This window comes from Ambystoma mexicanum, chromosome 14, assembly GCF_040938575.1.
Source record: "Ambystoma mexicanum isolate Mex_15411 chromosome 14, UKY_AmexF1_1, whole genome shotgun sequence".
Classification (NCBI taxonomy): Eukaryota; Metazoa; Chordata; class Amphibia; order Caudata; family Ambystomatidae; genus Ambystoma; species Ambystoma mexicanum.
This window is the reverse complement of record NC_090940.1, coordinates 155,859,889-157,013,321: the sequence shown is the minus strand read 5'-3', so window position 1 is coordinate 157,013,321 and position 1,153,433 is coordinate 155,859,889. Positions and strand designations below refer to the sequence as shown.

The following is a 1,153,433-nucleotide window of genomic DNA, read 5'->3' as shown; positions in this document are numbered from 1 at the left end:
TATTTTGCCTCCGTGGGTATGTTGCACAAAATGGTGGATGGATTAGGGACTAGAGGGAACTCGGCCTCGACTATGTTGTTCAATGCTCGTAAATCCTGGATTAAACGCCAAGATCCTCCCTTCGATTTCTTGACAGGATAGATCACTGTGTTACAAGGTGATTCTGACATTATCAGAATGCCCTGTTCCATCATGGCAGAGATTGTCTTTGCAATCCCCTCATCAGCTTCTCTGGACATGGGGTATTGCCGTGCTCTTGGTAGGATCGCTCCAGGCTTGAGTTTAATCTTCACCTCTCCTGCCCCCTTCAGGAGTCCTACATCATAAGGCCCTTTTGTCCATACTGTGACCGGCACCTGGGCCATGTCCTCCTCAAAGTATTCTGGTCGTGCCATCACTAACATCATTTGCTGTGGCACTTCCCGTTTGACCATTTTGACCCAGAATATCAGACTTACTTCCACCCGTGTCTCCTCTAAGTCAGGGTGCTCTGCAAACAGATCATCATCTGTGATGTCAGTCACTCGATACCCTTCTTCAATGACGATAACTACGCACCATTGCTTTCCTATTTCATCATATCCTTCCACTAAAACCACCTTCCCCTTTACTGCGGCAAACTGTATTACCAAAGGAAATATTTGTCCTTCTTCTTCATGCATGGGTATCCTTGGTCTAAAAAGAAACTCATGAGGGGTGCTCATAGTTTTGCCTGCGAGGCCCGGCAATACCGCCATAAGAACTCGCACGCCATATTCGAAGACCTCTGGCTCCAGCGGTAAAGCTCTCATAGTTGCACGTCCCGAGTATGCTCTGATCATTTCACATACGTTGGAATAATGCATTCCTGGCGTGGAGCACACTATGCCATCCTCAGTAAATGAGATTGACATATTCAGCTTTGTCATTAGATCTCGACCCATGATGTTTACTGGGGACTGACGGGAGTACAGTAAAGGTACATTCATTTCATGCTCTCCCACTGAGACCGGGAGAGTGTCTGTAAAGGGAACTCTACTATGAGCTCCAGTGAAACTTAGCGTGTCTATTGCCTCGCCGGACAAGGAAAACTTGCCTTCTCTTATGCATGAACGCATCGCGCCTGTGTCAACTGAGAAGGAATACTCTTTTCCCCCTATGGTGACATTTACCCTCGGTTCCCTATTAGGGTCTGGTGTCACCGATAGGATAGAGCACATCAGAGATCCCTGTGAGCCGTCCTATTTCATGTATAGGTTCGGTCCACTGTATACCTGTGGGTTTCCCCCACCGGAATTAGTGCTCTGAGCCACTTGCGTCAGTGTCTGCTGCGGTTGTCCCTGTTGTACATTCCCCATGTTCAGTGGTTGGACCACTTGCTGTGCACCTTGCTGCAAGCCAGCTGCCTGCTGCTGCATGGTATAGTTTTGTGCATTGCCCTGTTGTGGGGTAGCCGGTTGGTTCACCGTGCCTGCCCCCATCCCTTGATTGTTCTGCCACATGCCTTGGCTTCTGCACATGCGTGCCACATGTCCTGTCTCTCCACACAGCCAACACACTGGTGGTGGTCGGGCCATCTGTCCATCTGGCATAGCTGGACTGCCCATTGGTGTGCTCTGGATACCTTGAACATTTTGAAAACCTCCTTGGTTACCTCTAAAGCCTCCCTGATTACCCTGTCATCCTCTTCCTCCAAATCCCCTTCCTCTTGGATAATATCCCGCGTTACCCTGATTGTTCTGCGGTGGGTTAGTGGCATATTGCGCACTCGGATCGGCTGGGCTTGTTAGCATGGCTCCCTCGAGCGCATACTTCGAGAGCTTCCTTTGCACTAGCTTCGCCTCTTCTCCCTTACGCGTTGCCTCTTTCTTCCGATTCTTTTCTTGCAACAGCCTACAATAATGGGCAATTGTCAACTGGATTTCGGCCCACGGTTTAGCTTCTATTCCTACCAATTTGTTTAGTTGCTTTTGCACCGGTTCTGGTAACCCTTGGCACAGTATATGATAGAATACAGGAATATATTTCGTCCAAGACTCATGAGTTTCGAGCACCCACGCGTCTTGAAAATTCTGGATATAAAGCAACGGATCCTCTGACTCTTTAATTTTTCGAGTCATTATAGCTCCCATATCGGATGTGTCTGGATATAGCATACGCAGCGCTTTCCATACTGCTGCTTTACAGTTATTAAACGGTGCTCTGTCATGAGAGGTGTTAGTTATGGTTACCCTAGGGTAGCCTGCCCTTTTCCACACATCGTCTGCTCTCTCCGAGTATAGCAATTAGGAGACCCTTGATGTCCCCTATGGCTAGGGTGACACCCCCTGTCATTTTTTCAAGCACATGTATCCACTTCCCGGCTCCCGATGTCAACATTGGAAGCTTATTTTTGAGATTCTCTCGGTCCATGTGTGACCATGGAATATATTGCGGCCTTACTCCCCCTTTCTCTAGCAGTGGGAATTGGAATGCGCAATCCTCCTTTTCCTTTTCTTTTCCTCCTCGGTCTCTTGCTGGGGTGGCGTTCCCACCTTGCTTTCTACCTGGCAGTGTCCTTAACCTATCTGTATAGGCAGGTGCCGATGCCCCCCTCTGACCGTGGGGTGTTTCTTCATGTCGGCTGGACTGTCCAGCGGACTTCAGTGTCTTTTTTATGGACCCCCTAGCATCAGCCCATTGCCCCTCTCGGTTCCCTGGGAGCTGCTTTTCGCACCGTCTCCCTTCGTCATACACAGTTTCTTCCGTTTCCCCTTCGGAGTCAGACCCTGAATACTCCCAGTTCACACAGCTTCTTGTATCATCTTCGTTCTGCTCGACTTTGAGTCTATCTAGGGAACGTCCCCTACTCCCATTACTTTGGGTGACATCCTCAGTGTCATATAACTGAGTGCTCTTTAAGCGCTCATCTTCCCTTCCCTCTTGGGAGATTCGTTCCAGTCCCATTTCATCATATATTTTATCAATCGCTTCCCCGATGCTTCTGGTGTCGAAGTCATCATCAATAATTGTGCCGCTTGTACCTGGTACTGCATCACTTGCTGGAAAGAACTCTTCTATGTCTTCCCAGTCTACAACAGGATTGTTTTTTTTTCACTTCCCACTGCAAATATTCGAAATTTCGCGCCCTTTGCCTGTGCTTACGCTCTGCTTCCTCATCCATTTCTCTTCGCTTCTTTGCCTCCTCTCTAGCCTTATCTACTTCCCTCATCCGTTTGTTTCTATGTTCTTTTGCCCTTCTACTTTCCTCATCTTCTCTCTTCTTCACTTTCCTTTCGTGTACCCTCCTTTCTTCCTCCAACTTTAGCATGTTCTGCCTGCACTTTTCATAGGCTGCATATTGCGTGCGACTGAGCGTTATACTCTACTCTTCGCAATATAGTTGGTCTCGCCTCAACCTATCCTTTTTTCTTGCCCTCTCATCTCTCATAGCCATTTCTTCTTTTCCTTACTTTGCGCCTCAATAGACCGTTCACTCGGCCTTGCGTCATCATTTCCTTTCCATCTAAATTCAATAGTATCTGCCCTCCCATCCATTCGTCCATTGCAAATGTTACCTGATCGGTTCCTTTCCGCTTCTTTCCCTCTCTCTCTCTTTCGAGAGGTGCTCTCGTTTGTGCCTGGTCCTTCCTTTCCTCTTCTCGGCTCTCTTTGTCCCACGGGATCGTGGAGGCCGAGTCAATTTCCTGTTCCTTCTCTTTCGTCTCGTCACTGCTACACACAGGTGACTCATATGCAGGGTTGCTATAACCCGTGGCTGCTTTAAGTTCTTGTAGTGGGTAAAGGCCTTCCGACTTACTTCCCTCAACAACTGGTTCCAGCGGGGCAGGTGGCGCGGTAGGCGTCTCACCCCCCTCCGTACATACATTTAATATCCAGTCTGCGGGAGGTGCTTCTTCCTTTACTTGTTCAAACATTTTCCAAAGTTCGAGAACGGCAAGGCGTTTCTCGAGCTCCTTCCCGCTATATGTGGCATGTAGGAACGTGGTCATGTGCTGTAAGACAGCCGTAGACAATGACCCATTCTGGGGCCACGGCATAAACATTTTATTTGCGGTGCCCTTATCCCACTCCTGGCTGTATTTCTTCAGATTTGCTGCATGTTTTGGCAATTGCTTGCACAAGTGTGCAAGTGGGGTAACTTCTTCCATTCTTAATTTTTTTCACCAACAATGATCACACAATGTTTCAATTTTTGACACTATTATGACCGAGCACCATATACGCAAGCTCCAATCCAACTTTTCCGCAAACTTTTTACACCATCAGCTTTACTCAAAACACATCAATTCAGTGGCGATTCCCTCTCAATTACAGAATCGCGTAAAACAAAATGCATTACCATCATTTAATATCACAATAATTCCACATTCAGCATACACAGAACATATAGGACAGACGCTTGACAGACTAGACAGACACCAGCTGGTCAACGTATACCTGCCTTCTAATTATTACCCCGTCATGGGATTTGAACTACCCCTTTATGACGTCTTTAAACGTCACCGTAGCCTAGCGTCCCCCTCTTTGTGGGCTCTGGGTTAAGTTCCTTCTGACCACTCTTTAAAGCGCAGGAACAAGGCGAATTTACAGTTTTCTCTCGGGTGCCCCCCCGGTACTCCTTACAGTTTTTAATCTCGGGTGCCCCCCCTATACTACTTACAGTTTTTAATCTCGGGTGCCCCCCGGTACTCCTTACAGTTTTTAATCTCGGGTGCCCCCCCGGTACTCCGCTATATCTGTCTTCCTTTTATACTCGAGTCATTAACCCACTATATATATACCGTCTTCTCTACCTCTATTTTATCTTTCTCTGCCACCCTCCGTTACCTTTCCCCCACTTGCTCTAATGCCTATAAGTCATTTGCCAAGGTAACGAGTTTTGTTGTTTCACTCACCGATCGTCTCTTTTCCTCTCTGGATCTCCGGGATCACTGCCCCTTCCTCTTCCCGCTTTATGGTTTTAGTCCAAACCGCTTCCCGTGGGAATGAAAAGGGTTATGCTTGGAAAAGCGGGTTCCTTCAGACCCACTGCAGATTTTTGGGAGTAAATACACTATCACTGTCCACCGGAAGCTTCTCGGCCTACTCAGCCGGAATAGCGAAAGGACTTGCGATGTAACCGGAGGTCCAGAGTTACTTTGCGCTGTCGGTCTAAGGGTGTTTTATGACTATATTAATCGATTATCAATAATCGATGGCCGAAACCATCCTCATGCTACCAAGTTTCGACGAGGAGAGGTAATTACTGACGGGTCCATTGATCAGCACTCACCCTTGAAAACTTGTAATACAAGATAGCTGCACCGTGTGAGGACAGGGTGCAGGACCTACATACTCCAGCACAAATCAATACTAGGGACTCAGTAAGTTGGCAAAGGGAAGTCCGTTTAATGATACATACATCAGCTTATGGAAATCAGCAGCATCATGAACACCTGTCTCGCCCCGACTTCCTCGCACTTCAGTACAACAGCCTCTTTTATGGGCAAACTTCGTCATCAATGACGTACACTTCTATAAAAAATCATCATGCAATATAATTGGTTGGGAAAGGTAACTTAAGTATAGGTGTCATATCTGTATATGAAAAATAAGGCGTACGAATTGGATAACTCTTATCGGGTGGGCGTCTATGCCCATCCCTCTACACCACACATGATTGATGTCACTACAAGTACGACGTCTCATTGGTTACAATGTCTATAGGACCCTAGATTACATGGTCCCTTGTGATTGGGCGAGTTACACCCCTAAACATAAATCTCCACTTTCAATTAGCAGCATGCAGAATAGACACCCTGGTGCCTGGTGTCCCAAGATTCACCCTGCCTCCCTTCCATCAATCAGTGGTTTAGGGTTAAGTGTCAATTAGTTTGCTGGGTATGGCCTCAGATATGTAGTCTCTTATCAGGAAAAGTTATGGCACCCTCTGGTTCTGGATGACATCAGGCGGTGGTACATCTTTGCGCCTGCCTGCTCATGTGTTGTTCCACTGTGAATCTGCTTCAGTTTCCAACCTTTTGTGCATTTCATTCTGTGTGCGCTTGGCCACCTGCATGGGCCTCTCTTATCTTGACCTTCACGGGCGGGCTGGCGTGCTCTGAAGTTGGAGCCTCGTGAGCTCATGCTCACCTCCCCTTTTCTGGTTGACCTCGATTTCCCCGGCATGAGCCATCCTTTGTTAAGTTTTGATCCTGCTCTTTTCCTCTTCTTGGGCCTGTATATGAAATTTGGCCAGTCAGGCCTTGGCCGCCTGGGAGTACTTCAGTTTATACAAAATGGAGTCGCACGTGTACGTTGTGCTGTATTGAGGTAGATGTAGAATCAAAAAATAGGGCTCCTGGTGTGGAACCTATTCTACCCAGGAGGGTTAACTAGGAACATTTCACAGGCGCTAAATTTGAGATCTGCTAGCCGCATGGGCTGGTCTCTGTATGATCCTCTCGCTGGAGGTCGAAAAATGCAGATCCAGGGTGGTATCAGTGGGAAACAGACACGGCTTGCACAGCTGTGAGGGTTGCAGCATGGGCAGCCTGTCTGCAAAAAAGTACGAGCTGGAGCTCCTCAGGCTGCTGAGTCACAGATGAGACTGCAGGGGCCTGACTTTTGCAGTCAGATGAGACTGCAGGGGCCTGACTTTTGCAGTCAGGCCCCTGCAGTCTCATCTGTGACTCAGCAGCCTGAGGAGCTCCAGCTCGTACTTTTTTGCAGACAGGCTGCCCATGCTGCAACCCTCACAGCTGTGCAAGCTGTGTCTGTTTCCCACTGATATCACCCTGGATCAGCATTTTTCGACCTCCAGCGAGAGGATCATACAGAGACCAGCCCATGCGGCTAGCAGATCTCAAATTTAGCGCCTGTGAAATCTATTAACCCATAGCACAGACGTCAATCTACACAGAACTCCGTCCTGACGAAGGCCGTGTTAAAGATGAGGCACACCTAGCCCACCTAGAAACGGCTGAAACACCTGGTGTAGACGCACTACTCCCCCCAAAACTACAGCACATTAATGCTGTTTACGCAAGAAAAATAATTTTGTGTACCCACCATTGTTCTATGTGTTTTCCACAAATGTTGACTTGAATATGTACACTGTAATATGTGAATTTCTTGGCAAATCCTAATAGGAGTCGGGTTTGTTGCACACACACAATTTGGAGATTGTCCCAAAAAATGTTTTTTTGGCACTGTGTGTTGTAAATATCTTTCTGTTTTTTTGTCTGATTGTTCTGTTTTAGCAAACCATTTTGATGTCTTAATTTCTCTAAATGTTGGATTTATGTCTTTTTGCACACAACTCTAATATAAAAAAATGAGATTTATCTCTACAACATACTATTGAAGAGTGATTCCTTCCTTAGCAATGCAGAGTTTGATAATACATGTGGAAGTGTTGTTCTGAGCCTAGCATCCTTGGACCTATTCATTTGTATCTTTTGTTTTCTTTGAGGTAGATGTATACAGTCGGCGCTTGCTGCTCTAACTTCTACTAAGCATTGCAAGCAGACTCGATTACTTAGCATCTTGCGTTTAAAGGCGGTTGCTTCCATCTTGTCTCATGGCACCATTCTCATACGTTTTTCACAGTGTCTTTCCCCTTTGTCCATTACAATTATCCTCGCAGTTGTCGGTACTGGCATGCATAGCTTTCAGTAGCCACTTCTGGTTGTTCTCGGGGCTGGCCAGGCCCTTAGTCTATTTCCATTGGCCTTCCATTAAGGCCTTCGGGGTTTCCTCACGGACAGTCTTTAAATACTCGTCGTTTGGTCCCAATGGCAGGTACGGTTGTCTGATTGGGTAGCGTGCTGCCCATGGTTGCCTGGTTATGGGCATTTCAACAGGTATTGATCCTCTAATGTACACAGGGCAGAGGCCCATTGCAGCCCTTTGTTGGTTCAGCTGCTCCTCGTACGTCACATACCTTGGCGAGTACCTTACTGGCAACTCGCAATGGGGGGCAGGGGTGCAGGTCATATCTGGGACCTCCTCTACAACTAAGTTTGTTTTCTTTTGTGGTAAATTCACTTGACGTGCTGGATTTTTTCTTTTTGGATCTTCTGGTTTTCTTTTGTCTAAAAAAGGCAAGCTAGAACTCGGACCAGGCAGACTTCTAGAATTTTCACCAACCTCTCAGTTTCAGGACCTGAAGCTTTAGATGATGATGTTTGTGAAAAAGAGGTTCTTCTGGGTCTTGTAGGACATTTTTGGGGGATTTCTCTTATTGTAGTAATCCTTCCACAAATACACAATGTCAAGTTTATAATCTATTGTGTCTCTTCGGAACTTTCTAATTCTTTTTGTTTCAATTTCGGATTTAAACTGATCCAATTTGGTATTAATATCTTCCAATGTTCTAGACAGTTGTTCTTTAGACATCAAAGAAGACAGACCCAATTTTAAAATGTCAATGTCCTCATTCAAATGTGTTAAAGATTTTGATAATTCTTCTATAGTGAGAAGTATGAGATCTAACGAACACCTATTCATGATTTGTCTCCACTTCTTGATAAATCCTGGACTCTCTCTGCATAAGGTGGGTTCTAAGTCTACCCGTAAACCTCTAGGTATTCTTTGAGCCTTAAAATATTGTGCCAATGTACTAGCATGCAATTTCTGATTTATTTCTCGTTTAAAAACTCTAACTGTTTTATTAATTCCTCTGGACTTTTAGTGGATTGTGTACTCTCTTTTTCAGTAGTAGCAATCAAATTGATGATACGTGTGGCTTCTTCCTCAGAGAAGCCTAAAGTTTCTGCTCTATTATTGGTCAATGATTCAATGTTTGAAAATGACATTATATACTGAGTTTATTTGGCAGAAAGAATTTAACTCAATCAACTGTTCTAAAGATATTGTTAGGTGTGTGCAACCGTAAAAGTGAAGTAGCACTAATGGGTAAACCAAAGAAACAAATGTCGGTTCACAACAATGTAATTAAAGAAGCAGGTATTATGCAAAGTTATAAATGCAAAATCAGTGACTGGTATCACGGTGCTCCAGGTTAGACTCTCGCTACTCCGAGAGTGTGTAACCTGGAGAGTCTAACGAGAGTTTAACCTGGAGCACCGTGATACGATTCACTGCTTTTGCATTTATAACTTTTCATAATACCTGCTTCTTTAATTACATTTGTGTGCACCGACATTTGTTTCTTTCAATTATACAGTTTACCATAAAAAATGCAATGAGTTCTGCCAAGTTCGGTATGAACCAGTCTTTGGCAATTGTTGCTGCTAGATTCTCCTTTGTCATGTGCGCTGTATAGTGCAACTGTTCCAGTGCTATTTTCAATAAGGCAATAGGCATCACCGGTTAACCAGTGCTGTCTTGTTGCCACAAGCTCTCAGAGGGGTTTTAAGAACAGCCTTGTCACTTCCATAGGTTCTTCACTTCCTGTGGTGCTTCTCCTTGGAGCTCCATTAACTGAGTTTTTGCCATATTGCTATAGCTTTCCAGCTCACTTTGTGCAACATTAATTCTCTCATGCACATCATATATTTCCACATTCATTATTATTTCATCTTTGGTTGCCACACGCTTGGCTTCAGTGTCTGCTGCTTGATTTCCACGTGAGATAAAATATGTCCCTTTTGTGTGAGAGGCACATTTCACGTCCGCTATGCCCACTGAAAGTAATAGTGCCTTAATGAGCCTGTCAAATAAGGATGCGTGCTGCACTGGCATGCAGTCCGCTCGGAGGTAGCCCCTCCTTTTCCAGCGCGCTAGGCCTGCGTGCACTGTCGACTGTACACCGTCACTTCCTGGTTTGCGTGATTCTCGAGCGCGAGTATCAACGCCAATAATTCTGCAGCTTGTTCTGAATAATGTGAGGGTAATTGTGCGCTAATAAGTACTCGAAATTCACCATTTGCCATGTGCTTCACCACAGCAGCACCTGTATATCTCTGTCCATCATTTTGATTGATCCTCAAAGAACCATCAACACAGACAATTTCTCCTTCAGCCAATGCATTTTCTTTCACTCTGGAAATCTCATCATAAAATTCTTCATAGTTCGCGCAATCATGTATTGGCTCTCCTTCAGTTACTGGCTCTGCTATAAACATAGCTGGCTTCACTATTTTTCATCAAACTATTTTAATTGTTGGATTTTATATGACCACTTCATAAGAAGAAGCTCTCTGAGATGTCAATGTGCCTTTTGGTTTCTTTAAAATGGCAAATAATGCATGCTCGACGAATAACGTCATTGGGCACCCCATCACAATGTTTGTAGCCTTCTCTATGGCGAACGATGCGGCAGCTAAACTTTGTTCGCACAGGAAGTGACCCCTCATCACTGGGTCTAAATTCCCACTGTAGTATGCAAGGGGCTTGTACTCCAATGTGGTTTTCTGTGTGAGTACTGCTGTTATAACACTGCCATTCGTGTGTGAAAACAGGAACAATTCCTCTGCATAATTGGGGATGCCTAAAACTGGTGCCATGCAAATGGCCCTTTTTAGTTCATCAAACCCTTCTTCCATGGCCTAGGTCCACACAATTATTTTTCTGTTGCCTGTGCTTTCTTTACGGCTTGTAACAAGGGCCTGGTATAAGAGCTGTAGTCAAAGACCCATGCCCTGACGTAATTACATAATCCTAGAAAACTCTGTATTTGTTTTATCATGCGTGGCTAGGCTGTTTTTAAAATGGCTTCAGCTCTTTCAGGGGTAACCTTTTTCCCTTCATGTGAGATCTCCTGGCCTATGTACAGCACTTCTTTTTGACGATATTGTAACTTCTCTTTGTCAACTTTATATCCTTTCTCAGCCACTATAGTTAATAGCTGAATGGAATTATGTCTACACTTTTACTCTGTTGTGCTGCAAATTAGAATGTCAACCACGTATTGAAAGACAACACTCTCTAATGCAATATTGCTTAGGTCCATTTGCAGGACTCTATTGAAAATCAAAGGAGACTCACAATATCCTTGAGGTAACCTTGTGCTTTTCAGGTGAACTTGTCTGAATATGAATGATGTCAAATCTTGTGAGTCTTTGTGCAATGGGATTGAGAAAAATGCATTTTTCAAGTCAATCACCTGGAAATACCTTGCTTTAACTGGTATGTTACATAGGATCGTGGACGGGTTCGGGACTAGAGGGAACTCGGCCTCTACTATCTGGTTTATCGGCCTTAAATCTTGTATTCAATGGCATGACCCTCCCTTTGATTTTTAAATCAGATAAACAGAAGTATTGCTTGACAACTCTGATTCGGGTCTGAGTCATATTTATTCATATATTGCTTCATTCTTAGAATTAATCCAAGGTAATTGATTATTGAATCGTGCCTTTAAAGTTCCACAAATTTTATTTTATGTAGTTTACTGTGTTGTTTTCCAAATAAACATTCATTTTTTTATTTTCGTTTTTTGGATTTGGCAACTAGTTAAAACAAATTATTTTCTTAAAAATAAATGGTTAAAAATAGAATAGAATCTCGGACCTATACCAACAAGATGGTGGTTGTTGATGCTGACTCCTGTTGTTGAGTGGCTTCGGAGATTTGTTTCCTTAATATATGAGCTCCGTTGGTCAGTAGGTTTGAAGAAAGAAAAGAGAACAATAGGGTGATCCCTTCTTAGTGGTAGGGTCTATCAGCAAACTGATGTAGGGATCTTATCTGATCCAGATTTGACTACTCAGGTCGCAAAAAAAGCCGACCGGTTTCAGTGGTATTGAGACTGGATGTCACCACTTTCTTCAGGGCTATAGACGCACACTGGTTTTTATTGTGTGGTCTGTAGAATTCTTCATAGGAGAACTGGGTCTCTAAGATCCAGGAGTGGAGAGTCACCCCAATAATGCTTTAATCAAATCCCATCTATCAGGGTCCTGGATTCGGGTAACATGCGTTTTTTAATTTGCGAATCCACTGGGTTCGTTTGCCCACCTTCCACTCGCTTGTCGGAATGCCGCAGTCGTGCTGTAGCTCATAGTCCTATTTGCGAATCCACTGGGTTCGTTTGCCCACCTTCCACTCGCTTGTCGGAATGAGGCAGTCGTGCCGTAGCGCAAATTAAAAAACGCATGTTACCCGAATCCAGGACCCTGATAGATGGGATTTGATTAAAGCATTATTGGGGTGACTCTCCACTCCTGGATCTAAGAGACCCAGTTCTCCTATGAAGAATTCTAAAGACCACACAATAAAAACCAGTGTGCGTCTATAGCCCTGAAGAAAGTGGTGACATCCAGTCTCAATACCACTGAAACCGGTCGGCTTTTTTTGCGACCTGAGTAGTCAAATCTGGATCAGATAAGATCCCTACATCAGTTTGCTGGTAGACCCTACCACTAAGAAGGGATCACCCTATTGTTCTCTTTTCTTTCTTCAAACCTACTGACTAACGGAGCTCATATATTAAGGAAACAAATCTCCGAACCCACTCAACAACAGGAGTCAGCATCAACAACCACCATCTTGTTGGTATAGGTCCGAGATTCTATTCTATTTTTAACCATTTCTTTTTAAGAAAATAATTTGTTTTAACTAGTTTCAAAATCCAAAAAACGAAAATAAAAAAATGAATGTTTATTTGGAAAACAACACAGTAAACTACATAAAATAAAATTTGTGGAACTTTAAAGGCACGATTCAATAATCAATTACCTTGGATTAATTCTAAGAATTAAGCAATATATGAATAAATATGACTCGGATCCGAGTGTGATATAAAATTAGGGAAGTCCCGAGGTCTTGTTTCCCAACCCGGGTTCCAGTTTTGTGGATACCCTTGACAACTCTGATGTCACAAAGATGCTCTGCTCCATCATGGCAGAAATTGTCTTAAAAATCCCTTCATCTGCCTCCCTAGACATGGGATACTGTTGTGCTTTTGGCAATATTGCTCATGGTTTCAATTTAACCTTCACTTCTCTGAGTCCTTTCAGTAAGCCTATGTCATAAGGGTCTGTAGTCCATACTGAGACAGGCACCTTTGCCATGTTGTCATCAAAATATTCAAGATGTTTTTGTGCCAGCATCATTCTCTGAGGCACCTCCCTTTTGATCTTTTTCACCCAATAAATGAGATTAACCTAAACTGTCATCTCATCTTCAACTATTTGCTCTTCAAATAGATTGTCATCAGTGACGTCAGTCAATCTCTAACCTTCCCCAATGGCGATTACTGCGCACCATTGTCTGCCTTCATCATCACAACCATCAAGCAAAGCCATCTCTCCTCGTGCTATGGCTGCTTCTATTGTTAAGCGAAACACTTGTCTCTTTTCCTCATGCATAGGTATTCTTGGTCTGAACAGAAACTCATCTGGGGTTCTCATTGTTTTGTCTGCAAGGCCTGGTAGCCATGATATTAATATATGCACTCCATATGCAAATATCTCGTGTTCTAATGGAACAGCTCTCATAGCCATTTGTCCAGCGTATGCTCTAATAATCTTGCATACATTCAAATAATGTATTCCTGGAGTTGAACATACGATACCCTTCTCCGTGAACGAGATTGTCATGTTGAACATGGTCATTAGGTCTCGTCCCAATATATTCACTGGGGTCTGCCTTGAATATAGCAGTGGTACTTTCATGTCACATTCTCCTATGGAAACTGGAAGTTCTTTTGTGAAAGGAACACAACTTGTTGCTCCTGTGAAGCCGTGAGTATTTATGGCCTCGCCGGACAAAGAAAACCTGCCTTCAAGTATGCATACACGAGTGTGTCGCGCCCGTGTCAACTAAGAAAGAATATTCCTTATCCCCTATAAAGACATCTATCCTTGGTTCCTGGTGAGGGTTCGGTGTCACTGATAGGATAGAACACATCAGGTCTCCCAGTGTGCTGTCCTAGTTCATATATAATCTTGTCCCACTCTGAGTGAAAGGATTTCCCCGTCACATGTGGCATCTCCTATTCCAGAATTCAGTACCTGTCCTGTGCCTGTTGTTTGTACAGTTGCATCGGCGACTGTTGAGACTGTCCCTGTGGAAAATGTGTCACCTTCTGCTGTGGTTGCAAGCTTTGCTGTACTTTTGGCGCTTGCTGCTGCACCGTGTGATTCTGTACAAATCCATGTCCACCCTGCTGCGAGAACACAGATGGATTCACCATCCCTCTTTTTGTGAATTGGTCATTTTGCACCATTCCTTGACGTTTGCACGTGCGTGCTAGATGCCCTGTCATCCCACATGTCCAACATGTTGGCGGTGGTCTGATTATTTGCCCATTTTGCATATCCTGGTTTCCGCTTTGAATATTTTGAAAACTTCCCTGATTACTCTGAAAACCTCCCTGATTACTCTGCCATTCTCTTCCTCTAAAGCATTTTCCTCTTGGGTGAAACCCGTTATTGCTTTGATCAAACTGCCTTTGATGATTGATCTGCTGTGTATTTGATCCATCTGTGTTAGTGATCATTGCCCCCTCAATGGCATACTTTGATAATTTTTTCCGCACTAATTTAGCCTCTTCACCTTTTCGTGCAGCATCCTTTTTGCGATTCTTTTCTTGCAGCAATCTGCAATAGTGTGCAATGGTCAGCTGTATTTCAGACCATGGCTTAGCCTCAATCCCTACCAATTTCTTGAGCTGCTTCTGTACCTGTTCTGGCAGCCCTTGGCATAATATATGGTAAAACACGGGTATAGATTTCCCCCAAGATTCCCAAGTTTCCAGTACCCACGTATCTTGAAAATTCTGGATGGAAAGCAACGGATCATCTCCCTCCTTCATCTTACATGTCATTATAGCTCCCATATCAGAACTGTCTGGGTATAGCACTCAAAGCGGTTTCTATACCGCGGTTCTGCAATTGTTAAACGGCACTCCGTCATGCACAGTATTAACTGTAGTCACCCCAGGGTAACCTGCACATGTCCACACATCGTCAGCTCTATCACCAAGTATAGCAATTAAAAGACCCTTAATATCCCCAATAGCTAAAGTGTTCCCTCGTGTCATTTTCCAGCTCCAGATGTCAACATTGGGAGCTTATTTTTCAGGTTTTCTCTATCCATCTGTGGCCAAGGTATATATGGTGGCCTCGCTCCTCCTTTTTCTAGTAAAGGGATCTGAGACACATGACACTCCTTTTCCTCTCTCATCATTTGTCTGTCTACTACAGGGGTAATATTCCAGCATCGCTGTCTACCTGGCAATGTCCTTAATTTGCTCACATAGGGTGGTGGAGACACCCCCCTCTGACTGTATAATACTCCTTCATGCTGATCTGATTGCATGGCTAACTCTGATGCCTTAGGTGCAGTCCCACTAGAATCCGACCATCTTATTCCCTTTCCCCTAGAGAAGCATCTTTCACAAATTCTCTTGCCTTCCCCTTCTTCACATTCTTCTCTTTCTGCATCTGATATTGTCTGTCCCCAACTCGTGCAACTTTTCTCATCCTCCCCATTTCTTTTTAGAGTCAGCCTATCTAATGACAGCTCTCTATTTGTGCTACTTCGGGAGGCGTATTCAGTATCATACAGGTGAGTGCTCTCAAGACGCTCATCCTCTCCTTTCCCTTGGGGTACCTTTTCTAGCCCCATCTCATTGTATATTCTATCAAACGTCTCTCTGATGCTTCTGGTGTCAAAGTCATCTTCTATATTTGCCCTAGATGTGCCTGGTACTGAATCGTACTCAGGAAAGAATTCTTCTATATCTTCCCAGTCTACTACTGGATCGGGTTTTTTAACCTCTCTTTCCAGATATTCGAGATCTTGTGCTCTCTGTCTTCGCTTGCGTTCTATGTGGTCATCAAACTCTCTACGCTTCCTCGCTTCCTCTCTGACCCTATCTTCTTCTTGCTTCCTTGCATCTCTTTGTTCATTTGCCCTTTGCATTTCCTCATCTCTTTGTCTTTTTATTCTCTTCTCCTGTATTTTTTGTTCTTCTTCTTCGATTCTTCTATTCTTCTTTGTTCTATTCTTTTTTTTATTGATTTAGTTGAAATTAATCAACCTTTCAATGATTTAACATTCTTAAAAACACTAATTTTAAAATACAATAAAATACATTGTAATGGACATATATTAATACCATATGTATACAACATTAAATAACATATTACATGATAGTTCAAATCCCATGTCACTACTTTTGGTACTAATTCATAGTCCATGAATTGCAGGTTGCATTCAAACACACATAAAACACAAAAAATAGAAAATAGAAACCCATATTAGAAATCCAACACAATATAATACAGTACAAATTGACCACTCTTGTATCACGCCTGAGAATTATTGATTTCTTCTCTTGTTTGTAGACCCCTGTCCTCTAAATAAAGGCCAGTGAGTAAGATACCATTTACACCATATTAGCTTCTAATTGCAGACTTTCCAGAAAGTTGACAGTGGCTATTTGTAGTGGCAAGAAAGAATTACCCAAGATTATAGCCCAGCACATTTATTCTGCCAAATTACCTAGATATTTACAGTATTTAGTGAAATGTGTTTGCCGACGAATTCGTAGACACAGGGCACTCAGTTATCAGGTGTTCTAAAGTCTCTATGGACTCTGAATTATTACAATAATGACAGATGTTATCTTGTGCATGTAGAAGGTGCCTCTTTATCAAAACCTCCTTTGTGTGCCATAGATTGAATCGAAGGCGTAAGATTGCCAGTCTATATTTTGGAGTGGGAGCTCTCTCTAGGTAATTAGGTAAGGTACGTACTTTCCTTGGTGGAAATCTAAGACTATCACCCCCTCGATAACTGCAGCAGAGCTCCTGAGTAAACTATCCAGTCTACTTGGTATAATCTCTCTTTGGCCTTGTTCGGATTATGTAACAGAAATTCAATGGAAATATCACTAGAATGAAGTATTTGAGAGATTCTGTTGATCCAATTAACCATAAACTAGTGTTTAGTGGAAAATCTATGTGCAGGCAATGATTTTAAAAGGATATCATTACCTGTTGAAATTACACATTTCTTGAGGAGGGAACAAAGTCTCCACTTATGCAGTGTGGACAGAGAAACTAGGCCCAACTCATATCTTAACCAGGAAATTGGAACACATATGGGCAAATGTAAGACTTGCCGCCAAAATCTAGCTTCCCATTATTATTATGATTATTCAATAAAATCCACATTTGAGCTGAATTTTTATCTGCCATCAGTTGGCCCATGTGCTCACTATCTTGTTGAAATGTAATCTGTTTCTTAGATTTGATCCAATTTTTATATTGGCATTTTGCATGTTTCAACGGTTCAAACCATGTTGGCCCATGATTTGCTATTATGGTTCTTCTTACACGTCTATAAGCTGCACGTTGTCGGTCGTTGGACCTCAATGTCAAAGCTGTGTTTGTGTTTTATCTGGCCTTTAGAGGGGATAGTCATTGTACTGGTAAATGGTAATAGTAACTCAGTATACTGGAGTGCATTGATAGCCCTTGCATTTTTTTCTATGCTATGACGATAGGCTGACACTAATGAATCATTCCATTTGAGACGGGTTTTGGGTGAGTTAATAGCCACCTTTTGGGTATAGGTTGATCTATAGGGCAAGTCAACATTTCCTGCGATCTTAAGAACTAAAAGTTTATGATCACTATGTTGAGACTCAAACATCTCTAACCTTTGAACTTGTTGAAACGACAACCTATCTACATAAATGTAGTCAATGGTACTGGAGCTCCTCTGACAAGACCATGCAGTATTAGCGGGAATATCCCAGCATACTGCCCCATTTACCATCTGAAAATGTCTATCTGACATAAAAGTCATCCATTGCCGGGCCTCCTTAGAATCTTTTTTTGAGGACCAGAAGTCTAGGTTCAAATTGCCTAGAATGATGGTATATGTTATGTTGTCAGAGATATTAATTTGATGTAAAGTCTATCCCAAACTAGTGTAGAAAGCCTGATCTGTCATTGCTGCCAGATTGTGGTATATAGTCACCAGGGCTATGATTTGAGATCCATATGTAATTTTTACTAACAGAATGCAGGCGCATTCTGCAGCCCACTTTGTAAATGTAAGGCCCCTATGTACATTAAACGCCACCAACAATCCTGAGGATGGTCTACCTCCAGTAGGCAACGCAGGTAACAAAATCACTTCAAAACCATCCCATACTGGTGATTCTAACATCCATGTCTCTTGTAGAGCAACTATATGGATGGATTCTTGAAGAAGGGCCAGCGAAGTTTGTAAATGAGAATGACCCCTAGAGTTCCAACTCACAATGTTCAACGCTGGAGTAGTGGGAGGAAATGATGGTTGCGAACATTTGTTTAGGGAGGTAGCGCCCATTCTTCTTTCAGGAGCGTGTATACTTTGATATATATTTGGTTTTGGGGGCAGATCTTTGTGTTTGTTGAGTATTACACTCCGGGTCTTCCGCCAATAGAAAACCCATATCAAATAAATTCATTCTTTCTTGCCATAATAGATTGGCTACCACACCAGATGGAATCCATAACCTGATAATCGAATTGGAAGAGTCCGATATAAATCCAATTTGAGCTATATCGTGTGAAGCAACATCTTGAAGGGCACTCACGTCACTAAGGATGTTGAGCATGCTTCTACGATTTAATACATAGCTCGGGAAATTACCCTCTCTACATTTCAAGATGAGAGAGTGCAAATCTCCAGGTCTATGTTGAATGTGTTGGGTAGAACTGGGTATGCTTATTCCTGAATCATGGATTGGTTGTCGCACTGGCATAGAAGATGGTAAGTTGTTAGACATGTGATCACAAACAATATTGTGTACTGTAGAACAAGAAGGAACAGCCTCAGCTTGAATGTTAGATGGGTGCCCATGTTGCTGTATCAATGTTGCAGTAATCGTACCTGGAACATGGCCCACAGGATTACCTAACAAATAAGCATCATTCATCTGCTTAATTGTTGCAGGGATAACCTTTGAGGGTCCTATGTCTTGGGTGGTAGAGGACTCTCACGGCTGGTTCGATGCGTTCCTCATTTGACTAGTGTTTCTAGTCAGACTTGTGCTATTTAACACTTGTATTGTGTCAGGAGAAGCAGCTAGATCATTTAATGGTGAGTGGGGAGGCGGGGGAATGGAACAAACCACTGATTCACTGGTACTATTCGAAGTTGTTACTCTGGGCTCGTTCCAATTTGACGTTGCATGACAGGGTGGTTCAATAGTGGAATTTTTACATATATTGGACGGAGAGACAGTACCACTAATTGCACGAAATAATGCATTCAAACGTATGTTTCAGACCTCTGGAACCTACTATGTTCTTAGATTTCTTTGTCATGATCCTAGGTCCCTGTGTGAGTGATTGTGCAATTTTTTTCATTTTTGGTGGCAGACGAACCTTAGCAGTAGTGGGTGAATTTATTACAACTCCATTCCCCTCACCCATCTGTTCACCATCTGACGATAAATCAATGTAAGAGGCATCTCGAATCTCAGATGGAGACTCATGTGGAAGTTCCACAACAACTGGACGAATAATGTCCACAATTGTGGGTAAGGATGGTGTATAAGTCTCGCCCCCTATGTTGCTTTGGGAATATTGGTTAGCACCTCTTGATTCATTGCTAATTGTCTAGTGTTACTATCAATTAAGAGTTGATGATTACAGTCAAGCCTCTATAATATGTTGGCTAGCATTACCGTTTGATTCTCCATTTTAACTTCTCGAGTTTCAGACAGCTTGAATAGACTCAATACAGAAGTATTGATGGCGGTGAAAGCCAATTCAAATAAGGCTATATTGGCTGGTCCATGTGTATGTTTTGTCAGTGTCTCTTTCACCGACCTGGCCGCCCTGGGTGTAGGCTGGGCAAAAGAAGGCAAGGTAGAACGTGAAAGTGAAAGAGTAGATGCAACTACGCTTACAACATCTCTAGTCATTTCTAAATCTTCCATAATAGAGATGGGCGATTCGCATTGACTCGCATAAATTGAGATCTCCAAGCTGTCTTCAGTGGGCTTCGGCTAAGGAATGGGCGACAGTATTGAAGGAATACCAAAACCACTATTCACCTTTTTAGGCTTCATTGATTCAAGTAGGGTGTGATCAGATATGGTACGCCCTGCCTGCCGTTGCTTAGACATGGGTTCTTGCCATACTGTGTTAGACTAATCTACCAATTCTACACCCGACTTGAATTCACGACAAGGGATTAGACCGGAAGCAGGCTTGCTTAAGATTTTACTGCTTTGGACCATATTTCGCCCTTGAGTATCAGGCCGTGTGTTCACTGGTGTTAACATAATTGTAGTGTGAGAAGAGTGGACAGGTGTTAGGTACGGCACTGTATGAACAGCGGGTGTATTCACATAGTCTAAGATTGACGGCATATTCGATTTTAAAGTATACATTTATGACAACAGACCCCAAAGCTATATAGATTTAAACAAATAGCTGTTATTACAAAACCTGCTTTGGTTAAAACAAACACCACCGCCAATTCTCAAGGCGGCCAGCCGCGCCTGCACGGCAAAGCTGCGGCAATGCAGTACTTGTTTGAGTACTTGCCCGAGTGCGCACGCGCTGTCCGCGTGCAGCAAGTTTATATAGGAAGTGATGCATTAAAAAAATAGCCAATCCTGGTGTTTCTAAGGCGGGACCGGCAATCGAGCACAAAAGTCTGTCAATCACTAGAAAAAGGCAGAAACACAGCATCAAATGGCATCAAATGGCGTCAGCTATTGGACCACTGGAGTCTGCAATGTTCCAAAGTAATGTTCCTTCAATGACGAGCTAACACATACAGTCACCTTTGTTATCTTCATAACGTGGCTCAGTCCAACCAGGGAGAAGCGGCAAAGCGGTACTTGTTTGAGTACTTGCCTGAGTGCCTATGCGCTGTGCGCGTGCAGGCAAGTTTATATAGGAAGTGATGCTTTCAAACAATAGCCAATCCTGTGTTTCTAAGGCGGGACCGGCAATCGAGCACAAAAGTCTGTCAATCACTTTGTTATCTTCGTAACGTGGCTCAGTCCAACCAGGCAGAAGCGGCAAAGGGGTACTTGTTCGGGTACTTGCCTGAGTGTTCTATTTTATCCTGATTGTCAGCTGTTCTCTGCTTATGATCACGTTTTCTTTGTTCCTCCGCCTTTTCCTGTTTTCTGACCTGCTCATCACGATATAACTGCTCTCGTTTCTGCCTATCTTTTTTCTTAGCCCCTTCGGCCCTAATCGTTTTTCCTTTTCCTTCTCTTTCCTTTCTAATTCATCTTGTTCTCCCCTTTGTCTCATATCCTCAATGCCTTCACCATCGAGTTTCAATAAAATCTGACCTCCCATCCATTTGTTCTGTGTGAATGCCATCTCATCAGTCAGATCCTCATCTCCTTTTCATCTGTTTACCTCTCTTCCCGTATATAGAGATGTACTTGCTTGTGCTTGGTCTCCTTTTTCCTTTTTGCGTCTCCCCTTGTTCTTCGGGACTTTGGAGGCAATGGGCCTCATTCCGAGCAGGGCGGTTAGGGTTAACGGTCACCGGTAACGAGACCGGTGCCATTAAACCCTTACCGCCCTACTACGAGTCCCCTTGCGGGTCCTTCCTTAACGCCTACTTTTAGCAGGCGTTAAGGACGGGACCCGCAAAGGGACTCCGGGGTCAATAGCGGTGCCGTAATTTACGGTACCGTTATTGCCGCCTTCCCATTGAGCCCTATGGGGGCTCAAATGGGAATGGGGAATGGCGCTGGTGAATGGGGAATTACCGGTCCCTCCGACCTCGGAATGGACCGGTAATTACTCCCTTCACCAGGCCGGAGTTTGGACGAGTTCGGAGGCAACCATGCCACAAATAGCAGCGTGGTTACCTCCGAACTCGGAATGAGGCCCAATATTTCTTTCTCTATCCTTTTCTGGGCTTTCGTCACTACTTTGCCTAGGCGACTCATATGACGGGTTGCTAAATTTCGTGGCTGCTTTAAGTTCCCTCAGTAGGTATAATCCTTTGTCTTTACGAGCTTTGCTTTTTGTTTCAGCCGGGGTGGGTGGCACAGAAGGTTCTTCACCCCCCTCTGTGCATATATTCAGTATCCAATCTAACGGTGGCTCCTCCTCGTTTTCCTCTTGGTACATTTTCCAAAGTTCTAAACTAGCTAGGCGTTTGTCTAACTTTTTGCCAGCATACGTGGCATGCAAATAGGTCCTCAGGTGCTGCAGGTCAGTTTTAGATAGCGATCCTCCTTGTGGCCATGGCATAAACATTATGTTTGCGGTCGTTTTAACCCATTCTGCACTGTACTGTTGAAGTTTGGGTGCATGCTTCAGCAGCTGTTTACACAAGTGTATCAATGGGTTAATGTCTTCCATGCTTAACCTGTTTATCCTCTCCTTATATAACACTTGTTATTCTTTATGTTTCACAAACAAGATCAACAATATGAGCGAGCACCAATCGTCGCAAGCTCCAATCCCGTTTTTTCAACAATAATTTCACTGTTATTTTTGTTAACTACAACCATCAATCCATGCCAAGCAACATTTTATTTTTACTGTCATGCAATTTTCATGCTATTTCCAAAAAGTATTTTTACCTTATGATGTCATAGATCTACCAAAACACATAAAACAGACAGACAGACTCTGGCCGGTCACACAAATGTCATGCCATCTGCTTCCTCAGATGCATCCTCCCCCTAATTTGTAGTCCGACATGGAATTTAAGCCCATTTCTTTCAGATCGTCTTTAATCGATCTGGTCTTCTATGTCATCCTATCAATTCAGGACCTTAAATGAAGGCTTCGTCTAGCACTCTTTAAAACCTAGGTACTGGACGTATACTCTTATCTCGGCCACTCCCAGTATCACTTTATATTGCTCAGCCACCCTCGAGTCAATGTTTTCCCCTTATATATACATTATACTCTTACTGTGACGTTATATTTATCCCAGCTCCCTCTGTTACCTTCCCTTTACTTGTTTTTAAGGCATGCAACTTTTTGCCAAAGCATTCAGTCTTTTTCACTCACTGTTCACATGTTTTTCCTCTCCAGATGCTTGGGATCACCGCCTTCGTTACTGCCTTTCCGTGCGGCTCGTTCGATCAGCTTCTCATAGAAGTGGGAAGGGGCTCTTGGGCGAAAGCAAAGGTCCCTTCACACCTAACCTGCAGGGTTTTTAATTAAACTAACCACTATCTACGGGGAGCTTCTCGTTCTTTCAGCCGAATGGCAAAGGAGTCATGATATTGCTGAGGACCCGAAGTTACTTATGTCGACGGCCAATGGGTATCTTATAAAATCAAACCATCCTCTGCTACCAAGTCAAATGGACGGCCCCAGCCGGCCCATTTGACTGGGGATCTCCAAAGAGCCCTTTAAGATGAGTAGCAGCACCCTCGAGATAGATGGGATGCAGATTCGTACTCATGCATCAAATAACTATGACAACTCAATAGTTTGGCAAAGGGAGTCAGTTTAATGACAAGTACAAAAAACAGTGAGTACAATGAACATCAGCAACCACTCGATCTTCCTTCTCACTTCAACTCCATTTAATTTCAGAAAAAACACAGTATTTATATCAAAAACTCGTCATCACTGATGCGCAATCTTAAAAACCTAACATGCAACCTGATTGGTTAAAGGAAGGTAACTTTAACATAGGTACTATAACTGTATGTGGTAAAGGGGAGAGGGGATTGGATAATCAATTTCATGTGGGGAAACTAAGCCCTTCCTTCAAAATGGCCACTCTAAACATCACTAAAAGTATGACGTCCCATTGGTTCTACTCACTATAGGACCCTAAATTACACGGTCCACTATGATTGGGTTGGCATCAACCCCACTCATACTTTTCCACTTACGTCTAGCAGCATGCAGAACAACCAGCCAGGTGCAGGGTGTTTGTCTGCACCCCAGCTTCCCTCCAATTATGTTACAATCAGTCATCACCTCAGTGGGCATGTGTCAATTACTTCTTTGTAGTTTGGCCCGAGTCTGCTTCCTGGTCTGAGAAAGTTTAAGGAGTATGGGTATGGCAGGGATCCATGCATAGGTGTGAAAGTCTCATCCCTTCCTGCCTGCTCTGTGAAATCGACCTCTTCTTTGTGTAATTTCGTGTATTTGATTTAATTCTGCCAGTCTTCTACCATCTTTGGCTTATCTTGACCTTTCTGAACAGGATACTCTGTCCTTTTTTTCTTTAATTGTATCCACTGTTGGCCTTTTCCAGCCCGATACGACCTTAGCTTCTTGGCATGGTTACCTTCAGCTGGGTTTCTTTCCGTCTTAATTCTCGATTTGTTTGCTGCAACACTCTCCTCTTGAGACCTTTAGTTACCTTTGTTCAATTCTGCTTATGTGCGTAGTGGATTTACACTCCTCTATAAAGTGCTTTTGAGGTATATATATATGTGTATATGTTGGCGCTTGCCGCAATCTATTTGCTACTAAGCATAAGCAAGCTTAACGTGATTTATTTGCTTCTTGCGGTTTCTTGCATCTGTACACGTTTAAACTAACTGAATATCTTCATCGTGCATATGGGATAGGTTTCTGCGTCTTTACATCATCTGCTTCACCTTAGGCTCAAGATGTCACTTATCCATGGTATTTCGTCTCTTTCTCAGTATTCTTAGGTCATTATATCTTCTATATGTGCATCAGTACGATTTCTTATAATTTCACCATTCGTCTTCCTTTATTATCTTCTTGGCTTCTTCTGGTATTCCATTCTGACAAACGTCATTTTGTCTTGCCTGTAGATATGGTTTTCTCAATGGTTACCTTACTGTCCAGGTTTTCTTAGGTGTTGGTACTTCAATAGGTTCTGTTACTCTGATAAGCACTGGGCAGAGCCCGACTACGGCTCTCTGCTGGTTTATCTGTTCTTCAAATGTCACATATTTTGGCGTGAACGTACCGGGTACTACAAAGGGGATGGCTGGAGTGTGGATGGTACTTGGCACTTCCTCTTCACTGCTATTGCATTTGCATAACTTCTATCATAGATCTAAGCTGCACGAACGGACAATGAAATTGCATCCATATTTAAACTTGTTGACCTAAGCAATCTGTGCAGCATAAGGATGGAAAAACCTGGCAGTGATCTTCCAGGAAGCATACATTCCACAAAACTGAAAAACAGGATACTTTCTTACTTTGCTGACATGAAAGCACACATGCAAGGCCGTCATGTGATGCTTATATTTAATAATGATATTGGACCTGCACTGAGAAAAGCATGGGAATACGATGCAGACAGCGACGTTGTTCATCTTGCTAAGGCAGCAAATATAGTGAGAAGAGACATCTTTACAATGGAAAATCACTTCAATGGATCATTTGGAAACAAGTGTCAGCAAGACTGTGTGCCAGCATCTCTGTTAGCACTGGTTGCTATAGTTACGAATGGCCCAGGCATTAAAGCAGAGTCAAGTTCTTCAACAATGCCACAACCAATCCTCCCTGTAGCATGGTTACTATTATACAACCGGTTTGTGCAACATCGGCAGTATGATTCTGAAAGAGCCTTCAGGCACAATCGAGAAAGGGAAACTCCTCTACCTGCCCTCTTAGGTATTATAATCCATCCAAAAACTCGCAGGCGTGAACTTGTTGAAACCTTGCCTATAAGCTCGGGTTAAGCATATCATACGACCATGTGCTGCACATCTCATCAGAAATTGGCAATCAAGTATGTCATCACTATTACATGGAAAATGCTGTCATTCACCTTCACTTAAAATGAGGGCTCTTCACGATTAGTGCGGTTGACAATTTAGACCACAATCCAAGCTCTACCACAGTTTATGACTCTTTCCATTGTGCAGGAATATAAAAATGTCAACATCCAGATGATAATTTTACGGGGACTGATCAGACTATGACTACAAATCCTTGTGCCAGAGAAAGTGACTAAACATCTTTGTGAGTGCTACACCAGTCTGCCCCCTGTCCCTCCTATGGCAACTGATCTTACTCTGCCAACAGTAGAAGAGAACCTAGTTGACTACCAAGTTAGGCCACAAGCTATGGTAAAAGAATACACCTGGATGAATGTAACACAGGTTCGGGCTAGTGACAACCAACAAGGGGATGAAATGATCACCTGGGCAGCATATCACGCAAGTCAACAAGAAGAAATGCCAAAAGATTGTGAAATAACACTTTCCTCCCTGCTTCCTCTATTTCCAAACCATGCTATGTCAGTGGCCATGATTCGACATTTAATGGCTATTGTCAAGACATCAGTTAAAGGCCTTAATCCTGGCAGATTTCAATCGTTACGTTTGACCTGGATTTGTTTTACATAGTCTCTATATACTTCTGCAGCAGGCCTACAATGCATAGAGGACAGCAGTCAAGTTATGTCACTTGAAGACTGGTGTAAAGAAAGAAGTGATGTATGTACTCAATTTAGATTCTGGTACATCATTCTAAAACTAGAACTCCTTTTGATGATTTTTGTACCAGAAGGAGAGTTCCAGCTATAGAGGCGCTAAGATTGTTCCTGGGTTCTTTTCCTTGGACCACACTCACTATGCACGATGGATTCTTGTCCACTTCCGTGATATGTTTCCACTTAAAAAGCACCACCCTAAGATCTATGCAGAACTAATGAAAGGAAAATGTGTCACAAAAAAGTAAAAGCATGTGTTCTCTGCTATTTCCATTGATCAGGCCCATGAACAACATAACTCATCAGTCAAATGTGATGGAGGGGCTGTAGACCTGGCAGAAAGCCAACAGCTCTGCATCTTTGGATGGTGTCTGGTCCTGAGATGGCCCCCTTAGTTGAATAATTGAATTCTACAAAGACGAACAGATGGGAAAAAGATGAGCGTCACTATGAGGCGAACAAGCATTCACAGATGGCTATTGCAAAATATATCAAGTCTCTTACTGATGGAAGCTTGAGCCACAGCAATTGCATTTCACTGAGCTCCTGACATCACAGAACACAGTGATGTAACTATGTACATAAGCAGCGAATAGCTATTTAGAATGGGTTTAGGAACAAATGCAGAACTCCTAAACAGTGAGAATAAAAAAAATAAGGATACAATCAAAACATTAAAGATAATATCATAACACACCTCTACCCCTTATAAATAACATCATAACACCACCCATGTCCCCCCAGTTCCCCTGTCCCCACAACGCCATCCCCAACACGCCCAGGCCCCACATCCCTCTCCGCAGAACACCATCCCCAACACACCCATACCCCCACCTTCCTCCTCTTCACAACACCATCACCAACACACCCATGCCCCCATCTCCGTCCTCCCCACAATGCCACCCCCAACACACCCATGCCCCTACCCCCCTGTCCGCACAATGCCATCCCCAAAAGACACACCCATACCACCATCCTCTGCACAACACAATCCCCAAAACACCCATGTCCCCACCTCCCTCCTCTTCACAACACCACCCCAACACACATCACTCCTTTTCACAACACCATCCCCAACACACCCATGCTCCCACATCACTCCTTTTCACAACACCATCCCCACCACACTCATGCCTCCACCTCCCTCCTCCACACAGCACAATCCCCAACACACCCATATCCCCACCTTCCTCCTCCCCACAACGCCATCCTCAACACATCCATGCTCCCCCACCTCCCTCTCTTCACAACACCGTCCCCAGAACACCCATGCCCCCACCTCCCTTCTCCCAACAACGCCATCCCCAGCACATCCATGCCCCACCTCCCTCTCCCCACAACACCATCCCCAACACACCCATGCCCCCCACCTCCCTCCTCTTCACAACACCATACTCAACACCCAAAACACCCATGCTCCCCACCTCCCTCCTCTTCACAACACCATCCTCAACACACCCATGTCCCCACCTCCCTCCTCCCCACAACACCATCCCCAACACACCCATGCTCCCACATCACTCCTTTTCACAACACCATCCCCACCACACTCATGCCTCCACCTTCCTCCTCCACACAGCACAATCCCCAACACACCCATATCCCCACCTTCCTCCTCCCCACAACGCCATCCCCAACACATCCATGCTCCCCCACCTCCCTCTCTTCACAACACCGTCCCCAGAACACCCATGCCCCCACCTCCCTTCTCCCCACAAAGCCATCCCCAGCACACCCATGCCCCACCTCCCTCTCCCCACAACACCATCCCCAACACACCCATGCCCCCCACCTCCCTCCTCTTCACAACACCATCCTCAACACCCAACACACCCATGCTCCCCACCTCCCTCCTCTTCACAACACCATTCTCAACACACCCATGCCCCACCTCCCTCTCCCCACAACACCATCCCCAACACACCCATGCCCCCCACCTCCCTCCTCTTCACAACACCATCCTCAACACCCAACACACCCATGCTCCCCACCTCCCTCCTCTTCACAATGCCATCCCCAGCACACCCATGCCCCACCTCCCTCTCCCCACAACACCATCCCCAACACACCCATGCCCCCCACCTCCCTCCTCTTCACAACAGCATCCTCAACACCCAACACACCCATGCTCCCCACCTCCCTCCTCTTCACAACACCATCCTCAACACACCCATGCCCCCACCTCCCTCCTCCCCACAACGCCATCCCCAGCACACCCATGCCCCACCTCCCTCTCCCCACAACACCATCCCCAACACACCCAGGCCCCCCACCTCCCTCCTCCCCACAACGCCATCCCCATCACACCCATGCCCCACCTCTCTCCCCCATAACACCGTCCCCAACACACTCATGACCCCCCACCAACCCCTTCCCCGCCCTGCCGTCCCCAACACACCCATGCCCCCCACCTCCCTCCTCCCCACAACGCCATCCCCATCACACCCATGCCCCCCACCTCCCTCTCCCCACAACACCATCCTCAACACACCCATGCCCCCACCTCCCTCCTCCCCACAACGCCATCCCCAGCACACCCATGCCCCACCTCCCTCTCCCCACAACACCATCCCCAACACACCCAGGCCCCCCACCTCCCTCCTCCCCACAACACCATCCCCAACACACCCAGGCCCCACCTCCCTCTCCCCACAACACCATCCCCAACACACCCAGGCCCCCCACCTCCCTCCTCCCCACAACACCATCCCCAACACACCCAGGCCCCCCACCTCCCTCCTCCCCACAACACCATCCCCAACACACCCAGGCCCCACCTCTCTCCTCCCCACAACGCCATCCCCAGCACACCCATGCCCCACCTCCCTCTCCCCACAACACCATCCCCAACACACCCAGGCCCCACCTCTCTCCTCCCCACAACGCCATCCCCAGCACACCCATGCCCCACCTCCCTCTCCCCACAACGCCATCCCCAACACACCCAGGCCCCCCACCTCCCTCCTCCCCACAACACCATCCCCAACACACCCAGGCCCCACCTCTCTCCTCCCCACAACGCCATCCCCAGCACACCCATGCCCCACCTCCCTCTCCCCCAACACCATCCCCAACACACCCAGGCCCCCCACCTCCCTCCTCCCCACAACGCCATCCCCAACACACCCATGCCCCACCTCCCTCTCCCCACAACACCATCCCCAACACACCCAGGCCCCCCACCTCCCTCCTCCCCACAACACCATCCCCAACACACCCATGCCCCACCTCCCTCTCCCCATAACACCGTCCCCAACACACTCATGACCCCCCACCAACCCCTTCCCCGCCCTGCCATCCCCAACACACCCATGCCCCCCACCTCCCTCCTCCCCACAACGCCATCCCCATCACACCCATGCCCCCCACCTCCCTCCTCCCCACAACGCCATCCCCAACACACCCATGCTCCCCACCTCCCTCCTCTTCACAACACCATTCTCAACACACCCATGCCCCACCTCCCTCTCCCCACAACACCATCCCCAACACACCCATGCCCCCCACCTCCCTCCTCTTCACAACACCATCCTCAACACCCAACACACCCATGCTCCCCACCTCCCTCCTCTTCACAATGCCATCCCCAGCACACCCATGCCCCACCTCCCTCTCCCCACAACACCATCCCCAACACACCCATGCCCCCCACCTCCCTCCTCTTCACAACAGCATCCTCAACACCCAACACACCCATGCTCCCCACCTCCCTCCTCTTCACAACACCGTCCCCAACACACCCATGCCCCCCACCTCCCTCCTCTTCACAACACCATCCCCAGCACACCCATGCCCCACCTCCCTCTCCCCACAACACCATCCCCAACACACCCAGGCCCCCCACCTCCCTCCTCCCCACAACGCCATCCCCATCACACCCATGCCCCCCACCTCCCTCCTCTTCACAACACCATACTCAACACCCAACACACCCATGCCCCCCACCTCCTTTGTGCCTATATATAGAGTGCTATCTACAGCCACTTGCCTGACCTGTTGCCCCTAGAAGCCTCCTCCAGCAACGCTGTAGCCAGATGGCACACAGAGCAGCGCCTTGGGGTGCTTGGTAAAGATCCCTCTGTGGGGGTGATGAAGGTGGGCTGGTCGGACTCAGACCCCAGGATGCATTGGAGTGTCAAGAGCATGTTGGCCTGCATTGCCTCAGCAAAATTCGAGATGCTCTCTGTCATCTCCCTCACCCTCTGTCCCACAACAGTCAGGGCAGCAGATGTAACAGCTGACTGTCGTCGGTTTCAGTCCATGGCCCTTGCTATCCTCCGTGAGGCGCCATGGGCACAGTCTCGGATAGCCTGCAGGTGTTGGACTTGTGTGTCTGCCAGGGTTTGCAAGTGCACCTGGCGCTGCTTGATTGTGTCTAGCCTCCTCCACATGGTATCCTGTGATGCATGGACTATGGCTTGTGGGCTATGGTGAGGGCTGGTGCTGAAGCAGGTTGAGCCGCACGACCTGCCACCCACACTGCGATCCATGTCACCCTCTGACTCCAGGCCATGCTGACCATGTGGCTGGGTGTCCTGCTCAGGTGACGAGGGAGTGTCACGGGCCAATTGGGTGTGTGTGGATGCAGCTCCTTCTGTGCTTCTGCTTGCATCTAGCTCCTCCGTGATGGCCACCGTGGCTGGCTGTTGGGTGGTGGTTGCAGGTGCCGGAGGTGCAATACCTAAAGCTGTGTCGGCATCGCTGCCATCGGGTGCGATGATGGTGCTTGCATGTGTGGCGCTGCTGGGCCCTGGTGTCATGCTTCTGCCCTTTCTCCTTCCCTTCCTTTGCTGGATTTTGCCGGGGTGGTGACTGTTGGCATAGCGCTGGAGGCCCGGCCATCAGATGTAGATGGGCCTGCAATCTCCTGCTCCTGAGTCACCTGTGAACCTGTCTGGTGGACAAAGACATGCTGTTAGTCATCATGCATACTTGTACGTGGGTTTGCTAGTCACACATGCTACATGGTGGAGGGACATCCAACACTTGTGGTCAGAAGGGTATGGTCGATTGCAGGCCAATGCATATGGCCAAAGCAAGGTGGGGGTAGTGTCTGCTGAGGCAGTACACCTCATTGGCATGTGCACTTTGCCTCTTGTGCTGCCAATGTGGCCTGTACATGCGGGTGTGCTGGGGGTCCACTTTGGCACTTGACCTTTCTCAGTGTACATGGGTGCTGCACATAGTTGCATGTGCTCACATGCACATTCATATTGCTGTGCATTCGTACGTGCACAGGGCCAACCTTATCCCGGTCAGAGCCTAGGTAAAAAGGATATGTGTGCCCCCCAGCAAGCGGCGGGGCACGTGATTTGGGGTTGCCGTCGTACACCAGCATGGGGCAGTCTTGCAGACTCATGCTGGTGTGCTGCAGTCCCGTATTGCAGTGGAAAGTGCCATGCTCCTGTGCGCTGCTGCTATACCAGCATGGGGTAGCCATCCAAAGGTTGCCCCAGGCTACTATGGCAGTGGTGCTCGGTTGAAATGATTGACTCCCCGCTCCTGTGCGGGTGCAGGGCACTTTCCATTGCAATAGGAAGACTTCTCCGCGCTAGCAAGGGGGAGCCCTTGTAAGACTCCTCCGAGCTGGCATGTCAGGGGGGACTGATATGGATGCTACTACCCGGATCACCCATGCCTAGACCTGGCTCTGCTTGAATACGCATTAGGTGGCATTGCGCTTGGGAGCATTGCCATGTGGTGGTATCTTCCCCTATCCATTGGGCCCATCTATGCTGAGGGACACATGCATGGGAATGGTCATGTATGGCAATGCATGGGATGGTCATGTGGCCAGTGCATTGCCATAGGAAGGGGCGGGGGGCATTCTAACTCACCAGATTCACCTTGGATGCTGGCTCCAGCTTCAGTGATTCCGCCAGACACCACGGCAGTAACGGTACTTCCGCCAGGGCAGAATTACCACCGTTTTACCGCCTGTCTCATAATGAGTCCCAATATCTTGTAGGCTGCTTATGTTTCATTAAAAATACGCACAACCTTTGCATCTGGCAGCCAGGTGAAGGCCACTTTCAGAGTGGGTGTCCTGGGCACGTGTCCTTTTTTGCCCTCTGTGAAAGACATCTCTGAAAGCCACAAGGAGGATAAGGCACAGAGGGTAGCTAAGTGATGGCTTCTCATCCCGTGCCAGCATGGCGTACAAAGGTGCAAATACGAACCAAGGACACACAAGGGGTGCGCGCAAGTCGGGAAGAAGGAATGGAGCACACGAAGAAGATGCCAAAAGGCGGAGTGGAGCATGTCGGCTACGGGTGACACAAGATGCGGTATTCAGCAACCATACCAACATGAGGGAGAGAGCTCTGTTCCCGTCTCATAGAACAAAATGGAACACAGGCAGCGAAATGCAGGTGGAAATGCACATAAGAGGGGAATAAAGATGGCATTGCATTGTATCAGTGCGATTCAGACAGAGGAGCAAATAACACCAGAGGCATGAGTTAAAATAAGAAAACAATCAAGGCCAATACACACCAGCAAAGAAAGAAGTGTCTAGGACAGGGTGCTGTGACACTATGATTCAAAAATAGCATGATAATGGATAGGTTTTGAAGTTTTATTTGAACAAAAATGTGTACCCCGAGAATCAGTTGAGGCTCCCAGACTAGGGTGGTCCCTACCACGCACCTCAGCCTCCCTTTGGGCTGCCACCACACGAGCCCGGGCTTCCTTTCCCCCACGATGGTTCTCAAAAGCCAGTGAAAGTATCGCTGGATAACCCTCACAGTCTTGATCTATCCCTTTTCTCCAAAGGGGGCCTAAAGACCAGGGCCTTTACTTATTATCTCCTTCAGGGACTTTCCAAGTGAATTCAAGGTTTGCATGGGTTTTCCTGGCTCTTGTCTTTTGATGTTTGAGCGCACTGATTCTATTCATCTACCGGTCTTGTCTATCACAACCCTCCCCCTCCGGACCACTCTTTCCCTTCCTCTCTCTTCACACTTCTACCTGTTCTCGCTGGTCTCTGCCACTGCTCCTATCTTCACCCTCAAACTTGCCCTACCCTTTGTCCATATCGTCTGCTCCCTGTCCCCCCCTCTCTCTCTCTCTCTCTCTCTCTCTCTCTCTCTCTCTCTTTCTCTCTCTCTCTCTCTCCATCCTCTGTGTCTAGTTCTTACCACACTCTCTCGCTCTACTCATGTCTCTGCCAGCCAACTACCCAATGCCCCCTAATACTTTGCTCTCTCACAACCACACATACACACACTCTCCCAACTGTCTCAAAAACCTCTCTTAACTTCTTCCCGCCCCTTTTCTCTATAATTTTCCTGCAAGATCACTTACTCAATCCCTCACTCACAAAGAACCCAATTTGTATCACTCTCACGCCCACCACCTTACCTTCAGTCTCTCAAAGCAAGCCCACATTGTCCTTAGAGCTCTTCTCCTCCTTCCACTCCCTCCTCCTTGCTCTCTAGGTCCACCTACACCCCTCCTGACCTCACCTGACCACCTTTCATCTACTTCTGAACATGGCCCAGACTTCCTCGGTCTGGAATTCCTGCTCCCATTGGTCCTCGATATCACATGCTCCCTTTTTCCAATCTCTGGCTACGCTATCCCCTGGGGATTGGGACTTCCCTTTGAAACCTTTCACACTGATACTCGACCCACCCTTTTCCAGTCTCTCTTCATGGGATGTCAGCCATTTGCCCGGGCTGCTCGTTTACCTTGTGGGGCTCTTCCAGTTTTTATGAGTTGTTCTTCCTACTGGATTTGGGAAAAGGTTTCCAGGTTCCCCGGATTCTCCATCAGTCTCTTTCAAGGAAGGGCACAACCCTTGTGTTGGTTTTCCTCCAGTTCCCCAGGGGTCCATCTTTGATTGGTGGGTTGGGTATTGGATGTCTCCTTCTGTTTGGGGAGGGAAAATTCCCATCCATTCTCACTCCAGTCACGATTGCGGTTCTATGTCATTTCATTGACACTCGTTTTTACGATGGGTGTTTTGCCCCCAAAACGTTTTTTTACATAATGTTTGGTGGTTTTCTCCCAAACCCCAGTCATTTACCCAGGGGAGTTGCTAGATCTAGAAAAGACCCGGGGCTAAGCTGATGTCGGAAATGTTGGGACTGGGGGCTAGCTAGTCTTTTGGCTGTAGCTCCTGAGATTCTATCCGGGGCTACAACCAAAAGACCAGGGGCTATAGCCCCCTAGCCCCCCCTAGCAACGCCCCTGCATTTACCTATTCTTGTATTGCCCTACCCCCGCCACCCTTTATATGGCCATGCCCAGTCCCGCCCAAAAAAATTATCGAAAACGTTTTCTTCGGCAAAAACGCAGCGGCAGAACACCCGTTGTAAAAATGGGTATCGATGAAAGGATTACACACCAGTGCCAAAGCTGGCGGTAAAAGGCAAGGCTGCCGTCGCAGGCGCTTTAAAAAAAGAATGTTTTACGTATTCCAGCATTGCTGGATGTCCACTACGAGCCCCGCCCCCTCTAGACCACGACCCCACCCCCAAACTCCTCCCCCACCCCGGCCCTTGTGTTGTGGGATCCCTACCACATTTTTTCCATTTCCACCACTGTGTGTGCATAAAGCCCATTAACCCCCTGAGCTATCTCATCAGGATATTTATCTCGGGACCTGCGTGCTATACATAGCTCCCTGAAGCAAGTACATTACCTAACATAAAGATTCCAGCAGGTGGGTTCCTTTAGATAGTACAGCAAGTAGAGCGCTCGCTTTGACATCTGTGCAGAGCCTGCTTGAAGCAGGTTCGAATCCTGGCAGGGCCAAACTAAGCCTTTCATCCTTCTGAGGTCGATAAATGAGCACCACACACCGTGAGTAATAATAAGCAGCGCTCACATACCTGAGGGTTCATAGCGCTGTATAAATGCTAAATTATTATTATAAGCCTGTGGCAGTATCCGACGCATACAAGGCACAGCACACTATCTCTGCCCAGCCCAAACAGAAATCTGGAGATTTGTAGACAGGCTTATGTATCTGCCACGTTTACGATATCAGATTTATAAATGTCCCACTGTCGCTGGCAGGGCTGGGCTGGGGTTAGAGTCAGTCCCTTGTCAGGCATGGGAATGGGAGATGGGGCGGTCGCAAAAGGAGCTGGATGGACGGAATTGCCCTCCAGCAATGCCAGGTCCCCACGTTGCCAGACAGTGTGCATCATAACTGCTCAGAAGGCTGTGGAGGGTGCCCAGGCCCTATGCCCATTCATTCCTTTGCACACTGCTGTGTCCGGCAGCTGGAGCTTGTGCTGTGCCACTGATAAGGTAGTAGCTCTTCTGAAAAGTGCAGGTACTACCCAATGTAGAGCATGGTGCTTCTGCTGAGAAGTACTGGTACTGTTCCATAAAAGTATAGCAATCCATCCATGAAGTGGCCATAATCTACCACTACAAGTATAGTAAATCCCCAGAAATGTGATGCTGCTGCAGGCGAAGAACGATGGTCTGGAGGGTTGCCCAGAGCAATGCCAGAGGTTAAGATTCATTCTAAACCTTCCAGCCATCACCTCTTTTGTTTTGCTGCTGCATTGCCGGGCAGTAGTGCAGGCTAATGCATGCAGGTGCTCTGCCATTAGAAAAACAACAGGCTTGAGACACACCGATAGTATTCCGTTAAAGAAAGAGGGGTTCGGGGGGGCGGGGGGAACGCAAAGTGTTTTCCCCCGGGGTTGTTTTGGGCGCTGCACAGGCCAGCTGGCCTGCGCATAGTGTGCTGCCTGGGGTAGTTAATGGGGCAGGGAAGGTTTGGGAGCAGATGACGGTTGAGGGTGAGCATTTGTTCCCACCCACCCCCTTTATTAGGGCCTTTAGGGGTGCAAATTGTCTGGGAGCGGTGGATTTTATTGGGAATGTTTGTTTTTCCCCTTCAGCAGGTTTTCCGGGCTTTTGGCATGAGGTTAACAGGGCCTGGGGTGGGGGCTGCTGGTTTTTTTGCGACAGGTCGGGGCATTAGTTGGGGGAGTCATGATGTAAGGATTTGTTGCTGATGAGACAGGTCAGCCTGTCCGCAGGTCATAAGAAGGAGGAGTTTGGTGTAGAGGGGAGTTGATGGGGTTGCTTAATGCCCAGGGCCTGGCCCCTTTGGATAAGGGGGGAGGGAAGCACAGTGGGGGAATAGCACGGGAAAGGATGGGGGTGGTGCTGTTTGCAGGAACGGGCTACCCCGGGGGTGCAAAAAGGCAGAACAGGTATTGAAGATGGAGGGGCTTGGCCCCGGGGAGAAGGTGGGAGAAAGCGGGAAGGAAGGCTGGAGAAGATGGTAAGGAGGCGCCAGGGAGCAAGGCATAGGTAGGGAGGAATTTGAACTGATTTATTTATTTAATTGTCGGGGGAATTGAAAATGTTTAATTATTAAATTGTTTGGCAAGTTGTTAAAAACAGATATGTTAATCTGTAAGGCCAGGGGGCCAGGTTAGCGCTTATTTGTGAGCTTTGGCCTGTCACATTAAAGCAACCTTTTCCACTGCAAGCGAGTCTGGGTGTTGTTGTGCAGTAAGCCCAAAGGGTAACAGTCCTGCAAAGAAATGCAGGTGGACCATTAATTCTGTATCAGCCTTTCTGGGATGTTCTAGGGCTCGCTCATTGAAAGTGTAGTGGCCATGCTGAAAAGCAGCATTAAAAAAGGATGGCAGCCCCTCCGAGAGATGCTGGTATTGTACCATTAAAATGATCGCCCTTTTCCCAAGTGCAATTGCTCTCATATTTGGCATCTCACACTCTGATGGCTGCTTCTTCTGTCCAGTAAAAACACAGCCACCTTGTTGGGAAGAGCCTATCGCCTTCTCACACGGCCCACTATTGAGCTTACATCTAGTTCGCGGGGAGCAAAGACGTTCTGACGGGATGCTCGGTCTATCCTTACCCTGTCTAAAGTGCGCATGCTCATACTTACTTGAAATCAGCTCAAAAGGCATTGGGCCTCATTACATGTTTGCCGGTATCCTGGCGTTAATCCCGGCTTGATACCGTCAACCGGTATTACCGTTCCGGCCGGCTGATATGCCAGAATTATTGCATATTACAGGTGGCGGGAATATCGGTAAATCCCCCTTCCATGGAATCCAATAGGACTCCATGGGGGGATTGCCAGTAATACTGGCTGGTTTTTTACCAGTGGGGGGCCTGATTTATCTTAAGGTCTAGGCTGGAGGTAAATCAGGCCACCACACAAGGTTTGCTGATCCGGAAATGTACTGGTAACCGGAATTACTGGCACATTCATTCTGGACCGTCACACTTCTAATGAGGCCCATTGTCTTTGCTGAGAATTGGCGTGCGGTTGATGGGGTTTGCAGCAAATCCTCTTACTTCCCTAAGAATGTGGCTGAATATTAAAAAACCTTTTAGAATCGGAAAGCTATTTAAATATTATAGGTTCTCCCCAGGCTGGGATTTGCACTAACTCATATGTATTTATATGTTCTTGGAACTGGTGCTAAACCTTGATATCCAACTAGCTCGATAAACTCCATGATTGCGAAATTGGCGGAAGTGACGACTTGGCGCATTTTTTGTTGTCCAGTACGAAACATATGATTTTTAGGAAAGTCTTACATCGCACTGACGCAGACTTGGAGAAAGGACGCATTAATGATGATTCTGTGTGCACATGAAGTGCGGCTAAGTCACGACTTGCCATGTTAAATACATTAGGCAATAGTATAGTGAACTAGTAGGAGTTTTTAACTTTTTATACTAAAGTTGTGATATTCTAATATACGATTTTGTATTTTTATGGAAGGATTTATTGCAACCTTTATATGTTTGTAATGTTTTTAATGGTGGAACCGAATACACATCTTTTAATTTCATTGATTATAAAAGGTCATTGTTTAAGGACAGCTCCCTTTACCCTTTCCAAGTCCTCACTTTAAAGCCAGAAAGAAAAACACGGATATGAAAGATAAACAATAATTTCAGAGGACCCTATTCCATGAAAACTGGCCATCTTGGCACACACTTTTACTGCAGAAGAAAAAACAAGTCAAAGCCTTCATCTGTCCATTCTAGTGGTGAACACAATGCAGGAGGCCAGGGGTGCTGCGGCATCCCAGCACCCCTCCTCCCAGTGCTACTGGCCGAGCTACTTTGCCACTGCTGGCCAAGTGCAAAAGGGCACAGGCCTCCCTGCAGAAGTGAAGGGCTGGGCCTATGAGGGGTGGCAGCGATGTATGTCGAAAACCTGGCCCATCAAATGCAGCTGTTGATAGAGCTGTGAGCTTGTATTCAGGTGGCTACAGGTAAGCAAGCGGCAGCCTACCCCGTGCCGCTGCTGAAGTGTAACCCCAATGCTGTCCAGGACATATCCCTCATCCACATCCAGAGTGCTGCCTTGGCTTTCCTGAGCTGTGAGCTGGATCCCCGCATGTGTTTTAGTGGGGGGGGGGAGTCAGTGGTGCACAGCATGTGGGAATGCAGCCCTTCCGGACATTATTTGTGGCCCTCCAAGTCACATGAGTTCAAGGATGAAGGTTTGCCTGCTCTGGAGTCAGTCAGCCACTAAGTTTGTCATGCCAGGTGTCTGATGTCTCTTGTTCCAGTGTTTGTCTTTGCATCATGATCTGTGCAGTTTCACTTCTGTTTGAAAAATGGATTTCAGTCCTATAATGTTAACAAATAAAATTCGTAATACCGATAAATGGCAACGTATCATGTGTTAAAGGGAAGTAATGCATAAAAAGTGCACCTTAAAAACTTGTGTTCATGCACCGATAGCCCTGCCACCTGCTCATTCCCATGCATAGTTCAGCCACTGCATGGGACTTGTGTGGTGCATTTGGACCTCCAGCGCACTCCCGCACTTGGTGCCCCACAATGCCCTGCACAGCCCTTCTCTGGCTCCCGCTCAGAGTTCACTGCTCCCCTCATCTCCCTCCCCAGCTGATTACCCTGATTTGGTGCGTGGTCACCCGTGGTACCCTCATAACTGAGGGTTGGTCCGCTGTGCGTGCTGCCACGTGAGCAGAGACATCAAAAGGTGGACTGGGAACCAAAAAAGGCCCTGTAAATAATGTTCAAAGTGGCCCCATAGAACACGTTCTCAGCAAGCCAGACTCTTTTCCTATGAGAACATTTGGAAATAAAATAGGCAACCAAACAAAACAGGCCCAGGGAGCAGAGGCCCCCCGGGAAATCTCCGGAGTTTCCTATGTAGGCCGGTCCACCCGTGGCCTCCACCGGGAAGGCGGGGCCAAATGTCTGCCAGCTCCAAAAAAGTCTGTGCCCATTTTTTACTAAACCGGTCAGCATGTTTTTGGGTGCTCCTCTGCTAGAGCGCTAAACCTGCTGCCGGAATGCTCACAACTGTGTTCTGTTCTGTACAATTGACCCTGTAAAGCTTTCTGCGTTCACATTATACACAGTAGGCCTGACTCTCAAACCTGGGCCCCGCCACCTCTTGCCCCCAAACTAGTGTGTGCCCCCGTAAAAGGGAGGCACCAGATAGGAGACCTGTGCGTGGCCCCATTCTCCTCCTCTACTCCTCTCCCCTATAGGCCTACTTACCACCATGGCAAAAGCAGCGCCTCGGACACTCAGTGGCAGCAAGGTTCACGGTTTTATGTTGTTTAGTCAACAGCAATTCCTTACAAGTATTTTACTTTTAAGGAATTCTGCTGACAAAACTCATCGATTTTTTTTGGGGGGGGTCTGGGGTCCATGTATTCGAAAAACACTGCATAAATAAATAAATAAATAAATAAACTGGGTCGTGGCTGAGGACTGTAACTTCCCCTTGTGACCTCTTGCATGGGGTCACCAGTGGAAATTACAGTTTCCTCGCATGCCCTTTTTTTTCTTCTCCCCAGCGCAGAGCAGGGGTTTGGGGTGGCTGACTCTGGCCGTATCCCGAGATCCGGCTCCACATCTGGTGCCGGATCTCGGATTCGGCTAGAGCCGGCCCAATGACCAGCCTTCCCCCCTCCCCATATATATTTTGGTGAGATTTCGACGAGTTTTCTGTTGATGAAAGGACGTTGTACCAGGCAGTGCAGTCTAGTGCTATATCCAGTCAAAACCTCAGCCCAAGCCAAAAACATAAGAAAACAAGGTGGCTCGCTGGCAGCACAGAGTCACCTCAAGGACGAAGCAAAGGACCAGATACATGCCAGAACAGAAAACAGGAAACAGAGCTGGGTGCACTGTTTTGAACCCTAATGCGCCAGAAGTAAGTAGAGGGGTTGAGGATGGAGAGAGAGACAGAATCAAGGCTGGGGAAAGCTCTTTAGCCTAGAAGTGTGCCACTAGTATCTAATCGAGGCACACGTGCCAACATTACCCATTCCACTCAGGAGAAGTAGTGCAGCTCTTGTCTTAAATTTGCATTTTGGGGCTGGCTTGTAGTTCTGGGTTTATCACGGGGAAATCTAGCACTACACGTCCCAGAACAACAAAGTTAAAACCAGGACTGGACTACTGCCTCCCAAATGGAATGGTTAATTTCGGTATGTATGTCAAGGCCAAGGTATCACAGGCGGCGTTTATCACCCCATCAGTCCTCCTCATCAGAGACCCATCTAACAGACCAGCTGAGTGGGACATGTTCCCCCGCCCTTCGGGGCTTGATTTACCCTCCACTTCTCTGTCTGTATTTTTCAAGGCCTTTTGGGAATGTTTCGCTATTTATGGAGCCTATAAATGTAACCTCGGATAATAGTCTGGATGTTGATTTATTTGCGCTAGCCATGATCATTTGCACTCTGTTTATCTATCTTACTCTCCTCTATATGATGGCAGCTTCACACCCTTATCTCCTAGTTCCCCACACAGTGCACTCTGCCCCGACCATGAACTCCTTCCTCCTCTCGGATCTGACTTCCCTTTAATCTCTTTGGTTTCTGGCTGCAGTTGGATTGTGCTGGCCTCCTGCGGTCACTTTTTATCGCTTTTTTTCGGATTCAGAGTGGTTTGTCTCTTTTCCTCTTCTCCCTCTTCTCCTGCCTTTTTTGGTCTTAGAGGGCAGTATGTAGAAGAAGGTAGAGCCGCGCCATGTCAGATAGATCATTGGTAGAGCCGCGCCATGTCAGATAGTTCATTGGCACACATAAAATACAAATACATGCAATTATACGAAGTGCAATCCGTTATCCGTCTTCCTGAAATCTTAGTATTTCTTCTGTGTTCATGCAGGCATATCGTGTTGTGTTATTTTACACTTGCCTTTATATCAAGCACCCAGCTACCTAGCCAATAGAATAACAAAGAACTCTTCTATTCGTACCCTTAGGTCCAGTGAACAATTTAAACTTTTTTGCTCCCCATCCTAAGCTTAGACATTTTGGGGGCCGGTGTTTCCCGGTTCAGGCCCCTATCCTATGGAATTCCATACGCGTCTTCATCCATTTGGCATCTTGTCTTGCAGGCTTTAAAAAAGCTGGTAAGACATTTTTCTTTAATTCCAATGATTAGATTAGATTTGCATCTGGTATTGCTTCCCTGACTCTGACTCCTGGCATTGGCCCTCTTTCTTGCAGCGCACTGAGGCCTTAGGCGTGTTGCGCCCTATAAGAATGTAATAACATAACATATAGTAGGTTTATTGTATTGTTGTCTTGATGTCTGCTATTCGTCCAGTCATTTGTAGTTTTGCTTTTTTGCAAAGATCTGCAAGCCATGACAACTCCAGCCCCTACTACTTGACTGCAGGAGTGGGCGGAGCCGACAATGATTTCCTATGGGAATTCAGGATGCACATACACGCCCTTAGCACTTAAGGGATTGTTGTCTTTAATGGAACAGTCCAGCGTGTCCAACCCTATCCACACAACGTGCACGTTAGACCTGATTGCTGCAAAAAAATCAGACCATCCATATATTGCCAACCTTTTCTGGACTTCGTCACAGAAGCATTTGGATAGACCCATTGCTAGGGGGGGTAAAGGGGCTATTGCCCTACGTGTTTTAGTTTTAGCCCTGGATAAAAGCTCAGGGGTTACAACCAAAAAGGCTACCTAGCCCCCAGTCCCGACAGTCCCGACATTAGTGTAGCCCCGGATCTTTTCCAGTCCTAGCAACACCCCTGGATAGACCTTTATTCAGAGAAACACAAATAGGGGATCTTTCCCATCTGCCATAGGCAGAGAAGAAAGACTTGCCATTTCTTCATCTGTGCGTGCGCATGCGCGCAGACTTGTGCACACACATTCACAAGATGATGGAATTCATTAAAATTGAATCGGCCTCACCACCATGAGCTTGGTTTCTATGGGTTAGAGGTTTATTCATTTTGCAGACCAGTTAAATATCCAGCGAAGCATTCCAAAACATTTTTGTCGCATCGCTGACCTGCATTATTTTTTACCAACCTGGATATTTTGTGTGAATGAACAAATTTAAGCCCATAACACACAATTGTATTCCGTTGGTAATGATACATGAGAACACATTTAGAGCAAATCTTCACGCCAGAAATCACTCTGTGGGAGCGACAGAGTACAGTTAACACCCAATGTATTCTTTTCCTTCCAATTGGAGAGCCGAAAGACTCGCTCATCCCTTCGTTTACACAACTTGTGATCTTGCTCTACCAGCAGTGAAGGTATTTTGTGAGGAGCTACACAATATACAAGGAATGCTACATGTTCTGTGTGAGCCTTACATTCAGAGATTGGTACAGAATACATTGAGGTGTTACCCAGGGGCATCTGAGGTGTGCACTTTCTACCTCCTCCCTGATTCCGAAAGCCTAAAGCTGCAGCAAATCGGGAGATGCCTGGAGCACCTGTGAGATGCTTACATGCAAAGATGATTTACAAATATTTGCTCAAATACATCTTGCAGATGCTTCAGGCATCAAGCTTTAGGAATGTGACAACTTTGTCAATAAGTCATGTGACGATATCAATGCGGTTTTTCTTTTTGGTACAGAGCTACATTCAAAAGAAGTCAATCGGGGCTCTGAGTCTAGGGGGCGCGGGGGTCCCGTACCCAGTGGTCGAAGTGGGCGTGAGCGGTCAGGAGCGGTGCTCCTCTACTTCTTTTAATTACGTTTTACTGTTCCTATACTTTTATTCTAAAATGAATCCGTTCCGGAATGGTTTCGTTTTAAAATAAAAGTGTGGGAAGCAGTTGAAACTTGCACTTTCATTGCAATGCACTGAACGTTCCTTAAACAGCAGGCACATGTGTTTTGGGGTTTGTATTGTGCATGGGTGGGGCGATGGGGTTTGTGGTGAGCGGTGCAGGCCAGCAGGGAACATAGTTCCACTACTTCTTTTCGTACACTTCGACCACTGCCCGTACCTTGAAGAGGGGCTCCCATCTCGCTAACTTAGGCTTCCTACTCCAAAAAGCCTTCTTATAGGATGTGTTCACCATAGCAAGGGTACCCTCACTGTCTAGGCAGACACTAATCCTGGGAGTGTTAGGTCTTATAACCTTATCTCTCTGTCTCCCTCAGGGACTTCCTAGGTGATGTAGACATGGGGATCCTAGTTGTCTTGCCGTACCAGTACTCTTGTGACAGTTGTTCACTCATAATCACCACCAGTGCTTTAAGTGGCCTGCCAAATCGAGCTGGGGCCCTTAGTGCGGTGTGGCCGAAAAAGGGGCATGGGCTGCCACTGGGTCAGCGCCACAATTAAGAGGCAACACTTGCCTCAGCTCAATGTCGCCTGTTAGGCCAAGCCTCTGTGAGAGCCCCTAGCCTAACAGGAGGTATTCAAATCAGGTAAGTGTTGCCGCCTAACTGCGGCACCGACACCCTGCCAAGCACCACTTTGCAACGATCATCACCTGGAGCACGAGGGTGATGATCCCTGCATTTGTAATGAAAGGGGTACCTTGCAGGGGGTTGGTTCCACAATAGAAAGGCAGGCTAGACATTTTGCTAAAGCCTGAAGCTCTTGCGTATATACGTGAGACCTTCAGGCTTTAGAAAAAAAGCCTTAGCTTCTAGTGGAATGAGGTTATCAGGGGACATTAGGGAGCCCCGGCACGGCACTGTCTCAGACACAATTGTCGGAGCCCCCGGCCCTGATCCTCTCTCTCTATGATCTCCTTGACATTGCTCGCTACTCTACCCATGCCTGTCACTCTGCCTCTCTAGCCTCCCCTCCCCCCTGGTCATATCACTTCTCTCACCTTTTCTGTCTCCACTTTCCACCTCCCTCTCGATGTTACTCCTACACTCACCCCTCCTGTGTCCATGCTCTCCTGACTCTCCGGATCTTGCTTCTTTCTCTGACTCTCTCTTTCTCTCACATCTACACACACAACACAACTGGTACCACTCTTTCTTAATCCCATCACCTTACTTCCACTCTCTGCAAACTTGCCAATAGTGTCCTGCAAGTCCTCTCCCACCTGCTGCACACTCCTCTCGGGTCTCTTGGCCATCTTTGACCTCCTTCAACTCTGTTGAACCTTTATAGCCCTACCTTTCCCGTCTAGAATGTGCACTAAACTCCCATTGGGTAGTCGGGTCTTCTGTCCTCTTGGACTAATCTCTGCACAGTCCACCTCAAACACCCCCTATGTCCTCCCCTTGGGGCTGGCATCTTGACTGGTAGTCTTCATAAGGACCCTTAGCTATGCCCCCTTTTCGTCATCCATTTTCTACCAGCCAGCCATGCAGCTGCCGGGGATGTCTGCTCTCTGTGCCCCTCATGCAGCGAGTAAGTCACTGTTAAGAGGAATTTTCAGGTTGTGGGGTGAGATTACAACACGCTACTTCAGTGGTGGACAAGCTGTGGCCCTCCAAATGTTTTGGCCTACAAACCCCATGATCCCTTACCAATCACTATGCAGGTGATGGGAGTTGATTGCCAAAACAGTCTGCCCACCACCGCTCTACTCCTCGCATCATGCTCCGTTGAGAGATTTATTTAATTATTTATGGGTGGGATGACTGATTCGGCATTGAATTACAATAATACAAATATGTTATGTTATGTTAAAGGTATTTATATAGCGCACCGTCACCAATGGCGGATCTGTAAATAGGAAGGAGGGCGGGTAGGGTTAGTCGGGAGGAGGGTAGCAGGAGAGTGGGAGAGGTGGAGTGCTGTTGGCAGCTTCAGCTCGGTATACACCAAGTGCTGGGCTTTGGTGCAAGTATCGGATCGGGCGAGATCTTGTGTGCTGTGGGTGCTGTTTATGTGTTTTTGCTGTGGTGTGGTAAAGTGCGTGCGGATTGCTGGGAGAGAAATGGTTGTGTGACTTTGTGTCTGTTAAGTATGCAGAAAGTCAAGGGTTGGGTTAGTGGGGTCTGTAGCCAGGTTTTTTGTCAGGTACTTCTGGTTCCTTTCGGGCTGTATCCCTGTGGGTGGGGTTGTTGCAAGTTCGTTATGGGCCGTCTCGCTGTGGTGGTGCTGCGCTGATTCAGCTTTATCGTAGTGATTATTGTATGGAGTGCCTACCATCTCTTACCATGGAGCGATAGGTGTGTCTGAACCTTTTCTTCGGGTGTGGAACTGGGTTGGTAGTATCTATTCTCTTGTCGTCTAATGTGACCCTGGTTGGTTGAGGCTTTGAATGGTTCAGGGTCGGAGTGCTGTTGATGGGGCGTCCTAGTGTATCTTTCTAGGTTAGCCTGTGTATTCAGTCGTTAGTTTCCTCCTGCCATGACTATCTTTAACTTGGTTTTTTGGTTTCCGTGGGGTGACTTCCTTGGGCTATCGTTTAGTTGTAGTTACTGTGTGATGCCACATTGTGCTTCTCGCTGTCTTGGTGGACATTGTGTAGTGTGGGTGCTTATTCTGTTTCTCACCCTCTGGGTTGGTGCTAATGGTACAGGGTTTCCTGTTCCCTTGCTATCTGCCGTGATTAGGTCTGTTGTGGGTGGTTATAGTTTAGGGTCATGGTTTTATTGATTAGTCGTCCGGGTGTTTCTGTCCTTTGTCTTGCTATGTAGTCGGTTTTTGGTCCTATTATGACTGTCTCCCGGTATGTCGTTTGGTATGGCCTGGGATATTTTCCTTAAGGTTTTCCATTGGTTATTTGGTGTGGATCAAGGCCTGTCTCTTCGTTCATCGATGTTTTAGTTGTGCTTGTGCCCCTGTGGGCGGGCTTTATAGTTATGACATGAAGAGCCAAATTTTGAGTAGTTTCCTGAATAGTAGGTGGTTTCTTGTGTTACAGATGTGCTTTGGGAGGTCATTCCAGGTTTTCGGCGCTTGGTGAGAGAAGGAGGATCCTCCAAGTTTGCTTTTGCTGTAGGGTTTCGGTTCCAGGCGGATGTCAATGCTTGATGTGAGCATTCTTGTTGGTTGATGTAGACGCAGTTTGTCTCTCAGGAACTCAGCGCCTTGGTTGTGTATTGCTCTATGCGTGATGCACATTGTTTTGAATTTTATTTGTTGTTTTATTGGTAGCCAAATTAGTGTTTTCAGTGCTGGTGTTGTGTGGTCTCTTCAGGGTAGTTTCAGAAGCAGTCTAGCTGCCGCATTTTTTTATGCATTGTAGTTATTTAAAAAGTCGATCAGACATGGGCGGCGTGGCCAGCTGAGGACGCCGTAGGATGCCTCCTCGTTGAGCTCCCGGTTCCCAATCCCTTCTCAAACCCCTAATACCCTCTAAAACTAAACATGCGGGCCAACAAATCCCACTGACGGACGTTATCCAAACTTTTCGGCGCGGATCCCTCCCGCATCCAAGATGGTGGACGTAATGGAGCTCCAGCACCAAGGGACCCGTAATCAAGCGGCGATCCAGAAATAATCAACGGATCACGCTGAGGGATCCGATTGCTGCACTGAGACGCCGACGGCAGTAACGCGCTCCATGACAACAAAACTTGAATTGAAATTGGGTCCGGCGGAGCCACGTGTTGGCAACCTGCCCCCTCCCCACACCCATTGCCTTGAGTCCTGCCGTAGAGTAATGGTGGCGTGGCAGAGGAGGCACACAGAGGCTTGCAGAGGGACCTGGAAGCCGGGAGCGGACGCCCTGCATTGAAGGTGAGGAGGAGTGGGGCGATAAGCCAGACTGGCATATCCCTAAACGCGCACCAGGCAGAGTTAGCAGAGGCTGCACGGCAATAATATGCGACCAGACCGCTGAGGGTTCCTTGACCACGCTCCACGAAGGGGGAGGAGGAGCCGCGGCGGACGATTCCGCGATAACCCCCGGGGCTGCTGAGGCCCATAGAAAGGAAGGCCGGGCCCCAGCGGAACGAGGTCCCCACTAAGCCTCCGACACCCTGCAGGACCGCGGCTGAAACTGCGGCGCCCTCCGTATAGGCTAACAGCAGGATCTATGGTAGCGAGGGCAAGGAGACCATATAGGGCGGCTGTTCCGGGTCCCCCTCGCCATACACACCTGCTTGGGCACTGGAATGACCATGGCAGGCCTGGTGAGCCACACCTGACTAGGGGAGAAGTGGTCTGGCTGGAGAGAGTCCCGGATGTCCAGGAATATCGGATGCCCAGGAACATAAGGCCAGGCCGAAGGCAATGACCATAGTTATAATCAGCTATGATCCCACTGAAGTTTTGGCAGTAAACAAATGAATCAAGAAGGGGTGGGTAACCCCTAGAATCTGAAAGGCGCAGGCAGAGAGCCTCAGGATTAACCAGCCATGCATTAATGTAGGCAGTCAGCTCAGTACGTCTCAAGAATCTCGACCGCTCTTCCACAAAACAGCGCCTCACGACACCCTAACTAGGAAGCGACGGAGGTAAAGAGGGGGGGCTATAGAGACTGTTCTAAATCAACTACCTGAGTCCATTGGCTCCACTCTGAGGTGACTCACCTCCGGGGAAAGGACCACGATGGCCAAACAAACTACGAAAGCCAAAGGTCAGGGGTCCGCCGATATCAAGACTATGCTACAAACAGCGGACACACAAAAACGCAACCAGATACAAGCACTAGCCCAGGTACATCACCCTCCCATGGAGGGAACTGAAGCTCTGGAAGACCCCCCACCATCAGGAAGTCGGATCTCTTAGAAATGCTACAGGAACTCAAGAAAGATATCAAAGAGAGTGCGAGTAACCTGGCTAAATCCATTTCAGACCTCAACAAGGGAATCCTGGCAGCAGAAAAGAGGATTGATGAGGTCGAAACGGTAATAACGGAGCAGAGCCACGAACACGACATCCTGACGCATAGGGTGCAGGAACTAGAACAGCAAATGGAGCAAGTGCAAAACAGACAGGAGGATGCTGAAAATAGATCCAGACGTAATAATATTTGTATTCGTGGAATCCCGAAGGCAGTGGTGGACTCGGACTTAAATTAATATGTGGTCGACCTGTTTCGCGACATCCTGAATGTGGAGGAGAGCAAAGAAATCATGCTGGACCGAACGCACAGAACCTATTCCACATATCAAAACAATAAGAACCTGACCCCAGACGTCCTGAACCGGGTCCACTTATACCAATTGAAAGCTGACATAATGCACGCCGCTCGCAAAAAGAAACCTATCATCTTCCGCTCCACGCCACTCCAACTGTTCCAAGATCTAGCCCAAGCTACGCTTGCCCGAAGGAAAAAACTAAGGGTGGTCACTGACTGGCTAAGAACTAGAAAGGTGCGTTACCGGTGGGGCCACCCAACGTGCCTCCGTTTCGAGTGGAAGGGCCAGAGATTCTCGGTCGTCAAGGAAGAAGACATGGCGGACCTCATGCAAGAAGTTTATGGGGACAACCCTACAGATGGGGAAGGCTCCCCATCCCGAGATGACGAGTCGGGGGGAGACATCCGGGAGGCCAATGGAGACTATGGCGACCTCGCCCACGGAGGCGCAACAAAGATGTGCAATCCACGGAACACACCTGAGAGGTCACGCAGCTTCTAATTACAGGAGACATTTTAATGACACCACTAGAAGGGAAGGAAAACAAGAAAACGGAGACTTCTGCCTGTAATTAAATCCCAAGTCAGCATGGAAAACGAACTGCTGTCACATGAGCCATTATGTGGCGAAATGGGGTAAGAGAGGGGGAGGGGGGACAGAAGGAGAAATGGGACAACGGGACCCCATACCTCCCGGGGGGATAGAACACCCGGTGGTTTACCACATTGGTAGTATGTTAGTAAAGCTAGTTGGAAGTTATAATCCAATAGTTAAGGGGGGGAGGGGAGTTTCATTTTGATTGTTTCAGGTAGAAGGGCACAATATGTAAACACATTTTTTTACAACAGACATGAATTGGACCACAATGAAGGGGACAAATGGTTGAAAGCGAGGAGATGGCGAACTTAACTCTCATCTCGCTGAATGTACAAGGGCTGAACTCTCCAGTTAAGCGGAAATCCATACTAAACAGATTGAGGGACATGCAGACCTCAGTGGTATGGTTACAAGAGACACATTTGCTCCCCGAAGATGAATGGAGACTGAAGCACAGAGCCTTCCCGATACAATACCTGGCCTCCAGTAGGACTAAAAAAAGGGGAGTGGGGATCTTAATGGCAAAAGGTATCAACTTCGAAAAGCGTTTTGTTAAAAAAGATCCGGAAGGCCGATATCTGATACTGGGGGGAAAACTGTGGGGACAGTTGGTCACACTGATCTCAGTCTATGCTCCTTATGTTAAACAAGATGATTTCTTGCTCAGTTTACTTCCTAGAATAGCACAATGGGGTATAGGGAAGATCCTCATTGGTGGCGACTTTAATGGAGTGATGGATGCAGCCATGGATAAAACCCTCCCAGCTACCCCCCATGACCATTCATTTAGGCAAGCATTAGCTAAATTCTTAAGGGATTTACACTTGTTGGAAACATGTTGTTTTTTAAAAGCACAAGACAGAACCTATACTCACTACTCCGCTGTACATAAATGTTATTCCCGTATTGATATGATACTCATCTCAGAAACATTGGTCCCACAAGTCACAGGCCTAGACATTGGAATGCGTTGCCTCTCAGACCATGCCCCAGTTATCCTAAAAATAGAATTAAATTACCCACAACAACAACCCTGCAAACCGTGGTGCTTGAAAGAAATAATACTGAAAGACCTCGCTGTCCGGGTAGGCATAGAACAAACCATAAGAAATTATTTCCAGGAAAACATAACTCCCGGGAATAATTGGGCAACCATCTGGGATGCAAGCAAGGCAGTGATACAGGGAGAGTTTAGAGCGCAATCCTCAAACTACACCAAAACCCGGGCAAGGGCACAACGTAACATGGAGGCCAACATACGCGTTGCTGAGGTAGAATATCAAAAGAGGGGCTCACAGAGGGCATGGCGGGAACTTAAAAAGGCCAGAGCAATCTTGGAAACCCACCTAACAGATGACGCGCCACGTCTGCTGATACAAACAAAACAGTTTTTTTTACTAAATTCATGTGGGTAAGGCCAATAGATTCCTTGCCGCCAAACTGAGGCACCAGACACTCCGGAACCGGATTACCCAACTTCGTAAAGGGAACGGAGACACAATCAGGGGAGAGAAAGAAATAGAAGAGGAACTGTACTTATTCCACTCCACTAACATGAGGAAAGATAACCTTGAAGAGGCAGCACAAGTAGCCTTTTTAAATCAGCTAGATTTACCACAAATCAATGATGCAGACAGACAACAGCTGGAAGCTCCCATAACAGAGGAAGAGGTAGGGGAAGCAATAAGGGCATTAAAAGGTCAAAAATCCCCATGTCCGTACGGGTTAAGCGACGCGTATTACAAAACATTCAGGCACATATTGGTAGGCCCCCTGACACAATTATTTAATTCTATTAGGGATAAGGGGCAAATTTCCCGGGACATGAGCCCAGCAACTACGATATTACTGCTGAAACCAGGCAGGGACCCAGCCAAATGTGCAAGCTACCGCCCCATCTCTCTATTAAATGGAGATGCAAATATTTACTCCATGATACTAGCGAGAAGATTGGCATTGATACTCCCAGAGATAATACATTCAGACCAGGCCGGATTTGTGGAGGGGCGCCATACATACGACAATATCCGGAGGGCTATAGACACGACTGACTGGGGGCGGAGGACGGGTCGAAAATTCTCAATGCTCTGGATGCATCTAGGGCCTTCGATAGTCCTCATTCAGAAAGCCACAAGACAGGGATGCCCATTGTCACCCCTGATCTTTGCCATGGTCATGGAGCCATTTGCGCGTAGGGTCCGGGATCACCCAGGGATTCCAGGGGTGGAGGTGGGCAATGTGGGACAGCAGAAGGTGGCACTCTACGTGGATGATATACTTCTGTTCCTAAAAGACACAGAAAACTCCCTTCCGGCAGCCATACAACTGCTGGAGGAGTTTGCATGTGTCTCAGGCTTTCACATTAATTATCCAAAATCTAAAGCGCTTGACATTACTGAAGAGACGAACCGAATCCCGGAAGGGGAAAACTCATACCCGCTGAAATGGGAACGTAAGTCAGTAAAATACCTAGGGATACAACTAACCTCCTGTTATGACAGACTATACAGAGCTAACATCCCGGGCCTCCTCAAGGCCGTAACTAGTAACCTAAAACAGTGGGAACTGCAGGAATTGTCTTGGCTGGCACGTATTACAGCAGTCAAGATGACCCTGCTTCCAAAATTACTATATGTGGTAGGAGCCCTCCCAATAAAAATCCCTGACACTGCAGAGAGATGTGATGTCCTTTATTTGGGGGCGGGGGGGGGTGGGAGGCCCAGAATACCGAGGCAGGTTCTCTTTAGACCGCAAATATCCAGGGGGCTGGGAGTTCCGCAGGTACCTATGGGCGGCACAAATATCCCCGATGTTACAATGGGCAGCTGGAAAAGACCGCAACCAATCGGTTACAAAAGAAAGAACAGCAACCAAGACACCCCTGTGGAACCTTGGCTTTATTGCCACACGTCACAAGGAGAAAAAGGGTCCACTACTGGAATCAACAAAGACTACTTTATGGTATTGGGATAGAGTGTTGAGGAATAAGAAAATGAAAATAGGAGAGGGCCCGCTGGCCCCTATCGCTTATAATCCAGACTTTACCCCAGGAATGCACGCCAGCTTCTGACACAATGGGGAGGTAGAGAGGGCAACATAACTCTAAAAGACCTTTACGCAGAGGGGTCACCCCTAACGTTTGAAGATTACAAGACTAAATTCCACATACCGGAACAGGAACGATATCACTATTATCAGCTTAGACACTGGGTCTCCAACGCCAAAGTAAAAGAAAGGGCAACTAGAAACCCGACAGGCAGAGAACAAACAATACAGGAAGGCCAACCAGAAAGGGACATAACCAGATTATATTGCCTAACGGGAGAGGCTAACCTGGAAAAAAACTTAAATATATGCAAAAATGGGAGACAGACCTGGGGAAACCAATTTCGGAGGAGACCTGGAGTCGCATTTGGCATAGAACAGCTAAAGGTTCCAAATGCACCTCCATAAAGGAGGCAGCATATAAACTCGTGCCTTCGGTGGTACATGACACCTGCACGCATGCATGCAATCAATCCAGAATATGCTGCAACCTGTTGGAGGAACTGCGGACATTCCGGGGACCTCATCCATATGTGGTGGTCCTGCCCATTGGCAGCGACCTATTGGAAGAAGATTCTAAGCCACTAAGCATATCAAAGATGTTACCAGAGTGGGCCTACCTTACGATCCATTAGTGGTACTGCTGGGGGAGGAGGTGGAGGGGAGCTAGCAAATTCAGGGCCTACAGCCACTCTTATAACCCACATGTTGAGTGCGGCCAGAATAACACTTGCACAAGCATGGAAGACAAAGGAAGGCCCAATAACAGCTATGTGGTGGGTCAGACTATGGGGGGTGATGGCCATGGAGAAAGTGTCGCACAGGCCCAAGGTTCTTATTCCAAGTACTTAAATACCTGGCTGCCACTTCACGAATTTATGGACGACAAGGAACAGATGTTCTTTAAACCAAGGCTGCTTCGAGCAATATCTATCATCTGAAAACCCTGATCTTCAATCTGCGGAAGTTGATTTTTACACCATAAGTGATCCAATCTGTTGAATTTATGAATCGGAAATGTTGAACCTTCTAACCCTCAAGTTGGCATATGTTGGGGGGGCGGGGGGGAGTTAACTGCTTGTTATTTTATTTCACCCTTTTTACATGAGCAACACAGTCATATGCATTTATGTTGATTCCCCGGATAGGGGCTGCTATGAGTTTCCCATCAATAGATTCATGTCTGTGATGCCTTGAAAACTAAATAAAGTTGTTTAAAAAAAAAGTCGATCAGGCATGCCTAAATGTAGGCTGTTGGCGTAGTCTACTCTGGACATGACGAGGGCGAATGATGGTGGTTGTTTTCTTGGCGAACGATAGGAACGGTAAGATCCTCTTTGCCACTCACAGGAGGAAGAAGTATTTCTTGAGGAGAGCGTTTACTTGTGGCTCTAGCGTGAGATTATTGTCCATCAGAACCCCCAGATTTTTTACAATCGGCGAGGGTGCTGGGGTTGTCCTGAGTACCCTTGGCCAAGGGATTAAGTGGTTTTCTCCTCCATTTTTTGTGATGATCATTATTTCTGTTTTGCCTGGGTTGATTTTGAGACAGTTGGAGTTCATACAGTTGAATACATCGCAGAGGCAGTTTTCTAGTTTTAAGTTTGTTTCCAGGTTTTCTTGTATTTTGAAGATTATTTGTGTATCATTGGCGTAGTTGTAGCAGGTGAGGCTGTGGCTTTTGATGATTCTGAAAGTAGATATAGGTAGATGTTGAATAGTAGGGGGGAGAAGGATGATCCTTGTGGTACTCCGCAGGTGGAATCTATCGGGGTGGATTTGAAGGGTTTCATCCATACAGTTTCCATTCTGTTTGTTAGGAAAGATTTGATCCATAGTAGGGCGGTGTCTGTTATTCCAAGTCCTTCCAATCTTGTTATGAGGGTGTCGTGGTTAACTGTGTTGAATTCTTGGGTCTTTTTGTATATGTACGTTTCGAGCAGCTTGGCTGTGTACGGGATGTTGGAGATGGGTTAGTAGTTGGAAAGGTCATCTATGGTTCCCGCTGTATCCTTAAGTAGTGGCCTGATGTATGCAGTTTTGAAGGCTTGTGGCACTTTCCCAGTTGAGATTGAAACGTTGAGGACATTCCTGTGATATTCCATGGGCGCTCCTTGTTTAAGAATGGATTTGTATATATCTGGCGGGCAGGGGTCTTCGGGAGACCCTGAGTTATTGCTTTCCTTCACCAGTTTGACGAATGTCTCCACTGTTATTTCGGGAAAGCTTTGTAGTTTGTTTGGGTGTTCTTCTTGAATGTAGGTGGGGATCGTGGTCAGATCGGGAGGTCTGCTTTGTATGGTTTGTTGGATGCTGGTGATTTTGTTGTTGAAGTGGTTTGCAAGGTCTTTGCATAGTTTCGTGGATGGAGTTGGTGTGTTGTTACTTCCCGGGGGATTTTTAATTTCATTTATGATTTTGAAGAGCTCTTTTTTGGGTGTCTGGTGCTTCAAAGATTCGGTTGTCGTAGTGTTTCCTCTTCGCTTTTTGTATTTCTTTTTTATTTGCGCGGTTGTGTTGTAGGAATTTCAGCTTGTTTGCAGCGTTGTTTTGTTTTCTCCAATCAAGTTCTAATCTTCAGTTTTTCCTTTTCATGTTGCTAAGTAGTGGGGTGAACCATTTTGCCATTGCTCGTTTATGAGAAGGAGTGAAAGGCTTTTCTTTGGCGATGTTGTCTATAGTGGTTATAATCCAGGAATGCAGCAGGGCTACTTTTTTGTCCAGGTCATCTTCTTCCATAAAAGTTGGGTGTGGTTTGCTGAGCTCCAGGAGTTCAATTAGGTTGGAATTTTTGATGGTTCTCCAGTTTCTTTTCATGGTTTTCAGTGTTTTGTCTGGTTGACTGTTTATTGGAGTGTTCATTTTGATTACGAAGGGGATGATGAGGTGGTCGCTCCAGAGTGTTTGAATTGGGAGTGCCATGGTAAGGAGTTGTTTGCTTGCGAATATTGTGCCACGTGTATGCCCTGCCCAGTGGGTGGCTCCTTTGACTAGTTGTTGCAGATTCATTGCTGCTAATTGGCTGGTTAGCGATTTTTGTATGGTCGTGGTTTCTTGTTCGAACCAGATGTTGAAGTCTCCAAGGACGATCAGGTGATTGTGTTTGATAGCTAGGACGGTGATTGCTTCTGTGAAGGCATCTACGAAGGTTGCATCGTAGGTTGGTGGTCTGTATATCAGTATGAATTTCCGGTTTGTTTTGGGGCTTACTGCTAGACATATGATTAGGGATTCACATTTATCGATGTTTGGTGGGTCTTCCATTTTGATATCCAGGTGTTCCTTGTGGATGATTGCCAGCCCCCCCCCCCCTCTTTTGGTTTTTCTGTTGCCTTGGACGTGTTTGAAGTGTTCAGGCAGGCAGTTGTTGAGAGTGATCTTGTAGTTGTCGTCTAGCCATGTTTCTGTTACAAATAGGATGTTGATCCCTACGTCGCAGAGCAGATCGTATATTTCAGTGGCATTTTTGGCCATTGACCTTGCATTGATTAGGTTGCAGTGGATCCTTTTGGTGTGGCTTTGTTTGTTAGTCATTCCTTGTTTTGGTTTGCGGTTGTTTGTTTGCGGTGCATCTTTACTGGCATTGATTGGGGAAGGATGAAGATCAGCGAATGCTGCATCTTCATTGAAGCAGCCTGCTAGATTGAAAGCTAGGCTGTTCAATAGCGGTGCTTCTCTATTCATGCCGTTTAGGTGAAGGTCAGCGAAGGCTTCTTCTTCATTGCATTGGTTATTTAGGTTGATGTTTGGGTTGTTGGTTGCTAGGGCTTCATTGTCGTTTTGTCCGTTGTGCTGTGAGTGTTGATGGTGTACGTCTGTTCTTGTGATGTATGGGGTGATGGGTTTGGAGTCTACCCGTTCTCTTCTTTGGTGCTCCCATCTTTTTTCTGGTTGTCTCGGACTGTTCTTTGTGTGTCGTGCTGTCTCTGTGTCGTTGGGGTATCCAGGTTCAGGGGTTGTTGCAAGGTAAGGTGTGAGATATAAGGATTTTTCCCTGTGGAAGTTTGCTCTGGTCGTTTTGGTTTTTGACGTTGTGTTTACTTCATTTGTGGTTGCTGCTTTGGAGGTGTGTTGGATTTGTGCATCTGTGTCCAATGTGGCCTTGTCTTGCACTCTTTTTTGGTGTCCCTTCCTGGTCTGGGGCATTTTAGTGCTTGGTGAGGAGGTGCTGTTGCCATTTGAGTGGTTGACTGCGGTTTCTTGGGATGGCAGTGCTGGTGTTTATTCTTGATTTGGTAAGCTTGGGTGCTTTTTGTGCTGTCTGTTCTTCAGGTGGGTTGGCTATGTATCCCTGGAGCGCTGTCTGGTGGAGTTGGGATGCTAGGCGTACAGTTGTCGGGAGGTGTAGGACTAACCTGGGTGGCTGTCCATGTAGGTTTAAGGTAGTAGTGGGGGGCTGGTATATGCCTGTGCCACATGCCCATGCCTGTGTTTGGTATATCAAACACAGGCATAGCTGCCATGCTGGGCAAACACAGAAAATAGATCTGTCACCTAACTGGTACAAGACAGGAGCCTGTAGTGTCAGCACTGAGCCTTTATATTAGTAGAGCGACGACGTCAGTGGAAAGGGGAGGAGCCACGAACATAATGAGTGCAATGATGTAAATAGAGCATGCAGGCAAATATCTGATGTGAGGTGTTGACTCAAGTGGCAGGACACACCATACATTACAAAAGGGAACCAGGAAAGCCATCACCCAGCACAGTCTACAAACACCTCCAAATATGAAGAGAATTCCAGGGAACACTATTATATTGGCTATATATTAAAAGTATGTTTATCAGTGGAAGGCCCTCCCCTAGGGACACTGATAATAAAGGCTTTCCCTTATCCAAGAAAGCCTGCTTAAACGAAGTGGAGAGAATGCTCCTCTCCCAAAGCCTACCCTACTCAGCTGACCAGAAGAAATTGCACTGGAATACAGTGCTTGATGTGATGGAGCCCCAGGGGGCGGATTCCGCAACAGTAGTGCAAATGACAGGAGCGCATACAATGCACCAGTTTCATTTGCGCTGCTTTCAGAAATGCTTGGGTCACCTTCTTCTCAAAGGTGACCTGAGCATTTCAGGAGGTGCTGGACAATAGCGCAAAGATGTGCACACATTCCCGGCACTAATGTGTGACAGGCACTGGCGTAACAGGGGCCCCCGCAACCCCTGGTGCAGGGGGGCCCCGCCAGCACATGTCCTGGGAGGGGCCCCACTTGTAGACATTTTTTTTTTCTTTTTAGTTCCCTCTGCATTTATAAAGAAATTATTTCTGTAACATAAATAATTTCTTTATGAAGTCAGAGTGACATCAAAAAGAAACGATAGGCCTCATTACGGGTTTGGCAGCAACCGTGCCATTGCTACCAGCAAGTTGCCGTCAGACCCGTAATGATTTACCGGCGCCCGACTTCCCGGTAACACCGGGGCATTACAACCCCGGCGGTCTGGGAAGTCAGGCGCTGGCAAATGGTAAATCCCCATTTCCATAAAGTCCTATCGGACTCTATGGGAATGGGGACCATAGAAGCACCGGCACCGTTAATAACGGTGCCAGTGCTTCCGTGAAAACTATGCGGGTGGGTGCCGTTCTGCCCGGCAGGTCTGACCTGCCGGGCAGGACGGCAACCGCCCGTAGAGCTGTAAAATGCCGGCCCGGAAACAACAGTGCCGGTGAGCTTACCAGCACCGTTGTTTACAGTCCGGCATAGTTGTAATGAGGCCCAATTTCTTTTTTAAGTGTTAGGGCTCCCCTCAACCCCATGATGTGTGCGTGTGTGAGTGTATGTTGAAAGGGTTCACACTTAAATGTATAGGTGGCTGCCTGTGCGAGTGTATGGTGAAAGGGTGTACACTTTAATATACGGGTGATTGCCTGGGTGTGCCTGTATGGTGAAAGGGTGCACACTTTAATATACGGGTGGCTGCCTGGGTGTTCCTGTATGGTGAAAGGGTGCACACTTAAATGTATAGGTGGCTGCCTGTGTAAGTGTATGGTGAAAGGGTGCACACTTAAATGTATGGGTGGGTGCCTGGGTGTATGTGCCTGTATGGTGAAAGGGTGCACACGTAATTTTATGGGTGGCTGCCTGGATGTGCCTGTATGGTTAAAGGGTGCACACTTAAATGTATGGATGACTGCCTGGGTGTGCCAGTATGGTTAAAGAATGCACACTTAAATGTATGGATGTCTGGGTGTGCGTATGTGTATATGGTGAATGGTGTGTGTGCTTGGGTTCAGGGGCGCAACAAAACCTATATTTCGGGGGCTAACCCTTCAAATGTTGGGAGGGGTGCCAACTTCATGGGCGGTGGGGGAGGGGCAAACTTATTTGTTTGGGTCATCTAATTTCTTTATGCATTTTTATGAGACTATTCTAGTGCAGCTTCAATGTTACAAGCAGTTAACTCTCTCCTTTAAGGTTTAAAGCACCCACTTATGGACTGCTGTGAGAATGAGTGGTCTCCTGTTCCCTCTCTACCCTTCCAATCACTTCCCTGGCATGCAAGTATTAAACCCACATCACGATTTCAATTGCCTAAAAAATGTGGCATTTGAATGCAGGTACTAACAGTGAATTGCTTTATGTTAGTAATTTGTGGGTTCTTGTTAACAGAGAAACCCAGGTGCTGTTTAACATCTGTGTCCTTTTCTGTCTGGCAACTGCTCTGAAGGTCAGCCAGGTCTGGTCAACGTAGCCCAACATTTCGGGGGGGGGGGGGTGCTGAATCCCAGTCAACTCAATGGTATTGCACCAATACTTGTGTTTATTGCCTGGATTACTTATTGGTAATCTTCATTACTCCTAGCCCTATTCTTCCTCGTCCCAGTGTGTATGAGACAGTACTTGTGTATAAGGCACTCTGCCTCATACACAAGTACTGGGATGAGGTAGAGGTACATGGAAGTAATGCTTGATTTAGCTACCTGTAATCTTCATTACTCCTAGTCCCACTCTTCCTCATCCCAGTACTTACCAATGAGGCAAGGAGCCTCAACCGTAAGCTCTGGGGTAAGGAAGAGGGACGTGGAGGTAATTCTGGGCCAAGGAGCTGATTTTTGAGATTGGGGTGGGAGGGAGAGGGGATGTGTGGGGGGGCAGGATTATACAACACATTATAATGGCTGTCCATGCCCAGGCTAAGCAGGCATGATATGTGGTACTAGTGGCTAGAGAGGCATTTTGGTGCAGCCAGTCTAGTCATTCCTCAGTTTGGTATGCCTTTTTTTAAAGGGGCATTTATAATAAAGCAGTCCTGCTAACTGAATTACCCGGCTAGACTGCCATTTGGGTGCTGCCGTCAGCCGTTTCTTACTGCAGCATTGTATATTTTTCTAGGCATCTGAAGTCAAATTCATTCATTTATAACGCACCTGCACACAAGTGTTTCTAGGTGCAACAAGACAAGGGATGGAAGATAGAGGGAGGACAAGACAAATGGTCTTACTAGGCCTTGTGTCATTCAGATCGTGCAAGTGCGATAACGAGAAGCGCAAGGGGAAAGCGATGGGGGAAGTGCAAGGGAGAGGGGAGGGGAAAAACAGGGCAGCAATCCTCTGAGTAAGTGCTGTCAGGGCAGCACAGCTCTGGGTAGTGCAAGGAGAACAAGGGACTTAGGGTTACAGTTATAGCCCCTAAGTGCATGGTAGGACCTGAGGCAGTGCAAGGGTGACTGATCAAGAAAGAGTCTCGACTCAGTGAGACTTTGAGGGTAGCCAAGCAACCAGTCGGAACAGCAGACAGGTAGGTCAGGTAGGCCAGCAGGGGAGGGAGAGAGAGAAAGCAGAGGAGAAGAGGAACGTTTTGAGCTGCTTCCAGAACTTCAGGTGGCCTGCTAAAGCTTGAGAGGGGCAGGGAGTCTATTACAGAGGGAGGCACCTGTAGAGGAGAGAGATCTACCCCCCCACTCTCTTCCTGGAGAAGCGTCTAACCATTAGAGAGTTGTAGGTAGCTGAGCAAAGGGCTTGAGAAGGAAGATATTTTGGAAGAGAGCGTTGGATGTAGTGCGGGCCCCGGACCCAGAAAGCCTTGCGGACAATGCAAAGGGTCTTGAACTTGATACTTGCAGCAACTGGGAGCCCTGAACTGATTTCAGGGCTAGAGAGATACGATCCCTGTGTTTGAGGCCAAGGATAAGTCTTGCAGTCCTTTTCTGGATTAGTTGCAAGGGCTGGATAGTAGAGGAAGGCAGATTGAGAAAGAGGCTGTTGCAGTAGTCCAGCCTAGAGAGAACCAGGGCTCTGCAGACAGTGAGCTTCTGGGGGAAAGTGAGAAAGGGAAGAGTGCCTTTGAGGAGGAGCAGCTGGTAGTGGGACTTCTTGGCAACGTCTGAGATGTGAGGAGAGAAAGAGAGTGGAGTCAAAGATGACACCAGTGTTGTTTGCCTCACAGGAAGGCGAAGGAAGAGGGTCCAAGGTGGGCGGCCAGAGTGAGAGAGAGAAAGTAGGGGCAGGAGTCCAAATGAGAAGAATCTCCATCTTACTGACATTAAGGCAGAGATAGTTGGAGGCACCCCAATCCTGAATCGCGGATCGACAGTCGGGAATGAGCGAGAGATGAAAGGAGTCTAAGGGGAGCCTGAAGGAAAGTGGAGTGTCATCCGCATCACACTGAAAGTTAGAGGAGGATGTAGAGATCAGGTGGGTCAAAGGGGCCACATAGAGGTTGAAAAACCAGAGTGAGAGGATGGAGCGGGGAGAAAGGGACCAAGTTGGACCTGGGAGGGGCAGTCCAAGAGGAAGGAGGTCAGCCATTCAAGGGCCTGATCCGTGCTGCCCAGGTTCTCATGGAGTCGATTGATCAGAATTGATCAGGATGGCATGGTTGACTGTGTCGAAAGCACAGGAAAGATCAAGGAGGATGAGGACAGAGGGAATGCTGGAATCAAGGTTAGAGAGCAGAACTTCACAGGTGTTCAGGACAGCAGTTTCCGTGTTTCTGGCACTGAAGCCAGACTGATGGTCATGGAAACAACCAACAGATTCCGTGTGGAGAGTAAGCTAGGAGATGGCCAGCTTTTTCAACAGTTTGCCCAGGAAAGGGGTGATGGAGATTGGGCGATAGTTTGCCGGGCAGGCAGGATCGGCAGAAAGCTTCTTGAGGAGTGGGTGCATAAGGGAGTGCTTAACGGGAGAGGGGAAAGAGTGATTACAGAAATTGGTCAAGGCTGGAGCGAGGGTGTCAATATGGTTCTTGATGGTTCTGGTGGACCAGGAGAGCACCTGTTTGGATGACACTTTCATAGATGGGACTTGTCTACAAACCTCGTCAGGTGTTGTCAGAGAGAAAGAGGAGAAAGGAGGAGGAGAGGTAGAGATGGCCAAAGGGGGGCCGAGAGAGGAAGAGGGAGAGGAAAAGGAGATGGAGGACAGGATGTCCTGAGTTTTAGCGTAGAAGTGAGATGACAGAGCCATACATAGGGCCTGGGAGGGAACAGGAGATGTAAAGACATCAACAGGATTGACCAGTTCTTTTCAGATTTTAAAGAGTTTGGCTGTGTTGTTAGAGGCCACAGAGACACAGGCTTGAATGTGTGTTCTATTCTTGATGAGTGTTATTGCTTCGACTGCCATTTTGGTGCAACCAGTCTAGATATGTCTAAATGTGGCCTGGCAAGCTTTACTATATTGTTATTGCATGTCGATACTGGCCTGCCTTGTGCAGCCAGTTGGACATGTTTTCATTGTGGCATGGCATTTTTAATAGCAGAGCTTTAATGTTCCTGTGTTCTGTTGGTGACTATCATCTATTGGATTGGTGTTACCCTACAAAACAATTGCAAACACTCTGGCTTTTAGCCAATTTTTCTCAGACAGTGTGCTGTATGTTATATTAAAACACATATGTATATCTTTCTCCTAGTGCAGTGTGCGGCATAACTGTTCAGCAGCACGTTTGTGCGTATTGCGCAAGTGTGATAATCTAGGCTGGCCCATAGTGTGGCGCGACCCTTGATTTGTTGCTGAGTTGGGGGGCTCCCATACGTATAAATGGAAAACAAAATCTCAAAGAACACAAATATGCATAAGTCATTTAAGATATCAATCACTAATGGGATCTAAAGATTGGAATAGGTGATGGAAGCGATAGTTTACTGCTGTGGTTCACACATTACACTGGCAACAGCAATGGCAATGAAATAATGAAACCTTTAAATCTCTGATTCATTGTTTTGTCATCTAATGCTATCCAACACTATCTAACCTGGACCAACTACCAAGAGCAGGCATGCATTATCAAAAGAGCGGGCTTTGATGGCATCCACCCGCGAGCGGTTACAGCCATCTCCTCAGATTTGGCAACAGATATAAACTGTTTATGATGTGCTGCGTAATCTGAAGATCTCCTGCATGTTACGTTTTATTTTGTGTGGCCCTTTCTCCCAAGGAGAGGTGGCCCACTGTGGAACTCTGACTCTGGAGAAGAGTATGACCAACAAAAAGCATTTCCTATTCCCATGATGCTCTGCTAATCACACCGGGGTTAGGTTGCCACCCGCTCTAATGCCCGAGTGTGGCCATTAGCACAGGAGGAATTGCTCAAAACATAACAGAGTCATGAAAAAGTATCAGGTTTTCAGTCAATGCCAAACCTATGATTCCACGCTTTTATAAACCCATTACGTTTTATTTATTTATTTATTTATTTAGTTGGGGTTTTACACTACGCCACACGTGGGACCACTTGGAAGTACAGGGAGAGTGGTGTAGCGAGAGGAGGGAGCGAGAGGTCCGCAATCATAGTTAGCCCACAGTCGACTTCTTTGCGACCTAACTGCATAGCATTTGGGGCAGCTATTTAGGACAGTCCTTATCAGTAGTATGGAAGGTAGGTTTAGGAACCCCGGTTACCGTGGCGCTGGATAATGTGGTTTCCAGATGGTATGTTAAAACCCTGTATTATGTCTCCAATAATTCAGGAAACCGTTGTAAGCTTGAGGTTTGTCGATTTTTAATGGTTTGATGGTTTCGTTGCGATATATGCCATGTATTGGCAGACATGATTATCTAACCAGACATTCGCCTTGAGTACGGTTCACGGTTGTGAAGAGGTTTAAAGACCATACAAAGAAAATTAAATTTAAGACGAGAGAGAAAGGAAAGACAGCCAAGAGGGGATAATGACAAAGAGAAAGATTCACAAGGTGAAAGAGAACATAAAAGACGAATGGAAGAATTGAAGAGCGATTTAAGAGGAGCCAAACGCGAGGCAGGAAGGCCAAAGACAATCCAAAAACAGCAAAACAAGCAAGAAAAAAATGAGAGAGGAAATTAGAAGCTTCGTAGCACTAATTGTGAGAAACAACCTTGCCTTCCGAATATTATAGAGAGGGGCCTAGTAGAAGCGTTAAAGTAAGGGAATACAACCAGAAAAAGAAAGTTCTGGATCTAAATAAGGACCCACATTACAGAGAGAAATAGAAAGCAAAGAAGGAGGAGAAGAAATAGAAACAAGATGAAGAGAAGAAGGAATCGTAGTAGCAGGAAAGAAAAGCACTAACGTTTTGGAGGAATAAGAACACGATAATGATCCGACATCCAAGATTTAATGGCCAATAGACAGGATGTGAAGGTATCATGAATAACAGAGGCAAAGGAAGAAAAGGATCGAAATGGTTGGGGCATAGAAATGGTGAGACACCCCAAATGAAGAAATAATAGACGCAAGAGGAGAAGTATAAACAGGCAAAAGAAAAGGTTCCAGGACTGAACCTTGGGGACAGGAGTGGAACGAGAACCAAATGAGGCCCTGGAAATCATTTTCAAAGTGGCCCCATATTACACATTTTCAGCAAGGCCAGCCCTTTTCTTATGGGAACATTTGAACATACCAGACAAAAGTGGCCCAGGGTGCAGAGGCCTACAGGGAAATCTCCAGAGTTCCCTACAGGCCAGCTCATCGCTGCCTGGGGAAAACCATGTTAAAGAGGGACAGCATCAGAAGATTTCCCAGCCCAAGAAACCGAAAATGTGTGATTAGATATATAAGAATGAAACCAAGAAAGAACAGAGCCAAAAAGCCCAAAGGAGGATGGAGACGAAAGAAGTAAAGCGTGATCACCAGTATCAAAAGCATCAGATACATTAATAAAGAAGAGTGCTTAGAAAGTAACGAATCACAAACTGAACGAAGAGCAGCATCAGTAAAGTGAAATGGAGGGAAGCCAGATTGAAAACGAATAAGAATAGAACTGGCAGGACTTGAGAGTAGACCAGATGTTCCAAGACTTGGATAAGTATGGCAGAAGGGATAGAGGCCTAAAATTAGAGGGGAGGGAGGGATCAAGCGAAGACTTTTTCAAAATAGGAAGAAGAGTAGCCTGCTTGAATGAAGATGGAACAATCAAAGAGAAGAGAGAAATATTAAAGAGAGAAGTAAGGTAAGACACCAGAGAAGGATAGACCTTAAGAATAAGTGAAGAAGAAATAGCATCAGCGGGAGCAGCAGTGGAATGCGCTCGGGCCAACAAAGGCATCACACCAGAAGTACAGATAGGAGAAAAAGATAAGACAGAAGAATGAGGAAGGAAGGAAAGGAAAAAATAGGAAAGAAAGAGATGAAGGGGAGAAGCGGGCAGAGAAAAAGAGAGCGAGAAAGAAAGAACAAAAGACAAAATAAGAACCAAATGAGAAAAGAAAGAGGTGGTGAAAGAGAGGAAGAAATAAGAAAAGAAAGAAAGAGGAAGTCGAAGAGAGAAAGAAAGCTGCAGCAGACGATTGGCTTTTGAAGTCGTACTTGGGAATTTTCGCTTTGGGCAGAAAAACCTTCAGGCCAGATAGTCCTATAGTAAACATTAGAACTAATTGGCTTTGCCAGTACTTACATTTTTGTAATGTATTTGAGGCCACGAAGTACCACTGTCGGGAATTGGACAAACATCAGTGATTTGAGGAGATAGGGAAGGAAAAGTAAGTAATTGATCATGCAAAACTTCAAGCTGGTCTCTCAAAACCTGGAGTTCACATAGTCCAATATGGCCAGTAAAGGGAGAGTGGCATCTTTGAGCTATGGAAATGGTACCATGCCATTTAATTGCTCTCATCTCTCTGGCACAGTGTGGTCTCGGGCTAGGCGGTGCAAAAAACCCAGAGTCGCTTAAAGTGGAAAAGGAGGCTTTAATGTGACAGGCACACGTTTCCAAATATCTGCTAACACGACTCCTTAGCCTCACAGGATAAACTAGAGACGTTAAACATAGATACCAAAGCAAAACCCCTCTCTCCTAGTCCCTCCCTCTTGCAAACACTGTCCTTTCCCTCCGTAACAGCTCCATGACTTTGCTAGTATCACTCTCACCTTGCAGCCGCACTCTCCTCCTTGGGCCAGTTCCTACTCCCCCCCCTTCTAACCTGCACTTATATCAATAGAATACCCCCACACCTTGATCCACAAACTAACTGAAATGGGAGAGCACCCTGCCCTCAGAAAATCCTTTCTCAAAGGTAATGTTTCTGCCTCCCCCACTCGCAGAAACATTCAACCACATCCTCTAGCGCCATCCTCACATCCAATATGCAAAACTTGCTACCCATCATCGACAGGTGAACACCCTCCTGCCCAAATAAGTTGACAGCTTCGTATCTAATGTATGTGGGCACCAACACCTTGACACCCCAAACCCACAGATGTGTGTTCCTCTCCCAATGTATCTTCTACCTCGTCCTATCTAGAGCCGCCTCCCTCACGGGCCTCCTCCAAACCCTCCCAAGTGAAAAGTCGATCCAATGCAAAACAGCCTCAGGCCAATCTTCCCTTGATATCATGAATTCGCTCTTCACCTCCTTAAGCAAAGTGACCCCAGCTCTTTGGGCCAGATCATTTCCCCATGCATGTAATATAGTCACTGCTGGTATCCAATGTCGTTTCTTCACTTTCCTCAACATCGGCATCAGTTGATCCCATTTTAGACGCCCTCCAACCCTGACTGCCATACCACCAGAACCCGGCTGTGTCCAAAAACTCTTCTCCCCCGCCTGTTGCACTGCCCATTTAGCCAGCCAGTGTCCGCAAATCCATATCTCCGGCACGCCAACTCTTACTTGCATCACATCTGAAAAATAAAGGTCATTACGCCCCCACCACAGGGCAAAGGCGTTACCCCACCTTTAAAGCTTCTAATGGAGCCCTTGTACCCACTCGACCTCCATCCCCTCAATTTCTCCATCTCGTGCTCCCCCATCCCCAACCTACTTCCTTCTAAGGCAGTCCCTTTTCTACAAGAATGCGCCTCAAAAATCGAAGAATCTTCACTCAACAACCTCAACCCCTTAGGTAACATACCCAAAATCTGCCAAGCTGTCACTCCCCTCCCTTTTCAAGCTTAAAAACGAAACTTGAGCCACCCCGCACACTCTTCTCGACATCACCCCTCTTTAATCAAACATGGGCCACATACCCTTTTCCCCACAAGCCCCTCCCACAGCCCGCTGGTCACCTTTTGTCTTCCTTACATATATGTCCAATCCCCTATCCATCAACCTCACCCCCTAGCAAGGAAAACCTACTCTTCCTTTCCTCCTACCAACTCTGACACTCTGAAAGCCACAGCATCCACTTACAGCGTTCCCAGGAAAAGGATACCTCCACCCAGGCCAGTTTACATCCCCCAGCACTCCCAGCAGCCTTAGAGACCAGCCAGCTGGCATTGCACCCCTCAGCCTTGTAGCCTGCCCCCTCTACCTAACACAGCCTTCCAAATACCTCCTCACCATTTCGCTCCCACTCAGCACAAAAATCCCAAACTCCAAAACCATCTGCAATAGAAAGAAATCCATGCCACCTTGCTAGCCACCATAGCCCTAGACAGACCTTTATCCATCAACTTCAAAAAGTACAAGGCCACTTCATCCATCCTCCTTTCCTTTGCGTCCACCCAACCTTTCCAACTCTTGGCCTCCTCACTTGCAAATCCCTCCCAGGCTTTACTATATCCAGCACATGAGCCTTCAGAGAAGGTTGTCTCCACCAGTTCCAGGGCCCTTGGTCTCCCAGCCGCCACAGTCCTTCTGGGATTCACGCTCCTTTATGATCTGCCTCCAGAGCCAACCCATAGAACCTCTGCCACTGACAACGAGATAAGGCATCCGCTATACCATTATCTTTGCCGGCCACATGCCCCGCTTTAAACACAATGTTGCTATGCAGGCACCCAAATATAAACACTGGAACAGCTTTGCCACCCTCACATCCTTCAGTGAATGTGTATTCACCTCCCCCACCCCCTTATCATCCAAATTAAAGTTCACCTTACTGTTTGCCAGTTCTGTACTCCATTATCTCAATGCTGAAACCTCTGGCTCTCCACCGCTCAAGCCACATCTCTGACCACTGCTTCCCCCTCCAGTACAAGCCGAAACCTCCAGCACCTGATGCATCCGAAAATAAATTGCACGTCACAAGTCTCCGGGCCTGCAGGGAGCTACATGAACACCCCTTTGTATTTTATCAGAAATTAAAGCCATACTTTGAGGTCCTCTCTCACCGCCCCCAAACAATCTCACCCTATGATGTGGCAACTTGGCCCCCGACTTTGACCGGCTTATGCTCCTGCAAAATGTACGACCATGTGCTACTACTTTGCCAGGCATCTTTCTGGTGCTCTAACCACCTCTGGAACTCCCTCCACTCCATTCTCCACACTTCCGCTGCCACCAACAATAATTCAACCAGCATAGCAACCTTCTCACACGGCAGCCTCAAACACATTGCTACAGAGTCTATTTCAATGCTCAGAAATGACGACAATGTGGTCAGCCCCTGGCATGCAATGTCACACCCAGCTCACCCATCAATATAAGAAACTCCCGCAACAATTCCTCACACTCGCCTGGATCCAAAGCCCTTCCCACTATCAGGAAGTCATCAAGATAATGCAGCACCTGTTCCAAACCAGTTTTAAATGAAAAGCACCACTGCAGGTGTACAGTCCATCGGCAGCACTTTGTCCACAAATATCTCATCCCAAAACTGCATACATAGCAGCCAAAAAGCAACACGCCTGCACGTCCTTATCTACTCCACCGACTGACCCAGGCAATACGTCACTGCACACGCCTCTTTTACATGAAATTATAGGCCAAAGCCCCTTCCAGACATGGTAAATGAAGCATTAACCAAAGCTCACTGTCTGCCTTTTTCGGCACCAGTCCCAGCAGACAAACAGCACCAAGTCCCTCCCTGGCTAATCCTTGAAGGGACCCACCCCTCTCGCCTCAGCAACCTCCTTTCCTAGCTTCACCCCCACTACCTGCGGTCTCTTTTTAGCTGACCTCGAACTCTCTGCCCAATTTCTCATCCTCTGATCCTGATACCCCAACCTCAGCCCAAACTGAAAGCCATCTCCCAGCAACTTCGCCCCCTCTCTATTTGGTTAAAACTCAAACCACCACAACGGTGGTGCTATCTTAACTGCCATAGGGGTCCTTGCGCACAATCCCCCCTGCATTGCTTCATCCTCGGTTATCAGTCCTCCTGTCTATGACTGCGAAGCACTGAGTAAATGGCTGCTATCCCGCGCTCCTGCTGCACTCGCACCGCTTTAAGACATGTCCCCTTGTTATAGGCACAGCATGCAATAGCTTGTTGCCCTCTGCTTGCTGCGCCCTGCCCCCAGCCCTTCTTTGTTAGAGCTGAAGAGGGAGATACAAGTGTGGCCCTTGTGGCCCCCACCCAACACGCAGCCAGAAGGCATAGACGTGAGAGATGCACATCACTCCCGGGCCCTTCCTCGCCATCGTTGATGTATCGCAGATGTGAGAAACGCTATTCCCTCAGACTGCCATTAAAACAGTATCCAACTGACAATATGGAGGAGATACAGTTGTCATTGATGGAACAAATCGACTGACTATAACCTTGAAAAGCTGATGACATCACCACTGACATCATGACATAGATGCGTTAGACATGAAGCATATAGGCATCCATTGAAAAGCTACAAAGACATTTTAGTTTATTGCAGATAGACACGAAAGAAATGCGTATGACTCACCTAGAATAGAGGACGGACACGCACACACCTATATCTTTTGCTAAGCGGAAACAGCAAGACCCCAAGAATATATACAACTAGCTTGCTCATACTTAATTGCGACTAACATGGATGTCCATAAGTACCAAGAAGGAAGCCATTGTTGCATTGAAGTGAAGGGGGAACGGCTGTCAGATTGATCCAGTTAAAGCAGACAGGGCAAGCAGAGAATGAAAGTTTCCATTTAGTCAGGGCGATAAAGCACATGCGAGGGATACAGTATAACACCCCCTTAATTACAAGCAGGAGAGCTCCATTTTGTGGTCCATACACACGTGACCTTAAAGCATGGGACAGAGCCTATTCACTCCAGTGGATGAGGAAAGCTGTTCCCATCGAAACAGAGATGGAAAAGATACTATTGCTGTACAGGTTCAAAGCTGAACGCTCTTTCTCAGGGCCTCGGCAATCAGCGATGGCAAATTGCTGGGAACACGCAGCACCTTCAGGATCGGTCCTAAACTTGTAGAGTTTCACTTGGCTGTTAGCTGTCCAAGGTCCCAAAGCTGAGAAGACATGTTCTGTCCAATCCCTGACTGCCTTTCACATTATCGCACAAAACAAAGGACATGTACTGTATCAATTTACACACATGATTTTGTTACATCTGTTATTGTGTTCCCTGCGTCTAACCCTGGCCAGAAGAACACCATGTCCCTCCAGGGTATTCTCGCCCTAGATTGTGCTGATGAGCTGCCTATGTAACAGTGATAGGAAGGAGAGGAAACTTTCCCTAACACTACAATGCAAGTATTAGTTTAGGACTACAAAGTACCTACTTGGTATGATTAATCCCATATTTTTGTCACGGTCTGGTTAAGCAGTTCACGTGGGACTTTTTTTTTTTTACTTATGGTCAAAAACTGTGTTATTTTATTTACCCTCCATGAAGTATGATTGGCTATGCCATAAGTTTAATTTCATAAAAGCTCAATATTTAAAAATAATGTTAGTGAGAGACAACAAGAAAGAATCTCTCCTAAGGTATAAAACCTAGAGGTTAGATGTATTGGTTTCTTTACACCTGCCCCGTAAAAAGAGCACACCGTAGCCATTTCTTGGCACTTCTCGTGCAATGGTTCTAGTGAGCAAAAGTTACTAAGATTATGACCTCTCGTTGTGTCATGTAGACAGTAACTTTTGCCCACTAGAACCAGGCACAGCCACCTCAACTTGCACAGCAAGTACAGATGCAGCAGAACATTGTAGCTATGCCACACACAGACTCCACGAGGCAGACTTGCACACAGAAGTTGGGCGGAGTGACTGTAGTGGGGAGCAATCATTTTACCAGGACGGGGAGGCCATTATGCCCACAATCGGACAGCCCACAGACAAACCTGAAGTGGTCACTCCTATCCGTTACACCTGACCCGAATGCGAAACCACATATAGAGGTGACTATAGGTGACATGACTTTCTCTTTTCTCATAGATACACGGTAGACTCAGTCTTTTTTTGGAGAAGAGAGATATCCAATGTCAGGTATTGCCATGAATGTGCAGGGATTCTCTGGGGCTACAGATTTGGTTCCCTTCACTAAAGAACTTCTGATTTTGAGAGGAGAACACAACCTGACTATGCCATTGTTATATTTCCGACAGACACCAGTAAGCATAATGGGTAGGGACATGATGAGCCAAATTAACATGACCATCTCATTCACTGATGAGTGGATAGTATGTTCAACTCCAGGGATTCACTACATGAATGTGAGGGACATCATTCACGCATATTGTGGACGAACTGTAGAGAGGGAGGTGCCAGCAAACCTCCAACTTTTCCAGTATGGAGTGGTAGTGCTGATAGCATGGCTTCCAGGGATACAAGGCAGACTGCTACTTATTTTATTCATTTATAAATTAACTAAGTACACCCAACATGTTTTTGTTCAGACCAGAGGTTCCCCTAGATGCGAAGGAAAGACAGGTGTTGCCAACAGAACTAGAGACAGTTATAGTAAGGGACGAAAGAGCAGTACTGCATGGGACTCATGACACAGGGCCGGCATGGAGGATAGTAATCACGGTAGGAGAAGAGCACATACTGACTGACTTTACAGATGAGGAACTGTTTTGAGATGATCCTTCAGATAGTGAGACGATGTTCTTTATAAGCATCACCTATTGGATGAGAATACACTACAGAGAGGTACCATAAAGAATGGTATTGTTGAAAAAGGCGCCACCACCATTTCTTGAAGACGATTTTGTGCAAGTTCCAGTGTTCTGTGGACTAGCAGTCCATATGACATAGTCCTATTAAAGGGAGTAGGAGCTATCAAAACAAAGCTCAACCCAGGGGCTATTTTACCGTGGGCAAGACAATATCCCCTATCCAGGGAGGCAGACAAAGGCATTTATGAGACTTCATTAGTGAAGCAAGGCATTCTAGAACCTTCGGAGTCACAGTGTAATACAGCTGTGTACCCTGTGATGAAGGTGACTGGAGGATTGTGGCGTATTATTCAAGATTGATGTCCTTTGAACCAAATTGTTGAGTCAGAATTCCCATTAGTTCCCAAATCCAGTGACATTTCTATGTTGCGTTCCACCGGAAGCTACCCATTGCACGGTAATAGATTTTAACAATGCTTTCTTTTCTATACCACTCTATGAGGAGTCACAATAATTGACCTCCTTCCCATATGGAAACCGGAAGTGGAAACACATGACATTACCACAGGGTTACTGTGTATCAGCCTCTATTTTCAATAGGGTCCTACAAATGGACCTAGGGAACATACAGTTGGAGAGTATGTAGATGACATTTTGATCTGCAGCAGGTCAGAAGGGCATTGCCGAAATGACTCTTGTTGACAGTACTAGCAGAAAATGGTTACAAGGTAGATAAGGCAAAACTACAATATTGCCAGAGGGAAGTGCTGTATATTGGACAGTTGATATCGCAGGAGGGTCGAAATGTAACTCAAGAAAGAGCGGAGGTGATCTTCAGAACGCCCCTGACACAGACAGTGAGAAAGATGCAGCAATTATTGGGCCTCTGTAATTATTGGAGAGCCTGGGTATTCAACTACAGCACATACATGAGACCCCTATTAAGCAGGCTTCATAAGGGCTTCGTAAGGTACTGAAGTGGGACAGTTAACTTAGTTAACTTGCCATGGACACAAAATGACTGAAGCATTTGAGGAGCCGAATAAGGCAATATCCACAGCTCCAGTCTTAGGGATTCTCAATTACAATGACGTATTCTATTTGTTCTCACACTCCAACTGAGTAGTGATGACCGCAGTACTCACACAGAAGACATCCTTAGGACACAAACCAATGGTCTACTATAGCAGACATTTAGGCCAAGTGATGAGAGGACACTCCCCTTGCGAACAAGTGTTGGCTGCTGGCTGAATTTGCAGTGGAAAGGTCAGCAAGTATCAAAATGGGATGCAGCACCACACTTTACGTGGAGCATGGCCTCTTCGCGATCCTCAAAAAGCCCAAAAGCACATTGACTACCCAGAGAGCATCCGGATGTGAGGGGATCATCTTGAACCCGGCGATAAATGTAGTGCGATGCAGAAATGTAAAACCAGCGGCATTCATTGCTGAACCAGTAAAGGAAATAGACTATGTGCATGGAACACTATGACCACATCCCTATGGTGAATGAGAATGCCCTCTAAGGGGGTGGGAGTACTTTTTATTGGTGGGTCATCAACTATAGACCAGACAACGGGAGAAAGGCATACTGGGACGGCAGTGGTGAAAATGAAATTAGACGGGATAGCCAAAGTAATAGCAAGCGCAAGATTGCCGTCACATTTTTCAGCACAGGCAGCAGAATTAGTGGCTCTTATACTGGCATTAGAAGCCTGCAAAGACAAGGAGGTTACAGTGTATTTTGATTCAGCCTACATGACATCTACAGTACATGCTGGACTCTGACAATGGCAGAGGAGGGTCTTTCGATGTGCTGATGGCACGCCAGTGCAGCACGCTCTCCATTAGGCAGAATCATAGACACGCTACAACTCCCATCAGCCATAGCAGTCATGAAGTGCCAAGCACACGCGAAGGGGGAGGACTTGGTTTCCAGTGGCAATGAAGCTGCAGATGCGATAGGAGAGTGTGCATCATATTTTACATAAATAAATGAGTTTGACATGCCATCTAAAACACGCATACACGTGCGCAATATGATATTGAAGGAAGGGTATAGTTTATTGCCCCCTACACAGATAATGAAATTTCAGAGGGTTTTCAGGGGAGGGCAACATTAGAGGAAAATTAACTATGGGTAAGAAGGGGATGTTCAATATCCCTGACAGACGTATTGTGGTGACAGGAGAGTACAGGCAATCTAGTGATTCCAGTAGCATTGTTGTAAGTTGCACTCACGCAACTACATCATCCCACCCACAGGAGGGACAGTGAGAAACCCAAAGGTGTCTCCCTAGCTAGTCCCCAGGGATCTGTCATCCAGGTGGCCACGACATGTCCATCGCTATTGGATCCATTTCCTGGGGGTGGACCAGTGAGGGAGAGGAAGGATCACCTGGATGGGGGTCCCTGGGGAGTGGGACACCGATGGGTGAGATGCAGTATCCCCCTTCTTTCAACACCTTCTCCCCATCCTACCACGTAGGATATTCCTAAACACTGCTCCCCACCCCTTTTCTGACACAAACACTTTCGCACAACACATTCGCACAACACGAAAGACAACAGACTAACACCAGAGCCGTTTACTCAACATGTCCCAATACAAGGGTCAGGCAAAGTCAGGCAATTGACCAGAATCACACACACCTGATGGCCCTTTTCCTTCCCCACAGGGATAAATGGTGGAGCACAAGAGCACAGGATGAGCAAGGCAGACCGCACAATGTGAGAGTTAACTCAACGCGGCAGTTCAAGAGGAGAAAGATGGCAGATACTGAGAGGATGACAAGGAGAGAAGCGACCTCGCCCAGTGCGTTGCAAAAGTTGGCAAGAGTGAACCCGGTGGAGAGATGCTAACTAGAAAGGACAAAGTCTGAAGTCCCATGAACAGTGTGTTGACAGGAATGAACCCGATGGAGGAATTTCCACAGTGAATTGTTTGAAAAGACATTAAGATTTGTGAGTGCAAGAAGGATTGCAAGACCAGGGGAAGTGGATTATCTCCCTTGGCATTAGTACTCCGAGCCCGGCAGAGGGAGATCCAGGGGGTGGAAAGTCATCACCCCAACATTCATTTGAAAGGAACCTTTTGTTTGTTTTTTTGGTTGAAGATATCAGGCCCTCGAAGGCAAGAGACTTTTATTGAAAAGAGACTTAACCATTGAAGAACCTGATAGCTGGTACGCAACTGTCGACTCGGGCTGGGAAGGCTTGAGTGTCTTGTAGAGAAGGAGCCAAGTACCCCCACCTCAACCGTCCTGCCCATATTACCTGTATGTTGGAAACCAGAGAATGTGACATACACAGAACAGGTGGAACGACAAAGGCCAAAGGGAATCCTTGGGCAAGCTTCCCATTGAGGAAACCATACCTGCACACAAGGAAATATGATAGTTATTTAGATGAGATTCCTGAAGAAGCAGAGCAAATAAACGGCAAATAAGAGTGGTAACGTCACCAATCATCACCAGTATACGTCACACAGAGCTGAGCTGACGTACATAGAAGAGATGCAGAGACAAGAGAATGAAGATATTGTATAATAAGGCAGTACCAAGGATAAGTGACATCTCGGGATCGAGGTGAAGAAGCTTATGCCACAGAAACACATGAAGACATTAAGCTATTTTACAGATGCAAAAGAAACGCAAGCAGACAAAGTCATCTTGAGGCTAGCTTTATAGTGAATAGATTGCGGCAAGCAGCAATATATATATATATAGTCAGTGAAAAAACTTTGTTAAAGGGACGTTATGGTTAAGTTGCGCTGCTAAAAACCTTTCAAATTCAGTGAAAAAACTTTGTTAAAGGGACGTTATGGTTCCAAGTAAAACCAAAAAACCCTTGAAATTCGCCAGTTATGGTAAGCTAAGCAACCATAACTCGCGCCACCACCGTGCACTGCTAAGCCTAACACCCAGGACATCAAAGATGACATCACAAATGTCATTTATGACATCACTGATGACATCACATGTTTGACTCCCCCTTTTTTCCTTTACTAACATATCTAGGCCACATGATTTTCTTCAGTAACAGTCAGGAACTAAAAATTGTAAATGTACTATATTCGTAGACTTGTCCTTCAAGTATGTTCTTACAATAATTCCCTTATGGTCCAGTCATATCATATGAAACATATACATAGGGGAAGACACAACTTTGAAAGACAGCAATCCTTTTTGTGCATTAAAATTATCAGTAGATTTATCAGCACTTTCTGATAGTTTTGATGTTTTTTTTATTACTGTACTTTCCCTGCATATACTCATATTTTTATATGTTGTACTCACACTATTTTCCTTAGGGTCCAGACACATCATGTGATATAAATAGATAGGGTAAGTAACAGCTTTGAAACAGAGCAATCATTTCTCTGCATAAAGGTAATCAGATAGGTTATGAACACTTTCTGCTACTATTGCTGTTTTTTTTTCTTACTTCAATTCCCTTGTATATATTCATATTTGTATGTCGTGTTGTCTCTTTGTGATTTGTCTATAATAATGCAATTATGTAGTAAGTGGGTTTTATTACCTACTTATCACAAGTTTCACTGTACGCAAAACTGTAATATGAAAACAGTTATCATTTCACTATTCAACATGGCAAGCTTATGAATATTGCACCTTCATCGTGTATGCTGCACACAATGCCTATGTTTCTACATGAGTACCTTAGTATACTGGATGGAACTTCATAATAGAATGCTATTTATATCAATGCATTGCTTAATGCACTGATTAGCACTTGATATTTATTCCAATCATCTTTGACACTTTTTTTATTAACATTACACTAAGAATCCCTTGTACAGACTTTTCATGAAAGGTAAATGCACATGTGATGTCATCAGTGATGTCATCAATGACATTTGTGATGTCATGTTTGATGTCCTGGGTGTTAGGCTTAGCAGTGCACGGTGGTGGCGCGAGTTATGGTTGCTTAGCTTACCATAACTGGCGAATTTCAAGGGTTTTTCGGTTTTACTTGGAACCATAACGTCCCTTTAACAAAGTTTTTTCACTGAATTTGAAAGGTTTTTAGCAGCGCAACTTAACCATAACATCCCTTTAACAAAGTTTTTTCACTGAATTTCATTGGTTTTTAGCAGCGCAACTTAACCATAATGTCCCTTTAACAAAGTTTTTTCACTGAATTTCTTAGGTTTTTAGTAGTGCAACTTAACCATAACGTCCATTTAACAAAGTTTTTTCACTGAATTTCATAGGTATTTAGTAGTGCAACTTAACAATAATGACTTTGACTTTATATACATGTCATATGGAACTGACTGAATCTCTTCTACTGTACTTGATGTCAGCGAACTCATTTAATGTTCGCGGACATGTTCGAAGAACAGTACCACTACCTAAAAACTCTGGGGGGGTATGTTTGATTGTTATATCATAACATAGGAACATTTAACAAATTCAAAAAGGAGCACACAAACACATTATATGTACTAATACATAAGAAATGTAACCCATATATACAACACACTAACCATTCATTTAAATGCACTATGTTCTAAAATGGAATATACCACAAGAAGATAAATTGGCTTCCAACATAATTACCTCACAAACACGACAGAACTGAGAACAAGAGCAGACCCACTGAGTACATAGGACATATCTTACCAGAAATAGTAAGTGTACTTAATTTTATTCCTATATTTATAAACTTTCTGTATTAGATAAAAAAAATATATTATCTTTTTTTTTTTCTCACAGAAATGTCTAGTACTCTGGAATGGCTAGAGGAGCATTTCCCACATGAAGAAATGTCACAAGATAGTGAAACTAATGGTAAACACTTTATAATATAAACCATGTAATTATTATTCTTTTGTATACATTTAACATATATATATTTTTTTTGTACAGAGCATACCAAAATAGAAAATACTTCAGAAAAACCTGTTATGGATAACACTTTTCACAGTATAGAAGAAAAAATTGATTTATTGTTGACTAATTTTAATAATTTGAAAACTTTTATGGAAGATAATTTTAAACCAAAAACCTCGTACCTTTGCCTCACATGTACTTGTCCCTCCTCACCATATCCCAGTCAATTATCCCCAAACCCTCTCCATAACCCAAAACGTTTTGATAAGACTTCCATCCCTTCTTCACCTAATAACAATCATGTTGAAACCCCTAATTCTCCTGTTTTTGTTTCTGTTTCTGCCTCACCTTCTCTGTCATAAATTATTAATATATGTTAAATAAAGTTTAATTTTTATATTGTTTTGTAAATAGTTTCATTTTTTTTATTTTTTAAAAACAATGTAGGTGTCCGCGGACAGTGCAGGTGTTCTGAAATGTTCGTAAATAAAAAAAAATGGAGGTGTCCTGAAGAACACTATACCTGTTCGTACTGTTCGCTAGCAAGTTCAAACTGTTCTAAGAACACACGCGGTGTCCTGAAATGTTCGTAAAAAAAAATAATTAAAGTGTCCTAAAGAACACTATATCTGTCCGTAGTGTTCGCTATCAAGTTTAAACTGTTCTAAGAACACAATTGGTGTCCTGAAATGTTCGTACGTAAACGAAAATGGAGGTATCCTGAAGAACACTATACCTGTTCGTAGTGTTCGCTAGCAAGATGAAACTATTCTAAGAACACACGCGGTGTCCTGAAATGTTCGTAAAAAAAATAAATTAAAGTGTCCTAAAGAACACTATGGGCCTCATTAGGATCCTGGCATTAAGGGTTTAACGGCGCCGTAAAAGGTGTCGGCGCCGTTAAACCCTTAATGCCTGATTACGAGTTCCCTTTGCAGGACCCGACCTTAACGCCTGCTTTTAGCAGGCGTTAAAGTAGGGTACCGCAAAGGGACCTTGGTGCTAAGTACGGTGCCGCAATTTGCGGCACCGTACTTAGCGCCTTCCCCATTCCCATTGAGCCCTATGGGGCAAAAATGGGAATGGGAAGGGCCCATGGTGAATGGGGAATTACCGCCCCGCCAACCTTGGAATGGGGCGGTAATTCCGCCATTAACCATGGCGGACCCCGGCATGGACCATGGTGCTAATAGCACCATGGTTTAGCGCCAGGGTCGTAATGAGGCCCAATATCTGTCCGTAGTGTTCGCTATCAAGTTTAAACTGTTCTAAGAACACAATTGGTGTCCTGAAATGTTCATACGTAAACGAAAATGGAGGTGTCCTGAAGAACACTATACCTGTTCGTAGTGTTCGCTAGCAAGATGAAACTATTCTAAGAACACACGCAGTGTCCTGAATTGTTCGTAATTAAACAAAAATGGAGGTGTCTTAAAGAACACTATACCTGTCCTTACTGTTCGCTAGCAAGTTGAAACTGTTCCAAGAACACAATTGGTGTCCTGAAATGTTGGTACATAAACGAAATTGGACGTGTCCTGAAGAACACTATATCTGTCCTTACTGTTCGCTAGCAAGTTTTAACTGTTCTAAGAACACACGCAGTGTCCTGAAATGTTCGTTTCACATGTGACACATTTTTAATTACTTCAGGACCGGAACAGTGTCCGTAGAACATCAACGCGCATGCGCTAACCAATCTCTGTGCATTTGGTGTCCTGCGGACATGCGCTTTCTTCGCGGACTTGTTCGCGAACGGATCATATGACCGCGCCCACGCTGATCGCGTGTTCTGAATGCAGACACTGTTCGTGTCCCCGAACAATTTAAAAGTAAATTTTCAATTAATCCATAATATTTTTCAATAAAATCGCACCATGGCACAAGTCCCACATAGTAATCCTGAGTTTCTACATACCTTTTGAAACTTTTCAACATTTTTTTTGTGTTCGATCTGTCCGCGGACAGCGCGCATGTCCGCGGACCGCGCACAAGCACCCCTATAAAAGACCACACCCTAGAGCTTATTCTCATTGTGTTTCTGGCTATTCTTAGGAACACAGCGATTTTTGCTGCCACCTGCAGATTACACCATCATCGAGATGGCATCCCTGGCTGCTGAACTGCTACCTGGTGCTGCACCTGCTTCAGCACCATCCCCACCCCCTCCACCACCACCACCTCCCCAAGGGCCTGAAATGGGGAACAGGAGTGAGGATGCCAAGGACGAAGAAGAGGATGATGAGAATGAGGAAGAGGAAATCCCTACTACCCGCACTAGGCGTGAGTCTTGGGTGTGGCGGTTATTTACCATTCATGGGAATGGTCCTAAGGCTCGTGCGAACCGTGTTACCTGCAATGAGTGCAAAATGATACTCAGTCACGGGAAGCACGGTAAGTACAGCTTTGGGACCACTACTATGAAGCGACACCTGAGGTCATTTCACTCTGGGGCTATTCGCAGGGCTGTACCTTGCGAAGAAGGTACCAGGTTAATTTCCTCTACTTCATCCTCTGTTTCTGATCCTGTCACCACAAGGACCACATCTGTGGGACAGCGTCTTCCTCAAGCTGCCTCACAGGCCATACAGAATGCTGATGACCCTTACCTTTCGAGGGTCACAGTTGTATGTATGTACTGTGACACAGTACTCTGCAGGGGGGAGCGACTTCGTAGTGCTATTGAGACTATCGTCTCAGAGCACAAGAAGATCTGCTCACTACCCAAATAAAACCCACTCTACATCTTCCTCTCTCAGCTCGCCCTTTCTTATCCCTGTGGTTGGTGACCCCCCTTTACCTTCCTTTCCCCTCCTCTCCTAGTGTGTCGTGTATAAAAAACCAAAAAAAAATACAAAATATCAAAAAAAAAAAAAAAATAAGGCTCTTTTCAGAGCCTCCTTTCACGGTTAAAAAATAGAAGTGAAAATAAATGAAGCAGGGCCCTTTGTATTTTTTAGAAGTCTGCGGTCAGTTCGCGAACATTTAAAAAATTGGGTTGCTACCCTATCACAAACATTGCAATTTTCTCTGGGAGGAAGTGGTGGCTCTGAAAAGAGCCTTTGGGAGGTGTTTGTAAGTCAAACATTATAAATGCTTAACACCTACTTCAAAATGGATGTTGTAATTCCAAAAAAGGTTGCAATGAATTTTGTACATTTCTCAGAAAAATCTGATTGCCACCATAAGTAAGATGGACTCCATCTCTGCGAAAAATGTTTGTACTACGAAACACAATATTTTCATTGTGAAAAGAAGACATGCCAAAATCTTTTAGAAAGGCACAAACAGCTTTATTAACATTGCGCCTTGCTTTTTCCATTTGTGGACCAAATGAAGAAGAACGAAGCCACATTTATCTCTGCGCAATCCATGAAAATATCACTTGAGAATTAGGAGACATGTCCATAACCTTCCCAAGTCCTTCTTTCATAGCAAATTGCAAAACAATTCCAGTCGCATGTCCTAAACTGTTCCCTCCACAATGAATTACAATTATGCCTGGATGTTGCTCTGTCTCCAAAGTAGCACAGAAAGGTAGCAAGTCCAACCACTTCATTCCACGTACTCCATGCCAGTGTACTTCCACATGTGGGAATCCAAGATCTACAGCTACTCCACAGCTTTCTGCATGCACCTTCAACCAATATATCCATGAATCTCCCAAAATCCATACAATCTTTTTCCTAAAACACACAGACATAGCTATCTGTTGTTCTCTCAGCAAAAACAGTATATGAGAAACTCTCTTCTGGCACAACACACCCACTAAACTTTCCTGACCAATCCCTTTCAGTACTCATTCTCATTTGCATGACCTCTGAACCCAAAAATCCCCGGATGTAACTCCCGATGTCTGCGAACTACCGCCATGTCCGCGGACATATCGTAACATGAACAGCCCTTCTACCATTTCCACTTCACTCTCTCTGCCATTCCCTCATTGGATGTAGCTAAGAAGTCACATGGCCATGCACCAATCACATTCAAGACCTCTATATCTAACTGCATCATCATAGATCAGCACTGCAAATGTACTGTGAATCTCTCTGAGTACAAGTGTCATATCATTGGCAAGCAACATCTACCAGAAATACTGTACAAGTCTCCAAGATTTCTACTTGCAGCTCCATGCATATCCATATGCATGAACACAAACTTCAGGTATGCATATTTTCTGAACAGTAGATGAACACATTTTCAAACAGACTTTTAGCTTGTGTAATCTGTAAAATGAATTTACTGTATTTTTTTCAATTTCCTAAAATCAACTATCACTTATAAACCTTTATACTATTTACTTTCTTTATACACACACACTCAAATCATGTTAAACTAACATTTTTTAAATGAAATATATAGACTACATATATTCAAACAAAATTGCATGCAAGCACAATCTATTTTTAAATCTTTAAAAAAAATACTTATACAATTTCATATTTTTTTGTTTTTATTTATTTATTTACTTAATTACTTTAATTTAGACATGACATTGAGGCGCTATTACCTAGAACAGCTTAGTTACAGAAATAGTGGTATTTACTGGTATATTATAAATTTCACAAGACATAGTAAAGATATTTTTTTTGCTACAGTTAGTAATTCAATACAATTTGTTCATTAAGAACATATCATATGTATTGAACTGATGCAATGTATCTTATGTAAATACATTAGTTTAATGGTTTTAAAGAAGGCGCTGAGGATTTCAATCTAAAAAATCAATATCTAAATTAAAAACAGTGCTATATACAAACAAAGTTACTAATTTGAAGCTTTTACAATTGCAGTGAAGACCGGTCTCCTGAAAAGAAGCAGCCGAATTCGAAGAACAAAGAAGAACTAAGAAGTTACCTGTTAATTTAAGAAAAAAAGTAAGTAGAATATCACCATAATATTTGTATTATTACTCAAACATACTGTAAAGTTAATACAAGCTATTTCTGTGCCTAAAAATAGAGATTGTGTACCATTTTGTCCAAAAATCTCCATGTCTTAAACAGCGATTTACAGCCAGGATGGCCCACAAATTGCTATTTTTGGACACACAAATTACCCAACTGAACCGCTACAATTTTCATATTATAGAACAAACAACTGTTTTAATTGTATACATTAGATTTACTATTTGTACTTTTTCACACCACTAGCTTACTTTTTTGTCATCTGAACCCCAGTTTAGTAACACATAAATTCAAGAATACCTATCCCTACTAGTTGTAGTTCCCAATGCACAATCACACACCATTACATACATCTTTATCATCTTACTCAAACACTCATGCACTCAGCACACATACATTGCAGAACACCCCAACCCATACCTTCTTTATTTTTTTCAACAGACCCTAAAGAATGCCTACCAAAAGTAAAGTCTGTAGAAAGCAACGCAGAAGTAGAGCAAATGAAAATAAAAGTGTCCAACATAAGCATCCATCTCTAGCAGAATTTGTAAAAAAAGTTGAAACAAAACAGCTAATACAGTCATTTAGTGAAACACAAGAAGTTTCAAGTACAAAAACCGTGCCTCCTCTATCAAAATGTAAAACAAATCAAAAAACAATTAACAGAAAATCAGCTATCACTACAGATAAAACTACTTCTTTAAATTTTAATATAGTCCAAAGTAAGCATACCAAGAAAAGTATTTTAGCCAAAATGTACCGTCACAAAGTCCTTCAAAATCTTATAAAAACAGGAGAGAAATCAGGTTCAATGCTTAAAACCTATCGTAGGAAATTAATCTTAGAAGTGTTGATGGACAGTGCAATTCCTCTCAAAAGAAAGTTATTTATTTTACTGTTAAAGAAAATGAAACCACTAACAAAACTAATAACTAAATTACAAAAAAGACTTCTCAATAAGCGAAATGTCAACAGAAAGAACTTCTTACGTATCTGCGGAGGTGAATGGAATCAAACTACGAGCACAGAACCATATTTTAATAAAGAAGCGTACAAACAAAAGCAAACAAATAAAATTGCCATACATAGCAGTGGTCGAGGTTATGAAAAAGTGAATAATACCATAATGGAACAAGAAGTACCCCTTACAAAAATATGCCCTGAAAACTTAGAATTACCCCTCCATTCAACTGAATCAGAACGTCTTGTGTACAAATGGCCATGCACGTCAATGTGTAACATTCCCAAACAATGTTTCAAATCTTTACACCAATTCCTCAATAAACATGTAAAAAGCAAAGACAAAATCAAAATTAAATAACTGCAAAATATGGATACCTGTCCAGTGCGCAAGTACACAGGACTACAAGGACATTCATTGGCCTGCATTACAGGACCTACTTGTAAAACCACTTTCCATGATATCAAAAGCATATCAACACATCATTCAACTATAAGAAATCTAGTCTATAAACTGTACTATGCTAAAAGTCCTGCTTTAGCACTAGCAAATTTAAATAACATCCTTCTACATGTAACAGCAAAAGACCTACTTGAAGAAATTGACTATATCCAGAAAAAATATTGTGGAAGTGAAAGCCATTTACAGAATGAAATAGCTTTAAACCAATTAAGCAACAATTCTACACATGGCAACCTTTTGCTAAACACATACAAAAAAGAAATACTAAAATTTAAAAGTACATCAGCTGAAGTACCAAACCATGTATGTCTATGTTGCCGTAGAACTTTTTATAAAAGTAACACACAAACTGTAGACCTATCATACAAAATAGAAGACAATGAAGATTCTAAATGGTTTGAATTAGCTCTCTACCTTGTAGCAGAAAACAAATACAAAATAACTGAGCCCTTAATACTTTGCAGTTACTGCACTACAAAACTTGACAGCAACCAAACTCCTTCACGTGCTATCACAAATAATTTGGAATTATACCCAGTACCAAAACCCCTACAATAACTTAATTTATATGAGAGCATCATAATTCAAACAGTACACCAATTTCAAGCAATAATACGCCTTCAACCAAAAACAGCAAAATTACCTCCCTCTGAATTGGTAAAAGGCATTAGTGGAAAAGTAGTTTATTTACCATTAGATCTAAAAGAAAATGTGCATACTCTAGGAGTGCAACGTCCAATGCAGCAATTTTTAATTATCTTAGTAAATGGAGTACCTACAAAAGACAAAAAAATATGTCAACAGCTGGTAGATTTAGATAAAGTTAGACAAGCCTTCCAATATCTTAAAGAGAATAATGAATATTACAAAGAAATTAATATTGAAGAAAACTTGAAAGATACAACTGAAATAATTCAAGAAACACAAGAAGCTGGTCAATTTGAGCTACTATATCCTGCTACAATATCAAATACTTTAGACCATTATACAATTCATCCTTTGCACTCGAATGACACCATAGAAGATGTACTGGAAACGTACCAAATGCGTCAAACAAAAGGATCGCCAATCAGCATATGGGAAAAAAGTATAGAAGCACGTGCTTTTCCTCTACTCTTTCCTACTGGCAAAGGAGGAAGGTATGATGATAGACCTATCCAAATATCAGCTTCAGAATACCGCTCATTACGGATGTATTCTGAAGATCCCAGATTTAGACAAAATGTGGAATACATATTCCACATACTCTTTGAAAGTGAACTAGCAACTTTATGTTACGGAGTTGCACACATATTAAAATCAGGATCACACTTTCAAAATATGACAGCTACACAATTATTAGAAAAAGTGCAACAAAAGGATGAGGTTTTACAATCAAATATTACAAATCTGTTAGCAAATATGCGTGGTACTAAAGAGTACTGGTTTCGACGTCATGGAGATGTACGTTGTATGATCAGAAACCTTGGCCCACCCACTTGGTTTGTTACATTAAGTTGTGCAGAATATGCATGGGAAGATTTACATGATTTCTTACGCATATCAAATAAAAACAAAACAAACATAGATATACTAACACCTAGAGAACTTTGTTCTTTGGATCCTGTTAATGTTTCAAGATATTTTCACCATCGCTTCATTGCTATGCTACATTTTATTTGTAATACAACTGTTCCTCCCTTTGGAGAAGTGTAACTCTTCTTTTGGAGAAAAGAATACCAAGCCAGATGAGCACCACATATCGACATGCTTTTGTGGATTAAAGATGCTCCTAAATTTGGTCAAGACAGTGATGCCACTGTTTTACAGTTTATTGAAAAATATGTCACTTGTGAAATTCCATCAGAAGCCACAAATAGTGATCTTCATGGACAAATTTTACAATTTCAAAGACACAAATGTGGAAAACATTGTCGTCGCAAATACAAAAAAAAAAGGGAAATACTACACCAAATGCCGATTTGGTTTCCTAGACCAGTTACAAATACAGGTCAAGTGAACAACCTCATGTCTTCAGTTAGACATAGTGTTAAAGGTAAGTCACCTAAAAATACATATTACATAAAAAGAAAAGAAGAAGTAAAATATATCAATGATTATAATGCAATCATTGCCCACTTATGGAATGCAAACATAGATGTGCAGTACATTGAAGACAATTCTACTGCAGTTGCAAAATATGTCACAGCATACTTAACTAAAGCAGAAAAGACAGAGCTCTAAGACCTCCGGAATGACCTGTCATCAGATAAAACAGTGTCTCAGAAATTATACAGCTTGGGCATAAAAATGCTCACCCATAGAGAATGTGGATCATATGAAGCAGCTGATCATTTAACTGGTACTGCATTGTATGGTAAATCTGGAAATATAGTATGGCTAAGTCTTGGTCCAGCTAAATCTAGAAAAAGAGTTCTAAAATCATATGAAGATATATAAACAATAGCCAAACGTGATCCCAACAGCCAAGACATTTAGAAAAACAATTTATTGGAACATACTACCCAAACAGAAGTAATACTTTGGAAAACATGTGTCTATACCACATAGCCCAAAACTACACATACAAAAATAATATGAAACCTGATGAAAAAAAAGGTAAATATAGAGTGACAAACTGTGAAGGCAGCTTAGTTAAACTCACTAAACCAAATTTAATTAATCATATCAAATTGTCATTAAAGACTCCTCCACATAAAGAAGTATATTATATGTCCCTGCTACAACTCTTCAAACCATGTAGAAAAGAAGAACAAATACTAGATAACTATGACTCATATGAGGATGCTTTCAAAGCAAATGAAAGCACTATAACTGATGTAAACTTTACACAGTACAAAACAATGTTGCACAATGAACAGCAACACAAAGAAGAACTCCAAGCCCAACTAGATAAGGACACTCCTGACAGTAGTCAACCTTCTGTAACAGGAAGCCAAGAACCACTGGGAGAACCACTAATAATAAATGAGGCAGAATTAGCTATGATAGAAGTAGAAAACACCATGTGTCAGTATGAAGATAAAGAAGACTTAACTATACTACAATCAAAACTAAACAATGAGCAACGTAGCATTTTTCAAGAAGTAACAAAACAAATTGCACATGGTGTAAAACATGAAAATAAAGAATGTTCCTGCCATAATTATAAACCTATACTACTGTACGTCAGTGGTGAAGCTGGTTCTGGCAAAACATTTGTAATCAAAATCATTAGTAAGTTCCTTCAACAATTGACAAACAACAAACTGTCAGCTGTTGTCACTGCCCCCACAGGTTTAGCTGCCTACAACATAGGTGGTGTTACATTACACCGATTACTACTATTACCAGTAGAACACCAGAACAAATTAGACTATTACAAACTTTCTGCAGAAGCTGCAATGGAACTACGCAGAGTATTGAAACAAATGAAAATGCTACTAATAGATGAATTGAGCATGGTCTCCAACCTGATGTTCGCTTTGATTCACCTCAGATTACAAGAAGTACTCAAAACAGACTATGAAGAGCTCTTTGCAGGAAAACACATTATTGTTTTTGGAGATCTGCTTCAATTAACACCAGTAAAATGTGAGCCTATTTTTAAAACATTAGGACACAAACTCTGCCGTACAACTGTTGGCAGCATTGGACATGTCAACCTTTGGCAACATTTCCAATACAGAGAATTAACAGAAAACATGCAGCAATCTGCAGATCTCACTTATGCCATCATTTTAAAAAGTATCAGAGTTGGTATACTTCCTAAAGAAGCAGAAGCAATATTGAAAACCCGGGACATTAATGCACTTACTGGCGATAATGCATGTGCTACAGATGTTATGGAACAATTAGCCCACAAACATGTCAATTGTATGGCCTTAATGCCAACTCTTGCAAGCTGTTTCAAATTCAATGAAATCATGCTAAGTAAAGAAATCAACCAATCATGGAAATTAGCGCCACAGACAAACTAGATGTACATGGTATGACACTACCCATGTGTGACCAAGCCACAACAAGACTAAATAGTTTAGAAAAATCAATCTCAAACACAGCAGGCTTAGAAAAGATATTAAAAATATCCTTAAATTGCAGAGTAATGCTTAAACGTAATCTTGACGTGGACCAAGGACTAGTTAATGGAGCACTGGGTACAGTTGTTGGCTTTCAAACATACCCACGCGACAACAAAATTCAGTTTGTCAATATACTCTTTGACAAACTTTCAAAAGTAAAAAGGATAGGACGCTCAACAGCTAGATTCCTTCTCTTCAAAGATATGTATGTACGCAGAGAACAATTTTCTCTAACTCTTGCATACGCAGTCATGATTCATAAATCACAAGATCTTACCCTAGACAAAGCAATGATAGATATTGGTAACACAGTCTTTAAAGAAGGCATGAGCTACGTAGCATTATCATGCTTACGTACACTTGACGGCCTATTTCTAATCAACTTTGATGCAAGTAAAATAAACGCTGATATTCTTTGCATTTCAGAATACAATAGACTTCGCTCACTATACACCCCCCACCTAAACACATATTCTGTTCCACAAAAAGTAAAACGTTATAAAAGAAAAATAAATCAAACAGAAATGCAACAGGATGTTACTGCAAATCCTCCAAAGAGAGTAAAAGAAACGAATACTTCATCAAGTACCACAAGCAAAAAAGAATCAATTAGGGAAAGCAAACCAGGCACTTCTTTAAAGAAGGAAGACAAACTCCAAAAAAAAGCAGTTAGATACAGAACTACCTGGACCATTTAAATTCTCAAATATAGTTGGTGTAAGTTGCTATGCAAATGTAGCAATGAATATTCTATTTCAATTACCACCACCAGTTGTTGACAACATTTACTTACACAGTACAGACCCATTGTGTTTGCAAATGTTAGTACTTCACAGAAATGCAGCAAACAATCCTGACAACACGTATAGTGTTTATGGACTAAGACAACAATTGGACTACTGTGCTGGAATGGTGAAATTCACTATAAACTCACGGGAAGATCCACAAGAATTTCTAATGTACTTACTATAAGTACTGGAAAACAAAAACATACCTATAAATGAAATCTTTCAGATTTCATACATGTGGAAACATACATGCACTCTCTGCAACAATGTGACACAAGAAGAAATCCCCAATGAACGCTTCATATATATATATCAATACTAAATTGTGAATCCATTCCATTTCAGCAACTTGTACAAAATGCAAACCATGGTAGATTATGCTCTACCTGCAATTCAGATAATCGCTCCATGTTAGTAATACAAACACATAGTAAATACATAATACTAATGCTTCTACGTTACAATGCAGATGGTACCAAAAACAACTGCAAGCTGACTGGATTCACACATGCTCAAATATCACTTGGTAAGAAAACCTTCACAACAATAGGTATAATCTACCACGCAGGAGCCACAACCAATTCAGGGCACTAAATTGCATATATAAAAAAGAAATGTGGATGGTTTGAATGTAATGATAGTACCATTACTCTAAAGCAGAGATTACCAGCAAATCTTACAAACGCTTATTTGATGTTCTTAAAACCAAAATTTGATAACTAAATTGTATTTAAACCCTAAGTAAACTTGTGTTAAAAAAATATAAACTGTTAGAATACTCCAAAAGCTATCTAACTGCTCAAAGATTCTACAACAACTAATCAGATAAATGAATACCACTAAATTAGACCAAAAAATACACAGTTAGAATACGCCAATTGGTATCTAACTGTCCCAAAATGTAACAATATACAAATAGATAAATCAATACCACTAAAATATATTAAAAAAAATAGACAGTTAGAATACGCCAATTGGTATCTAACTGCTCCAAAATTTTATAATATCCAAACAAATAAATAATATGTTACTGCTCAAAGATTCTACAACAAGCCAAAGTATAAAGCATTGGCCAGAAACAACACGTGAACACTGAAAACAAACAAACAAATAAACTGTAGCATAACAGAAAAAGGGTTTTTTTTTAATCCATCATGGATTTTTGTTTCTCCCACAGACCCAATGATTTTAGCAACAAATACAGAAACTGAGCAAATTGCACAGTACTCTGATTTGTAATATACTAAATATGAGGGTCCAAAAAAAAAAGTATGTTGATTATACAATGTAATAAGTTATTACAAAATACTAATACTAACATGCTATTTTCTTTTATCACAGAACTTAACAAGAAATACATGTACTAGACCAAACAGTAAGTATACAATAATAAGGAGAACCATAGCAGCATATCACATCCATAGTATCCAATACCTTTGTTCCTTATACATTTGTTTTTCACCCAAAGTTATAAGCAAATATGAATGTGATATGCTGCTGTGGTTGTGGCCAGGGCATAGAGTCTTGGGTGCATGGCCACAAATACGGAGAGCGTCCTCAGGACCCCCCATTTTGTTTATTTGCGAACATTTCAGGACACCGCGAGTGTTCTTAGAACAGTTTCAGCTTGCTTGCGAACAAACCGGACACATATTGAGTCCTCAGAACACCCCCCATTCAGTTTATTTAGAACATTTCAGAACACCTGTGATGTCCGCAGACAAATCGAACACAATAAGAACGTCTGACACATAAAAAAACACAACTTTCATCCTATCTCATACACTCCCACCCTCCCCAAACACTCCTACATACCCACACACTCTACTAAATCCAAATTTTGAACAAAGTTTCACCGCGCTGTCCACGGACATCCGTGAATCTAAGATGGCGGGCGCTACTGAAAATCTGACGCGCTTCATGCTCCATGCCGTCCAATCAGCGAACACGTTGCATGTCCGCGGACATCACGCAAGCCGATTGGCCAATCAGGACACTGTCGCGGAGCGAACAGGGAAGTGTGTCCGCGGACCGAACACAGATATCACTAATTTTTTTTTATCTACTTTTTGCTCATTTTAAAAAAAACTACTGGATGGATTTTCACCAAATTTGCAAAAGCACGCTTTCGGGACCAAGCCGCTGCTCCTGGTCCAAATTTGGTGAAAATCTGTCCAGCGGTTGGGATGTAGACGCAAGCATAAAAATCTGCATCCCCATCCATCTGCAAGGTAATACTACTCATCTTGAAGGGTTGGGTTATCCAGTTCACATGGAAGCAGAGGATTGTTCAGGGCCATTGACATAAGTAAACTTTAGAGTTCCGGCAATATCGAACAACCTTTGCATTCGGCTGAAAGAACATGAAGCTCCCCGTAGATAGTGGTTAGTGTAAAATTCAAAAGCTTGCAAGCGCAGTGTGACGGGTGCCCTGGTTTCTAAAGAATCCCCTCCCACGTCTACGAGAAGCTGATCGGAAAGAAGGTTGAAGAGGCGGTAAAAGAGGAGTACGATCCAGAGAGTCGGAAGACGAAAATGCGAGTGGTGAGTAAAAACAGAGAGAGTTGGCAAAACTTATGGATGATGAGTGAAGAAGTAAGAGAAGGGAAAAGTGAGTAACGGAGGGAGGTGGGATAAATATAACGTGAGAACAAGAGTGTTATATATATATATAGTGAATAGACATTGACTTGAGTGTGGCCAAGCAATAGACGTATCGTGAGAGAGGCCACAATACATAGTGTACGCCCCGGCCTGCGTTTTAAAGAACGTATCATAAGAAATCTTAACCTAAAATCCCATAGCAGAAGCATAGACGATGAGTCTGGTTAAAGACGGAATTAAAGAGGTTGATTTAAACTCTGTATGGGGTATTTTAGAGGGCAAGACAGGTCTTAGAGAAGACTGTACAGAAGAATATATGTGACCGGTCAAGTTTGTCTGTTTCTTTTATGTGATTATGAAAATGATGTCATAAGTGGAAAAAAATGCATTAATTGCTTTACAAATTGAAGTTGATGGTGTTTTTTAGCAAGATTAAACTACAACATGTTATTTTAAAGGGTTTGGAACCTGCAACGAGTGGTGCACGCTGATATTGTGTTATTTTCCGGAAACATATTTTTAAGTCTGTGGTTAAAACCAGCGAGTGGTCAACAGGGTAAGAGTGAAGGGTTAAGAATGGAGGATATTACTCCACTTGTACACCTCTGCAAGCAATTGCCGAAACATGCACCCAAGCTTAGACAGTATAGCGTGGAATGGGTTAAAGGGACCACAGATAAAATGTACATGCCATGGCCACAAGGAGGGTCACTATCGAAGGCAGGTCTGCAGCATATGATGACATATTTGCATGCAGCCTATACGGGGAAAAATCTAGATAAGCGACTAGCTAGCATAGAGCTTTGAAAAATGTACCAAGGGGAGCGAGATGAGCCGCCTCCTGTAGATTGGATACTCAATATATGCAAAGAGAGGGTTGAGGAGCCCTCTGCTCCCCCCACCCTGGCTGAAATAGAAGACGAGAATAAGAAAGATGATGGACTATACCCATTAAGGGAACTTAAAGCAGCAGCAGGGTATATCAGCCCGGCATATGAGTCGCCTGCGCAAAACAGTGACAAGGGTCCAGAGAAAAATACTGAGAGAGATGTAATCTCTAAGGTTCCAAGGGACAAGGGGAGATGCGGCAAAGAGAGAAGTGATCGAGCAAGCACATCTCTAGATATAGGAAGAGAAATAAAGAGATGGAAGGGAGAAAGAGATAAAACTGATGAGTTAGCGCTCTTACAGAATGAATGGATGGGTAGTCAGATTTTGCTTAAACTCGATGGTAAAGGCATTGAGGATGTAAGGCAAAGGGAAGATCAAGACAAACAAGACAAAAAGGATTGAGAAAGAGAGGAAAGATTGAAAGATGAAGTAGCGAAAAGGAAGGATAGACAAAGACGAGAGCAGTTATATCAAGACGAGCAATTGAGAAAACAAGAAAGGGCAGAGGAGCAAAGAAAACGTGATAACAGACAAAGAGAAATCGATGAGCAGGAAAGGCTAAAAATAATAAAAATGGAAGAAGAGGAACAAAAGTTGAGAAAAAAAAGAAATAGAGATGAAAGGATGAGGAGATAAGAAGGGCAAATGAGAGAAGAGATATGAAGAAAAAAGAAGACAGGGTCAGGGAGGAAGCAAGGAAAAAATGAGAATTTGACGATGCTATAGAATGTAAAAGAAGGTAGAGGCACGCGATCTTGATCGCTTGGAAAAGGAAGTAAAGAATCCTAATCCAGAAGTAGCATGGGAGGACATAGAGGAATGCTTCTCAGAATACGAGTCATTACCAGGCCCATCTAGAGTAAATCTATAGGACGAGGTTGACTCTAGGAACATTGAGGAATCAATAGATAAAGTATATCATGAAATGAAAGCCCAGAAAGAATCAAAGGGGAAGGGAAAAAATGATCGAATTGAGAGCACTCAGTTGTACGACACAGAGGGAGCCTCATGTAGTACGAAGCATAAAGAGCTGACTTTAGATAGACTGACGCTGAATAGAGATGAAGAGGAGAGAAGTTGCATGAGTTGGGGACAGGAAATGTCAGACGAACACAGAGACACCTTCCATGGGGTAGAGAGAGGAGATGTATGTGGACCTGAGGGATGTTTTTCAATGGATAAAGAAGTAAGATGTTCAGATTTAAATGCACTTATACCTAGGGCGTCAGAAACATTGACACAGTCAGACCGACCTAAAGGGCAACTCCATGGTGAGAGGGGGGAGTCGCAACCATACGTGAGCATATTAAGATCGCTGCCAGGAAGAAGGCGGTGCAGGAATATTGTCCCTGTGGTGGCCAGACACATGATGAGAAATGAGAATGAGTTTGGCGCTTTACAGTTTCCCTTGCTAGAAAAAGGGGTGGCCAGACCACAGTATATACCATCTCCCCAGATGAACCAGGATAATTTAAGGTGTAAACTCCCAAGTTTAACTTCTGGTGCTGGGAAATGGATACATGAGTTAGAAAAGATGACGGGAGGAAATACATTGGCTATAGGGGACATTACGGGTGAGAGAGCTGATGATGTTTGGTCAAGGGCAGGATATGCTGGTGTTACTAAAGTTAACACTGCTCATGACGGAGCACCGTTCAATAACTGCAGAGCAGCAGTCTGGAAAGCGCTTAGAGTACTGTATCCGGACACGTCCAACATGGGAGCTATAATGACTAAAAATATGCAAGAAGGGGATGATCCGCTTGTGTACATTCAACATTTCCAAGAGCAGTGGGCCTTGGAGACACGCGAGGCTTGGGGAAAATCTATACCTGTTTTCTATCATATATTGTGCCAAGGGCTGCCAGACCCTGTACACAAGCAGCTCAAGAAGTTAGTGGGTACGGCAGAAAAAACTGTGGTCGGAAATTCATCTGACCATTCAGCTGACCATTGCGCATAATTGCAGAATCTTGCAGGAAAAGAATCGCAAGAAAGATGATGTAAGAAAAGGTGAAGAGGCAGAATTAGTGCAGAAAAACTGTCCAAATATGCCATTGAAGGGGCAATGTTGACTAGTGTAGACGGATCGAATTCACAGAAGACAGCGAGCATGCCACAGATGAATAATAAAAGGCAGTTTGATCAAGGCAATAATGGATTTGCTCTACGAGGGAGAGAGGATTCTGAGGAAGAGGCTTTCAGAATAATCAAGGGAATTGGCAAAATAATCAGGGAAACTTCCAGAATAATCAGGGTGGGTTTCAGAGTATGCGGAATGATAATCAAAACATGCAGGATGGGCAGAGTAGGAGACCTTCTACTTGTTGGACATGTGAAATGACAGGGCACTTTGCTCACATGTGTAGAACTCAAGGGTATGTGCAAAATGGGCAATTTGTAAGAGGGGGGACTTCAAGCCTGGCTGCATATTCGCAGCAGAATGGAGATGGGTTTGTTCAGAATCAAACGATGCAGCAGCAACAAGCACTGAGAGTGCATCAAGGCTTGCAAACACAGCAGGTAGCAGTCAATCCACCACAAGGGCAGTTGCAGCAGTCACCTATGCAGATTCAGCAGAGCACAAGCACAGGACAGCTAATGACTCCTAGAATAGGGGGTGTTACTGTTGATGGAGGAAAAGCTTTTACAGGTAACAGAATGAGGCTGTACCCACAATAGGACAGCTCACTGGGAGACCTGATGTGTTCAATGCTATCCATGATGCCAAATCCTCACAAGGAACCAAGGGTAGAGGTCAGTATAGGAGGCAAAAGTGTTTCGTTTTTAGTAGAAACTGGTGCAACGTGCTCATGTATACGAGAGGGAAAGTTTTCGATGTCTGGCAATGCCATGAATACTCAAGGTTTCACAGGATAATTCCTTTCACTGAAGAATTACCAGCCTCTATAGGAGAGTGTGACATGTCGGTAACATTGCTATATTCGAGGCAGACACCAGTCAAAATATTGGGTTGAGATTTAATGACAAAGTTGAACAATATAATCTCGTTTACTGATGAAGGCATAGTGTGTTCAACATCAGGAATGCATTATTTAAACGTGATTGAAATTATTATGACATTTTCAGGACAGATAGCCATGAGAGCAACACCTTTAGAACCAGAGGTTTTTCATTATGGAGTACGCATTCTGTTGACATGGCTACCAGGTCTAGTAGGCAGAACTATGAGAATACCTGAAGAATTTTTATTTAGACCAAAAATACCTATGCGTGAAGAAGAGGGACACATTTTTCCCTTAGAGCTACAAGCAGCCATATTGCGAGGTGGAATAGCTTTGTTTGATGGAACAGACGATGGTGTGCAGTAATTGCCATCAGGGAAGGTTACAGATTGACTGACGTCACTGATGATGATCTATTTGGAGGTCATCCATGTGATGACGAAGTGATGTTTGACATGAGTATTACTTATTGGGTGAGAGCAATCAAACAAGAGGTTCCTCAGAAAATGATGCTAGCACAAAAATGTCCCAAGTATTTTGACGAAGACATGGCGAAAGTGCCAGTTTCATTATGGACTACAGGCGCCTATGACATAGGCCTGTTGAAGGGGGTTGTAGAAGTGAAGATTAAACTGAAGCCAGGAGCAATTTTACCTTGAGCACGACAGTATCCCATGTCTCGAGAGGCAGAGGAAGCTATTTTTAAAACGATTTCCGCCATGATGGATCAGGGTATCTTAGTGACGTCAGGGTCACCCTGTAATACGGCAATTTATCCAGTGAAAAAGGGGAAGGGGGTCATGGAGGCTAATTCAAGATTTGAGGGCAATAAACCAAATTGTAGAGGCCGAGTTCCCTCTAGTTCCTAATCCTGCTACAATCTTATGTAATATACCTATTGAAGCACAACATTTTACTGTGATTGATTTGAAAAATGCGTTTTCACTCAATCCCATTGCACAAGGACTCGCAGGATCTTACTTCACTTACGTTCAGACAAACTCGCCTGAAAAGTACTTGTTTACCTCAAGGGTATTGTGAGTCTCCATCGATTTTCAATAGAGTCCTCCAGATGGACTTAAGCAATATTGATTTAGAAAGTGTTGTGTTGCAATACGTAGATGACATTTTAGTTTGCAGCACTTCAGAGGAAGAGTGCAGACGTGATTCTGTTCAGCTGATGGTTACACTTGCTGACGAAGCATATAAGGTTGACAAAGAAGAGTTACAGTATTGTCAACAGGAAGTGTTATACATAGGCCAATTGATTTCACATGAAGGAAAGAAGGTTACTCATGAGAGAGCTGAGGCTATTTTGAAAACCACAAAGCCACACACGAGAAAACACATGCAGAGATTTCTGGGATTATGTAACTATGTGAGAGCATGGGTCTTTGACTAAAGCTCATATATAAGGCCTTTATTACATGCATTAAAGAAAGCACAGGTAACGCAGGAAAAAATCGTGTGGACTGAGGAAATGGAAGAAGGATTTGACAAATTGAAAAAGGCAATTTGCGCAGCTCCAGTTTTAGGGATTCCTAATTATACTGAGGAATTCGTTTTATTCTCGCATACAGATGGCACTGTTATGACAGCAATCCTCACACAGAGAACCACTTTGGGGTTCAAGCCCCTTGCATATTACAGTGGGATCTTAGACCCAGTAATGAGGGATCACTTTCCTTGCAAATAATCTTTGACAGCCGCTGCATTCGCCATAGAGAAGGCTGCAAGCATAGTGATGGGGTGCTCTATGACGTTATTTGTTGAACATGCATTGTTTGCCTTTTAGAGAAACCAAAATGTAAGTTGACTTCTCAAAGGGCTTCTGCCTACAAGGTAGTTATATCAAATCTAGCGATCAAAATAGTTTGATGCAGAATAGTGAATCCTGCCATGTTTATAGCTGAACCATTAGCAGAAGACAAGCAGGCGCATGACTGTTCGAACTATGACGAGTTCTATGATGAAATCCCTAGGATGAAAGAAAATGCATTGACAGGTGCAGAAATTGTTTTTATTGATGGTTCTTCAAGGATCGATCAAAATAATGGGCAGAGATACACAGGTGCAGCTGTGGTAAAGCACACAGCCAATGGGGAGTTCATAAAATGTTAAGTGCTCGACTACCGTCCCACTATGTAGCACAGGCTGCAGAGTTAGTGGCTCTGATTGTCAGTGTACAGCAACTCCAACTATGTAACATCAACGGCGCACGCATGGTTAGCACGTTGGAAAAGGAGGGGCTACCTCTGAGCGGATGGCAAACCAGTGCAGCACAACGCCTTATTGGACAGACTTATTAAAGCACTACAACTCCCAGTAGCCATCGCAGTCGTTAAATGCGCAGCACATACTAAAAGGGCAGACTTTATCTCACGTGGAAACCAAGCAGCAGACGATGAAGCCAAACTTGCTGCATATACAGAAAATGTTATGTTATTTGATACGCCTGATGTAAATAAAAAAATGGTTCTAACGATGAACGTGTCTGAAACATATAGTGATTTTTCAAGGACACAATTAATAGAGGTGCACAGGGAAACACCTCAAGATGATAAGGATTTGTGGACGCATAGAGGGTGTTCTTTAAACCCCTCTGAGACATTGTGGTGACAAGACAGCACTGGTAAACCGGTGATGCCTGTAGCCTTATTAAGGGTGGCGCTAGAACAGCTACACTACCCTGCACACACAACTAGAGAGAACCTCACTGCAACTATTGCAGAGGATTGGTTTGTACCAGATGTGTTAGAACATGTTGCATTCTATGTAATGAACTGCATTGTGTGTCAAAGATTCACGGCTGGGCATACACAGCAGCACAGTTAGGGGAGTTATTCCGAGACCCAATGGCCCCTTTCAGCATTTGCATATCGACTATGTCGACATGCTGCAAGTATATAATGGATATAGATACATGATTGTAGTAGTTTGTCCCTTTTAACAATGGATTGAGGGTGGTCCATGTACACACTCAGACCCTACCTGTACAGCCAAATTCTTAGTGCGGGAAGTGTTTCCTAGATGGGGAATATGTGAAGTAATGAGGTTAGACAATGGCCCACATTTTGTGAATCAGACATTTGAGCAGATCAGCTTGTTGCTTGGTATAAAGCATACGTTTTCTTCGGCTTATAATCCAAAAGGAAATGGGATCTGTGAATGGCTCAACGGCTTGCTTAAAGAAAGGATAACCAACTTGAAGCTTACCTTGAAGAAAGGGTGGTTGCATTGCCTACCACTGGCATTATATCGATTAAGGAACCAACCAGGTTTGGACCACCATCTCACTCCAATGAGATAGTGACAGGGAGACGAATGAGGACACCCCTCACACCTCCATCCAGAGTTAGAAGTGATGCTCACCCTGCATCTGAAAAGTTAAGAATGGAGCTATGTGACTATTTTATGTGTATGACTTCAAGTATCTCTGTCATTTCAGGTCAGCTACGGCGAAAAGAGTGTGGGGCAGCACAGAACACAGAAGGAGATGCTTCAACAAGTAGAGTTCAAGAACTTTGTGTTTCCAAAGTATTCCACGGAGATGCAGTCATAATCCGCAATTTTACAAGGAAGTGACACAAGCTCAGATTTAACAGCCCCTTGATTGTGGAAGACGTCACACCATCTGCAGTCAGAGTGCAAGGCAGAAGTGTTTGGACCTTTCTACGTGATGTAAATGTTTATACTGGAGAGACCCTCTAACCCCCGCACGCTTTGGAAGCAAGCATCGGGAAGAACCTCAGCAAATGCAGACAAGGTCTATGACGAGGAAGAAGGACACAGAGGCTGTCGAGTAAAAGATAGCCACTTATAAAAGAGTTAAGGGAAGATATTCAAACACTCTGTGTAGTTATTTCAGGTTTAAGGGAAGATCTTTTGTTCTTAAAGCCACAGGAGCTTGTTAACTTTGGACTGAGGCATGCTTAAGCCTTGATATGAAGAGAAATATGCAAAATTCTGAGTTAATTTTCAACAATTGGAAGAAGGTGCAGTACCGTGATTCATTTCTTGCTGAGCTCCTGTTTGGAGGCATCTATGGTGGTACCCAATGACAACATTTCACGGATCATATTCAAAGTTTTTCTCTTTATTTTGCGCACATATCCTGCAATTGTGTGGAGAACTACTAGCATTCATGTTTTCCTGCAAGATCCTAAAAATGGTCTAATAGTAAGGAGCTTGCTCGCAGCAATTATTGAGCAAATTATGCAGCTTCCTGAATACAGTGGGGAAAGGACAAATGCCTCTATCTGCTGATGATGCACACAGATTGATCAGTTTGGTCTTCTACTACCTGGCTGAAGAGTGCCCACAGCTTGTTGGAAGACGCATTGATGTGTGTACATTTCTAAGGGATCCGAGAAATAATGCGGCATTAAACAAAATCTTGAGAGATCACATTCCAAGTGAATGCTTATTCCGAGCAAACTCTGAGGTCAGAATGAAACTTTGCTTCGAGGGACAGATCAAGAGGTTGCTGGTCAGACAGAACTTTTGTTTCATGCTGAAAGAAATTCATCATGTCATCTGGTCTAAGTCAGCAGCTTTCAGAAGCAGTACATGATGCTAATGTATTAAAGTTACTTTTTCCTTCCTTAAGCAATAAAGATGGGAAGCATTAGTAATAATACTGTCATGCCAGATTCTGGGAGACGTCCAAGAAGTTGTTGCTGTAAATGGTCATACCTATGCATCATTTATGCTTGTATTTTGTTCATAATAATACTGCTCTCACTCACAGTGCATACGTCATATCGCATAAATGTGCATGGAGCTAAGACTCCTGTTAATCCTCCTGAGCAGAAAGAAGGTATGATTGTGGTAACTACTAGGCAGTCTGAGATAAATGTTACTAACAATCGTTCACATGCAAGAAGTGTCTTAGAGACTCTTTTTGGACGCAAGAGACAGGCTTGGCAAGAGAGGCAGGGGAAATTGTTGATAGAAGGTGAGCCCACACACGTAATGTGTGCAAATACACCTGATCCTGTGATAAATGACCCCAGGGTAGTTTCTAAAATAAAGTCACATGGGGATCCTGCGAGACATTTTTATGCCTACAAGGTATGCTGAGAAGATGAAACTTTCTGGCAGCACATGTAGGTGATCCCAGTACACTGCTAGATGTACCTATCATTCATCCAGTTAGAAGGAGTTATGCTGACACACTTCATGAAATGATTACAGAAGGTCATATGAGAAGAAGGAGGCCTAAAAGAAGCACCAAAGAGGAGGATTCCGAGCTGAATGATTACCTGGACAGTACAGTTCACTTGGGAAATAACATATGGTATCAGCATATGAAGGAAGCGGGAAGAAGAACCTCAAAAAAGGAATGCTTTGTATGTGCACTCCTGCCTTATAGTATGGGGAAGTCTACAATCTTCATAGCTATTGAAAACGATGTCCAGACAGTTCATTGTCTTTTGCACATAGCATTCTGCAGAACCAGAGGCCAGTTCATGAGTCAAGAAGCCTATCTCAAATGGGCAACTGAATGGACAGATCCAGATGAAGATGACTATATCCAGGATACAAAGACAAGAAAAAGAGCCCATACTAAGAATCATGTGATCAGAGACAAGAAGCCTGGAGTGAAAGGAGCTGTTATCAGATGGGAAGTAAATAAAAAACTGGAGAGTCATGGAAAATCTGCAGAAGACAGAAGATGGAAGAACAGAGGACAGATGCAGACGGGGATCAGTGTAATCACCAGACAGCTGGGAAGAAAGAATGATTATCTGCAGAGCATGGATGGTGGATGATCGTCCTGAATCGACTGTTTGGAATGCACAGGTGCTATGCAAGCCCCTGTGGAAGAGTATTGCCAAGTTACTGACCTGGGTCGAAGACAGAGGAGGACCCTTGCAGATAGTACCTCTAGAAAAGGCAAAGCTGTGCTTCAGAAGCAATGGCCCTAGAAACATTGGAAAAAACCAGAACTGTGACAGAATCTTTGATGCACCAAGAATGAACAATGGGACTGCAGTGATCATGGATCACTATTGGGCGTGTGGAGCCAGAGCTTATATAAGATTGCCTGCAGATTGGGGAGGACGATGCTCATTAGTGAATGTCGAAGTTCCAGCATTAGTGATTCCAAAAAGTGACTTGAGTCTTGACAGTCTTCCAAAAGCAAATGCTCACCTAAGAAGAAGAGATCTGTGGAGCTGATGAAGAGGATGAAAAGAGAGAACTATTTTTCAGGAAAATCTATAGAAGCTTTTGATGCTATTCCATATGAGCACAGGCTGTTCAGCCAGACCCCGTCAGTATTCACAATGTTCTTCATGCCAAGAATCCAGGTTGGAGCAAATACCAAGTGGCTACAGATCACCAGATGGGAATTACTACAGATGATCAACACGACTATAAAGGGATTCAATGCAATCAGAGAAGAGATGAGAGCCATACGACTGATGACTCTCCAGAACAGATATGTCTTGGATATGATTACAGCAATGGATGGAGGTGTTTGTGCAAAAATTGGAGAATCATGTTGCACATTTATACCTTCTCATGATGACGAGAATGGAACCTTGACAGAGGCCATAGACTTGCTGACAAAGCTCCATGGTCAAATGATAGACGAAGTAGTAGATATTGCTGATGATAGCTGGTTTGGATCGCTCTTTTCTTGGGTTCCACAATGGATGGCAGACATATTCAAATTCCTTGGAGCCCTGATTGTGTTGGTGTTACTTGGATTTTGTGTAATCGAGATAATAATCTTGCAATGCAAGAAGACAGCAAAGAAAGCAATAGGGATGAAGATCATGATCGATGTCGAACCAGGATGTAAAGCCAAAGACCTGACAGATGAAGAAATCAGAAACTTTGTGAAGGCCAGAATCCATGCACCTGAGGGAATGAAGTTCCTGTATCCAAAGAATCATAAGAAGTATGTAGGAAGATGGATCTATTGCAATCCAAGTGGACAACGCATGCTCATGACTTGGAACAAAGATGAGCACGTCAAATCAGCAGGATGCCTGAAGGGCGTCATAAAAATATGGATCGCTAAGAAGCTCTTTTTCAGAAGATGATGCCTGGACGTAAAGGATGATGAGAGAGTGGTTGATGAATCACCCAGAGGGGGGAGTGTAGAGAAGGAGCCAAGTACCCCCACCTCAAACATCCCTCCCCTATTACCTGTATGTCTGAAACCAGAGTATGTGACATACACAGAACAGTTGGAACGGCAAAGGCCAAAGTGAATCTTCGGGGCAAGGTTCCCATTGCAGAAACCATACCTGCACACAAGGAAATATGATAGTTGTTTAAATTAGATTTCTATAGAAGCAGATCAAATAAATGGCAAGGAAGAGTGGTATCGTCACCAATCATCACCAGTATACGTCACACAGAGCAGAGCTGAACATAGAAGAGATGCAGAGACAAGAGAATGAAGATATTCTATAAGGCATTAAGAAAGTAACAAGGATAAGTGACATCTCGGGATCGAGGTGAAGAAGCTTATGCCACAGAAACAGATGAAGACATTAAGCTATTTTACACATGTACAGATGCAAAAGAAATGCAAGCAGACGAAGTAATCTTGAGGCTAGCTTTATAGTGAATAGATTGCAGCAAGCGCCAATATATACATATATGCATATGAACAAGTAAAGGATGGATGTCTCCATTGCGCATTATTGCAGTGCTGGACAATAGTAAGAAGACCTTATTTCTAGTATGTCGCAGTTAAAAAACAATTGAATGATAAAGTGAATCACAGCAGACAGGGTTGGATGAGCCAAAGTCTTATCAAACTGGAGTAAACTGACATTGGATACAAATCATGTGAAAGAACAGAATTCTTGTTCAGAAGGCATGAAAAAAACAAGAAAGATGTCAGAGGTTCATTAAAAAATAGTATTTTAAATTAACTAGAAGCTCGATTTCATGGTCTCCAGTCACATGGAAGAATGAAGTTAGACGAGCGAGATGTTCACACCTAGGCATGAGAGCAGAGCGTGCCTTCACTCCCTGAATTTCTCAGAGCTAAGAACACTCTCAAGGCCGAGCTTCAAAGCCTAATTGACTGTAGACTGCTGAGGTGATGATGGATTGATATGTTAATTGATGGGAAGCAATGGTTAAGGCAAACTCACCAGCACCTGAATGGCCAGCCTGCATGCTGCTAGACATAGCTGGAAAAGTACTGACAGAGGTTAAAGTGCCAACCAATTGTAGAGGACTACATAATTAAGGGTCCTATAGTTGAGTAACCAATGGGACGTTGTGTATTTAGTGACGTTCATAGAGGTCATTTTTAGGGTAGGGCTTAGTTGCCCTACCTGATGTTAAGAAGCCTATCACTTTCTTTCACTTTCTTAGACTAGTATGGATCGTATGCAAACAAAGGGGGGTCTGGGAATCTCTCTACCAGCACGAACACAGCCCAATGACCTGTTCTTGGGTGAATAACCCCTGGGAGAGAATCTACCAAGTCTTTAGCTCACTGTCCTTTCCACAGAGAAGAACTTTCCCCGCATATCAGCCTTTGTCCTGCCCAGGGGCAGTCCAGCGCCGAAATGCTAGGCAATTCTCCTCTCAACAAGAGTACCATCAGTAACCCCATACACGTGTTTCAGCCTTGTTGGGCATCATCAGTGAGGTGAAACTGTTGCCTCTCTAAGAACAGTGAGCAAGGGGTCCACGTCTGGATTGCCCTGTTAACTTAGGGTGAAACCCAAAGTTAATGTATGCAAACAAAGGGGGGTCTGGGAATCTCTCTACCAGCACGAACACAGCCCAATGACCTGTTCTTGGGTGAATAACCCCTGGGAGAGACTCTACCAAGTCTTTAGCTCACTGTCCCTTTCACAGAGAAGAAATTTCCCCGCATATCAGCCTTTGTCCTGCCCAGGGGCAGTCCAGCGCCGAAATGCTAGGCAATTCTCCTCTGAACAAGAGTACCATCAGTAACCCCATACACGTGTTTCAGCCTTGTTGGGCATCATCAGTAAGGTGAAACTGTTGCCTCTCTAAGAACAGTGAGCAAGGGGTCCACGTCTGGATTGCCCTGTTAACTTAGGGTGAAACCCAAAGTTAATGTATGCAAACAAAGGGGGGTCTGGGAATCTCTCTACCAGCACGAACACAGCCCAATGACCTGTTCTTGGGTGAAAAGGGACAGTCAGCTAAAGACTTGGTAGAGTCTCTCCCAGGGGTTATTCACCCAAGAACAGGTCATTGGGCTGTGTTCGTGCTGGTAGAGAGATTCACAGACCCCCCTTTGTTTTGCATGAATTAACTTTGGGTTTCACCCTAAGTTAACAGGGCGATCCAGACGTGGACCCCTTGCTCACTGTTCTTAGAGAGGCAACAGTTTCACCTCACTGATGATGCCCAACAAGGCTGAAACACGTGTATGGGGTTACTGATGGTACTCTTGTTCAAAGGAGAATTGCTTAGCATTTCGGCGCTGGACTGCCCCTGGGCAGGACAAAGGCTGATATGCGGGGAAATTTCTTCTCTGTGAAAGGGACAGTGAGCTAAAGACTTGGTAGAGTCTCTCCCAGGGGTTATTCACCCAAGAACAGGTCATTGGGCTGTGTTCGTGCTGGTAGAGAGATTCCCAGACCCCCCTTTGTTTAGTATGGATCGTATACTTAGATGTTCACCAGAGCCTATCACCCATACTCATAGGTTTTTGTAGTTTGCCACGTTGGATGACGTTAGTTAAACATAGGTTAACATCACTGATGACGAGTTTTGTGTATAAGATCTCAGTTTTTACTAGAATGCATTGAGTAAGAGGATCGAGCGAGTTTGTTGATGTTCGCTGTACTCCCTGTTTTTGATAATTGATATTAAAACAGTTTTCCTTTTGCCAACTACCTGAGTAGTTTCAATTATTGATGTATGAATAAAATTCTACATCCCCATCCATCTCCCGGGTAATTGCTACTCATCTTTAAGGGCTGGTTTATCCAGTTCAGTGTGCTGTGCTCAAAACGCGGGGAAGGGAGACCCCTGGCAATCACATCCTGACTTATTATTTGTGAACACTTCTTTCTTTACTGAAAACCCTGTCCCACACTCTTTCTGTAATTAGTTGTAAGGATTTGGCAACAGTTTTTTTTAGTATAGACCTTTTTACTTTGACAAGATGCCACAAGGACTGCCTTATTTTTCATTTGATGGTATAAACTTGCTCCGATCTTAGATTTAGGTTTAGGTTAGGTGTTTTTCCACCCTGCATTTACAGTTTAATAAACACCCTTGAACTGTGATCACTTGTGTCTGTTGCCACCATGAGTTCCTTACAGGGCGTACTTGCCGGACACATTGGGGAATAGTGGTTCTGTCCAAATATGGCAGAGCACATTGCCGTATTCATGGAAAATTTTACTGTGTGAAAGAAAGTCAAAGTGGGCCATACTTTGCGAGCAGTGCTGGGAGAAATACCCCAACCAATTGGGAATTTCCAAGACCTCCTTGCAGATTATGTAGACTTTATACAAGTCTGCCAAGGCTACAGCTATATGATAGTAGTGGTATGGCCTTTTTCCCAGTGGATAGAAGCTGGTCCATGTTCACACCCTGATGCCCACATGGCGGCCACATTTCTCCTTAGAGAGGTGTTCCAACGATGGTGGGTGTGCAAGAGTTTGCGGTCAAACAAAGGGCCTCATTTTGTAAATGAGACATTTGAACACATAACAGCTCTACTGAGGATTAAGCATACATTTTCCTGTGCTTATCACCCACAAACAAATGAAATATGCCAGCGCCTCAATGGCCTGCTGAAAGAGAAAATAGCCAAAATCAAAGCCACATTGAAAAAGGCATAGCTCTATTGCCTGCCCCTAGCTTTGTTCGCATTGTGCAATCAACCTGGATCCGACCACCATTTAACCCCCATGAAGTGGTAACAGGGTGATGCATGCGACTCCACTTGCTCCTCCCACTAGAGCACTGACGGACGCCCATAGTTCTGCCATTGTCATAGGTAATGAAATGATTGATTACCTTGCTTCGATGATGGCAAATGCCTCTTTTATCTCTCGACAGCTGCAATCCCAGCAGGAGAGGTCAAAGAAGGTGAGGAAGACAACACACCAGAAACGAATTCCGAGCTACTGAAGTAGCATCTGCTTTATCCAGGAGACCGTGCATTTGCGAACATTTGTTAGGCCTTGGTTCCAACCTATGTTTGAGGGACCCTTTGCTGTAGAGCAGGCTACTGAATGTGCAGAGGAAACTAAGTGGCAAGAAAGCCTGGAACTATGTTGAAGTCGCCAAGCCCTGCCGAGGTGAGATCTCCTCGATTTGCACGAAGACGATTTGATGCAAGAAGAACAAAGAGAAGGAGAGGCACTGCAAAGAAGATTGACTAGATCTATGACTAGAGTTAGGGAAGAACAAAATGCAGAGCTAGATTAGTCACACTATGTTTTCTTCAAACTATGTATTCATTGTGAAAGTGAAACAACTGTTTAAAATACATGGTTTTGTTCCTGAACACACCGTTTGAGAAGCACTTTCTTTGATTTGTGATTAAGACCTAAACGATGATATCACCTAGATTATTCTTTTATGTCTTTATTCTTTACATGGCACAAACTTACCCACTTCAGACCCACATAGGTCCATCTATTTTCATGATATTGAACAGTGCAAAGGCCTGTTTGGTGTGGGAATGATTGGTTTTCACAGCTCTTGCCCAGTACTAGGGAAGGAGAGCCTAACAAACACACTAAAACAATACTATCATGTTTTTGAGGCTTTTCAGGTGATTATATGGACTTTCAGAACAACACAGAGGACATCTGGTAAAAAATAGGAACTGTAATTCGAACAGCTGTATTGATGTTTTGTGCCTTCTGCTGTTTCTACCTCTTTACCATCTTTGCATTACAAAGGATTTTATTTTTGCATGTACATGCTTTGGTTCCTACTAACGCCACCCCTATCCATGCTCTCATGGAAGCCATATCTGGGCTGATGACTTAATCTGCCAAAGGGGTACAAAGATTTAGATGCGATGCTGATGTAGACTTTGACAAGGTAAATTCATATATAACAGATTCGGCCCATATATCCAATAACATGTGCTATAAGCACATGTCCAAGGTGGGATAAGAAACTATGAAGGAGAGCTGCTATGTGTGCTCTCTCATCCTCTAGTCTATGCCATGAGTACATCCAGAAAATGTGTAGCTACTGAAATTCCAACCGCCACAGCACAATGCCTCATGCACTTGTCACTCTGCACAACCAGTGGCAGATTTCAGGGAAGATGGGCCACATTAAGATGGATGTCGCGGAAGATGTTTCCATATGAAGACAGTTCTATCAAGACTCAAGAGATGATAGATGACTTCTGGAGCACTGACAAGACAATAGAGTACGCCTCCAATGGTCCACACAAAGGAGAAGCCAAAATAGTGACACAAAAGGAATTACAATGCACCAAGACAGGACAAAAGGAAATAGGCGGAATGCCAGGATGCTGGGAGAGACCACAACAACTGGTATATGGACAAATATATACAGCTGAAGGATGGAAAGACAGAATTGGGAACAAAGCACATGTGCTCCTAACAGTTCCAGAAGAAATGGTACAAAAGGAAACAACAATTGCCTCAAGGAATGGGCAGCAAGTGCAAAACTACTCACCTGGGTCGATAATGAAGCAGATCTTATGCCGATCATACCACTCGAGTGTGCTTCATTGTGTTTCAAGAATGACGGTCCAATGAAAGTTGGAGAGAATAAAGGATGCAAGAAAATATCAAAGATACCAGGCATGAAGGTCAGTATTGCAGTGCTAATTGAGCACTACTGAGGCCTGTGGGTTCAAGGCATACAGGCAACAGCTGCCGAATCGGGGAGGAAAATTCTCTCTAGTACAGTTGAACACACCAGCATTAGTGGTAGCTCAGAAGGACAAACAACATGTTTCCTAAGATGGATGCTCATCAAAGGAAGAAGAAGTCTGTAGCGCTGACAATAGTGAGGAGAGGAAACTATGCATCATCAAAAATAGAAGATGCACTTGATGCAATACCACCAGAACATAGGCTGGTCAGCGGAACTGAGATGTTCTTTGCATCCATTGTTCCAGCAATTCAAGCTAATGTGAATGCCAAGTGGCTCCAGATCACACAATGGGAGCTGATGCAGAAGATAAACTCAACTGTTAACAGGTTCAACACATTCAAAGAAGAACTGAGAGCTGTCGGATTAATGGCCCTACAGAACCAATATGTTCTAGATCTTCTTACTGCTATGGAAGGAAACATTTGCGCCAAGATCGGGCCTTCCTTCTGTAAATACATTCCTGCCTATGGTGAAGAAAATGGAATCCTAACAGAAGCTATCACTCAACGATCAGACGTGCCTGCTAAAATGGATGCAGAGACAAATGCTATAGGGAAGTATGATGTCTGGTTGTCATACATCTTTTTCAGGATACCATCATTAATAGCCAACGGGCTGATAGCAGCATTGATACTGGTATTATTTGCCTTTGGTTATAGGTTATAGTATCGAATCAAAAGGGTTGTGTCATCAGAGTAGCAATATCACAATGCAGGAAGACTACTGAAAAGACTATAGGGAGGAAAGTGTTACTGGATGTAGAGACAGAAGAGGACGAAGGAACAAAGACATGTAATGCGCTGAAGTCACAGCTGACGCAGTGTTCTCTCTTCCCACCAGGCACAGTGTTTGCATTTCCTTCCAACTCATGCGACTATTGAGTAAAATGCGTATGGTGCACCCCTGATGGAGATTGCAGTTACATGACCTGGAGTTTGGACGACCATGCAAAGTATCATGGACATCTAGGAGGAGTAACAAAAGTCTGGGTTCTGAAACTGTACGTGAATAGGGAGGGTCATTTGGCGAGTGTGGTCGATTTGTCGACCAGAGGGGGGATTGAAGAGGGGGATTCAAGTGTGGCCCTTGTGACCCCCATCTGACTCGCAACCTGAAGGCAGAGAAATAAGAGATGCACATCACTCCTGGACCCTTCATCGCCATTGTTGATGTATCGGACATGTGAGAAACGCTATTTGCTCAGACAGCCATTCAAATCGTATCCAACTGACAATATGGAGGAGATACAGTTGTCATCGATCGAACAAGCCGACTGACTATAACCTCGAAAAGCTGATGACATCACCACTGACATCATGACATAGATGCGCTAGACATGAAGTATATAGGCATCCATGCATTAAACAAATGCTTATGATTCACATAGAATAGAGGACAGACACGCACACACATGTATCCTTTGCTAAGGGGAAACAGCAAGATGCCAAGAATACATACAACTTGCTGTTCATGCTTAATTGAGACTACATGGACGGCCATAAGAACCAAGATGGAAGCGATAGGTGAATTGAAGTGAATGGGGAAATGCCTACAGAATTATTCAGCTAATGCAGACAGACAGGGCTTCAAGCACAGAAACAGTGCACATCCTCGCCAAGGAGGAGCAGAGATGGAAGGTTAGCAGTTAGCCAAGGCGATAAAGCACCTTTCGAGGGATACAGCATAAAGCCCTCCTAAATACAAGCAGGAGAATTCCATTTCATGGTCCATACACACGAGACCTAAAAGCATGAGACAGAGCCTATTCATTTGAGGTGGATGGGGAAAGCTGTTCCCATCGAACCAGAGGTGGAAAAGATACAACTGTTATACAGGTTCAAAGTTGGGTGTTCTGTCTCAGGGCTTAGGCGATCAGAGATGGCAACTAGCTGGGGACACCCAGCACCTTGGGACCATTCCCAAACTTGTAGAGTTTCACTTGGCCTGCTAGCTGTCCAGGGTCCCAAGGCTGAGAAGACCTGTTCTTCCCATCCCCTGACTGTCTTTCACGTTAAGCACACTATGCTGCATGAACCAATTACCTTCAGGGTATCGTGCAACTTTGTATTCCTAACACTTAGAGGTGGTCCTAGGAGGAGCCATCAGATATGGCGATCCAATAACCAGACTAACCCCTACGGATTTCATATAGTTTTGCTCAACTAACCGATTCTCTTCTCTGACAAGTTTTATGGGACGTAACTTGTTTTGTGACGTCACTAGTAGTTATAATGGTGTGACACACGTTTGGAGGATGAGAGCTCTCAGAAAGATATGCTGTTCTAGTGTGTTCCCTGTCATTTTGGTTGATAATGAAGACAGTAAACATTGCCCTATGGTTGAGGCGTTAGTTCTTGTGGCTGGGATTTTGTTGGGGCCCAAGCACCCTCTGGTTGATAATCGGGGTAGCTGCTAAGATTGTCCCTGCCTCTCCTTTACAGAGTGACCGAGAAAAGGCAGATTGGATCGTACTCTCCCATCCTAGCTCTAAATTCCCCATAGCACTGTACCCATGCGAGACCCCTGAAATGAAAAAAATTCCTACATTATCACACCTATAAGCTTAAAGAGTGCCACACAAAACTCTGGATACTTCTCACAATACACAAATAATGAAGTCGATGTCCAATTCTCTATGATCAATGGCACTCTCAGCCTCCTTGCCCAGCTCCCTCTGGTCCTCCTTGGATCCCCCTTAGCTCTCACTTCCCTTTGCAATAGCTTAAAAATAGCCACACTTTCCCTTTTTCATATTTTCTCCTTTGTCGACTGCATCAAATGTGACTCAAAAGGTTTGTTTTACCCATATATGGCAGTTTCCTTGTGTTAATCATCCCTTTGGTCCCTTTCTTTACCCTACTCCTTATCTGCTTTTTCTTCTCCTTTCTCCTGCTCTTTGCGTGCCCCTCGCTCATGTGCACTATTTAATTTATTCTGTTCCCCTTTCATCTCCCTCTCCCCAAACCCCCCTTTCCACCATGTTGAACCTTGCAGATATCCAGACCCCCCAACCATATGAACATCCATGTACACCTTCAATATTTTGCTTAGTCTGCTCCCTAGATTGTCCCGCCTTCATCACCCCTCACCCTCTCCTGTCCCATCATCTCCACACTCCACTGGTACCACACAATCATGCCACCCCCAGTGCCCAACGTGTTCTCCCAAGCCGCTGCACATCCCTCCCCCTGCTCACCTCTCGGCAACCCCGAAGTCCTCTTCACTAAAGCCATCCTCCGTTCTCCTGCTCCCCTATCGCTCAGCACTGTAACCAACAGACTCATGCCACAGGACAAACCAGCAGCTGCTGAACATCCTTTCCAACCAAGAAAACCCCCTTCCTACCTCTGAGTATCCTGCTCCCTACTACCACTCCTCATAGCCTCCCACCAAGACTATGGGGGTCATTACAACTCTGGCGGTAGCCGTGCCGGTAAAAACGGCAGGCTGCAGCCGGAGTTGTAAATTTTTTACGGTGCCAGGCAATGGGGAATCACTGGGACATTACAATCTCGGCGGTCCCGGAAAAAGTTACTCTCCATTCCCATTGAGTCCCATAAGACTCAATGGGAATGGGGAGGACGGATGCACCGGTGCATCCGCCAAAGTCTGCGGGCAGGTGCCGTTCCTTATACTTGTACTTTGCCCTACCGGCACCGTTGTTACCGGACCGGCAATGTTATAATGAGGCCCTATACCTCTTACTCCTCTCCTTGACAACCCTCCTCTCTTACCTCTGTGCCAGCCACAAGTTCCCCTTCTTTGATGCTCTGACCCTCCCCAATCCAATCTGTCACGTTATTTCCATTCTGTTCTCAGCACCATTCCCAAGTCTTCACACCACTGGTCCCTGGTTGCTCAAGGTTACCCCAGTGGATGTCATCTACAGGGGCCATCCTGGCCACGTCCCTGTCACTGCCTCTGCCGACGGGAAGTGGACCACCCTCACCCCTAGTCATCACAGTGCTCCGTGGAGCTGTCCTGGGATCTCTGCCCCTCTCCACGCCGGCAAGCTGGGTTGTCCAGACCCTTACACCCAGACCCACATCTTCATCACCTTCTCTTCTCCTCTTCTCCGGTACTGCAGGGTGGTCCCTCCGTTCTCCCTTCTTCCCGCCCCTAACCCCTTTTGATGTCCCTTTTGCTAGGCTCTCAACCCCTCATTTACCCCAACGACCCCTGGTAACCCTGAATCTTTGTGCTTACTGTGCCGATTTTACTGCTACAGCCGAAAATGTCTGTTTTTTTAATTTTTGACCCCCTTTTCACTGCATATATATGTGGTAGGAGACCCCGCGCCCCTCTACTCCCTCCAACATGAATAATTTACTGCAATCATCCCTCACATACGTTCAGTGAAAAGGGGGTCGAAATTAAGAAGAAAATCGACATTTTGGGCAGTCGCAGTAAAATCGATGCAGTCATTGTATGATCTCGGCGACCCCACCCCTTTTTCCCACTCTTGCTGCCCCATGGGCTCCCGCCGACCCTTCCCTTCACGGTCCCATCCACCCTTTTGCCCTGATGCCCTGACTGACGCCCTAGCCTTGTCACTCCTGATGGCCGGCCTCCGTACCGCAATGCCCGAGTCCCCACATGCAAGCTACATGCCACTACTGCTGCAAGGGCCCCATCTGAGGCCATCCTCCTCTGTGGGCCAGAGTCAGCCACATTCAACCACTCCCCTTCTTCTGCTGCCACCCCTGCCACCACCTCAGCTAACAAGCCTTGCCCCGCTTGGCTTATTAACCTCAGTGCTTGATTGAGTGCCTCATTGTCCACACCCCCAAATAAAAGCAAGCACACAAAAATATAACAACCCGTCAGTGAAAAGAGCCATCAAATAATTCTCTTCATTATTAAGCCTGTTCGTATTTTCTTCCCTGCGTCTGTCTGCTTCATTCTTTTAACTCATGACCATATACTTCTGCCCTCCTGCCGACTTCCTCTCTTGGTATGTGCCTGAGAGCCTGGCTACACTTCTCTTTTTCTGCTGGAATGTGCTTGTGATAAATCTGCCCACTCACTATTAGGGTGACCAGATGTCCCAGATTTGCCGGGGGCTGTCCTGGAACTGAGTGCTCTGTCGCCTTGTCCTGTGAGTGATTTTAATTGCGAAACTCCTTGCAGGTGTTGGGGACGGTGTCTGGTGGCCACTTGCAGTATCTCAGCTGCGACAACGGGCAGCAAGAGAACATGCATCCTCACAATTCAGTCAGTGGATGCTTACCAACAAATACACAAGTGCCTAATACCATACCTGAGTTCGGTTTCTAAGCACAGATCCGGGATTCAAACCTCTCTGCTCTGTGTGGTCTTGCTTCCACTACCAGCCCGTTGCCTCTGAGCTATCCTCTGTTCATTACATTTATGTTGTTTTACAGAATCGTTTAAAGCAGATCACTCATCGCTGGGTGGGTTTGAATCCACAAACCTTTCCATTAACAGCCATAGACATTAATTGATTGTGACACTGGGACTGCTTGGGAAAGGGATACTCACCCACAGCTAGAATATCTTAAAAACACTCGGAGGAAAAACTACAACCAACTGGACAAAATGAAGTACCAAAGACAAAGTCGGCTATACAAAGCAGCACTGGTGAAAGCTAAAAAAGCACACTACGCCCGAAGAATCCAATCAGCAACAGAGCCACAAAAAAGAAATGTACAGAATTGTCAAGGAAATAAAAAGAAAAAACCTTATGCAGCAACAACACTGAACACTTGCTTATGTTATGTGACAACTTTGCAGACCACCTCAGAACAAAAGTACACTCAATCCAACAGGCCCTAGACGCATGCACTCAGACCACAAATAACACTCTAGCAGAAACAAGAACTCCAATAACCAGCTCATCTCTCAACCAATTCCAGCCAATAAGCATGGACACCTTCAGCAAACCACTAAAAGAAAATAACAAGGTAGGATCTCCCACTAGCCCATGCCCACCGGATAGCTACAAACCGCTACTCGACCATGAAACACCAGCCCTAGTGACCCGAATGAACCTACCACTGAACACTGGAATTGTGCACAAATCATGCAAATCAGCCTGTACTAAACCACTCTTAAAAAACGTGGCAGGAAACACAGATGACCCCCACCAAATATAGACCTATATCAATCATATCTTACACTGTGAAAATCTTGGAGAACCACGTGTACAAAGAACTGCTCAACCACATGGATTTCAACGGACCGCTTGTTCAATCCCAATTTGGTTTCAAACCCATGAGAGGAACCAAATCAGTACTCCTTTCAAATAGGACATATGAATGCTGACAATACCAACCAATCTGCCCTCATACTACTGGACGCGTCAGCGGCCTTTGATAGACAAAACATGCAACCGTAATGAAATGACAGGAAGAATCCGGCTTTCAAAACTCTGCAATACAGTGGCTGAACAATGCCTCTCTGACAGAACCGAAAGGGCCCAACTACCACTTTTCACATCAAACACAAAAAACATCACCTGCGGCGTACCACAAGGATCAAGCATGTCCCACTACTCTACAACCTTTACATGGCCCCCCTCATGAAGCTCATAGAGCATCATGAACTCACATCCTACAACTATACGGATGGCAACCAGCTCATTTGCAAGATGACGGCTAACAATGACACTGGCAACGCTCTCAATAAATGTCTCATGGATATCAAGATCTGGATGACAAACAACAATCTTAAACTAATGCAACCAAAATTAAAATAAAGATAGCCCCACGAGATAACAACATAACACACACATCTCTTACCTGGCCCCTGAGTATGGGAACCTAACCGGAATCCTAAACACTGAAAAAAGAAATATGGACAGTGGTCTCACCCTGGAACCATAGGTCAATGCCATAGTAAAAATATGTTTCTACCATCTATGACTAATAAGCGGGGTCTCAACTTCTGAAACAAACCCTTGTTGTCATCTCCCTGGTATTATCAAGAATAGACTACGCAAACCGTCTCTCCCTAGAATGACCAAGCACCTCGCCAGGTAAAATTACAGCGCATCCAAAACACAGCAGCCAGACTACTTCTGAGACTAAAAGAAGAGACCACATCACCCCAGCCCTGAAAAGTCTACATAAAAAAAGCCCTCTGCATTGCACATAGAGCACTACACAGACAAGTAGCTGAATTCCTGCAAACTAAAACCACCCGATACAAACCCAGAAGAACTTTAAACTCTAGCACCAACCAACAAACAAAAACAAGACACTATGAAATAATGTAATTTGGAGGAACTGCCATCTCTATTTCCATAGAACAATGGAACTCAATCCAAAATGAAATCAGGGTGGCGAAAGACCACCTAACCTTTCAGAATCTGCTAAAAACATGGATGTTCAGCTTGCAGGGATAAAAATTGATGAACAATCAACTTAGCAATGATCATTCTTACACAGATGTCTCTTGAACTTCATACAAGGCCCAAACCGCATCTACATAGACATTGATATGTGAGCCCCGAAATAATTAATTGAGAAAGCCCTGCTATCTGAACGCTCATTGCCTCTCCGTCCGATGTTTCAAGAAATGCGCAAACAAGTTTGATGAATGGATAAAGAGGACACACGCAACGGAATAGCTCTCAGCCCAGGCCCCAGCACCTGAACAAAGTAGACTTCACTTTTTACTTCCTGGCTTTATGTATTTACGTTCTCTCTTGTAGCACCTTAGACTTGAATGACTACATTTGGAAATCTGAACACGGCCATCTGCATAATCTTTAGCATTTACATTCGGAAAGCTGAAATCTGCCATTTGAATCATCATTAGGTATTTACATTTGCAAAGCTCAGCTCTGCCATCTGAATTATGTTCAGTTATTTACATTTGGAAAGCTCACATCTGCCACCTGAATTGCCTTCAGATATTTACATCAGGAAAGCTCAACACTGCCGTCAGAATTATCTTCCGGTATTTCCATTTGGAAAGCTCAACTCTGCCATTTGAAGCACCTTTGGGTATTTAAATTTGAAAAGCTCAACTTCTGAATCACCTTTGGGTATTTACATTTGAAAAGCTCAACTCTGTCATCTGAATTATCTTCAGGTCTTAAGCTCAACTCTGTCAACTTAATTATCTTCAGGTCTTTCCATTTGGAAAGCACAACTCTGCCATCTGAATTGCCTTTAGGTATTTACATTTGGAAAGCACAACTCTGCCATCTGAATTGCCTTTAGGTATTTACATTTGGAAAGCTCAACTCTACCATCAGAATTACCTTCTGTTATTTACATTTGGAAAGCTCAGCTCTGCCATCTGAATTGTCTTCTGTTATTTCCATTTGGAAAGCTCAGCCCTGCAATCTGAATTATTTTCAGGTATTTCCATTTGGAAAGCTCAACTGTGTAATCTCAATCACTTTTGGGTATTTACATTTGAAAAGCTCAACTCTGCCATCTGAATTGCCTTTACGTATTTAAACTTGAAAAGCACAACTCTGCCATCCGAATCACCTTTGGGTATTTACATTTGAAAAACTCAACTCTGTCATCTGAATTATCTTCAGGTCTTTCCATTTGGAAAGCTCAACTCTGCAATCTGAATTACCTTATGTTATTTACATTTGGAAAGCTCAGCTCTGCCATCTGAATTATCTTCAGGTATTTATAATTGGAAAGCTCAACTGTGCCATATGAATCGCATTTGGGTATTTACATTTGAAATGCTCAACTTCTAAATCACCTTTGGGTACTTACATTAGAAAAGCTCAATTCTGCCATCTGAATCACTTTTTGGTATTTACATTTGGAAAGCTCAGCTATGCCATCTGAATTATCTTCAGTTATTTACATTTGGAAAGCTCGGCTCTGCCATCTGAATTATCTTCAGTTATTTACATTTGGAAAGCTCAGCTCTGCCATCTGAATTGCCTTTGGGTATTTAAACTTGAAAAGCACAACTCTGCCATCTGAATTGCCTTTGGGTATTTAAACTTGAAAAGCACAACTCTGTCATCTGAATTATCTTCAGGTCTTTCCAATTGGAAAGCTCAACTGTGCCATCTGAATCACATTTGGGTATTTACATTTGAAATGCTCAACTTCTAAATCACCTTTGGGTATTTACATTTGGAAAGCTCAGCTCTGCCATCTGAATTGCCTTTAGGTATTTAAACTTGAAAAGCACAACTCTGCCATCCGAATCACCTCTGGGTATTTACATTTGAAAAACTCAACTCTGTCATCTGAATTATCTTCAGGTCTTTCCAATTGGACAGCTCAACTCTGCCAGCCTCCTGTTGCACTCCAAAATGCAAATTGTGTAGACGCGATGAGCCATGTACGCATGCAGGCAGCTTACACAATGGATTCCTATGGAATCCGCCTGCTGTTTGCTGGTGTAAAAAGCAGGCGGATTCCATTGGAGTCCACAGCAGTCCCTGCAGCATGAAAATGTCAGGAAGGCGTCAAATCCTGTTGCATTTGTATGGCTGAGAGGGAGGGGGCTGGAATCGTAAATTACCATTCGTGCCCCCTATTCGCAATACAAATGCATTACACTGGTGACATAAAATAAATGCGTAAAATGTTTGCTCATTTATTTTATGTATTCATTTTATTGTTGTCGTCATGGAGAAATGTGGCAAAATGGAAACAAACATGCATTGCTTGAGTCCAAATTTTGCAGAGGACCTGGGTCCCAATCCCCGGACATATTTAGAAATTCCCCTTTCTTTCTGCGACTCACAATACAGTTTATTGCCATTAAACCGTTTTCCTAAACTTCAATAGCAAAATGCGGAAAAACGGTTCATTTGTAAATCTGTGTTGAGGGTGTTTGTGCTCCGCCTTAAATCGACTGCCACAAATCTTTGCACAGGACGTTGTAATGCGGCAGGCTGCCATCCGAAGAATGTCATGGCTTTCAGTGACCTGCATTTCACATGAATCACACGAAGCACGTGTTAAATGGCGCGTGATGATGCTCAAAGCGCGTGAAGGTGGCAAGCCGTAAATCAATTCCTGCGAGATTTTGCACACCGTATACTTCGAGCATACACATGCCAGGACGCTTGGTGGCCGAGAAATGGGTCATTCACACTAAGCACATTTCATTCAGGGCAGGGTCTGCCCTCAATGCTGCTTAATGTAATTAAAAGGCAGTGGTCGAAGTGAGCGGGAAAGGGCGTCAGCGGCGTTCCGCTACTTTGATGTTTTTACTGTTAACATTCCCACGACTTTTTTCACACTTCTCCACTTTAACACGCGATATCAGTTACAGCTAAAATTAGATTTGTTTCAACTCAATTGGCTGTCAATAAGAAGGGCTGCAACCCTTGAAAAATGTGTTGCACGTTGCTCCCTTCCGGGGTCACAGCTCCACTACTTATTTTGGTACTCTTCTAGCCCTGTTATAAGGGCCAAAACATAAATCATGCCATTATAATATTTGCATGCAAATCTATCCTGAAAATGCCATGGTTCTATGGCCTAAGATCCAGCAAATCATTTTCGTAAAGCACCTTTTAGGGGGGCTTACGGTGACGAAACGTGCTGAAATGTCCCCACAGAACAATCAAACACCGGCTAAGGCTGTTGCCAGTATGTTTCCAAGACCCCACGCCGATCTATAAACTGTCAGGACTTTCAGGGCCGCACCCTGCAAATACATGGTTTGAAACACTTTTTGTATTTCTCAGTTGTGGCCAAACATAAATAAGGAACCTGGTTTTATGGTATTTATTTGTGCATCATTTCCATCTGTATTTATCCATATTTGTTTTGTAGTCATCTTTGATGTGTTCATCCATATTTATTTCTGGCTATGTAAATAAATCAGGGTAACTACCACATTTAGGGGCTGATTCATGGAACCTTTAGTGCGGTGCAAAGTCACTCTGCACTGCCAACAGACACCCCGATTCCCAGAGCAGTGCAGTGTATTTTTGTAGTGCCAAGTGACTTTGTACCAGTGCAAATCCGTGCAAAGCCACTTTGCACTACAAAAATACACTTTGCACCGCTCTGTGAATCAAGGTATTTGTTGGCAGCGCAAAGTCACTTTGCACCGCACTAAAAGTTCCATGAATCAGGTTCATAAGGCGGCATAAGAAACACATTAGCACTTGCATGCCTGTGATGAGAAGGGGCTGGGGCTGCGTTTCTGCACAGCATGACGTCAGCCATTTATTCCACTAAAAAAAGAATAAAGTTCCTTGTGGCCTTTCTGCTTTATTACTTGTCACAGCCTCTGACCTGCAATGCATGTTTGACGACGTGAAGACCCAAAAGAGATTTGCGTTTCGTTTTTTTATGAATTACTTTGCAAATAAATACGTTTTGGGAAAAAAGTGATTTCTAGGCTTCTGTGTACTAATCAGTAAACACAGAAACAGGGCGCCTTAAACATAATTCATGTGCTTAGAAAATGTCCAGGTTAATCCAACAAAAGCAGAGAAATGAGGGTAGGTATCACACATATAATTGATCAAACATTCTCACTTAAGGATTATAATTAATGTAATTAATTCATGTATTTATCTCAGACTATGTATGTATGTAGTTGCAATACTAAGTATGCACCTATCTGTAACTGTAACGTAACCCTCGTTTACTGCACCTAATTGTAACTGTAACCAGATCTAACTTACGCGCCCGTATGCCCCCGGGCCTGGCTGCGCTTTATAAATAAAATAAATAAATAAATAAATAAATACAAGTTGCCGCAGTTCGCTGGCTTCTACACAAACATGTTAAAAAAAACAATTGGTCTACACGGATTTCATACAACACAAAGTACAGAGCAAGGAAAATAACGAAAGGATACACAGGGTCCTAAAATAATACAAAAGGAATGGACATTTAAATCACATAAATGCCATGAACAATTCAATCGGATTCTGAACAAGACACTGCTCTTGGTTCACAATCTCAGCAGTGAATGCCCAAATAGTGGCAACCCACAAGGTTCTAATGTTATTTCCATCAATTGGGTCCAAGGAGTACAACATAGGCAGAAAGACAATCCTATGCAGTCCATACCGCAGAAAATGTGCAGGTGACAAATGTAAAACTCCCTAGAACTTTCCGTAACACTAGATGGTCTTTCATAGTGAAACTTGCAAATGATTTGCATCAAGCAGTTTGGGGGATTCTCAATGATGCTGGAAGAGCCTATAGGTGTGCAAACATACACCATGCGTCCGGAAACAGCAGTGGTCCAAACTATCCTGAGTATGCAGTGGCTTTTCATGGCCCAATCTCTACATTATTTTGACTGAGCACTGCACCTGCCGGACATGGAACTAGTCGTGAGCTATCAGAATGCGGCGGTGAAAAACCCGAGGAGGGCAACTTTTGGAGTTGAGTCCCTTATGATTTCAAATGTTCATGTGGTAAGGTGCCCAAAGCCATGTAAATCTCCCTGAATATATCGTACCTAAAGCCTGTTAGCACATGCAAGTAATTATTGACCTTCTCTTTTCCAATTAGAATGCTTGAAATACAGGCAATGACTAGTGGTATTGACTGTCTGACTGACATTCTTGGCCAGATTCTCATAAAGGAGCACACATGAAAGGAACACCTAGAATGCACTCGTTTCATTTGCACTATTTTTAGAAATGCGCAGGTCACCTTATTCTCAAAGGTGACCTGAGCATTTCTGGAGGGGCTGGACAGTCGCGCAAAGATGCGCTGTCCAGCCCCTTGCACACATTGGTGTCAGGAGAACGCTCCCGACACTAATTATGACAGGCACTCAGCAACCCCATAGTTGCTGGGAGGGCCTTTCACTGAGACAGGCGATTAAAGGGCCCATCTCAGTGAAATGCTCAGCTCAATGAAAAAAAAGCATTTCTATCCCTGTCTGTGGGATAGAAATGCATGTGTTTCAGCCACTGTTTAACCCATGGCTGAACCACCCTTCAAAAACAAATCATGACATGCTCATAAATGACCCTGCCATGATTTATGCCTCCCCCTTCACTTGTTGTGATGCATCCTGCAGAATCATCACTGAACCCCAGCCTAAAGTCTCCTCTCATGGGGCCAGGGGAAGGCAGCTGCTACGTGATCCTGACCCTGGGGGTGGTATCATGAGGGAGGATCACATTGGAGGAGATGGATGTCAAGGGGAAGTGGTGACTCCGCTAGGCATTCATCCTCTTTTGAGGATGGGATTCCCATAATACCCAAATATCTAATAGCATGCTGTCAGTGTACAGTTCCCTCTCATATAACCTCCCAAAGTACTGGCTATGACAACTCTGCTAAACAACATAACATCGGTACATTAGGGATTCAGGAAGTAAATATCACAACCTCTAATTGTATTGATTCTGCCTTATATAGAGGACCAAAACCTAAGGGTAAATCACCAATTCTTTTAACATCCTCCCATATACTTCATAACTCTCAGTTCACAAATAAATGTAAGGCAACTAGCTATAAAAAACACCCAAACCATCATGGATTTCGAATCCCATAATGCCTGTCGTACTGGGACGAGGAAGAGGGACTCAGAGTTGATTAAGCATAATGAGCGGTCTAGTTATTATGGTAGGAAGTATCTGAGCGGGACATTTAAATGCAGAAATGAGCCTCGGGTGTGGGAAGTAGTAGAAGCTGACAGGGTAGTAGAGGCGGAAGCCGGGCTGCATTCAGGAGTAGCTGTGGAGGCCAAGGAAGTACCAGCTGAGGCTAATGCGGAAGCGATGCATGGCCATGCAGAGTATGTGGAGCTGGAAGCAGCTCTGAGGAAAGCTAGACTATGTGGGAGTTGAGCCCCCGACACCCAGTGAAATCCTCCGTTAGAGAAGCAGAATTGGAATGCACACAGAGCTGTCAGATCTCCCTTGAAGGACTGTGCTTACCACGACAGTCATACCGGAGCTGGCAGAAGCATAGAGTGACCCGAAGAGATCCGCTGGAGTACCTGTGACTCAACGGAAGACCGGTGAAGTGACCCCGGGGCACTGAATGCCGAACAAATGAAATAAGGCAGCCAGGGCGCAACTCTCATTATAAGAGATACCAAATAGGAGATCATTCTATGTCAAGACAAGAGGCAAGCATTATGCTTCGACTTCTATTTATTCCTCTCTTCAGCAGTTTCAACAAAATCCAACTTTTTCTAAACATGTTTTCTTTTTTTCTTTTCAAACTACATTTCCCTCTTAAATCTAATCTTTATGAAATTCATCTCATGTCCTGTCACGTGCACCTAATCCTTCCTGCCTCCTTGCTCCACCTCTTCCTTTCCTGCTCTTCAGACAGATAAGTACCTTTTCTCTAAACTGAGAGTGTGTTATGTTAGAAACAGTGCGCTAATAATGACATAAGAATGCTATAGGAGCGATAGAACAGAGCATAGCCACTCAGGGAGTAGCCATTGCTAGAAAAATTACCCGGCAGCTCTAGGAGCGAGAACGGAGGAGCTGCAGTCCCGTGTCGAAATACCGACTATATCGGGGACTCGGGCAGGCCTCCGCATGACCAGCATACCGGCCACCTCCTTGGAGGGGCAGGGCCTTAGCAACCGTGCAAACAGGAGAGCACAGCAGCCCCCTCCCTTGGGAGGGCTGATCCACATCTGTGCTCGTCATCAGAGCGACTGCTAGGGGCGTGGCCGGCACACATGGCATAAGGACGAGACTGGCCAGTGCTCCTGCTCGGGATCCTGATACGGACCGAATGGTTCGACAAATACTCGACGAACGGTCATGAAATTAATAGCACCACAGAAAGGAACCGATTTCGAACACTCGGTGCTGTTTTCATGAAAAATCAGACTACCAGAACAGGTGGTTGGAGAAAGCAAAGTGGAGCCCCCCCGACCCGAAAGATGGCGGTGCCCGAGGCTCCACTGTAGATCGCAGCGACGCGGAGCAGGCAGCCCGCGGGGGGAAGGGAGCGCGGGCGGCTACCCTCAAACTCACCCAACAAGGGCTCCCTGAGAAGCACCAACGACCACCGTAGGACACATCGTGTGACCCAGCACCCTGCCACACGGGCCGAACCATAGACGGTTTTGGCGGGCGCGAAGCCCAGAGGCGGAAGAAGGCGCCAGTGGCGAGCGGCCGCGAGGAACGGACACCGCCCAGCGGGACCCCTGCTGACGAGGCGTGGAGGGAGGGCCGGTGCTGCAAACGCCCGGAGCGGGCTGGAAGAAGAAACCCGCCGGAACGACAGGCCCGACGGACCTGCAGAAGAGGTGGATCGACCTCCAGGGACTGCAGGAGGTACGGACGGAGACCGAAGAGGGCTGCAGCCCAACGCAGAACGGTGAGCCTGGGTACCACTGCATCCTGCTAGGAAACGAAGAGGCCAGTAGAGCGACGGAACGGAGGGGCCCGGGCGTAATCCGGAGAGCCCGGGGGGGGGGGCTGCAACAACGCAGCAGCGTACGGGCAGAAGGTAGGCCCCACGTGAGGATTAACCCGTATGTTGCATGAACTCCGGCAGCCCGCGCCCTAAACTCCAAGAATATGGCCACCAGTCAACGGACAGCCCAGCAAGACTAGCGCTGCGATGGCCTGGAAGTAGGAAGGCACGATACCTACCACCTGGGAACGGAAGGAAAGCAGCACCGCAGGGGGCAAGACACTGAGAAAATCAAACCTCTTCAGAGGGCTCTGGGCCCAGAAGGTTAGCGCACCCCAGGCCCACAGTAGCAAAGGCTGAGACAGCAAAGGGCTGAAGCCACGACTGTCCAGCTACAGAAAGCAATCGCGGCTGCCACCAATCCGGAACAACACTGCGCTGGGCATGCACAATAGTGTGGAGAAGCCACACACTTTAGCGGCCAATAGCACAATGACCACCTGATCCTGAAGCGATAGCTTTTGAAATTGCAGCCAGTGGACGGGCGAGCACCACCGACACGAGGTAGCAAACTGAATGCCCAGAGACAGGAGATGTCACCCCCCAAGGGCAAAGCGAAAACTGCAACAATGGACTCCTACACGACGCTTAGACCCAAACAACAGCAGGAAGCAAGGACTGCAGAGGAGCTACTGACCCAGGAAGAAGAACCTACGAACGCGCAAGTACTGCAGGCCATATGCACCTCTATTGAAACTAGAATAGATGAAGTAAAATCGGACATGCAGTTGATAAGGCAGGATGCCCGCAATCTTACAGAGAGAGTGACCACAGCGGAGGCTGCCCTACACGACAATGTAGAAAGCACGACAAATCTCAAATCTAAGGTCCAGGACCTGGAACTGAAGGTAGCACGGCTGGAGGCGAGGTCGGAGGATGCAGAAGCGCGAGCCCGCCGCAACAACATTCGAATCCTGGGGATCCCGGAGGGAATGGAGGGCCCGGACCCAACAGAATTTATTGAGACAATGCTACAACAGGAAATTGGGGCCGGCAACCTGACCCAGCGATTCTCGATAGAACGAGCCCACAGATCTCTGCAAAAAAGACCTCCCCGGGCTCGCACCCGCGCCCAATGATCACAAAAGTCCTAAATTTCCACGACAGAGAGACAATACTGCGATTCTCGAGAGAAGGAGGGGAAATCAAGACACAGGATGCTAAGATAGTCATGTATCCGGACTACACTCCCATAGTGCAAAGGGCAAGGAACTCATTCATCCCGGTGAAAGCAAGACTACGAGAACTCAACCTCAAGTACATGCTAATGTTCCCGTCGCGCCTCAGGGTAATATACAAAGGACAAGCCATCTTCCTAGAAACTCCCGCGGTGGCAAATATGTGGCTCGAGCACAACAACCTCGCAGATGACAAAGAAGGGGCAACAAAGGAGATCACAGGCCACTGAACAATCAAAAGCAACAGGAAACGACTGATGCTCACACAATGCAGGAAAAACCGCTGCACTACACCAAGAACCACAGTAATATGAAAGCAACATCGGCCAGGAGCGCACCGGCACACACGAGCGCCGATGACGTCGACACACCCCTTCAGGAAACGTGGAGGCCGACCGCCAACACACATCCCGCACCGGGAGGCCTGGAAAGGCCCAAAAGGCTCGGGAGCCCCTGAGCGCTGCAAGTTCGAAGCAACTGCTGGGGGCAGTTCAAAGTTGCACAGTTTGTTGTTCTCATTCACTAGAATGAATGTTACTATTGTTGGTAAGTCTCCAGATGGATCGGGAGGGAGAGGGGGAATTGAATGGAAGATGGGGGGGGGCTGGTTTCTAACCCACGTACAGGAAGGGGCTTCAACACCAGAGCCGCGATCACAAATGAGGCGGAGGGGGATGCAGGACAAAAGTAATATCCCTTTTGAACCACCATGACCTCAACAGCAATTAAAATAATGATGTGGAATGTGAGGGGTCTGAGAACATACCTTCGCTGAAACAGAATTAAGACCTACCTATACAGAAAATGGGTGATGATAGCACTGCTACAGGAGACCCACTGCACGGCAGACTCTGTGACTAAACTCCAAACTCACTGGGGGGGGGACAGGGATTTGGCACCACTTATTCCAAATATGCAAGAGGAGTTTACACCTGGATACACCCACAGCTCCCATTCCGCCTGGTCAAATCAGAGATAGACCCGGAAGGCAGATTCGTAATGTTATGGGGGCACATTGAACAGACGGAATTATGCATCATGAACTCCTACTTCCCCAACAACAACATACCGGCCCACTTGAACTCACTGTACCCCAGAATTACGCAACATAGAAGCGGCCTGTTCATCTGGGGGGGAGACCTCAATTGTGTACACGATCCAACACTGGACAGGTCCATACCCCATTCGAAAGGCCCACCGGCAGCAACAACAGCACTGACCGCAATGATAGACAGGCTGGATCTGGCAGATGTATGGCGAGAAACACATCCAGCAACGAGAGGCTACTCATACTGCTCGTCCCCGCATAATCTACACACAAGATTAGACTACATCCTTATAGGTAGGGAACACTTACCCCAAGTGGAAGAGGCACAGTACCTAGCGAGAACCATCTCTGACCACTCCCCACTTTTAGTGACATGGAACCACAATGGCCCAAGACCCCCGATCCCCATGTGGAAAATGCCTGTAGATGCCTTGACGGACCCAGCCTTTAGAGAGGGATTACAAGAATCTATAGACAACTACATAGAAGTTAACACGGGCAGCGTGGAACTCCGAAGTACAGAATGGGACGCTCTAAAAACAGTGATAAGGGGGGAAACCATTGCAAAGGCCGGGGGAATCAGGAAAATACTCAGGAAAGAATTAGACCAGGTGGAGAAGGAGATTGAAAGGCTGGAGGCCACCGCCACAGGCACTCAGCAGGGAGAAATTGAACTCCAGAAACTCAGGGAGAAGAATGCAACCGCTTGGAGCAGGCTAGAAAAGTTTGACTACACTGCCAAAACAAACAGAGAACATGTAGAGGCGGACAGACCGGGCAGGCTACTGGCCTGGCTCTGCTAAAAGGAACATCCCAGACACTCCAACACTACACTGCGGGACGAAGAGGGGAACAAGCATCACATACAGCAGGACATAAATAACACCTTTAAATTCTTTTACGAGCACCAATACTCCCACAAAGAACAGGTTTCCCAAGAACAGATAATGGACACACTGGACGAGATAGGGCTCCCCAAGATGTCCCCGGAACAGGCCAACACACTAGAAACAGACATCACACCTGAAGACATAACGGAGGCCATTAGGTCCCTGGCCACGCGCAAGGCACCTGGCACAGACGCATTGCCCTCAGAATTTTATAAAGCTTATGAGCCCTCCCTGACGCCCCTGTTACATGAGGTATACCAGGAAGCATACGAGAGGGGGATACTACCTGAGAGCATGAGAGAAACACTGGTGGTCCCGATCCTCAAGCCCAATAAACCGGCGGACCGGTGTGACTCCTACCGCCCACTAGCGATGCTTAATTATGATGTGAAAATCTTAACCAAAATACTAGCTAAGCGGCTGTCCAGAATTATAGGAGACATAATACACACTGACCAGTGCGGCTTTGTTCCGGGCCGCAATACATCCATGAAGTTGCGTCGGCTGCAACACATTATAGCGCACACCGACAACGATAAGGACTTGTGTGCACTACTATCCCTGGATGCCATAAAGGCGTTCAATTCCATATATTGGGAGTGGCTAGTGGCTGTACTCAAGGAATTTGGCTTTGGACCGGGGTTTATTAGATGGATCACAATACTATACGCTAAGCCGAGAGCAAGGGTGAAATCTGGGAAACACGTGTCAGAGGCCTGGGGCATACAAAGAGGGACCAGGCAGGGCTGCCCACTGTCCCCAATGTTGTACATACTGGCACTGGAGCCCATAGCCATTTACTTCAGAAAGCAATTTTTTGATGCCCGTTTAAGGCTGGGAGGAATAGACCACGTCATCTCACATTACGCAGATTATGTACTCATATACGTTAGGAACCCACAACACAATGTGCCCACCATGCCAGATGTTTGGGATAATTACTCCAGGGTCTCAGGAATCCAATTCAGCAAGCCAAAATCCTGCCTGTTCCCCCTAGCGGCCCTGTGACATGAGGATATGGAGGCACTCCCGGCAGTGGGGATAAGATGGCAGACCACCTTGTTCCGATATCTCGGAATCCAAATAATGCACACCCCTGCACTGATGCATGAGCACAACACAAAAGCAGCACTCCCAGCTCTGCGTAAATCAATTAACTTCTGGGCGAAACTCCCCCTGTCAATGATGGGATGGGCCTCGATAGTCAAGATGATTGTACTACCAAGGTTCTTGTACGGGTTCCAGAATGTGCAGTACTATATTAACAAACCCTTCTTCCGACTGCTTGAGACGTTAATAAAAGAGTTCCTATGGGGGAAAAACAGACACAAACTAGCGCTGTCGACGTTAGCCCTACCACACAGCCAGGGAGGAATCCAACTTCAGAATCTGGAAAAATATTACCTCGCAGCCCAGCTAAGCTTTGTGACAAAATGGCTAGCCGATGAGCCCACATCTGAAACTCCCCTGCTGCAAGCAATGATCCTTCTGTACCAACTGAAAGAACTGGTCTGGACACCCTCACAACTATTGGGAAATGTACCCCCCCTAGCCGCCCTGGGGAAAAAGATATGGCACAGAACGAAAATGCTCACCCACTCACGTAACACCTATGCACCAGAAGTACCACTGCTCGCAGACCTTTGCAAAACGGCCACAGACCTGAAACAAATCAGATTATGGGAAAGAGAAGGGGTCTACACCTGGGGAGACCTCTACGAAGAGGGCACCTTCAAAGAGTTTGTCTCACTACAAGAAATGAACGGCATCCACACAGGCCAGTTCCTATGGTATCAAAGGGGTCGCACTACAGCACGACGCAAATGGGATACGTGGCCTGAAGAACCGGACTCGGACCCATTCTTAACGATGCTATATAACCTGGGGGAGGGCAGCAGACCAATATCCCAAATATATGGCCATTTGAGTGACAAACCCAACTCCCGGAGCATGGAAATGAAAAACAAATGGGAAAGGGACATAGGCAGAGAAATGACAGAGGGGGAGTGGAGCAGAGCGCTCACATTTCCGAAAGAAGTCTCAAGAAACCACAGATTCAGACAGATACAGCTGAACGTACTGCACCGAACGTACCTGACCCCACACCGAATAGCCACATTTAACAAGCAAGCTCAGCCGAACTGCACCTGGTGCCTGGGGGAAGAGGCCGACCTGATACATATGCTGTGGGAATGCCCAAAAACAAGGTCGCTGTGGGGCAAAGTAAAACAGACGTCCGTGAAGGCAGGCATGACCAAATACAAATGGACACCAGAGGAGTGCCTATTAGGAACTTACCCCAGATTGGCCAAGCTTAAGCACACGGTACGACTCATGGACTTGGCATGCATACTGGCCAACAGAACCATTGCCATGTCCTGGAAAAAACCAGCGGGACCACAATACAAAATATGGCACAGCGAAACGGATCGGTAGGTGTTAGCTGAGACCAAAGCTTGGGAGGATTGCGTCGCCAGATCCACTGATGAATCCAGCAGGGCGCTCGAGGCATGGAGAGAACTCACCAGACATATGTTCTACCCCTCTGACGATAAGCCCCCATGAACTAAAGGCACCAGGCTAAGCATACCCGCAGGATAAAAAAGGGCAACCCAGGTGAGGCCACTGGAGATAAAGCTGGCCCTCTGAGGACACCCCCCCGCCCCCTTTAAACTGTCTGACTACCCCCCCACCCCCTCCCGAGACAAGAGACACGGAACTGTAAGAACAGAACATGGAGACAGTTGTTGTTGTTTATAATAATGTTTAATGTTAAGTTAAAATGCATTGCGATCATATATGTGCACGGCACTTTTGAATGTCATGTAACTGATATCACTGAAAAATGGCAATAAACAAATTTAAAAATAAATCAGAGTGACTGCTAATCCAAGTGATCAGCATTATGCAGCAACAGACCGGAACATTTAACAGCCGCATTATGAGCTGAATTACAGAATAGCTTGCGCTACACTCTTCCGACATGGGGAGAGGTTGCATACTTCATTAATATATCAAAAGAGCTCAGATAAACACACAGCGCGGAACGCACTTCAAAATCCCAATGCAAGGGAAGGAGTGAGCACAAGCTCATCACAACGAGAGGGCAAACTCAAGCACAAGTAAAGCTAGGCAGGTGCTGGCCACATAGGTTAACACCACATCATAGCAGTGGACGTGCCACACAACCTGCTCACAGGTAGAGGCACACTCACCCAGACATTAAAAATATGTCAGAATATGAATGGAGCGAGGAGGAGTAGGCAGAGGACCTAGCTCAAAGCTGCAGAGAAGTACTGGGAAGCTGGCTTGTGGAGGCAGTGGCCCAAGGGGGGAGGCCCCTAAAAGACAGACCGGCTACAATAGAGACATTCTTGAACCAGAGACAAAAAAACACAGAGAAGATAGAGAGCACATTCACTAGGGCCCCGCAAGGAGACCCAAAGGGGTATACTGAGACCCGGAAGAGGAAGGCCTCTTCTGAACCCCCTGGGTCACAGCTGCGGGGCAGCTAAAGAGGCCCCAGAGGCTACCGACACTTTCAACAAACTAAGAGATGCTTTTCTGCATACGTTGGTGGTGCCAAGTCTCCTACCCCCGATCCAGGGGAAGACAAAATGGGAAAAGAAGAAATGGACTCTGAGGAAGAGTCACCAGAAACCCCAGGCTCTTCACAAGCAGAGGAAGAGAGAACAGAGGGGGTAAGAGACTAAGAAAAGAGAAACACCTGGATGAAACTAAAGAGATCTCAGATATGTTCAAACCCGATAACATTAGAAATCCGAAGTCCTCGGACTGGCAGCCATCCCCACAAGTAGCCAAATACATGAAACAGAGGCTGCGAAAGACGCTAGAGAAAGAAGCGAGACATCGCTTGAGGGCGGAATGCCTGAGGCCAGAGCTGCCAGGCAGGCAAGGTAGCGGAACCTGACGAACTGGATCCAAAGATGCTAGCATTCGTGCCGAAGACATCTAGAGATCCGCGAAAGGGAATAGACAGGTCCTGGACAAGCTTCCAGGAGAAAGTGTTGGACCTTGCAGGGCCACTAGCCAAGATCATGGATCTAGCAGAACGGGCGGCCAGAGACACAGGGGAAGAGTTAGACCCAGAAGCTCTAGCGAACTGGACACAGCGATCAGTTTGTCTGCTGCCGAACGCAAATTGCGCAATCTCCTCAGAAAGAAGATGAGGACTCTTGTTGAAAATAGACTCCAAATTGGGAGACCTGGCCTCTTATGAAGCAGGAGAAGCAGCCCAAGGCCTTCTCTTCGGGGAAACATTCGGAAAGGAGATGGCGAGGTTCATGGAGACATACACCTCCCACGGCATGCAAAAGCCTCAGAACAGCAGAGCGTAGTATTGGGAAAACAAACAGCAGGATTCCGTCTTTCCCACCACAGGCCTATTCCAGAGAGGGCAGTGAGGAAGAGGAACGGGATGAGGACAGAACTTCTCCGCAGGTGAGGCAAATTACATATCCACCAGTGGGGGGGAGAACACAGCAATTTTGGCGAAACTGGAAAGCGCTTTCCAGAGACACCTGGGTATTACAGACAGCCAACGGACTGCAACTAGAATTCACCCAAAGTCCACACCAGAGCCACCCCCCACCCAATACACATGGCTCTAACAGAGCTTACACAAGGAGCTACAGCAGTTAGCAAAATAAAAGCCATTGTGCCATGCGCAGCAACCCCAAGGTTTATAGCAACATGTTCCTAGTACACAGGAAAGAAAAAGTAAGACCAGTGATACATTTAGAAAACTAAACAGTTGGGTTACATACCACCACTTCAAGATGGAAGGGATTCACCAACTGCGAGACATCATAAGAGAAGGAGACTGGTTCTCAAGGATCGACCTAAAAGATGCGTACCTCACTGTACCTGTCCAAGAGCAATACCATCCCTTCCTGACGTTCACCTGGGAAGAGCAATACTGGCAATTCATGACGATGCCTTTCGGCTTAGCATCGGTGCCATGGGCCTTCACAAAACTCATGAGGCCAGTAGCTGCAGCGATCAGGGAGAAGGGGATCTGTCTAATCATTTACATGGACAACATTCTGCTGATAGCAGATGACAGTGAGACACTACGATACCAGACGGAGTAGGTCAAAGAGCTGCTAACTTCACTGGGATTTTTAGTAAATCAGGAGAAATCCGACACCACCCCGACAAAGGGAATAGATTTCCTCAGGTTCATAGTAGACACCAAATCAGCGACACTAGACTTACCAGCCAGAAAAATAAGGGGCATCAAGAGAGAAATCAGAGGATTCCTCACCAAGGAAGTAATATCCTTGAGAATGTTAACGAGGATAGTAGGACTATTAGCATCGTCTATTCAAGCCAAATTTCCCAGGCCCTTCAGAGACTGAAGATAAGACACCTGCAACAGGGTCTGAAATACCATCAAGCAGTACCACTAGATCAGGAATCCAGAATATAGCTGGAATGGTGGCTACAGAATATGGATGCATCGAATGGGAAAGCCATCTATAGAGACCAACCCAACCTAGTGATAGAATCAGACGCCAGCAGAGTAGGCTGGGGAGCCCAGTGCGGGACACTAGAGACAGGAGGAAAATGGAGCTCAGAAGAACTCCAAATGCATGTAAACTGCCTGGAGCTACTAGCAGGATCCTTCGTGATCAAGGCTTTTACAAAGAACAAAGTGAACTCATGTATCCTGCTGAAGATGGACATTAGCTCAGCGGTCAGGTATATCAATCACCTACGAGGGACTAAGTCCAAGCTCCTAGTTGAACTAGCGAAAGACTTCTGCCACTACTGCCTGCAGTCAGGAACATCAGTCACAGCAGAGTACCTACCACAGACGCTCAATGGAGTAGCATATTGGAACTCCCGATACTTGTCGGATGCCAGCAACTGGAAGCTGAATGTAGGAGTGTTCCAACAGCTAGAACAGCTGTGGGGTCCAGTGCACACGGACCTATTTGCTTCCAGACTAAACACACAGAAGAGCAGCTTATTCAGCTGGAGGTTAAATCCGGCAGCGAGAGGAGTGGACGTTTTTCAACAAGATTGGAGTGGAGAGCTACACTACGACCTCCCCCCATTCACGCCGCTCAACAGAGTCCTAGTGAAGATGCGCAGGGAGGAAGCAGACCTGATTGTAGTAGCTCCGATATGGAAGTCGCAAGTAAGGTTTCCAGAGCTCCTAGAACTATTAACAGACTGGCAGAGTGTCCTCCCCTCGGGAGAACATCTTCTCACGCACCCACTCGGGTAATTTCACCCTCTGAGAGTGAAAGGGACTCCCGCACTTAAGGCGTGCAGGATAGCCGGAAATGCTGGGCGTTTCGGAACAAGCTGCTCGACTTATCATAGAATCATTGGCAGCTTCCACACGGCAGAGCTACGTCGCAGTTTGGAGTAAATGGTTGCAATTATGCAAAAGGAGAAATGTTCATCCCGTTTCGGCCCCTATGATGGCATTCTTAAACTTCCTAGCAGATCTACTACATAACGGGAAAGCTTTTAGAACAATAGCAGTTGACTTGCCCAAACCTCCAAGAAAATGGCTGCCATTGAGCCAGAGTCATGCTCACTGCTCGGCCCAAGAACGGGAGAGGAAAGACTTGCAAGGGTGGAGGCACTTTCGAGGAGGACAGTAATCCTTTAGGGGAAGTACGCAACAGCGCGATCCTAGCCTAAGTTTTGAAACCATGAATCAGTGTATTCCTTGATCCGCAATCGCAAGAACCTATGCTCTACACTGTGGTAGGAACACGACAGGGCTTCCAAAACCCACGGTGCACACTCCGCTCCCCACTCTGAAGCCTGCAACAGCACAGTTCTATGGGGTGGGAGGGATACATTGTTCACACTTATTGAAACCGCCATAGTGGCACTCCAGTGAGTAGCGCGCCGACACCGGGAAGCGCCCCACATCAGCACTGCACCAGGTGTCTCTGGAAATGAAGAGCGTGTGAGGTAGTGAGGGTGATGCAGGGTCTAAGGCAGTGCGGGCAGTTTCTGGAAAATTTGAATAGCTGCACTAGGGATAGTCCATCTCCTAGGGACGGGTGCCTCATTTAGCAGGTCTGTAATGACTAGAGGGGAAGGGCAGTAATGCTGCCATGAATGTTTTCACCGCCAGCATTTGAACCCTGAATGCACTCAGCCTGACCACTCATTGCCATCGATGAAATTGACAATCATGCTCTTGGCGTTCACTCATCGGACTGATCAGGTCAACTCGTTTAATCTGTTCTCTCCCATCACTTACTGATGTTACAGTTTAATGCATACGTCTGCACAGCGCTTTCATTGAATTATAATTAGGCCCAGGGTCATGTGGATAGCCGGCAGCCATTCACGGGGAAACAAGTCTTCGTACCAACAGAGAGAAACACGCAGACTTGCTCTGACGTCAAGGAGGGCAGAAGCACAACAGCCAAGCTTGCAATGGAAAATACTAACAATGCAGCAAGCTCCAGCAAACATATTTCTGGCTCAGAAAAACATGGCATGAGTAATGTAATGTGTAATGTAAAAAGACTTATAGAGTGCAACAAAGATCTGGTGGCATCAAGGCGCTAAAAAGAATAAACCAGAGAGAGGAAGGAAGCAGCTGAAAATTCAAACAGCAAAGTTTTGAGCTGTTTACGAAAGATGGCTAGCACATGAATAGCCCGTAAGATGTAAGGGAGGGCATTCCACAAGGAAGGAGCCAGCACAGAGAAAGATCTGCCCCCTGCACGAGCACGTTGAAAGCGGGGGACAGACAATAGAAACTGATTTGATGAGCGCAGACATCTCCCGGGTTGATAGAGAGAATGTTTCGCCCAAAGAAATTCAGCCCAAGCAGAATGAATAGCACAGTGAACGATACACAAAATCTTAAAATTCACTCCGCTTTTTACAGGCAACCAGTGAAGGCGCTGAAGAAGATCGGAGGAATGAGACAGTTTGGGAGCATTAAGAGCAAGCCCGACCGCTGCATTCTGCAGAATTTGAAGACGTTTGATTAGCGTCACTGGCTGACCAAGATAGACTATGTTGCAATAGTCTATTGACCCCATAATAGAGGCAGTTACAATTTTGACTCTGGCCTCGTTGGGGAGAAAGGGAAGAACCTTCTTCAAAACTTTCAATTTGGTGAAACCAGCTTGGCATACTGAGGAGATCTGCGCCTCTCTGGAGACAGAGGCCATGATTTTTATGCCTAGGCTCTTGACTACAGCAGAAGGTTTTGGGCAGGGACCAAGGCAAGCTGGCCAATACTGTGAGGTCCAACCAAGGCCAGCGGAAGGTTGGCCAACCACCAGTACCTCAGTCTTCTCTCCATTTAAGCCAGTTGTTAGCCATCCACGTCCCCACTGCTGAGAGACAATCCTTCAGCAGTTGGGGAGGGTATTCCTTAGGGGCATTTAAACTGAAGAGAATCTGGGTATCATCGGCATATGTGCAAAAAAGCACACCGAAGCTTGAACTGAGCTTGGCCAATGTGACCATATAAAGATTAAAAAGCAGTGGAGAAAGAGCCAAGCCCTGTGGAACCCCACAGTCAATCACCATAGAAGAAGAAGTGAACAGAGGAAGGGACATTGCCTGTGTGCAATCAGAAAGGAAAGAGGCAAACCATTTCAAAGGGATCCCTGAAACTCCAGCATCAGAAAGACATTTCAAGAGTCTCTGATGGTCGACAGTGTCGAAGGCCGCAGAGAGATCGAGCAAAATAAGAATACTCGTCTCTCTGCAGTCCTGTAACATCGCAATATCATCATGCAGAGCATCCATAACAGACTCAGCACCCATCCTTGGGTGAAAGCCAGCCTCGTGAGGATGGAAAATATTATTAGACTCAAGGTGGGTCGACAGCTGGGGGGTAACAATAGTTCCCAACAGCTTCGCCATTGCAGGAAGAAGGGAGATGGGATGATAATTTTCAGCCACTGCCGGATCAAAGTGGGGTTTCTTCAACAGCAGGGAGATCACGGCATGCTTGAGAGGCCTAGGAATAAATACAGTGGTGCAGGAGTATTCAAGTGCCTCAGTAAGAAGGGGAGCCAGGCTCCCAGAGAGGTCACGAAGAATATAAAGTGGAATGGGAGTCAGACTGGCATCCCAATGCAAAGGCGTGCATAGAAAGCAAAAATCAAGTCAGCGCCATGTTCACTTCAGGAATTCAATATTACAAAAGAACCAATTTAAAAGTTAATGGAAATATGTATAGATGTTATTTATTTTAAAATATCCTGTTCTCATGAAACTTAAGTATGAGTAAACAACATACCATGAATACAAAATACGCTAAGAATAGCACTACAAACATTCAAAAAATACTATGACGTAATACCAAGTTCAAGTAAAAAACACATGACCACAAAAGGATTGTACTATTCCTTCGACGTTCAATTTCCATAACTGCAACCCAGCAAGAATTACTCTGAATATTTCTCCTCTTATGATGTCTTCCTAAAGTTCCTCTTTGAAAAAATTGTACATATCTTCCCTTATGTCCCTTATCTCCTATGACCTTAAGATGGAAACTATTGGACAGATGTCTTAGGATTTCTTAGGGGTGAGTTTTTTTTAGTGGATTGACGAAGTGAGCCCCCCTATTTAGTACTGCAGTCCACCATACACCATCATAATACATTTCTAGAATTTCAGTACTATGAATGTAATTAAGAATAAGTTTATTTTTAATATTTTGTTCATCCCTTGTCTCCTCCTTTGATACATCCTCTACTGTTACAGCCTCCATTTCTGAACTCCCTATTTTTCTACTATCCTTTGATTTTCATACTCCACACATTCCCACAAATAGTGTTGAATAGTTTGCAGTCCTCTGTAGTAAGTACATTCTCCAGTTTCAAGGTTGGCAATTTTATGCAAATGTTGACTCAGCCTTGTGGGACTTAATCCAAGGATTTAAGCTCTGTGTCTTGTCGTCTGCGTAGGATTGTCTGTATTTCTCTTCTATCTTGAAACCTTCTCTGCATTGCATAAAATTGCCACCCTTTGCAGCTGTTTCCCCATTGTCTCTTATCATTTAATTCTTTATGTCCCCTTCATGCAAAAGGTACAGTAATAACCGCCATTCCCTATTTTGCGACTGTGTCTAAAATCTCATTATCCAATATACCCAAATGACTTGTTAGCTGGTCAAATTCTATTTCCATCCCCTTCCATGTTCCATTGTTGTAGCATTGGACAATGTCAAGTCTTATAACCTCTCTTTCACCTTTTCCTTTTTTAATTGAAGTCAGCGCACTGAAGAAGTCTGGAAATAATCACTTGCTGGTTCCTTGACGTCTGTAATTATTATTTCATGGCCACTACTATAGCCAGCAACTCAGCAGTTCATATAACTTCATCGTGGGTGATTCTTGCCAAAAGCATCAAGGCTTCGTGTACTGTCTGCTAAGCCCATGTGCTCCGATTCTGTATTGCATATTTTGTACCTTTATCTTACATTTCCCCTCTATCATCTTTCAGTTTTGCTATACTGTCTGACAACAGCTAACAAAGAACAGACTTTGGCAAAACTCCATCTCCAGATTGGACGCTTTATTAAATCTCTCTTGTCCATTCTCTGGATCTAGGCCAACTGTAATCATTGCACTTCTCTTTCTATTAGATAATCAAATGTTTCAAGGTTTTTTCTGCTTTGCTGTTGACACAAAGTATGCAAGTACATAGAGACAAGGGGACTTTCTCCCATCTCCCCCATTCGAAAGTGAACCATGATACTAGAGTAAATCCATCGAAAAAGTATTGCTAATCAAATTATCAATTCTTAACATCGTCTCCCCATCACTTTGCTGTCAATATTTTCTACCAAAAGCATATTGCAATGTCCGTATTTTAAAAATTGTGGAAGAAAAAAAGTTAACGGATGCAAATAAGTAGAGCGTCCGGAGGTCTGGATCTGGGTCTAGGTCAACTGTACCTGAAACATCCACAACATTACCAAAATGTGCTCTAGCACCTTGAAGCGTCTCTTGTGCTAGATGTTACCAACAAAGATCTCAGACCTAATAACCGGACAGACTCAAAAAATATGGCAAAATGCTACTTTATTCTTAGTTTAATAAATCAGGGCAGACTGGCAGACATCAGACTGATGCTTGCACACTCACACACAAATTTGATTATACAGGGGTATTATATCCCAATATGCGTGATCTATGACATCATTCTACGTGGCAAATTATAAAACCTATTGAGCGGAGGGATTGGTTAGGGGAACATTCTGCCTATAGTATATGTAAGGTTTAGTGCATCATTGGCTGCCTCTTATCTGTAAGGCAAGCCTCAAACTACCTCTAAATACATGTGCTACTGATTATAGCAGAGAAAATGGCAGAGGATTGGTCTATGCAACATTGTCCCATAGACCCTCTGATTGGTTGGCATTCTCATCCAACCTTGGACTTTTTGGCTCGTTAGCAGCATGTAAGAGAAACAAAACCCAGGTGCATGAGTCACGTCAAATTACTCCCTGCTTTCCCAATTAATCCATCATCTCTCATCAGTCAGGCCATGAGCCAAAGTCTTCTAGTCTGTAGTTGACCTTGTAGCCTGCTCACTGTTCTGGAACATTTAAGGGAGTGCAGCTCACCACTATCTTCATTCAAAGCTTAATGAATAGTCCTTGTTTTCGACTTCTGAATCACATGTGAGGAGACCACAAATGCGTCCATGTTGACCTTCTATTTACTGCTATTTGATTTAATTGGGTTTTCTTGCTCCTCTTGAACTCGAGAGACTTGCTCACTCCATCTCGTATAGACTTCATACACTTTTAATTGTCCAATACTTGGCTTTTGCAGATGTTTTCTTCTTTAATCTAAGAGAAATATGTCCTCCATTCATAGCTTATCCATCTGCCTCCCCTTGTGCTTTGCAATTATTCCTCAAAATAGCCTCATTTACCCCAGGACAACATAGACTCCTCTTTGTTTGTCACACAAACCTATTCTCCAGCGTTTCCTCATTCAGCAGCCCTGGTCTGACTCCAAGGTAGCTGGGTTGAAGTTGACACTAGCCAGCGTCCATTTTCCTTTCATGGCCGCCCTTGCCACTCTATATTTTCCTCTATAGCCAGCTTCTATATGTCTCTTGTACCTTGCCTTACTGTGTATCTTCATTTATTGTTCAGCAAGTTACTGTATCTTCCTTATATATGCAATTAATTTATCCTTTAGTACATGTTTCTCTTGTTGCTTCGGTTACATCATCACTCTTAAGGATTTTCATATACTTTTCGGTATGTCTTCATATCTTTTCTTTATGACATCACTCTGCCCTCTTCCGATTTCACTTAACGCTCCATAATATCCAATGATGCATGTTAACATCCTTCTATACGACATCCTTCCACTCTTTCAGTGTGAGGGTATTTATTTTATTTATTTAAATGTATAAAGCGCACTTGCAGCCCACGAGCATCAAGGCGCTGTTACAAGGGATTGACTTAGTTACAGGTTGCAAGTCCTGGCATTGCTGCTGGTTACATGAGGCGTAGCAATATTGTGTAAAGGGAACAACGGTTTGCACAGTTACAAATGACATGTTTCTTAGTAGGGAACATACAAGAAGAACAGTTCAGTGCATAGAGTGCAGTTTAGGATTTTACAGTTGGGGTTCAGTTAAATAGGCGTGTTCTGATTACTTTGCGGAAAGCTAGGTTGGAGGAGGTACATTCTATATGGTTGTCTGAGTGCATATTGCCTCTCGTACATTCAATGCAGTATAGGGACAATGCATTGGGTGCCATTTATAGCTCTTCTATTATTCCAATATGACGGTGGTGAGGCGGCAGGAGCTAGCTAAAACACATCCATCTGCTCCTCTGCAAAATTATTTTTGAAACACCTGTTTTTTTTTTCTTTCATTCTGTTTGGGGTGATGGGATTTAAAGGAGTTCTTGGCTCTGTCACCAGCTTTGATGGCTACCTTGCCTCTACCCGCCCTCCCTGCCCCTTCTCGTGCTCCTTCTTCACCTCCTTCTTCTACACCTCCGCAGGGCGTACCTCTGATCTGTACCCCTCCCCGGAAGTCCTTCAAGGCTGGCAACCTTCTCCACATTGCCACTCTTAACTCTCGCTCTGCCATCAAGCATTCCTCTGATATCTGTCGCCTTCTTGAGGAACTGGACCTTGACGTCCTCGGTCTCACTGAGACATGTTTCACAGCCAGCTCTGTCACCAGCTTTGACACACTCCTACCTGACGGTTACAAGATCTTCTCCGTGCCCAGGCCCAACCGCGCAGGTGGGGGTGTTGCCCTTACCTTCCCTGAGTGGATTCCTGCCACTGTCACTCCTACGCAGACCTACTCCTCTTTTGAATGTCTTGTCTGCCGACTCTCTCTCTCTCTCCTAGCCATTCCCTTACTGTGGCTACTATCTATCGGCCACCTGGTCAAATGTCCTCCTTCCTCTCTGAGTGGGCTGACCTCTCTTCCTCACTCCTGTCCTCAACCACTCAACTCCTCTTTCTTGGAGACTTCAATATCCACCTTGATGCCTCCTGTCCTCCCTCTGGACTCTTTCGCGACCTCTGCGACTCTCTGTCACTCTCTATTCTCCCGTCTGGGCCTACTCACTCTGCTGGGCACACTCTTGATGCTCTGATCTCTTCTGACCTTCCCCTCTCTGTCCCTCTCTCCATTCCTCTCTCCCGGAGTGATCACTTTCTCCTAACCTCCCACCTCACCCTCCCTACCCCACAGGCAAAGCCACCCTCATCATTGCCACCCACCTTCTCGGTCATCCGACCCATGAAGCGCGTGTCAGTTGAGGCTTTCACTGCCACCTTCTCGCCCCCCCCCTCCCCCTTCGGCTGACTCCCATCCTGACACAGCCCTCTCCATGCTCCACTCTGCTATATCTGATACTCTTGCTATCCTTGCCCCTGTCATGAGAATCCGCCTGAAGCCCAAAGCCAAATGTAACTCCTGGTATGACTCGGATCTCGTCACCCTAAAACGCAAGTGCAGGGTAGCTGAGAGGAAATGGCGTGCTTCATGTTCTTCCTCTGATAAACTGGCCTGCCGCCTGCTCCAAAGGCAATACCGTCTCTCCGTTCTCACCAAAAAGAGAGCCCTTATCCAAGCCCGCATCTCTGCGGCATCCAACAACTCGGCTGAAATCTGCAAGGAGCTTGCCAACCCTGCTGCAGTCTCTACCTCTCCTGTCCCCTCCCAGGCCCTCTGCACTGCACTGGCTTCTCACTTCATCTCAAAAACTCAGGACATCCTGTCCTCACTCTCCTCCTATCACCTCCCTCCCTCTCTTCCCAGCTCTTCCTCTGGCCCTTCTGCAGCCACCCCTCCTCCCTCATTCTCTGCCTTTCCACTTTTTTCTGCTGACGAGGTTTCCAGACAAGTCCGATCTATGAAAGTCTCGTCTAAACAGGTTCACCCCTGTTCCTCCAAAACTATCAAGGACCACATCGACTCCCTGGCTCCTGCCCTGGCTGACTTCTGCAACCACTCCTTTGCCTCTGGAGTCTTCCCATCCCCCCTCAAGCACTCCCTTGTGCACCCTCTTCTCAAGAAACCCTCTTCCGACCCCTCCTGCCCGGCTAACTATCGCCCAATCTCCATCACTCCCTTCCTGGGCAAGCTCCTGGAGAAACTGGCCATCTCCCAGCTTAACCTCCATGCTGAAACTGTTGATAGTCTCCATGACCATCAATCTGGCTTCAGAGCGGCCAGAAGCAAGGAAACTGCTCTTCTGAACATCCGTGAGGACCTGCTCTTGAACCTTGACTCCAACACTCTGTGTGTTCTCATTCTGCTCGATCTCTCTTCTGCCTTTGACACTGTCAACCATGCCATCCTGCTCAACCGTCTGTGATAACCTGGGTATCACTGGTCAGGCTCTGGCGTGGCTGACCTCTTTCCTTTCCAATCGACCCTCCCAGGTCCAACTTGGGTCCTTCCTCTCTGACATCTTTTTCTCCACCTGTGGTGTTCCCCAGGGATCTAATCTCTCTCCCTGGCTTTTCAACCAGTATCTGGCACTCCTTGCCCACCGCATCGCCGCTCTCTGCCCCTACTTTCAGTGCTATGCGGATGACACCCAACTCATTTTCAGGCTACCCTCGGCCTCCTCCTCTCCTTCCCTCATCTCTGACTGTCTGTCTGCCATCCAGGAATGGTGTGCCCCCAATGGCCTCTGCCTAATGCTAGTAAGACTGAGATTCTACTCATCGGCACACCCACTCCCTCCTTCCCTGTAGCTCTCTGGCCAGCCTCGCTTGGCCCTCCTCCTGCTCCTACCTGCAAGGCAAAAAACCTCGGGGTCATCTTCGACTCCACACTCTCCTTCTCTCCTCATATATCTGACGTCTCTAAGAAGTCACACTACCAGCTGCACCTCCTCAGAGGTATTCTTCCCTTCCTCTCCTTCCCCCAGAAGCTCACTGTCTCCCCAGCCCTGGTTCTCTCGAAGCTGGACTACTGTAACAGCCTCTATCTTAATCTGCCTGCCTCCACTCTCCGCCCCCTGCAACTCATCCAGAACAGAACTGCGAGACTTGTCCTTGGCCTCAAGCCCAGGGACCGTATCTCTCCAGGACTGAAATCTCTACACTGGCTCCCAGTGGCTGCGAGGATTAAGTTCAAAACCCTCTGCATTGTCCACAAGGCCTTCTGGGGCCTGGGGCCTAAATACCTTCAACTCTCTCTTCCTAAATATCTTCCCTCCCAAGCCCTTCGCTCATCCATCTCCAACTCCCTCAGGGTCAGCCGCTTCTCGAAGCAACGAGCTGGGGGTAGATCTCTCGCCGTGGCAGGGGCCTCCCTCTGGAACAGCCTTCCTGCCTCCCTGAAACTTGAGGAGAACCATCTCCGGTTCAGGAAGCACCTCAAAACCTTCCTCTTTGCTTCTGCTTTCTCTCTCCCTCTCCCCTGCTAAATTCTCGACCGAATCTGCACCTAATCTGCAACTGGGCCACTCTCACCAACCTCGGTCCTGTGCCCAGCCACTCTCCTCTCGCACTGCCTCCCTGGCAACCCCTGCACTGAGGGACTGTTTCTGTATCCCTACAGCACCCCCCCTTTCCCAGCACTTGTCTGCACTTACCTTGCACTTGCCACCAGCTGGCCCTATTTATTTACTTTATTCTACTTACTTGTACTGCACTTCCCCCTCCCCTTCCCCTTGCACTTTTCCCTTCCCCCTCCCCCTGCACTTGCGTGGTCTGAATGACACCTGGCCTAGTAGGATCGTTGTCTGTCTTCCCCTTGTTCCCCCCTCCCTGCCTCGTCGCGCCTTGAAACACTTGTGTATAGGCACGTTACAAATGCCATATCATATCATATCATATCTGAGTTTTTATTTTGGCAAAACAGCCTGCTACGTTGTATTCAGAGCGAGGGACCAGAGTCTTTTCATAGTGTCTACAAGAAGGAGGTGTTATACTTTAAATACACTTCCTGCAGTGCTTGGCTGAGTGTTATTGTGGCAACACAGCCCACTACGCTGTATCCAGAGTGAGGGACCAGAGTCTTTTCACAGTGTCTACAATGAAGGAGGTGCTATACTTTAAATACACTTCCCGGGAGCGGTGAGTGGTGGAGTGCTGGGCTAAGTGTTATTGTGGAGCTGCAGAGGTGTGCCGGAACATAACTTAAAGCCTCTTGGTGGTCTGCCTGTTTAGCATGACCAAACACCTCACGGGTCGGCTGCAGCTAATTCTGGGCCGTTTGGGCCGACGGTTCCATCTACGAAGCCATCTAAGGAGAAACTATAAACAAAACAAAGACTACCACAACAGTAAGTGTTTGATGTGATTGTTAGACTCTAATAGGTAACTAATCTTGATCAGTTTGTTTATTGCCAGCAATGGTGGCAGCACTGCACAGAAAACATACAAGTCAGCGCAAGGAGGGCTCTACACAAAATCCTTTGATTTTGGCAGTACTTGAAACCAATGCACCAAATTTAAAGAATGTGCCATGGCAGAAACTGGTTTTCTATACAAAAACCCCCAAAAGAAGTCAAAATCGCCTCCTTTTGTCAACCGCTAGAGGAGGAGGCAATTGACACCAATTTAAACAAATGCCATAACATGCTGTCCGAACCAATCTCTATTCCCCCATTTGTGGATGAACTGGAGACGCCAAATGGGGGGGGGGAAAGCACGCTTTCTGGGCCATTGCAAACTATAAGCGCTACCAATCACTGTGAGCTAAACAGTGAGGATTTTGGCACACAACGGCATGAGTCCATTGTTCTGGACACATTTTTCTTAAGACTTTGTGGGCACTTGTGCGATATAACAAGCAATGCAGACTCTTCCGCTATCACAGTCCAATCAAGTCAGAGGAATGAGGCCCTCAGCCATTTACAGGAGGGGGCTTTGTTACAGCAAACATATCCTGATCCCTGTGCAGTTATGGATTACTTTACCCCAAAGAACATACAATCCAGAAGATCATCATATATCTTGCCCAAAGTGGACTCTCTGGGGCCGGCTTCTATATCGGCTCTCCAGTTCGTGTTAGAGTCTCTGTTACGCCTGTATGACAACATCAAGGACCTTGTGCAAGACAATTTGACGATAACGCTTCTAACTGAAGTGACCGAAGTGAAGTCAACAAGAATCTGGCTACTAACATCTTTCCCATTATAAATGTTGCTTCTATGGTTCAGAGGTGTAGGACAACGACAAATGAGGAGTCGAACATTAACTATGAATCATCCACAGCAACGGGTGTCTTCTCTTCCCAGAGAGGGGCTGCAACCAGACCTAACGGGCAGGTTTTCGGTCATTATTGGCTGGGAAAATCTGGTACAGGATAATGAGTCTCAGAAGATGAATCAGCAATAACTGTTGGACATTTTTCACCAAAACCCATTGTTGAGACTTATACATGGCATGATATGCCACTGAATATTAAGTCATCCAAATCCTTCCAGTCGTTTAGGAAACTTGCCATCGGGTGGCTTCTGACAAAAAGTCAACCTTCAAGTTAGACTTAGCTATAAAATGTACTTATTGCACATGTCTCACTTATGTCATTATTGGTTGCTATCATCTCTACTGTCTGTATATTCTGTATATAACTGTTGTTCAAGTTGTTTCAAGTATAACTGCTTATTACCATGTACTGTGCCTTGTAACTTGTACTAAGCGCCCTTTTACTCCCGGATCCGGAGCGCTATAGAAATAAAATAAACAAACAAACAAAACAAACATTCAAGAGATATTGACTATGTAGCTTTATCCGAACATGGATCAGATCGACTGGTCAGCTGCTATTTTTTTCACCCTTAGTTGCTTGATTGGTCCTGGATGTTCTTCATCCACTGCCTACCTAAGATGAGATTAAAACATTTTTTCAGTATCAACTACACAGTTGATGGAAGTCACCTTGGCCAAATTGTCCATCCCTGTCCAGTCTTGTACAGCTTGGGTTATGCCACATGACTGGGCCTCCTGGCTGGAGGGGGCCATCAAAATGTTCACTAGCATGAGGAAGGTTAATTCCTTGCCCTAACCCCTATTCTTTTTAAATGTCCTCTTGGAATGCTTTTAGTCAGGTAAACTTGTCCAAAATTGTATCTATGTCAGATTTCTTTAAGACAAGAACCTCATCAGGATTCAAGAAACCATGGCACTTCAGCATTTTGATCTAGAGGGATACAATGTTTTCACCAAGCCGACCATTAGAGGAGTCATCTGATGGCCCGGTGGGGGTCTTGCCATTGCCTTAGATCTAAATTTGAGAGTCAGGGCTCATCCTATTAATTCAATCACAACGGTCTACCGGTGATTGGCTTGGTTATTGAACCAGACAATACGGAAATCCATTTAGTTAACACATACCGAAATCCATCTAGCTCCTCTATGGCTTCGCTAATGGCTGACTGATCAGAACAAGGTCTCCCTCACTCCACCATAGTAGATGGGGATTTCAATCTGAACTGTTAATAAGGTTCTAAGTTAAACAGGCACTCCAATAACTCCTCTCAATGCATTGCAGGGAGTATATTGGGACTCATTCATGCTGGGGTGTGGATTGTCCCTTGTTCGACTGGACGAGACTCTAGGAAACAAAAGCCCCTATACTTGACGTAGGGGAACTAGGCAGTCATGGATTGACCATAAATACGTGCCAGGCGAGTTCATGAATTAGTGCGGCCCTCTACAGATACATAAAGTGCCCTGGTTCTATGGCTTAAGACATATGTCATTCCACCCACATGGAGGGAGTCTATACTCATTCCGAAATATAAAAAAGCAACCGCAGCAGACCAGAAAATTGTAGGCCTATAGCCTTACTAGATGCTGCTCGCAAAATCTTTTCTTCACTCTTGCTAAGAGATCTTAACACCATTTTCTGTCAATCTAGCACCATTTCTCCATTCCAAGTGGGCTTTAGATGACATATGGGGACGGCATTCAATGCAACCATTATGGCCCACTTGCAAGACAGACTGAAGAGGGCTTCTTCGAAACCATATATATGGCATCCATCGATCTAAGTAGCGCTTTTGATCAGGTCGAGAGATCTACCCTGTGGAATAAGTTATTGGACCTCCAGGTTCCCCTCCAATTTGTGCAGCTGGCCATGAAGGTTAAACTCTCCTGGGAATGTTTTTTGTCTAAATTCATCACTACATAGATGGAACCTAAACAGGGGGTGTTTTGCCCCCTCTCTTTTTGAACGCTTATATCAGTGACATTAACCTTCTCTGGGAGAACAGTAACATCTTTCCAGCAAAACTGGATCATTTAAAGTTAAACTGGCTGGCGTTCGCTGACAACCTGGTCTTCTTTGACAAGACGGCCATCGGCCTTCACCAAAGGCTCACCTTGTTTTCGACTATATTTGTATTCATAATCTATTGATCAATAGAGAGAGAACTACAATTGTCATATTTACTACCAGGAAAAAGCCCAAGAGCATGGACTGGGAAATTGGTGGCGCGAAGATTGATAGAGTGTCTTCCATGAGACTCTTGGGCTATAATCTCACAAATCCCAATTCGATGGCAGTCTGGCACCAATCCTTGAGAGACAAGGCTCGGCCCCTTGTCGCCTACCTCAAGAGGCTTCATGGTCAGCTATATAAATTTACCATCTTAGAATTACTAACATTTTACCCGGCAAAGATTGAAACGATCCTGCTGTATGGGTTGGATATGTCTACAATGGACTTGGGCCTTTTTCTCAACATGATACAGGGTCAGTTATGGAAGCAATCTTTGGGATTATCCTCAGCTGTTCCCAACATTATCTTCAGACATGAATTGGGGTTAACTTCTTTGAAAGCAGATTGTAGAGGAGGTGCCAAGCTCGATTCACACTCCTGCCGCCCATTTTGAAGTACCAGGAACATTCACGCCGAAATATGGGACGTATGATGGGCAAATAAACCAGCAGAGAGCCGCAGTTGGGCTCTGTCCAGTACCTATCAGAATAACAGCACCTATTGAAGTACCGACACCTAAGAAAACCTGGACAGTAAGGTACCCACTGAGAAAATCATATCAACAAGTTGGACAGAATGACGATTGTCAGTATGTAATACCTGAAGAAACTAAGAAGATACTGAAGGAAGACAAATGATGATGTCACAAGAACCCAGACTGACTCACATATTGAAGATATAACGACTGGAGAATGATGACAAACGAGACGAAACACCACGGATAAGTGACATCCTAAGCCTAAAGTGAAACCATTGATATCAATATGTCAGAAACGTATGCCATATGCACAATGAAGATATTCAGTTAGTTTAAACGTGTACATATGCAAAGTAACCACAAGAAGCACAGAAATCGCGAGGCTTGCTTATGCTTAGTAGTAAGATAGATTGCGGCAAGCGCCACCTGTACATATCAACCTCAAGAAAGCACTTTATATAAGTATACTTCCACTACGCACAAGAGCAGAATCAACCAAAGGTTACCAAAGGTCTCAAGAGGAGAGTTCCACAGCAAACAAATCGAGAATTAAAGACGCAGAGAAACTCAGACGAAGGTAACCATACCAAGAAGCCAAGGTCGCATCAGCTGAAATAGACCAACCGTGGATACAATTAAAGAGCAGAAGAACAGAGTATCCTGTTCAGGGAAGGTCAAGATAAGCCACAGATGGCAGACGACTGGCAGAATTAAATCAAATATATGAAATTGCACGAATAAAGGCCGATTTCACGGTGTCAGAATCACGTGACCAGACCAGCAGGAAGGGATGAAACTTTCACACCTACGCATGGACCTTTGCCATGCCCAGACGCCTTAACTTTCCCCTACCAAGAAGCAGACTCAAGGCCAACCAGAAAGAAATAATTGACACATGACCACTGTGGTGATGATTGATTGTAACAATAATTGGGGGAAGCTGGAGGGAAGCTGGGGTGCAGACGAACTCCCTTCACCTGGCCGGCTATTCTGCACGCTGCTACCCCAATTATAGTGAACCGTGTAGTCTAGGGTCCTATAGTCAGTAGAACCAATGAGACGTCGTACTTTTAGTGATGTTTACAGTAGTCATTTTGAAGGAAGGGCTTAGTTGCCCCACCTGACATTGTTTATCCAATCCCCTTTCCCCGTTAACATATACAGATATAGTACTTATATTAAAGTTACCTTCCTAGAACCAATCAAGTTGCATGCTAAGTTTTAAGAGTTACACGTCAGTGATAACGAGTTTTTGGTATAAATGTTATGTTTTTTCTGAAATTAATTGGAGTTGAAGTGAGAAGGAAGATCCGGCGATTGCTGATATTCATTGAACTCCCCGTTTCTTGTACTTGTCATTAAACGGACTCCCTTTGCCAAACTATTGTGTTGTCAATATTGAATTGGTGCAAGAGTACAAATCTGCATCCCTATCCATCTCAAGGGTGCTGCTGCTGCTCATCTTAAAGTGCTGTTTGCAAACCCCCAGTCCTATGGGCCGGCTGGGGTCCATCTAGTACAACATTTTTGTGGAAACAGCTGTCTTGCAATGCGAAGATAATTTCCCCTTCACCAAATTCGTTCTATGTTGAACTGAGAAAAAGTACGGGAGATGGATCTGTTGTGACCATCATTGTCTTCAAGAGTAAAATGACAAAACTCTTAGGTGATATTAGCTCAAGCGATGAAGAACTGGTAACACGTCCTGCCAGTACGGAACATAAATTATTTAGGCAGGACTGGTCAGAAACCATTGAGCAATTGAGTATTTACAGGTCATGCAAAGAATATGCCAAATTTCTGTTAAAAAGGGCGAATTGCCCAGGTACTTACAACTTTTTCCCTGTAATACAATGCTGAAAACGTACCTTTGCTTTTGCCTTAACAAGATGCCTACGCTGGAACATATAGGCTCATGGAAAGTTCATAACCATCTGTGGCGGCATTGTCGTCTTTGTGTCAGTGTGGATATGCCAGAGACACTAAAACATGTGGTTACTGTTTGTCAACTTTGAATGATAACAGGGTGTGCCATTTTAGACTCCAGCGGGACCTGACTTTGCAGGGGACATGTTCTGGTCTCGCCTTATGTGGGGCAAAACGTCTCATTGATACTAGCATTGTGTGGATTTCTTCTAGAGATCCTTGAAGTAATAGAGAACAGAAAAGACACTGTTTCTTGATTTGTAAGGTCACAAACCCCCTGGATGATAGCTCAGGGGCAACGTGCTTGCCTTAGCACCACAGGTTCGATCCCCGGGTCCGCGCTTAGAAACCTCTGGGTATTAAGCACGTTATAAATAACCTATCATATCATACATGATGTATGTCACTCGTTATTTTAAGTGTTTATGTATGTTTTTTTGTGTAACTTTTTTCTTCTTCTTTTACGCTTTTGTGTTGTATTTAAAGGTTGTGAAAGGTTTCTTTTAAACCAAAACACAATAAAAAATAAATAATAATGAAGTGAGCTTTGCTTGGATTTCAGGTTCACATCTAGATAGAATAGCGATTGTTAGCCAGTGCCACATCTAGACTGCATCGGGAAAACTATCAAGGCCAGATTTAAATAGAACTGTGAATACTAGCCTGCTTCACATATAGACAGTATTTTCGAAGGTGAGCCAGTGCCATATTTGGGTACAGTTGTTGAATATTGGTGGACATCATGTATAGAAAGGATTGTGAATATTAGCCAATACTGAATCTAGATAGATATGCAGAGATATTCACGCGCCACATCTAGAAAGAACGTGGAATTTAGCACATCACTTCTAGACAGCAATGCCAATAACCAGCCCACTAACAATTTTACCCCTCTGCATACACCTCTCAAACTCTAACCAAACACAACCACAACCCTATAGCACAACAAACCGCGCAAACTTCACTACACCGCAATAACAAAACAAACCACACATACGCTCGCACAACAGCACAAGACGGCTACTGACCGGAAAGCACCCCAAGCCCAGCGAACGGTGTTAACCGGTTTGAGGCTGCTACTGGCACATCACTGCTCTCTCGCACTTTTTTCGCTCGTGCTGACTAACTCACCCCCCTTTCCCTTTCAGAGCCGCCAGAGCGCCAGGGGGCCTCTCCGGTGGTGATAGTGCACAGTACAAATGTCCTTTAACATTAACGACTATATTACAAACATTTAGTGGCCAGTGTTTCCCGCGCTTGGCGTGAAGAGACAGCTTTTTGGTTGTAAGGCTGCTGGTCACATTTAAAGGAAAGGGGGCGTACATGCATTTTCTCAAAATAGCGACGAGCAGGCCGGGTTCTCAGACAGGGAGTGGGAGAGAGAATCATAAAGGGGGGTTTGCACAGAGGTTCTCCTCCGAGTCATTTTTAAAAATAAAAATAATATTTGGAAATGCCGCATTTGATGTGTTATATGTTTGTGACAGGCAAGGAGGGAGAGCCGTGAAGAATGCCCTCTCTCTCTGCAGGGCACCCTGAGCAGTGAATCGGGCTGCCACTCTTGTTTCACACCCAGTGCTTTTCTTCGTAGGGGCCAGATGCCAGGATGCCACAGCACCGTGCATGGCATCAGCTAGCTACCCGTCTTTTTATTTTCAGTGGCGATTCCTTGATAATGCAAACACCGCGGCACACCTTGCATTGAGGAGTGTCGGAAAGACACGTGTTTTTTTTGCATTGTGCTGAGACCTAAATGGGTCCAGAGAGAAGTGAATTGCATATTTCGAGTTCCATAATGTCGATGCTAATCACTCTATATTGTCGCAGAGACGATATCCTGCTTGGCCCCTGAAAGCTCCCAAGCATTCAGAGCCCACCTCCTCACAGGCCTTAATAAGACATATGACCTCCCCCAACCCTCAGAAAACGACACTGATTGCCCTTCCAAGCCTGCATGAGCCAGTGTAATTTACAATAGTGTTAGGTTACGTTAACGTTTATTTATAAAGCGATTAGGGCCAAAAACTTTAAGGTTCAGAATAACAAAAAACGAGGGGATACTTGGTAATTTAAGACGCACTTTAGAGCTAGGAGAGGAAATGTGGATGAAACAAATAGGCTTGCAATTGCTTCTTAAGCTGTTCAAAATTAGTTTGACGTCTAAGAGATAGTGGAAGACTTTTCCAGAAAAGGGCACTTGGAATCACACATAATCTGACACCTGCGCTTTTAAGATTGCAGTGGGGCGAAGGGTGAGATGGGAGGTACCAACATAATACAATCGGTAGAGCTCGGATGTCTGCTGGGGCGATGCATGGGAACTGAGTTGTTTACAAGTAAAGTGAAATGCTGAGCAGTCATTTGTGTGTAAAAGGGCTTATCTATTTATTTATTTATTTATTTATATGCTTGTAGCGCGCCGGTAGCCAGCAGGCACTGGAAGTCAAGGATACGGATATAGAATACATATAGCATGAGTACATGATGGGCCAATGGCAACTCTCCTGGCCACTTGATTCTGCAGAATTGGAAGCCGAGAAAAGTGGTATTTAGTACTACCGGATGGAAGAGAGCTACAGTAATCCATTTGAGACTCAGTAATGGCTCTAGCGGTATGGCCTAGGTGGGGTCAGATAAGAATGGCCAGATTTCTCTAAGCATCAAAGATAGTAGGAAGAAGCGTTCATAATAGAACTAACATGGACATAGCGGGGTCGTGGGAGAGGGGGGGGGAGTGTGAGGTTAGGTGGGATCACCTTCTAGGCGGGTTTGGCGGGTGGGGGGGCAGTAGAATGTGATAATTCGGCATTTTGAAGACTACACAAATCGGCCGAAATAAATCGGTCTTTTTTGTATTTGTTCTTCAAAATGCAGAATTATCACATAGAACCCAGTATGGACCTTGCCATACTGTTATCCTTGTTCAGTGTAATACCATTCAATGGGACAGTACTTGCAGGGCTGCTGTAGCTCTAACGGTGCAGAGCTATTGGGCTTCTATAGAGACAGTAACAGCACTTGTCAGCAGGGATGTGTAATCTATATGAGTCAGCACTTTCTAGTAGAGCTAGCCATATTTGAAATGGGGCAACGCTGGTACTCCTCAGTTAGCTCGCTATACTCTCCATGGGGTAGTATTGCTGTATCCCAACAGGGCTTCTATAATTGTTGAATCTAATGCTATGCTTTTGTTGAGGCAATGCTAGTTCATCTTAGTGGGGCTGCTATACTTTTGATGGGACAACATCAGCTCTTCTCAGTTGAGCTGCTACACTCTTACAAGGCTTAGCACTTCTCAGCCGATTTATTTATTTTTATTGGTTAATTAAAATGCACGTAATACCCAGAGGTTTCTAAGCACAGACCGAGGGATTGAACCTGTGTTGCGCGAACCGAGGGATCGAATCTGTGTTGCACGGACCGAGCGATCGAACCTGTGTTGCTCCGTGTCGTCTTGCTTCCAAGGCGAGCACGTTGCCCCTGAGCTATCCCCCTGAAGATCTGAAGTACATTTAATGATACAGAACCAGAACTAGTGAGCAAGCCTAATATCATCGTCATCATAATCAGAGTAACTCAATGCTGTCTTGGTTATACAAGAGCTAATATATTTAAAGGGATGGAATTACTCAGAATGTAGCAGCACTATTCAATAACCCAAAGTGCTTAAACATAGTTTATGTGAAAATACTACACTTCTCACCGTTGGCACAGTACTGCCACTTCTCACAGAGGCTGCTACACCTTTTATGGGGCAGCACTGATCCAGCCTACTGGACAGCTTCACTTTTAATGGCACTTCCCAATAGGGCTGCTATACTTCAATAGGAAATAACCAACACTACCCCGCAGGGAATTGCATACTCTTGATGCCACCGAAGCAGCACTTCCACCCACCACAGCTGCTTTATTTTTAATGGCACAGTGTGTGTACTTCTCAGCCACTCTGCTTTACATTTAAACAGACCGAATTGTCATTTCTCAACAGGACTGCACCACTATACCATTGTGTTCTGTCTGTTGAGTGCTTCTTCACCACCAATGTGGGTTCATGGCACTCTCCCAGTGTCTAAATAGTAAATCTGGCAATATTCAATTGGCAACAGGCATGTCCCGAGCTGCATGCTGTCCATAAGCCGCAGCTCAGGATGTTGGAAGCCGTCATGGGGCAATTGCTAGAAGGGTTGTGCCTGTAAGATATCAGAATATATAATTGTCTTCCCAGATGGGAGACTGACTGCATTAATATACATGGGGTCACTGAGATGAGCAAGAGTGAGACTGCACATTCAGTTGTGAGATTACCAGCAACAGGTGATGCCATGCTCCACATGCTCCAAGGAGTGAGGTGCCCACTGAATATATCACACTGTTTAAAGGTGTGAGACCCATCCTGAATGCTTGCCCAAAGAGTCTTGGTCAGAATTTCACACTGAAGAAGTGAGCATGTGATCCAGGGTCTGCAGCCCACACACACGCAGGGGATTCCCATGCTCCCACTTGCGAGATTTGCAACAAATTAGTGAGATTGTGCTCCAAGGTAGGAGGCACACGCACAGTCTTTGCTCTGCGGTTTGACACACTCACAGGATGGGCTGGCATTTCGTTCTCCCATCCTACTTGTGTTGCTCTGCCTTTTGAGGGCTACTACAACCTGAATGATTATAGAGGGGTCGAGTAGGGGCAGTGATGGCCTAAAGGAATGCAACTCGAAGGCTTAAACCTCCTTCTTACTTGACTTTAGTATATGCAGTACAAGCCAGCCAATGTTTCCACTGTTCTGCGCCCCACCCCCTTGCACCAAGTTGGCGACTGTGTGCAAATGCGGTCATATAACTGCCGGTGATGTCACTTCCTACATTTGGGCACCCCCCGGGAAATTCATAAGTCGGCTCCCATGGTGCTTGCTCTTCTTCCACAGTTTATTGTGCTCGCATATATAGCTCTTATACCACAAGTAAGGCCCTTCATCCCGGATAGGCTTTATATAGCTCACTCAAGTCCTTCCGAATTGTCTCAGCGACGCCTACATTGGAGCACCTCCGAAAGCTATAACAACCTTTTGAGTTCCGTACATCTCAGGGTTCTCAATATCTTTTTGCTTCAAGTGCCTTGGTTAATTGTAGGCATGAGTTTCAGAAGAGCAAACCTGGCAGCAAAGAAACAGAGCGCTGTGCCTTGCGACATGCCAGAGGGTGCAGAGGAGCTGTGATAGACTGGGGAGTAGGGAAGCACGACACGGGGAGAATTAAGGTTGATTTGAGCGATTAGGAAGATTTCCCTTGAAGGGTAGGGTGTTTAGGTCCTTCCTAAAGGGTAGAATGGAGGGGGTGGTCTTATCTGCACTGATAGCCTGTTCCAGGGAGAGTTTGAGTATCAGGGAAAGACCCTCTTGCAGTTCTTGGTTTGCACTCTGGCGTTGTTATGGCTTCTGGTGACGTGATGACCTCTGGAGATGGGGAGTTTTTCGGCTAGGTAGAGGGGTGTTTTAGGGGTGAATGCTTTGTAAGTGATGGATAAAGCCTTGAACAAGATCTTTGCTAAAGGGGGTTAGACAGTGCAGCACATTGAGAATGGGGGTGATGAGGTCAATTCTTCTTAGTCCTTGATGAGACATGCTGTAGCGTGCTGGGCAGTTTTCAAAGGGATCACCGTGGGATCATGGACTGTTGTTGGTAGGTCATTGCCACCTTCCATTTGTTCAATGGCCAGTGGTTGGACAACTGTTTTGAAACTCTGGACAGGGATGAAATTCTTGATTTTGGAAAAGAGATCATGCTAGTAGCATGATGCTTGGATCTTCATGGTGACGTGTGTATTAAATGAGGTCACATTTAAGGGTAAAGCTAAGAGATTTTGCACTGCGTGAGAGCCGAGGTGTTAACCCACTGAGCTTCATGCCAGTCAGCCAATTCTGAAGGTAGGCATGCATGGCGGGATTGCCTAGGAGATTGAATGCCTTCGTCATCAGATTAAGCTTCAGGAAGGTGCTGGATATTCAGTTCTGGGGTGTGCAACAGGCAGTGTTTGAGTTGATGGATGTTGCTGATACAATTATCATCTGCAATTGGTGTGTCCTGTCATCAGTATTGGCAAGGCGTTACCTCAGAGGTTCCGTTCATAGGTGAAGGATGACAGGGGACACGTTGGAGCCTAGCTCAACTCCACAAGACATTGGGCTGCATCGAGATCTGCAGGGGACCATCTGGATGAGCTGATCTCTATTCGAAAGGCAGGCGGTGAACCCCTGCAGGACTGCTGCATTGAAGCCCATGTGCGAGGTGAGGGTGTTAAGGGGGGCTTTGTGGTCAACAAGTATCAGCAGCAGCAGAGAGGTCAATTATGAAGAGTAAGGAGGGTCCTCATTTGTTCTGGATGTGTAGAGAATCATCGCAAAAACGTGGAGGCTGGCTGTCTCTATGTTGCATCGTTGTCGGAAACCAGAATGGTAGTCCTGTAAGAGATTGCGCAGAGCGATTCTTACTCTTCCATTTTGTTTCCCTCTACTTCTTGCACTGTTTGCAGATCCACAAACGAGCCACCCATCTTGCAAACTCTCTCAGTGCCCTATGAGTAAGAGGGTGTGTTTGGATGCTTGCTTCTCAACTGCTATGATTTATGTGTGCATTGTCCATATTTACCTTCTGGGATCTACCTTAAATCTTTCATGCACTCAGCGGATTTCTCATCAAAGGTCCATGGCTTCTGCCGAACACATGTTTATCTCCCTGGCTTATGGTTGATTTGCCACATGACTATGGTTTTGACAAGGAAACAAGCCTCCTAACTGCTTGGAAGAATCACCATCTCTGGAGGCCTCAGCAGCTCCAGAAGCCACAACATCCCCAGAATACAGTCCAAGCGATGCAGGAGAGAGAAAACAAGAACATCGGCCTTCTCCTGCAGCTCCCCACCCCCACGCTAGAATAGCAGATTCCCAACACACAGTAGATTGGCCCGTTCACTCCTGCACGTCACCTTTCTCTTCAAGGAGCACCTTGCCACTGTGGCGGGTCAGAAGAAGCACAAGGACTCTGATGTTCCATTTTAGAATATTCTTTATTAAAGGAAAAGTGTAAAACTCCAGACATTCCCTAAACTAAAGGTTTCCCCTACCTAACCCAAAATAACTAGGGTGCTCGTTAGTTGCCAGTGATCCCAAATGGAAGGTCTGTCCTCTGTCCAAACTAGTCTCACCGGCCCAGCCACTATCATGACAACTAAGGCACAGGAGAATGACTCCCTTCTCCCATGGGCTGCTTTTAAAGTATGCATAGGTAGTTCTTTGTGATTACTTTGATCAAGTCGTATAGTTCAGATATTGGGCTCTTTACATTCTCAACAGGGTCCTTTACACTTGGTTTCTCCCTCATGGTTTCATATTTCTCTCTTGTTATCTTTGTAGTTTCAATCCCCCTTTTCCCTTGGGGCAACTCTATTCTTTTCTTGTTCATTAACCTTTAGACTTTTACTCAATGTCCACTCTTTTACCTGGCCGGGCAAACTAGGACAGTTCCAATAAAGATTCTTATTTTTCTCCACCACTTGGTAGTTATTGGGACGAGTAAGAGTGTTCCAGTAACGATTGTCACTATTCTCCACCAGTTCGTTCTTACTGGGACGAGTGGGAGCATCCCAATAATGATTGTCAATCTTCTCTCCTACTCTGTTCTTAGTGGGACGGGTAGTACTGTCCAGTAATGATTCTCACTCAGTTACACCACTTGACTTTTACTGGGATGAGTATAACGGTTCCAGTAATGATTGTCACTCTCGTTAGGTTCTTTCCATACTTGATCCTTACTGGGATGAGTATGAATGTTCCACTTGTTACTCTTGATCCCCCACACGGGTCTCCCCCTCTCCCCGTTACCTTTCTGTTCCAGGGATGGCATCACCGGGCTTGCGTTCTGCACGGGGCCTTCTTTGGCGATTGTCAGCTTGGCTTGTCTGCTCTTCGTTTCCTCTTCATTCAGCACGTTACATAATACAAGGTAAGTGGTCTCAGCGTTGTTTAGGGACTCCCAAGTCTGCTGGACTTCGGTCACAACACCACTTCTCACTCAGTCACTTCTTGGACCTTCTGTCACTCCTTCGACTTCTCGTTTCTCAGGTTTTCCAGAGCATGACATGTCCGCTCTCTCATGCCTGCTTGCTCACAGCCATGCGATGCTGCCTCCTTCAGCTCTGGTCTCCCTGCTGATTTGGATCCTCTTGGCTTCTCTCATTCCCAGGTGTCCTCCCCTCTGATTTATGATTCTGCGTGGGACTTCCCCGATGGAGTTCCAAAGTCCTTCTTCTGTGTTCTGTTTGTACTCCTTATTACTCGCAGAGTTTTCTTCGACTCAGTACCAAATAAGCATTTCTTTTCAGGTTTACTCAAAGTTTCTTCATAGCAATAACACATACCAGCTTGTTCCTCGGGTTTACTTCTGGTAGGTGTTATTAGTGATGTGCTATAGGTGGGTTAGTCCTCATCGGAACGGGAGTCCTTGTCCGAATGGGGTGAGTCTCTTCCGGTGAGGTCCCACTTGCGTCTACCCTTAGGGTGGGTATGCATAGAGGGCTCACCTCTCTAGCCTCAAGGGGCAAGGCTCCCCCTGGGGAGAAGTGACTGACTCAAAACGATTCATCACGTCAACCATTGACCACCTGGGGGACTACGCTGCCTGGTTTAGCGCAGGGGCGCATTGCCCCTCCCCCGCGACATTTTTTTTCTTTCTTCTTTAATGCAGAGCCTTTGAAAAAGGAAGAAAAACACAAAAGACGTAGCGCCCAAACACACAAATATGTGCACAACTAATAAAAACACTACTGCACCACCCCTGGAAGGGAAAACAGACTTTAAACTAAAAGGGGGCACCGTCCCTAAGAGCGGAAACCCCTCACACAGCCTTCCGTAAAGCTGTCAAGACACTACTCTTCAAATAATCCTAACTATAGGCCATCTGTATTCAAAACTAACACTATGCCTGCCTGTATATATGTAAGTATGTTTATTGAGATGTAATTATGTTAAAATGCCATTCACATGCCTCCTGTAACTAAGTTATCACATGTAACAGCGCCTCGATGCCTAAATGCTGTTTGCACGCTATATACATTTAAATGAATACATTTTTAAAATTGGCATAGAATACAGGGATGCACAGGCATCGATTTCAGCTGCTGTCAAATTTCATGAAGATGTCTTTAGAAAAGATAAATAAGGGGGCTTAAAGGTCACTAAAGTATTTTTAGGGGGCCCAGGATTGCATGACTGCTTCAGATACCTTTAGCTGGTTTTCTTTGGGGAGCAACACAATTGAAACAGTCTTCTAGGCTCCTTACTGCAGTCTATGTTAAATTACAAACACCCCTAGACCAGGGCGGAATGTCTAGGATATCTGATTACCAGAAAGTGGCATTTCATGTGATAATGGGCATGAATAGTACACTACTGAACACAAGGGAGGTTTCAATGCCTAAAGAATGGGGCTATAGGGCTAGGTGATATACATCCTAATTATGATTCTCCTTATTATGATGGCTCGAGAGGATAGCTCAGGGGCAACGTGCTCACCTTGGAAGCAAGACAACACAGAGCACCACAGGTTCGATCCCCGGTCCGCGCTTAGAAACCTCTGGGTATTAAGCGCATTATAAATTAAGATAGAGCTTAGATCGTGTTCTGCATAAGACTCTAAATTCGAACACATGTTTTATATCATTTCGAACTTATCCCTGCCTTTTCATATGGTGTAGATCAGACGTTTCAGAATGAAGAATCAAATTGTTTAAAACAGGGGGAAAGTGGAATACGTTATTCCACACATTGCATGAGTTTCACATTTTGCAAATGGTTCCTATCGTGATAAATCAACATATTTAACGAAAAGGCAATATATCAAGAATCCTAATGCTCAAAGAAGAGTTGAAAGCTTGCACGCGACTTGTTGGTGGGATACGGCGGGTATGTGTTGGAATATGGCCGGCCCAATGGAAAATGCGGCGTGGTTCCAGCCAATTAGAAAGCGAGTGGGTGTGACACTTTGAGTTTCCCTGAAAAAGAAACCTATTGTTTTCAATATACATCTGACCAATTGGGTGATTCCAGGTCAGAACTTGGAAGTAGGGGAGCGACTGTGACACTGCATGTGGCCTAAACAATGGCTAGGTAGGCTTTCAAATATACATAGAAGGCCTGGATCCACAGACTGACTGCAGAGGTGACACTATTGGCCAGAGGGGAGAGCAGTGACCTGAGCTTTACATCTGGTAAGGAGGGGGAGGGGGCGGCCAACGGTGGCAACGTTTCCACCCCAGCCCAACTGGCCTGTTTTTTGTGCTGGATCCTTCGAGGGCCGAGCCGGTACAGGTCAATGCATCCATCAGTTGCAGTAAATCACTTATAGATTGCAAATTGAAAAACATTCCACACCCAATAATTAGCTTAATTAAGCAACTGTTAATTAGCTTAATTAATTTCCAATGCCATCTCTGGAGTAAGAGCTTAACGTAATGTGCTCTCTCGGGACAGGCCAACCAAGGACCCATCAAGATGGGCTGTAAGTGCCGGCCACCAGTTCTGGGGAATTAGTCCTGTAATAGAACATGAACTCACACAAACGGAGATCCAGCTTACAGTGTGGGAAAAGACACAAATCGAACCAAACCTTTCGGTGGTAGTATTTGGTTTCACGCATGCACACATCCTGGGTTTTTTAACCTCACATTATTTCCAAATTGCCTTGAGCAATTCCATTGGGGCTTCAACATCACGTTATGTCTTCACTAAGGGCAAATTTAACAGCCCTAATCCAGGTGGAAGTATGAGAGCGGTAAAAAGTTCCATGTCTCTACACTGAAACCTAACTGCTTAAGTTTTTGTATACATTGCATTTTTTGTAACTCATTTTTTTTTTTTACCACTGAGAGCAGGGTGAGTCCCCCACATACACCCCATCACCTGCCAACCTCTCTGTGTCTTATAGTGCATCATCCAAGCCTACCATCAACTTTCAGGTGGAAATAACTGATAAACAGATTACGGTAAAAAGTAATTGGACAAGTCCGTTTTCTGGTAAATAGATGTAAAGCCCAATAAATAAAGGGCAGAACTAAAAAGTGCATCTTCTGCAGATTTCAAAGTACAGGATAAAAGGAATGATATTGGATTGGTGTAAGTGTGTGTGTGCATGAATGTTTGCAGATGGGTGTGTGTGTATGTGTGTGCATACGTGTGTGTGTGTGTTTGTGTGTGGGTGTGCGTGTACAAACGTGTTTGCCTGTGGGTGTGTGCGTGTGTGCACATGCATTTGAATGTGTGTACTTGTGTGGGTGCTGCATGATTACAGAACATTCTTATTAATAATTTCTTTCCGTTACAAAGATTAGGGATATGTTGTATCAGGACAGGAACCCGCACACATTGTGAAAGGTATTTTAGTCATTCCTTTTCTCAATTGATTTCCGCTGCACTTATCCTGCTTTTCAGATGCACTGGAGTTAATACTTATTTAGATGACATTTATATCTTTTATTTCTTACCAATATTTAAAATGCATAGGTGTGTCTCATCTATAAGAGACCCAACTTCAAAAGTGTGGGTTTTAATTGCATCCCTTAATGAGAATTATACTCGCTATTTTCAGTAATTCTTTTTATTAAGAGAAACCTTCTACATCATGAGAATCCTTAAAGCGTTGTTTTGGGATCATACATTTTAGGGTTAGAGGCTGTAAGTGCGGCGCCAGGTCACTTCCCTGTGGATATGCTTCTGCGGTAAAGTATATCCAGCCTAAAAAAAGAGCTTATGGTGAGTCCCTCAAGCAGACAGGGGGGCGAGTGGCTCGTGCATGTATGTAAAAGTGACTTTTTTAAATCACTTAAGTGTAAAATGTATAATTACAAAAAACGTGCCTTCTTTCCCAGAGTGTTGAGTGAGATTCTGGTGCTGTAAGGCCGGTGTAGACCTGGCTAGTTAGCAGAATTTGTTGTACATCATATCATACTATACAATAAAAGGCCAGATGTATGTTTGTCGGATGCCGCCATGCGCAGTAGAGGCTGCCCGAACACACAATGTTCCGCTAGAGGGAGCTGTTGCCTTAGGATATACAGTGGTCCTATTTGCATAGCTTCACCTGTTGTTATCAATAGAGGGAGCTGTAGGCTTTGGATCTATTGTGATCCTACTGTGTCAATGAAAACCTGCACTTTGGCCCGTGTACACGGGCCTGTATGCTAGTTATTAATAATTTGAGTGCCCAATTCTCTCTGAGGGTAGGGTGTACTTCGTTAAATGCCCTGATTCAGTGTTGAACAGTTCCAAATATTGTTCAGAAGGTGGCAGCACAATAATCGTGCCAGTGTTCTCCCTTGAATAGTACTAAATGTAACAAAAACCGATACCTGCTTCAGATCAATTCTCAATAAGTAAGCGGTGTCACGCACCTCTGGAATGTCACACCCGGAAATTTCAGAGGCTACCGGCATGCACCTCTGGAATGTCACACAGGAATATTCCAGAGGCAACTGAAATATAACAAATGGCATATTGATCTTTGCATCCCATGGCTCTGAAATGATCCAGAATGTAATTTCTCTGTGGTCCAGAATGTGGTTAGTTCAAATAAAGAAAGGTTCTTTCTGTACAGCTGTACAAATTATAAAGAAAACACAGCAAAGAGATAAAAAGTGAATGCATATTTATGCACACATTTCAAACACCTCCTAAAGAATGTTTTCTAGACTTCATAATAATTATAATTCTCTCACCCACAAGCATGGCTGACTGCCCATATTCCCTCGCTCCTCCCGCACAGTCTGGACAAAGATGGCCTACACCAGTCACATACTTTGAACAATCAAACGCTGAGGAATGCCGTGGTTCAACACCCAACCTGTTCGTTCCATTACCTCTCTCAAAATGTCATCTCATCTTTGAAACTACTAGAAAAAGTAGCATTGACCTACGGCCTTACCACATGCACTTTCCCTTCCCTCCCACTCTTCCCTTTCTTTCTCTTCTTACTTCCTGCCTCTCCGCTACTTCTTGGTCCTGCCGCTTTCAACTCTTTAATATCCGCAAGGCTCGCCCTTTTCTTACTTTTGATGCATCTTAGCTTCTTAGTTCCTCTTTAATCTTCTCTCCTTTATTTGTTTGTTCTCGTCTTCTCATCGGTCGCCCTGTCTATCAGCTTGCCCCTCTTTGGCCAATCTACCACTCCTCAGTTTGTGTTTTGTGTGGACTTTCCCCTCACACCGCCATCTCTTCGGCATAACATTCTCTACAGTGGTTATCTTTTGAATCACACCTTCTTTTTAGTTTTCTTTGCATTGTCTTTAAATGCCTTCACGGTCTCGCACCTCCTTATCTTTATTCCCTTATTGCGTTCTACTCCCCCCCCCCAGCACTCTTTGGTCTCAGTCTCTTTTTCTCTTATCTGTTCCTCGCCCCTTGTGCTTCCTCCCATTTTCTCTCTTTCTATCTACTTACACCTGAGCACCGGAATGCTCTTCCCCCTATCTCTCAGGTCTTTACATTCACTGCACGTTTTCAAATCTCATCTCAATGACTATCACCTATCTGCCTCATATTTTTTACTGCATTGTTTTCTTTGAAAAGCACTTAGGCATTAGGCACTATAGAAATGCAACTTACAAAATAAAACACGAAAATACTTTGATGGCTGCATACACGTCACTTGGCCAAACTACCAAATCACTCCAATTTGCTATGGAGGTCTCTCTCTCTCCTTCCAACAACATATCAACAAAAAGCCCCAAACAGCCTTTCACCATCTAAACCTCCAATGCATTATGAAAGGCCATCCTTCCTCTCAATGGCTTCAGAGCGACAAACCAGGCACTGGCCACCTACCATACTGATGAGGGAAAAACCCTTCACGCTCATGTTCCGGAAGCGCGGCTGAACCCGCTTAGGCCGCCCAACACACAGCAGCATTACTCATAATGAGAAAAAAACAATAGACCAATTTTCTCCCATCTTGAAGGAGCTGTGATTGCTTCCCATTTGAGCTAGAATACTCTATAATAATGCCTGCATTACCTATAAGGCAACCGTTATGGAGAATTCTCAGAAATGTGCTAAATCCCTCTACCTTAGAGACCCCCTGCACTTTGCTGGATTTTGAGGGCTTGATTGTTTAACCTGGAGAGAGTGAGACCCCTTTTTAACCACTCTCTCATGTATTTTAATGTGATATGGTACTCTGTGTTTCTTTTTGTTGTGGAGTCTGACAAACTCCATAGGCATAATCTTTTACATTGTGTCACACAGCACCTTCAGTGCAGTGACACAGGGAAGTCTTTCAGATTTCCCAAAGGTTAAATACCTTCTCTGGGATAAACTACTGTTTCCCAGAGCAGTAAAGTGAAATTGACTTTGCTTACATTTGTAACTTTCTAGACCAAGCTCACACTATCTTACAATAGGCTGCTGGAGGGGTTACTTAGTAACATTTTTATGTTACCCTTTCTTCAATGAATGGCTGGTGGCAGTAGTTTACTTTTTACTACCATTATGGGATATTACAGCAGGCTGTGTTCGCAGCCACGGTAAAGCACCCATGGGTGCCATTTTTGTCAAAATGGCCCCAGTCTTCTTTTTGTGCCATTTCTTTGTGGAAAGGTCCTGAGATTTACTCTGCGCGCCAAACCAGGTTTGGTCCCCTTGTTCATTTTGTCTTTGACGGGATTCACGAGTGAAGCCCATCTCTGGCTCCAGGGTGTTTGGCAGGGGCAGGAAGAAAGGGAGGTGTCTGAAACCCCCTGCGCTTAGTCTCCTAGGAGACAGGAATACACTCTTAGGTGATTGGCCGGCTGTCTGTCCGGCAAGGATAGCCACCCTGCTGGGTGATTGACAGCTAAGCTGGAATGAATGGGAACAAGCTGCATTAAAGGTGAGGCTTTTTGGCTTGGAAGGCAGAGTCGACCACTGGACGAAGGAATCCGAAGAAGAACTTGAAGAAGACGTCTGATGCAACTCCTGGACCGTTGGTTTACCCAGTGAAGCCCTGCTGCTGTGCTGAAACTCCAAATTCGTATCGACAGAGAAGCCCCTGCAAGGACGACTTCTCCCTTTGAGTTGGTGGGACCAATCGACTCCAAAGTAAGCCACCTGGACATCCTCTCGAAGCTGGTTGAGTTTCCACTGTAGTCGCTGCTTGAACCAGGTAGCCAGGGAGAGGAACACCAGTTTGTGTGCATTGCTTTTAAGCTGGCCAAGAGCTCCAGAAAGATCCTCTGGACTCCCAGGAAGCAGGATTGACCGAGCCTGAGCCCCCTCCACAGAGTGCGGGACCCCAGATGCAAGGAAAGCCCACCTTGACAGTGATGAACCGCGGTGTTGCAATTTGCAGTAGACGCGAGGATCTGAAACACTGAAGTGCCACTTGTTTGAAGATTGCCTGTTGCGAGCGGTGACCATCCCATTGCAGTGCAGGAGTCCCCAGAAGTCCTCCCTCTTGCCCCCATGACTGAGGCCCAGGAACAGCAGGATCTGCAGAGCTGCACAGGAACAGAAGTCATCTGCTGCACTTTGTCTTCAACCTAAAGGCAGTGTACAGTCTAAGAGAACTATCTTCTTGTTGTGTAGCCACTTGTACTCGTTGGAGACTTGCTTGGTTTTATTTGTAGAGTTGCTATTAGCTTGTTTACCTCACAAGCCTAATCAGCTTGTGGCCCTACTTTGATTTCTTCTATTCTACCAAGACTTTTAAAATGTTGTGAAAGACTTTCTATTTACCTGCAAGAAGTGCTTCAGTTCACCTTGACTTTGGCTAACTTAAACATTGGCTGGCATGGCTCCCTGAAAGACTCTTCTCTCCTCTTGTCTAAAGTGTTTTTGCCTTCCTTCCAGGAGAGGGTTAACTGACTTTACATTGGGGGGTTATTGAGAGTATTTGCCTGCTTAAGAATCATTGTATGAATACTTGTTTTATTCTGATACCTCTTTTCTTTGACACTCTCCTAAGAAAGTCTAAATGCAAACAGTGATATATTAATGTCCACAGCACCCTAGCAATCGAAGTCACCTGAGGGTGTAGGTAGTGTCTGTGGGTCATCCCAAATAGGTATCTGCTGATTTATAGAACTAAGAGTGTGTATTTTGCTGAAGTATATTTGTGTTTTGCTTAACATTACTCCCTTCTAAAGAAGGCTTAATATAACTGACTGTTAAATAAATGAATAATTGCTTAATCAAGAAACCTTGAGTGTAAGAGTTTATTTGGACACTTGTCACTGTGAATCTCTGTGCAACTCCCCTACAGCTCACAATGACCCCTCTTGAGATCAGCCTGTTGTGATGATGCAGCATCGCCAATGGTCACTTTGGCATCGGTGGCGCTGTGTTCTGGGCATTCACAAGCCTTCACCCAAGATGGCGTCTGAAGTGCAGTGCTGTGTTACAGTCCTTCCTCAGGAAACGGCAGGGTTGACTCCACCCCTGTTGTCAGAGTCGATATTTCAGATGCTGCAAAAAGAGCACCAGTGCTTTGCTACTCTCTCCGTGGTCACGCTATGTGAGCTTCAAACCTAGCCTTTTTACTACATTTTTACGGTCACGTCTTATCCTACGGTTTCATTTGTACCTTCTCTCCCTTGTTATTATCAGAGCGTTCTCATACATCGGCATCCACATGTATCTATCTCAAATCTTTTCATCCTCGCTTCAGTCCGCATCCTGCAAGGTACGCATTTGAACCTAAATCTCTCATACCTGCTTTCAGTGAAATATCAGCGGTTCCTGTTAATCGCTTCTTTTTGTTACCGACAGTATTTGCCGATCTCAAGCTTCCGGACTACATTGCCCTACCTACCTAGCGGTAACATGCTTTCCACACAACCCATCTCCTTCGTTCAAAACAGAAACACTTTCCGCTTCTGGTAGGCATCATATACTTAGTCCACAAAATCAACCTCACTCCTCTACTGTTCTTCTTACCTCAAACTTTTCTTTTCAGATATACAGTAGAAATAAAGAACAATAGTCTGCGCCCTCTTCCGTCCCCTTTTGTGTCTAACCCTTCGGAATTCTATCACAGGGTAAACCCACTTGCCTTTTTCTTTAATACTTACATTCCATCCAGGATACCTTCTGATCAGATTCTTCTCATTATAGTAGAAGGAATGATAAGGGAAGGAGGAGACTACAGAAGCTGATCCGTTACCCAGACTTCTACCATCAATGCACTGTAGCAGCACAGGGTTTTCGGTTCCCAGACTACTACCATCAACACACGCTAGCAGCACATGGTTTTTTCCCCCACGAGGGTTTCACTGGCGGCCTCTCTTCGTGCAAGAAGATCGAGTCAGGTTGGTGATTAACTTTAATCTTGACTGTTGTAATGTGATTATATGTGGATTGTTATGGTGGAAACATTACACCCGGCTACTCGACCACACTACCAACCTGCGTAGTACAGACCTATACCAAAGGTTGGGTTCCAATTGCCAGGAGGTCACGCTTGCGGTAGTGCACCCAAAGGGTACTGCACACAATCTTGCCGAACAGCAACTACCGCTCACACACCTGCCTACCTAGCTGAAAAATTGTGTAGCTCAGATGGGTCATGCTCCTTCAGAGGTCAGACCATTGCCAGGTTCAAGATGAATCTGGCATACAAGGGGAAAAAAAGGAAACAGGCCTTGTCTTGCTGCGTCCCCGCCTACTGGAGCCCCATCCCAGTGGCAATCTGGGACAAGCCAACGCTCTTCTAGTTCATGAAGGAACTCAAAACCGTACTCTTCGGCTGCCTAGGCTCCTTACATTCCTGCATCACATCCCACCCACATGGCCAGAACATCCTGTGCTAGATAGTGTAACCCCCGTTACCTCATATGTTACCCTCAACTATATGCATATGGCTCTGGTGCTTCCTAACTTGGTTCACACTATGTAAAACCTTGGACTACAAGTATCATTTTTCTTTACCACCATCCCAACATGTACAAGAAGTCTGAAGACATCTTCCAGAGGTCTCAGGTGTTTTGATGTGTTTTTAATTCTCTTAATTGTATATTCTGATTGGTGCTATCTTTGCATTGATGTTGTGCTATTTGATCTCATTAATCAAATGTTCTCAATAGTATCAATATTCGCATCATTGGTTAATGTTTTATTTTTATTTTAAATGCTGGAGAAAATTCCAACATTCAACACTATGGTAAACACATGCAATACATACATTAAAACACATACATTATTAAAACACAGATAAAAAATAATTTTCTTTCAAATACAATATTAAATAAATAACGTCTTATCCTAATAAAATGCAATATGTTTAAAATCCTAATAACCACATTTTACTCTTGTATTGATACATTAATTATAAAATTATTTTCATCTAAATATTAATTTTACAGTAAAACACTTAAATCATACCCTGCCTGCATGTACCTTACTTGTCTTCTTCATTTCTGGGCCACTATCATTTTTATAAACTCCTTCCAAATATGAAAAGCTGCCATCGTAATAACCAATGATTCCGATCCTTCAAGTGCGCTCCAAAACTGGTCCGAGTCAAATTCCATAGTGATTTGCATACATCTGCCATAACTCAACCTAAAATACTCTAGTACATTGTTGCATTGGGTAAGGACGTGTCTGATTGTTTCTATAGCATCACCACACAAATGACGGTCTTTCTTCATTCTTCATACTCTTCCGACCTCCAGTGTAGTAGTAAGGAGTATATTAAAACGCAAGTAGCTAATGAAACACCTTTCCTGACTGGTACAGGACTAACAACAAGGAGCACCCGGATGAAACCCCTGAGTGCAATATTCTTTATAGCTTTTCTTAGCTTCTAATTTACTCAGGTTTTGCACCCAATCCCATATCAGGGTTTTCTGTTTCATTTCCTTAGAAAATAAGGAATAGTTGCTATGATCCGACAGAGCCAAATCAATGGCATCTAAAAAGGCAATAACCGTTCGCTCTAGATTCTGAAAAAGTGAGTTAGATTCTTGCGGTTTATAATTTTTAGTGAAAATGTGCTAATGGGAGATACCATTAGTTCCCTCCTCACATATATTGACATACAATGTAGCGCTACACATCTGTCAGGATTAGTCAGGCGAGTACTAAGGCAGCGAATATGGCAAGGGAAATGTGCACCCAGGAACAACGACTCAGGTATGCTAGAACCCAGGAGTGCAAAATAGAGTGTGACATCAAAACCAATATATGAAAAGGGATGTGGGGTAAGCACCTGACCGCGAGGAAAGTCGGCAAGCACCTTACCCCCAATTGCTGTTACAGGTACTGACAGCGCTAAACCCACGTGGAGGGCCAGCAATGACAGGATCTGTGTACTAACACTCTTGATGGTATTACATAAGGGAACTTAGGAACTGTACTCACGAGGACGAGATACACCTCTTGAATGTCAGCTAGCCCACGAATCCTGTTGATGAATCTGGGACCCAGAAAGGCTATAACAGCAATGGGAGAAGTAGGGAGGTCCAGAGGACAAGGGCTGAAGGCAGCCGGAATGAGGCAGGCTGCCGGGCAGGGAGCCCAGAGGACAAGGGCTGAGGCTGGGAATCAGCAGAGCGAGATCCGCTGCTATGTGGAGAGCCCGCAGGGCAAGGGCGGAGGCTGGAAGGCAGCAGAGCGAGATCCGCTGCAATGTGGAGAGCCCGGCAGGACAAGGGCGGAGACTGGAAGGAAAACTAAATACCTAAGTGGGAATAGTGTTTACAAAATAGTGAGGAAAACATAAGCATTCACACAGGAGCTAGCTACTACCGCACACCACACCTAATAATCAAAGGGAAAATAAATGCAGAAGTGCAGTGGAAAACATGGAATGGATCCTCTAGAAAGTAAGGATCAGGAGCAGGGAAAAAACGAAATAACCTATGCAAACTTCTCCCTACCCCTCCAAGGAAAAGACAGGAAACTAAACTAAGAGGAAGGCTAAGGCAAATGGGTAACAGCAGCAAAGGACAGAGTCAAAGAAATATAGAACACAGACAAACTGGGCTGCATCTAAAAGGGGAAAGCACTGAGAATAGCTGCCTGCAAACAGAGGAAGACAAAAAGGGAAATCAAGGGAGCAGAAATCAATTAGCGCATGAATCCGAAATTCAGGGCGGAGGAAACAAGAAAACAGGAACAAGGAAGTAGGTACAAAGGCAAAGAACCAGGAACCAGGGACTAGTCAAAAACAGGAACACTGCAAACGATGACCAGCGCTGGACTGAAGTGAGACTGAGGCTTTTAAAGCTGTTTAACGAGCACACGCCTCAGGTGTGCTGACTGCTGCACCTGCAGCCACAGGTGTTGCCTATCCTCCACCCAACCTTGTCCTGCAAGGGTGGAGGTGGAGCAGTGGGCCAGGCATTCTGGGAAGCACAGTCATTTGGTTAAAGAAGCATGCTGGCTGCCAAAAACCTGGAATGGATCCGGAAGGGAAGTAGTTTGGAAAATAGGGATTTAGCGCTCCCAATTCATTACAGCACTGTGGCATTAGGTTCGGAGGAAATGTCCAGCAAGGAATAAGCCCCAAAACATGCCCCCAAGTGGCGGGAACGGGAGCGAAGGGAGCGAGTCGTGACATTATACCCCCTCCTACGGCCCTCTTCGGGTGCCCGCCACCCGTACGAGACTTCTTCTTTCCATGATGGGAGTGCTTTTTCTTTGGAGGTGGCACTGATGGAAATGGTGGCTTGTGGGCAAAGGCAGATGGGCTTCCATGATAGGAGTGTGTTGTCTTTGGAGGTGATACTGATGGAAACGGTGACTTCTGGTGAGGAAGAGACTCATGGTTCGAAGAAAGGCATGAAGAACTTGCAGGACCTGGAGCAGAGTTGGAAGGTCCAGGAAGCTCAGTCACTGGGAGTGGACCCTTGTAAGTCTTTGAGGAGGGAGGCAGGCTGGTGCAACTTGCCTTAGACGATGGTAGAAGTTCTGTTAGCCTTTCCGCCGAGAGCGGACATGCGGGAGGTGAGGAAGTTGCTGGCTTCAGGAAATGTTCATGTTCAGCCATTAGAGAAGGTGGCGGCTGGGGTAGAGGTTCAGATCTTTTTCTGTCATCCATCTGGGAAAAGGCTTGTGGTTGAAAATGATTAAGGTTTGACTGCACATATTCTACGCCTTGGATGCCTGGAAGTCCCATGGGTTGTACGAGGCTGGTACTCCTGGTGACAGTCGTGTAGCCACTTTGTTGCACGTTGGATACAACAGCAGGGACGTTTGGCATACTGATAGGAGTGATAGACACAGTACTTGGTATTTCAGGCACACTCGCAGAAGGAGCAATAACAGACACATCTTGAACTGCAGCAGTCATTCCCTTCCTTTGGCTACTAGCCCCCAACTGGTGCTTCTTGGCGGAATTCTGTTGCACAGGTTCTGTAGGTAATACGCCGGTCTGCACCACCCCCTGTGCACACCCAGGTGAGTGGTTCTGACTCACCACTTGGTCCAGCTTGATGACTCTGAAGCGGGAGCTGGCAAAAGTCTCAGACTCTGATGCTGCATTTTTAGGAGGCTCTGATGCTAAAGTGAAGCAGTTGGGAGAATCGTCTTGTGGAAAAGGCAGGCATTCTGGTGCTCCTCCTGAAGCAAAAGAAAGGCAATCTAAACGTTCATCGACAGTAAATGTTTGGGATTCAGGAGGACTGTCTGGAGCAGTAGAAAATATAGCAGGATCTGATGGTGTAGACAGGTATACCTCTGATGTTGGAAGCGAAGCTAAGCAGGATACCGGTGTATCATGAACTGAAGGCAAACAAGCAATAAACTCTGGAACTGAAGACATGCACATATGATGGACTACCGGAGGCTCTCTGGCTGAAGGATGATCTTCTGGATGAGTCACTGTAGCTGAAGACAGGCAGGCCAGAGGAAACTTTGAAGCTGAAGGCATGCGAGTTGGAGCCATCTCGGTAGCTGAATCCAAACATGTCAGGGTCTTTGGGACTAACCCCGTGCATGGTGGAGGCTCTTGATTAAATGGCAGACATGGCAGCGGTTCATTGATTGAAGACACGTGTACCAAAGATGACTGCAGGGCTGTGGATTGGATCATAGAAGAGTCAATGGTTGTAGGAGGACACACAGAAGTCTCAGAAGTTGATAGACACATTAGTGGCTCAGGAATGGAGGGCACCTTTAGGGCATTAGACTCCTTGGCTCCAGTAACCAAGGACTGAACTGTACCCTTGCAGTCCTTTTCTTTAGTGGGTGACACAGAGTCTCTTTCTTTGTGGAAGTCAAAATCAACCAGTGGAATCACCATAGTAAAGTCTCTGTTAATCAGGATTTCGTCAATTGTCCATTCCTCTGTCTTAGCTTCTGAAAGAGGCAGATTAACAATCAACAGTTCAGGAATCGCCTGCTGGTCTTTTGGTTCTGTATACTGTGGAATGAGTTCATCAGAACATGAAATCTGTACTGTCTCTGACTGTTCGTATTGATCAGAATTGGCAGAAGGAAGAGTGAACCCAGAGGTAAGATCGTCTTCCACATCAGCTTTAACATCTACTTCAGTCTCAGCAGCTGTATCAAGAGCAGGACCTAAGCCTACTGTAGTGACTGAATCTGTGTATGCCACCTTTGTGTATTGTGTTTGGAGATCAGAAGCTTGTATGTGTGCTAGCTCAGAATTATGACAGACTGCTACACAGGAAACTTTAGGTAAAGGAGTGGCTTGTAAATCTTCAGCTAACTGCAATCCCTGACAATCAGCAGAACAATTGTTAGAAACTGTGCCCAGATTGAGCGCTGTGCTAGAAGAAAGACTTTCACTTCCAATAGATCTAACATATTGGCAATTATCATGGTTTACCAAAGTCTCTGCACTCAGGGGCTGAACTGTGTTCACTTCATCAACATCAATGGATAAAGTCTGAGGTGTATTCAGGAATGCGTGCAAGATCTTATTCTCCTCTTGTAAAGAAATGAATTCTTGTGTTAACTCCTCAAGCTTAGCTCTTAGCATGCCCTGCATTAACTGTACATCACTATCAGTAGGCACAGGGGGAGGCATAGTGGCATCAGGGCTGGATCCTGCACTAGCAATCTGGATGTGCACCGATTGTGCATTATCCTCAACTGCTTTCAGGTTCTGAGATTTATACTTTCTCATACTAACTTGGTCTGTGTTACCCTTAAGCAATCTATTGACCTTAGACCTCTTGACATTAGGGACTACCGTATGTACTTGTGCAAAGAAGTATTTGGACTGAGGGTAGAAAACTGAAGTTATGCAAGGAACCCCTCCATTTGTTATGTTTGTACCATGAAACTGTTCTATCTGAGGTGAAGCACAACTGGAATCATGGGGTTCAACAACAGAGGTACTCTTGTATAATAAGTCTAACAGTGTGTTGTTTTCTGCGGCTAAGGCTTGCGCTGACATAGAATCGGGATCAGAACAAAAGATCGAACTAGGATCAGGCAATGTAGGATGTGCCATCCTATGGGAAAAATACTTTGCTCGTAAATGCCCATTCGTGACAAGGAGTTCATTTAAGCCAAGACTAGTGATTTGATTGTCACAGGTAAATGTAGGGGAAGCTTTCTGTACAAGCTTGTTAGAGGCCTTGCTGCCTTTCTTTCTTAAACTTGCCATATTCAATGGGAGTTTTGGGCTGGTCATACTGTCAGGATTAGTCAGGCGAGTACTAAGGCAGCGAATATGGCAAGGGAAATGTGCACCCAGGAACAACGACTCAGGTATGCTAGAACCCAGGAGTGCAAAATAGAGTGTGACATCAAAACCAATATATGAAAAGGGATGTGGGGTAAGCACCTGACCGCGAGGAAAGTCGGCAAGCACCTTACCCCCAATTGCTGTTACAGGTACTGACAGCGCTAAACCCACGTGGAGGGCCAGCAATGACAGGATCTGTGTACTAACACTCTTGATGGTATTACATAAGGGAACTTAGGAACTGTACTCACGAGGACGAGATACACCTCTTGAATGTCAGCTAGCCCACGAATCCTGTTGATGAATCTGGGACCCAGAAAGGCTATAACAGCAATGGGAGAAGTAGGGAGGTCCAGAGGACAAGGGCTGAAGGCAGCCGGAATGAGGCAGGCTGCCGGGCAGGGAGCCCAGAGGACAAGGGCTGAGGCTGGGAATCAGCAGAGCGAGATCCGCTGCTATGTGGAGAGCCCGCAGGGCAAGGGCGGAGGCTGGAAGGCAGCAGAGCGAGATCCGCTGCAATGTGGAGAGCCCGGCAGGACAAGGGCGGAGACTGGAAGGAAAACTAAATACCTAAGTGGGAATAGTGTTTACAAAATAGTGAGGAAAACATAAGCATTCACACAGGAAAAAACGAAATAACCTATGCAAACTTCTCCCTACCCCTCCAAGGAAAAGACAGGAAACTAAACTAAGAGGAAGGCTAAGGCAAATGGGTAACAGCAGCAAAGGACAGAGTCAAAGAAATATAGAACACAGACAAACTGGGCTGCATCTAAAAGGGGAAAGCACTGAGAATAGCTGCCTGCAAACAGAGGAAGACAAAAAGGGAAATCAAGGGAGCAGAAATCAATTAGCGCATGAATCCGAAATTCAGGGCGGAGGAAACAAGAAAACAGGAACAAGGAAGTAGGTACAAAGGCAAAGAACCAGGAACCAGGGACTAGTCAAAAACAGGAACACTGCAAACGATGACCAGCGCTGGACTGAAGTGAGACTGAGGCTTTTAAAGCTGTTTAACGAGCACACGCCTCAGGTGTGCTGACTGCTGCACCTGCAGCCACAGGTGTTGCCTATCCTCCACCCAACCTTGTCCTGCAAGGGTGGAGGTGGAGCAGTGGGCCAGGCATTCTGGGAAGCACAGTCATTTGGTTAAAGAAGCATGCTGGCTGCCAAAAACCTGGAATGGATCCGGAAGGGAAGTAGTTTGGAAAATAGGGATTTAGCGCTCCCAATTCATTACAGCACTGTGGCATTAGGTTCGGAGGAAATGTCCAGCAAGGAATAAGCCCCAAAACATGCCCCCAAGTGGCGGGAACGGGAGCGAAGGGAGCGAGTCGTGACAACATCAGCCAACTGGCTCGAAGAGATATGAAACCCAATTCACATCAGAGTGCTTTCACCGGTACTGCCTGAGGGACTCCAAGAATGGATTGCAACAGTCTACCTTCGAGCCCATCAAACCACGCCACCATGACCAAGGGCAGGGTCTCCAAACCATAGCGGATACAAGGCACAGTTCCAGTCTTATACAGTTCAATACATCCCTCTATGTTCTGGCATCCCTTTCTGGTGATGAAGTCTTTAATGACACCCCATCTCTTCATCACTTTCTAGCAGACGTAGTTTCCTACACAAGAGAAATTAAAAGTGGATGTCATCGCAATACTGAGATCGATGTACGTTTTGATCACTTCATGGCTCTCTTTCTCTGACATCCATCTGTTTTTAGTGCTATGATTTCTCTTACTAAATACCATGACCTTAGTTTTAGAGGTATTGATAATCATGTTTTTATTGCCAGCATAGATGGCAAGTGCTTTGATCGAATATTGAAGGCCTATCAGAGTTTGGTCCAATAGGATAGCATCGTCTGCATAGGCCATCCATGATACTAGAACATTACCCACTCAAGATGGAAATTACGAGGTGCTCTTAAGAACTTGTCTAAGTCTGCTGTATAGAGGTTGAATAACAAGGGCGATAAAACACACCCTTTTTTCAACCCCAAATTAACTTTGAGAGAGGAAGAGAGGGAGACTTCTGAGTCCAATCTGACCAAGACAGTATTATCGGTGTACAGCAGCATAATGGCAATAAAGTAGATCTAAGTCTATTCCCCAAGACCTAAGTTTATCCCACAAAATGGGTCGAGAGACTCTATCAATTGTATAATAATAATCTATAAAGCATAGACAGAGTCTCCTACTAGGGTGGCACATGGTTTCGGCCATTATATAATTTAAAGCCCAGATATTGTGGGAAGTATTACAGCCTTGTATAAAGCCAGTTTGGAAAGTGGACAAAAGATCCAATTTCTTAACCCAAACATTACATTTTTCCACAATCGGCCAGCGAAGAATTTACAACATGAGTCAATCATTGCTAATGGTCTATAGGTAGCAGGGTCGTTCCTGCTACCCTTCTTGAATAGAGGAATAATGATTGACTCTTTCCAATTGCTAGGTATGTTCCCTGTGTCCAAAACCCTGGCAAAAACCACTGCCAACGCCTGTGCCCAATGTTCCGGACTACTTTTAATTACTACATTTGCTAACCGGTCAGTACCAGGGGCCCGGGATCCCTTCAGTTTGTTAATACTGATACCAATGACTACTTTTTCAAATCCCTCTTTATTCAATCCTCCCTGGTATTGATAATTATCCATACAGTAGCTCCCTAGGCATGGAAGCTGGTGACTGGAGATCTACTTTACCCAAATCTCTTCAGGTATCAGATTCAATCAAAGGGGCTTCACCAGACAGATACATCCTATACTTAAGCCACAATTTCCGGCTGTCGTTTGTCCCTAATAGCTTTAAAAGGTATATCGAGTTGGCATTACTCATACTACTTTTATGGTGATGAATCCAATTTTTATATTGGGTTCTTAAATGAATAGAATGTCTAGAATGTTGTATGGTGTTAAAAGATAGTACTAAGAATGGTTTTTGTTTTCCAATGAAATTCTGTCTTTCTTATGGCAATTTGTCTGTTATAAAGACCTAGCCCCTAATCTCTCCACCATATCCCACTTTTACTAATGCGAGCACGAGCAATAATATCCCCAACCAAATTGCCAAAATTCCATTCATGCATTTCCATCAACTCTATAATAGAATGAGTTTTCCTCATCAGTTCAGCATTACATTTGACTATGTCCAAGGAGTTCCAAATTGATCTATTCCCTTTGGCATTGACCGCAATATTGTGGGCCGATTGTTGTGTAGCTTTTGCCTGGTCACAATTAAGAGTTCAAGTGAGCATAGCATGGTCACTCAACCCATTATGGGTCACCCCTATAATGGAAGGTATGTTTCTAATTAATGGTTTGGCAAAAATATAAACCAAATCTGAACTAACATTTCCATTTGACCAAGTGTACAGCTCACTACCTCTCTTCCCATTTGCAATCTCCCTAAAGGCCAGATCAAACTCAGCCAAATATTCCACCCGTTTTCTAATCATCTCTCCCTTTCCGCCTTCCAATGCAACTCCATGGCTACTCTTAGAGGCCATTTGAGAGGCTCTTTGACTTATCTCTGAATCGCGAGTTTGTTTGATTATATTGCGGCCATTGAAATCTCCTATAATACTTATATTCTTCTTATTCAGGGAGCAGCGCCATTTTTTGATAACACTGAATCATCAGAGGGTGCGATCTCCTGGGGGGGGGGGGCATACACATTGATGATTAATGTCTCCTTCAAGGGTGGAGACAATCATCCTGCTACCACACTCATTACAAAAGTACGGGGGAGGCCCACCTCAAAATGCATCCAGCTTGGATATGTCTTAGCTCCAATGCAAAGTCCAACTACTCGCATCCCTCCACCGTGTGAAATTGCTGACTGTTGTAGTTTATTTTAGCCATCTATCATGAAGTCTCCTGTAGGGAATGTTTCCTGAAAAGCTAAAATATTGTTATGTAAAAGTTCCTTTAGTCCTAATTTAGTACACAGAAAAGAGCGGAAGCCCCTGGTATTCCATGATAGCAATCTGCATGTACAAGTAGATGCATGTCCTGGGAATTCCTCCGCAGCTCTTCGGGTAAGCATCGCTCAATCTGTCTCAGCCTTTGCTTACGAGATGTTAACATCACAGTGCATCACAGAAGGCTAGATCTTTCCGTTACGTGTCCATGTTGAGTCTCAGTGTCATCACTAGTTTGGGTTGTTTTATTTACCGCTGGTGGGGGAACCAGTAAATGTTTGCAACTCATAATTAGATTGAACCCCAAACTTCGTATTAGTTCAGAATTTGCACATAATACTTCCACGATGAGGGTGGACACAAACTCCACCGAAGCCCAGTTTTCCAGACTGCCCGCCTCAGGGAGCTCCACGGGTTCGATATCTGCCAAAGCAATTTATTTGAAAGAGGGAATTTGTTTTAACACATTTAGTAGGGAACGTCTGTTTACAAAAGGACTAACCCTCATGGGCTTAATTTCAAGAAAATGTTACCCATTTCCTCATAGGTGGTAGTGAAGGGTCTTGTACCAAATTGCTGTCTCTTCTACCTCTACCTCGGGGCAATGCCCTAGTTTTAAGGATATTGGGGTTAAAAAACTGCCTATGGTCAATAGGCTGCACTGTAGGTTCATCCCCAAGTGAAATCATAGATTCCTCTTGGCCTAGTGCTTCGTTTTTGTTACTTAAAATGTACCCACTTGTCCAGTGCTCCCCCTGTTAGCAATGCATTGGGCAATCTAGAAGTCACTTCTTCAGTACAGGTTAGATTTCTTTTCCTTGGGTAAAATCATTAAAGAGGTTGATCGAGCTGTCTCAGCAGGTGGTTTCTAGAAGACTTGTTTATTTTTGACACTACTCACTTTCGTTGTGAACCGTACTGCACAGCTTTCTGCCTTAGTATTCCTATTCTCTCTCCCTCCTTTTACCTTTATTTGGTTTAGGGGCATGTTCTCTCCCCCCAACAGCATTATTCTCCTGGTCTAAGGATATCATCGATGAGGGTTCCCCAATCAGGTACAGGCCAGGTGCAGTCCCCTAATTCTCCGGCATCCGCATATTATCTGCAATTGTGTCCCTCGCTTCTCTTATTGTGGTTGTTCGTTGTTCCTCAATGGTTCTCCATCTCAAACTTTGTTGAGAGCACAGTGTGGACAAGGGGATGGAATCGCAATCCCAAAATGTGCTACTTGTATTCTTTCGATCAAGGGTTCACTATGCACCAAAATGACATCACCCACTCTTGCGAGTAAAAACTTAAGGTCCCTCTTTTCCTTAGCAACGGCTGAACATAAGGCAAACACTGCATCGACAGTGGCTGTCACCACGCTCAAATGCGCAGCGCTTACCCCTTCAATGCTGTTTATCGAAGTAGATTGTGTAGTGGTCTCCAAATCACTGCCAATGGTAGCCGTGGAATCAGTTATTTCTCTTAGCCTAGATAAGTCGGGAGATACAGATAAGTTAGTGGCAATTATGTTGTCAAATACCTGCAAGGGAGCATGAATCGCAGGAGCAAGAACCTTGTCTCCAACGGAGTCCCTTTAAAGATTAAGGCACAAGTTCAATACCAAATTGTTACTGTTGATATCGGGTGAGCTATTTAAGCAATATGACCCGAGCGGCGGGGGCCTTACCGACTCAGGTAATGCCCCGGGGCCCATATGTATAGGCCCAGAGCGAAGCGAGGGCCTTACCAAAGGCCCCGGGGCATTGCCTGAGTCGGTAAGGCCACCGCCGCAAGGGTGATATAGCTATTAGTACCGCAGGCCACAAAAACTGAGTGACCTGGGCACTAAAAGCTTTATGTTTTTTCCCGAAACGCTGCAGTATTTCGGGAAGAAAAAAAAGACGTCAAAGAAAATGCCCGCCATGGAAAGGGAAAACGGAGTCCGTTTTCCCTTTCCATGGCGGCCATCGGGAGCGGATGCGCTGGAAACAGAAGTGTTTCCAGCGCTTCCGCTCCCAAAAAACAAGAAGGTAAGTGGGGTTGGGAGGGCGAAAGGGAGGGAAAGGGAAAAAAATAAAAAATAAAAAACGTACCTGGTTCCCGGCGGGGGACGATGGAACTCTCCAGCCGTGTGGAGGCTCGGAGCGGGGATGGCCCCGCTCCGAGTCTTCATACGCCTGGAGGCTTTCATCACCCCCCACCGGGGACCAAGGCATAGAAGGTAAGTGGGGTGGGGAGGGCAGGGAGGTGGGAGGAGGGAGGGAAGGAAAAAAAAAAGCCTTACCTCTGTCCCAGGCGGGGGGCGAAGGTAGCCTCTCAGCCTTGAGGAGGCTCAGAGCGGGGATGGCCCTGCTTCGAGCCTCCTCATTGGCTGAGGGGCTGCCACGCCCCCCACAGGGACAAAGGCCATGGAATCCCGACGGAGGGATTCCCGGCCTGGCAACGACTCGGCGAGGGCCAATCAGAATGGCTCTTTCATTCTGATTGCACCCTCGCCGGGTACTAATTAAGTTTACAGGCTAATTGTTGGGTTACGACGAAATTACCTAAGTAGAAAAGTCCTACCACCAAAAGTCTGACCCCCATTTATTTGCATATGTATATGTGGGGGGGGGATAAAGTTAATAAAAATGTATATGTGCAAGATGGGGTGTCTGTGGGGGTCTCCCCCCCATACATATATATATATATATATATATATATATATATATACTCGAAAAAAAGAAGAAAAAATAATAATAAAACAGACTTTTGGTGGTCGGACTTCTGAACTGGGTAATTTCACACAGATCCTAATTGTTGATTATCAACGCTGTCTGAAAACCTGCCGCATTGCCCTGGGTTCATATGGCCACAGGAATTACCAGAAAAAACAATGATTTTGGGTTGTATATCCGTTGCATTTTCTCCTATCGTACTTTTTGATTAGTTATTAGGAGATTTCATTAATTTGATAGGTCCTGTGCATAGAGTTACATTCTTAGAAAGTTTATTGGTTTGTTTACTTCTCCTGAGAGCAAGATTGGACTTGCTCAGTGGTTTCATGTTGTAAAAAAGACGAGAAAGCCTTGCCGCAACAATATACATTTACCTCACAATACGATAGTACACTTGTAAGATTTCACTCACTCAGTTATCGCAGGACGAAGTATAGCAATGACTAAATCCTTCTTTACATAGACTTCTTCCAGGTCTGGCGGAGTAGGGCAAGGGGCAACAAGGCAACAACCGCCTCAACTGCCACAAATGTCCTTCACAGCCCTTTGCAGCGCTTACTCAGGGGAATTAGGATGCCGCCTCCCCACCAGCTCAGCATTATCACAGACAAGGAAAAAGGACTTCCAGTAGTTTTTGATGCAAGTAGAGACGGTAAGAATCACAGGTTATTCGAGAAAACACATGTAGCAGATTAGAAAATAAGATTCACACTGGTGTCTCCCCTGCCACAATTGCCCTTCAAAGTGCTTCATGATAAGAAACAGTTTTTAAGGGGAATTAGTACCCGGCCGATGGGCGGGGGAGCAGCCTCTCAGCCAACGAGAAGGCTCACAACAGGGGGATTACCAGACGGCAATCCTGCCCGGCTGGGGGGGCACCATCCTTTCCTGCCAGAGAAGGAGGAAATTGGTCCCCTGTCCCCTCCCTCCCCCATTGACAGATGTCACACCTTGCCCCCCACCAATCCCCACTTACCTTCTTTTCTATCCATTTTGGGAGCAGACGCGCTGGGAACACTTCTGTCGACAGCGCACCCGCTCCTGATCTGCGACAGGCTACCATGAAAAAGGAAGAAGGGACTACACATAGTCCCTTCTTCCTTTCAACGGGAGCCATATTTTTTGTTTACTTTTTTCCTATTTTTGGGTGGCAGCCATGGAAAGGGAGAAGGAACTACATGAAGTCCCTTCTCCCTTTCCATGGCAGCCTTTTTGTTTGTTTACTTATCAACATTATTTTCAATGGCCGCCATGGAAAGGGAAAAGGACTCCGCAGCCATTTAAAAAAAAATGAAATTAACGCACTGGTGTTTCGCAAATTAAGAAAGAAGCTTTTAGTACCTGAGTCCAAACAGTGGCATATTCATAGCTATAATCGCCTCGCAGAGAGGCATTACTGAGCCAGGTAATACCCCAGGGCCTTTATTAAGGCCCGAACACCGGGGCATTACCTGATTTGCCACAACTGCCCTTCGCAGCCCTTCGCCAATGTTTTCATGAACATGGGAGGATCTGTTATATTTACAACTTTCTTCTATGTTTTGTAGGAAGAGGCGGCAGCCATTCTATCGCCCACATAATCTGCAAGATAATACCAGCATGCTCAGGGAACACCATGAGGGACAGTCCACAGCATGCTCAGGGAACACCACGAGGGACAGTCCACAGCAGGCTCAGGGTACACCATGAGGGACAGTCCACAGCAGGCTCAGGGAACACCACGAGGAACAGTCCACAGCATGCTCAGGGAACACCACGAGGGACAGTCCACAGCAGGCTCAGGGAACACCACGATGGACAGTGGACAGCAGGCTCAGGGAACACCATGAGAGACCGTCCACAGCATGCTCAGGGAACACCATGAGGGACAGTCCACAGCAGGCTCAGGAAAGACCATGAGGGACAGTCCACAGCATGCTCAGGGAACACCACGAGGGACAGTCCACAGCAGGCTCAGGGTACACCATGAGGGACAGTCCACAGCAGGCCTAGGGAACACCACGATGGACAGTGGACAGCAGGCTCAGGGAACACCATGAGAGACAGTCCACAGCATGCTCAGGGAACACCATGAGGGACAGTCCACAGCAGGCTCAGGAAAGACCATGAGGGACAGTCCACAGCATGCTCAGGGAACACCATGAGGGACAGTCCACAGCAGGCTCAGGGAACACCATGAGGGACAGTCCACAGCATGCTCAGGGAACACCACGAGGGACAGTCCACAGCAGGCTCAGGGAACACCACGAGGGACAGTCCACAGCAGGCTCAGGGAACACCACGAGGGACAGTCCACAGCATGCTCAGGGAACACCACGAGGGACAGTCCACAGCAGGCTCAGGGAACACCACGAGGGACAGTCCACAGCATGGTCAGGGAACACCCTGATGGACAGTCCACAGCAGGCTCAGGGAACCCCACGAGGGACAGTCCACAGCAGGCTCAGGGAAGACCATGAGGGACAGTCCACAGCATTCTCAGGGAACACCCTGAGGGACAGTCCACAGCATGCTCAGGGAACACCACGAGGGACAGTCCACAGCATGCTCAGGGAACCCCACGAGGGACAGTCCACAGCAGGCTCAGGGAACACCCTGAGGGACAGTCCACAGCATGCTCAGGGAACACCCTGAGGGACAGTCCACAGCATGCTCAGGGAACACCACGAGGGACAGTCCACAGCATGCTCAGGGAACCCCACGAGGGACAGTCCACAAATGTGAGATTATTACTTTCAGAGACTGGCATCTATCTTTCTCCATCTTGGCTAATTAGGGCCTGGGTGTGTTGACAGACTGAATACGGGAAACCAGTCAGTTGCTAATAATGGCAGGTAATGTATGATAATAAAGTCCATTGTGTAGTCATATTGTTGGATTGAGGATATCTGGAAAACCACGCCGGATTTTACTATTCAGCGTCTCTAAAATCCCTGTGATGGGGGGGGGGGGGTCAATGTAAATGAAATAGTAATGCATCCAGAGGACCGCCAACGATTGCACCTTACCTGCTGTTGGGTCCCATGCTTGCAATTTGTATATCTCTCAAAGCGGAGTGTAACCGCTAAGAGTAAAGCAAGGTGAAATCGCATTTACCCTTCACTTTTACACTCCGCTTTCAGAGAAATAATACGCTGCCTTGTTTCCTAATGGATTCCAATGGAATCCGCCTGCTGTTTACCAGGTGTAAATTCCAACCGTGCGCCAGTGGAATGATCTTTTGGATTTAGGCCTGCTTGAGAATCTCACGCAGGCGTAAAAGACCAGGTGCTCCCTGGAAGAAGGAGGACATCAAAGGGGAGAGCGTTAAATGGAGGCTTAAAAGCACTACTTCTCACTTGCACACCTCCATCTGATGTTGTAAAGGACCCCACCAGTCATATTGTAAAGGTACGCGGGGAATTTCAGGGAATCAGAGCTAGGGGAAATATAACACCTCGAACTCATGATGTCCATTGCATTCTCTTATGCCAGCTTGTGAAGCGTGAGCTGTGCCAAGGCGTTGCTGCGCTATGGCGATGCTGATTGTGACCAGTGGGCGTTGGCGCTCAATTTCATTCACTGTGATGTTTTGAGAAGTTGTTGTGTTCTATAGAATGTGCATGGAGAGGGTATTTAAATGAAATGTTTAATCTCACAGGAGCCAAGGCTTTTTGTGTTTTTTTTCTTTACATTTCATACATTATTTATTTATTTTGACATTTGTATAGCACACCTTACCCGTAGGCATCTAGGCGCTTCATAACACGATTCATACCGGAGACACGCCTCTAAGCGGGGGATCGCCATTCGCACCTTTGTTGCTCTGCGTTTTCTTGCTTCCAAGCCACACGCGTTGCCCCTGAGCTATCCTTTCCGCACATACACGCATTGCTGTGGAGTGTTGCACTTTGGCAAGAGTTTGAGGAGTGGTGCTCGCTGAATGCTTTCTGATGTTGGCAAAGGATGGAACTCCTGAATCCCCCATACACAGCCTATTTCCACAACTTTGCGTTCTTTCCTCTTAAAGTGGGGTCTGCAGACCTTGGCTCTCCAGATGTTTTGGACTCCAACCCCATCAGACCTAACCACTATAGTCAATGTTGAAGGGTCATGGAAGTCTCAATACAAAACATCTGGGAAGCCCAGTTTGCAGACACCTGTTTAAAATCATAAGGATGTGACTAAGAAGTCTCAGGGGCAGGTTTATTACATGCATATCATGCAAGCATTCACACAGGACAGTCAGTGTATTTTTCTGTATTCACAACATTTTTGAAATATTTTTAACCAACCTTGAGCGAGATCTGCAAGTTTGGCAACACATTTTCTCTACGCCAGTTCCCGTTAATGCCGATGGAATAACTGGCATCTCCCAGTTGCATGTTTCACTGGCAGAATATAGTACCTGCTATGCTTTTTATTTATTGAATTGAATTGTTTTTTTTATAACCTGAGTTTGGTTTCTAAGCGTGGATCCGGGATTCTCCTCCCAAGTCTCTCCTTCTGTCCAATGCCCAGCATCTGCTTCCAGCCAGCCTCACTTACGAAACATACCCGCTACAAGTGTTACCAGCCCACAGACAAGAGGGTACCTGGTACTTCCCCTCCCTAAAAACAGCAAATACTCTCACATTATTGCTGCCTGGATCAGTAGTACCAGCAGAGCAGTGCCACAGGAAGGGTCAGTGGTTCAGGCAGAGCCCTGCCACAGGAAGGAAGTCTCACATTATTGCTGCCTGGATCAGTGGTACCAGCAGGGCACTGCCACAGGAAGGAACTCTCACATTATTGCTGCCTGGATCAGTGGTTCCAGCAGAGCACCGCCACATGAAGGAACTCTCACATTATTGCTGCCTGGATCAGTAGTACCAGCAGAGCAGTGCCACAGGAAGGGTCAGTGGTTTCAGCAGAGCACTGCCACAGGAAGGAACTCTCTCATTATTGGTACCTGGATCAGTGGTACCAGCAGAGCACTGCCACAGGAAGGAACTCTCACATTATTGCTGCCTGGATCAGTGGTACCAGCAGAGCACTGCTACGAGAAGGAGCTCTCACATTATTGCTGCCTGGATCAGTGGTACCAGCAGAGCAGTGCTACGAGAAAGAGCTCCCACATTATAGCTGCCTGGAGCAGCTACGAGAAGGAGCTCCCACATTATAGCTGCCTGGAGCAGTGATACCAGCAGAGCACTGCCACAGGAAATAACTCTCACATTATTACTGCCTGGATCAGTGGTACCAGCAGAGCACTGCTACAGGAAGGAGCTCTCAAATTATTGCTGCCTGGATCAGTGGTACCAGCAGGGCACTGTAACAGGAACGAACTCTCACATTATTGCTGCCTGGATCCGTGGTACTAGCAGAGCACTGCCACAGGAAGGAACTCTCACATTATTGATTTCTGGATCAATGGTACCAGCAGAGCACTGCCATGGGAAGCAACTCTCACATTATTGCTGCCTGGATCAGTGGTACAAGCAGAACACTGCCACAGGAAGGAAGTCTCTCATTATTGCTGCCTGGATCAGTGGCACCAGCAGAGCACTGCTACGAGAAGGAGCTCTCACATTATTGCTGCCTGGATCAGTGGTACCAGCAGAGCAGTGCTACGAGAAAGAGCTCTCACATTATTTCTGCCTGGATCAGTGGTTCCAGCAGAGCACTGCCACAGGAAGGAACGCTCTCATTATTGCTGCCTGGATCAGTGGCACCAGCAGAGCACTGCCACAGGAAGGGACTCTCACATTATTGCTGCCTGGGTCGGTGGCACCTGCAGAACACTGCCACAGGAAGGAACTCTCACATTATTGCTGCCTGGATCAGTGGTACCAGAAGAGCACTGCCACAGGAATGAGCTCTCACATTATTGCTGCCTGGATCAGTGGTTCCAGCAGAGCACTGCCACAGGAAGGAACTCTCTCATTATTGCTACCTGGATCAGTGGTACCAGCAGAGCAGAGCACTGCCACAGGAAGGAACACTCACAATATTGCTGCCTGGATCAGTGGTACCAGCAGAGCACTGCTACGAGAAGGAGCTCTCACATTATTGCTGCCTGGATCAGTGGTACCAGCAAAGCAGTGCAACGAGAAAGAGCTCCCACATTATAGCTGCCTGGAGCAGCTACGAGAAGGAACTCCCACATTATAGCTGCCTGGAGCAGTGATACCAGCAGAGCACTGCCACAGGAAATAACTCTCACAGTATTGCTGCCTGGATCAATGGTACCAGCAGGGCAATGCCACAGGAAGGAGCTCTCATATTATTGCTGCCTGGATCAGTGGTACCAGCAGGGCACTGCCACAGGAAGGAGCTCTCACATTATTGCTGCCTGGATCAGTGATACCAGCAGAGCACTGCCACAGGAAGGAACTCCCACATTATAGCTGGTGGGGGAACCAGTAAATGTGTGCGACTCATAATTAGATTGAACCCCAAACTTCGTATTAGTTCAGAATTTGCACATAATACTTCCACGATGAGGGTGGACACAAACTCCACTGAAGCCCAGTTTTCCAGACTGTCCGCCTCAGGGAGCTCCACGGGTTCGATATCTGCCAAAGCAATTTATTTGAAAGAGGGAATTTGTTTTAACACATTTAGTAGGGAACGTCCGTTTACAAAAGGACTAACCCTCATGGGCTTAATTTCAAGAAAATGTTACCCATTTCCTAATAGGTGGTAGTGAAGGGTCTTGAACCAAATTGCTGTCTCTTCTACCTCTACATCGGGGCAATGCCTGAGTTTTAAGGATATTGGGGTCAAAAAACTGCCTATGGTCAATAGGCTGCACTGTAGGTTCATCCCCAAGTGAAATCATAGATTCCTCTTGGCCTAGTGCTTCGTTTTTGTTACTTAAAATGTACCCACTTGTCCAGTGCTCCCCCTGTTAGCAGTGCATTGGGCAATCTAGAAGTCACTTCCTCAGTACAGGTGAGATTTCTTTTCCTGGGTAACATCATTAAAGATGTCGATCTAGCTGTCTCAGCAGGTGGTTTGTATAAGACTTGTTTCTTTTTGACACTACTCACTTTCGTTGTGAATCGTACTGCACAGCTTTCTGCATTAGTTTGCTTATTCCCTCTCCCTCCTTTTACCTTTATTTGGTTTAGGGGCATGTTCTCCCCCCCCCTCAACAGCATTATTCTCCTGGTCTAATGATATCATCGATGAGGGATCCCCAATCAGGTAGAGGCCAGGTGCAGTCCCCTAATTCTCCGGCATCCGCATATTATCTGCCATTGTGTTCCTCGCTTCTCTTATTGTGGTTGTTCGTTGTTCCTCAATGGTTCTCCATCTCAAACTTTGTTGAGAGCACAGTGTGGACAAGTGGATGGATCGCAATCCCAAAATGTGCTACTTGTATTCTTTCGATCAAGGGTTCACTATGCACCAAAATGACATCACCCACTATTGCGAGTACAAACTTAAGGTCCCTCTTTTCCTTAGCAACGGCTGAACATAAGGCAAACACTGCATCGACAGTGGCTGTCACCACGCTCAAATGCGCAGCGCTTACCCCTTCAATTCTGTTTATCAAAGTAGATTGTGTAGTGGTCTCCATATCACTGCCAATGGTAGCCGTGGAATCAGTTATTTCTCTTAGCCTAGATAAGTCGGGAGATACAGATAAGTTAGTGGCAATTATGTTGTCAAATACCTGCAAGGGAGCACGAATCGCAGGAGCAAGAACCTTGTCTCCAACAGAGTCCCTTTAAAGATTAAGGCACAAGTTCAATACCAAATTGTTACTGTTGATATCGGGTGAGCTATTTAAGCAATATGACCCGAGCGGCGGGGGCATTACTGACTCAGGTAATGCCCCGGGGCCCATAGGTATAGGCCCCGAGCAAACCGAGGGCCTTACCAAAGGCCCCGGGGCATTACCTGAGTCGGTAATGCCACCGCCACGAAGGGTGATATAGCTATCAGTACCGCGGGCCACAAAAACTGCGTGACCGGGGCACTAAAAGCTTTATGTTTTTTCCCGAAACGCTGCAGTATTTCGGGAAGAAAATAAAGACGTCAAAGAAAATGCCCGCCATGGAAAGGGAAAACGGAGTCCGTTTTCCCTTTCCATGGCGGCCATCGGGAGCGGATGCGCTGGAAACAGAAGTGTTTCCAGCGCTTCCGCTCCCAAAAAACAAGAAGGTAAGTGGGGTTGGGAGGGCGAAAGGGAGGGAAAGGGAAAAAAATAAAAAATAAAAAACGTACCTGGTTCCCGGCGGGGGACGATGGAACTCTCCAGCCGTGTGGAGGCTCGGAGCGGGGATGGCCCCGCTCCGAGTCTTCATACGCCTGGAGGCTTTCATCACCCCCCACCGGGGACCAAGGCATAGAAGGTAAGTGGGGTGGGGAGGGCAGGGAGGTGGGAGGAGGGAGGGAAGGAAAAAAAAAAGCCTTACCTCTGTCCCAGGCGGGGGGCGAAGGTAGCCTCTCAGCCTTGAGGAGGCTCAGAGCGGGGATGGCCCTGCTTCGAGCCTCCTCATTGGCTGAGGGGCTGCCACGCCCCCCACAGGGACAAAGGCCATGGAATCCCGACGGAGGGATTCCCGGCCTGGCAACGACTCGGCGAGGGCCAATTAGAATGGCTCTTTCATTGTGATTGCACCCTCGCCGGGTACTAATTAAGTGTACAGGCTAATTGTTGGGTTACGACGAAATTACCTAAGTAGAAAAGTCCTACCACCAAAAGTCTGACCCCCATTTATTTGCATATGTACATGTGGGGTGGGGATAAAGTTAATAAAAATGTATATGTGGAAGGTGGGGGGTCTGTGGGGGTCTCCCCCCCACATATATATATATATATGTATTCGAAAAAAAGAAGAAAAAATAATAAAACAGACTTTTGGTGGTCGGACTTCTGAACTGGGTAATTTCACACAGATCCTAATTGTTGACTATCAACGCTGTCTGAAAACCTGCCGCATTGCCCTGGGTTCATATGGCCACAGGAATTACCAGAAAAAACAATGATTTTGGGTTGTATATCCGTTGCATTTTCTCCTATCGTACTTTTTGATTAGTTATTAGGAGATTTCATTAATTTGATAGGTCCTGTGCATAGAGTTACATTCTTAGAAAGTTTATTGGTTTGTTTACTTCTCCTGAGAGCAAGATTGGACTTGCTCAGTGGTTTCATGTTGTAAAAAAGACGAGAAAGCCTTGCCGCAACAATATACATTTACCTCACAATACGATAGTACACTTGTAAGATTTCACCCACTCAGTTATCGCAGGACGAAGTATACCAATGACTAAATCCTTCTTTACATAGACTTCTTCCAGGTCTGGCGGAGTAGGGCAAGGGGCAACAAGGCAACAACCGCCTCAACTGCCACAAATGTCCTTCACAGCCCTTTGCAGCGCTTACTCAGGGGAATTAGGATGCCGCCTCCCCACCAGGTCAGCAATATCACAGACAAGGAAAAAGGACTTCCAGTAGTTTTTGATGCAAGTAGAGACAGTAAATCACAGGTCATTCGAGAAAACACGTGTAGCAGATTAGAAAATAAGATTCACACTGGTGCCTCCCCTGCCACAATTGCCCTTCAAAGTGCTTCATGATAAGAACCAGTGTTTAAGGGGAATTAGTACCCGGCCGAGGGGCGGAGGGGCAGCCTCTCAGCCAACGAGAATGCTCAGAGCAGGGGGATTACCAGACGGCAATCCTGCCCGGCGGGGGGGGCACCATCCTTTCCAGCCGGGGTATGAGGAAATTGGTCCCCTGTCCCCTCCCTCCCCCATTGACAGATGTCACACCCTGCCCCCCACCAATCCCCACTTACCTTCTTTTCTATCCATTTTGGGAGCGGACGCGCTTGGAACACTTCTGTCCACAGCGCACCCGCTCCTGATCTGCGACAGGCCACCATGAAAAAGGAAGAAGGGAATACACATAGTCCCTTCTTCCTTTCAATGGCAGCCATATTTTTTGTTTACTTTTTTCCTATTTTTGGGTGGCCGCCATGGAAAGGGAGAAGGAACTACATGAAGTCCCTTCTCCCTTTCCATGGCAGCCTTTTTGTTTGTTTACTTATCAAAATTATTTTCAATGGCCGCCATGGAAAGGGAAAAGGACTCCGCAGCCATTTAAAAAAAAATGTAATTAACGCACTGACGTTTCGCAAATTAAGAAAGAAGCTTTTAGTACCTGAGTCCAAACAGTGGCATATTCATAGCTATAATCTCCTTGCAGAGAGGCATTACTGAGCCAGGTAATACCCCAGGGCCTTTATTAAGGCCCGAAAACCGGGGCATTACCTGATTTGCCACAACTGCCCTTCGCAGCCCTTCGCCAATGTTTTCATGAACATGGGAGGATCTGTTATATTTACAACTTTCTTCTATGTTTTGTAGGAAGAGGCGGCAGCCATTCTATCGCCCACATAAACTGCAAGATAATACCAGCATGCTCAGGGAACACCATGAGGGACAGTCCACAGCATGCTCAGGGAACACCACGAGGGACAGTCCACAGCATGCTCAGGGAACACCACGAGGGACAGTCCACAGCAGGCTCAGGGTACACCATGAGGGACAGTCCACAGCAGGCTCAGGGAACACCACGAGGGACAGTCCACAGCATGCTCAGGGAACACCACGAGGGACACTCCACAGCAGGCTCAGGGTACACCATGAGGGACAGTCCACAGCAGGCTCAGGGAACACCACGAGGGACAGTCCACAGCATGCTCAGGGAACACCACGAGGGACAGTCCACAGCAGGCTCAGGGAACACCACGAGGGACAGTCCACAGCATGCTCAGGGAAGACCACGAGGGACAGTCCAGAGCAGGCTCAGGGAACACCACGAGGGACAGTCCACAGCAGGCTCAGGGAACACCACGAGGGACAGTCCCCAGCATGCTCAGGGAAGACCATGAGGGACAGTCCAGAGCAGGCTCAGGGAACACCACGAGGGACAGTCCACAGCATGCTCAGGGAAGACCACGAGGGACAGTCCAGAGCAGGCTCAGGGAACACCACGAGGGACAGTCCACAGCATGCTCAGGAAACACCACGAGGGACAGTCCACAGCAGGCTCAGGGAACACCATGAGGGACAGTCCACAGCAGGCTCAGGGAACACCACGAGGGACAGTCCACAGCATGCTCAGGGAAGACCATGAGGGACAGTCCAGAGCAGGCTCAGGGAACACCACGAGGGACAGTCCACAGCATGCTCAGGAAACACCATGAGGGACAGTCAACAGCAGGCTCAGGGAACACCATGAGGGACAGTCCACAGCAGGCTCAGGGAAGACCACGAGGGACAGTCCACAGCAGGCTCAGGGAACACCACGAGGGACAGTCCACAGCAGGCTCAGGGAACACCACGAGGGACAGTCCACAGCAGGCTCAGGGAACACCACGAGGGACAGTCCACAGCAGGCTCAGGGAAGACCATGAGGGACAGTCCACAGTCCACAGCAGGCTCAGGGAACCCCACGAGGGACAGTCCACAAATGTGAGATTATTACTTTCAGAGACTGGCATCTATCTTTCTCCATCTTGGCTAATTAGGGCCTGGGTGTGTTGACAGACTGAATACGGGAAACCAGTCAGTTGCTAATAATGGCAGGTAATGTATGATAATAAAGTCCATTGTGTAGTCATATTGTTGCATTGAGGATATCTGGAAAACCACGCCGGATTTTACTATTCAGCGTCTCTAAAATCCCTGGGATGGGGGGGGGGGTCCATGTAAATGAAATAGTAATGCATCCAGAGGACCGCCAACGATTGCACCTTACCTGCTGTTGGGTCCCATGCATGCAATGTGTTTCTCTCTCAAAGCGGAGTGTAACCGCTAAGAGTAAAGCAAGGTGAAATCGCATTTACCCTTCACTTTTACACTCCGCTTTCAGAGAAATAATACGCTGCCTTGTTTCATAATGGATTCCAATGGAATCCGCCTGCTGTTTACCAGGTGTAAATTCCAGGCGTGCGCCAGTGGAATGATCCTTTGGATTTGGGGCTGCTTGAAAATCTCACGCAGGCGTAAAACAGCAGGTGCTATCTGGAAGAAGGAGGAAATCAAAGGGGAGAGCGTTAAATGGAGGCTTAAAAGCACTACTTCTCACTTGCACACCTCCATCTGATGTTGTAAAGGACCCCTCCAGTCATATTGTAAAGGTACGCGGGGAATTTCAGGGAATCAGAGCTAGGGGGAAATATAACACCTCGAATTAGTGATGTCCATTGCATTCTCTTATGCCAGCTTGTGAAGCGTGAGCTGTGCCAGGGCGTTGCTGCGCTATGGCGATGCTGATTGTGACCAGTGGGCGTGGGCACTCAAGTTCATTCACTGTGATGGTTTGAGAAGTTGTTGTGTTCTATAGAATGTGCATGGAGAGGGTATTTAAATGAAATGTTTAATCTCACACGAGCCAAGGCTTTTTGTGTTTTTTTCTTTACATTTCATACATTATTTATTTATTTTGACATTTGTATAGCACACCTTACCCGTAGGCATCTAGGCGCTTCATAACACGATTCATACCGGAGACACGCCTCTAAGCGGGGGATCGCCATTCGCACCTTTGTTGCTCTGCGTTTTCTTGCTTCCAAGCCACACGCGTTGCCCCTGAGCTATCCTTTCCGCACATACACGCATTGCTGTGGAGTGTTGCACTTTGGCAAGAGTTTGAGGAGTGGTGCTCGCTGAATGCTTTCTGATGTTGGCAAAGGATGGAACTCCTGAATCCCCCATACACAGCCTATTTCCACAACTTTGCGTTCTTTCCTCTTAAAGTGGGGTCTGCAGACCTTGGCTCTCCAGATGTTTTGGACTCCAACCCCATCAGCCCTAGCCACTATAGTCAATGTTGAAGGGTCATGGAAGTCTCAATACAAAACATCTGGGAAGCCCAGTTTGCAGACACCTGTTTAAAATCATAAGGATGTTACTAAGAAGTCTCAGGGGCAGGTTAATTACATGCATATCATGCAAGCATTCACACAGGACAGTCAGTGTATTTTTCTGTATTCACAACATTTTTGAAATATTTTTAACCAACCTTGAGCGAGATCTGCAAGTTTGGCAACACATTTTCTCTACGCCAGTTCCCGTTAATGCCGATGGAATAACTGGCATCTCCCAGTTGCATGTTTCACTGGCAGAATATAGTACCTGCTATGCTTTTTATTTATTGAATTGAATTGTTTTTTTATAACCTGAGTTTGGTTTCTAAGCGTGGATCCGGGATTCTCCTCCCAAGTCTCTCCTTCTGTCCAATGCCCAGCATCTGCTTCCAGCCAGCCTCACTTACGAAACATACCCGCTACAAGTGTTACCAGCCCACAGACAAGAGGGTACCTGGTACTTTCCCTCCCTAAAAACAGCAAATACTCCCAATACAAAAGTAAACAACTGACACACAAGAGACTGGCACTCTGCTTCCACCAATGCAGCTCTGCTGTGTATTTGTTTCAGTGGTACCAGCAGGGCACTGCCACAGGAAGGAACTCTCACATTATTGATGCCTGGATCAGTGTTTCCAGCAGAGCACCGCCACATGAAGGAACTCTCACATTATTGCTGCCTGGATCAGTAGTACCAGCAGAGCAGTGCCACAGGAAGGGTCAGTGGTTCCAGCAGAGCCCTGCCACAGGAAGGAACTCTCACATTATTGCTGCCTGGATCAGTGGCACCAGCAGAGCACTGCCACAGGAAGGAGCTCTCACATTATTGCTGCCTGGATCAGTGGTTCCAGCAGAGCACTGCCACAGGAAGGAGCTCTCACATTATTGCTGCCTGGATCAGTGGTACCAGCAGGGCACTTCCACAGGAAGGAACTCTCACATTATTGCTGCCTGGATCAGTGGTACAAACGGAACACTGCCACAGGAAGGAACTCTCTCATTATTGCTGCCTGGATCAGTGGTACCAGCAGAGCAGTGCTACGAGAAGGAGCTCCCACATTATAGCTGCTTGGAGCAATGATACCAGCAGAGCACTGACAGAGGAAGGAGCTCTCACATTATTTCTGCCTGGATCAGTGGTTTCAGCAAAGCACTGCCACAGGAAGGAACTTTCTCATTATTGCTGTCTGGATCAGTGGCACCAGCAGAGCACTGCCACAGGAAGGGACTCTCACATTATTGCTACCTGGATCAATGGCACCTGCAGAACACTGCCACAGGAAGGAACTCTCACATTATTGCTGCCTGGATCAGTGGCACCAGCAGAGCCCTGCCACAGGAAGGAACTCTCACATTATTGCTGCCTGGATCAGTGGCTCCAGCAGAGCACTGCCAAAGGAAGGAACTCTCTCATTATTGCTGCCTGGATCAGTGGTACCAGCAGAGCACTGCCACAGGAAGGAACTCTCACATTATTGCTGCCTGGATCAGTGGTTCCAGCAGAGCACTGCCACAGGAAGTAACTCTCACATTATTGCTGCCTGGATCAGTGGTACAAGCGGAACACTGCCACAGGAAGGAACTCTCTCATTATTGCTGCCTGGATCAGTAGTACCAGCAGAGCAGTGCTACGAGAAGGAGCTCCCACATTATAGCTGCTTGGAGCAATGATACCAGCAGAGCACTGACACAGGAAGGAGCTCTCACATTATTTCTGCCTGGATCAATGGTTTCAGCAAAGCACTGCCACAGGAAGGAACTCTCTCATTATTGCTGCCTGGATCAGTGGCACCAGCAGAGCACTGCCACAGGAAGGGACTCTCACATTATTGCTGCCTGGATCAGTGGCTCCAGCAGAGCACTGCCAAAGGAAGGAACTCTCTCATTATTGCTGCCTGGATCAGTGGTACCAGCAGAGCACTGCCACAGGAAGGAACTCTCACATTATTGCTGCCTGGATCAGCGGTTCCAGCAGAGCACTGCCACAGGAAGGAACTCTCACATTATTGCTGCCTGGATCAGCGGTACCAGCAGAGCACTGCCACAGGAAGGAACTCTCACATTATTGCTGCCTGGATCAGTGGTACAAGCGGAACACTGCCACAGAAAGGAACGCTCTCATTATTGCTGCCTGGATCAGTAGTACCAGCAGAGCAGTGCTACGAGAAGGAGCTCCCACATTATAGCTGCTTGGAGCAATGAAACCAGCAGAGCACTGCCACACGAATGATCTCTCACATTATTGCTGCCTGGATCAGTGGTACCAGCAGAGCAGTGCTACGAGAAAGAGCTCCCACATTATAGCTGCCTGGAGCAGCTACGAGAAGGAGCTCCCACATTATAGCTGCCTGGAGCAGTGATACCAGCAGAGCACTGCCACAGGAAATAACTCTCACATTATTACTGCCTGGATCAGTGGTACCAGCAGAGCACTGCCACAGGTAGGAGCTCTCACATTATTGCTGTCTGGATCAGTGGTACCAGCAGGGCACTGTAACAGGAAGGAACTCTCACATTATTGCTGCCTGGATCCGTGGTACCAGCAGAGCACTGCCACAGGAAGGAACTCTCACATTATTGATTTCTGGATCAATGGTACCAGCAAAGCACTGCCATGGGAAGCAACTCTCACATTATTGCTGCCTGGATCAGTGGTACAAGCAGAACACTGCCACAGGAAGGAACTCTCTCATTATTGATGCCTGGATCAGTGGCACCAGCAGAGCACTGCTACGAGAAGGAGCTCTCACATTATTGCTGCCTGGATCAGTGGTACCAGCAGAGCACTGCTACGAGAAGGAGCTCTCACATTATTGCTCCCTGGATCAATGGTACCAGCAGAGCACTGCCACAGGAAGGAACTCTCACATTCTTGCTGCCTGGATCAGCGGTTCCAGCAGAGCACTGCCACAGGAAGGAACTCTCACATTATTGCTTTCTGGATCAGTGGTACCAGCAGAGCACTGCCACAGGAAGGGACTCTCACATTATTGCTGCCTGGATCAGTGGTTCCAGCAGAGCACTGCCACAGGAAGGAACTCTCACATTATTGCTTTCTGGATCAATGGTACCAGCAGAGCACTGCTACGAGAAGGAGCTCTCACATTATTGCTTTCTGGATCGGTGGCACCAGCAGAGCACTGCTACGAGAAGGAGCTCTCACATTATTGCTGCCTGGATCAGTGGTACCAGGAGAGCAGTGCTACGAGAAAGATCTCTCACATTATTTCTGCCTGGATCAGTGGTTCCAGCAGAGCACTGCCACAGGAAGGAACGCTCTCATTATTGCTGCCTGGATCAGTGGCACCAGCAGAGCACTGACACAGGAAGGGAAGCTCACATTATTGCTGCCTGGATCAGTGGCACCTGCAGAACATTGCCACAGGAAGGAACTCTCACATTATTGCTGCCTGGATCAGTGGTACCAGCAGAGCACTGCCACAGCAAGGAGCTCTCACATTATTGCTGCCTGGTTCAGTGGTACCACCAGAGCACTGCCACACAAATGAGCTCTCACATTATTGCTGCCTGGATCAGTGGTTCCAGCAGAGCACTGCCACAGGAAGGAACTCTCTCATTATTGGTACCTGGATCAGTGGTACCAGCAGAGCACTGCCACAGGAAGGAACTCTCACATTATTGCTGCCTGGATCAGTGGTACCAGCAGAGCACTGCTACGAGAAGGAGCTCTCACATTATTGCTGCCTGAATCTGGTACCAGCAGAGCAGTGCTACGAGAAAGAGCTCCCACATTATAGCTGCCTGGAGCAGCTACGAGAAGGAGCTCCCACATTATAGCTGCCTGGAGCAGTGATACCAGCAGAGCACTGCCACAGGAAATAACTCTCACATTATTACTGCCTGGATCAGTGGTACCAGCAGAGCACTGCCACAGGAAGGAGCTCTCACATTATTGCTGCCTGGATCAGTGGTACCAGCAGGGCACTGTAACAGGAACGAACTCTCACATTATTGCTGCCTGGATCCGTGGTACCAGCAGAGCACTGCCACAGGAAGGAACTCTCACATTATTGATTTCTGGATCAATGGTACCAGCAGAGCACTGCCATGGGAAGCAACTCTCACATTATTGCTGCCTGGATCAGTGGTACAAGCAGAACACTGCCACAGGAAGGAACTCTCTCATTATTGCTGCCTGGATCAGTGGCACCAGCATAGCACTGCTACGAGAAGGAGCTCTCACATTATTGCTGCCTGGATCAGTGGTACCAGCAGAGCAGTGCTACGAGAAAGAGCTCTCACATTATTTCTGCCTGGATCAGTGGTTCCAGCAGAGCACTGCCACAGGAAGGAACGCTCTCATTATTGCTGCCTGGATCAGTGGCACCAGCAGAGCACCGCCACAGGAAGGGACTCTCACATTATTGCTGCCTGGATCAGTGGCACCTGCAGAACACTGCCACAGGAAGGAACTCTCACATTATTGCTGCCTGGATCAGTGGTACCAGAAGAGCACTGCCACAGGAATGAGCTCTCACATTATTGCTGCCTGGATCAGTGGTTCCAGCAGAGCACTGCCACAGGAAGGAACTCTCTCATTATTGCTACCTGGATCAGTGGAACCAGCAGAGCAGAGCACTGCCACAGGAAGGAACTCTCACATTATTGCTGCCTGGATCAGTGGTACCAGCAGAGCACTGCTACGAGAAGGAGCTCTCACATTATTGCTGCCTGGATCAGTGGTACCAGCAGAGCAGTGCTACGAGAAAGAGCTCCCACATTATAGCTGCCTGGAGCAGCTACGAGAAGGAGCTCCCACATTATAGCTGCCTGGAGCAGTGATACCAGCAGAGCACTGCCACAGGAAATAACTCTCACAGTATTGCTCTCTGGATCAGTGGTACCAGCAGAGCACTGCCACAGGAAGGAGCTCTCACATTATTGCTGCCTGGATCAGTGGCACCAGCAGAGCACTGCCACAGGAAGGAGCTCTCACATTATTGCTGCCTGGACCAATGGTACCAGCAGGGCAATGCCACAGGAAGGAGCTCTCATATAATTGCTGCCTGGATCAGTGGTACCAGCAGGGCACTGCCACAGGAAGGCGCTCTCACATTATTGCTGCCTGGATCAGTGATACCAGCAGAACACTGCCACAGGAAGGAACTCCCACATTATAGCTGGTGGGGGAACCAGTAAATGTTTGCGACTCATAATTAGATTGAACCCCAAACTTCGTATTAATTCAGAATTTGCACATAATACTTCCACGATGAGGGTGGACACAAACTCCACCGAAGCCCAGTTTTCCAGACTGGCCGCCTCAGGGAGCTCCACGGGTTTGATATCTGCCAAAGCAATTTATTTGAAAGAGGGAATTTGTTTTAACACATTTAGTAGGGAACGTCCGTTTACAAAAGGACTAACCCTCATGGGCTTAATTTCAAGAAAATGTTACCCATTTCCTCATAGGTGGTAGTGAAGGGTCTTGTACCAAATTGCTGTCTCTTCTACCGCTACCTCGGGGCAATGCCCTAGTTTTAAGGATATTGGGGTTAAAAAACTGCCTATGGTCAATAGGCTGCACTGTAGGTTCATCCCCAAGTGAAATCATAGATTCCTCTTGGCCTAGTGCTTCGTTTTTGTTACTTAAAATGTACCCACTTGTCCAGTGCTGCCCCTGTTAGCGGTGCATTGGGCAATCTAGAAGTCACTTCCTCAGTACAGGTGAGATTTCTTTTCCTGGGTAACATCATTAAAGATGTCGATCGAGCTGTCTCAGCAGGTGGTTTCTAGAAGACTTGTTTCTTTTTGACACTACTCACTTTCACTGTGAACCGTACTGCACAGCTTTCTGCATTAGTTTGCTTATTCCCTCTCCCTCCTTTTACCTTTATTTGGTTTAGGGGCATGTTCTCTCCCCCCAACAGCATTATTCTCCTGGTCTAATGATATCATGGATGAGGGTTCCCCAATCAGGTAGAGGCCAGGTGCAGTCCCCTAATTCTCCGGCATCCGCATATTATCTGCCATTGTGTTCCTCGCTTCTCTTATTGTGGTTGTTCGTTGTTCCTCAATGGTTCTCCATCTCAAACTTTGTTGAGAGCACAGTGTGGACAAGTGGATGGAATCGCAATCCCAAAATGTGCTACTTGTATTCTTTCGATCAAGGGTTCACTATGCACCAAAATGACATCACCCACTCTTGCGAGTACAAACTTAAGGTCCCTCTGTTCCTTAGCAACGGCTGAACATAAGGCAAACACTGCATCGACAGTGGCTGTCACCACGCTCAAATGCGCAGCGCTTACCCCTTCAATGCTGTTTATCGAAGTAGATTGTGTAGTGGTCTCCAATTCACGGCCAATGGTAGCCGTGGAATCAGTTATTTCTCTTAGCCTAGATAAGTCTGGAGATACAGATAAGTTAGTGGCAATTATGTTGTCAAATATCTGCAAGGGAGCATGAATCGCAGGAGCAAGAACCTTGTCTCCAACAGAGTCCCTTTAAAGATTAAGGCACAAGTTCAATACCAAATTGTTACTGTCGATATCGGGTGAGCTATTTAAGCAATATGACCCGAGCGGCGGGGGCATTACTGACTCAGGTAATGCCCCGGGGCCCATAGGTATAGGCCCCGAGCAAACCGAGGGCCATACCAAAGGCCCCGGGGCATTACCTGAGTCAGTAATGCCACCGCCGCGAAGGGTGATATAGCTATCAGTACCGTGGGCCACAAAAACTGCGTGACCGGGGCACTAAAAGCTTTATGTTTTTTCCCAAAAAGCTGCAGTATTTCGGGAAGAAAATAAAGACGTCAAAGAAAATGCCCGCCATGGAAAGGGAAAACGGAGTCCGTTTTCCCTTTCCATGGCGGCCATCGGGAGCGGATGCGCTGGAAACAGAAGCGTTTCCAGCGCGTCCGCTCCCAAAAACCAAGAAGGTAAGTGGGGTTGGGAGGGCGAAAGGGAGGGAAAGGGAAAAAAATAAAAAATAAAAAACGTACCTGAGTCCCTGCGGGGGACGATGGAAGTCTCCAGCCGTGTGGAGGCTTGGAGACGGGATGGCCCCGCTCGGAGTCTTCATACGCCTGGATGCTTTCATCATCCCCCACCGGGGACCAAGGCATAGAAGGTAAGTGGGGTGGGGAGGGCAGGGAGATGGGAGGTGGGAGGAGGGAGGGAAGGAAAAAAAAGCTTTACCTCTGTCCCCGGCGGGGGGCGAAGTTAGCCTCTCAGCCTTGAGGAGGCTCGGAGCGGGGATGGCCCTGCTTCGTGCCTCCTCATTGGCTGAGGGGCTGCCACGCCCCCCACCAGGGACAAAGACCGTGGAATCCCGACGGAGCGATTCCCGGCCTGGTAACGACTCGGCGAGGGCCAATCAGAATGGCTCTTTCATTCTGATTGCACCCTCGCCGGGTACTAATTAAGTGTACAGGCTAATTGTTGGGTTAGGACGAAATTACCTAAGTAGAAAAGTCCTACCACCAAAAGTCTGACCCCCATTTATTTGCATATGTACATGTGGGGGGGGGGATAAAGTTAATAAAAATGTATATGTGCAAGAGGGGGTGTCTGTGGGGGTGTCTGTGGGGGTCTCCCCCCATATATATATATATACTCGAAAAAAAGAAGAAAAAATAATAATAAAACAGACTTTTGGTGGTCGGACTTCTGAACTGGGTAATTTCACACAGATCCTAATTGTTGATTATCAACGCTGTCTGAAAACCTGCCGCATTGCCCTGGGTTCATATGGCCACAGGAATTACCAGAAAAAACAATGATTTTGGGTTGTATATCCGTTGCATTTTCTCCTATCGTACTTTTTGATTAGTTATTAGGAGATTTCATTAATTTGATAGGTCCTGTGCATGGAGTTACATTCTTAGAAAGTTTATTGGTTTGTTTACTTCTCCTGAGAGCAAGATTGGACTTGCTCAGTGGTTTCATGTTGTAAAAAAGACGAGAAAGCCTTGCCGCAACAATATACATTTACCTCACAATACGATAGTACACTTGTAAGATTTCACTCACTCAGTTATCGCAGGACGAAGTATACCAATGACTAAATCCTTCTTTACATAGACTTCTTCCAGGTCTGGCGGAGTAGGGCAAGGGGCAACAAGGCAACAACCGCCTCAACTGCCACAAATGTCCTTCACAGCCCTTTGCAGGCTTACTCAGGGGAATTAGGATGCCGCCTCCCCACCAGGTCAGCATTATCACAGACAAGGAAAAAGGACTTCCAGTAGTTTTTGATGCAAGTAGAGACGGTAAGAATCACAGGTTATTCGAGAAAACACATGTAGCACATTAGAAAATAAGATTCACACTGGTGTCTCCCCTGCCACAATTGCCCTTCAAAGTGCTTCATGATAAGAACCAGTGTTTAAGGGGAATTAGTACCCGGCCGAGGGGCGGAGGGGCAGCCTCTCAGCCAACGAGAATGCTCAGAGCAGGGGGATTACCAGACGGCAATCCTGCCCGGCGGGGGGGGCACCATCCTTTCGTGCCAGGGAAGGAGGAAATTGGTCCCCTGTCCCCTCCCTCCCCCATTGACAGATGTCACACCCTGCCCCCCACCAATCCCCACTTACCTTCTTTTCTATCCATTTTGGGAGCGGACGCGCTTGGAACACTTCTGTCGACAGCGCACCCGCTCCTGATCTGCGACAGGCCACCATGAAAAAGGAAGAAGGGACTACACATAGTCCCTTCTTCCTTTCAATGGCAGCCATATTTTTTGTTTACTTTTTTCCTATTTTTGGGTGGCCGCCATGGAAAGGGAGAAGGAACTACATGAAGTCACTTCTCCCTTTCCATGGCAGCCTTTTTGTTTGTTTACTTATCAAAATTATTTTCAATGGCCGCCATGGAAAGGGAAAAGGACTCCGCAGCCATTTAAAAAAAAATGTAATTAACGCACTGACGTTTCGCAAATTAAGAAAGAAGCTTTTAGTACCTGAGTCCAAACAGTGGCATATTCATAGCTATAATCTCCTTGCAGAGAGGCATTACTGAGCCAGGTAATACCCCAGGGCCTTTATTAAGGCCCGAACACCGGGGCATTACCTGATTTGCCACAACTGCCCTTCGCAGCCCTTCGCCAATGTTTTCATGAACATGGGAGGATCTGTTATATTTACAACTTTCTTCTATGTTTTGTAGGAAGAGGCGGCAGCCATTCTATCGCCCACATAATCTGAAAGATAATACCAGCATGCTCAGGGAACACCATGAGGGACAGTCCACAGCAGGCTCAGGGAACACCATGAGGGACAGTCCACAGCATGCTCAGGGAACACCACGAGGGACAGTCCACAGCAGGCTCAGGGTACACCATGAGGGACAGTCCACAGCAGGCTCAGGGAACACCATGAGGGACAGTCCACAGCAGGCTCAGGGAACACCACGAGGGACAGTCCACAGCATGCTCAGGGAAGACCACGAAGGACAGTCCAGAGCAGGCTCAGGGAACACCACGAGGGACAGTCCACAGCAGGCTCAGGGAACACCACGAGGGACAGTCCCGAGCATGCTCAGGGAAGACCATGAGGGACAGTCCAGAGCAGGCTCAGGGAACACCACGAGGGACAGTCCACAGCAGGCTCAGGGTACACCATGAGGGACAGTCCACAGCAGGCTCAGGGAACACCACGAGGGACAGTCCACAGCAGGCTCAGGGTACACCATGAGGGACAGTCCACAGCAGGCTCAGGGAACACCACGAGGGACAGTCCACAGCAGGCTCAGGGAACACCATGAGGGACAGGACAGTCCACAGCATGGTCAGGGAACACCACGATCACAGCATGGTCAGGGAACACCACGAGGGACAGGACAGTCCACAGCATGGTCAGGGAACACCACGAGGGACAGGACAGTCCACAGCATGGTCAGGGAACACCACGAGGGACAGGACAGTCCACAGCATGCTCAGGGAACACCACGAGGGACAGGACAGTCCACAGCATGCTCAGGGAACACCACGAGGGACAGTCCACAGCAGGCTCAGGGTACACCATGAGGGACAGTCCACAGCAGGCCTAGGGAACACCACGAGGAACAGTCCACAGCATGCTCAGGGAAGACCATGAGGAACAGTCCACAGCAGGCTCAGGGAACACCATGAGGGACAGTCCACAGCAGGCTCAGGGAACACCATGAGGGACAGTCCACAGCATGCTCAGGGAAGACCATGAGGGACAGTCCAGAGCAGGCTCAGGGAACACCACGAGGGACAGTCCACAGCAGGCTCAGGGAAGACCATGAGGGACAGTCCACAGTCCACAGCAGGCTCAGGGAACCCCACGAGGGACAGTCCACAAATGTGAGATTATTACTTTCAGAGACTGGCATCTATATTTCTCCATCTTGGCTAATTAGGGCCTGGGTGTGTTGACAGACTGAATACGGGAAACCAGTCAGTTGCTAATAATGGCAGGTAATGTATGATAATAAAGTCCATTGTGTAGTCATATTGTTGCATTGAGGATATCTGGAAAACCACGCCGGATTTTACTATTCAGCGTCTCTAAAATCCCTGGGATGGGGGTGGGGGGGTCCATGTAAATGAAATAGTAATGCATCCAGAGGACCGCCAACGATTGCACCTTACCTGCTGTTGGGTCCCATGCATGCAATGTGTTTCTCTCTCAAAGCGGAGTGTAACCGCTAAGAATAAAGCAAGGTGAAATCGCATTTACCCTTCACTTTTACACTCCGCTTTCAGAGAAATAATACGCTGCCTTGTTTCATAATGGATTCCAATGGAATCCGCCTGCTGTTTACCAGGTGTAAATTCCAGGCGTGCGCCAGTGGAATGATCTTTTGGATTTGGGGCTGCTTGAAAATCTCACGCAGGCGTAAAACAGCAGGTGCTATCTGGAAGAAGGAGGAAATCAAAGGGGAGAGCGTTAAATGGAGGATTAAAAGCACTACTTCTCACTTGCACACCTCCATCTGATGTTGTAAAGGACCCCACCAGTCATATTGTAAAGGTACGCGGGGAATTTCAGGGAATCAGAGCTAGGGGAAATATAACACCTCGAACTCATGATGTCCATTGCATTCTCTTATGCCAGCTTGTGAAGCGTGAGCTGTGCCAGGGCGTTGCTGCGCTATGGCGATGCTGATTGTGACCAGTGGGCGTGGGCGCTCAATTTCATTCACTGTGATGTTTTGAGAAGTTGTTGTGTTCTATAGAATGTGCATGGAGAGGGTATTTAAATGAAATGTTTAATCTCACAGGAGCCAAGGCTTTTTGTGTTTTTTTTCTTTACATTTCATACATTATTTATTTATTTTGACATTTGTATCGCACACCTTACCCTTAGGCATCTAGGCGCTTCATAACACGATTCATACCGGAGACACGCCTCTAAGCGGGGGATCGCCATTCGCACCTTTGTTGCTCTGCGTTTTCTTGCTTCCAAGCCACACGCGTTGCCCCTGAGCTATCCTTTCCGCACATACACGTATTGCTGTGGAGCGTTGCACTTTGGCAAGAGTTTGACGAGCGGTGCTCGCTGAATGCTTTATGATGTTGGCAAAGGATGGAACTCCTGAATCCCCCATACACAGCCTATTTCCACAACTTTGCGTTCTTTCCTCTTAAAGTGGGGTCTGCAGACCTTGGCTCTCCAGATGTTTTGGACTCCAACCCCATCAGCCCTAGCCACTATAGTCAATGTTGAAGGGTCATGGAAGTCTCAATACAAAACATCTGGGAAGCCCAGTTTGCAGACACCTGTTTAAAATCATAAGGATGTGACTAAGAAGTCTCAGGGGCAGGTTTATTACATGCATATCATGCAAGCATTCACACAGGACAGTCAGTGTACTTTTCTGTATTCACAACATGTGTGAAATATTGTTAACCAAATTTGAGGGAGATCTGCAAGTTTGGCAACACATTTTCTCTACGCCAGTTCCCGTTAATGCCGATGGAATAACTGGCATCTCCCAGTTGCATGTTTCACTGGCAGAATATAGTACCTGCTATGCTTTTTATTTATTGAATTGAATTGTTTTTTTATAACCTGAGTTTGGTTTCTAAGCGTGGATCCGGGATTCTCCTCCCAAGTCGCTCCTTCTGTCCAGTGCCCAGCATCTGCTTCCAGCCAGCCTCACTTACGAAACATACCCGCTACAAGTGTTACCAGCCCACAGACAAGAGGGTACCTGGTACTTCCCCTCCCTAAAAACAGCAAATACTCCTGATACAAAAGTAAACTGACACACAGGAGACTGGCACTCTGCTTCCACCAATGCAGCTCTGCTGTGTATTTGTTTCAGTGGTAACAGCAGGGCACTGCCACAGGAAGGAACTCTCACATTATTGATGCCTGGATCAGTGTTTCCAGCAGAGCACTGCCACAGGAATGAACTCTCACATTATTTCTGCCTGGATCAGTGGTTTCAGCAGAGCACTGCCACAGGAAGGAACTCTCACATTATTGCTGCCTGGATCAGTGGCACCTGCAGAACACTGCCACAGGAAGGAACTCACACATTATTGCTGCCTGGATCAGTGGTTCCAGCAGAGCACTGCCATAGGAAGGAACTCACACATTATTGCTGCCTGGATCAGTGGTTCCAGCAGAGCACTGCCACAGGAAGGAACTCACACATTATTGCTGCCTGGATCAGTGGTTCCAGCAGAGCACTGCCACAGGAAGGATCAGTAGTTCCAGCAGAGCACTGCCACAGGAAGGAACTCTCACATTAATGCTGCCTGGATCAGTGGTACCAGCCGAGCACTGCCACAGGAAGGAACTCTCACATTATTGCTGCCTGGATCAGTGGTACCAACAGAGCACTGTCACAGGAAGGAACTCTGACATTATTGATGCCTGGATCAGTGGTACCAACAGAGCACTGTCACAGGAAGGAACTCTCACTTTATTGCTGCCTGGATCAGTGGTACCAGCACAGCGCTGACACAGGAAGGAACGCTCACATTATTGCTGCCTGGATCAGTGGTACCAGCGGAGCTGTGCTACCAGAAGGAGTTCTTACATTAGTGCTGCCCGGATCAGTGATAGCAGTGGTAGCAGCAGAGCAGTCTTGCTGGAAGAAGCTCTCCCATTATTACTGCCTGGATCAGTGGTACCAGCGGAGCACTGTCACAGGAAGGAACTCTCACATTATTGCTGCCTGGATCAGTGGTACCAGCACAGCGCTGACACAGGAAGGAACGCTCACATTATTGCTGCCTGGATCAGTGGTACCAGCGGACCACTGCCACAGAAAGGAACTCTCACATTATTGCTGCCTGGATCAGTGGTACCAGCACAGCGCTGACACAGAAAGGAACTCTCACATTATTGCTGCCTGGATCAATGGTACCAGCACAGCGCTGACACAGGAAGGAACGCTCACATTATTGCTACCTGGATCATTGTTACCAACGGAGCAGTCTTGCTGGAAGGAACTCTCAAATTATTGCTGCCTGGAACATTGTACCAGCAGAGTATTGCCACCTGGATCAGTGGTACCAGCAAAGCAATCCTGCATGAAGGAACTCTCACATTATTGCTGCCTGCATAAGTGGTACGAGCAGAAGAGGTCTGTCAGAAGGAACTCTCACACTATTGCTGCCTGGATTAGTAGCAGCAGTGGAGCAGGGCTGCAGATAGGAACTCTCACGTTACTGCTGCCTGTATCGGTTGTTACAGCAGAGCACTGCCACAGGAAGAAACTCTCACGCTATTGGTGCCTGGATCAGTGGTGCCAGCAGAGAAGTGCCAGGGGAAGGAGCTCTCACACTATTGGTGCCTGGATCAGTGGTGCCAGCTGAGAAGTGCCAGGGGAAGGAGCTCTCACACTATTGGTGCCTGGATCAGTGGTGCCAGCAGAGAAGTGCCAGTGGAAGGAGCTCTCACACTATTGGTGTCTGGATCAGTGGTGCCAGCAGAGAAGTGCCAAGGGAAGGCACTCTCACGTTATTGCTGCCTGGGGAGACATTAGTGACTAACCCAGAGAGAGTGAAAAAATTGTTTTATGAAAGGGATTGGATCAATACAACAAATATGCCACTCCTATCCCTCTCCCTCTGATTTAAGAGATGTGACATCAATAGGAGCAAGTCCATAAAGGCACCAGGGGCCAGATTACAGACATGTTGCACCGGTGCAAGTTCAAAGTTTGCACGGTGCAAAAAAGATGCATGTTCACTACATTTTTGCACCAGGGCAAATTTTGCCCTAGTACTAATACGGAATGGTATTAACACTAGCGCAAACTTTGCCCTGGTGCAAAAATGCATCAAAATGTATCTTTTAAGTACTAGAACAATTTTAACACTGGTGCTTTTAATATGCCAAACTGCACATGTCGACGGCAATGGTTTTTAAATGTGTCCCAGTGTTTTTAAAAATAGGGCAAACTTTGCTCTAGTGCTAATAGCGTGAAAACTTTGCACTTGCACCGGTGCAAAGGTTCTGTAATCCGGCCGCAGGTGTTTATCAGGAATACCTAGCGCGGGTTCCTGGCATTCGATGGCAATGCTTCACATGTGATGCAAGTACCTGGGCCATCCATGGAAATACCTCACGTCACGAAACATACAACTGTTGACTTCATCAGTGCCTGGTGGCTACACATGCACGCCACATGGTGGTCAACAGAAATGCAAACTTGCTGTACTATGTTCCAGGACTTGTACCCTTGCTATAAAAAAATACATGTTTTGGGATTTGCTGTAAATGCATATTAATGTCATGATACATACAGCTTTAATAAACATTGAAAATGCCTAACTGCAACCTAAAATTATATTTCGTTTTGCATTAAAAGGTGTTTTAAGATTATTCTAGAGGTCGATCAGTATGCCAAAAAGGTTTTGCACAAATGGAAACGGTTAATCCCGGGTGTTCGGCAAATATTCTGGCAGGCCTATTTGCGACACTGGCTCCGCGTGTGTGGCAGGCTTGTTAGTTTGACTTCTGTATAAATACAAGGCTCGGCTGTACCTGGGCTGCGATCGCTGCCCGCGCTTGGAGTTGATCGACCCGGCTCGCCAATTACCCACAGTGCTCTTTTCCAGCCGTTTCCGTTTTTTTTTTTTGTGGCGATAAACACAGCTCTCCCCAAGCAGTTGCTGCAGGAGGGAGCAAAGGGCGCCTGGTGTAATCGATGTGTCCACAGCACTAATTCACACGGTACCGGTGCTGTGTGGGGCTCCCGCCCCTTGATCTGCCTACCTTCAGAACGGATTATTAGTGGACGAGTAGGCTGCCAGGCACGAGGCCCATCGAGTTCATAGGACTTCCGGCTGCCAGTGTTGGTGGCGCCCCTGGGAAGCGTGAACTCGTTCGTTCGTTGTAACGTTTGCCATCTGTGTATGTTCCAAACCAGGAACCGCAGCAGTATTGCAGCAGGCCTAGCGAAATGGCAAGTATGGTAGCTCGGTGGCTCATATCGGTGCGATTACTTGCTGGAATGCCGCCAACTCACCCTCCATCCTTCAAGAGGCCAACAAATTGAATTACTATTCTTAACCTGGGTATCAGCACTTTTGGGAGAGACAGTAGCTTATCAGAAGCAGGCCTGGACTTGTGGGGTTGGGGGGACCAGCCGGGTGACCACCAGGGCTGCCACACCCCCCAGGGCGCCATTAGCCCCTGCCAAGTCAGCTTGGGGGAGTCTTTCAAGAGCTTCCCAAGCTGACGTAGTGGGAGAAAGCGCGGCAGGCGGGCTGATGCTATTAAATGCGCCCACGGTGGCGGGCACATTCAATGACAATAGGGTGCTCAGCACCCCATTGTCACCAAATGCACCCTTGCACGCACCTTCAACAACAAAAGGCTCCATTGACCCCCCAACACGCCAGCTCGGTGCAGTCTTTCAAGGGCTCCCCCGAGTTGGCATAGCGGCAGAAGGCGAGGCAGGCGCCTCACTGTTACCAAATGCGCCCGCAGCGGCAAAGCGCATTCAACAACAACCGGGCACTGATGCACCCTATTCATATCATTACCTCCTCGCTTAAAAAAAAAAGGTGCCACTTCCTGGACCCGGCTCCTTTTGACCAGGGGCGCGCAGGGGAAGGGGGCGCCAGTTTGGTCAGGGCGCTGCTGCCCCTAAGGCTGGCCCTGATCAGGAGGCCTGGGACATTGACGGTATCTGCCAATATAAGCGTGCTTTCCATCCTAGCCACCTAAACATCTCCCTTGGGTCTGCCGTTTATTTTCCTTTTGGCCACTACCTCAATCACTGTGTTGGCCCCTCTGGCCTCCACCCTTCACCCCCGAGTCCTTCACACCCTAGGCACTCCCTAAGCATCTCCCCCAACACATGCTTGTAAATGCAGTCCTCATCTGCCGCTTCCCACTTCCCCTATCAATCCGATGACGTCCTGGCAATGGAAACATTAAAGGGACTTATGGAAACAATAGAGGGCCTTATTCCCTTTACTGGAAACAATAGAGGGCCTTATTCCCTTAACTGTTACCTCCACCGATCATCTTTATGTCTATTATTTGTAGTTTTAAACGGGTTTTTACAGTTTTAACAGGAAATAGAGCACACATGAAATGCGTGTTCCAATTTCTGTTTTAAAAAATACGTTAGCACGCAGGACGAATGCCATAGGGTGGTCATAGTTTTAATGTCCGGGGTGGGATGGGCCAGTTTCGCTCGGACCTACCTGGATTGCACTGTTGGGCCGTTCTTAGTCCAGTGCGCCCTGGCCCAGGGTCATTAACACTATGATAATAATAATACTGGCTTCCTAAATGACGTGCTAAGGGACGATTCAATTGAGATGTGGATCTCAAATGGGATGTACTGATATCCTTAATACATTGCGTGTCCACAGGTTTCAAAATCGAAGCAATTCTATACCTGGCCGTGGTTACCGCCGATATTTATGAGGCCTTATGTAACGTGGGCCAAGATCATGATGTGAGCTGCACTTGCCGTTGTTAAAGGGAGCCTCCTCCATAGCAGGGGTGTTGCTAGGTCTGGAAAAGATCCAGGGGGCTACACTAATGTCAGGACTGGCGGGACTCCAGCTAGCTAGCCTTCTGGTTGTAGACCCTGATCTTCCATCCAGGGCTACAACCAAAAGATCAGGGGCTATAGCACTCCCCCGGCCCACCCTAGCAAATCCATTTTTATTTCACAACATCATAAATTGCTCCCTGATTTCTGGTCGTCGGTCATTGTGCATAACTTTTTTCCAGCCTGGGGTTTACAGATCTGCCTTACGGGGTGTCCTGAAGGTGTTTGAAATCCAAATCGCATCACTGGAAGAGGGGTGGGGGGGTCCACAAATCGCAAAAGTGGTCCCGCAGTTGTGACTACTGTGGATGGGATTCAGCCCTCTGATCTGTGGAACGATGTTGTTTAATCTATGGTCATTTAAAGAGCTGCTGAGAAAACAAAATAAAAAAACAAATCATATTCTTACTAGTGTGAAAACCTGTGTACATGGGTCAAAGTGCGTGAGGAGAGACATTTTCAGAGTGTTAATACATTATGGTATATTTGGATGTATTTACAGCGGGCCTAATATATTTCCGAAGGCAACAGCTCTCTCTAGCAGTGACTACAGGCAGAGCGGGCAGTCTCTACTGTGCATGAGTGCATTGGACAAACATACATTTGACCCTTTATTACATACTCATTGAGGGGGGGGCGTGATAGTGAGATAGATTATACCTCTTGTCATAACCTGTTTGCAGTTAAGAACATTCCCTTTACTCGAAACCTATACTCTATTAAGCATGTGTTCGATCCGGAAGTCCAACATAAGAAAAGCAAGCTGAGATCGGATATCAGGGGACTGCTGGCAGGTAATAGTGGTTCAATCTCAGCTAAACTCAGACTATTAAAGCAGAACTATAAGAACTAGTGTAGAGGGCATCGAGCTACCATGTTACTCATGGATGCACAACAAATGTTGCAGGTCATAACATCTAAGAAAAGTTTGAAATTTGGACCATGCTGAACGAAAAACAAGATTGGGCAGCAATGACTTTACAAATGAACCAGATGGATGAAGAAGGTTGAGTCTCTCATTTAAAAAATGTTTTTGCTAAGGGGGGTATTTGTAGAAGGTGTTAGTCAATGGCTGGTTTTGTCTGGGTGGAAGCTACCTTTTGATAGGGACTATCTGAGGATGTTTATTAAGAAGTCTAGTAATTCGAGAGCACCTAGCCCCGACAGGCTCTCAGATATAATGTTTAGGCCCCACCCAGAGGCCTGGGTGGACATCTTGTTAATAGGTTTTCTAGTATACTTGCAGTGAGTGCAGTGCCTGTTTCCTGGAAGAAGTCCATAATTGTCCCATTTTTTAAAAAGGGGCAGAGAGAGGATCCTTTGAGTTATCGACCGATAGTCCTCCTTGACACCCCGGGTAAGATCTTCGCTAGATACATTTTGAGAGATCGGCTCAGGAGGGTCAAGGAGGTTTTGGGAAGGGGACGATCGTCCCAGACCCCAAAGAGCTTTCGGATTTGGCAGAGGCCTGGGAGTGTGCAGTAGGAGTTTGGGGAGGTTCCAGGGGGAGGAGGGTGTCGGCAGGGACTACAGTGCTTTAGCTTTACAGTATATAGGGAATGAAACACCATTTTAGATAGTAGCAGCCATATTGAAATTGAGGCCTAGATCTGCGCTGCAGCCAGGGTTGCAGCTCAAGCCACACGCACATGGAAATAAGTGCATGCATGCGAGAATAGGGAATAGATTCTAGAATAGGCACCAGTGAGAAAGGCCAGAGCTACAGAGATTCATAGACCCATCATTGTCTCATGTTGCCAGAATTCATATCCCAGAAGGAATGTGCTCTGCAAGGCCAGCAGGGGGTTGAGATGTCTCTGCAAGAATTGATCCCACGAGAAGGAGGGCTCCAGCCTCCGACCTTCCACGTCCCATCTCTAAGTAATAGCACCCAGATGCCCCCATCCCAAGACCCCCAGCGTTCCATGGTTCCAGTCAGACTCAGACCACCGAACATAACCACCACTCGATCAGAAAAGATCTGAAAAAAGGGATCAGTTGCCTCCACCATAGGTCACGTGATTTGTGTTGCGAGGTTGTGGAAGGGGTAAAACAACATAGACAAAACAAGGGTGGGGAGCTTTGGATGGGCGCCGACGTGTCTGCAATAAAGTTAGTTTGTGGGATGCAATGCCCTCAAAGTATCCTCTTAGCCTTTGTCTGCAGTACCAGGTGCACATCAGGGTAGAGATAGAGCATGCATCATTTTCTTCACATAATCACCAATCCATTGTAGCTTCATGCCTGATGGCGCGCAAGGAGGAGTCCACTTGGAAGTAGATGGACAGAAGGGGCTGGGACCAATGGCCTGGCATCCCATATGGAGCAATTAGCCTATGTATAGGGTCTCACCGACCAGCCATTTGGATATGTCCATTATGTAATTTACATCACTGATGACGCTGTGTGCCTTCATAAAGTGTTGCTCATACTGATTTTGTCAGAACGTTTCGTGGCAGCAGAGTACTTTGCTGGCGCATTTCTATTCTTGTGGAAATAAAACGTTGTTCTCCTTGCAAGAGGTGTGTTAGGCTTTTTCCCTAGTAGGTTGCATTTTTTCTGGTGGGAGCGTTGAGGAGTTTCTCTTCAGAAGCTAAATGCTTTGGCCCTCATCAATCAGGATGTGTTGCTGGCCTAGGGACCTCTATTAACCTGATGGCTCTCGTGGATAAAAAATAGTGCTTTGATATCAGCCCAATCGGTTTACCTACCATTCATAGACTTGGTAGATCAAGCATTGTTGTTTACAAAGCTGTACAATTAGGGTGCCCCGCCAAGCCTTCTAGCGATAATACAAGCATTTGTTGACGAGGCGAGGAAATTACTGACGGGCCCATTGGTCAGCACTCACCCTCGAGAACTAGTAATACAAGATAGCTGCACCATGCGAGGACCGAGTGCAGGATTCACATACTCCAGCAAGGTTCAATAATCAGGACTCAGTAAATTGGCAAAGGGAAGTCCGTTTAATGATACATACATCAGCTTATGGAAATCAGCACGAACCCCTGCCTCACCCCGACTTCTCCGAACATTAGTCCAACAGCCTCTTTTATGGGCAAAATCCATCATCATTGACGTCTAATTCTACAAAAAATCATCATGCAATACAATTGGTTGGGAAAGGTAACTTAAGTATAGGTGCTATATCTGTATATGGAAATAACGCAAGTGGATTGGATACCTCTTAACGGGTGGGCATCTCCGCCCTTCCCTCTACACCACATGTGATTGACGTCACTACAAGTACAACGTCTCATTGGTTACAGTGTCTATAGGACCCTAAATTACATGGTCCCTTGTGATTGGGCAAGTTACAACCCTAAACATAAATCTCCATTTTAATTAGCAGCATGCAGAGTAGACACCCAGGTGTCTAGTGTCCCAAGATTCACCCTTCCTCCCTTCCATCAATCAGTGTTTTAGGGCTGTGTGTCAATTAGTTGTCTGGGTATGGCCTCGGATCTGTAGTCTCTTATCAGGAAAAGTAATTCTGTGTGTGCTTGGCCACCTGCATGGGCCTCTCTTATCTTGACCTTCACGGGCGGGCTGGTATTCTCTGTAGTTGGAGTCTCGTGAGCTCATGCTCGCCTCCCCTTCTCTGGTTGACCTCGATCTCCCCGGCATAAGCCTCTCTTTGTTGAGTTTCGATTCCGCTCCTTCTCTGGTCTTTGCTGGGTTTCTAAACTCGGCCTGTCAGGCCTTTGGCCGCCTGGGTACATTTCTGCTTTCACAAAATGGAGTAGCATGTGTACATTGTTCAGTATTGAGGTACATATATGGTTGGTGCTTGCCACTCTACTCTTCTACTAAGCATTGCAAGCAGTATCAATTTCTTAGCATCTTGCATTTCAAGCTTATTTACACACATTCAACAGGGCGGTTACTTCCATCTTGCCTTGTGGCACCATTCTCTTATGTTTTAACAGTGTCTCTCCCCTGCATCCATTATAATTATCCTTGCGGTTACTAGTACTGGCATTCGTGCTTTCAGTAGCCAGGTCTGCTTGTTCTCGGGGCTGCTCAGGCCCTTGGTTTATTTTCATTGGCCTACCATTAAGGCTTTAGGTGTCTCCTCATGGACCTTGTGCAGGTATTCCTCATTCCGTATCAGTGGCTGGTATGGCTATCTGATAGGGTATCGTGCTGCCCAGGGTTGTCGCCTTATGGCTGCTTCAACCGGTATTGATCTCCTTACGTACAAGGGGCAGAGTCCCAGTGCAGCTCTCTGTTGGTTCATTTGCTCCTCATACGTCACGTACCACGACGAGTACCTTACTGGCAACTCACAATGGGGGGCAGGGGTGCGAGTCATATCTGGGACCTCCTCTACACTCCCCCCTCTGGTCTGTTCATCGACCACTCCTACCTGCTCCTTTATATTCAGTTTCTTTGATTCCTCAGCTTCTAGTTCATCGTCTCCTGGGTTTACACAAGAAGGCGTGAAAGTATGCAATTTTGGTGTCCATATCTTTATCACCCCTTTCAAGCTTCCTGCTGTTCTCACGTGCTCATCTTTGTTCCAGGTCATCAACTGGAATTGTCCATTTGGACTGCAGTAAATCCATTTGCCTTCGTACCTTCTTCGTTTCTTGGGATAAGTGAATTTCGTTCCTTCTGGTGCAAATTCACTGGCCTTCACAAAGTCTTTTATCTCCTCATCTGTCAGGTCTCTGGGCTTCCAGCCTGGCTCGACATCGACCATCATTTTCCTCCCAATGGCCTTCTTTGCTGTTTTCTGGCACTGTGTGATGATTATCTTGATAACACAGACTACTAGCAGCACCATTGCTAGCAAAGCTCCCAGGAACTTGAATTTATCTGCCATCAATTGCGGGACCCATGAGAATAGGTTCCCAAACCAGCTGTCGTCGTCCACTTCATCTGTCTCATCAGTCATCTGGTTTTTCAGGGTTGTTAACATGTCCATGGCCTCTGTGAGGATTCCATTTTCTTCATCGTGTGATGGTATAAATGTACAACATGATTCTCCAATTTTTGAGCAAACACCTCCATCCATTGCGGTGATCATGTCAAGCACATATCTGTTCTGGAGGGTCATCAGTTTGACTGTTCTCAGCTCTTCTTTGATCGTATTGAATCCTTTTATTGTGGTGTTGATGGTCTGCAGTAACTCCCATCTCGTTATCTGCAACCACTTGGTGTTTGCACCAACTTGGATATGCGGCAAGAGTATTGTTGTAAACACTGATGAAGTTAGGCTGAACAGCCTGCGTTCGTAGGGAATGGCGTAAAATGCGTCCTCTGATTTGGCGGAGAAGTAATTCTCTCGCTTCATCCTTGACATTAGTTCCACAGACCTCCTTTTCCTCAGGTGAGCGTCTGCTTTCGGGAAATTGTGCACATTCTGTTGATTTCTTGAATCACTAGTGCTGGAACGTGTACGTGCACCAGTGTGCATATGCCGCCCCAGTTCCTCGATAGCCTTATGTATGCCTTGGATCCACATGCCCAGTAATGGTCCATTAAGACTGCGGTTCCTTGCATCATCCCTGGGGCTTCATATATTCGTTCACAGTTCTGATTCATCCCCCTTTTCCATGTGCCATTGCTTCTAAAGCATAGTTTTGGGTTTTCAAGTGGTACTATCTTCAAGGGCCCTCCTCTGTCTTCGACCCATGTCAACAGCTTTACCAATTTTGGCCACAATGGTCTGCATAGTCTCTGTGAGTTCTCTATTGCTTCTTTGCAGGCTCCAATGACCATCCAAGCTCGGCAGATTACTACTCCTTCTTCCCATCTGTCTGGGGAGACTACTGATCCCCAGATCTGCATTTGTCTTTGGTTATTCCATATTTGAGCTTCTTCTGCCGTTTTCCCTTGGACGTTCAGTCTTGAGTTTATTTCCCTCCTTATTCCCGATCCCTTGACGTTAGGGTATTCATATCTAATCACATGATTCTTGGTGTGCGCCCTGTTTCTTGTTTTGATATCCTGGACATATCCGTCTTCATGAGGGTAGTCCTTTTCGTTGGCCCATATCAACGAGGTGTCTCTGCCCATGAATTGTCCTCTGTTGTTACACATTGCCACATGTGACAGCCAGTGTGCTATGGGGACATCTATTTCTACAGCCACAAAGATTTTGGACTTGCCCATGCTGTACGGCAGGAGTGCACAAACGAAACATTCTTCTTCTAATTGCCTTCGTCCAACTTCTTTCACGTGCTGGTACCATATGTTGTTTCCAAGATGGGCTGTGCTGTCCAAGTAATCGTTTAACTCGTTATCGCTTTCATATGGACCTTTTCTTGATCCTTAGCGTTTTTCTGTGGTTGGCTATCACTATGTCTCTGAATTCGTCTGTACTGCTCTTTCGTTCAGGCAGACTCTCGGGCGTTATCCTTGGAGGGGCAGGTTTCATTTCCTGCCCTGCAGTAATATGGGGAGGTTTTGCACTTCTTTTCCTTCCCTCCTGCATTCTTTTGTAGACCTCCTCCCACCGCATGTTATTTATCATCCTTCCAACACGTGGCTGTGTGGTAGGCTCGGTAGTTACTTCTGCCGTTGGAGCTGGCGTGCTCGCTATCACAGTTGTGGTGGTTGTCTTGCTCAGCTCCTCATGTAGCTTCTTTGCTCTAAGCATGAGTGGAAACACATACTTAACTAGAGCATGTGTTTTCTCAGTGAGTTCTTTCGTTGCTTCCTCTGTTCTATTGAGTGATTTTGCTATTTCACTTCGGTTCGGTTTCTCATGTTGCTCCCTGCTTTCTGGAGCTGCTTGTTCCACAGGTGATTTCTCTCTTTCAGTTGGTTTGGCCTGCGGCTTCATAGCCATTGACACTTGCCCTTGTTCGTGTGCACTCAGTGTATGGGTGCATGCCGTGGACAGTGCTATGCTATCATTCATTCCGTGCTGACCCTATCTCCAACCTTTCTCACCATTCATTATTTCAAGTGTATGCATGTTACTGCTAATTACATTCAACTGTAAATCGTTTGCTTTATCATCTGTTTTTCTTGGAACAGGGATGACAATATAAGGTCTGGGTTCTTTTGTGGGCCCCAGATGTTCATAACCTAGTGGATGCACAGAGATTGGGACGCTTCATGCACCAATATAAAATGCAGTTCTGATAGTTAGAGACAAAAATACTACAATAATCATTATGCATATACATGTAATGGCCTTGAAGGACAGTTTACAGCATCTCCTTCTGGGAAACCGGGGGCGCCCTTCCGCTGGTGGCACGACTAAGTTACTGTTTTGGGCCCCCATTTCAATCGAGTCCATAGTCCATTATTTATTTATTTCTTCGTTCTGATCTTTTTGTTCAAAGTTCAGCAAATCAAAGTTCAGCAAATACTAAAGTGACATGTGCCCCTTCTTACGAGTGATGATGATGATAGTCTCTGAGTATGGAGTACAGTTCCTTTACTAGACTATGGAAAAAGGTTAGACTATCGTTTTCAACACAATTATCCTGTATTTGTATGGCCAGCGTATTCCCAGGGCACTCTTCCACCTCGCCTTGGCCCTGGGGACATACAGGACCTTGTTTGCTGTGACACCATGAAAGGATGGATTCGCTACAAATCACGCAAAATAACATTTTGAAAAAATAGAAATAAAAATAAAAATAAAAGTGAACATATGAGAAGGTAGGAAAAAATAAGAAAAATGTTGAAAAAGGTAAACACAGCAGTGACGTTCATGTCTCTGTTCCTTTCACTTGGTCCTTTGGGGTCAAGTTGGTGAACAGTCTCTCTCTCACCCATTTATTCTCCTGCGCGATAATGATGAACAAATAGAAAACACAAAACAAGAAAAATAAGAACAGATATAGTTCTCCTTGTTTCTGCTCTTTTCGATCTGTCCTATGTTGGAAGCATGAAGAACTGTGTCTTTTGTTTTCTTGCCTTGTCCCCGGTTGGGGATGATGAAAAAGATTATTTTGGAACGCCCCCTTCTAAGGCTCTTCTTAGATGTGGATGTCCATAGTTGCTTCTGAGTTGTGATGCAATAGCTCTTAGGAGCCTGTTCAGTTGGGCATTCTTTGCTGGATCATTAAGAAAGGCAGGCACATCAATGTTGCGGGGTCTGCCCACTAGTTCTGGAAAGTTTTCAATGAGGTGAAAGAAAACACAAAAAGCATAACGACTGTCTTCAGGTGTTAATGACATTTGTTCTGGTTCTTTGGCTCTAAAGTCACAGGCCTTTTCTTGCAGTGTGATGAATTGTTTTTTTTTTCAATCTGTCCCTCGTCGGCTAGTCTCACGGAAATCTCCTCATGAATTCTCGCTGGAAATTGGACAGCTCAACCTGGAGCATGATGCCTTGGAAGAGTGTGCCCATGTGTGGGGCGTTGGCCGGATTCCTAAGAAAGGTGATGACGTCAACATCTGCAGGTCTCCTCACCATTTCCGGATAGTCTGTGACTAATCGAAATAAAACGTTGTGTGCCAGCCGTGTATCCTCAGGTGATAAGGACATTTGCCTCGCTTACTGGGTCCTAATTACAGTCCCTTCTTTTGATGAGAACAAGTTTTGCACTTTCCTGCTGCGTGAATTGAAACCACGTGGTTCAGCTTGTACCACACTTGGTTGAGAAAGTAATAGTTTTTGGATCTCTAATAAATGTCAATGTATCTGTAGTTCTCCCGATAAGTCCTCGACATTCTTCGATGATGCGGAAGAACAAAGTATATGTGATCTTATCAATGATTACTTGTGGTGGAAGCATCTGTGTCTTTTCCGCTGTGTTCGGGTAGTGTAATGAAAGTTTCTGTTATGACAGTCAGTAGTTGTCGGATTATTTTCTTGTTTGCAGGGTCTTGAATGAATTCAGTAACGCTGGCTTCTCTGCCTATAAGTGAAGGGTAGGACAGTACTACCAGCTGAAAATATGTGAGCACATCCCACTTGAGACTTCTGCTGGGATGAACCATATGTCCATGAACAAAGTCTTGATCTTACTTTTACTTCTTATCAGAGTCTTAGGCTTTAAATGCTTTGTGTGTCTTTCAATATTCATGAGATTAGCGCTTCTGTTGATATGAGTACGCAATTTTCTTCTTTTACCCTGCACCTTTGGCTGCACAGGGTGTTTGCATGCTTCTTATTGTCTTTTTTATGCCTAAAGTAAAGGTTCAGCGTGGACAAGATTTTCACAAAAGTTCTTTTGTTGGCTACATTGAATGTTCATTTAATTGTCCTTTTGTCACCTTTCACTTGGTTTGAAGAACTGTCTTGTTTTGAAAGTCTCACTTTTGTATTTTTTTTTCTTCATTCTTGTAACTTGTCTGCTCATGCGTCCTTCTTCCTTGCCATAGATCTTGTCTGCACGTGCTGCGGTCCTTCCCCGTTGTCTGTGGATTCCTCTGCAGTAGATTTAGTAGGAGTGCTCTCTCCTATAAAGAGTTTTATATCATTCGTGAATATCCAGGATCTTCTGCCTTAGAGCTTGACAGCTGAGGGTGTGCAGTCCTCTAGGATGAACGGGCCATTAAACCTCGGCTCATCCCATCATTTTCCTGTGAAATTCTTCACGAGGACGCGATCTCCAGGGAAGACAAGAGGCACGCATAGGCTATGAGCTGCGTCGGCATCAGCACTGTCTGTTGTGGTTTGTGCTGTGTCGTCTCTTTTCTGCCGTCACTGCAGCTTGCCTGAAATGATAGTGGAACTGGATGTGAGACAATCCAGATAGGCCTTCATCTCCTCTCCCAGAACCTCCATAGTTGACCAGGCATCACATCTAGCTCTGTCTCGGGGGATAAAAGGGGTCCTCATCCTTCTCCCCATGACTATTTTGTGCGGCGTTAGATGAAGGTCAGAGCCTGGCTGGTTCCGAAGAGCATACAATGCCAGTGGTAGGCAGTGCATCCATCCCTTTCTTAATGCGAGCTTCAACTTGGCTATCCTTTCCTTAAGCAAGCCGTTGATCCGTTCACATATCCCGTTTCCCTCTGGGTCATACGCCGACGAGAATTTGTGCTTTATACCAAGCAACAAGCTAATCTGCTCAAATACTGCATTTACAAAATGTGCCCCATTATCAGATCTCATTACCTCGCACACCCCCCATCTAGGGAAAACCACCCTCACCAGGAATTTAGCAGCACAGGCAGCGCCAGGGTGTGTACAGGGGCCTGCTTCTACCCATCTGGAGAAGGGACACACCACCACAAGTAGATACCTGTACCCATTACACACCTGAATCATATCGACATAATCAACATGTAGGGGCTGGAAAGGCCCATTTGGTCTGGGGATGACTCCTCTCACTACTTTTAATGTGTGCCCAGAAGTGAATTGCTGGCAGATAATGCAGTTTACCATAAAGAATGCAACATGCTCGGCTAAATTCGGTATAAACCAGTCTTCCGCGAGCATTGCAGCAAGATTTTCTTTTGACATATGAATGGGGTAGTGAAGCTGTTCTAGCGCTACTTTTAGAAGGGTGACAGGCATTACTGGTTTACCAGTGCTGTCTTGCCTCCGCAATCCCTTAGAGGGGTTTAAAGAACACCCTCGACGCTTCCATACATTTTTCTCCTCCTGAGGTGCCTCCCCCTGGAGCTCCATCAATTGAGACTGCCCCATATTGCTATAAGCTTCTGGAGTCTCTCGTGCTACCATCATTCGTTCATGGATACGTGCCACCTCCACGTCCATGATTGTTTCAGTTTTGAACAGTTTTGGATGCCATCCATTTGGCTTCCGTGTCCGCTTCATAATTTCGACGTGACACAAAATCTATCCCTTGGGTATGAGCGGTGCATTTTAGGACCGCTATGCCCACTGAGAGCTGTAGTGCTTTTATCAGCCTGTCCAACAAGGCTGCGTGTTGCACTGGTGTGCCGTCTGCTCGGAGGTAGCCCCTCCTCTTCCAGCGCGCTAATCCTGCGTGCACTGTTGACATCACATAGGCAGAGTCGCTGTACACTGTTACTTCCTGATCTGCATGGTTCTCGATGGCGAGTATGATTGCCACTAGTTCTGCAGCCTGTGCCAAATAGTGAGATGGTATTCGCACACTGACAAGTACTCAGAACTCTCCATTCGCCATGTGTTTGATTACGGCCACGCCTGTATACCTCTGCCCGTCATCTTGGTCAATTCTTGATGACCCGTCAATAAAGACGATCTCTCCACTTGGCAGGGCATTTTCCTTGACCCTGGGGATCTCATCATAGTATTCTTCATAGTTTGCACAGTCATGCACAGGTTCTCCCTCTGTGACTGGCTCAGCTATAAACATAGCAGGGTTCACCGTTTTGCATCACACTATTTTGATCGATGGATTAGAGATAATCACCTTGTAGGCTGATGCTCTTTGCGAAGTCAGCGTGCCCTTTGGCTTCTCTAGTATGGCGAATAGTGAGTGCTCAACATATAATGTCATGGAGCACCCCATCACAATGGATGACGTCTTCTCAATGGCGAACGTGGCAGCAGCTACATTTTGTTCGCACGGGAAGTGGCCCTTCATGACCGGGTCCAGACTCACGCTGTAATATGCTAGGGGTTTATATCCCAATGAGGTTCGCTGCGCGAGCACTGCTGTCATAAAACTGCCATCGGTATGAGAGAACAGATAGAATTCCTCTGCATAATTAGGAATCCCGAGAACTGGGGCCTTACAAATTGCCACCTTGAGTTCTGTAAACCCCTTCTCCATTTCTTCATTACATTCAATTTCTTCTCTTGTTGCCTGGGCCTTTTTAAGGGCCTGTAACAAGGGCTTGGTATATGAGCTGTAGTCAAAGACCCATGCTCTGACATATTTGCACAAGACTAAGAAGCTTTGCATTTGCTTTATTGTGCGCGGCATGGCCGTGTGCATGATAGCCTCGGCCCTTTCTGGGATTACCTTTTTCCCCTCATGTGAGATTAGTTGCCCTATGTACAACACCTTCTGTTGGCAGTACTGCAGCTTGTCCTTGTCTACTTTGTATCCTTTCTCAGCCAATATAGCCAATAGCTGGACTGAGTCGTGTCGGCATTGCTCTTCAGTGATGCTGTAGATTAGAATGTCATCTACATACTGCAAAACAACACTGTCCACCGCAATATTGCTTAGGTCCATTTGCAGGACTCTGTTGAAAATGGATGGAGACTCGCAATACCCCTGTGGCAGCCTCGTACTTTTCAGGCGCATTTGTCTGAAAGTAAATGACGTCAGGTCTTGTGAGTCACGGTGCAATGGAATTGAGAAAAATGCATTTTTCAAATCAATCACTGTGAAGTATTTTGACACCAGTGGGTATGTTGCACAAAATTGTGGATGGATTAGGGACTAGAGGGATTTCGGCTTCAACTATGTCGTTCAATGCTCGTAAATCCTGGATTAAACGCCAAGACCCTCCCTTTGATTTCTTGAGAGGATAAATCACCGTGTTGCACGGCGATTCTGATGTCACAAGGATGCCTTGCTCCATCATGGCAGAGATTGTCTTTGCAATCCCTTCATCCGCTTCTCTGGACATGGGATACTGTTGTGCCCGTGGCAGAATTGCTCAGGTTTCAATTTAATTTTTACTTCGCCGGCACCCTTCAGGAGTCCTACATCATAGGGCCCTGTAGTCCATACTTTGGCTGGCACCAGCGCCATGTCGTTATCAAAGTATTCTGGACGTACTAAAGCTAACATCATCCTCTGCGGTACCTCCCGCTGGATCATTTTGACCCAAAATATGAGACTCACTTCTACCCGCGTCTCTTCTAGGTCATGGTGTTCTTTGAATAGATCGTCATCGGTGACGTCAGTCACTCGATACCCTTCTTTGATGGCGACAATCGCACACCATGGTCTGCCCTCATCGTCACATCCCTCAACCAATACCACTTTTCCTCGCACTGCAGCAGAATGTATCATTAAGGGAAATACTTGTCCCTCCTCTTCGTGCATGGGTATTCTTGGTCGGAATAGAAACTCATCCGGAGTTCTCATAGTTTTGTCTGCGAGGCCTGGCAACCCCGCCATAAGCACTTGTACGCCATATGCAAATACTTCTGGCTCCTGCGGTACAGCTCTCATAGCTGCACGTCCAGAGTATGCTCTGATCATTTCGCACACGTTTGAATAATGCCTTCCTGGGGTGGAGCACACTATGCCATCCTCAGTGAATGAGATGGTCATATTCAACTTTGTCATCAAGTCCCGACCCATGATATTTACTGGAGACTGACGAGAATACAATAAAGGTACATTCATGTCGCACTCTCCCATGGAAACTGGGAGTTCATCAGTAAAGGGAACTCTGCTATGAGCTCCAGTAAAACTCTGGGTATCTATTGCCTCACCGGACAAGGAGAACTTGCCTTCTCATATGCACGAGCGCGTTGCACCCATGTCAACTAAGAAGGAATATTCTTTCCCCCCTATGGTGACATTTACCCTTGGTTCCCTGTTTGGGTCTGGTGTCACTGATAGGATAGAACACATCAGAGTTCCCTGTGAGCCGTCCTATTTCATATATAGGTTCGGTCCATTGTACACCTGTGGGTTTCCTCCACCTGAATTAGTGTCCTGAACCACTTGTGGCAGTGTCTGCTGGGGTTGTCCCTGCGGTACATTCCCCATGATCAGTGGTTGGACCATTTGCTATGCACCTTGCTGCAAGCCAGCTGCCTGCTGCTGCACGGTATAGTTTTGTGCATTGCCCTGTTGTGGGGTAGCAGGTTGATTCACCATGCCTGTCCCCATCCCTTGGTTGTTCTGCCACATGCCTTGGCTTCTGCACATGCGCGCCACATGTCCTGTCACTCCACATAGCCAACACACTGGCGGTGGTCGGGCCATCTGTCCATCTGGCATAGCTGGACTGCCCATCGGTGCGCTCTGGATACCACCTTGAACATTTTGAAAACCTCCTTGGTTACTTCTAAGGCCTCCCTGATTGCTCTGCCATCCTCTTCCTCCAAATCCCCTTCCTCTCGGGTAATATCCCGCGTTACCCTGATTACTTTGGGGCGGGTTAGCTGCACGCTGTGCACTCGATTCCGCTGGGCTTGTTAGCATGGCTCCCTTGAGAGCATATTTTGAGAGCTTCCTTTGCACTAGCTTAGCCTCTTCTCCCTTACGCGTTGCCTCTTTCTTTCGATTTTTTTCTTGCAACAGCCTACAGTAATGTGCAATTGTCAACTGGATCTCAGCCCACGGTTTAGCTTCTATTCCTAGCAATTTTTTTAGCTGTTTTTGCACCGGTTCTGGTAACACTTGGCACAATATATGGTAGAATAGAGGGATCGATTTCGTCCAAGACTCATGCGTTTCGAGCACCCACGCGTCTTGAAAATTCTGGATATAAAGTAACGGATCCTCTGACTCCTTCATTTTGCGATTCATTATAGCTCCCATATCAGACGTGTCTGGATATAGCATACGCAACGCTTTCCATACTGCTGCTCTACAGTTATTAAATGGCACTCCGTCATGAGAAGTGTTAATTATGGTTACCCTAGGGTAGCCTGCCATTTTCCACACATCATCTGCTCTTTAGCAATTAGGAGACCCTTGATGTCCCCTATGGCTAGGGTGATGCCCCCCGTCATTTTTTCCAGCTCATGTATCCACTTCCCGGCTCCCGATGTCAACACTGGAAGCTTATTTTTGAGATTCTCTCAGTCCATGTGTGGTCATGGAATATATTGTGGTCTTGCTCTCCCCTTTTCTAACAGTGGGAATTGGAATGCACCATCTTCCTTTCCCTTTTCTACACCCCCTTGGTCTCTCGCCGGGGTGGCATTCCCGCCTTGCTGTCTACCTGGCAAAGCCCTTAATCTGTATGTAATACAATAAAGAGCAAGATGATACGTGTTGTTTACTTGCCTCCAACCCCCTCACACAGGAACTCTATAAGGTTTTCCAGCATCACTAGTCCTGAAAAAATGGACCGTCTGCTATAACTAATTTACACAAATGTATGGCAAGTTTATTATTCAAATAATTCAAACTGAATTTAAACAAAAAACAAAAAACAATACCCTCACCTAACACAGTGTACTAAACATTAAAAAACAAATATAAAACAAATATAAAACATCAGATAACTTATTTATACGACACAGAAGATATCACATAACACACAAAAAAATCTCAATGTGTCACTAAAACAACAAGCATCCCAACATGTTTCTGTTCTTAACTGCCCAGTTCAGGCGAACATTCTTCAGGGGATAAATTTAAAAGCATCCACTAATCTCTTCCACACCATGTTGAAAGGGTAGATTCAGGCACCCAAGAGGGTAAAAGGAAAACAACCTCCAAGCCTTTAAATGGTGAAACTTCAAAGCACGTCACAGGATGACAAATTTGCTGGTTTCCCTCCAAATGAGAAATCAATACTTCAACAAAGCGTCACAGTCTGCTAGAGTATCGCCACACCTCCACAAATGTAGGGATCAAGACTGCAGTTCACGATTCAGTAATGAACAAGTTGAAATGGAAACATCCATACCATCAAGCAATAAAGTACAGAGTCAATCTATACACACGGAGGGGTTTATTCACTCCACTTGCAGCATTCACACATACTCGGCCAGCACTCGATTCAGAGGAGTCATGGCTGCTGCACAATCTCAAAGCGTCTATGGTTGCCAGGAGGCAAGTAAACAACACGTATCATCTTGCTCTTTATTGTATTACATATATCTATATCCCCGTTGGTGGAGTAGGATGTCTTCATGTTAATAGGGATTCTTTATACCTATTTAAACATATTAAAGCCCTTAATCTATCAGTATAGGCAGGTGCCAATGCCCCCATATGACTGGGGCGCGTGTCTTCCTCTCAGCTGGACTGTCCAGCGGACTTCGGTGTCCTACTTATGGACTCACCTGCGTCTGACCACCGTAGACTCGCCCGCGTCTGACCACCGTACCTCTCGACTCCCTGGGAGCCACGTTTCGCACCGCCTCCCTTCGTCATACATCACTTTCTCCGCTTCTCCATCAGAGTCTGACTCTGAATACTCCCAGTTTGCACAACTTCTTGCATCATCTTCGTTCTGCCCATCTTCTAGTCTCTCTAGGGAACGTCCCCTACTCTCACTACTTCGGGTGACATCCTCAGTGTCATATAACTGAGTGCTCTCTAAGCGCTCATCTTCCCTTCCTTCTTGGGAGATTCGTTCCAGTCCCATCTCATCATATATTTTATCAATCGCTTCCCCAATGCTTCGGGTGTCGAATTCATCATCAATAATTGTCCCGCTTGTACTTGGTACCGCATCGTTTGCAGGAAATAATTCTTCTATGTCTTCCCAGTCTACAACAGGATTGGGTTTTTTAACTTCCCGTTGCAAATATTCTAAATCTCGCACCCTTTGCCTGCGTTTACGCTCTGCTTCCTCATCCATTTCTCTCTGCTTCTTCGCTTCCTCTCTAGCCTTATCTACTTCCCTCATCCGTTCATTTCTATGCTCTTTTGCCCTTCTACTTTCCTCGTCTTCTCACTTTTTTACCTTTCTTTTGTGCACTCGTTTCTCTTCCTCTAACCTAAGCATGTTCTGCCTGTACTTTCATAGGCTGCATATTGCGTGCGACTGAGCGGTATACCTTGCTCTTCACGATATAGTTGTTCTCGCCTCAACCTATCCTTCTTTCTTGCCCTCTCGTTTCTTATGTCCACTTCTTTTTCCCTTTCCTTTCTTTGCACCTCATCAGACCATTCACTCGGCCTTGCACCATCATTTCCTTTTCCATCTTACTTCAACAGTATCTACCCTCCTATCCATTCGTCCTTTGTACATGTTAACTCATCAGTTCCTTTCTGCTTCTTTCCCTCTCTCTCCCTATCTAGAGGTGCACTCGTTTGTGCCTGGTCCTTCCTTTCCTCACCTCGCCTCTCTTTTCCCCATGGGACTGTGGAGGCTGAGTAAATTTCCTGTTCCTTCTCTTTCGTCTCGTCACTGCTACACGCAGGTGACTCATATGCAGGGTTGCTATAACCTGTGGCTGCCTTAAGCTCTCTTAGTGGGTAAAGACCCTCCGATTTACTTCCCTCAACAACTGGTTCCGGCGGGGCAGGTGGTGCTTTAGGCGTCTCACCCCCCTGCGTACATACATTTAATATCCGGTCTGCGGGGGGTTCTTCTTCTTTTGTTTGTTCAAACATTTTCCAAAGCTCGAGAACAGCAAGGCGTTTTTCGAGCTTCTTCCCGCTATATGTGGCATGTAGGAAGGTGGTCATGTGCTGTAAAACAGCCTTTGACAATGACACATTTTGGGGCCACGGCATAAACATTTTATTTGCGGTGCTCTTAACCCCCTCCTGGCTATATTTCTTCAATTTTGTTGCGTGCTTTGGCAACTGCTTGCATAAGTGTGCAAGTGGGGTAACTTCTTCCATCCTTAATGTTGTCATCAACAATGTTCATTCCGTTTTTCAACTTTACGCTATTATGAGCAAGCACCACATACGCGAGCTCCAATCCAATTTTCCGCCAAATTTTATACCAACATTTTTACGCAAAACACATCAATTCAGTGGCGATTCCCTCTCCTTTACAGAATCGCGTAAAGCAAAAATACATTGCCATCAATTAATAACACAATAATTCCACATTCAGCATACACAGAACATATAGGACATACGCTTGACAGAATAGACGGACACCAGCTGGTCATACGTATACCTGCCTTCTAATTGTTACCCCGTCATGGGATTTCAACTAACCCCTTTATGACGTCTTTAAACCTCATCGTAGCCTAAAGTCCCCCCTCTGTGGGCTCTGGGTTCAAGTTCCTTCTGACCACTCTTTAAAGCGCAGGAACAAGTCAAATTTTACAGTTTTCTCTCAGGTGCCCCCCTGGTATTCCTTACAGTTTTTTTCTCGGGTGCCCCCCCCTGGTATTCCTTACAGTTTTTTCTCAGGTGCCCCCCCGGAATTCCTTAGGTTTTTTCCCGGGTGCCCCCCGGTATTCCTTACCGTTTTTTCTCGGGTGCCCTGCGGTATTCCTTAGGTTTTTTCTCAGGTGCCCTCCCGTTATTCCTTACAGTTTTTTTCTCAGGTGCCCCCCCCGGTATTCCTCCCAATTACTTCAGGTGCCCGGGTTTTTACCCTTTATATCTCTACAGTCTTTCCTACTTTTAACTGTATTAATCTTCTCCACCAGCCTCCGTTACCTTTCCCCTTCTTACTCTAAGGCCTATAAGACATTTGGCAAGGTAACGAGTTTCGTTGTTTTCACTCACCGATCGCCTCTTTTCCTCTCTGGAACTTCAGGATCACTGCCCCTTCCTCTTCCTGCTTTTATGGTTTTCGTCCGATCCGCTGCCCGTGGGAATGAGAAGGGTTATGCTTGGAAAGGCAGGTTTCTTCAGACCCACTGCAGATATTTTGGGTATGATTACACTATCATTGTCCACGGGGAGCTTCTCTGCCTACTCAGCCGGAATAGCGAAAGGACTTGTGATGTAACCGAAGGCCCAGAGTTACTTTGTGCCGTCGGTCTAAAGGTGTCTTATACTATATCAATCGATAATCTATAATCGATGGCCGAAACCATCCTCACGCTACCAAGTGTTGACGAGGAGAGGAAATTACTGAAGGGCCCATTGGTCAGCACTCACCCTCGAAAACTAGTAATACAAGATAGCTGCACCAAGCGAGGACAGAGTGCAGGATTCACATACTCCAGCAAGGTTCAATAATCAGGACTCAGTAAATTGGCAAAGGGAAGTCTGTTTAATGATACATACATCAGTTTATGGAAATCAGCAGCATCACGAACACCTGCCTCACCCCGACTTCCCCGAACATTAGTCCAACAGCCTCTTTTATGGGCAAAATAAGTCATCATTGACGTCTAATTCTAAAAAAAGAAGTCATCATGCAATACAATTGGTTGGCAAAGGTAACTTAAGTATAGGTGCTATATCTGTATATGGAAATAACGCAAGTGGATTGGATAACTCTTATCGGGTGGGCGTCTACGCCCTTCCCTCTACACCATACGTGATTGACATCACTACAAGTACGACGTCTCATTGGTTACAGTGTCTATAGGACCCTAGATTACATGGTCCCTTGTGATTGGGCAAGTTACACCCCTAAACATAAATCTTCAATTTAATTAGCAGCATGCAGAGTAGACACCCAGGTGCCTAGTGTCCCAAGATTCACCCTTCCTCCCTTCCATCAATCAGTGTTTTAGGGCTGTGTGTCAATTAGTTGGCTGGGTATGGCCTCGGATCTGTAGTCTCTTATCAGGAAAAGTTATGGCACCCTCTGGTTCTGGATGACATCAGGCGGTGGTACATCTTCGTGCCTGTCTGGTCACGTGTTGGTTCACCGTGAATCTGCTTCAGTTTCCAACCTTTTGTGCATTTAATTCTGTGTGCGCTTGGCCACCTGGATGGGCCTCTCTTATCTTGACCTTCACTGGCGGGCTGGTATTCTCTGTAGTTGGAGTCTCGTGAGCTCATGCTCGCCTCCCCTTCTCTGGTTGACCTTGATCTCCCCGGCATAAGCCTCTCTTTGTTGAGTTTTGATTCCGCTCCTTCTCTGGTCTTTGCTGGGTTTCTAAACTCAGCCTGTCAGGCCTTTGGCCGCCTGGGTACATTTCTGCTTTCACAAAATGGAGTCGCACGTGTACATTGTTCAGTATTGAGGTAGATATATGGTTGGTGCTTGCCGCTCTACTCTTCTACTAAACATTGCAAGCAGTATCGATTTCTTAGAATCTTGCATTTCAAGCTTATTTACACACATTCAACACGGCAGTTGCTTCCATCTTGCCTTGTGGCACCATTCTCTTATGTTTTAACAGTGTATCTCCCCTGCATCCATTGTCATTATCCTTGTGGTTACTAGTACTGGCATTCGTGCTTTCAGCAGCCAAGTCTGCTTGTTCTCGGGGCTGCTCGGACCCTTGGTTTATTTTCATTGGCCTTCCATTAAGGCTTAGGGGTCTCCCCGTGGACCGTGTGCAGGTATTCCTCATTCCGTATCAGGCTGGTATGGTTGTCTGATAGGGTATCGTGCTGCCCAGGGTTGTTGCGTTATGGCTGCTTCAACCGGTATTGATCTCCTTACGTACAAGGGGCAGAGTCCCAGTGCGGCTCTCTGTTGGTTCATTTGCTCCTCATACGTCATGTACCACGGCGAGTACCTTACTGGCAACTCGCAATGGGGGGCAGGGGTGCGGGTCATATCTGGGACCTCCTCTACACATTACACACAGAAACCTCAATACAGGTGAGGCTGACCAAAAAGGGGCCTCATTACGAGTTCAGCGGTAACACGCCGGTGTTACCGGCGGCATTCTGCCAAACTTGTAACACTGTTGCTGCCGCCTGATATCCCGGTAACACCGGGACATTACAAGTCCCAGCGGCCCGGGATATCAGGCGGGGGAAAGTGTACATTCCTATTCCCATGGAGTCCCATTAGACTCCATGGGAATGTGGACACAAAAACACTGGCATTGTTGCTAACAGTGCTGATGCTTCTGTGACAAGTCTGCCTACTGGGACGGTTGCGCTCAGCAGGTCAGACCTGCCGGGCACAACAGCCCCTGCAGGCAGACTTGTAGTGTGGCGGTTTGGAAAAGGTGCCGGTACATTGCTACTGGCTCCCTTATTTCCAGTCCGACACACTTTTAATGAGGCCCAAGATCTTCTATTGAGGTCTATTCCTACCCATAGAGGTTTAAAGCAGGGGTGCATTCTGGCGCCTGCTTTATTCAACCTCTTCATTGCCGACCTAGGTGGTCACTTAAATTTAGCTTGATCTTTTCCTCCTAGGTGGGGGGCGGGGGGATCGACCCTTGGAATGGTTTTTATATGCCAATGATTTGATATTATTGGATAAGACCCTGGTGGGTTTACAGCATCAACTTCCAAGGCTAGAACTTTATACAGCTGAAAATGGCCTTACTCTAAACATTAACAAATCAAATATCATGATTTTTTCACCAAAAAGGGGGGAGGACAAAATTACCATTTACTTGGTATTTGAATAAGACCTCCTTGCAATTGGTTCATGAATACAGATTTCTGGGGGTCTGTACCAATGATAATTTAAGGTAAGTGCCTTACCTTGAGGAACTGAAATTGAAGGCTCGGACGGCAGCTGCCCAAGGTCGGAATGTACATGGTGGATATGGAAAATGTTCATGTCTGGCGGTTATTACTTATTACAAACAAAAAGTAATTCCGACTTTGTTATGTGGTGCAGAATCCAAATGAATGCTCACGAAGGTCAATTGAAACTGATTAGAAGGTATATGTTGGAAGAAGGTGCTGGCCCTACCACAAGGTGTCGCTGCTCAGATTACTCAATATGAACTGGGTCTCCTCTCATTAGTTACGATGGTAAGATGGCGTGCCCTGGTGCTTTTGGGGATATTTTTGCTGGGTCATTCTAACGGGACTTTGTTAGATCTGGGGTCCTCTTTAGGGAGGATTCCGACCGGCTTGTGCATAAACAGAAGGATAACTGTCACATTGTGATGGAGGCGGCGGGTATTTCCATGATACCCTTATGTTAACATCAGACAGAGAAAAACACACAAACTATGACAATATGACTGGATTCAGACTTCATCTGAATGTACGAATTATGATATTAAAAAAATTATTTACTTTACTAGGTGCCCAATTATTTAATGAAATTCCCTTGTAACACATATCGGAACTGTTTTTTGAGGCTTCTTGTTAATTTATGGCTGACACGAGAAGTTTTGGTTCAGGAGCTAAGCGGCCTATGTCTTCAAGAAATTGTTGTTTTTGTAATGGCTAGAGCGAGATCGAAACTTTGAGACATATTTTGGTATCATGCGTTTGTTTGGCCGGGAAAAGGAATATTTATTCGGCCAAGCATTTTAAAGCATATAGGACATTAACAGGGGAGAAAGAGTGGGGGACTATTTTTAGTGGCCAACAGTTGACTCTAATCTTAGATGTTATTAGATATTTACTTGAGATTGGTATTTTACTGTAATACGTGCTCTTGAAGCATGTGAGGTATTCTGTATCGTGCTCTGAATACAGATATGAAAGAGAATGCTTTTTAAATATTTTTTTGAAGAATAAGGTTTTACTGTTGGATTACATTTTTCAAATTTTTATGAATGTATTTTAGATGATTGTAAGGTTGAATATTTCAGCCAATGAGCGATTAATAAATACAAAATATATATATATATACATATATATATTGTATGATATTGAGCTTCTTACCAGATTCCTTCTCACCCAAACACTTGCATAATAGGTATTATTATTAGACAGTTTAGTTGTACCCAATAGTGGAGTGGGTGTGGACATCCTTAAAACCAAGGTCGGCAACACTTCCTCTCCTCACCTAACCTGAGGCTGGACAATCTGTTCCTCCCTGTTTCCTCTCCTGGTTGCCTGTAGATCCCTTGTTGGCAAATTATTCACCCTCCCTCTCCCCCGTTGTTATCTCCCCCGCTCACTTGTGTTAATTCCTTGTGACCTGCTTCCCTTGCCGTGAACTACCCCTATGACTTGGAAAGAGCTCTGCTGCTTAGCGAAGCTTGTTACGCGCGCAATAAGGACCGTATTAATAATAATAGCAATAGTGATGCGCGACGCGTGAATCTAAAGACCGGTGGCAGCATCCAATCCGCACAGACATTTTCTCTACCTATCGGTACGCAGAACCATCCTACGGGAGGAGGACTTTACGGGGAGAATTGATTGAACATCGCAATTTCAGAGAAAGGTGACCTTGAAGGGAGTGTTTCGGGGGATGGCTTCAAGGTTTGTCAGTGCTGGGGTTAGATCACAAATGGATTTGGTCCTGGGTAGAGAAGCTACTCCAAGCATACTCCTGCCCTCTTGATGCTGCTCAGTGAGGGGCACTGGAGTACCTAAGCCAGGAGTTTGCAAGCTTTGGCTCTGCAGATGCTTTGAACTACAACTCCCATGACCCCATGCCATTGTAGTCAATGAGGAGGGATCAAAGGGTTGTAGTACACAACACTTGGAGAGCAGCAGACTGCCTATCTTGGCCTCGACACGGCAATCTCTGCATTCACGTGTGGGCTAACCCCCTATCCCCCGCCCCGCCACTTAAGGGGGCTCAATTCAGCCTGTGCAGTTGCCTTCAAGAAGTATTGGTTTTAGAGAAGAGTGCCCCTCTCAGGACTGCAAAACTGGCACCGATGAGTGCCTTTTCACACACACCCAATTCCATCAGAGCAAGTGGTAAGGATTTTTGTTTTACTGTGTGTGAACCTTTCTTCACAACCTCTTGAGTGGTTTGTTTACTGACATAAAGAAAAATGTCTGCGTGGCTTATATTTTCTTATAGATTCATAATGTTAAATGATGGTGAAAACAATCAAAACAAACATTGCACACAAAAAAGTTATTTAATTAGCCAAAAAATGCCCGAAACCCCATCATCCTTCTATGAGAGAATCAAGATGCAGTTGCGCCCCCACATGCTGCGTACAAAACCACTTTAATTGCAGCTTTCGGCTTCCTACTTCCACCCTCGTACATTTTAGACTCTGCCTCCTCCTGCCATGCTGCCGGTTCCACCCTCGTACATTTTAGACTCTGCCTCCTTCTGCCATGCTGCCGGTTCCACCCTCGTACAATTTTAGACTCTGCCTCCTTCTGCCATGCTGCCGGTTCCACCCTCGTATATTTTAGACTCTGCCTCCTCCTGCCATGCTGCCGGTTCCACCCTCGTACATTTTAGACTCTGCCTCCTCCTGCCATGCTGCCGGTTCCACCCTCGTATATTTTAGACTCTGCCTCCTCCTGCCATGCTGCCGGTTCCACCCTCGTATATTTTAGACTCTGCCTGCCATGCTGCCGGTTCCACCCTCGTATATTTTAGACTCTGCCTCCTCCTGCCATGCTGCCGGTTCCACCCTCGTACATTTTAGACTCTGCCTCCTTCTGCCATGCTGCCGGTTCCACCCTCGTACATTTTACCGGGTATATCATCCAGTCCACAGAAGCTTGTTTGTTTGTTTGTTTATTTATTTGACTTGTTGAGTAAGCTGGTAGTTCTGTCAGTTTAGCTGGTGGAAGCTCCACATCTGAGCTGCCTCACCTTGCCTATCAGAACTAGTCCAAGTCAATTGCAATTATGATGTATATTTTGCAATTAACATTGAGCAGCCATGAGGACGACCCCAGGTCGAAGCACGTGTCGGCTGTGACAGATACCATTATTAAAACTGGATTGCACACATACAGTGGTTGAAGACATATCATTTGGAAAGATATTTAAGGACTTTAATGACCTTTGTCATAGCGCAACTTTACTTTTACTCCAAGTCAAGCAATGGAAACCATGGCTCTATATTGAGTTTGGTAGAGGGAGCTGGTGGGTGGTGGCTGCTATATCACAAGCATCGTGATTGGAGGGGACAGTTGGGATCCCTCTAGGATTCTCCCTACGCGTCTGTGCAGGCAGGGCAGCGTGCGGGGAGCCTTGAGCAATTTCCATACCCACGGTGGGCAGGTGGTGCAGCAGCAGGGTTTCGGCACAACAGGTGGCGCGTGTAAGGATATCTGGTGGAAGCACTTCTTCAGGGTTGATGCTCACCGCTGGACCACCCTTGATGACCTGTTTCCTAAAAGGGGCGGCTTCTGCAACCTCTTTGACTTGCGCTGGGTGGGAGGGGCAGTGTCGGCGAGTGGCAGAAGCGATGCTTCAATCAGACCCCTCAGTTGTGGCCTCAAAAACCTTCCATACGCTATGATAAAGTCTATTAGACTAATTTCAAAACAAAATCACAGTGAAGTGTCAGACTGTTAGAATCGCCAAGTTTCCATATCAATTTATAAACAAAGAACTGGTGGGGCTCTGTGATTGGTTGGATATTTCATAGATTCAAATTAAATGGATTACCTCACATGCAAGTTACCGCAAGATCCTTTTTTTGTTTTCAACTATTAAGTAGCACTGTAAGCGCTGCATATACGCCAACATTATTATCATGTAAAGGGAAGGTAGGATAGAGATGGCATGTAAGGAGGGACGCACAGTGTGGGCTTGGTTTGGTTATGGACCACACATGACCATGCTAACTCCTATGACCATTACCACCCACTAGCCGCCCCTCCCTGCCGAAAGAAATGCATCCTGGGATCTCTTTGATGTCCGTTCTGTACTTTTCTGAGCAGCACCCTGAAATGTGATGGCTCAGCAGCGGGTGTAACGCAAATAGCTAAATGAAGTGTGCCTTCAGTCACTTTATGTACACGCCCTTTTAGAAGCAAGCATTGGCAAACCCAACAGTTTTGGCTATTGTGTACGCGAAGATATGCATTTGTCAGACATAATTTACCCACTCACTCCCTACTACCACAATCATATTGCACCACCTTCTTCCCCATTGTTTTTCACCCTCTAGGTTGGTTTGTTTTACTGTCTAATCTTTGAGTATAGATGCTGTATCAAGGGTTTGTCTCCCCAGTCATTGCTGATGATGGCTCCTAGATACTTTGTACTTTTACTTATGGAAATTGGTTGGTTGTCGAGACACAATTTGAACAGTTTGGTTACTTTTCTTTGAGTTTTTTGGATTATCAGAATTTCTGATTTTGCTGCATTTATTTTTTGCTTATTTTCATTCACCAGGTTTTGGAGTGCATCTAGCTCGCGTTGTAAGCCAATAGGTCTAGCATCCAGTAAAATGAGGTTGTCTGCATCAAGTGGATGGCCTATTGCAATTCCTCCTAAGCGCTGCGAGCATGATCTCTGGGGTTCCATTCTGTCCTTGATCTCTAAAATGAAGAAGTTTTACAAGATCGAGGCCAGGGGACACCCTTGTTTTAGGCCCCTTGTGGTGTGAATGGCCCTGCTTAATGACCCAGCTTGATCTAGGCGCACCTGCAGTGTCGTGTCAGTGTGTAGACTAATAATTGCTGCCCAAAGATCTCGTGGGCAGCCCTTTTATTTTTAGTTTTTCCCATAGCATTTGTCTATCAACTCTGTCAAATGCCATTGCCATATTAATACACGCTAGGAAAAGTATTTTGTTTTCCTCTATGGTCTGTATTTTCAACAGGTTTAGTATGAGCAGATTTAGTCCACAAGCTACCTTTTCGACAAAACCGCTTGTCTGGGATCATAGTTTTTGCTGGATGTTATCCATTCCTTCAATATTTTAAGTAGAATGCCTGCGTATAGTTTACCCAGAACATCCAGCAGTGATATTGGACGATAATTTTCTGGTAAAGTTCGATCTCCTCTCTTGAATATTGGTATCACCACTGCTCGCTTCCATGAGGTTGGAATTTCCTTATTGAGATTTATTCTTTTGAAAAGTGTGTTGCACAACTCGGCCCATACTTCCGGCGCTTGTTTTAATAAGCTGTTTGTTAATCCTTCAGGTCCCGGGGCCCGGGATGCGCTACTTTTTTTAATCAGTTCCAGAATTTCAGCTTTGTTGAAGTTTATGATCCAGGATTTTCTTGATCTTTTTGCGTCCACCGAGATTTAGTATCAGTATTTGGGTTATAGATGTTTTCAAAGTGAGCAGACAATTTGGATTCATTAATTGGATACAATTGACTCAAACTTTGTGCATTTTGTTCTTTGTTTATCTAAGCCCAGAAACAATTTGCATTTTTGTTTTCCAGTGTCATTAGCATTAGTTCAGAATCCTTTTGGTACAAGGTCGCTCTGTGTGTTTTTACCCAGTGTCAATATGGTTGACTTGAGCTTTTTTTCCAGTTCTCTTTTGATGGTTATTGTTGTGTTTTCTTTTCTTAATATTCTTATGTCTTTTGCTAGCTGTTTTTTCCGTGTATGCAAATTTGGGTCAAAATTATGTAATCTTGTGACCTTAGATTTGTTTGTTTGTTGAGTCTTTGCTTCTCGAAACAGTGTTAGACAAGTTTCGTATTCCACGTTGGTGTTCTTGTCTTCTTGCCATTTTTTTAATTTCCATAGTTAGATGTGGCATGTTCTTTGCTGTTAGTCACAGTCGGTTAAGGACTTTGTTTTCATTGACTTTGTGTGGCCACACAGTTCATTTTTGCAAAATGTTTGGCTAGAATATTCGGTACAGGCTAGAATTAAGGGTTTGTGATCACTTTTAGTTGTTTCTAGGATCTTTAGCGATATGATTAATGCATGTGTTGTTTCGTCCACAAAAAAGTAATCTGGCGTTGCTTTGGCATTGAAGGATGTCCAAGTGATGGCTCCTTGGAGATCGCCTTCTACGTTACCATTTGCCATGTGTAGATTTCTTGTTTCCATTTCTTGTAACCATATCTTTGTCCTGGTGTTTTTTTGGCTGTTTTGTTGTGTCGTGCCTTTGATACTCAGCATTTTGTGACAGTCTATGTTTAAGTCACCACAAATGAAGAGAGTTGGGTTGTCATATTCTGCTCTTAAGTCATCTATCTGTTTGGTGATGGTGGTTACAAAATTTACTCCGGCTTTTGCTTTGCTATTCCAATATAGGTTCATTATTATCTGTGTGGTATTTGTCTCTGGCAAATCATGCTGTAAAACTGTTATTTGTATGAGGGATGACGGCTGCACGGTTTTCTGCACAAAGAAAAGAGGATCCGTAAATGGAACCCTCCTGTCCCATGCACACCTTACAATCCCATAAAAAACAGTTAAATTGTCAGTTACTGAAACTTAGTTAATACAGTATAGCTTAGTCGGTACATTCAAAAAGAAATAGCTATTCACATAACTGTGATACAGAGAAGTGTTTAATGATTGAATGAGAAAAACAAAGAGGCCAAAGAAAATACAGTTCAACTTAAAACATGGCTGATGCGTTTCGAGAAAAACATTCTCTTCTTCCAGAGCCAGATGAATTTTCTGAACTGTGAATTAGAAATAAAGGAGAGAGGCAATAAGGCTAAATCCAATACCTGTCCAAATAGATGACAACTGTCACATGAGTTCAAAAACATGACATACTTCACATGTTCATATGTTACTAAAATTGGTGTTTAACAGTCTAGATCATCATCCGAAGTCACTAACCCCCATGTGTTAGAATCATCCCTAAGTTCGGTACTGTGTGATTAAAGAGAGGACTAGCCCAAATCACAACTACCGAATCAGGGGTATTTAAAAGATTTTAATCTATCACACTTAGAAAGTCTGGCATTATAGAATCTGTGGATGGGTCGAGGATGAATAAGGTATAGAGCAGGGCACTCACCAATACTTAGTACAAAAGTGGACCCAAGCGTCCATTTACTCAAAGGTTCCTTGGAGTGGGGACCATGGTTCAAAGGGTGTGCGGCAAAAAGCTGATCCTGTAATGGATTGATGAGCAAAAATGAAGAAATCACGGGATATCCGTGGAGTAGCAAAAGTAAAGAATTATGATAGGTGAATCACCAAAGTGCAGAATATTAAAGGCACATGCAGGTGGATATGCGGTATCACTGTAGCAATTTTCACCAGTTTTTTGTGTTGAGTGTTTTTGATGATAGTAAGAAGCCCTGCTGATGGTCTCCCTGTTGCTCCTTTGACTGCTTTGTTCAAGCAGCAGGTATAACCATCAAGCATAGGGGTTTCTTGCAGCCAACATTCTTGAATACAAATAACATCGGCTGTCACAAGGTCCCGGTCAATGTTTACAAACAAATGTTTAAAGCCTCTGGAGTTCCATGTAGCTATCCAGAACACTTTTTGAATTTTCTAGTATTCGGTCTAATCTTGATTTGCCAATGATAAGGTATTTGTGAGTCAGTTCCAGAATGTTTGCTTCTCAGGTCTTCTTTCCAAGCAAGATGAGCCTTCTTCAACCGATTTTTTGTCTGGAGCACATACGGGCCCTACAGTACAGTTGGAGAGAATCTAATTGGTCTATTGTCGGATTCATCTTCTGTGTTGTATTGTTTTGCGTGCCCTTCGTGCATCTGGCTGTTTTCCTCTGTCTGTGCCTTGTGCTTGTTTTCACCATCTGAAGAAGGAATAGGTTTTAGATCAAAACCCAAGACATGCAGCTCATTTATAGCTGTTAGGAGCAGGTTTGCGGTGGATTTAGTTCTCAAGTGTAAATGGATGTGGTCCATTTCTGCTTCGTTCGGGAAGGACACAATTTTAAAGTCTTTCGGTTCCACAACACGAAATTGCGGGATATTGTGCAGCAGTCTCACTAGATTGGACCGATTCACGATAAGTCCATCTTTGGCCTTTAAAACCCATTCTAGTGATAATTTGTAGATGTTGGGTACTTCCTTTTGTGTGGCTTGTGCTGTATGATTAGGTTTTCTATTTGTGCACGGGGGCGGAGTGGTTGTTGGTCCCGATATCAAACTCTGCGTCACTACCTTTTTTGGCTGAAATGAGCATTGTTGCTTGGAGTGAACGATCAGAGATCCGAGCACCTTGTGTTGCTTAGTTGTGGTTTTGTTTTTCGCATCTAACAATTCATGTTTTTCCTGTAGGGTGATGAAGCCGCAAGTCTCTTTTTCTGGGCTTGCCGCTACATCAACTTGGTCTTCACTCTTATCAGCTTCTATATCTGTGAAGCTTTCGTCATTGTATACTGATATTGTGGACAGTCTTTCTTGCTCATTTTCTGAAAGATCCTCGTCCCTCTGCTCTAGATCTAGGACTTTTCGTATGAATTGCCTCTGGTTTTTAGTTGCTTTGAAGATGAGTTTTCGTTTATATTGTTTGGCGCTTGTTTCAGTTGTTGTTGATGTGGTACGGGCACCTGCATTGGTTTTAGTTTTTTTTTTTCCAATAAGTTAACCATTTTTTAATTCATACAACAAAGAGCATTAGCAGAAAGAAAAAAGAAAAAAAAAAACAACACCCCCTAAACCCCTTTTCCCCTCCCCTCCCCCTAACCCCCCCTCACCGACCCAGACTCTACAGGTTCTCTGAACGGCCAAGTTCAACAAGTAGGAGAAAGAAAATAGGTAGCACACTTCAACTTTGAAGGTCCGATTCATCTTGAGGGCAAACTATGCCCAACAGCTCCATCGCCCTGGGGCACCAGGCCCAACGGGCTCCTGCCTTTAACAAGGACAACAGGGCAGCCCATTCCGAGTAAAACCTCAAGTGCATGCCTTGAATCGCATAGGTGAGCCACTCCATCACCACCATTGCCCACAGTTTAGCCACCCACTCATGTTCCTGAGGCGGGTCCTTTGATTTCCACTTCTTGGCCAGGACCATTGCCGCTGACATCATCATTATCACATATAGTTTGCGGTCGGCTTTGGTGGACAAGGTGGCAAGCATTCCATTAAGGCCCACTAAGTTGCGCCCCCCACAACCCTCTTGCAAGGGACCCAACACCTGAGTTATCGCCTGCCGAACTAGAGACCAAAAGGCAGCCAGTTTCGGGCATTCCCACCAAATGTGAGCCCAAGATCCCACTACGCCACATTCCCTCCAGCAAAGAGCCGAGTGCGTGGAGTACATCTTGTTTAACTTAAGCGGGGTATGGTGCCATCTAAGTAGCAACTTCAGCCACATCTCCCTGATTTGAATGGATCTCGTAAGCCTCGGGATTTGGGACGACAGCCTAAGCCATTCCTGCTCCCCTACGCCTGCCCTTAGATCAGTCTCCCATTTACCCATGCAGGACCTGGAATGTAGAACCTCTTCCCGTTTTATGAGCTTATAAATAGACGAAACCACCGCCCTGTCCACGGAGTTGGTATCTAAGTACTTTTCAAATTGGGTAAGAGGGCGCGAACCCGGGCGTCTTACAGACGGGTGGGAGATCCAGTGCCTGAACCGAAGGTATGAGAATCACTGTTGCTCTCCCACACCAAAATCTTTCTTGCAATCCTCGAAGCTTTTCACCTGGCCTTCGGCGATCAAGTCTCGCAGCATCCTACATCCCCCTGAAAACCATTGATCAAAACTCGGTGCAGTGGTGGCAGCTGGAGTAAATTGCGGGTTTCCATGCAGGGGAGAAAATGGGGAAGGGAAGGTAGTGATCTGAGCACTACGGACTGCCTGATCCCATGCCTCCCCAGTCGTCGATGTTATAGCGCTACAATACATTCTATGTGGCCTATCATGCCTCGGTAACCACAGGACACCCTCTAGGTCAGAACCCACCACTGCTCTATCCATTGGTCTCCAGACTTTGCCCCTGTCATTCCTTTGCCAATCCCGAATTACCCTAAGCTGCCCAGCCAGGTATTACACACGAAAATCCGGCTGCCCCACTCCCCCCCTCTCTGGCAAGGCTTTCATGATGGGTGTCGCCACCCTCGGGCGCTTTCTGCTCCAAACAAACCGACTAGTTATTTTTTGCAGAGCCCTAAAGAAGGATGTAGGGACTCGTACCGGTAGGGTGACAAAGTGATACAAGATCAGGGGCAGGATTGACATCTTTAAAGCATTGACTCTACCCAACCACGAGATCTCAAGGGGGCCCCAGTCCACTAGCTTAGATTTCACCTTCTGGAGGAGCGACGGGTAGTTCACTGCGTACAATTGGTCCACATTCTTGGTCAGATACACCCCCAGGTACTTCAGCGAGGATTCTACCCATCTGTATTTATGGTCCTTGGCGAGATCCCGAGTTTCAGAGGCCGGCAGGGTTAGGGGGAGAACCTCAGATTTGTGGGCGTTGACCTTCAGACCTGCCACCTTACCAAACTTGTCCAGCTCTCTTGCCACCACCTGCAAGGATATGATCGGAGAGGTTAAAGAGAAGATCATATCGTCAGCAAAGGCCACGATCTTGTGGGCGCTGCCTCCAAACGGGATGCCCTTGATGTCCTCAGCTGCCCGGACCACTGCCAGAAATGGTTCCAGGTGGAGAGCATATAGGAGCAGCGACATCAGGCATCCCTGCCTAGTGCCCCTTCCCACACATATCGGTGCAGTAACCTGGCCATTTATCGCTAAGCGTATGAAAGGATTTTGGTAGCCTGCCCTCACCCGCGTTACAAAGCCCGCTCCGAAACCCATTCGCTCCAAGACCGCAAACAGAAACCCCCTACTCTACCCAATCAAAAGCCTTCTCGGCATCGATGGCCAGCAGAAGGGCAGGGATGTTCTTTTTCTGGGACTTTTCAATCAGGTGCGTGAGCCGTCTGACGTTATCCGGGGTTTGTCTACCTGGTACAAAGCCCGACTGGTCTTCCTGAATTAGTTTGGGGAGGATGGGTTCCAGACGATTGGCCAGGACCTTGGCATGAATTTTGGCATCGACGTTCATTAATGCTATAGGACGATAGGACGCGCAGTGGGTCGGATCCTTTCCTTGCTTGTGAAGCAAGACCACTTTGGCTTCGTTCATGGATCCAGGGAGATGCCCCAACGAGCCTATGAAGTTAAATAGCTTGGTAAGGATGGGAATCAAGACCTCCTTGTGGGTCTTATAAAATTCTGAAAGGAACCCATCAGGGCCCGGGGCCTTACCTGATGGAAGATTATTAATGACCCTCCGCACTTCATCTGTCGTGATCTCAACTTCCAGCGCGTCCCTATTGACCTGCGACAACCTTCGAACCCCAACTTCCCGAAGGTATGTCTCCTGCTCTACAATCTGAGGGAAACTCGAACTATAAAGGGAGGTATAGAATTTAGTAAAAGCCCCCGCAATGTCCGAATGCGACGTGAGCAAGCCCCCCTCCTCACTTTTTATTTTTAGTATGGTTCTGTCCCCGGCCTCCTTTCGGAGCTTTCTAGCTAACAAGCGGTCAGCCTTATTGCCCTTTACATAAAACCTCTGTCAGTAGCGGCAAAGATTCCGTTCAACTGCTCTGGTTTGTATGAGGTTCAACTGACCGTGAAGCGATCTGTACTCTTTTTTTTGTGGCGACCGACATTTTAAGGCTCATGCGAGACATAACTTCCTTAAGCCGCTCCTCCAGCTGTAACTCCTCCAGCCTTAATTCCCTATCCTTTCTAGCCTTGATAGCGATGATCCTGCCCCTGATCGTGGCCTTCAATGCGTCCCACCAGATCTGAAGAGTCAAGTCCTCCCATTCATTGTGGGAGGCGTACTCCCCCACTGCATCCTCTATCTCACTAACCAGAAGAGGGTCTCGAAATAGGGAAACCGGGTATCTCCACTTCCAAATGGCCGGAGGGTCTCTAGGCACCGCCAACGATAGGGTAAGCGGGGCATGGTCCCCCACAACAATCGCACCCACCTCCAATGCCAGGGCCCTTCCCAACAGTGGTTTCGAGCTCCAACATAATCTATCCGCAAGTGTGACCTATGCGCATGCGAATAAAAAGTATACCCCTCCGCGGAGCCATATAGTTCGCGCCACTTGTCCACAAGGGCCAAATCATGCATCTTCTTCAACAAGTCCCCAGAGGGGCCCCCTGTTTATCCCATGTCGAGGAGCTCCTATCTTTAGCAGGGTCCCAGACTAGATTAAAATCACCCATTAGGAGGATATTCCCCACTGCACATTTCCCCAGGCGGGTAAGGGACTTCTGTAAGAAGGGGTCCTGAGCCTGGTTGGGCGCATAAAGGGTGGCCACTGTAAGGAACTGGCCCTTACCCTCCAACACCACTGCAAGATGCCGACCCTGATTGACCCTGATTGTCCTTCTGAATGTCTTTAATAGTCATTCCTAACCCGTCCCGTAAAGCTAGTAACACCCCCCCCTTCTTGCTTGGCTGTGTAGCCTGAACCAGATGGGAATATCCCCAGATATCTAATCCTATGTGAATCTTTCGTCTGTACATGAGTTTCCTGAAATGCCACTACATGAGGCTGTTCCCGCCTATGAAAACGCTCAACTTTTCCCCTCTTTATATGGGAATTAAGCCCATTCACGTTTAGTGACATGAATTTTAGGGCGTTAACCCTAGCCATCTGCCCGATTCATGTTGATCAGGTGGGTCCCAGGGAACCTTCTCAGCCTTACTCCAATCGTTGGGTGCCCCCAAATCTCCCCCCACGCAACTCTTTTAGTGCCAGTCAAGTCAGAACCTTGAATCTTGAACCCCTCCCACCTCCCCCCCATCCATCCCTTCTGGGTGGGGTCAGCTGGCACTCAGCCCCCCTCGTACAATAGACACGAGAGCCAACCCCAATACCAAACCCAGAAAACCCCCTCGCAGGAAATCCCATTCCCTTTCCAAGATTACCAATCCCGCCCCTCCCCAACCTACATACGAAGCAACATAAAACCACAGCCCAGCACGAGCTCTTAAACAGCTGCCTTTAGAGCCCTCCCCGGCCTCTACGCAAAGAACTTTTTAAACCCATCAGACTGCTATGACACCACCTGGGAACCACTCTGCTCAGCCATGTCCTCAAGAGGACCTTTGTTGGCCTGTCGCTCGGGACCCTGGCCCGAGGGCCTTTTCCGGCCCCTCCTGCGCTTAGCTGTCGACCACTCCCATGGTCTGCGCGGAGGCTGCTGCTCTCCCTCCCACCGCGCGGGGGGTAGGGACTGGTCCTCCAAGCCCAGCAGGGCCATGCCCTGATCGCAGGTTGTTATCTGTTGTTGAGAGCCCTGCCAGGTGAAGGACAAACCAAATGGATGGGCCCATCTGTAGCTAATCCTTTGAGATCTGAGGAATGACACAACAGGGCCCATTCTTCGCCTCTTTATAAGGGTGATTTCCTGGCCGTTGTAAGTGATTCGAGCCGCCTTTCTCGCTCTCTCCATAACTCTCTCCTTTGTCGCATAACTGTGGAAGGCTACCAACACATCCCGGGGTCTAGAGCCCGGCTCCAAGCGTTTCGGGCCCACCCTGTGGACCCTGTCAAACTGCATGTCGAAATCCAGGGAGACATCCAACAGGTCGACAAATACCCCTTTCAGCACAGACGGGAGCTTGTGATCCTGGATATCTCGGGCAACGATTTCACACGGATGTTCGCCCTTCTAGACCTATTCTCCAGGTCCTCCGCTTGCAGCTCGAGGTTTTGTGTAGCCACCGCCAAAGACTCGAGTAGGGTATCAACTTTTCTTGCATCCTCCGTCAGTTCCTGGATAGCCCTCTCGTTGGTGTCAACTCTCCCCTCAACCTTGTTGATGTCTCTTCTGAGATCCCCTTGGCTTTCAGCCAGATCTTCTCGTAGTTTGTCCATCTGTTGCTGACCGACCACCGTAATCTTCTCTAACAATTCGCCCATAAGGCATGAGAGTGATTCCTGGGTTAACGGTGTATCTTGGCCCTCTGGAGAGGACCCCGCCGAGGACCCGGCCAGCCCCCGAACTGAGTCTCGAGTTTCCGTGGTCTCTGTGTCCTTGGGCCAAAGTTTCGTAAGGGGCCCTCTATAGTTTTCTTGGACATCTTTCCCTGTGATGTGCCCTCCTTCCCCTTGCTCCTGGACATGGCTGGCCCGAGTGGCAGAAGACAGAGGGAGGCAGCAGCGTCCACAACTGCACCCCCTAGGCAGGGGTGGCACGGGAACCGGGATAAGTGCCATACCGGACCCGCACGCTCCTCCGGGGCGGCCAAGTCAGGAACCCACTGCTTCACCCAGCGCCCCACTCAGCTAGGTTTAGTCCCCGGCAGCAAATGCCCCCAGTGGCAGTGGAGCAACCGCAGGGACCACTCCCCTCCCGCGGCACCTGGGGTCTTCTATGTCGCTGAAGGGGCTCAGACTGACCGCCCCCTTCAATATTTTATGTCCACGATGCAAGTAGCTAAATTCAGCCAGGCGATCCACCAAACTAGCCCCCGAGCAGGGCCCAGCAGACAGTCCACTCACCCAAGTCCAAAAGTTCCGGCCGGGGGACGGACTACTTCGCTACCTCTGAGCCCCCAGCTATGACCTTCCTCGCCTGACCACTCCACACAGGCGGCCCCTCCACACGGGGCTGAATGGGAGCCGCAGCACAGGCAAACTGTTCTTATGGAGCCCGGGGGTTGGCCGCAACCTCCCGGATAATTACGCTCACCCGGTCCCTCCGAAGCCCTCCGCCACTCTCTGGTCCTCCCCCGACTATCCTCCAACGAGCCCGGCAGGTGCCGCTTTATATCCGGGTAGTACTCCACCCCCGAGCCGCTGCACCTTCGCTCCTCTTCCGGAGCCCAGGAAGGCCGCCACAGCCCCCTGGCAGACTGCCCGCCCGGAGCTCCCCACACTGCTCCACAAGGAACGGGCACCACCACCTCCGATCCCAACGGCCTCGGGGCCATGGGACGCTGCAGATCCGGCCCCTTCAGCCGCAACCAAACTAGGGACACTGCTCCAGGCCCCCTCCACGCTCCCCCCCGTGATTCGGGGGGCTGAACTCCCAGGGAGCGGGGGGCCGTCCAAAAAGCACCGGCAGAGCACCAGCCGGGCACCCAGAACCTTCCCGCGGGGCCCCGGTTCTCTCCCTGCTCCCATCAGCAGCCACTCACCACACAATGCCGCAGGCCCGGTCCCTCGGGCGCCAACAGCACCAGCCGCCGGATCCACACCAGGGGCTCGGGTTCCAAACCTGGCCCCAGCAGCCGCTGCAAGGGGCCGTCAGCCACCCGTTCCAACGCCAGGGAGGGCTGGTAGAATAACGGGCGGGCACCTTAGGCAGTGCAGGTCAGGAGCGCGAGGCGGTGCGTCCTCCCGACTAGCCGGCCATCTTGGATCTGGTGTTTTGAATGAAGTGTCTTGTACCCGTGTTCGCTGTTTTTATCTTTGATAGATTTTTTGGTTTTTTAATTGCACTTCTGAGGTTTTATTCCTGGCTCCTAATTCTTTTCCGTGCATTCCATTTTGTGCTTCCTGAACAAAAATGGAGAATACATCTTTGTTTTGTTTTGGAGGCTGTGCTTGGTCTTCTGTATTTATAGACATTGCTCCAAATTCTGCATGTTGCATTGTCTTCGGCATTTTTTGTCCTATTTTCGATGGTTGATTTTGTTGCATTGAAATCACGAGTGGCAATGAGATGCTTGTATCAACCTCTTGTGGAGCTTTGGTCTCGGGGACGTAATCTCCAGCTAAACTTTCTCTGTCAGGATTATTGACCATGGGGTTTGAGTCTTTGGTTGGGCATGTGTCCAAAGTAGAGGTAGTACATCTAGGTGTTTGAATTTTCAGCAAGTTTACTGTATCACTGAAGCAACTTAAGAATGATCGCTTGTCATCACGTGCCTCCTCAATCAGGGCAATGAGAGTCTTGACGATGACGTTTTCCGATTCTTTTTCTCTGGCTCTTCGTTCTTTTGTTGTTTCTCTGTAAGACTCAATAAATGTTAGTTTTGTTTGCATTAGGGCCAGTAGTGTAGTTTGATCTTTGTAGTTCTCATGCATAGTTTCATATAACTTGAGGTAGGGAGCCAGTGTTATAGTCATCATTGAGCTGATTGCGGCTTGTAGATTAGCATTTTGTTCCTTCTGCATCTGGATGATATCCCCCATTGGAGTTGTTTGTATTCGTTTGCCATCTTTGAGTAATTTGTGTTGTCTAGGAGCGGATGTGCCTTCTTGCTGTTTTGTTCTGTTGAAGACTTTTTCAGAGGAAGTTTCCAGGTCACTAATTGTAGATGCATTATTACATGATGAATCATGATGCCTGTCAATCTTTGAGCGATCTAACACTGGGTTTGTTTGACTTGGTTTAGAAGGTTATTTTTTTTTGAGGAAGCTCCAATTCTGCTTATCAGCCGGTCTTATTTATTGAGATTTTTTCCCGGGAGACATGTTCAGTGTAGATTTACTTAAATCCACTTCTGTTATCACTCGTTTAGTTCTTCTTTGATGTGGATTTGAGGTATTGATTGGCTTGTTTGTTTTGGTTAGGGAAGCCTCTGGTTCAATGTTTAAGTTTGGTAGCTGTGCATCCCTGCCTTCCAATCTTTGGATGTCCTTGGCGTGTGGTCTTGTTTCACTAAATAGTTGAGGACTTGTGAGATCATGTGTTTTCCTGTTTGCAGAAGATTTATCCTGTCCATAACTTCTGCCTTTGACCCAGTTTGGCGGGCTGCCGTGTCTGGATGTGTGGTTTCGTCATCTCGACCAGATGCCATTAATAAATCATTATGCAGAATTTCTTGCCAGGCACTAGCACTTTCTGGTGTGTTTTTAGTTGTATCTTGTTTTTTGATTATTGTACTTGGTTGATTGGTTGTGACCTCTTTTACTTTGAAATGCCATCTTATTGATTTTGACTCTGGATTGGAAAGTGATTTGGCTCGGCTTTTTGGATTTAAGACATGTTTTTTTTTCTTTGGAGCTCCATCAATTTGTTTGTCTCTGGGTCCTGAGCTGCAACTGGAGTGCTTAAAGTCATTTTTCCCCAGTTTGAATTCGAAGTCACTTGTTTTTTTATTGTTTTATTGGTCCTGCTTCTCTGTGGTTTTTGTATTTAAGGTTGTCGCCTTCTTTTTTGGTTGGACTTCTGCAAACTTTGTGGGGATTTTGGGCGATGTGGTGGTTTCACTGGGCTGTACTGGTTCAGTTAATTCACTTTGTGCGTCAACGTACATGGGTGAGTTACAGCTATTTTCGTTCATATCCTTATGTTGTTGTTTGCTTTGCATGTTAGTCCTAGGAGCTGTAAAGACTCCTTCCATGAAAGAGGCACAGTGAAACTCATGTACCCTGGCGTCTGTGTCCTCCAATCAAATCTCTCCTCGCTCTCCCTCACTCTCCCCCTGTCACGGCAAACTCGCGCGAATCCCAACACACACCGGAACTCCGCACACGAGCGCGAGTTCCTCGGCGAGCGAGCGTTCTGCTGCAAGATGGGTGCCCGAGGCTCGCGGTTGCTCTGAAGGAACCCCAGAACCTTCTCAGCCATCAGGTAAGTCAATGTGTGCAGGGGTGTACTGGCCTTTAGGGAACTCTGGAGATTTCCCGGTGGGCCTCTGCACCCTGGGCCTCTTTCCTGTGGTATTTCCAAATTTTCTCATAGGAAAAGCATTGGGCTTGCTGAAAATGTGTCATATAGGGCCACTTTGAACTTTATTTCCAGGGCCTCTTTTGGTCCCCTGTAATTATTTCCAGGGCCTCTTTTAGTTCCCAGTCCAGCCCTGAATGTGTGTGTCGGAAGGGAGAGAGGGTAACAGGGGAAGGAGGGGGCTTGATGGCAAGTTCACATTATGTAGTGGAAAGCTAAGGTTTGATGTACCTTGCGTCTTGTCCTGGTCTGGTGAGATTTTGTCTCGTGAATCCGGCGCTTTTTCAATTGTATCTGTTGGTGCCAAACAAGTATCAGCGTTGTCTGGATTTAAGGTCGACACCACTGGCTGCCCATTTGGCACGATATTTGAAGACAATTTGGCCGTGTCAGAAGTAGTGTCAATGACAGGCTGATTTTTTTCCCTGCTGGTTATGCCGTCAAGTTCGGCAGATTCAGATTCTTCTGGATCCATACTTGAGTGTTTCGTCCGGCTTCGCGTTCTCGGAGGTAGGTTGTTGACACCCTTCGACATCCTCTCGGGAAACACTCTGCCAACACTCCGCACATGCTCCGCGTGGGAGTGTAGGCTTTATGGGAAAAGGTAGCAATTGAAAAGGTACTCAGCAGCTTAGTGGGAACAGCCTCTTCACACTCCTCACTCCTTGCAGGTCTGCCACACTCCGTGCACGCTCCAAACCAAGGTTATGGTTCTTGGCCTCTCTCAAGCTTCCTAAGCACTCTGTCTGGACCAATGATTTTTGTCCCTCATCAATGGGCCTCTTTACCGACTCCGGTCTCTCTGGTGAAAAACATAAGAGTAAAGATAGGCCTCATCTCTTTCAGCATCACCACAGGTGAAGTCAGTATGCAATCCGGGCCATGCTAATCTTAGGATGTTGAGAAAAAGCTGCCCATATATCCCAGCAAAACTGTGGAGCTTGGTAGTCTCTGCCTCCATCTTAGAGACTGTCGACTATTGCAACACTACGGTGCTTGCCCAACCCAAGTTCTTAATACAACGTTTCCAAGTGTTGCAAAACTCTCTCACCCGTTTGACCTCCGAGCTTCCCAAATGTGCCCACACCTCATCAGTACTATGGGCCCTTCATTGGCCTCCCGTCATGGATAGAATTAAACTCAAAACCTTGTGCCTGGTTCACTGGGACTATCAAGGCTCTGGAGCACTCTATTTGCGTGAAAAGCCCCTTCACAGAATCTTCGTTCTGTAAACCAGCTACTTTTGTGTGTTCCCCGAGCCTCTAGAACCAGAATGGGGAGGTGGGTGGTGGGGCAAGCTTTCTCAGTAGCGGCACCAGTTCTGCGGATTTCACATCCCTTGGACTTGCGTGTCATTGTCAACCACCTTGTTTCTCGGACCGCATGCAAAACGTATCGTGTTAGTCGAAACACTTCTCACTGTTTCTTCTAGCAGTCTCCCTTTAGGTTAAGGAACCCACGGCACCAAGAGACCCTCGGGTCTTAGCTGCCCTTAAGAATTCCTCTTAACATATAATAAAAAATGAAAAGTCCATTTGCTTTGTCAATGCTTGTTTTTTCTTCTTCCTCATGCATATCGCCCCCATCAGCTCGGCCACATGTTCCCTTAGACTTGTGAAATGTTTCTGAACACTGTTTGTATGTGTTATTTTCACCCTCGGGGTAGGCACATGTTTCCTCATTGTCCCCTTCGCTTCCACACTAAGTGAACTAGTCTTGCCTTGGGGGCAATGCTCATCGTGAGGGGCAAGGATGCAGTCTTTATGTCGAATATTTTATAAAGAATGAACATATATCGAATATTTTATAATGAAACATTTTATAGAGAATGCAGTGGGGGAAAAGGGTTAAATATTTTTGGGAAACGGTTGGGGTTGGTTTTCAGGGGTGTGAAATGGGGGTTTGGAGGAGACCTCCAACCCCAAAAAAAAAGAACAGAACAAAGTGCATTCTCTGAAAATATTTGTTATAAAATATTCGATATTTGTTAATTCTTTATAAAATATTTCGGTATAAAGACATGTAACTGAGGGGCAAAACACTATAATTACCTGGCCGGCTGTTGCTCGGTGAACCGTCACTTGACATAAAAGGCTGTGTCATGGTCTGTGCACACAGAGCACACTGCGACCTACCTGGTGGTGTCTGTGGTCTTTAACTTTAAACAAAGGGGGGGTCTGGGAATCTCTCTACCAGCACGAACACAGCCCAATGACCTGTTCTTGGGTGAATAACCCCTGGGAGAGACTCTACCAAGTCTTTAGCTCACTGTCCTTTTCACAGAGAAGAAATTTCCCCGCATATCAGCCTTTGTCCTGCCCAGGGGCAGTCCAGCGCCGAAATGCTAGGCAATTCTCCTCTGAACAAGAGTACCATCAGTAACCCCATACACATGTTTCAGCCTTGTTGGGCATCATCAGTGAGGTGAAACTGTTGCCTCTCTAAGAACAGTGAGCAAGGGGTCCACGTCTGGATTGCCCTGTTAACTTAGGGTGAAACCCAAAGTTAATGTATGCAAACAAAGGGGGGGTCTGGGAATCTCTCTACCAGCACGAACACAGCCCAATGACCTGTTCTTGGGTGAATAACCCCTGGGAGAGACTCTACCAAGTCTTTAGCTCACTGTCCTTTTCACAGAGAAGAAATTTCCCCGCATATCAGCCTTTGTCCTGCCCAGGGGCAGTCCAGCGCCGAAATGCTAGGCAATTCTCCTCTGAACAAGAGTACCATCAGTAACCCCATACACATGTTTCAGCCTTGTTGGGCATCATCAGTGAGGTGAAACTGTTGCCTCTCTAAGAACAGTGAGCAAGGGGTCCACGTCTGGATTGCCCTGTTAACTTAGGGTGAAACCCAAAGTTAATGTATGCAAACAAAGGGGGGGTCTGGGAATCTCTCTACCAGCACGAACACAGCCCAATGACCTGTTCTTGGGTGAATAACCCCTGGGAGAGACTCTACCAAGTCTTTAGCTCACTGTCCTTTTCACAGAGAAGAAATTTCCCCGCATATCAGCCTTTGTCCTGCCCAGGGGCAGTCCAGCGCCGAAATGCTAGGCAATTCTCCTCTGAACAAGAGTACCATCAGTAACCCCATACACATGTTTCAGCCTTGTTGGGCATCATCAGTGAGGTGAAACTGTTGCCTCTCTAAGAACAGTGAGCAAGGGGTCCACGTCTGGATTGCCCTGTTAACTTAGGGTGAAACCCAAAGTTAATGTATGCAAACAAAGGGGGGGTCTGGGAATCTCTCTACCAGCACGAACACAGCCCAATGACCTGTTCTTGGGTGAATAACCCCTGGGAGAGACTCTACCAAGTCTTTAGCTCACTGTCCTTTTCACAGAGAAGAAATTTCCCCGCATATCAGCCTTTGTCCTGCCCAGGGGCAGTCCAGCGCCGAAATGCTAGGCAATTCTCCTCTGAACAAGAGTACCATCAGTAACCCCATACACATGTTTCAGCCTTGTTGGGCATCATCAGTGAGGTGAAACTGTTGCCTCTCTAAGAACAGTGAGCAAGGGGTCCACGTCTGGATTGCCCTGTTAACTTAGGGTGAAACCCAAAGTTAATGTATGCAAACAAAGGGGGGGTCTGGGAATCTCTCTACCAGCACGAACACAGCCCAATGACCTGTTCTTGGGTGAATAACCCCTGGGAGAGACTCTACCAAGTCTTTAGCTCACTGTCCTTTTCACAGAGAAGAAATTTCCCCGCATATCAGCCTTTGTCCTGCCCAGGGGCAGTCCAGCGCCGAAATGCTAGGCAATTCTCCTCTGAACAAGAGTACCATCAGTAACCCCATACACATGTTTCAGCCTTGTTGGGCATCATCAGTGAGGTGAAACTGTTGCCTCTCTAAGAACAGTGAGCAAGGGGTCCACGTCTGGATTGCCCTGTTAACTTAGGGTGAAACCCAAAGTTAATGTATGCAAACAAAGGGGGGGTCTGGGAATCTCTCTACCAGCACGAACACAGCCCAATGACCTGTTCTTGGGTGAATAACCCCTGGGAGAGACTCTACCAAGTCTTTAGCTCACTGTCTTTTTCACAGAGAAGAAATTTCCCCGCATATCAGCCTTTGTCCTGCCCTGTGAAAAGAACAGTGAGCTAAAGACTTGGTTGAGACTCTCCCAGGGGCCATCCACCCAAGAACAAGTCAATGGGCTGTGTTTGTGCTGGTAGAGAGTTTCCCAGACACCCCCTTTTTTTGCATAAATTAACTTAGGTCTAAACCTAAGTTACCAGGGCGATCCAGACGTGGACCCCTTGCTCACTGTTCTTAGAGAGGCGCAGCTTCACCTCACTGATGATGCCCAACAAGGCTGAAACACGTGTATGGGGTTGCTGTGGTACTCTTGTTCAGAGGAGAATTGCCTAGCATTTCGGTGCTGGACTGCCCCTGGGCAGGACAAAGACTGATATGCAGGGAAATTTCTTCTCTGTGAAAAGAACAGTGAGCTAAAGACTTGGTTGAGACTCTCCCAGGGGCCATCCACCCAAGAACAAGTCAATGGGCTGTGTTTGTGCTGGTAGAGAGTTTCCCAGACACCCCCTTTTTTTGTCTTTAACTTTAACACTGACGGCACAAGCCTCCAGTCAACAGCTTGAAGGGAGAGAGTTTGACTGCCATATTCTGAAGTTGGAAGGAAACGTGTTTTGTTTTTTAGGGGACAAAAAAAAGGAATCCCCATTTACAATTTAGATGAGTACAAATATATGTGAACCCTAAAACAGATATGAATGTTAATGCATGCTTCCTTGCACCTAGTCATTCACACACAGTTAAAAAGGCAAGTTTACCGTAAAGTTCCTCTTCAGCTCTGCTGATAACTCCGATGGCGGTGTCTAGGAGGATGAGGGCCAGGTGCGCGGGCTAGACGCCTATGCGTCTGTTGTTTCTTTTTTTTGTTGGGAGTAACTCCCTATTTGTGGGCGTGGGGATAATGATTTCTCTATTCTTTGGAGTAAAAGTGGCACTTAACGCTGCTCATCTTTAGAGCTGTTGCAACAGCTCACAGCTGAACCTCAGCAACGCGTCTCGCTGATCACTGGACCTGTTGATGCAATGCCGTCTTTGGTGATAGAGAAGGTTTTAGCATCAGAGCTGGAATTCGTGGGAAAAGGAGGGGGGGGCGCGGTCTACTCTGGATGCACTTCAGCCTCCTGGAAGAGCCCATTTGACGGTCTTTCGATGATAAATTCAAGCTTCACTCAAGTGAACAGCTTTGATTCTGCTCAATTCATTACACTCCAGCGTTGACAGCTATCAACCTGAAGGTCCCATTAATTATGCATGAGTGCTGTGTTAAGTGACTGTAAAATTGACATCAATGAGCTGCGGCATGCGTGAGTGCAAGTTACTTAAGTACTTCCACGGGGAGAGCAGGACATGCAAGGGTAGTATATTGGAGGGAGGGCGCAGTTCGCCTCATCAGTCTCAAATTCCACGTGCTTCTGTCTCACTTCCTTTTTTTGTGTGAAAAATCTCTAATCAAGCCAAGTTTGCTCATAGGCAAATTCTTTGAATAAGTTGGATCTGCAACTTTAGCTCTCAAGATGCTTAGACTTCAACTCCCATCAGTCCAAACCAACATTGTTAATGGTGAGGGATCATGGGAGCCAAAGTCCAAAACACCTGAGGAGCCGCAGGTTGCAGACAGTGGGCCTCATTACGAGTATGGAGGTAGCCATGGTGCTATTAGCGCCATGGCTGCCTCCATACCGGGGTCCAAAACCGTGTTCCTTCAATGATGAATATGCGGGTCATTCCAACATTGGAGGACCCAGTAATTCCTCCTTGAAGGAACCATTCCCCATTCCCATTTGAGCCCCCATAGGGCTCAATGGGAATGGGGAGGGAGGTAATAACGGGCACATTACAAATGGCCCGTTATTAGCTCCCTCTTACCCTCGCGGGACCCGGAAAGGACGTCTGGTTTTACCAGACGTCTGTTCCGGGTCCCGCAAAGGGAACCTCGTAATAATTAAGGGTGCCGGTCCCGTACCGGCTCACTTCATTACGGGAGCGCCAGAGTCGTAATGAGGCCCACAGTGTGGCTCCAATGAGCAATACATAACCCCAATGAGCCATAGGGCCTCATTACAAGGTCCCCTGCCTGTACAAAATGCAGTTAATACCAGCACAGGCATATTTTTCCAGATCAGTGAAACACAAGTTTGCCAGTAGGGGCAGTGAACTACAGGCAGGCCTGACCTGCTGGGAGTTCAGGCCCCTACCGGCAAATAATTGCTGTAATCACTGGCACTGGTCCTACCGGTGCAGTAATTCTGGCATTTCCATCCAATGGAGTCCATGGAATGGAACCTTACCTGCATCTCCACCACCCATATCGGGCGGCAGAGACGGTCAGGGAGTTTCGCCAGTATCCCGCCAGTAATTCCTGTGGGATACCGGCAAAGATCGAAGATGTAATGAAGGCCATAGTCTGTATCGTTGACACCATAGGCAAAGGGATTTCCCCATGTGTTGTGGGACATGAACATTACATGAGCCAAGGACATTGCTCACACATATGTCCTTAACATGCCCCAATGAAGCTCCCTGTCATGTCAAACCAGAGGTTATATCATGTTATGTTAATCTGCTTTTATACTGTGCCAAATCACCAGCACCTAGGCTTGTGCGTGAAGTGGGGTACTGCGCCGGAGCTAGGGGTATCCAGACAATGGTCTACTGACAGAGAGACAATGATCGAGGAGCGATAAGAGGATGGGAAAGCAGTAAAGGGATGCAACTGTGGGAGGGAATGATGCGGTGGAGCAAGAGTGGTGGTGTGGCTGCATCTCATCCGGTTTGGTGGACCACAGTCAGCGGTAGAAGGGTGCCAAAAGAAGAAGTGGAACTGTGACTCCGGTTGGGGATGATGAATGCAGGAGGGAGCGAGTCGCAACAGATGTTACATGAGGTTGCTAATGAGCAAGATTGGCAGCCAAGTCGGTGGAAGAGACACAAAGAGGTCCTATGTGTTGCTTTGCATTCATTTCCCTCAGCGAGTCTTTTAGTTGGAACATTTATATATGACCTTTGTGAAATCAGTCGCCTCTACTCGCTGAGCTGAATGCTGCTGGAACCTTCACTTAACACCTGCCTGAGGAGCAGCTGCTTCAACAGAGGCCTGCCACTAGACACATGTGGGCTGTCCTGAATAGAATTTGGTCATTACAAAGCTGGATCCCAAAACTGAAAGTCTTGTGCCTGCTCTGGTGAGACAGAGCCTGAGGAATGAATAGTCTGTGGTCCTGAAGTCTGCGTCAGGAGTGCATGACAGTAGTCCAAGTGACTAGTCACTAATGCTTTCACTATAACTGCACACTAGTGCAGTGTCACGAAGGGGCAAATCGCATGTGGCACCTGATGTCAAAACAAATTCCCATGGAAATAGCCTCAACCTCTATTAACTATATCATATAAGCATTTAACCTGAGAAAACTACTGGAAATGTTTTCCAAAAATCAGAGGGGGCGTGGGGTGTCAGGACAGATCATTTCTTAGCAGGACCCCCTCCATCTTCTGATAGTTAAGATGAAGCCAGACAGAGTGCACCCAGGCTGCGATGTCATCCATTGTTGTGAATGTACAGTGACACAGATTTCTGTTTGGCTGTAACTTCCATAGTGGGGTCGAATGAAGAGGTAGGATTTACATCAAATGGAACACCATTCGGGAATGTTTTATTATTTATTTACATTTTTAAAGCGCTCACACAACCCGCAGGCATGGTGGAAGTGGCTGCAAAAAGTAGTGGCACTGTTAACGGTACAAAATAAAAGTAGTGGTACTCCGTTCCCAATAGTTCCCGCTCACTTCGAACTCTAACCACAGTTCTGAAAAAGGGGGGTGGGGTGGATATGACATAAAGTGTTGTGACAGTCGCACAGTGGTTCCAGGGGCAGATTCAGAAAACTGTAACCTAGTATGCAATGTACTGTCCAGGGCCGTAGGAGCTTGAGAGGGAGCTCGAGCAATCCTGGAAGCTTGGTGGCCTAGTTCCTTGTGCGTTTCTATATATTGTTTGCCAGGGCAGACACAGAATATTAATTCTGTGACTGCTAAGCCTGGGCCAAGAGTAAACAGACCGCGCATAAAGGTGAATGATGTTGGTAACAGCAGATAAGGGACTGGAGTGGTCAAACTAGTAGGCTAACAGTAAAAAAGCCTGTCACCTCGATGTGAAAAGGGGTTATTATGAAAAGTGTGTTTTCTGTTGTGTCATGCTAGACTTTATTTTACTTCATGGTGAGACATGATGGTGTCACTCTTGGGAGTGAGCTATTTGCCAGCCATAGTCGGAACAATAGCCTGCGCTACCTATTGAGGCCGAGTTCATTAGACTGTGTAAAAGGCGGGGGTGGATGCGGCGCTAACTGCCTGTAAATGAGTACTCAAATTGCCCCAGTAGGACGTGCCGTTGGCCAATGAAAGCCATGGCTTTGCACCAATTGAGCTGCCTGAGAGAAATAAGTAAACGCCGCTTTTAGCAACAATTAATTGGTCCATGTACCATGAATAACCAAGTACTGGGCCCGTTGGAAAATCTGCTGGAATACCGTCCAATGGAAGTACTGTTACTGCCACTAGGTCCGGCGGATTTACAGCTGGATTACAAGTGGTGGTGGCGGTGTTAATCCCCATTCATTTTGATTCCATAGGGGAATTCGGTGGAATTTACCGCCAGCGGAATCACCCCTGCAGTAATTCTGCCAATTTTTTCAACGGAAAGTGGGCGGATTTACCTCCAGCACACTCCGGGGCCAAACATAAAGTATGGCGGATCGGGAAAAGTGGCAGGAATTATGTTGCTGACACTTTTTCCCCACACCGCCATACTCGTAATAAGCCCCATGTCCCCACGTGGCCTTTGCCACCTCACATGTGGACTGTGACATTTCTCCAAGTAACCCAACAAACATGTTCTCCATATGAGCCATGAAACTGAATCCATGCGAGCCATGAAATTGCCCCAAACCTACCTACCTCCTCCAAACAGTCCCTCATCACATTGAAAATTCAATAGGTCCAATAGAGACTAACACCTGAATCTTCCATGCAATTGCTTGATGAGCCAATACATTGCTTCCACAAGCTCCCAACACCTATTAAGTGATGAAAAGTGCTCTTCTTATGGGTCCTAGAATTTCCCCAGTGTGTACTATAAAAAGTTTTGCCCTATGTGAGCCATTAAAATTATTCGTATGAGTCATAAACTTGACCAATTTCAGTCATATTATTATCCACAAGGGACAATGCAAACCCCTCCGACAACCATTAACCTGCACCTATTCGCACTTAAATGTCTCCAGTGAGTGATAAAATTGCACTGAAAAACAAAACCACTTTACTGTGGCACAGCCTGGGTGCAAATAGTTGCGTTTCTGGTCGGGCTATGGTCTGGATAGCGCTGGGTATCTTGGTGAAGAATGGTGGTGCTAGCAGACAGTACCTGTAAAAGTTTACATGTCTGGGTATCTTGGTGAATAATTGCAATGCAAGTAGACAGAACCTATAAAAGGGGACATGTCTGGGTATCTTGGTGACGAATGGTGTTGCAAGTAGGCAGTGCATACCTGTAAACAGGGGACATCTCTGGGTATCTTGGTGAAGAATGGTGGTGCTAGCAGACAGTACCTGTAAAAGTTCACATGTCTGGGTATCTTGGTGAATAATTGCAATGCAAGTAGACAGAACCTATAAAAGGAGACATGTCTGGGTATCTTGGTGACGAATGGTGTTGCAAGTAGGCAGTGCATACCTGTAAACAGGGGACATCTCTGGGTATCTTGGCGAGGAATGGTCATGTTAGTAGACAGTTAATACCTGTAAAATTGGATGTCTCTGGGTATATTGGTGAAGAATGGTGATGCTAGCAGACAGTACCTGTAAAAGTTCACATGTCTGGGTATCTTGGTGAATAATTGCAATGCAAGTAGACAGAACCTATAAAAGGTGACATGTCTGGGTATCTTGGGTTAGAGTGGCAATGGTAGTAGACAGCTCATACCTGTAAAGGAGACATCTCTGGGTATCTTGGTAAAGTATGGTGATGCTACTAGACAGTGCCTGTAAAATTTGACATGTCTGGGTATCTTGGTGAAGAATGGCGATGCTTGTAGACAGTTCATACCTTTAAAATGAAACATCTGTGTATATCTTGGTGAAAAATGGTGATTCTAGTAGATATTTCATACCTGTAGCAGGAGGCATCTCTGGGTACCTTGGTAAAGAATGGTGTTGCTAGCAGATATTTCATACCCGTAAAAAGAGACACCTCTGGTTATCTTGCTTAGTAATGGTGATGCTAGTAGACAGGTCACACATGGAAAAGAGGACATCTCTGGGTATCTTGGTAAAGAACAGTGATGCTGGTACATGGTTTTTACTTGCAAAAGGTTGTTCAACCATGCAGCAAAGTCTTGGGTTGCCTGACTGTTGCACATTGAAGGTGGTGTCTAAACCATTCGTACAACCCAAGCCGAAGACTGGGCAGGGTACTCTGGGCTAAGCTGCGCAACATGGCACAGGGTTGAAGTTCAAGTTCTGCATGTGCAGACGGGGAGCATATGGGTGGGTAGTGCGGCTGTCTGCACGGGATAAGTGGTGCTTCCGTACTTACATGCAATACCATCCCCTTTCCAGACATGAGGCATTACTTCTTAGCACGTGATCAGTCTGGTTCACCCAGGCCGCCTGCACGGCCCACAGAGTCTACCACTTTGGTCTTTGCTTTGCAACCTTTTAAGACGCTCTTTGTGGGTGCACTTCCTTGCGCACATTCTACTCTTACCACACTACTTGCAATTCGATGCTGCCTTGTCTTTGCACACTAGGAAATGAACTCCCTTGTCATCACATTGGTAAATATGACCCATCTACCAGGATAAGAACCTCCCCAGGTTCTCGCCCTACTGAAGATTTTAAATTCTCACACTTTGAATTTACTAAATTAGAGATCTATCACGCGTTCAAAAATGGATCAACATAATATCTTTTCTTGTAGTTAATCAAGATATAACACTTTGATTCACAGGTTAAAATAATTCTGATCTTTCAGAATCTGGCTCAGCATTTCTCACACTACCTATGGTAATGACTTATTCAAGCCCCGATCAGTGACCCCGCCCCCACCCGGCAGCTCGATCGCCACATGAATCAAATCTTTAAGTGACTACTTTGCCCACCCCTAAATAAAAAATCAACAAACCCACCTCACATCACCTTAGTGAAGGTTCACCCCCAGCATTTCTAAAAGCAGAAGAACTTGCGGGAAGCTGGAAAGGCCCGGATGAAAACTGGCTCACCTCTAACAACCATTCTCAGTGTATCCAGCGAAGAAGACTCATCGACACCATGTCTCCTGCCAGACAAGCTGATTGCACCCAACCCATCGAACAAACCCGCCAACACCACGAGCCAGTTCTTAAAAGAATGATAATATGATATGTCATTTATAATGCACTTGTACACAAGTGTTTCTAGGCGTGACAAGACAAGGAAGGGGTGACAACGGGAAGACAAAACAAACGGTTTTACTAGGCCTTGTGTCATTCAGATCGTGCAAGGGGAGGAAAGGGCAGGGTAGAGGTGCAGGGGGGAGAGTGCAGTAAGCTGAGCTATAATAAGTGCCGCTGGGGTTCCGGCTCAATAAGTGCACAGAGGCAGGGTACTGTAGGTTACAGAAACAGCACCTAAGTGCCTGGTAGGCCCTGAGGCAGTGCATGGGGGTACTGGTCGTCAAGGAGCCTGAGCCCATTTACGTTCAGAGGGTAGTGCAGCAGTCAAGTACATCAACAGGAGAGAGAGCGAGAGAGAGAGAGATAGAGAGAGAGAGAGAGAGAGAGAGAGAGAGAGAGAGAGAGAGAGAGAGAGAAGAAGCGGAATGGAAGGCCTTGGGTTGCTTCCGGAACCTTTGATGGTCCTGCTCAAAATTGAAGGAGTCAGGGAGGATGTTCCAGAGGGAGGCCCCAGCCGAGGACAGAGATCTAGCCCCCACTCTCTGCCTAGAGAAGCGTCTGCCCCTCAAATATTTGAAGGTGGATGAGCGGAGAGCACGAAAAGCAACGTGCTTAGAAAAAGAGAGTTGGAGGGTGCACGGTCCCAGGCCCCAGAAAGCCTTGTGGACAATGCAGAGGGTCTTGAACTTGATCCTTGTGGCCACCGGGAGCAAGTGGAGAGATTTCAGGGGTGGAGAGATACAATCCTTAGGCTTGAGGCCAAGGACATGACTCGCAGTCCTATTCTGGAGTAGTTGCAAAGGGCAAAGAGTAGAGGCAGGCAGATTTAGAAAGAGGATGTTGCAGTAGTCCAGCCTAGAGAGAACCAGGGCTCAGACAGTGAGCTTCTGGGGGAAAGTGAGAAAAGGAAGAATACCTCTGAGGCTGTGCAGCTTGTAGTGGGACTTCTTAGTGACGTCCATGATTTGAGGAGAGAAGGAGAGGGTGGAGTCCTTGGGCCCTCTACCTGCTTTGCTTTGCAGGTAGAGGGCCCAAGGTGGGGAGCCAAAGAGAAAGAGGGAAAGCGGGAGCAGGAGTCCCAATGAGAGGGATCTCAGTCTTACTGGCATTAAGGCAAAGATCACTGGAGGCACACCATTCCTGAATCATGGATAGACAGTCAGCAATGAGTGAGAGAGGAGGCTATGGGAACCCTGAAGGAGAGCTGAGTGTCATCCGAATAACTCTGAAAGTTAGGAGAGAAGGTAGAGTGAGATGGGGCAGAGGCGCCAAGTAAAGGTTGAAGAGCCAGGGTGAGAGGTTAGAGCCCTGGGGAACACCACATGTGGAGAGAGTGGTGGTGGAGATAAAGGACCCCAGTTGGACCTGGGAGAGTCAGTCGGTCAGAGAAGAAAGAGGTCAACCAGGCTATGGCCTGATCTGTGCTGCCCAGGTTGTCACAGAGACAATTGATCAGGATGGCATAGTTGACCGTGTCAAAAGCAGAGGAAAGATCAAGGAGGATGAGGACAGAAGGAGGGCTAGAGTCGAGACTCAAGAGCAGGTCTTCACAGGTGTTCAGGAGAGCAGTTTCTGTGCTTCTGACTGGTCTAAAGCCAGACTGGTGGTCATGGAGACAACCAACAGATTCAGTATGGAGAGGAAGCTGGGTGATGGCCAGTTTTTCCATGAGTTTGCCCAGGAAAGGAGTGATAGAGATCGGGTGATAGTTGGCCGGAGAGGAAGGATCGGCCGAAGGCTTCTTCAAGAGGGTGTGCACAAGAGAGTGCTTTAGGGGGAGAGGGGAAAGTTTCAGTGGCAAAAGAATGATTGCAGAAATCGGACAAGGCTGGAGCGAGAGTGTCAGGAGCAGGGAAGCACCTGCTTGGATGACACTTTCATGAATCGGACTTGTCTAGAAACATTGTCAGGAATGAACACGGGGAAAGAGGAGAAAGGAGGAGGAGAGGGATAGGTGGCCAGATTGGGGCCGAGAGAGGTATAGGGTGAGGAAGATGAAAGAGAGAACCGGATGTCCTGCATTTTGGTGGTGAAATGAGAGCCAGTGCCATGCAAAGGGCCAGGGAGGGAACAGGAGAGGTGGAGACTGCAGCAGGATTGTCCATCTCCTTGCAGATTTTGAATAGTTCGGCCATGTTGTTAGAGGCCACAGAGACACGGGCTTGGAAAAATGTTTTCTTCTTGGACAAGGCAGAGAGTCTGTATTGCCTTTGGAGCAGGCAGCAGGCCAGTTTGTCAGAGGATCCACCTGACGACCTCCACTTCCTCTCAGCCACCCTGCACTTGCGTTTAAGGGTGGCGAGGTCGGAGGCGTACCAGGAGTTGCACTTGGAGGTGGGCTTCACACTGATCCTCATGACAGGGGCAAGGACATCAAGAGTGTTTCTTTGAGTGGAAAAATCATGGAGAAGTGTGCTGTCCGAGAACTTCAGAACTGCCTGGAAAATGATCACTTAATCTAGATACATCAATCACGATTCAAATTTTTGCACTGAACTTCACAGTGGCCATCCTCGATACACGGAAAAGTCGTTAGAAAAAATTTGACACTAACAATAATGCCACCCTAATTCTTCTCAGCATATTGGTTGCTTTCTACATCATTGACAAGGGAATCCTCCTTCAAAAATTTGAACACTTTTTGGCTTCGGAAGACAAGCCTCCAAAAGCTACGTTAACACTCAATAAATACCTTAAAAATAATAGTAATAATAATAATAATAATAATGAAAGCCCTTGCTTGGCTCATATCTCTCACTTCGAACCACTATCTGCAAATTAACTCTGCCTTGTTATGCTTTCTCCAGCACACCCTTGACTCTAGGGTTCAGCAAAGCCCTTTCCATTCCTGATTGCCTTTTAACACATATTTCCGACACTAGCCGATGCTATTCAAAACTTCAATCTAGAACACCAAATGTACATGAATTGGACCCAACTAGTAGTAATAGTCTTCCAAGACAAGATATTCAGATTAAATTAAGCTCAATCAGTCCTCTCCACTTTCCCTGATTACTTTTAAGCCGTCCCAGACTGGATGAATTTTGAGGCCAGAAATGTGTCCTTTGATGAGAGAATTGAAAGGGCGCTATACAGCACCAGTGAACTCTTTAAAATGCTAAGAGAGTTGGAGGACCCCTGCCCCGCCGTCAAAGCCTGTCATCAAAGACTCTAAATGTTGTACCTCCATCCAGGATGCTATGCTGTCTAAAATCGAGAAAAGAAAGGCAGACATTGCTACTAAACTTAGCACTTTGGACAGAACCAGCACTAACAGGGAAATCCTTAGACCCTCCACCACGTGTCCCCTGTTTAAGAGCTGTTTCAGAATCTGAAATTCAGGAGAAAATCATACCCACTAACTGTAGGAGAAACATTTTCCCCTCATCCATCGTCAGATCTTGTGCCCCTCAGCTTGCTCCACTTATGTTAACAAATTTCGTAATCTCTTTTCAGGAACATTTCGTCCCCCTCTCCATTAAGCATGTGAGGATTCCCCCTGCCCCCACTTAAAAAGCCTTCTCTTGATCCTAGTTTGGCGGGTAACTATCACCCGATCAACAACACACCCTTTCTGTTGAAGATTCTGGATAGGGTAGCCCATCTTCAGATTCAAGAACATATAGGCATACATGACAGTCTAGGTCAGACACAGTCAGGTTTCAGAAGTGCCCACAGCACAGAGTCCACATTATTGGACCTCAAGGAATATATTCTACAGTTCTGTAAAAGGGCAGGACAGCTCTCCTGATGCTTTTTGATTTGCAGGCAGCATTCCGCTTAGTGGACCATTCCATACTGCTATCCAGCCTACGAGAACTGGCATATTTTTCTCCTGATTCAGTTAACTGAATAAAGTCCTTTCTGTCAGACCGTGGGGCAAAGGTCTTTCACGAGGATGCCACAGCGGATGAGTGTTTGGTGACACGTGGAGTCCCGCAGGGGTCCTGCGTATCTCCAACTTTATTTAACATCTTTACATTATCACTCTTTAAAATGCTGGATGCAGAAGGCGTAGTACACGCAAATTATGCTGATAACACACAGTATCTGATTCCACTTACAGGCAACCACAGCAAGGATACCATCACTATCAACTGCATATATAACCTCATTGAAATATGGATGTTAGAGAATGGGCTGGCATTAAATAATTCTAAGATTTAGCTCACAATTACTGGTACTGCACCTCAGTTGCGTAAGCTGGATGTTGCCTACAAATCCTTTAAACTACACCAGGAGTAATATTAGACCAAGAGATGAACATGAAGGCACATATCAACAGTCTCATGTCTGGCACCTCATATTACCTCAAACTACTTGCACAGATGAGACCCTTTCTTAATTCCACCCATTGTGCCACTCTCGCTCGTGCCATCATTGGAGCACGTCTTGACTATTTTGCCAGCATGCTACAGGGTATTGGTAGGGGCAAAATTAATCGACTACAGGTTATTCAAAATAATGCAGTACACGTTGTAAAGGGTTTATTGTTAAACGAGTCTTCACGAGCTCGTTGGTTACCTTTTCTTCCTGGAGACCGTGGAGTTGAGGTTGCCAGTCTGTCGGAGTATTTCTTGCCGATGAATGAGTAGCGCGAGAAATTAGCCCAATACCCTCCTGACGATATATGACAGGATGGTACTGAACCAACTCCCAACGCCACGGGTGGCACTTCTCCGTATTTACGTGGCGTCGGAACAGTGTTTCCACTGGCAGAGAAGGCTTGATAAAGACACCGATAATGGTGGAAGCTGAACTCCGGAACATCCAAGAGGGTAGCAAGGCACAGGTACCGGCAGGGCACAAGACAGGTAAAGGAGGAAGGTCTGCAAGGTCAAACAGAACAGACAAGGGAATCCTACTATCCTAGCAGAAGGGAAGCAAACCAGGAACCCAGAAAGGGACTCCCCTATCCTAACCCAGGAGGCAGGCAAGGACAAGGTAGAACAGGGAAGCAAGGGGTAGGAGGACTAAGGAGCAGGAAGAGGACAAGGAGGAAGGGCTGGACTAGGCAGGATAAGGCAGAGTAAGGAACTGGAGAGGTTGAACAAGGCAGGATCAGGCAGAGCAAGGAACTGGAGAGGCTGAGGCACGGACACCAGGACTCCAGCAGCGCATACACAGTAACAACCGTGTTGAGACGCGTTGTCCCTGTGTATGCGGCGCTCTTTTAAAGCCCGGCATCAAAGCGAGGCTTGGAACGCATGTTCCGACACTGCGCATGCGCGGGAAGTCGGATACTGACGATCCGCGCATGCGCAGAACCTCGCAAGATGGCGGCGCCCACGGAGCCTATCCGGACCGCGGGCCGGCGTGGGGAAAGACGCCACCGCGGGTACAGCCTCCATGAAGGAGGCGACCGCTGCGGCCGTGGACCCGGGACCCCAAGACAGGTAAGTGGCGCCCGCGAGCGAGCGCGCGGTGTGACACCATACCCCCTCCCGGATAACCCCGGAGCACCGGGTTTCCAAGGGTAGCGGAGATAGAAGTCCCGAACTAGGCGCGGTGCATGCACGAAGGAGCGTGGTTCCCAAGTGCGGTCACAAGCAGGATAACCTTTCCAGCTGACCAGGACTTGCAGAGCACCCCGCCAAATCCGTGAATCACATATCTCCTGCACCTCAAACTCAGGGACCCCCCGAACCAAGACCGGGGCAGTACGGGAACAGGAGCGACCCATAACATCGGGCACATAGGGCTTCAAAAGAGAGACATGAAAGACAGGATGGACCCTCCAAGAACGTGGCAGAGACAAACGAAAGGCAACAGAAGAAACACGCCCAATGATGCGAAAGGGACCAAAAAAGCAGGGAACCAGTTTCACTGGTAAATTACGTACCGGTAGATTCTTGGAGGACAGCCATACCCTGTCCCCAACATGAAGGACAGGCTTAGGGCTCCGTCTCTTGTCAGCCTGTTCCTTCATACGTGCTTGTGCCACTGCCAAGGTACCGGCCGCCAGGCGATGTTGATCGCGGATCAGGGATACCAGGGCATCTGCAGATGGTACGTGACTGGAAGATGTAGGACGAACTGGCAGCAATCTGGGGTGAAGACCAGAAGAGCAGAAAAAGGGGCTGAGTCCGGTAGCTGAATGAACAGCATTGTTGTAAGCTGCTTCCGCGGTGTCCAACCATTCCGACCAGTTGTCTTGAGTGGCATTGGCATAACAACGTAGGTATTGCTCAAGGGTTTGATTGGTGCGCTCCGTCTGCCCATTGGTTTGTGGATGATAGCCGGAACTCAGGGCTCGCTGAATGTCTAAATGCCGACACAGTTGGTCCCAAAAGGATGCGATGTATTGAGATCCCCAGTCCGATAGAATTTTCTCCGGAAGACCATGAAGACGATACACCTCGTGTAGAAAACGTCGTGCCATCTGGGAGGCAGTGGGCAGTTTGGGAAAGGGCAAGAAATGAGCAGTCTTGGTGAAGCAGTCCACCACTACCATTATACACGTGAAACCACCAGACAGGGGCAGGTCAACGATGAAATCCGTGGCGATGGTATGCCAAGGGTACGAAGGCGTAGGCGTGGGTTTCAGGAGACCAATGGGCCTTTTGCGAGGAATCTTGATCTGGGCACATACAGGGCAGGAATCCACGTAGTGCTTTACCAGCGTGGCCCATCCAGGCCACCAGTACTGCCGTGCAACCAGTTCTTGTGTTGTGCGGACTCCACGGTGACCACAAACGACGGAATCATGGCAATTCTGTAGAACGATCTTCTGGAGCTCCAAGGTGGGAACGTACAGACGATCCTTAAAGAACAACAAGCCGTCACGTTCTCTGATGTCAGAACGTTGTAGTATCTGTAATCTTGAGGGATCCGTTCGTGTGGCTTCTATCAACTGTTGGAGCTGGGGAGTAACCATCGATAGAAAATGCTTTGACGCTATCAGAGGCTCCTCTTAGATCCAGCTTGGTGAAGATTTGTGCGGATTTCAGGGATTCGATGATGTCCCGGATGAGTGGTAATGGGTACCTGTCCTCCCTCGTGATCTCATTTAGTTGACGATAATCGATACAAGGGCGCAAAGTACCCTCTTTCTTCTTGACGAAGAATAACGGGAATCCTGCAGAGGACTTGGACGGCACTGTGTAGCCCCTGTTCAGGCAATCCTTAATGTACTCCTGTAGGACGCCTTTCTCGAGTTGAGTCAACGAATAGATCTTGCTGTGGGGAATGACCGCATCGGGCAGGATGTCAATGGAACAGTCAAAGTGCCGGTGGGGCGGTAATGGTATGTCCTCAGGCCTGGAGAACGCCTTGTGGTATCCGGCAAATTCCTGAGGTACCAACTGGGTGGCACATAAACGGGCAGATACGTCAACAGGATTGAGGGACTCCAAAATTGCAGGAAAGGTTTCGTGAAGTCCACAGTCCTGAGGACAACGCGTCGAAGAGAACACCAGGGAACGAGCGGTCCAGTCGACCTGAGGATTGTGATATAGCAGCCAAGGTAGACCCAGCACCACCGGAAAAGAGGGAGACTTGATGACATCCAACGAAATCCGTTCGAGATGCCCTTCCACAGAGAGCCACAAGGGATCGGACTGTTGGCAGACTGGACCAGAAGACAAAGCAGAACCATCAATCACCTCGACCACAGTAGGTCGTTCTTTGTAATGTAAACGGATCCCATTGGCAATCGCGAACGAGGCATCGATGTAGTTGCCGGATGCTCCAGAATCCAGAAGGGCCCAGGTTTTCATACACTTCCCTAGCCAGGCAATACCGACTTTCAGGATCAACAAGGGCACCGGGTTCATAGGAGGAAGGTCGGATTCAGAGAGGCGGCCCGCTGCTGCCTTCGCCTCAAACAACGGGCCTGTTAGTTTTCCTGCTTCTTCAGAGGGCGTAGCGGACAGGTGCCTAGAAAATGACCCGAACCACCGCAATACAAGCACAAGTTTTGCTGTCGTCTTCTTTTCTTTTCGGCCTCGGACAACGGGCCTCGGATGGCACCCAACTGCATGGGTTCTGGACCCACATCGGTAGAGACAGCTGGTCCGGGGTTCAGTACCGGAAGAACCGGGTGATACCTGTCAGATCTGCGACGTTCACTCCGTCGTTCAGCTAACCTGTGGTCAATGCGTAAGACTTGTTCCACCAATGCAGGCAACGTTTCTGGCTCCGGGATATGCAGCAATTCGTCTTTGTACTCTTCTCGTAGTCCCCGACGAAACAGGGTTTTCTGAATGATTTCGGGCCATTGTGAATCGGTTGCTAATTGTCGAAACCGACTTATGTAGTGGATTATGTCACCTGGTCCTTGTTTGATCTCCATTAATTGATTCTGGGCCATGGCTGCCAAATTGGGCGGTTTAAAGACATCCAAAAAGGCTTTCTCGAAAGCAGCGAAATCATCCAACAGGGGACTGTTGGTAGAGACCAAAGGTGCGGCCCAAGCAAGTGCATTTCCGGTTAGGTTTCCAAGGATATACCCGATCTTTGCCTTGTCTTGACCAAAATGACTTGACCTGAACTGGAAATGGATCCGACAGTGTGTACAGAACTCTGCCACTCGACGCGGGTCACCATCATACTTTATCGGAATAGTGTAAGCCATGGAGTTCTCAGGTGGTGTAGCTGGTTGTGAGGGGTTAGCCATACTCCGACCCATCGCTTGTCGAAGGGTGTCGTTCTCCTGGCGGAGGGTGGTCATTTCAAGAGGCATGGCACGCATTTCTTCGCGTAATTCCTGCATGTCGTCCATGTCGGGACTGAAGGAAAGGCGTCTCAATCTGTTAAACGAGTCTTCACGAGCTCGTTGGTTACCTTTTCTTCCTGGAGACCGTGGAGTTGAGGTTGCCAGTCTGTCGGAGTATCTCTTGCCGATGAATGAGTAGCGCGAGAAATTAGCCCAATACCCTCCTGACGATATATGACAGGATGGTACTGAACCAACTCCCAACGCCACGGGTGGCACTTCTCCGTATTTACGTGGCGTCGGAACAGTGTTTCCACTGGCAGAGAAGGCTTGATGAAGACACCGATAATGGTGGAAGCTGAACTCCGGAACATCCAAGAGGGTAGCAAGGCACAGGTACCGGCAGGGCACAAGACAGGTAAAGGAGGAAGGTCTGCAAGGTCAAACAGAACAGACAAGGGAATCCTACTATCCTAGTAGAAGGGAAGCAAACCAGGAACCCAGAAAGGGACTCCCCTATCCTAACCCAGGAGGCAGGCAAGGACAAGGTAGAACAGGGAAGCAAGGGGTAGGAGGACTAAGGAGCAGGAAGAGGACAAGGAGGAAGGGCTGGACTAGGCAGGATAAGGCAGAGTAAGGAACTGGAGAGGTTGAACAAGGCAGGATCAGGCAGAGCAAGGAACTGGAGAGGCTGAGGCACGGACACCAGGACTCCAGCAGCGCATACACAGTAACAACCGTGTTGAGACGCGTTGTCCCTGTGTATGCGGCGCTCTTTTAAAGCCCGGCATCAAAGCAAGGCTTGGAACGCATGTTCCGACACTGCGCATGCGCGGGAAGTCGGATACTGACGATCCGCGCATGCGCAGAACCTCGCAAGATGGCGGCGCCCACGGAGCCTATCCGGACCGCGGGCCGGCGTGGGGAAAGACGCCACCGCGGGTACAGCCTCCATGAAGGAGGCGACCGCTGCGGCCGTGGACCCGGGACCCCAGGACAGGTAAGTGGCGCCCGCGAGCGAGCGCGCGGTGTGACATTTATGAAGAACTGACCATGTATCTGCTGCTAGGAGAACCTTACACGGGCTGCCTATTGGTGTTATCTTTCAGACACTGTGTATCACACACAACTGGAAAAAGTCCTCCAAGTTACCTATTAAGCAGGCTCTCATGTCTTTCATATCGGAGAACGCTCAGATCAACTAACTTAATCCTTCTGCAGATTCCCAAATCCAAACTCTCACTTGTGACTGAGGGATCTTTTCCATATGCCGCCCCAAGATGCTGTAACGCCCTTCCACCAGATCTGAGAGCATGTTCCTCTCGAGTTAGATTTAAGCAGGCCCTGAATACAGTCTTATTCGGCTAAGCCCCTCTTTCTTTCAGTTACTAAATCCGATCCTGTCTCAGCAATGATTTTTTTGCATTTTTTGTTGTTAGTCTTGTGCTACCAGGCCTATGGGCTTTTTTGTATTTAGCGCATTATGAATAAAATAAATAAATAACAAACTTATTTTAAACATGAGTAAGACTGAATTATATCTCCAGGGCTTTCGCCACTCCTCTACCTTTTAGTTGGCCTACTGACATTGATTCTGCCTCATCCTCCACTAGTTCTGTAACCTTGGGTTCTTCTTTGATAATAAACCCCTGCTCCGAGGCTAGATGACCAACATGGCAATCATGCAACTACCATCTTAGATTGTTCCGTAACTTTCTGCTGACCACCCATTTGGCCTCTCTGATCAGATCCACCATCCTCTCATGACCGAACTGTAGGAATGTCTTCTAAATTAGGCTACCCCAAGGGGCAACTACCAAGCTTCAGGGCATTAAAACAAAACCACCAAAACAATCATTAGCCTCACACCTGCTGCTCACAAGTGGCCAGATATGTGGCAAATCCACCAACTCCCAATTGCATCCCGCATTTACTTCATACTCGTCTGCCTTACTCACAGAGCTCTAACCAAACATCCTTACCGGTGATCCCTTACAGCAACCTGCATGCGGGAGGAATGAGACTTGCCACCAGTTGGGGAAGACACGAAAGATGGCAAAAGTGAGATGCAACAATCTAAGCATCCACAGCTGGGCTGCAATGAACTGCCTCTGGGTTGGAATAAAAGGATAGTTGCGTGGCAGTTCTGGCATCTCAAGGGACGTGGATTCTTGCTTACAGTGAGGGCAAAATGACTACAGGCAACTTCGAAGTTCATGGAAGGTTGTAAGGTCGAAAGTCCAAAACAGCACCCCTGATTTGTGGACACCTATGTTTTTGCTTTTTCCTAACTTGTTTACCATCCATTTTCCCTGATTAATCCTCATCAAAGGCCTCATCAGGGATGTGAATTAAGCAATAAGCCCTGAGCGGGAGTGGCGGGGGGAGCATTACGACTTTAGGTAATGCCCCATAGACCATATTACAGCTCTGGGGTACTAAAAGCATTTTTGTTCTGTTTCAGAACAGAATAGAAGATTTCAAAATGTCAAAAAAATGGCCGCCTGGGAAGAGAAAATGAAATCTGTTTTTGTTTTCCATGGCAGCCATTGAAAATAATTGAAAAAAATAAACAAACAAAATGGCCACCATGGAAAGGGTCCCTTCTTTTCTTGATGGCATGTCGCAGATCGGGAGCGGACCCGCTGGGGTCAGAGGTTTTCCCAGCGCTTCTGCTCCCGTAATTGACAGAAAAGCAGGTAAGTGGGGCTGGGAGGGAATTCTGTGGATGGGGGTAGGGGAGAGGGAAAGACTTTGCTCTCTATCCCCAGCGAGGGGAGATGGAGGCCGCCAGCCCTGAGGAGGCTCCGGGCGGCAGGATTACTGTCTGGTAACAGCCACGTTCTGAGCCTCCCCCTCGGCTGAGAGGCCGCCACCCCCCCCTCAACAGGTACTCATTCCAATTGTACTCCTGGGAAACCCCAAGTCTCAGCATGAGGGTTCTCCAATGACAGTCTTTTCTCTGTGCAAGTTTCCTCACACACCTACTTGTGTGAGCTCCAGTGGTCCACTGTAAATGGCTATGGTGGGGGAGAGAATGCGGTGCCCAGGAGTTATCACTACAGCACTACCCGGTGCAGATGGCTACAAGAGAGTGGGTGTGTATACGGGCTGTGCCATATATGGTTGTAGATTCTGGCTCTCACAGTGAGTAAGGGCTCCCGTTTACAGAATCAGACATGAATTGCCTGTGGAGGGAATCCCAATTGCAAGGCCTGAATACACACCTGAGAGAAAGCCTAAGCAGAGGGAACAGAGGAACAAGTGATATCAAACCCCCTCCCCCTCACACAGGAAAGCCTTGCCGCCCTGTTGACCTGGCACAAAGTGACAGAAGCACAGACAGGCTCCCTGTTGCCTCCCCACATTAACACATAAATAGCAGCACCCAGGGCAGGGCCTCGGTTGGCTGGAAGCAGCGGGCAGAGAATGTGTGTTCTTGCCCGCTGTTCCAGCCACCTGATTGGCTAAGCATCCTTCCCATGGTGCAAATGGTATTTTTTACCACAGGCAGTGATTACCACTTGCTGAATTTGCACCACTAGCAGTCTGGCAGTTTTTGCAGACCACTGGATGTGTACTGTAGCTGAAATATAAGAGGCCTCGCATGCGTCAGAGTGGTATTGGCAGCAGAGCAGTATCTTGCCCCTGCAGGTGGCATTCACCCACTCAGGCCCCAATGCTCCACACAGGAGGCCTTCGTGGAAGAATGCAAGTCTTTATAAAAACCGAGATCAGGGAAACATGTGAGAGGCCATGTTTGGCGGCATTGACATAACGATGATGACTCGACAGAATAGCCATAAATCCCTGATTTACGCAGCTCTGACGATACTCTCGCCTTAGTCCAATCACATGCATGCAAGACCACTCACACCAGCCAAATCTTGTGACTCTCAGCAAGCCACAGTCTGGACAAAGCACCCCAGGAGTTGGTGTGAATGTGAGCACTTACAGTTCACAGTTCTCCGGAATGTTTGATTTATTTTCAATTGCGTCATTTTGTGGAGAGCAAGAAAAACTTCCAGGGGTTTCCAGAAGCTGCAGTCGCTTCACGCAGCAGTGTCATGCACTCGCGTATGAAATAACTTGTGCTGGCCGCTCAGATGCACTAATAAACTCTAGGTCAAACAGTACTAGCACTTTCCTCTGTGGATTACCTCGAGATGGCAAAAAGGTACATATGTTCATAGGCATTAGCACCCGCCAGCCAAACGGGTTCTCAGTAAAGTAGGCTGAATTTAACTGTTTAAGCCAACATTCAATCCTGCGGCCTTCACCTTTCCAAGGATGCACCATTTTCTGCCACCCCAGCGCACTTCCCTGGCCTGCTACTTCCCTCAACCTGCTCCGATCCCATCAGAAGTACCACAATTATCTGTTTCTCGTCTCCGCTTTTACTTCCTCGTCAATCACGCCTCTCGCATCATGGAAATAGAAGACAGACTGTGCCCGGAGCAGGCTTCCATTTCAGTGATAGTTTCTCCAGCGACCCGCACGCACAGTTAGGCTATATTTTCTTTTTTAATAGCACCAGGCTGTTAATAGTTATAATACCAATGCTGGCGCGATGAATCGGCCGCCAAGGGCTCCAGGGCCCAGGTTTATGGACCATGCGGATTAGTAGCTAAGGCCCCAGGCCATTACCGGCCTGTTGGGGAATCCATAGGGTGCTGGGACGCCCTGGTTAGAGGTGCTCTGGGAGGCAGAGCGGCAGTTCCATGATCATCACACGCTGGGCAAACAGGGCCGCAATGATGCTAATGGAGCTGGAGTTGGGAGGCAACTAGCAGACGCAGAGCCGTCTGCCAGTATTTATTAAGTGTCACGATGTGATCCACACCATGTGACTCACCACATGTAACTAGGCACCAGCCCTGGGGCACGGGCTCTTAGTCACAACATCCCATGCCAAGGGTATAAAATAAAGCTATGACAAACACAACATTACACATAGTCCATTAGATATGTACATAGATGTGGACAACAGCACTCATTTTGGCTGAGTCCGCTTTAGGCCCACTATACGGGCAGGACCCCAGCACCAAAAGCACATCACTTTCCATTGTGACATTGGGGAATGCACATATAAAAGGGTGATGCTTTGGTTGGTCCTTGTGCACAGGGTCTGCGGGCCACATGCAGGCAAAGCCGCACACGTATTACCAGTGACCACATCTGCTGTGCGGGATCAGTCCTTGGACAATGACAGTCTCTGTTAGCAAGCAGTTCCAGTGTGATGTTGGGCTGGCTGCTGGCGGCAAACATAAAGCAGGATGACATCAGGACATTGGGCAGTGCCCTGGGGAAAACTTTATTAGCCCAAGGGGGTTGGTGCAACAACGTATTTTTGAGCACCATGACCTATCTCCAATTCGATTCCTTCCTTCGTCCATTGTCACAGGGCGGAGGGTGCCCCCTCCATGTGCAGGCAAAGCCGCACCCAAGTACAAAGGGGCCACATCTGATGCGTGGCGGTTAGTTGGTCCAGGCAGGGAGTTCTGTCCCCTACTTCAGAGCGCCGCCTTCATGGCTGCGGCAGATGCCGTTCCACTGATTGTCTCCCCCAGGCAACATTCGATTCTGCATGGGGACGGCTGGGTGCCTTCCTTGACTGTGGCATCCGTTCTGCTCAGCTGAACAAGCACTCTCTGACCTGATGGGCGCAGCCAGATTAATGTTGCAGGCAGTGATCTATCGCTGCAGCAGCCGTTTGCATTCACTCCCACAGGCAGGAGGTGACATCACCCCATGCACCAGCAGGTTCACCTCTTCTCTCCCACGGGCGTGAGCTGACCCAACTGATGTGGTGGGGTGGCAGAGGCTGCACCGTCTCTACCCCAGGTGGGAGATGATCACTCTGATGTGGCGGGGCTTGCCGCCGGTACTTCAAGGGCCCTGATTGCCCTTGCTCCGCCAGGCGGGAGGTTCTCTTCAATCCTTGTGACAGTGGCAGAGGCAGCTCCACTTCCGCTCTCCCTCAGGCAAGATTCCTCCAATTTATGTGGCACGAGGTCCTCATTGGGGACATAGTCGGATTGGCCCATCGGCCACTCGGCCCGTGGCTGGGCCGAAATCATTTCTGTTTGGGTGAGTCCCTGAGGGCCGGTTTAAGTGAGCGAGAAAAAAAAATCACAAAAAAGCATGCGTAATAGCACAAAGTAGGGGGGTGGAGCAGCTCATTGCCGCCATGAGCGCTCTTCTGGCTCCGCCCCCCTACATCAACACGCTGCAGCCATTGTCAGGCGTGGGGGGTTGGAGCTTGACTGTGTGCGGAGTGGGTTTCCATTGCCGTAAGCACACTACAGCCACAAAGATATAAGAGGGAGAACCAGTTTGGATGCTTTCCTGTACGTTGGGGAGGGGTTAGGACAAACGGGACATATTATCCACCTGGGCAGATTATGGGGCCCATCATTCCCATCACCGACATGGAGCCGGCTGATGGCGAGCTCAATTGTGAAACTGCCATTAATTGTTAATTGAGTTGTTCCGTGGGAAAGGCGCCGGGCCCAGGGCGGTCGTCATGGCGGGTAGTGTGGTAGTGGGGGCCGAGTGTCTGGTGTCCAAGGGCGGTCACTGCGCTGCCAGTGTTGCACACATATGCCAGGTTTTGTTTAGAGTGGAGAGGGATAGCATTAGGGAGCCCACTTTGGGGGAACAGTGTGTTTCAGGGCCAGTCCCTCAATGTTGGACGCAGGCTCCTGGGTGCGGGGGTCCAGGGATCACAGTGGCCATTAGCATGGACCACGTGGAATGACTGTCAGTGGCCCCGAGGGGTGTGAGGGCCGAGCAATTTGGAGCCAGGCAGATCTGGAGTCAGGAAGGAACTCGGGCCCTGCAATGTGGGGCGGCATAGGAGGGAAGATGGTTGGCCGATTTGTTAGCTGGATGGCGACCGTCGATCATAATGTGCGTGTTGTAGGTGGGCCGGGGGACAGTAGGCGAGTGTCGGGCAAGAGACTCCTCTCACATTCTTTCTGACACTGCCTTTTACATGGTATGGTATCGGTATGGTATTCTTTATTTATATAGCGCCTACACACACGCAGGTGTTTAAAAATGCTCAAGGGGTGCAAACGGAGATGAAACAGACCCCGACATGTCAACTGCCCCCACCCTCTTCATGATGGGGCAAGGGCCATCAACAATAACGGGAAAAGAACTACAAGTCTCACCATGCAAAATATTGATTGTTTCAATAAAAAAAAAACACAGAAACAGACGTGACAGGGCCGGTGAAATGTGAACTGTTAAATAAATCCCAATGCTTTTAGAAAAGAGTAACACTTAAACAGTTTCTTTTTAGTATTGTCGCGGGATACCTTTAAATACACCTAACACAACTAAACTCGGAAACGTATAGCGCCTACGGATGTTTCATGCGCCAAGTGCACGCCACATCCGAGTGATGCTCTTGGGCAAAGGGGCAGCTCTGCGGTTGATGCCCCCCTTGCTGATGCCGGCGATAGCAAGGGATCAGTGAAATCCTCAGACTCATCTCATTGCATTTAGGCACCAGAAGGATTCAAAAGGAGGTCACAAATAAGCCAGTCATGAAGGTCCATTTGTTTCTTGTAGGGTCATATCTGAATAGCTGCGTTGGGACACCATCATTGGTACATAAGCCAGACACCTTTCCCCCATACCTCCAGCAATGTTTCCGCCACTCAGATTCTGGCTATCCCTTATCCCCCTTTGTGGTGCACCCAGGACACCAGGACAGCAGGCCTTCTTAAGAGTGGCAGGCCTGCATTTAGCCCACGCCATCTTGAGGAGCCAGAGCCACCACGTCATCGTCCAGAGCCTGCTGCTGGATCTGTCATCGTCTGGAGCCTGCTGCTGCCTGCTGGAGCTGCCAATCGTCTGGATTCTGGAGCCGCCGACCTCGCCGACCCCGTCACCGTCACTATTGGTAAGTGGTAAGCACTTTTTTTTAATTCAGTTTTACTGTTCTGTCCCTATGCTTTTATTTTAAAAAGAAACCGCCCCAGAATGGTTTCGTTTTCAAATAAAAGTGTAGGAAGAAGTTGAAACTTGCACTTTCAGTGCACTGCACAGAACGTTTCCTGAAACAGCAGGCTCATGTGCTTTGGGGTTTGTATTTTATGTGTGGGAGGTGGTGCAGTGATGGGGTTTGTGGGGAGCGGTGCAGGCCAGTAGGCAACATAGTTCCACTACTTCTTTTCATACACTTCGACCACTGATTGCTGGATGTTTTAAGTTCTGACAATACAAAATAATGTTAGCCAAGCAGTCCAACTGGATGCAATAAAAGGAGCACCATTAAGTAGTTTGGTTTATTAACTTCTGCCTAACCTTGAGTAAACAATTTTGATAAAACATCTTATGCATAGAGACATTTTTTCTGTCTTCCAAGGTATTGTCATTAAATGCCCAGGTGCTCACAGCACATGAGATATGGACAGTGTATGCTATGCTAAGTACTCAATCATAACACCCACCACCCCCCCAGTGCCACAAACACACAACCACACTCTCTCTCTCGGGTGGATCAGGGTGCTGGGGCAATACCATTTTGCCTCCGGTTCCCTCGGGAGTTGTGGTGTGGTCCAAGGCCAGAGGGCACAGGCCTTAATGCCCCCTTCCATGTATTACACACCCATGGAAACATTATGGGAAAACGAGACCAAAAACAGACCTAAAACGGCGAGGCCTAAAATACATGTGACATACAAGAATGGCTAAGCCTATTAAATAATGTGCACTAGGTGTGCAGTCATCAGCCAATGGTCGACTGCTCAGCACCCAGAGAGGACAGGACATTTAAACATAACAACAATCATATGTAAACAAAAGTATCCATATGTTGGTGTGAACAAATGCAGCTGTATAAAATCTTGCGCGCTACAAACCATTTTTGAGCCTCTCCACAAAAAGTGTCCTGCAAAACCATTTTGAAAAGTTGGCCACCCTATTACAAAGGGCAATTTATCCAGGTGTGAGTTTTTGGGATAGCATTTTCTGTAAAGTCGTGAATTGACGCGATTCATGGGTGATGGTTTGAGGGCCACTTTTTTTAGGCGAGAAGTGGCCCACATTTTTTGGGGTGTCCAGGCCTATTTATTGTCCCAGTCCGACCCTACTACAATCCCAAGAATTCTGTTATGGCCTGTGAAGCATTTGAGAGATTCTGAAAGGGGAAGTTAGAAGAAGGGTGAACAAGCTGCTCACAGAACAACATCTGCGCTTCTCCGCGTGTTGCTGTTTACCCAGAAAGAGTATTTTTTCTCAGACGGTCGCATGCTTGTGAGTATACAGGCACTAGCCCGGCTCACCTCAGACTGCGTGGACTCAGTTGTCAGGAAGAAGCCGGGCTTCAGACTGGAAAATTCAGTCAGACACCCCATCAGCCTCCTCGAGAACAAAACTACTGGTTTGATATGGACAGACTAATTCCAAGAAAGTGGACAGCGGCTTTCTAACTTCAGGACTCGGAACGGTGCCCTGCACAACTCAGACCACCTGGGTAAATTATAGTTTGCCTGGTCTTTACCTAATCCCCAAATCCTCTCAACGTGCACACAGCGGTCCCCAGTTTCAAATTTGAGGAGGTGGAGAGGAGAAGCAGAGAGAGACGAGGAGGACAGGTGAAGGAGGAAGAATGGAGAGGCGGCAGAGGATTAACATGGAAGACAGTGTGGAAAGGAGGAAGTTGAGACGAGGCGAGGGAATGAGGAAGATGAGGTTGAAAGGAGAAGGCAGGAGAAAAGAGAGGATGGTGTGGAAAAGATAGATCATCAGAGGGGCGAGGAAGGAAAAGAGTAAGTAACGTAGGAAGAGAGAGAAAAGGGGGAGGAACAACATTTGATAAAAGGGGATGGAGGGTGACCAAGGGAAATTAGAGAATGGAGAGGGAAAGGAACAAATACAGAAAGGTAGATAAGGAGAGAAGGAGATTGACGTTGATCTGGAGGAGGGATGTGCAGGCATTAGAAAATAGAGAAAAGAAGTAAACTCAGGGAGAAAGTAATACTATGAAGTCCTTTGCAACCTCTGCTAAACGGGTCTCCTGGAAGTGGTGGAGGAAGGGCAGGATAAACTAACAGTAGCCCGCGTCCAACATAGCTATATATTACCTGACATCCGAACCCTGCCAGAAGACCTAACGGGTACCAGTTAGAGGTACCTGGTAAGAGAATCCAGAGGACCAATGTGTGACCTTCAGATATGCAACCACAACCTAGAGAGACACATATCGAAGAAAGAGGTATTTGGGACACAAAAAATCCTGCCGATTGGACATGACTGTTTTGTCCATGAGGTGCAAGTCTAGAATTCAGGGCGAGTGGGAAGAACTGAGAATCATGGTCCTAAGGAAATTCTGGGGTGGACCAAGAGTGTTGGTTATCCTGTCCCTATCCCTGTTTATTTATTTATTTATTTATTGGTCACTTGTTAGGCGCTTATACAGGAAGCAAATACTGTTTAAAAACGCCCACAGGGCAACAGGGAGGGTACAGGAGATAATAGACAATGCAATTACAACCAAGTTAATTAATTAAATACAACACAAAGATGCAATCGGGAGGGGAGGACAAATCTACTATGTATTGTGAGTATTCAGAATGTGCAAGTGCACAGGATAGAGGGGTGTGGGATAGCTCATGTGATGCTCACGGAGAGCAGCATGTAAAGTGCTAGGAAGTGCTATGATGTGTAAGTGCAACTTCTAGTGGCGGAGGGTGAGCCAGGGCAAGTGCAGAGGACGGACAGAAGCTGTGAAGATAAGATGTGGGAGGTCAGGGCCCCGAGGATACATAAGGGCCCTGAACACCAGTCAAGCTACTGTGAGATTAGCAGGGGAGAGAGTGAGTGGAGAAAGAGGTAAAGAGGAAGGTCTTGAGGCTTTTCTGGAACTTAACGAGGTCCTGCTCAAGATGAAGAGGGTGGGAGGCTGTTCCACAGAAGTAAGCCCGCCGAGGAGAGCGATCAACCCCCTGCTCTCTGTTTCACAAAAAGTTTCACACGCAAGGAGTTGGTGCCAGAGGAGTACAGGAGTCTAGAGGGGGAGTATTTGGTCAGAAAGAGTTACTGATAGAGTGGTATCCAGCCCCAGAGAGCCTTGTGGATGATGCATATGGATTTGCATTTAATCCATGCTGTGATCAGGAGCCAGTGGAAATGTTGTAGGGCAGGAGAGATGCGGTCCCTGGGCTTGTGGCGAGGGATATATCTCACTGCCCTATTCTGGATTAGCTGGAGGGGTCGCAGAGTGGAAGAAGTTAGACTCAGGAGGAGGCTATTGCAATAGTAAAGCCTAGAGAGAACCAAAGCCCGGGTAACATTGAGTCTCTGAGGGAAGATGAGACAAGGTAGAATTCCTTTCAGAAGGAACCCTGAAAGTGGGACTTCTTGACAATGCCCTGAGTATGAAGGCGGAACGAGAGAGAGGGGTCGAAGATGACTCAGAGGTTTCTCGCTTCCGTAGAGGGAGCAGGGGAAGAGACTATGGAAGAAGGCCAGAGTGAAGGGAAGAAGTCGGGTGCGGGGGTCCCAATAGGGAGGATCTCTGTTTTGCTGGCATTGAGGCAAAGATTATTAGAAGTACACTAGGCCTGGATGGCTGAGAGGCAGTCAGGGATGAAGGAGGGTGCGAGAGCGTCTGTGGGAAGCTTGAAGAAGAAGTGTTGTGTGTAATCACAGCATTGCACTGGAAGTTGGGAGAGAAGGAGGAAATGAGGCATGATAGCAGAGTAAGGTTGATGTTAAGGATCCAAGACGAAAGAATGCTGCCCTGGGGATGCCACAGGTGGAGGTGGAAGTATGGGAGGAGCAGGTGCCCAGTATGACTTTAGAAGTGAGGTAAGTTAGGAAGGAGGTAAGCCAGTCCAGTGTCCGCTCTGAGATGCCAAGGGTGTCATGGAACCTTCCTATGAGGATGGATTGGTTCACTGAGTCAAATGCAGAGGGGAGATCAAGAAGGATGAGGACAGCAGGGGAGTTAGAATCAAGGGATGTGAACAGTTCTTCACCGGTGTTCAGAAGAGCAGTTTCCATGCCTCTGGATGCTCAGAATCCAGACAGATGGTCATGAAGACTGCCAACAAGGTAAGCGTGGGAGTTATGTTGGGGGAGGACCAACTTCTAAAGCAGTTTCCACAGGAAAGTGTCCTCTTCAATGCTTTCTTCCAACCCTCTTTCCTCCCCACTCTCCTCACCTGATTCTAAGTCCTCCAGATGTAGCAGTCGATGAGACAGGTAATCCTTTTCCTTCTTGAGGGTGTAATGCCTGTCTCGGGAGGAAGCCACAGTGAATGCTCGCAAACAGCAGTCCTGAGGGCCCCTTCCTGCGATCAGGCTGTGCAGAAGGGAAAAAGCTGTTACTGGCGGAAAAAACCCTTCTGGCGAGTGGAGATGCTGTATTGCATGAGAAGTCCAGGATCTGAAGACTGACCAAGTCCTTGCAAGTAGGGGAGTTGACAGAAGCAGGCAGCAGCAGGAACGAGACTGGACTGAGAACTGCAGGCGTAGAAGCGCCGCTGGAATCCGCTCAAAGAACACACATTCCACAACCAGCACTGGGCAGAGAAAGGAGGAATAAAGCGGCAAGAGAGAGAGAGGCTTCAGGAGGAAACAAGTGGACTCCCGTGGCCGGCCTGCGGAGAAACGAAGCAGGGACCGAGGGGAGAGGCCGGTGAGTAGCAGCAGGAGAGAGGAGAAAAAACGAAAGAGGAAAGAGAGCGAGAAGGCGACCCGCAAGAAGGGCGAGCCAGAAAAAACAGAAGACACGGACAAGGGTGGCCGTGGGAAATAGTAAAACTAGCGCATAGACCCAAAAGTTGCGAAAGAACGCACAGCAAGGGGGTTGCAATGACTGCTGGGGGAAGCGGAGCTAAGTACCTCCCAGCGGTTGCCATGTTGAAAAACCTCTAGACCGCCAGTCCACGCAGGGGACGGAACGTGGTGGAATGCCAGCCCCGCCCCCTGTCGAGGATCCGCCAGCGCGGAAACAGGCGCCAAGAGCGGCGGCGGATGACAGAAAGGGGTGATGGAGATTGAGCGATAGTTGGACGGGCAGAAATGGTCTGCTGATGGTTTTTTAAGGAGGGGGCACACAAAGGAGTGCTTGAAAGAGGATGGAAAAGAGCCAGTAGCAAAGGAGTGGTTACAGGGATCAGCAAAAGCTGGGGCAAGATAGGAAATGTTGTCCTTGATGGTTCTGGATGATCAAAGGGCAACCTATTTGGAAGAGACCTTCATGGAGTTCACAACTCTGGTGACTTCTTCCGAGGAGACAGAGGCAAAGAAAGAAAAGGAGGAGGGAGAGTGGCCAGAGGAGGCGAGGGGGGCTGGGTTGGAAGAATGAGAGACAAGGCTGTTCAATATGTCCTGGGTTTGGAGGGGAAGTAAGTGATGAGTGCATTGCAAAGGGCCTGGGAAGAAGTAGGGGCAGAGGATACTTTGGTCGGGTTGCCAAGTTCCCTGCATATTTTGAAGAGTTCAGCTGTGTTGTTGGACGCACCAGATACTTGAATGTAGGCCCTTTCTTTTGCACAGATAGAGAGTCGGTAGTGCTTTTACAGCAGGCAGCAGGCAAGTTTGTCAGAGGGTGAACCTGAAGTTTGCCACTTCTATTCTGCAGCCCTGCACTTGCGTTTTTGGTCTGCAAATTCTGAGTAATACCAGGTGTTACGCTTGGGGGCAGGTTTCAGGCAGCTCCTCATGACTGTGGTCGAAGATGTCAAGGGTGTTCGAAATGGAAAGATAGAGGTTGCAAAGAGCAGATTCAGAGGTAGATGCTGAGTTGGGTGGGCAAGGGGGAATGAAGGTGGCAGTGAAGGCAGCAGCTGACACTCATTTCATCAGATGGATGTTCGTGAAGGAGGTTGGCATAGCTTTGGGAGGAGTTGTCACAGGGCCATAGGGATCCAGGTGGGAGGTGAGAAGCGAGTGGTCAGTCCAAAAGAGAGAGGGCTAAACAGGGGAGATGAGAGAGGGAGGTCAGAATGGCTGAAGGCGTCCAGCATGTGTCCAGCAGAATGGGTATGACCAGAAGGAAGAATGGAGAGGGGTAGGGAGGTGCAGAGGTCAACGAAAAGGGAGAATTCTGTGCACAGGGAGTCTAAGTAGATGTTGAAGTCGCCCAGGAGAAGCAGAATGGAGGTGGTAGAGAGTAAGGAAGAACAGACATCAGCCCACTCACAGAGAAACAGAGGAAATGCCTGGAGGCTGGTAAATGGTAGCAATGGTCAGAGTGGAGGAGGGAGAGATGACCAATTTGCATACTAGGCTCTTAAAGGACAAATAGAGCTGAGCGGGTAAGATGGAAGAAGGAACCCACTCAGGGAAGATAAAGGCAACCCCAGCCCGGTGAGGTCGAGGCTTGGATGTGGTCTTGAAGCAGTCAGGCAATAGCGAGTCAAAAGCAGTGACAGAGCTGGCACTAAACCAATTCTCAGTGAGTGCAGTATTTCCAGGTCAGTGTCTTCAAGGAGAAGGCCGATGTCAGCAGAGTGTTTGATGGCTGAGCATGCGTTGACGGTCACCAAGTGGAGACGATCGCTACCATTGAATGTTTTTTGAGGTGGAGTACAGGAGCATGGTACTTCAGTCAGAGGTTGCAGAGCAGGGGAGTAGTAGGGGGAGAGGCAGGAGAAGGAAGGAAGTTGATGAGAGACGGCAGGATCCGGTCAAAGAGAAGGAGGTTAGCCTGAGGGCCCTGAACCAGGATGGTGCCCGTGAGGTAGACATTAATGCGGCAGCAAAATGAGAAGAAGCCAGCCAAGAGGACTTCCCACTTAGTGTCGCCATTAAAGGTAATGGAAGAGTAAGGGTAGAGAGTAGAGATGACATGAGAGGTCCGTAGGTCTGGAGATGAGACAGAGAAAAGGATGTCAGTGAAGATTTCCCTGGAGGATGCACTGACATCGGTGTCCGCAATTGGGAGGTCAGGGTTTGCAGCAAGGATTTATTTTTATGCTTTTTCTGTCCAGATTTTGTGACAGAGGGAGGGTAGGTGATAGTGTAGCAGTTGGGGTAGATTGGGGAGATGGAGAGTGCCATCTCAGAACGAGAGGAGGGAGCAAAAGGCAAAGAGATAAAGAAGGAGTGTGGGGGCTGCAGTGCACAGTTCTGACCTTAACTCACAGGCGGCAATGGATGTTAAGAGTAAAAGTACAAAAACAAAGCAGGATGAGAGCACACCTAAATTCAGCCTTTAAGCTAAGGACGCAAACAATGCATGATGAGAGCACACCTAAATTTGATTATTTATGCACATGTATTGCATTACAGCAGCACAGAAGTGGAGGCAGTGAGGGTTCAGGAAGGGTAGAACAATGTAAGAATATTGAACATGAAGTACAGAGGAGAGGAGCCTGCTGAGATGAAACAATGAGAATGTTAGGATAGGCAAGAGTAAATGAGGGATGAGGCAGGCAATGGAGTAAACAGTCAGAACTCACGTAAGCGACAAAGGGGGGATGCCATAGTCTAAGAGCACATGGATGAAGTAACCAGCATCAAGGCACATTTCTTAGCCGGTAGTAAGGAATGGGGGCCGCAAGCCCAGCCAGGCCTGGACAAGCACAGACAGGAGCCTTAGGAGTGGGGCCTTTGGCAGTGGGCAGGCCAAGGCTGCCGGTTTTGCAATAGGTCCAGATGAGATGGGCTCAGCCAATCCTAGGCTCTCTGCTTCAGTACACAAGGCACTCCGGTGCTGTTGGGTTGGGCTGCCATCTTGGAGTGGCAACACAAAGAAACAGTGCTGGAATACAATTAAATTGCAGATCAAAAGGCTTCTTCCTGGCACCGAAACTGACTTTTTCCCAGTTTTACACGACGATCGCGCTCTCTGTTGTAATTAGCCCAGGCGGCTTACCTTTTTTTTTTTGATGATGCAGTATAAGTGCAGGATATACACTGGAGGACTCGTGGTGGTTATGGGGAGGCACGGTTTATAGTGAAAATGTCTACAGCAAAAATGTCGAAAAAAAGAATGTAGAAAAAAAGAATTTTCGAATGTGTTTTTTTTTTAATTTATGGGGGGGTTCCCCCCCAACTCCACGTTTATTTTTACTACCTAAACCCCAAAAAACATAAAAATTAAAAAAAACACATTCAAATTTTTTTCCGACATGATTTTTTTTCGATATTATAACTGGATACCGGGAGGCACTGGTATGTCCCGCTTCACAGCAGAGACTCAGTCAAGATCTACTCTGTGTGATGAAAATGAAGCAAATAGTGGACTTTTGAGAAGACACAAGTTGTCTGTTGAACTTTTGGTATTCGGTGATTCGATCGAATACAATGCATCGAATGCAAAAGCATTGAATGCAAAAGCCATCGAAAACATGCATTTTTTTGTAGGTAAAGGTTTGTTTTAAATTAAAATGGGTTTTAAGGGGTAAAAAAACAGGGGTTGGGGGACCCCCCCCATTGGTTGGGGGGACCCCCCCCATTAAAAAAATGAAGAAAAAAAATGCATTTCGAGGCTTTTGCATTCGATGCTTTTGCATTCGATGCTATCACTATAAACCGAACTTTCGACTATCAGCGTTCTCTGCTTCAGCCCTTTGCTGAAGGAACAGAAGGAAGCATCATGGTCTGTTTTCTGTGTCAGTCAACATATGCAAAACCGCTGCACCTTCAAAACTACTGTAAAATGCTTCATTATGGAGAATGTATCCAGTTAGGGAAAGAATCACGTTGCACAGGAGAAGGGTGGGCTTCCCAAGAAGTTCCTGCAGCATAGGTTCCTCCACCCACGGAACGCTAAAAGATGCGGAGAGGAGCGGCTAGATATAAGACGCTGGAGCAGAGACCAGGACATGCTGGCAAGGCTGTAGGGCTAGTCAGTAATAGTGTCCAAAAACATTGGAAGACGATACGCACGTGGGAGATATGCTGACATGGCAACTACATGTGGTCAGGGACCAGCCGAGCAGTTCAAACACTGAGAGATTGTCTGTGGATGAATGAGGGGAAGACTGTGAGCAAAGCCATGAGAGAGGTGTAGAGACATGGGAAGTAGGTAACAAGGGGGCGAGAGTAGAACCATGGCCAGAAGGGAGCAGCAGTTCAGTAGTGACGCAGGTGAGCGAAACCAAAGAGCTTGCCAGACTGGAATGGAGGCCACAGGGGCTGGTCAATGCAGCAAGGCATCCGGCAGTCCAGACCGAAACAGGCTGTGAGTATGAGCATGGCTGGAAACGTGCATTCTGGGAGACGTAGTTCTGCCAGAAAGGGACTTTGATGGTATAACAAACTGGAAAAGGGAGTAATACTTGCTCAGGTCACATCTGAAATAATATGAGTTGTAAACTGGAGGAATGATGGGAATTGTGGCTCCTCAAGAGATGAAATGAGAGAGAATGAAGAAAGGAAGATAGGAAGTGAGCAATACATTTTCAGACTAGGGCCAAAAACAGAATTTCAAGTAGGCGATGACGCGTGATGAGAAACGCAGTTCGCTCAACAAAGGGAGAGTTATCCAGGTAGACATGATCACACATTTTGATCTAGCAAATGAGAAGCCATTTCTTAGATAATCTGGGGGGGGGGGGTCTGTCTGGAAAGCAGGGCGCTACACAGAAGGCTCGGGGACAAACTGTTATACAAGACTGCATCCCCCCTCCATATGAGCCTAGTTTGAATCATTCTGCAGGGCAAGCTGTCAACAAATATGGAAGAACCATTCACCCTAGAGGTCTTGTTCTGCCCCATAACATAGAGATGAAAAACTAGACCTATTCTGATGTTGGGCTTCTTGATGGATGAAACATTCTCAATACTCACAAGGCAAAGTAGGTCCGTCCCTTCTACCCCCTAACGCCCCCGATCCCCTGCTCTTAAATATTGTGTTTTTAATGTTTTTCTCCCACCCTTGCTTCCTCCCTGCCCTGTGGGCACTTTGAAACAGTATTTTCTTATTGCATAAGCGCCTAACAAGCAAACAATAAATGAATAAATAAACTTGCCCCATTCCTACTACCTTTAGCCATCCTGGGAGGCACTAATGCAAAGAGATCTACCTGAGTGAAGGGAGAGCAGAATAAACAAGGAACATAGGACTGCATTATTCATCTGAAATATTTGGTTCCATCTTGTGCCCTGAATACATTGTTTGTTCGCGCTGTGGAAGGTCCAATATGAAGGGAATGAAACATGTTGGGGATTGTGACTACACCCCAAAAATATTTTAACACACTGCTGAAAAAAGGTTGTTTTTAAATGTTGTATATTGATGTTAGGTGTATGTGTGCAGTTTCTATTTCAAATGTAAATACACATCAGAGGTAGGGCAAGATAGTGAAAAGTCAAATAGCAAATGGGTGTGCTGACGTTATCGTCATACACAATCAATTTGTCCAGAACAAGCTTATTTGTGAATAATACTTTTGAAAAGGATAATGCTAACAGACAAAAGGAGTATTTTGTGTTTTGAAACAATCTTTTAGGACAAGTGTACGGGTTCAGGGTTCTAAAGCATGCACCCGGTGTACACCGTACAGAGTATGGCCTTACCGTTATGGAATCTACGGAATCAGCGGCCGAGCCGTGCATGTCAGACATGCTTGAATCAGGACTTCACTTCCCAGCAATCCGCTCGGCACATCTTGCGTGATGTGCTGCATATCCGGACGGGTTATGCCAATGGCTTTGCTTCTGGATGAGTAGCATCTCCTGTCAGAGCTATTGCCTATCTAGTGTTTCTTCTAATAGGTCCAGTTGTGGGAACCCGCTGTCTGCCTGCCCTACACAAAATAAAAGGCATTCCTTAAGCATTTACTCAGCAGGCAAACTGCTCATAAAATGCCCTATTTAAGTATTTTCTAAACCCTGCAAAACCATGCATAGGGAACGAAAACAATGGAAATTAGCCAAATAAATAGTGACCTTTTTCTAGGCAGTTTACTCAATGCTTAGAGAATAGAAGAGGCTGGTAGATGAGAAATGCTTCTCACTGCTTGAGAACTGTCATTTAAGCATGTCAACTGCATTTCTCTTTGCTCAGGGTATTCCCTCTCTTTCCCCTTACCTGCCATCTTCCCCCTTTCCTGCCAGCGCCCTCTCCCTGTTTCCTGACCTCACCTGGTTGGATCTCCTGCCACCAACTGTTCCCGTCTTTGGACCTCTCAGACTTCTCCCTTTAGGACTTTTTCAATAGTTTGTATTGAATTCTCCCCTTTTCTGGACTTGACCTCCTTACCTGGATCCCCCCCTCTGTGATATCTACCGGCGGGGTCCTGACTTTTCGGGAATTTGACGCAGGCCTGCTTTAGTCGTTTCTTTGAACTGCCTGCTAACTGTAACTGTCATATCCTGTTAACCATGATTGTTCGTTTCTCACAAAAGCAGGAATTCGTCCCTCGCCTCCTACCCCTGTGAGGTTAGGGAGGTGAGCCCGCTCAGCAATACCCTCCCGAGGGATGAGGCAAAGGCGAGCTCACTGGGAGAGACACCCACTGTAAGGAAAACGACTCCCATTCCTGTGAGGCACTCCCTAAAGACTCCTAAATTAACCTCTTCCGCCATGCCCCACAAGGACTCCCACAAAGAAGGAACCAATGTGTGGTATTGTGAAACTGAAAATGTAAATATTCCTTTATGGCAGTGGTCTTCAAACATTTTTGACCTGGGCCCCCCTGAGCAAAATGTGGGCAGGCTGGGCCCCCCAAAAATTCCAAATGGACAGTAAATCCAAATGGCTATGAACTATCGTGTGCCTGTCACTGCACCCTATTCCCAGTATAGTCCCTGCCCCCGCACCCTGCTCCTATCACAGTCGCTGGGCTCCCTCATCCCACTCCTGGGACCATGCCTGGGCCCTGCCCACCCCACCACAGAACCTGGGCTCTCCCCATCCTTGATCACACCAAAGTCGCTGGGCTCTGCCCACCTTGCTCCCACCACTATCCCATGGCTCCCCACCCATCCTTCTTCCACAACAGTCCCTGGGCTCCCCCCACCCGCCCCTGGCACAGTCCTAGGGCCAGCAGTAGCTGTTGACTTTTTTAAGTTTAAGTGGAGCGGCATAAATATTTCCCCCAGATATGCCGTAGTGAGGGAGCCCGAACCAATCAAGGGGTGTTCCGGGGGGGTTTCCCTCCCCCGGAACATTTTTAAAATAATGGATTAAAATGTTGTATTTTAGAGAATACTTTTTTCAAACATTGGGTAAAAAGCCAAACAGGAGTACAGTCGATATTCCATGTGCTGTGGTGTAATATTTATTTATCTTTTCTTTTGTTGTTTTTTTACTTAATACCTGAGTTTGGTTTCTAAGCGCGGACCCGGGATTTGAACCTCTGTTGCTCTGTGAGATCTTGCTTCCAAGATTAGCACATTGCCCCTGTGCTATCCTCTATTAATATAAAGCCCCAACGTTGGTGGGTGGTTTGGGCAGTAACGGTAAGCCTTGGTTCACCTGGGAAAAGTGAGGACTTTGGCGATGGCTCAGAGCTGTTACTGCCCAAGCCCATCTCTGAGCTGAACGTGGAGCCTAATACCATTATGACATATGGTGGGAAGTAACACTTCATTGACCAGAGTGATGCCTTCGAAACAAGAGAAGACGTTGAGGACCCAAATAGGGCATCTTGGGGAGAGTAGTCTTTTCCAGCATAACGTACTATATATAGTCCTTTGAATCAGAAAATTATCAAGAACAAAGTGCAACAACCCAACTGGTGCATGTTGACAAAATAGGTCTTACTTCGCCAAAGCACAGTATGGGCTTCATGACAAGTTTGCCGGTCTGGAATTAAGGGTGCTGGTAAGCTCACAGCACCCTTGTTTCCGGACCGGCAAACTACGGGTTTTCCTGCCGGAGCTGCTGTGCCCAACAGATCTGACCCTGCCGGGCGCAGCAATCATGGTAAGCAAAGCCATCATGGACGCACTGGCCCGTTAACAACAGTGATGGTGCTTCCATGTCCCCGCCCCCATAGAGTCCTATGGGAATGGGGTTAATACCAGTGCCTGCCTTCCCGGCTGCCGGACTCGTGATGACCCGGTGGCACTGGGAAGTCAGGCGCGGTACATTTTTACTGGTCCGGCGGCCACCCGCGGTAGCACCAGCAAGTTTACCGCCAGACCAGTAATGAGGCTCTATATATAGATGAATCTACGGTAAAATGTTCTGGCGAATGATGGGCGAGAAGTCCCTGTCACTCCCAAGGGACACTGTTCTAGAACCTATACCTGTTTCCAGACAAAGTGGCTCAAACATTAAAGACTGCAAATGGGATATGCAAAGCCTCAAACAACACAGAGTAAGATCCAGGAAAGGTCAAAGGGTACCGTGGGAGGCTGGACCTTTCTGGGTGCAAAGATAGTGGAAAGACAACCGAATAATAAGAAACTCTGTTTTCTATAAACCATGCTACTTTTTATGCAAATATTGTGGGCCTGATCATGACTTTGGCGGTAACCCTTAAATCCGGCGGTAGTGCTATTACCGCCGGATTTAAGGGTCCGCCAAATCAGGACTTCAGTGGATTTCACCCCAGTTCTGAGCTGAAGGTGAATAAAATAGTGTGCCACAAATGTTGGGGGGACAAACACGCTTGCACCCCCCTCCCCCTAAAATTACGCCCATAGGTGACGCTGTTTTCGCACCACCATTAGTTTCGGCGCATTTGTCAATGCTCGTTTCTGACAGAGTCACGTGTCTCTGACCGGAAGTGTTTTACTGGCTGCCTCTTAGCTCACTTCCTCGATGTACCTCTGTATACAAAGACCCCCCTCAAGGCATGACCTTTCCTGACCCGCAGAGAGAGAGAATATAAAGGCAGGGAGTCCATAGTGGTACTACCCGGAAACAGTACCCCCGTTTCATTGCAGCTGATGCAGAACCGGTTGCTTTGCATCAAGCGCTGCACGTCCCTCATTCGCCTCATCACACACACTGCAAAGACCCAACAGGATCAGAGTGATAAGAGTGCCTCCGTGCACATAGACCATGGTCTGCAAAGAGCGGGGCCATTGGGAACATATGGATTTTGGGAGGAAGCAGAGGAAGCGCTAACCCCTGGGGTAGCCCCACAGGAAATGGGACAAGAAATAGTGGTAAAGGGGTCAGGGCTGTGCACATCTCGTGATCCACACTGGCCATGGTGTCAAACACCACAAAACTGATTCATGGTGCCGGTTAGATAGCTCCACGGGTTCAGCGCTCGCCGCCGCGATCTATGTGTGATCTGCAGGTCGCAGGTTCAAATCCCGGCAAGAGCAACTCAGCCTTTTATCCTTCCGAGGTCGATAAATGAGTGCCAACTTCCGTTGGGATGGGGATGATGATGGATGTACAGCGCTTAGGCGTAAGTGCAATATAAGTAACCAATCAATCATTCCCATGAGACCCAAGGAAGCAAGGCAGCCTCGGGCTGGTACTATCAGTGCTACAGTGGCGCAGTCAGCAATGGCCTGGAATCCAGGGTGCACAGAGCACCGCGTGACACATACATCTTTATGAATGAGAACAGTGGTTTATTAACTTTACTGGGTTCCTTGGGATTCACCATTTCCTCTGTGACTGGTAATTTCCAAGCACGTTACTACTGTGCGACCAAAGAGAAGGCAGGTTCTACTGCCAGTCATTCAAATGCACGCCAAGCGGTCAGGTGCACCTGCATTTAATGGCATCGTCCAGTGCGGGTATGTCACTCCATGTCCTCTTACGTCACTTCCTGTTCTATTACTGTGTATCCCGTGTGTTCATTAGTGCTCGCGCTCATTTCTTTGCAATATTGAATATATGAATTCAAGGTGGCACTCGGTGGAATTTTTCCTCGTTAATTTATTGTTAAAAGTATGGAGTAGCGTTTAAAAGTTCAGTTGTCTGCCTTGTCTCCTGGAGTATACGCAAGACCCCATCCCAATAAAATAAGCATATCACGTTTAATGCCTGGGGGCCACTGATCTAGGCCCTCCTTCTCAGGAAATCCCCCCCTACCCTACTGTTGCCCTCCTAATAGCCATGAAGCAGGCATTTGCCCACGTATAGGACCCTCAGGGCTAGAAAACACCTGTCATGATCCTGCCACTCGTGCACTAGGTGCACCCGACACCCAAGGTGCTCCGTGTGGCACTACACAACGCCCTTGACTGAAGGATGCAGCGCGGGAAAGAGAAGGATGCTGGGAACAGTGGCTGCGGTGGCCACATGTTTCCAGGGGCCAAGTCCTAGAAAAGAAAGTGTGGTGGTGGGGGGGCTCATTAACCTACCAATTGAATGTGGCGTCACCAGAAATTAGCAGATCAAGGTGTCCTCTGAAAAAGTGGGGGACTCCGTCAACCAGCGTGTACCCTCGACTTGAGCCCTGCATGTTTCAGAGAACGCCTGGAGAGGTGTCCTTGTGCTGAGTGGACGGGAGAGTTGGCCCTCCGGCAGGGCTTGCTGAGGGACGGATCTCTCCATTACCCTTGTCCTTAGTGGGAAGTGAGGGAAAGGTGATCCTCTGAGCGGGTGCGGATGGGCCTGGGCGCCCCTGAGGTAGCTCGCCTCGGGGGGCGTTAGTAGCTATCTTACACCTCAAGTAATGGCGCCATGCTGCTTCCAGGCAGTGCATTCGATGGGGCAGGCAGCGCTCCGCCATTATATCAGCACCTCTCTGAGGGTCAGTGCTTTGCTCCTTTACCCTGCGTTCCAATATGGGGAGGCGTGTCCAAAGTCGGTGGACCTCTTACTCTTCACGACCACAAATATTAATGAAGTGAATCCATATCATACCTTTATATACGTTGCCAGAACATATGTTCTGGACATGCACATACCATTTTTAGTTTAAACTACAAAAAAGAACAGCATTCACAGCTTTACTTTTCCCCTATTTGTGTTGCACCGGATGGATGGCTGTGGTGTAAAGCAATATGTAGTCCAGGACCTATTGCCCATAATTCAATAGGTGGAGGCATTTGTTCGTACACACGAGCACTCCGCAGTGGGAATTCACATACGGTGCGCGGTACAAATACCTTTAACATTAACATGAACATATACCATCTGGCCAGGCAGAGAACTCAAAATAACTCAGTCCCACGCCCAATCCCCTGTTTGATAGGTGGCATAGCCACTCGGGGCTTTGGTGGCCCAATGCCACTCTGCCTTGCGGTAATACATGTGAACAGGGTGCATTCTCACCTCTAAATATGACTTAAAAGGCCGTAACCATGTAGATTTTCCTTCCTCGGTGCAAGTGTATGCATTGAGCATTCTTTAGTCTAGAACAAAATGGTGTTAGGAAAGATTTCATGATTGTAGGTAATTTTCCTTCCATGTGGCAACCCCCAAACTTTTTGCTGTTGTTTTACACCCTGATCTAGACTTTGCCGGAGAAGCGCAGCCTTCCGCCACACTCCTCTGGGCTTTCGCTCCATTCTTACGGGGAAACTGACATGCCCTTAAGACAGTCAGTACCGGGAGACTTCCTTTCCCTTAGTCCTTTCCTCATGTTGCAGCTTTTGAGCAACATGAAACAAGAGAGCACCGTTACTTACATTACTGCGCTCTTGGGTCTCTAGTCATTCCAATGGCCCTAGAAACTCTTGCTGGACTTATCATGAAATGTGCAAGTGTGTCACGGACGGGACTGGTGGCAGCTATCGTTTCTTTGTGTTTTGAATCCCTTTTTGCCATGATAACTGCGCTTCCCACGTTTGACCCGGGGCAGTCCTTATTTGGTCATGCACTTTCCCGCGAAACACAACGCTTTCGCAGGCTTCTGCATGACTTGTGTGTGCCTCCAGGATGTGGGCTGGGATATCTGTTCCCAATACACATCCTGGGTGCCAGAGAGTCTAGAGTCTCTTGAATGCCTGGGACCACAGTGGCCCGTGATAGGTCCACGTATGGTGTGAGTGTTTTGTGAGCAGATCTCCCATTGGGTCCTCTCCATTTTGGCGCGAAGGGAACTCTGGATAAGAGGTTGCTGGAAACAAGGTCGATCTCCTGAGTTCTCACGAACAAAGGATAAGGAGCCAAGTATCCTGCAACTAAGAAGCTGAGTCGAGGAATCGCTGGTGACCCGCTGAAGGTTTGGCACCCTGCACTGCTGTCGTCCTGTGAGACCCCTCTGCCTCTGATCGAACGAGAAGGCCTGTACTGGCGCTTTGACCCTTTAGAATAGTGGGAACAACTATTCTCGGCATCTTCACCAAATCCTGTACGTAAGCCTTCGGAAGCGTCCCTGGGCCATCCAGTGGACTGACCAGCCTACACAGGAACCTTGCTCTGTCACCGCCATCTGGCTTACTGCTAATCCCGTGTCCTCGGCACTCTCACACGATTGGTACACTTGGCATTCCCAGGTCTGAAGTGAGACGTGTGCTTTGGGACCGGAATACATGCGGTTGCCGAGTTGCCCTACTGTGGTAACAAACCTGTGCGTGTTCGCTGCATTTGGGTCACCCTCGACCCTGACTCCTGCTGTCGCAAAATCTACACGGCGTCGAGACATCCTGCTGATCGCATCTGAACCTGCCAGTACCTAAACGGAACCGGAGAAGCCTGGGTCTGCCTGCATCGGGGACCAGTGACTAGTCAATACCCTAACCGGTCGCCCTCCCGCAGGAGCCTGTGGCTCTCCACCGCTTTCGTAAACAGCAACCCTTTTACGCACTCGCGCCCTGCTTCTGCCCACAAGTGGAGGTCGCGCTTGAGTAGCGGGGAACTGTTCATCATCGTTTTGTTCACCTCTCTGAACTACCTGATCTCCCTGAAGAGACTCTCCTTTGCTCGTTGGCACCCGTGTGTGCAGGTACTTTTGAGCACAAGGCTCCACTCTTCGTAGGGCTCAGACTTCCTTCTAGTTAGGTGGCCTCTGATGTCGAACTGGGTCTAACGATTACTTGCACTGCCTGTTTTCCTCCCCATCTAGGTGGTATGCATATTTCGTGCTTCTAACTCTTTAGACCCCTTGGTCTTGTATATATATTGTATTGCTTGTGATGTGTTGGTTTATTGGAGGTTTTCCGTGATTCTTTACTATGGTCGATGTTACAAAGGCTTTGTAATAAATGTGTCTATATTTTTAATATAACACCTGTCTGGAGTAATTTGTAAGCTTCCTTGCTTTGTGTGCTCATTGCGGGCTTTCAGTCACCCTCACCCCTCTTGAGACCTAGTCTTGACCGCCGCCATCGCTACCCTGATTAGTCTGGCTTGTCCAGAGGTTACCCTGTTCCAAGAAACTAGGCTGGCCTTCTGAACTTCTGCCCCTCCAGGACAGAGTTCAGAAATCCATCTTAACAAATTGGTGGCAGCGGTGGGACACGACTGAAGGTATCCAGTGTTCCGCACGAGCGAAGGCATTTCAAGTTATTCCTAACAGGACACGTAGTGAATTGTCATAGTATAACTCTTTAAAGGCCATAGTCCTATCAAACAGTATGGAAACGGGTACCTTGTTAACTTTAAATGCTTAGAAATCTGAAACATTGAAAAAGATGTGTGCTGAAAGAGGTGTCTCCTCGCAAGGCGCAAAAATGGAAATGATCCAAAGAATCATGGCGTGGCAAGAAGCATAGCTTGACGCTATAGCTTCCGAGGACAGTGCTGAAGGAGGTGGGGCTGCTCTCACTGGTAGAACTGACAGTTCTGCCGCTGCACTAGTCCACCGCTACCATGAGGACAGGGAGGATGAAATGTCCAATGTTTCCTCTGCCAGTGCTGATGGGGAGGCCATACTTGAATTCAAGAAGCAAGAACTGCTGTTTAGGCAGAAGGAGCTTGATTTCAATATGGCCAAACTAAAAATCGAACAGGCAGAAAAACAGAAAGACAGGGATCACCAGTTGGAACTGGCCAAGCTTCAAGTTGCCAATGGATCCAAGTGTCCTGGACATGGGTCTGTGGCCTCCTCTCATCCACGGTTTCCAAAAGATCTGCTCAGTGTGTAGGAGGAAAATAATGACATTATGGACTGGCTGAATACATTTGAGTATGCATGTGAAGTTGAACAAGTTGACAATGCTGATAAAATTGCCTGGTTACTCAGCAGACTTCCCCATTCTGGCTGCAGTGCCATTATGGAAATGTCGAAGGCTGAGCGAGCAGATTTTGCAATGTTGAAGCAAACTCTCATTTTAAAGTTTGGAAATACTCCTGTCCAATATTTAAAATGATTCCGAGAGTATAAGAAAAAAGAAGGTGGTACTTGGGTATCTTATGTAACTGAATCCTTAAAAAACTTGACTGGCTGGGTCGAAGGTTATGAGGTTTCTACCTTTGAAGGTATGATAAGTCTTGTCATGCTGGAACATATTTTTGCATCTTCTTCCCCTGAGCTTAAACAGCATTTGGCAGATTCTAAGGAGATAGATCCAAAGAAGATTGCCATTGCAGCAGATTTGTGGGTGTCACATCGAGTGTCCCATAAGGACAAGACTCAGCCTGGTAAGCAGGAGGAAGGGAAAAAGTCCAAAGATAAGGAGGGTGGAGAAACCGATAAATCTTCTTCTCAAAAGGGCCACAAAAACAAAAATAAGGGTAAGACACAAGAGAACTCACAGGGTAGTGGAGGTCAGCCTCCGCAACATAACTCTGGTTATAATAGGCCTCCCTATGTAAACAGACCCAATGGATCGTGTTCTGCTTGTGGAGCAACTGACCACGTGAAGGGGGATCCCCGGTGTAAGGTTAAACCTTTGTGGGTCCACTCTGCTAATCTGGCCTTCTCCTCCTACGAGGAAGAAGAGATTACAGGAGCATCCTTCTCCTCAGACTCCTTCCCAAGTGGGATAGAAGCTGGGGTAGTTTTAGTTTCTCTGGGTTCCTGGGAGCCTAAAGTCGCAGAGGCCTATGCTAGGATTCCAGATAATACCAAGCACTACTTTAAAAACAGTGTGCTGATCAATGGAGTAGATACTCCAGCTCTTAGGGATAGTGGGTGCAGTCGAACTGTAGCGGATTCTACCTTGGTAGACTCAGAGGAAGTTGCCAGAGCTACTCTGATGCCCACTAAGTTGGCTGACGGCCCACCTCGCATGTTTCCAGTAATACCTGTAAATCTTACTCTCAATGGTACAGCAGTCAGGATTCCAGTGAGCATTCAGAGGAACGTCCCAGGAAAGGTCTTGTTGGGCAACGATCTCAGAGCTTTAGGGCTCGTGGGAGACACTGCTGACAGACCCTGCACAAGTTCTCAAACACAGACAGTATTGGCCAAGACCAATGCGCTGCCCCAGCCAAAGGGGAAACCCAAGGCTAAAGGAGTAATAAAACCAAAACGAGGGAAAGAAAATATTCCCCCGAACTCACCTACCACTGCAGTGGAGGAAGTTGGTCAATCACCCGGACCTGACGAGGAGGCAGCGATACCTGAAGTATTTGACCCCAATGACCATCCTGAACTAAACGACTTGTTAGTAGAAGGTGGTCCTGACAGGGAAGAGTTCAGTAAAGGCCAACGTGAGTGCCCATCTCTGGAAGGCCTAAGGAGACAGGCCTGCTCCCAGCTTGAGGGTGAACCTCCTGGGAAGCATCGGATTTATTGGGAAGGTGGACTCCTGTATAGTGAGCCCACAGAGTCTACAGAAGGAGACCATAGGAGGTTGGTGGTTCCCCTTGCTGTAAGACTCTTCCTCCTGCAGCTGGCGCATGAAGTGCCCCTTGCTGGTCACCTTGGTATTAAGAGGACCAAGCAAAGGTTATCCATGCACTTCTACTGGCCCAAGATGGGGCTGCAAGTAGAAAGTCACTGCAGGAGTTGTGCCTCCTTCCAGTTATCTGGTAAGAGTGCCTCAACAATCCAAGCTCCATTGGTACCACTCCCAGTTGTGGGGATACCATTCGAAAGGGTAGGGATCGACATTGTTGGTCCCCTTGACCTGCAAACATCCTCAGGCAATAGATTTATCATGGTGCTGGTTGACTATGCTACCAGATATCCTGTGGCCATCCCATTGAAAACTGTAACTGCCAAGTCAGTTGCAAAAGCGTTACTTGGCATCTTTACTAGGGTTGGCTTCCCTAAAGAAGTTGTGTCTGACAGAGGCAGCAACTTTATGTCGAAGTATATGCAGGCTATGTGGAAAGAATGTGGAGTCACCTCCAAGTTCTCTTCAGCATACCACCCCCAGATCAATGGTCTGGTGGAACAGTTCAACAGAATGTTAAAGAGTATGATTGGGGCTCTGGAAGAATCCCAAAGAAGAAAATGGGATCTTCTTTTACCATGCTTACTGTTTGCCTACCGAGAGGTACCATAGGAGGGTGTTGGCTTCAGCCCCTTCGAACTTCTGTTTGGTCACCCTGTGAGGGGGCCCTTAGACATAGTCAAGGAGGGATGGGAGATGCCCACTCCCCCTGTTACTACCAACGTAGTAGACTATGTGTTAGGGCTCAGAAAACGGATGGTACTCCTGATGGGTCTGGCTAGTGACAAGTTGAAGGCAGGACAAGCCCTGGTGAAACATTGGTATGACCAGAAAGCTTCCCTCATCAACTACATACCTGGTCAGCAAGTCCTGATCATGAATCCCATAAGGCCTAGAGATTTACAGGATAAATGGTCATGCCCTTACACAGTGGTAGAGCCCCTGGGTGAGGTCAACTATTTAGTGGACCTTGGAAGGCCTGGACAGGCTCCAAAAGTGTTCCATGTACATAGGCTGAAGGCTTTCGTCCCAAGAGTCGAAATCGCAGCACTGCTACTGGCTTCAGATGTTGAGGAAGAGGAGTCTGAACCTCTCCCCGACCTGTTCCAAAGCGGTCCTTTGAGGGTGTCCAAGTGGCCCCTCACCTGAATTCTGATCAGCAGGCTGAGATGAAAAGTTTGCTTAGGCAATTTTCCCCCCTGTTTTCACAGTCCCCTGGTTTGACACCTTGGTGCAAACATAACATAGACACAGGAGACAGCATACCTACCAAAAGTAGAGGATACAGAATGTCAGACAAAGTACGGTCTTACATTAAGACAGAGGTCAACAAAATGTTAGATCTTAGGGTGATTGAACCCTCTAGTAGTCCTTGGTCGAGCCCATTGGTTTTGGTTCCTAAGGCAGGTACTTCTGAATTGAGGTTCTGCGTGGAATACAGGGCTCTGAATGCTGTCACCAAGACAGATGCACACCCCTTGCCTCGAACAGATGAGCTGGTGGATACCTTGGGTGCCTCCAAGTATCTCAGTACGTTTGACCTCACTGCGGGCTATTGGCAAATAGCCTTAGCAGAACATGCCAATGAGAAGACAGTGTTTTCCACTCCACATGGTCTTTACCAATTCAGGGTAATGCCGTTCGGGTTGAAGAATGCACCTGCCACCTTCCAGAGGCTTGTGAATCATGTGTTGAATGGGTTGGATGAATTCTGTCTTGCATATCTGGATGATATAGCAGTTTTCAGCGCCACCTGGGAAGACCATGTGAAACACCTCGGGATTGTGCTACAGGCTCTTCAGAAAGCACACTTGACCATAAAGGCTATTAAATGCCAGATTGGAGAAGGCTCAGTGGTTTACCTTGGACATGAAGTAGGTGGAGGGAGGATACAGCCTCTTCCCAGTAAAGTACAGGCAGTACAAGACTGGCCTACCCCCACTACACAGACCCAAGTGAGAGCCTTCTTAGGACTCACCGGGTATTACCGCAACTTCATGACAGACTATGGCACCATAGCTGCGCCTCTGACTGCCCTCACTACTCCAAAGAAACCCAAGAAGGTAACTTGGACCAACGAGTGTGAGAAGGCCTTCAACGGCTTAAAAGACTCCTTGTGCCAGGCCCAGGCCCCTGTTCTCAGGGCCACTGATTATCAAAGACCTTTTATTGTGCAGACGGACACCTCTGACACTGGGATAGGAGCTGTACTATCGCAAGTAGATGAGAAGGGTAAGGAACACCCTATTGGTTTCATTAGTCGCCAGCTTAAGGACAGAGAGCTCAGATGGTCCACAGTAGAGAAAGAATGTTTCTCTGTTTTGTGGGCCCTACGGAAGTTGAGGCCCTACCTCTATGGGACCCACTTCACTGTGCAAACTGACCATAAGCCCTTAAAGTGGCTAATGAACATGAAGGGAGAGAATCCAAAGTTGCTTAGGTGGTCCATAAGTCTACAATGCTTCGACTTCACTATTGAGCATAGGCCAGGTGTCCAACATAGCAATGCTGATGGGTTGTCTAGAATGTTAAACCGACCTGAACAAGAAACTCATCCAGGGGTGGATTAGTTCCCCCTGTCCTTAGTCTGGGAGGGGCGAGTGTTAGGAAAGATTTCATGATTGTAGGTAATTTTCCTTCCATGTGGCAACCCCCAAACTTTTTGCTGTTGTTTTACACCCTGATCTAGACTTTGCCGGAGAAGCGCAGCTTTCTGCCGCACTCCTCTGGGCTTTCGCTCCATTCTTACGGGGAAACTGACATGCCCTTAAGACAGTCAGTACAGGGGGACTTCCTTTCCCTTAGTCCTTTCCTCATGTTGCAGCTTTTGAGCAACATGAAACAAGAGTGCACCGTAACTTACATTACCGCGCTCTTGGGTCTCTAGTCATTCCAATGGCCCTAGAAACTCTCGCTGGACTTATCATGAAATGTGCAAGTGTGTCACGGACGGGACTTGTGGCAGCGATCGTTTCTTTGTGTTTTGAACCCCTTTTGCCATGTTTGCCGCGCTTCCAGCGTCTGGTCCAAATGGATGGCCTGGCATTGAAAATGGCCATGCCACGAGGTTCTTTGTCCTGTCCGCTGACCAGATCGAGCCGACCCGGGGCAGTCCTTATATGGTCATGCACATTCCCGTGAAACACAATGCTTTCGCGGGCTTCTGCATGCCTTGTGTGTGCCTCCAGGATGTGGGCTGGGATGTCTCTTCCCAATACACATCCTGGGTGCCAGAGAGTCTAGAGTGTCTTGAATGCCTGGGACCACCATGGTCCATGAAAGGTCCACGTCTGGTGTGAGTGTTTTGTGAGCAGATCTCCCATTGGGTCCTCTCCGTTTTGGCGCGAAGGGAACTCTGGATAAGAGGAGGCTGGAAACACCACTACCAGGTCGATCTCCTGAGTTCTCACGAACAAAGGATAAGGAGCCAAGTGTCCTGCAACTAAGAAGCTGAGTCGAGGAATCGCTGGTGACCCGCTGAAGGTTTGGCACCCTGCACTGCTGTCGTCCTGTGAGACCCCTTTGCCTCTGATCGAACGAGAAGGCCTGTACTGGCGCTTTGACCCTTTAGAATAGTGGGAACAACTGTTCTCGGCATCTTCACCAAATCCTGTACGTAAGCCTTTGGAAGCGTCCCTGGGCCATCCAGTGGACTGACCAGCCTACACAGGAACCTTGCTCTGTCACCGCCGTCTGGCTTACTGGTAATCCTGTTTCCTCGGCACTCTCACACGATTGGTACACTTGGCATTCCCAGGTCTGAAGTGAGACGCGTGCTTTGGGACCGGAATACATGCGGTTGCCGAGTTGCCCTGCTGTGGTAACAAACCTGTGCGTGTTCGCTGCGTTTGGGACACCCTCGACCCTGACTCCTGCTGTCACGGAATCTACACAGCGTCGAGACATCCTGCTGATCGCATCTGCACCTGCCAGTACCGAAACAAAACCAGAGAAGCCTGGGTCTGCCTGCATCGGGGACCGGTGAGTAGTCAATACCCTAACCGGTCGCCCTCCCGCAGGAGCCTGTGGCTCTCCACCACTGTCGTGAACAGCAACCCTTTTCCGCACTCACGCCCTGCTTCTGCCCACAAGTGGAGGCCGCGCTTGAGTAGCGGGGAACTGTTCATCATCGTTTTGTTCACCTCTCTGAACTGCCTGATCTCCCTGAAGAGACTCTCCTTTGCCTGTTGGCACCCGCGTGTGCAGGTACTTTTGAGCACAAGGCTCCACTCTTCGTAGGGCTCGGACTTCCTTCTAGTTAGGTGGTCTCTGATGTCGAACTGGGTCTAACAATTACTTGCACTGCCTGTTTTCCTCCCCATCTAGGTGGTCTGCATATTTCGTGCTTCTAACTTTTTAGACCCCTTGGTCTTGTATATATATTGTATTGCTTGTGATGTGTTGGTTTATTGGAGTTTTTTCCATGATTCTTTACTATGGTCGATGTTACAAAGGCCTTGTAATAAATGTGTTTATATTTTTAATATAACACCTGTCTGGAGTAATTTGTAAGCGTCCTTGCTTTGTGTGCTCATTGCGGGCTTTCAGTCACCCTCACCCCTCTTGAGACCTAGTCTTGACCGCCGCCATCGCTACCCTGATTGGTCTGGCTTGTCCCGAGGTTACCCTGTTCCAAGAAACTAGGCTGGCCTTCTGAACCTCTGCCCCTCCAGGACAGAGTTCAGAAATCCATCTTAACAAATGGTATCGAACATCTGCTTTGCCCATTGGAAGTATGGGTATAGTGTATGGTCTTGCCTGTTGGATTATGACTCTTTCGTCCAATAATTGGTCTACTTTTGCTTTTATGTGCTGTAATGGGATACACTTTCTCTCGAAAATAGCCGACAAGTTGTGATGTTTTTTTGGATAATTTTAATGCATCTTTTTGCGTGTATTTATTGATTATTTGCGATTGTACATATGAATACTTTTTTTAAAATGTGTTCTTTGGTTGCATTCAATATGTGAAAAATATGTGATATGTTTATGGCATTTTGTAATATAACGTATATTTCTTTCAAATATGTTGTAATTTTTGGCAAAATAAAGAATGCAATATTTATTTTAACGTATTCTCTGTTTTCATGTGTATGTTCAGTGGATAGGAGTAGATGACATGTGCCAGAATCGGGTCCATTGATTCCTCTGTAAAATAATTTATGAAATTATTTGTTATTCATCTCATACAGATATTATTTTAATGAAGCGCTCTACCAGCTCCATTTATTTACAAAAAAATGGCATTCGGCATTGAAACATCATTGTGTCCTGGATCCACAATTCTAGAATCTCCATAATCTTATTAGGTCTCTGGGTATCTTTGTATTCTTACCCTTTTAGCCCCCTCTGGTGAGGAAAAAGGGATGTTATTTTCCAAAAATGTGAAGAAAACCTTTCCAGAAATGTGAAGAAAATCTTTCCAAACTTTTTTGGGGGAGGTTCTAAGCCCTAATGATTATATCCAATAGTAGTAGTGCAGTCAAACATTAAGCAATTCCCAATGTAAGCAATAGTATTGAATATTGGCCTAGCTTCTTACTCTGCTACTAACTTCTAGCAACCTAACGTTTACAACCAATCAATTATATATATACCCATTGAAAATACAACACAGTTAAAATAAAAGTATGTACTCGCTTTAGTGCGGTCTAGTACCGCGCGCCAGTCATCATACAATGTTACTTTAGGCGCTGCAGACCTATAGCTATAAACATCAAGTGGCAACTAACAGCAAATATTATAAAACATTCTAGAGTCATTGTTAAGATTCACTAGCCTGGTCATAGATAGCACATTGGAGAGCACCTGTTTTGAGGTTCACTATGCCCAAACGTGTATCACAACTTCACCCAGTGTAACCCAATCCCCAGTGCCCAGCTAAGATGATAACCTGACAAGAAATAGCCTGGCCAGTCTACTATGCAGTTCAAGACCACGAAAAATTAAAACATAAGGTGTAAGAAGATTTACAATTCCAATTCAATGTCCCCAAAATGGAGGCTTGGTAACAAAAAACTGGAAAAATGCCAATCATGTTGAACCAATGTGTATATTTACATTCCCCTTGAAATCTGCCAGCAGAGATGCTGGTCCCATTTCTCCCTATCCATTGTTGGCCCTCAATGACGTGAACCTGCCTCACAAGCGGTCAGTATCATCTGTGTGTGACCCAGCCCTTTCAGAGTGCGTTTGATGGCTTCGATGCAGGTCTTATCTCTAGCAGTTCCCTTTAGGCGTCTTACAAAGGCTCCCCCCCACCCCAACTGGAAGACATTCGCCTACATTCATTTCTAGGCCTTCGCTGGTTTCTAAGAGGACGATGAGCCGCATTCCAGGTACGGCCTGTTAACTATAATGGCTCAGTGTTTACCAAACAGCAGACTGTTGGGCTTGCATATTAGATATTATGTAGCAATGTTATAAATGCACTGCACAAAAAAAATCAAGGTTCCATGTGATAATGTCCCCGCAAAAATGTCACCTGGCAAAAAAGTCAACAAAAAATTGCCATTATTTGCAGGAACATTGGCCCTCATTCCAACCCAGGCGTTAAGGGTTTAACGGCGCCATCGGCGCCGTTAAACCCTTAACACCTGATTTCCACCTTAACGCCTGCTTTTAGCAGGCGTTAAGTACCAAGGCGCTAAGCGTCCTTGGCGCTAATTACGGCACCGTAATTTACGGTGCCGTAATTAGCGCCTTCCCCACTCCCATTATGCCCTATGGGGCAAAAATGGGAATGGGGAAGGGTAAATGGGGATTGGGGATTTACCGCCCCACTCACCTTGGAATGGGGCGGTACATCCGCCATCCACCATGGTGTAAACAGAGTTTACACCATGGTGGTAAAGTAGGGAACTTACCACCTGGGTTGGAATGAGGGCCATTATCACATTGAGCATGCGGTGGACACCCGACAACCCCCATTCCCCATCACCCCATATATATGGTCACAATAAATAATGTCACCACAACCTTTTCCCGGCAACATTATGTATGGCGACCATATATATGGGGATAACATTACCAGATACCAAAATCAATGGATCCGTTCAAGTCAATGATGCCCTTTGCAAGTATAAACATTGAAAAGCTTCATAATTTACTTTATAGTGAAATGATCTAATTTCGAAGGCATATTTAGGCCACAGCCATTAAGATTATTCATTGATGTTAATTGAACTCTTTGTTTGTTAGGAGAATATTGCTGTTAAAAGTGTGCACTTTAAAAAATGAATTAAAATATAAATACTGAATCCTTTCGCTCATTTAAAAATAAGGCTGCAGATCACAGATGTCATTAGCACAGTCCATGGCCTTTGATTAAGTGAATGTCAGGTTGTAAAACCGAAAAGACAGACCAGGCCTCAAAACAATGTAAATAAACAGTGGCGTAAACAAGCGGTAAGCAGGCATTTACTTAGTTTTGGAGCTGTTCAGCCACATGTGCTTTTATAAAATCTGTAGAAAATCAAGGTTAATGTGGTATTACTAGGCACAAAGCTGCTGTATTTGGGGCTGTCTGGGTGCTATTGAGAGGTTATGTTATGTTATGTTAACGGTACTTATATAGCGCACCGTCACCAACGGAATTAGTTCCCAGGCGCTCCGGTGGATCTGCGAAAGGGAAGGTGGGAAGAGTTAGTAAGGTGAAGAGGGAGTAGGATAGTGAGAGGAGTGGTGTACTGCTGGCATCCTCAACTCGGTGGACACCGGGTGCTGAGCTTTGGTGCGAATATTGGATCGGTGTCAGTCCGCGTGTACTGTTGGTGCGGCTTATGTGTTGTTGCAGTGTGGTGAAGTACGTGTGGTTGGTTGTGCGAGAGATGGTTGTGTGAGTTTTTTGTGCGATAGGTATGCAGGGAGTTTGAGCTTATATCGGTTAGTGGGTTATATTACATTTAGCATGCTAACATTCACAGTTCTGTTCCAAGTGTAGTACTCGCCAATCCACACAATTCCGTGTGAGTGTGGCACTCGCCAGTCCCCACAATAATTATCTAGATACGGTGCAGGCCAATATTCTCAATTCTAAGTGTGGCACATGCCAACATTCACAATCCTATCTAGATACAGTGCAGGCCAATGTTCTCAACTCTAAGTGTGGCAAAGCTAACATCCAAGTTCCATCTAGGTGTGGTATAAGCCAACATTCACAATCCTATCTAGATACGGCACAGGCTAATGTTCTCAATTCTAAGTGTGGCATATGCTAACATTCACAATCCTATCTAGATACGGCGCAGAGGTAAGTCATTTGCGTCAGAGAAGGGATCCAGGATTAGTGAGGACTAGTGTCAAGACGTTTAGTACAGGACCCATTCATTTGAGTTTCAGTCTGTTGACGGCCACCCACGTGCGGCGTCATTGACGTCTTGTTCTGCGTCAGGATGCTGAGTTTGTGCAGTTCCATGTTCTGTTTTAGTGCAAGAGCTGGAGGCACAGACCAGACGGGGTCTGATCTTCCATTTCTTGATTGAGGAATTGTACTCAGGGGTATGGCATATGTTAGTGAGCCTAACCAGAAAGCGTCCTGCTCCATGATTCGTATTTAGGTTGTACAATGTCCGAAGAGCTCCTCCTTTTGGTTTGTCTGTCCCTTTGCCAGATTATTTCTGGTTGTATCTGAGTCTGGGATGGATATCCGCTGAGACTGGAGTACATGATTCTATTTAATCCTGTCTGCGAGGGTCTTGTGCTAGTGTGTCATTTGCAGTCGTGTGAACAGCCCGGTTACCAGAGATTTTCTGAAGGTTAAGTGGTCTTCCTCTGCACGTAGACACATTGGAATTGAGTTCCAGACCTTGGTACACAGGAATGATGGCGAAAATCCACATTCATGTTTCCAGTTAAAACTTGGCACTTCTACTAAGGCTGCAATGATGGATCCAAGCTTGGAGTGGGTCAAGTTTCTCTTGGTGGATTGTGGGCCCTGCTGTGGAAGGCATGATGGGTAATATAGAAGGTTTTAATTGTATCCCACATTTGACCAGGAGTTCGTAGATTGTTTGGAGGTTGAGAGAGATATGTTCCTGTCTTTGATGTCCCAAAAGAAGTCTAACCGCAGAATTGTGGGCTTTTTGTATTTAGTTTACTAAGTATAAAATCAGGTTCAGGTAGAGGCAGTTGGGCTAGTCTAACCTAGGTAGTACTATTACAATAATGTCCATGTTCTGTGCAGGAAAAGTAGATGTCACAAGATGCAAAAAAGAGTTCAAAGAGGTTACAATGGCTATTACCTGGAGTAAGAATGTGAGGGTGCTATCTATGAAAGTAGGAAGGTTTTGATATGTATGGTCCGCTGCCGGCAGGATCTCATTTCATCTGACCCGAGGATTCATGCCGGGTGGGTTGTTATGGTGTTGCACATCATCATTTCTCTTTTGGTTGGGTTGAGTTTGAGTTAATGTGTTGTCATTCATTAGCCAACTTGCATGAGGCAGGTGCCCGGATCCAGTTTATTTGAGGTTAAGTTGTGTGATGAATCCAATGGAGTCATCACGGATTCCCCGGCATTGAACTCTTCCCATGTGGCCAGGGAAAGGCAGCCGCTACCAGATCCGGACCCTGGGGGCGGCCATATGAGGTAGGATCACATAGAAGGAGACAACTACTAGGGGGATGACATGGCTCCATTGGGTGAGATGCAGTATCCCCAATTTACCCATGGAAAAGATCCCCTTATACCAGTACCCCAATGGCCTATTGCCATCTGTCTGTTCTGAGCTTAGGGCCCTTTAGGAACAGGCATGCAATGGATGGGTTCACACAGAATAACTCTGAGTCCAAATAACCGAATCAACTCAGGAAGATGGCAAAGTACTGTTTTATTAATAATTACCTAAAACAGGGAGTTAAAACGAACATCAACAGACGTATGCTCGATTTCTCTCAACGATCCTTTCATAAAAGCATGGTAATATATTAAAAATACATCACAGGTGATGTCATACTACGTGGCAAATAATGGAAAAAATACCAGGGATCGGGATTGAATTAAGGGGAACATCTAAGTATATTATCTATAGGAACTAGGATTGTAATTGGCTGCCCACTTTCAGGTAGACAACATATGCCTACATCTAAAACATGTCATCTTCAGAAACATTAGATACACAGGTTCTCATTGATTTTCAAACTATAAGGTCCTTCGTTATATGGATCACCACAATTGGTTGGCATGCTTGTGCCATGTCTGGAACATTCGGTTCACTTGCAGCAAGTAAGCCCAGACCCAGGTGTAAGGAGATAGGGCCTGACTCTACCTCCCCACCCAATTAGCTCAGCTTCTCTCATCACACAAGCCTTCTGCCATGAAGATTGTCTTTGAACTTGGCCTTGCAGATTATCCTTGTCTCTGAGAATACATGGGTGTGAGGGCACTCGCTATTGTGTTCTAGAACTCCAAATTCAAACTCTATTTTCATCCTTGGCTCACGTGACAGGAGACAATGATTTGGTCCGTTTTGCAGGTTTTAAATGTCTTAAATACATTGGTACGACGTTCTTTCATCCTCAGGCATTTCAAAGCCTGCAGTTTAAATGTGTTTGCCAGTTCATAGAATTTGTGTGGGGGCGCAGGCAGATAAGTGGTTGGGGGGGGTTGGGTATAGGTAAAAAAAGGTGTAGGAGGGGGGGTGGGGACACCCCCAAAAAAGAAAAAAAAAGTGATGAACTGTCAAACACGTTTCAATTTCAGGCTTTGAAATGCCTGATGATGAAATTACATAAAACCAATAAATTAAACTTGGCACTCCTAGTGTTCTTTCTTTGCACCTTTACAAGAGATGATCCATCCTTGCATGTTCACTCCTTTCCAGAATAGATAGCCAACCTTGGCTGCTTCAGACTTGACTCCAGGCCAAACAACCTTGAAAAGCGGCTCCACGATTCAGCTTATTCTTGCTGCAACACAATTTTCCCTTTCCTCTTCATGGGTCCGGGTTTACTAAAATGCATGATACTGATGTCCAGCTCCTATACAATCGCAGCTTTGCCTGCATTCTATTCACTACATATAGCCAGCTTCCATGATAACTTAGTCTACCTTGCGTTTCAGCATCTGTACCATTATTGAACAGTTGATTCTCTGCAACACTTTGTGCACGTGTAATCTTCTCTTTCATATTTAAAAAGTTCTCTTGATTCTTTACTTAATCATTAGTTTCTGTAGAATCCACACATCCTCTTCAGCTAGTATCCTGAGATGTCGTTCATACTCTCTTATGATGTTACAGGCTTCTTTCTTTACTCTTTTTTATATTCCTTCAGTGATCTCTTCCCTCAAATTGTCGTCCCTTCGGGGATACATTCGATAGGGCTGTCTCAATGGGTATCTTCTTTCGAACGTACGTTGCGGTATTGGCACAACTGCTGATGTCAAATATGGCCTGATCTCAGGCTTCCAACATATGGGAAGTAGGGTGGCGGGTTTCATGCGAGGCATGCAGCTGCTCCTCTACAGTTCCCCCCCTTCAGGGAAGGTGGAGAAACCTTTTTCCAACACTCTTTTTTCTAAGCTCCCATCCATGACACAAGGGATAAAAGCTCCAACAGAACACTTTTTTGTTATGATTTCCCTTCAAGGAGAATGAAATTATCGTATGAAATAATTAAAAGAAACTCTCCAAAGATTATGCATCAAATAACATCTATGGATTTCGATTCCCATTAGCACCTAAATACTGGGATGAGGAGGATGAAAGAATCGATGCAAAGCAGGGAGAGCCAGAAGCTCATTGAGCATACTAGTTGTTTGGGAAAGCACAGATACGCGGGACCTTTAAAAATGGCAACCGAATTGTAAGCAGCGACACAGGGGAAGATGTCAGATCTCCCAGGGATGAACGCGAATGATGAGGGCACGAGCCGGTGTGGCGTGGCAGAGTAGCTTGACCACAGAGAAGGGAAGCCTGACCACAGAGAACAGAAGCCACACTGTGTGAGCAGAAGTGCAGTGGAGATGTCAGGAGTCAACAAGGGACTCCTGGGTGCTCAGCAGCTCAAAGTGACAGTGTTGTCCCTACCGGAACCTGACCAGAAGCAAGCGTGCAGAAGCGGATCCTCGACGAAACCCAGGAAGACGTCCGAGTATCCCGGAGTGTGAAATGGAAGGTGGACGAACGCTGTGCAAGCGCAAAGGGAACCGACGACACTGTGAAGAACTGGTAAGTCGGCCCAGACCAGGTGGGCACCCCTGGCATTTCAGTGACTGCTCCAGTGACCAACTGAATGTTGTAAAGCTACAAAGGCAGAAGAAGCAGAACTGTGTTTACAAGTGAAAAGGGCAGAGACCTAATTCAAACCCCCAATAACATATGAGTATATGGATTGAAGATGTCGGGGAGCCTCAAGCAGATATACCAAGTCAAAGAGGGTATATGTAATTGTGAATTAAAGTAAAGAGAAACTGTGAAGCATGAGAGCGAAGTCCTGGAAGAGAAGCACACCAGGAAATTAAAGGCACAAGAGAAGTCCTGGCAAGAATACAAAAGGCAATTGAAAAGGCACAAGAGGAGCCCTGAACAGTATATATTAGGCACATGAAAATACACAAGAGAAGTCCTGGCAGTAGAGTATATCAGGGATCTGGAAGTATAAGAAAAGTCCTGGCAGGAGAGTATACCAGCCATTTGGAAGTATAAGAGAAGTCCTGGCAGGAAAGTACACAAGGCAGTTGAAAGTGACAGTATTTTAAATCAAGAAGAAACTTGTGTGAAAGAAAGACTGGTAAGGATAAAGAACATTTTGCCTACAGGATTATTGTGGGCCAAGAAAAGACACAAGCAACTGTTAGACGAAAATACATTGTTCAAGTATTGCAGAATTCAAGGGAAGGGAGTCACCCTCTGGAACCAAGGTCTTCCCACCTTGAAGAACATTTTATGTAGGAGCGATTCTGTTTTATTTTTTAACACTTTTTTGTCAGTATCAGTTTGAAGACATTTCCCTTATCACATTGTTGTTTTGTTTGTAGTGTGAGGGTCAGGATAGAATGTTTGAACACAAGGATAGTTTTTTAATTTCTGAAATCCTGTCACAGACAGTTCCTTAGTTTTTGGTTTTAAGTAGGGAATTCCTCTCGGAGCAGGGCCAGAGAGGCATTTTCCCAACCCATTTAAGTTAATAAAAGTATTTAGTCAAAAACATGACAACTTTATTTCTGACTTTAATTTCTGACCCCTCACAGTTGTCAGTATGTTTGTATATAATGTGGGTATCGTCTGCGTAACTGAAGAATCCTGAGTTGCCATAAGTCCCAAGAAGGGGTCAGGCGAATGTTGGAGAGACGTGGAGAATTATTAGATCCTTGATGTACTCCAAATGTGAGCAAGAATGGGGCGTGATCTGAAGGAGATAAGATTATGTGGTGTTTGTCCTGTCCGTGAGGAATGAAGTAATTCAATATAAGGAAAGTCCCTCTAATGCGAGGTCCCAGAATCTTTTTTGCAAGATCTTGTGGCGTATAGTGCCTAATTCTGCAGAGATATCCAGCAGGATGAGTACACTTGTTTGTTTGCATATGCATGTTGTAGAGTCTCCCAAATGGAGGAGAGTGTAGATACAGCTCCACTCATTGGCCTGGACCCCTGTTGGGGTTCGAATAGGAGGTTGTGGGTTTCCATGTGATTCAGGAGTTATTAAATGAAGAATTTCTCCAGGATTTTAGAGGTGAAGGGTGTGTTGGAGATTGTTTGGAAGCTTGCCGGGTGGATAGGCTCATCTGTCGGTTTCCTAGGTAGAGGCCTAAAGAAAGTGTTTTTGAAGGCTTGACCAATTGATTGAGGAGGGATTGAAATATAGTGGGCATGTCTGGGCTTTTGTATTATGGCTTTGTAGATGTTGTGGGGGGCATTGGTCTTTGGGAAATCCTGCCTGGTTGCCGCTGTTGACAGTGATTATGCATTCTTGCATTGAGAAGGGTCAGGGGGCTTCTAGTGCTGTTATTTGTGTTTTGCAGGTGGTACTCCATGGTTTAGTGTTGTTGGTCTTGTCTGGGAGGTCCTGGATCTGTCTAAATTGTTACTCAAGTATGCTGAGATGGAGTCACAGAGTTGTTGGGAAAGGGGTCGGTGATGTGTTGCAGGCTGAATGATTTTGCAATGTTTGATAATCACATATTTTCTCCACCTGGCCTTTATACTATGATATGTCTTGCCAGATAATATGGGTCATGGGCACAGTTGGCAACACATACTATGTATTCTTTTTACACGGTAGGCAGGTAGTTGCGTTCAACATTGCACTCACTTCCAGCTTGTGAGGGTCCTGTTCAAAACCCTTCCAAGACCATCAAGGTCAAGGACAGAGGCGTGCTATGTTATGCTATGTTATGTTATGTTATATGCATTTATAAGGTGCCGGAGCCCGCAGGCATCAGGGCACCAGAAAAAGACAGACAGAAAGTGGAACAGAAGAAGGGGACACCAACCCAGCAATGTATTCAAAGATACTGGTTTTAACCCTTTCCTGAATTTCAGTAGGTCTATTTCTAAGCGTAGTTTTTTGGGAAGTTGGTTCCATAAGATGGCGGCGCGGACAGCAAAAGATCTGCCCATACCCCTAGCTTGTTTACTTCTGGGAACGGATAGGCAGACTGTGTCAATTGATCTGGCAGTGCTACCCTAATGGTGAACTTTAATACAGTCTTTCAGATAACTGGGGGCTTGACCATATAGACATTTGCGGACAATAGTCATGGCCTTGAAACGAATTGCGTGCTTCCACCGGAAGCCAATGTAAGTTCCTTCTGTGAGAGGAAATAGGGTCATGTCAAGGAACCCCTTTCACAATACACACATCATCATTTTGCAGGACTTGAAGACACTTAATGCTGTTCTTATTGACCCCAATCATCAAGGCATTGCAGCAGTCAATCATTGGCATTATCAAAGCGCGCACAAGAGTAGTGCAGTTAACCTCAGTAACATAAGGTTTAACTTACCTGAGGAGCCTAAGGAGATATTGGGCTTTGTTAAAGATATTTCCGATGTGTCCATTAGAGTTCAGAGAAGATTCAAAAGTCTCACGCAATGTCTTAACTATATCGATGGTTTTAATAAAGTGGTTTTCAATACAAAAGCCCACATATTGGCTATCCAATTTAGATCTGGCCTGGGGAGAGCCGAATAGCATATGCTCTGTTTTGGTGGAATTCAAACACATCCTGTTATTGGCCATCCAATATTGGATTTCTGCATAGACTTTATTGACACGTCCCACATCCTCTCTCTATATGCCGCTCAACTCATAGACAAGTTGGGTGTCATCAGTATAATTTGTAAATTGTACACCCGACAGTTCCAAGAGATCACAGAGAGAGCGGCAAAATATGTTGAATAGAGAGGGGGATAGAAAAGCACCCGGAGGAACCCCACAGTCCAACAGCTCGTCTAACGAATGAGCATTGCCCCAAACTATCCGAGACATATGACCGGTCAGAAAGGATTTAATCCAGGCCGTAGCCTGGGTAGAATAGGAGCCCTCTGAGGGTAACCCGCATAACAGTTTCTCATGGTTGCTAAGGTCGAAGGCTGCTGACAAATCTAATAACATCAGCGGCCCTCCTTGCCATTGTCCATAGTTTGAAGCATTTCGTTTTTCATACTCAATAATGCACTCTCTGTACCATAACAGGCTCTAAAGCCTGATTGTCTTGGATGTAAAGTTCCGGAGATTTCCAAATGCTCTTGCAACTGAGAAGTTGCCACTTTATCCAGTATCTTTAACAAGAAGGGGGCATTAGAAATAGGTCTAACATTGGAAAGCACCTTCTGGTCCAGACCTGGCTTCTTTAGTAATGGAGTCACAGGGACCTTCTTCAGTGCCATAGGCACACAAGATTCTCTGAACCTGGCGTTAATAAGACGGACCAGAAAAGGGAGGAATAATTCTCTGTTTTTCAGAATCATTCTAGATGGAAGGAGTATACCCCCCAACCCCCCACACGTAGAGGGCCGCGTTCTCTTCGTGATATTCACCAATGCTTCTTCCGAGGTATCCCTAAAGCAGGAAACTGAGTTCACATCTTGACCAAGCCTGACACTAGTTGCGTGAGGATTGATAGGCTCCATGTTAGCTAAGTTGATGGAAATTTGAGATAGTGCAGCTGATATTTTTGAGGAGAAGGCCTTCTGAATAGCTTCTCAATCTGCATCTGAGGGATCAATCTGGTGAAGCATAACTTTAGGTTTTTCAAGGTCTCTAAGAATCTGGAAAGGTTTTCCCACATTATTTTCCGCCTGTACAATTTGATCGTCCAGGAACGTTCCCATTGCATGGAGGATCTCTTTTTTTATATAGAGCATATCCAAGGACTTCCTTTTATTTCAATTAGCCTCCGATTGATCTTTCATTCAGGCTCTTTCAGCCCTTCTCTTTTCCTTTTTCTGATCAGATAGTTCAGAAGTGTGCCATTTTTGATCATTATATTTCTCTCTGACTGATTTAGACGTAAATGGCGCTATCCGATTAAAAGGATCGGTAAAGTGACTATCAAATTCTTAGAACAAGTGGTCAGGAGGATCGATGTCCAAGGTGATGCCATAAGGGAGGTAAGGCAGAGTTCCAGGTCTGTCTGTTGGATTTTATTGAAGTTCCAGCTAAAAATAAAGTGGTAAGGATTTTTTTTCTGAGTTTGCAGATGCGGCAATGCAAAGCAAAAGAAAACAAAGAAATGGTCCGACCACACACAAGGTTGAACATCCACATGGCCTAATAAGAGGTTTTTACTGGCTACCCAGTACAAAACATTCCCCAACGTGTGTGTTGGATCGCTTCCACTCCTGATGATAAAGTGATTAAATGTGAACAACTGAGCCAGCTTTGTCGCTTCTAGGTCCAGTGGGTCCCCCAGCCACCTATTAAAATCACCTAGTACTATAGTGGATATATTGGGTTTATGTGCTGAGGGTAGAATATCCACTAGGTCATCGTAGAAACTGTCTATATTGGGGGCTGGGGGGGTTGTATAACAAAATAATATAGGCACAGTTGTCAGGTTTCAGGGTGGTTTTGATAGAAATAATTTCACACTCCTTAGAGGTAATAGGAGTCTGAAACAAGTTAAGATGAGCGCGACCAATAACTGCAACCCCTCCCCTCCTACTACACTCTCTATTTTGCACAAAAAATGTATATCCAGGAGGAGTGGCCAGATCAATATTAGGGCCACTTGACTCTGATAACCAAATCTCCGTAATGGCCATGGTGTCAATAGCTTGATCCAAGATATAATCCCTAACCTCAAAGGCGTACTTATCCAACGATGTGGTGTTAAGAAGACACATTTTACGAGGTGGAGTATCCTTTGCGCGGGTGAAACTATCACCAACACAGTCACTTACCACATCCTTTTCCTCCCGCCGGTGCGTAGGACAGTTCCACTTCCCGACCCTTCCTTTCCGGCCTACACCCCGAACTTGCCCCTGAGCTGCCCAAATGTGTTTTTTAAATCCAGGGGGTACCTTTGTGACCTCTTCCGACAGTGGGTACTTGCTTGCTAAATTTAAAACTAAGCAACTTCTCATCCACACATCCACTGGAGGTAATTACTGCATGACCGAATCACTGGGCCTCATTACAACCCTGGCGTTGGACCATGGTGCTATTAGCACCATGGTCCATGCCGGATTCCGCCATGGTGGATGGCGGATTTACCGCCCCATTCCAAGGTTGGCGGGGCAGTAAATCCCCATTCACCATGGCCCCTTCCCCATTCCCATTTTTGGCCCATAGGAGTCAATGGGAATGGGGAAGGCGCTAATTACGGCACCGTAAATTACGGTGCCGTAATTAGCACCAAGGTCCCTTAGCGGGATGGACTTTAACGCCTGCAAAAAGCAGGCGTTAAAGTGCGAATCTGGCATTAAGGGTTTAACGGCGCCGCAGCCTTTTACGGCGCCGTTAACCCCTTAACGCCAGGGTTGTAATGAGGCCCAAATACCCATACCGTAAAAATCAGAATTAAGGCTCCACTTGTATGGTATATATTTTTCATTATTTCCATCTGTGTTAATTTAATCCATATTTTCTTTTGTTCTGTAAAAAAAGAGTTGCAACTAGTGATTTATTTTTACATTTATTCAAATAAAAAATGCAGCTCTTTGATGCCTGTAATGGGAAGCACACAGCACATCAGCACAAGATCCATGTTCACCTTCAGAACATACAGCTGCACCTTCCCCTCTCTGCAGCCCTTTTAACCACTTCAAGGGGAAATAACCCCCTTTTTCATTAGCCTCTCCATTGTGTTACTTTGCACAGCCATTGGCCTACAGGGCACAGTTTTCATCCTGCAGAGCTAATCAAGACAGAAGAATTTCTGGTTTTTATTTCTATTTTCGTCAAATAAATACTGAAAGCAAACAGAGAGATTTCCATCTGTGTTTATGAGTATCAGGAAGAATGGAAAAAGGGGAGGGCCACTTCCAATGACCCCGGGATCCCCCCCATTCATCGCGGGCCTATTTGCTTGAGGCCCACTTGTTTGCAATTCTGTAACACATTTGCTCGCAAATATATATGGAGGGGTGGGTTTAGTTATTTAATTATGGTGGGGGAGATGTGAGGGACCCCCCGCATTATATTTGCAAGGAAATGTGTTTAAAAAAAAGAAATTGCAAACAATTTGGCGTTAAGCAATTTCACCCGAACAAACAACGTACAAGCATGACCCCTATTGAACTTGAGTAGATCCCTCGAATCTGCACAGGGGCTTTAGTCCACATCGACAGCAATAGGGTGCAATTTGTCTCGGGAGGATAGCTCAGGGGCAAAGTGCTCACCTTGGAAGAAAGACGACACAGCACAAGACAGGTCCGATCCCCGGGTCCGTGTTTAGAAACCTCGGGATATTAAGCGTGTTGTATAAATAACCTATCATATCATAACCTATCAATTCAAAGGTCTGAGCCACACGCGCAGCAAGCGTAAACTAACAAATTCAAATCAACGATGCTGCTGTGGTTTTATTTGATTTTTTGTGCACCATTTATTTTATTTATTTATTGTATTTGTTGGTAGCGCCCAAACCCGGAGGTATCACAACCATATGGTGATCGTTCACTACTAACAAGGTGGTTCATTTAACAGTTACTTTTTATGACTCCCAGGATCTGTTGACGCACAGCTGCAATCTTCTTTAATCAATCGTCCCTTTTAACATTTTGAATGCCTGACATAGCTTTTGCACCTTTTCCTTGCCGTGCCTTCCTGAGCCTCTTTTCTATGCCGTGCCGTCCTCCCAACTATCACGACTTTGCTCCTCCGTAACGCTGCTGAATGCTCCAATACACTCCTCCTTTGCCTCTCTGACAGGCAACAAGAGCTTTGACACCATAACCTATGGCAGGAGGCGCTATACAAATGCAAGATAACAGAATGTAACATGACTATGACTGGCTCATGGTTTTTCCACTTCTTTATGGCCCACGTGATATTTATTTCGGGCATCAGTTCAAATGTATTTTTATTTATTTATTGTATTTGTTGGTGGCGCCCAGACCCAGAGGTATCACGACGCTAAAGTACATGGTTAGGAGAACATTAAAGTTGCAAGTATCATAGCAATAAGGTGGTTACAGTGTGTCAGAGGTCAAGAATCAGGTACATAGTAGGTAGGGCAGTACATTTCATACCCATTGATACAATAGTTATTGTCATAGATACCCATTGGTTTTTTTAGAGTCCACATTGCATGGTTTTTGGTCATGAACAAGGGATCTGACTTAAGAACATGCCAAACCCCTGCATGCAAAATGCTGTTTTGTTGCACATAGGGCCCACCAGCAATTATATAATTAGCAATATTTAAGCGCTCGGGCTAATACATGAAGATTTGTGACTTAAAGCACAGTGTGTCACAATAACAAGACATATGAACTAATTGACACCTAGGGCCTCATTACACGGTATGCGGTAAGGGTTTACCGGTACCGGTAAGGGCACCGGTACCGGTAAACCCTTACCGCCTTACTACGAGGTCCCTTTGCCGGACCCGACATCAACGGCTGGTTTTACCAGCCGTTAAGGAACGGGCCCGCAATGGGACCTTGGTGCTAATTACGGTACCGCAATTTGTGGTACCGTAATTACCTCCTTCCCCATTCCCATTGAGCCCTATGGGGCAAAAATGGGAATGGGGATGTGCCTTGGTGAATGGGGAATTACCGGCCGCGCTCACCTTGGAGTAGGCCGGTAATTCCGCCATACACCAATGCGGACACAGTAAAATACCGGCGGCAACCATGTCGCTAATAGCGCCATGGTTACTGCATACCTTGTAATGAGGCCCCTAGGCACGAATGATTTATATAACATTGGGTCTCATTACACGTTATGCGGTAAACCATGGTGCTATTAGCACCATGTTTGCCGCTGGTACCATACCGGTACCACCATGGAGAAAAGGGGAATTACCACCGCATTCCAAGGTTGGCGAGGCAGTAATTCCCCCTTTCTCCATGGCCCTTCCCCATTCCCATTTTTGCCCCATAGGGTTCAATGGGAATGGGGAAAGAGCTAATTACGGTACCGCAAATTGCGGTACCGTAATTAGCACTAAGGTCCCTTTGCGGGTCCCAACTTTAACGGCTGGTCTACACCAGCCGTTAAGGTCGGGTCCCGCAAAGGGACCTCGTAGTAAGGTGGTAAGGGTTTACCGGTACCAGTGCCCTTACCAGTACTGGTAAACCCTTACTGCCTACCGTGTAATGAGGCCCATTATCTCTTTGTACCAAAACAATCTTAAGTTTAACATAAATGACAATTAAAAAGAGTAATTTAAAATGTATAAAAACATCTTATATATATATGTTTCTGTCTTTGTTGTTTGCCTTGTATGTACTAGGTAAACTTTTGCATTCTGATTTTTTGTATAGATAATTTTATACGCACACATGTTGTTTTATTTCTAATCACTGTTTTGTGGATGTTTCTCAATTTAATTATCCATCAAAATGAATGTATGCATTTTCTACTAGTATCACCTAACATTGTCACATTTTTTAATAATTTGGTTTTTCTGACATAACAGGTTGTCCCTAGATGAAATGATGCAATACCGATAAAATCATTCAAATAGCATTTTAGATTAATTCATAATGACACATTCCAGTAGGAGTTTTGGTTTCTTAACATTAGCCTTCTTCCCCAAGGACAGATGGAAAGCAGCATAGGCCTTTGCAGATGAGTGAGTGCAGTGTCCCAGCAGCCCTTCCTGTTGCTGTCTGCTGTGACCTCTACCCTCATTAGGTTGGCTGTTCATTTCCCTGGATTGCTGAATGTGATGATTACTGTTCCTGCATGCAGAAATCTGAGGTTCTCTGACAAATTCCAATTCACTGCTCCTTCAGAACATGCAGATGTTCACAGGTAGTGGGCATTTCTGAAGATCTGCGAAAATCACTTCCCATTTCTGTTTGGGGGATGGAAATGGGATATGCAGTGTTAATAACGAAAAATAAATAACATTTTCAGTGACAGCTGAATAATGACAAAAAAGGCGAATTGTTGTGGGTGGGCTAAGGGATTAAAAGGGATGGGGTAGTTAATGGAAAGGCGATGAGGAGGTGTCTATCTGAGATGCCCCCTTTTTCATGCCACCCGGGGGTCCTCCTTGCTCATGTGATTTTCTACTGTGCATGCAGGGGTTTTCACATACGTGAAGAAACGTGTTTTAAGAAATGGGGTGTCTTTTCCAGTACCTAACTCCACCATATGGGTAGTGTGACGAATCCGGGGAATTTGTCCCTTCTTCCCAAGTGAGAACCTCCCCCGTTGGGACTAGGGAGGTGAGCTTGCTACGCGATATACTCCCTAGGGGACAGGGTAAGCTGGAGCTCACTGGGGTTGACCCACCTTAGGGGACAAGGCATCCCCAAGCAGAGATGCAACGATATCTCTCTATTGTACTGACTCGCGACTGTTTGTAGGGTATGTGGCATTTGAACCGTGTCATCACCTACAGGACCCTTTAAAGGGGATTGGCTTGGTTTCGGACCCTGTGTTCATTAAGCCTCTACCTGAAGCGCAGGACCAATAGGGTCTTCTCCCTCATTCCAGGAAGGCTCTGAAAAGACTCGGTGCACAAGCATCAGAAGATAGGGCCAATCCGTCGCTGGAGTTGAGCAGTCTGCGTCGGAGCACACAAGAGGAACTCTTTCACTCGCAACCACCTGGAGGCAGGGCCACTTCGGATGTGCGGTGGGCAGAGAGCCCACGGAATGCCGCTGAGCCCAGGGAGGAGGCAGAAAACAGGAAGCCACCCAACCAAAGGAGGAAGCAACAACCGCCAGATCGGTTTTCCTGCCTCCACCGAATCCAATGCCAAAGTCCTGTTCCTGAGAGACAGGAGGACCTGAATGCGAAGACTAGGAGGAAGTCATGGTTTTGCAGAAACTGAGGCCACCAACTTCCATGACATACACTGCTTCAGGAATAAGGTACGCGGCTGGAGAGAGGGAGAGGGAGCGGAAAAAAAAGACAGTAGAAGCGCTTGAGGGGCAGATATTGGGAATATCAAACAAGGAACTGAATGCGAGCATCACCCACAAGGGGTGGACATTAAACATATCCTGGAAGGCAGGGAGAACTGAACCAAAAGCCTATGGGGGTCGAGAGTGAAAATAGCCCAGGGTGCACTGCAACACAACTAAAGAGTCTGTGAGGAACTATTAAGGAGTGCATCCAGGAGGGGGAGGATACCAGCCAAGTATAATAAGGCCAGGGAGGCAACAAGCCTATCAAGGACAGAGAGTCAGAAACCTTGCATGGGGTGGAAGAAAACAGAGAAAGCAGTGACTTAAAGGGCACGTTAGCCAGGCTTTGAGTGGCTTATAGGGCAATGCCCTGACCAAAAACAGAAAATCGAAAAATGCTAGTGTGGGCCAGGTTTTTGCATCAAGGTGGGCCACTCCTTTGGCCAATGTGGGCCAGTTTGATGAGTCACGCCACCATGCGGCTAGTAGCTTTGACCAGTGTTACTGAATATATATTCTTTAAAATGCACAATTTGCATCACATTTGATCAACCTGCCCCCTGGGGTACTACTCAAACAGTCTGTCACAAAAGGAATGAATTGCCATTTGCAACTGTGAGCCACTTTTTCATTGGTGCCCAAGACAATCTTATGCCCCACTCCGACCCTAAGAGCTAAGAGAGAGAACCAATAACTGCTTTTCTATCAGAGAGAAAGCAAGGCATACTGTGAGTGCCAAAGTGACGAGTGCCAGCCAGCTATAAGAAGAGGAAATCTTTTTGAACTATTGGGACAATTTATCTGGGGTCCCAAGTAACATTCTTGAGGAGGGGGAAAAGACTCCAAGGACCAAACTTTGATGTTGAACATTATTACCAGGCCAGAACCTGGGAGAAAGAGAATAACAAGAGATAAAACTGGGTGGGGGGCAGAAACCAGGTATCCCAGCCAAGGTATAGTGAAAGCAACTTGCTTGGACCGTTTACATGGTTTAGTTTTAGTAGTAGGGTGAGCGTAGGATAGAATAGGTTTTGGACAGAGGGCAGACTTTATCTAAGTCACCCTGATGAGCGCCCTTTTGTTTGTTCAATTGTAGACTAGGAAACCTTCTTTTCTTTAATAAACCCCTTTGAATCATGTCCTGGGGTCTGTTAACTATGTCTGACTTACCACATTGGTCGTAAAAATGTTCAGTTTATTAAAAGTATTTCACGTCAGAAAATTAGGATATTCGCAAGGAATACCAGTGTGGTATACACTTCCAGCTCCATAATAAGGTAGGCTGCAAAAAAATATGGCCTGTTTTCACCATTATCATAAGTCTGGCTCAAGACTGCCTTTGAGGTAGAGGTGCAAATGTTGTGCGGGTCATTTTAGAATCCCCTTCAGTAAAAAAAAGGTCTTAAAACTAGGAGTAAGTAAGACCTTTACCCCAAGTTAAACTTCCATGTTGTGCGGCCTCCCTTCTAGCTCCGCCGGCAAAAACCAAATGGCTTTCCACTAGTATGTCATTTCCATGTCGGTGGATTCTAGGATCAGGTGGATTCCATTGGAATCCATTTTAAAAAGCATGTGCAGATTGAGGAAGCATTTGTAGTTCTTTGCCCTACGAAGTGCGAACAATGCATATAAATATAGACCTACTTTCATTGGGTTTAACATGCATTGGCTTGCAGGGGATCAGAAACACACCTTGGTGGGCCTTCTGTGCTATGTAGACATTGTAGAAAATTGCCACCTTTTGTGTTTTGAAGCCCCCCCCATATTTAGTTTAATTCCTAAATTGTTTTGTTTGCATATCATGTGTATGCGCTTGTGTGAGCCTATCTCAAGGCCTTTATGCTGTACTTCTAGAAAATACTGTGCAGGGCCGAATTACGAGTTTGGCGGTGCAGTAAAAAAATGTCAGTACTTGCGTTACTGCCACATTTTTTGCCGTTAATGGAATTACCACCACTTTTAAAACGCTGCCAAATCCTCAACTTTATTTATTTATTTACATTTGTGAAACTCCCAAGCCCGGGGACATCAGGGCGCTGTTGCGAACCGGTTACAAGATACATATACTTAGATCATCAAACAATGGATAACCTTCAAACATATGACATTTCCAGAGGGGTAGGACAAGAAGGCCGGGGGTATGATATGGTCAACTGTTAGGGATAGATCCTTCAAAGGTCCGTGTGGGCATAATTAGTCAAAGAGTCAAGTTTTGAGAGTTTTCTGATCGTAGCGAGGGCGGGAGGGTACGCCATTGGGATGCTGCTATGGATGGGAAGCTCGACCCTCCTCTGGCATGCATATATTTAGAAGGGATGATTCAGTGGGTGTAGGGAGCTCTGTCTGATCTGGCAGGGCTGGTTTTGACATTTTTTTTTAGCTAGATGCTCCGGTGCTGTGTTTAACACACATTTGTGCGTGATGGTGAGAGTTTTAAAGTTAATCTTTTCTTGGATAGGGAGCCAGTGTGCCCTTTTTCTGGCTGCGGAGATGTGGTCTGTTTGGAGATGTTTATTGCAGCACGTAAAGCGTTGTTCTAGATTACCTGCAATTTGCAGATTCTTTTTTAGAGGTACCTGTGAAGAGGGCATTGCAATAGTTAAGTCTTGCTTCCATTATTAATCTTGCAATAGTCAGCAAGCTGGCCGGTGTGAAATATTGCCTAGCTGCATTGAGAAGTTTGGCTGTATATGGGATAGCATTAACTTGTTTGGTCATCGAGAAGGTGGCGTGGAGGTGTGTTAAAACATAATCACATAATACCACCTTGTTATGAAGATTGACCTAAGGCCATTCGCATTACACAGAGAACCACGTTCATAATGTTCCGACTTTCGATTGATGTCGCCGCCATTTTAAGAATCGTCTGCCATCTTGATTTCAAACTCTTGTTTCTTGTTCTAAAATGATGGACTGTGTTTTCAACGTGCAGTCGAGCCGAATGACCTTATGAGTTCTGTAAATGATTAGGCTGATCGAGAGCAGACTGTTTGACCAATGTAAAGAAACCTTGTAACTCAAATGAACTACCATCCAAGTGTTGTCTGCGCTCACAAGCCTCATCCTCGTATGAACATTGAGACAATGTAAAACAAACTGAGATTGTGTATTCTGGCTGAACTCCATTGTAGCAATTCTTGGACTAAGGCTTACCGTCAGAGAACCACAGCATCATTGTGACTTCATGGACATGCAAACCTGTTTAATCCCTTGTATAATATTGTAATGTTTATCATATGAACTGGGCACGAACTCTAGCAAGTGACTTATTAGCTTGGAGAGAGGCTGGACATTGTGTCAAAAATGGTATAAATCTGTCTGTGTTTAAATGTCCAGCTCTCTTACGCCTCACTGTGTCTGCTGGTACACACTGCGAGGTGTTGGGAGCCAGATAGCTATCTGTTTTGCTTTGAAACTGTACAGTAATAAAAGATATGTGTATCTTTTCAACCCGTGATTGGCGTATTTCATTTGTGGTACTAAGCCTCGATATTTCTTTGGTCTTTCAGATGGCGCCTGAATAGGGACCCTCAAGATTTATGTCACCTCGCTGAAGAGAAGACACGGCTATCAGACTGGGATCGGAGAGTGAGAAAAAGGGGGGCCCCTTTGTATGAGAAGCAACACCTCGACAGTACTGCACAATCCGATCCCTGAAAGGTGAGCACACGGTCCGAGAGGGCATCTTGACGAGGGTCCCCATATCAAGGCGGACTGTTTTGCCAAAATCGCAAACCACGAGGGTCGTCCTTTGTAATCCAATCAGACCTCCTTAGTCCATTCCAATCAGGTGAGTCATGCCCTGATTCCTAAGTATCCTGATATTTGGTTGCAGTTTTGTTCTCATGAGTACAAACGACACCTGGGAAATTGTTTGCCTGTTTCAGGGGTTTGTTCCGCAGAGGCAGACAATCTTTGGAATTTGGCCGACCGGCGCCAATGGAGGGGTCGCCAGCATGTCTATGTACTGTAAGTATGGCATTGGTAGTATAGTATTCAAGGATATTTGGTACAGACAAACTAGACATACTTCTGAATTTCAGTGGCAGGTTCATGGTAGTTTTGCAATTGCTCGTATAGAGTATTTAGAGTCTATATTGTTAAAGAAAAAGGCTAGGCCTGCAGCATTTGATGTAATTCAGAATTGGAAAAAGGAAGCTATGCAGCAACTTAAGAGTAAAGAGAAACATGCACGTTGTCACATGTCCAATTCAGAGAAAGCATTATTGTATGATCAACAAAAACAGTCGGAGTCTGTTGGAAATATGGATACGGCCTTCCAACTTGGTGTACAGAAAATATATCCATCTAAGGACTTTCATGCCTCAGACGAACTAATTGATACACTTTTAAATTAATGTAGGACTGTTGCCACTGCACCTCCCCCCTATGTGCCTCTGCCAGCTGTTTTACCTCCTCCCGCTGTTATTGCTGTTCCTCCTGTTGTAGCTCCTCCTGCAGTTGTTGCTCCTCTCCCTGTTGTTGCTCCTCCTTCTGCATCTCTGCTCTTACCGTCAGTTGCTGTTCCTTTAACTCTGTCTTTATCGCCAGTGGTAGCGTCTGCACTACCGGTTGTCTGAAATTTGTCTGAACTTTCTTTTCCAAGTGGTTCTGCTCCACTTGAAACAATTGAAGGGGCGAGTACTGAATCAAAGATAGTGGGCCTCATTACGACCCTGGCGCTCCTGGATTGAAGGGGGCTGGTACAGCACCAGCCCCCTTCATTCCAGGAGTGCCAATTACAAGCTTCCCATCGCGGGACCTGGATTGCACGCCTGGTAAAACCAGGCGTGCTTTCCGGGTCCCGCGAGGGGAAGAGGGAGGCAATAACGGGCCAGATGTAATCTGCCCATTATTACCTCCCTCCCCATTCCCATTGAGCCCTATGGGAGCTCAAATGGGAATGGGGAAGGGTTCCTGCATTTAGGACTTACCGGGTCCTCCTATCTCGGAGTAACCCGGTAAGTCCCCGTTGCAGGAACCCGGTAATGGAGCCCAGAACGGTGGCAGCCATGGAGCTAATAACTCCATGGCTACCGCCGTTCTAGTATTGAGGCCCAGTGACTCATAGTACAGTCTCTAAAGCTAGAAAGAGAGAATTGTACGCATGGGCTAAGAAATGTATAGAGGAAGGTGAAAAATCAGCTGTTTTAGCTACAATCTTTGATCTAGAAAGTATTCCCGAACAGAATGTCTTGATTGCGGGGATGGGAATGCACTTGGCCGAAATGTGGAATGATTTAATAGACATGGATGTCCCACAAGGGTTGAGGGATTTGAATGTCTTAGCTTACTCAAGGGACACTGCAGAGAAAGTACATAAGCATGTTGAGAGGGCTTTTGAGTTTAAAAGGGAGTTAGATCGGTTACAGAATGATGAAACAGATGGTGGTAGATTGGACGCTCTGTATGTGCAGAAACGGTTTCTTCCTTCTTGTAAATCAACGAGTGAAGAGACGCGAATTTGCACAAGGGATGCGCTTAGATGGATTTTAGATGTTTCGATATCTCCCATGAAAGTATATGATACGTTTAGTCAGTATACTCCAGAAATGCAAAAGAAAGTGTTACAGGTAATGGTAGAGTATCTGCAGGATGAGTGCATGAAGAAAAAGAGGTGCTGCCCCGCAGATTTGATGATTATTTATAAGAGAGCATTTTCACCTGACACTGCTTTCACTACTTTGTTGCTCGATTTATGTCTATTGCTTACCAACGGAATTGCCTACTTCTCAATTGCCAATGAGAGAGGTTCCTCCGACATTTGTTCCTAAACTGGAAGTTCCAGCTGATGCCGTAGCAGGCACACCAGCTACCACTATCGAAGCTCACTATGTTTCGCAATTTGTTCATGTCCCGTTCTCTAGACAGGAAGTGAATACTATTAGACAGTCGATTCCAGACATTACGAAAAATTCAACAGGGTATTATAAAGAAATAGAATATGTCTTGCATTTGTCAGTTTTCACTCTGGATGATATAGACTTGTTGTTCCCTGTGATCCTACCTGCGGTTTTTATCGAAACAGATTAGAACTGTAGATGATCAGGCAGGGCTGGGTGACACATGGGTTAATTTGGTACGGATAGACAGAGAAAGAAAAGCTGGTGAGAGACCACCACAGGTGATACTGACACTGCCAGACAGAATAGTAACTAAATTAAAGACTCTAGTTCCAGAGAGAAGAATAGTTTGAGACAAGCTCGCTGCCTGTACCCAGGGGAAATCTGAAGGTGCTACCAAATTTTTTAATCAGTTCGAACAAGTATTTTCAGATTTTAGTGGTCAAGATTTAAGCAGTGAGTCAGGGAAAAGGTTGTTTGTGGACAAATGTGTGCGTGGATTGTTGTCTGATATCCAATCACAAATTATGACTTCCAAAAGAGCCTGGCACGCTAAATCACAGTCCGAAGTATTGCATATGCCTCAGTATTACGGAAATAGAGTCAATAGTGAAAAAGAGAGGATAGAAAAGAAGAAGGGAGACTTGAAAAACAAATAATTGTTGCAACAGATAGTTAGAGGAACGAGAGGTGGAAGTACACAGTTTAGAGTTCAGTTTGCTCCACAGAGTAATGCGCAGATGGGTCCTGTACACATGAACCAATGTGCTTATTACAGACAAGAAGGTCATTGGTGAGCACAATGCCCGATCCTTTAGCAGAGATTGAATAACACATATGGTACCAAGGGTAGACGATCCAGAGGCCACCCGGGAGTAGGGGTTCCTGCTAGGAGTCAGTTCGTTCAGAATCCACAGTCATTCTCACAAGATAGCCAGCAACATAGTGTTGATAATAGGAATATTTTTGATAATCCTTCGACTGCCTATCTTTCTGAGGATCTCGTATTTGATGATATATTGTTCCGTTAGGACAGCCCGAAGCAAAGTGTGGAACCGGTGCCTATTCCCATCAATCAGAAAGGGTCCTACGTAGAAATGAAGGTGGGGAATATGAAGCATCTATTTTTGATAGATACAGGAGCGCAGAAGTGTTCCATTGATCATTCGAGGGTTCCAGATATTCCACTGTCAGGGCAGAATAACATTTCTGTAGGGTTTTCTGGCACGCCAGTGGTTAGTCCGGTTTCTCAGCTGGTACCGATTTCACTAGAGCCATTCATGGATCAATGCCCATTTCTTCTAACGACAAATTGTGGCAAGAATTTGTTGGGGTTGAATATGTTGAAGGAATTAAATGCGGTAATTCATTGTTCTTCTGATGGAATACATTTGACGATTTCACATTAGCAATTTTCTGCTTCACAATTCCTGACTAGGCCTTTACCGACTGAATTGGATAAAGTTCTGGCATTTTTATGGGCAGTTGAGGATAATGATGTTGGCATTTTGCAAATTGAACCTGTTAAAATTGTTTTGAAACCAGGTGTTAAGTTGCCATGTATTGCACAATATAAGATTTCAGTTGATGGTGAGCAGGCTTTAAAAAGTATAGTTTCTGATTTTGTTCATCGTGGAGTGATTGAGGAAATTGCAGGAAGTTTGTGCAACAGCCCGATTTTGCCGGTGTACAAGAAAGGGGATAATGCGATTCCTTTCCGTTTTATTATTGGTTTACATGCTATCAATAAGATTGTTGCTCCACAAATTTCCAATTGTGCCTGATGTGACTACAATATTAACAATGATTTCAGCTTCTGCTACTCATTTCAGTGTTGTGGATCTTAAGAAGGCCTCCTTTAGCATTCCTGTACATGTTAACAGTAGATACTTGTTTGCGTTCACCCTATGGAAACGCTCGTTTACATTCACTTGTGTGCCACAAGGGTACTCAGAGATTCCAAGCTTTGAAGGAGCAGCTGGATACATTTGAGTTGCCTCCCACTTGTACATTATTGCAATATGTTGACGATCTTCTTTTAGCTGCAGACTCAGAAGTTGTTTGCAAGGAGGGCACCGTGTTGCTGCTTATCCATCTAGCAGAGCATGGGCATAAGGCTGCATTGAAAAAGTTTCAATATTGTCGACAGGAGGTCACCTATTTAGGCTATCTCCTGTCAAAGGAGGAAGAAGACTGACACCTGAACGGATAAAAAGCATCTCTAGCATGTCTGTCCCAAATACACAGAAAGAGATCAGAGCCTTGATAGGCATGGCTTCGTACTGTAGACAGTGCATACTGAACTTCTCATTAATGATAAAAACCAATGTTGGCATTGACAAAGAAGGGCATTCCTTTGCCATTACCGTGGAATTTGGTCCACCAGAAATCTTTTGATCTGCTCAAGGCTGCGCTGTGTTCAGCGCCAGTTTTGGGCACACCAAATTATGACAAGGCCTTTACTCTGTATGTACATGAATGTGATGGATGTGCTTTGGCTGTGTTAACGCAGGAACATGGGGGGAAGAATAGACCGTGCAGTTATTTTTCCTCCATGCTTGATCCTGTTGCATGCGCTTTGCCTAGATGCTTGAGAGCTGTCACTGCTGCTGCGTCCGTAAAGCAAAGTGAGGGTATGGTTTTAGGTCACTCTTTAACCATGATGGTACCCCACTCAGTAGATGTTCATTTGAACAGAACGCAAATGCCACCTCTTACTTCAGCACGATTAACAAGATACAAGTTGATTTTATTTGCACCGCATATCCAAATTAAGAGATGTTGCGTATTAAATCCAGCCAAACTATTGCCTCTTCTGCAAGACATTGCTTGCAGTGACAAGATCTCACATGACTGCCTCTATACCACAAAGCAAGAAACCAAAGGCAGAATTGATTTAAATGACACACCTTTGAAAAATCCACAAGGGGAGCTGTTTTGAAATGCCTCCTGCTTCAAACTTCCGGATGGTACATCCACTACTGCTTATACCATCACTACATTAAGCACGATTGTGGAAACCAAGAGAATTTAGCATAGGTCCGCACAGGCCGCAGAGATTATTGCACTGACTCGAGCCTGTGAACTTTCTGAAGGGCTTAGAGTAAATATATTTTCAGACAGCTAGTATGCCTTTGGGGTGGTTCACAACTTCGGTAGATTATGGGCAGAGATGGGTTTCTTGACCTCACACGGAACTATGATTCAACATGGCACTTTGATAGTTTGGCTACTATCAGCACTTGCGCTTCCTACTCATCTAGCAATAATGAAGTGCACCACACACCAGAAAGTAACAGATGATGGGGGGAGAGGAAACACTTTTGCTGACAGGATAGCCAAACAGACTGCCACCGATTTGTATTCAGAAATGTATGTAACAAAAGAAGCCACTAATAGTTTTATAAGAGATGAAGGAATTGATTCGATAAAAAATATTCAAGCTGATGCCACTCCAGAAGAGCTTAAGCAATGGGCTGAGTGTTTAGCAAGTTTAGATGATGAAGGTTGTTGGATAGACAATGTCAAGAAGTGATGGATGCTACCCGATGCTTATGTCACTGCTATGGTTACAATGGCTCATGGTCCCACTTATATATGTGCTAGAAAAATGTGTAAGCTGCTAGAACTTGTCTGGGTAAATGTAAACATATCAAAGACTGCTGAGCGTTTGGTCCAAAATTGCATGGTATGCTTACAGCATAATGTGGGGAAAGGTACATCAACATCAAGGGGTAGTTTTGGTCCCCCCTCTGTGCCCTTTGAGGTAATACATTTCGACTTCATCAAAATGGAGCGCTGTCAAAACTACAAATACATTCTGGTAGTAATTTGTGCCTTTAGCAAATGGGTCGAAGTATTCCCTGTAAAAGATGCCACAGCAATAACAACGGCGAAAAACCATGCTTAAGGAATATTTTCCTAGGTTTGGGTTGCCGAGGGTCATTTGGTCGGATAATGGTCCACATTTTATCGCTGCTGTTATCTTGCAAATAGGCGCGGGATTACAGATCAATAAACATTTCCATTCGGCCAGACTCGCTCAGAGTGCTGGACTTGTAGAACGCCATAATGGTATATTGAACAATAAGATCGCTAAAGTTTGTGCTAGTAGCAATTTGAAATGGCCAGATGCCTTACCAATAGCTCTATTGTCTATGCGGACGACCCCACAAACAAAAACTGGGCTCTCCCCCTATGAAATAGTGATGGGGAGGCCAGCCAATATTTGGAACATGCCCACGGCCAAGCGAATGAAAGACATGGAGCATTTGCTCCTTTCTGAATACTGTGACCAGTTAACTCAAAACTTGTATTTGATTTATCAACAGGTGCGAAAAGCCCTCCCAGTAAAATACGAGGGGCCAGGTCACCGACTTCAACCCGGTGACTGGGTGCTTATGAAGGTTTTTGAAAGAGCATCCTGTCTCGCCTCGCGCTGGAGAGGACCATTTCAAGTTTTGTTGGCCACACAGACTACTGTACGAGTAGAAGGCAAAAAACACTGGATACACACAACGCACCTCAAAAGGATACCTTTTCCTCTGCCGCACGACAAAGGAGAAGAGAAAGAGACTCTTTGCTCTGTTCCGCATGACAAGTCTGTTCTGATTGACACCAAGGGTGTCCCAGAGAGTCTTCCTGAGCCTGTGGGGCCTGGGGAGGCAGTTGCTTTCCCTTTGAGTTCTTCTTCAGATCTTTCTGCATCCTTGAGCAATCTTGCTTCCATTTCACCACTTCCATCAGGAAGCAACTACACTTTGTTCGCAGATCACGCTGTACCTGGAGTCTTGAGGTACGATCTGTGTCCGCGGCACTAGACTGACAGCATAGCATCGGCTCTGCCCACAAGAAACCACTGTTGAGCTAGTCCCTTGCCACTCTCTCACTGAAACGTAAATAAGAGGTAGGGGCCGGCAAAGTAACCTTCAAGCAAGATAAGCTACGTGGTCAGGAGACCACCGACGAATGAACTGAAAGAGCCTGACAGAGAGACTTTCTAAACGGACTATGAGGAACAATGTCCTTCCCTAGCTCTACTCGTACGGAGCAAGCTATTGGTCGTGTGGCTGACAAAGAATCAGTTCATCAAAGATCATGGTCCTTAAAGACTCATTGGGCCTCATTACGAGTCGGGCGGTAGGGGATACTGGGCACCAGTAAGGTGACCGGTGCCAGTAATCCCCTACCGCCCGATTCCGAGGTCCCCTAACGGGAACCGCTAGGGATGTGTGGTCGGACCACACGTCCCTTACGGGTCCCGTTAGGGGACCAGGCCGCTAATTACGGGCCTGCCATTAGCAGGCCCGTGAATAGCGCCTTCCCCATTCCCATTGAGCCCTATGGGGGCTCAAATGGGAATGGGGAATGGTTGGTGCAATGGGGACTTACCAGTCCCGCCAGGGTCGGACTAGACCGGTAAGTCCCCATTGCACCACACCGGACTCAGTCCCATTATTGATGGCAGTCATGGCGCAAATAGCGCCATGTCTACCACCAATCTCGGAATGAGGCCCATTGTTTTGTTGTTATAATGTTAATCGGTCTAACAGTTGGATTTTCACTTGGGTTGTGGTATTTAGAGGGGGTGTGTTCACTTGAGACTTTGTTACCAACTGAAACTGAACCCACTATGTCTTCACCTTTCGTGCATCTGCACACTCTACCTCCTAGGAATTCCCAACACAGAGTTATCACAATAACACTCCCCTATTAATCATGAATGCCACACATGCGATTCTAAACAAAACACATTTCTGGGTGTGTTCACATTTGCCACAGCATGGGGAAAAAGGGTTGGGCTGGTATATTCATCCTCTTCCTTTGACTACTGCATGCTACACCTCACTGAGGGCACCATTCTTTGGTGGCTGGAATGACAGTATTTCTGGGAACTTTGATGGGACTGATTTGAATGAGTTTGAAAGATGAGTCCTGACACCTTTGGGATGTTCCCTTTTTGCAAATAGGAGCAAACTCAATTTTGCTTCTATTACGCATTCTGATAGACTTTCCAGACCTTTCCAAATGCTAATTTCTTTTAAGATGGCTCCCGTAGGCAACCGGGATGCCGTGCCTTCTTCCTACACTATCAATCATAGTCCCAACTCTGTTTCCTCCAGTATACAAAGGGATGGTTCGCACCTCTGAGGTCTCTAGAGCTCGTCCACGGTGGGACGAGAATGGTGATACTCCTTCGAAGGTTATGGGTGATGTAGCAAAATCCTTTGTGCCATTTTGGGGACTGATAATGAACTCTAAGGATATTAGGAGACTGGCAAGAGTATTGAAGAAAACCATCAACAGAACCACCGATACACTATACAACATGACGTTGAAACAAAAAGCAATCAGATTAGTGGCCCTTCAGAATAGGGTGGTGTTAAACATCATCCTAGCCGAGCATGGTGGGGTATATAAATTGGTGGGATCTGCTTGCTGTGTTTTCGTACCTGACTCCTCCCCTACTATATTCAAATCTGCATACCTTCAGTATGGAAGTACATGTCCCCGAGGGAAACTGGGATCTTAGTGCTTGGTTTTGGGACTTTCTATTTCATGGAGCTGGAAGCTCTTTTCAGTCTTAGTGATAGTTCTTGGTGTTCTATTATTCTGTTGTTATGTACAATGTCTTCCTGCCATAAGTTTGATGTTAGGAGGATGTTGTGCGCAAACGATAGGTACATTCAAGGACCAAAAGACCAAAGGTACATGCGCCCAAGGAAACTGCTAATGTTTTGTAATGAAGTATATCACCGTCAAGGAACTCATGGCGATTGATATTTCTGAAGAATGTGATTCAGGATGTACGGACATTGAGTCGTGAGGTTTTAAGTAAAGCAAAGGTTTGAGTAATGCTCTTGGCTTAGTCCAAAAGGGGAGTTTGTTAAAACATAATCACATATTACCGCCTTGTTATGAAGATTGACCTAAGCCCATTCGCATTACACAGACAACCGCCTTCATAATGTTCCAACTTTCGATCGATGTCGCCACCATTTTAAGAATCGTCCGCCATCTTGATTTCAAATTCTTGTTTCATGTTCTAAAATGGTGGACTGTGTTTTCAACTTGCAGTTGAGCCAAATGACCTTTTGAGTTCTGTTAATGATTAGGCTCATCGAGATCAGACTGTTTGACCAATGTAAAGAAACATTGTAACTCGAATGAACTGCCATCTAAGTGTTGTCTGCGCTCACAAGCCTCATACTCGTATAAACATTGAGACAATGGAAAACAAACTGAGATTGTGCATTCTCACTGAACTGCATTGTAGCGATTCTTGGAATAAGGCTTACCGTAGATCAGAGAACTAACAGCATCATTGTGACTTCAAGGACATGCAAACCTGTTTAATCCCTTGTATAATATTGTAATGTTTATCATATGAACTGGGCACGAACTCTAGCCAGTGACTTATTGGCTTGGAGAGAGGCTGGACAATGTGTCAAAAATGATATAAATATGTCTGTGTTTAAATGTCCAGCTCTCTCACGCTTCACTGTGTCTGCTGGATACTTGTATCTTTTCAACCCGTGATTGGTGCATTTCATTTGTGGTACTAAGCGTCGATATTTCTTTGGTCTTTCAGGTGTACTGCCAGTGTTTTCACAGAGGCCGAGACCGGGATTTTGATGCCTTTGATCTGGATTAATGCGTAAGGTGGTGGACTTTTTTTTAGCATAGTAGGCAAATCTACTACCAGAATTCAGGCCCGGCTCCAGCAGGGGTTCCAGGGGGGGCAGCCCCCCCCCCGAGCCAGCCTCTGGCCCCCCTAGAAAGGAGGCCATGTCAGTGGTGTTATACACCACTGGTAACCGAGGGAGTGGGGGGTGGATGTCACTCTAAACATTCAGCAGTAACCTCAGAGACATCATTCTGAGAGGCTGAATTTCAGGAGGCCCAGCCAGGATTTGTTTTCTTGCCCTAGACAATGATTTATGACCCACAGTCATAAAGTACAACTGACCAGAGAGATGGAGGGCCAGTCACACCTCTAAGTGAGGTAGCACAATTATTCAAGCAGGCTGCCTACAACTGTTTTCTCAAACCTAAAATCACAATGTTGGTTTCTGTAATTTAAAGTGTGTTTATTTTTTTGTGGGAATATAGTGTTTTTTCACATCATGCTTAATAACATGATTAACTATATCAAACAATAAATGACAGGTAAAGTTGCTTGAAGACAGATTTCTGCAGAAGGTGCATCAACTGACTGGGGGCCCTGACAAATTCCATTTAAAATATATATTCTGCTACATTAACTAATTGAGTATAAGTGAAAAGATAAGGTTTGTAGTAACAAAAATGTAATTCTGTAGGGGAGACTGTAGTAAAATCAAAAGGTGATAGATGCAAGACTTTGAATTAAAAATGTCCACTACCGTTGCTCTTCGCAACATTCCATGCCATAATTCTGTACTATGTCTGTGCGATTAGAGAAGGGGACAAGCCATTAGCAAATGGCTTTTGGTGCTGCCACCAAAAGGTGCAGTTTAATCTGAATTGCCAGACCATGTTCCCTTTCCACTGAAACAAAAGCAACCACGCATTTTTACGCCCCTTGGTCTAGCAGTTTGGGAATGGCTTTTGACATTAGTGGCAGGGCTAAGGCTGATATGCAAACAATGGTATGGAAGGCTGGCCAGGGCAATGACAGGGGTTCTAATTTATTCAGAGACTTTTTACCTATTAGATACAACCAGAACGCAGTATGTGGAACACAGATAGGATGGAAATAAAATGTGAGGAGAAACACATCCTATGGGTGTGTCTGGTCATTTACCCACCTAACGACTAGCCATGGCTATGTCAATGCCTCACCACCAAAATCTAACCTTTCTAGAACTTTTTGAGCAAGCTCTATCATAATGTAACACCAAATGTGTTGCTGTATAGGGCCTGCCAGTGTTCTATCTAAGCATTCTTTTGAGTGTTTAATTACTTAAGACCTCTATAAATGAGCTCCTGGTGTAGTACAATTCTCTTTATGTTTTCAGCCAGTTGATTTTATAAGCAATACATTTGCTAATGCCTCTGTGACTTGCACTGAAGTCCTGTCTTAAACAAGCAATCACAAACCCAGCGGTTTTGGCTTGCGTATAGGTATTAGCAGACATTTGCCAGGCAATGCCATCATATGCCCAGTTACTGGCATCATTTTCCAGCTGTTCCATCTTATGGCCAGGTGGTACCCTTACGGCAGTGCTTGGCAAATGCCTCTCCATGCCTAATCAAAAGCTCAAGCTGTGGGCTTTGCCAATGCATGTTGGCTTCCGTTTGTCTCCCTAAGTAAATGTGTATATGCCCAGATGTGAGTGTCTTGCTTGCTATGCCTAGGGAATCAAGCTGCACCTCACTGAGCTGGTGCAACATGGTCTTACCTGAAAATAAGGCTAGGTTGGCAAGTATTGACCAGTTTCAGATCTTCTCATGCATACTTACCAGTGGGGCTCTGACCTAAATAGAATGTAGCTTTGTTTGGAAGCCTAGTCTACTCTGACAGAGCGTTTCATGATTCAAACTGATAAGTACTGACTTGATAACCTCATTCTGTTTGAGTAACTTTACAGTGTTTGCATGCAAACAGAATGTGTCTTGTGGGGTTTGTTTGGAAAGTATGATGTAAATCCTGGGTGCTGAATGTTTAAGCAGTGCCGGAAGTGAAACATGAACACCCATAAAATAACAAAAAAGAAGAGCGTTTTCTATAATCTTGTGTGCAAAGTATAAAAGGTGTACATCTTTCATAACTAAAAGCAGTATTTAACTATTTTCTAAACAGTGCCATCAGAGGTGGATTTAACATTTGGACAAGGGACACATGCCAATGCCCCCCCTGACCCCACTGCTCTACTCTCACCCCTCAAATACAAACAGCCAGGGCTGATCAGGCCCACCCAGTGAGATCTTATCTTTTTAACATGTCTCAGAGACCGATTATTTACAACAGGAAGTGATTAGAGATGGGAAAAGGTAAAAAGGCAGTGACCATTGCTGTGGCACTTTACATGCATTTCATTTCACTTTGTGTATGTATAAGATTTTTTGTAAGTTCTCATTAATTTTTATGCTGGAGCTTGTAGGCTTCTATTCAGGATGGGGAAAATTAAGTTACAGTCATAGGGGATCTTTTTCCAGGTCAAGCGAAGTGGAAGAAGTGGCGCTAAATGCATGTAACTCCACTTTTTTTTGAGCTGCAAGATTTTGTATGATTTGACAGGTGAAGTTGGAGAGCAGATCTGACTTAACAAGGTCCCCCTACCAAATCGGATTGGTATTCCACCAGCATGTATTTTTACGTTGACAGAAAACCAATTGATTCCTATGGGACCTGCCTGACTTTTACACCTGGTATAAAAGCGGGCAGAGTCCAAACGAATCCATTGTGGATGGCTCCCACAATCGTTAATTGTAGGAGTGATTTGAACTTTTCCAGACACGTAGTGGTAAAGTAAAGAGCAAAGGCGATTTTCGGCTTTGTGTTTTACTCTTTACTCGTCCAGCACTTGGTGGAAACAATTCAAATTAATGAATGGCACCTTTTGCAAAAAAGTGCAAACATGAGAATTCTGATCTGTGCAATTTAGGATTCAAAACAAAATGCCCCCCCTAATCTTTTCATCAACATGTTTCTACAATGATTAATACATTGTCAGGCTGGTGTATCATGTGACTTGTGCATTTTTAAAGTAATCTGTATAAAATGTAGTATTATTTTAGGTATTCAAAGCCAAACTTCAACACATCTTTGTACCAACTTGAGTTCGGAAGATGTGTGGTCAAGTAGCTACATTTCCAGCTAGGTTCAAATTATGGCTTTAACACTTGACCAAAGTGTGTGATCCTGGGAATATTTTTTTTATTTCACTATTCCTTATCTGTTAAAATTAGGTGCCCCTAGAAGTGATTCAGTTCCCATTATAAGCTATTCCAAAAAGCCTAACTCATGGTTTACTAGATGGGCAGCGCAGGGATTAGGACACACACACATCTAACTTTGAAAATAGCCGGGCCACATTTATTGAACACAATTGTATCATTCCATAGGAAATCAAAGTAAACACATCAAACAAAGAGTCATCATGGACAATTGCATATTATATAACCAGTATGTAAACAGTATGTACCAAACAATGATGTACAGGGGCACATACCACAAGGAGCGATGCGAGGAGGCCACAAACCCCTCAAACAGCACTGTCTGCCTCCCGATGAAGCCCTTACAGCCCTAGCACTCCCTTGCACTCTCAACTCAATTAAAATGTGCTGTAAAAATGCAACAAAAGAGAACATTTTGTGTTTAAAATGTAATTTTGGACATGAACCATTGATGGAAGACATTCAGAGTGGGACTACTGTAGGGGTTCAGCTGGAAAGGAGGGGGGTTGTGGAATGGGTGGGTGAAGGGAGGATTGTATACATGTGTATGTTATTGAAGGATATGTTGTGCTCGAAATATTGTTAAGATCAACAAGACTACCTGTATTGATTGGCCATGGTATGTTCTGTTCTTGAAATTTAAAGAAGTTGGAAAAAAATGTAATTTTGTAGGAAACAAAATCTCCCATTCCTTGCTTCAGTATTCTCGGTGGGGGGTCTATCTTTCACAAGAAAGAGGGACCTCAAGCACCTCATCAGGGGCCTGCCGGGAGTAGCCCCAGTGCTCAGGGAGATATTGTAGGGCGGACACCATCTGAGATGGTACAAAGACTGGGGACCTCACTGCTCGGCCCTCTCAGAGGAGGAGGAAGAGGAGGAGGAGGCGCCATCACCCTCAATTCTCCCAAGCCAGTCCACGAATGGCATGCTGGGTGCTGGTGTGAATGGTTGGGAGGGGAGGTAAATGGGAACATGGGTAGGGCAGCTGAAGGAAGGTGACTGGATGGTGAAAGGTGAAGGAGGATCCGATATAACAGAAAGGGGAGAGCAGATGGGAAGGGAAGATCGGTAGATTGATGTTGCAACACTATTTTCCTTGCTTCTCTTTTGCTCTGTACTGTTTATCTGGGAAGACATTTTTTGCTGGATCATGGATCTGGGAAATTTGAATCAACGGCAGCACTTTGTTGAGGGTACTCCTAGACCCACACCCAATGGAATGTGGGCCTCCCTGATCACAACCCTGGCCCACCAAGATGAATGTTCCTAGAGCCGGGCCTGCCAGAATTTCCGTCTTGTTGTCATTTAGGCAGAGGTTGTTCATAGTCATCCAAGTCTGGATGAAGAGGTAAATCTCATTGATCATTGTGGAGTCTTTCTCGACAGATTTACCATGCGGTATTATTACCGCTCACTGTAAATTCACCAAAAATCCCACTTACGTGAAAAAATTGGGATTTACGCCACCATACCAAATCTAGTAAACCCTATGTTTGCAGTTAAACTACATTAATATATAATAGCTCGTAAAGATCACCTGGTGTAGAGATGTCTAAAACAAAGTTTAATTTCTTACCTAGACATAGATTTAAGAATACATATGTGCCTTGGTGGCACGTGGAGTATGCGTAATACAAAAAACAATAAACAATATGCATATACGTGGGTTAGTAGGCAAGTAAAAAGTGACTGTCATTTCATGTACTGCTGCATTAACTAGCAATACGCAATATTTGGGATTTACGCCACCATACCAAAACTAATAATCCTGTGGTGATGGCATGGCACTGAGTGACGGCAGCAGTAAACGAGTTTGGCAGAAAATCAGCAGCACAATTGTCTATTTGACACCAAACTCGTAATTGCTGACTAAAGTTCAGCTGAAGATGTGTATATCCTCACAGCCTCAGTGCCTTTTATGGCTGCTATGTGAAACAGCAATTATATTTCCAAACCAGCCAAGAACTTCAATAGTCGCGAAAGACCTGTAAAGTCCAGGAATGTTGCCATCCCTTCCTTGCCGCCGATTCGGGGTTCATATTATTGAACAGGTGAATGTGAATTTGTGTTAGCTCACCAAACATTTTCTTAAGTCCCTCATCGAAGCTTTTTCATGACCATAATGTTGTAGACATACATTCCTGGCTCAAATGGACAGGGTCTGAAGTCAGAGGGCCCAGCAGTCATCTTTTTTTTTTTTTTTAAACTTTTATTTTTGCAGACAGAGGTTCACAAGGCACACACATCAAGGCAACACATGTGTATAACATTATTCTTGAGCAACAAAGTAATCACAGTACAGCAGTCATAGTAACAACATCAGGGCGGACCTTAAGCAGAGGATATAAGGCCTCATGATGCGGGGAGTGTCCCCTGTGGGGCAGGGGACAGGTCAGTCGTGGGTGTATTTTCACTATGGGTATTAAGATAGGTGTTAAATTCAACCCAGGTGTTCTTGGGGCGAGAGTGGGCGGGGAGCATGGCCAGGTATTCCTCCTCACAGTTTCGCGACCAGGTGAGCAAATTCAGCCATTTCTTAAAGGCCGGAGGGGAGGAACTTTTCCAGCTCTGGAGTATGCATTTCTTGGCTATCATACAGCTTATGTTTAAAAATTTAGCCAGACGTCTAGTGTCCTCCGTTCTCCAGGCCCCGAAAAGGACTGCTAAGGGATCAGAATCGACCTCGGTTTCGGTAATCTCGGTGAGTGTATTTAGAATGCTTTCCCAGAATTCAGATAGTTTATTACAGGACCAAAACATATGTAGATGGTCAGCTCCCTCTGCTCCACAGCGAGGGCAGGGGTGCATCGTGGTGCGGGTGAACTTCGAAGTCTTGTGCGGCGTGTAGTAAAGCCTGTTTAGGAGTTTGTATTGCATGGCCCGGTGGCGGAAATTGAGAGAGAACTTTTGGGTATGTAGGCACATTTTCTCCCAGACTTTGTCGGAAATTTCTAGGCCCAGTTCAGCTGCCCATTCGTCGCGTGCTCTGAGCGCTGGGGTCGGGGTGGTGTCTTGTAGGATCTTATATAATGAAGAGACGACGCCGCGGGCGCCGCCCGAGTTGGTGATATATGCGATCGCCGGGTTATCAGGGGGCTCATCTGGGAATGAGGGCCATTTAGTGCGAAACGCTGCTCGGAGCCTATAATATTGGAGGGTCTCTAGAGCGGATCCGGTGTGCCCCTGTTTCCATGTTTGGGGGTTAATGAACCGGCCTTCCGGATAGAAATCCGACAATGCCCGGTATCCCAATGCGCCCCAGTGACGGGCAAGAGCAGTGTCATACGTGGGTTCTAGGCCCGGGAACGCCCATACCGGGAGCCATTTATAGTAAGGGTAGGAGTCGGATGACAGGCACAACAGGCGTGCCCAGGCACGCAGGGTTGCATTGATTGGATCGATAGGGGAGTTAGATATATAGTGCTGATGCAGTATGAGGGACATTATGTTAGTGCCGTCGGCTGCCAGTCGTTCCAACTTAACATGTGGGCGGGCAGGAGAACCGGGGTACCAATGAGTGGCGTGTTGGGCCTGGGCCGCAGTCCAATACAGCATCAGGTCCGGAGCAGAGATTCCCCCTCGCTTGTATGGAAGCACCATATCAGTCCACTTCTTGCGTACAGCACCAGAGTGCCATAGGAACTGTGCACATAATGCATGTAGTTTGGAGAAGTATTCCATTCCAGGCCAAACAGGTATGTTGTTGAAGGTATAAAGGAGCTTAGGCAGCAGAATCATTTTAATGAGGGAGAGACGACCTGTCATGGATAATGGGAGGGCGCGCCACCGTGAAAGCTTGGTTTCAACTAACTGTGCTACAGCTGAGTAATTATCGGTGAGCAAGGTGGATTTGGTTAGGGAAATTTGCACACCCAGATATTTGACACCATCCGGAGACCAACAGAGGGGGTATTCGGTGGTGGGTTGTGTGGTGGATTTAGTAAGAGGGAAGATCTCAGACTTCGAGTAGTTAATCGTGAACCCGGAGTGGGTGCCGATGCGAGTGATATCTCTTAGTATAGGGTCAAGATGGGCCGTGGGTTCCCTGATATACAGTAGGACATCGTCGGCGTATAGGGAAATGATTTCGGGATCATCAAACAGTCGTATTCCCTTGCGGGCATGGCGTGAACGGACATAGTCCGCCATCGGCTCTATTGCCAATGCAAAAAGGATCGGGGAGAAGGGGCAACCCTGTCTGGTACCCCTGAAAAGTGTGAAGAGGTCAGATGTCAGTGAGTTAGCTCTTACTCTTGCAACAGGGGAGGTGTATAGTAGTTGGATGAACCCGATCATGTTCGGGCCAACGCCCATTGTTTCAAGCACCAGCCACATATATTTCCAGGAGACCATATCAAAGGCCTTTTGGGCGTCCAGAGTGACCGCTACAGCCTGGACGTCCTGGTCCATACGGGACATAACGTTGAACAACCGTCTGATATTGTGGGAGGTGGACCTACCGGGGACGAAGCCTGCCTGGTCCTCGTGAACCAAGTCTGGCATAATGGGTAGAAAGCGGTTCGCTATGATCTTAGCAAATATTTTGGTGTCGAGGTTCATGAGGGAAAGAGGTCTGTAAGATCCGCATTCATCGTCAGGTTTACCAGGTTTGAGCAGCACCGTGATGACAGCTTCGCGCATGGAAGGGGGAAGGACGGAGACACGCAGTGCCTCGTCCCAGATCTCGAGCAGCCTGGGGGCCAAGATAGCGATGTGCTCCTGGAAAAATTCAGTGGTAAGCCCGTCGGGGCCCGGTGCCTTTCCTTTGGGTAGGTCTGAAATGGCCGTCACTATCTCGTCCAATGTAATCAGGGAGTCCAGTTGGTCCCGGGTGTGAAGGGATATCTCAGTGGTGGGGATCTGGTCAAGGAGCTTGCGCATGTGTCGTTCGGTGTGTTCGGTAGGTTGGGAGTAGAGGGATCTATAGAAGTCAGTGAATATGTCTAAGATACGTTGGTCCGCCCATTGTGGGTTGCCATGTTGTTCTTTGATGGAGGCAATCTGCGTCCGGCCAGATTCCCTTTTAATTAGTGTTGCTAGCGTTCTCCCGGGTCTGTCCCCCTCCCCATATTTCCTTGCGGCCTGTGGGCGGCTGAAGTATTGGATTTCGTTAATAGCGAGTGTATTATATATCTGGAGTTCAACACTAATTTGGGCGAGAGTGCCGGGGTCAGCAGCCGTGGTACATTGGAGCTCAAGTTGTTTCAATTTGGCTTCGGAGCGCCCAAGGGCAGCTCTTATCGCTTTCAGCACTCCAGCCTCTCTGGAAATAGACATTCCCCTAATATACACCTTGAAGGCGTCCCACCTCACCGCGGCTGATGTATCTTGAAGGGAGTTACACTCGAAGAAAGATTCGATGTCAGCCAATATTCCAGCCTTAAAGACAATGTCTCTGAGAGCCTCGGATTTAAAGCGCCAGGTGCTGAACGTCGGGATGGGCATCCCCAGTTCCACCGTGACTGTGATTGGGGCATGATCCGATAGTGTGCGGGGTAGGATCCAGGAGCCCTCCACCCTGCCCATAATTTCCCTTGACACTAGGAACAGGTCTATCCTAGACGAGCTGTCATGCACAGACGAGTAATAAGTGTACTCCCGTCGCTGAGGGTGCAGTGTCCTCCAGACGTCGCAAATTTTCAGTATCTGTATATGGCTACGTAGCTGACGTGCAGCACTGGACAGAGCTCTGGTAGCAGTACCAGTCCTATCCAGGACAGTGTCCAGAATAAGGTTCAGATCACCTCCCCATATAATTGGTACATCCACGAAGCCCAGCAGTATGGTGGCTACCGCGCTAAAGAATTCGGGAGAGTCTATGTTGGGGCAGTAAGTGTTGACCAGAAGATATTCCTTATTAATCAGAGTGCAGTGTAATATAACATAACGTCCCTCCGAATCTATGTAGCTTTTATGCAATATGAATTTGATGGACTTATGAATCATCGTTAGTACGCCCCTGGACTGGGAGGAATAAGAGGTGAAGAATCTAGCGGGGCCCCATGATGGGGCTATGGTCCTTGGGATGTGACCATTGGAGTGTGTCTCCTGTAGAAATAATACCCTACAGCTATGCCTATTAGCAAAGGCCATGATTTTACGGGCCTTGGTGTGGTTGCTTAAACCCCGGATGTTCCAGGACATTATGACAGTGGGCATTTCATTAGTGAGTAATTAATCGCACAATGCGTGACTCAGTGGACATCCCATGTCCAGGGGTAGTGTGAGCCCAAGTAGTCGGGGCTGAGAGTGTGCTTGGTGCCCTTCAGTGTACGCGCCGGGAAACCTCGTGTGCCTTTTTTAAATAATTCCCCCTTCCCGCCCGCCACCCTCACCACCAACCCAAGATTAGCAGTGTGAACATTCCCCTCCCCAAACTGTTCGCAGCTGAGCCGTCCCCAACTTGGCTCAGACTGTCCAAAAGCCCAACAGGGGCTAACCCACAACAAGGGTGTATCCAAGAACAGTGCAATCGCAGTGGGGTGCGCCGTTGCCGTGCACTAGCATGCTTGGAACCAGGTGGTTCCGTTACAAGACGAGCAGTGTCGGCGGTCACTCAGTGTATGGCCCCGCCTATCTAAGTGGGAAACAGGGACCAGCATATGCGTCGTAGCAAAGCAATAACAATTCAAACATTTACAGCAGTCACAAGGCGGATGCCCCCCCGTCTCAAGTAGGGAGTAAGGGCTGCCGCAGAGGCATCGAGGCATTGCGATTTAAGCGACAAGTGACAGTAATTATTAAAGGGAAGGCCGGGTTAATGATGCATTGGCCCCATGATCGGGAGCCAGGCCACAATACAAATGCATGCAGTAGCGAACCACAACATCATAGTAAACACAACCATGTTGCCAATAGCATATCACAACTCAGGGACCAGTAGACTCAGTAAGTTCCGTTGGGCCACACCGTGCGCGTTCAGATGTCGCCAGCGTGGTCATCTCCCGGATTGTGGAGCGGAATTTGCATCTCGATGAATTTTACCGCCTCATCTGGGACGGTGAAAAAGTACAATTTGCCATTATGGGTGATCTTGAGCCGTGCGGGGAAAAGGATGGCATATGGGACGTTGCGCTCCCTGAGCAGTTTCTTAACGCCGAGAAATTGACGTCTCTCCTGCTGCACCGCCACCGAGAAATCCGGGAAGATTCTAATGGTGTGGGCATCCAGACGTAGGTCACCCTTCTCTCGTGACAGGCGGAGGATGAGGTCCCTGTCGCGGTAGTTGAGGATTCTAGCGATTATGGGTCTAGGGCTGTCGCCCGGTTTAGGTCGCGGTGATAGGACCCGGTGGGCATGCTCCACCGTGAAGTATGGGGAGAGGGCCGGATTATCAAGCAGGACTTTAAGCAGTTCCTCCACAGAGTCTTCCATCCGCCCTTTGAGAGCGTTCTCGGGAACCCCGATGATGCGCAGATTGTTCCTGCGTGAACGAGATTCCAAATCGTCACATTTCGCCCTTACACTCTTCATGTCCCGCGACAGGGAGGCCACAGTGTCTTGGAGCGTGTGTATAGCATCTTCGTTAGTGGATATTCTATTTTCGGCCTCTGTGATTCTGGATCCCGCCTGATCCACCCGGGTCTTGAGTGAGACAACATTTGCATTGATGTCGTCAAGCTTTTCGTGGAATGAGGCGAAGTTTTTTGCCATCGATTCCATTAGTGCGGTAAGATCTGGCGCCGCAGCTCCGGAAATGGTTTCATTATCGAGCACCTCGTGTGGGGGCGACATGTGGGCCGCTTCAGCTCGAGAAATCGCCTTAGCGAACCTGTCCATGGTACCCCCTTTGGCAGTCCCCTTGGAGCGGCTCGACATTGCAGGAAGTAGGAGTCTGGGTGCTGTGTGATCGCACCGTGGGGGCAATTGGTGGCGAGGAGGAGGCCACTATGGAGTGGAGGGTCTGCAGCAGGTGTGGCAACGTCGGCAGATAGCACTAGGCGTAGTGCGGCGACCAGCTTCCGTGGGTATGTAGTTAACCGCCCAACCGGTCAGTCGACTTGTGAGGGGGACCCAATTTCAGGAAACCCAGTTGCGCAACCGCCAGGGGGGCAGGGGGCCCTCTTTTAACGTGAGCAGCTCCAATGGGTCCCCAGGGTTGTTATTAGGCAATCCGGGGGGGAAGGGGAAAGGCAGCCGCCGCGGGGACAGAGCTGGCAGATGGCCCCAGCGCAGAGCTCCTCACCTGTAGGCCGCAGTTCCGAGCGGAGAGAGATCAGCAGGGAGCCCAAGAGTTCCGGCGGTGGGCAGAGGACCCAGGATGGGAGCGCCGCCGCGCACCCCAGCGGCTCGGCAGAGTCGGAGCGCCCGCTGTAGGGCGCCGGGCGTGGGCCCCCGCAGGCGGTCAGGACGGGATCCTCGCCGCAGGTCCAAAGTGGAAGGAAGGGGGTGCAAACCACTGCGGCGGTCCCGCTCACCCCCCCAAGCAGCGCAGGACCGGAGCACGCCACACGCGGGGGCGGGGGTCTCCGTCAGCCCGGGTCCAGCCGGGAAGGCTGCGCGCGTGGAGTGGACCAGTTCCGGGGCAGGTGTTGGGTCCGGAGGCGCCAAGTCTGAGGCAGCAGACGGAAGGTCCAGGTGGCGGCACCCAGCCGGCCCGCAGCAGTCACCGCGGCACTCCGCAGGCCCGGAGTCGGCCCCCAGCGAGGCACAGCGTGGTGGTCGGATGGGGGTCTGGAGTGTCCGATTTGCCTCGAGCTCAGGAGTGCAGGTAGCCCCGGTAGTCACCAGCACAGGGGGCCAAATGAAAATGCCGGATTATGTCCGGAACCGCCGATGCAGCGGCACCCAGCCGGCTCGCAGCAGTCACCGCGGCACTCCGCAGGCCCGTGGTCGGCCTCCAGCGAGGCTCAGCGTAATGGTCGGATGGGGGTCTTGGGGGGTCCGATTCACCTCGGGATCAGACGTGCCGGTAGCCCAGGCAGTCAGCAGCACAGGGGGCCAGATGAAAATGCCGGATCATGACCGGAACCGCCGATGTAGCCGGATAATCAGCGGCCAGGCACGGAGCTTCCAAGCTAAGCAGCCATACTGCAGGCTGCTCAACAGCGCCCCCGGCCCAGCAGTCATCTGACTTCCTAGCCAACCCCCATACCTGTGTCTCTTTCGGTTGTGTGTGTGTGAGAGTTGGGCTATAGCCAGATTCCAACACAACACAGCACAGCACACTGTTGCATTGCAGTGAAGCTACCGTTGTGGATCCATTGCCTTTATATGTGTGTCCTGGCAAGAACGAGACAACGCAGAACTCTCCATGGTACTGTACTGACTCTCGCCCCATTACGAGTTTGGCTGTGTTCTGGCAGTAAATCCGCTTAAATACCCCAGACGGAATAACTGTTACCACCACTTGGTCCCGGGTTTTACCAAAGGATTACATGTGGTGGTAGGGCTGTGTAAATCCCCATTTTATGAGTATGTAGAACTTCCTGAGTATTTTGACAGAATTACTGTAATTTTTGGCAGTAGGAATTTTAACTCCCACTTTTAGTTGGAGGCAATCCTACCTCTCTACCGCCAAACTCATGGTGCGGTAATTCAGCGGTAACAGAATTACCACCTCATTACTGCTGTTTTTAGCGCACCGCCATACTCGGAATGAGCCTCCAATGTTTTGTTGTCAGAAAATATGAGTCAGATAATGCCAAGAGGTGAGTGACTGATAGATTTAAATATTTTGGATGCATGGGGGTATCTGGCCTGTGAGTGAGAAAGGATGCACCTAACATTCCCAAATGAGACCACATCACCACTGCGAGAAGAAACGCCGTTGGCTTCCGGTACAAGAGAGAATCTTTTTCAAAACTCTTTCCATCACCCACAAGTGCCTCTCCAAAACACCCCCCAAATCCCACCTTGCACAGAAAATCACAAGAGCCCTATCTACAAGACCGTCCAGAACTGTGCATGCTAACAGAATTATCCTCCCAAAATTCTGTCTATCAGGAGTGGGCGGATCGAGCTTCCCAGTCATGGCAGCTAAACTATGGAACGCTCTCCCACCCTCACTGAGAGCCGAACAATCCTACTGGAGCTTCCAGAAGCATTTGAAAATGTGGCTCTTCGCGTAGGGCACCCCCTTTCGAACACACTCACTCTTTCTCTGTAACACTGACAACAACTTGTTTTTATAATGTTCTGTTATTTCCTCTTGCAAGCTGCGCCTTAATGCCTGAGGGTTTAGTGCACAATACAAATGTAAAAATAAATAAATAAACTTGCATTTGAAAGAGCATGTGTGTGGACATTGCGAACGTGAATGCTTGCCTCAGATTGCACAAGTATGTCAATAAAAAGTCAGAGCGTCCAAATGGCTATGTCGTGTTTCATATGAGTAGATGTTCAAGAGAATAAATATGTCAATTTGATAGCTTGATAGGTTGAAGCGCTTACTGTGAAGATGTGCACGCAGGCCATCAAGAATCTGCTTTTCTCCTACTATCTGTTCCTATGAGACCCTCAATTTCCTTCATCCTCGGCCTCCTTAAAGCTCAGCTGTGTCCACTCTTCTTCTTGAGCTGATTAAGGTCTTAGGGCCTCATTATAAGGCTGGTGCTGACGGAATGAAGGGGGCCGGTACGGGACCGGCCCCCTTCATTCCATCAGGGCCGATTACAAGCTTCCCATCGCAGGACCCGGATCGCACGCCTGGTAAAACCAGGCGTGCTTTCCGGGTCCCGCGAGGGGAAGAAGGAGGTAACAACGGGACACCTGTAATGTGCCCGTTGTTACCTCCCTCCCCATTCCTATTGAGCACTATGGGGGCTCAAATGGGAATGGGGAATGGTTCCTGCAAGGAGGAATTACCGGGTCCTCCAATGTTGGAATGACCCGGTTATTCCTCATTGCAGGAACCCGGTAAATGAGCCCAGTTTGGTGGCAGCCTGGCTACCGCCAAACTCGTAATGAGGGCCTTAGTATGTTGTGAATAACTAGCACGCGAAGTGAAGGTGTCAACCAATCAGGTTCCGCGGAACTCGATCATTATTTGCCTGCATAATAGGCAGTACTTCCCTTCCACTCTGCTCCACAGTTCCCGCTTACATTCTCTCCCTTACGGATGCCATCCATTAAAATGAGCATTGGCAATGCCAACAGTTTGAGCTTTTGTGTAGGTGTGGGAAAGGCACTTGCCAGGCACAGCCATACTACCCATTGTTGGTAGCAGGTGCAAATGGTGCAAGTACCTGGGCATCTAATAGCAGTGCCTGGCAACAGCTTAAAACTTATGCACAAGTCAAAAATGTTGGGTTTGCCAATGATTTTTAAACAGCACTTCAGTGGTTTTTCCAATGCTTATTTTTAACAAGACTTCATTGAAGGACATGCAGTGTGCTTATAAACCGAGAGGCTCAAGGCAAGGCATATTAAGCTATTTTTATTACACCAGTGGCGTGTTTACAGCTCCAGTAAAGTCATTGGGCCTCATTGCACAGTAGGCGGCCACGGAATGAACGGTGCCGGTAAGGTACCAGCACTGTTCATTACGGTCCACCACATTACGGGTCCACTCGCGGGTGGCGGTAAGCATGTCTGGTCCACACCAGACGTGCTTACCGCCACCCGCGAGCAGACCAGGATGCTAACAACGGACCCGTCATTAACGGGTCCGTTGATAGCATCCTCCCCCTTCCCATTGAGCCCTATGGGGGCTCAAATGGGAATGGGGATGTACCGGGTCTGGGTCCCGAGAATGAGAATTACCGGGCCCGCTAAAGTCGGCATGGCCCTCTAATTCCCTATTTTTGGGACCCGGTACCCGGTTTGTGGGTAGCCATGCCAGTAAGAACGAAATGGCTACTCACCGGCATGGCTACCTCCAAACTCCTAATGAGGCCCATTGACTCTAAGAAGACTGCTTTGAGCAAACACTGGCAGGCACTTTGAATGCAAAGCCTGATGGTATGGCTTGATTAATGCAAGCTCAAAGAGTTTTGTTTTGGGTGGCGAGAGGCAAGAATGGGTGGGAATGGCCATAGGGATTAGCATGCACATGGGTAGGCAATGGGTGGGCGCATAAACAAACAACATCTACAGACTCTGTATCCCTCCTCATCTGTCCTTCCTCCCTATTGGTACTCCATTGTAATAGCATAGGTGCCAACATGACCCATTCTAATCTGTAGACGCCTATCCGGTCCTGTTTTGTTTCTTTGCATTCTGGCACTTGTAGTTCCACTTTTCCCATTATAAAACTCGGACTACAAGTCCTAAAATGCAAAGAAAAAACCAGGACTGGATAAGCACCTACACATTGGAATGGGTGATGTCAGCAACTATGCAATAGTTTCGGGTCATGGGTGTTGCAAGTGAAATCTCACAGCCCAAACAAAACAAAAAAAGAATTGTTCCACAAGTCTCTGTTCTTCCTGCACCACCAATCACCCCCTTTCCTAGTCACCACCATTGAAAGAGAAAAAAGCCTAATTTTTTAGTCCCGTCAGTTATATTTGTTCAGGGTGTTTTTCCATTTGTTTACAATATGGATGATCACCCACAAGTGTTATTTTTTTTGTTTTTCAAAACCATTAGCAGTCAAGTTTTTTACTTGCTGATGCTAAAGAAAATAAGAATGCCCCCGGGATGGGACGGCACCGCCCGGCCTGCGTTAGGCCCCATCACTTTATTCGAGGCTTTAACTTTGGCGGCAGGCTATTACTAGCTGGGTTGGCCTGCCAGCCGGGTCATATTGCCTTAATAAAACCAATAACAATTAAAGATCTTGGGAGCTGAGTATGAGTTTAGCAGCATTACCTCCTGCAATAACGGGAAACTCATTTACTGTTACCGCATGCGGTAATGACCAGATGCCCGGAAAGGTCAGCATGATACAACCCTGGCGCTAATGGGTTAACGGCGCTGTAAAAGGCTGCAGCGCCGTTAACCCATTAGCGCCTGATTATGAGGTCCCTTTGCGGGACCTGACCTTAACGGCTGGTCTACACCAGCCTTTAAAGTAGGGACCCGCAAAGGGACTTTGGTGCTTAGTAAAGTAACTCAATTTGCGCCACCGTACTTAGCGCCTTCTCCATTCCCATTGAGCCCTATGGGGCAAAAATGGGAATGGGGAAGGGCCATGGAGGAAGGGGGAATTACCACCCCCAACCTTGTAATGGGGTGGTAATTCCCTCTTTCTCTATGGCGGAGTCGGTAAGTTACCGGCATGGACCATGGTGCTAATAGCACCATGGTTTTCTGCCTGGGTCGTAATGAGGCCCCAAGTCTCCAAGCCATGCAGACCTTTCCACTATCCCCCATCTTGGAGTTCCATGGGACTCTATGGGGTACGGCGATTACCGCATGTGGTAAGTACCACATGCGTTAATTACAGCATGTCATACTGCTTTTGGGTGGCGGTAAATACCACCACAAAAAAGCAGGAGGAAATATAGTTTTGAAAACAAGCTCAGAATTTGGCAGAGTGGTAAAGCAACCGGTAGTGGTAGTTGACAAAAAAAAAACACACAATTAGCAACTAAGAAAAACAAACAATTCTTGTAACAGCGCCTCGATGCCTGCGGGCTGTGTGAGCGCTTTATAAATGTAAAAAATAAAATAATAAAGTTGCCGGAAGCTTTGCCACTACCGTCAGGAGCCCTGAGTTTGAATTCCAGCAGGACCAACCTTTCAATACTTTCCATGTTGATACAGTGAGTACGTGGAGCTGAGTAATAGTCACTTCTGGTGTGACAGCTGGTGAGTTAGCACTATTGGAAATTCAGATTATTCTTCATCCGTGCTAGGATGAGAGGGCGGAGGGAAGGGTCCGGGAGTGTTCAGCCCCGGGAGGTCGATCGGACTCGGTCGATGAGTGAGTCAGAGTGTGTCAGTGAGTGTGTGGGAGTCTGCCTGGGGCTCTTATGGTAAACACGCTTCTCCCGGGTGCGCGTCCCTCCGGCAGGCGGCGGAGAGCTGAAATATCGCGAGGACTGCGTGGTCCGCTGCAGGATTGCAGAAGGTGGTTTCATTGATAGAAAGAGCGGCAACGCCTTTCGGGAGTAATTCACGCTGACCTTGCTTGAGGAATAAAGATAAAAGGTTCCGTTTCTTGTTGATAACAAAACAAAGAATACATAATATCTTGCAGTCATGATAACGTTATTAAGGAAGCTCCTATTTCTTTCTGATAGCTTTCAAGTCCACGTGAATCTCTCCCTGCGGCAGTAATAGTACAACTGGCACAGTGTCGCTTCTGCACCCACCCTCCCTCCTCACCCCCACCGATGCCTCTGGTTTGAGGGCGATCTTTTAATATTCAGAGATGTGTTTGTTGTTCAGAGCCAGCCTAGCATGCAGGCGCGATGAGCCACCGTCCCAGAGCTGGCCTCTGCCCACTCCAGCGCCCGGGGTAGGCAGAGGGCGCCTTCTGTATGCAAACGGCCTGTCAGCAGTGGCAGAGCTGCGGCACGCACGGTAATGTTTTCCAGAGTGAAGGACGGCTTCGGTACACTGCCAGAATAAATGACCACCCCAGATACGTTTCATATAGCTAGACAGGCCTATTGTGTTATAATCAACGTTAAACTGATCAGGCTGCTAGGCTTCCTCTCTGCTGCAGGCAGGGCTTTAAGTGGGCCGGGGCCATACCTGCCTACATTTGAAAATCAAAATTCCTGAGATTATGCCCTACCCACAGCCAGTTGCACACGGCTCCGCCCACACGCCCCGCCCACCTGTCAAAAAGGTAAACTCGGTTGTTGTACCCTTCAGTTTGCTTACTATAGCATTGAAAATAATTAATTCAATGCTATAGTAAGCAAAATGAAGGCGGCGCCGCTGCCGAAATAATAGTGCTTTCAATCCATGTCATTGGTGAAAGCACTAACACTGCTGCAGAGAGCCACAAGCAACGCCATCCTTCTTTCTGCCTGACTGCGAGCTATGCGGATGTGGGCTGTGCAAATCTAAAATTAAATGAGGACTAAATGCACACATGGGTGCATTTACATTGAAGGAACAAAGCTGAATCTTGAACAATAGCATTGCCATTTAAAACATAAGTACAATAAAATTGCACATTTAATTGAATATTTTTTAAAATGTAAAATGAGTTGTTATGTACTTTTTAGAAAAACTGAAGGTTGATGACGGCTTGAAGGTTTTGCATAAATCATAAAATCTTGCATGGCTCTGGGCAACACTCCAAACCTTGAGTTGTGTTAACTCCACAGTGAGTGGGTCGGATATTGCCAGAAGTGGCGGGCACACTACACTGCACATCATCTAAAATTAAACCCTAACAACCACTGTCTTTCTTTTTTTAAATGTATTTTATTTATTTATTGAGATTTCTAAACAAGAAAAGGGTGGGAACAGCAACATTTTCCAACAGGTGAACATCATTTAGATAACATAAAATTATATTTACACATTTTTCTTATAAATAGAGTAATAAGCAGAAAAAGGAACATCGAATCAGAACAAGAAGGAGCAAAAAAGGGAAGAGAAAGAAGAGGAAAAAGAATGCAGAGAATCTTCAGCAATGCACCAGTCGTTTTGTGGCTTTAAATGGACTAAAAGCTAGTGCTTGTTATAATCAGCCTGATTTTAAAAGGGGAGGCGCGTTAAATGAAGTTGAAAAGGCACGCTGCAATGCTTGCACGCCTCCATTTAAAGTGCAGCCCCAGTTTGAAGCAGTTATGAGCTGGCCGAGAAGTAGGGAGGGGTGATGAGATCTCCACTTTGCGCTCACCCTCCCTCTCGTATGGGCAGCTTGTTGCCCACCTGCATGAGATTTTCATGCAGGCATACAATTGGGCCTCAGTACAAGAGTGGCGGTCTGTAAATAAGGGTGCCGGTAGCAACGTACCGGCACCCTTTCTGGACCGCCACACTACAAGTCTGCCTGCAGGGGCCGTTGGGCCCGGCAGGTCTGACCTGCCGGCGCAACATTCCCAGTAGGCAGACTTGTCATGGCAGCACCGACACCGTTGGCAACCCTGCCAGTGCTTCGTCTCCCCACTCCCATGGAGTCCTGGGGGACTCCACAGGAATGGGGAACAACATTTGCTGGCGCCTGACTTGCCAATCCGCTGGGACTTGTGATATCCCAGTGGCACTGGTATAACAGGCGCCGGAAAAGTGTTGAGAGTCTGGCGGCAACCCGCCGGTAGCACCAGCAGTTTACCTCCAGACTTGTAATGAGGCCCAATGAATGGATTTCTATTTGAATCCTCCTCAGTTTTGCATCTGCTCAAGACCAGGCGGATGCCGCAGGAATCCATTAGTAAATTCTCCCTGAAAAGCGTATTTCCGCCTTGGAGGAAAGGGGAATTACCGCCCTATTCCAAGGTTGGCGGGGCGGTAATTCCCCCTTCCCCCATTGCCCTTCCCCATTCCCATTTTTGCCCCATAGGGCTCTATGGGAATGGGGAAGGCGCTAATTACGGTGCCGCAAATTGCGGTACCGTAATTAGCACCCTGGTCCCTTTGTCGAAATAGAAATAATATTATGCCTCCTATTGTAATAGTCGAATGTGTATTGGCCTACGCCAAGTTGTCTAAAACATCATGCGCGAACAAACTCCACGACAAGGTCTTGACCTTAGAGAAATCAATGTAAGCCGCCATCTTGGATTAAGCCGCCATTTTAGGTTCTTTTGTTATGCAGAAGTCACCCTGAACATCAAAATGGAGGCCAAATGACATTCTGAATAAGATTCTGGCCGTTGTGACCTCCGTACAGCTGAATAATTAATATGCCTGCAGGCCACTTGTCGGGGTCGCAAACAGAGACCTTGTTCTACTGTTGACCTATACATAAATGTACTACTTATATCAGCAAAACTAACCAAAATGCATATATTAAAGGTTGATCTGGCAAGGAACCCTAAAACCAGAATTGTATTTCGCAGAATGGTTAACCCGCAAGAGGGTTGGCCAAGGGCTGGACAAATTGTATAAATAGCCCGGGTATTCCAATGTGCGATCTCTCTCACTAACACATCCAACCCTCGTTGAAGTTCGTTATGTTATACTGAGAGCCGAATTGCTATCCGTTTGTCAATTGACTTGGTAATTGTTGTAGCTTGAAATAAAGCACTTGTATGTTTCTTTGTAACCTGTGTTGGTGTGTTTCTTTTTGGGCTTCCCGGCCTCATATTATTTTTCTGTTTTCACAGTTGGCGCCCGAACAGGGACCCTCAAGATTGATGCTGGATCATTGAAGATTGACGCAGGCTATCGAACCGGGATCGGACGGTGTGATACTGCGGGCCGACCGAACGAGACGCGATACCTCGGCAGCGCTGCAAGATCCGATCCTTGGACGATAGTCGTGTGGTCTGACACGGCATCTTGACGAGGGTCCATTTTTGAGGCGGGCAGATTTGTCGAAACCACCAAACACAAGGTAAAATTTGTTAGGTAAGTTCTTTGGTGAACCGTACGGTCCTCCTTAGGTTTGGTCAGGTGTAGTCGTGACCCGACTCTTAATTTAACCCTGACAATTTGAATTTGGCGTATTGTATCTGCAGACACAATTATTGACATGGTAACACCAATTTTTTGTGAAATGCCTGGGAAATTGTCTAGCTGCTTTAGGGCACTGTTCCGCAGCGATCGACAATATTTGGAATTTAGCCGCCCGGCACCACAGGAGGGGTCGCCGGCGTGTACTATGTACTGTAAGCATGGCATTGGAAGTATAGTATTTAATGATATTTGGCACAGACAAACCAGACATGCCCCCGAATTTCAGTGGCCAATCAATGGTAGTTTCGAGATCCCCCGTATTGAATACCTAGAATCGGTCTTGTTAAAGAAGAAGGCCAGACCTGCAGCATTTGATGTTTTGCAGAATTAGAAAAAGGAAGCGTTGCAGCAGCTTAAAAGTAGGGATAAGCATGCACGCCGTCATAAAACGAATGGCGAAAAGGCATTGTTATATGATCAAGAAAAACATTCAGAGTCAGTCAAGAATATGGATAGGGCTTTCTCACTCGGTATCCAGAAAATCTATCCCTCTGGAGATTTTCATGTTTCCGAAGAATTTATTGATAAATTGTTAAACAAGCGCAGGCATGGTGCCTCTGCACCACCTCCGTATGATCCTCTCCCTGGTGCTCTGCCCATTCCTGCTGTTATTCCTGCTGTTATTCCTGTTCCCCCTGTACAACCTATTGCCCCTATTCCTCCAGCTGTTGTTCCTCCACCTACGCTACCACCTCTTCCCCCTGCGCCGATAGTAATACCTCCATTGAATTTGCCCTCACCTCCGCTCCCGAGTGGTTCTGTACCGACTGAAGTTGATCAGGGTGCGGGGTCAAAGATTGTCACTCGAAATACTGTCTCTGCAGAAAAGAAACGGGAATTATTTGCATGGGCTAAGCATTGTATGGAGAGAGGTGATCAAGCTGATGTTTTTTCCACATTATAAAATATGGGCAATTTTCCAGAGAAAAATGTTTTTATTGAAGGTTTGGGGACTTACTTATGTGTAATGTGGGGTAGATTACATAATACAGATCTCCCACAAGGGTTGAGGGATCTGAATACTTTAGCGCTTTCGAGGGACACTGAGGAGAAAGTGCATGGTCATGTTGAGAGGTTATTTGAGTATAGGAGGGACTTAGAAAAATTGCGGGATGAGGATGATGAAGACGACAGTATGTATTTACAGAAACGGTTCCTTCTGTGTCATAAATCGGCATCTGAGGAAGTACGAATCTGTACCAAAGATGCGATTTGATGGATCTCGGTTTCATCGATACCGCCAGATGAAGTGTATGACACGTATAGTCAGTATACAATAGAAATGCAGAGGAAGGTGATTCAGGTAATGGTGCAGTACCTGCAGGATGAATGTGTAAGGAAGAAGGTTAGTTGTCCTACAGAGTTATTGGGTATTTGTAAGAGGGCTTTTTCTTCGCCCGACACTTCTTCCACTGTCTTAGCGCTCGACCTGGCTCTGTTGCTTAGTAAGCGATCGGAATTACCTATATCTCAGTTGCCTATGAGAGAGGTTCCTCCGACATTTGTCCCGAAGGTTGAGATTCCTGCTAACGCTGGGACAGGTGCACCCGCTGTGGACATTCCCGCACATTATGTATCACAATTTGTTCACGTCCCGTTTTCGCAACAGGAAGTGAACACTATCAGACAATCAATTCCTGATATTAGGAAAAATGCGACAGGATTCTACAAAGAGATAGAGTCCGTTTAACAGTCCTCTGTGTTCACCCTAGGCGATATTGACTTGCTATTCCCTGTACTCCTGCCCGTAGATTTATGGAAGCAGGTTCGAACAATAGACGATGTGCCTGGGTTGGGAGATACGTGGGCTAACATAAATAAGTTTGATGGGGAAAGACCAGCTGGTGAGAAACCACCTCAGGTAATACTCACTTTGCCTGATAGAATTGTTGCAAAATTGAAAACCATAATTCCTGAGAAAAGAATTATTTGGGACAAGCTTACGGCCTGTGTTCAAGGAAAATCTGAAGGTGCCACCGAATTCTTTAATCGATTCGAACAGGTATTCTCTGACTTCAGTGGACAGGACTTGGGCACAGAGTCTGGGAAAAGGTTGTTCGTGGACAAAGTTGTGCGTGGATTGCTGCCTGACATCCAGTCAAAGATTATGTCCTCTGGGAGCGCTTGGCAGGTGAAATCCCAATCCGAAGTTTTGCACATGGCTCAGTATTATGAGAACCGTGTTAATAATGAAAAAGAGAGAATAGAGAAGAGGAAAGGAGATTTGAAGACTAAAGTAGTGTTACAGCAAATTGTAAGAAATCCCAGAGGAGGTAATTCACAGACCAGAGGTCAGTATGTTCCGAAAGGGAACGTCCCCTTGGGTCCTGTGAATATTAATCAATGTGCCTATTGCCGCCAGGAAGGTCCTTGGCGTGCACAGTGCCCCGTCCTTCGACAGAGGTCAAACAACACATTTGGGAGTATGGGTAGATGACCTAGAGGTCGCCCCGGAGTGGGGGGCCCTGATAGAGGTCAGTTCTCACAAGATCCTCAGCAACCTTTTTCACGGGATAATCAGTCTTCGAGTGTGGCCACAAGAAACATATTTGATCACCCTTCTGCTGCCTATCTTTCTGAAGAGCTTCCTTTCGACGACATCTTGTTTCGTTAGGATTGCCCGAAGCAGGGTTTGGAACCTTCACCCATTCCCGTTAGTCAAAAAGGTCCCTACGTTGAACTGTTAGTGGGGAATAGGAAACATCAGTTTTTGATAGACACTGGAGCACAGAAGTGCTCCATTGATCATTCTCGGGTTCCAAACATTCCACTGTCAGGGCAAACTAATGTTTCTGTAGGGTTTTCTGGCATGCCAGTTGCTTGTCCGGTTTCTTCGCCGGTGCCTGTTTCTTTGGGTCCTTTTACGGACCACTGTCCATTTCTCTTGACTTCAAACTGTGAAGAAAAATTGGTGGGGTTAAATCTGTTGAAGAAATTAAATGCAGTAATTCATTGTTCCTCTGACAGAGTGCGACTGACGATTTCACCACAGTAACTTCCCAGTTCTCAGTTTTTGACTCGACTATTGCCTCCTGAGTTAGCGTTGTCCCGGAATGTTTGTGGGCAGTTGACGACAATGATGTCGGGGTATTACAGGTTGAACCCATTAAAATAGTTTTGAAACATAGAGTTAAACTACCACGCATTCCACAATATAAAATATCAGTTGAGGGTGAGCGTGCTTTGAAATGCATTGTTTCCGATTTTGTGCATCGAGGAGTGATCGAAGAGATTGCAGGTAGTTTATGTAACAGCCCGATTTTACCCATGTACAAGAAAGGAGACAATGCAATCCCATTCCGTTTCATAATTGATCTACGCGCTATTAATAAAGTTGTCGCCCCACAATTTCCAATTGTGCCTGATGCGACAACGATACTAACGATGATCCCTGCTACAGCTACTCACTTTAGTGTTGTGGATCTGAAGAATGCTTTCTTCAGTATTCCTATACACAAGGATAGTAGATATTTGTTCGCGATCACCTTGGGGGGACGTTCGTTCACATTTACTCGTGCACCTCAAGGTTATACTGAAAGTCCAAGCATTTATAGTAGGGCTTTGAAAGAGCAGCTTGACACCCTTGAATTGCCATGTACTTGTACACTGCTTCAGTATGTCGATGACTTGCTTTTAGCTGCAGATTCTGAAAGTGCTTGTAAAGAAGGCACTGTATTGTTGCTTATTCATTTGGCTGAACATGGTCATAAAGCTTCGCTTCAGAAATTTCAATATTGTTGTCAGGAGGTCACCTATTTAGGCTATCTCCTGTCAAAGGAGGGGAGAAGATTGACACCTGAAAGAATAAAACACATTTCTGGCATGTCTGTTCCAAATACACAGAAGGAAGTCAGAGCCTTAATAGGTATGGCTTCTTACTGTAGGCTGTGGATCCCGAACTTCTCACTAGTGATAAAACCGATGTTGGCCTTGACGAAGAAGGGCATTTCTTCGCCGCTGCCATAGAAGTCGGAACACCAACGATCATTTGAGCTTCTCAAAACCGCGTTATGCTCTGCACCGGTTCTGGGTACTCCAAATTACAATAAGGCCTTTGTGGTGTTTGTGCATGAATGTGATGGATGTGCTTTGGCTGTGTTAACACAGGAACACGGAGGGAAGAATAGACCGTGCGGCCACTACTCTTCCGCCCTTGATCCTGTCGCATGCGCTTTGCCAAGATGTTTGAGAGCCGTCGCTGCTGCTGCCGCGTCTGTAAAACAGAGTGAAGGAATGGTCCTAGGCCATGATTTAACCCTGATGGTACCTCACTCTGTAGATGTCCTATTGAATAAAACCCAAACACAGCACCTCACCTCTGCATGGCTGACGAGGTATGAATTGACTTTCTTTGCCCCTCACATTCAAATTAAGAGGTGTTGTGTTCTTAATCCGGCTGAACTCCTACCTTTCCCGCAAAATACTGTTTGCGGTGACGAAGAATCACATGACTGCCTGTATACTACTGAACAGGAAACGAAGGGCAGGATAGACCTTATAGATACTCCTTTGGATAATGCGGAAGGGGAGCTGTTTTGTGATGGCTCCTGCTTCAAACTTCCGGATGGTACATCTACAGCTGCTTATGCAGTCACTACATTGAGTACGGTTGTTGAAACTAAAAGAATTCCGCATAACTCCGCGCAGGCCGCAGAGATTATAGCGTTGACCCGAGCTTGTGAACTCTCCGAAGGGTGTACAGTAAATATATATACTGATAGCCAGTATGCCTTTGGGGTGGCTCACAACTTTGGGAGGCTCTGGTCGGAAAGAGGGTTCCTAACCTCACATGGGACCAAGATTCAGCATGGCCCCCTGATAGTGCAATTGCTCTCGGCACTCGCGCTCCCTAGTCAGTTAGTGATCATGAAATGTGCAGCGCATCGTAAGGTCATAGATGATGTGGGGAAAGGGAACGCTTTTGCTGACCAGATAGCCAGGCAAACGGCCACAGACCTTAGCGCAGACATGTATGCTCTAAGAGAAACAAGAGATGCCTATGTAATGGATGAGGGTATTGGGTCTGTGCGAGATATCCAAGCTGATGCCACAATAGAAGAGTCTAAAAAGTGGGCCGAAGGGATGGGGAAACTAGATGAAGATGGGTGTTGGGTGGATACATCTGAAGGGAAATGGTTGCTCCCTGATTCATATGTGCTGGCGATGGTTACAATGGCACACGGTCCTACGCATGTGTGTGCTAAGCAGATTACGAAAATGTTAGAACAAGTCTGGGTAAATGATAACATTTTGAAGATCGCGCAGCGCTATATCCAAAATTGCATGATTTGCTTACAGCACAATGTGGGGAAGAGGACAGTAACTCCAAGGGGTAGTTTGGGGCCTCCTTCTGTTCCCTTCGAGGTCATCCACTTTGATTTTATTGAGATGGAACGGTGTAACAATCTAAAATATGTCCTTGTGATCATTTGTGCTTTTAGTAAATGGGTTGAGGCTTTCCCCGTTAAGGATGCTACTGCCATGACTACTGCGAAGACTATGGTAAAGGAATTCTTCCCACGATTTGGGCTGCCAAGAGTAATTTGGTCAGACAACGGTCCACATTTTGTTGCAGCAGTAACTTTGCAAATATGCACAGCAATACACATTGAAAAGCGATTTCATTCGGCTAGAAATCCTCAAAGTGCTGGGTTGGTAGAGAGACATAACGGTATCCTAAAGAATAAGATTGCTAAAACATGCGCCGGCACCAAACTGAAATGGCCGGACGCCTTACCTATTGTATTGTTAGCCATGCGTGCCACACCTCAAACTAAGACTGGGCTCTCTCCATTTGAGGTAGTGATGGGGATACCTGCTAATATTTGGGGTCTTCCGAAGCCTAAAGCGTTGAGAGAGGTTGAAAATGTATTGCTTGTAGACTACTGTAACCAGTTGACTAAAAATCTGTATCTCATTTATCATCAGGTTCGATCAGCTTTACCTGTACGGTTTACGGGCCCAGGACACAATATTCAGCCTGGAAGTTGGGTCCTGGTGAAGGCCTACGAAAGGTCTTCCTGCCTCGCGCCTCGCTGGCGGGGACCCTACCAGGTGCTGTTGGTCACCCAGACAGCAGTGCGGGTGGCTGGAAAGAAGCATTGGATCCACGCGACGCATGTCAAGAAACTTCCTCACCCGACGCCACACGTTACAGAAGAAGCAGATCCCATTGCTGATGCTACAATCTCAGATCCTGGAGTAGCAAATAGCGCTGTGAGTGTGTCGGAGAATCTCTCTGAGCCTGTGGAGCTTGGGGAACAGTCCATTTTGTCTCCACACTCTTTGGAAAGGTCACTTCCGGAAAGCGTTGTTTCAAGCTCTGCGACTTCCGTCGCCTCTGATACGTTGCTTCCCTCAGGAAGTGACGGTACCTTATTTCCGGATCAAACAGTACCGGGAACCATCAGGTACGACCTTCGATGAAGAAAATAGAACTATGGCACGGGTTTTGCCTGTGCTTCTGGAAAAGAAAAGAGTCATTGAGAGTTTTGTTCTTGCAAAGGAAAGTTTTGGGAAAAAAAGGGATTCTGCTGGCTAGGGTTGGGGAAGGACTAAGAAGTTGCGTGACTATAGTGTCGCCAGCAACGAACATTGGGGTCGTCGATTGAGAAACTACGATGTCTGCCACCTCTACCGCTGCTGCTCGCATTGGACTTGTAAATAAGGGGGTGACCAACTCGGACAATGAACAATGTGCCTGGGCCCCGAAAACGTATTGCTGTGTTGTGATGATAGTAATTGGAATTTGTATAGTTACTGCTGTGGGACTCTGGTACTTTGAAGAAATGTATCCTCTAGAGCCTCTTTTGCCAATTGAAATTGTACCTACTGCTCTGACTCCCTCTGTACACCTTCATACTTTGTCACCTAGGGACTCCCAGCATAGACGAAAGTATCATAATAACACTTTGATGATAACAATGAATTCAACGCATGCCATTTTTAATAAGAGTAATTGCTGGATCTGCACCCATTTACCGCAACATGGGAACAAGGGGCTAGGATGGTATATTCACCCTTTACCTTTAACGACTGCTTGCTATGCCTCCCTTAGAGCACTATTCTTTGGCCGTTGGAATGACAGCATCCCAAGGAACTTTGATGGAACTAATTTAAATGATTTTGAGAAACGTGAATTGACTCCCCTGGGATGCTCGCTTTTTGCAAATAGGAGTAAGCCTAATGTTGCTTATATTAGGCCATCTGATAAACTGTCTCTTCCTTTCCAAACTCTAATTTCCTTTAAAATGGCTCTGATAGGCAATAAGGATGCCATGCCTCCTTCCTACTCCATTAACCATAGCCCCGATTCAGTTCCCTTCTGTGTACAAAGGAATGGTACCCGGTCAATGGGAGATTTTGAAGGTTGTGTGAACATTGTAAATTTGACCGGAGAGAACAGGCCTCTGTATGTAGGGGGGCCTGTCTATTTTGTTTGCGGTAGTACAGCATTTCCCTGGTTGCCCAAGGATTGGCAGGGAACCTGTTATTTAGGAATCGTGTTACCTGGGGTATTCATAGCTAGCACATTGGAAGTTTCTAAGGCTCGCCCACGGCGGGACGAGAATGGAGATACCCCTGGGCAAATATTGGGAGATATAACAAAATCAGGTGTGCCATTTTGGGGACAGATAGCAAATTCTGAAAATATTAGGAGGCTAGCAAGAGTACTGGAGAGAACCATCAACCGGACCACGGATATACTCTATAATATGACACTGGAACAGAAAGCAATAAGATTGGTAGCGCTCCAAAACCGGATGGCATTAGATGTCATTCTGGCAGAACGTGGTCGAGTATGTAAATTAGTGGGGTCCGCTTGTTGTGTTTTCGTACCAGATTCCTCACCGACAATTTTCAAAGCAATACAGAACTTGCACGTCCTTAGTTCAGAAGGGCATGTTCCTGTGGGAGATTGGAGTATTAGTGCTTGGTTCTGGGATTCCCTACGATCCTGGGGTTGGAAGGTGCTTTCTGTCATACTGGTTATTTTAGGAATTCTGCTATTCCTTTGTTGCTGTATCCAATGTCTACCTAGTATATGTGCAATGCTAGGGGGATGTTGTGCTCAGGCGGTGAGCACAATAGGACATAAAGTGTTTGCTCCAGATACAGCATCTAAAGAGTTCGTGTTGCAAGAGGTTCTGGTGAACGACCTAATGGCTATAGATATTACAGATAATGGTTCAGGATGTATGGACGACAATGCATGGAGTTATTTACAAAGACATTAGAAATAGTATTAGCACTTGGCATAGGCCAAAAGGAGGGTTTGTCGGAATAGAAATAATATTATGCCTCCTATTGTAATAGTCGTATGTGTATTGGCCTATGCCAAGTTGTCTAAAACATCATGCGCGAACAAACTCCACGACAAGGTCTTGACCTTAGAGAAATCAATGTAAGCCGCCATCTTGGATTAAGCCGCCATTTTAGGTTCTTTTGTTATGCAGAAGTCACCCTGAACATCAAAATGGAGGCCAAATGACATTCTGAATAAGATTCTGGCCGTCGTGACCTCCGTACAGCTGAATAATTAATATGCCTGCAGGCCTCTTGTCGGGGTCGCGAACAGAGACCTTGTCCTACTGTTGACCTATACGTAAATGTACTACTTATATCAGCGAAACTAATCGAAATGCATATATTAAAGGTTGATCTGGCAAGGAACCCTAAGACCAGAATTGTATTTCGCAGAATGGTTAACCCGCAAGAGGGTTGGCCAAGGGCTGGACAAATTGTATAAATAGCCCGGGTATTCCAATGTGCGGTCTCTCTCACTAACACATCGAACCCTCGTTGAAGTTTGTTATGTTATACTGAGAGCCGAATAGCTATCTGTTTGTCATTTGACTTGGTAACTGTTGTAGCTTGAAATAAAGCACTTGTATGTTTCTTTGTAACCTGTGTTGGTGTGTTTCTTTTTGAGCTTCCCGGCCTCATATTATTTTTCTGTTTTCACACCTTTGCGGGTTGGTTTTTAACGCCTGCTAAACAGCAGGCGTTAAAGTACCAACCCGCAAAGGGACCGCGTAGTAAGGCGGTAAAGGTTTACCGGTGCCCTTACCGGTACTGGTAAACCCTTACCGCCATCCGTGTAATGAGGCCCATTGTGTTAGAGCGAAGGTGCACTCTCCCCTCCATGCAATTACAATTTATTTAAAAATGACCCTGTATGTGTTTTAGTTCTCTATGTTTCATTTCCATCATGTTAGCAGGAAGGAGATAGCTCTACACAAAGCTTCTGGGCCTTCAAGGGGGAGGAGATGCTGCTTGGGAAAGGGTTTGATACTCCTATGGGCCAACTCATGTCTTTCCAAGGTTGGGAAATTAGCACAAGAAGTGTGAGTTATAATGATGGTACTTGGCAACAGGTGCACTGAAACTGCAATTTCTAGAATGCAGTTTTGACAGAATGCCATCTGTTGACAGCCGGATAGTCTAAGCTTTTTAGATTTGTATCAACATAAAATGATGCAGGTAATTTTGTTTCTGAAAGGGATGTCTGCTAACCAGATCCCCTTTCATAAATGCTCAATGTGAAAATTATAGTGCACATATGTGCCTTTGTGGAGACAGCCTCTTGGTGCCCTCAGGAAGAACAGGGAAAGTTCAAAGGCCATAAGTGCATTCATGATGGTTGTTGGAGCACAAAGTTCCCCCAGGCAGAAGTGGATTTTTAAACTTCTGCCCCTCTGATTTCAAACTTAATAATTGTGTGCCTTAGGCAGTCTGGTGCCATGTGAAACTTTAAATAGGAGCCATGCATGGTTGTGGCATGGTGATCGCTAAGATCACACAATTATACAGCCACATCAATTTGGTATCACACTAGTGTTAGCTCTGTGAGCAGGACTACAGCCATGATCGGACTGATGTATATTAGTCTCTGGTGTGACTGTCCCACTCCAGCAACGTGGAACAATAGCCAGAATTATGTTCTTTGTTCTGTTCTCCTGTAGGAAGGGTAACATCTTCCCCCAGGGCATTTGAACATTCTCCAGAAACCAGTGCCTCAAAGGCTTCACTGGCATAAAGCCACTCTCACGTGTCCCGTTCATTCAGACAAAATACATTGCTGTCAGCACCAAACAATGAATCACCTATTTAGTTAGAAGAGGTAGAGATCCATCATTTTGTTGCTATATAACCAAAATAGTGTTCTGGAGGTGTTGTGATCATGGTGGGGAGACAGTACACTGTAGTTTGTTATATTAACATTATTGATATAGCCATTAGTAATAAGTATCTACAAGAGAAAAGGTCAAGAGAGAGGGTGCTTAGCAGGTTTCTTTAACCACCTTGATGGTCTCTGGCTATAATACCACCCAATTAATGAAAATGCTATGAGGGTGTGATCAATTACTGAAACATCCTACCCAAATGGACACAGAAAATAAAAATCACAGAAGTGTACCGTGTATGTGCTGTTAAGAGCCAGCATTAGTGTGACCATAAACACCTGTCCAATCAATCACTTCATTAAGTCCATCAGTGTGAGATTTAGGGGAATAATCTATTTTTGATGGTATGTTGTCATGTATTCCTGATGAGATTAATAATATTCACTCCTATTGACTATTTGCAAGATCACCCATTCTGACTGTGTCCTACGTATTGTGAATAATCTTAGGGTGTGTCGTCACACCAAAATATATTTTATAGCAAGAGCATTTAAAGCTAAATGTGACATTGGTAGTCTTACAAGTACTAAGGAAATATTGATCCGACTTAAGTTCATAATGTTGATTGTGTTTGGTATTTTTGTATAAACTAATGAGGCACAATGCACACAGGGAACGTGACCCAACCTGGGAGGGAGGCCTCATATTTCTGGAAGTGCTAATTCTTGCAGGCCTTTAAGTTATCAGTGTTAGAGTTAGCAGTGGACGTACTTGATGAACAGAGGGTCAACACACTCATTTTGAATTTCAGCTGAATATCAGGAGTAAGTTGTCAATGAGGCCAGGGTAACCCTCACCTTAGAATAATCCAAAGAATGAGTTAAAGAATAGTCAGAAGCTAAGAGTTTTATTGATGTGTAATGTTTTAGGATTCCCCGCCTTTATTTAATTTTGTGTATGTTTCGTTTTTTTCCCTTCGCCTTTCTTTTTTATGTGTAAAAAACTTTCAATCAGGGTGAGAGATCCTCAGACAAACTATCAAGTTTTGAAGCTATTTTATTTTGCCTTCAAAACGATTTTGCACAGATGAATATATTTAAACATTTACAAGACTTCCGCTAAGCACAAAAGTTTTTAGGACAGACTTTTCTTTTTCAGTGGAAATACAGGAAAGTATCATCCTCATTTCTTGTTTGAGGAACAGTTTCCACGGTGGTGCACAAGTATACCTTACAGGTGAGTGGTGGCTTAGGATTAGACCAAGTGCGACCCAGGACTGTGGTAGGTCCGGGGGTGCTAAACACAAAAGTGTACACAACACTTATCTACAAACACATGTATACAGGGGTTGTGCCACAGGACATCGACACGGAAGTGTTTCGGCCAAACAGGGTTTGGTAAGAGCCCGAGGTGGTGGTGGCCTTCATCAGGATAGTTGCTTGATAGCGGTGCTGTCCGTATGGGTATCTGTGGGGGAAGGGATAGTTGTCAGGATCTCAGGACGTTATTGGTTCATTTAGATGTAAATTATTACAGGCTGAGTGGTGCCTACAATACACAGGAGGTGTATTTAAAAATGGAACAGCTTACCGTCTGCAATGGTGCAGCAGGGACACTGTGCTAGGAGTCCTGTTGTGGGTGCTGGACTCTTGGATGCATGTCTGCTTGTGACATGCCGAGACTCGTATGAATCGGGTCACTGAGGCTACTCAAAACAGCCTATGGTCTCAAGAAGCTGTAAAAGAAGGTATGTATGCTGTTAGCTACACACTCTGGAGAGACCGTTTGTAGTTTGCACTTTTTTAGTCATTGACCAAAAGGTGATGAAATAAAAGTTAAACAAATTAAATTTTATTTTATTGGACACTTTCAGCTTCATGAGCCTTTCATGACAGCACAAGAGCATATCCATTTTAATTCTAACATATTTTTCTTTAAAGTGCTGTGAAGTGTTAAAAAACATGCAAAGAGTCGAATGCTATTCTAATTAACGCATCATTTTACACACACAATGTGCAATATCTACAGGTCACCTAAGGGATTTGGATGCCATCATAGCTATCTGTACTGGCTGATTGCATAACCAAATAATACAACTGCAGCATATATTTTATGGTAAGCTGCAGAGTTTTACACAGTTAAGATAGCAGCAGTTATTTGCACAATGCTTTAACTAAGGGATCTTCAAATCCGGGCCATGACAACCCCGACCACACAAGGCTTTCCGGATATGCACTGACTATGTAAATAACCACCATTTGCATTCATATGTATTTTGTGTGGATATGCTAAAACATGGAGTGGACTTACTTCTTGAGGACCAAATTTAGAAACCTCTGATCTAAGTGGAAGCCCTCATGGAAGACCTCGCCAACCTCCACCTTCCATGGACTGAACACCGCCAAACGAACTGCGACTCTCTACTGAAAGCACTCAGCGTCACGCTCTCAGACTCCATCAACCGACACGTGCCTCTGAAACAACTCACCTGCGAACCAAAACCATCAGCATCCTGGTACATGCAAGAACTCAGAGCCCTCTTCAAAGCGTTCAAGTACTGCCCCAACCCGCTATCCGACCCTGCCATACCAGACACCATCAAAAAGATCCACCACCATCAACACCTTCTTTATCGACAAAATCAGCAAGATTCACCAGCACATAGACACCAGCTCTGCATCCACAGACCCACATCGTGTCCCCCTCACGAAATCTCCACACCCTGGACAACATTCAAGACACTCTCTGCAGAGGGCCCGGTAGAAACCCTGGCTGCCCTCAAAGCCACATCGTATACAGACGACCTCATCCCAGAATCCATCCTCAAGACCCTCCCTGCAGAAGCTCTCCTTCCCTACCTGGAGATCATCAGCAGCTCTCTAACTCGTCAACCTTCACTAGCTCCCACTGCACGCACAAATCACCTTCAAGTCTTGCTGCATCATCTATAAGGCAGTCGCCCTCAAGTCACCCAGCTACCTCGCAGAGAAACTCAGCATCTCCGGCAGACAGCGCACCACCAGAAGCCATGACACATGCAGACTTGAAATCTGCCACTGCAAAAATGATATAACGTTCTTTCATCGACGGGTGCAATTTCAATGTTTTTTTTACGATTACATTTTACCGAAAAAAACTCATTGAAATATATAGGGGGGTTGGAAAAGTATATATAAGGGGTGGGGGGTTGGGAATAGGTAAAAATAACAATAGAGGATGGGAGGTTCGGTAAGGAACCCCCAAAAATAAAAATAAATCCAATTTCGATGAGCTTTTTCAGTAAAACATACTTGTAAAAAAAAACATTGAAATTGCACCCGTCGATGAAATTATATTTAACCGCAAAAAGGAAAGGACCAGAAAACAAGCCTTTGTTCTATGCCTACGCCCCAAGACTTTGGAACCTCCTCCCCGTCAGCAGACTCAACCCCAAGCTCTTACAATTCAGAAAAGAACTCAAGACGCACCTGTTCAAGGAGTCTCTCCTCCACAACACCGTCAGCATCAGACTCAACCCTAAGCTCTTACAATTCGGAAAAGAACTCAAGACCCACCTCCTCAAGGAGTCTCTCCTCCTCAATAGCTAGGCCATCAAGCCACCCCCATGCCACCTGACTCGCTAGACCCCGTCGGGCCCTCTCCTCCCAGCCACCCTGTACAGCTGTACCCCTCCTGTGTGGCCCTGTGCATCCTACCCGCGCTTTATTTCTGTTCTGTTGTTACCTCTGAAAAGCACTCTGTTGTGTACCTGCATTGTTGTATACCTCTGTAAAGCACTCTGTTGTGTACCTGCATTGTTGTATACCTCTGTAAAGCACACCGTTGCTTCTCAAAGCCAGGTCCGCACTCAATAAATACCATAACAATAATAATAACAATGTCGATCAATTAATATCCCATTTGAACAGCACTCTTTTCAGGGTGTCACAGTTGGAAGTCCCTCCCAGAATTTCTCAGAGTTGAATCTGGCCTGCTTTCCTTCCAGCAAGTTTTCTGATTCAACGTATGTTCCCATTTTGGCCAACACCATCTTTGTCTTGCCTGAATTCTTAGGACACCTCCAGAGAGATGCGAGTAGAAGAGGAAGTGAATAAGACTAAATCCATGCTTAATGTTGAGACTGCCATAAGCACCACCTGTAGAGCCGAAGGGATCTTAAGTGGTGGGGAAATCACTGCATTTCATTTGATAACAGTGGATTAAGCTTCATTAGCACCCTTGGCAGGTGATTCAGCCAATCAGTTTGCTCCAAACCAAGGCTGAATCTAACAATCCAATCCTGGGTGCGGAGCTACCCGAGTGCTCTGCGCACCGCCCCTCCTCCAGGTGCTGCCTGTTCTCTCTCTTCCCCTTCCTCCGAACCCCATATCCAGGCCCTCAATACCCCCTTCACCCTCCTCTCCTTACCTTAACATGGCTCCTCCGCCTGGCCGCACCGCTTGGCTTCCGGTGTACGCCATGGAAATGGAAGATGGGCTCCGAGCGGAGCCCCACCTTCCATTTCCATGGCAATCCTGACTCCCTGCGCGCTGCTGTGAATGAAGCAGCACGGCCGGGTCTCTTTTTTTATTATTGCTTTCATCACCTCGAGGGTTTGCCTCGGGGTCCTAATGGCAATAATAACATGTTCGGTCCGAGTCACTGGCATGGTAAAGGCACCGAGGCACAGAGTTAAGGCCCTCACAAAAAACTTGGGCCCCGGGTCATTACCAGCCAATGAAGCCCACCGAGCGCGTTATTATTGCCATAATAAAGTATTTGAAAATAGTCACTTTGGAAAAGAAATGCTTTTTATCCAGATATAAAAAGTAGGTACAATTCCCAACAGCGCAGACTGTGATACCCAATTTCCAAAGCGATTCGGATCATGCGACCCTTCATCAGGGAATCATCTGTCCAGCAGTTGCCTCACAAAGTCTCACCTACATTGGTTGAAACTGCGGAACCTTTCTCAAGCTGCAACACTCCTTAAGTCACCTCACTTTCTCATTCGTTCAGGTATACATATTCTCAATCAGTACTCAAAACAGCTTCTTCCACACCAATTGTGTAACCACAGGGTGAACAAAATGCTTAGCATACTTCTATTTCTCAGCATAAATTAAGCGGGATTTAAGAGAATTGCGCTTTGCCTTAACAATGTAAGTATGGTAGGTAAGGATCAACAAATATTGAAAAGTCCTCCAGATAGGTCTTCAATTAGTTCATTTATTCCTGATACAGTCAGCTGACACGTGTTTCGACCTTGGTCGTCCTCAAGGCCTTACTCCTCCTATGTCATAAGGTGTCTGTTGTGGCTGAATCTGGACTTGATAGTTAAGTTGGGATATGCTCAAAGTATTTGGTAGAACCCTGTTACGGGTGTGTCTTAAGTAGATGCATATGTATGCATGGATATAGGTAGAGTTATGCTTCTTAAGGCTGAATCCCGGCACAATTAGAATGGCAGTGTCTCCGCCTCAAATGCGGTAAAGAGCTGTCCTGGGCTTGAATCGGACTGTCTCTATTAGAGTCCAGATTCAGCAACAACAGACACCTTATGGGCCTCTCTCAAATCCAACTTAATGTATGCTTCTAATTTTCTAAGCCCTGTTTGGGTGGGCTCTGTGGAGTGGGGACGCAGCCTGCCACAATCAAAAGAACAACAGTGATCATTAGCACACTAGTACAGTTTCGCACCCATACTTCTATTTCTCCCTCTTAATAGCATGATCGAAACTTCCAAGGATATCACAGATGTTGCTTGGGAAAAAACACCAAGTAAAACAGGAACAAGCTGCTGTGTGTTCTCTGGGTATGGCCTTGGGGGTGGGGCGCATCTCAGGCCTCCCGCTCTAACTTTAAGCTCTGAGCCTGGATGAAGTATATCGCCCCCCACCCCGTCACCGAGGGGCCCAGTGTCCCAATGCACCGTGGCGGCAGCAGGTTCACTTGCTGATTCTGTGAGTGACCAGAGTGTGTTGAAGGTTCTCCTGTCCCAGTCCTCCATTCAGTCGTTACTGACCGGAGAGGGATAATTCTATTAGGGGGGGTACCCACCAAATAAAAAATAAAACAATTCAATTCGTTTTTTAGGACGATAATATTCAGCAAAAAACTCCACAAAAAAACCTGCCGATCTAAGAACATAGATCCCATTTCAGTGGCATTCACAGGGTGCTAGTCTCCATCAAAGCCTTCTGAGGAGTTTACCACATGCAAAGTCATAAAGGTTTCACTTTGTGTCAGGGCTCGCTTCATCCAGGAGTGGAGGACATGCTTACTGAAAACATATGAAAGAAATAGTAATCACCCAAAGCTTTTCATCAACTATCATCCCGAACCATCCACCCCACCGTATAAAATGAGGACCAGTGCAGCGAGCATCAATGGCGTACCGTGCAGCGAGCATCAATGGCGTATCGTGCAGCGAGCATCAATGGCGTTCCGTGCAGCGAGCATCCATGGCCTACCATGCAGCGAGCATCAATGGCATTCTGTGCAGCAAGCATCAATGGCGTACCATGAAGCGAGCATCAATGGCGTACCGTAAGAAGCAACCCCACCTCTTCCGTTACTAAGGAGGAACCAAGCTCAGCTCCTTAAACGATTTCGGATAGGGGTGCCATTTTGCTAATAATACATTTGACCTTCTAACCACAATCCTCTTGGAATCCTGACTGCCTCTCCGGATGACCAATCGCAAGATCCCAAACTCACGCAACGTAATGTCTCGAAGGAATGTACGTGAAAGAACCTGGGAGTGACAATGCCCCAACACCCTTCCCTCCTACTCCCCTCTCAATCTGAACTAACCCATTTATTCAATGATCATTTCTTGCTCCTTCTTGCAGGCTTACACTTCATGCACTCCCTCCAGCAGGTCGCACTGGGGTATACAATTTACTCGGCCACCATTGAAAAAGTGGCCCACAGTTGCAAATGGCAATTCATTCCTTTGGTGACAGACTGTTTGAATAGTAACCAAGGGGGAGGTTTTTGATAAAATGTGATGTAAATTGTGAATTTTAAAGAATATTAATTCAATAACAATGGTCGAAACTTCTAGCCATATGGTGAAGTTACTTATCAAAGTGGTTCACATGGGCCAAAAAACGGGCACACGTTGACCCAAAAACCTGGCCCATACTAGCATTTTGTGTTTTTGGTTTGGACATTGACCTATTGGCCAGTCCTAGCCTGCCCTCCAGATGGTAGGAACACTCATGCCCTCAATCAGTCTGTGGAAACCTGGAGCTGCCCTTACTTACGGCCGAGCAGCGCCCATCAATGCCCACACCAAAAGCACATGGTTTGCATCTCAGCACACAGGTAATGGGTAGCAGGAGCTCCTTAACCTCTGCTGGAGCAGGGGTTAGACATCGCGACACCAGCATTTCCAGGCATAGGTAAGCCAGCTGGCTTCACCACGGCCCCCTGCGACCCGACTTGCATCTCCACCTGATGCTTGTGACTGCGCCCACTTTTGCAAATAATGCCATTAGGACAGCTGCAACGCTGCCACAGCACTGGATGACAGTACTCCGCTACGCCGACGCTAGATGCACCCAGCAACTCCATTGCTGACCGCGAGGCAGGCTCCTTTCCAAAATGGCCGCCGCGTCTCCCTGATATTACCCTTGCCTTGTCCTGCATCGATGTCCCGGCCGCCACACTCTGATAGGCTGCACCGTGTCCTTAAGGGTCAATCAACCGCCAGATGGCCTAAGCTGGCCCACATCTCTACGGCACACAGATCCAAGGCTGTTGCCTGTCCTAGCCTGTCGAGCCACATCGGAGCCCCGAGGTGCGGATCTATGCCCAATTTTCCCTCGCTTCTACAACACCTACGCCTGACCGCCGCCGCCACGTGTTTGCACAAAAGGAGCATGACGTATCCTCACCGGAATTATCTTGCCCATGACCCTAACCACCACAACGTGGTAAGACTTGCTACTCCGCCCTATTGTTCACCCTTTTCCTGTATGCGACTGTAATGTGCCCGTAAAATGCTTTACACTTCTGCCCATCTTTGCTAATGGTATTCAAACGAATACACAACACGTGCTACATCCTATCCTAAGCTGCAAGCATCGCACGCACTACTTACTAATGTCCGCCCAATAGTGTCTCTGGGCACTCAGCCCCACCCCTTATCTGACTGTGGACCTCCCACTCTTTGATGTGCCTTAAACCTTGCACCACTACCACTTATAAGCCCTTTGCTTACAGAGGAGATACTGACTATCAACTAGCCACCTGCCTAAAGCTGCGGCACTGTTAGCCCACATAGGGGTCTCCCGCGTTCAGCGGAACCATTACTGCTTAACCAGTTACATGTACTTTTTAGGGTTACTATGGCTGCCAAATCTAGATGAACTCTATCTGTTAAACTACTGCATCCCAGACATTACCATGATTGTCAAACTTTGATGAACCCTCACTGCTAAACATATGCATTTTAGCCATTATGGTGATTGTCACTGCTTAACATATGCCTTTTAGCCATTATGGTGATTGTCAAACTTAGGTGAACCTTCTTTGCTGGACATATGCATTTTAGCCATTCTGGTGATTGTCAAACTTAGGTGAACCTCTTTGCCGAACGCATGCATTTTAGCCATTATGGTGATTGTCAAACTTAGGTGAACCTCACTCTTAAACTAATGCATTTTAACTTAGCACTGTGATTGTCAAGCCCAGGCGAGCCCCTATTGTTTGAACCAGGTGTCTGCACCTTCAGCTTTATGGTCACAAATTCAAGCTAGCCTGCCATTTACACTGCATTACTGCCCAGCATTGATACTATGCTTATCTAATATAGGTGCATTACATTTCAGCCTCCACTGAAATTGCACACCCTACCTGGACACTGCACTTGTAGCTCAACTAGACCATCGCTCCCTGCCGAAACGTATTCCTGACTATTATCTTACAGCAGCCCTTTAGCGACCCCTAAGACTAATCGCTACTACTAATAACGCTAGCTAATTGCCCACTACCTCCTGCCTAACATGAGTAATGATATAATTACCCCAACTCTCATGCTCAGGATTGCTCTTATCACAATTATGGCCACTGCTACCTACAGCACAAGCCCACTCACAGACAGAAATCTGAGACTTAGGTCAAGACTACCCTGCATCTATGAACCTAAAAGAAATAAAACATGCAATTCCACTGGACTCCTCTCCACCCACCACCTAGCCAAACGAGCACAGGTAACTAAAACTATCACTCCTACCTCTATGCCAGAACACTCTCACATAGCGAAATACTCTAACCAAAATAGACACACAGCTAAACCCTTTCACAAACCTAATCCTAAGAGCTCTTTAACACTAATGGGGTCACTCATCAACGCAAGATCCATAGTCGCCCACGCCACCGAAATTGCAGACATCCTAAATAGCGATAGCTTGGACCCACTCGCCATAACAGAGACCTGGCTCCACGAGGCTGCAGGACCCACCCTAATGGTAGCCATACCCGATAATTACCAGATCCTTAGGGTGGATAGACCTAATACCAAGGGCGGCGGCCTAGCTATTATCTTCAAAGCCACCTTGCCCATTAGGCTTGTCACCTCTCCTCAGTGCTCCTCCTGTGAACTACTCATAGCCAAACTACTGTTATCCAACAACCGCACATTAACCATCCACTTGATCTACAGGCCCCCAGGACCACTAGGGTCCTTTGAAGACGACCTCACTAGCCTCATAGCGAACAACTCCCAAAACCACTTCCAAACTTTGCTGATGGGCGATTTCAATATTGGACTCAATGACCCAAATAACAAACACGCCAACTCAATTGCAGCTCTACTCAATGATCACGGGCTTACCCAAAAAGTTATCAACCCTACCCACATCAAAGGTAGAACCCTCGACTGGGTATCAGACCTCAACTGTAACATCACCATCACTGACATTGTCCCACAACTCTGGACAGACCATTATCTAATAAACTTTACCGCCACACTCGATCTTCTCAGTCCTAAAACCATCAACATGGCACCGCTCCCTCCCCACTAGAAGTAAAAAAGATATTACTACCGAAAAACTCCTCCGTCTCCTCCTCCCGACTATTAATATCCTGAAAAATAACGTTGACCCAGACACCCTAGTGGATGCTTTCAACAAAGCCATGACCACTGCACTAGACACCATCGCACCAACTAAACTGTGCAGGGGCAAGCAAGTAGCACACCTGAATGCCTGGTTCACACCCCAATTTAAGGACCTAAGAAAACAAAAAAGAAAGTTTCAAGCCATCTGGCGCAACTCACCTACTGAAAGTAACAAAGCTAAATTTACCCAACTGTCCAAGCACTATAAGAAAGAAATCATTTATACAAAAAAAAATCTATTCAACGACAGAATCACAAAAGCCAAATCGAATACCAAGGAACTCTTCTCCATCCTCCGAGAAATGGAATCCCCCCTACATCCAGCAGACACTATTCCTAAGGACAAGATATGGTGTACCAATATACAAAACGCCCTATCCAATAAAATTAGCATCCTCCAACATAAAATAACAAAAAAAAGGACTCCTTGACCCGCTCTGATCAAAAATCACCACTGCCTATCAAGCCTTATACTATCCCTCCTTTCAGTTTTAAAACTATCTCCATCATTGAAACTGAAAAAGTCATTCTCTCCCTGAAACCGACCAACTGCAAAGGCAACAGCTGCCCTGTGCAAATAATAAAAGATGCAGCCAGGGACCTAGCCCCTTTCATATCGAAACTTATAAATTAATTGTTTAAATCCAACACTGTACTTACCAACCTGAAAGAATCCTGGGTCCTCCCCTACTCAAAAAAACAAACCCTTGATCCATCCATCCTAACCAATTACAGACCCATCACTACCGTACCATTCCTTCTCAAATCATTGACAGGGGGGCCTACTTACAAATCCAGGACTAGCTGGAAGCCAACCACATGCTAGGTTCCGGGCAATCAGGTTTCCGTCCCCTCCACGGTACTGAAACAGCCCTGCTAGACCTCAAGACCAAAATTGAGGAGCTGAAGGATAATGGGAAAATGGCATTGCTACTTCTACTGGACCTGTCTGCAGCCTTCGATCTGGTGGATCACGCAGTTTTATGCAACCACCTTAGGCTTGCTGTCAATTTCACTGGGGAAGCCATAGCATGGGTCCAATCCTTTCTAGCCAACCAAACTATGAAAGTGTTCTCAACCTCAGCCTGTGCTGATCTGGTCCAAATAACATGTGGAGTCCCACAGGGATCCTGCGTCTCACCCACCATGTATAACATTTTCACCAAGCCACTGTTTGATAAGTTGGAAAGACTGGGCGTCACCTACACAAATTATGCAGATGATACCCAGATCATCATACCCCTTTCGGGCAACTTTGAAGCAGACCTGGCTTTGGTGAACAAGATATACATCCTCATTCAGGCATGGATGGCGACCCACGGCCTATGCCTGAATGATGACAAAACTGAGATTCTACTCCTTGGATCCGACACTAACCTAAATAAGCTATGCCCAAACTATGCATCATTCAACATTGATAAGAATATCATCACCGTTTTGCCCGTAGTAAAAACATTAGGCTTCTATCTAGACTCCTCACTCACCCATAAAAAGCAAGTTAGCTCCCTTGCCTCCACAACAGCTTACATTTGCAAGCTAATCCGGGCTGCCAGACCATTCCTCTCCAGGGCCAGCTGTATCACCCTGGCCAACGTTCTAATCATGCCCAGACTAGATTACTGCAACGCCTTGTACTCTGGTGCCAACAAATATGTCACTGACAAACTACAACGACTACAAAATAATGCCCTAAGAGCAGCGCTGAATGTCCCAACTAGCGACCACATCACTAAATTCAGGAAAGAGACCCACTGGCTAAAAATAAAAGACTGAATCCTCTTAAAAACTATCTCCATCACATCCAAATGCCTAAACAACTTAGCTCCCTCGTACCCAGCGGATAAAATCACGAGGAGAATCACAACCCAACCTACCAGATCTGTCAACTCATTCATACTCGAAACCCCTCGATTCAAGCTGACTACAGCCAGAGGAACTAGCATCCCAGTCAAAGCTGCGCAATCCTGGAACTCCCTCGCTATTGACCTTAGACTCCCACTACCTTATGCCAGATTTAGACACAATGCTATTAATTGGCTCTGCACCAATGACCTATAACCTCCCCGACACTCCACCTTTACCCTCTACCCAGACTATGCTTAGATCAGGTCCCTGACTTGCACCTTTGATCAGCTAGATCCTGTATTAGACACTGTACTATATGCTGCTCTAATATGTATATACCCAATATGCACACTCTGTAAATGCCCAGTCTGATCCTGACTTGCACCTTTGATCAGCTAGATCCTGTATTAGACACTGTACTATATGCTGCTCTAATATGGATATACCCAATATGCACACTCTGTAAAGGCCCAGTCTGATCCTGACTTGCACCTTTGATCAGCTAGATCCTGTATTAGACACTGTACTATATGCTGCTCTAATATGTATATACCCAATATGCACACTCTGTAAATGCCCAGTCTGATCCTGACTTGCACCTTTGATCAGCTAGATCCTGTATTAGACACTGTACTATATGCTGCTCTAATATGTATATACCCAATATGCACACTCTGTAAATGCCCAGTCTGATCCTGACTTGCACCTTTGATCAGCTAGATCCTGTATTAGACACTGTACTATATGCTGCTCTAATATGGATATACCCAATATGCACACTCTGTAAAGGCCCAGTCTGATCCTGACTTGCACCTTTGATCAGCTAGATCCTGTATTAGACACTGTACTATATGCTGCTCTAATATGTATATACCCAATATGCACACTCTGTAAATGCCCAGTCTGATCCTGACTTGCACCTTTGATCAGCTAGATCCTGTATTAGACACTGTACTATATGCTGCTCTAATATGTATATACCCAATATGCACACTCTGTAAATGCCCAGTCTGATCCTGACTTGCACCTGATCAGCTATATCTTGTATTATAACCTGTATTATACACTGTATTATATCGTATTGTACTATATTGTATTGTACTCACCTGCATGTACCTGCCTGTAACTAAGCTTCGAGAATTCATGTACTGTTGCACCCATCTACCTAAGGGTTTGGCGCGCATTAACAAATAAATAAACAAACAAACAAACTTCAAACCAAGGGTGTTGCTAGGTCTGGAAAAGATCCGGGGCTACGCTAATGTCGGGACTGTCAGGACTCGGGCTAGCTAGCCTTTTGGATCTAGCCTCCCCAAACCCCCCTAGCAACGCCTCTGCTTCCAATCTGTACCAATCAGCACAACAGGTTCGTTATATCTGACTAACACCCCTCTACCCTGCCCACTTTTCTTACAGAGCCATGGGCAGCGGGGCCAACAGTGCTAGCAGAACAACGCTATATAAGACCATTTCCCGTGACTTGTCTCACATCCTTCAGAGCTGAATTAACCATAGTCAGGGGTGTGACCAGTGCCGGATTAAACCGTCTGGAGGCCCCTGGGGAGATGAAATGTCAGCGACCCCCTCGCAAACTATCTCCTAATACGTTTTACATTTTCTGCACCGCTTTATTTTGATACGTTGTCCGGGGCCCCTAAAAGGAGTGGGGCCCATAGACCGGTGCCTACTTTGCCTAACGGTTAATCCGGCACTGGGTGCTACCGTGGTACTTGGAGGACAGCTTCCTGCAGAGTTGCCGTCCAGCTGTCAGTGGAGGGCCTACTCTACCTAACTGACAGATCATTCCACTTCAGTGGGTGGGAACGGTATCCAGTCAATGCATCGAATACAAAGCATTGAATGCCAAAACCATCAAAAATAATGCATTGAAAAAATGCATCAAATGCATTTTTTTCAAAGGTAGAGGTTTTATTTTAAGTATAATGGGTTTTAAGGGGTACAAAAATGGGGGTTGGGGTTCCCCCCATTAAAAAAAATGGAAAAACAAATCAATTCGATGCTTTTTTCAGTTGCTTTTTTTAGAAGCTAAGACATTGGATGCTTTGGCATTCGATGCAATCATTATAAACCAGCACAACGCCTTGGCACCTTGCTGGGCACAGCGCGACTGACTGCACCCATGTCCACATTCAAGCCCTCCCATCCAGGGCACTCCTGCTGAGGAAGGGGGTGCTGCTCCCAGACGCAATGGCCTCGTGGGCCCCTGCAAACATGTAGAAATTCAACCTCGCCCATGAAGGGGTTTGCACTGGCATGTTCTCCCAGACCAGCTTGCCTGCACATGGATGTATATGCACTGCACATAGTAATGCTCAGTTATAGGTCAATATCTTGTCTTGTTTCTGCTGCCCTTTCGGGCTGCCCCCCTTCCTACCTGTAACAGCTGTTTATATATATGCCATGCCTACCCTCGTACTATTGTAGGGCACTCAGACATGCCGAGCCGTCCATATGTCCTCATTTACAGAGCTTATTGTCGGAGCTTGGTTTCTTCTCCAAATAAATACAAAAGCCCCTTCCCTTAGCGTAAAACCATCCTGGTGGTTGGCACGGGACCTTCACAAGCAGTGGGCACTATCCATGGCACATGGTTGCCAATAGGACGCATTCCAATCTGTAAGGTGAATTATCCAGTCCTGTTTTTTTCTGTGCATTCTGGGACTTGCAGTCTGAGTTTTTTCATGGGAAAAGCCGAAACTACAGATTGGCACGGATCATATTGGCAGCTCGGATGGCACAGATGTGGTCTGGGGCAGTAATTGGTGATCACCCTCGGTGAGTGCTCCAGTGACCAGTGATGGGAAGAGAGCCCTGTGGCAACGCGCAGGTCTTGGAAGCAAGGCCAGCTGAGCAACACACGTTTGAATCCTGGATCCGTGCTTGAAAGAAACGAGCGCGTTATAAAGAACCTGCACTTCCACAATTCAATGAAACTAGCGCCTAGATACCTACGGGTTATGTGCGCTGCAAATAAATGCAAAATAAAAATCGAAAAGGCGTGAGAACCAGCCTAACCTAAAGGACACGAAAGACCAACTTTAAGGCATGCAGTGAGTGGGAGGCTGTATGGAGAAGTATGAGTCTGTGCGGAAAGTATTTAATGCACTTGAATCTATACATACCAAACTTCTTGCTAGTATACCTTACGATGTTCTTATGCTTTCAAAGTGCTCTTACTTTGAAATAGCGTTAAAAGCGGCATACGCGTGTGTGTACCAAGGACGCTGTATGCGCTGCCTGCTTGGACTGTCTATCCGTTTCTTTAGGGCCTTGTAAGTTAAAAGGGCGAGCACATCTCTGTGCCAGGGTAAGATGGCGCCAACTCACAGGTTCTCCTTAGGAGCCCCCCTCGGAGATCAGACTGCAATTGAGCACTTGTTCATCACCGCTCCCGCGCTCCGCCTCTAGGGAAAGATTATCAGAAAGGGGCCCCAACATTCCGGAGTAAACCGATTGCCTCAGACTTGGGTGCCAGTCAGAACTCTTCAAGCTCGAATACGGGGGTGCGACCACCGCAGACACTCGTCTCTCCAAACTCTGAAAACGGAGGATCATTAAACTGACTCACAACAACAACATGTGTTATTGCGGTGCTTAGAAGCGTCAGGAATCCGCGCGTAGCACTACATGAGAAAACATGATTTACTCTGGGATTGTGTTCGAGTCTGGGATTTTTGGCAAGAGGTGTGTACTAGATGCCTACGGGTTCTGAATCAAAATATTGAATTAGATTTCAAAACAATGGGTTTGGGATGTAGTGCTTTACTTGAAGATCTTTCTTTATCAGAGAAAAAGTTTTTATTTATGGGTGCTTCAATATGCCAAAAAATGATTTTGAGGGGTTGGAAATCCCAAATTCCACAAACTCTGATGACTGGATTGAGGAAATTAACTGTTTAGCGAGTACTGAAAAGATTATTTACAGAAGGATGGGGAAATTACATTTGCATGCAAAGGTTTGGGATGTTTTCTTGAGTATGTACTAGTTCTTAAACATTTGTATAATTGTGTGTTTTTTTTCTCTTCTTTTCTTGACTGTATCTTCTGTATGTTATCATTTATGGTTCGGCAAAATGAAAATAAAGCATTTAAAAAAGAGAAAACATGATTACAATAATTAGATTAAGACTTGGCTGTATCTTTTGGATCTGCTGTTTAAACTCGTGCAATTCCGCCTTAATGATTGCACTAGGATTGCAGAGAGCGTACTTGGAGAGGGCCACATGGCTCAGCGAGAAGCTATTGGCATGGCCTTGAATTTACCTGCGATACATTTTTAGTTGAAATGTACATTATGTGTGATTGATATCTGTATGTATATTCCGGCTGGTTTTTTTAAGTCTGTTGTTATATGTTGTTATGATGTTTGTTTTTTATGTACATGTGGAATAGTTCTTTTGAACTAATATACACATTAAATTAAATAAATGAAATAGCTGTATTAAATTCAATGATCAGTGCAAAAGTGGGAAGGAATGTAGTGAACCTGGACTCTGCTGACTATCATTTCTCCTACTACTATCTGACTGACCTACTTCCCCTCTCTCCACTCCTTTTGTCTTTGTTGTGCGCTCTGGGGCCTATGGGCGTTAAAAAATTAAAAACAAATAAATCAATGTTTAAAAGAGGCAGCAGTACCGAACGCCAGGAGCAGGCCGCTGCTGACACTGGAGGCACGTGTATTGTTCCAGAAATACATCCCATTCCTAAAAACAACGCTGTTGCCAGATTTCAAACCGCAGCTTCGCTCCTCTCACTATTGGGTCAACGCTGCAGACCTAAGCGATGGCCCCACAAATCTGTTCATAGGAAAATTAGGTGATCAGGCCAAGTGGAACCTCCCCCCAATGTTGAAAGCAATTCCCCCAGAAAGAATGCAGCCCATTGTAAGGGGCAGTGACCTCCGGGGGATGATTCGACACAGAGCAAGGGGCTATTAGTCATTCTTGAGGGTCCTTGAGCCATCCCCATCCCCAACCCCCAGACCAATACGCCACACTTCTAATAAAGGACAAGGCAGGCCTCTGCTCCAAGATTAAGTTCTGTAATAAACCACACCCTCCCTGCAATGAACATCCTAGCTCCTTCTGGGAAGCCCATTGGATAAACGGGAAAGGCCTCGGGCTCCTGTGTCTAATATGCCTATTGGAAACTAGCCACTGAACACATGTTTATGACAGCAATGCTTAACATGTGTCATATTACGACCCTAGAGATCAGAAGCTGTCCCTTGTGATCTGCAAAGGAGATGTTCTAAAGGAGAATTAAAACCGAATACAGAATTTTAATTTCGAAAAATAATATTGTTAGCTTTGTTTTCTGTAGCGCCTGCTGGCATTTCTGTTGACCTCGCCGCGCGTGGCTCTGTGGAAAGGGTGGCAGGGAAGAGTTGTCAGTGGTAGGGCCGGGGAGGCAGAGGCGAAACCCGTGGTGTTGCTGGGTGCAGGCCGGAAGGACCCGGTTCCTGTATGTCGGTGACTCGCTGTGCTTCTATGGGAGTGGCTTCTCGTTTGGGAATATGTTATCCCAAGGGAAGATCCCAAAGACTGAAAGGGTAAGGAGTGTTTGGGGCAGTGGCGCACCCCTACCGAGAGGGGAGTGAGATGGCACTGAAGAACATTGCTTGGTAGTATTCCTGTGGAGTTGGCTTAGCCTGTTATCACTGTCCATTGGTAGGGTGACCAGAAGTCCTGGTTTTGCCAGAACTGTCCCGGCATTTGGTGCTCTGTCGACCTTTCTCAAGATTATTTTCCCATTGGAAACTGCAGTGGTCCCGGTTTTTGGTAGTAGGTCTTCAAAGCTGGCTAGGGTGACCAGATGTCCTGGTTTTCCCCGGACTGTCTGGTTATTTGCACCTCTGTACCTGGGTCCCGAGACTTTTTAAAGTTTAAAAACCCTGTCCCAGGATTTGGGGAACGGGTGGGTACTATCCCAGTTTTTGGCCAGATATCATGATTTTTGGCAAAAAAACAGGATGGTAGCCACCCGATCCCCAATTCCCGGATGGATTTTTTAAACTTGAAATAGTCCCGGGACATGACACGGGACAGGCCACACACATCGAAGTAGGATTACAGTTTCACCGCTGAAGCTGTAGTCCTACTTCTTTGTCAGTGGCCTGTCCCAGTTTTTTATTTTCAAAATCTGGTCACCCTATAGCTGGCAGACAGAAACACACAATGTCACACAGAAGAAATGCTGCATTTTACAACTTAAGATAGTGATAGTTTGTGATCATTTGATTACAATATGGGTTTATTCGAATAGAAGCACTTAAACCCCTTCTCCTCCAACCGCTACTGAAGTGTAGTGCCAGGACAGCCACTTTCAAGAGTTAGTCCTACTTTTATGTTAAAACAAACCTATTGTTCCAGGAAAGTGTGCTGTCACATCTGTTTGGTTAGATAGACATGTACAAAATTCAAGTATACACTCTATGCACAGAGATCACGATTGTGATTTATTTGTAGCAATCTCTGCCCAAACTTTGCCTGCCAACACGTGTTTCAACCACCTTTGGTCTTTTTCAAGGCAAGTCTTGTTATAATACAACTAAGTTCATATACAAGAAATAAAAAATATTGAAATCATGTGTCACAAATTTGTAGAAAGCATAATGGAAATGAAAACCAACGGATAATATCATTATACCGAGGAGAAAAATATTTGTAGAAAGCATAATGGAAGTAAAAACCAGTGGATGATGTCATTATACCGAGGAGAAAAAGAGGTAAGAAAAAGACACATATTTCAAGCACATCATGATATTCATATGAATCATAGTGATACCAACATCATAATATAAACGGATGAATGAAATAAAATAAAATCAACAGAGTTGTCACAAGTAGACAAAAGGGAAAAACGAGAATAAGAGCAAAACTTGGTTAGCTGCATTGTATACTGAATCTAATACCAATCTTATTGTATTTTGAGCAATCAAATACAAAAACCAACTAATAACATTCTGTGTGCTCATACTGGTCCATATTCAAGGGATGCTTGTTCGTTATCTTGGATTCAAAATATTGACGTTTAGCACTTGGTTACACAGGATACAATGTTATTGCGGCTTTACTTAGGTTTTGTCTTCAGGTTAGAATCACTTTTATGTACATGCTACCATTATTCATATTGTTAAAGCTTTTTCGATAATTTATGATGTTCAAAAACCTTCTTCCAAAGCATACTCCTCTATAGGCGAGTGCTACAAATGTTACTCTCTATTGTCTGACAAGCTCTGGTCAGCTTCAGTCAGTTTCACTCCTTCACAAGTGAAAAGCAACTGGTTACAGTTGCCTGCCTGCTTTACCTGAAGGCTTGGGAACGCACGGAAACACTCACCTGCTTCTCTGCCTCTGTCACAGGCTGCAGAACTTCTAGTGCAAGGGTTTTCACAACCGGCACACCTCTTGTTTCAAGCAGCCTTTGGTCCCACCAACCAGGCATTGAGTTTGGCTAACCATGACCCCCTGGAGCACGCCATCCTCTAGGCACAGTCTGCTGCACACTTCTCGCTGCAAACGCTCGGCATTCAGGTTCACATGGGGGAAATCATTCAACCCCTATGCTTCCCGCTGTGCGACCTCTGCAATCCAGACTTTGGGGGAACAGGACCAACTCAGGATTGGTAACTGGAATAAGCTGATGGAAAATTCTGCTGCCCTTCCGTTCCTCCCACTTCTGTGGTTTCTACCAGCAGTTTACTGCCACTTTCTCCTGCCCCAGCTGCTTCTGCTGCTGCGACAACTGCTACTACTCCTCCAATCATGACCACAACTAATGGCCTGCAATTGAGGGTGCTTTTTTAAGCCTCTCTGCCTGCCTCAGGCGGGAGTTGTGAAGCCTAATTGCCTGACCTTCAGGCCTGTATTGCCCTTCAGCCCTCGTCTTTGTCCTAGTATCCTTGGCACTGTGGGACTTGAAGTCGCTGGTAACAAAATGACTTCTAACTGTTAATTTACTACTTTTAACTTTAGAACCATTTTGTTTATACCTTTTTAAAAATGCTTCATCAGAATTTAACACAGAAGGAAAGGAAGTTAATTTATGCCACCATTTACACATTTACTTTCTATGTACCTTTTGAGAGCAAGGGGGATTTTTATCCATACAAGGCATGACAGGTTCCTCCTCAATTAAAGTGGTTAAAGATGTTGCACACACGTTGCCCGTATCTCTACACTTAACATGGGGTTCAGATATCTTACAATGGCAATAGTCCATTAACATGGGGTTCAGATATCTTACAATGGCAATAGTCCATTACATGTTTTGGTAACAGGAAAGGTTGATCCCCTTCAAAGGAGAATGCAGCACCTCATCCCACGGGATCCCTTCACCAGCCTGGGTCATATCTCCTCATATCTCCTCCCAGGTGATCCTCCCGCAGGACACCACCCCAAGGTCAGGATCATCGCTTTCATCAGGAACCACAGAGAGATCCATTAATCAGAGAGACTCTTTGATCACCAACAGACAGGAAGATGGGCGGGACTTAGAATCACAGGTTCTCACCCCTTTCCTGTTGCAAAGCACTCTGGTGCAAAGCAACTTATGCATACAGTAGACTGTTGGTAGGGACCCCAGGATTGGTTCATTAAGGTAGGCTTAGCCTACACCAATCACTGTTCCCCACTTGGCTTTAAAAGAGGACAGATCCCCTATTCTGGCAGATCATCTGAAGACTTTGCAAGAAGCAGCAAAAAAAAAATCATCCTTGGACCCTGGCTGAAGGTATAGTTTGCCTTACATCTTCCGCCAGTGAAGGAAGGCCAGGGCATCCAAAGACAGAAGTAAGATCTCTGTCCTAAACATCTCGCAGAGAACAGAGGGAGATACAGAACTCACAGGACCCTCGAGCCGCTCAAGAACCGATACCCAACCAGCAAACAGCGTGCCCTACTAGGCTCTGCAGCAAGCTTCCTGGATAGAAAGTGCTAGAAGGTCTCTGAACCTGCAACCAAGGACAAGGCAGCTGTCTGAAGCACAATCCACAGCTGTGGGCTGTCTGCCTTAAAGGACGACACAAACCCATTGAAGAATCTGGAAGAAGTGCCTCGATGGGCACCTACCGACATCCGCCTTAAAGGACATTTTAGAGCCAGCAGAGCTCCTCAATCTGCAAACAACAGTACCTCTGACCGTTGTCAAGCCGCCGTTGCTTAAAGACATCGGAGACATCTTGACCAGTGCTTTAGAGCTGCCAATCAGCACTGAGACAACAATTCCTGACCCTGAGCTGCCGTATAGGCCAGCCTGCAGATCTTCGTCCTGCTTGACTCGCCCAACCATCTTGCTGCCTGATACCCACAGCTGACTTCTGTCTTGAACTCTGTCGCAGAAGCCTGCAAAGTGCCCTGAAGCTGATTTGACCCCGTCGAGCACCAAGAACATCTACAAAACAAGGTACAGTGTGGTTCTGTCCCCCTGATCCTTCCCAGAAGGCCCCTGGAGACATTTTAAGACCCATTGCTCCCTTTGTGCTGAAGCCAAGAAACCTTAAACTATTGTGGTTATTAACCATAACAACTACCCTCCTGTCAGTAACCAGAGTGCATCCCTTTTCCTTCTTTGAAACTGTCCTCTGCATTCCTTTACATGGTGGGTTGTATATTGTAGTGTTGCTAGAACTGTCTGTTGTGATATAAATAAAGTAGATATTTGTGATGCAATAAGGTCAGGGACACCATCAATTAGGACGTTTCCAAGATGTTGTCCCTAGGAGTGATAGAGCCACCCCAAAGCCCCTGGGCTAGCCCAGTGGTACTGTGTGATAACAATGTGTAAGCACTGACCTTGTCTTCAATGTGGGAAAACTGATGAGAATGCGTAACAGCCCGAGAAACCCTCAAGGTCCTGAGTGGAAGAGGAAGAAAAAACCCTGTTCCAGAAGGATCCGGGAAAAAAAGACTTCAAGGATGGTGTACGAAATTCCCAGGTGAATATATATGCGATGACAGGGATGGGAGCCGGTACACTAGAACAGCACAGTGGATGCAAAGTAAGGAGTCAGGAATCCAGAAGGGTAAGTAGAGAAAAATTAGGAAGAAAAACTGGAGAGAAACCAAGGGGGGAAAAGAAGTTGCTGACAGAATGGCAGAGAGGCGGGAATCCAATAGGAGAGAGAGAACATACAGGAGTGGAGCGGCACAGGCTCCTGTTCCGAATAAAGGGGGAGAGAGAGCACAGAAAGGGTTAGAGCGTTACAAGGAATCAAGAAAATAGAAGTGACGCATCCGCTTACCATCTCCAGGTTCCTTATGAGCACAGGCTCTGTGGTTCCAATGCTGCAACCATCGTCTGGGGAGCGCCATCTTGGAAAACAACTAGACTGTTCTGTGTGACTTCAGGCAATGGCACATAACGCAGCCATGTTGGGAGAATTAGCCTGCAGGTTGAATGTTGTCGTTTCCACTTGAACCATAACGACCACCTCGGATATGTTTGTGTCCTGAGAGTATGCCCCCTCCGAACCACCCTGGGACCAGGCTTCCAGGGATGGGCAAGATGATACTTTTTCACTAATAAGGATGCATGAACATCTGAAAAAGATTCCCATGACTGGTCTGCAGGTCCATAGTCCTTCCAGTCAATGAGATACTGAAGGCGCCATTGAAAATTTTGGGAATGACAAATGGATGCTACTTCATATTCCTGTCCCTGATCTGTGTCCAGTAGTGGAGGGCTTCTGGAGGTCGTTCTTCCAAAACTATCAACAACATGTCTCTTCAACTGAGACACATGAAACACAGGATGAATTTGGGTCCACGTGATGGGCAATTGCAGGTGATATGCTACAGGACCAACAACCTTGATCACCTCAAAAGGTCCGAAATATCTTGGTGCCAACTTGGTAGGTGTTAAGTGTTTGAGAAGAAATTTTGTAGATAGCCATACCAGATCCCCTATCTTATAGGAGGGCATAAGGGTTCTATTCCGATCCGTGAACTTCTTCATATCCGCCCTGGTCTTTTTTTAAGGCAGTTAGATCTGCAATGTGTCCTTTCCAAATGTCTTCTACCATTACATCTATGGCGGGTAATTTTGGGCATTTTGTTGGCATATCGGGAAGGACGAGAGGTTGAAACCCATAAGTACACAAAAACAGACTGACCCCTATGGCGTTATGAAGAGAGTTGTTATCAGCAAATTCCACGAATGGTAAAAGTTTGCAACAGTCATCCTGGGTAGTGGAGACGAAACAGCGCAGGTATTGCTACAGGGACTGATTTACCCTTTCAGTCTGACCATTTGTTTGCAGGTGATATCCGGTTGAAAGAGCCTTTTCCACTCCCAAAAGTTTACAAAGACTGGTCCAGAAGGTGGATGTGTATTGAGATCCCCTGTCTGAGATGATCTTAGTGGGCAATCCATGTAATCGGAAGATAGTCTTGAGAAAACATTTTGCCATTTGAGAAACTGTGGGAATCTGTGGTAAGGGGACGAAATTAGCCATCTTCGTGAGATAATCTACTGTTACCATGATAGTGGTATGATGACAGGAGGGAGGTAATTCCACAATAAAATCAGTACAAATGTGTTGCCAAGGGCGAGTAGGTAGTTCTGGTTGCACTAGAAGTCCAAACGGTTTCTTGTGAGGTACTTTGGTCTGCAAACAAATCACACAGATGATGATATACTCCTTAACGTCCCTTGCCAGTGAGGGCCACCAAAAATGTCTCTGAATTAAATCTAGTGTGTTGCGGATTAAGAAATCTCTGGATGTCTTTTACTGCAGATGGAACGTTCCATTGTATTATGGCCTGAACTTTAGATGGATCCATTGCAGTTCTGGCCTCAGATAGAATAAACGCTAGATATGGTACCCGGGTTTGATGAAATGTACATTTCTATAACTTTGCAAACAAATGGTTTCTGTGCAACCTCCTGAGGACTTATGTGATGTGGACGTGTATGATGTGGTCTTCTAAATTCCTGGAGAAAAAGATTGTTTTCAAGACATGCTACCACAAAATGGAACAATACATCAGCGAACACGTGATCAATAAACCGTTGGAAAATAGCTGGTGCATTTGATAACCCAAACGGCATCACCCTGTATTCATAATGGCCAAAGAGTGTGCGAAAGGCGGTTTTCCTTTTTGTCTCCCTCATGTATTCGGATCAAATAGTAGGCTCCCCGGAGGTCTAATTTGGTAAACAATTTTGCTCCACAGACAGCTTCCAGTATACCTGGGATCAGCGGGAATAGGTATTTATCCTTAATTGTGATCTTGTTTAGGCCTCTACAGTCACCACAGGGTCTTAATTCACTGGTATCCTTCTTTGGTATGAAGAACAACGGTGCTCCTGCTGGAGATTTGGATTCTGTAATGAGTCTGTGACGAAGATTGGTAGTTAAGTAGTCCTGTAAAGCCTTCTTTTCTGCAACCGACAAGGTATACATATGGCTGAAAGGAATTTCTTGACTTGGTATCAAATCTATTGCACAGTCATCAGTGCGGTGAGGAGGTAATTCTTTGTATTCATCGTTTGAAAACACTGGAAGAAATTCCTGATACCATTATGGCAATGTCTGAATGGTATGAACTCGGGTAGAATGAGTAAGGCCAGATTGTTCCTCCTAAGGTACAAATCTGAAGTTCAACGCACCTAAGGAGCTGCCCTGGATATGTTCCATGACGGCCTGAGAGATCTTGATCTTCCTCAGCAGGTCGTTGGTCCTACCCCAAGCTGGGGAACACTTTGGATGTTGTTTTCACCAACACTGCCTCCCTCTCTATTTAATCTGTTGAGCCCATGACCTGGACTGATCACTATCTAGTGACCTGTGTAGTCCAGCTCACTCATGGACTACCAAAGATCTTACCTGAGCGGACCTTGCGGCTCTGCTGGCGGTCAGCCAACTTGCAGAATCTTGTTCGTTCTGTAAAGGAAAAATGTGTAGAGGCCACTGGGCCGTCTATTTCTCTCTTAACCTCCTCTCTCCTGGCCACTGCTAATGAAGTCGCCCCTCTGTGCCATTTCCAACTGTGCCGGCCCCCCTCCGAGCCATGGTTCTCAGACCAGTTAAGAGCCACCCACCTGGGGGCTAAGGAAATTGGAGCTCCTGTGGCAATCTAAATATGACCCTACTGATAGACGTAAGTATCCTATCTGCCTACTCAGGGCCCATTTTAATGGCTAAGAAATCGTACTTTGCCCCAAAAATTGAGACTGCTCTAAATCAGCCTAAGGCACTCTTTACTGTTATTAAGTCCCTATCCTCTGCCTCCAAATGTACCCCTAGCATTAGACCAACTCAGGAGCTGTGTGACTCTCTATCTGAATGTATTATAAATAAGGTAGTAACCATCTGTGCCAATATTACAGAGAGCCTCACTTCTGAAACCTATGGTTCCTTGCCATGCATATCTCCTTTGGGCATGGGTCCTTGCAGCTATGGTCCGAGGCTGTCATCTTTCCCTCACTTCTCCAAGGATATGGTCCATAATGCTATTTCGAGGATCAAGTCCTGTGCTCCCTCTGACCCACTTCCACTGGGAGCAATGAAGGAAGTTTCATCAGATCTCCTTAGTGAAATCATGGTGGCTGTTAACATCTCGTGCCAGTCGGGATTTATCCCCTCTGAACCTAAGGTGGCCCTGGTCATTCATCTACTAAAGAAGCCTTCTCTAGACCCTGCACTGCCCTCTAATTTCCGACCTATCTCTCTTCTTCCATTTCTGATGAAGCTCCTGGAATCACTGGTTTCCCCTATCTTGTCTTCCTTTCTTGAATCGTCCAGTTTCCTTGGCCCGGCCCAGTCAGGTTTTCATCCTGGCAGGGGCATGGAGAGTGTCCCTCTGCCTACATAAGTGCCTGACGGTCATGGGGGAGTGGATGGGCAACAACTGGTTGAAACTGAATGGGGATAAAACAGAGGTGTTGGTGGTGGGCTCTCCTCCTGACCCTTCACTTTGGATCTCCTCTTTCTGGCCCTCATCTTTGGGCCCACTCCGGTACCCTCTACTAAAGTAAAAAATCTCAGAGCCATTATGTCAGACAATCTCTCCATGACCACCCAGGTATCAGCAGTCTGCCAGTCTGGGCATTTTCAGTTAAAAATTCTTAGAAAGGTACTTCATCTGATCCCTGTCGCCCTACGACCCCCAGTCGTAGCCGCCATGATTCTGAGTAAGTTAGACTACTGCAACTCCCTTTACCTTGCCTAGCCTAAGGGGCTGGTAGGCCGGTTGCAACGTCTTCAGAATATGGCAGCACGGGTGGCAACAGGCTCTCCTTATGGGGCTCATATTACCCCTGTATTGCGCTCCCTACATTGTCTCCCAGTGGCCCATTGCATTCAATTTAAAACATTGTGTATTGTTCATCGTGCTCTCCACGATCAAGGAGCTGAGTTCCTGTGCACTAAGTTCCTAAGATATGCCCTTTGCGGTCAGCAGCTTCTGGCTTACTCTGTGTGCCTTCCTTTCGGCTTTCCCGGGTGGGTGGTAAGGTGTTCTCTTTTGCCGCAGCACAGTTGTGGAATGCCCTCCCACTATCGGTGAAACCTCTATCTAATCATCTGATCTTCCAGAAAGCCTTAAAGACTTTTCTGTTTTGATTCAGCCCCCTCCCTCCCTTGTGCGGCAGCCCTCTCTGTGCTTGGATCAATGGCCTCCTCTCCTCTCTAGCACCATGATGCCTCCGGCCGACTGTGAGCTGCACAAAATTCCATAACATAACATAACATTCCTGTAGCTCCTTGTTGTAAACAACATTGAACATAGTGTTCAGACTCCAGGAATATTGTTCCTGCTTTGCAATTGATGTATGGGTTATGGATTCTGAGCCCAAGAAGACCTAATATGAGAGGGTAATGGGCTGCTTTGGTTAGATAAAAATGAATCACTTCCTGATGGGATGCCAATTCCATGGGTAGAATGTTAGTACTTTCAGTAATTAGGCCGGAGGATAATGGTTTGTGGTCTACTCCCTTGACCGAAACATGAACTGACTTGCTTTGTCTGGGTAGTCCGTGGAGATTGGCCCAATCATTATCCATAACATTTCTAGCTGCACCGCAGTCAATAAGAGCAGGAATGGTTTTTATGAAGGATTCATGGTTTAGCTATGTCACTTTAACTAGTACCAAGGGTTTGGCAAACACATTAGCGGAATTGGTTTGGGAACTCTGTGTTCCTTCCCGGACCTCGGTTCCCTTTAGCTGCGGGGTTGGGCGTTTCCCGAGCGATGTGGGGGAGCGATGGGGCAATCACGCAGCAGGTGAGCCTTGGATCCGCAGTACATCCACAGCCCATTCTCTCTCCGTCGTGTGCGTTCCTCTGAAGTTAAGGGCCCTCAAGCTGCTCCCACTTGCATGGGTTCTTCTTCTGAGTGATTCTTTGCAGTTCTTTTGTGGTACTCGGAAAAAGATCTACCAAACGTATTTTTCCGCCTTTTGGTTCTTCGTTCTTGAATCATATATTCGAATTGCATGAACACTGTAATAGGTTCCGCTGGATTCGGAGGATGTTGTATCCTTGCTAGCTCATCTTTGAGTTCTTATGATAATCCTATTCTCATGAGGGTCACTAGTGCGTTATCTGGTCACGCCGTCTCATTGGCAATCTGTTTATATTAGGTAATGTATGTCATGGTGTCTAAGGAGCCCTGTTCAAAGTAGAGTACGTTTTCTTGAGCGGATACCACTATTTCTGATCGAGCAAACATAGCTCTCAAGCCATGCACAAAACCTGGAAATTACTCTAATATCTGGTTTTTCGTTTTTACCAGAGACGTAGCCCAAGCCAAGGCACTTCCAACCATATTGGATACCATGTAACTGATCTAAGAGCGATCTGTAGGAAAATAGGATGCCTTCAATGTATATTGTACCAGGCAGGTATCAAGGAATTCCTTCAACTTTCTTGGGTTCCCATCGAATTTCCCACCCGCTACGGGTCCTGGGCGTATCTCATGATGTACTGCGCTTTGCAGGACTAATTGGCACAGGTTAGCGTTTTCTGTTTTCAAGTTCCGAACTTCCTGGGTTAGAGCCTGCACTGTTATGTCAATTGCTGGACTTGTTCCATTTTACGCTTTTTTCTTTTTGTGGGAGTCGCTCACTGTGATAACAATGAGTAAACACTGACTTTGTCTTCAATGCACGAAACTGATGAGAATGCTTAACAGCGCGAGAAGCTCTCAATGTCCTGAGTGGAACTTCGACTTGGAGGGTGCCCCGGAACGCCAGCAGGGAAAAACCCTGAAGGGGCAGGAAAAACCCTGTTGCAGAAGGATCCGAGAAATAAAGACTTCAAGGATGGTGTACGAAATTCTCACGTGAATATAGATGCAACGGCAGGGATGAGAGCCGGTACACTAGAACAGCACTGTGGATGCAAGGTAAGGAGTCAGGAATCCAGAAGGGTAAGTAGAGAAAAATTAGGAAGGAAAACTGGAGAGAAACCAAGGGGGAAAAAGAAGTTTCGGACAGAATGCCGGAGAGGCGGGAATCCAATTGGAGAGAGAGACCAAACATGAGCGGAGTGGCATGGGCTCCAATTCCAAGGAAAGGGGGAGAGAGAGCACAGAAATTGTTAGAGCATTATAAGGCTTCAAGAAAATAGAAGCGACGCATCTGCTTACCATCTCCAGGTTCCTTATGAGCACAGGCTTCGTGGTTCCAATGCTGCAACCGGCGTCTGGGAGCGCCATCTTGGAAAACAACTAGACTGTTCTGTGTGACTTCAGGCAATGGCACATAACAGAGCCATGTTGGGAGAAGTAGCCTGCAGGTTGAATGTTGTCATTTCCACTTCAACCAAAACGACCGCCTCTGATATGGTCGCCTGCTGACATACTGGTCCCTCCAGAGACCATTGGTAAAAAGAGTGAAGTCTACTTTTACGTGGACTATAGGGGGCTCAATTCTGTCACAAAGATGGATGCTCACCCCAAAATATATCATATCCTTAGTTAGTCAAAGAGATTCCAATATCACATTCATCATTTTTTAACTTCAATTCATTCAAATAATTCTTTGTGGCATATCCCACCGTCATTGAGTACACATGAAATACATATTTCCATAACACTTAAGTCTACATGTGTGCCATATATTCAAACAAACTCTTAAAATGTTTACTTCTTATTCTCTTCAATTCTGTACATTCAGTGATGATGTGCCCAAGAGATTCTAGACTGTTATTACAGAATCTACAAAGATCAGTTCCTTTATCGGCCTTCGCTCAGTTTGCCGTTACTTTTCGTGTTTTCAACAAATGTAATCTTAAACGCATGAGTCCTGCACGATGCCTGACATTTGGTGATTTCAATAAATAGGCTTCAGGAATTCCGAGCGATTTCAAGGCAAAGGGATTTTGTTTAAAAAAATGTATAATTATAACAAATTTCTCTGTTCCTAATCCAGTCCATTTCCCACATTTTGCGGTTTGTTTTATCTGGGTTGTGTAAGAGTAAGTCGCCAGTTATATCTGCCTCTCGCATTTACTCCTGCGCCTTAGATTTCCATTGTTTTATAAATGTATCCTCAGATGTCCCCACATAATTTGCCAACTGTGTATCCAATCCATTCTGATGTTTATCTAACACACATTTCCTGTAGAGCATGCAAACCCTCCATTGGTATACGGCATGTCTTGATGTTAGTCCTAGTCCTAATTCATGTCTTATTAGGGCTATTGGGGTTCTTTTAGGAAGTTTTAATAATCTCCTCCAGTATTCCCCTTCTTTTTTATTCCAGTAATTATTTGGCTTGTATGCTTTTGTTTCTGCTCCATACAAGAGGATCGGCAAGGCCTTTTGTTTGTAGTATGTAATTAAGGGAGCAATCGTGAATTTGCAATATTTGTAGCTAATAACTCTGGACTGGGATATTAAACTCTTCCATTTCAACATCAAGTTGGTTTCATATGGTGTGTCACAGGGATCATTGTTAATATTTAAGGCCAAGTATGTATATTCACGCACTGCTTCTACCTCTTTGCTATTTAATTGCCACCGACTTTTTTTGTTCTGTTGTTTTTGGTTACCTAACTGAATAACCTGTTTTTTATGTTTATAATCATTTTGTTGCAATTAGCATAATTCTCCAGTGCTTGCAACATATTCTGTAACACCAGCAGTGTTTTAGATAACAGGGGGATATCATCAGCGTATAACAACCATTTAACTTCCTTTTGCCCAATTTTCGGGGAGTCAGTTATGATGTTAGTAAATTCCTCACCCAAATCTGAAATAAAGAAGTTAAATATTGCTGAGACGAGTATGCACCCTTGTTTCAGGCCTCTAGATGTAACAATAGGATCGGATAATGAACCATCAGTGTCTAGCCTTATCTTAAGCGATGTCTGCTCATGAAAGTCAATGATCCACTTTAAAATATGTTCACACTTAAGAAACACACCGTTTTTTGTTGAAGTATAAGTTTTGGAAGAGCAACATGTCTCCAAGTAACCTTATAAGCATGTGTGAATGCTCTGTGCCGTGCTAAAAAACACTTGTTTGATCATAGTGGATCAGGTGTTTGCCGCTTGCTAGATGAACAGAAACATCATTTTAATTGGTTTTCTCTATTAAGCGGGTGCTAATGTTAAGAACAAGAAACGAGAAGGATGGTTGTCTATTCTTCAATCAATTTCTCAATTCTTTCAATTATTTCTCTCAATATATTCGTTAAAAACATAGGGAATCCACAGAGTTGTTCATATTGCGGATCCAAAGAACCAAATGCACTGACTCCAGGTAGTCTTGTTGTACTCTTGGGTCAGGTCATTTTATAGCTATAAAAGACTACCTGGAGTCAGTGCATTTGGTTCTTTGGATCCGCAATATGAACAACTCTGTGGATCCCCTATGTTTTTAACGAAAATATTGAGAGAAATAATTGAAAAAATGGAGAAATTGATTGAAGAATAGACAACCATCCTTCTTGTTTCTTGTTCTTAACATTAGCACCCGCTTAATAGAGAAAACCAATTAAAATGATGTTTCTGTTCATCTAGCAAGCGGCAAACACCTGATCCACTATGATCAAACAAGTGTTTTTTAGCACGGCACAGTGCATTCACACATGCTTATAAGGTTACTTGGAAACATGTTGCTCTTCCAAAACTTATACTTCAACAAAAAACTGTGTGTTTCTTAAGTGTGAACATCAAACTGGGTAACCCACAGTAGGCAACCCCGAAATGGTCCTGATTGTTATATACCACTTTAAAATGTTCCACGGGCAGTTATTTTTCATTAATTTCATGATTAGGAGTTCTCTTAGGATTGAGTCAAATGCTGTTTTGAAGTCAACAAATGCGACGTATAATGGTAACTTCATGCTAGCTTGTTTAGCAAAAATCGCATTTATACACAGCAGATTAATAACAGTCCCTAATCCTTTTAGGAATCCCGTTTGCCATGGATCTCTTAGGTTCTCTTTGTCTAACCACCAATTGAACTCACGGAGCAATATACGGGCAAGTATCTTCCCTGGACAATCCAAAAGAGCAATAGGCCTATACGATGCTGGATCTAATCTATTCCCTTTCTTGTACAACGGGATAAGTATTGACTTCTTCCACGATGCAGGTAGTTTCCCTGTACACATCACTTCTTCAAATATCTTCATTAATATACTAGCCCAGATCTCTGGATTTTCTTTGAGCTTTCTGTTATCAAGCCCACCCGGGCCAGGGGCTCGTGAATTGCTCAATTTGGAGATATAAAATAATATATCTTCTTGATTAAATTGTATAGAGTGATCCCAATTTTCACTCTTAAAGACTAATCAATGATTTGGCATTATAGTCTGATATATTTGAGAGAAGTAATTGCACCAGGTTTTTTCTGGGATGGAGTTTACCTCGACAGAAGTCTGGTCTTTATACGTAGCATGATTCAAAACACCCCAGATTTCAGCCGACGACTTAGAGGCAATTTTCCTTTAGCATATGTTCACTATCCCTCTGATAACATAAAGCCTTCCTTACTCTTTGCCAGTTTTTATAAACTGTGCGAAGATGTTTTACTTTAGGTGCCCTATCTTCTACTGATAGATGTTTTAGCAGACGTATTTGGTGCCTTAACTCATCCTTTTTAAGTTTTACGTGCATATCAAAAATATGAGAATGTTTGTAACTATGACCTTGTGCAGGATCCTTTACAGACACATACATTTGTATATATGACACATAATCCTTCCCTGAGTTTAATGACAATTGCCTCTCAAAGTTGTTTAGCGTGTTATTTCACCATTTTACTCGGTTTCTCATATTGTTTGCAACTACTCTACCTCCATATTTTTTACAGCTTCTCATAAGCTGTTCTGTTTCTAATTCCCATGTAAGACAAAGCTGACTGTGATCACTTTTACTGTTGGAATTTACATTCAGACCTTGAATTATGTTCATCATTGGTCTATTCACAAAGATATCGTATGGACCATTGTGCCAGGTACTGGCAGCTGGAACATCGCCCTCCATCGCGCCATTTACCCTTATTAAATGCAAATCTTTCATGATTTGAAGCCATCTATGTTCTTCCACCATTACTTGTCTTTTCCCTTTCACCAGAAGGTGTTGATTAATATCACCCATGACTAACACATAATCAGCATGTTTTTCAGCAGCAATCTTAACGAAGAAATCTTCAAGTAGTTCAAAAAAACAGACCAGAGACAAATGTGCCCTATCCCAGTAGATGTTAACAATCAGGATGGAGTATGCATCATTCATCAGCTTAACAGATTGAATAAAGGGTGTATGCAGAGCATATGTTATAACATTGAACCCCCTTGATTTTCTTATTGCTATCATAAGCCATGCCATGGGGCGCCCCCTAGGTATACATATTGCTGGTTCGATAATTATCTCATAGCCATCCCATATTGGGGCCTCCACCAGCCAAGTTTCCTGAAGTGCCACTATATCATAGAAATTAAGCTCTGTACTTAGCGCATTAGTAAAATGTGAAAAACCATGTGTATGCCAGCATATGAGCTGGAATTTTTCTTAACCAATGGATTGTTATGCATGATATAACTGTTGTTTTTCCACATTGCTTTGACCATTCATGCTGGTCCCATAAATACGCTGGGTCAATTTCTAAGGTCCCAACCTGTCACTCTCTACCATCTGCGCTTCATCTTTATATAGATTAAAGCCCATATGATAAAGAGTGTCCCTTGCATACCACAAAATATCAGCTAATACAGCCGATCGAATAGAGATACGAGATCTCGACAGATCCTAGTCATTCAAGAACTCGACTCTATCGATATCTGATGTAGTTATATTTCTTAATTCAGATATCTCCTTGCATAGATTTAAGACACTCGAACGATTTAAGTCAAACTGGCCAAAAGGGTGGTCTCTGCATTCCAGAATGAAACAGCAAGATGTATTTTGCTCCACTGCGCTTGATCTGAATGTATGATCTTTAATCAAGTTAACATATTTCTTCCATTGCTCAGTTTGACTTGAGTTTCCATTGTCTGGTAATTTTCCACCTGCATTTACTAGGATCGATTTAGTCGGACACAGTTCAAAGTTGGGCCTCCAGTTTTTCTGGGCATCCTTGTCTGTTTCAGTTTGAAGTTTCACCTTTAGTCTTTCGGCCATATAGCATTCTACACTTTTGTTTATCTCTTCCCTCATTTGGGCTTCTGATGGTTCACTCAGTCTTCTCTTCATCATTTCAGATGGACCTGTAATAACAGTGGATGGTTGCGATGGAAGCCTTTCTTGCTCCCTCAAACGAGCATCTTCTGCCACTAGATCGTCCAGTGGTTTATGGCAAAAAATCGAGCTTGTTTTCTCTTTATCACTCTCAAGTCGCTGTGACAATTGGCCATTACTTCCCTGGTTCACTCCCTTTCCATCATTAGATGTTTTGGCAACATTTGTGATCTTCAAATATCTTCTTGCTTTCATACTTGTCTTGTTAGTTGATTGAGTAGCCGGTGCCTTATTTTCCTTCTTTCTCAGGACCTTTACCAATTTGTTAGAGTCGTTTTTTTCTGTGTTCACCTTTACAGAAGTCGCAGTCATTTCTTGATGGTTTTCCTCACAGTGTGCATCATCCACCTTTTGCATCACAGTGGAGTCAATTTTAGCATTTTCCCCAGCCTCACCACGTGGGCCATACTGTGGGTCAAGTTCGAGAACCTTAACTGTTTTTTTTAACGCAGGTTACTCCACTAAAGTTGAACTGCTTTAGCTGTAGTATTCCCTTATTCCCAGTATCATGGACGGGATCTTTTTGGGTTTCAGTGGCCCTCATTAGGACCTTGGCGGAGGACCATGGCGCTATTAGCACCATGGTCCATGGCGCTAAGCTGCCAACTCCGCCATGGTGGTTGGTGGACTTACCGCCCCATTCCGACCTTGGCGGGGCGGTAAGTCCCCAATCCCCATTTACCCTTCCCCATTCCCATTTTTGGCCCCATAGGGCATAATGGGAGTGGGGAAGGCGTTAATTACGCCACCGTAAATTACGGTGGCGTAATTAACAACAAGGTCCCTTAGCGCCATGGATTTTAACGCCTGCTAAAAGCAGGCGTTAAAATCACCATGGCGCTAAGGGAACTCGTACTCAGGCGGTAAGGGTCGGCATGGTTTACGCCGGCGTAAACCCCTTACCGCCTGGGTCCTAATGAGGGCCAGTGTCTTTTAGTCCACAATGTCTGAAGATCTCATACTGTGGTTCACATTCTCCTGTGACTCCAACAGGCACCCCGTTCTTATTTTGGTTTGTCAGTTTTGTTAAATATATAGTTTGATAATTAATTTTTTGATCCATTGCCTCATACAGTTTGGCCAATGATAATGAGGCTGTATTCATGGACAGCAATGTAGTACTCATATCAGCCTGTATTGAGACCTCTTCCATACAAGGATTAGCAGGTTGCCCGGAATTTTGCCCATCCCAAGGCCTATTCAATTGTCTTGGAGTTGGTGGAACAAATGAGAGGGAGTTTATCGATGTTTCTTCTTCTGAGCACACCGATGACCCAGGGGATGCTCCAGCCCTTTTATTTGCTGATGTTTGCATCTCTTTATCTCCTTCAATTCTCCCAGGCTGGATGCAATCACTAAGGTTTTGCCTTTGAATGGTAGACAGATCATCAGCCTGCATTAAATCCCCTGTATTAGAGTGGACAAAAACAACTTCTTCTTCATGCACCGAGGCAGAGCTCATGTTCCTAAAGTTGAGGGCACCTTCATCTACTTGCCCTGTAATATGCATGGTTTGATAGGCTTCTCTTAATCTTTGCTGGGATTCTGCAGTGCATAATTTGGGAGGGCTTTCATTAAACTTATCTAGGTTTTTGTATGACGCCAATATATTGTCATCACAACGTTTACTTTCGTTTTCCAAGGTCGTATCCGATATCATGCTTCCAGATTTATCAGTGTTCGTTATTGGCACATTGGTCTTCATTGCCGCCACTTCTTTATCAAGTCGGCTGTTCAATTCGCGCAATTTATCTTGTTTTGCTTGGCTCCCTTTGATCATTTCAGCTTTACTTGGCTCAGTTCCCTGAGTCGCACCATAGTTGTAATATTGGTAAATGTTGGACCCTCTTGAAATTGAATGATTTCTATTTTTATTCATTATTCTTGAATCACCTATCCGAGCCAGTATATATATTTTCTGTTTCTGTATTGGCGTGTTAAAGATTGCTTGGGTGAATTTTGATGTCATACCGGTTCCTTCCATAAATAAGGCCACATTAACCATAGGCATGCCAGTTCTTAATGTGAACTGCCCCTTTTCCATTCCTTTATGAGAAACGGGAAGATAATCTGAAACGTGAGAGAGCGTTCTTGCAAGATTTAAACAGTAATGTATTTTACCAACAACCCTTACGCGGCTCGACTATACTTCAACAATACTTCAATAATATTCAAAAAGTGCCACAACAAGTATTTCAGAATGTATGATGTAACTTTCAACTAATATTTGGTTAACTCTCTCACCATTGGCATTCACTGGACGTATCTCTCTACAGGATTGAACCCTTAATAGAGAGCTTTTAGTTTCTCTTAACACAATGAACACTCTTTTGACAATCACACATATAACGCCACACTAGGGTTACTCACAAAATCACACCAGGTGTCACCTTTGATATCTGCTAGGAGTACTTGCCCCCGCTCCCCGGCTTTCCCGCTAGACAGCGAGACAGCAGGCAAAAACACTTGCCAAAAGCACTTTCCCAAATGCATGCACGCAAATGCGCATGCACCGTGCTTATTACTATTTCTGGGTAGGTAGGCGGGATTAGCATGGCAACATAAACCGATAGAATGGGGTTACTGGAAGGAAACAGCCGTTACAAGCTGATAGTAGTCTGTGGGCCAATAGGAGTCCAAGAATATCGTACCAATCCAATCAGCTGGCTGGATTTTCGCTCATAATCACACAGACAATGCTGCTTGAACACCATCGTAGTTTTCAGAACGGCAGCATGACACAGCGAGACAGCAGGCAAAAACACTTGCCAAAAAGCACTTTCCCAAATGCACGCCACTGGAAAACTTAAGTGTCACCCATTGAGACACATCGCTGTGTTTAGCCACACTTAGGAGGATCATTTATCCCACCTGAAACAGGTGCTTCAGGCACTTCAGAATGCAGGTCTGACTATCAAGGCCACGACATGCCAGATAGCCCAGGGCACAGTGACGTATATAGGCCACCTGGTTGTTGGAGGTAAAAAACAACATCTGGAAGCTAAAGTACAGGCTGTAAAGTATTGGGACACCCTCCCCACCCACACACAGACACAGGTGAGAGCCTTTCTAAGTCTCACTGGGCACTACCGCTGGTTCATCAAGGGGTTTGGGACCATTGCCATGCCCCTGAATGATGAAACATTATAAGAAATCCCTAAGAAGGTAACTTGGACCCTCACCTGTCAAACCTCCTTCAGGATTTGAAGGATGGATGGTGCCGGGCCCCAGTTCTGAAAGTGCCAAACTATGGTCAGGAGTTCATTATCCAGACAGAGGCCTGTGATTTCGGGATTGGAGCAGTGTTAGCGCAGCTGAACTCTCAAGGGGTAGAGCAACTTGTTGCCTACATTAGCAGGCGATTGAAAAAAAAGGGAAAGGAACTGAACCATCATTGAAAAAGAAGCTTACGTGGGGCATGTGGGCAGTGAAGAAGCTGAATCCCTACATCTTTGGGTCGCACTTCACTATCCAAACAGACCACCAGCCTCTTAGGTGATTGATGGCCATGCAAGGGGAGCACCCTAAGCTTTTGCGTTGGGCCATATCCCTACATGGATTAGATATGGACATCCAGCACAAGCCAGGCTCCCAGTATGGAAATGCTGAGGTCCTAATCCGGTACCTTCGCCTAGATAATGAACCAGACCCTCAGTAGGGTGGTGGTTCACATGTTGAGGCTGGGGAACACATGAGGAATTCAGCCATCTGCATGTTGGGCGTGCAGTCGCCTGGGCTTTTTTGAAATGTTTAATTAAACAGAATGATGTTAGACCAACATCAGGAAAAGCTGAATGATCAGTAACGGCTGAAAGAGGATGTTTCTATCTAACACGCTCTGACTGTCTCTGCCCAAGGACTCAACATGTCAAAGAACCTCTTCTCAGCTCCCAAGCAACTTGCTGTATATTTAGCTAAATAGAAAATAGAGTGGATCTGGTTCCACTGCCTACTGATTATATCTTTAAGTCTGCATAGGGATGAATGTGCTGCACTGTTTAATCCAACTACACTGCATATGTAAGCATGCATGTATGATATGATATGGTCAAGCTGCTTAGTGCCTTGCTATGCTGAAGGATTACATACATGAATAATTGAATTAATTAATGAGCGCTAACTAAAAAAAAAACACTTTTCTTTGTTGTTAGGGACATTACTACTAACAGTCCATTGCTGTGTAGCTGCTTTGCACTGCCAAGCTAATATAGGACACCCTAGAAGCCTTTTTGAGCATGAAAACACTTTGTGTATACTGTTGCAGTGTTATGCACTGCAGTTTCTGGTTTAAGTATTATAGTCTGTACTGTCATTAAGCATCTATCACAATACTGCCTACCCTCTTCCTTCTCAGGTCCTCTGCACTGGCCACCCATTTCATCTCTAAAACTCAGGCCATTTTAACCCCTGTCTCTTCTTCCACTACCTATGAAAATGACTCCAAATTGATAAACAAAATCTATCTTGAAATACAGGCATGGATGGCGGCCCACAGCATGTGTCTCAATGATGAGAAGAAGGAGCTCCTGATCATTGGATCCAAAGCACGTCTTAATAAACTTGACCCTCGGTACACGTCCTTCAACATTGATGGGAACTCCATCAAAGTTGCAAAGGAGGTCAAAACACTAGCAGTATATCTAGACTCTACTCACTCACTTAAGAAACAGGTGAGTGCCACTGCTTCAACCACTGCTTATACCAATAAACTGATTAACACCTGCAAATCTTACCTATCCCCCAACAGCTGCAATACGCTAGCCAGGGCTCTAGTGCTATCTAAACTGGACTATTGTAATACTCTTTTCTTAGGTTCCTCAGAACGGAATCTTAGTAGACTACAGGTCCTAGGGAATAACGCCCTGAGATCAGCGTTAAACATCCCCAGGTCTAACCATATATCAAGCATTAGACGGGATACCCACTGGCTGCGCACTCTAGGTATCACCCATAAATGTTTGTCAAACTCAGCCCATAAATATCTATCGTACCAGTTCTCTAGAAACCAACCAGCCAGACCCACTAGATCTCTTGACTCGCACTGCCTCAATATCCCGAGGTTCAAACAGAAAACAGTGGGAGGAGCCAGCTTCCCAGTTCTGGTCGCCAAATGCTGGAACTCTCTTCCTCTTGCAATTATGGCCAAGACGTCCTTCTGGTCCTTCAGAGCCAAAGTGAAGAACTGGCTTTCTGATAAGAAACACTAACAGGCCACAGGCTCACCCATGATCCTCGCCTGCTGACTATGCACCCTAATACATCTCACACTGTATCAAGTTTTTTCCTGCACTGTCGACCAATCTGTAACCGCTGGCGACAACTCTATGCTCTTACCTGTATTTATATGCAAGCTGACTAATCTGTAACCAATTGGTCGACTAGCACTGCTGTCCAATTTATTCTGTATGTTTGCTTCTGTAGCTATGTCACAAGTCCAAGCGCCCAGTTACCTCACGGTTAGGTGGGTGTTACAAATAATAAACTAAACTAAACTACCTCTACTCCTCTCCCTGCCCCTCTGCCTCACTTGGTTTCTCTTACACTCCCACTCACTCTCTCCTCCTTTTCACCTATCACACAGATGAGGTCTCCAGAGTAGTCTGCTCTATCAAGGTCTCATCCAAACAGATATCTCCTTGTTCTTCCAAAACCATCAAGGACCACATCTCTCTCGCACTGGCTCTAGATGATGTCTGTAACCAATCCTTAGCCTATGACTCTTTCCCTTCTTCTCTCAAGCAATCCCTTGTGCCCCCCCTCCTAAAAAAGCCTTCAGCCGACCCCTCCTGTACGACCAACTACTGCTCTATCTCTACTATCTCCTTTCTAGGGAAACTCATGGAAAGGTTGGTCATCCCCCAACTGACCCAACACACTGAACTTGTTTGTTGTCTCCATGACAATAAATCTGGATTTCGAGCATCCAGAGGCACGAAAACTGCTCTCCTGTGCACCTGTGAAGAGCTGCTTGCAAACCTTGATTCCCTGACCTCTCTTCTGCCTTTGACATGGTCAACCACTCTATCCTCCCAAAACAGCTCCATGACACCCTTGGTATCTCAGACCGGGCACTGGACTGACTTACCTCCTTCCCCACTGATCACCTGTCCCGGGTGCACCGAGGTACTTTCTCCTCCCTCACCACTCTGTCTACATGTGGTCTTCAACATCCACCTTGCTCCTCTCACCCACCTTATCTCTGCCTTCTCTCCCCATTTACAGTGTTACGCAAATGACACACAACTCTTCTTCAAGCTCCCCCCTTCCTCCTCCATCATTCCTGTTTGCCTGAATGCTTTTCAGTCTTGGTGTTTTTCTAATGATCTCTGTCTTAATGCCAATAAGACAGAGATTCTTCCTATCAGGACATCTTTTCTCTGCTTCCCTCGAGCCCTCTGGCCACTCTCTGTGGGCTCTCCTCCTTCGCCTTCTCCTGAGGCTCGTCACCTGGGGATCATCTTTGACTTCTCTCTTTCCTTTATTCCTCACATCCTGGACCTTGCCAAGAAGGCCCACTTGTAACTTCACCTCCTCAGAGGCATTCTCCCTTTCCCCACCTTCCCTCAGAAACCCAATATCTCTAGAGCTCTGGTCCTCTCCAGGCTGTATTACTGTAACAGCCTCATTCTTAACCCGCCCCTTTCCTCCCTTCACGCCCTTCAACTTATCCAGAATAGGGATGCAAGACTTATCCTTAGCCTCAAGCCCAGGGATTGTATCTCTCCAGCCCTAAAACCTCTCCACTTGCCCCCAGTGGCTGAAAGGATCAAATTCAAGGCTCTCTGCCTCAGCCACAATGCTTTTTGGGGCCTGGGACCAAGCTGTTTGCAGCTTTTTCTCACTAAATACTCTCCTTCACTCCCCTAGCTCCAACTCTCTGCTGGTCAAACGTTTCTCCAAGCAGAGAGCTGGAGGTAGATCTCTTTCCTCGGCTGGCTCCCTCCTCTGGAACAGCCTCCCTCCCTCTTTCCATCTGGAACCAGACCACTTCAAGTTCAGCATACAATTCCAGACCTTTCCCTTATCCATCTCCCTCTCTCCCTCCAATGTTAACCCAGCCCACTGCCGCTGAGACTGGCCGCTCGGCCCCTCCTGCATCCAACAGGGTATAGGCCATCTGCCCAGTCACCACCAGCACTAACCCTTGCACTGCCCGCTGGGCCCACACCTGCCGGGCGGCTGTCATCCAGCACCTTGAATCATCCCCTCCCATGAACATATCCTGCCATGCCGCAGACCTTCTCCCCTCCTCTTGGAATATTGCTGCCCTTACACTTACCTGTTGCCTCCCCCAAAGGCACCTCTGGCACTCCCTCCTCACCCCCCAAAGGGACCCCACTAGCACTTATCCAACCCCCCTGTTTTTTCACTGCACTTACGCGTTGCAAATGTCACAAGCCCTAGTAAGAACGTTTCTCGTTTTTTTATTTATTCATTGTTATTGTTTTATTTTTCTCCCGTGTTCTCCCATGTTTGCTTTATGCATAATGCCAGTAAAGTTGGGGCTGCCAAAATATGCCAGTACCTGCACATTAGAACATACTCCTGTTGGTTTTGCCAATAAAAATGTCATGCCACCGTAAGAAATGGCTAGCTGCATCAAAATGCTAATCTAGCAACTGGTTAACACTTATCATGCTTACGTTATCATAGATTGCCTACTATAAAATCTCATGCCACTGTAAGATATGGCTAGGCTGGATGCACCAAAATGTCACTTTAGCCACGTAATAATACTTATCATGCTTACTTTAGCCTGGATACCCAGAAAAAAATGTTATTCCACTGGCAGACATAGTTTGACTGGAACACATATCATGCTTGCGTTATCAAAAATGCCCAGTAAAAAATGTCATATCAGAGGCAGAAAACACGACCAGGCCAGCTGCAGCAATACAGTCCTGTCTAGCCATTGTTACGTGGCTAGACTGGACTGCAGTCAGTCTGGATACACTTTATGAATTAATCTTTTATAACACACGTAATACCGAAGACCAGCCTCTAAGCCCTTGACTGGGATTTGAACCTGTGTTTCTCTGTATTGTTATGCTTCAATGACAAATGCATTGTCCCTGAGCTATCCTCTCGGCCTCTGGAATGGCATTTATTTTACTGAGCATCATTGTTAAAGGAAATATGATATCATTTGTGCTTTAAAATTGATGGCCAGTAAAAAATGCACCCCACCCCCTGCATTCCCAAATCAGAAGTCTGCTCTGATGCAGGAGTGAGGGGAAAGCAGGTGCTCCCAAATCAGAGCCCAAACACCTGTGTACATTTCCGCTCTCACTCACACATGCATCCACATAACATACACTCTTTCATTCACATGAGCACCCAAACATATACTCATTCATTGCACACAGCGAGAGGTCAGAAATGAGAGACAGGCACAAAGTTGTAATGTTTTCAACATTAGAGTTTGGATAAAGGCCATTCTGTTCCTATCTAAAGAGAGTTTCCCTAACTATGAACCAAAAACTAAAGATCAGTCTGTGTCTTGTCATCAAAAGTAGGCAAACTGTCCTTGGGTCCAAAACATATCTGACTCTCACACTAAAAATGAACAACAAAATGTGCAAGGTAAATGTCTCTGTTTAAATTCAGTAAAAAGTGTTTAAAAACCAAATATATAAATCCAACAAAACAATACTTGAATGCAGGTGATGGTTCATTTCCCCTGAAATGTTTCAGGAACAATATTGAAAGTGTTCAGTTCAGACAATAGTTATTTAAGTTTGCTAGAAATTTCTCTTTCACATAACACTTCCTTAAGATGATGAAACATTTATTTTTCCAAACACAGGTGTTTTTACGGATGGCAAAGTATCTCTTGGTAACTTAAGAAAATGATGTGTTAGCACTTTTGTAGGGATGATGGGAAAATTCTCTTTTCCAAACAATGGCTCCCCAAGAGTAGTAGATCTGTTTCTTTTACACAACACCTTCTTAAGAATGACAAAGAGTATAGTTTCCAAGTGGTGGTGGTTTTTACAAGAATGGCACAAAGTGTTTCTTCTGCTCAGCAATTTATTAAAGACGGTCTCCTGGTATACTCCCCTGCCAGGAACCCTTTTCACAATGTCTTTTCTGTTCGCAAACTCTATATGAATTACCTTGTATCCTCCCCCGCCAGGAATCCCTCTCTGAGTTTGGTAGATCCCCTGGTTTACTCTCCTGCCAGGTACCTTCCCCCAAGGGTTTACTGCCTGATAGACGTCTTTCACCAGATCTTCTAACAGTCTTTCAGTTCTCTTTCTCTTTAAGTATAACACAGTTGGATTCCTACACTGTTTATACTCTATTGGCTCCAGGTATCACTTGTTACAACTTCCCGCATATTAGCACCCCTTATATGAAGACTTGTTCAAGTTTTGATTGCAGTCTTCATTTTTAGCATTCATTGGCTTGTGGCAATACTTGTTCCAATCTTCCCTATATAGACTTTTCATATATGATTATTTGTACAGATCTTGCCTTTCAATTGCTTCGTTACAGTTCATTTGCTCATGAAACTTGCTCCATCTTTCGCCATATCGACATCTCATATATGGAGACTTGTGTAAAATCTTTCTATATTACTTGTTTGATGTTTAAAGTAAGTTCCCCATGGTTTGTATGCCTGTCTGTATGCCCCTGGGCACCCAATGCTCTTGGGCAGACTCACCAGTGTTTGCTATGTGTCCGACCTGTGGTGTATGGCTGCAGCGCTGTCAATGTCTTTGGGGGAAGTGTTCCCTGCTTTGAAGACCCTCTCGCGGGTCTCCTGTTGGCTTCTCAGTCAACTGGCAGTGGAACTTCTGCCTTTCACTGTAATAACGTCCCTGACAGCATTTCACTGCTTCTGGCTTGTCAACGGTTCATCTGCGGCCCCCGCTCTGCTTCTCCCGGCCTCTTGCCATCCCAGTATGAAGTGCCTGCTTTCCAACACAGGGTTTGTCATGTGTGTGTGAGAAACCCGAAGGTGTCTCACCTGCTAGTCCCCGGGGATCTGTCTTCCAGGTAACCAGGACACAGCCATTGCGTTTGCATCCAGTTCCTGGGGTTGGACCAGTGCGGGAGGATCACCTGGATGAGGGGGTCATTCGAGGAGTGAAAGTGGGAGACCGGAGACGTGGTATCCCCTTCTCTGTAACACCTTTACCACATCCTACCAAGTAGGATACTTAGGAACTTAACCCCCCCTTTTCCAACACGAACATTTCCTCATGGACAGCTCACTACAAGAGAAAACAGACTAACACCCGAGCCGTATACCTGATATGTCCCAATACAATGGTCAGGTACAGTCAGGCAATTACTGCTGACCATCACACATACTAGACTTCCATTACACTTTCCCACATGGATAAAAGGCGGAGCATGAAAGCACACTCTGAGCAAGTCAAAGCACACGAGGAAACAGCAGTTCCAAGATGGCAGTTTAATACCAGGCGAAAGACGGCAAAAGCGAAGAGCATTGCAAGGAAGGAAGAGCCGTTGACCTATTCAATGAAAGACCGTTACTTTCATGAACCTTCAAGGCTGAAGAATCCTGCATTGTGTTTCAGAGGTACCCGGGGCTCTCCTGCATCGATATTCAAGGCGGGGAGAATCGTTTGCTGCTGTGGTACTGTCCTTGGCTCCTACAACAAAGCAGCACCAGTGAAGACAGCACAGCCGGTGAGTTGGGGAGACTGATAGGAGACTGGTCTGTGGTGAAGCCAAGATGCAAGCAGCAACACTGTATAGTGAAAACTAAAAGAGAACATTATATGAAGAACATGTGGCTAGCGCTGCGAACATGATTAAACATCAGATGAGTGATTGAACTGTGAAGCCAAAATACTATATCGTAGACAGAGTGGTGCAGCACCACATGGGTGCTCATTCGAAGTCTCTGTTAGGTATCCTGCGTAAACTTTGTGTTGAAAGGGGGCAAATGTGAAGAGTGATAATGAATTGTGAAATCAAAGTCGTCCTGCAATGGGTCAAGCCAAAATCCTGTGCACATTCGAAAGTCTTCGATAATTGATGAAAACGCATATGAAGTTGGTCCGAGCCCAGCTGAAGGAGATCAGCTAAAAGTTTTGTAAAGATATATTGTCAAAGCTGGTATTAGTCTGAGTCGGGCAAAGGGAAACTAATTAAATATTATGTTAAAATGAGATCTGAGCCGGACCGAGGGGGATCCGAGATCTGAGCCTGGCTATGGGGGATTTAGGGTGAACCGTGAGTCACCCGACAAAGAATACGAGAAATTGGATGCATAAATAATTTACGAACATTGTGTTGAGAGGATCTGAGCCCAGCTGAGGGGGATCCGAGGTGAATACTGAATCACCTAGGGTACTTGTGAAAATCTGGAAGAGGAAAGAACTTATTGTTTGTTTATTGCATCAGGCCTTCGAATGAAGAGACTTTGAAAGGCAAAGAGACGTGGGCACAGAAGGCCCTGATGCTGATGATTGAGCTGCATGCTCATGCTAGAGAAGCCAGAGACTGTGCTAAGCTCGAGTGTACCGTCTTGTCCCGTGCTAAAAACGTGGGGAAGGAGGCCAACGGCCTGAACATCCTGACATATCATTTTGTGAATACTTCTTTCTTTTTCGTAACATTGTTTCCCACACCATTTGAATTTAGAGGTAAGGATTGGCAATAGGTTTATTAGTGTAGGCCCTTTCACTACAACTGCGTTATTATTATTTGATGGTTGTAGCTTGCTCCCATGTGTAGATTTAGGATTAGATAGGAGTTTCTCAAACTCTTTTTGAAGTTCAATAAACACCCTTGAGCTGTGATCACTTGTATCTGTTTTACTGTTGATACCAGGCCTTCCTAACACGTGCCTGCCTTTGGTTCTGCTTCCTGCTGCTCCTGCTCTTCATCTCTCTTCTCCTCCTTCACTGTTCTCATAAAACGGCACACCATTTTTAAATAAGTTGCACAGCTGATTGGCATTACAACAACTAGCCTGCACATTGGTGGTTCTTCTGCTGCACATTGACTCTTTTCTCGTCTTCCTCATCCCAGTACTGAAGGTTTTATGAGAGTTGGAGTCAGGAACGTCATTTCACTAAAATGCCAGGGTTAGCAGAAGTGATATCCCACAACCCTTGACCTCTGATGACATCACAGGAAGTGATGTCATTTGACCACACCCCAAAGTGGCATCACAGGAAGCGATGGAATACGACCTTTCACCCCTTGACAAAAAAAAGTGGCATCACATAGCATTGTTCCTAAGTAAACTACGAACAATATGGTTAAAATATCACTATAATGTGATATACATTTCACAAAAGAATGGATCACCATATGTATCATTAATATCAGTGTGTATAGGCCCATATTACCAAATTACTTTGAATGCAAGCAGACGTCCGGGGACAAATGATAATAATATGATATTTTATTTGTATCACGCTCATACACAAGTGTTTCAGAGCATGACGGGGCATGGGAGGGGAACAAGGGGGACAAAGACAAGGATCTTCCTAGGCCCAGTGACATTGAGTACGTTCAGGGGAGAGGGAAGGGGGAAAGTGCAATCGAGAGGGGAGAGGTAGAAAGTGCTGAGCAAGGGATAAAACTACAAAAATGGTAGTGCCGCCAGCGAGATGGCAAGTGCAAGGTGAAGGCGCAGCCAAGGGGTGTCTGATAAGTGCAATTTAGGGTACTGTAGGGTGACAGTGTACTCCGGAGACCCCCATCCGGCCCATAGAGCTGAGGTTTGCTCCGAAAGTACTTTAAGACGAGATAGCTGCACCCTTGAGATGGATGGGGGTTCAGATTTATTACTCCAACACCAATCAATAAGGACAACTCAATGGTTTGGCAAAGGGAGTCCATTTAATGACAAGTACAAAAAACAGGGAGTTATGGAAATCAGCAGTGATGTGATCGTCCTTCTCGCTTCAACTCCAATGAGCTTCATAAAAATCATAGCATTTATACTGAAAACTCGTCATAATTGACGTATAACACTTAAAAGTTAATATGCAATTCTATTGGTTAGGAAAAGGTAACTTTAATATAGGTACTATATCTGTATATGGTAATGGAGTGAGGGGATTGGGTAAACACTGTCAGGTGGGTGTCTAAGCCCTTCTACCAAAGATGACTACTGTAGACGTCACTAAAGGTACGACGTCCCATTGGTTCTACTAACTATAGGACCCTGGATTATTTGGTCCATTGTGATTGGGTTGGCGCCAGCCCCATGCATACATTTCTACTTTTCTTAGCAGCACACAGAATGGTCAGCCAGGTGCACGGTGCCCCCTAGTTACCTGGCCTTTCTCCAATTAAGGTTATAATCAATCATCACTTCAGCAACTATGTGTCATTTAATTTACTGTGGTTGGCCTCGAAACTGCATCTTCTATCTGGGAAAGTTCTGATAGCTCTGCCTGGGTGGATGCCAAGCGTAGGTGTGAACTCATGCTTCTCCTCACTCAGCTGTCACGTGCTACCCACACTGTGAATTTGTCTAGTTTCTTTTAATTTGTGCATTTGATTCTTATTCAGCTTGCCACCTGCCTACGCCTCCTTATCTTGACTTTTCGGAGACAGGATATTCTGTTCTTAAGTTCCAATTATATGTAGCTACTGTTTGTTCCTTCTATCGGTATGACGTTGGCTCTCCTGGCACAAGTTGCATCTGCCGAGTTTCGATTCAGCCGTCTCTTCTCATTTTGCTAGAATATGAATCTCTGCTCATTCGGCCTTTAGTAACCTTGGTTGATTCTACTTTGTTTTCAAAGTGGAATAAGTGGAATAACACCTATAATGCTGTACTTCGTTTTGAGGTAGATTATGTATAATGGCGCTTGCCGCACTATTCTTCTACTTAACTTTGCAAGCTGCATTGTTTTCTTAGCAGTTCCAGCATATGTACAGGTGTTAGCTGGTTGAATATCTTCATCCTATTTACAGCTTAAGCTTCTTTGTATTTCAACATCGTTCTCCCCTTTTAGGTTCACAATATCCTTATTCACAGCGTTTCATCTCTGGGTGTCATTCTCGTGTTGTCATTTCTTCTACTTGTACGTCAGTCCGGGTCCTCGTGACGTCACCATTTGTCTTCCATTAAGACCTTTTTGGTTTCTTCCGGGACTGTACTTAGGCAATCTTTTTTTTGTCTCATTTGCTGGTAAGGTTTCCTTAATGGGTACCTTACTGTCCATGGTTTTCTTGGTATCAGTATTTCAGTAGGTGTTGCTCTCTTAATAGGTACTGGGCAGAGCCCTACTGCGGCTCTCTATTGATTTATCTGTTCATCATACGTCACATATTTTGGTGTGAACGTTCCTGGTACTTCAAAATGGGCGACTGGAGTGCAGGCTTTATTTGGGACCTCCTCTACACTCCCCCCTCTGGGCGATTCATCAACCACTTTCACCTCCATCTTTGGATTCAACTTACTCGATTCTTCTGTATCTATCTTCACTCCATCACCTGGGTTCATTCCTTCTTCATCTTCGGGGTCTGTGCATGATGGTTTGAAGAAGTGTCTCTTTCGAGTCCATATTTTTATTACTCCTTTCAGGCTTCCTGCTGTTCTTCCATGTTCATCTTTATTCCATGTCATTAGTTGACATTGTCCATTTGGGCTATAGTAAACCCATCTTCCCACATAATTTCTGTGCTTCCTGGGATAGAGAAACTTTGTTCCTTCTGGTGCGTGAATACTGGCCTTCACAAAGTCTCTTATTTCTTCATCAGTCAAGTCTTTGGGCTTTCATCCTAGTTGGACATCAATCATGATCTTGATCCCTATGGCTTTCTTCGCAGTCTTCTGGCATTGTGAGATTATTATCTTGATAACACAAAATCCTAGCAATATCATTAGTAACAGGGCTCCCAGGAACTTGAATACATCTGCCATCCATTGTGGAACCCATGAAAACAGTGATCAAACCAGCTGTCATCATCAACTTCATCAGTTTCATAGACAATCTGGTTCTGCTGGTTTCTCAGCATACCTATGGCCTCTGTTAATGTTCCATTCTCCTCATCATGAGATGGTATAATGTGCAACATGATTCTCCGATTTTTGCACAAACTCCTCCATCCATGGCTGTGATCATGTCAAGGACATATCTGTTCTGAAGAGTCATCAGTCAGATGGCTCTCAGCTCTTCTTTGATCGCATTGAATCCTTTTATGGTTGTGTTGATCGTCTGCAGTAACTCCCATCTGGTTATCTGCAACCATTTAGTATTTACTCCAATTTGGATTTTTGGCATAAAAATCGTTGTGAACACTGATGAGGTGAGGCTGAACAGCCTATGTTCATATGGGATTGCATGAAAGGCTTCTTCTGATTTTGCAGAGAAATAATTCTCTCTCTTCATCCGAGTAATCAGTTCCACAGATTTCTTCTTCCTCAGGTGAGCATCTGCTTTCGGGAAACTTTCAATATTCAGGTCACTTTTCGGGATCACTAGTGCTGGAACGTGGACATCCACTATTGTGCATATACCTCCGCAGTCTCTTGGCAGTCTGATGTATGTCTTGGGTCCACATGCCCAATAATGATCCATAATTACTGCAGTTCCATGCACCATCCCTGGAGCGTCAAAAACTCGTCCACAGTTCTTATTCTCTCCCATCTTTCTAGTGCCATTATTCCTGAAGCAGAATTTTGGGCTTTCTAGTGGCACTATCTGCAAGGGTCCTCCTCTGTCTTCGACCCATGTCAATAGTTTTGGCGGAGTTGGCTGCAGAGTTGCAGTTTGTGGCAGTCACTCCATTCCTCCCAGAGACCGGAGTCTCTCTACAGTTTCCAGCCTTTCATTTTGTGGGTGGACCCATAAAAACCTCATTCAGCCGCAGGGCGGCCGCGGAGTTGGCTGCAGAGTTGCAGTCTGTGGCAGTCTGTGCATGGCTGAATTGGCCACAACGCCAGCGTGCTCACCCTCCATGGCCATGGACCACGAACCCGTGGAAATAGAGGAGGGCCGCCTGTTGAGAAGCGCGTGCCCACGCCCCGCTGCAAAAGCCCTACAACAACATAGTGCACAACCACACCATCTGCTGAGTCTGTCAAAAAAAAACATCTAAAACCCCCAGCAGCAACAACAGTAAATGCCCGCTTAAAACATACTTTTTTGAACAATCTGCGGAAAAAACTTCCAAAACATCAACAAACTTGCCAAAAACAAGTCTTACAGAAGCAGAGGACCCGCATCAACATGTACCTGGTCCCTCGCCTCCAGCGCCGGATCGGACCTCGTCAGAGCCTTGCCAGCGCTCCCTCGCCCGCGCCAACACGTTCCTGCTCCCCTGCATTCTGCTTCGGATTCGGACCTCGCCGGCACCCGGCCAGCGCTCCCTCGCCCGCCACCCTCACAGCTCCGGGACCCGATGGCCTCCGGAGGGAGGATCGAGGACCGTGAGTGGGGGGGGGAGCTCGTGTCTGTGGGGAGCGCTGAGCAGACGCCGCAAGCCTGCCTGTTAGGAGAGCGAAGTCCTGCATCCCCGCTCTCGGCAATGGCTTCCCCGCAAATGGTCCCGAGCGAGGCCACGGAGCCGCGGGCCTTTCAGGGGGAGGAGCCTGGTTCCATCTCTCCTCCCCCTGCAGGACGTGATCAGCACTCGGATGGGCTCGGTGGTCATAAGGCCACGCCCCTCGCCGAGGAGGACTTGCATCTAGTATCCTCGCAACCAAACGGAGCGAAAGAGCCCTCTGGGGAGGAGAGAGGTCTCAAAAAGCATCCAGTTTCCACTACGGCAAACCCAGTCACCAGTGTGGCGCTACAAATAGTAGCCCAAGTGCACTCTAGCATGCCACCCAAAATTTTTCATTGTCATTCGGCAGACGAGTGCAGTGTCTCGGCTACCCCAGGAAATGAAGACCAGGACTCTGGCCTGGGAAAGCCTACGACGCCCTTGCCTAACCGTTTGGCAGGCCTGATAAACAAAAAAAAACGCAGTAGGAAAGAGGCGGAATCCCCCGACACAGGAAACACCAGAGCCTCCAGGAAGAAAGTACCCCCAAAAACTGTCAACAAAACACAAAAACGTACAAACAGGCTGCAGATGCCAAAAAATAAAACAAATGGTCAACCACCAAAAAAAACAGGGATCTCAGAATCCATAAAGCCATCGGTTGCCAGCCTCGTAACTGACTTTTTTCATGCATTCGCACCAGATTCTCACTCCAGGCAAACTGACCTTACCGATGAGGAAATCCTGGAAGCAATTAAAACCTGTCAACCTTCAGAAAAAGCGAGTAAAATGGGCTTATCGAGAGACCTGCGTGCTCAGCCCCAAAATTCCGCAAATGACAAACAATCTCCTCCATCCCCAAAACAGCCTCTGCAGGAGAAATCATTAAAGCAAATTGACTCGATCCCCCATCTTGATTTGGGGCCCCAGATCGTATCTGAAAAGGAGAAACCGCCAAAACAAACACCAGAAACTGACCGAGACATCCTAGCCACTGACAAGCTCACCGGCGTGACGCCAATAGCCTCTCCTTTGGAAATCCCCGCTCTTGTCAAACTTAAAGCCATTCAAACTCACATTGACGGTTCCTTAAAATCAACCCTGCAGAAATCTAAAGCCTTCCCAGCAACCTCAAGGCAGGCAGGGACACAGTTGCTTCAGGAACAAGCCTCAGAAACCCAGAGGCCAACACTACCGTTAAATGGACAGAAACCTGAAACTCCCACACACAACGCAGGCTCACCCTGGACAAACAAAGATCGGCCAGTCGGCACCCGGCAGGAAGGCGCTCCAACCAACCTTCTACTCAAACCACAGCCTCCGGGGCGACTCAGTGGTGGCCTATCTGACCTACCATCTTCGCCGGTAGTAAGACGGCTCCTAAACGAGTCCTATTCACCTTCTCCAGCTCCCAAACAGCGCCCCCTCCCCCAGGGCGCGCCAATGGATTCTCCAGCGCAACACAAGAGAGACCTTCTATCAATAATGTCAGCAGTCACCATTTCAATGAACCCATTTACCAAACTTTATGAAGGTATTAACGAAAACTTGAAAGACAACACCTCGATCCAAGCAGCAATGCTCTCGAAATTAACTTTCCTGGAAGGATACATCACAGCCTTAGACGATAAATTCAAAGGCCTAAGGCTGGACGTGGAACAAGGACATAACGATCTTGCAATCCTTCTTACTACATCCCTCTCGGGGATCAAACCGGGAGGCTCAAACCCTTCAGTGCAATTTTTATCTCCTCCTTCCAGCGCCGTCGCCAATCAGTCATCGAACCTCGGCCTTCCAAATTCCGAAATGCACGAGGTGATTGACATTACAGATGATACTGCCAATGCCCCGCTTCCCCTGGAACTGCCAGGGAGGGTGGAAGACCCTTCGTACCCCCTGTTCACAGGTCCGAGACCAGAAAAATCAGCTCCCGGGGGAAAATCCAAACCCCAGAAACTAAACTCAGCCAAGCAACAAAGTACATGCTCATCCAAAAAAAAAGAGAAAGTAATAAACCTGGCCCAGAGTCCGGCCACAAGCCAAGAAACATCAAAGGCATCAAACGCCTCCCCCAGAACATCAGATGATTTCCTGGCAGATTAGGTCTTGATGAACATCTCTCAGCACCTAGACGTCACTCAAGATATATCACCGGACAAAAGCGGGAAAAAAGCCCCAACCATCTAATCCGCAGGCCTCTTCACTCGAATGTGAACAAAGAGCTGAGAAAGAAACCTCTGAGGAATCGTCTGAAGAGGACTTTGCACACAAATTTACCACTCTGGAAGAGCGTAGGAAAATCCTCCAACGTCGGAAACCTTCCAGCCCCTGTAGCCCTCCGAGCTCTCGTGTGGTGTCGTTCATATCTCCATCAGCCTACGAGCGGTCAACTCGCAAAAAGACAGCCTCTGGCGTCCAACATCTTCAACAGTCCACGAGACGAAACCAGGACCACCACTCAAAGCCTAAAGGAGGCTCATCTTCGGAGTTAAAGAAATCCGACAAAAGGGGGCAACACTCGCGACCCCACTTCACTTCAAGGACTGAGCAACACCGAAAAAGTCATGACTCCTTTAGGGAATCTCCCATCAAGCTCGAACAGCATTCTGAAAACGACGATGACATAATACTGAATAGAAGAGGGATACTCACGCTATTCAGCCTGATCCCAGCCCTCAGGGAAATAAAGTCCTCAGACTTAAAAATAGTCGACCCATATCACTCAAACGAAAGAGCGAAAGCCTATATCCACGCAGCGTCAAAGCGCACCAAGACGGTAATTGCGGGAGCAACAAACGACTTGGCTGCGCTAGGATACATCGTGCAAAGGGATCCTCAAAAAAGCCAACATCTGGAGAAGGTTCGCTCGGAAAGGAAATCGGCTCGTAAGGACAGAACCCCAGACAAAAAGAAGAGAGTGGAGCATCGAAGAACTTCGGAACTCACTCGAACAGTGGTAAAATTACACTCTAAGCCACAGGCGAGCCCCTGTGGAAATACACAAGATAAACCCAGGCGCGACAAGCCAACAAAGTCCATCGATGCAAAGACCCCGAAGCCCAAACAGCCAAACGCAGATCTACCTAACTTGACCACGACCGTGCTCACGGTGCAGAGAAACAGGTCAACCACCAGAGCACCTAAAGAGAGTGTTAATACGTCCTCAAAATCAGCTGCTAAACTACAGGGGCTGTGGGCCTGGCTCCCAAAGGCTCTGTCCCAAGTGACAAAATAGCAATCCGCAGGTCAGCTTGCTGAGTCCCGGGAAAACGGAAAGTCGACCACTTCACATCTTCACTACACTTCTGCTCATGGAACACAAGAGGGTACTTACACCTTACAACAACGGGCGACGCAAACCTAGCCTCATTTGACATCATCTGTCTCCAAGAGACCTGGCTTAGGCAAACCCTGGCTATGGATGGATACAACACTATCTTGGCCCCAGCCAATAAAGGGGTTTTGGGTCGCCCGACATCAGGTCTCCTTTTGGCCTGCCGACAGAGAATCGGGCTGACACTCAAGTCCACTCTTCAATCAAACCTCTCAATATTAGCAGTACTACTCGACTGGGCCAAAAAAAACCTTTCCAACCCATCACAAATAGCACTGATTAATACCTACTGGAACCCAGCTGCCATCAACCACCAGACCTACCTCTCAATGATGGATGAAACCTGGTTGACGAAATTCAAGTAATACACCAGGTCTCTTCAATCATAATCTGTGGGGACTTGAATGCCAAATGCTCCAAGGAGTCGCGAATGCCGGATGCAACCTCTCAAACAACAACAGCAGTGAAAAGAGGGTGTCTATGGTCCTCTCTGATGTCCTCCAGAAAGTCCGATAACCTGAATTTTGTTTTCCCAAACGATCAGCGTTTGCCGACTTGGGAACAAGGATCACTAAACGTGACTATAGATTACATCTATGTATCCAGACCCCTCTTGAGCAAAGTAAATACCTTTGAAGTTCGAAAGACCACAGCCAGCGACCACAACCAGCTGACGATGTCTCTGGCAAATCACTTCAAGGAGCCTACATCGTACGCCATGGAAGTGGAACCAAACGCCCGTGGAAACCGCCTAAACTTGACAACTCGAGCGGTCACATCTTTGCTGGCAAATTATACCGGGGAAGGAAGACCCAAGGGCGCCAACTGTCTGGACTACGTGCCTTTGTTGCTAAAACATGTGGTGAAATCAAAACAGAAAGTCCCGTCCTCCATCTCTCCAAATCACACTTACGACATCATCCTGGTGGCAAAACGACGGGAACTCTGCAAATTTAAAAGACAGCTGGGAACCCATCCGTTGAATAAAGAAAAACTAAAATCGGCAATCTCAACCTACAAATCATGGGTGAAAGAACATCAACACCGACTATACCAACAAGACGCGGAAACCATGTTAAAAGCCATCTGTGGCAACAAAGTCAAAGAATTTTGGTCCTTGCTGAAATCTGTGGCGACTTCATACAACAATTCGACAATCAACGCAATGCCGGAGCACAAATGGATCACACACTTCACCACGGTCTTCCAAGCCCCCGTCCCAACCGCCCTCCTGAACAACACATCTCAGATGACAGCCTGGCTCAAACTGGATGACCAACAAGAAATCAGCAATCACATCAAAAAACTGAAGATCTCCAGAGCAGCGGGCCCGGATGGGATCTCAAACATCGATCTGAAAGCAAACCGACCGGAATGGGCCGCGCTGATAGCGTCTATCCTCCAGAAATGCTCTGAGCAGAAATCATTGCCGCCGTCATGGACAAAAGCCATCATTGTCCCCATCTACAAAAAGGGGGACATCACTGACCCTCTAAATTATCGTCCCATAGCACTGCTAGACTGCATTGGAAAAGTCTTCGGGAGTTTGCTTCTGAACCGTTTTCAATCTTGGGCCGAATCAGCCCCATGCAACGACAAGTTCCAATCGGGCTGCAAGAAAAACATGGGCACGGCGGCAAACATTCTAGCGATCAGTACCTTGAAAAGCAAGGCTTGGGAAAGAAAATCTCGGATCTTTATTGCCTTCATCGATCTCTCCCAGGCTTTTGACCTTGTCGACAGGTCTCGCTTGTAGAAAAAATTGGAGGGGTGGAGCTGCCCACAGGAAATACTACAACCAATTAAAGCCCTCCACACGGACACCACCCTCAGGGTTCGCCTTTCCCAAAGAGGTACCCTATCAGATGAAATCCAGATAGGACGGGGGGTAGAACAGGGTTGCCCTCTAGCTCCTGCACTGTTTCTTGCATACATTAGCGACTACGGGGCCTCAGAAGATCCGGAGCATACTTTTCCACCGTCACTTGCATCCTCGAATAAGCCATCTGTTATACGCTGACGATTTAATACTACTGGATCAGACCCAGATCGGCCTCCAGAGACAGTTATCCAATCTCTTGAGCTACACTGCTGAAAACAACTTAAAAATAAACCAAGAGAAAACAAAAATCATGATACTGGAAGCGGGCCAAAAGAAGAACAAAACCTCAGAAAAATTCAAATGGTTCCTTGAGAAAAATGTGATCGAGAGGGTCACCGATTACAAATACCTGGGAGTCCAGATCGACTCCTCGAAAAATGAGGCATCCATGCAGAACGCCCTTCAAATCAAGCTAAAGAAATTAGCCTCTCAAAGAAAGGCTATCGATTCAAAATTCGGAAAATTTGACTGCATTCCTGTAATAAAATTTTACAAGAAAAAAGTTGTCCCTTCGATCACCTACGGAGCCGAGGCTATGCCAACGATCCCAGAAAGAACCTGGCAAAAATTGGAAAGCAGGTTCTGGAAAACGGTCCTGGGTCTGCCGAATTCTACATCTATTGCTGCAATCCGCCGGGAGCTAGGCCTATTATCACTAACAGCAACAGTCAACTTAAACTCACTCAGGCTATTTAGGAAATGCATCATGGACGATAGTGATTAAATCTTTGGCCTGTTGAACAAAGAACTACAATCTGGCAAAGTCAAAATGCTAACAAGCTGGAAAGATAAAAACATGTCCCTTCTTGATTCAGTCACGTGCTCGGAAGCTGATCTCATTACAAATCCGTCGAGAGTCTACAAGAAGATGAAAGAAACAGACTGGATCCAAACTCAAGACTTAGTAACCAGAAACAAACTCCTTTTTCACCTACCTCCCTCGTTCTCCAAACTAAACGAGCCAATGCAGTACCTCCAAAAATTCCCAAATAGGGGGGCACGCAACTTCATGCTAAGGACTAGGTTGAACCTGCTTTAAACCAACGAAATTTTAAACATCAGAGGCCTAACAGACTCCAGTACGTGTCGACTGTGCAAAGCCAAGACAGAAACCATCAGGCACTTACTGCTGTCATGCCCGAAAACTCTAGACTTGAGATTGGCCTACATAAAGCACTTCAGCCTAGAGCAGTGGTATTCAAACTGTGGGTCGCGACCCCCTAGGGGTCCGCGGGTGCATCCCAGGGGGGCCCTGAGAGCTCAGCATGAAAAAAGATATTTTTTTTTTTTTTTTTTTTTTTTTTTTAGATTGGAAGAAATGGGCAGGGGTGGCCCACATGGGCGGGCTGAAGCATGAAACTGTCTCAGGCAACAATGAAAAAGTGGCCCACAGTTGTAAATGGATATTCATTCCTTTAGTCACAGACTGGGCCTCATTACTACTATGGCGGACCAGTAACAACGGTGCTGGTAAGCTACCGGCACCGTTGCTACCGTTCCGCCATAGTAAGAGTTGTGCTCGTGGGTTCTTGACAGCCCCCGCCAGGTCTGACCTCAGCTCGTCGGATGCACCAGCACCGTTATTAACGGTGCCGGTGCATCCGAGCTCCCCCTTCCCATTTGAGCCATATGGGGCTCAAATGGGAATGGGGATCTACCGGCACCTTCGAAAGGGCAATTATCATGTCCGCCTAACTCGGCATGACCTAGTAATTGCCCATTCGCGGGTGCCAGACCCGGATGCAACTCCAGTGGCAGCCGTGCCGGTTTTACCGGCACAGCTACCGCCAGAGTAGTTATGAAGCCCACTGTTTCAATAGTACCCAAAGGGGTGCTTTGTGTTAAAATGTAAGTAAATTGTGATATATTCAGCAACAATGGTCAACATTACTAACTGCATAGTGGCCCCTCACCCATTATGGAGGAGCTAAGGAGCCAGCCCAGTGAAACAGTGAGCACTCCCTCAGCTGCTTTATCCAGCTAATGGAGTGCTCCTGGGCTGGCTGAACTGTCAAAGGGAAACACTGTTTCCCTTTGACAGTTCAGTTTAGTTCCCCAGCCGCACATGCTCACTGAGCCATGCAAGTGCTGGGGCGTTTTGCTTCGCCAGCATTGCATAGCTCATTGGAAATGCTGGCTGGGGCACTGCATGTCTGTATGTCCGAGGGGGAGCTCCTGCGCCTCCTCGCACATACGGACAGAGCAGCTGGAGCAGCACCCACACACAGGCCAATGCAGAAGGTACGTTTATGTTCATTGTTTTTATTTAAACATGTGTATGGATGCGTTATGAGTGAGTGTATGGTGATGGATGCTCATGTGAATGATAGAGTGATTGCTGTATGAATGTGCAGCGCCTTGCATATACACATAATCATGTTCATTGTGTTAGGACCAGTGGGGCCCAGGGGACAGGGATGGTATCTTTTTACCGGACATCTATCATTCAAAACCCTCTGCCTTGTCCACAAGGCTTTCTGGGGCCTCAGTCCAAAATACCTTCAGCTATTCCTCCGCAAATACCTCCCCTCTCGAGCTCTTCACTCCTCTACCTCCAACTCCCTCAGGGTCAGTCGTTTATCAAAGAAACGAGCTGGGGGTAGATCTCCGTCTTCGGCTGGGGCCTCCCTCTGGAACAGCGCCCTGCCACTCTAAAACTTGAGGAGAACCATCTTTCTTCCTGCACTTATCAGACCTACCCTGTCTGCTGCCTTAAACGTAGCACTTGCAAATTGCTGGCTGCACTACCACTGTTTGTTGCCTTTATTATTTATTTATTGTTATTTATCTGTTTCTCCTCTGCTTCGCACTTTCCACTTCTCCCCCCTTCCATGCACTTTTCCCCTCACACTTGCGCGTTCTCAATGTCACTGGGCCTAGTAAGATCGCTGTTTTATTCTCCTCTGTTCCCCTCCCTTGCCTTGTCACGCTCTGAAACACTTGTGTACGAGCACGATAGAAATAAAATATCAATGCCTGCCCCCTGGACTCCCAGCAACAATTGCAAACTGTTTGGCTATTTACCCATTTTTTGTTAAAAGTATGCTCTACAATGCAACATTTTAACCTATTATTTAAAAAAAAATTCACAGGGGGAAACCCCCCCGAACCTCCCCTTAATGCCCCTACACTTAAAAAAGATTCACCAGCCGCCACTGGCCCTCAGACTGTGTTGGGAACGGGATGGGGGAACCGAGGGACTATGGTGGGAGCACAATGGGCGGGAACCATGGGATAGTGATGGGAGCAGAGTGGGGAGAGCCCTGGGTGTGTGATGGGGTGGGGAGAGACCAGCGACTGGGTAGGAGTGGGATGAGGGAGCCCAGCGACTTTGATGGGAGCAGGTGACGGCGCGCAATATATACTGTCCATTTGGCATTTCTGGGGGGTCCCGACCTGCCCAAATTTTGCTCAGGGGGGCCCTGGCCAAAAAAGTTTGAAGACCACTGGCCTAGAGGAATGTGGGTGGGACGAAGATATCTGCTGGCAAAGACTGATCGGAGGAGACCGAACCTCCTTGCTCCTAGCAACCATCAAAATACTCCAACATACTCTGACGAGGATAAAGGGATAAGGGTCCCACCCTTGTGTAGTCACTGCACTTTTTTGTTTTCTCTGCCCAACTATCTTTTTTGTAAAGTTCTTATGAACATACACAAATAAAAAATAAAAAAAAATAAAAAAAAGTTTTGCAAGTTTCAGCCACAATGGCTTGCAGCCATTCTGCACAATGTGAACCGTTTCTTTGTAGAGTCCAGTGATCACCCAAGCTCTGCAAATCACCACTCCTTTTTCCCACCCATCTGGTGAAAGCACTGTTCCCCAAATCTGCATTTGGGCTCTATTCTTCCACTTTCGAGCTTCCTCTGGAGTTTTTCCTTGGCCATTTAGTCTCGGGTTCGCTTCCCATCTTATTCCTGCTCCTTTAACTCCAGGCTTCTCGTACCTGATCACATGATTCCTGGTATGAGCTCTGTTTCTTGTCTTAATGTCTTGAACATAATCATCTTCATCGGGATAGGCTGTTTCAGTTGCCCATATTAATGAGGCATCACTACCCATGAACCGGCCTCTGGTCTTGCACATTGATATGTGTGACAGACAATGTGCTGTCTGGACATCCATTTCTACAGCTACAAAGATCTTAGATTTCCCCGTGCTGTATGGTAGGAGTGCACAAACAAAGCAATCCCCTTCTGAATTTCGTCTTCCAACTTCTTTCAAATGCTGGTACCAAATGTTGTTTCCCAAAGGTGTTGTCTTGTCTAGGTAGTCGTTTAGTTCATTGTCATCTCCATGCATGCCTCTCTTGATTCGTAGTGTTCTCATGTAGTTTGCTATGACTACATCCCTAAATGCATCTATTTTTTTTTTTTTTTTTTTTTTTTGATGTCTTAGTTTAGTGATAAACTTTTGCATCATTGTGAATCGTATACGATATCAAAGAAAATCTAAGAAGGGCTTTACAATTTTCTTTGCTTGAGATCCAGAATGTTAGTCAGAAAACGGACAACTGTAAATATGTATTTGTTATTTGTTCCGCTGAGGATAGTATTCCATCTTTCATCTTCGTCCAATTCTTGTGAAGCCAGATCGAAATGGGAACCAAATTGCCTGCGTTGAGCTGCCAGCGCTGGACACTCCATGACTAGGTGGAATATGGTCTCCGGTATGGTTTCAATTTCGCAAAACCGACAGTATTTTCTTGCTTTCGGGATCTGGTTTGTTATGGCTAAATAGTAGTTTGTCGGCAGGATATTCAATCTGATTCTCAGAAATGTTGATCTAATCACTGGATCGGGAAATAATCGCAGGTATGGTTGTGGTTCATTTAGTTTTCTGTTGTCCTTGTTACAATATAATGTCCGCTTATAGGAGTTTTTCTGTTCGATGGTTTTGATCCAGTCATTTTGTAGGAGTTTGACTTTGGCATGTTGGGGACGCTTCGTTAAAAGTTCTTGAGATATTTCTTCTTGTTCCATTTCCTTGGTGATAGATTTTTTCCATTTTGATAGAACTGTGGTATTTAAGGTCGCCGTTTTAGTTTTGAGGATGTTGATTGCTGGTGTCTTGTCGTCGGACAGGAGTTTACGATAGATGTCCAGACGTTTCCATCGTACTATGGAACCGATAGATTGAGTTGCAAGTTCGTACCTTATTCGTGGCATGGGGTACGATTTCGGTAATGATAGAATCTTACGCCAAAATATAGCCTCAAATTTCATCCAGTTTACTTCTTGTGCGTTCAGCATTGTTTCAGTGCCATAAGTTATTATTGGAATGTATTTTTGCTTGTAGTACGCAATTATCGGTTTAAATGAAAACTTTCCGAATTTTCTGTGTAGGATGCAGCCTTGGCGTGCTAATGCTTGCGCCTTCTGTTCAATTTTGTCCAACCATTCTGCTTCTGTATTTGATTGGTTAATCGTGATGCCAAGATACTTGAATGTTGTCGCGTTTTCCAACTTGTTTCCATTGATATTGAAGGTGGGTTGTTGTTTAGCTTTATTTTGAAATTTCGTCAATTGCATAGATTTTGTTTTAGTGATATTGATTGTTAGATCATTATGGGTCATGTAGTTGCTCAGAGCTGTGAGTGAGAGTTGCAGGCCATATGGGGTTTTGTCCATTAAGACAATGTCGTCTGCATAAGCCATTATGGATACAGGGGTTGAATTGATTTTTGGGGGGTTTGCTCTATCGTTTTTCAGATGTTGTTCAATATCTGATGTGTAGAGGTTGTAAAGAGTCGCTGCTAAAGGACATCCTTGTTTTAGTCCGTTAAATGTTGATATTGCTTCAGTGGTCATTCCTTGTTTTGTGAGCCTGACTTTTATTGAAGTGTCTGAGTATAGTAGTTTGATGGGCTCAAGAATGTTCGGAGGACAGTTCCATGCCTTAAGCTTCGCCCATAATTTTTGCCGAGATATTGCATCAAAGGCCATCTTTAAGTCGATGAACACGGCGTATATCATGGTCTTGCTGTTAATCGCTTCGTGTTTAATGAGATGGAGAAGAAGGAGATTGATGTTCGTTCCAAGATTGGGAGTAAATCCAGTTTGCCGTGTTGAGAATCTACCGGTCGAGTTGGCCCAGGCAGTGAGTTGTTTTAGTAGGACTGATGCAAAGAGTTTCCCTAAAGGATCGAGTAAGGCAATGGGGCGGAAATTTTGTGGGTTATCACGCGGGCCTTGCTTGTGTATGGGGACTATTGTTGCCGTTTTCCAGGTACTAGGAATTTGGTTGTGTAAGTTTATAATATCAATTATCTTATGCAGAAAACTTGCCCATGCCGAGGGGTCTTGTTTGAGCATGGCATTCGAAAGACCATCAGGGTCCGGCGCTCTTGAGGTGTTAAGTCGATTGATCATGAATAGGAGATCTTCATATGAAATAGGTACTGACCATTTTGTGTTGATTTTACTTTCCTCTTGTTCAGGTGGGTGAGGAAGAGCTGCGTACATAGTTGAAAAATAACTGACCCATGTCTCCTTTGGTACGTTGGCTGTTAGCTTTTGTTGTTTTTGATGGTTTTCGTTCAGAAGATTCCAGAGATCTTTGGTATTATTCGTCCGGTATGTTTTCATCATTGTTTCTGCATCTGTTTGTAGTAATATTGCCTTTTGAGATTTTTTCCAGTTGTTGTAGGTTTGTTTTAATTTGGCAATCTGAATGATGTTTCCTGATTGTCTAGTTTTCTTGAGCTGTCTTATCTGTTTCGCCAGCTCCTTTTTTTTTGCTGCTATTTCCTCGTTGTAGCTATGCAGATGAGTTTTTTGTGAGCGATTTTCAACTGTTTGCTGGAACGGGAGCAGAATCCATTCATAATTCAGTTTTTCCAAGTCCGGTTTTTTGGAAGTTGATAATTTCTTTGGAAGCAATGGTAGTATTGTTTGTGGAATGCGAAGTCTTGATGATGTACCGTCCAGTTCAAGTAAAGGTTGTCCTAGAGATGGCATTTGATGTCCGGTAAGGTGTGACTGAACTGTTAGCTTATTGTGATCGCTGTTGTCGCAAACTATGGTTTGAGCAATGTCGACCGAATCTTGCAGGGTTTGGGAGAGAAAGATATAGTCGATAATTGCTGCAGAGGAGGCTCTTCTCCATGTTGGCATAAAGGGCGTTAAATTGTTTTTTGCATGATTTAAGAGGGTGAGATCTCGAATCTGGATTTCTTTCATCCATTTTGACGCTTTAGCCGATAGGTATTCGGGTCGTCGTGGAGTGCCGTTAGGTGTAATAAGACTGATGTTTAGGTCTCCGCAGAGTATTAATTCCAAGTTTCTGTAGGTGTCAGCTAGGTTGTCGACTGTGATAAATACAGCGTCGATGAATTCATTAGTTGTATTGGCTACAGGATTCCAGTAGAGATTCAATATGGCGATTTTTGTTTCGTCATTTTCTTTTTGGTCTTGGTGGGTCTTTATTGTTATTATGGTCATCTGAATCCAAGGGTTTATGTTTTCGGTGGTCAGTACTCTCCAATAGGGATTTATTTTGATTAGGGTCAGAAGACCAGATGCTGGTCTTCCTTGTTTTTTTTTTATTGCAGGATTTAGGAAAGCAAGGAAGCCGTCACATGCTGGTGTGTCGGTGATCCAGGTTTCTTGTAGACATATGATTTGAAAGTTTTCAAGATCATTTGATGGCTGAGTGTATAAGTGAAGATTCCCTCTTGTGTTCCATGAACAAAGTGACCATGTGAAATTTGTGTTGTTTAATTGTTATGAGTATGAGTAAACTGAGCTTCTTGAAAAAGTGGTTTCTGTAGTTGAAAGCTCTAGATCGTATATCCTTTTAAAGGGGCGATCCTGACCGTTCGATTGTTCTGCTGTTTTGTCTCTGATCGTTTTTTCATTGGTGGCGTGGTGTTCATTTGTGCGAACGGGCCTTTGGTTTCTCACCGGGAGTTTCCTTGTTGTTGTGGTGGCCCAGCACTTGAATCCAAGTTTGAGAAGTTGAGCGTCTTATGAAGCAATTAGTTCTTGGTCATCCTGATTCGAGATTTCGGCGACAATTTTGTCTAGGTGCTTATGATCTGTAAAGGTGATTAAGTCGATCTCAGCTGTTGTTATATGTTGCAGTTGTGGTATTGCTCCAAGCAGGCTGAGAGTGTTTGTTCTGTTCAGTATAAGGGGTTCTTTTCTGTTGATTCGATTTTCAATATGGATTTCATAGATTTGATTTTGTTGCAGTGGATTTATAAACGTGGGCAAAGTGCAGTCCGATGTGAATGTTGTATGTATAGTGAGAGAGTTGTCCATGACTTGATCATAGTATTCCACTGATAAAGAGTCATCGCTAACAAATGATGCGATTGAATTTTCCTGTAGTGAACTTTCTGAGATGTCTTCATATGGCAGTCTTATTTGCAGGTCTCGGGCGCTGTTATATTCATCAATTATTATGTAACTTGGAGATGTTTCAGATTGTATATCTGGTGGCGTATCTTGCGGTTCTTGGTCTTCGTGAGTTGTCCAGTTTAGTAGGTCGTCCTCTTGCGCAGCGGAGTCTGATTTGAGTTGATGGCCTAAGAGTGGTATTTCGTTCTGTAGCTGCTTAACAGTGACATTGATCGGGCCCGCTAGTTTCTTCTCAGGCGATCTTGAATTGGGTTTTTCTCGCAAGTCCACTGTTTTTGGTTGTGGAATAAGTTCAGTGGGTATTATTGTTCTGAGGAACGCTCTAGAGCCTGTTTGTCGTTTTTTGATAGCGTTAGGGTGTGTTGATTTTGCAGCATTGGTTGTTTTTTCTTTCGAGAAGATCTTGTATTGTTCTATTTTATTCTCTTTTAGCTGGCCGTCGCCTTGTACTTCTGGATGTAGAGTTAAGGCAGCCGCAGTTCTCTGTTGAATGGTGTTTATGCCCGGCGTTTGTAGTTGTGCTTTTGTACTTTGTACAACGTTTTCATTTGTTTGTTGCACTAATGTTTGATTATGTCTTATATCCATCGGTTGGTTTTGTTGTTGTTCTCGCTGTGTTTTGAGGAGGGTAAGTAGTTCAAAGTTTAAGTTTGTTTTTTCTTGTCGATCGCTTCTAGCCATTTCTGCTAGTCGTTGTTGCCAGCGATTTGATTGCTCCGCTTCTGAGTTCAGTCGGCCTTCTATTGTGTTGATGAAATTCTCGATGTAGATCTGCTTTGAGTGAATCATGGCTAACAGAGTTGCTTGATCCTTGATGTTATCCTTCATTGATTCTTGGATCTTAATGAAAGGTATCATTGTTTGCGAGAGCACTGCAATCAACGTATTTTGCAGGTCAAGCATCGTGGTTGGAATCCTGGGGATGGGGTGTTCATCCTGTTGGTTATGCTCAGTTACTGGGTTTGAGGGTTTGGTTTCTGAGGCATATATTGCATGTTTTGACTGCTCGTTTTTGTTGAAGATGTCAGGCGTGTAAAAAGATTCATCTGTATCATAGTTAAATTGTTTGGGTAGCTTATGGTTTCCTGGTTGGATCTTCTCGTGTTCTTTTTTAATTATTCTATTTCCAAATTCTTGAAAAAGACAAGGCGTTGAGGTCATCTGTGAATTATGAGTTTCTGGTGTTGTACCGAATATTTCTTTTCGTTTGTCAAGATTTAACATGAGAGATTCGATTTCTGTTATGTCCATTGATAATCTTTTAGCCTTGGTTATATTTTGTTTGTTAATATTTTCAGACGCTTGTGGATATTTGCTTGAGTTGTGGGTTTGCAGCCATGCAAGCTTAGCAAGTCTTGCTTTCTCTTTTTTTGCTTGTTGAGTTACAGTTTGTGAGTTGCATGATGTTGTGGAAATCCGTTGTTCTTCTAATTGCGGTTTGAGAAGTTCGTGAGGCTCACTTCCGTTAAAAGGTTCGTGCGGTCCAATTCCAATGGCAGTTGGGTCTGTATGATCTGTGTTAGTAATCTGTGCATCAGCTGTTAATGAATTGGGCTCTCCTGTGTATTCGTTTGTTTGAAGTGCATGTTGGTCAGTGACTTTGTATACTTGTTGTCCTTTTATTGCGGCACTTGGAGTCTCTTGGCTTTTCTTTTCCTCGTCGTAAGCTTGCGTGTGTTCTCTAATGGTCTGATAATTTGAGGCAGCATACATGCTGTGTATGTGTGGTTCTTTATTGTGCGTCTGCCTTTGAGGAGCTGTAGACAGTTCTTGGTGTCGGTCCCGAGTTGATGCTTGAGGTGGTATAGTTGGTTCCTCAGATTGGCCTTGTCTTGAGTTCATGTTTGAAGGATCTTGTGTTTCATTTAGCCGCTCGTCGCAGATTTTTTTTAGTTCTTTTTCATCGAAATGTTCTTCATCGGTTTGTTTAGTGCTGTCTATGGATGGAATGATATTTGTTCTTATCGATTTTTTGCCAATTTCTGCACTGTCAGGCGTAATTTTTTCGGGCACTATGTTTTCCTTTAGAAGAGTCTCGGTGTATTTGAAGAGCTTGGATTGTGTGATGTGTTAGAGATGAGCTCTGACAGGGTTGGTTCATCATAAGTTTTAGGTTCAGATAAGTAGTTATCCTTTGGGCATTTGATTGGAACGAGTTTTGCTTGAGCTGAGCTTAACACTTCGTCATAATTGTTGTCAAATTCGCAAGTAATCAGGTATTCAGCTTTCAGCGTACTGTGCTGAGGCTGTGCTGTTGTGTTGGTTTGAGCTTGAGGACTTGGGTGGGCGTTTATTTGAGTTGTTGTGTCATTTTCTGCTTTGAAAAGGTCATCTTCAATAAGGTAGTGTTCAGTATCGTGGGAGGCGTGTTGTATCTGCTGGTTCTGTGCGAGTTTTGCTGATTGAGCTCTTGAAAGTGATTGTTCTAGCGTCAGCTGTGATGCGTCAAGGACAGACAAGGCTGCTGTGCATAGTTTGGTTCTTAGTCTTGTTTTTGGCCGCACGGTTGGTTGTTGTTTAGGTCTAGTTGACGTCATTTGTTCTTTATGTGAGTCACCTGCCAGACGAGCGAAGCTCTGTGTGAGACGTAGCAGGGTTGGTAGCAGGAAATTTACTGTCAGGTTCTAGGTGGATAATACGGTTTTCTACGCAGGATGCGTGTGAACTGTTGATTTGAGGTTAGAGTGACAAGTTGCAGGATCCAAGGAATAATCCTTTCGGTCTCCTGTAGGTGAAAGGGTTGTATAGTTGAGGTGCAAGGCGGTTGCCTTTCCGGTCTCTCAGGTTAGAAGTTCTTCCAGAGAGGTTTTCTCTCCGTTAATGATGCTACTTGGTAGAGGATCCCAGTTCTTTCAGGTTAGGAGTTCTTCCAGAGAGGTTATCTCTCCGTTAATGATGCTACTGGGTAGAGGATCCCAGGGCCTGGTCTTTTTCTGTCTCCTTTTGACTAATCCGAGAAGGTGGCCTATTGGTCTCTCAGCAGTACTTGCAGTTTCCAGGGGAGTATGTGCTCCGTTGGTAATAAAGCCACCCACGGGAGTCACAGGTCAAGCTCTTCCTGTCTCTTGTGGGTGAGGTGGTTAACGTAGGACTAGTATCCACTGGGGTCAAGGGCTTCGCCCGTTCGATCTCCAGTGGGGGTATTTAAAGCTGTCGATTGCAGTCTTAATGGGAGTGTTCTTATGAGCTCTTGTTGGTTGTAGTTACTTTCGGTTTGTGTTGCTCACCACAAGATCCAAGGGTCGAGCCCTTTCGGTCTCTTGTGGGATGATAGGGTGAGGGTCTCGGGATGTCGTCTTTGTCACTTGATGGTGTTATTCGCTACAAGATCCAAGGGTCTGGCCCGTTCGGTCTCTTGTAGGATGGGGGGTTGAGAACCCCGAGATGGCGTCTCCGTTATTTATTAGTTTTTAGTTTGATGTTAATGGTTGCTTCCGGGTAGTGTTGTTCACCACAAGATCCAAGGGTCAAGCCCTTTCGGTCTCTTGTGGGGTGATAGGCTGGGGGTTTCGTTGATGGTTGCTTCCGGGTAGTGTTGTTCACCACAAGATCCAAGGGTCAAGCCCTTTCGGTCTCTTGTGGGGTGATAGGCTGGGGGTTTCGTTAGTGGTTGCTTCCGGGTAGTGTTGTTCACCACAAGATCCAAGGGTCAAGCCCTTTCTGTCTCTTGTGGGATGATAGGCTGGGGGTTTCGGGGTAATGTCTATGTCACTTAATAGTGTTATTCGCCACAGGGTCCACCGGTCTAGCCCAATCGGTCTCGTGCGGGAATGGGTGGAGTCGCAGATGGCTTAGGAAAGTACAATGGGTGCAGCGGAGTCTTGGTTCGTGCGGCGATGATGCAAGGAAGGATGAATCAGCGGTAAGTGTAGGTGACAGTCGGGCGATCGGGCCGTGGGGAGAAGGGGGGGGCAGCGGTGAGTGCAGGTGACCAGCAGGCGGTCGGGCCGGGGGGAGAGAGGGGAAGGGGCCCGGCGGGTGCCGGGATGATGGGGGGGGGGGGAGGTGAGAGTGCAGAGGGAGGTGAAGAGATGAGAGAACACGAGAAGCGAGCGAGGTAGACCGAGCCGGTGCCGAAGGGGGAGTGGGGGGAAGGGCGGAAACAGAGGAAGAGGTGAATAGGAGCGGAGGAGCGGAGGAATAGGTAAGAGGACGCGGGGAGCGAGCGGGGTGGCAGCAAAAAAGAGTTAAGAAAAGGTTTACGAGTACCGGGGAGGGAAAGAGTAGGGAGGTGGCGAAAGTGAAAGCAAGGGGGGGTTTGTTACTTACGCGACCAAACAAGTGGTCAGGGTGAAGGTGTGTTCGGGCTTAGTTCAGACTTAGTTCAGTTTTTCTCCGCTTCGAGAGCGGTCCGGAGTGTGATTATGACACTTTTGGAAGATCTTCTGAGGGAGAAGGCAGGCGTCGCGAGAGCGCCGCAGAGCACAAAGACCAAAAGACTCTGCAGCAGACTCCGCGGCCGCTCCGCGGCTTGCTGGGTAATTTGAATCCTCTCAGAGTAGAGGTAGAAAGAGGACTAAGGGTATATCCACCCTGACTGGAAACTGGAGAAAACGCTGTAGGGTCTCTGCCCAACACTGTCCAAAAGACTCTGCAGCAGACTCCGCGGCCGCTCCGCGGCTTGCTGGGTAATTTGAATCCTCTCAGAGTAGAGGTAGAAAGAGGACTAAGGGTATATCCACCCTGACTGGAAACTGGAGAAAACGCTGTAGGGTCTCTGCCCAACACTGTCCAAAAGACTCTGCAGCAGACTCCGCGGCCGCTCCGCGGCTTGCTGGGTAATTTGAATCCTCTCAGAGTAGAGGTAGAAAGAGGACTAAGGGTATATCCACCCTGACTGGAAACTGGAGAAAACGCTGTAGGGTCTCTGCCCAACACTGTCCAAAAGACTCTGCAGCAGACTCCGCGGCCGCTCCGCGGCTTGCTGGGTAATTTGAATCCTCTCAGAGTAGAGGTAGAAAGAGGACTAAGGGTATATCCACCCTGACTGGAAACTGGAGAAAACGCTGTAGGGTCTCTGCCCAACACTGTCCAAAAGACTCTGCAGCAGACTCCGCGGCCGCTCCGCGGCTTGCTGGGTAATTTGAATCCTCTCAGAGTAGAGGTAGAAAGAGGACTAAGGGTATATCCACCCTGACTGGAAACTGGAGAAAACGCTGTAGGGTCTCTGCCCAACACTGTCCAAAAGACTCTGCAGCAGACTCCGCGGCCGCTCCGCGGCTTGCTGGGTAATTTGAATCCTCTCAGAGTAGAGGTAGAAAGAGGACTAAGGGTATATCCACCCTGACTGGAAACTGGAGAAAACGCTGTAGGGTCTCTGCCCAACACTGTCCAAAAGACTCTGCAGCAGACTCCGCGGCCGCTCCGCGGCTTGCTGGGTAATTTGAATCCTCTCAGAGTAGAGGTAGAAAGAGGACTAAGGGTATATCCACCCTGACTGGAAACTGGAGAAAACGCTGTAGGGTCTCTGCCCAACACTGTCCAAAAGACTCTGCAGCAGACTCCGCGGCCGCTCCGCGGCTTGCTGGGTAATTTGAATCCTCTCAGAGTAGAGGTAGAAAGAGGACTAAGGGTATATCCACCCTGACTGGAAACTGGAGAAAAGGCTGTAGGGTCTCTGCCCAACACTGTCCAAAAGACTCTGCAGCAGACTCCGCGGCCGCTCCGCGGCTTGCTGGGTAATTTGAATCCTCTCAGAGTAGAGGTAGAAAGAGGACTAAGGGTATATCCACACTGACTGGAAACTGGAGAAAACGCTGTAGGGTCTCTGCCCAACACTGTCCAAAAGACTCTGCAGCAGACTCCGCGGCCGCTCCGCGGCTTGCTGGGTAATTTGAATCCTCTCAGAGTAGAGGTAGAAAGAGGACTAAGGGTATATCCACCCTGACTGGAAACTGGAGAAAACGCTGTAGGGTCTCTGCCCAACACTGTCCAAAAGACTCTGCAGCAGACTCCGCCTCTATATGGCTCTTTCTTGCTGGAGCATTCTCAGGTATACCGGTCCATGATGCAGGCTTCCTCATCTGCGTCATTTGAGTGGACAAACATCTGGCAGCTCTTTCCATCTCTTCATACATTCTTCTCCTGCTGGTTACAAATGTTCATTCCAACCACCCTGGCACTGGTCCAGTGTATGGTTGTGTCGTAGAACTTGTACTTATCCCTTGTGTTGCAACATATATGTTTGTAACTACTGTCTCTGGGGTTTTATTCTTCAGTTCCTTTAGTCTTTTCCTTTCTCTGGATAATGACGGCCATACTGCGTCTACTATTAGTTGTGCTTGTGAGATCTTCTTTGAGTTTGTCTTTGTCTCCCTCAGTGTTGTCTCAGAGGTGTTTATCATTATCATTTCTGTTGGTTTCTTTTCCGATTCCTCTTGACTTTCCACAATGCCTGTTGTGGAGTTTCTTATGGCAAGCAGTCTCTTCTTTTCTACTGTTTTGGCTTGTGGTTCTGCAGTCATTGACACTAGGCCTGTTGTGTGTGCACTCCGTGTTTGCATGGGTGTGGTTGTCAGTAACCTTTCTCCATTCATTCTTTGCCGACCCTGTCGCCGGCACCTCTGTTTGTTTGTTACCACAAGTGTGTGTGTATCATTGCTAAGCACATCCATTTCAAGTTCATTCATCCCACCATCAGATCTTCTAGGGACTGGAATGATCTGAGCACTAGATGTAAGGTCTGGGTGCTTTTGTGGGTTTCATGTGTGTATCATTAGGTGGGTGCACTGGAATTGGAATGCTTTGCGCACCAATAAAAAATGCAATTCTGAATGACAGTAAAACAATGATGAATATGATACACAAATACATTATTCCCCTGTATGTGAGGCAGCAGCATTTACTTCCAGAGAAGCGTGGTTGTTTCTCCTCCTGCGCCAGGACCAGATTGCTGCTATGGATCCCCATCTCGATCATTCATCAAATGTCAATGTTTTATTGTATTCCTTTACACAATATTGTCTTTAGGACTCTGTGGCTAAGGGTCTCAGGTGCTCCACAAGTGTCCCCCCTCTTGCGGGTGACGCATTGTCTCTTATTTCAGGATACAGTTCCTTTGCTAGACTATGGAAAAAATCAAATCAAAGAACACTTCAGTAAGTCTTTTTACTGAGCATGTTCAAAGTAAGTAAGCTCCCAGTCCACTCCTCAGATTTGCTTCAGTCCTGAGGACATATAATACGCTGATCAGTATGAAGAAATAAGGACAAAATAACAACAAATGCAGTAAGGGAAGTCCTTTACACTGCTTCCTCGATCTGTCCCTCGACGGAAGACTTTTAGAATCTCCTCAGATAATTCTGCTGATGGTAGAGAGAGTTCTACTTGGAGCCAATTACATGCAAGAGCATGCCCATCTGTGCAACATTAGCTGGATCTCTGATGAATGTGAAGACGTCAACATCGATCGGTCTCCCTACTAGTTCTGGAAAGTCAGTGACTAGGTGAAAAAGAACATTGTGAGCCAACCTGCTGTCTTCTAGTGACAGGGAAATCCGTCCTGTCTTGCTGAGGTTCAGGATTATATGTTCTCTCCTTGATGTAGACCATGTCTGCACTGTCTGGTCACATGGAGTGCGACTAGGATCACAATTTTATTTCAAAGTTGGCTTAAATGTTCTGTATTTGCTGGGTCTCGAAGAAACGTGAGTGTGTCTGTTGTTCTTCCGACAAGAGTTGGACAATCTTTGATTATGCGTAAGAACAATGTGTTGATAAGCTCATTTATTTCCGTCTGTGTTTGGGACATTTGGTTCCTTCTCATTATGCTCAGCAAGTAGAAGAAACTGTTCGGCTATGACAGTAAGCAATCTCTTTATTATCTTTTCATTTTCAAGATCTTGAAGAAAGTCAGTGACACTGGTGAGCCTTCCCACCATTGATGGGTATGATCTGAGCACTAGATCAAAATAGGTGACCACATCCTTGGCGATGTCACTACTGCGGGACACCATAAGTGATTCCAAATAGAGTCTAGGTGTGAAATGAGTCGGGGTATTGTAGTTGCTTCCAATGTAAGTGTCCTCGGTCAAAATTTGGCATATTCTTTTCTCATCAAGGCTTTTTGTGCCTCAGTCCAAAGTTCAAAGTCAACATACTGTGTTGTGGCTTATGCAGACAATTGTCTTCTTCACCCTGCAACCAGGATGCACGGAGTGTCAGTTTTTATGTCCTTATCCCCTTTTTTGCTTAGAGGAAGTGTCCAATTTAAGCCACAATTTGTAAAAAGTTATTTGTCTTTGTTTGGCTGGTCATGCGTCCTTCTTCCTCGTCATGGATCTAGTCTTCACGTGCTGTGGTTCTTCCCCATCGCTCGTTGACTCCTCTTGTTGGGGTGTAGGCAGGGGGCCTTCTCCGATGTAGGGTTTGATATCGCCGAGAAAAATCCAAGCTCTCCTGCCTTGTAGTTTCACTGCGGATGGTGTGCAGTCCTCCACCGTGAAGGGACCGTTAAACCTTGGCTCATCCCACTTTTCCCTTGTATGGTTTCTCACGAGGATGGTGTCTCCAGGGAAGACGGAAGGTACACAAAGTCCTTGAACTGTGTCTGTAGTAGTATCTCCTTCTGTGTTCCGTGCTGCCCTGCTCCCCTTTCGTTGTTGCTGCAGCTGGTCTGAAATTACAGTAAAGCAAGATGTCATGCAGTTCAGATAGTTTTGCATTTCAGGCCCTAACATTTTTGCTGTTGATTGGGCATCACATCTAGCTCTGTCTCGGGGTGTCAAGGGAGTTCTCATTCTTCTTCCTATGGCTATCTCGTGTGGCATAAGATGTCAGAACCGGGTTGGTTCCATGCATACAGTGCCAAAGGAAGGCAGTGCAACCATCCCTTCCTTAGAGTCAGCTTCAACTTGGCTATCCTTCCTTTAACAAGCTGTTGAGCTTCTCACATATCTGTTACCTTGTGGATGATACGCTGATGAGAACTTGTGCTTTATACCAAGCAGCAAGCTAATCTGTTCAAATGTCTCATTTACAAAATGAGCTCCATTATCTGATCTCATGACTTCACACACCCCCCGCCTGGGGAACCCCTCTCTCACTAAATGTTTGGCCACACAGGTAGAGTCTGGGTGTGTACATGGACCTGCCTCAATCCATCTAGAGTATGGACACATCACAACAATTAAGTATCTGTACCCGTTACATACTTGAATCATGTCGACGTAATCGACATGCAAGTGCTGAAAAGGCCCATTTGGCCTTGGGATCACTCCTCTTATTACTTTTAATGTGTGCCTAGCCATGAATTACTGGCAGATTATACAGTTCACCATAAAGAATGCAACATGCTCAGCTAAATTCAGCTTGAACCAGTCTTCAACGAGCATTGTTGTGCTGGATAATGTAACTGCTCCAGCGTTATTTTTAATAGGGCTACAGGCATTACTGGTTTACCAGTGCTGTCTTGTCGCCACAAGCTGTCAGAGGGGTTTAAAGAACACCCTCAACATTTCCAAATATTCTTCTCTTCCTGTGGTGCCTCCCCTTAGAGTTCCATTAGCTGTGCTCGCCCCAAATTACTGTAACTTTCAGATGCAGTTTGTGTAACCATCATTCGCTCGCTGGCATGGATTACTTCCACTTCCATGATCCTTTTGCTTTTGGATGCCATACACAAGGCTTCTGTGTCTGCTGCTTGATTTCCGTGTGAGATAGAATCTGTCCCCTTCGTGTGGGCAGTGCATTTCACGACCGCTATGCCCACTGGGAGTTGTAGTTCCTTGATCAGCATGTTCAATAAGGCTGCGTGCTGTACCGGTGTGCCATCCGCTTGGAGGTAGCCCCTCCTTTTCCAGCGCGCTAAGTCTGCATGCACTGTTGACGTCACATAGGCGGAGTCACTGTACACCGTTACTTCCTGGTATGCGTGATTTTCAATGGCGAGTATCAATGCCAATAATTCTGCAGCCTGTGCTGAATAATGAGAAGGTATTCTCGCACTAATAAGCACTCGAAATTCTCCATTTGCTGTGTGCTTCACCACAGCAACGCCAGTATATCTTTGTCCGTCACTTTGATCGATCCTCGAAGAACCGTCGATTAAGACAATCTCTCCTTCTGCCAAGGCATTTTCTTTCACCCTGTGGTTCTCATCATAGAATTGTTCATAGTTCGCACAATCATGTATTGGTTCTCCTTCAGTGACTGGCTCTGCTATAAACATAGCTGGGTTCACTATCTTACATCGGACTACTTTCATTGATGGATTTGATATGATTACTTCATAAGCAGAAGCTCTCTGAGATGTCAATGTGCCCTTTGGTTTCTCTAGAATGGAAAATAGTGAGTGCTGGACGTACAAAGTCATGCAGCATCCCATCACAGTGGTTGTAGCCTTCTCTATGGCGAACGCTGCGGCAGCTAAACTTTGCTCGCACAGGAAATGACCTCTCATTACTGGGTCCAGATTCCCTCTGTAGTATGCCAGGGGCTTGTACCCCAACGTGGTTCTCTGTGTGAGCGCTGCCGTCATAATGCTGCCATTCGTGTGTGAAAACAGGTAAAATTCCTCTGCATAATTGGGGATCCCTAGAACAGGTGCTGTGCAAATAGCTCTTTTGAGTTCAGCAAATTCTTTCTCCGTGGTCTCAGACCATTCAATCATTTCTTTCGTCACTTGGGCCTTTTTTAGGGCCTGAAGTAAAGGCTTAGTGTAAGAGTTATAGTCGAAGACCCATGCCCTTACATAGCTGCATAGGCCCAGAAAGCTCTGCATCTGTTTTATCGTGTGTGGGTTAGCTGTGTTCAGTATGGCGTCAGCCCTTTCTGGGGTCACTCTCTTTCCTTCATGTGAGATCAGCTGGCCTATATACAGCACTTCTTGTTGACAATATTGTAACTTTTCCTTGTCAACCTTATAACCTTTCTCAGCCAGTATAGTCAATAGCTGAACAGAATTGTACCTGTATTGCTCTTCTGCTGTGCTGCAAATTAAGATGTCATCTACGTATTGCAGGACGACACTTTTTAGTGCAATATTGCTCAAGTCCATCTGCAGGACTCTGTTAAAAATAGATGGAGACTCACAATAACCCTGGGGTAGTCTCATGCTTTTCAGACGCACCTGTCTGAATGTGAATGACGTCAGATCTTGTGAGTCACGGTGCAACAGGATTGAGAAAAATGCATTTTTCAGGTCAATCATAGTGAAATATTTTGCCTCAACGGGTATATTACATAGAATTGTAGACAGGTTAGGGACTAAAGGGAACTTGGCCTCAGCAATATCATTTATTGGGTGTAAATCCTGGATTAGCCTCCAAGACCCCCCCTTTGATTTCTTGATCGGATAAACCGAAGTATTGCATGATGACTCTGACGTCACTAAGATGCCCTGTTTTATCATTGCAGAAATTGTCTTAAAAAAACCCTCATCTGCCTCTCTGGACATGGGATATTGTTGTGCTCTTAGGAGAATTGCTCCTGGTTTCAATTTAATTTTCACTTACCCCACCCCTTTCAAGAGGCCTACGTCATAAGGTCCTGTAGTCCATACTGAGACAGGCACCTGGGCCATGTTGTCATCAAAATATTCAGAACGGTTTCGTGCCAACATCATTCTCTGAGGTACTTCTCTTTTGATCATTTTCACCCAAAAGGTGAGACTCACTTCAACCATTGTCTCTCCCATATCTGCTTGTTCTTCAAACAGATCGTCATTGGTGACGTCAGTCAATCGATATCCTTCTTCAATCGCAATCACTGCGCACCATTGTCGGCCCTCGTCGTCATATCCGTCAATCAAGGCCACCCTCCCTTGTATTGCAGCTGTGTGTATCATCAATGGAAATACTTGTCCCTTTTCCTCGTGCATCGGTATTCTTGGCATGAATAGGAACTCATCAGGGGTTCTCATGAATCTGTCTGCAAGGCCAGGCAATCCTGCCATAAGCACACGCATCCCATATGCACATATTTCTGGCTATAATGGTATAGCCCTCATGGCTGTGTGTCCTGAGTATGCTCTGATCATTTTGCATACATTTGAATAGTGCATTCCTGGAGTTGAACATATTATGCCCCCCTCCGTGAATGAGATTGTCATGTTTAACTTCGTCATTAAATCTCGACCCAAAATGTTTACTGGGGTCTGAAGCGAATATAGTAAAGGCACATTAATTTCACATTCTCCTATAGAGACTGGATGTGTTTTTTAAAGAGAACACGACTTGTCGCTCCTGTGAAACTCTGAGTATTTATGGCCTCTCCGGACAAGGAAAACTTGCCTTCATGTATGCACGAGCGTGTTGCACCTGTGTCAACTAGGAAGGCATATTCTTTATCCCCTACAACAACATCCACCCTAGGTTCCCTGTGAGGGTCTGGTGTCACTGATAGGATAGAACACATCAGGGTTCCCAGTGAGCTGTCCTAGTCCATATGCAATTTTGTCCCACTGTGTGCTAGTGGATTTCCCCCTTCCCATTGTTACTTCCCATTCCAGGGTTCGTGGTCTGCCCTGCACTCATCATCTGCGATAGTTGCAACAGTGCCTGTTGGGATTGTCCTTGTGGAAAATTCCCCATGCTTTGAGGTTGCACGCCTTGTTGCACTCCTGGTGCTTGGTGTTGCACCGTGAGATTCTGTGCAAAACCCTGTTGTAAAACTGCAGGTGGATTTGCCATGCCTGCTCCTGTCCCTTGGCCGTTCTGCATCATGCCTTGGTTTCTGTATGTGCGAGCTAAGTGCCCTGTTCTTCCACACAACCAACATACTGGCGGTGGTTGGATCATTTGCCCATTTGACATATCTTGATTACCATTTTGCATATTTTGAAAACCTCCTTGATTATTTTGGAATCCTCCCTGCTTGCTCTGCCATCTTCTTCCCCTAAATCCTCTTCCCCCGGGGTAAATCCCTGTATTGCCCTGATTATTCTGCTGTGTATTAGTCACCTGTGGCATGCTTGATTCAGCTGCGCTAGTTATCATGGCTCCTTCAAGAGCATATTTTGACAATTTCTTCTCCACCAATTTCGCTTCCTCACCCTTTCGTGCAGCTTCCTTTTTGCGATTCTTTTCTTGCAGCAATCTGCAATAGTGTGCGATGGTCAGTTGTATTTCTACCCAAGGTTTAGCCTCAATTCCTACCAATTTCTTGAGCTGATTCTGTACCGGCTCTGGCAGACCTTGGCACAATATATGGTAGAACACTGGTGTAGATTTCGTCCAAGATTCATGAGTCTCGAGCACCCATGCGTCTTGGAAATTCTGTATATAAATTAACGGATCCTCAGACTCCTTCATTTTCTGTGTCATTGTAGCTCCCATATCGAAAGTGTCTGGGAATAGCACTCGTAGCGCTGTCCATACTGCGGCTCTACAATTGTTAAATTGAGCTCCGTCATGCACGGTATTAATTGTGGTTACACCAGGGTAGCCTGCTCATGCCCAAACATCATCTGCTCTCTCACCAAGTAGGGCGATTAGGAGACCCTTAATATCCCCTATAGCTAACGTGTTCCCTCCTGTCATTTTTTCTAACTCATGTATCCATTTTCCGTCTCCCGATGTCAGCATTGAAAGCTTGTTTTTCAAATTTTCTCGATCCATGTGTGGCCATGGAATATATTGTGGTCTTACTCCCCCTTTCTCGAGTAACGGAAATTGGGATGCATAGAGCTCTCTCTCTTCTCTCATTGTTCTCCTGTCTATTGCAGATGTAATATTCCTGCATCACTGTCTGATTGGCAATGTCCTTAGCCTGTCTACATAGGGCGGTGAAGACACCCCCCTCGGACCGTGAGATACTTCTTCATGTCGGTCAGACTGCGTGGATGACTCTGATGCCCTCGGTGCAGACTCGCTACTGTTTGACCATCTTATTCCTTTCTCTCTTCGTGCTCCTCCCTTTCCGAATCGGACATTGTTTGTCCCCAATTCGTGCAACTTCTTGTATCTTCTTGGTTCCTACTTATTTCTAATCTACCCAGGGATAGTTCCCTATTCCCACTACTTCGAGTGACATCCTCAGTGTTGTAGTGCTGAGTGCTCTCCAGGCACTCTTCTTCCCCCTCCCTTCGGGGTGTTTGTTCCAGCCCCATTTCATCATATATTTTATCGATCGTTTCTCTGATACTTCTTGTGTCGAAGTCATCTTCCATATTTGCCCTAGACGTGCCTGGTACTGAATCGTAAAAAAATTCTTCTATGTCTTCCCAATCTACTACTGGAGCAGGTTTTCTAACCTCTCTCCCTAGATATTCAAGATTGTGTGCTGTCTGTCTCTGCTTACTTTCTATGTCGTCATCGAATTCTCTGCGCTTCCTCACCTCTTCTCTTACTCCTTTTTCTTCCTTTTTCTCTTCATTTCTACATTCATCTGCCCTTCGAATTTCCTCATCTCTTTGTCTCTTTATTCTTTTCTCTCGTATTCTTTGCTCTTCCTCTGCCCTTTGCTGTTCCTGTCTGTCATGATCATTTGCTGCTCTTTTTTTGTGATCGAGCTGTCTTTCTTGCTCTTCGCGATATAGCTGTTCTCGCCTTTGTCTGCTTTCTTTCTTATTTTTTCATCTCTTAACTCCTTCTCTTTCCCTTTTCTCTGTACATCATCTAGCCTCTCCTTTTTTTTCACGTCATTAATGCCTTTGCCATCAAGTTTCAATAAAATGTGTCCTCCCATCCATTCTGTTTTTGCGAATGCTATCTCATCAGTTCTGTCTTTGTTTCCCTTCCATCTATCCCCTTCTCTCTCTCTATATCAAGAGATGCGCTTGTCTGTGCTTGATCCCTTCTTTTGTCATCGCATCTCCCCTTGTCCCGTGGGACTATGGAGGTAGTATCCTTATCCTTATCTTTCCCTTGATTTTCATCACTACTTTGCGTAGGTGACTCGTATGCGGGGTTGCTTTACCCCGTGGCAGCTTTAAGCTCTCTCAGCGGGTATAATTCCTCATCTTTACTTTCTTCAACTTTCATTTCGGATGGGGCGGGTGGCGTGGTAGGCATCTCATCCCCCTTTGAGCATATATTAAGTATCCAATCTATTGGTGGCTCCTCTTCCTTTCCCTGTTCATACATTTTCCAAAGTTCTAGAACAGCGAGGCGTTTGTCTAACTTTTTGCCCGTGTATGTGGCATGCAAATATGTTGTCATTTGTTGCAAGACAGCTTTAGAAAAGGACCCACCCTGTGGCCATGCCATAAACATCTTGTGGGTGGTTCCTTTAACCCACTCTGTACTGTATTGCTTTAGTTTGGGTGCGTGTTTCGGCAACTGTTTGCACAAGTGTGTCAATGGTGTCATGTCATCCATACTTAAATCTGTTGCCTTTCCTCTTTTATAACACTTGTCAACACTTTCGCGTGGTTTAAACAATTCCAGCAATATGAGCGAGAACCAAACATCGCAAGCTCCAAGCAAAATTTGTCACAAAATTTTATACCTTCTAATTTACTCAAAAAACATAAATACTTATGCGATATTATCTCAGCTATTCAATCACAGAAAATTTAAATCAGTTTTCTCAAGGACATTTTTTCGATGTATGACATCACAGCAAAAAACATGTAAGACAGGCGCTTAACAGGCTAGACGAACACCAGCTGGCACAGATATCTCTGCCTCTAATCATTACCCCTTCATGGAGTCTAAACGTACCCCTTTCACGACGTCTTTAACCGTCGTGGTAGTCTAATCGTTCCCCCTTTAGCTGGGACCCTGGGTACACGTTTCGTCTCGCTGCTTGTATTAAAAGCATAGGAATAAGGTGAATCCTTTCACTTCTCGGGTGTCTTACCCGGTAACCTCTCTCTTCTCGGGTGTCCTCCACGGTAACCTTTATTTACTAAATTATTCTCGAGTCATTATTCCCTTATATATATATACATTCTTCTCTACTTCTAACTATATTTTGTTTTTTCTCCCACCTCCCTCCGTTACCTTTTCACTTTACTTGTTCTAAGGCATGCACTTTTGCCAAAACATTCAATCTTTTTCACTCACTGTTCGCATTGTTCCTCTCTGGACCCTTGGGATCACTGCCTTTGTTACCACCTTCTTCGGCTTTTCACCCGCTCAGCGGCCTGTAGGAATGGGAAGGGTTAGCGTGGGGAACACGGGTCCCTTCAGGCCCTGGTCTGCAGTTTTTCTTACACTACCACTGTCTACGGGGAGCTTCACGGTCTACTCAGCCGAATGGCAAAGGACTTCTGATATTGCCAAAGACCTAGAGTTACTTTATGTCGACGGTCAATGGGTGTCTTATTCTAATCAATAATCGATAATCGATAAACCATCAATCTCTGCTACAGATGTATTACTCCAACACCAATCAATAAGGACAACTCAATGGTTTGGCAAAGGGAATCTGTTTAATGACAAGTACAAAAAACGGGCAGTAATGGTGGAAATCAGCAGTGATGCAATCGTCCTTCTCGCTTCAACTCCAATGAGCTTCATAAAAATCATAGCATTTATACTGAAAACTCGTCATAATTGATGTATAACACTCAAAAGTTAATATGCAATTCTATTGGTTAGGAAAAGGTAACTTTAATATAGATAGTATATCTGGATATGGTAACGGAGTGAGGGGATTGGGTAAACACTGTCAGGTGGGTGTCTAAGCCCTTCCCCCAAAGTAGACTACTGTAGATGTCACTAAAAGTACGACGTCCCATTGGTTCCACTAACTATAGGACCCGAGATTATTTGGTCCATTGTGATTTGGTTGGCACCATCCCCATGTATAAATGTCCACTTTGCTTAGCAGCACGCAGAATGGTCAGCCAGGTGGAGGGTGCCCCCTAGTTATCTGGCCTTTCTCCAATTAAGGTTATAATCAATCATCACTTCAGCAACTATGTGTCATTTAATTTACTGTGGTTGGCCTCGAAACTGCATCTTCTGTCTGGGAAAGTTCTGATATCTCTGCCTGGGCGGATGCCAAGCGTAGGTGTGAACTCGTGCTTCTCCTTGCTCGGCTGGTCACGTGCTATCCACACTGTGAATGTGTCTAGTTTCTCTTAATTTGTGCATTTGATTCTTATTCAGCTTGCCACCTGCCTACGCCTCCTTATCTTGACCTTTCAGAGACAGCATATTCTGTTCTTAAGTTCCAATTATATGTAGCTACTGTTTGTTCCTTCTATTGGTATGACGTTGGCTCTCCTGGCACGATTTGCATCTGCCGAGTTTCGATTCAGCCGTCTCTTCTCGTTTTGCTAGAATATGAATCTCTGCTCATTCAGCCTTTAGTAACCTTGGTTGATTCCGCTTTGTTTTCAAAGTGGAATAAGTGGAATAACACCTATAATGCTGTGCTTCGTTTTGAGGTAGATTATGTATAATGGCGCTTGCCGCACTATTCTTCTACTTAGCATTGCAAGCTGCATTGTTTTCTTAGCAGTTCCAGCATATGTACAGGTGTTAGCTGGTTGAATATCTTCATCCTATTTACAGCTTAAGCTTCTTTGTATTTCAACATCGTTCTCCCCTTTTAGGTTCACAATATCCTTATTCACGGCGTTTCATCTCTGGGTGTCATTCTCGGGTTGTCATTTCTTCTACTTGTACGTCAGTCTGGGTCCTTGTGACGTCACCATTCGTCTTCCAATTAAGACCTTTTTGGTTTCTTCCGGGACTGTATTTAGGCAATCTTCATTTCGTCTCATTTGTTGGTAAGGTTTCCTTAATGGGTACATTACTGTCCATGGTTTTCTTGGTATCGGTACTTCAGTAGGTGTTGCTCTGTACTGTTCAGGTACTGGGCAGAGCCTTACTGCGGCTCTCTGCTGATTTATCTGTTCATCATACGTCACATATTTTGGTGTGAACATTCCTGGTACTTCAAAATGGGCGACTGGAGTGCAGGCTTTATTTGGGACCTCCTCTACAACAGATACAGACCCAAGTTAAGGGTTGCAAGGAGGCAGTGCGGGGGAGTGGCTGGGTGGGCAGGTATCTGGGCCTGGAAAAACAGAGGGTTATCCGGAGCCCGGTGCCAGCAGAGCAGATCAACAGGGGAGAGAAAGAATAAAGGCAGAAGCAAAAAGGAAGGTCTTGAGGGGCTCCCGGAACCATAGATGGTTCTCCTCAAGTTTCAGAGAGGCAGGGAGGCTGTTCCAAAGTGAGGCCCTAGCCGAGGAAAGAGATCTACCACCAACTCGTTGCTTGGAGAAGCGACTGACTCTGAGGGAGTTGGAGGTGGAGGGGTGTAGAGCTTGAGAAGGAAGGTATTTACAGAGGGAGAGTTGAAGGCAGTGTGGACCCAGGCCCCAGAAAGCCTTGTGGACAACGTAAAGGGTCTTACATTTAATCCTTGCAGCCACTGGGAGTCAATGAAGAGATTTCAGTGCTGGAGAGATACGATCCCAGGGCTTGAGGCCAAGGACAAGTCTTGCAGTTCTGTTCTGGATGAGTTGCAAAGGGGGAGAGTAAAAGCAGGCAGATTTAGGAAGAGGTTGGTGCAGTAATCCAGCCTAGAGAAGCAGGGCTCAAGATACAGAGAGCGTCAGGGGGAAAGAGAAGAAAGGAAGAATACCTATGAGGAGGTGCAGTTGGTAGTTAGACTTCTTAGAGACATCAGATTGTAAGGAGAAAAGGGGAGTGCAGAGTCAAAGATGACCCAGAGGTTCTTAGCCTCGCAGGTATGGGCCAAGCGAGGGCCAAACGAGGCCAGCCAGAGAGAGACGGGAAAGGAGGGTGCAGTGTGCCGATGAGGAGAATCTCTGTCTTACCGGCATTAAGGCAGAGATCGTTAGCAGCACACCACTCCTCGATAGCAGAGAGACAGTCTGTGATGATAGAAGGAGAAGAGGTGACAGAGGGAAGCCTGAAAATGAGCTAAGTGTCATCCGCAAAGCATTGAAAGTTAAGACAGAGAGCAACAATGCATTGATTGAAAAGCCAGGGAGAGAGGTTAGACTCCTGGGGAACACCACATGTAGAGAGGAAGATAGATGATATTAAGGACCCAAGTTGAGCTAAGTGTCATCCGCAAAGCATTGAAAGTTAGGACAGAGAGCAACAATGCATTGATTGAAAAGCCAGGGAGAGAGGTTAGACTCCTGGGGAACACCACATGTAGAGAGGAAGATAGATGATATTAAGGACCCAAGTTGGACCTGGTATAGTCGATCAGAGAGGAAAGAGGTCAGCCAGGCCAGAGCCTGATCAGTGATACCCATGTTATCACAGAGATAGTTGAGCAGGATGGTGAGGACAGAGAGAATGTCAGAGTCAAGGTTGGAGAGCAGATCTTCATGGATGTTCAGGAGAGCAGTTTCCATGCTTCTGGCAGCTCCAAAGCTGGACTGGTGGTCATGGAGACAGCCAACAGAATTGGAATGAAGATTAAGCTGAGAGATGGCCAACTTTTCCAGGAGTTTGCCCAGAAAGGGAGTAATGGAAATTGGGCGATAGTTAGCAGGACAAGAAGGATCATCTGTGGGTTCCTTGAGAAGAGGATGCACAAAGGAGTGCTTCAGAGGGGAGAGGAAGGATCCTGAGGCAAAGGAGTGGTTGCAAAAATCAGCAAGGGCCGGAGCGAGGGTGTCAATGTGGTCCTTGATGGTTTTAGAGGAACAGGGATGAACCTGTTTTGACGAGGCTTTCATAGATAGGACTTGTCTAGCGACCTCATCAGAGGAGAAAAGAGGAGAGGACGAGAAGGAAGAAGGAGGATGGGGGGTGGCTGAAGCAGGGTCAGCAAGCACAGACAGAGAGGGGATAGGAGGGGTAGAGGCAGAGAGGGTGGACAGGATGTCCTGGGTTTTGAGATAAAGTGAGAGGCAAGGGCATTGCAAAAAGCCTGGGAAGCAACAGGAGGGGTAGAGACTGCAGCAGGGTTGGCCAGCTCCTTGCAGATTTTAAAGATTTCGGCTGAGTTGTTAGATGCCACAAGCTTGAATGTGGACTCTCTTCTTGGTGAGGACAGAGAGCGTCGGTATTGAATTTGGAGCAGGCGACATTCAAATTTGGAACAGTGGGTGGAAACACAACAAAATTCAAATTTGGAACAGTGGGTGGAAACACAACAAAATTCAAATTGGAACAGTGGGTGGGTACACAACTGAATTCAAATTGGAACAGTGGATGGGTACACAACTAAATTCAAATTTGGAACAGTGGGTGGAAACACAACTAAATTCAAATTAGAACAGTGGGTGGGTACACAACTAAATTCAAATTTGGAACATTGGGTAGAAACAAAACTAAATTCAAATCAGAACAGTGGGTGAAAACCCAACTAAATTCAAATTGGAACAGTGAATGGGTACACAACTAAATTCAAATTTGGAACAGTGGGTGGAAACACAACTAAATTCAAATTGGAACAGTGGGTGGGTACACAATTAACAGTGGGTGGAAACACAACTAAGTTCAAATTAGAACAGTGAGTGGGTACACAACTAAATGCACATTTGGAACAGTGGCTGGAAACACAACTAAATTCATATTGGAACAGTTGGTGGGCACACAACTAAATTCAAACTGGAACAGTGGATGGGTACACAACTAAATTCAAATTGGAACAGTGGGTGGAAACACAACTAAATTCAAATTGAAACAGTGGGTGGGTACACAACTAAATTGAAATTAAAACAGTGTGTGGAAACACAACTAAACTCAAATTGCAACAGCGGGTGGAAACCCAGTGAGAGAACAGGCAGTAGGCGAGTGGAAAGGGGAGATGGAGCGAACAGTCAAAGGTGGTAGGAATTAGTCCGGTTGTAGGGAACTAACCCATTGTTATGGAGCGAAAACGAGATTTTTTTTGTAGTCAAGGTTCAACTGAGTTGTGTTTGGACCAGCATCAGGATGGATGCTCCAAGTGGGAGGGGGTCAAAGGGAGACCTCTCGCACCGAACTGGCAGGGAACAGACAGAGGCCTTAGGAAGTGGGAGAAGGGGGCCGGCTAAAGCCTGCCGGTCCCTGGTAGGCCAGGGAAACTAACCCAGCAGCTAATAGGAACGCCACAAGGCAGGTAGGTATGTGCTCAGAAGGCGATCAGAACACTGCAACAAAGGTGGCCATATTGGAAATGCTGCGCCGCAATTTCAAAGGCACAAAGGAGACTGAGTTGCTCAAGCACAGGTTCAGTAGCTGCCCGCAGAAGGAAATGCAAAATATGTGCTCAATAATTAACGTTACTATTTCTTTTCTTTTTTTTCTGATTCCGATCGTGATTTCATTGATGATTCTCGGGGATCGAGTGCCCAAAATCAAAAGACTCTGGGAGCCTCCTTCCTCTGTGCAGCTGTTGGGAGAGGCACAAACTTCATTCATCCAGGCAATCTTCAGTCAGAGGGGAGCAGGCATGCTCATGCTCCAGATGGTAAAAGTAATGATGTGTTATTATACAAAACTTATGCTTAAGCGCTTTATATAGAACAAATATACATATGATATCACCCAACCTGTGTTGGTACTCATTTATCGACCTCAGAAGGATGAAAAGGTTGAGTTGGCCTTGCCGGGATTCAAACCTGCAAATCACACACACATTGCAGCAGTGAGCGCTCAACCCACTGAGCTATGTTACCGGCTATAGCTACCTTACCGGCTATAGTAAAATGGGCAATTACATGTCTGAGTGTTCTCAAAGTCAGAAAGCAAATTACACTCTGTAGTGGATACCATTAAGCTGGTAACTGAGATTTAAAAGCAGGCCAGTTCATCTGCAGGTCTGATGCAAAGTTGACCATGTGCCATGCCTGCATGGATCTACTTTTCAGGCTTCAGAGGTTGGCAAAATATATACCACTGGCAGGGTTCATAACGCTGTATTAAAGAATTTTGATTAGCAAGGCAAATGCAGCGCACCCACACGGCATCCCGTACTGTGGGTACTCTTTACCTGATACATGCAAACAAACATCCGGAACAGCATGCCAGGGAGATAGGAAAGATAGACACATTACAACAAAACATTAATTGTTAATGTTTAAGTAATTCACACCGGGCACCGCCACCACTGGCATGGTCCCCAGCACTTGGCACAATGAAGTCAAGGGCCACTTTATGTGCTATGGTCAAACATTTCTACACTGTACAGGCACAAGGATAGCATAATATAACTGCAACTTGCAAAAAGCAAATACATAGTCCGAAATGGATGCTTATTTTACTCTAAATGCTTTTTGGAAGTTTGTGTCTGCATTGTTAATTTGAGGCGTTTAGGAACAGACTGAACCAGTGACTCGCCCTCTGAAGTGTGCCTGAAATAAAGCTTCAATGAGTCTAGCAATTATTGTATAGACTTCCAGAAAGACAAATTATTTGTTATTCCTATTCCTATTCTTTCAGATTTAGGGTCACTGCTCAAAGTGTTACATGGTACACTGTCAGCTATTCATGTTGGGAAAAGTTACAAGCAACCCTCATGATCTTACCGCCACATGATAGGAGACGCAACGTACAGTGCGCAAAGGAACCAACACACAAAGGAAACGTATATAAAGCACAGAATGCACACCATTCAAACGCCGCTCTACCAGAATGAATCCAGCTATGGTGGGAGCAATCGTACATGGCCATAGAAGGAAGAGGAGGAGGATGGTGAGGGGAAGGATTTTCCAAACACGTACTACGCTCTTTGAGATTCCAAACGACCAGGTGTATGCAAGGTACAGAGTCCCACCCCCATGTGATTCTAGGCCTGGTCAGTGAGTGGGAGGAAGACCTTGCATCACCCATCATCAGCCCTCACATCCCTGGAGAAGGTGCTGACAGCCCTACATTTCCTAGCCACAGGCTCTTTTCAGAACACCACTGCCACTGTTGGGGGCATATTGCAGTCCACACAATCCCGGTGTCTACACCAAGTATTGGGATGCATCACATTGTGTGTGTGTGTGTGTGTGTGTGTGTGTGTGTGTGTCTGTGTGTGTGCGTGTGTGTGTGTGTGTGTGTGTGTGCGCGCACGCGTGGGCACATAAACATGCCATGCACACTGCAGACAAGGCAGAGAGTGTGCCAGGAGTTGTATGCCATATGTGAGAGACCTGAAGATGTCTCACTTACTAGTCCCTGGGGATCTGTCATCCAGGTAGCCAGGACACGGCCATCGCTATTGGATCCAGTTCCTGGGGGTGGACTAGTGCGGGAGGATCACCTGGATGAGGGGTTCTTGGGGAGTGGAGGTGGGACACCAACCAGTGAGACACGGTGCACCCCTTCTTATAACACCTTTTCTCCATCCTACCACGTAAGATACTCAAACACTTCCGCTCTTATGACACGAACACTTTCTTACACCATGAAAGACAACTGACTAACACTTGAGCCGCTTACCTGACATTTCCCAACACAAGGGTCAGGCAAAGTCAGGCAATTGACCAGAACCACACACACCTGACGGCCCTTTCCCTTCCCCACAGGGATAAAAGGTGGAGAACGAAAGCACACTATGAGCAAGGCAAACCGCACGATGAGACAGCTATGCCAGGGCAGCAGTTCAAGACGAGTAAAAAAGCGACGAGAACCAAAGGTGCGACAAGGAGAGAAGCAACCTTGCCCTTCTTGACCAGACCGATGAGGCCTCTGTGAAAGGATTTATAAGACCGCAAACAATAGCCAGCATGTGTTGCAGCGGATGTCAACAGTACACAGAGCCCTTCTACACTGATAATCAGGGTAGGAAAGATGCTTACTAACGTGGTACTGTCCTTGACGCCAAAGAAAAGAAAAGCCAAGCGGTTCATCACAGCCGGAGTCGAAGGGAGGACCGATAAGAAACCAGACTGTGTTGAACGAAAGTTGCGAATGGCAAATTAAGAGGAAAACCAGCTGCAGAGTGGCCTGGCACCACGTGGGTGCTCACTCGATGGACTGTGGTTGATTCCCCTATTGTTGAAACTACCGATACCAACAGGCCCTAGGAGAGCAGCAAGGAAAAGGTCAAGTGGTCATACAGGGGTCCAACAAAACCCCCTGTACTGTTGAATGTCTTTGACTGCCACGTAATTGGAAAGCTATGGGAGACAAATCATGCATAGTGAGAAAGGAGAAGAAACTGTGTGGTTGGCAACAATGAACCTGATGGAGGGATGCTGACAGAAAGGGCCAAAACATGATGCCCAAATGAACATTGTGATGACAAGAGTGAGCCCGATGGAGGGATGTCCACAGTGGATTGTTTAAAAAGACATTAAGACTTGTGAATGCGAAAGGAGAAATCTTTTGGAATAAAAGCTGTAGTAAACCCGACGGAGGAAGGCTATCATTGGAGAAGGGTCTGAGCCCGGAAGAGGGAGATCCAAGCGTGAAAAGCCCTCACTCACCGACTTGGGAAAACCACAGGCAAAATCTTTTGAATAACCTTCGAGAAGGTTCTGAGCGCGGAAGAAGGGAATCCAAGGGTGAAAAGCCATCACCCAACGATTTGTGAATGCAGCAGGTGAAATCTTGTGAATAAAAGCCATAGTGAAAACCATCAACCAACGTAACAAAATAGATGACATTTTGCAAATAAAAGCCGTAGTGAACCCGATAGAGAGAGGCTGCTATTCGAGAGGGATCTGAGCCCGAAAGAGAAGGATCCAGGGGTGAAAAGTCATCAACTACCGTACATACAGAAAGGAACTTTTTGTTTTGTTATTTTGAACCCATCAGATCCTTGGAGGCAAGAGACTTTTTTGTAGAAAAGAGACTTAACCACTGAAGATCCTGATACCTGAGAGAGGAACTGCTGGGAAAGCTCAAGAGTGTGCTACGCTCAGGAGTCCCGCCTTGTCCCATGCTCAAAACGTGGGGAAGGAAGACCCCTGGCTATACCATCCTGAGATATAATTTTTTAACACTTATTTCTTTCTTGTGAACACTATCCCACACTCTTTTGGTATTTAGTTGTAAGGATTGGCAATATATTTTTTTAAGTATAGGCCCTTTTATTTGACAAAACGCCACTAGGGGTGCCTTATTATTATTTAATAGTCGTAGCTTGCTCCCATCTTAGATTTATGTTTAAATTCAGTGTTTTTCCAACCTACCTATACAGTTCAATAAACAGCCTTGAACTATGATCACTTGTGTCTGTCTTTACTGTTGCCACTATGAGTTCCGTATACAAAGCACAATTCCCACGTGTACTTGGAGCCATTGATTGCACGCATGGTGCGCTACAGCCCACTCGATTGACGAACCACATTATCTGCAACCGGAAGTATTGGCATTCAATCAATATGCAGCTCATCTGTGACGCAAACTGAGCCATCATGCATGTCAATGACAATTTCCCTGGAAGCACACATGACAGCTTCATTTACTGCCAGTCACCAGCATAACAGGCCCTAGCATCGGAAACACTTGTCAACACCTGGCTCATCGGTGAGTATCAACTGTCCCACACATGCATGCAACCACGTTGACACACTGAATTACAGACCATAACAATCAATGCTAAAAACAACCATTTGCACATGTGCAGGGGACAGCACCTATCCGCTCTCAACATTCCTGCTAACACCATTCAGGAATCCTGCTGCAGCAGCTGATGTAAGGTACAACACAGCACGCATAGCCACTAGGGGCATAGTGGAGCACACATTCAGGGTGCTCAAGTCATGGTTCTGCTCCCTTGACAGCTCTGGAGGTGTATTGCTATATGCCCTACCAGTAGTATGCAAAATCATTGTGGCAGCTTGTGTCCTGCACAATGTTGCCACACGGAATGGCATAACAGTAGAAATTCAGGAGGTACAAAGCCCTCAGCCACAGGCACCACCCATGCCCTTGGCCGGTTAAGGGGCACAGGGAGAGACTGCATGCCATAAGTTGTGCAAACCTACTTCACAAGAATTTCAGCCCCTGTGGAGCTCACACAGTGAAGCCACATCCCTTTTGCCTTTCAATGATGAATCGGGGCAAATCCACCTTCACCATAACAATACCCTGAAAATGTGTGTCTAGGAGAGGCCAACTGTGTGTGTCTATAGCCATAAAATCAACTGCTGCACCAACCATTGACACAGTTATAGCAAGTGGAAGCAACAGTATACATGTTGCTCACAAAAAACACACAACACAATCAGCGAAATTCCCTACAACTTTCAAATGCCCACCACCAGAATTGTGCATGCAGACCCTGAACACCAAAGCTAATGACAATTAGACCATCCAGACCAGAGATGACTTTTTCAATTTGTAATCATGAACTATTTATTTTTGTAACAACCTATATGTCAAATTACACAGTAACAAAATATATTTATATAAAATCAGGCTCTTTGAACTTAGAAAACAAACACATCCCTCCAAACAAACTTCATTCACAACTTCTTCATGCATTCATCACATTCACAAACAATAGAAAAAATGATATTTTGTTCATATCACAATAAAAATGGCAATTAAAGCATTTCTCGGTTTCACACTCGATTAATTTACAATGTGTCCATCTGTCAACATTCAGAGGATAGAAAAACTGTTTGTCGACATGTTTCGGTTGAGTTCTTGAAGTGGGCAATAACTTCCCTTTGTGTATTATGTTCAACCTTCTTCAGGACAAGAGACGGTCGCCAATTCCGCGTGGTCTCATAGACGAGTGGGGGTGTGTGTAAGGCAAAGAGGCCTAGGTCTAAAGAATAGAAAATAAGAAAGAATGTCATCTCTGTATTCATAAAAACCCATTTCTTGAGTAACAGCTAACTACTAAGGCTGTGTGTGGACCGGCTCACCTCCTCTGATTTTTTCAGTGGCTGGCGTGTCGGTTCGATGGAATAAATCCCGGCGTGAGAGATCTCTTTTAATGAGTTCCACGTCGTGCGTCCTACAAAATGAAGGGCATATACTCTCGTAAGTTTTATGAGAGGGGTATAGCATGCTGTCAAACGGAACATTAATGAATCGGTACTCAGAGTGAGTTTTTCTATCCTCTGAATGTTGACAGATGGACACATTGTAAATTAATTGAGTGTGAAACCGAGAAATGCTTTAATTGCCATTTTTATTGTGATATGAACAAAATATCATTTTTTCTATTGTTTGTGAATGTGATGAATGCATGAAGAAGTTGTGAATGAAGTTTGTTTGGAGGGATGTGTTTGTTTTCTAAGTTCAAAGAGCCTGATTTTATATAAATATATTTTGTTACTGTGTAATTTGACATATAGGTTGTTACAAAAATAAATAGTTCATGATTACAAATTGAAAAAGTCATCTCTGGTCTGGATGGTCTAATTTTCATTAGCTTTATCGTTTTGCCTGATAGACCACAGACTTAAAAGCAGGCGTCCCTTATATATTTGTTCTGACCCTGAACAACATACAGGAGAACATAAGTAGGATGACACAGCACATAATGTAAGCAGTAACTAACACGTGATCAGACTTCCCTGGCCACCCTAGGCATACCTCATAACAATAAACAGAGGGAGTGGCCACCCCATTCACTAACAACAATTTAGCTCCCAATACACATCTACATCTAAATAGTCATACAGACTGAGAAAACTGCAAGTTCAGTTCAAGAAAGATGTACATCTCACCTCACATCTTTCCCCTTGCAAGCCTGCTCCAGCTTTAGCCAGTAATGTATCCATGCTCCCCTCTGTATGTTTTGAAACCAGCCTACACTGCCGAAGTGTCACGTGCAGGCACCCACAGCCCTGTGTTCTTGAATAGAAGCAACCATCTCTGCTAGCAGAATGTCTCAGTAGAGAAAAATAACACAAGGTCAGAGCAGGTAACACATCCATGCACCCAATGACACTGCACCCTGTGCACCCCTGAGTTCCATGCAACAACTGCAAGCAATGGCTTGCCAGCCTCCTATCACAATGTCTCCCCTGCACCCATGCAGCCTGACCTGCTGACCTCAGGCCAACGCAATTAAAAACACCCCACACAGTGACAGGATCCTTACCCACAACACCTCCACTGCCTGCTACCCTGAGTGCCATGCCGGGAAGGACCAGGTCGCACTTACCACTTAAGCCCCTTGTTCTGGTGAGGGGTCTTCTTGATCCTTCAGATCCGGCTGTTATCAGCATGGCACTGAGAGAACTCCCAGATAGAGATCACTGAGAGGTCTGAAACACAGGATCTCCTTGGAAGCCCTCCCAATGCCACGATTTGGCTTCCCCTGATTAATGTGGCATCAGGACAGTGTAGGAAACACTGGCATGGGAGCCGATGATGGAATGTCCAAGATGAAGGAAGGCAAACTTCTAAGCAATTGCATTGAAGACAGGATCCGGCATAAGGCAGCTGGGCAAAGAGGTAGCAGTCAGAGAGGAAGGCAGGGCACAGAGGCAACAGGCAGAGAGGAGGCAAGCAGACAAGATAAAGGAAGGAGAAACAGAGGTCAAGGAGACTGGCAGACAAAAGGGAGCAGAAAACAGGCAAGAGGAAGGGAAGGCAGAGCTCAGAGGGACTGGACTGAACAGGGCTCAACTAGCTGGGAACTGAAGGGACATCGAGATGCACTGATCAGCTGTCAACAGGCATTTAAATATCTACAGTGTACCATGAACGGTATGCATCGCCATTTTAAAGAACAGCACCTGGCCTATGTCATTTGCCTGGTGTCGGGGGCGGGACCTCCACCCTGTTGTGGATGGATGAACATGGCAACCACCACATGACCTGCAATGCTGTGCTGGGTGTGGAGTTGTCTGGGAGCATACCCCCAGACAAGGCAGAAGCCCCTGGAGTGGCCCACCAGCCTGGGTATACATGCCAGGAAAAGGTGAGTGAATAGGCTGTGGCACAGCAGGCATGATGAATGAAAAAAATGGCAAGCAATGATTCACCAGCCTCCCATCACCATGTCTCCACCGCACCCATGCACCTCACCCTGCTCACCTCAGGCCATCACAATGAAAAACACCCCACACAGTGACACAATCCATGCCACCAATGGCACTGCACCCTGTGTCTCTCTGAGCACCTTGAACTTACCTGCGCATGGTAGACACCTGGCCCACATCCACAGCATATCACCTGAAATAACATTCATGCTTGCAAAGACACGCAGTGCATGAAAGTAAACAAACAGGACTGCCTTTAGGTGTCACCTTATGGAACAAGTTAGCCTGACAACCATGGCCCACCCAGAGTCAACAAGCAGAAGGCCACATCAAAGAGCATGTGCACCAATGAATGCAACAAAATAGGAACTCACTGACAGAGTAATCACTGCCATTGAAGCAAACACATTTCCACCAGAGTATTTTACACACTCTGGACACAGGGATTAGTCATCGCTGGGATGTGGGCACAAGTTGGGCCCTGTAATGCTCACCTGATATCCACGGGGACGCCACTCAGCCGGTCCGGACTCCGACCACTTCGAACCCTTCCCTGTACTTGCTCCACCAAGCACTGGGCCTGAAACACAGTATTATCAGAGGTCAATTCCCTATTGGTCTTGCTTTACCGGCCCCCCTTTTCTTCCGTGGGTCCCAACCTTCCCCCGGACCTCTCCTCACCTTGTTTTTTGATTTGGGGCGCTCTACGTCCTGCCTTCGATGCAGTGGTGCGTTGGGTGATGCGGGCTGGAGGGTGCCTAGTTGCTTCACTGGCACGGGCCGCCGGACGAGGCTTGCTGTGGCTTCAGCCCGGCAGGTAAGTGGAATGAGTGTTACAAAGTTCTGATGGCTCTAGTCCCTTTAATACTGTGTATTTCTTTCCTTAGGTGATGAAGGTCTTGAGGATGGTGATGCGCTGCTGAAGTAAGTAGGAATGCGGAGCGTGATGCTTATTGGCTTCCTTAGCACTAACCAATGTTCGTCTTTTCCGTGTCCTTTTAGGTGCCGCAGTAGCCCAGCATGGAAGCGAGCTGAGGAGATGAGCGGCGGTGAAAAAGCGCGATGTGCGGCGCCCCTTAAATGTTTTGCGCTAACCTGATGTGTCTTTTCCCCTTTTTCAGATCGGTGGGATGCTCCGGAGCAGAAGTTGTCCGATCGACGGGAGTTCAGGTAAGGATTAAACTCTATTTGCAAATTCGAGAGAGCTAAGTATTGCAGAATGCTTACTAACGTCTTTTCTTTGTTTCTTCTCCCCTTTGGTAGGGCGCGGCGTGCCGAGATGGAGATGGCTCTGCCGTAGGAATCCGCAAGACTGGGAAGAGCCGGAAAGAAGTTGGATGCTCTTCGAGGTGAGTATTGGCAACGAAGTTCTTGTTCTTGCAGGTGCGCTGGCGCTGATGAAAGAAGTGGGCCTCTTCAGGAGATCCGAGAACAGTGAGTGTCACGCTGCAGGTGCAGAGAAATGCAAAGCATGTTTCTCAGGCTGGGCGTGGTTTAAATAGTCTGTAGGTATCCCAGGTATCCCTGGGCCGAGCCACACCCGAAAGACTAGACTGCTCATCCAGTTCAAGGAACTGAATTACATGGGGCATCCATTGCACCATAATACATTGCAAGTCCAATGCTAAGTGGATCTCAGGACTGTGTGTGAGCTTGGTGCCAAAGGCGCCAAGTCTGAGTCCAAGTATGTGTCTGGGGAGATGGAGAGGCCCTTAGGGGCCGACTAGGTGGTCGTAACCTGGCTCCAGCCTGATATGCCGGTTGCTGGGGGTAGGAATTGTGACAGCACTCCCCCCCAAGGACCCTCTCAAGGTGGCTTTCCCCTCAGGTCCCGGCTTGTTTTGGTGGTTTTGGTGGAACCTCCTAAGCAGACGAGGTGCGTGGATGTATTCACAGGGTTCCCATGTTCTGTCCTGGGGACCGTACCCTTTCCAGTCCACTAAATAGTATAGTTTGGATCTGACATACTTGGAATCCAGGCTGTTCTTGACCTCGAATTCTGTCTCTCCTGCGATCTCTATTGGCTTTGGTGCTGGTGTTACACCGGTCCCAGTTTGAAAAGGCTTTAAGAGAGACACGTGGAACACAGGATGAATTAGCATTTTAGCTCGTAAGGCTAGTTTGACAGCTACTGGATTTATCACGGAGGTGATAGTGTATGGGCCTAGGTATCTTGGACGGAAGGTTCGGGTCCCTTTAATGGGTACATGCTTGGATGTCAGCCAGACTTTGTCTCCCACTTGGTAGTTAGGGGCATTGATTCGGTGTTGGTCTGCGGTGCTATTGCGATCTCTATTGGCTTTGGTGCTGGTGTTACAAGGGTCCCAGTTTGAACAGGCTTTAAGAGAGACACATGGAACACAGGATGAATTAGCATTTTAGCTGGTAAGGCTAGTTTGACAGCTACTGGATTTATCACGGAGGTGATAGTGTATGAGCCTAGGTATCTTGGACGGAAGGTTCGGGTCCCTTTAATGGGTACATGCTTGGATGCCAGCCAGACTTTGTCTCCCACTTGGTAGTTAGGGGCATTGATTCGGTGTTGGTCTGCAAATTTCTTCTGACGATCCTTAGCTCGGAGTAGGTGTTCCGCTGCCCTTTTGAAGGTTTGTGAAATGGTTGTATGTAAGGTTTTAATTGCTGGCATTTCTAAGGTCGTGGGGGTGTCAAACTCGGAAGTATGTGGGTGTCAAACATATATGGTATAGAAGGGTGTTTGCCCAGTGCTGGTGTGTAGGGAGTTGTTAGTCATATTCAGCGATCCATAATATATCTGACCAGCTCTCCTCAGCTTGATGGAGCATACAGCGTAGATACTGTTCGAGCGTCTGATTCGTTCGCTCAGTTTGACCATCCGTTTGGGGATGGTGACTGGTGGATAGTCGGATGTCAATGTGAGCCAAAGAGCAGCACTTCCTCCAGAAATTGGACACAAACTGAGTACCACAATCCAAAACCAGGACCGAGGGGAAACCATGGAGCCGTACGATGCATTCCAGAAATACTTTTGATAGAGTGCAAGCGTTTGGGAGCCCCTTTAGGGGGATGAAGTGTGCCATTTTTGAAAACAGGTCCACAACTACTAGAATGGTGTTAAATCCCTGACTGGATGGTAGGTCAGTAATAAAGTCGAGGGATAACGTGTGCCAGGGTGCTGGTGGGATATCCAACAGTTGCAAGAGTCCTGTCGGTTTCTGTTTGGATGATTTGTTTTGAGCGCATACTCCACAAGTTCGGATAAATTGAACATTGTCTTTTCGCCACGTGGGCCATCAATAATTCCGTTTTACTTTGGCTAAAGTTTTTGCAATCCCCGGGTGGCCTTCAATTAAGGAATCATGATAGCTGGACATGACTTGTTCTCGTAGTTCCTGATTTGGTAAGAACAAGTAGTTTCTGAAGTAGGGCAACTGGTCCCTTATCATGTAATGTTCCCTTTGTGTGCACCACTCTTGTGATTGCTTAGGACTCATCAAGTTTTGGATTTTTTCGAGCAGTTCTTTCTGATTGATGGTTGCTGTAATTCCCAGGAGTTTATCACATGGGATAACAGGTATCGGGTCTGGTGGTTTGTACTCCTGTTGTTCAATACCCATACAGGAAAGGGCATCGGCCTTCCCGTTTTTGACTCCAGGTCGAAATGTAATCACGTAGTCATATTCAGCGAAGAATAGGGCCCAACGTAACTGTTGTGAAGATTGCGCTTTAGCAGTTTTTAGATACTGGAGATTTTGGTGATCTGTTATGACAGTGATGGTGTGCCTTGCACCCAGAAGGTAATGGCTCCAGGCCTTAAAGGCAGACTTGATGGCTAGGAGCTCTTTATCTGTGATGGCATAATTGAGCTTGGGGGGTGTACATTTATGTGACCAGAAGGCAACCGGGTGTAATTGACCCATTTCAGGATCCTTTTGCGAGAGGACGGCTCCCATGGCCATGTTTGATGCGTCCGTTTCCACCAAGTATGGGAGTTGTGGGCGAAGATGGCGTAGAATTGGGGCTGAAGTGAATCGAGCCTTAAGTTCCTGGAAAGCTCTTTCTGCTTCCTCTGTCCACTGAAATGTTTTATTGCTCTTTTCTTGTAACAATGTGATGAGATGTACTATCTGTGAGAATTCCGGGATGAACCGGCGGTAGTAGTTTGCGAAACCTAACATGCTCTGTACTCCTTTGAACGAGTTTGGTGATGGCCAGTTTAGGATCGCATCTACCTTGTGTACATCCATACGGATACCCTTCGGACTAAGAATGATACCAAGGAACTCCACCTCGGAAACATGGAATGAACACCTTTCAAGCTTGGCATAGAGCTGATGCTGACAGAGTTTTGCCAGTACGGATCGAAAGTGTTTGACGTGGTCTTGTTTTGATGCGCAGTACACTAGGATGTCGTCAATGTATACTAAAGCACAGACATCAATTAATTCCCTTAAAACATCGTTCATGAAATATTGAAATGTAGCTGGTGCGTTGCAAAGGCCAAAGAGCATTACTTGATATTCGTACAGGCCATACTTGGTACGAAAGGCGGTTTTCCATTCGTCGCCCTTTTTAACTCGGACAAGGTGATATGCTCCTCTTAGATCTAGTTGTGTGTAGATTTGGCCGTCTTTGACTTGGTCAAGCAGTTCAGGAATCAATGGCAGGGGGTAACGGTTTTTGACGGTAATCTAGTTCAATGAGCGATAGTCGATGCACGTTCTTAGGTCCCCTTCCTTTTTCGGTACGAAGAACAGGGGACTGACTGCCGGGGACTTCGGGGGACAGATGAACCCATTTTCCAGGCATTGGTCGAGATAGGACTTCAGGTGCTGGTTTTCTGGTTCTGTGAGTGCGTAGATTCGTCCACAAGGGATCTGGGTGCCAGGTATCAGGTCAGTCTGGCAATCGTATAGTATGTGTGGAGGTAGGGTATTAAGTTGTTCCTTCTGAAAAACGTCTTGAAAATCATGGTACTCTCTTGGTAGGGTCCCAGCCGGCACTGTTCCCAGCGTAGAGGTTCTGGCGCCGATTGATTGTTTCTCTTGGCGATAACACGTTTGAGCACAGGTCTTGAAGAAGGCCAGCTCCTTTTCTCACCAATCTATTCGAGGATTATGAGCTACCAACCAGGACATCCCTAAAATCAGTCGGAACTGAGGTGCCTTGATGAGGTCGAAAGCGATAGATTCTTGATGCCCATCCTGGCACAGAAGGGTTAATGTTGCAGTGCATTGGGATACTGGACCGGAGGCTAATTCTGTGCCATCGACTGTGGTTAACTTTGGACATAAAGGAAGTCCCATCTTTTCTGCGAGATCTTGGTCTATGTAATTCCCAACAGCTCCACTGTCTATGTACGCTCTTGCTGCGTGCATCCGCGATGGTTGTTGGTGATCGATCAGGTTCACAGGTAGTGCAAAATGGGAGGTCTGTAGTTCACTTTCTTCGCTCGACAAGTGGACCCCTACACTTGCCGGGCTGGGCAGTTTTCCGACTCTTTGGTGGGGTCTTCCTTGTCCATAGCTCCTACTATCCTTCTCGGTGGCGACACTGGGCACTCCTTTTAGAAAGTGACCCGATTTTCCACAGTACAAACATAATTGCTGTTGCCTCCTCTTATCTCTTTCCGCCTTAGTCAAGGGTGAACTGACGCCTCCAATCTGCATTGGTTCCCCTGAGCCTTCTGTTGATCGAGAAACATTGTCCCTTGAACGCACATAAATAGGGCGAGAGTCGGGTCTGGTTCGATCTGCTCTTCGGTCTTGCAATCTTTGATCTAGCTGAACAACAAGGTTAATACATTCTGCACAGTCTTGAGGGGGGTCCACTACTTGTGCGAGGACATCCTTTAGCTCTCCCCGCAGACCCCTATGTAATAACGTGGTTCTCTTCTCTGCAGGCCATTCAGCTTCAACCGCAAGTCTATTGAACATGGCGATGTATGTCAATCGGTCTTGGTTCCCTTGACGAAGGGATAGAAGTTTGTTGTCTAGAGCCTGTCCATGAGTACGACAGGTGAAAAGTTTTTCCATTTCCTGTGGAAAGCCCCTGAAATCGTGCAACAGAGGATCGTCTTGAGTCACAAATGGTACTTACCAGTCTGTAGCACTTCTGCTTAAATAAGATAGCACAAATGCGACCCGTGATTGGTCATTTGGAAAGGCCCCGGGCCTGCAAAGGAAGTGCAGACGGCACTGGTTCATAAAAGTGGCATATTTCTTAGGATCCCCAGTGAATCACTCCGGTGGTGCCAAGGGAACTGCCCCAGGAAGGGTTATCTGTACAGGGCTGGCTGATGGTACTGTCATTGTAGGCACGTTACCCGGCAATGGTGCATGTCCCGCTTGCGACTGGAGAAGTTGTTGGCTTAGGTCATCAGTTCGTTCCTTAGCAACTATCAACTCCCTCCTCAGGGTGTTGGTCTCCTGCCAGGCTGCATGTATTTCGGAGCGTAACTGGTCGGTTTCTGATGTTTCCATGATGTCCAGGTGGATTTTTGGTGTGAGGCTTTGCATTCTGTAACGCTCACCTGATATCCACGGGGACACCACTCAGCCGGTCCGGACTTCCGACCACTTCGAACCCTTCCCTGGACTTGCTCCACCAAGCACTGTGCCTGAAACACAGTATTATCAGAGGTCAATTCCCTATTGGTCTTGCTTGTCTCGCCCCCCTTTCTTCCGTGGGTCCCAACCTTCCCCCAGACCTCTCCTCTCCTTGTTTTTTGATGTGGGGCGCTCTCCGTCCTGCCTTCGATGCAGGGGTCTGTTGGGTGATGAAAGGCTGGAGGGTGCCTAGTTGCTTCACTGGCACAGGCCCGGCGGACGGGGCTCGCTGCGGCTTCAGCCCGGCCGGTAAGTCTTACAAAGTGCTGATGGCTCTAGTCCCTTTAATACTGTGTCTTTCTTTCCTTAGGTGATGAAGGTCTTGAGGATGGTGATGCGCTGCTGAAGTAAGTAGGTATGCGGAGCGTGATGCCTATTGGCTTCCTTAGCACTAACCAATGTTCGTCTTTTCCGTGTCCTTTTAGGAGCCGCAGTAACCCAGCATGGAAGCGAGCTGAGGAGATGAGCGGTGGTGAGAAAGCGCGATGTGCGGCGCCCCTTAAATGTTTTGCGCTAACCTGATGTGTCTTTTCCCCTTTTTCAGATCGGCGGGATGCTCCGGAGCAGAAGTTGTCCGATCGACGGGTGTTCAGGTAAGGATTAAACTCTATTTGCAAATTCGAGAGAGCTAAGCATTGCAGAATGCTTACTAAAGCCTTTTGTTCGATTCTTCTCCCCTTTGGTAGGGCGCGGCGTGCCGAGATGGAGATGACTCTGCCGTAGGAATCCACAAGACTGGGAAGAGCCGGACAGAAGTTGGATGCTCTTCGAGGTGAGTATTGGCAACAAAGTTCTTGTTCTTGCAGGTGCACTGGCGCTGATGAAAGAAGTGGGCCTCTTCAGGAGATCTGAGCACGGTAAGTGTCACGCTGCAGGTGCAGAGAAACGCAAAGCATGTTTCTCAGGCCGGGCGTGGTTTAAATAGTCTGTAGGTATCCCAGGTATCCCTGGGCCGAGCCACACCCGAAAGACTAGACTGCTCATCCAGTTCAACAAACTGAATTACATGGGGGCATCCATTGCACCATAATACATTGCAAGTCCAATGCTAAGTGGATCTCAGGACTGTGTGTGAGCTTGGTGCCAAAGGCGCCAAGTCTGAGTCCAAGTAGGTGTCTGGGGAGATGGAGAGGCCCTTAGGGGCCGACTAGGTGGTCGTGACCTGGCTCCAGCCTGATATGCCGGGAGTCTGGGGGCAGGAATTGTGACAGCCCTCAATTGCAGGCATACAAGTCGTTCACACCCACCATCTGGCGTCATGTGTCCCTTTGGGTTACCCTTGGATTCATGAGGAGGAGAATGTCTAGTGAGTGGAAGTACATGTGGGGAGCTGATGTGAAGGATGAAAGAGGACAAGGGGGAGAGTGAACACAGCTGTGGAGAGAGGGAAAGACAGAGGAGGAGAGAGAGAGAGAGAGACAGAGAGACAGAGAGAGAGAGAGAGAAAGAGAGAGAGAGAGGGATTGGGGAGTAAGGAGGAGTTTGATTGGTGGGGAGATGAGGAGAGACATGGAGGCTGTTAGAGTGGGTGAGTGCTGAGAGAAGGAGGCTGAAGAGAGCAAGCCAGAGACAGAAGGACAGTAAAAGAAGGAAGCAGGGTCAGAGAGCCCGGGAGGTACACTGATGGAAAAATAGCACAGGTTGGGGGTGAAGGAGGACAATAGTGGACGAGGGTGAAGGGCACATCGGGAAACAAAGGCCACCTGCTAAACTCCTCAGCTTCTCATCACCAAAACAACATGGTCAACACAGCATGGTCAACACACCTGGCGGGCAACCCAGAAACAGACCCATGTCCACTAAATCCATGTGAATAAGGATGTGCCACCCCCACTCCAGACTCTGCACCACCACCAACCCCTGTTGGATACAACAGTTCATGTACAGGTCATCATTACCCAGCTGTTGCTTCACACTCAAACAGATAACACACTCTGGACAAGTCATACCCAGGAAGGGGGCTGGGATCATAGGGTGTAGTGCAAACACTTGCAGGGACAACAGATGAACAGAAGCTGTGTGGAGGGGATGATGTTCCTCATGCATGTGCCCACAATGTACACACACATACAGCACAGTCACTCACAGTGCTGGATTTAAACAAAAAGTGATGGCAACAAATGCAATGCAATACATTGAAGAGGAAAGAACATACAGAAAAATATCAATAAACAACAATTGGTCTGTATGGGGAACACAGGTAAAGGCTGTCAGTGTTTCAAAAAAGGTAGCAGCCGCTCCTCTCCAGAAAGAACATGGCATGATAACATGTTCTGTGTTTTTTTTCCCACTTTGAGATGAGAGTTTGCAGCAAATGCTTTTTGCTCACTGTACCTTTCACAGATGGGAAATATCAATTTGCATATCAGTCTTTGTCCAGCCCATGTGGGCAGTCCAGCACCAAAATGCTATGGCAATTCCCTTCTGAAGAAGAGTACCAACAGCAACCCCATACACATGTTTCAGCCTTGTTGGGCCTCATCAGTGAGGTGGAGCTGTGCCTCTCTGAACACAGTGAGTAGGGAGTCCACGTCTGGGTTCCCTCAAGTAACTCAGAGTGACCAACCCAAAGTTCCTTGCAAATATTTCTAAAAAGGTAGCAGGCGCTCCTCTTTGGAAAGATCATGGGATGATAACCTGTTCTGTGTTTTTTTCCCACTTTGAGATGAGAGTTTGCAGCTCACTGTACCTTTCACAGATGGGAAATATCCATTTGCATATCAGTCTTTGTCCTGCCCATATGGGCACTCCAGCACCAAAATGCTATGGCAATTCCCTTCAAATGGATATTTCCCATCTGTGAAAGGTACAGTGAGCAAAAATCAGATGGCTGCAAACTCTCAAAGTGGTTAATAACCAGTGAACAGGTTATAATGCTGTGTTCTTTCAAGAGAGGGGCACCTGCTACCTTTTTCGTAAAGCTGTCAGTAGTCCACATGTGCAAACCAGTTCAGACCGAAGTGATCTAAGTGCCGTAAACCAGTACTGTGGAGGGGAGGGAGGCATACAGCCCGGACACCCTGTCATCTTTGTGCAAGTGAGCTGATGTACACCTCTTGGGTAGGCACTGTGCTGGAATAAACAATCCGGACTCCCAAAAAACCAACACAGACATGACATGCAGTGCAACACTCCCATGGGCCAGCCGAGTGCCCCCAACAGAACAATCGTGGCTGGGACATTGCATGTGGCGTTGCCTATGTCCTGCCTGAGGGAATGAAAGAGCCTAGTTCCATGTACCATACAGAATGAAATGTGGCCCATCACTTGGCTAATGCTGAGTGGGAGGGAGTATCAGAGTGTGGGAGCCTTGACAGAGAAAGCGGTTTTCAAATTCAAGTTGAATTGAGAGAAAGGATCACAAGGAGCAGTGCAGAGTCTGGTGTGAGTCATCTGTAGCGTCGTCAGCCTGTGAGCCAGTGTTATACAGATACAAGTCACATCTCATGGAGGGCCCAGTTGTTGATGCAAATGGCCATGATGGTTGTGCGTTGGACAATATGAAGCCAGTGGAGCACACAGAGTGTATGTGTCATGTACACCCTGGTGGTGAATGCAAGGATGTGGCAGGCTGCATTGTTCATGATCTGTAGTAGCTTACTGAGATGATAGACAGGGTCGCACACATAAATGGAATAAGAGCAGTTACACGAGAAAGGATAATTGCCAACAATGACGTGACTCTGTAAGGGTACGATAGCCAAGGGAAGGATCATTCAAGGATGAGGCGGTGTAGATGACAGGATCTATGATCTGTGTCCATGTGGCGACGGAGTGTTCAGTCATAATCCATGATGCATCACAGTTATTTCACTGAGCTGGATGCTGTGGGAGTGTGGACTAGGGAGCACAGCCAGGGGGTGTCTTGGTGAAACAATGCAGTGTCACTGCAGGCATGATTCCGTTCACAACAGTATACACGAGGAGGTGGGCAGCTACCAGGCAGTGTAATGATATCTGAATTTCCTGAGCAAGGTCACGATGGGGATCACCCGAGGTCTTGGTGATCTGTGAATGGATGTGTGTGTAAGACATGTAGTAGAAGCAGGATAGGTCATGTGAGGGGATAAGGGTGTGGAGTGGGCTCAGATACAGGTTGAAGAGTAGGGTGGATAGGGAGTCTACCTGCAGGACCCCGTAGGAGACATGGGAGAGAGGAGAAGGCTGGTAGGAAGAAGAAATGAGAAGGGCCAGCGACGCAGGAGCTGGACAATCAGAATGCAGAGTCCATGCTGGCCAGAGATTGGAGTCTGAGGATGAGGATGCTGTCGCTGAATGTTTCAAAGACTGCCAATCTCAAGGGGTATGAGTGCCGTACAGTCTCATAAATCTCCTGTCCTTTGCAGAAGTGCAACCAGAAACCCAATGCACATGCATGGATGATCAAGGGGACATACACACACAGATATGTAGACAAATCGACATCTGCACTGACAGTCACCATCCCAAAATCACATGACCCATGAAAGGCCTAAATGTGCCACTGCATGCCAGTATTGTGGTGCACACTTAACCAGCCATTGACATGATTGACAGTGCACAACCTTACTTGCCGGCAGAGCTGTCCTGATGTCCTGATGTGATTCCCTCATCACCTCCACTGAACACTGTTCCACTGCTTTTGTGAATGGAGGGCCTGTGACCAGCAGAGTGCATGGGGACTAGGGAGATGAAAGGGTGCTGGGTGGGCCTCTCATGGAGTACAGTCACTGGATAAGTTAGAATCCCTGCAACAACATGGGGCATTGCATTTCACCAGCTATAGGAGTAAATCATGCAGACTGCACATATGAACCACAATGTTTAGACTGATTTACACCTGCACATGTGATCCTGTTGCAGTCAAGTGAACCATGGCAGTTGACACCACTCTGCATGGCTGCATGTCCAGTCCTTCACTCATAAAGGCCTTGAAAGGGTGACAACACATCCCTCAAGGTTCAAAAGAAAAAAACTAAAATGCGCCCATACCGGACAGGGGTGCCGAAATAGAGTTCAATGTGTCCATCCCGATCAGGAGTGTAAAAAACATAAAATGAGACCATCCGGCACAGGCTTAAAATAAATGTCCATCTTGGACAGGGGCAAAGGAAAATGCCCACCCTGGAGGGGGTTAGGGGAAAGGTGTGTGTCCCTGTCCACATGAGTCAACAGAAAAAAGTGTACACCAAATACATTTTTTTTTAACTAATACCCTTCAATGCACTCATGGGCATCAGGGCAAAGGTGGTTGAAGTGGCGTGGGTGGACTGGGACTGCCACCCTGCAGTGGATCCTCAGGTGGTCATGGGGGTGGTGGTGCATCCTGTCCACACATTGCCAAAGCCTGCTCTTCATTGGAGAGGGCCACCTGTGATACAGATGCATACAGCAGCATCGCAATGGCAGTAAGGTCACAATGAACTTCCTCCCGGGTGGCCACAGAGACTGTATGTGCGCTCACTTGTGATGCATCAATTTGCTGGGATAGCGTCTGCCTCAAGGCAGCCATCTCCACATGGAGCTGGGACCTTGTGGCTGAAAGTGCATCATGCAGTGAAGCCCTCAAGCTCTCCATCGCACGGGGATTGGTGTCTCTGGAAGCCAACATCTACTGCTTCAGGGCTTCTCTATGAGCCACTGCATCTGCATGCAGGGAGTCCTGCAGAGACTTCAGATTAGCCCGTCAGCCTTTGGTGTTGGCCTCCACGCCCAGTTTGTGGGAGAGCCTTGAGGGCATCTTATCAGCATGCATTTTCTACTTAAGGCTGTACAACAGCTGTGCTGATGTTCTTGAAAGGTCAGATGCTGTGTATCATGGGCAGCTGGTGTGGAGATGTTCCCAGCCAGGCAATGCATGTCCTCGCCAAACTCATGCAAATTGTCGCCAGACAGCACGCAGCATCTGCTGCTCCACTCTGTCTCTCTGGCATACACGCATCCATCATGTGTGCGGGGCTGATGGCGGTGGGATTCCATGGTCCTGCTCCATCTCCGTGGGACCCCTGTCGTTGCCTGCAGGTCTGTAACCCTCTGTTGGACACCAATCCCTGAATCTGATCCCAATTTAGCTGAGGGCAATCTTGCAGCTGCAACAACTGTGGATGCGGGGCTGACTGTGACCGGACAATTGGGGCACCATACATGTCCCTAGCCGTGTCCTCCACAGCTGGTTCAGCATCCTCACTTGCAGAGTCAGAAGTGTCAGAAGAGTCGGAAACCCCACTCAGGATTCTCTCCTGCACCTGTGGATGTTCATGGCGTAAAACACCACAGCCTCCACTGGTGGTCTGTCCTACAACCCCTTCCTCTTCCTCCTTCTCCTCTGCATCCACTGCATCATCACCTGCACATAGACACAGCCTTTCAAGGCTTAAGTACCCTGACGAACATGGATATGTTCATTACAATGCATACAGGCACAAAATGACCAGACACACATACATCATACATTGTGAATGGGCACACTGTGAGCTATATGTCAAAGATGAATGGCATTCACTGACATGCACAGTCATGGCTGGGCATATCAGGCAGTGCAACATGGCATGGTCCCCATGTGCGAGGGTACATACATACACCCAAATATGAGGGGCAGTGATACACATCAGTGGAAGGATGGAGGTCTGTGCATCATCATTGATCCCACACCCAACTCAGAAATTTTCATCTGGCAACATGTGCAAGTGTGACCAGCACATCTGATGCCCCAAATTTCATGCAGGCATGTGTATTACCTTGATATCCTCATACACCATTGCAACATTGCCCCTCCCCCGCACCCACAGTCACATGCCTTGCAAACATGTGTGAGGGGACTGCGACATGGAACCAACAAAGGCACGCTTGCACAGCCACTGATCAATTGACACTACATATGTGGAATGTACTTCACAAAGACAACCATTGGCCATCCACATGTATTCCCATCGGGAAGACGCCCTCATGCATCTATGCACAGACATTGTGGCTAATTCATGTCCAACGTCCGCCACGTCCAGGTAATGGGTGACTGTGAAAACCCTATTTTGGGATAATGCGTGAGTCATGATTGTCACACCCAATGGACGATACACATGCAAGACACTGTGAATGTGTACAGTCACATGTGTGTTGCATGCCATTGCCACACGTCCAAGCTGCACCATTTCATGGTCCATGCGGAGGTGGCGACTACCTGGGGAGCAGAGCTCAAGGTGCACAGGGGTGGCCACAGGAAGGTTCAGACCCAGACAGATGACTTTGACGACAACGACAGTAAAAAAGGATGTACCCATATGCATCAAATAAAGGGATAAAGGAGTGCATATTGAGAACACAGCCGCTGAGGTGCACTTGAAACACACGCCCTCCGGCATGCAGCCCCCTCCGCCCCTACTTCCAGTGCCCATCTCATGCACTCAGTATTGGCAGAGCCTTTGAATTACAGACAATTCATGACTGATGGCACATGTATGAAGAGTTTGCTTACAAAAAACATGGATAAGTACTGAACATGGTGCATATTAATTGTGAGAGCCAGCACAAAGTATCAGCCAGCTGACCAAATGTACACATTCTGACAAGAACATCAACATGCCACACAGACAAAGCACAGAACAGTGTACTTCATTTCCATGTCATGTCATTTCATGCACAAACACTTCATAAATATCACTTCATAGCTACATAGGGTGCATGCCAGAGAAGGTTAACTGTGATATCCTTGCCAAAGTGCTCAAGTGGTTGCATTGGGACATGAGTACATGCATCCCCTCACCATAATTTTACTCTCCATTCACTCAACATGCCAACCACTGCAAGATGGTTCATCAGTGTGACTTTGCCCTCTGACTAGGACAGCAGGGTCCATTGTTTCACAGTTCAGACCGCAGTCTGTGTACAATGAATGCTGTGATATGTGTGCAGCAATGATGAGTCTGCTGCCCAAGTCGCCACCCTGTTTGTCAATGCGTCCATGTACTGCTTCTATATATAACGGCACGTATGACTGTTTCAGTCTGATGTGTCACGTCAGTGCTGGCCCCAGGTCAACCAGCACCCTGAGTGAGATTTCTCTGGGGCGTGGTCCACCTGCAGTTTGCTGGTGCAATTCATTAATAGGTGGTGTCACATTACATTGTGTGTGCTGGCTGCACCCTATATATGTGGTGGACTCGTGCGACCGCACCACTTGATCACTTGGGCCATCCCTTTGTCACTTGTCCATACAATAGAGCCCTGGAAATGTTGACATATGCAACTAGAAAGAGTGTGCCATACTGTCCCCACACTTCAACATGTGAATCAATCACAAACGTACCCGCAAATTGAAGCTCCATTGGGTTGGTCCCCCTTAGTGCACCGCCACACCATGATATCCACTGGCTGCAGCCAAGCACTAATACGAGTTGCTAATACCAGCTCTGTCAGACAAAGCATGGTCCTGCTTTTTTGTGCAGGAATAACCCCTGAGGCATGAACAATGGTGAGGAAGCAGTGACTGGGGCAATGTTGACCATATACGACCTATCAGAAGCCGGTTTTGACCTAAATGCTCCATCAGATCATTAACAGTCAGGGTGATGTTCGTAAGTTGAACCATTCTTCCCTACATTTGTACCTCCTGTTTGAGTGTTTCTTGTGGGGCATATGTTCCTGTCTATGAACATTATCCAGAAAAGATGTTTCTGTATTGGGGGCTGGGCATGCTCAGACTGAGACCCAGCCCATCCTCATCTGCAATTCTGCAGAAACAAAGAGCAACAGAGGCCATATGTCCCATCTGAGTGGATGATGTTGCTGTCATGTCATTCCATGTTCCTAATAATTCAGATGCCTGGATAATTATGTATGTTTCATGGTTACATACATTACAATGGTGGGGTGAGTGTTGTGAATAGTGATGTGTACACCAAGCCATGTGTCTGTCGTGTATTCACTGATTCACACATACTACCTTTTCATCACGTACTGGTGATTCTGATATGGAGCTCTCTGATCATTGTTTTAATTCCCCAATTGCATGTTGAGTGGATGCCAAGCAGACCGCAGACCTCATTGGTGATATTCATCTCCTTATACTTTCTCATAGGATTGTCCTGAGAAAGAACAATAGGAGTGTGCCAGACTGTCCACCTTTGAATGATGACCATCTATCAGCAACATATTCCTAGGTTTGGTCTAGTGTCACCCCTTGAGATATTCAAGTGAGGTTGTTTGAACATAATGCCTGCAATACATGGTCAGTGGTCCGCGGGTACTCAGACCCCGGCAGGCTAGTCACACCGTAGTTTGTCAGTACGGGCAGCATGCAAATACATTCAGGCAAGGCCTTCCCTGTGTGCAGGTGACAGAAGAACCATGCACTTGAGCACTAACAGCTGTGTTTTCACATCATATATAGGTTGCAAAGTACTTAATGCCTAATGAAAAGAGACTGGATTAATTAATTTAGCAGTGATTCATTGATATTAAGGATGCTTTTTGCATGACATAAAGGTGTGGCTTGCGGGTGCTGGGTGCCACTGACAGGGGCATATTCTAGGGTTTTGCACGGGGCACCAAGTTGGCCAGAAATTGCCCTGAATACAAGTACTGGCACAGCTGTGAAGGCCAGCAGATAGTGATGTCTACTGTGACACCAACATGTACCACGCATGGAAACCATACAACCACCTACTAGAACGCAGGTCATGTGACAGAAGTGAACACTGTGGCAAACATGCATTGGCCATGTATGGCTGCCAACCGCAGCCACCTGTACAGCACATGTATGGGCATAATCTCTATGATTGTCTACACATACCTTAGACACAAATGCCATGCACCAGATGTGTCCACATAGGTGTCCATGCATCCCACGCCTTGTACCTGCTCACTGCTGATGAGTTATCTTGCAGGCTCTTTGAATGTAGTGAACGCCTCCTCTTCTGGCGGCCCCCTCCAGTGGCCTGGAAAGAGACAAGGTTGTCACTCAGCTTCTGCTTGGTCCTTTGAACATGGTCGTTCGTCCGCTTTTGTGCCAAGCAGTGCCCCTCTCCACACCAAAGGCGTTACTTAGGTCTTTGACCTCTTGCCACTTCGCCCTTCGCTCGGTGGGAGTATGGGTGCTGCCTGCCTAGTGACAGAGCTCAACAAGGTGTTCCCTCACAAATGTCATGAGGATTCCATGCTCCTCATTTGTGAAGCGCTTCTTCCTTAGCAGACTCTTCCCCTTCGCCTGTGCCTGATCTTGAGGTGGTGCCTCTTCCTGCTCTGCATTGCATCCCCTCTTGGCCCTAATAGCCCTTGTTGGTACTGGGCCACCCCTGGGCCTCACACCATGTCCCCATCCAGGTTCCGAGTCACCTGTGGGCTGAGGCAGACCACGTCCTCCTGGGGCTGGAGCACATGTGTACTCACCATGTCCCCTTCTTCTACCCTTCCCTTTTGGGGCCTTCCCACTCATGGTGTGGGCAGAATGAAAATTTTGATTTTGTTTTCATCCCTGGACATTTTACCCTTCCCCATATTTCATTATTGTAGTGTGAATGTTTTGAATGCAAGTTTCTGAATCTTGATACCACACGTCTTGCAGTCTCTTTGTTCATGTGTAAAATCACTTTTTAAATGTTATCCAAATGCATTTCTTCTGTCATATGGTTGGGGCCTCACTGTGGATGGTTGGGCTACGCTCATCACTTGTGCACTCGATATTTGGTAGCTGTAACCCCCCTTAAAGCATAGCCACCCCACACACACATCTACAATCACCCACTACCTGCTCTCATATCATGCTGCACATCTACCACTCAAATGCTGCACAGTCACATTATTGATTTATCTGTCAGGCTGTACACATTATCCATCTCCTTGACTCGCACACTCTCTGACAGCCTTCACATCATCCAACAAGCCTGTTTTACTTTTGTGACTTGCAGGGACTTTGCCACACCTGCCTACCTACCTGACTACCTTCCGTCCTTCCTTTGTACAGGCTGCAATGCACACATGCATTTGTAGAGGAGCAGCGGCATGCCTCTGCAGGAAACCCTGCCCCCCCTTCCTCCCATATGTTGGAGAGCTGAGAGCGTGCTGTGTTTTACACCAGCAGTTGTGCCAATACTGCAGCATGTGTTCAAAAGAAGATACCCGTTGAGAGCACCCTGCCGAATGTATCCCCGAAGTGATGACAACTTAAGGAAGGAACTCCCTGAAGGAATATGAGAAGGAGCAAGGAAAAAAAGCTAGTGACATCACTAAATGTATGCAGGACGTCCCGTGATACTGACTGAAGAGAATCTATAGTCCCTAAAGAATCTAATGATGAAGTAAAGAATCAAGTGATTTTTTAAATACAAAGAAGAAGGCTACCCGTGCACAAAGGGCTATAGAAAACAACCGTCCAATAAAGGTACAGATGCTGAAGCGCAAGGTAGACCAAGTCATCATAGAAGCTGGCTATACGTAGTGGATAGAACGCAGGTGAAGCCACCATTATATAGAATCTGGACATCGGTATCATGAATTTTGTAAGACAGGACCCATGAAGTGGGAAGGGAAAACTGTGTCGCATCAAGGATAAGCAGAATGGTGGAGCTGCAAGACGAGGCTGTCTGGCCTAGAGTCAAGACTGAAGCAGCCATGATCAGCTATCTATTCTGGAAATGAGCGAACGTGCACAGGATGAATCATCCCTTGTTAAGGTAAAAAGAAAGAACATAAAGAGTGCTAAGTTTAATTCATTTAGAGCATGTAAAACCTGAAAAATGGAACAAATCATGTCCTCCTGTCACGTGAGCCAAGGATGAAAATAGAGTATGAACTTGGAGTCCATCAACACAATAGTGGGTACTCTCACTCACATGTATTCTAAAGACAAGGATACTTTGCAAGGCCAGATTCAAAGACAATCTTCATGGCAGAAGGCTTTGGCGATGAGAGATGCTGGGCTAATTGGGTGGTGGGATACCGTGATGCCCCATCTCCTTGCACCTTACTCTGGGCTTATGTGCTGCTAAGTAAACCGAATGTTCCAGACCTGGCACAAGCGTGCCAACCAATTGTATTAGTCCACATAATGAAAGACCTTATAGTTTGAAGACGGTTTATAGTCAAAAAGTCGAATCCAATAATGTCGAAAGTCAAAAAGTCGAAAACAAAAAGTCGAAAACAAAAATGTCGAATTTTTTTTTTTGGTTGCTTTTTTTTCGAAATGGGGGGGTCCCCCTCCCAACCCCCCTTTTTTTAATTTTTTTTTTGTTTTACCCCTTTTTTTTTACCCCCGGAGCCCAAAAAAAATATATAAATAAAAAAAAAAAAAATTCGACATTTTTGTTTTCGACTTTTTGGATTCGACATTTTTGTAATTCGACATTATTGGTTCGACATTATGACTGGACACCTTTGAAGACCAATGAGAAACTGTGTATCTAATATTTCTGAAGATGGCATGTTTTAGAGGTAGGCATATGTTGTCCACCTTATAGTGGACAGCGAATCACAGTCCTAGCCCCTATAGAAAGATATGCTTATATGTTTCCCATAGCCAATCCTGACCCTTGATAGGTTTTTCATTATTTCCATTTAGTATGATGTCACCTCTGATGTATTTTTGGTATAAAAGACTATGTTTTGTGTAAAGATCGCTGAGAGACTGAGCATACGTCATTGATGTTCGTTGTAAACACCCTGTTTTAGATAAACTGTGAAACTGTGTATCTAATATTTCTGAAGATGGCATGTTTTAGAGGTAGGCATATGTTGTCCACCTGATAGTGGACAGAGAATCACAGTCCTAGCCCCTATAGAAAGATATGCTTATATGTTTCCCATAGCCAATCCTGACCCTTGATAGGTTTTTCATTATTTCCATTTAGTATAATGTCACCTCTGATGTATTTTTGGTATAAAAGACTATGTTTTGTGTAAAGATCGCTGAGAGACTGAGCATACGAACGTCATTGATGTTCGTTGTAAACACCCTGTTTTAGATAATTGTTAATAAAACAGTATTTTTTCATCTTCCTGAGTTGGTTCGGTAATTTGGACTAAGAATTATTCTGTATGATCCCTTCCATTACATATGCATGGTAAGTAGATTAAGGGGAAAGGCAATATAAAGGGACAGGATTGTGATCATTTTCAGTAACGGGAAATATTGTGAAGATAAAAGAGATCGCCTAGGAGTCCTAATTCAAGGGAATTAGAAGTAGACATTTCAAACTCCAACGAGAGTAGAAACTGAAAAAAATGCACAGGTCAGGACTGTGTAAGCTGATGTCTCAAACCCTGCATCGGGTATAGTAAAGGCGAGAGAAGAGTACCCTGTATTTATAAATGAGGAATAAATAAGTGGGAAGGTGATCACAGTGTTTTATAATGTGTAATGTCTGACTAGTCTAAATGTTGTTTGTTGAATAAAGTATTGAGGAGCGACGAATTGTGTAGAGCTGAAAAAGTAACAGTGATTAAAGATAAAGTGTAGCAAAACGATTGGTGCCAATCATAGGAATAGATAAGTTATTGAAATAAGAGGATTGAGCAGTGATTGATGGTGCGTGCTCATAATTGTTGTTTTAAAACGTTAAAAGTGGTGATTTAAGTCAAGGTAAAAGGTTTATTTAACAATCTGGTAAGTATTGGCAGTCAATTGAGACTTGTTATTATTATAAAGGACACTCCTCTCATGCACCTATGCCAGACACTGCCAAAACACACACCCAAGCTCAAACATTATAGTGCAGAATGGGTAAAGGGCACAGCAGATAAAATGTTCATGCCATGGCCGCAAGGGGAATCATTGTCAAGAGCGGTATTGCAATACATGACCACATACTTGCACATCGTGTACACAGGGAATGAATCAGACAAAAGGTGAGCAATTTTAGAACTTTGGAACATGTACCAAGAGGAAAAAGCAGACCCGCCACCTGAGGAGTGGGTGCTTAATCAGCATAAGGGGGAAGGCGTTGAGCCCTCAGCTCCCTTTACTTTGCCTGAAGCAAACAATGTTGTTACGGAAGAGACAGGAGTGCATCCTTTAAAGGAATTAAGAGCAGTGGCAGGGTATAGTAATCCGATGTATGAACCTTCAGAATACAGTAGTGACAATAGTCTGGAAGAGAATAAAAGAAAGGAAGATGTTTGTAAATTCCTACAAGACAAGGAAGAAAGAAGCAAACAGTCAAATTTGTCGACAAACATAGACAGAGAAATCAAGAGATGGAAAGGAGAAAAAGATGAGGCTGACAAGGTAAAACTCGTACAAAACGAATGGATGGGAGGACAGATATTACTCAAGATGGATGGGAAAGGTATAGAGGAAGTTAGGCAAACAGAAGATAAGGACGAACAAGAAAGGAAAGATGAGGAACGAGAGAAGAGATTAATGGAGGATAAGCAAATAAGAAAAAGTAGGAATCAACGAGAACAGATGTATCAGGAGGAGCAAGAGAAAGGCAAAAAACGGACAGAGGAACAAAGAAGGTAAAACAATAGACAGAGCGATACAAGAGAGGGACAGAAAGTAAAGAAAGAGAGAAGAGGAAGAAGCACAGAGGGTGAGGGATACAAGTTTACAGAGATAAAGGGAAGAACAGGAAAGAAGGGAAGAGGTAAGGTGTGAAGAACGAAGGCAGGAGGAAGAAAGAGTTAGAAGAGATGCGAGAAAGCAAAGGGAAGTAGATAAAGAAATAGAGCAAAAAAGAAGACAGCACGGTTTGGATACCAGTCTTATTCGTAAAGAACAAATGAGGCCAAGCCCAGAAATACGATGGGATAAAGTGGAAGAGATTCTCCCGATAAAGGAAGTAACGCCAGCAGTATTTAGAGTGGTGCTAGAAGAAGATAGAGATGATGCAGAAAGCATTGGAGAAAGGATCAATAAGGTCTATCATCGATTAAGATGAGATAGTGAGTATGGAGCTCATGGGAACAATGATGGATCCCCAGTACGTCAATCACAAAGTGAGGAATGAAACCTGCTTAGTGATGAACATCAAGCATTGTCCTTGAGTAGACTAGATTTAGACTGAGGTGGGGACGATAGTCATACTAGTTGGGGTCAGGAAATGTCAGATGAAGACAGAGAGTCAGGTCGTGAGGAAGATAGAGAGGGTGCTTACACCCCCCTGAGAAATCAACAAATGGATAAAGTAAGATGGTCAGATCTGGAACATCCTAAAAAAGGAACGCCAGATCCCATAGCATATCCTGAGCGTCCCCGAGGACGATCACATAGTGAGAAGGGAGAGTCTCCACCATATGTAAGCAGGTTAAGATCATTGCTGGCAAGAAGACAGACAGGAGCGATTATCCCTGCCATGGATAGACTAATAGTGGGATACGACTATGGGATGGGGTTCACGCAGTTCACCTTGTTAGAGATGAGGGGAGCAAAGCTGCAATATATTCCATGGCCACAGATGGACAAATGTAAGCTCCCTAGTTTAACTTTGGGGTCTGGGAAATGCATATACGAATTAGAGAAAATGACAGGAGGAAATACGCTGGCCATATCGGACATAAAAGGTCTCCTGGCAGTCATTCTTGGAGAGAGGGCTGATGACATTTGGAGGAGAGTGGGATATTCAAGTGTGACTGCGCAAAACAAAAAGCATTATGGAGAACCATTCAATGATTGTAGGACAGATGTTTGAAGGGCTCTCAGGGTACAATATCCTGACACATCAGATATGGGTGCAATTATGACATGGAAAATGAAAGAAGATGCCTGTATTCAAGATATTAAAGAGAAATGGCAGCTTGAAACTCGCAAGCCGTGGGAAAAGACAGTGGCATTATTTGATCACATTTTATGTCAGAGATTGCCAGAACAGGTACAGAGACAGATGAAAAAATAAGTGGGGATGGAAGCGAAGCCATGGGCTGAGATACAGTTGACAATAGTACACCTTTGCTGGTTATTACAAGAGAACAACAAAAAGAAAGATGAAAATAGAAAAATTGAGGAAGCCAAGTTGGTTCAGAAAAAGTTGTCAACATTTGCCATAGAAGGGGCGGTATTGACAAGTGGAGAAGGAATGGGAATGCAGGAAGCAATGGGTGCATCAAAGGCAAATAAGCCACACCCGATGGACCAGGGTGTGTATGGGTTTACGCCACAAAGCAGAGGTATGGGTTATAGGGGAAAAGGAGGCGGATTTCAAAATATCCAAGGTGGGTTAAACAACACACAGAACGAGAATCAGAGTGTTCAGGGAGGATATAACCAGGGAGGAATTATCAGAAGGGCTCCCCCAATATGTTGGAATTATGGAATGACAGGACATATTGCACGTGCATGCTGGAGCACACGGAGTGTACAAAATTGACAGTTTTTCAAGGGGGGGGACAGTGTCATGGCCACAGGCCCCAGAACACACAAACCACACCATCTAGTGATGGGGGCAATGTGTCACTTGACTCACTTATGTCCCTTTGGGACCCTTAAACACAGGGGCCCTGGCTGGACTCAGTCCTGGCAACTTTGGTGCCAGGCTCATATAGAGATGTGAGCAGGAACACTTTATTTCAGTGCAGGAGTGTTTTTACTTTATTTCAGTGCAGGAGTGCTTTTATGTTACAAGGACTTTCGAGGAGCTGAAACCCTTTATTCCAGAGAACATCCTCATGTGCTGACTCATCGGGTGTGGCGCCCTATGCCTGGTCTTCATGTACTGACTCATCAGGTGTGGCAGGCAGGCTGAAGCTGGTGGGCATGGCGTCAAAAGCTCAGCTATATAAACTGCCCCATCCTTAAGGCCGGTGCTTCGCGTTACTGTGCCCTCATGTGCAACGTGATGCTCACCGCCGCTTGGACCAGTTTACTTACCTTTGAAACCAGGCGTTCTCCTGCATACTCACCTCCAGCAAACCAGTGCTTCATCGCTTAATCTGCTGACTCATCTCCTGATATCCAGTGATCTTGATCCCGACGCCACAGTACAGCACTCCGCATCCACGAACTCGGACCCTGTGAAGAAGAAGAAAGGCAAGGTTAGAACATCCGTCCTAGGGCCGCACCGCATTTGAACTCTGCGCGCCCCCTAGTTAACAATTTACCAGCTACTGTACCACTTCAGCTTCGTTCCTCATTCCCTCCGGCTGCCGCCTCGAGCTCTGCAGCTTCTGGCAACATCACCTGCAAGGGAAGAAAGCAAAAGAGCAAACATCAAAAGTGGAACGGACAGCAATACAAGGCAACAAACTTTACAATACAACAAAAACAGATGAGGAAAGACAAAGGCAAACAGGAACACTTACCTGAAGTATAGTGGCTTAGTCGGAGCAGGGCTGGACTACCACGTGCAAGGGACCAGTGAAGGAACTCGGTCCAGATCATACAAGCGCCCCTGCCAGAAGCAGCAGGACGGAGTGCTCGCCAAAACTAATCAACAGGTAAGCTTTCCGGGGACAGCCCACGGATGCCACGGTTTGGGAGAAGGGGTATGAAAGGGGATCAGGTGCACAAGCTGGCATACTCACGCCCCCTATTCTCCACACAGGAGCAGTCCCGAGCAGCATCACCTATTACCACCAGTCACCACATAAGCACAGGGGGCTACGTCGGACCCGAGCAACCTCACCCCCGGGAGGGCTGCAACCGTGCCCCAACACCTCAGCAGAGACCAGGTGAGCGCAACAGACAGCTTATCCTCCGCCACCCTTCTTTCCGGCATTTCTGACCTCGGAGAGGTCAAGAGAGAGGAGTTTGACTTGAACACTCTCCCAATAAGCTATATTGTGAATACACCTGTTTTATGTGTTGAATTATGTTGCACCACATTGGTACCTATATGTGTAAGATTTGAACAGGCATGGTATACTTTTTGAATATATGTTTTTGCACCAATTGATCTGTTGTATGATTTATGACAAATGAAGAATGGCAACAGGAGAAGTCAAACAGAAAAATGATAAACATAATTGTCGAAAAAATAAGTTCACAAGCTACATAATACATGTTTTGTGAACTAGATTTAGTACAGTGTGTTACTATATCTGCATTGTGTTACCAGTAGACATAGAGATATCGTTGTCAAGATTACTAATGGGCTAATTAATGAAAGTCCCTACTGGATTATAAAACCAAAAAATGTACATGAATGAATGTAAATACTAAAATACACGTGGCAGGATGCCCCCCTTGTTGTATAATTTACTAAGCCCATAGTCCACCCACTAATAGGGCTGTCCCTTCAGTTACTCCCTATCCTCTTCCATGCAGCAAGCACACAGACCACAGAGGGCTTTGCCCAAGATCACACATGTTAGCAGACGCAAGCACTGCAAGTAGAGCAGGTGCTACAGCAGGGTCAAGCACAAATACACCCACCACAGGGGCAGTCACAACAAGCCCTTATACTGACACAGTAGTCTTTGAATACAGGACAAGTATTCATCAGGTATCCTCATGCCTAGAATAGGAGGTGTCACTGTGATAGGAGGAAATCCTTTCACAGGAACGGGGATGAGCTTGTACACACAATAGGGCAGCTCACAGGATGACTTGATGTGTTCAGTACTATCTGTGACACCAGACCCCCAAGAGGAACCAGGGCTCGATGTGATGATAGGAGGCAAGTATTTCTCTTTTCTTGTAGACACTGGTGCAGCTTTTTGTGTATACGAGAGGGAAAATATCCAATGTCAGGTATTGCCATGAATGCTCAAGGGTGATCTGGAGCTACGAGCTAAGTTCCTTTAACTGATAAATTACTGGTCTCCATAGGAGAATGTGACATGTCTGTTCCTTTGTTTTATTCACGACAGACACCAGTTAACATTTTAGGAAGCGATTTAATGACAAAACTTAACATGATGATTTCATTCACTGATCAAGGAATAGTGCGCTCCACTCCAGGAATACACTATTTAAACGTGGAAGAATTCATACTGGCGTACACAGGGCAAGTGGCTCTGCGAGGCGTTCCAGTAGATCCAGAGATTTTTCTATATGGAGTAAGCATTTGGTGACATGGCTACCTGACCTGGTAGGGAAGATTGTGAGGATACCTGATGAGTTTTTATTTAGACCACAAATACCTATGGATGAGGAAGGTGGACAGACTATTTCTACAGAGTTGGAAGCAGCTACAGTATGAAGAGAGATGGCAATGCTCGAAGTGATAGACAATGAAGGTAGACCATGGAGAACAGTGATAGCTCTTGAGGACTGACTGACATAACCGATGACGATTTGTTCAGGGGAGACCAAAGCAATAACAAAGTGGTGTTCTTCATGAGCATTACATACTGGATAAGGAAAAAAGGGAAGTCCCACAAAGAATGGCGATAATGCGGTAATGACCAGCATTTTTTCAGGAGGTTCTTGTAAATGTGCTGAATGCCCTATGGACCACAGACCCCTATGACATAGGTTCATTGAAGGGCATAGGGGAGGTTAAAATAAAGCTTAAGCCAGGAGCAATTTTACCCCAAGCAAAACATACTCCATGTCTCGAGAAGCTGATGAAGGTATATTTCAGACTATTTCAGCACTGATGAATCAAGGGATTCTGGTGCCATCAGTCACTGTGCAATACCGTGGTGTACCCGAATAAAAAATCTAAAGGGGGGTCGTGGAGATTCAGCCAGGATTTGAAACCTCTTAACCAGATTGTAGAGGCAGAGTTTCCTTTAGTACCTAATCCTGCAACAATATTGTGTAGTATCCCAGTAGAAGGTCAGTATTTCATGGTGATCAATTTAATAAATGCCTTTTTTCTCGATCCTGTTGCACAAAGACTCACAAGCTTGGCTTCCTTTACATTTCACCAAAAAAGACTAAAACATACTTGTTTGCCTCAAGGGTACTGCGAGTCCCCGTTGATCTTTAACAGAGTCCTACAGATTGATCTAGGCAATATCGATCTTGAAATTGCGGTGATACAGTACGTAGATAACCTATTGATTTGCAGTAAAGAGGATGAGTGTAGGCAGCACTCTATCCAACTGATGACTATTTTAGCAGACAAAGGATATAAGGTGGACAAGGAGAAATTACAGTATTGTCAAGAAGAGGTGTTATACATAGTTCAGTTAATTTTCCATGAAGGAAAGAAAGTGACACCTGAGAGAGCTGAGCCAATCATGAAAACAACAAAACCGAACACAGTGAGACAGAAGCAACCGTTTCTGGGTTGGTGCAATTATATTAGAGCCAGGGTGTTTGATTACAGCATGTACACAAGGACACTTCTGCAAGCATTAAAGAAAGCACAAGTTGGTAAAACAGAACTAGAATGGACCAAAGAAATGGAGGAAGGATTTGAGGAGTTGAAAAGAGCAATTTGTACAGTCCCAGTTTTAGGGATTCCCAATTATGGCAAGGAATTGTATTTGTTTTCACACACGAATGGGTCAGTAAGGACAGCCGTGCTTACACAAAGGACAACCCTGGGGTACAAACCTTTGGCATATTACAGTGGGATTTTAGACCCAGTTAAGAGAGGACACTTCCCTTGTGAACAATCTTTGGGAACTGCCTTGTTTGCATTTGAGAAGTCCACAAGTATTGTCATGGGCTGTTCTATGACCCTTTACATGGAGCATGTTCTATTTCCCATTCTAGAGCAACCCAAGAGCACATTGGCATCCCAAAGTGCTTCAGTTTATGAGGTAATGATTTCTAACCCAACGATTAAAATTGTAAAATGTAAAATAGTGAACCCAGCCACCTTCGTAGCTGAACCCGTAGAAGAAGGTAATCATGTGCATGACTGTGCCAATTATGTTGAATTTTATGATGATATACACAATGTGAAAGAGAATGCTTTGGTGAGATGGGATATTCTTTTTATTGATGGTTTTTCAAAAAATTGATCACACTAGTGGGAAAAAGGCTTTCAGGCACAGCAGTAGTAAGACACAGATTAAATGGAGAATTTGGGGTAGTGGTGAGTGCAAGGCTACCGTCTACTTTTTCAGCAAAAGCAGCAGAATTATTAGCACCTGTTATCACGCTTGAGAAACATGAAGGACAGGAAATGGCGGCTTACAGTGATTCCTCCCTTGTGACGTCAGCCGTATACACATGATTGTCACGTTGGAAAAAGAGGGACTATCTCCGTGCAGACGGCTCTCTGGTGCAGCATGTGTCCTTATTGGATAGGCTCATTAAGGCACTACAGCTCCCAGTAGTCACAGCGGTCGAAAAATGCACAGGGCATACTAAATGAACAGACTTTATCTCTTGCGGGAACGAAGCCGCAGACATAGAAGCCAAAAGGGTTGCATAGTCTCCAGAAATTTTGAGTTTTGATACTGAGGATATTAAAGAAAAGTCGACTACAACCATGTTAGTACAGGAGGGGTTTAATATGCTGTCAATAACCCAATTAATAGAGATTCAGAAAGCGCACCACAGGAAGAGCAAGAACTACTGAAGCGAAGGGGGTGTTCTTTATCCCCCACGGAAGCCTTATGGCGACAGGAAAGCACTGGAAAGCCAGTGATGCCAGTAACTTTGTTGAAAGTCGGGCTTGAACAGCTGCATTACCCCGCGCATTTAACTAGAGAAAGTCTTGCAGCCAATATTTCAGAAGACTGGTTCATTCCTAATTGATTGAAGCACATTGCACTGTATATGGTGAATTGCATCGTTTGTCAAAGGTTTACTGCTGGGTATACACTGAGAATGATTAGAGGAGTAATCGGTGCCTTCAGTGAAACTACAAATCGAGTCGGGGCTCATCGAGGGGGCGTGGCCTAACACCGGGGGTCCTGCTGGCCCGTTAGGCCACGCCCCCATTAGGCCACGCCCCCCTGATGAGCCTCGGCTCAATGGCCTACTGGCACCCTGCCAGGCAGCCTTTTGTAGAGATCAGCACCCTCTACCCTTGCAGGGAGAGGTTGCTGATCTCTGCATTTATTTTCTATAAGCTTGCCTGGCAGGGGACAGCGCCTTGCCTATGATATGATATGATATGGCATTTGTAACGCGCCTATACACAAGTGTTTCGAGGCGCGACGAGGCAGGGGGGGAACACGGGGAGACAGACAACGATCCTACTAGGCCAGGTGCCATTCAGATCGCGCAAGTGCAAGGGTAGAAGGGAAGGGAAAAGTGCAGGGGGAAAGGGAGAGGGGAAAGTGCAGTACAGGGTTAATAGCATACAGGATAAATAACAAGGGCCAGCTAGTGGCAAGTGCGAGGTAAGTGCAGACAAGTGCTGGGAAGGGGGCTGTAGGGATACAGACACAGTCCCGCAATGCAGGGGGTGCCAGGGAGGCAGTGCAGGGGAGAGTGGCTGGGCCAAGGACTGAGAACAGTGAGTGGCCCAGTTGCAGATTCAGTGCAGTTTCAGTAACTTTAGCAGGGGAGAGGGGGAGAGAAAGTGGACGCGAAGAGGAAGGTTTTGAGGTGCTTCCGGAACCGGAGATGGTTCTCCTCAAGTTTCAGGGAGGCAGGAAGGCTGTTCCAGAGTGAGGCCCCTGCAGCAGAGAGAGATCTGCCCCCAACTCGTTGTTTGGAGAAGCGGCTGACCCTGAGGGAGTTGGAGGCGGATGAGCGAAGAGCTCGAGAAGGGAGATATTTAGGAAGAGAGAGTTGAAGGTATTTTGGCCCAAGGCCCCACAAGGCCTTGTGGACAATGCAGAGGGTTTTGAACTTGATCCTCGCAGTCACTGGAAGCCAGTGTAGAGATTTCAATCCTGGAGAGATACGGTCCCTGGGCTTGAGGCCAAGGACAAGTCTCGCAGTTCTTTTCTGGATGAGTTGCAGAGGGCAGAGAGTAGATGCAGGCAGATATAGATACAGGCTGTTACAGTACTCCAGCTTTGAGAGAACCAGGGCTCTAGAGACAGTGAGCTTCTGGGGGAAGGAGAGAAAAGGAAGGATACCTCTGAGGAGGTGTAGCTGGCAGTGTGACTTCTTAGAGACGTCGGATATGTGAGGAGAGAAGGAGAGTGTGGAGTCGAAGATGACTCCAAAGTTTTTTGCCTTGCAGGTAGGAGCAGGAAGAGGGCCAAGAGAGGCTGGCCAGAGAGCTGCAGGGAAGGAGGGAGTGGGAGTGCCGATGAGTAGAATCTCAGTCTTACTGGCATTAAGGCAGAGGTCATTGGCGGCACACCAGTCCTGGATAGCAGAAAGACAGTCAGGGATGAGGGAAGGAGATGAGGAGGCCGAGGGTAGCCCGAAAATGAGCTGGGTATCATCCGCATAGCACTGAAAGTTGGGGCAGAGAGCGGCGATGCGGTGGGAGAGAAGTGCCAGATACTGGTTGAACAGCCAGGGAGAGAGGTTAGATCCCTGGGGGACACCACAGGTAGAGAAAAAGATGTCAGAGAGGAAAGACCCCAGTTGTACCTGGGAGGGTCGATTTGAGAGGAAAGAGGTCAGCCACGCCAGAGCCTGACCAGTGATACCCAGGTTATCATGGAGACGGTTGAGCAGGATGGTATGGTTGACAGTATCAAAGGCAGAAGAGAGATCAAGCAAAATAAGAACACATGGAGTGTTGGAGTCAAGGTTCGAGAGCAGGTCCTCACGATGTTCAGGAGAGCAGTTTCCGTGCTTCTGGCAGCTCTGAAGCCAGACTGATGGTCATGAAGACTACCAACAGATTCAGCATGGAGATTAAGCTGGGAGATGGCCAGTTTCTCAGGAGCTTGCCCAGGAAGGGAGTGATAGAGATTGGGCGATAGTTAGCTGGGCAGGAGGGGTCAGAAGTGGGTTTCTTAAGAAGGGGGGTGCACCAGGGAGTGCTTGAGAGGTGATGGGAAGACTCCAGAGGTGAAGGAGTGATTGCAGAAGTCTGCAAGGGCAGGAGCCAAGGAGTCGATGTGGTCCTTGATAGTTTTGGAGGAACAGGGGTGGACCTGTTTTGACAAGACTTTCATAGATCGGACTTGTCTCGAAAACTCGTCAGCAGAAAAAAGGGGAAAGGCAGAGAAGGGGAGAGGAGGGGTGGCTGCAGAAGGGCCAGAGGAAGAGCATGGAATAGAGGGGGGGAGGTGATAGGAGGAGAGTGAGGACAGGATGTCCTGAGTTTTTTAAATGAAGTGAGAGGCCAGTGCTGTGCAGAGGGCCTGGGAGGGGACAGGAGAGGTAGAGACTGCAGCAGGATTGGCCAGCTCCTTGCAGATTTTAAAGAGTTCGGCCGAATTGTTAGATGCCGCAGAGATGCGGGCTTGGATGAGGGCTCTCTTCTTGGAGAGAACGGAGAGCCGGTATTGCCTTTGGAGCAGGCGACAGGCCAGTTTGTCAGAGGATGAACATGAAGCACGCCATTTCCTCTCTGCCACCCTGCACTTGCTTTTAAGGGTGATGAGATCTGAGTCATACCAGGAGTTACATTTGGCTTTGGGCTTCAGGCGGATTCTCATGACAGGGGCAAGAATGCAAAAGTATCAGATATAGCAGAGTGGAGAGGGCTGTGTCAGGGTGGGAGTCAGCCGAAAGGGGAGAAGGTGGCGAGAAGGTGGCAGCGAAAGCCTCAACTGACATGTGCTTCATGGGTCGGATGACCGAGAAGGAAGGTGGCAGTGAAGAGGGTGGCTTAGCCTGTGGGGTAGGGAAGGTGAGGTGGGAGGAAAGGAGAAAGTGATCACTCCAAGAGAGAGGAGTAGAGAGAGGGACAGAGAGGGGAAGGTCAGAGGAGATCAGAGCATCAAGAGTGTGCCCTGCAGAATGAGTCGGCCCAGACGGGAGAATAGAGAGTGAGAGAGAGTCACAGAGGTCACGAAGGAGTCCAGAGGGGGGAGAGGAGGCATCCAGGTGGATGTTGAAGTCTCCAAGAAGGAGGAGTTGAGTGGTTGAGGACAGGAGTGAGGAGGAGAGGTCCGCCCACTCAGGGAGAAAGGAGGAAATTTGACCAGGTGGCCGATGGACAGCAGCCTTAATGGTGGCACTGCCCCTCGCCAGCTGGGGAGGGGCAGTGTCACCATTAAGGCTGAAAGGGTGAGGCCACTGGAAGCAGAGGCCTTTTTCCAAAAGACTGAAACTCCCGTGAATGCGCGAGAGCTTCAGTATTTAGAAAGCAAGGCCTCTGCTTCCAGCAGCTTCACGTGTTCTCCATAATGGTGGCGCCGGCCCACGGGCATCAATTGATTAAAGGGATGCCTCGCAGGTGCGGCGCCACCATTATGGCTGAAAGGCATTTTTTTCTGAAGCTTGCAGCTCTCGCACAAGAGCGAGAGCTTCAAGCTGTACAAAATAAAGCCTTTTCGTGTAGTGGCTGGGGCTGCCGGGGGAGATTAGTGGGCCCGGCAGGGCCCTGCCTCAAAACGAAATTTCAGAGCCTGCCGCGGCCCAGCCCTGGCAGGCCCCGGCCCACATAAAGCCCTGGGAGTAATACCTCGACCGAATGGTCTGTTTCAGCATTTGCATATTGACTATGTCAATATGCTGCAAACATGTAATGGATATAGGTATCTAATAGTGGTTGTGTGCCCCTTCTCCAGGTGGATCAAAGCAGGTCTGTGTGCACAACCTGACGCCACTTGCATAGCAAAGTTTTTAGTATGCAAAGTTTTCCCAAAGTTGGGTATGTGTGAAGTACTAAGATCCGATAATGTGCCATATTCTTTCAATGAGCTATTTGAACAAAAAGGGCTTTTATTAAGTGTAAAACACAAGTTCTCTTTTGCGTATCAACCACAACCGAACAGGATATGTGAGAGACTCAACAGCCTCCTCAAAAAGTGGATTTCCAAGATTAAATTGACTTTGAAAAAGGGATGACTGTATTGCCTTCCCCTGTCCGTATATGCCCTTCGGAATCAGCCAGTGTCAGACCACCACCTCAACCTGCACGAGCTAGTAATAGGGCGTCAAATGAGAATGCCCCTTACACCTCTGTTTAGGATCAGGAGTGATGCCCAGAGTGTAGCCAAAACTCTAGGTGATGAGATGCATGATTATTTGACATGTATGACTACCAGTATTTATTTCATTTCAGATCAAGTCAAGCATTGGGGAGGAAGGTCTACGAACACGAAAGAAGCTAATTTAGTGACTAATCCAAGTGAACTATTACCACCACCTATTTTATGTGTTGGGGACCTGATTCTGATTACAAACTTCACCCGGAAGTGGAATGAGCCTCGATTCAATGGTCCTGTCCTTGTTGAGGAAGTTTCCCCTTCTGCTCTTAAGGTTTCGGGAAGACGAGCTTGGCTGCAACTGAACGACGTGAAGGTTTATAAAGGCAAGACCCTCCCTCCCACCGTTGCTGATCCAGAAGCAAGAAAAGAAGAACAATTTCCATGTGTGCATACCCAATAGATGAGCACAAAAAAGGATGATGAGTAACCAAGTGATTAACAAGCATTTTATTTGGACTGGAATTCAATAGACACTCCTTATATATTTTAGATATTTTAGCAGGGAGTGCAAGGACTTGCAGAGAAATTCCAGAGTTTGAAATGAACTTTTAGAAATATATTGAAGCAGTGAATAATGCATCATAATTATGCCTAAATGTCATTTCCTGATCAGAAATTGGAAGAGAGCTCAATATCCAGATTCATTCTGTGGAGAATATCTGTTTTAAGTGATCAAAATACATGATACCTGCCAATAGTGATTTTCATTTACTTGTGGTTGCTGCCTTTGTGTTCATACTTCAATCTTACATTGCTCTTGTTAGAAGAGATGTTAATATTCGCACTTTTTTACAGGATCCTAAAAATGGTCCAATGATAAGAAGATTCCTTATTGCTATAGAGTAACAAATTGTACAGTTTCAAATGTGAAGGAAACTCAATGATTGTATTCAAAATGATTAATACAGAAGATTTGTATTTGTATTTATTGTTTTATATAGCGCCTTAATCCAAGGTGCTTTACAGTTAACAACAAGAATACATAAACATGGAACAGTAGAAGCATTAACAGTAAAAATGAACCAAACCAGAAAATTGGCATGTACAACAATTTGCATGAGAAAAGGGGAAAGGAGAGGAAGGGGGTGAGTGGAAGGAGTGAAGAGGGAGAGAAAGTAGTGAGTAGAGTGAGTAGTAGAAGGAAGGAGAATTTAGAAGAGAAGGGGAAAGATAAAGAGAACAAAGGTAAGGGTACTAGAGGGAGGGAGAGAAGGGTGAGAGGGGTAAGAAAGTCAGGGAGGGGAATGAATAAGGGGTGATTTCAAAGAGGAGCGGAAGGAGGAATAGGTGAGGGAGGAGCGGATAGTAAAAGGTAAGGGGTTCCAGTGTAAGGGGGCAAGGAGCTGAAAAGAGCGGAAACGAGAGGAGACACAAGGGGCTTGCGGGACCGAGAGTAAGAAAAGGTCAGCAGAACGAAGAGAGCAAGAGGGGGTGTTGAATGAGAGAAGAGAGGAGAGGTAAGGAGGAGCAAAGTTGTGAAGAGATTTAAAGACAAGACAAAAGATGTGAAATTTAAGCTGGGAGTGGAAAGGAAGCCAACCTAAGTGAGAAAGGGAATTGGATATAGAGTCGTGAGGGGAGAGAAGACAGAGGATGCGGAAGAGAAGACAGAAGAGAAAAGATGATATGAATATAGAGATTACAAGTCCAGCAAGCAGAGGGATGGCACGAAAATGGTTGTCCAGATTTCTATGCATAATATATATTTTCATGATTGTTCTGTGTATCTTTTTGTTCCTTACATTTCACAGTCACTATTATCCTAATTGTTCTAGTGAAGAAAGAGCTCCCAGGATTCTCCCCGCTATGAGTACTAATGAGGGCAATTTCCTTGATCTCTATGGGTATGTTAGGAGACATAAAAGAGATGCAGAGGAAGATAATGAAGGGATAAATACCTATCTAGATAATTCAGCTCACTTGGGGAATAACATATGGTATCAACACATGAAAAAAGTGGGGGAAAGAGCATCTGATGAGAGTTGCTATGTCTGCTCTCTCATCCCCTATGCCAAGAATACAGTAAGGACTTTCATTTTGAAGGAGGTATCAGCATACGATGCAATATGCCTCAGCCATCTTGCAGCATGTACTACTCGAGGACAGTTCCAAGGAAGTTGGGCAACCTTGCAATGGAGATCAAGATGGTTGTTTCCATACAAGGATGACTATATCAAGAACATACGAATGGGGAAGAAGCCTTGATGGAAAAACAAAATGCTTATGTATCCTGCTGCAGGACAGGATGAGGTGATCATTGAAAAAATTAAGAGAATTAATTTTCCTTATGTGACAGAAATAGCAGGATTGCCTGGATGTTGGGAACAAACACAACCATTGATCTATGGATGAGTGCATACCAAGAAGGGATGGGACGAAGGAATTATGTCCTGTGCAGCTCATCTGCAGAAAACAGAATACGTACAAGAAGTGCAGAGAGTGAATGATGGATGCTTAAAGTCATGGGCCAAGCACTCCAAGTTACTGACATGGTAGAAGACGAATCAGGCCCAGTAGTTGTAATCCCATTGGTAATGCCACAATATGTTTCCGAAGCCATGGAAAGAACCACATGGTGTATAATAAAGGATGCAAAACCACAATTGATGTTCCTGGAATGAGAGAAGGGACAGCTGTCCTTATGGATCAATATTGGGCTTGTGGATCTAGAGCCTATATAAAGTTGCCCAATGATTAGGGCGGAGTGTGTTCCCCGGTGATCATCCATGTTTCAGCATTAGTGATTCCTCAGAGTGATCTAAACATTGGAGAATTTCCAAAAGTCGATGACCATTTGAGAAAAGGAAGATCACTTGAACTCCGACGGACAAAAGAAAAAATTATTTCTCAGCCAAGTCAATAACATCGTATGAAACCATTCCTGAGGAGCACAAGTTGTTCAGTAAGACTTCTATGATAATGAAAGCTATATTTATGCCTGGAATTCAAACAGTGGCAAACACCAAATGGTTGCAAATCACCAGATGGGAGCTTCTGCAGACAGTCAATGCTACCATAAAAGGATTCAACGCCATTAAAGAACAGCTGAGGGCCATACGATTGCGGACCTTCTAGAATAGATATGTCATTGATATGATCACAGTGATTGGAGGAGGAGCTTGCGCCAAAATTGGGCCATTATGTTGCAAATTTACACCTTCTCACAATGACCAGAATGGGACCTGGTCAGAGGCCATATCTATGTTGACAGACCTACATACTAAGATGGAAGACGAGACAGGTGACATTGAAGATGACAGTTGGTTTACCTTCTTGTTTTCATGGATCCCTCAGTGGTTGGCAAATTTATTCAAGGTTCTTGGAGTAATACTGGTGCTAGTAATGTTTGGACTCTGTATAGTCAGGATGATGATTGCCCAATGCAAGAAAATGGCAAATAGGGTACTAAGAATGAATATCATGATTGATGCCAAAGATGGACTAAATATCAAGGAGCTAACTGATGATGCTGTCAGAGAATACATAAAGGATATCATTGTAGCACCTGAGGGAACAAAGTTTCTGTATCCAAAGAATCAAAAGAAGTATGTGGTATGATGGGTCTATTGTACCCTGAATGGACAATATAACTACATGACTTGGAGTGTAGATGAACATGTCAAATCAGCAGGCACCCTGAGCCTGGGGGGAGTGATGAAAATGTGGACACCTAAGAAACACTACTTCAAGAGAAAATACCAGGATGTAGAAACACTCGAGGAGGTGGTCGAGTACTCGACCAGAGGGGGGAATGTAGAGAAGCAGCTGCATGACTCTGCAGGAAGCCCTGCCCCCTTCTTCCCAGATGTTGAAGACCTGAAACCGTGCCATGTTTGACACCAGCCATTGTGCCAATACTGCAGCGTGTGTTCGAAAGAAGATACCCGTTGAGAAAACCCTACCGAATGTATCCTCAAAGTGATGACAACTTAAGGGAGGACCTCCCTGAAGGAATGTGAGAAAGAGCAAGAAAAAGAAGCTAGTGACGTCACAAAACGTATGCACAACATCCCGAGATACTGACTGAAGAGAAGGTATAGTCCCTAAAGAAACTAATGACAAAGTAAAGAATCAAGTGAACTTTTAAATACAACGAAAAAAATTACTTGTACACAAAGTGCTGTAGAAAATCAACCATTCAATAAATGTACAGATGCTGAAACGCAAGGTAGACCAAGTCATCATAGAAGCTGGCTATATTAAGTGAATAGCACGCCGGCAAGCCTCCATTATATAGAAGCTGGACATCGGTATCATGAATTTAGTAAGCCAGGAGCCATAAAACGGGAAGGGAAAACTGTGTTGCAGCAAGAATAAGCAGAATCGTGGAGCTACAAGACGGGGCTGACTGGCCTGGAGACAAGACTGAAGCAGCCAAGGTCAGCAATCTATTCTGGAAAGGAGCGGATGTGCGGAGGATGAATCATCCCTTGTTAAGGTGCAAAGAAAGAACACCAAGCGTGTCAAGTTTAATTAATAACCTGCAAAATGGACCAACTCATGGTCTCCTGTCACATGAGCCAAGGATGAAAATAAAGTTTGAACTTGGAGTCCCAGAACACTATAGTGAGTGCTCTTACTCCCATGCATTTTTGCAAAGCCAAGTTCAAAGAAAATCTTCATGGGAGAAGGCATGGGCGATGAGAGATGGTGGGCTAATTGGGTGGTGGGATAGCATCATGCCACATCTCCTTGCACCTGGGTCTGAGCTTACGTGCTGCTAAGTGAACCGAATGGTCCAGAAGTGACACAAGCGTGCCAACCATTTCTATTGGTCCACATAACAAAGGACCTTATTGTTTGAAGACCAATGAGAAACTGTGTATCTAATATTTCTGAAGATGACATGCTTTAGAGGTAGGCACCTGTTGTCCACCTGAAAGTGGACAGCCAATCACAATCCTAGTCCCTATAGAAAGATATACTTAGATGTTTCCTGTAGCCAAACCCGACCCTTGATAGGTTTTTAATTATTGCCACGTAGTATGACGTCACCTGTGACCTATTTTTGGTATAAAAGACTATGTTTTGTGTAAAGATCGCTGAGAGACTGAGTATACATCCGTTGTTGTTCGTTGTAAACTCCCTGTTTTAGATCATTGTTAATAAAACAGTACTTTGCCATCTTCCTGAGTTGGTTCGGTTATTTGGACTCAGAATTATTCTATATGACCCATCCATGGCATATGCACGTTCCTAAAGGGCCCTAAGCTCATATTACATATGACTCAGAACAATCTCTGCCAGGGGTAGGGGCGGAGGTGAGTGGGGGTGGTGGGTGGTGTGAGCACTGTAGGGGACTGCCTGGGGGTTGTGGCAGAGGTAAAGGGGGTAAGGGGAGGGGGTGTACTGGCAGGGGACTACCTGGGGTAGTGGGCAGAGGTCAGGGGGCGTGGTGTCCGGACTTGAGGGGGCTGCTGTGACTTAAGGGCATAGGCCAACAATTTAGGTGCCTTGAAATTAGGGGTGACGGTCTGCAGTTTCACTGGGGTGCTGCCTAGAATTGCGTGGGGACTGCATGCAGTTTTACCGGGTGCTGCTTTGAGTTGCGGGGGGACGGCATGCAGCTTCCGCGGGGTTCTGCCTTGAGTTACGGGTTGACGGTCTTTCTCCGGGGTGCTGCCTTGAATTGTGTGGGGACTGCATGCAGTTTTTCCAGGGTGCTGTTTTGAGTTGCGGGGGACAGCATGCAGTTTCACCGGGTTGCTGCTTTGAGTTGTGGGCGACAGCACATAGTTTCTATGTGGTGCTGCCTTGAGTTACAGATTGACAGTCTGCAGTTTCTCTGGGGTGGTGCCTTGAGTTGTGTGGGTGATGCACAGAGTTTTGACCGAGTACTGCATGGTGGGGCAAAGGTATGCGCAAATGTTGTTAGTTGGCAATGGTTTTTTGACTGGTCAGGGGCGTGCTGTGGGCCTTCCAATGCGCAACTCCATTTTCATTGCGCCTCGGGTTACTTTGCGCTTTTGGTTCCATGAATATGCGTATCGCGCAGCAAAACTCTTACGCGCAAAGTTGTTTTAGGCAGAGACTTTGCATTTTTTTTATTAATCTTATCAGGCCCTTTGTAAGTCACTGTCTCAACCGCCCCTGCCCTCCCTACCCACAAACCAACCCCCTCCATCCCCCAACGAAAACACGCTTTGCTTTTGGCTGTATTCGGTTTGCTTTGGATTCTCTTGCGAGAATTCTAATGTTACGTATGGATCACTTTTCCCGCTCAAAAGATAAGCATGCGTCTTAAAACCCAGTCCTGCAGAAAGGAAGTACACACTGAAACTGGGTTTCTTGCAGCAGAGGGCGCTGAACAGTGAGTGCGTTAGGACCTGATGGCGGCCGGCGGCCCTCAGATTGGTCCCACTGTATAAACCGCTCAGCAGCAGAGCTTCTGCAGAGTGAGGCGGACAGGGCGGGAGGAAGCGGACTCTGGCACCGCACCGGCGCACGATGGGACGCAGTGCGCGCAGTGGGGCCCCTTGCACCTGCAGCCAGTCTACGGGGAGCCGCACACACGTGACCAGCCCTCTCCAGCTGCTGTTCTGGGCCAGCACACTGGGTAAGACCCGCATCTATAACTTGACAGCATCGCTCCATCACCCTGGAACACTGTAAACTAGTGCGCATCACCAGCCCCCTTCCCCGAAGTGCGCGCAGCCTTGTGGACAGCATGCCGGGCCCGCGAGCGACAACTGTGCGGTGTTCCTGTCCCCACGCAATGTCTTGTGATGCCAGCCGGCATCCTGCCAGCAGTTCCAGACTGTTTGGACCGGTTGGCACCTGGGATGCACATTTTTCAGAGAACACGTGTGTTGCACTGCTCAACCTGTTGCCTGTCCGAGGAGGGGTCTGCGCCGCGCAAGTTTTTTTTGGAGGGCCCGTCTCATTGAAGTCAATGGCGAGGAGGCGTTTTTGTGGGGGAGTGATCGGGCATGGGGGCAGTTTTGTCTACGGGATGCCCCCGTTTGGAGGGTGACGATGGTTCCCAGGAAGTTGACGCACCCCGCATTCGGGGCGTTTGCGAGTTGTGCAACTGTGTATGCATGCATCCTTCACCTGTTTGAGTCCGGGGACACATTTGCCGGGGTGGGGGGCACTGGAGCTTTAGACGGCAATGCTCCTAAGAGACCCCCCCCCCAAATCCCCCTGGTGTCTCCATTCACGGTCTTCCAGGCGCATATCGGGGGCATTTCGGCTCTCTTTTTGAAGCATTAATCGAGCTATCCAGGGCGCAAAGTGGCACCGTTTCAGCGTGTGGGTGAGGCTTACAATGGGAGCCTAAATAGGGTGGCGGGTGGCTCGCCGCCACCGGGGCGTACTTCACTGCTCGTTAAGGCGAGTGAGCAGGGAAGCGCATCACACACCATGGCATCGCCCCGGTAGTTGTGCATCAACAACAGCAGCTTTTGCAAAATAGCGCCTTGAATAGTACCTGATGCCAATAGCGGCACTTCGATCAAAATAACTTATAGAAAGCAGGCATCAATGTTGCATAGGGCGAGTACGGTGTGCCATTCAATGCCAGCCTTTGTAGGGAGGTGGGGAAAGAGCGAGGGGGGACTATGTGTGTTGCCTGTATACAGGGGGGGGGGCTATATGTGTTGCCTGTATACTGCAGGGGGGACTATGTGTTGCATGTATACTGCAGGGGGGCTATATGTGTTGCCTGTGTACTGCAGGCGCGGGCTATATGTGTAGCCTGTATACTGCAGGGGGGCTATATGTGTTGTCTGTATACTGCAAGGGGGCTATATGTGCTGCCTGTATACTGCAGGGGGGCTATATGTGTAGCCTGTATACTGCAGGGGGGTCTATGTGTTGCCTGTATACTGCGGGGGGGCTATATGTGTAGCCTGTGTACTGCCAGGGGGCTATATGTGTTGCCTGTATACTGCAGGGGGGGCTATATGGGTAGCCTGCATACTGCAGGGGGCTATATGTGTTGCCTGTACACTGCATGGGGGGCTATATGTGTAGCCTGTGTACTGCAGGGGGCGCTGTATGTGTTGCCTGTATACTGCAGGGGGGGCTATATGTGTAGCCTGTATACTGCAGGGGGCTATACGTGTAGCCTGTATACTGCAGGGGGCTATATGGGTAGCCTGTATACTGCAGGAGGGGCTATATTTGTAGCCTGTATACTGCAAGGGGGGGCTATATGTGTTGCCTGTATACTGGGGGGGCTATAAGTGTAGCCTGTATACTGCAGGGGGGGGCTATATGTGTAGCCTGTGTACTGTCGGGGGGGCTATATGTGTAGCCTGTATACTGCATGGGGGGCTATATGTGTAGCCTGTATACTGCAGTGGGGGCTATATGTGTTGCCTGTATACTGCAGGGGGGGCTATATGGGTAGCCTGCATACTGCAGGGGGCTATATGGGTAGTCTGTATACTGCAGGAGGGGCTATATTTGTAGCCTGTATACTGCAAGGGGGCTATATGTGTTGCCTGTATACTGCAGGGGGGCTATATGTGTAGCCTGTGTACTGCAGGGGGGGCTATATGTGTTGCCTGTATACTGCAGAGGGGGGCTATATGTGTAGCCTGTATACTGCAGGGGGACTATACGTGTAGCCTGTATACTGCATGGGGGTATATGTGTAGCCTGTATACTGCAGTGGGGGCTATACGTGTAGCCTGTATACTGCATGGGGGGCTATATGTGTTGCCTGTATACTGCAGGGGGCTAAATGGGTAGCCTGTGTACTGCAGGGGGCTATATGGGTAGCCTGTATACTGCAGGAGGGGCTATATTTGTAGCCTGTATACTGCAGGGGGTTATATGTGTAGCCTGTATACTGCAGGGGGGCTACATGGGTAGACTGTATACTGCATGGGGGTTATATGTGAAGCCTGTATACTGCATGGGGGTTATATGTGTAGCCTGTATACTGCAGTACGTGTGTTCACCTTGCACTCACATAAACAGGAACACGGGCTTCTCTTGTTCTGCAATATTTCTGTTCTATTTTATAAACTATTTTGCGCGCCTTATTATTGAATACGATATTTGTTCAAGCTCGTTTTAGTGTAAACCGCATATGGGGAGGGGTTGGGGTTATACAGATAACCCCATAAATATGTGAACCCACAGTGGTGCTTGCTTTGTCGCACTGCCACTGTTGTCCTCTTCGTAATCGGCCCTTTCTTGCTTCAACGTGTAACGTGTATGTATACAATGATTGTACTGTACTAAACGACAACACAATACACATTCTAGTGCTGAGTGTGGCGCGCCACTGGAAGGCTGAGGTACGAGGGTACTGAGGCGACGCAGCGCTGGGTGACTGAGGTACGAGGGTACTGAGGGTGAAGCAGCACTGGGTGACTGAGGTACGATGGTACTGAGGTGAGGCAGCCCTGGGTGATTGAGGTAGGATGGTACTGAGGCGACGCAGCACAGGGTGACTGAGGTACGAGGGTACTGAGGCGACGCAGCACTGGGTGAATGAGGTACGATGGTACTGAGGGTGAAGCAGCACTGGAAGGTTGAGGAGCACTGGTACTGAGGTGAGACAGCCCTGGGCGATTGAGGTACGATGGCAATAGTGGTGTAAACGCACTGGGGCTTGAGGTAAAGGGGTGCTAAGGGGAAGAAGTTCTGGTGGCCGAGGTACGGGGTGCTTGCTGAGGGCGAAGCAGTACTGGGGGGTCGTGTTCCCGTTTCGGTACCTGGCGCCCCTATGAAGTCCCCTCTCCCCCGCAGCCCGTCCTTTCCCCGTGGAGCAGGGCCTTGGAGGGAGGAGGGCAGCATCTCAGTGACCACCTTGGGTCTGGACTTCTGGGGGGGGGGGATTCCTCAGCGCGTGCCTCCAAACTGGCAGGTGCCCGCGTTGTCCTGGCGGGGGCAGTGCCGTGTCCAGACTCTTTTGACTGGAGTGGCCCGAGTGGGGCCCTGAGTGACCTATGCAGGAGTGGCGTGAAGTACGAGCACACGTACACATAATGATCAAGGGTGGCATCTGGGGTAACCAATCAGATTGCAGGGGTAGCCCGTGCCACCCCAGGCCTCTCCACTGGATTGAGGTGGGCGCTCTCTAGCTCACTGCCTGCCACTTTCAGTCACTGCGCTGCAAGCGGACTCTCTCTCCCCCACCCCCCTGATTTTCACCAGCTGCGGGCGCTGCCAATCCTCCGCGGCCATGTTACTGGTAGTAGCAAATGGCGTCGCTAGGGGTGGGCAAAAGGGGTCAGTCTGACAGTCCCTCCCCCCAATCCAACTGGCCTTGCCCTCAGCCCCTGTGTCAAAGGACACTCTTCAGCAGCCAGCCTGCACTCACGCTTTCTAAGCTCGTGTGTTTGCTTAGCCGGCCCTTTCTTCTGGCCCGAGGCAGGCCCAGGGGATACGTGGGCCACGAACATGAGCGGGGCAGGGGTCATCTGTTAACAAACGGGATTGCCATACACTGGGCACACTGGTTTTCTAAATGCTCCGCTTACACTTCAACACGAAACAGTCAAAAATCAATTTCTTAAACCTTAAAAGACACCGGTTGATTTCTTTAATCTGTATTCAGGTTTTTTTTGGGAATACCCCACAAAAACCTTGCCATCCTTTGAGTACTTCATCCTAGGGTACCCTTCTAATGTGTTGGCTTATCCCACTGCTCCATCGAACTTGAAGGCTTCTATCGCGCTCACAGCGGCTGGCAGGAAACTGGGCTGTGGGTTCATGCCAGCCAAGTTTGGATTTTCATTATAGGGGCAGACCTGTCTTCACCACCACCACCGCGGATACGAGTTAGCGACCAGCCCACCCCTTTTACAGCACATACACGAAGGAATTATTTTCCAAAAGCCACAGTATTTACCAGCAGCATGAAGTAAATAACATCTCAGCAGCAGCGCTCAACCCGCTGAGCTACCCTGGTAGCGTTCTGCTTTTGAACACATCAACCACTCTACATCAAGGTATTCTACATTGGGTGTGGACCCCCGATTGTGCCTCAAATCACCACGGCGCAGTTAATGTATGAGGTTAAAGCCGACAGTGTTTCATCTCCAGCCACAATGACTGCAAAGTCCCATTTAGGATGGGCAGCCAGAAAGTGAGAACTGCTGTAAACATCTCTAGCCTCTTGCCCACATTTCTAATGCACTCATTGTAATGTATTTCTTATATAGCGCTACACACTCATGGGTCTCATACCACTCAAATAACAGAAGGCATTATTATCCCAGAGTGGTACTCATTTTATTGACCTCGATGGATGAAAGGCTGAGTTGACCCTGCTGGGATTCGAACCTGGCACAGTAGGCTGCACACAGATATCATGGGCGAGCGCTTAGCTCGCTGTGCAATCTAATCTACTAAGCACTCAGTTGCTCTCCTTTCCCTACTGTAGACATGCCGACGGATCTTATCTCATCTGTTAAACGGATTGCTGTTAAATATACTGGGCCTCATTACAACTCCGGTAGTAGCCGTGCCGGTAATACCGGCAGGCTGCCGCCAGAGCTGTCATTTTTTCTGGCGCCTGACTTCACAGAATCAGTGGGGCATTACAGCCCCAGCGGTACGTGAAGTCAGGCGCCGGAAAATGTTACTCCCCATTCCCAATGAGTCCCATTGGACTCAATGGGAATGGGTAGGACGGAAGCACCGGGACAGTGTGCAACAGTGCCGGTGCTTCCGGCAAAGTCTGTGAGTGGCTGCTGTCCTGCTCGCCAGACAGGACCGCAGCCGCTCACAGAACTCAGAGTGTACCGGTCCGGTAACAACGGTGCCGGTACGCTTACCGGCACCGTTGTTACCGGACCGGCACACTCGTAATGGGGCCCACTGTATCCGAAGCTGGGCTCTGGGAGATGTCAGTTTTAGTTAAAAGCATGGGGCCTCTTGCTGAGTGCATACTATTCGGTGGTTGAATAATGAGTGATGGTTCCTCGTAAAGGTATGCTGCCTCTTACGTGTATGCATACCATGCATAAAAACAAGCTGCATGACTGCATCAAACAATGACTAAGAGCTGGTGACTATAACACATTTATAAACATTGGTAAGAATAAAGACGTCTCAAATTAGCCCCTGCAATCTGTGAGATGCTAAACCTATTCCTATCATCACATTGCATTATGGTACTAATAAACCCAGCTTTTGTAGTCTGAAACTAAAGTGACAATGGGCCTCATTCTGAGGGTGGCGGTCTGGAAATAAGGGTGCCGGTCGCACCGTACCGGTACCCTTTCCAGACCGCCACACTCCATCTCTGCCTTCCTGGGTCTTTGCAACCGGCAGGTGACCTGTCGGGTGCAACTGCCCCCCCTAGGCGGAGTTGTCATGAAGCACCGGCACCGTTAGCAGCAAGTGCTGTTGCTTCTGTGTCCTCATTGGGACTCCATGGGAATGGGGACTTACACTTTCTGCTGCTTGATATCCCAGGCCGGATTTCAGGCGGCGAAAACGGTGTTACAAGTTCGGTGGCAAACCGCCGGTTTGCACCAGCGTCTTACAGCCAAACTCGTAATGAGGCCTAACGACTGTAAAAGAATACTGTGCTGAAAGCAAGAATTTGAGCATCTCAGCCCTTACAGAGCACATCTCGGGAGTTCCTTTCGGCATATTACCAACACATAGCTTCAATAAGCAAAAGTAGGTTAGTCATTTGCCCCATAGCTCCTGGAGACCAAGGAAATGGCAGTGGTGCGCGGAATAAATCAACTTAACATAACATAGCCATTTCTCCAGACCATCGGTCGAAAACCTGCAACCCTCCGGATCAGGAGTGGACCAGGTTTCTGTGGGTAGAACGGAAAGTCGGAATCCACAGCACCTAACCGTAGAGATATCTCTTCCCACCTAGCCTTCCGCGTCATTGCAGCGCCTGCATGGGGATTAGATGAATGCACTGCTGGAGGTGAGGCAGGCGGGGCGGGACGGCAACTGTGCCGCTTACGTCATAGCTCCTGAGCGCTTGGATTGGACAGATGCATCACGGGAGACAAGGGAGGCAGGGATGAAAACAGCACAACGCTTGCGTCATCGCGGCCCCCACACAGGTATTAGAATCTGCGTGAGTCTTACGCAGGGGGGGAGTGCAAAAGGGTACCCTGTAGTGGAATTGCAAGCTACACCTGCACCTACACCTTCCCCGTTTTTAGTTCCCGCTCCCTCTCCCGCTGACCTCATCGAACCCACTATAATTCCAATGCTAAGCAACATTTTGTTTTCCATGCAGCTGACCAAGGGTATACAGTCTTTATAACAAACATGTTATGAAGAATGCACCTATAACGAAACCTTTATAACGAAAAATATAATGAAAATGTATGTGGGGGTGGGGTAAAGGGTTAACTCTTGTGGGGAAACAGTTGGGGTGGGTTTTAGGGGTGGGAAACCGGGTTTTGGGTGGAGGTTATCATTTTTTGTTATAAAAGTTTCATTATAAGTGCACTCTTCATAAAATGTGTCGTTATAAAGACACGTAACCCTAACTGAGCTTCTGTCTAAACCAGGCTGGGCGTGCAAGACTCGCCACTGTCACCAGCATCTTCCAAGGAGTGGACCACTCCAACTTTAAGAACATAATAGCTACCCCACATGTGCACACACAGACAGATGCGACTGAGGAGAGCACCAACATGACCAACCAGAATGAAATAAGACGGGTCGCTATGAGCCAGACTCACTGGGCCTCATTCCAAGTATGGAGGGAATCATGGCGCTATTTGTGCCATGACTACCTCCCATACCGGTACCGAGTCCGCCCTGGTTCAATGGGGATTTACCGGTCCATTCCGACCTTGGAGGGACCGGTAAGTCCCCATTGAAAAAAACATTCCTCATTCCCATTTAAGCCCCCATAGTGCTCAATGGGAATGGGAAGTAGCTAATAATGGTACCGCAATTTGCAGGACTGTTATTAGCTCTAAAGTCCCTTAACGGGTCCCGTCCTTAACGCCTGGTCAGACCAGGCGTTAAGGAAGGGACCCGCTAAGGGAACTCGGAATAGGGCGCAAAGGGATTACTGACACCGATGTCCTTAACGGTGCCCGGTATCCTTTTGCGCCCACCTCGGAATGAGGCCCACTGTGTGCACAACACTTAAATTAAGAACACAGTGGAAATCAAAACCCAGTCGAGTTAGTCTCCCCTAAAGATTTTCTCCTTAGATATAAGAATCCGATACCAACCCACAGTCATAAAATGAAATCCAGAACAGTAGCAACACCTCATCTCGAAAGCTAACAACGCAGCTTGAATTCTCCTGCTTCAGTCTACCCCTAAAATTCCAATAATAGGACTCCTCACCAAGGACGTAATTTCACCAAAATGCCATGGGTAGCGGACGTGATATCACATGACTCTTGATCCCCTGATGACATCACAGGAAGTGACGTCATTTGACCCCACCCCGAAGTGACATCATGGGAAGTGATAGAACATGGTTTTTCGCCCCTTTAATGAGTCTAGCAATCATTGTATAGAATTCCAGAAAGACAAATTATGTGTTATTCCTATTCTTTCTTATTTAGGGTCACTTACACTTGTGGAGCTCCCTGTTTTTTTAAGAGGCCTCAACATACATTCCACTCACCCCAGAAACAAAGAGTCACATGTCACTGGGCACAGCCCAGGAGCTTCAATGGAAAAAAAATAAAGTTTGACTTTTGTATTTAGTGGTAAGGGGTAGCAAGGGAGACAACAGGGGTAGCAAGGCAAACCTCAGGGGTCGCAGTTCCGACCCCTGGTGACACCAAATGACATCCCTGCTCCTAACAAGCCTGAAACCTGCTCCCTAGTTCCCTAACTATTCAACCCACCATTCCCTCACCGTACACACTGCTCACACGGTCCACAACACAGACAGACGCATGCCTGCTGGCACCGCCCTAACCACAGGAACTTTGTGTGAGCAGCTCAATGCGCATCGCAAGGCCTGCGCATCGCTGCCTCTGTGCCCTGCCACAGTATCTACCAGTCTCTCAGCGCTGTCGTCTAATAGCTCTGGAGATTTTACCCCCTGGGTAGAACACATACCCAAGTGTCAGTGCCACAAACCACATAGAACCATATGGCGATCAGGTCTCTGGTACTTCTGGCCCACACTCATCAAGGGCTCATGTTTCGCAGCTGCTGTCGCTTATAATCACACCCCCCACCCCTATTTTTTTTCACATGGCCACCACAAAGTTCATAGATTTGTTATACGAGACCAATTTCCATGAGCTATCCTCCCGGCCGGGAGGATAGCTCAGGGGCAACTGCTCGACTTGGAAGCAAGACGATGCAGAGCAACACAGGTTGAACCCCTCGGGTCCGTGCTTAGAAACCACCGGGTATTAAGCGTCTTATAAATAACCAATTACAACTATATTGGGTAGTAATAACAAACACACATATGTGAGTAACATATCTGTTCTGCAGAGCAATATTATTCTTATGGTGGAACTCGAAATAATGGAGAAAGATTGGATCTGGAACACTGCTGTGGATTATCTGTTGAAAGCACTCAGCGTGTACCTTAAAGGAGACCATTGAACTGTCATGTTACAGTTGCAATATTTAAGTTCGATTGGGGGGTAATTCAGGGTGGCATGGGTAAGACATTGAATGTACCTGATGAAGGGGAATAGTGGGGGGCAGTTGCAGACTTATATTTTTTTGTTATCTATTTTGTTCATTAATTTATTTAAAGCTACACAGCAACACGTGGCGGTAACATGTGTTTAATGATTAACACACAGTAAAGCACCTGTAAACCCAAATGCCTTTCAAAGGTTTGCTTGGGGCCTTTTTTGACACCGTTGACGATAAGTGACATTTTTAGGGCGTACAACAGCTTGCGGACAGCCTTATATTGTCTTAAACCTATTCTGAACTTGCATAATATCACCTTTTTAATAAATGAAAATAGCTTGGTAAAATATTTTATGTTAAACCAGTTTGGCCTTTTGACCATTATTTGTTTGTGCCCCCAGACCTCTACTTCTACTGGTGGCCCCTGGTTTGCACCCCCTAATATTGAATTCTCGAGGCACCACTGAGTAGTATAGTAGTCCTGGTACTATAATTACTGATAATCAGTTTACTGGCATTATTGATAGTACAATCAGTGCTAGTCGTAGTGCTATATTAATTATTCATTTGGATTGTTCCTGTTTGCGTTGAGTGCTACGGGGAACATGGCGCTCATCTTTGGCCCTGTGGAGGGCCTCTATGGTGAGGAAGTGACGTGAGGACTGCAGATTATCACGGACGGACGGACAGGCTGGCTTGCCATTTTGCTCCTTGAGAGGTCTTCTTTTACATGTAGCAGTGTCTCCCTCTCTTGTGGGGTGGGGTTCTTGCATCAAAAACTCCTGCACGATTAAGGCATTCTGGGAAATAAACATGGCGGCTGGATTTCTAGCCATCTTCAGGACTCTATACCAGCAGGGCGCCTTTCGGAGCAGTTGACATGTTTTGGAAAACACTGTATATTTTGCTATGGTTTCGAAGTGTATCGGTTCAAGTCCACTACAACCGGCGCGCCCCCACCCCGCCCCCGGTTCCCCGTCCGCGAGATGGAATTCGTTTTTCTCATTTCATATTCTTGTTCAATTTTGTTGGTTATGATTATGGGGTAGGTACGAGTAAGATTTGAGAACCAGCCGAGGGGAGTCGGCTAATACTGTTTACCAGAAAATATGATTTTAAACAAAGATGTCAATCTGTGCAAAGATGAAATGAAATATATCAACAAACCATACTTTCCCCAAACACTGACAGTCAGGAATAGAGTGAAACGTGTTGAACCTCTCTGGGTTCAGGGAATTCTATACAGGGAAGAACAATGCTCCTTTGATCACTAAAGAAAGTACAATAGATAAGAAATCAGATTTGACGGGAAGCAGTGAGATTCTTACAATGGCGTGAGTTCGAGTGGCACTGTGACCGGGTTGTGGTGGGGGGGGGGGGTGAATGGAACAGTCACCGGGGACAATAAGTGGGTGGACAAACATACATTCGGGACAATCAACATTCGAGATGTTTAAGTGCAGGTAGTTGTTAGGGATGAAGTGCTAGAGCAGAGGCACAGAAAGTGAGGCACAGAGGCAGGTCAGTGGAAAGGGAAACGTGTTAGCTTGAAGGCAGATGAGAGGTGGGTTAAGCGGGTAACTCAGCTGCGAGGAGGTAGGCTTTCAGTTTAACAAATTTAAAACTCTGAAGATTGAACTGGGCACAACAAAAGCTTCCTGGAGAGAATATTATAAGAAATAAAAAAGCAGGCAGCTTGTGAATTTCCAGGGATTTCGGCGGGTGGACCTCAAAGCTACGCAAAGCACCAGTCAGATTCCTGCCATCAGCCACAGAGACGAAATAAAAAGCAGGCAGCTTGTGAATTTCCAGGGATTTCGGCGGGTGGACCTCAAAGCTACGCAAAGCACCAGTCAGATTCCTACCATCAGCCACAGAGACGAGGGAGGAATGGGACCTGAAGAATGATGCAAGGTCTGGTCTGATTTAGTCGGAAACATGTCGACAGACTGACCTCATGGGTTCACTTTCCGAGTTCAAATGATCAGCAAGCGGCTGGCGCTGCGTGGAGCTCACTGCAGAAGGATGGGCTGCCCTGTGCCTGATGGTGAACAGTTGCCTTTGTTATTTTACGCTCTCTGACTATGTGAAGAAAAGCCCTGAACTTGAGATGAGCAAATGAGACACATGCTTTAGGTTGTGGATGTGATTTATGATAATAAGACTCACATTCCTGCAGGCAGAGATGTCTTTATGAGAGGGCAAAAGGGGCACTTGCCCCGGGCCCCCACCTTGGGGGTGGGGAGAGCACAAAGATGCCTGATCAAAAGAAACCAGTTCCCATTGTTCACAAAATTTAGCAGCACACCATAACATATCCCGACGTGCTATTGGAGGCTCTAAACCGCTTGCATGTCTGTTGCTGACAAGTGCGTTCTGCTCTAGTCAATTACCCCTGTCATTCTTTCTGTGTTCATCGTGGTGCACAGAGTTTGTGCATTCACTACGGCACAACTCCTGCAGCATTTTCACCTTTCTGTGCGGATTCTATTGATTATGTGCAGTAGCCGAAGTTAGAATACGTATTGATGAACGTGAGTGCCACGATTGTTCAGAAGATAACTCAGTGTGTTAAGGACCCATTGCAGAGACTTGTGTTCATTTGCAAGATTACAATATGGCGTGAATCCACTGTTCCAGTGGCTGGAATGGGGGGATAACGACCCGGCAGCCCAAGTTATCGGGCCGAGCAAAGTGAGGGCAGATAACGAGGACTTTGGGCCATTGTCCCCCGTTCCAGAATGGGGGATTAAGGCTATTAGCACCCCGTGTTAGCAAAGCGGTAAACCAGGATGCTAAAAAAAAAGGATTTTTCAATGTACAATGGGGCAGCGTCCCGTTGTGCGAAGGAAAATCCTTTTCCAAGATGGCCACCATGGAAAGGGAAGCAGAGCTCCGTGTGGTGCCCCTCTTCCCTTTCCATGGCGGCCTGTAGGAACAAGGGGAAGGAGTGGATGCAGCGGCGGCGGCAACCACCACCGCCGAAATAAGGTAATTAGGAGTTTGGGGGGTTGAAAGAAATAATAATAAAGTGACAGAGGGTGGGAGGAAAATGGCGGCGGGGCGGAGCCGGCCATCAGGCGGCATGGAACAGAGGCTTGTACCGGCGGTTCAAGCCCACGTTCCTAGCCTTGTGATTGGCTGGCTCCCCCCGCCAGGGTGCTAATACCAAATTCCAGCAAGGCAGACTCAGCCTTTCCCATGTCTGAAGTTGATAAACCTCTGTGTATATGTACTTCATTTTGTGGCGCAATAGGTGCTATTATCATCAATGTACCTGCACCAGATGGCCGTCGCTATAGAAACGGACATATCATCAGAATGGTAAAGATCTAGAAATTGGTTCCTTCATAGGTTTTTTTTTTTCAAAACGTATGCTTCCACCCCGATGATAAGCATAAAGTGTTAGTCCGGAGAGGTTAGGTACCCAAATTCAAGACTGTAGAACAAAGGCGTTCATGCTCGTATCCTGGCTTTGCCAGCATATGATACAGTGATCCTGGACAAATCCTCTTATATCACTGGCATTGTTATACTGCATTCTGTGAAAAGGTTTGCCTTCTCACATGCTGCGGGCATTGTTTAGCCCATTACCTGATATTTCTTTGGCACTAAGTCAAAAGACCTTTTTCCAAAAAACAAATAAAAAAAACATTTAGAAAGACTTTTCTGTGACCGCACAGAGTGGTCTTTCAAAATTAAACTGTCAGCCCCTGCGACGCACACGAGTGCGCCCAGGGGCTGACAGGCACGCCAGGCCACGGAATGGCCACGTGGGAGAAGGGGTGCATTCATGTGTTTGTGAGTGTGTTCTGTGTACATGTTTGTGTGTGCGTTTTGGTGGGGAGTCTTGGGAGGGTGGGGCGGGGGCGGTAGGTGCCGAGGGAGGAGGGTTTGGGTGGTGAAACCCCCCCCCACACCAATTCTGAGTAAAACCGGGAAGAGATGGTGCGGTGGGGGTGCTGAAAAAATTTAATTATTTTCATTTTTGTAGGCCGCCGAAAATCGGCTGGAAAAAAATCTGTCTTTTGGTTAAGCGACCTACAAAAATCGAAATAATGACATAGAAATCTTTCTTTTTTTATGTGGGCTATTGAGTGCAAGGGATTCTAGATAGAAGGGAGCGGGTCGGATATCACAGACCTCTGGCAAGCATATGTTATTTCACACATAAAAGGTTTACAACTGAAAGGTTCTTCTGCACATCATAAATAACAAGGCAAAAGCCTGGGTTTTGGGTATATTTAAAGATTTAAAACACAAAAGAGAAAACCAAATGAAATCTTCTGATCAATTAGTATGTTGGTACTTGTATACTTCCATTGATGATGGAGATAATGAATCTAGAAGCATTCCCATTTTGCACAAAATGCTTCTATAACCTTTTGTTTTTAAAAATGGTCATGCTGGGCTATGTGATTTCTCTACTTTCCAAGTCAGTTTTATGAACCGGAAGTCAAACATAAACAAATAATGGCACCTTGTTTATGATAATTGGAAAAGAAAGTGGAAAGGTGCAGCCATTTCAGATTGGGTGCAAATACCAGCTTCGCCTCTTAACCAATGTTTGATCCTGGGCATATCTGTCAAAATTGCCAGTCCCTAGTTCTTTGAATTTGTTACCCCTTCAGAGTGATTTCGTTCTCGGTCTATGATCTTCCAGAAAGTCTCACTGGCTGTAGTGTTGCTTTATCTACAATAATAGTGAACATTGATATATAGCACACTACAGCCACTTGTTTCTCTGTTCCCTAATGGCGGCACTACTTGAAAACAATGCAGCGCTTCTAATCTCAATGGGTCTTGATAAGGACACCTTCCTGGTAGCTTCTAATCTGCATCATCTACCTGTACTATAGTCTGTGTAGCTTTCTCCTGGCTGACAATGAGCCTCCTCTGTCCATTCTTGAACACTTTTGCATTCTCTCAGGCTGATAATCTAAGTCTCCTGTCTCTTCTGGGGCATGTGTACCCTTTGCATGCATTCTGTCTCCTGCATTTGTACTGCTGGCCATATACTTTCCTCATGGCTGCTATTGAAAGAATAGTGTCCTGTACCTATGCTAGAACACACCTACCCTCGTAGTGGACTGCTGTGAAATGCTACCTGTTGATTAGTCTGATTACTCCTAGAATGAAGAGGGCCAGGGGACTGCAAGGAATGCATATTGTGATCACTGCGAGGGAGCATATCAAGCTATGCGTTATGGCCGCGACGAGGGGGGGGCCAGACCAGATATTCTGGATCCCTTCATTTCGTTGGTTCGGTGGAGGGGGGGCCCCCAAAGGTGAGCATACCCGGGGCCCCAAAAGTCATTAAGCGGACCCTGCCTGCAGGTCATTTTCAGCTGTGTGCGGAAAGGGCCTGAGTGCCCCTGGGGGCATCTCAAGCAAGCGAGCATGTCGGCCCAGGAAAGATATCAGTCTTGTATGAATGCTTTTCGTTTGTTTAAGGGAAAAAACAACAACAAAGGGGTCCAATTCATAATGAAGTTGCTATCAGTAACTGAGTAACACCTGGAAAAAGCCAGGACGCATGTCCAAGGTACAATGGGGGGGGGGGAACCGCATCACCCCACATTTTTAGAGGGTATTCTCTGTCCCCTTCTCTGTTATTGAGTGATAGAGTAAAAAAAAATAAAAAAAAGACAACAACTTTATTCAGTTGCAGCTAGACATTTAACACATGGGCAAATATAAAAGTGCTGAATACATGTGTAAAATATCCCCTTTTAACACTTTAATCTGCAGAGAATGCTCCAATGTTGTGGTGCTTCTATGGCAACCTTGAATGAAAGTTTTCTCTTTGGCTTTATTTTTCAGTGTCCATTCATTTTCTAAAAAAAAAAAACACACATTTGTCTCATTCACTTTCTTCAATCAATTCAGAAAGACCAATTGAGTTAAAGTTGCATATTTCATGTTGAAATGTTCACATCCTGTGATGTCACTTCCCATTGCACATTTTAAGGTATTGACCCATTATATTTTCTCGTGCCACAGAAAGGGCTGTTTGATTCGCAAAGAGGTACTATGAGTACCTATGAGTAACTCAAGGTGAAACTTCCATTCACTGAGAAGTTACTCCTTACTTCCAGTAAGTCAGGAATAAATCTGAGTTACCTGAATGCCTGAATTCTTTGTCCGAATGCCAGCAAGACGGAGATTCTCCTCATTGGCACACCACCATCCGTTCCCCTCACTGGCCCGCCTCCCCTGGCCCTCCTCCTATCCCCACCTGCGAGGCCAGGTATTTTAGAGACCGACACTAATAACATCAACATCTTCAAGACTGATTCCACACTTTCCTTCTCCGCCCACATCGCTGATGTCTCAAAAAAGTCTAACTTCTTGCTGCACCACCTCAGAGGTACTCTGCCTTTCCTCTCCTTCCCCCAGAAGCTCGCTGTCTCCCAAGCTCTGATTCTCTCTAGGTTGGACTATTGTAACAGCCTCTTTCTAAATCTACCTGCCTCTACTCTTCGCCCTCAGCAACTAATCCAGAACAGGACTGCAAGACTTGTCCTTGGCCTCAAGCCCTGGGATCGTATCTCTCCAGCTCTGAAATTTCTCCATTGGCTCCCAGTTGATGCAAGGGTTAAATTCGAAACCCTCGGCATTGTCCACAAGGATTTCTGGGGCCTGGGTCCGACATACCTTCAGCTATCCCTCCGCAAATACCTCCCCTCTCGAGCTCTTCACTCCTCTACCTCTAACTCCCGCAGGGTCTGTTGTTTTTCAAAGAAACGAGATGGAGGTAGAACTCTGTCTTCGGCTGGGGCCACCCTCTGGAACAGCCTCCCTGCCACTCTAAAACTTGAAGAGAACCATCCCCAACAACGCGTCTCAAAGTCTGATGAGTTGAACATAGAGATGGGTGTATAATGGCCAGAAAAGTCTGCTAAACCACAATTGTTTGGAATTTCATTTGTGAAAAGCTCTGCATATGCAAACAATAAATAAATAAATAAGTGGCACCAACATCCAAGTAGTCAGACACCAGTCGCATCATGGTGAGTGCTGGTCTACATGTTGCGCTCATTCTGGAACACGCTCAGGCAGTTTATGTATCGGATGCTGCAAACTGCTTCATAGTTGGCCAACGTTGCCATTAGGGGGTCAAAGTGGACATTAATCCAAACCTGCAGCAGAAGTTCCCGATGCCGTATCCGCTCAATCAGCAAGCAGTCTTCGCTTTCGTCAGAAAAGGGTACCGCTGTGATATGTCTGCTGAAACAAATCCTCTTTTGGCAACATTTCCCCATTGCGGGTCCTGCATTTGCATTGATGTTTTAACATTTGAAATGCAATGTATGCATAGTTCATGATGTAATCGCAGAGCTAACAACTGTAATCAGTTGCTTCGGATCAATCATGGCGTACCCAGTCTGCTTGCTCTTTCTTTTTAATGTAGCACTCGCATAATAGCTGCCATAGTCCCCCATTCCTATAAGGCAGCAATCATAATTCATTTTCACACACAGTGCGCCCCACCCAACACATAAAATCCGTTAGAGATAATGTTACAATAGTAGTCCTCTCCGGCAAAGCAATTGTTATTTCCCTGGATAACAATGTAGTCTTATCATATAATGTCCAGGCTAGAGTGTACCCAATTCCCAGAGAGCCCAGTGCTTTGAGACTGTATCATTGGCAGCTGGGTGCTATCATGACATGTGCCTTGTGGCATATGGGGTTCCATGCAGACCTGCGGTTTATCGTATGTCGCTCGACATTTGCTCGCTGTTGCTGTTCCATGAATATTGCAGTGAATAGAATGTGTAGCGTTTCGTCTCCTGGACATTAGATGTGGGGTTTACGCCTACTTTTAACTTACTACAGCTGTTCGGGCTGCGACATTTCATCTAGGCTTCCTGATGTACTCGCTCAGCTGCTGAAAGGCCCACATTGGCTTGGAAGCACATACCTGGTACCCTGTTCTGAGGCTTTTAAAGAGCATTTAAGGACTTTTGATTGCTTCCAAGACCTGAGCATGAATAATTACTGACTTTGGTTCTCTTTACGGGTTTGGCAATATTACCCGGTGCGGTAATACTGCCGAAAAGAATCACTGTTACCGGTGGTGGTAAATAGTAAATGCCCAAATTATTAAATGTTTACTTATTCAACATTCTTAAGGTCTACAGTACTTCATTGGGAATTGGAGGGTTGACCGCCGGTGGGAATACCGCAGTCTGCAATACCACCATTTTCCTGGAAGTAATGCCTTCAGCCAAATGTCAGAGGTGTTATCCCCTAAGGCTGACTGGAAAAACAGCCAGTAACACTATCTTTAGCCCATCCAAGTCATCAGCGGAAGTGATGCCACATGAACTTTGACCCTGATGATTCGGTATTCTGTGCTGCACCCTCAACAATCTTTATGATATATGATATTATGATATGATATGGCATTTGTAACGCGCCTATACACAAGTTTTTCAAGGTGCGACGAGGCAAGGGAGGGGAACAAAGGGAGGACAGAGACAACAATCTTACTAGGCCAGGTGTCATTGAGATTGCGCAAGAGCAGGGGAAGGGGGAGGGGAAAAGTGCGGGGGGGGGTAAGGGTGAGGTGGGAGGGGACAGTGCAGTACACGGGATCGACAATAAAAAATAAATAGAATAAATAACAGCAACATATAAAAGTGCATCTAGCTGGTGGCAAGTGCAAAGGTAAGTGCAGACATCAGTTGTCAAGTGCTAGTAGGGGACTCTAGGGATACAGAAAAACAGTCCCCATGCAAGTGCGGGGGTTGCCACGGAGGCAGTGCAGGTGTGCAACCGGCCGGGGAGGGTACCTGGGCCCGAGATCAGAGGATGGCCAGTTAACCAGTGCAGTTTCCTAGGGTACGCATGTTAATTTTCAGGTTTTCATTTTTAAAAAGGTCCTGTCACGCAGTTAACAAAACTAGCACAATATGAAAGAATACTTTTTTGTCAAATATCAGTCGCCTAGTAGGATACATCACGGTTGTCACCTGGACGCACTGCCCATGAGTTGCACGCATTAACAAATGGTTAATACTTGTAAACATAGCAAGTGGTGTAACACACAATGGGATTGGGTTGCAAGATGTGTTGCGGGATCCCTGGGTCTACCCAGCCTTGTGCTGAGCGAAAGAATCCGGGATAGTGTTCCCTCATGCATGTTACACCTCTAACCCAGGCTAACACAAAATGGCGTCCATCAAAACCTCTTCCGCTCGCGGTGCACCGGACATCTTGTCTGCAACAGTACGATGTCAGCCTGCGATTTTCAGCTTACACGCAGATCCCCGCGGGGGTTGCGCAAGCCTTTCGCCCTTCCTGCCCCCGCACAAGCTGCCAGTCATCGGGTGCCCACTGTGCCTGCAGCCCTCTCTGTTCTGGGCATGTTGGTCTGCTGCCCCCCAGGCGCCGCTGCTTTCATTTCCTCGCATTAGGAGGCTGGTGACCCGGGGACACGCTTCCATTCGCTTCGGGTGTGCATGAAAGGCGAGCTTCAAAAAGCCCCTGGTGTAAACTTGACAAGTGAAGAACCCGAGAGCCCCCGCCCCTTGTAAATCAATGCGTGACAAATGAGGGAACCCCGTGGGAACCCCGTGCAATGTGACTGCAATTAACCCTTCGTTCTTACATTCAAAAATAAAGGAAACAATAACTTGGGTAAAATACTCGCATCTAGGTGCCAAGAAGCCATTCCATTTGTGTTTTGGAATGTATAAAATCGGATTGTCCCTGGTGGCTAAGTGGTTTTTAATGTGTTATAGTATGTTATAGTATGTTATCTTGCCTTATCCGGTCTTTGCTTTCCTCTCACTCCTCCCGCCTCCTGACCCTCCCTCCACCCGTGATTGGCTGCTGGTCTGCCTCCATCCAGACCTGACCTCCGGCACTGCTTGTGTGAGGCCCTTTCGATCCTGGCGCACACCAGGTGAGTTGTTGCCTTCCTGACCCTTTGGGTCTTGAATTGGACCCAAATATGCACATTGGCATGCCGCTCTCCCCCGCGTGCAGCGTGGTATCCTCGTTCCCCTTTCCGGCCTTTGCTTTCCCTTCCCCTCACTCCTCCCGCCTCCAAACCTGACCTCCAGCACTGCTTGTGCGAAGCCCTTTCGATCCTGGCGCACACCAGGTGAGCTGTTGCCTTCCTGACCCTTTGGGTCTTGAATTGGACCCAAATATGCACATTGGCATGCCGCTCTCCCCCACGTGCAGTGTGGTATCCTCGTTCCCCTTTCCGGCCTTTGCTTTCCCTTCCCCTGACTCCTCCCGCCTCCAGACCTGATCTCCGGCACTGTTGTGCGGGGCCTTTTCGATCCTGGCGCTCACCAGGCGAGTTGTAGCCTTCCTGACCCTCTGGGTCTTGAATTAGGCCCAAAATATGCACATTGGCATGCCCCTCTCCGCATCATGCAGCGCGGTATCCTCGTTCCCCTTTCCGGCCTTTGCTTTCCCTTCCCCTCACTCCTCCCGCCTCCTGACCCTCCCTCCACCCGTGATTAGCTGCTGGTCTACCTCCATCCAGATCTGATTTCCGGCACTACTTGTGCAGGGCCCTTTCGATCCTGGTGCTCATCAGGTGAGTTGTTGCCTTCCTGACCCCCTGGGTCTTGAATTAGTCCCAAAATATGCACATTGGCATGTCCCTCTCCCTCGCGTGCAGCGCGGTATCCTCATTCCCCTTTCCGGACTTTGCTTTCCCTTTCCCTCACTCCGCCCACCTCCCGACCCTCCCTCCACCCTTGATTGGCTGCTGGTCTACCTGCATCCAGACCTGAACTCTGGCACTGCTTGTGCAGGGCCCTTTCGATCCTGGCACTCACCAGGTGAGTTGTTTCCTTCCCCACCCTCTGGGTCTTGAATTAGGCCCATAATATGCACATGGCATGTCCCTCTCCCTCGCGTGCAGCGCGCTACCCTCGTTCCCCTTTCTGGCGTTTGCTTTCCCTTCCCCTCACTCCTCCCGCCTCCCGACCCTCCCTCCACCCGTGATTGGCTGCTGGTCTACCTCCATCCAGACCTGACCTCCGGCACTGCTTGTGCGGGGCCCTTTCGATCCTGGCGCTCACCAGGTGAGTTGTTGCCTTCCTGACCCTCTGGGTCTTGAATTAGGCCCAAAATATGCACATTGGCATGCCCCTCTCCTCCGCGTGCAGCGCGGTATCCTCGTTCCCCTTTCTGGCCTTTGCTTTCTCTTCCCCTCACTCCTCCCGACCCTCCCTCCACCAGTGATTGGTCAGTGCACAAGTCATAACTGACCTCCCATGGGGAGCCCTCTGCCTGGCAGCCCCTGCGGCTAAGGGCCCCAAGGCAAGGGGCGGCTCCAGAAAGTGTCAGCAGGTGTCCGCAGGGGAAGCCAGAGAAGCTAGCTGTTAACAGACACTAACAAAAACTGTAGGTGTGGCATGGATGGGGTGCAGAGCAATTACTCTACACCAGAAAGCCTCCGCCACTCTACCTTACCTTTCCATAACATATCCTGCCATAGACTCAGGCCATGCATACTTAGAAACATTTGTGACCACCAGCCTGAATTCTCTCCAGGACAGTATTGGAAATGTTGCCTTGCATTGCATCTCAACATACAAGTCAATGTTAACATGTGTCACACCTGGAGGAAATTGTGAACGCTAGCCTGCATCGCAGCTAGATGGGATTATGAATGTTAGCATATGCCACACTTAGAATTGAGAACGTTAGCCTGTGTCACATCTAGATGGGATTATGAATGCTAGCATGTGACACACTTAGAATTGAGAACATTAGCCTGCGTCACATCTAAATGGGATTATGAATGTTAGCACATGCCACACACTAGCATATGCCCACACTAGCAGTGGCAAGGGTGGGGACCGAAGCAATCACTTCACGCCTGAAAGCCCTACCACTCTTACTTATACAGTATAGTTGAACTGAGAAAGTATGCCTAATAGTGTACCTGTGGTATAGCTGATTTTGATAGTCTGCCTAACTGACATATCACTGTGCTAAAATTGAAAATTGCATCACTGTGGCATAATTAGTTTAGAAATTGTGCCTAACAGTGTCACTGTGCTAAAGTTTGAATGTGTGCCTAATAGCGTCTCTGTGCCAAAGTTTGAACTTAGAAAGTGTGGCAAATAGGGGAACTGTTGTATAGTGAATTTAGAAAGTGTGTGTAATTGCGTCACTGGGGTAAAGTTGAACTTAGAAAATGTGCCTATTAGCATAACTGTGGCATAGTTGAACTTAGAGATAGCGTAACGGTGGTATAGTTTATTTTAGAAAATGTGCCTAATAGCATAACTGTGGTATAGTTGAACTTAGAATTAGCATAACTGTGATATAGTCTAATAGCTGACTTTAGAAAGTGTGCCTATTAGCGTCACTGTGGTAAAGTTCAATCTAGAAAGTGTGCCTAATTGCATCACTGTGATAAAGTTGAACTTAGAAAGCATGCCTAATAGCGTAACTGTGGTATAGTTGAATTTAGAAAGTGTGCCTATTAGCGTCACTGTGGCAAAGTTGAACCTAGAAAGTGTGCCTAATTGCGTCACTGTGATAAAGTTGAACTTAGAAAGTGTGCCTAATAGCGTAACTGTTGTATAGTGAATTTTGAAAGTGTGCCTAATTCAGCATCACTGTACTAAAGTTGCTTCTAGAAAGTGTGCTTAATAGCAGGACTCTGCCAAAGTTTGAATCTAGAAAGTATACGTAATATCATCACTGAGCTAAATGCTGAATCTAGAAACGGTGCCTAATAGCGTCACTGTGCTATAGTTGAATTCAGAAGGTGTGCCTAATAGCATCCCTCTGCCAAAGTTTGAATCTAGAAAGTGTGCCTAATATCATCGCTTTGCTAAATGCTGAATCTAGAAATTGTGCCTAATGTACTGCTCTCGTGCTTGACCGCAGGCGCTTTACTGATAACTACCATATCACCCTACTACGCTTACTATCTCCTTTACACCATCATTCAACTAGAACACAGCTGCACTATGACACATTCGGTCTAGCTGTTCTCATAATAACATGACCCCAGAAATCCACATCATCCTAATAGAACACAGCTAGCTGAGCACATCCCGGCTAGCTTAAGCATCTCTTCAGGCCCAATGCAGCCAGAACTCAGTCTGGGTGTCCACCCTCCAGACTGAACACATCCAACTGATTTCCTCAGCACCACACCTTCCGCTAAGAAGCAGCTATCATGCAACAACCACACCAACTGCACACATATCCGGTGCGCCCACACACCATACCACACTTTCTCTCTCTACTGACTGAACTACGGTTCCCGAGGGCGTTCAACCTACCAGTGCTTTGAGATCATACCAATGATACATAAGGTGCTATATAAATGCCAAGTAGCATAATGTAACATAACATTTATATAGCGCCTTCTTCCATAGTTTGTGGCGTTGAAGCACTTTTGCCTGCCAGAGAGGCAACTGATCTGAGTAATATGTAGTATTCTGGCAGCTTCCAGGCACACTGATGCACTGCAAACTTGTGGATATGCCTAAAATGGGACCTTGATTATTGCAGTGAGCAGGGTGGGCATTGTGCGTTAATGGGTACACAATATTATGGGCACTGTGGCGGGTCAGAAGACGGAAACAGACTCTTATTAGACATTTCTAAATAGATGTTCATTAAAGAAAAAGATTCATGTTTACCCCTCCCTACTTCTATGGGGGTTCACTGCCTAACAAATTAAGGTGATCGTCAGTCATCATTGAATGTCTTAAAATAATCTGCCCTCTGTCTCAAACACTAACTGTTCCTACCACTATATCAATAACTAAGAGCAGGAGAATGGCTGCCTTCTCCTGGGTTCTTGCTCCTTGCAAAGTTTTTTTCTACAACTGACCTTCAAATAGTTCTTTGTAACTTCTTTTATTAGTTCACACAGTTCTTTTAGCGCTTCTTTACTCTTGATTCCACTCAACAAGTAGTTTTCTTGGCTCTGTACTGATATCTCTATTCTTTCTTGGTTACTTTCTTTTCTTAATTCTATTTGCAAAAGTTATTCTTCGCTTTTCTTTTCTTTTATTGGACAGTTGTATGGCGCCTATAAACAGGTGTTTCCAGGTGCCACAAGAGAAGATTGTGGGGGTGTGGGGGGGTGGGTAGACATGGGAATCACAAAAGTACAACAGAGAAATGGTTATATTGGCCTTGTGACAATCCTACTGTGCAAGTGCATGACAAAGTGATAAGTGAAAAAAGTGGTAGAGGGAGAAGTGCAGGAGTGGGGTACCCCCTCGGGTGGGGCAGGCAAGTGCTGGTCAGGCAAAGGTGGCAAGTGCCAGGGAAAAGAGGGGGGGAGTGCGGTGGACAGGGAAGACCAGTGTGATAGTCCGGGAAAGGGAGCCTAAGGCCAGTGCTGGCAAAGGATGCTAGGGGGATTAGAGGGGGTGGTGTGGTCTACCCCTGTATGACTCTGAAGGGACCAGACCCCAGTCGCAGTGGAAGATGGAGAGTTTAGCACAGGAGTGGGAGACGGAAGGAAGAGGAGAATAGAAAAGTCTTGAGAAGTTTCTGTAACTTAAGAAGATGCGGCTCAAGTCTGAGGGTGGGAGGGAGGCTGTTCCAGAGGGAGGCCCCAGCCGAGGAAATGGATCTACCTCACACTTTCTGCTTGGAGAAACGGTTGACCTGCAGAGAGTTGGATCCAGAAGACCGAAGGACTCTGGCCGGGAGGTATTTTGGGAGAGAAAGCTGGATGTAGAGAGGTCCCAGGCCCCATACCGCCTTGTGGATGATGCAAAGGGTCTTGAATTTGATCCTTGCAGTCACCGGGAGCCAGTGTAGAGATTTCCCAGGGGAGGTTTATCCAAACTATCTGAGATTCTCTCTTGAGGTGTCTTTCTCTTGCAGGTTCCCTCCCTTGGATAGAGATGCTTTCCTTGGTTTGACTGGGACAAGTATGAACTTCCAATGATTATCCTCCAGTTCTTTCTCTTTCTCGATTACTCTCTCAATGTCTATACTGAGACGAGTAGGAATGGTTTCATAGCGTTTTTTCCTTCTTATTCTTAGGATTATACTTTCACTATCTCGACTGTGACGAGTGTGAGTACTCTGATAACGATCTTCTTTTACTCTTCTGGTTCTCCAGGCTACTTCCTGGTTGTCTTGACTGTGATGAATGTGAATATTCTGATATGGATTCTTATTCACTTCCCTCCTTCCCACTGGTATATTGTTCTTATATGTACTGATATCACCATGACTGTTCATATGATTTGCCTTCACTTCTCTTCTTCTCAATGATATATTCTCCTTATGTTGACTGGGGTGAGTATGAATGTTCATATAATGACTTTCATTCACTTTTCTTCTCAATGGTATAGTCTCATGATATTGACTGGTACGAGTATGAATGTCTATATAATGCTTTACTGTCTCCTCCCCGGGTCTCCCGCTTTCCCCGTTACCTGCTTCTCTCTGTATTTGTGTTACCGGGTTTCTGTTTGTTACGCGGTTTCATCCGCGGAGCGGTATCAGCATACCTGCTAGGATCTCTGGTCAACCACTGGCTCTCTGTGGCCATGCCACCACTTAGTGCTTCTCTTTCTCTCTAATTGATAGTACGCCGCGCGTCCACCTCCTCAGCCTGTTTGGAGCTCATGTGCTCTCTGGAGTTTCCAGTCTCCTCCCATTGCAGAGGTGACGTAGCCGTAGGCCTTCCTTGGTTTACCTTCTCCTCTCTTGCTCTCTCGCGTGACCTCTTGAAGCCCTTCGTCTTCGTTATTCCTCATCTTCCTAATAAACGTCTTCCTTTAAAGGGATAGTTGTAATTTCTATTTTACAATAACACATATTTGTTCCTTATAAGTCCTCGTGGGGCATGGTTGAAGAGGTCAATTAAGGAGACTCTTTGAGGAGTTCCTCACACGAACTGGAGTCTTTGTCCCCACAGGGGGAATCTACCACAGTAGGGCCCCGCTTTCAGCTACCCCTAGGAAGGTTATTGCAGAGCAAGCTCACCTCCCTAGCCTCACTTGGGGGGGGGGGGCTCCACCTTGGGGAGAAGTGACAAATTCCTGCTATTCGTAACATTACCCTTACCTCAGCCGAGTCTTCGATTGCCCAAGAATCTAAAGGAATCGCTCTCAAGGGAACCTCATTTGGCGGGCCAGCCAGTATGCTTCATGCAAGTCCAGGTGGATAGCTCACGAGTTCAGCGTTCGCTTCTCACATGGTGCCAGCCCGTAGTTCGCAGGTGTGATCCTGTGGCAGGCCCGCTCAGCCCTTCTTGCAGAGGAGGACTGCGAGCCAAACGAGGTTCTAGAAATGCTTTTTTAAAGTGGCCCCATATTACGCAGTGTGAGCAAGCCCAACCTCTTTCCCATAACAACATCTGAAAATAAAATCGGTACCCACGCAAAAGAGGCCTGTGATGCAAAGGCCCACTGGGAAATCGCCAGAATTCCTAGTATGCTAGTCCACCACTTCCTTCATCTTCCTGAGGTCAATACATTGGACATCATTGAATTGGGTGAGAATAACACCTTTTATCAAAGCGGGTAGAAGCGGTAGGAATCTGACATGAAGCACTCTATAAAAAAACAAAATATTATTAGTGTTAAAAACGTCCCTTTTCCTAAAGTGAGCTCCATTCCAAAGCCTTTCAATGAAACGTACAGTGAAGTTAGCCCGGCATGACATACTATGAGCGACCTCATTACAATTTGGAGAGTTTAGGAGCTGTGTATCGGTGTGCAGCAGGCTGGCAGTGAGCGCACTCTTAGCTGAGGATGGACTGTGTGTAGGTTCCCTACTGCATGCAATACACTGAACCTGTTGGTGTGGAAGACATCGTACCAGGTTCTGCTCGCTGGCACTGGGCATAATGGGCCCCTCTTAAGCAGGTGCCAGGTTCCGCTCGCTGGCACTGGGCATAATGGGCCCCTCTTATGCAGATGCCAGGTTCTGCTCGCTGGCACTGGGCATAATGGGCACCTCTTAAGCAGGTGCCAGGTTCCGCTCGCTAGCACTGGGCATACTGGGCCCCTCTTAAGCAGGTGCCAGGTTCCGCTCGCTGGCACTGGGCATAATGGGGCCCTCTTATGCAGATGCCAGGTTCTGCTCGCTGGCACTGGGCATAATGGGCCCCTCTTAAGCAGGGGCCAAGTTCTGCTCGCTAGCACCGGGCATACTGGGCCCTGTCAAGCCGGTGCCATGTGCCGCTCGCTGGCACTGGGCATACTGGGCCCCTCTTATGCAGATGCCAGGTTCCTCTCACTGACACTGGGCATAATGGGCCCCTCTTAAGCAGGTGCCAGGTTCCGCTCGCTGGCACTGGGTATAATGGGCACCTCTTAAGCAGGTGCCAGGTTCCGCTTGCTGGCACTGGGCATACTGGGCCCTGTCAAGCCGGTGTCATGTGCTGCTCGTTGGCACTGGACATACTGGGCCCCTCTTACGCAGATGCCAGGTGCTGCTCACTGGTACTGGGCATAATGGGCCCCTCTTAAAATGGGGCCAAGTTCTACTCGCTGGCACTGGGCATACTGGGCCCCTCATAAGCAGGTACCAGGTTCCGCTCGCTGGCACTGGGCATAATGGGGCCCTCTTATGCAGATGCCAGGTTCTGCTCGCTGGCACTGGGCATAATGGGCCCCTCTTAAGCAGGGGCCAAGTTCTGCTCGCTAGCACCGGGCATACTGGGCCCTGTCAAGCCGGTGCCATGTGCCGCTCGCTGGCACTGGGCATACTGGGCCCCTCTTATGCAGATGCCAGGTTCCTCTCACTGACACTGGGCATAATGGGCCCCTCTTAAGCAGGTGCCAGGTTCCGCTCGCTGGCACTGGGTATAATGGGCACCTCTTAAGCAGGTGCCAGGTTCCGCTTGCTGGCACTGGGCATACTGGGCCCTGTCAAGCCGGTGTCATGTGCTGCTCGTTGGCACTGGACATACTGGGCCCCTCTTACGCAGATGCCAGGTGCTGCTCACTGGTACTGGGCATAATGGGCCCCTCTTAAAATGGGGCCAAGTTCTACTCGCTGGCACTGGGCATACTGGGCCCCTCATAAGCAGGTACCAGGTTCCGCTCGCTGGCACTGGGCATAATGGGGCCCTCTTATGCAGATGCCAGGTTCTGCTCGCTGGCACTGGGCATAATGGGCCCCTCTTAAGCAGGGGCCAAGTTCTGCTCGCTAGCACCGGGCATACTGGGCCCTGTCAAGCCGGTGCCATGTGCCGCTCGCTGGCACTGGGCATACTGGGCCCCTCTTATGCAGATGCCAGGTTCCTCTCACTGACACTGGGCATAATGGGCCCCTCTTAAGCAGGTGCCAGGTTCCGCTCGCTGGCACTGGGTATAATGGGCACCTCTTAAGCAGGTGCCAGGTTCCGCTTGCTGGCACTGGGCATACTGGGCCCTGTCAAGCCGGTGTCATGTGCTGCTCGTTGGCACTGGACATACTGGGCCCCTCTTACGCAGATGCCAGGTGCTGCTCACTGGTACTGGGCATAATGGGCCCCTCTTAAAATGGGGCCAAGTTCTACTCGCTGGCAATGGGCATACTGGGCCCCTCTTAAGCAGGTACCAGGTTCTGCTCGCTGGCATTGGGCATACTGGGCCCCACTTAAGCAGGTGCCAGGTTCCGCTCACTGGCACTGGGTATACTAGACCTCACTTAAGCAGGTGCCAGGTTCTCTTTGCTGGCACTGGGCAAACTTGGCTGCTCATAAGCCGATGCCAGGTTCTGCTTACTGGCACTGGACATACTGGGCCCATCTAAAGAGATGCCAGGTTCTGCTTGCTGGCACTGGGCATACTGAGCCTCTCTTAAGCCGGTGTCAGGTCCTGCTGTGCTGGCACTGGGCATACTTTGCCCCTCTTAAGCCCGTGCCCGGTTCCACACACTGGCACTGTGCATACTGGGCCCCTCTTAAGCTGTTGCCAGGGTCTGCTTACTGGCACTGGGCATACTGGGCCCATCTAAAGAGGTGCCAGGTTCCTCTCGCTGGCACTGGGCATATTGAGCCCCTCTTAAGCCCGTGCCCGGTTCCACACACTGGCAGCAATGGGCACACTGGCCCCTCTTAAGCCAGTGCCAGGTCCCTCTCGCTGGCACTGGGCATATTGAGCCCCTCTTAAGCCCGTGTCAAATCCCGCTCACTGGCATTGGGCATACCGGGCCCCTCTTAAGCAGGTCTCAGGTACTGCTCCCTGGCACTGGGCATACAGGGCCCCTCTTAAGCAGGTGACATGTTATATGTGATCTAACCGATATAACAACCAGTGTTGAAACCCTGGTCTCAATGCTGCCCCCTGTGAATGGCCTGGGTGCAAATGCCAGCGGGTATGCCGGTTGGTGTTTTTATTTGTGTCTCCGTAACATCCTGCCTGCAGTGTGGCCAAATAAATATCCTCCGCACCCATTCAGAAGCCGGGGCTTAATGTTTTGTATTTGTATTTATTTGAAGAACAGGGATTGTCAATTGCAGAGGAAACTCGGGGACACAGCCACGCTAGGGACATTGCGCCCCCAGAATGAGGCCTAATAGCGTAATTGATCTAGACTCGTCAGGGGTATCAGGTGTGTGGAGGAGGGACGCCCCGGGAGACGTTCAGGTGAAACAGGGAGCAGGGCATCTGGCAATTGACTGATGGGTCAGGGTCAGGTTTGGGAGCGCAGGTAACTCGGCACAGGTGCATCAGTTTAAATGCCGACATTAAAAGGGACGGACCACCCTGGGCGGGGCTAACATTCTCGGTGTTTGAAGACCACTAAAGTAGTGATCTGTGCTGAATAAAAGACTAATAACATAAGAGCGGGTGTGCGGGGAGGGACTGTGCGGGTCACAGAGGGACACGTGCTTCAGGCTATGGACATCGGGGGTGGGGGGTGGGAGGGTGGGAGGGGACTGTCATGGCATTGCATAGTGCAAGTGCAACTAGTTCTCTTTTGGGCGCCTCAAGGCGCTATGTCCTGCATAGAGGACAGATGCCTCTACACCAGTATTGCGAGGGCCACAGACTGTGGGATGACACTGTGGATCACACCCCGACCGGCTTCCTGTGGCACTCCTCCAGAATAACGGCACCAAAATGGTACTGTACATGTGAGCGACTTTAGCGACTTGTGGATCACACAAGAATACCAGTCTAAAGAGGAAGGTAACGAATGTGGCGGTTGCTAGGTTGGTTTCCAACCCATCCTAGCAACTGGCACATATATTCCCGAAAGTGGCGCATTCCTACCGACTTTGGAAGAATGCGCCACCTTCAGAATAGGTCTTAAGTACCGAAAATGTTATTAATGCTCTTAATGACCTTTTCGGTACTTAACACCAGTTGAGTATCGGGCCCTGAGTTTGAGGGAATTGCTGCCGGATTGCGAGTGGGGTAAAGGCAGAGGTAATCCACATTTTAGGAATCCAAGGGATTTAGTTGGATTCACCATGACCGGTAAATCCACTGATGTAATTATCCTTCCCGTTTTCTCCCAATTATGGGAGAAAACGGGAAGGATTTGGAATCTACGTGAACACTGCGCACAAGAACATTTCCCAAACGGAAATTCCGAATGCAAAAATGCAGGCGTGCCTTGATCACATAGATGTCACACAAGCTTCCTGCGCTTTCGTAAACAACTAAAAACTCTCTTGTTTACATAAATCCTAGTAGCCTATGCCTACCTTAGCTGTGTGTCGTGCTTCGCCTTCTGTCTTTTTGTGTAACCTGATGCCTGCGGCGCCACACATATAAACACATCACAGCCTTTGTGCAATGGAACAATCCCGGCCTTGAAACTGCGGAGGGACACCCGCAACCCCCAAAGCCCTTATACCGCACAAGGGGGCAGGGGACACCCCCGATCTCCTTATACCACACGAGGGGAGTGGGGGACACCCCCGCAACCCATGATCCCTGTGTCAGGTATAACAGGGATTCGGCGAATGCGCAGTAAACGTATATATTCATTTTTGTCTGTATTTCGGGGTGATACCAAGGACCTGCCCTCCAACTATATGCTGGAGGTAAATCCTTCACTTCACCCCCAAACTACGAATTCAGAGGTGCAGTAACCGTGGCAGTAATTCTGTTACTGCGCGGGCGAACGGGTAATGACGTTGCTGGTCCATCATAGAGGTGGAAAGCAGACTTCACCTTGCACCACTGCTCTTTGCTCCTTGGTAGCAGGTCTAAGCAGTTTTAAGCATAGGCTAGTTTCCCCAACGCTGTCTGTTTGGTTGAGAACTATGCTTTTTCTGGGAATGTGCAGGCGGCTCCTCCGCTCCATTTCCCAGCACTGTAATTAGGGACAGTGCTGCGGCAGGGGCCGCGGCCAGGGTGTTCTTCCGCTCTGCCAGGGCCCTGCTGCTAAGATGTGCTATCACTGGTCCCACGTGTGAGAGGAGCCTTCGCTGCTGCAAGGCTGCCTCGCTCTCCCGGGGTCGCTAACAGCTGCCAGCGAAATAACGCAGATAAATATTTAAGAAGAGAAGGACTTTATTATTTTTAATGGAGACGAAAGAAACGGAGGGGGAGAGACTACAGGGGAAGAAGGCAGCCCCAGACTACAGTGCTGCCCTTTCTAACCCTCTTACATAACGACAGAAAGCACCACCTTTTAGAAAACTAACAAGGATGAATAGTGCACGCAAGGGCTTCCACCTGGCACCTGCTTAAGAGGGGCCCAGTATGCCCAGTGCCAGCTAGCAGAACCTGGCACCTGCTTAAGAGGGGTCCAGTATCCCCAGTGACAGCGAGCGGAACATGGCACCAGCTTAAGAGGGGCCCAGTGCCAGCAAGCAGAACCTGGAACCTGCTTAAGAGGGGTCCAGTATGCCCAGTGCCAACGAGCAGAACCTCTACCTGCTTAAGTGGGGCCCAGCATGCCCAGTGCCATTTCCAGCAAGTGGAACCTGGCACATCTTAAGAGGGGCCCAGTGCCAGCGAGTGGAACCTAGCACATCTTAAGAGGGGCCCAGTATGCCCAGTGCCAGCGAGTGGAACCTAGCACATCTTAAGAGGGGCCCAGTATGCCCAGTGCCAGCGAGTGGAACCTGCCACCTCTTAAGTGGGGCCCAGTATGCCCAAGCCCAGAGCAGCAATCACTCACCTTGCATCAGGCATTTGTCACCCCTGTAAAGAGAGAGTTAGGAGAGCGGGTGTATGAAGAAAGGGGATGATTATTTTTTTTTATTTAGAAAATTGTTTTGGTTGATAAATCAACCTTTTCAATAAAATACAGACATTTCATAGTTCCATAGTAACAATCTTTGCCTAAATGTACAAGGATATACAGATCTTAGCTAATACATTTTTCTTTTTTTTTAGTGCATTAGAGTCATGTACCTATCTTGTTTATAATGCCTTAGAATTGCAGATCAAATTTCTAAAACAGAATAAAAGAATAAAACCTTTATTATCATTATAATACTACAACAGTTCATATTTTGGATTAGACTTTATATGTTTTACATTCTACTGATTATCTTAGCTTATCAATTGTTAGACTCTTTTACCTTTAGTGAACCTTACACATTTTGTTCTTTAAAGAACTATTCACATGAAGAGTCATATTGCGTTATTAGTCACACTCACAACAGGTTCTAGTTTCAGCTCTTTGATGAGTTGTACCATATCAATGATCAGTGATACTTTGGTCGCGTTAAACATCTTTTCCCACAACTCTTCATTTGTAAGAAGCCCTTGATTTAAAAAGTGTTCATGCAAATATCTAGTTCTGATTTCAATTGTCTTGGGGCATTCAATAATCACGTGTTGCAATGTTTCATTATAGTTGATGTCGTTGCAAAACCTACAGACTAGATTTTTGGTAGTATTCTTGTTGTATTTTGCAATAATTACTTTAGTTTGGGTTAAATTCATGCAAAGTCTTAAGAAATCATTTCCGTAACCCCTGTCTGGAAATTTGCTTTAATAGCTGGGAATTGTGTTCCATTTTTTTGTTTAGGAAAACTCCCATCTTAAAAGCCTCATAGGTATTACATTTTTCTCTCGTTGAGATCCAATCCCAGCTCCATAATTTACTTTTTGCCTTTTCAGGATTTTCTATTAACAGGGGAAGATTGATGTCAGCTTTGATCAATGCAATTGTGCAGATGTCTTTCCATTGACACAGCGGTCCCTCTCCAGATGTTTCTATGAGATTTTTCACAATTGGGAAGAGATTGTGAGAGTCCCCTGTTGCCCGCATAGCCTTTCTGTATACCGATAGCATAGACCAGATTATAGTTGTATATAATGAGATTTGGTGGGAATGATCTGACTGAGTTAAAAGCAAGTTGAATATCGTTAACAAAAAAGTTAAAAAGAATGGACGCAAATGGGCAGCCCTGTTTTAATCCAGTATTTGTTAAAACCGCTTTTGATAAAAGACCCATTGTAGTCAATTTCCCTTTAATGGATGTTTTCGTATAAAATTGTTGTATTAGATACTTGACGTGTTTTTGTTTCTTGTAAGTTTGTCCCATAAAATCGCACGTGGGATTGAATGGAAAGTTTGTTTAAAATCAATCATAGCCATGTAGATAGGTTGTTTTCGCTGTATCAACTGTTTTTTTAGTGCTGCTAAGATTATTCAATTTAATGCAGTTCTGACACCTGCTACAAAGCCTGATTGATTAATATCTAATAATTTTTCTTGGACGAGCCATTGTAAAAAATCTCTAAGAAGAAATTTTGCAAAAAATGTTCCCAGAACGTCGAGGAGGGTGATCGGTCTGTAATTTTTTGTTAGATTTCTATCGCCCTTTTTAAAGATCGGTATAATAATGGCTTCTTTCCAGGAATTAGATATTTTTCCAGTTGCAATCACTTTTTTAAAAATGAATTCGAGTGCTACTGCCCAAGTTTATGGGTTTTTATTAATCATAAAATTTGATAGATTGTCGGGGCCCGGAGCTCTTGAGCTGCTCAATTTTTTTATTATTATCTCTATGTAATCAAAGACACATTTTGACAAATCAGGGGTATCACTAAATAATGAGATTGATTCAGATTTATTACTTGCTAAAAGTTTTTCGAAGTGTGATATCCAGGATTCTTCTGTTACTGAACCAAGCAGAGTCGATTTGTTCGCATTTGCATGCAAATCATTAATTAGACTCCATATTGCCCCTGTGGACTTTGTCATATGTGCTTGAAGCATTTTCTCACCTTCTTGTTGCTTTTTTATTGCTTTGATTTGTTTGATACTGTTTTTGTGTCGTGTTCTAAGCTTACTTCATTCAGTCTTTTGTGTGATTGGAGATAAGCTCCTCATTGCTTGGCGATAGGCTGTTTTTAGGTCTTTAATCTGCCAATCATTAGCATACTTGTGCTTATATTTAGAATTAGCTTCTGGTTGCGAATATTCGGTTAGAACCTGGATTATATCTGTGTAGCTATTGGAAGCTGTTATTATTTTCAGATTATTTGCTCCTTTTAAATTGTTTGTAAACTGTTTTAAGAGTCTGAGATTCCAATGAATTCTATTTCTAGCCTTGTTAATCTCTAATTGTGGCTCCTAGAATTCACTCTCCCTGATGGCATGAAGCCTCCAAAAGGTAGCGAGAATGGTATGATCACTAGCCGTAGCAGATATTTTTTCAGAAGAGTCTATATCATATTTGTTTGCATTATTCGAAATGAACATGTAGTCTATCACTGAGAAGCTCTTATCGCGGGACCAAGTTGGAGCAGCTGGAGAGTCTTTTGTTGACGAACCATTTAGCATTTTAAATTTTCGCATTTCCATTAAGGCAAGCCATGTTGCTGCTCGCGGATTAGCCTCCAGGTTTACAGGTTCTGTTACAATTGATATTAAAATCACCCACTATTAAAATAGTTTGGGTGATATTATCAGTTAGTATTAGGTCTAAGAGGTTTTCAATCTTTCCTAAGAATTGTGATACAGTTGGAGAAGTGGGGTTCCAGTAGACATTTATTATTACGACTAGGGGTAACAACGGATGGTTGGGGTTGTTAATTGTGACTTGTACTGCTTGTATGCCCGGATCTGGGGATAGCCAAGCTTTAAGTGTCAAATCTGAATCTAACCGAGTTGCTGTTAGGAGTCCAGCTGTTGGACAGCCTCTTAGTGGTTTATTTGCTGGTAATGCTACAATTTGATGGTTACTCCATACTGGATCTATTGTCATCCACGTTTCTTGTAGGATGACAAGATCAATGTCATCTAGATGTGGTGGGAGCTTTTTCAGTAGGTGCGAGAACCCCCTAGTGGTCCCAGAGGCCATAGTGCACTTTGTCTCATGCTATTTGTTTTGTGGATTGCTGGAGTTCTCTAGTCTTCAGTAACCCATGCCCACTTCGATTTCGGACGAGGTTGATTCATTTGTTGATTAGGGTTGCAATTGCAACAGGAATTAAGATTAGAGATTGCGTTTGTGTTTGAATTACCATTCATTTGCTTTTGAGAGGCATGGCACCCTTGCGTGTTGGGTTGATCTAGAAGGGGAACTGGTTCTAAGATCAAGCCTTTAGCTTGGAGAGTAACCCTTTCTTGCCATAAAAGGTTTTTGATGATTCGAGAAGGTATATTGATTTCAACTGTGTCTTGAATTTCTGGTTTAGGATGGCGGAGCCATCCAATATCAGTCGTTCTTATGTGTTGTAAGGAAACAACTGAATTAAAGATCGTCAGTAAAGTCATCCTATTTGGGTATGGGTCATCATAAGTACAGTCGAGCATGGTCATTTTTATATTTTCATCCTGAACTATTACTCCAGTGTCTGAATTTTGTGCATGATGGTGGATATTTGAGTTGGCGTGAGGGGGCTGCCACGCAAGCCAGAGTTTCTATGGATAAAATACGAATTACGGTCTTTGTAGTCTGGTTTTGGTTCATTGTAGGTCTCGAGGAAATTGTTTCATGTCTTTGATCTAAAGTTTTGAACGCTGCTGGTGCACTGTTCAAATTTACAAAGAAAGTTTGCAAAGTGTTAAGCTTCTCATTGCTCGCATGAAGACTTTGATGGACTGAGTTAATAACCAAGATGTCATTGTTGGAGTAGACAGATCAGTTCATAAGTTCATTTGTAATAGTATCAGGTTTCAAAGCATTTGGCGCATCATTGCTGGACATACAAGCCAGAGGAGGCAGGGTTATAGATAGATTGGGCTTACCTTTTGATGGTGCCACTTTCAAGTTTGAAGGAAGATGTGAGTTGGCTTCCTTTCTTGAATCAATTGGAACAGCCTTCGTTGAGTCAACGTTAGTTGGAACCAAGGGACCCGTTGGGCTGCTCTGATTGTTGGGATAGACTGGTCCATTTACTATAGGGATTTTTGTTGATTTTTTGTTCTAGTGAGATATTTTCCAATTGTTTGTTAGTATTTTATTTTTATTTTTAGAATGTTTTTATTTCAATTCCGCTGTGAGCATCGAAGTTTGTTGTCTATTTCTTTGTCTCTGTCTTTTAGTACCTTGTACTTTTTGTTTAAAGACATCATACAGCGGACGTTCAGGGGCTGGTATGATAGTTGGTGCAGATTCTAGCTCTGAAACTGCATTATTTGGTCAAAAAATGGGCACAGATTGAGGTAAGTCATTTATAATTCTAGAATCATGTGAATTAGTTACACTTTCTGGAGTAACCATTATTTTTTGGGAGTCATCTTCATTCTTATCAAGCGCCACCATCACTTCGGAATCCCTAAGTACATCAGGATCACTGGTTTCATTTTGGTCAATTCTGGAATTAAGTGTTAGCAGAACAGGTAGGTTCCATACTAGCCAGTCTAGTTTTTTTCTCACTGTATCAATGCCTGATGATTGGGAAATCAACTTATGATCAAGGGCTTCAAAAAGCTCGGTAAGAGCAAAAATACTGATATTTATTGCTATTAAGGCCGCATCAAGGGCCGGGTTTGATGTAGTAGGAAAACCAAATGAAGGACGTGGATTGGGCTAGAAAAAGAGGCTACCAGTAAAGACTCTGAATCCGATGAAAGGATATCCTTTTTAGTGTCAGGGTAATTATTCGAGAACAACACAGGGGAAGTGGCAAGTCTGGAGGGAGTCAGAGGCCCAGAGGATGGCGTTTGCCATGGAGATTGTTGTGAAGCTCTCGTAGAGCTGATAGTAATGCCATAGGGTTTTTGTGTGGAAGACGAGCCAGAGGGGGTAAATGACTCCCAAACAGTTACTTTTTTCCTAAGAGAGGCAACAGGCAGCAATGGATCAGGACTTTGGCATATCACTTCGGAATAAAGAGGAGGTGTTTGGGAAAGAGCTACATCATATGAATTGACATTTGCTTGAATCGCGGGTGATACAACACCATTAAAGGTGGGGGTGAAAAATTCTTCTCTATTTGCATCAGCAGACTAGGGCAGAATGCATGATTGCATTGTAGCATCAGATAACAGGGGCCATGTCTCAGGCTCCAACTGTTCGTGACTCGCCATGGAAACTGACACCACTGTTGGCCATTAACATGGTGGAAAAGGTGGGGGTGGAGCGGAGGCATCTGTCACTCCTTGTGGTGCACTTTTATTAAGCGCTAAATGTTTTTTGATGTCAGCATTAGAAGCTGCGAAGTTTAGCGCCGTGAACGGTCTAAACAACGCATGATGAGCAGGAGGCCTGGAGGGCAGAGGACGCTGAGCCAAGTGTGGGGAAGGGATCGGCATATTTGAAGTTAGTCTGTAAGCAGCCATGGTTCTTAGAGGAAATAGCAGTCTAGAAAGCACACAAGGCACAAGGGGCTTGATTTTGCTTGCACTATTCCCTACCTTTTTACCGTCTCGCTTCTTGCGGCACAGTGGACAGCAGACAGTACTCTATGGTACTCTGCTTGGTGAGCGTGCGCTGGTGCGCGCGACAGCCGGATTTATTGGAGTCACGTGACAGGGGGCGTGTCCATAATAATAAGAAAAGAGTTGAAAACATGGATAATAAGAAGTCTAGTACGTATAAAAATTATAGGATAGGGATAGTTTACCCTAGAAACAAAAATAGAAGTCCAAGTTGAAGTCTTTAAATTTTCTGATGAAGGATCACGTAGCAGCAGAATGAAGGCAGCAGTACAGCAGACAGAACTCTATTGCACTCTGCTTGGTGCGCGCGCGCTGGTGTGCGCGAGAGCCGGATTTATTGGAGTCTCGTGACAGGGGGCGTGTCCTTTCAATTTCTTTCACTTGTGTGAGGAGTCGTCTAGAGTAATGACAACAATGTTTCTTCATTCATTGGTGCTTTATACGAACTGTAGTATGACTTCCATGTATGTACAGCATAGGTAGCAGCCGTGAAAGCTGTCCCTCCCTATGAGGGGATGATTTTTAAAAACAATGCCACCTGGGATAAGTGATACCTCGCCCTAGAAAGCCGGGGTAAGGGGTGCCCCTATGAATGAGGGATAGGCTTATTATTTCCCAAAATAAAATAGACAGGCATTACCTATAGATACATTTGAATGTAACACCCCACCCGTAGGCACAAATATCACCATTACTGGAGCTGCTGGAGGTTTTGGAAGGAGGGATGAAAAGAGTGCAACGATAGGAGCTTTACAATGCGAGTGATATTAAGGCTGGCCCTTTCAGTGTAGGTTTGCATGCCTGGGTGCGCATGCCTGGGTGTGCATGCATGGATGTGAATGCCTGGGTGTGTATGACGTTTTGCATGCCTGGGTGCAAATGCCTGGGTGCAAATGCCTGGGTGTGCATGCCTGGTGGGCATGCTTGGGTGTGCATGCCTGGGTGCGCATGCCGGGTGCGCATCCCTGGGTGTGCATGTTTGGGTGCGCATGCTTGGGTGCGAAAGCCTGGGTGCGCCTGCCCGGGAGCGCCTGCCTGGGTGCGCATGGCGCATGCCCGGGTGCGCCTGCCTGGGTCCGAATGCCTGTGTGTGCAGTCCTGTGTGCACATGCCTGGGTGTGCATGCTTGGGCGTGCATGCTTGGGCGCCCATGCCTGGGTGCACATGCTTGGGTGCGCATGCCTGGGTGCGCCTGCCTGGGTGCGCCTGCCTGGGTGCGCCTGCCTGGGTGCGCCTGCCTGGGTGCGAATGCCTGGGTGCGCCTGCCTGGGTGCGCATGCCTGGGTGCGCATGCCTGGGTGCGCCTGCCTAGGTGCGCATGCCTGGGTGCGCATGCCTGGGTGCGCCTGCCTAGGTGCGCATGCTAAGCTTACTAGGCTGGGCCTCTCCTCATTGAATTAGCCTCATACTAGCAAGCTAGATATTTTTAATGGTGTGTTTCTGCTTGTGTGTCGCTTTACACCAATGCCTGACGGGCTCAATGCGCTCAGGGTTAGTTAGATTATAAAATGGAGGGGAACTCAGAGCGAGCATCTAGAAAATATAGAGTGCTGGGCTCTTCTCTGGAGAGCTGGATGGGTGCCCCTCTGCTCCTGACCAGAGAGAAAGGGGGGGGGGGTCAGGAACGGCCTGAAGGGGAGCTATCTAGAGACAGCTATGCTTACATCTACAACTCTGAAGGGTGTAACCCACCTCACTTTGCCAGTCTTACCCCGGTCCCACCTGGGTTGCACTTCCGAGGGAAGGCAGGCGGAGCCCACCCGTCGGCCCCTGACAGTCAAAACTGCATCTGGTAAACTTTTTCCTAAGATCACACAGGTGGCAAAAGATGGCAACATGAACTGGTGGGACACAGAAAGGCCATTTCGTGAGGGCACCCGTGACCCTTGCACTGCGACGTGAAAGTCACCCATCTCTTCACCAGTAGCCAATAATACAGTTTGCACAATATTGGCGTCACGTGGCCAAGCAGAGGTGTTGGTGTCAAAGTCCCAGCAGCCGCGCTTTGAAGGTGTTGCAATCGAGTTATGTTTTATAGTGACGCATAAAACATTTATATGGGACGAGATAGACAGATTGAGAGATCAAGGGAGGGTAGGGAGAGGGGCACTGCACGAGCTGGATGGAGAGGGAGAGAGAGAGAGAGAGAGAGAGAGCGAGAGAGAGAGGGAGAGAGAGGGAGAGAGAGAGAGAGCTGACCTGTGAAAGAGAGAGAGAGAGAGCGCTGACCTGTGAAAATGCCCTCTGCCTCAGGGCGGGAGCGAACATGCGACCAGAACACACATATTTCAACGTTTTCGATGACCGCAAACTGCTTAAAAAGCTGCTATTGGTAAAAGAGATGTTGGTCACCATGAGCGTAATTTTAGAGGGGGGCAAGGGTGTTTGGCCCCCCACCCCAACTTTCGTGGCACATCATTTTGTCCCCCTCATTTGGCAGGGGCCCCTTTCCCGTAGATGACTTGTTCCCCCTAACATTTTCACCAAAGTTGTTCCACTGTGATTCACCCAGTCTTAACGAACCGTGCACAGCACAGCGTAGGAATTGGGAGGAAAGCAGGCAGAGTGTGGAGCTCCAGGAAAGGTTGTCTTGCCTGACCTCTGGGGACGAGGCTAAACCCCCAGATCTGTTCCCAAGACGAGTCTCACGCACAAGCAGCCCGAGTGCGCAGGCCCGAATGCAGGAGCAGACACAGCCTGAACGCAAAGAGCAGCGTCCCGCTTACATCACTTCCCCAAAAGACTTTCTTGCTGAATCGCTTTTACAGGTACATTGCGGGAATTCCTATGCTCCCAGAATGCTCGTTGCTTTTATGCAAATCGGTAGGCTTGGGTGCCATGAAGGGACACTGTGTGTGTGACCTCCGCCCAGGGACGTCATTTCACCAAAATGCCTGGGGGAGCGGAAGTGACATCACACGGCACTTGACCTCTGATTACATCACAGGAAGTGATGTCAGTTGACCCCACCCCAAAGTGACATCACGGGAATCGATGGAACACAAACTTTCACCCTCTGACAAAGCACTAAGTGGCATCACAAACCATTGTTTCTAAGTACACTACAAAAAATATGGTTCCGATGTCATTATAAAGTGATATACATTTAGACAAGAATGGATCACCATATGTTAATGTTAATGTTAGAGGTATTTGTACCATGCACCGTCACCATCGGAGTTGGTCCCTGTGCGCTCATATGTATCATTAATATCAGTGTGTACAGGCCAATATAACCAAATTACTGTGAATACAAACAGACGTCCAAGGCCAAAAGAAAATGATGTGTTATTATACAGCACGTACGCTTAAGCACTTCATATAGAACAAATATACATACCATATTACCCAACCTGTGTTGGTACTCATTTAACAACCTCAGCAGGATGAAAGGTTGACTTGACTTTGCCGGGATTCGAACCTGCAACCTGCAGATCACACACATTGCAGCAGCGAGCGCTCAACCCACGGAGCTATCTTAACGACTATATCTATCAGAAAACCAGCCACTCCAGAAACAAAGAGCCACATGCTTTTGGCCACAGCACAGGAGCCTCGATTTAATTTAAAAAAACAAGGTTTTTGGTAGTTTTTTTTTAGGGGTAGCAAGGGAGACCTCAGGGGCCGCAGGTGCGACCCCTAAATGACGTCCCTGGCACCGCCCTGGCTGCCCGCCACCATGAGGAGAGGCTTCCCCAAGTCATTATTTCGCATTTCCAGCACTGCCAGGACACTAACTAGATTGGGATCTGTGGCAGCAGCCATCACTGCACCGCTGGCCTTCCATCCACTGCCCTCAGCCTTCTTAGCTGCACTTGCAAGATTTCCTTTTAATTCAGGACGATTCGTGATGTGCGATTTGGCAGACGAACATGACAACAAATGACGCGCGCAGAAGAAAGGAACCACGATTATAATTTACAGCAGTCGGTGAGGGCTTTCTGCAGCCCAATTCCAGTCCTCAAAAACCAAATCCACGCCATGTTTTCACATACACAAAAGACATCGAAAAGCATTGAACCTAAAGGGGAGTTATTGGCTTTGTCAATTTATCATTATTTTTATTATTAGAATTTGTATTCAGCAAGGACCGAGCTTCGGAGCACTTTGCAAGTCACAGGGGGAAGGAAATGGTTGGCCTGAAAACATGGTGTGGTTGGACTCAGCAGGACAGTTGTGCTCACTGGCTACAGTGGAAATCTGTTTTTTTTAATGGTTCTAAAATCAGGAGCAGTACATATATGAAAATTCGTTTTTTGGTTCTCTAGGGGAGCACCTCTTTTTTAAAGAGGTGTCTCATTTACATTCATGGGATTACAGGGGGGTGCAGTATAAGAGTTATGTAATATGACTCTTATACTGTGCATATCCACACCTTAGTAGCCTAAAAGCACAGAGCCTTAGCCGTGAAGTGGCGAATTGTTGTGACCCTGCCAAGGATACCAGGCCACTGTCTGTTGGGTGAGGAAATGGGGCCAAGAAGAGCAGGAAAGGGGAACAGTTCGGAAAAGTCAGGAAGACAAACATGTACAGAGTGGCAGAGATCATTGGGGTGAGTGTAGAGATCATTGGGATGAGTGGCAGAGATCATTGGGCAGAGGGGCAGAGATCATTAGGATGAGTGGCAGAGACATTGGACAGAGGGGCAGAGATCATTAGGATGAGTGGCAGAGATCATTGGGCAGAGGGGCAGAGATCATTGGGATGATTGGAGGAGATCATTGGGATGAGTGGCAGAGATCATTGGGCAGAGTGGCAGAGATTATTGGACAGAGTGGCAGAGATCATTGGACAGAGTGGCAGAGATCATTTGGGATGATTGGAGGAGATCATTGGGATGAGTGGCAGAGATCATTGGACAGAGTGGCAGAGATCATTGGGTAGAGTGGCAGAGATCATTGGGGTGAGTGGCAGAGATCATTGGGCAGAGTGGCAGAGATCATTGGGTAGAGTGGCAGAGATCATTGGGATGATTGGAGGAGATCATTGGGATGAGTGGCAGAGATCATTGGGCAGAGTGGCAGAGATCATTGGACAGAGTGGCAGAGATCATTTGGGATGATTGGAGGAGATCATTGGGATGAGTGGCAGAGATCATTGGACAGAGTGGCAGAGATCATTGGGTAGAGTGGCAGAGATCATTGGGTAGAGTGGCAGAGATCATTGGGATGAGTGGCAGAGATCATTGGGTAGAGTGGCAGAGATCATTTGGGATGATTAGAGGATATCATTGGGATGAGTGTCAGAGATCATTGGGCAGAGTGGCAGAGATCATTGGACAGAGTGGCAGAGATCATTTGGGATGATTGGAGGAGATCATTGGGATGAGTGGCAGAGATCATTGGACAGAGTGGCAGAGATCATTTGGGATGATTGGAGGAGATCATTGGGATGAGTGGCAGAGATCATTGGACAGAGTGGCAGAGATCATTTGGGATGATTGGAGGAGATCATTCGGATGAGTGGCAGAGATCATCGGGCAGAGTGGCAGAGATCATTGGACAGAGTGGCAGAGATCATTGGGTAGAGTGGCAGAGATCATTGGGATGAGTGGCAGAGATCATTGGGCAGAGTGGCAGAGATCATTGGGTAGAGTGGCAGAGATCATTTGGGATGATTGGAGGAGATCATTGGGATGAGTGGCAGAGATCATTGGACAGAGTGGCAGAGATCATTGGGATGATTGGAGGAGATCATTGGTCAGAATGGCAGAGATCATTGGGATGAGTGGCAGAGATCATTGGGCAGAGTGGCAGAGATCATTGGGCAGAGTGGCAGAGATCATTTGGGATGATTGGAGGAGATCATTGGGATGAGTGGCAGAGATCATTGGGATGAATGTATAGTTTTCAGTGTTTTCACCCGAAGAAAATGTAATCAAAAGAAGGGACAAAAGCTCACCTTATTGGCTCAGACCTTTCATTACAGCCATTACTAGGTATTACGCTAAATAACGTCATGGATGCGTAATGACATTGAGGCGTGCTCAAGGCTCAGTAACATGACATACCATAACATAACACTGACACCTAGGGGAGGATCCATGCGGAATGGTAGATTTGCAGAAACCCTTCCACTTATTAGTACAGAATGAGCCTCAATGTTTGGGTGGGAACCTTTAGCATTCCTATTTGGGGTTCTCTCATTTTGAGGGGACCGGCTTTGCCATGTGCTCCCCCTTATTTGGATATGTGGCGATTTCCTTGCTGGACCCGTCTGCCTCTGCTGAGGCAAGGCAACATCAAGTATTAGGAACTAGAACTGGAATCAACCAAACATCTATTGCTGTAGTGGGAGGGAATGCAAGACGCGACCAAAAGGGCCTCCATCGTGGTAGGTGGGGATGATTCCATTTTGATGTTGAATCATGAGTTTTTATGCGATTGAATTTTAATGTCGTTTGATACATCATTCCTGATAAAGACGAGTAAGGTGCTTGTGAACATAAATGCGATCCTGGTAAAGGAAAATGAAGGTGTTTCAGATGTGACTAAGGACCTACTCCTGGTGAATAATAACACGTTCTAGCTATAGGGTGTTTTCATAGTCAGTGATATTAAAAATTAACTGGTGCATTTTATTCTAGATTTTATTTTTATATTGTATTTTGTAAATTGACATAATTTATTTTAGGTGAAGTGTTTAATGAAATGTATCTGTTTGCTTTTTAACGTGAACAATTTAGTAAACACCAAACACGTAAATAAAAATATATATATTTTTAAAGTACTAGAAACACATTTGGCAAACACCCAGTGATGGAAGTGAGCGGGAACGGTCGGGAGCGGTGTTCCACTACTTGTTTACCATTCCTGTACTTTTTGCCACCATGTTCATCATTCTACACAGAGGATTTGTCCATTCATATCCCTGTGCAAGTGTAAAGTTGTAATAGGAGCCTTAGTTACTAGTCACTTAAACTATTGCAAAGCCCCGGCTGCAACACCCTGTCACATGTTGCACTAGGCTTCCACCTACCCTCTCCCCTTCTGAGACCACAGTTCCACTATTTTTTTCGGTACACTTCTGCCACTGCAAACACCACCTGAAAGTCAGGAGTCATGTGTTTTGTTTGCGACAGCTACGCCTGGGGTGCTCCTTCTATCACCATGGAATCCTCGAAGGCCCCGCGACGCACCCTTTCTGACCGCTAATGCCATTCCCGCCGCTATGTATGTCATTGCGCTCATTTTACTCATGTTCAGATTTTCCTGGGTTAGGGAAGAATACTATTAAAACAAATGGGGGTCTGGGAGTCTCTCTACCAGCACGAACACGGCCCATTGACCTGTTCTTGGGTAGATGACCCCTGGGAGAGTCTCAACCAAGTCTTTAGCTCACTGTCCCTTTCAGAGGAGGAATATCCCCGCATATCAGTCTTTGTCCTGCCCAGGGGCAGTCCAGCACCGAAATGCTAGGCAACTCTCCTCTGAACAAAAGTACCACAGCAACCCCAGACACGTGTTTCGGTCTAGTCAGGCCTCATCAGTGAGGTGGAGTTGTGCCTCTCTAAGAACAGTGAGCAAGGGGTCCACGTCTGGATCGCTCTGGTAACTTTGGGTGAGACCCAATGTTAATTTATGCAAAACAAAGGGGGGTCTGGGGGTCTCTCTACCAGCACGAACACAGCTCAATGACCTGTTCTTGGGTGAATAACCCCTGGGAGAGACTCTACCAAGTCTTTAGCTCACTGTCCCTTTCACAGAGAAGAAATATCCCTGCATATCAGTTTTGTCCTGCCCAGGGGCAGTCCAGCACCGAAATGCTAGGCAACTCTCCTCTGAACAAGAGTACCACAGCAACCCCATACACGTGTTTCAGCCTAGTCGGGCCTTATCAGTGAGGTGGAGCTGTGCCTCTCTAAGAACAGTGAGCAAGGGGTCCACATCTGGATTCCCCTTGTAACTTATGGGGTGAGACCAAGAGTTACTTAATATACAAAACAAAGGGGGGTCTGGGAGTCTCTCTACCAGGCGCCCATGACTCATTTTAAGAATACTATTAAGCCTGTGCCTGGCGAAGGTGGTGCCAGAAAAAGAGCTCACGCTTTTTGCTTTTTTAATGACACTTATGATTGCAAAATATGATATGCTCTGGGCGAGTATGTGACGAAAACCATGGAAGCAATCGTTTTATGTATTCCCTAAGTGACGGTGTATATTATAATGATGAACTCGTTATTGAATTGTATTGCTCTTTTATTCTGTAATGTTTACTTTTGCAATGTTTGTATAGATGGCAAATCTAAAGATTGAGTAGCTAGTCCTGTGTTGAAATAAATTAGGCCTTAAGCGTTCATTGGTTTTAGGAGTTGCTTGCTTCTTCAGTTCATGCATGGCTCACCCTCAAATTTTCCAGGAAGAGTTTTAGGGAAAAAACCAATGACTCCTCAAACCACGTGTGGTGCCTCCAACCCCCATGAAAATAATCCATATTTAGACCAGCTCAAGAACGTCAATCTGGGTGGCGTTCTCCCAGTTTCTACCTTCTGTGGCCCTGTCCAACAGCCGGCAGTGCCGGGCAGACTCTCCAACAGTGTGAGAGTTGCCCAGAGCTTCATAAGTCTCTGCCTAACCCCAATCGGCCCATTTTCTGAAGTATGCATTTTTCTCTCTTGTCCCGGTAGATCACGGGTCTGCAAGCGGAGGCTCTGCAGACGTCTTGGACTACCACTCCCACAATCCCTCCCCCGTTTACTGTGCTGCCTCGGGTTAGTGGGAATTGGAGTCCGAAACATTTGGAGATGTAAAAGTTGCAGACCCCTGCAGTAGATGCTCATCTGGCTCTTGTCAGTTTCTCCAGTGTGTGCCTTCTATACTGTGTATGTTCCCCTGAAGCAGCCATTTTGTTTTTGCTCCTGGCCCCATTATGTGGAAAGAAACCTTACTTCCGCCTATTGCTCTTATTTGTCCATACTGTTTCAGCCCTAGACAGCCTCCCCACTTATGAACTGGGGCTCTTTTTCTGACATTGCAAAGTCTTTACAATTCTGCACGTTCGCCCAATGCTTTGCAAATGTGTATTAATGAGTTCAGAGCGCTACAGAGTCATAGCGGCAGTGTTTGTCCACCGGGCAAAAGACCAGAAGACATATGCTCCCATCTGTATTCAATTATGCGGGAGTCTCTATTTAATGAGGCCTCTCTTTAATTGGGTTTGCACTTCTGCGTGGGTGGTGGAGTTTTATTGGATTTGCTTAGGAGTTGTACATGATGCGCATGAGAAATGGCACCTGTCAGCGTGCACATGATTTGTTCGAACCACAAGACACATTTCTTCTTGATGCTCTGTGGAGTAGTTTGCTGGAGGGTCTTGGCGGTTATATGTCTTTATAACAACACATTTTATGTAGAATGCACAAATTCCGAAAATTTTACGACAAAACATAACCATTGTTTTTTTTCTTTTGGGGGGGGTCCCCCCAAACCCCTGTTTCCCACCCTAAAAACCCACCCCAACTGTTTCCCCACTAGATGTAACCCTTTTCCCCACCCAGACATACATTTTTTCGTTATGTTTGTTATGTTATTGTATCGTGGCCCATCGGATTTTCAGGCGTGCAATCTTTATTTATTTATTTATTTATTAGTCACAACACAACCTTCTTTGAGTGGAAGGGCTCCCTGCATTGCGATCAGCAAGTGTCGCAGACTATGCAAGCAGTGCAAAGGGGCAGGCTGTCAGTGTCGAAATAGGGTCAATAATTCACCGGGAATACAACGTGTGGATTGGCTCTTTTCTGAGTCATACCACACGGTATTTCCATGTATGCCACTGCGTCCCGCGCGTTCAGAGTACGCTTCGAGCCCCCCACGGTTGGAGGCTGCCTTTGTCCCCCCGGCGCGGACTCAGGTAAGTAATTTTTTTCCTCCACCCACCTCCCCCACAAACTATCCCCTCCCCGCTCTCCCAACCCCACTAACCTTCTTTTTTCTTCTTTTTTTGGGAACGAACACGCTGGAAACACTTCAGGGTCGACATAAGGGCAGTAATTCACATTCTCAAATGAATGACTTCCATAATGGCCTTAATTCTAGCAGTAGATGCATGAATCCTAGATGCGCTCAAACATTGCCCACCACAACACCTCCCTGCCCTTCTCTTTATGCCGGGACACCCACCATGTGCCAAGAGTGTTAGGGGGTCATTACGAGTTGGGTGGTAAAGGCCAACGAAGCGGCATGTGCCAAAAACTGCCAGATGTACAGCCCAGGAGGTGTATTTACTACCTATGATAGTATTTTGAGGGAGTCAAGTTGTTTCATCGCCAGTATAATGTTCGATTAGTTTTTAGCCGAAAAATATTCAACGAAAAAACTCATAGAAAAATATAGGGGGTGGGAGCTGGGTTGGTAAGGGGATACAAGGAGTTGTGGTGGGGAATAGGGAGTACATAATAGGAGAGGGGGATTTGGACGAGGCGGAATATTTTTACAAAAAAATGTCGAGTTTAAAAAAAAAGTTACATTTCTGCAAAAAACGAATCCAAAAAATAACTGGGGATGTAATAAGATAGAATCCCGCTGGCAGTATATACATAATGCAGATTTTCATCTAAAAACACAGTTGTGAACGCCAGTGCAAATAGCCCATGCATCCTGGCTTCCCTCTGAACCCTGGTGCATGTCCAGAAAGGCGATGCACCTCAAGATGCCAACCTTTAACCAAGAGCTAAATCACGGCCAACTGTAACTATTTACAGCGATTACCGGGGCAAATGGGCCCAACTTCAAGATATGAACCCTCCACCGGGATAACACCAGTGAGGAAAATGACATTTCACTCACCCAACCCGAGCACAGAGGAGGAACTCTGAGCACAGAGGAGGAACTCTGACAGGGGAACAGGTGACATTTCTCTCACCCAACCCGAGCACAGAGGAGGAACTCTGACAGGGGAACAGGTGACGTGACATTTCTCTCACCCAACCCGAGCACAGAGGAGGAGCTCTGACAGGGGAACAGGTGACATTTCACTCACCCAACCCGAGCACAGAGGAGGAACTCTGACAGGGGAACAGGTGACATTTCTCTCACCCAACCCGAGCACAGAGGAGGAACTCTGACAGGGGAACAGGTGACATTTCTCTCACCCAACCCGAGCACAGAGGAAGAACTCTGAGCACAGAGGAGGAACTCTGACAGGGGAACAGGTGACATTTCACTCACCCAACCCGAGCACAGAGGAGGAACTCTGACAGGGGAACAGGTGACATTTCACTCACCCAACCCGAGGACAGAGGAGGAACTCTGAGCACAGAGGAGGAACTCTGACAGGGGAACAGGTGACATTTCACTCACCCAACCCGAGCACAGAGGAGGAACTCTGACAGGGGAACAGGTGACATTTCACTCACCCAACCCGAGCACAGAGGAGGAACTCTGACAGGGGAACAGGTGACGTGACATTTCTCTCACCCAACCCGAGCACAGAGGAGGAGCTCTGACAGGGGAACAGGTGACATTTCACTCACCCAACCCGAGCACAGAGGAGGAATTCTGACAGGGGAACAGGTGACGTGACATTTCTCTCACCCAACCCAAGCACAGAGGAGGAACTCTGACAGGGAAACAGGTGACATTTCTCTCACCCAACCCGAGCACAGAGGAGGAACTCTGACAGGGGAACAGGTGACATTTCAACCTGAGCACAGAGGAGGAACTCTGACAGGGGAACAGGTGACATTTCTCTCACCCAACCCGAGCACAGAGGAGGAACTCTGAGCACAGAGGAGGAACTCTGACAGGGGAACAGGTGACATTTCTCTCACCCAACCCGAGCACAGAGGAGGAACTCTGACAGGGAAACAGGTGACATTTCTCTCACCCAACCCGAGCACAGAGGAGGAACTCTGACAGGGGAACAGGTGACATTTCTCTCACCCAACCCGAGCACAGAGGAGGAACTCTGAGCACAGAGGTGGAGCTCCGACAGGGGAACAGGTGACATTTCACTCACCCAACCCGAGCACAGAGGAGGAACTCTGACAGGGGAACAGGTGACATTTCTCTCACCCAACCCGAGCGCAGAGGAGGAACTCTGAGCACAGAGGAGGAACTCTGACAGGGAAACAGGTGACATTTCTCTCACCCAAACCGAGCACAGAGGAGGAACTCTGACAGGGGAACAGGTGACATTTCAACCCGAGCACAGAGGAGGAACTCTGACAGGGGAACAGGTGACATTTCTCTCACCCAACCCGAGCAAAGAGGAGGAACTCTGACAGGGGAACAGGTGGCATTTCTCTCACCCAACCCGAGCATAGAGGAGGAACTCTGAGCACAGAGGAGGAACACTGACAGGGGAACAGGTGACATTTCTCTCGCCCAACCCGAGCACAGAGGAGGAACTCTGACAGGGGAACAGGTGACGTGACATTTCTCTCACCCAACCCGAGCACAGAGGAGAAACTCTGACAGGGGAACAGGTGACATTTCTCTGCCCAAAACCCGAGCACAGAGGAGGAACTCTGAGCACAGAGGAGGAACTCTGACAGGGGAACAGGTGACATTTCTCTCACCCAACCCGAGCACAGAGGAGGAAATCTGAGCACAGAGGAGGAACTCTGTCAGGGGAACAGGTGACATTTCTCTCACCCAACCCGAGCACAGAGGAGGAACTCTGAGCACAGAGGAGGAACTCTGAGCACATAGGAGGAGCTCTGACAGGGGAACAGGTGACATTTCACTCACCAAACCCGAGCACAGAGTAGGAATTCTGACAGGGGAACAGGTGACATTTCACTCACCCAACCCGAGCACAGAGAAGGAACTCTGACAGGGGAATAGGTGACATTTCTCTCACCCAACCCGAGCACAGAGGAGGAACTCTGAGCACAGAGGAGGAACGCTGACAGGGGAACAGGTGACATTTCTCTCACCCAACCCGAGCACAGAGGAGGAACTCTGAGCACAGAGGAGGAACTCTGACAGGGGAACAGGGGGAGCGGATATGCCTGTCAGCCGGTGAATAGCTTAGTGGGTTGAGCGCTTGCTGTTGTGAGCTGAGTGCGATCTGCAGGTCGCAGGTTTGATAACTCCGACTTTCTTCCTTCTATGGTCAATAAATGAATACCAACCATGGTTGGGTGATAATAGTATGTACATATGTTCTCTTTACAAGCGCTATATAAATAACAAATACTTATCCAAGAAAGGCCAATGCTTATAAATATAGAAGCCTATGTAATAGACCTTATATATTTATTTTCATTTACATTTTTTATATAGTAATAAGCATGGGCTTGCCAAATACTCAAAATGAGTAAAAATTTAAGGAGATCTGGAATAAATGTGCTTGAGAGGAGTGTTCCATGTGTTTCAATGGGGATAATTTGCATATGCGTGAGAGCAGTGTCCCATATGTTTCAATGGGGATTATTAGCATATGCTTGAGAACAGTGTCCCATGTGTTTCAATTGGGATTATTTGCATATGCTTGGGAACAGTGTTCCATGCGTTTCAATGGGTATTATTTGCATATGCTTGGGAACAGTGTTCCATGCATTTCAGTGGGGATTATTTGCATATGCTTGAGAGCAGTGTTCCATGCGTTTCAATTGGGATTATCTGCATATGCATGAGAGCAATGCTCCATGCGTTTCAATTGGGATTATCTGCATATGCTTGAGAACAGTTTTCCGTGCGTTTCAATGGGGATTATTTGCATATGCTTGAGAGCAGTGTTCCATGCGTTTCAATGGGGATTATTTGCATATGCTTGAGAGCAGTGTTCGATGCGTTTCAATGGGCATTATTTGCATATGTTTGAGAGCAGTATTCCATGCGTTTCAATGGGCATTATTTGCATATGCCTGAGAGCAATGCTCCATGCGTTTCAATGGGCATTATTTGCATATGCCTGAGAGCAATGCTCTATGCGTTTCAATGGGCATTATTTGCATATGCGTGAGAGGAGTGTTCCATGCGTTTCAACGGGGATTATTTGCACATGCTTGAGAGCAGTGGTCCATGTGTTTCAATGGGGATTGTTTGCATATGCGTGAGAGCAGTGTTCCATGCGTTTCAATTGGGATTATTTGCATATGCTTGAGAGCAGTATTCCATGCGTTTCAATGGGGATTATTTGCATATGCTTGGGAACAGTGCTCCATGCATTTCAATGGGGATTATTTGCATATGCTTGAGAGCAGTGTTCGATGCGTTTCAATGGGCATTATTTGCATATGTTTGAGAGCAGTATTCCATGTGTTTCAACGGGGATTATTTGCACATGCTTGAGAGCAGTGGTCCATGTGTTTCAATGGGGATTGTTTGCATATGCGTGAGAGCAGCGTTCCATGCGTTTCAAATGGGATTATTTGCATATGCTTGAGAGCAGTATTCCATGCCTTTCAATGGGGATTATTTGCATATGCTTGGGAACAGTGTTCCATGCGTTTCAATGGGCATTATTTGCATATGCCTGAGAGCAGTGTTCCATGTGTTTCAACGGGGATTATTTGCACATGCTTGAGAGCAGTGGTCCATGTGTTTCAATGGGGATTGTTTGCATATGCGTGAGAGCAGTGTTCCATGCGTTTCAAATGGGATTATTTGCATATGCTTGAGAGCAGTATTCCATGCGTTTCAATGGGGTTTATTTGCATATGCTTGGGAACAGTGTTCCATGCATTTCAATGGGGATTCTTTGCGTATGCTTGAGAGCAGTGTTCCATGCGTTTCAATTGGGATTATTTGCATATGCGTGAGGAGTGTTCCATGCGTTTCAATGGGAATTGTTTGCATATGCTTGAGAGCAGTGTTCCATGCGGTTCAATGGGTATTATTTGCATATGCGTGAGAGGAGTGTTCCATGCGTTTCAATGGGGATTATTTGCATATGCTTGAGAGCAGTGTTCCATGCGCTTCAATTGGGATTATTTGCATATGCTTGAGAGCAGTGTTCCATGCGTTTCAATGGGCATTATCTGCATATGCTTGAGAGCAGTGTTCCATGCGCTTCAATGGGGATTATTTGCATATGCTTGAGAGCAGTGTTCCATGCGTTTCAATGGGCATTATCTGCATATGCTTGAGAGCAGTGTTCCGTGCATTTCAATGGAGATTATCATCATATGCTTGAGACCAGTGTTCCGTGCGTTTCAATGGGGATTATTTACATATTCTTGAGAAGTGTTGCATGCGTTTTAATGGGCATTATTTGCATATGCGTGAGAGCAGTGTTCTATGCGTTTCAAAGGGGTTTATTTGCATATGCCTGAGAGCAATGCTCTATGCGTTTCAATGGGCATTATTTGCATATGCGTGAGAGCAGTGTTCCATGTGTTTCAACGGGGATTATTTGCACATGCTTGAGAGCAGTGGTCCATGCGTTTCAACGGGGATTATTTGCATATGCTTGAGAGCAGTGTTCCGTGCGTTTCAATGGGCATTATATGCATATTTTTGAGAGCAGTGTTCCGTGCGTTTCAATGGGGATTCTTTGCATATTCTTGAGAACAGTGTTCCATGCGTTTCAATGGGCATTATCTGCATATGCTTGAGAGCAGTGTTCTATGCGTTTCAATGGGGATTATCAGCATATGCTTGAGAACAGTTGTCCATGCGTTTCAATAGGGATTGTTTGCATATGCTTGAGAGCTGTTTTCCATGCGTTTCACTGGGGATTATTTGCATATGCTTGAGAGCAGTGTTCGATGCGTTTCAATGAGCATTATCTGCATATGCTTCAGAACAGTGTTCCATGCTTTTCAATGGGCATTATTTGCATATGTTTGAGAGCAGTATTCCATGCGTTTCAATGGGCATTATTTGCATAAGCGTGAGAGCAGTGTTCCATGCGTTTCAATGGGGATTATTTGCATATCTGTTCGAACATTCTAGTAACCCAAGTACATTCTATATTCAGTGGCTTTGTCCCAACCCGCTATGTCACAGTATTCCCAAAAGGAGTCTAGGAGTCTGCACACCTCTGGCAAAGTCACAGCTGTTAGTTGCTTTCCAGCAGTTTTATTACTCCGCTCCACCCACATAGGCCTTTGTAACAACTACACCTAATTCCAAAGAAAGCTGAACACTCATGTCTAGGGCTTCCTTCCTCTCTGTCTTTCTTAACAGCTATTTTATACCGAAATTCTTTTTCTTTGAACTTCTTGCACAGTTAGATGGTTCTCTGGGATTGAAATGTATGGAAGCCAGAAGCCTAATGAAATGGTGTGAAAGGACTATAGCCCTCTAGTCCTCTGATCACCTCCCGGTTTCCAGAGCAAGTCGTAGTGGCCACTTACGACCAGTAAAGTTCCTTGGGGCTGCTTGCCTGGATAGTCTCAGTGCTTTGGCACACCGGCTTGCCAGATGCCATCAGTCTTTACAATGCCTTGTAGTTCCAGCTGGGCACAGATGATAGCGCGCACCCAAGCTAGTCCCTGAAAGTCCCGCTTGGCCGCGAGAGACTGCTCTGACGCAAGGTTTTGCTTTGTGCATCTAGCTTCTTTCTGCAAACTACGTGCTCCATAAGGCTTTGCAGCCCGTAATCAGGGGGAGTGCCTATTAAACCTGGATTGCGCGCGCACCCAAGCAAGTCCCTGAAAGTCCTGCTTGGCCGCGAGACTCTGCTCTGACGGAAGATCTTGCTTTGTGCATCTAGCTTCTTTCTGCAAACTACGTGCTCCATAAGGCTTTGCAGCCCGTAATCAGGGGGAGTGCCTATTAAACCTGGATTGCGCGCGCACCCAAGCAAGTCCCTGAAAGTCCTGCTTGGCCGCGAGACTCTGCTCTGACGGAAGATCTTGCTTTGTGCATCTAGCTTCTTTCTGCAAACTACGTGCTCCATAAGGCTTTGCAGCCCGTAATCAGGGGGAGTGGCTATTAAACCTGGATTGCGCGCGCACCCAAGCAAGTCCCTGAAAGTCCTGCTTGGGCTTGGCCGCGAGACTCTGCTCTGACGGAAGATCTTGCTTTGTGCATCTAGCTTCTTTCTGCAAACTACGTGCTCCATAAGGCTTTGCAGCCCGTAATCAGGGGGAGTGCCTATTAAACCTGGATTGCGCGCGCACCCAAGCAAGTCCCTGAAAGTCCTGCTTGGGCTTGGCCGCGAGACTCTGCTCTGACGGAAGATCTTGCTTTGTGCATCTAGCTTCTTTCTGCAAACTACGTGCTCCATAAGGCTTTGCAGCCCGTAATCAGGGGGAGTGCCTATTAAACCTGGATTGCGCGCGCACCCAAGCAAGTCCCTGAAAGTCCTGCTTGGCCGCGAGACTCTGCTCTGACGGAAGTTCTTGCTTTGGGCATCTAGCTTTTTTCTGCAAACTACGTGCTCCATAAGGTGACAAGAAAAGAACACTTTAATATTGCCATCAAAGACTCTCAGACTTTAAGTTGGCACATTATTTATTACGTGCTATTTGTTTGTTGTGTAGGCTTTGCAGCCCGTAATCAGGGGGAGTGCCTATAAAACCTGGATCGCGCGCGCATCGCGCGCACGCACCCAAGCAAGTCCCTGAAAGTCCCGCTTGGCCGCTTTGCCACGGTGCTGTGTGCTGCTTGCTGTTTTTTGCTATTATGTTGTCTCATGCTGCCTAATTTTGACTCACATGAGATATAACATTATTTAGACCATATTCATCTTGTCTGATTATTTGAATGTATCTGTTTACTTGCTTGTTCACGTGGTTGTAATTTTGTGAATAAGACTTAACATTTGGAGGTGGACGGTTTTTCTTTTTCCTTTGTGCGTTATTGAGGCGTGTTACTAGCGATTAATGATATCTCATTTATACACTTTAAAGTCAAACATGCCCGAGTCAGCTGGCCTATAAGGGCGGTTAAGAAGCTAATCCCCCTTTCCCGCACGTCAAAAGAATCCATCGGTCTCACTCCTGTTCTTGGAACTCCTCTTTCAAATAGAGACCCTCGCGCCTTTTGTGCGAAACGAAAGGAATGTATGACAGATGAGCAACTCACCAAGGGAGTGTTGCCGTCTGTGCCTATGAGCACTTTAGCGCCACTTGTACAGGACTAACTAAAGTAGCAATCATGAGAGATGAGCCTCTCTCAAAAGTAGTGCCGCCATCTGTGCATACGAGTATGCAAGTGCCCCTCCTACCTCGTGCAACTACATGAGCTGGAGAATTAATCACGCCCAGCATCTCTGACCCTACTATTTTGACAATTGCCCAAACACCTAATCAGCATACTCATAAGAGTAAACCCCTGTCCCCTGTAAATGAGAACAGAGAGACAGTGCTTGATTTGTCAAACATATCTATATACGCCAGGTCTGGGAAACTAAGCACCACACATGGGGATTCTTGCCATAATGATGGTACTGCAGGTTCCTGAGATTCATCTGTTAAGTATGTTGCCGATTCTTTCCTACATCCTACACCGCGGCGACGCATCCAGATTAGCCATTTGGATAATCCTTCGGAAAATTTGGCGCTCATAGAAATCACTCTGGCTGCTGTAAGCACAACAGTAGCTAGCATGTTCAAACTTTTTGAGTGTTTGGACTCAAAAATTACTCAGCAAGCTAGCCAAATACAACAGATACAGGTTGTGGATGCTATCGTTCCTGAAAATTGTCATCCTATTTAATTTTGACATTTATATCTGCCTTCGAAAATTGGAGAGTTCTGCCAGCGGTGAGTCTAGTAGTATGTCAATGAGGCTAGTTACTTGCATCGTGTATGTATTAGACGTCTAGGAAGAAACTCGCCTGCTAATTTTTGTTTCCTTTGTATTGGTTTACTTTTGAATTCTTACTTTGTTTTCCTGTGTTTTTTTTATCTGGTACTAACGTCCATTGTAAGATAATTTTAAGGTGCTTATTGTATTGTATTTTATTATGTTGTTTGAAATTTGAAAGGTTGATTTTATCAACTAAACAAATAAAAAAATAAAATAAAAAAAACAGATACTTGATTGGACTACCAAATTACCTGCTGAGCTACTTCTCCTTAAGAGTGGTGATAATAAGAACATACAATCGGGGGCACCTGATCCACCTCTTGAAGTGAGAGAATTGAGCAGTGAATGCCTGATTACATCGCTTTTACCCTTGTTCACGAACATCATATGTCCTGTTGTGCAACCAGTATCAGAAGTCATTAATTTAAATGACTCTTTGATCAGCCTAAACAGGAGCACAAAAAAAGTCCGCACAAACGTGAGTGGTGTCCGGGCTGATGCTGATACTCAAAGGTTAACCCGCACCATCCATCTAAAACGGACTGCACCAAAAATAAAGATTGCACTAAAGAAAGTGGCAAAACCATTCCTTAATGATCAGCAGATTTCTCTACCTACTCAATCCACTCCATCTACTGATCCGACTCCTTTGTTAGAACATTCACAGACTTGTTCCGTCATCATTTATTCCAGTGGCAAAACAGGCATCAGTTATGTTAGGGGGTAGTCAAACAGTGATGGAAGGAGCCCCTCTTCTACATAAAAACAAAAACTACTCGCATTATGCCCCCCTCAGTCAGATTGTGCAGATGATTGAGAATTCGTAAGCAAGATTCAAAGAAACTGTGCAGTCAATTCATGACCCTGCTCCGAGAGCACAATCAACTTTGCAACCAGTAACAGACTTGGGGGAAAAATAAACTAAAAGTTCAAGCAGCAGAGCTCGATCTGCAGGATCGCATGACTTCAATCAAAGCTGCAGTAGATGCCTATTTAATTCAACTTGTCTGTGAAGCTATTATGGCTACACCTGCTGCACCAAATGAGGTAGAAGATGCCTGTCAAATAAAAGATGTTCCCGAAGCTATTACGTCCAAAGCTTCTCCATTCATTGCAGGAAAAGATCTTTGTCCAACAAAAGATGTAACCTGTCCAATGTCCAAGACAGCGATGGTCGTCTCCAAACAATCTTATGAGTGTACACGATGAACAGGTATAGCCAATTTGAGAGCTAATACCGCTCCGGCAATTTCCCAAAATACGATCACAAACATCAATGACTTTGTTAAATCAGGTCGTCAGCAACATAAAAATACCTTTGAAAATTGTCATTCTCTTGTTGTGAAATGCCGAGATGCTCCTTTTGAAAAATATGATTTATGTAGAACAAGCATTTTGAACATTTTTGGAGATGTACATGATATATCTTCAAGTGACATTGACCAGGTTGAATTTGTTTGTGACCAAAATTTGTCTATTGTGCGCCTGTGGATTAAATCAGGTTTGGTCCTAAACTCAATCTGGAAATCAAAAATTGAATTGTTTAAGATGGGGTTTTTGGTAGTACCGGACCCTGAACGCCTGATAGAGGAAAGAAAGGTACCTCTTGCATGTAAAACAAACTTAAGCGAGGAAGTTCGGCGGCAAACCCATTTGTTCATGCTCATATTGTAACCCTATTGACACATTTCAACATGTGGAATCAAATGCCACAAGAACATAACCATTAATTGAACGTATTACATATACATCGTCCCTATTGGGGTTGGAATACCAGGGGACACACTCACTTGCAATGGGGCGCAAACCAATTTTCAAATCAATGCGATAAAGTGGCCCTACAAGAAACCTGGTTACAAAGAACTCTTTTGTGGGACGATCATGATGTTATCCTGCTTCCAGCTTTGGCGTCCGCAAAGGGAAGACCTACATCGGGCCTTTTGGTGGCAGTTAAAACAAGTAAAGGGCTGAGCATAACCAAATGGGCCGCACCAAATAAATTCATCCAATTGGTCAAAATTTCGGATTCCAATCAATCGCTGGCTATGATTAATCTATATCGCAATCCACTAGGTATTTTAGAGGACACCTTCTACAGAGGCTTATCTAGTATCTTAGAAATTGTTGTTCAAGATCATAATGTTACAGCAACTGTTGTGGTTGGCGATCTGACTCTTGATTGTTTCCGTTTGAAAAAAGAAACACGTGATCCTGCTAGGGAGCGTTGGCTCAAGTTTGTTGAAGGCCACAATCCCTACATGGCAAATGGAGCTTTTTTGGGAGATATCCCTCCCTGTCATACTTGGGAGAGGGGATCCTCCAAATCAACAATTGACTATGTATTTGTGACTGCAACATTGTTTTCAAAGATTACCAAATTTGAAATAACTGAACAAACTGCAAGTGATCACTATCCTTTAACATTGTCTTGGCAGTGGGACCACAAATTGAGTGAGCATAATCAACAATGGACCACTCAAACTTTACAGGTTAATAATGCCAAAACCCGCCTCAAATGGTCAAACAAATCACTTGATGCTTTACTGGAGGCGACACAAAAGTTGAATGGGATGGAGACTGACTCTTATATAGACATCCTGTCTCCCTTACAAAATATCTATCTTGATAAAGGTCCAAATCGCTCTCCACGTAAGCACAATTTTGATCCAATTGTACAACAATTTAAGATCAACTACAGAAGAGAGTTAAAATCCACTCTCAGACTGTCTCCGACTGATCGTAATCAGGCACGAAAAAGGATTAAGTGCAGATATCGCAATTAGATTCGTGCAAGGAAAGCTAGATTATTCCAGTCCGATAGTGAAGCCTTTATGCAGACAGTATATAATAAAAACTCTGCTCAAGTGTGGGCCTTACTTAATAAAACATCTAATCAGACACAAGCTAGTTTTCAATTGAGCGGCGTTCCTGAAGCCCTAGGCTTGATCACTTTATAAATCTTTATGCGGATGCGAATTTTGACAATTACAGGTATGAGAATTTGGGTCCAAAAAGTTGGTTGTTAGAATGTTCCGAAGAAATATTAGAAGATCTTATTAAAAAAAGCATCATCGTCATGAGCCGTGGGACCGGACGGGCTAAGTAACCTTATGTTTGAGCAAAATCCAACTAGATGGGCCACCATTCTCAATAACATTTTCCAACAAATCATAATTTCCAGGACCATACCAACGTACTGGAAGACCTCCCTGATTGTTCCAATCTTTAAAAAGGATGATCGGTGTGCCCCGTCTAGTTACCGCCCGACTGCATTGCTTGATGCCCCGGGAAAGAAATTCTCACGACTAGTTCTGAGAGAATTTGCTAGCTTATAATCAACGTGATCCAAATCAGACGGGCTTTGTAGCAGGGCTGGGAACTGCAGTTAATCTTTTAACCCTTAATGCCCTCAAATCACAGGCCCAGACTTTAAAACAACCCATCTACTTTGCCTTTGTCGATCTACACTCGGCTTTTGACTCGGTCTCCCGAGTCAAGCCATTTGATAAGCTACAAGCCGCGAAGTGTCCTACAACCTTATGTGACATCATTTTTGGGCTACATTCGATGAAAATCAGGTTATCTATGATGGGTCTCTTATCCGCAGCAATTTCCACATCAAGAGGGTTGAAGCAAGGGTGTATCCTTGCTTCGGCTCTCTTTAATTTCTTCATACAGGACGTGATGCAGGCCTTTACCCAGGTGTGTTCAGATTCACCAAAAATGAATGGTGTGACAATTAAAGCCTAATGGTATGCGGACGACCTGGTGTTAATTTCTAAAACTCCATCAGGCCTCCAACTTTTGTTGTCCTCATTAAGTACATGCTTGGATGATAACGAATTAGTCATAAATATGAGGAAAACACAAATAGGGATCTATGCACCCAGAATGACTAAAAGGGCCAAAATGGACTAGAGAAGTAAGGATGTGAGTGTGGAAGTTGTTCCAAATTATTTGTATTTGGGCATAATATTTGATGGCATGCCGCAGGTTGATTCACAGTTAAGGACTCTTGAACACAAACTAATCTCAGCCATTTCGCAGATACAGTTGGTCCTATACAAGTATGGCAAATGTTCCATTAAACCTGCCATCTTGTACTGGCGACAGAAAGTTTTGCCAACAATTCTTTATGGTCTGGAGACTAAAAATATAATTTCAATACTATTTTTTAATAAATTAGAGGTGAAATTTTGGAGGGCTGTTCTCCATCTCCCGCAATGTGTACCAGGTCCCTGGCTGCGACATGAGCTAGGACCTACTTCTTTGGCTGTGGAATATAACTGGCGGCTATGTGCCCTGTTTTGCAAATGTTTAACCTATACTCGCACTGATAATATCTTGGCAACCTTGTCCGCTTATATGTTATCATCATCACACATATTTGTCCGTTCATGGTCAACATATATTCTTAAAATTCTGGTGAGGGCAGATGTGAGTATTGATACACTCATCAAGAATCCAGACAGAGCAAAGGACAAAATCTTTAAATTGGACTGGATTGAAACTAGAAATATGTGTGTCACTTATAAGGACTTTGATGCTATTGCTTTTGCACATAAAAAACTTAAAGAGCTGGAAACATATTTGTACAGAGCACCATCGCCTCAGTTAAGGTCTTCAATTTTGCGTCTTCGATTCAATCTGGTTCCTACACGAGATCTAGCAAGAAGGCATTTTATTAATGAAAAAGGGAACTATTGCAGATATTGTGTGGAGATATCTGTCAGAGAAAATCTGAAACATATAACGGTGGAATGTCCAGCTTTAATCGATTTAAGAGCCACATTTTTCTGGAAACATTGGACTTATTTTAGTCAGATGGCTCCCGAAAATAGATGGCCAACCATCCTGTCTACCAAAGTTATCAGCATTCGAATTGCAACCCACAACTTTATGAATGCCTTAAATTTGAATGTGGAAACAGTCCTTGTGATGACATAAGTCTGCCATGATGCATAGAGATCAAAAGGAGATATATATGTGTTAATATTCTCCGTAAATGTTAAACACCATGGTTTTGTCTGAATAATTTTGTTAATCTCATTTTTAGTTTCAACGGAGTTTTGGAACACCCAATTTGTTTGTATATAACTTGTTAGTGTTGTATGAAGTGCATTAATAATATTATGAATATTTAGGTTTCAAATGTGCACATGCTAATCCTTTTATTTTATTTTTGATGCAATCTTAATTTTATGAGTAGGTGGTTGGTTTATGACAGCACACCTTGTTTTATGCCAGTACACTTTGTGCATTTTAAACCTGTTGCTTAATTTTTAGTTTTCTTTGGGTGGTTTGTGTCTTTTTCTTTTGCATTTGCTTTTGTTCATGTTTGTCTGTAACCTTGTAACTTTTGTTATAAATTGTCAAACTCTAATTTGAAAAATGTAAATGAAATGTTCAAATTTTGATAAAAGTTGAGGTTTCTCAGCTAAATTCAATAAAAAATAGTGCCATGTCCCCGATCTAGAAGATCCCCACCCCCGCTGGCTCTCAGCTGGCGGTTCTTCTGGAGTCTCTACAAGAGCCATTGCTTAATGATTGCCCCCTCTTCTTGGATGTTGAATCTCTAGCTGTTCTTATGCTGTGTGTACGGGACACCATGTGGGTGGGCTTGATTGCCAACCTCATGATGAAGATGAGTTATCTTCCGTACCACTCATTAACATGAACTCAGGAGATGAGAGCGGTGTGTTTCCTTGAAGCAGTGCTTCAGGCAGCAGCCGAGATGATGGGCGGGAAGAGAATATTGGATCATGCGTGTCATATCCTGGCCTCTTTTCATCCGCTTCCTTTAGAGCACAGCCCCTCATCTGGCGACTCTCCAGATGTGTTGGACTACAACTCCCATCCGCCCACGCCAGTAGTCAATGGGATATATGTGATATTACCGAAGACACTTCAGAGAGGGAAGTTTCACCGAAAATATAATACTGAAAAAATACCCCAATTTTTATTTTTTTTATTTGTGTGGTCCCCTCTAACCCCCTGTTTTTCTATCCTTGTAACCCCACCCCCACCCCAACCCCTTACCGCACTCCGCCATATATATTTAATTATAATTTTTGGTACTTTTTCGGTATTATGGTTTTCGGTAAAAACGTACCTCTCTGTTTTGAGTTCCGTAAAATGACTTGGTACCCAGTCAATGGTAAGGGATCAAGGGGGTCATAGCGCAAAAGATCTGTTTGCAAACCCTGCAAAAAGAGGATCACATATTCTCTTTAAACTTGCTTGTATACTTTACAAAACTATTACGTTTGGGAAAACCAAAATGGCTGATTTCTTTTATTTTTTTATTTTTTTTTAGTTATTTAATATTAATACTGCGTTCTATGTATAATTTCATAAACTCAAATATTTAAATACTTTAATAAAAATGACAGTATCACATTTGACTTTGGGCATGACATGCTAGCCTGGGTTGAATTTAAAGGCAAATTGATAGTATTTTAAATTCACACTAGACCATCATAAACAAAACCTTAAACAGGTCAACCTGCATAAAAATACATTCACCAAACATCACTTTTCCCATTTATTGGTGACAAACACTATGTTTTACTTACATTCCATGGGGGGAAAAAATTCCAGAGTAAACAATGAACCAAAGCAGTACTTAACTTGCAAGGTTATCGTGCTTTACTGGACCATAAACAGAAACCTATTGAACACATCTCTGTGGACAATAACACAACATCAAAAGCAACACAGTTTATATATAAACATTAGGTATTTTTTCAGCCCTACATGGAGATGTAATTAAACAGTATAAAGCACTCAAGGAAAATCAATTTGCATTTTTTAATATGCTACCTGGAGATCACATCTTGAAATGCAGTGATAATTTTTGTGACCTACATACACGTTGTATAATCGTTAAACTAATATCAAAACAATTATGTTCTTGTTGCAATAAAATAAAAACGCAATCCAAAGAAAAACTTAAATGATTAAGTAACACTGTTTAAAAAGTCCTAAAATATTGAATTTACACAACCGTTGGAGATTTAAATTAATGTTCGATGACTGAACTATATATTTTAAACTTGTACTTAGGTTTCTCCAAACTATACTTTTCTAATTTAATTTAAAAAAACAAAAAATATAACTACATTCATGGATATGATCTTTTTATGGTTTAGGATTAGTCTGACAAAATTTCTAAACTTTCTTTTCCGAGATACAAATTAAACTTCATATACCTTCAAAAGAAACTATACAATTGTATTTCATTATAATTTGAAGAAACAGCACCTATTTTGGTTTAGAAACTACAGAAGGACGTAAATGCTGTAGCAATCTAAATCAGTAAAGTTACACGGAACAAGCATTTCATTTTCTATGGTGCTTTTGGGTTTGGATGCAGTCAAATGCCTATTTAGGCAGTGCTGTCCAGTGTTGTCCCAAAGTGTTTGAGTTAGCCGGTTTGAGGAGGTTGGTGTTATCCATTTCTTGTTTCAGCCATGTTTCGGGAACTGGCAATATCACATCGCTAAAGGTAATCCACACTTTCTTTGCATTGAGACTTTATAGTTTCATAGCCACTTTCTAAGTGGCTTGTGCACTGGCCGATAGTTCCAGAAGGATCCATTACCGATTTCTGGACTCCTGCGTTGACGGCTGGATAAATTTGTAGATCTCTAATGGATGGTCGAAATACAGACATTGCTCAATTTCCTGTTCTTGGCATCTCAGTATTTTGTTGGTCCAGCTCAGACAGTAACTTTAAAATGTTTCATGCAGCCATATCGTTGCATGATTGCACATCCTTCCCAATCCCTTGGCTTATCAGTGGTGGCTGAGATGAGCAGTTTATAAGAGAAACAAATTCATTTTTGTTGTTTTTAGGAAAGTCTTTGTATTCAACCTGTATTCCTTGAACATTTGAAAGATAGTCCAACTGTGCAGAAGGTCTAGCCAGAGGGCTATGGGGAACATAGCCCAAAGAGGTATTCTTCAATATGGTCTCTGCAGTTGGAGACATGCCCCCATATAATAATTCTCTTGCAATCATCGCAGTTACTGTTGCCTTGGCTGGATTTGGGGCTACTCTGTTGAACTCTTTGGTGTGATGCCCTTGATTGGCTCCAACTGCTTGTGCGACTTCAGGTACCATGGGAAGAATACCAGCAGGAAGTTGCTGATGGCTGTGATAAGGCATCCTAAACTCATCGTCTTTATTACATACTGCAACGTCTTCATCAGAGCCTGGCTCAAAAAAAGTTACTTTTCTCCCATCCCCTGGTTTCTTCACTGGTGTCTTTTCGTCTGTCTTCAGTGCTGGTTTAGGAGGTTGGGGCTGTGGGACTTTAAAACCCATAAATTCTCACATATTTTCAGCGGCATTGCGTTTAGCTACTTTTTTATTGGTGCCATTCCCTTCAGTAGTGTGGGTGCCGACTTTAACCTGCATGACAAATTCCTTCGTCTTGGAAGACCACGCTCAGTGATGAGCGTATATTCTGGTTCTTTCTCTTTTTTGGCTTGTTTTTGAGCAGGTCTGCTAATCGGGTTCATTCCTTGGCCGTATTCTGGGCTGGTTTGGAGCTTGACTATTGACTTTGTTTTTCTTTTTGATTCGTGGCTTCTTTTTTTCAACTGTGGGAAGAGGCGGTAACTTTCTGAGTTCCTCTAACACCGCTATCGCAGCATTCTTTTTGGAGATATGATATGAAATGATATGATATGGCATTTGTAACGCGTCTATACACAAGTGTTTCAAGGCGCGACGAGGCGGGGGGGAAACAAGGGGAGACAGACAACGATCCTACTAGGCCAGGTGTCATTCAGATCGCGCAAGTGCAAGGGTAAAATCTTTGCAGATCTTTTTACTCTTTCCCTCCCCCTCGCCCATGAAGTCCCCCATGGATACTTTAGTTACGAAACACTTCATGTGAGGAGGGCCAGTCTCTTTAGTAACCTCAAAGTTCACAGGCAAGTTCCTTTTAAGCGCAACCTCAAAAACCTGACTTATTTCAGATTTATTGAGATTCTCATCATCTGGTTCTTTACCATTCACCTCTGGTTTGTCAGGCAGGGGCTCATTCTGCAAGAGTTTCTAGGCTTTAGCAGCTGCATCGTGCTTCACAGCCTGTCTTGTTCGTCTTTTTCGATGAAACTGCTGACCTCCAATAGACAGTTCAACTTGATAAAGCATAGGTCCAACAGGGAATGGGTAGAAGTACCGTGGAGGATAAGCGCCACCTCTCATATTGTAGTTGTAGGTGGATCTCATCCCTGTACATGGATCAACAGGTTTATATAATGGTTTCTTTCCAAGCTTCATGCAAAGTGCATTAAGTTCAACTGTGGGGGTTACACTGTCTGGGTGTTTTCCTTCACCACGCGTAGGGCGAACTGCAGCTTTGGGAAAGGTTGTACCTTCCAAGGCTTTGGCCGCTGCTGCATGTTGAGCTTTTTTAATATTAGTTCCTTCAGCTTCCCAGTGCTGGTCCCCAAGAGTTAGCTGAACTGTTAACACCTTTGAGTGCGCTGGACCTTCTTCACTCAGAAGCTTGTATTCTGGCTGAACCTTGTTGAAACGGGCTAACTCATTCACAAGACACATTGGGGTTTTCTCTTTGGGGTTTGCCATGTTTGGAGTAACTGCAGCAGAGCTTGATGTAACGGATGCAGAGGGTAAAGCAGAATTCTGAATGGGTCTTCCTGCATTTTCAGAGAGCAGCAATTTGTTGTAGAGGGAATACTCAAAGGCTGTGAAATAGACTGTCGGTTCGTGTTCAAGATTTGGCTCCCAGAAAGATTTGTAGATACATTGTGAACCTGGGACATGTTCAACAAGAGGAATTTGACCCTGGTAAACAGCGTTCAGTGCAGTTTATTCAGCGTTATGAACTCTACCGCTCTTCCTCCTGCCCTGGCTGCCTGCCGTTGCTGCAGGAGTCCCAGACGATGCTAGTCCATATACGGTAGCGTAGCTAGGTGCTGGGGGCTGATTTCTGAGGATGGCAGGCCGCAGGTAGTGCCGATTTATTGTGACTTTCGATTCCCAGGGCGGAAAGGGGAAACACAGGAAAGCAGTGTTTTCCAAGCTGTGCCCCGATCCTGTGAAATCCACTCCCAGACTCCCCTCACTGTAGCCCCGCCCTTCTCTCATTAAGAACAGAATAAAGCACCTTGCTTGTTTGCATTAGGAAATGAACATGGCCCAGCTGTGCAACCAGCCCTGTGAATTCTGGAAATAAAGTGCAACCCGGGGTGGTAGGCCATGTGACTTTAAATGGGTTAATAATGTTTGTTGGCGTTGCTCAGTGGACTAATACATCCACTGGTCACGGGTTCGAATCCCGGCAGGTCCAGACACAGCCCTTCATCTCCCGAGGTGGATAAATGAGTACCATTAAGTTTGGCAACAATACCCAACTGTTATCTATCAATTGTGCAAAGATGCCCCTCTGGAGGTGTACATGCGCTTTACAAACGCACCTGCTATGTATATAGTTTTTAGACTCTTTAAGACATTTTGCAATGTGGTGTGTTTAAATGTGTATATTGTTTGGAGATCTGCCTCGCTTTTGACTGACGTTCGTGCCTAGAAACCTGCTAAATAAATCAATAGATTTGCTGTTGCAAATTGTGGCCACCTTTGCTCCCTCCATCTTTGCTCTCTCCACCTTTGCTCCCTCTACCACTTGCTCCCTCTACCACTTGCTCCCTCTACCACTTGCTCCCTCTACCACTTGCTCCCTCTACCTCTTGCTCCCTCTACCTCTTGCTCCCTCCACCTCTTGCTCCCTCCACCTCTTTCTCCCTCCACCTCTTTCTCCCTCCACCTCTTTCTCCCTACACCTCTTGTTCCCTCCACCTTTGTCCCCTCCAACTCTTGCTCCCTCCACCTCTTGCTCCGCCCACATCTAACTCCCTTCACCTTGGCTCCCTTCACCTCGGCTTCGGCTCCCTCCACCTTTTGATCCCTCCACCCCTTGCTCCCTCCACCTTTTGATCCCTCCACCCCTTGCTCCCTCCACCTCTTGCTCCCTCCACCTCTTGCTCCCTCAGCCTTTGATCACTCCACCTCTTTTTCCCTCCACTTCTCGCTCCCTCCACATCTTTCTCCCTCCACCTCTTGCTCCCCCCCACATCTTGTCCCTTCACCTCTGCTCCCTCCACCTATTGCTCCCTCCACCTTTCCTCTCTCCACCTTGCCTCCCTCCACCCCTTGCTCTTTCCACCTCTTGCTCCCTCAGCCTTTGATCCCTTCACCTCTGCTCCCTCCACCCTTTGCTACCTCCACTTCTTGCTCCCTCAGCCTTTGGTCCCTCCACCTCTTGCTTTGTCCACCTTTGCTCCCTCTATGTTTGCTCCCTCCACCCATTGCTCCCTCCACCTTTCCTCCCTCCACCCCTTGCTCTCTCCACCTCTTGCTCCCTCAGCCTTTGACCCCTTCACCTCTGCCCCTCCACCCTTTGCTCCCTCCACCTATTGCTCCCTCCACCTTTCCTCCCTCCACCTCTTGCTCTCTCCACCTATTGCTCCCTCAGCCTTTGATCCCTTTACCTCTGCTCCCTCCACCCTTTGCCACCTCCACTTCTTGCTCCCTCAGCCTTTGGTCCCTCCACCTTTTGCTCCCTCCACATCTTGCTCCCTTCACCTCTTGCTTCAGCCACCTTTGCTCCCTCCACCTTTTGCTCCCTCCACCTTTTGCTCCCTCCACTTTTCCTCCCTCCACCCCTTGCTCCCTTCAGCTCTTGCTCCCTCAGCCTCTTGCTCCCTCAGCCCCTTGCTCCCTCCACCCCTTGCTCCCTCCACCCCTTGCTCCCTCAGCCTTTGATCCCCCCACCTCTTGCTCCCCCCCACCTCTTGCTCCCTCCACCTCCTGCTCTATTGACATGGAAAATAAATACACTCCATTTGCATCCTGGGCCAACTTGGGGACATTGACTACTCCGGAAAGTCAAATCCTTTGGGAGATTCCACCCGTTCCCTTCGATTTTTCATCCGAAGCTTCCAAGAGTAATTGACAATTAAAGTCTCCTGGGAATCGTCAGTATCCCACTACCTGGGCTTGGCTGCTCGCCTCTCTTTCCTCCACTGGTTGCTAGCAAATAATTTGCTGCCACATCGCCCGCCCTCCCCCTCCGCCGTTGTTAGCTCCCCACTACCTCATATCTCTGCTGCCCTCAAGATGTCGTCCCCTCTATGATGTATTTATTTATTTATTTACTTTTATTTATTTTATTTATTACACCCCCAGACCCACAGGTAGCACGGCGTGGTTACAAGACAGTTTAGCGATTGGTCATACATTGTTACAGAGCATAAATTACAACACAGATGGCGAGCTAGTACAACAAGATAGACAATATTTACAGTTTACAGATTTCACTGGCATGTCGCACTTTCACAGAAGAATGTCCCTTAGTGCTAATATTGGTTGAATAACCAGGTGTTTAGCAACTTCTTGCAGCGATGGAAGGAAGATTCTTTTTTGATGTTAATGGGGAGGGTGTTCCAGTGTTTAGGGGCTAGAACAGGGAAGCTGCTGCCCCCCGCTCTAGTAGTTTTGTAACGAGGGGGTGCCAATAGGAGGTTGTCATTGGATCTTAGTGATCTGGTGTATTCTTTTGGGAAAAGAGTATTGTTAAGGCAAATTGGGCCTTTTTTGGTCAGACATTTATGTGCAATGCGAAGTGTTTTAAAGATAATTCTTGCTTTGATGGGAAGCCAGTGAGCGTCCTTCTTTGTCTTGGAAATGTGGAAATGTGGTCCGATTTTTTTGGACTTTATTTTGCAGAAGTTGCATTTTGGATAGATTGGTATTGGATTTGCCTAGTAGTAATACATTGCAGTAATCCAATTTCGATAGTACTAAGGCCCTGGCCAAGGTAAGGCAATTTGCTGGTGTCAGAAATTGTCGGCAGAGAGCAATAAGTTTGGAGGTGTAGGCCGTGGAGGAGGGTAGCGCTTTGATATGTTTAGTCATAGTAAGACTGGCGTCGAGGTAGACTCCTAATGTTTTCACTTGCTTCAGCACTGGAATACAGGTGCCATCGATAATAATAGCTGAGTAATCTGGGTGGAGAGCCGCTATTTTAGCTGGGGATCCTACGCTGAGGTTTTCTGTCTTCTTTGAGACAGAGACTATTTAGTGCCATCCAGTTTTGGATGATGACTATTTAGTGCCATCCAGTTTTGGATGAGACTATTTAGTGCCATCCAGTTTTGGATGATGATCTGTAAAGTGCTCTGTTGCTTGCAGAAGCTAGGTCTGCGCTCAATAAACACTCTAATAAGAATAATACTACTAATAGCCTACAAGGCTTAAGAGTGCTTGCGAGGTAGAGCAAGTGGTCGTTTCAGAGATCTGTGTTCCTCCTGCACTCAGAGGTCTGGATCTCGGCAGGGCCCACACTGCCTTTCATTCCTCCGAGGTTAATAAATTGAGCCCCTTAAAATTGGGCAATGATGCCACTTATTATTGCAGTGCTTCGAAGGAGGACTTTGGTATGAAACACTATATAAATAGATATACTTATTCACATTGCCTTGGACTGTTGGGTAGTGCACCACCTGCAAGGCGCATTCTGATGCCCGCATGTTGGATCACCTGGGAGGTTTTATTTCCTGTCTGGAGCCCTACAAATGCACGTGCCCAGCACCGGAAGAGCTGTACCTGGGCACGTACAAGGGGCACGTGGGGCAGGGGATGCCTCGCTGATGGTTAGGCTTGGGTGGTGTGGAGATCATTCTCAGAGTGAACATAGTACACAGTTAGGGGCTGATTCACCAAGAAGTTGCTGGGTGTAACTCTGACTTACTCCTGATGTACTCCTGTAAATGGGAGAGTAAGCCAGGAGTAAGACGGAGACACTCTAGGTAACCTTTTTGCTGACTTGCCTAGTCTCTCTCCAGGAGCCATTCAGAGTTACTCCTGGTACCTTCTTTCTGAATCGGTCTCATAATTGGGAATAGCAGCTGTGGGGCCAAGATATGTATTTGGCTATTGGTGAATAACAGACGCTGCTTCTCCACAGACCTTACACTTTGGAGCAAGGCGGACTTCCCTGTACATATGTGGTTGACTCGGGAAACCATTCCTGACTTTGAATAATTGTTCTATAAGTGCAACATTTTGGACTTGGAAAATTAAGTTTGTATACCACACAAGGTTCATCCAGAACTGATATTGACAGCCATTTATACAAGTGACCTTTGATGCAGCATTACTTGCTTTTCACCCAAAAATAACGCAACGAACGGATAGTATAGCTCAGTGGCAACGCACTCATTTTAGAAGCTAGACGACCCAGAGCAACACAGGTTCGAATCCCAGCCCCGCGCTTAGAAATCTTAAGCGCGTTATAAATAACCAATTATAATTATAACATAGAGGGAGGAGGCTCCGTGGGGAACTGTGTGGGCTGGACCCCTTCAGAAGCAAGCTGCCTGATGCTGAGAGCTTTGTGGAGTGACGACTCATTGGCACTGAGTGACACTAAACAACGCAGTGTGCCATCGCAGAGACAGCGCCATGTGTCCTGACTCATTGTGCCCGCCAGACCCAGACTGACAAACCGACGTAAGAGACTGCTGTTCCGGGCACTGAGAGCGTCGAAGACATAGTGCGCCATCACTGACAAGAAGAGCAACACCAACGCAATAACCATCGCTCTGAGTGACGTTCTCTGTCACCGCCGGGCTGGTGTGTAATCCATCCCTCTAATGGTGGTCTGATGAACTGCTTCACTCTCCGCTGCTTCAAAAGCATTGGCATTGCCAATTCGTTTTGGCCGTCATATGTCAAGAGCAGCTACAAAAGTGCCAAAACATGGCATTCCGCAACTAAAAGATAGGAATAAAGTTCAGAAAATTACCAGTGACCCAGTGCTTTAAGTGGGATAAGAAATTGAGGGGGGGCCCTCATTTGGGGGAGTGGCTTGCCTGATGGGCGTGGCCTAAAACTTGAAGGCGTGGCCTAACGAAAAGCATGTAAAAATGAACAGAGGTGGTCTTGTCTACACAACTAAGCGCATACTGCAACACTCCTGGTACAACCAAATCGTGTGGTCCTGGGCAAATCATTTAATTGCACTGTTGAGGGTGAGGCTTTTTAAAAAGAGAGAAAGTTGGCTGGTTAAAATACAAGTAGTCCTTGTATTCAGGGGAGGTTTCTTTAAGTGTGGCGCATGCTAACATTCATAATCTTGTCTGGGTGTGGTCAGACGTTTGCATCAGGGAATCGTTGTAGATTCAACACATGAACGGATTTGCAAAATGGGCAGGGCTGGCACAAGGACAACCTGTTGAGTTGTGTTAGTTTGAGTGTTAACACAGGTGCAAGTATAGTCAGAGCCAAGAGCAGCCACGTTTCGTCATTGGGACAATTAGCAATGCAGAGGCAATCACCCAATTTCTCGTTTTAGTGGCAACGGGAAGTTGGGTATTGTGGTGGTGCTTACAAAAGTGCAAAAACTGACTCTGACCCAATGAGTAACACAACTGCTGAGCAAGGACCAGGGGAGGGTCAACCACGACAATGGCTGCATCCTTAACTGCGTGAAACGCTGTAAAATTTAAAAATACATAATTATGTCAAAAGGGCGAATTACCGGCAAGGCCACTCAACACTGCCTGAAGCAAGCCTCACTCACCTCCAGCCGCGATATCAGTGAGCTCCTCCTCTGCCCCCCACCCCTTCCCGTCATGGGGTTAATGGGTCAAACATTAACACCCTTTTGTCTCCACTCCTGTTGTGCCTGTTACTCTCAGCAAAGGGAGTGGAGACAAAGGGGTGTTAATGGTGGGTGAGGACCCTGAGCTGTGACTAAAACAAGTGTCAGCCAGTCCCAGTGTCCCGCAAATTAAAGCCCCTCTCCGCCCCCGGCCGGGCATGAAAGCTATTTGCATCCTGGGATTTTACCGGGGTTCTGATGGTTTTCTTTTTTTCTGTCCCACGGGAGATCAGCTCAACGCAAGCCCATCCTTGTTGGAGAAAAAAAAAATGGCTGTCGCCATTAAAATGTTAAGGGGACTAGGTTTTGGATTACGGCAGCTAGAAGAAACATGTTCCAAAATGGCAGCTGTCAGCCAAAAAGGGACAATGGCGGCGGTGCGGGCTGTGAGTAGAGCATTGCGGGAAAGTCCGATTCTCATTGATCAGTCTATCTTTCCCGGGTGCAAATTGCAAATAAGGATCACACGGAATGTTCACCTTACAGCAGATCACACTGCTAGACACATATTGAAAGGAAGACATAATCAGACATCAGTAGGGTGGCTGTGTCTTCATATAAAGTGAATTGCTGTGAAAACAGCACTCCTTCAACCAATCAAACAACTTCAAGCAGCAGTCGATTCATGAATCCCCATCTCACAACGACTGACCGCCATGTTTTTCTGTTTCAGAAAAAGGCTGACCTGCATATCCACCCAATCCGATGCGATGATGGTGAGATATGTTCCAGGTGTGCTAAGAGATACCCAGCACATGCTCTTATCAGCTTACCACAGCTTTATCAAAAGATGCAGCCAAGATGGATAGACTTGCATCTCTATGAGAGTGGCCTAAGCAGGGTTACTCTGACACCCTTACCAAAACACAATCCCTGATGCCATGTGGGGGTTTCAACGGAGTGATGCCAGTGGAGCAATCCGCATGGGCGTGTTCCTGACTAATGCTCTTCACCGTCTGGGATTGCTTTGGGTCATGTTGTTTTTGAACATGTTTAGTGTATTGAAGTTTTGGAGCCCACACCAGAGGACACTATTGTGTGGTAGGTGACTGGTGCACACACTAGTGGCCCCGAGACAAGACGCCGGTATTGGAGCTTTTGCCGGCCGGGGATACAATGGGAAACTCTCTTTATGATTCCTGTGATTGGGTTTGTTCCAGCGCTCAGTGTGCAGACATCACAAAGGGAAACCTGCAGTGAAGCCTTTACAGGCAGTTAGATCCCCCATTCCAAGCTTGGTGATTGGCTGGGGAGCTGGGAAAGGGAAACCTGCAATGCAGCCTTTACAGGCAGTTAGATCCCGCCATTCCAAGCTTGCTGATTGGCTGGGGAGCTGGGAAAGGGAAACCTGCAATGCAGACTTTACAGGCAGTTAGATCCCCCATTCCAAGCTTGCTGATTGGCTGGGGAGCTGGGAAAGGGAAACCTGCAGTGCAGCCTTTACAGGCAGTTAGATCCCCCATTCCAAGCTTGCTGATTGGCTGGTAAGCTGAGAAAGGGAAACGCGCAATGCAGCCTTTACAGGCAGTTAGATCCCCCCATTCCAAGCTTGCTGATTGGCTGGGAAAGGTAAACTTGCAATGCAGCCTTTACGGGTTGTTAGATCCCCCATTCAAAGCTTGCTGATTAGCTGGGGAGCTGGGAAAGGGAAACTTGTATTGCAACCTTTACAGGCGATTAGATCCCCCATTCCAAGTTTGCTGATTGGCTGGGGAGCTGGGAAAGGGAAACTTGCAATGCAGCCTTTACGGGCAGTTAGATCCCCCCCATTCCAAGCTTTCTGATTGGCTGGGAATGGTAAACTTGCAATGCAGCCTTCACAGGTGGTTAGATCCCCCCATTCCAAGCTTGCTGATTGGCTGGGGAGCTGTAAAAGGGACACTTGCATTACAACCTTTACAGGTGGTTAGATCCCCCTTGCTGATTGGCTGGGGAGCTGGGAACAGCTACAAGAACGAAGGAAAAGTATTGAATGAAGGCATCTATAGGTGGTTTGTGCCCAGATTGCACACTTCCTGGTTGTCTCTAGAGAAGAAAATAGGTTCTAATTTATACACAGGGATCTGATGTTGCTTCTGAAAGGCCTGATGATGCATTAGGCACCAGAATCAGACTCGGATTGGCCTATCGGGCATTGCTTTTAATGCACCATCCAACAGATATTTTCCCCCAAAAGGTGGCCCCATACTACTTGTATGGGGCCTATGCACCCCTCCCTCGCTGTGTTTGTAGCATCTATTTCCTGCTTTCCCACCCTCTTATCTATCCCCCCGCCCATTGTATGGGACCTATGCATCCCTCCATCTATTTCCCGCTTTCCCATCCTCTAATCTCTCCCCTCGCACATTATATCGGGTCTGTGCATCCCTCCCTCGCTGTCTTTGTAGCATCTATTTCCCGCTTTCCCATCCTCTAATCTCTCCCCTCGTCCATTATATCGGGTCTATGCATCCCTCCCTCGTTTGTTCGTAACATCCATTTCCCGCTTTCACCTCCTCTTATCTATCCCCTTCTCTTTTTGTATCATGACTATGCGTGCCTCCCTCACTTTGTTCATAGCATCTATTTCTCTCTTTCTCATCCTTTATCTCTCCCCTCACCGATTGCATCGGGTCTATGCATCGCTCACTCACTTTGTTTGTAGCATCTATTTCCCTCCTTCCCATCCTCTCATCTCTATCCTCACTTTTATTGTATCATGTTTATGCGTCCCTCGCTCGCTTTGTTCGTAACATCTATTTCCCTCTTTCCCATGCTCTAATCTGTCCCTTCGCCCATTGTATCAGATCTATGCATCCCTCCCTGTGTTCGTAGCATCTATTTCCCACTTTCTCATCCTCTTATCTTTCCCCTTGCTCATTGTATCGGGTCTATGCACCCCTCACTCACTTTAGCTCATTGTATCGGGTCTATGCATCCCTCCCTTGCTGTCTTTGTAGCATCTATTTCCCGCTTTCCCATCCTCTAATCTCTCCCCTCGTCCATTATATCGGGTCTATGCATCCCTCCCTCGTTTGTTCGTAACATCCATTTCCCGCTTTCACCTCCTCTTATCTATCCCCTTCTCTTTTTGTATCATGACTACGCGTGCCTCCCTCGCTTTGTTCATAGCATCTATTTCCCTCTTTCTCATCCTCTTATCTCTCCCCTCACCGATTGCATCGGGTCTATGCATCGCTCGCTCACTTTGTTTGTAGCATCTATTTCCCTCCTTCCCATCCTCTTATCTCTATCCTCACTTTTATTGTATCATGTTTATGCGTCCCTTGCTCGCTTTGTTCGTAACATCTGTTTCCCTCTTTCCCATGCTCTAATCTGTCCCTTCGCCCATTGTATCAGATCTATGCATCCCTCCCTGTGTTCGTAGCATCTATTTCCCACTTCCCCTCCTCTTATCGTCCTCCTCGCCCATTGTATCGCGTTTATGCATCCCTCCCTGTGTTTGTAGCATCTATTTCCTGCTTTCTCATCCTCTTATCTTTCCCCTTGCTCATTGTATCGGGTCTATGCATCCCTCCCTCACTTTGGCTCATTGTATCGGGTCTATGCATCGGGTCTATGCATCCCTCACTCACTTTGGCTCATTGTATAGGGTCTATGCATCCATCCCTCACTTTGGCTCATTTTATCGGGTCTATGCATCCCTCCCTCACTTTGGCTCATTGTATCGGGTCTATGCATTCCTCCCTCACTTTGGCTCATTGTATCGGGTCTATGCATCCCTCCCTCACTTTGGCTCATTATATCGGGTCTATGCATCCCTCCCTCGCTGTCTTTGTAGCATCTATTTCCCGCTTTCCCATCCTCTAATCTCTCCCCTCGTCCATTATATCGGGTCTATGCATCCCTCCCTCGTTTGTTCGTAACAACCATTTCCCGCTTTCACCTCCTCTTATCTATCCCCTTCTCTTTTTGTATCATGACTATGCATGCCTCCCTCTCTTTGTTCATAGCATCTATTTCCCTCTTTCTCACCCTTTTATCTCTCCCCTCACCGATTGCATCGGGTCTAAGCATCGCTCACTCACTTTGTTTGTAGCATCTATTTCCCTCCTTCCCATCCTCTTATCTCTATCCTTACTTTTATTGTATCATGTTTATGCGTCCCTTGCTCGCTTTGTTCGTAACATCTATTTCCCTCTTTCCCATGCTCTAATCTGTCCCTTCACCCATTGTATCAGATCTATGCATCCCTCCCTGTGTTCGTAGCATCTATTTCCCACTTCCCCTCCTATCTTCCTCCTCGCCCATTGTATCGCGTTTATGCATCCCTCCCTGTGTTCGTAGCATCTATTTCCCACTTCCCCTCCTCTTATCTTCCTCCTCGCCCATTGTATCGCGTTTATGCATACCTCCTTGTGTTTGTAGCATCTATTTCCTGCTTTCTCATCCTCTTATCTTTCCCCTTGCTCATTGTATCGGGTCTATGCATCCCTCACTCACTTTGGTTCATTGTATCGGGTCAATGCATCGGGTCTATGCATCCCTCACTCACTTTGGCTCATTGTATCGGGTCTATGCATCCCTCCCTCACTTTGGCTCATTGTATCGAGTCTATGCATCCTCCCTCACTTTGGCTCATTGTATCGAGTCTATGCATCCTCCCTCACTTTGGCTCATTGGTTCGGGTCTATGCATCCCTCCCTCACTTTGGCTCATTGTATCGAGTCTATGCGTCCCTCACTCACTTTGGCTCATTGTATCGGGTCTATGCATCCCTCCCTCACTTTGGCTCATTGTATCAAGTCTATGCGTCCCTCACTCACTTTGGCTCATTGTATCGGGCCTATGCGTCCCTCCCTCACTTTGGCTCATTGTATCGGGCCTATGCATCCCTCCCTCACTTTGGCTCATTGTATCGAGTCTATGCGTCCCTCACTCACTTTGGCTCATTGTATCGGGTCTATGCATCCCTCCCTCACTTTGGCTCACCCTCACTTTGGCTCATTGTATCGAGTCTATGCGTCCCTCACTCACTTTGGCTCATTGTATCGAGTCTATGCATCCTCCCTCACTTTGGCTCATTGGTTCGGGTCTATGCATCCCTCCCTCACTTTGGCTCATTGTATCGAGTCTATGCGTCCCTCACTCACTTTGGCTCATTGTATCGGGTCTATGCATCCCTCCCTCACTTTGGCTCATTGTATCGGGTCTATGCATCCCTCCCTCACTTTGGCTCATTGTATCGGGCCTATGCATCCCTCCCTCACTTTGGCTCATTGTATCGGGTCTATGCATCCCTCCCTCACTTTGGCTCATTGTATCGGTCCATGCATCCCTCCCTCACTTTGTTCGCAGCATCTATTTCCCTCTTTCCCATCCTCTTATCTCGCCCCTCACCCATTGTCTTTCCGTCAGTAGACCAAGGTCTGGATACCCCTGGCGGGGGGCACACAGTACGCCACTCCATGCACAAGCCATCGACCATGGTGGTGATTTGGCTCAGTATAAAAGCATGATAACATTTAGGGTGACCTCAACCCAAGATGACCCCCAGAGATGCTCGAAGCAGCGGTCAGAGGAAGGATGCTGTGCGGTGTGGTCTGGCTCTGTTAGGGGGCAGCAGTCAGACCTGTGAGAGCCTTACTTGCGGCCCAGAAGAGCATGCGGGACTGCACGGCTTTTATGCGCAGGCGCGGGAATTCCTGAACTGCGGGCCAATCACAGAGAAGCACCTGCCTCCTCGCCTCTCGCAGCCGGCAAAGGGAACAGACAACACGTCGGGGTCCGTGGAGTAGAGGTCCCGGTGGGGCGGCTATTAGAGGAGTTCGTCTTGCAGGTTGGGAGAGGTAAAGCAAGACCGAGGATTTGGAACGTAACTGTTGTTCCACCAATAGGCAATGCGGGCTCCCCTGCACCCGCTCTTGTTTGGAGTATTGGGGGTTGCTAGGAATGGGGTACACAGTGTAGTGCATAGAAGCCGCATCTGAGAGGCGGGTTCTTCCGGAGCACTGAAGTCGGTGTTAATGTTACCAAGTGACACACCTGGGACATCCTATTCCAGTCGTGGCCTTTGCTTACAGCCAGAGGGGGGCTCAGGGGGCTATAGCCCATGTCTTTTGATTGTAGCCCCGGATAGAAGCCCAGGAGCTACAACCAAAAGGCTAGTTAGCCCCGAATCCCGACAGTCTCAACATTAGTGTAGCCCCTGACCTATTCCTGACCTAGCAACACCTCTGCTTACAGCACAGTTTTACTGAAGTCCATGTTATTGAATTGGAAGGACCCAAGACTGCAACTCCAGAATGCAACTGACTGAGAAATGACACGGCCCTAATTGCTAACGAATGGTAAAATGAGAACCCACCAGACTCCTGCGATCTAGCTTTGCCCGGCCTAACACCCGGGACCTCTTCTCCCTCGCGTCGCCTCCGCTCAGCAGAACTCCCCCCCCCCCCCCCTAGTTGGCGCTGATTCAGTGCTGATTCAGGCTTGGCGGCCAGCGCACTGCAGGGGAATGCCCCCTGGAGATTAGACGGCGTGTGTAAATAGAGGAGAAAGGAGGGGGCGTGCCTGCCTTTAAGGGAAGTGAAGCGCTGAGGGCCCACTCCTCTCTTCTGCTGCCGCCCCTTCCAAAAGGGCCTACTCCAGCCACACCATCTTCTGGTACAAGGATAAACAAATCGTCTTTTTAAAGAACTGTCACCTTGCAAAAAGCCAGCCTGCCTGAGTGAAATCACGATGGCTGATAGTGCTTGGAAGCGGGCGGAATCCGGCATGCAGTGCTATATAAAAACCTGTCATGGACCGGCCTAATTCATGACTCATAAACTGACAGGGTCAAAGGTCAGGCTTGTTTACAAGCAGTCACTATATATATATATATATGGGATTTATATCCATGTATGGGAGCAAGACCACGCTGAGCAAACACAGGTTCAAATCCCAGACTCGCCTTAAAAAAAAAACACAAAAGATATATATATTTCTGAGGCTTGTGGAATCTGCTTAGATCACATGCTGTGCATAGGCCGACATCTAGTGGAAGCTGCGGAGTATTACAGTTTGTTTTTCGAAAGTCGAAAATGGGCGTCGACACAGGCGTGCCAGTAATACTATCCCTAGTGTGACGTCCACTGTACCCAAGATCCCTCACGCGTGTAGGATCCTCAGATTGTTTTTTTCCGCCATACTGGTCGGAAGCATCTTGCGGAGTTCCCTGGCCTTAGCCATACTTTTGCTGTTATTATAATTATACTTCTTATTCATTCCCTTCCCCACCCCAACGTCGACCCTCAACATCGACGACGGCTGGAGAAGTCATCGACCGTCGACTGCTGCACGACGGATCTGGGCCTCGGAAGGCCGCTGGCCTCGGCCCGGGCCTAGTAGGCCGCTGGCCTCGGCCCTTACAAGTAGGGAGAGTGGGGGGTGGTACATACTCTTCACTCTTGACATATATAGTTACATTTTATATATTCCTACACTTAGCAGCCCGCTGCCTTAAGGTGCGTATGGAGGGTACCCCTTTTCAATTCTGCCCCAAGTGCAATCGCAAATACCCTTGGGTCGACAGGCACGCCACATGCAATCTCTGCTTGCCGAGGGATCACCCCGAAGCGAACTGCAGAGCGTGTAGTAGGTTTAAACCTAAGACACTTAAGGACCGTTCGACAAAGCGTTGGGCCCACCACGCCAGGCAGGAGGCCATGGCAGCGGAGGGCGCCTTCAGCGATGGCAGCGACGCCGTACTTTCGGACGGCGAGGGCATTATGGCGTCGAAAGACAGCCGACGAGCGCAGGTCCCCGACCTCGGAAGGTCGTCCGTCAGGGCGGCTATGGGGAAGACCCCCGGCGACGCAAGCGCTACACACCTAGCACACACTAAACACACTAAGACCAACCGGACCTCGACGACGTCGACTTCCCGGAAAGAGGCACAAAAAGAACGGTCCGACTCGGTGTCCTCTGGGCGCTCTCGATCGAGATCACCTCACGACGCAAGGCAATCATCCACTCTTGCCAAGAGTGCCTCGCTACACACATTAACGGAAGTTCGATCGTCGGGAGACGAAGACGACTTCCACCCCCAGGCCGCGCTCCAAGATACCGAGACCGCGGTTAACACCAGTGAGGCCCCACGCCCAGATACCTCTCCAGACCCTCGGCGCCAGGCGTCGAAAGTCTCTGGGGCCTCCAAGGGACAGGGAAAACATTTTTCCACGCACGGGGAGGGGGGAAAACAGCGGAAAGCACAGCCTTCCACCCCTGTAAAGCCATCCTCTCACCCTAGGCAGACAAGTAAACACAAGTCTACCCTTGAAAAGTCCCATAAATCATCACCTGCTAAAGTAATACCCTGTTCCAGGGAATGGTCCAGTGTAGACATAGACAGGGTTATGTCTAGGATGTCTTCCTTGGCTGATTTTTATGACAAGAACCCAGAACACTTTCTTTCATATAACCCTCAAGGGGCCACACCCTCAGGCTCCTCCGATCCTATCCCGCTAAGTAAAAAGCCCCGGGTCGAAAGACCTGAACCCTTCAAGGTTCAGCCTTACTCCACTCCATATTCTACTCCACTTCCCAGTTACCAGGGACAAGTTTTCCCTGAAGAGGACCAGGAGTTAGAAATTATGGAGGAACAAACCGGGACAGATTACTATGCAGAAGATGAGGACCTGGAGGAGGAAGAAGATGAGCAGGAAATGTACAGAGTAGATTCCCCAGTACAAAGCGAAGCCCCAGTTACTGACTCTCCAGTTGATAACCAGCCCCTCCTTAACGAGGTTCTCGCTCGAGCAGCGGAACACTTCCACATCGACACCCACGGTGTACAGGAGGAAAGGGACTTCGCGGAGGAGTTTGTAGGAGAGAGAAGACCGGTCGCTCAGACCATCCCTATCCTCAAATCCATCCAACGAAGAATAGATCCTTCCCTGGTGAATCCTAACCTCACCAGAGCTGTCAACCCCAGAATTGAAAAGATTTTCCGGGCAGCCCAGTCTGACCCTCTGTATATAAGGGGACATCTTAAACCAGATTCCCTAGTGGTGACCAACACTAGAAAAAGGGCTGGCACGCCCTTATCTTCATCAGAAGCTCCTCCCGACAAGGAGAGCAAAAAGCTTTACGGGTTTGGCAGGAAGGTAGCCTCAACGTCCGCCTACCAAGCAAGGATTGGGAATTCCACCACCCTGTTGGCTAGTTACAATTGCCATCAATGGTAAGAAGTCGCGGCGCTCATTGCCTCTGCTCCAGAACCGTTAAAGGGCCAGCTGGCTCGGATCTCGGCAGAGGGGAGAGCCGTGTCTGGTTGCATTTTAAAAGCAACTTTCGACGCCGCTGACAACGCAGGGAGATTGATAGCAGAGGGTACTGTTATCAAGAGACATGCGTGGTTACGGCAGTCGGGATTCAAGACAGAGACCCAGGCTTCTTTAATAGACCAGCCAGTGGAACCCGACCTATTGTTTGGGAAAGCGGTCGAAGACGCACTTAAAAATGCCAAAGATGAATATGAGACTCTCAAATCCCTTGGCCAGCTTACCAACAAACCCCCTAACCAGAGGGGGAACAATAATTTTCGTCGCCCACGCGGCCAAAATTCACAAAGAGGCAACTATGCCCAGGGACAGGGTACACAATGGAATAACAACCAGCAGTCTACCCAGAGTTACGGCAGGGGTAACAAGAGAGGTCGTGGAAGAGGCAGAGGCAGCCCCAACAAGGGAGGGGGCACGCCTCCACCAAAACAGTGACGCTCAGTTCAGGGTCCCTTGCCACGCAACCCCAGTAGGGGGACGCATTTCCACCTTCACCCAGGCTTGGGAAGGGATCACCTCAGACAGATGGGTGCTGTCAACAGTATCCGCAGGATATTGTATAGAACTACTGCAGCGTCCCCGGAATCATCCTCCACGACAAAGAGTGCACTCCCTAGAGCATCAAAGGATCCTTCTCGAGGAGATCGCCATTCTGCTAGAAAAGGACGCGATAGAACTCGTCCCAGGACACCAGGTAAACAAGGGTATCTATTCAACTTACTTCCTTGTGCCAAAGAAAGATTTGACAATGCGCCCAGTATTGGACTTACGGCCTGCCAACAAGTATGTCAAGCCCCAAAAATTCCGTATGACCACGCTACAAGAGGTAATCCCCCTCCTAAAAAAGGGGGATTACATGGCAACCTTGGATATGAAAGATGCTTATTTTCATATTTCCATGCTCCCAGCGCACAGAAAGTACTTGCGCTTCAAGGTAGACAGTCGCCACTACCAATTCAAGGTACTGCCCTTCGGGATAGCTTCAGCACCAAGGGTTTTCACCAAGGTACTGGCGGTGGCGGCTGCACACCTACGCAGGGAAGCAATCCCGGTGTACCCTTATCTGGACGACTGGCTCATAACGGGGGAAACCCCAGGAATTTGCAGGTCAAACATTCAGAGGACTATCGACCTCCTCCACGAATTAGGCTTCTCAATCAACGAGAAAAAGTCAAGTCTGGTGCCAAGCACCTCAAAACAGTTTCTAGGAGCGATCCTAGATACTCAGAAAGGATTGACCTTCCCTTCGGAAGAGAGAATTCGGAATATACTTCTGCAAATTCCGCATTATCAGTCAGGTCAACAGATAACAGTACGCAAAGCTATGCGGTTACTGGGCATGATGGCGTCATGCATTTACCTGGTCCCCCACGCATGCGTCCCATGCAGGAATGGTTGGCGAAACAGTGGTCTCAGGCAAGTGGTCAGTGGGATGATCTAGTGGTCGTTTCGCCAACACTAGTACAGAGCCTACTCTGGTGGACAAGAGAGAATCTCGCAAGGGGAAAACTCTTTTACGATCCCGAAGTACAGGCAGTGGTAACTACAGACGCATGCCTGACTGGGTGGGGAGCTCACCATCTCCACCACACAGCTCAGGGTCTCTGGTCTCACTCAGTAGCCAAGAACCACATCAATCTGCTAGAGCTTCTGGCAGTATTCCGAGCGCTAAGGGCGTTCGAGCCCCATCTACTGAACTTGTCGGTGCAGATCAGGACTGACAGCACGACAGCCATGTTCTATCTGAACAAGCAAGGGGGGACTCGTTCGCCAAATCTGTCCAAGCTTGCCCAGAAAATATGGATATGGGCACTCAGACGGAACATCTTCCTGTCATCGCAACATGTTCCAGGGGAGCTCAATTCCCTAGCGGATGCTCTAAGCAGAGACTCCCTCCCAGAAGAACACGAATGGGTCCTTCACAGAGATGTAGTAGAAGATCTCTTCTCTCAGTGGGGGTTCCCCACTATAGACCTATTCGCCACAAGCGAAAACAAACAATGCCCAGGATTTGCATCCAGGTTCCCCCAACCGGACTCCCAAGGGAATGCCCTGTGGATGAACTGGTCAGGGATGTTTGCGTACGCTTTTCCACCAACTCCTCTCATCAGGAAGGTGGTGTACAAGATGAACAAGGAATCGATGACGCTCATCCTAGTTGCTCCCATGTGGGCGAGACAACCATGGTTTCCACACCTACGCAGGATGGCGGTGTGCGAACCCATCAGACTCCCAGCCTGGTACAACCTACTGTCCCAGCAGCAGGGTCAAACAGTGCATCAAGAACCCAACTCTATGAACCTAGCAGCATGGCTCCTGAAGTCATAGAGTTTGGACATCTCAAATTACCACAGAGGTGTATGGACATTCTAAAGGAGTCCAGGAAACCAAATACAAGGCACTGTTACTTTGATAAGTGGAAAAGATTCGTTATCTGGTGCCAGAATAAACAAATCAACCCGGTTGATTGCACTCCTTCCAACGTCGTGACATACATGCTCCACCTGCTGGATGCAGGGTTGGTTTTTAACTCGCTGAAAGTACACCTGGCAGCCCTCTCGGCTTACACCACATCCCATAACAAGGTCTCGTGGTGGAAAGTACCAGTGGTTAAAGCCTTCATGGAAGGAGTAAAGAGACTTCACCCTCCTATTTCTAACCCACCGCCAGGATGGGACCTCAACGTGGTGCTAGCTAAGCTCATGGGACCCCCATTCGAACCCATGCATAAAAGTAGTCTCAAACACCTGACTTATAAAACGGCCTTCTTAGTAGCCATTACCTCCATAAGAAGGGTCAGTGAAATTCAGGCTCTGTCAGTGCAGGATCCTTTCTTTACTATCCACAAGGACAAACTGGGTTTACGCACACACCCTAGGTTCTCACCTAAATTCATATCCAAGTTCCATGTAAACCAGTCCATCGAGCTTCCGGCTTTCTTCCAGAACCCGCAAAGCTCGGCTGAGGTGAAACTACACACCCTAGATGTGCGTAGGGCGGTCCTATACTATGTAAATAAAACCAGACCGCTAAGGAAAACAGATCAACTGTTTGTCTCCGTAGCTACAGGCAGAGAGGGGGATCGCGTCTCTAAGGGCGCTATCTCGAAGTGGATTATCAACTGTATACAGCTGTGTTACTCTCTTTCTGAAAAGACTCTGCCTTTTACGCCAAGGGCCCACTCTACTAGAGGCATTGGTGCCACTCTGGCTTTCATTGCAAATGTTCCCCTCGACACCATTTGCAAAGCGGCTACTTGGAGCTCTATTCACACTTTTACTCAGCATTACTGCATTGACACTCATTCCAAGACAGATACACAAGTGGGACAAGCGGTTCTAAGACACCTGTTTGCTCATGACCCTTCTCACATCCCACCTCCTTCTTCTGGTACTGCTCGCTAATCTATGCACAGCATGTGATCTAAGCAGATTCCACAAGCCTCAGAAGGGATACATTACTCACCGTAATCGTATTTCTGATGCTTGTATCTGCTTAGATTCACATGCGACCCACCCTTCCTCCCCTCCGAGAGAAGGCGCATGATTGCTTGTAGTCTTACCTTTCTGTCTATCTGCTTGGATTATCTGTACTCACGCTACTCCTCATGCTTCCTCATGTCAGAAAAAATACAATCTGAGGATCCTACACGCGTGAGGGATCTTGGGTACAGTGGACGTCACACTAGGGATAGTATTACTGGCACGCCTGTGTCGACGCCCATTTTCGACTTTCGAAAAACAAACTGTAATACTCCGCAGCTTCCACTAGATGTCGGCCTATGCACAGCATGTGAATCTAAGCAGATACAAGCATCAGAAATACGATTACGGTGAGTAATGTATCATATATATATATATATATATATATATATATATATATATATATATATATATATATATATATATATATATATATATATATACAAATTATAAAGAACCTGCTTTTCCACAATGAAGCTAGCGGCTACATACCTAAGGGTTATGTGCGCTGCAAACAAATAACGCGCACACCTACTTTGGAAGCAATGGCGCACTGTACGCAGTGGCTGCACTCAGAGAATCACGGGTAGGGTGTGGGGTAGCAGAGGATCTTGGATAGTGAGAGAGGGGAAGTAGTGTTTAGTGATGTGGTCAGCGCTTGGAGAGTAGGGTTCGTCAGGTCCATCCTGGAGTGTAGGCTTGATGGGGACCTGTCCTGTCTGCATTGGTATCTAGCTCCAGAGACGGCGCGTGGCAGGAAAGGGCCCGTGTTCTGTTCTTTTCCAGTCTGGTGAGGTTCTGGCTTCTGGCAGTGTGTTCTTTCATGTCGTATATCCACCAGGCCGGCAGCATTCTCAGGATTAATGTTCCAGCTTCTTTTTTTTTTTTGTCAATGTTCCAGCTTCTTGAGGAGACTTTTTCGAGCCCCCCCTCCCCCGAATCCAACGTCTCTGAAATCCATGCCCCTGTCCTCCCGTAGGCAATGTCCTGCCAGGAGACAGCTAACATTCTGACTTCAGGGGCCCTTAGATAAGTCACGATCCCATTTTGTAATTTTCGAACCGCACTTCGGATATAAAAATGGAACACATCTACAAAAAATACAATAAATGGGGATTGGCAATGCTGAACGTTGTGCACTGCAACATGAACCTGGTACCTCAGGGTGCTGAAAGCCCTGCCGAAGAAGCTTACTGATGGCTCTGTATGGCTGGTATAAGACACATCCACTTTAAAACATATCTGTGTTTAGGGATTGATAGTGAAAATACAGGCTCGTGTTTGTTTCCTAGGGCTAAAATAATATGCTGCTTTATAGAGATGATATAGTAAACAAACCACACATCAAACTGAGCTGATCATATATAAATCATTTAGAAACATGTGAAGCAAAAATAGTATGCATGTGCCATGTTTGTACCCATCCTGAATTCAATACTACAATGACACGTATGCACATATATGTGAGTTTAAATCAATCTCCTCTGGATTATACAGCTGTTTATGGAGATTTTTTAAAAAAGCAGCAAAAGAAAATACATGATAAGGTACCCAGATAGTAGTCATTATTTCATGCATCTCATAATGCGGCCCTGCCATTTCTAGAGACCCAACATTTACACTTTTTAGGGGACACGGCACAGATGAGTGAATCACAATCTAAGTCACTTCTGTGTCTGCAGCCCTCGGCCACTCATCGATCCATGTTTAAAGTGTTTGTTGGGTAACACACAGACCTGCTAGAAGGTATTTGACAGACCTGGGTGCAAAGCCCTGGTTTTCTCTCTTCGCACTTGAAATGCACAGCAGTAGAATTCTCGCCTTCTGAAGTCGGCAGATGGTTTCCGAGCACTGGCTTGGAGTAGCTGAGCTTGAACTCTCGCAAAGCACTTGCATCCCCGGGAAGCTGCCGACTTCGCCTGCCCCAAGAAGCAACGCTCTGTACACGAGACACCTGGGTTGCAAATAGGAAGGTTCAGAATCTACTGGGGTATTAGAAGGTACTACACAGCCCTGACCTCACCTCAGTGGAGTCAAGCCACAAAGCGCAGAGTGTGGGGTTATGAAACACGGGTAAGTGCAGCAAAGGATCTAGGGGAACTTTTTAGATACCTCACTAGATAGACTGTGTGCCAGCAGCAGGGATATGGTTGTGAGCTGGAGATTTCTATACTGATACATACCCCCATGCAGAGTCTGCGCGCACTCGCGCGTCTGCTCACACACACAGGCAAGTGTAGTTGACACTCAAAGCAATTCATGAGTATATGTACAGATCAGCCATTTTGTATATTACTTGACAAAGTTATAAAGATCAAAACAAGTATATCCATATATTCCGGAAAAAAGTCTCGGCCTATATTTCGTCCTAACCATGTAGAACTCTGGACAGATCAACGGAGCATACTTGCCAACATGAGCCATTCCAATCTGTAGGTGCTTATCCAGTCCTGTTTCTTCCATTGCAATCTGGAACTTGTAGACTGAGATTTATAATGGGAAAAGCATAACTACAAGTTCCAGAATCCAAAGGAAAAAACAGGACTGGATAAGCACCTACAGATTGGAATGGATAATGTTGGCAACTATGGAGGAGAAGACAGTCACTGCCCTCATGAAGAGCACTGGCGCATTGAGTGGTCAGGCTAGCGTGGGTTATGTTGCCATCGCTTGGGACATTGCTAGACCCAGTACACAGGGTTAAGCCTCTCAGTGCTTTCGTAATGAACTGCTAATTATCCAAACATACATAGCTTATTTTCCACAACTGACGCATGTCTTCTAATCATTTTATCGGCCATGTGATGTCTGAGTAATTAGATCTAGGCAGAAACAAGAAGGCCTCTATTCAAGCTAAACTGTCATGGGCTCCCTGTCTCCTGAACTCACAAGAGTGTTAGGGTGGGTTCGGCGCAGAACCAGGGGGTGAGTGGGAAGCCAGCAAGACTCCTTATTGCGCCTAGAGGCGGGGAGGTTGCCCAGTGGGTCATTGGCTGAAACTAGAGCTTGACGAATTGGGTTCCTGCTCGACTACAGCACTTGACCAAAGTACTGAGGGATTGTGGGAAAATGTGTAATGTCAACATGGTAGTGTGCCATCTAGTGCTGTCAGAAATTACTCTTTCTATCAGATCCTGTTTACTGTAGTCTAGTGTTAGCCGCCGGACCTGTCACACCTTTTAATTTTCTGTAAATCCTCTCATTAGTTTGGGCTATTAGGTGGCGCTTGCGCCATGTATGAGCCAAAACGATTGCATCAAAATACAGATAGGGAGAAAGAGCAAATGAGGACTGACACAAAGGTATTTTTGTTTTAAATTTCACATTTTTAAAGCACTCACACAGCCTGCCGGGCATCGAGGCACTGTTACAGAAATGTTTTTTTTTTTTTTTTAGTTCATAATTGTTTTTTTTGTGTCTTGGTTGCGTATTTATAACACGCTTAAACACCCAGAGGTTTCTAAGCACAGACCCGGGGATCGAACCTGTTTTGCTTCATGTCGTCTTGCTTCCAAGGCACGCATGTTTCCGCTGAGCTATCCTCCCCGGGCTTGTTCGGTTATTCACCCACCCATTGACTGTCCATGGCCATGCTAATCCCTATGGCCATTCCCACCCAGTTCCTGCCACTCCCCGCCCAAAACACCTCCTCAGGGGAACTCTTTGAGCTTGCTTTAATCAATCCTTACCATCAAACTTTGCATTGAAAGTGCCTGCCAGTGTTTTATCAAAATAGTCTTCTGAAAGTGAATGGCTTAGTTGGAGTTGTAAAAGCACTATTAATATAATAAAAATGTCTTCACTGGGTCTGGCTTCAGCCACTCGATTTATATGCCCCACGCGTGTCCTTCACTGAAGTCATGTTAAAAACATGCATTGGTAAATCCATCCGTTTTGGCTTGTGTATAAGTATTAAGCCTTTGCCAGCCGCTGCTATTAGATGCCCATATACTTGCACAATTTTGCACTTACTACCATCAACGGGCAGTTAATACCACAACTGCAGTGCCTCACAAGGGTCTTTCCCATGCCTACACAAAAGCCCAAACTGTTGGCATTGCCAAAGCTTGTTTTTAACATGTTTCTGCGGCTGCAAATGCTCGAAGTGTTCTGCTGCTCTTCAGAGGGAGGTCCAAGCACTTTCAAGGCCATTTAATAAGAGTTGTGCAGATAATCACACACATCATCAACTCTTCCAATTCCACACAACTTGCTGCTGCTCGGGGTGCGAGATGCTTCAGCAGCTGAGCACTTATCTTCTTAATGTAGCACTTAGGAATGTATTTACGGACCAGATTTATAATGGGCACAACTTCTCGCCACCAGTGGCGCATCAAAGCGCAGAGTGGGACGGGAGGATAGCTCTGTGGCAACAAGTGGGTCTTGCCTTGAAAGCAAGACCACGCTGACCAAAGACAGGTTTGGATCCTGCACCCACGCTTGAAAGAAAAAAAATGGAGCGCGTTATAAATAAACTGCCCTTCCACAAAGAAACGAGTGCCTAGATACCTACGGATTATGTGCGCTGTAAATAAAAAAGTCGGCAGGGAGCTACAGCATACAGCTGATACCGAGCAACCCAAGCTGACTATGTCCATATGGTCTTCCAACCAACGATAGGAAGGCGGCAACTTGTTCGGCAATGTGGAGGTCTGAATGGAAAAGGACCCTGCCCCACTCCTGGAGTTTGAATTTAGGGGCTGTGCGAAGCCCCGCAGAGGGTGATCTGAGATGGCGGTAGGGGACATAGTGGCTGAGGGTCCTTTACAGTAATAGGCTTGGTGAACCCAACAAAAGGCAGTCAACTCAATGCGCTTGATTACCGGAAGCCAATGCAGCTCGTGCACAACCTGGAAAATGAGCTTGAACTGCTTGAAATGACCGAAAATCCTCGCTGCTGCGTTTCGAATATGCTCTGATTTAGATAAGAGTTTGTTAGAGAGACCCAGGCCGACTGAGTTAGCGTAGTCTAGCCGACTTCGGTATCTCGTCCTTTTGCCAACACCCACTTTTCCGACGGGTGTTTTGCCAAGGGAGTTTTGCTGAAAATTCCCATCAACATTTTTTTTTTTGGGGGGGGGGGGTAAATAAAGGGTTGGGGGAGGCAAATCAAAATTTAATTAAGGGGGTTTGGGCGGCAATCCCCCCCAAAAAATAATTAAAAGAACATTTCAATGAAGTTTCCGTGGCAAAACACCCGTCGGAAAAAAGGGGGTGGGCGAAATGACATGCAACCCCAACTTCATACAAACGCATTCATCAATTGCACCGTTGCAGGAAATGTCGAATAATCCACCAGCCTTCTCAGGCTCTTCAATTGAAAAAAAAACAGCTACTCACGAGTTTGCTGATTTGTGTGGACATAGACAAATCGGGATCCAGCCAAATACCTACTTTACAAACCGAGGTCGGGTGAAACTGGCCAATGGGAGTCTTGCCAGGTCGGCTCTTTATTAGTCGAGGCTACAGATGGCACTGAAGTAGAAGAGATGTGTCTTACAGTATAGGGGCAGATTAGTATGTCTGTTTTCTGGATGTTTAATTGTAAGCAGTTGGAATCCATCCAACGTTTAACGTCTACCATACAGCTCGCACCTTCCCCCATGTCCGATTCCTCCAGATTACCCAAGAAAAGAATCAGTTGGGTATCGTCGGCATGCGTGAAAACATGTATTGGCTAGAGGTCTCATAGATACATTGAAGAGAAGCGGACTTAGTGAAGAACCCTGAGGGACTCTGTAAGGAACATGTTTCTGAGAACATCAAAAAGGCGACAAAGACACCCGTCGTGCTCGGTTTTTAAGGAAGGGTTCTAGCCAACTCAAAGCCGTGCCTCTAATACCCAGGGTAAATAGCCTTTCCAAAAGAATCTGGTGGTCGACTGTATTGAAAACTGCGGATAGATTCAAAAGCACTAAGGTGCCTGATTTCCCTGCGTCTACCCAACATCTAAGGACGTCTTAGGCAGCCACTAGCACAGATCCAGTGTCGTGACTGGTTGAAAACCTGCCTTGCCGGATACTTGCACAGATCCAGTGTCGTGATTGGTTGAAAACTTGCCTTGCTAGATTTCCATGTGTTCACCCAACATCTAAGGACGTCTAGAGCAGCCACTGGCACGGATCCAGTGTAGTGACTGGTTGAAAACCTGCCTTGCCTGATAGTTGCACAGATCCAGTGTCGTGACTGGTTGAAAACCTGCCTTGCCTGATTTCCCTGCGTCCACCCAACATCTAAGGACGTCTACAGCAGCCACTAGCACAGATCCAGTGTCGTGACTGGTTGAAAACCTGCCTTGCCGGATTTCCCTGCGTCCACCCAACACCTAAGGACGTCTAGAGCAGCCACTAGCACAGATCCAGTGTCGTGACTGGTTGAAAACCTGCCTTGCTAGATTTCCCTGCGTCCACCCAACATCTAAGGACGTCTACAGCAGCCACTAGCACAGATCCAGTGTCGTGACTGGTTGAAAACCTGCCTTGCCTGATTTCCCTGCGTCTACCCAACATCTAAGGACGTCTTAGGCAGCCACGAGCACAGATCCAGTGTCGTAACTGGTTGAAAACCTGCCTTGCCTGATAGTTGCACAGATCCAGTGTCGTGACTGGTTGAAAACCTGCCTTGCCTGATTTCCCTGCGTCCACCCAACATCTAAGGACGTCTACAGCAGCCACTAGCACAGATCCAGTGCCGTGACTGGTTGAAAACCTGCCTTGCCGGATACTTGCACAGATCCAGTGTCGTGGCAGGTTGAAAACCTGCCTTGCCTGATTTCCCTACGTCCACCCAACATCTAAGGACGTCTAGAGCAGCCACTGGCACAGATCAAGGGTCGTGACTGGTTAAAAACCTACCTGTGGTGAATCCAACCAACCCGAAATGTCGACGCAATGTTGGAACTGGGAGGTCAGCTCTACTTCCATCCACTTGCTGATGTACAGAAGATGCGAGGTTGGGCGATAGTTTCCTGGTTCACCCGGGTCTATTGCAGCTTTCTTCAGGAGTTGGGTCACTACGGAAAGCTTAAGAGAGTCTGGCACTATCCCAGAAGAAAGTGAACTATTTATAATCTGGCAAATGAATATGAAAGTAATGGTTAGAAAAACGTTCATAAGCCATGCTGGGCAGGGTGCCCCTGTGGCACGTTCAGATCCCAGATGGTTAGAGACTGGTAATCCTGTGGGAGATCCTACATCTCCCTGTCTTTGTATGGCTGCAAAGGATTCCCAGCTCATGCAGGAATCCATCTGCATTCAAAAGGCGAAATCTGGCAAGAAATGTAATGTCTAGGAACCAATGCACCCCATAGAATGGGCGGCTCTAGGGGCCCTAATGACAGTATGGACAAGATCACTCATGGCGGTGGGCTTTCAAACATATCTTGAGTCTTACCACTGGAAAGAATTTACCCAGAAGGCTCCTTTTGGATTCTGACTTGCAAGAAGATCATTAGGAAAGTACAATTATGGAGGTGGGTGTGCACCAATACGTTCAATCTGGTCTCCTTTTGGGGTTTTTGATGCCTTGACCGACTGATCCGCTGCGGTCGACATCGTAGATCTGGATTATGAAAATTGCACGGGTCTGCCAGTAATGACATCAAACTGCCACAGCGCAGATTCTGGCAGCAATGTGGTATTTTAGGCCGCCATTTGGGATTGTGTACACTGCCAACAACCCCGGGCCCTTAGCACTACCGTAAAGTGAAAACATTGACTATGTATGCAACACATTTTGGTCCTCAGTTTCTGTGCATATTTGCATGTTTTCATTGAATGCACTTTTCTAGTTTCATGACTTGCTAGGAGCGCCAGGCAGTTTATTTCACCCCAGGTTCACCAATGTTCGCCAAATCTTCCTTCAACAGGATCTGTAACATCTCATTTCACAAACCGGTTTTGCTCAAAAGCCTATTGGACCGTGGCAAGAAAATAAATCAATACCTGAAACAAATTATTGCTGTGTGACAAAAAATCATTGATTGATTTGTGAGCGTACAGAATCAAAATGACCTGATCTTAGACTCCCAAATCTGAAGATGACCAAAGAATTCCACATGTTTTGCGGTGCAGCAAATCGGTGGGCTTGCGGACTCTTGTCCCAAAATCATGAATGGCTTCCCCAAATGTAAAGAATAATCTAGCTGTACTCGACATACCAGATAATCTCTTTTTCTCTCTCTCTCTCTCTCTCTCTCTCTCTCTCTCTCTCTCTCTCTCTCTCTCTCTCTCTCTCTCTCTCTCTCTCTCTTCCTATGTGGGTGAGAGTTGCATTGTCAGGTGCACATTTGCTAGAGCCACCCCAGCCGTTGCTGACAGTTTTGTGAATAGAGGAAAAACAACAGATATCTTAGGGAGAGTTGCTGTTTTTTTTCTTCTCAAACTAAGCTATTAAAAAAAGAGAACATTATTTTATACCCAACATGGTAAACTGTCACTTTTCAAATGTTCTAATGTTCATTTTGAATAATCTCATTATATATATTGTTGTTGGAATAATGACATTACACTTGCCTTATTGAACAAAGCACATTATGAAATGGTAGAATAATTATAAATATTATATTCTGTTAGGAAATCATTCCAAGAAATACATCCTGGTAAGATCAAATTCTACTATTTTGAAATACCCCTGTGAGAAAGGGGAAGGGGGCAAATAACCCCAGTGAAAGCCCCCGTCTACTTTGCATGAAAGCAAGGGGCATTTTGGGAACATAGGAATGATTATAGCTCTTTATACTTTATTTATTTTTATTTATTTATTTTTGTATAGCGCTGGGCGGCCCAAGGGCATCGTAGCGCTTTTTACAGAAGGCTTTTTGATTACATTCTTTTGTTACATTCTTTAGTTACATACATGGTTACAGGCGTGCAGGCAGGAATAGAAGTTCCAAATAAGGTTACTGTGGAACATTGACTTGGTATGACATGAGTCCATTGGCTGCCATCCAGGTTTGGATTGCAGCGTAGATGTCAGTTAGGGTAGCTGCATCCTGTTCATAGATTACGGTGACAGGGATTTCTAACACGCCCACGGCACATCTGGATGGGCAGCTCCCCGCCCTCTGTTGCCACCACCCACGGCTGCTCCCCATGCTGTTAACATGCGCAGGAATAAAGCTGCAACTCCCACCAGCTTATTGTGGTTGACAGATGTACTCACTACGGCAGAAGCGTGATTGACAAATGCCAATCAACTTGCGCATAAAATAACACTCTCCTCGTGTCTTGAAATGAGACACATATTTAAGTGTGTCTTTAAACACAATCTTCATTTACATTTTGCTCTGCTTCTATAGGTGTTTATTATGTGGATGGCAGTTAAAATAATAAAGTTGCCAAAACACCACATCATACTCAAACTGTGCCTGAGACAATAAGTGCCGGAGCTCAGAAATAAGTGCCAGGACTGAGACACGCGCCCGCCACAAATTAAGATATATTGCTGAACAGGCTTAACGATTGAGTTGGACGTAGGGGAGCAAACATCTGTTTTGGTGGGGGTAGACGTCATGTTTGGTGGCATCAGCAGAGTGGAATAAGTGACATTTTGGGGTACCGTGTGACGGGATCGAGGCAGTGCCCTCTATCAGGACCTGCTGGAAATATGGTGGATTGCAGTCTAGAAAAACTACAAATCTGGTCCTAGACTCTGGACTGGTTTTCTTAGCATGGCCTCAAACGCGTGTTCGCTTTCATGCGCAAAACAAGGACGCGGGCGATTTGCCGGTTCATTCTGATGCTATGTGTGGTGGATCGGATTAAATCAATTAGGTGGTGTTTGCTCTTTAACTAGGACACGTCAAAAACTGAATCATGAGTGTAAATCATTGATCATTGATTTTACATGATGTCAATTGTGGGTATGACCAATAACTGGATAGCTCTTTCACTCTATTTTGATTATTACCCTAATAATAATAATAATAATAAGTATTATTATTATTGTTTTCCGAACTTTTAGAGAGTCTTTTAACTATATTTTGCGATATTTTATTATGATTTAATTATTTTAGCCAGTAAGATGGCTCAGCGGGTTAAACGTTCATTCCTGTGGTTTGTGTATGATCTGCAGGTCGCAGGTTCAAATCCCGGCAAGGCCAACTCAGCCTTTCGTCCTCCTGAAGTCGATAAATGCGTACCAATTTCGATTGGGTAATGATAGTAATGTATGTAAAAAATGTCCTATGTAAAGCGCTTTAGGTTAAAGCGCTGTATAAAAAACAATGTATTATAATTATTATTTAACGTCCTTTGCAGTTATGCATTTGATGTATGTCTTGTGGTTGGCTCATATAGCTTATTTTGCTGCGCTCCACACTTAGCATTGAGGTGGCACAGGAGAGGGCAAGAGCGGACATAAGTAGGAGGCAGTTGGGTCCATGTTATGTCCTGTTAGTTCTGTGTATAGTGCCTGTGTCCCATTAAGGGCCTCAAATGAAGGGAACGTTGTCCACACCGTCTGATCAACCTCAGGCAGTGTATGTGTATTTCGCGAGCAGCCATAAAGTTCACAGTATTTCAATTGATGTGTTAGTGTTGCTCAGCCACCGCTTAAGGACTATCTGATGTTATTATTCATGATAAAGATGAAATTGACCACTTATAAAGCTCACCAGCTGATGAAGAGGACTGTGGGACTTCGAAAGCTAATGCATTGCTCCATCTCTGCATTGTATTTTCAGCTAGTACAACAAAAGGTATAAAAACCTGCATTGTGTGTGATAGCTCACACCATAAACTAAATTCTCTGCTGCGTCACCCGCCTATGTTTTTGATCCCCTTTCATCCCTCACTGACTCGCTTAGTGTTTTTCAGAGGTAATACGATAAGGGAGGAGCGTCGTCAGTGGAGTAGATTCATTGTTGCTGCCTGTCTCAAGGATTTGGGTGTTTGTTGCATTCAGCTACCTTAAAGACATCTGGGTTTGGAGGCAAGCGGGCACTGTTTCTACTGCAGTGCAGCCACTTGATGTTCATTGGGGGACATTATAGGTTTTGCAGTGCAAGAAAAGGGCTGGTAAAAATGGTAGTAATACCAAGTTAACTTGTGGTGCCCATCTTGCCTCTTTTCACCCTCTATGGTGCTCTCTTTCTCTCCCATCTTCTCAAACTGCTACTCTATCTCCTATCCTATACCTCTCGCTAGGTCTGGAAAGAAATAGTTTAAGAGGGACATCCTGGTCACCAACCCAGGGCTCCTTATTGTTGATACCTACATCAGTGCTTCCTCCAGGCAGACTCTCAGTGACATGATCATCTGCCTGGCTTCAGAGCAGCCACAGGCACAGAAACTGTTCTCCTGAACACCCGTGAAGATCTGCTCTCTAATCTGGACTCCAGCTGTCCCTCTGTCGTCATCTTCCTTCACCTTTCCTCTTGTTTCGACACAGTCAATCATGCCATCCTGATCAATTGACTCAGTGAGAGGCCTGGCTGACCTCCTTTCTCCTGGATCGTCCCTCCCAGGCCCAACTTGGGTCCTTTCTCTCCAACACCTCTTTCTCCACATGTGGTGTCCCCCGGGGCTCTATCCTCTCATGTCTATCTGGCCCCTTTGCCCCACTTGATCTCCACCTTCTCTTCTAACTTGCTCTCTTTCAGGCTTCCCTCAGCCTCCTCTCCTCCCTAGCTCATTCCTCACTGTGTGTCAGCGATTCGGACTGCTGCGCTTCCAACAATCTCTGCCTTAATCTAAGTAAGACAGAGCTCCTTCTCATTGGTACCCTTGCTTCCGCTTGCCCTCTCTCGCTCTGGCTGCCCCCCCCCCCCCCCGGGACCTCTACCTTCGCCTTCCTGTGTGGCAAAAAACCTTGGTGTCATCTTCAACTCCTTTAAGTGGTATTCTACCTTTTCTCACTTTCCCCCAGAAGCTCACTGTCTCCAGAGCCCTGGTTCTCTCCACGCTGGAAAATAGCAACAGCCTCTTTCTCAACCTGCCTCCCTATACTCTTCGTCTTCTGCAACTAATCCAGAACAGGACTGAAAGACTTATCCTTGGCCTCAAGCCCAGGGACTGTATCTCTTCAGCCCTGAAATCTCTCCACTGGCTCCCGGTGGCTGCAAAGATCAAGTTCAAGACCCTCTGCATTGTCCACAGCTTTCTGGGGTGGGGGCCTGTACTGCATCAAATACCTTCCATCTTGAGTCCTTCACTCAGCTACCTCCAATTCTCTGAGGGTCAGACGCTTCTCCAGGCAGGGAGTGGGAGGTAGATCTCTCTGCTCTGCAGGTGCATTCTTGTGGAATGGCCTCCCTGCCCCTCTCAGACTTGAGCCGGATCACCTCAAGTTCCGGAAGCAGCTCAAGACCTTCCTTTTCTCCACTGCCTTCTCTCTCTTGCTTCCTTGCTAACTAACCTGTCTGCTGCACCGACTGGTGGTTTGGTACCCTCAGAGTCTCACTGAGTATCCGGCACCCCCATGACCAGTCCTCCTTGCACTGCCTCCTGGCCCAATGCACACCTACAGGCTGTACCTGAAACCCCTACAGCCCCCTGCCTCCTTGCACTTACCCAGAGCCGTGCTGCCCTGGTTTCACTTTACTCAGTGCTTGCTGCCCTGATCGCACTTCCATACTCTCTCCCTTCCACTTCCCACTCTGCCCCCCTGCACTTAACGTTGTCGCTCTTGCACGATCCGAATGACAAAAGGCTAGTAGGATCGTTTGTCTTGTCTTCCCTCCCTTGTCTTGTCGCACCTTGAAACACTTGTGTAAAGGCGCGTTATAAATGACATATCTTATCAAATCACTGATGTGCCGCCGGCCAAGAGCTGGAGGTAAATCAGGTCCCCACCAGCAAAAATCTGCTGGTAATGCCGGCACTGGTATTTCCGGTGCCGGTAAGACTGGAAAGTCCCCCTCCATGGAATGGGGAAGGACCGCCGTTGCCGGAACCTGGAATATCACGGTAAAACCGGGATATCAAGCACCAGAAACGGTAGGTCCGTTTGCCTTTATCCCAACAAATTTACCGGCAGGATACAGGCAAACATATGACGACCCCCATTGCCTCCCTAGACCCCACCACTGCTCGCTTCCTAATCATCGCAGAGCAGAACTGAACTGCGCTTAATTTAATTCTAGGAAAATATGCATGAAAGATGATTGGAATTGATGGATTTCTGGATTTTGTTTAGTTATATTCCAGTCGTCCTGTTGCCGGATGACTTTAATGGATATGGGGACCCGCGCAAGCAAATGTTCATTACTCTTCGTTAAGGGGAAGCGGGAATTCAGGGCAATGATACATCTGAGCAAAGGTGCACCACGTCTTTGATTATTTGTGCAGTTTTTGCAGTTGTGTGCATGCATTTTCTAAGCCAAACTTGAGAAAGATTGCTTTCGAGCAAGAGTTACAGAGTAACGACGTAGATGATGAGCGCCGTGTTCACTCCGGGGTGAAAAAGAGGTCAACGATTCGTTTTAGACGAAAATGTCGATTGCCACAGGATTAGACATTGAAAACATTCAATTTCCCTTCCAATATTTAGACTGGTGCAATTGCACACAGTGTCAATACACTACAAATGTATGATATGATAGGTTATTTATAATGCGCTTAATTCCCAGAGGTTTCTAATCGTGGACTACGGATCAAACCTGTGTTCTATGTCGTTTTGTTTTCAAGGCGAGCACGTTGCCCATGAGCTATCTTACCGAGACAGTACTAGTATCGAATTATTCATGCACAAATGGCATTTGCACGCCCACAAATGGTGTTTGAACAACTGTACTATATTTCCACCCCCAGGTTTTTGGCAGTTTGTCTGGGAGGTGCACACGTGATTTCCTGGGTCAATGTGTTTGTTCAGGACGTGCAACGTGTGAAGTGAGGATGCACCCAAGCCCTCACTCATGCAATAGCGTCTTTTGGTCCTCAATGGACGGCCATCCCTAGCTCCTTGATGCCGCTGTAGGGCGCTATTCAACTCCTGTCACTAAAAAAGCCTGAAACTAGTGACGTATTAAACGTATTTATGGTTTTAGCCCTTGTGGTGTTAGCTGGGCGTTTTTGCCTCTTATCAGTCACATTTTAGGGGTCTTAATAAGCTTGGTGCTGTTGTAAAAAGAGGGGCAGTGCCACGATTTTGATCACACCGTCAAGTTACACGTGTGCCTATAAAGCGGGGGATTCCCTTTCAGCACGTGCTGGAGATGACTCTTCTACTTTAGCCCTAAAAACTGGACAAAATACCACAGGCAGAATTACCACCCACGGTAATTCTTCCAAAATCCCACGAATGGGGATTGACTCTGCCGCACTTCCACCCATAATCCATCGATAAAGTCACCCGATGGGGGGATGGGATCAGTGATATAGTTGGGCAGTAATTCCTCTAGAATTCCTGCCAAACTCTGAATGCGGTGCAAGGACTGTCACTAGGGTGAGTGGGGGGTTTTCTCTGCGTGACCCTCCATTCCGAAAACACATTGGGCCTCATTACGAGTATGGAGGCAGCCATGCCCTTACTAAGGGCATGGCTGCCTCCATACCGGGTTCCAGCTCCGGGGTCTGTGAATGATTAATTACCAGGTTATTCCAACCTTGGAGGACCTGTTAATTCCTCATTCACAAAACCAATCCACATCCCCCATAGGGCTCAATGGGAATGGGGATGGAGCTAATAACGGGCCCGTTAATAACGGGCCCGTTATTAGCTCCTTGGTCCCCTTGCGGGACCCGCTAAGGAAGTCTGATCTGACCAGACGTTCAGAGTGGGTCCCGCAAGGGAACCTCGTAATAGGGGGGAATGGGTTTACCGGCACCATTTCCGGTGCCGGTAAACCCATTCCGCCAGCCTCGTAATGAGGCCCATTGACCGAATAACTATGGGTCTGACCCTGTCACCTAGATATATTTTTGAAAAAAAATCTCTATTTGTTAAATAGTCCATTTATTTATGTGCTCATTTATAGACCGATCCTGACGCTAGGGTATCTGGGTGCATACGTGAAAGAATACATAACAGCTGCATAGCAGGCAAGTGCAGGAAAACCGGTCTACCACCCTCACCCACTCTTAAAAACAGTGTAGCGCTGAGTGACAATTAGTGCTAAGGCGCTATAAGAGTATATCCGCCCACTTGCACTATTTTTGTTATTACTAGTGTATATAATGAGTGCGCATCTAGCTTCCGGAAGCAACTCAGCACTTTACCCTCACAGGGAAAAGAACCCGGTGAGGGATGCAGAGAACGGGATCTAACAGCGGAGGGGAACGGCGGGATCTACAAGCAACCAGGTGAGGAAACAGTGGAGGGCAGATCAGCCAGTCTCGGGCAGGGTGGGGGGTGGAGGGTGTGTGGATCCAGTGGTTTGGGAGGAGGCGTTCCTTGAAGAGGACACTCTTGAGCTCCTTGCATGATTAAAGACCCGCTGCCCTGGTGATTCTGGAGGCTGCTGAGGTCACGTCACACACTCCATGTCCGTCTGGGCCCATGTCGCCATGATGGAGGCATGTTTTATATTTAACGCCTGGCTCGCGCTCCTTGCTACCTTCCCACGCCAGTCACCGATGGGATAATGAGAAGGGGCGGTTCCCTGCGTCCATCATCCTACCTCCCAATGCATCATCAGAACTCCAGGGTCCCGCCTCCTTCCATCCAGTTCTATTGGTTGACTCGGTGGTCCCCGCCCTCTGCTGGGACCCTCCCTCGTGGGTCCCCATGGGCATCTGGCTACCGTTCCTCGGTGCTGGCTCTAAGCCCCTCAATGCAAGCCGCAAATCCAGACCCGCCCCTGCGACCTGGTCCAAACCCCCCGATTCAACGTTAAGCACCTGTGAGGTCTGGGGCCGAGGGGTGCCATATTGCAAGCGATGCTTTGCAAAGGCCACGCGCAGATAGGCCCAGACCAGTTCCGGGTAGCAGCTGGGTGAAGCCGCCTTAGAGAACCAGACGAAGAAACCAGCAAATGTGAGTGTCTTTGGAAAAGGAGCAACAGAAGACACCAAACAGGTTCACAGCAGCTCATTGGTGATGAGATACGGAAAGGCACATAGCGCGCGGTGCAGATATGTCTGCTGGGCCTGCCTTTGAACGTCCAGGGGGAAAAAGAGTCCACAGGTTGTGCACAGGTTGCACAGCTTTTTTTCCAACCACCCAGGAATTCTACCTAGGGCTGATGCGGTGAAGCAGTGCATGGTGGGGTGATGGTGAGGTGCAGAAGTGCATGGTGGATCGGGCTGGTAGGGTGAAGCAGCACATGGTAGATGGGGATGGGGAAACAGTGCATGGTGGATGGGGCTGGTGAGGTGAAGCAGCGCATGGTGGATGGGGCTGATGCAGGGAAGCCGCGCATGGTGGATGGGGATGGGGAAACAGTGCATGGTGGATGGGGCTGGTGAGGTGAAGCAGCGCATGGTGGAAGGGGCTGATGCAGTGAAGCCGCGCATGGTGGATTGGACTGGTGAGGTGAAGCAGCACATGGTGGATGGGGATGGGGAAACAGTGCATGGTGGATGGGGGTGGTGAGGTGAAGCAGCGCATGGTGGATGGAGCTGATGCATTGAAGCCGCGCATGGTGGATTGGACTGGTGAGGTGAAGCAGCGCATGGTGGATGGGGCTGGTAGGATGAAGCGGCGCATGATGGATGAGGCTGGTGAGGTGAAGCAGTGCATGTTGGATTGGGCTGGTGAGGTGAAGCAGCGCATGGTGGATGGGCTGTTAGGGTGAAGCAGTGCATGGTGGATGGGGCTGTTGAGGTGAAGCAGTGCATGGTGGATGAGGCTGGTGAGGTGAAGCAGTGCATGATGGGTGGGGCTGATGCAGTGAAGGCACGCATGGTGGATCGGACTGGTGAGGTGAAGCAGCGCATGGTGGATGGGGCTGGTAGGGTGAAGCGGGGCATGGTGGATGGGGCTGGTGAGGTGAAGCTGCGCATGGTGGATGTGGCTGGTGAGGTGAAGCAGCGCATGGTGGATGGGGCTGTTAGGGTGAAGCAGTGCATGGTGGATGGGGCTGTTGAGGTGAAGCCGTGCATGGTGGATGGGGCTGGTGAGGTGAAGCAGTGCATGGTGGATGAGGCTGGTGAGGTGAAGCAGTGCATGATGGATGGGGCTGATGCAGTGAAGGCACGCATGTGGATCGGACTGGTGAGGTGAAGCAGCGCATGGTGGATGGGGCTGGTAGGGTGAAGCGGGGCATGGTGGATGGGGCTGGTGAGGTGAAGCCGCGCATGGTGGATGTGGCTGTTAGGGTGAAGCAGTGCATGGTGGATGGGGCTGTTGAGATGAAGCAGTGCATGGTGGATGGGGCTGGTGAGGTGAAGCAGTGCATGGTGGATGGGGCTGGTGAGGTGAAGCAGTGCATGATGGATGGGGCTGATGCAGTGAAGGCACGCATGGTGGATCGGACTGGTGAGGTGAAGCAGCGCATGGTGGATGGGGCTGGTAGGGTGAAGCGGGGCATGGTGGATGGGGCTGGTGAGGTGAAGCCGCGCATGGTGGATCGGACTGGTGAGATGAAGCAGCGCATGGTGGATGGAGCTGGTAGGGTGAAGCGGCGCATGGTGGATGGGGCTGGTGAGGGGAAGCAGTGCATGGTGGATGGGGCTGTTGAGGTGAAGCAGCGCATGGTGGATGGGGCTGGTGAGGTGAAGCAGTGCATGGTGGATGGGGCTGTTGAGGTGAAGCAGCGCATGGTGGATAGGGCTGGTGAGGTGAAGCAGTGTATGGGGTTGGTGAGGTGACGCAGTGCATGGTGGATGGAGCTGGTGAGGTGAATCAGCGCATGGTGGATGTGGCTGTTAGGGTGAAGCAGTGCATGGTGGATGGGGCTGGTGAGGTGACGCAGTGCATGGTGGATGGAGCTGGTGAGGTGAATCAGCGCATGGTGGATGTGGCTGTTAGGGTGAAGCAGTGCATGGTGGATGGGGCTGGTGAGGTGAAGCAGTGCATGATGGATGGGGCTGATGCAGTGAAGGCACGCATGGTGGATCGGACTGGTGAGGTGAAGCAGCGCATGGTGGATGGGGCTGGTAGGGTGAAGCGGGGCATGGTGGATGGGGCTGGTGAGGTGAAGCCGCGCATGGTGGATCGGACTGGTGAGATGAAGCAGCGCATGGTGGATGGAGCTGGTAGGGTGAAGCGGCGCATGGTGGATGGGGCTGGTGAGGTGAAGCAGTGCATGGTGGATCGGGCTGGTGAGGTGAAGCAGCGCATGGTGGATGAAGCTGGTAGGGTGAAGCAGTGCATGGTGGATGGGGCTGTTGAGGTGAAGCAGCGCATGGTGGATGGGGCTGGTGAGGTGAAGCAGTGCATGGTGTATGGGGTGTGAGTTGAAACAGTGCCTGGTGCAGGTGGAAGGTGAGGTGAAGCAGCGTATGATGGATGGGTGTGGTGAGGTGAAGCAGTGTATGGGGTTGGTGAGGTGACGCAGTGCATGGTGGATGGAGCTGGTGAGGTGAATCAGCGCATGGTGGATGTGGCTGTTAGGGTGAAGCAGTGCATGGTGGATGGGGCTGGTGAGGTGAAGCAGTGCATGATGGATGGGGCTGATGCAGTGAAGGCACGCATGGTGGATCGGACTGGGGAGGTGAAGCGGGGCATGGTGGATGGGGCTGGTAGGGTGAAGCGGGGCATGGTGGATGGGGCTGGTGAGGTGAAGCCGCGCATGGTGGATCGGACTGGTGAGATGAAGCAGCGCATGGTGGATGGAGCTGGTAGGGTGAAGCGGTGCATGGTGGATGGGGCTGGTGAGGTAAAGCAGTGCATGGTGGATCGGGCTGGTGAGGTGAAGCAGCGCATGGTGGATGAGGCTGGTAGGGTGAAGCAGTGCATGGTGGATGGGGCTGTTGAGGTGAAGCAGCGCATGGTGGATAGGGCTGGTGAGGTGAAGCAGTGTATGGGGTTGGTGAGGTGACGCAGTGCATGGTGGATGGAGCTGGTGAGGTGAATCAGCGCATGGTGGATGTGGCTGTTAGGGTGAAGCAGTGCATGGTGGATGGGGCTGGTGAGGTGAAGCAGTGCATGATGGATGGGGCTGATGCAGTGAAGGCACGCATGGTGGATCGGACTGGTGAGGTGAAGCAGCGCATGGTGGATGGGGCTGGTAGGGTGAAGCGGGGCATGGTGGATGGGGCTGGTGAGGTGAAGCCGCGCATGGTGGATCGGACTGGTGAGATGAAGCAGCGCATGGTGGATGGAGCTGGTAGGGTGAAGCGGCGCATGGTGGATGGGGCTGGTGAGGTGAAGCAGTGCATGGTGGATCGGGCTGGTGAGGTGAAGCAGCGCATGGTGGATGAAGCTGGTAGGGTGAAGCAGTGCATGGTGGATGGGGCTGTTGAGGTGAAGCAGCGCATGGTGGATGGGGCTGGTGAGGTGAAGCAGTGCATGGTGTATGGGGTTGGTGAGGTGAAGCAGCGCATGGTGGATGGGTCTGGTGAGGTGAAGCAGCGCATGGTGGATGGGGCTGGTGAGGTGAAGCAGCGCATGGTGGATGGGTCTGGTGAGGTGAAGCAGCGCATGGTGGATCGCGCTGGTGGGGTGAAGCAGTGCATGGTGGATCGGCTGGTGAGGTGAAGCAGTACTTGGTGGATGGGGCTAGTGGGGTGAAGCAGTGCATGGTGGATGGGGCTGATGCAGCAAAGCAGTGCATGATGGATGGGCTGGTGAGGTGAAACAGTGCCTGGTGAATATGGTTGGTGAGAAGAAGCAGTGCATGGTGAATGGGGATGGTGAGATGAAGCAGTGCATGGTGAATAGGGGTGGTGAGGTGAAGCAGTGCCTGGTGAATATGGTTGGTGAGATGAAGCAGTGCATGGTGAATGGGGTGGTGAGGTGAGGATAGGGTGTGAGTTGAAACAGTGCCTGGTGGAGGTGGATGGTGAGGTGAAGCAGTGTATGATAGATAGGTGTGGTGAGATGCAGCAGTGCATGGTGAATGGGGGTGGTGAGGTGAAGCAGTGCCTGGTGAATATGGTTGGTGAGGTGAAGCAGTGCATGGTGAATGGGGGTGGTGAGGTGAAGCAGTGCATGGTGAATGGGGGTGGTCAGGTGAATTAGCGCATGATGGATAGGGTGTGAGTTGAAACAGTGCCTGGTGCAGGTGGAAGGTGAGGTGAAGCAGCGTATGATGGATGGGTGTGGTGAGATGTAGCAGTGCATGGTGAATGGGGGTGGTGAGGTGAAGCAGCGTATGATGGATGGGTGTGGTGAGATGTAGCAGTGCATGGTGAATGGGGTGGTGAGGTGAATTAGCGCATGATGGATAGGGTGTGAGTTGAAACAGTGCCTGGTGCAGGTGGAAGGTGAGGTGAAGCAGCGTATGATGGATGGGTGTGGTGAGATGTAGCAGTGCATGGTGAATGGGGGTGGTGAGGTGAATTAGCGCATGATGGATAGGGTGTGAGTTGAAACAGTGCCTGGTGCAGGTGGAAGGTGAGGTGAAGCAGCGTATGATGGATGGGTGTGGTGAGGTGAAGCAGCGCATGGTGAATGGGGGTGGTGAGGTGAAGCAGTGCATGGTGAATGGGGGTGGTGAGGTGAAGCAGCACATGGTGAATGGGGGTGGTGAGGTGAAGCAGTGCATGGTGAATGGGGGTGGTGAGGTGAATTAGCGCATGATGGATAGGGTGTGAGTTGGAACAGTGCCTGGTGCAGGTGGAAGGTGAGGTGAAGCAGCGTATGATGGATGGGTGTGGTGAGGTGAAGCAGCGCATGGTGAATGGGGGTGGTGAGGTGAAGCAGTGCATGGTGAATTGGGGTGGTGAGGTGAAGCAGCACATGGTGAATGGGGGTGGTGAGGTGAAGCAGCGCATGGTGAATGGGGGTGGTGAGGTGAAGCAGCGCATGGTGAATGGGGGTGGTGAGGTGAAGCAGTGCCTGGTGAATATGGTTGGTGAGGTGAAACAGTGCATGGTGAATGGGGGTGGTGAGGTGAAGCAGTGCATGGTGAATGGGGGTGGTGAGGTGAATTAGCGCATGATGGATAGGGTGTGAGTTGAAACAGTGCCTGGTGGAGGTGGATGGTGAGGTGAAGCAGCGCATGGTGAATGGGGGTGGTGCGGTGAAGCAGCGCATGGTGGAGGTGACATTAAGCAGGGCTTGAGATCATTGAGAGTGTGTGATGAAATAGTGGGAGAATGAGTCATCTGAGGGGGAGAGAGTTAACGCAAAAATCGATTTAAAGATCAGAAGAAGAAATGAAATTGAAAGCAGGAGCAGTTTTGCATGGAAAGCCATTTCTGGTGCCGTGCATGCCACAGGCTGACTTCCTCAATGCAAAACCAGTTTTCTAATGTATTATTACTGCATCCTGCAGAGAGTGGAACTAAGCAAGCACCCTGGCATGGATGGTTTCTGCAGACATTTCCACCTGTGTACCACCTTCCACCCTTGAGTCTGGGAGTCATGAGTCTATGTTCTGTTGAGGGGTCTGTGTTCCTTCTTAGTTAAGCGCTCTTCTTTGGCCTGGGTTGATGATAAGCTATTTCTGGCTGCAAACGCGGGTTCGAATGCCTTGATCTTGTCCTGGGGGGGGGGGTGGCGGGGATAACCATCGGAACTGGGTGAAAAAGACCCTGGTCTCTGCCTACAGAAGTTATTGGGACCATCTTGCTCAAGGTTTGAGAATACCACTCACGCTGCCAAGGTGGTGGGACAAGGAGGACCTGTCTCAGAACTGTGATGATGTCATCAGAAGCCTTTTTTTATTGTATATACCTGGGTAGCTCTGATGGCCCAATAATGCATCCCCACCTTTCTCTGCATAGAAGGAGGGTGTCGCTCAACAGACAGAGGGTGGCACCGTACCCTGATAGGCCTCTATCACGGGGACCCCCAGCAATTTATGAAATCTATTCTCAAATGGTTTTGATTCTACAGATTTTGCACCCATTTTTTATTAATTTTTTAAGCAGATCGATTCACCTTTGAGTGTGAGTGGGCACTCAAACACAGGCATTGCAGTGCTGTCTCCAAACCTCCCACAAGGTCCACAACTCCATTACCCCACCTTTCTGAAATGTCGATGATTAAGGGGTCCTCATAGGTTTATAGACCCGCAGCTCGGGCGATACTTGGAGTTATGGTCCCTAATATCCTGTTAAAGGCCCTTGCCGCACTTGGAATCTTGATCACAGTCTTGCCAGCCCATAACGCCATGTATGGCCCTGGCCGCAGGACTATAACGCTGCATTAAGGTCTTCCTCCACTATCCAAGAGTCACAAAGACCTAATCAATTGGGGAGGTGGAATGCAATAAATTACAGGCAAACTTTCAGCCTCTAATTTACCACATAAAGGTTTGGTGCTTCCAAAGGGGACACCCAATCCCGCCATCTTGAATTACAGCTATATTCCCTCATCATTGAGTTCAGAATGTGTCCAATTTCATCAAGGGGTGTCTTCTCTGCAGATTATCCGCAAACATATACTGGACTCCTGGCATTGAAATCCCCCACTGCTATTTTAGTTATTTTTAATTTTTCTATAAATGTTGTATGTCACCAGGTGGCAGGAACTACCGCTTCAAAACGCGATTCGGACAGGAACATACATTAGAGAAATTGGTGCTGAAGCTAATTGCGGAACTTGGAGAGGAGGAAAATATACAAGTTCGGCAGAGGCTACAATCCAAACCGTGGTTTCGAGGTAAAAACCGGAGGGGATGAGACAGCGAATCACAGTCAAAGGGACGTCACGTGACCTTTTTCAGAGCCAATGGACGAAAATTAGGAGTTAACAATGAGTTCGTCAAAAAGGCCGGCAGCAACTGAAAGAGCCTAGTCATTAGGCTTCTTGCTCGCTCAGGGATGTGTGTTGGAATGAGACCTGGGCACCGGGTGAGGGGAAAGCTGCGTCGATCCGGTTGAATCCTGGGCGCTTCATAGGTTGGATGCCCGAGCCATTAAGCTAGAGCTTCAGACGGTTCTGGAATCTTCTGAAGCGAAGTTCGGTTCTCAGTTTGTCAGGGAGGCTGCTCGGGGGCATCGCTCCTTGGTTAGTGATGGATCTGACTCCATGTTTTTCTTTGGGTTGAAACCGGGTGCTGAGAGGTTGGGATGTAGAGAAGATCTCATGGGTCATTTGGGGCAGTATTTGTTAACGTAGGAATGGAGATCGCTATGGCTGCCGTTTAACAGGATCCGATGGGTGATGCAAAGTGCTTCGTGTGTTATACTTTCCTCGACCAGAGGCCATTTTAGAAATTTCAAACATGAGAAAATATGATCTCAAGGTTTGTGACCGAGTAGTAGTCTTGCAGACCTATTTCTAACTAGTTGTATTTAGTATACAGTAATCCAGGCACAAGAGCAGCTGTGCTCTTATTGTGTCCATTTTATGATGAGGGGATAACTGTCCTTAAAAAATGGAAATTAAAGAGTGGAGCTGGAAGTAAATGTTGCCGTTGAGTATATTAACCATGTTCTTCACCTTGGTTGAAGGGACCGGGGTTGGGCCATCAGGGAGGGGCTATTTGAAAGATAATAACTGGGGATCTGGAAGAATATGATAACAAGAGGAAAAGTAGGTGCACACCACTTTAAGGAGTAATTTAAGGTGATATACTAAGGAGTAACACCAACTAGGTGTTAACATTCTTTGTTTCTCGGGAGGTGCAGGGGAGGAAAAGAGGGTTCTGGCACAAAAACCCTATCGTATACAAGAACAAGGAAAGAGGACCCAAGGTTGGAGTCCTCCCGTCCCCTGCACACTCTATGGATACGCAACAAGGCGTAATAGCTTAGGGATTTGTGCTTTATCAATGAGTTTTGTATGGAAACACATTAAATGTTGATGTACCTTGTAAAAACCAAGGAGAGATGGCTCTCACATTTATTCATAAACACATATTTGAAGCAAAAGCAAATCAAAACAGCAATGCATTGCCTGCATTGTCATGATTGACAGAGAATCCACTGTGATAGGCTTGACGCGTGCGTTTCGCGGACAATCCTCTTCTTCAGATGCCTTTGTGGATCTGTTGGTGAGCATCGTGTACATATTGGTGAAAACGAAGGATACGATCCCAGTTTTCCAGGCTTTCTGGCACTGGTTACTGTCACTTGCCCACTCTTCGATTGTGCCGATTGCTGTCATTGTGGAGATCCAGGCTCAGGAGAACTTGAGAGCTGTCCACATAAAGTTGGAAAAGTGTGGGTGACTTTACCGTGGGTTTCACATAAACATTGAATAATCAGTCTAGAAAAAAAGAATATTACGCAGGCAAGTGAGTTAGCCAGATCTTTCGAAAGAACCTTCCTACTGTAGAGAGACGGAGGGGCATGGATATTAATCACCCACAAATTGGGACCGGCTTGACTCCCCATCTCTCTGTAGACACTTACTGCTAAAACCTGGCAGCTCATTTCATCAGCGTCCATATGCACCAGTTTTAGACGGGCCGAAACACCTATTAATATGCCACGCTGCAGCCAGTGGGGTTATTTCAGCTCCCGCTTCAAACACAACAAACCCTTCCACTACACACTTTCAGCCAGTCATGTCCTCTGGAATATTATTATATGGAACGTAGAGACCGACCCTACGTCTATTTTCAGTAAGCACGTAACCTAAATCTGCCGCATTGACAGAGTCTACACAGAAATTAAGTACACAAAATCAGTTTCGGTTGTAGGGTCACTGGCAGCCATGAGCACGCAGTGCCTAAATCTCCTCTTTCTGTCCCACAAACCTATCCTAAGGCTGTTCATGCTCACTTTTCATGTTTCAACGCCCCTGCTATTTACTGGCTATCTACCCAGGCTAACTTCTAATCAGTTGTATTGATTTTCTCCTTGGTTCTCTCTGAGTCACAATGTGTTTGTCGTTCTTGTGGTGATCCGATGAATCTTTTTCATATCGATGCTGATTGCCCTCACCCTCTCGCCATATGGCAGGGCTTTGTCCAGTAGCCGATTCAAGGCAAATAGGATGTAACTGGCCTAACCCATAGGGGACCTTGTGTATCACATCAAGAGAGTGTGGTTCTCTAAGTTGCAGAATTTGAGGTTATGCTATGGTTTAGCATGTTATGCTATTGGGCTGTATACAGTGCGACCTTTGCCATTTTAATGGCTTCTCAGCACTTGCAGACCTGGATTGGGTTAGAGATGGTTGTTGAGGGAAGTTTCTGGGAAGCTGTGGAAAGGCAGGGATGAACATGTACAGTTCAGTTCCCCAAACAGCTCTGAAACACATGTGTAAAGAGTATTGTTGCTAGTTCTGTGTTCATTACAGTTTATTTACAAGTCTGTGCGAATTTGTTCCCTACAGTAAAATCACTTTGCAAATTAGTTATACAACTCTGTCAGCTACTAGCCTTGCAGACCTCAGGAATGGTCGCTGTTGCTCAGGATGGATCCTGAATATTCCCCAACATACAGCCTTTGGCTCCGCCTGATGCACTAAAGAATAGGTTGGTCATTATCCCACGATAATGGCCCTTCTTTTGGCCTATAAGCAGTGGCGTGTCCTGGGGTGCACGTGCTACCCCTGGAATCGGATTGGCTGCCCCATGTGCCACCCCATTAGCCTAGACTAGGATCATTATGTGTGTGCGCGATCTTACTTCATGCCACCCCTGCAGAAGTCAGTGCCCCACTTGGGCCGCCACAGTCAAAAGAGTCTGGTCCCATTACTGCCTATAGGGCTTAAATGTTTATTATTTAAAGGGAGTTGATTTGATATTAATACATAATGGATTCTGACATTACTTTAATTTTGCTTTCTATTTAGAAGGACACTATAAAGGTCAACCTAAACTTATCCTCCACAGCGCTTTTCTAGAGCACACATTTCTCTGGAATGCAAACGTAAACAGTGTATATGAAGGAAAAGTAGGACACACCCCACAGTAACATTTTGCCTGTCTGAAATATTTTGTGCAGCACTTTGCTGTTCTGGCATTGTATGATGAATATGTATGTTGAGCTTATATTGAGACGATATTACCCAAGGCGGCAGGCCGTCCGTGTTGATAACGACCCACCACCAAAGGTCAGGGCCTGAGCGAAGTGAGGGTCCCTAAATGTGGACGGCCATGCCGTTACTGACAGGTTCAGCCCACCACTGAGGGTAATATTGGAATTAGCAGCCGTCAGGTTTCTGGGAACGTGGGCTTGGATGGTGGGATTCAGCGTGCGATCCGAGCAACCTGATTGGTTGCTCCTCCCGCCCCAGGTGCTACAAAATAATCAGCGTAGGTTAACCCTTTGTCAACAGTCTCTACAACTCCATTTTGTTTCTACTTACACCCCTGCTCCAGTTCCTCTGATAAGGTATCTGTCCCTCGATTCTATTCATATTATGCTTCTCAACCTCTAATCCTCAGAGAACAGCATCAAAAAGAAATGACAGACCCAAAGAACTACTCTTCCCATGAATCTAAGGGAGACAGAGTACTGTTTGAAGAAAACACTACGTGATCCCAACAATTATTTACTGTCTATCAGCACATTTGACACCCTCTGCCCGGATCGCTAGTCCTCTTTCTTTGATACTCAGAGGACAGTTAAGTACTTGTCGCTGGCATTTTATTTTGTTTGCTAATGTGTGCATCTTGCTGATTTGATATTGGTTGTGTTCAGGGGAGCCAACTTATGACTTTCCCATAGAGAGCTAGTTGCTAGATTTGAGTGAAGTGGCATTGAAAGTACATACATGTTCGGCCTGGTCCTCTTTCTCTTGTTAGCTCTCCTGCTGTCTCTCCAGCGGATCCTTCGTATTAGACATAAAGAGTGGACTTTGCGACCTGGTCCTATTTCTTGTATTAGATCTCTCGATGTCTTCCCCTCAGTGCCTTCTGATTAGACATAAACGCGGGACAACTTGGAATGGATGAGGAGTTGCCAGATCAGCAATGGCCAGTGATGTGTCGAACATTAGATTCCAGGGGGGGCAAACCTTGTTTTTTGCAATTCATCTGCCAAAATGCAATGTTTGTGGAAACCCCTGTGTATCTTCTGTATGTATGACCTATGTTTTTTGCGTAACTCATTTTTTACAAATAGAGAAATTATCATTGAGTTTATGCACAAAAAAAGGTTTCATTAAGAACTAGCAGAGCGCAGTGGGAAAGGCTGGTTTCATTTTTGAGGATGGCACAGGCTGCTGGAAGCAATAGACAGCCCCACTGCTTATGCGCCAGGTGCAAACCTCCAAAGAGCCAATTACTGCTGGATTTTCCGTTTTTGTTCATGTGAGTTGCAAGCAGCAGATGCAGTCTACACTGTTAACAGGCTGCTGGCAGAAATCTACCTGCCCACCAATGCAGCAGCACAATGGATAGCCTACCCACATGCTCGGTGCTGTATGTCTCTCATACGTTTTTGCCCATGGACGGAGAGAGGGGTCATGTATGTAACTCAGTTTTCTGTCTAAGATTTCTGTCTGTAACAAGTGCCACGATGCCCTCGGGCTGCTGCGCGCTCCACAAATTTGAATAAATAAATAAATAAATGTTTCTGTAGGTGATGTCTCTCCCCAGGAATTACGTTTGCACACAATGTTCCCACTCCAGCCTGCTCCCTTCGCCGCCTCTTTGTCCTATTTTTTGGGGCGGGGAGTAAGACACCCTCGCAGCCCTTCCAGCAACCCACACCGGCATGCACCATTGACCCCTTGGTGCTGGGTTGTCCCCCTTTCTGCTCTCCTGCAGTGTGTGGCCATTTTGTAACATTTTGCTTTCTTTTTGCTTGGGGGACATCTCTGTGACTCCTGGATCTTGTTTGCCCGGGTACCATTCTTGGGAGGTCCTTCTGTTCCCTTTAAAAGGTATTCTGTGGTTTTTCCGACAGTAATTACTTCGAAAACACTTGGAATAATATAGGGGTTTGTGGGTTAAGGGGTTCAAAGGGGTGAGGAGGGGCTTGGCATAGGGGTACCAGTGTAGGGGAAGGGGAGACATGGGGGGGCCCACATAAAAGAAACGTGAACTGATTTTTCAAAGTAATTACTTAGAAGTAAATTACTTCAAAGTAATTATAGTCAGAAAAATGTCATGGAACCCTTTAACACCTTTCTTGCCTGGCAAGTTAGGCCTCTGCACTTATTGACAGCCGTTGTCTGTGCCTCATTCTTGCACTTACCACCTGCTGGCCGCACTACCTGTTGTTGTTTTGATCACATATTCAGCACTTTCCACTACTCCCCTGCCCCTTGCAGTTTCCCCCTTCTCGCTCCCCTGCACTTGCGCGTTCTCAATGTCACTAAGCTTAGTAAGATCGCTGCTTTATCCTCCCTTGTTCCCCTCCCTTGCCTCGTGGCGCTCTGAAACACGTGTGTATGAGCGCGAAATTAATAAAATATCATATCATATCATATCTCTGCTCCTATTGACCACGATTGCGAGTGCAATGTCATGCTGCAGCAAAAACATTGCCGTGGTAATATGGTTTGCTCCGCCCATGGATACCTATGACGTATTTCCTCTTCTTTTTGAGGAGATGCTGTTCCTCCTCACAAGAACCCAGCATCTCCTGGCAGCACCAAGTCTAAGTATCCCCCCGCTCATGCTTGTAGACCTCCTTTTATCCCCCCATGCTGTCCTCTGGTCCTTTCTTAGGCCAATCACCGTGGGGATCCGCGCTTGGCATCATTTTCTTAAACATCTTTTTAATTTTCTTCTTTCTCCCTGGAAAATTCTTTAAATGTAGGTCCCTGGTTTGCTTCTGTTCGCGTTCATTCCATTCTTAGGGTTGTCTGTGCTGTACCCTTTTTTCCATTAGTTGCCCCAAGTGAAAAGTGTTGTGGCCGGCTACCTCAATTTTCTACATTGTTAAGTTGGTTACAACTTCCTTTGATTGGCCAGTGAAGGCCATCACAGGCTTCTGTAGACCCTACTGAGATCCCAACTGGGGCGTAGACATGAAACCCCAAAACCCAAGCTAGCATTTGGCCCAGTTCCGCCGACCCAATACAAATGTGTGGCTGCCAACTTTCCACATGTTTCAGAATCCAGGAAACAAATAACCAGTCCAGTGCAAGGCGCTACAGTGCATAAGATGATAATTAAGAGCGGGACAGAGTATCGGTCAGACTCATGGGCCAACTGGCCCTTAGACCAGCCATTGTGTCTCTAAAGTTCCATCGCCTGAGATATGGAAGCAGAAGAAGACATGGTTGCGGTGTGGGGACAGAACTCTGATATTCTCGGCCCCCAGACTTCCAGAGAATTACAACTGAGCAAACTTTAATGGGATACCCATCACAACAACATGTTTGGCACAGGACGTTCCAGCATGAGATCTCTGCAATTTGTCTTTTTTTAATATTGTTTCTTATTCATTGCGATATTTGTTTTGTTGTAGTAGCTTTTGTTACTGGTTTTTATTCTGTATTTGCTCTGATAGTGAGTCAGGCAGGTGCCCTGAAGTAGCCTTGTTGGCTTACATTAGCGCTTTGATTAGCGCTTTGCATTGTCCAGTAAATTAAACTTGCAGAAAAGGAGCCACGTCAATGAATGCTAGAAATGAACTAGGACAAGGGGTCTGGAAACCTGTGGCTCTCCCCATGTTTTGGAGTACAACTCCCACGATCCATCGCCATTGCCTACGCTGGCTGGGGCTGATGGGAGGGGAGTGGTAGTCCCATACATCTGGAGAGCCACTGTGGCGGACCCCTGAACTAGGAGAAATGCGTATCATTCTAGAATGGGCGTGAGGTGAGGGTGAGGGCTTGTTTATGTACGCAGATGTGAAGAATTGGGTTCTCACCCTGTCAACTAGATTCAATGAGGACAAATTACATTTGGGTAACAATGACGTACAGGTTTTAAATGCAAAGCTCTTTGGAAGCTTCAATGAATGTCATTACTTGCTGAGGCAACCTTAAAACACTGTGTAAGCTTGGCAAGTAGACGGCCTCTGTGGGGTTTCACCCCAAACTACTTGACCAGTTTTAGTCCTCATGATCGATGGAGGGATGCTGTGGCAAAATAGATCCACAACAACCCGGTATCTGGGTGGGATGGTGTACGGAAACCGCTTCCCCAATAGGAGGGTGTCTACTGCCACGAGGAGCAGTGAATCATTGTGAACAGAAGGGGGCGTCCTATGACATCAGGGCACTGGAAATTCTCTAGAATGGACCAAGTGGCATCTGTCTGAATGGATCTGGTGACCATCTAGCAGAGAGCGGATCCTCTCTGTGGCAAGAGTGGATCCTCTCCGCGTGAGGAATCTCTGTGCAAGTCTAGCAGAGACGAAGCTTCTTGCGGCAGTCCTTAGCGATATAAATATCTAATTTATTCATTCATGAAAAAGGCGCTGGCGTACTGTACTGCTCACTGTCGCGGCGTGGAACATAATTGCTCAAATGACAGCTTCTTTTTTTTGCTTCTGCGTTTTCTGGATCTGGACCAAGAAATTACTCAGACTCCGGTAATTGGATTAAGTTGGAACTCACTGTACTCCTGTGTGCCTTCATAGTTGAATAATGATGCCCATTGCTAAGCAATGTAAAGGTAGCGTTGTTGGATTGCTGCCTCCTTTACACAGAGAACTTTGGGCAGCGAAGAAACATACTGTGCACGTGCCCCACCCCGGCTGTGGCAGATCATGTCCAAAGGAAGCTTACCTTGTCCCAAGCAATGCTTCCTAATAGCCACCAAGCCCTCCTCCTAGTTGATATCACATTCTACAAAATGGCGTCTGCAGCGTTTGGGCCTCGATGAGTGTTGGAAGGTTAAAGACTTCATCTGGAGAAACCCATCAATACAAGAAGCAGACACCTCCCCCAAGTGATCTTCAGTTTGTGGGTGATCCAAAGACGGTTAGCCACATGGGTAGAGCATTGGTCTCTGACATTAGAGAAACCTGCACTTTGCACGTTCAAATCCTGCAATAGGGATAGTCCTTCGTCCTTCTGACGTCAATAAATCAAGCACCAATCAGAATGCAGTAACAATAACACCTTTTATTACATTGATTAGAATATGGAAGAATCAGGTATGAAGTATTATGTAAGAAATTATTATTATTATTAATATTAATAATAATAATATTTTTATAATGTTTACTGGGAGGGGCATACATGAAATATGGGTGGCTCTTCTAATTCTAATCCTGCGCTTGTAATAAATACTAGTTGCTCAAAGTAAATCGATATATAGATGACTCATTCAATTGCTAGATAGGCTAATTGCATGAGAGCATCACTTGCAAACACATCTCAAGCAAGCAGCACACTCAGATTTCTCTTTTTCCTGTTCCACGGTAATGTTATCGGAGCATTATTGCAGTCAATGGGTTTTCGCCAGGTGGAAAATGCAGCGGATCCCTGCCGTGCACGCGTGTATGGCCATGATCAATAATGATGGCCGCCATTTGTAAGCATGGCAGCTGTCGTTACACAGGATCCTTATGGACTCCGCCTGCTTTTTGGTCGCTCTAAAGATCAAATATGAACCAGAAGATTCCCACATATCTTCAACATCAAAACGTGATGCTGGCAGATGCAATATGGGTAGCGGGGAAACGCATGGGGCGGGTTTCCCCCTCCGTACCCGCTTCTGTCAGGGTCTATGTGATTGCATCGAAAAGAATTCAACGAATACGATTTTGTCGAATTTATTTTTTCTTTACTAACATTTTGGCCCAAATATATATGTGGGGGGGAAGCCCCCAACCCCACAGCCCCGCCTTCTTCCTATCTTATCATGATTACCCACCCCACATATATTTTCAGCGAAATTCGATAAAAAAAAGCTAATCGAATCCATATTTGCCGAATTCTTCCACGATGTAACCTCCCTATTCCTTCTGTCCAGGGAATCCTTATCAAAATGAACTGAGCACGTTAAAAAAGCTGCCACAAGAGTTAACGGGGTGAACTGTTTATGGTACGATCAGGGGGCAGGTGTGTGGGGAGAATTATGGCCTCATTACGAGTCTGGCAGTGGCTGTGCCGGTGAAACTGGCATGCTGCCGACGCACTTATTAATTTTTCCAGGGCCTGGCTCCACGGAAACACCGGGTTATTACAACCCTGGTGTTTCTGGAAGTCAGGTGCTGGAAAAATGTTAATCCCCATTCCCATTTGAGTCCCATAGGGCTCAATGGGAGTGGGGATGAGTATGCAGGTGGATGCCATCCCGCCCGTCAAGTCAGAACTGGTGGGCGGGACGGCAGCTGCCCTCAGGCTCGGAGTGTGCCGGTCTGGTAACAACGGTGCCGGTATGATTACCGGCACCGTTGTTACCGGACCGGCATACTCATAATGAGGCCCTTAGTCTTAGGGCCTCATTACATGGATGGCGGTAAGGATTTACCGGTACCGGTATTTCCTTACCGCATTACTACGAGGTCCCTTTGCGGGTTGGGGGATTTAACGCCTGCTTTTTGCAGGCGTTAAAAACCAACCCGCCTTCCCCATTCCCATTGAACTCTATGGGCCAAAAATGGGAATGGGGAAGGGCAATGGTGGAAGGGGGAATTACCGCCCCGCCAACCTTGGAATGGGGCGGTAATTCCCGTTTCCCTCAAGGCGGTGCCGGTATTTTACCGGCATGAACCATGGCGCTAATAGCGCCATGGTTCTCCGCCATCCGTGTAATGAGGCCCTTAGTCTTTTATATTGTTCTCACCATATTTGCTTCTTCACAAAAGAATGACCCGAAAAAGAAATGGCCACTGTCACAGGTTGCGACCTTCCGCTCGAAATTGGCAACTACTTCTTACCCCTTGTCTACTCTCCTGCATAATCCACATAATCTTGTCTTGACTCCCAGAAAAAAGTCAGTACCGCTCCAAACCCCGGGACCCTCCTATCTGCCAGCAATCCCAGCATTCCTACCTCGCTTGCGCAGAGGCCACCTTCCATTTTAACATTTGATCTACAAGCCCAGGCACACATGAATAAGTGCAAAGTATTTTCTTTATTTCTATGGTTAAACTGTCGTACCAGAGTGAAAATCATGAGTATTTAACCAGGACGTGCAGCTCCTTCTCCTTAGACGCCATGATTATCTTATAAATGATGAATCTTGTTTTATGAGGATATAATTGCCACCACTTTTAAATATTCTGTTAGGGCAGTGCATTGTTGATTAGCAAATTCCGAACTTGTTGGTTGCAATCAATATTTCCCATCCTACGGCCAAACTGTGATTCACTCCATGAAAGTAGATCGATACCAGTGCCTTGCCGCCTCTCCCCGTAGCACTAAACATAGATGATTGAATTCCGTCCATTGAACAACCCCTGCAGGTGTGAGCTTGCTGTCGGCTTGCGTGCAAGACGTGGCGCGCGCTCTGACGCTGGGCGTCCCCTTGCGATCGTTGCTGGAATAGGTCTGTACGCAGCCTGTTATTCACCGGTTCAAATCCAGGGTGGGGCTGGCTCAGCCTTTCATGGTCCGAAAAACACAAACATGAATTGCATTCGGTTAATTATTTCAGTGCCGTTAGACGGTCAACTGTGTTAGTTGCACTGTCGAAATACGCACAATTGTAATCATTGTTTAAATCACCATAATTCTAGCATAACATCGACACGTGCAGTTCAGAAAGTCTAGTAACTTAAAAGGCATTTGAAAAACATTTTCGATTAATAACTGACCTATTAGAACTACGAGTACTTAATGGCATGGCATATCTAAGTTTGGTGTCTTGTCCTTCCTGGTTGCCTGAGCTGTGATGTCACTGTAAGAATGTTGTGTCAGTGCAGAGAATGTTTGCATGTAAAAGAGGTTCGGCGCCCAGGCCGTAGGAGCTGAGAGCCTGGGTGGTGGGGGCCAGCGGGCTCCTGTCCTGTGCCTTCTTTCCCTCCTGTACACCTTTACAGTTCCTGTGGTCACCTAATAAAAGAACCTCTTAAGGACATACCTGACGACTCCAGAGTGTCACTTCATAACACCATACTCTTCATATTTAATGTACTGTGAACCAAATTGTGTGTAGAAGACATATGAGATCACGTCTTAGGTCTGTACGTTTTCACTTCAAATCCCCCCCTTTTAACTCATGATGACTGCAATTCGGAAGCGTTAGAGCCTGTACCAGTGGGCTCTAAGCAAGGGTGTAATTTTAGGGGGGACAGGGGTGTTTGTCCCCCCCCAAACTTTCATGACACACCATTTTGTCCCCATTCAATTGGCTGGGGCACCTTTTCTTCAGATGCCATGTCTCCCCCAACATTTTCATCAAAGATACTCCACTGGCCCTATTGTCTAGTAAGTGACCGCCTAGTCGACAAGGACCTCTAACGAGGGTGCGGCTCACCTTGCACAATGTAGGGCCCAATGGTAAGAGCTCTAATGCTATTAGAGGGTGGTCCGGGAGTAGACGAGAAGCCTCACCTGGGGCTTCCTGTGACCGAGCTTGCTTATGTCTCCTTGCCCAGTGCTCAGTGTGCATTCCAAGGTTGCTGATTGGCTAGAGAGCTGGAAGCTACGAGATGAACAAAGGAGAGACATGAAATGCAGGCTTCTATATGCGTTTAGAGGCTGAATTCCACACTTCCTTATTGTCAAAAGAGAAGAAAACGGTTTCCAAGATGGCTGCCGCTTACTGAGGACGCAGCCAGACGAACTCCGTCCCTCACTGAAGCTTGACCCGGCAGAGAAGCAGCAAAATACAACATAAAGACCTGCAAACCTACTCGGAGCACTGCGGAAGTACCCGGAACGACCTGAGAACCCTCACCCCGCAACCACTAAAGAAATTGGACTGCCGCGCTGGGTTTCCGTGGGCCGGGGACATGGACTGAAGCAAAAGGCGGGCGAGTGCCTGGAACGCAGTATGTCCCAGAGGACACCAGCTCAAGACACCAAGCGACTACACCGCCCCCCTTCTGAGAGCACGATCACCCACGGCCGTGGGATCACAAGGATCTCGACCGCTAAGAGAGGCATATCCCCTCCAACCTCCCCATCCCAGAGACGCAGATTGAGGCAGATCGAGGCCCAGGGGGCCTACACAGGAGACTGGGAGGTGGCAGACCCGACCCAACGGACAGGCAAGGGCGCCCAGGGGGTGGGGGGGGGGGGTGCTAGCTATTGGATCCTGTCACAAAGACATCAAGGTGAGGACTCTTGAGGGCAGTCTGACTGCCGGTCGGCTGGATAGGGAGAAAGGAAGATAAGCAGCACTGAAGGCCTGGTAGAAGCACCTCCCAGCCGCTCCCTGCACGAGGCCCTTGCAGCATAACTACCACCCGGGTCTCTGGTAAACTCTAAATCCTCTCGGTGCTCCAGGCGGCCTTAGCTAAAGAAGGACTAATCACCCACCCCCCAGGGTCATACAACCTAGGGAGGCACCCAATATTCAGCAGGTTTACGGCAGATCAGAGCCAGAGAAGACAACGCTGCAGGAATACACACTCATAAGGGGCGACGGAGACGCAGCTAGCAAAGGCTATAGCCAATGCCAGGCACCAAAGGGAGGAAAACAATGCGCAAGATTACGCCACAGAACACACCCAGATAAAAATCCAATCTGCAGCTGCTGGCTACGGTCTGAGGGGGCGCGGCCGATGCCAGAGACCACACACCATCCCCTTGAAGCTATAACAAACACTATAGGTAACGAAATGGCAGCCTCCAAAGAAGACATTGGGTGTTGTTTCCTAGAGTTTCAGGATGAATTCTCCACCTCCCTTCAGGTGCAATTTAATACATTTACCACATACTTTAGATCAGCATTAAGTGAAATAAGGAAAGATGTGGCATCTCTTGAGGAAAGAACGGACACAAATGAAAAGGCATTACAAGATATGGCGTTAGACAAAACAAAATTGGACGAACTGTTAGAACATCTGGCCAAAACTACCCACAACATTGAAATACAATGTGAAGACAGGTCAAGGAGATCCAATATCCGCATCCGGAATCTACCAGAATCAGTTCTAGACGCAGACTTGAAAGAGGTCATATCGGGCATCATCAGAGACTTGATCAATGCAAACGGAGAGGTGGATATTCCAATGGACAGGATCCACAGAGCAGGTACAAACTACCAAGACCGAGGCACCCACCCCGTGACATCCTGGCGGCATTGGCAATATATCCACATACGGGACAGATCCTGAGAGCAGCTAGAAGGGCGACGACAATCACATACAACAGCAAAAAAATCCAATTCTTCCAAGACCTCTCCCAATTTACGCTTCAGAAAAGAAGGGACATGTGTGAGCTACTCAACCATTTACAAACCAAGAAAATAACCTACAGGTGGACCTTCCCATTCGGCCTCCTGTTCAGCTGGGAGGGCAAACAATACAGGGTAACGACGAAAGACGAGTGGGCCCAGATACTGCGAATAAACCTGGACAACCACAGAGAATCCAACAAGAACTGGCAGCGCACTCCAAGGCCCCCCCCCCGACCTTGGGAATGGACACAGATTGAACGTGGTCGTAAGAGGATCCCGAAGGGCCCCCTGGGTGGCGCAGCCCTGCACACTGAGAAGGCTGGGGTGTCAGCCGAGTAGCACTGATGCGGTTGAAGCAGGTAACAAATCGCTGAGCTGGGTACTTTACACAAGATGAACTATGCTACGGCGGAGCTCACCTTGGAATCCACTGAGGACCTTAGTGGGGTTTTATGACACCCCGCACTCGCCCCTGGTAATAGTTGTAGCCCACCTCTGAGGTTGAGCCCTCAGCAGGAATAGCGAAGGTGGGCTACACCAGGGGAAGAGAGGAGGAAATACATTAAGTTGGGAGTGGGTAAGTAGGAGGGGGATGTGGGGGTGTGGAGGGAGTTGGGGGTGTTGGGGGTTCAAGGATGGCGTAACAGAGTACACAGAATTTTTTTTATATCATCCATAGTGAGCCTGTGTCAATCACAGCCTGTCTTTAAGCCAGAATCACACACAAGGGAAGCACCTTCAGATGCCTAACCCTTAATATCAGGGGGCTAAATACCCTGGCTAAAAGGAGGAAATTAGAACACCTCCTCACGGCACACTAGCCCAACCTAATCGACCTACAAGAAACAAATATTAGGCTCCAAGACAGATATAAGTTGAAAATCAGACAATATCCCAAAATAATATAAGCAAACGCCAAGGGGAAAAAGGTGGGAGTTCTCATTGCATTTAAAGCAGGCCCCCAAGTGAGAATTTCACACTCAAAATTCGATAATGAAGGTCGCTATCTCTTTATAGTCATACAAATGGGTGGCAAGACCCTGACAGTATTGGCAATATACGCCCCAAACATCGGCCAAAAAGGATTCCTGAAAACAGTCCTCACCAAATTAGAACAATTTAGCATAGGGGAAACTCTTCTGATGGGGGACCTAAACATTGCTCGGGACCCGCTCCGAGATAGAAGCTCTAGAAACACATTTTCCAACCCTCTCCCTCACATGCCCTTAAATCAAAATTCTAACAGCTTACACTGAGAGACTTGTGGACAACCCTCAAAGGTAAAGAAACGGTTTATACGCACTACTCCCATGTTCACAGGCCTTTTTCCAGAATAGAATATATATGGAGCACACCACGCTAACAGGAACAGTATCTCATATAGCAACGCATACTATTACGATCTCAGACAACGCCCAATAACCATCGATATTAGTCTCCCCAGTGCACAGCCCAAACATAGGGGCTGGACATTTCCGATTCCACAGATATCAGATCCGGTGCACTGTGATGATTTAGAATACAAAATCAAGGACTACTTTGAGGTAAACATAAATGGGGAAACAGGATTGGACGTGATATGGGATGCCTTTAAGGCAACCCTGCGGGGGGAACTCATCACCGCAGAAGCACACAGGGTACGACTCAAAAAGGAAAAAGAACGGGACCTAGAAACAGAAGTGAAGCCCTCAGTGAAACAGTTGGAAACAGATAGTAGCCTAAACCTCCATGGGGCTTACAGGAACGCAAAAGGTAAATTAGACCTCATGCATACTAAACACGCCGAAAAATGCTTAATCTACATGAAACTAAAGTATTATGTTAAAGCTAATAAGGCCGACAGGCTTCTGGCGAGACAGCTGCGACAACGGAATGCGGCCCAAACTATATTAGGAGTAGAAGACCAAATGAGGAACAATGTGACGATGACTGACGATATCGCATTACAATTCCATACCTTCTGTACGACCCTATATAAGTCAGACAACCCAGACCAAGAGGCCCACCACAATTATCTACAGACAACACCACTAAACAAGATTACCATCCACAATAGGGCTCAACTAGAATGCGACATCACTGATGAAGAGGTACTGCACGTGATATCAAACCTCCCGGTGAACAAATCATCAGGACCAGATGGCTACACCACCACATTCTATAGAATATTTTGCATGATCCTAGCCCCCAAATGAACCGACTTATTCACCACGTGTGCCCGGGCAGGTAAAATATCTGCTTCAATGGCAGAAGCCAAAATAGTTATTTTTCCCAAACCGGGGAAGGATCCGGAGAAATGTGGATCCCATCGACCGATAGCCCTCATTAACTTAGACGTGAAGATCTATTCAAAGTTCCTTGCAAATCGGCTAGAGACTCTGATGCCCAATCTATTCCATCCTGACCAAACAGGGTTCATAAAAAAATCACCACACCCATGACAACTTAAGAAGAGTGTGCCAACTTGTGGAAAAAGTAGCCATAAAAGGGGTTGCCGCAGTAATGGTCTCGCTAGACGCAGAAAAAGCATTTGACAGTCGAATGGACCTTTCTCTTCAACACCTTGCGCGCAATGGGTTTCGGCCCGAAATGTATCACCAGGATCCAAGCGAACTACAGCAACCCCACGGCCAGACTATTCATAAACGGATGCTTATCACCCTCGGTATCGCTACAAAGGGGCACTAAACAGGGTTGCATCCTTTCTCTGCTACTATCCGCATTACATCTGGAGCCGCTACTATCCCGAATTCGCCACGCGGACGCAATCAAGGGTATTAACATTCAGGGACGACCCCCACAAGGTAATGGCATACGCAGAAGACATGCTTCTCACGGTCTCTTACCCAGTTACTTCGCTTCCTGCTGCACTATAGGAAGTTGAAGGATTCGTCAAGGCAGGCTTAAAAATGTATATTGTTAAACCTCAAACTCTGAACCTGTCACTCAAACAGGACGAATTGACAAGAGCAAAAGAAGCATCTCAATTTCACTAGGTGGCCAAAGGACTCCGAGTCCTAGGGGTAACCGTTGCACATACGCTTAGAGATCTTTACACAGCAAACTTTAGACCATGATAAGCAGATACACAGAAGCAACTACGGGTATAGAACCCGCTTACAGCCTCTTGGTTGGGAAGGATCAATTCAATCAAAATGGTCATTCTTCCCCGGGTCCTTTATCTCTTTCAGGCCCTCCCCATTCCGGTCCCATCCACTTTCTTCCGCACCCTCCACAAGACGATTTCTAATTTTATTTAGAAAAACAAACCCCCTCGCATCGCACTCAAGACCCTAATGCTCCCTACGCACAGAGCGGGGTTGGGTCTCCCAAACTTTCGAGAAGACTATAGAGCTGCACAAATGCGAGTAATAAAAGAAAGGTTTGGGGAAAACACTGAAAGGAGATGGGCGCACATGGAAAAAGCAATAGCAGGTCCAAGAATGGGAGAAAAGCTATGGCTGCCAAGAGCCGACCGCCCACGAAACATACACCTAAGTCAGATTACGAAACTAGTCGAGGACATGTGGGACCAGGCGGCACAAAGGCATCATTTCACAACGTTTCCATCCCCCTTTACCCGACTATTCGCTAACTCGTAATTCGCAACCGGTCCTAGATCCCAATTCATTCTTACACTGGCAAAGGGCAGGATGTACAAAATATAGAGATATGTTCCAGGGCGAAGCTATTAAACCATTCACTACCTGTAAGCAGGAGCTGGGGCTACAGGAAAACCATAGTTTCCAATACTTTCAGATGCGTCACTGGTTGATGGCCACACCCAATAGATCTGCAGCACTGAGACCGTCAAAACCATTCAAGAAATTTCTTAACACCAACCCGGGAGACAGACACCTGATATCGAAGCTATACAAATTTCCAACAGACGGGCCCTCACGGACAAATCTACCATACCAAACTAGATGGGGGAAAACATTAGGGATGATGCCATCAGAGGAGGCCTGGGTAAACCTGTGTGCCGATATCATTCGTATGACTAGATCGATACAGATCAGGGAATTCTGGGTTCAAGTAATGTTCCAGTGGATTATACCCCAGAACGGCTACACAGGATAGCGCCTAGTGCACCAGACATATGCTGGAGAGAATGTGGGGGGACTGGCTACACGTCTGGTGGTCCTGTCCCAAGCTCCAACCCTTTTGGGACGAGGTGAGAAGTAACATGCAAACAATGTTTGGGGGCCGGGAGGAGAGATCTCTGGGGGAGCGTCTTCTGGGCATAGCAGAACAAGACAACAGACAGTGGCCAAAACACAAAAGAAAAGCGTACTGTATAATTCAGATGACGGCACTAATTGTGGCGCAGATATGGAAAACCAGAGAACCCCCCGGCCCCCCCCGAATGGTTCTGTAAACTATGGACCTTTGTCTCCTTAGAATGAGTCACTTACACAATCCAGGGGGAGAGGACAACATTTTCAATAAAATGGGCGTCAATCTTGGACTTCCTCCATGGAGAATACTCCGAACAATTTTGCCCACAAAACATTTGGATACTTAATATAGCTTGAAACCCACAAACGCACACAAAGAAACCGTGCACGAGGAGGGGGGTAACAGGGAGCGGGGTTGGTGGGGGGCGGGGTGGTTGGTAAAAAAGTGTTTGGCGGGTTTCACTTGTACTGTATTTGAAAATCCAATTTTTTTAAAAAAAAGAGAAGAAAACCTGCTCTAATGTTTTGAATTCCTGTATTTATGTAAAGTCCACATGGAAAGATCTCCTAATTACTGGGGCAGTGTTTACAATGTTAATTTCTTCATCTGGTTTTAAGAGCCGAGTGGCATCCCAGGGAGCTCTTTGTGTACTGCGCATGCTTGATGGGCAGTTAAACCAGATCAGCTGTTTCCCACTTCCTCTGTTTGCTTATGAAAGCCTGGCCGGGGCCTCGGGTGAATGCAAACACATGTATCATCGTGACCTTGCTTGTGTCTTATTGATAGCAGGCAGTGATTGGTTCTTTATTGATAGCAGGCAGTGATTGGTTCTTATCGTGGCAGTTCCCTATATCCCCCTGTTGCTTAATCCATCACTGTCGGCATGGGCACTGGTTTTGATTCCTGATTGCTATATTATCGGCAATTAAAGTGACAACGTGTTATAAGAACGCAGAGGTTAAGGAGCGTGACTTATTTATAAACTTTAGCAGTCAGTAAAGAGTATGAATCCATGACAGGAAAGCCCATATTGTATTCCCAGAAGATGCACGCTATCATCACGTGCGTCCCCGTCTTTCCCCTTGGCCTAGTAACACTATAAACAGGGACGGCGTCAGCGCCTTTCAACCATTTCAAATGAAAGGGTCCTCAAGCCTCAGGGGGACCCCCAACAACTGCCCCCATACTGCCAGTCAGCAGTCTAATAATACGGCAAAATTGTGGTTAATATGTTAATTACGTTCTGGGGCTTACAGTATGCACTTTGCAGCGCTCGCCTTACAAGCTGCGTTCCACCCGTCCATCAGTTCCATTGGGGAAAACAGAAGTGTTAGCACCTCATTGCCTTTCAACACTGGTTCCTGCACGTCAGCCACTTGCTTACAAAGAAGGATCCATAGCTATTCAGCGGGCATTCAGTGTTTCATCTCCCTGGTGGCTCGCTGGCTCGTAATAATTGCCGGCTATTAACCTTCGCTTTATCTCCATTATAATGATGCCCCCCCACGGATGCCTCAGACTGCTTTTAGCTCCAAGCAAGGTGGAGGCCCCAACCATCATGTTGAAATGGGCCCCCACACATCGACGCATTTTCACTTAGAAAGCAACATATTGTGGACTTGTCTAGCGCCCTCCTGCTATGTTTGATGGCCTAACTGTGTGGCCCTGTGAGCAAAGAGGGTGGAATTGGGGGTGGGGGAGCGTTGTTAGTGACATGGAGGAAGTGGCAGATGTTCACCCTGTGGTGTTGATGAGTGCAGGTCGGACGTACCCGAATCCAAAGGGCAGTTTATGTGGAGGGGAGGGGTGCAGTGGAGATCAAGAGGTGAACTTCGTCATAATGTTATTGTGGTCATTGATAGGCCTCGGGGGGCTGCGTAGGAGGGTTTTTGTGTGTAGTGTGAGGTGCTTGAAAATTTTACAGAAGGGACAGCCAGTCGGAAGGAAGAGGGGAGTAGACACACCAGCCGTACATGTAGCGGGGAGGCGCTTAGCGCCATCTGAGAGCGAGATAATTGGCTTCAACCAGGGAAATAATTAGGGCAGTGTGTTAGATGTTCGAACCATCAACCACTGATTCAAGAAACATTGGGCCTCATTATAAGCATGCTGGTACCGTAGTTCCTGGATCGCCATACTACGCGCTGTGCTCGCGGGTGCCTGTCAGCCCGCCAGGTCTGGCCTGGCGGGCAGAGCGGCACCCGCGAACGCAGCATGCCGGTGCATCCGACGTCCCCATTCCCATTGAGCCGTATCGTGCTCAAATGGCAATGGGGACTAACAAGCATCGGCTCCTGCAATGCAGGAATTACTGCAGCCGGCAATGTCTGAATTACCCGGTAATTCCTCATTGACGGGTGCCGGAAAAAATGCAACTCTAGCGGCAGCCGTGCCTGTTTTACAGGCACGGCTACCGCCAGGGTTATAATGAGGCCCATTGAATTGCCCATTTAATTAGAAACAGAAGGGAAGGTATGCATTTCTGCAGTGTTGCCCCCCATTGATGTAAGAGAGTAGCACGCTGCTGGGGGCGTGTACAAGACTGTGTCTGAATGTGTCCTATTGTTTAATAGATTCCATACAACCACCTCCAGGGCTGTGGCTACAGCTGGGGGGGCTGCCTTACACGTCCCGCGCGAGGTATTCCCTTGAATGACTGGGGTCGGCGATCTGCCCCGGCCATGTTGTGAAGTTGCGCCTGCCGGCCGGTTCATACGCCATACCGGGATCATATTAAGATATCGCCGTGAGAGCTGGTGAAAAGGGCCAGGATTGGTGGTCTTTTCAAACCTTGAATAAACTTGTATTTCTTGGGGGGATTTTAATGCAACTTCACTAAAAGCATAAATATTGCGTTTTCTCGCTGTTACTTTGCACGCAGCCAACACGTTTCAGACTGCCAGTACCTGGCTTAAATTCTGCAGCAGGTCTGGGTTTCCCCAAATGAATTAATAGTAGTGTATGTAAATATGTCCTATGCAAAGCGCTTTAGATTAAAGCGCTATATAAAAAACCCATTTGTTATCATAATTTAAATATATGTAAAGGTCCTTAAGAGCTTTCTGCAGGGAGTCCGTTGTAGGCCGGGTTTGGCACAGTGCGCCACTGGAATATCCGGAACCCACAGCCAGCTGAAAGGCCGTAAAGTACTCATGGGATTCAAGATAGGGCACTTCGGGCCTCATTACGAGTATGGCGGTGCGGTAAAAAATGGCAGTAACAGAGCGGTAATTCCGTTACCACCGCATTAACGCACCACCATACTACAGGTTTGGCAGAAAAGCTGGAGGGAAATCCACCACCTTAGCGCCCAAAAAATCAACAAAATGGGCAGAGCTTGGCATTTGGCTACTTGATACATAGCTCGCCAGTTCCTGCGGAGCAGGTAGATTTTCTTGGTACTGATTGGACAAATATGTAGACGGGCTGTGAATTACAACTGAACTGTTCGCTATTAGTGTTTAATAATAATAATAATAATAATAATTGGCATTTATATAGCGCTACGAACCCTCAGGTATCTGAGCGCTGCTTACCCCCCCCCCGTGTGTGGTGCTCATTTATCGACCTCGGAAGGATGAAAGGCTGAGATTGGTCCTGCCCAAATTCAAACCGCAACAGCACGGATGTCAAAGTGAGCACTCTACTCGCTGTGCTAAGTGAGTGATTAACGCTTGGAGCTACTGAAGAAGGTCAGTTGACTTTAATACTCTGACGTTATATCTCAATATTTAACAACCTGGCATTGCTTTTTGACAATTTTTTTAACTGTTTTTTTTGTATAATTTCTTTCCATAGCTGACTTTGATAAATCATTCTTTTCGCAGTTCTTTTTTGCAGTTTTCTTGTGGCTAGTAACAACCTATTATTTAACAGGTTAGTGTAAGCATTTAACAAATATCCCGAGAGTTGGACCTCGGCGAATGAGCAGCACCACATTAAACTCAAAGGTGTTCCCTTTCTATTCATCAGATTATACCGAGAACAGACAATATATTTCCACCTGGTGAAGGGACTAAGTGTGCCGAAACGCGTGGCAGAACCACCTTTTCAACATAGCCCCAGATCTTTTCCAGACCTAGCAACACCCTTGAGTTTTGCACCTGTTTTACGCTGCGGGACTGTTGTGGATTTTTGGGCTCGGTGGACATGCATGTTTGAACTTACGGCCTGGCTAGTAGCGGTGCAGTGGACACATATGTGGGTGCATGCATGTGGATTGTCTTTGTGGTCTACTAATATGGGTATGATGTTTGGGCTGGGGGCCACAGTAGGGGTTAGCCCCTCTATGGCAAAGACCTGCAGGTCCAAGCACAGAGGGCGTGGCCTACAACCCTCCAAATGGACCAACCATACTTTGAAGACATACCCTTGGCCTCTGTGTAAACCGTACAAAAGGCACTTAATATAACATATGATGTGGAGGGTGGTATACGATCCTGGCCGCCTGCTAGGAAAACTGTTTATAGAACAACATAGTGAATGTTCTGGGGGCTCGAGGGGCGGGGGCAGTCAGCCTTGAAGCCACAGACGCACACTCTCCTCGCAGCTGGCACATTCTTATGCTGGCAATGTGACCCTGGGCAGTCATTGAGGGGTCACCAGAGGTCGCATCTGCGACCCCTGAGGTCTACATTGCTACCCCTGAGGTCTCCCTTGCTACCCCAAAAAAAGAAAAGTTACGTCTTTTTCTTCTCTTTTTTCAATGGAAGCTCCTGGGCTGGGGCCAGCATCATGTGGGTCTTTGCTTCTGGAGTGTTTGGCTTCCTTGTTCAGGAGGTTCCACAATTGTAAAATCTGGTTGTCTACCCACGACCTACCATGATTGTGTTCCTGGCCTTGAGTCACAACGTTTGCTAACAACCTTCTGCTATTTCCCTCACTGTAATTTGTACATATTCTGTATTTATCTTGTTACCTTTGTTCAATTTGTACAATTTGTATATTATCTATTGATGTAATGTCTATATATACCGTATGTGTCTAACTTGTACTTCTTGTATATTCTCCCCTTATCTAATCCCATGACTGTACACACTTCATTGCTTTGTTTTTATGCTTGTAACTAAGTGATGCGCCTGGATACCTTGTGGCCTGGTGCGCTATACACATAAAATAAATACAAATACAACTTTGAGCAGTGACCCTAAATAAGAACGAATAGGAATAACAAATAATTAGTCTTTATGGAATTCTGTACGATAATTGCTAGACTCATTAAAGGTTTATTTGAGACACACTTTAGGGCGTGAGTCACTGATTTAGTCTGTTCTTGTACACCTCAAATTCACAATGCACAGAAAAATGTCCAAAAAGCATGTATTTTGCTTTTTTCAAGTTGCAATTATTGCATGTTTTTTTCTGCTGTTTTCTCTGTTATGATCACCACAAGACATTTCAGCTCTGTGTCCTCGGTCACTTGATAAAATTGTTGTGCCAAAAAGCTTGTGTACAGTGTAGAAATGTTTGACCAAAGCACATAAAGTGGCCCATGATTTCATTGTGCCACAATGAATGCCTTCTTGTAATGTGTCTATCTTTCCTGTCTCCATGGCATACTGTTCAGGATGTTTGTTTGCTTGCATGAGGTAACGAGTGCCCAGAGTATGGGATGCCGTGTGAGACCAACCTCTGTAGCCTGAAAAGTAGATCCACGCAGGCTTCGACAGGTGGCCAAATTTGCACCAGACCTGCAGATGAACTGGCCTGCTGTTACATCTGTTACCAGTTTAATGGTATCCACTGCAGAGTGTAATTTGCTTTCTGACTTTGATAACATTCAGGCATGTAATTGCTCGTTTTACTATAGGCGGTAAGATAGCTCTAGCTGGTAAGATAGCTCAGTGGGTTTAGCGCTCGATACAGCAATGTGTGTGATTGGCAAGTTGCAGGTTCGAATCCCAGTAAGACCAACTCAGCCTTCCGTCCTTCTGAGGTTGATAAATGAGTACCAACACAGGTTGGGTGGTATTGTGTGTATGTGTGTTCTATATAAAGTGTGTATGTGCTATATAATAACACATCATTATCATTTGGCCTTGGACATCTGCTTGCATTCATAGTATTTTGGTAATATGGGCCTATACACACTGATATTAATGATACATATGGGGATCCATTCTTATTTGAAATGTATATCACATTACAGTGATATCATAACCATACTTTTCGTAGTGTACTTAGGAACAATGCTATGTGATGCCACTTCCTGTTTTGACAAGAGCTGAAAGGTTGTGTTCCATCAGTTCCTGCGATGTCACTTCAGGCTGGAGTCAAATGACATCACTTCCTGTGATGTCAAGAGAGGTCAACTGCTGTGTGATGTCACTTCCGCTACCCCTGGCATTCCAGTGAAATGACATCCCTGTGCGCTACATCGGGCCACCTGACCGGTGCCTCACACCAACAGTATACCTCTCTCCCATTGCTGGAGGGTTGCCCTCTCCCCCAACACGGAAAGGCAAAAGGGAAATCTTAGCACCACAGGAACCTCCAGAAGGAGCTGTAAAACCAACTAGAGCTGGCTAGACATGTGTTCAAGTGCCTACATTTCAGACTGGTTCAAATCCTAGCTTCACCACTGAACCAAAGTGTGCGCTCCTGGGCCATCATTTAATCCCACTGTTCCCAGCCAACATTGTGAGTCTATAGAAGTTATTCAATTCACGGTGTACGCCGTTCAGAACACTTCACTCATTGTTTAGTAGACTACAATGTAGCATTTGCAGGGTCAACTCTCCAGCAATGGGAGAGAGGCATACTGTTGGTGTGAGGCACCAACCCAGCACTTGCCAATATCTGGCTGCACTACCACTGTTTGTTGCCTTTATTATTTATTTATTATTATTTATCTGTTTCTCCTTTGCTCTGCACTCTCCACTTCTCCCCCTTCCATGCACTTTTCCCCTCCCCCTCTCCCATGCACTTGCGCGTTCTCAATGTCACTGGGCCTAGTAAGATCGTTGTTTTGTTCTCCCCTGTTCGCCTCCCTTGCCTTGTCGCGCTCCGAAACACTTGTGTACGAGCGCGATAGAAATAAAATATCAATATCAGCAATGATGCCTCGTGGATAGTGAAAATGTGTTCTTGCACGGAATGCACTGACCATTCTACTGCCGTTTCCAAATCTATGGCTCATCCTGAGGATCTGGGTTACAGTTGCTGATTCCGAAAGTCAGTTAAATCAGACCAACCCAGATGTACAATCTCAAGCGGCCGAAGAGACGATAGTGTCTTGGGATCTCTCTCAACTGAGGGCAACATGATTGAAAAAATTGATGACGCAGTAGTAATAAATGTTTCTGCAGCTGCAAAATCTAGTCCAGCTTGCTTGGCATAATGAATTTATACATGAAACAATTAGAGTGAATTATTTTTTATGATATTGTGGTCTCCTTTTCTCTGTCTAAAACTTGCTTTTGTAATAACTTTGATAGCAGGTTAGTAGAACCAGCTTGTGTTTGCTTTGGTCATGTTGGGGTGGGGGTTGAGGTGGCTGCGCAGGGTTTGCGGCATGTGAGGACATTCTGGTGTTGTCACAGGTGTGGAAAGAGGGTACACAGGAAGTGTGGGTAAAGTGTTCCATTTGAGCAATAATGCCCCCTTCTGAGGGCCTTATAGGGTGGTTAATAATATGGGTGGGTACCACCGACTACGATGCAAAGGGCGAGGCATTATGACTTTTTGCACCATGGGACAAATGCTTAGGGGGCTAACCCTGCTCTGACCCCTAGCCTCAGCCATAGCTGGAAGTGGCAGGGGCCCCCCAACTGACACAGTAACACACCAGTGATATCCTTGTCGTGTCATTCTGTGGCTGCGCACTTCACCTGGCTGGCACGTCCCCGGGTAGATTATGCACCAACCAGAGGGGGAGCATTTGTGCATCATGCATTAGAGTGCATTTTGAATGTTAATGGACTGAACACTAGCCGTAGCATTTACACTAGGGCATAAATACCCATTAGCACCCAGGGCGGGGAGCCAACTAATCAGGTTGCTCGGATCGCGGGGCGGAATTCCAGGATCTCAGCCCGTGATCTGAGCAGCCTGATGGCTGATTCCCTGCCCTGCCCTGCCATCTTGCCCTCATCTTTCCCTCCTCTCCGGTCAGTGTTTCTTCCGCTCCCCTAACCCACTCTTCTTATTGTCTTGGCAGCCGCCGGCACCGCACCACCATTCATCCCGTTCGACCAGCCGCTGTGGAAATGGATGAGGGGCCATGCATGGAGATCCATCTTCCATCTCAACGGCGGCCATCTTAAGTCAGTATTTTCTGAATAGGACGCCGTAGGCATCCTGTTCATTCAAAGAAAATCCTTTGCTGTCAGTACCCCGGGCTCCCAGATTGGTAACAGCACTGGGACCAAGTGTTAAGGGCCTCACTTTGCTCGGGCCTATAAATTGGGCACCAGCACTGAACCCCACCGAACCTGCTATTATTGCCATAGTAATGACTGTATTTCTGATACTCTAGTTTATAGACAGTACACACACATTTTGCTATCTTTGTTGCATGTAATTTTTTATTTTTTCAAACAAGTTTTGTAATAATAATAATTATTAACATTACAGTCTTATTCCAAAATCGAGGCAAGTTCAGCTGTACTGACAACAATTCCTACAGCAACAGCTCCACAAAACAAAGCGATCTCCAGGCTCATATGCTCTTGCTGCCAGGGGTGTCGCCAGGTCTGGAAAAGAACCGGGGCTGTAGCCCCTTCAGCCGCCCCCTAGCAACGCCTCTGCTTGCTGCGCACATCTCAAGGGCCCGGTTGGCCAAACGCAAGAAATGGCGGGAGGGTCGAAGAGCAGGTCCGAATCCAGCCCATGGGCACAACAGGAAAGAGATGGCGGGGTTTGAAGCGGGGCTGGGCATGTGTGCGGAGGTCGGACAAGCAAGCTGTGCGATGCTTCTAGTCATGCTGTTCAAATGTATGTATGTATAGTGTGTCTGGGAAGCAATGAAGGACTGCACCTTGGGGATGCACCCCAAGGATTACAGGTAGGGGGCGACGGTCGCAGAGATGGCTTTGATGGTTGGGGGTGCACCTGAGGGGGATGGTCTCTGGAGGGGCAGGAATAGGGGGCGACGGTCGCAGAGGTGGCGGGGATGGTTGGGGGTGCACCTGAGGGGATGGTCTCCGGAAGGGCAGGAATAAGGGGCGACGGTCGCAGAGGTGGCTTTGATGGTTGGGGTGCACCTGAGGGGATGGTCTCCAGAAGGGCAGGAATAGGGGGCGACGGTCGCAGAGGTGGCGGGGATGGTTGGGGGTGCACCTGAGGGGATGGTCTCCGGAAGGGCAGGAATAGGGGGCGATGGTCGCAGAGGTGGCTGAGATGGTTGGGGGTGCACCTGAGGGGATGGTCTCCGGAAGGGCAGGAATAAGGGGCGACGGTCGCAGAGGTGGCTTTGATGGTTGGGGGTGCACCTGAGGGAATGGTCTCCGGAGGGGCAGGAATAGGGGGCGACGGTTGCAGAGGTGGCTGGGATGGTTGGGGGTGCACCTGAGTGGATGGTCTCTAGAGGGGCAGGAATAGGGGGCGACGGTCGCAGAGGTGGCTGGGATGGTTGGGGGTGCACCTGAGGGGATGGTCTCCGGAGGGGCAGGAATAGGGGGCGACGGTCGAAGAGGTGGCTGGGATGGTTGGGGGTGCACCTGCAGGGATGGTCTCCGGAGGGGCAGGAATAGGGGGCGACGGTCGCAGAGGTGACTGGGATGGTTGGGGGTGCACCTGAGTGGATGGTCTCTGAAGGGGCAGGAATAGGGGGCGACGGTCACAGAGGTGGCTGGGATGGTTGGGGGTGCACCTGAGTGGATGGTCTCCGGAGGGACAGGAATAGGGGGCGACGGTCGCAGAGGTGGCTGGGATGGTTGCGGTGCACCTGATGGGATGGTCTCTGGAAGAGCAGGAATAGGGGGCGACGGTCGCAGAGGTGGCTGGGATGGTTGGGGGTGCACCTGAGCGGATGGTCTCCGAGGGGCAGGAATACGGGGCGAGGGTCGCAGAGGTGGCTTTGATGGTCGGGGGTGCGTGTGAGGGGATGGTCTCCGGAGGGGCAGGAATAGGGGGCGACGGTCGCAGAGGTGGCTGGGATGGTTGGGGGTGCACCTGAGGGGATGGTCTCTGCAGGGGCAGGAATAGGGCGCGACGGTCGCAGAGGTGGCTGGGATGGTTGGGAGTGCACCTGAGTGGATGGTCTCTGGAGGGGCAGGAATAGGGGGCGACGGTCGCAGAGGTGGCTGGGATGGTTGGGGGTGCACCTGAGTGGATGGTCTCTGGAGGGGCAGGAATAGGGGCGACGGTCGCAGAGGTGGCTGGGATGGTTGGGGGTGCACCTGAGGGGATGGTCTCCGGAAGGGCAGGAATAAGGGGCGACGGTCGCAGAGGTGGCTTTGATGGTTGGGGGTGCACCTGAGGGGATGGTCTCCGGAAGGGCAGGAATAGGGGGCGACGGTCGCAGAGGTGGCGGGGATGTTTGGGGGTGCACCTGAGGGGATGGTCTCTGGAGGGGCAGGAATAGGGGGCGACGGTCGCAGAGGTGGCTGGGATGGTTGGGGGTGCACCTGAGTGGATGGTCTCTGGAGGGGCAGGAATAGGGGGCGACGGTTGCAGAGGTGGCTGGGATGGTTGGGGGTGCACCTGAGTGGATGGTCTCTAGAGGGGCAGGAATAGGGGGCGACGGTCGCAGAGGTGGCTGGGATGGTTGGGGGTGTGCCTGAGGGGATGGTCTCCGGAGGGGCAGGAATAGAGGGCGACGGTCGCAGAGGTGGCTGGGATGGTTGGGGGTGCACCTGAAGGGATGGTCTCCGGAGGGGCAGGAATAGGGGGCGACGGTCGCAGAGGTGACTGGGATGGTTGGGGGTGCACCTGAGTGGATGGTCTCCGAAGGGGCAGGAATAGGGGGCGACGGTCACAGAGGTGGCTGGGATGGTTGGGGGTGCACCTGAGTGGATGGTCTCCGGAGGGGCAGGAATAGGGGGCGACGGTCGCAGAGGTGGCTGGGATGGTTGGGGTGCACCTGATGGGATGGTCTCTGGAAGAGCAGGAATAGGGGGCGTCGGTCGCAGAGGTGGCTGGGGTGGTTGGGGGTGCACCTGAGCGGATGGTCTCCGAGGGGCAGGAATAGGGGGCGACGGTCGCAGAGGTGGCTTTGATGGTCGGGGGTGCGTGTGAGGGGATGGTCTCCGGAGGGGCAGGAATAGGGGGCGACGGTCGCAGAGGTGGCTGGCATGGTTGGGGGTGCACCTGAGGGGATGGTCTCTGCAGGGGCAGGAATAGGGCGCGACGGTCGCAGAGGTGGCTGGAATGGTTGGGAGTGCACCTGAGTGGATGGTCTCTGGAGGGGCAGGAATAGGGGGTGACGGTCGCAGAGGTGGCTGGGATGGTTGGGGGTGCACCTGAGGGGATGGTCTCCGGAGGGGCAGGAATAGGGGGCGACGGTCGCAGAGGTGGCTGGGATGGTTGGGGTGCACTTGATGGGATGGTCTCTAGAGGGGCAGGAATAGGGGGCGACGGTCGCAGAGGTGGCTGGGATGGTTGCTGGGAGGTGGAGCACGAGAGATTGGGTAAGGCGGGGATGGTAGGTGTCTGGTTTCAGTGCAGTGTTTGGCAAAGATCTCTAAGAGCCCCACCACACCAGATTTTCTGGACAGCCACTCACTCTTCTTCCATTTAGATTAACTGTATTCAACTTCCTTTTGTGGGTAACCTGAAAACGTGGATTGGATTTTACACTTGAGGATCGGACTTGGGTATCATTGAGCATGGCGTGGTTCCGGCTGAGTGGTGTTTTAAAAGGGTGTGTGATTTGTGTTGTGTATGCATAGAGGAAGCAGGAAAATATATTGATATATTGATGGCTGCCACAGTGTGTTGTCTCGGCGTGTTTCACATGAGTACAGTATAATACAGATGACACCCCATCATCCATCACACTGAGTGATGACCGTGGAGCGCACGCTATGGCGCTTAGCACCGCTTTATGGCAGCGCCATCGGGTGCCTCTAGGCGAGACTGGCTTCTGATGGTCAAGGGCAGTTCACAAGGGAGAATCCAACCATTTGCTCCAGGGATGTGGCAAAACTACCCAAGCTCAGCCTGCGGCTTTGGGCACGCTTGCTACGCTTATTGCGTGCGACATACTCAGGGGTGGGCTGGCCTGTAGGGCCCTCTGGAGAATTCCCGGTAGACCTCTGCATCCTGGGCCTCTTTTGTCTGGTACATTTTCTCATAGGGAAAGGGACGGCCTTGCTGTATGGGGCCACTGTGAACAGCATTTCCAGGGCCTCTTTTGATTTCCGGGCCGCCCCAGGAATACTGTGTTGTATCTTGTGGTGATAAATGGAAGGGAGTGCACGCGCGTCTTGCATGTTGGAATGGATTCGTGTGGAATTGGGTGACGTGTGTGTGTTCGGAGGTTGACAGTGAATGCCTGCGCTGAGAGATTCCCTGATCCACTTTAGAGATCCTGCGTTGACCCCATGAGTGCGTCCTTGCCCGAAAAAAATTGTCCCAAGCTGTTGGGTGAGTGGCAGACTCTTTCGCACAGACTTCTGTAATGATAGTTTACAGTGAAGGCATGCATGTAACGTTCTGTTGCCATGACGGCATCTTCGTGTGTGATTCCAGAATGTTGATGGGATCATACACGAAGATGTTGCTGAAAGAAGTTGGCCTTCCCGGGGCTCCTACGATTAAACATAGAACTTCATTACAACTATAATGCAGAGTTGTGTGATAACTGCTGAAACAAAACACAACAATTGGCGACGAGGATTACTGCATGAAGGGAGTCCCGGGCGCAGCAGGAGCAGTGAAATACACGCTTCGTTTAATGCTGTTGCTGGATACTAGGAATGGTGATCGTGACATCAAAGGAAAGAAGAAGGCAATCACATGTAATAGGTGAGCGGCGCGATCAAGAATGAAGATCATATGTTAATAAAACTCACAGGGAGCAGCAGCATATGGGGAACGCGCGCGAGCGGCCAACCGTCTGATACACTAGAGGAAAGGACCTTAGAGCGTGCTGAACGTGCCGCCATTTAAAAAAAAAAAAAAAAACGGTGAATGTTTTGAAAAGCCAAACAGTGGTTCACGGTTAATGACATTGAAGTGTAGATCGCCAAGGAAGTTCAAACGAAAGGAGAGAGTGTTGCAGAGACGCTTATAAATAAAATAAAAAAAAAAAAAAAAAAATTTGTGATTGCACGTGCACTATTTATGAACAAAATTCATTGATAAAGTGTGAAGCACATGGAGTGAAGTGTGTTACAGAAGACCTACAACATTGAGTTAGAATTTAAAGCATCATGCAGACCATATCTGCTCCAGTGAAGTTTTTACCTTTGCCTGGGAATCCAACATGCCCGTGGGAACAATGGCAAGATAATTTCCAGGTATATCTGAGGGCAATAGGAGGTTCAAGGTACAGTGATGATCAGAAAGAGGCCACTCTTCTAAGTTGTGTAGGTGCCGAGGCACTAAGGATTTTTAGGACATTACCTGAATTAGAACAAGATGAAGTGAGTTGGGAGGAATCTTCGAGTGGAGCTAGGAAATATGACGTAGCGATGGCCAAACTTAATAAGCATTTTGGAAATAAAACTAACATAGTATTGGAAAGATATAGATTTTTCACAAGGAAACAAGGTAAAGAGGAAAGTATAGACTCATATTTAGCCGCATTAAGGGGATTGATGGCCACTTGTGCTTTCACGGGAGTAGCAGATGAATATTTGAGGGATCAGATGGTATTGCATGTGGCGGATCCCCGGATTCAACAACGTTTATGGCAAGCGAAGAACCCCACATTGGAAAAAACAATTGAGATAGCCAGGTCAATCGAACTGGGCGAAAAATGTATGAAGGAAGTTCAAAATAAAATGGAGAATGTGGAAGTCAAATCAGTTCAAGATATGGAGGATGGGCAACATAACAGTCAAGAGGATGATTTGATTGCTATTGTTAAAAGATTAGTCAAGTCAGACGTGAATGGTGGAATCAAACAAGGAAGGGCAGGCATGTTCAGACAGAATAACAGATGTTTGAGTTGTGGATGGTATAGACATGTCAATGCTGAAAGAGATTGCCCAGCTGTGTCAGCAGAGTGTTATAGATGTGGTCAACTAGGACATTTTGGAAAAATGTGTCACAACAGTAGAGCAAGAGGAAGATTTAACAGCTGTTTTGGAAGAAATACTGGACGCTACAATAGAGGTAGAGGTGCAGCGATGACAAGTATAAAGGCATTGGAAGACATGAGTGGTCCAAGCAATCTTTTGGCAATCAAAGATAGACTTGAAGACAAGGTTCAAATACTAGCTGTTGCGCCAAGCGAAAAAGGTGTGGGACCATGGGTCACCATGGAAATAAATGATATAATGCTACAAGTGATGGTGGACACTGGTTCTCCTTATACGATGGTTGATGTGGAGACATATGTCAATGTATTAAAAAAAGAAATGGGAGAACTACAAATGACAAGCATAAAGGCAACTGGATATGGAAAAACACCCATCAACATTATAGGGTTTGTTTGGGTACATCTGAAATTTGAAAGAAGAGAAACATACTGCAGATTGTTTGTGGCTGAGAATGGGTTTTCGATAGTAAGATGGTGGGAGCAAGCAGCTTTGAAAATAAGAATTCATCCTGGTGAAGAAGTGCCCATTTTATGCCTTACGGAGAACAGTTGCGATACTGCAGAGAATTTGGCAAAGGCTTTTCCCAAGGTTTTTAATGAGGAAATAGGTTTACTCAAAGGATTTGAACATCGGATCATACTAAAAAGGGGTGCGAAGCCAGTGGTACATAGAGTGAGGAATATACCCATTGGCACCAGAGAAGCATTGAAGGCCGAATTAGAAAGGTTATGCATACAGGATGTCATTGAACCTATTGAAAGCTCGGAGTGGTTATCCCCAATTGTAATTGTTAAAAAACAGGATGGATCCATCAGAATGTGCGTGGACCTAAGAGATTTGAATGCTAACATTTGGGTAGATCGCCATCCTTTGCCGAACATTGGGGAAATGTTGACTACCATGAAGCCGGCAAAGTATTTTACGACGTTAGATCTATCGTCAGCATATCACCAAGTAGTACTGGAGGAAGAGAGTAGACATTTAACGTCTTTTGTAACACCATTAGGAGCTTTTAGGTACAAGAGAATGCCTTTTGGGTTGGCTTCAGCAGCCGCGGTGCTCCAGAGATTGATGCACCATTTATTTGAAGGGTTACAAGGAGTACATTATTTTCAGGATGACATATTGGTGTCAGGTATGTCTCAGGAAGAACATGATGCAAAGTTGTTGGGAGTATTACAGGTATTACAGCAGAAAGGAATGACATTAAAAATTGAAAAATGCAAAGTCAAGAAAAATGAAGTAACATACTTGGGTCATCGGATAAATGCTGATGGAATAATGCCAAAAGAATCATTAGTAGATACCATTTTAAAAATTTCTGATCCCAAGAATAAAGACCAGCTGAGGAGTTTTATGGGTTTAACAGAATACTACTCGAAATTCATTGACCATTATTCGGACAGAACGGAGAAAATGAGAAGTTTAATGTGCAAGGGTGCCAAATTCGAGTGGACTGAAGATTGTAAAAAGGAATTTGAGCAAATCAAAACATTGGTTAATAGAGCACCGGTGTTAAAATTGTTTGATTCAAGTGCCAAAACAAGGATATCTGTGGATGCAAGTAATATAGGACTGGGAGGAGTCCTAGAACAAGTTCAAGCTGGTGAAATTGTTCCAATTGCTTTTGCCTCAAGGACATTAAGAGGTGCCGAGAGACATTATTCAACAATAGAAAAAGAAGCTTTGGGTGTTAAGTGGATTTTCGAACATTTCAAGAGTCTCATTTGGGGCATTCCAGTGGACATTATAACAGATCACAAACCACTTGTGCATGTTTTAAACTCTAAGAATCCTCACATGACATCTCCTCGCATAAGAAGGTGGACACTGATCATCATGCAATTCAATGTGATCATTAAATACACTCCAGGAAAAAACAACGTGGTAGCGGATTGTTTCTCTCGCCTGCCCTGTGAAGATGTAGCGGAGAATGGTGAGGACGAGGAGACATTGATGGAAGAACAAAACATGGATTGTATCATTGCCCATGTACATCCCAGTTTTTCAAAGGAGGAATGGATAAGAGCTGGTGAATGTGATCCTGAACAAGAAATGTTGAGAAGAGCCATTGAGAGTGGTTGGAGAGACATTGATGACAATGTAAGATACTGGGAGAAATTTAAAGATGAGTTGTCTGGTGATGAAGTGTGTGTGTATCGAGGAGAACGTGTCATACCCCCAACAAATTTGAGAAAGAGGATTATGGACATTGCCCATGAAGGTCATGTGGGGAGAATGTTGACGAAGAGAAGAGTAAGAACTGCTTATTGGTGGCCCAGCATGTGGGGTGAAATGGAATCTCTAGTCAGAGATTGTACTGCATGTGCAGTGAGTGACAAGAGTAAGGTGAAAAATACAACCCCATTGCAACCAGTGAATATTCCTAGTACAGTGTGGACAAAATTAGCTATTGATATAGCTGGGCCCTATGAGACATTAGGATCACAAAAAGTATTCCTCATAGTTTTGGTAGATTATACGTCCAAGTGGGTGGAGTGTGGTATTGTTGAAGACTCTGTATCGGCTGTCAAAGTGGTGAAATTCTTGGAAGAAATATTTAACAGAGAAGGAGAACCGCAAGAGCTAGTGTCGGATAATGGAGCCCAATTCATGTCTGTGGAGATTCAAAAGTTTCTGAAGGATAGGGTCATTAGACATAGCACCACGGCCTTATATCATCCAATGGGAAACGGGTTGGTGGAGAGGATGAACCGTTTCATAAAGGGTATTATTCAACTAGCTATGATAAATGACCTACCCTGGAAAGAGACACTCAAAGAGGCTCTCAACACATACAAAGTCACGCCACACTCAGTTACTGAAGAAATTCCATTCACATTGATGAGAGGAAGGACACCTACAAATAGACTTAGACCTGCTTGGATGACAAAAAAGGGAAACAAAGAGATAAATTTGGAAGACATTGTCAACAGAGTAAAAAGAAAACAAGAAGAGTATAAAAGATATTATGACAAGCAAAAACATGTTCAAGAAAGTAAAATCAAAACAGGCGATTGGGTAAGAGTGAGAGAGGCAAACCGTGTGATGAAAGGAGAATCAAGATTTCGTCCTCCTCAAAGAGTGAAAGGATGTTCAAAGAAATCTGTGATCTTAGAGGATGGCAGGAAATGGTCATGCAATGATGTAGTTTTGGCAAAGGAAAGGGAGATTATGAGAAATGAAGGAGAACAAGGCTGGTATGGAGAAATATTTCAAGACAAGATATTCAGAGATGAGGTTGGAGAGACAAGTATAATGTGTAAAGGTAATACACAAGAAGAGAAAATCCAAGGAAAGTCACAGGAAGGAAGGAGTGACAATTCTCAGACAATACCAAGACACAGGAGAAGATTGTGGAATCGTAAACAAGACTATGTGTATTATTGAGAATTGTAAACCGAGTATCTGGATCCAGATAACATGTTACAATTCTGATAACATGAAGATACTGTATCCTTTATAAGCAGACAAAGTTATAGTTATGATTTATAGATATATACACAACATAGCAAAAATGTTATGATAGTAGTTTTCTGAATTTTGAATTTGTTATTTTATTAAGAGGGGAGATGTAATGATAGTTTACAGTGAAGGCATGCATGTAACGTTCTGTTGCCATGACGGCATCTTCGTGTGTGATTCCAGAATGTTGATGGGATCATACACGAAGATGTTGCTGAAAGAAGTTGGCCTTCCCGGGGCTCCTACGATTAAACATAGAACTTCATTACAACTATAATGCAGAGTTGTGTGATAACTGCTGAAACAAAACACAACAACTTCGGCGTTGGGCAATGGCTGCAGTGTTTCCAGAGGAGCTCAATCGATGTTGTGCTTGGGCCCTTTCACCAAGTATTGTGCCTGGCTATTGCGGGGAGAAGAGCCAATCGCAGATCACTGAAAGCGCATGCGTTCAAGTGGAACGCAAGGCATGCCCTGTGTTGACACGCAGGTTTGTTGCGTCCCTAATGTGCTGCAATGTGACAGGCGAGCCTGGGTGTCAGTTGCGCTTGGACGATAAAGTCGAGGAGGAGGTGTCGTATGGTAATTGCAGTATGAAGGAACGAGATCTTCAAAGTGGGTGTACTGCTGAGCGACATGGTGAAGTTGTTGAAATCGTTCATGCTGCGAGGAAGAGGAGTCTTGAGCAAGACAGTGGCGGCAAGTACTGTTCACATGCAAAAAGGGAAAGTGATCATAGGTGTACGTCGTGTGGGACGGAAGGTTGTCACAAGGGTGTTTTTTGTGACAGATGTGTTTCCTTCCTTTCCATTCTTAAGGAACTACATCCGGATTTGCACGATTTTTACGTGGGAATCAATGATCTCACGTTAGTTGATGATTAATATTGTTGTGTGAGGCGGTATGAGTGCGTGGAAGTGTATTTGTAGCCTCTGATGTACTTGTTTTCATATGAGCCTGTATGGATGAGTGATTGTATATGGTGTTTGTGGCCCTGTCATGTGTCAAATTAGGTGTAAAAAAAAAAAAAAAAAAACATTTGAATTTACTTTGCATTGTATTTCTCTTGCAGGGGAGGGGCGGTGCGGATTTCCTCAAAAGAGTTGGGATTCCCTCTAACGTTGGATGTTCCTATAATTGAGGAAGTTATGTTGTTTACATGAACCTTTATGTTTTTACAGGTGTGGTGGAAATCCAATTTTCCCAAAGTTTTTTGGGAAGGGTCAGACTTGAGGGTGGTAATTTGGAAGGGTTTTGCTTCCAATATCTACGGATGTTTTACCCTTTTGATCGTGTAACGGTTCTGTCATGCCTGTGGACTTTGGGCTGGACTTCTATGTGGCAACAATGCGGTCATGGAAGGTTGCTAAAAAGTTTTAAATGCTTTATCTTCCATGTAATTGTTCAGTGTCACACAAACATTTTTCAGTGTGGTATGCTGAGTGTTTGCGTGTGTTGTTATGCTTGTTAGGATATGTTATGCCTGCTAGGATATGTCCAGGGTTGGGATGTGTGCGGCTATTGAGTACCTCCAGGCCAGATAGTTATGAGTAGTTCTGTGCGCAGGGCGGGTTCATAGTACTTATGTACGGTTTTAGTGATGCTGGCTTTTATTTGCTGCGGTTGTAGTTCTTAATGCCAGTTAGTTTGGATCAATGCAGGATGCGGCTATTAATGTCCGCACTGTAGAGTTTAATTCCAGTTGTTTTCTGCATTTTGTGTTCGTTTCTGCTGTAGAGTGAGCACTTTGATGTGATGCTATTTTACCCCTATAGATAGCTGGTCGGATCTATTGGGTGCGAGTAATAAGTTCTCAAGGCGTGTAGGGTGCCGTCCGGGCCTTGCACGTTTTACAGGTGGAGTTCTGGGTTTCTGCATATTTTATTTTGTGCAGGTGTTGTGTTGCGATGGTAGTGGAGTGGTCGTAAGTTGTTTTGTTCCTGGTCAGATGTGGTCAGTAGTCTGCTTAGTGCAAGTTGTGCACTGAGTGCCTTATATCTGCATAAGGGTAATGTTGTGTTGTATAAGGTTTGCAGATCAAGGGGGTTGTTTAGCGTTTGATTTTCTTCTTCCTGGTAGTTGACGGGATCCGTCTGTAGTGCTTGTTGTGGGCTTTGGATGGCCGGGAGGGTCCATTGCCGGTTGGTCAGTGCTCCAGCGTGGCAGGCTGGAGGCCCCGGTGGCCAGCCTGGGGCGGGAGGTGTAAAGTGCACTTTTGGCTTTGAGTGTTAGTTCTGTTTTTAGGGTGTCAGGTGTGGCAGGCCTGTGCTCCGAGGGGCAGCTCGGGGTTGGTGTTTAGTGTTAGTGTCCTCGTGGGCTTGGTCCTTTGGGTTTGAGTAGTAGGATCAGGGGTTGGGAGTTCTTAGTGTTCCTGTGGTAGGGTGTTGGTTGGTCGCTTTAGGCGGGCGTTTGGTATGGTGATAGCTGAAAGTGCACCATCTGGTATGTTGATAGATAGCGGGGCATAAGGCCTTCTGTTATATCTATGTGAAGTTCTGTTTGCAGCATTCTGTTTGCGGTGGTATAGAGTTTTTAGTGAGTTTATAGATGGAGTGCATAGCGTGGTGGCCACATGTTGTGCATTTTTAGTTGGTTTGGTTTTGTCCTCTTTAGATCTTTGATACATCTGCAGCGGGAGAAGTGTTGTATCTTGTGGTGATAAATGGAAGGGAGTGCACGCACGTCTTGCATGTTGGAATGTATTCGTGTTGAATTGGGTGGCGTAGGAGTGTTCAGAGGTTGACGGTTAGTGAATGCCTGCCGGGTGGGAGAAGCCGGTGTTTTTCTCCGATGTTACCAGCTTCCACTTGGAGACAATAAAGACCCCTTAAAAGTACATACCAGAGTGTGAGCCCTCATTACTACATACTGCACGTGTTCTGTTCCTCTTTTTCCGACCATCTGCACATTCTGAAACGTCTATCCCTCGCCGAGGGGCTGCAGGTCACCGCCTCCAATCCCTGCAGAGTCAACCTCACCTTTCATCCTTTTGGAGGCCATAGATTGGACAGCATTAACACCCGTCACGTGCAGTGCTACCAATCACCAAACAGTGCAGCAATAGGCGCTGTTAATAAAGTCATCATTGTCATTGCATGTATTATACTTATACATACTGTATAATGGGGTATGCAAGAGCGGGGGAGTATGTTCACCCGGCCCCATCCTCTTTGCTAGGAGTCCCCCACTTCCCAATTAGTAACAGAGGAGTAAAAAGCACAGTTTTCTCCTTATGTCCAGTGTAGGAGCCCCCACGGGAAATGGTGTGCTTGCATGATGCCCGAGCAGCCCCCGGGCTTCACTACCCCCTAAAAATATTTGGGGGGAGGGGGGTTTCAAGCTGCTATCTTTCCTACATGTAGTCATTTGGATCCGAGTCATTGCTAGGGAGGGGTTAGAGGGGCTATAGGCCCGAGTCTTTTGGTTGTATCCCCGGATAGAAGCTCTGGAGCTGCAAGCAAAAGGCCTGCTAGCCCCCAGTCCCCACAGTCCCGACATTAGTGCAGCCCCGGATCTTTTCCAGACCTAGCAACACCCCTGGTTTGGAGACAATTTCATCCGGCCTGGTTGGCCTGCTCTTAGCCGTAGGAGAGGCTGTGGTTTGGGCTTGCAGCGTTGCAAGCCAAGTGGTGGTGTTGGCTTTCGCTCAGTTTATCTGGCAAGCATGGGGCTGCTCCCGCTACCCAGTCCTCTGGGTCAGGGGTCAAGTATTACAAACAAAAGTGGGGGGACTCATTAACATACACAATGGATGTGACATCACCAGAAATGGGCATATAAATGTAAAATGTGCACATGTCATTCAATTGGCTATGCACAACCATACAAATTGCCCAGGACGAATGGCATTTGCCTTTCATAAAATCAACACACACACAAAACCAAGAGAGGATCTTTTCTTCTAATAGTGTTTTGAAAAACGTTACATGGTGTGCATGTTTTAAACTCCAAAAATCAATACAAAGGTTTTCCCTGGAACCTTCAGTCCTGAAATGTGACCTTTTACCTGTAGTTATTAGCTGTTTTCCATCAGGTTTTATCATATGGTGCGTGGTGAAGAGCCCTAGCCTGTGAACTTGATAACCGCGGTCCGAGTCCCGAGGTCGGAATTCATTCCCAACTTCCAAATGGGCAGTCATATGTTCCTCATTTTACACACTGCCACTAAAATAGGTGGGTGGACACCCATGCGTACCCTCGACTTGAGTCCTGCTCTGGTTGCCCTACCAGGGTTATCCACCTACATTCCTTGAGGGCCGGATCCATGTCAGGTTTTCAGGATACCCCTCATTAATATTCATGAGGTACATTTGCATACAATGAATCTAAATGTATGCACATGTTTCCTCATGAATATAAATGATGGATATCCTGAAAACCCATCAGGATCCCGGCCCTCGAGGCTCGGAGTTGGACAACCTTAGGTGTAGCATCTTGCCAGCTGTGCTTCTTTCTCTGTCAATGTTGCTTGGATTCTGCAGCCTTGGCAAAGTCATGGCTGCTTTCCTGGAATGTTCACTGTTCAATGCTTATTTGCCTTTTTTATTGTTCGATGTTCTTAGCACTTGTTGGCATGTATTTAACATGATCTCCTGATAATTGTTTAACAAGCTTGCTGCATCTGATTTTGTTGATGTGTCTCATGAATTGGGAGGGCGGCCCTGGTTATGAGTGCTTTCTCCCTGTGTAGGGGTGGCCATGATGTATGATGTGGCACATGGCTCACCAGCTGGAATAAACAGCCACTTGTGTTTGGGAATTAGGGCAATCTTATCAGGGCAGCTCAAGGCTGCAAGAGTTGACCAATAGCGGGAAGGAATAGACTGACCGTTCCAGCATGGGCAGGGCTAATGATAATGATGTATTATTTATATAGCGCTTTTTGCCGAAGCGCTTTACATAGAATATATTTGTATACAATATCACCCAATCGAAGAGGGTCTAGTTAAATAGAGCATGATAGTAAACTAGAGACATGACCGACTTGTGCATTTAAGAACAAAGTAAAAACTTTCAGAAAAAAGTTTCATTCGAATTCTCTCTCGAGCGTGTAGTGTTTAGCGGTGCCCTTTAACTATAAGCCATCAAGATAGCTGAGTGAGTTCCTGCCAGATATCTGTGTTCGCTGTGCAGGACAGCGTTTCGATTCTCGGTAAAGCTTCCTCAGTGCTTCATGCTTGCATGGTCAATACATACAGTACCATTAATTAAGCAATAACCCTCTGGGGAGAGGGCATTACTGGCAGATAATGGCCCAGGGTCTAAAATAAAGGCCAGAGTTTTTTTTTAAAAAGTGCCTTAACAAGGGCCCTGTTGCATCGCTAGTTGCACGCAGCATGATTTCATGGATGCTTATAGCTTTGTTTTTGAAAGTTACTATCATTATGGTATTTATTGAGCGCAGACCTAGCTCCGAGAAGCAACGGAGCGCTTTACAGAGGTACAGTTGAGGGATGGCACTGCCTTGTTTCAGAAGGCTGGAAGTGGGGCTGTACGCGGGAGCCTTTGAGTGCAGTGGACGCGCTGCTGGAAACAGGTTAAAGGAATCCCCGTGCGCATCCCTCATTTATGCCGACGCTGCGGTCCTCCGAATGGCGTACAGACATTTTTGGATGCACTCCAAACCTACTACACTCTGCAGCAAATGGCCTGCCGATCAATACTCAGCAGACAAAAGCCAGGATCTGCGGGACAAGTGAACACAAAGGGAGATGGTTTGAACAGTTCTTCCACTCAAACACCGCCTGGACCAGTGGCGTACCAAAGAGGGGGTGGGGGCAGCTTGCCCCACCCAGTGGCTCTTTTAGAGCCAGACCGGGACATTTGGCAGTGGGACACCTCTCTCGTTTGACATCCTCACAGGGTGCTGAACAGGAAAGGTGACCTGCTCAGCACCCTCGTTGTCCTGGCACAGAGCATTACAACGGGAGCCATTAGACTTTGATGGGAGGGAGGAGGAACTATTAGCAGTAACTTTTGTCCCTTAAGAAATGTGAATGGGAGTGATCAGAAGTGAGAAGGATGCATAATACTGCATGCTTTATGAAATAATGCCCATGGCTTTAAAACTCAATGGGCGGGGGGGGAGGTTGTTAGGTTACATTAACCTGCATGATGCTATTGTGATTTTGCATGCAGGATGGGGAGAATAAAACTAAAGCCATACTCTTATTGCTCAACATTATCTATCTGTGTGCGTATGAAGCGCAAAGCCCTCTGGCATCCAGGCGCTGAGACAGAGAAAACAGAAGACAAGACAGAACTGCAAAACAAACATATAAACTATATAGTTTATAGATAGTTTATTATGAAAGACTAGTTTATTATGTAATGTGGTCTGCTTTCAAGAAATTGCAATAAATTATTATTTAAGCACACGGCATGGAAAGCAAAACTGCAATAAATATATATCAACTGAACCTGGGAAGATGTGTTCAGTTGCTTAAATTGTCCACATCCCGGTTTCACCATTTAACTCTAGTGTGTGATCCTGGGCAAATCATTTAATTGCAGTGGGCCTCATTACGACCCAGGCGGTAAGTTACCGCCTGGGCCGTCACTTTACCACCATGGCGTAAACTACGTTTACGCCATGGTGGTTGGCGGACTTACCGCCCCATTCCGACCTTGGCGGGGCGGTAAGTCCCCAATCCCCATTTACCCTTCCCCATTCCCATTTTTGCCCCATAGGGCATAATGGGAGTGGGGAAGGCGTTAATTACGCCACCGTAAATTACGGTGGCGTAATTAACTCCATGGTCCCTTAGCGCCATGGATTTTAACACCCGCTAAAAGCGGGTGTTAAAAGCTCTATGGCTCTAAGGGACCTCGTAATTGGCGGTAAGGGGTTGGCGCAGCTAACGCTGGCGTAAACCCCTTACCGCCAGGGTCGTAATGAGGCCCAGTGTGTCTTATCTGCAGCGTCGTTAGTGATTCACTTCGCAGTTTATGTTAATATATCATGCTATGATATGATAGGCTATTTATAACGCGCTTAATACCTAGAGGTTTCTAAGCGCAGACCTGGGGATCAAAGCTGTGGTGCTGCGTGACGTCATGCTTCCAAGGCGAGCATGTTGCCCCTGAGCTATCCTCCCAAGACAAATCAGTAAAAAACTTAATGACTATAGAGTTGCTCCATATGTATAATAATAGTGCAATTTAGGTATTTTGCACCACAAAGTTATTTGCCACTTGGCTTACTTATGGCAACTTATTCTAAAGGCACTTCCATGGTGCTTCCAAGTATCGGAGACTGATGATGCTCCTTTTCTGTGAAATCACTTCTGTTGGTACAATCCATATGCAAATTTGGAGGTTTGCATGTATGTTGCCCCACAGGGCCTCGACAGAGCTGTAATAGATGAGTTTCCTACATCTGTAATGGTTTTGCAGTTTTCTTTATTTTCTTATGTGTATGTGTTTAAATGCCATCTGCCAGTAATGTTACCAAAAAAGTTGATTGGGGCGGGCGTGGTGGAGTGGGGGTGGAAATGAGACTGCATGGAATCGCACGCACTGCATTTGGAGGAAAAGTAGCTCACCCATCACTCCTGTAATGCTGGATACTCCCCCTGCCTGGACCTAATTTTCACCATAAACAACACTTGTGAGAGACAATTTAAGATCCAATGTGACAGCATTTCATCTTACCTACATGGGTGATGAAGCATGACCACCTTTGTGGTGCAGAGTCCCTGGCAGATACCCAAGGCAGCTCTCCAGATGTTTGTAAACTACAAATCCAATGATCCCTCACCATTGCCTATGCTGGCTAGGCCTGATGGGTATTGCGGTACAACACATCTGCAGACCCAAAGGCAGCTGACTAATGAACTTGGGCAAGTACATAACGGGCATCTTTCTAGAGTGTTACCAATATGGTGTTCCCAAGCACCTCTGCAAGCCTCTTTGTCAACCAAACTCTTTTCTCCTCCGGCAGGGAGAATACCCCGCTGTAAGCTTGACCTTCAGAGTCCTTATACCGCATTTGCCAAGTCAGGGATAAATCTGAGTAACTTATTTGTAAAATCACGGATTAAGTGAAGGATATGTCTGAGTTACTTCTTTGCGATCCAGCCCCTCTGTCTCTTGTGAAGTCAACCATTGGCCTTCATCAGCATCGTTACTCATAATGTGGCCCTGCAGATGAACAGCTCCTCTCATGATCCTTTAACACTTAAACAAAGAGGGAAGGACCAGAAAACAAGCCTTCTCTGCCTACGCCCCAAGACTATGGAACCTCCTCGGTCAGCATCAGACTCGCCCCCACACTCCTACAAGTCAGAAAAGAACTCAAGACCCACCTCTTCAAGGAATCTCTCCTCCTCAACACCTAGGCCATGATGTCACCTCCCGTGCCACCTAACTCCCTACACACTGTCCGCCCCCCTCGTCCCCACCACACAGTACAACTGTACCCCTCCTCTGTATCCTACCCCCTGCTGTATATCTGTTCTTACCTCTTTAAAGTGCTCTGATGTGTATCTGTTCTGTTGTTACCTCTGTAAAGCCCTCTGTTGCTTCTTGAAGCTAGGGCCACGCTCAATACATACCATAATAATAATAATCTTTAATATAGTAAAAGGCCACATGTATGTTGGTCCTTTATGTTTGTCTGATGCAGTCTTGCGCAGTAGAAACAAATTTGCATAGCTTTGTCTGTTGTCACCACTAGAGGGAGCTGTTACCTTAGGATACATAGAGACAATGCCAATTCGCATAGCTTCACCTGGTGTCAGCTAGAGGGAGCTGTTGCCTTAGGATACATAGTCAATGCCAATTTGCAAAGCTTCGCCTGCTGTCACCGCTAGAGGGAGCTGTTGCCTTAGGATATATAGAGACAATGCCAATTCGCATAGCTTCACCTGGTGTCAGCTAGAGGGTGCTGTTGCCTTAGGATACATAGAGTCAATGCCAATTTGCATAGCTTTGCCTGCTGTCACCCCTAGAAGGAGCTGTTGCCTTAGGATGCATAGAGACAATGCCAATTCGCATAGCTTTGCCTGTTGTCACCGCTACAGGGAGCTGTTGCCTTAGGATATATAGAGAAAATGCCAATTTGCAAAGCTTCGCCTGCTGTCACCGCTAGAGGGAGCTGTTGCCTTAGGATACATAGAGTCAATGCCAATTTGCATAGCTTTGCCTGCTGTCACCCCTAGAAGGAGCTGTTGCCTTAGGATATATAGAGAAAATGCCAATTTGCAAAGCTTCGCCTGCTGACACCGCTAGAGGGAGCTGTTGCCTTAGGATCTATGGTGGTCCTACTGTGTCAATGAAGACCTGCACTTTGGCCGTATACACGGGCTGTCACACTAGTAAATAATAATTAACACTGGCTATGTGAGTTAAGGCTGATTGGAGGGACACATAATGAGCAACCTGAATAGGAGCAGAAGTGCCAACCTACCTTGCATATCTCACCCCTCCCCCACTTCCAGAACATGTTCCATGCTTTGTTCAGTTTAATTCCCCTGCAGTTTCTATTTCGATGGGTGGGGTCTGGGTGTAATGCAGTGAATTGCCTTTACTGAGTCCACCTCCTTTTCTTTGTTGTGTTTTCTTTGTTATATTTTCTACCTTTTTTTCTAATCAGTCTACATTAATTACAACAATCATCATTTCACCAGGTTGAAAGGGGTAGGACACCCCTTGTCTTTTGACCCTCCGAGGGCATCACATAAAGTGACGTCACATAGCTGCTGACCCTGATCAAATCAAAAAGATGGATACAAATACTACAGTAAATAGAATACATTAAAACCTTCCACAGGAGCCACACATGACACTCCTTTACTCAGTGACTTCAGCTCAGAACTCCCGGGCATCAGTAGTTCTATGCTGAATCCTGCAGGGCGGCGCACTTCACAAAAAGAAGGTTTATCTTAGATCTGATTGGAGACTCAGCATCTAATGGCCTCTTAAGAGCACATGAAATCCAAGGGAAACCGTACGTTTTACAATTGCTACCCATGGCGACCCTCCCCCCCACCCCAAGTGATAGTCAGGCTTAATACATTCAGTTCTGGGCTGGGGTCCAAACATTGCCCTGGAAATACTTTACAAAGTGAACCCCGAAAATGTTCCCATTTTACACTGTTTGAGATACTACAAGCGGTGTGCACAACCACAACCTCAAATACCACCCAAGCTACACATATAACACACAGAAAATCCCCCAACATAGCAAAGATTCACATACAAAACGACCCAGGCAATCTAGACATAAAACACACATCCAAACCTCGAACATTGTATTTATTTATTTATTTATCGGTCTTTATAAGACGCTTATACACCTGCAAAAGTGTTTCGAAGCACCTCAAGGCAAAAGGGAAGCGAACAAGGGAGCAAAACCAAATAGTGAAGAAAATCACAATGAAAAAGCAAATGACAAAGCGGTCCTGCTAGGCCTTGTGACATTCTGAGCGTGCAAGTGTAGAGAGAGAGGGGAGAGGGTAAGGGGTTAAGTGCTAGAGGTGCCGCCAAGGGGTGCGGGGGGAGTGCCAGGCTGCCCATTGCAGAGGCAACAGGAAAGTGTGAGGCAGAGAACACCTGGTGATAGGGAGGTCAGCCGCCCCTCAAGTAAGTGTTCCGACCTGAGAAACACCACAAGCCAATAAGGGCCCGAAGGCAACTGCAGGGGGGAAGGCAACTGCAAGGGGGCAGGTGCTGTGGACGATTGGGTGGAAGGCCAGAACCCAATTAGATTCTTGAGGGCCCAGGCCGTAAAACTCAGCAACTGAAGGGGATTAGCAGGGGAGGGGAGTGGGAAGGAAGAGGAGAAAAGGAAAGTCTTGAGATGCTTGCAGAACTTGAGGAGATCCGGCTGAAGACGGAGAGAGAGAGGGAGGCTGTTCCAAATGAGGGAGCCAGCCGAGGAAATGGAGCGATCACCAGCTCACTGCTTAGAAAATTGCTTGACCGCAGAGAGTTGGTGCCAGACGATCGGAGAGATCTGCAAGGAGAGTCTTTAGTGATAGCGAGTTGCATATAGTATGGTCCCTGGTCCAGACAGCTTTGTGAATGATGAAGAGGGATTTACATTTGATCCCAGCAGCAACCGGGAACCAGTGGAGAGATTTTAGGGCTGGAGAGATACAGTCCCTGGGCTTGAGGCCAAGGATAGGTCTTGCAGCCCTATTCTGTATTAGTTGGAGGGGGCAAAGAGGGGAGGAAGGTAGATTGAAGAAGAGGCTGTTGCCGAAGTCCAGCCTGGAGTGAACCAGAGCTCTAGAGATATTGAGCTTCTGGGGAAAGGTGGGGAAAGGGATAATGCCTCTAAGGAGGTGAAGTTGAAAATGGGCTTTTTTGGCAGGGTCCAGGATGTGAGGAATAAAAGAGAGAGAGGTGTCAAAGAAGACAGCACGTTTTTTAGCTTCAGAGGAAGGAGCGGGGGCATGGCCTATAGTGGACGGCCAGAGTGAAAGGAGGAAATGGGAGCCAGGAGTCGCTATGGGAAGGATCTCTGTTTAGCTGGCATTGAGGCAGAGATGGTTGGAGGTCCACCAAGAATGGATAACGGAAAGGCAGTCAGGAAGGACAGAGGAAGTAGGGAGAGGGGTGGCATGAAGTTTGAGTTGAGTGTCGTCTGCCTAACACTGGAAGTTAGGAAAAAGGTAGAGATCAGATGGGCCAGAGGAGCGAGATAGTTGTTAAAGAGCCAGGGTGAGAGGATAGATTCCTCCCTGGGGAACACCACTGGTAGAAAAAGTGGTGGAGGAGGAGTATGGGACCCAGGATCACCTGGGAAGGATGGTCAGTGAGAAAGGAGGTCAACCAGTCCAGTGCCCGACCAGAGATGCCAAGGGTGTCATGGAGCTGCTTTATGAAGACGAATGGTTGACTGGGTCAGAGGCAGAGGAGAGGCAGAGGAGATGTCAAGAAGAATGAGAAGAGCAGGAGAGTTATAGTCAAAGTTTGCAAGCAATTCTTTACTGGTGTTCAGGAGAGCAGTTTCCGTGCCTCTGGAAGCACGGAATCCAGATTGATGGTCATGGAGGCAACCAACATGCTCAGAGTGTGGGTCAGTTGGGCGAAGACCAACTTTACCAGGAGTTTCCAAAGGATGGGAGTGATGGAGATAGGGCAGTAATTGCCCGGACACAAGGAATCGGAAGAAGGCTTTTTCAGGAGGGGGTGCAAAAGGGAGTGCTTGAGAGAGGAAGGGAAAGATCCAGATGCAATAGTGTAGATGCAGAAATCAGTGAGCCCTGGAGCGAGGGAACATATATTGTCCTTTATAGATCTGGAAGAACAGGGGGAGACCTGTTTGGTTTGGACCTTCAGAGGGTAGACTACCCTAGTGACCTCTTCTGGTGTGATAGGAGATAAGGATGTGAAAGAGGAAGAGGGAGGAGGAAGGGCCAGAGGAGGTAGGGGTGAGGGAAGAGACAGGAGAAGGGGAGGAAGAGAGAGATGTTGGGATGTTCTGAGTTTTTGCAGTGAAGTGGGTGGCCCATGCAGTTCAGAGGGCCTGGGAGGGAAGAGGTGAAGTAGAAACTGCATATGGATTGGCTAGTTCCTTGCCGATGTTGAAGAGTTCAGCCGTGTTGTTAGTAGCTCCAGGAACTCAGGCCTGGATGTGAGCCCTCTTCTTGGAGCGAGTAGAGAAACGATATTGCCTTTTGAGGAGGCGACGGGCCAGTTTATCAGAGGATAAGCTTGAGGTATGCCACTTCTGTTCAGCAGCTCTGCACTTGTGTTTCAGAGCTGCTAGATCAGAGTTGTGCCAACTGTTACGCTTGGTGACAGGTTTCAGACGGATCCTCATGACAGGGGCAAGAATGTTGAGAGTGATAGCAAGTTGAAGATTGTTGAGAGCCGAGTCAGCGGGGGAGGGAGGAGGGGATGAAGGTAGAGGCAAAGGCAACAGCTGACACTCGTTTTATCGGCCAGATGACCACGAACAAGGTTGTCCGTTCTGGGCCGACTCAGTCAGGAGGCTGAGAGGTCCCTGGTGGGAGTAGAGGAGGGAGTAGTCAGACCAAGAAAGCAGAGAAGGGAGAGGGGCAGAGAGCAGAAGATGCATATGGATGAAGGCATCTAGAGTGTTCAGCAGAGTGGGCAGGACCAGAAGGGAGAATGGAGAGGGAGAGAGAGGTGCAGAGGTCATGGAAGAGAGTGGAGGCGGTGACTGAGAAGTCGAGGTGGATGTTGAAGTCACCTAGGAGGAGGAGTTTAGATGTCGATGTCAGGAGAGAGGAAGTGATGTCAGCCCATTCAGATAGGAAAGGAGAGATAGGGCCAGAGGGCCTGTAGATAGTGGCAATGGTGAGAGAAGAAGTAGGAGAGATGCCAAGCTTGCAGACCAAGCAGTCAAAGGAAGTGTAAAGCTGGGTGGGTATTAGATAGAAGGAACCCACTCAGGGAAGATCTGGGCTACATCACTGCCAACACGGTTATGGTGAGGTTTGGAAATGATCTTGCAGCCATCAGGGAGGAGGGAGTCAAAAGCAGTGACTGAGCCGGCATTGAACCACTGCTCGGTGAGAGTGAGGACGTCGAGATCAAAGTCTTCGAGGAGGAGGCAGATATCAGAAGAATGTTTGATAGCAGAACGAGCATTGAGCGTGCCTAAGTGAAACCAGTCACCACCCTTGAAGGTTTTCCAAGGTGGGGAACAGGGGGGTGGTACACCCATCGGAAGTGGTGAAGGGGGAACAGAGATAGAAGAAGGGGGGTAGCAGGAGTGGGAAGGAAGTTGATGAGTGATGGCAGGTGCCAGTCAAAGAGGAGCAGATTGGGTTGAGGACACTGAGCATGATAATGCCATTGTGGTAGACATTAATGATGCACCTAGGGGATGAGAAGTGAGCCAAGAGTACATCCCATCTGGTGCCGCCATTAATGGGAGAGGAAGGGAAAGGGGAGAGAGTAGAAATCAGATGGGAAGGGGGTCCGTAGATATGGACAGGGCACAGAAAAGAGGATATCGGTGACGATGTGTCTGGAAGTCATGCTGACATAGGTGTCTGCGATAGGTAAGCCAGGATTAGAAGAAAGGAGATCTTTTTTTTACCTTTTTCTTCCAGACTTTGTGAGAGAAGGAGGATAGGTGATAAAATAGCAGAGTAGGTAGGAGACATGGAGAGGGCCATAGAGACAGAAGATAAAGGAGTACAGGGAGAGAGGGAGAAACTGCACAGGCACGATCGACTCACCAGGCAGCCTAGAAGCCGAGGGTGGTACACCTAAATTCGAATTTCCCACAGAGCACCAAAAAGCTGCACAAAATGGAGGCTGCACAGTTGTAAAGGCACAGCTTTGAGACGGAGCATGCAGCAGATCAGCCACTCATTGCAGCGCAATGGAAGAGAAGGCATCAGCATTTGAGTAAAAAGGACACATGTGAGTGGCAGCATATGGTTAGACATGCAAGGGGAAAGCAGACGAGAGGTGCGTGTTGAGACAGTTCCAATTGCAGCAGAAGAGCAGGGAAGTTAGGGGGGAGCAGGCTAGGTGACAATAGACAGGTTAGCAGGGCCTCAATGGTCACTCTAGAGGGGGGTAGTCAAACAGGGCCAGCATGGATGTGTGCCACGTGGTGGATGGGCCGCAGAGGAGGTGTTTCTCGGGAAGGAGGTCGTAACAGCGGGCCTGTGCAGAATAGTGGGCGAGATACACGGCTAGTGGAATTTTTCATGTGGGCGGGAATTATCTTCAAAGGATTTGAAAGGATGCAGGCAGCTGGTGCAATGGTTGAAATGCGAGGAGGAGCGCTTACCAGTCGAGGCTGGCTTGGATGCGAGGCGTTAAGTCCTTGAGCCCCTCCAGCCCTGCATTCACACAGAAAACAACCCAGGCATTGGGCCTTACCTGTACAGATATAACAAGCCAGTGCAAGCAGCCTACCATCTGCAAGCCAACACACACAGATGCCAGTTTCTCCTGGTTCTTGGCCTATCCTATCACTAAGCAACCCCGTCCTCTTTCTTGCAGAGAGCCGCGTGTGCCCCTGGAGACTGTCCCTGGGTGGTAGCGGTGTGCGGTATAAATCAACATAACATGACATAATTTAGCAAACCATGCTAGAGACCCCAATTACATTTGGAAATAATAGTAATAGGCCCAATGGATTAAAAAGTAGTTAAAACTTGAGAATCAGGAATAACTGGGAGATTTCTAACAATTTATTTGGGTTCAAAGTTCCCCAGTCCACCACTAGCTAGGTGTTTCCGGTGTTGTAATATTTCTTTGTTTGTGGCAAGCTACTAAGCACCATATGTGTGCGTATTTATGCTTAATAAATAGTAACATCCACACTCCTCTGTCGCCAGCCCCAATGCAACTTTTTTTTTACGAAAGGAGCCACGATTTATGGCACAGATCTTTAGCCCAAAATGCTGAATGGTGCGCGTTACGGCTGCGTGGATGGCGAATGCATTAGCGTAATGAAGATTTGGCTCCGCGCGCAGCGGCTCCCGCTCCCCCCGGCTGTAATTCATTAAGTTCCCGCTCTTTCGCAGGCCTTTGGCTCCGCAGAGCCTTTTCCGGCTAAGTGCTCTTGGGCGGTATATTTCAATGAAAATGTAACCAGTTCCAACGTTCATTCATTTTCCCACTGCTGCTGAAAGCTTATGTCCCCCCACTCCATTGAAACCCAGTAATTAAAAAACAAAATAAAATATCAAGTTCCTTCAACCTGCCCACTGTTGGACATGGAGCTTTTATTACGCTCTTCAATTTTCTGTGTTTACTTGGTTTTGGCTCTGGTTTCCAATTTGAAGGTTTTTAGATTGGGGTTCAGCGGGTCTCAAGGACTGGCACTTGACATTTATTTGCATTTTGTTGGAAAAGTACATGCAGCAACCATGACAGCAATGAATGAATTTCAAAACAACAGCATCCAAGAGGTGTGTGGCCTCCTGGCGCGCATCCCTGAGATTCGCAGACTCAACCTTCTCCTAGAGGCCTCTAAACTCATCCTTGATCAGTTTGGGATCATGTCACTCACCCTCGACTGCCCCTTGACATTTCAATTTGCAAAGGTGTTTCTGGAATTGTGTCACAAGCAATGGTCGAAGTGTGCGAGAGCGGTTGGGAGCTGTGCTCCTTGACTTTTTTAAATCATTCCTATACTTTTATTTTAAAAACAAACCGTTCCGGAATGCTTTAGTTTTAAAATAAAGTTGTAGGAAGAAGTTGAAACTTGCACTTCAGTGCACTGCACTTTTGTTTGGCGCCTTGGATTGCGCGTGGGAGGGGGCGTGGCAATGGGGTTTGTGGGAGCGGGAGTAGGCAAGCAGGCAACATAGTTCCACTACTTCTTTTCGTACACTTTGACCACTGGTCACAAGCCGCGACTGTACAAGGGTGGCAAACTTAAACCGAGCTATCCTTTCAAAACGGTCATGTTATGCTATTGGGGTTATCAGAGCGCGATGTCCTCCACAGTGGGCCCATTTGTCACTGAAGCCCTAAACCCAATACAAAGATAGGGTACTAACGTTGGAATGACAAAGGTTTTCCGATCTCGGCGTAATAGAACCATGGTTGTTCTATGTTATTTTTGAAGTTGCCGCTTTAATAACACCAGCTTTAAAAACCGCTGCCGCTGGCATTCCACACCCTTTTTAGTTTTTTACAAGTGGGTGTTCTGCTCCCCCCCTTACTGTTCCCTTCCCCACCATCGAAACCAGCGGTCTGCAACCCTTAGCTCTCCAGAGGTTTTAGACTACAACTCCAATCAGCTCAAGCCAGCAAAGTCAATGGGGATGCCCATCCCTTGATAATTGCCCCCTCCCGCCTTTGTGACTGGCGGCATAGTTCACTAATCAATCACACAGAACACAAGGCATTCCGTGACCAGTCTTCACCAGCACCAGCACCGCCTACCAGCACGGCCCTCCTGGACCCCTTCATGAACCAGCATGGCGGTACGGGCACCCCCCACCCCACACCCACTTAGATGGTGGTCCTCCCTGGTCATTCCCTGGCACATGCACCCCCCGCCCAAGACCATGAGCACTGCCTAGCCCCTGTTAGGCCCCCCCGCACCTCCTCCTTGAACACTGCCTAGCCCTTGGTACAGGCACCCCCCCACATTCACTTGTCTGGTCCCTGGGGTGGCCCCTCGCCACCCCCCCCCTGCATCCTATGCCCTTGCATTGTCCCCCACCACTCCTCTACCCCTCCCACTGCACTTCCTCTGCACTTGCATTATTTCCTCTACCCCTCCCCCTGCACTTCCTCTGCACTTGCATTCACGGACATTACATAATATTAGAAAAAAGTCCCAATTAACTCCCTTTGAATAATTCAAAAACCAGACCCTATTACTGATGCATGTATCTTTTATGCTGTGCCCAATAACCACCGTAGTAGTCTCAAAGCACTTAGGTTTAGCTGGATGTCGGTTTATTGTGCTCCCACCTGTGGAGGAAAATAAAAGGTTATGATAGTTCCTAGTCCCCTAATAGATTAGGTCAAATTGCTTAAATACAGAATATCAACAAGGAGGCTTGAGTCAGGCTGTCCTAAGTGACGTGCCATGCATTTGGGGTTTCCTGCCCTGTTTCATTGTGGTTTGCACCCAGGTGACTACCATTTAGGAGGGCACTGGCGCATCAGATTTTGAAGGTAATAGCTGCATTCTGAGTATATGTTTTCTGATATTTTTGTCAGCAGAGCCTTTTGTTCAGGATTTTGGATACCAATGAGTTGTGAATTTAAATATATGTTTAACTAGATCGCTGAATTTGTATGAAACACTTGCACAGCACTGACACTGCTTTTTAAGGCAGTAGTTATGCTAAATAATTATCAATAATACAATATAAGGACAGTACTACTTTCAGCACAAGGAATAAGAGCATGGGGCCACATTTCACAAAAGGAGCCAGATTAGAGGTCTCTGAATCCAGTCCTTACTGCCAAATCCACTCCATGTTTTCAGGATAGCAACACAAAATACATTTTAATACAGTGAATCTAAATAGGAGGTATTTACATGGTCGCTGGTTACCCTGAACACCTGGTGAGGACCAGACCTGTAGACACCTGAGAAAGACCATTGCACTAACTTTACTGTTAGCGACAGGATCATATTTCTCCTTTTTCCATGAGGTACAGCGCTCAATAAAGGCTCCAGAAAATGTGGCATGGACTGACAGGGGAGTCCTTGAGATATCTATCTGGTCATTGCACCAAGTTAGACCCCAACCTGAAATATGCATGTAAGACGCCTCTGGACTCTCAGTGGCCTTACAGAGTATTCCCTGCTCTGCACATCAAGAGGTACAATGGAGCTGGTCACTGGCATTAGGAGAAATGGCAACCCTTCTTTGAAGTACCTGTGCCACCCTTGATGGCAGTAGTAACCATAACCACATGGGTCTGTTTTACAGCCAGAGTTGACTTAAGCACAATCCATTTTGTAATTGGGCTACACCACCCATTGAGGGTGTTCAGTCCCAAGACCGGCTATTAAATGGCTGATAGCCAAAAAGGCCACCAGTTGCCTTCCTGTTCTCTGCCATCTCCAGTGGCAGAGGGTGAAGGGCAAAAGATGGTGGGGTGGTGAGGGGGGCAGGAGTGATGTGCGCTCCAGGGAACCCTCCTGCAAAATAAACACACAGCTTGAATGTCAGCGGCGGCCTTAATTGACATCAGCCTTTACAATAGGGTCTTCTGAACCCCCAGTGACATGCCCAGGAAGGAAAGGGTAGTCTACTAAGAACCCAGACTCAACAAGTGAACCAATGAGGCCTTGATACAAGGGGGCCGGAGGGGCTTTTGATGATACGTGAGATATTGATTACATGTATCATTTATGTGGCACTAAACCCAACATGAAAGGAGGTCTCCATGACAACCAGAACAATCAGCCACTATACACAGAGTTATCTTTGAATCATCAGCTGTTTGATCTGTGCAGCATTGCTGCCACTCGCAAGAGCACTGGGTGGTACTGTTGTCAGAAAGCTTCCACTTTTAAAAGTTTGGAGATTCGTCGTCGAACCATTTTTTCAAAAGACGCCATGTTTTTGAAACCCATACTGTCAAAGCGGTAACCTGGCGTGCTAGAAAAAAAAGTATTTTCCTTTGTTCGATGGGACACGCGCGGTGTCCTGTTTCCAAGTTGGTCACCATGGAAAGTGAAGCGGGGCTCCGCACTGAGCCCCTTTACCCTTTCCATGGCGGCTCGCAGGAGTGGAGAGGAAGGAGCGTCAGGGAGTGCCGCCGCCGCAAAAATAAGGTAAGTGGGGGGTGGGAAGGCGCAAAAGAAACGGGACACAGTGGGGTTGGGGAAGATGGCAGCGTGGGGAGCCAGCCGTCAGGCGGGATGGAATGCAGGCTTTCAACCGCGGTTCAAGCTTGCGTTCCTATCCACCTGATTGGCTGGCTCCCCCCACTTGGGTGCTAAGTGTAAAGATGACAAGAGTTAAAGACAAGTCAGAGCTTGTATATAATGTCAAAGCTGATGACTAGAGAATATTGTGTTGCGGCAGGCAGGTTTTTTAGTAGGCGGTGAAATGTTTCTGTGGAATTCAACACAAATATCTTTTTTGGCAGCAACCACAGCATATGCACATACTTTCTTGCAAACCTTACAGCAGATGTTCTCTTGAACAAGTTATGAGTATACAAAAAAACATTCTAGGCTCCTACTACTCTCACAACCACAGACAGCACTATTTTGCCTTCATTACGTTCTGTTTCTGTTCGATCTGTTGCTGCCCTTTCAGTCACTTCCAGGGCTGGGCTGGCCTATAGGGAACTCTGGAGATTTCCCGGTAGGCCTCTGCATCCTGGGCAAGGCTGGACTGGCTTATAGGGAACTCTGGAGATTTCCCAGTAGGCCTCTGCATCCTGGGCAGGGCTGGACTGGCCTATAGGGAACTCTGGAGATTTCCCGGTAGGCCTCTGCACCCTGGGCTTCTTTTGTGTGGTATTTCCAAATGTTCTCATAGGAAAAGGTTTGGGCTTGCTGAAAATGTGTAATATGGGTCCACGTTTGGGTCTCAGTCCACCCCTGGTCACCTTTGCTTTCAAAGCGTTCGGGGTACACTGTGCAGTATTTCTCATGTGAAGACGTGGCGCATCCAAAGGACAGAACATGCATCTGTAATGCGCTGTTTGTTAATAGATGAACAGAAGATCTTTGGCAATAGAGAAGAAAAACACTCCTCAGAAAAGAGCAAATAGCATTGTTTTCTCAAGGAGTCAATGTATGTTGCTAGCCTGGCCATGTGTCACATGTCCGCAACCGGTACTCCTTCAAAGTTTCACATTGCCATGCGTGTAAAGGCCTTCCAGGCAAGTTGGTTACCCTTTGAATTCTGAGACCCGGAGTTTTTTTTAAAATCTCATTTAAAATTCAGGAAATCTGCAAGTGACAGAATAGCAAGAAAAACACACAGCACTGGATGCACTTCTCAGGCAGGGGGAGGGGAAAATGGGGAGCTCTGCTCTTGCGTGTTGTACCCCGACACATTTCCCTTAACGCGGGCCCCAGGGGATTGACATCCTGTTTATCCACTTTTTTACTAAGCTTCTAATGTGTGGTCTCATGAATTTCCAAACTTTATGCGGGGCGTGAGCACCCAATGGATGGTGTCCTATTTTCAGACTATGTATGGATGTGAATTTCTTTTGGTTACATAATACTTTAATACGAAGGTATCTAGTGGTTCTATGTTCTTAGATGGCCAGGTTTTTTCGTTCAGTTTTAGGCTGAATATTTTCAGTTGAAAAAACAAATCAAAGTTTACATTTTTTATTGGGGGGGTTCCCGCCCAAATCCCTGCCTCTCTATAATCTAGTCCATATTCCCCACACCCCCTACCCTTATATCCCCTTACCCACCCCTCCCATATTTTACAATACATTTTTTGTCCAATATTTTCGGCTAAAAACTCCACAAAAAAAGCCTGGTGATGTAACAACGTTGTGCTATCTAAGCAATTTGGTTAGTCTGGAAGCTGTGAATTTGTTTATCTTTGGTGAGTTTGATATCGGAGCGTAGGGCAGAGGTCTTCAAACGGTGGGTGGGGGGAAACAGGGGTGCGCAGCCGCATCCTAGGAGGGCGGGGGGCAAGAGCTCAGCATGAAATGTAAAAATATTTTTTTAAAGAACGTTTTTTAACATTTTTTTAGTTTGAAGTAAATGGGCAGGGGCGGCTCAAATAGTCGGACTGGACCATAAAACTGTCGCAGGCACCAATGGAAAGTGGCCCCAGTTGCAAATGGATATTCATTCCTATAGTAACAGACTGTTTGAATAGTACCCAATGGGATGTTTTTTGTTAAAATGTAAGCAAATTGTGATATTTAAAGAATATTTGTTCAGCAACAACGGTCAAAACTACTAGCTGCATAGTGAAGTAACTCATCAAACTGGCCCACATTGGCCAAAAAAGTGGCCCATTTTGACTGGCCTACACTAGCATTTTGCATTTTTGGTACGGGCATTGCCCTATTGTCCTATAAGCCAGGCCTGGCGGCTTATCCATAATAGGCGAGGGGGCGTCCACCTAGTGGCCCCCTCCCCATAATGAAGGAGCCATGTAGCCAGCCCAGTGAAACACTGAGTACTCCCTCAGCTGCTTTTTCCAGCTGAGGGAGTGCTCCTGGGGTTGCCGAACTGTCAAAGGTAAACACTGTTTACCTTTGACAGTTCAGTTCCCCAGTGGCACATGCTCACTGAGCCATGCAAGGCTCTGGGCGTTTTGCTTCGCCACTCTTGCAAAGCTCATTGGAAATGGTGGCTGGGGCACTGCATGTCTGTATGTGCGAGGGGGGGCTCCTGCGCCACCTCGCACATACGGACATAGCAACCTGGAGCGGGGCATGTTAGCACCCACGCACAGGCCACTGCAGAAGGTACATTTATGTTCAATTATTTTTTATTTAAATATGTGTATGGATGCGTATATGCTTGTGTTATGATTGAGTGTATGGTGATAGGTGCTCGGGGTGGAGGGGAATGGAGGGTTGTACGACAAAGGCATTTTAAAAATGCCTTTTTTGCACAATCCCCTTACCCACCTTCCAAAATCAGCTCTCCTTCTGAGGCGCTATGGATGGTATTCTTTTTACTGGAGCGCCCTGAGGCCTTTGGTCGTGTAGGGAGATACTAGAAATCTATAGATAGATAGATAGATAGATAGATAGATAGATAGATAGATAGATAGATAGATAGATAGGATATCTATCATAGATGTCCAGTCAAACATACCATGCATTCCCCTTTGGCCTCCCAGCGCCAATTGCAAACTGTTTGGCTTTTTACCCATTTATTTTTAAAAGTATACTGTAAAATGCAATATTTTAACCCATTATTTTAAAATAATTCACAGGTGAAAACCCTCCGAAGCCTCCTTGATTGGTTCGAGCTCCCTCGCTGTGCTCAGTTGCTATGGCATTTTTGTGGGAAATATTTAAACCCCTCTACTTAAAAAATTCACCAGCTCCCACTGGCCATCATAGTGTGTTGGGAACGGGTGGGGGGAGCCCAGGGACAGTGGTGGAAGCAGGATGGACGGGAGCACTGGGATAGTGGTGGGAGCAGGGTGAGGAGAGCCCAGGGTCTGTGATGAGGTGGGGAGAGCCCAGAGACAGAGTAGGAGTGGGATGAGGGTGCCCAGCGACTGTGATGGGAGCAGGTGGGGGAGCCCAGCGACTATACTGGGAGAAGGGTGTGGTGAAGGCGTGCAATAGTTCATAGCCATTTGTACACACTGTCCATTTGGCATTTTTGGGAAGGCCCAGCCTGCCCAAATTTTGCTCAGGGGGGCCCAGGCAAAAATGTTTGAAGACCACTGGAGTAGGGTGTTCATATTTTGTTACAGTGTAAGTAAATCTGCTTCTGCTGAGTGTCAGAAAGCATCCATAATTACCAAGTGGTCAAAAGTCTGCAGTTCCCTTTGTATAGTCTGGGCTTTAGTTGTGGGTGAGCTGGGCCCCTGGGGGTGGTGCAAGGGTTAATGTAAATATTTGTCCTAGGCCCTATTGCATGGGTCTGCAACCTTTGCCTAGTCAGATGTTTTGTACTACAACACCCATCAGCGCTTGCCAGTCCAGTTAATTGTAAGGGATCATGGAAGTTGTAGTCCAAAATATCTGGAGAGTCATAGGTTGCACATCCCTGCACTATTTAGGTAATGCCGTGGTTTTGGTGGCGTGCCACATTGGAATTTCTGTAGTGGGAGCGTGCTGTGCCATCATCCTGCCTTTGAATTTTCCTACGTACAACAGGAGTGATGTCAGCAAACCAAGTGGGCAGGAGAACAGACAGAATCAACTAGTAACAGCCCTCGGTTCTCAAGGGCCCACATATCAGTCCCAGTTTAACCTCTGGATTTTGGGAGTTCTCTGTCTTTACTACTTTCAATTGATACCAATTCTGGAGCAGGCCTGTTACCTCCAGCAAACGTGAGTTCCCTGCTTGATCCTCATTTTAATTGTATGTATTTGCCATAGCATTGTGAAGAAAAGAGACTCCCTTGGCGTGATGTTACCATTCTTAAAACCAAAGAAAGGAATGTATTGATGCAAAAAATGTACGTATAAGCTTTCATGATCTTAGATCAGGGGCTGCAACATTTGGCTTGCAGGAGGCTAGAGACTACAACTCCCATCAGCCCTAGCTGCATTGTCAATGGTGAGGGACGTGTAGCGAGAAACAGGTTGCAGACCCCTGCTTTAGAGGGTCCAGCCGTAGATACGTCTTAACGTTAAGTTGATTGTGTGGAAGTGTTCTTGGAGGTCCCGAAATGTCTATTGCTTGAATGGGTCCAAGTCGAGATATCTTCACTTCCGAAGTCTCGCTCGGAGACTGAAATGATGTGGTATAAACCAGATTACCTGGGCATGAGATTGCAGTTGGCTATATAAAGCAGACTCAAGAGTGGCAGCCTGAAAACTGATATCAGCCCCATATTTGTCGGCTCTTACGCAGGGTTGAAAAATTCAATGCTGTGGGGAAATAGGTTGCAGACGCCTGCTTCAGAGGGTCCAGCCGTAGATACGTTTTAACCTTAAATTGATTGTGTGGAGGCTTTTTTCGGAGGTCCCGAAATGTCTATTGCTTGAATGGGTCCAAGTCGAGATATCTTCACCTCCGAAGTCTCGCTCGGAGACTGAAATGATGTGGTATAAACCAGATGACCTGGGCATGAGATTTCAGTTGGCTATATAAAGCAGACTCAAGAGTGGCAGCCTGAAAACTCATATCAGCCCCATATGTGCCGGTTCTTACGGAGGGTTGACAAATGCAACGCCGTGGGGATTTGGCTTGGTATTTCTGCTGTCTTTTGTCAACGTGCGGCCTGTGGCTATCATTTGAGGCAGTTGTATCTCTCTTGACCAATTTTTCTTGGGTGCCTACTTGTTGCTAATCAATTCTTCCAGTTCCTGAAGAGGCAGTGTCCCCCAAAGAGTCCACTGTCTGCTCCAGACACTCGCTCTCTGTTTCATAATCTTTGATGAGCCGCCCCGATTTCACGCCTTAGCCGAGGGAGTGAGTGTACACGGAACTGCCGTCAAGCCAAGCAGCTCGTGGTCCTGGGACACAGGGCGGTGACGCACGCGATGGCTTCCGGTTCCGGTAGAGCCGAAAGTCAGCCACCAGGATAGCATATGAAGCTGCGGCAGGATTTGTGCGTCCTGCGCTCTGCGGCTTGAATGCGCGTGCGCTTGACTCAGCGCCACCCCCTGTGGTCAATAGAATAACTATCATTTGTAATTAGATCATAATAAATGTCTAACCTAATTTGTAGTGCACTCTGACAGACTGCCGATGATCTAAAGAGGCATCCAAGTAGCGTAGCAGACACATACATCAATGCAGGCGCGTCCCACTCAGTTCTTCTTCTGTGCATTAGGCATAAGACACTGCACATGATCTCGTGTCTCTTGGCTGACCTTGAGGTTCCATGCTTTTTCATTAAATATATTTAAGATATGTGAGCACGAGCCTGGTCCTGTGGGACAGCCGAGCCTACCACTGTGAAGGTTACAGGACAGAAGTCAGTAGTCTCAGGACGAATGTGCGGAATAGGACACTATATGGCTTTAAGTGAGCCGGGGCTAGCCAGGCCAGCACCCAGACAGTCCTTAATGTGTCATTGAGGCCTGGCTCATCATGAGTAGCACATATAACAGCTTGAGTGTGATAAGTGTCATGAATGAACTATGTCCAAGGAAAAAAGTAGCACCAGGCACAAGTTTAGTGTGATAGGATCAGTGAAAGAAATACATGAAACGAGGCCATTTACCTGGCAGGACAGCCAGCACCGGCCTCCTAAAGGACAACTCTCTGCAAATATGTGCATGTGACCCGCAGTGTACCGTCACTGTTAGGTCAATGAAACGGGGAGAAAAGCCAGTCTGGGTTGCAGCCTTGAATCACTGTCACAGATATGTCATATCTAAAAATGCGTGTCACTTCTTATATTCCCAAAATGCTCTTTGGTGTATGCAAAGCGCCAAGTAGGTTACATAGGTGCTATTTGTCCCCCTTTCCTTTCTCATGGGTGCTTGCCTGGGTGATTTCATGGCCGACTAAAGATGTCAGGAATAAGTTAACACCTTGAGGTCTGTCTTTGTCTAGAAAAAGTACATTTTAAGTGACAAATGTGACATTGTAATTCATACTGCCCCCTGGCTGGTTCTCCTGACCTGGCTCCTGGATATTTCCCATGGATTCTAAGTTCCCGGAGCTCTCCATGTTCGGGCAGCGGTTCCGAGGAGTGTTTGCCTCATGGATTTATCCTGTGTCCGAACAATTAGGTACCTCCCCATTTTACCATTCACTTTTAACTGCATTTGGTGAACGGCTTTTTTATAGCATTTTGCTGCATTTCTTGGGTGTGTGTGGAGTAAGGGTGTATTTTAAATTAAATTGCAGGGGAGTGGAGGGTGGGGAGGGTCATAGAGGTGAGGTATGGTGGTCTGTCCCTCCCCCCTTAAAAAATGCAGCAATACATGGAGCAAAACCACCACCGCAGTCATTTGAACCAGATCCAACAATTGGCGCCCCCGCCTCCAGCCTCCTCTTTAACCTGTTTCATTCCTTTCACCCAACAGAGAGATCAAGGGGAAAGGCCACCCTTTTATGCATGGAGCAAATCAAGGAAAATAAATCATTGAGTTTGGTCCTTAACCATTCCCCAGTGGGAAAATCCAACCATGATGTAAATCCAATCCGTGGTTCAGGGCTCTAGACGGACCGATCCCTGACTTAAAGGAAAATAAGTTGGCTCTCATATCTGACTCTTAACATTGTGTGAGTGACATTCTTATTTTTATGATTGGTTATTTATAACAAGCTTAATACCGAAGAGGTTTCTAAGCGCAGACCCGGGGATCGAACCTGTGTTGCTTTGCGTCGTCTTGCTTCCAAGACGAGCGCTTTGCCACTGAGCTACACTACCTTTGAGTGACCTTCAGTAGAGTGGGGTTTCCAGGCAGCTCTACATTAACCTTACTGTACCTCTCTGCTGTACAGGAGAAGGCAAGTTCTCACCTAAGAATGTAAGTACCTTGGCCTAGCTGGGCCGCTCATTTGCCTGCCTAGATTTAAGAGCCCTGACCGCAGCTGGTACCCCATCTTCACCTTAGCTGCCCTTCTGCAGCTGCTGCCCCATTTCCCAGAGTCTATCCCCTCTTGTGTAAGTTTACCACCGCTTTGTCCCATGCCTTAAGAAATGAATTGCCTTTGTACTGCAGAATACAATGCTGGAGGAGGAAGCAGGAAAAAATGGGGTCCTTAGAGATATGAAGTTTTACACTGGGTCCAACCCCGGACCACCACACTCTCCCACACCACCACTCATCCCTACCAACAATAATTCCTAAAAATTAGGCTGCCCTGGTATCCAGTGATGGCCAAGGCATTGATCCACGCCCCATTGTGTTCATGGCGTCCTGTCTTCAGCTTTGATAAGCGTTCCCTTGTCCTTGTCTTGCCACTTCCGCTTTCCTGCTCCCTCCCTCTGATCTCCCGTCTTCATGCCCTGCCACGCCTGCCTTTACATCTCTCATTTCCTCACTCCTCTTATCTCCTTTACAAGTACTCTGTGTGGATCAGAATCAGAGTCTATGCTGAAATCCAAGTAGACCACGTCCATCGTTCTGCCTCAATCAAGCTCCCTGATCATCGTTTCCTGGCATAACCATACTCCAGTGAAGCTGCACTGCCGTGGATCCGCTGATTTTAAGATCTCCTATGCTTATTCCTTTACGCATAGTCTCCTGAAAAGATCTCAAATAAGTCTACCCATGTTGCTCAACACTTTGCAGCTGTAGAGTAGACTGTAATTCATCTCAAGCTCTCTGTCCTTCTACCACAATGCTATCACTCCCTGTGTCCGCAAATAGCTTCCTTGTGTTACTCCACGGCCTCCGCCAACACGTCGTACACCATGACACCTCCTTCTAGAAGCCGGCCTCTGCTAAAGTATGCTTTCCTCCCCTGCGAAGGAATGCTTCTGTTGCTCATATCCGCCAGAGCATCTGGAGATCATGCAAATGCCAGCGAGTGCAGTGTAAATCCCAGTAGCAAAACACTCCTGCCCAAATTCTGTTGCTCCGGAAAATGAAATCATGGTACTGCACTCTCTTCTTTTGGGGTTCCATGTTTCACCTCCACCATTTTTACAGGTGACTGTTTAGATGTGACAATTGCCGTTTTGCCATATAACCATTTCCTTCCTTATAATGTGCCTTCCCTCCATCCTCCCTTCCCATATCTATATATGTCTATTATGTTATGGCGATTAAATTGCCACGACCAAACAGTACACTATAGAAATTCTGCAGGTGAAACCACCACAGACCCTTTTTAGGAATTTTCATCACCGCAGCCCAGGAGGATGAACGGTGCATTCCAAATGAGGTACGTTTAACAAAGAGTTAACAAATGAGTGTGAAAATACCCTTTTTTTAATTGGCAGTATAAAAAAAATGACTTCCATTCTCAAACAACTAGCCTACGGGGCAACTAGCCCCATGATGCATCAAAACACTTGTGTACAGGCGCAGCATGAATGACTTATATCATATCATATCGCTCACCACTAGTCACTGGCTAGTGATATTTGATTCTTGGTGAGTAAGAAATGGTGTGCTGGGTGTATGTATAGAATTGAGGTGGTCTCTGACTTTTTTTTATGGCTGGCTATTAGTGTGCAATGTTCATTTTTGCCCCTGACTAGCACCATGTGGTGGAAAATATCCTTTAGCCCTTGTGAGAGCGCAGGATATATGAAACATTATTGGCTGGCAGTGGTACGATTATAGAAAAGCAGATGTAAGGAAACCACAACGGCTCAACAAGAACTGGTGATTGGTAACCACCTCTCGAGTGGTTTGTACCATACGACGTTCATCCAGCGAGTGTTTATTTTTTCGCAGCCCTTTTTGCTGACAGTTTCCCCCAAAAATAATCATTGTAAAATATGTGGGGGGAGGGGTATGGGCATGCAAGGGTTAGGTTGGGGTGAGGTATAGAAAATAAATAATAGGGGAGGGAGGATTTGGGGGGACCCAACCCACATAAAATTAAAAAAAGAAAAGATTCTATGATTTATTTTTTGCAAAGTATTTTCAACAAAAAAAGGCGCAAAAAACTGGGGATGAATGAACATAGAACTAGTTGTACACAGGTAATCTGGATATCTGCATTTGGTCCTTCTGTGTAAAAATGTAAAATAAGTTTGGTCTTCTCAGCCTGGCTAGTGATGAGTGCGCTGTACCTTGGCACACCACATCGCAAAATCATCCGTTCCGGCATGCAAGGAAAAATCCATTGGCTTGTCCACAAAGGAGTCTGCAATCTTTGGCTTCGTAGAGGCTTGTGACTACAACACCCAACAGACACAGCCATGCCCCAAGACTATGGAATCTCCTCCCCTTCAGCATCAGACTTGCCTATAATTCAGAAAATAATTCAAGACCCACCTCTTCAAGGAATCTTTTCGCCTCAACATCTAGGCCATCACATCACCATTGCGCCACCTGACTCGCTAGACACCGCCTGCCCTAATCCCCCGCCACCCAGTACAGCTGTACCCCTCCTCTGTGCCCCTCTGTATCCCACCCCTGCTGTATATCTGTATTGTTGTATACCCCTGTAAAGCGCTCGGTTATGTATCTGTACTGTTGTATATCTCTATAAAGCGCTCCGCCGCTTCTCAACGCTAGGTCTGCCCTCAATAAATACCATAATAATAATAATAGTCGATGGTGAGGGACCGCCCTCACCAACAGGAATGTGGAGACAACCTTTGGGGAAGTGTAATAGTCTCCGTTCTGACTGTCTTCCACCTCTAGAAATCATGCATGAAGCAAATCAAATGTAATTAAGGAGTTTGGTTACCATTCTTTCACGATGATGGAATTTCTTTTAGACAATTTCTTTGGTTTCCTGTGCAAAGATGGCGGCCTGTTGCATGCACTTACCTGTCCTCCGTCGACAATGGTGAGGCATATTGGGAGTGACAGGTAAAGTGGTGTGTCCTCACACCTATACATTTTTTTGTTAGATTGTCCAGTATTTCTGCTCTACTCGCGGTTAGTCACCTTCTTCGTGGAGCAAAGAGCAAAACAAGCATTGGCAAAGCCAACAGTGTTGGCTTTTTGTGTGGGCACGGGATAGGGATTTTCTAGGCACTGATATAATGGCACTATGTGGCGTAAACATTGCAACAGCTGGAAAACAATGTGATTCCCTGGGCATATGATGCAGTACCTGGCAAATGCCCATTTAATACCTCAAGGCAAAACTGTTGGCTTTGTCATTGCTTGTTTTTTTTTTTTTTAAATTCAAGATTTATTGATTTTGTACAAGTTCAACAGTCACTTACATCCAAAATCTTATATAAGGCAAGTACCATCTTCACATATCATGTGGAGTAGTTCCTGAACATTAAACATTATAATGAATGAGATCAACAAAACCCAGTTTCACCCCCCCTCCCCACCCTCTCTTTATTATCTCCAAGTACGTGATTGAGAAACACCGTTAAACAATGAGACAACACCAGAAGGTTTCTAATATTAATATGATATCCGACTAGGACACATAGCATGATCCAAGGGTCCGCCACAGCAAAAATCTTCGTTTGTTATCGTTATTGGCACGAATCGCAACAATATACTGCACACATTATCTTCACAAGGCGTGTTTGGCTCTGAACTCGGACCAGGCACCTTCGACAACAGTAAGATCTCCGCGTATAGCGGCGGTTAGGTAGTCCATCCTATAGAGAGTCTGGGCAACCGCAAGCCATTCAGTTTTAGTAGGGAGCTTGGCCCTCTTCCACACCATAGTGAGGCAGGCTCGTGCAGCCATCAACAGACCTTGTACCATCCTAGGTGCTTGTACAACTTTGTCCCCTGTTTCGACCAGACCAAACAAGATAAACATTGGTTGCTGCACCCTTTCTTCATCGTCCAGATCCCTGATCCAGCTAAGAACTTCTGACCAGTAGGTCTGGACCATGGTACACCCCCACCACATATGCCAGTAACCTGCCCGCTTCCCACAGCCCCTCCAACAATATGGGCTAACCCCCTGGTACATTTTGGCAAGCCTGATCGGGTCGTACTGCCATCTATACAAAAGTTTTATGGCATGCAGTTTGTACTGGCAGGATATTGAGGATTTCGCAGTGCGTCTGCAGATATTTAGCCACAGCTTTTCAGAGATTTGTCTGCCCATGTCTGCTTCCCATCTGCCCTTAAGCACCAGTGAGGGGGAGATATCAGTCTCAATCAGGGCCGAATACATAGCGCTTATCAGACCACTGGAGCCCGTACATCGATCAAGGATCATTTCAAATGGGGTAAGATCCCTCTGCAGCTGGTCCTTCCAGATTGACCTTGTCATTACCCCTTTGAGCCTCAGATACAGGAAGACTGAAAGCGCGCCTATGCCAAGCGCCTCTTGGAGCTCCTGTACGGTTACAAAGGTCCCGTCGCGCCATAATTGGCCCGCTCTTTCCAGCCCCGCTTGGTACCACGTTTCATAGCTTCCTGGTTCTGGGATTGCGTCTCGGATCCCTGGTGACCAAAGGTGACCCAGGGGAGCTGGCCACGTCGTGACTCCCATCATTTTCCTGCCTGGTTTCCAAATTGCCCACAACGTACCCAAGATGGGGTGGGATCTGACTTTTTCACGCAACTGGGGTCTGGGGACCCATAACCATTCGGGCACAATAAAGGGACGAAGGTGATAATTATCCAGCGCTATCCACTGGGGTTCCGAACGTTGTCTAAAGTGTGGGACAAGAATTCTAAGTTGCGCCGCCCTGTAATACGTTTCCATGTCCGGGAGGCCCACTCCCGCGTTGTCTTTGCGGAGCTGGAGTAGGGGTCTTGGAATTCTAGGTCTCTGGCCCTGCCACAGGAAGGACAAAAACATTTTTCGCACATCGATGAAGAATTCCGGGGGCATCCTAATGGGGAGCATCTGGAACAAATATAATATCTTAGGGAGAAAGACCATCTTTATGGCATTTAAACGGCCCATCCAGGAGATTGTGAGCTTGGACCACCGTTGGCTATCTTTCTGTAAAGCATGTGACAGTGGTGGGAAGTTAGCTTCATATAAGGAGTCAAGGTCGCGGGTAACATTAATGCCCAAGTAGCGAAGAGTAGTAAGGCTGACTTGGACTCCTAGCGGGGCAAAGCGTGCGATTTCGGAATCCCTACTCTTGTCAATCGGGAGGAGGACTGACTTCCTTGTGTTAATCTTTAGGCCAGCCAGTGCACCGTATTCCTCAATTATATCAAGCGCAGCTGGGATCGAGTCTAAGGGGTCGGTCAGGTGAAGCAAAATATCATCCGCGTATAGCCCTAGTTTGTACTCCCTGTCTCCCACCGTGATGCCCTTAACTCTACCGTCACTTCTTAGTTTCTGCGCCAATGGTTCAAGGGACATCACAAACAATATTGCTGACAATGGGCAACCCTGTCTCGTACCTCTTTCAAGGGGAAACCAGCGTGAATATCCTCCATTCACCGCCACCGATGTCGTGGGGGAGGTGTACAAAGCTTTAATGGCGCGGCAGAGTTTCGGTCCCAACCCATATGATACCAACACTCTTTCTAAAAAGTCCCAAGACACTCTATCAAAAGCCTTCTCAGCATCCAACGATAAGAGAGATGGGTCCCCCTTCATTCCCTGTGCCTCGTGTAGTAAGTGGAGTGTTTTCCGCATGGTATCTGCCCCCTGCCTGCCAAGAACAAAGCCAACTTGGTCAGAGTGTACCAATCTAGGAAGATATGTTTTGAGTCGAGCCGCAATGACTCTAGCATACACCTTAGCGTCAATATTGAGAAGCGAGATGGGTCGATAAGAACTACAGTATTTGGGGTCTCGACCTTCCTTAGGGATTACAGCCAGGAGGGCTTGAGAGAAGGATGGGGGGGCCTGACCCGTATTGAAAATATGGTTGAACAAGGATGCTAGGAAGGGGGCAAGGAGGGTAGAAAATGCTTTATAGAAACCCGGTGTAAATCCATCATCCCCTGGGGCCCTCCCTATTTTTAGCCTCTTAATGGCGCTCTCCACTTCTTCCTCAGTGACCGGAGTATCTAGGGATTCGGCCTCTGCACCTGTGAGGGTGGGAAGACGCGCTCCCTCAAGATATTCGTCTACGCTTCCTACAGGGGGAGGGGGGTCACACATATATAGATCTTCGTAGAAGTAGGCAAATGCCTCCTGTATGTCCTTCGGGGACGTGACCGTCGTATCTATTAGGGTGCCGTCAGTCCTCTCAATTCGATCGACCCATCTCTCCGCTCTCTGCGCACGGAGGCGAGCTGCTAACAGAGCATCTGCTTTGTCCCCCTTCTCGTAATATTTTTGCTTCAGGCACTGTAAGGTCTGGGCTGTTTTGCCAGCGATAAGAATCCTCAATTCTTCTCTGAGTTGTTTAGCTTCAGTTAAATACCTTGGTCTGTCAGACGGGGTGGTCTGCGCCAAGTTCTGAGCCACAGCAAGTTTCTCCCTAATGCCCCTTTCTATCAGGGCACGTTCCCTTTTCCTTCGGGCCCCTTCCCTTATAAGGATTCCCCTCCAGGTCGCCTTAGCTGCTTCCCACACAGCTACCTTCCCTACTTCCCCTGTATCGTTAGTGGGAAAGAATTGCTCGATCTCGTTTTCAAAGGTCTCCTTAAAGACCGGGTCAGCCCAAAGGGATTCGTTACACCTCCATTTGGTATTGCGGGGTGACAGCCCATCCCAAGATATATCAATTGCGACCATGTCATGGTCTGACCATGCGGAGGGGTATATAGTGGCAGCTTGCAGTACACGTAGAAGATCGTTGGAGAGAAAGATGTAGTCAATGCGTGTAAGTGTGTCGTGGGGGAGGGAGTGAAAGGTGAAACCTCTGTCCGACGGGTGTAGATGTCGCCAGCTATCTACAAGGCCATAAAGATGAAGGGTAGACTTGATTTCAGCCTCAGTTCGAGTGTTGGGCGGGTCTAATGCGTCGGCCCTAGTTTGCCTGTCAATAGAGCTGTCCATCCATGTGTTAAAGTCCCCGCCCAGGACCGTGTGACCCTTAGCCATGTTAAAGACCTTTTCCGAGATTTTGTGAAGAAAACGATTCTGCCCTTGATTGGGTGCGTAGAGCGTGGCCAGAGTGATTGTTATGCCCCCTATATTACCCACAACCGTGATCGCCCTACCCTCAGTGTCCGTCCATGTGTCAAGAATTGTCATTCGGAGGGATTTGCGAACCAGAATTCCCACCCCTGCCTTTTTTAATATACCCGAGCTCCAGTAGGCGAGGCCAATCTCCCGTGACGGGATGGCTCTCTCCTCACCCCTCCGGTATCTTGTTTCTTGAAGGAACAAGATGTCTATGTTCGATCTTCTGAATTCCCTGGCCACCATTGATCGTTTTGTGGGAGAGTTCAAGCCTTTGACGTTGAGTGTGCAAATGCGTAATGTGTCCCTACGGGGTGCGAGTGCCATCGTAGGTGTAATTAGTGATCGTGGGCGGCCATTCCATCTGTGCCACGGCACATGTCCTGTCGGCCATCGTTATGCATGAGTCGTCATTATGAGTAGATCCCAAAAAATCCCACGGAGGCCGACGACCAAATCGTCCAGTGCCTACCATAGACCTCAGTGTGGCCAAGGTGCGTCTGTATATCTTTTGGATCACGATTGTTGCAAAGTGTGTGTTCCTCAACCTCCCCCTCCCCCACCCACCACCCCCTCCCCAACACATTTGGCGCCCGATTCGCCCAGGTTAACATCACCCAGCCGAACTCGGACCACCAGTGGAGACCGCAGAACAGGCGGTCCTACCATAGTAAAGTCACATATATCAGTGAGCCCCCAACTTTTGTGTGCATCTAACAATAACATTAATCCAATAAGTCATCAACCATCCCCCAGGAGCTGGCACAGTGAGTATTACGCCATATCACATACCGAGCGTCTGAGACACACAGAGCTAAAGATACCTCACACTTGGAAAAAAGTGACATTACACATCTATGGAAGTCTCATAGCAGGAGGTTGATTCTTATGCATGAGTTCGTGACCCCCCTCAGCAGAGTAATTTGCCCAGCTTACTTTGTACCCAAGGGCATGCCAAAGCGCCTCAGGCACCTTGTCAGTGTTCCATGTCTTGGGAGGTGTTCATCTTTCTGAATTTCCTGGAACCTGGGATCTTCCTCCGCCGTGAAGCCTTGATTTTCCACTCACCACCAGATGTTCCTTGATCCTCGTGAGAGGGGGCACCCTCCGGCGAGCCTATCAGGTCCGAAGCACAATCAGCAATGTCCTTCTCCGTGACAAGTCTCAATGTCGAGCCTTCCCATTCGAAGGTGAGGGAGAATGGGTACCCCCATCGGTACTTGACGCCCTTGTCTTTCAACATTTTCGTGATCGGAGAGCACTTTTTTCTCATTGCTAGAGTGAGAGATGACAAGTCCTGGTAGAGAGAAATGGCGGAGTTCTCCAAGGACAATTGTGGGGCGGTTCTGGCCTTTTCCAAGATTCGTGCTCTGTCCGCGTAGTTGTGGAATCGAGCCAGGACCGATCTCGGGGCCCCCGGTCTACCTCCAGCCCTATGGATTCGGTCAATTTTAGGTGCGTCAATTGAGTCATCGTTGTAGAGGAGCTTCAGGATAGTGTGTAACGATTGCTTCAGGTCTAATTCGGTTTCACCTTCTTTCTCAGGAAGGCCAAAGACTCGAATATTGTTACGACGCTCCCTATTTTCGAGGTCGTCGACCTTAAGGCGCAATTCGTCTTCTCTGTTCGATATGTCGGCGATGCGGTGGTCCATCTGTGCTTCCAGTACGTTCAGAGATGTTTGGTTGTGCTCAACCTGCTCGAGCCTGTCGTCCATTTTGTCCATCCTCTGGGTGATCTTATCTATCCTGTTACCAATGTCTGCTCGCATACCCCTCAGTTCGGCAAGCAAATCAGCTACATCCGCCTTGGTCGCGGCAGCCTCGGATCCTGCTGTCGACATTGTAGGAGTCGAGGTGGGCCCTGGGGATCTGGCAATTGGTGAAAACGTGTATTTCGCCAACTTGGTTTTAGGGTCCATGAAGGGCAGCACCCAAAAGCGGGGTTAAAAATGTCCTGGCGGTCTCCTATCGATGTAACGTTAGCACCCGCGGTCGCGGGACAGCGCGAAGGGCCAGCTCTTGATACGGACACTATGCCACCAGGGCCTCTCGAGTTTTGTTTCCGCAGCACCGGAGCGGGGCCCCCTGGAGGGTAGGTAGGGGGGAGGATGAGCCGAGGGCAGGCCGGCAAAGATCAGCAGTGGATAGCCGCCCCGCGATGCAGGGGGGGACGAAGGATCCGCTTACCGTGCCGCGGCGGGGGTGTCAGCGAGCCCCAAGAGGGGGCTCCCAGCCGCACTGAACAGTAGCTCCAAGAAAAGCGCGGGGTTAATCACAGAAGGCGGCTCTTCCCGCGTATACGCGGGCCTGGACTGGAAGTTCCGCAGGACACACGCCGCGCCGAAGGCCTCAGATCGCCGGTGTTGATTTCACCACGATGCCGCCTCCGATTTTCTCCGGGTTTTCTCTCATCCGGGGGGGGCACCTTCCCACGTCTCTCGCTCAAAAACCAACTCTGGGGGGGGTCTCGAAGTAGGGGCTCACTGCCACTTTTCGGACCCTGTGTTGAGCGCTCACACGGAGAGGCGACTCATCCGTGCGCCCCCTAGTGGCCAATCATTGCTTGTTTTTAACAGGACTGCAGTACATGGAGGATGGCACACTTGGTGAAGACATTTCTATTACACCAGTAGTCATTTTGAGCTGTACTTAAGCCATTAACTCCCAGCAAAGTGCTTAGAAATAGCAGGATAACGTTTGATGTTATCTCTTGATAGAGGGAACTCAAAGAGATCTCAAAGGATATGTTTTGGGCAGGGAGGGGCAGGTAGTGGGTGGGAAGGGCCATAGGGATTACCATTCCCGGGTGCAGTCAGTGTGTGGGTTAATAACTAAACTACATCCACAAGCTGTGTGTCCCTCCTAACATGTCCTCTCCCTCCTACCTGTAATCCAGTGTAATAGTTAAGGCTTATCAGTGGTGCTTAAGCACCACCTAATAGCCCAAACTAAAAATGATGAGGTGGAAACTGCTGGAGGAATTCACAGTGGTTATGAATAGTTCTAGGATTTCCATCTATCACTTACTGTTTTATTACAGGCAATCTCCTTGAGTAGCAGAGTTTTATTCACAAGCTTCCTCTGCCTGGTGAATGAAGCAGGAGCTCACCAATGAGGCACAACCAACTGAAACATATCTGGGGTCGCTTGTGTCACAGTCACGACAGAAAAAGGCCTTGCAGTTCACCTAGGGCTGCTCCCATTGAAGGCTGGGCCACGCCTGATTTGCATATGCTGTTCCCCCTCTGTGATTTGCCGAGATAGACTAAAATGGGTGGAGCTGAAGCGGCCCAGAGAAATTCCCAGTGGTTATGATTAATTCAAAGTGTTCCATCTTTCAATGTTTGATGTTTATTGGCTCTAAAAGCCTCCTGTGAAGTGGAATTTAATGCTTCAAAGCAAATGTACTAAAGTAGTGGAAGGCAGCAGATGGGCTGTCCCTCGAGCTTAAACCCGGTAGATGATGCTCTGATGGCGTTTCACATTACTTCACATAGTCCATCGACATAGACACCCACACTTAAAACATGCTCTTTCAGTAAAGGATATATCCCTGGGCCTCGCTAAGGCCTCTGCCTTACAATTGCATTCACAACAAACACAGGGAAATGTAATGGGTCAAAGGCAGACAGGCCTTTAGGGGAATTGTAGGATTTCATACAATAAAAGGAAGGTGGGGCTGGCTCAGAATCAGTCGCATGTCAAATTAATCCTCCCCGGTGCATGGCCTGGTATTGGACTGCCTGTGCTCAAACCCCATCAACCATTTGAAAACCGCCAATTTCACCCAAAAGTGCCTTCCCCGCTTCCATCAGGGGGGGCGAGGACAGCCCTTGAGGCACCAAGCATGAGCCAAGATTAGCATCATCTTTAACCCCTTCAGGGCCAAGGACGAGTATGCTCGTCCTTTTTGCATAGACTTGCATAATAGCCTGTGCGGTGCAGACATCCTGTTGCCTTTCCTCTCATTCTGCCCCTGTGTTTTTGCATCACTTGACACTTACTACTGCAGACCGGGTAGGGATGCGGGGCAGTGGCAGGCCTACCCAACATGGGCGCATTCATTGATTATTTATTGACGTGTTTTATATAGTGTAGAAGAGGGAATCAAAGCATTTTAAAAAGAAATTGGTAAACTGTACAAAAGTGTACAGACAGCTGCAAAACACAATTAAAGCCAAAACTAACATGACTCAAACAAGAAAACAGTAAGTGTAGCAGAGAGGTGTCAGTTTGTGGGGGGTATATATACAATATTAACATTTAATCGGGATATGTGTCTTCAAGGACATAGTTTGGTACTTTTAAACAGGGACATTGAGTTGTTATTCGCTGACAGGATAGTTCAAACTCTGGGTCCTGGGGCTAAAGATAGAGCAAGAAAGAGTTAATTACCAATTACAATGGCACTTTAGAGAAGGAAGAAAAAAACGATGTATTTTCCTTAGCACATAGGTCTGTTCTGGTTGTCTTGAACTACAACTCCCATCAACCCTACCCAGCATAGTCAATGGTGAGGGATCATCCGAGTCGTAGTCCCAACCATCTGGAGAGCTGCAGGTTCCCCACCCCTGCCTTAGAGCAATGAGATTATATTCTGCATTTTGATCCAGGCAGTCATAGCATCATAGCACTGCGTGGCAGAACAAAAACGGGCAAGGCTAAGATGACAAAGAGGGAACACACCAGCGTGATATATGCCCTCTGGATGCAATGCTGCCTCACAGCATCAAAGTGAGGCCATGTAGGAGAAGGGGTGGGGGTAAGGAGGGTGGACCACCCTAGAATAATCTCCTGCAGAGAAGGTCTTGCATCCCAGCAAACATCTAACATGGGAGGTGAAGAAAGACTGCAGGAGAAGAGAAGCGATGGAGAGGCCACGCCACCATGATACATCTGTGCACGAGACCAATGCTTGGATGAATCTAGCAGGTGTGCCTGGTCTGTGCACATCTAACGCATCACCTTTGCATGTTAAACCTGTGTCAAGTGGCTGTAGGCGAGAGGAGGGATGGCAGTAGACTCCAGGTTAAGAATCTGTGGATTTAACGTCCGCACGTAAAGCCTATCATCGGGGTTCGGGGCATGTGCGTGGCCGTGCTTCGTGGTGTCACCGGCCCGTCTCAGATTGAGACACAGCAGCCTAGAGGATATTAGAGAGCGGGGGGCTGAAGCTTCGGTGTGCTGTTTAAAAATTATTGTAGGTCTGATTAATGGTGTCTTATGGAATAATGATTGCTGTGCCATTTTCTATGGATTGCGAAATGTTATGTTATGTTATTTGATATTTGTATAGCGCCTACTGCCATCAGTATGGCTTGGAAGCGCTGCGGTGGATGAACGCCCTTCAGAAGACCGTAGTCCGTGCAAACATGTAAATAAAAGGAGAAATACCATGCAAGCAAACCCTAATTGACATTTTGTGATACGCAGAGGTGACTAGGTTGGAGCATTTGAAACCATGCAGCGCATATTGCGAAGGCATAAGGAAATTCTGCTATGTAAGTAGGTATGTGACTGCTGGACCACATTTTCTGTGGGACTCAGCTATATTCTGTGGTTTGCACCGCGAGAGGGGTCAAGGGTCTTGTAAATAGTCTATTAATCACCAGGGTAACGGTCTATAGTTGGCAGCTCTGCTATACTTTTCACGCAGAACACATGCATCAATGGCTAGCACACAGTCAACATGCAAATTACAAGCACAGTTGTCTGATAAGAAACAGATACCACCAGCGTAGGTCCTCTTGTTTGTACCATCTCGTTATTACAGTAAAATTGAAATACAATGGATTCAAACATGGTGGTTATAATGCATAGTCACCTATAGAATATACAGAACTGGTCGTCCGTGCCACTGCCAGACTCCAGGACATCCGGTCCTCTAGAGAGGAAGCGCTCGGTACCCCCTCACGCCCCTTATGGATCCACTGAGTCCCCTGAATGTCCATTTCCTGCCTGGAAGTTCTGACGACCTGATCCCTTCTGCTTAGCGTGGTACAAGAAGCTATGGGAGGAGCTGAATTCCTACAGGTGGGGACTTGGGAATGAAAGACGCAGAAGGCGACTGAACGGCCCTTCGGATGGGTTAGAAAGGCATGGTATAGTACAATTTTACCTAACCCCAAAAGTTCGACTCCCAAAAGTTAAACCCCCAATTTCCTGCACATATATATGTGGGGGGTAAAGTATACAAAAATGTATAGGGGTAAAGTGTAGGGGGTTGCGGGGGGTCTCTCCCCACATATTAGATTACAGATTAGGTATGCAAGGGGAAGGGGGGAAGAGCCAGGTTGTGAGTGCTTTCCTGAAGACAAGGTGGTCCTCTGTGTGGCAGATGTTGACAGGTAGTGAGTTCCAAATTGTGGGTGCTTGCACTGAGAAGGAGGTGCCCCCAGTATGAGATGATCCCAGGAGGATAGCTCAGCGGCAACGTGCGCGCCTTGGAAACAAGACGACATTGAGCAACACAAGTTCGTGCCCCGGGTCCGCGCTTAGAAACCTCTGGGTGTTTAAGCGCATTATAAATACGCAACTAAGAGAAAAAAAAACAATTACGAACTAAAAAACAGACAATTCCTGTAACAGCGCCTCGATGCCCACAGGCTGTGTGAGTGCTTTAAAAAAGCAAAAAAAAAAATAATAATATGATTTGGTCACTGGATTTACGAGTAGAAGTGGTGAGCCAGATGTGAGGCTGCTTTTTGGTCTGTAGCGAGTACGCTTTTGCTGCAGGTATTCCGGTCCTTTGTTGTAAAAGGCTCTGTAAGTGACACACATCGCTTTGAAGGCAGTGCTCCGATCGATCGGAAGCCAATGGAGTACTCGTAGCGCAGGAGAAATGCGTTCTCTAGGACCTACAGCTAGGAGGAGTCCCACAGCAGTATTTGGAACTCAGCGTTTTCTCAGATGCGAGGCGGAGGCCCCTACTATGGTGCATTGCCATAGTCAGGGCATGAGGGTAGGATTGCGATAATTGCAGTAACTCTGTGTGGAAAAGTCAGGAAAAGAAAAATGTGGCGAAGGATGCGGATCGGGAGGAAATACCTTTTTACCACCGACTTGTTGTGAGATGACACAAGCGGTTATATGCGATCTTACCAACCACAATTAGAGAGTGGTGAATTTTATTGCAGACAAAACACAGAAAAACACAGACCTTTTTTATTTGGGCACCCCCAAGGCCGCTGTTTTTTTACCCTTATAACGCCACCCACCCCAACCACTTTACCCCACTACCCTTTATTTATTTAATGAATGTGTGCATTGTTTTTCGGTGTTATGGTCCACTCTGAAACGTTTAGATATACTGACTGGATACCGACAGAATCAGCTCAGAGTCCACAAGGCACACAAGGTTTTTAAAACACTGTTAGAGGTGGAGGGCCCAGAGAGGAGGGCCAGGGGCTGGGTTCAGGGAAGAGAGCGTTTTTCCCACATAGCATATGCAGGTTCCTCACTGCCTGCAAGTCGGGGAGCGAGAGCAAGCAGTGACTTTTGGAATTGTCCCCATTGAAAACATCAAGAAACGTTGCTTTCTCTGTATGACGCATCTAAAAAACATACCTTTCTAGGGAGCACGTTTGGTGGTGCGAGATACTTGTTAATTGCAGAACATTGTTGAGCACAAATATAGCACTCAGGTGCTTTAGTGATATACAGGATAAAGAATTATACAAAATAAAAAAGTACAACCGCAATACAAAATCAAAGCATAAACAGTAAAAACATGTATTTTGAGCCAGTTTAAATGGTATCTCCAACTTCAGACATTTTCAGCTGAATTTCATCCCCAGCCTGTAACATTTACATATATTGGCCCCATGGGCTAGGCATCAGCCAATCAAATGGCAAGGGCCACAATCTATTTTAGACGAGGAGAGACAGCTTTCAGTCCAGGCAAAGGGTCCTCTCCACGCAGGAGATTATCTTTTTTCAGACACATTCCCCTGCGTACCACCACTCCCCCGTACCTTACCTTCCCTGAGTCCACACACCACCACCCAAAACCTATACCTGTAACTAGGAGTACACCAGATGCGCTCAAGTTTTTCCCTGACTCCAGACAGACAGTTCTCTAGATGGGAGAAGTTGAGAGGATAGTTTAGGGGCAACACTCTTGTCTTGGAAGCAAGACACCGCGAGCAACATGGGTTCAATACCTGGGTCTGCGCTTAGAACCTCTGGGTATTAAGTGTGTTATAAATAACCAACTACAATTGGAATTAGATAGTTTGATATAAATCAGCGCCTCATTGGAATATGAGTGGAAATGCAGATGATGTTTCCGAAAGATATTCATAAGTGGTGGAGACAAAGGGCATGCCCCACACCACTCTGCAAGTGATGGGGAGGGGCAGGACGTAAACGCGCTTACTTTCGCCATTTGAGATCCCATCTGCAAAGAAACTGCAGAACCATGCCTTCCCTTTTCAGTATCAGAATACAAATAATCTAACTCAAAATGTCTGAAACTGATGACGTCGTTCTAAACATGGAGGACAGGGACATCTAGTGGGGGAAATCACTATTGTCACTCATCCTGTTTTCATTGATTTTAACGCAGGGAAAGCGGGTCTAGCATACAAACAATGTAGCCCTAGCCCACTTAAAGCCCTGGGTGTAGCTTTGCAGGCTAGCTAATCTGAAGTTGCTTCATGCGCACTCTAATTGCTCAGAGTTAATAAAGCATCACCTACGTAGAGAAGGAGGAAACTAATATGGACCCTGCTTAAAAAACACAAATCTTATTTTGTCCCTTTGCATGTTTTAATGGTTTATAAAAGTAAGGGTCGCCCCAGCATTTCTTGACCGATGAGGCCTTCTTGGGGGTTTAGGCCCTCAGTGAGTTTTCACCAGGGCATTAACCTCCAGGAATGCCTGTGTTTGTCATATCTCAGTGAATTCTGAACACTCCTTAGAAATCTGTGTGCAGCGGGAAGTCAAAGTTTTGAAACCCAGCAGAGTCGACTTGGTGCTTCATCGTTCTGGAGTCTTTGGATTGAGTGCCAGTAAAGCAGATTCTAATTAGATCTATTATTGTAGCTCTTAGAAGCCTCAGAAATCCGGCATGAAGCATTACAAAAGACTATATTATTAGTATTGCTTTAGTAAGTGAGGCCTGGGTCCTAGAAGAGCCCCGGGACAGGCCACCCACATAGAAGTAAGACTAGAGTTTTCACAGCTGAAGCTGTAGTCCTACTTCTATGTCAGTGGCATGTACCGTTTTTTTTTATTTTCGAAATCTGGTCGCCCTACCTATAAGGGACTGATGACCTGTCACGAGTGAGTGACGCACATGAACCATGCGGTTCGTGTTAGACACTTCCATTGAATTGCGCTACGCCATTTTGTAACGGGCATGGACAATGATCTTAATGACGTTAACAACTAATAAGGGAACTAAGCGCCCTCCAACTGTCTATGGATTGTTAACTAGTGACTGCCCGAGCCCTTTGACGTAAGCAAGTGCCAGCGCACGCTTCACGCTCCATTATTGTGTAAAGTCCACGTCGTGTTTGATGAGTCGAGCTCAGCATGGGTGCGTTTCCTGTGCGCATAATCGCCCCGTGAAGCGTGACTCGGTACAATGCGGCGTGACTTGACGCTTTGTTTGCGCAGTATCATAATGTTTCTGAAAAGCGTCAATTCTTTGTTTGCAATTTTGGATTTTTTAAAAACTATTTTAAGCTTGCTTGAAAAAGGTCATGTGTTCAAGATGGCCTCCGTAATTTTTAATTTAAAACAAGCCCAACGTACAGCGCAGATGTAAGCGGCGCACGTTTTCAGAGAGGGGACGTATCACTGCCCCAGAAACAATTAAACCCCACTGTACCTCGAGTTAACATGGCAGGCGTATTGTATTCCACTCGCTGACCCCCAGCAGGGTGTCGGGGTGCTACAGGCATATAACAAATGTTTATTGCCACACAACTCAATTTTATTCATTTTATTGACTTCAAAGGATGAACGGCTGAGTTGGCCTGCTGGGATTTGAACCCTGTTTCCATGAGGTCAAACACAGACCCCTGCAGTGGGTTGTCTTGGTCCTCTGAGCCAATGACACAGCTGTGGGGCTGAGGGGTTCAAACGTGCGTCTTGCATCACAGGGGTGACTATTTCAAGCTTGGAAGACATCAGACGCAGTCCATCTCACAGGGGCGCACTTTAACAGAAGTGACTGAAACACAAAACAGATTAGGAAACGGTGGTAAGGTGGTCTCATGAATGCACAGGAGTGAGTCTTCTTGTAGAAAAGGAAGCTTTCTTTACTGCGTTACAGGCAAGTAGTCAAGCAGTGGGAAAAGGACACAGGCACATATGGGACACATATCCACGGGCCACACTCTCTCTAGCCAGCCTCTCCTCAACTGTCACTCCAGGAAGAGCACTCAGACCGTTGCACCCATGCCTAGCAGAGCAGAGAGGTGAAGGTAGAGCACCCCAGAAACTCGCTGCTCTGATAGCCCTGCCCAAGCCGGGAGCCACGGGACAGTTTAAGGAACAATCTGATTTTAAGAACTCGTTCACGAGAAGATAGTAAGGTACGTGTGAAGCAGAGTACCCCAGGGGGGCACTGGCAACCAAAAGTATCCCTGGAAATGTTTCTCAAATTGGCGCATATTACACTGCCTGATCGAATGTAGTGAAAAAGGCCAACCCCGCTAAGTGGTACTTGGGGCTCTCTTCTCATGAAGATTTGGAAAACTGTGTTGTCCAAATAGTACATTTTAAAGCATGTTTGTGTTTAAACATGTTTCAAAGGTATATGGGGGTTGAGCAGGGCTGGTACAAAGGGGGCGGTGGGTTGACTCAGAAAAAGGATAAGAGGAACTGGAAGTTAGGGTACCCACAAAAGAGGTCCGTGGTGTAGAGGCCTACCAGGAAATCTACAGAGTTGCCTGTAGGCCAGACCACCCCTGGAGAAACCGCCATACGAAGGCTGGCATCTCGGATGTAAACCCCTCAAATCTGGAAGCGGCAATCCTTTTAGAACAGAGATGAAGAACTCCAGTCCTCGACGGTCGCAACTGGTCCAGATCTTCAGGATAACCACTCCTTATGGAAATCCTTTCCATTCAGATGTTCAGGTCTCAATAATATCCATAACGTCTGACAATGGAGCAAAATGGCCATTCACTGAACTGTCTTTGGGGAACGTCGATGAAACAAGGATTGACAAAGCCAACAGTTTGGACTTTTCTATAGACATGCGATTGATATTTGCCAGGCACTGCCATCCTGCTACTACCTGTCCATACGGTGGTGTAAGTACCTGGGAATCTGATAGCAGTGCCTGGCAAATACCTACCTAAATCCTCTACACAAGCCAAAACTGCTGATTTTTCCAATTCGGGAACTAATGCCAGGACACAAAAAACTGCTTGTAAAAAATCAAGTTGTTGAGGGCACACGAGGACAAGACATTTTAATTGCACCAGTAGTACATTTACAGCTGCAATTATGCCGTTAACCCCCAGAAGACTGTTCAGAAATAGGAAATAACATTGGCAGGCTGTATGCAGCACAAAGTTGTATGTTATTGCATGTTGGAACTAGCTAAAAGAGATACAATGTAGATGTGTTTTGGGCAGAATTGGGCAGGTAGTGGGTCGAACAGGCTATAGGGATTAGCATGGCCATGGGTACTCAATGGGTGTATAAGTAGCCGCACAGCACCCACAGGCTGTGTTTCCCTTCTTCTATCCCATCGCCCTCTTATCCAGTGCAAGTGTTTCGGCTTATAGGTGGCGGTTGAGCACCACCCACTATCCAGAGCTGATAAGACCTAGAACAGCCATGCCCTAGATTGATGCTCTCCACTCCCTGAGCGCTGGCATCCCATTCGCCTGAAGACCAACGCTTAAAGCAATGTAGGCTAGCATGAGCCAGTTTAGGTCCCAATGGTTTATTAGTATTGTGTGTACCACAAAAAGTGTCCCACGTTTATTTCCGTCTTAACTTTAGTTCCCTCTCAAGGCCATTTATATCTCACTTAACGTTCAAACCTTCGTTCGTCAAATGTTTCAATTTGGGTTGTTATACTGCACAGGGATTTATATCTTGTCTCGGGAGGATAGCTCAGGGGCAACGTGCTCATCTTGGAAGCAAGACGATGCAGAACAACGCAAGTTCAGTACCTGGTCTGCGATTAGAAACCTCTGGGTATTAAGCGTGTTATAAATAATCCATTAAATAAATAAAGAAATATACTGCATTCCCCTGCCATTTGCATCGTCTCCGGGTGCTCAGGCAGATCTTAAAGAAAGGGTGCTGGGTTAGCTCAGTGGGCAGAGAGAGTGAAAAAGCGAGATAGCTTTGCCGCTGTGTTAATGGGGGTTTACCAGAAGTACCCCGAGCTCTGCTTGCGGGTCTGTTTCTAGATATGTTTGCAAAGAGCACTTCAGGTTCCTGTGCCCAGAGGAGTTCTTTGCCTGCCCGTAGTGCCAGGATTTGTTGGGTGGGGACTGCAATATGTAAGTTGGCTGGAGAAGTGTAGCGTTCTGATGTTTGAAGTCTATTGGGAGGGCTGTTCAATTGCCACGTGTGGGTAGCTTACTTGGTGTGTGCATTATATGTTGGAATGTAGAATTCGGGGTGGTTAGTGTTGGGAGCAATCAGTTGGCGCTACAATGGGTGTTTGGGAATCCGTCCCATGTTTTCATGGCAATGTGCCGGTAGTGGGATACCTCTGGTAGGGTAATTGTGAGCAAAGTATTCAAGCAGCCTTACGTGGGCTGATGTTCCTAGCATCACACGGAGGAAGGCATACGGGCCAGGCAACTGTGGGTATCCAGTTTATGTTGGAGTGAAATTGCTCAGTGGGAAAATACCTATCAGGAAACCAAAGAGCAGAAGTGCAGTGGGGGCAACTGAGCAAATTCAAGTGTGGCAAAATTGCAGTGGGGTGCCTAGGAGAAAAGTCGCTGTGGGGCAAAATTAGAGTGGAATGCCTAGGAGCAAAACCCAGAGTGGCAATATTACAGTGGGACACCCAGAAGCAACACCACATCATGGCAAATTTGAAGTAGGACACACAGGAGGCAACTTACAATGGGATTCATGGGGGAAAACAAGGGACAGAGTCAAAGTGGAGCGCCTCCAAGCAGTACCGTATAAGGCACTGAGTGGGGCAGGTTAATGGCTATATGACATGCATTACTTACCGTGATAGCATTTCTAATGATTGTATCTGCTTAGATTCACATGCTGTGCATATGGTCTGACATCCAGTGGTAACCGCAGAGTATTGCATCTTGTCTTTCCGGAACCGAAAGGGGACGTTGGCATAGGCGTGTCTGTAACACTATCCCTATCGTGATGTGTAGTGTACCCAAAATCCCTTACGCCCCGAGATCCCTCCGATTGTATTTTTTCTGCCATGAGGGAGCCCAAGGCTATAGTGAGTGAGTACATAAAGAGAGAAAGTAGTAAGATGTCTATGTTCCTTCGACCCCGAGCGGGGAGGTAGAGAGGGTGCATGTGAATCTAAGCAGATACAATCATCAGAAATGCTGTTACGGTAAGTAATGCATGTCTTCTGATGCTTGTTAATCTGCTTAGAATCACATGCTGTGCATAGACTAGCGAGCAGTCCCCGGAGTTGGAGGTGGGTTGTGAGAAGGAACAGTAGAGAAAAGATGTCTTACTACTGCTTGTCCCACCTGAGAATCAGACCTAGAATAAGTGTCTAGGCAATAGTGTTTTGTAAAGGTGTGTACAGAACTCCAGGTTGCCGCTTTGCAAATGGACTCAAGAGGAACATTTGCAATGAATGCTATGGATACCCCAGTGCCTCGAGTAGAATGTGCTCTAGGCTTGAAGGGCAGTTCTCTCTTAGCAAGAGTGTAACATAGTGTGATGCATTTGACAATCCACCGTGAGATAGCTGATTTAGAGACAGGATCCCATTCTCTGCCAGCTGCCACTGAAACAAAGAATTGTTTTGTCTTCCTCAGTGGTTTAGTTCTTTCCAGGTAGAACATGACTGCCCTGTGCACATCCAGTGTGTGTAGAGTTCTTCCGGCCATGCTAGTAGGGTTCTGGAAGAAAGTGGGTAGTTCAATTGATTGGTTCACATGGAACTTTGAGATTAATTTAGGCGCAAATCCGGGATGTGTGCGCAGAACTACCTTATCTTTGTGGACCTTAACAAAGGGGTCTAGAACAAAAAGAGCCTGTAGTTCGCTAACCCTTCTGATAGAAGTGATAGCCACTAGGAAGGCTGTTTTATAAGTCAGGTCTTTCAGACTTGCTTTATGCATAGGCTCAAAGGGAGCTCCCATGAGCCTGGTCAAAACCACATTCAGATCCCACCCAGGGGCTGGGTGAGAAATGGGAGGATAAATCCTCTTAACCCCTTCCGTAAAGACTTTAATCACCGGTATTTTCCACCACAACGCCTTTTGTTGTGATGTGGTGTAGGCTGACAGAGCAGCCAGATGAACCTTTAGGGAATTGAAGACTAACCCAGTGTCCAACAGATGGGTTAGATACAGCACAATGTGTGGGGGTGAATAATCAATGGGATTGATGCCCTTGGAATTGCACCAGATGACAAAACGTTTACATTTGCTGGCATAGCAATAACGTGTATTCGGTTTTCTCACTTCCCTGAATACGTTCATGCTCCTCTGAGGGAGTTGCAGGTGTCCAAACTCTATGACCTCAGGAGCCAAACTGCTACGTTCAGAGTTTGTGGGCATGGGTGTAGGGTCTCCCCCCTGTCCTGAGACAACATGTTGTACGGGCAGGGTAGTCTTACTGGTGGTGAGAGGGACATTTCCATCAGGTGAGCGAACTAGGGTTGGCGGGCCCACATGGGGACCACCAGTATCATGGTAACTGGTTCCTGGTGCATCTTGTGCACTATCTTGTTGAGAAGGGGAGTGGGGGGAAAAGCGTAGACAAATTTCCCTGACCATGTTATCCAGAGACCGTTCCCCTTGGATCGGTTCTGGGGGTACCTGGAGGCGTAGTCTTGGCATTGGGCGTTCTCCTGAGTTGCGAACAAGTCGATCTCTGGGAAGCCCCATTCTGCGAAGACGTTGGACACAATATCTTCGTGCAGCCACCATTCGTATTCTTCTGGCAGAGGAAAATCTCTGCTGAGTACATCTGCCAGAAGATTAAGTTCCCCTGGAACATGTTGGGACAACAAAAACATCTTGTGTTTGAGAGCCCATATTCAAATGTTTTGGTACAGCTTGGATAGCCCTGGGGAGTGAGTGCCCCCCTGTTTGTTCAGGTAGTGCATAGCTGTAGTGCTGCCCATTAGAATCAGCACTGTCTTCCCTTGCAGTTGTACCTGAAAGGTTTTCAAAGCCTTGAACACCGCTTATAGCTCCAGTAGGTGTATATGTTTGGACGCTACTTGAGGAGACCAAACTCTGTGCGCTGTCTGTTGAAGCAGATGAGCTCCCCACCCTGTGAGAGACGCGTCTGTAGTGAGAGTGGCTTCCACTGCAGGGGTGGTGAAGGTCATCCCCTTCAAGAGGTTTTCTCTTGACCATCACTGCAGAGAGAGAACGAGGGCTGGCAAGAAAACTACCAGATCTTCCCATTGTCCGCCGGCCTGACACCACTGGCTGTTGAGCCACTCTTGCATGGGACGCATGCGCATCCGCGCATGGGGAACCAAGTATATGCATGACATCATCATTCCTAGCAAGCGCATGGCTTTGCGCACCGTCACCTCCCGACTGGCTACATATTGAGGGATCTGAAAAAGCATGTTCTGAACCCTCTTGTTGGAGGGGAAGACGAGACCATCCTTTGTCTGAATTAGAGCTCCCAGAAATTGTTTTACTTGACTGGGGACTAAACTGGATTTCTTTTCATTGATTGAGAAACCCAGACTGAAGAGGAGATCTACTGTTTATTGGGTGTTCGAAAAACAAGCGTCAAACGAGTCACCCGTGATGAGCCAGTCGTCGAGGTAAGGGTAAACTGGGACTGATAGTCTGCGCAGGTGTGCTGCCTCCACTGCCCGGACTTTGGTAAACACCCTTGGCGCCAAGGCGATGCCGAAGGGGAGTACCTTAAATTGGTAATGCCTGTCCTGGATCATGAACCTTAGATATTTCCTGTGCGCTGGCAACATTGAAATATGAAAGTATGCATCTTTCATGTCCAATGTTGCTGTGTAGTCCCCCTGTTTCAGCAATGGGATCACCTCCTGCAGTGTTACCATGCAAAACTTATGGGGTTTTATAAACTTGTTTGCTGGGCGCAGGTCTAGAACAGGGAGCATGGTGAGATTCTTTTTGGGTACAAGGAAGTACACTGAATAAATACCTTTCTTTCCCTGCAGGTAAACAAAGGGACGGCTTCTATGGCGTCCTTTCCCAGCAGTGCTTCCACCTCTTGATTCAAGATCTCCAGATGGTCCGGTGAAAGGCGCCGTGATCGCGGCGGTCTGAATTGTGGAGGTCGGGCGAATTCCACGCAGTACCCATGGGCGACCGTCTTTATGACCCACTGGTCTGAAGTTATCCCCTCCCATGAGGAAAGATGTTAATCACCCCCTGACCGGGTGACATGGGAGGGGACCTGGATTTGGTGGTCATTTCTGACCAGAGGCTGTGGCTCCTCTGGGATTGGGGCCTCTACCTCTGCCTTTGCCGCATGTCTGACCCCTGGAAGGGTAGTAAGTGTGGCTTCAAGATATTTGTCCTGTGTTGAAGCTACCCGTGCCGTAGTTGTTTTGACCAGCACATGCTTGCCCTTGAAAGGACCGCAGAGAGTTATTACCCCTCTGGGAGGAGGGATTCTGCGTAAATTTGTTGCAGAGACTTCAGAGTCTCATGCTCCTTCTTGGCTGTTTCCAAAGCCTCATCCACCGCTTTCCAGAAGAGGTTAGACTCCTCAATGGGTTTACTAATGAGGGAGGCCTGGGTTTCAGGTTTGAACCCTGGTGTGCGCAGCCAAACGTGTCTTTTCAGTAGGGTCCGTTGGGCCAGGGACCTGCCCGCAGTTTCTTCAGTGTCCAAAGTGTTTTTGATGACATGCTGGTAAACTTGTCTTCCCTCTGTTACAATGGAGAGAAGTTTTGATTTAGCGGGTTCAGGAACCTCTAGGAGGCCTTCCTGGAGCAAGTTCCATTGGGCGGCGGCATAGCTTGCCAATAGTGTTGTATTATTAGCAATCCGCGTAGTATATGCGGCCGCCGACGTGACACATTTGCCACGGGCATAAAGCCGCTTGGATTCCTTGTCCGGTGGTGATTCCCCTGTGGCAAGGGGTACCCCTTCCCTTTTCCGAGTGGTAGTCACTACCAATGAATCTGGGACGGCGTGTCCTCTGATGTATAAAGGGTCAGAAGGGGAGGGGCAGAATCATTTTTGGACTCTTGGGTTCACTGCCCGAGTTTGAGCTGGTGACACCAATGAGGGGCTTACCCTTCTCTTAATACAATTAAGGTGGGGGACGGCCTGGCTAGATGGAGGTTTCTCCTTAGGGATATCCTCTACAAAATCCTGCTCAGGCACAGCCTCTTGAGTGGAAATTTGTAAGTATTCAGCTGCTTTTTTCAACATGGAGTTGAATGCCATTTGGTCATCAACAGGAGAGGCCTGGCAAGCCGGGGTGGACGGAGGAGAATCCAGGCACAAAACGTCAGTGTCCTGATCTTGCAGTGTCCATGGGTCTTGACCTTCCTGCTGGGTTTCTTCCCAGTTGTCCATAGTATCCTGTTGTTCTTCCTCATAACTTTGTAGGAATGAAGCTTCTTCTTCTTCATTATAAATGTCTCTATATGAGTCCATGTGGACAACGTCTTCCTGCTGAAAGGTAGAAGACTGATCTTCTTGAATTTGGAGGTTATGGTCTACCCGAGCCCTTTTCGCGGGAGGATGATCAGAAAAACTGATAATCTTCTCCAGCCGATCCATACATCCCTCGAACTTCTGTGTAGTCCATTTAGTGGACCCAAACGGGCCTATGGGTGGAAGACCGGTGTTCTCCGCCCTACGGCGTCGAAAAGAGTCTCTTAGGGTGTCTGAAAGAGGCTCTTGACTATCTGTGTACTCATCGTAAGAATCGGAATCCCAATCCGTTGAAACTTTCCGCGGCTTGTCCCATAACTTTAGGCAGAACCGGGATAAGACCCACCACCGCAGTAATTGTTCCGATGCTGCTTTCGATAGTCGCTGAATCGGCGTCAGACAGAGGTTCCGATGCTTTATCGGCAGGTGTAGTACCTTCCGCGGCGCTAGAGGGCCTAGCGGTTGGTTTTTCGGGTAGAGGCCTAGCCATACTTTTCGGGCCTACCGCAGCCTTCGGGACCGTTGAAGCGTCGGATTTCCGCGCTTCGACGTGTAAAGATTTTGGAGCGGCGCCCTTACTTGATTTAGATTGCCCAGTTGCAAGATGCTGCTGCGGATGCAGGGAAGGCTTTGGATCTGAACGATACGAAGCAACCTGCGAAATTTACGGCGGCCCTTTTGGCGCTTTCACCTTTTTCGCAAAGACGTCAAAAAGGTGTAAGGGTTGTTTGGTTAGAGTGATGCGATGGTATGCCCCTGTCGCTGGGTGTTGTCCCTGTAGCGAGACCAGAGTCAGGCCTTAGAGGGTCGGGAACGGGTGTTGCAGACCTAGAAGTGTCCGCATCAAGGTCTATAACATCCGCAACGGATGTTTGGTCATCCGAGGTACCCCGTCACTTTCAGCGGGTGTGGCGGTGGGGAAAGGGGTTCCACCCGCGACATACTGTACACGGCCCACCGCTTTACACAGCGTTCCTTAAGGTTCTTAGGCCGAAGGAGTTTGCAGGCCGCACTTCGCTTCTCGTTGTGCTCTAGGGGGAGACAGGCGTTACACGTCCTGTGTTCGTCCTTCCAAGGATATCTAACCCTATACTTAGGGCAGAATCTAAAAGGAGTACTTTCCATAGCTAAAGGGAAGGATGACCAGACCAAAAGAGAAAAGAGGGGAAAGGAGGAAAGACATACCGACAATATGGCCACTCCGACCCCACTCTTCCTACTGTATAGGTCGGCCAGAGTGCCCGACCACATGGAAAATCCGGCCACCGGATCTTAGGCGCCAAAATCCACACCTGTAGATGAATCCCCCGTAGTCTTCGCTGAAGGTTGTTCTTGTAGCCGAAGTGACTTAACAGGGAATAACCGACAATTCGGTAAAGATAAACAAGGTCTCTAGTAAGAGCTCCGCTATAGGGCGACCAGTTATATGGGCGGAAAAAAAACAATCTGAGGGACCTCGGCGTGAGGGATTTTGGGTACCCTACACGTCACGATAGGGATAGTGTTACAGACACAACTATGCCAACGTCCCCTTTCGGTCCCCGAAAGACAAGATGCAATACTCCGCGGTTACCACTGGATGTCGGACCATATGCACAGCATGTGAATCTAAGCAGATTAACAAGCATCAGAAACATTTTTTTTTCAGCACATCGGCAAGGCATTGTGGGCATGCAAATGAGCCCAAATGCAAGCACCTTGCACCACAAAAGCACCTTGCCTTACACAGCAGTGCTACTTCATGCATAGCTTTATCAACCTAAAACAGGCATTTCACAAGGCTGAAGACAACAACACACCTACCTGGTTTCACCCTTATTAGTGATCATCAGCGCAGAACTGTCTTGATAGCCTTGTGGGTGGAGCAATGGGGCATGATTAGTAAACACTAGCAAAGTTATGATGGGTTTAAAGAGGGTTCAAAAAATCCTTTTCTTGTAGTCTGTGGGTTGTAATGGAAAAAAATAAAGGTTTAGTCACAGAATGCAAGGAAACATCAAGACTGGATGAGCATCAACCAAATGGCATCGGGTATGTATGTGTAGAAAAGGAGCTAAGTACCCCCACCACAACCACTTTGCACATATTGCCTATATGTTGGGAACCAGAGTGTGAGTCACGTGCGGTACCAGTGAAAATACTGATACTGAGGAGAATCCTGGAGGCAAGGTTCCCATTGAGGAACCCATGCTTGCATACGAGACAGTATGATGGCCATTTGAATTAAATCCCGGAAGAAGCAGGACCAATGAATGGCAAAGAAGAATGGTGACGTCATGCAGAACCGAGCTGACGTACATGGAAGAGATGCAGGGACTAGAGAATGCAGATATTCTATAAGGCATCAAGAAAGTATCGAAGATAAGTGAAATCTTGGGATCAAGATCAAGAAAGATATGCTACAGAACTGATGAAGATGTCAAGTCAGTTTACACGTTTACAGATGCAAAGAAACGCAAGCAGATGAAGTATCCTTCAGGCTAGCTAAGTAGTGAATAGATTGCAACATATATATCGAAGTGAGTAAAGAATGGATGTTTCCACTACGTACTATTGTAGAACTGGGCTAAAGAAGGAAGGCCTTTTTTCAAGTGTGTCAAGTTAGTTGAATTACAAAGTGAATCTCAGAACGGCGAGACTGGATGAGCCAAGAATCCAAGGTCTTATCAGGCTGGGGTGAGCAGACATTGGATACAAATCATGTGAAAGTACGGAACTCCTGTTCAGAAGGCATGGACAAAAACAAGGAAGAAGTCAGAGGTCTATTAAAAGTAGTATTTTAAATACACTAGGGCTCGATTTTGTGGTCTTCAGTCATGTGGAAGGATGAAGTTGGACGAACATGATGGTCACACCTACACGAGGGCAGAGCGTGCCTTCACTCCCCTGAATTCTCCAGAGCTAAGAACACTCCCAAGGACAAGTTCAAAGCCCTAATTGACAGCAGACAACCGAGGTGATGATAGATGAATATGCTAATAGATGGGAAGCTATGGTTGGAGACTAGCTCAGCAGCACCTGGAAGCCCAGTCTAGGGGGTCTCATGATTAAGGGTCCTATAGTTTGTGTAGCCAATGGGACATCATGTATTTAGTGACGTTCATAGTGACCTGTTTAAGGGGAGGGCTTAGTTGCCCCACCTGATGTTAAGAAGCCTATCATTATTCTTCACTCCTGTAGACAAGTATGGATCATATACGTGGAGGTTCCTTAAGAACCAATCACTTTCTTCACTAGGTTTTTGTAGTTTGCCACGTAGGATGACGTTAGTAATACGTAGGTTGACGTCACCTATGACGATTGTTTGCTATGAAAGAATGCTTTTTTTAAGATGCATTGAGAGATCCTACGCTGAGGCGGCCGTTGATGTCTGTTGTACTCCCTGTTTTAGATCATTGATATTAAAACAGTTATCCTTTTGCCAACTACCTGAGTCGTTTCGATTATTGATGTTTGAGTAACTTCTGCATCCCCGTCCATCTCAAGGGTATTGCTACCTCATCTTAAAGGGCTAGAAGACTCCAGTTCATATGTTTCAGTCTCGAAAAAGTCCCCCCTCTAAACACTCATAGCTGCGGGTCACCCCAAGTCACGTGTTGCTCTTTCAGTCCCCACTTTGTCTCCAACAGGGATTTGCACACTAAGGCTGTGGCTGACAGTAGTAAACAAAGACATGGTGCCAACCACGTGATGTAAAGCGGTGCTGGATCAAAAGCCATGACTGCTTAAAAGGTGCCACACATTTCATGGCCCACAGTTATCAGAGTTTTCCCGTGTGTCTTTGTGACCACAGAAGCAGAGTGCACTTGGTCCAACCACCCTCGACTGCTGCTGTCTGACTCCACTCCTTGGCATTGCTCAGCATTGCCGCTGGCTTGCTTAATGGGTTTTTTCGCAGATCATATATTCTGCTCTGCTCTACACCCCTGGCTTCATTTATGAGGTAGACCTCAAAGTTCACAGCTTGCTCCATATCAGATGCAAGTAGCTGATGAAAAAGATTCATAGCGCACACCGCAGACTCCCTGTTCAGAGTTTCCTAGGGTTGTCCAACTCCAGGCCTCGAGGGCCGGATCCATGTCGGATTTTCATGATACCCCTCATCAATATTCATGAGATAAATTTGCATGCAGTGATTCTAAATATATGCACATTTTCCCTCATGAATATTAATGAGTGATCTCATGAAAACCTGTCAGGTTTACTGGAGTTGGACAACATGCCCACCCTTTAATACCAGGTTTCAGGAATTTACTGACACAAATCCTAACACCCACCCACACTTGTGTATTTGTTAAGGTAATGGAAACTGTGGTCCATGCCCGCCGGTTCAATATGAGGGAATCATGCACCTCTGTGCTCCAAGCTAACCTGTTCAGGGTAAAGGAAGCTTTCACTGCTGACTGACATACTGTACTTGCTTGTGTGCAGGAAGCTTCTCTGAGACACATAATATGATATGATGGGTTATTTATAACACACTTAATACCCAGAGGTTTCAAAGCACTGACACAGGGATCGAACCTGTGGTGCTCCATGTCGTCTTGCTTCCAAGGCGAGCATGTTGCCCTTGAGCTATCCTCCCGAGATTTTGGTGCCATTGTTGCGCTGGTTTTGTTGCGTATGGTTTGTGTGCGGGAAACCTACGCGCTCCCATACCAAGCTGACCCTTATTATGTAAAGGTTGAGTTAGAAAGCATGCACAGCTGCTGTATTTGCCATGTGCATGAGGGAAGCATGCAGCTCTGCTGTCCATGCGATAGCGGTTCGTTGTTGTGTCAGAAGAACCTTGCACGCCGGCTTCCTGAGCCGTTCCTGCTCTTTGTTATGTTACGTTGATTTATACCGTGCACCACTACCACCCAAGGGCAGGCTCCAGGCGCTCTTTGAGTGAAGCCTGCCCTGCTTCCCATGCTGTACCTGTTCTCGGTGTGAGGGGAGCGTTCTCTGCTCCTGCCCTCACTGCACCTGTTCTACGCTTGCTGAGGTCGCACCCTGATGCTTAATCTGCACCCGTTCCGCGTTTAAGGGAAGGTTGCCTAACTGGGGCCTGTGCTATGCATGGTGTCTGGGGACGTTGGCATCGATGGTACCCACTCTGTACTAACTCTATGTGCGCTGGTAAGCTTGCACAGTTGCTACTCATGCCAGTCATGCTCCTTTCGGGGTAGGTTGTATGCATGTTGCTTGGGAGCCACTGTCTGAGCAAGGTGGGGGGCCGGAAAAGGGGAATTGTCTGGGTGGGGGGGCCTGTGGCTCATATGTCTTATCTTACCTGATATGGTCCCTCCTCATCCTACCAGGGTGACATAGTGTGTGTGATATCATTTGACCATTTTAGGAAAAGACAGTTGGAATAATGTGAGGTGTGGGGCCATGCTTAGCGTATTTGCATGTGTGCGGGGTCAGAGTATATATTTTGTGTGTGTCTATGGGGCGCAAAGATACCTTTTACCTAAGGTAGCAAAATCCCTCCCATGGCCTCCACTAAAGGGAATTCTTTGGGATCGTGTCTTTGCAATGAGGTAACTCGCAGCTTTCCTCCAAACGTCCTCTCACGTCCTACCCCTTGCATTGTGATTGTCTGGGATAATAGTCACGTGTCCTTTGTGCAAAAAGAAATGCCCCTTAAAATAAAAATTCCCAGTAGATGGTCCTCAAATAACAGCCCCTCAGTAGAAGGTGTGAAAAGAAGAGCAGCAGTGAATGGACTCTCCAGGGATGATTTCCAATCTAAGTGCTCTCCTGTGCAGTGTCTTTCACAAGGGGGAGGAGGGGTATTGGCAACCAAAATGTCTTTCAAAGAAATGTTCCCAAAGGGAATTCCATTTTTCGTGTCTCTCCCCGGTGTCATTGACTTTCTCCAAGCAACAGGTTGTGTTACTCTTGAGATGGTTCCTAAGTGTTGTCGTCTGGTCTGGATGGGTAAAAACTAGAGGCTGGTTTCGGGTCACTGGCTTTGACTTTGGATGATGACGAAGGGTGTCTGCTTCAATAAGGTTCAAAGTATCTTCCAGACAAGGGGTGGCCACTGACTCTTTTTAGACTAGGTTTTGGTGTCTTGTTTTTCTCTTAGCCCATCTACCCTTCTCCACAGGTCTTGCTCTTATTAGATGCCAGCACAGCCTGTTTCTCCTTCTCGTCTGGCCGCCATATCTTTGTCCCTAGTTTATCGCTTCCTGACCCACCCTGTAACTACTGACTGGGCCTGTTGATTCCTGTCTGTCCTCCTTGATGCTCTCTCAAGATTGTGTTCCTTCTGCCCATATTGCTTGTTTTAACTCCTCCAGTTCCAGCTCCTCCTTAGACTTTATTTCCACCATCTTGTCCCTCGTTCTCTCTCCTTCAATGTTTCTTTGCTATCTCTGCCAATGATCACCTTGGATCTTATCTTCATCACCTCCTCCTTAACTCTCGTCCACCCGACTCTCTCCTCCTCCTGACTCTCTCGCTGCCGCCTCCTTTGCTCTTATCTCCACCATCTCCTCCTTTACTCATGCTCATGAATTTCTCCTCCTGACTCTCTCGCTGCCGCCTCCTTTGCTCTTATCTCCACCATCTCCTCCTTTACTCATGCTCATGAATTTCTCCTCCTGACTCTCTCGCTGCCGCCTCCGTTGCTCTTATCTCCATATCTCCTCTTTCACTCATGCTCCTGACTCTCTTCTCTTCCTGACTCTCTCGCTGCTGCCTCCTTTGCTCTTATCTCCACATCTCCTCCTTCACTCATGCTCCTGACTCTCTCCTCCTCCTGACTCTCTCGCTGCCGCCTCCGTTGCTCTTATCTCCACCATCTCCTCCTTCACTCATGCTCCTGACTCTCTCCTCCTCTGACTCTCTCGCTGCCGCCTCCTTTGCTCTTATCTCCACCATCTCCTCCTTTACTCATGCTCATGAATTTCTCCTCCTGACTCTCTCGCTGCCGCCTCTGTTGCTCTTATCTCCATAACTCCTCTTTCACTCATGCTCCTGACTCTCTCCTCCTCCTGACTCTCTCGCTGCTGCCTCCTTTGCTCTTATCTCCACATCTCCTCCTTCACTCATGCTCCTGACTCTCTCCTCCTCCTGACTCTCTCGCTGCCACCTCCTTTGCTCTTATCTCCACCATCTCCTCCTTCACTCATGCTCCTGACTCTCTCCTCCTCCTGACTCTCTCACTGCCGCCTCCTTTGCTCTTATCTCCACCACCTCCCCCATAACTCTCTTTTCCATCCTCTCTTTCCCCTCCTCTCCACCTTTTCCTTTGGTCTGTTCTCAACCAGCATTTGGGCGGCCAATTTTCTAAATTCATTTTGTGGGACACTTCTACGCTGGGTGGCGCTGACATTACATCATCATTCACCTTTGGCCCGACCCCCCATTGTTATTTAAGCAATTGGTGAATGGCTGTTAATGATGTGACACCTGACTTTATTGCAATGCTGATGGTTTGTCCTTGGGAGGTGATGGACACGTTTCTTAACTGAAATGACCATCATAACCCCACAAACAAAGCCAGGTGTCGGAGCGTGAACAGTCAGCACGCCTGGAAGAGCAGCGGTGGCGGCTCAATCTGCAGGCACGCAAAGGAGGCCTGGGCCAAGCCTGCTAGATCAATGGAGGTGGGACTTTTCACTGTCCGGCATGGGACAAAGTCCTCCAAAAACGGGAAAGTTCTGCAAAATACAGGACGGTTAGTCATCCTAACCTGCATGCATGCCAACTTTCTGGAACACCTGTGAGGGAGATTTTGTCACAGAACGTGGGAGAAATGATTTTTCCCAATAGGATTGCACTGGGGATAGGATTATGTTAGGCAGGAGAAAGTAACATACAGCAATTTATGAAACATGTCTTTGATAGTTATTCAAATGGGGATTCCTTCTGATCATGCAATGTACACTGGGTATGCTGCTCATTTCAGCTGTCAGAATGGTCACCCTGACAGTAAAATGTGTGCAAAGCATGTGACATATGTTAAGCTGTGGACTGCTTCATTGTTCCATGTTCGGTATTGTGGGTTTCAAAGTTAGCGGGGGTGTCCCCTGCTTCCTGGATATTGGAAGCAAGGCACCCAAAAAGAAAATAAAAAGAGCAAAAAAAGAAAAAGGGACCCTGGAGTGTCAGATCCGACCCGCGTTAGAGGTACGGAACTGACGCTGCAGGGGTATAAGAGAAGCGGTGGCCAGCGAAAAGGTAATTAAGGGAGGGGTGGCGGACCAAGGGGGGTTGAATTATGGTTGTTCAACCAGTTTTGGGTTGTTTTACCAAAGTACAATTGTGACGAAATCGACTATAGTCAATTCCACTGTAATTCTTTGTACTTCAGTAAAACAAAACAAATCCACTGCCTCCAAGCACATTGTCTAGAGTTTGCATACAGCCAATCTCTCAATGCGATCATAGCAAGTTTTAGATGCTTTTCACCACATTTTAGATACTAATAAAGTCTGTATAATTGGTTCTATTAGATTTGACAGCAGCGTTTGATACAGTGTCACATAAAACCATTTAATAGATTTTAGCTGAACGTCAGGGTCTCAGCGGTCAGTCATGAACTGGTTTGATTCTTATCGGACACATACATTACGGGCTGTCTAATCTAGTTCATTTCGGTCCCCATTCCCCATATCTTTTAGTGCCCAGTGGTTTTCCCCTAGGGTCAATCTTATCCCTGAAATTTGTCAACCTTTTTAGTGTGGTTCAAACTGAGGAGATTCCCGCCCCATCAACCCCCTTCTCCACCTCTGACGACTCAAAGGATGTCCTGGGAGGGTATGAGGCTCTTTCAAAAGGGATTATGGCGACTGCTGTCAATAGAAAGTATAAGCAGTTGAAGCTGTGGGGGCAATATTTCTAGTCAATGTGGGGCTCAGAATGAAATGGTTTGAATACCCCTGGTTTCTGTGGCACCTTTGCCTGCATCGTGCAGAAATATGACATGAATATTCATCAATATTCATGTGTCTGACTTGAAAGTGACTCCACAAGATAACATTGTTAATATCAAGCAGTGTTCTGAAGACTATGAAGCCTGTTTTTCTGTCGCCAACTTAAAATGTAGTGTTTCAAAAATTGAATATATTATTTTTGCCTTCTCCAATAAACTGCCAATTACTCAACCAGCCTGACCAGCCTTCCTCCCAATCAACGTACGCCTAAATTGTCTCTAGCAGTACAAATCTTTAGGTTTCTAGATTGGTTTTAATCTCACTGCAAAAGAGCGCATTATCAAAATATCGCCAGTGGCAAGCTGTCAATCGCCTTTCACCAGAATGATTCATGGTTTTGTTCCCGGGGAGTTATTTCGCAGAGTGATACAAGCCTCCGTGTTCTCTCATATTGATGGTGGAAATGCGATACTTGTTGGACCTTCTGAAGGCCCGATTCTTAAATTACCCTAGTGAACGTGCTAAAGAGCACGATTCACTTCGCCAAATCAGGACGCCCAGGCTCCACCACTATTCTCAATTGGGCCTGGGTGTCCTCACAGTGCACGAAGCTGCTTACTTTGGTGTATATGAAAGTGTTCATATACACCCTGCACTGCAGGCTTCTTGTAGCACTCCCCCAGAATAACGGCACTGAAATGGTACCGTATATGTGTGCAACTTTAGCACACATATAAAACTGGAGGAGTGCCACAAGAATACCAGTCTAAAGAGGAAGGTAACGAATGTGGCAGTTGCTAGGCTGGTTTCCAACCCATCTTAGCAACCGCCACATGTATTCCGAAAGTGGCGCATTCATACCAATTTTGGAGGAATGCGCCACCTTCACAATAGGTCTTGAGTACCGAAAAGGTAGTTAACGTTTTTAACAACCTTTTCCGTACTTAACACCAGTTAAGAATCGGGCCCTGAATCTGCTCTTCGTCCCCTCAGAACCTCACTTCATGCTGCGGCAAGACTTGCGGTACGGAAAAGGAAATGTGTCCCTATGTCACCCTTCTTGTCAAGAGCCACTGGTTTATGATGCACTCAAGGACTCGTTTCAAGGATCGGTTGCTTGGCTTATAAAGCAATTATACTCTACCAACCACTTTACCTGGCCGAGAAACTCTGAATCGCTGGTGGCACACGCTCCACTAACAGCAAGGGAATGTGATGCTGAAACATTCCCAAGGCTAAACGAGCCAGAACCTCCAACGTAGTCTTCTCTATCTCCATTTCCCTTTTATGGAACACTCCACCTTCTGATCTAGGAAGCCCCCCTTCTTGGCATTAAGAAAGAAACTGAAAACCTCTTTGCTTCCGAAATAAATTGTGTGGTTCCTCATCCATTGGCTAAGCTGGGTAGACCTGATAGGAGTTGCAGTCCAAAACATCTAGAGAGCCAATGGTTGCAGACCATTGTGTCAGCCTTTTAACAGCAGCACATTTCAGGCTAAGGGTCCCGTAAGCAAGATTTAAAGAGAAAGTTACGCGACCCCCAGCAGCACCACCTGCTATATCATCAATTGATGAAATTCAAAAGAATAAAAGATTGGAAATAATTGAAATCACAAGTTTTGTGGAACTGCATTTTTCAGACGCCGAAAAACCAATGGGGTAAAACCCAGTATAAACAACAGCACACGCGCTGAATGAGTGGAAACTATAACAAATTCTCTTTAAAGAGGAAGCCCTTGGGTGGATGGGTTTTATGGGTGTGGCTTCGGGAGGGGTGGGATTTAAAGTGCTCTTGAATAGGACCACGTTTGTCACAGTTGCTGCTCATTATGCACGAATGTCAACATTTGTGTGCATTCATCTTTTACGTGTAGTATATACACCCATTTGCACAAACACACACATGTGTCTGTGCTAGTGCCAGTGAAGGTCTTGTTATGTTGATATATGTCGCTGCCGTTTGAACGGTCTCCAGGCGCCCTCATAGATTTGAAAGGGAAAGTGGGGTTGGTTACTTAAGGGAGAAAGAAGAGGGGGGGAAAGGCGTTGTGCTTAGCTATTGGTGTGTGTAGAACAGGAGTAACTGGCGTCTGTGCTGGTATGCTTTCTAGGTGGCGTTTGATGTGTACACTGAGTATCAAGTACCCGACTCCGACTAGCATCAGAGGGTATCCACCCATCAGCATGTAGTCAGAGATACTCCACTCCTTGTAAATACTCAGGTTTACCCACTGCTCCCAAATACTTGGAAAGTGGACAGTGCCTAGCAAATGCTTCAAAGAGGTTCTGTAGACAGCATCTGGAATGTGTTCAGTGCCAGTGTCAGTACCCAAGCACCAAGTTTTACCAAAAGCGTCCAAGTTCTGGTTCCAGGGGTTCCCCAAAGTCTGGGGAAGTCTGGGGCAGTCCACACATGGTTAAAGAAAAGTTGCAGGCAAGCCAGAACTACATACTCCATAAAGCCATCCAAAAACTATAGTTTCAAGATATCGCAGAAATATGGAGTCCGTGGGTGCCATCTTGGAATCCAACACTATTTAAGGCCCCGAAACGCCCATGCTTGGCGTTCACTTTAGATGAAGACAACACTTTCATTGCTCAGTGCTGCTTCAGGTGGACTTCCCCCTGCATTCATTGCCGCAGTCAGCCACTTACGGTGTCGCTTCAACACGATGCTAGCAGGATCTCCGCCATTCCCTTACGTCTGCAAAGGAAGAGAAGAAGACATTGATGCACAGTAAGCAGGGAACGCAGCAGAGTATTGCCAATGTGAGGAAGTACACAGAACATATCTGGGAAATTGATTCCGGTTGCTCTTTGGATTTGCATACAATTGAAGCCTTGTGAGTTACTTCCGTGAACACGTGAGACCTTTGTGAATTCACTCGGGGGGGGGGGGTCTTTGGATTTTTCAGAATTCTTTCCTATTAAGGAGTCTAGGATCATTGTGGCACTCCTCACTGCTTTGGCTTGAGTGGCTGTTGTTAACCCTAGTAAGAGAAATCCTCAGTTGAGTCTGAACAAGCTAGTGGGTGAATTGCAAGGCAGTCTAATTGAGTAACGGACCTCAGTATCGCAGAGAACCTAGTGAGTAAAGGAACTCACTCGCCTCAGGTCAGCATACGCCAGCCAGCGAAGGAACCTGGAAAATACAGTCAGGGGGGCGAACGAACACCAGGGGGGACTACTAAGTCAAGGTGGGAAGAAAGATATACAAGCACTAATGGTTGTTTCTTTGCATAGGGGAGAATAGGGGAGAATATTATTGAAGAAGAAGAGGCCAGGACACAATCACACATCGAGGCTTAGTTCTCTATATACTCCATACCGTTGCGGGATTGTTCAGGCTTCCCGGTAACTTTAGGGAGTGCGGCGCAATCTCAATTGCGCATTCGGGTACAGCAACAACATTTGTCAGTAGACTTCGCCGGGAGTCAGGTCAGCACAGATAAGGTATTACAACCAGCCAAATACATACTCTGAGAGTGGCCAGCAACCAGTGGCACACTGCTGTTTGGCAGTACCCTATACATAGATTTCTTTTTGTTGCAGGGTGAGAGGCATGAATAAGGAGCATTTGTTTAAAAACTGTCCGGTATTAACTATTGCGATGAAAAACATGGAGAATTTGAGAATGTAAGATACATCAGATCACTGTTACTCTACGTGGTAACCAACCGCAGTGTTAAACACAAAAGCTTTATCTTCCCAACCTTAGACATTGTTGGGTTCACTTATAAGCCCCACCTGTTTCAGAGGAAAGTGAAACACATGATAGGCTAGAAGGTTTGGTGGGTACAGATATTTATTCCCTAGGCGATGGTTCTCCAAAAGACAGCACAAATCGATGACAGATAAGTTGCATCCTGTCCCAAGGTCAAGCAGTCAGTGCTACGTAAACACTAAACAAGCACTGGCAAAGCCACTAGTTTGGACTTTGGTAAAGGCATTCCCAAGAAGCTCTATGAGGAGTGAAGCATAGAAGTGGAGCGAGGCCAAGAAGAGTGGAGGGGAGTGAGAGAAAGAGGGGCATGTCATATTTTCCTGTGGGCCTGGGGCCTTGCTATTACTTGTATCTACAACTACCATTCAGGATACGGCATCGGCAGTGTATCGGTCAATGTACAGTCCTGATTTCAGAATCATAGACTCTTCCTCTTGCTGACTAAGAGAGCTACGAAAGGAGAGATTGTGATGTCATCCCCATAACAAGACCCACAAAATGATGAACATACATGGAGACAGATCCATTGCCGAATGTTGTCCATCAAAGAGCGAAGTTTCGGAAGGCAACCTGCTGAAGGCCGCCCCCTTTGACTTACCCTATGCCCTTCGCCTTCCCCATTTCTGGGGCTTTTTCCGCACCTCCTGTTCCCGTTGTGCAACTTTGACCTGACACTCCCCCCACACTGCCCCCTCCCACCACACCTCGCTGTTCGCCCCACAACCTCCAGGAATTGTACCTCAGTCCATGTAATAGACTCTTTTGTGCATCACGCTTCTCCCTACCGGGTCCTCAATCACATGGAGACAACAGAGATAGTACAATGAAAACAATCAATCAAAAACCTGTTAAAATAGATTATTACAAGGTACTGCACATGATTAATTAGTTTCTATTGGCCCCTTTAATCCAATGAACGATTTATGAACAAATGTATAGCACCAGAGGGGCCACCAGGGGGCGCAGGCAGGATGGTCGCCTGAGCTTCGAGCTCCGTACCCAGCCCCGGGTGAACGACGGTGCTAGCACGGAACGAGGGTCCCACGAGCTGTGAGACCCCCACCATACACTGTGGGAACCTGTGGCCCCCCGCTGCACCCAACTCCGGTGCCAATCCGACACCCCTGGGCCGAGTTCTACGGGCCTGAAAGTTCCCGCGGCTCCTCCCCCGCGGCTCGGCGCGGCGCACTGAAGGAGGCCGCAGCTGCCGCGCACACGCGGCCACTGTTGGAGTAAGGAAGCCGAGGGTGAGGAGGAGGCGGCGCCGCACGGAGGAAGAACCCGAGGCCGTACACCCGCAGCGCATCAGCCCTCGATACTGGGCACAGATCTGGCAGAGTGCAACTGACGCGGCCCAACGCAGGAGAGGCCTGAATCAGAGAGGGCCAACGGCCCACGGAACGGCAACGTTGCCGGGGGGCCGACGCGGGAGTGCACCCCCCGACCCCCCTTCCCCCGATCGAGGCAGGCCGCGACCCGGAGTGATCCCAGGACCCCAGAGCCAGGTGAAAAGAGACGCGGGTGAGGCCTGAATCAGAGAGGGCCACCGGCCCACAGGGCAGCAACATCGCCGGGGGCCGACGCGGGAGCTCGCCCCCGACCTCCCCTCCTCCGATCCCACCGGGCCGCAACCGGGGGTGATCCCGGGACCCCGGAACCGGGAAAAAAAGAGCAGTGTCGGGGCCCTGGAAATTGGACGCCCACCCCCTCTCCACATTGAGCGGACCTACATGCCACCAAGAGGCCATCGTCGCATAGCGAGTCCCCTGCGACCCGTGGGGTCTGGGAACTTGGTGGCTGAAGCAGGAGCGCGCCCCCCAAATAGCACCCCTCCTCCACGGTCACTAGAGGGGGGCATCCAGGGGCACTTGTGATCCAGAGCCCCCTAGCCGCAAAATCCGGGAACCACCACCACAGGGGTAACTAACAGATCCAGACAAGCCGGACACGTACAGGGACGACCACGGAAAACGCGCTACCCCACCACCCCGCCAATAGCAGGTGGCCAAAACAAACCTCCCATGAGCTGGAAAGAAAACCTGTCGAAATACCAATTTGTGGCCAGCGAGAACGTCATGGCGACCGGGGGCCCCTCCACCCCACCCCCAGACCTGGGTGCTATCCAGAACAATATCCAGACGATTCTGGAGGAGAACCACGGGATAAGGACGGACATGGGTGCCAAATTGGCAGACCTCACGACTAAAGTCACCACCTTGGAAGATCGAATGGAGGGAGTTGAAAACAATCAGCTCTCCACAACTCTCCTTGAGACCCAAATGGAAATCAGATTCCGGGACATGGAAAGACGCGAAGAAGAACTCCGGCTCAAGGTGGACGATATGGAAAACAGGGAGAGAAGGAATAACCTGCGTATTTTTGGTTTAGTGGAGGCCGAGGGAGAAACCATACAAGGCCTTGAGGGCAAAGTACATGACATTGTAAGGATTGTCTTGGAGGCGGACGCCGAAGGTGCGATTAAGTTTGACAGGGTCCATCGGGCAGGAGGAGGGGGCAGAGGCCCGCGTTCGGTCCTGGCCCGGCTACACTATTACAAGGACAAAGCTAAAATTCTGGAGAAAGCGAGGAACCTTGGCAATATTCAATACGGTGACTCCAGGGTGTCCATCTTTCAGGACCTATCAGCTCTCACCCTGTCAATGAGAAAGAAATGTGGAAACCTCACAAGATGGCTTCAGGGAAAGGAGGTCCTATACCGCCGAGGCCACCCCTTCTATTTGGAATTTGAATGGCTGGGGGAGAAACATTGCTTGGTGTCTGAGGAAGACATTCAAAGGGCCACGGACGACCTGGTTGGCGACCAGGCGGGCCACTCAAATGGCCAAGATGGAAGAGCCCGGGACCCCCCGAGGGGCCCCGACAGACTGGGACAGCTTAGCGGCAAATCTAAAGTCAAGGGGGCCCGGAAATTTCGGAAAACCAGGCACCCGTCAACGACCTCCGAGGACCACCCGAAGCCATAACAGCATCGCCCTTCTGGAGGTCGAGGAAATCCTGCGATGAGCATCAATTCCAGAATCTGGCAGTAAGGGGTCCTGGGGCCCGGAGGGGCCACGCCTGGGCACCGCGTTAGCGCGGCATGCAGCCTGCTGGTTTGGAGGGCGGGCAGAACTTTGTTAAATGTTAGCTGTTTTGTTGTGGTGACCCACGCAGAAAGTCTGAGTTTGGAGTTTACAGGCTGAAGCGGGGGTTCATGGTTCCAGAATTCCACCTCGGTCATTTGCACTGAGGATTTGGTGGGGTTGACCTACATTGACTCTAAGATTTGAGATTCCCTAATACAAAAATCCCGGGGCTGGGGTTAGAGACCTTGGTGGTTCGTTGACCAACCCCGACACTTGTTGGGGGACGTGGACGAACGCCTTAGATTACAAGGGGAGGTGGGGGGAGGGGGCAAAGGGGGAGGCTCGGGCTTGGGGGGGCCGGGGTGGAATGACCAGCGAAAGAGATAGGGAGGAAGGGGGGGAACCAGTTCAAATCACAGATACTTGCTTGGCTGCGGGCTCTGAAACGCAGATGTTACGAGGAGTTCAAGGTGCACAACCTAAAAGACGATAATGATTGAAGAAAGGATAGGCACGCCGAACGTCAAGGGTCTTAACTCCCAAAATAAGAGGTCCCTTACGAGCAATATGTTCCGCAAACAACATCTAACAGTCCTCTTCCTACAAGAAACGCATTACAAACGGGGAAGGGAATCCAGAATGAAGGGGAAGGATATTGGTTCCAACTACTGGGCCTCACATGCAAACTCCAAGAAGGAGGGGGTAGGTATTCTCCTGGGGAGAGCGTTCCATCTCACGGGGGTAGAAACCAAGAGAGGTTTTGGGAGCCGATTCTTAGGCGTCAAGGGGTTCTGCGAGGGACAACGCATCACCCTGGCCACCTTATACGCGCCCAATTCAGGTCAAGTGCAGTTCCTCACTCGGATTTTTAATGTCATGGACGAATGGGCAGAAGGGGCCATGATACTGGGCGGGGATTTCAACCTGGTAGCTGACCCCTGTCTGGACTGGTGGTCTGCCAAGGGAGGGGTGCCCAAGGGGATCTCCAAGGATAATCTGGCCCTGCAGGCCCTCCTGAGGGACCATTACTGGGTGGACGTCTGGCGCAAGGCATATCCGGGTCAGGGAGGTTAAACCTTTTTCTCTCCCCCACACTGTACCGACACTAGAATTGACCTCATGCTAATCTCCGAGGAGGGGAACGGGGTGGTTCAACAACCGAGGGTGGAGGCCATAACGTGGTCGGACCATGAATTGCTTGTGGCTGACTGGTCACTGCCTGTCGCCCCAAGATCCACCCGTTGGCGGTGCAACGACACGCTTCTTAGGGACCCCGTGTTTCGGGATTTTATGAAACAAGAAATGTCGGCCTATTTTGAGACGAATGACAATGGTGAGACCGACATGTTCACAGTATGGGAAGCCGGAAAAGCCACTTTTAGGGGTCTCCTCAAAGCAGAGGGCTCGAGGCGTAAACGTGAGAGGGGCCTGATTGAGGGCAAGCTCCGTGCGGAGTTGGGGGTCTTGCGGGCCAGACTGGGTGCTCCCGGGATAGAAAGAGATGCACTCCTGGAGGAGATGCAGGGCAAAAGACAAGAGCTACACACGGTTCTTATAGGGGAGGTTAATAAGAAAATACGGTACACCAAGCAAAGATACTATGAACGGGGAGAGAGGGTGGGGACTCTTTTGGCACAAAGGTCCCGGGGCTGCAGGGTGGAAAGGGGGGGTTGCCCAGCTTAGCGATGGGGAAGGTAGGATTCACTGGGGCCGGGAGGAAATAGCGGACTGCTTTACCGACTATTACAGCAAACTTTATTCCAGGCAAGCAGGCGAATCACTGGAAGATATCTCAGCCTACTTGGCGGAGCACCCCCTCCCCAAGCTATCCGACGAAGACCTAGGGGCCCTTGAGGGGGAGATTTCAGAGGAAGAGGTGGAGAGCGCCATTAAGAGACTGAAGGCAGGAAAGGCACCGGGTGGGGACGGCTACACGGCTGATTTCTATAAACAGACCCAATCGATCTTGGTGAAGCCCTTGGCCAAACTGTTCAATCAGATTAGGAGCCGAGACTCAATTCCACCGACGTTTCTGCAAGCCCTCATCACCGTCATACCCAAGTCCGGTAAAGACCAGACAGAATGTGGGTCCTATAGACCCATCTCACTCCTTAACTTAGATGCCAGGATTTTTACCAGAATCTTGGCCTCCAGACTTGAGAACTGCCTTCCACGTCTGATACACCCTATCCTCAACAGGCAGGGCTCTGACAACGTACGGAAGACACTCCATATACTTTCCACAGTGGGGGTCCGGGACGAGGGGGCTCTTGACCGGCTCTCGATGCGGAGAAAGCTTTCGACAGGGTTAGCTGGGCTTTCATGGGGGAGGTTTTCACATCTCTGGGGATGGGTCCTAGGTGGCTGGGGTGGATGGCCGTGCTTTACTCTTCCCCCTCGGCTAGAGTGGTGGCAAACGGGACAGAATCGAGAAAGTTCCCCCTCCAACGTGGTACAAGGCAGGGATGTCCCCTGTCCCCGCTAATTTATGCACTAGTAATGGAACCATGGGCAATCTCAGTCCGCAATGACGAGGCTATTAGGGGAGTACAGATGGGAGACATGCAATGCAAAATCTGCCTCTTCGCGGACGACGCCCTACTCTACATCACCAGACCGTCCCCCGGTTATTACAGGGCCTCTCGCGCTATGGTGAGCTATCGGGTTATAAAGTCAATCTGGATAAGTCAGTGGCGTTTATGGGTGGGAACCTGTCAGATCCGGAGATGGCCTCTGTGAAAGGGCTCCCCTTTAGACGGACTGAAGAGGGATTCCGGTACTTGGGAGTGCAGATTACGCGTGACCTTGAGGAACTGTACACAGCCAACTCCCCCCTACCCCCCTCTGGTCCGCAATCAGAAGAGATGTAGAGAGGTGGGCGGGATCGGGACTCTCCTGGATAGCGCGCCTTAACCTCATAAAAATGGTTCTCCTCCCAAAGTTTTTATTTCTCTTCCAAATGCTCCCGGTGATAATCCCCAAGACTTCCTTTACAGAAACGAAGCGAGTCCGGCTCAATTTCCTCTGGTCGGGCAAAAAGCATATTATTTCCTACGAAGTGTTGACTAGGGCTAAGGAAGATGGGGGTGTGGGTTATCCTGACCTGGAAACATATCACAGAGCTTCTCAGCTGAGGGTTTTGGTCGATCACTTCTCCCCAGATACGAAAAAACAATGGGTTGCTATGGATAACAGGCCCCTTGCCCCTGTCACAATAGAGGAATGGCTTTGGGTCCCAAGGAAAAAGATCCCCAGAAGCGTCCTGAATCATCCCATCTTGAAGGTGCTGTGGTCCCTGTGGGGAGAGGGAGGTTACTATCGGTGGCTCACGACGTGGCCATCCCCGTTGAGCTGCATTTGGGACCCTCCCTTCTTGGCCAAAATAGCAGAACCAGCGGCGTATCAGTTGTGGTTTGAGGCAGGCCTTAGCAGGACCGGCCATCTTTGGGTGAAGGGTTCTTTCCTGCCCTTAAGTGACCTCGAGAAGGCTCTGGGAATTGGCACCCTGTCCCCCTTTCGCTACCTCCAGCTTAAGGGTGTCCTCACCGAGCCATCCTGGGGCGACACCCTCAGGAGGGATCTCACGGAGTTCGAAAAGCTTCTCCTATCTGCGAGAGGTTCTAAGGGGATAATATCTCGCCTTTACAAACTCTTCCTGTTCTCTGTCCCCAGGGATCCCCCACCGGCACGCACACAGTGGGATAGGGACCTAGGAGAGGAGATTGATGATGAAAGATGGGCGGAGATGTGCAGGCGGGCCAACCGATCCACGGCCTCCCTCCAATATCGCCATCAAGCCCTCAAGATACTACACCGATGGCACTACCCCCCACAGAGGATTGCTAGGACAAAACCAGGATATGACCCACACTGCTGGAAATGCAGGACTGAGAGGGGGGACTACATCCACATGTGGTGGGGATGCCCAGTGGTCCAAAACTATTGGGAAAAGGTACTCGCCTGGATCAAAGGGGTGGACGGGGTTGAGCGGTCTTCCTGCCCTTGGCTCCTCCTCTTTTGAATCGACATTGGGGAGGGTCAGGAGGGCACTCAGAACCATATGCTCCAAATCATGTCGGTGGCAGCCAGATGCTGCCTCGCACAAAAATGGAAACACCCGGAAATGCTGGGGGAAAAAACGTGGGTGACCAAGGTGCGGGCCATATATGACATGGAGTTTCTCACACACCTACTCGATGAGTCCAAGTCCAACATCGAGGAAATCTGGCTCCCCTTTTTTGACAAATATGGCCGATCAATTTAACGCTCCGCGCCTGGGCCGGGGGTCTTCCCCCAGGGGCGCTGGACCATTGCACACCGACCTGATTGTGAACTTCTCCCAGTTGGACCCATGACCTCGGCGCGCCAAGTGCACTGTGTAACGATACTAATGTCTCAGGAAAGTCTGTCAAACAAACAACAAGCAACTAACGAGAACTGGAACTGTAGGGGAGTGGGGGGGACAGGGGGGAGGGGGAGGTGGGGTGTTACGATTGGTTGTTTGTTAACTCATGCTTACACATGCTATGTAATGTCGTACTACATATACAAAACTTAATACAAATTGATTTTCAAAAAAAATTTATAGCACCAAAGATCTTCTGGTGCCTGTAGATTTTGCAAAGAAAGTCCTGCATCAGCTCAAATAACCCACTTGCATAAACTAAGCAGTTTACTTAGTTTATCCACATTGAATTCATACTTACCACCTCTAAAACCTATATTTGGTTTACCACTGTCATTTTTGGTGTACCTTTTATAACTGCTCATATCTTATTGACTGCAGAAGCTTTGCAGATCCAGATGGATAACAACGCAAGCAAATCTCTCCAGCTCAGTTGCAAGCCCGCCTGATCCAAGGCAGGCTGCAGGTATGAATTTAACAACAGCTCGGTGGACCCCCCGCTTCCAGGAATCAACAGGCAGAGCGGAGGAGAACGTGCCAGATGTGCTTCTCTACGCCGGCTGCATTCACTGCAGGCAATAGCTTGACTTGAGTTGCAACCTGGCCTGGCGTAGACACTCAGCAAACATGCAATCTCACTGGGCCGCACTGCGACACCAAACCTGGGCTCGAGGTTGCGGTAGAAGAAGACGCTTGTTGCTGCCGTAGAAGAAGACGCTTGTTGCTGTCGTAGAAGACCTTGTTGCTGCCGTAGAAGAAGACCTTGTTGCCGCAAGCCAGTAAGATCAGGCACCGCTGAGACCAGAACCAGGAAGTACGACATTGTGATTATTCCGTCAGTCAGCCATTACAAGGCTTTTCAGTGCTCTAGTGAGCTGGCTTTTAAGGATTTATTTTTTATAATTGATCTTCTTGGAGTTTTGTAATGTGCTACATTGCGATCAAACTGCTTCAAAGCGCAACGGCCAGTCATGGACCATCAGCTACTACCAGGTCGTAATAGCGTGCTGCTGGGTATGCATATAACAGACCCCATCGAGTGACGCAAAGGTGTCGAACTGAGCCCGTTTGCAATTGTCTGCGCTCTATGTGGTGTGGAGTACCATTACGTTTAAACTTGCCAAAGTTATGCACTACGAAGGGCTTCACTCGAGCTTGTAACTATCGTCCCAGGGGCGTTACCCGACCGCTAATGCCTCCCTCCTAGGGTTCTCTTGCTTTACTGTTGATGTTGCTGAAGGCCCAGTCTACCTGATGGAAACAGTGTATGGGTAGAGTGTGGTGGGCCAGCATAAGAAAAAAAGTGCCATCAACTTTGCACGATGAGAGTGGTCAGATTCTGCAAAGATTCACAGAGAAAAGATGGTGTGCTTCCCAGACAACACTGAACCCCAGTGCCAGTGCATGTTGAAATAACTGGCTGGAAGTGGGAGAAAGCAGAACATCCTTATGATGCCGGTGTGATGCATTGTGGGTTTTTAGCTGAGCTGGTGGGGGGAGGTGCCATTTTATGTACTTGAGAAAAGGGCTCCAGTTGAGGTTCCCTTTTTGATCCAGAACTTCACATACAGTCGGGTTGCCTCCATGATATATGTAATTTATAACGCGCCTCTACACAAGTGTTTCTAGGCGTGACAAAATAGGGGGGGGGGGCAGAGGGAGGACAAGACAAACGATCTTACTGGGCCTTGTGTCATTCGGATCATGCATGAGCATGCTTTCTGTAGTAGTCCAGGATACTTATTTACTCTGTATACTAAAGGCGTCAAACGAGAATAAAACACAACAAATGGTCTCTATAGGGCAGCGGCTGGTATTAATCCTGAAACAAAGAGATCCCTCAAACTTTTCCATGCTGGTGGCACCTCTATGTGGTGGACAGTGTGGGTGTATGTGCTTGAAGTCCAGACACTTTCAGGTGGGACTGTGCCTAGAGAGAACGCGAGAGCCCCCAAAGAGAGGCCTTCGAGCTGAGCGTCTCTCTGCTCCCCTGGTGGCCAGCAGAAGGCTGGGGTGGCTTCTGCAAGGGCTTGCCCCGGGATGCTAGTAGCAATAATGGCCTCTTTTAAGGGCTGTACTGGGTGGTAAAGGCCCAGGGACACTTGTTAAAAGCCCTCGCAGCAGATCACCTGTTCGGTAAGGGAGTAGCTTGGGTATCTAAGGGCTGTACTGGGTGGTAAAGGCCCAGGGACGCTCGTTAAAAGCCCTCACAGAAGATCACTTGTTCGGCAAGGGAGTAGATTGGGTATCTAAGGGCTGTAGTGTGTGGTAAAGGCCTGGGGACACTCGTTAAAAGCCCTTGCAGCAGATCCTGTTTGGCAAGGGAGTAGCTTGGGTATCTAAGGGCTGTACTGTGTGGTAAAGGCCCAGGGACGCTCGTTAAAAGCCCTCGCAGCAGATCCCTTGTTCGTCAAGGGAATAGCTTGAGTATCTAAGGGCTGTACTGGGTGGTAAAGGCCCGGGGACGCTCGTTAAAAGCCCTCGCAGCAGGTCCCTTGTTCGTCAAGGGAATAGCTTGGGTATCTAAGGGCTGTACTGGGTGGTAAAGGCCCGGGGACGCTCGTTAAAAGCCCTCGCAGCAGATCCCCTGTTCGGCAAGGGAGTAGCTTGGGTATCTAAGGGCTGTACTGGGTGGTAAAGGCCCAGGGACGCTCGTTAAAAGCCCTCGCAGAAGATCCCCTGTTCGGCAAGGGAGTAGCTTGGGTATCTAAGGGCTGTACTGGGTGGTAAAGGCCCGGGGAAGCTCGTTAAAAGCCCTCGCAGCAGATCCCTTGTTCGGCAAGGGAGTAGCTTAGGTATCTAAGGGCTGTAGTGGGTGGTAAAGGCCCGGGGACGCTCGTTAAAAGCCCTCGCAGCAGATCCATTGTTCGGCAAGGAAGTAGCTTGGGTATCTTAGGGCTGTAGTGGGTGGTAAAGGCCCAGAGACGCTCGTTAAAAGCCCTCGCAGAAGATCCCTTGTTCGGCAAGGGAATAGCTTGGGTATCTAAGGGCTGTACTGGGTGGTAAAGGCCCGGGGACGCTCGTTAAAAGCCCTCGCAGCAGATCCCTTGTTCGTCAAGGGAATAGCTTGGGTATCTAAGGGCTGTACTGGGTGGTAAAGGCCCGGGGACGCTCGTTAAAAGCCCTCGCAGCAGATCCCCTGTTCGGCAAGGGAGTAGCTTGGGTATCTAAGGGCTGTACTGGGTGGTAAAGGCCCAGGGACGCTCGTTAAAAGCCCTCGCAGAAGATCCCCTGTTCGGCAAGGGAGTAGCTTGGGTATCTAAGGGCTGTACTGGGTGGTAAAGGCCCGGGGATGCTCGCTAAAAGCCCTCGCAGCAGATCCCTTGTTCGGCAAGGCAGTAGCTTGAGTATTTAAGGGCTGTATTGCCTGGTTAAGGCCGAGGGACGCTCGCTAAAAGCCCTCGCAGCAGATCACTTGTTCGGCAAGGCAGGAGCTTGGGTATCTAAGGGATGTACTGGATGGTAAAGGCCCAGGGACGCTCGCTAAAAGCCCTCGCAGCAGATCCCTTGTTCGGCAAGGGAGTAGCTTGGGTATCTAAGGGCTGTACTGGGTGGTAAAAGCCCGGGGACACTCGCTAAAAGCCCTCGCAGCAGATCCCTTGTTCAGCAAGGGAGTAGCTTGAATATCTAAGGGCTGTATTGGGTGGTAAAGGCCGAGGGACGCTCGCTAAAAGCCCTTGCAGCAGATCCCTTGTTCGGCAAGGGAGTAGCTTGGGTATCTATATGATACTGTTGCACACTAGTGATCTGTTTCAGCCCTATAGGATCGCCCTTCCTATAGTATCCAGGCAGCGTGGGTATTGTTATTTTCAGGCAGCATAGCCCTGTGTGTGGGCTACACACTGCTGTATGTAATAGACTGTGGTGCAGCGTTGCTGTTGTAATGGCCTTCATTCCACCTTCCTAGGAAGTCTGAAAGGTAACCAGATGGGTTAAAGGCGGGTATGATTTAGGTCCTCTGCCAGGCAGGCTTCTCATCAGACTGCTCCCTGTGACTTGTGGTGGGGATCCAGAGTAGCCTCCTGCCTCCATGTTGCATTGCTTGGTCTGGGAGGACACCAGGCCGCTTGGCCAACGGGACCACCATTCCCTTTTGCTCTGGGAACATTGCAACTTCTACACCCTGAACAGGCTATAATCATAGAGAGATCAAATTATTGACACTGATTCAATTCCAACCCGACATGATTTTGCTGCAGAGAGGGCCATGACCAGCCCTAATTGAAAACTCAGAAGAAATATAATGATTTTATTCATTGGGGTGAGAACCTGTTGAAGAGCGCACCTAGCCCACCCTAAAGGTCGCCCTTGCCGCCGCAGATGAAATGATTGAGGTGGCGGTTGAAGTGCCAATGTAAAAGCCGCAGGGCAGTTTCAGGTGTGATGTCACAGCACTGACATGAATATCTGCGTCGTCCCCTCGCAGGCGGTGGAGTCGGCTAGTCCTGCTTGCCAGCGCCGTCCTCCAAAGCTAGATGGCTGCTGCCAGTGGGTTACAGGTGGATCTGCGGTCGCCTCTGAGATGGAGAAAGGGTACAGAACGAGCATGGCACCTAATTGGGTGGGCTGCCGCAGGTCAAGGTTCAGTTGCATTGGTCCTAATGTGTGGTCCCTCCAGTACTCTGGAGTTGTCATAAAACCTCCCCTCCCCCAGGACCCCAGAGGTCTCCCCTGCTATCCCTATGGTCTCCCTAATGGTATCCACTACAGAGTGTAATTGGCTTTCTGGCTTCAAGAACATTCAGACACGTGATTGCTCATTTTACTATAGCCGGTAAAATAGCTATAGCCGACAAGATAGCTCAGTGGTTTCAGCGCTCGCTGCTGCTGTGTGTGTGTGTGTGTGTGTGTGTGAGATCTGCATGTTGCAGGTTTAAATCCCAGCAAGGCCAACTCAGGCTTTCATCCTTCTGAGGTTGATAAAGGAGTACCAACACAGGCTGGGTGACATTGTATGTATATTTGTTCTTTATAAAGTGCTTAAGCATAAGTGCTATATACTAACACTACATTATCTTTTGGCCTTGGACGTCTGCTTGCATTCACAGTAATTTGGTATTATGGGCAACTGATATTAATGCTAATTATGGTGATCCATTCTTGTATGAAATGTATGTCACATTACAGGGATATCTTAAGCATATTTTTCGTAGTGTACTTAGAATCAATGCTATGTGATGCCACTTCCTGTTTTGTGAAAGGGTGAAAGGTCATGTTCCATCGCTTCCTGTGATGTCCCTTGGGGTGGGGTTAAAATGTCATCACTTACTGTGATGTCATCAGAGGTCAAGGGTCATGTGATGTCACTTACGCAAACAGACTATCGTAAACACTAAAAATGGCATTGGAAGTAAAGGTGAAAGTGTCTCCGAATATATGTGTTTTGTTTGTATTGTTTTGCGACTAATTTAGCAGCTCAGGCGGAAACTCCACGTATCCCAGTCCTACCCGCTCAGCGCAACCTCCTCTTTTGCATTGACCTATTTCCGCTAGTTAAGATACACTTAGAAAAAAGGGTATCCCTCAGGGTGCCCCTTACAGCGTCAAGCACTCTTGCAATCCTTGCACGCCTTTTTTTAGGGTTAAATTAATGTTGATGTTAGGTTTTTTTTGCGTTCTTTATTTTCACCATGTTTTTTTAGTACGTTTTTATCTTTACTTTATTGTTTTTTGTGTTCTTCATTTTTTCAGAGTTTTTTTCACTCTGTCATCGGCGAGTACTGATATTTCTATCAAAAACCAAGCACACACTGGATTTGCAGTGGCGTGCATCAGAACAGGGGGTGACTCCTGTTTTGTCTCATTAGAATGCAGCGCACGCGCACGTGCCGACAAGTGTGTGAGGGATTAGATTATGCTTGCTGCACCTGCGTGACCAGAGGTCGGTGTCGGCTGCAAAGGCGCCCGGGCTAGGAACGAGTGCAGAGAGCGCAATGGAGGCAGCTCATTAGAGGGGAAATGACCTCTCCTGCAAGTGATCAAGCGCAGCCTCACCTCCCTTTGCTGGTGCCGGGATCCCTGCCTCCAGAAAGTCCACCTCACCGCTTCCTCTTCAAAGCATTGCCACCTGCGTGGAGTTGCCTGATTGTAAGAGACTGGTTTTGCTCTTGTGTTTGTGCCTACCCCAGGATCCACTGTGACCATCTATCCTGCTATCTTCCCACCCACGCCCGGCCCCCTGTGAATACTATGGACCCATCCGCCTGTTCAATGGTCCCCCTGGTAGAGCCCAGCCAATCCTCCACTGATTTGTGGACCCATTTTAAGTCAGGGTCATGTGCCATCCTGAGGCGGAATCGTTGGTCCCTTAGGAACCATTCGTTGCCGCCCAGTATGTTATGTTCCTGTATCACGCAGGCCCTGTAACCCATCAGTGCCGGGCTTAACGAAGGATCTTTTAAGTGTATGGTCTGGGCCAAGATTTTAAAAGCTGCCAGCCAGTTGGCTAAGGTTTTTGCCGGCCTCACCCTCTTTCTGGCTTTGACCGTCTCCCTCCCCCCAATGTCGTGCAGTGTGTCCTCCCCCTCCATTTCGTGCTCCAATAAAGACAATAAATCTATAAATTTCCCATCCCAAATCTGTTTCTTTACCCTTCCTGGCAATAACCAAGATGAATAATCGTCGCCTGTTGCGGCCGGTAACTTAGCCGGTAGCCCTGCGCCTGCCTCCCCCTGTCCTGGCGTTGCCGGTATGCCCGTTGCCCTGTCTCTCGCCACTCCACCTGTCGCCCCCGTGCCTCTCCAAACGTCGCTCACCCCTGAGGCGGTTGTGCCAATGTTGTTTGCAGTGGGGAGGCTCATGCCTGCTTTTTCAAGTAAGCCTGATACCACCCGCGTAATGGTGCGCACCAATTCCGACTCACCATTTGCTTCCGTGTTGTGGGGAGCCGGCATTTCCGTTGGACGTTGCCCTATGTCCCTTGGGACTGCCGCCTTAATGGGCTGAGGACTTGCCGGCGTGGTTGGGTGCGGTGCATGTGGCACGGTCTTGGGGGTGACGGTGGGGGCCGGGGGGGTGGCCCCTAGTAACGCTTTCAATGCCGCCAATTCTTCCTCCAAGTCTCTTTTAGTCTTTTTGTGGTGCGGTCCCCCGCTAGTTTTTGCCGTTCTTTTCCGTGGCGCTCCCGGCTCCTGTCCGTTGTTTGGCAGTGTTTGTTCCACCCCAATCGGGTTCTCGCCACTCGAGCTAGCGTGTGCATTGTCTATGTTAATATTGTCCGACGCGTGCCCGGCATTCTCGTCTCGGCGGGGCATGACCGGACCGCCCATCCTGGCCATGGCTGCCTGCCACCTTATAACCTCTGTAAGGGCCACGAATTCGGCCCACGATTGTGCGTCCATGCCCCTTCCGGTGACTGATGGGTCCGAGTTCTCCCGCCCTTGGAGTCCCTCCTCTGCTAGCACTACCTCGATAACGTCGTGCGCCGGATTGGCCGTGCTAGCCTGGAACGACATTCCGATCTACGAGACAAATTGGTACGTGTCACATATCGGCGAAGAAACAATTGTGATACCACTTATATTCCACAGTGACCTCAAGCCTTCCAGCCCTCCCTTGCCCCTCCAGCTTATAATGCCAGCCGCTTGTATTTAGTGGCGGTCCTGCAACCTTACTTTATTCCCGTCACCCCCTGCTGCGCACACGTCCAAAACCACTGGCGTGTGAAATTCACCCGATGCGCGTTGGTCGCCTGGAAAAACATACCACAGCGGTATTTCGGGCGAACCAGACGCGACACATTCTTTTATGTTGGCCGACTACTTTTTTTTTTTTTTTTTATTTTTTATTTTTTATATTACCACCCCTTCTCCCCCCCCCACCCCCCCCATTGTCCAGGTCATAAGCCGCCATTGGAGGCATGTAGATGGGGCCACAGGTTTTGTCGGGCGCAGCATGACATCCCTGCTCCTATCCTTTGGTTTGTTGGGCTGTAGGAGGTCGGAAAGGTTGACTCCGTGGGAGGGATGTGCATGCTTTATAAAAAAGGGGGGGGGCCGCGGGGTGAGTAGGCCCTCCCCGGTTTTTGCTTTTAATGTCCACCGAGCTGGAGACACGGAACGCGATGTCTCCGCCCCGGGGATTTCATTCAATGAGTAGTAAACCTGGCCTGGTCATCACAGCCACAACATTCATTTCATATTAACCCACACTCCCCTGAACCAGAACTCCCCCTTTTAGTGGGCCGAACTCCTTCGGCCCGAGCCCCGCTCGCTAGATGCTGAGCCTTGCTCGCAGCCATCCTGAGTGAGTGCCCCTGGACTTCACCAACTACGGGACTGCAAGCTCCTGTGGCAACGTCGCGAAGAGCTTTCGGTCTCCACGACGAGGGCCATGGGATTAGGAGAAGGGGATGTGGATTTAGTAAACACACGGCGGGCTCTGTGTCTGGCCCCCCACGCCCTTTCAAATGTTGCCCCCCCCCCAGCAGGCCGCCCCCCCCGGATGGCTTAAATCTGCATGCATCTCCGGCGTAAAAGGCGGCGCGCCCCCCCGGATGGCTTAAATCTGCATGCATCTCCGGCGTATAAGGCGGCCGCTCTGTGCCTTATGAAAGGGGACCGCGGGGCGGGCAGGCCCCCCGCGGCTTTAACAGCTTGCTTTTATTGCGTATATGGCGGCCGCTCTGTGCCTTATGAAAGGGAACCGCGGGGGCGGGCAGGTCCCCCGCGGCTTTCACAACTTGCTTTTATTGTCCGCAGGGCTGGCGACACGGAACGCAATGTCTCAGCACCGGGAAGATTGCCTCTCAACCAAGCCCCGGGACCATGCGGGGCGAAAGGAAGGAAAAGAAAAGAGCTTTACACCTCCGCCCGCAAAACGCTTGCTTGACAACTAACGCTGCCCGGGCCGCCCTTGCAACGAAGCTGCAACGTGGGTGTCACGAAAGGGCAGCCACGGATGCGGAACCAAGGGGACTCCCTAAAAGTGTACATCACCTCCCCCAACCACCCGCACGACACCATTGAAGAAGCGCCTGCTCAGCCTTTCCCCCGCCTCCCGCTCAGCCGTGCCCCCCCCCTCCTCCTACCCACTCGACCCCCGAATGAGCGTCCCCAAACCAGCTCCCGGGAACGAGCCCACGCCTCTATCGCCCGCTCATCCCCGCCGGCGGTTCGTGAGCCTTGTCGGGCGCACATGCCGAGCTCATCGATCACTGCAGCCCTTCACCTCCTGTATCTCAATCAATGTCCAACCATAGCACTACATTGTAGGCAGCGCCAGATCTACCCCCGCCAGCAGCTCGGCATAACTACCAATCCTATTAAACACGGTACACAGGCTACCCACCACCACATACGATCCTGTATTTATATAGCGCCTATACATAGTTTCAAAGCGCTTCGCGGCAAGGGAGGGCATAAGGGAAAACAATGACATCCGTACCCGACCTAAACAACGAGGATGTCAAAACGACCCCTCCCGCCTCCTCGTGGCGTGCCTGATACGCAGTCCGGTGCCAGTGGGTCCACACGGCATCGGCACTTGTCGCTCCTGGATCCTGCCTCTACTCGACCAAATGCACCCCCCGCATCATCCCCTTTGATAAAGACCTGGTAAAGTACCCCCGCACCCAAGACACAAGACACGTGTGCACCAGGCACGGCACCCGGGACTACAAGACGGTGACTACTGCTGAACAAACAACCTGTCGTGCATGCATCTCCCTCGACCACCTTCCCCTCCCTCCCTCCTGTGCGCGCCACAATCCCCCTTCCCAACAGCACTCCCTCCAAGCGACCATCGATGATTAGAGGCTGAGCGGCCCCCGCCGTGACCTAAACCTGTGAACGGCAATACAGTGTTCAAATTCGCCTTGTGACGAGGCGGCCGGCACCCTTATCCAAAAGACAAAACACCGTCTACTCTGCGCACTCCCATGGAAGCCGGCCGCACCATCACTACCCGAAAATATGTGATGTGAGGGCCTGTGCCGCAGCCACACCTCCCTGTGAATTCTTTCTCCCCACGTTCGCCCCCTATGCACCCGTCTTCACCACACCCCACACAACCGGCCCAACGTTCCAGTGCTTACCTGTAAATCCACCACGTAGCGACAAACGATCTCCGGGGCAGCAACCTTCACCAGCGGCGCCCGAACTCCTCACTCCTTCACCGGAACCCCGAACTCCTCGCTCCTCCACCCGAACCGCGGGAAAACCAAGACGCCAAACAGCCGCTGAAAAGTTTCTTCTTGTCCTCGGTCGTGGTGGGGGGGACAGGAACCCAGGAGAAAAGATCGCTCTGAAGACGATCCTTGCCCTTTTGTAGGGTCTTCCTCCTCTCCGGCTTCCTGTCCCCCCCCCCGATGGCCCCCTCCCCCCATAGCGCTACCCAGGTGCCCCCAGCCACTTCCGGGCGTCCACTTCCCCCTCGTCCCGCCCCCCCCTCCCCCCCTGCGAGTGAGTTCCCCCCCCCCGCACACCGCCCGTGGGCGTTGACTCATGGGGGGGGGGGTGGAAGGTCTCTGGCCCGGCAACCCCCACTAAGGGGCGGCGCCTGCCATGCTGCGTCCCGCGCGCATTCGCCCGCCAAATGTTTCCTTTATAGATGCAATGTGAGCTGTTTAATCGTGACCTGTCCATCCTTGGTGGCTGACTCATAAAGAAGTGGTAAATCTGCTGTTTTGTCGACAAATCCATTTACTGTTACCGCCACTTGGTCGTGTTGCTTTACTGTGGGTTTACAAGTGGTGGCACGGTGGTGTTATTCCCTATTTTTTGCAGTATAGAGGACTCCATGGGGATTTTTGGTGGATTTACTGTGAGTGGTAATTTCGCACCGTAGATACGACTATTTCTGGCCTTACAGCGGTAAAAGTAGCAGTAATTTTGTTACTGCCAAAAAAGTGCTTTAGCAGAGTTAAGACAACTTTTTTATGGCACTGCCGAACTCGTAACAGGTCTGCTTTACTTAGTTTTGGCAGTTCGTTTTTGGTTTTCTGTGTCTGCATGGAAAATGTACCCATTATTGTAGTCACAAGCCGCAGTCGTAGATACACTGGCCTTTCTTGTCCGCACTGGCAATTTCTAGCTCGGTGACCATTGAGAAAAATGGCCGCTGTGATTCCCAGGCATTCTCGACATTGTTCGTGTTTCAATATATTGTCCCTCTGATCATTCCATTTTATTAAATTAATAACATCAACAACAAAAATGGTCTCTACGGCTCCACATTAGTCTCCAGTACTAAAAAAAACATTGAACCGTCAAAGAAACATTTATTTTTCGCTGAAAGGTTCGGCTTTTTACTGCAGATTGAAACTATTATCTTGGCTCAGCCGTCGCGTCTATTTACGTTTCAGCTATAGAGCCTGGAGGTGCCAGTATATTTCAGTGGGTGCCGGTGACAACCGAGCACCCCAGAGGCCCGGTCTTAGCTGATTTACGTCAACATCAGACCACCTAACGCACACTCCTACGTCTTTTCCTCCGATATATAAAAGGACTTTGAAATAAGGAGTCCAATTTTGTCGAGCTCATAAAACATACTTCAGATTCCACCACTCTCAAGAGTTTAGCTCTTGTCAAAACTGGTTTGATGTGTTTTTTGAGCCAATCCATTTTGTATTTTTTTTTAATTTGGGCGTACTTTACAAGAGTATATGACCATAAATAATTATAATGCTTAGTGTCTGCAATTCCTTATCGCTCCTTCCTCATCTGTCTAGAACCTCCACCCGTAACATGAGCCAGCGACATTTCTAGTGAGGAAAATCATTGCACTGTGTGTCGATCTCATGACAAGACTTCTTACGCTGTGACTAGGTTCTGTTTTACTTGTATTTGCATTTTGTGTTTATTAACATTTATACAGCGCTTTCGCCAAAGCACTTTACAGAATCAGTAATATGATATTATATGATAGGTTATTTATGCTGCGCTTAATACCCATATGTTTCTAAGCGAGGACCCGGGGATCGAACCTGTGTTGCTCCGTGTCGTCTTGCTTCCAAGGCGAACACGTTGCGGCTGAGCTATCCTCCCGAGAATATGGCTCAATGTAATGATAAAATGAACAAAAGAGGATACAGGAGGATGGCAAAGTTCGGTGTTAGAAAGGAGTGAATGTAGGAGGTCTTTCAGAACAGTACAAGTGATGTGGTAAGCAGGAGAAGCGCGGATAGTAAGGAGGAGAGAGTTCCACTGTTTAGGAGCCAGGATGGAGAATGAGCGGAAATATGAGGAGCTGCATGGAGGTTTGAGGGCCAAAAGAAAGAAAAGAGATTGGGAACGAAGAAGATGAGAAGGGGAGCAAAGCGAGACGAGAGAGTATAGATAAGAGTGGGCAAAACCATAAAGATATTTGTAGGCGATGGAAAGGAAATGGAAGATCAGGTGAGAGTCGAAAGGCCGGATGAAGCTTGAGCGAAAGGAGGAGGAAACAGAGGAGTGAGGTGGCAGAAGAAAGAGTAGATGGGTGTCAGAGCTCTAGGTGGGGCCAAGTGGCAGGGAGACCTACTAGAAGAGCCGAACAGTAATCAATGGTAGGAAAGAGAATGGAAGAGATAAGATGGTTTGTATCATGGAAAGAAAGGAAAAGGCGGGCACAATGAAGATTATGGAGATGAAAGCGGCAGATGCTGGCCGTGTTGGAAATAGGAGAGGAGAATGAAACTGAGGAGTCGAAAATGAGACTCCGGGCAGAGTGGGAGGAGCAGAGAGTGGAAGGAGGAAACAAAAACACAAGGGGAGGGAGGGATGAGTAGAAGGGGGAAAAGAGGATTTCAGCTTTGGAAGGATTCCGGTTGAGGAAGTGAGAAGACATCGAAGACTGGATATCATCTTGGTATATGGGGCCGGCAATCCATAGTAAGGACCTTCGTACATTTGCTAACATCCCTTGTGTGATAGCCAAAATAACTATTCTCGTGCACTGGAAAGACAAACTCCCCCTCCACCCCCGACCCCCGATACAAAGGAATGGTTGACTGCATTGACCTGGTCCCAAGAATGTGAAGATGTGTATATATCTACTCTCCCTCCTAGGTCTAGACCTCGTGGCACCTGGGTAGGCTTTCGTTCTGTTGAAAACTTCTGATACAAGGTTTTGTACCCCCGATGTGTGCTATCGTGAGAATTTGATATGTATTGTGCTCCATGAATCAATCTCTGCAAAATGGTACTTTCTGCACTAATAACTGTATTATGGGACAAGGTCCCACTCCCTGTGCTGCACCGTTCTGCCAGAATTAAATAAAGGTTTTAAAAAAAGAAAGACTGGGTAGCATCAAGACATGCAGATACAGTGGAGTGAAGAGAGTCTGAGAAGGAGGAGAAAGAGAAAACGGTCTGCGAATCATCTGCATAGAAGCGAAAGGAAAGATTGAAATAACTGATCAGAGCGAACCTAGGAATAGTGTAAAGATGGAACAGCAGGGGGCGGAGAAGAGAGTAGGACACGGGGAGAGGAAGAAGGACTCGACACAGATGGAACTGGCTCAGACCTTCATGCAATATCTTCTGCAAAAAAAGCAATACACTGCATATTAGGCAGTAAGTGGGGACGACACAGAACCTCACCCACCAAATTATTCATCTGAACCCATCTACGACCGATCAGCTGTGCAGGCTTAGGCCCTCATTATGCCGCCGAAATCGCGTCGGGTCCGGGTCCTCGGAATGAGGACTTACCGGGCCATTCCGAGGTCAGAAGGCCTGGTAATTCCTCCCTCCGAGGACCTGGACCCGGTTCTTCCCCATTCCCATTTCAGCTCCATAGGGCTGAATGGGAGAGGGAGCAAACAACGGGCCATTACGAGTTGGCCCGTTGTTTTCTCCCTCTTCCCCTTGCGGGACCCGCTCTGCACGTCTGGTGAGACCAGACGTGCAGAGCGGGTCCCGCAAGGGGAACTCGGAATCGGGCGGTACGGGGTTGACGGCACCGGCACCTTTACCGGTGCCGTTAACCCTGTACCACCCGACTCGTAATGAGGGCCCTAGACTTCTAATCTACGCCAGTGTGTACAGGCTCCATATGTAAAAACAGCAATATTAACCGGTACTGTACATGGAGCTCCGATGGGGCTCTTCAGATGCAGCCTCGCCCACTTTTCCTACTTGTTTCGCTTGCTGGGTCTTAGGGTGAGCTGAACACCCACCCAGTGGAAACCTGCTTTTGGCTGGTAGTCCTGCTACAAATGTGCTAGCCACCAAAAACTTGAAGGTACACTCCTGACTATATCAGAAAGGTGGCCAGCTAAGAATGTCTTGCTTGCCTGTCTACAACCAAAGTTCACACCCACTGAGTACCAGAGTTGTGTGGGCATACATTGCAGGGTTACTCTGCCCAGCAGTGCAAATTGAGATTTGGAGACACCCCACGGTCGTTGATTGGGTGGAATCGCTGCCCAATGTGAGACTGGCCATCCGGTTCCCTGAACACAGGGCATTGCAGCCAATTAGCAGCACCCAGAACATTATGGCAAAGCATGCTGTCGCCTGAGCTCCCGCCTCAGTGCTGCTTGCAAACTTTTCGGCAAGTGATTTACCTCAGGCAATTGGAGTGGATTAAATCTTCTATTTTCCACATTTGCTGTGTGTGAGGAAATGAGCACTGCTCTGTGGGAGTACCGGAATGAGTACTGTTTTCCAAACTTTTACTCAGTCCCGCCCACACTAGCTCTTAACTAGCAGTCATTTCAGTCACAAAGGTGGAAAGGGCACAGCGTGAACGGTACACCTTCTACGCCTCTATGGGTAGCACAGGGCAGAGGCTGAGGGCAGACTTCATGAGGGTTGTGAGCAGGTAAGGGAGAATCCAGAACAAAAAGAGCACTGTGGTACCAACATAAAAGAACTGTCTAAACAAGGTTCTATAAAAACATAAGACTTTAATCAAAATAAAAGGAGAGGAAAACTGGTCAAACAACACAAGCCACCCATGTATTGAAATACACAGATTATGCAGATTTTCTGGTTAAGAGGGACACAATCGGTATGAACACATGGCTATGTGGGTAATTGACTTTGCAGCAATGTTCAATTTCAGTTGCCCATATGCTTTAAGGCCCTATAGGTGCGCCATACTACTGAGACGTATCTGGTTGCAGTTGTTTTTGATTATTATTTAAAATTCCACATCCAATGCATTTGAAAATCAACAACAATTAACAAAATCCAAATATCTGGAGCTTTTTAAATTCAACATAATCAAAGTTATTGAACAGTAAGACTAAACAAACATATTGTTTAACATTTAGAATTCATAATATATTAAATTCAGCTATATACTGAAATTCTTTGAAGATTCAATTTATGAACAAACACAATACAAACGAAAACATATACAACGAAAAGAAAAGGATGAATAAATAAATAAGTAAAAGTAATCCTGTTTTTAACTCATTCCTGCTTTGTGATCATCAAACACATTATAATCCCTAACAAGGAAATCATTCATATAGTTTGTTAAATGGGCTCCACAATGTGAGGTTCAAATCCCCACGGTCTTTATTTAACATAAATACTTTCTCAAATATAGATAGTATCTGGATCTCTTCTAACCGGTCCTCTACAGTAGGCTTTTTCCTAGTCTTCCAAACTCTTAGGATCACCTTCACTGCAACCATCAGCGCCGTATCAATCCATTCACTATAATCTCCTACGACTGAGCATCTCCCATTTCGTAATAATGCAGGTGATCTAGGAAATGTAATATTCAGTATTCTATCTATTCTATCAAGCACTTTTCTGCAGAAGACACACGTGAACAACTCTAAAATAGAGGTAGTCATGTGCCTCTATCATTATCACAGCCCCATTATAGCTCATTATCCACTAGGTTTAATTTATGCATTCTTACTGCCGTCCAGTAGAGACGTCCTGCAATTTTCTGACGCATCAACCTCAAGTTCATATCCATCTTTGCTTCTGAACCAACTCTGAGTAAACCTTCCCAACCATCATCCGATATCTCCAAGTTTAATTCACTTGACCAAGCCTCCCTCAATTTCTGCCAAGATTTTAGATGATTTGGGTCCAAAGGCAAGTAGATAATCTGTGTTATGAACCATCAAATACTTATAAAGATCTGGTCTAGATTCTAACGCCTTAGCAAGCATACTAAGTCTCAGAATTAACAGAGACTGTATTTCCATATAGCGGGCCAACTCGCTTCTCTCTAATCCAAAACTCTGTTGAAGTTCATAAAAGTCTAATACTCTGCCTTCCTTCAGAATGTCACTCACTCTCAGAATGCCCCTCACAATCCAACTATGCCAATATATGCTTCTGTTCCAGATTTCAAGTGCCGGGTTATGCCAAAGCAATGCATCATAGTGTAGCCACATGGATTGGTTATTCTATGTAAACCAGGTTACTAAGGCCATCTTAGTAGCAACTACAGTTTGTAATTTCATTTTTGATAACTTTTCTATTGTGTATAGAATATTCAGGGCATAAGGTTTACCAATATCCTTTTCTAAAGTTAACCAAAGCGGGTAGGTCGTGTCACGTTGATTGAAATAATGTGTCACCTTTTTAAGTAAAAAACATCTGTGATATTTCACAATGTCTGGATAACCAAACCCTGCCTAATAGTATAAACCATGGAATTTTCTGACATTTACCAACTCCCCATACACATTCTGGGAGAACTTTATCAATTTTCTTTAGAACCACTTTGGAAAATTACAATGGGAGTGATTGTAACATATACAATACTTTTGGCAAAAGAACCATTTTTATTGCATTAATTTTGGCCCATACATTTAAGGTCAATCTTTCCTATTTCCTAACATCACTGAGGCTTTTTTCTACCATTGTGTCCACATTGAATTAAATAATTTGTTTTCAGTCTCGTATTATGTGTACCTCTAAATAATTAATTCCATCTGGTGACCGACAACAACTCCACGTAGTCAGTATGTTCCTATCACATGTAATTGAGAGTGGGAAGATCTCTGTTTTACTCCATTGATTTTAAGCCCTGATAATTTTACCACCTCTTCGAACATAGATTCCAGCAATGAGCCACACTCTGACGGATTTGAAAGAAGTACAGTCATATCAACAGCATAGGCTAACATTGTTAACTCCTTATCCCCCACTTGAATTCCACATATAAACCTATTCTGCCTAATGTAAGCTGACAGTGGTTCCAAAGCTACAATAAATAAGTAAGACGATAAGGGGCACCCTTGTCTAGTACCACGCGACAGTGGAAACGAATCTGATATGATACCATTGGCTTGCACTTTTACTGCTATACCCCAATGTAGACTTCCCACCGCTCCCATAAACACTCGGCCAAACCCCATTTTTTGCAGTGTATATTTTAAAAAGTCCAATTCACTGAATCGACTGCTTTCTCTGCATCAAAAAAAGCCAATACTGAGTCCAACTCCACATTAACATGCAACTCCAACACGTCTAAAATTGCCCTGATGTTATCATAAGCAAATCTGCCCGACATAAAACCCACTTGTGACTCATCAATCAAATCTCTGATATATCCACTGAGCATGTTTGCCAGTATTTTGGTAAAAATCTTCAAATCTACATTTAACAATGATATTGGTCTGTAGTTCCCACAATGTTATGATCTTTGCCTAGTTTCACAATCAAAAGGATTAAGGCTTCTTTCTTTGTCTGACATAGCAAACCCGTGACAAGAAATGATTAAATAGATCACACAAAAGCGGTGACAGCAAAAAACATATACAATTCAGATGTCAGTCCATCGGGCCCAGGAGATTTCCCTATATTAATTTGTTTGATGGCATCTCATACTTCAGCAATTTTCAAGTTTTGCTTCCATTTTGGCCTTCCCCTCAGCACGCAGAACCGGGAGCTCAATTTTTCCAAAGAAACCCTCCAAGTCTACTCTACTTGGAAAAGTATCCTCGCTAAACAACTGGGTATAAAATGTCCGGAACCAGTCACAGATCTCGGAATTCTTTGGTAGGATTCTCCCATCTTGAGCTTCTGTGCACTTTATAGAGGCTGTTTCCCAGCATTCCTTTAAGCTTGTTAGCCAATAATTCCCCACTCTTATCCCCGCGCTCCAATAATGTGATCTTCGTATAGAAAATCCCTTTGTCTGCCATTATGTCTATCCCACTTTCCAGATCTTCTTTTACTCTTTTCACATCTAGTCTCTCTTGCTCTGTTTTAGATATGATTTAGATGTAATTGTTCCCTTTGATTATTGATTTTGCCTAATTAATGTCTCAACGATAATGGTGTGTGTGTGTTTGTGTGTGTTAATGTTAAATGTTAATGTTAAAGGTATTTGTACCGCGCACCGTCACCAACGGAATTGGTCCCCAGGCGCTCTGGTGGATCTGTAAACGATAACTTGGGATTGGTTAGTAAGGTGAAGAGGGAGTAGGATAGTGAGAGGAGTGGTGTTCTGTTGGCAGCTTCAACTCAGTATACACCGGGTGCTGAGCTTTGGTGCAGGTATTGGATCAGTGTCGGTCCGCGTGTGCTGGTGGTCTGGCTTATGTGTTGTTGCAGTGTTGTGAAGTGCGCGCTGCTTGTTGTGCGAGTATGTGTGTATATCCTGCAGTCACGGGTTGGAGTCCCTCAGGTGTTCATCCTTCCAAGGTTCATAGGTCAAGTACAATTTATTTGGGTAATAACCTATTTTAATACAACAGCTCCATGAAGCTGAAGGTCACTACAGTAATGATAGTGCCTGCAAGTGTTGCCAGAACATCCTTTTTTCATCCTGCAGAACACGTTTGAATCCTGACAGAGCCGACTCGGCCCTTGATCCTTCCAATGCCGATACATTGAGCACCATTAAATTGCATCATATTGACACCTCTGATTATAGCGCTTAGAACCGGGAGAAATTGAGCATGAAACGCTATATAAAACATTATTATTTTTGTTGTATATTATTGTACCGTGCTACCATTCTGCTCCTGCTCTGGCAGAAATTAACCATATTTCTTTCTCTGTTGTCACATGAAAAGCCTAACTTAATTTCAAAAGGCCCTTGTCGAAGTCGTTCTCTAATATGCTCATCTCATTAATTCACAACACAGGATGCTGGAGAGCCTGGTTCCAACAAACATGTAAACAGTTCCCTGGGGTGCTCTGGCGAGTGGGGGCTTGACCCTCACACAATGACAGCGGCGCCCCGAAGGTGGAAGCTGGCCTCCTGGGTCACACGCAGGAGCAGACTGCGGCGGACAGCACATACACTAATACTGGATCTTATAGGGCGCCTATATATAGGACCCTTTTCAACACAAAGACAGCGCAGGAAATGGGCTGGAACAAGATGGAACGACGCTACAGCAAGACATGTTTTGCCTGTGCGCTTCTCTGTCACCAGACCCAGGGGCTTGCCCACGACACTCCTAGATCTGCTCTGAAGCCTTGTTATCGCACGGACCGTGCAACGTTGAAGCTCGGGTTGCTTCTGCAAGTGATAACTCGGCTTCAGGACTGGATACTTCTAGCGAGATCTGTCCTGAAGCCGAGATATCACATGCACCAGCAACCCACGTATCACAAACAGACCCTTTCAGTAGACTCATTATGGGAAACTGAATACATAAACAGCCAAAGCATCCAAGCTGTCCAAACTGGTACAGATGTCTTGCAATGCAGACATTTTTTTCATAGGGTTAGTAGTGTGACCAATCCAAACTGCCGCGCTCAACTTCCATTATTCGCTCGGAAGGGTTTCTTTCTGAATCACTATGACATGTTTCAAATTTAAAATGGCGTACATTCTTAGGTTCCCATAATGCTCTTTGCTTTTATGCAAATCGCCAGGAAGAGTTCCATGAAGAGATACTGTAATATGTGACATGGTCTGGGGCCCCGCCTCACAGCCCCGCCCCTTACTCCCGACCACCCCATCCCTCCAAGGATGAGAGGGTTCCCCCGGTCAATATTTTTCCATTTCCAGCACACTAATACTGCGTGAAGGTACACATGCACGGATCTCGTAGAACACCTATGTATAGTTCCGACAAAGATGTGTGATTAGGCTGCAGGCGGTGCTGCCGCTTCCAACTGCTGTGTTTTTCATCCGTGTGCCCGACGTTCGCGGAGCAGAGGGCTGAACCCCCAGTGTTTACGCCACTCGTTTTCACTGTGAATTTACTTGTCGTCCCAACACTCGCTTAGCTCTCGTTTGAAAAGACCGCAGTCACGTGCTTCCCCTTTTTAGTTCATTATCGCCAGACGTGTTTACAAACGACCAAAAGACTGCCCGCTTAAACTTCTTGGACTCACTATAGAAGGTGCAGTGGTGCACCCCAATAACCTTCCAGCAGGCGGCTTGCATGCGCAGTATTTCAGTCGAAGCCAACAGTGGCCTACACGAAAGTCTGGCCTCTAGAAGCGGGCGTCACTGTTGTGGGAATGTGCACCTTTTACTGTGCATCACTGCACTTGTGTATATGCGCGTTATAAATACCATATCATATCATATCATATCACGCTACACAAGCACTGTTAATGTGAAAAAAAGAAAGAGAACCCCGCGTGCCCCTGAACGCAAGGAAGAGTTCTAGTTGTTTCTTTGAAATGCGAGGTGGGCGGCCCTGATGCTCCATCGGAACCTGGTGCCAGCCCAGGGACGGATGGGGGCATACAAATGGTCTTGGGCACTAATGAAAAAGTGGCCCACAGAGGCAAATGGCAATTCACTCCTTTTGGGACAGACTGTTTGAGTAGTACCTGTGATGACCCTGCAGACCAGGATATGCTGAGAGGCCTGCAGGGATCAGTGGGCCAACAGGGCCCCAGGAATAAGCGTCGCGCAGTGCAGCAATGACTTGACGCGACCACTAGGGAAGGTGCATAAACCCGGACTGCCGTCCTGACGGCAGTTCCGGTGATTCCTTTATTTCCGGAGTGTCACGTGACCCGGAAGTATCTGGGCACGTGACACCACATTCCTCCCCAACTTGGAGGTGTTTGAACAGCAATTGACAAACATAGAAATTACAAACAGGTGAAGTATTTCTCAAACCTTCTAGCCTTATCTGGGCTGGGTCGCCTGCAGGTAGATTCCGTCCACCACGTATACCTGGAGGCGGGATGACGGTCTTGGTCTCTCCCTCAGCTGGTATCAGGGATTTTCCCTCTCTGGATTGTCCACTGCTGGGGGCCTGGATCCAGTCATGTCCTCGTGCCGGTGGGGTGTCCCCGGCTCTCTTGGTGTGACGTGTGCTCTGGGATTCATCTGGTCTCGGGGTGTGCAAGGTGTTGCTGACTCTTCTCTTGCGGCTACCGGGCTCTCCTCCCATAGCTCGGGTGGCTTTTTCCGGAAGTGTGATATGTTCCTTGTCACTGTTTCGTTTCCACGGGTAGCCGTAATCATGCTATGGTTTGTGGCACTGACTGTCCAGGGTTGGTATTCAAAGTTGAGGGACATCTTCTTGGGTGCAGCTCGGTTCTTGACAATGACGGTGTCTCCTGGTGTTAGATCTCGGTGACTGGCCCATTGGGTGATGCTCTCTTGCTCATTTCGCCTCACTCTCCTGGCATCTATAGCTGGGATGTCGGGTTCAGGGGCTACCCATTGTGGGTGTTTGGGGAGTTCTGCCTGAATGGGTACCCCAAACATGAGGGCAGCTGGGCTGATTCCGGAGTGAGGAGTTTGACTGTGGGTCCTCTGGAAACGGTTGACTGCTTTTAGCCATGGATGTCTTCGTTCTTTGGCGATGCAGATGACTTTATTGAGTGACCCCATGAATCTCTCGGCGTCATGGTTTGCTTGCAGCCATCTTGGGGTGATCCGCTTGTGCTTCACGTTTATGTCCTTGAAGAAGGTGTGCAGCTCTTGGCTGGTGAACGACGGTCCGTTGTCGCTTTTGACCTTTGATGGGATTCCATGTGTTGCAAAAACTTTTCTAATGTGAGGATCGTGGATTCAGCGTTAGTGGACATCACGTGTTCAACTTCAGGGTATCTGCTGAATTTGTCGATCACGACGAGTAGGTATCCTTCGCCGGCAATGGTACAGTGGTCCATGCTGACATTTTCCCAATGATTGCTGCTTCGTGGGGCGCTGATGATGGGTTCCGGGTTCTCTGTCCTCCGGGAGGCTTGGCAGGCTGCGCAGGACTCCACCAGTTCTATTACCCATTGTTGTATGCTGGGCATCCACATTCTGGATTTTAGATATGCCGTTGTTTTGATAATGCCTTGATATCCGCTGTGGGCTAGCTTGAGGGCCCTCTCTTCCAGTGCCGTGGGTAGTACGATCCGTGGCCTTTGAGGAGTATTCCTTCAGGGGCAACAGAGAGTTCATGTCGGATTCCGAATATTGCCCGGATTTTTGCTTGAGCGGCTGCTGTGCGATGGGCCATGGAAGTCAGGTAGTTCTTCCGGTTCCCGGACAGGATGGCGGTGGTGGTGTGTGTTAGGATGGGATCCGCCTCCGTCTCGTTTGCTACTTCTTGCAGGGTCAGGGCCCGTGGTCGGGCGCAGGCAATTACATGGCATACCTGTTCATCTGTCTCTCTCCCATGGCGGTGTTCCTGGTCAGTGGTGGGCCGTGGATGACGGGACAGATAGTCATCTGGGTTGTCCGTTCCTGGGCGGTAGTCCACCTCTATATTGTAGGGCTGCAGCTGCAGCATCCATTTTTCAATGCGTGCTGGGGGGTGAGGTGCTGACCCTCGGAATATCGGGATCAGGGGCTTGTGGTCTGAGAAGACTTTGGCTTGCTTGCCCAACAGATATACTTTGAAGTGTCTGCATCCCCACAGTATCGCGAGGGCTTCCTTCTCTATGTGGGCATAGTTCTGCTCGGGTTTGGTGAGTGCCCGGCTCGCAAACGCGATGGGGTATACGTTTCCCTCACTGTCTGTTTGGGTTAGTCGGCCCCTAGGCCAACTGGACTAGCATCGACGAGAAGTTCGGTGTGTCTTTCTATGTCAAAGAATGCCATGGTTGTGGAGGCCGATAGGGTGTTCTTGATTTGTTGGAAGGTTTGTTGGTGGATGGTTGTCCACTCCCATTTCTGATCTTTCCTTGTTAGTTCCCGGAGAGGGCTTGCGATGCTGGCGAGGTCTGGAATGAATCTTGCGCAGTACGTCGCCATCCCCATGAAACTCCGCACTTCGGTGACAGATTGTGGGGCTTTCGTGTTTTTGATGTCGTCTACTTTTGAGGGGTCAGGCGACACTCCTTTTGCGTTGAATATGTAACCGAAGAAGCACAGTTCCTCCTTTGCGAATTCGCACTTTACTGTGTTTAGTGTTAACCCAGCTTCTTCAAGTCTGCCTAGGACTGCTGCCAGGCGTTTGTAATGCTCTTTTTCGTTGGATGCATATACAAGGATGTCATCGCTGATGTTAGTTGCTCCCTCCAGACCTGTGAGGACTTTGCAGATTTCATGTTGCAAGACTTCCGCTGCTGACAATATCCCAAAGTTTAGCCGTTTGTATTGTCTCAGACCAAGGTGGGAGGAGAATGTAGTGATGTATCTCGACTCCTTGGCTAGCCTGAGTTGGTGATAGCCAGATCTGAGGTCAAGCTTGCTGAATACCGTTGCACCCGTTAGGTCAACAATGAGTTTGTCTATGGTTGGGGTTATGTGGCGTTCTCTCCCAATGGCTGCATTGGGGAGTCTCATGTCAATACAAATCCGTACCGCGTTGGGTTGATTCAGTTTTTGAGCAACAACCATGGGGGATACCCATGGGGTAGGACCCGAAGTCTTCTCGATTATCCCTGATTTCTCAAGCTTGGCTAACTCCGCCTCCACTGCTTCTCTCAGGTGGAATGGTATTCGTCAGTGACGTACAGCTTTCGGCTCGATGGTGGGGTCTATGTGGAGCTTGATGGTTCGGCCTTTCAGGCATCCGATACCTTGGAATATCTTCTGGTGTCGTTCTAGTAGGTCATTGAGTTCTTTATGTTGGATGCTGAAAGCGAACTGTATTAGTTTCAGTTTTTCTGCTGTCTTGCAGCTTAGCAATGTTTCGCAGCCAGCACCCACGACATATACGCGTGCCCGGCAACTGGTGTTGTGAGAAAAGTCTGATTTGAAAGACCCTTGCACTGGCAGGGGTTTCTTGCATCCGTAGGTGTATAGTCGAACTTTCTTCTCATGGAGTTTGGGTTTTGGGCGGAGCTTGCTCAATGCTGTTGTTGGTATTACATTTACTGTTGCGCCGGTGTCAATGACCACCGCAATGGTTTCCCGTCAGAAACGATTGTGCACGATGGCCTTTTCCGTTGTCGGGACCGATGTGGCTCGACGGCTGAGATGAGGTGCACTCGGTGCTTTGTTTTGTTCCCTCTTTTCCGTTTGTCTTTGTCTCTTCTGTCGGGAGATTCGCTGTCATCACTGTCCTCACTTTCGCTTGTGTCCGGGGATCTTTGGGCATGGTCTACTGCTCTCGCTTTCCCTTTTGCTGTCCGGTTGGTAGGGTGATTCCCTGGGTGCGAACTTCTTTCGGCGCTCTTGTGTTTGTCGTGGTGCTTGCTCTCTGTCATTCCAGTTTGGCGGGTTTAGACAGACTGCCGCGTAATGGTTGAGGCGGTTGAATTTTCGGCACGTTGACCCCCATGCGGGACAGGACTCTCCCTTATGCCATGGGCCGCCGCACCATCTGCAGGCCTTGTCTTTTCCCTGCAGTGTTTGTGATTTGGAGGTATTGCCTCTCTGCTCGTGTTTCTCCCTGGTGCTCTGGTGTCTGGATATGGCTGCAACGTCTTCTGATGGCTTTGGATTGTCGAGCGGCAGTCTTTGGATGACTGCCTCGATTACTGCCACCTGGTCTTCCGTTTGTTCGCGAAGGCGCGCCATTTCCAGGATGCGGGACAGGCGTATGTTTCTTTCTGAAAGGATGGCTCTTCTCAGCTTTTCCGACGATATGCCGTTGATTATTTGGAGGCGGATGGCGAATTCCTCATCGGGGAATTCGCAGCCAACCGCCATTTAGCGTAAGCGTGCGTGGAATTTATTAACTGTTTCGTTTTCTCGTTGTCTGGCCATGCAGAAATGAAAACGTTTATAGTCTGGGTTAAGGTCTGGTTTGAACATGTTTGTGAGTGTGTCCTTCGCTGCGTCGTAGTTGTTCGCGTCTCCACGGTTCGGGGTGGCGTTGAACAGGCGTAGGGCTGCAGCCCCAATGTTGAGTAGGAGGAAGGTGCGCTTCTTCTTTGCTACCGTGATATCTCTTGCATCGAGGTGCATTTCAAATTGTTGTAACCAGATCTCCCAGCAATTGGCGGCTCCTGTGGTGAATGGGTCAAAAGGTGGCATGAGTGCAGTGAGCGCTGGGTCAGGATGATCTGGGGTGACCCTTCCTCTAGTTGATGAGCTTGTGCCGGCCCTCCCGGGGCTAGTTTCGGGGCTGGACATGGTGCGCACTTCTAGGTGAGGGGGGGCACCTTCAGGCTGGGTGCTTTTGGGTTGCACTCACCGGTAATAGGAGCTGGTGCCTGGATGCAATGGACGTGACCTCCTGCTTGCTGAGTTGACTAAGGCTGTGTTGTTGCCCAGGAGTCTTGCCAATCATGCGGGAGGTGTGTCTTGGAGTGTCTTGATGTCTTGCTTGAAAGACTGGCTGTTCTGGCCTCTGAATCCTCCAGCGATGGTTCTGGGATGTCAGGGGTTTTGAAAACCGCGGCTCTGCTGATCCGCGTGTTACTACGCGGCCTCGTGGAACGTTCAGGGACAGCGTTCGCCTCACGGTGTGCCTTGAATAAGGCTGGTGCTGGCACACGGTCTCACAGAGAGAACGAAGCCGGTAAAGTTAATTAGAGTATGCGCACATATGATCGCGCGGCTCCACGAAGCGTGCTGGGCGTGACGAAGGTTCTTCTTTTCTTTTTTTTATGCGCGCGTGATGTTCATCGCGGCCTCGTCGCCAGTGTGATGACCCAGCAGACCAGGATGTGATGAGAGGCCTGCAGGGATCAGTGGGCCAACAGGGCCCCAGGAATAAGCATCGCGCTGCTCGGCAATGACAACACAACCAATTGGGAAGGTGCATAAACCCGGACTGCCGTCCTGGCAGCAGTTCCGGTGATTCCTTTATTTCCGAGGTGTCACGTGACCCGGAAGTATCTGGGCACGTGACACCACAGTACCCACAGGGGAGGTTTTTAATAAAATGTGATGCAAAATGTTCATTTTAAGGAATATTTATTCATTAACGCTGGTCAAAACTACTGGCAGCATGGTGAAGTAACTCATCAAACTGGCCCACATGCAGGGCCATCTTAAGCACTTTTGGGGCCCTGGGCACGAACATCTTTGGGGCCCCCCTCCAGCAAACCAAAGGAATTAAGGGATCAAGAATACTGCTCGTGCCCCCAACTGGTCGCGCTCACTCCCTATAGGTCGATATGCTGTCTCGCATCATAATAAGCATGTTTACTCCCTTTAAGTCCCCTTGCCCTCTTAATCCTGAAGACCAACATTAGCAGTCTACAAAGGGGTTACTGTTCTAGTACATACAGGATAATGTTTATCAACATCCAGGAAGGTAGATGTTGCATTAATGCAGGACTGTATGTAAAAAGGTACATGTAACCCATAATAGACAGAGAACTCACATTAGCTGCCTCACACAATGCAAAATTGCTCATGCACGGGTAGAGACCTCGAATTGGAAGGAAGTAGAACGCTACAAATACCGTAGCATGGATAGTGGAGGCAGATTAGAAGCTACGAAGAAGGTGTCTTTATCCAGACAGACTGAGATGGTTTTTAAATAGTGTTGCCATTGGATATCAAAAGAACACATGCCTATGGTTTGCGATATAAATATGCTCACTATTAACACAGTGAAACCATGAATAAGGCTTTTATGAAGATCAAACCATGAGAAGGAAATCACTTGGAAGGGCTGACAATTTTGAAAGGTTTAGGGACTGGCCATATTGAGAGGTTAGGCAATACAAGATTAAATGAGATGCCCAGGATCACACATTGGTTAAGGGGTGAAGCTGTGATGTGTGCCAACTCTGCAATTTATGCATTTGAAGACTTTGTTTTCCAGTTCTTACCATGAACTAAAACAATCTCATTTTATAGAAAAAACGGACTTGGAAAGTACACAAATCACATTACCAAAAATGACAATTTTTAAACAAAATATTATAGAAGTGTGTTATGCAAAATGGGAACGATTCTAGCTTCATTCTCGCTATCATCAAGGGAAGTATATAAGAACCAGCATACCAATCGATGTGATTTAACAAATTTAATCTGGGTTTGACTTTTGTATTTTAAAGCTTTAAATACTTCCAAAACAATGGCTTGTGACATTTTCATTTATAAACGTGCATAAAAACCTTTGACTTTTGAGTCAAACAAGCAGACCTTGAAATATGCTTGCCCAAGGCCTGCAACATCTGGTCCGCTCTCTTCTGTCTATCAACCCTTCCACCCAAGTGGCCCACATAAGAAGAAAGATCAAGTAATGGGCTAAACGATACCAGCAGCATGCAAGAAGGCCAACCTCACAGACGACAGCACAGTAATGCAAGATATGTTAGATGAATTGACCAGGATCACTGTATCGTCTGCTGGCAAATCCAGGATACAAACATGAACACTGTTGTTCCATAGTCTTGAATTTGGATACTTATTCACCTCTTAGACTAACAGTTTATGCCATCGTTGAAAGCGATTGGCTAGGTTTTACAACACCCCATCTGAATGAACCAATTTCTAGACCTTCACCATACTGATCATATGTTAGTTTTTATAGCACCCCCTATCTGGTGCAGGTACATTGCTGATAATAGCACCTGTTGGGCTGCAAGACCAAGTAAATATGCAGGCAGGTGTGTAAACTTCAGACATAGGAAAGGCTCAGCCAGCCTTACTGGAATGTGATATTCTAATTTTGCATATGAACACATATCTCTGCAATGGGAGCTTCACACACTGAGCTAACTTCTAAACCATTGTTGCACTCAATGTATCAATATGCATTTCATTATTGGCTATTGCACATGATCAACATAATTCCCACAGGAAGGAAAGAATGCTACATAGTTGTGCCATAAGGAACACAGAAACTATGCATACCACAGTGAACACAGAAAGCAATACATTATGAATTGATCAAGGCAGAATGCACTTGCCAAAACAGAAAGGCAATGGGTTTAGAGCCTCAGCAGCACCCCATAAAATATCCTGACGTGTGCTATTAAAGACTGGTGTACAATGAAATCTTACTTTTTCAGATCAGCTTGCCTTGTGGGGCCCCCTCCAAGGTGGGGGCCCTGGGCAAGTGCCCCTTTTGCCCTCCCATAAAAACATCTCTGCCCACATGGGCAAAAAAAGTTGCCCACTTTGACCCAAAAAACGAACCCACTCTAGCATTTGGCATTGTTGGCTTGGGCATTGCCCTATTGCCTTATAGGCCCGTCCGAGCTTGCGCAAGCCTAAGTGCTGGCGTGATGTGATTGAAGCAGTTAAAGCTGTATAGTGTGGCATAATTATGCAATTATGCAGCCTGCGAGGGTGAACGGAAGTAGGAGCCTGGGGAAGTATTGCAGCACCCAATGGGTGAGGGTTGAGGTCTTCACCCTGCCAGGATTCTCAAGATGGGACCTTGCGACATAGCCGAGTTCTATTTGTAGTGTGGATGTGAATGGGGGGCGATTTGCTGCCTCCGCCTGTCTCCTAAAGCAATGGATGGGTAGCTAACCGGCCTATAGGAGATTTTCTGCCTCTGCCTGAATCCTGAAGCAATGGATGCATACTTAACCCACCTATAGGAGATTTGCTGTCTCCGCCTGACTCCCGAAGTAATGGATGGCTACCTAACTGGCCTATAGGAGATTTGCTGCCTCCGCCTGACTCCTGAAGCAATAGATGGGTACCTAACCGGCCTATAGGAGATTCGCTGCATCCGCCTGACTCCTGAAGCAATGGATGGGTACTTCAATAGGCTGGTTAAGTACCCATCCATTGCTTCAGGAGACAGGCAGAGGCAGTGAATCTCCTATAGGCCGGTTAGGTACCCATCCGTTGCTTCAGGAGACAGGCAGAGGCAGCGAAACTCCTATAAGCCGGTTAGGTACCCATCCATTGCTTCAGGTGACAGGCAGAGGCAGTGAATCTCCTATAGGCCGGTTAGGTACCCATACATTGCTTCAGGAGACAGACAGAGGCAGCAAAACTCCTATAGGCCAGTTAGGTGCCCATCCATTGCTTCAGGAGACAGGCGGAGGCAGCAAATCTTCAATAGGCTGGTTAAGATTTGCTGCCTCCGCCTGTCTCCTGAAGCAATGGATGGGCACCTAACTGGCCTATAGGAGTTTTGCTGCCTCTGTCTGTCTCCTGAAGCAATGTATGGGTACCTAACCGGCCTATAGGAGATTCACTGCCTCTGCCTGTCACCTGAAGCAATGGATGGGTACCTAACCGGCTTATAGGAGTTTCGCTGCCTCTGCCTGTCTCCTGAAGCAACGGATGGGTACCTAACCGGCCTATAGGAGATTCACTGCCTCTGCCTGTCTCCTGAAGCAATGGATGGGTACCTAACCGGCTTATAGGAGTTTCGCTGCCTCTGCCTGTCTCCTGAAGCAACGGATGGGTACCTAACCGGCCTATAGGAGATTCACTGCCTCCGCCTGTCTCCTGAAGCAATGGATGGTTACCTAACCGGCCTATAGGAGTTTCGCTGCCTCCGCCTGTCTCCCGAAGCAATGGATGGGTACCTAACCGGCCTGTAGGAGATTCGCTACCTCTGCCTGTCTCCTGAAGCAACGGATGGGTACCTAACAGACCTATAGGCGATTCGCTGCCACTGCCTATCTCCTGAAGCAACGGATGGGTACCTAACCGGCCTATAGGAGATTTGCTGCCTCCACCTGACTACTGAAGCAATGGATGGGTGCCTAACCGGCCTATAGGAGATTTGCTGTCTCCGCCTGACTCCTGACGCAACGGATGGGTGCCGAGCCGGCCTATAGGAGATTTACTTCCTCCGCCTGACTCCTGAAGCAATGGATGGCTACCTAACCGGCCTATAGGCGATTCGCTGCCTCCGCCTGTCTCCCGAAGCAATGGATGGGTACCTAACCGGCCTGTAGGAGATTCGCTGCCTCTGCCTGTCTCCTGAAGCAACGGATGGGTACCTAACCGGCTTATAGGAGATTTGCTGCCTCCACCTGACTACTGAAGCAATGGATGGGTGCCTAACCGGCCTATAGGAGATTTGCTGTCTCCGCCTGACTCCTGAAGCAATGGATGGGTACCTAACCAGCATATAGGAGATTTGATACCTCCGCCTGACTCCTGAAGCAATGGATGAGTGCCTAACCTGCCTATAGGAGATTTGCTGTTTCCGCCTGACTCCTGAAGCAATGGATGGGTACCTAACCGGCCTATAGGAGATTTGCTGCCTCTGCATGTCTCCTGAAGCAAAGGGTGGGTGCCTCCCTGGCCTATAGGAGATTTTCTACCTCCGCCTGTCTCCTGAAACAATGTATAGGTACCTACCTGTCCTATAGAAGATGCAGTGCCTCTGCCTGTCTCCTGAAGCAATGAATAAGTACCTAACCGACCTATAGGAGACTTGCTGCCTCCGACTGTCGCCTGAAGCAATGAATGAGTACCTAACCGGCCTATAGGAGATTTGCTGCCTCCGCCTGACCCCTGAAGCAATGGATGGGTACCTAACCGGCCAATAGGAGATTTGCTGGCTCCGCCTGTCTCCTGAAGCAAAGGATGGGTACCTACCCGGCCAATAGGAGATTTTCTGCCTCTGCATGACTCCTGAAGCAATGGATGGGTACCTAACCGGCCTATAGGAGATTTGCTGCCTCTGCCTTTCTCCTGAAGCAATGAATGAGTACCTAACCGGCCTATAGGAGATTTGCTACCTCTGACTGTCTCCTGAAGCAATGAATGAGTACCTAACCGGCCTATAGGAGATTTGCTGCCTCCGCCTGACTCCTAAAGCAATGGATGGCTATCTAACTGGCCTATAGGAAATTTTCTGCCTCCGCCTGACTCCTGAAGCAATGGATGGGTACCTAACTGGCCTATAGGAGATTCTCTGCCTCTGCCTGTCTCCTGAAGAAATGGATGGGTACCTAACCGGCCTATAGGAGATTTGCTGCCTCTGCCTGTCTCCTGAAGCAATGGATGGGTACATGACCGGCCTATAGGAGATTCACTGCCTGCACCTGTCTCCTGAAGCAATGGATGGGTGCCTAACCGGCCTATAGTAGATTTACTGTCCCCGCCTGACTCCTGAAGCAATGGATGGGTGCTGAGCTGGCGTATAGGAGATTTGCTTCCTCCGCCTGACTCCTGAAGCAATGGATGGGTCCCTTACCGGCCTATAGGAGATTTGCTGCATCCGCCTGTCTCCTGAGCAAAGGGTGAGTGCCTACCTGGCCTATAGGAGATTTTCTACCTCCGCCTGTCTCTTGAAGAAATTAATGAGTACCTAACCGGCCTGTAGGAGATTGGCTGCCTCTGCCTGTCTCCTGAAGTAACGGATGGGTACCTAATAGGCCTATAGGTGATTTGCTGCCTCCGCCTATCTCCTGAAGCAACAGATGGGTACCTAACCGGCCTATAGGAGATTCGGTGCCTCCGCCTGACTCCTGAAGCAATGGATGGGTGCCTAACCGGCCTATAGGAGATTTTCTGTCTCCGCCTGACTCCTGAAGCAATGGGTGGGTACCTAACCGGCCTATAGGAGATTTGATGCCTCCGCCTACTCCTGAAGCAATGGATGTTTGCCTAACTTGCCTATAGGAGATTTGCTGTCTCCGCCTGACTCCTGAAGCAATGGATGGGTACCTAACTGGCCTATAGGAGATTTGCTGCCTCTGCATGTCTCCTGAGGCAAAGGATGGGTGCCTCGCTGGCCTATAGGAGCTTTTCTACCTCTGCCTGTCTCCTGAAGCAATGGATGGGTCCCTACCCGGCCTATAGGAGATTTGCTGCCTCTGCATGTCTCCTGAAACAATGGATAGGTACCTAACCGGCCTATAAGACATTTGCTGCCTCTGCATGTTTCCTGAAGCAATGAATAAGTGCCTAACCGGCCTATAGGAGATTTGCTGCCTCCGACTGTCTCCTGAAGCAATGAATGAGTACCTAACCGGCCTATAGGAGATTTGCTGCCTCTGCCTGACTCTTGAAGCAATGGATGGGTACTTAACCGGCCAATAGGAGATTTGCTGCCTCCGCCTGTCTCCTGAAGCAAAGGATGGGTACCTACCCGGCCTATAGGAGATATGCTGCCTCTGCCTGACTCCTGAAGCAATGGATGGATGCCTAACCGGCCTATAGGAGATTTGCTGCCTCTGCCTGTCTCCTGAAGCAATGAATAAGTACCAAACCGGCCTATAGGAGATTTGCTGCCTCCGACTGCCTCCTGAAGCAATGAATGAGTGCCTAACCGGCATATAGGAGATTTGCGGCCTCCGCCTGTCTCCTGAAGCAATGGATGGGTACCTAACCGGCCAATAGGAGATTTGCTGCCTCCGCCTGTCTCCTGAAGCAAAGGATGGGTACCTACCTGTCCTATAGAAGATGTGTTATGATAGTTTATTTATAATTATATAGCGCCTATACACAATGTGTTTCAAAGCGTTTCAAGGCAAGGGAGGGAACAAGGGAAAATACAATGACATTCTTACAGGCCATGAACAGTAAGGATGTGAAATTAACTATCGTACTCGGCCTGACGACATTTCAGATAGTGCAAGAGCTAAGACATCGATAATGAAGGGAGGGGGAGTGTGGGAAGGAAATGGAAACAGACAGGCGACTACTGTACTAGCCTTGACCACATTTCTGGTAGAGCCGGAGAAAAACAAAAGGTGAGGGAGAGGGGTGCAGAAAGGTAGGGGGGGGACAAAACAAGTGACTATCATACTAGGCCTGGCAACATTTCAGATAGTGCTGGAGGGGTGGTGGGGAGGAAAAAACCAGTAAGGGGAGGGAGGAGGAGACAGACGAGGTTGCTATCATACTAGGTTCAGGGACAATTCTGATAGAGTAAGTGCATAGAAGAAAGTAAGGGGAGGAGATAGGAAAAGGGAGAAAGGAAAGGAGGAGAGAACAGAGAGTTAGCAGTCAAAAGAGTGGAGAAGCAAGAGGGGAGAGTGAATACATTTGCAGAAGTCAGTAGTAACACATAATGTTGCAAGCCAGGATACAAGATGAAGATGGGAACAGCATGATTCAGGGCCCCCAGTACAAGATGCAAAGGAAGTTCAGCATGAGAGTTGAGAAAAGGTGACGCATCATGAATGAATGAAGTCCATAAAAGTCAAATCCAGCATTGGTCACAATACGATGTTGCCTCTGCATGTCTCCTGAAGCAATCGATAGGCTCCTAAATGGCCTTTAGGAGATTTGCTGCCTCCGCCTGACTGCTGAAGCAGTGGATGGGTACCTAACCGGCCTATAGGAGATTTGCTGTCTCGCCTGACTCCTGAAGCAATGGATGGGTACCTAACCGGCCTATAGGAGATTTGATGCCTCCGCCTGACTCCTGAAGCAAAGGATGGGTACCTACCTGGCCTATAGGAGATTTTCTCCCTCCGCCTGTCTCCTGAAGCAATGGATTGGTACCTACCCGGCCTATCGGAGATTTGCTGCCTCTGCATGTCTCCTGAAACAATGGATAGGTACCTACCTGTCCTATAGAATATGTGGTGCCTCTGCCTGTCTCCTGAATCAATGGATAGGTACCTAACCGGCCTATAGGAGATTTGCTACCTCTGCCTTTCTCCTGAAGCAATGAATGAGTACCTAACCGGCCTATAGGCGATTCGCTGCCTCTGACTGTCTCCTGAATCAATGGATGGGTACCTAACCGGCCTATAGGAGATTTGCTGCCTTCGACTGACTCCTCAAGCAATGGATGGTACCTAACCAGCCTATAGGAGATTTGCTGCCTCTGCCTGTCTCCTGAAGCAATGGATGGGTACCTAACCGGCCTATAGGAGATTTGCTGCTTTCGCCTGACTCCTGAAGCAATGGATGGGTACCTAACTGGCCTGTAGGAGATTTTCTACTTCTGCCTGTCTCGTGACGCAATGGATGGGTACCTACCCGGCCTATAGGATATTTGCTGCCTCTGCATGTCTCCTGAAACAATGGATAGGTAGCTACTGTGTTGCTTCTGCATGTCTCCTGAAGCAATGGATAGGCACCTAACCAGCCTATATGCGATTCACTCCCCCCACCTGTCTCCTGAACCAATGGATGGGTACCTAACCGGCCTACAGGAGATTCACTGCCTCTGCCTGTCTCCTGAAGCAATGGATGGGTACCTAACCAGCCTATAGGAGTTTCACTGCCTCTGCCTGTCTCCTAAAGCAATGGATGGGTACCTAACAGGCCTATTGGAGATTCACTACCTCCGCCTGACTCCTGAAGCAATGGATGGGTGCCTAACCAGCCTATAGGAGATTTGCTGTCTCCGCCTGACTCCTGAAGCAATGGATGGGAGCCGAGCCGCCCTATAGGAGATTTACTGCCACCACCTGTCTCCTTAAGCAATGGATGGGTACCTAACAGGCCTATAGGAGATTTGCTGTCTCCGCCTGACTCCTGAAGCAATGGATGGATACCTAACCGGCCTATAGGAGATTTGCTGCCTCCGCCTGACTCCTGAAGCAATGGATGGGTACCTAACCGGCCTATAGGAGATTTGCTGCCTCCGCCTGTCTCCTGAAGGAAAGGATGGGTACCTACCTGGCCTATAGGAGATTTTCTACCTCCGCCTGTCTCCTGAAGCAATGGATGGTTACCTACCTGGCTTATAGTAGATTTACTGCCTCTTCATCTCTCCTGAAACAATGGATGGGTACCTACCTGTCTTATAGAAGATCTGGCGCCTCTGCCTGTCTCCTGAAGCAATGGATAGGTACCTAACCAGCCTATAGGAGATTTGCTGCCTCTGCCTGTCTCCTGAAGCAATGAATGAGTACCTAACTGGCCTATAGGAGATTCGCTGCCTCCGCCTGTCTCCTGAAGCAATGGATGGGTACCTAACCGGCCTATAGCTAATCTGCTGCCTCTGCCTGACTCCTGAAGCAATGGATGGGTAACTAACCGGCCTATAGGAGATTTGATGCCTCCGCCTGTCTCCTGAAGCAAAGGATGGGTACCTACCTGGCCTATAGGAGATTTTCTACCTCGGCCTGTCTCCTGAAGCAATTGGTGGGTACCTACCCAGCCTATAGGAGATTTTCTCCCTCCGCCTGTCTCCTGAAGCAATGGATTGGTACCTACCCGGCCTATCGGAGATTTGCTGCCTCTGCATGTCTCCTGAAACAATGGATAGGTACCTACCTGTTCTTTAGAATATGTGGTGCCTCTGCCTGTCTCCTGAATCAATGGATAGGTACCTAACCGGCCTATAGGCGATTCGCTGCCTCCGACTGTCTCCTGAATCAATGGATGGGTACCTAACCGGCCTATAGGAGATTTGCTGCCTTCGACTGACTCCTCAAGCAATGGATGGTACCTAACCAGCCTATAGGAGATTTGCTGCCTCTGCCTGTCTCCTGAAGCAATGGATGGGTACCTAACCGGCCTATAGGAGATTTGCTGCTTTCGCCTGACTCCTGAAGCAATGGATGGGTACCTAACTGGCCTATAGGAGATTTGCTGCCTCGGCATGTCTCCTGAAACAATGGATAGGTAGCTACTGTGTTGCTTCTGCATGTCTCCTGAAGCAATGGATAGGCACCTAACCAGCCTATATGCGATTCACTCCCCCCACCTGTCTCCTGAACCAATGGATGGGTACCTAACCGGCCTATAGGAGTTTTGCTGCCTCCGCCTGTCTCCTGAAGCAACGGATGGGTACCTAACCGGCCTACAGGAGATTCACTGCCTCTGCCTGTCTCCTGAAGCAATGGATGGGTACCTAACCAGCCTATAGGAGTTTCACTGCCTCTGCCTGTCTCCTAAAGCAATGGATGGGTGCCTAACCGGCCTGCAGGCGATTCACTGCCTCTGCCTGTCTCCTAAAGCAATGGATGGATACCTAACAGGCCTATAGGTGATTCGATGCCTCTGCCTATCTCCGGAAGCAACGGATGGGTACCTAACCGGCCTCTTGGAGATTCACTACCTCTGCCTGACTCCTGAAGCAATGGATGGGTGCCTAACCAGCCTATAGGAGATTTGCTGCCTCCGCCTGACTCCTGAAGCAATGGATGGGAGCCAAGCCGCCCTATAGGAGATTTACTGCCACCACCTGTCTCCTTAAGCAATGGATGGGTACCCAACAGGCCTATAGGAGATTTGCTGTCTCCGCCTGACTCCTGAAGCAATGGATGGGTACCTAACCGGCCTATAGGAGATTTGCTGCCTCGCCTGACTCCTGAAGCAATGGATGGGTACCTAACCGGCCTATAGGAGATTTGCTGCCTCCGCCTGTCTCCTGAAGGAAAGGATGGGTACCTACCTGGCCTATAGGAGATTTTCTACCTCCGCCTGTCTCCTGAAGCAATGGATGGTTACCTACCTGGCTTATAGTAGATTTACTGCCTCTTCATCTCTCCTGAAACAATGGATGGGTACCTACCTGTCTTATAGAAGATCTGGTGCCTCTGCCTGTCTCCTGAAGCAATGGATAGGTACCTAACCAGCCTATAGGAGATTTGCTGCCTCTGCCTGTCTCCTGAAGCAATGAATGAGTACCTAACTGGCCTATAGGAGATTCGCTGCCTCTGCCTGTCTCCTGAAGCAATGGATGGGTACCTAACCGGCCTATAGGAAATCTGCTGCCTCTGCCTGACTCCTGAAGCAATGGATGGGTAACTAACCGGCCTATAGGAGATTAGATGCCTTCTGCCTGTCTCCTGAAGCAAAGGATGGGTACCTACCTGGCCTATAGGAGATTTTCTACCTCCGCCTGTCTCCTGAAGCAATTGGTGGGTACCTACCCGGCCTATAGGAGATTTGCTGCCTCTGCATGACTCCTGAAACAGTGGATAGGTAGCTACCTATCCTATAGAAGATGTGTTGCCTCTGCATGTCTCCTGAAGCAATGGATAGGCACCTAACCGGCCTATAGGAGATTTGCTGCCTCTTGAAGCAATGGATGGGTACCTAACCGGCCTATAGGAGATTGGCTGTCTCCGCCTAACTCCAGAAGCAATGGATGCAGCTGGGGATTCCGCCGATTTGCTGTCTTGATGCGATCGTCCACAAGTTGACACTTTGGGCACCCTCACTATACGTTCCATATTCTGTTGTCCTCAGTGACTGTGGAGATGGGGCTAACCCTTATGACACGGAGCGGTTTGCTAAACTTAGAGAACCTCTTTTCTGTCCTATGTGGGAGATTCGCTCCGTATCCCAAATTGAAAATCATGACCTGATGTGACATGTTTCTTGTCATGTATTTTCTTTGCTCTGAATTGGCCATGCTCTATTTTTCTTTGATAACTTGTTGTGATGGTTTGCTATAGGGTTTGGTCAACCAAGCATGGTGTCTCATGTTGCTAGCTTTCTAAGCCCCCATAAGCTTGAACGGAGGCTCTCCTCTGGTGTCATGCCTGCAGACCCCATAAAGTCAAGCAGCTGTTCCTGTATTCATTTCTTAATCGGATAGTTGGACCTCACTGTTGAACTTTTCTACTATGGTGTTGACCAGTGGATGGTATAGGGATGTGTTGATGTGCTTGACACCCGAGTGTGTCAGAAATCCATTGCTCTCCTTTGACACCAGCTGTGTGCCGTTATCCGTGACAAGCACTTCCGGGAAGTCTTCTGTGGCAAAAAGCTCATCCAGGATTTCAATAGTCTTTCTGGTAGTGAATTCCCTAAGGAATTACACCTCAGGCCACTGTGAATAGTGATCAATAGTAACTATGACAAACTTCTCACCTTCTGGGAGTTTGCGAAACGATGTAATAAAGGAGAGGTTCATCTCGAGGTGTGTACAGAGACCTGTGGGGCCACAACCCCTGAGTTATCAATCTACATTGCGATCCACTCCAGGCCACCAGAAGTTTTCTTTGGCAAGGTTCCTGCTCCCTGAAAAGCCAGGATGGCCTGCAAGCACATTTCTCATTATGTTCTCTCACTCTCTCTGGTGGAATACTTCTGTCCCACCTCCATATAACAGCGTCCTCCAAACTAAGTTCATCCATTATCTTGATGTAAGGTTTCATGTCATATGCTAACTTGGTTAGTGGAGGCAAACCTTGCTTTGCTTTGATCTTGACTGCCCTTAAAGTGGGATCATCTATTTCCAACTGTATCCGCTCACCCCTTGTGATAGTCTCTCCCACATGAGAACATTCATATAATTTCTTCTCCTTGGGTTCTTTCTTCATCCTGAGTTACACTTAAGGAAAGCCTAGAAAGACAGTACGCAGCAACATTTGTATTCCCTGACTTGTGCTTCAATTATACACCTGAACTCTGATAGTCTGGAAGGTATCCGGGCTAGTCCTGGGGAACCTTTGCATGCTCCCCCCACCTTTAGATCTTGATCCAACGGTTTGTGATCTGTCAGTAACTGGAGCTGAGCCCCCATAGAAATTGCCTAAAATAATCCACCACCCAAGCGCACCCCAGCGTCTCATGTTCAATGATGGAATCATTTCTTCCAGGTTCGGACATAGCCCATGAGGTGAAGGATATGGTGCATTCTGCAAGATGGCCCCTTTGGGGGAGGACAGCTCCCAACTCTTTTGAGCAGCCAGAATGGAGGGATAAGCGGTTTCAAAGGGAGGAAGAACAGAGAGTTCTATTATTTTCTGCTTGGCTAATTGACAAACTTGTTCTTGTTCAGAAATCCACTCATAGGGTGTCACTATCATCAATGAGAATCCTTTAGTAAAACACATTTTCTATACAGAGGCATGATATGATATGATAGGCTATTTGTAACGCGCGTAATACCCAGAGGTTTCTAAGCGCGGACCTGGGGATCGAACCTGTGTTGCTCTGTTTCGTCTTGCTTCCAAGGCGAGCACGTTGCCCCTGAGCTATCCTCCCAAAACTAAAGTTCCTCCTTTAAAGATGGTGTGGGAGCCTTTCTAACCACCCCGCCAAGGTTTTCTTAGGCTTCACCCCCCATTCCACCAATGTGTGACCCAAATTATCTATTTCTTTGAGATGCATTTGAAATTTGTCTGCCTTGAGAGTGAACCCATAATACTGCAGCACCTCGAAGTCAGTGCAAATTGAAATATCATCCTGGAAGAACAAAACATCCAGCATCCTGTTGAATATTTTACCTATAAGTCTTCAAAAAAAAACGGAAACCACTGAAGCAAGTGGTATCGAGTTGAACTTATACAGAGAAAACAGTGTGACGAAAGACTTTAATTCCTTGCTCTTGTCCCCTAATTCCATTTGATGGTATGCACTTCTCAGTCCCAGCATGGTAAAAACACTGGCGGTGCCAACTCAGTGCAGTAACACATCATTGTTGGTTAAGGGATGACAATCTACCTGCGTGTCATCATTGCACCCTCTATAATCGACAAACATTTATAGTCAAATATCAGGTTTGCTGATGAGTACTATGGGGGAGATCCATTCTGAGGATTCTGCCTCTTCTATAATATGGTCATTGATCATATCTGTGAGTATCTTCATTAGTGCCTCCTTTTGTCTGATTGGGTCCTCTCTATCTTTAAATTACATGGGCGTGTCCCCCTGCTTTAAGCATTTATCATATGTTTAAAACCCCCTAGAGGCCCTATCTCATTTTTGAATACGTGTTCTATGACTTCTCTCACTTGATCTGAAAGATCCACTAGGAGCACTTGCTTCACTTCCAGAGAGTCATTCCAAAGGCTGCCTTGTGTCTTCAACTCGGGACGGGGCTCCTTCTTGGCCGCATTTACCAACTCCTCAATTGTGCGATCATTATAAATCAGGTGTGCCTTGAAATTCCCACTTTTTTAAGACTATGCCCCTGGTGATAAACCTATGTTCTTAAGTTCTCCTCTACTTCTCAACGTTTCATCCAACATTTGTAAGGGGAATATGGTGTACAGTGAACCCACGCTGCTATCTTCAGAACATAAGGCCTCCAATGCCGCTTTGACCAACGGGCCTCTGACGGAGGCTGTCCTCCTGAAATACTTGCATCGTGTTCTTCCTCTTCACATATAAACCCGCCCTTCTCTCTGCCTTTGATTTTGCACCTGTGGTTCTTGAAGCCCATTTGAGTTCTTCCACGCTTGGTTCAATATCTGGAGCGTCCACACGTCATGCATATATTCCCAGTGGCCTGACAGTCCTTACACGTGGCAACGCGGCCCATGCCACCACAACAATAGCAATGCGTGCTCTTTGGCCACCTGTTGGCTCTTTCATGGTTATAGCCCTTTTTGCATGAGTTCATATTAGGATTAATTTAGCTAAAGGCACAAACTGGAGACTGATCTCCCTTTTTCACAGCTTCTAGGGTTCGAAAGTAATTCTTGGAGCGCTCGATGGCGTTCGCCAAATGTATCACATTGTCTATTGTGGGGTCCAACTCCTCCCAGAGGGTTTCCCTGCTGTGCAGGTTATTGGTATGATCACAAAGCTGGTCCCTGATGACTTCTACCTGAAGTTGGCCAAATTTACAGGAGGCCGTTAGTATTCTGGGGGCACTCCATTCATGGATTCGCCTGGCAGGAGATCTTGCGAACAAAAGTGTGTTTTCCTATTATTACATTTGCTTTAAGGGCATATATCTTGTGCATCCTTGTTACTAACTCTCCGTATGGGTTTTGTGACTCTCCACTTTCCGAATGTGGTATGGGTGGTAGATTCCTACAGACCTGTTGCCCTTCAAACCCCAAACAGTGAATAAAGATTGGCTTTTTCTTGGCAGCCTTGAACCTGGTACCATCTATTGCCTCCAAGTATGTATTGAATTCCTCTTTCTAGTGCCTCCAAGGCATGGCAGGATTTCCTGGCCTAAGCAGGAATTTGGGTGTGTGATCAAATTGCCAAATGTTGGTACAATTCAATGGTTCCCTGGTTGTGCGGCTTTCCTTCACTCTATTATTTCCCTATGTGTTTCAGTATGTTTCTGTAAATTAGTACCCATCGAGGGACAATCAGATTGTTACAATCAATCTGATTGTCCCTCGCTGGGGCTTTACTCGACTGGGAATCCCTCGCCAGGCATTCCGTTCCTTTGTTTCCGGTGGGGGCAGGGGGTTGGCAGCCCCTCGGCCAATGAGGAGCCTCGAAATGGGGCAATCCCTGCTCAGAGCCACCAGAAGGCTGGAGGCTGCCATCCCCCCCCTGCCGGGGATTCGGGTAAGTGTTTTCTCCCCCCCTCGTACCCCTACCCCACCATCCAAACAATCCCCTCCCCGCCCTCCCAACCCCACTTATCTTCTTTTTTGGTCCTTTTTCGGGAGCGAACGCGCTGCTCCCGATCCGCACAGGCCGTCATGTTTAGTTTACATTTTTACTTTTTTTTAATGCCCATCATGGAAAGGGAGAAGGGACTACATGTAGCCCCTCCTCCCTTTCCATGGTGGCCATTTTCTTTGTTTACTTTTTAACTTTGATATTGAATAGCCACCATGGAAAGGGAAAATTGACTCCTTTTTCCCAACCCTGGTGGCCATTTTTTTTTCTGTTCCGAAACGTCAGAGCATTTCGGAAAAGAAAAACATAGTTCCCAGGTCTTGCGGGCCGCAATGCTAATAGCAATAAGCCCCTCGATGCAGGGGCATTACAGAGTCAGGTAAAGCCCCGGAGCCTTCATTAAGGCCCTCGCTTCGCTCTGACCTGTAACTTTGGTCCTGCGTCTCAGGGCTTATTGCTTAAATGTTTTCCTTCCCTCATCTTTCTCTTTTCTTATGGTCAAGACTCTGATCAATAAAGGTATCCTCTTGTGACATCATAAGGCAGTTCAGGGACACTTCAACACAAGTACCACAGAGGCTTCAGAAGAATTCCCTTTGTGACATCACAAAGCTTATTATAAACACAATACTTCCCCTGTGTTTCCTGGTAGAGGGACATTAGATTGTTTACTCTGATGTTAAGGGGCCAGTGGGGGAATGCATAGAGCTCCTTTTTTCGATGCACAGACGGGATTTTAGACCCCGTAGTACAACTCGGTGAGTTGAAGTACGCTGCAGTACAGTCGTGGGTCTAGTTGATGATCCAGTGCTGGGTAGATGCAGGTGTGTTTTTATGATGCTGGCAGGGTTCTTAAGATGGAGGTATGTCACATGACTGAGTTCTATTTGTAGTGTGGATGTGAATATGGTTTTCTCACCCGCGTCGGTGGGCGGACATGGCCGGTAACGTCCTGCCTGCCCAAGCCTAGGTAGACCAGAGCGAAGTGGGTGCCTTGGCGGGCGTTGCAGGCAGTTACCGGCCATATACGCACTCCCGACTTGGTGTGATAGATATTTGCACCCCGGAGGGTTGCCTAGGGTGCACATAGTTTAATTTCTTTCTCTCAGGAGATGGGCTCTGCACTTTTCCATTTCCATGGCGGCGGCCGTGGGTCGGTGGAGCAACGGGACCGGAGCATAGAGCTCTGCTCCAGCAGGTAAGTGGGGAGGGCGGGAGTGGGATGGGGAAAGAGAATGGGATCTCTTTGGGGGCTGGGTTTGTCGACGTGTGGAGGCAACAGGGAAAGCCTCCCTTTTGCGCGTCCCCACAATCAAGATGGCGCCACCCTGGGAAGGGGCGCCACCCAGGGAAGGGCCTCCGGTGGCTAGAAAGAGCGGGCGGTACACACTGTATTCTCGCCTGCTCGTCCAGCCACCTGATTGGCTGAGCGCCCTTCCCCGGGTGCGACTGGCGGGGTGTAATTAACTTGGCGTGTACCATGCCATGAGCTGAACAGGGTGCAACAGCCAGCCACTCAGCGCAGCAGCACTATTAAGAACTCCTACAAATGTAAACACTGCAAGGAAGCAGTGTTACCCTGTGATGAAGGTGGCACTTCTTACTTTGGCTGCCCGTGGCAGAGGAATACTTAGGGGGCACTCTAGCAGAGCGCATAGATGGAGGTTTCTGTAAGGCGGGGGACTGGGGTTTCAGGATTTAGGATATCTTGAGATTTGGCAGGAAATGGGAATTGCAATGCTAGCCTGGCATATAATACCCAGAGGTTTCTAGGCACGGACCCTGGGATCGAACCTGTGTTGCATCGCGTCATCTTGCTTCCAAGGCGAGCGCATTGCCCCTGAGCTATCCTCCCGAGACTTTCAGTGGGTGAGGGCTACTGTTGGTTATTGCTTGATGTTACAGTGCTGCGCAGTGCAGCTGCCGACAGAGCTGTCTCCCTGTCCCACAGGGGCCCTGTCTTGTAGTAGAAGAGGCAAATGCAAATACACATATAATGATGGGCTGGAGACCAATGGGAGATCAATAAGCCAGAGGTTTGCTACGTTGGGCTCTGCAGATTGTTCAGATTGCACTTCCCATCAGCTGTAGCCTGCATAAGGGGAATGGAGAGGGAACATGGGAGTTGTAGTATCAAACACATGGGGAGCCGCAGGTAGCAGGCCCCGTTCTAGGCCCTTCACTTTGTTACTGAGAACTATGTGCTTCTGTGTGCTTCTATAGGAATCCCTGGTTTGGGATGGGATATTTTTAAGCAAGGGAGAAGTGGTCAGTAGGGTACATTGGGCTAGATTTCGCAGGGTAAAAAGTAAAGGCTTGGCCTAAACTGGCAGCTGATGCCAATATGCCAGAAGACACTTATGTAACCAGAAGCACCTAAGAAACCAAAACCTAATGTGCTGCCCCTGCTTGACTTGCTCATCGATTCAGGACCAGAAATGTGTCTCTCGGCCCCTGCACTGGCTGAAGTCTGCAGCCCTAAGCACTCTCCTGAAGGCGCTCTTCTGGCCCTCTCCTGCCCCACATTCACACGTCCAGCAGGACAGACATGTGCTCCTTGCCTTAAACACACGGCGATGAACTGCCAGGCATTGTTCACTTCATCTAAGGGGTGGACTACTTCACTATGCCATGACCACTCAGGCCCATCAGCACTGCTCTCTGTTGTCATCTACAGAGGCGTCGCTAGAGGGAGCTACAGCCCTGGGACTTTTGGTTGTAGCGCCGGATAGAAGCTCAGGGGCTACAACCAAAAGGCTAGCTAGCCCCCAGTCCCGACAGTCCTGACATAAGCGTAGCCCCAGATCTTTTCCAGACCTAGCAACACCCCTGGTCAGCTATTGCAACCTTGGGCATAGTTTACAGCAGAAAGGGTCTCTCTGGAACACTTTTAATGTTAGGGCCGCAACTAGCAGGTGCTTAGAATGTACACGTTACTTCCATTAACAAGCACCCCCTCTGAATGTTCATTCCCCCGAAACTATTATTCATAAATGCACTGATGCCCACACCAACTCCCCTCCCCATCCCTGCTCTCCCTGCTCCACTAGCACCTTGAAGCTGCGGCTGAGAAGTCTTAGCACTACATCATAAAACAAAGACTGCTTGTCTCCTCGTCTTAACCTTCCCCCAGTTCCTCGGCTCCTCCCTGTCTCTTATTCCCCACAGCCCTTTGTAGTGAACATATGTCATGAGGCTTTCAGAATGATTTTCAACATTATTAACCAACAGATATTGTATGTTTAGTGTTGTGTTATGTTAAACTACTCTTTAATAACCTATATAGGGAGAAAGGTGCTTTGCAATTCACGAAGTGGGCCTGTACTTCCCCCCACATTTTCTTTGAAGGGTTAACCTTGCTGGCTATGTTTCCTAGCATGGCGTAATCTAGGCCACATCCATGGCCGCTTTCGGTTCCCAGTGCCCCCATAGCACAGGTACATCCCGTAGCCCCCTCCTCTCGCCTTGTTCATAGTGAACCTTGTTTCCAAATTAAGTAGCGAAAAGGTTACATTACTTCTTCAAATTACAGTTGAACACTGGTACAGCGCCAAGAGACCATGCAGGTGGCGACAGAGCGCTGTATAAGAACCTTTAACATAACATAACTGGAACAGTTCCTCATTAAAGCCCACCAAGCCTGCTAGATGTTGTGACTGGGCAAGCCAACCTCGCGGGCGGCTCACAAACAGGAGCTCTAGCACTTTAAGACAAGCACTTACAAAGCATAAAGACCTGGATTACTTGAGTGCCACCTGTGCTTCATGTTCCCATCCACCCCCAATATATGGCAGGTGCAGCCCCACCTGGCCTAGTACAGCCTCCTGTTGCAGCTAATTGTAATTGGTTATTTATAACGAGCTTAATACCCAGAGGTCTCTAAGCGCGGACCCGGGGACCGAACCTGTGTTACCCCGCGTCGTCTTGCTTCCAAGGCGAGCGCATTGCCCCTGAGCTATCTGCAGCTGAAGGAGCCAAGGTACTGCCACCCTGGCAAGTGTTGCCAGTATATGCCATGTTATCGCACCATATGCGCAAATGCGCGCGGCCTCACTCCTCACTGGGTTAAACTTCACAGAGTAGGCATTGCCTTAGAACTCACTGTGCCTGGCTCCGTACACTTGCCAGCGACCTAGGTACACATGTGCTCCAATGCGCTTGCCGCAAGCACGCGCTGATGCCCCAGAGAAAAGGATATCCCAGAATGCCATCTGCACCACTGAGCACTGATAACCCCCACACGACAACACGTCCCACAATGCTCTCGTCTCACACTGCGAAAAATATCTTCATGGAACCCCTTTGCCTCAGCAAGTAGAAGTGTCTGCGAAGACCTTCATGTCCCAGAATGCAGTCTGACTACTCTGACCTTCTCACTGCATGGCTATAAATGCACTGTACCATCCCGCTCAGGCTGGATTCCAGGCCCCAGGTTTCACTCTCCAACGCTCAGTCGTGCACATTTTTAGTTTTGGCTACTCGGTGGTGCGGTCCTAGCCACTACCAGCCACTCCTTGCCTGAGACACAGCCCTGGGATCGCTTTGAGCTAGCGCTGTGCTTTTAAGGGGATCCAAATGTTATTTCTAAGCAGTGTTCTAAAAGGTAGTGGTTTCCTTGCAGTTGTAAACCAGCTCCTGGTGTAATAAAAATGTCTTAACCAAGTGTTACTGAAGCCACTGGATCTACATGTTTAAAAATGCCCACTGCCATCCTCAGCGCAAGTTCCCACTCACGCTGGAACCAATGCGCTAATATCTTAGTGCATATTTTTAGTTATGGCTATTAGGTGGTCCTGTCCACCCACTATCAGCCGCTCCCCACCCAAAAAACACACCCCTGGGATCTCTTTTATCTGCGGTTGTAAGGGAATGCAGACGTTATTTCTAAGCATTCTTCTGAAAGTTGATGGTTTGGGTTTATTGCAGCAGTGAATCACCTTTAGGTGTAATAAAAAAGTTTTAACCAGAGGATGCGCTTTTTTCATTTGTGCTCATTGCTGAAATGCGTGGCTCCGCTTATTGTCGAAGGTGACCAGCACATTTCAGGAGGAGCTGGTCAATAGTCCCCTTGGATGCATTGACACTAAGGTATGACAGGTTCCCAGCAACCACATGGCTGCTGGGAGTGCATTTCACAGACGGGCACTTATAGGTCCTATCTCAGAGAAAGAAATAAGCATTTCCATTCCTGTTTTGGGGATAGAAATGCACTTGTTACTACCACGGTTTAAACTGTGGGTATCACACTCAAATGAAAAATCATGACATGGGCAGAACTGATGCTATCGTGAATTTCAGCAACCCCCACAACCTCCCCCCACTTGTGCTTGAGCCCAACAGGCAGAGGCGTTGCTGGGGGAGGAGGGGGTGCTAAGGGGGCTATAGCCCCTGTCTTTTGGTTGAAGCCCCGGATAGAATCTCAGGAGCTACACCCAAAAGGCTAGCAAGCCCCTAGTCCTGACAGTTCCGACATTAGCGTAGCCCCGGGTCTTTTCCAGACCTAGCAACACCCCTGTCAACAGGCGCATGGGGTGACCCTCATTTCTGCACATTTAAAAGGGCTTCCTGTTTTTTAAATGCCCACTGATTTGCGCCAATGTACAAAGGGGCGCAAACAGACATCTGAGTGAGCGCATCTAAAATTCGCGCGCCCCCCTCAGATACTCTACGTAAATGGGGCTGCTGCCTATTTTTTGAGGAAGTGCATCTCATCACTTGCGCCAAAATGTTTTGAGAATCTGGCCCCTTGTATCACTAGCTCTGGCCCCTTCTTGGGTACTCATCATGCCTGAATAGAAACTTTCAAATTCTTAATAGTCATGGCTATCAAATGAAAAGTTAGCACAGGGTTAATAAACGCATTGAGAGTAAGGAACAGTCACAAAGTTAATGTCTTGAATCGCCAAGAATCCCACAGCACTAAAGTCACACCAAAAAAGCCATGTAAGCTTCTTCCCCAAAGTTCATCCTGTCACCCGTTCTTGAAAAACACCAGGGGACAAGCTGGAGACTAAAAGACACCTTCTGGTTGGTTGAGCCTGAAGCCACTGTTCTGAAACATCAGCCCAGACCACGACAGTCCGGCGGTGCTGTACAAGGGTCTGAAGGAAGTGTAAACCAGGGGCGATGGTGCCAGCCAATCAGGAGGCTAGGACCGTGGGCTTGAACTGCCGATAGGCCTGTGTTCATTCCTGCCTCATGGGCAACTCCCCTTAGCCGCCATGTTTACCGCCTTATCTATTGTGATGAATATTTCATGGTGAGGTCCTTTTTGAATGAAAGTGCAAAGCAAAAGGGGTCAGTCCCATCCGCGCAATAACCACTTCGAGGGAAACGACACCGAGGATCTTTAAAACGCAAATGAAATGTGTGTGTAAACTTTTATGGGTGCCCCTAAAACTGGAATAAGCCCACGATAAGGCATTGCTTTGATTGGATGGAATTGTGTACTCACTGTCAACATTACCCAATGCTGTATCAAATTAAACAAATATGTATAGGGAGAATGCAGAATGCAATCACTGTGCCCTGTGCCCTGTGCACATATTGGAAATCATAAGCTCACTGAGTCAGAGCCATCCTAGTTGAGGAGCTAAAGTCTGCAACATACAGGTATGTTATATATGGGATTAAGTACCCCCTATCGTACATTATATACATGGAATAATGTGCCCCCTACTGTACACTATAAAGATATTGCAATTCACCAAGTAGTTTTGTGACCAAATTTCTGTTTAAGGTCATGGGACTCCAAGGTGGCTTGCAGTATCCTTGTATGGTAGAGGGTATTTCCTCTCTTGCTTAATATAATGTCAGAGGTCTTCCATTTGCTGATCCATATAATCAATAGAGAATCTGTTTGGATTTTAAACAGCAAAAGTGCAGCTCCTAATGTGTTGCTGAAAAATAGTTCAAGCAGCTTAATAAAATGTATTGAAAGTTCATTGTGTGCTTTAAAATAAGTAATAACCTGCAGATTCTTGCTCAGATGAGTTTAACTCCAGCGGTGCACACATTAAACATTCTACCATAAACAGTTCCTTGTCAATTACCGGCTGCAATGTGTCACAGAAAACTACTCTGCAAGCAAGGAATTTGAAAAGCTTTTGATGGCATTAATTAAGTGCTGCAGTGACCGCCGAAATTCTCTCTGCTGGCTCAAGCAGCTGGCATTGTGATGTCACAACTGAAGCGTAATAACTGATTACAGAGCAGGTGTGATGTCATGTTCCCATTACAGGTCAGTTGTAATGTCACAATTAGCCTGTAATAAGAACATTATTTCCAGGCTTTTATATAGATTTTGCAGGCTGCCATGTATTATGCGTTTATTGTCTCAGGTGACTTTCATGACCAAATAGAAGAATGAGGCAGAAGGCTGAGTTCCTTTATAACGCCCCAGAACACTAAGGTGACTTGCAATATCATAAAAATATTGTAGGGGGTATTTTATTCATTATAATACATGGCCTCACCATCATCCCCTTTAATAATTGGTCTCTCACTTACTCTTATGCAAGTGACTTTCCTGTTATTGATGCATATTATCAATGTAGAATAGTTTGAGGAAAGCACATTATATGCAGCTCGTAACGTGTTTTGAGAATAGTTTATGCAGTTTGATGCCATGCATTTAAATAGCATTTTGTGGTTTAAAATACATGTTAACATCCAAATGGATTCTTGCTCTCCTGAGTTAAACTACATTAGTAAACCCAAAAACCATGTTCGGTTAGGTCACATATTTATAAAGTGCAAACTAATCTCCCACAGGGTGCTAAAACATATAGATTTGGACGATGGATCCATCCCTACAATATTTCAGGGACTTGAGAACGCAAAGAGGATTTTCCTGGTTTCATTGGGAATAGGGTTGCATATATATTTATTTATTGTGGTATAGTTTCGAGTAAACAAAACTTTTCACAAAAGAAAGAAAAGAGAGAGAATGGTTGCATATTTCAGAGTCTCCTAGCCTCAATTTAGGGGGCTGGACCACCCCATTTCTTGATCCCCCGGTTATGGCTATGGTTGTTAGTCATTGATGAGTAGAGCGAAGATTTTGGGCAGGTTGATAGTGAGTGAATGTACTTTATTGAAACTCAGGTCTGACTAGTGTAAGGTCTAATGGACCAGTATACATTGTAGGTAGTCAGTGCAGCTCAGCCAGGCCAAGTGAAACACGAGAACCTTTGGGATCTTGAAGAGAATGCTGGCTTCAGTATTCTGTATCTGCTGCAATTTTTCAAGTATTTCTTCGGGAGCACTAAGGACATTAAAATACAATAACGTCTGATCTTGAGGTGACATATATGTTCATTTGCATAACTTGGCAGCTAAAGGAGAAGGTTTTCAGAATCCTACAGAGAGGTTTGAATTGGTTGTCAATTTGAATTCCAAGGGTCTGCACTGTTAAGTCTGTTGTTGGAGTTGAGCCAAGTGCTTGTGGCCGATGGACTTGTCCCAGACAGATTTGTGATGACCACAGATCATAATTTCAGTTTATGAGCCATTTAAAGTAAGTTTTTGTCCATGCATGCATTTTACTGTTGTTATACAGGCAGAAAAGTTGGCTACTGTTTCCGGGAAATGATCCACTATAAGCAAAGCATGTGTATTGTCAGCCTACATGAAAACATGGATATCGAAGGAATGAAAAGAATTTTTGTAAGGTAACAATTAAAGATTAAACAGTATAGGAGATATTGGCAGCCCCCGGGGACACCACAATCTAGGGTAGAGAGCTAGGATGCAAAAGGCCCACGTGCCAGGACTGTCAGTCAAATACTTACTGTTCCATAAAAACCCATGCTATACAGGCATCCCAGGAAGATGGCATTATGACAGGTTATTTATAACACGGTTAATACCCGGAGGTTTCTAGGCGCGGTCCCGGGGATTTAACTTGTGTTGATCTGCATCGTCTTGCTTCCAAGGCGAGCGAGTTGCCCATGAGCTATCCTCCCGAGAATATGATCGACGGTGTTGAATACAACTGACTGTTCCAGCTCGACCAAACCCCAGACACTGCTATCATTAGCCATCCTCCCCATATTGTCAAGCATAGAAACAGCCACAGATTCAATACGCCTCTGGGTCAGAAGCCAGCCTGGAAGTCATCCAAGATATTGTTAGATTCAATAACATTTTGTGTCTGGTAGGTAACTATCAGTTCCAGTATCTCTGAAAGAAAAGGTAAACGAGAGATTGGACGATTACTGTCCAGATCCAAGTGGATTGAACACATGTATTGCCTATGTGAGGGACAATCATATGTTTTAAATTGCTAGGTACTAGACCAGGATGTACTGAACAGTTAACAATTTGTACTAGAGTCTCAGACAGCGTGGAACTGGAGAATTAATAATTATTTTGGATTTCTTGGAGGACGGATATCTCTCGGAGATCCTGAGCATTTTGCTTTATTTAGGGCTTCGTCTATCAGCCAGATTTTTTTCACTATCTGCTACATTCTAGGAAAACTCTATTGATGCAATATGCTGATCGTCATCCAACATCAGAAGCTATCAAAATCATCTCTCAATGGATAGTGTGTATTTTGGTGTGGAAATAGTTTGAAATTTGATTGCAGAAACATTTAAAGGCGCAACTGTTTAACTTAGTGGTGATGGTTTTGTACGTTTTTTAGAGCAACAAACGTTCTTAGAGCTTACTGCTATCTAGATCTATAAAATGCTTAGGTATGTTTCCATACTCAGCTGATGCAATTTATCAGTGTTAGGTGGCCCTCTACTGTCCAAATGGCAAAGTGCACCTCTGTGTGCCCTTCCACTTCAACAAGAGGTATCATTTCACCAAACAGAATAAGCACGGTTCTACGCAGTCACCTTCACCTTACACTATCAGAGATATTCAGAAGAATTTCAAGTTACTGCTTTCCACCCCAACTTCTCTTCACACAGGGCACAGTGGTTCCAGTTTCAATGAACAGTTAATTACCGGCTCAAAGTTTCAGTCTCTAAGGAGTGACACACTGTAGAACGAATGCCTCCTAACAAGCTAACACTGAAAGTAGTTGCTGTAATTATGCTACTGGCAATCTTTTTAAAAATGTTTTTATTTACATGTTTATTGATTTTAAATAAAATACAACACAAAATATACAGCCAATAAATGAGCATAAAACATAAAAGCCAGGATCATCACATTAATGAATACACATTCCCCATAGGAAAATTACGGATTCGATACAAATCAGGAAAACAACAGTCTTATAAATTTAAAAATCTGCCCCATATTTGATCAAACAAGTTCATTTTCTCATCCCTGTATAAAATCAATCTCTCCATTCTGGATACTTGTTTCAGATCATCTATCCATTCTGAAATTGTCGGTCTATCATCACTTTTCCATTTTCTCAATATGATTCTTTTGCCAGAATTTGATGCCCTGAAAAACCAACATCTCTGTGGAAAAGAGAGATCCTCCACCATGTCATCTTCACCCAAAATTACAGTCATATAATCAAAGTCCAGATGTATCAGGAGAACTTTGTTCATCCTCATAGTGACCGCACTCCAGAATGACCTTAGTTCATAACAATCCCAAATCATATGCTCAAAAGAACCATTAGCATGTTTGCACCTCCAACAGGCACTCGAATCTGCCAAACCTCTTCCATGCAATCTTTGTGGCGTCCAAAAAACTCTGTTCAGAATTTTGATCCGTCTACACCTTTCTCCTAGATTCAAGGATGTTAGAGCCACATTTTTGCACAGATTTCTCCATCTGCCCTCCGACATCTCTGAGTCTATTATGTCTGACCGTTTTGATAGTAAGTCATATGCCAATCTTATGTCATCACGGGGACTCTGCAATGGAACAAGTTTGACAATTACGCTTCTACAAAGACGCATCATAGAGGCCCGTGTACTCGGATTAAACTTAGATACTGTGCTTATACCGTGCATACCTCTCATTCTATCTGATACAAATATGCCTTTCAAATTCAAAAGACGACAGTTTTCTATACGTTTAGCCTTTTTAATGACCATTAATAAGTCACAGGGACCTACGCCTCCTTCCCGGAAGCGATCAGTGGTAATTCTGATGTTTAAGAAGGGGGACAGAAGTAACCCTATGAATTACCCACTGATATTGGCCTTTAAGATATGCTAGAATGGCGTATGTTATGCCAGGAACAGCTAGTTGTTTAGAATTCTGTTTACATAAACATCTTTTTTTGGCTCTGCGAATCCTCCTTTTATGTCCTCCAGCAGTAATCTGCCCTTTCTCATGATCTTCTGAGGCTTTTGGATCTACGTTAAAATAATGAAAAAAAGCCAAGGCTGAAAACACAGAATTGTTATTAATCGAATTTCAAAATTTCTTTTTCTTTTTTAGCACACTTTTCTGAATTGTGATGCAGGGGTGATCCCCCACAGCCCCCTCACGTCCCCCACCTTAATTTATTCCCTAACCCAACTCTCTAACTATTTATTTTAAAATAATTGGATAAATATCGAAAAATTTGATTAAAAAGATTCAGCGTCTTCAGACTCTTTATTTTCCAATTTGTTTTTTTCGGTCGATTCCGAGGGTATGAAGACTGTCACTAGCCCTCTTTTCTACTCATTGTTGGTTAGCAGACTAATATCACACTAGTAGACTATACCTCTTTGGGAAGGGTTTAGGTTGTCTAGTCTACCTCAGTATTAAAGGTCGTTTGTGGATTTGCCAGTACTTCCTAAGGGTCCGCGTGGGAAGCGTGGGAGCATTATCAGGCTTGTTAATATGATATCCCACTTACGCTGACGCGCTTGTGTTGGAGTGTCAGAGTTAAGTCGCTGCTTTTTAGAGATGTTTATGGGTTTTGTGTAGTGATCAGCCCAGCTATGAGATAAGGGGAATTCAGATGTAGTATTAGTCTTCATAGTCGGTTGTACATGTTACTTAACAAGGTCACTTTCCTCGTTTGCAAATTACTTGTGCACTTTTCCCCGTGGTCATTTTTGTCCATCCTTTTTAATGAGGGTTCCTCCCCTAACTCCACATCTAATCCAGCCCCTACCACCTCACGCTGCCACGCACCACCGCACAATCCTCAACCCACAAACACACAACATATATATAAAAAGAATCCACAAAAACAGCCAAGTGCAAGAGAGAAACGATGAAAGTGACCTTGTTAAAAACATGGCATGCAATCGTAGTGATAACACCAGCCGATGTATGGGTTGTATAGGTGACCATTTCAGTTAACTGTGAGGAGCGCATGGAGTCAAGCAGCTCCTTGGCTGTCGTAGCTTTTGGGGCTTTGAGCGGAACAATGCAGTTACCAATTGCGCATACTTGAACTGTTGGAAAATATTGGGGCTAGAATATCAGGCTAATACTCTACAAATTCTCGAACATGTTTAGGGAGACAATAACAATGACGATATCAATTGAATCATTTGAGGCATTTCTTTTGGGCATGTTGTATGTGATGTTAGGAGGTATTTGTATAGCGCCTGCTGCCATTGGTATGGCCTCGAAGCTCTGGATGCCTAAATCTTTGTAGCACTGTGAACGAAGCTACGTTGTTTTATCCCTTCTTTGTAAAAGAAAGCAATTCTTCCGCCTAGCTGCTCAGCGCAATCTATTCTCTGGTGGAGTGGCATGTCTGTCTGGGAGGCAGTCTCTCTGGGAGCTTAACTTATGGTCGATAAGCCATGTTTCCGTAACACGGATCAAGTCATAATCATGGTATTCGATAAAGTTATGGTTCTCAAAACGGTGTACAGATTTGGCAGTGAGTAAGGTTGCCTCACATGTTTGCAGCAAGAGTCCCTTGCTTGCCCGCGGTTAGAGAAATTTCGGTTTTGTTCCCTTGTCTTCAGAGCAGGGGTCTGGAACCTTTTCGTCTCCGGCTGTTTTGGACTACATCGCTCATGATCTCTTATTGACTTTGCTGGTTAAGGCTGATGGGAGTTGTAGTCCAAAACATCCAGCGAGCCAAAGGTTGTAGAGCTCTCAACCATGGTCTTACCGTCAGGGGTGCAGTCAGTGGTGAGTGGCAGCTACAAATCTGGGCCCTTCATCGTTTTCCTGTTGCTGACATACGTGCGCCGCCGTACGGAACAAGTCACGATTTTGGTTCAAAGTGCGCAAAGCCAGGAAACGCCACATTCGGGGGAAATTGTGCTTTTTTTTCTCTGTGCTTCCACCTCTGGGCACACCTATCTCTCAAAGGTCAAAGCCAATCCAGCATACAAGCCACTCCTGCCCCACCCCTTAGCTGTAGCGCCCACGGCGTCCCCTGTGTGTAGTGATCTGTGGTTTCCCAGCAAGCTGTGCGCTTTATATGCCCCTTGAATCTACACACACACAATAAACGGAGAGTTAAATAAAGAAAAACTATCTTTGAGCATGCGCCAAAAACTGAGCAAAAGAGCATTGAGCAATTCACACAGAGCGCCACGTTGGGTTTCTGTAGCGGCTCTTTTCAACGTTGCAGTCAAATCCAATTACTTTGCAAATGTTCAAACAAGCCTTTAAAGCATTTTCTTCCACATGTACGTTTTTGCAATTAGTGTGCCACGCAAGAATCCCCCCCACCCTCAAAGCCTGCCTCTCTGACATCTTTGGCCTGGCCATGTGGCCAAACTGGCCTGCTTCACACTGAAGCCCTGCTGCGCTGGACGGTCAAAGGCAGCCAATCTTCTCCTTGCAGAAAGTAAATGAATCGCTGCCAATTATGAGCCCATCATTGCTACTGCCACCTGCCAGGTGTATTCCATTCTGGCCGCCTGGCAGAGCTTTTTGTACATTGGCGGCACGGTCGCAGCGTGTGTGTGCAGTTTAGCAGGGTATTTATTGTATGGGTTCAAGGCGCTCAGTCCCTAGAATGTCTCCTTAGGACGCACCTTTTTAAAATTCAATCTATCTCATACATGCCCATGCCAACCCTCCCGATTTAGGCGGGAGACTCCCGACTTTTCCTGAAAAAATATTGCTATTTTTCACGTTCTCCCACCTAAAATACTTATAGCCCCAATGTATCCCTACGGGAAAATGTGCGACTCCCAATTTCTCTTTCTAATATATATATATATGTATATATATATGTTGAAAACCCTGAACCTAGGTCCAGGAAAGGCGGAAGGCACTCCGGGAAACAGTCTTGCTTGCAATAGTCACAGCAAAACACTGAGGCAGGAAACCAGGTAATTTCAGCCAAAAATCAATACTTTAATCAAATGTCCAGGACAGGAGAAACAAACACGAAAAACTACGCGTTTCGCTGTAACAGACCGCTTGTTCACGTTTATATAAAAACGGAAAATCTGTTTGTTTGTTCCTCATACAATTCCACACTGTTCCACCAATCTGCACTAAATGTGGCACAGTTACCTGTTAGGACCGTCTGGATGTCACTAGCTACATTACATGTGTACGCCCCAGCCCGGTCCCCAGATTTCAGCCCCTACACACGTGAGACGGTTGCCTGAATGACACGAAACATCAAGGAGGTCGTAGATGGGCCAGGCAGAGCTCCTTTCAAGCATCTGGACGCGAGGAGCAGAACTTAAGGACCTTAAAACCAAATTTCAAGGCCACGGACACGCTGTTTCTGAGATATTTGCACCGCAACGCGCAAAACATCAATGTGCTCATAGAAGGACTGAACAAAGCTCATTTTAACTGTCTCAATGCCAGGAACAAAAAAACTTGAAGGCTCAAAAACACGTTTCAAGGCCTTCGGATGCACCCTTTCCAAGATATCTGCACCGCAATACACTGCAACATACTGCACCGCTCCAGTGTGAGGCAACAGGTAGGAAGAGCGCGCTGAATGTCCCATCATGCTGCAGCGCGCCAGTTTTCACCTCCCCTCCACATTGGCTCCGTGATTGTCAACAATTGATGAGTGTTAAGTCTGTATACAGAACTCATGCGAAGTACGGTCACTTTTTGCTAGTTATATTTATAGTGTATTAGGCTTACAAAAACCCTAATACTTAACCTCAGTGAAAAGCATGAGAGGACCAACCCTGTCTGAAACGGCACCTGCCCAAGTTAAGGGCCCGACTATAGCGACTAGCAAGGGGGTTTAACTCGGGCATCTGCTGTGCCTTTTCCGACAGGGTCAGCCTGCTGCCCAAGTTATGTCGGCATTAGCATCTACGATTCGGAAAGAAGGGTGTGCAAAATGTTCCTTAAAAAGAAACCTTACCTTTGGCATCTGCCATGCCACTCCTCTTAGTTGTAGTCCATTTTCAGTGTTGATTACGATGACTTAGACCACAAAAGAATGCATTGCAAGAAAGAGTCACTGGTGCAGAGATGCTGAAGGTAAGCTTCATTTATTCTTTTTCTTCACAAAAAATGTATCTGCGCCTGTGTTTTCGAACTGCCGGTGCTAATCGGGGAGAAAGAGAGGCAGTGGCGGCAGGGGCGTGAAACTCCTCAGTCTGCCTAAAACATGAGCAGTATATTATGGCAATACAATCCCATCTGGCGGGGCGGATCGCATGGTAACAGCCCAGGGCCGAAATGATAGACCTTGACGGCCTTAGCAATGGGCCCGGGTGCCGTTACCACCTGATCTGGTGGGTCGGATCAGTTTGTATTGCTATGAGCTCCTCGTGTTTTCAATTTGAAAACCCAGGGTGCCAACAGCAATGTGTTCTTTTTCAATGAACAGGAAATGCTCGCTGCATCCCGTTAATTCAAACAAAATACTTGTCTAATATGGCCACCGAGGAGATGGAATGCGGGGTTCCATGCAGAGCCCCTCTTCAATTTCCATGCTGGTCTGGGATGTGGAGGTTGCGCCACGACCGGAGAAAGAAGGTCAATGGGGAGAGGTCTGGAGGGCAGGGGTTAGGTGTAGGGACAGATGCAGGAGGGAGAGGGTGGGAGCAGGAACGCCGAGAGGCGGAGGAAAATGACGGGGTGGGTGCAACAGCTTCTAGGTGGCTCGGAAAGCAGGCATTGATCGTGTACAATTATAGCATCCATCTGGCACACCTTTGGTCCTGCCCGCAGCAAAGAGCCTCGCTCCTGGGCAGAGTGCCTGGACCCTTGTCAGGTTTCCTTCTCTTATTCAAGTTTCCTTTTTATTATTATCCTTTTCAGATTAGCTTTGTGTGGGTGGGAAGTTTTCCATTATAGTTGGTTAGGCCTTAACTTGTTAATTCAGAATCCTGGTTCTGACCCAAGGCAAGATGGAGCCTCACAGTGACAGCTCTGATTGGCTGGAAGACAATGCTGAACAACAATGAACATTCTAAACTGTCACTCTGTGCCTTTCATCATCAAAACCCCATCTGAGAGGACGTGTTCAGTGGCTGCTCCTGCTTTAGTATTAGGCCTGGTGGATTTTATCCTTCAGATCTCAGCAGTTGAGCGGCTACTTTCTTGGGGGTTCAGGAGAAGTCTTCAGCTGGCAGGAATTCGTTTTGAAGATAGGAAAAGCAGGAAATCTTTGTGAATTCGCTCAGGAGATAAGTGACTTTATTTCTACTGTAAATCTGTTCATCTTAATAACAGTCTCCTTGAAAATTCGTTAAAAGTAGTGTTTCTACTAAAACTATTGAACTATCGGAGTGCGCTTGTGTTTCCAGTGCGGTGTTCCTTAGCGCGAGATTTTGTCTGTCGCGTGCGTATTCAAGTGAGCGCGTGCTTTCTAGCGTGTGTATTTCGAGCGCGAGTAGAGGTTGGTCTCGTGCCATTTTAAACGCGCGTGTGTTTTATTGCGCGGGTGATCCTTTGCGCGAAAAGCTATACGCTGCGTGAGAACTACAAAGCGCGTGTGAAATACAAAGCGCGTGTGAAATACAAAGCGCGTGTGATTTTTAGCGCGAGTGTACAAAGCGCGTGTGAAATAAAAAGCGCGTGTGAAATACTAAGCGCGTGTGATTTTTAGCGCGAGTGTACAAAGCACGTGTGAAATACAAAGCGCGTGTGAAATACAAAGCGTGTGTGATTTTAGCGCGGGGGTACAAAGCGCGAGAATCTGTTCGTCGCGTGCCTTGTGAGTGAGCGTGTGTTTTTTCCATCGCGAGTGATTTTGCGCGTGAGAATCACTTCGTTGCGTTTGAACTCAATAGCGCGGGTGTTCTTATTTCGCGTGTCTCGCAGGAGAACATTATTGCGCTTGTGGACTATTGCGCGTGTGGATTTTTTGCGCGTGTGGATTATTTTGATCGCGCGTCTTCATCCGTTTGCGCGTGTTCTTCAACCAGGAAGATTTCTATGTGAAGTTCATCGATAATTTTAATGGAAATAACCTGCGTGTGCAGTTAGCACGTGTTTCCTCTTTCTTCAAGGATTCAAAGACTCAAGATAATTATAAATAGTTTGAAAAGTTTTGAAATGACAAGAAAGAACATTTTAAAGACAATCTAATTGAACTACCAGTGCATGTTGGAAAAAAGACAAACAAAGAACTAAGACTTCCAGTTTTGCCTAATGTAAGAAGTTGCTGGGAATTTCAAGTATCGCAAGTAAGAGAGATTTTCAGCTTCTTATCCGCTTCTCTAAGAAATTTCAAGAGAAGAACCAGGTAGGATTCTCAATTATTAGTTAAGGATTAATGACTTCCCATTCATAAGGTTAAGTAAGTGAATTAAGGAAGTGTATATGTTATTCTTTATCCTCTGCAGGTTCAGCACTGATTAGCCTTGACGCAGTCTGCCTGGTGTTGTTTTGTTGTCCCATTCCCCCTTTCCCTTTGGGGTGTAGTTTACAGAGCTGTATTGAAAACTAGTTCTGGGAAATACATCTCAGGGGGATTGTCGGGGGTTCAGCAGCTTCCGCGGATACAGGACCTCTCAGCCTGACAACCCTTCCTTCACTGCCTCTAGGGGTCAGGCCTGAAGGAGTATTACATTCTGAAAAAATGCAAATTCTCCTGAACATAAACCTGTATATGCAATCAATATGTGTCACTTCCCAGTACACATACAAATGTTTGTGTACCCACATATATCGTCCTAAGTATGTGGAACAGAGGACACACCAAAATACCTACTCAGGAAGACAACAACCGGTACCCTTTGCAAATTCACCTGAATTACAAAAGTTTATTACAAAAGATCAGCATATTCATTCAAAAGAACTGTACATTACTTCATCTTGAAGCGACAAACATAAAACATTACACACATAATGTAGACAGTCCAATTGTGTGTGCAAAATGGGCAATTGTCACATGTAAAACAAACAATTCATCTGTACAACCAATATGATAGCAGCATATTAATGCACTTAATTCTACATTCATAAAATTCGCCTGAGTCCTATGCTCCACATCGAGAATACTGGGAACTCCTCTAATGCTGCCGTTATCAGAGCTCACTTGAGTCCTATGCTCCACATCGAGAATACTGGGAACTCCTCTAATGCTGCCGTTATCAGAGCTCGCTTGAGTCCTATGGTCCACATCGAGATTACTGGGAACTCCTCTAATGCAGCCGCTAATAGAGCTCACGTGAGACCTATGCTCCACATCGAGAATACTGGGAACTCCTCTAATGCAGCCGTTATCAGAGCTCGCTTGAGTCCTATGCTCCACATCGAGAATACTGGGAACTCCTCTAATGCTGCCGTTATCAGAGCTCGCTTGAGTCCTATGGTCCACATCGAGAATACTGGGAACTCCTCTAATGCTGCCGTTATCAGAGCTCGCTTGAGACCTATGGTTCACATCAAGAATACTGTGAACTCATCTAATGCAGCCGTTATCCGAGCTCGCTTGAGACCAGTGCTCCAACTCGAGAATACTGGGAACTCCTCTAATGCTGCCGTTATCGGAGCTCGCTTGAGTCCTATGGTCCACATCGAGAATACTGGGAACTCCTCTAATGCTGCCGTTATCAGAGCTCGCTTGAGTCCTATGGTTCACATCAAGAATACTGTGAACTCATCTAATGCAGCCGTTATCAGAGCTCGCTTGAGACCTATGCTCCACATCGAGAATACTGGGAACTCCTCTAATGCAGCCGTTATCAGAGCTCGCTTGAGTCCTATGGTCCACATCGAGAATACTGGGAACTCATCTAATGCAGCCGCTAATAGAGCTCACTTGAGACGTATGGTCTACATCAAGAATACTGGGAACTCATCTAATGCAGCCGCTAATAGAGCTCGCTTGAGACCTATGCTCCACATCAAGAATACTGGGAACTCATCTAATGCAGCCGCTAATAGAGCTCACTTGAGACGTATGGTCTACATCAAGAATACTGGGAACTCATCTAATGCAGCCGCTAATAGAGCTCGCTTGAGTCCTATGGTCCACATCGAGAATACTGGTAACTCATCTAATACAGCCGCTAATAGAGCTCACTTGAGACCTATGCTCCACATCGAGAATACTGGGAACTCCTCTAATGCAGCCGTTATCAGAGCTCGCTTGAGTCCTATGGTCCACATCGAGAATACTGGGAACTCATCTAATGCAGCCGCTAATAGAGCTCACTTGAGACGTATGGTCTACATCAAGAATACTGGGAACTCCTCTAATGCAGCCGCTAATAGAGCTCTCTTGAGACGTATGGTCTACATCAAGAATACTGGGAACTCATCTAATGCAGCCGCTAATAGAGCTCGCTTGAGACCTATGCTCCACATCAAGAATACTGGGAACTCATCTAATGCAGCCGCTAATAGAGCTCACTTGAGACGTATGGTCTACATCAAGAATACTGGGAACTCATCTAATGCAGCCGCTAATAGAGCTCGCTTGAGTCCTATGGTCCACATCGAGAATACTGGGAACTCATCTAATGCAGCCGCTAATAGAGCTCACTTCAGACCTATGCTCCACATCGAGAATACTGGGAACTCATCTAATGCAGCCGTTATCAGAGCTTGCTTGAGACCTATGGTCCACATCGAGAATACTGGGAACTCCTCTAATGCAGCCGTTATCAGAGCTCGCTTGAGTCCTATGCTCCACATCGAGAATACTGGGAACTCCTCTAATGCAGCCGCTAATAGAGCTCACTTGAGACCTATGCTCCACATCGAGAATACTGGGAACTCCTCTAATGCAGCCGTTATCAGAGCTCGCTTGAATCCTATGGTCCACATCGAGAATACTGTGAACTCCTCTAATGCAGCCGTTATCAGAGCTCGCTTGAGACCTATGCTCCACATCAAGAATACTGGGAACTCATCTAATGCAGCCGCTAATAGAGCTCGCTTGAGTCCTATGGTCCACATCGAGAATACTGGGAACTCATCTAATGCAGCCGCTAATAGAGCTCACTTCAGACCTATGCTCCACATCGAGAATACTGGGAACTCATCTAATGCAGCCGTTATCAGAGCTTGCTTGAGACCTATGGTCCACATCGAGAATACTGGGAACTCCTCTAATGCAGCCGTTATCAGAGCTCGCTTGAGTCCTATGGTCCACATCGAGAATACTGGGAACTCCTCTAATGCTGCCGTTATCAGAGCTCGCTTGAGACCTATGCTCCACATCAAGAATACTGTGAACTCATCTAATGCAGCCGTTATCAGAGCTCGCTTGAGACCTATGCTCCACATCAAGAATACTGGGAACTCATCTAATGCAGCCGCTAATAGAGCTCACTTGAGACGTATGGTCTACATCAAGAATACTGGGAACTCATCTAATGCAGCCGCTAATAGAGCTCGCTTGAGACCTATGCTCCACATCAGGAATACTGGGAACTCATCTAATGCAGCCGCTAATAGAGCTCACTTCAGACCTATGCTCCACATCAAGAATACTGTGAACTCATCTAATGCAGCCGCTAATAGAGCTCGCTTGAGTCCTATGGTCCACATCGAGAATACTGGGAACTCATCTAATGCAGCCGCTAATAGAGCTCACTTGAGACCTATGCTCCACATCGAGAATACTGGGAACTCCTCTAATGCAGCCGTTATCAGAGCTCGCTTGGTCCACACATAAAATATTATGGACTCATAAAGTGCGGCCAACTAGATGCCCCACAGGTGCAATAGAGGCTATTCCAATTGAAAATAGCCTCTATTGCGTTGCAGTTCACTGGGCACAAAATTGCCAATGTATGTTTCTAGTTTCGACCAACACAAAGAACAGTCTTAACAGGAGTCTTCAATCAATAAGACAACGCCATCCAACCTTGAACATTAATATCTGCCAGGTTCAATAACTGAAACATGAGTATTACAAAGCGGAGCTGCCTCCAGGAATAATACAGACATCCATGGTGCAAAGCGGGGCCTGTGGCTCTTTTCCATGGGTCTTTTGTTAGCAGCAGCGCATTTCCAGCCAGGTCTGCGGGGGCTCGCCAGTAGTTGGGCGAGCAGGTAGCCAATCATTGCTTGTTAAGCAAGTTCGAAACCTTGGGTGATAAGGACTCAATGGTCCCATCTGTGTCTGAAGGCTCCGCTCCCCAGCAGCCACCATGTTCCGTCTTCCAAGACAATGAAAAAGAACCATGAAATAACCCGTCATCATTTCAAACAATCTACTTTATTTCCATGTCAACTACTAATTTCATAATGGTTTGTGGAATCTCAAATGCACAAGAAAGGTGCAAGCCTGTGTCATGCTCTAACGTTCTTGTTGTGGGTCTCAGTCTTGAGCATACAGTTGTGAAAGCCAGCAGAGTTTTTTTAGGATGGCATTACATTGTCTGCTAATACTCAGTGCTCTAGTCAGGAGGGTCAAAATAAAGCTACAGTGGTACTCTTTTTACTTTATATGGTTTCTTTATTTGCCAGGTTGGTATATAATGTGATTTGTGTACATTTCATGCCATCTCTATGAAATAAAAGACACGTGTGTATCAGCTAGATGTGAGAAGACTGAGCTCAAATCCGGTCTTCAGCTTTTGCTTAAAGTGTGTGATCCTGCACAAATAACGTTCTCACCGTGCTATATCTGCCACAAATTGGGTGCCAGATGCTGGGGTTGCGTTATGTGGCAGTGGGGAAGGAAATTCAAGAGCTGCTAAAAAAAAAAAAAAATCTTTTCAGACTGGTCTGCCACTCAGATTGCCCCTCCATTGAAACGTCCTTTTGGGCTGCTGTAGACCTGTCAGAAGAGTCACTGCTTATGCCCGTGGAGTATGTAAACGGTGCTGGCCTTGGGCACTGCTCCACCCCTGCCTCCTTGTACTTGTAGGATGCTGGGCTCGCCAGTATGATGCACTGTATGAAGTGTTTTACTGTTATATCTCTAGCACTTGTCGGATGCCAGCCAGGAGGCTCATTGTATGTACGTTACCACCCCCGCACCTCCACTCCCTTACACTTGCCTGGATGCCCCAAGAACTTTAAATTACCTTTTATTCCACCTCCCGAGCCAACCTTTGGGGTGCCAGGAAGCAAAGCTTGTGTTGAGGCCTCCTCCTTATATGTACTGCTATTGGAGGGATAATATTACTTCCTGGTTTTTCCTTCTACATTCAGGGCCTTGAAGTACCAGATTTATAATGTGCAATCCGGGACTACAAGTCCCAGAATGCAACAAAAAACAAATGAGAACTGGAGTACCATCTCCCAACCAGAGTGTGGCACGTTGGCATGTATTGGTATGGTTCTCTGCTGAGGTGAGGCTGGACTCTGTATGGATGTGTAGGTTTTCTGTTTTGGAGGGCCGGAGGCCGAAGCCAAGGCGTGGATATTTTGCCAGCTCAGGTCTTGTTTGGTCCTTCGAGGCCAGCCAGGACCCTGGCTTATCTCTACCCATGAGTGCTCTGCTTCCCCCATCTGTAGGCACCAGCATGTTGCTAATTCTCCGGTCTTTGCTCCTTGTTAACTAACTTCTCCCTGTGAGGGTTCTTGAACGACATGGGGAAGTAGTCAAAAATGGCCTGCCTCTGTTGATGGATTAAAATTGCGAAAATGTCAATAAAGATTCGATATTTAAAAAATATGGCCTGCCCCAAAGTATGTATACTCAGTCTGATTGGATACCATTATATCGCAACAGCGTCTGTTGGGGTGGAGGGGCGCGGCTTAGTTAAACATCACTCAAAAATGAAACCAGTCAGTGGAGTGGCCCTGGCAGCTCCAGGAGTCTCTGCAAGCCCCCTGTGTGACTATTGGGAGAAAGAAAATGGCTCCTAGCAGAATGCACAGTGCTGGAAACCTAAAAGCCAGGACTGGTTCATTATCTCACCTGCCCAAGGGCCACACGAGAACTCTGAAGCTGCCCTCTGGTTAATAAGTGTACCCATAAAGGCAGGCTGCGGGAGGCCCTTTAGTATTTGGCATTGGCGCCTGCACGCCGCAGCATGTTGATGACGTAATTAAAATGAAGTGTCCTACAAAAAACGAAATAGACTTCATTGAAATGGACTTCACAGTTTTAAAATGTTTTATAAGAAAAAGTGTTTGCTAAATTGTTTAGTGTAATTGCTATTTTTTGGGAAGGCTCTGAGCGGATTTTGGCACTGAGATGGTAATGGCCCAACTCACCTCTTCACCAAAATATTCCGCAATCATTGCTGTACCTTCTCCTGTCCATGGCTAATTATAAAGTGCTCAAAACAAAGAAAGACGCAGTGCAGCCCAGCCACTGCTATGCAGGCAGCACACGCCCCCCACTGGCAGCTTTGAAGCCTCTCCGGTTAGGCTCAGACTGACCTACAGGGCTATAGCGCAATGCTGAACCAACATGCTAGTGTGGGGCAGTTTTTTGGGGGTGAAAGTGGGACACTTTTTTGCCTAACGTGGGCCAATTTGATGAGTTGCTTGACTATGTGGCTAGTAGGTTTGACCAGTGTTGCTGAATAAATATTCGTCACATTTCACAATGTGCATTACATTATATCAACAAAAAATACTGGGTACTATTCAAGCAGTCTGTCACAAAAGGAATGAATTGCCATTTGCAACTGTGGGCCACTTTTTCATTGATGCCCGAGACAGTTTTATGCCCCAGTCCGAGCCTGTCCGTGGCCACTCCCAAGGTCTACTAAGATCTTTGATGAAGTGTAAGTTTGCTGGGAAGAGGTCAGCTCTGCCCCATCAGCATGCTTTATAACATTGACTGAGAAGGGTCTTGCATAGTAGGATGCGCAGGAGGTCCAAATCCACCGCTGGAAGCCTGCATTTCGCAGGTTCAAATCCCGCAATAGGGCCAACTTAATCTTTCATCCTTCTGAGGTCTATAAATCGAGTACCATTCGAAAATGGGGTAGTAATAAGATCTGTTTTTACAGCGCTTAGAGGCTAAAGGAATCTGGTATAAAGCACTGTATAAGAACTCTAATTATTATTAGTAGTATCTTCTCAATGCAAGGAACGGAATGTGGACTCCGGCTCAGGGCAGTTCTGAGGAGTTAATGCCCATGCCCTTCAGTGAAAGTCTCCCAAACAGAGTCAAGGGGTGATGGTGAATGAATATGCTGAGGGGCTTGCAGCGGGTGGGAGCTAGGGCGTCTTCGCAGACTGTGAACCGAAGGAGCTCTGCACCATATTCTTTTTTTGGGAGGGGGCCAGATGGCCTTGGCACGAGGAGACATTCCGACTCTGGCAGTCTAGAAATAAAGTGCCATTATTTCCATATATAAGCACTTTTTCCAGACCGGCAGATTACAAGTTCCCAGGGGTTTATTGATCTACCTGCAGCCAAGAGTTAGGTCCAAACCTCAAGTGGCCATGGTGGGGCGAACTTGTGTTTTTCAGAGAAGAGTTTGACCTAAGGTTTGAATTAAGTCATTTCTCCACTAGGCCCGTGCTTGGATGGATGGACTGAGAGTTAGATCGAGAAGAGCTGCTGAGCTGGGACCTGAGGATCCTGCAGAGAGATAAGTGTAAGCCGTGTCCCCTGGTGCCGGTGAATGTGGAGAAGAGCAGGGCCAGATCCTGTGCGAGGAAAGGGTCTCATGATTTGGTTGCACTGCAGGAGGTCCAGGAACTCCACAAAGAAGCTGGCGCCTCCATTATAAGGAATGATCACACTGGAGAGCCTGAGGGGGGATTTCAAGTTGACAAAGGAGTTGCAGAAGGGTTTGTTGATGCCGATGTATTTGTTTGGAAATCCGGATGAATAGATTGTTTCATGACATATGCTTTTCAAACTGCACGGGAGAATCCCAGCCACAGCACGTTACATTTACATGCGCTGGAAAGGTTGGCTAGGCTCGGCTTCTGCTAGTGATATCAGAAAATCAGGCAGAGCCCGGGAGTGACCGGAGAAGGACTATGGGCAGTATTTTTGCAAGGGCGCTTTTTTTTCTGGTTGAAAACAACCTGAGAATAGGGAATGTACTGCTTTGGTTTGTCTTTTCAGATATTCATTCGATAATACTATCTAAACTGTCTTTGTCCCCTTGTCTGTCCACATCACATGGATATTATTCCATATTATTTAGATATATAAATCTATATTCTACCTCTCATTAAACGTATACACTCCTTTGGTTTTCGGTGTTGCTCTTATGCGGGTGACACACAGATCTTGGTGCGGCTTGATATGTCTGGAGGGGCTACTGTGGAACGCTGTCGCTCCTATCTTGCTGCATTCTATGACTGAATGGGTAGGAACTGGCTCCGTTTGAATGGTGAAAAAAATAAGCTGCTCATAGTCAGGGCGACGCCCGAGCTCTCTGGGTGGTCCACAGCTTTCTGGCCTTTGGCACTTGGTCCTTAACCTCTGTCGCTGTCTGTAGTCAAGAACTTAGGCGTGAAGTTTTCGGCATCACTGTCCATGCAAGAGCAGGTTAGCGTTGTCTACCAATCTGTCCATTTTAAATTATGAACTCTGTAAGGTTTTGCCCTATCTACCTTTAGCTCTTCTTCCTGTGGTGGTATCTTCTCTCACTTCAGGCTCACTTGACTACTGTAATGCCCTGTTTTTGGCTCAGCCCTTTTTTCTCCTCCAACATTTACAGGTGGTTCAGAACTCGGTGGCCAGGCTGGCCGTGGGTGCGGCTCGACGGTCGTCAGCCCCTCGTGTTTTGAACACCCTGCATTGGCTTCCGGTGGCGAAACGAGCCAAATTTAAGGCTTTGTGCTTGGTTCATCAGGCATTTTATGCCTCAGGGCCTGAGTACTTGCAGGCCTAATTTAGACACTATATTCCATCTCGCGTTCTTTGCTCTTCCTCTTCTCTTCAGATTGTAGTGCCTAGGTTTAAACGTTCTCTCGTGGGTGGGCGCTCATTTTCAGTGGTTGCGGCCCTGCTTTGGATCTCCGCTCCATTGTCCCTTCGTGAGCGTTCTGATCATCTGTCCTTTAGGCTTGCTCTGAAGACCTTTCTTTTTTCTGCTTAAATCTTTTTTGCTGTTTTTGCGCTGTCCGGTGTTTAGTAGTCAGCCTTTAGCGCCATGATGCCCATGATGGTTAAGGTGCGTTCTAAAAATGTGGATAACCTAACATAACAACCTAACATAACATATATTTAAATGTGTCCTATTTATTCATTTACTGTTTTTCCTAATTACATTTGATTTCATATTTATTATTTATTTATTTTATTTTTAAAACTTTATTTATTTTATTTCATTTATTTCATATTTACTAAGGTTTGAAAACTGTTTGTTTTTGATCTACTAACTCAATTTTTAGTGATTGTTGTCATGCGTTTTCATATTACTCGCTTAACCTATTTATGCTTTGATGATAAATACTTAATTAAATTATTTATTTGAAAAAAGTGGCGCGTGCCACGCCCTACTCCAGCCCCCTAAGGAATGAAGACCCCTGTGAGGCTGATAGGGCGTCCTCATGCCACCTTGCCAGGTCCACCTCTGACTCTGCTCCGGCCTGCCGCAGTGGCAGCCGCTACCACACACAAGTCCACATCTGCCGGGACCTTTCTACCCACACCGGATGGATCTTGTAAACATTAATAACACAGGAAAATGCACAGCCACCCATGGGGAAGGAAGAGCGGAAGTGCGCATTATTGCGAAGAGGAAAACAAGACAAAGTGTATGCATAATTATGACTCCCGCCGGCAAATCCATAGAGGGGTCATTAGGATGTTGGCTCGAGGGTTAGACGCTCGGTTAAACTAATCATGACATACATTGTAAGGTGGCTTCATAAGTAAGCACGGCTGGCTTAGAATTTGCACTGCCTTATATAACGCTGGTACTATATAGTACTGTGGTACAATAGACGTTTCCTCTTTGCTCCGAAGGTTCGGAGCGGCAGAACTGCGGGACCACCGCGCTTCCAGGTGAGATTGTCTCGTGCCCTGCTGCGTGTGTAGTAAGTCTACTAGGAACAGTGCCCTACTGTCCCTGGGTAGGAATTTGGAGTTTGGGTTGAGACTAAACACATTCGCGCTGGACACTACAAATCCCAGGAGAGTATTTCTCTCTAATAATGTTTGTTCTAGGCATACGTTTTGGTGATTGAGTTATTTATTCAGATTTTGCCATCACGTGTTTCGACCTCAGGGGTCATTCTCAAGGCAGGAATTAATAAAAACTGGTAAAGCGTCTTCGCTCTGTCGGGGGAGGCCCCTGTGATAACATAAGGCAGGTAATCCACAATCAGGGTCATTAACCGGAGCCTAAGCCTAAATGAACCACCTGAGGTTAATGACCCAAAATTTTGATAAACACCTCAATCACCAAATGCTATGCCTAGAACTTGCTAATATTATTAGAGAGAAATACTCTACTGGAATTTTGTAGTGTCCATCTCAAATGTGTTTGGTCTCAAACCAAACTCTGATCTCCTGTTTTCTGCTTATTTTTTGGATGTAATAAGACCGCACAGTTATGAGGCTGAAAATGGCGGTCTCTCCCTCGTGGAGTGGCATGTGTCAAATCTGGACCCAAAATAAAGTCAAAATGACACTTTGCATGGGACGGCGTAAATCTGGTCAACGGCCCTGTGCTGGAGTGGAGTCTGAACCGTCAGAAACAATCTAATGAGGTGGTTTATTCATTTTTTAATTGGAGGGGTTTAAATATTTGCCACAAGTATCCAAGAATGGCTGCACATAGCGCGATAGCCCGAAACCAGCGAAATAGGCATCAGGGGTTCTCCCCCCGGATATTCTTTTTGAATAATGGGTTAAAATGGTGCCTTATGCAGCACATTCTCTGCTGTGAAAAAGTGGGCAAAAAGCCAGACGATTTGCAATCGGTTTTATAGGCTAACTCGTGAAAAATCCAATAGATGCGAGAATTTCCTAATGCATTTGCATATCTTTACCCTCAATATATGCCAGTTTATAAATATGTTCACACTTGCTGTGCCCATATATTTCCATGCTAGCTCCACCAATATAGGCCAGCATTCCCATATAATAAACTTGTGTTTACTTTGTACACAATGTCAGCAATGATACTATAAGAAAACATGCATGTGGCAGAACCACGACTTAAGAACACCCGGCTTTGCTTTGCCATTAAAAATGCCATGCCACAACAAGAAAACATGTTGAAACTGCCTCCAATGTGGGCCGGTCTCGACACGTAAGCACACTTACCATGCTTGCTTTATCATAGGTGTTCAGTAAAAAGTGTAATGCCACAGTAAGAAATAGCTAGGCTGGCTGCACCAAAGTGCCATTCTTGCCACCTACTAACACTCCTCAAGTTGGCTTTGCCCAAAAATGGCAGCAAAGCAGGCTCTGTCACTTTAAGGAAATATCCACAATGCTCACTCCAATGCTCCTAGGCCCGCCACAATCTTGCACGCACACATAATAACATTCATGCCCATTCATCCACCAGTCTCTAACTTCCACACATTCTGTCACATTCATTCACACGCCCACCCAGAAAAAAAAAAAACACACACACACACCCCCCCCCCCACACACACACACCCCCACACACACACACCCCCACACACACTCATACCCGTTCACCCACCAGTCACTCACCTACATAGCTTCTCTTGCATTCACTCACACACACACCAAGGACATTCAAACTGCCTTCTCCACATAGGCACCCACCCAGAACATTCACACACATAAATATAACCACATTCATACCCATTCACCCACCAGTCACTCACTCAGACGCCCCCCTCCCCCTAGACCCGGGGAAGCGGGGACCACCGCACCGCAGGAACTGAAGCACCCGCTACACCATGTGGCAGGTGGCAGGTAGGTTGTGGAGGGAGCCAGGGAAAATGGTGTTAAATTAGAGCATGGGCCTGTCCTTGCATATGAAGCCTGCATTCCGTGTATCGTGATTGGTTGCTCATAATTCCAACGGTGGTAATGCACATCAAGTGCACAACAATTCTACAGTGCACTAGAATGCTTGTGTTTCGCATGCAATGGCGGGAGACGAATGACCAGTGGAGTTAGCGCCAAGTCTGCGATTTGTGTGACCGCTCAGTGTTTATGTTGGCGCGCATAGTATATGTTCCAGGTTATAACAACATCTCTGGTGTAGAGCGCAGATTTGGCAGCCAAACGAAAATGACACCCTTACAGCTGTTCCAGTGTAATTCGCCCTAATAAAAAATAGACCTTTCATCAGTGGTCCTGGGAGAACCGCTGTGTGTGTGACGATCCGGAGGAAATGCACGAGCCCCAGAGCCGGCACAGGCTCCACTTGCCCCAAAACATCTGTCTTGACTCCACGTGTTTTGATTTAAACATAACCTCTTCCATATCATTTACAAGCTTGCAAAACCCTTAAATATTGCCAGATTTCCTTAATAGAGTGACCGTCTAAAGAATGTGTTTCCTTTCTGCGCAAATACACTGGGGGGCTAAATACTGTGGAAACGGCCCATGCACTTTCACAGAGGTTATTCCTGAAGCAGTATGGAGCGGCGAACTCCCCCGGTGAACTGCACCCCTAAAAACGCTTTAGGTGGGTCCATGGGGGCTTACGTCTCACCCATATTTACTTTTGGCCATTAGCTGGCGCTGAAAGCACTGCCTATCAGCTGAAATTATTGTCATGATTAAGTGAAGATGAGAGATGAGATGTGAGGAGGGGCACACAGCCTCAGGGTGATGTTTGGTTATTTATTTATTTATTTATTTATTGTACGTGGATTATGACAAACCTTATACATCAAACAAAAATAAAACACAGCACACAGAACAGAATTAATCATTATTACATAAAAAAATAAGATTGTACTCCTTTTATCTGCATTCCTTGGATAAAACGTGTGTTCCCCTTCAGGTATAGTATTCCACTGGCTCTACTTCGATACACACACTTTCTTTAGAAATGGCACAGTGCTAATTAGTAGTGAGGTGAGAATCCCTGGTAAGAGGTCGGTCTAAGAGGTTTCTTCATTCAATGTGTCTAAGTCATGGACATACGGGGCGTGTTTCTGCAATTGCAGACACGCAATCAAGCGCTGCTTTAAGGATTCGGTGGCAATATCGACAGACTGCATTTTTTGGCTAGCCCCCTGGTAAAAAAGTCTTTTCGCCGAACGCCGTCGAGGGGAACGGAACTCCATCGACGAGGTATGGTGATTATACACCGGGACATTGACTACACCTACTATTAGCCGGTCAAGTGGCACAGCGAGTAGAGCGCTCGCTTTGACATCAGTGCAGAGCCTGCGAACGCAGGTTCGAATCCCGGCAGCGCCAAACTCAGCGTTTCATCCTTCCGAGGTCGATAAATGAGCACCACACACCGTGGGTAATAAAAAGCAGGTAGCGCTATATAAATGCCAAATTATTATGAGAAATGGCAACACCTAAAAACCCAGATGGGATTTTTGAATGTTCTTTACTTGTCCAGCTTTGAAAAAGCCCATCGGCTGAAACACGTGTCGACGCACTGCATAACTATCTTCCAATAAACCAGTGAATAAACGTTTACAAGTTGACTGGCGCATAAAGCGTGGTGGCATTATTGATATATTATTACATAGAAGAGTACAGTGGGACAACTCTCATGCCCTCACGCACTGCGGCACATTAAAAACAACTAGATCTCACAATCCCTATCATCCATCCAGATAACGTCGCACTAAGATCCTCTTTTCTTATCCCACAACAAAGTTCTTCTCTGGTAAATAAGACTTTGCCAGTCGGGATCAGGTTAAAGCAAAATCTGATGAAGGTTTCTCTTCAGCGATTGCCGGGGCATTGCTTCACATGGCGCACCCTTGTCTAGCCTCTAGGCTTATTTCGCTGAAATACTTAAATATCCTTCTCTCGTCGCAGGTGTTCACCCAGTCAAGTTCTAAGAGTTTCCGTTTCGCTTTGTCTAGGTTTTCTAACAAAGTCGAGGTGCTGATCTCATAACGGACCTTTACTTGCGCACAATTCGAAAGGTGCAAAGGCCCCCTCCCCATAGTACCCCGACTGTTTCCCCCATCAAAGCATATCTTTGATATCAGGAGGATAGCTCAGGGGCAACGTGCTCTTCTTCAATACAAGACGAGGCGGAGCAACACAGGTTCGATCCCCGGGTCTGCGCTTAGAAACCTCTGGGTGTTAAGTGCGTAATAAATAACCAATTACAATATAAGGTGTTCAAGTCGCTCCCGGTCATTTTTCGATATAGCAGTAACTTTCTCAAGCTGACCAGGCGGCTCAGTGAGTTTAGACCCAATGGGGGGAGAGTTGCACAGTATTCACACAAGTGGAGAGAAGTATCTACAGACTCCTGGGTGCTGCAAACGGTACAAGGTTTCCGGTTAGAATTTTTACAAGAACCGGTGCAGGCCGATCTGCCGAGACCGATCAATCTCACCAGAGAAGGCGAAATCCTTCGAGACAGTGAGAGAGAACAACTAAGGCAAAATAATGCCATTGCTCCGGCAGGAGCGGTCCAAGGAGGTTACCTAAGCAACATGTTTTTGGTAAAAGGTAGGTGCAAGGTCAGACCAATAATCAACCTCAGGGCGCCGAATGCCTTTCTGATATAAAGGCATTTCAAGATGGAGGGAATCCATCTGCAGCAGGAGATACTATAGAAAGGGGACTGGCTAGCATGAGTGGCCCTCAGAAATGCTTACCTGATAGTTCTCATATGTCAGAATCAACGTCATCTACTCCAGTTTCTCTGTAGAGGACAGAGATGGATTTGGGCTGGCATCGGTGCCCTGGTGCTTTACCAAGCTGATGAAGCCAGTGGTCGAACATCTCAGGGAACAAGGCATCAGATGAATTAGATATCTGGACGACATATGTCTAATGTGCCAAGACAAGGTACTGCTTGTGGAGCATGTGAGGATAACGACCGACTTCCTGCAACAACTGGGGTTTCTGATCAAATGGGAGATGTCAGAGTTTATCCTGGCCCAGTGAATGGAATTTCTGGGTTTCATGGTGGACACAGAACAAGGAACCCCCAGATTGCCCATGGAGAATGTGAACTCTATCCAGAAGGAGATAAAGGCAATGATGGGGAAAGATTCAATATCCCTGAGGGGAATAGCCTGGCTAGTAGGCCATCTATCATCATCAATTCAAGCCATATTTCCAGGCCCCCTGCATTATCAAGTGTTGCAAAGCTTAAAAATAAAATATCTCCGACAGGGACTGCCTTACGAACAGAGAGTCCCCATTTCTCAAGAGGCAAGGACAGAACTAGAATGGTGGTATCACCACATGGAGGCTTGGAATGGCACAGCAATATTTGGATCATCCCCAGACATCATTATAGAGTCGGACGCCAGCCGATGGGTCTGGGCAGCCCGGTGCGGCGAGCTGATGACAGGAGGGAGCTGGTCAGAGGGGGAGCCAGCCCTCCACATCAACTGTCTCAAATTGATGGCAGGAACATTTGCAGCACAATGCTGGACCCAAGAAAAGACCAAATGTTCCATTCTTCTCGGGATGCACAGCATTTCCGCAGTCAGGTATATCAATCGCCTGGGTGGGACAAAATCCAAGATGCCAGCAGAGCTAGTGAAAGATATTTGCCATTTATGCCTTTAGAAGAGGGTCAGCGTGATGGCCTAGCATATACCGGGTGTCCAGAACCAGGGAGCAGACTGGAACTCGAGACACATGAGGGACTCCAGCGATTAGCAGCTGGAGGAGACAGTTTTCCAAGAGATCATGAGTCGGAGGGTCTCTGTCAAATGGATCTCTTTGTGTCGAGATTGAACAGGAAGCTGACACAGTTTTTCAGCTGGAGACCAGATCCGGACGCAACAGCGACGGGTGCCTTTCTCCAGGTTTGGGGCCCAGCCACAGAATAAGCTTTCTCTCTGTTCACCATGATACCGTGAACGCTTGCTCCTGTAAGGAGACAGAAAGCAAGAGTTATAATTGTGACTCTTGACTGGAGAGGTCAGGCTTGGTTCCCGGACCTATTAGAGATGCCGTACGAGATACTGCTGTTACTGCCCCAGAGGAAGGATATTGTGCAGGGACCAGCAAAAGAGTATCACCCTCTGGTTCAAACAGGGAGTCTGAGCCTAGTAGTGTGGGTGATTTCAGGGGATCCTGGACTAAGCCAGGACTTTCAGGAGAGGCTCAGAAATTCATTGGAGAATCCTGGGCTCCCGGAACCAAGATATCCTAAAGGGGCGCATGAGCTAAATGGCGTAATTGGTGCACGGGGAGGGAGGTTCATACTATTCAAAAATATGTAGTCTATGTAATTAATTTTTTGGCCAACCTGGAGGCTCAAGGTAGAGCATAGCGAACAATCAACACATATCGCTCAGCGATTTCTGCTGGTCATGAGAGAGTAGAGGGTAACCTGTAAGGAAGGCATGGTATCAACAGTAAGACAGACACAAGTGACCACAGTTCAAGGGTGTTTATTGAGCTTCAAAAAGAGTTTGAAAAACACCTATATAATCCTAAATCTAAAGATGGGAGCAAGCTATGACCATCAAATAATAATAACGCAGTCCTAGTGGTGTCTTGTCAAAATAAAAGGGCCTATACTAATAAACCTATTGCCAATCCTTACCTATAAATACAAATGGTGTGGGAAACCATGTTATGTAAAAGAAAGAAGTGTTAAAGAAATGATATGTCAGGATGTTCAGGTCGTTTGCCTCCCTTCGTCACGTTTTCAGCACGGGACAAGGCATTGCATTCAAGCTTAGCACAATCTCTGGCTTCGTCAGCACGAGAGTGCAGTTCAAACATTAGCATCAGGGCCTTTTATGCCTAAGTCTCTTTGTCTTTCAAAGTCTCTTCTTGCAGAGGGCCTAGTGCGACAAACTAACAATAAGTTATTTTCCTCTCGGAATTTCACACATACTCAATTTCTCATGCAATTCACTATTCACCTCAGATCACCCTTAGCCGGGCTCATATTCCCTTTAATACAAACTTTGTAGGGTTTTCATGTGTCCAGTTTCTCTGGTGACTCACGGCTCACCCGTATCCCCCTCAGCCGGGCTCAGATCCCTTTTAACACAAATTTCAATCAGTCTCCAATCCACCAGGCTCGAACCAATGTAATTTCCTTTTACACAATCTTGCTTTATCCCAAAAAGCTTTCAATTGATCTCCCTCGTTCGGGCTCGGACCAACTTTCTTTTCCTTTAACAGAAACTTGCTTTTTCCCAAAAGCTTTCATTTGATCTCCCTCATTCGGGCTCGGACCAAATTTCTCTATTTTGTCATCAATTTGCAACTTGTTTGGCAGTATCAACATAGAAGACTTTCGATTGTGCACGGGATTTTGCTTGACTCGTCGCAGGACCACTTTGATGCACAGTTCTTTTGCCACTCTTTCACCTTTCTCAACTTTCAGTTGGATACCTTACAGAGACCTTTGAATGAGCACGTACGTGGTGCCGGACCACTCTGTCAAAGGTATCGTATCTTGGTTTCAAAGTTCAATCACTCATCTTTTGTTCCATTTTTACTCGCATTGCTTATCACACAAGTTTTAACACACTGTTCGCTTCAGAGCTCACCATACAATGTTGCTGCTTGCAACATTGACTTCAGCACAACCGGTCTGATATCAGTCTCCCCAACTCACTGGTTGTGTTGAATTCACTGGCACTGATTTGTTTTAGGAGCCAAGGACAATACCACGCAGCGGGCGATTCTCCCTGCCTTAATTATCGATGCGTGAGGGCCCCGGGTACCTCCGATACTCAATACAGGAGTCTTCAGATTGGTTTCCTGGTCTTACACTTTCTATTCTTGAGGGTCTGTGAAAGCAACTGTTCCTCGTCGAAAAGGTCTAGGGCACATCCCTCTTCGTGATCCCCTTCTGTTTTGCCGTCTTTCTCCTCGTGTTAAACTGCCATCTTGGAACTGCTGCTTCCTCGTGTGTTTTGCCTCGCTAAGAGTGTGCTCTCCTGCTCTGCCTTTTATACATGTGGGGAAGTGTAATGGAAGTCAGGTGTGTGTGATGGTCAGTAATTGCCTGACCCTGTCTGACCATTGTATTGGGACATGTCAGGTATACGGCTCAGGTGTTAGTCTATTTTCTCTAAAAAAAAACTGTTTGTGAGAAAGTGTTCGTGTTGTAAAGGGGGGAGGGTTGAGTTCCTAAATATCCTACCTGGTAGGATGGCGTTAAGGTTTTTACAGGAAAGGGGATACTGCGTCTCACCATCCGGCATCCCACTCCCACTCCCCAAAGACCCTTCACCCAGGTGATCCTCCAGCACTGGTCCACCCCAGGAACTGGATCAAAAAGCGATGGCTGTGTCCTTGCCACCTGGATGACAGACTCCTGGGGACTGTCGGGTGAGACACCTTCAGGTTTCTCACAAACCCCATAGGTGAAAGTCCACTTGTATGTATGTTGATCAAAGGGATAAGAAGTATTACACCACCAGCCCCAAATATTGACATCTGTGGGACGTTAGCGAGGTGTTGAGATTGTTTGAAGCATGGCCTGACAATGAAGACCTATCAGGGAAGGCTCTATCGGCAAAACTGACTACCCTACTATGCTTAATTTCATGAAAGAGGGTCTCGGATGTCAGAGCTTTAGAGGTGGACAGAAAATTATTTTTTCCAACAGGCGTAACCTTCTAGATAACAAGAAGGACTAAGACAGAGACCATGATGGTTGATTACGCAGCATTTCCAGATCGGCCCAAACAGGGCCATCTTAAAGCATTTTTGAGGCATGGACACCTTTGGGGTCCCCTTCCACTGGACAAAAAGGAACAAAAGGATCTAGAATATCTGGTTGCGCGCATGCCCCTCCCCCTTGTCACCATCACAAGCCATAGCTTTATAAGCTGCCTCGCAGAGATCAAAATAAGCCTGGTAAACTCCCTTTCAGTGTCCTAACCCTCTTTATTTTTGCTGTAATTAGAATGATAACCAAGTAGCATTTCAAGGGCAACATTAGCCGTCCATAATAAGGGTTCTTGGGCCTCATTACGAGGTAGGTGGTAAGGGATTACCGGCACCGGTAAGAACACCGGTGCCGGTAATCCCTTACCACCCTATTCCGATGTCCCTTAGCGGGTCCCTTCCTTAACACCTGGTTTTACCAGGCATTATGGAAGGGACCCGTTAAGGGACTTCAGAGCTAATAACGGTACCGCAAATTGCGGTACCGTTATTAGCTCCATCCCCATTCCCATTGAGCCCTATGGGGGCTCGAATGGGAATGGGGAATGGTTCCCAGAATGGGGATTTACCGGGTCCTCCAAGGTTGGAATGACCCAGTAAGTCCCTATTTCGGGAACCCGGACCCAGAACGGGGTAAGGTGGTAGCCATGGTGCTAATAGCCCCATGGTTACCTCCTACCTCATAATGCGGCCCCTTGTGTTCTAGCATAGGTACAGGAAACATTTCATCAATAGCAGTCATGACTAAGGTGAACCACACATAGTATGACTGCAGGACACATATTGTATGACAATGGTGCAAATTATCCAGAATAGACAAACTACTCAGATTAACTGCCTCACAGAATGCAAAAGTGCTCAAGCATGGATTCAGGCAACCAATGGGAAGAAAGGAGAAAGCTACACATACCATAGAGAGCGGATAACTATTTGAAGATACCAGGAAGGTGTCATATCCAGACAGACAGAGATTAGAAGGGGGACCTGCTTTTCAAGTATGTTTGTCATTGGAGAGCAAATAAACAAGTGGTTGTGGTGTGCAATGCTCACTAGTATTTCAGAGGAAGCAACACTATGCATTGCCAGTGAAACTATGAGTGAGTCTTTTTTAAAGATCATACCTTGAGAACGGAATCACTCTGAAGGGTTGACAATTTTGAAAGGTTTAGGGGCTGGCAATTTTGACAGGTGAGGCAATTCAAGATTAAATGAGATGCCCATTATCACACAATGGTTAAGAGGCGAAACTGGGATTCACACCCACTCTGCAATTTCTGCACTTTGCCACTTTATTTTCTAGTTCTTTCCCTGAATTAAGATAATTCCATTTACAGAACTGACTTGGGAAACATGCAAATCACATAACCCAACAAACATTTTTTAAACAAAACTTTATAAAGCAAATTATCCTAAATGGCAATAATTCTAGCTTCATTGTCTCCACCATCAAAGGTAGTATAGAAGTACCAGCATGCTAATTGATGTGATCTTAAATGATTTCATATAGGTTTCTCTTTAGTATTATGAAGCTTTAAAAACACACCAAACACAGGCCTGTGCAATGGTATTTAAAATCGTGCCCTTTGAATTGCACAAAAAAGCAAACTGTGCACATTAGCAGACCTTAAAATATGCTTGCCAGCAGCCTATAATATCTGGTCTGCTCTCTTGTCTAACACCCATTTCACTCAAAAGGCCTGCATAATAGGAAAGATCAGGTAATTGGCTAAACAATGCCTCCAGTATTTGAGAAGGTAAACCTTTTCATAGAAGACAGCACAGCAAGGTTGGTGAAATAAGATTTGTCCAGGGTCACCGTATCGCCTGCTGGCAAAGCTAGGATCCAAGCATGATCGCTTTGGTTCCACAGTGTGGAATTTGGATACATAATCACCTCTCTGGACTAACACTTTCTTTTTTCATCATTAGAGGTGCCTGCCTAGGTTTTACAACTCCCCATTTGAACAAACCAATTTCTAGACCTGCACCATACTGATACTGTTTCTATAGCAACCACAGTATGGTGCAGCTTTATTGGTGATGCTAACACCTGGTGAGCTAAAAGAAAAAAGTACATATAAATGCAGGCTTATGAACTTCATACATTGGAAAGGCGTAGTCAGCCTGGCTGGAATTTGGTATTATAATGTTGCATGTGAACGCAGATCTCTGTAATGAGTGCTTAAAACACTGAGCTATCCTCTGAACCATAGTGACACTCAAGTTTATTAATATCCATTTCAAATGTGGCTACTGCACATGAATAATATAGTCACCACAGAAAGGTGAGAATGCTACAGGTGTTGTGCCACGCACAATATGTACACCACAGTGAACATAGAAAGAATTACAGGATGAAAAGATCAGAGCAGAATGTGCTTGTCAACAAAAGGCAGGCAATAGGTTTAGAGCCTCAGGAGCACGCCATTGAAAATCCTGACGTGTGATGTTTAATTCTGGTGACTAAAGGAAACTGACTTCTTTTAATCAGGCTGCCTTCTGGGACTTCCCTCCAAGGTGGGGACCCGGGGCAAGTGCCCCTTTTGTCCTCCCATAAAGACATCTCTGGGCCCAAACTATGTCCGGTCAGATGTCTGAAGGCATATGGAAATATCTCAGCACATTTCAGGTCCACGGGGGAATCTCAGTGATTAATAGCTGTGAGGAAACCTTTTACAGCCGTGTCTACAGCTACCCTGGCAAGATGGGTAAAATGGTGTATGAGCCAGGCTGGCATAGATGTAGGACAATACAGAGCACATGAAATTATGGGAGGCATGGCATCGACAGCATTCAAGATCGGAGCTTGTCTAACAGACATTTTGAAGGCTGCTCACTGGCCGAACAAGTCAACATTTAAGAATTTCTATTTTCTACCAATCGACCAGGTGTCTACGGTGGTGGTAAGCTTTAAACAAGCATAATCCGAGCCGGCGGGTCTTGACATAGAATACGTTTGTGATAGAAAGTCATGATTCTATTAAAGACACCGAGGTGAAGGATTGTCCCAGCCTAACTATCATGGAGATAGACTAGCATGGTTTGAATGGAAAAGATTGATTATGTTGAAGCTTTGATTTTATGTCTGATATGTATTTTGCGATTGCCCACCCAGTCAATGGCGGTTTTCAATAGTACTCTTTATGTCTTGGCAGGTACAGAACCCAAAGCGTCAGGATCATGAGTAGTAAGTGGGATTTCAGTTGATGTTCAGGCAGGCGTTAACCGGTTGGGGCGCACATTTCAGTTATGGATCAGCTAAAGAAAGAGGAGGGAGAAAGGAAGGAAGTCAGATGATGTTGTAATATACTAAGGACTGTGATTGGTCATATGAAGTCATGTGGGAAAGGAACCAATTAATAACAAACTTCAAAATCACTTCTTTTTCATGGGAATTGTATTTCCTTGTTTCTTTTTATGGTTGTGTTAAACTTCGATTGGCTGCTCGAGAAGTGAAGAGTTGAGTTCAGCATAATCCTTCACTCTGTGTCTTTATTAGAATCATGGCTTCCTATTACGAATGTATTGAATATCTGTATATTAGCATTGGATCGAAGGGCTCTCCTTCAAGCGATCAGAGAGATAGCTAGGTGCATTTCCAGAAAAGCATTTGTGGGCCAAAGTGAAGGCCTTGTGTTGAATTCCATGTTTAACAGCCAGCCAAGACAGGTCACATCTCACTCCAGTAATGTGACCCTGCTTACCCAGGCCACGAACAGCCTGGACAGCCCCATTCCGAACGGTCTGGAGTTTCTTCAAATTAGCCGAAGAGGTACCCATCAGCATACTATTACAATGGTCCAACTTGGCATTGATAAGGGCCAAGGCTAACAAGTCTCTCTTCTCCTCAGAGAGATATGGGCAAATCTCCCAATCAATGGGTTCCTTGCCTTCGATGGGCAGGAAAAATCCCAGAAATTGGACAGGATAGGCCTTTAATAAGACATGCGTGACGCCCCTCCCAGCGGGATGGTGGATGTTCATCTTCTCACTCTCGAAGGTGCAGCGTTTCACCATTCTCTATAGTTCCACTTCCTCTACCGCTAGCATGCATCCTGACTTCTGGACGCGCCCTACAGATGCCGCGAGACCCTCACATCCCTCCATCCTCTGCTGTTTCTCTCTTAATTCCAACACAAGCATAGGGTCCATGAGTCCTGCATGTTCTCCTGAACAGCTACATACATGAGTAGTACACGGTCTCTCTCACTCACTAGCACAACACGACAGTCACAAAACTACAAGACTCTATAGCTTTTTGTCGGAACACATGGCTGCCCAGGACGACTGAAAGAGGCAGCGTAGCCTATTACCCTTAGAGATAATAGGCTACGCTAGGTAAGTTGTACGGTCCATGACAATCCACCAATGAACCTCAGTCATGCTCTAATGGGGGAGAAGGTCACTACAAAGGCCAACCCCAAAGGCTGCTTACCACAGTATCTAGTCATAGCATCGAATGCCAAAGCATCAAATGCCTTACCGTCTAAAAAAAGCATTGAAAAAGAAGCATCTAATGCAGTTTTTTTAAGGTAAAGGGTTTATTTTAATTGTATTGGGTTTTTAAAGGTTAAAAAAGGGGGTTGGAGGGGGAACCCACCCATTAAAAAAAATGCATTAGATGCTTTTTTTAGATGGTAAGGCATTCGATGCTTTGGCATTCGATGCAATGACTATATACCCTTACCACTTTTCCAATGTTTCCCCTCCCAAAGTATCCCTCGCTCCGGTTTCTCTCCATGCCCCCGCCACTTTGGATGTTTATAGCCCCCCACACCCTTCGAGCTCCACCTTGATATGATTCAGTTCATAGTGTACACTCGTATTTATTGTATATATTATGTATTGCTTATATAGTGATTTCAACGAAGCACTTTGCCAAATGTATACGAAATATGCAAAAGAGTGACTGCAACGATGGCCAAAAATGAATGGAAAGAAAGCAAAATAAAAAGGAAGAGGATGCACGAAAAAACTTGCAAAAGGGGGCGTGGAATGGAAAAGCAGATGCCTGTGTGGTGAAATTAGTTATTGCAAATAAAGGATATTTTGCTAGAACAAAGTCACGCCTCATTTCTACCTCGCCAGCAGGAAGACGTGGAGGAGGAGGAGGCACCTCTCAGCAGATGGGATAGCCAGGAAGAGGACCGGACCGCTGGGATAGTGGTGAGAATATGGTTCAGGGGGATCTAGTGGTCTCCTGGACCCCAGTTTCTGTGTGTGGACATTTAGTTCGACCTGTGTGGTTGGTTTGACCCAAAGATACGTGTGTGTATATGTAAGACGGTATATGGGAGGATAGGAGGAAGGAAGGTGGGGTCCTGGGAGGGTCGGGTGGAAGTTGGGGTCTCTCTGCACCCATTTAAAAAGGGCACAAAAAGGGTCGAAATAGCCATAAAGGGTTGAACTAAAAGTCCGCCCACAAGCAGTGGTCGATAAACCACATAGACCCGAGCCACTGTTAATGTTCAGGCCGGTATTTTAGACAGGCCCTTGAGTCAGGCCGTGCAAAACAGCCAAGTTAATGCAAGCAGAGAGAATACAGAAAAAAACGCGGGCCCATCTGAAACACCCGCCTCCACATTAAGCGTGGCTCTCTGGGTGCAGCCGCCACATCCAGCATCAGAAAAGGCCACGTTTGCATGGGACACCCCGGAATAAAGCCCTGGTGCAACCCACTAATGCGGTGCAGCTGGAGACAGTCCAATAACCAGTACGCCACCCATCTCCATGGCACCCAAAGCTATGGTAACGACCACTGGTGCCATTGGCTCCACCAAACCCATACCAAGGCACTACATGCCATTGCAAATGAAAGCCTCGCACAGTCCACAGCCGATTCTCACACAGCCCCAAAGAGACCATTGCGCATCCCACCAACATCCCCTCACACTGCCCCAAAGAGATCATTGCATATCCCACCAACATCCCCTCACATAGCCCCAAAGAGATCATTGCATATCCCACCAACATCCCCTCACATAGCCCCAAAGAGATCATTGTGTATCCCACTAACATCCCCTCACATAGCCCCAAAGAGACCATCGCGTATCCCACCAACATCCCCTCACAGAGCCCCAAAGAGACCATCGCGTAGTCCACCACCACCCCCCACATAGCCCCAAAGAGACCATCGCGTATCCCACCAACATCCCCTCACAGAGCCCCAAAGAGACCATCGCGTAGTCCACCACCACCCCCCACATAGCCCCAAAGAGACCATAGCGTATCCCACCAACATCCCCTCACATAGCCCCAAAGAGACCATTGCGTGTCCCACCAACATCCCCTCACATAGCCCCAAAGAGACCATTGTGTATCCCACCAACATCCCCTCACATAGCCCCAAAGAGACCATTACGTAGTCCACCACCACCCCCCCACATAGCCCCAAAGAGACCATTGTGTATCCCACCAACATCCTCTCACATAGCCCCAAAGAGACCATTGCGTATCCCACCAACATCCCCTCACAGAGCCCCAAAGAGACCATCGCGTAGTCCACCACCAACCCCCCACATAGCCCCAAAGAGACCATTGTGTATCCCCTCACATAACCCCAAAGAGACCATCGCGTAGTCTACCACCAACCCCCCACATAGCCCCAAAGAGACCATAGCGTACCCCACCAACATCTCCTCACAGAGCCCCGAAGAGACCATCGTGTAGTCCACCACCATCCCCCCACGTAGTCCCAAAGAGACCATTGTGTATCCCACCAACATCCCCTCACATAGCCCCAAAGAGACCATTGCGTACCCCACCAACATCCCCTCACATAGCCCCAAAGAGACCATTGCGTATCCCACCAACATCCCCTGACATAGCCCCAAAGAGACCATTGTGTATCCCACTAACATCCCCTCACATAGCCCCAAAGAGACCATTGCGTAGTCCACCACCACCGCCCACATAGCCCCAAAAAGACCATTACGTATCCCACCAACATCCCCTCACATAGCCCCAAAGAGACTATTGCGTATCCCACTAACATTCCCTCATCCCCTCACATAGCCCCAGAGACCATTGCGTATCCCATCAACATCCCCTCACATAGTCCCAAAGAGACCATTGCGTATCCCACTAACATCCCCTCACATAGCCAGAAAGAGACCATGGCGTATCCCACCAACATCCCATCACACACCCCCAAAGAGACCATTGTGTATCCCACCAACATCTGCTCTCATAGCCCCAAAGAGATCATTGCATATCCCACCAACATCCCCTCACATAGCCCCAAAGAGACCATTGCGTATCCCACTAACATCCCCTCACATAGCCCCAAAGAGACCATTGCGTATCCCACTAACATCCCCTCACATAGCCCCAGAGACCATCGCCTTTCCCACCAACATCCCCTCACAGAGCCAAAAAGATACCATCGCGTATCCCACTAACATCCCCTCACATAGCCCCAGAGACCATCGCATATCCCACCAACATCCCCTCACATAGCCCCAAAGATACCATCGCGTATCCCACTAAGATCCCCTCACATAGCCCCAGAGACCATCGCATATCCCACCAACATCCCCTCACATAGCCCCAAAGATACCATCGCGTATCCCACTAACATCCCCTCACATAGCCCCAGAGACCATCGCATATCCCACCAACATCCCCTCACATAGCCCCAGAGACCATCACGTAGTCCACCACCACCCCCCACATAGCCCCAGAGACCATCGCGTATCCCACCAACAGCCCCTCACATAGCCCCAGAGACCATCGCGTATCCCACCAACATCCCCTCACATAGCCCCAGAGACCATCGCATATCCCACCAACATCCCCTCACATAGCCCCAAAGATACCATCGCGTATCCCACTAAGATCCCCTCACATAGCCCCAGAGACCATCGCATATCCCACCAACATCCCCTCACATAGCCCTAAAGATACCATCGTATATCCCACTAACATCCCCTCACATAGCCCCAGAGACCATCGCATATCCCACCAACATCCCCTCACATAGCCCCAGAGACCATCACGTAGTCCACCACCACCCCCCACATAGCCCCAGAGACCATCGCGTATCCCACCAACAGCCCCTCACATAGCCCCAGAGACCATCGCGTATCCCACCAACATCCCCTCACATAGCCCCAGAGACCATTGCGTATCCCACTAAAATCCCCTCACATAGCCCCAGAGATCATTGCCTTTCCCACCAACATCTCCTACCTATCCCTTCTTCCTCTCCTGTGTTCACTCCTCAGTGCTTTGAAGTGGCTTTAGCATGTCAGAAGCGCTATGCAAGCAACCATGTAATATGACTCTCAGGCGTAGGCATGTCAGCTCACACTTCAAGGTCCTCTACCATTTTTTGGGTTTTATTGGATACATGGGCACAATGTCCTTTTTCTCATGAACCATTAACCGCCCAAATTCTACCCATGTTTTGAAGGACAGCAGATCCTCTTTCGAGGTGACTCTGGATGGGCATATGCAGATGGAACGCCACAGACTGGCACCAGAATGCTGTCAGATTCTCATTCGAGGTGACTGGGCCCGGCAACTGCAGATGGATGCTCTCTTGATGGGCACCTGAAGGACAGCATATCTTCATGTGAGTGCCACTGGGCCGGGCATCTGCAGATGGAAGGTCTCTAGACTGGCACCTGAATGATGGCAGATCCTCATTCGAGTGCCACTGGGCTGGGCATCTGCAGATGGAAGGTCTCTAGACTGGCATCTGAATGATGGCAGATCCTCATTTGAGGTGACTCTGGGAAGGGCATCCACAGGTGGAAGCTCTCTGGAACTGGCACCTGAATGATGGCAGATCCTCATTCGAGGTGGCTCTGGGCAGGGTATCCGCAGGTGGTGCTTTGTAGACTGGCACCTGAAGGATAGATTTAGATTTCAGCAAAATCAAAATATTGCTGCTTCTCTTTGACCTGACATTGTTTTGTCTCAATGCCCTCCATCCTGGGCATTGCATTTAATATAGTGCATTTACGTGTCTAATAAAATGCTCAAACTCAGTAACAAGTGCGTTCGTTGGTGGTGTATATTCTATCTTTGGTCAATAATGTGTGGTAGTCAGGAACTGCCATGCCCTATTATTTTTTTAATTGACCCAGTGTTGGGGTTTTCTGGAACGTAGTAGGTATGGAATCCCTCGTGTTTTGTTTAACGTTCATCATGACTTTTTCAGCAGCTGAGGAAATTTGACTACTTTACCAGTAGTCCGTCTTTTAACACCATAATTACCAGCTTGACTTCCTCCACGAGGCCCAGGTGACAGCCGTACTGTGACAAGACCACACAGACCAAGAAGAATACAAACCCACAACTACACACTCAACCCAAGAAGATGGAGTAATGAGGCTCAAGCCTCGGTATCCAAACATCACCACTGATGGATAAAAATCTATCAGCAAGAAGGAGAAGCCAGAGTCCACGAGGCCTATTGCTCGAATTCTAACTGCGCCATTAATCGTGCTTCCTGTGGAGGCGGCTCGGAACCGCCCCAGGAAGGTCACTTTGGGCCCGAAACAAACCTCGCAGTGTTTCATACGGGGCAGAAAAGGGCAGCGAACAAAGGAGAACGGATGTGCACCTCCTGAAGGCCAGGACATCGTCTGTTGCACTTTCGTTGTGTGTGTTCCCCAAGCTCTTATATGAGTAATCGAGTGGCAAGAAAACAGTCCGTTGCACTTTACCCAATGCTGCAGCTGTAGGGTGACCACATTAAAAAAACGGAACAGGGAAACTAACATAGAAGTAGGACTAACCTTTCGACAGTTGCTGTCCAGGCACTACACTTCAGTAGCGGTTAGATGAGAAGGGAGGGGGTTTAAGTGTTACTGTTCGAATAAACCCATGTTATGATTAATTTATCACAAACTACCACTATCTTAAGTTGTAAAATGCAGAATTTCTTCTGTGCGAGACTGTGCATACCTGCCAGCTCTTTATTTGCATTTGTATAGCACACTTGCAGCCCAGAGGCATCGAGGCGCTGTTACATGAATATTTAGCCGAGTTTTGGTTTAAGTTGGTTACATGCGACCGTGAGGTCTCTTGGTTACAGGTACATCAGTACACATACAAAAATTACAGCGGACAGCATTTGAATAGTATTCATATAAATAGTTTGGTTTTGATTGCTTTGCGGAAAGCTTGGTGAGACTCAATCATTCTTAGGTGGGGGGAAGGGCATTCCAGTGGGAGGCGGCCATCGTGGGAAAGCTATGAAGACCTATACTACCAAAAACCAGGACCACTGAGTTTTTCCAATGGAAAAATTATCTTGAGAAGGGGGACAGAGCGTCCAATTCTGGGACAGCCCCTGCAACGTCTGGTCACCCTATGCATGTGGAACAATAAGGATTTAGATTCTCTTTGGCCAGTGCTTTAAGAGTCACATGCAATCGATGGGGGGGTCTTTGTAAAGGGGTGTGGCCTAAATGGGGCGTGGTCGAATGGGTGGGAGGTAAGTGTCACCACTCCCCCTAGTGATCACCACCCACTCCCCGGGCTGCGAGGGTAATGATCCTTGCATCTTTTATATAAAGCGATGCCTCCTTAATGGTCCGCTGGACCCTGCCAGGCATCCCTTTAATTAGGGGATGCAGCTATCACCCTTGGCTAATCGCTGCATCTCTTAGTTGAAGGGATGACTGTCAGGCTGCAGCAACAGTAAGGATGAAAAGGTGAAGCCGCTAGAAGCGGAGGCCTTTTTCCCTGAAGCCTAAAGCTCTGTCTCAGAACCATTTTTTGAGAGACGGCCGGGGTTCTGCCCCGGCTAGACTCAGCACACTTCATCCGTGGAGGGTGGGAAAGAAAAGGAAGTAGAGAGAAATGAGGAGTACATTTTAAAGAATCAGTGTTGGCCTAGGAGGCTCACACTTAACATAAGGTTATATGTCATTTTTTGCAGAGAGACCATTTTTTCCCTACATCCCTGAAAAGGAACCAAATGGACAATTAAAAAGAACGTTTTTTGAATACTACGTTCCTCCCATAATACTGCTTTTTGCCTCTCCCCTTTTCCTTTCCATTCTTAATTTCACTTACCTTTTCATAACAACCACATGTATGTACATTTGGGATGGGAATTTCTCAGAATGAGGGCCTGGAAATGAGTTTCTTATTGTTCCTTTCATCACGTGAGAAAACTCTCTATGATCTAGGAAGTGGTGATCTATGGGAAATGTATTTATTTATTTATTTAGATTTTTCATAAAGTGCCACACGCCCGCAGGCCTCAGGGCGCTACACAAAACAAAACTTACAAACATCAATAACACAAAAATAAACAGAAGAATAAAGAACAGACGTAAGACATCAAAGGGAGTCCCCATAAGCAAAAGGCATTTGGAGAGTATCAGACTACAAGACTAAGATTGGAGGAACCCATTGGCAAATAATTACAGGCACTTAAACACCCAGGAAGAATACTAGTTCCAGAAAACCCCACAACCAGGCGAGTGGAGTAAGCAGAGAGCAAAGGGTTTGAGCGGTAGAAATGGCAAAAGACCAGTTGATGGCCAGCACTGTGAAACTAAAACTAGGCCCTGCATACCTTGAGCTAATGTCCCCTGGTAGGAAAGTTTATTTAGACTTCATAACTCCCCCACATGAAAAGTCTCTATACATGCGGCTGAGATTGGGAACACTTCCAGTGGCTGATTTTACACACCGCTGCAAAAATTCATCTTCCGACCTATGTATGATGTGCGGGGAAAAGCCTGAATCAATGATGCATTTTATGTTGATATGTGAAAAAACAAAGCATTTGCGCCATATGTACCCGGGGCCAGTATTGAGGGAAGCAGGGGTGAGCGATACAAGAACAGCAATGTTATTTTTGAGACAGAGCGCCCGACTGCATGTAGTTTAGGCAGTGGCCCGATACACACATAGGTCTTGGTTAATGACAAAGTAATTGGGTTATAATCAGCACAGAGGCTGCAAGCTGGACTCTCCTCTGCGCCTTATTCTTAAAAGATTGTTTGATGGTTTAAGTTACGATTTATATGCTGTCAATTTTGAGATCCCTTATAGGAATTTTAAATCAAATAAAAGCGTGTTGACTTACAAAGGGATAAGGGGGGTGGCCAGCACGAACAATACTGAATTTGGAGAGAAGTGTAGTGTCCATGTGTCCCATTACCCCTCTACATTATCCCACTGCCATACACAGCATGCCCTGTGAAGTGGGAGGGCGGGGGGAGTGCAAATAGCCTGGAACGTGGCTTCTCGGGAGGATAGCTCAGGGGCAATGTGCTCGCCTTGGAAGCAAGACGGCATGGCGCAACACAGGTTCGATCCCTGTGTCCGTGCTTAGAAACCTCTGGGTATTAAGCGCGTTATAAATAACCTATCATATCACCATATCATATCATTCTCTGTGTCCAACACACTTTCCTGACGTCACTGCCTCAGACAGTGGGGAGGGATGCATGCAGGGCCATGAGTTTGTGGAGGCAGCAGGAGAAATGCACTGTGTCCTTGTTCCACACTCCACCCACTTGTTTGCATCTGCTTTTTGTGGCTGCAGGGCCAGTAGCCGAGGCAGTGTTTGGTGCCGGGGTGGATGATAGGGTACCAGCAGGAGGCTAGGAGTGCACTGGGCACCAGGAGAGAGCCATGGGGGGTGGCCACCCCTCTAACCTTCACCTCCCCCCGACTGCACCACTGTGCAGAGCTACGAAAGTGTGGGACAGCACAGAAGCTAGGTGTCGCTCTATGTGGGACCTTGCCCTACCAGGCCACAACCAGGCCAATGCGTAGCACGGAACAGGAGCTCCAGGCCACACTGTCCTGAAGGCACCGGCTCCCAGAATGCCCCTCTTTCTCCTAATGATCAAACCCTATTTTGACACAAACAGCTGGAGAAAACACTGTGTACTACAGAAGGGTTGGTGCGTTGAGCAGAAAGGCACAAACAATAACGAAGTGGTAACTGTCCATTGCATGCCAGAGCCCCGACATGTCTTGGGTGGGGCTGAAATGCCACTCAGCAGGAACACATAGGGAAGGATGGAAAAGACAGTGTGAAATAAGCAGGCGGTAAGACTCAATGGTGCTGTTGCAGAATGAGACAAAATGATAGACCCCTTGGAGGGTCATGCCGCTTACCTTGCTTTAGTGCCTATTCAAGATGGCTGCAGCAGGAATGTACCCTGGTGATGGGGCTAGACCAGTTCAACATGTAATTACTAAACAGTCTTTATATAAAAAAATATATTTCGTGTGTATTTATAAAACATATAGCTCCACAGCTTATTTGCTGGATCAGCTGTGGAGCTATTTGTTTTCTACATACACACGAAGATGCAATTGAAATTGTATAAAGTTAGAGTTTTGTTGTGATAGGATAGGAAATTGCTTCCTGGACATGTTTTGTGAGAATGAATCAGTAATGGTATGGAATGAAAGAGTATGTGACGGGTGAAGAAACTGAAACGGTGTCTAATACTGTGATACGTTTATGTGATTAATGTGTAAACAATAACTTGAGTGTTATTTTGAACATAATAAAATATATATTTTTATATGAAGACTGTTTATTAATTACATATTGAACTGGTGTAGCCCCATCACCAGGGTACATTTGTTTGTATTTTTATATATACCTTACCTGGAGGACTCTGGTAGTACAGGTACCCCCCTTCTTACTCTTGCAGCCGGAATGTTACTGAGAGATGACATGGCTGTCAGCGATAAAAATGAGGTTAATAGGAATCCTAGATTTGGTAACTTCTGGTCTTGCCAATCTTTATTAGGGGGCCTTAACCGAGCCATGAGGTGGCAATGATTTCATTCTGGTACCCTCCCTCTAATGCTATAAGTTGGGTACCCACTTGAGAGTGGGAAGCAGAGGCGTTGCTGGGGGTGGGGCTGAGGGGGCTAATGCCCCGTGTCTTTTGGTTGTGGCCCTGGATAGAAGCTCAGGGGCTACAACCAAAAGGCTAGCTAGCCCCGAGTCCTGACAGTGCCGATATTAGCTTAGCCCCGGATCTTTTCCAGACCTAGATATTTTTCCACCGGTGGGAAGGCACCCCAACCCTATTTTCCGTCCAGGTCCAACATTGAGAATATTTAGACAGATTGAAGATCACATATGTGCTTGGAAAGAAAGCCACTCTTTCACATGTGAATGGTGGCAATGCCATGTTGATGGGGCTTCTTAAGTGTGCCCTTCGACCCCTTACGTCAGGGGTCTGCAACCTGCGGCTCCCCCGATGCTTTGAACTACAGCTCCCATGATCCCCCACCATTGACTATGCTGGCTATGGCTAATGGGATTACATCTGGAGATCCAAAGGATGCAGATCCCTGCCCTAGATAAGCACTTGCCCCTCTGCTCACTGGAAAGAAAGAAATGTGGTCATCTATCGCCGGGTATTAATTACTTCCCTTCGAGCCGCATATTTTGTTCGAGTTAGATTGCACTGCCGCTAAAGTGTTGCTGTACATCACCCTGCCGACCTGGCCGACAGACTAGGGATCCAGGGTTCCACATATTGAAGGCATTCTTAATTTTCCTATCCCTGAAGTATGTGAATCCAGAAGCTCCAGGTAGGCATTTTGTGTAGCTCTACACATCTGTGGAATTCCCTCCCTATTTTTCTTCGCTGAGCTCCCACATTGAAGCTTTTTGTATAAGGATTTAAAAACCCTCCTCTTTCCTTCTTAATTGATTAAATATTTTAGCAGTATTGACTGTGTAATTTAAAAAAAAAATGTTTTGTTTAAATGTACTGCACTTTGCCATGACCCCCGCGGTATGCAGTGATTATATCGAATAGGAAATAATGAATGCAATTTTACCGAAAAAAAATACTGAATGGTAAATGCATAGGGGTGGGGGTAAGGGGTTACAATGTGTGGTGGTGGTTCAGGGTGGGGTTACAAGCATCGGTAAATGGGAGGCTTGGGGTGGGTGACCATCCCCCCATTAAAAAAAACAGTATTTTATTCTTGGTAAAATTGCATTAGTTATTTCTCAATTTGTTATAATCACATGTAACCGACCCCACATTATTATAATTATATAATAGGTTATTTATAACGGGCTTAATACCCAGAGGTTTCTAAGCGTGGACCAGTGAATCGAACCTGTGTTCCTCTGTGTTGTCTTGTTTACAAGGCGAGCGCGTTGCCCCCGAGCTATCCTCCCAAGACCACAGCACCCTCCGAGCCCAGACCACCAACCATAAAACTTTTACACCTCTCCATCGATCACTTAGCTCAGAAGGCACGGCTATCGCACCTTCAGGAACGGGTTGCATGATTTGTGCAGCTAGGTGCAGAATGGCATCAGAATTATAGCTCAAGACTAAGGTGGAGGACCTTGGGGGTTGCTGATCTGTCTGGAAAACGAGTGAAGTGTGTGAGTTTGGGTGACCTTAGCTCTCCCCCGAGCCTACCCCTGTATCTGCCACTTGCATTGTTACAATCATAAGAATAACATTGTGTCTCAGAGTAGCTAATTAATTGTTCGGTCAGTTCACTGTGGATGGCGAGCCCAGCAGCACCCACGTGAAAAAAGATGGACAGATGAAGATGGACCAATGGCCTGGCATCCCATATAGAGCGGGCCCTACATCCAGAGGCCTCTGTCAATCTGTACTGTAGAATTATACTATATATGGTGACGTCATTAGTGACGCTGTGTGTGCTTATAATGTACCGCACATACCAATAGACCTCGGAACGTTCCGTGGCAACAGAGTTCTTTGCTGATGCATTCCTATATTTGTGGAAATAAATACTTGTTATCCTTGCAAGAGTGTCTTGGGCCTTTTTTCCAAGCAGGCTGTATCTTTTCTGGTGTGAGCATGCAGGGGCATGCCTTCAATTGTCTACGGGTTAGCTTTGCTCATTATTAAAAAAAAAGGTTATCATAAAAAAATATAAATTAATATAAAATATACAAGACATCTTAACATTGCATTACAGTAAGACCCTTCCCTGACACCACCATGAATAAATATTGATTCTCTCTAACCAACCCTCTAAGAGAGCGGAGAAGCTACAACAAACCTTTCTTCTTCTCCGTCCCTAGAATTGCTGGAATCCTGGTACTCGCCGGTCCCATTGCTCTTCAAAGACTCAAGTCTTCATTACTCACCCCTTGAGCAATTACGCAGCTCCTTTGATCACACCACCACATTGGATGCCCTGCTGTCCCCACTTCTGCTTACCTCTGCAAGTGTGCTACTGCCAATATTCTGCTTATCATCCTAGGCCGTTATCTACCTCATTTGTTCAATTAGTTTTCATGATTTTGTGTTTAAGTCTAATTTCAACAAAAGCATGTCATAATGAAAATGGAATCAAATAATAGCCCTTCGCCACAAGTTATGCGAAATCAAAAAAAGGATTCATAGGTGGGGGGAAAAAGCAACCAATTTATTGCCCAGGTTGCCTTTGGGAATAAAAGTAGAGGATGCACTTCAGGATTCTATCGAATGACGCAGTAACTGCCTGAACGGCTCAGGATTAAGTGAGTGTGAATGCATTTCACCATGGAAACGATCGTCTGTACAGTATCGCCGGGGCATTATTATAGATTAAAGGTCTCACTGAAAGGGAATGTTCTTCTGTTCCGGGAGAAGTCCACTCTTGTCTAGTAAAGAGAAGCTTCTCAAGTAATTTCCCCCAGACAGTCAATCCAGGTGATATGCGTTTTGAGGCCTTGAAGTTTTTTATAGAACAAACCATTCCACTAAAACTGAGAATAGCTTCATAGTTGAAATTTCTTAGCAAAATATTTCCGAGGACAGGGACTGTGTTCGATGACTGCTCGAATGCTGAAACACAGTCAGGTTTTCAGGATATAGCAGCAATACAATGTATGGAAATATTCTATATATCAATTGAGATTATTTACATAGTCACTTTGAAAACTGGATTGGATTTCACTATTTGGAGCGTGGATTAACCCAAACCTACAGAAGGGAAAACTGTGAGTCAAGTAACTATGGCCTATGGTTTGTGGCTATGAAGAGGGAAAATAGGTCGGCTGTCAGAATTCTTCAGAGCTCTTCCAGAGGTAACTTGTATATTCCATCCATGGTAAATTTGCCTTTGCAATATGGAAGACCATAACAAGTATTGATCAAAGGGGAATTTCATAAGAGGTGGGAAAAGCTGGATGTCCACGGGAAGCCCCTTGTGTAAAGGACACAAGACAACAAAAATGAGAAGACAAATTTACCAAAGCTGAATTCCGGAAGATCAACTCTCTGGGGAGATTCTCATGGCTGAATTCCGGAAGATCAACTCTCTGGGAAGATTCTCATGGCTGAATTCCGAAAGATCAACTCTCTGGGGAAGATTTCTTAAGGCTGAATTCCGAAAGATAAACTCTCTGGGGAAGATTTCGAATTCCAAAAGATAAACTGGGATGTGCTTTAAAATGAGAAGAAATTAAATGCATTCCCCATCATCTGTTGGGAACAGACGCATGTTGTCTCGCTATGCGTCACAGGGTCATACCTGACGCTGTGATGCATTATTTGTTTCAGTGGAACAGCAGTGGTTCTATCGATCAAACAGGGATAGAAATACACATTTTTTAGGTTTCACAGTTGCAGACCAGTTACGGCCCTGTCACTTTGAAATGTGCTGCTAGAAGGGATCTTGGGTGCCCGCCATACATTAAACACTATTGTGTGCAAGTGGGCTGGCCAATGCATGATTCGCACTGATGGCCAGTCCCACGGAAATGCGCAGCTCACCTTCGAGAATTAGGTGATCTGTGCATTTCTTCATTTAGTGAAAATAAAAGAAAGTACATTCACTTGCAGGTTTTTTAAATCTGTGCTTGTTTCTGAGAATCTGCCCAAGAACAGTATGTGGGTTTGTGACTGGTGGCGAGATAGACAAGCTGATTGATTATTTATTATGCGCTTATACACAAGTGTTTCATAGTGTTTCATGACCCTCTTTCATGTACCTCAGAATATGTTTTAACTTTCATTTCACACCTGGCAGTTCCTGACTTCAGGCCAGTCCTTGCAGCACGTATCTGCATTCACACTGTATTTCCTCACCTTGTTCTTACCCTATTGATAAGCTAGGTGGAAAAGATCCGGGGCTATGCTAATTTTGGGACTGTCGGGACTCGGGCTAGCTAGCCTTTTGGTTGTAGCCCCAGAACTTCTATCCGGGACTACAATCAGGCTTGGACTGGACTATATGGCAATAGACCCATGGCCAAACCAAAAACACAAAATGATGGTGTGGACCAGTTTTATGGTCAAAGTGGGCCACTTTTTTGGCCAATTTAGGTCAGTTTGAGAAGTTAATTCACTCTGCGGCTAGTAGTTTTGAGCAGTGTTGCTGAATAAATATTATTTAAAATGCACAATTTGCATCGCACTTTATCAAAAAACTCACTCTTAGTTACTATTCAAACAGTGTCATAAAAGGAATGAATAGCCATTTGCAAGTGTGGGCCACTTTTTCATTGGTGCCTGAGACAATTGTATGGCCCAGTTCGACCCTAGCTACAACCAAAAGACCTGGGGTTATAGCCCCCTCAGTGTCCCCCACTCCTCTGAGCAGATGGAGGGTCTCTGGTATCTCTATACCCCCAGCACAAGCCCCCCATGCGATTGAAAAAGCTTCCTTGCGGCTCGGCCTCAAACTGTTCAAGCCTATGGCTTCCATCGATCTTCAGCTCATCACGTGGGAAACGGCCTTCATGATCGTCATCATTTAGGCACGAAGATTCAGTGACCTGCAATCCCCGTTGCTTTATGGTCCATTGAGTGATTCAGAAGGACCAGGCAACGCTTTGTATGCCTTCTTTCTGCCTAAAATTCGAGATTATTTCCAAGTAAAAAAGACATTTGGCTGTGGATATTTTTCCGGACTCCATCACCGGAGGCTGAATGTACGCGTCATTCGTTAGATAGACCCACACCCCTAAAGGCATCTGCCGGTCCCTTACAGTGATGGGCGACCGCGTGAAGAAGCACTGAAGGCGTCTAATGCCCAATGGATGACAATGTGTCTCTTGGGCGCTTAGAAGCCTCTGAAAATTCCTCCACCAAAAGGCTTCCAAGAGCGGCTACTTGTCAATAGAGATGAGCTGTAAAACCAAAACGGCACATGTGTTAACACATACTGCACGCATAGGGCGAGGGGGCGTGGGTACAGGTATGTGGGGCTCCACAAGCATATACTCGGCGTTGCTTCAATGGATTGATGGTTTTCCACAAGAGATTGTGATGAGGGTTCCAGAGCCGCAATGGTCTGGGTGCTATCTCCAGAAAGCCGAGCCGAGCCAATCATGTCACCGGAGTAGACCACGATCCCTGTAGATCCCGTGTCCCGGCATCTCTGTCAGAATATGTATTGTGCCTATTAGAACCGTGGTAACTAGGTATAGCAGTAAAGCATCGGCAATCTGGCTCTCCAAATCTTTTGTACTACAAATCCGATCAGCACTAGCCAGCGTAGTCAATGGTGAGGGATCATGGGAGTTGAAGTGAAAAATATCTGGTGAGGCACAGGTTACAGACCTCTGAAAGAAGCAGAACAACCCTCTGCAAACTATGTTTGCAACCAACAAAAGGACTCTTTAACTAGAGTGAATTTTGACTATGTTTAGTTTTGTGTCTCAGTCAGATACTTTTTTTTAACTTTTGCGTCATGTTTTGCACTGTCTGGCTCTTTACCAATTAAGCTGAACATTGGGGTTAAAGGACAGAAGAGCAGAGCATATTTCTGAAATCAAGGTCGGCCCATGAGGATTCAGTGAAGGACACGCGTAGAGCTTATAAAAAGACATTGGGACTCATTACGATAGTGGCGGTAAGGCAACAACGGCGCTGGTAGTGCTACTGGTGCCGTTGTTGCCATGCCGCCACATTACGAGTTCTGCTCGTGGGTGGCGCACTGCAGAAGGATGTTTTTTAGGCAGGAGGGGCAGGAAATGAGTAGGAACGGCTTTAGGGATTGCACGGCTTGGGCAGTCAATGCGTGTGTAAATAACCAAACACCTACACGCCTTGAGTCCCTCCTCAAATGCCATTTCTCCCAGGCTGTACTCTAAAGCAATAGTTTCGGCTTAAAGCGCCACCTAATAGCCAAAACTAATAAAAATGACAGCGCTTCGGTCAGGATAAAGCCTTTGAACCCACTGGAGTTCAGAAAACCTTTTGCCACCTAAGATCCTATTTCTTGACGTTGCCTTTCTCCCTCTCATTCTCTCTTTCCCCCCTTTTGTTCCCTGCCGCCCACTCTTTTTCACCCCATTGTGGTGAGCAGTGAGGGCCGCTCGGAAATTGGTTTGTGTGGGTTGCGGACGCGATACAGGCCTCATTAAAACTTCCTTTATGTTGAAAGGAACAAAAAATGGAAACGTAGTTGAAAAACACCAAAGAGGAGGCCGAAGACCTGTTCATGAAAAGCCATCGTTGGTAGAAAAGGACACAGAACAAGGCCTGTAGAGGCAGCCTCTGGGCGTATCCAGGGGTCGAAGTGTGAAGTAAGTGAAACAAAGGTCCTGCTGCCCCGCCCCCTTTTCAAGACCCACCCACCCAGATCCCATACTCACCCCCAACCCCCAATTCAAACCCTGTACCTGAGTCCTTCCTTTCCTCCACTCCACAAAGCTGTTCGGCAATTGTACTATGAAGAAAAGACACATCATGCAGACTCCCATTTCCATTCACACACCCCCACATTCGGTCCTCTTACAGGACATGCCCATGACTATAGGGACGGACAGACAGAGACCCCCTCCCCCAACTACCTACAAGGACCCCTGCCCTATAGCACTTCAAAGGCAGATCGTTGCTGAGCTGGGCTTTTTAGCACCTTGGGATTAGCCCTTCTTTATTCAAAACATAGAGTGAAAAAAAGACAGGTGGCCAGGTCACATAAAGTGATGGAATGATGATGGCTATCTATGAAAAGTAGGGCAACGTCGTACCCTTTCGTTCCTGCCCACTTTGACCTCTGAACGTATCAGTCACGTGAGGGCAGAGAGTACAGAGTGGCCTCCCGAGATGGCCTACAGGGGAAAAGACGAGCATTCTGGGGCTTTTTGTTGAGGTGCATGCAAACGTGGCAAAGTGTTCGTCCATGAAAGAGGAACACTTTCCTTACAAGCACCGTATTCTGATAAAGAAATAATGTGGGGCGGGGGACATGAAAGTTGGTTTAGCACGTCAAAAAAAGGAGTACAAATACAGTGCCTATGAGGTGCCCTTGAACTCTACGGCACTCTTTTTCCTTTAATAAATACAGCATTTCTTAGACTGCAGCACCACTTTTCTATATTAATGAAAATGTAAGAAAATTTTCTTAAATTGGAAAAGTGTCAGTCTTTTAAGAAATGCCCACAATGCCACTGGAGCATGTTTCCCCCACGACGAGAGATTTTAGCAGCTTTTGCTGCTGGAAAGTATAACATCTCCCCTCCAATACTTCCACCCATTTCAGAAGCTATATTGGTAAAAAGAATAACTCCAAGTCCCAGCATGCAAAGTGTTGCCTACAAAGCCATGACTTGATATGCGAGACTATCAACTTGGAGTCAGTTGTCAGATCTGGCTTAGTAAATGAAATAGATAAGGCATAGAAAATCTGGTATGTTGCCGCCAGTGGCTCCGCTTTGGGGTATACAGAGTGTTTGCAAACTCGAGAGCCTGTAGCCCAAAGGAATCCTATGGCTTTGGGCAGATTAGGGGGAGAGCGAAGGCCAGCCACCCCCGCAAACCTATTGCTCTACTTCACTGTCCCTCAATGTCCCAGATGTCGGGAAGCCTGAAGCAGAGTCCATGGCGGGCAGGACAAGAGCCCCCCCCCACCTCCCAGTTGCACCATAGCATCTGTAGATAGCTGATCCAGTCCGGGTTTTATTCTACCGATTCCAGTCCCTTTATTTTACCAACAGGCCCAGGGCCGATGATGTGTGTTATGTCACGGCACAGTATTCCAAACTTGTGTTATTATATCTCTTAGCAAAATGTATAAAACTGGGGTTATTTCGATTGACATCGGATTTGTGATTTTCATAGTATCTGGTCATTGCATCTAATGCCATTCCATAGAATGCCATTTCAATCGAAAAATGTCCATCTAAAAAATGTCCATCGAATCCATATTTTTTGGGGGGGTAAAGGGTTCATTTTTGTTCAGGTGCATTTTAAAGGGTGCAGAACATGGGTTTGGGGGACCCCCTCCAAAAAAGAAAAAATAAAAAGGAAAAAAAATGCATTAGATGGAAATTTTATAGATGGAAACATTTCGATGCAAATGCATGTCGATGCAAGGAATTCGATGCAATGACCATAAACCGCCCAATTTCCTGATAGGCACAATATCTCATATTTGCCTCTTATTCACTGATTGTCAAACTGGACTGGGAGGATAGCTCAGGGGCAACACATTTGTCTTGGAAGCACGATAGGTTTGAATCCCAATCTAGCGCTTAGAAACTGGTCTCCGAACTGGTAAGAGAACAATTATGACCCTATGGCTTTTTTAATAGGATTCTTTCTGAATTGTGCATTAAAATATACCATTTTGAGACCTATTTCAAAAATACATTGGTGCGGGCCAATAGACCAAATTCACCAACTCTAGCATTCCGCACCCTGTAAGAAGAGCAGTAACATTCACACATGCACTGTTAGTCCGTTAAGCTTCATAGATGCGGGTGTTGTGTCGATGGTGTTTCATGTTAAGGTTGCCAAGGGACATTTATAGGAAAGGACGTTTGAACTGTCTTTTTCTGCCGATTTCCAAACTTCATTAAGTGTTTTTGGTGTCCCAAATCCGGGGAGACTTTGTTCCAGAGCTGCGAGCCAGGAAAGATCACATCCTGGCCACTATTTTGTCTTATGGGGGTAGCTTGTGTAGTGCAAATTAATTTGTACTTGATTAGCGCCTGGGGTGGGGGAGCCAACCAATGATATGATATGATATGGCATTTGTAACGTGCCTATACACAAGTGTTTCAAGGAGCTACGAGGCAAGAGAGGGGGAACAAAGGGAGGATGGGCAAACGATCCTACCAGGCCAAGTGTCATTCAGATCGCTCAAGTGCGTGGGAAGGGAGCAGTGCAGTACATGGTACAGGGTAATAAATAAGTAACGGCCAGCAAGTGGCAAGTGCATGGGTAAGTGCGGACTACAGGTGTCGAGGGCAGGTTGGATCGCAGGCTGAACGTTCCGAGCAGCCTGATGCCTGCTTCCACGCCTTCTTCTCCTCTCCCACTTCAAGGTTTTCAAAACCCTTCCCACCCCCCTCCCCACTTACCCGATTCCTTCGGCAGCAGCGCTCAGTCCTCGCTCCGTGTCCTCGCCAGCTGCCATGGAAATGGAATAGGGACTCCATATGAAGCCTCGTCTTCCAACTCCATGGCGGCCACCTTGGGTAAGTATTTTGTTTGCCTCGTTGCACGCGCACAGTTTTAATACGCACTGGGCCATTCTGGACAGCTTTGGGAGCAGATCTGTCCTGTTTTCCTACTATCCATCATCAGATAGGCTGCTTCCTGAGAGAGGATCAAAGCTCTGGGCGCCTGTAAAATGCTCCTGGTAGCCCACGCCGCGCAGTCTGTAAAGGGAGTCTTAATAAATGAGCGCAGAAGAAAAAACATTAACCATCACAATTCAAATCCGGCGGGAGAAATTTCACAAAGCCTTGCCTCCATGTTAAGAATCTAATCACACATGGCAGTGATTCCCGAAATAAAGCCAGGGTATTGGTCAGCTAGTTAAAAAAACTCCAATTAGAATACACCATCAAATAAATGACTTTTTTTTTTAAACTTTTCTTTTAATGGGTGTAGACCCCCCCGCCCCCACCCCCGCCACAACATTCACCCTACCTTAATGTATTCCCTTAGCCAACTCCAAACCTATTTTTGTGTAAAAAAGCAACAAAAAAAATGGATTTAAAAAGCTCTGGATTTTCGGCCTCGTTATTTTGTGATTCGTATTTTTGATGGAATACCAAATCAATCTCTATGATTTATGAAACAATCCCGTCAGGCAAAAATGGAAGGTACAGGCCACTTGCCACTAGCTGGCTGCGCAACCACTGTTTGTTGCCTTTGTTATTTATTTATTCATGTTTTATTTACTTATTTTTACTTTTGCACAGCACTTTCTACCTCCCCCCTCCCTTGCACTTACCGCTCTCGCTCTCCCCTGCACTTGTGCGTTCTCAATGACACTGGGCCTAGTAAGATCGTTGTTTTGTTCTCCCTTGTCCCCCCCCTTGCCTCGTCGCGCTCCGAAACACTTGTGTACGAGCGCGATATAAATAAAATATCAATATCCAGGTGTCACCCAAATCCCTTTCAAAAGGAAGATGCGGTCTAGTGGTAGCATTGCGGACCATGGACATTGGGGAACTGGTTCCTTATTCTGGGTGTCTGTGGGAAAACACGAAATGGAGCAAAACTCCCAGGAAATGCATTTGATTTTTAAAAATAAAACAGCCCAAAATACACAAGAGGAAGTACTAAGTGGAAGTACAGGGAGCCATTTACACAAGGGTAAAGAAATACCGCCAAACTCAAAAACGAGCACATGTGGTAAGAGGAAGGGTTTGCATGATTTAGGCGAACGTGGACTCTTCCGTTAGTCCCCGTGTTGAACTCCCACTGATCTGCACTGGAGATTGGCATATTGCCGCATGCAATATTTACCCCATCTTCAAATGGTTTCGCTTGGAGGAAATTGCCTTCACTGAAAAATCAGGCAGTTTTGGAGAGTTTCACTTTTAAAACTTTGACTATGTCGGTCGATCCTTAAATTTGCCTGCTGACGTTAGACTCCAAGTGGCGATAAGGCCATATTGCCACTTTGTTGGCATCACCATCCGCAGCACCAAATTCCAAGATTGCAGGTGGAGCATACACCTTAAAGAATCTCCTCCAGTTACACGCCAAAAAATGGAGAAATTACTGTGGGTGGAATAACCACCGACGGTAATTCCTCAAATTCTCATGGAGCACTTTGGATTCTGAAGAAAGGGATTAGCACCGCCATTTTGACGCTTGTAATTGGTCTGTTTTCACCCAATTAAAGGGGCAGTAACACTAATCAAAGTTGCCAGTAACTCTTTAGGAATGACCACCTGTGTATTGTAATTATTTCTAATTAGTTATTTATAACACACTTAATACCGATGAGGTTTCTAAGTGCGGACCGGGATTCGAACTTGTGGTGCTCTACCTAGACGAGCACGTTGACACTGAGCTATACTACCGGATATTGAGGTTCAATATCCGAATGCTGGACGTCCCAGCAGAGCTTTAAAGCAGTGCCCTCGAGAATGGGAACCCCTTGTTCTGCATGCAGGGATAGCTTTTGGTGCATTGGCAGTGAGTTGAACTGTGAATGGAGACCCAAAGCTCACCGGAATCTTGATTCAATTGGATGATTGTCTCCTCATGACGCTAAGGCTTGCTTGCGGCCTTGCGGCTCCCAGAAGGCTCTTCTAGGTCACCGGTCAGTGGTGCTTGGCACTTCCCTTTTTGGCCTGCAGATTATTATTTCATCCGCCCCCCGCTGTGTGTGCACGTGCGACTTGTTGATATGTCGCGGATTTCTGAAGATATCCATGACTGCGCTGGCAGCGCGAGAGAGCCTCCTGCGCTTTCTCTGTTCCTCCAGGGACCTTGCAAATACCTTGCAAGGGAATTTGTGAAGCTGTGTAAATGTTTGCTGTGTGAATGTTCTCCATCCATCTTGACGCTAGGTTCTTTAATGGAATTGCTTATGGGCAGGGAGGAGGGGTCCGCTAAGAATGTATTGGTCTTTTATGTAAGAGGTAGAATTTTTCTAATAATATCGTTAGCCTCTAGGTACATTTGGTAGTCGCACCATTGCACCACAGTAATTCAAGGGTGCACCAGCTGCACACGTGTGGCACGCGGAGTATGTGGAACTGCATTCAATCTGTGCTCCATCCCTGTTTGGACAGAATAGCTGGGCTCTGCAACCCTTGGCTCTCCAGATGTTTTAGACTGCAACTCATATCACTTTCTGTGGACGCTTAATGTTCGGAAAAATCTTGCAAAATCAATATCATTATTAAGCAATATGCCCTAAGCTTGGGGGGCAGGGCAGTCACTACCGCTTCAGGTAATGCCCCGGGGCACATAGTTATAATGCAGGCCACGGGTGCTAATAGAATCTTTTCAGAAGTTGTGAACTGAAAAGGAAAAAGAAAAAAAAGATGGCCACCATTGAATGGGGAGAAGGGACTATGGAGCGGAGACTATGTAGTCCATTCTCCCTTTCCATGGTGATGTGCCGCAGATCGGGAGAGGACGTGCCAGGAACACTACTGTTCCCGGTGCAGGACCAGAAAGGAGAAGGTACGTGGGGCGGGAGGGAGTGAAATCTGTGGCAAAGGGAGGTGAGGGATATAGGGGGACACTTACTTTGTTCCCCAATGGGGGAAATGGTGATCTCTAGCCTTGAGGTGGCTCCGAGCGGCAGGATAACCATACGGTAAAGCCCTCGCTCTGAGCCTCCACATTGGCTGGGAGGACAAAGCCATGCCCCCACCGGGTACTAATGTGATTTATTGAATTGATGTAAACTTTACCACAGAAATGATTGTGGCACCAGTATTGCTAATTTATTAGTTGGTTTGAACCCATGTAATCATTTGGGTCTTAAACGTTTTTAAAACATGTTGTTATACAATTGTTTTATAGAGCTCATCATTTGACACTACATTTTTTGTGTGTATGTGTCTGTGTGCGTGCGTGCAACTGTTCTGTTCGTTCCACCTATAATCCGAAAAGTTTGCATTGGATTACAGGTAGGACAGAGATGACGTGATGAGGGACACAGGTTGTGGGTGTAGCTTGGCTATTTACCGATCCCTTGACCACCGATGGCCATGCCAATCCCTATGAAAATACCCACCCAGTGCCTGCCTTTCTCAAGCCCCTCTTGGGATCTCTTTGAGCTTGCTCTATCAAGTAGTAACATCAAACATCAGCATGCCAGTATTTTTTCTGAGCAGTCTGCCGAGAGTTAGTGGGGTAATTGCTGCTGTAAATTGCTACTGGTGTAATGAACACACCTTAACCAGTGTGTCATTAACCACTTGATTATTATCTGTTCCCTTCATTGGCAAGGCCAGCAGGTGGGGATTATGGATAGGAATTTACCAAGCACTGTCCAGATAATCAAACCATTTTGCAATTGTTGCAATCTTATGGCCCAATGTAACATTTGGTCAGTGCCCTAGCAAATGCCTATCACATACCTAAACACAACCTAAACAAAAACCCAAACTGTTGGATTTGCCAATGCTTGTTTTACTATGTCAGCATGGTGGACACATCGTAGCCCAACCCCTCCCCACCCACAGAATGATTGTCAGCAAAATAAGTAATGGCAAGAAACTTCCAGCCTAGCCAGTATCCAGAGCGGCTCTGATTAGTTACTGGAAATCTTCATTAGTCCTACTTCTACTCTTCCTCGTCATAGTACTTACTTCATGAGGTGCCTGCCTCTGACACAGGACCTTCTTCTATTTCTTTTGGTTTGTATAACTCCTCCCCTTAACTCTCAGCATCCAGTTCAACATATCCAAGCTTGAGCATGTCTCCCCCTCACCCCACAGGGAGGTAGAGGAGGCTCATCAGTACTGTGACGAAGAAGAGTAGGACTTGGAGTAATGAAGATTACTGGTAAGTAATCCGAGCATTACCTCCACGTCCACTCTTCCATGTCCCAGTACTTACTTCATGAGGCATACCATAGCAGCAATGGGGAGAGGTCCCAATGAGACACAGAGACAGAAAGTGAAGCAACAAAATAGCACACCTTTAATGATTCCAAAAATCACATGCCAACAGATAAAACACCAACCCCAAAGGAACCATACCCAGAGTGGGAGACATTCAACCGATAGTGGTTGACAAAGGTGCTCTGATCTGCCCAGGTGGCAGCCCTACAAATCTCCTGTAGTGAAACTCTCCGAGCATCCGCCCAGGAAGCAGCCAAATCCCTGGTAGAACGACCCTGAATGTGGTCAGGCACAGGCAGGCCAGAAGCCACATAAGCCATGGAGACAACAGTACGGATCCACTGGCTAATGGAAACCACAGAGGCCTTCCGCCCCGCACTAGCAGGGCCAAAAGTAACCAAGAGACAATCAAACTGCCGGAAAGGGGCAGTCAGAGCCAAATATTCCAGAACCGCCCACTGCATATCAATGGCATGCCAAGCCACCTCGCCTGGCATCTGCGAATCCTGGAAAAACACAGGGAGAACCAGATCCCGAGAAGTGTGAAACCGAGAAACAGCCTTAGGCAGAAACTTGGGATCACACCGCAAAACCACAGAGTCCGGCAGAGCGCTCAAGAAAGCGGGCTGACACAAGAGAGCCCCAACCTCCTCCAGCCTATGGGCAGACGTGATAGCAATCAGGAAAGCAGTCTTCAGAGTAAAGCGTTTGATATCAATCTCCAACATGGGCTCAAAGGGAGGCCCCTGAAGGAACCTCAAGACCAGAGGGAGATCCCAAGGGGGAAGGCCCTTATAGGTACAAGGACGGGAAGAAGAGAAGCCCCGAAGAAACTTCCCCACTAAGACCGCCCAATCCAGGTGGCCATCAAAGTGTCCTAAGAGGATTTTAATGGAGGCCGACTGGGAGCGCAGCGTGGAGATTGTCAGGCCTTTATCAAAACCCGCCTGGAGGAACTGGAGAATAGCGTACAGACCAGAGCATATGGGGGGGTCCCAGACCACCCACACCAAGCCCAAAAGTGGCCCCAGTGTCTGTCGTACGCGAGTATAGGATCCCGACCCCCACTGCAGCCCCTTCAGGGCAGCGACGCAACACACGCCGGCCACGATGCCCCGCATACGACCGTGGGCAGCTCCATACTCAACTGGAGCCCAAGCCCCGCAGGGGAACCGGGAGCATGCCGCACCATCAGGAGACTGAGGCCCCAGCACCCAGCCCCTTCAGGGGGCCAGCAAATGGAGTTCCCCGGTGCCCCGCACCTGGAATAGAAAATTAAACTGGATTCTGAGGGTTAAGGGGAGGAGTTATACAAAACAAAAGAAATAGAAGAAGGTCCTGTGTCAAAAGCAGGGGCCTCTTGAAGTAAGTACCGGGACGAGGAAGGGGGGATGTGTAGGTAATGGGTTCTAGAAAGTAAACTGCTAAAACAGAGGCAAAAAAAGGAAGTCCTGCTCTATGGCAAAATCAATGTTTTCCATCTATCTTTCACATGTACCTGCTCACAGGGTGGGCCACAACAATTGAGAAAGTGGGGTACCTTGGAATAATATTTGACACCAAACACTGTTCACTCCCCAAACCAGCAACCTAACTAAACCTGCCGCCTCCAACTTCACAGGCTCAAGAACGTTCTGCCAGTTTATCTCACCAGCTCGTAGTGGCGCAGGCCTTCGTGTTGGCAAAACTGGATTACTGCACTAGTCTGTATGAAGGTGTTAGCAACAAGAGCACCTGAAGACCATGGAAATGGCAGTGGTGTGTGGTATAAATCAACTTAACATAACATAAAGCGTTCAACACCTATAGTTAGTGCATAACAGAGAGGCAAGGTTGCCCTTAATGGGGAAAAAACAGGATTACGAAACACAAGCTACTTGCAGTAGCTTCCCATTTTACAAAAGACGGTTTTTAAGGTGGCAAACATTACCCATGGAGCAAACTGTGACAAAGTCCCTAGTCCCCCAGAAACTACTTGCACCCTCGCAATCCCACTAGATCACTACCCTCTACCGCAGCGTGCCCGCTGTAATTAGGTCGTCCCAAGAAACGATGATTTAGATGTCAATTCCTGTTAAAAACTGGCCAAGTCGTATGGAACATGTTTTAACAAATTCCCAAGCTGATGAACATCCGCAACTGGAAAATAACCTTAGCTCCTTTGGTAGTTGTTACTCTCCAATTACCTCCCCACGTCCGGATGAGCACTGTGAAGCTTTTTTTTGGGTCGGGAATGAAGCACTTTAAAAAATAAATTAATTAATAAAGAACAATGGATGGATGCACTCAGCTATTTTGCTGGTACGGGCCTGTAAAATTGCAATTTACAATGTGTTCCAGACCTTTATGCCATTCCTGTTTAAAGAAAGACCGGCCTCCTTGGTGGCACGGAGGACGCCAATGAGGCCGGTCTCACTTTGAACAGGAGATGCGATTTTATATTTGCACCAAGCCCACTAGGGACAGGACGTGCTATTATTCCCATTGTTGGCTATGCGAGAAATGTCTTCGTATCACATTTGGACGAGTTAGTTGTGAAGGAACAGTTTACTTACACAACCAAACTCTTGCTCTGCAGCGCCCTCAATGAATTAACGTGTGGGATAAGCCCAGCCTTGATAAAGACTGTTAAAAGGTCGAAACACGTGTTGGCACTTCTAACTTCTTAACCCACACAGGTTTTTCTTTGAAGGGGTGTGGGGGGTATGGAATAAATATTTTAACCAATCTGAAATGTGACTTTCCCTCATTTACGAGAAAGGAAATTCAACTACCAAGACATAACTCACATCTCTCCTCAAATATCATTTGTAGCTAATGAGCCTTGAGCCAATAGGGGCATGCGCGTCGATTGAGGTGTAATATTTTCTCATGTATTTTGAAGTTTGCCCTTAATTACAATCATCATGATTTACCCTTTCTTTGACTTGTCAAAGAAAGTCTAGGACTACTGTCTGTTGGTCGATATCAGATGGAAACTGACCGCAATATAATACTACATTACAGTAGTTTTCATCCGCAGGCCTTACGAGATAACATTCCATATGGTCCATTTTTGCGGCCTAGACGCAACTGTACTTCTACAGATTAATATAAAAATAAAGCTGATATCATTTCTCGAAGACTTGGACGGAGATGTTATCCAAAGAGGTGATTAAGACAGTCACAGAAGAGGGCCCAATTTCGGGATTGTGCTCTATCATTGGCACCTAAAGAACGTACCATGGGCGATGGATTGGTTTGGGCGACTACCGTCAGCACACATAGTAATGTCATCGGAAAATAAATTCTCAGGAATTGGCATCCCCTACGATTGGTGAATACCGAATGGGCACCTCTGCTATTTGCATTTAAAGAGAGAAAGAACTTGAAACGATTGCTTACTAGTGAAGAGAGGAGGAGTGCAAGACCGACTGACTGCCTTTAGCAGTATATGTAAATACACCGCTAAGATCGAGACATTCGAAGTTAAAACGAACACATGGACTATCAAATCTGATGGCACTTGTAATAGTGCCCATGTGATTTATTTGATAGAATGTCAGTGCAAAGAAGTCTACATTGGTAAGACCTCAAGATCGGTTAAAACTAGGATCTTTGAGCACCAATCCCGTATTAGGACGGGTAATTTGTCTTCACCTCTTGTGGAGTATCATAGTACCCATCAGTGCCAGATTATCCAATAGGCCAAGATGGCACCCGCCTATGGGCCCCACTCCTTTAAGGGGCACTGCGACAACGGATCAAAATAAAGGGGCGCACAAAATTGAAAACGTATTTGGAGATCATTTGCGAGGGGGGGCAGACATTTCGACTGCTTAGGAACCTCCAGAGAGTTTCATCTGCCTCTCATTTGTTGGTCATCAATGAGCCGTCATGCTGCCATGCAGTCTCGTTTATAAATCTGTCTTGTGCCGTAAATAGAAGAGAATGAGGTGTATGATTAAAACGCTGATGTAGATACCAGGTGATGAATCGGCATACATTACGAAATTGTTGTGATGCAGTCTCATGCATAACTTTGTAGAGTAGCGTACCCTGCAGGAAGCCCAACCTCACGTGAGATCACGCAACACAACGAGAGGTGTCGACTTCCTTCGAAGTGCCATATTGAGCGTGTTGAGCACTAAGGAGGCCAAGACAGCCCCAGCGCTCCTCCTGACATTGGCCCAGCACCGGCTTGCAGCCATTCTCTCCACTCTGCAAGTCCTATCCTACTTGATGACTATTTACCAGTTATAAAGGACAGTAAGAATCTATTTTGTATACATGTGCAAGTTGCTATTAAAGGCCTTATTACAAGCCATCTGTCCTTGCATGGTTATTGCCTTGGCCACATAATTGGCGACGAGGATCCACAGATAACCCACGTCCATCATGATGCAGGGAGCGACGCTACCCACGCCATTTTTGCAGGCCCCAGGTAGGCCAGTCATTCCATGGCTCCAGTGGGAGCCCTTGCTACAGACATATTTGGAGGTGGTTGGCAGAACCAACTACCATGCAGCACGGAAGAATGCCATGCTCCTCAATGCACTAGGAGTTGAGGGCCAAAGGACTTTTACGGGCCTGAATCCAGAAACTCAGGAAGGGGACGATGACGATGAGTATAAAGAAGCTGTGAGGAGGATAGCGAAGAGGTTCTCTTCCAAAGACAATGTAGTCCTGCACAACATCAGGTTCTACAGCAGAAAACAAGAGCCTGCACAACCTGTTGATGACTACGCAGGCAAGCTGAGATAATTGCAGCAATGTGTGCATTTGGCGCCACGTCGGAAGACCGGATCTGTGACATGCTCATCGTGCACACCAAAAACCGCAAGGTTCAGGACAAATTCAGCCTTGAAAAAGGAACTAGATTAAGCCATCCAGATGGCGAGAACAGTAGAGGAAACACATCCTGTAGGCGCAAAGAGTGGGCAGGCAGTGCCTCAGTACCCTAAGTGCAGGTCGTACATTACAAAGGAAGGAGAGATAGAGGGCAACACGAGACTAGGGATGATACCATGGGAAGACGTGAGCCACTAAAGTGCCATAGGTGTGCCAGCAACACTGATTTGGCGAATATTCAGAGATTGCCCTGCAAGGAATTCTCCAAATGCAGAAGGTTCAGACATTTTGCCTAGGTCTGCATGTGGAGAGGTAAGAAAGCAGTGATGACGGTGCAGAGTGAGGAGGTCTGGGATGACGCCTCCTCTGAAGAAGAGGTATGTCCCACAGTTATCATGGTCAAAAGTGTCACAGCTCGCAGAAAAAATCCCCACTGCACTATCAAGGTGGATGGACACGAGACGAGAGTGATGGCGGATTCCAACTTGGACCTCACTATATTGTCGTTAGATACGTAAAAATGCATGGTTGGCGAAGAGAGAGTGGAGGTATGCAAGACCACGCACAACCCCACAGTCTTTGGTGGGGCCACTGTGAAATTACTAGGATATATTCGAGGAGCCGTGGAATTCAAAGGAAGGGTCACGAAGATCAAGATATATTTTGCAGAAAAAGGCCCAGCTGCATTGGGATGGGATGACCAAGCCAACCTGCAAATCAGACTACATCCCAGTGTAGAGGGACAGGTTTTGTGCATAGCCGGAGGAGGAGTGTCGATCACCAAAGTATAATTCCCAGAACTGTTCTCTGACACATGTACGGAAGACATGGCATCAAAGTAAGACAGGACAGACACAAGTTATCACAGTTCAAGGGTGTTTATTAAACTGTATAGTGGGTGGGAAAAACGCCTAATCTAAAATGGGAGCAAGCTGCGACGATCAAATAATAATAATACAGTCCTAATAGAGCCTAGTCAAATATAAAGGGCCTATACTAAAAATAACCTTTGCCAATCCTTACCGCTATGCTACAAAAGAGTGTGGGATGATGTTCCCAAGAAAAGAAAGAAGTGTTCACAAAATGATAAGTCAGGATGTTATGGCCTGCGTCTCCCTTCCCCATGTTTTTAGCACGGGACAAGTCTGGACTCTCGAGCACAGCACACTCCTGGGCCTCTCCGGCACGAGCTTACAGTTCCTGTTCTCTATATCAGGGCCTTCTGTGCCCAAGTCTCTTCTCATGCAAAGTCTCTTGCTTCAGGGGACCTGATACTTCGAAACAACAAAACAAAAGTTCCTTCCATTATCTTTTGCATCGGGTGATTACCTTTCACCCTTGGATCCCCCTCAGCCGGGCTCCGATCCTTCTCTCAGTAGTCAGTCTCCCTCAATCGGGCCCAGACCAACCAAAGCACTTGCCAATCCAAACAGAGACTTCCAAAGGGTAATCTTGTCTCGCTGGCTCACTCTGTTTGCTTACAGCAAGCACGGTTTTCACAGAGTTTCCCTCAGCCGGGCGCAAAGGCATGTTTCACAATGTCAAAACTTCAGCAATTGGTTAAGGACATTCGATTGTACAAGGGATTGGCTCGACCCTTGTATGACCACCTAACACCCTATACCGGCCTTCCCTATGGCCTCTTGGTACTTGCAGTTGTCTTTCTTCCCAATATTCAATACAGTCTCTTTGTTCATAAGAGGGGTACCAGCCAGAGACCTTCGACTGCATGCCCCCGTGGTGCCGGACCACTCTATCTCTGGTACCAATATGTTCACAAAATACTTCTTGTCTAATTATCTTCTCACTGTTGCCACTGTAACCTTGAGCCTAACACAGTCCGGTTGACTACTAGCTTCTTCCGACTCACCAGCTGTGTTGAACTCGTTGGCGGTTACTCTGCTGCTGTAGTCAAGGACAGTACCACAATGGCAACCTCGTCTCCCCGCCCTGGCTATCAGTGCGGGAGGGTGCCATGTACCGCTGACATCCATCACACCATGGGCAAGCTACAATTCCTGGTCTTATGTTTTTTAATCTGAGGTTTCGCGGTTCTCGTTTGAAAAGGGCAAGGGCAACTCCCTCCTTGATGTCCTTTCTGGTCTCGCTGCCTTTCTTCTGTTTGAACTGCCATCCTGTAGTGGCTGCTCCCTCGTGCGTTTTGCTTTTCTCGGAGTGTGCTCTTGTGCTCTGCCTTTTTTTTATCCCAATGAGGAAGGGAAAGGGTAGTCAGGTGTGTGTAGTTGTCGGCAATTTCCTGACTCTGCCTGATCCTTGTGTTGAGACATGTCAGGTAAACGGCTCGGGTATTAGTCCATTGTCTTTCACGCTATGGGGAAGTGTTTGTGTTGGAAAATGGGGCGGGGGATAGAGTTTCCAAGTGTCCCAGTGGGCAGGATGGGGAAAAGGTGTCATAAGGAATGGGATACGACATCTCACCCTTCGGTACCCCACTCCTCGAAGACCCCCCATCCAGTTGATCCTCCCGCACTGGCCCACCACCAGGAACTGGATCCAATAGTGATGGCTGTATCCTGGCCACCTGGATGACAGATCCCCGGTGACTAGTGGGTGAGACACCGTCGGGTTTCTCACACACGCCTGGGAAAATCAGGAACTACGTACACAAAATCAATCTGAAACAGGGAGACGCACCAGGAAAGTACAAGGTGAGACTGGTGCCAGCAACAGTGAGAAAGGTACTGCAGGCAAAGCTCGACAAGATACTGAAGGAAGGAACAAAAGAACGAACGATCGAAACAGTAAAGTCGTCTGAATGGCTCAGCTCAGTGATCCTCATAACAAAACAAAAAACACAGGGGATCTACGAATCTGCATCGACCTTCGCAGTCTCAACCTTGAAGTAGTATCCGACAGCTATCCCTTACCAAGTATTAATGAATTAATCCTGCTAATGAAAGAGGCCAAAGTATTTTTGAAGCTCGACATGAGAGTCGCCTATCATCAGATCAGCCTACATTGAGAGTCAAGACCCCTTACTGCTTTCATAACTCCATTTGGTACATACCAATTTACAAGAATGCCATTCGGCATGTTCTCAGCAGTGTCAGCTTTCCAGAGCATGATGGAATCCTTGCTGAAGAACATAGGGTATGTGTCCTACTTTCAGGACAATATTAGATGTATGTCGAGGATCAGAAGACGCATCACAAAGTGCTTCACGGGGTACTAGCCAAGTTGCATGAAGCGGGTGTTCAGCTATGCTACAAGTGCGTATTGCAGGCTGCAAAAGTGGAGTACCTGGGCTACACGAGATCCAAGTCAGGGATCAGCCCAAAGAAGGATCTGTTGCATGCCATAGTGAAGGCACCCACTCTCAACAGTAAGGAGGAGTTGTTGTCGTTCTTAGGTCTATCCGGGTACTATGCCAAATTTGTGCCTAACTTCTCAGAAACCACAGCCCCCATGAGAAAACTACCCAAGAAAGGAGCAGAGTATCAAGGGAGAGAAGAGCAGTTGAAAGCCTTTGAAGAGGTCAAGGAAAGCATCACGCATGTGCCGCGCCTCGAGCCATTTAATCCACAGTGGAAAACAATGATCACCACCAACGCCAGTTCATATGTGCTGGGGGTGACGTTAACAGAGAAGAAAGGCTATGAGGAGAACATAGTGATTTGCGTCGAAGGAACTGTCACAAGCAGAAAGGAATTACTCCACCATAGAAAAGGAGATGCTGGCATGTGCCTGGGTGGTAGACTACTTTTGGACGTATGTGTGGGGCACAAAGTTTCATTTGGTAACGGACCACAAGCCCCTGGTACACTTGCTGAGTCCAACAGGTACCCAAACATCTACTCCTGCCCTGGCCTGCATTGCAGCGAAGTTGCAAGAATATACTTATGAGATTCAGCATATCGCGGGTTGGAAAAATGCCCAGGCGGACTGCATGTTCAGGTTGCCTGAACATAAAGAAACAGTGACCAGCTTTCTTAAAGATGAATGCATAGTTGCATCACTAGGCGACCTCAGGAGCCAGGAATTCATGGAGATGAGTGTGAATCATTGGAAGGAGGAGGCAGCTAAAGATACCATGACAAAACAAGTCACAGAATGTGTCAGAAAGGGCTGGCTGGATGAGAAGGAGATCCCAGAAGGCCTGCGTCCATACTGGAAGGTTTCGGATGAGATTTTTGAACATGAGGGGATGCTAATGAGAGGCGATCAAGCCATCCCACCAGTGACACTGAGGAGAACCATAATGTGTAGGGCTCATGCAGGACACCTGGGGAGCAACATGACAAGGAGGCAAGTAAGAGAATCTTACTGGTCGTCTGCTATGAACCTGGACATAAGAACAATAACGGAAAGGTGTCATAAATGCTTCAACCGTGATAAAAGACTCAAAATCAGACAATCTCCATTACCCCCAACAGAGGTGCCAGAAGGCATATGGCAAAAACTAAGGCTGGACTTTATAGGCACACTAGATTTAATGGATCCAGAACACAAGCACAGGATTGTGTTAGTAGACTACCTGTCGAAGTGGGTGGAGGTGGAGTTTGTCCTGGACATCACTACACCCACCAGGACCCGCTTCCTCAAACATATCTTCCAAACAGAAGGGTTACCAAAAGAATTGGTCACAGACAATTGGGTTCAGATTGTCTCAAGAAAAATGGAAACATTTCTAGAGGAAAATATCCACCAGATAAGGGCAGCCCTGTATCATCCCCAAGCAAATGGCTTGGTGGAACGCACAAACAGGTTCATCTAAGGGGCCATGCAACTAGCGACAGCAGCAGGATTGGACCATCATAACGCAGTTAAAGAAGCTGTGGTGGCCCATCATCGTACCCACATTGGGATCACAAACCTATCACTGTTCCACCTCCTCAGAGGCCGCAGAGCAACAGCCACGTTAGTCCCACCACAGCTGTCAAAAATAAGGGAAGATGACACAGTGGACATGGAGGAATTAGTCTGGCAATTGAGAAGAGGTAAAGAGAGCATGTAAACGTGGCACGACAGGAGGAGGGCTCCACAACGAAGTACCGTCCAAGAGGGGGCTCTGATTAAAATTAAGCTGCCACATAGAGACTCTGTGACAGGATCCAATTTTAGTCGACCACTGAGAGTGCATCAGCGAGGGACCAATCATGTGTGCACCCAAAATGGAAGGAGATGGAACCTACAACATGTGTCCCTATATGAAAAGAGAGCAGCAGACTCGCACAGCCCAACCATTTAGGAGCTAAACTACATTGAGGGATGTTCTGGAGGTGATAGGTTTTTAGATGAAGAGCAGCCTGAACAGGAGACAGAGCAGTGTGAAGGAATTCAAGCTCAAGAAAGGGACAGCCCAAGGAGAGGAGAAGTACGCCAGGAGAGAACAGTGGAGATGGAAAGGAGAGGCAGGAGGAACTGGTCCGCAAAGAGAAAGGAGGAGACTTGGATGTTTTGCAGTCCATGTGATGGAGCAACTCTTTCTTGCTCAACAAAAGGAGGTATGTAGAGTAGCGCACCCTGTGGGAAGTTGCGCCTGACATCTTGCGAGATCACGCAACACGGCAAGTGGCAGCGACTTCCCGCAAAGTGCCATTCTGATCACACAGAGCACTAAAGAGGCCACAGCAGCCCTGGCACTCCTCCTGACATTGGCCCAGCACCAGCTTGCAGCCGTTCTCTCCACTCTGCAAGACCGATCCTATTTGATGACTATTTACCAATTATACAGGACAGTAAAAATCTAATTTGTATGCATGTGCAAGTTGACATTGAAGGCCTTATTAAAAGCCATCTGTCCACACATGGTTATTGCCTAGGCCTAATAAACATGTTATTGTGTTTGAGAGAGGAGGGAAGGAATATTAAGGCAATTGATTGATTGAAATTCTGAACTTTATTATTTGATGTTTATCAATGAACCACCATGCTGCTATATAGTTTCATTTTTAAAAAATCATCATTGTGTTTGAAACAGAGGAGAATGAGGCATATGATGTGCATATTGGGTGACGAACCGGCATGCATTATAAAATGGCAGCCAGTGCTAGAAGTGTACTGAAAAAAGTAGTGGAACTGTGGCCTAAGCAGGGAGAGGGTAGGCGGAAGCATAGTGCAACATGTGACAGGGTATTGCAGCCGGGCCATTGCAATAGTCTAAGTGATTAGTAACTAAGGCTCTGATTACAACTTTACACTTGCACAGGGACATGAAGGGACAACTCCTCTGTATAGAATGGTGAATATGGGTGTAAAAAGTAGAGGAATGGTAAACAAGTAGTGGAACACCGCTCCCGACCGTTCCCGCTCACTTTAATCACTGACGGCAGCCTTATTTATAAGTTATCATTGCGACTGAGACCTGAAATAATGAGGCATATCATTTTTAAGCAAATGTACATATCAGGTGACTAATCGGCACATATCAGGAGACTGCATTATTGCGTCCGCCCCTTTATTAAGTCAGTGTTTGACGCATAAGTAGACTGGGGAGAGTCATAAGAATTGAGACGTCAGACGCTCTATAGAAACGTAGGTTGAATCGGGTGCCCCGATTAGACGGCATTCGTTTTGACACAGAACTTAGTAGCGGGTGTGCGTTAGTGTAGAAATAAACCCAGAGACGGCGGGCCAATATCTCCCCAGGTAATGCCCCCGTGGCCCTGCGAGGGCCTTAACGAGGCACCAAAGCATTACCGCTGGCAGTATTGGCCTGCCGTCGCGGGGCTTATTGCCATTAATACCCTGGCCTGTTAGACCGGGGTACTAACTGCTTTTTTCTGTGCCGAAATGCTGCTGCGTCAAATAAAATGGCTGCCAGGAAAGGGAAAAATGAGTCCGTTTTCCCTTTCCATGGTGGCCATCGGGAGCGGACACGCTGTTCCCAATGCGTTCGCTCCCGAGAAAAGAAGAAAAAAGAAGGTAAGTGGGGTTGGGAGGCCAAGGAGGGGATAGTTTGCAGGGGAAGGGGGTGGAGGGAAAAAAACACATGAGTCCCCGGTGGGGGAAGAAGGCAGCCTCCAGCTGTGGGGAGGCTCGGAGTGGGGATTGCCCGTTTCGAGGCTCCTCATTGGCCAAGGGGCTGCCACGCCCCCCGCCGGAACAAACCCAGGCACCTACGTGCGTCCACTAGATTACACCGTCGTATGGCTCAGAAACGAGCCAATCACGTTAAGTGTATCCCGTGGATGCACATACACCCGGTACTAATAGGATTTCATACATGGACCAGCTATGTTAGGTTACATAGGATACGAGATAATATAGATATGCCGATTTCAATATGCTTTGTAAAGACATGGTGTGTAGAAGGATTCTGTCATTCACTTTTAGGAATTCATAGACGAGAGGATGTCCGGATACTTGTAATTCTGTTGACGAATTGATGCTGCGGGATTCATTGGCTTTACCTGCACCTATCAGACACTTGTCTGTACTTAACCCTTGTACTGCCACCTGCTGGTTGCACAACTTGTTTTAATCCTGTGTCCTACAACTGCCCCTCCTCCCCTTCCCCTGGCACTTTTCCCCTCTCCTCTCCCCTGCACTTGCGCGATCTCAATGTCAGTGGGCCTACGAAGATCATTGTCTTTGTCCTCCCTTTGTTTCCCCTCCCTTGGCTCGTGGCGCCTTGAAACACTTGTGTATAGGCGTGTTATTAATGTCATATCATATCACTGAGAGATGGGATGGGAGAACAGTATGTTCACACCCAACGAGCTGCTGGGATGATGCCATAGGAGTTGAAGGAGGGCTGTGCAGTTCCTGCATGTTCAGGGTAAGCAGGCACCTTGTACATGAATATTATGCTGATTAATCTTTTGTAGGTAAAAATATTATTGCTTTGAAATATACGGAATTGGAAATGGCTATTCTTCAGGTTTAAAGTGTCAAGTAGAGGTCATGGATAATCTGCCCTATGTTAAATTGGTATGTACACACTGGCGGATGAAAATATTGAAGGCATTGTTTTGGTGTTTTTTTGTTGACAGTGTTTTCCTGGTTTTGGCCCTGATGAAGACTCATACTCTGCAGTATTAGGTCGTTGGTAGTCGAAACAAGCATTTTGAAGGTCATGAAGAATGACAGCACGTTGGGCCATAGTAATGTTTTGAATACAGACAGTAGAAAATTACCTTTAGCCTGTCCACCTTCATAATCATGATTTTTTTTTTATAACTGAGCTGGTAGACCAGATTTTAAATAGTCTACTTGAATTTTTTCTAACTATTGCATTGTTGAGGAATTGTGTTTTGTGATTGTTTTGATGTATTAGGAGCCCATGAGTTTGGAATATGAGTGAGTGAATCGGTCATCATGTCCGATGACCGGTTTTTAGAAACATTAGGGCTGTGTACAGATTGTTGTGGGGCCTGTGTGATGGAATGACACCGATTGATTTATATTGATATTGTATTTCTAATTATATGGCTATTTGACTCAAATAAATACATGTATATGTTTTCATCGTACAGAGTGCCCATCCCTTTTTATGTTAGGGTTGAATCATTGATAATTGGCCTGTGAATCATATCTTATTTAAAAAAAAATGTTTGTTGTGATTGGTCTCATGTGACACCCCGTGGGTGTTTTTTTTGTCCTAAAGCCTAAGGTGCCTTTGTATTTCAAAGCCTTAGGGCGCTTTGAAACGCACATTCTTGTTGTATAAGCGCCTTACAAATGCACAATCAAATACATTTAAAAAGAAAGTTGGTGAGTTTTGCACGTACCACTGGTAGCCACAATGGGAGAACAAGAGAAAAGATCAAAGTAGTGTCTGCCAACGCCTGTACAAATTCCATATCTGTACCTGGCATTCCACTCTGCTGCACATGATCTGAAGCACGTGACTAACTATTCTGCATCAAGTTCATCAATTGCAATGTAGTGCATGCTCAGAATCTAACACTTGGGAGGGAGGGAGGGAGGGAAGGAGGGAAGGAGGGAGGGAGGGAGGGAGGGAGGGAGGGAGAGAGAGAGAGAGAGAGAAAGAGAGAGAGAGAGGTGTGTGTGTTTAAGATTATACATTTGTCTGACTTTACAGTATATACTAAAAATGAATACAGTGTGTAGTGTGAATACAGTGTGTAGTTATATGCACCGCACGGTACGTACATTGAAATTACCACATCAATACGCTGATGACCTTGCCGCATGGTGACATCATCCCGCGGATGATGTTACAGCCTTAACCTCTCGTGAGGGTCCATAAAATGGCAGTATGAGAGCAAACTGTCTCTTGGCACTGCAAATCCAGCTACATGGTCGGTCACATAAAAAAAGATACAGTACCTCTTCTTAACAGGGTCATTCACCATGCTTTATTATTATTTTAGCGTCTCCATATGGTTTAGAATTGTAGCTTGTTAGAGCTGGTATTACTTCTTGTTTCAGAGTGATCTAAGGAGAGAGATTGCACCAGGTTAGTAACAATGGACACCTGTATGTGCATGGGGGTTTCCGTGTGCACCAAATACGTTTAAGAAAATAAAATTGAAATTGAGTAAAACATATGCGGTGGTCACTCAACACAAATCTCATTTAGATGTGAATAGTTACTCCGAATAAGTCGGAGGTTAATCAAGAGTTACTGATAGTAACTAATGTGTGATTCAAATAGCCCTCTCCTGGAGTAAGTCAAGAGTTGCTCAGAATAAGTCAGAGATTAAGCAAGTGTTACTGATAGTAACTAATGTGTGAATCAAATAGCCCTCTCCTGGAGTAAGTCAAGAGTTACTCAGAATAAGTCAGAGATTAAGCAAGTGTTACTGATAGTAACTAATGTGTGAATCAAATAGCCCTCTCCTGGAGTAAGTCAAGAGTTGCTCAGAATAAGTCAGAGGTTAATCAGGAGTTACTGATAGAAACTAATGTGTGATTCACATAGCCCTCTCCTGGAGTAGGTGAAGAGTTACTCACAGTAACTCTTTTGAGAATCGACCCCTTGTTTTCCATGCTGCGCATGTACAGTCTTTAGTAGTTTTGGGCAAATAGTCCCAAAGTGTGTGATTTGAATTCAGTTGGATTCAAATTCAGAAGCAAATTTCCAAATGATTAGTTGCACATTATCCTGTCCAATCGAACTTTTTATCAACGAGTCAAAAGTCACTGTGTCCAATGATTACAGTGCAAGCCATTGGACATTCGTAATTCCAATAGACAACAGTCAAAGGTCTAAAAATGGCAGGATATTTAACTCAATCCAGATGGATCAAATGTTGTCTCATTCCAATTTTTAATCAGTGCATTCAGCCTTCCCTATTTGATAGCCGGCAGATATTTTCTCTCTTTTTTTTTCCTGCGACTACACCTAGCAGAAGGGCCGTGTTGGGCACAATCGCTTCTCCTCCCATCAATGTGTGTTTGTTGTCGATCACAGAAAGGTCACCATCCAATTTCACATAGATCACAACTTGGTAATTAGGTTGTTAGAAACGGATGGCTCTCAAACTGCTTACGTCTTGCCTGTACAGTAACCACTGTCAGGTCATTTGCCTTGTGCCCTCTATTAAAGGTTCACATCCGCTCTTTAACGGGAAACCCATGCTTTTGATTAACCATACTCATGCGGCTTGAGTAGCCAGCCCGTGGACGTTGTGATCTAGATTTCGCCATTGTGGGAGCTTCCTGTACTCAACCGCCTTGTTTTCTGTTACCCTTTTTTTAGCAGGCTGTGTGTACAGAACCCCTATTTCTTAGGAAGAGTTGCAGTTTTAGGGCCTATGTACGCTTCAGCCACTGCCATGAGGGCCAAGTAATTAGAGGAGATATTTACTCAGTCTCCGGTCATTATCTTGGGTTTTTGTGTACTGGGCTGAAAGAATGGTTTCCAGCATGCAATTCAATCACTCAAACTGGTGTATTGTGTTTACTAGGCCCCCTCGTTCCTGTCATTTCAGAAAAAAACAAGCACGTCCAATTCTAAGAGCATATCACCTTTGTGCCCAGAAGTGATCAAAGGTCCCTAAGCAAAGAGCAATGTCAATCAAAAGCGGAGTGTCATGCCTTTGGAATCTCATTCTAAGAATTAAGACGTGGCTGCTATCAAAGCAACGCGAATGTCCCTACAGTCGCGAACAGGCCCACGCGTATATTGAACACCGCAGAGGCAGTCACCGACGCGCGCATGATGGCGAACGTTGTGTATCGTTCATCCAGTTGAATCCACCCGGCCAGGGTTGGATCTGTCTGTAGGACAATGCCAAAGCACCAACACGTCAAATTAGTGTGGGCCGGGATTGCGAGTCAATATGGGCCGGTGCATTGACTTGGCGCCATGTGCAGCTGTTGGTTTTGATCAATGTTACTGACCCAAGGCCATTCAAAATTAAGCTTGTTGCAAAACAAAATGTCCTCATAATGTACCGCTGCATATTTATTCAGTATGCTGTGAAATCAAATTTCAATTGTTGGCCAAGTTTCTTTTGGTGCCGGATCTATTTTTTTGCCCCGGTCTGACTCTGCAGAGAGGCTCCTTTTGTTTAAATATAAGTGCCAGGAATGTCTGATATATTCAAGTCCCAATTCCTCTTTAAAAATTGAAGATCAATAAATCTATTGCTTTGTTGTCTTTCATTGATATTGATATTGATATTTTATTTCTATCGCGCTTGTACACAGTGTTTCAGAGCGCAACAAGGCAAGGGAGGGGAACAGAGGAGAACAAAACAACGATCTTACTAGGCCCAGTGACATTGAGAACGCGCAATTGCATGGGAGAGGAGGGAGGGAAAAAGTGCATGGAAGGGGGGAGAAGTGGAAAGTGCGAAGCAAAGGAGAAACAGATAAATAATAATAAATAAATATTAAAGGTGACAAACAGTGGTAGTGCAGTCAGCAATTGGCAAGTGCTAGGTTTAAGGCAACAGACAGGGTAGGTCTGATAAATGCAGGAAGAAAAAGGGGGGGCTGTATCGGTACAGATACAGTCCCCAGTGCAAGGGGTGCCCCAGAGGCAGTGTGGGAGGGTAGCAGGGTGAGCATGTACCTGTGCCTGGAGGAGAGAGGGTGGCCAAGTGCATGGTGCCAAGAGAGAACAGATCAGCAGGGGAGAGGGGAAGCTAAGGCAGAAGAAAAGAGGAAGGTCTTGAGGTGCTTCCAGAACCAGAGATGGTTCTCCTCAAAAAGGGAGGCTTTTCCAGAGTGAGGACCCAGCCGAAGACAGAGATCTACCCCAGCTTGTTTCTTTGAAAAACAACTGACCCTGAGGGAGTTAGAGGAGCAAAGAGCTCGAGAGGGGAGGTATTTGCGGAGGGATAGCTGAAGGTATTTTGGACCCAGAAAGCCTTGTGGACAATGCAGAGGGTTTTGAATTTAATCCTTGCATCCACTGGGAGCCAATGGAGGGATTTCAGAGCTGGAGAGATACGATCCCAGGGCTTGAGGCCAAGGACTAGTCTTGCAGTCCTGTTCTGGATTAGTTGCAGAGGGCGGAGAGTAGAGGCAGGTAGATTTAGAAAGACGCTGTTACAATAGTCCAACCTAGAGAGAACCAGAGCTTGGGAGACCATAAGCTTCTGGGGGAAGGCGAGGAAAGGCAGAGTACCTCTGAGGAGGTGCAGTAGGAAGTTTGACTTTTTAGAGACATCAGAGATGTGGGCGGAGAAGGAAAGTGTGGAGTCAAAAATTACTCCGAGGTTCTTAGCCTCGCAGGTGGGGGTAGGAGGAAGGCCAAGGTAGGCCGACCAGAGTGTGAGGGAAAAGGATGGTGAAGGTGTGCCGATGAGGGGGATCTCCGTCTCATAGAGAAAAAGGTCTTATTGCCTCAATTTCACACCTTCAAATGCGGTTCTGTTGCCTTTAGTGTGATTGATTTTAGACACTTTCGTTTGGCAGCATCGGGAGGATAGCACAGGGGCAACGTGCTCACCTTTGTATCAAAATGACACAGAGCAACGAAGGTTCGATCCCCGGGTCCATGCTTAGAAACCTCTGGGTATTATGCACGTTATAAATAACCAATCATATCATTCAGTCCAGTTTCTTTTCATTAGAGGGGCTGCCGCATTTAAGGAAAATGTAGTCACCCTTGGGGCATCACCCTATGTTAGTACGTGTGATTCAGATGTGGGCCCCTTGCGCTGCCCCTCAGCCTCCCATCAGTGATGACCCTCAAAAAGGCGGACGCATGTTTCCAGGGTTCCTGAGTGGAGAATTGCCTTGTGTTTCAGTGCAGGCCTGCCCTTGTAGGTGGGACCAGACCAATATGCAAATGATATGCAAATGCTAACTCCACCTCTGGTGAGACACAGTTAGCTGGCGCCTGATTGCAGATGACCACCCAGAGGGGGGCTATGCCATAGAACCAGTTCTTTGGCCTTGTTCGTTCTCAGGAGAGGGGTCCCCACATTTTTGGTGTTAATCCAGCTTCACGGCCACGTGGCAACTCTCTGCAGGCATTTGTTTAAACCTTAATAAGTGCTAATGGCAAATATGTTCGTCCTGAATTCCCTTAAGGAATCATTCATTGTAGGTGCCGCCCACTTCCGCAGTTCAGAGGTCTAGCGGAGTTGGAAGGGGGCGACACATTTAAGTCCGAAAACGGGATATATGGCAATACATGGCTGAAATATATTGGTTGGGACAGTTGAGCGTTAGTTGCACTGCGACCCTGATTGCATTACTTCTTTCTCCACACAACGCTTTGGCGCAGCTTAGCAGCACAAACTAACACTGGTGACATGGGCCTTAAAGGTAATATGGGCCTGTATATACGAGGAGCCCCCTGAATGCAGCCTCATCTTCAGATGAAGGCCATACGTCGGGCTTCGGGGCATATGGCTGCAGAACTGCCTGCGGGAACTGGCCTCAAGGCTTAACTGGGGTTCTATCCTCGAAAACAATGGCTCGAGGGAGATTTCGCCAAATGTTTGTTTTGTTTGGGACATTTCAATGCAAATGTAAGTGGGGGGAGACTCCCATCGCACCCCTCTTTCCCCATCCCCACCTTTTTTATTACCCAAACCCCCCCACCATACATTTGCCTTGAAATTCGTCAATATTCAACAAATTCTCCCTCGACCGATTCTGCTGCGGCAAAACCTCCCTACCCCTTAACTAGCAGTCTAGACCATTTACTCAAATAGAAATATATATATATATATATATATATATATATATTTTTTTTTTTTTTTTTTTTTTGGGTTTTTTTTTAATCGAAATTGGTCAATGCAAGTTGCCGTCCCTTTGAGATGTCTCAGGATTTGAAGGGCCTGCTGCATAGATGTGCTTCTGCCCTGCAGGTCACACTTCCCCCATCCCAGTAAAATAGCTCAGTGGGTTCTGCAGTGACTGTGCGTAATCTGCTGGGGGAAGAGCTTTAGTCCCACGCTCACTATTCCAGTCCAACTCAAATACTCTCCACCTGCAGCAGTCAAATGAAGGCGGAAGGCACGTTTTAGCAAAATAAAGCTTTTAATCTGAGCAGCACTCTGTGATTAGTGAAGTGTTTCTCTCTCAGATATGTGTCAATACCACCAGGCATGCAAGGATAAGCTGCATATTGCAAAAGACTAAAGGGGGTGAACTCGCTCTCGTTTGATGGCCTCATGCAGGCTAGAACTGGCCCATATGGCAATGCCCGAATTGCATGCCCAACATGCTAGTGTGGGCCCGTTTTTCTGGGTCAAAATGGGACTGTTTCTTGGGCCACTTTCATGAGCTTATTCACTCCACGGCTAGTAGTTTTGAACAGTGTTACTGAACACTTATCCTTTAAAATGCAGAAGTTTCAATACATTTGACCAAAAACTCTCCCTTGGGTACTACTCAAACAGTCTATCAGAAAAGGTCCGACCATGGTGTCAAGGCAGCATCGAAAACACAGGGAAAGTCGTGCCAGGGGCCAGAAAATGGCCTCTACCCGTTACTGTTGATTTCAGTTGGGATTTGAATAGTAGAATAAACCAATGTTTTTTCCACTGAACATATAGAGCACTGTCCGGAACCACACAAGCCGGACATGCAGTCGGCAGGGCTTGCCGCGTTCTACTGAAATGTCATGCAGAAAGACGGAATCCGGGGCCAGTCGCAAGTCAAGCAAACCAGCACATCCTTATCTGGAGAAATGACTTCAGGTAGCTGCTGCTGTCTCACATTGTACTCCCCTGCCTCAAACCCCTGACCTGGCCCCAGGATTCAGGCGATGAGAATCCAACATGGCTGCCTCCATGTAGCCCGCGTGAATATTCCACATTCACACCTCGGGATGCATGCGTAAAATGTAAAATCTGAATGCTCGACACATGTTTGGAGAGCAAATGACGTCATATAGGGAAGATGAGTGAGGAGAATGACAAGGCTGTGGAAATCCCTGCATGGACGTGTGTGTGGTGTCTTGCTTGGCAAGGACAAGATTCAATATGGATTGCGGCATATTCTAGAATGAATGCATCCAAGCATCCTAAAAAAATGTAAGTCCATATACTTAATAATAATACCTGTTTTTATATAGCGCTAGGTCACCCGAGGGCATCAAAGCGCTGTTATAACTGTTGATACCATTGCCCACTCTGTGGTACTCAATTTATTGACCTCAAGAGGCTGAAGGGCTGAGTCGTTCCGACCAACGTATTGAGCACACGAGATCTGGCATTATCTTGTTACCAAGGTGAGCACGTTGCACTTAAGCTAACCGCCCGGCTTATCTGCAATGCACCTATATTGGGTCACCTGTCCAGTATATTTTATTTATTTGGGGTATTCTAAGTGCGGCCTCGGCCCCCTAAAGAGCAGTAGAGGACTTCACATAACACATTGAAGGTGGGTGCCATGCAGAGCCGTCCACGGTACAGATGCTTGCTCTTGTTTACAGAGAACGCAAGCTTACAATGGATGGGAGCCGATGCATATATTGGACAAGGGGGGTAGAAGCACAGGGTAATTGGAAGCACTAGTCCAGGATGATGGCTAGGTTAGGAGTGGTAGTAATTGGATGTGAACGAGAAGGTGTTGTGTAGCTTCAGAAGCGTTAGTAAGGAGGGAGTGAGACTTAGGTAGGATGGCAAAGAGTTCCAGAGTGGAGGACGCTACACCGAGAAGGCCTGTTTATTGGTCTCCTCTTTGCCTGTTTTCTGGGATTCTGTGGGCACTGCAATGGGGAAGTGGGTTGAGTTTTTGTCGAGTGAGGCACGCCACCTTTCCGGCAGGCAGTCCGGTAAGTAGGGCTTGAAGGATTTACATTGTGCCAAATTGGGCAGTTCAGGTATCACTAACGTAACCCGCGGAGGCGTAAAAGACGTCAGCACAGCTGGCCCCGTTCATTAAGATGCATAGCCTGGGTCTCACCGGTGCGCTGCATTTCCTAAAGGCGAATGTTCTTGCCACACAATAGACGGTGCTGGAACCTCTCAGGGGCAGGAGTGCTCCATAACACCTCCAGGGGCAGGTAGACAGTCGGGGAGGAAGGATAGCTCAGGGGCAACGTGTTTGTCTTGGAAGCAAGACAATGCAGCGCAACACAGATTTGAATCCTGATCCCGTGGTTAGAAACCACTTGTTGGTATTAAGTGCGGTATAAATAATCACTTAAAATGAATAAATAAAATAAACGGCTGTGAGAACGAGAAGCCCTAAAAGGGCTGCCAGTGCCTCTATACTCTTCACGGCCCACTCTACAGAATTATTATATGTCAGCGTCTAAAGGGCAACTATTTGGTGTTCTTGATGTATGTGGCCTTCACCATTATACAATGTTTTTTTCTATTTCCATTGACCGCCACCGCTCCCCTGACTGGCACCGGTGAACTATGTATTCTTACGAGACTTGCAAGCAGGCACCTGTATGCGTATATGGATGAGCTCTCTGTATGTCTCAGCCAGTCACGCCTCACCGCGTCTGAGGAAGCCTCATGCACACCTTCCTCCTTTGTAGCCCTTTAGAAGACTAAGGAATCGTCATCAGTGGCCAATGCTCTGCATGGACCATCGAAAGCTTGCCCATCTTCCTATCGAGCAGAAGTCTGGCCATTCCTTCTTTACAGCCATTGTCACCTATGGGACAGGGCTAGGTGCATGACCCTGTCAGGAGCAGGCAGGGAGCCCTCCCATCCTGCTGTGGGCAGTCTGCCAGGGTGTATACCAGACCAGGTCCCACCCCTGAGGCGGATTGAGGAAGTTGGGGGGGCTTGAGTCCCTGCACTCCCCCCCCCCCCCGAGTGTGCCTTCTGTATGACTTTAAGTGTAAGTGATGGTGTGTGTTCATCAGTGTTAGTAGGAGAAATAGTGGGAATGGAGTGGGAAGAAGTAGGCTGGTAATGAGGCGAGGCAGGTGAAGAGTTTGTAAGATCAGGAGACAGGAGCAGACAGACATCATTGAGGGAGAGAGGAGAGAGGAGAGAGGTGCAGGGAGTCCAAGGGTGATGGTAGAGCAGAGAGGAGAAGGATAGTGGAGCAGATAACAGAAGAGAGAGCAGGGAGACAAGTGAGAGGAGAAGGAATGAGTGCAGGTAGAGGGAGAGACAGAGACTGAGAGAGTGCGAAGGCGAGAGACTGTAAGAAACATCCTGGTGACATTGTGCTGTGACAAAGACCAGCGCTATCCCTTAGGACGTTGTGGGGAGAGAGAGAGAAAGGTATCCCTAGACGCTTTGCTAGGGGGGGAAGGGGGCTATAGCCCCTGGTGTTTTGATTGTAGCCCTGGATAGAATCTCAGGAGCTACAACCAAAAGGCCTGCTAGCCCCCAGTCCCGACATCAGCGTAGCCCCGGGTCTTTTCCAGACCTAGTAACACCCCTGGGTTTCTAGGTCACGGTTAGAAAAGACCTTGACCATAGGGGTTAACGTGCTTTAGAATATGTTGGGGAGATTCTGGTGGTTAGGGACGATAGGGTAGACCTCCCTTAGCTTCAAGCATCCCATAACATGTGTCCACAGGTTTAATAAAGCACAGTAAATCTACTACCGTTGTCTGTGGACTTTTGAGGCCACCTGTCAACCATCATTTGCACCACACAGTTACCTGCACAACAAGATGGAGCAGATCGATAGTCATATAGGCATATAGGCAGGAAGTACAAGAGGAAGAAAACTGTACCGCTAGTTGGTTCACTTATGATGATGTGACAATATACCGAAAGCCAACTATACGGTACAGAAGCGAAATGCCCTAAGGGGGAGTGAGTTCCATGATGATTAACCTAAGGGTGGTCATCAAATAGAAGGCACAATAGCTCAGTGCTCTCAAGGCGAGAGAGTTCAGTGATGATTAACCTAAGGGTGGTCATCAAATAGAAGGCACAATAGATAAGTGCTCTCAAGGCGAGAGAGTTCAGTGATGATTAACCTAAGGGTGGTCATCAAACAGAAGGCACAATAGATAAGTGCTCTCAAGGAGAGAGAGTTCATTTATGATTAACCTAAGGGTGGTCATGAAATAGAAGGCACAATAGATAAGTGCTCTCAAGGCGAGAGAGTTCAGTGATGATTAACCTAAGGGTCGCCATGAAATAGAAGGCACAATAGATAAGTGCTCTCAATGCGAGAGAGTTCAGTGATGATTAACCTAAGGGTGGCCATGAAATAGAAGGCACAATAGATCAGTACTCTCAAGGCAGGAGAGCTCAGTGATGATTAACCGGTGGTCATCAAATGGAAGGCACAATAGCTCAGTGATCTCAAGACGGGAAAGTTCAGTGATGATTAATGTAAGGGTGGTCAGCAAATACAAGTGACAACAGCTAAATGCTCTTAAGGTGCGTGGGTTGAGTGATGATTAACCCAAGGATGGTCATCAAATAGAAGGCACAATAGATAAGTGCACACAGATATCTACAGAGACCATGAGCAGACAATTGTAAAGATATAATCCAGGGAGTTATAGATTAATAGGAAAGAGTCCTCTTCAAAAATGTTTGCAAAAATGCATCTATCATAAGTGATACATTGGGCTGCAAGCAGGAATCTACTATGACTGGGGCATAGCGGCCCTGATGACGTCACTGCAAGAACGCAGCTACTTAGGAAGGCGACTCAGTCGAAACAGCGCCCACTTCACGCGGCCTTCGAGATTTCAGTGCAGCACATGACAGGTAGATAGAAGAGAATTGTTGGAAAAATTAGACTGCAGCCCAAATTATATTACTTTATAAATAAATTGCACCAAAAAAATGAAGGTTCAGAGAAGACTGGATATAAGATGCAAACTGCCCTAAGGAGTGAGTGTTGGGTACCTGTGTGTGGCGCTAGTCCCTTAAAATCAATGTATGATTGGTCTTGGAGTATATAGCAGTGAGGCATGAAGGATGTGTATAAACAGAAATGCCTTTATTCTGGAGTCTGTCCTTAAGTTGACAATTGTTTCGACCAACAGTGGTCTTTTTCAAAACTGGGCAATTCTCTGCTTACATAGTCCTGTCACTCAGGAAGGATGTGCGTTCACTGTGTGTGTGTAAATATGCTGGGGTAGGTTCCCTAAACCCTGAGCTATTAGGGATCCCCCTGTTACAGCGGGATCCAGACGTGATGGCGCGCCGCGTTCTAATTAGGACAGGACTATATAAGCAGGAGAATTGCCCATTTCTGTTTATGCACAACCTTCATGACTCCCTGTTATATAGTCCAAGACCAGTCATACATTGGTCTTAAGGAACTAGCGCCACACACAGGTACCCAACCCAACCCTTGCAAATCAGACTAAGGTTCGGGTATACCTTATGGTGCCTGCGGCAGCGAGAGTCCACAACGTGCAGCACGCAACATTTCTATGATTAGCATAGAGTGAGCATAATTACCCCTAGCTGCTATCTCATTGCTCAAGGGAGTAGGGCATTTGAGGCCTCCAGTGCCAAAGTACTCCCAAATGTGGCACATTGACGTGGTCCTCAGACTGTTTTAATCACGGGGAGCAAACAAGAAATTGTCGCGCAAAACTGGTGGCTAAGCTTGCGGCCTTGCTTTGTCTCATTTCATGCAAGAGGCCATCAGACGCTACAACCTTAAAAGTCAGTAACACGTCTTTCTCGACCTCAGGGGTGACATTTCATGTCACCAACAGAACAAAAAATTGGATCAGATCAATGACGTACCCGGTTTTCCCGAATCTGCCGGAGCTGTGCCCAGTCAAATGCCTGGTAGCATATGAAGCTATGACAGCTTAGCTTAAGCCGCAAGAACAGTTCCGGCTACCGTTAGCCTTATGGAAGCCGTTCAAGGCAGTATCCGCTGCTACTTTGGCAGGTGGGTGCGTTTGTGCATGCAGCAGGCAGGCACCAATGCCGAAGCCTACAGAGCCCACTCGACCACAGGTGCCATGATGTCCAAGGCATTCAGTGTACGGGCTTGCATAAAAGATATTATGAAGGCGGCAGACTGATCTAACAAAACCATTTTTAATACCTTCTACTTTAGGCCTGTTGAACAAGTGTGGACACTGGTAGTAAGCTTTAAACTAGCATAATCCAAGCCTGCGGTCTTGACATGGAATTCAGATTTTCCCTACTATCATAACAGAAAGTCATAATTCTATTAAAGATACAGAGCAAATGATTATCCTGGCCAGGTTATCGCGTACGCATGGGAGCAGTATGAGTGGCGTAGCGCGTCAGGTAGTCATGCTGCGATTGCCCAACCTGTGGTTGGCGTTCATTCAGTGGTTGTATGTTCTGTTTTTTCGTGGAGGTGAAGCCGCGGGATCGTGAAGTAACAGGATATGGTTTGTTGGTTGTAGGGTGTTTACTGGTCGGGATGCTAGTTCGGTTCGGAGGCAGCGAAAGAAAGAAGAAGAGGTGCAGTCAGTCAGGGGTGGTCTAGCCTCGGGGGGAGCCGGATTGGATGTCAGAGTCACATGGGCTTAAAACACCCTATTAAGTTCAACTACAAAAGGACCCTGTCTCTTCTGGATGCTGTAGTCTTTCCTTGTATTGTGTTCTTTTATGGTTGTTGTAAAGGCTGCTTGAGAAGTAAAGAGGAGAGTTGAGCATAATCCGACGCCTCCCTGTCTTTAATAGAATTATGACTTTCTGTTACAATAGTAGGGAAAATCTGAGTTCTTTTACCAGCAAAATAAAAAAGGTGTTAAATGGCGACACTCTGCCCCAGCCCTACCGACCTTCAGAGACTGCCTGAAGAGAAATGGAGAGAGAGCCTGGACAGGCCAGTGCTGTGAAAGTGTCATACAGGCTGGATATTATATCACATCAAAGTGCATTTGACTAGCCTGTCCCGGGCGCCCCCGCCATGGGACTGATTTGGCCTCAGGCCTATCCTCCTATGAAAGGCATGGGTTCCCATGTTCGTCTTGCCCACTAACCTCATTGACCGCAGAAGGATGAAAAGTGCCCTCATCTACATCATGTCGTGCAGCGGGGCGAGCCTTGTAGGATGAAAGGTGGTGTCGTCCTGGTTTTCAGATCTCCCGCCTGCAGGGCACACTCACATCCGTGCACGAGAATCGCTGCAGTGCCTGCTGTGCTGATAAAACCCTAGGGCGCCCTAACCTCATTTCATAATAATGAACCCTAACCTCATGCCAAATAATAATTTGGCACTTATATAGTGCCACGAACCCTCAGGTATCTGAGCGCTTCAACACGGTGTGTGGTGCTCATTTATCGACCTCGGAAGGATGAAAGGCTGAGTTTGGCCCCGCCGGGATTCGAACCTGCGTTATCATGTTTTGCATGGTTGTCAAAGCGAGCGCTCTACTCGCAGTGCCGCTTGACCGGCTACCCTCTCAGCGACCCCCTCGCCACCCCTCCCCCCTCCCACTGCGATTGAATGACTCTTTCCCTTTCTGTGAATTTCCTCTGAAGGTCCCTGTCATTGGCTGATCGGGAAACATCAAAGGCCTTGGTTCTCTGCTGCACTTAAACTGAGAAGTGGATCAGGACAACAGGGAGGAAATCTGTGTGCATGCCCTTCCCCCTCCCTCACCCCCAAAACATATACAAGCTGCTTTAAACATCCATTTCAAATGTTTCTATCTTGACCTGTTTTCAACAGTTGCTTCAATGTTCTCAAAACACATTCCGGGCTCCATTTTGTTTTACTTTTGTCCTCTGTGTTCGTAGAACCCAAACCTCCCCACCCCCTCGACGCCCCCGCATCCTTCCTGACGTGGAATATACCTAAAAGTGTTCTTATAGGCAACCTTTATCCATAGAAAGTGAACTGAGAAGGAGTTTTAGGCACCTGGTCCATCGGCCTGTCGGAATAGACGTGCTTCCAGCTCTTTCCTGATCTCAAGAGATTTGGTGCCATGTGTTGTGGTGTAGGGCCGGGTGAGAGTTCCAAGGTGGGGTGGCTTCCGAGTGCCAGTAGAGGGGTGGGGGGACATAGAAAAGGAACTCGGAAGTACAGCCGTGTTGTGAGCATTTTCCTGAGCGTCAACCGATAGTGTACTGGTGTAGGAGGAAGGAATCTTCTCCCAAAACACTTGGATCTGCTTTGAGATATGGCGTGTAGGTTCTGGGAAGCCCACCGTAGGCGTCTGGTCAACTGGAGCAGTCTGGTGTGGCAGGTAGTCACTGGCAATCAGTGCTTAATTTGTAAAAAAATAAGTGCCAGTGCCCAAATAATATTGGCCCCATATTGCCGGGCGCAACGCCACCCTCAGCGCTGGCACGCCGGCCGCGCCAGTACAGTGCTAGACCTACCTAGATCGGCCCCCCACCAGCCCATCACACTGCTGCTGCTCCATGTCGCATGTTTTGCGCTGCAGCAACTGCTGGCACAGGCTAGTAGTAAATATGCAACTAAGACATGCTCCTCCTGTAACTGCGCCTCGATGTCCCCGGGCTGTGTGAGTGCTTTAAAAATGCTAATAAATAAAAAAGCATTCTGTTTCAGTCACTGTTGCACTGTATTTGTCTCTACCCCTTCTGCCTCATCTGACACCAAGTATTGTAAATCGGTTACCTCCAGGAAGAGCACCCTCCCCTCAGCCCGTTCTTCAGTCACCTCATCCAGGTGTTTTGTGTAATCAATTTCCTCTCAAGCCCTTATCAGTCATCACATCTCATAAATGCATCCCCCTTCACCCTTCCTTCAAGCATGAGCATGGTGTTGTATAACTTAGAAAAAGTCACTTTTGCAAGACATAGTTGTGAAATCAACGGCCTGTGCTACTTCTTCTTTAGGGCCTCTTTCCACCTTAACACATATTAAAAAACTAAATATGTTTTGTCACCCAATATCCGGGAGCCAGAGGAGAATGCATATTCGGATATCTCCTTCCCACTGACATGTTCTTGACATACTTCACTAAACTGCGCGGTGTAACAGTCACCCACCACCCTATCTGACGATTCCTATCTGAGGATTGCATGTGCTTTCATTCGGAGCACATGCTCGGAGCGTATTGTACCCATGTTAAGGGGCCACATCTGTTGTTTAAACCACACATCAGGTTAGAAAACATGCGCTGAAATTATGTAAAAGAAAAATGACAGCAAAAGACGGTTGAGAATTATACACAAATACTCAACTAGTGCTTTTATCTATGATGACAGATTAGTGGGCACGTGCACCATTTTTATCCCCGTCTAGTTTCCATGCGTGTATCTTTAAGCCTGAAATGGCATTTCAGCAGTTCGTCTTTGCATGGGCTTCTCTCGTGAAGTGCAGCCGGTTTGGTTTCAGCCCAATACGTACACTGTTCCGGATCCCCTCTCTGAAGCTCGTTTGTGAACTAATGAGGCCGATAACATTAAAAAGAAGAACGGAAACACACAGGCAAAAATTCACAGTTCATGTTTCACTTAAATGAATGGGCTGGGGCATACAATTGTCTCGAGTCGGGCTCGGCACCAATGAAAAAGTGGCCAAAGTTGCAAACAACAATTAATTCCTTTTGTGACAGACACTAGTGGGACCACGTTGCCGCCCGTTCCCCGCCCGGTCCTGGGCTTTGCCCTGCCTTGCCTCAATCACTTAGGCTACCTTCCGTGGGGCCACCACCGCCACGGCCATGCTGAGCCTGATGATGACAAAAATAGGTGCGTGGCTCAGCGGGCGCCGGAAGGTAAGATTTTAAAAGAAAAAACATATATTTGGGCGGCTGGGGCACATCACTTTCAAAGTGATGGGCCACAGCCGCCACTCAAAATAAGTTATTTCTTTGAAAACCTACCTTCCCTGGGGCGGGGCCCCGGCCACCGGCCCCAAGGAAGGTCAGGTTTTCAAAGAAAAAAGTAAAACACCTACTTTTGGGCACAATCCACGGGCCCGGCCGCCCGCGGCAGAATTGTCCGACTCAGTCTGCGGCAGGCGGCAGGCGGCAGGCCCCTGGTCACAGAAATTGCCTGGTCCTGGCACTGACTGCAGTCAGCAGCACACTGCACACAGGTCACACAGACAGAAGCCCGTGCGTGGACAGGCCCCTGGTGGGGTCCTTCCTCCTGAGCAGTCAGGACACCACCAGTGGACCGTGCCACCGCCCGGGCCCCAACCTGGGCCTTCCTTGCCTGATCACTTGACCGTGACAGGCTCAGGCTGCACCGCACGCAACAACAAGTGACTTACCTGCTTTGCCGACTGGGACTTGGTCCCCTGTCGGGCCTCAGGGTGGTCGGGGCCAGGTGCACACACTGGCACCTGCACAAATGAAAAAGCAGGCATAAGGGGCCCCAGGAAGCAACTAGGCTGCACCACGCAGTGCAGCAGGGTAGGCTCTCTCTCTCACAAGTCAGGACCGACGACGCCACGCCTCGACACCTTCACTTCACAGTAACTCGTGAAATGAAGGTGGCGCCGCGCTGCCTCCTCTGGCAACAACAACACTTTACCATGTAATTTCACTGGCTCAGAAGAACAGCCAATGAAAACTGCACATTCTGTGTTACTACTATACAGAATGTATCAAAAACAAACTGCATAGTAACAACAGAATGGTAGTTTTCATTGGCTGTTTTTAACAGTTGTTCATTGCTATTGCAGGCCAGGCCCCTCCCAGGCCCAGCCAGTCATGGCCTGCAACCTGCAAACACGAGAGAGATCGAGATCAGAATGACAAATCCCAATGATTTATAATCAAAGCGAAGTGGAAGAACAAACAAAGCAATTGCACACGTGCTGGCCCCGCATGAGTTCCGGTGCCCAAAAAAGAGTGCCAGTGTTGGGCACCGGCAACCACCCCCACACATTAAGCACTGCTGGCAATGCCGTGGGAGGTTTTGTTTGCTTGTAATTTAGTTATATTGCTAAAAGAGGGAAGGCATGAACGTACATCTAATACTTTTGCAAATTAGTATGATTCTTTAAGTAATGTGAAATCTCTTAACAGTTACAATTTAAATTGTTTGTCAATGACTCACCTAAATTGCTAAGGGCGGTGGCAGGATTCGAACTTCTGTTGCTCTGCAGGGTTTTGGTTCACAAGACCAGCACGTTGCCCCAGTGCTACCCTCCATCGGCAAGCCCATCGTTCCAAAGTCTCATAATAAAGTATAGTAGGTAATCCGGCATACAGGGTATTTTTCAGATTTCAATATAACGCTATTATCGGCATTCACTTCTTGACTTGTCAATATTCGTGTCGGTCTACCGTGTTAATATTCAGTCCTTGTCGGTCACGGTGTATGTCATTGCGTGTGACATGTTTATAACGGGTACTAGGCGGGGTGTTATCTGAGTTTATATGTTTATACCCACCTGTATACATATCTAAAATTCGATAGAATTAGTATAACTGAAAAAGAACCTCCCCCCCGCCCCCATCACAGTGCGGAACGCATGCGTGTCCCAGCTGTAAATGGGTGCCCCCGAGAGTATACCGATTCCTTGTCCAGTGGTGCAAATTCACCAGGATCAGCCAGGTGGCAGAAGTGACATCGATATGTTAATAGCCATCTGTGTGTCATCTTGTGTGATCGTTGTACAGTGTCAACCTGCCCTTCAGCCTCATTTTCTAATAAATGTAAAGTGCACGGATGGGAGCACCAACGTTTGCACTTACGTGCTTTTGAGTCTCCAGCACGCAGCGGTTAAAGTTCCCAAGACGGAGGATGACGAGGAAAGAGTAAAATTCGCTGTTGCTCTTTCTTTTACTCTCCGGTTTGTGAGAAATAAATTCCGCCTGCAAATTGTGCTTTGCGAGCTCCATTTATCAATGGTTCCTATGGAATCCGCCTGGTCTTCAGCAGGTGCAAAATCCAGGCGGATTCCATAGGAATCCATTCCCAATCCCATGCTGGCGTCAATCGAAACACGCTGGCAGAACCGAGGCGGCAAGCCCCTCCCCTGCCTTCTCTGTTCTGGAAAATATGACGGAGGGGTAAATCAAGGCGTAAAAGCTTTTGGCCTTGCTTTTACACCCAGATTTACTGCTTCAGCCCATTTAAAATTGCCCCGATTTCTATTGCATGGGTATGACTTTTTTTTGGGCAGCGACGACTCTTTCTGTAATGTTATACGGAGCAGATTTATATGGTAGGGATATACGTGAAAATGTCAAATGGGAAAAGTCTGCGGGAGGAAAAACCAGAGTTTATTTAACCGCATTTCCCTTTCGACGTGTTTCTACTATTACCCCCTCACCCTACTTACCTTTTGGCAGCACACTTCGTTGTGTGCCGCCAACTCCCCTGTCTCCCTGCAGCGCAAGTTCCTTCCACTTACGTAGACAGGAACCGGTGCCGCAGGGTCCTTTTTTATACTAAACGTTATTGTTTAGAAAGCGGCGGACACCCCCACAACCCCTGATGTCATTATAGCGAACAAGAGTGCGGGGGACACCCCCACAACCCCTGATGTCATCATAGCGAACAAGGGTGCGGGGAAAAACCCCGCATCCCCCGCTTCCCTTGTTCGATATAATGCTGCCGTATGGTGCTATTGTTTGGAATTTTCAGCTCTACGTACAGCCGAAATTCGAACAATTCTACCATATGTTTTTTCATCAACATTTTCTACGGATTCCATATGGTAGGTGAGGGTGGCTGTGTGTTTGATATGCCATTGATGGCCTGGACCACATTTGGTGTCAGACTATTTCAGCTAACGGAGAAGCTACACTGAAAGGCATGGCGAGCAAAGTTTATACATGTGGCTAAATCAAGAACAGCTGTCCTAACTGATTGCAGTTGAGGGCTCTGCAATAATACACATGGACATTACCTGCACACTGCATGCCGACATGGTAAACATTACATGCACATTACAAGCATATTTGGTCGACCGTACACGTTTAAATGGTGCTTTGCCATGGTCTATACGTGCATGGTAAACGGAACATTGTCTTGCAGGGAAACGGCACCACATGTTACTGTGCATTTACGCATGGAGGCACATGACAATAGCGGCAGATGAGAGAATCGCGTCATGCACACCTGCCACTAGTGTGGTCGCGTGACACTGTGAGCCTGTCTGCAGGGTTGAGGGGTGCTTCCTAGGTGAGTGGACGGGAGGCTGCTTAGTTGGAGTGTGGCCTATGTGGCTGAGGTTGGGTGCTGGTGTGAGGGCCAGGGGTGGGCTGCGCTGGTGGTGCAGTGGTCACGTCATTGCGGCTAGTGTACAGGGGTGTGGGTGCGTAAGGTGTAGGATGGAGAGGAAGTAGTAAGTCAAGCTGAGGAAGGGGGGGTCCTGCAGAGGAGGACTTATTGCAAGACACGAGGTGATGACTGACCTTTGTGGCATTAGGAAGGGCTGGGCATGATGGGCAAAGAAGGTGCTCTCATGGCGGTTTTGCGAACAGTGCCAGCCCCAGGCCTACCAGTGTCATGTGCGCGATTTGTGGGCGGGGCCCAAACTTTTTCCAGATTACAAACAAATACCAGTGTTTAGCACCACGCCAGGCGCAATGTGATTCTTGAATGGTCGCTGGCACCGCGCCTCTGTCACTTACTGTCATGTCACGTGTCAGCAAATGACTTTCCATTAGTGAGTGACTTACTAATACAAAGTCACTGACTAACACTTTACATTGTGTGAGCTAGCGGCGCCCTTTATCTGCAGCGCCCCTGTGCCACCGCACCATTTGATTGCCCCTTGAGCCGGCTCTCAGTCTGCAGCGCCCCTGTGCCACCACACCATTTGAGGGCCCCTTGAGCCGGCTCTCAGTCTGCAGCGCCCCTGTGCCACCGCACCATTTGAGGGCCCCTTGAGCCTGCTCTCAGTCTGCAGCGCCCCTGTGCCACCGCACCATTTGATCGCCCCTTGAGCCGGCTCTCAGTCTGCAGCGCCCCTGTGCCCCTGTGCCACCACACCATTTGAGGGACCCTTGAGCCGGCTCTCAGTCTGCAGCGCCCCTGTGCCACCGCACCATTTGAGGGCCCCTTGAGCCTACTCTCAGTCTGCAGCGCCCCTGTGCCACCGCACCATTTGATCGCCCCTTGAGCCGGCTCTCAGTCTGCAGCGCCCCTGTGCCACCGCACCATTTGATCGCCCCTTGAGCCGGCTCTCAGTCTGCAGTGCCCCTGTGCCACCGCACCATTTGAGGGCCCCTTGAGCTGGCTCTGGCTGAGATCGTATTGCTACTGACATGCCTGGGGGACCTGCAGGGCAAACAAATCTGTCCGTGAGTCTAGAGCACGCATGCGGTTCCCATGTTTTAACGTAAAAACTTATATTGGGTTCTTATATCGCGCTTCAAACCAGAGTTATAAGCAAGGAGCGGGATTTGAACCTGTGCTGCTCTGCAGTTACATGGCTTCTAAGAGCAGCGCGTTGCCCCTGAGCTATCCTCCTGGTCCCTAGCGGTTGCCCGCTAGTTTTGTCGCCTACGCCCGGCAATAGCAGCAGGTGTGTATTGCCTGTACAGGGCAGGCACTAGCTGCACTGATGTCATTGCAGGCCCGTGCAAACCTATTGCTGATCAGCCAATGGACGTGTAAAGAAACGCTATCCAGGCCATAGGTGGTCAGTGCTCTCCTCAGCTGCCAGAGGAGGGCAATGTGGCACTGATGACATCACAGGAAGTGACTTCACGTGCCGGCCGAGCCGAGCAAGATGATGACAGCCATTGGAGGTTTTGCCAGCGATCTGTATTGCAAAGTGGAGAGTGCAGCATAGTAACACAAATTGCCAAGCAGCTACTCAAAACCTACTACACCATTCCACTGTCAGAATTGCTGTATTACAAGGGTTTCACAAGTAGTCTACAGGGGGTCTGACCAGCTGCAGAAGCTTAAAAAGAACTACCCTCTGCTACTCCTGCATGACTCCCAGGACCCCCTTCGCCTAGAAATGCCCCCCCCCCCCGTGTCTGCCATTGTGATGTCACTACTGTTTTATAACAGCGACGGATAGCTGTGCCATTGTGATGTCACTATTGTGCCATCACAGCGACGCATAGCCACGTCACTGTGGTGTCACTATTGTCCTGTCACAGCCACAGAGAGCCGCGCCATTGTGATGTCACTATTTTCCCGTCACAGCGATGGATAGCCGCACTGATATGATGTCACTATTGTCGCATCAGAGAGAGAGAGAGCCGCGTCATTGTGATGTCACGTGTGTTCTGTGAAGACACTATTGTCCCATCACAGCGACAGAGAGCAGGGCCATTGTATTGTCACTATTGGCCAATCAGAGAGACGGATATACGCATCATTGTGATGTCACTAATGGCCCATCAGAGAAACAGATAGCTGTGTCATTGTGATGTCACTATTGGCCCATCACAGTGGCGGATAGGCACGCCATTGTGATGTCACTATTGTTCTTTGATCTCACTATTGTCCTATCATACCGACAGATAACCTGGCCGCTGTAATGTTATTATTGTACTATTATACATTGTGATGTCATTATTGTCCCAGCACGGCGATATTTATTCCCCCATTGTGATGTCACCATTGGCCCATCAGAGAGACGGATAGGCACGCCACTGTGATGTCACTATTGGCCCATCACAGCTCTGGGCAGCCGCTTTCAGTAAGGCAGTGCGCCTAGTTCGGACATCACAGCGCTGGGCGGCCGCGTTCAGTAAGGCAGCGCGCCTAGTTCGGACATCACAGCGCTGGGCGGCCGCTTTCAGCAAGGCACTGTGCATTGTTCGGACATCACTGCACTGGGTAGGAGCCTCCGAGGCCTGCGTGGGCGCCGGCAGAAGGTTATGGATGAGGCCGGCCGGAGGGGGCGCATCCGTCCTGCGGGCCGTGAATTAATCAGGCGCTGCGTTCTGATGGCTCAGCGCGACAGGTAATGCATTTCATTAGCAGGGCTCCCCCGCTCGGGGTCAATCGGCCCCTTGTTTGTAAAAGCGGATCAATTCTTTTTGTCTATTCATGGTCTTTTTTTAGCCCCGTCAATGTCTTGATTAAACGGCTGATCTCGGTGTTCTCCCTCCTCCCCCAGGGCTTGTGCTTAAAGAGGCAGCGCTCGTTCTGGGCAATTAGAGAGACAAGGCGCACGCTCCAAACTCTCCCGTCGGCCCCGAGGAGGATAAGTGAATGTCTGAGGGTGTGGATGAGGAGTGAATGGCTGAGTGAGTAATTAGAGAGACAAGGCGCACGCTCCAAACCCTCCCGCCGGCCCCGAGGAGGATAAGTGAATGTCTGAGGGTGTGGATGAGGAGTGAATGGCTGAGTGAGTAATTAGAGGGACAAGGCGCAAGCTGGCACGGGCCCAAACCCTCCTGCCGGCCCCGAGGAGGATAAGTGAATGTCTGAGGGTGTGGATGGCTGAGTGAATGGCTGAGTGAGTAATTAGAGAGACAAGGCGCACGCTCCAAACCCTCCCGCCGGCCCCGAGGAGGATAAGTGAATGTCTGAGGGTGTGGATGAGGAGTGAATGGCTGAGTGAGTAATTAGAGGGACAAGGCGCAAGCTGGCACGGGCCCAAACCCTCCTGCCGGCCCCGAGGAGGATAAGTGAATGTCTGAGGGTGTGGATGAGGAGTGAATGGCTGAGTGAGTAATTAGAGGGACAAGGCGCAAGCTGGCACGGGCCCAAACCCTCCTGCCGGCCCGAGGAGGATAAGTGAATGTCTGAGGGTGTGGATGGCTGAGTGAGTAATTAGAGGGACAAGGCGCACGCTGGCACGGGCCCAAACCCTCCTGCCGGCCCAGAGGAGGATAAGTGAATGTCTGAGAGTGTGGATAGGTGAGTGAATACGTGAGGGAATGGCTGAGTGAGTAATTAGAGGGACAAGGCGCAAGCTCCAAACCCTCCCGCCGGGCCCGAGGAGGATAAGTGAATGCTGAGGGTGCGGATGGGTGAGTGAATACGTGAGTGAATGGCTGAGTGAGTACCCCGAGGAGGATCAAGTGAATGTCTGAGGGTGTGGATGGGTGAGTGAATGGCTGAGTAATTAGAGGAACAAAGCGCAAGCTGGCACGGGCCCAAACCCTCCTGCCGGCCCCGAGGAGGATAAGTGAATGTCTGAGGGTGTGGATGGGTGAGTGAATGGCTGAGTGAGTAATTAGAGGGACAAGGCGCACGCTGACAAGGGCCCAAACCCTCCTGCCGGCCCAGAGGAGGATAAGTGAATGTCTGAGGGTGTGGATGGGTGAGTGAATGGCTGAGTGAGTGCCCCGAGGAGGATAAGTGAATGGCTGAGGGTGTGGATGGAGGAGTGGATGGGTGAGTGAATGGCTGAGTGAGTAATTAGAGGGACAAGGCGCAAGCTGGCAAGGGCCCAAACCCTCCTGCCGGCCCTGAGTAGGATAAATGAATGTCTGAGGGTGTGGATGGGTGAGTGAATGGTTGAGTGAGTAATTAGAGAGGCAAAGTGCAAGCTGGCAAGGCTCTGTGATCCTGCAGGCACCGGGTACAGGACAAGTGAATACATAAGAGAATGGAAGAGTTGGATGGATGAACCGGTTAAGGAGTGGATGGGTGTGTGAATGGGTGAATGAGTGAATCATTTCAGGGACAAGTCACAATCTGGTAATGGCCAAATTATACCGTAGGGAGAGAGTCTGGATAAGTGACTCTCTGTTGAGTCTGATGAGTGAATAACCGAGTGTGTGGGTGATGCAACAAATGATGAAGTGGATGACTGAGTGGGTGGAGGTGTTGGATGAGTGAGTGAATGAGTGGGTGAATGAGCAGATGATTGAATGATGGAGTGGATGAGTTGTGAACAAGCAGATCATGGAATGAACAATGGAGTGGATGAGTGGGTGAACAAGCAGATGAGGGAATTAAGGATGGAGCTGATGAGTGAGTGGACGATGAATGGGTGAATGGTGGAATGAACGATTGAGTGGATGGAGAAGAGTGGAGGAGTGAGTAGATTGATGAGTGAATGAATGAGCCAAGGAATTAGCTATTGAAGAGCTCAGGCAGTGTTGGTAAGGTTGCTCGGCAGCTATTCTAGAGCTCAGGCAGTGTTGGTAAGGTTGCTCGGCAGCTATTCTAGAGCTGTGGCAGTGTTGGTAAGGTTGCCGCTCAGCTATTGGAGGGCTGTGACAGGGCTGGTAAAGTTGTTGGACAGCTTTTGCAGAGATAAGACGGAGATGGCAAGATTACTTGGCAACTTTTAGAGAACCCAAACAGTGCTGGTAAGGTTTCTGGGCAGCTTTGGAGAGGTCAGACAGTGTTGGTAAGGTTGCTCGGCAGCTATTGTAGAGCTGTGACAGTGTTGATAAGGTTGCTGGGTAGCTATTCTAGAGCTGTGGCAGTGTTGGTAAGGTTGCTGGGCAGCTTTTGGAGAGGTCATACAGTGCTGCTAAGGGCGCTGGGCAGCTACTGAAGAGATCGGGCAGTGCTTTTAAGGTTGGCCAGCAGCTATTGGAGGGCTCAGATAGTGATGGCAAGGTTTCCGGGCTGCTGTTGGAGGGCTGTGGCAGTGCTGGTAAGGTTGCTTGGCAGCTATTCTAGAGCTGTGGCAGTGTTGGTAAGGTTGCTGGGCAGCTATTCTAGAGCTGTGGCAGTGTTGGTAAGGTTGCTGGGCAGCTATTCTAGAGCTGTGGCAGTGTTGGTAAGGTTGCTGGGCAGCTATTCTAGAGCTGTGACAGTGTTTGCAAGGTTGCTGGGCAGCTATTTTAGAGCTGTGGCAGTGTTGGTAAGGTTGCTGGGCAGCTATTGTAGAGCTATGACAATGTTGGTAAGGTTGCTGGGCAGCTGTTGGAGAGCTCAGGCAGTGCTGGTAAGGTTGCCGCTCAGCTATTGGAGGGCTGTGACAAGGCTTGGAAAGTTGTTGGACAGCTTTTGCAGAGATAAGACCGAGATGGCAAGGTTGTTTGGCAACTTTTAGAGAACCCAAACAGTGCTGGTAAGGTTTCTGGGCAGCTTTGGAGAGGTCAGACTGTGCTGTTAAGGTTACTCGGCAGCTGTTGGAGGGATCTGACAGTGTAGGGAAGGTTACCGGGCAGCCATTGGAGAGTGGAGGCAGTGTTGGTAAGGTTACAGGCCAGGAGGTGGAGGGCCCTGACCCTGCTGGTAAGGTTGCGGGGCAGCTGTTGGAATTGGAAGGGTCTGGCAGTGTTGGCGAGGTTGCCAGGAAGCTTTTGGAGAAGTCGACAGTGCTTGTAAGGTTGCTGGGCAGCTGTTTAAGGGCTGTGACAATGCTGGTAAGGCTGCTATGCAGCAACGAGAGCGATCAGACAGTGCTGGTAAGGTTGCCGGACAACTGTTGCAGTAATCAGACAGTGCTGGTAAGGTTGCCGGACAACTGTTGGAGTGATCAGACAGTGCTGGTAAGGTTGCCGGACAACTGTTGGAGTGATCAGACAGTGCTGGTGAGGTTGCCGGACAACTGTTGCAGTAATCAGACAGTGCTGGTGAGGTTGCCAGACAACTGTTGGAGTGATCAGACAGTGCTGGTGACGTTGCTGTGCAGCCATTAGAGAGCTTAGACAGTGCTGGTAAGGTTACTGGGTATCTGTTGGAATTGGATGGGTATGACAGTGCTGGTGAGGTTGCCGGGCAGCTTTTGGTGTGCTTCGATATTGCTGCTAAGTTTGCTAGGCAGCTACTACAGAGATCACACAGTGCTGGTACGGTTGCAGGACAGCTACTGGAGAGTTCATATAGTGCTCGTAAGGTTGCCGAGCAGCCATTGGAGAGCTCCGACAGTGCTGATTATGTTGCCGGGCATCTATCAGAGAGTTCAGATAATGATGGTAAGGTTGCCAGTCAACTATTGTAGGTCTGTGACGGTGCTGGTAAGGTTGCTGGGCAGCTATCGGAGTGATCAGACAGCATTGGGCAGGTTGCCAGGCTGCGTCTGTGACAATTCTGGTACAGTTGCTGAGCAGCTATTGAGGGATCAAACACGGCTGGTAAGATTGCAAGGTAACTATTGGAGATCTCAGACAGCACTGGTAATTTTGCTGGACAGCTGTTGAAGAGCTCAGACGGTGCTGGTAAGGTGCTGTGCAGGTATTGGAGGACTGTGTCAGTGCTGGTAAGCTGCTGTGCAGCTATTGGTGGACTGTGGCAGTGCTGGTAAGGTTGCTGGGCAGCTTTTGGAGGACTGTGGCAGTGCTGGTAAGGTTGCTGGGCAGCTATTGGAGGATTGTGGCAGTGCTGTAAGGTTGCTGGGCAGCTTTTGGAGGACTGTGGCAGTGCTGGTAAGGTTGCTGGGCAGCTTTTGGAGAGGTCATACAGTGCTGCTAAGGTTGATGGGCAGCTACTGAAGAGATCAGGCAGTGCTTTTAAGGTTGGCCAGCAGCTATTGGAGGGCTCAGATAGTGATGGCAAGGTTGCCGGGCTGCTGTTGGAGGGCTGTGACAATGCTGGTAAGGTTGCCCGGCAGCTGTTCTACAGCTGTGACAGTGTTGGTAAGGTTGCCCGGCAGCTGTTCTACAGCTGCGACAGTGTTGGTAAGGTTGCTCGGCAGCTGTTCTAGAGCTGTGGCAGTGTTGGTAAGGTTGCTGGGCAGCTATTGGAGGGATGTGACACTGCTGGTAATTGATATTGATATTTTATTTCTATCGCGCTCGTACACAAGTGTTTCAGGTTAAGGTTGCCAGGCTGCTATTGGAGGAATGTAACAATGCTGGTAAGGTTGCTCGGCAGCTATTGGAGGGCTGTGACAGTGCAGGTAAGGTTGCTTGGTAGCTATTGGAGGGCTGTGACAGTGCGGGTAAGGTTGCTGGGCAGCTGTTGGCGGCCTGTGACAGTACCGGTAAGGTTGCTGGGCAGCTTTTGGAGAGGTCATACAGTGCTGCTAAGGTTGCTGGGCAGCTTTCGGAGGACTGTGGCAGTGCTGCTAAGGTTGCTGGGCAGCTACTGAAATGATCAGGCAGTGCTTTTAAGGTTGGACAGCGGCTATTGGAGGGCTCAGATAGTGATGGCAAGGTTGTCGGGCTGCTTTTGGAGGGCTGTGGCAGTGCTGCTTAGGTTGCCATGCTGCTATTGGAGGACTGTGACAATGCTGGTAAGGTTGCCCGGCAGCTGTTCTACAGCTGTGACAGTGTTGGTAAGGTTGCTCAGCAGCTGTTCTAGAGCTGTGGCAGTGTTGGTAAGGTTGCTGGGCAGCTATTGTAGAGCTGTGACAGTGTTGGTAAGGTTGTCGGACCACTATTAGAGGGCTGTGACGGTGCTGGTAAGGTGGCTGGGCAGATATTGGAGTGCATTGATAGTACTGGTAACGTTGCTGGGCAGGTATTGAAGGGGTCAGAGAGTGCTGGTAAGATTGGCTGGCAACTATTGGAGAGCTCAGATAGTGATGGTAAGTCTGCCAGACTGCTATTGGAGGGCTGTGCCAGTGCTGGTAGGTTGCCCGGCAGCTATTGGTGAGCTCTGACAGTGCTGGTAGGTTGCCCGGCACCTATTGGAGGGATGTGACAGTGCAGGTAAGGTTTCCTGGCAACTATTGGAGGGCTGTGGCAGTGCTTGTCGGATGCTCGGCAGGTATTGGAGGGCTGTGACAGTGCTGGTAAGGTTGCCCAGCAGCTATTGGAGGGCTGTGGCAGTGCTGGTAAGGTTGCCCAGCAGCTATCGGAGGGCTGTGGCAGTGCTGTAAGGTTGCCCAGCAGCTATTGGAGGGCTGTGACAGTGCTGGTAAGGTTGCCCGGCAGCTATTGGAGGGCTGTGACAGTGCTGGTAAGGTTGCTCGACAGCTATTGGACGGCTGTGGCAGTGCTGGTAAGGTTGCTTGGCAGGTATTGGAGGGCTGTGACAGTGCTGGTAGGTTGCCCGGCAGCTATTGGAGGGCTGTGGCAGTGCTGGTAAGGTTGCCCGGCAGCTATTGGAGGGCTGTGGCAGTGCTGGTAAGGTTGCGGGGCAGCTATTGGAGGCCTGTGACAGTGCTGGTAAGGTTGCGGGGCAGGTATTTCTGGCTCATACCGTATAGGGTTGCTGGGCAGCTATTGGCCAGTTTGTAATAGAAATGCGGCAACTGGCGAGTCACCCCGTCATTGGGAATTGATTGGCCCGGCTCCTTTCACCTGAGGGATCTTTGGCACAGGCCTGTGCTTCTTGAGCAGTCAAGGGAAGGATTGCCTTGGCAATGAGGTGTGTGTTGACCTGAGGCAGCGGCCTAGCATCAGAAAGTGCCTCGGAGTACAGCAAGCCATACCTCAGGCAGACTGAACCCGTAGAGGGGCCTGGGAAAGGAGGCACGTTCCTTATGCTGGCACTGGATACAAATGCAAACACTGGGCCTTGTTAACATGTTAGCATCTCTCCCCATGATCTGTGTGCTAATGGACGTATGCTTTATAGGGATCCGGATCCGACAGCACCATGGGCTATGTTCTATATGCTGGGAAATTGTCCTCCAATTGTATTCCCGTAATGTTTTGACTTTCGACTCCTGCATACATGAAAGTTGACCAGGAATCTGTACACTGGATTTAATGTGTGTTGTTTGATGTGCTTAGTTGCAGTTTCTGGCTTTGGATCCAACGCCATAGAAGACATCACATCGCCGAGGCCACCGTCGCCAGGCGCATCACAGCAGGCTGATGTAACACTAGAGGACCACCTGTCCAGTGCTGGTAAGAAACAGCTGCTAAACAGCAGGCTGGGAAGGCAATGGCCGCCCACCAGTGGGACCTGGCAGTGGTCTAGGAAACATGATGAGCGAACCTATGCGAGAGAGTTTAACTGTAGCGTAGAAAGACAGGACACAAATAACACAAAAGCTAAAACGACCCTTCCCATCCAAAACATGCAGCAGCACCCCCCGAGATGCGTACTTTAGTGGCCCTACAAGATATGTCAGCATCCTTCCATGCACCCTCCTCCTATATGATAAGTCAGCATCCTTCCATGCACCCTCCTCCTATATGATAAGTCAGCATCCTTCCAGCCACCCTCCCCCTACAAGATATGTCAGCATCCTTCCAGGCACCCTCCCTCTACAAGCTATGTCAGCACCCTTCCAGGCACCCTCCTCCTATAAGTCAGCATCCTTCCATGCACCCTCCTCCTACATGGTATGTCAGCATCCTTCCAGGCACCATCCCCCTACAAGATATGTCAGCATCCTTCCAGGCACCCTCCTCCTACAAGGTATGTCAGCATCCTCCCAGGCACCCTCCTCCTACTTGGTATGTCAGCACCCTTCCAGGCACCCTCCTCCTATTTGATAAGTCAGCATCCTTCCAGGCACCCTCCCCCTACAAGATATGGCAGCATCCTTCCAGGCACCCTCCCCCTACAAGATATGGCAGCACCCTCCTCCTATGTGATAAGTCAGCATCCTTCCAGCCACCCTCCCCCTACAAGATATGTCAGCATCCTTCCAGGCTCCGACCCCCTACAAGGTATGTCAGCATCCTTCCAGGCACCCTCCTCCTATATGATAAGTCAGCATCCTTCCAGGCACCCTCCCCCTACATGGTATGTCAGCATCCTTACAGGCGCCCTCCCCCTACAAGGTATGTCAGCATCCTTCCAGGCACCCTCCTCCTACATGGTATGTCAGCATCCTTCCAGGCACCCTCCCCCTACAAGGTATGTCAACATCCTTCCAGGCACCCCGCCCCTACATGGTATGTCAGCATCCTCCCAGGCACCCTCCTCCTACATGGTATGTCAGCATCCTCCCAGGCACCCTCCTCCTACAAGGTATGTCAGCATCCTTCCAAGCACCCTCCTCCTACATGGTATGTCAGCATCCTTCCAGGCACCCTCCCCCTACAAGGTATGTCAACATCCTTCCAGGCACCCTCCTCCTACATGGTATGTCAGCATCCTTCCAGGCACCCTCCCCCTACAAGGTATGTCAGCATCCTTCCAGGCACCCCGCCCCTACATGGTATGTCAGCATCCTCCCAGGCACCCTCCTCCTACATGGTATGCCAGCATCCTCCCAGGCACCCTCCTCCTACATGGTATGTCAGCATCCTCCCAGGCACCCTCCTCCTACATGGTATGTCAGCATCCTCCCAGGCACCCTCCTCCTACATGGTATGTCAGCATCCTCCCAGGCACCCTCCTCCTACAAGGTATGTCAGCATCCTTCCAGCCACCCTACCCCTGCATGGTATGTCACATCAGCATTCCTCAGGCACCCTCCTCCCACATGGTATTTCAGGATCCTTCCAGGCACCCTCCTCCTACATGGTATTTCAGGATCCTTCCAAGCACCCTCCTCCTACATGGTATTTCAGCATCCTTCCAGGCACCCGCCTCCTACATGGTATGTCAGCATCCTTCCAGGCACATTCCCCCTCCTACATGGTATTTCAGCATCCTTCCAGGCACCCTCCTCCTACAAGGTATGTCAACATCCTTCCAGGCACATTCCCCCTGCCACATGGTTTTTCAGCATCCTTCCAGGCACCCTCCTCCTATATGATAAGTCAGCATCCTTCCAGGCACCCTCCTCCTACATGGTATGTCAGCATTCTTCCAGGCACCCTCCCCCTACAAGGTATGTTAACATCCTTCCAGGCACCCTCCTCCTACATGGTATGTCAGCATTCTTCCAGGCACCCTCCCCCTACATGGTATGTCAACATCCTTCCACGCACCCTCCTCCTACATGGTTTTTCAGCATCCTTCCAGGCACCCTCCTCCTATATGATAGGTTAGCATCCTTCCAGGCACCCTCCTCCTACTTGGTATGTCAGCATCCTTCCAGGCACCCTCCCCCTACAAGGTATGTCAACATCCTTCCAGGCACCCTCCTCCTACATGGTATGTCAGCATCCTTCCATGCACCCTCCTCCTACATGGTATGTCAGCATCCTTCCAGGCACCCTCCCCCTACAAGATATGGCAGCATCCTTCCAGGCACCCCGCCCCTACATGGTATGTCAGGATCCTTCCAGACACCCTCCTCCTACATGGTATGTCAGCATCCTTCCAGAAACCCTCCTCCTACAAGGTATGTCAGCATCCTCCCAGGCACCCTCCTCCTACATGGTATGTCAGCACCCTCCTCCTACAAGGTATGTCAGCATCCTTCCAGGCACCCTCCTCCTACATGGTATGTCAGCATCCTCCCAGGCACCCTCCTCCTACAAGGTATGTCAGCATCCTTCCAGGCACCCTCCTCCTACATGGTATGTCGGCATCCTTCCAGACACCCTCCCCCTACAAGGTATGTCAACATCCTTCCAGGTACCCTCCTCCTACATGGTATGTCAGCATCCTTCCATGCACCCTCCTCCTACATGGTATGTCAGCATCCTCCCAGGCACCCTCCCCCTGCAAGATATGGCAGCATCCTTCCAGGCACCCTCCCCCTACAAGGTATGCCAACATCCTTCCAGGTACCCTCCTCCTACATGGTATGTCAGCATCCTCCCAGGCACCCTCCTCCTACAAGGTATGTCAGCATCCTCCCAGGCACCCTCCTCCTACAAGGTATGTCAGCATCCTTCCAGGCACCCCGCCCCTACGTGGTATGTCAGCACCCTTCCATGCACCCTCCTCCTACATGGTATGTCAGCATCCTTCCAGACACCCTCCTCCTACAAGGTATGTCAGTATCCTTCCAGGCACCCTCCTCCGATATGATAAGTCAGCATCCTTCCATGCATCCTCCTCCTACATGGTATGTCAGTATCCTTCCAGGCACCCTCCTCCGATATGTCAGCATCCTTCCAGCCACCCTACCCCTGCATGGTATGTCACATCAGCATTCCTCAGGCACCCTCCTCCCACATGGTATTTCAGGATCCTTCCAGGCACCCTCCTCTTACATGGTATTTCAGCATCCTTCCAGGCACCCTCCTCCTACATGGATTTTCAGGATCCTTCCAGGCACCCTCCTCCTACATGGTATTTCAGCATCCTCCCTGGAACCCTCCTCATACATGGTATTTCAGCATCCTTCCAGTCATCCTCCCCCTACATGGTATTTCAGGATCCTTCCAGGCACCCTCCTGCTACATGGTATTTCAGCATCCTTCCAGGCACCCTCCCTCCTCCTACATGGTATTTCAGCATCCTTCCAGGCACCCTCCTCCTACATGGTATGTCAGCATCCTCCCAGGCACCCTCCTTCTACAAGGTATGTCAGCATCCTTCCAGCCACCCTACCCCTGCATGGTATGTCACATCAGCATTCCTCAGGCACCCTCCTCCTACATGGTATTTCAGCATCCTTCCAGGCACCCTCCCTCCTCCTACATGGTATTTCAGCATGCTTCCAGGCACCCTCCTCCTACATGGTATATCAGCATCCTCCCAGGAACCCTCCTCCTACATAGTACGTCAGCATCCTTCCAGCCTGGTCCTCTGGTTCTTTGCAAGTCTGTCAGAAGCCTGGCCCCCGAAAAGAGACTATCCACAGCTCCCTTGCCTCTCCCCGTATGGACAATGTGGCAGTCAGTGTGAGGGTAGCATTCTTGCAAGATCCATGCAATGACAATGTGTGCCTCGCAACCTTAAAGCGCTGGGTGCCTCTGTCACTTTTCCCATTGATCTACTTTGGACCACAAAAAAACATACCCCAGGTATCGTTCAAGATATCTGTGATTTTTCTCTGGCCACACTGGTGCAACAAAAGCGCTCTAACAATTCAACTCTTGCCCAGAGAGAGAGGGGGGAGAGAAGGAGAGTGAAGAGGGAGAAAGCGAGAAACCGAGAGAGAGAAGGAGCTATGAGCTGTTAATAGCCTCCTCCGCCTCCAATAGAAGGTGAGGAGGGGGCTTTCATTCATGGCGCTCTACTACGTGCATGTACGTTCGGGCTGCGTTTCAAGCTGTACTTTTCCTCCCTAGAGTACTCGTGCAACTTGGAGTCTGACTGCCCATGGACTTCTTCCAGGACGGATAACGCCGAGCCCCACTGGGAGCGGATACCACCGGGTGCCCTGACAGGACAGCATGAAGACCTCCTTCTGGGGGACAGCGCATCACCTGGCGATATGAAAGGTAGGCGTGTCTCAAGAGGGGTGCACAATATAGCGACCTAGGGGCGGACAGTAATTGGGGAGGTCGTGCCCCCTTTAAATGCACGCTGTGCTGGGTTGGCGCGAGACTGGTTCACCAAGGATGGTCCTCGAGAGCATCAAGGCCACCTGGTTTTCCGGATAACCGACGGCTGTGTTAATAGCTCCCATTTCGATTCCCTTCTTTCAGATGCCTTTTGAGTGGGTGGCCTGGAAACCCGGAGTGGATTTAGGCGACGCCATCTTTTTTTTAGATGTGTTCATTTGTGATGACTCCTGATAGTATAACAAGCTTTGTTTTTCATCAACCTTTTCTCGTATGCGTGTCAGCTTTTTGCTTTCAAACTCTTTGACATTCAGAGGGCAGCTTTTGTGTCCACCTCGGGGGTGTTGCTAGGTCTGGAAAAGATCTGGGGCTACACTAATGTTGGGATTGTCAGAACTCGGGGCTAGCAAGCCTTTAGGTTGTAGACCCTGAGATTCTATCTGGGGATACAACCAAAAGACCTGGGGCTATAGCTCCATAAGCCCCGCCCCCCCTAGCAATGCCTCTGGTCCACCTTAATAAACACTGGCAAAGAAATAAAACTGAAAAAGGAGAAACCACAAGCTGAATAAAAAGCATACTCTGTTTGCATAATTATGTTAGGGAGAGCCAGCCTGAAGGTAAGACTCTTCTTTGTGTTAGTTTGCTTCCTTGGTCTTGTTGTTATAATCTGCCACAAGCATCTTGGAACACAAGATGTCCCACCCCGTTCCTTGAGCCAATGAAAACATGTTGTTAAATGTTGGATCTTGTTAGCTCAGTATTGTGATTTTCGGAAGACCTGTCAGTAAAGCGCCAAGGTGGCGGCCCTTGGCTTAACATAAAAGAAGTCTGCGTGCAACACGTGGCTGCCAGATGAATACCACTACCATTCCCATGACCCCTCATCATTGAGCAATCTGGCTAGGGCTGATGGGACTTGTAGTCCAACACATCTAGAGAGCCAACGTTTGTAGACCCGTGGGCTACGGTCTATTGAGAACTTTTGCAAAAAGATGTTATGCAGAACATGTGTAGCACTTTGAGGGTAATCCAGCACCTACGTTGTGTGAGCATCCGCACAGAGATGCGTCGCGTGCGTGACATCTTTCCCTCCTGTGGAATGGGGTGGGGCGTGACATCTTTCCCTCCTGTGGAATGGGGTGTGACATCTTTCCCTCCTGTGGAATGGGGTCTGACATATCTTTCGCTCCTGTGGAATGAGATGTGACATCTTTCCCTCCTGTGGAATGGGGTCTGAGATCTTTCCCTCCTGTGGAATGGGGTCTGACATCTTTCCCTCCTGTGGAATCGGGTCTGACATCTTTCCCTCCTGTGGAATGAGGTCTGACATCTTTCCCTCCTGTGGAACGGGGTGTGCCATCTTTCCCTCCTGTGGAACAGGGTGTGACATCTTTCCCTGCTGTGGAATGGGGTGTGCCATCTTTCCCTCCTGTGGAATCGGGTCTGACATCTTTCCCTCCTGTGGAATGGGGTCTGACATCTTTCCCTCCTGTGGAATGGGGTCTGACATCTTTCCCTCCTGTGGAATGAGATGTGACATCTTTCCCTCCTGTGGAATGGGGTCTGACATCTTTCCCTCCTGTGGAATGGGGTCTGACATCTTTCCCTCCTGTGGAATGGGGTCTGACATCTTTCCCTCCTGTGGAATCGGGTCTGACATCTTTCCCTCCTGTGGAATGAGGTCTGACATCTTTCCCTCCTGTGGAATCGGGTCTGACATCTTTCCCTCCTGTGGAATGAGGTCTGACATCTTTCCCTCCTGTGGAATGGAGTCTGACATCTTTCCATCCTGTGGAACGCAGTCTGACATCTTTCCCTCCTGTGGAACGAGGTCTGACATCTTTCCGTCCTGTGGAACAGGGTGTGACATCTTTCCCTGCTGTGGAATGGGGTGTGCCATCTTTCCCTCCTGTGGAACGGGGTCTGTCATCTTTCCCTCCTGTGGAATGGGGTGTGACATCTTTCCCTCCTGTAGAATGGGGTCTGACATCTTTCCCTCCCGTGGAATGGGGTGTGCCATCTTTCCCTCCTGTGGAACGGGGTCTGTCATCTTTGCCTCCTGTGGAATGGGGTGTGACATCTTTCCCTCCCGTGGAATGGAGTGTGACATTGTTCCCTCCCGTGGAATGGGGTCTGACATCTTTCCCTCCTGTGGAATGGGGTGTGACATCTTTCCCTCCTGTGGAATGGGGTGTGGCATCTCTCCCTCCTGTGGAATGGGGTCTGACATCTTTCCCTCCTGTGGAATGAGATGTGACATCTTTCCCTCCCGTGGAATGGGGTCCGACATCTTTCCCTCCCGTGGAATGGGGTGTGACATCTTTCCCTCCTGTGGAATGGGGTCTGGCATCTTTCCCTCACGTGGAATGGGGTGTCACATCTTTCCCTCCTGTGGAACGGGGTCTGTAATCTTTCCCTCCTGTGGAATGGGGTGTGACATCTTTCCCTCCTGTGGAATGGGGTGTGACATCTTTCCCTCCTATAGAATGGGGTCTGACATCTTTCCCTCCCGTGGAATGGGGTGTGCCATCTTTCCCTCCTGTAGAACGGGGTCTGTCATCTTTCTCTCCCGTGGAATGGGGTGTGACATCTTTCCCTCCCGTGGAATGGAGTGTGACATCGTTCCCTCCCGTGGAATGGGATCTGACATCTTTCCCTCCCGTGGAATGGGGTGTGACATCTTTCCCTCCCGTGGAATGGGGTGTGACATCTTTCCCTCCTGTGGAATGGGGTCTGACATCTTTCCCTCCTGTGGAATGGGGTGTGACATCTCTCCCTCCTGTGGAATGGGGTCTGACATCTTTCCCTCCTGTGGAATGAGATGTGACATCTTTCCCTCCTGTGGAATGGGGTCTGACATCTTTCCCTCCTGTGGAATGGGGTCTGACATCTTTCCCTCCTGTGGAATGAGATGTGACATCTTTCCCTCCCGTGGAATGGGGTCCGACATCTTTCCCTCCCGTGGAATGGGGTGTGACATCTTTCCCTCCTGTGGAATGGGGTCTGGCATCTTTCCCTCACGTGGAATGGGGTGTCACATCTTTCCCTCACGTGGAATGGGGTGTCACATCTTTCCCTCCTGTGGAATGGGGTCTGACATCTTTCCCTCTTGTGGAATGGGGTCTGCCATCTTTCCCTCCTGTGGAATGGAGTGTGGCATCTTTTCCTCCTGTGGAATGGGGTGTGACATCTTTCCCTCCTGTGGAATGGGGTCTGACATCTTTCCCTCCTGTGGAATGGGGTGTGCCATCTTTCCCTCCTGTGGAATGGGGTGTGGCATCTTTCCCTCCTGTGGAATGAGGTGTGGCATCTTTCCCTCCTGTGGAATGGGGTCTGACATCTTTCCCTCTTGTGGAATGAGGTGTGGCATCTTTCCCTCCTGTGGAATGGGGTCTGACATCTTTCCCTCCTGTGGAATGAGATGTGACATCTTTCCCTCCTGTGGAATGGGGTCTGACATCTTTCCCTCCTGTGGAATGGGGTCTGACATCTTTCCCTCCTGTAGAATCGGGTGTGACATCTTTCGCTCCTGTGGAAGGAGGTGTGAGTGACATCTTTCCAACCGGTGGAATGGGGTCTGACATCTTTCCCTCCTGTGGAACGGGGTCTGACATCTTTCCCTCCTGTGGAATGGGGTCTGACATCTTTCCCTCCTGTGGAATGGGGTCTGACATCTTTCCCTCCTGTAGAATCGGGTGTGACATCTTTCCCTCCTGTGGAATTAGGTGTGACATCTTTCCCTCCTGTGGAATGGGGTCTGACATCTTTCCCTCCTGTGGAACGGGGTCTGACATCTTTCCCTTCTGTGGAACAGGGTGTGACATCTTTCCCTCCTGTGGAACGGGGTGTGCCATCTTTCCCTCCTGTAGAACAGGGTGTGACACTTTTCCCTGCTGTGGAATGGGGTGTGCCATCTTTCCCTTCTGTGGAACGGGGTCTGTCATCTTTCCCTCCTGTGGAATGGGGTGTGCCATCTTTCCCTCCTGTGGAATGGGGTGTGACATCTTTCCCTCCTGTGGAATGGGGTGTGACATCGTTCCCTCCCGTGGAATGGGGTCTGACATCTTTCCCTCCTGTGGAATGGGATGTGACATCTTTCCCTCCTGTGGATTCGGGTCGGAAATCTTTCCCTCCCGTGGAATGGGGTGTGACATCTTTCCCTCCCGTGGAATGGGGTGTGACATCTTTCCCTCCTGTGGAATGGGGTCTGACATCTTTCCCTCCTGTGGAATGAGATGTGACATCTTTCCCTCCTGTGGAATGGGGTCTGACATCTTTCCCTCCTGTAGAATCGGGTGTGACATCTTTCGCTCCTGTGGAAGGAGGTGTGAGTGACATCTTTCCAACCGGTGGAATGGGGTCTGACATCTTTCCCTCCTGTGGAACGGGGTCTGACATCTTTCCCTCCTGTGGAATGGGGTCTGACATCTTTCCCTCCTGTGGAATGGGGTCTGACATCTTTCCCTCCTGTAGAATGGGGTGTGACATCTTTCCCTCCTGTGGAATGAGGTGTGACATCTTTCCCTCCTGTGGAATGGGGTGTGACATCTTTCCCTCCTGTGGAACGGGGTCTGACATCTTTCCCTTCTGTGGAACAGGGTGTGACATCTTTCCCTCCTGTGGAACGGGGTGTGACATCTTTCCCTCCTGTAGAACAGGGTGTGACACTTTTCCCTGCTGTGGAATGGGGTGTGCCATCTTTCCCTTCTGTGGAACGGGGTCTGTCATCTTTCCCTCCTGTGGAATGGGGGGTGCCATCTTTCCCTCCTGTGGAATGGGGTGTGACATCTTTCCCTCCTGTGGAATGGGGTGTGACATCGTTCCCTCCCGTGGAATGGGGTCTGACATCTTTCCCTCCTGTGGAATGGGATGTGACATCTTTCCCTCCTGTGGATTCGGGTCGGAAATCTTTCCCTCCCGTGGAATGGGGTGTGACATCTTTCCCTCCCGTGGAATGGGGTGTGACATTTTTCCCTCCTGTGGAATGGGGTGTGGTATCTTTTCCTCCTGTGGAATGAGGTGTGGCATCTTTCCCTCCTGTGGAATGGGGTGTGACATCTTTCCCTCCCGTGGAATGGGGTGTGCCATCTTTCTCTCCTGTGGAATGGGGTGTGACATATTTCCCTCCTGTGGAATGGGGTGTGCCATCTTTCCCTTCTGTGGAATGGGGTGTGGCATCTTTCCCTCCTGTGGAATGAGGTGTGGCATCTTTCCCTCCTGTGGAATGGGGTCTGACATCTTTCCCTCCTGTGGAATGAGGTGTGGCATCTTTCCCTCCTGTGGAATGGGGTCTGACATCTTTCCCTCCTGTGGAATGAGATGTGACATCTTTCCCTCCTGTGGAATGGGGTCTGACATCTTTCCCTCCTGTGGAATGGGGTCTGACATCTTTCCCTCCTGTAGAATCGGGTGTGACATCTTTCGCTCCTGTGGAAGGAGGTGTGAGTGACATCTTTCCAACCAGTGGAATGGGGTCTGACATCTTTCCCTCCTGTGGAACGGGGTCTGACATCTTTCCCTCCTGTGGAATGGGGTCTGACATCTTTCCCTCCTGTGGAATGGGGTCTGACATCTTCCCCTCCTGTAGAATCGGGTGTGACATCTTTCCCTCCTGTGGAATGAGGTGTGACATCTTTCCCTCCTGTGGAATGGGGTCTGACATCTTTCCCTCCTGTGGAACGGGGTCTGACATCTTTCCCTTCTGTGGAACAGGGTGTGACATCTTTCCCTCCTGTGGAACGGGGTGTGCCATCTTTCCCTCCTGTAGAACAGGGTGTGACACTTTTCCCTGCTGTGGAATGGGGTGTGCCATCTTTCCCTTCTGTGGAACGGTGTCTGTCATCTTTCCCTCCTGTGGAATGGGGTGTGCCATCTTTCCCTCCTGTGGAATGGGGTGTGCCATCTTTCCCTCCTGTGGAATGGGGTGTGACATCGTTCCCTCCCGTGGAATAGGGTCTGACATCTTTCCCTCCTGTGGAATGGGATGTGACATCTTTCCCTCCTGTGGATTCGGGTCGGAAATCTTTCCCTCCCGTGGAATGGGGTGTGACATCTTTCCCTCCCGTGGAATGGGGTGTGACATTTTTCCCTCCTGTGGAATGGGGTGTGGTATCTTTTCCTCCTGTGGAATGAGGTGTGGCATCTTTCCCTCCTGTGGAATAGGGTGCGACATCTTTCCCTCCCGTGGAATGGGGTGTGCCATCTTTCTCTCCTGTGGAATGGGGTGTGACATATTTCCCTCCTGTGGAATGGGGTGTGGCATCTTTCCCTCCTGTGGAATGAGGTGTGGCATCTTTCCCTCCTGTGGAATGGGGTCTGACATCTTTCCCGCCTGTGGAATGAGATGTGGCATCTTTCCCTCCCGTGGAGTGGGGTCTGACATCGTTCCCTCCTTTGGAATGAGGTGTGGCATCTTTCCCTCCCGTGGAATGGGGTCTGACATCTTTCCCTCCTGTGTAATGGGGTGTGTCATCTTTCCCCCCTTTGGAATGAGGTGTGGCATCTTTCCCTCCCGTGGAATGGGGTCTGACATCTTTCCCTCCTGTGGAATGAGATGTGGCATCTTTCCCTCCCGTGGAGTGGGGTCTGACATCGTTCCCTCCTTTGGAATGAGGTGTGGCATCTTTCCCTCCCGTGGAATGGGGTCTGACATCTTTCCCTCCTGTGTAATGGGGTGTGGCATCTTTCCCCCCTTTGGAATGAGGTGTGGCATCTTTCCCTCCTTTGGAATGAGGTGTGGCATCTTTCCCTCCCGTGGAATGGGGTCTGACATCTTTCCCTCCTGTGTAATGGGGTGTGTCATCTTTCCCTCCTGTGGAATGGGGTCTGATATCTTTCCCTCCTTTGGAATGAGGTGTGGCATCTTTCCCTCCCGTGGAATGGGGTCTGACATCTTTCCCTCCTGTGTAATGGAGTGTGTCATCTTTCCCTCCTGTGGAATGGGGACTGACATCTTTCCCTCCTTTGGAATGAGGTGTGGCATCTTTCCCTCCCGTGGAATGGGGTCTGACATCTTTCCCTCCTGTGGAATGAGATGTGGCATCTTTCCCTCCCGTGGAATGAGGTGTGGCATCTTTCCCTCCTTTGGAATGAGGTGTGGCATCTTTCCCTCCCGTGGAATGGGGTCTGACATCTTTCCCTCCCGTGTAATGGGGTGTGTCATCTTTCCCTCCTGTGGAATGAGGTGTGACATCTTTCCCTCCTTTGGAATGAGGTGTGGCATCTTTCCCTCCTTTGGAATGGGGTCTGACATCTTTCCCTCCTCTGTAATGGGGTGTGTCATCTTTCCCTCCTGTGGAAGTGCCAAACCCCAAATCCCTTCACATGTTGTAAAATTGAATCTGTTCATTACAGACATTTCAGGAATTGATTTCTTAAGGACTTCAGTTTTGCAATAGTTCCTTCAGATTTTTCCAAAAGTGCAAATATTACCATATAGAGCACTTTTTTATTCCACAGCAAATGATAAGACATCCACCTCCTTATCGTGATCAATTATTATCAACACTGTCTTTTCAATGGCCACCAGTGCAAGGCATCCCCCCGCGACAAGCGAAAGCATAATTTGATTTTATATCCGCGTCATTCATTGGATGTTGCAACCATCGATGAGGCTGTCTGATGTGTTTCAGTGCATACATCAGACCTATGCCCCTTGCAGATGCAGTAAAGGCTGCACGTTTTCAAGCAACACCTTTCAACGCACTTGGGACTAAGTTGTGTGCTTTGAGGCCTATAGGCGACTAGCGCTTTATAAAAAAAAACTATAAATAAATAAATAAGAAGAAAGCTGCATGCCCTTGTTCTGGGGGTCTTTTGACTTGGGGCCATGTGGAAGTCCCATCCAGTACCCCTTCCTAGCTCTCAGTTGTCTTCCTGTTTCATGGCACAGGCATTGCAACCACAGCCTGTTGTGAAAATTGGGCATTTCACGTTAGGCCAGTACTTCCGAAGGTGCTACAGTGCGGAGGCCCGAAGGATGAGAGACTGGTATCCCTCTAGGCCAGTTCATATATGGCTGCGAGACTCACTTCTTGAAACACTGAAATGTTGCCCGAGATGGCTAGAAGTCTGGCAAGGCTAACCTAGCCATGGGCGTAATTTTAGGGGGGAACAGGAGTGTTTGCCCCCCCCCCAACTTTCCTGGCACACCATTTTCTCCCCATTCATTTGGCTGGGGCACCTTTTCTTCAGATGTCATGCCCCCACAACATTTTCAGCAAAGTTACTCCACTGAACCTAGCCACTCATTGTGAGGGTTCTGTGTTGTGAGACCTTGCTGGGAGGTTGATGCGCTCAGATCCACGCCGCGGGCCAGCTCCATGGGCGGAGAGAAGTGGCCACCCTACTCACAGAGACCCCTCTCGTCCGTAGTATTAACATGACAGGTAGTTAACCCAACCTTCTCTTGCCATGACGCACCAAAGTCAGTTGCATCCGGCCTCATATCGCCAATTACACCCATGTCATGCCTTAGTTCTTTTCTCAAAAACTATTTGTGTAATGGGAGTTGGAGACTGCTTTTTGCCACTTTAAGTTTATTTTTGTTTATAAAAAGTATAGCGGTGAATCTGACCCGAAGCAGACCGCCCAATGAAATTAAATATACAAAAATGATAAAAAATTAAGCGATGACATAACAACCAAATAGCCTAACATATTACACAATTCAGACGATAAAACAGCAAAAACAAAAAATAAGTATTGGGTACCAAAACTTAAAAGGTTGACATCTAGGGATAGGCGAGGGAAAACAGACGGGGTGTGAGTGGTTCATGGAAAGTCAGTAGGGTAGGGATCAGAAGGGGAGTCACGCAACCACGCACAAGGTGCTGTAATGGAAGAAGACTGGGCAGAAAAGTGGGCGTGATTTTGGTAAGGGATAGTTAATCTCCATATGTCTGAGCTGTGGGGGCTCCTCAAGCCTCCAGACATTTTGCAGCCAGGTAAGCCAGCTGGCCTAAAACCAGAGCCTTCTTGTTACTACAGTAGATCTTGAAAGCTGGAGGGTCGTGGCCAGGGAAGATAAATCAAAACAGGGGTGATGTGCCCGCATTTTCGAGTGCCAGAATTACAAGGGGTGGCTAAGTCACCAAGGACGAGGCCGACAGACTGGTGAAAATGTCAGAGCGCTGCGAAAATCTAATGGAGGCAAACAACGCTTTGATCGTAGTGTACCAATATGACCCTGCTAGGCACAGTCTCCTGAAAACCCACAGCAACTGCCTTGCAGTGGCAACAGGGCAAGCCAAATGTCACTTGTACATTCCTGAATGCAATCCTTCTGGGGCTCAAAGTTCCAGAAGATGAGGGGGTTGCCTTTGTAATCTCATACTCCTTTCCCAAAGTAATAACTGTCTGTTTCTGGGCGCCTCGTGGCAGGGTAATATGTAAAGATCACCCATGTCTGGGTTGGCATGGTGGCACCTGAGATTACACAGTTGTACAGCTGCAAGACTTTGATGTTATTTATTGTCTGCCTGGTGAGCAGTAACCCTGCATGACAGCGTTAGGTGTGTTTTCAGTCTGTCTGGGCTGAGTTTCACCTGGACACCATCTGGATGTTAGCCACAATGCCCTTCCCATTGATGGTCCTTGGGGTGATGGCTTCTCCTCTCCACAGCGGAAAGTCTCCCTTGGAGGTTAGGTGAGTACTGGAATTCAAAAGCAGCTCGTCAGTATACAATGCATAGTCCTCCTCACAGTGCTGATAACTAAAGACCTTTATAAATGGGCAGACAGCGGATAGGGCCCAGAGTCAGAGTAGCCCAGAGGTAATGTTCACAACACAAAGAGGTCTCATCATCTTGTGTTTGCCTCGGCTCCCCCAAACTTTGTGCCCCCCACCCACTTCTTGCAGACGAGGCACTCCGAGTATGACATCATCAGGCAAAGGACAATTGTTACAGTAGCCTCGATTGGACCCCTCACAATAGGCTTGCTATGGACCGGTCCGTTGTAGGATTTTGCCTATATAAGGGGAACTCTCCTCTTATTGTATTCATCTTTGGACTTCATGACAAGAATGATTCCCTTGGAATTCTGTTGGCCATATAAACTATTCCAAAATTCCACTGCCATAGAGACGAAAACGAAAGGCTTTTCTCTCTAACCATCGCAAGTTCTTCTTTGGGCTGACCAGCTGGCTGACAAGGTATACTGCAACTGGGACACTGGTATACAGATCCCTGCTCCCTGGAGGTAACAGAACCCTGCAAGTGCTCTCTACAAACCTTTCTGGTTGGGAAGGGCAGAGGAAAGTGTTCATCTTGCCAGCCCCTGAGACAACTGCAGAGCCCAGGAAGTAGCCTAAAGCCCGTCCTGGGAACTATTTTGAGCTGACTCGACTGTGCTCATCTCACCTCTGGATTGTGGTGCTGCCTTTGACACTCCAAGTACCTGGAACCACTTGTGAGCTGCAATGACCTATACATCGGCTGCCTGTGCGAAGCTTATTCTTGCTGCATGTGGTTGCTGCTTGGACCTCACAATGTGCTGGTCCCAGTCGACCAACTCACTAACCCGATGCTGAATCACCGACTCAGGAAACACCTAGTAGCCTGGCTCAATGCTGTTTAGCCCCAAAACCAGAATGTAAAAGTATTTGAAGAGGCCCTGCGCCCCTCGTCCACCTTGATAGACCCCAGTGACTTTTAATACTCCCTTCTTTGCCTTTTGCAAGCCATATTTATACGCTTTGACAGTTTGCTGCTAAATGGCCGGAGCTGGTGTTACTGGAGACTCCCGGTGCTTGGTTCTGGTGAACTGTGGTCGACCTTCTGAGGAAGCCACCCTGACACAGTTGTGGTCATTCTGAACTGAGTGAACCCCCGCCCTCCCAAAGAAAAAAACAGATCCTCACAGCGAAAAGCTCTGCATCCTCTTATACCGCAGGCCCCAACTCCTGAAGGCATTGAGGAAGCACAAGCAAGGCGTGGGCGGTTAGTGGCAGTAGACTCGGGTGTAGAGGAGAGAGGGAGAGATGTAGATTGGGGGCAGCTACAAGCAAGTGGTACAACACTCGAGAAGGAGTACAATCAGGGAACAAAAGCAACAAAGCACATGCAAAAAAACAGAGCACAAGCAGAAGCTAAGCAGGAAACTCACACACCATAAGCCGCGTCTTGGTCATGCCCTGACCCGGAAGCAGAAGACCTCCATGATGAAAAGGAAAACATCTTCCCGGCAGGCCATCTATGAAGGGAACTAGCAACCTATCAACACTAGCAAGCATTGCGGAGTGGCCAGCAGTGCCAGGTGGTGCCTCCCAAACTGGGCCCTGGCACTAATATCTTTGCCTGAGCACCCCTGGGTACAAACCCAGAGGGCCCCTTTATTTAAAAGTTTGCTTTCTCTGTGTTTTCTCTCACAGGGGTGGGCCAGTTATGTGTTTATTTGTTGTGTTCATTCGTGTTAGTTTCGTTAATGATCCTATTTTCATAGAACCTTGTTTGTAAATTCTTCTATTTCGCTACCATCATACTATTGTTTGTGGTGCATCTGTGCCAACCCGCACCCCTCCTGCATAGTATGGCTGGTCTTAGCACAGTGTACTTAAAGAGGGGAAGGGGGTATACTTGCCGGGCTGTGCCTGGTACACCTTCAGGATTCAGATCACTGCTGGTTTGGTGCTAGTTTGGAGCTGAGACAGGGATCTAGCCAGTATTCACCCCTGAATTCCTGCAGAGCAGTAGTCATTTCATCTTAACCCAGTAAACCTTACATTGTCCTCAAATTATGCAAGTCTATACAAAAAGGACAGGCATACTCATCCTTGGCACTTAAGGGGTTAAGGACTTACCACTGCAAACGTGCATGCACCGACATCCCCTTCCACTAGCCACCTCAATCTTCACACTCCCCCTCCTACCTTACATTCCACGCATCACCCACTAAGACACACGCAGCAGTGGCTCAGCCTAACCAATTAACCACTCATCTACTCTATCATCCAACCACGCTGCACAGCATTCACTCAACTACACGCTGCACAGCATACACTCAACTACACGCTGCACAGCATTCAAACATCTACACGCTGTACAGCATTCACTCAACTACACGCTGCACAGCATTCACTCAACTACACGCTGCACAGCATTCACTCAACTACACGCTGCACAGCATTCACACAACTACAGGCTGTACAGCATTCACTCAACTACACGCTGCACAGCATTCACTCAACTACACGCTGCACAGCATTCACTCAACTACACGCTGCACAGCATTCACACATCTACACGCTGTACAGCATTCACTCAACTACACGCTGCACAGCATTCACTCAACTACACGCTGCAGAGCATTCACTCAACTACATGCTGCACACCATTCACACAACTATACGCTGCACAGCATTCACACAACTACACATCTGTGTAAGGTCAATCGGGTTGGTATGTAAATAAACATGACACTTGGAGCCCATGTTGCATCTCCAAAACCCACGCATCCAACTCACTTGGGACCTCTCGGGCCCACAGACAGTGGGTACGTCCAAATCTGCAACATTGGGGATTGCCATTGCCTGCTCCTCCGGCCCACTAACCACCACTGTAAACCCTTCATCCCACATTATGCATGACTAAGCACCAAGAGGCTGCCATCATTGGCAGATGTTACACTGATCTATGTGATCACTATGTGTCACCAAGATGTCAATTTCTTTTACCCATTTTCACCACATATATATGCGGTGGAGACACCCGCACCCTCCCATACTCCCCGACATTTATTATCCACTTTACCCCCCCCACCACAATATATATGTGCAGCGAAATGGGGCTGTGACATTTTGGGATGTGTAGTGATGGGTTGCGCAGTGACGGGATGATACCATGTTACATTCCGCAAGACCTGGGCACATTAGATTATATGAGAGGGGGCAAATGTCTCTGGTGTCCAGTATGCCTGCAGAAGCTGATCACATGACTCATGCTGGAACAGTCCATTTTGCTTTTAACCAGAGTCCCCGGCTGAGGGGGTCTCAACCCTCTGGCGATTGAACCCCCTATGTGTTGTTGGTTGGGTGAGCTTGTCTTGTACATCTTTCCTAACTCTCAGGCATCCCCTCCTCTCTGTCGCCTCCAGGTGGACTCCTTCTCCTAAACACTAGTCTACACGCAGGCCAATGTGAGTTCCGCCTGAGCAGCCCGCTCCTGCCCTGGAGCTCGGCTCAATGCCTGCTGGAAATGGATGTATATTCCCCACCGGGCGCCATGCCAGGGCGATTGACGGTCCAGGTCGTGCACATGAAGTCGAACTCTACCACGAAGGTAGCTGTGAAGACTGGAGGGGGAGCCATGAAGAGGTAAGGCTCCTTCAGACATGATTTCCTTGGATCTTTCAGCAAAGCTCTTTCTTGGGTGATAAAAAAAAGAGAGCTATTTGTCTATAATGGAATCTGTTGCTTTTGATGATGCGTCACAGATGTTCCTCACCAGAGCTCAACTGACTGCTGTGGCCCGTCAAGCCTTTCTATTTTCTCGCATGAAGTTTATTAACAGTATTACCATTAATATTCCTTTGTGTGGGCTTCCTCCCGCGTTTAGGCGTTGTAATAACAGGTGCTCTTAGACCCATTTTAATGCTGCCCCCGGGATTCGAACTGCAAGTTGCTCAGGCAAACAATATCCCCACATATTAGGGTGACCAGAAGTCCCGGTTCCCAAATTGTGTGCTCAGTCCCCTTTTTGTAAGATTATTTCTCATTTGAAAGCTCCATCGTCAGGGTTTTTGGTAGAAGCTCTTTACAGCAGGCAGGAAGGAACGCACACTCTCATACAGAAGCAATGCTCTGACTACGTACCGGTTATCTTCATTACTCCTGGTCCTACTCTTCCTCGTCACAGTACTTCATGAGGCACCTGCTTCCAACACAGGACCTTCTTCTATTTCTTTAAATCCCTATAACTCCTCCCCCACATCCACATCACTCATTTTCATATTACCAAGCCAGAGCATGGGACCTTCCCCGCAGGGAGGGTGAGGAGGGTCGTCAGTATTGTGACGAGGAAGAGTAGGACTAGGAGTAATGAAGATTACCGTAAGTAATCAGAGCGTTACCTCCACGTCCACTCTTCCTCGTCCCAGTACTTACTTCATGAGATATACCAAAGCAGCAATGGGGAAAAGGTCCCAATGAGACACAGAGCCAGAAACAGTGCAGCAAAGCACACCCACAATAACTTGCGCAGGCACAGGCAGGCCAGAAGCCAGATAGGCCCTGGAGATCACAACCCGGAACCACTGGAAAAAGGAAACCACAGATGCGTTATGCCCAGCCCCAGCCGGACCACAAGCAATCAGAAGACTATCAGATTGGTGGAAAAAGCAAACCAAGCCAAATACTCCAACACATCCCGCCGGACATCAATGTTAAGCCCAGCCACCTCCTTAGGCATTCTTGGATCATGAAAGAAGTCAGGGAGAACCAGACCCTTAGAGGTGTGAAAACCGAGAGACAACTTAAGGGAGAAACTTCGGACCACACCCCAGCACCACCGAGTGTGGCAGCACCCTCAGGAAATGAGCGTGACATAAGAGAGCCCCAATCTCCCCAAGCCTACGGGCAGAAGGGAGGGCAATAAGAAAAGCAGATTTCAGTGTAAGATGTTTGATATCAATCTCGGAAATGGGCTCAAAAGGAGGCCCGTGAAGGAACAGTAACACAAGAGGGAGATCCCAAGAGGGAAGACCTTTATCAGCACAAGGATGGGAAGAAGAAAAACCCTGGATCAACTTCCTCACAAACACCTCCCTATCCAAGTGACCATCAGAGTCCCCCAAAAGGAATTTCATGGAGGCCCACTGAGAGCGAAGCCTGGAAAAACCACCAGACCCCTGTCAAAACCCCTCCTGGAGGAACCGAAGGATAGCAGAGAGGCCAGAACGCAGGGGAGGGATCCCAGACCGCCCATACCAGTCTCGGAAATGGCCCCAATGTCTGCCGAACACCTTCAGAGTAGAGGGTCTAAGAGCATCCATTATGGACTCAACTACAGCATCTGAGAACCCCTGAGATATCAACCTAGACTGAGCAATAGCCACACTGCCCATTGCATCCGGTGGACTTCCAACCGCAGATCCCCTTGAAGGGGACACAGCCCCTCGGAACCAGCCAAGGTTCCTAGAACCGAAGCTCCAACAGAGAGGGGAGCCAACTCCGGTGGGACCAGAATGGAGCTAACAACAACACAGTCACCCTGGACACTCTGATGCGCCAAACCACCCGGGGCAGAAGGGGAATAGGCAGAAAGGCATAAAGGAAAACCCCAAGCCACTGTACAGAGAGGGCATCCATCCCCCAATCCCCTCAGCCTGAAACCGAGAGCAGAAGAGGGGAACTTCTGCTGAGGCCGGGGATGCAAACAGGTCTAGAACCAGGGACCCTAATCTGACACAGGTCAACGCAAAGACCTGGGCCAACAGAACCAGTTCCGCAGAGGAGTGAAAACCGGCGTCTGAGAAGATCCGCTTGAACATTGTCCACCCTTCTGATAGTGAGGCCACCAGAGACACCAGATGAGATTCCTCCCAGGTGCTTATCAGCGCTGCCAGAGCATAAAAGGAGCGGCCGGAACAACTTTTGCAGTTGACATATGCCAAGGCCGTCGTATTGTCCGATCGGATCAAAAAACGCCAACCGTCCAGCAACTCCTCAAAGTACACCAGAGCTTGGACAATGGCACAACTCTTGCCAATTGGATGATCGCCGGCTGCTGAGAGGACCCCCAATGTAGACCCTTTCTGCTGGTGTTGGTAGTAAGAGAGGCCAGAGGAGGAAGGACCATGCACACCTCAGCCTGTAAACCTGAAACCCCCCTGCTACCATAGCAGGGAGACTCGCAGCGCTGGGGACACTGAAAACAAAACTAGGAAAGCCGAGATGTCGGGAGCCAGTGGGAGAGAGTATAAGACACCAGGGGACGTAACCGAAGACGGGCTCAAGGAACCGGAAAACACGCAAGACGCCGCGTGCCCCGTAACTTCAGCAACAGGCGAGCCGAGACATACTGCCTTCTGAGAACCCAGAACAGCCAGCAAGCGCCCCCCTGCACAACATCCAGAGTACGCTCTCCCCAGACATCCGGACAAGCAGTGCAGGATCTTGAGACCCATAAGCAGGTGACCCATCCTAGAAGGCATAGGGACCAGGAACACCCGCAAGTAGAAAACTTGACCCTGAACAGGGAGAGGAACGGGCAAGACGGTAACCCAGAACAACCGTTCGGAGAGAACGGATCCCATGGCCAACTACTTGGACCGTGAGCTGGGTATCAACATCCTAACCATGCAAACCTGGACAGGAGGGGACAGGAACGGCAACTGAAACCCCCCTCCGGATGGAGCCCATTGCCCAGGAAGCCGAACCCCACCGGTCCCATACACCTCCGAGAAGATAGAGACGAGGAGCCAGGGAAAACCGCCAGTCACTGCACTTGCACCGAGGGAAATCACAGGACGTTGAAACAGGCCTGCGCCACAATATAACAGCATGCTTGTCAGCCCACAAAAAGATCCGACCTATCAAAAGGAAGATACAGGACAGCCCAGAAGTCCAGCAGACTATGGCCCCCTCAGCCGACAGATGAGCCACCAGGCTGGCGTCAAAAGGGCAGAGTACTGTCACAAAGCGGGGCAAAGCAATCCATCTCGAATAGCAGACATCAAAGGCAACCCTTTAGCTTGGGTATGCCTATACTGGAAAACCCACTGAAGTGACATCCCCCTCCACCGGCACCAGGGGCTCTGAGAACCCTTCTAAGCACAGACATGTGCCCTATCACTTCCCACAAGTCTGAGAGGAGGCGTGAAAGCAACACGTCGGCACCGGAGGACCTAGGCCCTAAAAGAAGAGACACTGGGAACCCCCAAAACAGGAGGAGAGGGGAAAAACATCAAGCCCAGTCCTCCCCTCTCCTTACCTTCCCCCGGGCCGTGCAGGACCCGGGACACAATGCTCACGCTGCGGTCCGGAGCCCAGCAAAGAACCGAGCGAGGCAATCCAGCTCAACTGTGACCCCAAGCCCTGCAGTGGGCCCAGGAGCAGCGCCGCACCTGAGGGAGCCGAGGGCCCCGCCACACAGCCCCCCCCAGGGGGCCAGCAATCGGTGCTCCACGGTGCCCCGCACCGGAAAGAAAAAGTCCAACCTGCCGGAGGCAGGAAAAATTAAACTGAGTGATGTGGATGTGGGGGAGGAGTTATAGGGATTTAAAGAAATAGAAGAAGGTCCTGTGTCGGAGGCAGGTGCCTCATGAAGTAAGTACTGGGATGAGGATGAGTGGACGTGGAGGTAATGCTGTATTTTACTAAGATAGTGGTAGTTTGTGATTAGAATAAACATATGGTGTAATTAATTTATCAGTAACACTTGAAGGTAAGCCAGCCCTAGGTGGCCTCGAACCACCAACCTTTGAGCTGTATGCTCTAGCACTAACCAATTGCACCACAGAGACTGCTTATTAATCCCCTTCAGACCTGGATGCAATATCGGGACACAAGCTCCATTCTGTTGTTGCATTGGTATGGCAAATGCATGACACCAAACCCCCTGCCCCCCCCCCAACCCCAACCGCTACTGATGTGTATGCTTTGGTAGCCACTGTCAAAAGTTAGTCCTACCTTTATGTTAGTTGCCCTGTCTCGGTTTTTTATTTAGAAAATCTGGTCACCCTACCACATATCCACAGGCACTAAAGAATGTATTTGTTTCTTTCTCCCATCTGCCTTCCTCTAGTGCAGCAGGGGTTTGCAACATGCCTCCCTGCAATACGATTCCCATGATCCCTCGCAGTTGACTATTCTGCTAGGGTTGAAGGGAGTTGTAGTTCAAAACATCTGGAGAGCCAAAGGTTCAAGACCCCTGCTGCTGTTATAAATGTTCATCTTACTCACCAACAATTTATTATTGCAGACATAATAAAGGGGTTCGCTTTGCTTTTGCACAAATTTAGTATGATTTAATAATAGCGAGAAAAACTGTTACAGCCTAACAAACTGAGTGAGGAGTCATTCTCGTATGATAATGGCCTGTCCTCAAGTCACAGTTGGGGCAGAGGCATTACACCCCAGGCGATAATGCCCCCTCCTGGGGTGTGTAAGGCTGTTAACATGTAATGATAGTAGCTAGCAGAGGGTTTGGAGTTGCAGTGGTGGAGTAATCATGTTTGTTTAATAGTGAGTAAAGTACACAAAATATGATAGCAAATTAAATGTGGTTTTATTTTGTATTAATTAAATGACTGGGTCGTCTTTACAAGGAAACATTTTTAATTGTAAACTTGGTTGAACTGGAACCGTTTTAGCATTGCTTGAAATAGGTGCACTGTTAAAGTGATTTACAAAATTGAAAACCTGTGTCCCATGTTTTCGCTTTCACTTTGGTGTCTTCAGTTGGATGCTGCCTGTCACCTTGAAGGTGCCATGAAAAAAAGATGCTCCAAGAGAAGGAGTGCCCTGTTGAAAGCAATCTTGACAGTGAATCGCATAGTTTGTTGAATGCAGTGACATTCTTTCTATTGTTTCTCAGGCAGCTTCGAAGTCAGAAGGTCTGGAATGCAGTCAATGCCAGTAGTTATTGACTGAATTCCGAACATTCTGATTGGCTGAGTGGGCATCAGTAATGGATTCCATGTGATAATTAGTTCTATTGATTGTGAAAAGATGAACCTCAAAGTGATAAACCAGCTACATAAATGTATAGAAAATAAACCAAACTCAAGTAAAATAAAAATGCCTTTCCTAATAGGCAGCGGAGTACAGCGTCCCGCTGATGCGACTATTTGCAGTTACCTGTCTGACTTGTCGAGCTACTTCATACTAAATGCCATTTGTATAGGCTGCGAGCATGGGCGTTATTTTAGGGGGGGGCAGGGGTGTTTGTCCCCCCCCCCCAACTTTCATGGCATACCATTTTGTCCCCATTCATTTGGCTGGGGCACTGACATAAACTAAGCCTCCTTCACATCAGGAACACCAGAAGGTAAGTAGTTTACATGTAGGTTTTATTCTTTTAGTTAGTAAGTAGAGAAAGCACTGGGACATCCATCTGGTCCAGTATCTTAGGTCTAACTGCCATCAGTAGAACCTTCAATCAAACCTACACCAACATTCCACCTAGAGTCCCAGTGACATCCCCACTCCAACATTCCACCTAGAATGTCAGTGACATCACCGCCCTTCACCACAACACTAATAGCCATAATCAATCCCACACAGATTATGACATATGTCCTTCTCTTCAACCAATACAACACACCTAGCAATAACCCATCCCACACAGATTATGACATATATGTCCCTCTCTAAACCAACCCAATACTAATAACCATAATCGGGCCCAGAACAGGTCATGACATATGTCTCCCTCCCTTGGACTGACACATCACAACCCCGTGACATCACCCACCATGAGGATGGATGAACACCACCAATAAATATTCCGCACTAAATGGCTCATAACATCTCCGGACAGCTCCCAGCTGAGTCCTTGTACCACCCACACTTCTAACCCATGATCTGTAAATTTTGACAACACACAGCTGGAACCCAAAAATAAAACTTATGACCAACATCATCTGGCTGCCCTTAACCTAGAAACAGGCTATGGCAGCCCCTTGAATGACCAGACAGCACCTAACTGCCCTTACCCAAAACATAGATAACATCTCATAGCCCTTAGTACCGCCATAACAACACTAACTATTCCTAACCAGGCCCTATACAGCACCTAAATAAACCTTAAATCAACAACAGCACCTCACTGCCCAACCGACAACCAACAGCACCTGACTGTCCCTAAAAACAACCAAACAGCACCACACTGCCTGATGGACAGCACCTCACTGCCCCCTCTACTCCCAGGCAGCACCTCACTGCCCCTAAAACAACCAAACTGCATCTGACGGTCCCAACAACACCAGATAGCTCCCAACTGCCCCTACAACAACCGGACAGCACCTCACTGCCCCACACTGTCCCCTTAGATCACCCAGACAAAACCAAACCACCCGCTAGACAGCACCTCGCTGCCCCCAGAAAATAACTCGGATAACACATCACTGCCCACTAGACAGCACCTCACTGCCCCCAAGAATGACCCAGACAGCACCTCACTACCACTGCCCCTTAAAATTGAGCCAGACAGCCCCTAACTGCCCGCCAGAAAGCACCTCACTGCCCCCACAAATACTACCAGCAGCACCTCACTGCCCCTTAAAATCACCGGACATCCTCCACACAGACATCATGCACTTATCCAAGTGACATGTCCCTACAGACAATAACAAACAAAAACTCCAGAGGACAACATCTAAATCCCATGAAAATCATGACAGATAAAGTCATGATGCCGAAGTCCCTGCGCCAACCCCAAAATTTACATGAAATGCAAAACACTAGATGCAAATCCTTGGCGCCCAAGTCCCTGCGCCAACCCCAAAATATCCATGAAATGCAAAACACTAAATGCAAATCCTTAGCGCTAAAGTCCCTGCACCAATCCCAAAATATCCATGTAATGGAATATCCTTGCCCCTAACTGAATACCTGAACAGCACTATCCCCCAACTTACTTAGACAGCACCTCACTGCCCTTTAGTCCTGACATGGACAACACCTAACTGCCCCAAAGGTCTTACCTATAACCCCAGAAATCTTACCTATGACCTGACAGCACCTAACTGCCCTTTAACCCAAAACATAGGCAGCACCACACTGCCCCTAAAATGATCAACCAGCTCCTCATTGCCCCTTGAAGCCACCAAACAGCACCTAACCGCCCCTTGAAATGACCCGACAGCACCTAACTGCCCCTTAACCAACACATAAAAGCACCTCAATACCCCTTAAGTACAGCATGTGGGCAGCACTAACTAGCCCTAACCGGACCCTAGACAGCACCTCACTGCCCTAACATCACCAACAGCACCTCGCTACACCACCTAACAACCAACAGCACCTTACTGCCCCTACCACTGCCTCACCACACCACACCTCCTGACACAACAAACAGCACCGCTATGCCCCCCAGCATGTAGACAGCACTAACTACCCCTCAACCAGATCCAAGGCACACCTCACTGCCCTTAACTCAAAACATGAGCAACACTAAACTAGACACCACCGGACTGCACCTAACTACCCCTTAAAATGACCAGACAACCTCTAGCTACCCCTTGGACAGCACCTCACTGCCCCTAGGCCACTGCATGAAAGTAGCACCTCACTGCCCCATAAGATAACCAGACAGCATCTCACTACCCCTAAAATAACTAGACAGCACCTAACTGCCTCTTACACCTGGAAAAAAAAACAGATAGTAACCTCACTACGCCACCCCAAAAGCACTCCCTAAAATGAATATATGCAACTCCCGCAAATCCCTAAAACAACCAAAACATCGGCACCTCCTAAACCTCTAAAACCCCAGGCAGCATCTCACTGCCCCTTGACTAGACCTCAGTCAGCACGGAAGCATATCAATGCCCCCTTTAACCCAGGCAGCCTCTCACCACCCTTTTTAATTCCCAGGCAGCACCTACCTCACTGCCCCTTCATGGTAACACCTCACTGCCCCTTAAACATTGGACAGCACCTCACTGCCCTTTAACCAAAAACCTAGACAGCACCTAAAATTATGACCAGGGGACATGCCCCTACAGACACACATATAACATCACCTGACAACACATAAAACCCTACAATAACAATCAACAGCGCCAAAGTCCCTGCGCCGACCCCAACATGTCCATGAAATGCAAAACACAGAAATGCACGACCCCTATGGAGTGGCGCTAAAGTCCCCTGCGCCGACCCCAAGCGCCAACCCCAAAATGACCATGAAACGCAAAGCACAACAATACAAAACCCACAAGACGTGGCACAAAAGTCCCTTGCGCCAACCCCGCACCCACATGTCCCTGAAATGCAAGCACATAAAATAGCATAGCGCTGAAGTCCCTGCGCCATCCCCACGACCACACGTCCGCTTAGACCCATCCTGCTAGTGGAGCATCATTCCCAACATTATAACTGCCCACGGACCCCACCCAGAGTCCGTTCTGCAACCCAGGGGAATGTCCTGAACATTAGGCCACCACATAAACACAACAACCATACATAACCGGCCTTAAACCACTAACATTTACCCAGGACCAACCCATGCATTTACTAACCCCGAGGCCACAACATATACACAACAGCAGCATTATAACAACACCGGCCTCCCCCAACACCTACCTCACATTAAACCACCAACGCCGTCCACCTTGAAAGATCCCACAAGTCAGGATCGAGCTCCCGCAACAATCTTGCAGGACCACTGCACCTTTCACCACCACTTCGACGCCGGGACCCTCTCCTGGAGAACTTGCAACTAATGTCCTCCAACCATACCGTGTCCGCATGCTTTTCCTCAGAACCAGAAAACATCTTGTTCAAATTGACGCACACTCCTGGATAACGCCAAAAATCCTCTTCGCTGTCCCTCTGTGCCGACCAGTAGACTTCTCCATGACTACCATGTTCAGTCCTGGATCCTCCCGGTATAGCGCAACACCCGACACCGGCGTCCGCCTGACACTCTTGCAAAACGTTGCGTTCCATATAAACGTTGCGTTCCACATGAACGTCAGAAAGGCTTTCAAGTTTGCGTTCCAATAAGACTTTGCGTTCCAGATGGGCCCGCTGGAACGCCCGTCCTCCGCCCACTGATGCCGGCCCACGCCCTGCCGACATCACCATAACGTCATCTAGTATCCTGGGGAAAAGATCTCCAACATACTCCACCATGCACTCCACAATGCTGTTCCCCTGCAGCCGCACACTCCCCATTTCTCTCCCCGTGAGAGGCCCAACAATGCAGTTCACTGCATACAACACGCTGGCTCTCTTCCTGCCAACGGTCGCGCACCGCAGCTCCCCCTGGTGGACGCAGGGGCACACAACCTTGTAGGCACCGAACGCTGTCTTCCTGCCTGCGGTCGCGCACCGCAGCTCCCCCTGGTGGACGCAGGGGCACACGACCTAGGAGGCACCGAACGCTGTCTTCCTGCCTACGGTCGCTCACAGCAGCTCCCCCTAGTGAACTCAGGAACCAAAAGCCGTCAGTGTCACATCCACCAACGACCCGACAACCTTACCGGGCCTGGCGGAACACCAGTTCAACCGCCTCTGACAACTCCAGGCAAAATAGAGAGGAACTTCCAATCCGCTCTCCAGTCCTGCTCACCCCAGCTGCCTCAACCCAAGACAACCCACCAGGACCAAGGGCACCGAACACTACCAGCCACCGCTCACTCTCCACGTATCAGGGGCAATGGATACCCCACTGCAGTCACGGGACACTTCTTCACCGCCAACACCGGACGCCGCCGAATATCCGGTCAGCAACGCACCGGGCGGGATGTCATCGCTGGAGGGCGATGTCACAGTCCTTCAGCTGCCCCCTCCACAGCAGCACCATCCGTATCCACATTAGCCCCGGCGCCACCTGGACCCTGGACCCTCCATGCACCGGGTCCATTCAGCCCGGGCGCCGGCTGGATTCTGGACCCCCCAGGCACTGGGCCACCTCAGCCCGGGCGCCGGCTGGAATCTGGACCTTCCAGGTGCTGGGCCACCTCCCCTGGCACCGCCTGGACTCTGGGCCACCTCAGCCCGGGCGCCAGCAGGAATCTGGACCTTCCAGGCGCTGGGCCACCTCCCCTGGCACCGCCTGGACTCTGGACCTTCCGGGTCCCCGACCTGGACCACTGTATTGGACCCCACTGCACCGCCCGGCCTGCAGCTCCTTGTTGCTGGATGGATGTCACCCTGGAAGGCAGCGCTCCTCACCTACTGCCCCTTCCCAGCAGGACCATCCTCGTCGCCAGTGACATAAACTAAGCCTCCTTCACATCAGGAACACCAGATGGTAAGTAGTTTACATGTAGGTTTTATTCTTTTAGTTAGTAAGTAGAGAAAGCACTGGGACATCCATCTGGTCCAGTATCTTAGGTCTAACTGCCATCAGTAGAACCTTCAATCAAACCTACACCAACATTCCACCTAGAGTCCCAGTGACATCCCCACTCCAACATTCCACCTAGAATGTCAGTGACATCACCGCCCTTCACCACAACACTAATAGCCATAATCAATCCCACACAGATTATGACAGGCACCTTTTCTTCAGATGTCATGTCCCCCCCCAACATTTTCAGCAAAGTTACTCCACTGGCTGCCAGCAACATGCCGATCTGATTGGTTAACCCTCGTCATCCTAAAATGCGAGTCCACCAGTTGGGCACAATGGGTGACCACTGGTTAGGCACTCGGGGACTGGTGGGACGCATCCTCACAGCACATGGAACAGCTCTTATGCTGCGGCAATGATTTTTCATTGGGTCTTCAGATGAATCAAGTTGTCCAAACAGCGTTTTCTCCGCCTACTGAAATGGTTCTTTCCTTGTGCAATTGTAGAATCCTCTATGGGAGAGGCGTCGATAGTGTGAGGTGGTGGGGGGGAGGGGCTGGGAGGGCCTTACCCCAGGTCTTTTAGTTCTAGCCATGGATAGCAGCTCAGGAGCTACAACCAAAAGGCTAGCTAACTCCGAGTCCCAGCATTGGCGTAGACCCAGATCTTTTCCAGACCAAGCAACACCCCTGCTCCATGGATTACACAAATTGAATCAATCTGGGAATCGAGAAGTACTTAATGGCCAGTCTTTGTGGGTGACAGAATGCTGCAGCCTGTCTACTGGCCAAGAGTCCAAGACGCCTGCATGTCTCTCCCCATTATCCCAGCTCGTCCCTGGCTCCGCGTGGATAAGGGCCTCCGCCTGGGCCTATAACAGTCAGGGTCCAAACGTCATTTCAGAAAAGATGCATAAGTCCGCCCCCACTAGACCCTCTGCCAAGCCTTGGTTTGTCCCAGGGTTCAATCATTGCAGATTTTCTCACCCGGTCATTCTGGCCCCTAACCAGTTGCGCTTCCAGATTAGAACCATTCATAGCCCATCCAGCGTTCAAGAAAGCCATTAGAACCTGGCTACTCGGCAATAACGGGTTGCGCCCCATCCGCGCTCTGTGTCATAGCGCAATACTTAGTGCCAAGAAGTGACCACTGCGCTCTATAAAAAAACTCACCATATCACATTGTTAATGGGGGCTTGCCCGGACACATCCTGCTTCCACCTAGCTTTACCAAACTGGCTATAGTGGAAGCTAAACTGCCCGATAGTGGTATGCTGGGCGAGGATAGGTCCCCCAGAGTCCTTGGGTGGGGGGAGAGAAAGGATGTGGTGGGCATTCCCAATGCTTGTGCATCTATTGCCAAGGCCGTAAAGCGTTTGGATCAATTTTAGAGCATGCGTTGAAACATTGAAGCATCTTTGTACAGAATTCGCCGGCTTAATGGTACTTCGTATGGAACAATTTGGTAGATGTGTGTGTGAAATTGATGGAATATCTTCTTGGTTTTGGGTACGCATTTGACACCCAATGAAATTTCTTTAACACTTGCTGTATTCGATTTTCTTAATGTGATTTTATGAGGATTTTACTGAAAAATGGTTACATCTTTTAAAATGTACTGTATTATATGTGAACATGTGTAATTTAAACTAAATCGCACAATAAATAAATAAATAAGAGCACTCTTCAAGGCAGAAGGGAAATAACAGTGGTACAGACAGAAGTCAGTGGAAATGTAAGCGATTGGGATTGCAGTGACTTAATGGTGCTGGGGGAAGGAGGACAAGGTCAGGCAATACACTGCATACTGGCTTTACCGCAAGGACGGGGTGTGGGGAGGAGCACGCCAAGTGGAACCTGTGTACTAGCTGGAACTGAGAAATGTAGCGTGCATCGTGCACTCTGCTGTTACTGCTGAAAAACCAATGAAGAATTCATGCAACAAAGATCTCATTGAAACAACACAACTGGGAGCAGGAGGTGGCAAACTGGCCCTTTACCAATGGAACCAAATATACCACTAGAACTGCAATGGACAATCTGAGACTGGTCATACCATCAGTCACTGCGTTTCTCCATCCTTCCCCATCTCCGTAGCCACGAGAAAGAAGCCCATCCAAGGGCCTGTGGGGTGCAGAGCGTGATGGCCAAACCTCTTAAGGAATTGCTTACTGAATCTGCCCTTAGTGGTTGAAATGCTCAGTTCAGGCACAGAGAGTGGTGACCAATCCCCTTTAAGGAATTGCTTACTGAGGCTGTTCTCATTGGTTGGAGTGCTCAGGTTAGGCACTGAGTGTGATGGCCAATGCCCTTTCTCTGGGCTGTCCTTATCGGTTGAAATGCTCAGGTCAGACACAGAATGTGATGTCCAATCCCCATAAGGGACTGCTTTCTGTGGGCTGTCCTCATTGTTTAAAGTGCTCAGGTAAGGCACAGTGTGTGATGGCCAATGCCCTGAAGGCATTTCTTTCTCTGGGCTGTCCTTATTGGTTGAAATGCTCAAGTGAGGCACAGAATGTGATGGCCAATCCCCATACGGGATTGCTTTCTGTGGACTGTCCTTATTGATTGAATTGTCCTGGTCCGGTTTTGGTCTTGGCACTGCCACCAGGGACAGCACTTGGTTTTTGTTTGATAATCAACAGTGCGTATATCTTTGAGTGAGTTCGCCATCCGAGCCTTGCCACTCTTTTCTGCATGCTCTCTGTATTCACACCTCTTTGCCAATTTTACCCGCCAACGCGACCATTTTGAGGCTGGCTCGGAAGGATGTGCGAAGAAGCAGGGTTGCTGAAAATGTGGGTCGTGGTGGGATCAGCAGTGATCGGTTTAGGCTCGCAGGGACAGGCCAATCACCTACAAGCTCTAAGCAACTTACTAACGTTGAAAGTGAAGGCAGATGGGTACAACTTTGCTAAACTCGGATTCTTTAAGGAAAAAACGGTTACATACAGAAAAAAGAATCTGTACGTAAATTAGAGAATTTGAATCCGAGAATTGCTTCGCGATGTACTCGCCAGTAATCTGCGCTTGTGTACGGTCCTCCCAAACCCTGCTTCCAACACTCATAATCCTCCCTAGAGACATTCTTGTTTTACTTGCTGTTCACACCCTCCCCCTTAGTTCTACCTTTGCCACGTCACAGGGCCTACCTTTGTCACGTGCCTGATACTTCCACAGTGGTAAAGGTTGGTGTGACCATGCTCTAAAGGGCGTTAACTGATTATGAATGTTGCGGGGCACCAAAGGGCCTAGAACTTAAGGGGTCATGCCAGCTAAACAACTAGCTATTTATCTGGTCTAATATGATATGATAGGTTGTTTATAACGCGCTTAATACCCAGAGGTTTCTAAGCACAGACCTGGGGATCAAACCTGGGTTGATCCTTCCAAGGCGAGCACGTTGCCCCTGAGCTAAGTAATGTTAACCAAGTATGCAACCAAGTCATGTTAAACTTTTATTACATAGCGCTTAGAACTCAAAGGTATTACAGTGCTGAGAGCTGTTGCAGAAGCCATTGTATAAGTAAACCTATCAGACAATCTCTACTCCTTTTCCTTACTCTATGCCCGTATCATCCCTCCGGTAGGATCTACGTGATCACTGCGTGGCCCAAAAAACAGCCAAAAGATATTCCGAATGCGAAAATGGAGCCGCGCAGTGATCACATAGATCGCACATAGATGTGTTACTGCCCCACTCCCTGCCTTGTGACTGCGGGGGAAACCCCTGAAACCATATCACCGTACACGGGGAGCAGGGGACACCCACGCAAACCCCGCTCCCCTTGCACAGTGTTATGGGATTCAGCATTTTCGCTACTGCCGAATGCGCGGTAAATATGTGTCCTTTTTTTTATTCCGACAATTTGGAGCGGTTCCCCTCGGGTACACATGGCACAATGTATCGAACTAGTGACCCGACAGACTCTCCGAGGTGGGCTGGCATTGCAGAACGTGGAGATTCTCCTCTCGGCTGGACTAGCTGAAAGACTTTTAGGATTGAGTAGAAGTCATTCACCGCTCAGGCCTACCCCATGTATGGTGCCTCCAGTAAGTGCATGACAACACCAGAATGGGGAGACCTATTGGAGCACTAAATTCGGGGTAAATGCTTTTCGATAATCTCTACGGTCATTTGGATGTGGAGGCACCACTTCGGGTATACCCCGCGATCATCACCTATTGCCCAAGTGACCTGCATGTTTCAGGGGCCACGCGTCTTCCTTTGTTGTTTACACCTCATATAACGGTGTACTTGTAAGTGAAAAGGTCTGCATGTGTGTCTGGGCACATGGGGGCAGGGGTCTGCAACTTTTGGCTGTTCAGATGTTTTGGACTACAACTCCCATCAGACCTAACCATCAGATTGAGGACCTCAGCTGCTAACACTTGCATGCCGGCAATTCCCTCCATGTAATTTTGTTTTCTTTAGGGCTGTAAAGGAGAACGAGAATTAGGACGCCCCCACATTTACATGCCTTCATAAACCTTTAAACAAAAACAAGGTACGTTCATGGTGGCTGGCATTACAGTGAATCCTTTCAGATTCTGTCTCGTGATAGAGATGTTGAAAAAAAAGGGCGCAGTCAACAGGGATCCAAGCATCTACAACCACATTAAAATTCGATGCGGTGGGGGTGTACTCACATGTTATGCATGCCGCAAGTGTTTGAGGCAGAGCAGATTGTAAACTCTATCCCCAAACTGTGCAGAAACTGCAATGAAACTGGCTCAGATCATAAACTGCTTGCGGCATGCTCGCCCCTGCTAGGGAGTTACTTTCCGTGCCATTCTCCTCCTGCATCGAAATAACCGCCAGACCGATTACTGTGTCATTTCTTTTAAGAGTACAAATCCGTTACCAATAAACAATTTTATTTTGTATGTGTTTTTTTACTATTTTGACAAACAGAACAATCCAGTGTTAGGAATGAGAGAGGAAGTTTACGTATCTGGGTACAGCGGGAAGCATTTTCTGATAATGTTGTCATGAAAGGGATTGGAAGAGACCTTCAACTACAAGTGATATTAGAATCTGGATACAAAATTACCCAAAAAGATAGAGAGATGAAAAAGTAGTCAGTTTCCATTTCTCAAAATTCGTTTTCCTTTCAGTTTCATGAACATTGGTTGCATACATTGATGTTTGCGCTCCCGGCCCGCTACGCGGATCTGCTGCTGAGAGAACGTTGGTAATAGACCCAGGCTACCTTTTAATTGCATTTCCTACATTCACTTTTTATTGCCATGGAGACGGCTGGCTCTTTAATCCCATCAACCGGAGGATCGGCCGCTGCGGTGACGAGACCTGAAAACATCTGTATACTGTATCTCCTTCGGCATTGCCAATCTTGACCCAAACTCATTTCTGGGCGGTTCTTGAGGCACGTTCCTACAAGACTCATTACTCAGTGACACGGATCACTATAAATTGGCCGGTGTTCTTCCGCTGGTAAATATAATTTCCTGCTGCAGCCATATGCTGGAGCGTTGAACTCTTTGTTGACTGACCATCTTTAAGGCTAACAACGACCGCGTTCATTTTTTGAGACCAGCCTGACTTGTAAAAACGGGAATGGCGCAGGGACGTCATTTAGGGGTCGCCAGAGGTCACAACTGCGACCTCTGAGGTCTCCCTTGCGACCGCTAAAAAAAAAAAGGTTTTATTTTTAAATTTTTTAATTTTTTTGGTAATGCAAGCTCCTGGGCTGTGGCCAGCACCAAGTGGCTCTTTACTTCTGGAGTGGCTGGATTTCTTGTTCGGGCCCCAAGAAAAATAAGAACAGGAGTGCCATAACACTTTCAGCACTCACCCTAAGTAAGAAAGAATCGGAATACCAAATAATGTTTCTTTCTGGAACTCCAATACAATAATTGCCAGACTCATTAAAGGTTTATTTCAGGCACACATCAGGGGGTGAGTCATTGATTTAGTCTGTTCTTAAACGCCTCAACTCAGCCTTTCACCCTTCTGAGGTCGATAAAAGAGTACCAACACAGGTTGGGTGATATTGGGTGTATATTTTTTCTATATAAAGCGCTTAAGCATAAGTGCTATATAAAAAAACATCATTATCATTTGGTCATGGACGTCTGCTTGCATTCACAGTCATTTGGTAATATGGGCCTATACACACTGATCTTAATGACACATATGGCGATCCATTCTTGTATGAAATGTACATCACATTGTGATATCGTAACCATATTTTTCGTAGTGTACCATGCTATGTGATGTCACTTCCTGTTTTGTCAACCAGTGAAAGGTAGTATTCCATCGCTTCCCGCAATATTACTTCAGGGTGATGTCAAATGATATCACTTCCTGTGATGTCATCAGGGGTCAAGTGTCGTGTGATGTCACTTCGCTACCCCTGGCATTTGGGTAAAATGACACCCCTGGAATGGAGACCAAATATGAAACTTTAAGATGCCAAAGGAAAAACTAAAATGTGCCAAGCAACTTCTACAGTTCTATGGACTACGACTGTTGATGAGACCACACAGGTGTAAGGAATGTTACAGCCGCATTTTTACAGAAAAACATTGGTTTATGTGAAACAAACATGAGGGTAGAAATCTCTTAAGGGGCTGCGGTATTGTTTCTGAGAATAATGCTTTAGGAGCCTATTCCGTGCCTTGGAAACTAAATCTGGTACGATCCCTGTATCACTTTACATGGAGGATGGAAAGACATGCCCTGATGACATGAGCAGGGCCATTGACACTTGACGGAAGTTTAACTAACCACCCTGGGCCCTTCTGGATGCATATACCTTCTTTGGAACCTGGATATGATGGCGCCAACTAGACCTTCGGCCGGCTTAGTGCTCTTATGCACTGCTAAAAAGGCTTGTCTGCATCCGATTTCTTAACACAATTCATTAACTTTAAATATTTATTTTCAGAATCCTTGAGTTGTTCAAATGTTTACAATTATAAAGCGCACAAAGCAGCCCTTGGGCATTGTGGCGCTGTTACAAGCAAGGCTTACTTAGTTACAGGAGACAGGAGGAAAAGATAGCCTGTCTGTGGTTCGTGGTTACATTGAACCTAATATCAGACAGGTAGCGGTTAAACGGGCAATGTTACAGAGGATGGGGGGGCTCTACGGTTCAAAGGTTACAGGAGAACCGGATACAACTCACACCTTCATGAACACAGGTTTCGAAGGTGAGAGCCTACGCGTGTAGTGTGGACTAGTTGAATAAAAGATCCTTCTCAATTTTTTGAATGTGAGGGATGATGTGAGTGGGAAATGGCTTTATGGCTCAAGAGATGCCATTTGTTGTACCGCAGGGTGCACAAATCAACAGCCCGTTTGAAGCTGTATGTTAAATCAACCATTTGTTTACCCTATATTTTTGGGGATATGAAGGCTGTCCAACTTGGAGCTCGGCCCTAGGTTATTGTGTCGCCCTCGATTGCTTTCTTAATTCTTAAACCAATGCTACCAACTATGCCACAATGTGGTCTCTAACACGATTTAAGGAATAATGCCAAGATTTGAGGTCCGTAACGAGTGGTAACAGCCCGATGTCCAAGTTAATATGCCTGTGCGCAGTGATTAAATTTGTTGAGGGCAGCGGGTCATTACCACCCTGTACTGCCTGGCAACGTCAGTATTATTGCGATTACAAGCCCAGGCTAACATCTGGGTTGCTAAGGGGCATTTTCTGTGTATCAAAAAGTGGGCTGTGGCAAGAGCGCAAACCATGTTTTTACCCAGAAAAAAACACAGCACTGCCCTGAGCCCCTTATGCATTTTCCATGGGATCGGCGAGCAGAAGCGGCAGCGATCAGGTCGGCGAGGAGAAGCGGCAGCGGTCAGGTCGGTGCGCAGAAGCGGCAGCGGTCAGATCGGTGAGCAGAAGCGGCAGCTGTCAGGTCGACGAGAAGAAGTGGAAGCGGTCAGGTCGACGAGAAGAAGTGGAAGCGGTCAGGTCGTGGGAGAGAAAGGTAGGATAACTGCTATGGGAAAAAGGCAAGTAGGGCAGAGTCTGAAGAGGAACAACTGGGAGAGCAGCAAGCAAGAGGTGGAAGGTGGCACGTGCATCCGTCAGCTGGATGGAAACATGGGCTTATGCTGGTAGGCATCCCTTATTGGCTCTGGTGCCCACCCAGAGGATAACATACAATCAGATCTGGTCAACGAAGGCGGATTTGTCCAGAAGTGTATTTCCCATGCTTTCTTCCTCTATTGCAGGAGCCTGAAACCTTTGACCCGCTAGATGTTTTGGACTGCAATTCCCATGATACATTGCTATTGACTATGCTGACTAGGGATGGTGTGAGTTGTGGTCCAGGTCTGGAGGGCCAAAGGTTGCAGTCTTCTCCTCTGTTTTAATTGAGTCATCATTGGGTCATGGCAGCAGAGGCAAGTTAAACACTTCCACTGTGATGCCTCTATTTTGGACCTGAAAAACATGAGCTGGTTTCACATGGACAAAATCAATAGTAAAGGTATTGTAAGGCTTTGCATATCTGGCAGCTACTGCTGCGGCCATCCATCCTGGACTGTTAGAAAAAAATGCTTTGCTCCGTATTCCATTAAGAAAATTAAATTGCCTCGATGAACCGTTGGCTGGGCGGCCGAGCCAAGTAGGGATTGGTCCATTATGTGTGTCGACGGGCAAACCGCTGCACTTACCTCTCCGCTGGCTAAGGATTCCGCTGGGGCACATCTGGGATTGACGGTGCGTCGGAGCTGCGTCATTTCCCTCCGAAGGATTCCACTAATCTTGATATTAAGTCGTGGCATTGAAAATACCCAGGGGGACAGCACGATTATTAGCGGTAATGCCAGTCACTTCAATGCTGTAGGTTTCGGCATGTTGAGGTGGAGTCTACAGGACTTCATCTTGTTATTTATTGTTTTACCTAAAACGCATTTCAATGCAATAACTTGATTCTAAACCGATTGTCATATTTTGCCATAATTTGTATGGAGTAGCCATTTCGCTGAAAAATATTTATTTAGATTTCTTTCTTTGAAAAACCTTATTGGTGCTCATTGAAAATGACTCCTCCTTTTGCATTGCTATAGTATTCATGACTTTACAATGTATTCTTCTAAAATGTTTGCTGAAATCCAACTCTTCACTTTAAACTCGCCCCTGACAATTTCCAGACAATTACCTAAACCTGACTCAAACTAATACTATCCCTCACCCTAACATTGACCCTACCCCAACTTGAACCAGACCCTCCCCTAGGCCTAAGAACCCTCCTTTAAACCTAACCCTAACTCGACTGTCACTAGGGACGTGGACTGGGCCGGGCCAGATCACGTTTCCCTCACTAATAGGTATGAGTACAGTTTGACTTTTCCCTCACAAACAAGAACAGCATGTGCAGGGTCACTGCATAGCCCTCTTGCCAACAAGTATAGCATGTCCAGTGCCATTGCAATCTTACACTACTGTTAAGGAACATGTACAACATGGGACTCTAAGATCTACGCACTACTTCATTTCATGCGTGTAATAGGCTGAAGGCATGACCTATATGTCACCCAAGGGGGTCTTAACCAGAACCCAACTAGATCGCTACCTCCCAAGCAAGCTGTGGGGGCCTCATAACTTCCATCCATTCAGTTCTTTAGGTGGAATCAAAATGAAGGGTGTCCCAAAACATCAGAAAATAATATTTGGTTTCACAACCTACGCAGCCTAACTAAGGTACCTTTGAAAGACGTGCAGTCATTGTACCTAAAGGAGCTCCCTAAAAAAGTGCAGTAGTGTTTTCAGTCGATTACAAAACATAGTAAGCAAGGGTGCGGGAACCCCTTTACTGAGAACGAACATGGTTCAAGTAACCTGTCTGTTCTATGGAATTTCTCCACTCAGGTGTGTCTACAGCCACGTTGTAGCTCTGTGAACCCTTCATGGAGGAGAAATATCCATTTGCATATCAGTTTGGTCCCACCCACAAGGGCAGTCCAGCACCAAAATCCTAGGCAATTATTCTCTGAATAAGAGTACCAATAGCAACCGCAGACACGTATTTCGGCCTTGTTGGGCCTCCTAAGCGAGCCTGGATTACCCTGGGTTACTTAGGGTGAAACCTCAACTTTTACAAATTACTCAAGGGTGTGGGAGCTTCTCTAGTGAGATCGAACATGGTTCAAGTTACCTGTTCTATGGCCTTTTCCTCCACTCGGGAGGGTCTACAACCACGTTTTAGCTCCATACACCCTCCACCGAGGAGCAAGACCCATTTGCATATCACTCTGGTCCCACCCACAAGGGCAGTCCAGCACCGAAATAGTAGACAATTGTTCTCTGAACAAGAGTACCATCAGCAACCCTAGACAAGTGTTTCGGCCTTGTTGGTCCTCCTCGATGAGGTGAAGCTGAGCCTCTCGTAAGGCACAGTGAGCAAGGGGTCCACGTCTGGATTATCATGGGTTACTTAGGGTAAAACCCTAACTTTTACAAATTACTGAAGGGTGTGGGAGCCCCTCTAGGGAGAACGAACATTATTCAAATAGCCTGTTCTATGGAATTTCTTCCAATCAGGAGGGTCTCGTCTACAACCACGTTTTAGCTCACTGAGCATTCACAGAGGAGAAATATATGTATTTGCATATCAGTCTGGCCCCACCCACAAGAGCAGTCCAGCAGCAACATGCTAGGCAATTCTCCTCTGAATGGCAGAAATACGATTTTACCCTTTACCAAAATGTCCAATTGTAGTAAGGCAGCTCAAGGGGTTAATGTCTCTACTGCAGAGGTCTGTGCGTAACATGAACGGCGCAGCTCCTCTCAAGCATCAGTCTGTAGCGATCAGTAAGGTGTTACTGCACTAACTGAAGTCCCTTCCTGTTTCAGGGCCACCAGGCATTGGAAGTTAAGGCCTGTCATGGCAGAGACACCATGTAGAGGGTCGAGGGAGAGGTCCCAGACAGAGCCCTGTCTCCAAGACGAATAACACCCTTGCCATGACCTTAGAACAGCTCCATTACAACCCTGCATTCACTCACTTCCGGTCCAAGAACTGGAGGGAACAAATACATTGGGCTGCAGGATGAAGAACATGGGTGGGCTACCAAACTCTTCCACCCCCACAGTTGGGTGGTTTTGGGGATCAGCACAGGGATGTCAAGCATATACACTTTAAAGCTGACTGGCACAGAGAATCAGTTCCACACTCCTGATCATCTCATGGGACGGTATTACAGACACTATGCATCGGTGCAAGGACAAAGAACGCTGCAGCAAAAATTGCCGTGGTGCAAAAATATTTTTTTCCAATTCAATGCTCACTCTAGTCCTTTGCCCTGGTGCAAACATTCAGTGAAATAATATCGGCTCTGGAACATTGAGCCCTAGTGCTACTTGCACTTTCACTGGTGCAAAGTTTCTGTAATACCGCCCATGGTGTAGACTTCCGGATTCTCTGAGCAGCAGCACCCAGCAATAGGAAGACTGCATCACCTGCAAACAAAATACCACGGTACCTGGCCGAGAAACTCAGCATGTCCGGATGTGAGTGCACCACCACAGGCCTGCACATCGCCATAGGGAAAAAACAAAGAAACAGGCCTTTTCCTGCTACGCACCCTGTCTCTGGAGCCGGTTGCCAATGCAGATAACACTGCCCCTCTCCCCCCATCCTAATCTTCAAGAATAACCTGAACACCTTACTCTACTACTCTTCAAAGAAATTCTTGGCAAACACTGAACCCTAATTCTCCTCCGGATTCCGCACCCCCTTCCCTGGTCCCTCTACCCAGGTCAGCTACCACCTCGAGGCCTACATCCTACCAGTAACCCCTCTGTGCGTCCCCTATTCTGCAGCTCTCTGCCTGTTCCCAGACTGGGGTGCACTCTATCGACCCCACACATACATAGGAAATAAAATGCGGACAGAGCAGGGGTGGGTGCAACAGATCTCGACTGCACGCACAAGGTTCTATGCAATGTTCCTGTGCACTACAGGAACACCTACCTATCAGGTAACTCTGACTTTGAGGGAGCTGCCCTCCGCATTGGACTAATCTGGACTCTCAGGCCCCAAAATACACAGCATCAGCACATTGGGCACTGGCGGGGCCCACCTTCCCCTCCCCACAATCGCACCGGGCAGAGACTGTAGCATATGGGCCAGAAACCACTCTAAATCCTGTTTCCTTCCATGAAAGAGGAAAGAAACATTGTAATCCAGGTCCCGGGTCATAAAGAGGGCAGGCGACACTTGGATAGGCTGGGGCTGCACACTCACAAGGGGCGTAAGTGCGATTCTTCAAGTGCACAGATCATGGTTACTAGGCCCTCTGGAAAAATAAACTCAGTTTGGCATCTTCTGCTGGCCAACGCCCTAGGCAGCAGCCTACTTTGCCTAGTGATTGCACCAGCCCTTCGTCTCTGCTATAAATTGAATGTTCGAAGTCTCTCAACTGCTTGTACCAGAGCAGGACATTTCCCACTGACCCAATTAAAGCAGAGTTCTTTGGGGAAATTGGCCATGGGCCCCAAGTGTCCAATCAGCAGCAAGGATGCTGGAGGGCTGGTTTATCCTAAATCTGGGCTTGTATGATGGAACTCATCTACACTTCAATGAGATCCACACGGGGAAAGCCACGTTTCTCTTGGACTCATGAGTACATTTTTAATGTCTGACTTCCATTGCCAGAGGCCTGTTCTGTATTTTCTTTCCCATATCACTCGTTTTGCAGCCCATTAACCTGTCCGCTGTGGGCCATTGTTCATTCATTTCATGCTGATGTTCCAGAGTGAGAACGACTGCGGATATCATTTATTTGGCATCATGTTTGGCGTCATCTTATTTTCTCTGGCTTTTCTATGTAGGAAGACTTGGAAATAACCTCTCTTCTATGGGCCAAAGATGCTAACTTCGTTTTTGGACAGTCCAGTGTTCTATCAATCAGTTGCCACGAAATTGGATTAAAGCAACACATGGATAACTATTAGCCCACAGCACAAATGGTATCCCTCGTGGGATGGTCCAGCGTGTGTGGATCAACGTGTGTGCGAGTGTGTGCGTGTGTGTGCGCGTGTGTGTGCGTGTGTGTGCGTGTGTGTGTGTGTGTGTGTGTGTGTTTACAATGGCAGAGATAGGGGTGTGTGTGGTGAGTGTGTCCTTTTTGCTGAGTCGGGCATAGGGGATACGGTGTGTGTGTTTGTGTGTCTATTCCCTGTTTGCAGTGGCAGACATAGGGAAAGGGTGTGTGTGTCTTTGCAGTGGTAGAGATAGGGGACAGAGTGTGTGGTGTGTGTGTCCTTTTTGCAGAGTCGGAAATAGGGGATACAGTGTGTGCATTTGTGTGTCTATTCCATGTTTGCAGTGGCATACATAGGGAGAGGGTGTGTGTGTCCTTGCAGTGGCAGAGATAGGGGACAGTATGTGTGCGTGTGTGTGTGTGTGTGTGTGTCAGTGTGCGGTGTGTGTGTGTCCTTTTTGCAGATTCCTGAAGATGGTGTCTGATACACCGAAATGCATTGGCATATGAACACACAATAGACCTTTGGTATTTTATTTTCGCCACACTACTCACCACGAGAAAAAGATTGTTGACACAGGAATGTGCATTAAACAGTTCCTGGAATTTTGATAAGTTTCAGTTTATTGTGTTTAAATGGAGACAATAATTTTCTGTATTAAGAAAGAAAACAACTCAGAATAACCAGGAGCCGACTGAGAGCGCCAGTTCTAATGAGGTGGGGTCACCTCATTTTTTTGCAACCTTCCTTTTTTCAGAGTCGGAAATAGGGGATAACGTGTCCGTGTGTGTCTGTGTGTGCATGTCTATGGTGTGTGTGTGTCTATTCCCTATTTGCAGTGGCAGGCATATTGGACGGAGTGTGTGTGTGGCTGGCTGGTCCTTCACTGAGAACCCCCCAGTTCCTGATGCATACTCCCCGCTGCCTGTTGACATATGATTGACTGGTGTCCCAAGAGCAGGTGGAATGGCTGGGTGGTCAGGTGGTCGCCCTGCCCTGGGACCTTTCCAGAACCAGATGTGTTGCCCTCATGTAACTGAGTGCTGTCTCATGAGGATCCCTTTTGCCTCTCTAGTACCAAGACCTGCCACCCGCACTGTCCGCGTGTGTGTGCCCAATATAAGAACTGATCTACTGCCTCCACATCTGGCCATTTTGAACCTCTGGAACTGGCACAGAGCGGCAGTGCACAGCATAGCAATGTTATGAAGTGGCCCCTGGAACCTGTGTGCCTGTAAGGCCAGTCCGGGCCAGTATGTGGGGCTTTCATGATGAGGTCACAGCGGCATCACACCGCAGGGCTGCCTTTCACACATACCAGAGGCTGATCTCCTGTTCGAAGGAATCACTGGGCACACCCCCCAACTCACACCTTGGAAGGGCAACCCGCCTGTCTGCCTGATGCAAAGAAGTCTGTGCACATTTTTTACAAAGCATAAATAATGCGTCTTGGTATGGTTTAGGGCACTGCTGATGTTCTGGCACTTCATGCCCCTGTTTTGCAGTGAACTTAAAACACACGTGACGCTTGGCTGTAAGAGAATAGGGTGGTCACAAAAGCCTAGGAAATGGGATCAGGAGAGAGGTTGAGTCACTGATCCTATCATCGATATGATTGGCCAACACCAGGGGGATGCAATCTCTGGCTCTCTAGATGGTTGAACAACGACACCCATTATCTACCACCATTGACTGTGCTGGCTGGGGCTGATGGGCATTGTAGTCCAAAACGTCTGGAGAGCCAAAGGGTGCAGACCAGGAGCCGTGTGTACTTTTGGGATTAGATGGAGTATAGCCGTGCAAGAGTAGGGAGAGGGCACGTATGTGTACTTGATTTGATGAAGAATTGAAATTTATGCCAGATCCTTCAAATGTATGCCAAATCCTAAACAGCTCTTTACGCTACTCACCTAAAACTAGCACAGTCAAGTGTTGCTAGCAAGATGGTAGCAAGATGTTGATAGCAGTGATGCTCTGATAGTTGGCATGGTGCTTCCCTGGTGTGACCTTCTTGGTTGAATATGTCAAGCTTGCCCGCCTCTGCCGGCCTCTTTAGTTGTGATAGGTTCATCTTTGCTGAGATTGGTGACATGCAGCATACGTTTCGTTGCACTGCAGTGCAGAGTTGTTAACTAGTTTGGATGCCTGTAGCATCGGCGTGGCATAGCTACTCCGCTCCAACTTTTTGGAAAACGGGCATATTCCCCAATCGACAGATCACTCAATCGGGCCCAAAGAAAACATGAAAAGATGCTCAGAACATTGTGATAGAGCATGGTTACACATTATGTTGCCCTCCTGATGCTTTGGACTACAAATTCCATGGTGTGCACCACCGACTAAACTGCCTAAGACTGATGGGATTTGAAGTCAAAAACACCTAGACTGCCATATAATGAGTAACCCTGGTAGAGCAAGCATCTACAGATACTTTGAACCCTAACTCCATTGCCAGAATTGCAAAATGGAAACCTGTGAACTTGAGGTTACACAAACATCTGGACAACAGATGCATTAACCGAATGAGCTACCTTTCTGCTTTGTTAGGTTAGCAGTGGGTAGCGGCCTCTTCCAAACGGAGTGACCAGTGATAGAATGAGCAGAAAATGCACTCAGAGCGCCAGGCTGGCTGCTCTTGCTATGCCAATCCTTTAAATATAGCTGTTCCATGTAGAGGCCCAAGGAATGGAGAATGCCACTGTGATAGTGAAAGGCCTAAAAGCTTTTGCACTCAAACAAATGTTATCGTTCACATTTCGCCATCCTTCTTCACATGCCAAGCACTTAACATTTGCCTGCCAGGGAATTGGCTTAAAAGCCCTTATGCTGGCCTCTTCAGGGTCAGGCCTTGGATTTTCATCACATGTATAATGGATATATCTGAAATATATATATATATATATATATCAGTGAAAGGCTTTGTTAAAGGGACGCTATGGTTACAAGTAAAATCAAAACTGCCATGCAGTGCTAACACTAACACCCAGGACATCAAAGATGACATCACAAATGATATTACTGCTGAGCAACAATGCAAATGTAGCGTCGGTATAAGGGGTGCCGCCTATAGTGTAATTTACAACATATGAAAGGTGATCAGTAGCCTTGTAATAACTGACTCCATGTCACATAAAAGGTGTTTGTTGAAAAATAAACTTTGCGTTGTCTTTTTGTGAATACAGCAATCAAATAATACATAAAGCAAAGCAATGACTGTAGTATGCATTATAGAACCAAAGTATTCTTAGGATGGTGTGTTTAGGGAGTACAAGGATAGGTCGAAGCAGATCACATTCTTGAGAAATGTGTTATCTGCGTGGGACCAGCTTCTTGTTCTATGTATGTGCATTATGACCTCCGGACAAACGCTAGGGAAAAGAACTCGAGAATATAGCACAAGGTCACGCTCTGCATGCACCGTACCTCTATAGTAAGTGTATCGTGGTTTCAATGTAGTATAACCACGTAAAGTCCTCAGCCTAAAATGAATACTGTCACTGAACAAAAACAACCACCCCAGATAGGTGATGTCGTCAATGATGTCATTTGTGATGTCATCTTTGATGTCCTGGTTGTTAGCAGTGCATGGCGGTGGTGCGAGTTATGGTCGCATGGCTTGCCATAACTGCTAAATCTCTTGGGGTTTTCGATTTTACTTGTAACTATAACATCCCTTCAAAGTTTTTTCACTAAATTTCACAGGTCTTTATTAGTGAAAATGTTTCATGATATTAGATCACTGTATATAAGTTATTAATAATTCCTCTTTTAACATAAATGAAAGAACTATAAACCTTCTTTAACAAACATATTTTTTGCAACGCGTACTGAAGTGTGTCGTTATCAGCAGCGCACGCTGGGGATGCAAGTCATGGTTGAATCGCTAGGGCATGAAGCTCAACCATGGCGCCAGCCCCATGAAACCACCCCCGTTATCTACTGGACTTACCCTGAATCCTAGTTCAGTATTCACTATACCCTCACAATGTTACCAATGGCCAGGGCTCATGGCTTGCAGCCATGGCCAGTCTCCACAATCCATGGGGCATGGGCTTCGTCCATGCCGCACGCCCCAATAAGCAAATCATAGTAGACATTTGCCCTTGTGGGGGCCAGGCCCACTTCCCAGGCACTAAAGTTATATCACTGTTTTTTGCACTTACATTTTGACACTTTCGAAAAAGTAAAACACAGGACAGGTTTGCAAAGGCATGCTTTCAGGTTCTTGGTGATGCTCACGCAAGGTTTCTGTAATCCCGTGCAGCAGTTGGGACTGCAGCCGCAAGCAGAATTTATTTTCCCAAATCAAGCCTAGGGCTTCAGCCATGCCGCATGCCCCAATAAGCAAATCAGAGTACACATTTGTCCTTGCCAAGGGCCAGGCTCATTGCCAAGGCACCAAAGTTATATCACTATTTTTTGTACTTACCTTTTGGCACTTTGGAAAAAAATAAAACACAGGACAGATTTGCAAAACCATGCTTGCAGGTCCTTGCTGATTGATGCTTGTTGCGCAAGTTTGCTGCAATACCGTCCAGCACTTGGGGCTGTAGCCATGATTACAGTTTTTTCTTCCCATTCAAAACTATCCCAATTTCGAAATAGTTTACCACATAGCCGGTCCCTGGTGGTCATGCCCTCTTCAACCCCATTGCCGGCCCCTCATGGCCATGGCCACAAGCTATACCTCAGTCACCAAACGTATAGCACTATTTTTGTACCTGCATTATGACTCTTTTCAAAAAATAAAACACAGACATATTTGTAAAACCATGCTTTCAGGTCCTTGCCAATGCTCCTCGCACAAGTTTGCTGCAAATCGTCCATGTTTTATTAAGTGTCAAAATAAATGTTAAAGAAATAGAGATATAACTTAGCCCCCACTTCACAGAATCCTCGCAAACCTTTCACAAAAATCCAAGGTTGGGTCCATAATCTTTTAGCAAACCTTTCTGCAGATTCGTCAAACGGCGCCAAATCTATATGCCGTTCAAACGTTTTGGGACCCCGTCTCTAGTGTTGCCCCCTCTTGGCGAAACAGCACCACACTTTGCAGAAGCATTCGCCGTTGGGTTTAAAATGATATTGCATAATTTCCTGCAGTTTCAATGAACTGAGCCAAAGTTATAAGCCATCCCAAAACTGCTTTTCACAGGCCCTATAATGCAGAAATATGCATGGATGTCCTTGAACTTTGTCAAGTTCACTAATGAACATCCCAGCAGCGTTCCTTGAACTGCTGACATTTTTGTGGAGTTCAGAGAGGAACACAACCCTGATTTTTAGCTTTTTATGGCCATTTCCCATCCATTCCTCATCACCCTTCACCACCCCAGAGATTGTTTCATTAGTTTGACAAGTGTAATGTTGTGTTTTTAAATATCTTTTTACCATTACAGTTCGCTTGTACTGTGTTAGTCAAGGGGTGGAGTGAACCCCCGTAAACTGTTCCTGCTCCACACTACACTGCATACGTACACACCTAAGTATGATCAGATCCCCGGCTGCATACACGCACCCCTAAATCTGACATGCAAAGCCACCTCTGCACTGCGATTCCTATACGCAAGTGTACTTACGCCTGCCTTCGGATGGTGTAGAGATGGAGGGATTTGCATGGGCATTTCGCAAGCGAGAGTTTGCGCTGTAACATCCATGAGTACGCTTTTTTTGTGCACATTTGTGGGTGTGCTATGGTCTGCCTGCAACCCGTCCCTCGTAACACCCAGTTGTTCCCTTGTTGTTCTTCATTTTTCGAGTTCCGCCCTCTGCGCAGGCTTGGCCCATGCTCTGCGTGGTGTCTCGTGCAAGGCCCTCGACTGCTCGCAGAGATGTACTGATCCTACGCAAACTCTGTGCAAGTTACAAAAAAAGTGCTGCGCAGTCGATTTCATGAATCGACAAATGGTAGAATAGTATGAGAATCCCCGATTTCCCTCGCAAAGAATTCCATGATTGGCTCTTTAGTTGGCAAGGTTCACCATGTCCCAAACCCCTCTCCTTTTCTCCCTTAATAAGCTTTGATATGTGTAGTAGGTAACATGAGCCTAAACACACCCCCTGGAATCATGACACTGAGAGGAAACAGTATATAGACAGTGCCTTTGATGATACTAAACACCCCAGCTGGAGGTACAACACTGAAAAACAAGAGCACCCTAAATCGTGCACTACATAAAACCAACCACCCCACCTAGAAGCATGACACAGAAAAACAATAGCACCTCGAGGGTGTATCACATGGAACCAAACACCCCACCTGAAAGCATGACACTGAAAGGTAACAGCACCTCTTTGGTGCCTTACGGATGCCAAACACACCACCTGGAAGCATGATACTGAAAAGCAACAGCACATAGATAGTGCCTTACATGAAACCAAACACATCATCTGGAAGAATGACACTGACAAGTAATAGCACCACAATGATGCCTTACCAGACACCAAACACCCGACCTGGAAGCATGACACTGTCAAGTAATAGTACCTCGATGGTGCCTTACCAGACTCCAAACACACCACCTGGAAACATGACACTGAAAAATAATGGCACATCCAGGGTGCCTTACATGAAACCAAACGCACCACCTGGAAGCATGACACTGACAAGTAATAATACCTCAATGGTGCCTTACAGAGCACCAAACACCCCACCTGGAAGCATGACACTGACAAGTAATAATACCTCAATGGTGCCTTAAAGGACACCAAACACCCCACCTGGAAGCATGACACTGACAAGTAATAATACCTCAACGGTACCTTACAGAACACCAAACACCCCACCTGGAAGCATGACACTAACAAGTAATAATACCTCAATGGTGCCTTACAGAACACCAAAGCCCCCACCTGGATGCATGACACTGACAAGTAATAATACCTCAATGGTGCCTTAAAGGACACCAAACACCCCACCTGGAAGCATGACACTGACAAGTAATCACACCTCAATGGTACCTTACAGAACACCAAACACCCCACCTGGAAGCATGACACTGACAAGTAATAACACTACCTTAATGGTACCTTACAGAACACCAAACACCCCACCTGGAACCATGACACTGACAAGTAATAACACTACCTCAATGGTACCTTACAGAACACCAAACACCCCACCTGGAAGAATACGACTGGACTCATGTAAGGAACCATTGAGGTACTATTGTTTTTCAAACACCCCACCTAGAAGCATGACAACAGCACCTCAGTGGGGGCTTATATGAAACAACCCAACCCCCCTCCCCTCGCCGATCAACACAGAAGAATGACTCTAAAAAATAATAGTTGTTCAATGATGCCTTACATGAAATCAAGCACACCACCAAAAGGCCAGACCCCGGAGTCATATAACACACCAATGAGGTGCTCGGTTGTTTCAAAAAGCCTACATAGAAGTATGACAACCGCACCTCAATGGGGCCGTTCCAACCACAGTGTTAAGCTATCACTAAAGATTCGTAGAACGCAACCCAAGTAACAGTGCACCATTCAATTGGTGCTGAGTCTCTTTGCCGATGGGCTCAACAAGTACCATAGCAAGTGGCCAAGGGTAAACCTTGACCTACCACTTAGTGGTAGCAGGGCCGGTGCTGCAATAGAGCAACTCTAGGTAGCAGCGTGCGACACAACCAACAGAGATATGCAAAGAGTGCCATATTGGCCCAAGAAACATAGCACCTGGCCCTAATTTAAGTGTGGGGAAGTCAAAGTGGGGCTTCTCCGGGGTGTCATAAATCCTTTCTGTTCAATGAGCGGAACTTTTACTTATAAAACAAATAACCCACACACATAAGAGAAGCATGCATTGCCTGTTGCGCTCCGTTGACTGCCCGCGGCCTGCATAGCTGCCCAACCAGAATCAATTATTCTGAGTTGTAATATTCCACAGCCATTCCCTTAATTCAGGGCCCATAGTCTTCCCACATTCATCAATACTCTCAACTCATTGGCCATAACCCATATGCCAATCACTTCAGAAGACCTATAGCGCTCGATTACATACAATATAGAGTAAAGGAGCTAACAACAACTCTGGCAATTTCCCAGGGGCCTCTTGACCGGGGGCCGCTTTGTTTGTGGTTACCAAGGTTTTCTGCTTCTCTTGCCCTCTTTCCCATGCTCCCCACCCCCTTCCTTCTATCACTCTTTGTTCCCAATATTACATTGAAGTAGAGAATTTGTTATAAAACTTCCAGTAGGTCATTAATTCCCCATGAGAAATGTTATATGTCCCTTTTTTGTTATGTTTAACTATCTTTTAATCCCTATAGGACAAATGTGCCTTAAACCCTCCCCAAACCCTACTTGGGTTGGGCTTCCACGCATGGTGTAATGTGGGGCCACGGTTGGTCCCCGGTCTATCCCTGCTCCTGTGCCGGCTATGGACACGGTCAGTAGAACTGTGTTAGGACTCTCCCTGGCCGAAAGCATTGCCCTTCATGTCAATACTCTCGTCATATCACTTCTTTGACTCGGCTTCTTCGCGCCCCCGATGATGCATACAGTGATTTAATTAACATTTCCTCTTCTAATTTGACACTGTGTTCTCATCTTTAATTTACTCTTGATAAGTACTCTCTGATCCCCTCCCGATCCCAGGGCTTCGGCTTTGCCTTCCAGCCTGGGTACCTTCACATCGTGCCAGGTGAACCATTTTGCATTTATATTGGATTTCATGGCATTAATTATGTCCTTGCGGAGGCCTATTTTTAGTCCTCTGAATTACAGCACTTTGCTTCATATTTGAATTGCTATTTTAGCGCTCACTCATGCAGCTGGTGGGAATTGTTTCGCCCTGAGAGATCTAGGGTGGAAGAGCAGATACAGTTTAAGAGACATTTATGAGGGCTGTATCAGCTGTTAATGCCCGTTCCCCCAGTTGTAGGCCTAAGCAACATACGATGGCCTATGATAAGGGGGCAGGCATACAACCACCCTGTGAGATCTAGGTTGGAAGAGCGGATACACCTTAAGAGCTACTTTATGAAGGCTATGGGCCTGATCACAAGTTGTCCGGTAGTCCTCAACTGCAGCGGTAACGGTATTACTGCTGCATTTAAGGGCTGGCCCTACTATGAGTCTGGCTTATTTATCCCCAGCACTGAGCTGAAAAAAGGCCAATTTTTGGCACAATTACTGCTGTCTGTATTGCTGCACAGTAATTTTGTTTTCTTTTTTTTTTTTTTGCATTTATATAGCTCTACGAACCCTCAGGTATTTGAGCGCTGCTTATTACCCACAGTGTGTGGTGCTCATTGATAGACCTCAGAAGGATGAAAGGCTGAGTTTGGCCCTGCTGGGATTCGAACCTGCCTTGGCAAGCTCTGCACGGATGTCAAAGCGAGCGCTCTACTCGCTGTGCCACTTGACGGGCACATAATTCCATAATTGTGCCAATTAACAGTTAGTGTCCAACCAGTGATCTGGCGGTGATACCGCCGGACCGTTGCGTGTTAACGCTAACATAGTTGGCCGATACCCCAGCCGGGATACCCCCTAACTCGTGATCAGGTCCTATATCAGCTGTTAATGCCCGGTCCCCCAGTTGTACGCCAAAGCAACAGACGATGGTCTACAATAAGGGGGCAGGCATGCAACGCCCACTATGGTTGTCGATGGAAGGCTATGATGCTGTAAGAACCTTCCACACATTAGGAGCAGAATATTCTATTCAGAAGAGGAAGACACCTCATTGTGTTAGTAACTGGCGTAGTAAATAAGATGCACAAATTACACTTGAAGGTTTTATGCCTGATTTCGGGCTTATACACCTCTGCATGGGATTTTCAAGAATTTGCAGGCAAAGCTAAGGCACAGAAGGAAACGTGCTTTGCCGCCACCCACAGCGCCAGGGGACCACTCCGGTGGTGATAGTGCGCTGTACAAATATCCTTTAACATTAACATTAACATCATCAGCGCCTGTCAAATCCAAAGGCATTTCTGCCGGAATCCTTCTGATTTTGATGCTGGCAGAAACCTATTGGATTCCTATGGAATCCGCAAGCTTTTAACACCTGCTAAAATCTGGTGGATTCCATAGGAATCGAAAGGAAACCTGGGTCTGCCCACATTTCCATGTTTTGTCTTCACTTCCAAAAGCAAACAATCTAAATTGCATGGAGGGGATTGCTAACATGCAAGTATGGGCATGGAAGTTTGCATGGTATAGAAAATGAGCCCAGTGGCGAAAAAGCATGGAATGTTAGGAGAGATGCTTTGAACAGTGATTGTAGGCCCTCCACCTCTGCACTGGAATAACAGACTCTTTGGTGAGGAGTATATTATAATATAGCAATAATAACCTGTTCCCAGGTTTCTGTGCCCAGTAAAGTCCAGGGGCCCAAGTTATAGGCACAAGCGAGGCAAGAGCCTCAACACCAGGCTCTGGCACCATAACCGACTAGTGAAACCTGTGGAATTGGTTATCAATGCTTTTAGCATCCCGAGGCAAACCTGCGGTGTGTCGAGTGCACAGAAATAGTGGGCCACGCTGAGCGCGAGACCCGTTTCTGCGGGCAAAGAAATGCTCACCAAATATGGCAGCCATGTAAATAGCGGATGTGACTTTACGGAGTCTGTTTTCCAGGTACATCATTTGGGGGTCGCCAGAGGTCGCAAGTGCGACCTCTGAGGTCTCCCTTGTGCCCTCTGTGGTCTCCCTTGCGACCTCAAAAAAAATTCTTTTTAAAAAAACGTTTTTTTTGTTTTTTGTAATGCAAGCTCCTGGGCTGTGGCCCGCACCGCGTGGCTCTTTAATTCTGGAGTGGCTAGCTTTCTTGTTCAGGCCCCTTAAAAAAAGAAGAAAAATAAGAACAGGAGTGCCACAAGTTGAACACTTTCAGCACTGACCCTAAATAAGAAAGAATAGGAATGCCAAAAAATGTGTCTTTCTGGAATTCTATACAATAATTGCTAGACTCATTAAAGGTTTATTTCAGGCACACTTCAGGGGGTGAGTCACTGATTTAGTCTGTTCTTAAACGCCTCAACTCAGTCTTTCATCCTTCTGAGATCGATAAATGGGTACCAACACAGGTTGGGTGATATTGGGTGTATATTTCTTCTATGTAAAGCGCTTAAGAGTAAGTGCTATATAATAACACATCATTATCATTTGGTCATGGACGTCTGCTTGCATTCACAGTAATTTGGTAATATGGGCCTATACACACTGATCTTAACGATACATATGGCGATCCATTCTTGTATGAAATGTACATCACATTACAGTGATATCGTAACCATATTTTTCATAGTGTACAATGCTATGTGATGCCACTTCCTGTTTTGTGAACGGGTGAAAGGTCGTGTTCCCACGATATCACTTTGGGTTGGGGTCAAATGACATCACTTCCTGTGATGTCATCAGGTCAAGGGTCATGTGATGTCACTTCCGCTACTCCTGGCATTTTGGTGAAATGACGTCCCTGCTGTTTTCCCTGACTGTCACCAGGTGACCCAGCCTACACAACCGCAGAAAGAAGAAAAATGTATTGAAAGAAAGAGAAAGAGGGCGTGGTTTTTGCAGTAGGAACGTCACTGAGTCGTGGGCGCGTCCACGGCTGGCCTGTGAGCTAAAGGTCCGTCGTTCACATAATCCTTCTGTCGAGTCGCGTGCATGAGTGAAGGAAATTCTTCAATAGCGACGGTAGTTATTACTTTTCCGTTACATACCCTTTATGTGATTGACATACTCGGGATCGGCCAGGCGCCATGTCTTCTGGACCTTATGTGCAACATTTTGTCACACACACAGAATGCCTATTGTACGATGGTAATAAATACATTGACGAACCTTTGTTATTGAAATTTGTGGGAGATGTTTCCAGAGCAGCATAGTGCCTGTGTAACACTGCATTGGCCATTCTCCATATTGTTGAAATGTTACTACTGAAACATTTAATTTATTTAAAATTGTTTTTTTAAAACGCGTGTAATACTATCGTACCTGCTTTCGGTTTCTATAGGGAGATCCAGGATTCGAACCTCTGTTGCACTTGCTTCCAAGACCAGCATGTTGCCCCTGTACTATCCTATGTTCACATAAAATTCCATGTGGGTCTACAAAATGGACTTCTTGGCACTCCAAGATCATTAAAAAGAGTGCACAGCCCTTAGACATATTCCTTGTGTCCTTTGCACAACATCTTTGTTTAGTAGACATATCAGAAAATGCACCTGTTGCATTTTGCAGTCTTTCAATGAGTCTCTCGTTTTCAATATCCTCTTCCTGTTTTTGAGTGTCTGTGGTCGCCCTAGTATGCAACGCATCAAGACTAATGTTTTATAATGCCCCGCTGCCTTTCAGACTCTGAGTTTTGCCTCTTGCTATTCTACTAGCCGGTTAGATATCACAATGCGCTAAGTGCTCTCCCCTGCTATCTGTGCTCAGCCTGCTGTGGCCAGTTTGAGTTCCAGCGGGGTCAAATGAGCCTTTCATCCTTCTGAGATCGATAAATCGAGTAGCACTCTGTGGGATAATAATGTTTTCTGTTATTTCATTGCTTTGAGACCTATGGGTGTGTAGTGCTATATGCAAACTTCCTACAGGAGATAACCTGCTTAGTCTGAAAATTGAATTATTCGTGTGATGCCACCAGAAAATGAATGTCTCGTGGGATTTTGCTCTTTTGGTGACATAGTTACTTCATTCGCAAAGCTTGAATTTTTCTACAGCTCCAATGAATAGTTTGCATTATATCTAAAGGAAAGTGGTCTGCTATTTATTCAGTGGGCCTGGCCATATCCATGAACGTTGTGTGAAGGCAGGCAGATTCTCCCAGTCCCTTCCCTGCTCCACTTGCTGGGGGCCTGCTTATATTTTGTTATTTTGCTCATGCATTCACCGATCTTGCTGTTGCTGGTGGATTTCGAGCAGACAAAACACATTCATGCATCAGTTGTGTTTTTGTTCGTTTTTTTTCTTTCCCAGACAAAAGGACACAAGAGATGCACACGTGCGTCTACTCAATATTAGCTCTCACAAACAAGTTATGAAACACAGATGTGAAATTTCTTGCCCAAGTGCTTACGGCAGAATATAGAAGATTGTTACTGAATTGTACCGTGAAGATCAAACAGGATTGTTCCGGTGCCGGCATTGGCCCACAAGCAATGGCTATTTCTTGGAGCCAATAGCTGGGGGTAGTAACTTGGTCTGCATTATCGTTCAGATGCTAAAAAGGCCTTTGATCAAGTACCATGGAATTTCGACAAGGGAACTGTGCAAACGATACAGCTTGTATAGAGTTTGTGGGTTCTATGTGAAATAACCTTTTTTAGACTGATTTACTTTGACCAATTTTCTTTTGATCGGTAAACCGTCATTGTAAAGTTCTTTTTCTCTTGAGACCTTTAAAATGTGGTTTTCCCTATTTTATTTTTTTACTACTCAGGGTTTTCAACCCTGAGCCCCCTATTGTTCTTCCCCCCACCCGCCCCCACTGGCTTTCAGCCCCCTCCCCCACCCACAACCTCTCTCACAGGATTTCAGTCCCAGACCCCCACCACCTCCCCCCGTCTCCCTAAAACAAAACACATACATACAACACACACACACCAAAACACACGTGCGCGCACACATGCGGCAGGGGCGTGACCGCTCTGTGTGGTGACGGCGCAGTCTTTCTAAAGCAAACTTTTAGTGAAAAGATATTTGAAAACTGGGGACAGAGTTTGTGATAAGCCTCTTAATAACATAATTAGACTGGTTCGGATTAAGAATGAATAAAAATGGAGAGCTTCGTGTTCAGTGGTGGACCAGACATGGATGCCTGCGGTTCCTCTGCTTCTTATTATCTTATACGATTTTGGCATAAATGGATACTAGGGAGTGGATCACAACAGACGCATAGGGAAAAAAATCTCTGGGAGGAAACTAAATGCAACACAGATGACCCTTTTCTTTATGTTGCCAATGGCCACCCTGCGAAGGGGCCAGGAAATGTATTCTGTGAGGAAAAGCAGCTTGGCACCTACTCAGCGATCACTGTTTAGAAATTTGGAAAGGAGAAGAAAACCCATGAAACCACACTTTGTCGAAGAAGAGCAGAACATGTTCTTGCATGTATTAGAGTTGCTACCAATGGCCATACTGTGACGATGTGTGGAAAGTGCAGAAGAGAGTGTCCCAGGGCATTCAGTGTGCAACTTACCTTTAAACGAGTCCCATGTCTGATATTGTACTCTTTCCAATGCTGACACTGTTTGTGAAGCAAAGAGGAATTTCTAGTTGAAGTATCTGCATTTCAAACTTAATACTGAGAGACCACGGATTTCAAGAAGGAGGTGCTTTCTAACAGACTTCAAAGACTGCCGCCGTAATGTGCAGTTGAGAAAGTGCAGTGCAGTTTGGGCCTGTTATTGATTTTAAAGAAGTTCCCAGACAGAGAAGTGGAGCAGAGTCTGATGGGGCTTTAGAGATATGTGTTTTTATTTGTATCACCACTGCCCCTAATTCTATGTCAAGACGGAGGCGAGCATTAAGCTTCATCTACTTTTATTTTTCCACTCTCCAGCAGTTTCAACAAATATAAACTTTGTAAACTTTTCATTTCATTTTTTTTTTTTTAAATTTAACAAAAACTTCAAGTCCCATGAATCCTGTAGTCCCATAGTGTCTGGCCATGTGACCTAGTCCTTCCTGTCCCTTAGTCCTTCCTCTTCTTTTTCTGCTCTCCAAAAGATAAGTACAGTTTTCTTGGTGCTCCGTAACTCAGTGTTTATAGTTTATAGTTCGACGTGTTAGCAGTATTGTATAAGAACGTTATGACTTATGTTGTTATATAAACGCGCAGTGGCACAGCGTTTTATTGAGAAATTGTTTGATGGCGTGATCATTTAGTGTGAGAGGGATCCGCGGCCCCGTGCCGCACTACCGGCACCCCAGGGGCCTGCAGATCTCCTCCTCACGAGCCCTGCGGCGCTTTCACACGCGCCGGAAGCGGGCTAGCCCCCACCCTTGCGGGGGTGGAGCTTATCGCGAGTGGGAAAGCTCTTCTTTCCCCACTCGCGTACTGCGTAGGCGGCCCTCACCCTCGGAATTCGATGGCCGCTTCGTGGAGGCCGCGCAGAGGAGGAGGAGGGGCCGGAGAATGAGCGCGGCTTGCGTAAAGAGGGATTCCCCTCCATATTAATACGAGCGCCACGCTCGCATGACAGGCCCCCTCCTTTGGGGGGGAGGGGCCTATTTCGAAATTCTCCAGTGCAAAAGAGATTTTCGAGCGTGTAGCAATACGGAGTAAGAATTAGCTCCAAATTTACATGTATTCCGCCTAGCTTAAGCTGGTTTCTCTTTATACTGAGCTTTTCAGTGAGTACTCACTCAAGGGATAATACAAAGAATCCCTAAGAAGATCACAGTTTCGTACTGGCAATAAAGAAGGTGCAGTCTCGTAAAGTGAATCAGTGACCGTGCCACTACACCTTTCTAAGGTAATTTCAAGGCACCTGTCAGCACAAGAGATGTCCAATTTTGAATGGAGTGATGAGGAGGCAGGCTATGAAGACCTGGCCCACAGTTTTAAGGAAGTGCTGGGAGATTCGTTGTCAGAAGCAGTAGCTCAAGGAGTTAGACCCTTACAGGAGAGACTCCAGACTATTGAAATCTTTTTGAGCAAAAATGATGCAAGCACCGAAGAAAGCACGTCCACTAGGACCTCCTCGAAAGGTCCAAAGGGGTGTACTAAGGCCCGGAAGAGCGGCAACTCTTCTGACCCCCCGGGCCAGATGGAAGGGGCAAGACTAATGGCCCCAGAGGCTCCGGACGCTTTCAGTAAGCTCAGGGAAGCGTTCATGAGGAAAACACAGGTGCCGAGCCTCGAGACCCCCTACCCAGGGGATGACAATATGGGCAGCAGAGAGGAGTACTCCCCAGAGGAGGATCCTCAAGAATCCCCGGCCTCCTCACAGGAGGAAGCAGATAATGAAGGGGACGAGGAGAGCCAGCCTCCTCCGAGGAAAAAACTCAGGAAAATGAATAACCTAGAGGAGGAGGAAACATCAGATATGTTTCAACCAGAAGAAATAAGAAATCCCAGATCCTCCGAATGGGTACCCTCACCGAGGGTAGCTAAATACATGACGCAGAGGTTGCGTAAGGCGCTAGAGAAGGAAGTCAAGGCAGCGGATGAGAGCGGAGTGTCCCAAGCCGGATTTACCGGGTAAGGTGGCGGAAGCACCAGAACTCGATCCGAAGATGTTCTCATTCGTCTCCAAAGCGAACAGAGATCCCAGGAAGGGCATAGACAGCTCTTGGAAGAGCTGCCAGGAAAAAGTCTTGGACCTGGCTGGTCCACTAGCGAAGATTATGGACATGGCAGAACGGGCCAAAGACACAGGGGAGGAAGTGGACCCCGCAGTCCTAGCCAACTGGGCGCAGAGGGCTGTATGCCTCTTAGGCAACGTGAACTGTGCGATCTCATCAGAACGCCGAAGAGGCCTTCTCCTTAAAATTGACAACAAACTAGGAGACCTGTCGTCGTATGAAGCAGGCAAAGCAGCGCAAGGACTCTTATTCGGCGACACGTTTGACAAGGAAATGGGGAGGTTCGTGGGAACCTTTACCTCATTAGAAAAGGCCCAGGCCTCAATGAAAAAGATCTTTCCCGGGATGGTTTTTAGCGGGACCGGTCGGTCCAGAGGCCGAGCGACCGGTCGCTATCAGGCGTTCAAAAGGCCTCAAGGAAACAGGAACACCTACTGGGAGAACAGGCAGCCTGATTCATTCTTCCCGTCTAGAGGTCGTTTCCCGAGAGGGAGGAGAGGCAGAGGACAGGGAAGAGGACACAACTTCCCCACAGGTGAGAACTTTCGCATACCATTTGGGGGGAGGACAGCGCTATTTGGGGAAAACTGGCGCTCGCTTTCCAGCGACGCCTGGGTCCTGCAGACAGTGAATGGCATGCACATAGACTTCATAGAGACTCCCATTCAGAGTCATATTCCCCGTCCTCTAGCCTCGACCCAAATAGAGAAAAGTCTATTACACACAGAATTGCAAAGGTTGGCAGAGAAGAAAGCGATAGAGCAATGCGTATCGCCCTCAAAATTTGTGAGCACAATGTTTTTAGTCCACCGGAAAGAAAAAGTAAGGCCAGTGATAAATCTAAAAAACATGAACGGTTGGGTAGTCTACAACCATTTCAAAATGGAAGGGACGCATCAGCTCAGGGATACACTCAGGCAAGACGATTGGCTAGCGAGGATAGACCTAAAAGATGCATACCTGACGATACCAGTTCACAAAGAGTTTCGCCCTTTCCTAGCTTTCGACTGGGACGGGCAATTATGGCAATTTGCTACGATACCTTTCGGGCTGGCTTCAGCGCCGTGGGCGTTCACGAAGATCATGAAACCGGTAGCAGCAGCAATCAGGGAGAAAGGGATTCGGATGATTATATATCTAGACGATATCCTGCTGATGGCAAACTGCAAGGAGACTCTCCTTTACCAAACCGACTGGGTAGTGAAGCTCCTGTCGTCTCTGGGTTTTTTAGTGAATCAGGAGAAGTCGGTATTGAAACCAACCAAGAGGTTAGAATTCCTAGGGTTTACCCTGGATACCAGGACAGCTACTCTAGAGCTTCCCGGCAGGAAGTTACGAGACATAAAAAGAGAACTGAGAGCATGTCTCAGCAAAACAGTGATCTCCCTCCGCACTGTAGCTCGAGTAGTAGGCTTATTAGCAGCTTCGATACAAGCGATCTTTCCAGGCCCGCTTCATTATTGAGCCCTGCAAAGACTAAAAATAAAACATCTACGACAGGGCCTGCATTATCACCACCTAGTTCAGATCGATCAGGAATCCAGGACAGAACTACAGTGGTGGTTAGACAATATGGAAGCATGGAACGGAAGAGCCATCTTCGGCGACCGTCCAGATCTGATAATAGAGTCAGATGCCAGCCGAGCAGGCTGGGGAGCCCGATGCGGGGATCTCCAGACAGGTGGGAGATGGAGCGCGGAAGAACTCCAGCTTCACATCAACTGTCTGGAATTGTTTGCTGGATCATTTGCGATCAGGGCTTTCACGAAAGGAAAAGTGAATTCCTGTATTCTGCTGAAGATGGACAACATCTCAGCAGTCAGATACATAAATCATTTAGGAGGGACGAGATCCAGATTGCTGGCGGAGATAGCCAAGGATTTTTGGCACACCTGCCTGGATTCTGGGATTTCAGTGGTAGCCGAGTACCTGCCAGGTTCGCTGAATGTGATAGCGGACTGGAACTCCAGATACCTCTCTGACTTCAGCGATTGGATGCTGGATCGGGAGACATTCCGACAGCTGGAAGAACTGTGGGTACCGATTCACACAGATCTGTTTGCGTCCAGACTGAACGCACAGAAAGAAAGATTCTTCAGCTGGAGATTAGACCCAGCAGCAGCAGGGGCGGACGCTTTCCTGCAAGACTGGAGAGAGCAGACTCTCTACGCTTTTCCGCCATTTATAATGATGAGCAGGGTATTAGCGAAAGTGCGCAGAGAAGCAGCGAGCCTCATAGTAGTAGCTCCAATTTGGAAATCGCAAGTTTGGTTCCCGACGCTCATGGAACTGCTAATAGACTATCTGAGACTATTACCTCAAGGAGTGAACTTGCTCACGGACCCAGCTGGGTCATTTCACCCTCTGAGAGTGAAGGGGACGCTGCCGCTGATGGCGTGCATGATAGCAGGAGACGCTGGAATCTCCCTGGGATTTCGGCGCAGGCTGCAAGCCTCATCGCCGAGTCTTGGGCACCTTCCACCAGAAGGAGCTATGACGCAGCTTGGAATAGATGGTCGACATGGTGCAGAAGGAGAAAGATTCATCCCGTTTCTGCCCCTCTAGTCGAAGTTCTAAACTCCCTAGCGGAACTGTTACAGGATGGTAAGGCTTACAGGACTATAGGAGTCTATAGGTCCGCAATTTCGGCAGGGCATCTGCCGATAGAGGGACTTCCAATAGGAGAGAATATAGCAGTGATCAGACTGCTGAAGGGATTAGATTTAGGAAACCTCCACAGCCAAGATACGAAACCTTATGGGACGTTTCCACAGTGCTGAGATTTCTTGCAGATTGGCCAAATAACAGATATCTGTCTCTGGGACAGTTATCCGGAAAACTAGCTATGCTCCTGTGCATGGTATCATGCAGGAGAGTAGCAGACGTGAAGGCTCTAGAGATCAATAGAAAGACTTTTGGTCCGGAAGGAGTGACATTCAACATAGTTAGAAGGACAAAGACAGACTCTTCATCAATCACTTACCCGTACATGCCAGATCACCCCAAGTGGTGTGTAGCAACATGTATTAAAAAATACGAGTCTAGAACAGCAGAAGTGAGGCCGGCAGGGACAACCCAGCTTTTGATAGCACGCAGAAAACCACATAAGGGAGTAGCTACTGCCACGATAGCGAGATGGGTTAGAGACATCATGAACATGGCTGGCATCGATATGTCCAGATTTGGGGCGCATTCAGTTAGAGGAGCGATGGCCTCGAAAGCATTAGGGCAAGGCGCAGCGTTGTAAGACATTATGAAAGCAGCAGATTGGGCTAGTGATTCAACGTTTAGAACGTTCTATTTTAGACCAATTAATACAATGGCTGATCCAGTAGTAAGAAGCTTTGAACAAGCTTAATGCTCGCCTCCGTCTTGACATAGAATGAAGATTCGCCCTGCTAATAGTGCAGGGAGCTCTTGATTCTATTAAAGACAAGGAGGTGAGCATTAAATTCCCGTCCCGAATACACAAGCAGACGCGAGGATGAAATGAAGGACTTGATGCACGGTTTATAATTAATATGATTATTCCTTCCAGAATAGGGTGTGTATTCCCCGCCCTAATATGTACTTTTTGTTTCCCCCTGGCATTAGGAGACGAGCAAAAGAACAACTGAGACGATTAAAGGATCACATTGCCTGGAGCGAGCTCGCAAGTTCAAGTGTGAGAGGCCAATCCGGCACTGAGCAGAAAGTTCGGAACAAGTTGACCAGTTGGTTACACAGTTTGGGAAAAGATTGCAGTTCGAGCAGTCAAGAAGAGGAAGGACTAAGGGAGAGGAAGGACTAGGTCACATGGCCAGAGACTATGGGACTACAGGATTCATGGGACTTGAAGTTTTTGTTAAATTTAAAAAAAAAAAAAAATGAAATGAAAAGTTTACAAAGTTTATATTTGTTGAAACTGCTGGAGAGTGGAAAAATAAAAGAAGATGAAGCTTAATGCTCGCCTCCTTGTCTTTAATAGAATCAAGAGCTCCCAGCGCTATTAGCAGGGGGAATCTTCATTAAATATAAGAAAAGCCCCTCATCAAAGTAGTATTGTGCGAGTGTGGCATAATTTGTATACCACATAGTTACCATCCAGATTCAATAATGAAGATGCGCCCGCGAGTGGTGCGAGAAGCGGATGCGAATTTCCTAAAATCCTGCAAACAGAAATGGGATTCCAGTATTGCATCAATTAATCCACAGACTAAATGGTGATTCCGTCAAGAAGTGTTGGCAGGGTACAAGTACTGTGACAGCTGTATGAATTACAGGTTAAAAGTACAACAGAAGGGTGTGGGGGAGCGCTGTTTCGCAACATGTCAGAGTAGACCTCTGCCTGTCAAGCTCCGCTCCCACAGCATATGTGTGAGGCGGTGGGAGCCTCCAAACTCTGGTGTGTGAGGTTATCCAGGTGGGGCATGGTATCGGAGCAGCAGGGGAGCAACCTGGTCTGCCCCGACATGAGAGCAGCAGCCGCAGATGACAGAGCTGTACCTCCGAATATAGCCACCAGCTCTACGGATATTGCGGCCAGCAGTGGCAAAGGAGAAAACTGAGGCTGCAGAGAGCAGCAGGCAGACGCAGGCCGGTGGGGGACCCCTGCCCCACGAAATAGGTGGTGAGGAGAAAACTGCTCCAGATAGGTAGCAGCACGGCACCCCCGCAGAAGCACCAAAAGTCGTGAGCGGTACCCCGCAAGGGCCCGAGGATCAGCCTGGACGTGCCACTGCCACAGAGGGACAGCAGTGGGGTCTGCACACAACTCCTTCCCTGTAACAAGGCCTTCGCCACCTGCAGATCATCCTGACAACGCGACCCGGATTGTGCATTTTGGTATCTAAGATGGAGTAAAGCAACCGTTAGCCGAGAGCTGGTGACAGGAAGTGGCAATGGTCTGTTGTTTAATAGAAGGAAAGAAAGTGTTAAAGAAGACTATATTTAACTAAGATATTTTCAAGATTTTGGGGACTTCAAGATATCTTAAGCCAAACATCCTGCACCATTGGGCCATGCATAGACCATCAACTAACTTCGGCAGTGGGTTGCCTGGGGTGGCAGGTTAGCTTCAACACTGAGAACATCAAAATCCAGTGTCTCTAGAGTATAAAATGTGATAGTGGGACACTGTTACCCCCACTGAGGAGGCACTCAACTTGCCGATGAACTCAACTTGGCAGGGCCACAAGACAGCCCCAAGACAGACACTGTGGGCCTGCTGTGGACCCACAGTATGGAAGGAAATTGGCAAAGGGCATAAAGCACTGGCACAGCTTTCTCCCCAACAGGAGAGGAGGAGAGAGAGCAAGCAAGGAAGCCAGGGAGGGCCCCCCAGGTCCCTCCAGGGGACTGACTGAAAGGGGAGCTGTTGGGATGGAGCAGGACTCCCAGCTGCCCTCCGGAGAAGGCGAGGAGTGCAGGGGCATGAAACCAATAAATGATGGCAAAGGCGAAAGGGAAGAAAATGCCAGTCCAGCCGAGGATGGACGCCTTCACTGTGCCCCCAAAGGACCCCCGCGCTGTGAAGAAGGTGGGGAAGACAGCGGCCAGAGAACACCACAGGTCTCAAGCAACTCCTATTAGCGATCCAGGAGTCTAAATCCTCGCTGGAGGGTAAGGTGGATACAGTGGGGGCGGAGGTGAGCCGTCTGCGGCATGACCTGCAAAATATATCAGCGAGAGTGGGTGAGGCAGAGCAAAGGATATCGGCAGTGGGGGACGTAATGCAGCTGGTGAGGAGGGACATTGGAGAGTTAAAAAGTAGAACAAATCTCTTGGAAGAGCGGTTGGAGGATGCGGAAGGGAGGGCCTGGTGCAATAATATAAGGATCCTGGGGCTCCCAGAGTAAATAGAAGGCCCTTCCATGGAGTTGTACCTTGAAAGTTGGCTGGTAGATTGGATTGGGCCAACACGGTTGTTGCAGTTGTTCTCGGGGCAGAGAGCCCACCGGATTCTGATCTGAGGCAGAATACCAGGTACCCACCCCAGATCAGTAATAGCAAAGTTACTGAATTAGCGGGAACACAATATCATGATACAGACGTCCAGGAAGAAAGGACCTACCTTGGTGAACGGTTCTAGAGTTACGCTATATCTGGATTTCACAAAGGTGGTGTAAAAGGCCGGACAATCATTTGAGGATGTCAAAAAGCGAGTGTATGAGGCAGAACTCAAATATGCAATTCTTTTTCCTGCAACCCTCAGACTGGTGGGGCTTAAAGGGGTACAGTTTCCACAACTCGCAGCAGGCTCTGGACTTGGCCGACAGTGAAGGACTGAGGTGATGGAAGCAGACACAGGAAATGGACTGAATATTAGCTGGCTGATTGAGGCAACATCTAGGATAGAGGATGGTGATTGAGGCCACAGTGAACTTATGTTGACATGGTGAGGACTTCTGGCGGTCCGAGAAGGACCTGGATATAAGTAACATAGTCAGAGCAGAGTTGGAGAATGGTGTCAAGCATATACCCCATGATGACCCATCTGCAGGCGGGGACAATCTCTGTTTAAAGATCGTTAAGGGCGACAAATGCTTCAGGTTGGGGGAAGCATGGGGAGGGGAAGGGATGTTGGGTAATTTCTTGAGTTTGGCATTCTCTCACTATAACAGCACGGGAAGGGGAAGGCGGCACACTCATCAGGGATGGGGGTAGGTTTTTTTTCCTGAGGAGGGGTATAAAGATTGTACAGCACAAATGACTGACATGGATAATCCAAGGAACAAGATTTAGCCAAGCCTGGCAGCGAAATTCTTAGTGTCCCACCAGACGGATATAGTGCTTTTACAAAAGACTCACATGTCGGGGGCGGTTTGCAACTTCATTGGGAGGGCTAGATACTCAGTGGTGGAGCACGCTGGGTTCACCAGGGGATCCAGGGGGTTGCAACTTTGATAAAGAAAACACTACCACTAGAGGTGCAACACGCGGAGAGAGACCAGTGTGGGTGGATGATTCTCCTGAGGGGAATTCTATGGGGAGAAGCAATATGTATTGTTAATGGTTATTCCCTTCCAACCTTACAGTCAGAAACGCTGTGTAGGGTTCAATCCTGCTGGCCAGGTATTGGGGGCACATCACATTGGTGGGGGGAGATTTTAACGATACATCATGGCCAACGATAGATAGGGCACCATATAGTGGCAGGAGGACACACTCTCCAATGAAGATCAGCTCCTTTATAGATGCCACAGGGTTGAGGGGCTTTTGGAGAGGGATGCACCCCAGGGAAAGGGGCTTCTCCTTCTTCTCGAACGCCCATATATCCCGACCAAGCACCATGGCGGGTCGGATGACCACGGTCATATTTCTGCCTAGGGGGATACCAGATCATGCCCTCTTGCTGGTAGATATACGGTGAACGGAGTGACAGCAGAGAGGGGCATGGAGGCTGAACGCGTAATGCTTGTAGGATCCACAGATAGCAGAGATCCTTATGGAAGAGTCTGAGGTATATTTCCAAAATAACTTGGGGACGGCGGAGAGCCACTCCATGCTCTGGGAGGCCTATAAGGTGGTGCTACGGGGACAGGCAATGCAGGTTGTAGGACAGCATCTCAGGACTCGGAGGCAGTGATTGGACAAGTTGGAGTGGTAAGTAGAGGAAGCAGAAGTGCTGCATGTGCGGCACAATATGGATGCCACAAAGATGACCCTTACTAGGGTACAGCATCAGTGCAACAGGGTAGCTACGGATGAGGCTAGGACAGCCCATTGGGACAAGCAGGTGAGGTTATTTGATGCCGGGGACAAGTGCAAAAGACTACTAGCGTGGCTGGAGAGAAGGGATGAAGGGACTAGGTGGGTGAGGGAGATTAGACTGGAAGATGGGGTAGTTTCCTCCAGGAGCAAGGACATTGCAGAGGCCTTTGCTTCATACTATGAGGAATTATATCGGGCCCTGACAACTGAGGATATAGCCAAGATAGTACAGTATATAAGGGGGACAGGGTTACAACAGGGGAGTAAGGAGCAGAGGGATAGGCTGGAACTAGACCCAACTGGGGAAGAAATCCAAGCAGCAAGCAACCAACTCCAGCCGGGGAAATCTCCTGGCCATAAGGGATTCCCCGCAGAATTCTGGAAGCTAGTGGGACAGGAACCAGCGGAGGAGATGAGGGCCATGTTTATGGAGGGTAGGGAAAGGGGCACACTGCCATAGGATCTATAACAGGTAACGATCGTGGTCATGCACAAAAAAGGGAAGCTGGCTGAGCAATGCAGCACATACCGGCCTATATCCCTGATTAACGGCGAGGAAAAAATACTTGTGAAGGTTTTAGCCAATAAACTATTACCGGTCATAGGGGCTCTGATTCACACCAACCAGTGTGGGTTTGTGCCAGGTAGGGCCGCCAGGAGGAACCTCAGGAGATTACATAACCCGCTGAGTGCGGCCTCATCCTTGGAGGGACTGCATGCAGTTCTGCCAATTGACTCAGACAAGGCATTCGACTCAGGGGTGGGAATACCTTTGGGCGGCATTGGAGGTGTTTGGTATTGGCCCCAGATTTATAGGCTGGGTGTGTTTCTTGTATAGGAATCTGGTAGCTAGAGTTTGGGTGAATGGATGGGCATCGGAAGCTTTTTCATTGCAGAGGGGTACCAGGCAACGGTGCCCCCTCTCACCACTTCTGTTTTTGCTGGCAATGGTACCCTTAGTGATACGGGTGGGATTGGATCCCCAACTCAAGGGCTTTGAGGGGCCATTAGGAGGGAATATATCATTATATGGTGACATATTTGGGGGAACCAAGAGGTAGGGGGCGAGAGTTGTTGACATGTTCCAGGACTTCAGTGAGGTGAGTGGCCTTAGGATTAACTGGGCTAAATCAGAACTTATGCTGATGCGAGAGGTGGGGGAAGTGGGACCAGCGGGTTGCCCGTTTACGATGCCAAGGGAGTCCATAAATATCTGGGCATTAGGGTAGGAGTGGAGGAGTCTGCGTTCATACATATCAATTTGAACCCAGTTCTAGATAGGCTCTGGGGAGATGCCAAACACAGGGCGACGCTTCTGATCTCAATGGAAGGCAGGGCAAATCTATGCAAGGTGCTGGCCTTGCCTCGCCTCCTTTACGTCCTCCAGAACACTCCGGTGAAGGTTCCAGCGGGGTGTTTCGGACCATTCAGAGGCTACAGAGGGAAATAATATGGGGATGCAAAAGCCCTCGAATTGCACCACAAACTTTGAGCAGGTCGGTTTGGGGCACCGGGTTGGGGAACACTAATGTGCACCACTATTATTCGGCCTCTCAGGTTATAGCAATCAATGAGTGGCTGTTTGCGAGAGGGGTTTTGCCCCCAATCGTACGAGAGGTGTGCAGGATGGGGTCCAGGTCCCCCTTGCAGGAGCTATATGGAGGGACGCCGCCTCCGGAGATGAGACAGCCAGGGGCCTGCGCATTGGTATTGAGTACAGTAGTTCTTAGGGCCATGAGACGGGGTGGAGTTCTGCGATGAGGGAGGCCCCAATCTTGGGGAACACAGCTTTACCTGAGGTTCTCAAATTGGGTATGCAGAAGAGATGGCAAGATAGGGGTATTCGGAAAGTGAAGGATATATTGGGCCTCATTACGAGGCTGGCGACCGCGGAATGAACAGTGCCAGTAAGGGACCAGCACCGTTCATTCCAGGCCGCCACATTACGAGGTCTGCAGCGGGTCCCGCTCTTCACGCCTGGTCAGACAAGACGTGCAGAGTGGGACCCGCTAGCAAACGAGGATGCTAACAACGGGCCCGTCATTAACGGGCCCGTTGTTAGCATCCTCCCCATTCCCATTGAGCATAGGGGCTCAATGGGAATGGGGACGGTCCGGGTCCCGGAAAAGGGAATTACTGGGCCCTCCAAGGACGGAATGGCCCAGTAAGTCCCCTTTTGCGGGACCCGGACCCGAGTTTAGTGGTAGCTAAAAAGGGCATGGCTATCTCCAAACTCGTAATGAGGCCCATTGTCGTTTCATGGCTTGCAAGAGGGGTTTGGCCTACAGGGCAGAGACAGATACGCCTACACTATGCTACAGCATGCCATGGGTAAGGAAGGGTGGGACACGTGGACTGTTCCAGAGAAGTCCCTGATCGAGGCATATCTGTTGGAAGGGGAGTTTAAGGGGAAGGCAATATTGCAGCTATATCAGATGATTAATAAATTTCACTTCTAAGCCCCTGATGAAACTAAGAGGGAGGTGGGAGGCGGTCCTGGCCGCGTTGGAGGAGGGGGGACTGGACGGAGTCGATGATATCACCAAGGGCAGCAAGCATAACTATGCGACTATGTTTGATACAAGTACAAAATACAGCACAGGGTCTATTATTGGAGGGTCTGCCTTCACAAGATGGGCAGGGCGACGGACCCCTAATGTTTGAAATGTGGAGTGGTGTCCCTTTTCCACATTTTGTGGGAGTGCCCCACGGTGCAGTTGTTTTGGGCACGGGTAAGGGACCACTTATCCAGGGTTGTCAGAAAACTAGTCCCAGGGGTGACACTCCTACATGTCTGGGGCGACCCGGACTTCAGTAGTCGGGAAAAGAGCCTGCTTAGGACCGCTATGATGGTAGTTGACAGGGGGAACTCAACCCCTCCTAGTATACACAAGTGGGAAGAATTAATGTGCAGAGCTGGAGGAAAGGGTGTTAAGAGACAGAGGGTGCCCCCGGAAGTTTGAGAACGTCTGGGGGAAGTGGATAGAGGTGAACTGAGAGGCAACCGTGGGGGAGCCAAGTGGGGTGGGGGAAGGAGCAACGGCGGGTGGGTTCTAGGGTATGGGGTGGCATGGGAGTGTGGGTTAGGGGGAAGGGATATGAACCCAAGGGGTGATGGGAGGGGGACAGTTTTGGGGGAAGGCACTGAGACCTTTTTTGTTGTTGTTGTTCAGGTTGTTGATAATGATGTGAATGATGGAAAACAACACAAATTGGTTAATAAAGAAAATAAAAGTACAACAGGAAGCTCCCATCCTTGCATGAGGCTGCTGGCAGCAGTGCATGCCGCTTTACAATGAATTGGGCTTGGCAGAGGCAAAGTTAAAGGTGCCTGTAAGTAGAAGTCCCTAGACTGGGTGTAAGATGTTCCTATCCTTTTATTAATAGTTGGTTACATATTAAGGATCTCAATTGAGGGACAGGCCACGTTTCTTCGTTTCTTGCACCATTTGAACAGAATGTTTGTAAGGAACCCAGACCTAAGAACTCAAGTTAAAATCAGATTGACTTTTTTCTAACACATGATGTTGTCTCTAGAAGGGACGCTGCAAAGCTGTCCTCCCAGGATTGTAGCAACACTATGTTGAGGACTTTTAGAAAAGGGTTCTTTTCTCCAAGAAAATAAGAGAAGACGGGCCCCCATTACGAGTTCGGCGGTACCCATACCGCTATTGGCGGCATGGCTGCCGCCGAAATCGCGTCCGGGTCCTCAGAATGAGGAATAACCGGGCCATTCCGAGTTCGGAAGGCCTGGTAATTCCGCGTTCCAAGAACGCGCACCCGGTCCTTCCCCATTCCCATTTCAGCCCCCATAGGGCTGAATGGGAATAGGAGAGGGAGCAAACAACGGGCCATTACGAGTTGGCCCGTTGTTTGCTCCCTCTTCCCCTCGCGGGACCCGGTAAGCACGCCTGGTATGACCAGGCGTTGCTTCCTGGGTCCCGGGAGGGGACCTCGTAATGAGGCGGTACTGGGTAAATGGTGCAAGCACCTTTTACGGCGCCGTTTACCCCATACCGCCAGGGTCGTAATGAGGCCCACGGACTCTACTTATAGGGGACCGCACATATGTCTGCAGGTTTATGCAGTGGGAAAAATATGATACCAAGCACAGTAGCAAGGAGTAGTTCTCGAAGATCCCCCCTCATGTCTGTCGTTAAGGGCTCTTCGATAATATCAAAGTTGTAAGCCTCTTACTAATGTATGCATGGTTATAGTGCTCGCTTTTTGACATGCTTGTCAATAGTCAACTGGGCTCTTGGATGTCATAAAATAAATGAAAATTAAAAAGCAGGCGCTGTTATTGCTCAGAGTACACTACTGCAAACTGATCTTTAAATAAATATATATATATATATATATATATGTTCCAGTTTTCTTATATTTTTAATTTGAATTTTATTTTTACAGACTCAAATGTTAATAGATCAAAGTTTGTATTCATGGAATGTCTGTCTTGGTTGGCAAGGGAGGGAAAGGGGGCTGTGCATAGCCCTTGATGTTTCAGGGATAAGGTAACCCTGTCTGGTGTTCTTCACTGCTACTGGAATCCCAATGAAGGCACGTAACTGGCCTGCCAGTGGGACATGCAATGCGAACTGGTCAGGGTGCTTGTGTCTTTTGATCAGAAAGACGGCCACACAAATGATGTGGCATGGATGAAACCTCCACCATGCCCAGCTGCTCCCTGAGAATGTTAAGGGCTCCGGATTTCAGCATTTATTCTTTTCTGGCCCCCTTCTCTCGCAGGGAGACCAGGAAGCTGTTGACGGCGGACATTGGCCAGGTGGACGCGCCGTTCCAGATCTCCGTGGCGTATTCATCGTGCGGCGTGGAAAAAGAGGAAGGCCTGCTGGCGTTCAACTCCCTGCGACTCAGCAGCTGCTTCCGGGGTAGGTTCTCCAGATCCATGGAATCTTAAGGAGCCGATTTGCTGTAAAAAGTCTGCAGTATCATTCACATAGAACATGCAAAGCAACGTCACTTTTGGACCTTGTCCCAGCACAGAGAGGTCACAGTCCTTGTGACTATTTGGCAAAGCTCAGTATTTGTTTGCCAGTGCTGTGCTAAGGTGCAGTTGAGGTGGTTTAGGCTGTTGGGGAGCCTTCCTTTGGATACTTTGCTCCGGATGCGGGTAGTTCCAGTATATGCTGACACTGGGCACCGTGCTGGCTTGAATCACTGTACTGTAACACACCTGGGTGACCTTAGTACAACAATGTTAATGCTTAATTTGAATCGAAGTGACTAACTAAACTGTCTCTATCCCTCAACGAAGGACTAGGCTATCCCTGGGAGAAATCTCACGCTAGGAAGTGGGGTTGCGCCGCCTATCTAACAGGGATAGTTAACGAGGAAATAGTGCCCCCACTAAAACCCAAACTACCAACTCATACAAGCATCCTCAGTGCAAGAAGTTGTAAACCATGAGGCAGTCCCTCATAGGCCACAAAGAGAAGTCTCAAACATATTAAAAAGATCTTTGCCGCCAGGCGAATCCCATCAGCATTTGGGGATGGGATTTTGCGTTTTAATCTCCCGGAGCCAGCCAATTAAGAGGCTAGGAACACGGGTTGAATCTCCCGATGTTAGCCCGCGTTCCAAGCCACCTGATGGCCGCTTCCCCGCCAACCATTCCCCCCCCCTCCACCCCGGATCCTTTTTTAATTCATCCGCCTCCCCCACTTAACTTATCACGGCGCGGGACTTGCCACCGCTGCTGCTTCTTCCTTCTTCTTTTTCTTCATGCGTGAGGCCGCCATGGAAAGGGAAGGTGGACTCTTTCTGGAGCCCAGCCTTCCCATTCAATGGTGGCCATCTTTAAACTAGTATTTTCGTTCCGTGAACGGGACGCCGCGAGGTGACCCATTCACGGGACGAAAATACTTCTAATGAGCTCCGTCCCAGCCGATGGGACGGCTGCTAATGGCGTTAAGCACCCGTTCCAAGGCCTGCAACCTGTGGTAACGTCCCAGGGCCCTCGTTAAACGTCCTCACTTTGCTCAGCCCTTTAACTCTAGCCACCGGGCCATTGCCACTCGTTTCAGCCCTTGGAACGGATGCTTCACGCCACAGTAAAGCCATTGAACTACGTTTATAAAGCTTAATTATAGCATTGGACCATTGGCAGTTCCATTGCAGATAATGCAATAGCAGAGGGCTATGATGGCTGATATAAGTCTTATGTCACAATATCCCAATGCTTCTCCTTAGTCTTTCCTGATTGTAAATAGAACAGTCTGCCCTCATTGGTGGGAATGTTCCAAGAGCAATAATGCCCCGCTCATTGGGTGATTATCTGGGGATAACATGCCTTGGCCCAATGTTGTACCACCTGGTATGCAGCATTATTGCTAGAACGTCACACAGTAGCAAGACACAGCACCGGAAGCGAAAACCTCTGAATGTACAACTGTGATTCTTGGGGGGGGGGGGGGCTGAAGAAGGAAAAGTCGACCTTAATGATTTGTATGGTTTTCTTTTATTTCCTCTATCAGATGAAGAGGGTCCTGACCTGTCCAGGTGCACCCAGGACTCCTCGTTCTATTGCACATCAGGGGCCTGCATCAGTCGCCTGCAGGTGTGCGACTTTCATCTGGACTGTCCCGGGGGAGAGGATGAGGGCGATATTTGTGGTGAGTATAAAAGCCGGGGCCGGATTCATGCTACTTCACTGTCTGCATCATATTGTAGGAATTATTTACACGTAGCAGAATCTTTTAAGGAATACATTACACATGGAAGGGGCTTGGAAGGCAGCCATGAGGAGTGCCTGGACCAGTAGCATATTAGAATCGACAAAGCTTCGTGGGATCCGGCAGAGTCAACATCTGGTTGGTTGTCACAGATCTCAACTGGAGGGGTAATGGGAGCAAGCTGTGTTACAGCCCGGAAACACAGAAAAGGAATTGTGCCGGAACAAGACGGATCTGCGCTCCAGCCAGACAGAACTGTCAAGGCCCAAACACCATCAAGCTTTCTGACCCTGACTTCTGTGAGTCTCCTGGACCCTGTGTCTCAGGGACAGTGTTCAAGAAATGGCAAGCTGCAGTATTGGGTGAATGCAATGTACAGCACTGTTGCATGTCACTGCTCAGCTGCACACAGAGAGACAGCACTTCTATGCATTCAGCTGAGCTGTCAATGATTGCACAGACTGTATCTGAAAGTCAGTTTTTACTCAACAGCCCAAACTCCAAAAATGAAATTGTCCAAGACGGATCTGCGCTCCAGCCAGACAGAACTGTCAAGGCCCAAACACCATCAAGCTTTCTGACCCTGACTTCTGTGAGTCTCCTGGACCCTGTGTCTCAGGGACAGTGTTCAAGAAATGGCAAGCTGCAGTATTGGGTGAATGCAATGTACAGCACTGTTGCATGTCACTGCTCAGCTGCACACAGAGAGACAGCACTTCTATGCATTCAGCTGAGCTGTCAATGATTGCACAGACTGTATCTGAAAGTCAGTTTTTACTCAACAGCCCAAACTCCAAAAATGAAATTGTCCAAAGCTGTATATACGTCTCCTGCTTTGCACACGTTACTGTCAGGGTGACTATGCTGACAGAGGAAATGAGCAGCATACCAAATGTGCATTGCATGTTCACAAGGAATGCACGTTTGAATTACTAGCACAGACATATTTGATACATTGGTGGTCATTCTTATGTTCCCAAAATGCACTTTGTTTTTATGCAAAGCAGCCAGCATCCTATATTCATGACACGCACATAATTCAACACTTAGCTCCGCCCGCAGACCCACCCACACCTCTGACAATCCAGCCCCCGTCCCACAAACACCACTGACAATCCCCCCACACCCCTCTCACACGAAGGGGAGTTTTTTTTGGGGGGGGGAAGAGTTCCTCCAGTAAATTTGGTCAATTTCCAGCACTGACTGGGAGTGTAGGCGAGCAGTAGACAGTGGTGATCTGGATCACGTTATGCCACATTGAGAGCAGGAGTGAGTTTATGCTCACAGTGACTGCTTAAACCTGTGAACAAACTATAGTTGCAAATCTTGTGTCTGCTGGCTCGTGCTGCGCACATTTCATATTCCTTCCGGGATAAGCTGGCAAGTGAGAAGGAGAAGGGACCATGGGAAATAGTTATAATGTTACCAGTAGAACTATTGCTAATTCTGGTGGTCTGGTAATGCCACCAGGTGCCCAAGATGGTTAGATTCAACCATAATGCCTAGGGCCAAGAAACGCACCCGCGGGCGTAGGCGCGCACTTACGTAACATAAATCATGCTATGTGTTGATGCAGTCTGAACGCTGGTACTGAGGCAGGGCTAGTATATGTATCACATGATGCATTCCTTCCCATTGGCTGGCATCTGTTGTTCATGTGGACAGCATAATAAAGTGAATTGCAGAAAAATAAAGCTCAAGTTCCCATATCTAGAAGCACCCCATATATAAGAAGAGCTGGGTTCTATTCTCGGGTCCTATACTTCAGCAAAGCATGCTTATTTGCAAGGTTTATAGTGATAAAATCGAAAAATAAAATCTCAAAAAAAAAAGGTCGGAAAAAAAAGTCGCATTTTTTTTAATGCCGTTTTTTATTCGAAATGGGGGGGTTCCCCCCCAACCCCCCTTTTTTTATTTTTTTTTTTTACCCTTTTTGTTAATCCCGGACCCCAAAATAAATATATAATTAAAAAAAGAGTAATTTGAGTTTTTTTTCTCCAGATTTTCTTTTCGACCTTATTGTCATTCGAGATTTTATTTTCGAGATTTTGACCGACCACCCATTTGCAAATTCCCTTTTTTCTTGTGTCCTGTTACTTTCTCTGAAAATGGAAGGGTTCAGACACACGTTTTAGGCATCATATAAAAATAGTGCATCAACTAAGCTGTTTACATGAGTGGGCATGTGTCATCTGAGGCTGTTTAAACATCTTATGCTCCAAGGAGAAGCTCTGCATCCAATTCCCCTCAACATAGAGAGCTTCTGACCTTTCCCCATAGACCCCTGACACATGCATGCCAACATTATGCACTCTGTTCAGAGAATTCTAATCCAGTCCTGGTTTTAACTTTGCATTCTGGGACTTGTATTGCCAGGTTTACCCATTATTAATTCAGGACTATAAATCCCAGAGAATGCAAAGTTAAAACCAGGACTGGACTATGGTCAGGGGTCTGTGGGGAAAGGTCAGAAGGCCTCTATGTTGAGGGAAATGGATCCTGCTTTGTCAAAAATACTAACATCATTCTAGTGCAGGGTTATCCAACTCCAGTCCTCTAGTGCCTGAATCCTGACAGGCTTTCAGGATATCCCTCATTAATATTCACGAGAAAAAATGTACATACATTTAGAACCATTGTATGCAAAATGTATCGCATGAATATTAATGAGGGGTATCCTGAAAATCCAACATGTTTCCATCCCTCGAAGCCTGGAGTTGGATGGTTTTTGCTCACTTGCCATCATATGTCCCAAAAGTTACAAACTTGTGGCAATCCGAGACTATGACATTACTATGAACTCCCCTAAGCACTGCTGTTGGGTCGAGGGCCCTTTTTCCAGTCTCTCTATTGAGAAAAGTGTTACTTTACTTCCCTGTTGGTCTTCACTCAGTCGTGATTGGATCCCTTGAATTTTTAGAAAACATGGAGAAAGGATAGAAAGTTATTGGCACCCTAGTGTTATCTGTTATGTAAGTGGGGCAGGAACCCCCTGCTCACGCCTTCCTGGGATCAGCATTCTTAGATAGAGGACAGCATTCCCATGTACATCTTAGACAACCTTGATTTCTGGTTACCAGATAGGGCCCAGACTATGCAGCACACACCATTGTTGCGTTATGACATTGACCACATCGCTACGCACAAACATCCTGAACTGTCTCAAGATCAGGGAAAGAACCCACTTAAAAACCTTCTGCCCCATCCTCAAGCTGCCTCGCTTCCTGAAACCCCTTCCAAGCTCTTTCACCCATACAAGCCAACCAAGCACCTAAGATTGCCATCCTGGACCCAGCATGCACCGAGGGACTTAGTACAAGAGGTTTGGGGGAAGTTCAGTCGATGTACAAGATTCCATAGTGTGAAGTTCTCTTTCCTTTCACTCTCCAGCTTAGGGTGGACTTCCTACCACCCCGCAAAGGACTAAAGACACCCGCATTCCATGCCACCTTGGGCCCTGGTGTTTGAGGGAGCAAACTGATAACCAACCTGCCGGTAGCAGATGCAATGCACCTAGTGAACACCAGTCACAACACTGTCTCAGAGAAACCTGTTCTACAGTGCTTGACCAGAGGCCACTGCAGTCCTCTACCATGACATCCCACCTAGACCCCCTCCACACAATTTCCCTCCTCGTACAGTAAGGCTGAACCGTGAACTCTTAATACCGTTTCCCATCTTTCGTCCCTGCCTAACTACGAAAAGCTCCCTGAAGCAAATGTAAGGTGTATGAGTGCTGCACGTCGCGTAAGCAGTGCTGACTGGGGAATTACTACCCTGGTGTGTATATTAGATGGCAGGTGAGTGTACCCGGCTTGTGTAAAGAAATGCTGAGATATGGGGCAGGGATTGGCGACCCAGCTACCCAGGAAGCGACACACCTGGTGGTCATCATGCACCGCCAACACCAGCATGTACATCCATGCGAACCATGTGCTAAATTACAGTGTCTTTAAACTAATCCACTTTCAAAGAGCTCCCCTCTGGCATCTTAAAAGAAACTCATTGGCCACTGTACAACTAAACAACCAGTCGCTGCCAGACTGCAACGACCAATCCAGTGCAATGTACAAACCCTGAATCTCTTAAGCACTCCCGCTTTCTCTCTACTACCCTCACATTCCAGGGGGGAACTCCCGTGCCCCTGATTATTGGGATCCAGTGCACAGTTATTTAAGTTTTAAGGATCGGCCCATCTATTGGTGTGGAAGCTACCAGCTCAGCTGCACTGCTTAGGGGAGCTCGCTCAGCCCTTTGTCGGAGGTTGCCTCATGAGTTGGAGTACCTTTGGAAGCCCCCCCCTTACTCAAGCAGATGGTAGCTTCCTGCCACACAGCTGCAGGAGGAGCTACTAAGGGAGCGGGAGGTGCTGGGCGTTGCTTGCCCCAGTTCTTAATGGGTATCACCAAATTGCTGCACATTCGAAAATACGGAATGCAAAAATGTCGAAGATTTGGCTGTGAATTTTGCAGCAATTGTATGTGGGGGTGGGTTAGGGTATTACATTATGTGAGGCAGGGGTGTTGCTAGGTCTGGAAAAGACCCGGGGCTAAGCTGATGTCAAAACTTTTGCCACTGGGGGCTAGCTAGCCTTTTGGCTGTAGCTCCTGAGATTCTATCCAGGGCTACAACCAAAAGACCCAGGGCTACAGCCCCCTAAACCCCCCCCCCCCCTAGCAACGCCTCTGATGTGAGGGTAGTATGGGGAAGGGCTGCGGGAGGTCTCTTCCGCATATAATTGCACGGAATGTGCAGTAATGACACAGATCCAACCAGGAGAGGAGACTAAGAGGCCTCACAACATTCATCAAAAGGGTGCAGTCATCGCAAAAGAAGAACCATGGAAACAGGGCCACTCGTGGGCGCTAGGAAACCACTGTGCTAGCCGTCCCTGGGTTGAGCCCACCTCTCCGGTGGACTCAGGTCACCCCCGCTCTTCGGCGGTTGTGGCGCTGTCTGCTGACCTCTCTGGAACCTCCTTCTGGCTCGCCACGTGCAAAGGGGTGCAGTGGCTCGCATAACCATAATAATGTGGTGGCCTTTCCTGTGCCGTGGTGACAATGTTAAAATGTCTTTTGCATTTGCCATGTTTAATTATTGATGAACTGGTTTCTAAGAATGCGTGACGAATAACCAATGTTTTTAGTAATTAAAATGTGATTGCATTTTATTCTTTTTTCTATAGCTATTTGTAGTATGTGCGTGTATTGTGTGCACCAATGCAGGATATATAGAATGTGACGAGGTGGCCGGGAAGGTTCCAGGACTGACAGGGACTCAGGATGGGAGATCGGACATTATCCTGCTCCCGCCACCCTTTCCCAACTTGCCCTGAAACCTAATAAAGACAACATCCTTTTATACTTATCTGCCTCCAGCGTCATCTCTGCCTTCCTGTACCTGCTGCCAGGACCACCACCCCCTTCCCCCACACTACACTATTTGTCTTTTTTTTTTTTTACTTTGGTAAAGGTTTGTAGCGCTGTACATAGAACATATCACCTAACTGAAATGGGAACTTATTTGCGTGCCTCAGAAGGATAACAGGCTCAGTTGGTCTTGCAGGGATTTGAACCAGCGACCGGCAGATCACATACAGATCACAGCGGCGAGTGCTCAACCAGCTGAGCTAAGTTATGGCTGGGAGCAGCACCAGACGATGCCATGCTGTGCTGGCAGCACACGCCGGGCGGGCGGAGGAGGCAGTGACTGACTAGCAGAATGAGGCACGTGAGAGGCCAACCGATCCTCTGTGAAAGGTCTTCAGCTACCCCCTCAGTGGGTACTCTACTGGGGGGCCCCAGGTCTGGAAGAAAGGGAAAAAGACGACAAGTGCCCTCCAACCTCTCTCCTCATCAGACTTGACTGGGATTCCCATCATAGAAGCAGCTAAAATGGAAACAAATACCTGAAATTACCCCCTGTTGAGAGTACGTCAAAAAGCGTCCTGTCACTTCTAGGTGACATCACAGTGATGGGGCAAAGCCCCTTGCACGTATTACCAAATAGGCGTACCTTGGCTCACTGTGAAGATCCATAAACTACCCCTGAGGATGCCCAACCTCTAACTTCCTGTCACCAAAGCTTGGAGGTGCACTAGTGTCTACAGCACACCACGAGAATTCTATTGGGGGTGCAAGGTCGTGGACACACTTTAAAGCACCACAAAACTCACCCAGAGCGCAACTGAGCTCTCCCACTCCTCCTCTTTCTGTCTCATTCTCCCTCATTCAGCCATGATCATGTTCTGGGAACTTAATGACCTCTCCACTGAAGTATCGGCGATGCCTACCTTGCCACCCACAAACACTGACCCCTCTTCCACCTGGGCTCCACTTGGCTGTAGGGATGTCCTGCGTGTAGGGATGTCCTGCGTTCTGCCTACAGTTGTCCAACTCCAGGCCTCGAGGGCCGGAGCCATACGGGGTTTTCAGGATGCCCCTCATTAATATTCATGAGATGGATTTGCATACAACTATTGTAAATGTATGCTCATTTTCCCTCATGAATTTTAATGAGGGATATCTTGAAAACTCGTCAGGGTTCTGGTCCTCAAGGCCCGGAGTGGGACAACCCCTAATCAGTGCCTGTCCTTCAGAGTCCAGCTTGGTCAAGATCCAGAGTCCTCTCCTTTGTGGTGCAGGGCCCCAGGGACATGCATTAGGGCATGTGGGATAAGGATCCATAAGACACTGCCCTCATCAAGGCTCTATTAGACCTCCAGTCTATTGTGATGATGGGGAGTAAAGCCCCTCCCTCAGCCTTGTTGTGGGGACGGGGGAAAGCAGAGAGCTGCCACAGAACCTCCATCCTCTCAGGGGCAAATGTTCCTTCTGCAGCACTTCTAGAAGGTCAGAGAACTGGCACATACCCTGCTTTACCCAGTATCACCCCATCACTGCGTGTGCCATCACTGCGCATCCCAAAATGTCAAATTTTAAAAGCCCCATTTCATTGCATATATATGTGGGGGGATGGGTTCCGTTAATAATAGTGGGAGTTTGGGGTTATGGAGGGCTGCGGGTGGTCTCCGCCATATATTTGTGGTGAAATGGCGTGCACAGTAAAAAATGCAGTGATCACATAGATCTGCTTACCCTGCACTCTAGCGTGTGTGTGCAAAGCATCTTTGCAATGTACCGCCTGGCCTCCTGGCTCGCACATGCATTCCTAGTCAGAGAGCAGGGACGGCATTGGGGCCTTTCAACCTTTTCAAATTAAAGGGGCTTTGAGCCTCCGCGTGGGGGGGCAGCACCTGCCCCCATTGTTGCCAGTCAGCAGTCTTGTAACACAGCAATACATTTCTTTCTCTATTTTTGTTCTGAGACTTCAAATGTGCGCTTTGCAGCCCTCGCATTACAAACTGCGTTTTCTCTTCACACGAGATATACAGAAGTGTTATCACCTCATTGCCTTCCAACACTGGTTTCTCCACATCAGCCCCTTGCTGACAAAAGAAGAGTTTAATGCTCTGCAGTGGGCATTTAGGGTTTAAGCTCCCTGCTGGCTGACCGTCACATGATAATCAGCGGCTATTAACCTTAACTTTGTCGCCATTTTAATGTATGCACCCCAGGCGTACCTCAGACTTTTTTTGCTCCAAGCAGGGGACCCCCAACCATCATGTTTAAATAGGCCGACACACATCTTCAGCCTGGCATGTCAGGGAGAGACTGGCACCAGAATCCAGGAAGCGGCTTAGTGGATGATTTTAGAAAAGTCTCAAGGGATTAGTAATAATGGCTAGTGATAATTTGTATAAAGTCTTGGGCATAAATGTTTACAGTGGGTTTGGCTTTCTCTACAAGATGAACCAAAACATTGCATTTTGCAGCTCAATTTTTGTGTGAAATTGTCTTTACACAAAATGCAATAGGGTTTAGAAGGAGTTCTGTGCTGGGAAACATAACATATTCCAATATTTTTCTTTTATTTTTATTTTTGTATTTTTGTATTCAAAATAAAAAATATATATATATTTTACATAGCGGGTCTCACTGTCCCTTTAAGTCACTCTCATTGCCCTCAGTTTCCCCTTAAACTGCTATTTTCCCCAGTAGGGCCCCATCAACAGACCCATTTCCCCATGTCACCTATTGCCCCAGCTGTGCCCTGAGTCAATCTAGTTTGCCGCAGAAATGGCACAAGGCCCAAATAACCTATCGCAACCAACTCTCCCATTCCTGCACACTCACCCACCCACACACACACACAAGTATGCACACATACACACGGGTGTTGTGATAAATACCTGCACTGCAAAGGCGTGCGGGTAAGACATGCCACCAAACCGTGCAATAACCCTTCATCAGGGTCAAAAATCATGTGGCGTCACTTCCCACAAGTGGAATAGTGTGCCACCGAGGTGTTTTTGTGAAAAAAACTCCACTGATTAAAATGGAAACCTACTTGGGCACACCTGTAGCCTAAAGAGTAATATGTCTTGTCTTCAACCAAGTGCTGTTGCATTGTGTCTGTTTCCCTTTGGGTCATTTTGATGTGTTATGGCTTCTATAATTTTGCCTAAAACATCATCTTTTTACAATAGTCACATATTGCAATTTCATCCACTTCTCTGTTGATCTGCCATAGCATCCCTCCTCCCAGAGGGAGCATTTTGTTCCTTCGAGTCGGGAGCCTGCGACTGGGCTATGGACGATGCCGCCGCAACCGCGAGTTGGTCCATCGTGGACTCGAAGCAGACGGATCCCGAAGCACCGGTTCTCGGCTCTGCTTTAAAAGCTACTGCTGGTATGTGACTCTCTTACAATGCATGGGGGCCTTGGATTTATGTGTAAAGACCAGCAAAGGATGTTCTTATTACAGTCTAGTTGTGACGTCACCACTCACCTGTAATTAGGAAATAACACTGCTCAACTGCAATAAACTATTACAATGCTGTTCTGACGACACAGTGCCTGCTTCCAAAGCTAGCAGAGAACAGCATTCCAGCTGCTAATGAAGTGCTTAGTTAAAGCCGTGACGAGCTTTCCTAATTCCTTTCTTTCTAAAACAGCTTTCTGCGAAACCTTGCAGATATTAAGGAGCTTATTTGTGGTAGTGCCTTTATTTTGTGTACTGCTGAGTGGCGCATCGGAGAACAAGAAGCTCTGTATTGTATTGTATTGTATTGTATTGTATTGTATTGTATTTGGTTATTTATATAGCGCTCTTTCCCCACTTGTGTGGCCTCAATGCGCTTTTATCACTTATTTTAACATCCCAAAACTGCGTGAAATATGTTTTGTGACACACTGGTGTATTTTTTCTCCAACCGAGCGGCTGTTCATTTTCTTTGTGTATCCACCACTGGAAGATCTCCTGTGGCAGAATTGGCAAGAGACCAAGTATTAAATGGGATGACAGTGAGACATGTATTATAAGGAATAAAATACCTCTCAGTGTACTTACAAGGGATACCGAAATTCATCTCTGAGTTCTGTATCCTTCTAAGGGAACTTGGATTTCAGGCTCGTTCCTCGATGTGGTCACTAAATTCTCACGGACTTGCAATGTCCTTGTCGAGTGTGGAACTGTTTCCCTTTCTGAATTCTGTATCCTCCGACTGTGACATCGTGATAGAGGATTATGGAATTCAGAAACTGCTGTGACATCATAGGAAAGGGATACAACATGTTCTCTGGCAGGTCATTTTTTCACTGTTTTGAGTTTCTGTGGGGAGAGGAGAGAGGGTGCCTGGTACTTTGTACGTGCAGACGGGAGTTCTCTCTTGCCTCCATTCTACAACACCTGCATTAACAGTAGCGTCACTAGGTGGGGTGGGGCTGGAGGGTCCAAAGACCCCCCTCTGAAATCCTGGGCCCCACCTTGTGCCCCCCTACCTAAGGCTAGCAGGGACGGTGTTCTCTGTTTGTGGTGTTATTTGTGACACTCACTAAGGCAAATGTCTGCAGATCACACAGCAAATGCTCTCCTTTTGTGTCAAAGCTGGCAGTGATCTTGGTATGCATTCTGGCATCGGTATGAACATGAGCACGAGCCACTTCTCAGGTGTGCCTGCCCGGCTTCTGCACAGCGACCTCCATAGTGTGCAGAGCAGCTTGCAGCCCCTCCCACCAGAATGTAGCGCACAAAACTGCTAATGATGGGTCATTAGTCACTGAATGGTTTTGTGCTTGTGACGTCACACATTACCTTTCATAGGCTGCCCGCCACTTTTGTCTGTGCCCCCCCACTACTTTTGTCTTTTGCCCCCTCTGTTCTCCTCCTAAATTTGATTCCTGGTGACGCCACTGACCTGCAATGCATGTCCAGGGGGAGAGTACAGGGGGAGGAAAAGCAATGGGGGGAGGGGGGCATACAAAGCATACAAATTCCTAATGTTTTAGAATTATTATTGAAGGAATAACAAATTCTTGCCATTGCCTTCCTGGCTCCTTCCGCCCTTCCTCCAAAGCTCAAGTAGACTCTGGCGAACCAGAAATCCATGACGTGTGACTGCATACGTACGTGCATGCGTGCGCACGCATTTATGATGATATGATATGATAAGGCATTTGTAACGCGCCTATACACAAGTGTTTCAAGGCGCGACGAGGCAGGGGGGGGGACAAGGGGAGACAGACAACGATCTTACTAGGCCAGGTGTCATTCAGATTGCGCAAGTGCAAGGGTAGAGGGGAAGGGAAAAGTGCAAGGGGGAAAGGGAGAGGGGAAAGTGCAGTACAGGGTTATTAGCATACAGCATACAGGATAAATAACAAGGGCCAGCTGGTGGCAAGTGCGAGGTAAGTGCAGACAAGTGCTGGGAAGGGGGGCTGTATGGATACAGACACAGTCCCGTAGTGCAGGGGTTGCCGTGGAGGCAGTGCAGGGGAGAGTGGCTGGGCCGAGAACGGTGAATGGCCCAGTTGCAGATTCAGTGCAGTTTCAGTAACATTAGCAGGAGAGAGGGGGAGAGAAAGCGGAGGCAAAGAGGAAGGTTTTGAGGTGCTTCCGGAACCGGAGGTGGTTCTCCTCAAGTTTCAGGGAGGTAGGAAGGCTGTTCCAGAGGGAGGCCCCTGCATTGGAAAGAGATCTGCCCCCAACTCGTTGTTTGGAGAGGCGGCTGACCCTGAGGGAGTTGGAGGCGGATGAGCGAAGAGCTTGAGAAGGAAGATATTTAGGAAGAGAGAGTTGAAGGTATTTTGGCCCAAGGCCCCAGACGGCCTTGTGGACAATGCAGAGGGTTTTGAACTTGGTCCTCGCATCACTGGGAGCCAGTGTAGTGATTTCAGTCCTGGAGAGATACGGTCCCTGGGCTTGAGGCCAAGGACAAGTCTTGCAGTCCTGTTCTGGATGAGTTGCAAAGGGCGGAGAGTAGAGGCGGGCAGATTAAGATAGAGGCTGTTACAGTAGTCCAGCTTAGAGAGAACCAGGGCTCTAGAGACAGTGAGCTTCTGGGGGAAGGAGAGGAAAGGAAGGATACCTCTGAGGAGGTGTAGCTGGTAGTGTGACTTCTTAGATACGTCGGATATGTGAGAGAAGGAGAGTGTGGAGTCGAAGATGACCCCAAGGTTTTTTGCCTTGCATGTAGGAGCAGGAAGAGGGCCCAGAGAGGCCGGCCAGAGAGCAGCAGGGAAGGAGGGAGTGGGAGTGCCGATGAGTAGAATCTCAGTCTTACTGGCATTAAGGCAGAGGTCGTTGGCAGCACACCATTCCTGGATAGCAGAAAGACAGTCAGAGATGAGGGAAGGAGAAGAGGAGGCCGAGGGTAGCCTGAAAATGAGTTGGGTATCATCCGCATAGCACTGAAAGTAGGGGCAGAGAGCGGCGATGTGGTGGGCGAGAAGTGCCAGATACTGGTTGAACAGCCAGGGAGAGAGGTTAGATCCCTGGGGGACACCACAGGTAGAGAAGAAGATGTCAGAGAGGAAAGACCCCAGTTGGACCTGGGAGGGTCGATTTGAGAGGAAAGAGGTCAGCCACGTCAGAGCCTGACCAGTGATACCGAGGTTATCACGGAGACGGTTGAGCAGGATGGTATGGTTGACAGTATCAAAGGCAGAAGAGAGATCAAGCAAAATGAGAACACATGGAATGTTACAGTCAAGGTTCGAGAGCAGGTCCTCACGGATGTTCAAGAGATCAGTTTCCGTGCTTCTGGCAGCTCTGAAGCCAGACTGATGGTCATGAAGACTACCAACACATTCAGCATGGAGATTAAGCTGGGAGATGGCCAGTTTCTCCAGGAGCTTGCCCAGGAAGGGAGTGATAGAGATTGGGCGATAGTTAGCTGGGCAGGAAGGGTCGGAAGAGGGTTTCTTAAGAAGGGGGTGCACAAGGGAGTGCTTTAGAGGGGATGGGAAGACTCCAGAGGCGAAGGAGTGATTGCAGAAGTCAGCAAGGGCAGGAGCCAAGGAGTCAATGTGGTCCTTGATAGTTTTGGAGGAACAGGGGTGGACCTGTTTTGACGAGACTTTCATAGATCGGACTTGTCTTGAAACCTCGTCAGCAGAAAAAAGGGGAAAGGAAGAGAAGGAGAGAGGAGGGGTGGCTGCAGAAGAGCCAGAGGAAGGGCAGGGAATAGAGGGGGGGAGGTTATAGGAGGAGAGTGAGGACAGGATGTCCTGAGTTTTTGAGATGAAGTGAGAGGCCAGGGCCGTGCAGAGGGCCTGGGAGGGGACAGGAGCGGTAGAGACTGCAGCAGGGTTGGCCAGCTCCTTGCAGATTTTAAAAAGTTCGGCCGAATTGTTAGATGCCGCAGAGATGCGGGCTTGGATAAGGGTTCTCTTCTTGGTGAGAACGGAGAGCCGGTATTGCCTTTGGAACAGGCGACAGGCCAGTTTGTCAGAGGATGAACATGAAGCACGCCATTTCCTCTCTGCCACCCTGCACTTGCGTTTAAGGGTGACGAGATCCGAGTCATACCAGGAGTTACATTTGGCTTTGGGTTTCAGGCGGATTCTCATGACAGGGGCAAGGATATCAAGAGTATCAGATATAGCAGAGTGGAGAGTGGAGAGGGCTGTGTCAGGGTGGGAGTCAGCCGAAGGGGGAGGAGGGGGCAAGAAGGTGGCAGCGAAAGCCTCAACTGACACGCACTTCATGGGTCGGATGACCGAGAAGGAAGGTGGCAGTGATGGGGGTGGCTTTGCCTGTGGGGTAGGGAGGGTGAGGTGGGAGGAGAGGAGAAAGTGATCACTCCAGGAGAGAGGAGTGGAGAGAGGGACAGAGAGGGGAAGGTCAGAGGAGATCAGGGCATCAAGAGTGTGCCCTGCAGAATGAGTCGGCCCAGACAGGAGAATAGAGAGTGAGAGAGAGTCGCAGAGGTTGCAAAAGAGTCCAGAGGGGGGACAGGAGGCATCCAGGTGGATGTTGAAGTCTCCAAGAAAGAGGAGTTGAGTGGTTGAGGACAGGAGTGAGGAGGAGAGGTCCGCCCACTCGGAGAGGAAGGAGGAAATTTGACCAGGTGGCCGATAGATAGTAGCCACGGTAAGGGAATGGCTAGGAGAGAGAGAGAGAGTCAGCAGACAAGACATTCACATTTGTGTGTAAGTGCGTGCGCGCGCGTGTGTTTTAAGCAAGAGGGTAGCGAATCCTCCTCTCTGCCAAAGAATTCGACTGCCTGACCTCTTCTGTGGAAATGTCAAGGGTGCATAATCTGAGAGGGAATAGCCATTCCATAATAACTGCATTATGAATAACTCAGTGCCTCCTCTCCAATATATCATGCTGCCTGGAATAATGTGTAATTCCATTCCCTTCGTTCATGGAAAGAAAATCAAATGTGTGGCATTCCAAGGCCAACCATTCTCATCACCGAGGAAGAGCGAGTGCCCGAAATCTAATAGAATTGTAGGAGCGGCCAGCTCGGTCCTCATTGGTCACAATAAATGTTGCGGCGTGACGGATTAAGGATCAGTATATGCTACAGCCTTCACAGAGTCTCGATTTTAGACGTACCCCGCAGGCTGAGGTACCTCGCAAAAGCACAGAGCCAGTAGTCTGCCATTTCCCTTACTTTTGTGTATGTTTATTCACCCATCGTTTGTGCAGTTTACCGTGTTTCGTGCCGCCATGAGGCTTCTTCAGGGCACAGCAAGTAGGTAACAGTATGCATGTTCAATACTTGTATGTGAACAAATATATATTTTGCCTCTACAGTGCCTTGTGGGCTTGGGTGGGGTTGATATACGGATACATATTTTTGTAAATCCATAAGTAGTCAACATTGGGTGCAGGTGGTCTCCAAGCTCATGTTTCGTGTTTTCAGCATCAGAAACTTGTGTTTGGTTTTCAATTGCCCCGGTATTAGGGTCTATCTGAAAACATATTCTCTTCTGTCTGGCCTGGAATTGCAGTGACCCTCTTGTTGACAAGAGACAACAGGACATACATGTGCTGTTAGACACTGTCCCCATGCAGATGTTGAGTACTTACCTGTAAACCTCCACTTATGTTTAACCAAACCAGCAGAATCAACAATCCCTCACTATAAGGATTCAAGAATGTCACTTTCTTTGTTGAACCTGTTTGTTGGGTATTGACACACATTGTGATATCAATCAGCCAATAGCTAATAAGAGCCTGTCAGGTATGGGTGGTAGCACTGCACCACCATAAATACCCGGGGCTGCCCAGAGGCTCCAGAACCACTGCATTTTCCCATGGTGCTCTTTGGCATGACTGTGGTCTTACCTGTGGAATCTCCTTCTAACGTGGCAACCTTTGGCTTTCGATGATGTGACAGTGTGGAGTAGGCCCAAGCCCGTCCGTCATGAAGGCAACCAAAGGCGTAACCAGACGAAGCAATGAACTGTCTCGAGCACAGTGGTTGGGCAAAGCTGATGTCCCAAAACCTGGGGAATAGGCCGAGAAGAGTCTCTCAGGCTTGACTGCAAGCCTGGATGTAAGACGGTGGAGCAGATGGTCCACAGAGCACAGACCTACGCTACGGGTGCAAGGAATCAATCTTGCACAGAAGAAAATGTTGATCGGCTGCATCAGCCAAAGACTTCCAGGCTGTTGCTACTCAATACACCTCTGCGAGCATAGGCCCGCTTGGCACTTACGAGTATCATTGCAAGGTGGCCAGGTGTGTATTCACTTGGATCCCTTAAAGATGCATGAGGATCGCGTGGGTGAGGGAAAGATATAGCAGCAGATCTATGACCATCACCTCTTAGGTAACTGAGTGGAAATACTGCACCATGGGAAGTAGCTCCTTTGGGCATTACTACAACACTTTCTACTGCTGGACAAACTCTACGGTGATTGGTGTTAGGACTGATTTTTTATACTCTGGCTTGGTTGACAGATGTATAGAAGACCAACCGAGTATAGTGACAGGGACAACTCTGGGAGCTGTGGTCAAACCAGTTCAAGGTAGAAAGGCAAGTGGTCCAGGCTAAGTCTCTAGAGGTGGTGAGCTTGTAAGGGGTCCTCAATGAGTACACACAGTGTAAAGTCAGGGATTACATTTAGACAATCAGTTATAAAAAAAAAATATTTATTTATTGTCATATAACACTGAGAAAAATGACTACTAACAGGTAATACTATCACACAACACTAATAATAGATGCATGTACACAATCACTGGAGTAGGGCAAAATATATATCAAACCCCTGAAAAGGAAGGTACAGATTATTATAAGCACTACAGGTCCACAGAAATACAATCCTAGCTTCAGAAGTCCATCCCTAAAATGTAGGGGGCCTTGTGCCCATAAGTTCATCAAAGTTCCACACAGTTGTGTGAGGCTGGAAAAAATGAAGGTATGGTCTCTGGGGTCCATTGAACAGTTCCAAGTGTTAGGGGACACATTTTTCTAACTAACAAACGTGTCTCCAACTTTGAGTGCTTGCCTGAACAAGCAATGGCAAAGCCGAACTATTTCAAAAGTGTACAAGTTATCAAAACTTTCAGGAGGGAGTTGGGGGTCCAGGTAAGTATCGCTAAAACCCACCCCCTATACTCCGATTCTTCATAGGACTTGGGTTTGCTGAAGAGGGTCTGAGGTCGCTTTTGCTGCCGCCAACCTCAGCCTCAAGGAGCTGAGGCTGACTGCAGGAAAAGCAACCTCAGACCCTCTTCAGCAGACCAGCCAAGTCCTTTGAAGAGCACTTCTCTGGTCGGCGACTAATGCTGGTGCAAGGTCTTCCATTTGGAACATGCAAAAGACCTCAATGCAGGGCCCCTCTCAGGACAGGACTGGATGCAGGTAAGCAGTTTCGGATGACGGTCACTCATACACGGCGACGCAAGAGGATTCACTTGCCGCGTTCAGACACTGCCTCCTATCTCAGGTCTCCTTGATGCTAGGACCACGACATTTTGCAGAGGCAAGTCTTATAGCACAAGCTGAGGATTCACCACGTTCTAGGCCTAAACTCGGAACAGGTCTGCAGCACGGCAGCCGAAACTCTGAGCTGGTGAGCCACTGGGTGGTCTAGGGGCAGTTCGGGAGGCTCTTCTTCGTTAGACTCCTAGCTGATGTCGAGAATGGATGTTCCCTCGACTCCAAGGGTCGCAGCTCCTTCGCAGGACTGCTGGAGACCTTCCACAAGACAGGGCTTTACCAGGATAGCAGCAGACGTTGGTCGCCGGGCCTTCTTCCAGTGGGTGTCCGGTCTCCTTGCTGGTCTTGCAGCTGGACAGGATTCTTGGTTTCTTCGGTTTCTTCCAGGATCTCTCTAGGGTGGATGCAGGAATCATTTTCAAATCCCAAAAGCCAGGAAAAAGCTGAAACCCCCATTGACCAATGACATATCTGATCCCCACACACACCCCAGCAGTGGTCCAATCATGACCACAGGTGGCAAAATTCATGCATACACCCAGACACACTGAAACCAGTTTGTGGGTTGGGACCAGCAGTCCCCACCCAATTATGGCAGCAAACACCCATGACCCAGTAGCCCCCCAAAAGCCTCTGCTTTCCCAGGCACTGGAAGTCCATATAAGGATTTCCCTGGCCTCACAGGCCAAGGGGAAGGGTAAAAGACAAGATGGCCAAAGAACAAGCGAAAAACCTTGGGCATAGCCATGTTTGACCACTAGCCACAGTTAGTAGCCTAACACAGTAAACGCAGTAAGGCTAAAGTAAATTACACAAACAAATAGGAAAGAGTAACTGCTGCCACCAGCTTGTCCCTTTGGCACGCCTAGAGTAACTAAAAATCATCTGAGTGTTAGTCTAGGGCAAAACAAAAAGTGTACCTATTGTACTGCATTGTAAGATGCATTGTACAATGATAATGTGACCAAAAGTAGTAACAAAGTAACAAGACTAAGGGAAACGATGTTTCCCAGTACTGACGGCATGAAGGACATGTCAGTTTACCCATGACAAATGAGCAAATGCAAATTTAGTGAAGCTTAAGGGCCTGATTTATGGATTTATATGCACAGAAAAGCAGGACTTTACATGCCAAACTGTGTGCGAAATCCCGTTTGTCGATTCATAGAATAAGACTGTGCATCACTTTTTCGTACTTTGCGGGGACTTCGCGCAGGCTCGGCACGTCACTTCAAGAGGCCAAGTGCCTTGCGCGAGAAACACACAGAGCGTGGGGGTGGCTTGCGCACAGAGCATGGAAGGGGGCAGAACACAGAAAATGAGGAAGAACAAGGCAAAAAGTGGGCGTAACGAGGGACGGCCCGTACGAGGCAGTCCATCGCTTACCCACCATTGTGTGGAGTGGGTGCAGGAACGATTTACGGGGGTTCGCACACAGATTTTCTGAGTTTTACCTGAGTTACGATAAATAGTATGCATGTTGTCATGGTGCCGGTAACAGTTACGGGGGACCCCGCGTAGGGCCCCCGAGATGCAGGACTGCATGCAGGTAACTCCACGCACTGTTTGAAGGGCCCGGGCGAGCAAGCAAAGATAACTGTTCTGGCTGTTTTTGCTTTGCATGGGGGCATGTCGGGTGCATTTCGGCCGCGACTTGCATATATAGTTACTTTGCACAAACAATTCCATGAATACGTGAAGCACGCAGAATAAATACTGTGCACTGGCTCGCACAGTGTCATTGTCGGAGCGCTGCCTTTGAGGGACGAATGCACACTTTTCCATGAATCGGGCCCTTCAGTGCACTGCAAAAAAAGCAGGTCAGAATCAAAAAGAAAAGCAAAAAGTTTGGAGGTCCATAGAAATGGAAGTAAAGGTGCGGTAAAGATAAATCTTTCCTAACAATGGGCAAGAACAGCATTCTGGGGGGCAACAAGTCTATGACTGTGTGTTGCTATTTTATACTGTGGTAGCCTATCGCTCTCAACAATTTTATGAATATTCAATATGTAATTATTATTTTGTTCTATTTTTTAGCACACAGTCATTCAAGTTTTTCTTTAACGGAAATGATGCCGAATGTAAAATTGGGATTTTAATGGTGGTCCTAACAACTCTGAGGGCCTGATTACGAATTAGGCAGTAGCAGTACAATAAGGCATTTCTCCATGGAGCGTTCAGGGACTCCAAAATGGGGTATAATTGAAAAGTCCACAGGACTCAGAATCAAGCAGATCCCCCCTCATGTAAGTGGAAGCTTACCTCGTGTGGTAATGGTGATTCCGTTTGGCCGTACTTCCTGAGGCTTATGCAACAATAACCAGGGGATTAGAGTGGAGGACGATATGGATGGAAGCCTTATTAGCACCGTCGGCAGGTGCGTCAACCAATCAGATTGCTCAAACGCCGGGTTGAATCTAACAATAGAAGCACGGGTTCTGAGCAGTGGAGACACTGACCGGCCATCTTCCCCTCTACCTCCCCACTCTCCCCCCATTTACCTGTGTAGCTGGCCACGGTGGCGCAGACCTCACCTGACTCCACCGATGGGCGCCATGGAAATGGAAGAGGGGCGGCCATCTTAGATGAGCGATAGATGAATGAGTGTGAGTTGGGCATATTGTATGTTATGTTATGTGTTTTCATCATTTTTTATTTATTTTTTATTTATGTGTAATGCACAAAGCCAGGCAGAATGAACTGCACCTGTACGCAGATGTATTTGCTAAATGAGACTCAATGAATTAGGAGACCAATTGCAGACAAGAAAAGATGAGTTTTAGGAGCTTTACGGAATAGGAGAAAAGAATGATTCTCTTCCAACTAATATGGAGAGAATTCCAGCGTCAGGGCCCCAAGCCAGAAAAAGGCCTGTCACCTCAGGATGGTGGAACCTTCCACAGGGGTCGATGAGCAGAGAACAGGGTATGCATAGGCTGGTGCGCTTGAACCCTCTCAGGCAGATGTCGGGGTGCCCGTCCATGCAGACCTTTGAATATCAGGCACAAGATTTTAAATGCAATCCTCTGCTTGACTGGCAGAAGTCTACGGGACAGGAGGATAGCTCAGGGGCAACATGCTCGCCTTGCAAGCAAGACGACAATGAACAACACAGGTTCGATCCCCGGGTCCGCCCTTAGAAACCTCTGGGTATTAAGCACGTTATAAATAACCAATTACAATAGAGAAATCGAAGATGACTTTGGCAGATGAATCATGTGCTGTGCGTTATGTTATTTTACCTTTAGATGGCATTGCCTCTAGGCACTTCCAGTAAATGAGACTTTCAACTAGAGCAAAACACTCCAGTCCCTAATATACAGAGCTTAGTTCTGGGGCGCAGCTTGTTTCCAAGTGCTTTTGATGGGCGAGGAGGCAAAGGATCAGAGACACACGATATTCTAGAGGTGTTGCTAGGTCGGGAAAAGATCCGGGGCTATTTTAATGTCAGGACTCGGGGCTAGCTAGCCTTTTGGTTGTAGCCCCTGAGCTTCTATCTGGGGCTATAACCAAAAGCCCCGGCGCTATATCCCCCCAGGGCTCCCCTAGCGACGCCGCTGGTTCAGGATCAGATATTTGGTCACATGGTTTTCCACTGCCATTTTGTGCATGAACATGTCGTCTGAGGTCCTTGCGTGGGAGGTGGTGGGAATTCCCCCATACAGAATTCTCCTTAATGGAATGCTACCTTTTCTTCAAGTTCTCTTCTCTCTCTCCTCCTCACAGGGCACTTCCTTTACCTGCGGGTACAGGATCAGTGGGCAGATGGTACTGCAAGAGCTTACAGCGCCAACCTGCCAGGCGTGTTTTCCAGCCAAGATTGTCAGGTACAAGATTCCGCGTCTACACCATCACTGTAGTTTTCAAGATATGCGCCCAGATACCTCTGGGCTAGGTGTGCTTTATAAATGCATGAATAAATAAATACCACTTTCCTACAGAACAGACCATTTAAGTACTATGGATGGGGGGCATTTCTTAATAACCCGATGCCTCCAGAATTGTCAATGGAGCAGGAGGAGGGTAACTTGTGTTAATCACATCTCATTGTATACATTGCGTTCCTATTTTCTGCCGACGCTGCTGAGTTCCTTACTGTCTTACTTTGTGTTTAGGTCAAGTTTTCAGTTCACATTTTCGGGGCTTACAATGGAACAGTCTCCCTCGCTGTCCTTGAGAAGGTGGCGGGCCCTACAGGCAGTGCCCAGCTGGTTTGGGAAAGAACGGCCAGCTGGGGCGACCGTTGGTTTCCAGTAAATCTGCAGCTGCCAGAGCTCCGGGACGGGTAAGGTTCCATGTAGAAACTATGCCCACTGAGGCTGTGGGACCAGTTCTCCCTTGCTGAATGCGGATGGCTGTTGGTGAATGGGTTCCCAACGTATGTTGCGTTACATTGTGCTATTAGGATTTACACAGTGCTCCTCTGACGTTTGCATGGTCTCCAGGTGCTCGGGCAGATCTGAAAGAGAAGGCGGTGAGTGAGGTTAGTGGGGAGAGAGGGGTAAATGCAAGGTAGTTTTGCTGTTGGTGAATGGGTTCCCAACATACGTTGTGTTACATTGTGCTATTAGGATTCATACAGTGCTCGGCTGACGTTTGCATGGTCTCCAGGTGCTCGGGCAGATCTGAAAGAGAAGGCGGTGGGTGAGGTTAGTGGGGAGAGAGGGGTAAATGCAAGGTAGTTTTGCTGTTGGTGAATGGGTTCCCAACGTATGTTGCGTTACATTGTGCTATTAGGATTTACACAGTGCTCCTCTGACGTTTGCATGGTCTCCAGGTGCTTGGGCAGATCTGAAAGAGAAGGCGGTGAGTGAGGTTAGTGGGGAGAGAGGGGTAAATGCAAGGTAGTTTTGCTGTTGGTGAATGGGTTCCCAACATATGTTGTGTTACATTGTGCTATTAGGATTCATACAGTGCTCGGCTGACGTTTGCATGGTCTCCAGGTGCTCGGGCAGATCTGAAAGAGAAGGAGGTGGGTGAGGTTAGTGGGGAGAGAGGGGTAAATGCAAGGTAGCTTTGCTGTTGTGTTGGTGCATGGAGACCGGAAGCACCCTTCCGGTCTCTGCATGTGGGTCAGTAAGGGAATGCAGTCCTCGTTTAAGACCCTTGCTTCACTGCGGCATGTTAACTTGGGCTGCATGCCATGACCACTTGGTTGGGCCTGCCCCTGCAAGGACTAATGCCTAAGAACGTTTTCGCGAGCATGGAAGCATTTGTGCTAGAGTTCCCTGTGGTGCTAGGATGCATTGGCCTGGGGTGGGGTATCTAATTTAGTTCTAGTGGTGTAGTGTACTGATGTTGGATGTCTGTTGGGAAGGGTCTTCAATTGCCATGTGTGGGTGGCTCAGTTGCTATGCGTAGTGCGTGTTGGGGCGTAGAATTTCAGCGTGTGCGTGCAGGGAGCAGTCGGAGACCTCGGTTGATAGATAAGCCTGGAACTAAATAAAGCCCATCATAACCTTGTGTAGCAAGGCTTCTGAAAAGGCATGAACGTCATCACACAGCCTTAGAAGTCTTAGCCACACATGGAAAGGGCCTTACAGCCTTGGGCTGTCCTTCAAAAGCTTCTACCACCAGCCTCATGCGCGCCATGCACACTAGTCTGGGGTAGGATGGTGATCTTTGTGATGTGGATGGGCCTTGATGGCAGGAGTGCTCAATATGGGTGGTGTGAGTGTGACTGCATTGATGCAAGTCCGAAACCAAACTAAATGTGTTGTCGTGTGGAATTAGCTTAAGTGTGAGAGTGTAGACTTGGGAGGATAGCTCAGGGGCAACACGCTCACCTTGGAAACAAGACAACACAGAGCACCACAGGTTCGATCCCCGGGTCCGCGCTAAGAAACCTCTGGGTATTACGCGTGTTATAAATAACCTATCATATCTCCAGCCCCCCCAGCCCGTGTATGCCAGTGCGATGGAGTGAAGAAAGAAGTGGTCTCTCAGCATAGATTTCAGCCAGAAATGCTTTGTGATAGGCCCTGGGCTGTCATGCTGTGGTGAATAGCGAATAAAGGGATTGGCACTCCAGTGGGCATGACCATCTATTGGTGGGCTGCAGAAAGTTAAAGGAAAGGGCAAAGTGACCATTCCCTTTAGCAGACTAAAATGATGAAGCAGCACATCCCTGTTTTTTGATGGGCTTTTTAAAAAAAATATCTGAAACGGAACCAGACATCACTGAGAAGTGACGGGAGGATAGCTCAGGGGCAACAGACAACGCAGAGCAACACAGGTTCGAATCCCAGTCCCGCGTGTTATAAAAGATGAATTAATTAAGACGCAATTCGGCTTCCCCGAGTTTTGGTTAAGCAGAGAAATTCTTGGGTGCAAAAGGATTGGTGCGGGTGAGGGACATGCTAGTGACATGCTAGCGACTCATGCTGAGTTGATGGGGACATCACATGTTAGTTCAGTTCTAGCGCCTGCGCACCTCCCTGGCCCGCAGGCGCATCATAACCAGTGGCAATAAGGACAGCACTATTCATAGTTGTGTTAATAAAAGTATAAGGGTGCTTTGCATTGGTGCTCTGGTTCAGGGTTTTGGTGCAAGTTTGGGTAGTGCTGATTTCATGCTGCTTTCACACGTGATTATTTTGCAGTACTGGTTGCGGGTGAGTGTGGTAAGGAGTGAGTTCCTTTACCTAAATTCATTCCCCAGGTTGGATATGTTGGATATGTTATCTAATGTTTTGTTTTGTTATTTCATGTACTGACTCTTACAAAATGGACTTAAGCTGTATGTGGCCTCTTGGCATTAACTTATTGGCTAACTTGCTCAAATTGTTCCCACGAGGGGTTGTAACCAATCACGTCAGGGATCGAAGTGTGAAGGAAAGGGGTGGGTCTTGCATTTTTTAGTAAACTTGGGAGGTGTGGGATTTTCCTCAGAGGTAAAGGGATTTTATGCCAGTGGTGCCAAAAAGTGGGAGGGCCTGCCCCCAGCTTGGGTTTTGTTGCATGTTGGAGTGAGCAGCTTCTGCCCGGCAGACGATCTGGGGATCCTGTGTGGGGTGTATGGTGAGGTATATCGATGGTAAGAGTGGGTGTAAACCTATGGAAGGCACAGTGGACTGTATGATGGCTGCTCATGATTCTGCCTGCCTGAGGTGGACAAGACTGTCATTTCTGGTGGCCTGATCTCCTGTCTGAAGGCTACACAAAAGGCCTGGCACAGTGTGATGATGAAAAGCTGGTCGGCAGTGGACCAAGGTGAGTCAAGAGGCCTCTTTCAGTGCAGAGTTTGGGCGCAGATGTTTGTGCGCTGACCCCCAGCAGCCGTTGCCAGCTGCAAGTCTTGCAAAATAGGACTGGGAGGCTTATCCTTGGCTTCAAGCCCAGGCACCGCATCTCTCCAGCCCTAAAAGCTCTCCACTGGCTCCCGGTTGCTGCAAGCATCAAATTCAAGACCCTCTGCATCATCCAGAAGGCTTTCTGGGGCCTGGGACCCTGCTACATCCAACTCTCTCTCCCTAAATACCTCCCTGCTAGAGCCCTTTGGTGTTCTAGCTCCATCTTTCTACAGACCAGACGCTTTTCCAAGCAGAGAGTGGGGGGCAGATCTCTCTGTTCCGCAGGGGCCTCCCTCTGGAATGGCCTCCCTGGCCCTCTCAGACTTTAACTGGTTCTCCTTAAGTTCCGGAAGCTTCCCAAGACCCTCCCTTTCTCTTCTTCCTTCCCTCTCCCCCCTGCTAATGTCCCCCTCTGCCTCTTTTGACTGGTTTCCTGGTTCCTTCTGATTCATACAGGGCACCAGGCCCTCATCGACCAGTCTAGCACTGCACCTCGTCTCCCCTGATCCACCCCCCAACCTGCACGCGCCTTTCTGGGCTCCCTCCCCCTGCACTAGCCAGTCTGGGCATGCGCCCCTTGAGCCCCTCCAGCCCCTTTCCTTGCACTTAGCACGTGGACCTTCTTTCCCCTGCACTCGCTGCATTCCCCTGGCACTTGTCCACCTGGCCTCCCCTTACCATTCGCCTAACACATGGTCTCTTTTGACCCCATTTGGCTGCCCCCCAGCAATTGTGCGCTAACTACTCCCACTTCCTTTCCCTCCTTAGCATTAGCACATTCTGCTCTGACCGGCACTTCCCCCTCCCCTCTCACCTGCACTTCTTGTTACTGCACTTGCACGATCCGGATGACACAAGGCCTAGTAGGACCTTTTTTTCTTTTTCCTCATCCTTGTCTCCCCACACCCCACTCCTTTATCTTGATGCGCCTTGAAACACCATTTGCTCATTAGGCGCATTAAAAATACCCAATAAATAAAAATAACCTGCAAATGCTGAATTAAATTCACATTTGGGCACCCTACCTTGGACAATTTTTGACAGTCTGATGTTGCACTTGGCCAAATTGATTCTTCAAAAATAAGTATTTCAGCGTGGACAAATGGTATTTCAAGATGGATCCAGTCTGGGCTAGCGGCTTTGTGTTTGTAAATTAACTCTAGATGGTGACCTTTTCCCATAAGTCATCATTGATTTTACTTCTACCTGAACTTATCTTATTTACCTCCCCAATCAATAACTTGTGGCTTTTTTGGTCTGAACCCAAATTATATTTCTGTCTGCCCTCTGTATCCTGAAAGAGGTCAAAGGTTCCACAATTCATCTGCTTGTCATTTACATTTAAAGAACCCCTTTGACCAAGCGTTGATGTTAATCCATTCTTTTCTCTTTTCTCTTTGAGTCCCTGGAACCACTGTGCTTCAGTAGCTGTCTGTGATGTTTGTAGCAATGAGGGCAGGAGGGCAGTAGCTCTTGAAAAAGCCCTGGGACTCCCACATCAGCAGGGAGGACCAGAAGACAAATTAGAGAAAGTTTCCATACCTTGGTTCACCAATGATCGCAAGATCTAGGACATCAAGGAAGACCTTACTGATCAATTGGCAGCACCCATCAGAGAAGGAACATTGTAATGTTAAAGGGTTAAAGGTTAACAACTAAGACAGGCTGGATGGCATGATGTGTTTTCTTCTGGTGGGTCTCCCACATACATTCCCCCCCGGACAATCTGGTATTCGACTGCAAACACAAAATATGTAGCACTCTGCCCCGGCCTTTTATTGCTACTTTCTTTTCTCTTGCCGCCTGCTCCCATGGGCTACAGGGCCAAAGTACCACGTTTGGAGAACCTGTGCTCTACAAACCTGGCACAACTCTGTGTGGGTAGGCACATCAAGACACTGTGGCAACGTTTCCTCGGCTGCGCACTGGAGGAGGTAGGAATGCGGAAAGCAATCTCAGAAGTGGTAATTGGTCTGGAATGCCTTTCTGGAGGTTGCACCTGTCTAAGGAGTAGTGGTGGAGTATGCTGCTTGCGTTGTGTGGTTTTTGTGTCTCATGGTGGCAATGTATTGGACTGATCTGGGGTAAATGCGCCCGTGCTAGCCTACAGGGAGTGAGTTGTGATGCACTCCCACCTACCATGCGGTGGTCAATTTCCTGGTGCCCCTGACAGGTCGCTGTGTGACTTATGTGTCACTCCTAGAATGCTCTCTGGCATTCCCACATTTCTTACATTGCCATTCATAGTAATTCTGAAAAATTCCCCATGGAATCCTATGAACTCCAGAAATGAGGGATAAGAGCATAGGCTGCCACTCATACTCCCACGGTAAATCCACAAGACCGAGTGGCTGTAACAGTAATCGATTTTGGCAGTAACACAGAAGATTTACCAGCAATTTACCACCAAACTCGTAATGAGGCCCAGACCAAACTTAATGTTTGAGCATAATTAACAACTATTGTAAAATTTACTATGCAATTGATATGGTACGATATGTCATTTATAACGCGCCTATGCACAAGTGACAGTTGAGAACCAAATTACAGTAATTCACTCCCCGATTACGTAGGAACAGGATTCTGTATTTTGCAGGCTCGAATAGACGCCTTTAGAGCATTCAAGACCATCGACACTCGTTCAGCTATAACGGGTAATGGCAATTGTCCTCCATGATGTCCGCGATCGTGTGATAGGGGATGTCACCGAACTCAGGCGCGCGCCCTCACATCTTTCTGACCCTCTCTGCTCTTGTGAGAATCCCAGGGCTCTTCTATGGCTAATACCCCCTGCACTCAGAGCCACTAATACTGCAGAAAGTTGCTCAAGTACAATAAGCCAAGCCTTGCAAAGGGGAAGAAAATGACTGACAGCAGAGCTTGGTTCAAAGGGCTTGTTAACTGTCAGCAAACCGATCATGTGTGGAACCCTTGTCCTATTTAGGATACGGAAGGAAGAACGGAAGATCATTGTTTCCAGATGATAGGTCACTAGTAATCGATTGGAGAGGTCAGTAGGCACGTTGAGATGTCAACATCCCTTATTATGACTTATGGGACTAAGCCTTTATCTGGAGTCAATCTACAAACACAAAGCCGTTGCCCAGACTGGATACATCTTGAAGTACCCTGAGAACATGCTGAAATACTTATTTTTGAAGAATCAAATTAGACAAATTCAACAACCGTGAATTGCTCAGCAGCATCTGCATTAGGATGTGACTGTTTAACTCTAATTCAGCCTTTGCAGAGAAATGATACAGCACAGCTTGCGGTGGCTACTTGGGAGCTGGACTGCAAACATCTGTATCCAGACCTTGCAGTGAAAGGCGTCTTTGGTTTCCTTGGTCAGATGTCGATGAGGTCCTCAGCCAACACACTGAGCCAGAGCTTTGGTGTACGGCACTAGATGTTACATAAAGGACCCTGCCACCTTGGTATCACTCTATACCGGTCACCATTGGGTACACCACATCACTGCCCCTACTCGATCTGGCTGTAACCTCGGCAACGAGTAGAGGTTCCTAATCCCCACGGCAGTTGGAGGTCATATCATTTTAATTATAATTGTTCTTTTGTAACGCGATTAATACCAACGAGTGGTTTCTAAGCGCGGGATCTGAATTAAAACCTGTGTTGCGCTGCATTGTCTTACTTCCAAGACAAACGTGTTGCCCCTGAGCTATCCTTCCTCCCCAAAATAATTAGAATTGTTCTTTTTTTCCCCTAATTGTCTTCATTATAAGTTTAATGGAATACAATTAACAACTTTCATGAGGTGGTTCAAATAACAGAGAGTCAGCTTCTCGTACCCACCTGCCCCTCCTCCCCCGTAACTTCCCCAACTGTTTCCACTCCTCTCTCCGGAATACCATCCCCCTCCGCCCTTGGTACTAATTTCTCGCTGCTATAGACACATCTTTATTCCCTACGATAAGAAAAAAGAAAACCAATTAAACTTTTAGCATTGGCACCTGGCCTCCACACAGGCGTACTGTCCATATTTGTCCAACATTGGTCCATGCCCTACCCATATTCATTTCATGCCAGGGTCAAGGCACTCCCCTTCTCATTCCCCAGCGTTGGTCACTGTTGGGTTTGCCCCAAGCCTCACATGTTTATCAACATATTCTCCCCACTCCTTTTCATGAGGGCCTGCATGACCTTGGAGCACTGCTGTTATTCTTTCCATAGTGTATATATTCATAGCCACATTGGTCCATACTTTCTTGACTGGGGGAGTGCACTTTTCCACTTCATAGTTAAACAAGCTCTTGCTGCTAGGAGCAGGCAAGAGGATGTTTTTTTCCGGCAGCCTGATGTAATCTCCCACCTCCCTCTCCAGACCAAACAGGACCAGCATTGGTGACTTAACCCTGGCCATCCCGTCAATCTCATTAATCCAACCTAGAACTTCATCCCCATAGAATTGCACTCTGGGGAATCCCCACCATAGATACCAGTAATCGGCCCTAGCACTGCATCCTCGCCAACACAGAAGGCTGGTGGTCTGAAACATTTTGGAGAGTCTAACCGGGTCATAGTGCCACATGTGGAGGAGCTTGATGGCATGCAAGTTATATTGACTGGAGGTTGAAGTCTGTGAAACTCCCCTACAAAGTCTGGCCCACAGTGCTGGATCTATTTCATCCTCCATGTTTTGCTCCAACTTAGTTCTACGCTTCTCCATGGACCACTTCCCAATCCCACAAGAGCCCCATACATTGCTGAGATGAGTCCCTTCATTTAAATTCCTTTGTCTCTAAGACTGTTTCGAAGGGGGTGAGGTCTCTCTGTATCTCTTTCCTCCATCGAGCTCCCATTAACACCTCCATCAATTGAAGGTTTGAGAAAACGAAGAGTTTACCAATGCCCAGGGCCTCCTCCAGATCTAGTATATTGATGAAGCTACCCTCCCTCCAGAGTTGACCAATCCGCTCCAGTCTCGCCTCAAAGCATTTCTGGAAGCGTTCGGAGTCCAGTATAGCCTCCCTAACTCCTAATATCAACCATGATATTGTTCATTTGCGAACTCTTTTCAAATCCATCTTAATTTTGGCCATCAGAGGGGAGAAGTTTGCCCCAAATAATTCCCCTAAGTCCCTCAATACATTAATTCCAAGGTATCTAAGCATTCCCAGGTTGGCCTGCAGACTCAGGGATGCAAATCTCGCAGCTTCTCCATCCATCTTCCTATCTAAAGGAAAGAAGACCGATTTTGCCCTATTAATCTGAAATCCTGCCAAGGAGCAGTATTGCTCAATCAATTGGATCACCGCTGGTATGGTAGTCAGGGGATTCCTTATGTGTAGGAGTATATCGTCCACATAAAGGACAACTTTATAGATCTCATCTCCAACCTGTAATCCCTCTACACTGGGGCCATTCTAATCTTCTAGTCGAGAGGTTCAACCGAGAGTGCAAATAATGTTGGAGAGAGGGGGCAGCCCTGTCTGGTACCCCTTCCCAAACCACCAGGAGTACCCCCCCATTTACTGCCACACATGCCTTGGGGGAGGAGTACATTGACACAACTCCTTTGATAAACCTTTCCCCAATACCGCACTTAATGAGCACTGCTCTGAGGAACCCCCACTCCACCCTACCAAATGCTTTTTCAGCATCTACTGAGAGGAGGCAGGGGTCCCCAGAGAGCCCCTGGGCTTCGTGCATCAAGGGTAAAGTTCTCCTCATTGTGTCAGCCCACTGACGTCCCATAATGAAACCCACTTGGTCCGGGTGAATCATTCTTGTCATATACCCCTCTAACCTGGCTGCTAGCACCTGGGTGTAGATTTTGGCTTCTATGTTAAGAAGGGAGATGGGGTGATATGAGCCACATGTCCGGGGGGCTTTCACATTCTGTGTATTACCGAGATCAGCACTGAGGCAAAGGACTCCAGAGCCTTACCAGTATAGTTCCGTCATAAATTAAGAGTTGTACAGTGAGGAACGATTTATAAAACCCTGCTGAAAAACCATCTTCCCAGGGCCTTTCCCAGCGGTGATGTCCCTGCAGCCTGCTTGATTTCTTCTTCTGTAATGGGGGCGTCAAGAATACCGGTTTTGACCTTAGACAGTTTAGGTAGATGAATATCTGCTTGGTATATGTCTGCGTCACCCTCCTCCGATTTAGACTCTGATTCGTACAGCTTCTCATAAAAGGGACCACAGGCCCTCTGCATCCCTTCTGATGAGGATTTGTGTACTTCATCCCTCCCTTCAATTTCAGTAACCCATCTTTCAATTTGCTGCCCTCTTAGCCTAGCTACCAGGAGTGCATCCGCCTTGTCCCCTTTCTCATAAAATGTCTGCTTCAGAAATTGCAGGTTGCAAGTTATTTTCCCTTCGTCCAGGAGCCTCAGTTCCTCTCTTTTCCACCTTGCCTCCAAAATCTGGTTCTCCTATCCCTCCGATGACTCATGCACCCACTTATTGAGTAGTGTTCTCTTATCCCGCAGCCTATTTTCAATTAGTGCCCTCTCCCTCTTTTTCCTAGCCCCCTGCCTGATCAGAATCCCCCTCCAAGTGGCCTTACCCGCTTCAATACAATTCTTTTTGTCACCTCACTTGTGTTTTCAGTGTTAAAATATTCCTCATTTTCCTTAGTTATTTCCAAAAGAAATATGGGTTCCCGCCATAGGGATTCATTACACCTCCACCTCAAGTCTTTGGGGCACATTCCCACCCAACCCAAAGACCAGGAGATAGGCCGAATGTGCATTCTCCCACAGTCCCTCAAAATATACATGTAATCAATCGTAGTAAAGGTCCCATGGGGGGGCGAGTAGAAGGTGTAACCCCTTTCCTGCTGGTGGAAATGCTGCTGTATGTCCCGCCACCCATATACTTCCATTGTATCCTTGATCTCCCGTATCCAGGCCTTGGCACTTCTTGTTCGTTGGCAAGCGACACCTGCCTATCTATGTTGACATCAGCCCAGATATTAAAGTCCCCTCCCAGAAAAAGGTGTTCTGAGATCTCGAGCGTTATGTTTGAAGGGGTGCACTTCAGGAATCTTAGCTGTCCCTGGTTTGGGGCATAGATCGTGTTGAGTGTAAAGCGCACCTTCTTAATGGTCCCCGACACCAGGAGGGCCGTCCCCTCCACGTCAGACCAGATCTTAGAGACCTCCATCTTAAGTGCTCTGCCTATTAGGGCACCTACCCCCGCTTTCCTTAGAGGATCAGATCCCCAATGTTCTTGGCCAACCAATCTACACGGGATCCTCTGTTCTTCTCCCTTAATAAAACTAGACTCCTGTAAGAACAGGACATCCAGTCCTGCTCTCCAGAGTTCCCTTGCCACCAGTGACCATTTCGTTGGGGAGTTCAGCCCTTTAACATTGTGGGTGCCTATCCTCAAGCGGTCAGCCCGTGCCCCTCCCGTTACTACTGCCATCATACAACCCCACTACGGGAGCACCCTCCTTGCCACCTGGCGAGCCTCCACGTGCCAATTTGAACATCTGCAAAGAAGGATAACCCAAAAGGAGCAAACCCAAAAGGCCCTATTCCCTCCCCACTCCCCCCCGTACCCATGAACCTGTCGCAATTCCCCAAAGGTGCCCGGCTTTCCCCAGTTAGCTTCACTAGTTCAACTCCGGACCACCATCTGGACCCATTCAAAACAGAACCCTTCCAAACAAAGCACATACTCTAGAGCTCTGCTACTTCTATCCCCCCACAAAAATCTCTTATAAAACATTCACTCCAAGTCCCATGGAGCATCCGCTCCGTCACACACTCTTTCAAAACAAAAGGAGACAAATGGGTACTCAGCAGACCCTGTTTACCCCTCACCTTGAGTACCTCAAATTGTGTGACCCTCAACTGGAGTGTCCAATGCCAATTTTACACCACTCTCATTTAGTTCTCTGCTGCGGGGGATACATTCAACTTTCTAAACTTCTGGAATCCAGGCATTTTCCCTCTCCTTGGGCCCTTGACACTCCAGTGTCTGTCACCTGACCTCTTTTCTGTTGGGCCATGGGGAGTTATGGCTTCTCCGGCTTCTCCCAGGACCTCCCTTGGGACTCTATGAATTTCCTCCTCGGTAGACAGCTTGTGTTTGTATCCATCAACCTCAAACACAATGGAGAGCGGGAACCCCCACCTGTCTCGGGACCCTTTCTCATTCAACCACTTTGTGAGGGGTAAGCACACTCTCCTTTTTGCCAGGGTCAAGGAGGACAGATCTTGAAAGATCGTTACTCTAGCCGTACCGTGCATTACCGGGCGTTTCTTCCTTGCTTTCTCCAGAATCTTGAGCTTGTCCGAGTAGTTGTGGAAGCGGATTAGGACTGACTTTGGCCCTCTTGCCGTACCTCCAGCTCTATGGATCTTCTCAATTTTCGCTTTTTCAATGGAGTCATCCGTAAAGATACGTTTTGTGACTTCATGTAAGGTTCTTCTCAAGAAAGTGCACAATATCCCACAAAACAGCTTCCTTCCTTTCTGTTACTGGTGAGTTCTCAAATGCCTCTAGAGATAGTCATGCCAAACCCTTTTACCATAAATGAGGGCAAGTTACCATGGATTATCCAAAAATATATACATATTTTAATATTTATCAAAATCACATCAATTGACAATACATATATTTAAAAACAATGACATAATCATAATTCATCTTAACATCGACATATACACCTATACATGTGACTCATATGACAAAGAGAGAGGCACATCTAATCCAGCCCTTTTTGTGCCTTAGCAGTGAGCCACTTGATGTCTCTACTGGAATCCTGCCCAATAGTACCCCCTTAAAATGAGAGGGCAAAACAATGTGCCCATTGTTATATATACAATAATAAGTTGCATTTATATAGCGCTACAAACCCTCAGGCATCTGAGCGTTGCTTATTACTGTTCACGGTGTGAGGTGCTCATTTATCAACCATAATAGGATGTAAGGCTGAGTTCGGCCCTGCTGGGATTCAAACCCGTGTCAGCAGGCTCTGCACAGATGTCAAAGCGAACACTCTACTCGCTGTGCTATCTGACCGACAAATCAGTTGCCAGCTGCCCTACTGACATCCACTGGCTCCTTGTGCGGGCCAGGATCTGCCTCGCAATCCAGTGCCTTACATACAAATGTCTGGACCCAACAGCCCCATCTCATCTCCAAAAAGACCAGGAGAAGTCAAACCCCACTGGCCAAAAAGAAAGCTATGATCAGAGAACACCAACTGATTGACAGCCCCCAAATCCAGACCCAAAAGCCAGGGAGGCAGGTGTTTGCCAGCCAGGGCTTCCCACCTGTGGAACAGCCTCCCGGATAACATTAAGCGCCAAGCTCACCGGAAGCAGACAGGACCGAGGCGCACTGCCGAAGCACCTACAAGCAATGGGCTTTGCAGAGTTTGAAATACAAACCAAGCAAAGCCAAAACGTCCTGCCAGCAGTGCATCTGTTATGTCAGTGCATAAAGTCATCAGCTGTGCGAAAAAAGGAGCAAATCCATTTCGCACCAATTGTTCCTGCTTCCTTAACAGTGATTGCAGCACGCAGGTGTGTGTGCAATCCATATTACATACGTTTTTTTTGCACAGGGGCCAAACTAGAGAAAGTTATTATCCACTAGTTTACCGCTTAGGTGATTAGAAATGACAAAATCCATTTCGGACTAGCTTAGTCCCATTTTTACTTTTTTTTAAAGTGGAGTAGTGTTATTTGCTCTATTCCTTCTTTCAGGACCAGTCAAAACCGTGCAAGATAGGTTTGCTCCTTTCTTAGTTTGGGCTTTCAGGTGGCTCATAGCGCCACCTGTAAGCCAAAACTATTGCATTGTACAAATAGGGAGAAATGGCATATGAGATGGGGCACAAAGCTTGTAGCTGGCGTTCAGTTGTTTGCCCACCTATTGACTGCCCATGGCCATGGTAATTGCTATGGCCGTTCCCACCCATTTCCTGCCCCTCGCCGGCCAAAACACCTCCTCATGGGAACTCTTCGAGCTTGTTTAATCAAGTCTTACCATCAAACTTTTCATTTAAAGATTTTTCCAGTGTTTTGTTCAAAGCAGTCTTCTGAGAGTTAATGACTTAATTGGAGTTGTAAAAGCGCTACTGGTGTAATAAAAATGTCTTAACAAGGTCTAGCTTCAGCCACTCGATGTATAAGCACTAAGCATGTCCTTCACTGAAGTCCTGCTAAAAACAATAATTGCCAATGCCAACTGTTTTGGCTTTGCCCATGTACTCATTCCATTTTGCCACCTCCTACCACCAATATCCAGTTAATACCTCTAAAGCAGTGCCTGACAAGTGCCTTTGCCATGCCTACACCAAAGCCCAAACTGTTGGCATTGCCAATGCTTGTTTGCCTTGTGACAAGGATCAATCAGAATTTGGAACAACATTTGTTTGCTCCCATCAAATATTATGCAGATACAAGTTCCCTGTATTTTAGCCCTAGTGCACACATCTTTGTGTGCCTATAAAAGAGGGACTGGAGAGCTCCCCTATTTTTTGTGCAATATAATAATTGGGAAAAAGCACCGGCTTCCATTTTTTGCACCATATACTCTGGTTTCAGATGGTTTTATCCTACCAGATCTAGTGGTGCCTGTCCCTGGCTGGGTGCCCTTACAGTAGGATCATGCATTAGGACAGAGGTCTGCAACATTCGGCTCACCAGATGTTTTGGACTACAACTCCCATGATGCCCCATCATTGACTATGCTGGTCAGTGGTAATGGGAGGTGTAGTCCAAAACATCTGGAGAGTAAAAGGTTGCAGCTCCTTGCATTGGGACCTCTTGAGTAATAGGACATATGTGGCCATATTGCAGATACTTTGTCAAACATGTCCCTAGTGCCAAAAACATATGTTTTTAAAGCATAATTTGTCCTAATGCACAACTACATTGAACATTGAAAGAAATAGGCTTTTTGCACTGTGCCCTTTTTTAATAGAGGATTGCACTTTCCACCGAGGCACATTTTCTGTAATAAGGGAAAAAAATTGTGGGGATGACAAACTTGTGGATCAGTTTAGGCGCTGGTGGGATATGATGATCCAGTGGTCGCTGTTAAGCGAATTAGTTAGACACATGGTCGAATCAGGTCTTTGTCATTCGTTTGGTTGTTTATTTCATGGTTAGTTAGCACCAATGAAAACATCATAGTAGAAATGAATGGCAGTTTTTGACATGGTAAATCGCTACACAGCCGACGCGCGTTTCAACCTAAGTCTTTTTCAAGGCCATTTGAGTTAGGGGGTGGGCTCCAAAATCTTGTAGACCGGTCCTCCCAGATAAGGGCGCCAGGGGGGCTCGATAGTCGTTCGTTAGCCGGGTTCGGCGTGTTGTAGTCGGGCGAGCGTTTCTCTGGAAAGCCATTTCCAGAGAAAGTTTGTCATCCCCACAATTCGTCTATAACAAACCAGGACCAAGGCTGCAGGCTTAATTCAGCAACAATGAAGGAAGAGGTGCGCAGGAGAAAAGGGAGTCCCGCCATCAATAACTCCATCAATGCAAAAACTATTTCTGTAATAAGTAGTCTGCAGTGCCAGAGAGGCCCTCCTCCAATCAGAACAGCAGCAAACCAAAACACTGCAACTCATTAGTGATAGACAAAAATAGCGCCCCAGTCTGCGGGCTTTAAAGGCCGCTGCCTCTAATTGTTAATTGTAAGAAGCAGCGCTGTAGAAGCCATGCGTTAAAGCGAAAAGTTGCTCGGCCCTGGAATAAATCAGAGGGGGTGGCAGGCCGCCAGAGATCTCTCCATGCGCTTTTAATGAGCTCCAAATGAATTCCCTTTCTGACTTCTGGTTATTAATGATGCTAAATCGGGAGCGGCTCCGCTGGACCTGTCGTCTGCATTCAAAGTGCTTGCGCTCGTGGGCCCGTGCACCAGGGAGCACGGCAAGGCTCCCAGAATGGCGCTGGATCTGCATCCGGAAGTGACCGGTCTTGCCCATCCGTGATGCAGGGCACAGTGAGCAAGGGGGGACTGGCCTACGGGGAACTCTGGAGATTTCCCAGTGGCCTCTGCGCCCTGAGCCCCTTTCGTATGGTAAGCTATTTTATTTACCAATGTTCTCATAGGAAAAGGGAGGGCCTTGCTGAATATGTAGGGTGACCAGACGCCCCGGTTTTGCAGGGACTGTCCCGGGTTTTGGTGCTCTGTCGCCCTTTCTCAAGATTATGTTCCCATTGGAAACTGCAGTGGTCCCGGTTGTTGGTAGTCGGTCTTCATGGCTGGCAGGCAGGAATGCACAATCTCACACAGAAGAAACTTAAGATAGTGTTAGTTTGTGATAAATTAGTTATGATATGTGTTTATTTGAACAGTAACACTTAAACCCCCTTCTCCTCCAACAGCTACTGAAGTGTAGTGCCTTAACAGGCACTTTCAAGAGTTAGGGCCTCATTACGAGGCGGGCGGAATGAGTTTAATGGCGCTGGTAATGGTGCCGGCGCCGTTAATCCCATTCCGCCCTATTACGAGGTCACCTCGCGGGACCCGCTCTGGACGTCTGGTCAGACCAGACGTCCTTTGCGTGTCCCGCGAGGGGACCAGGGAGCTAACAACGGGCCCGTTATTAGCTCCCTCCCCATTCCCATTGAGCCCTATGGGAATGGGGAAGGTCCGGGTCCGGGTTCCCTGAAGGAGGAAATACCAGGCCCTCCAAAGTCGGAATGGCCCGGTATTTCCCCATTCAGGGAACCCGGACCCGAGTTTGGAGGCAGCCATGCCCTAAGGCTGCCTCCAAACTCGGGTCCTAAGGGAATGGCTGCCTCCAAACTCGTAATGAGGCCCTTAGTTCTACTTTTATGTTAATTGCCAAGTCCCGGTTTTTCACTTTTTAAATCTGGTCACCCTATGAATATATGTAATATGGGGCCACTTTTGAAATTATTTCCAGGGCCTCTTTTGGTTCCCAGCTCACCCATGAGAGTGAGGCGAGGATGCCCGACATTGGGAAAAGGAACATCCCTGGAAAAGCTGTAGGCCAGATGTACTCATGTGTGTGCCCATATGTGAATTGTATGGTGACCAGACGTCCTGGTTTTCCTGGGACAGTCCAGAGAAATCGCCCTCCGTCCCGGGGTCACAAGATTATTTTAAGTTAATGAACCCCGTCCCGGGATTCGATGCGTGGGTGGCTGCGGTCCCGGTTTTTGCCGGGATCCGATTCAGAAATCCTGAAATCGGGGCCCGGCGCGACTGTTCCTACACGTAAAGACTTTTCACACTCCCATTTCCTCCCTCTTGCCCTCCCTGGTCGCTCTCCTCCAATGAGAGGAGTGTGCCTGGAACGCACCCCCGCAACATCACAGTGACAGAGAAGTAGGACTACAGGTTTATCGGAGCCCTGTTTGTATTTACTGTTGTCATACTTCTATGTCTATGACCTGTCCCAGGATTTTTATTATCTGGTCACCCTAGTGCCGTTTAAAGAGCCATGCAGCTCCCGAGTTACCTGGAGATGGTCAATTCAATAGAGGGCGCAATAGAAGCACCATTGGCCATTCATATGCCTATGTGCTGCTCATTCACCTGCTCCCTGGCTATGCATCTGCTAGTGAAAATGCCAGCTATGCAATCGCCCACACTAAAGCCCACAAGACCCCTGTGGCTGCCTTCTCCGTGGCCATATAGAACTGTTACGACTTCAAGCCCTGTTGATGCCATTTTACTTCAGGATGTTCGGCCATGTCTAAATATCTAAGAACACTTCTCTCCAAGACTGGGCAGCATTTTATTAGGGGATCAAGTCGACTTCACAAAACCATGAAACTAGATCCATCATAAAGGTTAGTTTTAGGGTTTGAATTAGAATGAACCAGAAAACTCGCTCCACCAATTAAGAACAGCCATGCTCCAATCATGAAAGAGCCATCAATCTGTCAATCCTTTCCGTTTCCGGGCCGGGTGTGGTTTCCTGTGTTGCAATGAGTTATGCATTTTAGTCTGTGTTTGACTGTTTTGGTGATGAAGTTACATTTTATCTTTGTCTTTTTTATAGCTGGTGATGAAATAGTATTGGTTATTGTCTTGTAAGATTGTGTAAGGTTTAATATGTAACCATAACACAAAAATAAGTTTGGAATTAAAATTAGAAGTTAACAGGTCCTCTTATTTGATATACCTCCATTGTAAGAGTTTTGATAACGGACATAGGGCTTCATTACGGGTCTGGTGGTAAGCCTGCCGGTGATATCAGCGGCTTGCCGCCAGACCCAAAAAAATGAACAGCGCCTGACTTCCCGGTAACACCGGAGTATTACAACCCCGGCGGCCGGGAAGCCAGGCGCCGGTAATTCTGTTAGTCCCCATTCCTATGGAATCCCATAGGACTCTATGGGAGTGGAGACCACTGTCCGTGTAACGGTGCTTCTGTTACGGTCTGCTTACCGTAGTCACTGTGCCCGACAGGGTCAGACCTGCAGGGCACAGCAACTCCGGCAGGCAGACCTGTAGTGTAATGAGACCCATAGGAGCTCATGACTTTGTTGCTACTAGTGCCAATGCCGCAGAATGGAGTTTCTGTTAGCGCTGGTGTTTCTCGGCCTGATTGTATGATTACCGTTACCACTCATGCTAAAGGTATTACCACAATTCATAAATCCATTGAACTTCAGTGAGGAATGACACTGCCACAATTCTTTTCGTGGTAGTATACTCGGGCACTTTCAGGTAGGTTTCCCACTTCAGACCTCATATTCCGGTGGATTGATAAAACAGGTGGTTACGGTTTGCTACATGTTTTAACCACTACCGCCAAGCTCGTAATGAGCCGGGGAAATAGGTACATTGTAAGGATGATGTGTGCGTTTATATAAGACATGACCCTAGTGAGCTGTTCCTTTTACTGTGATATTGGGGTGGCTTTACACAGGTTATGCTCTCTGGACCACTGTCACCACCCGCCCCCATATTTACCACCCTTCCAATGTCAAAGCCGCTCTTCACGAGCCACTCTTACAGTTGTCATCTTGAATACTCCTTGTTTGTGACCCATCCTACTTGGGCCATTGCACTCACACTGGCAGTGTTTCGACGATGGAGCCATTTTGAAAGACCATTTCTTCAGCACACTGGCCAGACTAGCTTCATATGACACTTTACCCATCACTCTTTTGTCAACAGAATTGTACTGTCCAAGCAATGCTCCACACTGCACCATAACCATCCGTTCTTCTTCAGCACACTGCCACTTCCTAAGCCACTCTCCTTGTGAACTGTCGCTGTCCCCTTCTTCAGCACACTGCCACTTCCTAAGCCACTCTCCATGTGAACAGTCACCATCCCCTTATTCAGCACACTGCCACTTCCTAAACCACTCTCCATGTGTACTGTCACCATCCCCTTATTCAGCACACTGCCACTTCCTAAGCCACTCTCCATGTGAACTGTCGCTGTCCCCTTCTTCAGCACACTGCCACTTCCTAAACTACTCTCCATGTGAACTGTCGCCGTCCCATTCTTCAGCACACTGCCACTTCCTAAGCCACTCTACATGTGAACTGTCGCTGTCCCCTTCTTCAGCACACTGCCACTTCCTAAGCCACTCTCCATGTGAACTGTCGCCGTCCCCTTCTTCAGCACACTGCCACTTCCTAAGCCACTCTCCATGTGTACTGTCACCATCCCCTTATTCAGCACACTGCCACTTCCTAAGCCACTCTCCATGTGAACTGTCGCTGTCCCCTTCTTCAGCACACTGCCACTTCCTAAACTACTCTCCATGTGAACTGTCGCCGTCCCATTCTTCAGCACACTGCCACTTCCTAAACTACTCTCCATGTGAACTGTCGCCGTCCCATTCTTCAGCACACTGCCACTTCCTAAGCCACTCTACATGTGAACTGTCGCTGTCCCCTTCTTCAGCACACTGCCACTTCCTAAGCCACTCTCCATGTGAACTGTCGCCGTCCCCTTCTTCAGCACACTGCCACTTCCTAAGCCACTCTCCATGTGAACTGTCGCCGTCCCATTCTTCAACACACTGCCAATTCCTTAGCCACTCTCCATGTGAACTGTCGCTGTTCCCTTCTTCAGCACACTGCCACTTCCTAAGCCACTCTCCATGTGAACTGTCACAGTCCCCTTCTGCACACTGCTACTTCCGAAGCCACTCTCCAGGTGAACTGTCGCCGTCACCTTCTTCAGCACACTGCCACGTCCAAAGCTACTCTCCATGTGAACTGCCATCGTCCCATTCTTCAGCACACTGCCACTTCCTAAGCCACTCTCCATGTGAACTGTCGCCGTCCCCTTCTTCAGCACACTGCCACTTCCTAAGCCACTCTCCATGTGAACTGTCGCCGTCCCATTCTTCAGCACACTGCCAATTCCTTAGCCACTCTCCATGTGAACTGTCGCCGTCCCCTTCTTCAGCACACTGCCACTTCCTAAGCCACTCTCCATGTGAACTGTCACTGTCCCCTTCTTCAGCACACTGCCACTTCCTAAACTACTCTCCATGTGAACTGTCGCGGTCCTGTTCTTCAGCACACTGTCACTCCCTAAGCCACTCTCCATGTGAACTCTCACCATCCCGTTCTTCAGCACACTGTCACTTCCTAAGCCACTCTCCATGTGTATTGTCACAATCCCCTTCTTCAGCACACTGCTTCTTCCAAAGCCACTCTCCATGTGACCTGTCACCATCCCCTTTTTCAGCACACTGCCACGTCCAAAGCCACTCTCCATGTGAACTGTCACCATCCCCTTCTTCAGCACACTGCTACTTCCGAAGCCACTCCCCATGTGTACTGTCACCATTCCCTTATTCAGCATACTGCTACTTCCAAAGCCACTCTCCATGTGACCTGTCACCATCCCCTTTTTCAGCACACTGCCACGTCCAAAGCCACTCTCCATGTGAACTGTCACCATCCCCTTCTTCAGCACACTGCTACTTCCGAAGCCACTCCCCATGTGAACTGTCGCCGTCCCCTTCTTCAGCACACTGCCACTTCCTAAGCCACTCTCCATGTGTACAGTCAACAACCGCTTATGCAGCACACTGCACTTCCTAAACTACTCTCCATGTGAACTGTCGCGGTCCTGTTCTTCAGCACACTGTCACTCGCTAAGCCACTCTCCATGTGAACTCTCACCATCCCGTTCTTCAGCACACTGTCACTTCCTAAACCACTCTCCATGTGACCTGTCACCATCCCCTTTTTCAGCACACTGCTACTTCCGAAGCCACTCCCCATGTGTACTGTCACCATTCCCTTCCTCAGCACACTGCTACTTCCAAAGCCACTCTCCATGTGACCTGTCACCATCCCCTTTTTCAGCACACTGCCACGTCCAAAGCCACTCTCCATGTGAACTGTCACCATCCCCTTCTTCAGCACACTGCTACTTCCGAAGCCACTCCCTATGTGTACTGTCACCATTCCCTTTTTAAGCACACTGCCACGTCCAAAGCCACTCTCCATGTGAATTGTCACCATCCCCTTCTTCAGCACACTGCCACTTCCTAAACCCCCCTCCATGTGAACTGTCACATCCCCTTCTTCTGCACACTGCTACTTCCTAAGCCACTCACCATGTGAGCTATCCCCACCTCCTTATGACATACACTGTCACTGTTTACGCCAAGTTCCAGCTGCCCCTGTCATTATCCCCATCACCTGGGCTCTGCCTAATCCACGCTGCATGTGCCACTGTCACCATCCCCTTCTTTAACACTCTAAGCCACCCTAATGCATCACTGTCTTATTCTTCAGCACACTGCTGCTTACCAAAGCACTCTCCACATGCCACTGTCGCCATCCCCTGCCACACACTGCCACTGCCTTACCCAGGCAACATGATCTATGGTCACAATCCGCTTCTTTAGCATACTGCTGCCACCCAAATCACTGTGAACATGCCACTATCACCATCTCCTTCTTCGGCACAGTGCCACTGCTTAAGACACGATCCACATGCCACTGCCACTGCACAAGTCTCAATGTGTGTGCCTCTGTCACCACCACCCCTTCTTCAGCAACCTGCAAATGCCCAAGTCACACTCCACGGGCCACTGTCACCATCCACTTCTGTGGTGCACTGCCTAAGTCACACTCCACGCACCACTGTCGCCACCTACTTTGGTGGTGCACTGACTAAGTCACACTCCATGCATCACTATCACCTCCCACTTCTGTGGCGCGCTGCCTAAATCACACTCCACGCACCACTGTCGCCACCTACTTTGGTGGTGCACTGACTAAGTCACACTCCATGCATCACTATCACCTCCCACTTCTGTGGCGCGCTGCCTAAATCACACTCCACGCACCACTGTCGCCACCTACTTTGGTGGTGCACTGACTAAGTCACACTCCATGCATCACTATCACCTCCCACTTCTGTGGCGCGCTGCCTAAATCACACTCCACGCACCACTGTCGCCACCTACTTTGGTGGTGCACTGACTAAGTCACACTCCATGCATCACTATCACCTCCCACTTCTGTGGCGCGCTGCCTAAGTCACGCTCCACGCACCACTGTCGCCACCTACTTTGGTGGTGCACTGACTAAATCACACTCCATGCATCACTATCACCTCCCACTTCTGTGGCGGGCTGCCTAAGTCACACTCCACGCACCACTGTCGCCACCTACTTTGGTGGTGCACTGCCTAAGTCACACTCCATGCATCACTATCACCTCCCACTTCTGTAGCGAATGGACACAATGCACATTGTTCATCGGGCAATAGAGCCACTCCCATTGGCTTGCCAAGCCTCATGGGGCCCTCTGATGCTCTGAATGCGCACCTGGCCTTTACTCGTGACTACGCATACATTGTCCTAAGGCTCATGACTGACATTCTCTCTGCTTTACCAGAAGGCTCTTTGAATGGGGTAGGACTATTTCCCCGTAAATGTCTGATCTGATGGCATGTTCTCCTAACACTATGCTCCCTTGTTTTATGCCCACATGTAGGTTCCAGCTGGTGCTCCAGGCTTCCTGGGGTTGGGGCTCGCTGGCGGACATCGCTGTCGATAACATCACCGTCACAGCAGATTGCTTCCACGAAGGTAAGGGGCAGAAGGGAAATGCACCAAAATGTCACCTCCATAATTCCGACTCCGAAAATCCGATTTCTTTTTTCCAAACCCTCTTACGCACATATATATGTGGAGGGTATGGGATATAATAGTAGTATGGGGCCTGCGGGGGGTCTCCCCCACCCCGCATATGTATGTGGTGTAAAGGGGGTTGAACCAAAAAAAACAATAAAAGTCTCAATTTTCAGCCGTCTCAATTCTGGGGGTCGTAGTAATCACATAGTTCCGAGCAGAACTGCTCCAAACGGTTCTTAGTTACTTTTTCGAATGTAATATTTTCGAAATGCCATTTTTGCGACACAAATATGTCAGGGGAAAAAATTCGGAATTTTTTTATTTTTATTTTACTTTTTGAATTGGGGGTTCCCCCCCAACCCCACCTTTTTTTGACACTTTTTTTTAAAATAACGAAACAAAATTAAAACGTATAAAATAAAAAAAGAATACATTCAGATTTTTTTTTCGCCATATTTGCTTCGAAAAAATGGCATGTCGAAAATATTGTTTTGAGAAATGACTGGATACCGCTCCAAGCATATAGACACGCTGTGCATCTGGAACATCAATCGACCAACCAGGGGTTGAGTGTGGTTTCCCGATCCTGTGGCGTGGCCAGTTGCCCATATTGCTTATTCTAAGCCTGTGGAGTCCTTGGGAACATTAAAAACCCCAGGAGTAGATCGCCTTCCATAGCATTTGTGATCTTCACATGAAAGCGGGCATCTAGAAATAGTACAGATCATAGGTCGAGTGGCACGCAGGGGCATCTGGAAATGTCAAGAGAGGCTTGGGCCACTCCAAGGCTCATAGGACTATGAGGCATGGAACACTTGTGCATAGGCGCGCTATAAATAAAATATCATATCATAGCCAGCCACAGGGCAGGTCTAGAAATCTCTGAGCAATGCTGCTTATCGCAGTAGACCTCAGCTCTCAGGGATGGGCCTGTGGGTCCCCTTACCTCGCCGGGTAGCTATCGCCCAGGTGGTTTTACTGGTTCTCTCACACAGACTTCACCCTACTGCTGCATTGAAGGGTATGGAGTTGCTGTCCAAAGCCAACACCTTTATAAGTTTGCTAAGTGGTAGAGGCAGAAGGACTCACTGGCATGGACTCATAACTGACCTACGGCACCACACATGGCATCACGTGTGACTGGATGCAGATGCAGAGCCAAAGCATGTCCTGTGATCTCAGGAGCTTGTGTTTCTGGGGTTATGTGGGGACAGCCCTTGATGCAGCGGTCTTAGGATGCCGACCCCATTCACTGCTATCTGAGCAAGGCCATGGATCATACATTTCACACCTGATGCAGTGTCCGTGTCCTATGCCCCCTCCTGTGCACTCTCATGCCAGCCCCCCCCCACTTACTGAACTCCTGTCCCCCTGTACTTACAACCATGTGACGATCAGCAGTCTCAGTCTAACAGCTGGGACTCATGATGATAGGAAGAATAGCACTATTTCCAAGGCAATTCTTTTCAGGAATATTTAACATAAGTGAGGTTGCCAGGCTGGCGGACAGATGTGTAAAGTATATTTGCTTTTTACAAACCTGACGCAATGCTAGAATAATAATCTAAAGCGTTTTAAATAGGACATATTTACATACATTACTATTATTACCCAATCGAAATTGGTACTCATTTGTCGACCTCAGAATGTAAGGATGAAAAGCTGGGTTGGCCTTGGCGGGATTCAAACCTGTGACCTGCAGAACAAAGCAAGGGGCATTTAACCCGCTGAGCCATCTGACCAGCCGGCTGGGTTCATCTGGGCAAGCGCAGAGCAGGCAACCTCTTGGTCACTCTCAACCCCTCACTCCCTAACTGGTCATCAGCTGAGACAGCTGATACAGCTTGCCCTGTGCTTATCTCCTCATATCCTAATAATGCACCTCCTTCCCATACATTGTGACCCCATGTGTTCTGCATTTTCTGCATAGTCTTGAGCACACTTCCCTAACCTGTACAGCTCTGTATGTAACCCATTTTCATTGCGCTATGCAGAGTGCTCGGCAGCCCCTTAGTGTCTTGCCTGGATATATAAATACCCCCAATAAGCTACAAGACCACAATAATGTAACTATGTGTCACCATGACCATCAGGAAGTGTAATTCCAGTATTCTGCCTGGGGAGGTACCAGGCACAGGGATCACGCAGTTAATATTGATCACAACCGTGCACGCAGGAGCCAGTACCACATGCCGCCAGGTGGTAAAAGGTAAGAAGCCGATTACAAAAATGTTCCAATGATATGGGCTGAGCAGTATTTTAAGTGAGATGCGAAATCAAGGGGAGCATCTGGGAAGAATGTGCGGCCAAAATGTACTGGGCGTGGCCTTAAAGAGGGGAATCAGGAGATCGCTGTAGGCGAGGCGGAAACACTCGGCAGCCAGGAACGAGTGAGGAAAGAACCCTGCCGACCCGAAGCACGGTCGAACCACTCGACAGACAACCCTGTATCCGGAAAGTTAAACAGCCGGAGGAAGAGCGGAGATACCTCCCGCCCACTCCCCCGAGTGGGAAGGGAGCACAGCTTCCGGTGAGTGAGGGAAGCACCAAGAATAGCGCCCCAGAGGGGGAAGAAGAAGCGTTCCCTGACATAAAGATGGAAAGAGTGAAGGGAGAAAGAGCCCGGGGGCCCAAGCACATAGAGGCAAAAGAAAGGGGGAGGTGGATTAAAGAAACAGCAAGAAACCCCTAACCATCACGTAAAGCGAGGGGAAGCAATTTAAAACCTCCACAAAGGCAATACGATTCAACACGAGCACAAGGACCAATTAGCCAGGCGGATCGGGAGAGGGCAACAAAGGAAATCGAAAGAACCAAGAGAGTCCTGGTAGGGGAACCAAAGCAAAAACAAAAGCGTTGGGGGTGCCCCCCTCCTTCTCACGCCCCCCTCCCCCCAGTGGACCAAATATACAACCGGGGGAAACAAGTGCAGACTACCGGCCGGGTAGGGTCCGGGAGAGACAAAGAAGCAGATCACAACAACAAAGTATATCCCCCCGTAGACAGAAAGTAAGTCGAGAAGAGAGGTAAATCAGGGGACACCACAGAACGTTCTCCCCACCCACGTGAGCAAAAGGAGGGGCACATCAGAAGAGGCCCGAACAGCACCCACATGTCTAAGACAAGGGCGAAGGCACCGTCTACAACTCAACAAAGCCCCCAAGCAAGACAAGAGCCAAGTATCAAACAACTTTGGGGCCCAGGGAATATAGCAAACCTAAGGAGAGGGGAAACCACCCAAAGCCGACCCACGCTGACTACCAGAGAAGAAGGCATAATGGTGAGCAAAGAAGATATGCATAGCTGGTTCAAGGAATTCCAAACTCAATTTATGTAATCCTTCCAAACACAATTTGAGATCTTGAAAGATAAAATGAGACAATCACTACAAGAACTTAGAATAGATGTGGACAAGCTGGAAGAAAGGACTGACACCTTGGAAAAATCAGTACGGAATGTAGAGGAAGATACACAAAAAAATGATGAAGCAGTGGACCACCTAGCACACCTAACACACAAATTCGAAATCCAAAGGGAGGACTTGGAAAATCGCTCAAGGCGATTAAACATATGGATAAAAAACCTCTTAGAAGCGGTAGAGTACAAAGATTTAAAAAGCACAATTCACCAACTCTTTGCAGAAATAATAGCAATGGACAAGTAGGAACAGGTCCAAGTGGACAGAATACAACGAGTAGGACCAAGAGGGACAGGCAAACCAGGCGCCCATCCAAGAGATGTTCTGGTAGCAATGGCATCATATGGCCAGAAGGAACAGATTCTAAGGAAAGCAAGGGTGGCGTGGCAGGTGCGAATAAACGGAAATGAGGTACACTTATACCAAGAGCCAGCAAAGACCACGCTCCAAAAAAGGAGACAGATGGGGCCAGTGGTGAAATTCCTAATGACGAAGCAGATAAGATACAAGCGGACGTTTCCTTTTGGCTTACTGTTCACCTGGGAGGGACGAAATCATAGGATTACAACGTGTGAGGAAGGAGAACAGATCTTAAACCTGCAAAGAGAAGACGGAGGGAACACAGAAGAACAGCGAACTGGAGAGGGAAATTGCAGGAAACCGTGGGAATGGAAAAAAGTAACAAGAAAAGGTAAAAGTGGGCCAAAGACATGAGGGGAAGCGGACAGCATGAGTATGAGTATATTGAGTACATTGGACGAAAAGTTAAAAAAACAAGAGGAGATGAGGACATAAGAAATACCCAGGAAGAAGGGGCAAGACAACAACACGTTACATAAGCTGCAGCCCAAGGGGAGGGGGAAGAGAGGGCTCACCTTGGAACCTTTAGTGGGGTTAGTAATCCCCACAATGATTCCTCTGGGAGGGCACAAGGGCCAGGCATGACGGACACACTGTCCAAGTGCTCATAGGAACCTGGATCCTCCTCAGGGAAAGGGCAGGGGTTTGGGTGGAGTTTAAGTTGGGACTTGACGTTGACAAGTTGGGGAGCGGGGAAAGGCAGGGGGCGGGAAGGGAGGGGACCAGAAGTGGAGAAAACAAGTCAAGGTACGGTAAATAGGGTGGGAGTGGATGAAGGAAATCCTGATGAAGGACCTTAAAGTACTTACGTACAACGTGAGGGGACTCAATGACCCAGTCAAAAGGAAAAAAGTGGAGCATCTCTTACGGGGAGAAAAATCTGATATGCTGATGTTCCAAGAAATGCATATAAGAAAACAAGACACTTGGAAATATAAAATCAGGGGATATACTCAAATATACCAAGCTAACACAGGGGGAAAAAAGTTAGGGGTGCTTATCGCATTACATGATAGGCTGGGAACACAAGTAAAGGACTCTGTTGCAGATACGGAGGGAAGATACATATTTCTGAATGCAGTCATGGGCCGCCAAATGATTACGCTAGCGTCGATATATGTGCCAAATAAGGGACAGGATGGGTATGTAAGGGAAGTCCTGTCAAAATTAGAGACCTTTGCTAAAGGGGGCATCATATTAGCGGGAGACTTCAACATAGCGTGGGTCCCGGGACAGGATAGGAGTGGGAATATATCACAGGGATCACAAGCCCCATCCAAAGCGCTAAGACGGAAGATGGCCACATTGGCCCTCCATGATGTGTGGTACGCAGTCAGAGGGCAGGAACAGAGACTCACACACTTTTCACATGTACACTCCTCCTGCTCACCGATAGAAAATCTGGACATCAACAGGGCTATTGGGGAAAATAAGAGAAATAGAAGTGCGATCAATCTTCCTATCAGACCACGCCCCACTATGGATGAGCTTGAAGGGGAAACACAAAGGTGGGATTGTGGAATTGGAAATTCCCCACAGACCTCCTATATGACCCAGTAAGAAGCGAAATAGTAAGAAAAGATCTAGCAATATTTCAGAGAAAATGGTTCAGAGGAAGCACCACAGGAAACAATATGGGATGCCTTTAAGACGGTAACGAGGTGGCACCTCATAGCCTTCAAGGCAGGGAAAGAGAAACAGAGAACCAGAGAAGACAGTGGGAAAAAGACCTGGAAGAAAAAATAAGAAACATACAAGAAGAAATGGCAAAAGCCCCAACTAACAAGCTAAGAAAGGCATTGAGGCATACTCGGGCCAATAAGAGACACTTAGAACAAAGAAGCCTCAGAAAGCATACCCGAAACAGTGGCATTATGTAAAAGCCAACAAAGCCAACAGACACCTGGCCAGACAATTAAAGGAAAAAAAGGGGACCCAAACAACTATAAAACGCCTAAATAACCAGGGGCACGAAAAAACAACAAATGAGGACATGGGGAAATCTCCAGGGAGTTCTACCAGAGGTTTTATGCATCAGATAAGCCCTTGGAAGAACAACAAGAGGAATACCTAGTAAGTCTCCCCATTCTGCAGATAACAGAGGAAGAACGGGTAGAATTAGATGAGGAAATAAGGGAAGATGAGGTAAAAACTGCCATAAAGAATCTAACAAAAAATAAAGCCCTGTGCCACGGCTGGATACCCATCCAGCTTCTACAAAAAATACTACAACATTCTGACCCCAATTCTCATGAAACTATTCAATATGTTCAAAACAAAGGGAAATATAATGCACTCAATGAACGAAGCAAAACTAGTAGTATTCCATAAACACTACGTATGTATGGGGCAAATTATCCCCAGCTGTAGGAAAAAATTAAAACGGACATGATGAAATGGAACCTGCTTACAATGGGATGGTGGGGGAGAATGGCAGCAGTAAAAATAGTGATACTACCAAGATGAATGTACTTCTTTCAGGCATTAGCTATTAGAGTCCTAAAACATGTTTCCGCTCCCTGAATAGGGCCATCATTTCATACATATGGAAGAGAAAACCTCCAATGGTAGCAATGGCCGCACTCATGGCCCAGAGGAATAAGGGTGGGCTAGCATTCCCACAATTCTCCAGATATTATGAGGCGGCACAATTACGGGTCATGAAGGAATGGTTAAGGGGAGACCAACATAAAATATAGGCACAACAGAATAGGGCGGTTTTGGGAACCCCCATTCAGGGAACCTTGTGGATGGATAAAAGGAAGACACCCAAATGCTAGGATCAGTGAGATACTATGGGTAGGAGTAGAGACACGTGATAGGGTAATGGGAAGTGGGGCATTATCAGTGAAACCATGCCCATTTTATCCAATGTTTGGAAATTTGGAATTCTAACCAGGAATGGAAAAAGAGGCACTTCGGAAGTTGGAAAGAGTAGGATGCCAGAAAATAAAGGACATGTATATGGGACAGTCACTTAGAACGTTCAAGGAATGCATACAGGATATAGGCCTGACGGAAGGAGACAGATTCAAATATACCCAATTGAAGCATTAGCTAAGCACCCCAATAATCAAGGAGGCAGCCACAAGACAACTGATGCCCTTTGAACAATTTATTACTACAAACACAGGATCAAAAAAGTATCCAATATATACAAACACTTAAACGATCAAGAAGAACGGGTTTAGCGGAACTACTTCAGGAAATGGGGGATAACATTGGGAGAGGCCATACCAAGACGACAGTGGGAATATCTGTGGGGAGCCATCCCAAACTAACTCGCTCTATACAACTAAGAGAGATGTGGATCAAGGTACTCCTTCAATGTCATTACACGCCAAAGAGGATCCATGTAAAGTTCCCCAAACATTGGATCAATGTTGCAATGGATGTAAGACAGTGGGAGACTGGCTGCACATTTGGAGGAATTGCCCAATACTACAGCCATTCTGAGGGGAGGCCAAGAAACAGATGCAGGAAATATACCAGGGAATGGAACATATGGGGGACAAGATCTGGATGTGTGCAATTTTGGAACCAGGATCGAAAACTCCTACAAAAACCCAGAAAAGAGGACTGACGGCCATGCTCATAGCAGCGTGGCTGGCGATTGCACAAAAATGGAAACAGCAGATAGTTCCCACGATGAAGGACTGGCTACAAAAAGTGTGGACCTTTGTGGTATTGGAATGGGTAACCTACAAAATGCAAGGGCACCAGGGGAAATGCAAACAGGAATGGGGCCCAGTGTTTACATATCTGCAAAGTGATCATATGGCACAATGGTGCCCGCACAAGATTAGAAATCTGGACATACTATGAACCACTATGACCAAGCAAATAAAGGGAGGAGACAGATACCACTTCTGGTGGGAAGGTAAGGGAGGGGGACAAGGGGAAGTTGGGAAGTTGAAATTGTATGGCGTTTTGTTGCACGACGCACAATCAAAATTACTAAAAATAATAGGAAATAAATCAATCACTTTCTGGCTCGGGATATAAGCAATTCAATCAGCAAGCACATACCCTTCATTATTTAAATAATTAACCCAGGCCCAGTGTGCTTAATAGCTTTAAGTGCTCATTTCAGGTTTCAGCTCCCCTGCTGTTTGCCAGCCCTGTGATAATCTGTAGCTAGTGACTCCCTGAATGGAAGGGTTAATAGTGTACACAGGTTCCCTAGGGTGCCATGCGCCCAATCGGCCTGTTTCCCGCCTCTTCTTTATTTGCAAACCGTTCGTCTCTGGTTTTACTCTTGCTTACTTCATACAGTTTCAGAAGATGCCGCCAGTCCCAGCGCCCCCGTTCCCATCCCAACACACTCGCTCAGTGGCCCTCATTACGACCCTGGCGGAAAGTGACTGACCGGACCGCCACAGCGTAAATAGCGTTTCCGCCATTGCACGAAGGAGCAAAGTGCGGCCCATTCCGACCCATCGGGCACGAGCACCACGGCATGGCGGAAGTGCAAAGTCCGCGATGGCGGAAATGACCCCAAAACGGCCCACACCGCCGCCGTACGGCGCCCTAGGTGCAATACCGCCACCCATCACAGCGGACACCGCAGTGTGCGCCTACCGGAAAGTACGGTGACCGGAAATATACGGAAACGGAAGTTAAAACATGGGCCCGGAACGGGAAACATCCCGCCGTACACCTATAAAACCACTAAAACCACACAACCACTAAAATCACTACCCTGAGACACACCCCAACCCATCATCCACCCTAGCGAAACCAAGAAAAATGGGAAAAGTAGCGAAGAAAGCGTGCGACCGCAAGCGGCAGGTCCACTTCTCCCGTGAGGAACTCACCGTGCTAACAGAGACCCTCCAGGAGAATGCTGCCGTCGTCTTCTGCACGCAAATGACCAGGACGGCACTTGCAAACAAGAAGGCCATATGGGCTCTGGTGGCACAGCGGGTAAGTGCGGTGGGGACCGCACCCCACAGCAATGCCGTAAGCGATGGGACGACCTGCGGATACGCGTCCGCAGCATACTCTCTGCCAACCGCAACATTGCCACAGCCACCGGGGGAGGTCCTGAATCACCCATCAAGTTGACCCCCTGGGAAGAAATCTGTGCCTCCACCATCGGAATGGAGAGCATAGAGGGAGTCGGAGGGATGGAGAAAGGAGTGCAGACATCCGAAGATTCAGGTAGGTGGGCCAAATAAAACAATGCCAAATCCACAAAGTCCATCCATGTGAAGTACCATGCGTCCACATAGTGCAACAGAAACACATGTCCAGGAGAACGTCCACACACATCGGCCTGATAGCGCACGTTAAAACCCACAATAAATACATAAATAATTAAAAACCCCTAAAACACGCACTACACGTGCATCAGGCACACCCTAACTGCAGGCTGCCAAACAACTGCACCCTCACTCCACACACAAATGAAAGCACCTCCAAGGCCCCGACCCAAATCACCCTCAGGTACCACCCCAATGCATGTGATACAATGCCATTCCAATTCCCACAGACCCATCAATAACCCTCGCCCTCCTTTACTCCACCACAGGGTCCGATCCAAACGACGAGCTTCAGGACACCCCTACCAGCACACCTGCAAAGAGGGCCAAGACCAACGGCCAAAGACCCTCCACCTCAGCTGCACGCATCAAGACACGGCAGCAGCACAAATCAGGTGGCAGCACAGAGGAGGGAACATCAACAGGCACCCCAGCAGCCAGCATGCCCACAACACCACCACCACAGGTCCCCCCAACGGATGCCACAGAAGGCACTGCCTCTGGTGGCAGCAGCACCATAGGTGACACCCCATTGATGGCAGCATGCTCCGACACAGAAGACGGGGATGTCGAAGTCAGATCCATCCATGACCTGTCCCAATCCCCCTGTCTGTCCCATCCCGTACAACATGAGGATACCACGCAGGGGCACCCACAAGACGACGACTGGCCATCCCCCACAAGCCCTGTGGCAAGGCAACATGAGGACAACAGCCCCTCTGTGACACCCCCGCAAATGGCCATGGCCCAGCAGAGGCAACAGTCCCTCGACCAGTTAATCGTGCAACAGCAGCAACTGGCCACGCTCCTCAAGGACCATGCCGATGAATGTGGGGGCACTAAGGCAGACATAGAAACATCAACTGAGACACTTAGGGCAGAAATGGAGAGAGGTACAGAGACACTAAGGGCACAAATGGAGAGTAGCACCGAGAGCCTGGGAGTCCAAATGGAGAGAAGCACCGAGAGCCTGAGGGGGGAACTGCATGCGACGTCCAAGGACGTATGTGCCGAACTTGCCGCAGTGCGCCGTGTGCTCACTGAGCTCTCGCAAACCCTTAGGGACATGCATGGACGTGAGCAGGCAGAGACATCATCCGTTGCAAGTTCCGTCCAGGGCAGCCCCCAACGTAGATCTGGGAGGAACCTGCGCTCCACAGGCAGGGGTGCCCCTGATACCCGCAGAGGGGGCTTGCAATAGCGACTGCCCACTGACAATGAGCATCTTTGGACACTGGTGTTCGGGGGGGAGGTAGGAGGGTGGAGGGGGTGTGTTGGGCTCACTTGGGTGGCGGGTCGATAGGGTGTACAACATGATATCACATATGCCATAAAAAGTGCACGATCAACCAATGAGATGTGTGGACATTGATCTTTGTGTACTAGGCCATCATAGGCGTACAGTCCATATTGTGCATGTCCCAGACACACACAGTGCCACGAGTCCCGTGTCCATGTATCAGCCACCAGGCGTGAGTGCTAGAAGCATACATCAATGAGATGCTGACGAATGTCACGGCCCTCCGGTGCCTCGCAGACTCCTTGAGGTGCTGCCACATCCCCACCCTCATCATGACCATCATCAGGTGCTTGCAGTTCTGCGTCAGGGGGCATGGGCACATTTCTACGTACGCACATGTTGTGGAGCATGACACATGCCATCACCATCTTTGCAACCTTCACATGGCGGTACAGGAGTGCCCCGCCAGACCTGCTGAGGCAGCGGAAACGACCCTTCAGTAGGCCGAATGCCTGTTCAATGACTACACGGGTACGTGAGTGGGCATGGTTGTAGTCCTCCTCATGCTGGTCCCGTGGGTTCCGGACTGGTGTGAGGAGCCATCTCTTCAGTGGATATCCAGCATCACCTGTATGTGGACGAGAAACGTATGATGTGGAATGCCATTGCTACGTACGCCCCCCCCCCCCTTCCTGCCAGGTCATTGCCGAATCACATACCCCACATTATCATGCATGTAATGAGACTCACCGAGTAGCCAGGATATGTTCCCTGCGTGTCGCTCCATGTAGCGTGGTATTGTAGAGTTCCTCAAGACCATAGAATCATGGGTTGATCCAGGGAATCTGGCACAACAATGTGTAATGATCCTGTTGGAGTCACACACCATTTGTACATTCAGAGAATGAAATTGTTTTCGGTTGCGGTGCTGGGCCTCCATGGCATGTGGGACGACCAATTCCACATGGGTGCAGTCGATGGCACCAATGCAACCCGGTATGCCGGCAAGTGCATGGAATCCCACTTTTGTGTTGGTAATTTCCTGCTCCGAGCGTGGCAGGGAGATGTAGTCGTCTGCGTGCTGCAGGAGGGCATCGAGCACTTGCAATAGTGTCCGTGAGAACAGTGGCTGAGAAATGCCATGCAACTGTCCGACTGTGTGCTGGTAGGTGCCTGTGGCCAGGAAGTGTAGTACAGACACCACCTTCAGTAGGGGTGGGATGGCGGTTGGGCTATCTATCATGCTGACAAGGTCAGCCTGTGTCATGTCCACAATGGCGGCTATGGTGTCCCGGTCCAGACGGTAGAGGGTGTGGATCTGCTCATCAGTGAGGTTGAACGGATGTGCTCGGAGGCGTGGGATTGCGGGCTGCCTGCGTGGTGGTAGTGGCTGTGCTGGCGGCCCTTGCTGGCCCTGCCTTGCCCTCCTCCTCCTCCTGCGTCTCCTCCGTGCGGCCGGTTGTAGTTGGTGTTCGTCTTCTTCTTGGAGTTGGAGTACTTGCAGTGCTATCATGTCCCCCAGGGCCAACATCGCGAGTCCTGCCGGTAGCATTTCGGTGTGGTTGTGGGAGGAGACTGGCTGTGCAATTTATGTGTTTTCAGGCTGAATGGCCTCCACCTGTGGTGATTCATTCCACCTGTGCAAACTGCTCTCCCCTTTGGCCGAGCACGTCCCGCGCACAACGCTGCAATTCGTGGAATGGCATCTTGCTATAGCAATCATGTATTTGTACCCGATGGCCGTGTAACATTGGTTGATATGTTCATTCGGCTGTGGTCCCATTGTTTCACATACTATCTGTGCAGTCGCGAACAGAGTTGTGAAGGGTCAGTGGAACGTAGTACTCGAGTAACGGTGGGCCCTCATGCATCACTGTACCGAGTTGCAACGACGGGCGGGGCGTCCCATTCGTGGGTGAAGGCAGTTGCCATTTTCACACACAGCCGCACTCGATCGATTAATTAGTGTTTTCAAACGGCCACAGATGCCTCTTCGACGTGATGTTGCAAATGAGGAATTCGAAGGGCGGCGCTTTCGGTTTTCAGCTAGCGGCGAGGAAATGCCCACAGGTCTGACTGCAAATATAACGTACTATTGTTCAATGTCCTTGAGACAGGGGCCATGGCGAGAATGCAATGATTGATATGAATGGTTTGGGATGCGCAATAGCGACGTGGGCGATGAGGCCGGACGTTCCCAAATACATGTTACTTCACTACACTGGAATTACGGGCTGGGGCACTGTGGATTTTGCAGGATGCATAACGCACAGACTCAATGGATATTTCTAATGTTATGTGAGTAAATATTCAGGCGTTTTAATCCCGGGATGAGGGAATGATGAATGGATGCATGGGCAGGTGATTTGATACAGAGTTTGCCATGTACAGGGCTTCTTGGGATCTATCCGCCTCCCCTACGCTATGTGATGCAGGGCTGCCATAGTGGGACCATCGTCTATCTGGCCTTGTTGAGCCCTCCCTGTCTCGACGCGCCCTCAGACACTTGTGTCCATGCACGTTACCAATCCCATCAGATGGATTCTGTTTTCACAGGCGCATGCACAGGTACACTCGTTTGTGATGGTGTTTACACCTCGATATAGATAGTTATGAGTCGCAAGTGGTTTTTGGGTGGTGATGGACCTTTGGAGTGGGCTAGCATGCATATGGCTGTGGATTTAGTGTGATCATTGCAGTGAGTTGTTGGAATGTAGTACTGATGGCCATTCTGTTCTTTTTCTTTTCTTTTGGTTGACAGGTATCTCCTCCCCTTTTGCCACTGCCATCTGTATGCCACTCCTGCAGATGGGTTTTACTCCCGACACCTGCTGCTTCGTGTTAATCAGTGGAGCAGCATTACGATCTTATGGGACGATCGCCAATGGGCCACATGCCCTTACGCAGTACTGGTGGCTCGGAGCAACATTTCGGCCTTTCAGCTGGACTAGTGCCTCCCCATTGGGACGGCCCTGCGGTTCTGTGCGCTTCCATGTTGCCTTTTCGTACGTGAATGTGGCTCTGTGTACCATGAGGGAACAGGGCGTCACACAAGTAGTGGCTGGTCATTTCTTGCGGATGCAGCCCACAATGGTGAAATGTGTTTTGGAGTTCATGGCCTGATGGCTGTATGGGCTTGGTGATTTTGATGTGCATTAAATTTCTATTCTGATTTGGCCCGTGTAGCGTTCTTCTTTGCAAGTGATGTGGCATATGCCTATTTGGGGGGCGATGTATTGTGAGGAGATCTGCACTGGGTTCCAGCTTCGGAGTTTAGTTGCGTGGTACTGTACTGGGCGCGTTTGCCTACGAAGCCCGTGAGGTCAGGGATGGGGGCTGCCAATATGACAGTTTGAATGTTGTCATGCTCAGGGGCGGGGGATTGGGTTTTGTGTAACAGATGCCGGTCAGCCAGGTGGACTGGTGGAATGATGTGATTTTCGGAATATTGCTGGTCACAGGTGCCTGTGTTTGCGTGCGTTTCTTGGTGGGGGACTGTGGTCATGTCCATTGGGATGGCTTCTGTATTCGTGCCATCTGTGCCCTGCAGCTCCCATTGGCCCCTGTTGTGTTTCTTTTGTTCGTTGGCATGCATGGGTGACTTGTACATTTCACTGGTTGCATTGTGACTTCATTGCACCTACGGGGAGTTGTACTTTGTGGGCAGGGAGCGGTGTACAGGCACTCAGTGGGGCCGTTTACGGTTGATTCGCGATGCCGTACTTCTCACCATGGCGGAATGGTGCATTCCGCCATGCTTGATGGCGTTAGGTACATGTCCGCTAGGGTCGGAATTGGCGTACCCTTGCGCCATGGTGGTGTTTACGGTTTGGCATGGCGCGCGCGCGCGTGCTTGGTGCAGTTAGCGTTGGCGTTCACTACGGTGTCGCTAATGGCATCGTACTTTGCGGTGAGGGGTCATAGTCGCACCGAGCGCTATTCGATGGCGGTATTGCATTTCCGCCATCGTTTTCCGAATTCCGCCAGGGTCGTAATGAGGGCCAGTGTCTATTAGCACAGTCTGTACGTGGGAAGTGAGGATGACAAAGCGGGGCCCGGGTCTTTTGTTACAATGAAGAAGCACATTGTCAAAGCCTCTAAACCGCCCCATCGTGGCCCCTCCCGCTGCAGCAGCTGAGGATCACGTGCAATACAGCACCCCTGGCATTTCATTTGCATCTTTTTTTGTGCAATACCCGTTTGCTATATTTAGGTATGACTGGCTGCCCTGCACGCATTTCTTTCATTGAGTCCCTACTGCATTCACAATCTCCTCATTGAAATCGCACCGGTTGCTACTCATGGGAGACTGAGGGGGTACCCAGCAGCGCCCCGCCTCAAGGACAGAGTTCAAAGACTGCCGGGACTCCACCATGGCTAGCCCCGGCCCACTTAAAGTCGCTGAGGTAAGGACTCGGAAGCTCCTTATGGAATTGCTGTTTCAGTAACTCCACAAAATGTTGATATTGTATAAGGTAACTTAAAGACAATAATCACAAGGGTAAGAAACGTCAGTTGGGCTGGCAGTGGTGCCCACAGAACCTGCCAATCGACGGGCACAACAAAGGCTGCTCTACTTGATGCATGCGAAGGGTGGACAAGGAGAAAAATATGGAAAGTGCTCACAGTAAAGAAAGCAAATATAGCAAACAGCCATATCAACATTTCTGTGGGTCACCTTTGGGGGGACTTTGCACACCCCTAGTTGCAGCAAACTGTTTATTTGAGCATCAGAACTTTTTTTATGAATTATGATGTAGAGGCCGGCTCTATGTGATTTGGTTGAGGTTATTTTGTCGAATTCATCAAACGTTTCTTTTCTTTGTTTACATTTGGCCACAGCCTCCCCCTAACTTCCCCGTGTTAATTTTCACGATTACCCCCACCCACATATATTTTCAGCCAAATTCGATTAAAAAAATGCAACAGATTCAAATTCGACTAAATCTTCTATGTTGTAATCTACCTGTCCCGTAAAGTGGTGTATAAGACATGTTTGATATACTGTTATAATAACCTCTGTAATATTGCAAATAATCCCCTTGGTAGGATCTTTGGGTACAGTGGAGTTATCTATTTTTTAATCGCGGAAAGACGATTGATCAGACCGTCCAACCTTTCGCGATTTCGCGATCACCCAAAATGCAGAGAAAAACTGCAGTTTACAAAAAAAACTGCGAGAACTGATGTTTTTGCAAAAACCATTTTGCAAAAACAGACAATTTGTGAATATAAGAGAAAAGAGCAACTTCACAAAGCCTTTTTTTGGCCCAAGTGATTGGATGCGTAAATGCATCTCCTCACTTGTGCCAAAGAAAGGAGCAGCCTGTTATGTAGCTTGGCGTGTATGCCATCACACTGTTCCCTGACAGCCTGGAATGTTGCTGCTTGAAGGCAGAGTGAAAGCTCTAAAGTGTGGCATGAGTGGCCAGTGAGTGAGAGGGAGAGAGAGAGGCTGAATGGGAAGGAGCAGTTAGCAGCCAGCTTATACTCTGTTACTTTTCATTAATAACGTTAACAGCAATGACCTGCAAGTAGAGTGGTATCCAGCTTTATTTCACTGGCGATGAGCTGTCTGGTGTGCCGGCTGTGCAGTCTCCAGACAGAAGGAAGGAACCCTGGTGTGCTGGCAGGTGCTGGCCTTTGAGACCAGAGCTGTACTATGCTCTAGACATGGCTGGAGGCTGGCTGAGAGCAGAGTGGCTCTGAAGGAGGAGTGGATTTGAAAGAGCCTGGTGAATGGACGTCTTCCCTGGCAGCTCTTCCTGGCAAGCGGAGTGGCTCTGAAGGAGGAGTGGATTTGAAAGAGCCTGGTGAATTGACGTCTTCCCTGGCAGCTCTTCCTGGCAAGCGGAGTGGCTCTGAAGGAGGAGTGGATTTGAAAGAGCCTGGTGAATGGACGTCTTCCCTGGCAGCTGTTCCTGGTGAGGAGATTGTTTAGAGTTGGTGGCTGCTGTGGTGCATTGACATTGCTGTGGGGCTGTGAATCTGCAGGGTTTTGGACTCTGTGGGCATTATTGTTATATACACCCACCTTCAGCTGTGGCCAACATCCCAGGCCCCGCCATTTTCCTGCCCCAAAGTGGTGATCCCACCATTAGAGGGAAAGACTAGAAGGATAAGTTCCTCAAGTTCATGCTTGCCGTGTATGGGCCGAATCATTCCATTGACTGGAAGGATGCCCTCCTGTATCACTGTCTTGGTCATAGTGGACAGCAGATCTTTACGCAGTCTCCCTGATCCTCCAGCGGTGGATGGCACCTTAATGCGTTCAAGTCAAGCCTCACTAAGCTGGATAGCATTTTGAGGTCAAGGAAAAGAACATTTTGGCCCGTTATCCTTTTGCCACGAGAGAGCAGAAGAAGGAGGACAAAATAGAGGAGTTTCTAACTATTCTTAGAGGGTTGGCCATAAAGTGTCAGTGTGCTCTGTGCTGCTGGGAGGAACACTTAAGGGACCAACTCATGATAAAGTGTGCTGATGAGAAGGTGCGTGAGTAACTTTGGCAGAAGAAGGATCCAAATCTCGATAGGGCGCTAGAGATAGCTAAGCAAATTGGGCATACCCATACCTCCTCATGCATCGAAGAGCTTTGTAGCCATGGTAACAGGGATTCTGACAATTCATCAGATGTGAATGTCATTGGCCATAAGGGCAAGGCCAAGTTGGTGAACACATGGTCAAAAGATGTTTCAAATAAGAGGGATGTGGATGTGAGGCCCAGGGACAAGGATAGGAGCCACACAACCACAACCCCTTTCAGGCGAGATGTGCAGTATCCTCGCCGTAAAGGGAACTTTTCCAGCCCCTCCAGCCAACCAGTGAAACGTTGCTACTGGTGCGACAGCATGCAACATCTGGTCGTGGGCAAAGAGTGCCCTGCTGTTTTTGTTGAATGCAGATTGTGTGGAAGGAGGGGTCGCATGGCCAAATGTAGATTTCCGAGATCTCGCTCTGGAACTGTGAGTGAAAATGTTACGGATGGATGCGATTTGGAGGTGTATGCTGGGTTGTAAGTTATCCAGGTGGTCAACATCGTATGTGAGATTAGGATTGAATAACCAAAGGCCATCATTCTAGTTAATGGAGTGGGTGTGGCAATGCTTATATTTAACTTGATCCCAAAGCAGTTGAACAAGTGTATACTGATGTTTCTGCTGTCAGAGCGTTGGATGGTGATGAAGTGGTTGAGTGGGCACCTAGTGTGTTTGAAAATGAGTCTTTCATGTCTCAGAGGGTTCATCCCCACAATCAGGTTGAAGGGAGATGTGATTCCTTTTGCAGCTAAACTCGGGTCTGTGCCTCTATCACTTCAAAATGGGGTGGAGTTGAAATTAAAGAGATTCCTCGAGGATAGTATCATAGAACCTGCAGAGGCTTCAGAATGGGTGCGCCCCATTGTAGTGGTAAGAAAGGGCAACAGGACCATCAAGTTGTGCATTGACCTCAGGAAGGTCAACAAGAATGTGCTGACAGAAAGATTCCTGTTGCCAAAGATTGATGAGATGATCTCAGACTTAGCTGGTTCAAGGGTTTACTCCTTGTTGGATTTGAGGTCTGTGTACCATCAGGACCGCATGCATCCAGACTCCTACGACATACTGACGTTTATCACAGTATGTTTTGGTGTGTCCGAATGCATGGATGTCATTTGGGGGTCGCCAGGTGTCGCGGCCGCAAGCCCTGCATTCTCAGCTTTGACCCCCCCCCCTGTGGCAATCAGAACAATTCATTTTTAAGGAACGAATAAGAAAATGGAACGGAAGCTCCACGGCTGCCTCCTGCTCCATGGCTGCCTCCTGGGCTGTGGCACCACTCTGCTGGGGACTCGTGATTTTAGAGTTCTGTAACTTTTTAGTGGTTGCTTGGAAACTTGCACGCACGCGCCACACAGCATGAAAGCAAAGCCTGCCCAGCTCCTGAGTGTACATACCTGGGCATTGCATTTTCGGACCCATCCACGCAGCTCAAGCATGTAGCAGCCTACTATCTCAGGCTAATGATGGACCGCAAGGCAGTGCTTACCTGGAAGGCCGTACAGAAGGACTGGGGACAGGAGCCACTGGTGCAGCATGAGGCAGGTAAAACTCCCTAAAACGGGGGTGATCATCTCTACCTCTTGGGGGCTGCTTTTAGATCACGGTGCACCCTTTGGTTGCCCAAAAAGTAGGGAAATGACCAATGCCACATGAGGAACCACTGCCCCTTTTGTAGTAAATCCTGCCTCTTTCCCACGTCTACTATAGAATCAGCTCCTGTTGGACTGTTTGTTGCCACACCGCTGTCTAGATTTGTATGATAGTCCAGGGCACAGATCAGGTGTATGTAATTTCCTGATTTACTTTTTAACCCTTGTGCTCACGTTGGCCACATCCCCACAAGGACAGAGCCAGAAAGGAGACAGTACAGAGCAAGTCATGGTTATATTGAAGTGTTGTGACTGGTTAGGCGTGAGTCAAACAAAAGTCAGGAGGCAGGCGAAGACCTCAGCTAAGCTTCTTTATGAGAGGAATGGTACATGCAGCCAGAGAATACAAGAGTTTAACACACCGGTGCCTCACCACCCAGACAACAGTTTCAATGGCCACTCTTGGAACGCACAAGTAGTGACAATCTGTGTGGTGTCAACACAGTCCACTGAAGGCATAGATCGATACAACATCAGGAGACAAGGACACACAGGAAACCAAACTAACACAGGATATAATGGTAATCGCTATAGCCCTCACAACAAGGTTTCCTCATCCATGAGGGCCAATGTAAACTGTACTAGGTCTCCAGCAAGAGCTGCGCTTGCAAAGGTTGCCATCACCATCGCATCAACAGTGTCCTATAGGAGTGTATACACGCACCAACAGCAATGCCCTTCTTACGCTACTGAGAAACAGGACCTCCTGCAACAGTGTAGTGACATAAGTCCTTTGTATTCTGGGACTTGTCGTTTTTCTTTTCCGTGAAATTTAGGAAAACCGCAATTCCCAAAATTCCACACACAAACAGGACTCGATGGCCTTCACACGCACGGTTATGGGAAACTGGAGAACTCCGCTTATGCAAATGAGAACGTTCCTCTAAACGTCTACAGTACAGTGCTTTATAAATAACACAAGTATGGAGCTGTGAGAAATCTAAAATATGGACATTCTTTTGATAACATTGAGACTGTCCAGGCATCCAACCACAGTGTTTCAGAGCTGTCAGAGTCGTGGAGGAAGTCAGCCTCATCAAGCAGGTTGGATTTACCAGCCATCCCCCTTTTGTTGAGAGCACCTTTCGACAGGGACATCATTAAGGGGTCTCCAGGGGTAGCAGTTGCTACCCCTGGCTCCCCCTCTGCTACCCCTAGACCTGACCTTGCTACCCCTGGGTCACTGGAGAAAGAGGCAGTGCCAAGAGCAGATATCGGTGCTGCACCTGAAAAAGGTGGTTGTAAATGCAGCTAAATGTGGCACAGCTTTTTTTCACCTGGAATCTGGATCTCGTTAGATGGAGAAATAACAGGGATGCAGGAAAGACCATGAAGCTGCCATCACTAACAGGTTGGCAGTCCACTAGTGAAGAATGCCTGAATGGTTGGGTACAGAGGCGAGGCTGTCTGTGTAGCTTATACCCAGTACTGCAGCAACAGGAATGTAATGGGGACTAGGTCAAGCTAGCTGGGAATGTGTAAGAGCAGCCTGCAGTACTAAGCGACAGCACAGCATGAACGCAAATCTCATTAACGTATCTCGCTGTCTGCTTCGTGCATCAGCAACTGGGCCTGTGATGAGAGCGGTGTGCCCCAGTGACTTCTGCCACCAATCCTGCCTGGGCACGGTGTGACCTGACCCAGGTCTGCCAGACCTGCATCACAGTCGCACTGTAGACGCAAGGTGAGATAATTAATTTACATAAAGTTGCCCTCCACCTTTGAAGTAAACCATCTGTTGCTTCCTCAAGCAAAAAAATATATATGTTCGGAAGGATAGTTCAGGGGAAACGCACTTGTTTTGTGAACAAGAGGATGCCGTGCAACATGGGTTCAGTTCCTCTTCCAGTGCTTAGAAGCTGGAGGAGGCTGGCATTACGCAAGACATAAAGGACCAACTAAGATAATAAAATTGGCATTCTCTAGGGGCGATGTCATGGAGCTGCTGCTGCTGCTGCTGTTTACATATTAAAATTAAAATAAACATGCAATTAGTGTGACCTGCAACACATCCATCCAATCTATCTCCCATTTTACAAAAAAAAACGGTGGGTTACTTACCAAATAAGCAAAACAGAAACCACTGGCACAGCTCTGGGCAAGCCACTACAGAAGGGGAAAGACCATATGCAAATCATACTTGGTCTCACCCCAAAAGGGGCAGTCTAGCCCGAACTGCTAGTTCACATCAATTCTGCACAAGACCACAAGCATCCCCAGACATGTTTCAGCCCCATTGGGCATCATGAGGGAGGAGTAGCCTAGGTCTCTAGGCCCAGCAGGCTTTTCTAGGGGTGATGTCGTGGAGCTGCTGCTTACATTTTAAAATGAAAAAAACGGCAATTACTGTGACCTGCAACACATCCTCCAACACGTCCTCTCTCCCTCCCATATAACAAAACAAATTGTGGATTTATTACCAAATAAGCAAAGCAGAAAGGTGATGGCTGGAATGTTTCAAATCATTCATAACCACGGGCACAGCTCTAGGCAACCCTCCTGACCATCGTTTTGTCATTTTGGTGAAGTGACGTCCCCAAAGAACATCAGAATGACTGCATTTTATATGCTCCCATTTAGATTACCCTTTTCACCCCTTTGCGCGTTTGAGCAAATGAGGAGGGGTTACTGAATATCCCTAATTCACAAACAGGTATACGCTTTTAAATACATTGAAAACTAAACTAACTCCATGCGCCTGTTTGGAATAGGCGCAGAGGGTGCGCATTGCATGACAGGGTCTTTGCTGACTTGTAATGCATTTATTTTTAAAGTGTGGCAGCAGAAGTATTAACCACTGCTGTCTCACTTGCATTTCTATTCCTTAAACAGGGGTAGACATTTTTTTTTGTATCACATTTTACAGTGAAGGCCCGTCGCAGTGAAATGCAGTCACAGCACGTACTTGGGTGCTAGGATGCCTGTATAACATTAGTGTCAGGAGAGCACTCCTGGCACTAATGTACTGAACGCGGCTGGCCAGTGCGTCATTTGCGCTACAGCTCAGCCGCCTGGTGATGTACAGATCACCTTTGAGAATAAGGTGACCTGCACATTTCCATAAATGGGTCATCTACAGACAGCACAGCCTCTGATCCCATTTTTAGCTGCACGATTTTTCGAGGAACTGGCCCAAAATCTACATCTTTAAAAAAATGTAAATAGTAAACATTTGAGTGGGGGAAGTAGAGAGAGAGGGGGGACCAGTGGGCCATATGAAGGGTGATGGGCAGGAAAGCAGAGAGAGATAGCAGTGGGTCAGAGGAGGATGCGATGGGCACGAGCAGAGAGGGAGCAGTAGGCCAGAGGACCAGAAAACAGAGGGAGAGAGCAGTTGGACGGAAAAAGGCAGCAAGCAGCAGGGATGAGGAAAGTGCAATAGAAGTGGAAGATGCAACAGGAGCAAGAAAGAATGAAGGCCTGTAGGCTGCAGGAGGAACTGTGGAGCGCAAGGTGTGAGTTGGGAACATGGTTGGGAGTGTGGCAGGGACTGGGCAGTGTGAGTTGTGACTTGGCCATGCCACAAATCACATGTCACGTGACTATGCACGTCTGGCAGAGTGAGAGGTTCTGGAGTGTAAGTTGCAATGGATAATTGGTGAGTGGATGCTTGATGGATTTTAAAACATAGCGGGAGAATATTTTAATCATTACAACTGATAATGATAAATAATGTAAATAATATTAAATAGGCATGCACATTCAACCAAAAAAGTAGAACAAAAACACTGTTCTGTCAAGTCTGGGACATCTGGGACTCTTCCTATTAAGTTGATACAAAAGATGCACAAAATGACAACCTGACCCTTGTGTAGCCTCACAGGCTGCCTCCTTCTTACAATCTGTCAATCTCACACCCTTGAGTCAATAAAAAAAGTGCTGCAAATCAATACAATTTTGTGTCGCAAAATATGTGGTTTTGTGCCACAAAATATTTGATTTCATGATGCAATATCCTCGAGGGTCTGAATTTAGGATTCAAATAAAGTATCAATGAAATTGCTGGTTTGCTTTTACATTTCATAAAAAAGGTTTCTAAAAAACACAAAGGATTACTCAGGCACTCGAACATAACAAAAGTAACTAGAGGCAAAAAGGGAATTTCTGAAATAAACTCAATCAAACAATATGTTTCTGTACCCACAATTGGAAACATACCTTTGCAAAGCATAAACTGTGCATAATAATGGCAGTGAAACATAGCCCTATGGTGCAAACTTCGGAATCCCTCCCAAATATTGGCAAATAGTTTCAGGGTCAGATTGGCCCCTCGGCCTTTCGGCCCGTGACCAGGCCGAAAACGTTCCTGGGGGATGGAGGCCGGTTACTGGCCATGCCTGGGCCGGTTTGGAAGAAAAAAAATTGAAAAGAAAATATTTTCTTTTTCCACATTTTTTTTCTTCTTTTTTTCAAAAAGCCTTTCATCCTTCTTAGGTCGATAAATGAGTCCCAACACAGGTTGGGTGATATTGTATGCACATTTGTTCTATAAAAAAGAGCATAAGCGTAAGTGCTATACAATAACACATTGGGTCTCATTACGGCCATGGCGCTCCCGTAATGAAGGGTGCCGGTACGGGACCGGCACCATTCATTACGTGATGCCTGATTACAAGGTCCCTTAGCGGGACCCGGAACAGACGTCTGGTAAAACCAGACATCCTTTCCGGATCCCGCGAGGGGACCAAGGAGCTAATAACGGGCTTGTTATTAATGGGCCGTTATTAGCTCCCTCCCCATTCCCATTGAGCCCTATGGGGGCTCAAATGGGGATGGGTTTTTCCAATGAGCTTAAACGTAAGTGCTATACAATAACATATTGGGCCTCATTACGGCCATGGCGCTCCCGTAATGAAGGGTGCCGATACGTGACCGGCACCGTTCATTACGGGATGCCTGATTACGAGGTCCCTTAGCGGGACCCGGAACAGACGTCTGCTGGTAAAACCAGACGTCCTTTCCGGTCCCGCGAGGGGACCAAGGAGCTTATTAGCTCCCTCCCCATTCCCATTGAGCCCTATGGGGGCTCAAATGAGAATGGGGATGGGTTTTTCCAATGAGGACTTACCGGGTCCTCCATGGTTGGAATATCCCGGTAAGTCCTCATTGGAGGAACCCGGTACTGGAACCCGGTATGGAGGCAGCCATGCCCTTCTTACGCATGCTTCTTAAGGGCATGGCTACCTCCATACTCGTAATGAGGCCCATTATCATTTGGCCTTGGACGTCTGCGAGATTCACAGTAATTTAGAGTACTTAGGAACAATGCTATTTGATGCCACTTCCTGTTTTGTCAAGAGGTGAAAGGTCACGTTTCATCGCTTCCCGTAATGTCACTTTGGGGCGGGGTCAAATGACATCACTTCTGGTGATGTCACCAGAAGCCAAGGGTCATGAGCCGAGGGGTGGGCCACTTTTTTGAGGCGAGGGGTGGGCCACTTTTTTTTGGATGACCGGGCCTATTTCTTGTCCCAGTCCGACCCTGAATAGTTTGCACCTCCAGGAAAGTGTGTATGTATTAGGGCCTGTGGACGCTCAGCTGAGACCTGGCAAGTTTCTTTTGTGCTTCCGTGGCCCTGTGATCCCTCTGCCAGCCTTCCTTCATGCCATGTTGCCTGCCAGGTAATGATGCCAGTTCGAAGCAGGTCAAGAGAAGCTTCCACTGTCACATAGAGCGCCAATTAAATTCAACCGCACTGATCGTTAAGGGAAATTGCCCTGAGTAAACTTCACGGCTCAGTGAGTGTATTGGGCGCCCTGGTTCCAAGGAGTTGATAGCTCTCTCTGGGATACCTTATCCGGAACTCTGTTTGTTCCTAGAACTCGAGTGGGATTAATGGAATGCATCTCAGCGATGGGACCAGACCCACTGGGACTGAGGGAACCTTCTCCACAACTGTGAGGTTAAGGAAGTAGGAGCAGTCTGTGCCAGGAAGGCACAGGACGTGCTAAGGTGGCACGCTACAGGCCGCATGTTCCCTCCGGGCCAATGAGACCAAAAAGCCTTTTCGGTTCTATGGCGTAAATGGCCTTGATTTCCAAAAAGGGACTTTGGACCACAATGAGATCATCCTGTGTCCGCATATTCAGGTTGGATGACTCGCATCCCAGTGCACGCAGGATAAGATGGCGTGGGTGCGATGAACACAGCCAGCTCTGCTTCTCGCCGGCAATCAACGTGCAAACTGTGCAAAGAACCGCAGATACCCATGCCAGCAAAGAGGTTCACGGAGAAGTCTCCCGGATACTCTCCAGCCATCTCACAAATTAAGCTCGCCCGCCGCTCTTCCAAACACTGCTTGGAGTCCCGCTTTGTGGATTCTTTCAATGACCTCTACTCAGGGGTGGCTCCGGGACCAAAAGAGGCCCTGGAAACAAAATTCAAAGAGGCCCCCTATTACACATTTTCAGCGAGCCCAACCCTGGAACTACCACACTAAAGAGGCCCAGCCTGCAGAGGCCTACAGGGACATTTCCAGAGTTCTCTATAGACCAGTCCACCAAAGTAGAGTGGAATGGAGGCTATCTGGATCCCTCCTGCACCTCTCCTAGTCAGGTGATAAACGACAAGGCAGCGGGGTGTACCCACCGGGCTTGCACCAGGAGGTAAAGCAAGCAATTTTACTGATTATTTGCACCATTGAGTGGGAGGATATTGTTGGTTGAATTATTTACAGAGGTATTATTCTTTATTTGTCATTATTTTGGGGCCTCATTCCGACTTTGGAGGTAACCACGCCGCTATTTGCATGGCTGCCTCCAAAATCGTTCCGACTCCGCCCTGGTGAATGGAGTAATTACCGGTCCATTCCAAGGTTGGAGGGACCAGTAATTCCCCATTCACCAGGGCCCTTTCCCATTCCCATTTGAGCCCCCATAGGACTCAATGGGAATGGGGAAGGCATTAAGGACGGGACCCGCAAAGGGAACTCATAGTAGGGCGGTAAGGGTTTAACGGCACTGGTCTCGTTACCGGTGACCGTTAACCCTTACCGCCTACTCGGAATGAGGCCCTAGGCCAACAAAAAACCTTTTCAGTATGCTGTTAATGGCCTTCCTGTAAGAAAGGGACTGTGCACCACAATAAGATTATCCTCCGTCCGCATCTCCAGACCGGATGCGTCACATCCCGGTGCTCGGAGTTGGGTGACCAAACGTCCCGGTTTTCCCGGGACAGTCCCGGGAAATTGCCCTCCGTGCCGGGGTCTGAGGAGTTTTTTAATTTAATAACCCCATCCCAGGATTGGAAGGGTGGATGGCTACGGTCCCGGTTTTTACCAAGACCCGATTTCAAAATCCCGAAATCGGGCCTGGCGTGACTCTGACTGCACGTGAATGGGGGCGTGAATGCTTTTCACGCCCCCATTTCCTCCCCCTTCCTCCCCCTGGCCGCTCTCGTCCAATGAGAGGAGTGTGCCTGTGAGCACACCCCCCAGTTACCTCCCTGCAACAGGCCAGCGACATAGAAGTAGGACTAGTTTTATTTGTGTTTACTTTAGTCATACCTCTATGCCTATTGCCTGTCCCGTTTAAAAAAAAAAAATCTGGTCACCCTAGCTCGGGGGAATAAGGCGTATGCGATGAATATGGCCAGCTCTTCATTTCACTGGTAATTACTGTGCATACTTTTGCAAAGAACTGGGGTGGTGACAAAAATGTCAGACCTGGGTGTTAGGCACCGGGGCCAGGTAGAATCTGGGCAGTTACCATGGGGTTCTGCCTTCGTTCGAGGACACCTGATGGGCCAACTCCTCTCTCCATGGTGATGATTTGTATCATTGCTTTGTTTATGGGTAGCTCCAGCATAGTGCTTTGTGACCTCAGAATAAGGCAATATTCTGGTTTTAACCTTTATCCTCACTTGTATTCTCATTCATCAGACCTTGTTCCACTTGACAGAAGTCACCATTTGTATATACACATTGCTTCATTTATTGTAACAGTCATTATACAGCCAAAAATTGCTAATGTTCCAATGTGAAATCACAAGAATGTTGCAGCACTGTGATTGCTCTGACCTCCATCACTTAATGATGATGTGTCTGCTGAGTATCGCAATCACACATTTACTGACCCGGCCCAGTTTTTAATTGACAGTACAAACCCCACATCCCTACGGTGAGGACTATCGCTTCAATCACTCAATCACAACAGGGAGAGTACCTAGAGCATTCATATCGGCCTACATCAAATCTCTGCTCAAGGACACAACAGGCGATGTGGATGACCTCTCAAACTATAGACCAATCTGAAACATCCCAAAACCGGTAAAACTGTTAAAAACCCACATCTGTGAACAACTACTGGAGCATGTTGAAATTTACTATCTACTGGATCAGGCACAAGTAGGCTCCAGACCCTTGAGAGGAACGGAGAAAGCACTAGTCTCAATATGGGACGATCTCAAGATGAACGCAGACTGCAACACAAAATCCGCACTGATATTACTGGATCTCTCAGCTGCCTTTGACACATTTAACCACAACATCCTAATAAAAATACTGGAAGAAATAGGTCTCACTGACAGAGCGCTGCTCTGGATCAAATCTTTCCTCTCGGAAAGAACAAAAACAGTCTGGTGGAAGCCTTTCAAATCCGCACCGGGGGACACTACCTGCGGAGTACCCCAAGGCTCATTGCTATCACCACTACTCTTCAATATCTACATGAGACCACTAATCAACCTCATCAAAAAAGGACTAACATGCTACATCTACACAGATGATACCCAAATCCTCTTCAAATGCAGTGGCATGCAAGAAGAGAACGCACCCCTAATAGAGGGTCTCAAGGAGATCTACCAATGGATGAACATCAACAAACTCAAAATGAACCCGGACAAAACTGAAATCAAGATTACACCGGAAGACAGAGGAAACAATCAGCGTATCCCATGGTCCATAGAACTGGGAAACCCACTGACACGTCTACATCTGTAAAATAAAACTCAGAATCATTATGGACAAAGAGTTGACACTAGAACCCCAAGTTAATACGATAATCCAGAAGTGCTTCTTCCACCTACAAGTGATTAAAAACATTCTACCCTTCCTCTCATTCACACACAATACACTGGCCATCATATCCCCCATCATGTCCAGGATAGACTATGCCAACAGCTTATACATTGGAATGCCAGACTACCTACTAAGGAAACTGCAACAAATACAAAACGCAGCAGCTAGACTTCTCCTTAAACTCAACAGAAGAGATCACATCACACCGGCTCTTAAGATGTTACTCAGGCTCCCTTTCAAAGCAATGTTCAAATTGCACAGAGCAATACACAGCCAGGAAGCAGAATGTATTCAAATGAAACTTTCCATCTACAAACCAACCCGAACCCTGAGATCTTGCAACGACATCCGACTAGAACCCAAACAATACACAAAAAAAACAACTGGGCGGATCAGCATTCTCCTTCTTAGCCGTGAAACTATAGAACTCCCTTCCCAGGGAAATACGAAATATGGACAACCATACAAAATTCAGAAACATATCTTAAAACCTGGCTCTTCACCTCTGAGCACAATGAAACCAACTGAACAGCGCCTGCACACCATGTAACCGGCCAAGTACTGAAAAACGGAAAAGTAGCCCACAAAGAATAGCGGAATTAAGGACAAGACTGGGAAAGGAGAACCTAAACAGAGACAGCCCTCTCCCTGCCCCACAAGAGGGGCTACTAAGAAACAGGAGCAGCTGGTAGGCCCGAGACGATTAGCCCATTGAAGGAGGCTAAAAAAAAATGCAAGAGGGAAAATCAGGGAAGGGAGACCCTCAGCCTAGGTGTAGCCCCACTGAGGACCAACAAGCGAACCCGAGTAATGCACCAGACCCTCGCCAATAGATAATAGACAATGCCAGTAGGGTATCCAGAAAGATGACTAACATTTCCCTGTGGGCCCCCCATAGGCCAGTGAACACATCACCTAGCTAGAAATCAGACATCCTAACAAATTCCGGAGAACCTTAGGAATCATGACTGACCATTCAGGTAAAACCCAGAAAGGTCAACTGGGGGGAGACAAAGATCATGACTGCCACTGGCTAGGCAGTTAGATGAATTTCAGGGTTAGGGAATGTTATGCACTTGGAGAGATTCCAGGGGGCCTGGGGGGGGGGGTTGTCATGCACTTGTATGGATGTCAGGGTTAGGGAATCTGGTGCACTGGGATGGACTTCAGGGTTGGTAGTTGTGGTGCAGTTGGGTGAATTTAGGGGACAGGAGATGTGATGCACTTGGATGGATTTTCAGGGACGCAGTGTTACATTCTAGGATTTATTCCTGGGGTGGAGGAGTGGAGCACTTGGGTAGATTTTCGAGGGGGTGGCACACCTGATGGATTCCTGGGGTGGGAGATGTGGTGCACTTGGGTGGATTTCAGGGGTCGGAGGGGTGGAGCACTTGGATGAATTTCCAGGACTCTCACCAATAATCCCTACCAAGAAACTCACTCCTCTGCACACAGTGACTTTGCAGCACAGCAAGTCTTTCCAAGTCAAAAACGCAACCCTAGCTAAAAGGCAGTTTGTATCGGTTTAACGTCTTGCAAAGCAGAAGTAATCAAAAGTTCCTGTGGATATTTTCTAGTCCCTGAGAAGGAAAATACAAGGTTTAACCATGGTTGGAGAGCCTGTTAAAGGACTCTGTAAAGGGACACATGCAGCGGCTTGAGTCAGAGGCTTGAGTCAGAGGTAAGAGAGGGTTGCCCTGGACACCTCTACGTGCACTCCAATGTTCTGGAGTGACTTTCTGGAATTAGATCAGCAATACCCTTTTCCCCACAGTACCTTAGGTTAGAAGAAAATGTTTGCGCTGGATGCTCCGCGATGTTACAGATCTGGGCCCGACCTCCGTATTCCTTGGCCTGATGACTGAAGGCAGGACAATGGACGAGATCTCGCAGCAGCAGTCTCGAGGGAGGACCTGGAGCACGACTTTCAAAAACATCTTGGTTCACTTTGCGGTTTTTGCGCCTTTTCAGCAGTGCCAACAATGGACACGTATCATACTGTGAATCTTCTTCACTTCCTGCAACCCCGCGCTCTGATGAGGGGGTCCGGGCTGGTTGGATCAGATCTCTAGAGTGTGCTTGAGGGGTCAGCAAAGATTTGGATGGATTCGGCCTTTCCACGACGATGCACTCGAAATGGACAGCAGGTCTCCTGGCATTGGGATTTTGCAGCTCTGGAAAGTCCTAGGACCTCAAGAGATGGCTCAATTCAAAATTCGTCTTGGCACTGGTTGTTCTCACCAGCCAAAGGGAAGGAGTTGTTCCCTTCGGAGCTCCTCTGTCGCACAGAAAAGGGGGTTAGGACAGCAGTGGTCGCCTTACAGTGTTGCAAAGGGTCTGCAGGCATCTCTGGTCATCTTCTTCTTTGGTTACTTCAGCTTCCAGTGGATGACTTACTTTTCACTCCAGAAGCCTCACCTTTTATACAGTTCCAGCACACACTGCTCTGCAATCTCTCTCAGCAATTTACAGAAAGGGGTATTTGGCTGTCCAATCAGGACAGCCACATCCCAAGTGGGAGCTGGTTATATTCAGGGAGTCTGTCAGACAAAGGACAGAGGGGTGGAAAACCTCTCCCCCACTTCCTCCCTGCCCAGACACTCTGGCGCCTAGGCAGAGACACCCAAGGGTTCCCGCCAAAGGCAAAATGCACACACAGGCCTCCCCCTCCTGGAATGGTAGAAGAAGGGCTGACAAAGAACAACCACTCTAGTATTGGTGAAAAACAAGAGGGGCCCCAAGTTGGTACTTGGGTGCCCCTATTGTGCACTACCAAGGCTATGGACATAGCCTGTTGTATAAAAAGAACACAATAGTTGGTAGAACACGTCCACTGCCACCAGCCATAACTAAGAGATTGTCTTTGTGACTAAAAAGTTACAGGAGCAGAGAGAAGGGGGATACTAGGCATCCCCTTGGCACTCCACATAAGGTGGTGTGTGCCAATCTCTCAGGCTATACAGATTTGGGAGAGATAATATCTTTAAAAACTGTAGTTACTTGAGAATATAGAAAAGGAATCTCAAAGGAGGACCCTAAGGATCCCCAGCAACACTGCCCATAAGGAGCTGTGTCCTGCAATAGTAAAATACAGATGCCTTTTAGAGTTGTGGAGAAACTAGACTCCATAGTGCAGGTAAAATACAAAGAATAGAGTTCCAAAAGATAGAGCCCAAAAAAATGAATGAGCAGAAAAAGGCTCCACTGATTCAGGATTTAAAGAAAAGGATACAGAAGTCTAGTAAAAAGTGCTGGGGGTCTCACTGGGAGAGGGAATGAAGCATAACAATGATAAATCTCCCTAACACTCTTCTCCAAATCCTTTGCGTAGCCCCTTCCAATTGATAACATACGCATTAGTCTAAACCCAACTTTTCTACATCATTAATTCTATAGTCCAACTAACAGGGCTGACATGCACCCATGCCATCACTTACCATTCTTTCCCCTACTTCATCCCTCCATCCTTTTGTCTATGGCACCTATTCCCTTGTTCCTATCCTCTTACTGTTATCCCACTCCTTTTCCTACTGCACACTCTGGTATGGGGGCGCCAATACACCAGATCTCCAAGAAGCCTATGCACGCAGAGATCATTATGGTGGCGATGTGGGGCAGTATTTAACTAGCATCACCAATGATGCTCAAAATAGATCAAAATCTTCTCTCAAGGTTGTGAAGAAATGTGTCAATCTCACCTGATAAAATGATGATTTAATTCCAGCCAAACCTATCCACACAACCAGATGCATTCATCCAGCAATCCTCTAACCCATCCCAAGAAACACACATCCTCACTCACCCGTCATCTAGCCGCCAACAAATCCATGCCTCCCACACAGGTGCACCCATCTACCCATCCACTCATTTACTCAGACACACACATCATATCATCCACCAACACAATCATGCAACCACACACAGATAAAAACATACACAGGCCGGCCAGGTTAAAAAATGGTTTGTGTGGCAAAGGCTCTTATCCTTGCTAATGGGACTCCTTTTAAGACCGGGGGGATAGCTCTTGGGCAACACTTTTGTCTTGGAAGCCAAACAGCGCATAGCAACACAGGTTCGAAATCGACACCCGCGCTTAGAAACCGATCTCAGGTATGGAGTGTGTTATAAAAGAACAATTATAATTATAATAATAATGTGGTCAATTTTGAACACAAGGCTATAATGGAGAAAGTGTATTGGGGAGGAGTGATATTGACATCCAGTTATGAAACAATATAGCTGGCTAGATGAGTATCTGTTACTCCATGGTGTGTTTAACATGGCAAGCATTGTGTTCATATGAAACGCAAGAGCAGAGGCTATTAAGAGTTTGCCCAAGATCACAAGGCTGCACTGCAATGCAATCCCTTCCCTTCCTAGTGCTGGTGCTTCCCTTCCTTTTGGCTAATAAAGCAGCTTCTTATTAAGAGGCAGGCAGGTTACCTGTCTTCCAGGTGTCTTGAGTTACCCTGGCTGCTTGTGATGGTTCTCTAGCCAGGCTCAGGACATCCCAGTCTCCAAGCTGCGCCCCAAACTCAGAAGGGGCCGGCACAGCCTTTCAGTAGGTAAAATGAGACTGCGGCCAGGGGAGGGAAACAGAGGGGAGGGGGGCTCTCTGCTTGCCTGAGTGAGTGATGTGAGTTCTCTTTCCTTTTCATATTTAACAGGAAGAAGACATGGTCAAGCTGGCAAACACCAGTTTGCTCGGGAGGTAAACCGAAGGGAAGAGCCACAGCTGACCCCTTTGCCGGATCCCTCCGCTTCAGGTTTGGTACTCAAGTCTTTGCTTCCCGGCCTCTGATCCCATTAGTCCCTGCCCGCTCATGGCTCGTTGAACTGGGTACGGAGTTTATCCATCGCCAGGTTTTTTGTGAAAATCTCATTGAAAAATATGGGGGGGTGGGTAAGGGAATATAAGGGGTGTATGGCGAATAGGTAGTAAAAAACTGGGAAAGAGGGGCTTGGGGGGAACCACCTAAAAAAAATTCAGATGAGTTTTTTCGGCCAAAGATCGGCAGCAAAATACTCCAAAAAAACCTGGCGATGGAATGACATGAAACTGTTGAATTGTATATGGAGGACTGCCTTCCCGCAGACAATAGGAAAGCAAAATCTTTATCTGTTACAGAATGTAAAAAGCACCTGGGATTTGTATTTTGTATTTGTATTTTATTTTGCATTTATTAAGCGCTTTACACCAAAGACGGGAAAAGGAGTAGGGGGATCAGTGTGAAACTGCCAGATCATTTACGCCAGCAATAAACATGCTGACAGCGGCATTCCTGTTCTTTTGTACAGGGTGGGACCCGAAACTCAGATAGCCCCTCCGTCCCACCCCATCAATAACCCTTTCTGTTACCCCCCCCCTCTAAGATAGGTTAAAGAGGAGTGCAGATGCCAGAGGGCAAACTGCGGAAGGGTTGTGGGTGTTCATTTTGGTTTTTTACACAGTTCTGATAATTGGTTTTTTAACTAATAATAAAAATACCAGTTAAAAGCACCAGACCTTAGAAGAATAAGTAGCCGCACAGTGATGACATCATAGATCGTGTTTCTACTTTCACCTATATCCATTTAGAAGAAATGCTGTCGTAATTGTAACAGTTTACCCTTGTGTGAGGGATGTGATTTCAAAGGGAAAATCGTACTATTTCAATCCATCCAGGGTTTACCGTCATTTCATCGACAGTCATTTTTACAACTGCCTTTTTTACAAGTACAGAATTACGGAAAAAAGGTCATTGAAATTTTGGGGGGGGGTGGGAAAGGGCAGATAAGGGGTTGCGGGGGTCGCAAATAGTAAATAATAGGTGGGGGATGGGGAGTTCAATGCCCTTTTTTCATAATTGTGTACTCGTAAAAAAAAGGCAGTCGTAAAAATGACTGTCGATGAAAGAACATAGAACCCCATCACGAAGCTGATTTCGTCTGCTGCGTATTGAAGGGCACGGGCTCGTCCGGAGGGTTTCTGGCCATTAAAGGCATTTTGCACACGTATTTTGGAGGCGCATTATAATAATAATAATAATAATAATAATTTGTTTTTTATATAGTGCTTTAATCTAAAGCGCTTTATATAGGACATATTTACAAACATTACTATTATTACCCAATCGAAATTGCTACTTTACTTAAACCCTACACAAAGCTGTCTCCCTGGGAATGCTTAATGTTGCTCTATCCAACCCACCATATGGTACACAGTCAACAAATAAGTAAACAACAACCATATCCCTGTACTGTTGCTTGTGCTGACGGCATGCAGCATGTGTATCTAGACTATGTATCCAATGCGCCGCCAGGCCATACGTATGTAATTTGTGTATCTTGACTATGTACCCAATGCACCTTCGGGCTACATGTCACTGTGCTATACAAATGTAAAAATAAATAAATAAAGTACAGTAAAGGTCACATTCGATTATAATACATTTGGCAAAACAGAAAACAACACTACTAGGTAGAAATATTGCTATGGGTATGGGGGACCTTTAACTTAAACGACAAGCTGGTAATTTAACTATAGGAATCAATTTGCGCCTTGCAGGTTACTGGCTTGCCTCCTGTGAGGGACAGGCACCATTAGTTTGTGTAATGGTAAAGCGAGTGATTATTGTTACAGTTTATGATTTATTCTGAAAATAGGGGCGACCTCAGACGTGGAGTGGTGGTTTACAGCGTGTGGCGCCAGTGGCCCCCGGGGGCCAACGCAAGCTCAGTGTGACAATGCTTATCGGAACACCAACGTCTCGGTCACCATGGCAACGGACGGCGCACTCCAGGGGGTGCAAATATGGAGAGTGCCCGCAACTAACATCTACAGGTGAGTTGCCCTCAGTTTCCCTCAGTCTTTCCCTCTGCTGTTAATCTGAAAGGGGCGCCCGGCATACGGTTCCAGACGTCGGCACGTCTGTCCTCTAACCTTGTGAAATATTAAACTGATACGCAGGCAGGGGTGGGCTGGGAACCAAAAGAGGCCCTGGAAAGTGGTCCCATATTACACATTTTCAGCAAGCCCAACTCTTTTCCTGTGGGAGCATCTGAAAATACCACTCAAGAGGCGCCGGGTGGAGAGGCCTACCGGGAAATCTCCAGAGTTCCCTATAAGCCAGCCCAGCCCTGCCCAGGATGCAGAGGCCTACCGGGAAATATCCAGAGTTCCCTATAAGCCAGCACAGCCCTGCCCAGGGTGCAGAGGCCTACCGGGAAATCTCCAGAGTTCCCTATAAGCCAACCCAGCCCTGCCCAGGATGCAGAGGCCTACCGGGAAATCTCCAGAGTTCCCTATAAGCCAGCCCATCCCTGTCCAGGATGCAGAGGCCTACCGGGAAATCTCCAGAGTTCCCTATAAGCCAGCTCAACCCCGATCGGAGGGAATCGCTGCATGAGAGCCAAGCTGACCTCTTAGAAAATCACGAGATTTCATTACCGTTGGATGCCTCTGAAAGGCTGGTAGGACTTTGACTTTTGGCCCTAGCCGGGTTGCCACAGCCCTAAGTAGCATGGTTGAAGTGAGGCTGGGACTTACCCCAGCCTCAAGGCCCTTTTAGAGGATAAGCTTGAAGGATAATCTCCCAATTCCTCCACTGGACCGTCTGTCCAGTGGTCGAAGTGGGCGGGAGCGGTGCTCCTCTATTTTATTTTTCAAGTTTTACTGTTCCTATACTTTTATTTTAAAAGGAAACCGTTCTGCAATGGAAATAAAAGTGTAGGAAGAAGCTGAATCTTGCACCTCAATGCACTGCACTGAACTTTCCCTTAAACAGCAGGTGTGTTGGTTTGGGGGCTTGCATTGTGCGTGGGAGGGGTGCAGTAATGGGGTTTTTGGAGAACGGGGGCCGGCCAGCAAGGAACATAGTGTTACTACTTCTTTTGTACACTTCGGCCTCTGTCTCGGGAGGATAGCTCAGGGGCAACATGCTCGCCTTGGAAACAAGACAGCCCGGAGCATCACAGGTTCGATCCCCGGGTCCGTGCTTAGAAACCTCTGGGTATTAAGCGCATTATAAATAACCTATCATATCACATCACACTGTTTCTTACCCCCTCTTAAGGTCACCTTGTTGCTCTGAGAGAACCAAGGGAAAAACCGTTTGGAACCTCACAGCATTCCTGCAGAAGGATCCCCCTTCCTGAAGTCCAGTTCCACCCACAAACGTCCAATACTGTCCCGGCGATCTGTTCCGTCGCTGCCCTTCGCCATACTTCCTCCCGTCTTCCCCCTCCCTGTATTAGTTTTTTATATTTTTGAATTTATTGAAGAAAATGGTGAACGCTTTGATCCGATATCCTGCACATGCAGATGCTGAGGGGGCGGAGCAATTTCTACGTAGGGAGCGTTACAATAGGTTGCCATGGTAATTGATTAGGTGATGAGGCGAGGTCTAGTTGGAAGATGGGTTGGAGACAGCACAGACCACAGACCGACAACATCCTTTTTCTGTACAGTCTTTACAAGTGACCAGATACTAATATGCAATTCAATAGTTCAATAAGCAGTGCCTACAGAGTGAGAGAGGAGGTGATGAAAGGGGAGGGACCATGTGCCAGGATACAGTGGGGTCACCGCCCAGGGAGAGGAGATCAAGTTTCATCACTGATTTGAAAGCAAGAATAGTAGTGATATTTGTTATAATTGGTCCCGGGGAGTTCCGGTGAAGAAGGGGAGACATGGGGTGGAAGCTGGAGGCAGCACAGGCGGGGGGGCTACCCACCTGGACCATCCATGACATCCAATCTCCTCTCTGCACTCCATCCCTCTGCAAACATCTAGCTGTAAAGTTTGTTTTCTTCTAATCCCCATCTCAGAATTTCTGCCTATGGCGCAGCTGGCGGAAAAGGACTGAAGAACCACAACAAGCGATCCCACGGTGTCTTCATATCCGCCGACTTCCGACTCCAGAAAGACGAACTCCTCTACATCTTGGTGGGACAGCAGGGGGAAGATGCTTGCCCAGGGGTAAGAGGCAACCTAGAAAGACAAATATTTACTTTACACTTGAATGTCTTGTGCAGATGACGGTCTAACCAAACAAGTGCGACAATGAACCCCACAGTCGTATTATTTGGGGGTAAAACTGGTTAGTGGATTAGTGAAATCCCACAGAATGGTTCAGCAAGGATCAATGAGTCCACATTTCAGTCTGGAGTGTAGTGATCAAACGAATTCCAACATTGAATTGTTCGTTTTGGTTGCCTGCATAAATGAGGCGGTCTTCAGGTGTCCACCTCTCAACAAACATGCTTAAAAATGGCTGCCATTCCAACAATCCTGCCATACCAATCACTGTGTGATATGACAAACACAACTTAACAATCTATTTAGAAAAGATGCAGAGAAAGTTGTTGGCCAGTTTCAGGAAATATCTTATTTCTTCTGCATTTGATAAATGTTGTTCAATATTGGCAAAAAATTTCGAATTATTTCTGCATTAAGATCTGCTTTTGCTAGTTCGGTTCAAAAAGGAGCATACAAAGATTCTCTGCAGTGGGAGTGGATGTGTGATCTCACACACGCTGTGCCGGAATGGGAGCCGTTCAATAGTAGACCCGTCACGGAACCACCCTTGCCGTTGTGCTGAATCTGGATCCCACACCTCCCTTGGCCTGATCACTTACTATATTTCACAATCATAATGGTGAATGTTTGGCAACAGAACCACCAAAAATACGTCACTTGGAAATGGTTCCCTACCAGATCACGGCCAAGCAGATCTTTGGATTGGAACCCGTCTGAGGAATTCTCTGCGGTTCTATATCATCTGGTCGAATTAATTTAATCGAATTCGATTTCATATCATTTTCTTTTATTGTGCGGGTAGGTTTTTCTGCAAATATATGCAAGGGAGACCCACCTCAGCCCCACCCCCAATAAGTCTGCCACATTATTTATTACCCTAAACCCACCCCCACATATATTTGTGGCAACATTTGTTGAAAGAAATTCAATGAAATTGAGTTTGATTAGTACTCCTGCGCAGTCATCTGCCTGTCCCATTCTCTGGCACATCATGTGACAGTCCTACATGATTTCCATATTTTTCGCAAAACTATTCAGACCCATATTTTCCATTAACTCCAGAAAGCCTTCCATCATTCCATTATGTTCTATAGCGCCTTAATGCAATTTGTTTTTTTGCGTTCTTGCACTCTACAAATCCCAAAACAAATTGCAATGAAGAGGTACAGTTGTGAGTTACTACTATAAACAGACAATTCTCTATTAATAATGATGTACTTGGTTTTATTTTAAAACTTGGATTTATGAGTACCTCTTAAGTCTGATGACTGTGGCCCTAAACAGAAACCATGATTGTGATTCACCCCTTTTATTTCTACAAGGCAGAAGGTGGTAGTTTTTGGTCTAGTGCCTGGAGTCTTTCTAACTGACCTGTTTTGACCTCTTAGGGAAATGTGCTGACTAGGGAGCTCTGCCTCGGAGAGTCATCCATCACTGAATTGGAGTACTATGAGAATAAAACCCTTCTGCAGTGGGCTGGAGGAGGAGGTGGCGGTGGGGGAGCCTCCTACATATTTAAGGTAGGTAGCCCCATTATCCTGCAGAATGTCTCTTTTTTCAGATTGAAACATGTTGATTTGTTTTAGGACTTCCCCTTTTATAGACATGAGTTTGATGATATATGTTGAATTATTTGCAGGAATAATTGCTGCTGTGTACATCTGGGGTGATCAGTGATACTCATTGCATCTGCTCTCTTGCAGCTCGACAACGGGGTCTTCAGGCCCCTACTCATCGCAGCTGGAGGAGGCGGGAAGGCCTACTTGGAAGACCCAAAGGGTTCCTCGGAACAAGCGCACTTGGAGGAGTTTGAGAAGAGCATTGCAGCCCCGGGTGTCAATGGAAGAGCTGGGGCAGCAGGTAAGATTTCCATGACAAATGTCTGCCATATTGTCTAGTCCCTCTGGGACTGGCACAGAGTCATTCGGAAGTCATGCAATCCTGCTTTGCCGGTCCTGCCCGGTGTGTGTTCAAATCTCCTTCAGCCCTAGCCAGTTTCCAGATGGCACGACTGTTTGCTAGCCTTAAGAGTTCTGTACCAGCCTAACCCCCTTTAAAGTGGAGTGCTTCAAACATGCATCAAATCTTGAAGGTCATTAAACAAGTCTTTCAGTTTTACCAACCCATACTCCTGCTCAACGAGTCATGAGGCTATGCAATGGATTTAGATTAGACTGACATATGGGCAGTGGTCAAAGTGTACGAAAAGACGTAGTGGAGCTATGTTCCTGCTGGCCTGCACCCACTCCCCACAAACCCCATCACCACGTCCCCGCCCACACACAATACACACTCCCAAACGCTTGCACCTGCTGTTTAAGGGAACATTCAGTTTCAACTTCTTCCTACACTGTTTTTTTAAAACGAAAACATTCCACAACGGTTTCTTTTTAAAATAAAAGTATAGGAGCTTTAAAAGGTAATTAAAAAAAAGTAGAGGAGCACGGCTCCCGCTCACTTCAACCACTGCATATGGTAAATCGCTGCATCTATCATTTGATGTTATTTCTTTAACAAACTATGCCTTCCCCTTTTACTGATTGGTCTATAGCGGATTCGCTTGACCTAGGTCTGCAAACCTATCCTGCATAGGCAGTCATGAGCACCGTATCACGTTTGTTTTTCGTGATACATTTCATCGCATGCACTCAGTGTGTGTGTGTGGGGGTTTAGAAGGTGGGGTGTAGGGAGCTGGGTTGAGGTGTTGGGGCTGGGCTAAAGGGGGTTTATGGGATTACCCACCATAGAAAGAATTAATTTGGTCAAAATCAAAGCGAGGAAAAGTGCCCATGAGGAAACAACAAAAGGGGAGGATTAACCGTAGAGCCTGTGGGGACCACTCGCTGGGACTTCGTTGCATGGCGGATTGTCGCAAAGATGAGCGAGATCCACATCGCAAAGGCACTCACGGAAAGTTGAAGTCATCATTTAGTCCCAATGTTTCTGGTGCAAAGCTCTGGTAACATTGGGCAACAGCACATCCTTTTCCCTAGCTCCCAGGGGTTCTCCTCCAACACTCTGGGGCACTTCTAACCATTGGGCCTGGGGGTTCCACTAGACTCCCTGACTTATGTGCATCTTCTCTTGGCTGCATCCCCTTAAGTGAACTCTGCGGTGGGTGCTCCCCCCCCCAACACAAAATCAACCAGAATAGCAAAGTCCCTGTGGTCTTAGGCTAACACATAAAGTCTGAATGTCTGTGGGCCCTTGTTCTGAGTCAGACAAAGTCCATGCAACAACTCAAAAAGGATATAACAATGTTGCCTGGTTTTTCCAAAATAATTTTTCAGGTTCACCAAAACCTCTTTTACTCGTGGATCCCTTCCCGGGAACACTTGTTAATATCTGGGTCACCCACAGAGTGGGGGATCAAGTTCCCCGTACATCTTCTGTGATTCTTGGTTCTGCCGACTCTTCCTTGCCCTAGTCTCTTGGAAGCCAGGGGGAACCCCTCCACCAGGACCTCAGGCAGTTAGACTTCGGGTCGGGTCATCATCAGAAGTAGAGAGACTGAGAGCCACCAAGCAAAAGCCCCAGGGCTTCCACTAGGAGTTAGGCCGCTTAGGGTGGTTAGCAGGCTAAGCTAGGTATCGTCTCCCTTCTCCGGGTCTGGTGAGTCTAACTCTGGTTCCCTGTGGCCCATTCTCTTCCACCTCCTCAGCAATTCAGGAAGATCTCATCCCTAATGGAGACTTCATTGCCTCTCTTCTCCACTGCCTACCGGTGTCTTCTTCTCTGGACTTCTCAGACACCTCCTTGACCCTCCACCACATGCTAATGCCCCCTCCCCTCATTACTCCCTTGTAATAGTTGCATATAATTCCTGTTCCTCTCATCCATTGTCTACTGCTCCTACTTGCTGCATCTTACCTCCTCATTCTCCTCTCTTCCCGTTTAAAAAAAAGAGCCTTTGGGTTTGTGCGTCGGTGCTGTGGTAGGTGTTCCTCAACCCCCGAATCCATAGAGAGTGCGTCCCTGGCGCTTCAGGGCATAGACCACATCCATGGCAGTGACCGTCTTCCTCTTGGTGTGCTCAGTGTAGGTGACGGCGTCCCGGATCACGTTTTCCAGGAAGACCTTGAGCACACCGCGGGTCTCCTCGTAGATGAGGCCGGAGATGCGCTTGACTCCGCCACGGCGGGCCAGGCGGCGGATGGCGGGCTTGGTAATGCCCTGGATGTTGTCTCGGAGCACTTTCCTGTGCCTCTTGGCGCCGCCCTTGCCGAGACCTTTCCTTCCTTTGCCGCGACCAGACATGTCCGCTTCTGCTGCTGCTCTGCTCGTCACAAGGGAGCTGGGGCTGTGTGTGTGTGTGTCTTCCCGTTTATCTATTCTCCTTCATTTGATTCTCCACCTCTCCTCTCCTGAGGTCTCTCTTCCCTCCTTCACCTTAACTTGTCCTCTCTATGGCCCCTTCCCACCTTTGCACCTTCCTCCTCCTGGCCTTTCTTCTTCTCCTGGTTCTTTCCCTCTACCGTGTCTCTTGCTCCTACTCCTTAGTCATCATCTCCTACCTAATTACAACCTCCTCTGAACTTTCCGTCACAACTCGCCTTCCCCAGCTCCACCTCTGCTCGGGCCTCTGTCTGCTCCTGCCCCCAAGCTGTGCATGCGCTGCTCCTCCTCCGCTCGTTCCAAATGGCCTCCATTCCATGCCATGCCACAGATCATGTGTTAAAAAGGGGCCTGACCTCAGATCCGTGGCCCCCGCTTTCTCAGCTCTGCTGCGGTATGAAAAGTCTTTTGCTCTGACTTGGATCAATTTTTGACTGCCCAGGAAACCCCTCGCCCAGCATATGGGGAGCCACGGACCAAGTCTTTACCGAAGGCTGGGTGCCATCTTGAAATGTCATACCGCGTAGGACGAGGTCGCGGGGTGGACTTGTGTGCCCTGCTGTTCTCCCTCTCATCACCAACTCCCGAGTAGAACCTAATAAATGGGGGGATTCTGGAGAGTGGTAGGTCGCGCATATTGACCCTGCGTCTCTCTTTTTGTAATAGGGGTTCTCTGCACCCTCCACCTTTCAAAGCAACCTCCCGTGCTTAATGGGGGCAGGCTTTCATCTTTTGTGTCTGTTACTTGTACATTATACATGATTTAGGAGATACTGGACCAAGGGAAGGGAGTCACATTCCTGAATATGTGGTTCCCTGAAAGAGACTGGTTAAGTATTTTTTCTTGGAGACAAACCCCTGCCACATGGCTGGGGTCTGGTTTGGTTAACCAGAGGAACCTTTCCTAATTACCTCTGCGCCCAGTACCATTTATTCGGTGGCACCACCATAAGTGACAGGCAGGAGACTTTGGCAGCTGGTGTGATTCACCTGCCCTCGACCGCCAGCATGGGAGATGCATGGCTGCTTCTAGGGACCCTCTCCAGCACAGCACCTGATAGTGATGCCAGGGACACCCACCTAGCCTTGCCTTGCTCTAGCACGGGTCCCTATTCACAAGTCTGTCCTGAAGATAGGACTTCAAAAGAGCGATGAGGATGGCTCAGATTAGTGACAGGGATGGTTCAGATTAATGGTAGGGATGGTTCAGATTAGTGGTGGGTATGGTTCGGAATAGTGATGGGGATGGTTCAGATTAGTGATGGGGATGGTTCAGATTGGTGGTGGGGTGGTTCAAATTATTGATGGAGATGGTTCAGAAGAATGGTGGGAATGGTTCAGATTAGTAATGGTGATGGTTCACATTAGTGATGGGATAGTTCAGATTAGTAATGGGGTGGTTCAGATTAGTGGTAGGGTTGGTCCAGATTAGTGATGGGGACGGTTCAGATTAGTGATAGGATGGGTCAGATTAGTGATGGGGTGGTTCAGATTAATGGTGGGGCTGGTCCAGATTAGTGATGGGGATGGTTCAGATTAGTGATGGGGATGGTTCAGAATAGTGGTGGGTGTGGTTCAAATAAGTGGTGGCGTGGTTCAAAGTAGTGATGGGGTGGTTCAGATTAGTGATGGGGTGGTTCAGATTAGTGATGGGAATGGTTCAGATTAGTGATGGGAATGGTTCATATTAATGGCAGGGATGGTTTATATTAGTGATGGGGATGGTTCAGATTAGTGATGGGGATGGTTCAGATTAGTGATGGGGATGGTTCATATTAATGGCAGGGATGGTTTATATTAGTGATGGGGATGGTTCAGATTAGTGATGGGGATGGTTCATATTAATGGCAGGGATGGTTTATATTAGTGATGGGGATGGTTCAGATTAGTGGTGGAGTGGTTCAAATTAGTGATGTGGGATTCAGATTAGTGATGGGGTGGTTCAGATTAATGGTGGGAATGGTTTAGATTAGTGATGGAGATGGTTCAGATTAGTGATGGGGATGGTTCAGAGTAATGGTGGGGATGTTTCAGATTAGTAATGTGGATCAGCCCCGTTTCTTGGCCTAGGTGGAGCAGGCGACGGCCCGGGGAGCAGAGCTAAACAGCTCAGGAGGAGGGCGCAGTAAGGGGCCCACCCAGACAGCTGACTCTGATCTGGCCGCACAAAGGATTAAGCAGCCTGCTGTGCTGGTGTGAGCACCTGAGATGGGCGCTGGCTGCTCTCTGCCGACTTTTGGATGACTCTGATGCGTTCGTAATATGCAAAGGAATGCATATTCCAAACGTAGTGTGTGAGATGTTCTGGAGTCACACCCCCTGTGCCTCTCATTCTTTGTGTTGACAGCATTTCAAGTGGGGCAATTTATAAGTGATGGCTGATTTAACAAGTCAATGTTTTTACACAGTATGTGCTTAACATTTCAGTGTTAAGATGTGAACATGGGGCATTTGTATTCACCAAGCCAGCACAAGTATCAGTTAGCTGACAAAACCTACGCATTCTTCCAAGAGAATTATTAAAATGCCACACAGAAAAAGTTTTAAACCAACCATTTGACGCACTAAAAGTTTTTTGTTTGTATATTACTTTTTTGATACAGATGGCGTATCCCTGGGAAGGTTAACTGTCATTTTCTTTCTTAAGTATTCTAGTGGCTGCTTTGGGACATGGACTAAATGCATGCGCTCAACATCAAAGGTCTTTTAATTGTCTAAACAAGCCAGCCACTGCCTAGCGCGCACACCAAATGGCACCTCAATGTCACCTGGCACCTTGATTAGGAAAGTAGAGTTTGTTGTGTGTCACCATGCAGACAATAGTCTATGGCAAATCAATGCAGTGATAGGTGTGCAGCAATGTTTTGTGTGCTGCACACACCACCACCCTGTTGGTTAATGGCATCTATGTGGCGCTCCCGTATGTAACAGCACACAAACGGGTTTTGGTCTGATGTGTCCAATGTCCATGCAATAGCACACTCAAATGTTTTGTGTATGTGGCTGTGGCGAGCATGCCATACTGTGCCCACACTTAAACGCATAAAGCAATCAAAGAAGTTCCCTCCAAATTGTACATCCACTAAGCCAAACACCCTTTCTACACTGCCACACCATGATTTTCACTACTGCAAGCCAGCACTAATAAACCATGCTAGTAGCAGCTCTGTTAGATAAAGCATAGGCATGCTAGTGTTTGCAGAAATAGCCCAGAGGCTTGTGTAACAGTGTGGGGGTAGTGGCTGAGGAACTGTGAACCTTTTAGCATGCATTAGAAGCCGGTTTTGTCATCAGCTTATTACTGATAAGGCTGAAGTTTGTAAGAGGTACAATCCTTTCTGTGTAGCCTTTCAGGGCATTGTTTATTGGGTCTCTCTTCTATGGTATCCTGTCCTGTCTATAGATATAATTCCCAAAAGATGTTTCTGCATTGGGGGTTGGGCATGCTCATACTGAGACCCAGCCCCTCCTCATCTAACGTTCTTCAGAAACAAGAAGAAAAAGAACCCTTGTACCCCATTTGAGTGATTGATGTTGCAGCCATTTCATACTAGCATCCATAAACTAAAGCTGTCCAAGTGTGTGTGTATGGTTTATGGTTACAAACATTTTAATGTTGGGGTGAGTGTTGTGAACAGTGATGTGAGCACCAAGCCATGCATTTGTTATGAATTTAGAGATTCACACACACAATCCTTTTATTACAGACTTGCCTATCTAATATACAGATCTCTGATCACTGTTCTAGTCCTGAAAGGCACTGTGATTTAAAGCAAAGCAAACAGGAACCCTCGCTGGTGCTATTTGTCCCCTTTCCCACTCTCATAGATGTATTTTGAAAGAGTAGAATAAGAGTGTACCAGACTGTCCATCTTGGAATTATAACCTTCCATCAGAAAATAAATCATATGGTTAGTCTAGTATTGCCCCTTGCGAAATACAAGTGAGGCGGTACGAACAGGGCCAGTGGTCAGTGGGCCCTCAGACCCCAGTAGGTTGGTCACATCACAGTGTGCCAATATGGATAGTTTGAAACTGCATCCAGGCAAGGCATTTGACAGGTGACAGAAAATATGTTTACTTGGGCAGCAACAGCTGTGTTTTCACATTAGAATCCTAATTCTTCTGTCATTACAATGTAATGAAACCAGCTTCATTTATATAGCAATTATTTATTGACATTGAGGAAGGTTTTTGGCGCAAGACAAATAGGTGTAGTTTGGGAATGACGTGTGCCAGTCGGGGGGAGGGGCACAGTCTGGTGTTTTTTTCTGGGCACCAAGTTGGCTAGAAACTGCCAACTACCCTGATGGGCATGGTGCAGATTAGTGATGTGGATGGTTCAGAGCAGTGGAGGGGGAAGGTAGAGCACTGAGAGGTACTGAAGCACAACTATTTACAGTAAAAGCTTTCTTATCCGGCACCCTGGGGGAATCAGTACTGGCCAGATAAAGTATTCTGGACAGAGGCAGGACACACACCTAACACAAAGCATCATGGACCTCTACTCTGTTTACCAGCACTCTACCAACAGAACGTGCTGATAAGCTAGCACTGGCTTGATAAGCTGGCAAGCATGCTACCACATCAGCATAATATGCTAACAAGCATTCCACACATCAGCCTTATATAATGGCAAGCATGCTATGCCTCAGCATGAAATGATAACAAGCATGCTACCACATCAGCATGATATGCTAACACGCATTCCACACATCACCTTTATATGATGACAACAAAGTTAGCTATGTCTCAGCATGATAAGCTGACAGACATGCTACCACATCAGCAGGCTGGCAAGCATGCCATGCATCCGCTTGAAATTATGAAAAGCATGCTATGCTATGCTATGTATCAGCATGATAATCTGACAGGCATGCTACCGCATCAGCAATATGTGGTGACAAGCATGCTTCACACCAGTTTGAAATGCTGAGAAGCATGCTATCACATTGGCATAATTGGTTGACAGGCATGCTACCACTTCAGTATAAGCTGACAAATATGTGACTACATCAGCAATATATGCGGACAGGCATGCCACGCATCAGCTTCATATGCTGTCAAGCGTGTTACTACATCAGTAATACATGCTGCAAGCATGCTATGCATTAGCTTGATATGCTGACAAGTATGCTACAAAGCAGCTTGATATGCTGACACGCATGTTACATCAGCAATATATGCTGACAAGCATGCTGTGCATCAGCTTGATATGCTGACAAGCATGTTATGCGTCAGCAGGATAAGCTGACAGGCATGCTACCACACCAGCAATATATGCTGACAAGCATGCTACACATCAGCTTGATATGCTGACAAGTATGCTACAAAGCAGCTTGATATGCTGACACGCATGTTACATCAGCAATATATGCTGACAAGCATGCTACGCATCAGCTTGATATGCTGACTAGTATGCTACACAGCAGCTTGATATGCTGACAAGCGTGTTACTACATCAGTAATATATTCTGACAACAAGTATGCGAGACATCAGCTTGATATGTTGACAAGCATGTTATGCGTTAGCAGGATAAGCTAACAGGCATGCTACCACACCAGCAATACCAGCTTAAAATGCTAACAAACATGTCACCACCAGCCCTACAGCTAAGGTGCATATGAGGGCTTTTTACACAGTAAAATATTGTAAATATGCCACATTCTATTTTTGAACCATTACCATTTACGCAGGCTGGCCACAGTACTTTTTGGTGAATTCCCCTATTCTTTCTTTCCAGTAGATGGCGCTGGAGCACATCTTTAGCAAATGCTAGCTTTGTGTGAAGACTGCTCTGCCATTGAGTTGAAAGCGATTCCTCCATCTTCAGTGATAGAATCAGAACCTTTAACCAGATCCCTAAGTGTGACCCTAGCAAACACATTCATGGCCCTGCAGAACTGCACAGTACAATTAGTCACACAATCCTGTGCATTTATTTACAGCTGGCTTTACCCGTGCTGTAAATCTCCTCAAAGGTCGGCCAATTACAAAGAGTCAGACCTGGCAGGCCTCACAAGTGGAATCTGCAAAGCGTCCAGGTGATGCAGACGCTTGAACATCAGTAACAGGTGGATTCAGCCACTGTGTGACGGTTTCTCCCTGAGCTCGCATGGACAGCAACACAGCCCCTCGTCCTTCCTATAGGAAGAGCCAACCTTCCATTAACGTTGTGTGAGCAGGTAACTGTTAAACATAGGCACTTCAACCATTGGGCTGGTTTACTTTAATGTGGATTACGTGAAATGCTTTGTGACAACAGACCTCTTTGGCTCAGTGCAAAAGAATAGAATGCTTACTACACTTGGTGGGTGCAAGTATTCATCTGGGCTCTGAGCTGTCGATGCTTTCCTTGTCTGAGAAAACACTTGGGAGCCCCTATCACTCACAAACAGAAGGGGTACATAACTAACAAAACAGACCATTTCTGAATGGGATTAACAGAACAGTTAATCCGAATATCTATTAAAATGGAGGTGGATAACATTGCATTCTAATTAAGCCAGTAATTGCCCCACGGCAAGGGGCTTATTGCTATTAGGACCCCGGCCCGCAGCACCATAGGCTGACAAGTATGCTACTCATTAGCATGATTTACTGACAGGCATACTACCACATCGGCACTATATGCTGACAAGCATGCTACGCATCAGCATGATTACTGACAGGCATACTACCACATCAGCACTATATGCTGACAAGCATGCTACGCATCCGCATGATTTACTGACAGGCATACTACCACATCAGCACTATATGCTGACAAGCATGCTACGCATCAGCATGATTACTGACAGGCATACTACCACATCAGCACTATATACTGACAAGCATGCTATGCATCCATATGATTTACTGACAGGCATACTACCACATCGGCACTATATGCTGACAAGCATTTAACACATCAGCACGATTTACTGACAGGCATACTACCACATCAGCATGATTTACTGACAGGGATACTACCACATCAGCATGATTTACTGACAGGGATACTACCACATCAGCACTATATTCTGACAAGCATGCTATGTATCAACATGATTTTCTGACAGGCATACTACCACATCAGCACTATGTGCTGACAAGCATGCTACACATCAGCATGAGTTACTGACAGGCATACTACCACATCAGCACTATATGCTGTCAAGCATGCTACGCATCTGCATGATTTACTGACAGACATACTACCACATCAGCACTATATGCTGACAAGCATGCTACGCATCAGCATGATTTACTGACAGGCATACTACCACATCAGCACTATATGATGACAGGAATACTACCACATCAGCACTATATGCTGACAAGCATGCTACGCATCTGCATGATTTACTGACAGGCATACTACCACATCAGCACTATATGCTGACAAGCATGCTATGCATCCACATAATTTATTGACAGGCATACTATCACATCCACACTATATGCTGACAAGGATGGTATGTCGCAGCATGATTACTGACAGGCATACTACCACATCAACACTGTATGCTGACAAGCATAGTATGCATCACGATGATTACTGACAGACATACTACCACATCAGCACTATATGCTGACAAGCATGTAACACATCAGCACGATCTACTGACAGGCATACTACCACATCAGCATGATATACTGACAGGCATACTACCATATCAGTACTGTATGCTGACAAGCATGCTACGCATCAGCATGATTACTGACAGGCATACTACCACATCAGCACTATATGCTAACAAGCATGCTACGCATCAGCATGATTACTGACAGGCATACTACCACATCAGCACTATATGCTGACAAGCATGCAACACATCAGCACGATTTACTGACAGGCATACTACCACATCAGCACTGTATGTTGACAAGCATGCTACGCATCAGCATGATTACTGACAGGCATACTACCACATCAGCACTTTATGCTGACAAGCATGCAACAGATCAGCACGATTTACTGACAGGCATACTACCACATCAGCACTGTATGTTGACAAGCATGTAAAACATCAGACGATTTACTAACAGCCATACTATCACATCAGCATGATTTACTGACAGGCATACTACCACATCAGCACTATATACTGACAAGCATGCAACACATCAGCACGATTTACTGACAGGCTTACTACCACATCAGCACTGTATGTTGACAAGCATGCAACACATCAGCACGATTTACTGACAGGCATACTACCACATCAGCACTGTATGTTGACAAGCATGCTACGCATCAGCATGATTACTGACAGGCATACTACCACATCAGCACTATATGCTGACAAGCATGCAACACATCAGCACGATTTACTGACAGGCATACTACCACATCAGCACTGTATGTTGACAAGCATGCAACACATCAGCACGATTTACTGACATGCATACTACCACATCAGCATGATATACTGACAGGCATACTACCATATCAGCATGATATACTGACAGGCATACTACCATATCAGTACTGTATGCTGACAAGCATGCTACGCATCAGCATGATTACTGACAGGCATACTACCACATCAGCACTATATGCTAACAAGCATGCTACGCATCAGCATGATTACTGACAGGCATACTACCACATCAGCACTATATGCTGACAAGCATGCAACACATCAGCACGATTTACTGACAGGCATACTACCACATCAGCACTGTATGTTGACAAGCATGCTACGCATCAGCATGATTACTGACAGGCATACTACCACATCAGCACTATATGCTGACAAGCATGCAACACATCAGCACGATTTACTGACAGGCATACTACCACATCAGCACTGTATGTTGACAAGCATGTAAAACATCAGACGATTTACTAACAGCCATACTATCACATCAGCATGATTTACTGACAGGCATACTACCACATCAGCACTATATACTGACAAGCATGCAACACATCAGCACGATTTACTGACAGGCTTACTACCACATCAGCACTGTATGTTGACAAGCATGCAACACATCAGCACGATTTACTGACATGCATACTACCACATCAGCATTATATGCTGAAAGTATTCTCTGCATCAGCATGATTACTGACAGGAATACTATCACATCAGCATGATAAGTTAACACAAATCTTCACAATTGCATTCATAAAGAAGGCAGTTCTATGTAAATATGCTTTGTGGTGGAAAATACACAAAAGGATAAGCATATGGTGCACCCAGTGCCACACAAGTTCACACCTTGAAGAATCCCTAGTATTATATGAATTCCTTCTTATCAGCGTATCTGCAGAGACCAGTTAATCAGATACTTTTAGGCTACACTCCAGCGTCAAGTGGGGGGCATTTAATAAAAGTATTTTTTGTCCAAATTAGGATCCTGGCAGACAAAATGTATAACATTTCGACAGAGTGGGAGAAGCCCTCCGAGTAGCCAAATGAAACTTATTTGTTCACCCAAAAGAGGATTTGACTCAAAGAAAGGGGCATTTTGCCGGGAAATGAAACCCGTTCTGCATGTGAAAGAAGACATTGGACTCATTGCTTCTTCCACATCTTGGAGAGTTGGTAAATGAAGAGTACTTTTTTTGGGAGCAGAGATTATGTTGGAAAATGTCGTTCCATTGTAGAACAAGGACTGTATCTGACCAGGGTATTGGAAGAGGTCACCCAAGCAGCATTTTAGGCAAGGAAGAAGATTTGATGTGAATTTAGAAGCATTTTGGGGTGAAGACAAACATTTTGGACGGAAATAAAAATGAATTTTCCACAAAAAGGAGTTTCTTGTACTCAAACAGAAAGCCAGAAGAAAGGGGAGTGACTTCCCACCTGGAGCGCGCCATGTTACGGGCGGGGGGGTCAGGGGGGGGGGGTTAGTGGTTTTCACTGTGGTCAGAAGTGGAGCTGAATCCTGCAAAGAGAAAATGGTCTGGAAGAACACATTTGGAAATGTGGATAAGGAATAATCTGAAATTCTTCCAAGTTAGCGATCGCTTGGCTAACAATATAAGGAAAGGGGCAGAATGTGGAAAAAAGGGAACCGGCTTCCCACTTTTTTAGTGCTTGTTTTCTAGAATAATTGGTAAACATAGGAATGGCCATAGAACTGAAATGAGAGGTTGCTATTAACTATGTTCCACGTGACTTCTTCCTCGCTTTGCAGGTGGTGGCGGTGGATGGAATGACAGCACCCTCCTACCCCGGTCTGGGAAGTCGCTCATGGAAGGGGCAGAGGGTGGTAAGGTTTGCCCCCAAGCATCAGCTAATCTGCATTGGACCACGTCGGGGGGATTTGGAGGCGGAGGGGGCGCCTGTACCTCTGGAGGTGGAGGTGGAGGGTATAAAGGTGAGCTTGATTTGAAGTATGCATCAAAAAGGGCACCTGATATTGGTCTCATTTACACCAAAGCCGCATTCTTTGAATTTGATCAGATACCGACCAAAGATCTTTAAACAGAAGGAAATGATTGAACTTGAAAAGATGTTCAAGGGGAAGTGCAACATGTATTATAATAAATTCATGCCGCTCTAGCGTGGCAATCAAGTCCTTGATGCACATCAACCGGATTGAGATGTTTCTTTATCGTCTATATAGAAAAGTATTTATCAGGACAGAAAGTGTACAAATGAAGTAACAGAATAGAGAGCGGGTGCATTATAATTGGCTTTTTATAACACGCTTAATACCCAGAGGTTTCTAAGTGCGGACTCGGGGATCGAACCAGTGTTGCTTCGCGTCTTCTTCCTTCCAAGGCAAGCGGGTTGCCCCTGAGCTATCCTCCCAACATCAAGCTCTGAAACTTAATTCCACCAAACCTTCTCCTGCCACATTTAAGATACGACTCTAGTGAATTGAAGCTTTCTATGGAAGCAGAGGTTATTTTAGTGTTTAAGAGTCTTGTGCACGAAATTCCAGATGAGAAAAGTACTTGGCCTAATTGTATTCCTATCATCAGCTGCAGAAATGCTGATCTTGTGGTTAGGTTTGCAAACCCGGTACCCGGTACAGCTGTACCGCTCCTCTGTGCCCCTCTGTATCCTACCCCCGGCATATATCTGTTCTGTTGTTACCTCTGTAAAGCGCTCCGTCGCTTCTCGAAGCTAGGTCTGCGCTTAATAAATACCTTAATAATAATAATCCAAATAATAAAAGCTTCCAAAAGCCATTCTAATGGCCCAGAACGTAGCTCTCATAATTATTCTGGACATCCTGGCCTATCCGGTGTATGACATTTTCAGCCTCAGAGGAACTGTGAATGCCGCTAGGTGTCCTCTGCTGTCATGCGCTCTCTCCAAATGCAGTGATTGGCTGCACGCCCACTCCAAACTGCCTTCCACCAATGGCATATGAGCATGGCACAGTGTTTCCATGTGTCCTAGATGGTTGTATACAAATTGTTCGTATTACAACTGTTCGAATGACAATTGACCTTTTCACGATTGACCGAATTGTGAAGGTCAATTGTAACATATATGTGGGGGGATACCCCCCGCAACCCCCCACCCAACCCAAACCCGCCCCAAACCCCTTATGGAGAGAGCAGCTGATCCAAAAAGAAATCCAATTTTCCAGCTGTCAGAAAAACCCACCGTCATTGCTGGTTGCAACCAAAGCCCTGAATTAACACTAAAGAAATGACTAAGTTCCATTCCAGTGTAAACTTTACAATAGTAGACATTAAACAAGTAAAGAAAGACAAACTTCTACAAGGGCAATTGACACAATTGTCCTTTCTATTATTAGTTCCTTCGCATTAGAAGAAAGGACCTGACAGCTAAATTCTTACTATTCTTTATTGAACACACACATGTTGGATGTGCAAGCTACAGGTTATTCCTTTCAAGTAGTGTCCCCACCAGCATCTCTTGGCCATAGACAAATAATTGATGCATGTGTGTGGCTGCTTTTGATTTGGGATGTGCTCAATTGCAAATGTCCCAAATGTGTTCATATTGAAATTGGATAGTGCAGCATCTTAGGGTGATCAGCATGTTTCCACTGTGTAAACACAGAGGACTGAGGGCGAGTTGTGAGCTATAAGAAAAACAAATAAATAAATAAATACCCTGTAGAGCTGTCAGGCTCACTGGGCCTCACTACGAGCTTGGAGGTGTGGTTAAAAAAAGGGGGCACTAAATCCACCATTGACATCACTTTTTTGGAGGCAATGGATTTACTGCTTTTACCATAAAACCGAATGCCGAGATTTGGTTGTAGAGCCGAGGAGTTAATCCCACCCCCACCATGTACCTGGAAGTAGGTCCTCTGCTTTACCTGGAAGGCATTGAGGAAATAGCACGGGCAGAGTTACATGAGGTTTAAACTGTGAAATCAAAAGCATGGATTAATTTATGAAAGTTTCCTTAAGACGGAAAAACTTACATTTCTGAAACCAGACGGTCCAAGTCCCCATGAGCCTGTACAGACAAGGGACATTTGGGAGTAGAAGATCCATCTTTCCTCCGCAACCGAGAATAGTCAGGCTAATGAGTGAGTCTCTCCTGGAGTCTAGTCAACATTTCCTGAGGAAAATAACTTTAACTCTTCAGTTAATCTTGAGATAAATTAGAAAATATTGGGTTCTCAATAGTTTTGAAGAGTGCATTATCACCCACTCACACTCTGTAGAGAATATGAAAACCATCAGGAGCACGTGCGCCCGCTTTACTTGTCCCTCATGGTGTTGGGCTTCTCTCCAAGACCTAATGACTGTGTTTTGCAGGTGGACATGCATCAGAATTTGATGACCTCACAACCGATGGAGAAGATGGCATCTCCTTCATGAGCCCAGCCGGGGAGATTTTTCTGCAGCCTCTGGCAGGTAAGACCTTTCTTCGTTCATTTCCCAACTTTCGCAAAAGGGGAAATTAATGCTATGAGTCATAGCAGAATATAAATAGACACTGCACCAAACCAAAACCATGTGCCTTTGCTTGGATCGTGCAACCTTGAAGACCGTAGAGTCTACTGTGGAGAGGGACGGCTGTACACCTCCAAGACCCAACCTTCTAAAAGGTGGTTGGTAAAAACAAGAAAAGGGTTCTTCTGACCATCTGATTTGGACAGATTTATTGATGTTCCACAGTTAAGTATTATTTTTATTTCGGCCAGGAACACAACTAGACACACACTAATCATGGGTTGGAAGATTTAGGGGGTATACAGTGTTTATAACGGAAACAAAGAACGAATAGCTTTTCAATGAAAAACAAATATCGAAAAAAACATGAATTTTTGGTAAAAGTATTTATGGGGGGCTAAGGGATTATAAAGGGTGGGGGGTTGTGAGGGGAATAATAAAGCTGGGGAAAGGGAGATGTTGGGGGGAAACTCCCCAAATTAAAAAAGGAGAAAAAAATCGACATGTTTTCAATATTTTTCTTTCGCTGAAATTGGAACCGATTAAGCGATCTCACACTCTAAGTATGGGGTGTAGTCCAGCAGAATTTCCTGATAATTGTGACACCTTTCGCAAGTTCTAGGACATTATGGCGTGACTATTAAGGAAAATGTGACCAAATGCTTCTTTGATATCACCGGCGCTCATCGAGGGTTGGTTGGAAACGGGGAACGGTGCTGTCATGTTGCCCTGCAAAGCTTCTGCTGGCGGAGTGCTGTACTCTAAGCAGCCTGTTTCTGTGCTGTTCATTGCACGGCTATGTTGCAGTCCAGTCTTCTAGGCCCTTGTTGACGAGGGCGCGTTCACATGGGGGGAAAGCATGTGTGGAACGTTTTTCGCTTCAAGGCCTACAAAGACTGCATGGGGTGAATGTCGAGTGTGACTGCGTGCATGAGGAGGGTGCGGATGGAGAGGAACAGTGAACGCCGGGTGTGGCGACATCCACACACACAGGATGGGGAAGGAACCCATGATGTGTGGGTAGTGAAATAAACAATGAAAGGCTTGTGGCTTTTTCGTCTTGTGGCATCGGTCAAGTGTAATATGTTGGGACGGGCAGGAGGACAGTATTCGACGTCCTCAAGATGCTCTTTAGACTGTGTGGGCAGAGTCTGGCAATGGCAGATAAATCAGTGTAGCAACCCTGGTAGTGCCAGTGTTCAGTAAGAAAAGGAGAAAGAACAGGCGCCACAAAGGTGAGATTAGATAATGAGGGAAACCCGGGCGGGCAAAGTACAGCTTGTGGTCAATAGGAAAAGGAGATGGAAGACCAATACAGTGGGGTGATACTAGAAGGGACCCCAAAGCAGACAACGTGCATTACGTGGCCAATAGGAGAAGCAGAAAGAAAAGGCAGCCCAGTGATGGTATAAGAGGAGAGAACCCAAGGCGGGCAAACTACAGTCTGTGGTCAACAGGAGAAGGAGAAAGAGGAGGCAGCACTGTGATGGGATAAGAGGAGAGGTCCCAAGGCAGTGAAAGTACAGTCTGTGGCCAATAGGAGAAGGAGAAAGTAGAGGCAGCCCAGTGGTGGGGTAAGAGAAGGGGACCCAAGGCAGGCAAAGTACAGTCTGTGGCCAATAGGAGAAGGAGAAAGTAGAGGCAGTCCAGTGGTGGGGTAAGAAAAGGGGACCCAAGGCAGGCAAAGTACAGTCTGTGGTCAACAGGAAAAGGACAAAGAGGAGGCAGCACTGTGATGGGATAAGAGGAGAGGTCTCAAGGCAGTGAAAGTACAGTCTTTGGCCAGTAGGAGAAGGAGAAAGTAGAGGCAGTCCAGTGGTGGGATAAGAGAAGGGGACCCAAGGCAGGAAAAGTACAGTCTGTGGCCAATAGGAGAAGGAGAAAGAAGAGGCAGTCCAGTGGTGGGGTAAGAAAAGGGGACCCAAGGCAGGAAAAGTACAGTCTGTGGCCAATAGGAGAAGGAGAAAGTAGAGGCAGTCCAGTGGTGGGATAAGAGAAGGGGACCCAAGGCAGGAAAAGTACAGTCTGTGGCCAATAGGAGAAGGAGAAAGTAGAGGCAGTCCAGTGGTGGGGTAAGAGAAGGGGACCCAAGGCAGGAAAAGTACAGTCTGTGGCCAATAGGAGAAGGAGAAAGTAGAGGCAGTCCAGTGGTGGGATAAGAGAAGGGGACCCAAGGCAGGAAAAGTACAGTCTGTGGCCAATAGGAGAAGGAGAAAGTAGAGGCAGTCCAGTGGTGGGGTAAGAGAAGGGGACCCAAGGCAGGAAAAGTACAGTCTGTGGCCAATAGGAGAAGGAGAAAGTAGAGGCAGTCCAGTGGTAGGGTAAGAGAAGGGGACCCAAGGCAGGAAAAGTACAGTCTGTGGCCAATAGGAGAAGGAGAAAGAAGAGGCAGTCCAGTGGTGGGGTAAGAAAAGGGGACCCAAGGCAGGAAAAGTACAGTCTGTGGCCAATAGGAGAAGGAGAAAGTAGAGGCAGTCCAGTGGTGGGATAAGAGAAGGGGACCCAAGGCAGGAAAAGTACAGTCTGTGGCCAATAGGAGAAGGAGAAAGAAGAGGCAGTCCAGTGGTGGGGTAAGAAAAGGGGACCCAAGGCAGGAAAAGTACAGTCTGTGGCCAATAGGAGAAGGAGAAAGTAGAGGCAGTCCAGTGGTGGGATAAGAGAAGTGGACCCAAGGCAGGAAAAGTACAGTCTGTGGCCAATAGGAGAAGGAAAAAGTAGAGGCAGTCCAGTGGTGGGATAAGAGAAGGGGACCCAAGGCAGGAAAAGTACAGTCTGTGGCCAATAGGAGAAGGAGAAAGTAGAGGCAGTCCAGTGGTGGGGTAAGAGAAGGGGACCCAAGGCAGGAAAAGTACAGTCTGTGGCCAATGGGAGAAGGAGAAAGTAGAGGCAGTCCAGTGGTGGGGTAAGAGAAGGGGACCCAAGGCAGGCAAAGTACAGTCTGTGGCCAATAGGAGAAGGAAAAAGTAGAGGCAGTCCAGTGGTGGGGTAAGAGAAGGGGACCCAAGGCAGTGAAAGTACAGTCTGTGGCCAATAGGAGAAGGAGAAAGTAGAGGCAGTCCAGTGGTGGGATAAGAGAAGGGGACCCAAGGCAGGCAAAGTACAGTCTGTGGCCAATAGGAGAAGGAGAAAGTAGAGGCAGTCCAGTGGTGGGGTAAGAGAAGGGGACCCAAGGCAGTGAAAGTACAGTCTGTGGCCAATAGGAGAAGGAGAAAGTAGAGGCAGTCCAGTGGTGGGGTAAGAGAAGGGGACCCAAGGCAGTGAAAGTACAGTCTGTGGCCAATAGGACAAGGAGAAAGTAGAGGCAGTCCAGTGGTGGGATAAGAGAAGGGGACCCAAGGCAGGAAAAGTACAGTCTGTGGCCAATAGGAGAAGGAGAAAGTAGAGGCAGTCCAGTGGTGGGGTAAGATAAGGGGACCCAAGGCAGTGAAAGTACAGTCTGTGGCCAATAGGGCAAGGAGAAAGTAGAGGCAGTCCAGTGGTGGGATAAGAGAAGGGGACCCAAGGCAGGAAAAGTACAGTCTGTGGCCAATAGGAGAAGGAGAAAGAAGAGGCAGTCCAGTGGTGGGGTAAGAAAAGGGGACCCAAGGCCGGAAAAGTACAGTCTGTGGCCAATAGGAGAAGGAGAAAGTAGAGGCAGTCCAGTGGTGGGATAAGAGAAGTGGACCCAAGGCAGGAAAAGTACAGTCTGTGGCCAATAGGAGAAGGAGAAAGTAGAGGCAGTCCAGTGGTGGGGTAAGAGAAGGGGACCCAAGGCAGGAAAAGTACAGTCTGTGGCCAATAGGAGAAGGAGAAAGTAGAGGCAGTCCAGTGGTGGGGTAAGAGAAGGGAACCCAAGGCAGGCAAAGTACAGTCTGTGGCCAATAGGAGAAGGAGAAAGTAGAGGCAGTCCAGTGGTGGGGTAAGAGAAGGGGACCCAAGGCAGGAAAAGTACAGTTTGTGGCCAATAGGAGAAGGAGAAAGTAGAGGCAGTCCAGTGGTGGGGTAAGAGAAGGGGACCCAAGGCAGTGAAAGTACAGTCTGTGGCCAATAGGAGAAGGAGAAAGTAGAGGCAGTCCAGTGGTGGGGTAAGAGAAGGGGACCCAAGGCAGGAAAAGTACAGTCTGTGGCCAATAGGAGAAGGGGAAAGTAGAGGCAGTCCAGTGGTGGGGTAAGAGAAGGGGACCCAAGGCAGGCAAAGTACAGTCTGTGGCCAATAGGAGAAGGAGAAAGTAGAGGCAGTCCAGTGGTGGGGTAAGAGAAGGGGACCCAAGGCAGTGAAAGTACAGTCTGTGGCCAATAGGAGAAGGAGAAAGTAGAGGCAGTCCAGTGGTGGGGTAAGAGAAGGGGACCCAAGGCAGTGAAAGTACAGTCTGTGGCCAATAGGAGAAGGAGAAAGTAGAGGCAGTCCAGTGGTGGGATAAGAGAAGGGGACCCAAGGCAGGCAAAGTACAGTCTGTGGCCAATAGGAGAAGGAGAAAGTAGAGGCAGTCCAGTGGTGGGGTAAGAGAAGGGGACCCAAGGCAGTGAAAGTACAGTCTGTGGCCAATAGGAGAAGGAGAAAGTAGAGGCAGTCCAGTGGTGGGGTAAGAGAAGGGGACCCAAGGCAGTGAAAGTACAGTCTGTGGCCAATAGGACAAGGAGAAAGTAGAGGCAGTCCAGTGGTGGGATAAGAGAAGGGGACCCAAGGCAGGAAAAGTACAGTCTGTGGCCAATAGGAGAAGGAAAAAGAAGAGGCAGTCCAGTGGTGGGGTAAGAGAAGGGGACCCAAGGCAGTGAAAGTACAGTCTGTGGCCAATAGGAGAAGGAGAAAGTAGAGGCAGTCCAGTGGTGGGGTAAGAGAAGGGGACCCAAGGCAGGAAAAGTACAGTCTGTGGCCAATAGGAGAAGGAGAAAGTAGAGGCAGTCCAGTGGTGGGGTAAGAGAAGGGGACCCAAGGCAGGAAAAGTACAGTCTGTGGCCAATAGGAGAAGGAGAAAGTAGAGGCAGTCCAGTGGTGGGATAAGAGAAGGGGACCCAAGGCAGGCAAAGTACAGTCTGTGGCCAATAGGAGAAGGAGAAAGTAGAGGCAGTCCAGTGGTGGGGTAAGAGAAGGGGACCCAAGGCAGTGAAAGTACAGTCTGTGGCCAATAGGAGAAGGAGAAAGTAGAGGCAGTCCAGTGGTGGGATAAGAGAAGGGGACCCAAGGAAGGAAAAGTACAGTCTGTGGCCAATAGGAGAAGGAAAAAGAAGAGGCAGTCCAGTGGTGGGGTAAGAGAAGGGGACCCAAGGCAGTGAAAGTACAGTCTGTGGCCAATAGGAGAAGGAGAAAGTAGAGGCAGTCCAGTGGTGGGGTAAGAGAAGGGGACCCAAGGCAGGAAAAGTACAGTCTGTGGCCAATAGGAGAAGGAGAAAGTAGAGGCAGTCCAGTGGTGGGGTAAGAGAAGGGGACCCAAGGCAGGAAAAGTACAGTCTGTGGCCAATAGGAGAAGGAGAAAGTAGAGGCAGTCCAGTGGTGGGATAAGAGAAGGGGACCCAAGGCAGGCAAAGTACAGTCTGTGGTCAATAGGAGAAGGAGAAAGCAGAGGCAGTCCAGTGGTGGGGTAAGAGAAGGGGACCCAAGGCAGGAAGAGTACAGTCTGTGGCCAATAGGAGAAGGAGAAAGCAGAGGCAGTCCAGTGGTGGGATAAGAGAAGTGGACCCAAGGCAGGAAAAGTACAGTCTGTGGCCAATAGGAGAAGGAAAAAGCAGAGGCAGTCCAGTGGTGGGATAAGAGAAGGGGACCCAAGGCAGGAAAAGTACAGTCTGTGGCCAATAGGAGAAGGAGAAAGTAGAGGCAGTCCAGTGGTGGGGTAAGAGAAGGGGACCCAAGGCAGGAAAAGTACAGTCTGTGGCCAATAGGAGAAGGAGAAAGTAGAGGCAGTCCAGTGGTGGGGTAAGAGAAGGGGACCCAAGGCAGGCAAAGTACAGTCTGTGGCCAATAGGAGAAGGAGAAAGTAGAGGCAGTCCAGTGGTGGGGTAAGAGAAGGGGACCCAAGGCAGGAAAAGTACAGTCTGTGGCCAATAGGAGAAGGGGAAAGTAGAGGCAGTTCAGTGGTGGGGTAAGAGAAGGGGACCCAAGGCAGTGAAAGTACAGTCTGTGGCCAATAGGAGAAGGAGAAAGTAGAGGGAGTCCAGTGGTGGGGTAAGAGAAGGGGACCCAAGGCAGGAAAAGTACAGTCTGTGGCCAATAGGAGAAGGAGAAAGTAGAGGCAGTCCAGTGGTGGGGTAAGAGAAGGGGACCCAAGGCAGGCAAAGTACAGTCTGTGGCCAATAGGAGAAGGAGAAAGTAGAGGCAGTCCAGTGGTGGGGTAAGAGAAGGGGACCCAAGGCAGGCAAAGTACAGTCTGTGGCCAATAGGAGAAGGAGAAAGTAGAGGCAGTCCAGTGGTGGGGTAAGAGAAGGGGACCCAAGGCAGGAAAAGTACAGTCTGTGGCCAATAGGAGAAGGAGAAAGTAGAGGCAGTCCAGTGGTGGGATAAGAGAAGGGGACCCAAGGCAGGCAAAGTACAGTCTGTGGCCAATAGGAGAAGGAGAAAGTAGAGGCAGTCCAGTGGTGGGGTAAGAGAAGGGGACCCAAGGCAGTGAAAGTACAGTCTGTGGCCAATAGGAGAAGGAGAAAGTAGAGGCAGTCCAGTGGTGGGATAAGAGAAGGGGACCCAAGGAAGGAAAAGTACAGTCTGTGGCCAATAGGAGAAGGAAAAAGAAGAGGCAGTCCAGTGGTGGGGTAAGAGAAGGGGACCCAAGGCAGTGAAAGTACAGTCTGTGGCCAATAGGAGAAGGAGAAAGTAGAGGCAGTCCAGTGGTGGGGTAAGAGAAGGGGACCCAAGGCAGGAAAAGTACAGTCTGTGGCCAATAGGAGAAGGAGAAAGTAGAGGCAGTCCAGTGGTGGGGTAAGAGAAGGGGACCCAAGGCAGGAAAAGTACAGTCTGTGGCCAATAGGAGAAGGAGAAAGTAGAGGCAGTCCAGTGGTGGGGTAAGAGAAGGGGACCCAAGGCAGGAAAAGTACAGTCTCTGGTCAATAGGAGAAGGAGAAAGCAGAGGCAGTCCAGTGGTGGGGTAAGAGAAGGGGACCCAAGGCAGTGGAAGTACAGTCTGTGGCCAATAGGAGAAGGAGAAAGCAGAGGCAGTCCAGTGGTGGGATAAGAGAAGGGAACCCAAGGCAGGCGGGGGTCGAAGGTAAAAAGACAACGAAGTGTCAGCAGTGAGAGAACAGAGAAGAAGAAGCCTGTTGTGCGCCAAGAAAAAGCAGGGGAAATAGGGGCAGGAGCTAGATGCTAGTAGACACAAATAGAAGTAGAAGAGGCATTAACCTCAGTAAGGGGGGGAGGGTAGAAAATGGGGCATTATCGGTGCTCTAGGCCAGGCCCGAGTGAGCAGCAAATGAGTAGAACAAGGAAGCAGAAATGCTGTATGTTTTTTATAATTAAGCCCCCAGATTACGTCACATGCTCCTTTGCAGTGCCGTTGTGGCCGAGCTGCTTTTTGCCATGCCAGCAGACACGCAAGAGTTGAACCATTCTGTTTCTGAATGCAGATGCTGATTGGCCGACCCTTCTCCTGGCTAAGTGGGGTTAGAGTGGGGCTGACTGTGACACCTTTCTTTCAAGACAAGCCATGGCAGGTTTTCTGTGCAGATGTTTTTGTCTAGACTAGGGTCTGCAAACTGCGGCTCTCCTGATGTTTTGCACTACGATTACCAAGATCCCTCACCTTTGACTAAGCTAGCTAGGAATTGTTGGAAATGGAGTCCAAAATATCTGTAGAGTCCAAGGTTGCAGTCTGCTGATCTAGACCCCGGCCCAATCTGTCGCCCGCCTAGGACATGTTCATGTTCCCTAAGCATTAAAGCTAAAAACTAGACAGTCCTGTTCCAGTCTGTAGGGTAGCTACGTTCATGACAGATGTGCACAGATGTTATCTATGGATGAGTGGGAAGGAGAGGAGACCCTTACGCACTCTCTTCTATTTTCCAGCCATGGAGAGCCATGGGGAGGTGCAGATCGAAGTGTTCTTGAACTGCAACCACTGTGTGTCTGGAAACTGCAAGCGGGACCCCCGAACCAAGCTCGTCACCTGCATCTGCAAAAGTGGAGAGCTGCTGGCCAGTGACAACATCAACTGCACAGGTACAGGGGGGGGGCTAAGGGGGCTGGTTTACCTGGGGGACCTTAATATGCCCAGGTCCTCTGTGATGTGTGTGGGATCACAAAGGCTCATGTATTCATTGGCTGCTTTCATTGGTATTGTTTGGAAGAAAATAAAAGCCCATTCACTTTGGTTTTGCACGCATGCACCAACACCCACCTTATCTTTGTCCCATCAGCACAACGCGATGCAAAGGGGATCCATGGTAGTCAGGAGCATGTTTTCATCTGTCCTGATGTTTCTGCTGACTGTGTAGAAGCTAAGACCCATTCGCCTTTACAATCCATACACTTAGGAATAAGTAACCAGGCCTTGAAGGAGCTCGAGTAACAAACACACATATAAAGCAAAGGTAAGGAAACTGCTGCAGGGCCCTCAACCAGTCATTTGCATCATGCTCGGACTGACCTATAGGGCAACAGGGCAATGCCCGAACCAAAAAATGCAAAATGCTAGCGTGGGCCAGTTTTTTGGGGTCAAAGTGGGCCATTTTTTTGGCCAATGTGGGCCAGTTTGATGAGTTACTTCACTATGCGACTAGTAGTTTTGACCAGTGTCGCTGAATACATATTCTTTAAATTCAAAATGTGCAACGCATTTTGTCAGAAAACTCCCCCCTGGGTACTGTTCAGTCTGTCACAAAAGGAATGAATTGTCATTTGCAACTGTGGGCCACTTTTTCTTTGGTGGCATGGCATGTTACTAACTTTTCTAGAGGCCCTACTTGGTCAAAATCACCTGATAGCCTTTCAGGCGTGACTGGCTGTCAACTGCCCTGTATGGTCTATAAATCCATTCCCTTCCCCGGAGCTCATTTGGCTGCCTGTGGTTTAATTGGCACACACGGCACATTCCTTTGCATATTTTGCTAAGCCATGCCATTGGATCCGCTTCCAAATTAAAACTGGCTTTATCCAGGGTTGTCCAACTCCGGGCCTCAAGGGCCAGAATCCTGATGGGTTTTCAGGATATCCCTCATTAATGTTCATGAGAGAAAATGTGCATACATTTAGAATCATTGTATGCAAATTTATCTCATGAATATTAATGAGGGGTAGCCTGAAACCCTGACATGGGTCCGACCTGCGAGGCCTGGAGTTGGGCAAATTTAACACATTATGCAAGGGACGTATATTAAAACTACTAACAATAACAAGACTATGCTTTGTGTGAGGAAGCACTCCTGCTCAGCACCTCATTTTTTAACCATTTAAGTGCTAAGAATGTGAAAGTCCAAGTCATTTGCTTTGTCTCTGAAATGCTAAAGACGGGACAGTTGATGCCATGTCCCTATTCAATGAGCCATCCAGCATTTCAGAGGCAATTCCCGTCGCACTGAAGTGATGAGATCAATGGCCCGGCGAGCTGACAAATGAATGCTGCAGGTCAGAAGGGTCATCGAGCAACTCCTGTGCAGCCAGGACTGTTGCCATTTCGAGATGGCAAACACACCAGACTACATTGCATCCTCCAATCATTATCGATATAATAGAGGTTTTGTAAATATTGCACCTCTTGCATGGTTTGGCACCAGGCAGCGGTTGGACTCAGCAGGATCTTGAAAGCCTATCCCTTTCTCTACACCTTGTTGAAACCTTGCCACTGACTTTTTCAAGTCTGTGAATATCACCTGTTCAAAGAGAAAAATGCAAACTTCACCCTATTTGAACAATAACGATACATTGAAATGAACCGTTCCCTGTCTTGTGAATGGAATGAGATTTTTTTGTTGTTGAAGTTATTCCATGGAGACTACTCTAAAGTCACCCTGGGAGGTTATTCACCTCATAGACATCCTTTCAAGAATACACAAAGGAAGTTGAAAATGGCTGCCTTGATGATGCAGGATATGGATCAAGCATACCGCTGACGCTGCCAATCTAGAGAGAAGGCTCAGCCGAGAAGGTAGCAGCAGCGGCAGCTGTCAGGCCTGGAGCAGCATAAAGGCCTTGAGAAAGATTCCTGGGAACGTTATTTTGAGCATTTAATCGATTTTAGCTCTGGAAGCCAGGACATGAATTAGAAACGTGCAACCATTTTTTTAACAGAAGTTTAACAGAAACCTGGAACCATATTGAAAACCGTTGCTCTTGCAAGAATCTTTGAAAACGTGTTCCTGCTCAGGAAGGAGTACAGTAGAAAAAAACATTCCTAATACATCACTCGCCTTAGCTAACACCCCTGAAAGCAGGGCAGTTTCTAGCCAAGTCTCCGCCCCCGCTCCCTCTCAGACCGGCACGTCACTCCCAAATTACGCCTCTGCGTCACCCGACAAAGCCCCTCCTCAATATCAATAAATCACTACTATACAAACGAAGCTGGTTTTATTGCATTGCAATTCACGTACTTTACAGAAGAAAACATACAGAGAAAAGCACCCAATAGAATTATAAACACAGGTTGGTTCAATCTTGACTATTTTCTCTAGGCTGTTTCTGGCCATACCCTGTGCCGTTTTCCTCTGTCTACGTCTTAGGTTTTGTTTTGATGCTTTGAGGTTCAATGCTACATCTCAAAGCGGGTGACGGCTTCGCTACGAAGAATAGAACCTCTGATTTCATGTGACGGCTTCGCTACGAAGAATAGAACCTCTGATTTCATCAACAATCAATGGTGACGAAGCTGTTCTAATAGAATTGCCGCCAGTGTCTAAGCTGGATCCATAAAATCGGAGATGAAGCTGTTCTAATAGAATTGCCGCCAGTGTCTAGGCTGGATCCATAAAATCGGTGACAAAGCTATCCTAATAGAATTGCCGCCAGTGTCTAGGCTGGATCCATAAAATCGGTGACAAAGCTATCCTAATAGAATTGCCGCCAGTGTCTAAGCTGGATCCATAAAATTGGTGACGAAGCTGTTCTGATAGAATTGCCGCCAGTGTCTAAACTGGATCCATAAAATCGGTGATGAAGCTGTTCTAAAATCCACCCTTCAAGTCACTGCCTGTTGATGGTTAGGGCATGCAAATTTGATCATACCACCTTCCTTTTGTTTAATTCTCACCGCTCCGCTTAATGATTCAATTTAAGCTGTGCTTTGTGACCTACAAGACATTTGTCCTATCTCAATCTGGGTAGGTACTTAGGAGGGAAACTACAGAACATATGACCGAAGCGTCCAGGCACAGTGGGCACTGGCCTTCCTGGAGGTTGGATATGCAAGCACTTTGCCACAACAATGTATTAGACCAAGCCTACTCTTCGGCTCTACTGCAATTAAGTCCCCCCCCCCCCAGTCTTATGCCTTTTGTGCCTTGTGCCTTCTTTTACCAAAGGATGTCAGGCTCATCTTTTTAAACATGTGTTTCCTTTATTTTCTTAGTGCTCTTTAAAATGTTTAGTCATGTCCATGGCATGCAGAACAGGGCAGATGGGGGCTTTTTATTCAATCTGAAAGATAATTTATTAGCAATTGTACTGTTTCTCTTTTCGGTTTTGATTGTCATTCTTTTGTGCTTGCACACCCAAATTCTGTATATTTAGTTGGTCGGTGTCAGGTGCAGCAGCCAGCGACATTAAATGAATGAAGGGCTTTAGGAAATATTTTAAAATACATAATCACTAAAAGGGTGCTTTCTGCTGATCCGACACAAACTAAATTGGCAACATGTGAATGTTCAGACACATCTTTTACTACTTTGAACTAGTTTGTGTGGTTGCCATTTACCCGAGTTATGAAGTCGCTCTCCTTTTCTTCCGCACAGCCACCAATCACGCACTGATGTTCATAGCCTTCTCACAAATATACATGGGTAACAACTTCCTTTTAGGGGTTCAAATAATTGTGGTTTGATATCACCTGACTTTAAATGCAATAAACTGGATAATATTGGTCACGTTTACCACTCTTGTGAAGGAACAATGTTAGGAAGGAAATGATGTCCATGCTCGTGTAGAGCCTACTCTCCCCGGCGCGTGGACTACTTCCTGCCATTCTGTTTTCAGCCATCTTGTTCTCATGCTCTAATGTCACTCGTGGCCTGGCGTGCGCTGCGTGCATGAAAATAAATGAGCACTGGAGTGCGCTTGGGCTGCCCAGCAACAGAAAAACAAGCAGCCGGGTGACTTAAGAAGCTAAGAGCTATCCGAACCAGACTGTGCGTTTGGTATCTGACTTAAGAACTGCATGGTTCTCCTGTGGCTATCACCACCCCTGGAGGGAGAACCGTCTCAAAAGTGGTCAGGGGGATAGTGGGGGGGATCATATACAAGGGGAAGAGGGAATGCTCTATGTAAAGGGCGGTGCGTTGGATTAGAACTCGTCTACTGTGTGGCAGAGCGGGTCTTCCTCTTAGAGGTGGTGCAGTAGAAGCCAGGAATGGTTATATGTCAACAGAACAAAGAACAAAGCACCCTTCCCAACTTTTCAAACAGCATACTAACTTGGCCATGAAACAAAAGCGGGTATTGTTAGTTTTTGCTATTAGATGCCACTTGCAACAACTATAAAGCCCAGACTATTACATTCGAGTGTGGATTCAAGTACAGATAGGAAGGAATGGCATATGACGAGGAGCACACGGGAATGACATTTGAGTAGGGACAAACAATGTACAGGTGTTGTTTGGTTATGAGCCCTCCCATTGCCTGCCCATGGCCATGCCAATCCCAATGGCTATTCCCACCCATTCCTGCCTCTGCCCGCCCAAAACTCCTCCTCATGCGAACTCTTGGAGCTCGGTCCCTTTAGATGCGTTGATGGTTGTTCATGCAGCGTGCTAACGTAAGGCTGTTAAAGTTCACTGGTTATTGCCATGTGGAAGTATCCTGGACCTCCTCACCCAACCGAGCTAGCACTTGGAGTCCGTGGCACTGGAGCGGCTCTGGCTCGGGGCGTCACTCGCACATCTCCATAGATCTGCGTCATCTTCCTGCCGACGGCTTCTACTTCCCAGTCCACCCCTGGTCTGGAAGAATGTATTCAACGACTTTTCACTGCAATGGGAAGTTACAAGTCTCCAAGAAAGTCAATGTTTCTGCAGGGGTAGAGGGTGTACGTACAGCCGGGCAGATATGGGCTTGAGTATGCAGTTTCTTGGCGCTGTCGAAGAGGCGCCCTTTCTCCTGTCAGCAAGTCAGTCTCTGACTGAAGCGAAAAGATGCAGGGATAAGCAGAGCGCCCAGGGTTGTAGCATTGACTGAAACATTGGATTCCGTTTGCCGACACCTGGGAAGGCGGACGCAAAGAGAGAAATGAGGCTGGCTTGTTTGCCAATATGGGATGCGAGACAAGGGATGACCGGCGTTACCAGACATTTTTAGTTTGGGCTATTAGGTTTAGCTTGCGACACCTATACGCCGAAACTATCGCATTGGAGTACAGATGGGGAGGAATGACACATGAGGAGGGACACAGAGACTGGAGGTGTTGTTAGGTTATGAGCCCACCTATTGCCTACCCATGTCCATGCTAATCCCTATGGCCATTGCCACCCATTCCTACCTCTGCCCACCCAAAACACCACCTCATGGGAACTCTTTGAGCTTGCTTTAATCAAGCCTTACCATCTGGCTTTGCATTCAAAGTGCCTGCCAGTGTTTCTTCAAAGCAGTCTTCTGAGAGTTAATGACTTAATTGGAGTTGTAAAAACGCTAATGATATAATAAAAATGTCTTAACAGGCATTCCTTCAGCCACTCGATATATAAACGCTCCACGTGGCCTTCACTGAAGTCCTGTCCCAACCAAGCATTGGCAAAGCCAGCATTTTTGGCTTGGGCATACGTTTTACGCTTTTGACAGGCACTGCTATTAGATGCCTAGCTACTCGCACCATTTGCTACCAACAATGGGTAGTTAATACCACTGCGGCTATGCCTGGCTAGTGTCTTTCCCATGCCTACACAAAAGCCCAAACTTTTGGCATTGCCAATGCTTGTTTTTATTACTTGTGCTTTTTGCTGTAGAAAAGGACATTTGACTGGAGAATTCATCAAAAAGGGATTAAAGACATTATTTTTATGCCACCCAAAAGGTGTGCAAAGTTAGAACGAGTAAGCAGCATATCTGCCAACCGGCCCGCAACTCGCGGGTCTGACCCACAAAAAATAAAAGAACACCCACGTAAGGCGGCAAAGGTTTTAGAAAACCTGCAAGCAGGCAAGTCGGTAACACAAGCCATCCCATTACTGAAGTGATGAGCCTTTTGAATGCAGAGTGCGCCAAGGCCATTACTGAGGTCGGATTCTCTTCCAAGAGGGACAGAGCTTTGAGCTCCTGTGACTCTCTGGCCAAAGGTTCAAAGTTCATCTCAGCAAGCGATTTCAACTGATGCAGTCATTGGCGGGGCACCTTAAAATAAACCTAATTTCTGAAAATAACAAAACCAAACATGCAGTTTGGAACCACCCTTGTACAAATTGGTTAATTGTTAGTAGAGACAGTTGTGTTTGCTCTTACTTTACCGAAAATATATATTAACAGAAAGTCGTTGATCGTTAACACAAGATCCCAGAACAGCTTTGTCAAGATTACAAGGCACTAGAGTGCAATCCCACCAGGCCCGAACCCTGATTAAAAGTTAGTTCCAAAGTGAAATGCAGTACACACTTCCACTCAGGGGTACACATAAGATGACGTGTTACCTGTCAAACGAATTACAGATCACAGTCATCTAAGGAGCGGTCATTCGATTGGGCGAATACTTAGCTTCACTGATAAAAAAAGATTACAAAAGGGTAGATCAAAGGGAACTGTTTATAAGGCTGGGAGGATAGCTCAGGGGCAACGTGCTCACCTTGGAAGCGAGATGACACGGAGCAACACAGGTTTGATCCCCGCGTCCCCGCTTAGAAATCTCTGGGTATTAAGTACGTTATAAACAACCTATCATATCATATCATATCAATGCCAGCGTCGCTGATGTGGTGGGTGCACAGAGGAGCGTTTCCTTTTAGAGTGGTTTGTGGGGCTATGCAAATGACTCGCATGCACATTTTGGGAGGGCGGCCATTGGAGCAATACAGAAGTCATCCTCAAGTCCACTGTGAAAAGTTGGCATTTATGAAGCAGGCGCTTGTCCAAGTAAAATAGCAGCCAATGAGAACCAAGAGAGAGGAATGCAGGGCCTAGGACTGGGCAACGATAATCAATAAGCATTGGCAATGCCAACAGTGTTGGCTTTTGTGTAGACATGGAAAAGGTATTTGACAGGAATTGCTGTAATTACTAAGTGGCCATTAATGGTAGCAGCTGGAAAATGGTGCACACACTGCCGAAACTGTTGGCTTTGCCCATGCTTGCTTTTAACAGGACCTTGGTGGACATGCATACTGTTTATAAATCAAGTGCCTGAAGGCAGACCTGGTTAAGACATTTCTATTACACCAGTAGTGTGTTTACAGCACTATTTAAACCATTAGCTTTCAGAAGACTGCTTTGAAAAGGCCATGGCAGGCACTTTGAGTGCAAAGTTTAATTTTAAGGCTTGATAGTGGTAGCTCAAACAGATCCCAGGAGGGTGTGTTTTAGGCGGGCAAGGGCAGGACGTGGGTGGGAATGTCCGTAGGGATCAGCATGACCATGGTCAGTCAATGGGTGGTTAAATCATCAAACAACACCTACATGCTGTGTGGCCATTCTCATATGCAATCTCCCCCTAGCTGTAGCATGCATTAACTTCGGCTTCTAGGTGGCGCTAAAGCGCCACCGTATACCCCAAACTAAAAATATGCCTATGTGCAAAAAGACAAAAAATGCCCAGCTGCACTTCAATAAATGGTCCCTGTGCAAGTGTGATTTGTGCAATAGGGTGGGGAGATGAAGGGCCCAGTAAATGGAAGTTATTACATGTGCATAATGTTTCCCCGGATTACACAATCCTTGTGCTCAAAATGGGCATACTAGTGCAATAGTGAACTGCCTGACAATTTCATTTGAATTTCTTTTTGTGAATAATGGAGCAAGCCAATTTGCACAGGGCCAGGAATAAAGCTTTACCTTTTCACCATCCATTAGCATGAGCAACTCGCCTGTGCAGCCCTATCACGTTTGCACAAAAGGAAATTCATGAACACATACACCTCATTCTCTTTGCATCGGGAGGAATGTTAAATCGCACTCTGTATCCTAGGAAAGGTTCAGTAGGTAACGTTGAGAAGGTATAGATACATTGAGCGTGTTTTGTAGGCTTCTGTGATTCAGGCTTAGGCGTTGCAAGAAATCTGTATTTTTGAGAAATGCTATTCATATCATGTCCACAAGTATTCACTTGAAAAACGCCTGCTTAATTAACATTCACTAATCGCTTTATAATGTTCATACAACTACCACCTTACTTACTTGAATTTCCTTTCTCTAAGAAAACATCTAAATAACTGAAGGAATGTTTGCCTATGGCAGAGTGCAATGGTACACTAACAGTCTGATTCACCAAAGCTTTTAGCAGTTCTGAAATTCATTGGATGGAAAATAACGTTTATGGACCCTTCCCCGCTTTAGTGTATAGTTTAGCTACCATTGCAAATAGGCCCCGGTGGCAGGTTAACAGCATTAATCTGCCGCTGGGACATGTTTGCGACATTAGTAAAACAAAGTGAAAGTCGGTGGCATCAGGAAAGCCAAACCGCCGCGGACATTAAATTCGTGTCACTGACATAGCAAATAGGTGCCGGCGGTGGGTTAACAACGTTAATCTGCCGCCCGCACATATTTCTAACGTTAGTAAAACGAAATTCAATGTCACCAACATAAGTTAACAAAAATTAAGAAATGTAAACAAAACACATAGCTTTCAGCTATGGCTTATCAGAAACAAAATGGCTTACTTGGACAAACAAACATACACTGCACATCCAATCACAGCACTAACTGCACAGCCAATCAGGTACTCCTTAGATCAAAAATCCCCCACAAGTCACTAGATCTACATTTTAACAGCCATTTTAAACCCAAACTAAACTATTACAGTGTCTTGTTCATTTTTAATAAACAATACTGTAAAATGTGTAACATGACTTGAAAGCTGCCGAAAATATTTTTTTAAAGCATAAATCAAGTCAAATTACTTTAAGATAACATTAACAGATGGCTGCTGCCATTTTGGAAGTGAAAATGGCTGACAAATTCACCACACAGTAGAAGTTCAAAAAGCCAAAGAGTGCAAAAAGCGGTGTGTTGTGCATGGAGATGGGTGCCAATGGGAGGAAAAACCAATAGATTGCACTTAGCAATGGCCGTTAAATGTGTTGGACACATAGGCAAACTACAGGAATCCATCCCCATATGTCAACCTGCATCCAAAGCCTCTATTTCCAGCTCTCAAGTTAAAGCTCTTATTTTAATGACAACAGTTTCGGCTGTATAGGTAGCGCTTTCAGCGCCACCTAATAGCCAAAATTAAAAAGAGGTTGTATGGGGGCTTGTAAATGCTTTTTGGCTATGTTAACCTTTTTTAAACGTTTAAATCAAGTACAGCTTTGTACCAATGTATCTATGATTATTACAACCACATACCAGCCAAAACTAAAAATGAATACAAAAACTGAAAGAAGACGTCCTATCCCAAGGTGCTTTATGACTAATGCGGGTCGGCAGCCTGCATGCAGTAAATTCACAGTCTAAAGTGTGTCATTCCCTTCACTTCTTCTCTGTGAGATAGCTAGGGATTGAAAAGATGGACAGTGTCCTTGCTCCTACAGTTGAAGAACGCCTACCCCAATCCCTCTCACCATGGACTGCTCTGGGGATCACATACACAGCAGGGAAGGGTCCACCACCCTCTCCCCAGGGCAGGAGGCAGGAAGTAACTGGTAGAAGCACACAAAAACACAAAGCAATCGGATTGACGCACTGGGGAAAACAATAGCCTGTGAAATGAGCCATCACTTCTAAATAGCCCTCCACTTTAAATGGTTCCATGTGATAATATCGCCGTGAAAATATCGCCATACAAAAATGTCGCCATATTTTTACGGCAATATTACCCCATGGAACCTGCGGGGGACACCCCCGCAACCCCCATATATTTTAAAAGGGAGCGGGGGACACCCCCGCAACCCCCCCATCCATTTACCCCATAAATTATCCCCACCAAAAATATCGCCTATGGCCGTTCCCGACGACCATATGTACGGCGATATTTTTGGTGGGGATAATATTACCTGATACCCTTGAAATGATCTGTCAAACACAAAGAGCCGATAAATAGAGAAGTACTTGTGAAGGCCCAGTGGTGGGGCACAGGCTTACAGCTTCTGCTTGGCAGCCGGAGAGGTATGGGAAGGGGATGGGTCTTCTGAGGGTCGCAGGGGGTTAGGAGCTAACAGCAGCACAGGGAAAAAAGCCCCTTGCCTGAAAACATCACCCATGGAGCTGCAAGTGACAGAAACCCCGCTTGCAATGGAACACACGTTTACGTACAGGCAGCCGCGTGAAAGGAAGCCTTAACTTTTCACTGGCATGGGGTACTTTCTGGCAGTGTGGTTGGGCTCCTTCCTGCCCTCTCTGCCCCCCCCCCCGCCTCCAAATGCTCCAAAATATTCCTCAGTGAGATCGGAGGTGTCGACGAAAGCATGAAGGAGGCACCCAAATAACAGGGCAGCGTCGTCCTCCTCTCCCTCCCCCCTGGGTAAGGGGGGGAGGAGTTTAGGCAAGCCCGGGAAGCTGAGGGGCTGGAACCCCACCAAACGGGCGAAAATGCCTGTGAACGGCACAAAGGAAAAGGGTGGGCCAGGAGGCTTATAAGCCACCTGGTTTTGGCTCCCAGGAACATCACCTTGCCGCAAAAGGACGCAGCTCGTGAGGACCAGTTTTCGTTAAAGGGCAGGCAGTCCGCTGGGATATGGCTGAGGAGCTTTGCAGCCTACATAAGGAATAGAAGGAAGGAGGTCTATTTTAAAGATGGATGGCGCAGCTCTTCCCGGTCATGAGCGGTACTCCTCCAGCCCAGTAAACTCCTGCAAGGGCAGGCAGTCCGCAGAGGTTTCGGGTAGGGCTGCTGGGGCCTACATGACAAATGAAGATGGTGGTTATTCCGAAAGAAGTAAAAATTTTATCTCACCAGGCAATAAGGGAGCTTGGCAACAACCAGAGGATTTTTTTTGCCCCTCCAGGTGGGGAGCCTCCCCCTGAAGCCCAGCGGCGAGGGGGGCTTTAATAAATGAATTAAAGGTCGGCTACCCCGTCGGAAACGCCGCTCCTCCAGCACATGGTCTCCGGCAAGGGCAGGAAGAGAAATTAGAATTTTGGTTGGGGAGATTTTGGCCTAATACAACGTGGAGGGGAACAAAGTGAGGGGAAAGTATGACAAGCGTGATTCAGTCGGCTGGGTGCCGCGTAAAGAGACAGGTTTTATCACAGGAGGTTTTGGAACCAAGGATTAATAAGGTAAACAAAGTGTGACTTAGATTAATGGTTTTATTACTAAGATGTTGAGTGGATCCAACGGTTATTAATATAACCAAGGAGTGATCTGCAGTATGGACAGTCGGGAAGTAAAAATCGAAGAGAAAGTTAAATGGCACAACAGCCACATTTTCCAGGGGTGGAGGCTCCTCTCAGGTCAGGCATGGGCCTTGTTAGTTAATCGAGGCAATGGCTAAGTTCTGCAGGGACAAGGGTTTCCCGCAGGTCAGGCACAGTCTGATCAATTTAAAATCCCCGGAATACTATGTGAAGGACAGAGTGCATTTGTCCTTGGCAGGCATGGATCTGTTCATTTGGGATTTATACACAAAAATGCTGGAATTATAAGAGAAGGCAAGGGGGAGCCACAATGGGTGTGGACCCACCTTTGGCGTGGCAGTATTTTGGTGACCAGTGGCAAGATGCAGACTACTAACAAGCTGTGGAAAAGCAGGAAGGGTTTTCGCTCTTCTCGCGACCAGCGCCCCTTGGGAGCCTAAGCGGCGGGGTGCTGGAGGTATTGATGAGGACTCAGCTTCCACCGACAAAACGGCACTCCCCCAGCCCAGGAACACCTGCAAGGGCAGGCGGGGCTCAGACAATAATGGTTGAGGGAGCTTTGGCCTAAAGTGGACTTGGTTGGGAAAGGGGGAAGCAAGGTTTGGACACAGAGCAGTCGGCTGGTCGCTGCACCTTCAAAACTATTTTCACAAAGTTTAGTTTGCAATATTTTGAATTTGGTAGTTATAAACAATGTTGTGAAAATAAATCTGCTGCCTTTTATGCCAACAAAGAAAGAATGTCTCATTCTACACCTTTTTCCTTGATGGGGTAAGAAGGGTGGCGATTGGAATGAGCAAACATGTTGGTACAAATATGGACAAATGCCCAGGTTATGGCCAGGCCAACATCTGCTTGTTACTGATGTGCTACAAACACATATGTAGTGATCGTGGTGAATGTTTTTAATATTCATAAGAGTGGAATTTCTTTATGAATTTCATACTCATTTTGACATCAAAATGGTTTTCCTTTTGGATGGAGGTAAGCGGTCGGAGTCTCTCTCACAGAGATTCCTGGGCAACGCAGTCTTTTTTAAATTTCTACTTTTGTCTTTGATCTGTATCTCCGGCAGCGAGTTTTCTGCAGGGTTTTAGAAAATGATGCTTTCAGCAGCTTTTGAAACGATTGCTCATTAGTTAGACTTTAGTGACCATTGTCTTGTTTGCCTTTTGTTTTTAAGAGCCAGACTTGGAGGAGCACTTCCCCATCCCCCTTATCCTGTCAGTGGTCACTGCGACGGTAATACTTGGTGTGATCTTCACTTGTGGCGGCCTGTCAGTTGGTAAGACGAATTTGATATGTCAGTCTTTGCCGCGCCCACAGTTGCATGTCTTGGTTGTTTAGCGATGTTGAGATACCACGTGGTTCTGATCTAAGTCCTTTCTTTATGCTTTCCCCCTTTGTCCCTCCTTTATCACTGCAATCTGGATAAACAATCACTCATCACTCAGTTTATCACCGCAAGAAGCAGCAGCTTGAGGGAGCACGTATTCGACTGCAAAGCTCAGAGTACAAACTGAGTAAAATCCGAACGTCCACTATCATGACAGACTACAACCCTAACTACTGCTTTGCGGGAAAGGCAGCTACATTAAGTGAGCTAAAGGAGATACCTCGCAAGAACATCTCCCTTCTGCGGTAAGTCTCTACCCTAAGTGAGCTAAGGGAGATCCCTCGTAGGATAATCTTCCTTCTCCAGTAAAGCACAGCCCTAAATAAGTTAAAGGAGATCCCCATGGGAACATCTCCTTTCTCTCCTAAAGCACTAATCTAAGGGAGGTAAAAGAGATCCTTCATAGAAACATCTCACTTTTCCCTTAAGGCACTACCCTAAGTGAACTTGAAGAGATACCTTGTAGGAAAATGTTCCTTCTATGTGAAGGCACTACCATTTCCAAGCTAAAAGAAAATCCTCATAGGAACATATCCCTTCTCACGAAAAGCACTATTTTAAGCGAGCTAAAGGATATCGCTCATAGGAACACGTCCCTTCTATGAAGTGAATACCCTAAGGGAGATAAAGGAAAATCCTCATAGAAAAATATCCCCTCTCCCGAAAGGCAATACCCAAAGCGAACTACATGATATCCCTCATACAACCATCTCACTTCTCTGCTAAGGTACGTCCCTCAGTGAGCCAAAGAAGATCCCTCTTAGGAACATCTCTGGTAAGAGATATCCCTAAGGGAGATAAAGGACATTCCTCATAGGAACAGCTCTCCTTTCTCATAAGGCAATTTGCTATGGGAGATAAAGGAAATCCCTCATAGGAACATCCCCCTTCTCTGGTAAGGCAATTCCCTAAGGCATAAAAATGAGATCCCTCATAGAAACATTTCTGTTCTCAGGTAAGGCACTACTCTAACAGAGATAAAGGAAAACCTTCATAGAATCAAATCCCTTCTCCTGATATACCCTAAATGCGCTAAAGCCTCACTTCTCTGCTAAGGTACTTTCCTCAGTGAGCCAAAGGAGATCCCTCTTAGAAACATCTATGGTAAGGGAAAATCCTAAGGGCAATAAAGGACATTCCTCATAGGAATCTCTCCCTTCTCTCTAAGGCAATTTAGTAAAGGGGAGATAAAGGAAATCCCTCATAGGAACATCTCCCTTCTCTGGTAAGGCAATTCCCTAAGGCATATTAATGAGATCCCTCATAGGAACATCAGAGCATCTCACTTCTCCGGTGTAGCACTATCCTAAGTGAGCTTGAAGAGACCCCTTGTAGGAACATCTCCCCTCTCTGGCAAGGCACTGTGAATTAGAACTTTCAGACATTGCACGGGCAGAGGGGTTCCCAGAATCCAAATAGACAATACACTCCAATTCCCTCACCCAATCTCTAGGGTAGACACTCCTTTCATCATTCCGTGACTCCCATGCCTTCAGAATTAAATATCAGATCAAATCTAAAAATAATTGGCCAATCTATAACACCCCTGAAAGTTCTCCCATGAGTTTGGGATCACCATTTTGAGCACCCAAATATTTCTGATAAAGATTATACAACAATATCATCCCAGTGCAGAACTAGGAGTCAACTGCATTTGTCGTTAAAATGATTATGTCTAGTCACAATAAGATTGCTCCTACTTTAATCAGCAATAGATCAGAATCATTTATTTTCCAAAAAGGTACTGCTAATTCCATATAATCAGTGATGTGCTTTTTGTAAAATATGTGTTTGAGCGGTTGTGGTAATGCAGGTGCTCATGCATGTGAGCAAGAGAAGAGCTTGCATTAATACAAACTGAAGAATGCGCCAGCAAAGGGACTATTAGCCTGACCCTCATTCTGTTCCATTTCTCTACAGGGCCCTGGGGCATGGTGCTTTTGGAGAGGTTTATGAGGGGACAGTGGTAGGGATGGCAGGTGACCCCAACCCTCTCCAGGTGGCAATCAAGGTCAGTATTCTGTGTCACATGTGCTAGGCTGGTTCTCAGTGCTCGTGTCATGTAATTCCTATCTTATTGGCCACATATGTGCAGCTGTTTAATCTTGAGCACATCTCTTTAGTGCTGTCAACTCACTTGGTCACATGAACCGAACCCTGAACTGAAAGAAAACATCGTCTGCCACTTAAGTGATGTGATATAGCACCTCTACAGACCAGTCCCTTACTAGAAGGGGCAGAAAAACAATACCACACACAATACTTTTAGGTCCCTGTACACATAGGGTAGGTATAGTGGGACAGGAACGACCCTGTGAAAGCCCCGTTTTCTAATTTCGAAATAAATATGCAATACTTCAAACAAAGCACTAGATGGTGGCCTGTGCAAAGCATGTGATTCTAAGCAGATACAAAAAATACAGAAAGTGTGTATTTGAGTGTTGTTGTTAATGCAGGAACCTAATCATGCATAAACATAGGCAATGGCTGCAGCATGCACCATAGAAGTACAACATTTATAATCTTGTAATTTTGGATAGTACAATAATGAATGCTACCTTATCAGAGTTTTGAGTAATGTTAAACATGTTATAACTAGTTAACAATTCAAGACTTACCACACACTTGTGCTAGTACAAACAATACATATGAAGACCCTCAATGCATACAAATCAGAGGCAAATACAGGGAACCTAGTATGGAAGAAAGAAACAGCATCATCAGAAAATGTTAATAATATTAAAGTTTATCTTCATGTATACAAATGAAGTGTGTGCTTGAGGCCTGCTTATTGTGCACCATGAGCTGAGACCAAACCCTAAGAAAAGTACTTTAAGAACATATGACATGGTTAACATCTAGATATATAACACCTTTTGAATTGTAATACTCTGACAGTGAACAAAAACAAGTGGCCCAGATATGTGATGTCATCAGTGATGTCATCCATGACATTTGTGATGCCATATATGATGTCCTGGCTGTTAGTCTTACCAGTGCATGGTATTGGCACGATTTATGGTTGCTAAGCTTACCATAACTGGCGAATTACTGAGGTTTTTCGGTTTTACTTGTAACCATAACGTCCCTTTAACAATGTTTTTTCAGTGAATTTTATAGATTTTATTAGTGCAACTTAACCATAATGTCCCTTTTACAAAGTGTTTTCAGTGAATTTCATGGGTTATTTACCAGTGCATGCTATTTTCCTACAACTTACTAATATCATACTTACCCCAATATAGCAAAATTGTTGTCCAATTTACAAAGTTTCACCTTAAAACTCTGCATTTCCCACCTTCTAGCATCCTTTTTAACACTTCTCTACACCTTTTGCAACTTTTCCCACTGTTTTTGCGTCCGTTGACGTCCACGAATGTCTGAAGTCATCACGGACCTTCGGGACAGTGCCACGTGACAATGCACTCGCGCGCGGCATGATGGCGTGTCCGCAAACTCGTCCACACTTCGCAATCGTGTCTGTGCTTCGAGGACAGTTTGGAACTGCATTTTCTACTGCTCTAGGAACTTTCAACTCAAAATGTACCCTTGCACAGCTCCTACACCTAAACTTACTAATTATCAATTAACAATCTAGTACAAAGCACACACTTGAAAGAATATTAGCAAAACTGCTATTTATCTTTAAGATGGCATCAGCTATTGCCAAACCCTCCTCCCCAAGGGCAACCACCACCAGCTGGAGGACCTACACAACAGAAAAAGTGCAGTACTTCCAAAGACAATGAAGATGACCAAAAACATGAGGTAGAGGAGGTGCCTAACTCTAGCAACCAGAGAGAATCATGGGTGGGGCAGTTCTTTACCATTGTTGGGAATATATCAAAGGCTAATGCTACCAAAGTGAAATGCACAGAGTTCAACTTTGTACTAAGTCGCAGACTACCTGGACATTACTCCTAGGGGACCACCTCCATGCACCGCCACACCAAATCCAACCATCGCAATGCTCTCAGAAAGGTTGTTCTTTTCTTAGCAAGTAGTAGGCTGTCTTCCTCCACCTCATCTTCCTCAACCAATACTGTAACCACACAGCATACTTGGGACACAAAATCACAGGAGCTACCTTGCAAGCAATAAAAGAGGCTGTTGATCCATATCTTTCGAAGACAACTTTCCTCTGTATATACTGCAACACAGCACCCTGCAGGGCGAAGCAATTTTGAAGTGCTTTGGAAGCTGGAATCAAGGAGCATGAGAAACACTGTCCCTACCATAGAAGTAACACACGCACAACATCTTCCCCTGTCCACCTGCCCCTCCATAATAGTGCTTGGGGCCTCTTTCCTCATTTCACTCCCCCCCTTAGGTTGTAACCTCTCATGCAAAAAAAAATACATCAAACCACAACAAAAGGAGGGTTCCTTTAGGAACCACCTTTCACAGTTAAAAAATAGAACTAAAAATAAAATCTTATAGACTTCATCTACTTTACATTTCTCAGTAAAGTACATAGACTCAATAAGATTTTCCAATATTTCCATTAGCATTTTATTTTATGCTAATGGGAATAATATGGCTTTGGATAATGGGCCGGCAGCCTAAATTATCGGCCCAAGCGAAGTGAGGGCGGATAATGAGGGCTCTGGACCGTTATCCCCCGTTCCAACCCCTGCAATGGGGGATGAAGACCATTAGCACCCCGGGTTCCCAAAGCGGTAACCCAGGGTGCTAAAGAAAAGAAAGGATTTTTCTTCCTACACGGGATGCCTCCGGCGTCCCGTGTAGGAAGGAAAATCCTTTTCCAAGATGGCCACCATGGAAAGGGAAGGCATGGCTGCATACAGAGCCCTTCTTCCCTTTCCATGGCAGTCTGCTGAAGGCGAAGAGAGAACCCTATGACCATATTACAACAAGCACAATTTTATTTCCCTTTCAAACCTATGCCACTTTCGAATAACTTTACCACATAGCCGGTCCCAGATGGACATGGCCACTTTAACCCCATTTGTCATCCCTCGTGGTCATGACCAGTAGCCAGATTGTCCGGGTCATGACCTTATGCCATGACCCGGACAATCTGGCCACTGCCCCTGGCCACAGGCTGTACCTCAGTCACCAAAAGTATATCACTATTTTTTGTACCTACATTACAACACTTGTCAAAAATGTAATACACGGGCACATTTTCAAAACCATGCTTTAAGGTCCTTACCAATGCTCCTTACATGAGTTTGCTGGAAATCCGCCCATGTTTCAATTTTTAAAAAGTGTCAAAATGTATGTACATACAATAGTCGTATAACTTAGCCCCCACTTGACAAAACCCATTCAGACTTTACACAAACATTCAAGCTTGGGTCTAAAATCTTTCTGGAATCCTTTGCCCACATTCATCAAACGTCAACGTTATAATCCATTTAAAAATGTTGAAACCCCCTCTTATTTAGCCCCCTCTCAACAAAATCCCACCAAACGTTACAGACACATTTATACCTAGATCTAAAATGTTTTTGCAAACTTTTGTGTAGATTCGTCAAATGGCACCACATTTATAAGCCTTTACAATATTTTGGGAACACCCCCTCATTTCGTCAAAAAAATTCATCTTAATAATGGGTACATCACTCTCAGAATTCGAGACATCTGATTCCGAAGATGTTACCACTGGAGGGTTGGATTTACAAAGTCCCAACTGAGGCCTGGATGCATTGCGTTAAATATCAAAATGTTTGGCAAAAGTGTAAACCCTCCCAGTATCATAATCGTTTTTGTGTTGAATGAATTTTCTATGTTTACGCTGCTTTATTACTTCCTCACAGGAAACCAAGCTTGTATCGATCTTGGATCCATGTTTGTTGCCTTCTTCAGTAGGAGGTATCATTTTTAACTGATCTGTAACCCCCTCTATGATTTTTAATAATTCCACGCGGTCTGACTTTGCAAATTTCACCAAAATAGTCATAAACCTAGCAGAGCATTCAGTGCTGGCCTGACCCCATATCTCAAGCATTGCAGAATCTTGATGTTCAAACGATGGAGTCGTCATTATGCGCAAATCTCTGGGGATCCGTCCAATGTCAAGATAGTTCTGGAGTGAATGATCCTCCTACCAATTTGGAAACCTCTTTTTTTTGGGTGGTTTTCAAGTTCCCTAATAAGTGCCAACTCCTTACTGATGACTGCTTCTGTGGGTTTGTTGGTTGTAAGTGCAAGTGTGGTCAAAACAATGTGCTGCTCATTGAAAAGATTTAGTGCCTGGAGCAGACTTGCTGCTTCCCTAGTACCCGGCATGTCAGGATTTGCCATGATTACTGATAAAGAAACAGATGCCCAAAAAAGACCTTGTCGCCACAGAAAAGGCTACAATAGCTCAATGGCAGAAAGAATGCACAGTTTTTTCTGGTGAGGAGAGAGTGAGCGATAATACCTTGTGCATACAAATCAGGAATGAATGGTAGCACGCAGCACCTACCTGGATCACAGCAATCTGTGTCCTCCGACACAGACCACATCACTTCCAAATGCAGGCACAACGGAACACCAACTCCTGCAGGTGCGAACAAACTCACACCTGTCGGCGCTGCACCACCGGAGGATGCTGGGAAGCCCATAACAGAGTAAATGGGACAACCTACGTCAGAAACCAAAGCCTTTAAAGAAAACTGTACTGGTCCAAGCGGTACGCACTGTGCAATATACAGCAAGAAAAGAGAGTAAAAGCCACAGAGCGGCCGGACCGCAATCCAAGGACTGAAGAGAACAATAAATAGAGGCAAGACCGTGAATGGATAGTAACACAGACATTTTATGTATCGAATTGTGGGAAAAAAAGATGACGCGTTTCGCATTTCCTAATAATTCGTTTGGGCTAAGTCACACATGCCAAAGCGACATCCAGTAACCATCACTGGACCTTCACCTTCAGTTCAAAGCCACATGAGCAAGGCATTGTAGGTATTGTGAGACAGGCATGGTATCAAGAGCGACACAGGCTCAAAAGTAACAGTTTGAAAATCTTTATTTTAGGTTTGGTGTAATACCTAACTGGCCCCAACTCTAAAGGGATTATTCCCTCAACTGATGTTTCTAAGGGCTGTCGATGTCTGCAAGTCCAAAACAAAAATCCATCCATCTAAACCTATGCTTGCCCTCACTCTTTGACAACAATGTGGTAGGAAGTCTTCTTAAAAGAAAAGAAAATAGTGGTTCCAAAAAGAAATATAAACCAAGGCTGGTTTCAGGTGGTTTTCCCACTGTGTCTAGTTCTGCCAATATCATATAAATGTGTACAATCAAAAAGGGCTGTTCATGAAACTTTCTTCACAGGGTTCTTGCAATATTTTCAAACAACTTTCAAGGTCTCTGGTTCCTTGGGATTCCCTTCCCCAAGCTTCAATTCTTCCAAGTTTCAAACAAAATAAGTATTCAACCTTATTGCGCCTCTTAGGGTTCAGTTTCCCAAGCTTAGGTGCATTTGATGCAACACACAAAAGTCCAGCTTCCAATAACTTTGTAGGCCTCTCAGGGTTCCCGTCCCCAAGCTAGGCCCCTTTTATATAACACAAATGTGCCGCTTGTCAGGATGTGCACTTTGTTAATCACAGTTCTTTCAGGGGCAGTATTGGAGACTTTCGAGAACACCAGGCTCTTTCCTCCTCCTTAGCGCGACCACTTGATGAATAACCCCTTTCCTTTTCTTCTACTTTCACAAGTCTCTTAACTTTCCTGTGTTGGGGTTTCCTGCACCCTTTTTCACACTTTCCATGCCTTTCATACTTTTGCACACTCGCACCCGTTTCTTGCTCCTTTTCTCTTTACTGTGCCTCTTACACACTTCTCACTTTGTTGTGCACACTTGCACCTTTCCCTTTTGGCTTTTGGATCGCTTGCACTCCTTTCCTTTCTTGCTTTCGGGTTGCTTGCACTCTCTGTTTGCTTTCTAGCACTTTTCACTTTTAAAGTTAATTTCTCCTTTTTAACATGCCCTCTAGCGCATTAAACCTTGCTTTCTTTCCGTCTCCTTTCACAACACTTGCAATATGCTTAATTTTAAACTTTTTTTTACTTTCATACTACTTGCAGCAACATTTCAATTCTGCTCCAGCCACCCGCACGCTACAGAGTTTCTCTTTTCCTTTTTTCATGAAACTCACCGTTAAGCGCGACGCTGGCAAGCTGTCTTCCTCTAGTTGCTTGGGTTGAGGTCAGGGTCTCTCCGCCTGTCCCTCTGACACCATTGGGACCGGCACACATCCTAAAGGAATGAGCAGTTCCTTAAGCACGCCCGGCAGCTTGCAGTTGAGTATCTTACTCCGACTCCTTAGAGACACAGATCCCTAGCCATGCTGCACCCCCTCTGGAATACTGGGTCAGCGTCTTGGCACTCCGTTCTTCTCCAGGTTCCCCCAGTCTTCCTCACTGCTTCCTTCTGCTGCTTGGCTGCCGTGCTCCACACTGCATCTCCAGCTTGCTCATTCACCTGTGCAGAACTACACCTTTTATAGTCCTCAGTGGAGGCAACTGGAGTCAGGTGTGCACAATTCGGGAAAAGTGCATGGCCTTGCCTTACTCTATTAGTGAGACAGTTCAAAGGTGTTACATGGTAGGCCTCACTTTGTATTCCTAAATTGTTTCTCTGGGTAATCATCATTGCTCTGGATCACCTCTTCTTCGTCCCAGTACATCTTGGTATTGGCATTGGGGGAGATGGGGTGTGATTGGAAATACCCCATTAAGGCTGAGGGAGAGTGGATTGGTGTATAATTGGGAGAGGGGAATACCAGGTATCGCTTTTGGGTATTCACCGCCCATTCCCCCGTGAGCCCCCACTCAGGTGATCCTCCCTTGCTTGTCCACCCCCAGGATGTGGATCCAAAAGTGATGGCCCTTCCCTGGCCACCTGAATGGACGTTCCTGGGGGAGTAGGTGCGAGAACAACATCAGGTTTTTCACAGTATGCACATGAGCTCAATTACAAGCCTTTTGCTCCAGAAAATTGTGAGGCGGGGGAGAGGGAGAGACACAGTGGTAGAGGAAGGGAGAGTGAAGGGCACAGGAAGAAGGAGCAAGGGAAACACAACCAAAATGGCTGCAGAATACAGGTATTCGTGGCACAGAATGGCCAACAAGGAGGGGCTCACTTGTTACAGAGCGAGGGTCCAGTTGTTTGCCCATGGCTATATCCTGTGTGGCTTCCCGCAAAGCATGTTGGGAGGTGTAGTTCATTCATGCCCCTAGCCGGCACAGCTAGCCCCATACCGTGTATTTGGCCGATATTGGTGGTGCAGATTGTGCGCCCTGACAGCATTAAGCTTTGCTGGTATTTTATTTATAAATTGTTTTCACCAAAGTGCTACATTCAAGATAAGGACGGTACCATTCCATGTAACAGGAAAAGAGAATGATAATAAAAATAAAAAATCAAGTCAAACGAGATGAGAGCCAATGAACGTTGCAGAGTATCAAGTAGGAGGAGATATTAAGCGTAAGTTTTGAGAAAGAAAGATTTAAGATGAGAACGGAAAAGATGGAGGGCGGAGGAAGATCTGATGTCGAGATGGGAGTGAGTACCAGTGTTTAGGGGTGAGGAGAGAGAAAGAGCGGAAGCGAGAGTGTGCACAGGATGGATTTGGGACAGAGGGGAATAACTGGGATTCTGATCCAAGAGGACAAGATGGAGTGTAAAAAGAATGCAAAGAAGAAAGATAAGGAGGGGCTCTTGAATACAATACAAAGAAAGTGGAAGAGTATCCGACGGTCGAATGAAAACCAGGAGACAGCACAGAGGGAAGGACTAATCAATGTGCAAGGAGAAGGACCGCAAGGGTGCGGCTAGCAGTGTTGAAAATAGAGCAGAATGGGATAAGTTCATAGACCGAAAGGCTAATAAGAACAGAAGAGCAATAGTCACGGATGGAAAAGACAAGTGAAGAAAGGAGTGATTTAGTGACGTGAAAAGTGAGGAAAGGCCACGCTTTGTGGATGTTGTAAAGCTGAAACCTGCAGGAGCTTCAATATTAGAAATGTGTGGTATAAAGGAGAGGGATGAGTCAAAGACAACATCTAGAGTGCGAGTGGCAGAAGGCAGGGAGAGAGATGGAGGAAAATAAATAGAAGGAGACAGGGGGGATAGGATTTCATTTTTCGAAGTATTTAGGTGTAAAAAATGAGAGTACATCCAGGGTTGGACTGCAGTAAGACAAGTAGAGATGGTTGAATGGAGAGTTGGTGAAAGTAGAAGAAGACTGAAGGGTGTGAGAGTCATCAGAGTCGATCTAAGTCATGAACGTTGAGCCGTGTCCAGCCTGCGGCCTGCTTGCAGGTCCTCTGTTCTCTGGGGCCGTTTCCAGCATGAGGCCTGATTGCAGGTCCTCTGTTCTCTGGGGCCGTGTCCAGCCTGCGGCCTGCTTGCAGGTCCTCTGTTCCCTGGGGCCGTTTCCAGCCTGCAGCCTGCTTGCAGGTCCTCTGTTCTCTGGGGCCGTGTCCAGCCTGCAGCCTGCTTGCAGGTCCTCTGTTCTCTGGGGCCGTGTCCAGCCTGCGGCCTGCTTGCAGTTCCTCTGTTCTCTGGGGCCGTGTCCAGCCTGCGGCCTGCTTGCAGGTCCTCTGTTCTCTGGGGCCGTTTCCAGCATGAGGCCTGATTGCAGGTCCTCTGTTCTCTGGGGCCGTGTCCAGCCTGCGGCCTGCTTGCAGGTCCTCTGTTCCCTGGGGCCGTTTCCAGCCTGCAGCCTGCTTGCAGGTCCTCTGTTCTCTGGGGCCGTGTCCAGCCTGCAGCCTGCTTGCAGGTCCTCTGTTCTCTGGGGCCGTGTCCAGCCTGCAGCCTGCTTGCAGGTCCTCTGTTCTCTGGGGCCGTGTCCAGCCTGCGGCCTGCTTGCAGGTCCTCTGTTCTCTGGGGCCGTTTCCAGCATGAGGCCTGATTGCAGGTCCTCTGTTCTCTGGGGCCGTGTCCAGCATGAGGCCTGCTTGCAGGTCCTCTGTTCTCTGGGGCCGTGTCCAGCCTGCGGCCTGCTTGCAGGTCCTCTGTTCCCTGGGGCCGTTTCCAGCCTGCAGCCTGCTTGCAGGTCCTCTGTTCTCTGGGGCCGTGTCCAGCCTGCAGCCTGCTTGCAGGTCCTCTGTTCTCTGGGGCCGTGTCCAGCCTGCAGCCTGCTTGCAGTTCCTCTGTTCTCTGGGGCCGTGTCCAGCCTGCAGCCTGCTTGCAGGTCCTCTGTGAGGCCTGCTTGCAGGTCCTCTGTTCTCTGGGGCCGTGTCGAGCCTGCGGCCTGCTTGCAGGTCCTCTGTTCTCTGGGGCCGTTTCCAGCCTGCGGCCTGCTTGCAGGTCCTCTGTTCTCTGGGGCCGTGTCCAGCATGAGGCCTGCTTGCAGGTCCTCTGTTCTCTGGGGCCGTGTCCAGCCTGCGGCCTGCTTGCAGGTCCTCTGTTCTCTGGGGCCGTGTCCAGCCTGCGGCCTGCTTGCAGGTCCTCTGTTCTCTGGGGCCGTGTCAGCCTGCGGCCTGCTTGCAGGTCCTCTGTTCTCTGGGGCCGTTTCCAGCCTGCGGCCTGCTTGCAGGTCCTCTGTTCTCTGGGGCCGGGTCCAGCCTGCGGCCTGCTTGCAGGTCCTCTGTTCTCTGGGGCCGTGTCCAGCCTGCGGCCTGCTTGCAGGTCCTCTGTTCTCTGGGGCCGTGTCCAGCCTGCGGCCTGCTTGCAGGTCCTCTGTTCTCTGGGGCCGTGTCCAGCCTGCGGCCTGCTTGCAGGTCCTCTGTTCTCTGGGGCCGTGTCCAGCCTGCGGCCTGCTTGCAGGTCCTCTGTTCTCTGGGGCCGTGTCCAGCCTGCGGCCTGCTTGCAGGTCCTCTGTTCTCTGGGGCCGTGTCCAGCATGAGGCCTGCTTGCAGGTCCTCTGTTCTCTGGGGCCGTGTCCAGCCTGCAGCCTGCTTGCAGGTCCTCTGTTCTCTGGGGCCGTGTCCAGCCTGCAGCCTGCTTGCAGGTCCTCTGTTCTCTGGGGCCGTTTCCAGCATGAGGCCTGATTGCACAGTCTCTGCTCTTTGTACTTTAATGCTATTCCTGGCCTAAACTCTTGTTTGTGGGGTCCCATCTTCCACCTGGAAGCGTGCTTGCAGTTTGTCAGTTCGCTAATGTCTTTCCAGGCTGGAGCTTCATTGCAGGGACTCTGCTCTTGGTTCTTTGATGCTATTTGTAGCCTGAACCCTTGTTTGTTCTCATATCTTCAACCTGGAAGTGTGTTGGCAGGCCTTCGGGTCTTTCAGGCCTTTTCCGGCCCGAAGCTTGCTTGCAGGCTTTCAAGCTTCTGATCCCTTTTCCAGCCTGAAGCTTGTTTGCAGGCCTTCAAGCTTCTCATGCCTTTGCCAGCCTGAATCTTGCTTGCAGGCTTCAAGCTTCTCATGCCTTTTCCAGCCCAAAACTTGCTTGCAGACCTTCAAGCTTCTGATGCCTTTTCCAGCCTGAAGCTTGTTTGCAGGCCTTCAAGCTTCTCATGCCTTTGCCAGCCTGAATCTTGCTTGAAGGCCTTCAAGCTTCTGGCTGATGCTGGTTTGCAAGCTTCTGATGTCTTTTTCCAGCCCGAAGCTTGCTTGCAGGCTTTCAAGCTTCTCTTGCCTTTTCCAGACCGAATCTTGCTCGCAGGCCTCAAGCTTCTGATGCCTTTTCCACTTGCTCGCAGGCCTTCAAGCTTCTGATGCCTTTTCCAGCCCGAAGACTGCTTGCAGGCCTTCAAGCTTCTGATGCCTTTTCCAGCCCAAATCTTGCTCGCAGGCCTTCAAGCTTCTGATGCCTTTTCCACTTGCTCGCAGGCCTTCAAGCTTCTGATGCCTTTTCCAGCCCGATTCTTGCTCGCAGGCCTTCAAGCTTCTGATGCCTTTTCCAGCCCGAAGCTTGCTTGCAGAAACCCTTCTCATTCTCCTTTGCTTTCATCTCCAGACTGAGGCCACTGCAAATGTCTTGGCTGGTGTAGATTCCTGTGTGCTTCTCTGCCTCCCACACGGCCTCACTTTCATGTTAGCAGCTTTTAGCCATTAAAAAACAGTGTTCTGTTTCTTGACTGGTATGAATACACTGAATCCTTGATCAAGTGTGATCCTCTTCTGCGTTTATTTCATGTGCCTGTTTTGGTCACACTTTTAGTGCAGGGATTCTTACTCAGTATTCCTAGTTCCGGGTTGCAGAGCTCTGTGCTGTCAGAGGCTTATTTCCTATCTTTTCTAGCCTTCCCTTCCAATCCCTAAGCATCCATTTCTCTCTGTATCTCCAGCCTCTGCTTGGGTTCACTTGTCAAAATTACTGACGCCAAGGTCCAGTCCAGAATTTCCTTGGCACTCTTTCACAGAACCCCAATCAGCCTTTTCCTGCTTCCTGGGGATTTTTCAATGTGTCCTCTCTTGCAACTTGTATGGGTTTTAGCGTGCTAGCTATATTATACAGAGAGGGTGCCATAGGTAGGCAATGTATAGCGCCTCGCATCGGGAGACCACATTGGTCCTCCTTTCCCATAGAGAAGCTGGGTCAATGGGTAATGTGCTTGCAGTTTATGATTTTCTGATCTTTAATGTCTCGGGAGGATAGCTCAGGGGCAAGGCGCTCGCCTTGCAAGCAAGACGACAAGAAGCAACACAGGTCCGATCCTCACGTCCGCGCTTAGAAATCTCTGGGTATTAAGAATAAACAATTACACTCCTGCCACTAACAAGCTATCACGTCTTCCATGGTCTCCATTCATTATTCCTACTCTCCCCATTTCTATGGAAGTTTACTGATGCTCTTTTCTCTTGCTTTGCATCTTGGTTTATGTTCATCCCTTGAGCCTTCATGTTAAGCACCCTCAAGACTCACTAATAAAAGTTGGATGTGTGATGCCCCTCCCTGCGGTCTTTACACTACAGGTCCAGGTCCACTCTAGTCTGGTTCTCTTTTCAGTCCCATCCACAGGCGTTATCAAGTCTTGTTACATCACTATGCCCACGACTTTGCTTCTCTGCCCCTATTGGTCATTGTCTGGTGTATGCAAAACAATGGGCCTCATTACAATCTTGGCGGTAGCCATGCCGCTATTGGCGGCATGGCTGTCGCCAAAATCGTGTGCGGGTCTGGGTCCGGGTTCCCAGAATGGGGAATTACCAGGCCATTCCGAGTTCGGAGGGCCCTGCAATTCCTCCCTCCAGGAACCCGGGGCCGGACCTTCCCCATTCCCATTTCAGCCCCCTCTTCCCCTCGCGGGACCCGGTAAGCACGCCTGGTTTGACCAGGCGTTACTTACAGTGTCCCGCGAGGAGAGCTTGTAATGAGGCATAACGGGTTTAACAGGTCCGCCTCCTTTAGCGGGTCCCGTTAATCCGTTCCACCTCACTTGTAATGAGGCCCAATAACTTTTTCCCTATTCCTGGTATCTATGCTGTGCGTGGGGTCACTCTAACTCACTTTCACCTGTGGATCCTGACAATTAGGCCTCATTATAAGTTTGCTGGTCCGGTAACAATGGTACCGGCAAGCTTGCCGGTACCGTTGTTACTGGACCGGAAAACTACAAGTACTGCTCGCGGGTGCGTTCCCACCCGCCAGGTCTGACCTGGCGGGCGTACCGGCACCTGTGAGCAGAGCATGTCGGATGCACCGGCACCATTCTGAATCGTGCCGGTGCATCCGACCTCCCCATTCCCATTGAGCCCTATGTGGTTCAATGGGAATGGGGAGCCTTTTTTTCCGGCACCCGCAAATGGGCAATTACTGGGTCTGGCAGGGCCGTAATGACCCAGTAATTGCCCATTCGTGGATGCCTGCAAAAATTTCAACTTTGGCAGCAGCCTGCCAGTTTTACCGGCAAGGCTACCGCCAAACTTGTAAGGCTACCGCCAAACTTGTAATGAGGCACTCTGTGTCATTACCTAATATAATGGTGCTCAATGAGTCAACTTCGGAAGGATGAAAGGCTGAGTCAGCCCTGCTGAGATTCGAACATGCGCCTAGAGGTGGCACACAGAACTCATTGAGCCATCTCTCACTTGTAGGTGTGGGTGAGGGGGAGGGTTTTGAATTCTGTCTTGGCCTTCCAGAGAGCCATTGAAGCCATCTTGCAATCTGTTTCAATGGCACACAGAGCACTGGCACAGTCAATGCGCCCGTTCGCCATTGCGCCCCCTGCCACAGCATGTACTTGTGCGACTTTGTAGTAGGGGGTCCATCTTAATTGTCAGAGAAGCACAGTTAAATGTTGAAAGGGGCGTGGCGTGCAAGCCAGCTACTTATAAAGGGCTTTCATAGAGACAGTGGGCCAGATTTTCAAAACCTTTTTTGGCACTTCTCACTTGCTCCAAAAAAATCACAAACAGGAGGCTCTTTTAAATGCGCAGAAATGAGGGTCACTCCCCTGCTCCTGTGGAAGGCGCAAAACATTTCTGACCCCGTCATGATTCTTTTTAGAAGTGTGACAGACGTGGCATAAACATTGGCTGCCACACCTGCACGTCCATCCCCCACACAGGGGTGGGAATTCGTTCCTTCGTTTTTTCGAGCATATCGCATAGCCTGCTCCTTTAAGGACCCATTGCATTGAAATGCGCTGCCCGCAAGCACGTGGGTGCCGAGATCCTGTCACACACTCATTTATGCAAGGGGTCTGGACGGCGCGCATTTGCGCCACTGCGCAGCCCCTCCTGAGATGCTCCGGGCACCTTTGAGAATAAGGTGACCTGGGCATTTCTGAAAGTAGCGCAAATGAAACGAACGCATTCTCTGTGCTGCTTTAATTTGCGCTACTTTTGGGGAATCCGGTCCGATGAGTTTAAGGAAAATAGTGAAAACGTCACACAAACTTCTATAACAAAGTAGGGTGCATTTAATGTCATTCTGCTCTGCGTGACCTCATGCAGCGTAGATGGGAGCTGCATATGGACATATGTCACTGCCATAAGTACCATTGGGGCCAGAGAATAATCATTCCAGGGTCTGGCTACATAGGTTTTACACCTCAAACGACTGCAGCTGGCCTCGGTGGGATCACTCTAGTGCCGGCGAATAACCGTGGCGCACAACCCTCCAGTGTCTGCTTATTATCACGGTTCAGTGTCTGCTTATAGTCGTGGTTCACAATTGCATCACTCCAGTGTTTGCTTAAAATTGTGGGTCACTATTCCATCACTCTAATGTCTGCGTATAATCAGAGTTCAAAATTGCGTCACTTTAGTGTCTGTGTATGATCGTGTACCACTCTAGCGCGTGCTTATGATTGTGGATCGCAACTGCATCACTCCAAGGTCTGCTTTTAATTGCAGTTCATAAATGCGTCCCTCTAGTGTCTGCTTAAAATCGCAGTTCACAATGTCATCACTCCAGCGTCTCCGTATACATCCCTCTAGTGCAGGGCTCTGCAACCTGAGGCTCTCCAGATCTTCTGAACTCTGACTCCCATGATCCCCGAGCATTGCCTGTGCTGGGTAGGGCTGAAGGGAGTTGCAGTCCAAAGCATCTGGAGGAAGCTGCAGACCCCTTCTCTAGTGTCTGCCTGTAATTGCAGTTTGCAATTGCATCCCTCAGATGTTTGCTTGTAATTGTGGCTCACATTGCATCACTTCAGTGCCTGCTTAATATTGGGGTTCCCTACTGCAGCACTCTAGCGTAGGGTGTTGCGGCCTTTAGCTCTCCAGATGTTATGGACTTTCACTCCCATGATCCGTCACCATAGACTGTACTTGCAGTGACTAATGGGTTTTGTAGTTCAAACCATCTGGAGAGCAAAAGGTTGCGGGCCCCTGCTCTAGTGTGTGCTTATAATTGCAGTACACATTTGCATCACTCCAGTGTCTTCTTTTTCTGGCTTTTCATATCAGCAACAGGTTCTCGCTATCAGACTTTTCCAAGGTCTGTTTGACCTGAACCAGGTGACTGCAACTTACTGATAGATCAGCTTTTAGTCTTTCAGTGATTGTGCTGTTATGAGTTGGCGCCTGACCTTGATCATCACCCAATGGAAGGGGCCAGTGGATGGGTCAGTGGTCTATGCGCAGTGTCAATGGGCATCATTATGACATCGCCGGTCTGGAAACAAGGATGCAGGTAAGCTTATCGGCACCCTTGTTACCGGACCAGCAAATTACAAGTTTGCCTGCCAGGGCCGCTGCGCCCGACAGGTCTGATCCTGCCGGGCATAGCTGCCATGGTAGGCAGTCTCTACATTCACGTGGGCATCTATCGAAGAACTTCGGACCCATGGAGGCTGAGACGGAGCATCATTGCTAAAGGACTAGGGTGGTCTCTGTCTAGTTAAGAGCTGATTATCATCGGAAAAATGCAAATATCACCATTATTACTCTAGCAATGACTACCATATTTTGGGTTTCTCATATGAAATGCTATATAGTCTTATATAGGGTCTTATATAGTTTAACGGCGGACGTGTGCATGCCCGATTGGTGCTATTGGTTCTATAAGAGAAGCTGGGAATGGAGTGGTTAGTGGGATGGCCCACAGTCAAGTAAGTTGGGTAGGAGGTAGATCAGAGAAACTGTGCTCTGCTCAAGGTAAATACCAAATACTCAGTTAATCTGGTCCATCGATGACAGAGGCACATTGGCAGGGCAGCGCAGAGAAGCGTGTGCTGCTGCCAACACTGCTACCCATTGCCCAAAGATGTGCGCACCCATGTCATGTATGTATCAGTGAATGGAAAGGTGTAGGGACATGTTAAAAAGAAACCAAGATGTATTTTCAGCTTCTAGATCAGGGGATCTGCAAACCACAGCTCTTTGGATGTTTGGACTACAACACCCATGATCCCGCTCCATTAACTATGCTGGCTAGGATTGAAGAGAGTTGTAGTCCAAAACATTGGGAGAGACAGAGTTAGTTTGTAGGCCCCTGTACTAGAGTGAAAGAAAGAGGTATAGAGTATGTGCGGTTTCACTGGCCTCATTGGAGAATTTAAATGCACATTATATATGATTCTCACCAGGAATCTCAGACACCATTCTCTCATTCGTTGGCGATATTATAATGGATGGGTCTTCAAACTTTGGCTCGCCAGATGTTTTGGACTACAACGCCGCCAAGGCCTAGACAAGATAGTCAATGGTGAGGGACCATTGGAGATGTTGCCCAGCTCATATGGAGAGCTACAGGTTGCAGACCTCTGAAATTGTTGATTGACAGATCTTTTATTTCTGCCCCATAACAGAGTCTTTCTGTCTCCTCCTCCCATGCTTTGCGCAGACGCTGCCTGAAATCAGCTCAGAACAGGACGAGATGGACTTCCTCATGGAGGCCTTGATTATCAGGTAAACTATCATTTCTTCCATGGTACAACCGATATACATTACCTGTCATACTCTCAAAAAGCATGACTCTCTGTCACTGAAGACCCTAAACTAGGGGTCTCCAACCCTTTGGCACACCATATAATTTCTACTCTATCTCCCATCAACCCTAGCTAGCATTGTCAATAGTGAGGGATCATGGGAGTCGTAGTCCAAAACATCTGGAACGTCGCAACTTGCTAACACGAGGGCCTAAGCCAACAAAGAAGCATTCATGCTGCAAAACATCCTCTTATTTTCCTTCTCTCTGGTAATAGCGGTGTTGACCTTATTTTTTTTTTCATTAACATCTTTATGGAGTTTTTACAAGAAAACTCAAATGAATAAATATCAACTCCAGTTTTCTTCACATCATGTTATATGGAATATACATTAGCACGTTAGCATCTTTTGTGACTAAATCATCAAACAGATAAACAGTTTAAAGTTATTAAGACAAATATTTACTTATGCATATTCAAGAATCTTTCCCAAATGTGTTCATACGGGTTTCTTTTCTTATTCTTACTTAAGATTACCCTCTCTGATTTTGCCATTTGCTGTAAATCTAACACCCATGTTGATACAGAGGGCATTTGCTCACTTTCCCAATCCCATGGCGTCCGTACGGAGAAGTAGCACGTGTCCATTATGGATAAAAACAAATATATCAATCATTAAAAGGGATTGATGTGTTATTTGACTGTACTTTATCATGATCATTAAATACATTTTGAAAAGCATTTGTGCTGCAATTATGAGCCCAAGTCTTCGAAATGACGTCAAAAACAGACAGGTTTCCTGCAAACATTTTATTTTTATTCCTTTGCTCAGCACGTTCCACTTCCCCCGCACCCACCTCTTGTATGCACTTTCCCCTTTCCCTCTCCCATGCACTTGCGCGTTCTCAATGTCACTGGGCCTATTAAGATCGTTGTTTTGTTCTCCCTTATTCCCCTCCCTAGCCTCGTCGCGCACTGAAACACTTGTGTACGAGCGCGATACAAATAAAATATCAATGTCAATGTCAACATTTTAAAGACTAATGTCATGATTTAAAGGCAGTGTTAGCTTCAAAGTGCCTTTGACAGCCAAGCACAGGCGATGAATCGAGTTGTTGAAGTGTTTAGAAATATTGCAGAGCCTAAGGCCATTACCCAGATACAGCTAGGGACCCCTCCCACCTAAAGGTTGTGACATCATGGCGGAGTATGACAGGAAAATCCAAAATGGCGCAACATAGAGCTACCCATGGCCTTTCTCTAAATATGTGAAGCACTGACTGCCGCCTTGAGCTGATTCTGCCCCCTGCAGAGGCCAAGACCCCAAGGATGCCATTGCACTCCACAAATCCCTGGCAGCGGCACGTGGGCACCCTCTCAAGAAAGGTATTGTAAAGGTATTCGGGCGATCTGGCGCGTTATTAAGAATTCAAATAAATAAATAAGGGTACATTTGATGAAGCATCCAAAATGATTCAGGATTAGTGAATTACTCTCTAGTCGGCCCCCTCCAGATCAGGCAGGCAAAGCCTTCGCCGTAGAGCATCTAACAGGATTTTCAAGCCAAGCTGCTGTGAGCGGGTCACTACATTTCATCAGATTTGCATCACAACGGTTTACTGTGTAAAATGTTTTATTTAAAAAATAAAACACTAATACAACAAAAACAAAAAAAATAATTGTGCTTAATGCCCTACTGCAGCCTCCAAGGGCAGTAAAGAGACAGGGTAGCGAACTGTGCTGCTCAGTGTAGTCTCGTTTACAAGACCAGAGCGTTGCCCCTGAGCTAGCCTTCCGTCCGTCCCAATCTATTTCATTATTCTCTGCTCATAGCCACTGGACAGAATGATGAGAAATTGCATGCTGAAAAGCCTTGCCTTACAATTACACAGGCAAAATAATCTTTGCGCTGACAAAATGCTGAAATCTGGGCAGGACCCGACAGCCATTTGTGTCGCAAACCTTTGAGATGGGTCATATTCTCTGGGGACAATACCTGGAATGCTGTTTGTGTTGCTTTCAAATCATGTGGCTGAAGGCACACTTGGTTAAGACATTTTTATTCCACTAGGAGCTGATTTTACAGTTGTAATAAAGCCACTAACTTTGAGAAGAATGCTGAAAAAAACCTATTGGCAACCCCATGAAACGACATAGGGAGTTCAAAGAGATCCCGGTGTGGGTGCGGGGATGGTTTGTTCTTGGGGGTGGGCAGGCTGTGCGTTGCAATGGCCATAGGAGCTAGCATGGAAATTGGCTATCAATGGGTGGATAAAACGCCAAACAACAGCCGCATTCTGTGTCTCTCCTCACATCACATTTACTCTCTCCTATCTTCACTTTCCACGCCAATAGTTTTGGCTTATAAGCAGCCCTTACAGTGGCTGCTAATATAGGTGTATCCCACCCGTAGAGAAGAAATTAAGTACAGCTTGTTCTAAAAATTACCTCACTTTGCTTTGCGGGTATCACATTAAGTCTTGAATCATACAGACTGGTTATTTAAAGATGTCAGTGGACAGTTGAAGTTATTCGCGGGAAAACATGCCCGGTAAAGAGTTCCGCAGTTATCATGTATCAAGACGGAGCAATTTAATAAACAAATAAACACTACAAAATCATATGGTATTTTAATTCACATGTGCTGAGAACAAAGGAAAATGTTTGACATAACAATACAATATCACAGAGAAGTGTCCCTGAGAAATCTCAATCGGTGCAAGGAACAAATTAAATCATCATACATCAAGTGTGATCATGAACACTGTAAAGAAACAAAAAACAAAACACAAAGAATGAGCCAATTAGGTAACGTGGTTCAATTCCCAACTGCACACCTTAATTGAGGTGTCGTTCAATGTAAACAGAAGTCACCGAGTATCTATTACTTGCTTGGTGAAAAACAGAAAGTCCTAATTTTGGATCAAGGACATATTTGTAAATAGGCAAAATAAAAAACATTATCTCAATATGTGAAATATTTGCTATTCATATGAGGGTTCTGAAAGTGATCCTCTCATGTCCTTAGGCTGAGTTAGGCCAATGTCCGGGTCTTCGGGTAAAAGATATCTTTGCCATGTGAGGGTTCCGAAAGTGATCCACTCATGTCCTTAGGTTGAGTTAGGCCTATGTCCGGGTCTTCGGGTAAAAGATATCTTTGCCATATTAGGGTTCCGAAAGTGATCCTCTCATGTCCTTAGGCTGAGTTAGGCCTATGTCCGGGTCTTCGGGTAAAAGATATCTTTGCCATATGAGGGTTCCGAAAGTGATCCTCTCATGTCCTTAGGCTGAGTTAGGCCTATGTCCTGGTCTTTGGGTAAAAGATATATTTGCCATATGAGGGTTCCGAAAGTAATCCTCTCATGTCCTTAGGCTGAGTTAGGCCTATGTCCGGGTCTTCGGGTAAAAGATATCTTTGCCATATGAGGGTTCCGAAAGTGATCCTCTCATGTCCTTAGGCTGAGTTAGGCCTATGTCCGGGTCTTCGGGTAAAAGATATCTTTGCCATATGAGGGTTCCGAAAGTGATCCTCTCATGTCCTTAGGCTGAGTTAGGCCTATGTCCAGGTCTTCGGGTAAAAGATATCTTTGCCCTTACAGTGGCACCTAAAAGCCAAAACCAAATAAAAGACAATTGTTTCTCTCGTAGACCTACCAGGCATCAGTATAGGGTACCCGCCAACACGCCCTCTATAGTCCAGAAAATCATAGGGTCAAAGGTGAAGAGCTTCTGAAAGGTAGATGCTTGATTCTGTTCGTATTTGTGAGATGGCTGTTTCACCTATCATGTTGGAGCAGGCACACTTCAGCAACCTGTGTGTGAGGCTGCAGATGAAGGTGGGGGTACGCAGGACCTAGCGAGGCAGCAGCACGTAATACAAATCACCCGGACACCGGAGTGCTTATCAGGGAACTTACTTAATTGGCGCACGATGCGTGCGCAGCATTTCCGGGTCCATGACCCTTGGTTTCTATTGGTCCGTCATAGTGGCATGTCGGGATGCTTCTCTGTGAACAGCAGCTGCAAATGATGAGCCTGCTAGATCACCCAATGTCAACCAAGACGAAACCCGTTTCAACCGGACACTATATGCCACACGTCCCTATGGACGGTAGGTCTTTTTCATAGTTGTCCTCCTGCACTATCCTGCTCTCTCTAAAATAGTAGTATGTAACATTCAGCTCTCTAGATGTTTTGCACTACAGCTCCCATGATCCCTCCCCATTGACTATACTGACTAGGGCTTTTAAAAGGTGTAGTCCACAACACCTCGAGCGCCAAATGTTGTACAATCCTGCAAAGCGTTCAGCTACGAAATGAACGTAGGCCGAACACTTGAAAAAATAAGGGATAGGGTGGCCAATAGTTGAATGATCAACTATGACCCCCCCAACGGGACTGCATTTACAGGAGCTGCTCCAGCCTGATATGGGGTGGAATAGCTGCAATATGCAGTCAGGGCTGCAAAATTGGTCCAGAGACTACCAACACTTCTTTGCTGTAGGTTGCTTGTTTCCGGGCCATGTGTTGTATCCTTCTCATTCAAGAGCACTTAGGATCACCAAGTGGACTCAATTTCGAAAAGGTAAAAATAGTTACTTGGTCTGATCACATTAAGTAGCAATTGTGCCGCCACCTCATCCTTCTCAGCAGTTCAGAATTGAATCTGCCTGATCCTGCAGGCGGCCGCGCACATGCCGGCAGATGTTGCGTGCCGTCAAAGTCCTTCCGCTGGCCTTGCTTCTTTGCTGTTGTGAATTACGCTGCTCACCTGCACTCTTGATTCCATTACTTATTTCATGCAATCTGTTGTTTGTTGTTGGCAGTAAGTTCAGTCACCAGAACATTGTCCGCTGCGTCGGAGTGAGCCTGCAGACGCTGCCGCGCTTCATTCTGCTGGAGCTCATGGCTGGTGGAGACATGAAGAGCTTCCTCCGACAGAATCGGCCTCGCGTGGTAAGCGCACGTTGGTGCACATATATGTTCTACTTTGGCATGAATACATAAGTAATGACTATTGAATGAGTTTCCCCTCTTTGCAACAAGCATTCCTACTAACCTTCTTGCTGTCTGTCTTTCTGGTTACCCTTGGTTCAAATTCTGACTCCAAAAGTAATAGATGCGTGTCTATCTTAGAACCCCAACTGTGGAATTCACTCGCGCCATCTCTGACATCATCCCCTCACTGTTCAGATCCAAACTGAAAATCCACCTGTTCTAACATTTCTTTCTCCACCCTGTTCTGCTTGCTTCCATTCAAACCCCTCCCTCCCCTTTCAAACACGTTTCCTTCCCTTGCATCCATAGCGCCTAGAGCCAATTCAGATTACAGTGTGCACAATATAGTTCAATAAACTTAAGTGGTGCATCTGTGATAATATGACATCTTTATATAGCGCATCATGTCGGGTTGAAATGAAGCGTAACACTATGTGTAATTTTTACTCCATGTAATGATAATCAGAGGACCATATGGACCTACCGGTCCCAGAATCCAAAGAAAAAACCAGGACTGGATAAGAACCTGCAAATTGGAATGGGTCATGTTGGCAAGTATGGATCCATATGGATCTACAAGTCCCAAAATGCAAAGAAAAAACTGGGTAAGCACCTGCAGATTGGAATGGGTTGTGTTGGCAAGTATGGATCCATATGGATCTACAAGTCCCAGAATGCAAAGAAAAAACTGGATAAGCTCCTGCAGATTGGAATGGGTTGTGTTGGCAAGTATGGATCCATATGGATTTACAAGTCACAGAATGCAAAGAAAAAACTGGATAAGCACCTGCAGATTGGAATGGGTCATGTTGGCAAGTATGGATCCATATGGATCTTTAATCCTCTCTTAAACAAGATTGGAAAATGTACAAATCAAAAATGGTCGAATCTAAAAATCCAATGACATTTTGCCATTTCTGAAAAGGCGTTTGACTTAATGCTACTCACGTGTCATCTATTAGCAAATAGCTGCTAGTCACCCTTTGATGTCATGGTCTATTGGGCGGTTCGGCCTCTACGGAAATAAGGAAAGGTTCCGATATGGCTGCCCATACGGAAATCTACAACCACCTCGTGCAAGCTTTGGATGGTACAATGCAATGAGACCCCCAACTCTCAGTCATACCTACACTGAAGGGTCCACTACGAAACTGAAAGTACTCAAAGGGTTAATACCGCCACACAGATTCACCATTACAGCTAGTGGTAAAAAAGCTATTTTCAATCTATCAATATGTTTATTCGGATGGACACATCCATCAAACAATACAAATTAATTACATCTAAAACATTTCCACATTGGCACCTGCCAAAAAATGCCATTATGAGCTACACTATTAACCCCTCAAGTGCCAAGGACGAGTATACTCGTCCTCTTTGCATGCATAGACTTGCATAATAGCCTGGCACTTTAAAGTCCATGAACTGGTATTGATCGATTGTTATTGTTATCATGGAACCCTTTTAATTAATTTCAGAGTATATTGATTCTTATCAATTGAAGTGATTTATGTCCTTTTAATATCTTGTATTGTGCTTTTAAATCAAATATTGTTGTATTCTTGCGCTGAAGAGGCTTGTGGTGAATGATGGTTTGAAACAAAAAGTCCATTCCAGTGCAAATATGCAAGATGCTTAATCAGAGAAAGTCAAGTCACAAAATAGCCGACACACCCTTCCTAGGACCCTTAAAAGAGACAGAGAGCCCAAGCAACATATGGGGAGTCAGCAGAGCAAAGAAAGAATAATGCAGATCAGTGTTGTCTCAGTTTAAAATGTCTAAATACCGGAAGGATAGTGGTCTGTCTGAATTCCTTCTAAGTGGAACACAAAATAATAAAGTGATTTAAATCTTTCACAGCGTCTCCGCGCGCTGGACAGTAAAGTCACTTCCAGCTAACAGTCTTCCCTTAACAGGTATTTGTGATAAGGTGGAATGTGAAGAAATTGACTTCAGAAATAAAGGACTGAAAAATAAGAACCATTTGGGCTTTGTGCAATGAAAAACAAAACAATCAAAATGATATGAAATTGGATTAAATAAGCCAGATAAGGAAAGGCTGCTGAACGCTGTGGCTACCTAGCGCCGGGGCGGTTGACAACTGAAATCGCATTATATTGGATCCTTGTACCCCTACCTTAAGGGGAAATCCTCAGAACTACCAGGATTCATGAGTGCAGTTCGGTAAATTGATGAGTCGCATACCCAGATTTGTGGGGAGCTCTTTGGTCTGTCCTTGCTGTCAATGGAAAGCGCCCTGGTTTCCAGCTTGTTCCGGCCTTTTGCCCATCCTAGTATGTACACAAGACATGCGCCAACGATCCCAGACTATCAGAGAATACTGCGTAGAGCGCCCACATTTGAGGACTCCATTGCTTTTTCAAGTGGAAGTATATTTTTGAAAGGCATCTCTTTGTGTTCATATATGGTTGCTGAAGAGGTGATGATTGGGGAATGGAGAAGGAGAATGCAGCGTGTAACAAAAATATGTTCTAGATCCGTAATCTTTCAGGCGCTACGGTTTCAACAACTTGACGTTAACATTGCTTATTCGTTGAAGAAGTCAATGGTTGGTCAATGACTACACATTTGTGATTCGTAAAAATTCCTGTTGTACTCTAAAGGTTCTTGACTTGGAGCCAACAAGCGCTGCAAGAGGCCCAGGCCCCGGGTTTGCACTTGTTGAAAAGGCGCCAACACATTCACTGTGACTCTTCCCTTGGGTCCAATTAAAGGAACCCTAAGAACCTCTCGGAGCACTCTCAGCTCCACCATCAGATCTGTCAAATGGAGGAAACACTTGGAAGCATTGCTAGAAGCATTATAGTCACCACTCTAGTTTCGCTTTTAGATGATGGGTACCAGCGTTGTGCACAGCCCGATGGACGACACAAAGAATCTTAAATTCAATCCGGGCGGCCACCGGCAACCAGTGAAAATGGTTCAGAAGCGCTAGTGAGGGGGTGAGACGAGGCACCATAAGTGCCAGTCGCTCTACCAAATTTTGTAGTACCTGCATCGGCTGGATCTGATACTTGGGCTGTCCCAGGTAAATGCCATTGCAATAATCCAGTCATCACGTTATTGTGGATGTCTGTTGGCTGGGGGAAGCAAAGGGAGAATCTTCCTCAGAGCCTTCAGTCTCCCAAACCTAGCATTACAGATTGCGGAGATCTGGGCCTGGCGTGAGCCATTGGGTAAAATTTTCACCCCCAGGCTTTTTAAAAATGACCCTCTGAGATGTCCTCTGACCTTGAAGTCCCAAACTTCAATGGCCCTTTCAAATATGTTTTTAGCCTGCTAGCGCTACAGCGCTATGCAGTCATAGCAGGGACGGCTAATTTGCATCCTGTAATTTTGCTGCTAACGCTGGTGGTTCAGTCCCCATATACAAATGAGTATTAACCTGCTCTCTGCAATGTTTCAATATGTACACATTACAAACCTTTCGGTTCGTTTTTCTCTGCTTTTCACACAAACATCTCTTTTGTTGCCCATATGGTCCTCTCTCTTTTTTTACCTCTTATGGATTTAGGCTCCTATCAGTTTTACGGGATACAGTTGCCCAAAGGTCTCATCACTCCTGGCCCCTTTGGACAGCTCAGTGGTAGGTGGATAACAGGTTCCCTAACATGTATACCCAGGAAAGTGGCAACACATGCTTATATTAACCTTTACCTTTTAACATGACTGCAACAGACTTCATCCCATGATAACCAATCAGATTTCAGCGCCTTAAGGAGCATCAAGACTACTGTACTTCTAACAGAGCTGGTCCTACATTTTCCGGGCCTTCCACAGCACTAATGCTTGGATTTCTCATTGGCTCATGAAGCAGTAGATCATGCCCAATTGCTTGGAAGATTTCAGCTCTGCTGAGGGAAGGAGGGAAAATCTTTGAGCACGATGTCCTCATTCATCATTGAGCGACTAGTCGGAGACATAAGATCTCTTCTTTTCGCACTCAAAAGAAGAATGTTACAAACCAACTCAACTCTCTCCATTTGGCTTTTCAATGCCCATGTCAACCCTTTAGTATGGAGGAAAGGGGATGGGATGTAGGAGTAAGAAAAAGTTACTCACTGTGGTGACCGTCGTACTCTTACTCCGTAGTCTCCGAATAGAATTCTCCTCACCAAACCAGCTCCCGATTGACGACTCCCAAATTAGTTTCAGTCTAGAAGCCAATAAGGTCACTGGCCTCACAATCACCAGCTGCCTAAAGGTGGAAAATGATTGAATGATTGCTAATCATCATCAACAGCAACAATAATGTAACGTATACGCCCCGGCGGCGGGGCAGACATGGGATTTAAGGTCCCGCCAGTTGCAGCTTTGTAGGCCCGGGCGATTTACCGGCATGCACATAGTTTGCTGTCGGGATTGAATGGGAAAAAAATGACAAAAAAAAGGCTGCCGCCTCAAAAATAGAAAAGGGGCTATGTCCCTTTTCGGATGACGGCGGCCATGGAAAACAGGTTCCAAAATGGCCACCATCATTTGAAAAGGGACCTAGACCCTTTTCTATGTTAATGTCAGTGGCCATTTTTGTTTACATTTTTTTTTCAACCGCAGCGAGCGTGAAGGCACAAACGCACCCGAGAAAGGTGGATTGTGATTGGTCAATCTGCTTTTCGAATAACCATCTATGCCTCATCAGTCCTACTTCTGCTCTTCCTTTCAAAGGGCCTGACTCGAGTCAGTGGGTGCCCTTCCCACTGTAGGTGGAAGGGTAACACAACTACGAGCCATTCTTGACCCAGACATGTCTTTCACTCCACAGATAAATGAAATGAGCCCGAAAGATGATTTCCAGCTCCTTCTCATCGGAAAAAGCCCAAATGATTGAGCTAACAAGAGCACTCTCTTTACTTAATCTCTACTGCTGCAACAGCTTTTATCGAAGCATAAATAAATAATTGATACGCCAAATCCATCTCATCCAGAATGGCACGCCTGAATGATTCTTGGGCAGCAATAATCGAAAGAGAGAGAGCGAGAGCTCAAAAGTCTGAAGAGGCTTCTGATAAAATGGAGGATTGCATTTATTTCACTTTGCATCATCCACTACACTCTACACTCCCCATGCCCAGAATATCTCCCCTCATTCCTTAAGGTGCACCGCCCTGCACAATCCCTCCGATCAGCAGAGAAAGCAAACTCTTACCTGCCAAGTGCAAAAGGTGATGTCAAGGGTGGAGATACTGTGTGGTGTTGGCCTCCAACATTGGAAACCATCTGCCTAAAGACCTAAGAGCCGAAACGATTGACGGGAAACTGAGGAAAGATCTTGAAAGATCTCCTGCAAAGGCAACCCGCAAGAGTAAACAGGTGTAGCAGCCCGGAACATCTGGAACTCAAGTTACCTGTATGACGCAGGTGGGTCAATTCCGAGTAGGACCTTTCGCGATCCATAGAATCTAATTCCATACACTTCACGTTGTGCTCCACGCAGTGAAAATTATAGACGTATTAATGGGTGTAACGTGGCTGAATGCTTAAAAATGTTTATGCTTTTGCTGCATTGAAACAACAAGTAAATACATATAAATAAATCAGAAACCGGCCGAGGCAGGACAGACCATCTGTTTGCTCTGATCTCCAGCTTTAGGTCTCACCACTGCTTTCCTGTCTTCTGTTGTCGTTCATGCCCTCACATACTCCAGACTAATCTTCCCTGTTCCTAGTCCCAGCTCCACAGCATTGCGCTCACTCCTCTACCTACACTGCCACTACTCTCTACCTGCACTACCCCCTCTGGTGGCACGCACTTTCCCAATCCTGCCATCCTCCAGATTTGTGAATTCAGCTATCATGGAAATGAAGGACAGACTACGTTAAAAGCACACAGCGGCCATTTCCATGGCTGGCACCTTTGTTTGCTGTGTAAACATGAGTGATGTGCTAATAGCCACGTATAGCACATTTGGTAGGCTATACTGAGTGGTAACAGTGCACCGCCCTCGTTAACTTGGAAGGGGAGACATTAACATTTGGTACGCCCCCAAACACACCATTATGGTGTAAATCATGGCTGTGTCTATGAGGAATGGATGCACTGTACCTTCTAATCTCATGCACTGAAGCACCACAAGTCTCATTACAAATTAGGCGCCATTGGGGCGGTAAATTCACCAAAATATTGCCCAGCTAAACTGCTGATACCACCACTTCGTCAGGTGGAATTACTGCCAGATTAAATGTGGTGGTGTAAATCCCCATTTTCTATGAGTCCATGGGACTCTATGGGGCTTTTTAGGTGGAATTACCACAGTGGTAATTCCGCTGCCGTAATTGCGTGGATTTTTCGGCACGATGCTGGAGCTAAATCCTCCACTCCAGGGCCATACTCGTAGTATGGCAGAGCAGGAACATTGGCAGTAATTCCGTTACCACCAATTATTTCCCGCTCTGCCATAGATGTAAAGAGGTTTCTATTTTATGAGGCCTCGACAAGTAAGTAGGCTTTGTCTGTTCATCAAGCAGAGACTTGTACATTGTTACCCATGATCAATTAATGTTATCTGCATTGGTTACCGTTGTCTTTCACATGTCCCCCATCTCCTCACTCACCCTTCTCTTGCAATGTGTCTCCTTCTGCCGCAGCTCAAGCCATCCAGCCTGACGATGCTGGACCTGCTAAACATGGCGCGAGATATTGCCTGTGGCAGTAAATACCTCGAGGACAATCACTTCATCCACAGGTGAGGGTGACCCGCCACAGGACATGTCCTCAGCGCAAAGCATGTGCCAGAGGCGCAGGAAAGTACAAGCTCAGTCTGCGACTCATTGATTAAAGTTCTGTGTTCTCCCAACACTGCAGCATGGTTCAGAAGATGTCAGGTGCCTCTGTTATCTATAGGATTGTATTTTAGAAGGCTCAGGTTTACTAATTTCCTATAGCATTATGGTGTAGAACCTCGCGGGTGCACCTATTTCCTAAAGCATTATGGTGTAGAACCTTGTGGGTGCACTTATTTCCTAAAGCATTATGGTGTAGAACCTTGTGGGTGCACTTATTTCCTAAAGCATTATGGTGTAGAACCTCTGGATGCACTTATTTCCTAAAGCATTATGGTGTAGAACCTTGTGGGTGCATTTATTTCCTAAAGCATTATGGTGTAGAACCTCGCGGGTGCACTTATTTCATAAAGCATTATGGTGTAGAACCTTGTGGGTGCATTTATTTCCTAAAGCATTATGGTGTATAACCTCTTGGTTACTCGTATTCCCTAGGGCATTATGGTGTATAATATCTTGGGTGCACTTATTTCCTAAAGCATAATGGTGTAGAACCTCTTGGTGCAATTATTTCCTATAGTATTATGTGTAGAACCTCTCGGTGCACTTACTTCCTTTGGCATTATGGTGGAGATCGTTGTGGGAACACTTATTTCCTAAAGCATCATGGTGTAGAACCTCTGGGGTGCACTTACTTCCTAAAGCATTATGTTGTATAATCTCTTGGGTGTCCTTAATTCCTAGTGCAACTGCTTTCATGCCCTTCTATTCTATAGCGTTATGATGTAGAACCTCTTGCGTGCCCTTATATCATTTAGCATTATGGTGTAGGAGCTCTCAGGTGCACTCATTTCCTATAGCATTTGGTGTAGAACCTCTTGGGTGCACTCATGTGCTGTGGCTGTGATATTATTGTATAGACCCCTCTGATGCACTTGTTGCTTGTAGCGTTTCCTACAGAATTGTTGTGCAAGGGTTTCATGGGAAGCTACTATTCCATTTCTGAATGCTGTATCCTCCTACTGTGACGTCATACTTGTGGATTATGGAATTCATAACTCCTGTGAGGTTGCAGCAGGGGGGTGCAGCATTTTCTCTGCCAGATATGTCTTTCCCTTCGTGGGATAGTGTGAGTTGAGAGGAGAGGGAAAGTGGTATTTCATCTGGTATATTGTTATATTGTGGACAGGGGTGTGTTGGGGGGGGGGGGGGGGGGAGAGGGTGAAGACACAAGGGGGCCGAACAAAAAATATAATCATAGATGGGTATCTTTGGACTATGGGCGTTAGGGCATTCCACTTTGGAGTTTCTAGTGACATCAAGAACCTGGGCTCTGCTCTCGTTGTCTGTTAGAAGTCTCTAGCATCCCATTGGTGGAATATGTCCCCACAGTTGATAATGACCGGTCACTTCCATAGATGCTGTAGACCTCTCTTGCGACTTCATTTCCTACAGCATTGGGGCAGTGGTCTTCAAACTTTTTTGGCCTGGGCTCCCCTGAGCAAAATCTGGGCAGGCCAGGCCCCCCAAAAATGCCAAATGGACAGTATGTATTGCGCACCGTCACCTGCTCCCATCACAGTCGCTGAGGTCCCTCATCCCACTCCTACCCAGTCCCTGGGCTCTCCCCACCCCTTCACATACCCTGAGCTCTCCCCACCCTGCTCCCACCACTATCCCATGGTTCCCACCCATCCTGCTCCCACCACAGTCCCTGGGCCCCCCCCCCATCCCGTTCCCAACACAGTCTGAGGGCAAGTGGTGGCTGGTGAATTTTTTAAGTGGGGGGCATAGCCATTTCCCCCAAAAATGTCATAGCGACCGAGCGTAGTGAGGGAGCCCGAACCAATCAAGGGGGGATTTGGTTTTTTTCTCTAAATAATGGGTTAAAATGTTGCATTGTAGAGCATACTTAAAACAAAAATGGGTAAATAGCCGAACAGTTTGCAATTGGTGCTGGAGGCCCAGGAGACAGGCGTGACATTTTTTACTGGACATCTATGATAGATGTCCAGTAAAAAGATACCATCCCTGTCACCTGGGCCCCACTGGGTCTAAGACAATCAACATGATTATGTGTGTATGCAAGGCGCTGGGGGGCCAAGGGGGAGAGCATGGTATTTTTGACTGAACATCTATGATAGAAATCCAGTAAAAAAAATACCATCCCTGTCCCCTGGGCTCCACAGCGCCTCAGAAGGAGAGCTGATTTTGGCAGGTGGGTAGGGGGATTGTGCAACAAAGGCATTTAGGTATTTTTAAAATGTGTTTGTTGTACAACCCTCCTTCCCCCCTCTATCCACCACTTGCCAAAATCAGCTCAACAGACAAAAACAAACACACACACACACACACACATTCATACAGCAATCACTCTATCATTCACACGAGCATCCATCACCTTACACTCACTCATAACATAAGCCTACACGCATCCATACACGTTTAAATTTTTTAAAAAAGAACATAAATGTACCTTCTGCATGTGCCTGCATGTGGGTGCTGAAACGCCCTGCTCCAGGCTGCTCTGTCCATATGTACGAGGAGGCGCAGGAGCTCCCCCTCGCACATACAGACATGCAGTGCCCCAGCCAGCATTTTCAATGAGCTATGCAATACTGTACTCAACTGTCAAAGAGAAATAGTGTTTCCCTTTGACAGTTCAGCCAGCCCAGGAGCACTCCCTCAGCTGGAAAAAGCAGCTGCTCACTGTTTCACTGGGCTCGCTCCTTAGCTCCTCCATAATGGGTGAAGGGGCCACTGGGTGGCCGCCCCCTCGCCATTATGGATGAGACGCCAGGCTTGGACTGGCCTATAGGGCAATAGTGCAATGCATGTACCAAAAATGCAAAATGCTAGTGTGGGCCAGTCAAAATGGACCACCTTTTTGGCCAATGTGGGCCAGTTTGATGAGTTACTTCACTATGCAGCTAGTAATTATGAGCATTGTTGCTGAATAAATATTCTTTAAATATCACAATTTAGTTACATTTTAACACAAAGCACCCCCTTAGGTACTATTGAAATAGTCTGTGACTAAAGGAATGAATATCCATTTAAAACTGCGGGCCACTTTTTCATTGGTGCCTGAGACAGTTTCATGCTTTAGCACAACTTTGTGAGTCCCCCTGCCCATTTCTACCAATCTAAAAAAAACAAAAAACATTTTCTTTTAAACCTCTATTGCTGGGCTCTCACGGCCCCCCAGGGATGCACCCGTGGCCCCCTGCACCGGCGCGCCCCACAGTTTGAATTCCACTGCACTTGGGTGTAGAGGTGCCTGCAACATTTGGCGCCCCAAATGTTTTAGACTACAACTCCCATCAGCCCTAGGCAACATAGTCAATGGTGAACATGCTACTCTTTTTGCCTCTAGGATTGTAGTGAAGACACATTTGCTGCTCTTGTTTCCTGAACATTATAGTGTAGACAGTTCAGGTGCAGCCATTTTTGGCTTGTGTCTATTTTACCCAAAACATTTGACCTAATCACATTTGATTTAATTTATTTGACCTTTTTTCGGTCTAAAATGGCAGGGGAGACCCTCCACAACCTCTCCACTTCCTCTCAACCTAATCTATACCCTTACCCACACCCATATAGATTTAATTACATTTTTACCAGAAAAAAGGTCAAAAAATGTGATCAAATGTTTTAGGTCAAATGTTTTTAGGTGAATTATGCTTATACCGCCATTGTTGACATCATTATGTTTTAGAACCTCCTGGCTGCATTTATGCAGTTAAGTAGAACAGTGTAGACCAGCATCTAGAGAGGGGCACAGGTCGTTACATAATCAGTGTACACACAGTACAAATCCACTGCATGAAAGCATGTGTTTTGCGAATATTTATAATGAGGGTCCAGAGTACCCTGATGGATTCAGCCCACAGTCAGGGGTGGACTGGGAACTGAAAGTGGCCCTGGAAAGCTTTTTCAAAGGGGCCCAATGTAACAGCGCGCGAGCAAGCCCGACCCATTTAAGTAGGGTTTGGGGGGAGGGGTCTCCCATAAGAAAATTTGAAAAAAATGGCTCTAAATAGAGAAAGAGGAATAACATGTTGGAAGCTTTATAACAAGTCCTTTACTTCAAAGCGATAAGAGGGGTGAGGAGAGATGGAAGGAAGGGGGAATGCATGTGGAGGATGGGGGAAGAGGAGCAGAAAGCCCGGCTCTCCATAGAAAAGGGGTCTATGATACAGGCCCCCCCCCCCCAGGAAATCCCAAGAGTTTCCTGTAGGCCAGTCCTCAGCTGCCCACAACGGACCCATGGCATACAACCTTGCAGTTTACCAGCAATGCCCCCTGAGGAGGGGCACACGCCATACTATATTTGTTTATATAAATGTATGATATTTGTTTTATGCCACGCGCACACTGCCGCCATGGCTTCCATTGTCTTGCCCCACAAGCAGCAGGTGCTGCTGTAACCGAACTCAAGTGGTACTTCTGTAGCAACCTCAAAGGGATGAAAGGCGGAGTCAGCCCTGTCACAAGCTGCCGCAGACCTCCGCAGCAAACGCCGAACTCACTGAGCTGCCTTTCAGCTGCATCCCTCTGTTGCTCCACGTGGCAATTAGTGCTCCCAAAAATGTAAACAATAAGAATGTATATGAATGGAGGCAGAACGAGCGTGGACGTCTCCAGAAGGCAAAAATATGAAGAGGAGAAAACAGTCATGAAAAAAGAGAGCTAGAATGAACCACGAAGCTCGTAAAGTTACGGCATGGCTAGTGAGATGGCTCTGTGAGTTAAGGGCTCGCCTCCGTTCTTGGTGCTCTGCACGAGTTCCAGTCCTGGCAGGGCCCCCTGGGCTGTTTCCCATTTCCAGATTGGTGAAGCTGAAACGCAGGGGTGGTATTGCTACAGATACGGCCTGGAATGGTATATTATTGAAATGGCATTGCTTTGCATTTTAAAAGGTGGTGTCCTTCGCCCCATCTGTTCGTGTGAGGCACTAGCGTGTCGGACATCGGCAGCGAGCCTCGTGTAGATAGGGTGAAAAGGCAGTTATTTGAAGATACGACGGTCACACTATACACACATCATAGGTGCAGAGGGCGGCTCGGGCATAACATGGACTGCTGCACCACGTGACCTTTCTAGGACTACTCCGTACCCCCTTCTTCGGGAGCGCCTCCCATGTGAGTTGCAGTTTGCTTTGGGCATCTCCTGTGGGTGCCTGTTAAGTGCTTTGTGTGTTCAGAATATTAAGTGCTGATATGTTCCCAGCACTACACAAATAGCATGCTGGTAAACACTCACCTTGTGTTAAAAAATGTCCTACTTTGTAAATTCAAAAATGCAGCTAGAACATTATGAAGATGCTGTTTTTAAAATAAAAAATCCCGTGCCACAATCATTTCAATATATATCATGTAAATGGTAGCATTATTAATATTGACCACTGAGTGGCACTGTTGCTTCAAAGTAAATAAATAAGACGGTAAATGCGGCGCCGCAACGGGGTGTACCGAAATGCCGGAGCAGGACATTTCGGCACGGTCGCGCAGCCAACTGGCCGCACTGAAATGTCCTGCACGAGTGCTGGAGGAGGGCTTCAGGAGGGAGGTGTGGGAAGGTTTTTTTCCCCAGCCCGATTGTAGCCGACACGTCCACATAAAAAGAGCCTTGACATAGCCAATATGTCTACAGATGACAAGTGCTTTCAGAGCTATGCACAAAGTGTATAATGTGTCAGCAGGCAGGCAGGGAATTGTGAATTCAATGGTCCTAGTGTCCCACGCCTGGCGTTTGCCCTTTTAGATACGTATGCTCAGTGGTGGAAATGGAAAAAATGTGGTGGGGAATCCCACAAGGGCCGGGGTGGGGGAGGAGTTTGGGGGAGGTGGTTCAAGAAGGGGCGTGGTCTAGAGGGGGCGGGGTTGGTAGTGCCCGATCAAATAAATACTTTTTTTTAAAAAGAAATAAATAAAAACGCCCGCGACGGCAGCATTGCCTTTTACCGCCGGCTTTGGTGCAATGCACAGTGCTCGCTACATGTACAACTGATTCCTTTCAGTTGTACATGTAGTGAGCATTGTGCATTACACGCCAGTGCCAAAGCCGGCGGTAAACGGCAATGCTGCCGTCGGGGGTGCTTTTTTCGTCATTTTTTTATTTTTTATTTTTTATATTACAGCGCGGTTCATAGGCTTGGGTGGCTGACTCTGGCCGGATCCCGAGATCCGGCTACACATCTGGTGCCGGATCTCGGATCTGCCGAGAGCCGGCCCAGTGACCAGCACTGCGTATGCTAATACAATATTGCTATTATGCAACCATGAGACATCCATCCGAGGCTGCGAAATTGTCGCTCTGCATTTTTACAGGGGAAATAACCCTCCCAGCATATGCACGTACTGGCTGAACACACTGGACTCCAGTGTTGCTGGAACATTATACACGTTGTGCATAGCTCTGAAAGCGCTGGGAAAGACATGCACTATTGCACAGTTTAATTGCTGCAGGTCTGTTACGATGCACTACCACTATTTTGCCCTTCTCATTTAACAAGGCCAAATACATTTTACATTCCCCGGCCAAACAGCACCTGTCCCAAAAGTCAGTTGGGCCCATGAAGACAAAAAGTACAAACCCTACCCCCTCCGTGTCTTGCTCAAGTTGGTGTACCACTGATGTTCTATTACTGTTTGAACACTGGTGTGCATGCCACATTTCGCTGTTGTGGTGCGGCGCAGGACTGGCGCGCCAAAACATCCCAGCGCCAAAACATCCCGTCGCCGAACTGGCTGCGCCGAACCGGCAGCGCCGAAACGGGGTGTACCTCTAAATGCACGGTACACCCCATTTTGGCGCGGCCAATTTGGGAGGTTTTAGAGCTACCATGTTTCGGCGCGGAAGAACAAGTATTTTAATTAAATTTAAAAAATTGAGTATAGATGTTGTTTCGAACCCTTACCTGCAGGGCTGCGAGACCGACGAGCTAATGGAGATGTTATCGTTTTCATATGCACAAGTTACTTATATTGACATGGGTTATTCAGAATACATTATGGTTAATCTAAGTAACTTGCATATTAAATTAATAAGATCTCTACGGTCTTGTGGTTAACAGCTCAGGCTTGCAACCCTGCAGGTCAGGGGTTCGCAAAGCCATCATTCAAAATGTATTATTTTTGTTTAATTACAATTTCAAAACAGTTTTTAATAAACTTGCGCTGAACCGGCCGCGTCGAAGAGTGCGGGCCAAATCGGCTCCTGTGGTGAAACGTCCGTGGCCAATCGGACCTCGCCAAACCAGCGGTGCCAAAATGTCCTGCTCCGCTAAATGCAAACAATATCTTACATCAGGCTTCTATCCTTCAACAACAGGAGATACATACATGAGCATACACGTCAATGTAGTGAAATGTTACCTGGGAAAGGATCATTTGAATTTAAATTGAAAAATACAGTAACACTTTTCGAAGAAATAAAATGTGCACTAAATTGGTCTAAAAAACACTTGCAGCAAAGCTGGAAGTTACACGCCTTTTATTTATTTGTTTATTGTTTAGAGCGCAGACCTAACTCGAGAGCAGCGGAGCGCTGTACAGAGTGTTGGTAGCCAGCATTTGGGCCATATCTTCTAACAGTAACACAGTACTGTGTGGTCCGCGCGTAGGTATGTGCCTGCATTGGATTTAGTCCTTGGTCAGGTGTTTATGAAAGAACCATGTTTTCAGAGATTTGTGAAATTGGGGAATTGTGGGGGCATTCTGAACCAACACCGGGATCGAGTTCCAGAGGGTGGGTGCATGACAAGAGAAGGAATTGTTTACGATCCTCTTGGCGGACGAGTTGTGGTTGAAGCCGGTTGGTCGATTTGCTGCTTGAGGAGCGTGTGCCAGCAGATATGTGGAGCTTAGCCGCCAGGTACGCTGGTGTGTACTACTCGTGGCTGCTTTGTAGATGATACATGCCGTCTTAAACAGTATCCTGGCTTGGAGAGAAAGCCAATGTAGCTTGTGTAGAATGGTGGTGATTCGGTCACATTTCTGTTCTCCCTTAATAAGATGTGCTGCAGTGTGATGGACTGCTTTTCAGGGAGTCAAGTAAGCAGCTAGGAACCCTGTCAGCCGAGCATTTCCCCCATCGATGTGTGAGCCCACCAGGGCCTGCAGTACGGTCCAGAAGTTCTGCACCAGGATGAAGGGTTTGATTTTTCGAAGGGTAGAGATTTTGAGCAAGGCTATTTGGGCCTTCTTGGCTATGTGTTTCTGGAAGGACAGATTGCTTTCAAGGGTGAAGCCTAAGGGTTTTGCTGAGTCTGAGATTTGTAGATCAAATCCTTCTAGGCGCATATCATTGAGCCATTGTTGGACAAGTTGTTTTGCCAAGCAGACCGGTGAGAATGAATTCAGTCTTGGATGGGTTTAATTTGAGGCAGGCAGTCGACATGCAGGTGTGAATGAGGAGTAGGTAATCGCAGAGACAAATTTTGTCCTGCGCACCATTTACTCTCATGTGCAACTGAGTATCGTCCGCATATTGATGGATGCCTATATTGGGATCTTGGAGGAGAGCGCCCAGAGACGCCATGTAAAGGTTAAAAAGGATTGGTGAGAAGATGGTGAGAAGAAGGACCCTTGGGGGGGCTCTGCAGGAGACCTGGAGTCGGTTAGAACACGTTTGAAATGACGTGTTCATGAGATGACTCTGAGCACAGGCAATAGCTTTCAAAAGGGAGAGTGCACTTCCCCTTTCTGTGAAACAGGAACCTCTGCGCCCAGCTTGCGTTTGGGAGCTGACGAGGCTTCCACTTGAAAGCCACAAGTATAGCCTTGTGTGGTCCAGACTACGTGTGATGTCAGTGCATACCATAAACCATTGCTGGATGACTGTAAAGTCCAGAAAGTCCCTCAAGTTGAAACCAGAATGTTAGACGCTTCCATCAATGGCCGGTCCAAGGCCCGTGGGGAGTTTTGTACACTTTAGAACAGTGATTAGTTAAGACAGTAGCAGTCTAAAATACCTTTCTGACCTTTTACAGGCCTTGTTGCCAGTCTGAATTTACCGCCAAAACTCGTTTGCCATTTCGGCCACCCAGTTCCATGAATTTACTACAGGATAACGAGTGGGGTTGGGTGGTGTTAACGTTTATTTTAGGAGTCCTAAGACTCACTAGGGACGTTTGGGGATTTACCCCGAGCAGTAATTCTGCCGCAGTAAATCCTCCTTTGTCTGGAGGTAAAGTCGATGATTTACCGACAATAATATGCTGGAGGTAAATCCCCCACTTCGTGTCCAAAGTCAGAATTTGGCAGTGCAGTGAAACAGTGGTAATTCTGATGAAGCTAAAAAATGTGGGCAATAACGGAACGACCGTCAGAAATGGACTGCGCCACCGAACTAGCAGTGCGGCCACTAGTTTTTATGAAGTCTGAACCAGTTTACTAAAGAGGGTAAAAGAGGGAGCTGCAGATGTAGGAATGGGCTGAGTGTGAGCTCCTATGACCCAGAGATAGACTAGAGAAATTTGAGCCTGTAACAGCTTGGGTTATATAGGAACCTGTGTGATGAGAGCCTAACCCGTTCATTTTCACCTACGGGGGGTTCTGCTGTAACTCATGAGGGACAGTGGGGCCATCTCCAGTCTGTGCATTTTGGTAGAGGAAGGGGTGAGAAGACAGGAGTGGAATGAAAAGGGTGACATGTCTTCATAAGAGGTAGAATATGGGGCACTGTACCATTGCACTGTAAAGTCAACTATGGTATCCTAACTCAGGTTGCTTCGAGTACCCCACCTGCAATGTGTTGCTGCAAGGAATGCCAGGGGGAGGGATTGGCATTGCAGTGGCTAAGTGGGCATGAGGTTTCTGGGTGACCAGCCATCCACATTATGCCTCGTCTCCCAGACTCTTTTCCCCGTTCATTTTGGGTCTCTTACAAAAGTGGGGTGCAAAGAAAGAAATCAGGAAACAGCCCTTCTGGTGGTATGCTAATGCACCTGCCCATTGGCATATCAACTCAATGTCAATCAGGGCTGCGCCAGCGCTCTTGCAGTTCAGGAAGAAATCCAAGACCTCACTCTTTAGTCGTTACCTGGGCGCTCCACAGGCTCCTTACATTCCTACATCACAATCCACTCCCGCGGCCGGAACATCCTGCGCCACATACTGTAAACCCCCCTTACCTTAAACGTTACCCTCAACGAAGCAAACACGAATACGGTGCCTTCTAGCTAGGTGGGCACTTAATAAACCCCAAATAAAAATCCCATTGACTGATCTGTTTCCGTTTTGTTCTCAGGCTTAAAAAACAGACAGAAGAAGCGTTCAGCTGGCACCTTACAAAACGACCGACTTATAAGTATTTTACCAAGAAGTCCTTTATACTAAATGTTTTTAAGCAGGCCTGTATTTGGACTTCCACATGTTCAGGATCCTCTCCCAAAAAATTACCGGAAACTCAGCGAGCCTTTGTTTGTGGCCCATCTGGCATCCATGTTGCCTCACTGCCACATCACTGTTGTAAATTCTCTGAGTCTCTTTGAATCATATATGTGTACTTGGTCCATGATAGCTGGCAAGGTAGATCAGCGAGTTGAGTACTTGCTTCAGTGATCTGTATGCAACCTGCAGTCATAGTTTCGAATCCTGGCAGGGTCGACTCATCTCTTCTTTCCTTCTGAGGTCGCTGAATTGTGTATCATTGCACAATGTCACCCTAACACTGACGCCCAGGGCTAGTGGAAGGCTTCAAGGTCAGACCACCCTGAGCTGAAAAACCACAGCTGCCTACCACACTAATACCCATAGTCACCCTACACTGACTCTCAAGGCTAGTGGAAGGCTTCAAGGTCAGACCACCCTAAATCAAGAAACCACAGCTGCCTACCACACTAATACCCCTAGTCACCCTACACTGACTCTGAAGGCTAGTGGAAGGCTTCAAGGTCAGACCACCCTAAGTCAAGAAAGCACAGCCACCTACCACACTGTAGGCTTCAAGGTGAGACCACCCTGAGCCAAGAAAGCACGGCCACCTATCACACTAAATAACAATGTCACCCTAACACAGACACCCAGGACTAGTGGAAGGCTTCAAGGTGAGACCACCCTGAGCCAAGAAAGCACGGCCACCTAACACACTAAATAACAATGTCACCCTAACACAGACACCCAGGGCTAGTGAAAGGCTTCAAGGTGAGACCACACTGAGCCAAGAAAGCACGACCACCTATCACACTAAATAACAATGTCACCCTAACACAGACACCCAGGGCTAGTGAAAGGCTTCAAGGTGAGACCACCCTGAGCCAAGAAAGTATGGCAGCCTAAAACACACTGTAGGCTTCAAGGAGAGACCACCCTTAGCCAAGGAAGTACGGCAGCCTATCACACTAAATAACAATGTCACCCTAACACAGACACCCAGGGCTAGTGAAAGGCTTCAAGGTGAGACTACCCTGAGCCAAGAAAGTACGGCAGCCTACCACACTGTAGGCTTCAAGGAGAGACCACCCTGAACCAAGGAAGTACGGCAGCCTATCACACTAAATAACAATGTCACCCTAACACAGACACCCAGGGCTAGTGAAAGGCTTCAAGGTCAGACCACCCTGAGCCAAGAAAGCACAGCCACCTACCAGACTAATAGCCATAGTCAGCCCAAGACTGACACCCAGGGCTAGTGGAAGGCTTTCATGTCTAACCATTCTGTGCCAAGAGACTATGCTCAGCTACAACTTGGCTAAACAACCTCACTGCGACACGGACACCCAGGCGCTGTGAAAGGACTTAAGCTCTGGCCACCCGATGCCAATAAAATCATGCCCACCTACTATACTAATGAACAGCCTCACCCCACCACTGGCCATCAGGCATTGCAAAGGGACTCAAAGCCTGACCCCCCCCCATAAGCCAAGAAACCATGGCACCGACCACACAAAATACAAACTCACACTAACAATGACCCCGGCCTCAAGTCTGACCGCCCTGAGTTAAAAAACTACATTCAACTTGGTCTTGGATGTACAAACGCACCTTAACACTGACATCCAGGCGGTGCAGAAGGAATGACATCCTCACCACTCTAAACCGAGAAACTGCAGCCACTGAAGACCGTGAATAACAACCTCACCCTAACACTACCTCTCAACCATTGTGGGAGGCTTCAAAGCCAGGCAACGCAAAGCCAAAAAGTCCCGGGAACGATAGCTCAGCGCAAACAAGTGCTCGCCTTGGAAGCAAGACAACACGGAGCAACACAGGTTTGATCCCCGGGTCCGTACCTAGAAACCCATGGGTGTTAAGGGCGTTATAAATAACCTATCATATCATAGCACCCAGCAACCATAGCTAGTGGGAAATTAGAAGCACTGCCCCACCCTTGAAAACTTCCCTAAGAGAACCTGCTGAAAGCTGAACATCTCTCGCCACCGAGACAGACGACAGATCAGACATTAACTGCAAATGCCGCCTCACACTGCATAATACATTTAATCATTTAATTGAGACTTGTAAACTAAAGGAGGGGTCATGACTGCTCAATAATGACATACCCCCAAGTTATTGCCAGAGGCGCTGCCAGAAGCCATACGTTGGTGTGGGGTCATTATCCCCAACAATCATGACCCTTCCCAACGTCTATAAGGCCATTGGTACAATAGGGTTGTGCAACTAAAAACCAAAGCGAACGATTTTAGGCTGCTGCTCAATACAGATGGCCTCAATATGAGTTGGGTGGTATTCCGGCAGTACATCCACCAGAATACCACCCACTGGAATTACCGTTACCGCCACTTGGTGCAGTGGAATTAGCGCCGGATTACAAGTGGTGGTTGCAGAGTTAACCCTCATTTTTTTAGTCCATTAGGGCATTTTTGGCAGAAGGTGGTGCTGCCGGTAAATTCCCCACTCCAGGGCCATACTCGTAGCATGGTGGTGCAGGAAAAGGGGCAATGATTGCGTTATCGACAATTTTTCCCCAAACGGCCATGCTTGTAATGAGCCCCAGAATGTTTGGAATGAAGTTAATACCAGAGATTGAGGACTATGATGACATCAGTGTGCTAATGAATCATAATGTACACAGGAGGCGAGGGGGGGGGTGTTTAATGGTTACCAGCCAGCCAGTCTAGCCCCTCTCCGAGGCAGAGACGTTGCTAGGGGGCTATAGCCCCTGGTCTTTTGGTTGTAGCCCCGGATAGAATCTCAGGAGCCACAACCAAAAGGCTAGCTAGCCCCGAGTCCCCACAGTCCCGACATTAGCCAGACCTAGCAACACCCCTGCTCCGAGGTATAGTTGGTGGCACCCTAGGCATGGTCCGCAGGGCTGTTTTTTAACATCACCCACAGTATTTTTAGAATGGGGCCTAAATGGTCAAATCTTGGGAATGTTCTCAATTGGTCATGTGTAGTGGCAGGCGCTGGAAAGCCCTGAAGGACATTGTTTGGGGAAAAGCTCTGCCCTTTGGCATATGAAATGATTGGCACCATTAAGTAAGGTGAATGGGAGAGCGAGTCAAATGAAGGAATTCAGCTTTCCCCTTCAGAGCCAAGTTGTACACATATGCATATATATCAATGAAGCCCTTGTAACACAGCCACTGTTTCTCTTTTACCCCTCAGGGATATAGCAGCCAGAAACTGCCTTCTTACCTGCGGCGGCCAGGGTCGTGTGGCCAAAATAGGAGACTTTGGAATGGCTCGGGACATTTACAGGTAGGTGTGTTGGCGAAACGCTCTCAAGGCAAGCATGGTCGCAGAAAAAAGATGCAAAAGCTGTGTGAAGTCTTTTCACAATCCAGGCCACGCCCCTATGCTATGTTAATGTGGAAGATCATTTGTACCGCGCACTATCACCACCGGAGCAGTCCCCTGACGCTCTGGCGGATCAGAAAGGTAAGACTGTGGGTTTGGGGGGGTTAGTAGGGTATAGCGGGAATAGGTAGAGCAAGAGTTGTAATGTTCTGTTGAGAGCTTCAGTTAGTTTTGCACCGTTTGCTGAGCTTTGGTGCGATTTACGGTTCGGTAGATTACCATGTGCTGGTGTGCAGGGCTATGTGTGGTTTGTTTGGTCGTTGAGGGGCGCGCCGAAACACGCTGCGCCTCTTCTTTAAATAGCATTTTCCTCTTGGTGAAACTGAAGCTGGGCCCCTACGTTTAGGGGCCCTAGGTTTAGTGCCATCATTGCCAGGTGAGCAGTAGAGAAAATCCTTTTGTTTCTTGCCTTATTTGGGATGCAGCAAAACCTGCATAAATTGCTCAATAAACATGGTCAATGGAGCTCAAGGGTCTCAAACGTCTCTCGAGCCCTGAGCATGTCTTTACAGTGCCTTCCTTCGGATGGCGGTGAGGGAAAGGATCTTAGCAATGGGTGGGCGTGTGTGCGTGCGTGCGTGCGTGCCCTATTTCTGTTTGCCATTGTTGTCCAGCAGTCCGCTGCTTCAAAGCTAGGTTTGCGATATATAAAACCCAGACTGTATGCAGTCCTACAGACCTTCCATACATGTGCATTTGTTCACACAAAGTAGTCTATTTACATCTGATTCCCAGCGGTTGCCTTGGCACCAAGTTGAACATAACATTCATTGCTAATGGCGTGCTCCAGTCATTAGCACAATGCCATATTAGGGAAGTTGAAGGCATGAAAAAAGGTTGAGGCCCTCCAACTTTTAGGGCATTTATAAAATTAGTTTTTTGTGATCTGAGTTTTTATCATCCCTTTTAAAAATAGTAATAACATTTGCAAAATCGAAACGGCATCTTAGATGTGGTAGCATCTGAATACTGGAATGTCTTACCTCCTCACCTAAGAGCCGAAACTTCCTTCTGGACCTTCTGCAATGGCCTCAAAACTTGGCTTTTTCCGTAATAAGTTTAACCTCTGCTCTAGTCTCGCCAGCAACCATTGCCCTACATCTTGGACTAAGCCATATACTTCAGCTGTCACCCTCGGCTATGATCACATGTTTATAAGATAAAGGTGTTTTTCTGTAACCAGCGCCTGACTGCCTCCGGGTTTTGTGCGCTTTATAAATATGCAAATAAATGTTAATGTCCAGCTGAAGCTTTACCACCCACTGAAATGGGGATCTGTGTGATCCGACTGCGGCTTCTTTTACCACAACACCCCCCCACCCCCAACACACCCCCACGCGCACCCTACTTACCTTGCGCCAGTTCCCTTTCACTTCGTGATCGGGAACCAGCGCCGCAGGGTCTTTTTCTTTTCTTTTTTGTTTTTTATGGGCAGCTGCAGGGGTCCCCCCCCACTACACTGTCTAGTATATTGAGCGGGGTGTTGCGGGGGACACCCCCACAGCCCAGTTTTATTTTTTTAGTTTTTGGTGTGCTGCGGGGGTGTCCCCCGCAACACCCACTCACCATATTGTACAGTATGGTGAGCGGGGTGCTACGGGACACCCCCGCAGCCCCTGCAGTGTTTTTTTTTTACATGCATGCCACCAAAGGTTCGAACGTTTGGTCTTTGAACCTTTGGTGTCATGCATTTACGACCTTTTTGTACAGGTCAAACTTTTTTTCCCCGGTAATTTCTACCGATACCCTGAAATGGTACCAGACAGGGGGACCGTGAAATTTATGGTGTTGTAAAAAATGACCAAAAATGTACTGTGCATCTGGTATTTTTGCCGCTGGTGGGAATGACTTTGCCATTTCCAAGGGGTAGCCATTGTGACCAGAATGGGAGACTTGTAACTCAGCCAATATCGGTCGTATGGAACGTTACCGTTGATTTCTTCGACTACCCTTTCCCCTAATGTGATTTCACCAAATCCATTTCACCGGAAATGGTAGGGGAAATGGTATATGTGTAATGCATTACTGGTTACTAGACAAACAACAACACCACGTCAGGTCCTCTGGGACACATCACATGCATACCAGCACTCACCCACCACCAACATACCGTATCTTGTGATACAAGCCTCTACAGCGCCTACATCCCTATGTACCCATCTATATGTCTAACAACATTTCTCACTGGCTACTTGTTATCTGCTTTTAACTGTATTCTTGTAATTTGTATAATTGCTGTATTAATATCAAATGTATTCACCCATGCCTGTAACCATATTCTTGAGCGCCCATTTACCCCTGGGTCTGAAACGCTATACAAATAAAACAAACAAACAAACAAGCATAGTAGGTCGGCTGTGGGGGGTAAGGGTATAATTTAGGGTAGGGAGGGGTGAGGGAGGACTGCAAGGGTCTTCCCCGCATTTAAAAAAAAGAAAAAAAGAAGTGGTCTTTCGATGAAATGGATTCGATTAAATCTCCAATAGGAGAAATATATTCGAAGAAATCACGTACATCCCATAAGGACCGGCCATTGCATTGGGAAAGGACTGGTTTTAAGAGAGTGGAGCTGGGGGGATATCTTTCTCTTCATTTGTTTTTGATCCTTCTGTTTTCTTTCCCAATATCCTCTGTTCACTACGGGGCAATTAAATGTTAGTCGAGACGTTGAAGGCCGATGCACATTCTGTTGAGTGCATAGTGAGATGCAGGTGTAACGTGGTCTACAGACAGCACGCTTCCACTCACTTCATCTTCTTCTTTGGTTGGTCCCTGCCCTGCTTCTAGTGCCTTGGTTATGCTTTTTGTATAGTTTGTATTGTTAGCGCTCCTATACCTACGGGTCTTGTCTCAGCGCTATATAAATAATACAATTAAAATAAATAAATCAATGTATGTGCTTGTTTTATGTGGCGGAAACCTAGCTGTCCAACCACGGAATGCTGTACAAGGGGTAGGTCGAGGTATAGATATCCCTACGAGTTTCCCATGATCCGACCTTTCACGCTGGACTGCGGGGTCCCTGGAGCCACATCAGCATTGCCCTCTGCCCCCTCCTTCTGCTATGAGGGGGAAGCAACGTCTGCTCCCATGTATTACCCCCTGGCAGCGGCAAGTGATTATGCAACTGACCCCGCGTAGCGGGCCCCCTTGCTTAGATTGGGGCACTAGTAGTTGCCCGCCGGATATCCAAGAGCTTCAGAAAGGATGCAGAGGATATGCATATGCACAGGTTGTCAGGTAATATTGTATCAGCATCCTTCTTGTTGCCCTGGGGACAGCCGGGGATATGGCAATAATAGCTGCTCAGGAAACACTGGCACTTCTGTACCCGAATAATATGCTCTTAAATTTCACTTCTTAAAATAACTTGTGGAAATCGATTCATACATTTGAGTTTTCCCAAACGAGCTATATTGCGCAACCATTGCAAAGAAATTGCAGTGACCATAAGGAAACATTTAATAAAACTGTAAGAGATAGGATAGATTTGGATGGACAAGATTTGAAGATTTCATTATCTTGATGTCAGGTTTTGTAACTTGGCACCGCCGGTGGAAAGAACTAGATTAGCACTGCTGCTAGTGAACAGGGCCTTATCCATGTTTAACTGTAGTCTGGCAGGTCATTGGTCATGGAAAAGAAGAAGTCTGGCAGGTCCTTGGTCATGGAAATGATGAAGTCTGGCAGGTCGTTGGTCATGGCACGGATGAAGATGTTTGGAGATAAATCTAACACACTACCCTCATTACAAGTTTGCTGGTCCAGGAAAATTGCTGGTAATTCTGTGACCAGCAATTTTCCCGGGTGGGGGTTCACTGATTTACCTCCAGCCAACAGCTGGAAGTAAATCAGGCCCTCACTTGCAAAAGACAGCTGGTATTTCTGGCACCAGTATAACAGGTGCCAGAAATACTGGCAATCCCCTCCATGGAGTCCTGTGGGCTGCTGGAATATCCTGGTCAGGTGCCAGTAACAGTAGGGTCAGTACCGTTAAACTTGTAATGACGCCCATACCTCTCTACGAGGCACGCTGTGGAGCTACATTGATTTCAGAAACCCTAATATTGAACACGGTATGTTTAAAAAAGCTGTGTGCAGCTGAGCTGTGTGCAGCTAAAGAGGACAGACAATGAATTTATCTGTCTCAAGCTCAGTGTTGTGGGCCTGAACGGGCTCGGTCATAAGGACTCCAAACAAAAGTACTGAAGCTGAGCAGCTGCCAGCAAGTCCCTGGCATAACTTCACAAACCAGGCATGGAAAAGCTAGGATATTGTCATTGGTGGGCGGTTCCTAGGATCAGGGCCTACAATAGACTTGAGGAAATCAAAGTTAGATTCTTGTCCCAGAAGCTCATTCTCCGACAGAAGAGAGTCTTGCAAATATCCATGGTTAGGAAAAGCTCAGTGTAGCCAAGCCAAAACCATCCAGATCAATTGGCCTACCACGCCCATAATCCCTCACCGGCGACAATGCTGGCTGGGGCTGATGGGAGCTGTAGGCCAAAATATCTTGAGGGTGACAAGCTGGCTCCACTAGGACATGAATATGGCCAGGCCCACTAGGAAGACATTCACTAAACTTTGTTCCTGGCAACTGCCTTCGGTTTCAAAGAATGCCCATCCAACAGTGTAGAATGATTAACCATGTGTGTTCTTCCCCATGCCTTTGTGTTTGTTGGCACTGGTGATGAAAATCAAACTCTGCCCGAAAACGCTTATAGTGCTGTCTTTCTTATGACTCCTCCTCTTAACTATGTTTATTTTGTACCAGGGCCAGCTACTACCGGAAAGGGGGCAGGGCCATGCTTCCTGTCAAGTGGATGCCACCGGAAGCCTTCCTGGAAGGAATATTCACTTCAAAAACAGACACATGGTAAGACCTCTACGTCCTTGCATACGTGCGCAACCTGGCCCTGTGATGTTCAATACATCTGCGATCCGCAGAGACTACCGTGGATTGTAGCGGAAATGTGATGAAGATTTTAAACCCATCAGTATAGTCCTGACTAGTATCCCTGTACACAACTGTCGCGCCATGGAGGCGAGACTGTAACATGCGTAAAGTGATCTCACCTCTGTTAACATATCTGTCTGGATAATACCAGTATGCATATTGCTTATGCCTTCCTTGGGATGACCATCAGTTGTAGATACGCCTCTCCTGGTAGCACAAGTTCATCTATGTTTTAGCACCTTTTGGTTGAGTTTATTATTATTATTATAAAATTGATAAAGTGCAAACTAAGGGCCGAAGGCGAGTTTATCATCTGCGAAGAAGCTGAATCCTTACACTCGCCGATCTTGCAAACTTTGGCTCACTGGATCTTTTAGACTACAACTCCCATAAGCCATAGCTAGGCTATGACTTATGGGAGTTGTAGTCTCATTCCGAGGGATCATCGGAGTCATAGTCTGAAACAGCTGGAGAGCAGCTGGTTGCATATCCCTATAAGGATATTTTACCATCTTCGCAATGTGGATTAAACTGTACCAGGAATCAAAAAAACATCTCGGGACACTAAAACGTTCTTGTAGTGTGAGCACCGACAATGTCAGAGAGTGTTCACCTACAGGGCACTTTTCAATTTAGGAATGTGGACAACCCAGCGCTGATAGCTCTAAAACTGTTTCTAGAACTGTGGATCCTACCAGGGTAGACACAGCCATCGAGTACTCAAGGTCATCCGTATATCCCCCCACCCCCCAAAACCTGATGACTGTGCCCCATTCTCCAAAAACCAGAACCAGTGGCACGGGGCTTTGAATTAGCAGCCGTCGCCCAGTCACACTCAGTCCCAGTGGTCCTTCAGCTTCTGGATGACCACAACACATTTCCCAAGCAGCTCTAGACATGGCTGTTCCCACTACTGTAATACAGCAAAACAGTCCTTCTAGGCACTCCAATAGCGCCTAGGGGCCACATTAGAGGCAGATAGGTGGCTCGGTGAGCATTTCGGGTAACATTACAAATGAGTACAGGGAAAACACATGTAAGTAACAAATATAGAGTGAGGTGTTAATACATAAAACATGGTACATCATTTTGACAGAACAACGACCTTCTGCTAGGTTGAGAAATCAATTTTTTAGAATGTATATTTCTGATATGAAAGGCCAAATTCTTGGAAATCCTACGCACTCATTGAGCAATAAAAGCACGATTTTGAAGTGGGTTTTGCTTTCTGAATGTGGGGAATACATCATTGTGTGCATGTGGGATTTATTAAGCGCAAACATTATACAGCACTCTACATAGGAGACACACCTAAGGAGTAACAGGGAGGACATTTTAGGTATGGTAGCAAACCCGATTACCAGATACATTTACTCTCACTCATACGTTTCTCTTTTTATATATTTTTTAAAAAACATGTATTGCTATTGTTTTACATGATCTTGCCTATTTTGGTATTTTCCCCTTCTTTTTAAGAATTACACTCCCTATTGGGAGCACCTTAGGAAAATGGGAAACTAAAAATGATGAATCAGAGCCTGGCATTCACACTAGGAAGAAGAGGGGAGGGGGATGAAAGTAGGTTTTGCACAGCATCAGGTGTCGATCCGGGGGCACGTGACGCTATTGCACCCTGGGAGCTTCAAAAGAGGCATCTTGGCAACTATCCTGATGATGTCACAAAAGATATAACCCCTCCACCCTGCACCCATCCAGTCTTTTGGATGACCTGTTTTCGATTCCAATTGGATCCATGGAAATGCAATCTTTTTAATTTTCTTTTGGTATTTTGTGAAAATGTAGGCATCAAAGTGCTTTACAGAAAAACAGATCCCAAAAAATTAGAGGAAAAACAATACTCAAAAATTACGAAAAACATACAATTTAAAATATAATTTAAAACCGGCCTAAGGACACACAGCATTATGTAAATTGGCAGTAAGAATCAAACATTGAAATACAGTGAACAGGTCTGATTTTTGAATACCGGAACTCTTATTTCCAGAAGCAACGTACCAGCGCCCTTTCCGGATTGCCAGACTACGAGAATGCCTGCAAGAGCCAGGGCTCCCTGCAGGTCTGACCTGCCGAGAGCGCCGGCCCCTGCAGTCAGGGATTTCACTGAAGCACCGTCACCATTAGCAACACTGATGGTGCTTCCGTGTCCCCATTCCCATGGAGTCCTATTGGAATGGGTACCTAGTTTCCGCCGCCTGACATCCCGGGCCGCTGGGACTTGAAATGACCCAGTGGCGCCGGGATCTCAGGCAGCAGAACGGTGTTACAAGATCGGCGTCCGCCGACCTCGTTATGAGGCCCCACGGCAGTTTCTGTAAGGACTGACATATAGTTTCATGTTTCAGAAAACATGGCGGTGCCAGGTGCATTTTGGGATCCACCATCTTTCAAATCCTGTTAAAATCAACTTAGCCTCTCGGTAGGATGCCTGGATATGGGGGGAAAGATAACTGCACTTTTTGTTAAATAGGGGTCTATCCACCATGGGTAATTAACATTGAGCCTAAAGAGAGGGGACACGTTTCAGAATCTACCAGCATCCATTAACAACCAAGCATTAGTATGCAGCAGTACCTTGACCCCAACTTAAAGCCTGACAAACACTGGGGCGCTACCTCCAACAGAGCCATCATTGCATTGGTAAATAACTAAGCAATACTTTACTTCATCACTTCCTCACAATCTCCAGCTTCCCCTAATGATATGATACCATCTTGGCCGTATCTGTCTTGTCTGCAGGAAAATTGCAGGGTCCTTAACCTCAGGCCAGCTCCTTAACACCTTTAAATGTCTGCCAGGCTTATCTACACAGTTCCCTGTGTGTCCAGCCTGTGTTCACTGTAGATGAATTTGAGCAGGACACTCACAAGGCCAACCAGCACAGCTCGAAGCCAGCAAAGTCGTGAGCCTGTCAGTCTAGGCCGTGCTCGGTGTTGTGCCACAATGCAAAAGGCCATGTAACAAGACAGAAAACCTCTCATGCCACACCGACCATCTATCCCAGGCGGCACAGGGCTATGCAACATAGGCCTGCCCCACTGGCTGGGGCCTCACTCTTCCCTCCGGCACAGCCTTCACCTACCACTGTGCAGGCACTTCCGCCCCTAAAAGACAGCTAAAGAATCTCTTTGTTGTTCTATTTCTGTGTTACTATTATAGCTTGAATATTTTTACTTATATGGTCTGGATCACTAGTGCTGCTAATAGTTGTGCCTACGTTAACGCTAAGACTTTAGTCTCAGCGAACTTTGTATTCCCACAGCATTGTTTGCTCTTCGTATGCCGTGTAAATGACACAAACTACATTTCCCATAGATCTGGTAGTCATTTTGAAATCACGTCAGGTGCGTAAGCGCCAGCTCGTTGGAGCCGGTTTGTTCTGGTTCGTTTCCATTGGATGTTCTGCTCTTTCTCTTTATTTCTGTAACTTCTTTTCAATAGTATAACCTGGTGACCTTGATATTATAATGCAAACTTTGAAAAATAACCAGTGTAATCTCGTCTCATCTATACAGAGGAATCGTAGAGCACGCCTTCGATTAGAGGCAGATGAGTCAAGTTCTGCTAACACTGATAACGACTTGCTCTGCGCTGGACATCGGAATAGGCTTGATTTAATTCACCTACCTGTTCTGACTAATGCATGTGCAAAGAGCATAGATCTAAACCCCATAGCAATTCCATCAATAGTGAATTTTGTGGAAAATGCCCCAAAACTTCAAGACATATCACCACTGTCTATAGAAGAAAACAATACTACTATTAAATGTGGACTTTTGAATACACGCTCTATGGTGATGCATGCAATTGAAATCGGGGACTGCATTACAGAAAATAACTTTGACATTCTCATTTTAACTGAGACAGTGCTCCATGATGCAGCTTTACACTCTATAACACTTGCAAAACCTGATGGATATAGATGCCTGCACACTGATCCTAAGACTGGACGAGGGTTATGGTGTGGCTATGATCTTTAGACAAACTCTAGATTTTTATATCTCCACACCTGGATTCATGGGAGGCACATCAACTTAAATTAAATATTGATTCATCACACTCATTAAGTATAATAATTTTATATAGGCCGCTGCGAAGTCCCCTCTTTTTGAAGAACAACTGCTGGCATTTATTGGAGGCTTGTGTAAAGCTTACTCAGCAGTTACCTTGGGGATTTTAACTTATGGGCCAATAATTTGCAGGATATGGAAGTGCAATCTCTACTGCAAACATTGTCATCTTTGGGCTTTTCACAACTGGTGGACAAATCGACACAGAAAGCAGAACATACACTTGACTGGATATTGTCCAAAAACCAGGAACTAACTCTACAGAATGTAGAAACATGCCCCTGGTCTGACAATTTTCTCTTGCATTTTAATTTGTCGTTAAGACTTGAGAATATGCCAAAAGAATCAATGCCACTTAGGGAAATGCGCAATTTAAAAAACATTACGTCTGAAGGTTTTCAGTCAACTGTACGACTTTTATTACCACCCTTAGCTGGTGGACTATCTCTGGAGGAATTTACTGCTGCCTTTAGGGATGCGAATAACACAGCATTCGACATTCTCACCCCCCTTCATTCTTCTGAGAATAAGAAACAAAAAGGCTACAAACTCTGCTTCTCTACAGAGCTAATCTCGGCCAGAAAAAATAAGAAGAAAATCTGAACGCCGCTGGCGAAATTATCCATCTCCTCTCACACTGACTGCATACAAACTATCAGTCAAGGAATATAAGGATTTGACACTAGAAGCTAAAAGACAATCTCTTAATACTAGAATTGAAAGAGCCTATTTGAAGTCCAAGGAACTCTTTACAGTTCTTAAAGAACTTAAAGGTCCTATTACTGAATCTAGATTTAGTATAGATGATGGCTGGTGTCAGGACATATTGGACAGTTTTTGTCAGAAAACCCAGCTTCATCAAATGCGTATTAAAAAAACAATTGAATCACAATCCTTAGTAGAGGATACAGTGATTTCAAGCTCGGATTGCTCCTCTCAAACTACAACTCTCTTCTCCTTCACTAAAATGACAGAACAAGAGGTTTCAGATCATAGAAGGGCTCAAGCCAACATCTTGCAAGGGTGTTATATTCCCCACTACCCTTGTTAAGGAATTTGCAAGTACACTAACCCCGTGGGTCAGAGAACTTGTTAATCGGTCCTTTTCTGAGGCATTGGTTCCGACTGTTATCAAGGAAGCCTGGAGTACCCCACTGTTGAAAAAATATAATCTAGACCCCTTGGTACCGTAAAATGATTGCCCCCATTACAAACATCCCGTTTATACTTATGATTCTCGACAGAATAGCTTATACACAACTTCAAGTATTTGTCGAGACAAATAATATCTTGGCAAATGAACAGTCCAATTTTTCAGAATTAATCATGGAACCGAGACGGCTCTGTTGGATTTGAAAACCAATATAACAGAAATTATAGAAGAAGTAAGTTCTGCACTAGTGCTTTTGTCGGACCTGTCTTCTACTTTCGACTTGGTCGATCACGACCTACTAGCAGAGAGACTTAACCAGTATCTTGGTTAAAATCCTTCTTGGGCCCTAGAACTGCATGTGTTGCTAAGGGAACCTCACAGTCAGAAAGGTTCCTGTCACTTGTGGGGTCCCCCAGGGATCATATTTGTCCCCAGTGCTATTTAATATACATATCAAATGCCTGTGTGATCTCCTTAAGTCTATGTGTGTGCAATTTGCAAAATATGCTGATGATACCCAGATAGTTGTCAAACTATCTGGGATCTACGAAGAGGACATGGCTACCATAAATGAGATATTTTGGGCAATCCAGAAATGGATGGCCCTAAATTCTCTAGCTCTCAATGATAAGAAGACAAAGTTGCTTATCATTAGCACACCCCATAGAATGAAGAACTTAGATATACGATACAAAGCTTTTGTGATAAATGCTAACACTATCCCTGTGTCCAACTATGTTAAAACCTTAGGAGTGTTTTTTGACACCCACCTCTCTTTCCAGAAGCATGTCTCCCATCTTAAATCATCATGTGCCTATTTTATACATCTTCTGTGGCAAATTCGTCCTTACTTGTCAGAATACATTAGAGCTTCAATTGCAGCAGCTATAATCAACACCGAGTTAGACTACTGCAATAGCCTACTCGTGGGAACAACCAAGGGCAACATCAGGAGACTTCAGGTCATACAGAATTGCACGGTTCGAGCCATCTGTGGGCTGAGTCGTCAAACACACATTACGGAATATAGGAAGAAACTACACTGGCTTTCCATAGAGCAACGACTTAACTTTAAAGGGTCAGTCATTGTTTTTAAATGCCTCTCGAGTGATGCACATGCAAGAATAAAAAAAGCCACATCAAAGCAGACTTTGCAATCGAATAACCAAATGTTATTGACCCAACCACGCACGACCCTGAAGAAATTGGGTGGAGCAAGCATTAATGCATGAGCCCCTAAAATTTGGAATTCGATCCCTCTGCAAATAAAACAATGTGTGACATTGCAGCAGTTCAGGAAACGTCTTAAGACATTCCTCTTCGAAGCTTAGGTTCAATAACACCTAACAAATCTCTGACATCCTGAAATGACTTTGTCAGTCACTATGCCTAGTGACTATTCCTACTCCCCCACCACTTCTGCTTGTTCATGTTTTTCTGTTGTTTGTCTATGTGAGCGCCCTGAGTCCTTTGGGTTGGTGTTGCGTTATATAAGAATTTATTTAATTAGTTAGTTAGTGCACCTATCAGCCATTGTGTCCATTTTCTACAACCCATCATGTTCCCCCACTCCTGCGGAACTGCACTTGCCCTCAGTAGCGGAGCAAGATGCCTCGATTCAGCCTTTAAACAGGGGGTCTGACAGTTGCAGGGGAAAACCATCCAAAGTACAGATGATGGTATTCATGTTGATAGTCAGAGGGGTCCACTAACGATTTATCTACAAAAAAAGCCCCTGTTTCAGTGGCTTGAGCTTACTTGGGCTGCAGCTTTCTTGCTGGAAGCTCACTGGCCCCTCTCCTTTCTACTTGCGTCTCTTTCAAGGCTCATTCTAAATAAATAAATATCATTCAGATGATGTACTTTAAAGAACTTCAGCAAGGTCCAATGGAATTATAACATCTAAAGTTAAATTCAACAAATGCTTTAGAAACTCCTAGAAGTTGTTTGTTGGTGCACTCAGTGGTGGCACGTCCATAATGAGCCACGGGGCGCCAACCAGCCACCCATTATGGACAAGCTAATGTCGACATAGTGAATAACAGAGCACTCCCTTGGCTGCGGCATGCAACTGCGGAAGCTCTCTGGCCAGGTCTGTTAATGGGTAAACACAGTTTCATGGAGTACCTCAGCCATGCATGCGCAATGAGACATGCAAGGCCAAGAGTGTTTTACTTCACCAACCTTGTATGGCCCATTGCTACACTAGCTTGAGTACTGCACCCTGAAAAAATTCTTAAGGAGCACTCCTGCACCTAGCCGCTGGTTAGGAGTGCCTTGTGTGGTGTGATCCTACCACTTTGCGTATACGCCAGGACCCAGGACCCTGGGAGAGGTGTTGTATTGGCACCTCCTACTGCTTCCATGTTCCTGTCTGCAAGGTGCACCCAGCAGGCCCTCGAGGGGCAGGACGGGGTGTGGGCGGGGGGGGGATCGGTTTGGCAGCGTGAGCCTGAAGCTGCAGCAAGCATGGTTGAGCGGGGAAGCTAATTATTTTAAAACAACTTTGTGCAAGTGTGAGTGCGTGGGTGTACATATGTATGTAGGCATGCCCGTGTGAATATGTCTTGTCTGTCCATGCAGTGTGCATGTGGGTCTGCGTAGTATGCAGTGATTGAAAGACCCAGTGCAGGGAAGAGAGAGGCGGTACACAACAGCATGGACATGTTCTGGTATGTCATTTATCCTTGTGTTATAAGCACAGCCAGCATGGACATGTTTGTTGCAGCTGTATGGCATTATTTCTGGAATTATGGGCAAAGACAAAATGAGTGTTTGTTCTTACATGGAGATAGTGGCCAGTATGGGCACAGCCAGCATGGGCAACTTTTTTTTATAGTGGCGTTGCATTATGAGCAAAGGCCAAGTGAGTGTTATAACATTAGGGTACTTGCCTATATAAGCACAGCCAACATGATTGTGTTGACTTACAGTAGCATAGTGTTACTGGCATTATGCATAAAGCCAAAGTGAGTGGACTCATCTAGGGAGAATGGTCTATATGGATACAGCCAGCATGGACATGTTTTCTTACAGAGGCATGGCATTATATGTATCATTATGGGGAAAGCCAATCGGAGTATTTCAATGTGAGGATACTGGATCATATGGGCATGGTCAGAAAGGGCATGTTTTCTTGAAGTGGCATGGCATTATATTATTACTTTCATTCTGGGCAAAGTCAATTTGAGTGTTATTACCTGGGCATACTGACCTATATAGGCACAGTCAACACGGGCATGTTGTTTTACAGTGGCATATAATTCATACTGGCAGCAAGGCCAAAGCCAAGAGGAGTGTTCTTACATAAGGATACTTGCCTACATGGGCACAGCCAGCATGGACATGTGGTGTTACAGTGGCATGGCAATATCACTGGCATTATGTGCAAAGCCAACATGAGTTTTCATATGTGGGGATACTGGATCATTTAGACCAAGCCTGCATAGACATGTATTATTGCAGTTGCATTATGGGCAAAACCTACATGAGAGTGCTCTTATGTGGGTATAATAAGATATATGGGAATACAGGTATATATTGGCATTGCAAACATGACATGTTTTTGCAGCGAAAGCACTGGCACTAAGGGCAAAGTCAAAATCAGGGTGTTCTTATATGGGAATACTGGAATATGCAGGCACAGCTAGCAGGGTTCTACAGCTGCATTATTGGCATTGTGTGCAAACCCAATATTGCTGGTTTCTTTTGTGAGGATACTGGCATATGTTGGCACAGCCATTACAGACTGCCTTTAAGGGCACAGCCAACATGGGCATGTTCTTATGTGACAATACTGGCATTTATTGACACAGCCAGCATGAACATGTCTCTTGCACTGGCATTACATCCTCCTATATTGTGTGCAAAGACATCATGGAGATGTGCTGGATAATGCTCCTGTGTTTTGTTGATGACCTTGCATATATTGGGTTTATTTTCTTGTATCCAAAATCGTTTGGAAAGTGCATGCCTTTTTACCCAATTTTCACAAAAAGCGTGCAGTAAAATGCTCAATTTTAATGGATCATTTAAGCAAAATAAGCCACTTGAGCCACATAACACATGCCACAGCACCACGAAGTAACCACTACTGGAAGTTCACCTCAAGTTCAGAGCCACATCAGCAAGGCATTGTGGGTATACAAAATAACCCAAATGCAAGCTCTGACTCCAGAACATTGTCTTGGTTGTACAGGACAGTGCTATTTTATAAATCGCTTAATCAACCCAAGACAGACATGTCACAAGGCTCTTGCTCCACATCCATTGCAACAATGGGGGTCCACCGTTGGGAACATTTTAGGGAAGCGTATTGGATCATATTGCCACCAGTGGAGTAATTTTATGGCATGTAATTTGTATTGGCATGAGATGTATGTCTTGAATGCATGCCTACACAGTAGGTGCCAGAGGTTATCTCCCAGAGCAGTACCCAGGTCTCTCTCCCATTGAGATCGGAGGCCCCTGGTGACCCCCACTGCAGGCTCTAAAAGTGCTCCCTAAAGGCGTGAGATAAGGCCTTTCATATCTGCGTAACCGTCTAGGACCTTTTCTCCCGGTGTTGGGTTCCCTCTGAATGCTCTCTGCCCATGTCGAAGACATAAATATCCCTTTGAGCCTGAGGTACAATAGCACAGACAGACTGCCGATGTTTAATGCCTCCTCTAGTTTCTGAATGTCTATGAACTCCTTTTTTGGACCAGTTGACCTACCCTGGTAAGGCCTGCCTCAAACCATGATTTATAGCTCTCGACCTCTGGTATGTCATTCCTAACCTGGGGAGCCAAGATGTGACTCATGGGAGAAGGCCAGGTGGTTATTTTACCCCCCTTTCCCCCCATTTCCAGGACTTCCCAATGTACTCCTAGGACTGGGTGTACCCCTGATGCGTCTCGGGAGCCTGTTCCTCAGGACCCAGAGCCCTTCCCCCACCGTTGCAGGTAGCAGGTTTTGGTTTTCGAGGAATACCCACTGTTTGTTTGAGTCTTCCCTTAGATGTGCGACTGTCGCCCTAAGTTGAGTTGCCCTATAGTAGTTCATTAGGTCGGGCAGGCAAACCCCTCCCTTCTCTTTTGGCAGGATGAGTGTCTCGTAGCCCACCTTTTGCTTCTGGCCCTGCCACAGGAACTTTGTGATGCGCTCTCTTGGCCTCTCTCAGGTGTTCGACTGGTGCATTAGTTGGGAGCATTTGAAACAGGTACAACACCCTTGGCAGGAGATTCATTTTTATCGCATTTAATCTCCCCATCCACGACATGAGCCCCTTTCCCCAGTCTTCCATTTCGGAGAATAACCTGTTGAACAAGGGGGGGGTAATTAGCCCCGTTGGGGTCGCTGTCCGGGCGAACTATATTAATCAAGGTATCTGAGCCCCTCCAACTGGATCTGCAGCCCCAATGGCTCCAGTTACTCTAGCTGTCTCTCTGGGTCTGGGGCAAACGGAAAAAACACTGATGTTAACTTTGAACCCTGAGAACCTCCCACATTCACCAATTACCTCCATGGCTGTGGAATTGATTGTGCCGGATGCTTCAGGTGGAGCATGACATCATCCGCATGAAGCCCAAGTTTAAATTCCCTGCCACCTACCTTAATGCCCTCCACCCATGGTGAAGTCCTGAGATATTCTGCTAGTATTTCCATCATCAATGCAAAAAGCAGTGGCGACGAAGGGCAGCCCTGTCTCATCCCCCTTTGAAGAGGGAAGGTCCCGGACAGTCGCCCATTGACAGTGACTCTCACTGTGGGGCCTTCATATAGGGCCTGGATGCCCCATCTGATCCCCTTGCCAAATCCGAACTTCTCCAGCACCCCAGTAAGGAATCCCCAATCCTCCCGATCAAAGGCCTTCTCTGCCTCTATGACCACCAATACTGGGTTTCCCCCTTCTCCCGCTGCTGTCCGCATGAGGTGAAGTGTCTTGCGTAGGGTATCTGCCCCTGCTGCCCCTGAATAAATCCCACTTGATGCGAGTGGATGAGTTTCGGCATATGGCCTCTAGTCTTGTGGCCAGTATTCTTGTGAAAATGTTTGCAATGCACATTAAGTAGGGAGATGGGGCGGTAGGATCTAGTTTTCGGGGTCTTTATCCACCTTAGGGATGACTGTGATGAGTGCCCTCCCAAATGATGTGGGGGCTCTCCCCGTGACCATTATATTGGTGAATAGGATGGCTAGATAATGGGCCAATGGCCCTGCAAATGTCTTGTAGAATCCTGCCGTGTAGCCATCCTCTCCCGGTGTCTTCCCCAACTTTAGGCCTGCTATTGCTCTCAGCACCTCCTCTTGTGTGATGGGCTTGTCCAATTCCAGGCCTTCTCTGGGCTGCAGCCTTGCGAGAGGCACCCCTGCGAGATACTCCCTCAGCCCTTCTCCGTCAAAGCCCCCCTCTTTTCCATAGAGCTGTACGTAAAACAAGGCAAATTTCCCTGCCACCGCCCCTGCTTCTGAGGTCCTCTGGCCATCTGCTCCCCGAATCCCTGACACCCACCTCTCGGCCCTCTGTCCCCTGAGTTTTGCCGCCAATAGCGCATCTGCCTTCTCCCCCTTTTCATAGTATATTTGCTTCAGGTATTGCAGGCCTGAGACCACTCTTCCCATCTCTATATCTTTCAGTTCCTGTCGCTTCCCTCTAGCCATCTTGTGATTGCTCTCCCTCTTTCACCTCCTTGCCTTCTACCTTTTCTAGTGTGCGGATGTCCCCCCTCAGCCTATTAGTAGTGTTATGACCCTTTTTTTGGCATTTTTGGCAGACCCTTCCCTAATGAGGACGCCCCTACACGTAGCCTTTGCTGTGTCCCATACCAGATTCCTCGCTACTTCCCCCGTGTCATTGATTTGAAAGAATTCTATGATTGCCTTCCTCATTTCTTCCATGAAGAGAGGATCTCTAAGTAGGAGGTTGTTGCATCTCCACACAGATTCCATGGGTTTCAGACCTGCCAGACTACCTCCATCTGTACTAAGTCATGGTCTGACCAACTGATCGTGGAGTGTGCACAAGCGCTGACCCTTGTGAGGTGTTCTACAAACAGATAGTCTATCCTTGTTTTGGCACCATGGACCCACGAGTATAAAGTGTAGCCCCTTACCGTTGGGTTAGAGTTCCTCCATACATCACTGAGCCCCTGGTCCCACATGTAATCTGTGAAGCCTCTATTTGCTAATCCCCCCTGCTCCCCATTGGGATTTGACCACTGCTGTGGTCCATTTCTCTGTCCGCCCACATGTTAAAGTCTCCCCCATAATGAGGAGGCCCTCTGATCTGCCCATGATCTCTCCCATGGCTTCCCTCAGGAAACACATTTGGGAAGTAGACCGACACCATGGTCACCCTACATTCTCTATGGAGCCTGAGACTACCAGGATTCTCCCATCTTGTCGACCCCAGACCACTGGCTCAGAGAGCCTGAGTCCTGATTCAATATAATGCCCACTCCACCGCTCTTAGCAGGTCCAGAGGCACAGAAGTACTGCTCGATATGTGTCCCTGGGACAGGTCTCTCTTCCCCAAATACTGTGCGGGTTTCCTGTACCATGAGGACATCTAGATTGTGGTTTTTCATTACTCTACCCAGTAGTGAGCGTTAAATTGGGAAGTTAAGGCCCTTCACATTCAGGGAGCCCACTTTAATGCCGTCCACCTGGCTTACGTTTTCAAGGGGTCCCATCTATAGCCCAGATTATTTCCTTTGACCACTCTATGTAATAGAATACAGAGTCACTCCTACGTATGTTTCTACCGCTTTCCCCTGTGTGGATCCCAGGATCCATCCCCGCCCCTTCCCTCCCCCTTACCCCCCTGAACTTTGCATCTTTTGAGATGCCCACCCTGAGGTGTGCCACTTGGGAAGCAAACACTACTCCTCCGTTGGTATCTTTATCCCTGCATCTCCCCCGGTGGGAGATACACATATCGGATCATATCCCAGGCCCCAGAAAGCCTTGTGGATGATGCAAAGAGTCTTGGACTTGATCCTAGCAGCCACAGGGAGCCAGTGAAGAGATTTCAGAGCTGGAGAGATACAATAGCTGGGCATGAGGCCAAGGAAAAGTCTCGCAGTCCTGCTCTGGAAATGTTGTCAAGGTCAAAGAGTAGAGGTAGGCAAATTTAGAAACAGCCTGTTGCAGTAGTCCAGGCTAGAGAGGATCAGGGCTCTGGAGACAATGAACTTCTGGGCGAAAGTGAGAAAAGGAAGGATACCTCTGAGGAGGTGCAGCATGACTTTTTGAAGACGTCAGAGATGTGTGGAGAGAAGGAGAGGATGGAGTCAAAGATGACACCAAGGTTCTTATACTCACAGGAAGGAGCAGGAAGAGGGCCCAGAGTGGGCGGCCAGAGAGAGAGAGGAAAGGAGGGAGCAGGTGTCCCGATAAGGAGGGTCTAAGTATTACTGACATGAAGGCAGAGGTCATTGGCAGAACACCATTCCTGAATTGTGGGCAGGCAGTCTGGTATGAGAGAAGAAGCAGAGGTGGCTGAGGGGAGCCTACAAGAGAGCTGGTTGTCATCTGCATAACACTGAAAATTGGAGCAGAAAGTAGTGATGCATTGGGCAAGAGGTGCTAAGTAGTGATTCAAAAGTAGGGAGAAAGGTTAGATCCCTGGGGAACACCACGAGTAGAGAGAGAGATAGAAGAGAGGAAAGACCCCAGTTGGACCTGGGAGGGTGGGTCGGTGAGAAAGGAGGTCAACCAGGCCAGGGCCTGATCACTGATACCCAGGTTGTCACAGAGGCGATTGAGCAGGATGGCATGGTTGACAGTGTCTAAAGCAGAGGATAGATAGAGGAGAATGAGGACATAAGGAAGATTAGAGTCAAGATTAGAGAGTAAGTCTTCACAGGTGTTCAGGAGAGCAGTTTTCGTGCTTCAGGCAGCTCTGAAGCCAGACTGGTGGTCGTAGAGACAACCAACAGATTCAGTATGCAGATTAAGCTGGAGAGGGCCAGTTTTTCCAGGAGTTTACCCAGGAAAGGAGTGATGGCGATCAGGTGGTAGTTAGCAGGAGAGGAAGGATCAGCAGAGGGCTTCTTTAGAAGGGGGTGCTCAAGGAAGTGCTTAAGTGGGGAGGGGAAGGTTCCAGTGGCAAAGGAGTGAATGCAGAAATCGGCTGAAGCTGGAACAAGGGTGTCAATGTGGTCCTTGATGGTTCTGGATGAGCAGGGGAGAACCTGCTTTGACAAGACTTTCATAGATTGGACTTATCTAGAAACATCAGGGGTGAACAAGGGAACGGCGGAGCAAGGAGAAGTTGAAAGGGCTGCAGACGGGCCAGGAGTGGTAGAGGAGGAGGAAGAGGAAGAAGAAGAGAGGGTGGACAGGATGTCCTGAGTTTTAGTGGTAAAATGAGAAGCCAAGGCCATGCAGTGGGCCTGGGAGGGAACAGGAGAGGTAGAGATTGCAACAGGATTGGCCAGCACCTTACAGGTTTTGAAAAGTTCGGCTGAGTTGTTAGATGCCGCAGAGACGCAGGCTTGGATGTAGGCTCTCTTCTTAGAGAGGACAGAGCGTCTGTACTGCCTTTGGAGCAGGCGAGAGGCCGGTTTGTCAGAGGGTGCACCTGATGCCCTCCACTTCCTCTCCGCTGCCCTACACTTGTGTTTAAGGGTGGCGAGGTCGGAATCGTACCAAGGGTTGCACTTGGATGGGGGCTTCAACCAGATCATCATGCGGATTGAGAAGGCTGTGTCAGGGTGTAAATCAGCCAAAGGTGCAGGAGGAGGAGAGAAAGTAGCAGCAAAAGCCTCAACTGACACACGCTTCATGGGTCCGATGGATGAGAAGGTAGGTGGCAGTGCTGGAGTCGGCTTGACCTGATGGGTAGTGGGAGAGAGGTGGGAGGAAAGGAGAAAGTGGTCACTCGAAGAGAGAGGAGTAGTAAGAGGGTTAGAAAGGGGGAGGTGTGGGAAGATCATAACATCCAGGGTGTGCCCTGTAGAGTTGAGAGGTAGGGGCAAGGAGGGAAGAGGAGAGGTCAGCTCACTCAGAGAGGAAGAGGGTGACCTGGCCAGGCAGCCTGTAGATAGTAGCCACAGTGAGAGAGAGCCCAGGAGAGATAGAGAGCCTACAGACCAAACATTCAAAGGAGTAGCCCTGCGTTGGAATGACAGAAGCAGGGATCCACTGTGGGGTAGCAGTAGAGAAAAGGAAGTTGATAAGGCACGGAAAGTGTCTACCAAAAAGGAGGAGATTGGCCTGAGGGCCCTGGACCAAGATGGTGCCATTTAAGTAGACATTAATGATGGCCTTAGAAGAGTGGAAGGGGGTCGTAAGGCCATCCCACCAGGTAATATGATGTGATATGGCCTTTATAACGCGCCTATACACAAGTGTTTCAAGGCACGACGAGGCAAGGGAGCGGGAACAATGGGAAGACAGACAACGATCTTACTAGGCCAGGTGACATTGAGATCGTGTAAGTGCAGGGGAGGGGGAGGGGAAAAGTGTGAGGGGAAAGAGGAAGGGGCAATGCAGTACATGGGATCACATAGTAGAACAAATAAAACAAATAAATAACAAGAGAGGCCAGCTGGTGGCAAGTGCAGACATCAAGTGTCAAGTGTTGGTAAGGGACTGTAGGAATACAGAAACAGACCCCGAGTGCAAGGGTTACCAGGGGGGCAATTAGTACAGGAGTGCAACTGGCGGGGAGGGGACCTGGGCCCGAGATCAGAGGGTACCCAGGTGACCAGTGCAGTTTCAATTTCAACCAGGAGTTCAGCAGGGGAGAGGAAGCGAGAAATCAGAAACAAAGAGGAAGGTCTTGAGGTGCTTCGGGAACCAGAGATGGTTCTCCTCAAGTTTCAGAGAGGCAAGGAGGCTGTTCCAGAGGGAGGGCCCAGCCGAGAAAAGAGTGCCACCATTAAGGGGAGAAGAAGAAAAAGGATAGAGAACAGAGACCATATAGGGGGTGCATAGGCCTGGAGAGGGAAAGACAGAGGATGTCGGGGAGGTTCTGTCTGGAGGAAGCACTGGTGTAGGTATCAGCGATAGGGAGGCATGGTTTTGAGACCAGGATGTCCCTTTTGTGCTTTTTCCTGACAGACTTAGTGAGAGGAATAGGATAGGAGATAGAAAAGCAGTTAGAGAAGATAAGTGAGACAGCAAGCACCATAGAGGGTGCAGGGAGGAAAGAGGGGGGTTAGTGTTATGATTGTGACAAACCGTTTATTGTGAATCTGAGTAGGTGATAGATACATCAAGATTAAAAGTATTCAGTTGAGTGATGTGGTGATATGTGAGAGAGTGAGTGATTGCGCGTGTCATGGTGTATATAGCACACCAAATACATTCAGGTCAGTTGTACATGTTATTTTCGAGATTATATAGTTATATGCATGTTTTTGTCAAATACTTGAATACTTTTAATCTTGATGTACATTTAATCGTGATGTATCTATCACCTACTCAGATTCACAATGAACAGTTTATCACAATCATAACACTAACATTGATGCAATTAATTTATACCTACCACAGCCTTGAAAAAGACCCCTGTCGGGTCGAAACATTTGTTGGCTGAACTGTTCCTATAAAAGGCTGAACCTCACCAATAACACCTTTATGAATTGAAAGAAAGAAAAAAACTCTGCTAATTTCTGTATATTAAACAAAGATTTTTAAGAAAAAGTATCACTACTGACCTAGCGCCAGTGTGACACATGCTCACACCCCACTTTGTTATAACCATTCCCTGAGAGGACAGGGCACCGTCTCATATGAACCCAGTCATCGGCAGCAAGGTCCCCATTATTGTGTCCTGATCAGCGCTCTCAACATTCTAGTTCTCTGCCTTCCCCTGTAATGTAGCAAGGTTCACTGTGAAGGAACCTATGTCAGGAGTGTATCGTTTCTCAAGCCAGATGTTCATGTTGCAGAGTGTATTCAGATATTGGCGAACCATGGGCAGGGTGGCAGCCGCATCACTGAGTTTCTCTGCAATGTTTGGGCTGTAGCATTGGGTTCTGTATATAAGGAGGTGAGATGAAGTGTGACAAATGGAGCTGGTGGTGGCAAGCTATCCACAGTCTGGGATATTGTTGATGGTGGGTATTGATATTATGACTGAGTCTCTGTGTACCAGTGCTATCCCTCCATCTCTCCTGTTGCTATGACTTGTGCATTTGATCTTGTAGCCTGGCGGGATACTTTTGTGGATAACTGATGAATGGTCATCAGAGAGCCAGATTACCATGATCAAGAGTAGATCTCGACAAAATGTCGGATGATGGCTTGGCAATTGGCGATTGAGCATGCCTTGAACCATGAGGCATTTGGTGCCCACCGTTCCATGGTGGATCTTGAAGTCCAGAGGAAAATGCATGTCTCTTTTATTGTTGGTTTTATTGACTTTCCATGTCTCCAAGGTTAGGCTTTCAGATTCAGAGAGGCCCATGAGGTTCTTCTAAGTTTCTGGCACTACATTCTGGCATCCTTGTGGGGTGGTTGTGACTGTTGTAGGTTGTCTAGTGATGTATGATGTAGTAGGTATTGGTTCTTGTGGTTGTGGTGTTATGGTAGATTGGTGGTTTGCTGGAGTGGGCAAAGGCAAAGTTGTTGAGTTAGAGATGTGTTGTGTGTCTCCATTTACCATTGTTAGCCGATATCTTGTGGATTGTTCATAGTATCTCGACTCAGGTGGATGCGTGAGCTCATATCTGGAAATGAAGGTCAGTAGAAGTTGTCTGAGGTGAGGATGTGGGATTCCTCTCGAGTCTCTGGCTGACTGATCCAAAGGAGTGGCTCAGGCATCTTCCTTCTCTTTCCTTCTCCTTTCTTCCATTGTGACTGCTGTCTTTGTATTTTCTTGAAGGTCTTACTGTGCCACGGGATTTGATGGCTAAATTGTAAGGAGGGAGGAAGGAGAGGGAATGAAGTGGTGATGCTTACCTTCTTGTTTAATTCAAAGGCTTGAGCAGAGATCATCCTATTGGAGCATTCTCCTTGAAGTGGAACGGTGAGATGATTCCTTCGCAGGCCGTGCAGAAAGCTTTAGTCTGGGAAAGAACAGGGTGGAGAATCCAAAATCGTCTCCCTTTGGATTGTAGATTACAAGTCTGGCGGCCTGGCAAGTCAGGTGCCAGTAAAATGTAAATCCCCATTCCCATAGAGTCCCATAGGACTCTATGGGAGTGGGGACTCGTAAGCGCCGACACCGTTGTTAACGGTGCCGGCGCTTCCATAAACAATCTGCCTACCATGGCCGTTGCACCCGGCAGGGTCAGACCTGTCGGGCGCATCGGCCACAGCAGGCAGACACGTAGTTTGCCAGTTCAGAAACAAGGATGTCGGTGAGCTTACCGGCACCCTTGTTTTCGGACCAGCAAAATTGTAATGAGGCCCATGGAGTGGGTACAAACACGTGCTGGGGTATTTGCAGAGCGCAGTAAGGGGTTATACAGTAGCCCTCATTCTGTTAGTCGAAGGGTGGAGGGCGAGAGGGGTTCGATGTGGTAGGGAAGTGTTGGATGAAGGGGAGGGTTTTCATTTCTTTTCTGAAAGCACCCTGGAGGAATTTATGGTAAATTACGCTATTTGTCTTTTATACTCCTCACATCACCCCGGTAGTGCTCTCAAAGCGCTCAGACATGTCCGTGTAGGGAACAACTGTGAGCACACGCAGGGCGGCAGCCAGATGGGTATCTGTGGGGTGAAGAGGACAGACTTAACATGTAGGGAAAGAAAACCTTAAGCCTGAGTGACAGTGATCATTGGGATGAGTGTATAGTTTCAGTGTTTTGGCCGGAAGTAAGTGTAATCAATAGAAGAGATGAGAGTTCCCCTTATTGGCCAGCAAAACCTTCATTACGGCCATTACTAGGTATTGCGTTAAGTCATGTCATGGAAGCGTAATGCCATAGGGGTGTGCTCAAGAGTTGCAACTAATCATGCTGCTTTCCCTCCTGCTCATCTCCCCCACCCCAATCAATAACCAGATTGACTGCCGATCGTGAAGAGACAACAAGTCTGCCTTTGTATAGAGTGAATTGGTAAATAAAAGTCACTGGAAAGCAGTATGAACAAATTACAAGCGAGGTAATGTTGTAAAATGATGCATGGTAGGCTAGCTAGGTCAAAGAAGAAAAAGTTTCCATTGAGGACAACACTCTAAGAGGTCAACTGTCCATTGCAACTTCTCTGTGAAAAGGCTATCCGGCACGTGAAGCACATGCTTTAGGGGCCTTCCTCCACTGCCTAGGTGTATTCAAGTGAACACATTCTTCCACCTATTCCCTATGCTCCAAACAGCCAGGTACTATAGACTGGAACCACAGGCACTCACATTGAATTTTGGGCTGTCACTCCACTTGGAGCAAGTCCCTGTACCGGGTTTCCTGGAAGTTCTTAAGGCTTGCTAGGAGCTTTTTAGGGATGGCAATGGTGGCTTGGGAGGTAATAATCCTCTTTTCCAGGAGGCTTGGCTCTTCTGGGAGTTAGTCTGCATAAACCATCTTTGACTACTCTTCTCAACCTGGGCTGCAGTTACTGTTTCCTGTCAATAGAAGTTAGCAGGGTGATCTTTGGGTCACAAGGGTTGTAGGACCTGCCTTTCCAGGACTACATTGGCGATGTGTCTCTTTTCCTGAACGGAGTGCCCCTAAAGTGTATTATTCAATTAAAAAGTGACGTGACATCGCAAATACAAAATAACAAAATTAGACATATTATCTCAAGACATAACACAGTGCGTCACAACATTCTTACCGTTATGTCAAAAAATTGAAGGGCGATTAGTAAATATACACTTCGTTAAAAATGGGTGAAACTCCCTTAAAACGGAAAAGTTGCCTTTTAGTAACAAAATCGAAGATTGGATGGAAGAATATAAAAACGCAAGGATGGAACAAATCTGAGGTCTAACAAGAGTGTGTGTGTGTGTGTTTTGGGGGCATAGCACCCATATCAAAGATAATAGGGGCAAATAAAATAGAGTGAAAAGTATACTCTGTTACCTGCTGTTGTTCTACCATCTCTCTCGAGCTGCGCTGCGAGGGGGCAGCGCTTGATGGTAACAGTGCTATGTGCAAAGAAGGGGTCACTGTGATATTAATGAATCAAAAAATAAAATTAAACATTTTACAAAATAGGTTTACCGAACAAATACTGTTTTATTTTTTGTTTTGGGGGTTCCGCCAAACCACCTGTTTCCCTTTGTTTATAACCCCACTCCAACCCCCTCTCCCTTTCTAGCCTCTTTCCCCAACCCCCATATATATATATTTTAAACCAATTCAGTATTTTTTCAGTAGCAATTGGTCATTAAAAATGATGTTCGTTATTATATTTTTCGTTATTATTACTAGATACCGTAAAAAATAAATAAACTATGTACCTAGGACTGGGATTTGTGCTGCACCAGCTTTGCACCAGGTTTTTAAATATGCACGTGTTTCTTTTGTACATTGCATAGTTACTTGAGGTTGTAATTTACTAATCCCGTGGGCAGTGCTAAAGTATTGCGAAGTGTTTTGGCAATAGGCAAATTAGTTCCTCTCATCGAAACTGCTGAATCGTAGGAGGGATCCTAGTTTTGTGCCAATAAAACTAAAGGGCCGGTGGGCTTGGTTATTCTCTTGGCAGGTCCTTTGGCGTACTGCTTTGGGAGATCTTCTCCTTGGGTTATATGCCTTATCCATGTAAAACCAACCAGGAAGTGCTGGAGTTTGTCACCAGTGGAGGGCGCATGGATCCCCCAAAGAATTGTCCCGGGCCTGTGTAAGTACCACCTGTGAGCGCGCTTGATCAGCTATAATTTTGAAAATCGCAGTCCGACAAGGGGCATGATTAAGCGATACATGCATGTGAAACTCGTAAATCAAAGGTACTGGCAGAAAAACTGGTGCTTAGTATTATCTTGATCGTTCTTTGATGTATAAGGCCGCCTCGTAAGAAGCCAAAACCTAGATTCTTTTATGTCTCTATTTCACGTTAAGTAAGACGCAAGCGCCTGCATCAATTAAATTTGCAGCCTGCAGAACGCATATTAACTTTATAGAATGAGATACAATATATTAATTTTTCCTCATGTTAACTTCTTACTTTTTCAGGTATCGAATCATGACACAGTGTTGGCAACACAGTCCGGAATATCGACCGGATTTCACCACCATCTTGGAAAGGATCAAGTATTGCACCCAGGTATTTCGCTTTGAGTGAAGCTTGAGTTTAATTTTGATTTGTTTGTTTCAGGCTCCCGCAGAGTTTTAAAGCAATTGTCCAAGGCTTAATGGCTCCGCACTTGGTCGCGGTTGCCGTCACCTTCATGTGCCAATCAATAGTCACGATTTAGACTGTGTTTTATTGATCAAAATCCGCTACCATTGGATGGTCCCACTCCTTTTCCCTGTGGGTGGCTGCCCACCACACTAAAACCGCTCACACATTAGGCAACAGTCCTTCCTGACAGTGTCATCAGATTGGCCACGGATGGACACAGCGTGCCATCGCAATGCTAACTTCAAATGGATTGCGTCCTCCCACGTATTCTTCATCCACTGATATCTCCTTCCAGCATCAGCTGCTGAAAGGAGAGATCATGAGATGAGGAATATGTGGGAGGAACATCAAGTCGAAATAACTTTACCACGGGTAAGTAATTTGTTCTTTCACTCTCCTGGATTTGCTGCTGGACACGGTACGCGAGGCTTCAACTGCAGTGCATGTCTCTAGCTCTCTACAATAAGTGCCTATAATGTATAGTAGTGGCATGCAGTAAAGCGCAAGCTCTTGAACTCGCAAACTGTGCAATCAATATCATTGTTAAGAGTATTACTTCCTTCATGTGCACTTTTGAAAATTGTTGCATTTTGGCGGAGGAAAGAATAGTGAGATTTCGGATGGAAAATTCTCTTAGGACCAAATCAAATTTTAATCACGCTGCAAGTTCCAAACTCTTTCACAGTTACATGCTCACATTACTGTTTTTTCACTAAAACCCCCTCTTTAGAAACTTCTTTTGTTGGAATGTAAACTAGTCTAACCTGTATTTTTTTGTCTCAGGATCCTGACGTCGTCAATACTGAGCTTCCTGTGGAATGCAGCCCAGCACCGGAAGAAGAGGGGAGTGCCGGAATGCGGCCCGCAGGCTCCAGTGGCATGACTCCTCTGGTGATGAGCCCCAGCCTCACACAGCAGCTAGTACAGCGATCACCAGAGGCACAACGACTAGGGCCTAAAATTGTCGAGTGCCCGCAAGAGCTCATTGTGGACAGCCTGGGAGGATGGGCTGTGCAGGAGCCATCGCTGCCGTGCCTCAGTGACTCCACCAGTGCGCCCTGGTTCCAGCAAAACTCCAGCTCAATTGCTGAGTGCACACTGCAGACAGCACAAAGACTGACCAACAAAAACAAGAACCTCTGGAACCCCACCTATGGCTCCTTAGTCATGGATAGTGCCTGCCGATCTAGTCAAAATACTAACCCTAAACCGACGGTTGAACAAGAAGATTCTGGTTTCGATGGGAACTGTAGCTCCTCCCCCAGTTCGCGAGCATCTCCAAACAGAGGACAGTGCGCTCACCTAGACATTGGCGGGATTGAGCTGGTCAAGCTCCAGAACTTTCCATGCGGCAATGTGAATTATGCATACGATGACCTCTGTTTTGAAATGGATGGGGCCTCTGCAGTGGACACAAGAGACAGAACAGCTGTCCTAAGAAGTGCCAGCCTCTGCGGCGAGGGCCTTGTTCTCCGAAAGCAAGACAAACCACCTGGGGAGAGGGACTCCGGCCTGTCCCTTTCTGAAGACTTAAGTCTCACACCAGTATAGCGTCGGGCTTCTCTCATTCCCTTAAAGAAAATGGCCTTCTGAAGTGTTTTCTATTGAGGCAAACATTTGCATCTTTTTCCACTTCTTCCAGTTGCTATTTTTTTGGAGATGGGTGGCACAAATATAGGATAATACTTCACTAATTCCCAACGTAGCCTGAAGTCCTATTTGGAGCATTTAATTATAAGCTAGTTCCAAAATGCAGCTGTGATTTTTTCATGTTGGTGGGAGAAAGGATTGAGTCGATAATGTAATCCCCTTGCGGAGGCCCTTTTACTCAGTTTCACCAGGTCCGGTGGGACTAAGAAGGATGTCATCACAGCGTTGATCCACCATGAATGGTTCTCAACAGATTTGCACAGACAATGATGCCATAAATGCTTGTTTGTATTTTATAGATACTGCTGCTTCTTAAAACTATTCCATTTGCATTTTACAGTTCAGGAAGTTACGGGCCCCTTAATAGAACTCTATGCTAACATTCCAAAGTTGACAAACATGCAAAATGTATTTGGTTTCTTCCATCTGGTTTGCAAGCAATCTGACCAAAAATGAACCCTATAGAAATAATATGTTAAGAAGGTCACGTTGATGATAAGACATTGGTATCCCTTAGCATCAGTGCAGAGGCGTAATCAGTGGTGGACGTTGGTGATAGGACATTGGTTATCCCTTAGCATCAGTGAAGAGGCGTCATCAGTGGCGGGTGCTGGTGATAGGAAATTGGTATCCCTTAGCATTGGTGCAGAGGCGTAATCAGTGGGGGGGATTATTTTCCCCAGCGCCAGTAAAACCTTATTCAAGGTTCTTAGATCCAACATTGTGAAATAATTACACAAAATGAAATGTGTCCCACATTGTCCTATGAAAGCAACCCATGCAGGCCTTGCATACATTTATATATTTGTTTGCATATCTTACTATGCTTTGTGTACTTTTCAAACCACGCCCCCAAATCAGACCCCGCTCTCAATTTCTTACCTCACTTAAAGGGAGTTTGCAGGGCTTTAAGTGAGATAAGAAATTGAGGGTGGGGGCCTTATAAGGTACACAAACAAATATATAAATGCATGTAAGCATCTATATATTTGTATCCGTACCTTACTATGGTTTGTGTACTTTGCAAGCCATCTTTTATAAATATAGAAATATATAACATATTTCTACGTTTATAAAAGGTGGCTTGAAAAGTACGCAAACCATAGTAAGGTACTCACATAAATATATACATTCTTACATTTATATATTTGTTTGCGTGCCTTACTTTGGTTTGTGTACTTCAAGATGGCTTGAAGAGTAGACAGACCATAGTAAAGTACGGGTAGTAGAGCTCAGTGGCAATGCACACGTCTTTGAAGCAAGACAACGCAGAGCAACACAGGTTTGAATTCTTGGTCCGTGCTTAGAAACCTCTTCGGTATTAAGCGTGTTATAAATAACCAATTTTTATCATAACGTATGCACACAAACATATAGCATTTATATATTTGCGTGAGTACCTTACTATGGTTTGTGTACATTTCAAGCCTTTTTTTTTTAAACATAGAAATATGTAATATATGTCTTTGTTTATAAAAGATGGCTTGAAAAGTACACAATTGAATCCATCTTTTATTAAGCTTTGCCGATGGACAAAGGCTGAGGAGTCTTTGTCCGTCAACAAAGCTTTGTAAAAAATGGCTTGAATTGTGTACTTTTCAAAATATCTTTTATAAAACTAGAAATATGTCACAGAGTCCCCAGGTTTGCTGAGGGTTAAAGACACCTCAGTGACCTGGGGAGGGCGCGGGGAAACAAAAGGACAGTAACTTCGTCTGGTGACCCTCGCGTGAGGGGTCACCTGAGGAAGTTACAGTGAGTGACAGAAGTGCCTGCCAGCCACAGCAACTTCTGTGAGCTTGCCTGACTTAATGGCAGGCGCATTTCCCTTTGCGGCTGTGGCCATGGCGGATAATGTGTCCCAGCATGGTGTGGTTGGACTAAGGGGCCCAGGCAGGGCCCCGGCTCACCCCCACATTTTGGAGACCGCCAGGGCCTGCCCCCGGCCCACTTAAAGCACTGGCTCCAATTACTTATCAAAGAGTTTGTAGCAAAACCTCCCGAGTTCTTTTCCTGCCTGGGTGTACTTTCTGTTTGAAAAGACTTCTCTTTTTAAGAGAAGCCCTCAAAGACCAAATTACAATAATGCCGAGACAAGAAAAGGAGGCCTTATTTAGCTGCCATTACAGTGTTATCTTTCTGCACACGCAATGTCTTATTCATTCAAATTTTAACTCGGTCAAGGTACGTCACCAGCGTGTTACCCTATACAAACCTAAACAACATAGACACAGCCTTTGCTGGTTTTAATAATATGGCCTACCTTAGAAATAAGGCTGACCTTAAGCAATATGGCTGACATTAGCAATATGACTGACCTTTGCAATATGGCTAACCTACCTTCACATTCCTTGACCAGTCACCTCATTTGCCTTCAATAAACGCATTGCTACTTTCCTTTTTCTCTTGCTTTGAACAATTATTTACAATCTTACACTTTCAGGGATGTATGAACATCAGGAAGTTGATTAAGACCAATATACAAAGAGGTTAAACTGTGTCGCTCTGACTTCCCATTGGCTCACCCCTGGAAAGGGATATGCTGTTCAAAGAAGAAGTTGCATTGTGTAATTCAGACTTACACCTGGCACGGCCAGTAAGTTAGGAGAAAGTTTGAGTAACCCAGTGCATTCATTTTGGTGAATTTGGCACTCTTGGGTTCTGTAGGAAAATTACTTGAACTCTGGTGGTATCCTGCCAGTATTAACGTCGGGATATCACCAAACGGATCTACCATTAACAGGGCTCGGTCTGATGGAATTTCTGGCAGATTGCAAGTGCCACTAAGGTAAGTAATACCCCATTCCATGGAGTCCAATAGGACTCCGAGGAGGGGAATGCCAGAATCATTGGCACTGGAATTACTGGTGCCAGCCATTCCAGTGTTTTTCTGCCGATGGGGCAAGATGTACCTCCAGCTCTTGCCTGGAGGTAAATCAGTGCCCCCACAGGCAAACTTGTGTCTTGACGATACAGTAAAAGTGTCAGGTCTGGAATTACTGCCAGTTTTACAGCACCTTTATTGCACAAGCAAAACTGTAATAACCCCCTTAATGGTTTTGCAGTGGCCTGCATGAAGTCCCAGCTGACATGTATATCATGTAATAATTTCTTACAAATGTTGAGCAACATCAATGAAAACTAATGTGTCATGTGTCAACATTTAAGGCTTTTTGGTCAAGGAGCGGAAGTCATTGGATCTAATTTAAAACATGTAATCTGTCTATCTTTAGAATGTTGCTGATGTGTCTCTTTCCAGGCATCTGTTTATTTCTACATCATCCTGTGCATTGTCTGTAAATTCAGCCACATGCAGGGATCCATTTCATACTGAGCGCCTTTCTTCCTCCTTTACGGCAAATAAGGCAGCGCCACTGGTGGGGAAGATGTCATTGGGATCTCAGGTACAGTGTAGACCATTTAAAGGATTAAAGGATGGATGAATAACTTAATTTACTTGGCACTCACTGCCCAAAGGTTTTCAACTCTCTAGGGAAAGTAAAGAAGATGGCACGCCACAAGGCCCAGAGAGGAGACAGATTAACGCTCCAGATTTCTAAATAACATTTCAGCTATTAATGTCTTTCAAATCCTAATTGAACACAACCAACTCAAGTTCTAGGCTAGCAATATTATAGACCATCTTCCAACCTTGCGCTCTGCATTTTCTTGGGATCACCCCTCAACTCCCCTGGCGACGCCTCTTTAGTCCAAGACCATAATTGCTGCACTGTGCGCTGAGGCGGATCTTCAGGGTTGCACTTCTGCACAGTTCCTTCTGCAAAGCATCTTAATACTTTGCGTCAGAAACCTTCCTTTGACAGCCAATGGCCCTAGAAACTGCTGGGCATCCTCCTGCCATTGGACCGATCACCACATGTTGTGATCACACACTTGCTATGGTTGGATCACTGTAGTTAAATCCCTAAAGCTTTCAGGAGATTTTTTGCAAATGTTTTGGTCCCTCCAAAAACCAGGAAGGATTTAAATATTCAATTGATCAGTCCTGTTCGATATCCTATCTTTTGAGCAGGAAACAAAAACATATTAACTTTAGGGACGGGTGCTTTGTTGTCTTGTGGAATGTTCATGCTTTTTTAGAAACTCAGACTTATGTGGATATTTCTCAACCATGCTGACCACAGAGCAGAGGATGTAAAGCACAACACTTGTTCAGGAATCACCCACGCAATATATTTTCAACCCTTCGTTATCAAGTTGCACACATCCCGCTTACAATACAAATTCAAGAACGACCATTAAGAGCTAAGAGTTTGGGAAATTCCAGTCTTTTGTATTCCATTTGTGGTTATTTTTGCATATTGGTTTTATATAGACACAAGCCTAGCTAGCAAGCATCAGAGCGCTGAACGAGACTTAACATTTGAGGAAACGAGCAGGGATTACAATATGTGGCCTGGGATGTTCCAGGCACAGGGATAGGATGTGATGTGGCAGTGCCAGGGTATCTAGGTGGCACCATGGTACTGACTGAAGAGCAAGGTCTTAAGTTCCTTTCTGCACTGCAAGTGTTGGCGCGGTCCTGATTGCCACCTTGCTGGTGTTCTAGTAGGCAGGGCCATAGTAAGAGCGGTCTGTTTACTGCATTTTTCCTTGCGTGCCAGTTTCATCTCGTGCCCAATGAATTCATGTTTATCCATAGCCAGGCTCTTCTTTCGTGACATGGAATGGGTGACCGAATGTTCACAGTGTTCAGGATTTAATTCTCTTGAATTTCAGTTAACACAACTGGGCACTCTTTCAAGGGCAATCAAAATGCCTAATCTGAACTCTATGGAGCCCTATTTGCTCAAGGAGTAATTGGAATTCAATGCCTAAAAGTAATGTGGAAGACTTTTATGCATTGAATTTACATGACACCTCATTTTCATTCGATTGTATGGTGGAAATGAGTCACTGACCATAAGTTACGATTCGGCCTCCCCCTTCCGCTCCACCATACAAATACTCCACCATTTATGACAGCATTACATTTTCATGTTGGCCTAAATGCTGTAAATTCTTATGGAATCCGCCTGCATTTTACACCAGCAAAAAGCAAGCATATTCTATAGGAATCCATTGTAAACGCTGCCTGAACTGGGTAAATGGCAGGCAGCATTTACTACATTTACACAACGTAGTGCAAAGGGGGAGCGAAAAGGTGAGTATGCCCCTATTTTACACTCCCTTTTTGCGCTCCAATAGGCAAATGTTGAAAATTACACAGAAGGGACCTGTTTACATCCAAGTGTAAGCGTAAAAAGTCCAGTTGGTATAATTTACGCAAACCTGAGCTCCAGACTGTGCTTGAGACTAAAACCCTCATTACGAGGTCCCCGGTCAGGAAAAAATGCCGGAATAAATGCTGATAATACTGGCACCAGCATTTTTACCTGACAAGGGAAACCCAAGTTTGCCGGTGGGGGCTCTTATCTACCGGCAGGCCTGACCTGCTGATATATCAGGCCTCTACCTCCAAAGAAAGGCCAGAACCACTGCGACCGGTACTACCAGTGCCGGTCATTCTGGCAATCCCATCCCTGATTCCATGAAATGGGAACCTGCTGGCGTCTCGACCGCCCATAATATCCTGGTAATGTCAGGATATTGGGCTGTGGAAACAGTAAGGCAGTTTCCCTGGTATCCCGCCTGTAATGAGGGCCTATGACCTTTGCTCTAGATTATGAATTCTGAACTGAAACTCAGGATTCCCATCTCAAAAGAAAACGGTGGAATTCCAAATTTCAGCTAGAAAAGTGATTGCAGGGCAATTGTCAAGGTGTCTGAATGTATTAAAAAAGGCATATACAAGGTTGGCTAGAAAAGCAAGCATTTGAGTAATATTACATTTGCTAGTAATTACACTTTTTATTAATGCTCTTACAAGTGGGAAGAATCTGGTGTGAAGCACCACATATGAACATGTGAAATTAATATGATTACTATTTATTTATATTATTTTATTATTATTATTATTGTTATTATTTCCAACTGAGAATTGTGTGTAAGCGGCAGATGCCATGTATAAATCCTGGTTGTCCCAACTCAAGCTTTGACCCTTGCAAGGTTGATGGAAAGAGTACCAGTGATCTGGGTATAAGTAGCACCTGTGGTAGGAAACGCTATGTACAAAGAAAGCTACTATAATCCAAATGTCCTGTTTTATATGGCACTTAATGCTGGCGTTAGCGTTTTACGAAGGGCTCCCAATTCTGGCAGGTTTGGGAACTGAAGAACAGGGAGATAAAATGGTTTGCCCAGGATCACACACTGTAGTCAAGTGGAGAAGCAGTGATTAGAATTCAAGCATCCCTTATATTTAATGCCTAAGCGGGCCAAAATCCTTTCCACAGAGAATCTGCAATTTTGATGTCACCTCTTCTTAGACTGCGGCACACGTGCCAAACCAGCTCACTTTCTTTATAAACGTGTGTCTGTATGCTTCACTTTATGCCTCACTTCGCCAAAGTGCTCAGCCAAACCTGTTGGTGTAAATCTGCCTATCTTATCAATGGGAACAACTACTTAGCTTTAATGACTGTCCATAAAACAGCTTCCCATATTAGAACTTGATATCACAGGCACTTTTATAGAAACTCAATGCAGGTCTTGGCAAGGCATTTCCAGTTGCAGGCACTTTCAGCAACAGTATCAGCACTTAGGTCTGAGCCGCACGGCTGGAATTACATACATTTCATCAATGCAAATGATGTGTCAGTTACCACAACCATGGCTTCAGGCTATAACTGCTTCTACTTCCGGCTCACAAACCTAATCTAAGCATTTACTCAAGAGCTTAAAATAGACTTTTCTATGTGTAAAACAAAACTTTAAATGTATATTTGAATTACTGTGTATTAGTTCCTTTCACAGTTGAAAAATCTGTCCCTACAAATCTAAAATTTCTCATTTGTAATTTATTTTCTGCAATGCAAAAACATAAATCTGCTACTAGGATAATAATGTTATCCATTGTCAGAATTCCTTTTGGTGGCCCAGGAAAAGGAGAAGATAATTTCTCAATGACCATAAGCTCAGAGTTCTGAGGGTTTTATTTACCAGGAAAATTGAGTCACTCAGGTGCCTAAGGGTTACGCCCTTAAGAAGCACCTACATTCCAGCAGGTCTATTATGTGACAAATTTTTAATGAATATTGCAGCAGACCAATTGACATCCACTTTCTTTTTGTTAATCCCCTGGTGAGTTTGAAGGTTAGCCATCCTACTAGGTCATTGGAAAGGCTATCGCCATCCAGTTCAATTCTTCTAAAATAAGCACTCTGTGCCAAGTGATGTTGATCAAACTTAGTTTCCCCAAACATGCATTCCAGCATGGAATGTCTATAAGCAATGCGTCAATTACAGGATCTGACATTGCCATTCCATTACTGTGCCAAGGTGATACTTTCCCAGTACTTACAATGAGGTTTGATCTCAAAAGGCGTGTACACGATTTTCATTATTTAAATGTTCAATATTTTTAAATCCTTATGTTCTTTCCTTCGCTCCTTTGCATGTTGTTAAGCAGTCGAAAATGATCACTGTGTTAAAATTACATGACTTCATCGCAGACCACTGCGGCATGTTTCGTCTTTGTAGAAATCTAGCTGTCGATGGTGGCACTGCAACGGGACGGAATGCCAGTTCTAGTACCACACGCTGGCACTGGATGGCTGTCGACAGATGCAGCCCAGCCTCTGTGAAAATTGGGAGTTTTCTGTACAGGCTGGTGTCTTTGATTGCCAGTATAGCTGGGTAAAGTGGGGGTAGAGCTAGACGAGTGTAAGGGAAAGTGGATCTTCGTTTCTGGACTATTGTTCGCAATAATTTCCCTGAAAGGAAGTGGCATGCCATAGCTGAAAGTGGTGGCATCGAAGAAACGGTAATGGCATAATTGACCTAAAACATTTGATCTAATTTTTGTTGACTTTTTTTGGTCACATTTAATTAAATATATATATGGGGTGGGTAAAGGTATACATTAGGTTGAGGGAAAGTGGGGTGAGGGTTGCGGGGGGTCTCCCCCTGCATTTTAGAACGAAAAAAAGCTCAAATTCGATCAAATGTGATTAGGTCAAATGTGTTAGGTCAAATAGACCCAAACCTAAGAAGCATGAGGTTACGAGTGTGGTATTGCCAAGGAGCCGTTCTCTTTCAAAATGCTAGATTATGGCTCTCTGACTTTGGCGCTGGAGATCTGCCATACCAGTACAACCATTAAAAAAAAGAGATCACGGGATGTTGATCATCGAGCAGGTGAAACTTTCTAGCAAGTTTCTCCTCTACTCAGCGTTATTGTTGCTTGTGCTGCTTCCCATCACCTCACTGAGTGTTAATCATTAACTGTGTTGTGCAGAACTTGAACTCTAGGTGGGAGAAGATGGCGTCACCACCTGGAGCTGCCTGTATCCAGCACTAAGAGAGAGGGCAGGCACTAGGGGGGGGGGGCACTCAATTACGTCTCTCGTAGCTTGCCAGCAAAGGGAAGGGGGCTCAGTGGCCACCATTGCGGATGGATAATGCAAATAGTTTCAGCATTGCCAATGGGTCTGAACAAAGACATTGCTCTGTGCTCCACTCACGTACCTGGACTGAGATCTCCATTGAAAGGTTTCTCACCAATAATTCACTTTATGCTGGATACAGCAAATGTCAAGAGCACCAGCCCCTGAGTAGGTTTTTATGTATAATGTGTGTACCCATCACTGCCAATAAAGTAAATGCTGCTTGTAAGCCTACCCCTGGGGGCTTTTGTAAATATATGTATAACACGCCTGCTTCTATGCAATTTCAAATCAGGTACCTATATACTTCTATATTTGCAACACAAAATAAAGATATTTAAAAAGTTGTGTAATATTTTATTGTCTGTTCACAGCTAATTGTGCCATGAAGAGTATAAGGAGGGGGGGTGTAAATGTTGCCACAGAGTTCTACCAGATGTGGTACGGGCACCTGTGCATGGCAAGACAGCAATGCGTTTCGATGAAGGATGTTGGAAATAGGATTCAATCAGTGTATCTCAGGGGGTCTTACTCCAGAGGTTTTGGACTACAAGCCCCATCAGCCCCAGCCAGCATAATTAATGTTTATGAATAATGGATATCATAGTTCAAAACTTCTAGAGAGCAGTAGGTAGAAGAACCCTTGTGTATCTGGATAGTGGTATTGGCGACCGAATAGGAGCGGCCGTCGCCTCTGCATGTGAACGGTCTCTTGGTATCCCAGGTTTAGACGCTATCCCATAGCTAACGCAGCCATATAGTGTACTGATGCTTGCGGCGGAACAAAGGTGACTCAGCTTCATGGATGGGAAAGCCTAATTTTAATTTTAATAAGTAGTTAAGCCCTTTTATTATTATTAATATTAGTATTATTGTATTTATTGAGCGCTGACCTAGCGTTGAAAGCAACAGCACTCTTTACAGAGGTATACAACAATACAGATGCATAACAGAGTGCTTTTCAGAGGTAACAGCAGGCAGAACAAATGTACAGCGGGGGTAGCATACAAAGGGGCACAGAGGAGGGTACGGTTGTACTGGGTGGCGGGGAAGAGAGGAGCGAGTCAGGTGGTGTGAGGGACGATGTGATGGCCTCAGTGTTGAGGAAGAGAGATTCCTTGAAGAGGTAGGTCTTGAGTTCTTTTCTGGATTGTAGGGACAAGTCTGATGCTGACAGGGAGGAGGTTCCATAGTCTTGGGGCGCAGGCAGGGATGACTTGTTTTTTTGGTCCTTTCCTTTTTTCAGCGGCAGATTTCAAGTCTGCACGTGTCCTGGCTTCTGGTGGTGCGCTGTCCACTGGCGATGCAGAGTTTCTCCACGAGGCATGCCCTTTCTCTTTCTGTTTGGTTTGTATCAGTCTTACTTGCCCTCCACAGGGGGAAGTAATGCAGCCACAGAATGGTGCCACTGCGCAACGATCCAGACACGTAATGGTCAAAGAGAAAGGCATACATAACAGGATAATCATTTAAAGATTTCACACTGGATGTGTACTTAGAAGAAAACAAAGACAACAACATGGGAAGAGGTTTTCGCTATCACAGAGATGGTCGAATCAATGCTATATGGTACTTCGCCATAAATGCACTTTCTCACCGCTGACCTGCCACCTTGATAGAGAAAAATAATCCACAAAGATTGGGGAACCGACAGGGTTTGCCCCTACCAAGATGTTCACCACTGACCGCAAAGCCATCATCAATTTCCTAATAGTTTACAGAGCCCCCAGCTCCTCCATCAACCCAGACACAGATATCCCATTACTCATCACCCCTCTCCTGAAACCTAATACGAAATTCATACTGCTGGGAGATATTAATCTGGGTTTCAACGATGTAAGTGAGCTCAAAGCCACTGCATTCCATAATGCGTTACTAGAAATGCAATTCACACAAATCGTCAATGGTCCGACCCATATAAAAGGTAGAATCTTAGATTGGATCCTAACACTGAATACTACAGTCTCCCTAGAAGACATCCTAGAGATATCTTGGACTGATCACTTTCTATCTTATTTAATATAACTACAACTAACGCCAAAGATTCTCCCCCTGCACCCACTATCCCCAACTTGGTGAGAAACACACGCAAACTCACTCCAGAAAACCTGACCCCAGTCTTGAACAAATTACTTAAAGCAGAGCTCACAGTTGATTCTAATCCTGACAGTGGGCTTCATTCCGAGTATGGAGGTAGCCATGCCGCTTTTAGCGGCATGGCTACCCCATATACCGAGTACCGGGTCGGGTTCCTGGAATGGGAAAATACCGGGCCATTCCGACCTTGGAGGGCCCGGTATTTCCCCATTCCAGGAACCCGGACCCAGTACATCCCCATTGCCATTTGAGCCCCCATAGGGCTCAATGGGAATGGGGAGGATACTAACAACGGGCCCGTTAATGACGGGCCCGTTGTTAGCATCTTGGTTTGCTCGCAGGACCCGCTAAGGACACCTGGTATTACCCGACGTCCTTAGCGGGTCTAGCGAGCAGAACTTGTAATGAGGCAGTAGAGGGTTAACAGGGCCGGCAACTCTACCGGCGTCGTTAACCCTCTACCGCCAGGGTCGTAATGACCCCCAGTATCTTGATTCTCTACCATACGAGTCTGAAAACTGCCATTGATGAAGTAGCTCCACTCAGGTCTAAACATCTGAGATCTAAAAGCAGCAACCCCTGCTTCAATGACAAACTTATTGAACTTAGCAGAAATAAAAAAGCTCTATAACACTTAACCAGAAAAAAACCATCCACAAATCGAAAAAGGAACTCCAGTCAATCTCCAAAATATACAGACTCGCAGTGATCACACATAAAGCTAACTCCCTGAACCTACGCATTACCAATGCAGCCTCCAATAGCAAAGAATTTTTCGCTATTATCACAGAATTGGAAACATCTATACCAGCTCCTAGGCTAGCGATCGTGAGTAATTCATGGTGCACCACCATCCAAAATGCCGTAGCCTCCAAATTCAGCGCACTGCAAGACAAAATCGCATTCAAAGAAAGCATCTGGCTCATCCTACCTAGCCTGCCCCCTCTTTACCAACGGATAACACAGTGACAGTACCTCAATTCCACTTCTCCTCCGTCTCCCTAGACCAAGTACTTACAACTATAGCCTCGCTTAAACCCTCCAACTGTAAAGGCGACAGCTTTCCTGCAAAACTAGTTAAGGCATGTGCCCCCATTCGAGCACCCACTATAACCAAATTCATAAATGCAACCTTCAGATCCAACTCTATGTCTGCCAAAATCAAAGAAGCCTGGGTCACGCCCCTCCTCAAAAAACCCATGCTAGATCCCGCTACTCCCACCAATTATAGACCCATTACCACAGTCCCCTTTCTCCTTAAAGTCATAGACAAAATTGCCTATACCCAAGTACAAACCCATCTAGAGAATAATCACCTGCTAGGAAACAGACAATCCGGTTTCCATCCCAGACACAGTACAGAGACAACATTACTGGACTTAAAAAATCAGATGGATGCTATTAGAGACTCAGGGAACCTATGCATCTTACTACTACTCGATCTATCCACTGCATTTGACTTAGTGGACCACAACAAACTATGCCTTACTCTTTCCAAAAACATTCACTTCTCTAAGGAAGCAACCATCTGCATCAAATCATTTCTGTCAGATCGCACCTCTAGAGTAGCCATTGGCGAAGAAGCAGCAGATCCTATAACAGTACCCCTAGGTGTCCCGCAAGCCTCTTGCTTCTCCCGCACTCTCTACAATGCCTGTACTAAACTTCTCTTTACTGCTCTAGCTGACATGGGAGTAATATACACCAACTTTGCGGATGATACTCAGATACTCATCCCAATCACAGGCAATCTAGAACAGGACACTATTCTCGTAAACAAAATCTACTTCCTTAACCAGAATTGAATGGCAACTAACAGCCTCTGCCTCAACGGAGAAAAGACGAGATTGTAGTTTCTCCCGCCCACCTGAGCATATTACCCCAAAACTATACATCATTGTCATAAACAGCACCCCCATTACCATCTCAAACCAGGTCAGAACTGGTGTTTACTTACACTCTAGTCTCACCATGTGTAAACACAACAACTTACTTGCCTCTTCCACTGCCTATACAGCAAAACCCATTGCCCTCAGTCAACCTTTTCCTACCCCTCAAAACTGCATCACCTTAGCACAAGCACTCATACTGTGTAAGCTAGATTACTGCAACATACTCTTGCTAGGTACCACTAAGGAAAACCTAACCAAAATGCAACTTTTGCAGAACAAAGCCCTAAGAGCAGCACTGAGAATTAATAAAAGGGACCATATATCGCAGTATAGGAGAGAGGCACTCTGGTTGTCTATACAAGCTAGATTACCCCATAAAACACTCACAATCACGCACAAATGTGTCACATTAAATGCCCCCATTTATCTTAATCAATGCCTCATGCCCAAAATGGCAACTAGATCCTTCAGTTTCAATGCTAACACCCACCTACTCATCCCCCGCTTCAAGAATTCCAGAACAGGTAATTCCAGTTTCCCTATAGCAGCGCCCAGAATTTGGAATTCACTCCCATCTAACATAAGTAATGAGCCTTCCCATGTGCATTTCAAGAAATTACTAAAAACCTGGATTTTTAAGGAATTCTAACTCTCTTGCAGATTTATGTAAGGAATTGTGTTTAAGGCAATCGGCCCAGAACCACTGTATGTTATTGTCAAATGTTATATTGCTCATCTCTTAACCATGTTTACCCTGTAACCGGAAAGCTTGAAAGTATTCTTGTGACCTACGCCGTGACACCCCTGGACTAGGGCCTATAATCAAATGCAATGCATAAATGTTCCTGGCTGATCGTCTGGCGTCCCAACTGCCCAAAAACGAACAGATAACTTGGACAACCTTATCTCTGCCAAAGTAATGACCATCCTGTGCCTGAACAGGAGCATACCATTGCCTGAGCTTCCCACGGGAGGACCTGCTTATGATAAATCCATTCTTGATCAGTGTTAGAGTCCACTCCATTGGTACCCTTACCAAGATCTCTTTCAGAACACTAGCTGTTAGGAAGCACCTTTGGACAAAAGGGTAACCTAACTCTAGGCTTTGCCACAACACCAGAGGTGGGCTGGCTTATAGGGAACTCTGGAGATTTCCCGCTAGGCCTCTGCATCGTGGGACTCTTGTGTGATAAACTATTTGATTTCCACATGCTCTCATAGGAAAAGGGTTGGGCTCACTGAAAATGCGTGATATGGCGCCCCTTTGAACATTATTTCCAGAGCCTCTTTCGGTTCCCTGCCCACCCCTGAGCAGGCATTGATAATAGCCCGGTCCAAACTGTTAGAAGAAATATTTACCGAACTGGATAACAGAATGTTACAGGGGGAGGCAGCCTGGAGTTGAAATTGAATTGGGAATCTATGTATCCAGTTTTCATCCTAGGGGCCAACGAGAGACTACAAGGTAGAAGTGTGGTCTGCAATGAATTCCTCCCGTCTGTTGAAATTCAAGATACCCTGTATCTGATGTTTACTGTATAATGGTGTAAAAGTGTATTGGAAACTGGAAAAACATTTTTAATTAAAAAATAAATAAATAACGAGTTTGAACTGTAACATGTGGTGTTAGTGTCCTTCTTGATTCCAGATGAGATCCTCTGACAACAACCAACTGCCAACAAGGACTGGATCCCCTTCCCGCCTTGGTTTCAATAATAACTGAGAAAAAGGACTGCAATTCCCAGCATGCAACAGAGTGTTTCAGTCTCTTAGTAATTGAAGTTTGGGAGCTTCACCGTCCTAACATGCAATGGATCGATTTTCTCTCTCTGTATATGTAGTAGCTGGGATCTTGGACTGCAACTTCCAGCATGCAATAACATGTGGTTCAGCCTCTTTTTCGTGGAGTTTGGGAGTTTCGGATTTTAACTCCCAAAAGACACTGAAACATCTACCGGCAGATTTCTGCCTCTCTAGGAATAACCCTTGGGAACTTGGACTTCTATTCTCAGGATGTTCCCTTGTTCTTTTCAATCTTCCCTTTTGAAAGAGGATTATTTCAGTCCCCTGGGCCACTTTACCCTAAGCAACGTTAGAGGGTCACAGAAGGATGAAATATGCCCCCAAAATGGCAAATATAGCTGTTTTATCAAGGACCGTCTCAGACCTAAGGGCCTGGTCCGGGGGCTAGTAGCAGCTGTTCACCCACCGGGGGTCTCTGTAACGCCTGGCATTGGACTACTGAACATGGCTGCAGGCTACAACCAGTGCCTCGTGGACCCACTTTTGGGCCATTCTGGAGGAATATTTCAAAGACCATGCCTGGGAACAGGAATCAATGGGAATGTCATGGGGCACTTTGTCCAGTGGCAATGGCCTAAGGCTATGGCCACTTCCAGATTCTGTGGGGGCCCAGGGGAATGCCCTTATGCCACAGCCAGTGGTCCAACAGGGGTCACTGGCCATGGTCACTCTGGCCAAGTGGCTCGGAGCCTGGCCCTTGGGCGTTACTGGGGACTAAGAGAGTATGTTTCATGAACAAAGGCCACGCCCAACCCATTGGGACACTGACTATGTCCACAGGCCAGGGCCTGTGCCCATTAGGGGCAAGTGGGCCAGTGGATAGTATTTGTCATTTTTGGGGAGCCTGGGCAGGGACGATAGTCTTGCCTGGGCATAATACACCCTGGAGATGGCTGCAAGGTATTTCAAATTGACCCCTTGGGGGTCTCTGGGCTTACCGGCAATAGAGCTGAAGGCCCCCTCCTAGTCAAAATAGGGCCTCTTGGGCAGGGAAAGAGTCCTTGCCCAGGTCAAAGTAGGCACTGGCCTTGGCCACAGAGCATGCCTAGTGGGCCATTAGTTGCTACGGGGCTTCTGCGGCAAGGTCGTGCCTGGATTATCATAGCGGAGATGCCTCGTGTACATGGTCACCAAACCCGCTCGTAGTCTAGACTAACCCATTCTTTACCCTGATGCCAAGGTTGCTTTTTGATTTCTGTTATTGCTAGAGGTTCGTACAGGGTTTCTTGAAAGTGACATTTAAAATGCACTGGCACATCTGTGGGTGTTGTGCTGGGGTGTACTGGGAACCAAAAGAGGCTCTGGAAAGAATTTTCAAAGTGGCCCCATATCAGACATTTTCATAAAGCTCAGCCCTTTTTCTATAAGAGCATGTGCAAATCAAATAATTTATCACACAGCAAAGAGACCCAAGACCCAGAGGTCTACCGGGAAATCTCCAGAGTCTCCTTTAGGCCAGTCCACCCCTGTGCCTGGTTAGAGGTTAACATCAGCCTTTCCCATAGGCTGTGAGTGAGAACCCGAGATGTCGAATGGATGAACCCGTCCAATAGACGCATTCTGTGGTTCATAAAGAACGGGCACTCTAATAGCAACTGGGAGAGGGGTTCAATGGAAGCCAGCCCACGTGTGCAACAACCACGCACTTCGCTTGAAAGGGGAAACTTTGGACCTATAGCATCTAATGCTGGCAAAGCATTCAAATTAAATTTGAGATGGAAGTCCCTGGGTTTTTTTTATCAGAATTTGTGCAAGTGTATTCTAAGCTTGTCCATTGGAAGAAATAAATGATGATTATCTTTGTATAATTGTAATCTTTTTAGGTCTTCGTGATCATTATTTCTATCCCAGCGTATTACCTTCTGTTTTTTTTTACATAGTCACTCTCTGAGGTATCCAAATTAATCAGAAAGGAATTGCGGTCCAGACTACCATTTAAGGGGTCCTCAGAGTATACTAAGAGTATTATCATCTGCCTCCATAATTTTCGTGTGCAGCGAGAGACTTCTCTTCATATATTGGGCCCACCAAGATGTGAGACACAATTCCAGTCTGATTACGCTAATAGGGGTGGACTTTGGGAGGCCCAGGACTGCCTTCCAAATGTTTCCTTCCAATTGGTTCAAAATCTTCTATTAACAAAAGGAATCTGCTCACACCCATATAAAATCCTAGCCGTAATCTTTAAGTGGCAAGAATGAAAAAGCACAGAGCTTACTCTTCAATACCTTCAACAGTGTGATGCCTGTGTTCATTTATGATTCAATTTTTTGTTTTTTGGAATTGAAACTGCTTCTTTGAAGATATCGGGAACCCCAAATAGTTTATAGTAGAAACGTGCACGACACCAGTCTGATTTATCTTCCAGGTGTAAGACTGCAATATGCGTTTGGTGGAATAAGTCACTGCATACGATCTATTGGGATTCATCTCTAAATGATTCTTTCCTAAATACAATTGTACTTCATCCAGAATCCTTTATGTGCCGGCTGGGGTGTAGTCTAAAAGTAAGAGTCCGTCGGTGTAGGCTCTGATATTAAGCCTGAGGTCACCCCATTTCTGGGCATAGCCATTCCAGGATAAACAATCTTGCCACAAATCAGCTAAATAGAGATTAAAAAGGGTTGGCGCCAGTACACACCCCTGGCATACTCCTTTTGTCACAGGAATAGATTGACAGGTCTCTGTTATAATGTAGTCTTGTCTTATGTCACTGGCCTGGAGTGATTGATATTTTTATTGGTAAAGAAAAAGGTACACTCAGACGTGAGGTACATATGGTGAAATTATATAGTGGACAAGTACGCTCAAATATTGGTACTGGAAGTAGAATTGGCCAATCAAAAAGGGTTGTGCCTTTGGTGAGTATAATGAAACTGTAACGCTCACCTGATTCCCGTAGAGGCGCCGGTCTTGACTGGGCGTATACCGTATCTTCAAAGGTGATGTGTAACACACGGCTGGCTCTTTGGGTTGGACCTCTGTGCACTGTATGTCTCACTCGAAGGGTAAGATGTCTGCAGATAGAAAATATGGGATTAATGAACTGGGTTATTGAATGTCTCTCTCTTCTTCTCTTTCTCTTCTCCTGTAGAACCCCAAAGGTTAACGCTCTCACCTTAGGTAAGTGAACGCCGTGCTCTCCATCTGCCTCGGGGCAGGGTGCTGTAACCAGTTTCTTCACTGGATAAGGGGAGCAGGCCTCTTGACTTCAGAGGACTGCTGTCCGTCGTTTACTGCACGAACGGTAAGTTTCGAGTAATTCTAATGTCTTTAAAAGTCTTTAGTAATGATGTCTCTTGTTTTGCAGGGTTCCGGCGATGGCGGATGACGGGCTGAAGTGAGTTGAAGATGGAGCCCGTGTGATGAATAGAAGCGCCTGGAAGCACGTAAGTAAGCGCTTGTTGCCTGCTTCACGATGCGCTCTAACTGTCTTTTTATTTTGCAGGTACAAGTTCGGAGCGGCTGCAGGGTGCCGGAATACCCACTGGGTTAGATGTGGAAAGGAGTAATGGCACGTGAGTATTAAAGTTCCCCAATGTCTTTAAACGCACCTTGTTTTGTCTTTCAGATGCGGGATGCAGCGCCGAAGGCCCCCGGAGCGTGCGAAGAGTTGGTAAGCTTTTGTCTTTCAGATGCCGGAATGCAGTGCGAAGACCTCCGGAGCGCACGAAGAGTAGGTAAGCCTTTGTCTTTCAGATGCCGGAATGCAGCGCGAGGCGTTGGTGACAGCCGATGGACCAGGTAAGTGAAGCGCTGTCACTGAAGACCGTAATGCTAACCTGTTCTTTCTTGTCTTTATAGGTGTTGCTGAAGACTGGATTCAGGATGGTAAGCCTTTTTCCTTAGGCCCAGGATCAGATGCAGAAGACACGATGAGCGTTCTGCTGCAGAGGATGCAGAATAACGCAAAGCAAGATTCATCCATCGGGTGTGGTTTAAATAGCCTCCTGTAGTGCTAAGGTGTCTCCTTCCACAGCCACGCCTAGGTAAGAAAAGAGTTCCTGCTTTCCAGAAGAGTTCCAGTGTTCTGAACCTAGGGAGTGGCTCCTGCCCCACCCAACAGGAAAAGTAGTTCCAAACAGAAGAGGATTAGAGGCTCAACTGGCAGGCAAGTAAGCAGCATGGTCTGCTGCAGGTAAGTCCACCCAAGCATTATGAGCCCGGCGCTTCCAGCGCTGGGACTGGGCATATTTATGAGCCTGGTGCCACTGGCGCCAGGACTGGGTCCAAAAGGTCCCAATTGGGACTGGTTGGCACTCGGAACCTGGGTTATGGATCTGCTTCCAAGGGAGTTGGGAAAACCCTGGCCTTTTGGAAGCAGAGATCATGACAGTACCCCCCCTCAAGGCCCCTCCCAAACCGGGCTTCTCGCTTGTCAGGAAATGTTCGGTGAAATCTTTTGATTAGGCGAGGAGCGTGGACATATTCAGCAGGTTCCCAGGATCTCTCTTGGAGCCGTAGCCTTTCCAGTCAATTAGGTAAAATAGTTTAGATTTGGAGATCTTGGAGTCCAGAATGCTTTTGACTTCAAACTCGAGTTCTCCATCAACTAGGGTGGGTTTTGGAGATTTAGTTAGTCGGGTTTGAGGTTGCACGGGTTTTAATAGAGAGACGTGGAAGACCGGATGTATCTTCATGTGCGGGGGCAAGTCCAACTTGACCGCTACTGGGTTTACTATGGTAGTGATGGAATAGGGACCAAGGTATCTTGGGTTGAATATGCGTGGCCCTTTTAGAGGTAGATATTTGGTGGATAACCAGACTTGATCCCCTACTTGATATTGAGGGGCTTCCTTCCGATGTTGATCTGCTCCTTTCTTGTATTGTTCTTTAGCCCTTTGAAGGTGAGAAACAGCTTCCTTAAAGGCTTGGGTGATTGTAGAATGCAGGTAGTCTACTGCTGGTGTTTCAAGATCTTGGAGGGGATCCAACTCCGAGGTTCGAGGGTGACTGCCGTATAAAAGAAAAAACGGGGTTTTCCCAGTTCCCGAATGGACAGAGTTATTGTAGGCATATTCGGCTATCCAAAGGATGTCTTTCCAAGTTTTTTCAGTTTGTTGCAGCATGCAGCGTAAATACTGTTCCAGAGTTTGATTGGTCCTCTCGGTTTGTCCGTCGGTCTGAGGGTGGTGACTGGTCGATAGTCTCACATCAATTTGAGCCGACCGACAGCAACTTCGCCAAAAATGAGAAATAAATTGACTACCTCGATCCGAAATTAGAACCGAAGGAAAACCGTGCAGTCGGACGATGTTTTCGAGAAATTCTCGGGCCAGAGTTGCTGCTGTTGGCAAGCCTTTGAGCGGAATGAAATGCGCCATCTTGGAGAATAAGTCCACGATTACTAGAATCGTATTGTATCCGGAGCATGGAGGCAGATCGGTGATGAAGTCCATAGAAAGCGTATGCCAAGGGCGAGGTGGGATGTCAATAGGGCGTAAGAGGCCTGCTGGTCTTTCCTTTTGACTCTTGTTTTGGGCGCATACTCCACAGGACATTATAAAGTCTCTGATATCTTTTTTCCAAGACGGCCACCAGAAGTAGCGCTTGATCTTTTCTGAGGTCTTGGCCATACCGGGATGTCCTTCCATTAAAGAATCGTGATAACAAGAGATTACTTTTTTCTGTAAATCTATGCTGGGCAGGTATAATCGTTCTTGGAAATACAATAAGTTGTCCTTTACTGCAAAGTCCTTTCCCTGCAGATGCCAATTCTGTATGTCTGCTGGAGTTACAAGTTGCCTGGCTTTATCCTTAACTTCCTCTATGGATTGTGTGGCGATTACACCCAGAATTCTTTGTTCGGGAATGATTGGTACAGGTTTAGGGTTGATCAAGTGTTCTTCCACTCCCATCCGAGAAAGGGCATCAGCTTTACCGTTTTTTGTACCAGGTCGATAGGTAATTCTGAAGTCAAACTCGGCAAAGAATAATACCCAACGGAGTTGTCTAGAGGATTGGGCTTTTGCGGTTTTCAAATATTGCAGGTTTCGGTGATCCGTAATCACAGTAACGGTGTGTCGGGCCCCCAGCAGATAATGCCCCCAAGCCTTAAAGGCAGACTTGATAGCCAGAAGTTCCTTGTCAGTAATCGTGTAATTGATTTCAGGAGGCGAGAATTTGCGGGACCAAAATGCCACGGGATGCAACTGATTGGTTACCGGGTCCTTTTGTGATAGAACTGCCCCCATGGCAAGGCTTGAAGCATCAGTTTCCACGATGTAGGGGAGTTCGGGGCGAGGGTGTTTTAAGATTGGTGCAGAGATGAATTTAGTCTTCAAATCCTGGAAAGCTTGTTCCGCCTCGGTAGACCATTCAAAACGTTTGTTTTTCTTTAACAATGCAGTGATGGGCTGGACTATTCGAGAAAATTCGGGGATAAACCTGCGGTAAAAGTTAGCGAAGCCTAACATGCTTTGCACACCTTTTACGGAGGATGGTGATGGCCATTTCAGAACTGCATCGACAATCTTTGAATCCATACGCACCCCGCTAGGTGATAATATGAATCCCAAGAATTCAACTTCAGTCACGTTGAAAACACATTTTTCCAACTTAGCGAAAAGTTTGTGTTGACGCAATCTTTCGAGGACCATTTCCACGTGTTTCCGATGTTCAGATTCCGATGAAGAATAAACGAGGATGTCGTCAATGTAAACAACAACACACACATCTATGAGCTCTCTGAGGACATCGTTCATAAAATATTGAAAGGCGGCCGGGGCATTGCAAAGTCCGAAGGGCATGACCTGATATTCAAATAGCCCATATTTGGTGCGGAAGGCCGTCTTCCATTCATCGCCCTCTTTTACTCGTACCAAGTGGTAGGCTCCTCTAAGATCCAGCTTTGTATATATGCATGCTTTTCTGACTTGGTCCAGGAGTTCAGGGATCAAAGGTAACGGATATCTATTCTTGACGGTGATCTGGTTCAGGGAGCGATAATCTATACAAGTTCTAAGGTCTCCTTCCTTTTTTGGAACGAAGAACAAAGCTGAAGAAGCAGGGGACTTGGAAGGACGAATAAACCCATTTGCCAGGTATTGATCCAGGTATTGTCGAAGGTGAAGGTTCTCAGGCTCGGTGAGGGCATAAATTCTACTACAAGGAGGAGTAGATCCAGGTATCAGGTCTATCTGGCAGTCATAAGACCTATGAGGAGGTAGAGAGTTAGCCTGATCCTTCCGGAAAACATCTTGGTATTCTAGGTATTCGGGAGGTAACTGGGGAGTCTCTGAAGAAATTGCTGCCAGTGCAACACCAGGTGGAGGGTGACAAGTAGAGACACATTCTGGAAACTGGACCGTTCTTGCTCGCCAATCGATCAGAAGATTGTGTTTCTCTAACCAAGGTATTCCTAGAATAATCTGAAACTGAGGAGCCTTGATCACATCGAACACGATCTTCTCATGGTGTCCATCTTGACTTACTAGCGTCACTTCTTGAGTGGTATGCGTTACTGGTCCGGAGGCTATCTCTGTTCCATCCACCGTAGTAATGACGTCCTTTACAGCCTTGGGACAAAGAGTTAGATTCATCCTCAAAACCATTTCATGATCCACATAATTGCCGATGGCACCGCTGTCGACGTAAGCTTCAATTGCATGTAATCGATCCGGATTATCAGGGCTAATGAGGACCATAGGTATCACGAAATGCGAGGTCACGGAACTGGTTTTCACGCTCGGCAAGAGGACCTCTATTCTTGTCGGGCGAGGTCGTTTCCCTGCTCAGAGTTTGTAACTTTGGTAACTGCAGCTCCTACTGCCTTCTTGGCAGGTTTCACCGGACAGTCTCGAAGAAAGTGCCCTGAGTTTCCGCAATAGAGGCATAATTGCAACTGTTTTCTCCTTTCCCGCTCCTTTTGTGTTAGAGGACCTTTCAGGCCCCCTATTTGCATGGGTTCCCCGGAGTCTACTCCTTTGGAAGGAGTCGGCGGTTTGGAAAATACTCGAGCATCAAACTTGGAACGATCGGCCTTCCTGTTCTGCAGTCTGTGATCTATTTGAACGACTAAGTCTATATAGTCCGAACAATCTTGTGGGGGATTCACTACTTGGGCTAACACATCTTTGAGCTCTCCACGTAGACCTCTATAAAACAGCGTAATCCTTTTGTCCTCAGGCCATTGAGTTTCCACTATCAGTCTGTTGAAAAACGCAATATAAGCCAAAAGGTCTTGATTACCTTGTCGCAACGAAAGAAGCTCATTGTCCAAGGCCTGCCCCTGTGAATGTCTTGCGAACAGTTTTTCCATACTGAGCTGAGAAGCTTGAAAATCATGGAGGACCGGATCATCTTGATTTACTAGAGGGATCGACCAGTCTGCCGCATTGCCACTAAGGTACGAAAGCACGAAAGCTACTTTAGCTTGATCAGTTGGAAAGGCTGCTGGCCGGCATAAGAAATGCAACCGGCACTGATTGATAAATACTGCAAACCTGTTTGGGTCACCAGAAAATCGTTCGGGCGGAGCCAGAGGTACATTCCCAGGTAGGTTGATCTGCACTGGATTCATAGAGGATGTAGAAGGAAGATTTCCCCCAGATGCGGGTAACGGGGTCTGTCCGGCTTGTGACTGTAGCAATTGTCTAGCGAGATCATCTGTTCGCTCCTTGGAAATAATCAGTTCCCTTCTTAGAGCGTTCGTTTCCTGACGGGCTGCATGCACTTCTGCCCTTAGTTCCCCAAGTGACTGGGCTAGCTGGTCGGTATCCGAGGTTTCCATAGCGCCTGGACGGGAGTTTTGCGGTAGGCTTTGCGTTCTGTAACGCTCACCTGATTCCCGTAGAGGCGCCGGTCTTGACTGGGCGTATACCGTATCTTCAAAGGTGATGTGTAACACAGGGCTGGCTCTTTGGGCTGGACCTCTGTGCACTCTATGTCTGACTCGAAGGGTAAGATGTCTGCAGATAGAAAATATGGGATTAATGAACTGGGTTATTGAATGTCTCTCTCTTCTTCCCTTTCTCTTCTCCTGTAGAACCCCAAAGGTTAACGCTCTCACCTTAGGTAAGTGAACGCAGTGCTCTCCATCTGCCTCGGGGCAGGGTGCTGTAACCAGTTTCTTCACTGGATAAGGGGAGCAGGCCTCTTGACTTCAGAGGACTGCTGTCCGTCGTTTACTGCACGAACGGTAAGTTTCGAGTGATTCTAATGTCTTTAAAAGTCTTTAGTAATGATGTCTCTTGTTTTGCAGGGTTCCGGCGATGGCGGATGACGGGCTGAAGTGAGTTGAAGATGGAGCCCGTGTGATGAATAGAAGCGCCTGGAAGCACGTAAGTAAGCGCTTGTTGCCTGCTTCACGATGCGCTCTAACTGTCTTTTTATTTTGCAGGTACAAGTTCGGAGCGGCTGCAGGGTGCCGGAATACCCACTGGGTTAGATGTGGAAAGGAGTAATGGCACGTGAGTATTAAAGTTCCCCAATGTCTTTAAACGCACCTTGTTTTGTCTTTCAGATGCGGGATGCAGCGCCGAAGGCCTCCGGAGCGTACGAAGAGTTGGTAAGCTTTTGTCTTTCAGATGCCGGAATGCAGTGCGAAGACCTCCGGAGCGCACGAAGAGTAGGTAAGCCTTTGTCTTTCAGATGCCGGAATGCAGCGCGAGGCGTTGGTGACAGCCGATGGACCAGGTAAGTGAAGCGCTGTCACTGAAGACCGTAATGCTAACCTGTTCTTTCTTGTCTTTATAGGTGTTGCTGAAGACTGGATTCAGGATGGTAAGCCTTTTTCCTTAGGCCCAGGATCAGATGCAGAAGACACGATGAGCGTTCTGCTGCAGAGGATGCAGAATAACGCAAAGCAAGATTCATCCATCGGGTGTGGTTTAAATAGCCTCCTGTAGTGCTTAGGTGTCTCCTTCCACAGCCACGCCTAGGTAAGAAAAGAGTTCCTGCTTTCCAGAAGAGTTCCAGTGTTCTGAACCTAGGGAGTGGCTCCTGCCCCACCCAACAGGAAAAGTAGTTCCAAACAGAAGAGGATCAGAGGCTCAACTGGCAGGCAAGTAAGCAGCATGGTCTGCTGCAGGTAAGTCCACCCAAGCATTATGAGCCCGGAGCTTCCAGCGCTGGGACTGGGCATATTTATGAGCCTGGTGCCACTGGAGCCAGGACTGGGTCCAAAAGGTCCCAATTGGGACTGGTTGGCACTCGGAACCTGGGTTATGGATCTGCTTCCAAGGGAGTTGGGAAAACCCTGACCTTTTGGAAGCAGAGATCATGACAGAAACTTATAGGTAAAAGAGTTTAAGGAAGTTATCAAACGAAAAAGGTTTGGTGTTTTAAATTAATTTAGTTTGTAGTGAATTAAAATAGTGTTCAAATGAATAGAGCTGTTATGGCTAGTGGATAAATTGAATTATAAAAGAAAATGTATGCATATGTGTCTTGTCCTGCAGGTTGTATTTAGTTTGGTAATGTTCTCAATATTTTAGCTCATAATTTAGAAAAATGCAGTGCTACCAGGAGCACAATATGTGTTTTAATGTTGTTTCATTGTGAGCGGGTCTGGTTGTGTTGTGGTTTGGTTGTGGTTTGTTTAACGCATGCATGAGTATACTGGTAAGGATGTACGTGGCGCGGGTGAGATGTATGTGCTTGCCTGTTGAGAGGTTGCACCTGTATGTGTGTGCTTCGTTCCACCGTCCCCGTATACATATGTCTGCACTGAGCGAATGAGGCAGTGTGCATGTATCTGATGCTGGAGTGGTTGGAAGTTGGATTGTTTTTACATGGTTGTAATCTGTGGCGTGTGTGTGGCGATAAGTGGGAGCCAGTTGTAGCTGATTGAGATTTGGTTGTGAGAGTGGAAGGAGCGTGATCAATGCATCCCTCCTGTAAACGTTGTCTGGGTATGGCAACAACCCTCTCCTGCATGTTAGTCTGGATTCCCAGGACAAAGTTCTGTTGGCTCTGCTCACTGTTTTGTGTTGCATCCGGGTCAGTAGTGCGCCAACCCATGCCCCCCCCCCTCCTGTTCCCCACCTGTGTGTTTGGAATGTTCCCCAGTGGTTTGGTTTGTGCCAGAGTGTGGCTGACTCTGTGTCCGGATGTGGCGGGTCTGGATGGAAGGATGTTTTTGTGTTGGAAGGACCGTTGTTGTGAGAAAGGGAGATGTTGCGGTTGAGTCTGGTATGAAAGGGAGAGGTTGTGATGGTGTGTCAGGGTATGAAAGGGATATGTTATAATGTAGTCTTGTCTTATGTCACTGGCCTGGAGTGCTTGATGTTAGAATGTCGATGCATGAATGCAGCTCAGGAGAATGTTGGGTGTATCTGTGAGTGAATGTTCTGTGAGTGTCAGTTGGGGGCCTGAGCTGGAGTGTGAAGGATGGCCGGTGGGTTTTCTCTGCTCTACAGTTATGTCTTGTCTCCTGTCCACTTTAAATACCCTCAAGAGAAACTGGATGATGTACATATGTAACTGTGTAAATAAAGCTGCCTGGATCAAACAACAATGACTCCACAGCAGGTCTGTGTCTCGAGTCTCAGCTTTACTACAACCAATACACTTTATTACAGTCTCCCTGAGTGTTAAGTCTCACTTGGACGGAATTATTTCTATAGAGCAGCTGAATCATTTTCAGAAGGCCCTGGCTAATTCCCCGCTTCTCCAGTTTTCCCCATAACATAGTAATGACAATATTATCAAAAGCTGCTACTTATAGGGATTTTCCAAAAATCCTGCCTATATTGGAAGTGCAGGTAGACAGAACCATTGCACTCATCAAACTCTTTATTGTGAAATTGGTTACAGGGTTGGCCAACTTAATTGAGCAATGGTGATATTCACAGGCAAATAGAAACTGAGTCTGGTTCTCTTGCAAGTGAGCAAGGCCCCTTTCCCCTCAGAAACCTCCCCTTTTCCTAATGTCTCATGCGTGGGATGTGGGTTATTGGGCCTTTCCAGCCTCTTCAGGAACGTTTCCCAGTGTGAACAGTCCAGAGAGGTTTTCTCACCCTCTGTCTGGTGTTGTGGGCTTGTGGGTGACTCAAATCCTTCTTTTCAGTCTAATGTTGGCATGTACTCCAAGACTCAGCATTCTGTTCTGCCTCGAGAGGAGATGAGCCAGTGGATGAACCTGGCAGGGTGAGTTAGAGATGAGCCTCAGGCATGAGGTCTTGCCTGAATCCCTTCTGATCATTCTCCCCTCACATCTCCATGACCCAATCTCATTGCTCATCCTGCCGACCTAGCCATGAGCAACATGCTTGCACTGCTGACTAATGCTTGCTCTGTCTTCTTATTAGTTCCTTCCACTTCCTACCCGTTGCACAAGTTGTAATATAATGACTATGTGCAATATCTGTAACAACAGTATGATGTTTTGTAGTATTCACAATGTGTCAACGACCGCTACCATGCCTGTACCTGTGTAACTAAGTTCTTGCAAGTAACAGCGCCTCAATGCCCCTAGGCTGCTTGCGCGCTATATAAATATAAATAAATAAATAAAATACGTACATCTGCACCTGTCAACGTCTATAACCTCCCTCGGGGAAAGGGTTATCTCCTTCATCCTAGATTCCCATTCCCCAGTCTCTCTCCCCCCGACCCCATAGGCATCTTGCCTGAAAACTGGATCCTATGTAGGCTTATACTCATTGGCCTTTGGTCTTTCCCGGTATAGAACAACAAGGTAAGATCCCTAATTTTTTGTTACCGGTGGATCAATTCTCAAATGGGAGTGTTCAAACTGAGAAAACTGAAAACACACAGAGAATTGGTTACCCCTTTCTACACAGACCTGTGAATCAAGAGATTGGAGTGGTTGTCACACGATATTTAACATAACATAATACAGTGTTTGCTCAGTAACAAAACCAGCTAGAATAACGGAAGGATGTATGAACTGCTTTTTAGAAAAAATAAACTTTTTGTAATGATACAAAGATAAAAAAGCAGTGCTTAGAAAAGCTACACGAATGAATGCATAAATATAAGCACAATCGAAACTAAAACAAAGAGTCAGAGGAGTGTACGTCACTCAGTGAACAATACTTTTCACAGAAATTAATTAATCAGATAACTGTCATTAGTAGTCTTTTGAGAGATAGTATGTCAACATGTTTTGGCCATATATCAAATTAGTTACCTCAAACAAGGTAATCTCCCTCAATTTTTGTTAATGGGGGGTCAGAGTCTCGAAACGGGATAACACCATTCAATACACTATACAAAAAATGACTCTTGTCTACCCCACATGTCGTTTCTCTTTTGAAATTGAAGTTGTGTATCGGTATACTGCTTAAGTAAATGAAGTCAGTTGATTTATCCAATTAACCCCGTAGAGCTGATACTGTTTTTAGAAATGGATTAAGTTGACCATGCAGTGATGAATTGTAATTTACATTTGTATGTTCTCTTTTCTCCATGGTTTTATCAATTTTTTCAAAATGTTTTTCTACATTTTTCTAAATTTGTCTTAACAATAAATTTATATTGGACTTATTTATGAATAGTGATTTTCAGTGTGTGTTTAAGTATGTACAAGCAACATGTTCTGTTGTGCACAAACAGCATGTGGTAGTGAATCATATTGAGTAATTCCAAAACAATAATGCTGTTTAGATACGTGTGATCGGTTCAGCAAATGGGAAGGTATTAACTAAGATGACATTACATATCACCACCCCAATCCCGGTTCGACAATGAGGGGGTAGTCAAGAGTCTCAATTTTTGTATAGCATATATCAAATTAGACATTATCTCAAGTGTCTATTTAAAAAGTGAATGTCACTGCTATCTTCTGCTGGAGGCTCGAAGGAGGAGTAAACCCACAAAACATATTTTCCAGCAGCACCAAAGCTGGGCAGCAGGAAACTGGGCTTTGGCAAACATTACCACCCGGGAAATCACATTGAACCCTCTCAACACCTCTGTTTGCCCTTAACTGCTTCCACCTCTCTGATCTGTTGCCTCTCCAGAGCTCTTCAGCCTTCTCCAAATATGAACCTTCTGCTCCTAAAACCACCTTGAACAACAATGTCTCTGTGCGTTTATAATGTTGTCAAGAGGCAGATTAATGCATCATTAATAGCGTCAGCCCCTCACTGCCTCTATATCGTAGAAATTAGAGGAGCACGTCATTTATGGCATCTTCCCCTCCCCCGCCTCCATACCACCAGTACGAGAGACACTATTCACCAAGACCACCCTACTGACCTTATCCTGGAACAAACAAAGAAGAGATAAATCTGCAACCTCAAGAAGAAATGAACATGCTGTAACTGAAGATGACGAGAGCAAGTGACATCACTGTTAAACTGACACATGAAGATGCCGAAGACATGAAGCAAATATGCACTCACCATGAAGAAACACAGACATTAGGTTAAATGTGCATTTAGACATGAAGAATATTATCTGCACCTAGTAACATTAGTAACATAACATAATCAATGTATACCCTGAAATGCAAGACAAACAATAAATATACATAGCTTGCTAAACATAGAAATGCAACAGTAACAAGTGGCCATCTTCAATAAAATGGACGGCGAAGCCATGTTAGAGTGAATGGGAAACATTGTAGAAGCCTCGAAGCTGCAGAGAGATCCACTGGTTGAATTATCTGAAATACAGATCTGTGCAGCCAGACAGTGGCAGCACAGCCCCCTTCTAGGTTACTGCAGAAAAGGGAGGTTTGGATAGCTCAGAAGAGAACAGAACATAAAAATTCCCAAGCGTTCTTCTTAGATTAGCAAAAAGAATAAACAGCCTCTGAATGCCCAGTCTCTATTAATTAGAAGCTTAATACTGAAAGAAGAGTAGCTTGAACAAGTCTCCAGTGGCCAGAGACAGTAAAGACACCCATATTAATATGATCAGAAATCCTAATAAAAGCCAAGCAGAATATTTCAAAAAGTGGTCTCCTCACACATGACCTATGATTGGAGAACAGTGTCCAATCATTAAGATCCAGACAGACACTTGCTTCGACTCCCCATAAGATTCCCAGAACAAGAGGTGCCAGACAACGGCAAGTTTAAAGCTAGATACCATGGCATGTGGTCTAGGAAATCAGGGATGGTTTCTTATTTAATGGGAAGACTCAGCTCCTTGATGTCGCTCTCTCTTCCAGTATTTCTGCTCATGTGCTGATAACCTGAAAAACAATCAAGGTTGGTAAGGCCAATGCCAACCAATCAAAACTCTCAAATGATGCCACCTTGTAACTGTTGCATTGGCCAATTACCTGTTGCTGAGATTATGGGCCTCATTACACGGAAGGCGGTAATGGTTAACGGCCACCGTTAATGGTAACGGTGACCGTTAACCATTACCGCCTTACTACGAGGTCCCTTAGCGGGTTGGTGCTTTAACGCCTGCTTTTTGCAGGCGTTAAAAACCAACCCGCTAAGGGACCTCGGAGCTAATTACGGCACCGCAAAATTGCGGTGCCGTAATTAGCGCCTTCCCCATTCCCATAGAGCCCTATGGGGCAGAAATGGGAATGGGGAAGGGCAATGGTGGAAGGGGGATTTACCGCCCCACCAACCTTGGAATGGGGCGGTAAATCCCCTTTCCGCCAAGGCAGTGCCAGTATTTTACCGGCATGAGCCATGGCGCTAATAGCGCCATGGCTCACTGCCTTCCGTGTAATGAGGCCCTATGTCTTTTTGCTTTGATCATTTGTGGGGTGGTCCAAGGTGGGGCCATCAGATAGTTGTGTCCAATAAAAAGTCTAACTCTTACACAAACTGTATGTAGACGATTCCCCTAACCAATCCCTGTTTCCCGTAGGTTTTTGTAACCAAGATTGTAATGAGGCGTCAATGGTGATAGATTGTATGTTTTTAAAATGTTGCTATACTTGAGAAGAAAGAGAGCTTTGGAGACCTGGGTGCTTATCGCTGTCCCTGTTTTATATGGATTGTTAGTAAAGCAGGCCTTTGCCATTTACCTTGACTATTTCCGTCATTGGGCGCGGGACTTTCCAGCCTGTCTGTTCCGCTGGCACTGGGATTTTCCAGTGCCTATTTACACTCTCTTTCTGTCAGAGTTTGATATTGTAACGTGAGGAATGAGACGTCAGACACAGGTCTGCCCCCAAACCTCTCTCGGTTTATCAGTGTCCCAGGATATCATTACTAGCGTTTGGTTAAGTAAACTTGTTTATAATGAAACTGTGTTGCAAACCGATAAATTTTCGTTCAGAATTCTTGCGGCCCAACAAACATAGCAGTGTTAGCGTTTGGGAAAGAAATGTTTGGTTAATTGGTTTTAAATATTGTAATTTTGTACTGTGGAAATGTAATTGTGATTGATGAAATTATGTATTCATTCGTGTGTTTGACTTTTGTGAAAGGTATTTACAAACTAAATCACAATAAACAAATAAATGAATTACTAGCATTTAGTTTAAATGTGCCAGGTAGATGTGGTGACATACAGTGAAGAGTCTGGCCTCTGTTACTGGCGCGTCTGCTAAAACACGAAAGAACCGGATTACCACGTTTCCCGCCATTCCTGAGTACCCTGGAGGCCCCTAAGTAAAACATTCCTTACTCTGTATGAAGCTAGGTGGGTCCTTATTCCGGCGGGTTCTACAGGTTCCATCATGTTTTCAGTGTAATGCCAATGTGCAAGGCGGTAAAAAAAATACAGCAGTAGGGAAAAAACTCATCTTAGCAGATAAGATAGAGGATGGGAGAAAACCAGAAGGATGCAGCCAAGAAGGAACACAAGCAGACCCAAAAGCTGGGTAAACTCTTTCACTGGCTCTAATAACATGCCTGGGACATGAGTATGAAAGGAAACCAGGCCCAATACCCAGTGGCTGAGCGAACAGGGAAGTGCGCTGACCATGAAGAACATCCAAACAAAAGAGTGCATGTAGAAGCTCAGGGAGGGCTGGAAAGGGGCGAAAGCATGTGCATGGCGGCCGATGGATCAACCCAGAGTTCATGCTCTACACTGTGCAAAGAAAGAGCAAGGGTGCTAGCACAAGTAACTCAAGAAAAAGCAGGCGGAAGAAGGAAGACGAGGGAAACACTCACTCCACTAAGACATAACAGGAATAAAAACATGCCAACAATAGACCTCACCCAGACATTTTGCCAAGCACCTTTTTTCAGACAGAGTCCGCATTAAGGTCCAAAATGGCAGCAATCCCAAGTGTTTTACTACTTCCTGTGTACTTTTGGCAAATAGGGCAGCCATCATGAGCTAGTAACCATAACTATTCAATCAAATGCTCACCACCTCCTTGGGGTCTACACACGTGACATGCAATTAGCTGGGGCTGGGATTGGCTGTTGTCCCTAAGGGCACCTGTGTGTACCTTTCTTAGCTGACTGGACCAAGTCTACAGCTGCACTATCCACCATCTTGGAATGCAGTAATCCTTCTGTAATTCTTCCCTGTCCTGCTTGGACTAAATTAGGTCTCCTTCTTTCCCAGTATGTGAATTCAATGCGTGAAACATACTGAGTAAAACTTTTATCTTTTCACTTTTCTGAAGAGTCTGGATGCAAGGGGAAACTGCAACATCATATTCTCAGCAGATAAACTCTGCCAGGAGACAATAATGCCTCTGAAAATGTTTTCCTGCATGATACAATCCCTGGTCGGAAAGTCACAGAGTTGCAACACTGTGGGCCTCATTACACGGTAGGTGGTAAGGGTTTACCGGTACCGGTAAGGGCACCGGTACCGGTAAACCCTTATCACCTTACTACGCGGTCCCTTTTCGGGACACAACCTTAACGGCTGGTGTAGACCAGCCGTTAAAGTTGGGACCCGCAAAGGGACCTTGGTGCTAATTACGGTACCACAATTTGCGGTACCGTAATTAGCTCCTTCCCCATTCCCATTATGCCCTATGGGGCAAAAATGGGAATGGGGAAGGGCCATGGAGGAAGGGGGAATTACAGCCCTGCCAATCTTGGAATGGGGTGGTATTTCCCCTTTCCTCCATTGTGGGACCGGTATGGTACCGGCGGCAACCATGGTGCTAATAGCACCATGGTTTACCGCCTACCGTGTAATGAGGCCCTGTATCTGCAGCACTCCTTGGCTCATCCAGTGTCTGTTTAAAGCATTGAACGAACTTTCTGGATGTTTCAGACAAGGTTTTAAAAATATTGCAATATCTGCTATTTGTGTTGAGTGAATGGAAATATTTGCCCTTACAGTGAAAAGTACCTTTTCCTACACTGGAGCTGTGGGCTTGTTTAAAAGAAAGCTGTAGGCTTTCTCAGCTGGGCACATGGGATTATCTCATTGTCCTGCAACGTCTCACAAGGAAAGTGGGCAGTGTCTAAGCCTCCAGGGGTGACAAGGTGGCCGCATGGGAAGCACAAAAAATCTGGCACAAGGGAAGTTTTCAACAAAAAGAGAGTTTATTTTTCCAACAATATCAAAGGAATGGTAGAATAGTTTCTTAGTCACAAATCATAAAGAAAGCCTGTTACAACAGTTCAACCAAAAGGCCTCCATCTACGCCCCCTTGAATGTCCAATCGATAACCCTCACCTTTGTCCTCATCAGGGTTTGAGTTTGCAGGATTCTCAAACTTTCATCGGTTTAGTACGGTGCTAGGACTTCTGCCACCCTTATGCTACAGTCTGAAGGTCTCCTCCAGGAGAGCAAGACACTAGGTAAGTCTTCCTAGCACTGACCCTAGTCTCACAGGCTATTGGAGTGGGAGCTACAGTGTTTTCTGTCGGTTGTCAACCTCCATAATCTAGGGATTTGGTCCCCAGGGAAGCTTCTGGGGACCAGAACCACCTCTGATGTAAGCTCCCTGAAACCCGGTGAGAATGCACCATATCGTACCTTCTCCCACCTCCTCTAGTTTCTGCCATGGAATGACATGGTCTGCTGGAACTAACCTGGCTTCTCTTCCTGGACCGAGTTCCTCCACTCCTCCCACTTCCTCAGGTAGTTGTATCTCCCCCTGTAATCCACCCCCTCCTCTGCCACCAGTGTAAATGGTTTGTGGAGTCAAGTGGAGTTTGCCAGAGACTTTGTTGTACCAGTAAAAGTGTGCTTCACCTTTACATTTTGAAAGATTGGGGTGCCCCTCCCTGCCCTGCACTGCCGACTGCTTCAGGACATAAATTCTCCCTGCTCCGCAAAGCGGAGCGAAGTGGAGTCAAGTGGAGTTTGCCAGAGACTTTGTTGTACCAGTAAAAGTGTGTTGCACCTTCAAATTTTGGCAGATTGTGGAGCCCCTCCCTGCCCGGCTGACTGCTTCAGGACATAAATTCTCCCTGCTCCGCGAAGCAAAGCTAAGTGGAGTCAAGTGGAGTTTGGCAGAGACTTTGTTGTACCAATGAAAGTGTGTTGCACCTTTAAATCTTGGCAGATTGTGGAGCCCCTCCCTGCCCTGCCAACTGCTTCAGGACATACATTCTCCCTGCTCTGCGAAGCGGAGCGAAGTGGAGTCTAGAGGAGTGTTCTGACTATAAACGATGCGGTGGGGATGGATTTACCGGGATGGCGGATCTGCGGCTTCAGCCTTGGACTCCCCGAGGGGATTGTTTGATAAGGAGGAAGAGGTGGAGAGGAGGGCAGAGGGTGACAATTCGTTATTGGAGCAGCCTGGCCTGAGTTTAACATTTTAGGGCCTGTCTGGTGATATGACAGTGACCGCTATTGAGTGATAGGAAATAACGGATCGGAAATGGAACCAGCCGATGTAAGGCGGGAGAGGGAAATGGAGAGCGTTTTGAACATTGCTCCAAGAGTGCCTACTTGGTCGAGTTCCACCGAGAAAAACAGTATGAGTGATGTGAAGATGGTAGAAAAGCAGCCATTGGTGGAAAAATCAGAAATAAATCAAAAAGGATATAATGAAGTGTGCAAAAATACACAAGCACGAACAAGCTAAGAGGAGAGTGGGGGAGAAGCAATATGGTGTCCAGCGAGTGGCGGAAATCTAGTTGTAGCTACACAACTGGCTAAAGAGCTTACCGATCTAACTATCAAAATTACCCACCAAAAACGAGTAAGTTCATCCCGTGTCAAGGACCGATTGCTGGTCTTGGATCAGTCAATGAGACAGGCTGATATAACTGCGGAGATACAAGCATTGGGAACAGGATCTAAGACCCTCCGAGTAAAATGGAGAGTCGGGTGGAGTGGAGATCTGTCCAACAGCAAACAGACAGATAGATGGAGGTGATGCCTGTCGTTGTTGGGCAAGAAATAGAGCTGAATGGAGTGGATGAGTTTGATATGGATAAAGAAGAGGGTCGACAAAAGGAACAGAAAATAAGCTGGGGGTCTGTAGGGGCAAGTGAGGATGGCATAGTGTTTGAGGACAGGGAAAATGCCCCCTCTACCCCTTCATTGGTTTCCTCTCATCAATTCATAGAGAGCCCGGAAAAGAATAGATGGAATAGTAATGGTCTCCTGCGAACTGAAGACCTTCTACAAATCATGATGGCTTCTGTCTACCTCTCTATTACCCTTTACAAAACTCTATGAAACTTTAAGTAACAGCCTAGAGGATCAATTCCCTGATTGCAGTGATGTCCAATAAATTGGTTGGGTTAGAAGCCTTGGCTAAAAAAGGTGGATTCCCGGTTGGACAAAGAGGCTGAAGTCTCTGTGATGTGGCAAAATCGCTTATGCGGTCTTGCTAGGAGGGAAACAATGGACATATCCTTGCTGATGGAGGCCCTATTGGCCGATTGCAAATGGATGAGGTCACATTGTAAAAAATCGCAATCGCCGGAAAGAAATGTCCCCCAGGATCGAGAGGTAGCCAAGGAGAAGAGTGGGCTGCTGGGGCCAATTTTGATTACACCCGATAAGCAGGAACCCCAGAAAGCCACTATAAAAGAAAATGTCTTCTCAATGTTCAAATCGCACAACTCTCTAGAAGCCATGAAACTCCCCCTAAATGATTCAAAGAAAATCATGCATCATAACTAAAAGTCAAAATCACAAAATGTATGGACCCGGCATGCTTACTGGCCAAAAGATGTATTGCAATGGCATGGAAATCAGCGAAAGGCCCGCAATATGTGCGCTGACACAGAGAGTGCGAACACTGGGTGGAAGTGGAGACAAGAGTGTGGGGCACCATGATGGATAAATCGGAGGCAGACGCTAGTACCACCTATGAATCCTGGAAAACGCTGACCTGGGACATGTTCCATCCCTCAGATGACAAACCCCCATGAGAGCTTGCACATCCACTAAGGGAAAGTGTCTAGTTGGGACGCCAGCTTGATGGGAAATGGGGTATTAGGTTGTGCCCCGGAACATTTGCACCTTAAAGAATGAGTATGCATGCAATGTCTGCCATCGAAGTGAAGACTGTTTGCATTGGTTGTTTGGTTTCTGTTAAATACAAAAGGCATTTAAATTGCAACCTACGTACGTTAAATGGAACGGACACTGGAGTGTCTGATGTATTTATCACTACTATTGCAAAATATCAATAAAAACATTTTTAAATAAATAAGAAAAAGTCAAAGAATATGTCAGGGACGACCAAGAGAAAATCAAATGGTTCAAGAGCTTTCTTAAGAAACGTGCACTCGCCTCCACCACTAGACAATAGACGCACAGCAAAGCAAGCAAGGAAATAATTAATTCTTCCAGCAGTGAACTTGTCTAAAGAGATGCTGAATCTAGTGGAGACAGTGGGTGAGGAGGAAATATTGGATGTTTCATAGACAGTTCTGAGTGACCTGATTGAAGAAATTGAGAATGTAAAAGAAGACGACATCTGGAAGGATGTGAGTAGCTCGGAATAGGCTAAGATCGAGAGTCAAAAGGATATAACTATGAGACCAAAAACATATTGCAACAAAAGCCTAGCTTAAAGCAAACACAACTGCCTATACAAAAGGACCGCAGGGCAACTAAGAACATTGGAAGAAAAGAGGAATGGAAGCTTGCAAATAGAAAATCTAAAGACCCTCAACATGATAGGGTAAGAAGATCTAAAGAGATGGTTGAATCTCAGGATCACCCCTTCTGATGTGAAAAAACTAATCAAAGACCTAGTATGAAGGATGATCTGCTGGCGAGCTGTAAGATCTATCTTGAAAGAATTGTGACAGGATCGAGTATGCCGGTGCTGAATAGGAGGAACGTTTTAAGATTACTACACTGTATCCTTCCAGCCCACTTGATATCCACAGTAGATATAAAAATTGTGCAATGTGTGCTTGAAAAAAGTACTGACTGGGTGATATTACATGTAAAGACCCAAGCTAAGAAGGACATAGTCCTCACATCAAGGGAGTATTTTCTGCCTTTGGGCTATGATATAAGTGACTACCAGACAAGGATTAGAGCAAATTGGTGGGAAGCGATGATTCCCAAGAATCGAACAAAGAGAGATTAAAAGGCAGTAGCCTTGAAAACAGATGTAAGAAATTCTAAGGAGTCTGTGAATGTGTCAAGCTCACAAACATCTACCTTTACAAAAAAGGATTTGATTCCCCTGAAATGTACCATAGCAAACCAAGGAAATAAATCAGCAATAGAGGGAGAGATGCAGGAAGCCAGTAGAGTGGAGAACAGATTGTGGCATTGGTTAGCGGGGGCGCTTGGAAACTTAAAGTGGGAACAGACTCAAAGGGCTGCAGGATTAGAGTCCTTCAAAATTGCCTCTTGGAATACCAGAGGCTTTCGGGTTCCATTTATGGAAAAATTCCGTTGTCTGGAGAAATTTGACATAAAAGTTTTGAAGAGACATTGTTAAGAGAGCTGCCCCTTTGTAAAGGATATGTCACTTATCTGAACCCTGCCCCAAAGGGACTAACAGAACAACCCTTGTTTGGACTTCTAACTCTGATTAAGATGGAGTCGGGTCTGAACATAATAAGTATATAGTGTCCTAACCTCTATGTTCAGATTCTGACTCTAACAGATCGAGGGTTGATCATCATACTCTGTTTGCAATTATTAACGTTTACTGGAGAATGAATATGTCTAAAGAAGTCAAATTGATAGAGTCCATAAGGAGACCAATGGATGTTGCAATGAGAGAATGGCATGATGCAAGGATGATCATTTGCAGAGATTTAAATATCAAACTGCTTAGTAAACGTGGTAGTCCCTTAAAAGAGGATAAATGGGAGGAGAGAGTGTGCAAGTGGATGCAAAGTATGAGACAGAGGGATATGCATATGCTCGACACCCAAACTATGGGTGGCATTCCAAGAGGTGGTACGTGGAGGAGTGGGGAATTAAAATCTTGTATTGATAATTGCTTTGTATCAGTAAATCTGCAAGAGAAGGTGAAGCGATTTGAGATTGTCCAACAGGAGTCTAGTGATCATGGCATGCTGGCAATCGCTATAGCTGGGTGGAAATCTGGGAAATCGTTGAAGAAAATGGGTGATGTGGAATTGGAATGGAGGACAATTAGTCTGAGGCTAAAACCCAAGGATGTGATGCAGACAATTGGTCGATACAAAATTTTCCTTCATGAAAACCCCAGTAAAGTGGAGTATTTGGGAATTCTGAAGGATTTTTCTGGGAAAGGGGGTGAGAAAGGAAGAGGGAAGTGGACCTAAAAGCATTTTTAAGATCTAGAATTTGTGAAGGAGAGAAGGAAGATGCAAATGTTTATTAGGAAGATTCAGAGGGATGGGGAAAATCAAAAGAAAGAAAGAATACTTAAAGCCAAACAAAAACATCGAAATTGGCAAATTGCTACAAAAATAGTGACAGTGCAGAAAGACGCTGAGCATATGCTGAAAGTAGTATGCGCTAATAATTCCCAGAATTTATGAGAATTGATAAATAATAGAGGAACATTTTGATCTGTTAACTCCATTAGTATGGTAACAGAAATGGCCTGGGTGTACCACTATATCTCCCTTTTTGCTGATCCTGGTTGGGTAGTGAGTAATGGAGGAGGGTGTCTATCACGAAGTTGGAATTTCACCTTTGATGACGTTGATGCAGAAATCATGATTGTAAATTAAGTTCATCGAGAGCGGCGGGGCCAGATGGTCTATGCAATCAGAAATTGAACGAAAACAAGGAGCAATGGGGAACATTTTTGGTGGTAATGTTTGCACATATTATGCGTAATGTAAGCGAGAGGTGGTCTATGCCGCCTCCCTTAGCATTCCTGCGCAAAATGGAATCTGCATGTACCAAAGGGGGGAGCTATCCCACCATTTCTTTGAAAGACCCATGCTAAATACACTAAATAACAGCACATGGACAAATGAATAATAAGGCTTTTGGTGCTATATGAAGACTCAATTTTGTGTTGCCCAAGACACCATCTTTTCACTAGGCCTGAAAAGGATCTCTAAAAAGCTGGTTCTCGCACAGAGAGCCCTCTGTCTCCCTGCCAGCTCTGTTCAAGCCCTGTTCTCACGGAAGCCCAGTATGTTCATTTGCTGCAAACAGTGTCACATCATATCCTCACAGCGTTCATTCCGCAGAGCGTGAGATCAGAACAGGCCTCTGCACCACAATCCATCGATCTCCACTAAACCTTCTGAGCCCCCTCTGACCCCCACCCTGCCAGACCATAGCCCACAAACACAGACCCTCCAACTCCTTTGATTCAGATACTCATCTAACCTGGCCTCACCCTGACCATGCAATGAAATTCTGACCACACATGGCAAGGCATGTACTCCTATCAACCTGTTTATACAAATGTCATTAAGACAAATAGAAGGATTAAGGCTTGAATTAGGCGTGTAAGACGTGCAACAGCAAAGACATAGTGAGGGGTGGAAGGTTAGAATGTCCATAAGTCTAGTTTCTGTGCTCTGGACACCCCAATTCATGTAATTGTTTTATGTGT

General features: G+C 46.8%; 1 protein-coding gene and 1 pseudogene across 1 annotated transcript; one reads left to right on the top strand and one right to left on the bottom strand.

Moving 5' to 3' along the window:
* The first annotated feature begins 493,846 nt into the window (after positions 1-493,846).
* LTK (leukocyte receptor tyrosine kinase) lies at positions 493,847-1,115,400 on the top strand. The gene is made up of 29 exons (XM_069638785.1): positions 493,847-493,997; positions 853,281-853,397; positions 857,580-857,732; positions 870,891-871,110; positions 923,439-923,581; positions 925,187-925,324; positions 933,977-934,135; positions 945,355-945,455; positions 945,744-945,913; positions 967,826-967,920; positions 1,000,120-1,000,218; positions 1,002,098-1,002,275; positions 1,004,261-1,004,411; positions 1,005,860-1,005,991; positions 1,006,175-1,006,331; positions 1,018,942-1,019,124; positions 1,021,502-1,021,600; positions 1,029,609-1,029,761; positions 1,042,366-1,042,467; positions 1,042,637-1,042,823; positions 1,044,499-1,044,589; positions 1,060,724-1,060,788; positions 1,065,635-1,065,764; positions 1,072,414-1,072,511; positions 1,086,126-1,086,218; positions 1,091,092-1,091,193; positions 1,112,101-1,112,235; positions 1,112,568-1,112,658; positions 1,113,520-1,115,400. The coding sequence occupies exons 1-29, from the start codon at positions 493,889-493,891 to the stop codon at positions 1,114,285-1,114,287; spliced, it is 4,419 nt and encodes a 1,472-aa protein (XP_069494886.1). The 5' UTR covers positions 493,847-493,888; the 3' UTR covers positions 1,114,288-1,115,400.
* On the bottom strand, positions 556,532-559,134 carry LOC138527537 (double-stranded RNA-binding protein Staufen homolog 1-like; annotated as a pseudogene).
* Positions 1,115,401-1,153,433: the final 38,033 nt, after the last annotated feature.

Bases quoted from the DNA above. Each gene is read 5' to 3' on its own strand.
- LTK (XM_069638785.1), top strand. From the start codon at position 493,889: ATGGGACGCAGTGCGCGCAGTGGGGCCCCTTGCACCTGCAGCCAGTCT. The intron at 925,325-933,976 runs GTGAGTATAAAA...GATCTGCCATAG, and splicing joins GGATGAGGGCGATATTTGTG to CATCCCTCCTCCCAGAGGGA. The intron at 934,136-945,354 runs GTATGTGACTCT...TCCTCCTCACAG, and splicing joins TGCTTTAAAAGCTACTGCTG to GGCACTTCCTTTACCTGCGG.